At 32.0% G+C, this 810,710-nt stretch overlaps 82 protein-coding genes, 20 long non-coding RNA genes, 1 other non-coding gene and 3 pseudogenes across 146 annotated transcripts; 54 read left to right on the top strand and 52 right to left on the bottom strand.

Annotated features, from left to right (window-relative positions):
- Positions 1-13,453: 13,453 nt before the first annotated feature.
- On the bottom strand, positions 13,454-17,036 carry LOC107366629 (putative transporter slc-17.2). The gene is made up of 5 exons (XM_015934249.3): positions 16,621-17,036; positions 14,736-15,275; positions 14,246-14,525; positions 13,933-14,174; positions 13,454-13,856 (listed from the first exon to the last, which is right to left on the bottom strand). The coding sequence occupies exons 1-5, from the start codon at positions 16,906-16,908 to the stop codon at positions 13,674-13,676; spliced, it is 1,533 nt and encodes a 510-aa protein (XP_015789735.3). The 5' UTR covers positions 16,909-17,036; the 3' UTR covers positions 13,454-13,673.
- Positions 17,037-19,575: 2,539 nt separating this feature from the next.
- On the top strand, positions 19,576-22,426 carry LOC149094061 (uncharacterized). Its single transcript, XR_016198907.1, has 3 exons — positions 19,576-19,807; positions 19,947-21,196; positions 21,894-22,426. It is a non-coding gene; the product is annotated as an uncharacterized LOC149094061 (long non-coding RNA).
- A 24-nt stretch (positions 22,427-22,450) lies between these two features.
- On the top strand, positions 22,451-24,557 carry LOC107366867 (uncharacterized). The gene is made up of 5 exons (XR_016198906.1): positions 22,451-22,592; positions 22,732-23,002; positions 23,081-23,231; positions 23,406-23,640; positions 23,755-24,557. It is a non-coding gene; the product is annotated as an uncharacterized LOC107366867 (long non-coding RNA).
- A 1,851-nt stretch (positions 24,558-26,408) lies between these two features.
- LOC107366863 (acyl-CoA desaturase) lies at positions 26,409-28,186 on the top strand. Its single transcript, XM_015934507.3, has 2 exons — positions 26,409-26,702; positions 27,234-28,186. Exons 1-2 carry the CDS (start codon positions 26,486-26,488, stop codon positions 28,046-28,048), a joined length of 1,032 nt encoding a protein of 343 aa, XP_015789993.2. The 5' UTR covers positions 26,409-26,485; the 3' UTR covers positions 28,049-28,186.
- A 22,621-nt stretch (positions 28,187-50,807) lies between these two features.
- On the top strand, positions 50,808-53,339 carry LOC107366816 (innexin inx2). Its single transcript, XM_015934456.3, has one exon. The coding sequence runs from the start codon at positions 51,718-51,720 to the stop codon at positions 53,149-53,151; it is 1,434 nt and encodes a 477-aa protein (XP_015789942.1). The 5' UTR covers positions 50,808-51,717; the 3' UTR covers positions 53,152-53,339.
- LOC107366817 (uncharacterized) lies at positions 53,326-55,731 on the bottom strand. Its single transcript, XM_015934457.3, has 3 exons — positions 55,336-55,731; positions 54,774-55,221; positions 53,326-53,643 (listed from the first exon to the last, which is right to left on the bottom strand). Exons 1-3 carry the CDS (start codon positions 55,583-55,585, stop codon positions 53,484-53,486), a joined length of 858 nt encoding a protein of 285 aa, XP_015789943.1. The 5' UTR covers positions 55,586-55,731; the 3' UTR covers positions 53,326-53,483.
- A 2,060-nt stretch (positions 55,732-57,791) lies between these two features.
- Positions 57,792-59,921, top strand: LOC107366834 (uncharacterized). Its single transcript, XR_001569763.3, has 3 exons — positions 57,792-58,072; positions 58,137-58,974; positions 59,036-59,921. It is a non-coding gene; the product is annotated as an uncharacterized LOC107366834 (long non-coding RNA).
- On the bottom strand, positions 59,848-62,493 carry LOC107366833 (sialin). Its single transcript, XM_015934476.3, has 5 exons — positions 62,070-62,493; positions 61,014-61,553; positions 60,651-60,930; positions 60,330-60,571; positions 59,848-60,253 (listed from the first exon to the last, which is right to left on the bottom strand). The coding sequence occupies exons 1-5, from the start codon at positions 62,355-62,357 to the stop codon at positions 60,026-60,028; spliced, it is 1,578 nt and encodes a 525-aa protein (XP_015789962.2). The 5' UTR covers positions 62,358-62,493; the 3' UTR covers positions 59,848-60,025.
- A 6,284-nt stretch (positions 62,494-68,777) lies between these two features.
- On the top strand, positions 68,778-69,972 carry LOC107366868 (uncharacterized). Its single transcript, XM_015934512.3, has 2 exons — positions 68,778-68,920; positions 68,984-69,972. The coding sequence occupies exon 2, from the start codon at positions 69,063-69,065 to the stop codon at positions 69,912-69,914; it is 852 nt and encodes a 283-aa protein (XP_015789998.2). The 5' UTR covers positions 68,778-68,920; positions 68,984-69,062; the 3' UTR covers positions 69,915-69,972.
- Positions 69,973-70,694: 722 nt separating this feature from the next.
- Orc3 (origin recognition complex subunit 3) lies at positions 70,695-73,238 on the top strand. Its single transcript, XM_015934458.3, has 2 exons — positions 70,695-71,412; positions 71,494-73,238. The coding sequence occupies exons 1-2, from the start codon at positions 70,911-70,913 to the stop codon at positions 73,077-73,079; spliced, it is 2,088 nt and encodes a 695-aa protein (XP_015789944.1). The 5' UTR covers positions 70,695-70,910; the 3' UTR covers positions 73,080-73,238.
- On the bottom strand, positions 73,216-75,031 carry LOC107366820 (uncharacterized). 2 transcript variants are annotated; one of them, XR_001569754.3, is made up of 4 exons: positions 74,857-75,031; positions 74,275-74,746; positions 73,968-74,212; positions 73,216-73,507 (listed from the first exon to the last, which is right to left on the bottom strand). XR_001569754.3 is itself a non-coding variant. In XM_015934459.2 (4 exons), the coding sequence occupies exons 1-4, from the start codon at positions 74,897-74,899 to the stop codon at positions 73,452-73,454; spliced, it is 717 nt and encodes a 238-aa protein (XP_015789945.1). In that variant the 5' UTR covers positions 74,900-75,031; the 3' UTR covers positions 73,216-73,451. The 2 variants fall into 2 exon arrangements, 1 of the variants encoding a protein (XP_015789945.1); XM_015934459.2 differs by having other exon boundaries at positions 74,067-74,212.
- Positions 75,032-78,817: 3,786 nt separating this feature from the next.
- LOC107366748 (chitinase-3-like protein 1) lies at positions 78,818-82,276 on the top strand. Its single transcript, XM_015934379.3, has 5 exons — positions 78,818-79,251; positions 79,315-79,858; positions 79,922-80,045; positions 80,420-80,605; positions 80,678-82,276. The coding sequence occupies exons 1-5, from the start codon at positions 78,954-78,956 to the stop codon at positions 81,398-81,400; spliced, it is 1,875 nt and encodes a 624-aa protein (XP_015789865.2). The 5' UTR covers positions 78,818-78,953; the 3' UTR covers positions 81,401-82,276.
- A 65-nt stretch (positions 82,277-82,341) lies between these two features.
- On the bottom strand, positions 82,342-85,535 carry LOC107366746 (histone acetyltransferase KAT7). Its single transcript, XM_015934378.3, has 4 exons — positions 84,982-85,535; positions 84,413-84,755; positions 83,162-84,244; positions 82,342-83,084 (listed from the first exon to the last, which is right to left on the bottom strand). The coding sequence occupies exons 1-4, from the start codon at positions 85,396-85,398 to the stop codon at positions 82,720-82,722; spliced, it is 2,208 nt and encodes a 735-aa protein (XP_015789864.2). The 5' UTR covers positions 85,399-85,535; the 3' UTR covers positions 82,342-82,719.
- Positions 85,536-85,842: 307 nt separating this feature from the next.
- On the bottom strand, positions 85,843-87,226 carry ND-ACP (NADH dehydrogenase (ubiquinone) acyl carrier protein). Of its 2 annotated transcripts, none has more exons than XM_015934381.3 (3): positions 86,832-87,226; positions 86,325-86,456; positions 85,843-86,234 (listed from the first exon to the last, which is right to left on the bottom strand). In XM_015934381.3, the coding sequence occupies exons 1-3, from the start codon at positions 87,117-87,119 to the stop codon at positions 86,025-86,027; spliced, it is 630 nt and encodes a 209-aa protein (XP_015789867.1). In that variant the 5' UTR covers positions 87,120-87,226; the 3' UTR covers positions 85,843-86,024. The 2 variants fall into 2 exon arrangements, with proteins under 2 accessions (XP_015789867.1, XP_015789869.1); XM_015934383.3 differs by having other exon boundaries at positions 86,910-87,226.
- Positions 87,227-87,426: 200 nt separating this feature from the next.
- LOC107366749 (uncharacterized) lies at positions 87,427-89,555 on the top strand. The gene is made up of 2 exons (XM_015934380.3): positions 87,427-88,695; positions 89,011-89,555. Exons 1-2 carry the CDS (start codon positions 87,969-87,971, stop codon positions 89,475-89,477), a joined length of 1,194 nt encoding a protein of 397 aa, XP_015789866.1. The 5' UTR covers positions 87,427-87,968; the 3' UTR covers positions 89,478-89,555.
- A 2,588-nt stretch (positions 89,556-92,143) lies between these two features.
- Positions 92,144-94,275, bottom strand: LOC107366751 (uncharacterized). Its single transcript, XM_015934384.3, has 2 exons — positions 93,641-94,275; positions 92,144-92,407 (listed from the first exon to the last, which is right to left on the bottom strand). The coding sequence occupies exons 1-2, from the start codon at positions 93,941-93,943 to the stop codon at positions 92,363-92,365; spliced, it is 348 nt and encodes a 115-aa protein (XP_015789870.1). The 5' UTR covers positions 93,944-94,275; the 3' UTR covers positions 92,144-92,362.
- Positions 94,276-99,823: 5,548 nt separating this feature from the next.
- On the bottom strand, positions 99,824-103,535 carry LOC107366860 (WD repeat, SAM and U-box domain-containing protein 1). Of its 4 annotated transcripts, none has more exons than XM_015934504.3 (7): positions 103,274-103,535; positions 102,822-103,160; positions 102,262-102,622; positions 101,568-101,751; positions 100,967-101,385; positions 100,742-100,897; positions 99,824-100,680 (listed from the first exon to the last, which is right to left on the bottom strand). In XM_015934504.3, exons 2-7 carry the CDS (start codon positions 103,101-103,103, stop codon positions 100,535-100,537), a joined length of 1,548 nt encoding a protein of 515 aa, XP_015789990.2. In that variant the 5' UTR covers positions 103,104-103,160; positions 103,274-103,535; the 3' UTR covers positions 99,824-100,534. The 4 variants fall into 4 exon arrangements, with proteins under 4 accessions (XP_015789990.2, XP_015789991.2, XP_089124036.1 ...); XM_015934505.3 differs by having other exon boundaries at positions 102,277-102,622; positions 103,274-103,534; XM_089267910.1 differs by lacking the exon at positions 103,274-103,535 and having other exon boundaries at positions 102,277-102,622; positions 102,822-103,238.
- Positions 103,536-103,849: 314 nt separating this feature from the next.
- LOC107366809 (DNA-binding protein RFX2) lies at positions 103,850-106,003 on the top strand. The gene is made up of 2 exons (XM_015934449.3): positions 103,850-104,205; positions 104,284-106,003. Exons 1-2 carry the CDS (start codon positions 103,936-103,938, stop codon positions 105,805-105,807), a joined length of 1,794 nt encoding a protein of 597 aa, XP_015789935.2. The 5' UTR covers positions 103,850-103,935; the 3' UTR covers positions 105,808-106,003.
- Positions 106,004-106,118: 115 nt separating this feature from the next.
- Positions 106,119-107,240, bottom strand: LOC107366810 (chromobox protein homolog 1). Its single transcript, XM_015934450.3, has 2 exons — positions 106,718-107,240; positions 106,119-106,392 (listed from the first exon to the last, which is right to left on the bottom strand). The coding sequence occupies exons 1-2, from the start codon at positions 107,098-107,100 to the stop codon at positions 106,251-106,253; spliced, it is 525 nt and encodes a 174-aa protein (XP_015789936.1). The 5' UTR covers positions 107,101-107,240; the 3' UTR covers positions 106,119-106,250.
- Positions 107,241-108,627: 1,387 nt separating this feature from the next.
- On the bottom strand, positions 108,628-117,851 carry hlk (hulk). Its single transcript, XM_015934444.3, has 14 exons — positions 117,067-117,851; positions 116,329-116,378; positions 116,136-116,268; positions 115,884-116,024; positions 115,091-115,273; positions 114,867-115,022; positions 114,406-114,726; positions 110,983-113,418; positions 110,778-110,915; positions 110,128-110,442; positions 109,884-110,066; positions 109,354-109,818; positions 109,090-109,272; positions 108,628-109,008 (listed from the first exon to the last, which is right to left on the bottom strand). Exons 1-14 carry the CDS (start codon positions 117,257-117,259, stop codon positions 108,842-108,844), a joined length of 5,064 nt encoding a protein of 1,687 aa, XP_015789930.2. The 5' UTR covers positions 117,260-117,851; the 3' UTR covers positions 108,628-108,841.
- Positions 117,852-118,888: 1,037 nt separating this feature from the next.
- Positions 118,889-120,787, bottom strand: LOC107366858 (CCR4-NOT transcription complex subunit 2). 2 transcript variants are annotated; one of them, XM_015934502.3, is made up of 4 exons: positions 120,682-120,787; positions 119,899-120,560; positions 119,379-119,826; positions 118,889-119,274 (listed from the first exon to the last, which is right to left on the bottom strand). In XM_015934502.3, the coding sequence occupies exons 2-4, from the start codon at positions 120,521-120,523 to the stop codon at positions 119,013-119,015; spliced, it is 1,335 nt and encodes a 444-aa protein (XP_015789988.1). In that variant the 5' UTR covers positions 120,524-120,560; positions 120,682-120,787; the 3' UTR covers positions 118,889-119,012. The 2 variants fall into 2 exon arrangements, with proteins under 2 accessions (XP_015789988.1, XP_015789986.1); XM_015934500.3 differs by having other exon boundaries at positions 119,379-120,560.
- A 341-nt stretch (positions 120,788-121,128) lies between these two features.
- Positions 121,129-122,740, top strand: Urod (uroporphyrinogen decarboxylase). Its single transcript, XM_015934482.3, has 2 exons — positions 121,129-121,390; positions 121,695-122,740. The coding sequence occupies exons 1-2, from the start codon at positions 121,230-121,232 to the stop codon at positions 122,635-122,637; spliced, it is 1,104 nt and encodes a 367-aa protein (XP_015789968.1). The 5' UTR covers positions 121,129-121,229; the 3' UTR covers positions 122,638-122,740.
- Positions 122,741-122,926: 186 nt separating this feature from the next.
- Positions 122,927-123,949, top strand: Pfdn5 (prefoldin 5). The gene is made up of 3 exons (XM_015934483.2): positions 122,927-123,079; positions 123,207-123,522; positions 123,583-123,949. The coding sequence occupies exons 1-3, from the start codon at positions 122,996-122,998 to the stop codon at positions 123,648-123,650; spliced, it is 468 nt and encodes a 155-aa protein (XP_015789969.1). The 5' UTR covers positions 122,927-122,995; the 3' UTR covers positions 123,651-123,949.
- Positions 123,950-124,579: 630 nt separating this feature from the next.
- LOC107366830 (coiled-coil domain-containing protein 28B) lies at positions 124,580-128,473 on the top strand. Of its 2 annotated transcripts, none has more exons than XM_015934472.3 (6): positions 124,580-124,908; positions 125,277-125,357; positions 127,164-127,257; positions 127,321-127,381; positions 127,469-127,491; positions 128,064-128,473. In XM_015934472.3, the coding sequence occupies exons 1-6, from the start codon at positions 124,833-124,835 to the stop codon at positions 128,113-128,115; spliced, it is 387 nt and encodes a 128-aa protein (XP_015789958.2). In that variant the 5' UTR covers positions 124,580-124,832; the 3' UTR covers positions 128,116-128,473. The 2 variants fall into 2 exon arrangements, with proteins under 2 accessions (XP_015789958.2, XP_015789957.2); XM_015934471.3 differs by having other exon boundaries at positions 125,157-125,357.
- An 872-nt stretch (positions 128,474-129,345) lies between these two features.
- On the bottom strand, positions 129,346-132,169 carry LOC107366829 (cysteine and glycine-rich protein 3). Of its 3 annotated transcripts, XM_089267911.1 has the most exons (6): positions 131,988-132,152; positions 131,395-131,454; positions 130,958-131,081; positions 130,161-130,561; positions 129,973-130,069; positions 129,346-129,901 (listed from the first exon to the last, which is right to left on the bottom strand). In XM_089267911.1, the coding sequence occupies exons 3-6, from the start codon at positions 131,052-131,054 to the stop codon at positions 129,828-129,830; spliced, it is 669 nt and encodes a 222-aa protein (XP_089124037.1). In that variant the 5' UTR covers positions 131,055-131,081; positions 131,395-131,454; positions 131,988-132,152; the 3' UTR covers positions 129,346-129,827. The 3 variants fall into 3 exon arrangements, with proteins under 3 accessions (XP_089124037.1, XP_015789954.1, XP_015789953.1); XM_015934468.3 differs by lacking the exon at positions 131,395-131,454 and having other exon boundaries at positions 131,988-132,169; XM_015934467.3 differs by lacking the exons at positions 131,395-131,454; positions 131,988-132,152 and having other exon boundaries at positions 130,958-131,193.
- Positions 132,170-132,638: 469 nt separating this feature from the next.
- On the top strand, positions 132,639-139,718 carry LOC107366828 (Na(+)/H(+) exchanger protein 7-like). The gene is made up of 12 exons (XM_015934466.3): positions 132,639-132,995; positions 133,545-133,586; positions 133,649-133,723; positions 133,877-133,958; positions 137,092-137,229; positions 137,291-137,366; positions 137,450-137,632; positions 137,695-137,994; positions 138,072-138,280; positions 138,535-138,690; positions 138,750-138,845; positions 138,900-139,718. The coding sequence occupies exons 1-12, from the start codon at positions 132,751-132,753 to the stop codon at positions 139,512-139,514; spliced, it is 2,217 nt and encodes a 738-aa protein (XP_015789952.2). The 5' UTR covers positions 132,639-132,750; the 3' UTR covers positions 139,515-139,718.
- A 584-nt stretch (positions 139,719-140,302) lies between these two features.
- Positions 140,303-142,685, top strand: LOC107366626 (uncharacterized). The gene is made up of 2 exons (XM_025161816.2): positions 140,303-140,452; positions 140,648-142,685. Exons 1-2 carry the CDS (start codon positions 140,432-140,434, stop codon positions 142,079-142,081), a joined length of 1,455 nt encoding a protein of 484 aa, XP_025017584.2. The 5' UTR covers positions 140,303-140,431; the 3' UTR covers positions 142,082-142,685.
- Positions 142,686-143,985: 1,300 nt separating this feature from the next.
- Positions 143,986-146,668, top strand: LOC149094060 (uncharacterized; annotated as a pseudogene).
- On the bottom strand, positions 146,588-147,745 carry LOC107366685 (uncharacterized). The gene is made up of 2 exons (XM_015934312.3): positions 147,583-147,745; positions 146,588-147,459 (listed from the first exon to the last, which is right to left on the bottom strand). The coding sequence occupies exons 1-2, from the start codon at positions 147,655-147,657 to the stop codon at positions 146,740-146,742; spliced, it is 795 nt and encodes a 264-aa protein (XP_015789798.1). The 5' UTR covers positions 147,658-147,745; the 3' UTR covers positions 146,588-146,739.
- A 151-nt stretch (positions 147,746-147,896) lies between these two features.
- LOC107366681 (COPII coat complex component secretory 24CD) lies at positions 147,897-154,324 on the top strand. Its single transcript, XM_015934306.3, has 15 exons — positions 147,897-148,821; positions 148,890-148,973; positions 149,035-149,155; positions 149,219-149,401; positions 149,673-150,088; positions 150,168-150,320; positions 150,392-150,552; positions 150,623-150,761; positions 150,847-150,969; positions 151,094-151,225; positions 151,748-151,803; positions 151,915-152,124; positions 152,243-152,329; positions 153,670-153,752; positions 153,840-154,324. The coding sequence occupies exons 1-15, from the start codon at positions 147,918-147,920 to the stop codon at positions 153,916-153,918; spliced, it is 2,931 nt and encodes a 976-aa protein (XP_015789792.1). The 5' UTR covers positions 147,897-147,917; the 3' UTR covers positions 153,919-154,324.
- Positions 154,325-155,483: 1,159 nt separating this feature from the next.
- Pka-C1 (Protein kinase, cAMP-dependent, catalytic subunit 1) lies at positions 155,484-163,360 on the top strand. 2 transcript variants are annotated; one of them, XM_015934310.3, is made up of 5 exons: positions 155,484-155,583; positions 155,827-155,955; positions 160,830-161,020; positions 161,743-162,435; positions 162,684-163,360. In XM_015934310.3, the coding sequence occupies exons 1-5, from the start codon at positions 155,529-155,531 to the stop codon at positions 162,807-162,809; spliced, it is 1,194 nt and encodes a 397-aa protein (XP_015789796.1). In that variant the 5' UTR covers positions 155,484-155,528; the 3' UTR covers positions 162,810-163,360. The 2 variants fall into 2 exon arrangements, with proteins under 2 accessions (XP_015789796.1, XP_015789797.1); XM_015934311.3 differs by lacking the exons at positions 155,484-155,583; positions 155,827-155,955 and adding an exon at positions 160,547-160,712.
- A 3,212-nt stretch (positions 163,361-166,572) lies between these two features.
- Positions 166,573-194,789, bottom strand: LOC107366687 (uncharacterized). The gene is made up of 4 exons (XM_015934314.3): positions 194,267-194,789; positions 193,342-193,550; positions 179,228-179,363; positions 166,573-167,259 (listed from the first exon to the last, which is right to left on the bottom strand). Exons 1-4 carry the CDS (start codon positions 194,322-194,324, stop codon positions 167,144-167,146), a joined length of 519 nt encoding a protein of 172 aa, XP_015789800.1. The 5' UTR covers positions 194,325-194,789; the 3' UTR covers positions 166,573-167,143.
- Positions 194,790-196,565: 1,776 nt separating this feature from the next.
- Bap55 (Brahma associated protein 55kD) lies at positions 196,566-198,690 on the top strand. The gene is made up of 6 exons (XM_015934309.2): positions 196,566-196,670; positions 196,793-197,038; positions 197,216-197,316; positions 197,406-198,146; positions 198,215-198,301; positions 198,403-198,690. The coding sequence occupies exons 1-6, from the start codon at positions 196,646-196,648 to the stop codon at positions 198,481-198,483; spliced, it is 1,281 nt and encodes a 426-aa protein (XP_015789795.1). The 5' UTR covers positions 196,566-196,645; the 3' UTR covers positions 198,484-198,690.
- Positions 198,691-199,365: 675 nt separating this feature from the next.
- Positions 199,366-201,218, bottom strand: LOC107366688 (uncharacterized). The gene is made up of 3 exons (XM_015934315.3): positions 201,052-201,218; positions 200,392-200,492; positions 199,366-200,302 (listed from the first exon to the last, which is right to left on the bottom strand). The coding sequence occupies exons 1-3, from the start codon at positions 201,105-201,107 to the stop codon at positions 200,013-200,015; spliced, it is 447 nt and encodes a 148-aa protein (XP_015789801.1). The 5' UTR covers positions 201,108-201,218; the 3' UTR covers positions 199,366-200,012.
- A 2,173-nt stretch (positions 201,219-203,391) lies between these two features.
- On the top strand, positions 203,392-218,380 carry Gad1 (glutamate decarboxylase). The gene is made up of 12 exons (XM_015934308.3): positions 203,392-203,683; positions 204,676-204,912; positions 210,743-210,833; positions 210,990-211,096; positions 211,153-211,268; positions 211,877-211,956; positions 212,026-212,197; positions 212,263-212,406; positions 213,916-214,065; positions 214,213-214,262; positions 214,490-214,637; positions 214,866-218,380. The coding sequence occupies exons 1-12, from the start codon at positions 203,608-203,610 to the stop codon at positions 215,037-215,039; spliced, it is 1,545 nt and encodes a 514-aa protein (XP_015789794.1). The 5' UTR covers positions 203,392-203,607; the 3' UTR covers positions 215,040-218,380.
- Positions 218,381-224,628: 6,248 nt separating this feature from the next.
- Positions 224,629-225,204, bottom strand: LOC149094059 (uncharacterized; the record flags this gene model as incomplete). The annotated part of the gene is made up of 2 exons (XM_089267589.1): positions 224,629-224,753; positions 224,865-225,204. Coding segments are annotated over 2 exons (351 nt in total), but the record flags the coding sequence as incomplete, so codon positions are not given.
- On the bottom strand, positions 225,187-228,054 carry LOC149094058 (uncharacterized; annotated as a pseudogene).
- A 5,857-nt stretch (positions 228,055-233,911) lies between these two features.
- On the bottom strand, positions 233,912-234,487 carry LOC149094057 (uncharacterized; the record flags this gene model as incomplete). The annotated part of the gene is made up of 2 exons (XM_089267590.1): positions 233,912-234,036; positions 234,148-234,487. Coding segments are annotated over 2 exons (351 nt in total), but the record flags the coding sequence as incomplete, so codon positions are not given.
- LOC107366686 (uncharacterized) lies at positions 234,470-237,286 on the bottom strand (annotated as a pseudogene). The gene is made up of 3 exons (XR_016198700.1): positions 237,148-237,286; positions 235,251-235,326; positions 234,470-235,053 (listed from the first exon to the last, which is right to left on the bottom strand). The product of XR_016198700.1 is annotated as an uncharacterized LOC107366686 (transcript).
- On the top strand, positions 235,970-236,504 carry LOC112539350 (uncharacterized). The gene is made up of 2 exons (XR_003083160.2): positions 235,970-236,062; positions 236,115-236,504. It is a non-coding gene; the product is annotated as an uncharacterized LOC112539350 (long non-coding RNA).
- A 1,328-nt stretch (positions 237,287-238,614) lies between the features above and the next one.
- LOC149094056 (uncharacterized) lies at positions 238,615-239,231 on the top strand. The gene is made up of 2 exons (XR_016198701.1): positions 238,615-238,767; positions 238,821-239,231. It is a non-coding gene; the product is annotated as an uncharacterized LOC149094056 (long non-coding RNA).
- Positions 239,232-241,322: 2,091 nt separating this feature from the next.
- LOC107366641 (uncharacterized) lies at positions 241,323-241,993 on the bottom strand. The gene is made up of 2 exons (XM_015934262.3): positions 241,780-241,993; positions 241,323-241,726 (listed from the first exon to the last, which is right to left on the bottom strand). The coding sequence occupies exons 1-2, from the start codon at positions 241,799-241,801 to the stop codon at positions 241,437-241,439; spliced, it is 312 nt and encodes a 103-aa protein (XP_015789748.1). The 5' UTR covers positions 241,802-241,993; the 3' UTR covers positions 241,323-241,436.
- A 132-nt stretch (positions 241,994-242,125) lies between these two features.
- tei (irregular chiasm C-roughest protein teiresias) lies at positions 242,126-273,657 on the top strand. Its single transcript, XM_015934497.3, has 6 exons — positions 242,126-242,521; positions 257,358-257,526; positions 257,856-258,191; positions 258,796-259,092; positions 271,446-271,721; positions 272,166-273,657. Exons 1-6 carry the CDS (start codon positions 242,234-242,236, stop codon positions 272,315-272,317), a joined length of 1,518 nt encoding a protein of 505 aa, XP_015789983.2. The 5' UTR covers positions 242,126-242,233; the 3' UTR covers positions 272,318-273,657.
- Positions 273,658-277,016: 3,359 nt separating this feature from the next.
- Positions 277,017-279,412, top strand: LOC107366872 (uncharacterized). The gene is made up of 2 exons (XM_015934516.3): positions 277,017-279,071; positions 279,142-279,412. Exons 1-2 carry the CDS (start codon positions 278,103-278,105, stop codon positions 279,256-279,258), a joined length of 1,086 nt encoding a protein of 361 aa, XP_015790002.1. The 5' UTR covers positions 277,017-278,102; the 3' UTR covers positions 279,259-279,412.
- A 4,614-nt stretch (positions 279,413-284,026) lies between these two features.
- On the bottom strand, positions 284,027-285,245 carry LOC107366871 (uncharacterized). 2 transcript variants are annotated; one of them, XM_089268025.1, is made up of 2 exons: positions 285,076-285,245; positions 284,027-285,002 (listed from the first exon to the last, which is right to left on the bottom strand). In XM_089268025.1, exon 2 carries the CDS (start codon positions 284,915-284,917, stop codon positions 284,375-284,377), a length of 543 nt encoding a protein of 180 aa, XP_089124151.1. In that variant the 5' UTR covers positions 284,918-285,002; positions 285,076-285,245; the 3' UTR covers positions 284,027-284,374. The 2 variants fall into 2 exon arrangements, with proteins under 2 accessions (XP_089124151.1, XP_089124150.1); XM_089268024.1 differs by having other exon boundaries at positions 284,027-284,978.
- Positions 285,246-287,747: 2,502 nt separating this feature from the next.
- LOC107366811 (uncharacterized) lies at positions 287,748-360,414 on the bottom strand. The gene is made up of 10 exons (XM_015934451.3): positions 359,823-360,414; positions 357,086-357,520; positions 345,994-346,129; positions 344,964-345,657; positions 314,752-316,581; positions 307,218-307,435; positions 294,867-295,208; positions 294,515-294,655; positions 289,235-289,347; positions 287,748-288,592 (listed from the first exon to the last, which is right to left on the bottom strand). The coding sequence occupies exons 1-10, from the start codon at positions 359,993-359,995 to the stop codon at positions 288,520-288,522; spliced, it is 4,155 nt and encodes a 1,384-aa protein (XP_015789937.1). The 5' UTR covers positions 359,996-360,414; the 3' UTR covers positions 287,748-288,519.
- Positions 288,771-290,557, top strand: LOC107366812 (uncharacterized). Its single transcript, XR_001569753.3, has 3 exons — positions 288,771-288,892; positions 288,968-289,180; positions 289,261-290,557. It is a non-coding gene; the product is annotated as an uncharacterized LOC107366812 (long non-coding RNA).
- On the bottom strand, positions 299,345-299,463 carry LOC112539359 (5S ribosomal RNA). The gene has a single exon (XR_003083176.1). It is a non-coding gene; the product is annotated as a 5S ribosomal RNA (ribosomal RNA).
- A 375-nt stretch (positions 360,415-360,789) lies between the features above and the next one.
- LOC107366713 (uncharacterized) lies at positions 360,790-392,508 on the bottom strand. Its single transcript, XM_089267412.1, has 8 exons — positions 391,635-392,508; positions 370,945-373,982; positions 366,161-368,935; positions 363,891-366,025; positions 362,764-362,997; positions 362,459-362,683; positions 361,909-362,338; positions 360,790-361,820 (listed from the first exon to the last, which is right to left on the bottom strand). Exons 1-8 carry the CDS (start codon positions 391,682-391,684, stop codon positions 361,780-361,782), a joined length of 8,928 nt encoding a protein of 2,975 aa, XP_089123538.1. The 5' UTR covers positions 391,685-392,508; the 3' UTR covers positions 360,790-361,779.
- Positions 377,405-387,184, bottom strand: LOC107366714 (uncharacterized). Its single transcript, XM_089268068.1, has 2 exons — positions 381,576-387,184; positions 377,405-378,871 (listed from the first exon to the last, which is right to left on the bottom strand). Exon 1 carries the CDS (start codon positions 384,634-384,636, stop codon positions 383,116-383,118), a length of 1,521 nt encoding a protein of 506 aa, XP_089124194.1. The 5' UTR covers positions 384,637-387,184; the 3' UTR covers positions 377,405-378,871; positions 381,576-383,115.
- Positions 392,509-395,039: 2,531 nt separating the features above from the next.
- LOC107366636 (solute carrier family 60 member 2-like) lies at positions 395,040-397,325 on the top strand. The gene is made up of 4 exons (XM_015934255.3): positions 395,040-395,638; positions 395,723-395,881; positions 395,966-396,397; positions 396,776-397,325. Exons 1-4 carry the CDS (start codon positions 395,419-395,421, stop codon positions 397,300-397,302), a joined length of 1,338 nt encoding a protein of 445 aa, XP_015789741.2. The 5' UTR covers positions 395,040-395,418; the 3' UTR covers positions 397,303-397,325.
- A 21,570-nt stretch (positions 397,326-418,895) lies between these two features.
- On the top strand, positions 418,896-420,694 carry LOC112539346 (uncharacterized). Its single transcript, XR_016199157.1, has 4 exons — positions 418,896-419,505; positions 419,579-419,647; positions 419,702-419,791; positions 420,084-420,694. It is a non-coding gene; the product is annotated as an uncharacterized LOC112539346 (long non-coding RNA).
- A 293-nt stretch (positions 420,695-420,987) lies between these two features.
- LOC112539357 (uncharacterized) lies at positions 420,988-423,074 on the top strand. The gene is made up of 4 exons (XM_089268267.1): positions 420,988-422,063; positions 422,181-422,252; positions 422,310-422,399; positions 422,650-423,074. Exons 1-4 carry the CDS (start codon positions 420,999-421,001, stop codon positions 422,710-422,712), a joined length of 1,290 nt encoding a protein of 429 aa, XP_089124393.1. The 5' UTR covers positions 420,988-420,998; the 3' UTR covers positions 422,713-423,074.
- On the bottom strand, positions 423,072-425,241 carry LOC149094055 (uncharacterized). Its single transcript, XM_089268268.1, has 4 exons — positions 424,190-425,241; positions 424,051-424,122; positions 423,886-423,975; positions 423,072-423,627 (listed from the first exon to the last, which is right to left on the bottom strand). The coding sequence occupies exons 1-4, from the start codon at positions 425,231-425,233 to the stop codon at positions 423,568-423,570; spliced, it is 1,266 nt and encodes a 421-aa protein (XP_089124394.1). The 5' UTR covers positions 425,234-425,241; the 3' UTR covers positions 423,072-423,567.
- A 1,349-nt stretch (positions 425,242-426,590) lies between these two features.
- On the top strand, positions 426,591-428,273 carry LOC149094054 (uncharacterized). The gene is made up of 4 exons (XM_089266959.1): positions 426,591-427,739; positions 427,824-427,892; positions 427,950-428,039; positions 428,111-428,273. The coding sequence occupies exons 1-4, from the start codon at positions 426,678-426,680 to the stop codon at positions 428,174-428,176; spliced, it is 1,287 nt and encodes a 428-aa protein (XP_089123085.1). The 5' UTR covers positions 426,591-426,677; the 3' UTR covers positions 428,177-428,273.
- Positions 428,274-439,821: 11,548 nt separating this feature from the next.
- IntS2 (integrator complex subunit 2) lies at positions 439,822-444,041 on the bottom strand. Its single transcript, XM_015934438.3, has 4 exons — positions 443,287-444,041; positions 441,904-443,210; positions 440,495-441,826; positions 439,822-440,420 (listed from the first exon to the last, which is right to left on the bottom strand). The coding sequence occupies exons 1-4, from the start codon at positions 443,609-443,611 to the stop codon at positions 440,013-440,015; spliced, it is 3,372 nt and encodes a 1,123-aa protein (XP_015789924.1). The 5' UTR covers positions 443,612-444,041; the 3' UTR covers positions 439,822-440,012.
- Positions 444,042-444,830: 789 nt separating this feature from the next.
- LOC107366802 (O-acyltransferase like protein-like) lies at positions 444,831-448,065 on the bottom strand. Its single transcript, XM_015934439.3, has 3 exons — positions 447,517-448,065; positions 445,537-446,867; positions 444,831-445,461 (listed from the first exon to the last, which is right to left on the bottom strand). Exons 1-3 carry the CDS (start codon positions 447,791-447,793, stop codon positions 444,898-444,900), a joined length of 2,172 nt encoding a protein of 723 aa, XP_015789925.2. The 5' UTR covers positions 447,794-448,065; the 3' UTR covers positions 444,831-444,897.
- Positions 448,066-448,213: 148 nt separating this feature from the next.
- Positions 448,214-452,268, bottom strand: LOC107366879 (phytanoyl-CoA dioxygenase, peroxisomal-like). The gene is made up of 4 exons (XM_015934523.3): positions 451,748-452,268; positions 450,932-451,186; positions 449,094-449,678; positions 448,214-448,808 (listed from the first exon to the last, which is right to left on the bottom strand). The coding sequence occupies exons 1-4, from the start codon at positions 452,024-452,026 to the stop codon at positions 448,755-448,757; spliced, it is 1,173 nt and encodes a 390-aa protein (XP_015790009.1). The 5' UTR covers positions 452,027-452,268; the 3' UTR covers positions 448,214-448,754.
- Positions 452,269-453,510: 1,242 nt separating this feature from the next.
- On the top strand, positions 453,511-455,069 carry LOC107366774 (N-alpha-acetyltransferase 30). Its single transcript, XM_015934410.3, has 3 exons — positions 453,511-453,770; positions 453,850-454,031; positions 454,106-455,069. The coding sequence occupies exons 1-3, from the start codon at positions 453,611-453,613 to the stop codon at positions 454,421-454,423; spliced, it is 660 nt and encodes a 219-aa protein (XP_015789896.1). The 5' UTR covers positions 453,511-453,610; the 3' UTR covers positions 454,424-455,069.
- LOC107366773 (ribosome biogenesis factor Nop53) lies at positions 455,012-456,530 on the bottom strand. Its single transcript, XM_015934409.3, has 2 exons — positions 456,193-456,530; positions 455,012-456,125 (listed from the first exon to the last, which is right to left on the bottom strand). Exons 1-2 carry the CDS (start codon positions 456,306-456,308, stop codon positions 455,033-455,035), a joined length of 1,209 nt encoding a protein of 402 aa, XP_015789895.1. The 5' UTR covers positions 456,309-456,530; the 3' UTR covers positions 455,012-455,032.
- Positions 456,531-456,600: 70 nt separating this feature from the next.
- Positions 456,601-510,973, top strand: LOC107366771 (Eps15 homology domain containing protein-binding protein 1). Of its 10 annotated transcripts, XR_016199362.1 has the most exons (10): positions 456,601-456,834; positions 457,120-458,058; positions 458,136-458,530; positions 458,605-458,929; positions 458,998-459,123; positions 461,487-461,589; positions 472,786-473,063; positions 474,056-474,129; positions 480,156-480,270; positions 494,893-495,745. XR_016199362.1 is itself a non-coding variant. In XM_089268508.1 (9 exons), exons 2-9 carry the CDS (start codon positions 457,173-457,175, stop codon positions 510,700-510,702), a joined length of 2,139 nt encoding a protein of 712 aa, XP_089124634.1. In that variant the 5' UTR covers positions 456,601-456,834; positions 457,120-457,172; the 3' UTR covers positions 510,703-510,973. The 10 variants fall into 10 exon arrangements, 9 of the variants coding, with proteins under 9 accessions (XP_089124634.1, XP_015789893.2, XP_089124635.1 ...); XM_089268508.1 differs by lacking the exons at positions 472,786-473,063; positions 494,893-495,745 and adding an exon at positions 510,588-510,973; XM_015934407.3 differs by lacking the exons at positions 472,786-473,063; positions 494,893-495,745 and adding an exon at positions 486,558-486,585.
- Positions 501,693-503,291, top strand: LOC112539354 (uncharacterized). The gene is made up of 3 exons (XR_016199363.1): positions 501,693-501,856; positions 502,017-502,251; positions 502,587-503,291. It is a non-coding gene; the product is annotated as an uncharacterized LOC112539354 (long non-coding RNA).
- A 2,164-nt stretch (positions 510,974-513,137) lies between the features above and the next one.
- LOC107366788 (uncharacterized) lies at positions 513,138-514,419 on the top strand. The gene is made up of 2 exons (XM_015934425.3): positions 513,138-513,315; positions 513,637-514,419. Exons 1-2 carry the CDS (start codon positions 513,210-513,212, stop codon positions 514,257-514,259), a joined length of 729 nt encoding a protein of 242 aa, XP_015789911.1. The 5' UTR covers positions 513,138-513,209; the 3' UTR covers positions 514,260-514,419.
- On the bottom strand, positions 514,354-516,256 carry l(2)34Fd (nucleolar protein 10 lethal (2) 34Fd). Its single transcript, XM_015934423.3, has 2 exons — positions 515,504-516,256; positions 514,354-515,214 (listed from the first exon to the last, which is right to left on the bottom strand). The coding sequence occupies exons 1-2, from the start codon at positions 516,180-516,182 to the stop codon at positions 514,406-514,408; spliced, it is 1,488 nt and encodes a 495-aa protein (XP_015789909.1). The 5' UTR covers positions 516,183-516,256; the 3' UTR covers positions 514,354-514,405.
- Positions 516,257-516,436: 180 nt separating this feature from the next.
- snRNP-U1-70K (small ribonucleoprotein particle U1 subunit 70K) lies at positions 516,437-518,557 on the top strand. Its single transcript, XM_015934424.2, has 6 exons — positions 516,437-516,649; positions 516,720-516,965; positions 517,055-517,136; positions 517,879-517,980; positions 518,067-518,151; positions 518,224-518,557. Exons 1-6 carry the CDS (start codon positions 516,506-516,508, stop codon positions 518,525-518,527), a joined length of 963 nt encoding a protein of 320 aa, XP_015789910.2. The 5' UTR covers positions 516,437-516,505; the 3' UTR covers positions 518,528-518,557.
- Positions 518,558-519,241: 684 nt separating this feature from the next.
- On the top strand, positions 519,242-520,645 carry LOC107366876 (microfibrillar-associated protein 1). The gene is made up of 2 exons (XM_015934521.2): positions 519,242-519,482; positions 519,566-520,645. Exons 1-2 carry the CDS (start codon positions 519,317-519,319, stop codon positions 520,510-520,512), a joined length of 1,113 nt encoding a protein of 370 aa, XP_015790007.1. The 5' UTR covers positions 519,242-519,316; the 3' UTR covers positions 520,513-520,645.
- Positions 520,646-521,064: 419 nt separating this feature from the next.
- LOC107366807 (uncharacterized) lies at positions 521,065-529,648 on the top strand. Of its 6 annotated transcripts, none has more exons than XM_015934447.3 (8): positions 521,085-521,679; positions 521,964-522,119; positions 522,259-522,582; positions 523,996-524,031; positions 525,319-525,430; positions 525,573-525,832; positions 525,969-526,094; positions 526,856-529,648. In XM_015934447.3, exons 1-8 carry the CDS (start codon positions 521,664-521,666, stop codon positions 527,647-527,649), a joined length of 1,824 nt encoding a protein of 607 aa, XP_015789933.2. In that variant the 5' UTR covers positions 521,085-521,663; the 3' UTR covers positions 527,650-529,648. The 6 variants fall into 6 exon arrangements, with proteins under 6 accessions (XP_089124641.1, XP_015789933.2, XP_015789931.2 ...); XM_015934445.3 differs by having other exon boundaries at positions 523,996-524,196; XM_015934446.3 differs by having other exon boundaries at positions 521,472-521,679; positions 521,967-522,119; positions 523,996-524,196.
- A 1,147-nt stretch (positions 529,649-530,795) lies between these two features.
- Positions 530,796-535,352, top strand: sano (CABIT domain-containing protein serrano). The gene is made up of 2 exons (XM_015934244.3): positions 530,796-531,239; positions 531,729-535,352. The coding sequence occupies exon 2, from the start codon at positions 531,796-531,798 to the stop codon at positions 534,730-534,732; it is 2,937 nt and encodes a 978-aa protein (XP_015789730.1). The 5' UTR covers positions 530,796-531,239; positions 531,729-531,795; the 3' UTR covers positions 534,733-535,352.
- A 3,000-nt stretch (positions 535,353-538,352) lies between these two features.
- LOC112539347 (uncharacterized) lies at positions 538,353-539,842 on the bottom strand. Its single transcript, XR_003083142.2, has 2 exons — positions 539,644-539,842; positions 538,353-539,554 (listed from the first exon to the last, which is right to left on the bottom strand). It is a non-coding gene; the product is annotated as an uncharacterized LOC112539347 (long non-coding RNA).
- Positions 539,843-539,926: 84 nt separating this feature from the next.
- On the top strand, positions 539,927-546,870 carry LOC107366843 (uncharacterized). Its single transcript, XR_016199314.1, has 10 exons — positions 539,927-540,113; positions 540,190-540,482; positions 540,581-541,279; positions 541,434-541,497; positions 542,366-542,520; positions 542,635-542,848; positions 542,928-543,196; positions 543,268-543,374; positions 544,524-544,682; positions 544,749-546,870. It is a non-coding gene; the product is annotated as an uncharacterized LOC107366843 (long non-coding RNA).
- On the bottom strand, positions 545,134-546,660 carry LOC112538464 (disintegrin and metalloproteinase domain-containing protein 18-like). The gene has a single exon (XM_025161814.2). It carries the CDS (start codon positions 546,658-546,660, stop codon positions 545,134-545,136), a length of 1,527 nt encoding a protein of 508 aa, XP_025017582.2.
- Positions 546,871-546,993: 123 nt separating the features above from the next.
- On the bottom strand, positions 546,994-548,520 carry LOC149094053 (disintegrin and metalloproteinase domain-containing protein 18-like). Its single transcript, XM_089267411.1, has one exon. The coding sequence runs from the start codon at positions 548,518-548,520 to the stop codon at positions 546,994-546,996; it is 1,527 nt and encodes a 508-aa protein (XP_089123537.1).
- On the bottom strand, positions 548,483-550,254 carry LOC149094052 (disintegrin and metalloproteinase domain-containing protein adm-2-like). Its single transcript, XM_089267410.1, has one exon. It carries the CDS (start codon positions 550,252-550,254, stop codon positions 548,842-548,844), a length of 1,413 nt encoding a protein of 470 aa, XP_089123536.1. The 3' UTR covers positions 548,483-548,841.
- A 70-nt stretch (positions 550,255-550,324) lies between these two features.
- On the bottom strand, positions 550,325-551,142 carry LOC107366842 (uncharacterized). The gene is made up of 2 exons (XR_003083143.2): positions 550,869-551,142; positions 550,325-550,821 (listed from the first exon to the last, which is right to left on the bottom strand). It is a non-coding gene; the product is annotated as an uncharacterized LOC107366842 (long non-coding RNA).
- Positions 551,143-555,266: 4,124 nt separating this feature from the next.
- Positions 555,267-559,575, bottom strand: LOC107366839 (uncharacterized). Its single transcript, XM_015934480.3, has 4 exons — positions 558,867-559,575; positions 558,235-558,495; positions 556,041-557,534; positions 555,267-555,909 (listed from the first exon to the last, which is right to left on the bottom strand). Exons 1-4 carry the CDS (start codon positions 559,183-559,185, stop codon positions 555,518-555,520), a joined length of 2,466 nt encoding a protein of 821 aa, XP_015789966.2. The 5' UTR covers positions 559,186-559,575; the 3' UTR covers positions 555,267-555,517.
- Positions 559,576-562,878: 3,303 nt separating this feature from the next.
- On the bottom strand, positions 562,879-584,078 carry LOC107366769 (uncharacterized). Its single transcript, XM_015934403.3, has 11 exons — positions 583,466-584,078; positions 577,321-577,477; positions 576,606-576,798; positions 573,485-573,611; positions 572,575-573,157; positions 571,151-572,061; positions 569,246-571,083; positions 568,878-569,160; positions 568,533-568,811; positions 568,289-568,442; positions 562,879-564,019 (listed from the first exon to the last, which is right to left on the bottom strand). Exons 1-11 carry the CDS (start codon positions 583,510-583,512, stop codon positions 563,888-563,890), a joined length of 4,704 nt encoding a protein of 1,567 aa, XP_015789889.1. The 5' UTR covers positions 583,513-584,078; the 3' UTR covers positions 562,879-563,887.
- On the top strand, positions 578,501-581,741 carry LOC107366770 (uncharacterized). The gene is made up of 2 exons (XR_001569750.3): positions 578,501-578,860; positions 579,673-581,741. It is a non-coding gene; the product is annotated as an uncharacterized LOC107366770 (long non-coding RNA).
- A 393-nt stretch (positions 584,079-584,471) lies between the features above and the next one.
- Positions 584,472-588,089, bottom strand: LOC107366873 (uncharacterized). Its single transcript, XM_015934517.3, has 11 exons — positions 587,692-588,089; positions 587,316-587,603; positions 586,828-586,933; positions 586,493-586,758; positions 586,312-586,402; positions 586,152-586,244; positions 585,916-586,078; positions 585,646-585,851; positions 585,452-585,572; positions 584,931-585,350; positions 584,472-584,865 (listed from the first exon to the last, which is right to left on the bottom strand). The coding sequence occupies exons 1-11, from the start codon at positions 587,936-587,938 to the stop codon at positions 584,746-584,748; spliced, it is 2,121 nt and encodes a 706-aa protein (XP_015790003.1). The 5' UTR covers positions 587,939-588,089; the 3' UTR covers positions 584,472-584,745.
- An 11,662-nt stretch (positions 588,090-599,751) lies between these two features.
- On the bottom strand, positions 599,752-600,656 carry LOC107366628 (uncharacterized). The gene is made up of 2 exons (XM_015934248.2): positions 600,546-600,656; positions 599,752-600,461 (listed from the first exon to the last, which is right to left on the bottom strand). Exons 1-2 carry the CDS (start codon positions 600,604-600,606, stop codon positions 599,878-599,880), a joined length of 645 nt encoding a protein of 214 aa, XP_015789734.1. The 5' UTR covers positions 600,607-600,656; the 3' UTR covers positions 599,752-599,877.
- Positions 600,657-601,860: 1,204 nt separating this feature from the next.
- Positions 601,861-617,919, bottom strand: axo (axotactin). Of its 5 annotated transcripts, none has more exons than XM_025161809.2 (16): positions 617,672-617,919; positions 616,907-617,304; positions 613,240-615,143; positions 613,001-613,170; positions 611,287-611,429; positions 610,940-611,223; positions 609,730-610,126; positions 609,547-609,642; positions 608,269-609,443; positions 604,475-604,572; positions 604,213-604,360; positions 603,935-604,125; positions 603,508-603,757; positions 603,236-603,427; positions 602,853-602,947; positions 601,861-602,779 (listed from the first exon to the last, which is right to left on the bottom strand). In XM_025161809.2, exons 2-16 carry the CDS (start codon positions 617,194-617,196, stop codon positions 602,687-602,689), a joined length of 5,526 nt encoding a protein of 1,841 aa, XP_025017577.1. In that variant the 5' UTR covers positions 617,197-617,304; positions 617,672-617,919; the 3' UTR covers positions 601,861-602,686. The 5 variants fall into 5 exon arrangements, with proteins under 5 accessions (XP_025017577.1, XP_089124631.1, XP_089124630.1 ...); XM_089268505.1 differs by having other exon boundaries at positions 603,245-603,427; XM_089268504.1 differs by lacking the exon at positions 617,672-617,919 and having other exon boundaries at positions 616,907-617,331.
- LOC107366779 (uncharacterized) lies at positions 606,526-606,903 on the top strand. The gene is made up of 2 exons (XR_001569752.3): positions 606,526-606,653; positions 606,762-606,903. It is a non-coding gene; the product is annotated as an uncharacterized LOC107366779 (long non-coding RNA).
- A 5-nt stretch (positions 617,920-617,924) lies between the features above and the next one.
- Positions 617,925-619,126, top strand: LOC112539355 (uncharacterized). The gene is made up of 2 exons (XR_003083175.2): positions 617,925-618,224; positions 618,310-619,126. It is a non-coding gene; the product is annotated as an uncharacterized LOC112539355 (long non-coding RNA).
- A 955-nt stretch (positions 619,127-620,081) lies between these two features.
- On the bottom strand, positions 620,082-620,595 carry LOC149094051 (uncharacterized). The gene is made up of 2 exons (XR_016199359.1): positions 620,390-620,595; positions 620,082-620,304 (listed from the first exon to the last, which is right to left on the bottom strand). It is a non-coding gene; the product is annotated as an uncharacterized LOC149094051 (long non-coding RNA).
- A 1,596-nt stretch (positions 620,596-622,191) lies between these two features.
- Positions 622,192-664,104, bottom strand: LOC107366825 (uncharacterized). Its single transcript, XM_015934465.3, has 9 exons — positions 663,552-664,104; positions 662,810-663,070; positions 646,211-646,508; positions 643,925-644,122; positions 642,296-642,440; positions 641,454-641,726; positions 640,433-641,116; positions 622,594-624,269; positions 622,192-622,363 (listed from the first exon to the last, which is right to left on the bottom strand). Exons 1-8 carry the CDS (start codon positions 663,652-663,654, stop codon positions 623,118-623,120), a joined length of 3,114 nt encoding a protein of 1,037 aa, XP_015789951.1. The 5' UTR covers positions 663,655-664,104; the 3' UTR covers positions 622,192-622,363; positions 622,594-623,117.
- On the top strand, positions 624,265-625,832 carry LOC107366826 (uncharacterized). Its single transcript, XR_001569760.3, has 3 exons — positions 624,265-624,566; positions 624,846-625,596; positions 625,691-625,832. It is a non-coding gene; the product is annotated as an uncharacterized LOC107366826 (long non-coding RNA).
- On the top strand, positions 626,012-626,640 carry LOC149094050 (uncharacterized). 2 transcript variants are annotated; one of them, XR_016199361.1, is made up of 3 exons: positions 626,012-626,140; positions 626,277-626,401; positions 626,504-626,640. It is a non-coding gene; the product is annotated as an uncharacterized LOC149094050 (long non-coding RNA). The 2 variants fall into 2 exon arrangements; XR_016199360.1 differs by lacking the exon at positions 626,504-626,640 and having other exon boundaries at positions 626,277-626,475.
- A 724-nt stretch (positions 664,105-664,828) lies between the features above and the next one.
- On the bottom strand, positions 664,829-665,965 carry LOC107366622 (uncharacterized). The gene has a single exon (XM_015934243.2). The coding sequence runs from the start codon at positions 665,869-665,871 to the stop codon at positions 664,978-664,980; it is 894 nt and encodes a 297-aa protein (XP_015789729.2). The 5' UTR covers positions 665,872-665,965; the 3' UTR covers positions 664,829-664,977.
- A 2,610-nt stretch (positions 665,966-668,575) lies between these two features.
- On the top strand, positions 668,576-669,612 carry LOC107366730 (uncharacterized). Its single transcript, XM_015934358.3, has 3 exons — positions 668,576-668,813; positions 668,894-669,016; positions 669,102-669,612. Exons 1-3 carry the CDS (start codon positions 668,756-668,758, stop codon positions 669,515-669,517), a joined length of 597 nt encoding a protein of 198 aa, XP_015789844.1. The 5' UTR covers positions 668,576-668,755; the 3' UTR covers positions 669,518-669,612.
- Positions 669,613-669,929: 317 nt separating this feature from the next.
- LOC112538483 (uncharacterized) lies at positions 669,930-670,900 on the bottom strand. Its single transcript, XM_025161802.2, has 2 exons — positions 670,405-670,900; positions 669,930-670,262 (listed from the first exon to the last, which is right to left on the bottom strand). Exons 1-2 carry the CDS (start codon positions 670,557-670,559, stop codon positions 670,022-670,024), a joined length of 396 nt encoding a protein of 131 aa, XP_025017570.2. The 5' UTR covers positions 670,560-670,900; the 3' UTR covers positions 669,930-670,021.
- Positions 670,901-673,383: 2,483 nt separating this feature from the next.
- On the bottom strand, positions 673,384-676,886 carry LOC107366726 (tryptase). 2 transcript variants are annotated; one of them, XM_015934350.3, is made up of 4 exons: positions 676,154-676,886; positions 675,596-675,707; positions 674,008-675,185; positions 673,384-673,600 (listed from the first exon to the last, which is right to left on the bottom strand). In XM_015934350.3, exons 1-4 carry the CDS (start codon positions 676,253-676,255, stop codon positions 673,433-673,435), a joined length of 1,560 nt encoding a protein of 519 aa, XP_015789836.2. In that variant the 5' UTR covers positions 676,256-676,886; the 3' UTR covers positions 673,384-673,432. The 2 variants fall into 2 exon arrangements, with proteins under 2 accessions (XP_015789836.2, XP_015789838.2); XM_015934352.3 differs by having other exon boundaries at positions 675,596-675,866; positions 676,154-676,496.
- Positions 675,861-676,362, top strand: LOC149094049 (uncharacterized). Its single transcript, XR_016199358.1, has 2 exons — positions 675,861-676,029; positions 676,109-676,362. It is a non-coding gene; the product is annotated as an uncharacterized LOC149094049 (long non-coding RNA).
- Positions 676,887-679,654: 2,768 nt separating the features above from the next.
- LOC107366728 (uncharacterized) lies at positions 679,655-682,396 on the bottom strand. Of its 8 annotated transcripts, XR_016199356.1 has the most exons (6): positions 682,231-682,396; positions 681,678-682,135; positions 681,520-681,595; positions 681,025-681,438; positions 680,714-680,959; positions 679,655-680,631 (listed from the first exon to the last, which is right to left on the bottom strand). XR_016199356.1 is itself a non-coding variant. In XM_015934355.3 (4 exons), exons 1-4 carry the CDS (start codon positions 682,339-682,341, stop codon positions 681,292-681,294), a joined length of 792 nt encoding a protein of 263 aa, XP_015789841.1. In that variant the 5' UTR covers positions 682,342-682,396; the 3' UTR covers positions 679,655-681,291. The 8 variants fall into 8 exon arrangements, 2 of the variants coding, with proteins under 2 accessions (XP_015789841.1, XP_015789840.1); XR_016199355.1 differs by having other exon boundaries at positions 680,714-681,438; XR_016199354.1 differs by having other exon boundaries at positions 679,655-680,959.
- A 252-nt stretch (positions 682,397-682,648) lies between these two features.
- LOC107366727 (uncharacterized) lies at positions 682,649-712,744 on the bottom strand. Its single transcript, XM_015934353.2, has 7 exons — positions 711,963-712,744; positions 693,824-694,037; positions 687,754-687,848; positions 685,414-685,794; positions 685,009-685,182; positions 684,761-684,901; positions 682,649-684,155 (listed from the first exon to the last, which is right to left on the bottom strand). The coding sequence occupies exons 1-7, from the start codon at positions 712,144-712,146 to the stop codon at positions 683,992-683,994; spliced, it is 1,353 nt and encodes a 450-aa protein (XP_015789839.1). The 5' UTR covers positions 712,147-712,744; the 3' UTR covers positions 682,649-683,991.
- Positions 690,464-691,605, top strand: LOC112539352 (uncharacterized). Its single transcript, XM_025161801.2, has one exon. The coding sequence runs from the start codon at positions 690,559-690,561 to the stop codon at positions 691,456-691,458; it is 900 nt and encodes a 299-aa protein (XP_025017569.1). The 5' UTR covers positions 690,464-690,558; the 3' UTR covers positions 691,459-691,605.
- Positions 701,625-702,559, top strand: LOC107366729 (uncharacterized). The gene is made up of 2 exons (XM_015934357.3): positions 701,625-701,766; positions 701,833-702,559. The coding sequence occupies exons 1-2, from the start codon at positions 701,730-701,732 to the stop codon at positions 702,492-702,494; spliced, it is 699 nt and encodes a 232-aa protein (XP_015789843.1). The 5' UTR covers positions 701,625-701,729; the 3' UTR covers positions 702,495-702,559.
- A 380-nt stretch (positions 712,745-713,124) lies between the features above and the next one.
- Positions 713,125-721,452, bottom strand: Pi4KIIIalpha (phosphatidylinositol 4-kinase III alpha). The gene is made up of 18 exons (XM_015934417.3): positions 720,862-721,452; positions 720,176-720,771; positions 719,129-720,055; positions 718,936-719,036; positions 718,719-718,878; positions 718,592-718,642; positions 717,998-718,525; positions 717,579-717,869; positions 716,924-717,502; positions 716,443-716,858; positions 715,752-716,324; positions 715,551-715,683; positions 715,354-715,479; positions 715,239-715,292; positions 715,031-715,151; positions 714,406-714,947; positions 714,085-714,331; positions 713,125-714,017 (listed from the first exon to the last, which is right to left on the bottom strand). The coding sequence occupies exons 1-18, from the start codon at positions 721,352-721,354 to the stop codon at positions 713,632-713,634; spliced, it is 6,324 nt and encodes a 2,107-aa protein (XP_015789903.1). The 5' UTR covers positions 721,355-721,452; the 3' UTR covers positions 713,125-713,631.
- A 95-nt stretch (positions 721,453-721,547) lies between these two features.
- LOC107366737 (oligosaccharyltransferase complex subunit C) lies at positions 721,548-722,668 on the top strand. Its single transcript, XM_015934365.3, has 3 exons — positions 721,548-722,078; positions 722,164-722,455; positions 722,538-722,668. Exons 1-3 carry the CDS (start codon positions 722,000-722,002, stop codon positions 722,551-722,553), a joined length of 387 nt encoding a protein of 128 aa, XP_015789851.1. The 5' UTR covers positions 721,548-721,999; the 3' UTR covers positions 722,554-722,668.
- A 689-nt stretch (positions 722,669-723,357) lies between these two features.
- Positions 723,358-727,578, top strand: LOC107366734 (uncharacterized). Its single transcript, XM_015934361.3, has 6 exons — positions 723,358-724,620; positions 725,998-726,113; positions 726,191-726,424; positions 726,528-726,674; positions 726,770-726,922; positions 727,022-727,578. The coding sequence occupies exons 1-6, from the start codon at positions 724,128-724,130 to the stop codon at positions 727,241-727,243; spliced, it is 1,365 nt and encodes a 454-aa protein (XP_015789847.1). The 5' UTR covers positions 723,358-724,127; the 3' UTR covers positions 727,244-727,578.
- Positions 727,579-727,822: 244 nt separating this feature from the next.
- LOC107366736 (soma ferritin) lies at positions 727,823-730,037 on the bottom strand. Its single transcript, XM_015934364.3, has 4 exons — positions 729,965-730,037; positions 729,570-729,834; positions 728,841-729,113; positions 727,823-728,141 (listed from the first exon to the last, which is right to left on the bottom strand). Exons 2-4 carry the CDS (start codon positions 729,678-729,680, stop codon positions 727,992-727,994), a joined length of 534 nt encoding a protein of 177 aa, XP_015789850.1. The 5' UTR covers positions 729,681-729,834; positions 729,965-730,037; the 3' UTR covers positions 727,823-727,991.
- A 1,382-nt stretch (positions 730,038-731,419) lies between these two features.
- Positions 731,420-732,121, top strand: LOC149094048 (uncharacterized). Its single transcript, XM_089268502.1, has 2 exons — positions 731,420-731,641; positions 731,826-732,121. Exons 1-2 carry the CDS (start codon positions 731,552-731,554, stop codon positions 731,955-731,957), a joined length of 222 nt encoding a protein of 73 aa, XP_089124628.1. The 5' UTR covers positions 731,420-731,551; the 3' UTR covers positions 731,958-732,121.
- Positions 732,122-732,127: 6 nt separating this feature from the next.
- On the top strand, positions 732,128-734,303 carry LOC107366733 (protein Fe65 homolog). The gene is made up of 2 exons (XM_015934360.3): positions 732,128-732,429; positions 732,513-734,303. Exons 1-2 carry the CDS (start codon positions 732,128-732,130, stop codon positions 733,849-733,851), a joined length of 1,641 nt encoding a protein of 546 aa, XP_015789846.1. The 3' UTR covers positions 733,852-734,303.
- Positions 734,280-735,603, top strand: LOC107366735 (uncharacterized). Its single transcript, XM_015934363.3, has 2 exons — positions 734,280-734,857; positions 734,927-735,603. The coding sequence occupies exons 1-2, from the start codon at positions 734,374-734,376 to the stop codon at positions 735,457-735,459; spliced, it is 1,017 nt and encodes a 338-aa protein (XP_015789849.1). The 5' UTR covers positions 734,280-734,373; the 3' UTR covers positions 735,460-735,603.
- A 1,454-nt stretch (positions 735,604-737,057) lies between these two features.
- LOC107366768 (clarin-2) lies at positions 737,058-747,662 on the top strand. Its single transcript, XM_015934402.3, has 3 exons — positions 737,058-738,079; positions 738,657-738,845; positions 746,680-747,662. Exons 1-3 carry the CDS (start codon positions 737,815-737,817, stop codon positions 746,949-746,951), a joined length of 726 nt encoding a protein of 241 aa, XP_015789888.1. The 5' UTR covers positions 737,058-737,814; the 3' UTR covers positions 746,952-747,662.
- LOC107366767 (uncharacterized) lies at positions 747,612-757,306 on the bottom strand. Its single transcript, XM_015934401.2, has 7 exons — positions 756,779-757,306; positions 754,586-755,965; positions 754,145-754,481; positions 751,508-751,674; positions 749,476-750,870; positions 749,177-749,311; positions 747,612-749,006 (listed from the first exon to the last, which is right to left on the bottom strand). The coding sequence occupies exons 2-7, from the start codon at positions 754,763-754,765 to the stop codon at positions 748,737-748,739; spliced, it is 2,484 nt and encodes an 827-aa protein (XP_015789887.1). The 5' UTR covers positions 754,766-755,965; positions 756,779-757,306; the 3' UTR covers positions 747,612-748,736.
- A 273-nt stretch (positions 757,307-757,579) lies between these two features.
- Positions 757,580-759,247, top strand: LOC149094047 (uncharacterized). Its single transcript, XR_016199357.1, has 2 exons — positions 757,580-757,967; positions 758,122-759,247. It is a non-coding gene; the product is annotated as an uncharacterized LOC149094047 (long non-coding RNA).
- A 1,513-nt stretch (positions 759,248-760,760) lies between these two features.
- Positions 760,761-764,159, bottom strand: LOC107366766 (uncharacterized). Of its 5 annotated transcripts, none has more exons than XR_003083166.2 (5): positions 763,789-764,159; positions 763,420-763,712; positions 762,817-763,136; positions 761,690-762,575; positions 760,761-761,573 (listed from the first exon to the last, which is right to left on the bottom strand). It is a non-coding gene; the product is annotated as an uncharacterized LOC107366766 (long non-coding RNA). The 5 variants fall into 5 exon arrangements; XR_001569747.3 differs by having other exon boundaries at positions 760,761-761,577; positions 762,817-763,124; XR_016199349.1 differs by having other exon boundaries at positions 760,761-761,577; positions 763,793-764,159.
- Positions 764,160-810,710: the final 46,551 nt, after the last annotated feature.

The following is an 810,710-nucleotide window of genomic DNA, read 5'->3' as shown; positions in this document are numbered from 1 at the left end:
AAATATCGAAGTAGTGCTACAATCAAAATTGATGAGTTTGGGGTTTCTTAAAACGCGTTCTGTAGTCATCCAGTACAACAATGGCAATGTGATGGTAGATGATTTATTGAGTTGACTCAAGCAATAATGTTGAGCAATAAAATTTCACTTTAAAGTCCTTCAGTGTTAGTGATCAAAATTAACCAATACTGACATCAAGTGAATCACTAGAAGCAGGTTAAGCAACAAAACTAGTGCCAGCAAGTAGCAACCTTAAGTGACTCTGGGGAAGCTTCAAAGCCCAAGTTACTGTTGCTTATTAAATTGCGGAAAAGGTAAAATCAAAGTGAACCTAACATTTGCGAGATGAAATTTTCTCATCAAATGATGACAATAATTTGTAGGAGGAAATTTTTCATGTCAACCATTATCAAAAAGAATTCAACAGTCAAGACCATTTGAAATGTGATCACCAGGGTTCAGGTTGAACCTGGAAAATGGAAACCCAAAAGGTTCATGTTTTGGTCGAAACAAAAACAAGATGCAATTGAATTAATGATTAAAACGGATTCATTAAGAGAGAAAAGTGTTAGCCAAATGCAATTAGCGAAAATCAGAAGCGAAAAAAATTTAGTCTCTTTTTGTTCCAATTTTCAGGGCGACAGGTTAAATAAAGACTGAGTTGAACATTAAATCTTGAATGAGATGTTTGCTCAGTTCAGCTTAAAGTTCATTAAAAGGTAACAAAATAAATTGATGTAAGAATGAGAAGAAGTTAACAGTTGAACTTAAATTGGATGCATTGAATCACAATGAACTTGAAAACACTTTTCTCTCTCACCTATAATAAAGAAGATATTAATGATGAAGATAATTCCAAATGCTCTGTCTCGGTGAAGATGGAAAAAAGTTGAAGAATAATGATGATAAAAAAAGTTGGCCAACTGTAGCCAGTATACAAGGTAAAAAGGTTGTGAAGAAAAAAAAGATGAAAAATATTTTTCTCTTTGACCAATGAGTTTTTGGTTCATGATGAACAAGACTCATCATGATATTCCCATGATGCTGGATAAAAATGATTTCTTGAGTGGATACTTCATTTATTAGTTGAAACTTCATCCATCATAAGAAAAAACAACAAAAAAGCGAGATAAACTTTTATGACCAAAAGGTGAGCTTCAAGAAAATTTTGGTTAACCGAAAATGATAATTGAAGTTGATGATAATTTTGATGAAACAACACTTTACAACTGTAAATATTTGAATTTTTCATTCAATTTTATTCCATTATTAATTCAATATTGAAAAGTTCTTACCGTTTCTCCTGTTACTCTTGCTAACAACAATTCACATTTCATAATGAAAAAGGCTTCTCTCGCCACTGTTTATTAATTACCTTTTTATTTGATATTCAAGTCCATTTAAATGATTTAATGTTGACATTGAAATTGTTCCACTTTTATTTAATCCACAATTCAAGTGTACTTTTCATGCAAACATTTCATGCTAAACATATCATGTAATGTTGACAAATATAAAACATGGAAAGGTAAACAAATTAATTATTTATTGTTAATTATCATCTTGAAGAAGCGACACAAAAATGTTATCAATCAGTTATTTTTATCATGAAACTTTAGCATTTCAGGTTTAAAGCTTGAATGCTATGTTATGGTAGATTATCAGAAATTGAAATAACTTTAGTTAATTTCAGTAAGCAAATTGGCAATTTTGAAGGGATTAGTAAAGTTTAATAAATTTTGAAATTCGGCTTTTCGATGAAAAAGTTGAAGATTTATATTTCTCGAACTTGGATTTCAGTTTTTAGGGTTTCAGTTCATTGACGATAGCTTCATTGGAATTTTTCTTTGAATATTCAAGATATTTTATGCCGATGTTCACCAAAAAGGAATATTTTTCATTCCTTTTCGCCTTGCATTTCTTCATTTTTCTGGATTTCCATTCTGTATTTCATTCTTGCTCATTTTGTCTTTTATAAATTTAGTGTCTTCTCTTCTGGTTCTTCAAGTTGAGTGATCTCATCCTGAGTTTCTTGTAGATATTTTCAATTGTTTTGCTCGTTCATTTAAATTGTCAATGAAAGAGTTCTTCAAGCTTTCATATTATACCAAACTGAATTATTTACGGCTCTTTTTGCTCTAGAAACTGGTACAGAACCAATTTTGGCTCAATAAAATCAGTTTCATCAAGAAAAAGAAACTAATTTGATGACAATAATTTGCTCAAAAAAGTTAAGTGGAGATTCACATGCAAATACTAAAAATGAAACTTAATCCTAAATATCGTTCTTGTTTCCGAACTACTTTGTAGAAATTTCTGCCATTTTATTTCTTACATAAACCTCAAAATCCAAAGCTTTATGTCTATTCACACACAATTTGTGTCCAATTGTGCAGTAACCAGAAAAATCTGTTTTTCTGCTATTTTATGAACTTCTCGCATAATCTTTATTCAAATGTGTAACTAATCTCCTGAAATCAACTTGTAAAAAAGGACAGTGACAGATTCTGCCTGTTTTTTACCCAGAGATTTTTCAATGCGCTAAAGATATGGGTGATACCTATACATTTAGTTGATCAGGAAAAATTCATTCCATCTTTCCAATGGTATGAGTTACGAACATGTAACCAACACTATCGGGTCAGAAAAATTGCGATTTCATAAAAGGACCTTTCAATGTCAATTAGAGGTCAAATAAAGAATTGACCTTGAATAACCTTGAGCACTCGAATTTATGGTTGTACGCTCTGGAAGCGCATGGTTCAAGTCTGAAGTCATTGACAGGAACGATTGCTGGAATTACCATAATGACGAACATTATGAATCAGTACTTCTAAGCGAAACGGAAACACTTGAAAGCACAGAGCAACTCGCAAGTAGGCACATGGACTAACAATTGAGACGTTAAGTTAAACAATGATTGGCCGGTTTATCTGTAAGAATTTCTGAGCTTCATCAACTTGCATCTGAAAAGCAGAACTGTTGACGAATGTCTGGAAAAGCAAGAATTTCATTGAATCGGCTTTCTTTTGACCAATTAAAACAGATTTTTATCACACTTGGAAAATGGTTGTGAGCAAATTCATTAATTTAATACTCGAAAGATCTGATTTGAAGATTGATACTTATTTTAAACAGCTAATTACTGAAAATGAAGATATCAAGCTAGTCTGATTTAATTTGACATCAATGTTCTACAATTGTCAGATGAATTTCAATGTTAAAATACTGACTATGACTATCAATTTTTCGTTTTCTCGAAGTTTGGTTACAATTTTATCATCTGTTTTCTCAATGAAATCGACTAGCTATCACGTCGATAACTGATGCCAAGATCTTTTCTTTTTCCATTTTTCCTTTATTTGAAATGGCTTGTTTTCAATTTAATATTCAAATCTATTTCAATTTTCAATTACTAAACCAACTATTGTTACCTGTGAAAAAAGTGCTTGTTTCAAAAATGAAATTCTTCATCTTAACATCTGCCTTTTTGCACCTGTATTTGCTGTGACTCTTTTCGGACCATGGACACCGCTCCCTGTTGATGATCCAACTGTTATAAAGTTAGCTGACCAAGCCATTGTTGATATCAACGCACATGACAATAGTTTGTATTACAATAAACTGATCCTGATCAGAGATAAACGTAGAGTTGGCGATAAAATTGAATATGAGCTTAAATTGGTCATACGGCAAACTGATTGTCCCAAGTCTAAACCATACACTGATACTTGTCAAATCAACCAAGATGTAAGTCTTAACACCATTCGAAGCAAATTTAAACACAAAGATCAAACTATTGAGATTTGTTATTCATTCATTTTCTTGTTCACAGACGCTTCCTCAAATATGCACGTACGAATTATTTTCACGTGCTGGTTCCAAAAACAAGATCACTACGTTGCAGTGTGATGAACTTAAATCTGCATGAAAAATTATTTGTCCAATTTTCCTTGGTACATGTGATCGAAGTACATGATCTGGAAAAAGCGAAATTTGCGATTTAAGATTAGCAGATTTCAAAAAAAAATTCGTGAGCGTTTTGCTTGAGTTGATCTGAATAAACCCGTGTTTTGATAGACTTGATTTTATCAATATTGGTTGGTCTTAATTTCAATTTCATCAATTATGTTTGCACTTTCTATAATAACCTATGCAGCGAAATTCTTGGACAGATAAGATCAAGATTTTTTCAGGAACTAAAGGAGATAAACGACTGAAATTTTCAGCAATTATACATCTTATCATGATTAATGTCCAGTAGAAATTTGAAAATTTTGCAAGAAATAGTTAAGTGTTTATTCGGCTGTTTTGAAATTCGCGCGTCTCTGTATTTTTTCGAAAATCCTTAACTCTAAATTAATAGCTTATTTAAATGTCCTCTAATCCGCTTACGATTCCTAAAATCTGGTATATTTAAGCATTTTATATTAATATGAAACCTCAAGTTTATGCTGATGACTTTGCAGCTCGAAATTATAACGCACTAATTAATAGGATCAAAAATAAGACAAAAATTATGCCAAAAAAGTTAGACCCCCCCATATTTTCGAGCTACATGAAAAGTCCTAAATGATCCTGAATTCAATCTTGGATTATAGCTTGATTTATATCATCTTGAAGCTCTGATCTGTAGCTACTCATTGTTACCAAATTTAAGTATGTACCTTTAGCCGTTCGTTAATTAAATGGTCTGGAACGAGTTGTCCAAGAATTTCGCTGCATAGGTTAAGTCAACAAGCCTTTTACAGCTGTCTCTATTAGCGTTTAAACGATCAAAGTTGGTTCCATATTAGTTGCATAACCATACATCTGACTCAATGACGGCGTCTTTAAAAGGAATCCTAATTATCTAAAAAATAGATTTTTGTTTTTCATTTATTAGTTTGACTCGACTAATTCAATTGAAATTGTGATTTGTTTCTCACAATTGTCAACAAAATTGAGTGCCTTTTGTCCATCCTATTTGCCCAATTTTCAACTAAATCCAAGTATTACTGTTAATAAAAGCACAGTCAATTGAATCATCAAGTTTACTTAACCATCAGTGAAACATTTATTGGTGATAACAAGAGAAGGACAAGAAAAAAAAGAGAAAAATGAATGCTCATAATAGCCAGTGAAAATGAATTGAATGGTCAATGGATGATGATGGACATTGAAAGACGGTGATGACATGATAGCCTAAAGGTAAATTGTAGCACAATGATGACACAAGAAGGTGAAGTAAAGAGAAGAAGCAAAACTCAAGCAAAATGGAGAACAAAAAAAGAAACCAAAAAACTCATTGAACAATTTTCTTGATTCAACTTCATTCCCAAGATGTAAGTTTTTGCTATCAAAACTAACAGCAATACAAAGAGCATTATAAAAACTCTGTCAGTTGCTACTTGACTAGCTACAAAACCTGGACTTGATAAGTTCTGATGTGAATATAGAGAAGTAAATAATAAAGAGGAAAAAAGTAAGACATTGATGTGTGCAACTCTATTACACCAAGGAAAGAACTGAAACCAGGGGAAGAAAAGGAAAAAAGATGAAGTCAAGAAGAGCAAAGGAGAAGGAAAAAACCTTTACCAATCGAAGTTGACTGTTTCTTAAAGCGAAGAGGAAGATGAAGAAGATGAGGTTGAATGAGCTTTCTGAATGATACACCTTTACCTTTAGAATGCGTTTCAACTTATTTATTATTCCATTTGGAGGAAGAGAAAAGTTCTTAACCAGTTTCACTTTTTTTTCCTCCTTTTCCTTTCAACATTATTATTCCTTACCAAAGTGACTCTTGTACACATTTAAAGCATCTTTTATTCACATTTGGTAATAATAATATTTACCAGTTTTTATTGATAACATAAAGGGGCCAACAATGCTGACAACAGAACCTGGGAGTTGAAATGTTATACAAGTCATGAAACTGATAATAATACTTACAAATAAAGTGTTGAGTTAACAAGAAAAGCAACAGGAAGAAAAGTTGAATTATATTTTTCTTCTTCTCTTCATTTTCATTTCAATTTTTTCTTCTTTTTTCCCTTCTCTTCGTAATTTAAACATCCAAATGCAGAAGCGTTACCTTTTTCAACTGTAAAATTATCAAACTTACCTTGAATTTGAAGAGAGGGTGAAATTATGAGAGAAGGAAAAAGCGAAATGTTCAATTCCCAGTTATCATTTTCCCTGTAATTGATTCAAGCAAGTTTGTCTTTTCCAAGTAAATTTCAATTCCCTTTTTAATAATCCTCAAGTTAATGCTTTTGAATAACTGAACAAGTTATAATGTTATTCAACAGGTTAGTTCATGTTGAAATATTTACATCAACATTTCTCGTTTCACTTTCATTTCCTGGTCAACTTGATGGAAATGTTTCTCAACCCAAAATCTAATCATCTATTAAAATTGAAATTCAATTATTCACTTTAATGATAACTTATTCAAGAGTCGACTGGACTTATGAGATGGAAAAGATTTTTCCATTTTCTTTCAATGAACTTTTTCCGATGAATAAATTTTTCCATGTAAAAGGCCATCAAAGAGATTTCTCTCGTTCTGTTCTGACATTCCTTCAGGCATTTCCTTTTGACAAGTTCATTGAACAATTTAATGATTGAATCGAAATCAACTTTTACTATTTTCATTATTAATGGACTCAACTTTTCACCTAATTTTAGTCCACAAATTGAATCAATCTTGTCTTATTAAAAATTGAATTGAAATGTTTATCGAGTAAAACTGTTGAAAATTTCATTTCAAATGTTCAATTATTTTGTCATTTCACATTCAGTTTTATGAACAATTTCATTGGGAAAATTGATTCACTTTTATCCTTCAAATCAACTTTAAATTCTGGGCAAATTTTTCAGTAAATTTTACCATTAAAACGATTGAATTAAAGCGAATCGATAAACAGTTTATCTTTCATGAGGAAAAGTGTTTCAATTGAATTAACATATTACTGTGTTCAGTTTAATGTTAATTGATCAAGTTATCATTAAGTTTCATTGATATTCAAGTTTCTTTTACTGTTAGTAAATGTTCATGAAATGAATTTCTTGTTTCTGTTCTCAGTAATTTCACTGAATCGACTGAAATTGATTATGAATAAAAGTGCAACAATTGTTGAAAGCAAACTATTAATGTCTGAAATTTTGGGTTAATCAAGTTGATGTGACTTCTGATAGTCTTTTGTAACAGTTAATTGACCAAATCTTGTTGAGATTTGTTCAACTCAAACTTTAGTCTAATCAAAGTTTCAAAGTCTTAAGGTTTTATCAATAGGCTTATCATGGGAGTTTAACAGTAAAGGATGTCATGATGAACATGATGATGATGTTAAGAAGAGAGAGAGAGAGAAGAAAGAAAGAAAGAATGAAAGATGAGAATGAAATGTTTCTTCAAGGATTAGAGTTGACATAACATAAATAGATTCATTAGCTTGACTAATCTCTGATTATGTTGATCATTATCAGAATATTGAATCAGAAAGATGTTGCTGAAACTTTAATAGTGTCATGATGAGACTTTTCAACATGGTTCAGAGTGCAAAAAATCTTTTCTCAGTTAATCACTTATTTTTTGTCTTCGTTTGTTCAAATTAATAATTCAAATTTGCGCATCAAAAGTCTCAAGAAAGCGAGCTTTTCTTTAATTTGGACATTCATATAATCATAAATACTGAATTAGAGATGGGCGATCCTCGATTAATCAAGTAAGCGATATTTTTAGCGATTAGCGCAAGGTGATCGAATATATCTAAAAATCAATCAGTGTCATCAAAGCTCTCAGATCTCGTCGCAACCTCCGTCGTCTAACCTGAGGGAATCCATTTTAATACAAACAAAAAAGGCTCCTATGAGCTAATGAGTTCTTAAGAAATATTAAAATCTCATGCATAAATTACACACGTTATTTTAGCTATTATTTGAAAAACCAGCACGCGGTATTAGTACCATTTCTTTACCCTAAAATTTACACCTTTTTGTATCTCTATTGTCTGTAGACAATTGTAAGTTTCAATCAATAAAGTTTTTATTTTACAAAATTTTGCCGAATACTTCGACTCACATATCTGAAGTGTTCAATTGCAATTTTTCCTAGCTTTTACCTTTGGCAATGCAAAAACAAATTCACACAAGTAATTAGCAACATATTTAAGAGTACAATGAATTTACAGTATAATCAAGACTATACCTTTAAGCTTCGCATATTAATAATTATCACAAATTATTATCAGATAAAAATTAAGTTGAATAATCTAAATAATTTAAGCAAAGTTTATTCTAGAATCATCAAGTAATTTGAGTCCCTCTCTGTCAAAAAATCGGTGTGGGTAGTAATTGAGCCATTCGATCAAGTTCAAATCTTTCAATCTTGGAAGTGATCAATGTCCTTAAGCTCTCTATCTTGGAAATGTATGTCTATGGATATCTTGGATATCTAAAGGGTGTTGCGTTTAATAAGGTGCAATTATCAGTTAGCCAATGTAGATAAGACGATGGACAAAGGTAAAGATCAAGACATCTTACATTGTTAATCTTTTTATCTTCATTTTGGTAACTGATAATTGCACCTTATTAAACGCAACACCCTTTATGTTGGATGTAATGAACTCACAACTTTTGGTCAGTATGTAGACATTGTTGTCCGAAATAGTTGCTATGAAGTTGTTTTCAAAGTTATTGAAGTAAGACTTGATGTTTTCAGTAGTTGGTCTTGAAAAACAATCAGATATACCATCTTGAATTATTAGAATTACTAAAATTAACTTCTCATTGGCTTCGAGAAGTGAACTTCCGAAAGTATGCTGTGCAAAATAGCCATGAAGTTTCTAGTTGCTCTTAGCGAATTTAAGTACCATAAGTTCGAACTCTCAAGGTCAATCAAGGTCGTATCTTTATTTGAATTCTAAATGACTTTGCAAGGTCATTGATCGAATGAACAACATTTTTCTAACCTGAAGACCTATGTTTCGTGTCAAGGTCATTCTTTGTTAAAGAGATATCAGAAATGAAGAGTTCTGATTTACGACTGTTTGAACAATGCTATGACTGAGATTAATGAATGACTCTGAATGACCTTGAAAATTCGTTTAGAGGTCAAGTAAATGTTTGACCTTGAATGAACTTGAGAGTTCGAACTTATGGTACTTCAATTTGCGGAAGTGCACAATTCGAATCTGGCGATAGGTCTGATCGTGAGGTCTGTAGCTTTGAACGTGCGTGAGTTACGCTGCAAACAGGCGTACAGGATAAAAAACGTTCAGATATGAGGACAATATCTCGTTCGATTCCTTCACGCTGTTGTTTCTCAGTTGGTCCAACTAAAAGAGAGTTGAGAGGTTAGAGGTTTAGAGGTTGGATATCATCCTTTACTTCAATTTTATATTGAGCTTTATAATCATTCAACGAGATTGAGGTACCTTGTTCAAAGCGATAGGTTGACTGGGTTTTTATCAAAAAAAATATCGAAACAATGCCAGCAATCTGGTTAGCCAAGCTTAGTTATCGAGATAAAGCTCAAAAACTCAAAAATTATAAGAATTCTTTAAGACATTATTATGAAATATGCGCATCGATTCAACTAGATATCGCGATAAATGAATAGACTCAATTCATATATCACTAACGCTCCGATTTTGGCGAGCGGTCGTCTGACCTAGTTTAAAAAACTACTCAATAATGCGACTTGCATTAGGACTTGATTCATTGAAATGAACTGAAAATTTAGATATTAATGCACATTCAAACAAATTGAATTGTGTAGGTAAACAGTAAAAACATTTTCCTACTTTTTTCAGGTTTCTCAAGAAATGCACACAAAAAGATAACAAAAACAAAGCCAAAATGAAAAAGGCTTCTTACTTTCTTAACCAAAAACAGAAATGAAAAAAAAACTTTTACCCAGTTTTCCCATTCATTTATAATACATACTATTTTAATTTAATCCAAAGGTTGTGAGTAAAATTTCAAATCTACCGCTATTAATACACAAATATACACACAGATATTCATATACATATTTATATGGATAACATTAAAGTTGAAGGAGCAAACAAGAAACAGAAAAAGTAAAAATGAGAAACAAAGTAAACTCGAAATGCGTTTGCATAAAATTTTAAAAATGCATTTCTCTACCTTCTTTGTATTACTTATTATTTGACACACACACACACACACAGATGAATGAATGAAGAAAAGTAAAATTGAAGAGAGAATCAAGATGAGACTTCCATCTCATCTCGATATAATCATCTTCAACATCCCAAACCATCATACTTGAGCAAACAAGTAATCCATCAACATGATATCATTCATTTCTCTCCCAGCATTATAACAACCTTTTTTGTTCATTCTCCTTGTCTATTTAGTCTAAGTGTTACCATGTTACATGAAATTTTACTGAAAAATACATTTCTTTACTACACTTTTTTCTCCTTCTCTCATAGATCATCATCATCATCAACATCACTTCTCTTCATTGCAACAGTAAAAATAATCATAATTCGCATTTCCCTTATTCGCATCTTTTATCATCATCATCTTTTCTCATCTATTAACCTTACCAAATCTCAACCTTATTTAATTATTTAAACATCCAGTTTAACTGGGAATTTGTTTTTATCATTATCTTTATCAACTAATTTCACCTTCATCTACTTTAATCATTTGTTACACGATGAAAATTAAAGATAAAATAAGCTTCTTCTTCTTGCTATTAACTATTTGAGTAAAAATATAATTTTGATAATGGCAATGAACCTAAAGGATTACCTTGTTTATGTTCACCTTTTTCCTCATCTCTTCCTTTTAATATTCATTTCTACTCATTTTTTGTTTACTTTGTTTTGTTTTCTTGTAAAAATGAATTCAAATTTCATCTGGAATTGTCTAATGAAGTGTTAACTTGAATCTTTACATTTCTCGGCAACAAAAATGAATGTGATTCTCGACAGTCAAAGCTAATTGTTAGGCTTTTTAACTGCTTCAGGCTTCTAAATAAGATTCTTTTCGATGAAGAGGGAAAGGAGATTCTCGTGGAACTGGTAAGTGTAAACATGATGTGAATACTAATATTTGAATGAAAATGTAATATAACATGGAGCTTGATATAACTATTAATGATGATGGATCATTCTTAATGGGATTGGATTGAAGAGCAAAATGATCAAAATTGTGTTCATCCAGATAACTTAAAAAATGGCAAAAATTGGCAAAAGTATCTTCACTATTAAACTTGCTTGTACTCAATGTGATATCAATTATAAGCATCTCGGTGCATTGTATCATTTGGTGAAGATGTTTCAAAAGATTCACTAATTGAAACTATTTTATTCATGTTTTGCCAACATTTCTCTTGGATTCTCTCTTCCTTCTCCATCATGAAAATGATTGAAAATTTAGTTACATTTTTTTGTATTTTCTCACATAACTTTACAGGATCAAATTTCATTTGTTTCATTTCATCTGTATCTGATTTTATGTTCAGGTCAGTCAGCAAACTTTGAGGGTCAACTTTCTAATCTTATTTATCGATTTTTCAAGACTGTTTCAAGATTAAAATGAGAATCAACTTAGATCATGTCATACGTGTATTAATGAGCAATACAGCTAAATATCTATTATTGCGAATCATTGCCGTTATTGAATTATTCCATGATAATTAGAAACTTGTTTAACATTAAATTCCCGTAGAAAGATTTTTTCCAACTTTTTTGCAAGTTTGATGAAAATGCTATTCAAAAATCTCATAGAAAATGTTAAAAAGGAGATTTTCGAACGAATCTTATTTGTGTTTCTTTCAAGTCGATAGCGTACATTGCGATAGATAAGAGCTAAAGAGCTTAAGTATCTTTAATTAAGACTAAAATGGATTTGAAAAGAGTTCATTAGAATCGTTATGCTTGAAAATTAACGAAGCATGACTATATTAATACATCAAATGAAGTTGTGAATGTTGATTAGCGCTAAAACGTGCCAATGGCTTTTTTTATTCTTGCGTCTTGGTCCTTTGAGAAATTCATACAACTTTGTATAACCTTCCTATTGGAGTCAAAGAGAGTAACTTGTTTTGAGATATTTTTTTGTATCTCACCTTGTGATCTTAACAGGAATCATGAATATTATCATGATGATGATAATTTTTGAAACACTAAAGTTGCATGCAGGTTAAACCTTTTGTGTGTTTAACTTACCTTTCAGTTGAATTATGTATACGTAATGAAAGAGATGAAGTAAAAGATGAAAGAAGATGAAATGCAATGAGAATCCTACTGATGAATCCTATTCTTTCATCATCATCATCTCTCTCTCTCTTCACTTGCTTCTTGTATTTGCCTGAACAGATATCTTATTCACAGAATGTGAACCTTTAATTCAATTGCATGTAATCCATTTGGGATTACACTTCATTTTCAATCTAACTTGCTTCATGATTCTCAGCCTGAAGGGATAAATTAGATAAAAGTATATATAACATGAACATATTTGTTTATTCAGTTTCAGATAATGATAGCTCAGTTTTGCTGGCTTCTTCTTTAAATCATTATCTTCATGTTGTAACTTTAATTTACCACTTTAACCATTAAACTTATCACTTTCATTTTATCATTTTGTCTCATCTAAATGCATCTTCAATCCATAATTTGTAAACAAGTTCATTGAATAATTTCATCTTTTTTCTTGTTTCCTCATGTTGATTAGAAAACATGGAAAAATCAAATTATCATTTATTAACTTGCCAAATGAAATGATCAACAATTTTCAGGTTAATTTCCACAAATCACAGTTGAATTGCATAAACATGATCACTCAACACGTTTAAATATTCATCATTTCCCAAAAGAAATTAAAAAAGGACAAAAAATCAATGAACTTATCTAGACTAACAATTGTAAGTTGAAATGTTGAAAAATTAAAATCTCGAGTTTCACCCATTCTTGAACAATTTCAATTCGTTCTCGTTTTCCAGTAAAATTAAGTTGCTATTAAGCTGTGATTCAATATTAGAATGGCAAATAATGAATCCTTTTATATTTAATTTCAACATTTAAGTTACTTTATTTATAGCTTTTAGTTGAAAATAAATTCATTGAGACTATTGAATAAATAATTGAAGGTTTAAAGAGAAGCATTGAAAAGATTTTTCATACAGATGGTTCAATCCATTGGTTCAACTTTTATTTAGAGTGATACAACCATGGAATCAGAAATATTTACTTTCTTTTTTCTTTCGAAATCAGTCATTCATTCTCCAAAAGATTCTTTGAACTCCGATAATATTTTATTTAATCATCACTTATTGATGGTTTGACAATATCAAATAGCTTGGACTATCAAATAAAAATATCATCTCAAAGGCACAATTTAAACTCGTAACAATTATTGCCTTGTCTTTTCTGTGAGTCTGCAACAATTGGAAAGTTAATGATGAATCTCATGCGAAAAGTCGAATGTTGAATTAGTTAGATCGATCCACTTTTGTGTATTTAATAAATGATTTTGTTTTGATTGAATAACAATTTTCCCTTTTTACAAAAAAGAAAGTTTCTTTCTCTGTAAATAGATGGCGCAGATTGCTTCAATTGAACTTTATTTTTTACTTTTTCAAGTTTTCAAGCAATATCGATAAAGATTAATTTATCGAAGGTTGTCGAGGGAAAACAGGATCAACACAAATCTTATATTGCTTCGTCTCTTTCTTCCCGCTCTAGATTGTTATCCGCACTATCAGTTGATCGTGAAGGAGCGACACCCCATGGTACTGGTTCAGCTTTAGCAAATATGATAAAAATTAAACCACCGAAAGTCATGACACCAGCACCAATAAAAAATACATATCTCCAGGCTTCACTGTGGTCTAACTGTAAACAAGAAGCAATTAAATAATGATGAGATGAGTTTCATGAAATGTTAATAATGTACTGCTGATTTACTAACCCCACTATCAAGTAATTCACCAATTATCAGAGGTGATATGAAACCTCCAGCAGCAGCAGTTGTATTAGTAATACCGAAAACACTTCCAGCTAGATCAGGTGCCACTTCAGATACAATTGGCCAGTCGCCTGCTGCTTGAAATCCCATGAAGAATAATGAAATAACTAACAAACACAGAATCAGAGTTGTATTCTCTTTGATGAATGGTATTGTCACGAGAGCAATTGCAGGTAAGAATAAAGCTTGAATAAGAAAGATAAAAGATTTAAAGGTTAGTTTGAGAAATGCAGAACGTAAGAGGGTTAAACAATACTTATGGATTCGGCGAGCTTCCTGCCCACTGTTCGAGAAACATAGCCGTTGTTGATCAAATATTTAAATATAGGTGGAGACGATAAATTTGAGATCGCCATAGCAATGTATAGCAGGGAATTGAAAGAACCATTACTAGTCAGGTCCATGCCAAGTTCAGATTCGAGATAAGCGGGAATTTTGGTGTTGAAAATCATGATACCCATAGATATGCATCCTTTAGCAACAATGATTGACCAAATCGTAAGAGAGCTGAATATAGATAACCAAGGTACTGACATCTTTCGTGTTAAAACAAAAAAGAAACATTATTGATTAAGATTGTTGTAGGCAATATTTTGAATAGCTATACCCAGCAAACCATTTCCCTTCGTTTTAAAAACGATCGTCACAGGCATGATAAGCGTATTATTTACTAAAGTAATGCAAAGTTGATCGATACGTTGAGCGCTTGAACAATATCTGGCTTGCTGAGTAAGATTCAATCTCACCTTTACTTTTCCAACATTTGAATTGGCTTTATTGATGTAATCAATCTCGTATTTAGAAATGAATGGATGATTATTTGGTGTTTCAGTGATCGTTGTAAGCCACAAAAATGGAATGATTAAGTTAATGGCACCCAATGAGTAAAAGACGAGAGGCCATCCTCCCAATAAATCTTGATTGCAAAGCCAAGCAGTGTATGGCATAACAGCAGCAGTGCCTATGTTAGCACCAACATTAAGCAAACTTATTGGAAAGACTACTTCATCAGGTGGAAACCATTTACTTGCCAAAACCAATAACAAAGCAATGGTAGGAGCTTGGCTTGCACCTAAGAGCATTCGGACAATCGATATGCAGGCAACACCGGCATGAGCAGCGATTGGGGTTAAGGCCGATAATATGGCTGAGATAATGTTACAGATGATACACAAATGGACAACATTGAATTTATCTGATATAACTCCAGTGATTATTTGAAATGCAGCATATCCATAGAAATAGGAACCAAGAATGACTCCTTCTTGACTTTCGGTCCAAGCAAACTGGATGATTTGAAACCAAATTAATCATGTTTTCGACTTTTCTAGTTTATTGATTGAATTGAGTAAATTTGACAAAAACAAATATTGTTTTTATAATCTAGCTTACTATTGATGATGGCCTAAAGGAGGATAGCCAAAATGTTGGATTTTCGGCCCATGATTCATATGATTTCGAACCATATATCAATCGAAAGCTTATGACGAGTAGAGTATACTTCCCTAAAAATCAGGTCGAAAATCGAATCCCCTGGGGAGTTATTCATCAACTCCCTTGGGACCCCATGAGGACCATATCAGACCCAATTTTTTAGATAGAACTTTTTATGCTGAACTCAATGATGCTGAGCAGGATGCTCTAAACCTGCGATATTTTGAGAAAACACACTTTGAAACTTTTTTTCTATGGGAAAATACATTCAAAGCCGTGGCGTTTCTTTCTGACCCTCTGAGGATCAAATCAAACCTAGTACATAATGTTCACCACCCTTAGAACTATCAAGAAACCCACAAAAAATATTCCTAAACCTGCGATATCTTATTTGCCATTCACATTTGTATTTTTGTCTATGGGAAAATACATTCAAAGCCATGGCGTTTCTTGATAGTTCTGAGGGTGGTGAACAATATGTACTAGGTTTGATTTGATCCTCAGAGGGTCAGAAAGAAACGCCACGGCTTTGAATGTATTTTCCCATAGAAAAAAAGTTTCAAAGTGTGTTTTCTCAAAATATCGCAGGTTTAGAGCATCCTGCTCAGCATCATTGAGTTCAGCATAAAAAGTTCTATCTAAAAAATTGGGTCTGATATGGTCCTCATGGGGTCCCAAGGGAGTTGATGAATAACTCCCCAGGGGATTCGATTTTCGACCTGATTTTTAGGGAAGTATACTCTACTCGTCATAAGCTTTCGATTGATATATGGTTTAAAAAAATCTGAATTATGGGCCGATTCGGCTATTGTCCTTTGTGAAACTGATAAGATCACTATCACTTAATAATAGTTAGAAAACTTAATTAAATGAATCCCCTTTTGGGGAGAAGGGCAAAGAGGCTACAAGGGGATGTCATTTGCACAGCTGAATTGTTTTAATTGTAAAATTCGTAATTTCCCCTTGTAGTTCACCTTGATGGCAGTGTAGATAGTCAAACACATATTAAGTTTATTTGATAATAAAATAAATATGATTCTTATAATATTTGATTTCTGTTTCAATCATTTGATATTTTTGCATTGAAAAGTTATTATTATATTAATATCACACTTTAAGCAATTGATAAATATTTAGATTCAAAGTGTTTAATATTTATATTTGTCAATAAAATTTACTAATTTTATCATAACTTACCTTTTCATGTATTGGTTTTATTGTAATTGAATTGTTGCTGTCAGCCACTAAATATGAGGTTGATTTGTTTAACTTGGATTCATCTTCAGTCATCGAAACTATCGCAACACTCAAACAATTACGAACCCCATACATAACAATTGCTGTTAAAGCAGTCATAAAGGCAATGTAAAATCTAGTCGGAATGCAAGGTTTCGGGAAATTATCGTTAGCTTTGGATTCCATGATTGTTGGTAATACCGAGTTGGTTTTCATCTCGAGATCGGGTTTACTTGCCATGTTGTTCATCAGTACAGAGTAAAACAAAAAGACAATAATCAACAATTATTCAGGAAAACAGTAAAGAATTTAAATGAAGTAATTTAAATTGTTAGTTAAAGAGTCACAACAGAATCAAGTCAACATTTTGCTACAATTAAAACATATGAGAGCAATGTTGTGTTGATTCGAGCCTTTTATGTTCATCTTTTTTATCAAAGTAACCGTTAGAGAGTTGATTATACTCTGAGGTGGTTAATGTTCGTGTTCAGCGACGTGTCTTTGTTTGAATTGTTTTCAGTTTTGACTCTGATGCAATTTTTATATCTTCAATGAATCTTAATTGTCTTTCAAGATTGCGAGAAGAGTGTCTAACAAATAAAACAAGGAATAATAGAAATAACTTTACAGGCAAGAGTACTGTTAGTACTGATGAACTGTACTGAATGTACTGAATGATAGTTGACATTTGTCAACCAGTTTTATCGATGGCATAATTTTCAAATCGACTTTTACTCGAAATCGAAAAAAATTGTACAGAAAGGTGGATGTCAAATGAATAGGGAAAATGGCCTACTCTGAGAATTTTTCAAATATATTTTTCTGATGTAACTTTGTGTGCTGATTTCAAATATGTAATTAATTTCTTATAGTACGCATAGTTTTTGAGATAAAGGCCAAAATGCTAAAACCCAAATTATTCGTTAAAGCAGACTTTTTTCTAAGCATTTATATTTTGTCATAAACAATCCAATGGCCAATAAAAAAGTTCAAAAAATAACCAAAACTTGATTTTTTCTTGAAAAATTGAATTAATCATTTATATTCCTATTACAATATGCTCAACAAGAATCAGAAAACTTTACATGCAAGAGTACTGTTCGATAACGCGGGAAAAGATCGTTGACATTCGTCAACCCTTTTTATCGATGGAATAAGTTCAAATCGACTTAAAACTTGAAAGAAATCGTACAGAAAATTACCTTTCCAAGTGTAATCTTCTGGTTACCTAAAAATCCGAAAAATCAGTTTGATAGTAAATCCAATTCAACTGTGTGAAAAAGCTATCCAACTTTGAACCTGATTTTATCGAAAACTGTTGAACGAAGAAACTTTTAAGCTACAGAAAAACCATCTGCAAGTAGATATGGAAAATTGCCAGTCGAAGTAAACTTTTTAGATGTAAGTTTTGGTGCAGATGAAGGTTTAAAGAGAAACTTTGAAAAGATTTTTCATACAGATGGTTCAATCCATTGGATCAACTTTTATTTTGAGTGAAACAACCATGGAATCAAAAATATTTACATTCTTTTTCTTTCTAAATCAGTCATTCATTCTCAAAAGATTCTTTCAACTCCGATAATATTTTGTTTGATTACCACTTATTGACAATATGAAATAGCTTGGACTATCAAATAAAAATATCATCTCAAAGGCACAATTTAAACTCGTAACAATTATTGTCTTGTCTTTTCTGTGAGTCTGCAAAAAATTTAATGACGAATCTCATACGAAAGGCCAAAGGTTGAATTAGTTAGATCCATCCACTTCATCTCACTTTAATAAATGATTTTGTTTTGATTGAATAACAATTTTCATTTTTTACAAAAAAGAAAGTTTCTTTCTCTGTAAATAGATGGAGCAGATGGCTTCAATTGAACTTTATTTTTTTGCAAAAATGACCGAATGTCGAATTGATTTTGAATGAAAGTCAGACAATCAAACGGCATTAAATGAAAATTCTGACAGTTCAAAATCGAGGTTATCTAACTCAAGGTTTTATGGCAAAATTTTGAAAGTTTGGTATCTCAGGAATTGTTTGGAATAAGGAACTGTCTTTGAAATTATTATCGTGTTTTGACAGTTAAACCAGAGAGAAATTTGTTGAATTGATTGGGTGATTTCCTGGTAACAATTTACTGTTATTCAAACTTGATTCACTTTGCTTCCATCATGAGTGAAGATCAACTCTGATTAAAATTATCTTGATTCGGTGAATTATTGCTTACAAGGCAAAAAAGGGATAAAAAACTCAAGTTTGGTTATGATGCCAATATAAGCAAATTGGTGTTAACCTAAAACTTGAGACATTTTGATTTTTGCTTTTATGACATTCTTTTCAGTTATTTACAATTAGTTGATCTTAAAGCAACAAACTTGTCAAGACAACTTCCAATCAACCTTTCTCCATCTCTTATCGGGTGTCAGTCTGAGTTACCAATCAACTAAACCTCTTGTGAACATTGACTTTTAATGGCCTTTCTTTGGTATCCAAATATTCAGGACATCTCACCTTCATCATCATCTTTATGTTTCTTCAGCCTACTCTTAAATCCAAGGAATCTTCTTATTCAGCTTTCTTTGCATGTTGATAGAGCCATTGATGCTAAACCAAATAAACAATCTTATCTTTTATTTTTTTTATTATCTTTCTTTTCTCTCTCTCTCTTCTCTCAAAATATTCTCATTTATTAACGATTTTTATTTATTATCATGATAACTATCTTCTATTGTGAGCTTTTCTTTCGCTTTTCAAAATTGTAGTAAAATAAAAATAGATATCAATGATTAATCAACTAGTTTGTCAATCAAAAATGGAAAGAAAACTTATCTTTTTCATAAATCCCGGGTTACTTTTTAATTTTGATTCAAGATTAAAATAAGAAAAGTGAAATATTATTTCTCTCTAGATGGCGCTATTATATCGCATGATGACTTTATTTTTTTGTAAATCTTGAAACAGTGTTAATTCAATTAAATTGGCCAATTAATTATTAATCAGTGTTTTTAAGTGATTTTGTACAGAAATTTCTACTGTTGAGGCGACTATGATGGCTTTAAATTTTTCTTAATAAAAGTCATCAGCCTTTAATTCGTGAACTAAAGTAGCTATGCAAATTGATACGCCGATTTATTTAAATATCAACCAGTAAGTAGCACGATAACGACGATTTTGAATTTCAGAATGAAACAAAGTGTGAACTGGTTAATGCTAGCTTCATGATGAATTTATTTCGGATGTCTCTATTAACATCACGAGTATTAAAAATCTTCATTAATACTTTCAGGTAACTCAAGTTGGACCAAGATGGTAAACCTGATACTCAACAATTCCAGACAATTTGTTTCTTCGTTGAAAAAGTCTATTTCAAAGTAACGTGATTGACGCCATTCAATTTTCGGTTAGGAAAAGTAGGTTGGACCTTACCTGTTGATGTAACCATTTCGCTGAGTACATCGTATATGAACCATGTGAGACGTTTTCTCCTCGTCAAGGTAGAGACGTTGCTGGTGGATGATTTACCGATATTTGCTGTTGACAAACTGACAGTTATCAACTTGACATAAGCAGATTAACAGCTGGAAGATTAACAATTTCAAAGGAATGTTAATATCTAGAGCATTGCCAATGATCACTGTGGGCTTTTCATTGATTTCAGTACGAGTCAGCTTCAGTCTGTCAATTTGTTGGATTGTTCAACCAAAAAATAGTGATAGACCAAATTTAAAAGGCTAACCCAATCCTTTTCGCATATTCATAAACACCTTAACATTCGTTTTGGAAAATGGACCAAAAATCTCAATATACGCTGCCAATGGAAACCGCTCCGATATCTTGCCTTTCAGCCAAGCTATCATCATGTCTATCAATAGGATCATAATTCCAATCATCGTTACTTTAATTATCTTCTTGATGGCCCAACAACAGCGCAACAATAATATTTGGCCATTTGTTTTTAAAATAAATGCAATCAATTTTATTGGAAATATTTTCACTCAGCTTAACAAGTGAGGTTGAGTGGGTGGTCAGCAAGAGAAAAGGGGAAAAATGAATTTTTCTGGAAACTAATGAATCCCAATGAAGATAATGTTGGCTGGTAAAGTAATTTAAATGTCTATCATACAAAGGGGCAAATGATTAAGATGATAATGATGCTGATTTTAAATCAAAGGAGAAAAAAAAGCAAAAAAAGCCAAACCAGAGATGAAAATAATTTTGGTTAACAAGAACGGAAACAAAGAAAGAGAGAGAGAAACATTAATATTTTCATTTCCTCTGCCTTTTTCAACATCCTTCAAGTTATCCTGTTGATGGTAAAATGGCAACTTTCTTAACCTTCAATTGTCGATGAGACAAAAAGAAACTGTTTCCTTTGAAAATCTTGAAACATCAATCACTAGAGTTGGTCACAACTTGATGGCCAGTGTGCCGTTAACTCAACACTGGACACTTGATGATCACCATTTGTTGTTCATCTTTTCAACTTTTTTTCGTTTCCCTTGACCATAAATTTTAGACTGTATTTTGATACGCAAGGTAAAGTTAAAAAAATCGTTCTTCCCATATCAATTATTATCATTATATTTACCTTTAAAGTTGAATACTCCTTCAAGACTCCTTCTGAGACCTTTTTATTATTACATTTTTACATTTAAAATATATGTGTTTACATTGAAACGTGAAGGGAAAGAGGCTATCAAATGTTTCATTTTACCATAAAATTGAGACCTTTTTTTGCGTCTTACACACACAAAAAAAGCTCGCATAGAGGGAAAAAGGAAAGGAAGGTGAAGAGAGATTATGAGAAGGAGGAAGATAAGTATAGCTTTAGTGTAACATAGTGACCTGAAGTTGCGAGTGAAAAGTCAACTTTATGAGCAAAGTGTATATTCAAAAATTTTGGGTTCCTTTCAATGAGCACAGTTTACAGCGTCAATGGTAATTAAAATGTACTTTGGAGAAGGTAAATTAGTGAAACAATCGCGTAACAAGCTTCATTATCATTCATTATTATCATTATCATCTTCATAATCATCATGATAATCACCATTTCCGAGTTAGTAGCGTTTACAAGGAGCCAGGTTAAGAAGTGAAACGCCAAAACTAGATTATCAATCATTCAAAATAGATTGTAAAAACTGATAGTTAACTCTCATTTACTTGTTAACTGATTTGTTTACCAACTTCATTATCATTATTAATTCTCATTCAACTCTTTTTCTTTCTTTTGTAGGAATCAGATTTTTTTTGGTTTCATTCAATTCTCAGATTTGTTTTCATCTGTTATCAACCATTTTCCATCCGCAGACCCTTTGTTTGGACTCAAACCGCAAACTGTAATTGGATATTAAACTCATCTTCACCGATTCGCCACAAAGAGGCTAGCACTGAAACAAAAGGTTGCCATTTGAAGCGCATTTTTCACGCATCGTTTCACGAGTTTAGCTTTTTTTTCAAACTCACAGATTCTGGTTACACTTTTGTTGTTAACTGAAAAGAGGTGAAAATCCAGAAGAAAAAATTTCTCTGTAAAAGCTTTCAATCTTACCATAAAATAATTAGCTTCAGACTCTAGTCAATCATCAGCATTTCAAGTGGCAGAAGCGATGGAATTTTTGAGCTCGAATTTTGAAACCTTTTTCTTAACTACAGTTTCTAATTGTCATTATGTATACATTGGAAATGTCAAATTGCTTTTGAAATTAAAATTTTGCATGATTGATTGATCCAATTTCATGCCATCTTACGTTTGTTAAACTAACTAAAGCTTTATTTTTTTATATATTTTTTTGATGTGATTTTTAGCAGTTTAAGTAAAATCTATCTTTCCCTTTTTATGTTTAAAGATGATTAAGGTTCCCATTTTTTCATGTAATTGACTTTTTTTCCTTCTTCCTTGACAATTTGTTAACTATTTTAGCGTCAATTGAAAGTAAGTTAACAGTATCAGGCAAGAATTATATTTGAAATAACTAATCTATTCTCATTTTTTCCTCACATTTTTTTCGCTTCTCAACATTAACCTTTTTCCCTCTTTTTTTTCGGGTTCCCTTTTCTTTTACTTGAATTAGCTTCAAGTTTTGGACATTTACGGAGCCTGATTGTGATAATAAATTGTATTGTATTATAGATGCTGTTTTAGGATAGACATGGTAGATGAACTCACCTTGGCAATTAGATATGAAGAAAGTGACGTGAAAGTAAAGCTAATCAGCTAACTCAAGTTGGACCAAGATGGTGAAACTGATACTCAACAAATCCAGACTAATTTGTTTCTTCGTGAAAAATGTCTCTTCCAAAGTAGCTAATTGAACAAATCCAATGATCAGTTAAGTAGGAAAAGTAGGTTGGACCTTACCTGTTGATGTAACCATTTCTTGAGTACGTCGCATGTGAACCATGTGCTTCTTTCCTTGTCAGGTTATATCTTTTGAATGGTTTACAGATATTGGCCATTTTTACATTCCTTGGCTCGTTTGGGATGATTTTTAAACAGCCCCAGAAAGTTCAGACTGGTGAGACTCACTCAAATGGAAAAGCTTTGGTTTTTGAAATTGAAAGATCATTCAAGGTAATTCGTCTATTTGACCGTCATTTAACGTGCCAAGGATAAGTTCAAAAGGGAAAATTTTTCAGACAATAATGAATTTGATGGCTTTAAGAATTATTTTTCATAATTTAATCCAATCTTTTTCGTCTTTCTTTCTTTGCTCAATGCTTCATCGTGAATAACTCTCAAATCCAGGATACAAGTTGTTACATGAATCTACTTTGCAAATTTGATTTCTCTAGAACAAACTGTTTTAAAATTTATAACCACAACGTGCGTCAAGGATATAAAAAATGCTTTGTTGACAAACCGATAGTTATCAACCTGACATAAGCAGATTAATACACAGCTGGAAGATTAACAATTTCAAGGAATGTTAGCAACTCTGGTCTTATCAATGATTGACATTACTCCTGAGTTGAAACCTTTGGTAATGTTTCAGTGTTTTATGGCAACTTAATGATCACTGTTGGTTGTTGCATGCGGCAAGGGTTAAACATTGACCAAAAATGCGTTCTAATGGATATTTCTGGTTCTCTTAAAGGCAGCTTCTGATTCACCAGTTTCAGGTGTCTAAAGGCCAACTATCAAAGAGTATTACAATCATAGATTTGACTAGATCCGTATATATATTGGAAATCACACTGGAAATCAAGTTGAAGAGCAGTGCTTTTGAAGAGTCTGGATACGCTCATCTCAAGAAGCCCATTAGATCCGAGCTTTGATCATTGAGAGGTTGATAAGTCATTAATTTTAGCAACTATCAGCTGACTATCAAGACTAAAGTATTTCACCAATTCTCTTCATAATGTTTTGCAATCAACCATTAATTTTGCTTTTCAAACAAGACAATTGAGAATAGAGCCACTTTACACACTCGTCTTCAATCATGGTGTATAAACATTCCAATGATGGTGAATGAAATTTCCAGTAAACAGTTAACCTGGTCCATCAATCACCCGCCAGGTTCATTAGTGAAAGTAATAATTGAAAATTACGAGTGAGTTAATTTGACTCTTGTAACAGTTCAATATTTACTCTACTTTTTGACTATCAAGTATTCCAATTGAATAGAGCTGATACAAACCTGGGAAACATGGAAAATATAAAAAAAAGCAAAACAAAACCTGATGTACTATTAATACAAAGAAATGTAACAAAGTCAACAACAATCATTGACTCAATCCATGTAACAACATAAATAATGATTGCGAGGCCAACAACAACATCAACAAACCTAGGAATCTCAATTGATCGAGAGGAAACAAACCATCTAAAATTAATCTGTTTTCATGATTTACTTCCACATATTATGATGATATTAAATGATACTTGATATTTACTTAATACGTGTGAATATGTACCTTTTGCAGGGTAGACACAGACAGAGAGAGAGGAAAAGCATGAAAAGTTGAAATGATTTTGATCCCGACTAATATTGATTAACTTGCCTTATACAATGATTATACATAAATCATACTAAATCAAGGTAGCGAAATGAAAAGTCACCATCAGACTTAATTTACTTCTTACTTTCAGTTGGTTAACACAAGAAGAAGTAAAAAAATGCTGACTTTAATCTGAAAAAAAGAAAAGTTCAGCCCAGTGAATAAAATTTTCTGGTCAACATTGAAACACTACAAGAAAAAAAAACATGTTGATTGTTAAGTAATTTTCACAATTTTTAATGTTCAACATATGAACGGACCTGTGAACATGATTATATTACCATCATTTAACATTATCTTTATCATTACCATTACTATTATCATTGTTATTGTTGCATTTAATCGCCAAAGAAGGTGTTTTTCAAACTACTTTCCCAGGCTTTTGTAAACAGCTAATAATTCAAATCTCTCAGGGTAAACCTGGAAAATGAAATTGAACAGTGAAAAGCTTCTCTTTCATGATATCATTTCAAATTTACCTTTTCCTAAACATTTACACTAATTACTTTTCCCTTTCACCTTTTCCCATTTAGATCGTAAATTGAAGCAAACATTTAACCAAATTTGGCTTTTTTTCAATCTATTTGATTCCAATGGACGAAAATAAGATTCATTGAAATTTCCAATGTTGCACCGATGTTTCTCTCTTTTCTGCTGATTCTCATGATTCAAGTTACATCAAGCAGGACCAATGATTTAACAGAATTAAATGTTAACCTCAGCATTTTCACTTCTCATCAACCATAATCCATTGCATTCAACACTAACGATTTGCTTGGAAGATAATTTAAACCATTTTTTTTCCTTTGGGTTGAAACTTTGGTTGTTAAATGCAATTTGTTGGTCAGTTGGTAAAAGGCTTTTTACAAGTGCAAAACTTAATTGACATGAAAATAATGTTCAAATTGAAATGCTGTTCTGTGTTTATGCAAATATGAAGGAAAAAGAAGAAGAAGAAAAAGAAAGCTTAATTACGATAAATTTTCAAATGTTAACTTCCGATGTCAATAAATCTAACTGAACTGTTTACAAACACAACATAAAGCGTAATACGTTTTGTCTTGTAACGTTGCCCTAACCATTGATTGTTGAAAGTGAAATCTTCAACTCAGCATGACTTAAGTCTGCATTTCTTTGATTGAAACCAGAACCATTCATTTTCATTCAATTGTTTGTGATTCTACTTCATTTAAACCCAAAAATGTAATCATAATAATAAACTAATAATTGAAATAAACTTCAAAGAAAAAGCTTTAAATGGTAAAATTATAGCGTGTAAATGAACCCAATGAATGCGATCAACAGCGAGAGTTTGAAATAACATTAAAGGTTCGTAAAGAGTTTGAAATTTGCTCGATTAACTGAAAGATGATTGAAGCATTTTGGTTATTGGGACGTAAATGTTGAGGCTGTTTCATTGTCAATTTAAATGGTAATTATGAATGACAATTTAAGCCCACAATCAATGTTGTTTACCAATAATCAAAGTGACACTTTAATAGGAATTAAATCGGCTTATTCAATATTGTTGTTTGCCTCAACATTCAATCCTGATAGACTTTGAAGGAAGAAGAAATGAAGAAACAAAAGGACAAATTAAATTGCGTAGGTTAATTGTGATTGTTACAAATGAAGGAGGAGATGAGGAATCTCTTGATTGTCCAAGTTTATCAATTTGGTCGCCGTCAATAACGTAACCGTAAAGAGACAAAAAGTATTTCTTATTTACAGTATTCTTTCATTTACTAGTAAAGAGTAGTCCAAGTTGATTCGAAAATTTTGTGCCATTTCTTTGCTTGCTTCTCGATTCATTGACAAAGATTCATCATGAGCGAGGAAAGTGAATGTGAAACCCAAGTGGAACCACAATATTTGGAAAAGGCTGTTGATGTAGATTTCAGTCAATCGAAAGACTACAAGATGGAAATCGTCTGGAGAAATGTTATACTCCAAGGTTTACTTCATTCAATTATTTTCTGGCAAATTTACTATCTTTATCGTTATCCAGATGAATGGCCCAACTTTTGGAAGCTACTGAAAGCTGGTGAGTTTATCAGAGAAACATTTGATCGAAGCAAATTTAACCAATTTTTGTTGCAACGAATTTTTGATTTCCATTTTCAATCATTGCGCTATTTTGATCCAGTTAATCCATCATTTTTGTTTATTGTTTCAAAAGTTAAATTCATAGATTTTCTCATTGTGATTTAATGAGAAGGAAAATGATTGACTTACATTTGTTAGTTTATCAGAGTTTATTGATCAATTAATTGGTAGATACTTCGTCTGTAGCTTTTTGATTCTGTGGACTGTGTTTTTGTTGAGATAAATTCAGAATCTATTTCGTTTTCATTTTGTGAAAAATAAATATTCAGTTATTCCAAGTTTAACTCTGTTGAGACAGAATCTTAAAAAATAGAATCTTAGATTTTGCAATTCTTGTTGAAAAGTTTTTTGATTGTTACAAATTTGCCATTGATATTATTCTGGATTGAATCAAATCTCAATTTTCGAGATTGAAAGTATTCAGTGTTGTGTGTTCATTGTTCTAATTGATTGCCTTTAATTGTTACAGGCTCTTTGTACACTATATTATTCAGTTCAATGGGAGTAACTGCTGGTGCTCATCGTCTTTGGTCTCACAAGTCTTATAAGGCCAAAGTACCATTACGTGTGTATCTTGCCTTGGCATTTGCTTCATGTGGACAGGATGACATATTGACCTGGGCCAGAGACCATCGAGTTCACCACAAGTATTCAGAGACGGACGCTGATCCACACAATGCTTCAAGAGGCTTCTTCTTCTCTCACCAAGGCTGGCTTCTGGTCAAGAAACATCCTGCAGTCAAAGAAAAGGGTAAAAATGTTGACCTTTCCGACCTTTACGCTGATCCGGTTGTCATGTGGCAACGAAAGTATTACTTTTGGCTTGCGATGTTGACCATTGTAGTCATTCCAGTAGCATTTCCCTACTATTACTGGAACATACCGTTTTGGCACTGTTTTATGGCTTCAGGAGTTCGCCTTTTACTTGTCCTTCATGGCACATGGTTGGTCAACTCAGCAGCCCACTTATGGGGAACCAAACCTTATGACAACACAATTGGTCCGGTCGAGCAGAACTTTTGGAAGATTTGGGTTTTCACAGGTGAATTTTATCACAACTTTCATCACACTTTCCCTCAAGACTACAAAGCATCGGAATGGGGTTGGATTGGACAGTTAAATTCAGCGGCAATGTTCATCGAACTGATGGCCATGATTGGACAAGCTTACGATTTGAAAACGACACCTCGAAAGATCGTTTTGGCTCGAAAGAGCAGAACCGGCCAATGGTTTTCCGACAAGAAAAATAAAACTTCTCAACAATCAGAAGTTAAAGTTGATTAAAGTTACTCTTCATTTTCACGATTCTTTAGACTTAAAATTTTGATACTTTTCCAATTAACCAAACTTTACATAAAATTAAATGTTAAAGGTTACAAGAATCATGTTAATCTTGTTAATAAATGTCAATTAATTGATCAACTCTCCAGTTTTACCCAAAACTAAGTCATACTTTTAAGTGCAATGTTAAACATCTGGTAATTATTTAAACCATTAAAGTTAAAATTGTTGAATAAATCATTTAAAAATCATTTTGTTAAAATCAATTGAATGGCAAATGTTAATAAAGTTGGTCCATTGAATGGTAGGCAGTTCATTGGCCTAATATTGTTGGGTCATTTGTTGCCATTATTTGATTGCCACAGTAAAGGTAACTTGTTATACATCATCATGCTAATCAGGGTAATAATTTCAGGTTAAAGTCTGAATAGAAGATAAAAGTTGTTTACCAATAAAATCATTTGTAAATGCTCTTTACCTTTAGACTTGGCCCAGTTGACCTCTTCAGGGAATGTAACATTGAAAACCTGTCAAGATTTGTCTCTCAGATTGTGATTACTTTGACCTAACAGACCTGACTTTGCAGTCACTTTACGAGTAACTGTAACAGTATCCAGTGTGTGTGTCGATGCATTCAAAGTGGCCATTTAAAAGGGAAACATTCGCTGGTCTGACCTTTGTTAAATTGTTGCCATTGCAAGAGGCCAAACGGTACAAATTGATTTGGATTGATTGAAGATAATGAACAATTTAAAATCTGAAAATGGATCAACATTCACAGAATTAATTGGCATTTCAATTACCGTTGTCATTATAATTATCATTTTGGGTTGTTGCTGCTGTTCACTTTCTACTGTCGCTACTGTTCATTACTGGACACCTTTCACTATTCATTATAATAATCAATCAACTTTTGTCTGCAAATTTACTGATTATCATCTTGTTTATTTGCTTGTATATTTTTTCAAGTAATTGAGTCCAGTGTTAAGTTAATAAATGTGTTAATAAATGCGTAAACATTTCTTGCAACTTGAATCAAATTTCAAATTGCTTTAACATGCCTTTTCCCTGAGAGTAATTTGACAACTTTCTTGACATTTCTTCTTACCTGATTCAAACTTTCACAAATTACTTGGTTTACAAGAGTATCTTTTCCAATATCAATTAACAATCGTTAACAATTAATCAACTTTCTGTTCAATTGTTTTCCCTGAATCGAGTGGCCTTAATACCAGTCTAGTTACACGGAAACAAGGTGTAACTAACAAGACTTGCAAATCAATATCCAATCAAGAGGATCTTTAAATTTAACATCACGAAATAACATGAAATGGAAAGATATTAAAGCTAATTCTGGAGCTGATTGCTGGTCAGTTTGTTAATGTTGGTGTTACGTTAACAGTTGCAAAGGGCGATAGAAATATTGTTATTAATAAATGAATAAAATTAACAAATGATCTTTTTGTGGTTCGACCAGACTGTCTTGTGACGCTCCTTGTATCTGTATAACTAGACTGTTACCGCTTTGTTTAATCATTTTGTTTAACAGCTAAATGCAAGATGACGATAAAATCAACTTTGATTATAAATTGAATATCGATCTGGCAATTCCTCTGGCAAAATAATCCAATGATGTCGACTAAGTTGCTTTTTCAACCTGTTTAGCTCTTCGCCTCTGTTTTGTTGACAATTGATTGCAACAAAAGTCTCACCTAACCTCTGACCAGATTACTCAGAATGCATATTATCCAGGTAATTTTAAGGAATCGGTTAAGCCTCGAGTCTGACTGCTAGTAAATGCTTATCGTCAGATCAAAAAGATAATTAAGTTTACTAAGTGGATAAGTTACTAACGTTAATACCGTTTCTTTTGAAAACTCAAGTGACAACGGATTTCGTTCTGATCTTGTCTCTTCCCATTACTCAGTATTCAATTTGTCATTTGATAAACAAGTTGAAACAGTAATCAATGGTCAAGGATAAACTTGACTCACCTAATGCGTATTTATTCCGACTTTGATAAGTCCAACTAAAGCTTTTGTCCCAACAATAATGCAAAACAGCCCAATGAATATTAAACCTTAAATCAGTCTCAAGCAAGATAAAGACTTGAAAGGTTTAAATTGTATTTTAGTCATCAAAGGCGTTCACTTTAAAAGTCTGTTAACTTTAAGATAAACGATTCCTGGTTGGAAAAATATTCATCATGAAACCATGTTTTTGCTGAACATCATTATTAGAATGAAATCAATTTCTTTCTCATGTGAATAGAGAAGAGAAAAAATAAACTCACCAAATCAGTGAATCTCTCAAAGTGGGCATAAAATTTTCATTTAACCTAAAATATTTGCACCACAAATGTACGCCTTTAAATGAAAAACAATCTCATTTGACAAGTTTGATCAATTGTATTGATTTAAACAAATCAATCAGACTTTCATCTACAAAAAGCTTTCTTCAAATCCAAAACCTTGAAATATGCAAGAAATGAGCAGAAAAAAAAAACACTTCAACTGAATTTCATGAATTTCCATTCAATATTTCAACCACCTTGACCTGATCCGAATAAATTGTCAGTTAAACTTTGCTCAACTTCTCGTTTCACTGTTTTGCCATTTTCCAACCAATTAATCAAATCATGATCTAACTACTTAACATTTCACCTCGATTCACATAAAAAAGGTAAATCAGTTGAAACAAAAATCAAGATTATTGCACCAAAATTTATGAGAATTAAATGTTTGACAAAAGTGCATAAAAGTTGTCAAAAGTTGTTCCTATTCATAAATCCTTTAACATTCCATTTTATATTCAGGAATAACAAGTTTCCATGAAGCAAATGAATGAAACTTCTAGTTGCAATCAATTGGGATTAACTTTACGAGCAAGAAGAAGAAAACTGAAGAAAAATATTGAAAAGTAAAGAAAGAGTTGAACATGATTTGAATTGGTTAGATTAATTGGTCATTAAACAATTGTAAAGGCAACTGATGTTACAAGAGACTGGCAAGTTTCCGAGTGATCATGAATGCTTACTGAATCCACTGAAAGGAACCATTAAAATAATTACAAAGTGAGACAAAAGTGAGTTGCTTTTTTTGTTGGTGAATCTCGTGAAAAGAAGGAAACAAGTTTATTGGAAGATAATTAGATAGTTATAAAAGCTGATGGGCTAGTAGATCAAGTTTAAGATGATGTTTATCTTGCTCATCTCATCATCTGTAAGATTCAGTTGAAGGTCAGTTGAATCAGTGATTTTTGGCTGTTGTTTGAGGGAACAACAATCGAGAAGAAGAAGAAGAAGAAAAAAGTAAAGTGAAAAAGTTGAATAATTTCACACAACAGTGAATACAAACAGAGAGTTGCCTTTTTTCCAGTAAAATTGTATTATTATTATTTGTTTGGGGGTGACAGACGCAAACCGTGTTGATTGTTGTTGCATTTAAGTAGTTTAAATTAATTGTGATGAAGATGGCTAAGATGTTGATCGCTGTTGAAGAGGAAAACAGGTTGCAAATGTTTCAAGATGAAGATGATGAAAATGCTTACAATCAACTTGTCTTTTCTTCAACATTTTTTTTCTCTTCCATTTCAGTTTTTCTTTCATTTCTACTTGACTGACTTTTCAGATGATGATGATGAGGGCTGACAAAGGTTGAGAGAAAAGGTAAGATGATGATGATGAGAAGGGGAAGAGGAATGCTTCTGGAATATCTGTGAGTCTCTTTATTCAATATGAAATTATCCAAAAGCACGATTCCACCAAAGAAGAAGAAGAAGATGAAAAGAGAGAAAAACTCTGATTTCTTTTTTTTTCGCCTTCCTTTTTTCCCTTTTCCTTCTCATCATCAGTAAACATCTTGGTTTTAAAAATTAAGCTCAAGAAACAACAAATAGGCTCAAATTTCACTAACTATTTTCTCGTTTCTTTCATCTTCTTCTTCATCTTCTTTTGGCCATCTTGAACCGGTCTGGATGATGATCAGGATGGTGATCAGGAGGATGAGAGTGGAAGGCCCAAGAAGATGGTGAAAGTTGCAAAAAAATGATTAAATGAATTTTTTCTTCTTGTTTCGTTTGCTTTTAATGGAAAAAAAAGCTTCAATTGAATGTCAGGTTAACAGTGATATGAGGAAGATAAGAGAGGTTAGGAGACGAGACAGGTTAACAACTATCAGATGAGGTTGATGATGAAGTTAAATTTATGTCCAAAGAAGCCAAATATTTAGACTCGTTTTAAAAGGCCATTTAAAGAGCCTTTCCTTTTAACCGCAAACCTTTTCTTTGGTCTCAATCAATGAACGAAAGCAAATCATTTCCGCTTTACTCATCTTTCTTCATCTCTTTTTTTTTCTCATCATTTTTCGTTCCCTTGTAGTAATGATGACAAACTTTGCCTTTTTTCACAGAAAAAGTTGAACCATTTTTGAGAAATAACGATTTCTCTCGTAATTGTAGTAAATGGTTTTGGATGGGGTTGCCTTGCCATTGTTTATGGTCAACATTTTGAGCCTTTTTTTAACCAATTTTCGTCTACTATTTCCTTTCCCACGAAAAGGGCAAAAGTTGTCAATGAAAGAAGATTACAATTTCATTGATGAAAATTGGCCAACCTGATTCGAGTAAGGTTGCTTTTCATTCATAAAGTTGCTCGATGGGAAAAAAGGTTACACATAAAAAGAAAGTTAAAGTGGATTCGAAGGTTGAAAAGGATCAAAGTGATGACAATGGAAGAAGAAGAAGAATAATATCTCTCAACAATATTTTCTCACTCTACCTGTTCTTATCTCAATTCCCAGGCAGTTCATCATTCATTCACAACTTGCTCAGTTTACGAGTTTAAGTTTCCATTTAATCCAAACACAAAGCAATTGCACTGTTTAATTGCGTCAAAATTGTGAGAGAATCAAAGAAATTTCATTCCAAACCATGAACTTCGATTATGACGATTCAGCTAACTTGGCATTCAAACAGTTAGAACTTTCTATTCAGAGAAAACTCAGAAACAGTATTTCGAGTGAAAAAGAAAAACTTTTCAGATTATTCATGTTGATCAAGTTTACTGTAAGTCTCAATCATAAGCTCAGTCCAGTCAAGAGGCGAGATTCAACTTGAGCTTTGTTGAAACAATACAAAACTCGAAATTTGATTTGATAAACTTTTGTTCATTTAATAACCTGTTGATCTGTAGATTATTTCCGTTTTACCATTTTTTATGGGAAAACACCGATTGAAGAGGAAGCTTTTTTTATATCTTTCATTGACCTGGTAAAGGTGCAGGTAAGGTTTATTGTTAGTCGCATGGATGGTGAGTATAAAGGCATTACAATGGAAATGTTTAATTCAAATGTTTAGTCTCAAGTAGTGTAACATATGAACTCGTAACGGGCAGGTGAAGGTTTGAAAAAAAAGGTAAATGGGATTAACTTGAAAAGAAAAGGTAAAAATATATCAAAATGTAAGGTGAGCTGATGAAAGGAGAAGATCAAGTCCATTTGTCGTTTAAAAGAGGAGAACCAGCATCTTCATGGACTCAATATGTTGATGATAATAATAAGTCCGGAAGAGAAGTGAAACTTTGCTTTTCCTTCTGTCATTCGTTTTCCTTTCTTCTTCAGGTTACTTGGATAACAACGCTTAAGGTCAATAGGACCAACGTTAAGGCTTATTGTATACATCATCATCATCATCATCTTAGACTTTCTTTGCTCTCTTTCTTTTGTCAATGAAAGATGGAGAAGAAGATGAAAGAAGATGAAAGAAGATGAAAGAAGAAGAAGTAAGACGGAAATAACAAATAGTAAGGTGTGTGAGTCAGTTGGAGTATTAGTTGGTTCAATGGTTGTACGTGTTTCTTGTACGTGCAACTTTCTTTGATTGGTTGTTACCAAGGGGCCAGTCCAACTCTCGTCTGTCCATAGTCCAGTTGTTGGGTTCACATAGCCAGAGATGATTAAAGATGTTGCTTCTTCTGCTTCTGCTGTTGTTGCTCTTTGGTTCCATTCAACTGACCTCTTCTCATCTCATCTCAATACATTATAACAAATAATGCTTCTTCTGCTTCTCTCTTCACAACCGATGTTTTTCTGAGATAAAAAAAGGGCAACACTATTGGATGCTGGAATAGCGTCCATCAAGATGATCACCGTCAATAACAAAGGTTAAAGGTTAAACACGATCTTAAACTTGTGTAACCATAAACAGTGTTACACCAACAGATGCTTCACTAGAGCAACTTATCAACACTGAAAAGTATTAACCCAAAGATTGGGTTTAATCAATAATTTCAATTCCATTTCCAATGGCCATTTGGGTTAAATTAACTTGTGGTCGCCATTTGATAACAAATTGGTTAGACTTGTAAACTCTTTTCAATATAAACCGACCATTAAGGTTTTCAATTGAAATGGCCTTTAATCACTTCTAGTATAACCCTTCAACTACCTTTAAAGGCAATCAGAGGTTTGATGGATTTTGGTAAAAAAGATTGAAAATTGAGAAATGAAAATTAATTGAAAAGCAAGACTCAAGTCTGGACTAATCATAAGACCAAAATTTCAATGAACAATCAACAGGGAAAAGCTATTATGAAAGACTTGTGTAATATTTGGTAATAGTTTTCAGACAGTTTTATGTAAAGATTAATCACTAACTTAATGATGATTTTAATCAACTTGAAACATTTTAACATTAGAAAGTTATATTGCATTATCAACTCAATTAGCTTTGAACTAACATTGAAAAACAAAAGTTTGACCGATAAGTGAACGCTTAGTGGCACTGAAAAGTTGGTGAAAAGAAACGTCAAATCATCAGCTCATCTTATGTGATCAAGTTACCATTTAAATTAGTATATTTTAGTTGATTAACTAATCATCAGTACAATATCCCTTGAGCATAATTAATGATTCAGTGACAGTGAAGCTCATCTTGCGCAGTCAAAACTTTTCAAGTGTCATCAAGTTATTTAGCACTCAATGTAAACTTACAAGTATAACTTACAATTGAACAACACTTTGATCTAATAAGTTGCTTTTTAATGAACAAGCTAATCATGCTTATTCATATTTAACTGTGCTTTTAATCATCAAAGCAATCAAATCTTTATGATCTTTCAAGTCTCACCAATTTGTTACAAACTTAAGGTTAAACTTGATTGAAACCTGTTGCTCTAGGAAAGGGGCATTTACATTAAACTATTAATTGGCGATCCATTGTTTTCCAATTTCCATTGAATTGAATAGTCATTTTTTTACATGATCATTCAGATAATATCCTTTCATTAATACTCATTCACTTCCCTTCACCTGATGAGCACAATAAACTCCTCAACCCACCCAATTGAACAGCCTTTATCCGCCTTATTTTCATCTTTCCCTTTCCATCCTCATCATCCTCATCAATGTTATTTACTTGTTTATTAAGCCTCCCATAGGCTTGGTAAGGTAAGTTTTGTTTTGCACAAAAAAAAACAGAAAAGTAAATAAATAATAAAAGTTATCTTATTTACAATGAGAACGATGTTTGCTGTTTGAAGTTTAAATTGTTATCCAATGTTGATGTTTACAGTAAAGAACGATGTTTGACCTTTCCTTGGCCAATCAACATTTGCTATTGATTTTTATCGGTGATTCCAAATGATTAACAATGGAACATTACTTTGAATATTGAATTCATTTAATTGCCTTGGCACCAATCTTAATAATGATAAATCGCTTCTTAATTTAACCATTTTTCAATTGTAAACATTTACCATTCAATTTGGCAATTGTTAAAGACTTTTCAATGGAAAACGCTTTTTTTCAATTGAATTGGTTAATCGGGAACAATCAACTACCGTTGATGAACACATGATCATTTAAATTGTGAATTGTACTTTAACCCTAATTGATAATCAAATTTGGTTAACCACAACAAAATGTAATTACTTTGGTAACATTGATTGACTTCAATTGTTTCACAGATTTGAAACAAGTGTTGATGATATTCAGTTTAGACAAAAGGTTAACAAGACAAGTTAAAGTTAATTTGCAACAATTAAAGACAATTAATGGTACAATCCATTTTGTTGCCTTTGTTAATACAAGTCGTTAATAAAAGCTGTGATGTTCAACAAAAGTAAATGTAAGTTTAAAGTCATAAAAAGGAGAAGAAGCAGAATCAGGGAATTGCAAGGAAAAAAGTTCAATTAATCAAATCAAATTCGAGGTGTGGCCATAGAATGAGATGAAACAAGTTGAAACATGTTGAGGTGACCAAAGAACCGGATAAACCCTCATCATATCAGCATTTCCGGAGACACAAAAAATAGAAACACATTTAGATAAAAATATGTAACGAAGGTAACGAAGCTCAAAAAAAAGACCAAAGGAGGGAAGAGACAAAATGATAGGTTAGGTTATGAAGGAAATGAAAAAATAAGTTTCTTTTCATCTTCTTCTTACCTAAACCTGATCGGGAGTTTGTGTTCACACGCTTTTTGCTGTTGCCATAAATGTTCATGGGCAATGTAATGACCTGAACAAGCCTCAAGCCAGAGTCATGAGTCGTCCATAACCGTTGCCATTGATCCTTCACCTTCAACCCTCAAAGACAATTGAACCTTTCATTAAAAGCTTGCATTCGTTGGTCAATTTGGTTCAATAATTTTCAACATTTCACTTTGAATTTCATTCTTCTTTTCTTTACATTAAACTTTAATTTTCCCATTAAATTTGATTTATTTGCAAATTGAAAACGGAAATTGATTTAAACTTGATTTAAATATCAAACATTATCATTAGATTTTGTTTTTCAGCTTATCATTAACAATGATTAACTCTTGTTAATAATGATTTGTTTATCTCTTTTCTCCTCTTTACATTTCTTCATCTTTCTTTTTCTTCTTCTTCTTTACAAGCAAAAAACATTAAAACTCACCAGGTAAACCAATTGAAAGGTAATGAGCTTATAAGCAAGTTGAAAGGTCGTAACCATAAAAACCAAAAGATTTTACAACCAAAAACCGAGACATTCCTTACCTTCATCATCATCTTACCTTTTCAACTTTCATACCTTAGACTGCTTCTTAAGAGTAGCCATTAAAATTGTCTGAGAAGTTTCTTACTCACCCTAAGGCTGAATCGATCATAATCATCATCATCATCATCCATTTACCTTTCTGTTTTATCTTCACTTTTCTCTCTCTTTTCTTGACCATTTTCATCCTCTCTGATGATCGCCATAGTTTATTGAATTGCTTCACTGCCTACGCTTTATGCCAATGAGGTGATAATTAAGCAGCTTGAGCGTCTTGATCATCATCTTCTTATCTTTCATCTTCTGTCAAACCTTTTTTTTCATCTTCAATCTTCTTTCCTTCCCTGTCATCTTCTTTGTCAATCTTAACCTAATCTTTCATCTTCTTTGTCTCTCAACTGACAGCCAAAGGAAAGATGTTTATTGCATATTATTTTCAACCTTTAACATTGTTACCTTAACAAGTGTCTACAGGGTGTCCAAATGGGCCTAATGAGCATTGAAATCATGATATTATTGGCAAGATAAAATCTCTTTTCATGCAATTCTATAAATGAACAAATCTATTATTAAATTGCAAGTGAGAGTTGAATTGAACCAGAAAATTGGGTTAAAATTTGGTTCCATCAAAGTTACAGTAAACAGTTTTTCATTGTTACTGTTTCATCCGCAAATGATATCAATATTGTGTGAAAAGATGGTCAACTTTGATCAGCTTTATTCTGTAAAAAATTTTTATTCTTTCAGAACTTTCTTCTCTCTCATCCTGGTTGAAAAAAGTGTAACAAATATTCAGACGAAGTGAAACAAAAAGATTTATCAGGTTACACGAATCATTTGAATTGGTTCAGACTAAATATTGAATCAAACAATATGTTATGAATTATTTCATTATTTTCTGGTCAACCTGTTGATATCATGTTACCCTGTGGTGAATCTCAAAAGGTTTCCTCTCTTCTTTTCTTCTTCCCTCATCATTCCGATTGAGGTCATTTCAGCAGGGAGTTTGGATCAAGGATAGGTAATAATACTAATTCAGTTTCCATGAAAATCCTAAAATCCACTTTGACAGTAACAAACAATTGAATACACAATTTAATTTAAAGTGTAAACTTTTGCTCCATTAAACAAAATTCAGTCTTGAGCTTAATTTACCATAATCTTGCAGCAATCATCAGGATGAAGAACAACATTTATCCTTTTATCTTTCAATATGAACACACAACAGAAACAAAGGCCAAATAATCACAAGATAACAATTTCAATTGAGAGATTTATCATGAAACATGGTTTAAACATGTTAATTGATACATTTTACCAAAGGATAAACTCAAATCTAATAATGATAATCCGCTTCCAGCTTAAATCCGTTCACTCCGAATCAGAGTAAACTCTTGAAGAAAAAAATGTTTCAATTTCTTTTGGCCTCAAAACTTTCCAAATCAAAAGATCATTTTACTGACCAAAATCACGCAAATATTGATTCAATTAAATCTTGCTCTTGATTTTAGAAAGTGAAAATATTGAAGAATCAAAAGTGAAATTTTTATCAAAATTAGTTCAAACAGAATCAAGATTAGAATCGAAAGTTTTTAAGGTTTGAGGCTCAACTAACGAAATTGAATGTCGAGTTAAGTTGATCCGATCTGTATGAAGTGTCGATTTTTTCATTAAGAAAATTCTTCGATCGAACTTTTGTTGTTTGCATTTTATCAAGTGTCATGTTACTTGGATGGTTTCCATATCTTGAGTTTACTTTTTTGCTTAGGATTGAAAGTCAACTTTAAAGTTATCGATCATTCTGTATCGATCAAAACATTGTCTATCTTTATCGAATGAATCAAACAATTGAAAAGATTAGGATTCAATAATCTCTCTGAACATTTCCAAGTCAATGATTTTCGTTTAATTCTTTGACTTATTATTTGTTTTAACTGATCTTTTAGCCAAACACGAGTGTTTAACACTAATTTGTTTTGAGTAAACTGAATTAAATGAGTGTCGTTATAGCTGCTGACTTTATGGATTAATGCTTCATTGGGACTTGATAGTGGTTTGTAAGCTTGAGCCTAATCTTATTTTGAAGAATCGCTCTTTTATCGTAAACTTATCGATCAAAATTTAGATAACAACATTAATTCAGGATTAAAATTGTTGCATTTCAATGAAATTAGTGAATCTCTTTACCGTCAAAAAACTGTTTCCTGACTGGTCCTTTCACTGATCATTATAATGAAAGTGAAGTTAGTTTTTTTATATGCGCTATTGACTCAATGATGATAGTTGAGGTAAATATTGTTAGATGAGTAACAAAAATATTGACAAAGTTACACAAAACTTGAAAATCTGGTTCCATTTTGCCTCTTTTCAGTGTAACAAAGTGTTCTTCTGATGGTTTACCAAGCGAATCCATTTGTAAACTTACCTACTAACATTTCCCTTAAAATTAAATTGTTTCGTTGATTGTGGGTTACTATAAGCAGATAAAATTCAACAATAAAAATAAAAGTAACAGAATCAAAGGCTAAAAGTGAATCTTGTGCTTTCACAGGCAACTCAGTTCAAGTTGGAAGAAACAATGAAAAGGAGAAAATGTCGATTCTGGTCAACAGGCGACATTGTCAAAACATGGACATGATTAGGTTGAAGGAATGGAACCAGAAATTTATTGGTTGAGCAGTAAAATGAAGAAAAAAAATTTCTTTTCTTTTCCATTTTACAATTCTAAACAAATTATTAAACTTTTTTTCTTCTTCTTCTTCCAACAATCAGGCCAAACTTCAATCAAATGAGCAAAAAATAAGGTAAAATGTTTTCTCTTCACAGGTAATGTGTACAAGTGTTTAGTAGTAAAGAAATCAAACAAATCGTAATTGACCCAATTTTTTGTTCTTCATTTGTTGAACATTTCAAGAAATGCTGAGGAAAAACGAAGGGAAACAAATTGAATTGAAAAATGTATTCATGCTTTTGCTTCACTTGTTTGGTTAACTGTGAACAATTTTTGTTACTCAACATGATTTAACCGATAACTTGTGTTCATTTTGACAATTGGTTGTTAATGATGGTAATCATCATGTTAACTCATTAAATGGACAATTTGAATAGCCAAAGGAAACTTGACAACAAACGCAATTGACCATCGTAATTGACCTTGATTTTGGGCAAACAAACATGGAACTTTGATTAAAAGTAAAAGTGAAAAGTTGAAGCCAAAAAAATGAAAGCCAATTGAATTACCAAGATAAATGGTATTGTTATTGGGTCACAATTGTTGATGATAACAACAATGATGGAGTAAGATGATGAATCATGAAGAAGAAGAAGAAGAAGAAAAGAGAAGAAAAAATGGTTAATAGAATATGGTTCCTCAAATTGACTTTCAATGTAAGTCAAAAAACCAGTAACTTATCATCATTGCTCTTACAATTTTCATTCCTTCATCATCTTCTTCAAAAGTCAACAATTTTCAACTCTCTGTGTTGAGGCAAGTCGGTGTTCAGGTCTAAGGTCAACCAACAAACTGAACTGGCCTCAACGCTTCTGCCGTGAGAACTCAACTCAACTCTGATTGTCAAATTTATATTAGCTAAATAACAATCTCTATTTTTTATCTTCTTTTTCGTTCTCTTCTCTTCGCCACTCTCCATCCCCTGTGAGGCCAAGGGATGATCAAGATGATGAGGAGAGGGACAGAGAGGTAAAAAAGAGAGTAAAAGCTTTTCTCTTCTTCTCTGGTTGAGAAACAGGAAAATAACAATAAATGAAGAGAACCAGAGTTTCTCTCTCACTCTATGGTTTCTCACTTGCTCTCTTCATCATCATCACCATCTTCTTCATTATCATCATCATCATCTTGACTGGTTTTTTTTAACGCATCTCTGATATACTGCAACCTTTGAACAGGTAAGCAAAAGGCCAAAACATTGTAAACTATTCGCTGTTGATCTCTGCTTATCTTTCAATTTAACAATCTTTACTCAACGTTGATCAAGATTACCAATCTATTAGATATGATGACCCTTAATTAGACCCTCAACCATTCACAAGAAGAAACTTTTTTCTTCTTCCATTAATTTTGTTCATGAAAAAAAAACTTCTCATTAATCCAGTTGAATATTCACACTTATCTGATCACCAAGAATGTGGTTAATCTGCTAATAATATGTACACTTTTTTTTCCTTACCTGTCAACCTCTCATCATGTGTGTCATAAAAAGCACAATGAAACTTATCAATTATAAACTAATAATCATAAGTAATAACTTGCCAGGTAAAAATAACTGAAAAGACGTTTGAAGCCGAACAAGAAAATAAGTTGAAAAAAGAAGAAGAAGAAGAGGAAAATTGCCTAAAGGTAAATTGTTTTCTTTTCTTTGCTGAGACATTTTGTTCAATGGAATGTAAATCAATTGGTGAAATGTTTTACCTTTGTCTCTCTTTTTCCTCTTTTTACCTCCATGACCTTTTACCTTTTACCTATTTGCTTTCTCCAATCGTTAACTTATTACTTTCTTCACCTTCATTAGTTTTTCAACTTAATTTTTCTTTCTTCTTCGCAACCTCTAGGATGGCCTTTAATTAATAGACCGGAAGAGTTGACCTAAAGGTAAAAGGTTGTCAACTTTGAAAAATGAATGTTAATGAAATTTTAAATTCCACTTGAAAGCGTTTTCAAGATCAAAATTGTTCAACAAGCTTTGCCATTGATTTACACCTTCAATTGAAGATTAAAACTGTTCAATTGTGGTTTTTCCTTTTGCTTTTTGTTTCATGATCAATGAATGTTGATGAACAAGAAAAAAGATGTTGCCTTGAGGATGAATACATTTGATTGAAGAAACATTATCTTTGAAATAATTTGTGTTGATAATGAGACTGATCATGATGATGATGAGTTTTCTTTTTTCCTGTGAGTTGTTACCTTTGCTTTAACAAGAAGCCACAAATTGTTACCTGCAAATGTTAACTTAACCTTAAATTATCTGTCAATTAAGTGAAAGCCAGTGTTGACCATTAACTGTTGGCCGTTAGCATCAAACTCACAATGATAAAACAAAAAGACATTCAATTCATTCAAACATTTCCAAGTTGATTTAGATGTAAACCAAAATGGGAAAACTCAACAATTCTTGTTCTTCTCCTGATTCCATGATTTATCCAATATCGACTCTTATGGTTCTTATGATCTTTGTTTACCGATTTCTATCGATACCTTTAATTGGAATCAACATGTCAATCCCACGCTAAATCAATCAGATTATTGTTATTCCTCAACTTGGCGGATTAGAAAATGGAAAATGAAAAATTTCAAGAATATCAATAATTTGTAAGTCAATGAACTTGTTGATTTGATCAACAATTAGCATTTGTCAACTCGTTTAAACAAAAGGTAAATGTTGACAGAGACTGACTCGGAATTGAGTGCTCACAAGATTTACTAGAAGAAAACGAAAAACTGAAAATGAAATCAACTTTAATCACGTTCATGTATTTACAGCGTGATTGACCTTTGCTTTGTTATTGATGAAGATGAGGATCAGGTCTGATGAGGCTGTAAAGTACAGTGTTAGCATTTTATTTGCAAAATAAAAGGTAATTCCTTATAAACAGGTATGCATCATTACCTTTTTGGTTTCCCTTTTTGTTTCTTGTTCATGTTTTCCAAATTAACTGGCAACTGTAAATTTTGCGAATCATTATTTTCCCTCTTCTTCTCGTTTCTCAATCAAAACATTATTAATTCATCTGTTGATCATTATTATGATTATACAATTAACAAAATAAACTGAGCTTAACCTTTGATAATCACTTTACCAGAAGTTTAATTAACCCTTTAACTTGAACAACCACCAAAAGAATGCTTTGTTTCCAACTTTTTTTTGGCGTTTCTTCATTTTCACCAATTATTGTTAAATCACTAATTACAATGGAAAGAATTGGGCAAATAATGATTAAAATTTTTACACTCAATTGGCCAAGAACAGAGTTAAACTAATGAAAGCAAAGGTTAAAAGTTGTCTTGAATGTAAATTGGCAAAATTGATCAACTGATTATTGACAATCAATCTAAGTGAAAGAATCTTGATTAAAAGATGATTCGTGATTAGAGCCATTGGAAGGTTGATTGATGTTGCAAACACAAAAATGAAAATCTCTGTCAGTTTAGTTTTCACGGTCAAGTTTCTACCTTTTAGCTTTTAATTGAACTGAATATCATTGAAATTACTCGTAGCCAATCCTTCACCACAGGTTTCCTCATCATCATCGTATTATTCAACAAGCTTTACCATTCACCTCATCCATCTTCACCTTAAATCTGAAAGTTTCCATTTCTATTCAATATTTATTATCTTTTGCCTTTTACTTTTTTCTTTCTCTGCCTGTAAATATATTTTAATAAATGTAATAATATTAATCTATAAGAAAGGGAAGTAGCAAAAATTGTTTCTTCTTTTCTCAGAACTTCTTTTTTTCAGAAAAGTTCATGTTAATTCTGATTGATAGCGATCACCAGCAATCTCTTATCATTTGAACCAGTTGTTAATTTAATATCTTGAACAACAATTGATTGTTGATTAGTTTCATCAGCACTCAAAATAAAGTGAGAAACAAATGTAATCAATATTGTTCCAATAATTAGATTCAAGGTTAATCCTGATGAAGGGGCCAACGATCCTGGTGAACAAATGAAACAATCATCAGAAGCTAATGATAATTTGCACGATTTTTTCATCAACAGGTAAAGAAGAAGAAGAGGAAAAAAAAGGTTGATTCATTGACCAGTAGCAGTACATTGAATTAACATCAACTGTTTGCTGAGAAAACCTTGGAATCATCAATTCGTGATTAAACAGGCAAACAATTAAATCACTGCAATAATCGTTTTCCATTCTAATTGTTACGAATTGTTTCCAATCGTTTTCCCATGTCATTAGCCATTTTTAAGGAATGTTTGATGATGATGAAAAAAAACACCGAAATAGCATCGGAAACTAATTAACCATTTAACAGGTTAAAAAAATGATTTCCTTCACTTGTTCACTTGTTCAATGTTCATTTGCCGTTCAATTGTCACTGATTAACTCAATTTTACCCTCTTATTGCGTTTATCCATTCATGCCAATTGTTCATTCATCTACCATAATGATTAAGTTAATTTCTGCTTCTCTTTAGGTGTTTACCTTAATGGACAATTAAACAATTTCCTTATTAACAATAAGGAAAGAAAAAGGTTAACAATCATTGATTAATTCATGACAGTTATTAATGTTTGTCAAGTGTCTTTGTAAACATTGCAATATATTTCAATAATTCAATTGTCCATTTGCATTGAAAAAACAGTGTTTAGTCTTGTTTTTCAATGATAATAATGATGATAATGATAATATTTAGATGTGATTACAGCGGTTTTTACCTTTGTCATTCCTCTTTATTGTTACTTTAGAAGTGGTCAAAGGTAATTTTCGTCTTTACTTTCGTCAAAAGGTTCAATTGTTAAAGGCCATTCCAAAGGTCTCTAAGAGGATTGTTAATACTTTATTAAGGGTAAAAATAAACTGTCAAACTTTTTCCTCCTCTGATTGCCTTTTGTTTTCAAACGTTTTTTTTTTACTTCTCGATACTTTTGTTGCCAACAACAGTGAAAAGGTAAAGGCAAAGGTTAGCTTAACGACAATTAGATCAATGAAGAAGTGTCAAGAGTAAGGTTCGATGCAGGTCAAAGGTAAGGAAGAAGAAGAAACGGCAAAAAGACTGATAAGGAGGAGAGAGAGAGAGAAAAGGAAATAATGAAAAGAAGAAGAGAAAAGAAAAGTTTTCTTTTTGTTTTGACCAAAAACTGAAGCAAACATGTTGATAACAAAGGTAAAAACAAGGTGAACCAGAGAAGTAAAGTTCAGGCAAAGGTTGAATCCTAAGGGTGGGTGTGTTGAGGCACATACAAGCCAATTTTCATATTGTTTGAAATGTTTTCTTGGCTACCTTGAAACGCCCGGGGGCAAGTAAAGCCCTTTTAAGCCGGATCAGCTTCACTTTTCCTTGGCCATCTTCATCTTCTTACCTCCATCGAGGTTACCTTTTGTTTTGTTTTCCAGCAAATTGTTGTGAAAATGTGAATCTTTTTTTCGGTAAACCCTTTTCTCTTCTTCCTTTTACTTTATCTCTGAGTAAACAAGAATCCACTTAATTTCATCTTTTTTTTTCTTCTTCTTCTTTTTTCTTCTTGTTGGTCATCTTAAGTCCGTCTCTTTTTGGCCAAAACTCAACATTTTCTTGTTCGCCTGAAAAGAAGCTATCTTAGCGCCCATTTAGCGCCAAATATTTTTTTCGTCTCTTCTTCTTCTTCTTCTTGCCATCTTTCATCTTCATCTTTACCTTGCGGTCTTTCATCCTCATCTTCATACCATCCATAGTTGCCAGATTATTGGTGAATTTAGCCTCGAGTGGAATTAATTTAGTGAATTGCTTAACCAGTTAGCAGTTGAAAGGCTCTTAAAAAATCTTACTTTTATCTTCTTCTTCTTCTTCTTCATCTTCTTCTTACCTGTAAAGGCCATTTATCGGCTTTACTTTACTGTATTCAAACTCAGTTGAAACCACACCTTATTCAAACTCTCCCCCAACTCCCCTTGCCACCGCTAACTCATCTTGGTCACTTGTTAGTCGCTCTCTATCCTCATCATTACTCTCTCAGGAATTTTTCTCTCTTTTCTCTCTCTCTCTTCAGCTTCTCTTCATCGTTCTTTTTTTTGGAAACCTTGCATTCTTGTTACAGAAGCTGTTGTTTGTTGTTGTTGCCCTCACATTTCAATATAATTAATGTTCATCTTTATACACAAAAGAAGGTAAAATATTTCAGTGGAAAAAAAGAGAAACGGCGAACGAAAAAAGAAGAAGAAAAAATGAAAAATTCTTTTTATTACAGGTAGAAGCAAAAATGATGCCATTTTTGTTAATGTTTACTCATGATTGTTGACCATTTAAATGACATTTCAATAGACAACTGCAACTTGTGAGGGACTCAAGATAAATATGCCAATTGACTTGACCATTAAAGAATGATTTTTGTTGAAAATTACCACTGAACTGACCATTGAATTGACCGTTGCAAGGAAGAGCAAAAAGAGCAAAAAAAATTGATAGCAACCTCCCACTCATGGCTTTTAACATTCCAAGAAAATGAATAAACAGAGTTGCATTGTTTCATTGATAATAACATTAATTTCAATAAACTTCCTTTTCTTCATCTTCTTCTCAACAAGAATAGCAAACCTCAAACAAGACTCTTACATCATCATCCCGATGATCATCTTCATCGCTTCTTTGTTACCTTTCATTCAGTTTCCTCCCAACCATTATCAATCCAAACGCCGTATAATTCACCATTGAAATTGCATTTGTTCAATTGAACAACAAGAGTAACAAAAGTCACTCGACAAAACAGTCAACAGTAAATTGGACACAATAACAGACTTAACCGTAAACACATTGTAATCCAATGGATAACAATAAATATGATGATAATGATGATGATGGTTGAGCCCATCCGGATAGAGTTTCAATTTCAATCCTAAAACCGGTGTCGAGTGAAATTGCTTTTTTTAAGTCTTGATAATTGTTCCCATTGACTTGCTCTTGATTGTTGCACCAGTTAGTCAGTAACTATCCTTTCAATTAGTATCCAAGTTCCGGTCCAATTCTGTGTTATTAAACAAATTGAGATGCTTTGGGCGTGATTCAGGATTCATACCTTCAGGGTGAATAAAAGAATGGTTGATATTAAAAGAGAGAAGAGAGAGAGAGATTGAGAAAGAATTGAGAGTGAAATTTAGCTTCTTCCGGCCATCATCATCACACTCATCACCATCATAGTCATCATTAACCAGCCAAAACAAAAAGCCCGTGATTGAAGCAAGGCTACCGATGGACGTGCTAACCAGGATGTGTGCTTGAAACACGGATCCAATTAAGATATCGGTTCAACCTCACGGTCTGAGTAATTTAATTTGACCGTCATAGGAGCGGATCTTATTGACCTTGGGTTGGCCAACATTTAAATCTGAACAGAAAATTCAATTCTCATTTCGCTTTCAATGTTACAATTGTCAAACCAAACTCACAAAACTTGTCTAATCAGGTAAACATTAACAACTGTTAAAACTAATTAGATAAGATAAAGATGAAAGGTGACATGAGATTCCTTTTGGATAACATTTTATCAGTTCTTTATTTACCTTTGGTTTTTACCTGTTGTTCAGAATTGTTTGTCGACAATCTTAATGATTGCTAAATGGGAATTTCCAATGAGAAAAACTAGATTCATTGGTGAGCAAAAGTTATCGCACAATTAACAGGGAATAAGAAACACACAATTTAATTGGACTTAAATGTTAAAACAATTGGCCGATTGAGTAGAGGCTAGGTTATGAGGGAAAGGCCTGAACAAGGCGAGGTTAACTGTTAAGTTTCTCATTTCTTTTAAATTGTTGATGCTTCTGTCAATGGATATTATCAACAATTTAATGGAACAATCAAAAGGAGTTTAATTTTTTCAATCGCAATGATAATCATAAAAAGAAGGTAAAAGAAAACATGAAATGAGGAATGATGAAGGAAAAGGGTTTTAACCAGTAAACACCTACATTTCCGTATCACCTTCGCAATTTAAAGATCACACAGTTAGCTAAGATCAATGGCCGTTCATTGTTCACCATTAATAATCATTAATTTTCTCAATCAAAGTTTTCTGCTCATTTTTTTTTCTTGTTTACCTTGATTTACCTTGAGAGTTTGTTTAACATCCTTGACAATATTTGAATTGATGTGCTGCTGTGAATACAACAACAGTATCATCATCTTAATCATTAGACATTTGAATAACCTTAGATCCGGTTGATTGTTTATTCACTTAACCAACAACAAGTCTAATCATAAATTGAATAACAATCAATGGTTAAAGGTTATTCAGGTGAGACTTTTGGGGATAATTTCAATGTTCACTTGCAAGTTTTGAATGAGGCTCAATTTGCTGCGCATTTGAATAATAATGAATGAAAAAAATAGCCCAATGATTAGGATTAGCCTTTGGGCAGTTTAAAGTGACTCAAAACATTTCAACTCAACTAGTTAACACCATAAAGATCACTTGCTTTGTAAACCAGTTGTTTGATTGGGCGATAATGGAGAAAATAAATCCGAAGGTTTTGCTTGTTTTTATGATTAAATTCAAGTCAATTGAACTTTGAGTCAATACTCTTATCAGGATAAAAACAAGAATCTTTACTGATTCTTGGTGTCAACTAAAGTCAAGTTCATCTTTAGTCATCACTTTTGACCCGTTTAAGTCCACTAATTCATGATAAAGAAATTTAAAGATAAGTCGACATCTTTTCCATGCAAACATTGAAATGTTTATTCTATTGCAAATTCGATGAGAAATCAATTTTCAATCTTTTTTCAGATTAGTTTTCATTCGATAAAAATTTTCCCAATTTCGTGTCCAAAAATGCAAATTTACTTTTAAAAACAATTTCCTGAGAAAATCATTTTCCATGAAAATCAATCAACTCTCAACTCGAAATTTATTCTTAATGTTGACGATTATTTTGAATCAACAAGGAAAAGGCCAAAGAATTGATTCCATTAATGCCTTTGGACATTTCCATGAATTCATATCAATGAGTAAATCTTTTGTCTTTGACTATTTCTTGTCATAAATTTGATTTTGATTTGCAAAAGATTTTGAGGTTTTGACAAACGTCAAATGTTTGTTGAACTTTATTAAAGACAACCGGCAATTAGATGATTAAATGAGGAAATGATTTATTTAAAGAGATGATCATCCAAACAATCAACCTGTTGAGTAGCAAAACTATCAACAAGTTACTCTCACTGTTCCAACCCTTTTCTGTTGTTCCTTGCTTACCTGTTGATCCATCAATAGCTTTTCTTAATGAGTCATTTAGTAGTTTTTACCTTGCATTTCACTTTGAAAGCGCAAAAAAAAGTTACAAACCTTTAACCTTAGTTGATGCAATAATGAAACATTTTTACATGAAACCCAAAAAAAAGTCCAAAACTTTGCGTCTTTTCATTAATTTCAATTGTCTGAATCATTCAAGGTTAAGAAAGTTGAATGATCCTTCAATGTAAATTGTCCTTATTATGTATTCATGTTTAAAAATTGTTAACTTGTTAGATTGCCCATTGAAACAGATTATGATTAATCAACACCCACAACAATAGTGATTACAATTTTATTCACCTTCTAATTGAACTATAATTAAAATGAATGATGATCAAGATTGTCAAGTAAAAGGTTGTCAACAGTTGTAGCGAAGTGAAAAAATGATAACCGGAAGAAAATGTTATAAAATGATGAAAAAAAGAGGGAAAAAAAGAAACAAATAATTTCCAATTTTGTGACAATTAACAATAAACAATTGATTGGCAATTGCGTTAAGAAATGATTAAAGCATTTATTTGCTTTAAAAACGGGAAATCCATTTAAATCCTTGTTATTGAGACATTTAACCCAAAAAAAATGAAATAAAAATTGTTAGCCATTAAACTTGATCAAACCTGATCAATGATAAAATGCAATTCCTGGTTTACCTTTAAAACCATTAAGATTAATGCCATTTAAATGACCTTTGACAAGATACAAAATCAACTACAAAACCCAAATGTAAACCCAAAATTAAAAGCAAATGATTGCCAGTTTGAGACATAAAATAACGCAAAAAAAACAAAAGAGTTTAAAAAGCAATTTTATCCTTGGATTAATCTAGCCTTATTTGACCATGAATTTCAAGCTTAAACCAAAAGATCATCTTGAGCATTTCAAGGCGGTCCAACGTCCCAGGTTCAACTTTTTTGTAAATTTTTTTTCTCTCTTCTATCAAAAACTTCTGAGAAAAAAAAAGATGAAAATGATGAAAATGATGGTGGAGAGATGAGAAGATGAAAAAAAAGGTTGCCAATTGAAAAGTAATTACGATTCGTAAAATAGAAGCTTTTCTCATCTGTATTTGTATATTTTGTATTTGGTTTTTTCAGCCTCTAATAAATTATCTTAAAATGTCTTATTTCTCTTTCTTCTCTCATCGTCATCATTATCTTCATCTTGATCATCATCTTGGCCTTTTCTTTCTCCTCCTTCTTTCTTGGCGTTTTTTTTTGCCTCTCTTCAAGATCAACAAGAAGCAAAATCTTATTCTTACCTGAAAAAGTTGTACAAACTGACAAAGAATCAGTTGCTTTCTCTCTCTCTCTTCATCTGGTTCTCTTTCATAGACTTTCTTTCGCACCTTTCTTACCTTTTCTTTCTTACCTGTTTGAGCAAACCAGTTAAGCAAGTCAACATATTTTATCCTCTTTCTTTTCTCACCACAAACATTTCTCTCTCTCTTTCTCTCTTCTCTTTCTTCTTACCTGGTTGTTAAACCAGTCAAGCAGGTTAAACATATTTTCATCTTCGTCTTCATCTTTTCTGTCCTCATTCTTTTTCTTTCTTTTTTTGCCTTTTTTTTCCTCTGAAACTTTACTTTCTTTGCGCTTCTTCTTCTCATTTCCTTTTATCTTTCAATACCCACTCTTCAAAGTGAAGATGAAACAAGTTACATGGTAAAGTTGAACAAGTTGTAAACGATTGGAACAGAAGAGAGAAAAAAAGAAATCTTTTTTAAGGTCAAACACGGCGTATTGACCAATGAGCACTTTAATATCAGTTGATTGTTGCATTAAAATGGTGAAAAGTGTTTCTCATTTGTTTGTATTGAAAAGACGCACAAGTTGAGCGTTTTTTTGCTCTCTTCGGCTTAGTCATTCGCTATCTTTTTTTCTTGGGCTTTCTTTATCTTCTTTACCTTTCTATTTTTTCTTTCGTCTTTTGGTCTTGTTTCGCATTTCTGTCTCTTTTAACCAACAAAGGTCACTCTCACTCTTGATCGTTGTTGTCCTTTTTTTCCTCTTTCTTCTCTTTCTTTTACCAAATTTCTTTGTTAATCTTTCATCTTTTTTTTTCTTGCTTCTCTTCTTGTTTAGCATTTCTCTTCCCTTCCTTTCTTTTTTCCATCTCCGCCTTCTTTTCCCTTCTCTTCTCTTTCTTTTCTCTGTCTTCTCTGTCTTCCAAAACCGGTTTTCCGTTTCGTTGTTGCTTTAGTACTTTTAATGGTTACTACTTTTACCCCTAGATGGCTCTTTAGTTACATTCCAATAACTTTGAGTGTTAAGATAGTTTGATAGGTTTGCACCAGTCTCTACTTTGGTCTCCGACAGACTTGACGAAACATCATCGTTGTCCTCATTTGTTTTCTAGCTGCCCTGTACACAACCCTAAATCATCAAAATTCATTGATCACAAATAGGTTATACCAATAATCATTGTGAATTGGACCAATCAACAAGACTAAACTAAACATCTAACTTAAACTTATTCCAACTAGATACATATTTATATTTATATATATATATTTTTTGTGTGTGTATACATCTTTTTGATACTACATCTCTATACCTGTTTCTACATCAACTTGTGTTACTTGGGTTTCTTAGTTTGATGTTGATTTTTATGTGTTAATTTCATGTTTTCTAATGTTGTGTAGTTCTACTTCAATCGTGCCCCTTTCCTCCCCAAGATGTGACGTTAAAGGATGAAAGCAAATTATTCAGCATCGGCTTCAAGATCTTCGCTTTCGGCCATGGAATATTTGAAACAAATACGTGCCTTAACTGCCTTCTCATCCTTATTTGATTTCAAATCGGATGCAGTCAAGGTTGACAACATAATTTTCAGACTTCACTCAATGGTGACTGTTTATATACTTATGGTGGGAACCATGTTCGTTACAATGAGACAATATTTTGGTGATCCAATTGAATGTATGGGTGGTAAATCTGACATTACACCAGCTCTATTACAGCATTATTGTTGGCTTGAGTCAACTTTTTCAGTTCTATCACCAACATCATCTACCACAGATCAAGCTTACCCTGGAGTAAAGCCTTTAATCCAAAGCCAAGGAGATAGGAAAAATTACCACAAATACTATCAATGGGTTTATTTTGTGCTAATGTTACAGGCTATAATGTTCTACGTTCCCAAATATTTGTGGAAAGCTAAAGAAGCTAAGCGTCTTCGAGCTCTTATAACTGAACTGCGTATTCGCCATATTAAAGAAATGTCAGAATATGATCGTCTGCGTTTAGCTCAAGATCTAGCTGACACTCTGCTCATTAGTAATGAGTATTTCTACTTTTTCATTTTCTGTGAAGTTATCTATTTTATTCATCTTATTTGCCAAATATGGTTCACCAATCTGTTCCTTGGTGGATACTTCTTTTCATTGGGCATCGAGTGGATGTCCTATTCACATATGGAAGAGGATAATCGTCATGATCCTTTGATCCGAACTTTTCCTCGTTTAACCAAATGCTCATTCCATAAATATGGTTATTCGGGTACAATTGAGGCTCACGATGTTCTCTGTTTTCTTCCTCTAAACATTGTCAACGAAAAGATCTATGTCATCCTTTGGTTCTGGTTTCTTTTCCTTCTCATCGTAACTGGTATCTACTTGGCTTACCGGTTACTTCTAATAGTATGCCCCAGACTTAGGTTATGGCGGCTCCGTGCCATTGCACCATCAACAGATACAAAGTTTCTGGAGAGACTAACAGCCCGATGTGGTAACTGGTTTATCCTAAATTTTGTGGCCAATAACATGAAACCATCTCATTTCCGTGATCTCATTGATGAAGTGATGAAACAACATTTTGACGCCAATGGTAAACCCATTTACATCTCGGCCATTTCTAAAATGTACAATGGAGTCCAAGCAGCTCAAAACGTTGCCCAAGCAAGCCAGCCAGCAGCTTCAAAGCACAGTAAACACAAAAACAGTCACAAAAAAGGAATGGAAGTTGGCTTTGCAAATCCACCTTTACCTGGATTCACAGTTGGTACAACTAGAGATCCACCTTATGGTCAATCTGTCGACTGGCCGTCAGCATATAACAACATAATGAATGCTGGTAATCAAATGAACACCGGAAGCTCCGAGCCACTCCATGAGAACTGGGATTGATCTTAACATCACTTCTTAACGACAACAATCAATTTTGACTGCATGTACTACTGTAATAATTTTTATTTCCTTTCCATTTTGTCTTTTTTTAAACTATCAAATTCATTTTTTTCACCCATCATCTTTTCATGATTGAAACAAACAAAAAGCCCAAAACAAAAATAAAATCAAGGGTAAAATGAAGCAAATTTGTCTTTTATTATTTTTTAGTATAAAATGTTCGTGTTTTCTTTGTGGGTGGGTAAATCGTCGAAAAAAAATATAGCAATAAATATACATAGATTGGTGGTGATTGTGGTTGTTGATTGGCACCTAAATAAATAATTAATCATTTACAGAATCAAATTGGTTACACTTTGAACAAGATCAAGAAAATTGACGATACAATCATCATATTGAACAGCACAATTAGCGTTTTCCGTCCTTCCATATCGAGCAGCCAATTGATATTTAGATATTATCTTGGATGGAGTATCACTTTCAATGTAAGGTCTGAGAGTGGAAAAAGAAGAAAAAGAAGAAAAAAGAAAATCATTTAATTAGATTACATCAAAGTCAATTAGTTGTTGCCTGTTGAACATTCAAGGTAAACCAAGTGTTGTTCACTAATCATCGTCATTTTATTGTTGCCATTTAACTTCCGAGTTGTGTCGTTGTAATGAAAATGAAATGGCAAAACTGAAAATGGTAAAGTCTTGGAAATATTTCATCATTTGATAAATCAGGAAACTGAAAGAAACATTGACCCAAGAAATGGCCCTTTTAAGGTCTTCAAAGCTCAGGTCAACTTTGCGAACCACAATTGAACTCTTGAGGGCAACCTTTTAAAGCTATTCAATATTCAATTATCCTTAAGGCTAATTATTGGCTAAATCTTGGGGCTCAAAACTTTCCTCAAGGAAGTTCAATTCCTTCGGAATCCTAGTCATTACCTGTTTCTCACTCTCCTCATGACCATGATTATTTCTGTGAATCAAGTTTTTTTCCTAAGAAAAGCGCAAAATAATCAGATAACCCGAAGCATTTTTGGGTTTACAAGTGAAACCCAAAAATTGAAATTATTTACTCTTAATTCAGAGCAACGACCTTTGTCAACAAAAAACTTCTGATAATCAGTGATAGTGAGAGCAACTATAAGCTTATTAATCAACAAATGTCTAACAAATAGTTTATAATCGCTTGGAATTAATTTCAAAGATTTTTATCTCATTTCTTTTTTTCTTTCTAATTTCATATTTTCAATTTTCACCATTTGTGATTCACCAAACGGTAAGAAACGTTTGTTTCCATTTTGTTTCTTTTGCTTTCAATTCAATTGTTAAACGGATTGCCTGATTCAATTGAAACTGGTTAACTCTTGGTAAACCAATTATCATGATAAAGAATTGAGCTCAGCGGGATTTTCATTTCTCATGAAATAAAAATGAAAAGAGCTGAAGTAGAAAGCAAAGGAACCTTTTTTTGATAGAAACCTTGTAAACCTGAATTTAACATTGAATTATCATTATAATCAACGGAAATGGTCTTCATAACCTCTTTCAAGAAAAGCTGATTGTTCAAGATTGATAATGTTTGTGTGTGAACAAGAGTCTCAACACTTGAAGAGTTAAAATTATACTTACGGGAAAAATAATTGTAAAACCAGGCCAGTGAGTCCATATTTTTTGGGTTGATTGTGAGCTTCACAAATGCACCTCTTCATACAAGCCTGAGCTTCCAGACGAGGTAAATTGGGCAAATTGTCCAATGTTCGTTCAGCCCAAACCATGACAGACTCTGAGACGGCCATGAACCTTTTAGAGAGGAAATCTTGAAGGTTCAATCGCTCCTCAGTACCGGTAGCAGCTCGCTTGTTGCGCTTGTAAAAATTGTGTCCCTGCTGTTGAATCTCATTTTCAATGTAAGGAATCATATCAGCTGAGAAATCGGATAAACTGTCAAAAAATCGATGTGGATAGACTGGGTGCATTGGAGGCATTGGACCCGCTCTTCGTCTATAGTCAGGCATCAGGGTTGGTGCCACATAGGCAAGGCCACCCAAGACAACGGCTCCAAGTAAGGCCAAGTTGCCTGTTTCAAGAAAAGCAAACCAGGAAAAAACACATTTAAACGTCATCATCAAGTTTAGTCTTTTATTTGGTTATTCAATGATTCATTTTCTGGTTAACCGTTTCTGGTACTTACCGTAACTTAGAAGTGAAACTGATGAGGTTGAAGCTTTAACATCGCGTTGGAAGGGTTTCAATGAGGTTGCTGTTGATGATGAGTTGGTTGATGAACCATCGGAGGTAAACGATTTGTACAGATCAATGATTAAATCTTTCGTTGTGTACGGTTTCAAGGCGCTGGTTGTCCCATTGGATTCGGATTTACCGTAAACGGAGCAAATGGTTACAAATAATAAAATGAAACACCAATTCAGTATAAATTTCATCCTTGAGATTGACACTGAAGTTTGGAGAATAATTTAAACTTGAAATGTTTATCAGTGTGTTGGACTTTTTGTGATGGTAAAAGTTTTTCTTCTCCTTCAACTATTATTTTCGTAATGTTGATTGTTGCAAGGTTAACCAAAGTAAAATATCAAATGAGCAAAGGGCAAATGAACAACAAGTGAGTTTATTTGATGAGAGAGAACGAGAATGAACTAAGCTGACAGGTTACTCAACATAATCATCATCATCTGGAGAAGAAGAAGAAGAAGAAGAAGAAAGGTAAGAAAAAAAAGTAATCGTCAAAATATAAACTTCCTTATTTATATACAGGGTAAATGACCGGTCAACATAATCTATCCTCATCCCCATCTTGATCATCATAATAATCATCTTCTCACCTTGATTCTCCCTCCGTGATCAGCAAGTAAATCGTCCAGTCTGACAAGTCTTTTTCAAGGGAACGCACATTCTTCCTCCATTTCATCATCATTCCCGAGTTTTTTCATCTTCCCCTCTTCACCTGATAATATTTAGTTCCAGCAACTCTTTAACCTCCTCCTCCACTTGCATCTTCACCTTCACCTTCATCGCACTCATAATCATTGCCATAATCACCATCAAAAATCAGTCAATCCTTTCATCGGGTAAAAACTGGTGAACAAGAAACAAAAAAAGGAATTCATTTTTGGTTCCTTTCCATGGTTTAACTAATTCACCGGCATTTGTATAACAAGGAAAACAATTGATTTCATCAAAACAAACCTCTCTGTTTACTCGGATCATTTCATTTAAATCATTACAATTGTTGATCATGCAATCCATATTTTTCATCGTCACTGTAATCATTTGTTTACTATAAGATTACAGCTTTTTTTGCTCATTTTCACCTTTTCCAGTTTCTGGTTGCTGGTTCGTTGAGTTTTCATCCCCATTTTATTACCTGGTTTAGGCCATTGTCATTCCTTATAAATAGGTGTTAAACTGTTCACCAACATGATTAAAGGTTATAATGATAGCCTTTTTTTAAGACAATCATAATGATGATGACCGGAATCAAGACCAGGAAGCTTTATAACAATCTCAATGTCTTGGTTATCATTAGCATTGTACTTATTATCAGAATCGTCTAATTTTTTTCTGCTCGTCTTCATCCTCTTCAAGGGCCAGGGTCAATTTTTTTGCTCTCCATTCAATTATTATTACTTTTTTCTCTCTTTTCATTTAATCAACTAACAATGGACTTGATTGTGGATCAAAGAAGTTATTCATTGAATTGATAAGATATTGTGAGATCTCTTAGTTGGTACCAATAAATGGCTTTTTTGCTGTTACCAGCTCATATTGGCTATTAGTATCATTATTCAGTTCAATCTTTTTTCTTCTTCTCCTTCTTCATGACATGATTCATTGTGAAAACACTTTTTTTCCGATCCATTATTATTACTATTATCATTGAATGTGATTAACATAAGCTGATAAAAATTGAAAAGCTTAAGTTCAACGAGAAAATTAAATGACAATAAGTTTAGCCAAACCATCGGAGCTTGCTTGTCGTTCATCTGGCAACCCGATTGAAAAAGCTCATTGAAATCAACTTAATTGTTAGCTTAAATATCCTTTATTAAAGTCACATTTCAGGCTAATGTTTACAATTACTATTAATTATTAGATTATCGGTTAATAGCTAGTGATCAGTTTCAAAGTGCAAGGCTGCTTTTAAAATCAAAGTCAAAATGAAACTTACGTTCAAAGCAGCTTAATGTTTACCAACAAACCAATTTTATTGGTTCCTTTTTTTTGAAAAACAAGATTTAAACCTGAACCAGTTTGAATGCATAAAGACACATGGAAAACACAGGCCAAAATAAACATCTTGACCGCCATATTGGCCTATTTCTCGCCTCCTTTTTTGCCTTTTTTACATTTCTTAAAGCTTTTTTCCCTTCTCTTTGTCAAACCTTTTCTTATGGCTTGGTAACTCTTGTATTCAATACTTAACTGTTAGTTTTTTGTTGAAAAATTTATAACTATTCAAATAATCAAATGGATTGATTTAAGAATTGAAACTTGTTTGGCTATTAAACAATTAACCTTCTCAGGTCAAACAATCAATAAATATTGGTTTTGTTTAGCACAACAAAAATAAAAAAGTTGAAAACCCAATAAAACTGCCAAACCACAGGTTTTTTTTCTGGTTGCCATAGTTTTTTTGGGTTGAAAGAGGCGCTCATTTTTCATTCAATTTTTTGTTTGTTTCATTGTTTGACACTCTTCATTAACATTAAATCATTCATCTTCATCATTTTAATTAATGACAATTGGTTTATACATTTTTGACTGTTTTAATGTTCATCATGAGACAATTAAATGAGCTATTTAGTATACAAAGGTGAAACCAGTTGGATATAAGTGTCTGATCTGGACGTTGCTTTTGTTTTCATGCTTAAATACGCAGTATGTGTCTCTCATTGTTAAGCTGCGTCTTGGTAAGGATCTTGGTTAATTTTTTTAAATTATTTATCTGTTAATTATAATTAGTGTCTCTTTAAGCTTTTTGGTACAATGTGTGTCCATTGATTGGTCCTGTCCAACTTGACTTAAACCTAAACCAGGCCAGTGTTTCACTTGATATTTTTTGGTGTCATTTGGTGAAGTCAAAGGAAAACAAACAACGCTCTATAATATGGAAATGAAGATGCTGAAAAGATGTCAACTTGACCTTTAAGGTTATATGTATTTCCTGAGAAGACATTCAAATAACAAGATCGTTTCTTTGCTTCCTCAAAATGTGTCGTCAAGAAACAAAAAAAGGAACCCAAGATCTACTCCAAACCAATGGACTTGCAGCAAACTTTAACCTTTAACATTGGTCTCTATTTTTTTGTTTTAGTTTATTACCACAAAATAAGCCTCAGATAAGTGGATAAATAGGCCAGTTAATGATTGTTGGTTTATATTCATTTGGACAGTCACAGTTAGTTTGTACGTAAGGAAATGATTGATTGAAATGTGCCATAAATATTGTACAGAGATATTACATTGATCGTCAATTCACAGAGTTTCAATGTAACTATAAAAAGGTAATGAAAGTGATTGAATGAAAAGTTTCTCACATTAAAACTGTTGTAACTATTAGCTGTTAGTATTAATTGTAAGTGTTTCTGATAACCTTTAATAGTATCTAAATAGTCTGCTATTATTGAGGTAATTGTCTTTAATTAAAAAGATGAGAATGTTAAAGGAAAGATAGCTTTGATAATTGTAAAGCTAACATGATATAATTGAAATGATGGCTCATGATGATATCAAGGTATGAGATTCACTGATTTTTACTTGTTTGGTTAATGTAAAGTTTCAACTTCTGGGAACATCTGATTACAACCATTAGGTAATTAGATAAACAATATAAACCAGATTATATTTTTTAATACTTGAATCTATTCTCACAGTGAAAGAGACGATGAAAAGGATAAGGATAAAGAGGTAATATATTGAATGCAATCAATCATCTTTTATTCATCTGGTGTTGACCATCGAGGACGCACAGGAGTGGACAATGAATAAATTCCCGGAAAAAAAAGAGTTAAATCACAATCAATGTTTCTCATTGTTAACCTCAAAAGGCTTACAATCATTTCTTATCTTCAAGCAAAGGATTTAAGTATTTGATGTAAATCAAGAGTCTGGACAAAACCATTTGAAGGAGATGAAAAAAAAAATTGTCCATCAACACAAACTTGGACACACAATGGACTGCAGTTATTCAAATTTGTATATGTGTGTGTGTTTCAATAATGACAACTATTTAGAGCTCAATGAATCGTGAACATTGTTGGTCAAATAACCAGTCACTTTGTAACCAATTTTTACCTGAAATACCCATTTTCAAAGGTTTTTAGCCAAAGCCAGGACTAAAGGTCTTGAATTACACCAAATTTACTTGAAAACCAGTTTTTAGGCTTTTGTTAGTGAACATTTTTTATAATGAAAACCACATTGGCATCAGAAGTCGGTCACGTTATTCAAACTAGATGGAAACCATTCCAAGAAAACATGTCGGCAATGAAACTGAAAATTGATGATTGGGGAAAAACTGAAAGAATTGAACTTTGCCACAAAGAATGGGCTTATATCGAAACACTATATTGCTATTCCCATTTATATTCCTGATCATCGTAATCGCAACAAGAAAAATGATTAATTATTTTCTCATAATATCAATTGTATATTTCATGGAAAGCTTTCTCAGAATTGTAAAAAATCTCATTTAGAATATTTTATAGTTTATTTTTGAGTTGACTTGAGAAAAATAAATCGCTTATTAATGCAATGAGTTTGCGTAATTACAAGACAAACAACAATTTTATTTTTAAATTTTATTATGAAGAAGCTCAGCTTCATACTGTCATCGACATGTTCAAGTGTGACATCGATAAAGATTAATTTATCGAAGCTTGTCGAGTGAAAACAGGATGAACACGAATCTTATGTGGCCTCGTCCTTCTCTTACCCTCCAGATTGTTATCCAGACTATCAATTGATCGTGAAGGAGCGACACCCCATGGTACTGGTTCAGCTTTAGCAAATATGATAAAAATTAAACCACCGAAAGTCATGACACCAGCACCAATAAAAAATACATATCTCCAGGCTTCACTGTGGTCTAACTGTAAACAAGAAGCAATTAAATAATGATGAGATGAGTTTCATGAAATGTTAATAATGTGCTGTTGATTTACTAACCCCACTATCAAGTAATTCACCAATTATCAGAGGTGATATGAAACCTCCAGCAGCAGCAGTTGTATTAGTAATACCGAAAACACTTCCAGCTAGATCAGGTGCCACTTCAGATACAATTGGCCAGTCGCCTGCTGCTTGAAATCCCATGAAGAATAATGAAATAACTAACAAACACAGAATCAGAGTTGTATTCTCTTTGATGAATGGTATTGTCACGAGAGCAATTGCAGGTAAGAATAAACCTTAATTGGTCAAATAAGAAAAATGAAAGATTTCACGGTTAGTTTGAGGAATGCAAAACGTAAGATGGTTAAACAATACTTATGGATTCGGCGAGTTTCCTGCCCAATGTTCGAGAAACGTAACCTTTGTTGATCAAAAATTTAAACATGGGGGCAGCCGATAAATTTGAGATCGCAATAGCAATGTATAGCAGTGAATTGAAAGAGCCATTACTAGTCAGATCCATGCCAAGTTCAGATTCGAGGTAAGCAGGAATTTTGGTGTTGTAAATCATGACACCCATAGCTAAGCATCCTTTGGCAGTAATAATTGACCAAATTGGAACTGAGCTGAATATAGATAACCAAGGCACTGACATCTTCGAGTTAAAACAAAGGAGAAATGTTAAAGAATGAGAATGTTAAAGGCAATATTTTGAATAACTATTGGATTCAAACTCACCTTGACATTTCCAACATTTGAATTGGCTTTATTGATGTAATCAATCTCGTATTTAGATATGAATGGATGATTATTTGGCGTTACAGTGATCGTTGTAAGCCACAAAAATGGAATGATTAAGTTAATGGCACCCAATGAGTAAAAGACGAGAGGCCATCCTCCCAATAAATCTTGATTGCAAAGCCAAGCAGTGTATGGCATAACAGCAGCAGTGCCTATGTTAGCACCAAAATTGAGCAAACTTATCGGCAAGACTACTTCATCAGGTGGAAACCATTTACTTGCCAAAACCAATAACAAAGAAATGGTAGGAGCTTGGCTTATACCTAAGAGTATTCGGACAATCGATATGCAGGCAACACCGGCATGAGCAGCGATTGGGGTTAAGGCCGATAATATGGCTGAGATAATGTTACAGATGATACACAAATAGACAACATTGAATTTATCTGATATAACTCCAGTGATTATTTGAAATGCAGCATATCCATAGAAATAGGAACCAAGAATAACACCTTCTTGACTTGCGGTCCAAGCAAACTGGATGATTTGAAACCAAATTAATCATGTTTTAACTTGTCTAGTTTATTGATTGAATTGAGTAAAGTTGACAAAAACAGATAATGTTTAATTTAATTTAGTTACTATTGATGATGGCCTAAATTTATGAAACTGATAAGATCACTATCACTTAATAATATGTAAATAACTGTCTCTTCTTAAGGGATCGTATAAATATAAATCAATATGTTTTAATTAATGAACGAGGGAAATGAAAGGCTGCAATAACTCATAAATAAGATAGTAGCAGTTAATTGTGAATTAAGTCGTAAATTAGTTTTGGTATAACGTAGATAGTAAAATAGATGATTTGATAATTAAATAAATATGAGTTTATTTGATTTCTGTTTCAATAATTTGACATTATTTAAAATGAGATCTTCATCATTACATTAATATCACAATAAAGGCTTTAAGCAATTGATAAATATTGAGATTCAAAGTGTTTAATATTGATATTTGTTAATAACATTGACTAATTTTATCATAACTTACCTTTTCATGCACTGGTTTGATTGTAATTGAATTGTTGCTGTCAACCACTAAATATGAAGTTGATTTGTTCAAATTGGATTTATCTTCAGTCATTGAAACTATCGCAACACTCAAACAATTACGAACCGCAAACATAACAAATGCTGTTAATGCAGTCATAAAGGCAATGTAAAACCTAGTCGGAATGCAAGGTTTCGGGAAATTATCGTTAGCTTTGGATTCCATGATTGTTGGCAATACCGAGTTGGTTTTCATCTCGAGATCTGGTTTACTTGCCATGTTGTTCATCAGTACAGAGTAAAACAAAAAGAACCAGTAAAAGGATTAACAATTATTATGGAAAACAGTAACGAATTTAAACAAAGTGATTTAAATTGTTAGTTAAAGAGTCACAACTGAATCAAGTCAACATTTTGGTACAATTAAAACATATGAGAGCAATGTTGTGTTAATTCGAGCTTTTATGTTCATCTTTTTTATTAAAGTCACCTTTAGAGAGTTGATTATGTTCCGAGGTGGTTTATTTCATGATTAGTGACGTGAAAGGCTTTGTTTGCATTGTTTACTGTTTTCACTCTGCATATTACAATTGTTATATCTTGAATAAAATCTTAATTGTCTTTCAAAATTGGAAGAAGAGTGTCTAACAGATAAAACAAGGAATAAGGGAAAAAACTTTACATGCAAGAGGTCTGTTCGATAGCTCGAAAAAATATCGTTCATATTCGTCAGCCATTTTTAATAAGAAATAAGTTTCAAATCGACTTCGACTTGAAAATCGAAAGAAATCGTACATTGCCTTCCAAATGCAATTTTCTGGTTTCTGGTTAGTGAAAAGTAAATCAGAAAAATTAGTTTGATGGCAAATCCAATACAATTGTATAAAATCAAATTGTGAATCAAGTGCCATCCTATCAACTTTTGACGTGAAAACATGAATTTACAGTCAATTATGCAGATAAATAGAACCATTGACATTAACTTGCTACCAGTGTAACTGCACTTGACGCAAAAATTAGGGTTTAACTTGATGCAATTTTAAATGAAACCATCTTTGGTGTTTTATTGTTTTAGAGACGCACTAATGTGTATGTTAGTAATGGTAAACTTTGAAGATAACTCCATAGTCTAATAGAGAGTAACTATGATAAAAATTGACGTATTTGTTGTTTCTTTCATTATGGGCTATGAATATTGGAATATTAAATCAAGATTCTGGCAAAAAGTTATAGCATTGTATTACTTGTGTTGTCAGATTTGCGACTTGATTCATGAAGTTGAATGGTTACTAAACACAAATCTTATGCGCTAGGGGAATCTTCATTATTAAATGAACAAGAAACTGGTGCGATCATGAAATCTTTACAATGACTTTATATAGTGTATAGATTATTCAACCTAATCAGCTGAATCAACTCTTAATGCACTATCAAACGGAATCAGAAAAAGTTGATGTTTATTACAGACTTGAAAAATGCCAATGAATTTACTTGATAAATGTTAAAATTTAAACGCTCTAAACGTTGATTCAAACGCTGGTTAACTCTGAAAACGTATTCAAGGTTGATTATTTGAAAGAAAATCTTTTTTTTTTGTTTCTCTTATTGAAAGTTAAATGGCAATTTCAATTGCAAAAGAAAGCTGAGAAAATTACATTTCAACCAGAAACTCATGTTTTAATGCAAAAAAATGTGTTGCTCTTTTTTTAAACATTTAATATTCATATTATGAATGGATAATTGAAATTTTAGCTAATCAAGTGTTGCCTGGTCAACATTGAAAACCTTTAACTATAACGTGTAATTTGATTGGTGAATTTGTTTAAATTGTTTGATCTTTCAATGCATTTTACCATTTATAAGTAGCGCTTTGAAAAAAGTGAAAATTTTGCTTTTTCTTCATTGATTTCGGGTTCAACCTTGGACATGACTTATTTTGATTCTGACGTTGATTATGATTATTATAAGATAATGATGAGCATGATGATGATAAGTGATGATGTCAGTTTAATTCTTGAAATAATTATTATTATAATAATCAGTAAATGCTGTGTTTTATTCGCATTTTATTTTGCCTCAAGAAATTCAATTGCTACCACTTTACAAGTTTGATTAGTAGCACTTTAAACACAACTAGAGGCTGCGATCATGACTGATAATTTCTGTCCACTGATCAGAATAAATTCAATACACATTTAAAAGATTTACATTCGCAATTAAAAACCATCGTCAATGAGAAAAGCTATAAAATGAAATCTGGTTCAACACAAAAGGCAATCAAAGTTGCAACTTTGAAAGTGATTTCATCAAAAAGCTTCGATCAGAGAAACATTTCACAAATGGATTCAGTTCTTGCCTCGCCATCAGGTCATAAAGTCCATCAGGTCACAACTCTCGTTTTTGTATTTATTAAACATCAAAAAGTAAACCATAACTTCATCAAACTAAACAAAATAATTTTACCCATTCCCAATGTTTCAGAATACGAATCCTTCCCACTGTGATGATTTTCTTAGGAATCTGAGTTCCTAGAAAGCTCAAAGATAAAGCTCATTTGTCGCTGTAGTCAAATCATGCTCATCAAATTTGGTTTTAACACCCTTTCCGTTTATTTACCGTTTTGACACAAAATTTCGTTGCTTCTGCGATCATGATGATCAGTCACTTTGATAAGATTCAATTTGATGTGAAAAAGCCTTTCCTTGAACACTCTTTAAACTTTTTTCGAGTTGATTGTTGATACTTTGATGATTGCTAGGGTATAAAATTGTGTTCAATCAAAATATTTCCCTGATAGAAAATCTTTGCTAAATTGGGTTCTAATTTGAAACTTATCCTTTTGTACAACCAGATTTTTTCACCAAACTCTTGACTCTTTACTCTTAACTCAACTCAGTTTTACATAAACTCCTAATCCAACAAACCATAAACCTGAATAACCAAAATGTTTTTCCCCCAGACTCAACAATTTAAAATACGGATTCTTCATTCCCCACCCTGTTCTAACATGATTTTCTCAGTAACCTGAATTCTGATTAAGCTGTGACTATTTTTCGTGTGGTTCAACCATGGCTTTCAGGCTGTGTAAATTCATTTCTCTGACAATACTTTCAGTTTGGTCACAATTTTTACACAAAAATTTGGTGTTTTGCATTCATAAATTGTATTTAATGATCAACTTTCAGACAAACCTTTTTTTTATTATTGGTTATTAATTTACAATGGGAAGGAAAACATATTAAACAGGAAAAAATTACATTAAACAAGTTGCTAATTAGAGATGGAAATGTCTGATTGACAAGTTGCTTGAATTGGGTTGATTTAGGTTTAGGTGTTTTCAGAATGTAATTGTGAAGCTTTAATTGGCTTGATTAATTAATAAAAGTGTGAATGTTTATGATGGCAACTGTTCAGCTGATTGGGATTTAGTTTCACTGTCAATTTACTTGTTAAACTGGTTTACCATTAACGTTAACATTTACATTGATCTGTCACTGATTTTCATCTCACTTCTCATGGTTTCACTTTTTTATTTCTTTACTATTGCACTTTCACGTTTATACAAATTCACATCAAATTAATGTTTTGATGAAAATTTCAACTTTTTGATTGTAATCATTATTACAATCATTATTATATAACGATACACAACCTTGAAGTATCAACTGAATTGAAGTGACATACAAAAAGAGTCAACATGAAGACATCGTGATTATAAGTGAAGCAATTTATCAATAATAACAATAAGTCAACTCTTCATTTTACATTTCAGTTTTCCTGATTCCAGTTTAAATGTTAAACATTATTACCTCAAGGCTTTCCAATTATTATCATTTCGCGATGGTTAAATAAAATTTTTACCGTTTAATTGAAAAAGTAAATTTCATTTAGATGATCATGTTTTATAAACCAATTTATCCTGAATCTTTTTCTTCTTCCAATTGACATCATTAGACTGGTAAAACACACACATTCAAAGCATATTCATTACAGTATAGACATGAGAGGACAATTTTGGTTACACCAAAAAAGTCAACAAGTAGTATTTATATCATACTGAATCTTGTTAATACTTAATTCGCTTATCAACTTAATTGTACACAATAACGACAAAAATAATTCATTAAGCTTGTCATTAGCTTCAATCAAGCAAGTAACCTTAATTACTACCTTAAAAAGCAATTAGAAAATTTTCGCGTTCACTTAACCATATCAACCATATTAAACATTGTGTTAAAGATGCTTGTTAAAAATCAAACAAATGATTCACAATTAAAGATTAGTTAATAACGTAAACACTCAAGAAGATACACAATGCTTGTAAGTTGATTAGTTAATGAACACAATTGAGTGACGAGATGAAGATACAGTCACCTACCAGATACTGCACCACTCGCGAAATAGCTTATTTACAGAGCGTGGGAAAATTAGTGAAAATAGATATTTTATTTATTCAAAATATTCTTCATAATCAAAAGTAACTTGCTCAATGAGAGCTTGAGAGGAACAACAAATATGCTTTGGTTGAGTTTCAATAGTTAAATTATTTAACAAATGAGATAGATTATTTGTACCATCATCATCATCATAAATTGGTTGACTGTCAACTTTGTAACCAAAGTGGGTCCAACAATTAACAATTGTTTCGCTTGATACACTTTTCCAAGCAGTATCAAGCCAGTTTAAGGCATCAAGTAAATTAAATGCACCGACTATTTCAGTGATATGTTTAGTTGAATTAATTTCAGAAATAATTTTTCTTACAAATAGAGATAGATATTTTGATTTAAATGAGCGGATAATACCGGCATCAAGGGGCTGTGTCAAAGAAGTAGTACCCGAAGGTAAAAATTTAAATGTAATTAGAGGAAAATCACTTTCTACAATTCTATGGCCTCTGAAGTTGTCAAGAATTAGTAAAATCTTTTTTCCTTCGACCGCCAGTGAATTATGAAAAGTAGTTAGCCATTCAACGAAAAGCTCTTTGTTCATCCACGCATTAGTTTGATGAGAAAATTGTATGAACAAATTGTCAAGACAATTTGCATAAAAACACTGTGGCTTTTTGGCTTTGTTGATGACTAGAGGAGGTAATTTATCACCATTGCGATTAACGCAAAATAAAATACTTATTCTTTCATGAAATATTTTGGTTCCGGAATGGTCAAGTTTACTGATAAAATATGTCTTGACAGGAATTTGTCGCCAAAATAATGCCGTCTCATCACAATTATAAATAAATTCTGACTGCCAGTCAATCATGATCCTTGGGATAACATTGGTTTTCCAATATTCAACTATTTTCAAATTCACCGATTTTTTTTCACCATTGGTCCTTCCTAATTTCAAATTAATTCTTTCTTTAAACCTTGAAAACCAAGACCATGAACATTTCAGATCATCTCGATCCATATTTTCTGCCTCTTCTTTGGCATATTCAATAATCAATGTAGCTGACAAAGGTAAACCTTTGTCTTGACATGACAATATCCATTTCTTGACTCTCTCATCATGATCTAAAACTTCCGGTCTTCTTTCAAATCTGGAAAAAAGAGAAGAAAAAAAAATAATTATTCAACTTGTCGCTGGTATTGGAACAAAAAAATTGTCTTACCTCTTTCTCTTTCCTAGTCCATTTTGTACAGCTTCATCAATTTCTTGTGAATTATTTAAACATCTTGACACTGTCCATCTGGACACTTTAAACTTGACTTCAGCATCTTTTGTTTTAAATTTATCAATTTGAACATTATTAATTAACTTATTTCTTTCATTTAATGTAAGATTCCTCAAAGGCATTGTTCATATTACAAGAAAAAATACATATGTAAAATGTAAACAAATGACGTCTAACCTCCTTTGAGGGACCATTGAAAAATTTATGTGCATTATCTGGTAGGTGCAGTATCTGGTAGGTGACTGTAGTTGAATGTAAATTGAAAAACAAATCAAATTGAAAGATCAGACATTTTTTTAACAAGAAATGTTTTTCATTTGAAAAAACAAATGAATGTATAGCCCACAGTAAGGCCATCTAGTATGTTTACAACACACTAACATTATATTAAATCTAATTCAATGTAACAATTTGCTGTCAATTTTTAGTTACGTGTTGTGATATTAATGTTGTAGAGTTAAATGATGAAATTTACGGTTTATGTTTCATCAATGGTTTCATGTAAAGTGCTGAAATCGTCCTGTTAAACAGAACATTCATTTTGAATAAAAAGTTGATGACAAGATGAATACATTAATAATTCATTTTGAATAAACATTTGCCAGTGAGTTGACTTTCTGTTAATAAGGATAAACTAGCAATTGATAATAGGCATAGAAACTGCAAAAATTTGAGTGTGATTATGCTAATGACTAGGATAATTAATTGTTATTTATATTCATCCTACAAAGTTAAATGTATGTATTTTTATGTTGACTCTTTAACCACATTGTTAATCTGCTTATTTATAGAGTTGAGATTATCTTTACTGATTTACTGGTTTAATCAATTATTGGTCAAATAATAATTAGCTGTCACATCCCAGTACAAATATAATTCATATTTTGTTGGCATCTATTTCAATTTGTCATTATTGTAATCCAAATAAACAGAGCAATACATCTTTTCATCACTTCAGCTTTAAAGATATTTCTAGATTTTAGATTAGATTTCACTTTAAACTTGGCGCTTTTCTTTTTAAACCGTTTTTTCCAAAACAGCAAACCAATTTGTAAATAATATCACGCTTTAAACATGACTTTTTTGTAAACATTGTTAAATTAAAATGCGTGTGATATACAAATCGACGTGGAAGGGTTTATGCGAAGAGAAGAAAGATCTGACTACAAAAAAATGTAAGTACCCTTTAAATTATATAGGCGTAGTTAATAGAATACTAATTCTTATTCTTCCTTTAGAGCTACAAAACTTGTATTTTTGTTTTGAAACTTAAGGTTTAATCATTTTTGGACTTGTTATTGAAAATCAACCTGCAAAATGTCTGGTGACAGTATGGAGACAAATGAAGATGATGGCCAGAATAGCGAGCAGATTCCTAAACTACATCTATGTTTCCCGCGTGTGCGACAACCATCTAGAAAGGCTCTTGAAGCGTTTGCCGAGGAATACGATATTGAGATTCTAATGGGAATGTTTACAGAGAAAGAAGACAGAAAGATAAAACGTAACTTTGCCAGATTTTGTGAACAATATGAGCTAACTGACAACCAGATAACTCGCTGTGCATTACTTGGTTTTACTGTTGAAGATGAAGAACATGTTGCGGAATACCGTAAAGCCAAGGAGTACGTCAAGAACTTGGGATTTTATTATTGGCTGGCAAGAGGGTTACCTAATCGTTTAATCTCAGCAGTGTATCATCGTGCTCGGAAACTGCTTCATCCATTCAGAAAACAAAGTGAGCTCACTGAATCGGAAAAAGAGGAAATTATTAACACTGCCAAATCTATGGAAAAATGTAAAAATATGTTTTCAAAGTTAGGATATACTTACGATTGTGCTCCACGTGCTGTACAAAAAATTATCAAAACTCATGTAGATCTCGACAAGGGGATAGAATTCAAAAAAGGCTACTGGCAGCCAAAGGAAACTATGAAGCTAGTTCAAGGTATATTGGAACTTATCGAAATTGACATAGATGAGCTATCTGAGGAACATTTACGGGCAGAGTTGCCATGGGTTGAACTGGCTAAAAAAGTGGAAATGAGATCTGCGGAAAGCTGTCGAGATCATGTTCCAGCCATGGTGGCCAATTTGGACTCTATTAAAAGGGAATATAAATTATTATTTAATTTAAAAAAACAAAAACGAGAAACTACGGTTGAATAAATATTTAATCAATTTATATTTGATACATGTACAAAATTAAAATGTTCTGAATGTTTGATTGAGAATTTTCCATTTCTTTCCTTCTGCACTGTCCTCCGCAATTAATGTAAATGATGATGTAAAGTTGACGACTTTCTTTTCTCCAAAGGTCATTTTACCCATGCAGATGATGAGGATCATTTGTTGTCCATTGAAAAATGGTAAGTCCAGGATAGGTTGACCATCAATGCTGGTAATTGTAGAGCTTGTGGTTGGTAATTTTTTCAAAAAGCTGGCAATTGATTCAGCGCCATTAAAGTTGTTTCCGTCCCAGAGAAGGGTTCCTTGTGAGTGGAACAGTCTGTCTATGGTATGTCTAGATTTGTCAAATTTGTTGAAATATAATTCACAAAACTGTTTCGAGTAATCACAATCAATAACAATACGAGTTTGATTAGGAAACGCCATTTCAAGCACAATTACAAAAAATGTATTTACAACAGATGTATTCGCTTGCAAATGTTTTGTTTTCAGCCTAAACTTAGTCACGTGCTTCTGGCTCAAAAGGCGCCAAAATTAAATGAAAATTTTTAAAAATGTTTTTAAAGTAATAAATATCTTTTATTTACAGATAAATTTATTTGCCAAGGCAAAAATAAAATTAGTCGAAACATTATGAGATAATTTAAAATTAATAAAATGGTCTAATCAATCGTCATAAATTCGTTTAAAGGAAACTATCGATTATTTAGCGCCATTTCAGAGTACTCATACTTGTGGATCTTGATACTTGCTTAACGCAGCTGACATGTGAGAGTCAATTTATTTTTAATTGTTGGTCTTGTTTTTAAAGTCATTTTTTAATTTTTATATGTTTTTTAATATACAATTTTAACCAGCAGTCTTTTATGGGCTTCGCGATTACTTCTGATATCATTCCGTGTTCTAATTTTGCATTTTAAAACCTTTTTTCTTTGTTACTCTTTCCAGACATCCGAGACTTACTACCTCTTCAAGATGAACGATGAAAGTTACACTGCCGCATCATCAGCTCATTCCTACAAAGTGATCAAACCAAATAGAAGAAAATCAAAAACAACCAACAAGATAGACTGTGATTTGAGTTATGACGATTCCTACCATCATTATATATCTAAACTAAATAAAACTTATTCCAACATTGAGAAGGAAGTCTTCGACCAGCTGTTGGGCGAGTTGAAAGAATTTGTGATAAGGCACAAATCAGTCTACGATATTGCTAAGTCCTCTTCATTTCGTTACACACCATGTGCTGTTGTCTCGATGTCTGCAAATATCAATAATCTATCGAGCTTCTCTGATCTTCTAATCGATCAGATTGAAGAGATTACAAGTTTACAATTGGTTGTTACATCTGACGATGTGAGAAGTATCCCTGATTTTGTGAAACTTGTTCAAGATTGCATTCTAGATTATCTTGGAATAGATAGAGTTGAATTTCCTTACAGTTTCTACAGTGTGACTGCCAAATTTTTCAATGGTAATTATTTCAGCCGTTTAAATGATTTTTGAAGTTTTATTCAATTCTCATTCTTGATCCTTTTCTCATACTTTTTTACAGAAAAAATACACCCAAAACTTCCTATGGTTGTGATATTTAAAGATTTCGATTGCATCAGCCAAACTTTGTTAAGTGACCTTTTTATGCTGATGCACGAGAACCTTGAGAAAATGCCCGTTATATTGATTTGCTGTCAATCTTCAGATATCGTTGCACTCAACATGCGCTTACCATCTAAAGCTACTAATAATTTAAAGGTTGAGAATTTCTCCTGTCGACCTACTAAGGACTTCTTTTATCTATTGCTCGATGATATAAGTTTCAGTACTGAGACTTCATTCAAGCTGGGACCAAAAGTTTTAAAGCATCTTATTAACGTTTACAAATTATGGGACACATCACTCAGCGGTGCTTTTCGCCGTGTAAAACTTTGTGTTTTTGAACATTTTTACAACAAAAAATACGCAAAATTATGCTGTGCTCCTGATGAAATTGACTCTACAGTGTCCACCTTGACTGATGACGAGTTGAACTCTATTCGAGATTTAGATTCCATACAAAGACGCAATTTTCCAAAGGAAAGTAAAATAGCTAAATCTCAGCTAAAAAAAGAATTGAGAAATTTTCTGGACCATTTAGAAGATATTTACTCAGAATTAAAGTTTTATCATCTACTCAAAGAGTCGCTGTTTTATTGGAAAAAATTAACATTCATTGAAGATACTTGGATTCCATTTCTCGACTCTGAAAAGCTGTCTGATGGAAATGATTTCCATGCTATATGTGATAGATTCTGTGGACTGGATAGTGAGGCTATAATTTCATTGATGGATAATCTATCGAGACATATAGATAGTGTTGAATCAACTGTATTTGCGAGTCTGAAAAAACATTACAAAGATTTTGAAACCAAAACACAAGATGACCAACAGGATAATCACGAAAATGAGATCAATCCTAACGGTTTTCGTTCTCGCCTAAGATCTCAGAATGGGATTGTTAGCAGTCCTTATGACAAAAAAATTTCGCGCACGCAATTGAGAAGTTATATTGCTTCGCAACAAAAACCAAAAGTTGTTAGAAAATTTCAAAAATGGAAAGACGAATTTCTCGATTTATTGAGAGAAGAAATCGATAAAATATCAAACCCTCTTCATTTGCCATACAATGAAATATTTTTCTTCAATGACATTGGACAATTTGAACAATTAAGCATGCCAACAACAAGACATGATACTCTCTTCGCCTTGGAAAATCCAGAGAAAGTATTTATTTGTAAATGCTGCCAATCTTTAAACCGTTTATCTCCAGATATATCAATTATTTATTCAATTTACTGTGATCTATATCGTGTTGCCAACCTTAAAAAGTGCTATGATACTTTCAAAGAATTTGTTTCTCAACATGAAACGAGAGTTTCACCAAGAAAAAGAGCGAAAAAAGATGCAACCAAATGTGATGAAAAAGGATTACTTGCAAGATTTATCTCGGCGATTGGTGATTTGGAATATCTTGGCCTTATCAGAGCTCATCCAAGAAAAGTAGATCACATTGAACGATTAGTTTGGCCATTAAATGATCATACAAGAAAAGATCACGACTCAGATGAACAAATATCTAAAGTTCTCAAAGATATAAAACTCTGAAATAATCCCCCTTGACTCTGGATAATCTCCATATGTTTTAAATTTTATAACAGTGACGCTTACTGCTTATTTTAAACACTTTAATTTCATGTTAAAAAACGACTCACCTTCCAACTTGGAAATTTTTCAATAAAGATTTCAATTTTAAGGAAAAAAAAATGTTATTAAGCAAAATTTTACATTCATTTCAATCAAATTACATTTACTGAGCCAGTAACACTCAAATGTATTTCAAGTTATTAAATTGTTGTTAGACAAATCATGATCATGAAATTGTAAAAATTTAGATGAAATAAGACTGTGTTGGCAGCTAATGATGGGTCTATTCCGATTGATGGTCATTTCATCAATTATGAAATCAAATGGTTCAATTCATGGGTTAAAACCACTTTGGTAACCAGTTGCATCCATATTGGGATTTTCTTGATCTTAAACAATGAGAAAGGGAAAAATGATACAAATTAGTTTATATTGTAATTTAGAGCTTTCGTAATTTAAACAGATTTAGTTGAATAATAGAAGGTTGAAAATTAATACAAATTAAATATCAATTTACATGTCTCTGCAAAATTGATGAGTCTAAACAAAAGCACAGCTTCTGCCTGAGAAAGTTGCCGGTCAAGTTAACTGTAAGAAAACCTGATTCCAAATGAAAGTTGTTTGATTACCTAAACTAGTTAGCTCAAGGCTGTCTCATTTGAGTTTTAATTTCAAACAAACATAATCATTCCTAATTCTGTAAATTAGCTGGAAATGTATAGCCAATACTCATTTTATTTCAATAGACTATTAAGGCAATTTTCAATGGTTGGGATTAAATTAAAATATCTAATGTTATCAAATATAATAGATACGAATAGAAAGAGTTTCAATTTTCAATTTATTTACCCGATTATTTAAACTAGCATGGTAAACCATTGACAATTGGGCATTGGATTTGATTAATGAATGGTTAAGTTAATTACTGAAATCATAAGAAATCATTACCAACTAATCTTGCTGATTCTCGTCTTGCTCTCCATGTCTTCAATTTGTTTACTCCTTTAACTGATCCAACCACAACGAGTATGATTACAATTAAAGCAACTACAACGCCTCCAACAATTTCCAAGATGAAAACTGTAAGTCCATTTCTGTGGATTAAATAATGAATGGATTAATAAATTGTATAAAGTTAACCTTTGATTGAACTTACGATGATGATCCTTCAGCTTCTAAATCCTTGATTTCTTGGTCATCTTGTCTCAATCTGTCAACAGCCCGACTCATCATGTCACCAATTTTATCAAGATTTCCGAACATTTTGTCAAATGGTCGATATCTGTCTGAACCCTCTGATTTGGATTCAGATGAGTTTTCCTTGCTTTCCTCTGATTTCTCTGAAGATTCTGAGCTTTCAGATTGCTTGTGAGCCTCTGGTTCTGGCAATTTTTCAGGCTCAGAGTGGCTAGGACCATCACGGGGACCATCATGAGGACCCTCAGAATGTTCACTTGAGTGGCTCTCTGAATGACTTTCACTTGAATGATGTTCACTTGGACCAGACTCGTCATGTCTTGGAACCACAATTATGTCATCTCCTCTATGTTTGTCCATTGCGTCCCAAACTTCAGACAAAATTCTAGCTTCTTCTTCTTCACGTCGGCTTTCATGAGGGAAACATGATGCTAATGGAGGATAACAAGCAATTTAGTCCGATGAGTTGATAATTGATGTTAATCACTTTGAATTGTCGATTGTTGAGTATTAATTAAAAAGAAGAAATTGATCAACTTACCTTGTAAAGCAAAGAGACAAACCAAAACAAGTACACAACGCATTGTTAGATGATTTTTTGATTGAAATACGCACTAAAAAGTTTACTGTTAACAACCAAAGGAATTGGAAGCGACAAACTGGGCAATGAAATGTTCCGGTGAAGCCAAAATGAGGATGAAATAAGTCCAATGGACCAAAGAATCTAAAGAAGGTAAAATGAGAAGAAAAGGTGGACCAAAGAAGAAAGTAAACAGGTATATGTTAACAAGACCAGTTTTAGAATCGTAAATCCTTGAGTCTCTCTAAGATGTTCTCTGACTCTTTTCGTCTCTTTCTAGGTTCTCATGTACTTTAGCTTAGGTACAGGCTTGTTCGGTACACTTGCTTATTTCAAGGTCACTCAAACTGTAGACTCATATGAAGCCCTTAAAACCTGACCAATCAACTCACTTTTCAGACTAACCCTAGAAACCAAAGCAGTAAAATGAGTTCAAAAATATGTTTCACAGTTGCCAGTTTAAAAATTGTTAGCAAAAATATGCCAGTTTTTCAGGCACATTGAAGGAAATTTGTCAAAGCTAATTTTCACTCAACAATTGGATTAATTTTCAATATTGTCCATTTCATAAGCAAATCATCAAATCTGGACAAACTCAATGAATAGTGTTGAATAATTGAAATCTTATCATCTGTATCCTTTACACTGAAGCTGAGGTCAAAGCTATTTACACTGAAAGGTCAACTGTGGTATCAAGGCTGGTCAAGACTTTACTACAGTGCTGTAAGCTGCATGCTGTAAATTTAGTTATGGATTATCTTTTGGCCAAGCAAAGATTTCAATGTTCACTTAATCATTGAAAATTCAATACATCTATAGTCAGAGTCGAGTCAACCAAAAAGGGCCAGACTTTCAGTTGATTTTCAAGTGTCGCCATTGTCAGTTTTGTTGATTTAATGTTAGTCTAATAGTTAGCATTTTTAAGACTGCTAATTAGAGATTTCAGAAAAATATCGATCTTTGAGAGCTAAGATCTGAGCTAAAATCGACTATTGCCCATCCGATCTGATTGCGCTTGACCTTTTAAAGGTTCGAGTACTCGCGAAAGATTGACTGGTCTAAAAAATAAAAATAACCAAAAAACTGATAGAAATTTGACAATTTTGGTCTCAACTCAATCATTTGAGTCAACAGATGCAAGAAAATGAAAAAATTCATAGTTCGGTTCGAACCAATCTTGTCATTCCGGTCAACCTTATGCTTCACTTTTAAATCTTTTTTTGATTTGAAGATTGAGCTAGGAAAAGAGCTGCCATCTCTACTGGTAAGGACGATGTCAAAAGTTGCCTAGTTGCCGCTCACTTTCACAATAATTTTTTCTTGTGTATTTTTTATGCTGATTTCAATAATATATTATTAATATTAATAAATCATTTTTTTAGTCAGAGTTAACGTTCAAAAGATATTCACGAAAAAAACAAAGGAATTTGAGGATTGAGGAACGCAGAGATTCATGACTGAGAGTTATAATTTAGTGATCTAGGTTTGTTTTCATGTTTGCTTGATCTCATATTGGTAATAAAAAAACGAGAAAAAATGGTACGAAATACCCAAACCTCATGAAAATTAGGTGGATCGCGTTGCGTCCTTATTTTAACCATGTTCCAGATAGGGACGCACAATGATATTTATATCATAGCCACAATTGACAGCATTGCTGATTCCATATTTAAAATAAAAAAGACAAAAAAATGGTGCAAAATAAATCCTTATTTTCCCTATTCATCTTTACATCCTCCTTTTCATATCTTGTAATCTTTACCGTGGGGTTAGCGCTCGAATCTCGATGTCCCGAAGTTAGGACAACATACAGTAGTGCTTACTCAGGGTAAGCCCTCCTGTACTAATACTACTTACTCCTGTACTAGTATTGTATTTAATAACTGGTGCAATCCCAATCAGGTTCATGTAAACGAGGCAACCTTGAATTGAATGGAGTTAAAATTGATTTTAATGATAAAACCTAGGATACTCTTGAAACTTTATCTGGATTTAGGTAAATTCAATACATTCAGAGATATCGAGTTTATGCTTCCAATTAAAAAGTGATCAATATTTTCTCCTGCTTTCTTCAATCTCAAAATTTGATTTATAAAACTAAATTATTTTTACATTCAATGAAATTGGACAAAATTTTCAAAATTAAAAGGAAGCTTCAGCTATACAAGAATTTAATTTGGTGCTTATTAGCAAAACAATGTTCCCAGCAAGCTGGTAAAGCTCCAGACAATCAGTTTCACAATTACATTGTACATTGTGATTTTACAGAACAATGAAAATTGTTTCTTTTTCATTTAAGTTGGTGTCTGATCTTGAGATTTTATAATCAATCAATGAAGTTTAGCAACTATTTTGATATCAAACATGAATTTTCATTCAATATCAAAGATGAACCAACAAGAGTGTTTTCAAGTTGTTCCTAGTTGCCTTAAATTACCTAAATTTAATTTCAAGCATTAAAAGTAATTTTAAATTGTCTGCAAAACATAAGATGGCGCTTACGATCCGGTGTTTAAAAATTGAATTTTTAAATTGTGAAAACAACTTTACTGACAAAGTGAGTGAAGATGGTTTTGATTGCAATTTATTTAATTGCTTGAAGTGTAGTTTATTTTTCTAAACCATCATGAATACTTTTGCAAAATTCAATGGCACTGTTTGACAACATTCCGATTTGATCAACTTTCTTTACTGTAAATTGATTGAATCCAGCAACTAACAAGATTGTGAGATGTTCATTCAACAAGTCTGTTTATTTTATAATTCATAGTGATTTGAATAAATAACTAAATAAATAAATAATAATAAATGATAATTGATGGCAGTCATCAGTTCAGTTGATGAAATTAAACCACAAAAGACTTTTTGAGAGATTATTTGAAGTGCCATTGAATCAACTGAAAGCAGGAAAGGTTGTTGATAAAGCAGCTTTTTGTGTAATTTATTGACCAAAAATTAGACTCAAAGAAAGCGGTTATTATTTATCTGTCTGGTTTTAAGGTTGAACTTGAAGTCGACAATTATTTGCATAATCAGTAGACAATTAGTGTTATTAAAAGTTCAACGATTGAGTAGATAATTTACTTCTGGATTCTATTCCGGGTAAAAGCACACTTCCTAAAAATTGTTGACAAAATAGATGATTTCAAGATCATGATTGTTTACATGAAAGGAAACCAAATATTCTAATAAATCTTGTAAAACGTTTACACTGATTAAATGAAAGCAATTAACAAATGGATGTTACAATGAATGGGCCAAATAAATCAAATAAAAGCCAAAAACCGGTGACAAGTTGTACACTTGAATGTATTGCTTAGTAGATATCAAATTTAACCGAAATTAGCTAAACAAATGATTCCAATTGGGATGAGGTAAGATTGAAATATTCATTAACTAACATTTCAAGGTAGGAAGATAAAGGGAAGTGAAGTTAACGCCTGAAGCAATTAATGAATAGTAAATGAAAATGATTAGATGATCAGTTATTTTCACCGTTACTTGAAACGTTTAAAGACAAAAATGTATCGCCCAAAGTTGAATAGCCTCATGAAAGTAAAGGTTCAGATACCTGATGAAGATGATGGTAAAGATGAGGATGATCATTCCTAAGCTTTTCTTCCTGTCGCCCTTTAGACAGAGAGGGTTTGTGTTGGAGAGAGGAAGAGAGAGAGGAAGAAAATTTAGATGAAAACGATGAAAGAAGAGGATGATTATGAGACGGAAGAGAAAGTCATCTTGACTTATCCTTCTCTTGAGATGATGAATAAGATTTTTGAGGGAGAAATGAATAGTGAGAGTTTATTGAGCGGTCATCTTCATCTTTTCAATGAAAGAGATGAGGAAAAAAATGAACGATGAAAATGAGTGAGTAAAACGTATTTAAAGGTTGATATCAACATTAGTTAAGGTTAATTTCATTGAAAACATAATCGATGGAAGCAAAAAAACAGCCTTAACATTTGTTTTAGCATAAAGTGTTTACTTAAATTATTTTTTTCATTATTTCAGTCAATAGCTGGTTCAGTTTCAATTGAACAGTTGATTAACACATAAAGATGCAGCTATTCAATTTTCATCAATGTTTATTGTTTGCTTTACCCTTGTTGTTCATTTCAAGTTGTATCGCGTGTAACCACAACAATAACAATACTTCAATCAACAAATCAACTGATAAGCCAAAAGGAACCCATGAAAGGGAAGAAATTCCCGATTCTAAGGTAAATGAAACATCAACTACAACTACAACCACAACTACGACAACCACGACAACGACAACAACACCAAAGCCATCAACAACAGCAAAAACAACGACAACAGAGGCAAATAACTCTGACAATCCACCAAAAGATTCAGGTAATTAATTTTGAGCGCATCTTTTAGGTTACCAAGTCTAATCTGTTTTGTTGTCTGTCACAGATAAAGTGTTGATATGTTATTACGGATCATGGGCTGTCTATCGACCTGGTAATGGTAAATTTGCCGTTGAAAATATTGACCCCTTCTTGTGTACTCATATCATCTATTCATTTGCTGGTTTGGGCAATCAAGCAATTAAACCCTTGGATCCATGGAATGATTTGCCCGATAATTATGGTAAAGGTGCATACATTAGGTTTGTCAATTTGAAAAAAGTGAATCCAAAATTGAAAACATTGATTGCCATTGGAGGTTGGAATGAAGGTTCAGTTAAATATTCAAGTATGGCTGCTGATCCATCTGCGAGGTCGACCTTTGTTCAATCAGTTTTAGCCTTTTTGGAAAAGTACAACTTTGATGGACTCGATGTTGATTGGGAATATCCAGCTTCTCGAGGTGGTAAACCCGAAGACAGGTCAAACTTTGCCCTCTTATTGAAGGATCTTAAAGAAGCTTTCAAACCCAAAGGTTACCTATTGACTGCGGCTGTTTCAGCTGGAAAATGGAACATTGATCCAGCTTATGATGTTCCAAAAGTTTCTGAGTAAGTAGACTTTAACAGAATCGCCATCAATTTTTATTGACCCTTTAACCATCCGATTGACAGATATCTTGATTACATTAATGTAATGTGCTATGATTACCATGGAGGCTGGGAGGATAAAACTGGTCATAATGCACCGTTATTTGCAAGGCCAAGTGAAGTTGCCAATGAAAGGTTGAATAATGTCGTAAGTAATCGTTTATCACAATTGAAGAAATTGGCAACTGGTGAGCTTGTTGAGTTTTGTGTTGGTTAAGGCGAAGTGGAAACGTTATAAATCTAACCGTTGTAAATTGATGGATAGATTATATTTCGTACATCTTTATTGAGCCATTTGATGTTGATATTGACTTGAAATTTGCAAACCCAATTTAATTGCATTTCAAATTGATAATGAAAAAAATGTTTATTCAATATTTTGGTTCTCACCAATTTAATGAACACAATTGATTGAATTTGGTACCGAGTATCAAATACTTGATTCTTTCGCAACAAACGTGAGCCTTGAAATTATTATGGCTTATCCTAACTAATGATTACATTTGTCTTCCTTGTAATCAGAATTTTTCAGTTAATTATTGGCTTTCTCAAGGAGCATCTAAATCAAAACTGGTCATGGGTATGGCAACGTACGGTCGATCATTCACCTTAGCAAAGGAGCAGGATAACGGTTTAGGTGAGCCAGCGCCACAAAAAGGTCAAGCAGGACCTTATACTAGAGAAGCCGGTTCTTTAGGATACAACGAGGTTAGAATTATCATTTGCATTTGTTTTTCACACTTTTAATCTGCTGGTTCTTCATCCTTTACTCTTTATTAGATATGTGAATCACAACAGAAAACATCTTGGACTATTGTTCGTGATCCTCATATAATGGCCCCTTATGCTTACTCTGGTCGACAATGGGTTGGTTATGATGATGTTGAGTCCATCATTTTGAAAACTCGTTTGATCAATCAAATGGGATTGGCTGGAGGAATGGTTTGGTCTCTTGAAACAGATGACTTCCTTGGTACTTGTGGTCAAACTAAATTCCCTTTAATCAAAGCAATAAAAAGTGAACTAGAATCTGGTAACTGTTACATTCCTGATATTAAAGATGAACCCGAGATCACCGAGAAGAAGTCTATAACTCCAAAAGCAACATCAACTGTTTCATGGTCTGTATCAACTGCTTCTCCATCAACAGTCACATCATCACCAAAAACAACAACCACGACGATGAAAACAACAACGAAAACAACCGAACCGGCCAAAAGTAAACCCTCAACATCAAGTCCATCGGACAAGGAAAATGAGACGGGCAACGAGAAAGAAATTATTTGTAAATCATCTGGAATGTTCCGTAATCCTAAGGACTGTGCAAAGTTTTACAGATGTGTTGAAATGGGAACCCGATTTTACAAATACGATTACAATTGTCCATACGAAACTGTTTTTGATCCAGAGACTCAGATTTGTATTTGGCCTGATTCAGTACCAGAATGTCGAAACTATTATTCACAAAATGAGATTGCTGGATCATCTTTAAAGCGAGCTTAAATTCATCAACAATTCACCAATCATCATCACCAAAAAAAGGTTTCATTGTCATTATCACAGTAAATACAATAATTTCGAAGCGTAATGAAATATTTCTCTTTGAACACAGTTAAATCTTATTTAATGCATACAACATCAATTGTTTTCACATTTAATTTTTGGACGACAAAATCGTTTGATTAAGCGCCATCTGTGGTTGTCGAAGCTAAACTTTTGAATATTTTTGCATTGAATAAGATATTCTGTAAATGCCATTATCGGAACGCTTTATTGATTGGTAAACTTCATCTTCAATTCCAAAAGTGCCAAAATCCTATAATCTACTCATGTTTACATGAAAACACACAAACGCCGTCTGAATTCACATGGTGCCAAAGTAAAAGATTAAGCCTTGATAGTTGATTGCTTCACTTGGCAATATATTGACTCATTTGACTAATAAAAATGACAAATTGAGAAAATTTTGTCTAAAGCGAAACAATCAAACCAAAGGTTAATCTTTTTGGGTTTTGTTTTAACACAAAAAAATACAACCAGCTACAAAAATCAAACTGCTATTGGGAACTAATCAATGATTATTGGGTAAATCGAATGGAAATCTTATTTTAATAAGGGTTTACCTCTTGAAATCGACATTATTTTTGGGACTTTCTTCCTTAATGGCTTCATTATAATATTCAATTTATTGTGTTATTAAGTTTATGCAACTTATTCTGATCTCTGTTAAATAATCATCATTAATACACTATTTAATGATCATCAAAAAATGAACTTATCAATGTTGGATTTGCATTTACATTTGTAATTTATATATGCCTTTGATAGTCTAACAGAAAAGCTAAAAGTTAAACTAATAAATGCTTGATCAAAATCAAATTTACAACTGTTAATATATCTAATCGCGATTGTAGCCAATATTAAATGAAAAACTAGTATTACAATTTAAGTTATAAATTAGGATTCGATTTAATGAACCTTGTTGATTAATTATTTTGTAATTGACACGCTTATTAATCACAAATTCACTTTAACATGGAATATGTGAAGTCGTTTAAATAAATTAATCAGGATAAATGTTGTGGGTGATGATGAGTAAAAATTATGACAATTTTGATTTGTTTGAATAACAGTTGGATGAAACTAACATGATGAAGATGCTAGAATAGCCGTAGTTACAGTCATATAAATTGATAGTTTTATTAAAAGGAAATATGATGATGAAAAAAAAGAAACGAAATATGATGAAGTTAGATGACTTAAATAACCAATTGATTTGATGAATCGAGAGTAATTACTCAAATTACTTGAAATTCAAAAAATTATTTAATTGAATTAGAACTGTTTGGTGGTGTCCATTTTAAGCAGCTCGGATCAATTGCTTTAGTATTTTTCCTTTTCTTGTTTTTAGTTTTATAATCATCTAGAATGTCTTTTCGGGTAAGAACGAGATGTTTGCCTTTCCAGTATTTCAGCATTCCGAGAGCTTGTAATGTACTAACGATATCATATGCATTTATAGCTGTTTCGTGACTTAAATCTTTGATTGATATTTCACTTCCTTGATAATTACAAAGATATTCAAGTATTACGTTTTTCCAGTAACTTCGATATGAGATTAAACCAAGATCAGATAACGGTTTTTCCGGTGAGCCGACTTTACCTTCAACTCGAGTTAACAAATAACCTAAACAAAAATTAAGAAAGTTGGTGGTTATTGGTTGAATAGCAAACAAATAAATAAGAAACAAGATGAATACTTACTAAAATCAATAAGCATACGACCAAATCCTTGTTTCTGGTATGGTGGTAGAGTTAATATACAGGAAACATTATAGTTAAGAAAAGAGTTTTTCTCTTTAGAAAAATAGCCAATTATATGAAAACCATCATTATCTGATTCTGTCATGATGTAGAATCTGAATGGCTCTACATCATAGTAAAGAGTTTTATGATCAAGAAATAGTTTTGCCAGCAAACATAAATTTTGGCAATAAAGCTTATTTTTTTCCCCATCAATTTCGAACACGGAGATATTGGCTTTGCGATAAATTTCATTGCCAGGAGGACAATGTAGCGGACATTTTAAAGAGTGTCTTTTCATGGTCAATGATGAATTGAAGTATTTTAGACAAAACTCACAGATGTAGAGTTTAGGTAGACAAGCATAATCTGAAGGATATGGAGATGAATACCAAACATCCATTTCATATTTGCCCATCTCAATAGTTTTGATGCCAGTTTTTTTGGGAGGATTTTCTTTCATTTGTTCTTGCATCAGCTCAGCTGCTCGACTTTGAGCTTCTCTAAACATTTCATAATCAAAAATAGGAGCCAATGATTTCAATTCAGGTTCACGCGATGTTAGCGAATGTGAAGAGTTGTTCTTTTTTATACTAGGTCCATTTGCAATTTGATTGCATTCTTTTTTTCTTTGTTCTATCAGGCAATTAAGTTTTTCATCCTTGTAAGGAGATTTCCGTGTTGATACTTTTTGATTTGATTCACGGGCATCTTTCCGTCTTAGACGGTTTCGGTATCTATCTTCACACTCTTCGTGTGATAAGTTATGAAATACGGGACAGGTCGATGACGTGAAATGAGTTGAATATTTGCCACTCAAATGTCCTTTAGAATCACATCCAGGCACACGACATTGAGCTTCTTCTTCCTCATTACGACTATTTTCATCTTCACTTTTTACTTTCTTTGGTGTTAAAAGATTACTCGGGGTTAACCCATTCTTACGCTTGCGTCCTCTTTTTCCTTTAGGCGGCAATATCTTCGATGCTTTATCACTGCCAGAATCGGCACTATCATCTTCAATATTTGTTTCCTCGTGAAGAGCTGGTAGAGATTAAAATAAAAAATTATCGTTCTGGGTGATTCAATGTTGGATAAGTTTGGATAATATAAAGTAGATCCCATTCAAGATTTTCAAAATCCACTCAATTAGAGGATAGAAATATAGAATAGAAATAAATAAATAGAATAAAATTTTAACATCTTCTATACCTTGAATTTCAGAATTTTTGTCACATTCAGACCGCTCAGCGGCTGCTTTTGAACGAGTAAGACGAGGTTGAGGTCTTTCATCGCTACCTTCGTACTGATCATCTTCGCTCTCATCATCATCGTCTTCTTCGTCCTCATCTTCATCCTCATCTTCTTCGTTGCCATCCTCTTCTTCTTCATCATCTTCTTCTTCGTCTTCTTCATCCTCTTCCTCATCCTCCTTTTCACTATCTATTTCATCTGGCTCGATTTCAGCACTTTCTTCACCACTCTTGTCACTTTCATCAGCTTCGATTTTGTTATCTTCATCTTCATCCGAGCTCTCTGAGATGTTTTCGTCAACCTGTGAATTGAAAATAAAAATTAAATGGAAAAATGATTTCTTTAATAAAAATTTGCTTTCAAATCAGAATAATTCTTTCTCTGTAGCAGTTAAATCTTTGTATTGAGTTGATATAGGAGTTGACAGATTTGACATCATCGCGATTTTCCCATCAAATTTGCGGGAAAATGTTTCATACACATAACATACAGAACAGAGTAGGAAAAGAGCACTCTATTTAAAATACCTCATCAGATGAATCGTTTTCATTTAAAGGTGATAGATCATCTTCGCAATTCAGGCAATGCCAATTTTTCTCATCCTCTATATTAATACCATCCTCGGTTTGGATACAATTCCTATGAAATCCTCGATCACATCCTTTACATAGAAGTAAATTGTTTTCAGCTGCACTCCGTAAGGCTCTTGTCTTACGTCCACAAATTTCACAGGATTTACATTTGGGACAGGACCATTGATTAGATCGAATTCTGCTAACCGTATTGGGTAACATACGAAGACATTTCACAGAATGAAATTGATTGGCACACAATTGACAAGTAATCAAAGATTCATTTGAGTCTTGGCGCAAACAAATGAAACATTGGCCAAGACCAGATGATTCTGAGCTTGTTCGTGATTTCCGCCTCTTTCTCAAAGGCATGATACACAAAGCAAATCTCAGTCCATCAACATGATCGCGTTTTACTTGAAAATTTAATTAAAAAATAAATAGATTAGAATAATCGAAGCAAATAAATCAATAGGTTAAAGACACTTTCCAACATCTCATCTTGTCTTTCAAAGGATAGGATCACGTGATCTTGCTCTATCATGTGATCAGTCAGTCAGCCTTTTATGCATCAGCCAACCCGTTTATTTTAAACACCATTTATACCTTTTTTAATATTGACGATAGCAACAATTAAATGAGTCCTATTTGAACCAACAATTAAAGCTCTTTAGCTATTTTTTGATCAATTTAATCCATAAAATCGCCAATTTTTGCTGATACCGTCTATTAAGGTTGACTTTTTAGGTAATTTGTTAAAAAAGGTTTTTTTAATGGTTCTAAGTTTAGATATAATCTCAAAAAAGATGACAAAAATTAAGTTACGGTTAGATTTATTCATGTTGCATGATCGGACTACATAAACAATATCCAATTAATCTATATTTTTCAGCACTTTTTACAAAGAAAACAGGAGTTACCTCTGTATCTTTGGAAATCCAGTTTACCTCAATCTTTCAACAATTGCAAATTAAGACATTGGTTAAACATTCAAATGCTTATTTAGGATACTCGTTATCTTCACTTAATTCGTAGTATGCTTCATCCTTATCAGTTACATATCGAACAATATCTATGGGTCTGAGTAGCTTTTCGGCATCACGGTCAGGAATTTCGAATTGAAATTCATCTTCCATTGCCATAATAACCTCTACGTGGTCCAATGAGTCCAAACCCAAGTCATTCATAAAATGTGACTCCAGTGTAAGCTAAATTAAAAAAAGGTCAAAAAGTTAGCAAATGGTTTAACAATTGTTGAAGTTCATTTCGCTGATTCAGTGACGATATTCAAAATCTACCTTGTTGGGATCAACTTTGTCATATAATCTGAGTACAAGTAAGACTCTATCACGAACAAAATCATAGGTAAGAGGAGCTTTGTGTCCATAATGTCTAGAAAGTGTGATCAACGATGAATCCACTTTGAGTAACTAAAAAGAGAAGATTTAAAGTCAATTTTATCAGATATCTCTATTGAGAAAATCAATCTCGATATCCATTTTTCTCGGCAGCAAGATCAGAAGTGTTAAGAAAGGAATCATATTGTTTTTAAAACAAACAAATTAAAGAGATAGCTGATAAAATTGCTTTTGAGCAACATGAATATCGAGACTGAACCAGAGAGAGAGCAAAGGAAAATGAAGCATGTTTTGATTGTTCAGTCACAAATATTTGTCTTGTTTGAATGGACTATAGTTTCCAATGGCTTAATTTCTTAATTACTGATCAAAATGGAACTGTAAATTGATCCAGCTGACATAACAAAATTTGAACAATCATGTCTACAATTCGGTCAATAGGATTACCTGGTTAGCATCGATTCGATCGTGGGCTTTGCAAATTTTCAATACTCTCTGCTCAGTGACCTTAGGATCCAACTTTACCCTGTTTCTTTGAGATGTACCACCATGCATCCGATAAGATGTTTTATTTATTGTCTCAACAGTTTTGAAATTATCAATCTTCAACCTCTGGCTTGCTTGGAATATAGAAGTGTTTAGAGGACGTCTCAATGATGGTCGAATAACATCACGACACATTTGACTTACAATCGCTCGAATTTGACAGCTCCGGGAAGAAATAATTGCGGCCATTTTTTAACCAATTACAATTTGTGAACTAGCATAAAAGAAAACCAGAGAATTATTAAAAAAAATTCAACTGTAACAAACAAAAAAATTAAACCCTTGATAAATGTTTTTGCAAAACTAGACCGGTTATCATAACCGAATGATTTTGGGTTACAACGAGATGAAAATTAAAAAAGTAAGTAAATGAAAGAGATAAACGTTTTGAAGTAACCAAAGAAATTAATTTTGGTTACTAAACAGTTACGCTCATGCTGAAGCACGATTGAGCCTCCATCTAGTACAATCTACAGAAAACCTATTATTGATAAGTAAAAACAGTGAGAATAGCAATGAAAAAAGGTTAAAATTTGCAATCCTCTTGTAATGAGTATTAAAAATTAAAATATTTTCTCAGTGCAAACGTAAATAAATAATAAATTATATCTAGCATCAGAAAAATTCAATTCTTGAAGTTTTTACCCAACATGGAAATCTCAGTCTATTACCATGAATAAAAGATGGCGTTATCTTGGTTGACATTTTCAGTAAAAGTTTATAAACAAAAATAGCCACTTGTATGTTTTAGATAAAGCGCGGTTTATCAAATCTTGATTCCACGTGAATTCAGGTAAATTTATTTCTCTGTGATGTTTGAATTATGAAAATTAAGCTTTTCTTGCTATTTTTACTACACCAATCCTAATGTCAAATGTTCTTCTGTGCTCATGGTTGGACACATTACACCTTTCAACATCAGCTGTGGGTAAATAAATTAACGCGTGCTTCTCACTACTGAACATGAAATTATTGGATCTGTTTTTGTTGCCGTTTGTTGATTAAATCTTTGGCCATTTAAGTTAACCTGTTCAAAACATGGATCTTATTGCTACTAAAAGAGTCAAATCTGCAGTATTAAAAAAAGTGGAACTTGTATCGACAAACTCTTCTGTCAGCTGTACAACAAGTCATATATTTACAGAGTTATGTTCATCTCATTATTTAAATGGGTGCAAATTGTTATTGCCGTCCATGACTTGCGACGAAAAAGTGAGCCAGGATCATCTATTAAGAGGAACATTAATCATAATATCATCTATGATACAAGAGGGCTATTCAAATTTGAGTGACTCTACTAAACGATTGATGGATACTTTTTTCGAATCAGTTTGTCTTAAACAAGAAGTTTTGGTTGAATTTCTGACTCTTCTGATGGGGAATAGTCATTTTGAAGAATGCAAAAAAGAATTTGGTGATTCCTGGAATCGACATAGCATTCTATACGTTACAGTCGATGTGATAGAAAAACTCTCGATGGGCTTTACAACGCTTCTTAATTACATAGACTGTATTAAAAAACTGAACCGCGCTGATGAATTATTCACCTCACAAGAAGAGTTGGATATGATTTTGGAACAAACTCGCACCAGTATGTTATCAATCATACAAAAAGAAGCTGGTCCTTTTGATTTTCTCATACCTAGAATTCTTGATATCCTCATTCATAAAGATTTGATCACCGAAGCCATCGATTGTCTCATTTCCTATAAAGATTTAAACGAAGAAAATTTAAATGCTTATATTTATATCTACAAATTCATGAGTAAGTTTATACTCCTAATTGTTTGAACTAATCTAGACTATCGTTAACTGATTTTGAAACGAAAAAAATGGGAAAACTAAATAGATTAGGACTAAATCTTAATTTACCTAAGAAATAGATCACCAGCAATCAATCAAATAATAAGTTTCGAATCCAGTTTTAGCAGTTCTACTTTTTCTTTCAGATGATTTAATTTTAAGGTTTTACGTTAGAGTTTCTTTGGCTTCCCCACTTTTTTTATTTCAGTTTTAAGTTTACATATAACTATACTTTATCGTTTCAAAATTTTAATGTTTTATGTTTTTTACATTCCAGTTCATTATGGTGATACCGAGCCGAATTTCGAGGAAATTATCGATGAATGTTTCGATAAGATAGTTCAACTATCTCCATCTTGTCCATTGATCCTAGAGATGGTTGACTATTGTGAAATTGAACCATTAAAAGCTTGCAAAGCACTGATGGAGTTTGTTGATTACTCTGAAAACAAAGAAAATCCCAAAGCATGGAGAAAATTAAGCGACTTTCTTGAAAAATTGAATATCGTAGAGTCAAACACCATACTTGATCATTATAAATTCATATACAGCAGTTATTGGCAGAATTATCATTGGGATCAACTCGAGAATGAATTTATTAACAGCGAACTGGATATATGGAAACAAAAAGTTCGAGATATTTTGATCCAACAGATAATATCTCAAAAATCAATCATGAAAACGGAAAGCGTATCTTCTACAGAAAAATCAGTGAAAAAATTTAAGATGAGTTTTCAAAGTTGATTTCTCAATAAATTTAAGTTATTTTCTATGTGTTCAAATTTTTTATGTAAATTAAATTTTGACTGTTTCATTGTTTTTCATGGCTTTTGACACTTTATATTGGCTCAACTAAAAAGTTCTTGCGTTTTTGACATTATAAATTCATCTGATTTAAGAGCTATTGATCACTGATATGTAAAAGATCTTCAGTCGATTATCGTCTTAAGCGTCCTCTTCATCGCTTTCTTTTCGTCGCAGGAGGGAAACAATTAAGAAACAATTATTGTTATTCTCACTGTTTTTTATTATCAATAATAAGTTTTCCGTAGATTGTACTAGATGGAGGCTCAATCGTGCTTCAGCGTGAGCGTAACTGTAACTTTAGTAACCAAAATGGCTTTGGTTACTTCAAAGCGTTTATCTCTTTCATTTACTTACTGTTTTAATTTTCATCTCGTTGTAACCCAAAATCATTCGGTTATGATAACCGGTCTAGTTTTACAAAAACAATGTTTTTAAAACAAATATCAAGGGTTTAATTTTTTTGTTTGTTGCAGTTGAATTTTTGTTAATAAATCTCTGGTTTTCTTTTATTCTAGTTCACGAATTATAATTGGTTTAATAATGGCCGCAATAATTTCTTCCCGGAGCTGTCAAATTCGAGTGATTTGTACATCTCAGATGAACAGGGTTAAGTACGTGAATGTGACTAGTAACCGCAGAATTGGTCACGCTTCAACTTCAACCACATCTGCATCGGAGTCTAAATCGAAAGAAGAACCAGTGGAAGGTAAAAGAGTTATATTCAATTCGAGGCTAGCATTATTGCAACCACCTGATAAACCATTTGAAGGCGAATGGCCAAAAAAGCCACCTTACTGGCAAATATACGGTACTTCAGCTGCTAAAGGTTATTGGAAAATATTAGCTGGTCTTGCTGCTTTCTCAGTCTTCACCGGGTCTGTTACTGCTCACTTTCAACCTAAAATCAGCCTAGGAATTTTCGATAGATACTTAATACCTGAAATGTTTTACGACGAAGATGAAAGGAAAGAAAAAGAATTTAGTATGAAAAATGCCGTTTTTGAAAAGGAAATAAAAAGTGCATATTACATTCGGCAATATGATCAAGAAATACCGACTAAAGAATTAAGGAAACGTATAGACTCACTTGAAGTAGCAGTGGAAAAAGAAAAACCATATATTCACTCAAGAAGCTTACCTTTGTCATAATATTATCATAAACTGACCAAACCAACAAGAATAAGTGTTGTTAATTATCAGTCATTAAAAGACTCATTTTGTTGACCACTTCTTTAACCAAATCGATAGCTCATTTTCACCATTAACTGCAACATCACCAGAGCTGCTACAGAACTACCTAAGTGATCCTTAGTCGATTTTAGCCAATTTTTGATCGGAAAAGCCTATTTCTTGTAATGATGCCGAAACTCCAAGTGCGATGCCAAGTGCTCTAGCAGATAATGCTATTGGTAATTTAAATTTTCCCCTTATTGAGAAATGATGGGCTCGATTAATTAAGCCCAGCTAAAAATGGAATAAGTGGCAACCGTGATAATGAATGAAAAGTAACAATGCCGGAACTCCTGATTCTACATTGGAACAGTTACACCAATTAACCTCTAGTCCTGGTATAGGGGCCGAAAAAGATCAAGAGCCTCTAGTCTCGCTGAAAGATTGGCTATTACAACCAGATTATACACTTTAAAATTCCTTAATGCGTGAATTATTAATTCCCAACAACTAACTCAACATATTCGTAGATTATGTTCGTTTTACCAATCAAAGGCTGAATCATAAAAGGAATACGGTGAAGATTGGAACCAAATCATTGGCAGAGAGATATCAGTCTTTCATTTATAACTTTTTTATATTATAAATATTTGAATTATAATTGAAATGAATAGTATAGCATTGACTCGCGATTCAACGCAATAAATCATTGAAAAGTTGACCTTCATAATGTAATTGTTTCTATATTTATATACGAAACTGGTTTGCGATCTAATTGGCTAATCAAAGAGAATCAACTATGTTTGCAATAAATTAAATGAATAATATAATAAATCTCCATCTAAATCAGTTAGCTTTTCATTGAAGCTGGATGATTGAATTGAATTTATTCATTCACTTTTAGTTTATCTAGAAAACCGACCAAAAGCTTGAAATATTTCGACTCGACAAGAAAATTATCAATAGAGACGACTGAAAATTATTAGTTTAAAATATTCAAAAAGTCTGGACAAAACAATTTGACAAGTTGAATAGACTTTTTAACAGGAAAACGAAATACCAGAACAAATCGAAACAAGTTGCTCTTGGAGTTAAGTCATAAAACACGTCCAGCTTGGTAAACATAACAAAGAAGGCTCAAGTTTTCTGACTCCTCGTTTTTAACAAGTGTCAAGTCAATTTGAATTCAGATTATCTTTAGTAAACAATAAACTCAGTCTCCGACACTGGTGCGACAAAAAAGAGCTTATCCTAAGCTACTTTTTACTTGAGCTGAACATTTGTGACTCCAATGTGTATTTTAACAAGTTTTTACAATATTTATAATTGACTTTTCTTTCCCATCGAAGACATCCTGAACTATTTGATAAATTGGGGTAAAAACTGGAAATGGTTAGGATTAGTTTAAACTCGGAAATTAGAGGATTTCAATGTTTTTTGCTAATATACATATTTATTTTTGATAATATTGTTAATGATTGTAAAACTCAATTCATTTAATGTTTAAATGGTGTGGTTCAATACCGAAGAATTAATTTATTGGCCAGCCAATGAAAAGTCCATGCCATCCATAATACTTATTGAATGATTGCTTTGATGAAGATGTAAATAAAAATTAAAAAAATATGCATTGGTAAACAAAATCCATCCTTTTATTTCAGTTTTTCAAATCCACTGAAAAACGCGCTTCCTGCAAACTGTTGAAAGAACCAAAAAAAGGTTGATTAGTTAAATGAAATGGGTAAGAAAAATAAAAATTCATAAATATTATGCGATCTTGAGAAGTGAGATAAAATAAACATCATATGATTGAAATATAATGAAATGATAATGACGGGGAAATCCTGATTTGAATTGATCAATTTGTGCTTTCTCAAGAATGATATTAACAAAATATTAAGATTGATGTATAAAAGATGCAATAGTTCAATACAGATTTGTTCATTGATAACTGAGATGCAGAAGATGTTGCGCTACTCTATTGATTGATTGTTGACAAAACTGTTAAAAATTGTCGTCACTTAAGATTTGATGATAAAAATGTTTATGGTAGACAGAATTAAGGATCAATACTTAAACAGAGAAGCAGAGAAACAGACAGATTCAAGGATTGGAAAGAGAAATTGTTCACAGAAAATATGATAATGTTATAATGTTAGACACACTTTGGTCGATTATACATGTATTTACTCAAGATCTGGAGCATGTTTCCTAAACTTCATCCTCATTTTTTCTTCATCCCTCGTTTTATCATTAAAATCGTTGCGTGGGTTTTTATCCTCATCCTCCTCCTCCTCCACCTCTTCAGCATCCTTTTTATCTTTCTATTTCCTTTTACCCTTTTCACTTCACCCAAAAGTAGACTTTTAGTAAAGGATGAAAAAAAACCTTGACTATCAAATTAAATTGTTTCCAATGTCAATGTTAGACTCAATTCATCTTTCAACATTTAGAAATCATTGAGAGAACGAAATAAACAACCATTCGTAGAGTCCTTCATTAAAGTGAATTAAATGATTCAAATGGTCTGCGGGTTATCCTTGGTTGAACATTGATTGACCGGAAATTTGATACTCATTCTAAGACATAAACTCTTCTTATTCTCATGACAACTATGAACAATTAGCTGTGAAAGAACTATTGAATCTATCGATCCAAGCTGACACAAAACCATCATTGATGACAACTAAATATGAAAGGTTATATCAACACGAAAGAACCAAACAAGGTTAACATTATGATAGGTTCAAACAACCCATTTAAATGATTGATCGTTTACTTATAAAATAAATCCTAAAATTGAAATAAACAGTTTTGTTGAAACTCATATTAATAATTTGGGTTTTTAACCAGAAAATTGAAGGAAGAAAGAAGTGACAATCGATCGCAAACATGATATTTAGGTTGAAAATGATAGTCTTGATACTTACTTTATAAAGAAGAATATGGTCAAAAGAAGCTTGGACATTATTTAAATGTTTTTTCGCTAAACTTTTCAAGTCTCTGAAAACTCGATTGACGGACAATGATGCAGATGAATATTTAGCTCTTTTAGATCTGGACAAATCTTGTTTGTATTCTCGTTTTAATCGAGCAATCCTTTCCTTCTCTTTATCACGATTGTCTTTTTTAACTTTTCTGACAATGTTCAGGTCAATATTTGGTTGATAGGTGTAATACTCTTGATATTGTATCTGTAAATGTTTCTTGTCCTTAGAGTCTAAAGGCAGCATCTTGATCAGTCTATCTCGAATGGTGGGACAGCAACAAAAAAACACCAGAAAAATAAAAATTTGACTCAAATTCTTACCAAAGAAAACCCAATGTTAAACGTTAAAAATGGGTTAATTTTCGCTCCAAAATAGTCAACTTGTAAAATAGCAATGTAACAAATGACTGTTATTCAATCGAAGACACAATAAAAAATTTACTTTTTGATCACAAAAACAGATTTCAAGTTTGAAACGGAATTATCAGTTGAATTGAAAACTAATAAACTCTTACACATTTAAAAAATCAAACATTCAAAATCTTTCACTCTCCTCTCACATTTATTGACCGGCTTGTAACTGCAAGTGTAGAACTGTGAGTGAGTCGTCTCTTCTTTTCTCAGCATCTTTTCTTCTTCTCTCTCTTTTAACTCCCTTTCCCATCATTTTCTCAGGCTTTTTAAATCTATCTTCTCTTTCTTTTCCTCTGTCTCCTCTTTTCTTATTCAACGGATTTTTGACGCTTTTGCTCAAACAAAGTCCGTTGGATTATTGGTCCAATGGCTATACCAACCTTCACCTTTATTAACCGTAAACGTCTGGTTCAATGTATTTACAACCCAAACCTTTTAACTTTTTTAAACTGACAAAACCGAAACTTGATTTCGGCATAAACCAGCTTTTATTGTCAGTTAAACAACTAACAAGTCAAGTCACTTTTGTTCAACTTTAATTATGATTCAAAGCTCATTAAAAATGATATGAATCATATTGCAAAGACTAAAGCATTTAAAGCACAATTTGGTTAATTATTAACATGAGATTAATCACAAAGCCCAAAGAAATGAACAGATGAAATATAAGTTGACATAATATTCCACTTAAATCACTGTTTAAACAAATTTAAATCACAATTACACGGCATATTAAGTGTCAAGAATTATTATTAAATTGATATTATATGAAGTTGAATGTTATTGATGGTGAAAGGTTTGACACTTGAATCTGGTTAACCAGAATGTGAATGTATTTAACCCAAAAAATAGCTCAAAGATTAATGAATTTATGGGACAATCAAATTCGTAAATGTTGATTTAAGTGTTGATTTAAGATCAAAGGAAATAAAATAATTGTTCCCACAAAAATCCGCTATTAATTAATCATTTTTGTGAGCACAATTACCTTAACCCTGTTGGTCTGTAAGTAATCCAGTCGACATTATTCAAAGGATTCACCAAAATGAAATGAAATGAAAGGACAAAATGAAAACTGATCAACTAAATAATCAACAAGAAAAAGCATTGTTAATTAACAGCTATTAAGAGTCTCATTTATTAACCACTTCTCTAACCAAATCGATTGATCATTTTCACCATTATTTTGTCCTTAACTAATCTGTATTAAGGAGTTTACAAAATGATCAACCATTTCACGTAAGACAACCTCATTAACTATTAATTAACAGCTCTTAGACTCCTACAACTTTGTGTATATTAAAACTAAACTCAGTCTTAATTGCTATTCCATATTCACGTCAACAAATAATTTGCAGGTGAAAAAATGGGCTCAATAATGAGGTGAACAATTGAAATCTTAAAGAGTTGATCAAAGACTAATTCAAACCATGGCAAGGGTGAAGCCATTGATAATACTCAATGGATCATTTTATTAGTTCTGAATAATTAATGGATTCAAGGAAAGGCTCTAAATTATCAAGTCATTTCATCTAAAACCAGATGCTTCAGTTTCATCAAGAGTTATTCAACTAGACCAGACGATCGATTAAAAAGTCGAGTTTCATGTAACATCAAAAGGTTCCTTATCCTTCAATATGAAAAGTTAAGAGTTGAACTTAACAAGTAAAATGGTTTTTACTAAAAAGACACAACACAATTGTCACATTCATGCATAAATCGACACAAAAAACGGGTAAAAATTGATTTATGACAAATTCAGACTCTGTTAATTTGTAGAGAAATAAAAACTGAGTCCATTTGTGCGATTTAAGAGTTGCTGTGCTCAATATTTTTAGAAAAACTCGAGCTCAAAGTTGTAACTTCGATCGGCTTTTGCTCATTTATGGAAGCAAACTTTTTCATGAAACTTATTTTTCCTTATTTACATTTCCGCAGACAACCAGAAAATGGACATTATTATATGAAATGGAATTTCGATTTTCTGTAAAACAGATAAATTCGATTTTCGTTTGAACCGACCTATTTCGGTGACCGAAAGAGCTAACAAGCTGAAACTTTGTATTGCCACATAAAAATTATCTGAACACATTACGGAGTAAATAATTTTTTCAATTTATCAACGGTTCTCTCGATTTTGGCCATTAAACTTGAAACTTTGAACCTTAATATTTCGAGAATGACATAACCTAAAATCATCACTCTTTGACCAGACATTAGGTTTTATCATGAGCTATAAGATATTGAAATATTGAATCATTCAAGATCCTACAAAAATAGTCAGAGCATTGTATCATTTTGTTTCCAGATTTTAGAGTTTTTGTTTAAAGTTGAATGTTCACTCAAACACAAACCTTGATTGTTAGAAGAATATTCATTTTTTAATGAACTCTGTCATGTTATATCATAGTCCATAATAAAATCTAATGTTAAATCAAAGAATGATGATTTTAGGTTTTGTCATTCTCGAAATATTGAAGTTCAAAGTTTCAAGTCCAATGGCCAAAATCAAGAGAACCGTTGATGACTCGAAAAAACTATTTACTCCGTAATGTGTTCAGATAATTTTTATGTGGCAATACAAAGTTTCAGCTTGTTAGCTCTTTCGGTCACCGAAATAGGTCGGTTCAAGCGAAAATCGAACTTATCTGTTTTACAGAAGAACGAAGTTTTATTTCATTTAATAAAGTTCATTTTCTGGTTAGCCATTAAAATTTACTTAGAGAAAATGAGTTTCATGAAAAAGTCTTCTTCCATTAATGAACAAAAGCCGATCGAAGTTTCAACTTTGGCCTCGATTTTCCAGAAAACTGTTGATCTGACGAATCATTTAACAGTACCAATGGATTCAGTTTTTATGACCCTACAAAACCCACCAAGTCTCAACTCTCAACTCAAATTTTCGAGCATTTGGTAGCACTCTTTGCATTATGTTTGCAAGTTTAACCAGAAAATTGGTTTATTTAGCAAGAAATGGGTTAAGATGAGTTTGTTTTGTTTAATAAGTTGTTTCTCATCCATTTACAACCCAAATATCATGACCGGAATGCGCTTATGGAAGGCTATTAAGTTGAATTTAGTTATTAACTAGTACAGAATTAGATTGGTGAAATAATGATGATTGTATGTAATGCCATTCTCGAAATATTTAGGTTCAAAGTTACAAGTCCAATGGCCAAAATCAAGTGAACCTTTGATAAATTGAAAAAATGATTCAATCATTGGTGTGTACAGATAATTTTTATGGGCCAATACCAAGTTTTAGCTCTCTAACTCTAACGGTCACAGAAATGAGTCGGTTCAAACGAAAATCGAACTTATCTGTTTTACAGAAGACAGAAAATTTTATTCCTCAAAATAAATGCATTTTCTGGTTGACCATCAAAATTTACCTTACGAAAATGAGTTTCATCAAAACTTCTGCTTCCATAAGGGAACGAAAGGCGATCGAAGTTTCAACTTTGAACCCGATTTTCTCTAAAAGTATCAAACATAGAAACTTATAAATTGCACAAACGGACTCAGTTTTTCCGTCTCTACAACTTGAAAGAGTCTAAATTTTACAGAAATGAAACGCGTTTGTGTCAATTTATGTTTAAATGCGACAATTGTGTTTTCCTTTTTAGCATAAACCAAGTAAAATGTTTTTACAGTATCAATTTAACTTCAGTCAACAAAACTAACGTTGCAAATGGTAACACAAACACAAATCTTTTTAAATTGACCCAATAATGGTCTAAATAAGCCGATAATTTCAATCAATTAGTTAATCAAATGGCCTTTGAATTAATCATAATGTTAACTGTTAGATGTTAGAATGTTAGATTCGGTAGTTTATTTATTCAATACAATTCAATACAATTCTAAACATCTTGATGGTGTTTATTTAAATGGTTATTAAATCTATGAATTATCAATATTAAACCATTTTTTGAGTTAATTTCTCAAGCCATTAATAATATCATCAATTATGTATAATAAACTGTAAATGCTTGATTCATTTATGAAATAATGTCCAATTTTATTATTTCAAAATAAAAGTATAAGCATTTTAATATTATCCAATTACACTTGATCTGGAGATATTTTTGAGCATCTGAGTGCCCAATTGCTTGAAACAAACAGTTCCACTGAAAAGATAATTGTACTAATCAATTGTACAACAGCAATTATGGTTAAAATAAGATGATAATTTCTCCCAACCATTGGATTGAATACAAATTGTGGATAATTTTTTTTCTTCTGGTGACATTTTCGCCTGAAATGTTCAGCTTGGGATGGATGCAGCCTTTTGTAAATTTCAGAGTAAAGATGACTTTCGAGGGCAATGTAAAAGCGACGGCAAATGAACGACTTGACTGGACTATTAGCATTTACCAACATGGCTCCATGGGACTTATCGAAAGATGCTGTATGCTCATAAGCTTCAGGCTCAGTAAACTTTGAACAAGAGCTATCGCTTTCTCTGTATAAGATCAAATCTTTTTTTACAATATCCAGCTCCCAGTTTTGTCCAAGATAAGTAAAATCAGTCAGTTTGTCCAAAATCAGAGGAAAATCAAGAAAATATTTCATCACAATGAACGAAGAAAGAAGCTGATTTTTATTTTCATGGGATGAGTGCTGCAACGACTTATAACAACTTGATGTTTCACTAACAATCCCAGTTAAATTGTAATTTAAAATGTCTTGCAAATCGTGAACAGCATTCTGTTTATCTGTCACAGTTAGATCAGTGTGAAAATTAGCTGAATAGTTTACTCTGAGAGTGAACAAGGAAATCAAAATGAAACCAATTAAAAGCCTTTGACTGGCTCTTGAAGCTTCTGGATGTTGACTGTTGAACATGAAAGTTATTAACCGGTAAAAATTACTAGATAAACTGGTGATAAACCAAAATTTGAATGATGATAGAGAGGAGTGAGATGGTAGTTGGATGAGTCCAGTATTGTTGACCAACCAGACTAAGGTTACGAACAGCATTATCAAAGGAATAAATAGCCATGGATTAATGATTTCAATGTTGGTTAAACAGTCGAGTTGAATTAACTTTAAATTTGATTGATAGTGGGTTAAAAAGATGCAGGAAGCTTCAACAAGTGGAACAGTCAGTGTAATGTTTGGTTGAACCGAATCAAGAAGTTGAAAATCCATTATTGAAAAGTTGATATCGGCCTGGTCAAGTTGTAATAATCGAGGTCCACCGAAACAAGAGTCATTCAAACAATCTGCTCTTGAATCGCAGCTAACCCAAGATATATTTGCACCTTTGAGTATCACATTAGTTCGACTTTTAAAGAGTGGAGCGAATGTTCCAATCAGGGAATTGGACTGTTTATCGAAGGCATAACCAGGTAAACGGGTTGGTATGGAACATCTAATGTCCATTGATGCGATTGCATGTAAGAGATTTCAGTCTTAACGGGTTGATTCTAAGATAGCAAATATCAAATTTTGAACCCGACAAAATGAAGACGTAAATTTTTATATATTGATTTACAATTTATTTATTTTAGAATTGGAAAATTATGCTTTATAAATGGCAATTGGTAATTTGTTAAATTGTTGTAACAACATTGTAAGAATACATTTAATTTATGTAAATTTTCTAACAGTAATTTAATTTAATTTTTAAACGAAACAAAATCTTATAAAATTGCCAGCCTTGTATTATTTTAGTATCGATTTATTTTGTCTCTTTAGATGTCTGGAGTTGAAATTGAATCTTTAATGAAAAATCATGATAACTTGTTTTGGATTTTATACTTTGAAAAAAAAACAATTTGAACATCATTAAATTAAATATTGTATGTGAGCTGATCAATTAAAGTGACTTATGAAAACAATGAATTACAATGAATGTGCAGGATAAATCATCAAATAAACATCAACATTAGATTTGTTTTGATTGAATTAATAATGGAAAAACATGAAATTGTTTTTTTAAATTTTACATTTGAAAATAAGACCAAAATTTATTGAATAAATTATTTCAGATCATTATGAAACACAATTCAAATAATACTTTCGTTACTTTGTTGATGCCTTGATGCGATAATGGTGATGCATTGGTTTTGGTTAGTAAAATAGATAAAATATTGATATATGACAGTAGTAACAGTTGACATAAAAGTATAACAAATAATAATAATAATGAATTGAAACATTTCTTATTTCAACGACAATATTTTTGTGGATTTGAGTTCAGTAATTTATGCTCTTGGATAAATAAAGTTATGATGTCGATGATGTACGAGCATTTGATTTTCAAGGCGAAAGTATACTTTGAGACCACGAAGTTGATCACAGATTTAGCAAATCCAAAGAAAGCTTGAGGTAAAATATCAATCCTAATTAAGACTTCGGATAAGATATGGTGGATTTGACAAAGTTATTTAATGAACTGAGCTTCGGTTATCAGTTAAATCTGATATCGCTTGACAAGGAGCTTTAGAGTCAAATTGGAAACCAATCGATTATCTTCGAATGGCTCATTTGTCATTGGACTAGTGTTGTTTCCATTTTCCATCCATTCGGTGATTGCTTGTCTTTCATAAGTATAACCATCTGAAAAAGATTTTAAAGAAATTAATCGATGCGTCTCAATTTTTTCTGTTGATTTTTTTACCTGAAGCAACAACAGGATCCTTCATGAATTCATGAGTTATTGGGCAGAAAAGCTCATCGGGCATTGAGATATCGTCTTCATTTGCGATATGTTGCCACAATGGATTTCGTAAGGCTTGGACTCCTCGCAGAATTTTGGTTCGATGACCAAGAGTAGCTGTTAGACAAAAACAAAATAAAAGAATTATGAAAAATGAAAAACCAAGCAAAGACAAAAATACTCAACTAATTTTAAGCATAGTCAAGAGCATGTCATGAGATAAATGTAAAAGCTCAGTGCCATCGATTTCGTTTTGAATGAAGATATCCGTATATTGAGGTAATCCCAAAGTTTCCAGCCATTGTGCGACTTGTTCAACCGACCATCGAGAAACTAGGTTAGCATTTGTGCCCAAACTGAAAGAAGCTCTATGAGAGCTTGTTACGGGTGCATTTTCGTCGGCTTCAGAATCATTATTGGGTTCAGGTGAACCAAGATAGGAATGAAGATTCCAAATAATAACAGTTTTATCATTTGAACCAGTTGCTAAAAGACTATTGTCAGCAGAGAATGCACAGCAAGTTACATATCGATTGTGACCTTCTAAACGGCGTATGATTGTTCCTGATTCGATAGACCAGATTATAATTGTCTTGTCACCAGCTCTGGTAAATAAGAGATATAAGAGATATTAGATCAATTCATTAAATTTACATATTACAAAAGCAATCATCAATCATATAAGTTATTGGAAAAAGATAGTAAACATTGACTCAAATCAATGGTGTGAGCAATCAAATGGATAGATAAACGATAATCAATCTGATTTAAATTACGTGAGACTTACGCTGATGCAAGTAATGAGCCATCACTAGAGAAACGACAACAATAAACATTACCACTGTGACCTGAAAGACTGTGGTAGAGAGTTATTGAGCACTTGAGACCACCTTTAACATGCCACAATTTGACTAGATCATCATTACCACAAGAGGCGAGTAAGTAGTAGCTTTGTAATGGACCATTTGTTACTACATAAAAAAATAAAATAAAAATTAATTAGCTTAAAATTTTAATTGTTGACAGAACAAATTAGTTGCTAAGAGATATCGTGATCAAAGCCGTGCAAGTGCTAAGCAAATAATAAAATGTATCTTTTGTGTGTGTAACTTAAAAAGTAGAATTATGAAAATTTGAAACTAAGAATAGGACAATTTTAAAGTGTGTAAAATAACGATCTATTAAATGGACAGGTTAACAATATGAAAGAATTATTGATTTTATACTGCTTCCAACCAATGATTCATTTATTGTATAATGCAATATTTTCCAATATTGATTATTTGCGTATTAACAGCCATTGGATTGTAATTAAAGAAGGTAAAATCGATTGTCTGATGCATTAGGAATAGACTTATTCCAAGGACTTTGGCTGTTATGTGTTAAATTTTCAATAATGATTTATAAAGTACAATTTGACTTTGATGACTTTGTTGGCAAGAATCGAAAATTAGGTAAAAATAAAAAACATAGATCTATACCTTCTACAGACTCACCGTTAACCTCGTATTGAGGATTGAAGTCAGACGAGACGACACCCAAATCATGAGCTTCTGGAATGGTCAACAAACATTTGCCATGACCATGACGTGCGTCCCACATTTTAAGCTCTCCAGAAGTAGCTCCAGATATTAGATAAGCAGAATCCGGAGAGAAGGCACAAGTAGTGACCATTGCTTCATGACCACTCAAAGATCTGACTAACGAACGAGTGCTAATATCCCAAAGACAGATTCTTTCATCATCTCCAGCAGTTACCAAGATGGCCGAAGAGGGTGAAAAACAACAGACTCGAATAGCACAGTTTGTTGGATTAGCAACTCGCACAACTTGATCACCAGTCTAAAAAAGAGACCATATTAAAAAATTAGTCAACTTAGCAATTAATCGGAGCAAATATTGGCAGATTAGCAATAATATTATATTGTCAAACATTTGAGGTTTATGACGGTAACTTTGATTGGAAAGAAATCTGCCAAATTTATTTGATACGTGAGATTATTAAACTGTCACAGCTGATGAGATTTAAGAGTATACATACCTGTGAGTTCCATAGAATTAGATATCCATCAGTTGAAACCGAGGCCAAAATTGTTCCAAACGGTGAAAATCTTACACAGTTTACTCCATAATTGTGTCCAGTTAGAGGCGATTTTAATGGTGGCTCTTTGCTTTCTTCAAACTGTCCATCGTCCTTACGTTTCCAGATTTTTATAGTTTTATCATTAGATGATGAGGCGACAATTTTATTTCCATTGAAATCAACCCAGGTTATATCAGATGTATGGCCTTCCAAGGTTTGAAATCTTTCTGTTGACACCATAGCCAGAGTTGTGTAAAAGTTGATTGATTAGCTTATCCAAAAACAATAAAGTTTACGCTGAAAGAAGAAATTATTAAAGAGAAAAACAAATATTAGGCAAGATAATAAAGTAAACAGCTAATATTATGATCCACTATATTATGATCCATTAATATTATTTCATTCCATACCGTAAACTGATACAAGATAGCTGAACTTGACTTCACTAGCATGAAATTTAAAAAGACACAGAGATGTCATTTGAAACAAGATAAAAGTTGAAGTGCTAAATACTTAAGAAAAGAATCAACTAAATGTACGACGAATCAATCCAGGTTACCAGAGATACTTTGATTCTTAATAATTAATAATAGATAAAACTTGAGTTATCTTATTTTGTTTCATTGTGACCATAAATTCAATATTCTGATTTTGTTTACACTTACAACATCAGTGTGTAATAAGAACATGCGTGTTCGCAAATCAAGAGAATCTCAATTTCAAATTTATTAAGTGCTAATCATACAAAAATTTTATAAGAATATAATAATAAGATTAATAATTTGCATTCTTGTAAGATCTTTAATTTTAAACGGATTCAGATAGCGCGGTCAAAAAGCGAGTTTTAAGCATAAATAATACCTGAAAATAAACTCCAATATTGCGACTTCAAAACCAATTCTTGTGAAAACTCTCACATGATGGCACCACAGTCATAGTGAATCTACTTTACCAACTGAATGCTGCTCAAGGCTCAAGGTTTCTTCAGCAAATCAAACCACACTTTTTTATTGTTGCTATAGAGTGTACTAAGGTTACCGTCACCCTGGAACACCGTCAACAAGACAACAGGATGATCGACCCCCAAGATACATTCAAAAAGAATCCAGAAGAAGAGGATAATAATTTAACTACAATTTACTATACCACTGATCCTTACACCTCGATCACTTGTTTTGAAAATAATTCAACCGTCATCTATTCTCAAGTCACTGGTGCCAATACTGGAGAAACAGAAGGTAATTCTGGTGGTATCGCCGTTGTTGCTTCAGCTCCTATTGGAACAGTTTCTGCTCCATCCAATTTTCAAATTCAAAATGTCCGGGACACGGACATTGTCCATGTAAGTACACTTATTCTGCTTAAAATTCTCAGCCATGACCTGCCCTAACATACCTATTTTCATCTTTTTGTAATTCAGGTTAGATGGCTCATAGAAAATTATGAAACCGCGGAAGGCATTTCTTTGCCTCGATCTACATTATATTCCCACTACCAAACCCATTGTCAACAACAAGGTATTGAACCTGTGAATGCAGCTTCATTTGGTAAACTTATTCGCTCTGTTTTTGTCGGATTACGTACAAGGCGCTTGGGAACTAGAGGAAATTCAAAGTATCACTACTATGGTATTAGAGTGAAACCCGGATCTCCATTGGCGCGCATAACTGACAATACTTCTGTGAGTAGTCCTGAATCTGGTCAGCCATCTGCCAAACGTAGTAAAACGAGCGGTTCTGATGCTGGGGTAGAGTCAATCAAGGATAACAATGTTGTGACAACAAATGACAATCACCAGGCAACCTTAACTGCAACTTCACCAGAGCTGCTACAGAGCTACCTAGGTGATCCTAAGTCAATTTTAGCCAATGTTTGGCCGGAAGAGCCTATTCCTTGTAATGATGCCGAAACACCAAGTGCTCTAGCAACCAGATTTGCTGCTGCTTATAGAAAACATTATGAGCAAGTAATTAATGCTATTGGTAATTTAAATTTTCACCTTATTGAAGGATTATGGAAAGCATTTTGGCAAGCTGAAAGTTCATCTAAAAATGGAATAAGTGGCAACAGTGATAATGAATGTAAAACTAACAATGTTAATAGTAAGGCTGGAACTCCTGGTTTAACATTGGAACAATTACACCAATTAACCTCTAGTCCTGGTATAGAGGCGGAAAATGATCAAGAGCCTCTAGCCTCGCTGAGTGATTGGATATTACAAACAGATTATACACTTTACAATTCCTTAATATCTGCATTATTACTTCCCAACCTTTTGAAACCCATTCCCCAACAATTAACTCAACAGATTCGTAATTTTGCCAAAAACATACACAATTGGATGGGAGCAGCGCTTGTTGGATACGACCAAACATTTGTTGCTTCTAAATTAGCTGCAGTTGGAGCTTTTAGCCATACTTTACGAAGATACACATCTTTAAATCATTTATCATCGGCAGCTCAAGCAGTTCTGCAAAACCAACAACAAATACAACAAATGATAAGCGACTTAAACCGTGTTGATTTTAAAAACGTCCAAGAGCAGGCTTCATGGGTGTGCCAATGTGATGACTCCATTGTCGATCAGATCGAAATAAGTTTCAAATCTCTTCTCCAAGAACAAAATCCATTTGACCGTTGGGGCATGTGGTGTGAACAAGTTTTAGATACATGCCTTCGAGATAACGATGTGCGCTCAGCGACGCAATTCTTTTTTAAATGGGGCTTTTATAGCTCACTTGTGATGAGAGATCTCACTCTTCGTTCTGCCTCTTCTTTTGGTTCATTCCATCTCATTCGATTGCTTTTCGATGAATATATCTTTTACTTGATTGAACATAGAGTTGCTCAAGCTACTGGAAAGACGCCGCTCCAAGTATTAGGAGAAGTTAGAATGACAATGGCCAAATCAAAAGAAACTACGAATCAACACTCGAGTTCATAACTTTTTTTGCAACCTATCAATCAACGTACTTTTTTCCCAAAGAGCACCAAAATTATATATTCAAACTCAGATTTTGATCACACACCTTAGATCGACCTTGCATCATTATCCTTTGATGTAAATTACATCGACCAATCAACTCTACACTGTATACCTTTAACATGTTAACAATAAATTCATATATTCCTTGCCTGAATTAGAGTTGATTTGTAATTCACTTGTAATCTTTTATTCTTACATTTTGAAGAGTATTTAAGGTTATGTAATATAATAAAGTCTTAACAGGTTCTGAAATAAAAAGTGATCAGGAATGATATTTAATAATATTTGTTTAATATTTTGATGAAAGGATGGAAACTGAATGCGATGGGTTAAATGTTTAGAAAAGAAAGGATAAGGTAATATGAAACAATTAAAGAGTAAAGAATGTGAACGCAGTTGATCTAATCTTTGGCCTCAACTTTATCCTCATTATTGGTTGCTGTGTGCCATGTAAGACGCTCTTCATAGAACTTAATAACAATTTGGGGACATTTGTGATTAGCGATAGAAGCAGGGACCAGATCTGCATCCTCAGAGTCCTTCCTGTAAAGACCGGAGGGAAAATTTAGAAAAACCGATTAGAATTTGTGTAAAGTGAGCAACAGACCAACAAGTCTGATGAGCAAAAGGGTGCATAGAAAAGATTATGGATAAGATTCTACAAAGGAAGAATTTCAAGATTACAAAATTCAAGAGAGTTTAAATTATTTGATTGGTTACTTAAAGCTTGAAAAATGAAAAAAAGACCTAAAGAGCTTAAAATTTGACGCCAGCATAGTCTATAGTCGTTTGCTTCAACAGTTGAGCAAGTCACTCATAGGTCAGGACAGCAAGCACATTTTACAAAAACATAACACAATCAGCTTACCATTTAATTAAAAACATGAGTTCTCCTGAGGCATCGGTTGCACCAATAATCTTCTGAGGTTCAAGACCTCTTTCAAAGCCTCTTGGTTCATCATCAGCTTTTTTCTTCTTTTTGTCTCCTTCAACAACAGTAGACTTTCTTTTCTTATCATCACCTTTCTTTTCATTCTTTTTCTTTTTTCTTTCTTCCTCGAATTCGGAGATCAGATCAGGACAATCGAGATTCTCTACTGGTTCCCACGTGTTGTCACCCTCTGAATATCCTTTCCATTTAAGAAAATATTCAACTTTTCCATTCCGCGTTCTTTTGTCCAGAATCTTCTCAACGATGTATTCCTCTTCCTCCTCTTCCTGCTGTTTCTTTGGATCTTCAGAGTCACTCATATTGATAGATTAAATACAAAATTAAAAGTTAACAAACAAGTAGTCCTAAGGAGAAGGAATGTAATTGATTACTAATCACGGCACAAGCAATGAAAATCAAGAAGACAAAAATTAAGATTAATGAATATAATTCAAAAGGAGATTCACATAACTGAATAGATTCCTACTTGGATCAGCTTCCAAATTATTTTAACCGCGAATCCAATCATAGCGCCATCTATAAAATTTCTAAAGAAGATTTTTATAAAGCTTAAAGTAAATAACAATCAAGATTTATCAATTTTATTTGATAATTAACCCTCATAAAAAGATACAATTTTTAAAATAAATAATTACTTAACCAATAGAAGAAGATAAAATTATAAATCGTAAATTAATTAATTGGCGTTTCCGTAATTTCCGTACCGCATTTGGTTGCTGATGTACTATTTCCGGTCTTCCATTTGAAATGGTGAAAGTTACCGGTAAAATCAGTTCCATATTAACCAATAGGAATAGACTTAAAAGGCTCCATTTTTTTTAAAAAGATTGCAAGCTTTTGTTTAGATTTAGCGCTTTTTTGATAAGAAACGCACTTGAAATAATGTTTAGAAACTTGGTTTGTGATTATTTTTGTTATACTGTTTGATTGTTTCAATGTTTTAACAGAGTTTTCCTCTCTTTTCTTTCAAGATATAAACCTTTTAAGTTCAGCTAGGATTTGGCGCGTATCTGTAGACCAATTATCTCAACACAATCGTTGTTAGCGCTGTTGAAGATGACTGGTAAGAGTGCATTGGAAATCATTTTTTATGACCATCATCATTCTGATTGTCAAGATAATGAACTTTACGAAGGCAAATCGACTTGCTGATTGTAATTTTCAATCGCTTCAGACCATAAGTGAAAATTATTTTTCATATCAATTGGGTTTTTGGGTTAATACCAATTGCAATCCTGGTAAGCGTATTGAGCTTTTAATTGGTAGTGAGAAAAATGAAATCTTTTTACATAAATAGCTCATTGTAATCTCTGATGACACTTTGCTCAACTGTAAATCTCATGGGAATCCATAGAGAGTCAAATAATAATGTCAGATATACATTTAAAGACATTTAGATTTAATTTTTGGCCGATGATGGACATGAGAAGCTTATTTCCCACTTGTCCTGGAAAAGCCTAATTGACAAAGCAGTCCAATGATGATAATCCTATGTTAATTATGTTTACTGAATTTTGATTAGGAAGCCCTGTTATTCAATCAAAGATTGAAAAATATTGAAGGTGAGGACTTTCACAGTTGGATTTCCTGACATTCAATTTTAACTTGTACTTTAGATATAAATCAATGTTAAACTCTAACTTCTTCCAGACTTCGGTTTACACTTCGAATGTTAGCCTTATTTTGATGGCCAAAGAAATACATTATATCATTGTTATGGAATTCTCAAATGTAATGGCTAATTACAAAAGATATTCAAGATTAAAGGTTAAATCAACATCAAGTGAGAAAAACTGTAAACATACTAAACAATTAGCCATATGAAATTAAAAACAGCAAGAAAATTTTTTTATTGCATGAAACCAGAAATGAGCTCGACTAGTGACGATTAGATTATGATTGTAAACATTGATGCGTCGTCAAAATTTAGCCATTTTTTATGTTATCATAAAATGATGATTATGGATGAATAATTGATGAAATAATTGAACACATTTTGTCCACTCAAAAAGGAAAATACACTCGAAATTTCAAACTTTTTCAATCTTTCTTTTGTTTGTGTCTGAGGAAAAAGACAAGAAAAATTGTATAAAGAATGAAGGCAACAGTCACAGCAATCAAACAATACATAAATATGTTAATCTCAGGGTGTCGATAACGATTTTTACGAAGCCATTCAAGAACTTCCTCCTCCTTCATTAAATCTCCTGAAAGGTAAAAAAAGATAAATTTTTAGATCAGATTGTTAGCAGATAAATCAAAGTAGAGAAAAGATCAACAATACAAACCTCTGTACATAGAAGGGAATCTTTTTCTGAAGAAAACTAGTGACGGAAGTGTAACAATGCCATACTTTCTGGCATAACGAGTATCACGAATTTTTACGAACATGATATCAAGATCATCAGCTTCATCATCAATTCTTTCCAATTCCTTCAAGACTTCCTCACAGTCATAACAGCCATTTTCATCTGATAAAATAATAAAAAAGAAACATTGAGCACAATTTAAGCATTTCTTTTTTTGATGACGATAGAGATGATAATACTTACAGAAATAGACAGCAACAAAATCATTTTCTGATAATATTTTATCAAGCATTTTTCGATTAACTTCTTCGATCTCATCTTTAAGTTCAAAAACATCTTCACTTGTCAACCAAGCAAGTACTTTATCTTCTTGCATTAAATCACCGTCATAGAAAATGGGAATCTTTTTACGGAAATAAGCTAATGAAGGAACTTGATGAGCTTTATATTTTTGAGCAGCATTTGGATCATTTACTTTGACAAAGTCAATTCCGTAATGATCAAGTTCGTCGTCGATTTGTTCCAATTTATTCAATACATCGGAACATTCGATACAGTCGTCGTCGTAGAAAAACACAGCCAGAAATGGTGATTCATCGACAAGTTTATCCAGCATACGTCCATTAACATCTTCAATTTCATCTTGCAGCTCACGATTATCATCATCAATAAGCCAATCAAGAACTGAATCTTCATTACGAAGATCACCTAAGATTAAACAAATTTAAATTACATTAAATATTGGTCTTTTAAACAATAATATTTGTTCTTACCATCAAAAAGAAGAGGATTTCCATTCCTGAAATACATTAACGCGGGAAAGTTTCTGATTCCATATCTTTTAGCCAAAGGAATGTCTTGAATCTTAACCATATGAATACCATAGATATCACACTCATCATCAATATGTTCTAACTCCTCTAAAACAATATCACAGGCTCGACAGTGAGGCTTGTCTGAAGCAATGAAGAAAAAAAATTATTCACCGAATTCACAATAAATTATGATTATACTTACAGAAAAAAACAACTAAATAGTGAGACGATGAAATGAGCTGTCCAAGTAATTCTCTGTTTACAGATTCAATGGTATCTTCTGATCTTTGTTGAATCAACCACTGAAGAACATCTTCTTCAGCAGAAATATCCCCAGAATAGACTGACGGAGTTCCTTTCTCGAAATATATCAAAGCAGGAAAAGTTTTACATCCATATTCATCAGCAATGTCCATGTCTTTGGTCTTGACAAATGCTATACCATGTTTATCCGTATCAGTATCAATATTTTCCAAGTCATCCAGAACCGCTTGACATTGTTCACAATCATCAGAGTCTAGTGAGTTTAGTTAAGGAGTTAAGGAATAGCAACGCAATTTAAGGAATGGGAACACACAAGATACAAACCAAACCAAAATAAAAAATGAGAATGCATAAAACCTCTATAAAATAAGAGCGCTTTTTGATGAGATATAAATCAATAGATCTTGTATAATAGAGTAAAACCGCGAGTCCAACTTTCTGATCAATTATAGCTCTATTATACATTGTATAATAGAGATAAATATAATTTGTTTACTTGAATCTTAAATCAAGTAATTGAAAAATCTTAGGCCAAGATTTTTCATGGATTAGCTGAAAATTAAACAAACATTAAACATTGATACTTACAAAAATAAACTGCTACATGATCTTGAGTTGCCAACAATTTTCGTAATATTTTCCCATCGATTTCCTCAATCATATCCAAACTTGGATCTTTCATTGAAATTAACCATTCTAATATTTTATCAGGCTTCTTAAGATCACCTAATAGAATTGAATAAAAGTAATTAATAAAACTGTTTAGAATAAAATTTAAATTTCGGTCAATTACCAGGATAAATAATGGGATCGTTTTCATCTCCTTTCTTAAAGAAGAGTAGAGCTGGTAGTGCATAAGCACCGTAGCTTTTAGCCAAGGCATTGTCTTCGATTTTGACAAACTTGATTCCGGCTGCATCAGCTTCATCATCAATCTTTTCCAATTCATCCAAAGCACGGTCACATTGTTTACAATCTTGTCTTGAGTAAAACAGAACTGCTAGATAATTGATTCGTCCTAATAATCGTTCAAACATTCGTCGATTAACACGTTCAATAGCATCTGAAGATTCCATATTTTCAGGTCGAGTTAACCATTCCAAGACTTCTTCCTCATCGAATAAATCACCCTCGTATTTCAATGGTTTACCTCGTCTAAAGAACACTAATCCCGGTGGGTTTCGTATTCCGTATTTCTTAGCAATTAAATTGTCTGATATTTTTATCAGTTCAACCTCATAATCAGAGCAATCATCATCAATATTTTCCAAATGTTCCAATATCTCTTCACTTTCATCGTCATTGTTCTTATAAAAGAGAACAGCTAAATATTCCTTTTCGTTAATTAATCTGAACAATATTTCACGATTTACATTTTCAATTGTGTCTTCATTTTTCTGCTGAATCAACCATTCTAAAACTTCTTCTTCAATCGTTAAATCACCATCATAAATGCTTGGAGATCCATTCTCGAAGTAGACTAAAGTTGGAATTTTGGTGATTCCAATTTCTTTAGCATAATTGATATCATTTGTTTTAACAAAATGAACTCCTATCTTATCAGTATCATCATCAATGTTTTCCAATTCAGTCAATATTTTCTCACATTCAGGGCAGTCACCATCCTCGTAAAAGAATACAACAATGTTAGGAACATCTTCGATCAAAACTTCTAACATTTTCCTGTCAACCTGTTCAATAACATCTTCTTTAGATCCTTTCGAGTCAACCATCCATGCAAGAACAGCATGTTCATCTTTAAGATCACCTTCATAAAACTGAGGGAAACGGTTCTTGAAAAAGATAAGAGCAGGAAAAGCGACAACATTATACTCTTTCGCTAGATCAGTATCCTCTATGCGAACAAAATCAATATCATTTGATTCAGCAATATGATCAACTTTTTCCAATTCATACAAAACCTTTTCACACTCAGAGCAACCTTTGTCTTTGATGAACAAAACAGCAACATAAGGCGATCGGGTCAATAATTTATCCAACATTTTCTTGTTTAGTTCTTCAATAGAATCCCGTGAACTCAATGCCTCTTCTGATGTAACCCATTTCAAAACATCATCTGGTTTTTTCATATCTCCATTGTAAACAGTTGGTTTGCCGTTACGATACAGAACTAAACTTGGAAAAGTGTTGATTCCATTTTTACGAGCTAAATTTTCATCATCTGTGGTAACAAACAAGATTCCGTGTTCATCAGTGTCATCATCAATATGCTCCAAGCCTGCTAAAATCTGGGAACACTCTTTACAATTGTCTGGTGCATAGAAGACTAGAATATAAGGCGATTCTTCAATCAAATCTTCAAGAATCTCCTCTGTTACTTCTTCAATTGTATCTTCTGTCTTCTGTTTAATCAGCCACGCCAAAGCTTCTTCCTCTTTAGTCAAGTCACCTTCATAGACAGTTGGTAATCGATTCTCGAAGTAAACCAAAATTGGTAATTCATCCATAAGTCCGTATTCTTTAGCTAGTTTATCATCATCGATTTTTACCAACGGTATATCGTATTTATCTGCATCATCGTCAATATTTTCTAGCTCTTTGAGTACGATGGCACTTTTGGGTGAGTCTCGATCATAAAATAATACAGCAACTGCATCGGCAGTGGAAATCAAAGTTTCCAAGGTTTTCGAATTGACATCTTCAATTTCAACTGATGCTTGTTGTTCAATCAGCCATTTAAGAACTTCTTCCTCTTTGGTTAAATCACCTTCATAAACCGCTGGAACTTCATTTTCAAAGAAAACAACTGCAGGTAATTTATTCAGATGATATTTTTCAGCAGCTTCAACATCATTGGTTTTCACAAAGACGATATCATTGCGGTCACAATCATCATCAATATGCTCCAATTCCCGAAGAATCTCAGCTGACTTTCGATTCGATGAGTCGTAAAACAAGACTGCTATGTGAGCAGTTCTTTCGATCAAAGCGTAAAGCATTTTATCTGAAACTTCCTCTATTTCATCTGAATTGAGCTGCTTCTGTAACCAAGCTAAGACTTTTTCCTCTTTCTCCAAATCTCCATCATAAAGGTTAGGAATTTGCTTCTCAAAATAAATTAATGCTGGTAACTCATCGTCTATACCATACTCTTTGGCTAGTGCAGCATCGTCTATTTTGATAAATGGTAATCCAAGTTTATCACAATCATCATCAATGTTTTCCAATTCTCTGATGGCGTCAAGAGATTTTTGATCATCCTTATCATCTATTACAAAAATAAAGTCAAATGAATTTCATTTTAGTTAAACAAGAATCTATAATTGAAATGGTTAAAGCTTCAATGCTTTAAATGATGAATGAAACCTGCAAATAAAAAATTTGCATCCTAAGATGTTCTTAATTACAATGTTTTGAATGATTAAGAAAATGCAGGTAAAATCAACTTAAAGTCTCGCCAATGCCACAGAAAGCATTTGCTACAGCTTCAAAGATTTTTTTTTCTGGAATTCAATATCTAAAATTACTTTACAGCTCAAGTTGCAGCAATAAGCTACAGTTAGTATTGAAATGTCAAAGATTGAGACCACTGATGAAAAGATGAATAGCATTGTACTTAGAAGCAATAACATTATCTTGTCGTAAAAGTCGAACTTAATGTCTCAACTACCAACATTTAAGCTGAAAAATCTATCATTTGACCTATTTTTAAGCATACAGTACGTAGTGTATCGTTTGTTGTTTCAAATGGTTAAACAAAATCCATAGTAGTTACATCCATAGTATACAAAATTTACAGTCAAACTTTCTGAAATTTGGGATACGACACCTTATTAGTGACTATAAATAGTTCAATCATTTTCTAACAGACTCAAAAAGCAAGTCAATTCGTATCCAAATTGACTGCAACAAAACCAAAAATTGGCGTGAATATCAACTGAAAAACAAACCTGGATCCTTGAAATGATCATCTGTTAAGTTATCTCATTCCTTAATCTTAGGTTTTAAATCTCGGTGTGAATCATGAAATCGATAAATTTAATAGCACAGAAACAAGTTTTGCCTTGGATCTAAAATTTTTATGAACAGTCTAGCTAAGCTAATTAAAATTTTATATAAGAAACGTTGTCATCAAAATTTCATCAAGAAGTATTAATTAGATGATAAAATTTACGATGTTGAATGACAAGAAAATAATCAATCAATGGCAAACAACAAATCCATTTAAAAAGAGTTCTGTGTTGGTGATACTTACAGAATAAGACAGCAACTTGAGATTTGTTGGAGACAATTTGATGAAGGACGACGTCTGAAACATCTTCAATCTCATCTGAAGCTTGTTGATGAACAAGCCAATCAAGAACTTGGTCCTCTTTAGTTAAATCTCCTGAATAAAAGTTGGGTATCTGAGATTCAAAATAAACTAAACAAGGCATTTCATGATTGTCGATGCCAAATTGCCGAGCAGCTTCTCGGTCATTTGTTTTCACAAACAAGATTCCATGTTGCCTACAATCATCATCAATGGTTTCCATTTCTCGCAAAACTGTCTTGCTTTTTTCCTGAGTGTCATCATCTTAAGAATAAAAATTAGATAAAGAATAGAAATTAAATTAAAAGCTCTAAAAATTATCAAGTCTCAAGTAAAACTCTATGTCAAGCCTTACATGAACTCTGCGTAAATGCAAGGCCTATGTTGAATAGTAAACAACTTACAGAAAAGGACGACAAGGTGTTCAGACTCTTCTATGAGAGACTCAAGTACTTTGGTTGACACTTCTTCAATCAAGGAATCTTTCTCGTTTTCATCATCAGCGGTGTCACGGAAGTCAACTAACCAGTCAAGAACTGCTAACTCGTCTTCCAAGTCACCTGTTGAAGAATTGAATAGCAAAGGGTAAAGCAAAGGGTAAACCTGAAAAGTATAGATAGACACTTACCTTGATAAACAATTGGAATCCTCTTACGATAGTAAACCAAAGCAGGAAGATCTTCAAGTCCATATTCAAAGGCCAAACTTTGATCGGATATTTTGACGAAACTGATTCCTTTACGATCAGCATCATCATCAATCTCTTCTAATTCATGTAATACCTTTTCACACTTTTTACAGTTATTTTTATCTGTTGAAGTGAAGCCAACAAGAAAAGGAAAGTTTAGGACAAAAACAAAAAAAAGAGATGAAATATGTAAGTTAATATAATCAAATTTAAATAAATATCTCCTGTATTAACAAGTAATTAATCAAAGAAAAAATAAAATAATCTTTGCAGGATAATTTATGGTGTTCATTACACAGTTTTGTTGATAATGGGTTGCGGATCAGCTGGGACAAGTTAAGTTTACAATAAGACTCTAAACTAAACTTTCATCTCGAAGATTTTGTCTCTTCAAGATAATTTCACAGTTTTTGAGCTTATTGAACTACTCATCACTACTAAATAATAATAATATGAATAATGATCAGAAAGTTGGGACAAAGTGCATGTTTTGTGTGCTGTAACTCAATTTGAAACCTACAAAAGAAGCGCTCTTATTTTACTAAATCAAACATAATGTTAAGTTGGTGGGTAAAATTGGATTTGCAGTTCAAAGATATGAATGATTCAATGAGAGCAGGAAATGTATTGAAATTGTCTGCTAAGATTGAGCTGGAAAAAAGGGAATAACATTGCAATTAAAAATGGATTGATTATTTTTTCAGATTCAATAGTGAATGTTAATCATACTCACAGAATAAGACAGCTATGTAGTCATGTGTATCAATGTATTTTTGTAGATTTTTGGAATTGACTTCTTCAATTTTCTCTGGTGAATCCAAAGAGTCAATTGAAATTACCCATTCCAGTAATAAGTCCTCTTTGGCTAAATCTCCTGTAAAAATGTCCGAATCCAATTATTAAGAGATGTTAGCAGTAACCACCAAGTCCATTGACTTGACCAACAAAATGAAAGGTTTAAAGATGAAATTAAAAAAAGGTTTACCTTCATAAACTGTAACCTCTCTGTTTTTAATGTAAGCCAAACTGGGAAACTCAGTAATGTCAAATTTTTTAGCTCCAGCTCTTTCTGATGTTTTAACAAAATTGACCTTTAGTTTGTCCACATCATCATAAATCTGTGAATAACCAAAGTAATTAGTTAATCATTTCAGGAAATATCTTTATTAAACTCCAACCTTTTCTAATCCATGAAGCAAGTCCTTACATTCAGTGCATGATCGTGTATCTGAAATTAAAATGAACGACAATCAGATTGGTTCAAAAAAAGTAAGTTAATTGTGAAAAAGATGGAAAAATATCTGAATGAACTGATATTTCAGTGAAGGTCAAGTTTAACAATGAATCAAATTTCCTTTCCTAGATTACATTTGATTGGTATGATTTGGAAAACAGTTTTGTTAAAAATCAACGATATTGATGTGTAAAAATACAAAACATGTTTTATTGCAATCATTTAATCTTATTGTCGCTCGTGGATATTATTTCAATGAGTGCTTAAAAATTTGAACAACCTTGGTTTAAAGCATCATTTGCTCAACTGTTTCATCTCAACCTACTTTTGGTCTAACAACAGTAAATCTGGTTAACCTTAGATTCACATTTGCTAATTGAATTCCATATACAACTCATATTTTTCACAAATACACATCAAGTTAAGGTCACTTAGGTCTTAAAAATGTTCAAAGGAAAAGCAATGAAAAAATTGTTACTCGAAATTGATTGCTCAGTTAAAGTCACATTGTTAAGTTCACACAAACCTAAATGTATCTCTATCAAGAGTAAACATTTTTTAGCATCAACATGTATCAATATATTTTCAACTGATCATCACTTAATTTAGATGTTAATTGCTTGTCTATCTGAACTGGTTAATAATTAGATGGCTTGTGTATGAAGGTGGTTAAAATACTTACAAAAGAAGACAAGAAGAGTAGATCCTTGGTCAACTTGATTCTCAAGCTCTTTGGCAGTTAATTCTTGGATAAACTCAGAGGGAAATGCTGGTTTCCGAGCATAAGATGTATCACAAATTAATAAAAAAAGTGTAATCAATGTTTGTAAAATTTTGTGAGGATATATATTCCTATAGACTCGATGTAACTTCATATCATTGAGAGGTAAACAAGTTGATACATGTACAAAATTAGTTGGTCTTGGTTGTTATAATTGGTATAAACAAAAGATTAATAACAAAATAAATTTATTTATTGTTGATAATTATGTAACAATTTAGATAAATGGTTAACGTTGGGTTAAAATGTGGTTAGAGAAACACTTTAATGAATCAAGTTGGAAGCCAAGGTGAAAAATATGATGTGTTTAAATATGTAATCGCAACGGTTGTACGCGAGGTAAACACAGTTGATCTTGTTGTTAATTTAGCTGAATGAAAGTAAAATTGAGTCAAAAATATTGAGTTAAAAATGTGGAAACAAACGATAAAAGTTGAGAAGATGGCGAAGAAAGCAAAAGAAAGGCGAAAAAAGAAGAAAAGAAACTGAAATAGAAATTGAAGAAATTTTTCCAGCTTTTGGATGATAACAAAGTTATTCCAGATTCAATCCAAATTTAGTTGTAACAACAAAAGCTATATTCATCGCCCATTCTGATTATACGTAACAACTCGCACTCGCTTTTTTTTCATCTTCATTCTCATCTTCATACTCATCATCTCTTTCATATCTTCAGCTTGTTTACAGTGAAAACACTCCCAGTGTCACTTAAACTCTACTTCCGTTCGCTATGTTCATCGTCAAACTTACTCAAGCTCACCATTTATTTTCATCATCTTCATCATCATCATTATTTTCACTTTCATTTTCATTTTAGTCTTTGGGAAATCTTGATGAAAATAGACGCAGGCTTAGCAAGTTGCCAAATGAATTTACCATCAAGATGAGAATAGGATTACCAATTGAATTTTTTTAAACCAATGCTTGTTGATGAACATAAACCTAAACATCTAAACGGCAAATTCATGGATAAATCATTTCAATTTTAGTTTTTTACAGTTTATCAATGAACCATTTTTGCTCATCATTTGATAAACATTTTACACTAGATAAATCTTTGAAATAAGGTTGAATTGAAAGTTGGTTAAGATTTCGCCGCCATCGATTTAATTGCTCTTCAAGATTCCAGAATTATGTCCAGATTGTAAAATTTGAAACCAATTGTTGAGATCACTATTAGCTAAGAAAATTGTCCGATTTCCCAAAATTGATCGATAATCAAATTGCATTTTTTACTCTATTTTGAAAACCGAGTTGTTGATCAAACAAGAATGATTGGAATAATCACATTCTTGGCTGATTTCATTTTTGATTATTTAGCATATTCCTTCCATATTGAATTGTAATCGGCAGAAAACTAAAATGATTGCAAGAACTTTTTGACTGTCGCTATTATTGATAACTTGTTCCAATGACACCGTTCTTCAGTTTGTCGAAAATTTCGATTTCAACTGGGCTAACTCTACTACTGACTTAATTTTTTAGATAAAAATTAATCACGAGCAATTTCGTTTTCATTTCATATAACTCATAATGAATCAATTTCATTACATGAAATGCTGATAAGATAAAATAACACAAGAACGAAGTGAAGAGTGATTGTTTTTACGAAGAATAACAAAATTGTCTCAATTTTTGTTCTTTTTTCTTTTGCATTTATGCTCTAGGTGTTGAAGAGGACGAAAAATGTGATTTAAGTAAATGACCAAAAAGCCACAGTGCATCTTTCATAAAATGCTCATCTATTCCTTGATTTTTACAAATGTGACAATAAAAAAGTAGTGGAGGAAGGTAAGGGAGGGAAAAAGGGAATAAGGAATGGAGGGAAAAGAAAATTAGTTTATGTTTCACAGAGAGACTAAACTACCGGTAGGTGTTGTCTGTTGGCCCACTAAATTAGCCACATGAGAGTAAGGGGAAGCTACAGGTCGATTTTCTAATCTGTCGTAATCAAGATGAAACTCTTTGGCAACTCGTCGCCAACTGCTGGCATCGAAAAAATAATAAGTTCCTCTTTCATAATTTTGACTTTTCTCGATTGGTGGCATCCCAGGGGCTCGAGTGATCCAAACTTTTTCATCTTTGTGATAACGCCAATCTCTAGAGTATCTACAGGGAAGAAATAAAAAAAATTAGGTAGAGGAGGGAAAAAATAGAGTTTTAAAACTCAGCTGGCAAATGTAGTGAAGAACTAATCATCAAAACGAACTTACAATTCACTTGCTGCCGCAATTTGTATAAGATCATTAGGGAACATATAAAATAGAAAGAACAAAGTATCATCACCATAACGACTTAACTTAATAGGCAATAATTTTTCTCTTATTTGACTGTTTATCAAGTATTCATGAGGAACAGGATAGTCCATTTCATGAGGTTTCAGAGGTTGATCAGACCAAGGGCCGCAGAATGTGGAGTAAAGGTTTTCAGCAGAGTTGAGATCCAGTTTAAGGGTACCCAGGTCAATACCGAGTGCGAGTGAGACCAAATTAGGATCAGATTCAGCAGCACGGATAAACGTCAACAAACCAACCATTCCGAACTGATCTGTTACCATCCCTGGGGGTATATTTGTTACTCGACCTTCCTTCGTTGTTTGTATTCCACGTTTTAAGGATTTACTAGATGATATCACTCCACTGTTACCAGTTATAGCACCGCCTGTGGACGAAGTTTCATTTGAAGATGAATTAACATTGGATGGTCCAATTGAAATTGATCCCAATGACTGACCTCCAGACCCAGAGTTCCCGTCTCTTCCTATGCCAGTTCCGATACCAGAACTGACCGAGTTATTTCCTACTACCGAACTAGACGAACTAAGAAGACCACTAAATCCTGAGCTTGAATTTTGGTTAGGGTTGACATTATCATGACCCCCGCTTCCTCCGCTATTCGAATGGACATTTGTCGTGGAACCCGGTAAAGCTGGAAAATCTTCCGAAAGAATAGTAAATTCACCACTCGATGAGCTAGTTGGAACATTATCCTTAACCATACCGACGTAAGGAGGTCTAGAAGAGCCAGGTGCTCCAGAATTAGAGTTAAATAAGGAACCGCTAACACTACCACCACTTAGAGACGGAAATTCACTAAGGTCAAGGGCACTTGGAGGGCCTCGACCTGATTCAGAGACCGTAGGAATACCGAAATTGGAATGAGAAGTATTGGCTGCTCTAAAATTGGCAAGTAGATTGTTATTGTGAACGGTTGCTGCATCAAACAAATCGGACAGGGGACCACTACGATTAGGTAACGGGTAATGTTGTTGTCCACCCATGTTGCGATTTTGTAAGAGTCTCGCACTTAAGCTTGCGAGAAATGAATTTGGTGATTGTTGTTGAGTTGGTGGAGTCATTGACGGCCTTCGTATGAACAATAAAGATTTATAATAACTGAATAGAAAGAAGCAGAAGAGAAAAGTAAGTGAAAGAAAGACAAATAAACAGTTGTGGTGAATGAGCAAAATTACAGGGTTAACGCAAATTAAGAGAAACATGCAATCAATAAACTTACCTATTTTATCAAATGTAATAAACAGATTATCAACAAATCAATTAATCAGACTATTTTCAATTCATATAACTCATATAAATAAATCTCTGCTTGAAAAGCACAGAAAGTATAAAAAAGTGGGTGTAACCAGCTGTAACAGCAAACTCCACCCAAAGGAAGCTCTCATGATAAAAAAGGGTCGGTCTCAATAAAATACTTGAGCGAGGTTTATTCAAATGTTTTAATTATTTTTCGGTATTTCCAACTTTTTGATAAAGAACGATTATGCAACTGATATGATTCCATATTAATCAGAACCATGAAACTTTAATATAATTATTCACTGTTAATTCTTTAAAACTTGGTCATTTATCGGCGTCTCAATGTCTAGATTGAAATTCAAAAATAGACAAAGTTAGTATTACATGGTAACCGAATACTGCGTAACTAGTCTTTCTAAGATTCTGATCCAGATGATAACTTCAATAAACTAGTTTCTTTATTTGGTTTTGGCCAATTTTAGTTAATTTTATCTTTAGTTGTTTAGTTGTTTATTACGTTTGATCAAAATGGGCGAAGAATGGCCACCTCTTAAAAATGATCGTATTCTTAGGATCATTAAAGGCGAAACAACTGATTTTACTCCAGTTTGGGTGATGAGACAAGCTGGACGTTATTTACCTGAGTTCAGAGAAATCCGTAAACATCATGCCTTCTTTGATCTATGCAGGTATTTATCTTTCTTTTTATCAACTAGAATAAATTTGATCTCATTTTCATGCAATATAATTTATTCTTGAGTGGTTAGAAAAAATTGACCAATTTGATTCAAATGGTTGAATATAAGTATTAAGCTAAAAAGTTAATTAGGTTAAGATTGCTATACTCTGTTAAGATTTCCTTTAAATCCAAAACTAACATAGTAATAGATCAATTATAATTAATCCAGAGTAAAGCGATCATTAATTTTCTTTTTAGTCTTAAGCATGATTTCTTGATTTATTTTAATGTTAACTTCACTTCAAATTTGACAGAACACCAGAATTGGCAACTGAAGTTACTCTTATGCCAATTCGTAAGTTTCAACTTGATGCCGCAATCATTTTTTCGGATATCCTGGTGATCCCACAAGCTTTGGGTATGGAGGTGTCAATGGTACCCGATGTTGGTCCAGTATTCTCTGAACCACTTCAAGGTCCTGCTGATTTAAAAAAATTGAATGCAACAGTTGACATAGCTACTGAATTAAAATATGTCCATGATGCTATTCGTCTTACAAGACACAAGCTAGAAGGTAAAGTGCCATTAATTGGTTTTGCTGGAGCTCCATGGACTTTAATGGGGTACATGATTGAAGGAAAAGGGTCTAAAACCTTTTCAAAAGCTAAAAAATGGTTATATCAACATCCTTATGAATCAGTTCAACTACTAGAAATGATTACCGACAAAATTATTGATCATTTATACCTTCAAGCCAAATCAGGAGCTCAATTGTTACAAGTTTTTGAGTCTCACCTCGGCTATTTGAGTCCAAAATTGTTCACTGCCTTTGAGTATCCGTTCCTCAAAAAAATAGCTGAAACTGTCAAAAGTAAACTCAAAGCTGATAATTTGGAACCAGTGCCAATGATCATTTTCGGGTTACATGGACACTTCGCCATTGAAGCCTTAGGAGCAGATCCAAATTTGTACGATGTTGTTGGAATTGATTGGACTATGGATGCGGCTAAAGCCCGTGCAAAGGTTCATAAAGACGTTACTCTAATGGGAAACCTCGATCCTTGTGCCTTATATGGTGAGGTGGATGATATTGATTTGTACGTTTCAGAAATGGTTGAAGCCTTTGGAACTAAACGTTATATTGCCAATTTAGGCCATGGAATTTACCCTGATGTAAATCCACAATGTCTTAATGCATTTGTCAACGCGGTTCATAAGCATTCCGCCATATTCAACAGAAAGCAATCACAAGCTTAATCCAGATTATTGATTAAATTTAACCAACCGCCAACTAATCAGAAATATACTTAAACTTGAACTAATATTATTTCAAATAAAGATTGTTATTATTTGATTTCAATTGCTTTCCTAGTTAAAATTTCTTTTCTTTTAAAATTTAAAATTCAACAATTGAGATGGAAATTTCAATCTGTAAGAAGCTTGTATTTTGAATATACCGCCTGTAGTTTCTTAAAGCCTCTTCTATGTATAGAGGGACAGAGTAAAGTAGAAAACCTGCTTATTTAATTTTGAATTAGATTCGGGTTTAATTGTTTGTATTGTATTTCAATCTGTCAAGACATTCGTTGTAATTACATTAAGTATTTAAATAACAATGGCTACTAGTGGTAAAATTGTTGATTTATCTTCAGAATTATCTATTCCTCAACTCTCTGGTTTAAAACAACAACTTGATCAGGTAAGATAGATGTATGAAATGATGATTATTATTTCTTAGATCTCATGCTGTTTATAAAAGGGTTTCCTACGGAGAAAGGATTATTTACTTAAATTAATTGACCGTTATCCATCTATTGTTTATTTAGGAAGTCGAATTGCTCGCCACATCTATTCAACAGTTACAGAATGCTCGAATCAAGTATCAAGAGTCTGGTGAATGTGTTTCCAGTCAAGCTAAAGTGCCAAAAAATTCGGAGATTTTAGTACCACTAACTGCATCTATGTATGTAAATGGAACCATCGTGGACAATGATAGATTTCTGATAGATATTGGTACAGGTTACTACATTGAAAGGAACAGAGAAGCAACAATCGATTATTTTAAACGCAAAGTTGAATTTTTGAACAAAGAAATTGAAAAATTTGCAAAAATTGCGCAAGAGAAGATTAATATAAGAGAATGTAAGTTTAATCTTACAAAAATTGTGTCCATTTCTAACTTTTATCCATTTTTCATTGTAGCTGTTATCGAGGCTCTGGTTTACAAACAGCAAGCTGCACTACTTGCTAGCAAGGCGCAAGCACAATAACATTTGTTTATGATTAAGAAGTCTTTTTGTCGATTCATGAAATTTAGATAAATTTCGACCACCGACCAAAGTGAAAAGTTTACCGAGAAGGATTGTTTCCAGCTGATCTGATCACTAATCATCTTAACATACTTTTTCAACGCCTTCCGAGCGGCTATTTATTATGTAATTGGATCCTTTTTCTCTGGTTTAAAACTGTAAAGAATCAAATTCTTTATTCTTGTTTTCTTATGAGTTTTCATTCTTTTCTGTTCCAACTCAATCTTTAACTAAAATTAAAACCGACTTTGAAGGCAAAAGTTGACCTAATCACCAGTTTCACCTTGAACTTCACATAAACTCAACTCGGCGTTACAATTAGATTATTAAATTGGTTCATTAAGCACGAATCGTGAAAAATAAGAGGCCAGATAAGACCGGTTGATCAGATAGTGACTAAAAATTAATAAAATCAGAGGCCACCAACAAATAATTAAAAATTAACATTACTTCACTATATTTAATGTTTAAACTTGCAAGATTGCTGTTTAACTTTGGGTTCTCGACTCAGCCCCAAACACTTTTCACCTTTCTTCTCAGCCTCATTTGATCTGACTTAATAAGCTTACAATTTTGGGTTAGTAATTTAAGCTATCATGTTTAACAGATGACAATTTTGATCTTTTTAGCTTTAGAAGCTCTATTATAATAAACATTTTTAAAAGCAGCATTAGTAAACCCTCTCAAGAGGTGAGTCGGGTGTATAAACCGACAGAGGACTCTTATAATAAGCCGTTAGCTTTATACGCTAAGCCTCTTAAGCAACGAGTTTTATCTCTTTCTTTTTCAATTATGAGGGATTTAATATCTGCTACTAACTCCATCTTTTAGTTTTTTTTATACTTAATATACTTTTATACTTTTCATTCACAATATAAACAATTGCAAATCAGTCTTGAATCTGGTTGAGTCAAGCACTTGAGTTGTAAATGTCCTCGCCATCAACAAATAACTGAAATTCTCACCAACAATCTTAGTTTTGTCTACTTGTTCAATGTTGACAATCATTTCATCACCAGATCAAAATTAGGGCTAGACAGGAACAAAAAAAAACACAATCATCAACAATAACAGAATTATTTTTCAACATTGGGTTCCATAATTTTACTGACACATTGGTTTAACTTCTATTCCTTCTTAAACATGGTTGATCAAACAGTCGAAAATAATTCACAGGTGAATTCGACTAAAAACAATCCTGGACGCAAAAGAATCAAAGGTAAGAACTTATTTTATATTTCATCTGTATGTTTACCTATTTTTGCTACAGTATTGTTTTTATATACATTTTGTTATTTTCATATGTATTGTCAAGATTATTTTAATTTTGTTTTTGTTTTGCTTTGTTTTTTTCATTTGCCATCTTGATTTATGCTTTTCATTATCGTGCCTTTATATTATGATTTGCCATCGATTTTCCTCTGCCTGGCTTTTGTTTTATTTTTGATTTGATGATTGTGCCAAAAGGCAATTTAAGTTATCGCCATCTTTACGGTAATCCAAATTTACGATTTATTGGTAAACCCCCTTCTTCATCTCCTGGATTAATTAATGGACATGAGAGTCCAACTCACTCTTTCATCACAGATGTTGCCGATGTCAGACAAATGGAACAAGGGTTATTAAGACTTCTCAGTGATTTTCATTCTGGAAAGCTTCAAGCTTTTGGTAAGTCTTAAAATTTCACTCGTGTTATGCCATCTCGATAATTGTCGTTTACTGATAATGATCAAACACAAGGACAGTAAACAGGATTGGGTTCAATAAATGATATCTAATGATCAATGATCGCGATAATTGAACTAAGTTAAAATTTTTTGTTGTTTTATTCATGGGTTAACTCATTCGATGAGTCAACATTAATTTATATTATCTGTGCAAACATTTGTTCTGATATTTAAATTAATGTAGTCTCAAAATGAACATATCAAAATTAATTTTTACTCTCCCATTTAGGGCAAATTAGCTCTCCATAATCACGAGACTCTGATGAATATACCTCATTCATTTTGTACTTCATTACTTTCCAAATATTGCTATCTGATCTCTAGTCTTACCTTCATATTTTATGCTTTCATCCAACACAACATCAACCCTGTCTATATCCTAAGAGTTTCTCATGATGACAATTATTTCTGTAATTACTTTTTCAATGTCTAGTTTCAAATACATTAATCTTCAAGTTGGAACAAAAAAAAGATTGTGAAAATTCACTTGAATGTTTCCCATGCAATCAATCTAAGTGGCCAAACAACAAGCCAGTTACTAAATTATTGTGTCTGATTTGCTGCAAAATTTTTTCTTGAAAAAAACATTTTCTATGTTCGATTAACAGTAAGACCAGTCAACCCTTACAGGACTTTATCCACCTGCTGATTTTGCAAAATGATTTCTTCGAACCTGTTGTTGATTGAGAGTAATCATACAAATTGATGTTTCTGAAAGGAAGCCATTCTATTGTTCACAGACCAATGAATACTCTGTTTACTTGTGTTCACAAGCATGAGATATGTGAAAAACAGATAATCATTTCATTGAAACTTAATGAGCTACTTTACGGATATACGTTTCAGTTGCCTGAGTTGATGTCAATTGTTAACCTCAACATAAAAGCTTACCAGTTTATTAATTTATTTCAACAATTTCTTTCAGGCTTTTCTTAATTCCAACATTTATAGACATCAAGATTCATCAATAATCTTGAAATCATTGTTAAATAGCATTTAAATACACAAAAGCATGGTAACCTTTTCAAAGAAGCTGTCATTTTGATTGTACAAAATTTCCCTGCCTTTTCAATTTCAATCATGATTAGAATGTAAATTTATTTCTAATTTCCCAATAGATAACAGGTTATGAGAAAAATTCCAATAATGGTACTTTTGATCAAGTCAAGTGTTAAACCATTAACAAATGCAACAATTTACCAGTGCATTCAAGTGCCCGTAAAAATCGACACAATTACCTTAGATTTTATTAACCATTGCCTAATTAATTTAACTCACTAACCCAACTTCTCGATTCATTTTTAAACATTAAGCTAATGTCCAATAACCAATAATCAAATAATAATTTAATGATTTCCTCTTTAAATTAGTCAAGGCTTTAGAGCCAGTAAAAGGTTGACTTTGCATGTTTGCTTCAATAATCAGTCAACTATTGTAAGTCGTAATTATTTCAGTTGCTATTTGTTCATTAATATTTGCATTGCTAACAAATTTTTTGACTTCTAGAAATACAGAATCAACTTTCATGGTATTTCTGCTGTGTATTTCATATCTTGCTATAAATCCATTGTTTGTAAACCGGTTGATTATTAGATATCAATGGTTCATTAACCTGAATCTTATTTTTCTGGTTCATTGAGAATCGTATACAGTTTCCTCTAATTTAGAGGTTCTATCTTTTCCATGATTTTTTCTAATCTAATATTCGTATCATCTAACGTATCTATTTTGTCTATGCTTTTTTCAGGTCAAGATATTACATTTGAAAAGATGGAAAGTGTTCGGGAACAACAGGAAAAACTTGCGAGACTTCATTTTGATTTGAACAACCAACAAGAACTGTAAGTTGAAAGAAAATTGAAAACGATATTTTTCATTAATAAACATTTATTTATTTCTTTTAGACATGATACTGAAGATGGAAGACGCTTAGCAAAGGAAAATATGTCCAAACTAATTGAAAGCGTAAGTGTTTATCATCATTTAAATTAAGACCTCTCTTTAATTGTTCATTTTTCTCTCTCTTTTCCCTCCTTTTATTCAATCTTACAGCTACAACAATTAAGCTTCTCAATGTAAGCATCAATTTGTTTACCATACAATCAAATAACATCTTATCACCTTCAAGTCATTTGTATCAAGTTTGTAGGAAGTTGCTGTTGATGTTTCAAACCCGTTAATTGTTACTTTATTTGGCTCTACTATTAACTCAATACAACTGCAGTCATTATTCTGAAAAATGTCACTTCGTGGGATTGGCCCTTCTACTATTCACGCAGAATTTTTCCGGAAAATAGCTTTTTATGATTTTTTAATCGAAATTTTGTCGTAGTTAATTTATCGTCAAAAGACCTTATTGTCATTGAATCTTAGGTCCAATTTTGTAAAAATCTTGTGCGAAAAACGCTGTTTGTTTAGGAACTGAGACAATGTGACATTTTCAGAATAATGACTATTCTTGTTGACTGTTTTCAGAAAAAGTCAAGTCTTCCTTGTCACTTGTTCATTTGTCAACAATCAAGCATTTTGCCTTTTGTGTCTCTATTTAGTTAGAGCCATTTTTTACCCTTAAGATGTTTAATGACTTGAAATTTTGAATACTTCTGGTTTAATTTGATTCTAATTTTTGTTCTTTTCTCTCTTTCAGTGAACAACTACAATCTCGATCAACTGGAAGGACATCAACTTTCAAAACTTAATTTTACAACTTTAATTGTGATACTCTATTCTATTCAGTCCTATCCAACTGCGACAATCTTTAGTACATTAATTTAATGGACTCTGATCATGTAAAAATATCAGAAAAACTTGTGATTATTCGTCTTAATACTGTGACTATCAATTTTTGGCAAGCTTTTCTGCAACTTTAATTTCTCGTTAATTTCTGTGATTTTTCATTATTCATTTATTTTCTACATTTTTTTTCCTCGACCTTTTTTTTAATTTCAACAATTCCATTATACTATTGCTATCAAAAGATTGAAAGTGTTTTGTGAATGTTCAAAAAACAAAATGCTTGGCATAAAATATAATTAGTAAAATTTAATTTAAGTTAAATTGCATTCTCCCAATCATTTTGTCACTTATCAAATTAGTGTGTTGCCGTTTATAACTGATTTGAATTTTTCACTATAATTTAGGATTAATCAAAGCTTTCGATTATAACAAGTATTATTTTACTCAAAAGCAAGAAAATTTAGATGAAACAAACTTGATTTATCTATCAACTTCTGCTTCTAAATCTATTTTAAACCTTTATTTTGAATGATGTTTTGATTTGAGTTAATTTTGGACAAGTTAAGGAAAAAATAATTTATTTTCTCATCAACAATTTCAATAATTTCATCTTTTTATTTCAAATCCTTTTGGCAGTTCTCAATCAGTTAATTATAGTTTCTTCAATTGATGCTTTGTCAATGAATTTTCAGTTGACCAATCATTTTCAAACTCTTTTTTTGCCCCGGATCATTTGATCAACACTATTCTGAAACAATTTAAAATCTAAATTGCATTACAATGTAAAACTCATTCATTTCCTTCCAAAATATTTCATTGGAAAGTTTAAATGTTCAATCTCAAACCAATCAATTCTTAAATACCATAATTGAGTCCTGTAGATTCAATCTACTAGAAAGTAAATTAAATAGATGATTTAATAAAGTCTCACCGTTTATCAAAATTTCAATATCTCAGACTTTTTTATATTTTGATGGTAAATATCTCAACCACATGATGGAGCCAAATGTTGTATTCATTAATTTGTTAATTAGCTGATTCGAGTTGATTACCTTGTGATTATCAGGAATAAAGCTGTTTATTATTCTTATTATTTCACTTCTGCAAATTTATTAAACGAAATGATTAGATAAAGTGATTGAATGACCTGAAGAGTTATGGAAATAAGTTTAGTCAGAAATAAATCTCGACCATTTTTCGTTCTAGTAATACTGTAATATCTTTATTATTTACTCGTCAAAATAACATTTCATCATAATACTTTTAACCAATTTTGAGGCCATTTTTAGTAGTTTGCGTTTCTTTATCACGTTTAAAGTCTCACTTCCGATACAAATTCAGTATAACTAGAAGTAGTCGAAGCACAAATTGAAAGAGATGCTTAAAGTTTAGTCATCATAATATTAATACTTGATGCTTAGTCATTTACTATACGAAAAGAGTCCTAATTTACGAAGACAAATTTCTTTCAGTCAAATTGGATTAATAAATTAGATTGAATGAAGAAAAGAATGAAGTGTCTAAGTCGAAATATTCAACGTCTAAATATAACACTGGAGAGCTTTGGAAAACGATAAATGGGATCACATTGATTTCTGTCTGGTTGATAATTTGGAATTGTAATTGATGTGCGATTTAAGTAAGCAGCCTTGATAGTGCTTTGTTATCATGATTATTATTCAACTTTTCGGGATCCAGCATCGATTCCATGACCATATCCAGAAGGGCCCCATTTCTTTGCATAACAGGCTGTGAGAAAAATAAAAGGATATTAAATCAGAATGATATTCAAATCTGAAAGATCTTGAGTCACTACATACTTTTACAGTAAATTTCCTCGTCTTTTTCACACAATGTGGTTGATTCAAGCCTTTTATGACATTCAAGACAATTGAAACAAGTCATCTTATGCCAAGCCTGTCGATTAAGGTATATAAATCGGGATTAGAGACAATCAGTATTATCAAGATGAACGTAAAAGAAGCATGTTTCAATAAAAATTACAAACCTTACCACCAGCCATCATTTTTTCAGCAAGGTAGACTTTTTTATTACATCTTGGACAAATATCGATGCGATTACCACGATCGTCAAAAGTCAAGCTATGTCTTTTGGATGTATTTCCACTTATATTTGTATTGTTTACTGATCTGCCATTATTTTCAATTTTGGAATTGACATCTTGCTTGGGCTCGATTTTGCTCTCCAATTTTGGTGATATGACCGTTTGTTTTGATGGCGAACCATTTGTTGAATCATTGCTATTTTTAGCTGTATCCGTTGTCACAAAACCACTCAAATTGTATCCTTTAGGACCAAACAATCGCGCGTAGCAAACTTTACAATACAATTCATTATCGTGTGTAGTCAGATTGCCACTGTCAAGTTTACGATTGCAGCTTTTGTTAGCTGTTGAGCCATAGAAAGATGAAACAAGATTAGGAAAATATTTCCGCACATTAGTTGATTTAAATAACAATTTCAATTAACGGTGAGCATGGAGACTGGATGATTAATTGGTATGGAATCAGTAATTGATTTACAACAAGAAGACGTTTGAATAATCAAATGTTGCATGCTAACTCAAACTAACCAATGACAAGGCTTGTTGCTTAAAGCGGTTTTTACAAGTACAATTTGTTCAACTTTTAACAGAAAATGATTAAAAATGGTAATTTATACAAAAATATGAAGTTTAATAAATCATGCTGTGAAGTTGAAAAATCAAATTTACTGATGAATGATGTTTGGTCTATAAATTAGTCAAAAATGTATAATTGAAACACTCAGATGAAAGGTACTCACCACATGAGAAGCAAGATTTATGGAATGATTTGCCCATAGCAATTTTTTCTTCGTTGAAATAAACCGTTTTTGTACATCTTGGACAAGTTCCGGGCATTATGACAGGTTGACACTTGAATTAAAACTGTGATCAATGGAGTAACAATTAAAATGAAGGTTAAAAGAGGAAAATGAAAACAGCTTTGGTTGATGACTTTAGTAAGACACAAAAGATGACTTTTGTCTTCTGTTGACAAGAGACAGCAATAAATCACAAGTGACCTCTCAGTTAATCAATAGACAGTCAACAGTCAATTTAGATGATAATTGGTTGAAGATTAAAACACATTAATTAAAGGGCCAACAAATGGTTGTTAAATTAGACAATTACAGTAAAGATGGGACTGAGAAACTTCGGGAAAATATTGAATATAACAACTGAAGGAACAAATAATCACCATAGATATTTGAATCAATGTTTGCTCAAAACTGCCAAAGATTTATCCATATCAGTATAACTGGAGAGAGAGAAAGAGAGCTTGGAAATTAATGATAGCTTTTAATCAGATTAATATTCAATATACTAAATATCAATCTACCTTGATTTGTGTGTCGCCAATTACATTAGCTAATGAATAGCTATTGACTTATCACTCGTTGAAAAATAAATTTAAAAAGACTTGATATTTCACTTGACTCATGAAAGAGTTAAAAATAATGTGACAATTTTCAAGACAATGGCAATGATTAACAGATTTTAAGACGCTCCTGTTAATCATTTAAAGTCAATCTAAATCAAAAATTAACCTCAATTGGCTACAATTGACTTGAGCCTAAACAGTCAATAACATCTTCGTTCTCATGTAACCTCTAAACCTTCAAAGATTACGATTAAGGACTAAGATTGAGATTTAAATTGAAATGATTAGGAACAGATTCACATTGAACAATGTTACACTTAAAGACGTCAATATGATGAACTAATAAAGGTAAAAATATATTACAAAAATAAAATGAATTAATAACGGAATGAGAATCACAAGATTCTTACCTTTTTTTTGATTTCCTCCAATAAATCAGCTGATGGTTAAACAATTGATATAACAAGTTGACTAAAAGTGCAACAATTTCATTCTATTTACAGTTTCACACCAAATTGTTGATGTTCAATTATACTCAAGATTCATCATCAAAATTATCTCCAAGAAAAGATGAATCCGATAATAGAATGCTGAGTTTCCATAGAAACAAAAATTAGCACTTATATGTTGACCGGCGCATAAATGGTCCAATAATTTTGACATCAACTAAACGATAGCAAAGTAAAACGAAAGCAAATAAAGATGGACTTTCAATGTATTTTCAATGTTTGTTTCAATAAAATTTTGTTGGTCAATTTTAATTGTTATTTTGAACTTATTTTTGGCAAAGAAAACTTTCAATTGAACCTTGCGTGAAATTGGTTACGTTGATCAGATTGAGATTAACATTAACCAATTTGATTGAAATGATACAATTGAAATGAGGTTAAACAAGGTAGTTAACACTATTTGATTGAATATTGAGCGATCTTGTAATCAATATAATGGCGTGTTCACAAGGAATAACACTGTTCAATGAAACAATGAGTAAACAGGAGAAATGAATTGGGAGTGAAAAGGACAAAATGATAGCCTGATTGGGAGTTAAATAACTAAATAAACCCTTCGATTGTTGAACAGTTTTTTTCATTCTCAACTTGATCTCTGTTATGTTGCAACAATTTAAGCTAATATAAAGTCAAAGAGAAACGTCAGTTCAAAATAAAATATATTATGATAAATTTTGCTTCAACAGTGATTCTGTCCTTTGTCAGTAATTTACCGAGTGTTAACCCAATTCAACAAAGTTTAATCGGCCACAATTCGAGTCGTCGAGGTGTTCATATCACTCTAATCGGTTGGCGATGGGATGTCATTGGACGTTACCTCGTCGTCCTCGTCTTCTTCCTACTCGGGGCTTTTGCCAAAATAGCTTACCATAACACTCAATGGCTACGGAATCAAGTCCCTGAATCATGGTAAGTACACTTTTACCTCTAACCGACCTCAAAAAAGGCTTTAATTCATCACAAGTTATCGATTGATTTGATTCTCTTAAAAATCTGATTTTCTTCTACTTCAGTCAAAGTTGAACTAAATCGAAATGACTGATTGTTTCAATCTAAATTACCTAAAGTAGGCCTAATGATTGCTTCGATGACAAAAGTTGATTTGATCAAAGTTGACAATTAAAGCTAAGTTTTGGTTAGATTTTACTAGAAGGTTATAACAAAGGGTTCAATCAGATCATTAGATTTTCATAATTCTTGCTTTATGATAATTTTGTCCATTTATATTGATTTGGTTATTATAAACATACAATTAAATGTATTCAAGTCAAAGTTTAAATATAAATCAAAGTTGAAGTGAAGTAAATGCTTTGATTTTCATAATTTTCAACCGATATTGATTTAACCTCAAAGCCTTTGAAGAGCTTCAATATCTCACAAAAATGGTAGTTTCATAAAGAACGCTCATTTCAATGGAAACTTGATTAATCGTAATTTGGATTTGATTGTGTCTTTCAGTGTTCTCATACTTCTAGGATCGTTTGTTGGTTTAATCCTTCAGTATGTACATTAACTATCAAAACATTTATCCATATTACAGTTATTATATTATATATCTTAAGTTTAACAGATATTCCTGGAAACACTTATATTCCTCAATTTACACCTGAAAAATTTTTCTACTTTTACCTTCCTCCGTGAGTAAAAATTGATTGACAATCATCAAGGTTAAGAATGATTAACCTATTTGATGATATCGATTATTACATTTCCCATGTATCATTATTTCTGCTCGATTATACCTACAATTACTATTAATCTAATCAACGATTCTCTTACATTTGCACCAGAATCATCTTGGAATCAGCTTTTGAATTGTTTGATAAAACCTTTTTCAAGAATATTGGAACTATCATGTTATTAGCAGTTGTGGTAAGTTAACAGTTAATTGTCATTAAAATTATCAACAATTGTAGATACAGGTTGACATTTACTGTTATTTAATTTGCTATTAATAGCGACTAAAGGATTCAATGAGTTAAACATGAAAATTTTGTTATTGCATGATATCCAATATTTAACAAGCAACTTTTATTACGAATTGAATGTTTATAAGTCAAAGATCATAAAGACCTTTTGAGATTAAATGGCGATTGAAGTTTATTGTTGATTGGCTTTAGGATAAATTAACTTGATTAACTAGTTTTGCTTTTAATTTCACTTTCAATTTAACTTGCAATTTCATTTATGATTTGAAAAAGGTTAATTTGGAAGTCGTTCAGATTTTGTTGGACTGATGATGATTAGTATTGAATCAATTTAAAGTAACATTTATGGTTAATGAAGAAGTTCAACTTTATTGTTAAAACTATTATTAGTTAGCAATAAAAATTGATCTAAAATACAAATCGATTGATTGAAGATGATGTTCAAAATGAACTTCAAGCTACATTCAACTGGGTTGTTGTATTGGTGTTGATTTCAGGTTAGGTTAATTAAGATTAACGATATTATCCCTCTGCTGGGTCATTTTGAAGATGATTCAATGATGATCATCAGCAAAAATGATAATTACGGCTGCTAATCTACTATTGCATCTGAAATCACAGGAAGATGATTACAGGCTTAAGAGACTTGCTTGAATCGTCTTCAGGTCACAAGATTTCAGACTTTGAGAAGTTAAACAAAATTTAATCTTTTTGAATCGAAATCTTGGCAATAAATTGTGAAATTACCTGTCAATTTGAGGTCATAAACAAAATAGAACTGAATTTCACTTGATTATTGATCCTTGATCCGTTGTCTTGTAAGGCTAAAGGGTTCGCATTTGAATTTATAATTGTAATAACAACTTGGTATTTAAAATGTATATTTATTTGATTGTAATCTGTTTTTATGATATAATTTAACGACTTTGGGTTTGGCTGAGTTAGGCCAAGTCAGATTTAATGATAAGCCAAAAGTTTATTCCAACTCAATTACAATGAAATCCCTTCAAAGACCATTACAATCTTTTGCTTACACTTGGTTGTTACTGAAAAGACACACTTAACACATTTGTAACATTTATCCACAAATTGACAAAACACTGAAAGAAAAATGGGCGAAAACGGGAAATAATCAGCTTCTTGCAAATTTAGACACTGTTAGTTTGTAGGGGCATGACAAATGAGTTTATCTGTGCGATTTATAAGTTTCTCTGATCAATAGTTTTCGAGAAAGTCGGGTTCGAAGTTGAAACTTTCAAAGCTTTTTGGACAATTATGGAAGCAGATTTTTTCGTGAAACTCATTTTCCTTATGTAAATTTTAATGGCGAATCAGAAAATGCATGAAATTATATGAAAAAAAGTTTGGTGTTTCTGTAAAACAGATAAGTTCGATTTTCGTTTGAATCGACAGATTTCAATGACAGTAAGAGTTAGCAAGCTGAAACTTGGTATTGATATATAAAACTTGTATGTACACATTATGAGTTGAATGCTTTTTTCAATTTATGAGCGGTTCTCTTGATTTTGACCATGGAACTAAAAACTTTCAACCTCAATATTTCGAGAATGACATAACCTAAAATCACCATTCTTTGATCTAACATTAGATTTTATTATGGCCTATGACATGGGCAAATAGTAAATTATTTGAGATCCTACTTAAAAAGTTATAACATTGTATTAATTATGTTGTCAGATTTGAAACTTGGTTTATAAAGTTAAATGGTTACTCAAACAAAACCTTAATTGTTAGAAGGATATTCATTTTTGAATAAATTCAGTCATATTTTATCATAGCCCATAATAAAACCTAATGATTATTCAGAGAATGAAGATTGTAGTTGACACCATTCTCGAAATATGGAGGTTCAAAGTTGTAGGTCCAATGGCCAAAATCAAGAGAACCGTTGCTAAATTGAAAAAATGATCCAATCCATAATAAGTACAAATAATTTTTATGGACTGGTAAGAAGTTTCAGACTTCTAACTCTTTCGGTCACAGAAAAAGGTCGGTTTAAATGCAAATCGAACTTATATGCTTTACAGGAAATCGAAAATTTTATTTCAAAAAATAATTGCATTTTCTGGTTCAGCATCAAAATTTACATCAGTAAGATAGGTTTTCATGAAAAAATCTGCTCCCATAGCTGTACAAAAGGCGTTCGAAGTTTCAACTTTGACCTCGATTTTCTCAAAAACTGTTCATCGGATGAATTATTTAATAGTACCAAAGGACTCAGTTTTCATGCCGCTACAAACGTACCAAGTTTCAACTCTTTAGTCAAATGTTCGAGCCTTTGACAGCATTCTTTGCATTACATTTGCTGGTTTAACCAGAAAATTGGTTTATTTACCAAGAAATGGGTTAATATGAGTTTGTTTTGTTTAATAAGTTGTTTCTTGCACATTAACAGCCCGATTTTCATAACCTAAAAGCGCTAATTGAAATTTATTAAATTGAATTGGATTATTCATTATGAAAGAGATAAATTGGCGAAAGAATTATGATTGTATGTGATGCCATTCTCGAAATATCGAGCCTAAAAGTTTCAAGTCCAATGGCCAAAATCAAGAGAACTACTTATAAATTCATGAAACTTTTTGATCCATTATGTGAGCCAACAATTTTTATGGACAAATGATAATTTTCACCTCGCTGAATATTATAGTCATAGAAAGCGATCGGTTCAAGCAAAAATCGAACTTATTTGTTTTGCAAAAGACATAAAACTTTATTTCTCAAAATAAGTGCATTTTCTGGTTAGCCATTGATATTTACATAAGGAAAATGAGTTTCATGAAAAAGTTAGCTACCGTAAATGAACAAAAGGCAATCGTAGCTACAACTTTGGACTCGACTTTCTCGAAAACTATTGATCAGAGAAACTTGAAAATCGCCTGAATGAACTTGGTTTTTGTGTCCCTACAAACTATCAGAGTCTAGTTTTGTATGAAATTAATTTTTTCCCGTTTTTGCCCATTTGTTTAAATTCGTGTAGAAACGGAAAAATTGTGTTGATTGTGTCTTTTTACGATTAAGATTATTGTAGTGATAACTTTACATTTTACCTGCAGGGAACAATCATCAATATCATTGGAATCGGGATTAGTATTTATGTTTGCTCCAATTGTGGACTTTATTTACCTTTTAGACTTAGTTTTATTGAATGTTTAACTTTTTCAACATTAATCTCAGCCGTTGATCCGGTTGCGGTAAGTCTATGCTAACAATTGATGAATGAACCCAAGACTGATCAATCTCTCTAATTCACAGGTTATTGCCATTTTTCAAGAAGTCAATGTAGATAAAGCTTTATATTTTCTAGTTTTTGGCGAATCGTTGCTCAACGGTAAGTTCAAAATTCATTGTAACTACAATTTTATTCAACAATAATTGACATTTGAGTTTAATTTCTAACTTTCTCTGATCAAGATGCTGTTGTGGTCACAATGTACAATACAATGACAAATTTTGCCGCTGCAACTGATATCCAAGTTAAACATGTGTTCTTGGCAATTCTCAGTTTCATAACTGTTTCAGGCGGAGGAATTGTTATTGGAGCAATATTTGGTGGTTTCACTTCACTAGTGACCAAATGTACAGGACAGGTTCGAGGTAAATCAAACACCATTTACGGTCAATGTTGTTTCTACAATTTATTTCTTCTTCTGAAATAGTAATTGAACCTTTGGTTGTGATGTTATGCGCTTATCTATCCTATTTTACTGCTGAATTACTCCACTTTTCTGGTATAATTTGTCTGACCTGTTGTGGACTGATTCAAGCTGCCTATGCACGTCATAATATCTCGAGCAAATCAAACATAACAATAAAATATTTTGTCAAAACTTTGAGTAGCATTTCCGAAGTTATCATATTTCTCTTTCTGGGTATGGTTTTAATTCGTGATATTCATACATGGAATTTTTCTTTCGTAATATCAGTGCTTATTTTTTGCATAATTTACCGATTCGCAAGTAAGTTTAGAGACACAATCAATGTCAGGTCCAAGTTATTCATTGACAGTTTTTCATCTCCATACATTAAATATTAGGTATTTATCTGTTGACTTATGTTTGCAACAATTTTTCAAATCGCCTTCGAAGTATAACTCGCCAGGAACAATTTATTATGGCTTATGGTGGACTAAGAGGTGCTATTGCCTTTGCCTTGGCAATAATGTTGGATCCTCGAGATTTGCCTTCAGCTGATCTTTTCGTTACAGCAACCTTGACAGTTATTATATTTACTGTTTTTGTTCAGGTAAACAAATCTCAATGATTAATTGTTATATATCCCGGAAGTGAATTATCCAATTGATCAATATGAGTTGCAGAATGATTTAAATCTTTCAATCTGTTCTTGACTAATTTTGTGCATTTCAACAACAGAGTAACTCTGTGAATTAAACATTATCACAATTGTTGAGAAGCTTTTATGTTAATGTTTTATTAACTTGCTTATTATAGTCAATTTGTGTGAAGTGTTTACTTTTTTGGTGTTTTATTGATTATTAGGGATCAACTACTAAACCGATTGTTCAACTTTTGGGATTGCAAATGTTGACTGATGCTGATCCTAAATTATTCAACGAGTTACACTTGAAAGTGATCGAGACTACAATGAATGGCCTGGATGATATTATCGGACAATCTGGAGCTGGAAATTTCATAGTAATTATCATTTACTCATTTTTGAAAGTCAATCGTTTCATAAACGCTTCTTTCCACAGGCAAAAAGCCTTTACAATGTCAATAAATCAGCCCGAAGGTTTCTCATTAAAGATTATACTAATCGATGGACGACCGTTAGACAAACAGTGGACATGGTTTGTATGAACTTTCTTTGAATTTACTCGTTCTAATATTTATTTATCTTAAAGATTGAATTGAATCAGCTTAAAAGTGTCTTCACAATGGTCAAATCAATTCCGGACAAACATTCGGCTGGTGACTTGATTTCATCGGAAAGATACGTCAATTCTTTGGGAAGGAAAATGCCAAACAAAAAATATCCAAAAGCTCCAAAAGCAATCTCTTTTAATTCAGTTTCTCCCAGGAATCAAAATAGTAATAATTCTAATCATGTTAATTTTTCTAAACTTCATTCCAACCTTAAAGGTGATAGCTCATCAAAACATCACTTTAATGTAAAAGCACTTAGAAATATTGATCCAAGAACAGTCAATAAAACAAATGGAGTCTCTCCATTTGCTGACTATCATGGTAAAATTACTTACGTGAAACCCAAAGAGTTTATATTAGCTAAACAATCAAGAGGACAGCAATTAGAGAGTCAACCAAATGAGGCAGATAAATCATCTGGAGCCTCACTGAAAATTTTAAAAACTCGTTTCAGTTCCGATTCCAATATAAGTTGTTTCCGTGAAACTTTAAATGAAACATTTGGACATAAAGTTTATCCAGAATTGAATACGAGTTCAAAGGAATCAAGTGATACATCGGAGGAAATCACATCGAGCAAGGGATCTAATTGACGAGCGATATTCAATAGTATTAAATGTAATCATTAGACCATTTTATTGTATTATGTCTTGTAATAGATCGTTTTTACTTGATAAAGTAATTTTTTAAAGAATCAAAGTTTATTATAAGATTCATAATGAAAGGGAAAAGTGCAATTCAATGTTTATTTGATTAGCAGAAATTCAAACTACTAATAAAATTAGCTTATCAAATTATTGACAGCTGATCAAATCGATTATAAATTGAGAAAATAGAAACAAATAGAAATGAAATTGTAGTTAAATATTGGTATTTCAATTGAATAGGTGTGAGAGACACTTAAGTTGATTGGAAAGACCGGTTGAGCCTCAAGCATTGAATGTAATCGTATCTGATTTTCAGTATTAAGTGTTCACTCGATTGATTCAATTGTAATTAACAGCTATTTAGTGTGAAATTATTTGAATAATTAAATTTGATTATTTCTAAAAGAAAAGGTGATGAAAATAAATCAATTTAAAATCAATCAATCAGTTGATAATGTGAAAATCAACTTAAAAGATGAAGATTCAGGTTTATTCAGGTTGCTTATTGAAACATGTTGAGGTCGGTATAATGATGATCACCTCAAGGATTTAGAATCAGTTAATCTTCAATTTATCCTGGCTTAATCTTATTTACCACTTTCACTTGATCAACATCTACTTTTTTGATCATCTCCATCAACATTTCACATTAAAACGTCTTCCCACTTTTAAAATGACCAGGTCATCCTAACATCTCATCTTCATAAATTGTGTCAATCTTTCGTTGACTCAAAATTGAGAACAGATATAAATGTTTAAAAAAAATCAAAATCACTTTCACTTTGGTTTTGTTTATTTCCGTGATCATTTAATTTCCAATTGGATCAACAGTAAACAACAAAAAATTGTATTTATTTGTGCCAATGGATCTAACAATGTTTAAGGTAAGTTTGCTTTTTGTTTCAATGTTTACAATTCATTTGTTATTCATTGATTTTGTTGGTTTTGAGCGTTCAATCATCCTTTCGAATTTTATAAATGTCTTAATTTAGTGATTTTAAGGCAATCATATTTGTATCATCTCAAGACTCAGGTTCATCCATCCATTTAATATTCATTTTCCCTTTTCCTTTGTTTAGCTTTTCATAATTTTTGCAAGTTTGGCCCTGGCTACTTGTGAAATTAGTCAACAAAAGATTACTGGAGATGAAAGTGCATCCAGTTCAGATAGCCAATCCACAGAATCTTCATTAAAATCAAGTGAATCTACAACTTCATCACCTTCACCTTATGCATTTTCATATAATACAGCTGATGTTGCTGGTAACCAATTAGCTCGACAAGAGTCTGGTGATAACAAAGGAGCTGTAAGAGGTTCATACAGTTATCGAGATGCTGATGGTTTGTTCCGTACTGTTGAATATATTGCTGATGAAAACGGATTCCGAGCTGCAATAAGATCAAATGAACCTGGACTTGGTGATTCAAATAAAGAACTTCCAGCAAGCATTTATCTTCAAACTGAAGCTACTCCAGCAAGAGTCGCCTCTAAAGTGGCTTCGGCTTCTTCTGCGGCTAAACTACGAGCAGCTCAAAACACTTTCGCTACAGCTGCACCAACTCGACCCACAGTTCCATCAACAACAAGTACAAGTTCAACCACAACACCTCAATCAGTCGTTTTGGCTTCTCTTGCTCCATCAAAAACTCGAGTTTCTCCAATAAAAAATTCTTTGTCTCGGGTTGCTCCTGTTGCTGCTGCCAGAGCTTCAGTTCGACAACAAAGATTGCGTCCTCAAGCTATTTTAAGATTAGTCAGCTCACAAGTTCTTTCATTACCCTCAACAACACCAACCACAACTACGACTACAACTACAACTGAAGCACCAACTACAATTGCTGAGCAAATATTATCAAATCCTGGTCCAGTTCAATCACAAGAGACTCTTACAGGTACTGAAGAGCCAGAACAAGATTCAGAAAGTCCCATTTCGGAGAGTCCAATCGAGGAAAATCAAAATCAAGAAAGTCCAGCCCAAGAACAGCGAAGTCAAGAGAGTCCAGTTCAAGAAAATCCAGCTCAAGAGCAGCGAACTCAAGAAAGTCCAGTGAAAGGAAGTCAAGTGCGTGAAATTCCAGTTCAACAAAATCAAAATCAAGAAAGTCTAGTTCAAGAACATCGAAGTCAAGAGAGTCCAGTTCAAGAAAGTCCAGATCAAGCAAGTCCAGTGCAAGAAATCCCAATTCAAGAAAGCCCGATTCAGGAAAGTCCAGTTTCAGGAAGTCCAATCCAAGAGAGTCCAATTTCAATTCCTGAATCTATTTTCCCACAAACTTCCTATGTTTCAACCGAGCAACCATTGTTGGTCCGTTTTCTTGATGAAGATTTGACTTATGATTCATTAAACTTCCAGCAAGCTCAAGCTCAACCTAGAACAATTGCTATTCGCACCGCTGATAATCCATTGAGTCGATTGTTTCGAATTGTTCCGATTCCACATAACGAAGGATTAAGGCTTCAACAGGCTGGTGCTAACATGGTTTATTTGACCAGTGCTCAATCTTCTTATTGATTTTATCGTTTGCCATATCAGTGATTATTTTGCTTAACCATATTGTATTTATTAAATATTAATATAACTTGGCTTTTGACATTGTCAAACATTGCATTTATAATTAAGTTATTTCTATTAAATTTACAATAGGAATTTGTCAAAAAAGCTTAGAGTAGTTCAATCTCTGGAAGACTTCTTCATAGATTGCCAAAATAATGAATCCGGGTCGAAACGAATATTTTCAATGGAATGAGAGCCTGTGAAACCACTCAAAACATTGAAATAAGCAGGGTAAAAAAATTATTCTCGAACAATAAAATTTTGGTATCTTTGATCTTGAAATTTGGTTCTATAAGCATTGAGCTTGATTCAGGGATAGGCTCTAATAGACCAGGAGCACAGATAACTTTTCGTATCTGCCAGGGTTGCATTAAAGTTGGTCGAATAAACAAGAATCTTTGATATTTTTGTGAATAATATCCTCGTAAAACAACTTTTGAAAATGATCTAATGATTAAAAATGCAAGTCCACAAATCATTAAGCTAATACCAACCAAAATAATACGAAAATAATCTTCATCTTCAACCGGAGCTTTGTGTATTTTTTCTTTCTTGATAAAAACCTTGTGTAAAACCACAATTAGACTAGTTAATAAAGCGAATTGCATATATGCAATAGAGTATAGTAGTTTAGTTGACCAGGATAGAGAATTCAGAGAATTATCAGAAAACCTTTCTTGGTTCTTGTAACCAATCTGCTAAATATAAAACTATGATTGGCTAGATTGCATCATTCGGCTGAATAAATATTGATTACAAGAGATAAATATGTTGGAATATAGCTTTCCGTTTCCTACAGAAAAAATCATTAAAGGTTGAATTCAATTCAATGATTGATAATCATTTGTAAATTCTAATCTTTACCTTTAATCTTAATCATTAACTCGTATAAAACGGTGGTTGACGTTTTCAAAAGGTATTAATAATTCGCAATTCGCTAGTCATTGTTTGTGTCAACTGATACGACCAGACATTTCATCAAACGATGCGATTGGAGCATCGTATTTTAATACTACAAGCCTCTAGTTAACTTCAACTAAGTCCTACCTTACTCTCCGTTCACCTTTGTTTAACCTTGTATCCACCGATCTCACGATCCCATGTAACTCTTTGAGTATAAAAGAAGATGCAAAACTGAATTGAATTTGTAGTTTAAGTTTACCTTTTTTTAATAAACATCAAGTTTAAACCTTTTCAATTGTTTTGCAACACAACTTAACAATAAAATAAACTCCAGGAGCCGAATCATCCATTCGGGTAACACTAAGACAATGATTTTTTTCTGTAGGAAACAGAAAGCTATATCTCAACATATTTATCTCATACAATATTTATTCAACCGAATGGTGTGACATTCGATGTGTCAATGATAGATATTGTGTTTATTCGCTTAAAAGGAAAAAGTCCCCCAAACTACAAAACTTTCCGATCATTCTGTTAATATTCAATATTTACGCTGCAATCTTATACCGAAAATATATTTCTGCTATTCTCATTCATTGGTTATTGGGGAATTCATGTTTTCCCAACGCTATGTATGCTTTTTTCACATTCCTGAAATCAAATCAAATTACGATACAGAAAATAATCGTCAAAATAAGAGTTTAAACAATTAGATAATTAATCAGTTAAATTTATTGGGTCCAAATGTCAAAATCACATAGGTTCTGTTCAATGAAACTAAAAGCAATTTCATCTAACAGAACAAGGATCATCAAACATATGTGCTTTAGAGAATATTCATGAACCCAGTAGTCCCGATAGTAGTCCCACCAGTAGTAGAAGTCCCATCATAATTAGGAGTTGTAGGAGATCCAGTATACAGCACATCTGAAGGTAATGTAAACGCTGGACGATTAGGCATGTTCAATCTTCTCATGCGCCAAGCTGAACTATGTCCAAAGATAGCTACGAAGACCATGCAAAATATAATGGATGTAACTGGAGTAAATTTCATTTTCACTAGGTTTTGTTGTTTTACTTTTTTCAAAGTATCGGAGTAAAATGTAGACACTTAACCAACTTTTATTTTCAAATGATACATTTAAGTTGTAGACGAGCACTATTTATACTCATCTTTATAGCATGGTTTATTGTTTCATTGCATTGTTTTGCATCTCCTTGAACTATCGTCAGCTCTCAAAACACGGTAAATGTCAAATCGTGTTAGCAATATGTTAATTTTATTTAATTAGTTAAATTAACTATTAGCATATGTGAATTGTACTAATCATTAAGCTATCACCTCAACAATTGTTCAGAGGTGATGATTGGATATTTTTCAAGCCTTCATCTTATTATCATTATACTAGGTGTCAAAGTCAATAGTGGAACTATTGAGAGGTTCATTATTTCACGATGGGAACAGATATTTGAAATACTTTTTCAGCGATTCTATCGAGAAAATGTGACAGTTTTGTTTGTCGCTACTTTCATTTACCTGCATATCACGGCGATTTAATGATAGCCGCTCAAAGTAAAAAAAGTGACACTTTTCAATGCATGAAATTTTTGTCAACTTTTCATGACCATCTTAAAGTCAAAATAATACTCTATCGGTTGATATGGCTCTTTGACAATGTATTTAATGTGCCATTGGTGTTGTTTATTCTTTGAACTATCGACAGCTCTTACAAAACTGCAAATGTCGAATTGGTCTGATTAGCATATGTAAATTTTATTATTGAGCTTTTACCTCAACAATTTGGGGCTGGGGATGTGAGGCTAAAATTAAAGTTGACTTGCTAAGATCTGATTAAACATTTTATCCTTTTCTTTGGTATACACAAAAAAACAGTAGATTGAATTTTCGTTCATGCTACCATATGGGACTATCATCTTTCCTCGAATTAATTATTAATCATTTAACATGGAACCGAGAAGTGATGATGTGCTTTTACTAAATAGCCATTCATTTCTGTTTCTTTTGTTATTTTGCATCTAAAAATTTTTTGAAGGCAATTTGTCAATTCTCACAACAACTCATCATGTTAGTACTCATCCTTTTCACAGACTTATGAAATCCTTCTCTGTATTCAGCCATGTGTTTATGTAATTTGCATGAGAACGTCATTGAATATAAAGTGGAAGAATTATCAGGAAACATTTCTTGGTTCTCGTAACCAATCTGCTGAATATAAAACTATGATTGGCTAGATTTCATCATTTGGCTGAATAAATATTGATTACAAGAGATAAATATGTTGAAATATAGCTTTCCGTTTCCTACAGAAAAAATCATTAAAGGTTGAATTCAATTCAATGATTGATAATCGTTTGTAAATTCTAATCTTTACCTTTAATCCTAATCATTAACTCGTATAAAACGGTGGTTGACGTTTTCGAAAGGTATTAATAATTCGCAATTCGCGAGTCTTCAATCTGATCGACTTTTCTTAAAATATTCGCTGATGTCATTCAAATCTCAAACCTAAATTTACAATTTTAATAAAATTGTCAAGTTATGTTCTAAATGGGCAAAGTTGTCTTATTAGTTCATTTTCCCTTTTCTTTTGCTTAGCTTTTAATAATTTTTGCGAGCTTGGCCCTGGCTTCTTGTGAAATTAGTCAACAAAAGATTACTGGAGATGAAAGTGCATCCAGTTCAGATAGCCAATCCACCGAGTCTTCATTAAAATCAAGTGAATCTACAACTTCATCACCTTCACCTTATGCATTTTCATATAATACAGCTGATGCTGCTGGTAACCAATTAGCTCGACAAGAGTCTGGTGATAACAAAGGAGCTGTTAGAGGTTCATACAGTTATCGAGATGCTGATGGATTGTTCCGTACTGTTGAATATATTGCTGATGAAAATGGATTCCGAGCTGCTATAAGATCAAATGAACCTGGACTTGGTGATTCAAATAAAGAATTTCCAGCAGGCATTTATCTGCAAACTGAAGCTACTCCAGCAAGAGGTGCTTTTAAAGGCGAACGGCAGTTCCATCAAAAACCAGTACAAGTGCAACACCATCACCTTAATCAATCGTTTTAATTTCTCTTGCTCCATCAAAAGTTCGAGTTTCTCCAGTAAAAAATTCTTTGTCTCGGGTTGCTCCTGTTGCTGCTGCCAGAGCTTCAGTTCGACAGCAAAGATTGCGTTCTCAAGCTATTTTAAGATTAGTCAGTTCACAAGTTCTTTCATTACCCTCAACAACACCAACCACAACTACGACTACAACTAAGACTGAAGCACCAACTACAATTGCTGAGCAAATATTATCAAGTCCTGGTCCAGTTCAACAACAAGAGACTCTAACAGGTACTGAAGAGCCAGAACAAGATTCAGAGAGTCCGATTGGGTAAAATCAAAATCAAGAGCAATTGCAACCGCTGACAATCCATTGAGTCGATTGTTCCGAATTGTTCCGATTCCACATAACGAAGGATTAAGGCTTCAACAGGCTGGTGCTAACATGGTTTATTTGACAAGTGCTCAATCTTCTTATTGATTTCATCTTTGCCATATTAATGGTTATTTTGCTTAACCATATTGTATTTATTAAATATCAATATAACTTGGCTTTTGACATTGTAAAACATTGCATTTATAATTAAGTTATTTCTATTAAATTTACAATATGAAATTTTCCAAAAAAGCTTAAAGTAGTTCAATCTCTGGAAGACTTCTTCATAGATTGCCAAAATAATGAATCCGGGTCGAAACGAATATTTTCAATGGAATGAGAGCCTGTGAAACCACTCAAAACATTGAAATAAGTAGGATAAAAAAAATTATTCTCGAACAATAAAATTTTGGTATCTTTGATCTTGAAATTTGGTTCAATAAGCATTGAGCTTGATTCAGGGATAGGCTCTAATAGACCAGGAGCACAGATAACTTTTCGTATCTGCCAGGGTTGCATTAAAGTTGGTCGAATAAACAAGAATCTTTGATATTTTTGTGAATAATATCCTCGTAAAACAACTTTTGAAAATGATCTAATGATTAAAAATGCAAGTCCACAAATCATTAAGCTAATACCAACCAAAATAATACGAAAATAATCTTCATCTTCAACCGGAGCTTTGTGTATTTTTTCTTTCTTGATAAAAACCTTGTGTAAAACCACAATTAGACTAGTTAATAAAGCGAATTGCATATATACAATAGAGTATAGTAGTTTAGTTGACCATTTGAGACGATAAACTAAGGTCCATTCATCAGGCTTTATGTTGTCAAATTTGTATAACTTTGCTGTTGAAGGGTACCAAAAGCCTTTCCACTGAGATGAATATGTTTGATTCTCGGGTCTTGTCCTTTCTATAGAACGATCATTATCTAGAGGAGATTTCTGATGAAGATACCTTTGACCAGTGTAAATAAATTTCTGCAACAAAAAAGAAATATATTTCATCAAAATTTACTGTAAATTCAAAGTAAATAGCAAAATGAATAGCAAAAGCGCGATGTAAAAGAAAGTAAAATAATGTTTGCAATAATGTAGTCTTACCTTAATATCTGTACGATAAGATTTATGAATACAAGACTCAATGCAGAGTTGAGATCGAATAATTGAAATTAACATGATTGGAGAGCAATAAAATCAAATTGAAGGCTGAAAATGAAACAGAATTTTGATGTTCATTGTAATAAACCATTCAGGTTGATGTTGAATTTAAACACATGTTGTTATTGTAGCAGATAAAAACATAGACGGCGCTTTTTATTATTACAATCGTCATTAATAGATGGCATTACATAATCACCGGAAGGAAACGAATTGGCTGATGTTTTGACAATTTGTCATTTTAGGTCACATCATCTACAACAGCAAAAACAACAACAATGTATCCACCGCAGCCACCGCAACATTATCACCAGCAGCAGCCACCACAACAAAAGTATCAACAACATATTCAACAATCACAGCCTTCTGGTCAATTTCAGCCACCACCTCAACATTATCAACCCCCACCACAACCACAACCACAACAATATCAACAGAATGTCCAACAATCACAAGCTTCTGGTCAATTCCAGCCGGTACCATATCGAATACCAGCTCCACCGCAACAACAATACCAACAGAATGTCCAACAATCACAGCCTTCTGGTCAATTTCAGCAACCACCGCAGCATTATCAGCCACCACCACCACCACCGCCACAACAACAACAACAACAACAACAACAGCAACAATATCAACAGCATATCCAACAAACACAATCTTCTGGTCAATTCCAGCCGCCATCGATGCACCATCAACACTTGCCACCTCCACAACAATCCCGTGAGCTGGATCCAAATCTTATGCCAAGTGTAACTGATGTCATTCAAGAAGATATTGCTAAATTATCGGAAGAAAATATTATTTCTACAAGGCCTTTATCAGTCCCTCCGCTTGTAACTACACTGAAAGATCCCGAGACCAAAGTTTCCATGCAAGATGGAGGCTGTGCCCGTCCAAATCACATACGATCAACATTTTATTCAATTCCAAATTCTGAAGATTTACTCAAAACAACTGGTCTACCATTTGGCATTGTTGTAACACCATTTGCGGAGGAGGAACTTGATGAAACAATAAATGTTCCCGTTTCAGAATCGGAAATAATCCGATGTAACAGATGCAAGGCATATATGAGTCCATTTATGCGATTCATTGATGGTGGTCGACGTTTCCAATGTGCACTTTGTCGTCATATTAGTGAAGTTCCAAACACATACTTTGCACACCTTGATCATAATGGTTTGTTTACGTGTAAATTATTAAGTTATTTGAGTTGGCTAATCAGTTATTTTATAATTTTGTTTTAGGTCGTAGGTTAGATGAAATTGAAAGGCCAGAATTAAATCTTGGAAGTTATGAATTCAGAGGAACAGCTGAATATTGTCGGAATGGTATGTGCATTGAAACACATTTTTCGATAAAATATTAATGTTTAATTATTTTCACACTCAGGTATTTTGAACTGTAGACGTCCACATATTATATTTGCCTTCGAGATGACTGTCAACTCAAAATTATTAGTCCACCAATTATCGAAGCATTTACCTGATGTCATCAAAAACCATTTACCCACGTAAGCTTAAGCCTATGCGCCTCCAGTGTTTCATCATCTCATTTAATTATTTCATCTCTTCAGTGACATTCAAAATCCAGGATCACGTCCTCCTTTGGTCGGATTTTTAACATATAATTCTAAGATTCAAGTTTACGATATAATTAATAATAATCAAGTTCGAATAGTTAGTGACGTTGCAGAAACCTTCTCACCCTCAACTACTTTCTTAGTAGATCCTGTTACGCATGCAGACCAAATTGAAAGGTATTTATGCAGCTTTGAAAATTAAGTCCTGGTACGTTTTTTCTTCATCATGCTTAAAGAAACAGTTTTATCAAAAATTATACTCAAATGATTAATTATGAAAGGCGTTAAAAAGCAATCGGTTATAAAAAGTAAAGTTATAGTAATCATAATCAACTGTTTCTCTATGTCAACGATAATGGAAAAAGTATCAGAACTTAATTTTGTTTGCAGCCATAGATTTATGTTTTCCCATATGTTTTTAAACTAATTTTTGCTTTTTTGTTGACAGATTTCTTCAGTCTCTACCTGCTTTATACAACGATAATGAGCTTGAAACTGAAACGATATTAGGTCCTGTCATTGAGGCTGCTCTTCAATCTTGTCAGGTCGATAAAAATAATTGGTTCGTTGATCCAGAAACAGGGAGTAATGCAACCCCTGATCCTAGTAAAGTAGTCCCAGCGGGAAAAGTATACCTTTTCCATTGTACACTTCCAACTTATGGTAGAGACAATGAAACTCCCGGCAGACTAAAAATACGCTGGAATCCATCAAATCAAGATGATGCTCGTCGTTTACTTGGAACTGACAAAGAGAAAAATATATTGACACCTGAACCTAGCAAACATTATACCAATTTTGCTTCGAGATGTGTGACTCAATATGGAAGTGGAGTCGAACTTTTCCTTTTCCCTCCAGTAAACGGTATGATTCATAATCAAACTTCTATCTGAATCTGTTTTTTTTACCGAAATTCAATGTATTTTCACAATTTTCTTTTCAGGTCCTTATCTTGATCTAGCAACTATTAGTGAATTAGTTCGTCTCACTGGAAGTGGAGGAATTTATAAATATTATAATGACTTTTCCGATAGATTTGTTACGGATTTAAAATATTCATTGAAATCTAGTTTCGCTTTTGATACTGTTATGAAAGGTTTGTATCAAATTTTTTTTCTTCATATGTAGCTATGATTTTAATGTGTCTTGTTTATTTCGTTATTCCAGTCAGAACCTCAACTGGTGTCCGACCTTTTGAATATTTTGGCAATTTTTACTCTAGAAGCACTTCGGACATCGAATCAGCTGTTGTTAATGCCGAAGCTAGTATTGTTGTTGAATTTCGTTATGATGATAAATTACCTGAAGACGAATATGTCGTTATTCAAGTAAGTAACACTATTTTATTAATAATTTCGATTGAAAAACTCTAATAATCTTTCAATTATTTTATTATAGACTGCCACACTATACACTTCTATTAGCGGTGAAAGACGTATACGTGTTCATAATGCGGCTTTTGGTGTATGTGATGAAGCTGCTGTTGTATACAAAAGTTGCTGTTGTGACACAATAATGAATTTATTTTTACGATCTGGTAGGTATCTAATTACCTTTTTTCATTGATAAAATTATTTAAAAGTGTCATCATCATTCACTTCTATTTTTTTTACTTTCTCTAGGTGTGTCTCAGTTGAAAAATGGAACAAAAACTCCACAACAGATCAAAGAACATTTAATTTCTCGATGTGTTGCTATCCTAAGCTCTTATCGAAAACATTGTGCTTCTCCTGGATCACCTTTAGGTGCGTCTAAATTAAAAGGACATTAATAACTTTTATTCATTGTCCTTGGTGAATGCTCTCACCTGTTTAATTTGTTTCCATATTTTCTCTCGTACTAACTCTTTTTATCTTTATTCATTTCTAGGTCAACTCATTTTACCTGAAGCTTTGAAATTACTTCCAATTTATACGATTGGCGCCTTTAAATGTGATGCAATTAATGGTGGAGCTGAGCTCTCTCCTGATGAAAAAGCTTATGCTCAAATTGTTACTCTGGGTACTTTTATATTAATCTATTTCATATTTAAAAATTGCATCTCCATCATTTAGTTAGCTCATTATTAAGGTCTACATTCTGAGCGAGTATTTCACTTACATAGTCATGCCATCACTTTTTGAGTAATTTTCCCTTTTGCTGGTGATTAATGTTATAACGATGATTACCAGCCTTGAATTGAGCTTTTTTATTCGCATTTAAACACCGAAGAGTTAACAACTCAATCAAATCAAGTTTGACAGCATTGATTTGGAGAATAATCAGCATTCAATTAACGATTATTGCTGAAAATCACCTGACCTTGAACGGATATTAGCACAAGATTTGACTACAATATGCTGAGAGGAAAACAATCTTCTGATTGTTTTGTTCTTTTCATGTTTATATCAACTCACTCATCATATAACCTGTCGATTTTGCTTGAATTTTTCCCTTTAAGTTCAACTTTTTAGTGAAATTTCTTTTGCATTTATCCGAATCATTTCTTATTTATTCTAATATGTTTTCTGTTTCTCTTTTCAGGTGCCTCTATCGATTTAACTCAAGTCATTTTGTACCCGAAACTTTTGTGCATAGAGGTAATTTCACTTTGATGCTAATTTAACTCAGCAAACATAAATCTTATGACAAAGCACAATTAAACTGAAATTTCGTTTTTCTTTTATTTATTTCCACTCTGAAATTTCCAGTACGATCCAAATTATGAAGGTAACCTTCGTGCTGTTCATATACGTTGTTCGTCCAATCGATTGGATAACAACTCGGCAATGGCGTATCTTTTAGAAACCGGATTCCATTATTTCCTTTACCTTCCAACTTCTTTGCCAAACACTAAGAACCAACAATTTTTGTGGAACGTCTTCGGTGTTGATTCCTTACAAAAAATTCCAGTTGAAACGGTTAGTTTAACTTTCAACACAATTAATCTTGTGTGTTAATGCCATTTTTGCCCTTAATTGTAACTTATTTTAATTGTTTATTATCTCTCCTCTTTCTTCTGGACTATCTTTTTACCAGGAATTACCGAATTTAATGACAATGGAGTCTCAATTTATCAAAACATTAATTGAGAAGATGAGTAAAAGACGGCGAAGAGCAATCAAGGTAATATATTATCTTATCTTTATGGTGATAGAACAAATTGATCATAATTATTGTTGATATAAGATATCATAATTTACTTGGTAAAAGAAGAAGAAGAAGAATAAGAAAATCTAAGAAATCTGTAAATTACAGGCATGAGGAAGGAAAAAGTTGATTTGTGGCAAAATTTCATTGTTGTAGTTACGAGTTTATTATAAATGCAATTTTTTACACAATTATGTAGTTACTCTCCACTCACTGATTTAAGACATGAGTTATTATCAATATGTTACGATGATTTGACAAAAAAAGCAGCTTCATCCCTGTTGAAAACAAAAGCTTCACTTGCATATCTATTCAATTGCGCTACTAACCTTTTAACTGCTATCTTCGTCGCTCTCTCTCTCTCTTTTTCTCTCTCATTTCCTTGTTGTTAAATTCAGATTGTCATTGCCTGACGTCAATTGAATTAGGTTTCTGAAAAAGAGCGTTATTCCACTTACCGGCCTTTCCGTAATCTTTTTTTTTATGTTTTTCATTTTCTGTATAACTTTTTGTTTATTTGAACTTGATCACGTTAAGACATCATGAATGATTTGCTAGAACTCTCGCTAACACTTAAACCTTATAAATTTATACATTTCTTTCATTTTTCCACGATTTTCCTTCCAAAAAAGAAGCAACAACCCCTGAAATGATGATGTTAGAATATCGACAGGCTTTGAACAGAAATGGTTGCTAAACACTCTCAAACACAATGAGAATCGTTTGTCTTGTCAACTTGTTTATCAATCAATCAAGCAAAGGGAGTCCTTTTGTTTTATAATTTTACCTTTTTTTACAAGGATTCACTCATTTTCTTGAGTTACTGTTTTATTCTTCATTTCAAATTATCTCTATTCAATCAATATTCACTATTGAATATTGAATATCAATATGCATATGCAAACCTCACTGCCTCCAATCAAACTACTCATGTTTGCTACTGCGATTGTCCTACATTTTGTAGTTTTTGTAATTTTTCAACCAAATCAACAAGTTCCAACAATTTGCATGAATGATTGAAAATTGGCGTCAAATTTTGAATGTCGGCCTGTAAAAAGTTGATAAGAATATGAATGAGATCGAAAAATATTCCATGTTAATTTATATTTTTATCAAGTAAATTATGATCAATTATTTGGAAAAAACTTCGTGTCATACCTTTTGAAAAGTTTACTATCAAGGTGACTTTTAACTATCAAGGAAATTTTGTTCACTTATAAATATCGATTTATGTTTATTAACCTCATCTGCATTAATTTTATTTGAAAAAAAATTTACCTTACAAAATAATCATTTTATAATCCTATTTTTGACAGCTTCACATCATTCGCCAAGGTTTGGATAAGACAGAAATTGTCTTCAAGAGTTTCCTCTACGAGGACAAAAAGGGCCATGACAGGTAAGAATTGAATGTTCAAAGTGAACCAAATGTAGACTAAAAATATCACTAATGTTTTTATCTGTATCTTTCCCAAACCTGATCTAGCGTGGGTCATGACGCCCTCAGTTATGTAGATTTCCTATGCCATTTGCACAAAGAAATAAGAGCCCAATTGAACAACTAAACTGGATAAAGAGGAGGAAGTATTTTGATCATCATCAACACCATCATAATAATGATAATGATAATTAATAATAAATATACTGAAATAATAATTAAAATATTACTAGTAATAACAAAATATATATATTTATATAATAATAAATGTTATTAAAGAGGCTGAATGTGGTGATGACTGAGATGATGTTAAGGAAGAGAGCAAAGATGATACTATCAATGCGATCTATCAACGGATAAAGTAAAGATTGAATTGAATTGAATTTGAAAGGAAATGGCGAGATGATCTTCGAGGTTATATCAATCATCTTTGCTTTAACACTTGTCATGCCTCTTATCCGATTATCATCACCTTCTCTTCTCTTCCCTTCTTCATCATCTTCTCTGTCTTCACAAAATTCTTTTTGGCACAATTTCTAAGTGTTTCAATTAATATTTGTAACCATAAAATGAGGTAAAGAAGGAAAAGAACAGCAAGAAAAAAAAAGAAAACAAAATGATAATAAATAATCAAAAAAAAAATAAACGATTGAATGAAATTGAAGATGAATAAAAAACGCAAAAAGACTGATGAACTGATGCAATTTTATCGGAACAAAAAACTCATTTCAATTTGATGGATGATTCACCAAATAGCAGAAACAATGAAACGTTATTCATATTTTGTACAAATTTTCATGTTAAAAGTGAAAGTACAAGTTGCCAATAATGATACATTGAAGAGACTGGATGAAAAGAGCAAGCCAAACATGAAAATTATGATCAAGATAATGATAAAGATGATGGTGATGGTGAAAATAGACAGAAGTGATTGGTTAAAAAGAAAAAGAAGATGAAACTTCATCCATGATAAACAAAAAGCCAAAGACATGGAACTAAGAATCTGAATAAAAGAGCAACTCTTTTTTTTCTGGTTAATCAAAGTTTAAACCAATGATGAACACCTTGATGGCAGCAGCACAAAAAAAACCTCAAGGTGTAAACATTATTATTAATATGCTTTACTTTTTAACCTTCACTTCTTCCTCCCTTTATCGTTTCTAATCATTATCATCATTATCATCATTATTATCATGATTAACAACAACAAATAAGCAAAAAATAACAACAAACATCAGCATCTCATTGTAATAAACACGCCTTTTGTGTACCAATCACTTTAAACAAAATGTAAGTCCCAAAAAAAAGCACACACACACACTGACAACAATGATGGTAAAAAAAGCAGAAACACAGAAAGAGGAAAAAAATGATTTCTCTCTTTCCTACCTTTCTACCTCTTCATCATCATCAGATGATGATCCTTCAGCTCACTCCTCCTCCCACCATCTCACTCTCACTCCGACAGTATTTGTGCTACAAGAATAATCAATTGTTTACCTGCTTACCTGGTGGCTTTATGTACATTTTTCATGCCCTTTTATTTTGAATGAGAAGAAGAAGGAGAAAAGGAAGGAGAGAGAATACGATAAGAAGAGAACTGAGAGAGATAGACAGAGAGTGGAAGAGAGAGAGAGAGAGAGTAATGAGTGTTATCTGTGTCTGTGTTAAATGAGTGACTCGCACTCACATTGCGAGAGCCTCACTCTCACATAGTGTTAATATACAATCGACAAGATGCCGTTTAAAGGTTTATTCCGACTGAGTAAAAAGAAAGACAAGAACAGTGATGGTAGGTTTAATGCTTTTTCTTAATCATTTCTTAATAGTAGTTATTTAATTTTGTCATTTCTTTCAATTATTTTTGGATATTACTTACGACTGTTAACCCTCTCCGTAAACATGGTTAAACAACTTGATTACCAACATCAACATTACCAATTACAACAACAACTGCAACTTCAATCACATCGATACTCATATCTACCCCATTGTTTGGATTATTTATGTTGTTTTTGTGATTCTAAATGAAAAGTCGTCCTTTCTGGTCCAGTCCGTAATTTACCTGAACAACCTTCAATGGATAATAATTTTGAGGATTCAACCAATTCACAGGCAACTGACCTAGTACCTTTACATGGAGCTACCGGGACAACGCAATATGGTAAGTCACAGTACAACACACTCACACATCAACAACTAGTCAAGTTGCACTCACTTTTACCATCCATTTCAATCAACATTATCTTTGCCACACAACAATCAGACAATTAGTTTTGTCATTTTATACACACTTAAGGCAACCCAACAGTAATTAATGATGTAAGCTCTATTATTGCCACAGGTTAAAGGTGTTTATGAAAGAGACGAGTGATTAATTCATTCTCGATTAATTTCTCTCATTAATCGATATATTCCATCATTTTATGATCAATTTTTTTCCACTGGTTTTGTCTCTTTTCCTTGAGATAAATGTTTAAAGTTTAATTTACAATGAAATACGCATGGATTTGATAGTTAATCAAATGAAAATTCAAATAAATCCAGACAATTGAACGTTAAAAAAGCCCTTACAGATAGCGTTTCAAGTGATACTTTTTGTCAACATCAGACTCACATGTAAATTTAGACGTTGAAACAATCATTGACGGTGTTATTGCTTTCAGATGATTATCAATTTATATCCGGTTTCCTTTCATAAATATTGGATCAATAACAAATTATGTCGACTCAACATTTCCAGATTATCTAATCAATTTTATCAATTGTGTGTTAATTGTTGATTCTAGATAAACTTTAAGATCTGTCAATATATAGAAACTGAAAAAGCAGTGAAAATTATTTTCATTATTCCCATCAAATAAACATTACCAAACATTACCAATCGTTACTTTGAAAATAATCAATTTTATCGTATCAAATGAATTGCATTTTTCATGAATTATTGAATTTTCAATGAAAAGTAAAACAATTTAACTGAATAACTGTTTAATTCATAGCTATTAATAATAAAAACCTGTTTTAATTTTACCCTTTTAAACACCCAAAGCAAGATTACTTCAGTTTACAGTTTTATCAGATTGATTAGTCTTTTCAAAATTCATTACCTTGCTACTTGGTTACAATTAATCATAAACCATCAACGGTCTGATTAGTTAGCAATTTAAATGAGTTATTCCATTGTTTTAATAGACTGTCAACTCAATTGAACTTCAGTGTTGATCTTCAATCTTTTCAACTGCTCTTGTCCATTTTTTCACTTTCATAACAATGAAGGAACCAATTTGTTTATCAATTTCATGGGTTCTAATTAAGGCTCATTTAAATACAGCTAATGTTGAGATTTATTCATCTGACTTTTAATGTAAAATCGATCCTAATTTCACTTCGAATCTTGATTATCATCGGCTTTATTAGCTAATAAATTTGATCGAAATGTGTCATTAAATTTCTTTATCTTTATTGGTAAAATTACATGACTTTTGAAGGTTCTATTGTACCTGAATACTGAATTAATCATGGTTAGCACTCGAATCTCCAATGAAAATGTAATAACTATTTAGATATTTTAATAATCAATTTTTCTTTTTCTTTATTCTAGTAATTTATTTGCTTACATTGTCATTGTGTTTCTTGTCATTTCACACTTATTATTCAGCGCTTTTTTCATGATAATTATTGATAATAGTTATTATGTTTTGTGAATATATTTCAGAATAAATGAGTTTTTTCACTTTTTTGGTTTGTTTGAATAGATTTTGAATTTGGCTCTCTATTTGTTATGAACGCCATCTATTGAACTTGCAGTGGTTTTCATTAAACCGCTTGTTTTCATTGAACATGAGTTTGGTAAATGCTTTTTTTAGTAATTTAGCCTTAAAACTTTTAGTTTAATTATGTAATTAAATGAGAAACTGATTAGTATTCTTCAGGGTAATAAAGATTCAGAGAAAAGTGGAATAGTTATTTTACCGATTTCTCGTCAACGTGTAACCTTGCCATTCACCGGTTTCAATATTTTCCTCTAATTTAATGTGATTTCATTTTATTGTGCGGTGGTAACTTTATCTCTTTGGTGGTTAATTAACATTTTGGAAATAAACGCGGCTTAAAACTGGTTTATCGTTTATCATATTGGGTGCAAAACAGATTAACTAATTGTAACTGTGCCATTTTAACTGGCTTATTCAGTTACCCTAAGTTTCTATTTGCTAACCTATCAACATTACCACTTGCATTAAATCCAGCTAAACTTGAAAACCTTTGAAATTGTATCCAGTGTTAACAGTTAATCTTATTAACTAAAGCTTTATTATTATATTGCAGTTTGTAACATATCGACTTGTCAAAAGTACAAAATACAATCTTCATTGAAATTGCTACTCATATCTGACACTGACCTTTGTTAACTTACCTGGATAAAATTGTATCTCTTAAGCTCCAAGTTCATCTCTAATCTTAATTGATAGGTGGACAATCAGCAATTTGATTTGTCTCTTTTATGATTTCAAGTTATCACCATTTTTTCAATGCTGAATCGTTTCCAACCAATGTCAATGATTAAGATTCCAAGCCAAGGAGAAACACACACTTTCTGCTTAATCATCAATTATTATATTTTATTGAAAAAACACAATTTTCCAGTCAGGTAGTGTTTAATGATTAGCTGGTTAATTGATAGATTTGATTTGCTTCATCATTTACCTGATTGGTAACCATTAACAATACAAAAGTCCGTTCATGGTTACGTTTACATGGAAAGCAAACTTGAAATGTTTTCCCGATTAATTCAATTTTCAAGATGTTTCAAGTCACAATTACTGTGAACCCACTTGAACCAGTGATCATCTTGAAACAATTACAATCCTTTTTGTTGAATACAATGTAAACTCATCAATTACCAACATTAACAGCAATCAAAATCACAATTTATTGCAAGTAAATAAACCAACAAAAAGATATCAAACAATAGATTTGCTGCTTCTAAAAATGGAAAACCCAATTTAATTTTAAAACAAATCCAATAATTGCTGATTCCAAATGTAATTTTAATGTTTCATTTGACATAAAAGCGACAATTAAAACGTTCAATCGGAGCAATTAAAGCAAATCAAAATAATGAAGCAAATAATTGAAATGAAAAAAACTTTCCTCTTTAATCCTTTACAAGGTAAATTGAGTAGCTTCAAAGGTTTAATTAAAAATAACGATAAATCATGGCTTTATTAATGATTTTATCCTTAATTTAATTTTCCCATGTAAATAGCAATTTCTCAAACTGATAACCTGAAATTGATTAATTAGCTTCACTAAACATTAATCTGTTTGTTATTTATATTTTCAATGCAATTACCTTTTTGATTGGTTTTTCATTTCAATTTTCAGTACAACTCAACTTAATATCCATTTGCACTTGATTTCAAGTAAATAGAAATGGCAAGAGAATTAAATATCATTAGAATAAAATAATTGAGAATAAAATGAATAATTTCTCATTGAATCGAGTAACACATGAAAACATATTTCAATAGTTGAAACCTTTTCTTCTCACTCTTTTCTGTCTCTTTGGTGTTACTAAAATTAGAATCAAGAATCAAGTTTCATTTTACCCTGAAAAAAAGAACACAAAAATCTATATTTACTCACAATGTCAGTTTCATCATGAATCTCTTTCTTTTCACCTTTACATCATCATGTTTGATGAAGACGATGAAGAAAAGATAATTACTATTGATGCTTCAATCTAATTCCCTTGCTCAGGTTAATCCATTTTTGATTCCCTCACCGAACACAGATTAATGTCAATTAATGTAATTACAGAGAAGCTAACTTTTCCCATTCCTTAATCAGGTTAGATTACTTTGTAAGATCACATTTAAAACAATGTTAATTTAAATAACCAATTGTTGATTCAGCAAATCATATTTCGGTGTATTTTGAAAGCAAAACAATTGCCATTTACAAGTTGAATCAAGAAATGAAAGCATTCATTAAATTTCTCATTTGATTCGCTGATTTTGACATTGAAATAACCTTAAAATTGGATCAAAAATTGAGATTTTATCAGAAAAAATGAATTTCTAGACTTTATTTTCAACGAAAAACTGAAATGCAATTGGAAATGAAGCAAAAATTGTTTTCCAATTCTTGATTGTCTTTGTTTACCATTGATGGTTCATTGGTTAGATAACTTTATTAGTTCAATCATCAGATTGTTTGGTTAATTAATTGTTCAGTGTTTCTTTTTTTATTTGGGTTAACATCATTAGACTTTCATTTTATCTTGATTATAAGTGGCACCATCTTTTGAAAATAATTGCTCCATCTGATGAGAATGTTGAGATTCTGTAGAGATTCTGTATCAATGATTACAATTTAAATATTCTGATAATCAATGTTTTCCTTCCTCTTACATTGTATTATCATTTATTTGCTTTCATAATATTGTTGATTCAGTAAACTTAAACATCTTCAACTTATCCTTATCAATTATCATTTCCGATTGCCATTAGTTTCCTATTTTGAATGGAAAAATTTTGGTACAATTTTAGATTGTCTTTCATTTTTCGTCTTTTTTTTAATTGTTATGCTTTTTTGCCATGTTTCTCTGTTGATTTAAACAGTTTTTTGGCTTGTTGAATAGTAATTTAAATTTGGCTCTTCTTTTATTACATTTAAAGAGTATGTGTGTTGAACGCCATCTATTAGATGTTATTATCTTTGGAAAGGGGATCTTTTGAGATTTTATTGTACTGAGTCTGAGCTAAATGTATCTCCAAGTCTGAAAACCAAAACAGAAGAAGACGAAGAGTAAATCTGACAAACAGTTAACCTTTAAATTTTGTTTTTTATTTTAATTGAGTAATTTAAATCGAAGGATGGGCAATACTCCTAAGGGTAAAAGTGATCCTGCAGAGGAAGGTAAACAAGCTACTATGAGAACTAGTCATCATTGATGGTGATGCTGCTTTTCTTGACAACAAACAACATCCATCGTAACCTTGTCTTTTTTTTCCTCTCTCTTCTTCCTCTTAACAGTCCGGTTATACCTGGAACAAGCAAGAGCGGACTTCGACCGTAAATGGAATAACCCTTCAAGAAACACTGCCTCCTTAGACGACTATGATAGAATTAAGACTTTAGGGACTGGCTCCTTTGGACGTGTGATGCTTGTCCAGCAGAAGCAAAACAAAGAATACTATGCCATGAAAATATTAGACAAGCAAAAAGTGTGTATTCATTACTTCGCTTAATCAAAATCCTATTTTTTTTATATTTTGCTTTCTTCTCTCTTTCTTACTCTTTCTCTTGTCATCTTTTTCTCCTTTTAATCCATTCTTTCTCTTTTTTTCATTCATCTTTCTTTCATGTGTTCTCCCTCTCTCTGTTTCTTTCTCCCTTCTGCTCCGCGGCACCGCCTCATTGGATCTGTGAATCATCTGGAATCTATCTTCAATGAACAAACAAAACACCATAAAAAACATCTCAACAACACTCTCATCACCATCAATATCATCACTATCATCTTCTTTATCAACATCTTCTATGAAACCACAACATCAACTGTTTCAAATGATTGCCTGTTTTCACTTTATTCACTTTCACTTGACACATTCAATGCAACATCATCATCACCTTCCTATAAAATAACGAATCAAATTTGTGGAAAACATTTGTTCATGCATTCGTTTGAAAATCTTTCTCAAATCACATTCACGCTCATTATCTTAATCGTTATTGCTGCAATCTCTATTCTTGGATTCCTTTTCTTGGGCCTTTCTATTTATACAACTTTCATATTTACTACTGTCATGTAAACTTTTATACATTCATACATTTTATGTATGGATTCACCTCTTATGTTCGTTCCTGTTTTAATGCATTCGACGACTTTCTTTTCACTCTTTTAATGGATTTATTTACCTCGGCTTTTTTGTGGTTCCAATAACAGGTAGTCAAATTGAAGCAAGTCGAACACACCCTCAATGAAAAAAGAATTTTACAAGCAGTTGATTTCCCGTTTTTGGTGAAATTAGAAGCACATTTTAAAGATAATTCGTATTTATATATGGTCCTGGAATATGTTCCTGGTGGTGAGATGTTCTCCCATCTTCGTAAAAGTGGGAGATTTAGTGAACAAGCGGCTCGTTTTTATGCGGCCCAAATTGTTTTAGCTTTTGAATATTTGCATTCATTAGACCTGATTTACAGAGATTTGAAGCCAGAAAATTTACTTATCGACCAAATGGGCTATATAAAAGTTACTGATTTTGGTTTTGCAAAAAAAGTCAAGGGCCGTACATGGACCCTTTGTGGAACCCCTGAATACCTTGCACCCGAAATAATTTTGAGCAAGGGTTACAATAAAGCAGTCGATTGGTGGGCCCTTGGTGTTCTTATATACGAAATGGCTGCCGGTTACCCACCATTTTTTGCCGACCAACCTATTCAAATTTATGAGAAAATAGTCTCTGGGAAAGTACGCTTTCCATCACACTTCAGTTCCGAATTGAAAGAACTGCTTCGTAATTTACTTCAGGTAGACTTAACCAAAAGATATGGTAACTTGAAGAACGGTGTTAACGACATTAAGAATCACCGATGGTTTGCATCAACAGATTGGATTGCTGTTTATCAGAAAAAGGTATGTTGATGAAACATATTTCATTTTACAATCCTTCACACATTTTTATTAGCATATCTAGTCATGAAATATTGACTTATTTAGCAATCTCTGTTTTTATAGACGCACATCGTTAGCAAAACTTTTTCTCTTATTTGCTTTTGATCAAATTCATCTATTATGCCGTTATCGTGATTACTTTTTTTCACTTTCATTGATTAATTTTATTTCTCTATTCCTTTCTATGTTTCAAACTATTCAATCTAAAGGTTGAAGCACCCTTTTTGCCAAAATGCAAAGGAGCTGGAGATACAAGTAATTTTGATGATTATGAAGAGGAAACCCTTCGCATATCCAGTACAGAAAAATGTGCAAAAGAATTTGCGGACTTTTGAAAAGACCAAAATCATCAAACAAAATCACTCCATCTACACCATTGAACCAAACGAATCATCAATATTGATTGTAAAAAGCAAACCAAATCAGAACTCCAACTGACAAGCATTCACATTCATGGATGATGAATATAAGTTATTACGTGATTAGATACGCAAAACTAATTGGACAAAAAATTGTTGTAATGTTTTAAATTAACGGTGACAAGGAATTGTGCATTAAAAGTGTAGAGTGTCAAAGAAATAAAAAGGATAAGGAAAAGGTTCATTTGGTACATGGAAAACAGAATTAAGAGGATGTTACGATGATTTATGTTATTGTACGTTATTAGTTCAAAATGTACTTTGGTAGACCTGTGAAAATTGTTGGATAACGTTCTGTCTGGATGAGAAATTGAAAAAAAGAAGAAAAAGAGAGCATTATTGTGACCCTGTAAGCCTCTTGAAATGGTTTATCAAGAGAGATTATACAGCATCCTAAGATGTCTTGTGGATTATTATGGATAAAATTTTAAAAAGAAAAATCAAATAAATGTAAATTATATGGATCACAGACCATTTAACAAGTTACGCGTTCAGTTTTTTGATCATCATAAAACAAAAAAAAATCATAATCGTCATCATCATCATCTTCACCACAATCATCAACCTCATCGTCATCAAAAAACCTTCACCTACAAGCCCTTTCTCTTTACCTGGGTAAATCAATTTAAAGGGGAAACACAGAAACCTCAAATTGCTGGCTATTTCCTAGATTAACCTAGTTAATTATCGTTGTCAACAAACCTTTATCGGTTTCTTTCTCCTACGATGTACTCATAGAAGATAAACACGAACATTGACACACACATAACACACACACAACACACACACATGAAACACAGACTACATTGTTTGATTTGTAAAGTGGTTAACTACCAAATGATTTGTTTTAGCGGTAACCCTGATTCGTGACTACAAACAATCAAATTTAAGGGAGCCAAAGATTTGTTTTATCAACTAAAATATTCAAGTTGATTTCTTGCAGCTATTGATAAACAATCACTTTATTGATTGAACACTAAGTTGATTGTATTAGGAAAACCCAACTAGTTTTGATGATAGTCAAATCATTACAACTGTGTGTGTGTGTGTTCATGTTTGTCTTGCGTTTTTGTGTTGATCTATTTTGGACATCAGTTTGGTCGATCATTATCATTGGTTAACCATAATCAAATAATTTAATTTGATCAATTAATTGTTAGACAAAACTGTCCATGTAAATTATATTTAATCAACAATATAAATTAACCCCCTAATATAAAAAAGCCAAGGATTTTGATAGACCTGTTTAATTGCAATCAAACAACAACCAAAAAAACCTTAAACGTTATAAAAAGAAACAAAAATGTTGTTTATTCACATTAAATCAAACCAATCTTTAGTTACCGTTTTTAAACTAATCATTTATTCAGTTTCCAATAACTAATTACAATTAATCTTACAGAAAAAAAGTGTCTTTCTCTTACTCCTGGATAGTGATTATAATGATGATGATGATAAAATGATTATTCAATCGTCTCTGAGATCAAATGTAATCCATTGTAATAAGTTGCGATTAACTGATTACTTGAGCAACTGTAAATTACATTTCAAATTAACCGGTAAATCAAGTCAATATGAAGAGATGCAAATGAGTGGAAGAAAAAATGAAAATAGCAAAAATCTCATCAAGACTTGGTAACAAGTTGATTAACCTTATGTAGACTTAATTTTTTGCATTCAACTTCAATGGGAAAGTTGCCAGCAAAAATTAGGATCCATTTCAAATTGAAATAATCTGCTTTTAAAATCAAGTTGAATGTGAATCAAAATTTGGCTAATCAACATTAACAATCATGAAGCAAAAAACTGGTTAAATTGGCAAACAAGACAAATTAAATTTCCGGTAAATCCAATGTAACCTTGTTTTATATTTGTTTTACATTCTCATCAAAAGGTGTATTTACATACGAAAATATATATAAATATATAACCGATAACAATTTATCTTTACATGTTTATTTATGCCTTACTGATTATTACAATGGATATAATAATGATAATATTATAATGATAATGTAATGATGATAATGTAATGGTAATACATTGGATAAGTTTCTGTTATCATCAGTAAAAGATCCTTGGAATCCATTTTAATGTCAACTTTACAATCAATTGTTAAGAAAATGGTTCTTCTCTCTTTTTTTTATTCCAACATCAATTAATTGTCTTGTTAACACAATAACACAGTAATTTGTCACCTCGTTAAAAGCGACTCATTTTGAAACAATAAGATGATTGTAATCAAGGCAAAGAGCTATTTTATCATGATTACCCTAAGGAGTTGCTGGTGTAAGTAAATGATTAGACGCACATTTTATAGTCATTTTTTATCAACTTTCACCCAATCACCTTATTTTCCCTGTTAATTGTCCCCTTAATTTCCTTGAAATCTTTCATTTCACCCATCTTATACCATTATGAGTTTCACCCTCAGCTTAACCATTTATCTTCATCATTGATGTTCATTTTTCAAATCTCAACCTTTTACTCAAATTCAATCTGTTTTTCACTTCAAATTTCCCTTCCACTCATTTTTAGCACCAAAAAGATTCCTTCTTCGAATCCATTGCAGTTTTTCATTTTTCTTGCTTTCAAATTACTGTTTTTATTCGGTATTGGTACTTAAATGTCAAAGTAGATTGAAATGTACCAAAAATTTGATGAAACAGCTTAATCGACCTCTTTCCAGACTTTGACACTGTAGCAATCAAAAGCTCTTAAATCACAAAAGTGTCTTGAAAGTGGCATGTGCAAGATATTGTCTCTATTGGTACTGTCGAATGATCACGAGAAATAAACCAAGATCGAATGCAGCTTTTGAATAACCGGGTTAAAGAGTATAATTCACAGGATTGGATTGGAGTCATACTTTTGTCTTCTTTTTAAATTGCTGAGCTAATCTAAAAATAAGTTTATTAATAGATCGTGAGTTTATAGAACTGGCTTAAGTTTACAATTGGATGAATAATTCGAGAAACGACAGGTTTATGCCATAAACGACCAATGCCTTTTAATACTTATATTCAGTTGTTATTGAAAAATCAGGTTTCATATGATCCTTCGAGCGCACCAAAGAGATATCAATAAAAGCTTGCAAATGTAGCTGACTTTCAAGGAGACATAATTTTCGGGTAACAAGTAAAAAGATTGAACCAACTCGGTGAAATCTCTCGATTGGTGTTATAATATCATGTTGGTTGCTAATCTCCCTTTAAGTACGGAGCTTCCATTCGAAAGATAACTCATTAAAAATATTTACATTTTAAAGTTACTTTTGGACTTGTCTTACAAATTATTTCAACAAGCTATTGTAAAACATTTCAGACGGAGCTTCAAATAGTCTTTGAATATCTTTTCCCGTTAACTTTTGAAATGTTGATCCAAAGAAAGTGATCTTGGTTAAAAGATGAATGACATTTTAAGTCGTAATTGAAAGATTTAAATGACAATTTGATTGCAAACGAGTTCGGGAACAAATCAAGACTTGCGGACAAAATCATTCTTCAGAGTTTATCTGGTCCATCGACGATTTGAGAAATCTGAAGCCGAAAACATTCAAAATGAATATTTTCGCACTTTTATCATGTTGAAGCTCAATTCCATTATTGACAATCCATTTTTAGTCTTCCAGTAAATGGATTGAAATATTATAAAAATTTGAAAAAAAGAGAAAAGTTGATTGAAGTAGAAATGATTTTTTAATTCCTTAAATAAGGTTAACTGGGAATGAGATAACATGATTAACAGGAATTACGATGCGGTAAGTGTGAAGAAGAGGGAAAAATAAGGAAAGGTAACTCATAATGTCCATAATAATTAACTAAATTGTTCATTAATTTATTCTTTACAAATGTGTTAAAATCAATTTTATAAATTATCGCAAGGTTGTGATTGATTCCACCATTTGGAGTGACTTTCCATCTGTTAATCATTTCAAATGGAAATGAAAAAAACAAATTGAGAATCCATTTTCCATTCAACTTTGTCGATTTCGAGTTGTCAGTTTCAACTGAATATCAACCATTAAATAATGACATCAGTGAAGAAACAATCAATAGCCTAGCGAATCTAGAAAAAGCCTTTAATCTTTCAACCAATTTCAGCACCTAACAATCAAGATTAAATGTCAATTGTGTCTTGAAAAACACACATTTTTACTTTCACATTTTCCATTCGTAATTTTCATCAGTTTTTTGTCTTTTCACCTCCAAGGATAGTGATACATAGAAAAGGGTTTATCGTTTGTCTCTTCACAGCGAACTCAATCCATTAGATGGTTTCCAAGTTGTAAAAGTGATGATAATGATGATGAGCAGACCATTCCAGAGAGTTGAAGATGGCTTAATCATATGAGATGATCCATTCGCTAAGAGAAGGAAGAGAAAAATGAAATTATCATCGACATCATTATGAACCAGTGAATGTAAATGGGTTAAAAAGGCGGACAAATGTTGACAACATGAAAACTAGAAAACTTTTTCTCTCTCTCTCTCCAACATTATCAGATTCTGTAACGATAAACTCCCAATTGAGGGAATAAATTTTCTTTTCTCTTTACTTAATTCAGCTTTTCTTTTCTCATTTGTGATTACCAGAATTTGAGAAATATGAAGGAAACATTCAAGTGTTCATTTGGTAAACCCAATCGAGATGAGATCAAAATTGATGTGTAAAAATGAATAAAAAGTGATAATGATATTGAAGGATAAACAGGGAATGGAATTGCTATTTTCAGTCTGTTTGGTGAAAAGTTATTCAAATAAATTAACCAACATTTTGTCAAACGATTCTCTTTCATGTGAAGTATTTTCTCTCCGTTTTACAGATCATTTCAAATGTTTCACCAATTTCAGAAGCAAAACATTTTCTCTCCTTTTTAACATTCTTATATCGTTTATTGTAAAGTTCAAATCAATTGTTTTCATCGAAAAGTTATCGACGATAAATTGGTGATAAGCTTGGCTGGTAATGATCAAAGAATGGGTGTTAACAGGTTAATCTGAAATGTTCACTGAAACGTGAAAACATGAAAATCATATCTTATCTAATGTTAACCATAAACTCGAATCTGTAAATCTTTTGATTCATATCAAGCCATTGGATTCATTAATATTTTCACCTTTTAATAAAGCGCTCTTTGGAAGAGCTCAAAATTTTCACAGATTTTTATTTCGATCCATCAAATAATCAACTCGATGCTTCAGCGTTTTTCATGAATTGATCAGTTTACTGAGTTAACTTTGATTCTTCATCTTAAAGAAAGAATCCAATAATTGCAGTTCAAATCATTAACCAAATTAAAGCTTCGATCTTTCAGCTTACCCAAACATCATAAAGCTTTTCAGAAAATACAGAAAAGACGAAAAATTTCTTTGATTCACAAATTCTTACAAGAATTTAATTTTTAATGGAAATATATTAAAATAATAAAACGATTCCAGTTAAATCCTTGAAAATCATGAAATATCCGAATACACATTTGTATTTTTAATGTAACATGAATGGAATTTTCGAAAAAAAATATTTTATTCAATGAGAATTTTTAAAAATCTTGTAAAATAAAAATATTTCGGTTCGATCTAATAATCAGAGCCATTTGAAAAGTTTCGAATCGATTTACTCTTTTGGATTTTTCAGAAAAAATATTCAGCAAAAAGTTATGCTTTTCCGAATGATGATTTTCCGAAAGAACCTGTTAAACTTGAAAATAAAAACTGAAAGCATTGAGGCTCGGCCATTAAGGCCGAAAGATAAACCGTGTTTGAACCATGTCTTGTCATCAATCACAGATGAAACTTAAGGGGATTCGTGCTCTTTACAAATGTGTAAAAAGGTTCGATGCTCTCACACTTTTCGTTTAGTCGAGTTTAAATTTTAGGTTAACTTTAGCTATCAAGGTATTTGACTTGAAATGATGAGCATATCCAAATTGGGTTCAAGAGGTAACTCTAGGTTTTTCAATGGATTGGGTTAAAAGGTTGGTTAATTTATTTCAAGTAAATTAACCTTTTCATGGTCATCTGTTAGTCAATAGACTCTTTAACAACCTGTTATTAAGAAACGGATAACAAATTGTTAGGTTAAAGTAAAAAATTTGACCAATCAATCAAATAAATAGGATATTATTGAGGTGAAAATGTTGCCTTTTATTTGAAAAGTCTAGTTTCATCTAATTGTTATCAATGTTGTTGCACTTGTTTCGTCAATCATTTTCAACTTATTTGGTAAACTATCTTGTACCTTTGAAAATGTCACAAAAGAGTCTATCTTCACCCTCAGGCAGACCCTGAAGTTACCTCATAATCTTGGTAACATTTTCTGAAAAACAGTCCATTGGACTTGCTTTTTTCTGTCTCTTCCTTTTCCTTCAGCTTTTCACTCCCTGCAAGTATTCATGTTTCCTGTAACCTGCTTACAGCAATCTCTTTAACTTTGTTTTCTCGTAAAAAGGACACATTTTATTAAATAGCTGGTAACCATCATGAAAAGCCAGAAAAAGATAATCTGTGAACAAGCCATTAGTGCAACTGTATCTTTTTTTATTCATTTGCCTCTTTTTACATCATCTTATTCAAACATTTCACTGCTTTCTCAATCTTAATGATATTCATTTTCTTAGAATCGCAATGTCTAGTAATTTTCTTACCAACAGCATACTAAAGTCAAGTTTTTTATTCCTTCACCACTTTTCATTGCAAAATGAAGCAACGAGAAAAAATGGCAATTACGATAGCCAAAAGAATCATCTGTAACTCAATATATTATTTAGCGATAAACTTCCAACATTTTTATTACTGAATCCATCATGATCAATTTAGCATGTCAGTAACATCAAAGTTAACTGGTCATATGAGCAATCAGTTTACTTATTTTAAACACTGAAATAAGTCAGTAGGTAAACTTGGTCCGATTATCAAGATCAGATGATTAAAGATTTAGAAAACCAGAATTGAGAGTTTCCAGGCCAAATGTGAAGATGGAAGTAAAATTATTGAAAATACGACCAGCTATTAATGATTTTGGCAGTCTGCACATTTGAAAATACGAAAATAAAGAGAAAATTGTTTCTTTATCAACTGAATCAATCTGATTGTTCGATTCAATTATAACTTAAACGTCATAAAATATGAAATTTGTTATGACTTCTGGTTCAAAAGACATTTGAATATCTTGACGACAACAGAGGTCCAAAGGCAATCTCTTAACTCAAGTTGAGTAAAGAGTTGAGGCATAAACCCTTGATGGAATATTCTCAGGCCTGGAATAATCACAGTTGATTAATCTCTCATAAAGCAATTAACAGTAGATCAGATTTGAAAATCCAAAGGTCAAATAAACCGAGCCTACTAACAATGTAAGACATTGAAGTATCACCAGACACCAAAGGAATAAATCGATTCCGATAAAAGCCAAAAGTAAGACACTAACATCTGAATCACAGGGATCTTTGCTGAAATTAAGTCCAACTAGTTAATACAGAATTAAGAACCATTAACAAAAAAACAAAAGAAATGTGAATTAACAAAATTACACAAATAACAAATAAGGGCCGATCCGATGAACTAAAATGTTTGTCAAAATGTTTGTTTATTGGCAATGTTTGTTAAAATTAATCAATTTTGATTAATGTCATTTTAAATCTTAATTAGAAAGCGCCATCTTTTGTTTTTTAATGATTTTAAAAGATAACTAAAAATAATTTATAATCAAAAAGATAAGAAATGCAATCTGAAAAAATGTAAAGGCGCATGAATAAAATGATTGTTAATTTTTTGATCGGACAGTGTTAATGTTGATGACGTAACAAAATCAAACAAACATTGCCTACTAACAAAGATTTAAACAACATTTTAAACATTTTTTGGTTCATCGGATCGGCCCTAAAAAGAGGAAGAAAAATGAACCTAACGGTTTAGCAATCTGGTTGCTAAGTGTATACTTTTAGCGGTTGTTTTAAAATCTCAAAATAAATTAATTAAATCTTTATCTAATGACTGAATCTATTGCTTTTTTCATGAATTTCTCATAGATTTAAATTCTGAGTCGATGTTTCTTATTTCTCATTGTTGTAGTTGAGTTAGGCTTTCATTTGGTTCGACTCTTTTTCTTAGAAACCGCTCAGTCTGGCCACAATTTGACCCAAAAATTTGATACAATTGGCTTTGTACAAGGCATAAGGCTTTGTATTATTGTATAGATTACATTTTACAGCTTCTTGACCTGCAATTTGGATAATAATGACTCTAATTTAGGGAAACATTTAAACCTGGCAATTATCATGAGTATTGTTAAGATTTATTGATGGTTAAGAGGAAAATATTACAATTTAAAATGAAGTCTAGAATAAGATTTGAAATGTATTTTCAAGTTTATGTTGAACCTTTTCGCATTTTTTATCCTTAAATGAATGAATATTTTAATGTTAAATGAAAAGATTTGTGGATAACATTTTTCATGGGAAAACATTAATAGTAATTTGCATTGATGAGCATTCATGATTTTGGCACCATTTTCAATAAACATTTGAAACTTTCAATTTTCACAAATTTCAACATTTCCTTTATTTATTCTGGTTACATTTGAATCAATTTTCAAGGGAATTTGAAACGTGAATAAAATTTTGCTCAATCAGGGTGAAGATGGAAAACGATGAGAAAGTAAAGTAAAATGATTGACTTTATATTGATGAATGTCAAGTTTACTTGAAGTCAACAATGAAATTGATACACCAATTGTTATTAAGGAAACAACAAATTCTGTTGATTCCTTATTCAAGATTATCATTTGACTTTCAATTTACAGTAGCAACAGTTGATATCACTTTGAATTGATCACAAAAGCAGTTTTAATATTTAATAATCACTGATTTTGGATTCACTGAAGTCTCTCAATTTCTAGCTTTCTTTATCCATTGAAACCAAGTTATTCAATTTTAAACAACAAGCGATTCTAAAGGTTTAGTGACTATTGATTTAATGATGATTATCACAGATTATTATCATTGCGAAGCTGTTTAAACATGTTTCCTCTGGAGTCTAATAGTAAAAATGAAATAAATTAATGCCTTTTTCAGGATAGTTTACAGGTAACAATCTCAAGAGGTCAATTGGCTATCAATGTCTTCAGGTGAAAGAGCAAAATGTTTATCATTTGAATCATTTTGAGTCGTTCACATTAAAAGTGAGTTTCACTTGTGTTTCAATGGCCTTTTAACTCGAGTTTACTAATGTACTACAATCTCTATCTTACCCTGCTTCCCATGAGGACGATAAAGAAATCAGACATTTAAGTTTGTATTCATGTGATTTTATCAAGTGAAAAGGTCAAAATATGAAGAGTCGAAAAAACAAGTCTAGTCTATGAAGGTTTTCCTGAAATTGTTAATCATATAAAACATTCAGTTTGTATTCCTTGTTTTTTGATAATCAACATTGACAGACATTTTGGATATTTATAATGAGAAATTCAATCAACGAAAAATTTGAAATAGAAATGACGAATAGCACAGCGAAGGAGATTTTTCGAAAATTTAGAAATCTTTTTTCGCTCTTTTTAAACTTAATAAATATACTGGACATTTTTTATCCTTGACAGTCGTTTGTGCTAAAGGGTGTCTATCCAGAAACGGCAAAAAGCTAAATACTGAATGAGAGTTATTGGTCAGTGATAAGAAGGAAAAAGATAACAAAAACTCAGCAAGAAACACACAAACCGTTTCTGGATAGACACCCTTTAATAACTCAAGAACCATATGTCAGATATTAATGTTAGTCGGTCAGTGAAATTCCCCAAATTGAAGAAACATAAATTCAGAGTTTCAAGGTCATTTAAGGTCATAAATTGATATGCATACAGGGAATTTAATGAATAATTATACTTTACATTCATATCTTTTTATCACCATATTTTGTCATTAATATTTAATAAACGCCTACCAATTGAAAAAAGTTGGACAACTCAGAAAGTGACCTTCAATTTCATTTGAATGTCGAATAATAAGTGACCTTGAATGAACTAAAACTCTAGATTTATGTTTCTTTCATTTGGGGAATTTCACTGGCCGACTAACATTACAGTATTTTTCGTTTGGAAAAGTCTACTTTTTCACATGAAAAAGTCATAATCTTCGCACAGATTTAAGCTTCAAATTCAAGCTTTTTAATTCCTTCGTTTTCAAAACAAAAAGTCCTTTTTGCGATTGAAAAAGTCGGTTTCTTAAATTGGACGAAACTTAAACTGTTTTACACGAGACACAGTTTAAGTTCACAAACTGCCCATCGGGTAACTTAAGGAATTGAAGCTAAAAGGACTTTTCCAAACGAAAAATACTGTAAGATCGTGGTTGTGGCTTAGCCTGGTCTTTGCGAGTTATCGAAAACAGGTTTTTTTCTGATCCTAACAGGTAACAATGGATTTCGTATTGTCGCATTTTGCATAAGCTGGATTTTTACATCTTACAGACGCTCATTTGGTTCTGATCTTTTGATTGTATGTGACACTGAAATGACAACTGATCAGCATATGAACAATCCAATGTGACTCTGATAGAGTATCGACAATTGTTCGTATTCTCAGTCTCTTGAATTTTAAGTTTGAAAGAGATCATTACATTTTTCTTGTGTCTTGTTAAAAGTTAAGTGCATTTAAAGAAGAACCATTTTTCTTGAGCGAAACATTTTTTGCTTGTTAAATAAAAAGCATTAATAAAGTAAAGATTTTTCTTTCTTCTTCTTCTTCTCTTACATTTCTTCCTTTTCTCAATATTAAAACTCTCGAGATTCTGATTCATGGAAAGGGACTCTATCGATAATGTTTCTCAAGAGATTAGTCTAACCATTACCTGTCATGATGACAATTATGGATAAGAGTAAAGCCAAATCAGATGAAAGGTAAACGTATAAACGATGTTGACCAAAGCAAATGGTTTAAATTAAGATTTATGAACAATTTTGTTTTCTTTTTCATTCTTCTTCTCGTCCAGTTCTGCCGATCTCTGAAGAGACAAAAAGAAGACACTTTTCCTTCAATTGATGGTGTAAAATGGCAAGATAAAGTTGAGAGTTGAAAAGAGGAAAAAAGTTCTGATATTCTGAATAGAAAGTGTTTTTTGCAAACAAATACTTAGGTTAATTTGATAAGTCTGACTAATCTGATTACTCGCAATGGATTAAATGAATGAATATTTGTGAGCAAAATTTGAAATGAAAATTGAACTTCGGAAGCGGAAATTAGATTGAAAAAGAAACTCAGTTGACCTGATGAACGTTTTTCCCTCTTCTTCATCTTCTCCATCTTACATGGTCAAACTGTGGTCAACTGTGAAACAAGATTGTGGTGAAATACCTTTTCGTTGGAATCAGATTAAACCCGGAAAGGAAGATAAGATGATATGAGAAAAGAAAAGAAGGTTCAATTGATGGAAGAATGAAAAAGATGAATTCCATGGAGAACAAGCAAGCTCTACTTTCATGACGATGATGAGCAAGAAGAAGATGAAAAAGCAAGAGAAGAAAAAAAATGAGCTTTAAATGGTTTTTGCTTTTTAAATGGATTCGTTTTGATCAAAAACCTTTGTTGTGTTGCTATCAACATTCACATTAATCTCTTAATCTCATTTTTTCCCTGTTAACCCTGCAACGGTGAAGCACAAGAAGATGCAAAAAGCAGAAAAGCTAAAATTGAACAAACAAAAAGTTAATCCAAGATTAACCCTGAAAACTTGCAACTGTAGATGCCAAATGGGCCAAATTGAGGGCAAAAACCATCGACCAAAAGAACGAATCGAAATGACGAAAAAAAACGAACCAACGAAAAATGTTGTTAACTTTAAAATGATTGCCAGCAAAAATGGAAATAATGTTAATTACATTATGTTGACCAATCTTCTCATTTCCCAACTGACCATTACTTTGATTGCTGCCAGTAAATTGCCGTTAAAACCTCAATTTATTGATGAGAACAATTATCTTTATAGCTTGTTCCAATACTTTAACCACTTACAAAGAGAAGAGGAGTTTACTTGAAAATTTGCTCATCTTTTTTCATCTCTTCCATCATTTTCATCCTCATCTTCACCATTTCATTTCAACCTTTTTTTCCCATTTTATATTTAATTAACCATCAATCACAGAATGAACCAGAAAAAGCAGGCAACAAATCTCACAATTCATATCTGCATTCAACTATTCAACTCGATTAGCTCATTGTTTATTAACTTCAGTTTTATTCAATTAAAGTTTATTCAAAGACTTGCTCGTGCAATGGTTAATGATTAACCTAATCAACACACAAATTGAAAGTTAATTGTACAGACTTTTCTCAATTTTGAAATCATTTAAACTGTAATTACACTTTCATCATTTCCTCATCATATCGATTGAGAGCCAAAAGATGTTCATTGGATATTGGATGTTCATACAAGATTAACTATGGATTTTCATTGCTTCTTCATAGATTATCATGGATTGTTTCAGGTCAATGGCTATTGTTCAAATGTTTCAATTGGACAACAATTGAAACAGCAATTCCAATTGCTATGAGTTCAGACGAAAAACTTTTCATGTTATTTTGGAAAAGAGTAAAAGTTGAAAATTCAATTTCAACCTTCAACAGGGATTGATGGAGTAGCTAATTGAATTTTAATCTGTCATCAACATTAATGATAATCTTATTTTGATATTAGTCTTGTTTGTGAAAAATGTTTTCCAATGGATTTAAATGATCGAAAGGAATGAAAATAATTTCAACCTTTTTCTTCCCTCTTCATAATTGTTCATTATTATCAGTTGAAATTGAATGAAATGTTCATCAGAATGTAATGGAAAAAAAGTTCTCATCTAATTACAAAAATATAATAATCGAAATTGCAAGTCAAGCAGTTTAATTAACAGATGATGAGATATAAAAATGATGTGATATCAAAATTATCATTAATTGAATTTGACTTTAAATTGGAGTTGACATAAAATTGAACAAAAGGAATCAATAGATTGCTCCAATGTTAAACAGTTTCAAGATTAACCCAAAGTATCATTTAGTGACTCTTAATTTGATTAACGCTTGTCTGTCCATTCACTCAATTAATTAACTATTTAGTGAAGGCAAACAATGAAAATGTCAATAAGAGTCTCGAAGCCTAAAGCCAATGAACATAATCATCTTTGCCTAAAGTCAATGTTTCTGGTTAAAATTGGAAAGTTGGTTAAACCTGTGAAACCCAAAAAATACACAATTAGATTGATAATGATATTTGGATGGAAATTGGGAAAATCATTAATCATTCAATAAGTAATCTGGTGAGACTTGGAACGATGAAACAGGTAAATACAGATCAATGATTTTGTCCCCTTCAGTTGAGGTAAAGGAACAAATTGATTCAACAAATTAATCATTTAATGAAATAAACTGATGCGATTTGGTAAAAATGGTTGATCCATAACTCAAAGTAAATCTGATCCTCTTTTAATCCATTTACAATTATTGACAACAATTGTTAATCGCAAGCTTTGAGAGTTCATTGCTCAGAATGGCTCTGATTAATAATCAATTTATTCATAATCAACTTTCATTCATTATTTTTACCAATTAAAGTTTCATTTTACTGGCAACTAATCAAACAGCTTTTGTCTTTCCTTTGTTTCTTCTTCTTCTCATTCATTATCTTCTTCATCTTCTTCATCCTCTTGATCCTCTTTCTCCTTTCTCCTGAGGCTTTCAGATTCACTGTCGATTCACCAAAATTTTTAATCATCAAACCATCCATCTTAGAATCCCATGTGATTCTGTATTTCTATTTTTTCCTATTAACTTTCTTTTCTTTTCCCTTCTTTTCTTCGCCCAAACTTTTCTCTTCAAAATTTCATCTTTTTCCTGGTTCCATGCTCTTCAAGGGCAGAAACCCAAAAGTTTCACGATTCTCTGATTCACCAGAAACACCTTTTACAACCATTTGTCGTTAACAAAAAGCAAAAGAAAGTGAACAATTTTCAACTTTTCATTGCCAAAATGAATCTCTTTTTGAAACATTGACGACAAGTTTAACCTTTAAAGGTAAAATAAATCATCTTGAAATATGATTTGAAACTGAAAAGTTAAACTTATCTACACTTGAAACATCAACAACAATTAATCACATTCAATTTTGATTCCAATAAAAATAGAAACGAAATCTTTTCCTCGTAAAATGGCCTTTGATTTCATAAAACAATTTTCGCCCATTTTTCGATTCTCAACATTTTCCATCAAAGTTTTCCAAAACCATTCCAAAATCAACTGACAGAAAATTCAAAGTCTTTTTTAATAGAAATGAATTTTTCGATTTTACTTAATTTCGTTAAAAAATCAATAAAAGTCTCAATCGAATATTTACATTGGAATCAGCTTTCCTTTGGATTGCTTTTTGATATTAATTTTACATTAACTGATGTTTTCTTGGTTTTACCAGATTCAACAATTTTGTTGGTTAATAATTACAATCAATGATACAATTCACGTTCCAACGGGATTGTTCAATCAGTTAATTCAATTTATATCTTGAACCATTTGATTGGTAATGACAATGGACAATATGGAAGTCGAAACAAAACTCTGATTAACTTTTCATCTTCATCTTTAATTTTGTAAAAGAAAAGACAACTTTTGTGTTCCATCCTCACTGGAGATTCATTTTAAGGTAAACCCCATTTCATCTACAGTTATTCAAGGTAAATGGAAAAGTGATATTACATTTTACGAAAAGAGAAAAAAGAAGAAGAGAAAAAAACATTTTCTTCTTTCGTCTTTGCTCCATCAATTACATTCTTTGCTTAACTCCAGGCTTTACCTGAACATCCCTGTAACCTTCATATTACATGACATGAATTTGTACTTGGATACAAAACTCATTTCTGATTTCAGCTTATTAGAGTCAACCTTTGCCTAACAAATGAATCAACAAGATGTTCAAATATCACACTAAAACAACAAGGTTCAAGGGTTGAACAAAAGGTAAACTCAAAAGATTGAGATCGAAAAGTTTCTCCAGAAAATTGATCAACATTTTTAATCCATTTCATTGCGCTACCAAAAAAGTAAGGAAAAAGTTGCCTTTCAAAAGATTGTCTAATCGATCATTGAAAGTATAAACAGACTACTGAGACAGGAAACCAATGATCATGAAAGAGGATCATGAATTCCCTGTTAATCCTTGCGAGTTTGAGAACTCATAAGAGTAAAAAAAGAAGAATCTTGGTGAGAAGGAAAAAAATTAAGATTAAGAGAAGCATAAGTTGAGTGTGAAAATTCATGTAACTGTAAACAGAATGGGATTGAAGATTAGCATTAAGATGAACAGAGATGATTCCAGTTTCTTACCAAGTTGATTGCTTCTCTTCATCTTCCCCATAATCATTATCCTTGAAAGCTAAATTAGCTGAAAGTTTCTTCTTCTTCTCACCGAGAGATAATCAAAAAGCCAGAAAGAGTTGAAGAAAAAAAGTTCATCACTTGAATATTATTGTTAACAAGTTTGGCTGTGGGTTAACCATTGATGGCTGGAATAGTGAATAAACCTCAAAAAAGCGGTTAAAGTGGTAAAAGAATAATTTAATTTCTGAATTAAATTCGTTGAAGCAAATCAAGAAAAGAGGAAAGAACAGTTGATAGTTTAAAAGCCAATGATGACGAGAAGCAAATAAAGAGCAAGAAAAAAAGAGCCAAAGTTATCGTGAAAAAGATGACAATTTTCATCATTATCTTCATCTCTAAGTTTCTTTTCATCGCCTTTTCTCTGTTTTTCAGTTTCTTTTTTCTCGAGTTTTCCTTTTCATTTCTTTATCCATTATTAAATGATTTTCATTATGAAGACAATTTTGTTCATTTTTTCATGAAACTAAACTGGAAACTTGATGTTAAGCAAGAAAAATATCAACATTGAAAAGACCCTTTTGGTGGACCTCAATATATATTGAATAGCCAATAACTTTGGGTAAACATTTGAACACTTGACTGTTTGTAAAATGAAAAATTGACAAATCTATTTTGCCTTCTTTTGCTCGCCAATTGTCCAACAAGAATGCGGCCAATGGCTCTCTGATGGTCATGATGAACTGAGGGAAAGTGGAAATATATTTACTGTAAAAGTGATCAGTTTTGGCTGGTTAACACACACACAGTAATGTAAGAAAGTTAATAATGCATAAAATGATTTTGACCAGTTAAAAGGTTCTGATAAGTTGTCATTTAGCTGTTGAAAGGTTGAAGGGTTTGCGTTGCAGTTGTCAGTTAATGTTGTCATGTTAAATGGTTATAATGATAGGAGTGAGGTGAAAAAGGGTCCAAAACGAGGTTCTACTTACAGTAAACTCGAAGAGGTTTAATTTTACGAACAGTTTTAAATGAAGGTTCTTCAGCGGAAACTTCACATTTATAGTCGCCTTGGCTGTTTAAATCAGTTGTATTCAAAAAAACGTTTCCAAGCGTTGACTTAGATAGCTAAGGTGAAAAAGGTAAACATTGGTCACTTCGCAAAAGTAAATATGTTGTCTCATGTTGTTGTTTACAAGGTCATAAATGGTCAAATTTGTTTGTTTTTTTCTTCTCTCTTTTCTGTGTTAACAAACATTTTTATTGAGTTATGTTTTTACAAGAAACAAGGTTTAACTGGTTAAGACTGTTGGGAGTTTTAACTCCCTGCATTAGAGTAAAATGCTGTGACTGGCTAAAACCAATTTTTTCATGTTCTATTTTTGTTGCATTTCTTTTAGCATTATTATTTTTACGATAAAATATGTTTGACAGAAAATTTTATTCCTTTTTTGCAGAATAATAAGATTGGAATTTTGGTGAAAGTAAAGTTTTTTATATTCATCTGTGAAAAGTTGGATTCTCAGGTATTGAGTATTTAGAGAGCTTGAAAGTCAAAATGGTTGTTCAATTTGAATATTATTTGACATAATTTGTGTGGGAAAAGTTTTCTTGTACTTTGTTGATTGATTAAATTCATTGACTAGACATGATCAAGAGGATTGATATTAAGGTTGCAGCATTTGCAAGCGAATTGGATTTTTTGATTGAGAAAAGAATTAATCTTTAAAGAAATGTTTGGTACAGAATTTCGTTGCTTCGAAAAACTTTCAGAGTTTGATTTCAAAATTGATTCATTGGATTCTTTGTCGATTGATTGTTGATCGAAAGGCATAAAAAAGGAACTATTTGATAACTCAATATCTTTAAAATTTTCGGTTTTTTTGTTTTCTCTTTTCCTTAACTACAAATCAATGACCTGATGTTCAGGATGAAGATTATCGCAGTTGACAAGAATGAACGAAAATTAAAAACGGTTCAGCCTAAACATTTTAACCTTGCACTGTTTTCTTAATGTTTATCAATTTTCTCAAATGATTTTAAAATGAAGATTCTGGTGACTTTTATACAAACTCATCATCAAAAATCTTTGATAAACAGCTCAATAAAATCTCATGATTTATCAAAGAGTGATGATTCTATAAGTGATAAGTGATACCATTCTCGAAATATTGAGACTCAAAATTTTCAGGCAATGACCAAGATCAAGAGAACTGTCGATAAATTGAAAAAATCTGTCAGCCGCTGATGTGTACCAACAACAAGTTTTAGCTCTCTAACTCTTACGGACACATAATGCGGAAGGTTCAATTGAAAATCGAACTGATCTGTTGTGCAGAAACAGAAACCTGTATTCCCCAAAATAAGGTGAATTTTCTGGTTGATTACCAAAAGTTAATTCATTAAAATGAGTTTTACGAAAAAACCCGCTTCCATAATCGAACAAAAGACGCTCGAAGTTTCAACTTTGGACCCTCAAAAACTGTCGACCGTAGAAATTTCTAACAGCATAAATGGGCTCAGTTTTTGCGCCTCTTAACAAATAATATTTTTTGTCTTCACTCCTTTAACAGAATAATCTGAAAATTATTGATTTCTATTTCAAATGTATGCTTGTGAGTTCGTTGATAAGCACAATAAAATAATTGAAAAATCTCTCAACTTCGCCTTGTTTTCTCAATATTTTACTCAAAATTACTGCAATTAATGAATAAATTTCTGACAATAAATGCTTCGTTTTCACTGATAGATTGACTTGGAAATTAGTAAAATTTGAAAATGATGAATTGAAACGGTTGAGACAAACAATTAAGACAATGATTCAAGTATGAATCCTATCAATAAAGTTGCAGAAAATATCTGCTAACGTTGCCGATTCATTGTTGACTGAACTAGCAAATGAACAGACAATTGGAATGATGAACGAAGGAGAGAAGCAAAAAAGTATCTGAAAAGGAAACGGAAGTATTAATGACATGATAGGAATGAATATGAAAAGGTTTTTCTGCTGATCTCTTCTTCTCTGACCATTTTGTCTGAAAATGAATCAGCATCATTACCATGATTACCATTATAATCATTATTAATACCAGTTTTAGCATTAAAAACGATTAATGTTATTATCAAGATAAAAGGCAATTGAAACTCACGAATGGATCATGAAAGCGTAACTCAAAACTCCTTCCCAAGTCAATAAAATGAACTTATTTTTTAATATCACTTGGACTTATCAGTTAATTATGACAATTAAACTGTCTACTCACTTTAACCAAATCATTTGCAATCTCATTTCATTTGCAGGTTAACACCCTCAACAGTTTAACCTTAATTTTGCATTCAAACCTGAATAGTTTCAAAGTCAATTATGTCAGAGTTGATCATTCCATGTTCATCAATATTTGCCTATTGATTGATCATTATTAATTTAATGTTAAATCAAGTTTAATATTTGTTTCCATCAATGTTTACTATTATTTTCACATTAGAATAAAACATTTGCTAGTAATATTGATTAAATATAAATAGTAACCATGGTTTAGATGAAAATGGAAACATTATTTTTCTTCATTTTTATACTTTTCTTTTTTCATCAAGAATATCAATTTTGAAGGTGAAACATTATTACAAGTCACGTGAAAAGAGGCGCAATAAAAAAATAAAAGTTGAATGCTAATTGCAGTTGAAATTGTTTCACTTTTAGATTCATTAATAAGTCAACAGAGAGCATAATTAGTGTTATTAGCAGTGTTGGAGTTTAAATTTATGGAAATGCTGGGATTGAGTTGCAAGTATTTCTGTCTAACAAGAATGCAAGTTTATACAAGTTGTTAATCAAGTCGATCAAGATTAAACATTGGTAAAGTAAAGTTAATTTACTTTAATTTTCCTGGTTTTTATGATATTATTCAGTAAAATAGAATGTAAAAGACTCAGAGAATCGTTTTTAATGTAAACCTATCTTAGACTTTCTTGGATCTTGATAATAGCAGATGCAGAACAAAAAATTCAAGTTCTTGAGCACAAAAGGATTGCAAATCGACTGAGAAGCTAACCGTTCTATCCAAGAAGCCAATCTATCCGCTCACTATGAAATATCGATGACTAAACTGACTTATTAATCTATTTAAAATGGGGCCAGTTTAGTCCACCAATTTGAAGATTTAGGTGAAAATTTAGGGGGAAAACCAGGTTAGATCAAATAAAATTAGATCCTAGGACGATTCCTAAATCCTAAAGACCATAAAGCAGTGTTGTACAGTTTATCGTGAACTAAATTTTGTACCTAAAATAAAGTGTAGACTAATGATACTTTAGCATTAACTCTTAAAGCTCGTATGACATCGTAACATTGATATTAATAGCAGTGTTTATAATGGTAAACCGACCTTATGTTAATAAAATCTTTATGCTTCTACAGTTGAGTTATTGATATTATTAAAGCAAATCTCTGCTTATTTCGTCTTTTCCTCATCACTGCATTTAAGCATTTCAATTCTTTGAAAATATGTTTGATTCTATTGGCGAGAAAAGACCAGAGATTCGCTATTTAACTCTCAGCTTTTAACTTATGCAGCAATTGACCAGAGATTAATTTCTAGGAACTAATTTCTAGACACACAAGTCCAATATATAAATTATCTTGATCGATTTGTCCAAGAGTTTTGCTGCATAAGTTAATATTCACATTGAAAGGTCTAGTTCATTTTGCAACAAACTTGTGAAACTCACGATAACTTCGTTAACTTTGTTTCGTATATGCTTTAACAAAACCATATAGTCATCAAATTAATAAGATTTAGTCTCTTAGAAGCATATCGAAAGCGTTAAGAAACTTTTTAACCTAACTTTCAAACCTTTTCAACTCTTTGAACCCAAGCAGAAGTCGATTTAAACCGTCTTTCAAAACGCAACTATTAAAAGGCTCGAATCGAGCCCTGCCCGACTCTTAACATTGCAAAGTTAAAGATTTCGTTTGCAAAAAAGAACCGAATTTGCATTGACTTATACAATTGCAAAGTTGGTCATTATTAATGGATGAGTTTCAATAAAAGTCGGAATCTTTTCAAATTTCAATTAATCACAATTAGCCTTTCGCAACTGAAACCTGATAAAGCACTTAATGGTGTCAACATGAAGAGTACAAAAGTCAAGTTCATTTGTTATTCACAATCAATGTTAATAAGAGGGTTGAAAGAATTGAAAAGAACCACGAAAAAGAAGGCAATTCAATGTGCAAGATAATAATGATGATCTGACCAATTTACCTTCCATTATATTTTTAATGTTATCTTTCAATCAAACTGCTTTACCATGTTATTGTATCTGCAAATTATGAATCATGAATCTTGAAATGGAAATCATGTTAATGGTAAGAAACTAAAAATGTATCATTTAGTTATTTTGGTTGAGAAGCGAAAAAAAATAATAAAATAAACTGATATAATTGATCTGAAACAATTTGCAGGAAAGTCCATTAATCCTGTAACCTTTTGTTAACATCGATAGGAACGGAAACACCCTTTGGACAAGCTCTTCAATTAACCAGTCGAACATTATATTCCTATTATTATTGTTATTAATTTTAGACTGGATATTGCACAGTCTCTTCAACCTGTCATTTACCATCCCAGGTAAATATCGATGTAAAAAAAGAATGAAAGAGAAAATAAAATAATTTTCTTTTCTTTCCTCACCATGAATCTCTCACTGATTTTCATTCAACTATTTTCCCTGCCATGGAAACAGTTGATTCTCTGGTTCCGGTTGAAATTGCTCCAATGCGTGACTTTGATCAGAACTTTCATGTTCATAAATAATCGGATTGCCCTTTTCATTCCAATCATCATAATCATCTTTTCAGAGAAACTCTTCTTTTCCATTTAATCATCAATGCAAACCCAAATGTAACCCAAAAAAGGATCAACAAACGATCAACTCGATTCTTAAAAATCAAACTCTTTAACCTCAAAACTCTTAATTAACTCGAAAATAAACATTAAACATTTTCATTCGAATTCGAAAAAATCAATTTCGCTTTTATAAATTGCTCATGAAACTCCATTAATCATTTACCTGTTGTTTATTAATTCTTGATTTTCTTTCCCTTTTCCATTTATTGTTGTAATTAATTGCCTTTTGATTCAATTAATTAATCATTGGCAAAATTTGAAAGTTAAACTCGACATTTGAAAGTTTATTAATTACAACTTGATGCACATTTGGCTTAATTATTGATGGGTTCCCTTTCATAAGCTAATTGATTGCTCTTTAATTATGATTAAATTGACGAGAAAAAACAATGACTTTTAATATTTGCATTTATTCAGTTTGGGTAACACTGACAATAACAGTGTTTCACTGAATACGTTACTTGAATTAATGTAAAGCATAATCATGTTTATCAATGAATGTTGCGTTGGAGTGTTTAATTGAAAAGCTTAAATTGTAATTGCTTTAAACAAAAGCAAAACAACTTTAAAATGGTTAATTCAAGTCGAGTTCTAACAATTAACTGATTCAACCCATAATCTTATTCATTAGCAAATGATCAATAATTTGAAAATAATTTTCTCTCAACATTAAACTTGAAGTTTTCATTAAACAAGTTTCCACTTGAAATGTTCAACTTTTTGCTTCAACAATTTATCAATTGAAACTTCACTTCGAATCTGTCAAAAGGAATAATCGGAAAAATCTTAATCAAACTAATTAAGTGTTGAATTAACGAAATGTACAATTAAAGGTTTCCCTGTCATCATGAAACAATTTTATTGAATATGGAATATTCAGAAATTGGGAAAAATTTTCGAAAATATTTTCTTCGATCATTTTTCGAAAAAGCAATTCGCCTTTTCATGATGAATTATGCATATAATGGTTTATCATTTGTTCAGGCAATATCAGGGTGATTCTGTTCGCTAATGGTCAAATTAAATGTTCAATTGAATTCTCGGAATGAATCGCAATAATGGATTTGAAAAGTTCTGTTTTTTTCTTCATTTTTCGATTTTTTCTCAAATTTCAATTTCTGTGGTAAACAAGATGGAAATTCAATGTTTAAAGGTAAAAGTGAAATGAGCAGTTCTTGTTATTTACATTAAATGATAATAATGTTCAACTTTTGGAATGAACTAAATGAAATATAATATCATTGGAAAATGGAGAGAAGAGAAAAATGTGAAATTCTGGAAAAAAAGAATCAGTTGTTCGTAATTTTGTTTGCACATTTCGTGTTCACATTTGATGAAAAGTTGAGAAAGAAAACTCGATAAGTTGATTCATGATTCAAATGTTGATTCAACTTTGCTCAACAAGTTTATTCTTGAGTTTAATTTTCTCTTCCTTTCGCTCTTCTCATTACAATTGCTACTCTTATTCAGTTGTAATTGAATGAGCTTCATGAACAACTCAACAGGAAGTAGGAGTACATCTGATGTATATTGAACCCAAGGAAATGAAGTTCTGTGTGTTTTCAGTTGAGACTTATTTGTTTCTTTGGTTGCCGTTGTTGTTTCAAGATCAGCTCGTTACTTCCAACTGATTGATAATTCCTTCAACATTGTTCTTGGTTCATTTCATTCGAAACTCGATGCTATTAGATAAAAGTAAATGAGGAGAAGAAGATGAAAGTCAAAGGAGAAGAGAAGAAAATTCAACTTTTCACTTTTTTTCATTCCTTCCGATTCCATTCCTCAGAGAGTTTCCCTGATTTACATTGAAACAACTTGTTTTCTCGGTTTACATCAGAAGAAGAAAACTCTAAAACTGAAATTGATGGAAACATGAACATTATTAAAGCCAAATTGACTTCTCTAATTGAATGTAGATGAAGATAAATCTGATCTGTGATTAAAATGATTCACTGCAACAATTCATTTAACCTTTAATTGAAAGACTTTTCCCGAAACTTATTCAGCAAAAAAAGGTAAAACACTGAATGGAAAAGTAGAGAATTATCAAGTCAAATTTGGGTTCCAATTGAATTTGAAAGTAATTTAATTGTGAAAAACGAACAAAATTTGTTTGCCAAAAAATGGAAAATATTGAAATATTTGAACAAAAAGAAAAAGCTGGACTCGAATTGAATTCAAAGGGAAAGCTTATAAATGAATAAGAATGTTTGTGAAGCAAAAAATGTAATAATATGCAACAATATACATGGTAAAGGGTATCCAATTGAATGGATAGAATTGATGAGATAGAATGAATGCAATCAGAATTTATAAAATTGTTGAAACTCTGAGAATCAGATTGGAAGATGGAAAGAGAAAATTTCATCAAAAAAATGGAATCCAATTTGAGATTCGGAAAATGTTCCAACGGTGAACAACAAAAGACTATCTGGTTCCGGTAATCTTTTTCCTTTCTCATCCCTCAACTTTTCCATCTTCATTTAAATCATTCATATTCATTTGAATATTTTCCCATGATCACCTTTGGTAAGTTGATGGTAAAAATTGTCAAACTTTACTGTTTCTTTTTTACCTTTAGTATCATTTTGTTTCCCTGCTTGTTGACATGGGAATGAAACGTTTGCTCAATTGACTATTAATAAATGATAAACTTCAAGTTCAACTCATTTATTAAACATTTTTTTTCGTCTTCTCGTCTTGCTCCTTGACAAAGTTGAACATTTCAACTTGAATATTGAATTTAAAGACAAAAGAAGCAAACCAATCATCTTCATGGTAATGATGCCTTTAAATTGATCTCAGTGTTTTATTGCAAAAGATTATCTCTTTTCATATCATTAATATTATTGTTATTATCAAGAGAAACCTGGGAATGAAGTTGAAACAGGGAAACACACCTTTTATAATTTAATTGCGATTATGATTATTGCCAGCTTTTATTGCTAACTTTTGTTATTAACTTAATGCTCTAATTGATGACAATTGATATTCAAGTATATTAAGAAATTGCGATTAAACTTGAGCATTTTACTTCCTCATTATTAATCGATAGAACAGATAATTATGTTTAACCTTTCATGCACAGTCAATGAATCAGAGAAAATCAAGAAAATCGCTTTTGATCAAGTAAAAAGATTTGGATCAAAAAGTGATTAAAGTCGAGAGCGAAGTTGACAAAAGTTGAAAAAAGTGTTGACCTCTAATCGTCTTTATGAGTCGAGAGCATCTTAAGTTCATCTTTTGATTTGCATTTGATTTTGTGCTCAGCTATTGAATTGAGTTTTGTTTTGTTTCAAATTGATCTGTGAATGTGATTAAATCAGGTTAGGAAATTATCATGTTAATAGTGAATCAAGTAAAGTATTCATTTTCGTTATTTGTCTTTGCCTTCATAAACATATTACCAACAAGATAATACAAATATTAAGATAAAATAATGTCATGATGATGATGTTTATTTTTGCTATAAAAAAATGAAATGCTTTATTTACTTTGGACTGTTCATTATTGTTGGATAAAAAGACAGAGAGAAATGATTTTAGAAGCGCAAAGACATGATAAAAGATGTAAAGTTGAACTGAAAATGGTATCAAATAGACTGCAATATCTTACATTATCATGTCTATTAGTGGGTCATTTGTTGGTTAACAATAATATTAAGTAGACAATGAGTAAATGTTTGAAGTGAAAAATGGTTTTATCATTAAAAACGAAGAAGATCGTTTGGTTTAAAAAAAAAGAAGACTAAAGTTGCGTGACTTATCATGAGTCTCATTCACTCAATAAATCCTCTTTTACCAACATAATCATTATTATCATGGAAATAATCATGAAATTCATCAGTATCATTTGTTCAATGTTTTTTCACAGAACACACAACATTTGCTCTCTTCTTTTTCTTGCAATTGTACTTTTAATGAAATTCAATTGAAATTTACAATCAATCGCCAATCAATTGATTTACTGTAAAAAAATGACGAGATCATGATGATAGGAAGATGATGAGAAAGAAGATGAATTAGAAAGAGAATTGCTTTTTAACACTGATCAATAAGAAAATAAGATTAATAATAATTGCAGGGACTTTTGAGGCTGAACTGGGAGGGTAAAAAGGGTGAGACCAAATGGTTTCAAGTTGTTATTCATTTAGATTCTCTCCTTTTCCCTAATTCATTGGATAGCCTTTCCTGGTCCAGTCTAAATGTATTATCACAACTTGAGGATTACAATGAAAATCAAGTTTAAACACTGAAAGAGTCATGGTTATTTGATTATAGCCTTAAAAAGCAAAGGAACGCATTTAATCACGAAAAGTGTTTTACTGATGGATATCATTCCAATAATTGAAGGATTCCTGTTCCTTTTATTATTGTTTTTATTATTATTATTAGGTTGTGTTGTTGAGTGAGAACTCCCAGTTACATAATATTGCCTTTTATTGATTTCCTAGTTCAATAGTTAATATCAAATAAGAATATGATAATAACTTTTTTTTCCGCATTTTTTCTTCGTTCTTCTTCCAAAACTATTAATGCATAATTTGCTTGTGCAATTATATAATTATAAGATTATTAGATGAGTTACCAAAGGGAAATCAAGTTTAAGAATGTTAACCATTTTCGGTTCACTTTCGTGGTTTACCTTGATTTACATGTTGATTGCTTTTACTTTTTACCTTTTATTATTGTTCGATTGGTTCATTTTTTGTTCATCATTCTTGATATAATTGTGCTTTTAAATGGATTTAGTTCTTGGTTCGATATTGATTTCACTTTTTACTTCATTTGGTCAAAATAAATCAACTTGAGCTTGTGCGACTAATCATTTAAACCCAGTTTGGTGACAATTGGTTCAGATTATTGATTGAAACTTTCAACTCGTTTTGACGATAATTTATCAAGTTGCTTTTTCGTAATTTCAACTTTATAAGTTTAGTGTTTTGATAAATCTTTTATTTTATATCGAAATTCGTCAACATTTAATAGTGAAACTTGTATAAACAATCAACTTATGATGGAGTGAGGCAGAATTTTATTTTCGATTTGATGAAATTCTTGTTAGCATTTTGTATCTTTTTGATTCTAATTAGGTTGAGGAAAATGCAAATAAAGTTTCTTTTAAACACGACATTCTATTAGTAACAATATTGCTATTGATTTCTTGTAGTTCAATAGTTCAGTTCAAAGTGTCAAATCAATTGATTATACATTGTATTTTGTTTTAGATTAACTTCTACGTGAAAATAATTATAAAAATTGTGTCAATTAATATTTCTGAATTGAATATATTGCATAAGATTAATAAATTGATTGAAATAATTAACAGGCTGAAGTATTGAGGACAAAACAGATTGATCAAAACTGTGATATTTCTCATAACAAAATAGACATTCTGTCAAAATCCATGCTCTTGCTGATCTGGTTTGTTGCAATTCAATGTTAATACCTTTTCAGAACACAAAGCTTTGGAAAGAATTAAACAATCATTCTCGTTTAATAGAGCTAACTTCCATATTAACGAAGCCAGCATTCAAAAGAGTAAAAACGGCTGATTGTAAAGACACTGACTTCTCATAACAGCTATACCGTGTTCAAATGACCAAAACTTACTTTCATAACGCAAAAACTCTCGAGTTAAAGAAGTTTCTTTATTCAGTCCATGTATTCTGCTATCGATTTGGAGTATTTGCGTTTCGAATTCGCTAATTGGTGAATTTGCAAAATAAGTACAATTTGAAATTGTAGATCAAAAGATCTCAATAATAAGCAATAAAACATTCATAATACTTCTTTCTGTTAAATTGATCTCTTCATAACTGAAGTAAAAGCCATGCTAAGATCAGTGAGGGTTAAGCTCTTACATTGAAAGTGAAAGAAACAGAAAGTCACTAATATGCAAAGCAAGTTTTAACAGTCTAAAGAAATATCTATTAAACTAATTCGTAATCAACTCTAATCAAGTTGAAGTTCAAAAAAGACTCTAAAGTTAAGGTCACAAAACAGTTGATTTAACATTGATATATCCATAAAACATGCATTAGGGAAGAGTCCGAAGACTTCTGTCATTACTTCAGCTGTAACATTAATGCCTTTACTTGTAAGCTCGACTTAAATCAATCAATTTAATTTGCACAAATTACATCGAAATAATTATGAATAAATCTCTAAGTCACTTTGCAACGAGTTTTGCAGGTAAAGATCAAGTATTCAGGATCTTTTGCAGCTTTAATCACTGCGTTTCACATTCTAATGATCTTTGAACCTTTCTTAGGCGAATCTTTCCATTTCTCCGTTGAAGTGGGTACTTCACACATACGATCAGAAGCTATCGAGGTTTTCTTTGCTGCAATTGCTTCGATCGATGAAAGTTGAACTTTAATGCTACTAGACATTATATTTAGCAAACAAGTTCAAACTTTACATTGAATAGACTCGTTTTGACATTGCTTTTGCAAAGTAAATCGCAAATTCGATGCAATCAATCAGTCGTAGCTGTTGGGTTGCAATGTCCCCAGAATGGCTAAATATCATCAATAGAATGATTAAATTTGATTTTCATTGATCAGATCTGAATAAAGGTTTTTGTTAATTTTCGTTGTTCCATCATAATAAAGCCATTGAATTTGGATAAAACAGTCAAACAATAAAAGAAGTTCAATCTTTTCCTAAATAATAATATGCTTTTTGTTGTTAACAATGACCTTTACAATTCGAGTTTTCATTTTTCAAAATATGATTTTCTGATAAAAGAGGAAAGAAAGGAAAAGCCATATTCCAACTCTGATTGAGTCCAGTTGGATGATGAACATGATGATGAAGAGAAGGGAAGGGAAAAAGAAGAAAACGAAAACTTTTTGAAATTTTGTGATTCCCTGAAAAATGAAATTAAACTGTGAAGACAAAAAGGAAGATTGTTTTTCCTCTTTGAAGATAATTTTCTCTTCATTTTCCTTCATAATCCATGATGTTATTGATGGAGAAACAGTTTTTCCTGATGAATTTATGGTCAAATGATAAAGTGTGAAGAGGCCACTTGAGCTGACAGACACAATTTTGAGGAAAGAGAAAATTATTTTTCACATTTCACTTTACACAATCAAGAGTTGGATAACATTTGAGGTTGACTGAGCAAGAAGTTTGTTCACGATGGAAATGAATGTTGATAATTTTTAGGGTTAACAATGAAATCGAATGGAATATTATGCTTTACAGTTTACTGGGAGTGAAATTTGTATTCAACTTGTTCAATCTCAAATTCCCTGTCAAAGTAATACAAAGTTTGAATAACAATCAAATTGTTGCATAAAAATTTGCTCAAAATTGATTGAAAGAAGAATTGATTAAACTGATTGAAACGAAATTTGTTATTGTCAAGAAAACTTTGGTGGAAAAAAGAATTTCTCTCAAATTTTCCAATTCGCTTTACCTCAAGATAATCCTCATGACTTGGATAATTGTAGTTATCCTTTTAATGATTGAATATGAAAGGAAAGGTTAAGTGATTCCATAATGTTGAATGGTGAAACATTGATAAAGTTCAATGAATTTCAAGTGTTAAATTCCCTTTAGATTTGAATTTCTTTTTGCCTCAATAATTTATTCTTCTCTGGATTCGATTTATCTCTTTTCCTCTTTTTCTTGGTGGCAACTGTCATGAGGCTTGTGAATAGAGTTGATTGACGATTTACCAATAACTGATGACAACAAATCAAAATCAACCTGAAAATGTGTTTCACTTTTTGTTTTGAAAGCACAACATTTACTTCCAACAAGTAATGAACACAAATGAAAGGGCAAAAGGCGAGAGTTTTTTTTGTATATATTGGAGGGAAGATGATTGATCATCATGCGTTGCAATATAATTTGTTTCCTGTTTCAATGTTCTTCAAAGTTCCAAGTTGAAACATTTTCAGATTGAAGAAGAGAAAAATGGAAATGGCGAAAAAGTCAAAAGTTCTGAAAGTCTTTCATCTTTTGCTTTTCTTTAATTATCTCCAAAAAGATGAACTTGTTTAGTCTTCCAACAGGTAAACAATCGTCAACATTTTAGACAAGCGGTGAAATTACTTTGTCCACCTGGTTAAAGGAAAAGTTTCATGGGAACTTCAAGATTCAGATTGTTGAAAGAGTCATAAATCAAATAAGTTGTTAACAGCCGAGCAAAACTATGATTAACTTTGATACTAATTGTTTGTCTCTCGAGGTTTTCCCTTGGATTAGGTTAGCTCAAGTCAAAACATCAACTGTTTAGGTTAAACTGAATCAACTTGATTGGTCAGCACTCTTGGCCAGGCTCATTAATCTAGTTGGGCAAATTTGCAAAGTTTCTTCTGAAAGATTCCCTGTGATTTTGGAAGAGAAAAATTCCTTTGGAAATGATTAAATTTTCAGACTTAATTGTTCTCATCAAACACTTGTTACCTTAATCACGCAGTTAGAGTCTTGTTAACTCTCATTGTACTTTGATAGTTGGTTCAATTTTTGCTACAAAACTATTATTTACTCAAAAACATTGCAAAGTTTGCATGTGATCAAGAGTTCTCTTCCAACTCACGATAATTCATGAAATAACGATCAATTTCGAGTAAAGAGCAAATGAAAATTTTACAGATTATCGAGGCTAAAATGACTGTCAAGCTAGTCGATCAGATTGATGGTGTTTTCATCGCAATCAGTGGTGAACAAATCAACAAAACTCATTTACTTTCCTCTTTTATAAAAGAAATGGCGTTTTCGATCAACTTTTTCTCATAAACTCAAGGTACGTCATCGCATTCAATCGCATTATTACAATCTCTTTATTCATTTGGAGTGTTTTCAGTGACTGAGAAAATCGTTCGTTTTATCCTTTTGCTTTTAAAAGATGATTTAATAACAATTTGTTTGAAAGATGATAACTTATTAATAATATTTTAGTTTTTAGTTTGATTAATAATTGATTGCAGATTTGTTTCAACACAAAATCAAAATTTTCTCAAAACTCGATGATTTTACTTGAAAACACTTTCACCTTCATTTATTGTGCATTATTCAACTTTACCAAACACAAACTTGCAGTAAAAAGCTTTCAAAAGATGTTAATAAACTTGTAATAAACTTATTGAGCTTAAAATTTAATTGCAATTAAAAGCTGGAAGTGACCATTTTCCCATTATGACCATTGGAAACAAAACATGTGAACGAAGGGAAACTTACATCTAAATATATTCCATCACAAATAAAACCTTGTGGTTTGGGCGGATCCGATTTCGGTAAATAACGATAAAACTCGACACTATTTTTGTACCATTTAATGGAATACAATTCATCACCTTGAAGATCATAAGTGCAGTTAAGCCAAACAGAGTCGCCAACCATAACATGAGAAGGCACATGAATATGTTCCAATGTTATAGCATTAATACCTGATGAGAAAAAGAACGAATTTTGATTAGAAAATCGAAACAAACAAAAAAAAACTTTTTCTAAATCTTCTTTTCTCAGTCTGGAAACAGAAAGCCATTTCAAGGTAAAAACTCAAACGGAAATGTCTAGAAAGCACTCTTCTTAAAGCACCTTAAACCCATTCAATTTATTACCTTTCATGTCATTTGGAAACTCGTTTTGAATAGCGAATAAAGTTTCAAGTTTCAATTGTTATTTACATGCAAAATAACAACAAACTATTCAAACTCGTTTCCCTCATTTTCCTTTCTCATGTTCAATTATCTTCATAACCATGAGAGAATCATGAAGATGTTTGGTGATGATAATCATTATTGTGATGAGAAGGTAACATTTAGATTCAGTTTTATTGATGATTTATTGCTTTTCCAAACGAAATGGAAACATTTAATTAGCCTTTTGATATTGAAGTGAAAAACGCAAACAATTAATCAAATCAATTGGTAAATTAATTTCCTTCTCAACCATTTATCGACTCAACAATTTGACTAATAATCAAACCAAAATTGATTTTACAATCAACTTCGATTTTCGCAGATGAAACAAAAAATACTTTTCCATGAAATCCAAGTAAACATTGAACATTTCCTTTAATTATTTTCATTAAAAGTTGAATTTTCAAGATGGATTCAACTTGTCAAGTTTAATTAATGATTAATGAAATGTTTTTACTTACATAATTGAAAAATAGACATGAAAAGTGAAGCTATTATATTAACTATAGTGAAATCCATTGTTTCAGAGTAATCGCGACTTCTTTGCAACTTTAAACCCAAAGAGTTAATCAATGATTTGGATTAACTTTAATTAAAAATGCAAACCATAAGCACACACAAACACACTTAGTTACTGTAAATGCACGATTAAAGTTGACAATATTCACTTTAATTGTAAACTGATTTCCATTTTTTTGTGTTGTCGCCGTTACTCAATTGATTAACATGGTTAAAGATGGTGAACGTTTATTTATTAACAAAGGTAAAAGTTTCTTGTTTGCTTTGGTCTCTTAACAATCAATTTGGCTAAGGTTGAGGTTTAATGTAATGTGATGAGGAAAACAATAAAAATTGATCGCTTTTTTGTCTGTTCACTTGATCACCCTGATCAACCTGATCACTTGTTAAACAATAACACTTTACCGTAAACTTTTACAGATGAAAACTTCAACTCACCTATTCTAATCGCTTCATTTGCTCTCACCAAATTTTGTAAAACTCACGCAGATAACTTTCCAGACTTCAGAGGGTTCAGTTCAGTTTAACAGGCAATTCTGGATAAAAACTGCTGCCACCTTTGGTTCAACAATACAGTATTGCTATGGTTTACTTGTGTGAAACAGGAATCCATTTCAGGGAGCATTGGAGTTTAATTTGAAATAATTGCCAATCGATTGGAAAGTTAGTTAATAATCATTTTATGAAAGTTGATTCTTTAGTTAAGTATCGTCTTTAAACTCAATTGTCTTTGTAGTCAGTAATAAATATGACCAATTTCAATGTCTAATGTTGATCGATTTCTTGATCTTTTCTTTTGTATTTGCTTTGATTCTTCAACTTTGCTGATTTTTTATATTTAATTTTCCTGCTATAATGTCCAACCTTTACCAAATATTCAAGTTTACTGGGTTATATGATCTTCTCAATGTTAGTAATAGTGCTTATTGGACCAATTATGACTATAAGTTAAAGATTAAATGAGTGATGAGAAAAAGCTTCGAAATCATTTCGCATTGGAGCAATTTTCGGAATCAATTTTTGCCGATTGAATACAATTGTTGATAGTTTTCTGTGCATTCGCATTTTAGTTGTTTAGAATTGAAAATTATTCTGATTGTTATAACTTGATCTTGAAAAATTCAAGATTATCTACTTTGAAAGAAAACAATTTGCTTTCAATAAAAATGTTGTTCGAGAAGCATTGAGAGTTAATCTGTTTCCGAATGAATCCAACATCGTGAACGAACTACAGCTTTAGCTTCATTTTTGAACATTTTAACGGTTGATAAATAAAAACAGGTTTGTCGATTTAAGTTGATTTACTTAAATTTGTTATTAGGTTGTCCGGGCCAAAGTGGCGGAAGTTTGATCAAAAATATTTTTGAATAGGAATTTCGTAGCTAACTCAAATTTCGGAATTTTATTAACAGATACCACAAAATTAATTATGCAAAATTTCAGGCTGAAATTAACAATAATTAAAAAGTTATTAGAAAATTTATTAAAAAAATCAAAAATCGAAAATTTCCCCTCTTTTATCGAGTCTGTAGACTAAACCTCAACTGATAGATGCACGAAATTAACACAAATTATTCGTCTTGCCTTCTTTCATCGAATGGTAATTTAATTTACTCAACAAAATTAAACGCTTTTATTTGATTATCAAAAAACATCCAAAAATTGAAAAAAGTTAGCGAGCAAATCAAAGGGGGGACCCTTTGATTTTTTGAAATTTTCGACAAAATAAAAAAACGAATTTTTGATTTAAATTGTTCTAATTAATTAACCAAACCATATAATTCTATTCTTTTAATTTCAAAAAAATTCTTAGCTATTCAGGTATCATTAACCGAAAATTCATAAAAAAAAGTCCAAGTAATTCGAAGTTAACAACAATCAAATGTCCGCCATTTTGGCCCGGACAACCTAATAATTTATTTTACGTTTTCTTTATGTTTTTAGTTTAACTTACAGTTGCTAGATGGCGCTGGCTCCATTTTGATCCGAATTTAGATTTTATTTAGATCTTTATTGATTAATTAATCTCTTTGCAATCTAAATAAAAATTTAATTAGAAAATCATGAATTTCAGAATTCTATCGTTTGGAGCTGAATGAATAGGCTTTGATTGGTGCTAAGGCATTGATGTTTAAAATTGTCTCATCTCTTAGTGTATCGAGTATTTTCGGATACTTCTTGGATCAGATAGTGCCGTATGTGTGCTTGTGATAAGACCCGGTTTTTTGGATAAAAATTCATTGTCCTCATTTACAAGTGCTACTCTTTTTTTTGTAATTGTTTATTTGTGATTTTTATATTTAATTATCTGAGACGGTAAAATGAGTGGCGGGGTTTACGGTGGAGGTATGTTTACTTTTGACAATATTTGTATGGCATCTTTTGGACCATGTTCTTAACCGTCTTTTCTTTCTTGTTATGTTTCTCTTTGTATGTTTCTTGTGAACTCGAATAATCATTCATTTAAGATGAGGTTGGAGCCCTCGTATTTGATATTGGACATTATTCTGTCCGTGCTGGATTTGCTGGAGAGGATTCTCTTAAAGCTGAGATACCTAGTATGGTTGGTTATCTCGATGAAGTTCCTGATAACTCAATGGAAGTTGATTCTCAACCGGCTCCTACTGCACAAAGAAAACATTTCATCGATACAACATCTATTCATGTTCCTAGGAAAGGTGTTGAAATGACAACGTTTCTCAAAGACGGCATGAGTAAGTCATCTTGTAACATTTCATCATTTGTTTATTCTAAAATTATTCTATTAATCTAACCATGTGAGGTTTCACTTCATATGTTTCCTAATCGAATCATACAAACATTTCTACTTCAATAATATTGCCTTTTCATTTGAAATAATACTAATCTAATTACTTTACTTTTACTTTTAGTTGAGGATTGGGATCTATTCGAAAAAATGCTCGACCATGTTTATGCGAAACACGTAAAATCCGATCCAAAATTACATCCCGTATTAATGTCAGAAGCAGCGGTACGATAATACGATTTCCTCTTAAAATTATTATCTCTCCTTTAGTATCAATTATTTCTTTAACTTTCTTTCTTTTCTATTATTTACAGTGGAATGTAAGAAGTAAAAGAGAAAGATTGACCGAAATTATGTTCGAAAAGTACAATATACCGGCTTTTTTCTTAGTTAAAAATGCTGTCCTGTCTGCTTTTGCCAATGGAAGATCAACAGGTATCGTTGTTGATTCTGGAGCTTCTCAAACCTCTGCTGTTCCAATCCATGATGGTTTTGTGCTGCAACAAATGATTGTTAAATCTCCTCTTGCTGGTGATTTTATCACTATGCAATGTCGCCAATATTTTGAAGAACATAACATTGAAATTGTTCCACCTTATCAGATTGCATCTAAAGAAGCTGTCAATGAAGGAGCGGTACCTAAATGGACTAAGAAAACTAATATTCCTGAAGTGAGTAAATCATGGCACAATTACATGGTCAAAGAAGTTATTCAAGATTTTCAAGCCTGTGTTCTACAAGTCCATGATGCACCTTACGACAAGGAAACCATCGAAAACATGCCAACAGTGCATTACGAATTTCCTAATGGTTTTAATCAAGATTTTGGATGTGAAAGATTTTCAATCCCCGAAGCTTTATTTGATCCATCTAATATTAAAGGAGTTCCTGGATCTGTGATGGGAATAGCTCAGATAGTTACCACAAGTGTAGGAATGTGCGATGTTGATATAAAGCCAGCTTTATACGGATCTGTTATAGTGACAGGTGGAAATACTCTTATTCAAGGATTCACAGATAGACTTAATCGAGATTTATCGACCAAAACTCCACCGGTATATTATTATTTTCCTTTAGTTATTTGGGGTTGGATTCTTTATCTGATTTTACTTTTATTTTTCAGAGTATGAGATTGAAACTCCTCAGTCCTGTTGGAACAGCTGAACGAAGATATGCTGCCTGGATTGGTGGATCCATTCTTGCTTCTCTGGTTAGTTTACCTCAAGAGCTTTCTCAATTTATTTCTTTGAACTTATTAAACTTTATTATTATTTTTGAGTGAATTAAAATTAATCTAAATATTTTTTATAGGGAACATTCCAACAAATGTGGATCTCAAAACAGGAGTATGATGAAGGAGGAAAATCTCAAGTTGAGCGTAAATGTCCTTAAGTATTCTCTTCGCATTTTACTTCAACACCTCTCATTTGATTAAGTGATGTGGTTTCATTCTGTCTATCTTTATCATCATTCAACCATTGGAGCCATCTTCAGTGCATCTTTCACCCCCATTTTGAATTTTTGTAAGCACTCAAAGCCAAATAAATCATTTGATGTAAAATTTGACCTTTAATCACATCTCATGAACGATCAACTGTATTTCATCTCTTCTGTTTATTTCGATATTTACATGTAAAAATTGTGCTACTGTTGAAATCTCCAATTGAATGAATGATTAATTCAGTTGATCAAGCTAGAATGATCAATTCTAAGTTATAGCTTGATTATTAAACATCTTTTGTACACAAGATTGTACACGTCGTTTAAATTCATCCAGAACTAAATCAATTCACCAATAACTTTAATATCTGATCAATTAATTTCAGAATGTATATTGTATCATAAGTAAACCTAAATTGGTTTGGCTTGGAAGCAAGAAATGAATGCAGATACAAAAAATCTCAGTCAATTGTATTATTAATATGTCAATTTTACTTGATTTTAACCATTCTAATAAATGCTTGAAAAATCTCAAGTTCAGTCATTACTTCGAGCAGTGCAGAACGTGCAAAGCATGCTCTATTGAATTAAAGAACTAGTCAGGACTTTTCGATTTTAGTTTGGTGTGATTTTAATCGATTGAACTAATTATTGGGAGCTGTATAAAGCTGTTAATTGAAACTTGACTTACATTATATCTTTGAATATTCCAGTAACAATCAAGTCTTCGACTATTAATGGGATTTTATTATTTCAGTTAACAAGATTAACAAAATGTTTGATAGAGTAATTTATCAATTGCTTTGTTAACAAATGAGAATGTTTTTATAATAATTTTATCATTTTATGCTTGTTTATTATTTATTAACTTTAATTTCAAAAGTCTTTGAACACAAATCGGATTGAGCTTAGAGGTTTGTTTTGCCCAAAATTTGAACTATTCAAGCAAGCCTTGAATCTGATTAAATCAAAGGACTGTACTTATGAGATTCTTTATAACAGCATGGCTATTAATTACTCAATTAATGCATATTAAGACAAGTTTTTGACTTGAATGATGAGGATTTAAGTTTAAAATTTTGAACTTATTTATCGGAGTCTTCTTGTACTAAAATACTATCTTCTATTAACTTGTTATTTTTTCGTAGTCAAATAAATCCAACGAAGGAAGACAAAATGAATGGGGAATGACCATGAGAGAAATATTTTATCAATCGATTTCAAGATTAACATTAGGTCAGGCTGAACATTAAGCTTTTGTTGATTCCTGGGTGAGCTTGATTGTTGGTCGAGATTTATCCAAGTGATTCCTTCAATAAATTAACAGCTCCAAAACAATTCTAAACTTCAATTGTGCAGGCCTCCGAAAATGGGGAGACAAAGAGAAATGGTAGAGCCGATGGAACAGGAAATCACAATTGGTTGAATGTTGATTACTAAACCAAATGGAGTATAATTTAGTTATTTATGTTGATTCGCTGTTACGTTTCCAATTGATTAGCGAAAAATGGCGCAATATAACAATTTCGAGTTGACCACAAAACCTGGGCAACTTTTTGCTTAAACTTGTGACTTAGTTTGTGGAGGTTCCCTCGTTTACGGCCACATTTCTTGGAACTCATTTCATTAAGGCAATTGAGGAAAGCTTTTTTCATGGAACATTTAGCGTAAAGACTTTCTTTGCCAATTAAGTAATCCAGGAACTTTGAAGCCTTCAAAAGGGCATTACCACAACTCCATAGAGCAGTTTTACGACAATCATTAATCTTACCTGCCAATTGAAAATAAATTGAAATTAGTAACAAATATAAGAATTATTAAACAGTTTTCCCAATCAACTAACAGGATCAATAAACTTACTATTAACATTCTCGATCCTGGAATCATCTATTTCATTGTCCGATATTTGACTGTTGATTTCGTAGTGATCTTCCAATCTCATTTGATATCCAGATGTAAAGCTGGAAAAAAGTGGAAAAATTAAAGATTAATAATATGCCGATACAATGAAACTAGTGACAATTTACTAATTGGAAGTATGAAATGTGAATAAATAAGGTTATCACATATTCAGGGATTTATTGATCGAGCCGGGAATTAATCAATTCCATAAATCTTTACGCGTGAGAGAAAAATGAATAACTTTAAATCAACTCAACATGGCTTGAAAACTTCATTGCGATCTTTCTAGTCAACCCTTGGAAAACAAGATTAATTACATACATTTTACATAATCAATAAATCATTCAAATCTTAACTTATTGATCAGGTTGGAATATGTCCAGACATTTCAAACATTGAACATTGAATGAGCAACCAAGTTCACCAAAACATGTAAACAAATAACATGTGGATAATGAAACAAGACTAACCGATCGATCTTTGGCAAAATTTAATAAATTGTCAAAAGCCATAAAACTCAATTTGAAATCTCAACGTTAGAAAGGGGACAGAAGTGAAGAATGGACTTTGCAAACTCAATAAATGGGTAACTAATCGGTTAAAAATTATGTCACTTACCTTATTAAATAGATGATGACCAAAAAGAGATGAACTGACGGGAAATAAGCCCACATTACGGGGCAATCGTTGAAAATAAAACCAATTAATTGACCTAAAACAGGTTCTTCGTGAATCAAAGTTTAACAAATGAAAAGTTATCCACCGAAAAGCAAATCAATTGTGTTCAAGTTGAACATTTTAACTAACAGAGGCGGCTCAACCGTTTCTGGGAAAATCTTCACGTGACTAACAGTAGCCATAGTTACAGCCAAACAGTCACCTCCACTCTCCTTTGCTACCATTGTAATTTATTCAATCATTTTAAATACTTTTTGATTATCATTAAACAAATTGACTGCGATTCCCTTTCATCTTTTCGTCTGTTTTAACCACAATTGGGAGTTCTTCTTGTTTAAATCATGATTGTGATTTCGAAACTAAAAGATTACCTTTGTATTGTTTTATGCTTGTTTTACCCATCTCTTAATGTATTGAGTTATTGATCAGTTTTACATTTCTTCTTTTCTCTCCATTTCTCTCTCTTTCTCTCTCATTTCCAGGAATTTTACTTCATAGGTCAAAGGTAAATCAGGATTTTACGCAACGACAAAGCCATTCTATTATGAAGACAGGATCGAAATTTAATGTGCTATTATACCGTGAAGAGTTTTATGATAATGGCCATTCTATTAATTTGCTAGTTTACCCGTGAGATCGTTATAAATCTCAATGAATGGATTCTAAAATGGCCTGTAAAAGGATAGAAGCTATTGTATTTGAACATTTCGCTTTATAAGAGCATTGAATGATAGCTCGGAAAAAGTCAAGATCGAAAAAAATCAGCAATTTAGTTTGAAAATTCGTGTGCTTTTAGTCGATTCGTTGAATTGTGGATTTTTGGCTGACAAGTTATTCAAGTTACTGATTTGCTCTCCATTTGTTTTTGTTTCGTTCCATGCGAAGTTTTCCATGTTCAATTTTCGACTTGAATTTCAGATCTTTGGTCAATAGATGAAGTTAATTTTAATTTAGAAATTGTTAGCCGATAATTGAAAAGTTTCGCATGATGTGATAAGTATCTATCATTAGGTCGATATATCATTGTGAGATGATCTCTAAATAAAGATCACGAGTTATTAGTAATTTTATTGTTAATTATCCAGTTTAGATTGTTTTTTGTCTTTAAAGGATTTTGATTATCAGATTTTAGAATAGAACGTTTCAAATTTACTCAAACAATACTTGACATTTAGAGAGTCAGACTCAGCTTCATTATTTCTAAAACTGAATTGATAAAAATTGGTTTTAATTGCATTGAATAATTGAATTTCAATCAAAAAAACTTATCACCATCTTAAGCAGTTATGCCATCTATTGAGTGCAACAAAAAGAGAACACCTAACGGTTCAAACAAAAGGCTCCATCTACTGTTCATTAAAGTGAATGGCGATTCTGAAAAATCTAATTTCGATGAAACAATTCCAATGAAATTTTCTGAAAAATCCTATAAATGAAAGCAAAAATAATCAAAATTTCGATTGAAAACAACTAACAATAAACATTAAAACGAGTCACAGCTAAAAGCTGTACTAAACTGTTCTCATTAACTGATCACCTAAATATGAATAAAAAATCGCTAAATGACAAAGAAAACTGATGAAAGAAAATCAGAAATTCTGATTGCATGGAAAAAGAAATGAAAGTTGGAAAGCTGAGATTGAAAAAAGTAAAAGGTAAAAGGTCATGAAAATGATGCGTAAAAATATGAAAAGACTAATAATAGAAGCAATAACATTAAATGGTTCAACATGAAACCGTAGTTTGAACATTAATAAAGCTGCAAGCAAAAAGCGAAAATATCAAGATAATAATAATAATGATAACATGATGGAAATGCTGATATAAAGCAAGTGAAAATATATGACAAAAAAATGTTCATCATGAAGAATGGTGAAAAAAAGAAAATTCTGATTGGATGGAAGCAAAGTTTTACGTCACAATAAATGTAACCAATCAAAGGAGATTCAGTGAGCATGAAACTCCACCCTGAAATGGAATAGAAAAGCGAATCAAGAGAAAAAAAGATTAGTGAAAATGAACACCGGAAGTTTGAATAACTCAACATTTTGAATAAATTGAATCAAAGTTGACCTTAAAGAGACAATTAACTGAACAATTATTCAAATGTAAAGCAAAAGCAATTGTTCATTTGCTTCGATTCATGTTTTGAGGTAAATTGAACTGAATTTTCACCAACAAAATGGGAGGTTCTACCAATGGAAGGAGGAGGTTTCATAGGGAAAGAGAGAGAAAATATAATTGATTAGAATTTGAGAAAATATTCTTTATTCAATTTCACAGATTCTCTTCATTCCCTGTTCAACTGTTAACCATGAAAGTTTAACTCTAAAGACTATTGTTACTGTTAATGTTTGTGTAAAGTCTAGATATTTAACTGTTACTTGTTTTAAAAATTTATTGTTAACTCTTTACCTGCCAATAATCACATTTCCTTGTTAATCATTAAATGTTAATTTGCTGTTAAGTGAATCTTGTGCTTAAGTTGACGTAAAAATGACGAATGAAACAACCGAGAATCAAATCAATCAACAGATGAATGATACAAACATTGATAACCTTTTATTTTCAGGTAAGTTGACTTTAAACAAAAGGTTAATGTGATTACAATTGTTAATCCGATTTACATTTTTGATACTGGTTTGCAATTTAAAGATGCAAAATGAAAGATTGTAATGAAAGATTGTAAAGAAATGGTGAAAAAAGTGATTCTCTTTTTTTTGTCGACTCTTGATTCTCTTGATAATACTTAATCATGTTGATTCTGTTGGGAATTGATTTTTATCTGCTTTTCTTGCTGTTGATGAGATGATAAATCAATTGAATGAGTCAAATGATAGTTGACAATAAAATGTCACCACAATCAATGAGAAGAAGATGAAAAAAAGTGAAAAGATAAAGTGAAGAGCAAATAAGCATCTAATTAGAGGTTAGGCTTTGCTTTCCCTTCCTTTGATGATCATTTGATGGGGAAAAAGATGGATGATGAAAGTGAGCTCAAATGACGATGAAAATGCTGCAAAATGATCCATTCTTTTCCCATCTCATTACCTTTCTTCCCTCGATTCATGATTAACATTCAGGCGAGAAAAAAAGAGATTTCATTTTCTTTCATTTTCTTATCAAACATTTTAAAACAATTTCCATATCAACATTACCAAATGATGTTACAATGGAATTGAAATTTCTGTTGAATTGATAAGAAAAGTTGTCAAAAAAGTTGATTTTTTCGATTCACTTTTTTCTCTCTTCTCTCAAGATGGAAAGGTTAAGTTTAAAAGTAATAATTTCAACCTGTTTCAAGCTCATGTTCAGATGAAGAGAAAATTTTGATGTTCTTTTCCTTTTCTTCTGCTTGCATTATTAGTGGCAACAGCTTTTGATATTAATTTGTTTGAAACACATTTTCCTTGTCAAATGTTTTCTTCGTTTGTTTTGATAATTGAACGGCGAAATGTTAACACTGAACAAATGCGATAAACATTTCGTTCTAGAAGATTAACCAAGCATTAATATTGTCTTTTGATGATAATTTTGTAAAAAATCACTTTTCTTTCTTCACAGATTTACTCCCAGCCAATGAGACTGGTTATGAAGCAACGAGAAGCTTTTTGTTGAAAATTGTGGACATTTTACTCGATTTCATCAAAGAATCTTCGGATCGATCAACAAAAATTGTCGACTTTCACCAACCAAATCAACTGAAGCAACTGTTTGACTTTACAATTCCAGAGAATCCAAAGAATATTCAACAAATTTTAAACGATTGTAAGCAATGTTTAAAATATCAAGTAAAAACAGGTAATTATCATTTGACTTTTTCTTGCTTTTCTATTTAACTTCTTTTTTTGTGCTATTTGTTTCAATTGACAATTGAACCATGAAAATGCAAACTTTTATCTGTTAAATATGTTTGAACTGGGAGTTGAAACCGGGCGAGTGAAGAGTAAATAGCAATTTGAAGTCAACAAGGAAGAAGTGAAAGATGAGTTTCAATAATAATGATAATAATAAGGAAGAAGAAATGATGTGAAGAATGTGGATGACAGGAGAAGCAAAAGTAGGAGGAAAAGGAGGAGAAAGTTTTGAGTCTCTCATAAGGATCATGTTGATCAGTCTACCATGGATGATCCTACAAGATTGATGGTAAACCTTGTAGTTAATGTCATACCAAAATTGCAAGGAAAAACCTTAAGAAGATGTTTTTTTCTCTTCTTCTCCTGCTCTTTTTGCTTTTCCCTTTTTCACCGAAAAAAAGGTAATTTCGAAAAGATTGAGCTTAACAATTATCCGTTCACTTTAACCATTTGATCAGAATTGATTCAAATTGATGAGAATACATTAGAATGAGGAAAGGCGGAGAAGTTGAATTAACCAGTGTTTCAATGAATCGTCTTTTCTTTCACTTTACTCTGAAAATTAAAGACTTGTAGTGCTTTGATCTTTTGCTGAGAAAGGTTGACTTCTGACCTTTTCAAGGTGCAACTTTTGAAATTTTACTTTTACTCAAGTTTGATCAATGTTTAAAATCGATGTTTATTGCTTCTCAACCTGAGTTATCCTTAAAGGCTAACTGGTTAAATTTACAATTCTAGCTAAATCAATGGCCTTTCAGTTATTGAAATTTAACTTTGAATTGTTGGAATTGGAATTTGTATCCAGAATAATTAGTGATACGCAAATATTTCCTGTCTGCATAGTTTCTCCAATTTAATATAAAGTCATGAGAATTGATGAAACAGTTGAAAACGTTTAAAATTGGATTGCCTGAAAAACCAAATTTCAATGAACAACTGAAATGAAATAATTGTTGTAGTCTGTTGAAAGTAAAGTTTTGGGCCTAAACTTTTTTGGCTTTCATTATCATTTTCAGGTCCACTCTTTTCAATTTATTTTCCAGCTTAATGTTTATCAAGACAATTATATGCAGCAATCAATTAAATTTGTCAATTCCTTGTCACAAACATGTCTTGATGATAATGTCGATAATAACGATGAAATCTTAATAAGAAAATTTTTATTGTTCAGAAACTTAACATTTTTACCACAATCCGCTTCAACTATCATTATAAATAATTCCAATTTCAATTGTTTTAGACAGGATTATGTTAAATAACAAAACATTGCAAAAACTGAAGACACTCGCAAGAAAGTTTTACGTATGCTTCTAATGCAGGTAAAAAAGATCAAACTGAACCAAAATAGTTCCTTCGAATTCGATTCTTCATTTTCCTCTGCTTATATTTTCCTGTATTTCTCAGTAACCTGAATTCTGAGAAATCTCAACCTGGAGTCGAATCATGCCTTCATTTGGTACTAAAGTTTCAGAATACTTTCCGTTTAGCCAAAATTTTAGCTCAAAAATTGGTTGTATTCGCCTTATATACTGTATTGTATAGATTAATTAATCTGATGAATCGCTGCAAAACTCTGAATTTCCGAAAGCATTGATTAATCAGTCGATGAAAGTCGATTTTTGTCAAAGTGTAAAGTTGATTTGAAAAGGGCATCACAATGAATCTTGTTGGAATCATTGATGGAAATTTGTATCATGTAATCATTTTTGGAAGTAAAGTTGCTTTCACTTTGCCTTCTTCAATTGATTTTCAATCAAAACACCTTTTCTCTGTTATTATAACAAATAATGTTGATATTATTATTACATTTATCAATAGGAAAAAAGATGATGCTTGAACAGAAATATGATGAGGAAGAAAAAGTTATAAGAAGAAAATCATTGAATCGCATACAAAATAATCCGCTTACATTTATTTATCGTTGACAGAATATATATTTATATAAAAAAAGGGAAAAGCAGAAGAAAAAAAAACAAGCATTTCTAAACAAGAATCTCAAGTGTAACTAGACTTTTGTGATACTTTTGCCTTCCATTGACAACAATCAGATGAAAATTGAAATGACAATCAAAGAAAATATTGAATTTTCAATCAAAAATCGCAAGCATTGATTGGTTCAACAAATTTCATCTCAACATTGATATTAATACTTTAATTGTTACCATTTTCAACTCCATTTGCTGGTTAATCTCATAGTTAAGCTCATCATTTTCCTCTCATAACATCATTACTTTTTTATCTTTTAACAGCAAATTATTACTTAACGGAAATTCAGTTTTTCTTTGTAAAAATTCATTTTCTTTTTTCTCTTCTTTCTCCTGAAATTAAAAAGTATCAAAAATAGCGTTTGAATCTTTCAACATTTATCAAACCTTATGGCTTCCTTCAAGCTTCCCTGTCACTTGAATCTCTCACCATTTCAACGCAATCTTCAATCAGATAAGTGACAGTGAAAATGTTATTCACTTAATGGTTTCACATCAACTTTCCTCTTCACTCTTTAATCATTAAATATAATTTATTTTCTCAACTCAATGGTTAAGAAAATTGTTCAAATATCAGCCAAAAAAATTAGGTCAATATGTGAGTCTGTCAAGGTTCAGCCTATTAATAGAAACGAAAACTTGAACTGTTAACATTTCAGATTCAAAGTAATTAAGAGCATAGAAAAGATGTTTTATCATTTTTCTTGAACAATTTTCGTTTCAAATGTATTTATCATTGTTCAGAAACTAAACTTGAAATCGATTTCGCTGCTATTCTCTCATGATATCAAATTTTAAGCAAAAATTCCATGGATGCTATTCCATTTTTTTAAGATGGAATAGCAACTTTGGGTGACTTTTGCGATTCGCAAAAAGTTTACTGGAAGATTGAAGATTAGTTGAATCAGTTGAAACGAATCTTTCAGATTTGTCAATATCTTCAGAAAAATTGTCTGGTTTTAAGGTCAGCTAAGGACGAAGTTATTCGAGCATAATGGGAACTAGTCTAAAGTCAAGTTGCTGATAATGTCCATTGATTTGAAGCAGAAGTTGCAATGAACAGGAAAATGAAAAGAGTTTCGTTTTTGAATGAAAACATTTAATTAGTTATTAGTTGGACAATTGCTTAAGCTGAAGATGTTAGTTTTGCGACTTCATCAGACTTTATTCTTGACAAGGAAATCACAAGTATTGCAATAATGAAAGTTATGAAGGAAAATATTAATAACTAGGAAAAGTATCACCTCAAGTCCAGTTTATGAAAACATTTTCAACCTGTCCATCATCAATTTTCAATTGGATATCAACATTGACACAGTTTATACTTGCCATTATTAAGTTAATCTGCACAAATCAAATACTGGATTAACTCTAAGAATCTATTTCAAGATGAGAAAATCTTGCATTTACATGGTTATCCAATTACAGTTGACTTGTTATTTAGCTTCAACAGATCCACTCACTTACAAGTTGATGGCTTTTCACAAGCAAACAATACTAAACCATACAAAGGACAAAACTTTCACTTTTCCTTCTTCTTTTTTATATTAATACTTTTACATTTTCCGATAACTCAGTTTCAACATTTTTCCCATTTGTTCAGAGCCAACATAAGGTAAACTCTCAACATGTTCCCATCTCACCATCAACTTAAATCATCACATCAGATTTAAAGGTATACAGACAAAAATAGACCTCAAAATGGTCCAACAAGATTGGTTGACATTTCCATTGAAAATCAATTTTCAAAACGAAATAAAAAAAAGTCTAAAAAATGTAAAACTCATTCGGCAAACAACTTAAGCAAATGTGACAAAGGAATGAATCAAATGCATTGTTACAAACCTCTTTCAACCTTTTCGTTTAATCCTCAACATTATCCATTGAACATTAAACTGCATTGATTAACTATTTCAAGACACATTAAGGTCAACTGATTGACTTCAATAATAGTTACAAGTGATTACTCGATTCTCAGTGAATGATAAAAGTGAAAGAAAATAATTAATCACAATTGATCTCATCAATCTTTTCCTTCATCTTCTTTACCCATTGTTGGATGCAATTTGCTTACCCAATCAAAGTTGAAGTCATCATGGCTTCAAAAGATATTTACTCGGAGTTTTTACTCCCAGTAAAGTGAAACTCATATTAGAGGGAAGATGAAACTAAAGAAATGTATTTTGAGGTTAAAAAATGGAATAAAATTTTGACGGAAATGTTGAATCCTTTCTTTTTTCGATTCTTTTTCCTCATCATTTTGCCATCATTTTGCCTTCATCATCTTCTTGCCTTACATTTGACCTTAACAAAATACTTACAAATCTTTCGACCATGAAATTTATTCTCTTTCTCTTTGCTCTTTCTTTCAACAATCGATTATCGATTTACTCTTGTTTTTCCCCCTTTTGACCTATAAAGAAGTGGTTCCTTCATTTTTTTCTGCCTCAGAATCATGTTTACTTCCGTTAACTGAGCAACACCTTGCAATGGATTCACATCTATAATGGTTGAATTGATTCTCTTTCGTGTTTCCATCAACAGTGAATAATGAAATTGAGTTTGCGTCTTTCAATATTTTACCATTTTTTGTTTAATTAACTAATCATCAAGATCATTTAGTGCCATGTTTTTCATGCAAATTCAATTAAAATTATCATGTTTATCAAAGTGTGCCCAAGATCAAACATTGTATCAGGAAAGATTACTGCAAAAGTCTACCAATTATTTACTTATTAGATAAATTAATTGACTGTTAATTAACTTAACAATTTCATCAATTTCTTTCAATCAAGACTCTAAATTGTTTAATCATTTCAAATCATCTTTTTCTCGTTTAGTCGTTAAACACAAAACTTTTCATTTGAACATTTCAATCGATTTTATTGAAATTTTAAATGAGCCAAACATTCAAATGCTGCTTCGTCCTTTCAGCTCATCAAGGAGTTTTCATAGTCTTAAATTAACTTTAATTAAAAACACTATTCGCTCAAAGCTTAGAATAATCCAATTAGAAAAAGTTCAGTCTCGAACCCTTCACTGAAAATCTTGCGAAGACTTACTCGTGATTTTTAGCTCTTTCGCACTTCTAAGAAATCTACTTTTCGCTCTCGATCTTAATTTTAATATTCTCAAAAGGCTTAAATCGAATCGAACTTGATGTTTAAATTTTCTCTGTATTTAATTAGAACTGGAACTTGTCGAAAATATTACAAGTCGAATGTTTTGATTAATATTGAAGTTAAGTCTTATAAATGTTAATGATAAGAAGAACAAGTTTATTAATTAATCTTTACAAGTTTGTCATTAAACTGTTTGATATCACTTTTGTTAGCTTTAACATAATAAAATGTAATCCCAACTAAGAACTAATAATCCTTAATCGCTGAAAGCAAAGTAAACAGATATGATGATGACACGTTTTTTTATCGCCAAACTTTTCCATTGATGTTGCCTTTGCGTTGCCTGCGGCAAGTGATTATTAACTTGATTTTGCTGGATCAATGTTAAACCAATGTTTATTAAATTGTGTATTCCTTTACCTTCTTATTACCATTACCAGCTTTTGTGTCAAAACTCATCTTTTGTCACATTAAAGGTCTGAAGTAACGAGATAACAGAATGACCAACATTATCAACTGCAACTCCCAGTCAAGCGTTCAAACACTTTAACTGTTAATCCAAAGTAACAGATAATGAAAATGTTATATTTTAATAAAAGAAGATAAATAATGGCAAAAAAATCAATTTGACTTTAAAATGAAGTAAAACATTTGCATTGAATTTCAGGGCATCCACATTATTTCAATCAACTTTCATGCGGTTTGGATATTGTTTCAATGGCTGGTGAATGGTTAACAGCAACAGCCAACACCAATATGTAAGTTTAAACAAATTGACTGTTTTCAAGGCTGATTACCTTAGTTAAATTGAATCACGATTCCTTTCATTTCCATCCTCATTATCATGTTGTCAAACCTAATCCTACAAAATGCTTTCAACTTTTAATAACTGGAGCTCAACATTTCTAATCCAGGTTTACCTATGAAATTGCACCAATATTCATTTTAATGGAACACTTTGTTCTGGAAAAAATGCGAAACATCATTGGCTTTCCAAATGGTGATTCAATCCTTGCTCCAGGTAAGATGATTTCAAAAGTAAATTCGATTAATAACTCTTTTCGCTTCTCCATTCAGGTGGTGCTATTTCGAATCTTTATGCCATTATTGTTGCTCGACATCAAATGTTTCCCGAGTACAAGACCAAAGGCCTTAAAGCTTTACCTCAGCTGGTTCTGTTTACTTCTGAACATGTAAGTTACTGTCACCTGAACCAAACAAGGCAAAACATTGAAATGATTAGCTGTAATTTGATCTGAAAACAGAAATAATCTTTCGACTGATTTACGGTTATTTGAGTAAAAAGATGATTCTCAGATTTCATTGGCCTCATTGAGTTGAAATGAAGTGAAGACAATAATTGTGAAGATAAATCCGTCTTCTTCTTCAACATAAATGAGTATCATTAGGAGTCGAAATAATAATGTTGAACGATGGATGAAACATTCTGATTGAAATTGTCTTGGATAGTAAATGAACAATTCTGTAATTAGATGTAAATAGTTATAATTTGATAAAAGGAAGAAAAGGAAAACATTGTTTTTTTTCTTTTGGTGAAAATGTTAACCAATTGATGAAATGAAACAAGAGGCAACAATGGATGAACAAAAAAATGTATTGATATTTTGCTTGTTAGTTTCAAGACAAAATGGTTCCAAGTTGTTCTCATTGTTATCCTTGTTCACTGTTTTTGTTGATGGACAGTTCGTGCCTAATTGACATCGTTATCATCATTGGGAGTGCAAATGCTGTGTGTTCAACTCAACAATTGATTGATCCATTTTCATCTTGTTATTCACAGAGTCATTATTCAACTAAAGGAGCAGGCGCTACTTGTGGCTTTGGCACTGATAATGTCATTGAAGTTCCTGTTGATGCAAAGTTGGTTTTTTGTTGTTTTTTAGTAAAAAATGTTTTCCATCTTTACAATAATTTTTGTCTTCTTTAAAGTGGACGAATGATTCCAGAGGAATTGGAAAGGCTTGTTAAAGAGTCTATCGAAAAGGGTCACCGACCGTTCTTCGTCAACTGTACTTGTGGCACTACTGTTCTTGGAGCGTTTGATCCCATTAATCCGTTAGCAGATATTTGTGCCAAGTATAACATGTGGTTACACATTGATGTAAGTCGATTAACCATTTGATTTGTATTTTCATCTTTTAACCGTTATTCTTGTTTCGGGTTCAGGCTGCTTGGGGTGGAGGATGTTTGTTATCACGGAAACATCGACATCGTTTGGCTGGTATTGAGCGAGCTCAGTCAGTCACATGGAATCCACACAAGCTCATGGGAACTCTACTTCAGTGTTCAACGGTTCATTTTAAGCGAGATGTAAGTGTAGATCAAAAAATTAATCAATTTCAACTGATATCAGAGGCAGAAATTTGACTATTCAATATTGGCTCATAAAGGCATCAATATTGATTGACTGAAGCAAAATGCTATTTTGATCAAAGGCTAACTAGTCTGGCTTATGAGTAAAGACGCATCTCATTTCTTGTTTTGGTCAATCTTTCGATTTATAAGAAAACATTTCTCTTCTCATGGAGACAACTTATATCTTTAAGAAACAATTGAATAAATCAATAGCTAATTATTCAAATTTTCATCTCAGTTTTGGCCTCAACTTTGACTATTGGTTTCAGCTACTTCAAAGAAATTTCATGAGTTAATTTCTTGTTTCATTCAGAATATCAGAAAAGATGAAAACACGAATAGCAGACGTTTCATGCCCAATATAAATATTGGAATTTTTCTTCAAAATCACATTTCCTAATGAATCCGAGTTTTGCTCATCATTTTATTCATTACAAAGTTCATGAATTGAGAATCATAAATTTTTCCAAATTTTTGGAATTTTTTGGAAATTTTTGGATAAAAATACGATCATTTAACTCGAAGCAAATAATTGATAAAATTTCAAGACTCGATCTTAGGTATGATTTACATTTTATTGACCATAAAAGATATGAAATATTAATAATAAGTAGCGATATTAAAGAATAATTTCTCTTGACAATTTGCCAATTTCGATAAACTTAAATTCCAGTTGACCGACTTTTACTTGCCTTGATCGGTTAATTGTGACTTTACTTGACTGTATAATAGCATTGACTTAGTAGCTATTAAAATGTAGCAAATAATTTGTGGATACAAAACGAGGAGAAACTGTTTATAATGTTTACTCTAAATTGAACAAATTGAATGTTGCGTTGTTTCCCTCTCATTCACTTTTGCTTCCTTCAACTGGATATCAATTGCCTTTTAAACCTTACAGCTTCACCAATGAACAAAAGATTCACCATTTACAAAGTGAAATCTCACATAAGCTGCAAGATTTATAGGAAGCACAGAGAGAGACAGAGAGAGAAGCAAGAATAAAAAAAAGTAAGCAAAAGCAGCTGACGCTTTACCATAAGTCAAGTGGAAATATAAAAAGGCAAAGGAAAAATCCCTTTCATTCTCTTCTCTCATCCTCATCATAACCATCATCATTATCATCATCTTCTCATTCCCTTCGCCCAACTTTGATTCCCTTTTCTCTCTCTCTTCAACTGCTAAGGAATTTGCCTCTTTTCTCGACCAAATATCTTTCAATGTTGTACAATGTGTTGCAATTGGTGAACATCATCAAAATGCCGTTCCCTTGGTTTCTCTCCTTTCCCTTCATCATTATCATCATCATGATCGGTAGGCAACAGAAGTTGCAACTTTCATCATTTTTCTTCTCTTTTTTGTTGTTCTCTGATAAAAATGATATTCTCCTCTCAATATTGATATTCCTTCCATCCCATTTAATCCACTAATTTCCTGCAAATTTGTTCTTCTTTGTGATGACAGGGTTTGTTAATTGAATGCAATCAAATGTGTGCCGATTACCTGTTCCAACAAGACAAACATTACGACGTTTCATACGATACTGGAGACAAAGTTATTCAATGTGGACGTCACAATGACATCTTCAAGTTGTGGTTAATGTGGCGATCCAAAGTAAGTTTTGATAAAAAGATAGAAAAGTTTATTAGTTCAAAACATGGACCATTTCCGAGTTTTTTTTCAAATGAACCAAACTCAAAGTGAAAGTGAATTTCCTGTTGCACCTTTTGATTAACACTTGATTCAATTGTGCCTTTGCAGGGTGACACTGGCTATGAGAAGCACATTGACCATCTCTTTGATATGACACAGTAAGTATTTATTTACCAAATAATAATGATGATAATAAGATGAGAAAGAAGTCGATTCTCGATAAAGTTCAAGTCTACTCGAGTAATTTGATCCAATTTATGTTTACTTTGTGCACAAGTTTCCCATTATTATCATCATTTTGCATCATTCATCAATTGACAATGTTTATCCAAACGCTGCTTTTCATTGAACAGAACAAAAAATGAAACTTTCTCTTCCTTTTCAGTTATCTAGTGAAAAGATTGAAAGAAGAAAAGGATAAATTCCATCTTATCTGGCCGGAACCGGAATGTGTAAACGTATGCTTCTGGTATATTCCAACACGATTACGGAATAATGAAAAGAACCGTGAATGGGAACAAGAACTGGGAAGGGTGAGTTTCATGAGAAGTAATCATTTTCCAAAGACGAGATCAAGTTTCAAAAGCAAAAAGTGTTATAAAAGTGTCAAAATTGAAAATGGATTAAACAGTTTCAAGTTACACTTTCATATATAAAAAGCTAACATCTTTTCAAATTCATTTTTCATTTCTCTCAACAAAAATGATTTCTTAGAACTTTTAAATTTCCAATTTCTCAACTCGAAACAAATTCTCTTTCAGATAACTCCACTCTTAAAGGCTCGAATGATGAATGAAGGAACCTTGATGGTCGGCTATCAACCTTTAGGTGATAAACCCAACTTTTTCCGAAACATAATCTCCAGTTCTGGAGTAAAGCCAAAAGACGTCGACTTTCTCATTAGCGAAATGGATCGACTGGGCCATGATCTTTAAAAGTTTTGAGCTCAACTGATTATCGAAAATGGATAAAGAACAAATGGCGAAAAAAAAATTTCCTTCATCTTCTACTTATTATAGACATAATTGTGATTGGTTAACTTGTTTCATTTGTTGTCATTTTTGATGCTTTATTGTGAATGTTGAACAAATCTTTAACCATTAACCTGAATCCTTATTACCTTGGTCACCTTCAACCTCAAAAGTATCTCTTAACGAGTTTAATAATGAGAATGAATGTTTTGTCGTTTTCCCAACTTTCCTCTATCCTGACTCCCTATAATTCCCTGAATAATCGTAAAACTAATCATGATAAAATAACCTTTTTTTCTTCTCTTTTGGCCTTTTCTATGTGAATGTGAAAAGGGTGTAAATCACTGCCCCTTGAGTCTTTCAATTAAGAATCCAGTTGATTAATAGTAATGGTCAGTCTTTTGAAGATCAATTGACAATCGACTTTCCAATTGCTGAAACAATGCATTCTTATGTTACATATCATTTGCATGGATCAAGAGTGAATATCAAATTATATTTCAATGTTGACTTTCAACTTCGGTTGAGAAGAAAAATGTTAAACAGTTGATTTATCCAATCATTAAAATTGGAGCTACATTTGAAAGCCTTAAACAAAAAAACAGAACATATTCAGAATCGAAAAAATATCAATTCGAGTTCCATTCTATTTTATGGAAAATTCAAACTCGAACTAAGTGTATTTTAAGCAATATTAACAATCATTAACCCTTATTAGCTGTAAAAATGATCATTTCAAACCCTTTTGTGTGACGACAAAAATCACTCAAAGTCTTCCAATCGAAGAGGAAAAAACACTCTTTTTCTTGAAAAATTGTGACTTTCCTTGGCGATTTTCTTGAAATGTTGAATGAAAATTATTTTTTGCTGGTTTTGCTCAAATGTGATAATAATCTGAACTTTCAATTTCAATTGACTGAGAAGAAAAGATATCAATTTGAAATTGAGAAAAGACAAAAAAAAATGTTCGCTTTCAAACTTTAACTTAATTGTAATTTTAAAGTGTTTTAAAGCAGACAAAAGTCAAATTTTGTTTGCTTATAAAATAATCTCGAAACTCAACTGTCGACTATAGTGGAAATGCTTACAGATAGAAGTGAATCAATTCCGTCGCTATCAACTTTAGAAGCTTGATATTTTTCTCAGGTGTAACTAGATGTCAATTATTTTATTAATGTTTACCAAAAGGAACAAATAATCTGCCAACAATTAGGAATTAGAACATGAACTGAACTCTTTCTCAAGAAACTCTTGGTTCTTGAAAAGTGTTTGGTTGTTGCAGTTGTACAATCTCAATGTGTAACATTTGCTTAGCTTGTAATGTTACCTCAGGAAAGTTGAAAAAAACGAGAAAAGTTGAAGAGCGAAAATAAAAGCATTCTCAGAATTCTCAAGATATTATCAGTGAATATACATAGATTAGCAATGAATACTGCATACTATAAATTCCCTTGTAAATACAATAGAAATTAATTGTCTTCTTTGCCCTGAAAATATCTTCACTTTGGGCCAAGACGGTCTTGTAAAGAGAAGAGCGAAAACATTGGAAATCCTTTTCTTTTCGCAAAAGGCAAAGAAAAATATTTAGCAAATGATATTCACCAATATTCAGACAATATCAGTTTGAAAAAGATTGAAAAAAAAGTTGAACATTGTTTTGCTTGGTTAAACATTCCCTTGCAATAGCATAAAATATCCTCTTATCTGTAAAAAAACGATTCTTTATCACAATAACTTTGCTTTAATATTTAACCTTCCCTTGCCTTTCACTCCCAGTCAACCATAAAACTATGGGAAATACAGTTGATAGAAAAGAAGCTGCAAAATGTAATAATAATAATAATAATAATGATATAAATTGTAGAGCATCGAAAAGTATTGAATGTTTCTTTTGATGGATCGACATGAGATGCTATTGAAAGGACACACTTGCACTTTGAAGACAATTTGCATTCTAAGCCACAATTTAGCTTTTTAATTAAACGCTTTGGCTTATTATTATTGTTGCACTTGAAGCTTACAATGAATTAATCAGGTCAGGATAAAGTGTAATAACATCTTTGCTGTTGCCATTTGTGAACAACTGGAGTCACAAGTGTTGAAGCAATTCAAGCAAATGGACAGTTTCATGTGAAATCATCTTTCACTTTGTAATAATAATAATCCTAGAAATGATAGAGATTTTGTCTTCTAATCTGGTCTTTGATTAAAGCAGGTTAAAGTTGACGAGGCTCATTGAGATGATCCTTTAACTACCAAATTCAAAGTGAAAACTCAACTTCTATCAACGATAATCAATATATCATCATCACTGTTATCAGAATAACCTGTAATAACATGATAAATGTGGATAAAATATATAACTTTTAATCTATTTTCACTTCTAGACCAAAATATTCATTAAATGTAAAGAAGAAGAAAATGAGAAAATGTTGAATCTTGCAGAATTTCATTTTCCATGACATTTCAGGGAAGCAAATTTTGCATGAAAATTGCAACTTTACTTTTAACCAACGAAGTTTACTTTCTTCGCAAACTTGCGCACTTGTCGAGTTTCCATGCCAAGAATTTCTGATTTCTTCATTTTCTCATTTTTTTCTTCTCTTGTGCTAACCTTTCCTTGTAAACCTAAAAACCAAGATTAAACCTCAATACATATCAACAAATTATCAACATTCACAATGAAGCTTAACGAGCACAATCAAGCAACAAATTGTTTCCTCTTTCCCCTGAATAAAATGGTATCAATCATGATGAGAGAGAAATAGATTTGACAGCGACCGTAAAAAAGTTAGAACAAATTGAAATGCAAATAAAATCATTTCATGATTATCATTATCGAATGCTGATTGAATGGTGAATATTATTCATGTTTGAAATGTTTCAGAATTTGTAGGCGTTCTTTTAAAAGAACCTAAAATGGCTGACTATCTCCACCCACTGAAAATTAGAATTGAATCTCCGCCTATATCATGTAAGGTTAACTTGCGATATGATATAAAAGAGTGAATATGATTGCCATCATTTCCAGTGTTTAATGAGACACAATATTGTAGACTTGGATGTTGCTGTTCATTTGTTGGTGGATCCATCTTTAAATGAAAATTAAATTTCAGATTGGAATCATTGATTGAGGTCGATTCGCAAACAATTGGACAAGCGCATTTCTCCGAATCATAAACACACTTTGTATCACTTTTCAAATTAATTTGCTTTTCTCGATTGTTTTATTTTTGAAAATTATTTGTTTGATCATTTGATTTTGAGTGTCTGAATGGAGCAATAAAATGCAAACGAATCTTGTATTTCACTTGTCAAAATTTATTTCATTGCCAATCAACATCGAAAGATGCCAAGAATAATATCAAGGTGTAGATGCTTCACAAGCGGCATGAAAGCAGATAATTGAACAATTTAAAGTTTCAAGTAAGTACGAAATTCGGGATGGAAGCATATATCATTTTAATCGAAATTGCAGTTCATTGCACCGATACAGGGAGATGTTGACTCAGTTTTTGTGGTCTTATCCAAATAGGTTTTATCGTCGATGATTTCATCGTGTACCCAGTGTTAACCATGAGCTAGCAAGAAAACTGGTCAATTTGATTAAAGGCCAATATTTGATGAAAACCCGATGAGGTTGAAGACTCAGATAATTATTCGGCCGCGAATTGCAAATACAGAGATACAGAACTTTTGAAACACATGCAAAACAAGACAAGAAAATAATCACAGCTAATTTAGAAACAATTACAGGCTATCAAAAGTTTGTTATAGCATTGGAATAGCTTTCAAACTTGTCAATGATTTTGCATCAATACTTTATGATAAGCATAGTTTATGTACCATCAAACATAATCTGATGGTCTCTGTTCGTACTCAGCCGTATTTATACCCAGACCAATCGGTATATTTGGCAGCATTGAACAGATTATTGATTTATTGATTGATTATTTGATTTCTGATTACATTTTCTAACTTATACAACTCTCATAGTTCCAATAACAGAATCGGCGCGCATTATGTCACGGTGCTAACAAATGCGATCGCTGAATGTAAGTACTTTTACTGCCCTTAGTGTCTCATGTTATATTATAAATGCTCAATGCTAGATTTTAATCTGAATCATGAAAAAATCATATTAGATATATTATATAATGCATTCTCTAATTGGGATCGGTAGTCGAAAACAATTAACATTCAGTTGATTATTGAGTCGGCAATATGAACTTTGAGGCCACATTAGTATTAATCCAACACAAGATAAAATAAATATCATCTTTATCCTTGTCTCATGACTTGAATACTTTCAGCCAACACTGACAGTAAAAACAAACTCAACTTTCATTTCATCTTTACTCACTCAGCTTTGTTTTCAACTCAATCATTGAACCCATTTTCATAAGAGATGCTGCCCTCTAGTGTTAACCAATATCGATTGCAAAAGGGATAGCGTTAACATTTGCTTTTGCTTTGAAATGGATGGCAGCAGAAACAAAATTATTGATCTTTCCCAAAAATAAACACTAGAAGGCAGTTGCAAGGGTCTGTTCTTATTAGAGTTTGTCAAATTAAAGCTTGTACTCGGATTCACATTCTTTGTATTTAAATCTAAAGTTATTTTTACATGGTAAGGTTGAACATTCATCTGTATTGTCTATTTGCCATTTCATCTGGTTCTAGTGGCAGCTTCGGCAAACTCACGAACAAATTTACTCAACTAAAAATTAACTTAATTTACATCTGGATTACTTAAATAAACACAAGATATTTAACCGCACATAAAAGTAATCATATAATCATCTCTCTTCAATGACTTTTGAATATAATCCTTAAGTGACCTCCATATCCTCTTTTTAGTTTGCGTATGCAGTCTGATTAGCTGGGTTAAGAAAATTTTTCGAATGATTGACTGTTGATTGATCATGCGAATGCAAATTATATTGGTCCAAATTATTATAAATTTTCCAAAAATCTGAGTAGCAATTTACGTCCCGTGCAAAATATTTTTAATCACACCGAGGGGAGTCTTATTACCTCTATACTCGACGATTTCTGCAAATTTGGCTTTTGATTCACAGTCTAAACCACCGAATATCCAAACTTGTCTTTTTTGATTTGACAAGAAAACTAGTCAAAATACAATGAATGAAGTTATTTAATGATTGCAAGAATTATGAAAATTCTGAGAATAAGCTTTTATTGTAAGATTGGCCCAATTTTATCATATTTATTGTTGCTGAATTTACTAACTTTGATGTTTTACTTTTGTTTAATCGTTAATGATTCATTAGATTTATGTATAACATTAATATTATTGAATCTTATTTGCTTTATACGATTTACTTTGATTTTAAGATTTCAGTAATTTTTATGACTATAAACCGTGTAATATACAGTCATAAAAGACAAAGAAAGTTGAATTGAAATGAATTCGGCAAAGAGTATGAATGAATTGAGTATTAGCAAGAATAGCAAGAATGAATTACTATGAATTTCGAGAAACTGGACGGAGATTATTTGCAGCAGAATCTGTGTAGTGGAGTGTAGAGGACGTAGGAAGGTTAACAACAAAGGGGTACAATAAAGGGTTCGCAATTAAAGATACACTTGGTGTTGAAAATTAACAAGCAAGGTTTACAATCAAAGGTACAACGGTACGGTTTACAATAGAGTTACAATAGAGTTACAATAGAGTTACAATAGAGTTACAATAGAGTTACAATAGTGTTACAATAGTTTTAGGTGGTTTTACAACTAAAGATTTATAAGGAAGGTAACGGTAAAGGGAAGGCAAAGGGAGCCAACGAATGCTTCCTAAAATTGACCGGTGGCTGGAGAACTAGTTGAGAGGAACTGAGAAGTTAATATGAGATAAACAATGGAATTCTAACCCTTTTATACTAAATTCTTTCAGCTCTCTTTATCAATTCTTTTATAATTAATTACCAGTGAACGTCATTTTGTTAATTAACTTCAATTATAAATTTAAGTTAATGTAGAGTTGACCACAATTAGCTAATTAATTATAATCTACTCGATAATATGCAAAATCGACCAAGTGCAACTAAATATTCAAAATAAAATATTCAAACTTGCGCATAATGGAATAATCAATAAAGTGATTAATTTATTTGTTACAATAGGTGTTACTATCAAATTGACCACGAATATAGGTAATCTGAGATTTTTTATTCTGTAACACTCATGATTTTGTGATAACTTGCATAATATTCAGTTGACAACTGTATTTTTGAATTAAAGTTGCGCGTAAATTCAATGCGCAAATATACCAAAAACAAGGATACGATTATTTTTTTCTGCATATCGATGTAACATAAATTAAAATGCACACTGATGATCAAGAATCCTTCAATTTCAACAAATTTCAACAACATAAAGCTTTAATGGTTGAATACAAAGATATATTGAAAAAGATTACAATTATGCAAGCATTAGATGAAAGATAGCATAATATTGAAATAGTGTTGCGAATGACTCTTTTTCGTTTATTTGATTTGTTAGTATTCCAAAGTCGTGAAATTCCCATCACAATTTTTTTGTAAATTTACAAAGAAATTCAGTTTCATTGATTTGCATTTAATCTTAATTCTTGCTGACATAATCTTGCAAATGTAGGATAAATTAATATAATTATAAAAATTTCTAGTTAGAACGATCTATCAAAAGATAGTAAAATAGCTTCCAAATCACTTAAGACTCTCTATTATTTTGGTTTGTGATTTAACCTTGGCAATATCAATGAAATTTCCATCTGTTGAAATGAGAGATGCATCGCCACCAAACATTTATCCTTGCCAGGAAACGCAATTGCAGTTAACCATTCCCAGTATCTGATTAGCATTCCAATAGTTACCTTGCCTTCCGTTCCAGCCTGCCATTCCAGTGACGATAAGAGATATTGATGAATCTGTAATTATAAGAAAACTTAATTAAGAAAAAACTTATTGAGAATTATGATAAATATGGCAACTTACCAAAGGCAGAAGACATTTGTAAAATGGAGTGTTTTTGGTAAAATTGAAAATGAAAGATGAAACAAACTAGGAAAGAACTAGAACTGATATAGAATATGTCGCAACGAATAACTGCAAAATAAATGATTGGTTCCCTGAAATACAAAACGCGTATTAGTGGATTCATGATCGTGATGTTGAATGCAATAAATTACAAATAACTTTCCATTCGCAATCAAAACAAAATAATGATATTTTACTCTTATATAATAATTCAATAAAAAGTTAGCAATTAACTTTACTTCGCGTATCACGGCAATTGAAAGATTGAAAAGCAAAATTACACTTTTATTGAATTTCACAATAAGGTTATAACTGTGATTCTAGCTATTATAACTATCCAATTTTAAATGACTTTTAAATTGGGCAAAATATAACATTAACCATCAATAGAAGAGTTTTATGTGTTATCGAATTAAGCAGTTGAAATAAAATTAAAGTTTTCTGTGCGTAAATAGTAATAGTGATAGTGTAAATTACTCTAATGATTTTATACTCATCTTCAGGTTGAATTCATCATCAAATAACTTAAATACAATGGTAGTTTCGAAAGCAACAGTTGTCTGAAGTACTTCATCAGGTAATCTGTCACTGTAAATAATAGTTATTGGTTAACCACAAAATTTATATCAAGAAATAAAAAATTTACCATACTTCAATTGACAATTAAGACGATTCCCGCCCAATGAACATTTGTGGGTCACATTCAACTCTCAAAATAATCACGTCAGGACAATTGACTGACTTGTGAGTACAAATTTGATCACAATGGAATCTCAAAATGTTGAATCGAATTGCTCCAATGCATATGAATCAAAAATTCTAAATCACCGTTCATGCAGATGAGATTCACGATCTCGAGAATCTTTATCTTCATCTTCTTATTATTATATCCTATCCATCTATTTATTCGACACCACTGGGTTTCGATCTCAGGACCCGCATCTATTTATAATAACGGCACGGACATTAAACCACTCGGCTACGAAGAGGTTATTAATTAAAAAGTGTCAAAAATAAACTGTATTCTGTTTTAAGATTATAATTAATTTTTGGAATTGCAAACTATTGAATCTCTTCGTATTTGATTCATGGAAATATTTTGTCTTGTGATTCTTGCATATTGTTAAAATCTAAAGATAATGTTTTCGATCCAGGAACTTAATTTATAAAAAAATTTTCAAGAATTGAATGCTGAGACTATTATAAGGAACTTATCTGATTCTATGAAGAGTCGTGTGAAAGTTTTGAATCTTTGACATTTTTGTTACTTCGATGAATTTTTTGTAATCGAGCACAAGATATGCTAGCTTGAACCTCAGAATGTAAAGATTCATCAGAATCAATTCGATTCATAAGATTCTATTGTTAAAATTCATTTAAATTGAGATTCAACAATTTTGTGAGTCAAAATTTCATCCATTTTTACTCACAAAAAAATTTATGTTCATTGGGCGTATTGTTGTGTTCGGTAACAGTTTTATGTAATAGCAATTATAGTAATAATAATATGTAATTGAAATAACTTAATTATAAAGCAATGTCTGACAATATCAAAAGCCAAGTTAATATAATAATATTTAATAAATACAATATGGTTATACAAAATAAATACTAATATGGCAAAGGATGAAATAATACGAAATTGAACACTTGTCAAATAAACCATGTTAGCACCAACCTGTTGAAGCATTAATCCTATGTGGAATCGCAACGATTCGAAATAATCAACTCAATGGATTGTCAGCGGTTCGAATTGTAATTGTACATGGTTGAGCTTGAGCTTTCTGGAAATTTAATGAATCATAAGTCGAATCTTTCATCAAGAAAACGAACTAACAATGGTTGCTCGGTCGATACATAGGAAGTTTGTGAGAAAATAGATTCAGGAATTAAAATTTGATTATCTTGGATTGGATTTTCTGTAACTTGTTCTGGCTCTTTAGTACGTGTAAAAGTCTCTTGTGATTGAACTGGACAGTCGTTCGATATCTACTCAGCAATTTTTGATTGAGGTGTTGTTGTTGAACCTGTCTAGCTGTTGATGGAACTGTGGGTCAATTTGCGGCAGCTGTAGCGAAAGTGTTTTGAGCTGCTCGTGGTTTAACCAAAGAAGAAGCTGAACCCCTTTAGAGGCGACCCTTGCTGAAGTAGCTCCAGTTTGGAGATAAATACTTGCTGGAAGCTCTTTTTTGAATCACCAAGTCCAGGTTCATTTGATCTTATTGCAGCTCGGAATCCGTTTTCATCAGCAATATATTCAACAGTACGGAACAAACCATCAGCATCTCGATAACTGTATGAACCCCTAACAGCTCCTTTGTTATCACCAGACTCTTGTCGAGCTAATTGGTTATCAGCAACATCAGCTGTATTATATAAAAATGCATAAAGCTCATGGTGATCATTAATAATAGCTCATGAGTGTCTAAATGGGCAGCAAAAGTGCTGTTATTTGAGCGAGCCCATTTTGAATCACCGTGAAATTATGTGCGCCGATACGGTACTCGAATGGTTATATTCATCTTCAGGTTCAATTCATCATCAAATAAATAAACACAGTGGTAGTTTCGAAAGCAACAGTTGTTTCGTTTTAGTGCGTCAGTCAGAATCAGTAGAATTTTGTCCAGCTAATCTGTCACTGTAAATAATAGTTTGTAGTTAACCACAAGATTTTTGATGAGAGTCTAGTTATACGGACACATATAATAAACAGTGCTATAGGTTCAAATAAATAATCGCGCTCTAGTACCTGTAAAAGTATCTTGTGTTTGAACTGGACAATCGTTCGATATCTGCTCAGCAATTTTTCTTGGTGCCTCAGCTGAAGTTGTAGTTGTAGTCGTAGTTGTGGTTGGTGTTGTTGAAGGTAATGAAAGAACTTGTGAACTGACTAATCTTGAAATAGCTTGAGGACGCAATCTTTGTTGTCGAACTGAAGCTCTGGCAGCAGCAACAGGAGCAAGCCTGTACAAAGAATTTTTTATTGGAGAAACTCGAACTTTTGATGGACCAAGAGAAGCCAAAACGACTGATTGAGGTGCTGTTGTTGGACTTGTATTGGTTGTTGATGTAATTGCTCCAAATGTGAATTTAGTCGTTTATGAAAGAACTTGTGAGCTGACTAATTTCAGAATAGCTTGAGAACGCAATCCTTGTACTGGTTGTTGATGGAACTTTGGGTCGAGTTGGAGCAGTTGTAATGAAAGTTTTTTGAACTGCTCGCTAGAAGAGGTTGAGCCGCTTTAGAGGCGACCATTGCTGGAGTAGCTTCAGTTAAGTGATAAATGCTTGCTAGAAGCTCTTTATTTGAATCACCAAGTCCAGGTTCATTCGCTCTGATTGCAGCTCGGAATCCATTTTCATCAGCAATATATTCAACAGAACGGAACAATCCATCTTCATCTCGATAACTGTATGAACCTCTAACAGCTCCTTTGTTATCACCAGACTCTTGTCGAGCTAATTGGTTACCAGCAACATCAGCTGTATTATATGAAAATGCATAAGGTGAAGGCGATGAAGTTGTAGATTCACTTGATTTTAATGAAGATTCTGTGGATTGGCTATCTGAACTGGATGCACTCTCATCTCCAGTAATCTTTTGTTGACTAATTTCACAAGTAGCCAGAGCCAAACTCGCAAAAATTATGAAAAGCTAAGCAAAGGAGAAGGGAAAATGAATTTAAATGAATTGATAAACCTGAGTCTTGAGATAATACAAATATGATTGCCTTAAAATCACTAAAATAAGACATTTTTAAAATCCGAAAGGATGATTGAAGGCTCTTAACCAACAAAATCAATGAATAACAAATGAATTGTAAACATTGGCACAAATAAATACAATTTTTTGTTGTTTACTGTTGATCCAATTGGAAATTAAATGATCACGGAAATAAACAAAACCAAAGTGAAAGTGATTTTGATTTTTTTTAAACATTTATATCTGTTCTCAATTTTGAGTCAACGAAAGATTGACACAATTTATGAAGATGAGATGTTAGGATGACCTGGTCATTTTGAAAGTGGGAAGACGTTTTGATGGAGATGATCAAAAAAGTAGATGTTGATCAAGTGAAAGTGGTAAATAAGATTAAGCCAGGATAAATTGAAACAGATAGAAAACAAAATCTTGTTCAATTACTAGAGCATTGGTTGGAAGAGCTTTCAACCTTCTCAATGATTTTCTGATTTCTTGATGATCAGCATAGTCTAAAACATTCAAATATAATCTATCAAAATTATTGATTATTTTAGTTAGTACTCAGATTTTGTGTGCATACCAAAAAACAAATAGCAGGATCGGTATATTATGCATTGTACTATTGGACATATTATTTGAGGTGTGCATTTCTAATGTTATTGTTATTAATACATTTTATACGAATGCAACTCTCATGGTTTTTAGATTGAGAAAGTTAAAAAGAATAAAAACAAAATCGATTTGAAAAAGTGCATTAAGATTTTGATTGAGCAGGATAATTATTTTCGTCATATTTAATTTGCATTCACTTATTGCAGTCGGTGGTCGAAAACCATAAGCATAGTTGGACACTTAGTTGATTATTGAGTCGGCAATATGAACTTTGAGGCCACATTAGTATTAATCCAACACAAGATAAAATAAATATCATCTTTATCCTTGTCTCATGACTTGAATACTTTCAGCCAACACTGACGGCTGAGGTTCCGAAAACGGCCCCTTCGATATACATGCTGTAGACTCGTCATCATATCAATTCGAAGAAGGACATTACGAAAATCAAAGTGATTTTTTGCGCATGCGCGTAGTTTTCAATTTTTATGATGTTGAAATTCGAGCTGTTTTACACTATTTTAAGCTATTTTACATTTTTAAAGAATTTTTTCACTACTCCTAGAATTTTACCATTACTTTCTAACCTTTTACATCAGAATCAGTTCTTTCTGATACATCGAATCGCAACTTTTCTCTATATTATCCCCTAAAACATATATTATTAAAATTCAATACAATATAGTTTTTCAGATGTATTAAACGACCTTCTACCCTTCCGGTTTATGTATGAAAATTCCCAGGTCACTAGTTATCATTGAGCATTATACAAGATATAACTTGGTGTAGTGTGATAGATGGTCTAGTCCCAACCATTGTTTCGGTTGAACCATCTTAAACAAAGTAGATTTAATCAAGAGTCAGCTTCTGCTCTTACTTATAAAAGCAATCAAATTTTAAATTACAACAGATTATCAATGTGGTATGATTATTAGATTTTAAATGTGGTACATTTATTTATTTTACAAGCCGTAATGCGCATGGTCTGGTTTTTTGGATAATCTGTTGTAATTTAAAATTTGATAGCTTTTATAAGTAAGAGCAGAAGCTGACTCTTGATTAAATCTACTTTGTTTAAGATGGTTCAACCGAAACAATGGTTGTGACTTTAGAAATAATTCCGAATATGTGATTAACTCTATACATACTAACCAAATGTCATTCTTTGCGACACTTCAAATAGCGTCCAATTACACTTAAGAAAAGAGACGAAGATTATATGGACGTAATATCATTATAGTATTTGACTCGATAAATATCATAAATGAAATACGACCTATATATAACATCACTTCTATACTTATACTTATACTTATTATACTGCACTGCTATAATTATGAATGAGTTTATTTCCGAATGTGTCAATATATACTGGGCATTTATATTATGACAGTCGTTTGCGCTCAGCACTTTTGATCATGAAGGCCGATCTAGATAATATTCAGTCAATATGATTCCTGAAATTGACGAACCTCCCATACATTCGCAGCTTCTCCATAATCGGTTGAAGCATTATAACTACTGTATCAACACGGTCTAAAGGCAGAAGCAGCGCTTGGGAAGCCCCACCCCCACCCCCTCTGCTTAGGTTACATCGGCGCTCCGCGCCGATGTAACCTCGCATTGCCCCCTCCTTCTGCTCGTACCGATTCAAAGACACAATAGAACTAGGCCACTTAATCTTTATTGGTCCATATAGCTACTATAATTTCTAATGAATAAAAAGTATAAATATATTAAACTTATATAATCAAGTATTAAGAAGTGAGTTTACAAATTACAATCATAAAGATTTACATATAAAGGCAAAAGTAGTGCAATGCATATGATAATAATGATACATGTGTTAGAAAGAGTGAAGGTTCATTACAATACTAAAAGAATTTAATGGTTCAATTTTTTGCATATAGATGTAACTAATTCGCGGGAGGTATAACTTGCTCTCTCACATCACCTATAAAAAAACTGAGCGCGTTTAATTTTACATCATTTTCATTCTGCCATTGTCACTGCTCACATCATTTCTATCATTCACTTTATTGACTTTGCAATCTGTTTAACTTCGCATATATTTTGTACTTTGTTTATTTCTGTTTCTTATTGCTCACCATATTCAAAAAATGAGTACAAATTACAGTTTATTTCGTTTGGCAATGGAAATTCCCACAGAAGAGAGAGCCCGAGAATGGTGCTTTGAGAAAGGCTTAGTGCCTAGACAAGCTTGGTGTCCTGACCACGAAAAAGACATGCGCCTAAATTCGGGTCCTTTATTTGGAGTTTTTCGCTGTAAGGGCAAAGAAAGAGGACGAATTTACGACCATAAATTGTCGGTTGCGAAAAATACGTGGTTCGAAAACCTCCATTGTGATATAAGACAACGTCTTATAATAACTTACTGCTTTTCTGCTGGCTTCTCCTTCCAACAAACTATTAATGAAACAAGTATTTTGAATAGTACTGTTTCACGTGAAACAGTTGCTGATGTTTTCTCGTATGCGAGAGAAGTTTGTATGGCAGCGTTGGATGCCTTATATGCGGATCAAGGGCCAATTGGAGGACCAGGCATCATCGTTGAAATCGATGAATGTAAAATCGGCAAACGTAAATTTAACGTAGGCAGGATGGTGGAAGGCCATTGGATCTTAGGGATGATCGAGCGAAATGGCAATAAGAGTATCGCCTCGAAATCTGCCCAAACAATTGCCGTAGCGAAGAGGCACTTCTCCCGCTGATACAAAAGCACGTGGCTCAGGGTACTGAGATTCACACTGACCTTTGGAGAGGTTATTACAATCTTTCGAGTTACGGCTACACTCACCTAACCGTCAACCATAGTGAGAATTTTGTTGATCCAACCTCCGGAGCCTACACTCAAAATATCGAGTCAAGTTGGAGGTCACTAAGGAAGCGGTTAGGTCGTGGAGGAGTGAGGAGAGAAGACTTTGATTTGCATATGTGCGAATTCCTATGGCGCCGACAAACAAAAATAGTGGGATCAGATCCCTTCAAGACATTAGTGTCTCATATTAAGACCGTTTATAACGGCTTACCACAAAGGCCAGCCGATGGTAATTGATTAAAAAATTTAAAATTAAAATACTAAAGAGTTGTGAATTGAAAAATAAAAATATTCAGAAAATTTTGTTAACATTGGAAATCAAATTTGATTAAAACCATCTTCATAAAACTAAAATTTGATTGCAATTTCTTTTTTATACTCATGCAAAATGAAAGTCCAGCTTTTTCAGCAAAATGTTTCAGAACCTCAACTTTGTTTCGTTTACGGCTGTTTCTACAGTTCTCGTCAGACCGGGTAGAATGATAAGCATTAAAATCTCCTAGTTAAATGGTAAGCGCGTCAGGAGGAACTTGTAAACACATCGTATTAAGTTCCTTCACAAGTAATACATATTGATCGTTACTTAAAACACTCGCTGTGGTGATAAATAAGCGAATGTTTATCAAATCAGATCAGAAATTTGATACATGTTACAGGGATTATCATGTTGAACGCCAATACTTTGCAACCAGACATGATATTGACCTAGAAATCGAGAGTTGTGTAATTTTATTGTTTTCACGTATCTATACAACGTGATTTTGTACCAATCAACAAGTTGTGTTCGATAAGGTTAGCTTCTCTGAATCCTGAGCTTGAAAACTGTTCAAGAAATTCACAAACATCAAAAAACAAAAATTGAAATTTTTTGCGCATGCGCAAAAAAATCGATGATTTTCGAAAAGTTCAGGTCAAATAACATATTACTATCGAGTTTCAACAAGTTTGAAGATGGGACCGTTTTCGGAACCTTATCCCCCATTTTCATAAGAGATGCTGTCCTCTAGTGATACTTATCAAGACAAATTTTATCGATTGAACATGAATTGCAAAAGGGTAGCGATAAACGCTCCTTCTTAGCAATAGATGGCAAAAGGTTTAGAATGATTTGTTTTTTGATTGATCACTAGATGGAAGTTTTTATTAATGTTGGAAGAAAAAATCTTTTACTCGGATTCGACTTAATATTCAAATCCAAAGTAGTAGCTTTACTTGTATTCAGATTTTTTTTAAGTGGAAAATTTGCTATCACAAATACAATTGAAACAACTTAATAATAAATGCAATGTTTTACAATGTCAAGGCATAGTACTTCCAATATTCAAAAATATGGTTATGCAAAATAACCATTAACAGGGCAAACGATAGTAATATAGAAACATACGCCTCTGTGCCACAGAACGGAAACGGAATAGGGGAAAAACTCGCGCGACCCCCTCAGTCACTGACCCACCGTCTTTCAACGGCTATTTTATACCCTGAGGCACTTCCGATCGAACACCATCTTTATCGAATTTTTGAAGGTCATTTATGTTTACAATTCACACCATCTTTCAACGACATTTTTTATCCTGAGGACAAATACGATTAACACTGTCTTTCAACGACGAATTGTTAATAACACCATCTTTCAATGTCTATTTTTCGACATGATTTTTGCCTGAAAGAAGGGAAACGAATGTTGACCTTCTTTCAGGCAACAATATATCATCTTTCATGATGTCTATGAAGCGTTATCATAAATACCTCAGGCAGTTATTAAGAATTCGTTACATGTTATGGTAATTCTTTATTCACGAGCTGGATTTTTGTCCTTTTCTAGCTTAATGTTCCAAATAAAGTATTTGATTGATTGCATTTTGTTCAAAGAGATGCTTATTGTTAATCATTATGCATGAACTAGGTTTTTCCCTTTTAAATTATCACGGTTTAGGTTAAGATTCAAAGTAAGCGTATGATTGGATACTTTTTGTTCAAAAAATACTTGCTGATAATTCTTTATTTACGAGCTGGGTTTGTTCAATGATGTAGACCAAGCTTGCAAATAAGGCGTTTGATTACATGATGTTCAAACAGGTTAGAGAGTTTGAGAGTATTTAAACTGAAACTTCATCATAACAAGTGATTCATCATAAAAAAGTATCATCCAAACAACTATAACTACTTTTTTCACCATGTCTCTGTCTGAAAACGGTTAGTAAGAATAATCATTGTTTTTTAATTATTATGAATGTTTCATTTTTATCTCTTCTTTATTATCTAAAAAAATTTCTGATTCTGAGCAGGAAAATGTTCAAACTGAAGACGACCAACCATCTGGCGCTCAAACAGTCCGAGTTGCTGATTACTGCAGCGAATGGCGCTGCTCGACAGAAAGTTGGGCCTATGATCCAGATGATCAACGACACTTTGTGGTTCGATTTGTTAAGGATCGCGTCCGTGGCTGTGATCTCGACACACCTGAGGATGTGACTGAGGAAACCAACTTCCATGGGCGCTTGTCAGTAAAGGCACTCCACTTTCTAAGCTCGAGAAGGAAGCTCAAGAAGTTCAAACATTCTATCCGCTACAAATGTGCAAATTGTGAAGCAACATTTAAACAAGCGGTACATTGCAAAAACCCAAGCATATAAGCATATATTTTGCAGTTACTAGCAGTTCCTAGTTCTGACATACTCTTCGCACATACTTATTTAACTTTCTGGTGCGAACTGTTTCTGTTCTATGCTTTTTGAGTCATATCAAAAATTACCTCCATATTTCAAATGTCTTATTTTTTGGTAATTTGTTGTCTTTCCCTTCTTAGTAAGTTATATCTGTGATAGAGTTCTATTATTTTACATTCTAATTAGACAGATTCATCTATACGACTTCTTCTATCGTCATAAGAATGGCCAGTTGGAGTGGAAGGCATTGGAATGCTGATCCGCAATTGGGAATGGCTGAGTGCTGCAACTTTCTCCGATAAGAATCAAGGCTTGACAGCAATGCATTCTAAGTTATTTGATGTTGCTGTAGTCACGATCTATGACCATGATCTAAAACTACAACACTTATTGCTAGTGAGTGGAAATTCATCGATATTTGAAAGCTAAAAAGTCAAATCAATAAAATAGATTATTGCTGTTGATTTTTAACATAAATTATTTATAACGTGATTTCAATATAGTGTAATCTGTAATATGCATTATGCATTGTTAGTCTTTTCAATATATCTATGTATGCATTTCTAAATGCTCTATGTATCCATATGTTGGTTTAATTCAAGGAATCTTTTTTATCTTACAACAATATACAGCTATATATAATGTATGTATAATAAAAAGTTTGTAGACGGCTAGCGGGATTAAGACTTGTACTATTCTTCAGCTAATTCCGTTGGTAATCTACCAGTCCGTTTATAATGAGCTTCAATTTGTCTGTCAACATGTAGATATTTGCAACCTATTCGCATTCCATTGAAATTTCCATCGATAGCAATATGGCTCTGTAATTTTGCAAAGAAATTATCATATATAACAACTCCATCGACACTTGATAACTTAAGGTGCATCGCCATCAAGCCTTCGTCCTTGCCGGGAAACGCGATTGCAGTTAACCACTCCCAGTATCTGATTAACATTCCAATAGTTAACTTGCCTTCCATTCCAGCCTACCATTCCAGTGACGATAAGAGAAACCGTATTGATGACTCTGTAATTATAGGAAAAACTTAATTAAGAATAAAACTTACTGAGAATTATTTTTAATATAGCAACTTACCAAAGGTAGAAGCCATTTGTAAAATGGAGTGTTTTTACTAAAACTGAAATGAAAGATGAAACTAACTATGAAAGAACCGAACTGATGTAGAATATGTCGAAACAAAGACTAACTGCGAAATGAATGATTCACTTAAATACAAAACTCGTATCATTAGTGAAATAATTATCGTAATGTTGAATGCAATAAATCGCAAAAAATTTTCCATTCTCAATCAAAACGCAATAACGATATTTTACTATTATATAATAGTAATCATTGAATAAAAAAGTTCAATTAAAGTTAACAAGTAACTTTGCTTCGCTAATCACGGTAAAAAAAGATTGACAAGGAAAATTACACTTGCATTAAAATTCACAATAAAGCTATAAATGTTTTCTAATTTGCTATAACTTGCCAATTTTAAATGGGGTTAAGTTGGGCAAAATATAAAATGAACTATCAATAGAAGAGTTTTATGTGGCATCTAATTAATTGGTTAAAATAAAATTAAAGTTTTCTGTGTAAAAATAGTAATAGTTATAGTGTAAATTACCGTATCGGCGCACATAATGTCACGGTGCCTCAGATCGAACTCGCTCGTAATAAGTGAGAATTTTAGTTACTGAGCATACGTTAACTTAGAAAAAGAAAAATTTGTAGAATCGAAATTGTCGGTGAATAGAGAAATTTTGATTATTATTTTGAATTTTTCAATTCACTAATAGAAATGCATTCACAAGATCAAATTTTTTCTCTGTTAATCGGTCGAGAAAAAGCTCATGGTGATCATTAATAATAGCTCATGAGTGTCTAAATGGGCAGCAAAAGTGCTGTTATTTGAGCGAGCCCATTTTGAATCACCGTGAAATTATGTGCGCCGATACGGTACTCGAATGGTTATATTCATCTTCAGGTTCAATTCATCATCAAATAAATAAACACAGTGGTAGTTTCGAAAGCAACAGTTGTTTCGTTTTAGTGCGTCAGTCAGAATCAGTAGAATTTTGTCCAGCTAATCTGTCACTGTAAATAATAGTTTGTAGTTAACCACAAGATTTTTGATGAGAGTCTAGTTATACGGACACATATAATAAACAGTGCTATAGGTTCAAATAAATAATCGCGCTCTAGTACCTGTAAAAGTATCTTGTGTTTGAACTGGACAATCGTTCGATATCTGCTCAGCAATTTTTCTTGGTGCCTCAGCTGAAGTTGTAGTTGTAGTCGTAGTTGTGGTTGGTGTTGTTGAAGGTAATGAAAGAACTTGTGAACTGACTAATCTTGAAATAGCTTGAGGACGCAATCTTTGTTGTCGAACTGAAGCTCTGGCAGCAGCAACAGGAGCAAGCCTGTACAAAGAATTTTTTATTGGAGAAACTCGAACTTTTGATGGACCAAGAGAAGCCAAAACGACTGATTGAGGTGCTGTTGTTGGACTTGTATTGGTTGTTGATGTAATTGCTCCAAATGTGAATTTAGTCGTTTATGAAAGAACTTGTGAGCTGACTAATTTCAGAATAGCTTGAGAACGCAATCCTTGTACTGGTTGTTGATGGAACTTTGGGTCGAGTTGGAGCAGTTGTAATGAAAGTTTTTTGAACTGCTCGCTAGAAGAGGTTGAGCCGCTTTAGAGGCGACCATTGCTGGAGTAGCTTCAGTTAAGTGATAAATGCTTGCTAGAAGCTCTTTATTTGAATCACCAAGTCCAGGTTCATTCGCTCTGATTGCAGCTCGGAATCCATTTTCATCAGCAATATATTCAACAGAACGGAACAATCCATCTTCATCTCGATAACTGTATGAACCTCTAACAGCTCCTTTGTTATCACCAGACTCTTGTCGAGCTAATTGGTTACCAGCAACATCAGCTGTATTATATGAAAATGCATAAGGTGAAGGCGATGAAGTTGTAGATTCACTTGATTTTAATGAAGATTCTGTGGATTGGCTATCTGAACTGGATGCACTCTCATCTCCAGTAATCTTTTGTTGACTAATTTCACAAGTAGCCAGAGCCAAACTCGCAAAAATTATGAAAAGCTAAGCAAAGGAGAAGGGAAAATGAATTTAAATGAATTGATAAACCTGAGTCTTAGGCTGATATTAATAAATATGATTGCCTTAAAATCACTAAATTAAGACATTTTTAAAATTTTAATGAATGATTGAACGCTCAAAATCGAAAAATCAATGAATAACAAATAAATTGTAAACATTGAAACAAAAAGCAAACTTACCTTAAACATTGTTAGATCCATTGGCACAAATAAATATAATTTTTTGTTGTTTACTGTTGATCCAATTGGAAATTAAATGATCACGGAAATAAACAAAACCAAAGTGAAAGTGATTGCAATTTTTTTAAACATTTATATCTGTTCTCAATTTTGAGTTTTGAGACTTCAACTTTGAGGCCACATTAGTATTAATCCAACACAAGATAAAATAAATATCATCTTTATCCTTGTCTCATGACTTGAATACTTTCAGCCAACACTGACAGTAAAAACAAACTCTACTTTCATCTTTGCTTGGTTTTTGACTTAATCATTACACGCTATTCAATTGGAATTGGATGAACTATAAACCAAAAACATTAGTTTTACCAATGGGTCTAACAATTACAACCATTGTTGACCGTTGCAAACTCATTGAAACCGTTTTAGATAGCTAATTTAAGGTCTGCATTCTGAGCTTGACTTTCGGTTACTTTGCGGATCTCTTGGAGTACTTTCGCTTGAGATTGATTATATAAAGAAGCTTTGCCGCCTTGAATTGAGTTTTTTAATTAATAATTATCAATACCGTAGATAAACAAGACATTATTGTGCTTTTAACTCAAGATGGAAAATTTCCTTAATTGATTAGATGAATTTATATTTCATCATTAATTCGTAATGATGTGAGTTTTGTATTTAAGTGAATCGGACATATACTTTTGAAGTTACTTTTTCTTCAGTCATTAACATTGTCTTCTTATTATATTGACAGTTTTGTTACCTGTGCAAAAGGTGATACCGTTTTGTAATGTCTAATTTTCCCAATTTCCGTAAGTTTCACCTTTTTTATATTCTTATCTAAATTTATTTTGGAATTCGTAGAAGCGTCTGTGCGATTTCTTTTATCGTCATTGGAAGAGCAGTTAGAAAAGGTGCCTGTTGGAGTTTTAATTCGACATTGGGAATGGTTGACTGGGGTCGAGTTCCCTTTTAAGGATGAAGGAAGACAGTACCTGGCAGTATCGCTTATCCCCGGAGTAAAGAGATACGATTATTTCTTTGTAACTTTAAAAGAACGAAGGGAAGCTGATTCCATTGATTTGAAGCAACTAAGAAAACAAATCAATGAACTAGAGAGTTTAGGAAAAAATTGATAGCCACATCTTTAATTACGGTGAGCCAGACCAACTTATTTTCAACATTTCATTGTAAGTCATAGAACTTTATGTATACATGATTGATGCATTAAAGCAAATTAATTTTGAGTGATAATATTCCGTTTATTTCCTTTTTGCCATTGAAAGTTATTTTGAATTTATATATGCATTACTCGATACTCAATAAACCATTTCAATCTTTCAATCTTTGTCTTTCAAAAAAAGATTACATGATTACATTGTATGATGATTTGATCGAGTTAATGATTAGTTTTAAAATGGTAGGCCAAAAAGTGTATCAGTCGTTTTGAGTAAATCTTTAAATCTGAAATTATATGAAGTAAATTTTGATTGTAAATTAAATCTTTTGAAGGTGTTGTTGAAGGAAATGAAAGAACGTGTGAACTGGCTAAACACGAAATAGCTTGTCGAACTGAGTTAATTGGAGCAATTCGAGACAAAGAATTTTTATTGGCTAAACTCGAACTTTTGATGGAGTCAAAGAAGCTAAAACGACTGATTGAGGTGTTGATGTTGCACTTGTACTGGTTTTTGATGGAACTGACGTTCGACTTTAAAAGCGACCCTTGCTGGAGTAGCTTCAGTTTGGAGATAAATGCTTGCTGAAAGCTCTTTATTTGAATCACCAAGTCCAGGTTCATTTGATCTTATTGCAACTCGGAATCCGTTTTCATCAGCAATATATTCAACAGAACGGAAAAATCCGTCAGCATCTCGATAACTGTATGAACCTCTAACAGCTCCTTTGTTATCACCAGACTCTTGTCGAGCTAATTGGTTACCAGCAACATCAGCTGTATTATATGAAAATGCATAAGGTGAAGGCGATGAAGTTGTAGATTCATTTGATCTTAATGACGATTCCGTGGATTGGCTATCTGAACTCGATGTACTCTCATCTCCAGTAATCTTTTGTTGACTAATTTCAAAAGTAGCCAGAGCCAAACTCGCAAAAATTATGAAAAGCTAATCAAAGGAAGTACAAGTATCGAACGATATAATCGATATTTTACTTAAAAATATCTTTCCTTTCGACCCATGCCAGAAAAAAATATCAAGAAACACTATTGAGTACTTTCAGCCAAACTGACAGTAAAAACAAACTCTCATTTCATTTCATCTTTACTCACAAGGGAACCTTGCGAACTGTTAATCGCCGAATTGAATGAAACCTATCTCATCGTGTAGAGCATCATTGATAATGAAAAAGTGAAACGTGATTTTTCTGCCTAAAGCTTATTTCCGGTACAGTGAGCGATCAAATTTCGAGAAATGTGCCAATATCAATGCAAGTGTGATTTCTGAATCTCTTTTGAATTTCACCAAACATATTGCATCTTGTAGAGCACCTTCGATTATGAAAAAAAGAAGCACAGTTTTTCTATATAAATCTTATTTCCGGGGCCAAATCATCATCTTCACTACCATTACTACGATTGTGACTCCATCGAACTTTGATCGCTGATTGCATTAAAAACAAGCTTGAGGCAGAGAAATTGAACTTCACTTTTTCGTGATCGAAGGTGCTCTACACGATGAAACATATTTTATGCAATTTGAAAGAAATTCAAAAATCCCTTGCATCAATACAAACGCAATACAAACGCATATTTCGAGCTTTGATCGCTCATTGTACCGGCAATAGGGTTTAGGCAGAAAAATCACGTTTCACTTTTTCATTATCAATGATGCTCTACACGATGAGATAGGTTTCATTCAATTCGGCGATTAACAGTTCGCAAGGTTCCCTTGTCAGTCAGCTTTGTTTTCAACTCAATCATTGAACCCATTTTCAAAAGAGATGCTGCCCTCTAATGGTAACCATTCAAACAAGTCTATTATTCAATATTTTATTCTTGTTGCCATCTATCCAAGTGAAAGTGAACCATTCGAAATTATTTAATTTACGATCAAAACTTACTCTTTCTTTACTTGATGTAATTTAAGATTTTGTAGATTTACTCAAACAATTTTGATAACTGCATGTAATATTAAATACAATCAATTACAAAAATTTCCTATTGCCAATAAAAGCCAATAATGGTTTGTTTATCTGCGTTAACACTAATTGATGACTAAAAAAGTTTAAAAGTTTAATTCAAAACTAGTAATCATCTTCATTTCCCCAAAAACTTTCTCTTTCTTTACTGAGGTGTGGCCATGTAGGGAAAATAAAAACGTCTTGTATTTTATCATTAAGTTTATAATGCTGTAAGCTCTGTATTTAAGTGAATTGTCAATATACTTTTGCAGTTACTTGCTCCTCCGACTTTTGTTTCTCATCATATTTTTTTGCAATCTGTTCAAAAGATACACTCCATAGTTCATAGTTTAAATGGCTCATTATCCCGATTTCGGTATGTTTTTTTCTACTTTATATTCTTATCTAATCTTTATTTAAAATTTTCAGATTCGGCTTTGCGACTTCTTTTAAATTCTTTGGTAAGACAGACGCGAAAAGTGACTATTGGAGCTTTAATTCGATCTTGGGAATGGATGACTGAGACCAAGTTTCCCTCTAAAGACCTAGGATTGGATGAGGTGCATAAGGTTTTAAATCGTGTCGATGGAATAAGGATATACGATCATTTCTTTGTAACTTTACGACAACAAAATGCTGTTGCGGATCACATTGAATTAAAGATGCTAAAATCTGAATATCAATCACCTGGAATATAATGGTAGCATAAATAATGTTAAGTAAAAAATTCAAGTACATCTTTCTTTATTCTGTGACGAATCAACTGATTTTCAATACTTGATTGTACTTCATGCATAAAATTTTATGTGCCCATGATGAATTAAATCGTATTAATTTTTAGTAATAGCAGTCAATTTATTTTTCATAGCTTTAAATGTTCAGTTGACAGTTCTTGAAAATCCCATCAATCTTTCAATCTTTGCTCAACCAATGCTCTAGTAATTCAACAAGATTTTGTTTTCTATCTGTTTCACTTTAGCCTGGCTTGATCTTATTTACTACTTTCACTTGATCAACATCTACTTTTTTGATCATCTCCATCAACATTTCACATTAAAACGTCTTCCCACTTTCAAAATGACCAGGTCATCCTAACATCTCATCTTCATAAATTGTGTCAATCTTTCGTTGACTCAAAATTGAGAACAGAACATTGTTTAAAAAAAATCAAAATCATTTCCACTTTGGTTTTGTTTATTTCCGTGATCATTTAATTTCCACGGTAACCAATTACAAGAACCAATTTGTAGCTTGACAAGAGTCTAGTGATGCCAAATGAGCTGTTAGAGGTTCATACAGTTATCGAGATGCTGGATTGTTCCGTTCTGTTGAATATATTGCTGATGAAAATGGATTCCGAGCTGCAATCAGAGCGAATGAACCTGGACTTGGTGACTCAAATAAAGAGCTTCTAGCAAGCATTTATCACTTAACTGAAGCTACTCCAGCAATGGTCGCCTCTAAAGTGGTTCAACCTCTTCTAGCGAGCAGTTCAAAAAACTTTCACTACAACTGCTCCAACTCGACCCAAAGTTCCATCAACAACCAGTACAAGGATTGCGTTCTCAAGCTATTCTGAAATTACTCACAAGTTCTTTCATTACTTTGTACAACTACGACTAAATTCACATTTGGAGCAGTTCCATCAACAACCAGTACAAGTGCAACACCAACACCTCAATCAATCGTTTTAGCTTCTCTGGCTCCATCAAAATTTCGAGTTTCTTCAATAAAAGTTCGTCGTCTCGGGTTGCTCCTGTTGCTGCTGCTAGAGCTTCAGTTCGACAACAAAGATTGCGTCCTCAAGCTATCTGTAAATTAGTCAGTTCATAAGCTGTTTCATTAAATTCACAAATTCAAGCACAACTACATCTACAGCTGAAGCACCAACAACAATTGCTGAGCAAATATTATCAAATCCTGGGTCCAGTTCAACCACAAGATACTCTTACAGGCACTAAAGAGCCAGAACAAGTTTCAGAAAATCCGAATTCAGAGAATCAAACCGAGGAAAATCAAAGTCAAGAAAATCCAATCCAAGAGAGTCCAATTTCAATTCCTGAATCTATTATTTGCCCACAATCTTCTTATGTTTCAACCAAGCAACCATTGTTAGTCCGTTTTTTGATGAAGATTTGACTTATGATTCATTAAATTTTCAGCAAGCTCAAGCTCAACCTAGCAAAATTGCAATTCGAACCGCTGACAATCCATTGAGTCGATTATTGTTCAATCGTTTATAGCGAGGGATTGCGGCAACAACAGGTTGCTGCTAACATGGTTTATTTGACAAGTGCTCAATCTTCTTATTGATTTTATCGTTGCCATATTAATGGTTATTTTGTATAACCATATTGTATCTATTAAATATTAATATAACTTGACTTCCGCAATAGCAAACATTGCATTTATTAAGTTATCAATATTTCAATTAAACTTGCAATAGGGAACTTTCCATAAAAATACTCGAACAGCTTAACCGTTTGAAAATTTTTATTGGCTGCCAAAATAATGGATCATGGTAATTTTATTATATCCTTTAAACTCACTATCACATTGAAAACTTCTATTGATGGTTGGTTTTGGTTTTGATCAATTAAGAATTAATTTTTAGCTTACAATTTATCAAGGTTCAAAAAGTATGATTGAATCACAGTTATGTCAATCCTTTCACGCACCTAATTGGGGGAATGAAGTTGATTACTAGTTTTGGATTGAATTTTTTTAGTCATCAATTAGTGTTAACGCAGATAATTGGCTTTTATTGGCAATAGGAACTTTTTTGTAATTGATTGTATTTAATATTACATGTAATCTAGAAGGTTGTCTGAGTAAATCTACAAAATCTTAAATTGAAGTGGTTTAAGTATTGTCTGGATAGTAAAATTCAAAATAACATTTAGCGGTATAAAAAAAATTGAATGCTATTACTCAAAATGAATTCGATTTAATTCATCATGGCCACATAAACTTCATTTGTGAAATACAATTTGCAAATCCGTTGATTTGTCACACAAAAAAAGCAAATGTACTTGAATTTTTTATTTAACGATATTTACCAAAATATTCCATTTGATTGATACTCAGTCTTAGCATTCTTATATCAATGTCATCCGTAGAAGTACCATCATTTTCACTTCGTGTAGTTACAAAGAAATGATCGTATATCGTTATCCCGTCGACACCTTTCAAAACATTGTACACTTCACCCAATCCTCCCTCTTTACCGGGAAACTTGGTCTCAGTCATCCATTCCCAATATCGAATTAAAAGTCCGATAGGCACCTTGGATGTCTGTCTTTCCAATGACGATAAAAGAAATCGTAAAGCCGAAGCTGAAAATTTTAAATAAAGGTTAGATAAGAATAGGAAGAGAAAAAGAACATACCGAAATCAGAAGCCTGAGACATTTAAAAGATGATGTGCAGCTTTTGAACAGATTGCAAAAATATAAAATGTTGAATGAACAACTACAAAAGTATATTCGCAATTCACTTGAATACAGATCTACATCATTATAAAATTAATGATAAAATACTGGGCGTTTTTAATTTCTCTACCTGGTTACATCTCACATTGTCAGTAAAGATAGATTAAGTTTTGATTGTAAATTAAATAATTTTGAATGGTTCCCTTTCACTTGGATAGATGGCAACAAGAAATATATATTGAATGATAGACTTGTTTAAATGGATATCATTAGAGGGCAGCATCTCTTATGAAAATGGGTTCAATGATTGAGTTGAAAACAAAGCTGAGTGAGTAAAGATGAAATGAAAGTAGAGTTTGTTTTTACTGTCAGTGTTGGCTGAAAGTATTCAAGTCATGAGACAAGGATAAAGATGATATTTATTTTATCTTGTGTTGGATTAATACTAATGTGGCCTCAAAGTTCATATTGCCGACTCAATAATCAACTAAGTGTCCAACAATGTTTATTAATTGTTATCCAACATCTAACTCTACTTTTATTAATTCAAAGTCCACATCTTTTGGGATCTTCAGTTGATAGTGATTTATCAAATATATTTAGGTTGATTAATCCAGGCGAAAGACTTCATATACCATGTACAGTGATGACTCCAGGAGGATCAGTTCAGTGGATTAAAAATGGGAAAACCATTGTTCTGGTAAGCTGTCAACTTCTTTGTCCCCTAAACCCAAAGTTATTCATTTTTTGGGTTAAACAGTAAAAACTTGTAGTCACTTTGGAGAGACACTTTTTGTACTTAAACTGTCATCCTTCCACTTGACCATTCCCATTAAAACAAAATTAATGTCATTTTTAAACCTTAGCTTCTTTAATTAATGTAATTACCCAGAATGTAAACTTAAAGTGTCTTTGCTGTTGTAAACTTTTTAAGCTTACAAATTTTTCCAACAACTTAAACTGTGGCCATTTCAATGAAACTGTTGCTTTCACACTTGCAGTGATGACCAATTGATTGTTGACTCAACCTTCAAGTGTTTCAAAATGTGAATCTTTGGAAACATTTTCTCTACATTTTTCTCACCAATTGTTCTTGACTTTTTTTGTCACCAAAATTGATGTGAAAACCAATGTAGTAATCATCTGATCACCCGAAGGTGGCAACTGAAATAAGTGTAAAGTAAACCGGAAAAAGAGGAGCAAACTGTTCCATTGGTTAACCTTACCTTTTCAACTTTTCATCTTTCCGTTTATTTGCTTTGAAATGTGTTTTTTGTGATTTCCAGATAAACTTATCTTTGATTTGATGTTTCACAGACAACTTTATATCATGATTACCTTTCTGATTATCCATTGTCAACTTTGACTCTTTTTCAACCTTATTTACATTTGAATGATGTAAAAAAAGGTCGATATGATTACGAGATGATGATATGATGTGTCAAGATGAAAGGGCAAGAGAAAGAGAGAAAAGTAAAGAAAGCGAAAAACAAAAGGCAAAAAATATTGCAACTCAAAGTTGAGGGAAAAGTGATGAAGATGAAAAGGAAAGATGATCTTTTGTGTAAAGAGAAAAGCAGAGAAACTGAAATCAACTGATGAGGATGGATAATTGAAGTCTAGAGATTTTTATGTTAAATGGAAAGCAGTAAAAAAGTTTGATTTGAATTAACCTTGATCTTGAATTTGATTGAAATGAACAATGACTTTCAATGATTTATCGATGAGCAAAATACTCAGTTGAGACTCTTTTATCCAATTGCCTTCATCTTTTTTTTAGTTTTACAATGATGAGGATATTGAGGTAATAATAAGGGATTGATGGGCCAAGTAAAGTACAATGAAAGAATCAAATGACTCACTCGAACCTTTTTTATGTAAAAAAACAAATCTAATGCATTCAAGTTGAAACCTGATTATAATATGATTGAGTTTTGAGCGTAAATTCATTTGCCTTGAATTACATTTTTATGTTGATTTTATTGGCAATGTAACACAATTGGACAAGAAAAATTGGTCAAACGGAAAAAAAGTTGCTTCTCAATGAATATGGAATGCCCAAGGCGTACTTATATTGCAACCAATTTTCCACTCTTCATCATCAGAATCATCACCATCATTATCATCTTGTGCAACTTATTACTTGTATCACTCCCTGAAGCACTCCATAACGAATTATATGATAATATCGAAAAATGTTTTTTCTCTTCTCCTTATGATAATACAAAGAGGAAAGACTCTTGAGGGAATAATCTGAATCTTATAATTGTCTGGGTTTGGTTCCTTTGCTCATTGTGATTTGTTATTAACCGATTCAATAGGTTGATTAACGTTTAACTTTTCCTTTCCTTATCACTTTTACCATCATTATCATCATCTTTCAGCCATCATTTGTCCATTGAGATCAATCACTAGAATCTCTTCATCATTACTTTTTGGTTATCAGCGAGTCCGAGTCTCCGAGTGACATTGGGACAAAAGGACGTGACCCAAATATCAACATAAAAGTGATAAAGAGTAAAAGTTTTTCTCAAACTCTTTTCTCTCTTCATCACTTTTCATCCATGATTAGACAAGATAATGAAAGGATTGTAAAGTAATGATTGAACTTTGGCGAAAGTCCATATTTGATCCAAAACTGGGCAATCAATTTGATCAACTTGAATGAGCTTCAGTTGAAAGTTGTGAGTTAAACAGAAAAATTATTCATTTCTGGGTTGAAATGTTTCGATATTATGATAACGAGGAAAAGTTGGAAATTTTCAAATTGTTTCCATTTATTAACATTGGACACTCAATCTGAATAATTAAACAATATGGAATCACAAATTGTCAATGACTGAGGTAAAATTTATTCAACATTTTGATTTCATTTTTCATTTGATTATGACAAAAAAAAAGTGTTGAAAAGAAGGGAAAAAATTCATTTTTACCAATCTCTAGCAACTAAACTGCATTAAAAATGAAAATTTTATGCTAAATTGTAAAATTTAAATTGCAAAATTTAATCAATTTTCACTTTTACATTCAAATCTTTTCTCATCAACCAATAATAATTTGCAATATAAAGTTTGAATGCAACAAACAAGCAATAATAACATTGCCAGTAAACCCACTCAACTTTAACGGTTAATTTCAACAATTGAAGTTATCCTTTATTCAAATTTACTGATGAAATAAACTGAACAAAGGCTTTAATAACAACCCAAGTTTACCTTAACATTTGACCCGAAAGCAAAAGTTTTGACAATTTAATTCATAATTATTATTGGAACCTTTGGCTTTTCAAACAACAAGAGAAGAAAAACATTTTTTTCCCATTCTTCACTTAAGCCCATTCGATTGACCCATTTAAGGTCATAACTTTGATCCAAACAGCTTGATTGTTAACAAAGGACTAACCATTAATATAATCAAACTATCATAACAAAAGCACAGCAAAGAAGGGCCAACATTGAGATTGAACATTTTTCACGCTTCAAATTCAAGAGAGATTTATCTTTATCATCAAACATTACGATTAACTTACCTTTGCTAAATTATTGTTCAATTTATTTTTCATCGTTTGATTCATTGCAAAGTTTATCCAATTATTTTCCCATTTAATCATTTTAAAGTTAAGCAAAGAACCTTGATCATGAGTTGAAAAGGTAAACTTGAAATCAATTTCACCCAACATGGTAAAAAAGAAGGAATAATAAAAAGTGAAACATGAGGGAAGGATGAGGGAAGAAAGGTGTCACTTGAAGAAGAAAAAAAAGTTAAGAAAACATTTCGAGTGAAAATCTTGGATTTATAGTCTCTTGAGTAAAATTATGTTGCAAACATTTTGGTAATAAAAAAAGGTAAAGGTAAGAAAAAAAAGTAAGATTAGTTGAGGTAGTTTTGATAATCTTTTCGCTTCGGGTAACTTTGACTTTACCTACTCATCATCATCATCTTTTCTCCTCTTTTTTGGGATTCCTTCATCTTTGACTTTACCAATGATAATCTCTTTAATATCACTTTGGTTCCTTTTGCCATTCCTTTTACGGTTTATCTGGTTCACTCAAGAGCCTCTTATGAAACTGAACCTTGTCCTTTAATCCTTCATCCTTTAAATGATAAAGCTCATCACATTGGTCAATGATTATTTGATGAGAAGCTTTAAAGATAATTTCAAATGATAAATCAACATCGACTCAATGAATAAGTTAAGATTAAAATGTAATCATCTCATTGAACCATCTTAATGACTAGTCTCTTCAATTTAGATGTTTAAACGCTCTTTGTTACCTTTTTATAGCGAAAGAAAAAAGTTTACCAAAAACATTAACAAATTATGAAATTATTCATTGAAATGGATGATTTAACTTCGCAAATGTAAGCTGCAAAAGCTTCTCAATTGCTTTCGTTTGCAATTGTTTTTACCTTGCAATTTTTCCGAGACATTCAAGTTTCAACTAATTCCTTTTGCTATTATTTTCATAGTTTGTCAGCATCATTTTGTGCCTTCATCTTTGGACTTCTCTTGAGCAGAAAATAATAAACAAGGAAAAACTGTTAACCCAGTAAAGAGTTTCTTTTGTGCTGTTTAAGGGTTCCTTTAATCCCTTTATATTAAATTTTGAGTCTCAAAAAAAACGTTAAGCAGCTTTCATCTTCATCTTGTTCAACAATTTGATTGTCACTCTAAGTTATGAGCGAAACTTGAGAAAGCAATAATTTGCTGTTCGCTTTTATTGAATGTGCAGTGTCAACGCTTCCCAACTCGAGGACAACAACATTGATACAAATGATAACAGTTAATGAAATTAACAATTGTTGTTGGTCAAAAGTAAACAAATGGATAAACTGTAAATGATATAAACAAAGAGAGTGAAAAAAAACTTGTAATCTGTCAATGGTTACAATCATTTGTATCTGTTGACTAGAGACTAAAGTTATTGCTTTGCCTCTAGGATATTGAAAGGTAGAGAGCGATTGAAATGTTTTTCATGAAAATTGCGTTTACTTTGCAAGTTTCGTGTTCACCGAACTTTACTTCTCATCTTTCATCTTAACAGCCTTCTGCCTTGTGGTCAATCGCCCCTCTTGATAATCATCATTTCTGTTCACTTTTTCCCTTCTTTGCTCTTCTCTTCGCCAATTCTCATTGGGAATATCCATTTTCAGAATAGTCCAGAGATGAAAAGAGATTATCAGAGAAAATGAATAAATGGTTAAAGAATGAGATAAGAATCAATATAAATATTTTCGTGTCTCTTTCTTTTCATTCGACTCATTTCTAATAATGCTTTTCTATTCTTGAATTACCACTGAATTACCTGAGGCTTTCTATGAATATCATATGTTATATACACTTTGCCTGTGTGATCTGAATTTGAAATTGAAGCCACTTAACGAGCTTACTTCAACAATGAAAATGGATAAAACCAGAACCTATCAACACTCATACTTTTTTGGCTCAACCATCATTTTATCAAATCATTATTACTTTATCATCATTACCATTGAATCCATTTACTAGTCTGATAACAGCTTAAATAGTTGAATGATAATTGAGTAAAATATTTAATATCTTCAATCTGATAAAATGAAAAACATGTAAACCAATATCGGCGAAAAAGGAAAAACAATTACGAGTTCGAATTTTGTTTCCTAAGTGAAAAAATGAATTTTTGTAAACTTTAAATTATCATTTGACTTTTCATGATTGATTTTCACTTGGACAGATTAACTCTAAATATTAAGTTTTATAAATTGATCAAAAGCCTAAACTGTCATTTTAATGTGCTAATGAAAAATTGCTTCATATTGTAAGCCTTATTAAGTGTAATCAATTTTCATGTTCAACCTTTCTTTTCCAATTTCATGATATTTTCTCGTAAATCTTAATCTTCATTTCAATTTCGGGAAAAATCAGTAAATTATCAAATCTTACAGATAATTAGATAAAATCATTTGAATGTTGATTGAGCTAAAGATGTCCTTTATAGAGTTCAATACTCGATGAAAGACAAATTGATTGTTTTTCGAAACTCGATTCATCTTGAGTTGGACTCGAAGAAGCAATGAAGTTTTTGACCAAACTGGACTATAAACTGTCCTTCAACTCATTTCAAGGTTTTCCTTATTCCAATTATTTCGTCTCTTGTGTAACCTCTTGAAATATTCAAAGTAAAAAGTTGATGAAAGGCAACATTTTGTTCGTAAAAAGTACTCGACTTCAACTCGAACACTTGACAGTCTAAACATTAACATTTTTAGACCAACTTTTACCTTCTTCAGCAAACACTGAACTAGTAAATGAACATTTTGATATTCCTTTCCATTTACAAATGCATTATTCCAATTGTTATTGGCCCAGTCAATGTTACTTTATATCAACTTGCAATTGATATTCAATGAATTCATTCAATTGAGAAATGAAATGTTTATTCAAGTTAAACTTTTCACTGTTACATTGGTACATTATGAAAAGGTAAAAAGCCGATGATTAAAGCCATTGATATGGGCAACCAGTTTGCCCATTAAAAGAAATGCTCAGTTGAGAATTAATTAAACATTGATTTTGCCTGATATTTCATCAGATTACACTTTTTAGCTCATTGAATCTCACTTCACCTCAACATTCCACCGTGACTTTGAATTAATCTTGACCTGAACCCAAAATTTATTCCTTTATCATTCTTCAAGTTTGCAAATTTATTCTGCTTAGTCAACCTTCGATGTATCCATAACGACAAAATGATATTACATTTTCATTTCAATTTTGTCATCAACTTCATTGTTTCTTAAGATTTCCTTCATTTCCATTGCGAGATGCTCTTCACCAGTTTTCATTACCTTTTCAGAGTAACTTCAATTTCTCCTTCAAAAAGCTCATTTCAAATGAACACTGTTAATGGTTTCACATTATTTATAGAGGCTCTTTAATTACATTTCAACGCTTCAAGTCTTCACAATAATTCACTCCTCCAAAGATATTTCATCTTCTTCATCATCATCCTTCTAATAGCATCAATGAATTTTACTTAAGTAAACTTGTAACTAACCAAATGGCCGTTAATCTTGATCTTTAAATGAATAGCGATAATGAACAGAAAAAAATAAAGTTGAAGCCTTGGGCCAAACCATTGATCGCGATTGTTAAACTGATGTTATGAAGATCAGGTTACAATTTTTTTATCAAACTTGATCTTAATTGATTTTATATAAACTGCATTTATCTACATCGCCTTGTGTTGTTGATTTTTCCTCTTATTTTGTTTTCATTATAATGTAGTTATTGCTTTATGCAAACATGATTCACATTGAGACATGTTGAACATAAATGGAGAGCAAAGGTCCGATGGTGTAATAAGGATGAAAAGGCAATATATTGAATAACATTCATCTATTTATCCATCCAATGTGTGATCCAAGCGTGTGCATCTCAAAAAGCTTTTCATGCCAAGCGAAGAGCTGATGATAACATTGAGATTCAAGAGAAAAGACTGTTTACTCTGACTTTTCTTCATCAACAGATATTGGCCTGTAAATTGGCTTTTCTTTAAATGAAATTCTTTCCATGAATGGCCAGTTTTTTTATGGTGAAGAAAAGCTCAGGTTAAAGAAGAAGAAGAAATGTTTATATCTCTGTTTTACCTGAGTTATGTTAATGGTAAAAGCAAATTGATGAGCTGCAAGTTTATTTGAGGTTTACTTATCCAATGTTTCTTTACTCTTCTCTATTGGACTCGCTTGATTTATTAGTAAATTGAATACCTTTGAATGATGATCATAGATTTGTCAACTTACCTGGATAACCATGTAAAGAAGAGAGAAAAGAGGGAAGAATGAAAAGGTTAGCTTTTGGTTCCTCATCTTTACAAAGTTTCTCTTTTCTCCTCACCTTAGCTGTTAAGCAACTGCTCATCAAACTGAAAGGCAACTCTACTCGGTTGGTGGGTAAAGCTGAAAGTGTCATGATGAAAGTGATTTGCTTTGGGCTCCAACAGAGACGTTTACAGTGCTTTTTTTGTACAAAAGCTTTACTCGTAAATGGAGTGAGGTTCACAAGATAATGCAAATTTATGTACGCAATGGAAGTGGAAAGAAAAGCCAGAAAAAAAGGAAAAGACGAAAGGAAATTGAATAGGCAATCAAGTTGAGCAGAATCTTGTTTTTCTTCTAATCTCAATTCCCATTTACTCATGAATCACCTAAACCTTTATTCAACAAACTATAAACTTTCAAACAACTTGATCAAAACTAATTATTGACTTGAAAGTGAGTAAATTAAATTAGTAAAGTAAAATTAGATAAAAGTTATTTTAATGTTGAGATAATCTCAAATCAAAAGGTACAAAAAGTAAAAATGGAGAAAATATTGAGAATAAAATATTCATATTTACATTGAAATTTGCATCATTCATCTCTTGAACTGTTTCTGCTTATTCAGTTGTTTTTGATGTCTTTCAATGTTTCCAGATTCTTGTTACCCTGAAAATTGCATGGAAACAAAGACATTGTTGAGTTCAACTATTTTTTCATCTCTTTACCAACTCTTTGAAAATGTCAAATGAAATGAAAAGTTTTCTCATTTTCGGGTAAAAGTATAATTGCATGAAATTTGATAACTTGTGAATCAATGTTTAGTTGGAAAACAATTAATTGAATGATTGCAATTATAAAATGAAACTGATATAAATGCAACAAATTAGATTTTCTTTATTCCTTCTACACAATGAACATCTAAAGGGAATAAAACATTTTGTTCATCAGAACCTTTTCTCGGTATTCATTCAATTCATTATCTCATTCCTTTCTTTCAACTTCTTTTCTTCGCATTTCATTGTCACTGATTAATGATGATTTATCAATTGAACTTTGATTCCATTTCATTGGTTACTTCATCATTTTTCCATCAACCATCAACTTTACCATTTTATTGAAACATTAACTTCGAAAGAAAATAGAAGATTGAAAAAAGCGAATTTCATTGCAAATTCATTTACCCTTTACTTTCCATGAATTTAAAGACAAAACTAAAGAAATGCATTTCCGGCGGAAAAATTGAAGCCACCATGAAAAGAGAAGAGAAAAAAAGATTGGAATAAATTTTCTTAACCATTACCTAACATTATCCATATCCTTACCGGTTGAAATGTGCTAAGAATCAATGTTTCCGGTTGAATCCCATGTATATAAATTCCTTGAATATTCCATGAGTTTCCTGTGGCAAGAAAGAGAAAACAAGAAAATTGAAAAAGAGTTAAGAAAATAAAATTAAAGGTAAATTGATGTTGGCATTTTGCTTCTCTCCATGCTACTGAAAATTCAATCTACGCCTTTAGTTATTTGAACAAGAAAAGTTTACCTTCATGATAATTTAATAAAATCTAATATCCTTTAAAGATTAGATTGAACTAACCAGGGTTTGGATGAGAAGAAGAAGAAAAACGTTAAAAGAATGAAGTTTTTATCAAAAGTGAACAAAAGTAGCAAAATATTTTGCAAGTTTCAAGTTGATTGAAACAAGAAACTCCTTGAAATCATTGATCCAACCTTGTTTACTCAATTTATAATAATAATGTCAAAATGATACTTGAAGATTAACAAGTTCAAGTTTTGATCAATTTTGATTGTTCAACTTTAACCATTAATAAACTTTTGACGCAAAAAAGTAGTTTAATAGTGAAAGTGAAAGTCTTGGTAAATGGTAAACATTTATTGTTGTTGTTCCGTTTTCACTTCATTTCGATGAATGCCAATTTAAATATTGTTATTTGATTAACCAACATTAATGAAAGAGTGTTTCCATTGATGATCACTGTCCCATGAATGGGATCATCATTCCTCTTTCATCAACAATCGCATATGCACAAGGCTTAAGTGTGCGGTCGACCGTTTATTGTTTGGTTACAATGAGTGAGGGAACAAGAGTGAAAGTAAAAGTGTGCAAAAAAGTTTATTCCGTTATTTTCACCATTCGCATTTGGCCCTTTAGCTCGTCTATCGTCCAATTTTCGATGCACTTTTCTCTCTCTCTTCTCTTTCATCATTTTAATAATCTTTTTAATCATCATTCCAATCAACTTTTATCTCTTCCCTCCCAGTTCAACTCTCCTAGGAGACTCTTTTTTTATTTCATTTTATTGAACCATTTTCAGTTGCTTTTCACTGAGCAACATTGAGCTTGGATAAATTGAATGAATCGACAAAAGAAAAATGTTATTCAATGAATATTAAATTGAATCAACAATTAATTGAAGAATGGCAATGTTGATCAAATTATTTGCCATTCTGACCTTTTGAATGGTCTTTTGCCTTCGATACATTTTTCTCTCTGTCAATGTTCAATGTTAATTCAATTTAGCCTCAAGATTAACGTTAAAAAGTGCGAACTTATCAGCGATGAAGAATGATGAAGAAGAGGAAAGAGCAAAAAACAAGTTGAAATGTTTCTTCTTTTCAGGATAAATCAAGCATCAGAATAACATAATTTATCTTGCTCTTTATTCAACTGAATCAACATGCATGAGTTTGATTAAATTTCCGTTGCAGCTACAAATACATTTCATTCCGATGATGGTAATAAGAGGAAAAGGGAGAAAAACGAAGAAATAAGTTTATCTTATTTGGAAATGTAATTCTGTTTTCTATTGCCTTTGAATACATTTTTGTTTTCTGTTTTTTCACTTCTGTCACTTTCAATTGCTTTTCATTGTACATCGCAAGGTGACTCAATGGGTTACTTTGAAAAAAGCAAATGAACCGGAAAACGTTGAAACAAACTCGAGGTTGACAGAAATGATGAACAGAAGAAAACTTTTCAAATAATCATTTCAAACCAAATCGGAAACTCTTCAACTTTGAGATGAAGAACATGGTTGACAAAAAAAAGAAAATGAATTCAACTTTGGAATAGCCTGAAGGGGTCATCATTAGTGGCTTATTTCTTCATTTCTCTTCGATTCTCTTTCGACTCCCTTTCATCAAATGGTTACCATAAAGTTTCTCAATTTGGATTCATTGAATCATTTGTTTCAAAGTTTCATTTTGTTTCTTATTTCACTTCAAATTCAGTCAATTCCAAGCAACAATTTGCTACAAAAATCACGATAGCCTTTACAGAATTGAAAACAATTCCCAGAGGCATTTCTCCATCTAAATGGTTCTCTCAGCATTTGAGTTTCTTTTTGATTTTTAATAATATCGACTGAATTGAATAAAGAAAAATTATTCACTCAATTTTTTGCTTCAAATGTTTAAACTCATTTCTCTCAAAGTAATGCGAAACAAAAGGTGAAAAGTTGTGAAAGATTGGAGTGAAGAAAAAAACTGCAAAATGCTGCAAGAATTTTAAAATATTTTCATTCAATTTAATTCCCAGTTAGAATCGAATCTTGTTACCATTTTTTGTTCTCTTTTATTCTTTTTACAACTCACTCAGTTCATCTTTTCCTTTCACCATTTGCCGATCATTTTCCTCTTCAATCTTTTCTTAATTCTCACCTTTCTCCATTTCCATTCTCAGTATCTATTTTCAACCTTTTCTGGTGACATTTTGTGGCTTTGAATGGAAAAGTAAATGACGAAAAAAAGGGAAGAAGAAAAAAATTCTGGTGACTTCTGTTGAATACCTGATTTTGCTTTTCCAAAAATTGCTCAGATTCTTGTCTTGCCTTTTTTTATCACCTTCATTTCACTCCTTTTTTCCCTTTTCTTTCTTCTTCTCTTTTCTTTCCATTTTCACTATCACCATTACATGTTGTCATTAATTTCAACTAACCAATAAAACTCTTGAGCATTGTTATATTGCCATTCACTCACCATGTTTCCAACTCATAATATCGATTTACATTTTGTCCTTATCTTTACACCTAACCCATGTCATGAGGCTCAACATTTGCTCATCGTCATGTTTTTTGTCTGAAAAAAACTGGTAAATTGGTAAATGATTGTTGATGCAATTCATTATCAGCAATCAGCATCAACAAAATGAGCCGTAAGTGGCTAAAAAAGGAACCAGCAGAACTATCTTATCTGTTTATTATCAGTTGCGATTCTTGAAGCTTCAAAACCATTTCCTTTGGAAACTTGTCTTCTTTGCCTTTCAGTAATCAATCATTTATTTTGACTTGTTTATAAAGTTCATTCATTTGAAAGATGAAGAATCACTCATTTTTCCTTTTTTCTCTCATTTCTTTAATTTACTCTTGACCATGGTTGATGAAAGGTAAGGTGCAAGTGGAAATTACAATGAGTAAGAATGATGAGGAAAATGAATTTTGTGCGGTAAAATTTGCTTGTTTCAAGTTTACCTGAATGTCATGAGAATGTATCCTCAAGCAGAAATCATCTTGAATGATCAATCAAAACACTGAATAGTTGAATCACAAACTTGCTCTTATTGCGTGTCAGTTTTGAATTTAAAGTTGATGCGCTTTCAATTGTTGCGTGGTTGCCATGAGTTTTCAAGAATCAACTTGGACAAGATGAGATAATTTGAAAATCGGAAAGAGAAATGATGAGAATGTTGATTGAATTTCATGAGAAGTAGACAGAGACAGAAAGATTTACATGTTATCATGCATTGTAGATTGAATTGTGAATGTTACAAGGTAAAAATCAATAGTTAATGTTTACTTTCACTTCGGAAATAATGCTTTTGACTTTTATTTCAATTTTGTTTCTTTTTCCTTCTAATATTATTTCTCAGTTTCTATTTCAGTTTCAATTCATTTCAGGACAAATGACTTTTCATTTCACATGAAAAATTATTTTAATTAACCTTTAATAATAGAACAATATTGATCTGCAAACAATTAAAAGAAATTAAACTTTTTCTTCAAATCGTAATGAAAAATTTCAGACTTTTATCATTCAACTATAAAAGTCATACAAACTTCACGAAACCGAATCAATCCTGATAACTGGAAATCGATTGAGATTCAGTAATTCTTTCCAACTTCTGATTTCTGTCTAGACTTGAATTAGAAAACTTTTGTTCAAGATTTTCACCTGAAATTTTCTGGTTTCCATTTCTTGTTAATGATGTGAGGATAATCTAAATTAGCTTCAAGACTTTTTAGGAGATGAATATCAATTTACTAACCAAATGTTTATTGACTTATCAACTTCCATTTGGAGACAAAATCCATTTCAATCTAAAAGCAAAATAGATTCTTCCTTAAACTCATAACTTGATCATGAAAAGTTGTGCAATGATTGATTGATACTTCAAATGATTTCAGTCAGTTATAATCATGATTTTATTCCAAATTTTCATCACAAAACTTTGAAAATTTCAATTACAGTTTCTCACTTTGCATTTATGCTTTTTCATCATTGATGCTTTTTCTGAGGAAACACGTCTTTATCATTGTCAGTAAAATTTGCCAGTGAAAAGCAATTTACCAAACTGCTGCCTAATGAACATGAAAGTACTTGAGAGTCTCTTCAATTTTGGTTTCTTGCTGGTTAATTTTGAAAGCTGCAACTGCTTACCCTAGTTTTGAACAGTTTCAATGAATCTACAAGAAAATTGTTTTTTTTAAAACTTGTGCACTTTCTAATTATAATGACAACAATAGTGGCTTGTTGATTATGGCAACATTTACCAGCCCATATTAAAGAGTCTCTCAAACAATGATATAATCAACAGTAACCTGAGGGTAGACTCACATTGACAGCCTCTTCGAGTTTGTTTTTCTTGCTTCCTTCCAACCTCAACCTTACCCTTAACAAGTTACCTTTATGCATAAAATTGGTTAGATAAACTTACTTACGGCCTGTATAATCTGTCCATCTAATTTTCCTTCTCAGTAGCATATAAATCTGTTGCACCAAGAAAAAGAGGAAAAAAAATCTCACCAATTTTAAGGAAAAGAAAAGATTTCAACTTTTCCATTTGTTGTGGCAAAGCACATCAGTACCTATTACCTAGTGCCTTTCACAGCTTGCATTCCCTCACTTCACGCTGGGTCAGACTCAAGAAAGACTGTCAAACATCTAACAAGATAAACAGGGAAAAGTTATTAACCATCAATGTTGATACTTTGTTTGTATTTACTGATAATCATCATTGTTAGTGATTTACAATTCACATCATTTGTCCATCTTGTTTACCTTCATTAATCAACCTCTTTTGACCAACTAATTTCATGGTAAACTCACCAATTGTTTCTTTCCAAATGGTAAAAACTATAAACATGTTTCTGTCCATCAATATCATTATCCAATTGGCAAGATTCGCCTAATGGATGAACCTCTTTTTTTTCATTCAACTTAATGGCATTCAATCAATTAATCGATGCTTTCAATATTCCAATATTACTTCCGTATTAGATATTCATGAAGTGACAAATTATGGGCAACACAGCAGGTAAAAAAAAGATCAACACATTGACTTGGCAACTCTTTTCAATCCAACATTTAATCAATGAACTTTTCTCTTTTTTCCATTTCTCACATTTACCCTGAAAAATTTGCGTTTCATTAATGTAACGTTAATTAGAGAAAAAAGAAATTTCTTTCTTCATTGATTGCTTTCATGTAAATGCTGTTCCATTTGGGATTGAAAAGTTCATTTTTATGGTAATATCAATGGTAAAGTAAACAGTTATTAGCAAAGTCAGAAAAGCTTACAATAAAGTTAGACAGGAAATATACATAATATATTTTGATTATGATTTCTGTTGGTTAATTGTTCAACATAATAATGATATTATTCGAGTTTCATGATAACCTTTTCAGGCTTAAATGATTCCAACTCATAATGCCAACATTTAGTATCTTTTTTCACTCTTTGTACTTGATGTGTCTTAATGTAAAGAGGAAGCTGATGATGATATAAAAGTATTTCTTGTTCATCTTGCTTCTAATGATAATCATCATGTAAGCCTTACCATTACATTAATGTTTACTGAACTTGCCTTGGCCAAAGGTAATCAACATTTAATATGAAAAAACAAACTCAATGTTTCGAGTTGATGAAAAACAATTTTCTGATTGTTGATTAACTCAACTTTTTGTTAACTGTTTATTGATTGTAAATTACCAATAATAATGTTTACGATTAAATGAACAGATGAAGGAAACCCAAAAGAAAAGGAAGAAGAAAGTTGAGGAGGAAAATGATTAGGAGACTCAAGATATTTCAAGAGCCATTGACAATTGAATGTTTCAAGAAAATGCAATTAATCTGAACAAAAAAACACACAACTTTCCATATAAAGTACACTTTGTAATCGTACTCGTCAGCTTTATCTTCTTTGCTCTTCTTCCTTCAATAGTCCAAGTTTTATCTTCTCTTGCACTGTCCAATTTCATTGCATTCAATTATTGTTAAAGAGTTCTCTTGAGTCTTTCATCTCTTTGCCCAGACTAACCCGCTTTTCATTCCCTTTTCATCCCTTTTCTCCTCTTCATTGACCATTGAGAATTACTGTCTTGTCCAAAGTTATTTGTTTCCCTTCATTTGGTCATTTACATTTAACCTGCTAACCTTATCATTGTTTCTTCCTCTTCTTCTTCTCATGGTGTTGATGTAACCTTCAACCAAACAGGATTTCAGTTCATCCCAACGGAGACATTGGAATATAACTAAAGATGGTCAAGCTTTTTTGACAATCAACCGAGTTACCAAGGCTGATGAAGGAATCTGGGAATGCTGGGAATTAGACAACAATGGCAATGTTAAACGTAAATCTAATGTTATGAAAATTACAGTCGCAAGTAAGTTGAAATTTTTGGGTGAAAACTTTTACTTAATTTGACATTTGCAATGTTAATGAGAAGAAAATTTTTGCTTCATTTGAATATTTTTTTGCTGTGAAAAGCGGCGTCAATTATCGCAATTTAAAAGCACTTAGACTTTGGTTCGAGTGCAGAGGCCAATTAAATGTTGGTCATGTGATGAATGGATTCACTTTAAAAGTCGTAAAAGTATTCATGGTTTAAGCTTGCAATTGAGATCATTTTTGTTGAGCAAATAAGTCAATCTTAAGTTATCCAATATCTTGTCTAATTGCCATTTAACTTGAATTATTTGTTGCTATTATTAGATGTGCCTGAAGGTCCATTTTTAACAGTTGATGGACAACGTCTTGAGGAGACTGGACGAGTCTCTGTTCGCGATAAAAGACAAATGACGATAACTTGTATTGTTAAAGGAGCGTCACCGGCAGCTCGTTCAATCAATTGGTTCATCAATGGAGTCAATGTTACAGATTTCAGTCAACTGTTGATGGAGTATTCAGCTGATGATGATAATTATGAATCTCAAAGTGTATTGACAATGAATGTGACCAAAGAAGATCACAGGAAAATACTAGTCTGTCAAGCTGAACATGCAGCCTGGACCAAGCCAATGTCAGTTCGAACCTCGCTTAATATTCAATGTAAGTGAACAATTGAAGAAGGAAGTGAAGAGCGAAAAAGAAAAGAATAAAGAAAATGATTGAAGAGCTTTTGACTGATATGGACATTAAAGAAAACTGGACAACAAGGCGAAGTGAATTTCACTTTGATGGGAATAAATAGATAAATAGAAAGAGACAAATGTTTACGACAGATAATTAGACTGGCAAAAGAAGAAGAGAAAGAAGAAGATGAATAAATTGTAAACACAAGAGAAAAAGGAAGAAAAGAAAAGAAAGAAATTCTGAAAAAAAGAAGCGACAAAATTTATGAGTAACAAGTATTTTGCGATGTTTTTGGTATTTTTTCTTGTTCTCTGGTCTAACTGTTACTGATTCACAGTTGGTTTAACCTGATTGTTTATAAGTAACATGATTTGGGAGGTGATCGACTGACTTTGTTGATGATTATAATCACTTAAGTGGTAAAGCTTTATGGCAATCTATTATTATCCTCAATTCCTAATGTGATGATAGTGACACTTTGCCAGACACTCGGTGTTATCCAACTGAAAACCCGCCTTGTAAAATGGTTTGTTATTTCGTCTTTCATCTTGCTTCTTTTCCTTTGCGTTTCCATCTTTAGATGAACCTGCCTTTTCCCTGATTCGTGATCCAGTTTTTGGTTATCCAGTCATTGAAGGAATGTCTATCTCTTTACGTTGTCTTATCGATGCCAATCCACCCAGTCAACCTCAATGGATTCGTGATCATTCACTGACTCCTGGCTCTTCCAGACTAGCCAAGGAAACGCTGTTTACTTCACCTGATGGAGCACTCAATATAGCATCAGTTTCCTTCTCAGACACTGGCTGGTATCGATGCACCACCAACCATACATTTGGAAGTTTTTCTTCCTATTCGTACCTTCTCAATGTTAAAAGTAAGCCACACTCAATTTAATGACATTTACTGTAACATCATTAACTTCCATGGTTACTCGCCAGTTTCCATGATAATCATGATGAGAAAGGTGAAACTGACAATTGCACACGAGAAAAGCCAATTAACCAAATCGACGATTAAAGGTAAACGAAATGAACAGAGAAAATGATCAAATTGAATAAACAAAAAGGTTAAAGAAACATCTGTTTTTTCAGTGGAAAAGTGTTTTTCCATGAAAAGGACGAAAAAATTGAATTTGTTTTTTTTCGAAAATTGCATTTGATTGTTGATTGAAGAAATTTGTTGTAAATTGTTTTACAAATTATCAGTTTCAACAGTTGATCAACTATTCGTTTTCATGTAAACAGTTTACATTTCAAGTTTTACTTTTCAACATTGGAACATTGAGAATGCCAATAACCATAAATAATCATTTTCAACGATTATCTTCATGATAAGAAAGAAGAGTGGAAGAGTGAAAATATGTTGTTTACCTAAATTCATGAAAATCTCCTTTTTTTCAGTTGAAACTTTTATATTGACTTTTCCGTGAAAATGTAAAATTATTTAACTTTCTTTGAAAATGAACAAATGCTCTGTTTATCTGATTTAAATTATTCATGAAAGTTTCTTATCAACCAAATTCATCTCTAATTCACAATGATATACTTAAGATGAATTCATTTCACGAAACATTCACGAATAATTCAAGAGATTTTACGGTTTATCACATGATTCATTGTATGGTTTCCAATCAAATATATTATCATTATTGCTATTTATTCATTTATATTTTTCTCTTTATTTGTTCTCTTCATGGAAATCATGGAGAAAATATTGAAATCTTTTTCTTTCATCTTTACATAAAAAAGTAACACAGCAAATAGTTGACATTTCAATCGACAATAAATGGAAGAAAAAACTGAATATCAAAAAAATTCTTTTCTTTCTTCTTTTATCATGAAAGTTATTAAGTTATTAAGTTTTACTCATTTGAAAATAACTTCAATGAAGATCTTAAAACTCATTGATATTGATCTTTGGAATGAAATGTTTTTCCATCGAAATCGGTGCAACTCAATTTCTCATGTTGTATCAACATGATGGTTTACTCTGTTTTATGGTCAAGTATTCATCAGTCTAAAAATTCATTTATCAATGTTGACATATTTATTTATAGCCATTAATCTGTTGTACTTTTTTATCTGATGCAAAAGCTTCATTGATTTTCCTTCCTGATCTTAGCTTCATGTTTGCCATGAAAAAACATATTGTATTCAATGGCAGAAAATTTTGCTATATTTGTTATTGAGTTTTATCATGATGATGGTTCCATGAGAAAATAAACAGAAAAATGATTCTAGTTGAGCTAGACATTTCCTCGAATCTCGAATCAAGATAGCAAAATGTTTCCCTTATCTATTGACATAATAAACGTCAAGAACTTCCAGTTCTGAAACAAAATGTATTTGCAATTCAAATCGTGATTCGTCCAGAGTTTTCACGGAAACTCATTCAATTTTTTCCAAACATATTCAAACTCTATTCTTGCATTAAATGAAGCAAAACTGTTAACTAGTTGAAACATTTGGAAAATCGATAAATGGAAAAAATTAGTGAAATTGAATTGACTGAGCAAATTGACATTATCAACTGAAAACATTTGACTAATCAATTGTTTCCAATGAAACTTCTTTTATCCTAAACATCTTCAAACATGAACTTCAACATGATGTTCAATTACTAGTCTCAAGACAATCTTGATTCTCAATTTTTTCCACTTCGACCCAATTCCAACTTTATCATGTTATAGAAAAATATATTTCAATTTAATTTCTTTTCCATTCGTAATTAAATGAATAGTTTCTCAGAAGTTTTCTTGCTTCTGCTTGGAAACTAAGCATTTTCAAAGCATTTAAAAGTCTAATCTGCTTAGGAACCATTCAGACAATTAAAATATTTCAATTGAAAACTGCAAGAATGACAATAGTTTTGCAAAGCAAATGGAGTTTAATCAGACAATCATGCAAAATGATTGAGAAACTTCGTTAAACTTAAAATATGAAAATTGAAAGTCATAAGCATCTTTAAATTGACAGTCCATTTGAATTTCAAGTTGAAACTCGATTCTTTTTCTCACATTTTTTCTGCTGAAATTTTCTTGACATTAACCAAACTTTTATCATTTCATATTCCATCTTTTTTCGGTCATCATTTTCCATCAAAATGTAGTTGACCATTACCACATTCCTCCATCTGAAACATGAGAAGAAATGAAAGGCTAGTGAAATGGATATATTTTTATTGCCATGTAATTGATGAAAATTGACTTGAGTAGCGAAGAGAGAACAGTTTCTCAAGTTGAGAAAAAGACAAGAAAAATATTCCTTCAAATGATGATCATGTTAATGTTGAGCCCAAATAATAGGTTTGCTCGTCAATTCTTCAGTTGAACATGAAAAACAATTTTTATCCCTTGACATTGTCCATTTACTTCTATCCTGATCATCCCTTTCTGGATCGTTGATGTAACTAATAAAAAAGATGAACTTGCGTGCATCTAAGCCTGTAAGGCCACCAACAATGTAAACCATTTTCCTCTTGAACTTGATGTTTCTATTGAATTTTCATTTCCCTGCTTCTCAACCCGAGAAGAACAATAATTTGAGAAATGAAAAAAGCGCAATTTCTTTCAAATCAAAACATTATAATTAACCTCGCAATTGCAATGTTGAGCATTTTTTTTTTGTTTTTTTGGGTAAAAATTCTTATTCCTTCATGAAAGCAAAAAAAAAGAAGAAAAACTGGAAAAATTTGAATTGAAATGAACGATAATGAGGGTTGAGAAATGAGTTGAAAGAAGCAATGATATGGTGATGAGGATGTGTTTTCATCTTGAGATTAAAAAAAAGGTGAAACTAAAGACAAATAGAGTTGGGGTTAAATTTAATGAAAGGATAGTCAAAGGTAAAATGATTTTCTTGTTCGTTTCATTCAGTCTCAATGTTATGTTGATTTGGTGGTGAAAACATGTTATTCCTATTCATTAGAATTGTTATCTCAAATTGTTGAATAAAAATGAACCTTTTTCTTTGTCTTTACTTTTCTCTTTGCTTTTCACATTTTTCTTTTTCTCTTTACTATGCAAAACCATTTCTTTCCTGCAAAACACACTTTGTATTCAATTCTAGAAGTAAACTTAATTCTCAATGAATTGGGTTACATGGTAATTTAAATTTTGTCTCATTTTGCTATGGTTGATGACTTGAAATTAATAAAAAGAGCTTTACTTTTTATCAGAGAACTCATCAAATCTCGTTATCGTCTTTCATCATCTTTTTACCTCAAGCATGAAGATGCAACAGAAGGAAAAATGACTCTAACTCTTGTAAGTTGAAAATTGCTTTTCTAGAAACTAGAAGAGCAAATTTATTTACAAGTGCAAGCCAAAATTATTAACCGGACTCAGCTAGAAATTATTCATAACGTGAAATCCAAGATGATGACAGATTGGTCATGGACATGATTGAGATTAACCGAAACAAAAGAGTTTAATTGTTTAATTGAAACAAGATTCAGGGACTCGCACTGAATTTAGATTGGCCAAAACAAAACTTGAAGAATAATCAGTTCCTTCATAATTTCAAGTTATGATTAGATGATTGGACTTGCGAGCGTTTATTTCAAATTTTTAAGTAAACTTTCAGACTGTCACAAGTTGAAGAAAATCTTTTTCTAACCTAGATAACAGCATTAAAATCTTGGTTCTTTTACTTGCTGTTCATGATCACCAATATTTAATTTTGTAAAAGTCAATTTTACGACTGTTTACTTTAGTGTCCAAATGAGTCTTTTCCAAGCGAAGAGGCCTAACCTAACCTAATCTAACCTTTGCTGGGTACATTTGCAAGTCAACTAAACAGCCTAGTATTATAACCGCTTGATACCAATTGCTTGGATCAATTTGCTTTGAGCAAGCAAGGTGATAACGCTTTGAAATTTGTTGTAATAATGAAATGAAATTGAGTCATCAAAGTCATCCTGATATGGCTTTTGCACAATAAATGAGCAAAATATCTTGATGCTTATTAAACTTCATGTCAGTCAAATTAGTTCAACTCTGATTTTTATCTATGAAACTGCAAAGCTCAAAATTTATGAAATGCTTTTTATTCGCCAAGCCAATAACCTCTATGAGCCATAAAAGGGCTGTGACTTGAAGATTAAAGTTGTCACACTAATAATGCAAAATAACCCGATGAGTTTGGTTAGACTTGTTAGTTGAATTATTTTAGTTTCAACTTGAAGCAAATTGTTAACTGCACTCATCTATTTAAACATGAACACCGTAAATTATCATTATCATTTTCTTTATGAAATTTGATTCAAGATTGTTGCTTCTAAAAAAAGATTGCGAGTTATCTTGTTACCAATCAAAATGCATTTTAATTAACATGATGAGAAACTAATTGCCAGGGTTGGACAAGGTTATTATCATCAATGGAGGCTAATAATTATCATCTTTTCCTTTACCACCATAATAATGATTCAATCGTAAAGACATTTACCTTTCGTTTAATTGGACTCAATATTTAACAGTCAAATTAAATCATTAATATTAAACCATTTGGAATGATAACAAATCAAAGTTTGTAAATTGAGTTAACATTGACAAAGACAAATAACTTTAAAAATCAAACATGAAATGTAACTTATCCAGAAAGTAAACTTTTTTTTTAGTCTTTGCCTTTTCCCTTCAATATTTATCATCATAACTTACAAAATTGTGTCAAAATGTCAACAGAATAGACTGAAGCAAAGAAAAGCAAAAAGTCGATTATTAATGATTCACTGATTGTTGATCATTATTAGATTTACATTGTCGACACTCGAACATTTTTCCATGAAAACATGAATGACTCGAGGCTCTTGTTTTGACACATGAATTGTTGTTGCATTAATGATATTCTCGGTCCGGCAACCTGCACTGGTCCACCTTATTGGTTACCTCCCAATAGATGAGCGTTTAATTGATTGAAATATGTGCAAATAGCTTTAGGCGCGATCATCTTTTGCCATCTAATAACCCAAAATGTTGATAAACGACTCGATTCAACGTTTTTTATTAACATTCAACATTCAATAAATTTTATCACAAAATGCAAACTCTGTGTCACAAGAGACTGTAAAAAGCATCTTCATCTTGATTTACATTATTCATCATGTTTCCCATTACATCCATCATCAATTGAAACAAGTCAAATGTGTCTCATTAATGAGTCTCTTTAATTGATATTGAAAGTTGAACATATATCTTCTCATCATCTTGCAATCAATCCTTCAAAATCTCTTTGTTTTTACATCCATCACTCCTTCCTCATCTTCTCTCATCATGTTTCATCTTCTCTCATATTCTTTGGACCTTTTCTCTTCGTTTCTCCGATAGCATCTTCTCTCGCCATTTCCCTCACTTCCCTCAGTTCCCTCTTCATCTTCATCTTTACTAAAATTATCAAACATTAGTTGAATGTAATTATAACTAAAAACAAGTTATCCTTGGGCCTTTTACGGGTCATCTTATGTTGGAAGCTTTCGCTTCATTTAATGTAAATTATCAAGTAGCCTCATAAAAACCAATGATTATAAGCAATTTACTTGCTTCTGATCAATCAGACAGAGTATCAACAGCAACAAACAAACAACGTTTATTAGGCAAAACCTTTTTGTGTGGTTTCATCCGTTAATTGGATAGTTTTTTCCTCTTTTTGTTCTTTTCTCCATCCTCATCTTTTCCTCTTTTTTTGCAAACTGTTTTTCTTCTTTTCTCTTTTTCTCCTTCCATCCTTCATCCATCTGATTCACTTTATTTTTGAACACTACAACCATTTGAACTTGTTATCCATTGACAAGCTAATAATTTACTTTGATCATTTCAGAATGACTTTGATCTCTACTGATCAACTAACTTACAACTGAAAATTATCAACATTGTTAGGATCACAATTTAATCTGTTAAGATGATGCCAAGGCAAACATGAAACAAAAACAAGAGCAACAACAACAAAAAACTTGTTTACTGTAACTTTGTCGATATTTTCCGTTCACTGTTTATCTTCATGTTTTTACCATTCTTTGTGTTTCCATCATGTTTTTTTTCTTCATCCTCTGCATCTTTCACTTTTGTGTCACTGAAATGAAACAGAGAAACAAGTGTAAATACTAAAATGCTAACAATTGGTTCAACAGATTTCATTGTCATTGAAATAGCAATTGTCACTCGAAAGAGGAACAAAAAAAAATAATTCTTAGTCCATGATAAAGATGACAACTTTTTTTGCATCCCTTTACTTGTGAACCTTTCTCAGGATTGGGTTGATCGAGCAACAAATCATGTTCCTTTTCATGTTCAATAAAGATATTGAACGTCTTTAAGGTAAATCCATAGATGATTGGAAGACGGTAAAAGATGAAAATGATGAGAGAAACTTGTGAATTAGATCGACTTTATTGATGATTCATCTCATCTTAATGGTTTATTTGGATCATTCCAATATATCCTTTCCTCATCTCAATCTTCATCTTTCCTTATTACCTTTGATTATCAGTATCGTGTTCATCATCATCATCATTTTATTTTGTTTTCCTCTTTATTCTTCTTCTATCCAAAAAGAATGGCGAAAATGATTAAGACAATCAACAATCATGGTAATAGGAATTTTCTGTTAACATTTCATTTCTTTCCATCAAACCCATTATATTGATAATAATTTTTGATAAGTTGCATCAATCAGATTACCATGGAAATGAAATACTTTTCACATGAACTATTCTTTAACCAATTTCCAGTTTCTCTAGTTATGGTGGTCTGACTCTTGATGAGTTCATGTCTTATTGATACAAAAGTCATTAATATGTTTGTCTTTAAAATCATCAGATTAACATGTTGATTGAAAGTTGAAAATAACCACAAAAAGTTTCGTTTTCCTCGTCAGTCTTTACTCGTGACTTTCCTCTTCAACATAACTGCTCTTTAGCTGTCATCAGCATCATCTTTCATCCTCATCATCATCACCTTCAGTCTTCTCAAGAAGTCTGACAAAAATTTGCAAGTAAAGAGAAGAGAAAAGTTTCATCCTCATCTGATCGTGATTAATTGAGTATTCATAAATCAAGAGGTTCGAGTGAATGAAATACATTGATATAAACAGATGATTCTCTTTTCACCATTTCTTTGTCATTTTTTAACATCAAGTCCAGAGGTAGAAGAAGAAGAAGAGAAGAAAATCGAATCAAGAGAAATGCTCTTTTCAACTCACCACAGTTATCATTATTATCCTTTCCACTCATGAGAATTTATATCAACATCAAATGTTCATTATTGTAATAACCAATTTAGGAGAAGAAGAAGAAGAGAAAAAAACTGTTCCTTCGCCATCATCAAAATCATCATCAGTCTCTATTTATTAGTTTCCAACATCAATGCTAATCTAAATGATAAAAGAATACAACATTTCCATCTTTTATCATTGGATTACCTTATATATTTAAATCAGGAGCTTCCTTTTGCTCAACATTTTTCCTTTTAAATATTCTTTTTTCATGTTTCCATTATAACTTTCCTCAATCATTCCAATAACAGGGAACATCATTGTAATCAGGAATAATGATGATGAGATAATTGAATAGCAAGTTTCCATGTCGACTCTTATTGATGGCCTTTTCATCCAAATTGCTTTACTTTGAATTTCCTCATTCAATTCAAACTCTTTATTAGATGAGTGTAAATATGAAAATGTTGAAACTTTTGTTTCTATTTTTCATTTTAATCAACATTTCATGTTAACATTGCTTTGCACCATTAGTCGAATGTTGAATTTTGGACAAAATTTTCTCATAAATTTTGTTTCTTTTCAATGAATCTTTTTGTTTGATTGTTTACTTCTTTATCTGATTCTTTCTTTTTCTTTTCTCTTTTCAAATGAATTCCCTAATTGGAGTTCATTTGTCAATGAAGCTGATTCAAGTTAATTAGAGGTTCACCAAATGATTGAGCTCATCTTTACATGACTCAAACAACATTCAAGATAATCATCATTTTCAACCTTTTCACTCTTCCATAATGCAACGACCAGAAGAAGAAAAAAAACAAACTTGGAAAAAATATATTTTTAGCAATTTCGCACAAATCACTTTAATCTTGAGCTAACATTATATTTCTATTTTCATCTCTCAACTTTAATCGCTATCCTCATCTTTTCCTTGTTAACTTACTTAATCCACTTTAAATCTCTTTCTGGCTCACTTTAAGTTCCAAATCTTTTAAAATTATATTCTACTTTACTAATAACTATTGGATTGAAAAATTCATCTCTGCCTGAAATCGACCTCTTCAACCATTTTCTCCCTGCAAACGTTCAAATCAAATTGCGATTTCACCTCAAACAAAATACGAAATAAAAATTTCAGATTCTAAGCCACTGAATCAAGCTAATTCAGCACAAAATCAAACATTCGAGTGATCTTCAATATTCCTCAACAACTGCGACTATCCAAAAAGTTTATAAAAATGTTTTCAATGTTTTTAAGAACAAAAATTGCAGATTTTCATGGAACTGAATTGGCCGTTATTCCAGACTTGTTGATAGCAAAATCTCAGCTCAACTGGTTTCTTTGCTAATCTTGAATTATTTGAAAAGAAAACTTTCTCTACTTTAAACCTTTAAATGGTCACTTTGAAAGTGTGAATATTAATAAACTTTAATGATGATGATTTGATGTTAATTAACATGAAAAACATTATTGATTATAATAAATGAGTTGCTTAACAGTGACCATTATCATTAATCAAAATGCAAGTGAAAATGAAAGATGAAAAGAAAAGGCAAGACTGTAAATTATACTAAACCCATTGATCGTTAACAGAAGTCACGTTAGCGCACCTACAGTGTTGACCAACTCTAATGATGAATCCTTTACATTTACCTTTATCCTGATCATTATCACTGTTATAACCATTGTTACTGTAGATATGAATATTGCGTTAAGTGGTTTCCCTGTTCATTAACATTCAACATTTGGCAACAAGATTAACATTGACTGATTAAGGGAAAGGTTAATATCGAGTACAAATAAACAAAAATCAATGTGAATCCATTTTGAGAAGCATTTCACCCTTGGTGGTTACCCTGCTTCTCAGTTACTCACAACCTTTTATTTCAAAACGATCAATAGATGAAAGATGAACAAAAAACACAGAAAAAACAGTTTCTAATCTTGTTCAAATAAAAATCTTGTTCATCAATTACAAATGAAAATGGACAGATAAATAGGTAAAGCTGTATAGAGTTTCCTCAGCCTTAGCAAGTTAATTATCCAGGTTGATAACCTTAATCCATGTAAGGAACTTTGGGTGGAGATTGGATGTTTGATGAACAACAAAAAGTGACAAAATAACATTTAAAAGTTGAGATTAGGTGAGCCTCAAAAATGAGTTTCCAAACAAAAAGAGCAACTTCTCTGATTGCTAATGACAATTAAAAAGACTTTTAATTAATGATTAAAGTTACAGTTAACCTCATAAATACATGCTCCAGTTAATTTGATGGAAACAAGCATGTTACTTGGTAACCACAAATGAGCAACTTTGATATTAAAATGAACAGATGAACATTTATCCTCATCACAGAAACTTTTTTTCTCTCCACTTTTTTATTCCATTTTTTGCTCTCAAATTTTCACTCACATTAACCAGTGAAAACCCCGCCTCAGTCATTTTTGTGAATAAATCGCAATCTTTTTTTCCTTCTTTTCTTGCAAGATTCATATTATTTTGCCATTTTTCTTGAAGAGAAACTTGATTCCAAAATAATGCTGATAACTATGAACATTTTCATTCCAACATCTCATCAATTTTGAAAAATTTGATTCACACCCAATAGTGAAAAGCTTTTACAGCCTCACTCTCATCCTTTATCATCCTCTTGCCTCTTCAAGTTGCTGACTTCATTTTCAAACCTTCAAACATTATTACATCAACATTGAGTGGAAAACCTTTTAGTTTACTATTTGTTGATAGTTATTTATCAAATATATGTTACCATTTTGTTCAATTTATATATTGCCAAATGAACGGCAAATCTTAAACTAACCTCTTCACAGGTCTTGATATGATCAAACCTTCAAGGCAAATTGAGAAGTTCATTTTGGCTCCTTTTTTCCATTCCTTTTAAACTTCCTTTTTTAAACGAAAAAACCTTTGTACAGATGAAAAGAAAAGGCAAAAGTTTGGAAAATGTTAGAAAAAAGTGTTGCAAATAAATGGGTTAACAGAATAGGAATCATTTCTCAATGAACATCATGAAAGCAACACTTTGTAATCAAAGCAAAGTATCAATAATCTTCAATTGACTCCAAGTATCATTTTACTCTTGAAAATGATAATCTCTTTACCTTTCAAGTTATGAATGGAAAAATGAAAAGTCCGAAAAGGTCATCTTTCATCTTAATGAGAAAACATTTTCTTTCCCTTTCTCATCATCCATCTTCAGTCTATCATCACTTTACAACTCAATTTCCCTTTCAACCTTCAATAAAACTCGAAGAAAAAAGATTCTCATTAAAAGGTAAATTCGGTTATCAAGAGAAAGGCTAAACTTTTCAATATCAAGTCATTTGAAACTCGAAACAATTGATCTTGCAATTGATTTACCCTGAAAGGCAAGAGCCAACACTAATGATAAACACACAGAAGCCAACATAACTCAGCTAATATTTGCCAAGATTTTATCTCTTCTTCTTCTTCTCATGGCTTCTATCATTCCTCCCGTTATCATCTCATCTCATCTTATTGAACATTTACTTTTTTTTATATTATTTGCCTTCTCATCTGAATCCATCTTCAAATGGTTACATCCTCTTTGACATAAACAAAAGCCTTAATAACAATATCTTGTTTCCTATTAAACCATCTTGAGGTCTCAATCATCCTTTTCATGATAACCAGAAAAGCCTTTTTTTCACTTTAATTAGCATCACTTTCACCTTCTCATCCTCATCCCAACACCTCATATTGTGCTGTCATTTTCAACTAACCTTGAAATTGAGGCAACAAAAGAAAGAAACCAGAAAAGATGTTCAACAAAACATGATGAACATGGTTCAAGTGGCTTCCCTTTACTGTTTCTTATTGAAGCGACTTGAGTCGACATTTAATTGCAACTAATCCTGATTACTGTTATAACATTCTGCTTCCCTCATTACCAACTAATTAGTAAATTAACATGTTTGCGCTTTTCTACTCAGAACTAAAATCTCCTCTTGAGTTTCAATTTTGAATTCCTTCTTCAGTCCTCATTTCACATCATCATTATCATCATTAATCTTGTTTATCCATTTAAAAGTTTAAACAATTGAAATTGGAAACATTTGATGAATCTCATTAGAATTGAAGGAAAAACTCATTTTCACAGTTTTCCAAGTTTACGGAATCGTCATTAGAATTTGAAAAAAAGAAAAAAACTTTTCTTCTTCCATCAAATTGAAACAAAACTCATCTAAATCATGACTTTTCTCTCTCATTATTCCCATCAATTTGCATAACTATAAGTGTTGACACAAGTAACAAGCAATCAAACTTTTTATCACGATTTATGCATCAACAAACCTCCATGCAAAAGCAACATCAAAACTGATCATCTTCAACCCTCATGATTCAGATATTCATTGAAATAAATGTCATGCATTTCTTTTGTTTCTATTTTGCAATTTCTAACAATTCTGTTAGCAAAATTGTAAGAAATAAAAGGTTGAAATAACAGCCAAAAATGAATTCATGATTTGGTAGAAAAACTGAAAACTGAAAAAGCAGATGATGTTGATTATCCGCCTCCTCGTCGGTCCATCTCAATAGCTTCAAAGGTAAACCTAGTAACTCAAATTAACCCAAAATTACCGGTTAATATGAGTCTATTAATTTAAGGGCAAACAATTAATTTGAAGAGCAACAACAATGTTTAACTTTATGTTTAATGAACAATAAGCAACACCTAAGGGTGCAGGTAAAACCAAATTCAATGTTGGGAACCAGTTTTGTTGCAAGAAGATCCCACAACATCCTTTGTATCTTCAGCATCATGAACCATTTGCAGACCGCCCAACATCACTTTATCCCTACGGACATTCACCTAATCCTTATCATTATCTGTTCGCTTCAGTTTTACCTTTAATCTTGTAACACCTTCAATTGTGCTTTTGCGCCACTTATCTTTTAAAGTCAATTTTGTTTTCTTCTATTAATTAATTGATTTGATTAAAGTTAATTAATCTTGTTGTTTCATTTTCTTCCTTCGTCAGGTCGTTCTTTTCTCAAAGAATGGACTGCAATCATGTGTTCATCCAAAGGAAGCCTTCCAGATGATCGCAATTCCGATGACAAGTTGACTCCGAGTTTGGATGGAGACGAGTCCCGAGGATCAACCAGCAATACAAGACGACCTTATCCATCACCTCGTTGGTCGCCCCGTTACCCTCAGCGACCTTTACCAACTCCAGATTGGAGAAAGCCAAGTACATTCGATAATGATCTGAGTTTAATGTCGACCGTTTCTCAAAGTACTCAACATGGTCCAGGTTTGTCAATATAGACATTGATTTAAAACTCTTTTCCCATTTTATCTTCAATCAGTTCAATCTTTTTCCCAACCCTTAACTTGCTTCATTTGTCAATCAATTTTGAAAAGTAATTTTTCTCAATTCATTTGGCAAAAGCATGGCTTTCATTAACTGTTCAATTGATGACAATTTCCGAATCAGATAATTTAAAGTTAAACTTGATTATGATTAAATAAATAGTCAACAAGTTTGACAAATCAGAGCAAAAGTCATTTACCATTGAGATGAAACAATGTGATAACAATGAGATCAATAGAAATCCATTTTCATGCTTTTTCTGTCTACAAAATTATCATCAATGAAATAATCAGGAAACAGGAAATGTCGCTAAAATGTCAACCTTTAACCCTTGATTAAACTCTTTTAAACCATTTATATTAATCATTTATCCTTTTATTGCAGCATTTGGATCGAAAGAAGGTCAAGATGGACGGAGAAGCTTCAAATCGGTGAAACCATTCAATGCAGGAATGCAACTCTTTCCAAGTCACATTTTATCCTTCATTTTAAGCTTGAACCTCATCCTATTGGTACAAGGACAAGGAATTGTGTGAACATGGCAAATCATGTGAATGGTGAAAGAAAATGAAACTTGCAAAAGCGCAAGAAGGAAAAGGAACGCAAAAATCAGTCAACACTGAAAACCCACACACGATTCAAAGTGGGCTGTGAACTTGTTTTCAGTCCTGTCAACAAGACTATTCAACTTGATTGTCTGATGATGAGGACGATCATGAAGCCAGACTAAACTGAAAACTGAAAGACTTGCAAGGTTGAAATTAGCGTCCAAACAATGGCCACAATCAAAGTCCCGATAAACAAAAGACTTGTCCGGGATTCGCCCAATGCCAGACAGTCTTAATTGAATCAATTGCCATCAATTACAATAATCAATATTGATCAACTTTTTACTCAATTATCTTCAATTTGAATGGATGGAAAGATTGCCTTAAAATTTGGCTGCTTAATCAACTTTGTCTCTCAATCAATCAATTACTTGGTGAAAAACCTCTTTAATTGTGACTGTGATAATGATTTGAGTCTTCAAATGGCAGGTTAACTCAACAAAGAAGATAACTTTTACTTCTTCCTTCATCTTCTTTCTTTTGTTAGAGAAGATTATTTCTTCTATTGTTAACTTTATCATGATGATAATGATACCAATAACAATATCATGTTAATATCAGAACTTTACTGTTCTGTTTACTATTTTTGCAGATGAAAAAAAGAATTATGTTTTCTCTCTCTCTCTTCATTTACTTTCTTTTCATGATAATGATACAATCTCTCATTGATAATACAAATGATCGTCTTTTCAATATTGCAATCAATTCCAACTTCTCAGAACTTTTTGTATACAAAAGCAGTTAAGGAAACATGATGAAACATGCAAAAGTGCAAATTATTTCATTTCATATTCATAACTGTTTCAGGTTCAGTTGATGGAATAAAAGATTGGACGGGAAATGTTGATTATCAATTGTCACCTATCGATTGACTAAACAAATTGTTCAATTGAATCAATGCTTTTTGTCAGTTCATTTGAATAGCAACATTGGTTTGGGAAAATTTGCTGCTCAATGGAATCAATTGCATGCAATTTGAGCTTGCATTTAATCTAAAGTTGATTAAACTCGCTGACTGTCTTATGATTTTTAACCATTGCTGTTGCGATCATCAAATGATTAACAGCCAAATGAACAATTTAATTGCCATTTCTTGAAATTCATTTCTCCTTTTCTACTTTCTAATCATGTTTCTTAATCGAGATTCTTGATAAAACTACATTTAATGATCAATCCAATTCTATGTAAAGAAACTTTGTAAATATCAACAACTAATGTGTACATTATTTATTGTAATATAAGTAAAATTAAATATGATAAAATTTAAATTGTTTCATTTCTCACTAAATAAGTAAACAGATAAGTTGATTAGCGAAGAATCAGATTCATCGAAATGGGTTTCCTGTACATTAACCTTTCAGAATTGCTGTTGTAATAAGTTATTACTAATAACTTTACAAAATGATCATTTAGCTTTCACAAATAACTATTAACATTGCTTTTTAATAAAATCATTGAAACTTATTGAGTTGAAAAAGTTATCGCACACATTGGGTTAACGCCATCTTGTGTCTCTTTTTACAGCTAAAAATTAAGATGTTGAATACGTACCGAAAGATGGCGATAGCAAACGTCCAATTGAATAATTGAATTTAAATTTTTGGTAACATGATTTCAACTCAATGAGTTGAAATTTAGAAATTTGGAAATTCGAGAAATCCTTTTCACTCAAGTCTTGTATGGCAACTAGAGGAACCGTTAAGCCGGTGCTTAAAATTAACTCGCAACTAAATTGGCTCTTTGCGTTTAACGGTACAGTTTTAATTGTAATATGTCTGTTTCAACAATAGTCTTGAGTGATACCGAGATATTTTAAGTTTAATTGTTAGCTCATAATTAGTGTTCAGTGCAAAGGTTTACTAAAAAGGAAATTTCTTGAATTATTGATTCTATTATAAATTAAGTAAAAATGGCGAAAATAACATTTATAGCAGCAACCTTTCGAGTATTCAAGTTTGGAGCGTCGACAAAATACCTTCAGCCGATTGCTTTTCAGTGACTGCATCTAATAAATGCTCTTGTTGTGTCCTAAAAAGTAGATATTTTTTATTTCAAAATTTTACAAAACAAAAAATGAACTTACAAAACCGACTGACTGTAAAGACACAGAGCTGAAAAAAGGGCGATGGGATGCTGAGGTGGCAGCTAGTTGCGTTATATTGATCTTCAGGAAGGCCCATTGAAATTGGACATGGATTCATCGATTGGGGAGATGAATTGAGTGATATTATTGTTGGGATTATTTTTGTTGTTTTTCATTCAAACCTTCTTGGATTCTAAATGATTTAAAGCAGTTTATTGAAACTACAAATAAACTAGTCTATCATGAAATGTCTCAATTACCATCAAGCTCGAATTTTGTGTCTTTTTATTCTCCATTCACCAGTCGCCATTACCATGTCTAAACCCTATCGTTCTGCAGCCAATACCTACAAGTATCAAGTGTTTCCAGTGGAAGGGATGGACAATTTTTACACGATTTACGTTGCAGGAGAAGTGGTAACAGTTGAAATTGATCCAGAAGCCGAGTCGGATCCGAAAAAGATCCTAGAATGGAGAGTGGTGAATACAAATAAAAGTAGACTCATGTTCATCACAACTAACGGCTTTGGATATGTATTGTACAATAAAACTTATGTGAAACCATTGAAAAGGCCGAGTGGATATCTGTTGAGTGGAAATTTCATAATGCTGGGAGACAACAAAGTTATTCACGCACAACTTGTCCTCGAATATTCAACTGATCCATTTACTTATTTAGATTTGTTGTATTTCAATGAATCTTCTCAAGAACCTCAGGTGGAAATAGTTGACCAAATAAAATGGTTTACCTCGGAAGATGGTAAACACCTTTCACATTGGAATATACTTACTCACATCTTTATCGGTGACAAGTTGTACATTGCAATAGGCCGTGATTTGGTTGCACAAGGTCAGATTTCAATCATGAGATTATGTCTCAACCAAGGAGATGCAATCCTTTCAAGTGCAGTTGAAGTTTATTTTGAGGCTGAATTTGCTGCTAAAGCATATTTCGTCTATAAATTGGGTAAACTGGACGATGAATCGAAAAGGTTTTCCCTTTTAGTTGAGCGCAATTACGCTGGACAGCAGCTGGTTGGATCCTATGAACGTTATTTCATTGACAATTATTCAACCATTTTCGATGAAGTCGCTGAAAACTGTGCCAAAGGCGTTGACGGCTACATTACAATGCACGATGTCATTACATTTAATAATAAAGGCTGTCAGCCTAGAATTGTGACAACTTGTTCTTTCCCCAAATTTTACATTCCATCGTACAAGTTGAACTTGGAGAAACACCTGGAACCCAAAACAATGTTGCGTCTTTTTGTTATCCACGACGGTTATCCTTTCGAGGAGACTCGATTTATTTTTCTCGAAGGAATATCCTTCTATGATTGTCCATTAAGCTCGATTAACGCTGCCCTTTCACCTGAATGTACGCCAAAATATCCTTACGATATTAATCGATTCTTTTTTTATTTCAATTTCATTACTTCCACTCTGTTTTGGCTCGATCAAGAGGCTAAGACTTTTGGTCACACAAATTTCAACTGTGAAAGGTTCAAAGATTGCTTCAGTTGTATCATGTTTGGCTATAATTCCAAGTGTACCTGGGATAACGTCTATTGTAAATCAAATTCATCCTTTGTTGATGCGACTTCTGCATCAGTCAACTTTTGTTTCAAAATCACCAATTTTAAGCCCAGATCATTGGCCGAGGGATCAAAGTCGAAACGAATTTTCATTAATTTCATTGGAGTTCCTGATTGGAGGGCAGATCTTGATTTTAAAATTTACGTGAAAATTGGTTCTGATTCATGTGACAAACTCACTTTTGTTTATGAACCCGAAGCAGGCTACAAAGTAATTTGTCAAATGGATATTCGAAGAGTAGGAAAATTTAAAATCAATGTGACTTTTGCTTACGAACATTATGGCAATTTGATTCCAATTGTTGCCATTTCAAACAATTTCATTACTTTTAGGTCAGCCGGGCAGACAGATGGAACAATTTTATTTGCTCAAATTTTTGCTCTATTCCTTGTTTTCATGGTTTTCTTCATAGCTGTGTTATTCATTTTCTGTCCTTGTGATGGTAAAGGGCGGAAAAGAGCACGCAAGCGTTTAAGTTCAGAAATTTCACTTAGGATGCGAAGCATAAGTCGTACAATTTCGGGAATAAACCACAAATCAATGAACCCAAAATTGAAATGGAAACTGATGACAAGGTTGAAAGGGAAATCTTCAAGTGAATCGTCAAGATCAGGTTCAAGGTATTAGGAATTGTCCGCTTTATATCTGAGTTCGATGGTCCAATGAAGCACAACATTCAACCAATATGAATCAATTCTTGTATTAAAAAGAGGTTTCTCCAGAATCTAAAACAAAGAGTGCTTTCGGTCTTCTCGTTTAATGGTACTTGTAGCAACTGCTGATCCCAACCAATCTCAAACGCCAAACGCAAAAAGACACAATCGTATTAAATCGTAATGTGACTTGAGAGGCAGAGCATGTTGACGCCAGGAAACAAGATGTCCAAACTTGGCTCGAGAAAATGTTTCTTCCATAAATTGAAATCTTCAAGCGATCCAATTTAGTGGCTGTTTATTCACATTTAATGCAATAGTTGAAATTAATTGATTTGAGCTAAAAAAATTTAAATTTAAAATAATTTGCAACAAACAGTTTCAATTGTTGAGTTATGAGGATAAGCTGAAAGTTGACTAAAAATTACAGTTTAAAGGAAAATCACATTTTCAATGTTTACCTGCACTTTGATCAGTGAAAAGTCTCGGCCATTGGATAAAATGGTCATTGAACTGACTCTCGAGTAGAAAATGAAAATTACAGTTTGTTTATGTAAATTAAAGATAACTTCCAACTGTAACTTGCGGTTCTAAGAAACTTTGTCTCGACCTTTCAATTCTCGACGCATTTTCTAGCAAGTTTATTGATTGAGTTGGCTTTTGTAATGAATCAAATTTGCATAAACAGAGTGATTGGAATGACCTCTTGAATCTTTGAACTTTAACTTGCTATTTGTACAGTCTTGCAGTCTTTACATTAATGTTGACTGATCAAGAACAATAGAGGCACCAAGGCCACAATTCACCAAGGTTTGATTACAAAGCTGTATTTATCTTCCTTCTTCTATTTGTTTTTATATTCTTTAGATATACAAGGTAATTTCCGGACTCTGAGCATAGAATGATTTGCAATAATTCAGTAATCATCAGTCAACTTTTCTTGCTTATTGCAGTTGCTAGTCAAGTTAAGCTTCAACTTTTCATTCAAAGTTTTGTTTAACCATTATTATTGTTTCTAATCACCTAATACTTAATGTTCAGCCTTTCAGTTTACTCAATAATCAAGGCAAAGTGGGAAATGGTGTGAGCCTCAATGGAAAAGTGAAATTATGAAAAAATGCCATTTATGGTTACATGTAGATTCCTTGATTTATGGCATGAAAACATGTCCAACTTGTAATGTTGAGTGTTGAAGATGATTTATTAACAACAATTGTTTTACCAAACTTATTGTCTTCAGTGACCATTGGATAAGTGCCAAGATAATAAACTGTGTGATGAGTCGATAGACTGTGCCTTAAGTGAATGTGTGAAAATTCACAGTTAATCAACTAAGTGAATGTTGAAGTGAAAATCAAAGTTGCTGGAAACTAAACAAAATGAATGTTCCCAGGGATGAGGTGAGGTACCGTCGTGGGACGGCTGTTGGTCCCTTCATTCCAAGTCACAATCTGTTGAAGATACCAACCAATATGCAGCGAAAGTCTAGTTTACCGATAATTGCGCCACTTCGATCTGACAGTTTGTCAACATCAACATCATTGAGCACAAAATCATCGCCTTTACTGGATCTGCCAATCCACTTCTCATCTGGTAAATCATCCTCTTTATCACCAGCATCATCATCATCTTCATTCTTATCAACAAATTATAACACAAGTGTCAATAGTGTTAACGTTTCTTCTAAAAATTATTATTCTTCCTATTATGATCGAACATTTGGTGCCAACTGTTCAAGTGCTGATGACGATGAATTTGAAGACGAAGACTCGTCACCCGATACTATTTTGATTGAAAGCGGTAAAAGGTTGAGTGCTGTTGGCCTTGCTTTCGGTCAACATCTCCAGACGATGGCTCTCAAGTTTTCAACCAACCACAAGGATATAATTGATAAAACACGGATTCTCTGTGCTCGCCATGTTCGCACCAAATTATCTAAAAGTGGTTTAATCGATAAACGTTCATCTTTAACTAAACTTCGATCAATGAGCAACATTGACTTTGATCCACTGCTGGTTGACCTGATGGACTCGATAAGTGATTTAATAACTGAAATGGACAGACGATCTCCAGGTTTGTTTGACTCGGCAATCAAAAGATCGGGCGCAAATGTGAGCATTTTATCGTCACCCGAGAAAGCCTCGTTTGCTTTGACAGTAATTTTGGATGAAATTTTCATCGACTCAATAAGTTGGCCAAAGATAGCAGCCATGTTTGGTGTTACCGGTGCTCTGGCCGTCGATTGTGCCACCAAAGGAAAGCAAGAATACATAACCAGTTTGGTGGATACGGTTGGCAATTACACCGAGAATAATCTAGCTCGATGGATTCACAATCAAGGTGGTTGGGTGAGTTAATCCCTGAAGCTGCATCATTCAACTTTTCCTGATAATTCTTGTTATTCCTTTTATCTTCTAGTCTAGCTTGATTTACTGTTACAATAAAGAATCTTCATGGTCTCGTCCTGTTCAATATTTGGCTTTAATTACATTCTTTTTTATTCTCATTTTAAGCATAATCTGGTTCAAATTTTAACCAGTTTATGCTTAAAATGGAGTAAATACAAACGTCTTTTGCTTTTATCTTTCCATTAACTATAAGTCGGAAAACCTTGATCTGAATGTAATTAGTATCGATTATATCTGTTGTAAAAATTATAATTTAATAAATGATGTCGCTTGTTGCGGAACTTTGCCTCTAGATTACATTTCAAGTCATGGTAATAGGTGATAATTGTAGAGCTAATTACGGGAAAAATCAAAGGATTGATTCTCCATTATGATAATCGTCTCTCGTCTCGTTAACATTCAATTACCTGCATCAAGAGTAAATATAAAGCTTATATCAAGATCAATATTATTTACTTAACATGTGTTTCTAAGAAGCATATTAGATGGAAATGTCAACTCATGAAGTTAGACACAAATTTATCTGTAAACTAAGGAATGACTGATGAATCAAATGTTGAAATTGAAGGGTTAATCAAATCTAAAGCATTGACGGATTTGTATACAAATGGATATTTTTGCTATTGATATTTTGCTTTCTTTGACAAATCACCAATATTGGAATATAAATTTTCTGCTATCAAATACACAATCAATTAATTTTCAGTTGATATTGAAATATTCAGAAATAGAATAAGTTTTCAACACAAAACGGGATAAAATTTTGAAGCTTTTGTAGTCATTTGAAAATCGATAGACATTTATCCAACAGCAACAATTGAGTTTTGCTATTGATTTGTCATTTTTGTACAGTAAATTAACTCTTATATTTTACACTTTATCATTCATTTATATTTTGAGTTCAATACAATTGTTATTGACTTCATTTCATTTGAACATTTGGTCAAGAATGATGTAGAAATGTTTCAAGAGGTAGTTCGGACAACAATTGCTATAACCCATTTTACACAAGAAAACTATTTATGGTGTTTGATGAAAACAATACATTCGTTCGGCCGGCGATCTACATTTTCGTGTTGTTAGTTTAATCGTCTCATTGATAGACTTCAAATTAATATGGTGGATCCAAATGAGCAGAGCAACCCATTTCGAATTTTGATCAATCCAAAGAATATTCTTCTGCTCATCTTTACAATATCAACTTTCATAGATGTGGTTGTGTTGGCTGTTGAAATCAATGATTCAAACAACTCTTTATTTTACTCCAGTTACTTCCATATTCGCATATTTCCATATTTTTACTATTCATTGCTTCTGAATGGAATCGTTATAGCTGCGATCATCAAACGTTGGTCAGGAATATTAAACCTTTATCGTATACTTTGCATCGTTTCACTCGTATTTGTTATCCTAATAAGTGTTCCTCTAATTGGGTCCTTTAAATATGATGGTGTCGATGGAAAAGTTCCTGGAGAAACGAGCTATCATTTGATGTTTTGTGTCTATTTGCTCGCAACACTTTCGCTCACAATTCATTATGTGGCCAAATATATCAAACAAATTTCTAGCCAATAGAAGCTTGAAAAGGAAAAGTTTGTTTCATTCTTTAAATTAGATTCTGGTTTTAAATCGTTTCACGGTAATACTGATTTTTACAGATTGCTACTTTCTTAGTCTTCAATACAACAAACTCTGGATTTTGTGAACAGCTACTTGTGATTTGGTTATGTTGAAAGAATCACCAAGTATTCAACTCTTTGCCATGAAACTGAACATAAACTACTGAATTTCTTCGTGTTTTCTGTCAGTAGATGGCTCTTCTCCTGCAAAAATAACCGATAGTTCACTGTAGTTACGACAGTTCAGTAACTATGAATCAAGACGAAAGACTTCAAGAGATGATTTCTAGTGTCACCATCTGTTGTTGCAGTTTCATATTGAATCAAACGAAAAACAGAGACCAGATTCAATTTTCTCGCTAATAGCTTATTCACTAAAACAGTTTCCTCTTCAACTTGCTATGGACATGGTCCTCGGTATCTTGAGCAGGAATGGACGTATTGACAGTGAACTTCAACCAATTAAAATCAGTTTTTAACTGCTTATGGTGGATAAATTACGAAGGGTTATCAATTTTAAAGATGTAGCTTTGAGATGACCAGAGAGGAACAAATGAAAAGGGCTAGAAGGTGAAGAATGCTTTTTCTTCCTCGTTGATGCTGGAATAAATAGAAATGAATTGAAATATAAGTAACTGAAATTACGAATTGTTATTACTCTTGAACAAGAACTAACAACATAAGCGATTGGACAATATAAGAAACATGAAATATCTATTTAAACATTTTGTTTCTCTTTTTACTTGTTACTTTCAATGAATTTATTGTTGTCTGCTTAATCTTGAATGAATAAAACCATTGTGAGCGCTATAGTATGTAATCATCGGCAATTCTTTGCGTTTTGTGACAATCAATTGCCTCCATAGAAAACAATGTTAAAATAAAAACTTGAATAACTTGAGTTGTGATTAATGTTTTTCAATTTTTACCAGACACTTTATTATCAAATCACCATTGCAAATTGAAAATTTCATGATCATATTCAAAAAAATTGCCTTTAAAAATAAGTTACTTAATAGTAAACATAATAAACATAACCAGCTTCAGTGTAAGTCTAGTGTTTTACGATCGTAACAATTTTGATCGATCGAAATAAATCGTCCAACAATTTTCCTTAATCGATCGATTTTGCGATAAAAAATTTTCAATTTTACTGCATTTTCCGGTGAGAGTCTAGTTATACGGACACATATAATAAACAGTGCTATAGATTCAAATAAATAATCGATTATTATCGCGCTCTAGGTCGGACTAGGTTAGGTTAGGTTAGATTAGGTTAGGTTAGGTTAGGTTTGGTTAGGTTCGGTTGGGCTTGGACGGCCTGGGGCCTCAATTAACGGCTTTGTTATTGTTTTGTGTCCGTATAACTAGACTGTTACCCATTTTCCTAATTAAGAGCTCCGCTTAAAACATGCTTTTGATACAGATTTTCTGAACCTTTGATCATTTAAAATTTTGATCGATCATGATCGAGAGCTTTTGATCGATTTTGATCTAGTAATCGATCATGATCAACACTAGGTAAGTCTCAATAAAATAACAGAGTTCAATAGACTGTTCAAAGACAAGATGAAGGTTTGAAGCAAATCGTGAAGCAAGTTAATTCTGGTTTGGCAAAGATACGATGATCGAAAGCCATTTAAAAATATCACATTTCTTTCAATGTACAAGTCAATTGAAGCTGAACAATTTGTGTTTATATTATTAATCGATTCCTTGTTCTCTTGATGCAACTTGAATTATCAGTTGTTTGTAACCAATGAATCTTGATTATCATATTCTCATGTAAACTTGAAACCCTTTTGCTAACCAGTCAAGAGAGTGTCCTTGAATATGTACAATCAACTATAATTTAAGAAACATCATCATTAATATTAAACATAAACGAAAATCATGTTTTGATTTAAAGCCTTTCCTCATTCACTCAGCTTCAATGTTGTACTTTTTAAAGAAAGCAAAACTAAACAATAAATTAACTTGAATAGCTGAATTGAAATGATAAAAGTTGATTCAACCCTACAAAGCTCAGAAGAGAGATGGAAACAAGGCACTTTAAACCAGCAAACTTGAACGCAACCTTGGTCGTTGTCTTGGCCAAGGCAACCAGCCATTTAACCAAAAGACGTTATGTTAACCAGATTGACAAAGTAATATGAGTTGCTTTAAAAAAAGATCAACAATAGAGATAAGAAATAGAGAGAAAGGGATTTTAAATGAAAATGCTGGTAAGAGTTGAAGGTAAACTGACCTGGATAGTCATCAGAAAGCTACACCAATGGAAGCTTATTTTAGCTTATCAGCTTGTTGATGTTTTTACTTTCATTGGGTAATCTATTCTAATGCCATAAAAATTAACATCTAAAGTACAGATCTATGTTATTTCACCTGATCAACTCATGGTGATATGAATCTGGATGCGACTCAAAACAAAAGTTGAGTAAAGAGCGCAGGATAATGTTGGTTGGAGTCTCATTGAGAATGATCTGATGAAAGGAAAAGATGAAATGTAAAAGTGAGAGTTAAAATGGGCCATCTAAATATCTAATATTATCAACAGTTTTACCTTGAACTTGAAAATGTATATCATGTTGTATGGCATTGAACAAAGGTAAGAATGGCGAATCCAATATTCAGTCTGTTGCTATAATTCAAGGTTAAGTAGTTTTGATAATTTACCTCTTTTATTGATTGTTTGGGAAAATAATGTATCCATCAAAAGTGGCTTGGTGAAGATGTCTGTAAAAGATGAAAATAAAACAAGAATTAGTTTGATCAATATGCAAATGGTGGGTTTATTTTGAGGTTCATGAAGGGATCGATGAATAACTCATGGGGGAAATTCGGGTTCGATTGTTTAATCAATACTCTTCAGATTATACAAAGATTTTCTTGTTCGAAAATGCATTGAGGAAGATTGAAGACACGTGCTGATGTAATTTAATCCAGATCTTGAGAAAGCTTTATCTTAATATCAGGATTTAAAACATTGAATGTGACGCATTTTTTCACTATTGAGCCTGGTAACCTTTTCCTAGGTTTTTAAAGTGAGAGTTAAGATTGGCAATTTTCAAACCGTATTTTGAAAAACCATGATCTCAAATGTTTATATTTAAATGTTTTGAGTTGCAACGCAATTCTGAAGGTAATCTGAACTTCTAGCTGCAAGGAATTACGAGAAAACAACAAACAATTAAACCAATTAGATCCATACTTTTTCCTCATAGGTTAGTCTGTGTGTGGGTTGTGGCGATGAATAACAAAGTGATCAAGTGAATCTTGAGTTAAATTCAACATTTTTTATTCAATTATGTGTTAGTTAAGGTAATTTGTACGTTTCTTTTGAACCAGAAAAAAACATCAAAAAACATACATTTATAATGTAATAACTTTTAAGGGCTTAATACGATGTAATTAGATGAGGAAAGATAGAATTATGGGAAACGTTTGATTGATTAGATCCATAATGAAAAATAAGATAAGAGGAAAAGAGAAAGAGATAGAAGTAAAGAGTTGATGGTGAGAATGAAAGAATAGAAAGTTTAGCTTTTTTGGCTTTTCCGGGTGAATGAATCGTCCTTTTGATTTAACTGTCCAAAAATCATGCATTGATACTTATGAGATCCATTATACCAATTCTTTAAGTTGAATTTTGCTGGTTCCATCCAGAGTTAATGCTGCTGGTGCTGGTGAACCATTATCGGTGAAGGAGTTTGCATTATTTACACTGTGGTGATGATGATGATTGAATTGGGGTTGAATTTTAGAGACCCCATAAAGATGAGAATTAAATTGGAGATGATTGAGAGGTTTGTTGTTGTTACTGTTATAGTTTACAGTATTATCGTTGATGTCATTATCAACATTTACATTTGATTTGTTGTTTGACCCAATGGTTGCATCAATTTCGGGTGATGTTGTAAATTTTGAAAAAGCCAACAAGGTTTCCGGAAAATTAGGTGGTGTTGCTGGAGTATTGGCTGGTGTTGTAAGTGGATTATATCTTCCACTTGGATTAAGCCCGACAACGGGTGACTCTTGAAAAAAGATACTCAAAGCTCGTTGAAATTGCCAATTATTGTTTTTAAGCATTTTCTTTGCCTGATCATGATTACACCCAGCAACCGAGACAAACTGATTAATCATAACTTGTTCCCGTAGCGTGTCCATCGCATCAATCTTGTAAATTTCCTGGATCGTTTGGATAACAATTATTGGACCACCTAATCAACTGTAAAACATCCAAAAAAACAGACTGGTAATGTTAACAAACAATGTAAGCAAAATGTAAACAAAACAAGTGGATAAGAAAAAGTAAAGATACGCACAGTTTATCCTCTGTATTAATAAATCGTCACAATTTGTAAAGTTGATGATGGTCACAAATCATTTAAAATAAACTGTAACAGGAAAATTAAATGAAACAAAATTAGCAAACACACAAAAATAAAATAAAATGCGCGTTCAAAAAAAATATCACACAAACATTGCCAACACAAATGTTTAATGAAAACAAGTCAACTTTTGTAACTTAACATAATAATGGGAAAATACAATTTTTCCCTCTCAGAAGAAGACGACTACTAACAGTTATCATAGATGGAAGCACATTTTGCAATAACAAAAATTCTTGTTAAATTAACTCGATTTGTTTAATGTTTTCATTTGATTTGACATTTTAAATAAAAATGGTTCCAAATCAAAATGATTTATATCTAATCAGTGTCTCTAATTTATTGTACCTTAATCATCAAACTCTGATTTGCAACACTTGTGATTAACCTGTGATTAAACCCAAGATTGAACCAATGTTATTTCAAAGGTAACCTAAAAAAAGCTTCATCTGGCTTTGGTTTTGATTATACTTTAAAGATGGAGTTACCTTTCTTGTTAAACATGGTGATTAACTGATTATTTGGAACGGAAATTGCGTCACAAGATATTCTCATTGTTTTTATGATTATATTCAAGGTTTGAACTCATGTGAGCTGAGTAACTCAACATACTGTCCATGATGGCGCATTAAAAGAGGAAACCGTTTGTCATCCAGATGTCAACCCATTAACCCGACTTTTTAATTTACTCGTTTTGTTAACCATTTTTTATGATGACCATTAATTTACTCTGATTATACATTTATTGTTCAACCAGTTTCCTGACTTACAACTAATCAATTTAATCAGCATCAATCTAGCAGAAAGAAAAGGACAATTCCAAGAGTAAAGCTTGACTCCACTGGAAACCCAAATCATGCGATTTTTTCTTATGATGTTCAATTTGTTGAATTCAATCAAAATTGATCTCAATCAGTTCAAGAATGAAATTTAAATGATTCCAATTCATAATTTCCATTCATTCTTGACTTTGGAAAGTCAACTCATCTGAAAATATCATTTCTTGAACAAATGCACAACTCCAATTGTATGTTATTACAAGCAATAAAATGCAAACAAACATAAAATTTTCAACTTGAATTGAAATTGAATGAAAATTTAAAATAAAAATGAAGAGAAAAGGAAAAGATAAAATAACAAAACATTGAAAGGTCAAGAATGGACAATTTGAATGAACAGTAAAGAGTAGAAGGGAAAAAATATCATTCAAATTTAAATTATTCAATCAAATGGTAATGTTGTACATAATAAAACCATAATGGATGTCAAGCCAAAAGGACCAGCAAAAAAATGAAGAAAAGGCAAAGAATCAAAATATTAAATAAAAACCGGAATGATGTTTGAATGGAATGAAAGAATTAAATGAAATGAATAGCAAAATATTGCTAAATGAACCAGTCAACAATTGAACAAATTGTAAAGGTAAATGTCTTGATAAAGAAGGCAAAAAATTGGAACCAAAATTATCATAATAATGCGAAAAAAACAAACCTTTTATCAACTTGAATTTCACCCTTTTTCTGGTTTCCTAAAAAAATGGTTTCAAATGGTCAGAGAGTTGAAAAAAGCTGAATAAGTTGAAAATTTTGAAGAAGAAGAAAAAATGATTGCCGAAGAGAGAAAAAGTAAAACCATTTTCACCCAGCAAAGTCAGGATAATGTTCATGATGATGATCATGAAAATGGTCATTTTTATCATTACATTTGCACACTTGAACCATCATCAAATTTGGTCACTCAACAACCAGAGTATATCTTACATGTAAACTTGTGAAGAGAAAAAAAAGTAAAGTCATTACTGGTCCATGGCTCAACCCTAAATATAAATAACCAACAAGGTCCATCATGAAAGGGGAATGGATATTGGCCTTGTTATGAATGTTGAAGATGAAGATGCAGAAAGGGTGAGTATGGTGATGATGAGAATGGCGGTGAAAGGGAAGAAAAGGTTTCTTGGATAAAGAAGGAGGACAGAATGGATAATGGATGTAAAGGGAAACTGTCTTCGTATTTTCATGCTATTAGTGGACCAATGAGCCGATCAACAATGACAACCTAACCTCATCACATGCAACATCCAAAAGTAAACCATAAACGCCTTTCCTTTTCCAATTCCTTCGCTTCTTTTCATTAATTCAACATTTATTTTCACATCTTTTCCCATCTTTACCATGTTCATCATCCTGACACAAGTCAATCTTGTTTTCCTTCCTTAACCTTTCATCTTAACCATAACTTTAGCCTCACAATTTTGAGCTGCTTTTATTTTCAACATAAACTTATGCAAAAAACTGATCCAAAATAAAGATTGAAAACAGTGAAGAAGAGTCGACTGTTGGACGACTCGTAGTCAGTCAAAGAGCAACTTGACTCGGTCAAGTTACAGTCAGTCAATGAATGTAACGACTGACTTCGATGTCTAAGGCTTAGACTCTAGAGATGAAAAAAAGGCGATGGAAAGCTGAACAAAATAAAGTTCGATCTTATTAAACTTTCATTTATTGTTTAAAAATTTCCGCTTAACTTGACCCTACAACAGTATTTTTATTACAATTTTTTCGCGTTTATTCCAACTTTGACTTTCGCTATTTACAATTTGTCATTGATTACAAGTTGAACATCAAAAAATGATGCTTTAATATGTCTAATAACAAGATATTTACACAAAATTTACTCAATTGTACAGAGTTTTTCTTGATTACTTTTCATTTTGTTTATTGACAAAATGAATGATTGACGTGCAATTTGATAAGTCTTTTTGGTAATATTAATCTATCTTTAAGGTTAGTTTTTAATTTTGTTGCTGTTGGTGTTGTTTCATTTTTACAGGTAAATTGTAACAATCTGGAAAGTTTAGTTTAACATTTTTGAGTTAATTTGGTCCAAAGGTTTGCTCCTTTCAAAATTTTTTCGTGTCAACCTAATTTTTTAGCTTCACATGATTGATGGCAATGTAATTGGCAACTTTAATTGTTGTCATCATCAGGATACAAAAAGAAAAGGTATCAAGTTAAACATATAAATTATCATCTGATCAAAATCATCATTAACAACAAATGTAATTAAAACAAGGTTCTTCTCCTCAATGGTTAATGATGTGGTTTTTGCCATCAACATAACGACATTTTCCTTTGGTTCAATCAGGCCACAACAAACATGATTAAAGATGGTAATACAAGGAAAGGTTCATTTCTTGTACATTTTATCCAGTTTCACGATCTCTTCATCAGATGTTATCCAACCATTGTTATCATCAGCTTTAACAATTGATATTTTTCTTGCTTCTTGTTTCACCATTTATTTATTGTTACCTTCATCCACATCATATTTCACCCTTTAAAGGCTCTTAATTGTTCCCAATGTCAGGCTTGTTTTACATTAAATATTTGAGCACAGAAAATAGGTTGTCATGGTTTGACATATTTCAGCAAATGTTGGACGATCTTCAGGTCTATTAAATAAAAAAAGGTAAAATTAGTAACATTGGAAAATATCGTTTCCTCAGAGATTCATTTTTGTCAAAATTTTGATTTATTTAAACTAATTTATTGCTATATTAGCTTATTATTTAACGGTTAATCAATTCAACAATTTGTGTAAAATGAGCTTTCAAAATGGGCGCCTCTTAGTTAGCCGTTATTTTAACTCTTTATACGTAATCACATGTTTCCCTCTCATTTTGAATTGACTTGTTTCTTTATAATGGTTTTTGTTTTTAATTTTGTTTGTGGTTGATTTTGATTTTAATTGGGTAAGTATTTCAATTTAACATTCAAATTTATGTTTGCTAATGATATTAACTAATTTGTTTTAATTGTGTTTCAAGATTGGTAAAAGAAGGTGTATTGCTTTATGGATTACTCAATGGACTAACCAATTGGCTTGTTAATGGACTAATTTGCTGGACTATAAGTACATCAATGTTTGGTTGGCGAGATTTCAATGGTGAACATGAGTTTAGCAGGAGATAAGTCTAATTATGTACTTATGTTATAAATTGTAACAAATGAAAGACGAAGACCGATGAAGGTACAATCTGGTTAGTTACGTATCTTTTGTGTAACTACAGAAAAGCTAATCTGTTTTTTCTTACCTAAATTGCCAACATTTCCACATAAGCTGGTATATTTCTTGGGGACAATTATCAGGCTTTGGAAGACGTCGATTCTCTCGGAATAATCTTAATATATCTTGGCCATCCATTCCCTAATACAAAAGGAAACAAGATGGAAAGAAAGAGTGATAAGTCATAATAAGTTTACCATTGGAAAAAAAGAGGGAAAATTGAATCAATAGCAATATTATTATTACCAGGCGCAAAGGAAGGATCAAAAGTGAAAAGTGAAAGAGAAATGGATGAGCAAAGGAGGAGAAAAACATTCAACGGATATTGGAATCATTTTTCAAGATGAAAAGAAAGATTGGAAAGATGATGATCAAAGGGAAAGGCCAATATTGATAGGGATGGAGAATAATAATCATGTAAAGAGATGATGATGAAAATATTAAGTACAAACGGTTGACCCAAAGATTGAATAATGAAAAATGAAAAGAGAAGGAGAAAAAAAAGGAATGAATAAGCAAGATAAATACTAGAAGATGAAGACAAGAAGGAAAAACAGTGAACATGATGGTACAACAGAGAGCAGAAAGTAGAGTAAAAAGAGTAAGTGATGATAATGATGATGATTATGTTGTTGTTGATGTTGATGATGATCTAGTATAAGATGAAGTAAATCAAATTGGGCGTTGATGAAAGATTCAAGTTAACATTACGGTTAACTTAAAGCAAAGTACGAAGCAAGAAGTTATTAATATATCTAGAATCAAGAAAAAAAGCCAAAGACTCTGTTGGATACTTGCAGTTGGAAACTAATTTCATTTCTGATTTTTCTAATCAACAAACATATGACAAGGATTGATTACAAATAATAGTAAACACTAAATGATATAACTGATGGTGCAACGATATTGAATAACTTTTAATATACCAACATTTCCCTCAATCTGGTAATTCATTCAATCAACTTCATTCTCTTCACCTGGAATTGCTACAGTTATACACACACACACACAAAAGAAGGAAGCTAATTGTTTCAAACCTAATATGGATCCAACCTAATGTGATTATCGAGGAAAAATGATGAATACAAAAAGTGAAACTAAAAGTGAATCTGGTTAATTTGTTTCAAGATTGTCATTTAATACTGACATGCAACTCTTGAAACAAAAAAGCTTTCTTGCATGAACAAACTTGTGAATCGTTTTAATATCATCGTGTGTTTGAAATGAAAAAAAACAAGTTACACAATTTTAATTTGTATTAATAGAAGACGAGAAAATTATTATCATTGAAGTTGTCAACTGTCAAAACTAAAAGATAATTAAATCTGTTGTAATTTCATTTCTGTCATCATCATCAGGAGAGTAACTATTTTGCAGCATTTCAACATTTGTGAATAAAAATCGTTTTCACAACAGATTTATATTGTATTAATAATAATAGCAATTATCATCACTCTCATCATTACTACTACTACAAGGCTGTATTTGAAAGCAAACTTTGATGAAACTTTTGTTAATTGTTAATGAAATGGTTAAAGATTGATTGTTGAAAGTAAAACCAGCAAAGAAGAAGAAGAGAAGAAAATATCGCTCAAATGAAAAGCAAAATGCAATAAGAAAAAAGAGAATGAGAAGAAGAAAAAAAAATGTAATAACAACAGTAATAATAATAATAATAATATTAATAATAGCAATAATGATGATGATTGCTAAACAATAAAAATGTCTTGATCAATTTTAGCTTCAATCTTAATGTTTCTTTGCTCCGTTCCGTTGCTCAAACAGAAACAATTAATGTTTCATCTTTTTCTTTGATCGCCTTTCCATTTTCACTCCCAGTTCACTCATTGACAGCCACCAATCAAGTGCAAAAACTTTTGCTGCTCCATCAATTCACATGCCTTGCACAGTTCAATAGCTTTGAGTCGCAAAAAAAAGTTCACCAAGCTTTATCCAGGCAAACAAAAGCTGACACATAAACAACTATAGTTTTACAAAAGGGAGGCAAAAAATGCACCAACAGCAATATTATTATCACAATCTCTTGCTTATTTGATAAGTTTCCTAGTCAATTGGATAAGAAGCTGAAAATTGAAAAGATGAACTTCAACTGTACAATCGATGATAACAGTTGCTGCCACTATCAATTCACCAGTTCCCCAAGCATAAGCAACAAATTCATCGCAAAAATTGTCTCCAGCTAGATTCCAATTGAACTGAGTTCGTTGTTGAAGTCTCCGAAGTTTGAATGCTTTTTGCCAACATTAACGAAATCTGAATTGGGACAGTAACTGCGAAACTGTGTTCCCTCTAAAATGAACCCGAAATCAATTTCAACCTTTTCTTGTCTCAATATTAAATTACGCTTGAATCTTTGTTATAACAATAATTATGACAGGGAATCACTGGGAATGATTATGATGGATCAGGTAAGAATAGAGGATTTGAGAGGAAAAAACATGTTCTCCAAGTTTATCATATTATTCTGGCCAGTCTCTTGTGGCATATTTTCACCATCTTTATACATTCTTGAACATCTTATTGTACTAATATAAACAACAACAATGGATGATAAAACATTTATCATAACAGAAAATACAATAACCTGGAAAGGGAAAAAAAGATGGACAAAACTGACCAAACAAAATGAAATGAACAAATGAAGGTAAAGTAGAGAAAGAAAAAGGTAACATTAAATTGGATTGAAAGGTTTTACCATTTATTTTTCAACTTCAATCCAATTCCTATTGGAATAGATTTTTATATTGATTATCTTTCAACAAAGAATTATGATCATTTCAACAATTTTTCATTCCCTGTAGAATCTCAAGAAGAGAGCAAGAAAAAAAAAGGTAAAGAAAAATACCAATCTGAGAATTTGATATTTTGTTCTATTCTCTTTTTTTCTCTCCTCATTTTGTTCGACCTTTTTACTCATATAAGGTCAAGTATGTATACTTGACATGATTGTCCTCACCTTAACAGGTATATAACAATAAATAACTTTTATACCTTTTGCGGTTCACCAAAAGTGTGACCAAAAGAGTGAAAAAAAGGACAACAAAAAGTTTTGATTTGTCTTTTCTTTTCCCTTTCCACTCACCAATAATTGTTCAATAATACAATATAAATCTTGAACTGATTGTTGAACTGATTGTGATTGATGTAACAATCAACTTGGAGTGTGAACAAAGTAGGAAAAAACTGAATTTCCAACAATTAGATTAGAATTGAAGATTATTCAACTTTTCAAGAAAATCATTTGAACTCAATTTCGAAGGGAAAAGTGCTCATTTTTGGGAAAAATGTATTTATTCAATCAGTTTAATCTTGAATTTCATGATAATCTCGTTTTGCTTTTTGCCTTTTCATTTTGTAACAATAAATAATAAAGAAATAAATTGTCACCATTTAAAAGCATTTCAACCCAAATTTGGATCCTTTTATGTTCCATTTAAACGTTTTCTCTCATTTCATTCAACGTAACTTTATTGCATGATGATTATCACCATTATTTATCGGCACATTTTTTGCTTACGCTCAGTATAACAAATCATTTTGAATGGAAAAGTAAAAGTAAACTTGGAATGGCGAAGGAAACTGGGAAAAGTTGAGGCTAAATTGAAAGTGAAACTCCAATTAAATGTGAATTGACATGTTATTCAATGCTTTTTTACACGAAAATTTCATTAAACAAACACACTTGCACCAGATTAATGATTGAAAAAAGCAATTCTCATCATTTTCCTTACATCATGTTTCATCTACAGCCAATATTTTCACTTTACTTCTCATAATTTTAGTTAATGTTTACACTTGTAAATGCATTGCATCTGGTTGGTTGACTATTCATCCCTCCATGTCAATCGAACCATATAAAAGTTAAATTGATCAAAAATCCAAAGTATTACCTCGACATTATAACATTATGTTACTGAAGCCTCGATATTTGTGAAACAGAGAAGATTCAGATTTGGTTATCGGTTCTAGCAATACTTTTCATCGGGAACTAAGAAGCATCAACCTGCGTCAAGAAGTTTCAAAGATCTTGTTTTGCCTAAAGAGATAAGAAATCATGTCACTCTTTCATCATGGGAAAGTCAATCATGACTTGAAGAAACGAAAAATATTGATCGAAAAAAATTTTCAAACTAAAGATCTCATTTGCAAATGATAATCTCTTTTACTCGAACAAAAAAAACCTCTTCATCTGTGCTGTACTTTCGATCCATTTTTTGTAAATTTAGTTGAATGTTGGAATGATTTTAAACTGATGAACAAGAAAAGCTATGAAATTGTTGAAATGTCGACTTTGATCAAAAGATTCTTATGTGATAATTATGAGTACGAAAATCTGTGCGTTTTGTTAAACTGTATCATTAGTTAATTAATTTAACAAGTCATTACTTGTAAAGTTGAAAACAAAAAGAGATGAAAAACAAATGTTTTATCAATTTACTATCCTGAGGTCATTTATCCAACAATAATGTTAATGATGTTAATGTTGATGATAGTGATGATTAAAATATCTTTATGTGAATAAAGAGTAAACAATAATGGAAAGGTTTAGTCGATGATAACAGCCAATGAAGACTAGAATCATAAATCACAAGCAGAATAGCCTGAAGACTCATTTCACCAGTAATAACATTAAATACGAAATCAATATCAACAGAGAAATTGTGAAATTAAATAATGAATAATTAGAAAAGTGAAATGAAAAAAACTGTGTTGATATGAAAATGAAATATTGAACCTCTTTAACCACTTATCACTTTCAAGTTGTTTATTTATTGTTTTTTGGTAAATAAATAGCTGTTCAAGTTGAACAATATTTTATGGAAATGAAAGTTGAGATGAAAAGACAAACAAAAATGAGAAGCAAAATGAAAGCAAATAAAGGCAACTTTTGAAAAGGGAGTTTTAACTCCCAGTAAAAGTGAAAAAACAAAACAAGATAACATTACATTGATTTATGCTCGTTCAAGTTATAAATATGGTTTATGATAGGGAAAATGATAAGATAATTTGATAACGTTACTTTGATAAACTTATTTGAGATGAGATGAAATAGTGAAACTAATGATGAAAGGAAAAGATGAAGAGAGAGAGAGAAGAGTAAAGAAACAATAATAGTTATGATGATGGGTTGTTATCATGGTTGTGCGTGTGAATGTGGTTCAATGCTGGGAATGTTCATTTCTCTCTGTTTCTCTTATTGCTAAACATTTCTATTAATGTTGGTATAAAGTTATAATTTATAAGGTATTATGATAATGCCTGACGTTTAGTGAAAACAGTTTCTTACCTCATATGGTTTCTGTCCATAAGATAAAGATTCCCACATGGTTACACCATAAGACCAGACATCAGATTTGGTGCTGAATTTGAAATAATAAATACACTCAGGAGCATACCATTTTAATGGCCATTTGGATGCACTTTTAGCCTAAACAATGAACAGTTAAATGACAATGTATTAACAATTCAGAATCTTTTTTTACTCTTTTTTAAACTTTTTCCAACAATAAATTTCAACCAAGGATAATGGGTCAAATGTATCATCTCAATTACTGGAATGAAAAGCTCAGCAGACTTGGTGAGAGAAGATAATTTGTTGGATAAAGTTGAAGTGATTTTCAGGTTTAACATGAACTAACCTTGTAATACTCTTTGCCGATGCCGAGGGCTCTTGACATGCCAAAGTCACTTACTTTGGCAAACTTTTCATTGACCAAAAGCACATTACGAGCTGCCAAGTCACGATGGATAAACTGTTTACTCTCAAGGTATTGCATTGCCATGGCCACTTGGAGCAACAAGGCAATGATGTCTTTAATGGTCACTCCAAATCCATGGTCAATCAGGTATTGATTTAATGGTCCCAATGGTGCCAGTTCCATGACTATCATGATTGGATCGGCTTCACAGACGCCTATCAAGCGAACAATGTGCTTGTGATCCAAGGCTGACATGGTTTGAGCTTCACGTAAAATTTCACTCTAATGAAAAGAGAGGAAAGACATTGAGTTGTCATGTTTTTCAATGGAAATTGTTGCATTTATTTTGATCATTAACTTGAATTATTGGGTTAAAGTGAATTGGTGTTGAAAAAAAGGTTCAATCTCTACTTAATGATCAAGACAACTTTTTTGTTTCTGTTCAATGGATTGTATTGAAATAACGAGTAATAATTATAATGAAAGATGATGATCCATCAAGTTGGTGTAATTTTATTCATTACTTTGTTTTCACATTGAATAAGGTGCATCAAGAGTAACAATCCAAAAGAAGAAAAACATTTTCATTTTCTCACTTCTTTGTTTTTCTGCCTTTTCTGTTCATGAAATAAATCCAAATTAATGAATAGTCATTATGTGTGTGTTCAACTTGTGCTTGTTGCGTGTGTGTTAAACATTGTATTTTACTGTTGATGTACAAGTATTACAAAGTTACTAAATCATCTTTAATGTTTACCTTCAAATATGTTATGAAGGGAAACTCAATAAAAAAATAAATAATCAGTGATAATAAATATTGGCTAATTCAAGTCAACCCAGGATAATGCAAGAATCATTAGCCAAGAAAATTTATAACAACCTTCCAATAAACAGGTAAACAATAAATGTTCAAAGAAGCAAATTACTTTGATTAACTCAGTTCGAATAAAGTTCCAACAGAAAACTTTTCGTTCCTAAATTATTATCGATTGCAGTTGTTCGCAATCGTTTCAATTTCGTTTATTGATTTGAATCATTCCCATCGTCAGAATGTTTCCCATTTCGGTTTTATTTGAGTTCACTTGTCTATCAATTGGCATTTGACGTACAGTAAAGAACGATCTATCGATTGAAATGGTGAGCTCGCTGTTAGTTCTGATTCTTTTTTTTCGAAACTTGTTCCATCTGAAATTTTCACAGCTTTTCACTTTTCTTGTTGACATGATTTAATGATTTTCAAAAGAAAAAGTTTCAACATTTAATGGATATTCAGGAAGAAAACAATTGAAAGTACGAAACTTTTGCTTATGGATATTGATCTGAACAAGAAGAAAATTATCGATATTTTAATGGAACTTTTCATTTCTTTTTCTTTCCAACTCTAGAATGGATTTTCTGTTGATAAGAATCTCCAAGTTACTCGTTATTTTTAATTCCCTGATTCTGTGATTTTCATCGTCAACATTTCCCTTTATCATTTCATTTTGCTTCTGGTTTTGAAGGAACAATTTTCGCTGTGAAAACGATTTAACCAAAGAAGAAGCAAAAAAAAGGAAAATCTAAAGAACAATCATATTTTACTTGACCATCATAATGACCATTAAAGTTATGATGAAGCTCTTGGTGACCAGACATTATCATTACCATTATCATAATAATCATCACTTTATAAAAGTTGAGAGAAGATCATTTTTTTAAATATCATTCTCATTTCAACCATTTTACGAACAAGCAAAACAAAACAAAAGCGATTCCAATTTTTCCATTTTCACAAAATCGACAAAAATCGAGTTCTAAATCCAAGAAATTCAACTTCGAAATCAACTTTAGAAGCGAAAAAAAGTTGAACTTGCAATTTGACGAAAAATAATTCCAATAACAATGATTATTAATGGAAAAATAATAATACAAATTATGTTTAATGATGGCAAATGGATGATGTTGGATGGGAACAAAAGTGTATTATACTAAACATGGGTGAGGCGGAATATAAAATGGACCAAATTTTCTTGTTAAACATGAATATCTATTTATTTACAGAATTTCTTGGTGGAAAAGTTTATCATGACAATCAAAGTGACAGCTTAATTTAACGTTTTAATCAAAACCATGGCTTTGAATCTTTACTTCATCATCTTTTTTTTCCCTGTCGTTAAAGCCATCATCTTTATAATCCAAAGTTTATATTATAAGATGAAGCTTCTTTTACCATGAAGATAATAATAATAATTTTTTCTTTTCTTTCCTGGAACAATCAAATTGAATATCATTTTGTCAAAGTAAAAAAAAAGTTTTTCTCTTCGCCTCCTTAAATTAATCATCTTCTTCATTCTCTTACCTTTTCTTTCATCCAAATAAGATGATAATAATAATCATCATAAGAATAATAATCTTGGCATTATCATGAGAACAATGAAATCAACTAAGCAAAACTTTGCAAATAGCAATACTGTTTTGGGATAAAAAAACGAAAAAATGTAATAAGAAAACCTTTTCTTTTACCTTTTCCTTTCACCTATTATCAACCTTTCTACAGGGTTGACAATTTATTCTGGAGAGACTTTGAAAGCGTTTAAATTTTAAACTACTTATTCGAATTAGAAGATTCAAAAGGCATCTTGTAGACAAAATAAAGGAGATTAAGATGAGATGAAATTCGGCGTTAAATTTTGTTAGGAAAAGGTCATTTTTGCTATTTTACGAAAAAGTGTCATTTCAATATGGTTTTAGATTTTGAAACAAGAAGAAAAATTATTTCAACTTATTATTTATGTGGTCAAAATGAGTATCAAACTCACAAGAAATTATTGCTTGAATTGAAAAAAAATTGTCCATCTAAATCATCAATTCATCGTGTTGTGCGAACCTGGGAAAATTCAAATGGTGAAAAGGTCAAAATTAAACGATCTCGACATGTTTTGACTCCAGAAAAACTCAATGAAATTTCAGCATCTGTTACTGATAAACCTGAACTTTCTGATGTTCGTCGTGCTAATGAACTGAAAATTTCTAAATCATCTCTTCGAAACGGTAGGAAAATTTTATCAATTAAAGCTTATAAACTCAGAACGGTTCATGAATTGAAACCCGAAGATAATGAAAAACGAATGCGATTTTGCTCCTGGTTAGTTGATTTTTTCAAATGTGAACAGAATAGGTCAATGATAATCTTTTCAGATGAAGCATATATTGAGCTTAATCCACCTAGAAATTCTCAAAACAATCGATATTATTCAACAGTGAAACCAAAAATTTTTCAGGCTAAAAAACATTTCCCTAAAAAGTTAGGAATTTGGGCAGGATTATCTGGTAAAAAACTTTTTGGACCAATATTTTTTGAAAATGTCAGGATTAATTCTGAATATTACATATCTTTGATTAAAGAATTCATTAACATGATACCGAGAAATCAGAAAAATAAGGTTTACTTTCAACAAGATGGAGCTCGAGCTCACACAAGTAGAGCATCAATTGAGTTTTTGAAAAAACATTTTGGAAAAAGATTAATTTCTCAGAATTCTGAGTTATCATGGCCATCTAGATCATGCGATCTGAATCCATTAGATTTTTACCTTTGGGGTCATCTAAAATCTCATCTTTCATATCAAAAATTTTCCACTATTGATGAATTGAAAGCAATAATTTTGAACTTTTTTTCCTCCATTAACGCTCAAGATTTGTCAAAGGTTATCGATAATCTGAACAAAAGAGCTGAAATTTGCATTACACAAGAAGGTGGCCACATTGAAAATGTAATGAATTAAATTCTCTAAATCTGATGATCAATTTGAGCCCTCATACAAGTAATAAAGTTTAATATTTCAAAAAATATATCAATTCAAAGTCTCTCCAGAATAAATTGTCAACCCTGTATAATCGATATTGAAATGTTCAGTCAATTCAGTCATTTAGAAGTTATTCATTTCCTTCTTCAATCATGACAGCTTCGATTCGACAAGAGACTGGTCGAATTCATCTCTATAAAGGCAATGGAAATTGTACAATCATTCTATTTCAATACAGAGTAGAACCAACTTTCATTTGAACAAAACCAGCATTCAAAAGAGTAAAATAAACTGACTAAAGACTCAGAGTTTCATAGCAACAAAATTAGCGTTTAAATGACCAAAATTCACTTTCATAAGTTAAAAACTCTCGAGTTAAAGAGTATCTTTATTCAGTGCGTGGATTATTTCGATAATTGTTAATTACTTCTTTTCTGATGCATCGCAAATGAAAGGTTTGGTCTGAATGTAACCCCAAAAATATACGAATTTTTAGAACCTGTTATTCTATACACTGTAGTTGGCATTAAAATGAAAAAAGATGCGCATTAATTTGCGAGCCTAAATGTTTTTGAACGTCTTTCCATATCCATTCATTTTGATTAATCTCAATATTTGATGCTAAAATGCAAAAGTCTACAACACCGGGGGTTCCCAAGTGGTCTCCCTCCCAAGTACTAACCCGGCCCGAAACTGCTTAACTTCGGAGATCGGACGGGATCCGGTGTTTTCAGTCTGGTGTGGTCGTAGACACAAGAAAGGTTCAATACTGCTATATAAACATGGAAACTTATTTCAATAGCCAATATCAATATTTTTTTTCTTCATTTTATTTTCTTTCTTTCTTTTTCTTTTTCAAATTCTAAATTCTAGCGAGAAAAATATACATAGAAAACTTTTCAATCAAATGCCTCGAATGAACGAATTTCTAGGTTGACTTTGTAGGTTTGTAGGGGTATAAAAACTGAGTCTATTAAAAAGCGTTATTCTAGTTTTATGTGATTAACAGTCTTCGGTGGAAAATTAAAATCGAATTCATTGAAAAATTAATGATAATCCTCTTTACATACTCTAAATAGTAACTCTTAACTCGAGAGTTATTGTCTTATGAAAGTTAATTTTAGTCATTTGAACGAACGATAGTTTTGTTGTTATGAAAGTTGGTTCTATTGAAACGAGAATCATTGAAAGACTTGTTTAAATTTTACAATTCTAGACGAAAAGTCTTGTGCTTATCAAAGTAAGCCAGCGCATACTATTGCTAATAAATGTGTAGATTTGAGTCGACTGAATGTTTGACAGGCTACAAAATGTCATCATTAAATGTTTGATTGAAATGAGCAACTGAAACAATTTTGATCGAGTCTCTAACTATTTGATTTATAACCATCGGGATTGCAATTTGGTTTTCAATTTCCTTTAATTAATATACAATAAATGATAAACCACTTCCTTCCTCAACAATTGTAACTCTTGATTTACTCAATTAATGACGTTTTATGGATTGTTTGTTTTTTCTGGTTCTTACTTTTGGGTGCAAAACAATTAGTTAATGAAAAAGGTCATTTGTTGATGCAAGTTGACAGTCTATTAAAAACATTTTCGTTGAGTTAAGCTGAAGATTGAAAAAGATTTTTGGCCTTCTTTTTGATCCAATATTATCTGTTATTGATGTGCTGCTTGTGATATAATGGTATCAAAAGGATTCTATTGGATAAAGGTGAAGGGAGGTAAAAAAAATAAGGTTGAATAGAGCTTTGTATTATTTTTTTCCTCTTCTTTTTCTTCTCTTGTAACAGTAAATGTTTAAATAGTTGACATTAATGATGAAAGTTTGTTAAGGTTGCAAGGTGATTGTTGAAGGGATGAAAAAGAGGAGGCAAAAGAAGATGAAAGAGAATCAACAAGAAGAGAAGAAAAGAGAATGGAAAAGTTATCAATTTGAGTTTTTGGTTAGAAGGATGATAATTGAAGGGAGAAAAAATTGATGTCAACTTTTCTCTTCCCTTTTCTGACGAGCAAAGATTATGATGTCTGATACAATGGAAGGTTGAATGAAAATTTCATGGAAAATGATGAAAATTATGATTGGAGGGTGAAAATGAAAAGCTAAAATGAAATGAAAATGATGATGATCATGACAGAATCAGAAGGTTCCATTTGCTTTGCAACCACAGGGAGGCTCAGGGAATTCAATGGAAAATATTGTAGGACAGTTTACCTCGAAAATGGGAAAAAAGATTGAAATCTAATCTAAAGTTGATTACATTGCCATTTGTCAAACATTAGTGAATAAAGATTATCCAAATTGGCGCATAAACTTCAATATTGAAATTCAAATGCCTTTGCCAAGACGGCCATTGTCGAGTTGAAACTAAATGTAAAGTCTTGCTTCGAATCGAAAAGTTCATTTTTAAAATTATTCAAAGTTGCAAATTTTTCATTCCATCAGCAAGTTTACAATCAAAGACAATGACAACATTAGCATTTTAAAGTTGACTGAAGGTGAAAAGGTTGCAAGTTGAACAAGGAAAGCTTGCAAGCTTTGTCTACGGTAAAAATATCAAAATTTGTTTTCTTTTTCTGCTTCACTTTTATTCAATTTCCCCATGAATGGAATGATGAAAAGTCCATGGCTGATTACTCTTTATATTTTCATTCCATTTTCATGCCACTTTCATCAACTTTATCATCTCTCTGTCACTAAACCTTTAACCTCTTGGACAATAATTTTCTGATACAATTTACTCAACTACAAAAGGCTTGATGTGTGTTCAAAGGTTCAACTCGATATTAAATTTAATTTTCTCCTCTTTGCTTTATTCAATTTTCATCAAAATTTTGAATCGTAAACAGTTTCAAATATGAAATGATCAGTTGAACAAATTGTGCCTTTTAGCCATTGACTTGTTATAATTTCATTTCAACTTAACCAAGTAAGAACAAGGAAAAACATTGTAATACTTAATATTAACAATGATAACATGTTCATTATCATGACAATAAAAGGTTCAAATATTACATGGAATACATTTTGATTCCGTTGAGAGAGTTCCAAGTTGACGGGTCAAATGATCAACAGTGAAGAGATGAACTTTTTGTTGGAAAATTCATTGTTTCTCATTACGATTCACTTGAACAATGTTACCTCAAGGCTATCCATGGTTTATTAGATTTCACCAGCCAGTTCAATTTCACCAGATTACATATTGAAATTCCGAGCATTCTTTTTATGGTTCATTCTGTTGTTCACTTTTCACGTCACTTTTGCTCAATGAATAGTGTTCTTGCCATTGAAATATTTTCCTCATCATATAATGTAAATATTCACAGGATCCACATTAGTCGAGATTGTTCAACCTTTTGCATCAACAATTTATCTCTTTACTCATGAAAAAGAGCTCAATTGTCAACATTTCAATCATTATATGGAAATGAATTCAATCAAATTAAGGTTAAAATGAAAATTGAAACTCAAATTGATGAGCTTCATTTTGTGTGAAAAAGGCTTGAATTGCTTTTTGAATTTCACTTTGAAATTGAAACTCTTTTTTTCTTTACTTTGTTTCCTTGACTTTAAATGAACAAATGATTTGGTTTGATTTGGAAAATTGCAATTGATTTGGAAAAAAATCTTTTCTCAATTAGTTTGGTGTTTGGTGCTAAAAGGACAACAAGTTGAATAACAAGTGATCTTGTTTAATGATTATCATCTCCTGAAAATACATTGTTGATAGAAAACCTACAGCTACCTAAGATTAACCTTCATCTGCTTCAATTATTGTTCAACGTTTTCAGTTGTCTTTTGTATTCTCATGCTTTTACTTTACTCTTCCCTGTTTTTGCTTCACTTGAATCACTGATCAACTCTCAAGTGACCATTATCTGTGCTTAAATCAATTTCCTTTTCCTCTTGATCATTTATACCGATCAAAGTGTATCAATGTTGATGGTCAGTAGGTAAGGAAGAAAAGAAAAAGAAAGCTCAAGAATCAATAGAAAAAAAAGTGCAAGAACTTGAACTATTTTTTTTCTCTGTTTCTCTTTCCTTCTCTTTCTGATTGGTAATGGGTACGAGGAAAACAATGAGTACAAATTAGGTTAGAAAAGGAAAGAGACAAGGAAAATGCAATCAAGAATAAGATGAGGACGAAAATGATGATAATTTGTTCAAGTTGAAAGATATTGTCAGATTGCATGATTTGCTCTTACCAGATAAAAACTAGAAACGTGAATAGACTTGAAAGTATAATTGTCAATAAGTTAATACATTTTTGTGGGTCAAAGAGGATAAACCCAAAATTCATCCAAAGTAGATTTACAATTATTAATACAAAAACCTCAGAATCAGAAGTTTCACATCATTATCAAGCGCAACAATCAAACTCAAATTAAACCTTCAAATTCATTATCAGTTTCTAATCAAATTTTTGAAGCTCGATACATTGAACTGATTGCTAGAGTCATCTATGAATCTCTATTTTATGTCATTTGAATACATTTCATCATGAATCTGATTTTTCTTGTGTTGGATGTTCCATCTTGCAACTCAAGTTGGTACAATGAATAGGCTTCTCTGCAACTGTTCAACCAGCTATTAATAAAAGTGTGAAAAAATGATTTTCAGCCATAATTGACACTTGTTTTTTGTTCTCATCCAATTAATACTAAATTATGATTGTAGCATCAATTAGCAGGTGAATGGTGTAAAAAATTGTACCACATAATTTAATTGAAATTTTATATTCTTTCACCTTCTTTTTACATACAAAACACATGTGAATGGTTGTCGACTGTTGTCATACTCTGGTTGAATTAGAATTAATATTCAAGTGTTAAATTGCATTATATATATATTATGTCAAATTATATCAGTCTCACGTTACTCATTATAACTGCTTCTGATAATATCATTATTATTAATAATATTGTCATGGGAAGGAAAAAAGACTCTTCTCAATGGGTCTTTTCATACTGACTAAGAAGTGAAGAAACTCTTGCTCTTCAACTCTTCTAATTATGATAGTGAACCATGTTGTTGAATTTTACATGAGCATGAAACTGAATAATGAAGAACAAAATTTCAAACAATTTAACAATTAGAACAAATGAAATGTCAACATTTACCAAGTTCCTCAGGTAAAGCAAAAAAGTTCACCAGAGTAAATGAGAAACATGTAATGTTTAAGGAATGATGAAAAGGCAAGAAAATGAGTCGTTAGTGAAGAGCAAGGATTAGCATCTTCAACATCAATCAATTGGTCTTTTGCCTGATTAACCCATTAAATGAATCAAGTTGGTAAACTTGATCAGAAGAAGAAAGAATAACAAGAAGAAAAAAAACTGAGATTGGCAATGAGTGAAAGAATTTCCATTCGAGCTTTGAAACTTTTTTCCCTGATCAAAAGTCAAAAGTTGATGAAAGGCTAAAAATGAAGCTTAAACTAGACCTTGAAGGTTGCCTCAGTCAGGTTGACCGAGTCAAGCTCAAAGTTGCCTCATCAATCGTCACTCCCAGCCTTGCCTTACTCAACCTGACCTGATCATTAAACTGGCTTGGCTTGCAATCATTACAATCATGGATACCACAACATGACTACTCTATCATTATCACAGGCTTTACTCTTTAACTTTGTCAATCTACTTGTGAGTGTGACTCGTTCATCTGCTGGGAGTGAGCAATCCATTAGTAGCTTGGGAAGGAAATCAAAAGAATGGAGATTCTTTTTTGCAGGTAATCTAATAAAACGATTGACTATCCAATGATTGACTGGACCTTAATGGTTTGAGCCTTGCTTTTTCCAGCTCTTCACACACTTATCATATTAGCCAGTCTTTTTTTCTGCTCACATTGACAGGCAAGTTGAACTTGAATTGGGTTTACTAGTAATAAGAGACTAACATCGTTACCAAGTTTCCAACAAGAATCTTTATTTTTACCGTTTTTCCTTCTTCTTTTTCTAGGTTTTCTCTTTCAAAGTTGAGACAAAATGTGACCAAAAAATGGAGCAACTTTCCACTGATAATGATGATAATGATGAGAAATTGTTAAATGGAATTTTGAAACTTTCTCATTTATTATCCATTGCTGTTGCTGTCTCTTGCTGATGTTACTTTTGTGATGCCAGTCAGTGTTGCCATTTGATTTAATAGTTGCAAGTTGAGAGGATGAAAATGATTAAGAGATAGTTCAAGTAAGATGGAACAAAGTTAATGGAATTGATGTGAACTTGATGAATCCATCAAGACCATTAAACAAATTGTAACCTTGTTTTCAAATCAACTTTTCTCAATTCTTTTCAACTCAATTTTCACTCAACAAGCCTAACTCATATCACATTAAATATAACCAACAATGTGAGAAATGAAGAGAAGGCCAGAGTGTAGGAAGTAAAATAATCATTATTTTTTCATTATTTTGATATTCACTTGAAGTAGTCGAAAAGTAACTTTCATTAGTTAATGCAGTAAAGTTACACTTTTCATTAGACTTTCAAGTTTCCCAATTGCATAGTATTAAGTAAATGTTTCCAAGTGTCTTCAGTTAGCAAGTCCAAACATAAGCTAAAACTGAAAATGAACAAAAAAAATAAGTTTCACTGATTATTCGAAAAGTGAAACTTTCATGACTCAAGTTGCGGTAAACATGAAGATAATGATGTAAAGATTAAATCATTGAGATGGTGATTTGTTGAAGAGAGTTTCAAGTTCCATCATCGATAAATTGACAAAGGTATTCAACCATTTTCCTTTCAATTGCTTCCTAATGTTGTTATATGAAACTGATGGACTGTAAGTCGAAAAATGAGATTGAGTAAAAGATGAAAAGAATTGCGAGAAAAAAAGATTTGACCAAAAATGTAAATAACATTGACTTGGAACAAGATAAACGTTGAACAAAACTTTCATGATTTGCATTTTGAAACGACTCATCATGAAATAATTAGACAATTTTCTCGACTTGGGTTCGATCAAGATTTGGAAACAATTTTAATGTCATTAGATGGGCAACAATTTTCTTCTAGTTTCTAGATTCTAATCAATAAACATGATTTTCGGGACTTTTTTTTTCTTCTTCGTGTCTCATCAGTAATCAGGAGAAAGTTTTACTTGAAATTACAATTGATTGATGATAATGATAATAATTCAAAAGGAAAAGAGGAAAAGGAAGAAAAATTGGAAACAATGTTAAGGGATAACAAAATTTTCTTACATATAATTGGGTGTTACCTGATGAATTAAGAATAAGATTCAGTGCAAGTTAACGATAAACGTATCGATCAATCATGTTGAGAATCATGTTCATCAGTAATTCTGGTTAATCTATTATACATATTCAGATTGAGAAGGGAAGAGAAGAGAACGAAGAAGAAGAAGGAGAAAAAACTGGAAAAAGAAATAATCGTTTACCTGATTCTCAACATTGACTTTTCTCTTTCTTTTCCTCTCTTCTCCACATTTCATCAATCATTATATCTTTTTCACTTTTCATGTTACATTCTAATATTTTATTGCCATTCATACCATCATTCAACCTTCTTGCACTAATTTCACTTGAATCACATTCATTAATAAAAATGATAAATCTTGAGCTTTTTACCATTCTTTCATAATCGCATTCTTTATTACTTGAAACAATTATGTTAATTGATTGATCTTTCATGAACATTCATCATGTGAGGCGAAAACTAAATCAGGTGGAGTTTGGTCAAACAACAAACAATTTCATTCCCATCACTTTCCACCGAAAATCCAAATCAATTCGAAAATTGAACAAAATTCCAAGAATCGAATTTTCCTCGCTATCAAAATCGTAACGAAAAAATCAAAATTAGAAATCAAAATTTTTTCCATTTTCCATCAGATTAACGATGAAGAAACTCAATCTTGTGAAAATGAATGAAAAGTTACTTTTACAAATAAAGAACGAACTTCTTTTTCTGAAAATCTTGAAACTGATTTAAATTGGAGTTTTAACTCCCAGCTTGGAGTGAAGAATATCTCAATCGATAAAGGGTTGATTGAATATTAGTATCTCTTTTAGGGTCAATATGGTCAAGTGTAAAATGGAAATTACTTTGAATAACTTGATGCACCTTACGAAGTAAAAAATTGCAATAATATTACTTATTGTGTCTCTTCATGTTTACACACAAACAAACACAAAGTAAATAAAATTTTCTTTTGTAATCTTATCTTTTCTCAACTCAACATCTTTTGCCTTCCTCAAACCTTTCAACAGATGAACCTGAAAGAAAAGGTAAAAGCTGGACATTTCTTTACGCCTTACCAAGCACAATATTAAATTTCATTGTCTTTGATATGCTCAAGATGTTTCTCTGAAGAGATAAACTTTTCTCTTCCATTTCACCGAAAATTTAAGATTTTCTTTTCAAATCAATTTCATTTCAATTTCAATAAACACCAATAAATGTTTGAAATTAAATTGCAAATGTCAAATTTTCTGATCAGTTTGATGAACGAAAAGAAGCTAAAGGATTCTTACCTTGTGATTCGGAATCGCCTTCAGTTTGAGTACTTTAACAGCAACCTGGATCGAGGCACATCCACTGGAAGATGGAATGGTTCCTAGAAAGACTTCACCGAAATAACCATTTCCTAAAGGTTTCTGAAGTGTTATAAACTTTGGATCAAGTGATATCGGTCCTTGTCTATAACGGGTTAAACTTTTATTCACTTCTTCCGGATCTTCCTCAAGGCAAACTGTGAAAACGAGAAAGAGATAAATTCAATGAGAAGTTGAACAAGGCGAAAAAAATGAAATAAATTGATGAGATAAGATGTGATTAGTACTACTAGTTGTTGTGGTAAAGGTAATAAGTCAAATGTGCAATCATGAAATGTATTTATTTTGGTAAATGTCTTGAGAAAGTAAACGAAATTCACTTCTCTTTTGAGTAGAAAGGTAAACTTGATTAGCTGATGAAAAGTGAATTGTAAGCTTTTGTATGCATTTCTGCTGAATCAGTGTGAAATTGAAGCCAAATTGAGATAAGAGTCAAGTGAATGTTAAAGGCAAAAGTAAAAGTTGATCGAGATCATCATTTTCTTCATGATAATGACAATGGTATAACAAGTCAGCCAATTACATCCAACACTTTACACGCCTCAAGCAATCATTGTTTTCCTCGCCATTTCCCAAAATACAAGTAGAAACCTTTTAATCCAAAACTGATGACTTTTCATCGAACATTTCATCACAAAAAATTATTACTTTTTGTTTGCTCACAAAAGAAACAAAAAAAGTTGAAAACATTGAAAAAAATGAATTTCATCTTTTAAATGTTACAATATTCAACTAATCTGAAACATAAACTTGTCAAAAGTGGAATCAAAGAAAGCAAAAGGCAAAAAAAGCTTGAAACGAGTTAATGTTAGAATAAGTCTTTTATCATTTTTTTAACGATTTTGTTCGTTTCATGAACAGATCAAAATTGAACAAAATTAATTACATGTTGAGAGATGAACAAGAAAAAATCTCAATGTTTGATTGAAATGTTACAAGATGAACAGAAAACACGGAAATCCAAGTTGATGTAACTTTGCTCAGTTGAAGTTTAATTTAGAGTTTACAGAGTTTCGATCGAGATGACCTTATGACGATCATAAAGTATTGTAAAGAGCATTAGAACTTGAAGAATAAATCATTTCAATTCGATGCCATTTTTCATTCATTTTATTGACCAAAGTGACACTTGAATATTCTTTTAATGGCATTTTGTTGATCAAACGAAAAGATAAAACAAACTTTACAACAAAACTCGAAAAACGACATTTTTTTGTAACATCTTTATTCGCTCGAGTCCAAAATTTTCTGGCTTCCCTTTTGACTCTTTTCACACTCAAGTAAATTCATTTATTTAGCCAAATCTAATTATTTATCTTTCATCTAAAGCTTCACCAAGTTGAATTGATTATTATAAATTAGCGAAAAATGGAAACTTTGAAAATGATTAAACAAAAGAAATGGAGACAAAAAAAGTAAAACTCATTTTTAAACATTATCATGAAGCTGAGTCTTTTGTTGAAATTATACTGTTAAATAGTATCATTATCATGTTTGGTAAAAGTTTGCTAATAGAAAGTGAAAACTTTTTAAACTCATCAAGTCATGAAAAATGGACCAAAAAAGAAGCAAAAATTAGTTAACAGTTCGTTTATTTTAATATATGTCAACTTGAATATTAACTCATCTCATTTCAAGTGAACAGTTATTATCATGCGATTCATCATTTGGGAAAATAAAGACAATTGTAACTCTCATTATACATTGTAAAAGCTTTTGAAAAAAGAGTCAGAACTGAAGCAAAAAATGTTGCCTCAACATGGAGAGTCGATTTTAGATTAACTGTAAAATATGAAAGAAAATGTTGATTTGCGATTTGAAGGTTAGAAAATTTCATGAAATTATTATTTATAAATTCTGTGGTCAATGTGAGGCGATAAAGTTTATCCGAAATGTTGCTCATGAGAAATGATTGGAAAGAATCGGAAAGTTGAATGAAAAGGTAAAAGCGTTTAAGAAAACAAAAATTCATCGATTCAAGTTATCATTTCCAATTGGCTTTAGCTAAGTTTCTCATAAGTTACACAATTGGAATAACAAATCAATGCATTTGACTGAAAAATTTTCCTTCCTTTTTCTCTGAAAATGTTTTTCCATATAAAATTTTCATCTTTTTTTCTGGTTCACATTTTGATCAATTTATATTTGAAATATTTTCCATGAAAAGCGAATGTTTTCTCCAGCTCTTTTCCAACCTGTTATCCATTATTCCAGACAAGAGATTGTTCTCAATGGACATTTGGGTGTAAATAAAGTTGAATTAGACCATTGAGATGAAACGAATCATACATCAAACTTATTCCCTAATCAATTGTTTCAATTAGGAAATGTATACATTCGAGTAAAGTCTATTATCTTTTCTCCTTGTTTCCATCTGATATCGAATTTTATTATCATTAGTTTTATACAAAATGCAGTCAATATTAAGAATAGAAAAAAGTAACTTTTCAAGTTCGTTCAACCTGGGAGTGATTCAGGAATGAAATCTGTTTCAATTTTTGGTCAAACCAGTCGAAGTTGGTTTGCAACACTTGATGTTATCAGAAATCAGACGAAAAGCTTTCATTCGGTTCATTTAATTTGACTATTTGTTAATTTTGGTGAATTTAAAGTTCATCTGTGAATAGATTTTGTTGAATGAAAAGAATCTGGAAAAACGATTGTGGCTTGTTTTTAGCTCTTATTTAATTGCTCAGATTATTTGTAATTAAAATGAATTTGTCTTGAAAGAGTCGCTGCATTAGGTAAAGCTGATGTAATGGGAAAAGTTGAGAACAAATTACATGGCAATGAATTAGTTTATTGTTAACAAATTAGAATTACTTTTCTTTTTGTTATCCTTTTTTTACACTTTCCTTGCCTTTTCCTCATCATCATTATCAAGCAAAGCATAAGCCATTTAAAAGAGAGAGAGAGAGATGAAGCAAACTCCAATTGTTACAGAACCAGATTCTGGTTTCATGGTAAATCTTATTGATGCAACTAAATGTTTAGAGATAATCTTTTTTGTTTTCATTATTGTTGCCATTGGAATGCTTATATTCATTGGAATGTGATTACATTTCAAATTGTCTCAAATTGTACAACTTTGGAATGTTCAAAGGTAAAAAGACGAAAAAGAAGAAGAAAAAGAAATAAAATAAAGGCTGAATAACTTGCAAGAATGTTGATACAGATTGGAAAAGGTAAGCAAGTGTAATGATTATGCTAATGAACGACAAGAGTTTCTTCAACAAAAAAACTGGCGACACTGAAAAGAAACAAAATGAAGATGCAAAGATTGATTGAGATGAAATAATGAAATCCAGTGAAACAGTTTATTATGACATGTAAGCTAATTAGAAGCCCTTTCACTTGTTGCCTGGAAATTGTTTGCCCTTTCGATCAGAACTCGAATTTACTTTTTTCTCGAAAAAGTTGAATTGCAATCATTTTCCAATTGTTTCCAATTCAATTATCCAATGAAACTTGTCAAGAAAAGAGTGTAAAGTTGAAACAAAAAGCTCAAACAGATTGATTGTTAAAGTTTAATTGAACAATTTTCTCTTTTATTTTCAACTTTTCACAGTAAAGTTCATTGAATAATTGATTTGGTGAAAAGATTTTTCACTTTTCTCTTTTATTTATTCATAACGGTAAATAGAAGAGGAAAATCATGGTTCAATGATTAACTATATTAAACATTCAATGTTTCCTTTATGAGAATGATGATTCATGAGTAGAAGAACCATTGAAATTCAAGTTTTAAAAATGAACAACAAAAGCGGCCAAAAGATAGAAAAGGGAAAATTTCAAGACTGAGCGTTCCATTAGCGTTTTCATTAGCAAACATCGTTTTGATAAGTTGAACAATTTTGCAACAATTGAAAAGCTAAAAGAGAGAAAAAAGGAAAATTTTGAAACTTCTTGCAATATCAATCAACTTTTCACTTGCAGTAGCATTTCCATGCTGGGAGTGAATTGAGTTGATGGAAGCTGAAAATATTGTCAAAATGAGAAGAAAAACTTCGATGGAAAGAATAAGAAAATTACTTGAAACTGCTGATTAGAGGCTGAGTTGATGCATTATCATGATCATCTTCCAAGATGGATAAAAGAGAAAAGAGGAAAAAAAGTGTTTCTTTTCAAGTCAACTTTTTCTTTCGTTCTGGGAGTGAAAAAGAAATATCAAATGATGTTGACTCGAAATAAGAAAATGTCTAAATCAGGCAAAATTTTCAGTTAAAGAAATGATTTTTTTCTTCTTTTCTAAATCATCTTCTGTCACATTTTTCTCCACAATTTTACCGATATTTATCTTCATCATTATCATCACCATTATTCTCATCATTATCATTATTATAGATGAAATAATGAAATACTTTTTTCTTTTTTTTTCTTCGTTTTTTCTATTCTTTTTCTTCATTTTCACAGCATTTCAAGTGTGCTTGTTATAAACGATAAATGTCGAACTCTTTGTTCATTCTCTTAATAATCAGTTCAATTCATTTTTCTTTTCGATACTCTTCATGATACATCTTTTTATTCCATTTTTTTTGCTCAACATTCACTGATAACCTTAAAAATGTTCACCACAAAAGAAGAATGAAAATGAAGGAGAAAAGAGAAGCAAATAAATCAATTGTATCCTTTACCTTTTAGCAAAGTTTACCTTTGAGAATGTGGAATAAGAAAATATCAGATAACTTGACAAAAATGTATTCATCATTCCATAAGAAAGATAACTTGTGTTCAATTGGAATTTTTCATCATCTCAAATAGTGTTCCATCTTTTCAGATAATCTTTCAGTCGAGTAAAATTTCATTCCGAGAGAGTGAAATTCATTTTCCCAAATAATTTCCAACCAAGAATAAAAAGGCTTTTCTGATTTATTGCCATGAAAATGGAAAGAAGCAAAGAAAACGAGAAAACTTAAACTATCAGCTTTCATTGGGAAATGCCAATTTCGCCAAATTATTTTCATTCTCATGGTTATTGAAAGGTTTGATGAAAGCATCACTTCGAAGGAACAAAAAAACTTGAATCCATTTTACTTGCAACAATATGCCTACCTTGAGCCATTGTTGCCATTAAGGTTGAACTTGAATAAGTGAATATCATGAACAGACTGATGACAACATTAATGGATCCCAATAAATTATTATTAACATTTGATTAAAGGAAGGTAAAGGAAAGGCGAAAATAAATGCATGAATAATTATCTATTTCATTTTCATGTAACATTCTGACAACATGTTATTCTCATTATGTTGTACAATCAATCCTGTATATCAATGTAGCATTTGTTTCACAAGAAATGTTTCACTTTTTGTTCTCATTCGTTTATTAATGACATTTGATTGGATAAAAGTTGACATTTTGTTGCATTTCTTACCTGAAGACTATTTTGAAAGGCGAAAATATTTTTTCCAAAAAATCGATTCTCTTTTTTTTCGATTAATAGTTTGTTCTCACCTGGTTCATTAGACTTTTAAGACTCGCTTCTTTTCGACAAAGTTTCGAGTTTCATCTCAAGTAGAGATTCTTGCAATATTCTGATAAGCTCAGTGTAATGCCATTTCCATTGTTTTCATGAGTGACATTAAGTGCCTTTCACTTTTGCTTCATCATTTTCATCTTTTCGTTTCTTTTTTTCCATTCGATTCACTTTCTCTCTTCGTTTGACACTATTTAGCTCATCTTGAGTGGGCAAAAAGATTGAGCTTCACTTGAGTTTCTTTTTGTTTCAAAAGAAGAATGCTTTTCCTCTATTCATCATGAAACATGGCATTATCATTTTTTTCTCTGATTTCTTTTCTCAACTTGAACTGTTTCAAAGTTTTTTTCTTATTCTTCTGTAAAATGCAATATTTATATGAATACTATTTATAATAACGTCAACATTATTTTAACCTTTCAACTGACAGTCTTGTCAATGAAATACAACAATGAGTTTTACAGTTGAAAGAGAAATATTAACTTTGATTGAAAAGTAAAATGGAAAAAAATAGTTAATATTCTGATAAATATATAAACGTAGTTCTTTGTCTGACAGAGAATTTCTATTGCTTTTGAAAAGCTTCAATAAGCTTATGTAATACACAAACATTTTGAAGCGAAAATACCTTTGCTCTGATTATGATTGAAATGTAACCAAAGTGAAATCTGGAAGTTCAGGGGAAAATGTTCACAGGTTTAAAATAGAAAGTAAAACTAAATTATTTTCCAACATTAAATTCCAATAGCTAATAAAAACGAAAACAGAACTTAATCGAAAGATTTCCGTTAATGGCGAAATTCGCTTCGTTCACATTTTCTTAATCAAATGAAACAAATTGAGTCGAGAATCGTTAGTTAACTGGTAATTTTTCGAGTGCAAATGAATACTGAACAGGCTCGAGTTGGAACTTGATTAGTCCAGGTTTTCGTTTTTTTCTGAAAGATTTCATTTTCGATTTGCTTTGAGTCGAGAGAATGGAAATTAGAGATTTCTGCATGATTTTTCTGATTTCTTACGAATTGTGACAAATTCTCGAAGAGAAAGAAAGTTTGGAATATTTTGGAATTTTATTCATTCTTTTGTTCTGAGTTGTGCGCAAATTAAAGTGAAAGATAAACGCAAATTGGCACCAAAAGAATTGAAAGTGAATAAAGTGATATGAAAATGGAGCAACAAATAAGTGAAAAAGCATAATTTTCTTCTTTGCTTTTCTCTCTTTTGGATCATTTGCAATTCCGATAGATTTTTACTATCAAAGGTAAACACTTTCACTTTAAGCAAAATCTCACCTGTGAAATGATAAGCAGAACAGAATGCAAGACAAAAAGTGTTTTTTCTCCTACTTTTTATTCCATATACTTTATAAAGTAACAAGTCTTTTTATCATATTATTTTCTTTACTTTTTTTCAAAAAAACGAATCAATTCTTTTCCCTTTTCTTTCCAACTCTCATGTAAGCTTGCTTAAGACGATTCTCTCTTCAGGTATTTCCCAACCATATATTCTGCATTATTATCAATTCTGTATTGTACACAACTTTTCCTTTCTATTTCCCTCTTTCACCGTCTCACTCCAAGTTACCTGGGAATGCAACTACAAAAAATGAGAAGTTCAATTGTTACCAGTTATTCTGGTTGAACCAGATTTTCTATTTCAATTCAATTCATTTTCATTCCTTTTCTTGCCTCTTTTCCTTTCCACTTTACCAAATGTTTATGATAATAACATTCAATTAACATTTGGCAGAGGAAAATTTCAAAGGCAAAAGGAAAGAGGATAAAAAATCTATAAATTCTGGTTCAAAATGAGCATTTTGTTCAAGTAAACATTCCATAATTCATTAGCGAAACTCTAGATTCAAAACTCTTCCCAATTGGCAAAAGGCAAAGAGATAAGAGAAGCAAAAATTTCTAATCAAATGTTGAACCTCAATCCTGTCTTTATTCAAGGTATTGACTGTAATGTAAACTTACTTAGATCAAGCTTGTTGAGCTTAACTTGTGAGCCTGATTGGCTTGGATCAAGACTTGACAAACCAAGCGATGCTTCCTTTACGATGAAATCTCGATCAAACTTTAATGCATCATAATCGTACATCGGTATCATACCAGAAGCGTCAACTGATGTCCAATGCGTCGCAGTAGTCTGTGACCTTTCCAAAGTTGCACGTTTGTTGGCCTTTTTAACAAGCTCCGGTCTATTGTAGAGACCCTCATCAGGTGGAACGGTTGATGTTGAAGAGAGTGATGTTGCTGCACAAATTGCAGGTTCACTTGCCCGTCTCTTGTCAGCCTCACTTGAATGGAAACACGAATCAAATTCACGTAAAACTTCAATCGAAGGTCGAGTTGCTTCAATTTCCTTCATCAGTTCTTCATTAATTTCCTCATAATTGGGATTATCACTGTTTTCCCTGTCACCAGACAACCCAACCAGACGGCCTGAATCAATTGAATTTTCAACCTTTTCCACTTCTTTTGATTCCATTGAAACGGGTTTACTTGACAAAAGTGTTGAATTTTCACTTTGCTCTGAATTATTTACAGGTTCATTTGGTGCCTCACTCGAAACGGGTGCACTGAATGATTCAGTTGGACGGCAAACGGAATTACTATTTTCTACAGTTTTACAGGCATACAAAGTGTTAAGGCATTTTTTATCACAAGATGAAGATGATACGGTCGATGAAAAGGGTGCAGATGAAGTTGTACTACTAATCACAGTAGAGTCAACCGATTGATTTCCAGTTGAACTCGAATTGATCACATTTGAAACTTTGATATCATTAGGTGTGGTCGGCCAATGGGAACCCTTGAAAGTTTGATTAAAATAACCATCGGTAATCAATTCGATTAAAGTTTTAATCTGTTGATTACAAGAGCGCTGTAAATTATCTTCTTTATCATTGTTTCCATTGTTTACCAAAATCTCATCAAACAACAACAAATCACTTGGATTCTCATTAACTTTACATTCATTATCATTGAGTGAAGTTAATGGCGCCTCATTACACTTTGAATCATCATTTGATTTATCTTTATCATTCTCATCATTCTCATCTTTTCTCCTTGATTCAGCTTTACTTGCCTTGCTTGGTTCACGGTACAGTTTAATTATCTCATGATTAGCATATTGAACCATTGGATGAACCAAGCCAAGTAAAGGTTTACTCTTTCTAGGCACTGGAATTGGTGGCATTAAAATGGATGAAGAAAAAGACGAGCAAGACGAAGATAAATGATTATCATTAATATTATTATCTTTATCTTTATTTTTATCATCATTATCATCATCACCATTATTAACTTGATCAGCATCATTTTCCTCTTTCTCCAGATAAACATTATTCTTTGCCTGTTCATCTTCATGAAAGGGTGAGATTAAAAGAGTTGAAGTTGAATAAACATCTTCCAAACTGGATGATTTGATTAAACCATTTACAAGGTAAGGTCCTGAAGTACCATTATTGGAACCACTTTTGGCAATTTTACCCTCAACTGAAGGTATAAAGGTTGTCAAATTGTTTACCAAACTTTTTGAATTGTCAATCAATTGGTTAGAAAAGGTTAAATTAAAACAATTGTCACCATTATCGCCGTTTTTACTCTCATTTAGAGAAGTGAAATTTTTTGGAAACAAATCAGTTTCATGATAATGATTTGATTCTGTAACAATCTCATTGTGCCCATTGGGATTAGCTCCATTTGAATGAACTCGGTTCAACAGAAAATTGTGATTTCGATTAATCCAGGGTGAGTTTATTTCCACATTGAGTGAGCGAAAGTTTAATGAATTTTGATGACCTAAGATAAAATGAGAAAGAAAAGTGAGAAAAAATTAATTTCCATTTTCAAACAATTGTTCAATTCACATTTGCAATTTACATTTTAAAGCGTTTCATTTTCTGTGCCTTTGCAAACCAACCTTCGCCAAACCTCAGAATAATTCAATTATTGGAAATGACTGCAATTCAATTAACCATTCATTTAATTAATTCATATTCCATTTCATATCATGATATTGTTTGATCAAACTTTTTCTTCACTTTTTCTGTGTAAATATTTGCAATTTTTTGCCTTCTTTTCACTACATTTTTGCACAACTTTTTTCCCATAAAAAAACTAGTCTAAATAATGTATAAATATGTTTTACTTTTGCTTTTCATTTTTTCGTTCAGTTCATTGATAAATCTGTAAATAAACTGAACCGAGTTTGGGTGAAAGAATATTTTGTTTTCAAAAGTTTCTCTAATTACATTAGAGTTGAACCTTGGATTAGAGGAAAAAATTTTATCGAGATTCAATGAAAAGTTGAAGATTCTTGAGATTTTTGTCAAGTTTTGATGTTAACTGAGTCTTTTGGCTTTTTGCTCTTTTTTGACTGAATCACTTTTAGATTAACATTCCGTGAATCTGAGATTTTGGATGAATAATGAGAACGATAAAGATTATCGTCATCATTAATATCAAATTGATTAGCTTTGATAGAGTCTAAAGATTAGTGGAAAATGTGGACGATTTGAGCAACGAATTAATGTACCGGGCGTTTTTTTTTCATTTTACGCCTTCATGCAGGCATAACTCACGAACTGTTAGTGCTACAGACTTCAGACTTGAACCATAAGCTTATCTAGATTGCACAACGATAAGATCAAGTGCTCAAGGTTATTCAAGGTCAATTCTTTATTTGACCTCTAATTGACATTGAAAGATCATTTTCTGAAATCGCAAAATTTTTCGGACCCGATAGTGTTAGTTCCATATCCATAACTCATACCATTGGAAAGATGGAATGAATTTTTCCTGAGCAACTGAATGTTAAGGAATCACCCATATCCTTTAGTCAGTATGAGTTATGAACATGTAACTAACACTATCGGAGAAGAAAAATTTTGCGATTTCAGAAAATGACCTTTCAATGTCAATTAGAGGTCAAATAAAGAATTGACCTTGAATAACCTTGAGCACTTGAACTTATCGTTGTGCAATCTAGATAAGCTTATGTTTTAAATCTGAAGTCTGTAGAACTAACTGTTCGTGAGTTATGCTTGCATGAAGGCGTAAAATGAGAAAAAAACGCCCGGTATTTACAAGTTTCATTTATTATGAATGTAAATAAACAAGTAGAAGGCAAACAAAATGGAAAGTCAAGTTTTGTTAAATATATTTGGTGTAAGTACTTCTGTTATAAGCTCAAGATGATGATCAAGATGAAGATGACGATTGAAGAAACTTCAGTGAACCAATTCAATTGGTGAAAGTTAATTTGTTATCGAACAGTAATACGATCTATTGTTGGATTGCCTTTTGTTTTTGGGTTATTTTCGTTTCTTCCCTTTACTTTTTCCTTCACTTTCTCTCTTTTTTTTGCTGCTTGTTATTTCCCTTCATTTTGGGCACAACAAATTAGATTTATTTATGCTGTTAATGGTAAATATAAGCCAGTAAATAAGATGAAAGATGATGAGAGTGGGTGAGTGAGTAGAACTGGGTAAAAGAGGGAAAAGTTAATGAGAAGAAGAAGAGAATAGAGTGAACATGAAAGGGCGAAAGGTGCAAGATGATGAAGATAATATTGATGAGGGAAAAGATGAAGAGAAAAGTTGAGGGAAAACCTTTTTAGTCCACTTTTTTAGCTTTTCCTTTCTTACGAGTTTTACTTGCTCTTGTTTATCTGTCTATTGATCTTTCATCTTTAACTATTTAGTTGAATGATTGGCTGGACAATTGGTCAGTTGGCTTTGTTTCTGATTCCCTTTTCTGGCTCACTTTAGTCTCACTTGAGTTTCTCATACATAACAAATGATTAGTTGAAATGGTTTTGTCAAACTCACCATCAACAAATTGCCTTGATTTTCCTTTTCTTTTCTTTTCTCTTCTCTCTCTTTTTCTTCCCCTTTTTTCATTTAAACGCAAATAACAATGATAATTGTAATGATAATTTGATTCTGTCAGGCTTTTGTTTCCCTTTCATTCTGTGCGATACCTTTTTCTGTCCAATTATAGCAAATCTTATCAAATTGACCACAAAATTGGCAACTATTTAATCATTCATCAGATAATCAAGTTTTTTTTGCTCAACAGTTCAATTCTGACAAGAAAAAAAGTTAATGTTAAGTATTTATTTCTACTTAAACTGGGAGTGTTAAGCTGGGAGTTTGGAGTGTTGGCAATCTTTACGTATATTTTGTTCGATGCAAAGTATCTTTGAAGCCTTTCGATGAATAATGCCACTTCTTTTAGCTGATTTCGCATCTCGTTTCTCGAATGATACTAATGATCACGACAGTTAATAAAGTGCTAAATTCGTGAAACTTGATTGACAACCAAATTCATTCCAAAAGAAGTTACAGAGAAATTTTATTCTTTCCATCTTAGCGTGAATCTTATCTGAATCAATCGAAACTGCAAAAGAAAATTAATCCAAAGTTGACATTAAAAAGTTTGGAAGTCATGAAATTCTGTCATGAATTCCTCTGTAATTGATGTTAGCAAGACTCGCAAAAGGAACCAAATTATCAAATCTATCAACTTTAAGAGCAATTTGCTTAAGACCAAAAAGTCAGAATTCAAAAATAAGGGAAAAACAAAAGTATTGTAACTTGAATAAAGTTTATTACAGAAAAGAGTAAATCTCAAGATTGGCCAATTTCTAGTGATTTATGCTTGAACTAAGTTGATACATTTTGTCTTTGCTCAAGTTAATCAATGACCAACCCAACTGACCATAATTAATAGCCTACTCCAAGCATGACAAAGGCTCATTTCATCACCCTTTTCACCAGTTTCTAGTTTTCATGAGCGATTGCAAGTTTAAAAACAAGTTAACAATGAATCTTTAGTTTCATTCCAAGTGTTTACACTGTTGGCATGTTAATATTTTTGTTTCAAATTCAAGTTTCTCAAAAAACCATCAAAACCATTTCACCAAGAATTTCACTCTTCATCTTGTTTCCCTGCCAAATAGCCATTCGTCATAATCTTGATTACATTTCAATTTCATCACGTATCTTGATACCTTTTCAGTGACTAGTTTCACGTTTTTTTCTCGTATTTTCATCTTTTCTCCCTTAAACCAAACTCTGTTGATGAAGGGAAGAAGAAGAAAAAAGTTTACTTTGTTTACACTTTTCCTTTTATTACTTTTCATTGATCAGAATTTCATCATATTTCGAGTTCTTTTTTCAGCCAACATTTTGTTCATTTCAAAGTTACATCTTGAGCAAATTATTATTACAAATGATCATCATCACTATAAAAGGATTTATCATTATTATAAGTAAAACTTTTTCCGTTTTCCTCACAACTGTCCATTACAACTGTCCAACTTGTCTCATACAAAAAACGGAAGTTTTCAATATCAAATGTTTGTGTTGAAAGAGCAACACAGAGAAGAGAGAGAAAAGAGTTTCTTTTTTTGATTACATTGACTTTTTCCCCTGTGAAAGAACCGGATGTTGATTCTTGTGAGGAAAAGGGTAAACAAAAGTTTCATCGTCAAATGGATAATCTTGGCGGAATTGAAATTCCGAGGTTCCAAAGACCAACTAATGACTTCCTTGTGAAATGGGACAAAGTGATTTACGATTAAATCATCTCGAGTTTTGGAGTACAAACTTGATCATTGGATGAGAAACTGAAAAATGAACTTTTATCAATTCACAAATGAATGGACTGTTGCCACTTGAAGATAATGAAAAATTTTGATATTCATCAAGAGATTGTCCAAAAGTCAATTTCGACTGTTGGTCCATTTAAATGATGAAGTTGAACAAGTTATTGAAATGAATTTTTGCCAAATTTTCAGTTGATATTAATCATGATTAGAAGAGAAAACTTTTCCCTTGTTTTTCGTCTCTTAACAAGTTTATCTTTGTTTCTCATTTCAAGTGAAAAGCATGGAAATACATTAACCATGGCAAAGACAAAGTTCAAATTGATTTATCAAATGGAAAGAAAATGTTTGCCAAAATGATGTCAAAAGAATAGATTTTTTTCTTCTCTTTCGAACAGCTTCTTTTTTAAAGTAAAATTTCGAGTTCATCTTCAAATGGAATTGAAACTGCGTTTGTTCAATTTCATTTGAAACGAAAGAGAACAAAAAAGAGAAACTTTTTTATCGCTCTAAAAGCTGATTCATTGGAATCGCTCTTTTCCTTTCACCTTTTTTTTCTCAATCTTAATTTGGAACTTTTTTCTCTTCTCCAGAAAAAAGCATATTTCATCACAAGTTGAAAATGAAATTGATAAAGATGAAAGTTACTTTATATGGAATGAATTAGTTGGAGAAAGGTAAGGGATGATATCATGACAAATGAATTCCATCATGAACTTTGATCGAAAACTTTCATCTTCTTTATACACTTTTCTCTTCTCTTTTCCCAACTGATTCAAATCAATCGAACCAATCATTGATGAAAATAGATACATTAATGAGCAAAAGAAATTAAAGTTTGCAAAATTCCAAGTAAACACTTCGATCGTTAGAAGTCGAATTTCGACAAAACTCGACAAAGTACAGAGAAATTCTCCGCAGCAAAAAAGATCATAAATTATGAACAAACAAGTTTTCCTTTTCTCTCGACACTAAAGATGAGTTATTCAGAGCAATTGTACTTCTTCATGAATTTCTCAAAGTTATGAGCCTCAGTAAAATTTCCGTTTTCCTTTACTTTAAAAGCCAACAAAAAGAATATTCAAAGCAACGAAATTGAACTTTTAGATGTCAACAGCAACGAATAATCGAACAGTAATTTCGGCAAACTTTTCTTCAACAATTCCAATGAAATGAGAAAAAAAAGTTATAAAAATAAATTCAAATACAATGAAGGCAAAAAATATTTCGAACAAAAAGAAAGTTCGAAATCGTATTTGAATATCTTTTGGACTCGCCAAGTGGCGAAAATTCGATGGGACGCTTGCCTAAAGTTAGTTTTTTATTTCGCAAAATGTTGTTCCTTTGCTCCTGCAAATTCTTCAGCTAAAAGTAGCTTCGATATTACTAATGATGTCGATGTATTTGTTTATTGCAATAAGTAGACACACCATAATGATATAATAAAGTGGTGCAAAGTAATGTTCATGTTAAGGAATCAAATGAAGCTTGACAATTGAAGTCAATTACAATAATGTATTATTGCTGACGTTAACCATTTTTTTTAATAACATTGAGAAAAGAACAAATTGTCAATTTGAAATTTTCTTTTCTTTCATTTTTCTTTCCCTTCCTCAACTCATACTTTCATGATTAGAATGGTTCCAACTATTTTGATAATGCTGTTTGTCTCTGTGTACAATCTATGAGTGTATAACAATGAATTGAATATATTTTTTGCTATTTTTTCTTCTTTTTGCTCAATTCTTATTTTTTCCTTGCTTCTTCTTCTTGTTTCGCTTTCATTCCAATGGTAAAGCAAATTGCCTGTAAGGCTCACTGAATCTTCCCCATGAATTCAGGAAAGGAAATGATTGAAAAAAGAAAGAAAAGTCGAGGAAACAAGCAAGACTGAATGGATGGATTGCTCAAGTAAATGATTGTTAAAAGGCAGAAACGAAAGAAAATCTGAATAAAATGAATTTGAGTCAAGAATGAAAATTTGCCTCAAATGTCAGTTTTCCTCGAGAAAATATTTCTCCTGACCTTTCAAAGTATTTCCAAAAGCAAAAGAAAATGAAAATAACTTGGATTTTTACTCTTATAATTGTTCTAAATTGTTCAATTAACAGAGTTTTCCAACAATCGAAAAGTACAGTTCAACTGAAAAGCATGAAATATTCATCTTGAGAAGCATTAAGAATGTTTTCTTTTCTCTTCGCTCCAATGAACAACTCAATCGTGCATCGTTTTACATTCCATTATCAACTGAATCATTTGAAATCATTTCAATTGTTTTCACATTCAAATGTCTTTCAAGATTCAAGTGTAAAGAAGAAAGTTTTCCCTCGAATTTATAATCATGATTCTATTGAGGAAATTCATATGTTTTCAGTAAACATTTTATTGCATTATTTTTGAATTTATTCAAGTTATCAAAATGTTAATATGTTCATCGATTGTTTCCAAGTGCTTTAAATTAACGGCAATCAAATTGTCTGCTCATTGCATGGAAAGAAGAAGAAGAAGAAAGGTAAAAAAAACCTTTTTCATTTCAATTATCGCATTATTACATTATTAGCCTATTTAGACATTTATGCCTAAAGCTATTGAATAACTTTCTGTTTCTACTTCAATATCATCAATAATATTGTTACCTTTTTTTGTCTCATTTTTTATACGCAACTGAACGCTTTGAACCTTTGATTGGTAATTTTTGTGCTCAAATTATTTTTTTTTACTTTTGCCTGGAAAGGCTAAACTTGGAGGTAAGGTGGTTGATTGATGTTGATAATACAATGCATTTGACATTTTTTCATGTTCATATACTTTGTCTTTCAATTGGTACCATTGTTGTTGTTTTTATTGAGAACTTTTTTTTCATATTATTTCTTTTTCATCACAATAAAGTGACATTTTTGCTTGATTAATCATTTGATTGGAAAAAAAAGTTTGCCTTCTGCTAATTCATCAAAAACCAAGATTGACCAGTTTTCAATCATTTCACGGCAATTTGAGATGAAAAAGATTCTAGGCTCAAGTCACTGGACATCGAAAGAGCAAAGAGTCGATTCTTGCAGAGCAAAAGGTTTAATAAGATTTTGGTTTTCATTTTTGGCTTTTTCATCGAAATAAGCTTTTCGAGCATTTTTGCTTCAACTGGCCAAACTACCTTTTTGAACAGTTTGAATTGCCTCAGATAGTCAGGTGCAAGAAACTGATCATTTCATGAAGCAATTAATGTCTTTCACATTCTTATTGACTTCTGCATTCTGTTGAAGTCGTTTATTTGGCACACTTTAAAAATTGGCAAAATTCCATAAACAAAGTTCTACTTGAAGACCATCATGAATACCAATATGTTTGGAATTTTAAACAACCTTTAAAGATTCTCATCAAGCTTGTCTTTTGCTTGGAAAATTGAATTTCTGTAAAGACAATTTTGATGAATTTTGGTGTGAAAATTTCATGAAATTTTATCCAATATTTACCGTTTTGTCATTGGAACAGATTTTGTTTTATTTGAGCTGAAAAGAATTTCGATTTTTTTGAAAATTCCATTCAGTAATGAGGTATTTTTAGCTACAAAATTAATCTTGAAAAGGGTCTTTACATGAATACTTGCATCTAAATGTGCATTCAACTTGGAAAGGAAAATAAGTTGTATTTTGAAAGTTGCGCTTATTCATCATAAGGTGATTGTAATTGATTAAACATACAGATGGAGCGAGTTTGAAGTTCAAGGGCAAGGAAACAAAAAACTCACTCTTGCACATTTAACCCAACAAAACCACTTTACACTGTGAGTCAACCTTTACTTATACATTTCCTTTCACCTTGTTCAAGTCCTTCAACTTTAATCTTAATCTTGTGTTACCAGTTTTTTACTTGTGTGGATCCAAGCAAAATGTTGAACGCCGATCATCTCAACAAGGACCATCGAGTATGGATCGTCATTACCTACTACAAGAGCTCAAGTCCAGAAGAAGTGGCCGTTCAGTTTGCCCAAGAGTTTCCCGGTATTGAGGCTCCAACCATCGACACAATCCAAGCCATTTTCAACAAGTTTGAAAAGACTGGAAACATTCATGGTGATGTTGCACCTTTCCTCTGAGATGATCATTCCCATTCACTTGTAACTCGTGAATGTAACTTGAATTTTCAATATTAATAAATGACTTGAGTTGTAAGCTAAAAATTAATCTCTTTTCCCTCATTTACCGTGAAACAAAATAATTTTGATTCTTTTCCTTCTTTTCTCCTCATTCTCTACCAACTAATAACGCCAAGATTAAGTTTAATTAAGGTGAATAAGATAATAATGATGAGGCTTCTTAAAGAGCCTTGTTAATTGGACTGTTAATCAAAGTTAACAGTTAATTAGATGGGTAAACGTAAAGACAAGGAAATTTCATTCAATCAGTTGTTAATCTTGTCTCAATTTTTTGCTTCTCATTTGCCTTTTGCCAACATTTTCACCATCAACATTTTTCATTGTAATTCAAGTTAACTGCTCAATAATTTGCAACAATTGCAGGCAAAAAAAGAAAAGAAGAAAAAAAAACATTTTCCTTTCACACTTTTTTCTCTCTGATAATAATTCCAACTAAGCTACAGATTAGCTCAATTAAATGTTAATAGCGAGTAATGAAAGCGACCAAATCACAAGCATCAAAGTAACCAGAAAAAAGCTCAACACTCATGCTTATCGAATTTTTTTCATAGAAAAATTCATTTCTTCTCTCTTCATAAACACTCTTCTGTTGAATATTCATGTAAATTGAATGCTATTGACACTTACCTTTTCTCATTAACAGCTGAAGCTCTTCTCGAGACTTTCAATTTTCTCAACAAAATCTCTTTTCTCAAGTTAATTAAGATTAACAATGTTAATATTCAAATTTAGCTGTTGAGCTAATTGTTGATTAAAGATGAGAAAAGGGTTTTCAGTCAATGATTCAATGTATCCTTTTAAATATGCAAATATTGAATGAAGAGAAGTTCAGAGAAGGAAAATGTTGTTTCACTCAATTTGGCATAATTGATGGAATCAAAGTGATAAACTGAGGAACCAAATGAAACAGATAAATGTGTAATGATGTACAAATTGAGGGTTTGCATCAAGTTGCGCACATTAATTACAATATCCTGTTTCCGGTAAACAGAATAATGTTGAAGGATGAAAAGAAGCAAAAAATGATTTCAACAAAGTACTTGGCAGTTGCCTGTAAATGTGTATATAAGTAAGTACGAGTCGACTAAAAATGATAATATTGGTTAACTGCTCAAAGCACTTTTGGTTAATTATTTTTCACCATTTCAACCCTTTTTTGTTTCCTCTTTCCTTCTCACTTTACTTTTGGCTGTTCCATTTGCAATGAGCAAATCTTTGTTCAACTTGTATCATTATATTAGTAGTTGTGCAAGTGAAATGAAAATGACAAAAATAGTCAAGACTGGGAGTGAGGAAAAGGAAACAATCAATAACATGTCTTTACCATTTATTAAGCCAAGAATAAGAAGGCAAAAATATTTAGATAGTTTTGTTTGTTATTTCAAATGTGAAATGAGATAACTTTTCATCATTACTTGGAATATCATTTTTTGTCGTTTTTTTATCGATTTTCTTTTCGCCAGTTTAATGTTGACATTTTCCTGAGCAAGAGTTTTGTTCATTTTTTGACAGCAAATTTTCACATTGACTCATTAAACATCTCATTTGTATCAAATCAACGGCCGAATATCGCAAAATTTGTTTTCTTTCAGTGAAAGTCATTTCGGTTTTGCAAGAAAGTCATGATTTTGCTAGCGAACACTGAAATTTTTGCCATTTTGAGAGAAAAAAGTTTCGCAAATACTTGAGCTGAAAATCGTGACTTGGCGTGTTTGTTGGAACATGAAAATTTCTTTGATCGATGGTATCGAAATCGAACTCCGGTTTTATGGGTAGTTATGGAACCAGATTTTCTTAAGAATTCATTTTTCTCATGTTGCTTTAGATGAAAAACCAGAAACTCAATTTTTTGTTTCTGCAAAAAGGTCACTTTCGATTTTCGATTGAAAATGCCAATTCGAGCGAGTTGAGACCTGAATCTTATTGCCCCAAAGAAATGATTGAATTTTCCAGTAAAAACCATCATTTCGGCTTCGCAAGGAAATCATAGTTTTGCTAACGGCCTTCAAAATAGATTTGTTATCGCAGGCGAAATTCCGAGAATTCGGATCTTTTTACTTTTCCAGGACTTGAATAACCTTGGAAGGTTTCGCTTTCGATAATTTTTTTGAAAGATTCACAAAATGGAAAAGTTAATTCTGGAAGATTCTGGAAGTCTCTGATTGTAAAAGAACAATTTTTTAGATCAAAATTTTCCCCTTGATAATCTAACTAATGAATAGTGACCATTGAAATTGCAACCATCATTAATTTGGAAATGTAAAAATAACAATAAAAGAAAAACATTTTCATTGTCCATTTTGAAGATTGTTTCGGTGGATTCTCAAGAGACTGGCAACTCTATTATATTACAATAATATTGAGATAATGTAATGATTCAGAGAATATTGCAAGTTGATAGAAAATAATAATTGTTATTAAAGGATAGAAGAAGCGAAGAAGAACTGAAAAAAAGAGTTATCCTTACTCATCAAGTGTATCATGCTCAATCAGAATAATTCATTGGTATAATATAATTTTACTGTTTACCCTTGGATCTATTTTTACAAGTAAATATTATCATGTATTTATATAATATTATACATAAATATATTGATAGCTATAATAATGGGCAGCAAGAGAGACATACAAGTAAAAAGGCAGAAAAGAGCGCAGTTTTGCAACATTATTTCATGTCGATTGAGAAGTAATCGAAAGTAGGGAAAAGGAGCGAGAAGAACAAACAAAACTCATTTCTTGATTAGTCCATTGATTGACCTTAAAGGGCAGAGAGAAAAGTGAATGTTGGTTTGAATGTGAATACCAAAAATTGACTTACAATTGGATGCCCAAGAGAGGAACACAGTCAACAGCTTTATCATTCCCAATATACCATTGTTATCTCTACTATTATTATGATAACAACTATTATTAGTTTTGCTTTTTCACCATTATTATTATTCTAATGATATTGTCTTCACATGTTATTCACAGTTGAAACTCGGGACAATTTATGAAAGTAAATAATATTCATATGTGCCAATCCATTACTTGGAGATTTCACTCTCTATAGATATTGTTCACTGGGAATGGATAACCTTTTCATTTTTCAATCAACAGTTTTGCCGATAATATTTCAAAATGCTGTTCAATTCAAGTCAGATTGGTTTTGCTTGTTCTTGGAGATAATTTATGGAAATGAACTGAATGATCATTTATCAAGTTTGCTATGTTTTGATAAATTTTGTTGGTTCTGATGAATGTGTTCAGATTTTATCTGAAATTGTTTCCATTTCGTTCTCGAATTATTAAGCCAAATCACTTTTCACTCCGATTCGCTTTTTCATCGATAACTCGATCACACTCTAGAATCTTGATAATTTCGCAATTTTGTTTTCGGCTTTGGTCATTTTTCGACTTTCGATAGATGAATTTGGAAGATTTTTCCAGTTGATCTTTTGGTTCAACTTTTTTTCATCTAAAAGCGAATTGAATTTCAAAGATTGTCACTGATAACTTGATATGTATACTTTTGATGACTTTTGCAAATAAAAGTTGAATGTTTTCAAAGTTCAATATTGAATGTAAAATATGATTGAATTATATTCATTGATGTAACAATCCCAAAATGTAGTAAACTTGGTTTTCATGGGAAACCCAAAGAGTTGCACATTGAATGCACTTTAAGTGACAAATTGATAAAAGCAAATAGAGTTTCAATAACATTGAAATCATTGATGGTGATGATGATCATCATTATCATGATAATGTTTTTCACCTTCCTTTTACTTATTTTTCTTCCTTCACGAGAGAACAAACTTTCTCAACATTGAATCAACACTTTTGATGTATTCAAAACCGATAAATCAAATTAACTCAACATGACAATTTGATAGCGAAAATGTTTACGATTTTTTTTCTCTCGACTTTTTCACATTCCCATTTAGTCTACCAACATTACAAATGTTTGATTTCCCAAAAGAGTTTGTTATCTTTTGTTTTACAAAAAAAGAGACTTTTTGTGTCAGAATTTGTTTATTGTTCATGTTTCTTTGACTCACAATTCATTGTTAATAATGGGAGAAGAACAAGAAGAAAAGAAAAAGTTAATTTATAAAAATATCAAACATCGAAATTTTCCTTGACTGTTTATCACCAAAAAGACTACAGATAATCAGGGAAACAGGGAAAAACATTTGCCAAGTTGAACCTAAAGAGATTTGTAGTCAAACTTCAAGATCAATTGGAGTTTGTGATGAAAAAAGATTCATGATTGATTTACACTTTTCCGAGTCTTTCATTTGTCGAACCATCAGCTTCAAAATTGCAACAAATGAATGCTTTTCATTTCGATTTCAATTTTCAGAGCAAATGTGGTAAAGATTGAAATTCTGATTTTCTTGTCTTTTCTTCTACAAACTGAATGCTGGACAGTTCAATATTTTTTTCGTTCAACTTGAAATCTCCTGAAGAACCCAAGAGACTTTTTTAAACAGATTTTCTAAGACTTCAGATTAATCATTTTTTCGAGTTTTCCTTTGCAAAATTAATTGAACGAAGCGGCAATCGAACGTAAATTGAACACAAATAAGCTTTCTTTTCTTTCAACCTGAAAGCTTCCAAGTTTAACCAATTGTTACCAACATCTAAATTGATCATTAATATTACGATTGGTTTAATTGAGCGAAGCAAAATTAAAAGCCAGAAAGCATAATTCCGAGCCGGAAATGTGTGCATATTCATCAAAATGATAACATCAGAGAAACTCGAGTTTCTGAAAAATGATTGAAAGATTGAATCGATAGTTGAGAGACATTTCAACTCGAAACTTGAGATTACTCAGTTTCTCATCAATCATTGTGACTTTTATTGGCAAAAGTTGAGCTGATTATCAAACTTGAAACAATCTCAATTTTTGTTGCTCGACAATCAAGTTTACTTACGACATAAATTTCGTTGAATTTACAAATTGATTTATCATTATTTTAGACTTTGCTGTTTACCCTTTTGTTGTTCATGTATATTGAACGATTTCTCGTTAGTTCGTGTTGACATTTATCTTGAACGAAAAGATAATTGTAAAATAAATATGACAAGTAAAGACATGTTTAGAGATGCTTGGAGAAACAAAATTATTAATAACGATCGATTATTGGATGGGAAAAGTTCAATTTTTTATGCCACCTTCTTGCTTACCGAGATATTTTATAACTCGAAAAAGATCATAAAAACAGTGAATTTAAAAGTAAAGATTAAACTAGTTCAATTAATGATTTCATTTGAGTTTCACATTTGGTTCAATTGACTTTTCACACCAGTTTTTTCCTTCCTTTTTTCAACATCTTAATTGATAATCAATTTTATATTTCGATCAAGCTAATCAACCCTGACTTTTTCTGCACATTCACAGTTAACAGTTTTATCAACTCGGTATTAACCATGATTGCAGAGTTTGCCGTATTGTTGACTGGTTAAATGAAAATCAATGAAACAGCAAAAAACTTGAAAAGTGTAATTAACAAACAAAACTCTTATTTTTTATCCCATTAGGTTTGCTGTAAGGTTAAGTCGGAAAAATCTAAATTAACTATGGGTAGAGAGTAGAGTATTCAATTTGTTTTGTACTCTGTAATATTTTTCGTGAGTTTTAAGCAAAACAAATGCATCGGTTGCTGCATTGATATTTGACTAAAAGTGAGAGGCCTCATCTCTCAATTAATGTATTGGTCATTGATGAGATCTTCTCATAACACAGCATAAGCTACAGCTGTAGCTTGAATGAGGCTGATGAAACAGGACAATCAGGTAATGGTGTCTTGAAAGGTTATGCGGCAAGATTGGTAAAATCAGCACAGTAAATGAAACTTCCTGGTTCATGTTCGATATTCATCCGCGACAGCAGCTCAAAAATAGCTCATACATTATGCATTGTAAACCCAATTTTAAAGACCTTAAGATTTTAAAAGGATTATTGATGATTAAACCAAAGCTAGACCATTCACTATTAAAGTGTAGCCCAAGTGCCCCAAGCACATGAGTTATATGAAATTATATAAAAATAATTAAATAAAGAAGCTTTCCGAAATAGCTTCTCGAAGCACATTGTCTGGAAGCAAAAGTTAAAAAAGCTGAGTTCCAGACCCGACAATACCCATGAGGGGACTTTTGACTACTGCTTGTTAGTTGAAGTACTTTACTTAAATTGGAGTGATTTCATGAAAAGATTAAAAGGTTGAGGCGGCTAGACAAGAGGCATTGGCTTAGGCAGACAGAATTTGAAAGCCTACAGTACGACATGTCTTTGTTTGTTTGACTTTTGAATGACCTTTCAGGGTCTTTTTTTTTAGATTAAAAATTTGTTGATTTTCATCAAACACGATTTTATATGGAATCATGAATTAATGAAATGCTTTGCTTCTTTATATTAACTCACAAATTACTGATGCTCATAGATTGTTATTAAATGTTGGAGTGCTGATTTTCACTTCATTATTTTCATCATTCATCTCATCTCTATAATTGCAACCTTTCAGTTTCAATGAAAGGATTTAGCGAAGAAAACAAAATATTGGAGTAAAAAAAAGAATTGAATTATTGACGAAATAATTGAATCAAAATGGTAGATGAGATTGGATTATCAGATGAATTGTTTCCAATGATCATGATTTGAAGTAAAAAAAGGTTTTATTTCCAATTGTATAACAATGATTATTTCTGACAAGAGTTCAATTGAAAATAATCTAACAATATTGACCGGAAATTTCATGTTTCTATACTTGTTGCCTTCACATATTAGTTGACTATAAAGCAACTTCATTATCACATTATATCATCAGCTTTACTTATCTGTCAACAATTTAGCGCAATTCTTTGGTCCATTTTCATTCTTTCAATTTTATTTTTTGGTGACAGTGTATTAACAAGATAAAGAAAGGCTACAGAAAAAAATCATAAAAGTTTCCATTCATTTTTAGTCAAAGATTAACTCACAATAAATCCTGACTTTTGCTAAGCATTCAAACTCTCATGAGATGGACATGAGAAGATATGAAACACTTTACATGTAAATGGATGTGAAAGATGAATCCATCAATAGTTGATACTCGAGTAAATGTTCATTTATAAATGTTTAGCTAAATATCAAAACTATACAATGTTTCACTCAGTGATCTGTTTGATGTAGAAGTCTTGACTTGGAATTTTGGAGTTTCCCAATGCTGATCATTTCAGAAATGAAAAGAAATCTGAAAAGCAAAGAATCGAGAAAATCTTAAATTGACTCGAATTGCAATGACTCTAAAAGCGAAACATTAGACTTTAGGTGAAACTATCGAAGTTTGGTGAGTTGTTAAAGTTGAATCTTTGCTGCAGTGTTGCGAGTTTACAATTAGTTTGGATTGGGTTTGACGGATTTATTGTTACTGAGTTTGTGTGATTTTGTTGTGCTCATTCAACCCATTCCAAGTAGATTTAACCAACTTACAAATCTATTTTAAAGCTTTGAAAATGTTAGCGAATAATTGAAAAAAATATTGTTTCGAGATTTGTACTTGTAATCTATTCTGATGCAGGTCAGAGATTTTTGTTGCAGGTTGAATCGATTCAAGATTTACAAGATTTTTTGTTCACTTGTAATCTAATCCAGACTCTTTAAAGATTAACCTTTTTTGTGAGATTGACTGCAGGAAGCAAAAGAATGAAAAGTTTAAAGAAATGAGTTTTTTTGTTTTTACTCTTGTTTCGCTTAGACTTTTATCGGTGAAATTGAAGGGCAAAAATAAAAGGTTAACAGGGAGTTAAAGATGATGAAATTTTGCACATCTGAGGGAAGATAATGATGATGATTATGTTGAGAAGGAATCTTTAAAAGCATGAGAAGAGGAAAAGGAACAGAACGAAAATGTTGGAAAAGCATTGCACTTTACTTGAGAAAATCGGCAAAAAAAAGATTTGTGAATCTTGTTCATCTTCATCATCATCCTTTTCCTTTTGGTCAATTTAACAAGAACCGTTAATGTACAATTTAAAATGTTACTTAAGCAATAAGGAAAAGTGAAAGTAAACTGTAAACACTGAGCAATGTACAAAGTGAAAAATGTATTGATTTACTCGACACATTGTTGGCTAAAAGTGTTGAAAGTTTGGAGCTTTTGGTCGAATTTGTTGTTATTTTATTTTCGAACTAATAAGTCAAATATTATGAAATTCAAAATGTAAAATTATCGTTGCAATCATTGTGATAATGTTTGAATGATTACTCTTTTAATGATTTTTCTGTTGTATTCAGCATTTCTTTTCTCACCATCCATTTTCTTATCGATTGTTTCTAATCCGATTGAAAGATCATCATCTTCTTCGTCTTTTCATGAACATCTTAAGGCCATTTATTCATTATCCACAACAATCTGTCTTAATGCACTTTCAACTTATTTTTTGTAAAAACCTTATTTTCTTGTCTTTTTTTGCACTCTTTCAGCCTGTTTCAGCTTCATTCAATCTTTATTTTCCGATAAAAATCTTCAATTATTTTCAAATTTTCTTTTCTTCTTTAAAGGGGAAAGAAGAGCTTGAACTTACATGAAAAACATGGTGAAACAAAGTTAAACACTGAAAAAACTCAAATAATTATATTTAAAGGTTTACATTACTAGACTAGAAATGAGTCTTTATCGATTCTGTGTTAGTCTTTTCCATTTTTAAATTTGTTTATCTTAAATTCATTTTCAGGGAAAAGTATCATTCAAATGGGAAAACAGTAAAAGTGAATAATGGGAATTTTATGATCAATCAGATTCACCAGAAAAAAATGTTTATCTCCAATTCCTTTCGATTTTCTTATTATGCGCTTTGCTCTCCATATTTTCACATCGAACGTACAGATTAAAGTATAAAAAATCAAGATTTTTAGCAAATAATAGTATTAATTAATTAGAAACACACGCTTCTTGCTCACAACACGGAAACAGAAACATGGAAAAATGTGTTTATGCCAATTGTCGAGACAATTGGCATAAAAACACTGTGGCTTCTTGGCTTTGTTGATTACTAGAGGAGGTAATTTATCACCATTGCGATTAACGCAAAATAAAATACTTATTCTTTCATGAAATATTTTGGTTCCTGAATGGTCAAGTTTGCTGATAAAATATGTCTTGACAGGAATTTGCCGCCAAAATAATGCTGTTTCATCACAATTATAAATAAATTCCGACTGCCAGTCAATCATTATCCTTGGGATAACATTTGTTTTCCAATAGTCAACTATTTTCAAATTTACCGATTTTTTTCACCATTTGTCCTTCCTAATTTCAGATTAACTCTTCTTTTAAACTTTGAAAACCAAGACCATGAACATTTCAGATCATCACGATCCATATTTTCTGCCTCCTCTTTGGCATATTCAATAATCAATGTAGCTGATAGAGGTAAACCTTTTTCTTGACATGACAATATCCATTTCTTGACCCGCTCGTCATGATCTAAAACTTTCGGCCTTCTTTCAAATCTGAAAAAAGAAGAAAAAAAATAATTATTCAACTTGTCGCTGGTATTGGAACAAAAAATTGGCTTACCTCTTTCTCTTTCCTAATCCATTTTGTACAGCTTCATCAATTTCCTGTGAATTATTTAAACATCTCGATACTGTCCATCTAGACACTTTAAACTTCACCACAGCATCTTTAGTTTTAAATTTATCAATTTAAACATTATTAATTAACTTATTTCTTTCATTTAATGTTAGATTTCTCAAAGGCATTGTTCATATTATAAGAAAATACATATGTAAAATGTAAACAAATGACGTCTAACCTCCATTGAGGGACCATTGAAAAATTTATGTGCATTATTGGGTAGGTGCAGTATTGGATAGGTGACTGTACTTTTTCATCTACGTAGAGATATCGCTACTTACCACCTACGTATATTGTCACCATGTCTCAGATTAAGACTGATCTCTTCATCTGCAGTTTTCCTTTTTCTTTATCAGCGGCAGATGAAACAGATAGGGTCATTTGACCGTAAGACAAGTAAGTAAGTGACGTAGCGTAAGTGAGCGAGGGTCGATTGAAGCATAGCAGTCTTAAAAGGTCACAGATCAGCGAAATGCAACTTGAAAATTTGCACCTATTTGTTCAAATAAACTGATCATATGGCTAAATAAATCAATTTTATCAGTTGAATTCCTTTCAAACGTACTAAATCAATCGTGGTGCAGATCTTAATAACTTAATTCTCAATAAATACGTTCATCGAAATAGAAAAGTTCGTGATTTTACTGAATATTGGAACTGTGTGTATAAATTAAAGTGATCAAACGTAAATTCAACACAAATTTAAAAAAATCAACTACAAAGAATTTTATTTTAAGAATTTTATTACTGAAGAGTGGTCTGTTCAAGAGTTGCAAGTCTAACGATCGTTGACTGAAAATTTGCTGCGGTTGAGATTTCGTGCTGGGTTTTTATGTTTTATGGGAGATTTCATCGTGGCCTTTGATTTCCTGGTGACCAAATGTTAGAGAAAAACAAGAAGATTAAGAGTACATGCGCCCAGAAGGGTTTAGAAAGATAGTTGAAAAAGGATTATTTCGTCAGCTCGACTTAGAAGCTCAATCTGAGAGCTCATTTGGAGCACTCATTCGGAGCGCTTCCCTGAGAGCTCTTTACGAGAGCTCCAGATTAGCGCTTATTCTATTTATTATCTGGAAAAAAATATAGCTAGTGCACCAAAGTAATTATGAAAAATTGAAGCTAATCAATGGTACTGTTTCTAACTATTCAAATCATAACCATGAGCCATTGATCGAGAATGGGAATTGATTATTCAATGTGAGCAAAGAATTGAAAATGCACCAATCGCAAGAGATACATCAGATACAAGTGTTGAAGCATGTTATCAAAAGAATTTTTGCTCTTCTATTTCCCTCAAAAGAAGCCAGATGACATACGTTGGATTAATCCGTTAGTGCTTCTCAATCAGTGATAACTTGGATGAATTCTTTGTTTATTTTAAAATACTTTTCGATAAAATGAGGCCCTCTCCCTGCTAAAACTTGGAATCATTTCAGTGACAAGGATCCAAAATCTAATAACAATGTCGAAGGGTGGCATTCCAACTTGAAAAAGTCTGATAGACGTGTTCATGTAAACTTATGGATGTTCTTGGAGAGATTCGTTCATCATCAAAACACATTCAAGGTAAATTTAGCAATGCAGCAATATGGTGTAGAAACTGTGGCTAGAAATTGAAAAGCGATCGTATTGAATGCTGGGATAGCTAATTTGACTGAAAATACATTGCAAAACAATTATTTCTCGAAAAGATGAAATATTACACAAAATTGTCGCTTACCAGTCGATTTTCACTATTTCCATAGATAAAATAAAGTTCTGTATCATGACTTATCTATGTTACTCCAATTCTTGTCAAGTTTGTCAATACAGGTGCATTGACGACCTTTACCGTGAATATTTCTAGCTAAAATTTAAGACAATTTCAACTTGATTTGATTGGTTAGTAAAATTTTAATTTCAGCAACAAGCTGAGTCAAGGCTGATATTAAACTCATGATCTTTAATTGGACTGTCAAAGTTGAATCGACAGCTGATATTCTTTAATATTTTGACAAGGAATTAATGATTTATAGCATTGATGGAACCAGCTAATGGTTAAATGAACCAAGTTTGTTACTTCAAGTACACTAGCAAAGTCTATCGATTACTTTAGATATTGAAGTAAGCTGTTAACAAAAAATGATTAAATTGTTCTTCATTTTCTCGGTGATTTAAATGAATGTGACAAGTGTCAATAACATCGCTATCAGGCTCACAAAATTTGTTACAAAAGCCAATGAGACATTATTCATTAAATCGATTAAAATGTTTGACGCTTTTCCGACTCGATTACAGCTCTTGCTAGTTTCAAGTTTAAAGCTTCATTTAATGGCAATATCTTGATTAACATCATCAACTTGGTTAAACTTGAGAGTATACTTTGGAAAGAAAAAGGTTGAAACAAAAAGGCAAATTAAATGAAATTTATTTTGATGCAGCATTTTTTACTTTCTCAACATTCCAGTTTACAAGTTTTGCTGCTCAAAATGAATGAATCTGAGAGAATCGCGAATGGAAGGAAAAACGAGGAAAATAAATGCTGGGCAATTATCATCATTGTTATCACTGGAAGCATTAGAAACACAAGAATTTCCTTTGTCTTGCCTCATTTATCATAGTCTTTATTCGAGTTACTTTCTCTTTCTCTTCTCTTTTTCATTCTTTTGTTTGTACCATTATCTTCCTTAAGGCTATTTATCTTTATCCATGAGTGAATATCGTTGTATATAAAATATATTTGATAATAAGTAATAGTTATAATAGGAATGGAGGCGAACAAGAAGAAACCAAAAACACGAAAATGTTCATTGAGAATCTATTGAGAATGAGATTGTTTTTTATTAATCTTGATTAAGTTTACATGATAATCACCTTTTGTTTACCTCTGATTAATGTATTCCCTGTTATACTGTAATTCAAACCTCTTGTCAAACGGAAAGACTCGAGTTCAAAACGTACTTTTCCTTCAACTTTACTCTTGGAATGATATCGAGTTTTTTTCCTGATTTTTGTGTCTTGATCTACAACAAATTGAATCAACTAATAATTTTGTCTAAACTCGATTCTTGCAATTATAATTGGAAGCGTTAAACATTTTCTTTACTTGATTTTTCTCAGTCGTATTGCGTGTAAGAATAAGAAAAACAAGATTAATCTCAGAAAAATAAGTTGTAAGAGTAAACTGTTGGTAAAAAGTGAAATGTTGAAGCAGAAAAAATCAAATTAAAGTGTGAAGGCAAAATTTTGGTTCAAGTCAAAGTTGAACTTTTACTTTTACTTGGATTAAAACAGTTCAACATTCAATTCCGTTGTGAACTGTAAGGAAATTAACAAGAATAAAGTTTGATCATCCAATATAAATGTTGTTTTTCCAACGTCATGATTCGCCTGAATAAAAGATTTACAATCAACAGAATAGCAAACTTTCAAATTCAAATGCAAGTTTCCAAAAGCAATTCAATTTTGATACTTTCCTTCAACTACAACTTTACCTCAAAACCTCAACAATCTTTACACCGAAAAAATTAACCAATCTCCAAATATTGTCAAACCCAAAATCGATAATAAAATCAAAAATTACTTTTCTTCCCTTAACAATAAAAACATTTCAATAAAAAAAACTCTTTTTAATGACTCTTGAAACATAATTTTCTCGCGATTCACTTGATCAGTCTGTAAAACTCATGAAATTATAATCCTCTTTGTCTTTGAGATTACAGGGAAAATTTAAAAGAATCAGATTCACGGTTCGAAATGATGAAAAGTGTTTACCTAAGCATTAAAAGTGTTAACAATAACACATTTTACATTACCACTAATTACAGTCACATTGAGCTTCAACTCCCTGAGGAAACTGAAAGTGATAACAAATGCAGAATTATCAGTTTTTTGGTCAAAAAAGCGAGTAAATGATTGAACCGAGTTGAAATGCCTTCAAGGTTTGAAAGCCCCAAAAAAGTGGCACAAAATTTTCCAAGTTTATCATTAAAATATTGCCCCAAAATATTGAGAGTAAAGAGGAAGATGGAAGCAACAATATCATTATAAATGAATTTGCAAAGCAATTCAATAATGAACTCGAGAAGGCAAACAAAAGGCGATTTATTTGATCAATATCGTGTTCATTAGAGGCAACAAAATTAAAGTTAATTGAAATGTTGAACAGCAAAAAAAAATTGCAACATTTTTCCAACAGCAAAAACTCGATGAATATTAAACGATAATTGTTGAGTTTAATTTTCACCAAAATTAAAGTTGCATGAAATCCTTTTTGCTTCTTCTTCTTTTCATAATCAACCTGAAAATTTGTTGATAGAGCTTGCAGTTTCAGGCTAATAATATGTTCTGGCAATTTTTTCATCAAACTGTATATCAAAACTTGAAGATAATACAATCTGAAAAATGTAATTATAATAATACCTTTGATTTTACTGTTTCACTTGAAATTAAAGGATCTGCATATTTATTATTAGATTAGGCTCTAATGTAATTTGGTTTTTACAAAATTTTCCTTTTCTCTCTTTTCCTTTTCATTGATCATCTTTTTTCTTCTTGCTCAACCTTCATCTTCCCTTTGCTTTTTTCAATTCAATTCAATTTGCTCGGCTATTATTATCCGAAAAGGAATGCAACTCGAATTGGATTATTTTATTGAAACGTAATGAGATAAACAAATTGATTTTGGTTTGCAAATTGTATTCAACTATTAGACAAGTGTAACTATGCAAAACTTTGAAATGATATGATATTAATAAACAGTGTAATGATGCAAAGAGAAAGTTTTGTTTTTCACTTTTTTTTCTTCTTTTCTCCATTTTCTGTTTTTCATGTTTTCTTTTCCTTTCGTTACATTTTCTGCCTGCACTTGAAATTATTAATATTCATTACTTGGATATTATTATTGAAACAATTTTCATCTATTGATAGTCTTTTGATATTTTCAGTCTGAATGTTTTGAGAAGAAAAAAGGTTTTTTCTTTGCTCTTCTATTTTTTACTCTTTTCATTATTCAAGGGAAGGAGAAAAATTGTTCAACTGTTCAATGAAAATGTACAACAATGATGGTTGTTATTTATTATAATGATAATTACAATATGATTGGAGTAAAGAAAATATCAATTTATATTTAAAAGGAAATGTATTCTTTTTTTGTGTTCCTTCAAAAGTCTCGTCAACTATGTTTTGTGAAATCAAATTTACATGATTTATCCAAGTATTGCATGGATTAGTTCAATTTTGTCTATCATTCCATTATTTTATATTAAAATAAATATTCAAGCAGTTTTCACTCCCAGTAATAATGCCTATCGAAATTGAAATAAAATGTAAATATGTTAATAATTGTGAATAACATTGCATTGCTTTTAAAAAAAGGAAAAAGCAAATGAAATTTATTCTTGTTTCAACAGAAAATTTCATTCCCAATGATTATTCAACATTTCATTCCATTGCTAAACTGCTAACGTGGCACATTAAATATTAAAGTGCACAAAATTTTCTCAGAGAAAAATTCTAAAAATTTTATTCATTTGTCTCAATCGCTCTGGTAGGAATGAAGAATCTATTCCAAAATGCAAAAAATAAAAGAAAAAGTTGAATGCATTCGAAATTTTACTCAGAGCGTTCAGAACTTATACTCATTTGCTTTTGTAAATAAAGTCAAACGAAATCTGATTGAGTTATCTTTTAAATCGATTTCAAAGTATTCACTCTTTCTCTGTCAACTAACTTCGTATTAATATGTTTTAGCTTTTCTTGCCGTTTTGAGCTCGTGAGATCTGACTGGAAAGTGGAGAAATGAATCGCATTCAAAGGTTTTATCGTGAAACTTCGTTCTATTAAACTCTTTTCTTCTTGTGAAGATATCAGGATATCTTCATGCTATCGATTCACACGATATTCGTTCTTTTCTTTCAGCTTAATGATTTTCTTTTCTTCAGGGAGTTTTCGCTATTTTCATGCCTTTTGAAGTGCGTGATATTTCAATTTATTGTATTCTGTCTTGTCGACTTTTGTCGTATTTAAAGAGAAGCGTTTCTCTTAACCTGAAAAAATGCTGGTTGAAATTTCGAGAGTTTTCGTGATTAAACAAATGTTTCATTATGAATGGTCGAGTTGTGTACATTGCGACTGATCCATTTGGACTGTTGGCTTTTGTTGAGCCAATTTGTTGTTATTTCAAATGAGTTTAACATGCTTCTGGTAAACTTTGTTAATGATTATTGTTTTGACATGTTACAGTGTAACTGATGCTTTATGGACAAATTGTGTTTACAAACCAAAAAACTTAGCATCAGCAAAAGAAGATGCCAAACAGGGAAGAAAGGAAGAAAATAAAGACACACAAAAATCTGGTTCAGTTACCTTTTTATTATCATTTTGATAAACTAAATTGTACTTGTTTTGCTTCTTTCATTTTCAACCAGAACTTTTTTTCAACTCCTTGTTTGTCGTCCTTCCCATTCCTTGGAGAGTCATTCATTCATTCATTTTTCTCTTCTCCTGTTTCCCTCTCTTTCCACTTTCCAATTTCATTTTTATACCAGTAAATGTACACCACTTTGTACAACAGTCAACATGGAAACAACAAGTGTTGATTAAATTTTCTCATGCAACACACTTTTGATTGGACAATCAGACTGAATATCATAAAATTTTATTGAATGTCACTCCAAGTCTTTAATTCGTTAAAAACTCAAATCTTGAATAATGTCCAATGAAAGCAATTTGTTCAATTGTAATTAATTAATTAAATTGTTGGTTAACTCGATTTGTTTAATCAAATTAGCTGATTCTGAGAGTAATGTTGAGAAATCAAATTAACGCAATTAATTAGACTTAATTTTCTTAAAATTCTGTAAATCTGATAAAGATTATTGTTTGCTCCAACAGCTATCAAGGGTTTCATCAAGCTAAATGATAAAATCATTAATTAAACGCGATCCAAATTAAAATTGATTCATCAAACTTTGTTTCACTTTGAATTGCGTGATGAAATTAGGAAGACGAAATTGTTCATTACACTCGATTTCAGCTTTAAGCCTCATTATGTCATCACCCAGTGACAACATGTGATAACATTTTTTTCCTCTGCATAGTTGATAGTCAAACAATGAAGCTCATTGTAGGTTAGACTTTTGTTTGTCAACAAATCCCTTTCGTTCATCTCACAAAATCTTCAAGGCGTATCGTCTGACTATTCAATTTTTACCCTCGAAAAAGGGTAACAGGGAGGGAAAAAGAGAAAAGAGAGAGAACTTTTCATGAGACCTTTTTTTCGTCTCCATTCTTTTCAACTTTGCATTTCACCGAGAGTTTGATGTTGCTGGATAAAGACGGTGAGCTTGCAATAACTTTCCTTCCCTGTTTACTAGAGCATAACTATCTTCATCTCTTTTTTGTTGCTCTTTTCATGTACACTTTTCAATCATTCCCTGTGATAGTTTGAAACTATTTTTGCACATTTTGTCTTCCAATGTGATGAATTGAAAGATAAAAGATGAAAAATTTCGATAACTCAACTAGCTCTTTACTTTCATCTCAATTTTGAAGCGCACAAAATCCATTAGTAGCTATTGGCAAAAGGCAAAGTCAAACATTCCACCAGTTTTACATTTTCCTTTCAGACAAATTCACCAGATTAACATGGAAAGCATTCTAATGAAGACAATTTGAATCGGAAGTCGAGAGAAATGATTGAACCAAAAATGTAACTTTTAGTTATACTGTTGGGAGAGCATTAGGTAAACAGGGAATGAAAACTCCAGAAAGACTCATGCAAAGTTTTGCTTAAAACTGTGACAATAAAGTTTTCCATTGATGAAATTTGATTCGAAACTCGACTCAGAATTCCTTTGATTTCAAAATCTTGGTTTTGTAACAAAATAACGAATGAAAATCAACTTTTAATTTCTAAATGATCTTTGTGAGTTTCACCTGAATTTGCGCTTTCATTAGAAGAGTTTCTTCCTTGGAAATAACAATAAGATGAAACATTTTCTATGGATTTTACAAAATCTCATTTATTTTGATCCAATATTGAATTTGGTGAACAAAGATTGTTAATTTACTCGCCTTTATGATCAGTGAACCTAAATTGGAAACCTTTTGGCTTTTACTTTCTACTTTTTCTCCTTTTTTCATCACTTTTTTGTTCACCTTTTTCATCCAATATTGATAATTCATTTCATTTCGTGACTCTTTAATAAGATGTCTTAAGACAACTTAACTTAATGGAAAAAGATGATCGAATGCGAACACACATGAAAAAAATGAGTGAAAAGATCATCTTGGAATGAAGAAGAAAACTAAAAAATCTTTCCTTTCAACTTTTCTCACGATTATGATGAAACTGATTATAAAGATGATACAAGAAAAAAAGATGAAGTAAAGAAAATGAAACGAAAATTCAGATGAAAAATGAACCTTTCATATCAGGAAACCAGGTAAAACTTTCTTCCCTTTTCTTCCTTTTCTTCTTCTTTGCACGAAACCGAAAACAAGAAGATGAATGAGAAGAAAATTTTCTCTCAAACAGACAGTTTCGTTTCTAATCTTTTCCGTCATCATTGAAACTCTGTTCATTCCATCGAGCAGATTCTCAAAGATTCAAGTCAATTCGATAACAGAATAAGGTTAACAACATAAAAGAGCAACTTCTTTGTGAACAATGTTGACACAAACGAAACAATTGTTCGAGTAAAAAAAGCATTTTTCAATCTCAACAGATCGATGCAAGCATTCAACTTTGATAATTAAATATTGTCTAATAACACGAACAAACTAAATGCTTCAATAAAATACAAGATTGTTTAATAAAGAAATTTTGAAAACTTTATTCTTCTCATTAAAAGATTGCTTCGGAAATTGAATTGCTTTCAGTTTGATTAAATTCAAAATTGTTTTCAAAGCGAGTATCGATTCTGATTGTTAGATTTGAAGCAATCGCTGCTGTAATTGCTCTAATTTGCATTTCACACTTTGGAGAAACGAATTTTGTTCAATTCGGTTTCATCATGTTGATGCATTTTCAAATCTTACATGATGATTGGAAGATGGTTGGAGTTTTCAGAGAGTCGTGATGATAATGAAGAGAGCCTGAAACGTGAAAGTGTTTACAAGCAATTTGAGTGAAAAAAGTCAACTGCTCAAGACTGGAGGGAGTGCAAAGGGAAAATGATGAGTTTTGTTCGAGTTTTTTTGCTTCTTCTTCGTCGAGTTGGAACAAGTTGTTTGAGAAAAGGTTGGAATGTTTGAAGACTTGAAGGAAACGAGGAGAGAGAGAGAGAAAAAAAAACCGAAATGAAATGAAAAGTTTTTTCTTCTTTTTCCATCTTCTTTTGGAAGATGAAATGGAAATAATGAGTGAAATGTACATTAATTCAATTAAGATTATCCCTTTACACTTGTTAGGTTAAGTTGTCCTCACTGTGACTAACATCAATCAAGAGTTATTCCCTTGATTGTTACCGCATTCACCATTAAACCAAAGGTAATATTAACAGAATAATAATGTACTCGGAAACACTGCTTTGCTCTACTCGCGAACAACAATTAATAAAATGTTGATTCCCACTCTCAATCATTCCAAGTCGACTCAATTAAGATGCAACTTTAATTTCAATCGAAAAGTGTGTTTAAAACAATCAAAAGTTAAACAGGCAATGAGTATGCATAGCTAGTAATATGGAAACTTTAATTTAAATGAACAACAAATTGAACGTCGAATCAGGAAGCAATTTAAGACTAAAAATAAGACAAATTACTCCTAATGTTAGTGTCAAAATAGATGAAGAATAGCACAGAGGTTAAGGCCAAGTAAACTCACTAATCAATCGCAATTGCCTCTAAATAAGCAGAATCCTAGTCGCGAAAATTTGATGCTTGTAATGCAAGATCTAAAGTGTTAAAGTCCAACTCATGAACCAGCCAATTTCAATAAGTTATGCCAATAAGAAATGCTTTAATAGTTTGGGTTAAGCTATTCATAAACTGGTTCAATCGATGTATTGCTCCAAGCAAAATGTACAAAGATGTCGTTATGCATTGTTCAAGACTAACATTGAAGTCAACAATGCAAGTTTAACATCGAAACCATTTGAAGCATTTAATGGGCAAAAGAGAGTCCAAGTCAGACTGAGACTTGTAAAGCGATCGACACTTTGCATTGTTTTTCATTTCAAACTAAACTCTTCTGTTACCATTATTGCTCCAAAGCTTATTTTGCATTAGAATAACACTTTTTGTTGCAGAATGTTTCAGTTTTCTTTTGTTTTCCATTATTTTCCAATCTAGATTGTTCATTTACTATTCATGATTTTGATTCTTGCCTTTCTCTTTTCATTGCATGATGATTTTATACAACAGGTTGTCGATGCAATGTTTTAAATGATTAAAAAATGTGAATCAAATTGCCTTTTGAAAATTAATGAAATTTGAATAAATTAATTTAACATAATGTTGAATGATGAATTATGGGAAAATGAAATTCAAAACCAATTGTTATTAGATATTTGCGTAATTGATAATTCAGATAATTGCCAAAGGAATTGTTAATTAACATTGCTTCAGGATAAAACATTCATTTATACAAGAGCAAATTGTCAGTGCAAATGGAAGGGTAAAGAAAAGGCAGAAAATTTATTCTACTCAAGTTCATTAATCATTGAATTGAATTTCAAATTGTTTAGGTAAGCAAAGGTTCAATTGAATAGTTTGAACGTTAGTTAGACGGTTTCATGTGACGCAAATTAAAATGAATTGTTCAAAGTGAATTGGAATGAAATTTTACGAAAAAAATGTCAATTACAGAAGGAACAAAGCTTACCGTTAATTGCATAATCATAGATTGATTGTTGATTAATTAGATGGTGGTTGGAATGAGGTTGTGTTGAATGAAGTACTTGGTGAACATTGAAATGCTGAGGGTTGAGGTTGAATCGGTTTGACTGGGAATTGGAATGGTTGACGGAATGATTATGATGCTGATGGTGATGATGGTTAAGATGGTTACGAGGCAAGGTTGAGAAATGATGAGCTCGACGGTTGGTCTCATTTGGTTCATTTTTGGGTGTTACTGCTGATATCAGTTGGCTCCATTTGTGGTTGATGTTGGATAACCAGTCTTTCAATTTAATGCTTGAAGTCGGTTGTCGCATCCGTGATTGAGTGTTGAGAAGGTTGCGATTTCGTTCGGTTGACATGGAACGGTAAAAGTTTGCACTTTGATGTTGATGGGCTTGAGGTTGCACCAAACAGCCTTGTTGTTGAACGTGATGTTGGTGCAGTTGATATTGTTGTTGCTGTTGGGGACAATTGTGTCTACATGTTAGTCCGCTTACACCAATCATTTGATTATTGGCAACATTATTGGCACTAATGACAACATTGTGTCTCAAGGTGTTTTGCAAAATAAGATCACCATTAGTTGAATATGCTTGATTGGGGTTAATCAAGTGAGGACAAGGTTCACCTAATGAGGTCCATAAACCATCAGTGAAAACAGTATAATGGCTAACAAGCTAGAAGTTGATCGTAACAAAGAGCCACATTTAAGAGTTGGTGAAACAAAAGTTTGAGAAAAAAGATCAATCATTAGAGCACAAATTGCAGAAATAGTTTTAATAAGAAACTTGATATTGTTTTCATCGTTCTTAGATATTGAGAGCTCAAAACAAGGAGCAATTGCAAACTTCATGAAAGGAATGAAAACATTGATTTAACAACTTGCTTTGCAGTACTAAACTCAACAATAACATCAAGCTAAGTTGAAAACTAACTTTATTGAAGTTTTCGTAAAGCTTTTGCAGTTCTAATGAATTTAAACAGCTTTTGTCTGTTCCTTTCGAGCCACTTACCGACATTATTGAAGGAAACTTGTGTCCGTCTTGGATCGCCAGCTCTCCAGAAGAAAGTATATCAATTCGATAGTGTTTAGCGGTTCCTTCGTGGCTAACGCATAATGCATAACTTGATTCATCTCTTTCACGGACTCTGTTGATTGCAAAGAAATGGGAACTTTAAATGAGTCTACTTGAGATAATTAATGATTTAATAAGGTTAGGAATGGATATTTAAACCAATATCGATTGGAATAACTTCAAACTCAAACTCAGAATGATATTTGATGTCAAATGATGCAAAATTGTCATTATTTGAAAGTGAATCTCGAGTGAAAAATGAACGTAATTGATCATTTATTACAACTCAACTTAATGATTATTCAATTTATTCATCTTTTCTGCCTTCATCAACATTTACTGATTTACATATTTCCTGTAAACTTTACAGAAAAACAAATTGAATCGCAAAACACTTTGGAATGTAAATAAAAACTTTCAAGTCAATGCAAAACCATTCATCATTAAACCATCGCTAATGATTTATATCAAGTTATCAACTAAAGACAATTTATTACAATGCTCAACATTTCCTAGCATTCAATTTCAATAACAATTCAAGTACTTTAAATGCTTTTATTGTTAAACTCTGTTCATCTATCAATTATCGAGACTGACGATTGCTCACAAAGCAAAACATTGAACACTGAATAAAGTGCTTGAATGAAATGGAGAAAAGATAAGAATTCAATTTAATGAAAAGTCGATTTGCAAGTAAGAGCTGAATAAAAATGTATTTACATTTTGTGCTTTTTGCGATTATGTTCATTTATTGATGAATAAATAATATTGGAAATGATAGAAATGAAGAAAAATATCAATTTATTTTGGTACAACAAAAATTACCCAAAAAATGCATTTCCATTTCAAGATTTCATTCTTGTCATTCAATCGATACTTTTGACAAAACAAAAATGATAATAAAACTCTTTGATCAGGGAATGAATACATTTATTAGGAAATGTTGAAGTCTTTATATTCACAAGTTGATTGACATTGCAAAGTCGAGCTCAAAACGAGACTTTTTTCCAATTTAGAATAGAAAAGGTAAATGATTTTAATAACATTCAAATTGAATCAGATTCATGTTTCAATCAAATGATTGAATCATTTTCTATCTTATTATTCCAATGTGCAGTTCAGGTTTTACTTTTAAATGTTTATAATGATATTAAGATTTTGCTTGTTGAGAGTAAAAGAAAAGTTTGAATCAAAATTAACTGCATTTTGATTTATTTCAATTCAATTGTAATATTTGAATATTTGCTTGCATTACATGTTAACATGAAAATAAAAACAAAACAAAACAAGGAAACAAGGAGAAAAATGTAATCAAATGAGAGTGAAATTGGTAAAAGTAAAGGAAAAATGATTCAAAAAGTAATGTAAACGAAGGTAAAAGTTTGAAATGTAAGAAAATGTTATTTTTAAAATTCGAATCTGTAAGTTATAGTTGCTCATTTCCTTCATGTTCATGTTTAGTGTTCAATCTGGCTTCAATAATCGGATTGGAAAAAGAGTTTCAAAGGGAAAAACAATGCTCTAGCAAAGTGTTTCATTTGTGCTCTCGTCGACGAAACAACAGCGAAATGCTTTGGAATTGGTGGCAAAAAGAGATTATTTTTCTTTCAAATATTGAAGGGATTATTCATTACAGTTGAATAAATGCTGAGAAGATTTAAGTTTTTCTTCAAATAAGTCAATATTAATATGAAATGAGCTTCAAGGCATTTGATCATCTTTCAAGAAACATTTAGTTTCACCTTTAGCATCGACATCAATATTGTTTAATATTGGTAATAATTCAAGTTTGATTGCATCTGGACATTAGCCTGGAATCACTGTTTGCTCATGAAATTGTTTTGAGCAAGTTTGCTTTAAAACCTTGTTTCGTCATTTGACCTCTCAACTAGTCAATGTTTTGAAAAATGTTTCACATTTTATTGCATGCAATATCAATGGATGTCAATTTTTTAATCTTTTTTGCTTGTACAATTCAATTCTTTTTACTCTTGACATGACTCTGAATAGATTTGAGTATGTTTTTGAGATCATTTTTCTGTTCACTTTTTTTAATAATTCAATTGGCTTAAAACTGTTGTAAGGTTGAACGAAGAAATGTAAAGTCATTTATCAAGTTCATGTATTAAGGTGAAAACGGGAGTAAAGAGAAAGAGGTTCAATGTCATGTTAATAAGGGATGATAAGAGTTTTGCAAATATTATTAATAACAGGGAAAAGAAGAAAAAGTGTTCACTTTTTTCTCTTCCTTCAGCTGAACATGAGTTTAAAAGTTATCATGTTTGCATTGAGATGAATTGCTCAGGGACAAGTACAAATTTATCACTTTTTACTTTGCTTTTCATTGCGTTTTATTATAAGTCTTGCATTGAGAATGAAGTTTAATATGAAAAGAAAACATTTTAATGTTAATGTTTAAACGGTAACCACTTTTTACTGTTGATAAAGTGATAAAGCAAAGAGCATGGAATATGAAATTTGAAGGAAAAATTTTAGCCAAAAATTGGGTGAAAAAAGGTTGAAGAGAGAAAAGGTTTATTCCAAAGAATCAGGTAAACAGTGATGTGAATGGAGTTTGAATAAAAGTTCAAGATGAGGAATGATGAGAGATGGAGAGATGAAAGCCTTGGAGCAAATGAAAGTACAAGAATGAAGAATTGAATATTATTGTGTGAAAAAAAGAAAGGTTAAACAAGAAATTCTCACTGGGAGTGAAATGGAAAGATGTTTAAAAGAAAAACTTTTTGTTTTCAGTTTCTTCTCTTTTTTGTGTCTCGAATGATGCTGATGATGATTAGGATGATTAGAAGGATGAGAGGTTGTGTGGAAAGTACAAGACTCGATTCTACTTGTTTTTCTCGTTCTTTTATCCTTTCTTAGTTCTTTCACTTCTTACTTTTTGCTTGTTGGCAAAGTTAAATATTTACACTCTATCATGAGTCTAAACATGTTGGTTGGCCTTAAATGTTCTGGGAGTGATTCTGATTTCAACTACTGCTAATTTCAATTCACTATTTATCCAGTTGCATCTGACTATTTTTGGAATTCTTTCACTTCTCTCTCTCTCTTTACCAACACTAATGCATCTGTCCTTGTGGCTGATTTTATGGTTATTTTTGGGTTAATCTTGTCATCAATTACATTTATCGTAATACAAAGTTTTTTTTCTCAATTCACTTATTAATTCATTGAAGCTTTTCGTTCAATTTCAATATTTACACTGATTTCCAAGCAGTTTCATTCATCAGATCAGAATGCATTACCTTCATATTAACGTCAAAAGATTAAAAGTAAAAAGATAGAAATTAGAAAAATGTGAAAATTCTCTGATCGAATTTCTAGATTTCATGATTTTTATTAATACTCAAGTAAGACACAGAACTTTGATTTCGTGAATTTCAAGAACTTTTAAAATTGAAATTCAAATTTTACAAAATTTTCGATCGCTTGAAGCTTTGACAAAGTTTGTTTTGGAATATGGTTTTTGTCTGAAGAATGAAATAGTGAATTCGATTTTGGGTTGAAACTGTTTTTTTTGTGTTCATTTTGGTTCTTTTGTTGTTCCATTGAACCATTCTCATGATTCCTATTGAAGGTTATCCAAAGTTGAAACATTTCCAATGATATCATCTCTTGCCTTTCCTGTTATCAAATCTTTCCTTTAGTCCAGAAGGGTCAGAAAATGCAACTCGGAAATGAACTCGTGAAATTTTTACCAATTCAATGCACTTTTGTCATTCATTTTTATAACTTGGATTGATAATGATAAACTTTAAACCCTCTTGGAGTGAATAAAATAATACTTGAGGAACAGGGAAGCAAAAAATAAAGAAACAGTTTACACTTATAAGCATAACTGCTCAATCATTTTGAATCTTTTCCATCTTCATCTTTATCATCATCAACATCATCTTTTCCTTCTTCTTCTTGTTCATCATCTCACAACAGGATTACCTGAAAGTGATACTCTTTCAAGATGAAGATAATGATAATATATCCTGCTGTTTTGAGATTGCGTTTCAAGTGTTTATCATTTTATTCGCAAAGAGTTTCTTAATATTGTTTTTGTTTTCTTTTTCCATTTTTTTGACTCTCTTCAAGTGAAATTCCTAGCATGAAACTGAGACAGAAAAAAGACTTTTTCATGTTCTTCATGGCAAAGACTAATGTCTTTATTATATTGCGACCTGTAAATATCAAGGTAAAGCAAACGAAATCAGCTTCGATCGTAAATGTTAAATATTAATAATCGCAAGTTTCAGGATAAATGTTTGTCAACATGGAATCAGTCAAAATTGAAATCATAACTTGGATCGGAAGTTAAAGAATTTTCATTTTTCTCGAAAAGAGAAACATTTATTCTAAATTCTTATCAGATTTATCGGATTCGATGAATCAAATTGATTGAAATTTCGACTGATTCAATATTCATCGATTAAAGCAACAATTCTTCAGAAGTTGAATCAGTTAACAGCCTTTACTGGCAAGTCAAGATTAATTACATGAAATCCGTACTCAATTCGTTGACTTTTGCATGGATTGAATAAAACGAATGATTCTTGAGAACAAGATGTTTAAAAGGCTTAAAATTCTAGCAAAAAATCAAGAGAACCAGTCGAATATTTTCGAAGGCAAATTCGGATAAATTCAAAAAAAGAAAGATGAAAATTGTCCAACAAAAGAGGAAAAACCTTTTCTTTTTCTCTTCCATTTCTTGACAGAAAATCGATTCTTGATTCAGGTCAACCTTGAAAAGCAAAAGATGACACTGCAAATGTTATGTGCAAGTATCATTATCTTCATCATCATTACTAGAGATTCTTGGAGTTTTTTGTCTTCCTCTTTATCTTCCCAGTTAACTTTGATTCCAGAAAAAAAATGTCAGAAAGTCAAGAGTGACATTGAATTGGTAAAACGAAAAGTCGTGAAAATTTGAAACAAAACTGATAAATTCAATAAAAGCGAATAAGATTATCATTTGAAATGCACAAAGTGATTAACACGGTTGAAGTCGAAACATCCAAACAAACCTTTGCCATCTGATTAAACTGTTGATCAGCATTGAACAATTTATCATGAATAGAGTCATGTCAAATGATTATCTCACAATACCCTGATATTGTCATTCAATTGGAATAATTGATTCTAAAAAAGATGATGAGACAAAAAATGAGCATTCATCAACATTTATCAAAGTAATGACACCAAGAATTTGCAATATCAAGTTTCCATTTCTAATAGTGATTGGTAAGTTTGATTTATTTACAAGGTAAAACACCTTAAAGGTAATCAATCTTGTTTTCTTTACCATGAAAAACTGAAGAAAGGTAAGCAAAAGAAAACGAGAAAAGCAATTTTATCTTGATGATATTTTTATTTTAATAAATTGTCGTTTCGCATTTTGACCAATTCGCAATGTAATCCATCAAAAAAAGTGTTTCATTATTGTGCGCTTACATCTAATAAAAACTCGTGATTATCGTTCAATTTCATTTACCTTTTTCTTCTCCGACTTTTCTCTCTGTTTTGCGCTTCGTTTCTTCTTCCATTAAAGTTGTAGTAAAAGCGTTGTAAAGGCTGATGAATACTTGGCTGAGGTTCCAAACGTTTTACATTTTACGTGTTAAAATGTTTTTTTTCAAACCTTTTTTTGTCTTTCTTGTTTGCATTATCTTCCTCACCTTTTTATCCAAAATGAGTAAAAAACTGTTGGCAACTTTATTCACATCAATATTTCATGGTTCCATGATTAACTGATGAAAATGCTTGAACCGTATTTTCCTTTACTTTGCATTATTCAATAAACATGAACACCAGATTTGGAAAAGTTGAACTTTTTTATCTCAACATTTCACCTCGTCTTCCAATGGCAACAGTTTTTCTGCAACTTCATGTTCTCTTTTGAAAAACAAGTTCTAATTGAGTGGATTTTGCTGTAGTTTTTGCAAAAAATTTCATCATTTTTTCATCGAATTAAGGCAGATTCGAAGTTTCTTCAACTGAAAGTTATAAGGTGCTAAAGTGTTGAAGCACCGAACCGTCGAAGTGCCAAGTTTTGCTGAACCTTTTCGATGTTGAGTCAAAAATCGAGAAAATGCGATGTTAAGCAAAGTTGATTTTCATTCTGACTTCAATCTTTTTTTTGTATTCGATTGAAGCAATGAAACTAAATTATTATTTTTAAATATTAGATTGGAATGGATGAATGCAGATTCAGCTGAAAATGTTATTGAAATTGTATAAAAAGTATGAACTTGTATTAAAGTCATCATTTTTCGCATAGTTTCACCTTTTTTGCTTAGATAACCTTGGCTATTAGTTACTCTGGAAAGATGTTCATCAAAATTTTTGATTAAACGTGAAATTTCATTATTCCTTGTCATTGTATTCAATTTTTGTCTCTGCTTTTTATCTTTTTGTTTCATTTTTCTTCTCTTCTGGTTAAAATGGAAACTTTTCATTTTCAGTTTTTCATTTCATTCAATTTTATCAGATTGTATTATTTTACCAAAATAAATTCATTAAATTAATTCCAATTTAGTAATCTCTTGCTTATTGGAGTAAAACAATTGTTGACATGAATGTTACTGACTAGTTATTTTCATTTCCATCAAAAAGATGTCGCTTCGTTTTGGGAATGAAAATGAAAGCTGACTGGGAGTGAGTAAGGCATAAATATGATGAGTAAAAGAGAGAGAGAGAAAGATAAGAATAGAGTTAAAGTGATGATGATGATGAGGAATGAAAAAGGAGATAAGGAAAAGAAAGGATCGTTTGAAAAGGAACAAAAGGTTTTTCATGGAGATGTTTGCTTCTCAAGATAGTGACAGAAAACTGAGAATGAGGTAGACACAAAAGATAGAGGAAAAATGAAGAAGAAGAAGAAGAAGATGAAGAATGAGAATGATGAGAATGCGAAAGAATGGAAAGTGATCGAGATATCTGTCTGTAAATGAGTAAATGTGGACAGAAATAAAAAGCAGAATTGAAGATGGCAACATTATAAAAGATATCCTTTTGCAAGAATATTATGTTGAAGATGATGAGAGAAGAAGGCAAGAAAAGAGAGAAGGAGAAAAGCCGGTTTTCTCTTACATGGACCACTCTAGAGTGGGATTGTGATTCTGAAAGATGAAGATGCTCAGAAAAGTTGGAGAATCTTGGAAAGAGAGAGAGAAAAAAAGTTGGCAAAATATAAAAATATGTGTCTATCGAGCAAAACTCATCTCTTTTTTATCTCTTTCTCGCCTTTCTTTTGTTTCCCTTGACTCTTCTCCTTTTGCCTTTCTTACTCTATTTATCCATCTTCAATTTTCATTGCCTTGACTCATTTTATCACATTTGTGAGAATGACTTGAAATGGAAAGAAAAAGATGATTGAAAACATTGTTAAATCCTTATGGTTCAGTCAATCTGAAAGTTTTTCTTTTCGACATTTCTTCCTTTTCTCTTCTCTTACTTTTTCACCATTCATGTTTGGAAATGAAAATGATGAACCAAAAATGGCAATCAACTTGAATGAAATAATGTGAAAACATGAAGCAAAAGGCATCATGAGCTTCAACTGAATATTGAACATGTTTAGAGTTTAAAAACATTTCTGGACTCATTCATTAACCATTGAAAACCAACATGAACCTTTTCTTTCTGGGTAAAAGTGTTCAAGACAAACTGAGTCCAATTGCCTGTGAAGAATGAATATTTATTTCATTTGATTATAAAAATGGTAAAATTGCAACTTTTTTCTTCTTCAACATTTTTCTTGAAAGAAGAGAAAGAGAAGAGAAAAATTTTGAAAAAATGTTCAACTTCTGCCTGGTTTATTGTCATTAATGAACTTGAGAAGAATCAATTGAAAATGTATTCAATGGTAAAGCCTTTTTTATACTCGATTCTTACGTTTATTATTAAAGGCAAGGAAACAATAAATTGCTCTTGTCAACTTAATGGACTGTTATATCTTTGATTTGCCTTCATCTTTGGAATTGCAAATTGACTTTAAACTTGGATTGAACGTTTAAAATTAGAACAAAAATTTTGGCAATTTTGTTGAAAGTTGATTGAAAAATTTGCTCAAGAAAAGCTTGTATTTTCAGTTGGATGAAAAAAATCAAACAATGAATCGAAAAATGTTGACTTATCAATTGGAAAAGGAAACAATCAATTTCATGGTGATTCTGTAAATATTATTGGACAAAATGAAATGAGGAAGGAGCCAGTTAACGTTAAAAAAGAAATGATTTAGTGATTATCAGAGAAATGTGAAGATGATCAGATGAAAGTGTTGAAGAATGGAAGCAATGAAAAGGTTGAAATTTTGTGTGAATATGGTTTGGTCCAGTTGAGATGAAAGGATTGAACCAGAAATGTTGATGCAGTTAACGAGGTTCCATTTTGCTTTGGATTCAAGATGCTTTTCCATTCTCTCAAGCATCATGTAAGGGATAAGAGAATAAAGAAAAACAAGAAGAAAGGAGAAGAAGAAGAAAAAAAGGAAAAGATGATGCTGCTGCTGATGGTGATGACGATGATGTGCATGATGGTGAAAGAATATGTTGCCAGAGAAGAAGAAATTGGTGGATTGAAAAATGAATTGTGATGGATAGAAAGAAGTGGAGAGCGAAAAGAAAGGGAAAATTGATACACTATTGATAGATTGCAATATTATTTCCGTTGGATACAATTCATCTGAAATGGATCTGTGATCAACCATGATTCTTGGATTCTCCTTTTATTAACCATTTCATCGCAATACTCAACTCTTTCCATTCCATTTTGCTCACTCTTTACACTTCTTTTTTTACTTATTGCCACGTCATAAGAAGTGTTGAAAAAAGATACTTTCAACTCCCAGTTTTCACTCCCAACCTTTTGAGAATTAATATCTTTGTCTTTGCCTTCTTTTATCTCGACTCACTGTAACTTATGTATTTTCACCTCAACTTGATAAAACTTTATGTCAATATATTTAAGCGTTTTTGAGCAGTGAAAATGTTTACCAGTTTTGCAGATAAAAAATATATAAACAGGGAGGGAAAATTTTGTGTGAATATGCAGAAAGAATGAAGAATGCATGATCAAGTTTCATGTTCATTTTGACACTCAAATGAAATATGATGCAAGGTAAATTGTTTTTTATCCTTCCTTGATATAACTTGAAAATATCTGATAATTTTCAATTTACTGGGAATGTTTCCTCTTGGAAGGAAATCATTTCTTATATCTTTGTAAAAGAGTTTCTCATTTTAAGTGAAATAATTGCTAATGAGAATTAACATCAGTCGGTGCAATTCCTCAAGAACTTTATCCTGAAAATAATGTTAACTTTATAAAAATAGTAAACATTACAGCTCATAACTTTTATCCATTTGCATTCAATACTCATGATTATCGAATCATCAAAAGATGCAAGATCATATTAACTGAAGTGATTTATAACATGGGAATGACCACGAATTTAGGAACAAAACTGAATTCGAAAATTTTTTTATTCGTTTTGCAATATTTTCCATGCTGGGAGTTTTCCCTCCCAGGCCATCCCAGCTGATGACTAAATATTGTCATAATCAATTGTGGCAATGACCGTTTGGTTAAGTAAACGATATTTTCAAGGATATAGAAGAAATTGAATAGAAAAAAAGCAAGTTGAAACTCGTGAATGAAAATTGCAATTTCACTTTCTTCTCATTTCATTTTTCTTTCCATTCAATTCAGTTCAACTGTTCAATAGCCAATAAGCTTATTGAATGTTTTCAAGCGTGTAACAACTTTATTCAATAAACTTTACTCCCAAGTTTTTGTATATATATTCTTGGTTAAAGAGTGAAAAAAGGAGGAAAGAAGAAGGCAAAGGAGAGAGAGAGCGAGTAAAGAAAGTGAAAGAAAACTTTCATTTAATTCCCTCTTCTCTCGATATTGATATTTATATTTCTTAATGCGCCTTTATGATAATAATAATAGCAATAATAATAAAAAAAATTTTCTCCTTTTCCTTCAAAATCAATATTTGATCATTTCCATGATATTTAGTCGAGTTTTGCAACTTTACTTACTCTCGATTCATTTCCTTCATCCCTTTATCCACATCATCAGAGTCATCCTTTTCAATCTATAACTTGAATTGTCCATTCAATGGTCAATTCAAAGTGAAGACGAAACACATTCAAAACACACAATCAGTTGTTATCAGGTTAAAATTATTACTCATCAGTGTCATCTGAATATTGGCAAGAATTTCGAGAATCACTTGTCACCCTTTTCTTCAATCATTTTCAGAATGGAAAAAAAGGAATATTTGATGAGAAGAAGAAGAAAAAAGGAAAATTTCAATTTACTTAATTGCAATTGATAAAGTTGAACAGCTTTCGATGCAAAGCAAAATATGACAAAACTATTTTCTCAATAATCGGTAAACTCATTTTACAAACTCTTAACTTTCAAGAAATGTGGAAAAAGCATTTCATGATGAACTGAAAATATTTGAGTTATTTTTATTACCTTTTGTTGCTTCCAACTCAAAGTGCTTAACCAAATTGAATTAGTCAAACTTGGAAGTAAAAATGGTTCAAATAAATTCATTGATAATGTTGATGGTAATTATTGGTAGAAGGAAAATATCACCAGAGTAAAAAAAAGAGTTATAACAATGTCAACTAATAGTAGTTGAAATATGAAGTGATAAAAAAAAGTTCAGTTGATGAATATTTTTCATTGCAACTCTTTTTTGTTATTTGCTTCATTTCATCGGTTCACTGTTTAATATTATAATGCAATAATATTTACTCCATACTTTGAATATTTGAGTCTAAATTTCACGTTAATTGGATTTTCGCTTCTTCTCGTTTCAAGTGATGAAAGTGAAAGATACAAATGAGCTGATTCCAATTGAAGATAGATTAATGTGAGTAAAGAGGAAATGGAGTGAAATTGATGAAGGTAATCAAAATAATCAACTTGTGTGAGTTTGGTTTATCGAGTAAATATGGGATGATTAGAGGTTGCAGGAAAGAGGAAAAAGAGTCAAACTTACAGAAATTTTCCCTCCTTGTGTCCACTTTCATCGAGACTTTTTTCAGCCTCAAGTCGGGTTAACCTTCCATGGAACCAGGGTTGAATTTCGTGTAGAGTTTTGTTAATTAATGATTTAGTTACTTCGGTCAAGATGCAGCGATTATAGTCATCGTTGCCCAGTGAAAGGTATTCAATGGGAAAAGTGACCAGTGCTTCGGTAAAGCCCCATTCATGGGATTTTTTTATTATCGATGAACGTATTTCACTAACTGTTAATCCCCAATAGGTGGGTGGCAATTGCCAGCCTGATGAACGTTCACAGGGTAAACCGGGTTTAATGGCAAGTCCTTCAACACCTTCTAAAAGGTGTTCAATGGAGGAAAACTTTTGAGCCTCTAAACCGTGTAACATAACCTCACCATTTCCAAGGTAAGATATACGATAGTGAAGGATGCTGCAACGAAACAAAAAAATGGTTACAAACATTTGCAAATTTAACGAGAAAAAAATATTCCACACTTTTTTCTTTCGATCGAATGAATAAATTTTAAACTTCTTCTAATCTCAATATTCAAATATTTCGCTTAAAAAGTCATTTTTTCCTTCAAACTAAGCACATTACAAAGAGCGAGTTTATACCCAAAATGTCTCGATCAAAAGTAAATATCAATGTGTTGCATTTTTGAAGCCATTTCATCGTAAATTATTTATTCTAATTTAGATGGGAAATTGATTTCAATTTTACCGAGAAATGACAAGTTCCATATCGATGAAAAACATTTGAATAAGTTTGTTTAGCGTTGATTGTTGGAGTTTCAAGGATAATTTTAAGTTGAGTCGCTTTCGTTTTGGATTAGTTCTGATGGTTTCTTCAACAAATTTTTTGTTTAGTGAAAAGTTACAAATTGTTAAACTTAGATTACTGGTGATTTAAAAGAGCTTGTGAAAGGTTCAATTTCCGATGAACATGTCTGCATAAAGTTCATTTTTAATCAAATTTATCGACGAAGTTTGTAGCCTTTGAGTGATTGAGAGATTATATGATCTTCTTTATGTTAGAAATGGTTATTTGAACCAACAAAAGTTGGAAACCTTTACGGCCAGTTTACATGGAAAAGGCTGCATAATAATTGCTTGCTATTTTTCATAGTAAATTTACTGTTTGTTATAAAAGTTAACCTCGATAGGAATCATGGGAAACAATGTTTCATTTTGAGTTACAGATTAATTTATTCAAGAATTGGCCATTTCTTTCAATTTATTTTTCAAATATTGGCCCATCATGACTTATATATTGAACTACAGACTTGAGGGTCAAAATGTTATCTTTATTTCACTATTGATGGACATTTACTTGAATAGCTTGTCAACGATTTCATCTGAGAGTGGAAATTGAAAATTAATCCTTTACCTGGTTATGGAAATGTAGATATTTTCATTTCCATGAATTTATCATTGATGTCATTACCTTATTGTCATCTGTTTTTGTTTACAATGTTAATTTACATAGAGACATTTATCAATTCAAATGAATGTTTGCTTCTCCCTGTTAACCCTATTCAACCTTATCTGATGTTGCCATAGTTAACAATATCATTGACAATGTATTGTAATATACAATGAAAAAAAAATGCGAAAGGGAAGAGTTAAGATAAACAATGGATTCAATCTATTGACATCATTTAGAGAGATGATGATATAAAAAAAGAGTTAACACAATTTTCAGAATTGAATGCATGATGGTAATGATACACAAATGTGTAATTATTGAACACAAAAGGTTGATGGTTAAAAGAGTACAAAGAGTTACCAAAGGTTAAGTTGGGTTTAAATAATTTAAGTCAAATTAAAATTATTGTTGGAAGATACATGAAGGTAAAACAGGTGAAAAAACTGGTTAAAAATATCATGCTCAATCGATGGCTGGTTTGATGGGTTAAATTGAAATTGAAAAGCAGTCAAGTTATTCATTGTTTACTTATACCAACAGTTTAACCAGATTATGTTTGGACCCAAAATATCAAAGAGAGAGAGAGAGGATGAAAAATGAAACTTGACCTTCAATACATGGATTTGTATTGATTATATAACATGTACTGAGTGAGGGTTGAAACGGTATTACAGATGAAAGATTGCCCATACGCTTCAAAATATCAAGTTGATTAATGTTGAAATGTTTTTCCAAGTAAAATGGAAATGTTTATTAGCATCAAATCAACTTGATTCATAATAAATGTGACCTTATTAATCAATACAGTTGGCTTGGACTCGTGCAATTTGTTGTCACAATAATAAGGCAAAAATAAACTGATGATGCTTAAGTAGCTAGTCAGGCTTGTTAGCCAATGCAAGACAGTCAACCGTTTGGGTTGACTGTTAGTCAAGCGATAAGGGTTTTACAGTAAACTCTTGATAATCTAATGGTTAAACCCAATTTAAGTTTAATGTTTATCCAAAACCAACTTTGAGTTAACTTGTTATGGCCTTTAGAGTTTTTCAGGTTCAATCCTTTTCTTGTCACATAATTATGATTTGATGTACTTGATTCTGGTTGGTTTTACTGATTTATGTAAACATTTAATGTTTTACCTTTCGAGTTTTAATGTTAAGCTTTTGCATAACGTGTATTTTGTTGGAAAAAATGACTTTTCTTTCAGAGTTTAGGTTGTAAAGAGTGTAGGAATTTTGTATCACATGGAAGGCTGAAGGTTGAAAATTGATTTGATTAAGATGGATGAAGCTTTAATTGACTTTACCTTTTCTGGTAGCACAATGAAAGAACGTAATCAGAATTTGATTTACGAATGAGAAACATTGAATCAAGGCATCCTTTATCCCATAAAATGTATTCCGCTGTTTCACGGGAAATGCTGCCATAATAAAAATCACATGTTTCCTCGTCTAAAATATCAATGGACGTTGATGTCATGTTGCTTTGTCAATGGTTAAATGGCTTTTTGGTAATCAATGAACACACACATATAATAACGACTGTAGAGAGATGGTTAAAGCAATGCAAAAGGCAAGTCACAAGTCAACAATTGAATTTAAGGGAAACAAGGGAATGTTTAATTAGTAAAATGTAATCCAGACTATTGAATAGAGACAATAATGTTGATAGTGATGATGATGATAATGATGGCTATAGCGATGACAATTTACTCTCTGTTTGATTGGTTAACGATAAAACATCAACAATAAAACGGTAATAAGAAGAAGAGGCAAAAAATAGGAAAAAAAGTAACCTAAAAAGATTAGAGTCTAAGAAAAGAGTAAATATTAAGGTTGAAATTCAAGTTGAATTAATGTTATTGAGTAGTTGTTGTGAGTCCATGAACACAACTAATGCAACTGAATTGAATAGGCATGATAAGTTAGGGGGGACAAATGAAAGGAAAGGCAAAAGATTCAACTCAGAATCACTTTCAGAATTTATCCTCAGAATTTACTCCCTGTTTTCGTTCATCCCATGTTTTTGCGCATTTCGTGTAAAATTGAATAAACAGCAAAAAAACAGGCGAAACCAATTTGCGCATTTAAACACTTGATGGTTAACCAAATGAGACGATCAATGTGATTAATAAGGCAATAAAGCCAAAGGCCAACATTGATTTAAAGTTAGGTTGATTGTTTCAAGTTAAACAAATAATTCAACTTTGAAATTTAAATGGAAAAGACAATTAAGTTGAGACAATTGTTGAGCAAACAAGGAAAACAATGAAATCAATGTTTCTGTTTTATTTTATCAATTAAATTTGTTTTTCAATTTTTGTTACAAAAAAAGATGTTTAAATAGGAATTGAAAATGGGACCGAGAAGGGACAAAAGAGATTTAAATTGTGGTATTTTGTTATTCACAGAGGTTTTCTTTATATAATTGTAATGAGCAATTAACAATTCAAAGTTATAAATTATAATTTAGAAATAATTTTTCTTCAGAAAAACAACATTTGATTGAGATAATCACTGGGATAAAATGTTGATGTGTGTATTAACAGGGTTCAATTTCAATTGTTACCAGCATAGTTTTGCGTCGTAAAAGAGTTGACAAAATAGGATCGTTGATAAATTGATTAGCAGCCAACTGATTCAATTTTTTTGCATTTTTATCCTCTTTTGGCGTCGTTAATTGTCTCATCTTTAAAGCAAATCTTTTTAAATTGCTCGTTGACTTTCAATATTTTACATTTATTCTTGTTAAAAAAATCTGCTTTCGATTTTCTGGGCCAATGGTGATTCTTAATAACTTATTTATTTTGAATACAACCCTCACTGTTGTCGTTTTATAAACTTTTTACATCTCGTTATAGCTGAACAATTTAGCTTGCTTTTGTAAATAAATCAGGAAAGTTGAATGAGATTGAATTTCAAATGAATTAAACAAGCAATCGAGAGATTCAATTGCTGTGCTATAAAAGCTTGGAAGAGAGGAACATGAGTAGGACTTCGTGATGCTGCAAGTATTGGAATCTATTGTGATCTGGTTGCCATCCATTCAATTCACTTGCAATTGAAAATACAAATTCAGATCATTCCTCTTCATCAATGGAATCCAATTCTCGTTTGGATAAATCTCGTTGTGCGCTAGTTTGGTTAATGGTCAAAATTGAAAAACTATCGAGTGACCATGAATAGTTTTCTATTCAAACTGAACTCAAAAATATGATTTAAATGTAAAAATGATGCATAATGAAACATTGATCATTCTGTGATTCAGATGAATGATGATGGCGAGTGAGTGCCATGAATTACATCTGCAAAGATTTAAAAATGAATTAGAAAAAGAAACGAAATTGGTGAGAAATGAAAAATTTAATTGCTGATGTTGAGATGATAACTCACTTGCAACTTTGCGACTTTTTTCAGTCGCTTCTTTGGCTATTTCAGAGCTCAAAGCCAAGAGTTGAGCTCGCCTTTTCTTCTCTTGGTCGAATATGTTTTTTACATCTTTGGTGACAACCTGTTTAGAAGAGTCCAGGTTTTCAATGTCTCCAAAAGAGTAAATTTTGCGAAGAGGCTGTAAACCATTTGGGTCGCCAGTGGTAAGACTTGGGACAGCTGAGGATGAAGGAAGTCCTCCGGTTGAGCAAAAGGATGAGTTTGATTGATTACGACGATGAATTGGTGTATAAGAGCTGTAAGCGGCATCTGAAAGCATTTTACGAAAAGACTCGGCTTTCATAGATCTTTTGGTAAGCTCTTCCATAGTCAACTCATTTTCCGAATCAGGAGTATAACGATGAGGTATTTCAATCTTTTTGGGAAGACTTGTCTGAAAAAAGATAAGATGAAAAATTAAAATGTTTTTCAAATTTAAATTATTAAGATGAATAGAAAATCAAAATTGATCTTTTCAGAAACTCCTGCTTGAAAGCAACTCTTTGATTCTTACTTCTCGAGCAATTCCTTCATCATCCATGGATTCTTGGCTTTTATCATCAGTAGTTTTGACAGTATCTAGAGCAACATTTGCAACATTCTTGGTGGTTGATGGTTTTATAAAATTTTGGCGAGAGTCACATGATTGAGGTGAGGTAATTATCGAATCGCTGTTTGTCTTTATATTTGAAGGTTTTTCCATATCACTGTCATCAGTTGATCTCCACGTTGATAGGGCCTATGAATGAAATTAAGAAAAGTTTGAGCAAAATGGTGCACTAATCAATTGAAATTCAAAACTAATAGCAAATACAATACCGATGGTGAGCATGTTGGAGATGAATTTTGAGATGGATGATGTTGACTGACATTGGAAAGATATCCAGATGTTGAAGTAGCTGGTCGCAAATCGGTGTTGTTAACCTTTTCCATGTCTTGACCATCAATTTCAGGATATTTAGATAAAGAGCCTTCCATGGTCAAGATGGGCAATTCATTTGTAGAATTGGATAAAGATGACTGCAATGATGCTGGACTTGAATTTTGATCAGCCTGTAAATGGAACGAAAAAATGAAAAGAAAGATGAAAAGTTAGTGAATTAAATACAAGATTTATTAATCAAAAAACAATCAAGACTCACAAGGAGATTGGGATAAGACTTTTCTCGATCACTATATCAACATGGTTTAGGATTTAATCTATTTTATCCTAAACAGTTAATACAATTTACAGCAGCAAATTGTCACTGTGTTTACAGGTTCAAAACCTTTGCCTCGAAGGTGTTTGATTTCAGGGTACAACTATGAAAAGAGTGTTTCTTTTGTAGTTTTTCTCTTTCTTTCCTTTTCTCCTGTAATTAGGTGGATCAATCATTGATGAACAAAATCAAGCAATTTTCGAGTTTTACTTTTTATATCAATGCAATTCAGTAAATTGTAAAACAAATAGTGAGTGGAATGGTTCATAACAGATCAAACGGGATCACAAAATAAAGCGTACAAATAAAATCAAAATGGAGCATTGATTGGGATTGATCGATGGCGGAAACAGGACGCGCTCTGGATATTGATGATTGATTTGACTCAACACATAGAAGGATATTGACAGGCCAGATTAACAGTTGAAATAAATTGATATACATAAAATAAAAGGGTAATCGTTTGTACATTAATTTAAACAAAAGATAAAATTAAAATTAAAACAAAATAATGATGATTGAGGTATATTGTGTTCTCTCTGAATTTATCTTGATGCAAAGATAAATTTACTTCAGGTTCTCAACATTGATTTACTTGATTTTTGGAGCAAATAGTTGATTGTTCAGTGGTTCAATCATTGATTTTAACATTGACACTGAACTAGTGAAAGAACATGAAGAGGAACAGATTGATATAAAAGATATAACATGGACACAAGCAAGGACATTTTTTGCTCATTATGATCATCTACCCTCTTTCCTTTCATCAGACTTGATTGTTGGTTCAATTAGATTTAAAGATGACGGCCTTTTACTGGTTACCATGTCATAATCAACTTCTGAAAAATGTTCATCATTATCACCAGAATCAATTATTGTTGTTGACCCATCTGAATGATTTACAGTGTAAACAGGAAAATCGGACAAATCATTTTCTTGTTGAAAATGTTGATAAAATTGAGTATTATTGTTGTTACTATTGTTGTAATTAATAACTGATGTTGAATATGTTGATAATTTGTTAGTTACTCGACGTCTTTCCGATTCCCTTTTAACCAATCTAACAGTTTTATTTGAAGCTAATAAAGGCTGTTGAAAAGTGTATTGTTGTCCATCACTTGATTCACCATAATCATAATTATCATTATAGACCATTTGATCTGATTTAATTTTTTCACTTCGCGTAGTTGAAGATTCATTAGTGGAATCATCCGATTGACATTGCCTGCCAGGATCATCATCAATAAACTCTTCGGATCTACCATTGATCTTGTTGGATGAGCCATGAGAATAACCATAATTGACTAAATTGGAATCTAAATTTTCATAAAGATGATTGGATCCAGAAGTAGAAGCAATCTCATTTTCTGGCGTTAATTGTTGATAACCTTTTAAATAATTAAAGGGAGTCATGTCACGAGATTCCATACTGTCTAAATCAGTTTCACCATAACCAGAGCTAGTTGAGGTATTTGTCTTTACACTCGATACTGCAGTCTGATTCATGGTAACGGTAGTTGATTGAGGCTTTTGGGCAGTTGATAGAGTCGAGGTCGATGTCGTTGTTGTTGTAGAATCGGAATTTTTTTGCTTCTTGAAGTTTTCTAAAATTTCTTTGCGCTTAGCATTTAAATTATCAATGGCTTGATCAATATTGGCTAGTTCAGCTTCCAAACTTACTGGATCAGGATTAGATGATGCTGAACTATTGGTGGTTGTCATTGTTGTCGATGTTGATGCAGAAGATAAAATTTGATCGAGTTGTGATCTTGCCATTAAAACATCTTGTTCAATCCAAGCATTTTCAACAGCCCTTTGCTCTAATCGTTTTGCAGATTGTACTATTAAACCTCGAACTCGTCCCAACTCTCCTTCAAGTATCTGCTGTTGCTGTTTCATTTTATCAATATTAGATGATGTTGATGGAGATTCTTCGCCATCACTTGTACCATTTAAGCTTAAATTTGTTAACGATGAACGAACACCTTCTAAGGTTTTTTCTAAAATATCTTTGTCTTGTTTCAAATATTGAATTAGTTTTTCTTGTTCAGCAGATTCTACCAACTCTTCATCTTCCTTTTTCTTGGGAGGAGATAAGTAGTTAGTAAACTTTAATTGTTCACCACGTTGAGGAACTATTGGAAGACCTGAATGAGCGACTGCTGAAGTGGACGAAGATGAAACACCTTGTGATTCGGGAAATCGATCAAGGAAGGATGTTGAAGCAGCCTTTGATCTTTTAAAATCAAAATCATTATCTTGATCAGTTGGAGATAAGTCACGATGGTCTCGATTGTGTTGCTGTTGTTGACGGTTTGATGTTACTCCTGGACCAGAATGATTAAGTTTAACCATGTTATCAACCATGTCAATGACTGGAAATTGATTCTCATATTGCCTTTCTACTTCCAAAAGACTTTCACGCAACTCTTTGTAGCGACTCTTGTGTTCCTCTCGTCTTTGAGGTTCAATTTCCATCATTTTTTCCTCCGATTCCATTTGTAGCCTCAAAGATTCACAAGTAGATGCTAGATGAGATTGATTCCTTCGCAATTGAATCAAAAGTAAAACCAATTCTTCATGAGTTTTGCCCAGCAGTTCTCCCGCAGAAGAAAATATTTTGGAATTGTAAATGTCTTGCTCATTTTGTAAGCCAGTTCCTACTGAGCGAGACAATTTTCGTTGTAATTTATTAAGATTATCATTGACACAATAATATGGATATCCGTGTTGATTGTAACCCAATGGAAGAGGTGGAGGTGGAGGAGGTTTAGACGTTGTTTCTGAATCTGAAACATTTTTCAAATCATCTTGAGATCGCCTATTTCTGGGTGAACGTCGTTTTCTCAATTTCTTATCCAAATAAGATCCAGATTGTGAGCCTAGATTGAAAAATACAAAAATTTTAAAGGAACAAAATAAATAAAATTTTCATTGACAACAAATGAAAAAATGAGTTAAAATTATCAATCTGGAAAGCTGAAACAATCAACTCTGGCTTCATTTCCTGAAAATACCTTCTCCTTCCAACAGCGATCTATCTGACTCTGACTCGGTTTCATTTGTAGACTCTTTTCGCTTATCCATTGGTTCATCAAATTTAACCTTACGATTTGACGAATATGTCACCGTCTTTTTTTCAGTCGCTAAAATATTTTTCTGCTTAATTGGAAGCTCTGGAAGTTTATCATCGTTTTCTTTAACCTCAGAATTGCTTTTAAGAAACTCCAAATTTTCATATAAATGATCATCATCCAAATTTTCAAGAGATCTTGATCGACGTTTTTCAGATTTGGAGCAATTTAACCGAAGGCTTGATCTTATTCCATTTTGATCACGATTAACCGACTTGTCATCAGTTTCTGTAACAATTTCTGGAGTGATGCACCGTTTTTTACCAGATGGTCCGATACTTGGCTGATTAAAAGAGTAGGCGCTTTCGTCTCTAACTGATCTATCACCATAAAGAGTGGACCTTTGATTTCTTGCTAATTTTTCTCGTTGGCGATAATTAATGGGAAGCTCTAGGTCATCGTTTACATTGGGTAATAAATCTGAATAATAATAGGGTGCAGATTTTGTTGCTTCTATGGTATCTCCAGTATCTACATTTGATTCAATTTGCACATCTTCATCAGTTCTTGACTCATGTTTTTGCTGATCACATGATGAAACTTTTTCCGATTGCTTTTCATCATCTTTCAAAGCATATTCAAGGTAAGAGGAACTAACATATGCAGGGTTATCCATTGAAGTAGAGTAAGATGAACTAGAATCCACAACTAATTCTGGCACAGGTTGACAGGGAACCTTGGGGTCACATGAGTTCTGACAAGATGAGACTGGCAAGTCTGATGAACCTTGTGAGGTTGACTTAGTCATAGGATCATCGAGACCTAATGTTGTCACTGAAGAAGAAAATGCAATCCTTTTGTCTCTCGTTGAGACTTTCTGTTTGGCACTCAAAGGAACTGAACAGTTTCTTGCCGAATCACTTGAATATTGATTAGAATCAAATTCCCGGCTCATTTCATCATCGGCGTCTTCTCCTTTATCTTCATATGCAGAAAAAGATGCAGAGGCGGGTTCAACTGAAGAGGGTCCTCTTGAAACATTGGGATTATTGGAAAGGTTTGCTAATTTAGAAGATATTGGTTGATTAGAACCTGAACTTCCATCAGCATCGCCCCGATCGCCTTCTTTACTTGAATTGTTAGACTCAAGTGAATTTAAATGCTTGTCTCCCATTGACTCAGCAGTTTTCCTAAGGTCAGCAAGGACTGATGAAAGGGGTGAATAATTATTAGAAACTGCTGAGTTACGCAAATTTGTTTCATTCAATTGCATATTTGGCTTTTCTAAACTGCTATAAGGTCGACTTGTAAGCTCTGAATCGTCATATAACTCAGATGATTTGTTTTTATTACAGGTTAACTGTTTCACATCCTTCACAGAAGTTGAAGTTTGTTGAGATATTGAAGCATCACTTTCTTTACAAGCTTTAGATTCCAATAATTTAATGCGTTCCTTTACAAAATTAGGCGGTGGAGCAACAGCCTCTTCAGGCTTAACAGGTTCAACACAAGCCTTATTGTTGCTTGATGAGTTAACAACATTGTTATCATCATTGCCTTGTTTGTTTAGATCAAGTGTTTTGCCTTCAGATAGTCTCGTATCTCTAGGCTCATTACCATCACTGGTAAAAGGAGTGGCACTATTTTGAGGCTTCGTTGATGCTAATAAAGTTGAAGGTGGCATGGCTTGATCAAACGTTGCTGAAGAGCTCATTACATTTTTGGGCTGTGGCTTTGGAGGAGGAGGAGGAGGCATTTTAGAAGAGCTACTAACAGCGTTATTAGTTAAAGAGTTAATTGAGTCAGGAACATTGGAAATAGGTCCACAACTTGCTGGCCTGTAAAAAAGCTGAGCATTTGTTGGTGCAACTGTAGTCGCTCCTCGGGAAACACATCGCACCATTGGTTGATTTTCAGATTGAGTTGCTCCATAAGCGTTCCATTGGTCAGGGTAAGCGTACTGAGTTGCTGTTATGACATCAGCTTGATTTACAATTCCTCTGTGTTTGGCAACAGCCGAGTAAGAAGTTGCTGTTGTTGTTAAAGGTGCTTGTGGGTTTACAAGAGGTAAACCTGTATGTATATCATATTGGTTGAATTGTTGTTGATGAATTGTTGGTGGCATTTGTTGATGACCTGATACTATTATTGGTACAGCTGAGTTAAGGGTAACATCATTGTATCTCAATACATTTGTTGCACTTGGTGTTGATGGCAAGATTGTATCGGTTGTCATCATGTTCATCACCATGGATGACTGTGGATGAGTAGACATGGTGAGATCAGGTTGTCGTAAAGTTGAAGGTGCCTTGTAATAATCTTCACGCTTGATAAAGTTGTCTCTACTTTCTTCAGCTTCTTGACCGTCGCCTCCACTGCGAGGTAAGGTCAACATGGAGGGTAACTCCGATGAGGTTGAATTTTCCATAACATCGGTTGGAACAATGTTGACATTCCTTGGTCCCACATAAGTTGGATTGGAAGCAACCATTTTGACAGACATTGAATACAATTGATTGATATTCATGTAATCTGGAGAAGTACAGATTCGATCATCTCTTGCTTCGATTGGTTGCGTAGCAATAAAATTACTATTGCAAACATCTTTACTATTGGAAGTGGATGCAAGAGGATTACCACAACTCTCATGGCGACGTCGAACTCGATTAGTTTTAGATTGAGGTTCCAGAACTCCTTCAGTTGATCCTGATTTAATTCCTTTATTTTTAGCAATTTGATGAAAGGTAGAATCAAAGAATGTCATTTTATTAAATATAAGTCAAATATAATTCTCGTTTTTTGTTACGAAGGTTAATTTTGTTTTTTTTTTGCTTTCCTCATTTGTCTCGCTAGTCATTCATGGTTAATGTTAATAGTGTCTGAGTCATTAGTTAACTCGAAACGTTGGTTAGAAAAGACAAACAGTTAGTCCAAGAGTTTGATTTAATATAAGTTTACATCATTTAAGATTAAATTGTGTTAGCAGAATAAAATTAATCAATTGATGGAAATGGTAGAAGTAATTGGTGTTGTTAATTTTGTTATGTTGTGTTATGTTTGAAACATGTATTGAGTCAGATAGATATATGTTGGTAAGAGTTGGTTCAGTCTTGTTTGTGTTATTGTATTAAATAAAATAAGTCCAGAGTTAATTGTGATTAGCTTCATTTTTTTCTGTTCTTCTCGGTGTAAGAAGAGGGGAAAAAGAGTTAACAATATTAATGAAAAAACTCCTTTGCCATATAAATTGAAAGTATCGTAAATGAATCAAATTTAGTTTCATTAAACTGTTCAAGAGTCAATAATGTTGATTATTTAAAAGATGAGCAATGAAAATGCAATTTGGAAGAAAAAAAGATTTCATCAAATTTGAGTTTCAAATGCGAAGAGAAAAGTTTAATCAAAATACACTTCAATGTACCATTAGAAGTGCTCATAATTTGATGAACTTTGTTTTGAAAGATGAAGATACAAGAAAAGGTTATAAAGCAAGAAAATCGATTGAGGTCAATTGGGTTGAATTGAAACTTAATTTCATCAATGTTGCAAAGAAAATCCTGTTTTCAGATCTTTTTTACTTCAAATCATCAATCTCATTAGAAAGAAGCAAAGAAAGGTTTAAAAGAGTAAAAAATCTTTCATTTCATTTTGATAAGTTCATAGTAACTTGAGAGTTAACTTAGCACGCATCAGAAGCAAAGGCTGCTCAACATGATGTTTCATGGGAAGACTCAGATTAGGAAAAATGTAAGATTAAAAATATGATGATCCACTTGAGCTTGCAAATAATAAGAAAAGTTGAAAAAAAGATTTTCATTTTAAATTTTCTGACCATAATTCTCAGAACCTTGTTCAATAGTAATCTTGATTATTCTTAACTATCAGGGGATAAGATGGGTCTTTAATCAACGTGGGTATATTTGATAAGCAATTGGAAACAAAAATAAGAAGGAAAATGAACAAAGAAACATTTTCTTTCCTTGGCCGATTTTATTCAAATATTCTCAAGATGATCTCTCATTTTGTCATTATATTCACTTTAAGCCTTATTATAGCATTTAAAGATCATGGTATTTACCTTTCAAAAAATCATTACAACTTGAGTTTCAGGTTGGACCAGAATGTCCTTTCTTCCTGTTAAATCTTCATTTCTTCACATAATCATTCCTTATATATACATGCTCATTCTCATCATCATGATCATCATCTTCTTTTCCATCAACAGACAAATTATTTTATATAATCAATGTGAGATCCTTTTAGGCAAAAAACCTTTTAGTATCCTGAGGGTTGCCGATCAACTCTAATCAATCTGATTCACCATTTAATTTTTGAAAAAAAATAAAACAACAACTTTTAAAATCTTTCATGACCTTTCTCATTAAATACCTACAGTTTAACCATCATTAATAATCATCATGTTCATCTTTTCAGCAACAAATTAAAAGCGAAATATAGCGTAACATTTCACAGAAGATGACAACTGAAGAGCAAATTGACTCTTAATCAGTGTGAAACTTTAAGATCATTATTTTCACAGTTCAATCAATGGCAAAAGATACGGAGAAAGATAAAGGTGCGTATGAGTAAGCGAGAGATAAAAGTAGAAATGGAAAGGAAAAGGTAAGGTGGAAGAGGGCTAAGGTTCATGATGAGAAAGTGCAGACACAATAGAAAAGCAGAGAATGTGCAAAAAGAGAGAAAATGTTTTTTTTTTCAAGACTAACCTTCATCATCTGATGAATAAGTATCATTGACAGGGAATGATGATCCAATACTTTTGGATCTTGCTCTACTAAAAATGGGCTCTTCATGAGATCGAATGTCTCCCATTAATCCTTGGACACCTTCGGCTTGACTTCGTGAATCTGGTAATCCAATTTTGGTTCGATACTCTTTTGGTAAAGGAGGTCGCATAGGTACATCAGTGAAAGCCATGTCAGAGCCAAATGAATTGTTAAGATGGTGACTATGATGAAGATGATGGTGAGAAGGTGATTTGACAGCTCCAGAAATACCTTTGATGCTAGAGCTAGGAGTCATACTGTTGATATTTGATGTGGTGGATGAGTTTCGCTTATTTAAAGGACCAGAAAGCATCTTTTGTTTCCACTCAAGTAATCTAAGTAAACTAACATCACGATCTTGTTGTCCTCTAGGTGAAGTATCAAAATTAGATGGAGGAAAGGTAATTCCTTTGGGTCGAATATTTGATGATGATTGCGTCAAATTATTCGACGTGGTTGGTAGCTGTTGTTGTTGTTGTTGTTGGATTGTGTTTGGACGTGCGGCTTGTTGCTGTAAGTAATCAGACCAAGGTCGTGGAGGAGGTGAAGTTAATTGTTGAGTTTGTTGATTAATGGAACCATTACTTGTTCCATATTCAACATGATTTGTATAATAGTAAGGATCATATCTTTCTAAGCTTGATTTCGGACGAATTGGCAGAATTTTCGGCGGTTGAATAGGTTGATTAGAATTTTTACCATTACTATTTGATTGATCAACATCTGATGAGTTAAGATGCACAGATGATGTCTGTTGCTGGTAATATTGATGATTACCATTAGGATTAGGTATTGAAGATGTACCATTACTATTAGCATTGTCATTTACATTGTTAGCATGTTGATAGCAATTCTCAATTTCAGCTATCTCATCTTCATCTTGAGCTTCTCTATCGAGAAAATCGGCTGAATGTGGACGAGGAGGCAATCTTGCTCTCGTGTATTGACCTGTTGATGCTTGTGGTTGTGACTGTTGTTGTTGTTGCTGCTGCTGCTGCTGTTGCTGTGGTTGCTGTTGATGGTGATGTTGCTGCTGTTGTGACTGAATTTGTTGTTGAATGTGATGATGATGATGAGGATGATAACCAGTCATCTGATTGCTTGAAACAGTAAATTGTGATGGCGGTGGAATAGAATAGTGTTGATTTGCATTTGCGTTCGGTGACATAGGAGACGATAAAGTAAATTGCATATTAATTCCATCCGGTTGAGGATATTCAGCGTTGTATGGAGGAGCTTGATGATAGTTGTTGCTATTAACGGCAGTGTTGGTGCTATTTTGCTTATTAGTACAATCAGCGACAGTATTACTACCGACACTATTGTTTTGGTCAATATTTGTTGAAGAATTACAAACAGATGAATTGTTAACAGCATTGCTACTTGAACTATTATTATGAGCAATCAAATCAGGAGCAGGTCCATTGCCTGGACCAAAGTACTGATTGTTATAGTGAGATCCCGGTGGAATGGCTCCAAATTCATTAGAAACTGGGTATAAATCACTACAGTTTAGAACACCCGATTCATCTAATTGTTGACGTCTTGGTTTTGGAGGTGCATTAGCGTAGTGTGACCTTTTTTGATGAGTCGGTGGATAAACTAACATTTGTCCACCTGAATGTCCAGCTAAATACGAGGAACTATGATAAGAAATTGGTGAAAGGCCTGTACAATTGAAAGAACCTGGGTATTTAGCTCCAGCTGGAAGGTATCCTGATGATTCAGTTGATGAGTTGTTGATAGAATTAGGCATTGGTGGACGACGAGGGACATAAGAGTTGAATCCAGAATCTTCTTCTTCATCACCACCACCTGAAGTTTTACCAGTAAGACACCGAGTAGGATACCCTTTACCATTATTGATTGATGATCCTGTCATCATCATTAATCTTGAATCGGTAACATCATGACCTTCAGATTGATTATGTCCGTCTGGCCCATATCCTAAGCTACCTGTCATTGAAGGTTGACCAGAAGATAAATCTCTTCGATTAATACTATTCATGTTGGCGTTATTTGATCCATAGTTGAGTTGCATAATAGAAGCCAAGTTTAATGCTGTCATCCATTGTTCCATTGACTCTTTAGAATCGGCAGCCAAAAAATACGTTTTCATATTTTGATGCTCCAATTTAAAGCTAAATTTACGTGTTATACCATCTTCATTGGGTTTACATATAGATACATGGTAACTGGGTAATAAAACTGATCCATGACACTTCTCCTCATGGGAATCCTTGTAATAAAATAGACAATAATCACCCAAAACAAACCATCGACGTTTCCATTGTTTAATGGCACCACCTTCCAATCTGTATAGCCATCCTCTAAGAGTCACCTGAAGTTGATCACAACGTTCAACTGTCGGTGGACGAATAGAATTGTTAGTTGATCCAGTGCCAGATTTACGTCGAACCAATTGATTCCTTAAACCATCCATGGTGATTAAATGAGGATAATATTGATGATTGGTTATGTCTAGTAATTTGTTGGAGGTTCTCAAATTTGAATCGTTATTCCGACTATTATTATTTTTACAATTATTATCGAAATTGTTGTTGCTTAAATGACTACGTCCAGATGGATTACCTGAACAGTCAACTTCAGAGTTACGACCATTAATCTTTAACCTTTCATAATCATTGTGTGGATTAAGACCAAGTAAAGTTGAGCTATGTCGATAGGTATCTTCATAAAGATTTTTAGAATTATTAGAAATATTATAACCAATCACAGATCTCCTCTGAGCGTCATGTAAACACGAATCATTACCAGCATCTGTTTCTCCTTCATCATTTATTCCAGTGTCATCCTCTGATCGACGGTGAGATGATTGTTGTTGCTGCAATTGTTGTTGAACAAGATGATGGAGCCTTTGATGTTGTTCATGGATCTCTTGAGCAGTATATCCAATATCACTATCATAAAATGAGCGTTGTTTTAAACTATTAACATCACTGGGTATTTCCAAGGGCCTGAATTAATTCCAAAAATTGTGAACAGAATGACAAATGGAACCAGAAAGAAAAAAAAATAAACAAAACAAAAGATGATATTAGTAAAGATGAGGTTAAAAAAGACCAGAAAGTCACAAGGCACAACAAAATGACAACAATGGGAAAAGTTATATCCGTCAAAGTGGTAAACAACTCAATATAAGAAACAATGAATGTAGATCATTACCAAAGTCACTGGTGATATAATTAATTGATCCAGAATTAAGATGGTCAAAATAATGAAACAAAGTGATCTGAAATGACGTTTATAAGATAGAAAAAAAAGCAAATAGTTTTTTTTGAAAACTTTTTGCGCTCAACTGTAGCTAGAGCAGTATAGATGGTTAGCAAAAAAATGTTTTGTCAGCTACACATTGAAAGAGAAGTAAAGGAAGATGAAAAAGAAAGGAAAGAAAGAGAAGATAGAGATTTGGATAGAGAATAGAGAAAAAACTTGTTTGAAGGATCCAGAGGAGTGGAAGGGGAGTGAAGGAAAGAGAGAAGAGAAAGAGATGAAGTTGAAAAATAGAGAAGAGAAAGATAAGTTTAAGGAACTTTGAAATGAATTAGGATATAAATTGAAACCTCATGTTATGATAATCAGAAGAAGAAAGTTGTTTTGTTGTGCAGTTAAAATCTCAACTAAAAAACACAACGCTCACATTCACGTAAAAGATAATCCTTATGATGGTAAACGGTAAGAAGACGGATGATAATTACAACAAAAGAGTAAGCACAGAGAAGATATTCCTTTCTTTTTTCTCTTTCTTTACTTTTCTTTCGCTATTGAGCTTTAACATTGATCAAAAGAGTGCTTTTTAAAGGAATCTCCAAGTCTATGGACAGTAAGATGAAAAAAAGAAGGCCAAGTAAGGTGAAGAAGAAGAAGAAGATGGAGAAAACTTGTTTCTCTTATTTTTCTCACTCTTCTCCGTTGCGCTTCATTTTTTTCTGGAAACTTGTAAGATGATGGAGATGAAGAAGAACCAAAGATAACTTCTCGCCTTAGGCTTTATTCCTTGATTTTTCTTCTCTTTCTCTTAACCTTTCTAGCTTTCTTTAGATGCCTTTCATCAATAGTCGGGTAAAAAATTATTGAAGATTCAGTGTATGGAGAAGATTGTTCAACAAAATGGTGTAATAGAAACTAAAGACATGAAGTTGATGCGTAGAATTGTCTGTAGATTTATCCTTTTTCTCATAAATACTTTCAATAGTTGATTGTTGATTATGAACAATAAACTTGTAAGCGATATCAGACGATTAACACCAACTTTGTTCACTGCTTTTTTTGCTGTTGTTAAAGGTGTTTACTGATGACAAGGTGTATATACTGATATATATATAGTAAAAATGGGAGTGATCATGATGATTATCAACTTGTTTTTTTTGTGGGTCCAGGGTCACATTTTTAACATTATACTTTTTTTTACCACCACTTTTACGCTTTCATCTTCAATTTTCTCTTCCTTTTTTATCATTGTTAACCTTCTTAATACATTTTAATTAATTGTAAAGGTTATCCTGGAAACATGTTTACATGATATCGGTGAGATGAGAAGAGAGAAAGATACAAAATAAAACAACATTGAACCTTTCAAGGGCACATTGTTAATTACCTAGATCAGTATTACCTTTTACTGGAATAATTATTACTTACTTATTGTTTTTTGATACCAAATCAGCAAGGATAATCAAATCAAATGGAATACACTTTTACCTCTAATCACAATAATCAGTTTTCACTATCAGTCACATTCACAAGAATGGGTGAGAAAGAACAACAAGATAAACAAGAGAAAATGTTCGGTAATGAGAACCTTTGGGATGTTGTATCTTTCGTAAACAGTAATAACAGTCATGATAATATTGTTAAGGTTGTTGTTATTGTTGCCATTGATGATGATAATGAAATTAACTAATGACGATAATAAACTGTAGGCATAAACAGTACTGCTTTATGTTTGACTCTAAGAAAACAATGAAATGTACACCCAAAATGGGTTAATTTGAGGCCAGACGATTAAGCACAAAATATAAATACAAGTTGTAATACAAAATGGACATTCAACTATTTACTTACAGCTAAATATCCATCATTACAATCCATTACAAGTTGATTTTGTCAAATTATCATATGGTTGAGGTTTGGTTTAGAGGTGAGAAATTATGAAATGATGATTCAAATTGTCAAGCAACACAAGTAACAAAAGCACAAAAACATGAGCTACAAAAAGGCAAACAAAAACATAAATATCGTCTGATTATGATTTTTACTATGAATAATGGTTCAAATTACCTTTGAGACTAGAGAAACGGTTTAATGGTTAGAGCATAAAAGTTTGAATCATTTGCAATCTTGATTGTCTTTTCAATCCATTTGGGAAACAAAGGAAAATAACCGTTGCAAGGAGAAAAAAAATTATCTCAAATTTTCAACAAATCCTGGGCAAGTAAACTGTTGCTATGTTACCATTTGTCCACAATCGAAACTTAACCAGAAATCAAAATCTGTATTCAATTCTGGTTCCTTTTTTTCAACTCAATCTTGGGCCTAATAAGAGTTAAACAATAAAAAATGTAAACAATTTGTAATTTTAGCTAAATTTAACATCAACATGAACTTTTTTGATTGATTGTTTGGCTTGAAGCCATTTTGTACATTAAATATGAAGTATGAGTATCGGTGAAAGGTTTTTTGTTTCAAACATTAAACTCAACCCAGTAAATCCCATTGAAGCAGAGATACAGAATTAAATGCTAATTGTGGTTCAACGGTTCACAATCTAATTGATCCATCTCTAATTAAACCTTCTTTGCTAAACTGGTTGTGAAAACGGGTAATTTGGGTGAATATAGAGAGTGAAATATACCTTTAGTTGAACGTTTTCACCTTTAGTATTTTCTGGTATTGGAAGCACACAAGAAGCTTTGTCTTTATGGATTGTCATTTATGCTTGAGGCAATCAACTGTATTGTAATCAGTCAATTGTAAGACTTGAATGAATGACAAATGAAATGATTCAAAAGTAACCGGAAACTCAATCGGTTGATTAACAGTTGATAACATGATTAATGCAGAGTTGAGTCTGGAAAATACTTGTTACAATGAACGGGTAAACATGGAAAGTCTGAATTATCATTTAGTAGTGTTCTGTTTAGTCTTCAACTGATAGCCAGGAATTAAGGGTGAGCCTTGTAATTCACCTTTTGAATTGTTAATTGCAGTCTCTTTTATAATTGTAATCAACTGACCATTGGTTAAGGTAACAAATGGTGGAACAGTTAATTGCTCAAATATCCTTTTCTTATTTCTTTACTTCGTTAACCTTTTTCTTCTTGATTACAATCAACTCACCCAAGTGACATAATTATGAATATAAGAAACCAACAACACCCAGTAACCAACCAATAAACACAATTTAGTTTATTGTATTCTCGGTTAATCAATGAAGTAGATTTAATTGCACTTTTTCTCGATCAATTCATCACTTATGAATATTTTAACAGGTAAAGTTCAATCAAGTTTCTGATTAGTTACATTTATACTCAACACATTCAGTTGATGTTTAAAGGTAAGGTTGATTCACATTTGAAATGAAATTGCATATCACTGGTTCAGACTTTGGTTGTTTTTGTGTAGATTGGTAAATGTGTAATCATGTTAATGGATTAGATGAGATTAACTTGAATTTAAATCCTTTTGTTTTCCCTTTTTTCCTTCTCTTCTTTAAAGATTGCGATCATTTTGATGGTAATGTTGTCAGTTGAGAATCAATTTAACGGTTGAAAAGATGATATAACCAAATCAATATTTAAACATAATCCATGGATGCATAATTTTATCTCAATTAGGTTGACAATGTTGAAATAAAAACTGGAGCTGCATGATAGTCAAAAGACCAGGAGCCATTGAATAGGATGATAAAGTGAAAAATGTCATCTGTTAAAGATTTTATAATCATATTGAGAAAAAAAATGATAAGATAAACAGGAGAATGCTGATGATAAGGAGAAATGATAGGATGATGATGATAGCCATTATTTTCATCATTATCATTTTGTTTAAGAAAGCCTTTTAATCATTAAATTGAATGACAAAAGAAAGCATTTTCAAGAGAATGATCATTCAGTAATCAGCTTCCTGAATTCATTTCTCTATCTTCAATTTGGTTTTCCACTTTTAAAGATCATCATCATCCTAGTTTCTCAAATCAACATTACTTTTCTTTCTTTGACCCAGGCATCATTATTGCATTTATCATTATCATTTTATCCATCATGATCATTGACTCTGATCCACTCCCAAGGAGAAAACGATGAAATGAAAAATCAATTATCTGGTTAAACTTGTCCAAATTGAGTGAGTCTTTATTTGGTCCAGCGAACCAATAATGCCTTTCAATATCGTTTCATCTTTAACTTTTTTTCATCTCGTTTCTTCTGTTCTTCTTCTTCTTTCTTCATCTTCTTGACCAAAATCTGGAATCGTCTTATATTGGGAATAAGGTCAAATCAGTTGAGTAAAGTTTGTTGGTTAAACTTGAAAAATCCGAACCAAGATAAAAAAATGCATCAAAAGGTTCAAGTTGATGTAAAATCAACTGAAGATGATCGTATCCATTTCATTAAGAGATTTTTCAATATCACGAATTTAACTGGCTACTGGTCAAACAAGTGAAACTTTTGTTGCTTTCTTGGCATAACCTGGTAACTTCATGATAACAATTTAACAGGTAAACAGCTTTTATGGTGGTTAAAGTAGAGGTTTCATGATGGTTGTGTTGTGGTTCTTGTTGCCTGTTGTTTTTGGTCAAAACAGTTTATCCCTTTTTTTCATGGTAGTCCGTGCATCACCCATCGGTCAACTTTAATAAGAGGAAAGAAGAAAATGAAATAGATAAAATAAATAAAGCAACAATCAATCTCTCAAATTTAAATCAGTGTCCACCTCAACAATTACAGGCACAAAAATAAATACAATCAAACCCATTTAGCTCTTGAATTCCAGATCAATACAATCAGAGCTGTAACAACACACGAAACAAGCAGAGTGAATGATGAAGAGGATGAGGATGATAGAGAGTTACGTTTTTTACTCATCTTGATCTACAATTTGAGTTTAATTTTTTTTCTCTCTTCTCCTTTTCCCTTTGTTCACCTTTCATTTGGATCCAATCCCCTCGAGGAAGATGAAATAAACATCTTATCAGTTTGGACAATTGCTAGTCTCACATGAAGATACAACAATCAAGTGTACAATTAACTGGGCTGACCAACATAACCAAGGTTATTTTGCAGTCAATTAAATGATGGCCACAATTTATGTTGATATATTTTCCAAAATAAATAACCTTGTTTGATCGAATTTCCAATAAAAATTGAGAACGTTATTTTTAATTCCATTATTGATTAATCTTCTGACAATCCAGTTTCCAAAATTTGAGACACCAATCCTTTATTCCACTTCATTTGTCAAACGAAATTTTGTCCAAGATATTTGAAGAGTTAATGGATGGGAACATTTAGTGGCATATTGAGATATCAAAGCTCCAAATCAGCTGGCTTCAACTTGACTCAATTAGGGATCCAAGGAGGAAAGGATAGTCCATGTATTTGTGTCACAAGAAAGGTCAATTTGGATCGCAATGAGTTCATTATAAATTGAAATTAGATCATCGAATTGTTGAAATGTATTCAGAGTAATTTGCCATTTGGATTGGAAAACATTTGATGGAAAGTGAAAACATGCGTCATCCACTTCAATTAATGAGTAACCAATGAAAAATCCAAATTTAAAGTTCAAGATAACCATTAATCGTTGTTGTTGAATTATGTTGATTCATCTGCAACATCCAACAGAAAGGCTGCATTACTTGAGCTTCATCGGCGATAACAATTGAAAACAGCTCATTAGATGAAAGTGATGAAAGTTAATGATCACATGATTAAATTTTAAAACAACCTTTTACATAAATCAATCATTATCTCTAATGAATTCAGAGCTCTCATGAACCTTAACATGAAGCTTTGTTAAAAGTTGATGGTTTCAAGAGAAAGAAAATCGATATTTTCATAGTTGATTCAACAATTAACATACCAACATATTTGTAAATAGCAATTGGCGCTAATTAAAAGATAGCATAGAGTTTGGTAATAATGATGGATATGAGGATAAAAATAATTGCAAAAGGAAATATCTTTGATGTTAATGATAATGATTATGTTGATATAAAAGTGTAAGCGTAAAATAAGAACATTATCAAGAAATATTCAGATTTTATGGAGACAACATGACAATGTAACTGTGATTGCTCAAGGCAAAGTAAACATGGATCATTGATTTGAGCCTGAATTGACTCAGAAATAATGGCAGTGATAAAAGAAAATAATTCACTCATGAAATCACCAATGACTGATTTAATGAAGATAAAGACGTTGATGTTATGCACAAGCTTATTTAAAATTCTGTCAACAAAGATCACCTTAAGAAGCAAAATTTTTGTTTCTTAATCAAAAAATCACTTGGTTAGAGATGGAATTAGATGAAGGTTAAGAAGATGAAGACAAGACAATTGAAGACGGTATTTCAATTTCAAGAGTTGAGCCGGTTTTATCTCTAAATTGGGTCTCTTTGATTCACTTTGGGTTAACAACAGTAAGAATTGTATTCAGATAAATACTCAGATGATCACATTGAGCATGGATTTAACCAAACTCAATTAGTTAATAAGATTAAAACAATAAACCCAAAACAGCTAAATAAAGACACAAAAAATGGATAGAACCGTTGAGATTAAGTAACGACAAATTCAAAGTCTTTTGCCATTTAACCAGAAAAAGAAAACCAGAAAAGAATAAACTATGAAAAACCAAAGATTGATCTTGATAAGGATTAGAGAGTTGAAAAAATGAGTCAAAGAAGCCTTTTTTATTCCAATCTTCTTTGTCTTTTTTTTTCCTCATTCAACCTTTACCGTCATCATGATCATTTATTTTTCAAATGGGCAAAATGAAGCTTTGAATAAACACAAAATGTTGTGCATAAGATTAAGTAATAATGGAAAACGGATTATCTTACAAACCAGAATAAAATTCATTTTGAAAAAGTGAACCAGAAAGTGAAAGGAAAAATGTGATGGAAATGGACGCACGCAATAGACAATGATAAAGACGTTTTGGTTGAGAAAAGACTTGGAATGACAGTTTGAAGCTGTATTAAAGTTTAACAGTTAATCTGTTTTGTTGACGGCATTCATGCAAACATGATGAGAAGCAAGACGTGATTTCAATTTTACCATGAACTGCTGATTAGAGACAAAGAATTACCATTATTTAAGAGACAAAATTAACTAAGGATTTTTAGGTTACTTCAATTGGCTGTTATGAACAATAAAATGTATAATTTCCAAGTCTAACATCATTATCATTCGAAGAAGCTTTTATTTCAATGTTTTTTCCCTGATTTTCCAGCTATAATTTGTATACAAATGAAAGGTGTTGTTATTCAAATTGTATTATCGATTATTATTGTTATGGAATTTTGTTTCAAAGAATGGAAAAAATATTTACCTTTATTGATACTGACAATGTTTGGATTTAATTCAACCAGAAAATTCATTCCTTTTCTCAGCAAAATCTTTGTTTTGCAACCTTCATTATTATCTTTCCATTTTTATTTTGAATTTCATTTCAGTTCGAAAAGAAAGAATTCCAAGTTGAGACTTAATCATTCATTTAGACATTTCTGTTTTGCCTCTGATTTTCTTCTCTCTCCTTTCCTGGTTGTCATTAAATGTTTTCACAAATCTTCAAGACAAGATGATGATGGTAAGAATGTGACTGAATAAATGGTTGAATAAAAAATATAAATCAACTGCGATTTGGGAAGACGAAATTATCGTAGCCATTTATTCAATTGTGAGGGCAAATGAAAAACGATCTGCACATGAAATTTGAATAATAAGATGTGCAAAGAAAACCATTTTCAACTTGGAATCATGTCAAATACGTCTTGTACAGTTTTTACGTAACCATTCAGGATTAAAATGAAAAGTCAAGAACCATAGTGAAAGCCAACAACACTTAATCCAATAGAAGCTTTAAATTACAGAAACACAGAGGTATAGAAGCACGTTTTTTATAAAAATGTCATTCATTACAACACAGAGATTTAAATTTCACTACAGATACAATTAAGATTTATATTACATGGAGCTTTGAGAGTACAGTGAATCGTCAATGAAAGGTCGACTAGTTCAGCATAAATCTAGTTAAACTAGGTTATAAATTAAATTAATAAGACTCAATTAGAGTATATTGCAAATAAAAAAGTCTTTATGATCTGTCACAGGCATAGGAATACGATATTCCAACGAAAAATACTCACAAATAAGAAGAGCCAATCTAAATTGGCTTAAAAGCACTAATTGGATGAAATTTATGGAAATAATTGTTAACACATTTTTTTGAGAAACAAATACAGAAAATAATAAATAAATTTATATGAATGGCCATATGTAACTTAAATCGCAAATCATAAAATTGGTTTACAGTCACCTACCCGATACTGCACCACTCGCGAAATAGCTTATTTACACTATTCGTCGGGCAGCGTAATTAATAATTTTCAATCTTCCTTAATAGATCAATTTCAAGCAAAAATGTTTTTTTAAACTGATTTTCAGAGTTTTTAGATTAAAATTTCACGAAAGAAAATTGAATTAAGCCAATTGATAATTAAAAAAATCGAATCGAAATTCGACTGGATTCAAAAGTTAATATAGCTCCCCCATAATAGGGACCATTGAAAAATTTATGTGCAGTATTGGGTAGGTGCAGTATCAGGTAGGTGACTGTAGGTGATTCCAATTTAATTAACCTGGAAATGAAAAACCGTTAAAAGATAAAAATCAATAAATTTTTCTTGCTCATTCAACGCTGCCATCTAACGGGTCGATCAAATGAAAGCATTTATAAACGAAGAAAACTATCCTCAATTTAACCGGGAAACGAAAAGCAGTTTTTTTATTCAACCTTTTATTTACATTTGTTTTCATTAATTTTATTTAGGATTTATAGTTTTTATGATTTATTGTGATTTTGTTTTTATTTATTCACCTGGCTGCTGAGCCCAAGGAGTCATTTGAAATAAAACCAGACTGTAAGTCAAGACAACACCGAGAACTGTTAAAACAAAGCCACGATCAATGATGAATAAATTCCAGCCAGTTAATTGTGAAGGTTGACCAGATAATTTGATTAAAATGCCAAGTATTTGGTGTGATTGATCAATCTTGGAGAAAGTAAAATGAGAATAAGAGGATATATCATGGAAATCAGAAGCAGAAGCCAGTGATTCTTCTGACATCAAAGCTGCCGAGAAAGAGATGTTGAAAAATAGCCACAACATGTGAGAAACACGAAAACCGACAAACATTACCTCGAACAAGTCTTCCCATTTTTTGGTTAACCTTTCAATCAAATAGTAAACGTATTTGGACAAATCAGACATTATGATTATATAGACAAGAAGTGTTAATAATGATAAATGATAATCCATCCGATAAACCATTTTAGTCAATCGATTGTGGATCAAGCGAAATTGACGAACTTGACTTGACGATCTTCCATGATGGCCAGCAACTCCGCTTCCTAGCATAGTAACCTCCTGTTCAGTTTCAACAATTTTTGCAGCATGAAGATGAGCCCATTCGTTAAACATGTGAAACAATATCCTCATAAAGTGACAAAGTAAAATGTAATAGATGGCAAAAAATTGCATTGGAGCAACCGTGGCAAGAAAATATACCGTCGTTTCAACCAGAGTAATCAGTAGAGCACAAGTTGTCCCAATAGTCTCTACATGCAAACCAAACCAAAAATCATGGAGATACTTTCTCATATCTTCTTCACTCACATTAGAAGCGAAGTTGGTGTAGATAAATAATATCATCAGACACCAGCCAAGGGTTACATCAATCAACACCTTGCGTCGGAGTTGGCTACAAAAATGGGGTCTTGACGAGGTTGAATGAGGTACAATTTGGAAATATTCATCAATATCAATTAAGAGTTGGCTGATTGGTTTTTTGCGTGCATAAAATAGGATCAAAACCAGAAGAGAGCAGAACAATTTGGTACAAGAGAAAAAGCTATACAATGCATCATTGGGAGCTCCATGAAATAAAAGGAAAGTTTGACAGCCAACATTGTGTCCAAAGGATAATACCACCAAAGTTAGAATGAAATAATTCCAATAAAGCTGGGTTCGACGAGAGAAAAATATCACTGAGCGTTGGCTTGAGTGATTTGGTATGAAATCAAGACCAACCAGAGACATGGAAATCAGTATTGGACGAAGAGATTGCAGTGTTGATACAGATGATGAGTTGGATGGTGAAGGGAAAGGCTTACAGTTTGGCGATACTTTTTTTACTCCTTTGGATAGTGATGGCTGTGATGACTGTAAAGATGACTTTTCCAGATAGTATTCAATCCACGAACGAAGAGAACGATTTATCAATGATAATTTTGTTAATTTACACGAATACCTAACTTTAGCTGAATATGGATGAGGTTCAATGTAGGGTTGAAACAAGTTAAGCTGATTGTTAACCGAGGAACGACTCATTTCCAACTGATATCAGACAACTTGCCAGAAGAAATTAAATTTGAAAATGTTGATTACAAACATTACCAGAATTGACGTCTTACTGTCCATACTGCGTCAAATTTATATCTTCAATCCTAAGCTTCTTTTCAAGAAAACTGGGTTAACTGGGTTAAGGCCTTGCATCCACCAACAACATCGATAAACCATAATGATAAATGAACATCTTGACTTGATAACATGACAATGTAATAATTAAGTCGACAAAGCATCATTCAAAAATGGAGTTACAATGAAACCTGCAAATTAACAAGCCAACAAATCACATTGCATAACAAAAGCTTGTTGAAAGATCAAGGCTGGTTAAAGATGCTGCTGTTCATGTCATTGATCAACGCCTTTTCCCTCTAATTACTTCAAACAGTCCAAGTACAATAGATGAATTTATAATTGCCCATTTAATCATGAAAAATTTGATTATTCCAAAATTGTTGCAATAGGCAGGCAACAGAAAATGAAAAATGTCAAAGCAAAAGTTGAACTCAAAAGCCTTCCTTTTCACCCAAACCCAATTTATCAAGCAAACAGAAAGAAACTGGAAAATATTAAATATTTCGTAAAATTATCATCAAATACAACAATGGAAAAACTCTTAGAAATGAAACTTTAAATATTTGAAATGACAAAATATCGAAACGTTTCAAGTTTAAAGCAAATATTGACTCAACTTTGGCGTCTTTATTCCCGTTCAACTTTATTTACTATTTCAAGATAACTTTTCACATTATCTTTCTTCTCACCTTTATCGACTTTTTTTTCCTTCCCTTCAATATTTCATTCTCTTTTTTTTCTTTCTCTCTCTCTCTTCCATTCAGTTTCATCTTTACATTCCCAACATCATCTTGCCTTCATCCAGGAAGCAGAATCTTTTCAGGGAAAAGTTTTCCTTCCTTGTGAACATTCCAAGCTCACCAGAGGAATCCAGCCAAAAAAACAGATCAATAGTTTTAATGTGCTTTTGCGTTGTATCAATCTTTCAATTCGCGAATCTTATTCATGCTCTCATCATCATAATGAAATCAACCATGGAATTCTCATGAACTTTTGTTTCAACAAATTTTCTTGCTCGAGCATTCGTAAGATGGCAAAGAATCCAAATGTGTGACAAAACTCAATATTGAAGGAAAAAAAGGAATGAAAAGAAAATTGTGAATCAACCCAAGAATCTGGTTATTTGCAGAAATCAACTGATTGTTCCATTCTTCCTAATCTTTAATTTATTAGTTCACTGATCATCTTCATGATAATCATCGACAAATCTTCAACTAATCAAATTTAGTTAAATAACCGTGAAAATTATTTTGATCTGTTCACATTTTGCTGCATAAAAATATCAAATTCTGGTTTCCAGCAAAACAACAAAAGAAACGAAAAACTCATTGGAGCAAAAAGTCTGAAAAAATTGCAATTCCATTTACATGGTCAAGAATGGAAGTTGATTCAACTAAAATAATGGAGTTTCTTTTTTTTCTGTTGACTCTTTTTGTTATCATTTTTTCGTTTCCTTTTGCAAAATATTTTGCAAATTGAAGCAAATGCAAAATTTTCATTTGAAAAATGCAAAAATTTGAATAAATATAAAAGCGAAATATAATGCGATAATATCAAATAACAAATGGAATGGAATGCAGGAAAAGAGTTTTTCCAATGAGTTTTTCTTCAATTGTTTCCACTTTTATCTCTGACCTTTCAATTCGAAAGATTATCGAATTACTTGATAACAATTGAACATTCTGTCTATAATTCTGTCCATTGGAATTGATTCTTAATGATGTTTCTCATGTCATCCTTTGTAATGTATTTTATTGGAAAGCAAAGGAATGATGATAAATCGATTGTGTTGACGAAAATTAATGTTCATGTTGCACTGAATCGGGATAACATTTTGAAAGAAAAGAGAAAAGCATGAAAAATCTAAAAGTTGTAACAAAATTTTAATGATTAATTGAAATTTACTTTTCATGAGAAAAAAAACTGATGGAAATCGAGTTTGAAAGAAATGACAGAAGTTGAAAAGTAGAACAATTTTTATAACAAAATTATCAGAGAATGAAAAATGGCTCAAGAATTTCACTTTAAATGAGGAAAAATTTCAGTCAAGTTGTCCATTAAAGTCATCAATATGAAGAAACACGAATTTGATGGCGAGAAAAAGATTGCATGGAAATCTGGGATCAATGATATTCACATTTGAATCATTTGTCAAAATTTGATTATGAATATTACCAATTGATACAAAGTAATCATGAATTTCATGTGTTATCACAATCATGTCACGAGGAAACATAATTCAATCAGATGCATTCCAAGAAGCCTGAAATTGACTGTTCATTATTTACATTGTTTCTGTTATCAAACACTTGACTGGGATTTTTCACTCCCAACATCGACTTATCAAGTTAACTAATAAATGAACGAAAATGTTTTCACAAATGTTTCACCTTTGAATTTCGGGTGATTCAACAATTGACTTTACTCTTGGTTTGACTTTTGCCTTTTATTCATCTTGACATTGCACCAAAATTTGTATCAATAAGTTTTGTATCAAGGGAGTTGAATAATCACTAATATTATTATATCTTTTTTTTTATTGTGAGAAGTGAATGAAAGAGAAGCAAAAGTTGATTGGTGATTTGAAGGATAAATCGTTGAACCAAAAGTCATTTATATTGTTTCAAGCACAGAATTGGATTCAACTATTTTTACTTCTTTACTCCCCTCAACCTGATTATCATTGTTTCATCATTCTTCTTATTCCTTTCGATTCTTTCATTAGTTGAATCCATTTAACTTGATCATTGAGTAAACCTTTTTTTTCCCTCTCAACCCATTCTGGTTCAGACTTGAATGAGCTTCGGTCAAAATGTGAACCAATTTTGACCCAATTTTCCTCAACCAAAGGCAACAAAAGCAGCTTCAATAAAAAGGTTAAAGAAATGAAAAGGTTAAGATGAATGTTAAACTCAACTAGAGATTTAATCTGTTTACATGAATACCTGGATATTGGGAAATGAAAAGGTTGGATGAATTTTAATTGGAAAATTATCAAGAGAAAAAATTAAATTCTTTCTTTCTTCAGACTCGAAAATGTCTAACCTTTCAATCAATGATAATATTTATAAAAGGTTGAATAATTTGATTCTCCACAATTGAATGAGTAAAAGATGGAATTTGAAAAAACATGGAAAAATTGGAGAATTTTCTTTTTCTTCATTCCAACTGATTTTCACAAAAGTTGAACCAAACTGAATAATTGGAACGCATTAGACTAGAGTAAGCTGAATGTTGACAATATAAGATGGTATTCAATACTCATTGTAAGCATTTAACTCTGTTATCTTGAACCTCATTCCCTGTGATAGTTGATATGATATATTACCATTTATAATGATATTATACTTTTTTTCCTATGAAAAGGCAAAACTTTTTTTTCTCTCTCTCTCGTTACATTTGACTCGGTTTTGTTGCCCTGATTATATCTAATGTTATCATTAACATTATTATTAAAAGTATCATTAGACTGATGCAAAGGGAGTGAAAAGGCAAAAGGCTAGCGATAATGTGCTTATATCCAAACCTTTGCTAACATTATGTAATCTTGTGTTCAATATTTTTTTAGGTGAACAAAAAAGGTTGAATAATATTATTGTTCAAGATTATCATGATAACTGAATTGTAATATGGAACAAAAATGAGCTCAACGAATCAGCATACAATGAAAACAGACGAAAGTAATGCTGAATCGTTGCCTTTCTCTGCAATCATAAAGAGAACAGAAAATTTGATCAGATTAAATATCATCTGGTTTACTCAATTGATTGAACAGAGACAATATAGTTCTGGAAATTCCCAAGTTCCAAATTCAATTCATTTCTTTAAAATCCAAATGCAAAAGCAACTCAAGTCATTTCAACAAAACATTTCTCATTTCCAGGCTTTCAATCTTATCGATGAAACCAGAAAAACCTTTTCAAATTTTTCAATCTTTTCAATCTTGTTGATTGAATCGTTGCAAAACATTTGATGAGTTTAATTAAAAGCAACTGAACATTTGAAAGTTTGTTTCATTTGCAGGAAAAGGAAAATTTGAAAAGAAAAAATTGAAATGAAAAAATTAATTAAGTTGGCTTTCACAACTCGAGTTTGATGAACACTCGATTCAGGTCTAAAGGTGCATAATTTGATTCCATTGACATTTCGTTAATCTCTGGCTTCCCTTTCAACCCAAAATGTTGGCCATTTCAAACATCTAAACATTATTGCATTAGACTAATAAATTGAGTTTGTTGGATTGAAAGATGAAGCTTGAAGCAAATTTTGAAACAAATGAAAGCTGGAAACTAGTTTAATTGAATACTTTTTGCCCTCTACGAATTTGCCTTAAATTTACTTTAAATTGCCTGTTGTTAGTTAATAACTAATATAATTGACATTCAACAATCAAATAAATTGCTTTCCATTTGTTTCAAGTTAATTTCATTTGTTCATCTATTTATTTTTAAGCCATTACTTTCGCATTTTACTTTGAACCTTTTTTTGCCAAAGTAACTGGCAACGAACAAAAAAAGGCACAAAACACTAACACGACTAAACTGAAAGCTTAATGTTATTGATTCACTTTACTGTAGCCATTAAAACGTTATCAATTGTTATTATTATTCCATGGCTATTATTTTTCCACCCAAAATTCTGAGCCATTCAATCCCATTATTATTAATAACATTACTTTTTTACTTCTTACTCTTAATTGTCATTTTACCGAAGCAATGCTCTGCAAGAAATTAAAGTAAAATGGAAAGTGAAAACATGTAAACTAATTTACTTTGCTTTACTCAATTTCAGTGATTAACATGCAAATGGATTGATTATTTTACCATGAATGGTTCAATTGACGAATCGAGGTTACAAAGAATTTGTTTTCCTTCCAATTTCAAGATTGTCATTTTCTATTAGCTTGCATCAAACTAATGGATTCAAAGGGTGAAATGAGGTTGAAATGATCAGTCGAGTTGAACATTAAGAAATGTAATTTTTCCTTCTTATCCTTTCACTCTTTTTCCCTTCATAATCATTACCTTTTATTCATGAGTTTTTGTATTGAAAGCAAAATATGTAAAAAGCTAAAGGAAAAGCAATGAAAAGTAAAGCTTTTCTGAAACATTTGAAAGATCTGTGAGATCCATTGGAACTGAATGGACTGAGAAATGGTGAAGATTGTGATGAACAAGAACAAGAAAAATGATGGAAAATGTGTGAATATTTTTCTCTCCATTTTTTTCATTTCTTTATTGTTTTTGTCAAAAGTTGAATTTCATTTCTTGTCTTTTTTTCAAGATGCATTTGCAACTTGAAAGGGAATAAAAACTTTTTGCAAAAAGTAACTTTTCTCTTGTTTGCTGCCTTTTCCCTGTAAATTTAACCAACATTTTCTGTCCTTTTCATTTTATTCTTCTGAAACATTACATTCTATTTTGAACAGTTCTTAATCTTTTACCTTTACTTTTTTTCTCACCAACTTTCCTGGTTCATTTCAATTGTTCATGAAGAGAACGAAGAAAAAAAAAATCATTCTCTTTTTACCCTGAAAATTTCCAGAGAGCAACAAAAAAGCGAATCAGCAAAGTATCTAAATGAGAAAATTTCATGAAAAACATTTTTCTCTCAACTCTTTACATGATTCTCATTTTCTCATCAACATTGTTTCACTCAATTTTTCTTTTCATGTTAACAAAATTATCAACATGATGCCATTACTTTGCAAGAGAAGAAATGAAAATTTTCTCATTTCTATTCCATAAATAACAACAATAATGGAAAGGGAATGTTTTTTTCCTGTTTTGTTCATTTTTTGGTTCCAAATTTCATCGAAAAGAGCAAACTTGAACTTTCCCATTTTGCTCATTTTTCACCGAAATTTTTGTTCTTTTTGCAGAAAAAAATGTGATTTTTGCAATAACGATTGATAATGAAAGAAAGAAAATCTTCTCTTGAAATTATTCCGTTTCATCATTAGTTTCAATTCATCTCTACTCTTTTCAATAACTTCAAGTTGAAGCAACAAAAAAATCAATCTTTTTACTTTTACATTTTTTTCGTCGACTTTTTGTAGTTCATTTCAATGCAACTTTTCATTGCTTTGTAAAGTTGTTCAACTTTTTTCCTCATTTTTCAACTCTTCAACATTCTCGTTTAATCAATCCAATTCAATTACATATTCAGATTTTTTTGTCTCCTTTTTGCATCACTAGACTATTGGACAAGCTTGAGTTGCTCTTTTTTTTGTCTACAAATGCTCTTCGTTTTCATCAACACAAATCAGCTCTTTCATCCTGCCTCAGTATTGATCGTGCTTCAACTTTTGTTGTTGCTTCTCTTCACTTCTCTTTTTTTTGGTGTTTGCATTCTGAAGGCAAAAATATTATCAACATTCTTACAGCCAATTTTGGCTTACAGTTTCATATTACAGGGAGAAAAAAATTGAGTAGAAGGTAAAAGTTGTCAGAACAAGTTTTGTCGACATTTTTGTTGCTTCTTTTCTCGATGAACTTGACTAAATTTGAAGTAATCATTTTGGCCAAAGTAAAACTCAGTAAAGGTTAAAGTGTAACACAATATAATGATAATCAATTTTATGAAAGAAGAATCATGAATAAATTAATTATTCTGAAAAGAGTGAAGAATAAATTTACAAAATCAATTATCGAGATTTGGATGAAAAGCAATTCAAATTGAATGCACAATTTGGTGGCATCAATTTTTCATCATGTAAAAGCCTCGTTAAAAGTAAAGTTGAAATTAAATGTTGCTAATTGTAACCTTTTCTGGTTGTCTTTTGGGTTTACTTTTAAAATTGACATACAAAGTGAATGTTTGCAGTTGAAACAAAATTGTCAGTTTGTTGCTTCGTTGTGACGTTATCGAGGTGATAAAATACAAGTTGGTGCATTAATAATGCTTACCGATTACAGCAAATGAACTTGGTCCAATCCCAGATTCCCCAGTGATCCATAGTTTTAACCTTTAATGGTGAATACTCTTCCAAATTGGTGAAATCCAGACTTGATTGTAATCTACTTCTTGGACAACGAAATTGCTTTTAAACTGTTTTGATGATAAACTTGTTAATTGGTTCAACTTTTGCAAAGAAATGGTTTGCCTTTTGTTGTTGTCTGTTGGGTCAACCAGGGTAAAGATGAAACAAAAGTTGCAATTTAAATCATGACAATGGTGCTGTTCAACTGATGCACTTCACGTCATGATGAATCCCTTGAAATTGACTGTCCAATCGCAAGTCAACATTTGATTAGCATAACGCTGTGAATCAATTGAAAGGTTGCAAACTCTTCATTTACTTGACAGTAAAAAAAGATTCACTTTTTTGTTCACAAAGTTTACCAACACCGTATCATTATTAATTGATGATTTTTAATGATGTTAATCTTGATGAGCTATTGTAGCTTGTAAGTGTTGATTAGATTGATGGTTAAATTGAACAAAATCAATAAAGGGTTGAAGAAGAGAAAAATTGGAGCAAAAAAGTGATGTTATGATGGACGTTAATTGAAAGTGACACTTTTGACTTGCAGCCAAATTAAAAGGATAAAGTTGAGCAATTAAAGTGGACACGATGATTAATAACGACAATTGTCAATATCAAAGGTAAAGGGATAAAAGTGTGTGTCTGCTCATTTTGTGTAACCTTTTCCCCAGTTTAACCCTGTAATATTGTTTGTCAGACTTTCCTTTGAACCTTTTTAAAATGACATGGTAACGGTAACAACAACAATAAACATTGAATAATCTGATTTAGCTTTAGCTTGACTCTAGCAATTGCAAGCAAACTAACCTACAGACTCCAACTAAAGCGAAGTAAAAATTCATTGAGCCTGTCCTCTTCAGCATCATCCTCATCATCCTCATCATCAACTACATCAGTAAACTCAATCCATCGATCCGTTTCCTCATCACTTTCAATCATCTCTGTCTCTCTCTCCCAGAACTTCTCATTCTCTTCTTATTATTACATCATTTTCTTTTGCTGTCTGTACTCTTCTCTTTCTCTCTTGTCTGTCTCTGCTTTTCTTTCCTCCTCACCTTGTTTCTATTTAAGAATCTCTATTTAAAGCATGTTCAAGTATCCCATGAAATACCTATTCTCATCTCTTTTACTTTCTTTTCTATCATCCAACAATAGATTGTCTTTCATACATTTGACCTCAACTTGCATCATCTCAATTCATTTTTTTCATTCTCTGAACATCTAGACATGAAAAAATTTGCATTAATAATTGTTTATTTTTTTGTATCAAATTGAAGTAAAGTATTGAGTTGATTCCCAATCCTTAATTTCAAGATTCAAACTCAAAAACATTGGATTCATGCCATTCATCCATCATGAATCAAACTTCAAAGACGGATTGCCATCTGACGTTTAAGAAATAAACTAATTACAATGTTCAGGCTTCAACTATAACCGGTCACAACTCAAACCCTTTTTCATGCTAATCTTAGCTCATACCAGTACCCAATGAACACTTGTGACTCACATGTGAGTCTCGAAACGCTCACAATAGGACAAATGACTCACAGGTGAGTCACAATGTTCTGTGAGTCACAATTTTGTCACATTTGATTCACAAAATTACGAATCATATTGAATCCTTAGCATGAGAATCAGAAAATCTGATTCAAAATTCATTTATCAAGAATCTTTAACTCAAAAATCTTAATTTACCTTTAACTTACATTTTAATTACCCTTTCACCTGGTACTATCGGGTTTTGAACCCAGGACATTAACTTAGATTCAATTTAATGTGCCTCAAACCACTCGGCTACAATTATTTTATTAAAATTAAAATACTAAAAGTGAAGTTTATTGTTAGCAATGCTTGATATTAATGCTTAAATAAATAGAAAATTATTGAATCTTCTCATAGTTGATTCATGAAGTTTTCTTGTGATTCTAAAGTAATACATTAGATACGATTCCTTATATTAAAGCTCAAATTATCTGCCAATTTAAATATGATTCCTTACTTGAATCTGTGTTGTGAAGAATCAATTTAAATTGATGATATTTTCTCTTTTAGATTTGCCTATTAATAGAAACTTTAACCCCTTTGAGAACAATAAGAATCTACACCGAGAATCAATTCTGTGAAAATCTCGAAACAAACATGCGAAATAAATTCAAATCGAGTTGATTCCAACTCCTATTTAAGAATCATCTTGATTTACCTTATGATTCATGGACAAAATCGGAAATTAGTGCGAGAAATTAGCAAATAAATTTTGTGAGTCAAAAAGCCGTCACATTGCGACTCACAAAAAATTCACAAAAATTTCGTGAGTCACATGTGACTCTTTTTTGACTCACAAAAAAAATTATGTTCATTGGGTATTCATATCGTTTTGTATTGAATCATCGATTGGTACAAATTTCTGTTAGCCTTGCTTTACTGCTCTATTAATGTTCAATATTGACACTTCAGTACATGTTAAAGTTGATAAAAAAGGGAAAAGTCAAGTTAATTTTCAGGTATTGCCATCTCGATAATATTCTCGAAAAAAATCTCCACTTTTGTTCACTTGTTCGAATCTTGCCCAAGTCCTGGTAAGGTGACCTACAGTAGTGCTTACTCATGACTAAACCTCTTGGACTATCCCAACCTCATTTCCTGATGGATTTCCATCTTTCTGTTTCATTTTTACTATCTTATTCAAGGTTTTAAGTTTAATAAGAATAGTTTACACGCGTTAATCTGGATTGAAATTTCTCAGCCAAGATTTCATAATAAAATTTTCTTGCTCAACCAACAATCGATTGATACAAAGTTGGTAAAATCAAACATTAAATGATGACTTGTGAATAAAAGAACCGTTTTTAGCATGAAGAGACTAACAGAATCGTTTGAGAGGTAAACCAACGATGTCATTTTCCTTGACTAGTCAATAGTAACTGTTTCATTACGTACTTATAAAGTAATCAACAGTTTCATACAGGAACATTTAATTAATGTAAACACTTATTTCGTCTGGATATAGTCTGGATAAATATGTTTCAAAATGAATTCAGATTTTATTATATAAAATACATTGCTACAAATGATGAGTGATCTTCAGGGTCACCATGTTACTCAACCATGATGAAATTTTTAATCCCTTTTCCATTAAAAAGTTCATCATTGCAATATCGTTCTTAGGCTTTCCTTTATACTGTAAATATCAAAACTAGTTTATTGTCTTTAAATGTTGAAAACCTAATCAAACAGAGTTATAAAGTAGATCAATATTACGAGTAAATAATGGAACAGATGATTAACTCATTAAACGTGTTGAAAGGTTGACAAAAAGAGATCGATCTTTGAGAGCTGAGCTCAATCCTTGATCAAATGCTCGATAAGAGATCGACTAATGTTAATTTAGCTAAATCACCCGTCAATTCTTGATTCATTTAGTCAATCACTTTTCCGATACAAAAAGTAATGAGCAAATGTTTCTTAATGAACTCTAAAGATAAATAATTTCCAACTAATCCATAGTAACGAGAAATTCATTGAAAAGTCTGTGGCTTCAATTATTGAAATTTCATAAGCTAAGTCAACAATCGATCTTTAAATCGATTTTCAAATTTCAAGATTCTCAAATTGAGATTAAATTCACCAAGCTGAGAATGAACAAAGTTGTCTTTAAATTGAAGTTTACTAGTGCCAAGTGAAACGGCTTGTAAAACAAAACTCAAATGGATTCCAAAGTAAATATAATTGATTATATAAAAGTGAATAAGTTTAAATTGTGTCAAAGTTTACTTTGCTTTGCCAGTTATGCTGGATTGGGTGCTGTAATTACCCTACTTGGCACTTCACTACTTGATTATCAAATTTTGACAAGCTCAAGTTTCCATACAATTGTTTACCTTGTCCAGATAAGATCAGTGGGTTATATTTTAGGATCAATTTCAGGTAACTTTTCATGGAAACATTTATTCGCATGTTGACCTTTGGTAAATTTGAATGTCACAAGAAAAATTGTCTTTTAACTTACAGCTCATTTCCTTGAAAAAGTTTTTCATCAAACCTTGATTCTTACATTTTCCAATCTTGTACTTGGATGTACTCTCATTGCTACTCCGTACTTTGAAAATGTCATCTTGCTGTTCATCGCTACACTTTTCATCGGAATCACATTTGGTATTCTTGAAATTTGTATGTAATATCACTTGAGGTCTTGTTTTATGTCATTTAAACTTCATTTTTATGCTTCGTTTTTTTTCATGCTTGTCTCACCAGACGTTCATGTTTACATTGGCTTCTTATGGAAAGCTGAAAGTACAAATTATCTTCAAGCACTTCACATGTTTTTCGACGTTGGAGCTCTTGTTTCTCCGGTCATTACTCGGCCCTTTTTATTGCCAATCGATCCTGATGAGTATAATGCTCAATCGAATCAAACTTTAACTAACCTTTCATCGACCACAGAAGTTAAAATTTTCACCAAAAATGATCTTCTCATTCAATATCCACATGCAATCATGGGCTTGTTTCTTTTTCTAGTCGGCATTGCATTTACGATAACCTCATTCAAAGATCATTCGGAACAAGATTCAATTGAACAAGAAACTGATCAATCTTCTGATCAAAGTCTCAACTGGAAACAACGAGTTGCCATCATAGTAACAGCTTTAATTGTAAACTTTGAGTTTGGAGCTAACAATTTAGTCAGTAAGTCAAGTTTATCTGTAATTATACCCTTTTTATTGAGATAATCTTCACCATTTGATTTCGATGAAAAATTCTGATTTTAAAATATCATTGAGTTAATCTGACATTCTAGTTATTTTCAAGAGAATTTTTTATTACATCAGTTGATGTTTTTTGAAATTGAATACTTGAATTATCTATTAGCTAAAGACTTGAGATAACATTTGCTAGCTAAATAAATATTGAATCGTTCAAATTTAAAAATCAGCTTACAAACTTCGTGTAGAATTGTTGAAAAAATGAAACCGGAACTGAAATTTTTGAATCTTTTTACATCTCGAAAGTGCAAGCCATAAATTGAACAATGATACAATACTAAAATCTTGAATTTTCATTAAGGTGCTCTTGGACCAGCTTTTGCAGTTAAATCTAACCTTAAAATGACGAAGCAAGAAGCCGCTCTTCTGGTCACAGCTTATTGGTCTTCATGCTGCATTTATCGATTAATCATGATTCCAGCGGCGATTTACTTTAAGGAAAGTAGCCTGATTATAGCCAATTCAGTTATCATGATTTGTGGTGCAGCAGTAATGGGTTACACAGGAGATTCAAATCAAACACTTATCTGGATCTCCTTGATTCTCTTGAGTTTAGGATTTTCACCTTGTTTCGCCTTTGCTTTTGGTTTCATTCAAAAACATTTCACTGTTCAGAGTAGCATGGCATCTGCAATGTTCCTATGTGGAACTTTGGGTGAATCAATTCATCCTTGGATAGTGTCTTTTTACATGGAATCTTGGTCAGCCTTTTACAGCTTTTATTTTGCTTTTATTGCGATACTCAATGCGTTATTGTGTATCTTTTTAGTCTATTTTGTTACTAAATTTATTTCTCATACAAGAGATGAATATTTAGAAGTGAAGTAAAAGATCTGTTTATTTCTGAAAAATCCTTCAACTTTGATATTAACTTAATACAAGTGTTAGGATTGTTCAGATGCAAGTTAAGCAAACTTGAAATTACTGTAGACGTTTAAGCCTAAGTGTTGAGAGTTTTGTCCAAAATACACCATTCCATCTGCTCAGTGGTTTAATCAATGATACTGGGTAGCACACTTTAGTCAGTTGATCGGAAAATTTCAAAGTTAATAAAATTTTTAATCAAAAATCAATCATTTCAATCATTCGTTTTCCCTTCGTTGAAACGAATTGTTTGTGTTAAACCAAATGGAGATATTTAATTATAGTCTTAAATTATACTTAGAAAATTAAAGATACAAAGGTTTTACAACGTATTAAGAGTTACAAATTTTAAGTACAAAAGAGTGAAGTCACTACTTTCATCACATGGTCGTCATTGCTGAGTTCACAGTCAACATTTCACAAAGGTGTTTCTCCTGATGTCTAGTCACTACATAAAATCCTTTACCTAGTCACTTTTCCAATCTAGTCACTTTGTTCCTCTAGTCAATTAATAATTGTTCACAATTTGATGTACTTATTACATGGAGGTTTATAAAGTTGAGGTCCGAGTCCAATCTAGTCACTTTGTTCATCTAGTCACTTTTAGTTAATTCACAAATAGATTTACTTATTATATGGAGGGTTATAAGGTTGAGGTCCGAGTCCAATCTAGTCACTTTTAGTTGTTCACAAAATATATTCACTTATAAAGCTGAGATTCTTAACGTTGAGATTCAGGTTCATTTCATTCGGATTTAAGTTTACTGGAAGAAAACCAATTTAAAACCGCACAGGGCTTCCGCAGGGTCCGATAACGGCAGCTAAACAAAGGATTTGTCGGCCATTTTATGCGGAGTGAGGGAGAAAATCTTCTCCCTCACAAATGGCCGACCCAGAAAAAAACAACCAATTGTGGCCTTTCCCTACCTACTGGAGGTAGGGAAAGGTAGTGTTTACCAAAAACTGGTTAAAACCAGCTTTGCCTTTCAGTTGACCGGGGCACCAAAAGAACGTCCTCGTTCTGTAAATATAAACTGAGATATGGATTAGTAATAATATGAAAATAATGTAGTGGATAATGTGAATTCGGTAAAGTTTCACCAATCATTTATAGATAAATTGGCGTTGACCATTTTTCTTATGGTCTCTGAAGTTGGAACGTAGTTTATGTAGTCTGCTAATTTCAAATATTCCATATATCCTCTTAAAGTCACTCTGGCATCTCTTTCTGGTGAATGTCCAGCGATTGTGTTTGTTGGATCGTCACGTTTCAGTTTTGGGTTTTCAGGAAAAAAGAATTTATCAACATAAGTTAACCCTAACGGTTGTTGACCAGGCCATAACGATTGCAAATCAATCCAGGTAATGTCGTTATCCATCAAGTGACCTGGAGTAAATTTTAATAACCTTAAATCACCGTCTCCTTGGGTGATTACTCTTTTTCCTCTTAAAATTTCTAACACCGTTTTACGTACTATGTGAAAAGGTACACCCGTAGCTAAATCGCTGGGTTGTAATCCCGTAATCTTGGTATTTGCGTAGAATGAGTTTTCTGATTTAACCTCAACGTAGTATATTGTTTGAATACGTATTATGTTTCCAAACCATCCAGATATATGGATATTACCGACACCTCCACTTCCATTTCCTTCCATGTCCAATGACAATGTAGGTAGAGATGGGGAACCAATTGGTTCTAATTTTTCTAAAATTTTTGGATCATATTTTCCGGGTATCTTGTACCAAATGTTACCTGTAAACTCTCTTCTTAATTTTCGTCGAAGTTGTCTTCTTTCTTCTCTTCTTGCGTTAACGGGTTTGCTAACAGGCTGGATTTGTAACATAACTTGTCCTACTCGTTTAATCAAATCAGGGCAATTTTTCCTAAAATGGGTGTTACTTGAGCAAAATGAACAGTTTTTACATTCAATTTTTGGATGGTCAGGGGCAAAGCATAAACTGCAGTGGAATAATGGTATCGGAGTGAGTTCAATCCATCTCGATCTGCCAGTCTTCCTTTTAATTCTACCTGCAATTTCTTTAATCTCTTTGATAAGAAAATTATGGGCATGGTTTATCGCTCTTTGAGTGTGTGCTGTTATCGTTAGTTTTGTGAATTTATGCATTTTTGGTGGAGTTCCTGACATTTTACACCCTGGGATTGTTTTCTTACAAACTCCATAACTATTGACGAAATTCCAAGCGTAGCAGGACAGGAGTAAATAATGTTGATAAAGTAAAATAGGTTTTGTTTCTCTCTCTCCATCTGTGTACTTAGGATTTCTCCATCTTGGCTGATTTCTCTCCATCCTGTTAGATAAAAGAGAAGAAAAGAAAATGATTAATCAGTCCCAATCACCGGGACTTTTATTTATGACCAATCTCTGGTCATTTTAGACTTAACCCAATCACCGGGCGCTTAAATCTATTATTATTTTTTTTTTTAACCCAATCACCGGGTGTTTGTGTTATCATTTTTTTTCAGCCCACTCACCGGGCTTTCACTTTTATCTTTTAGCTTTGTCATTAATAGAATTTAGTTAGTGTTTTTTTTTTGTAGCCCAATCACCGGGCGTTTTCTTTCTTTTTCTTATTAGTTTTTTGTTTTGTTTTTTGTATTTGTGATTTTTTTTTTTTGTTTTTGTTCAATTTTATCATTTCCCATCACCATGATTATTTCCCAAAATTTATTTTAATAACATTTATGTAAAGGTATTACTTCTGGTTGTCTTTTATCTCTTATTTTATCTACTCTGTTCGTTCTGTTATCCCTCTCATCGTAGACTATTGAGTATACTGTTCTCTTTGGGGTGAACATAAAACGTACGCTAAGAGAACATAACAAGAAGCAAATGGTTACTAATAGTGAAATTGAAATCCATTTAACATAATCAAATTTCCAAGTCAGAGTGATTTTCTCGAAACTAGAAAGTACTTTCTCATGAGCTGCATCTAGGAGTTCAAATTCTAATGTTGGTATATTGATTTCTTGATAAGTTGGTTGAAATAGTTTTAAATTTATTGCTTGAGTATGTTCAGTTACTCTGGGACCTCTAACGTAAAGGAAAAAATTAGTGGAAGTGTACTTCATGTCATCAATACTGAAATTGGTATATTTTGATAGTTTGATAACTTGGTTTGGACATGAATAAGTACCTGAGTATATTTCAATTTTATGTCCTGCACAATGAATCAAATAATGATCACCCATATTTTTAACTTGAATTTTTTCCGCCACAATTGTTTCATTTACGTTTCTAGAGACACAATGCTCATCTCTCCAGAGCTGTGTTTTATTGAACTTATTTGGGCAAGTTGAAACTTTGGTGAAAATAGGGTTTGGTGACTTCAACTCACTTTCCTCAATTTCACAGAACTGGTATGTGGTGGTATTTACTAATAGGTATTCTGGTCCTTAATTTTACATGTATGTGTCGCATTGGTTTTATATAACAAAAATGGGTCCGCTTGAAATATTTTTGTAACCTGGTCTTGCCTAAAGGTTGTGAAGTTCAAACTTAATATTGGATATTTATTTTCATTGTGAACTTTTACTGAGATTTTTTCAATTACTGATAAGTCACAATCGTCACACTGCAAATTTATTTTTAGAGACTTGAAGAAATTACGATCTATTGTTGGCCTTGATTGTTTTATACTGTCATTGAATTTTTGCATTGTCATTAACTGAGTATTTGAACCAGTTATGACATCAGCTGCTTGAAAGGAAACAACTGGTATCAATTTTTTAATCATATCAATTTGTTGTTGTTGTTCATGCAGGAGTTTCGTAACGTTGACTAAATGGTCAAACTGTGTTTTCATCGCTTTCTTGTACTCTTCATCTTGTTTTGTAATGGCTTCCAACACGGGTTTAAAATCGATGTCAGGTGTCATGACACTTTTATACATGTATGCTACTCCTGTAAGTACCACACCGCCCACCACAATAGCTGTTGACCCAACAGCTATCGCAGTAAGAAGTTCTCTTTTTATTAACTGTGGAGATCTATCTTCCTTAGCTGTAATTTGTGGGATGAATCTAATCGGTTGAATATATTTCGTGTCAATGAATTCGGAGCAATACCCTTCTAGAGCATGTAAAGAAGTTCTCACGTATGGACATACGCGGTTATTTAAAGGACATCCGTATTTGGGGTTTGATTTATTTGTTATTTTGCCCCATTCGTCGCTGTCATAAGTTAGCATTTCTTTGCAAGGATTTGAGAAAGCTAAAATTATTCTTATTTCTTGTGTTGCTTTTCTAGGTTTGTGTTCTGTTTCCTTCCATAAAATTGTATCTCCAGTTATGAATGGGTTATTTTGTCCAGCTACTAAGCAAATTAGTCCCATTAAAAGTATTAACGATGTTGATAAGGAAGAGCGGTAAGGTTTTATTTTTTTTACTCTATTAATACTAGTTTCCTTTTGTGAATTTTGTATTGGTCTATGGAAAGGTTTAAGTTGGCTTCCATGAGCCCTTTTTATTTTTCCTTTTTGACCTAACGGTAGAACTCTGTAGGTTGTTTTTCCTAACTTTTCTATTATTTTGTATGGACCTGAGAATTTTGGAGTTAACTTCTTTGATCCCTGATAAATCCTATACATTACTTCTTCTCCAACATTGAAGTCTCTGAGTTTTTTCATATCGTGTTGAATCTTCTGGTTTTCTTTTGATTCTATTGAGTAAAGTCTGGCTTGATCTCGTAATTGAGGCCATTGTGAAATGGATTCTCTAACTGTTTTCGGTAAACTTTTGAATGTCTTTGTATTTAAAATAATATCTATTGGTAGTACAGGTTGTCTTCCATACAACAAGTAGAAAGGGGAACTTTTAGTAGATTTATTCACGCTGGTGTTGTAAGCAAATCCCATCACCGGGATTAATCTTGCCCACTTTTTACGGTTTTCATTCTGACAATAGTGTGTTAACATTGTACAAACGGTTTGATTAGCCTTCTCAGTCAAACCATTTGTTGCTGGATGATAAGATGTTGAGAAGGACCATTTACTTCCCATAAAATTTTTAACTTCTCCAACAATTGAAGAGATGAAGTTTCTACCCTGATCACTCAGGATTGTCTTTGGACAACCATGACGAAGGAAGATTTTATTAACTAAAAATTCCGCAATTGTTTCAGCCTTCAAATCACCGATAGCGTCTACTTCAATCCATCTAGTAAAGTAGTCTGTACAGACAACAATGTATTGTTGGCCATAAGACTTTGGTAATGGACCAACTAAGTCAATGCCAATTTTTTCAAATGCATTATTAACAACGATAGATTGTAAAGGAGCTTCTAAAGTTCCACTCCCTCGTTTGTCTAATTGACAAGTAAAGCAATTTTTAACATGGTTTGTAATGTCTTTAGTCATCTGTGGCCACCAATAAAATTGTTTAATTTTATTGTAAGTTGAAAACAACCCAGGATGACCAGAAATCATTGCATCGTGGTATTCTTCTAGAACTTTTGGAATTAGTTCTCTAGGGAGAACGACGTTCCAAGTTTCTCCATAATGATTTGTTGTTAGTCTATATAAGGTTCCATTTTCTATTTTAAAACGATTCATTCTTTTTCTTTCTTTAGGGGCTAAATTAGCTAAATTTTCCATTTGATTTAGTATTTTACTACATCTAGGGTCTTGTCGTTGTTTTGTAAGCAAGTCAAAATTTTCTGCAGTAGTTTCCTCAACTAACATAGTAAATAGTTCCTCGCATTCATCCTTAAGATTGTCTACGGGAATGTCTGCAATAGGGTAACGTGACAGGCAGTCTACATCTGCGTGTTTCTTTCCTGATTTATAAGTGACAGTAAAGTCAAATGACTGTAAAGCCATCGCATAACGTTGTAATCTTGCGGGTAAATTCTTTTTTGAGTGTATGTGACAAAGTGCACAGTGGTCCGTTACTACCTCGAATTTAATTCCTTCTAAATAGACTCTAAATTTTTGAACTGCCCATACAATAGCTAAACATTCTTTATCCGAGATCGGATAATTGAGTTCAGCTCCTCTAAGGATTCTGCTCGCAAAAGCGATTGGATGCCAACCATTATCACTTTTCTGTAAAAGAATCGCTCCTAATCCATAACCTGAAGCATCAACTCTCAGTTGAGTTTGTTTATTAGGGTCATAATGAGCAAGAACAGGAGGTGTTGTTAGTTTCGTTTTCAACTCATTGAAAGCGTTTTCCTGTGCAGGACCCCACTCAAAAGGTAAATCCTTTCGAGTTAAATTGGTAAGTGGTCTAGCAATCAAAGCGAAGTCTTTTATTAATCTTCGATAATAAGAACATAAAGCTACAAAAGAGTTAATGTCCCTAACAGTTCGTGGAGTTGGAAATTGTTGGACCTTCTGGATTTTCTCGGGGTCTACTTCTTGTCCCTGTTCACTAACAATATGGCCTAAGTAAAGTATCTTTTGTTTAAAGAAGGAGCATTTATTTGGTTTCAGAGTTAATCCTGCCCTTATTAGTCGCCTAAAAATAGTTTCAAGTCGTTCTAAATGTTCTTCTTCATTTTTCGAAAAAATGAGAAGGTCGTCTATGAAAATCAAACAGGTGTTATAAATTAATCCTCCCAAGACAATACTCATCATTCTCATGAATGACGAGGGTCCATTTGCTAGACCAAAGGGAAGTCTAGTATATTCGTAAAGACCACTGGGTGTAACAAAAGCTGTTTTAGGTTGATCTGCTGGATCTAAGGCCATTTGATGGTAACCTGATCTTAAATCTAGCAGAGTAAAATATTTCATTCCCTGAAGACTGTCTAAGTAATCTTGAATATTTGGCAAAGGGAATTTATCTTTAACTGTAATTTCATTTAATTTGCGGTAATCTACACAAAGTCGAACTTCTTCGGTCCCCTTCTTAGCAACCAAAACAATTGGTGAAGCCCATGGGGAACAAGAAGGAACAACGATGCCTTCATCGATTAATTCGTTTATTGAATTTTCTGCTATTTTCCGTTTTTCTTCTGACATTCTGTAAGGCTTTTGTGAAATCGGAGGATGCGAACCTGTGTTGATTTGATGAACGAAAACATTAGAAAACCCTAATTCTCTTGCAGTGGCTGCGAAAGCAGGTCTGTACTTTTGAATCAGCTCTTCTAGTTTCCTTCTAGTTTCTCTTTTTATTTCATTATTAACCTCGAGCTTCAATTCTTTTATCATACTACTAACTACTAGCTCTTTTACTGATGGTTTTGATTCACTAATGAGTGAAAAATTGTCCCCAAAATCACCGGGGTACGTGATGCTTGATCTCTCACTCATTCTAGTTGAAACTGTAGACTCATCTCTTTCAGCTAATAATTTTGCTAAAGCCTTTTCTAGTAATTTGATTTTTCTTGCTGGAGCTTGATTAATTATTAACTTAGCGTTTTCACAATCAATCCAGAATTTACCTGTTTGTAAAACATCAAATCCAATTATTCCTTTGATGTTGCAAGGAAGTTGATTTAAAATGATTATTGGAGTTTTTATCTCCACTTCATTCAATGCATCATAAATAATAATGTTCTGGTAAGTTTCACCTAGAACATTCAAAGGAGCATTTCCTGCTGTTAAGTTTGTTGGACCTTTATATTTTGAGTAGTCTAGTTCTAACTTATTAATTATTTCCTTAGTGAGGATTGTGATTTGTGATCCTGTGTCAACGAGGCACTCAACAGTTTTACCTTTTATTTTCATATTTGCAAAAGTTAGATCTCTCTTGCGTTTATGGATTTTACTAATGATGGACAAAACTTGTCTTCTGACATCACCGTCATCATCATCTTCTTCATCTGAATATTCTCTGTAAACTGCTTTTACTACCTTTGTTTTCCTTTCATTGGTAGGAGATTTAGATCTTGATTTAGATCTACGTCTAGCTCTAGGGCTAGGCGATCGATATCGTCTACGTACTGTAGAAGTCGAAGGCGATTCTTCTCTTGGAGGTCGCATCGATCTTGGAGGAGATTTACTCAAATTTTTATCAGGGGTGTAACCCCTTCTTCGATAGCTAGAAGAAGTCTGAGGTTGTTCTTCATAAGCTTGTCTTCGGGAATAATGTGGAGAACGCCAAGATTCTCCAACATTGGTTTCCCTTGAGCAACCAGCACTTCTAGGTACTACTGGTCTACTTGGACAATCAGTTTTTTTATGGCCTACACCATTACACTGATAACAGTGTAAGCTTTGATTGAGGTTCATTGAGTTTTCGTCTGAAGTAAAATTTACTCTTTTGGGTTCAGTTTGTGTGTATGTAGGTTGGTATCGAGGTTGATACCTGTTCTGATAAGGTTGGTTTGGATACGATTGGTTTGGATAACGTGGTTGATAGGTTGGTCGAGGCTGAGGGGCCTGATATTGGTAGGTTGTTTGTCGATATCGATTATCGTTTCGACTGTAATCTCTTTCTCTTCTTCGAGAATCTAAATTCATTTGAATACATTCAAATTGTTCAGTTAGATTTGTTAATTGTTCAGTTAATGAACTAATTTGTTTATGTAGAGGGTGATCTTCACCACTATCCTCTAAAAATTTTATTTCTCCCACTGATCTCTCGGCATGGGACAATCTAGTGTCAAAATCTAAATCATTATTTGTTGATAATAAATCCATTCGAGTCTTGACTGCTGGGTTCAATCCTCGATGGATGAAACTATGAACTAAATTTTCATCCATTTTTGGATTTATTTTTCGACATAAGTCTCTAATATCGTAAGCATAAGCAAAAGCTGACTGACCAGGCTGTTGCCTTTTCTCGTTTAATTCTCTCATTAAACTATTTCTGTAGTTTGAAGGGGCTAATCCTTTTACCATTTTTGTTTGCAATTCAGCGAACGTCTTAGGTTTATCTTTTTCTTCGAGTGTTTTAATACAGCATCTGTACCATTTTGCAGCAGTTCCTGTTAAATAAGCTGGAAGAGCTTTTAATTTTGTTTCATCATCCCATTCTAAAGCAGCAGCAGATGCTTCGAATGACTCTAGCCATTCGAGTAGATCTTCTCCTTCATTATCACCAGAAAAGTTGCTTATATGTATAAATTGATTTACAGGTTGACGTTCTTTTGACTTTTTAGTCATACTGCTTACTTGCGTTTCCTTGTTCTGAGACATTTTAATTTAATGAATACTTAAGCTGGCTGATGATAAACTGTGTACATGTAGTAAATGTCAGCAAATATTTTGTAAATAAGTACCAAGATTGGTAAGCTTAAAATAATTAAAACTATTACGTTAATACTTGATTCATTTATAATAAAAGTTAAATGATTTTCTTCAGTTTCTGAATCTTCTAATGAGCTGTATGAATTCAGTTGAATTTCATATATTTTGTCCTCCATACCAAAATTCCTACTAAAATCCACAAGACTAAAATGATAAAACAACAAAAGGTTTTACACATTTTACCTTCCACTCATCACCGAGTGATAAACCAAACACCCAATCACCGGGTTTAATTTGATCCTAATGCAATTAAGTTCATTAAGTAGTACAAAACTATAAATAATATACTTAAAGGTATAAATACTTGAATAACTATTTCGTTGTCTATAAAAATTATTATTGTGGTTGGACTTATCATCAGCTTAACCAGTTAATTCGATTCGGTTTAATCAATTAATTCAATTCAGTTTAATCAGTTAATTCAGTTTACTTAATCCGTTAATTGGATTCAGTTTAATCAATCAATTCAATTCAATTTAATCGGTTAATTCAGTTTACTTTAATCTCTTAATTAATCCAGTTAATCCAATTTAATCAGTTGATTAGCTTCAGTTAATTTAATTAATCTCTTAATTCAATTCAGTCAATTTAGTTAATCTGTTGATTTAATTCAGTAATTAATTCAGTTCACTCATCAATTGATTCAATTAGTTCTATCAGTTTATTCAATTCAAGAATTAATAATTCAGTTTAATCATCAGTTGATTCAGTTCTATCATCGGTTAATTCAATTTCATTTAATCAGTTCATTATTAATTCAATTCAGTTATAATCAGTTTAATTAGATGAGTTAATCAACTTGATTCAGTTTAATCAAGCTTCAATCCGGATTAGTTTATCATTGATTCTATTATAATTATTCAATCGAGTCATTCAATTCAGTTTAGAGCAATTAGTAAACTCAATACGATATTAATAATCTTGTCTTATTCCTGTTTAGTTAATCTCAATTCAATTCAGTTATTGATTGTCCTGTTAATCATATTAATTCAGATAAATACAATCAGTTTGATGTAGTCTATCAGTATTAATTTACTTTAGTTAATCTATTCAATTTGTTTCCGTTCAGTTTAATTTAGGCCAGTGCATTAACGCTTGTTGGTGTTTTTGATTCAATTGACCTATTTAACTCAGTTGAATTCAGCACAGTATTCTTATCCTGTTAATTTCAGGTCAAATAATACTTGAGTTGTTTATGTTATTTGTCAATTGTATTCATTAATTTGATACAATATGATCAGTTCATTCAAGTTATTTGAGTTCAGTTAATAAGGTCAATTATTCTTCTTTTATCTTCAATGAATAAATTGAGTTCATGTGCTATTTTCGTTTATAAGTTTAAATGAAACGAGGTTATGAATTTAGTTTATGTATAAACTTAAATAGTTGGTTCAGCAGTTGAAGTCATAATTTTAGGTCGTATCATTGTTTAATATTTAGGTCATGAGTTTAATTCATAAGTATACTTCTATTTACCCTATTAGTTCCTGTTTTTATAACTATCAGTTACTTAGATGTGGTGAATTGACTTTGAGCTGAATACCCAATCACCGGGCCTTTAAATTGATTCACTCATAACTTTCTTAATTTTTTTTATCTAATTACTAGCTCAATCCAGGAAGACTGTTGCTACTTTATTCCTAACTAATTACTGCACCCTTATAATTGAAATATATCTACATTTGTCAATCTAATACTACGTCAGTGTAACCATTAAGTTTACTTATTCGTTCATCTGAACATTAAGTAATAAAAGACAATTTGATAAATCAAATATACTGTTGATTAATTCCAGAGAAAAGTGAAATAACAATGGAAAAGGATAACTTAACTTTAGTCTTTACTGTCCAACAGTCCGTTTATGAGTTACCTTTCACCATTTACCAGAGCTCCACTTTCGATATCCCCGCGCGGGTGCCAAAATGTTAAACCAAATGGAGATATTTAATTATAGTCTTAAATTATACTTAGAAAATTAAAGATACAAAGGTTTTACAACGTATTAAGAGTTACAAATTTTAAGTACAAAAGAGTGAAGTCACTACTTTCATCACATGGTCGTCATTGCTGAGTTCACAGTCAACATTTCACAAAGGTGTTTCTCCTGATGTCTAGTCACTACATAAAATCCTTTACCTAGTCACTTTTCCAATCTAGTCACTTTGTTCCTCTAGTCAATTAATAATTGTTCACAATTTGATGTACTTATTACATGGAGGTTTATAAAGTTGAGGTCCGAGTCCAATCTAGTCACTTTGTTCATCTAGTCACTTTTAGTTAATTCACAAATAGATTTACTTATTATATGGAGGGTTATAAGGTTGAGGTCCGAGTCCAATCTAGTCACTTTTAGTTGTTCACAAAATATATTCACTTATAAAGCTGAGATTCTTAACGTTGAGATTCAGGTTCATTTCATTCGGATTTAAGTTTACTGGAAGAAAACCAATTTAAAACCGCACAGGGCTTCCGCAGGGTCCGATAACGGCAGCTAAACAAAGGATTTGTCGGCCATTTTATGCGGAGTGAGGGAGAAAATCTTCTCCCTCACAAATGGCCGACCCAGAAAAAAACAACCAATTGTGGCCTTTCCCTACCTACTGGAGGTAGGGAAAGGTAGTGTTTACCAAAAACTGGTTGAAACCAGCTTTGCCTTTCATTTGTAAAACTTTTATTGAAATAAAGCAATTATGAATAGACCAATCTTAATTTTGAAGGCTTCTGTTTTATTTCCTGCACTGAAATTCAAAAATTCATTCATTCACGATATTCATCACAAGACGTAAGTTTTCAAAATCAGGTTCTCACTCATTGTCTTGAAGGTTTATTGGATTGGTTATATGATAATGATCCAATATGAGGCAGAATCCTTTTACCTAAAAGCATTAAACATTTAAATGATAATCGTTGATGAGACATTTCTTTATTTACATTGAATTGCAATATATTGCGTGAATAGTAAAAGTTTAATGAGAATAAAATAATAAACAGTTTCCATGATTGATCAATTTTAACTTCACAATCATCAATTATTAGATTGGTTACGAGCTGAGCAAAGAGAATCAATAATAAAATATCAAGAAAATTATCAACTCTTGATCATGAATCGATGAAATTATCTAAAAATCTTCTGATCAGTGTTGACTTTCAAATCGCAAGGTTTGTATACCCGGAGCAACAGCAAAATGCAAAGCCAAATATCATGTCAGCGATTACAAAATGGGAAAAAATGTTCAAAATCTGATGTTGAAATCTGTGCTAGCTGTAGAAATGTGATGGAAAACAAAGCTATCGAACATGTCGAGACTTTGGAATATTTTTTGAATCATCTTTTCATCGTTCGATCAAGCTACAAGCAAAGTCAACATGAACGGTCAACTTTAATGAACTATTTTGAATTGAATCATCGATTGATACAACTTTCTGTTAGCCTTAACTTGGTTCGATTTGCTGCTCTACTAATGTTCAATATTGACACTATTTCAATATTATTAGGTGATCCATTTTTCAAGTTTCCAGGTCGCAAAGTGGTCTACATTTTAGTGATAATTTTAGCTCTAACAATGGGACTTTTTCGTGAATATGTATTGCACCTTGAAAGTAAAGGATGTCTCCAGTTTTTATCGACCTTTGCCTTGATCAAAAAAATTGGCTTCGATAAAAGATCACTCAAAATGACGGATATTCAGTTGCAAAAGTTTCGTCACGTATTTTACACGGTTGGTCGCTATTTTAGCATAAGCATGAAAATGTGTCTTCCTTTGATTGTTGCATTAATGATTGGACTGCGATTGAATAATGAAATTTACTCGACTAATCTATCAATTTGGTTGACCAGCATTTTTTGGATTCTAACTGAAGTTCATGCTCTTTATTTTGCTATATGTGGAGTCGTTGTTATTGCCTGTCACATCATCATGGTATTTCCAATCTACTATTATCAAATGATGTCTTTGGTGGAACTTTTAGAACAATTTTCGCTCAAAGAAGATTTGGTTACCGCCGAAGTTGTTCGAGGTTTAAGTGCAAATACAATTCGATTCATGAATGAATTTGATCAGCTCAATGATCAATTGAAACACTTGATTTCTTATGTATTTGTCGTCTTCTCATTCACGGCTGATTACTTTATATTTTCTGCGACTATCATGCAACGAAATTCTGCTTTATTGTCAACAGTTTTTTTTGCTTTTGGCGCTGGTGTTCTGAGCATCATCGGATTTGAAACATTCATTCTTGGTGGATTCATTACAAAGGTATTAATAGTATTCAGAAAAGGTTTAAGCGTCCAATTCTTCAATTCTTCATTCAGTTTATATTTAGGATTTTAATCGTGAATTCGATTAAATATTAAACTCAGAAACTATCAGAACTTTCTTGGATCTACGCTTCTATGATTGAATAATGTTAGAGTTTTTATAATTTATAAGAGTTGAAAAGAGTTGGTGAAAAACGAAAAGTAAAAAATGAATATCTTTCCATTTACTCAAGTTTGCATTTTCTCTGGTTGTGAAGTTATCCTCGATTAACATCTCAATAACTGAATAATCTTGTACTCACAAGTGCCAACAATTGCCTTTAAAAGGAAAGCAAATGGTTCGTCATTTTAATGCCTCGTTTTTTTGCTTTTCTGTTGATAAATAGCTCAATGTTATTCACGCACTTTTTCTGCGATTAATGAGAAAATCAAAAATAATGTTTACTAAAAAATCAAAGGTAAGATTCGATTTGCAAGAATGGATAATGAAATAAAAATGGTTTTTCTTTAAGCCTTTCGAAGTTTTATCTCGCATCACTGGACCTTATAATGGTTTTAAAATTGGTGACATGATAACAGTCAACAAAACTATTTTTGTTTATGTAAGTATCGCAGATCGAAACTTGCATTTTCCACATTAAATAAATTATGTACATGTGTATGTAATGCATACTTTTACTCAACAACCAATATTCCACTCTTCTTTTTGCTTACTTTGCTTTTGCTCTTGAAAGCAGTACAAAGCGTCAAAATATTTTCATAAAACAGGATTATCCGACTAATATTTAATATGATGAGCTTAAGTTTGAATTGGTGATGAAAAAATTGCACAAAATCGTAGCAAATCGTAGGAATGATATTCGAAACTGTCCTCTATTTTTTAATTCTACACTTGATAATTTGATGAAATTGATTTATTTTTATATGCAATATTTGTCTCATTGATGAAAATACGATTTGCTGGATAATTTGTGTTGTTTCCATAATTTATCAATCCAACTTGAGCCTAGGGACTCGAACAATTAGTATCTGTTTTGATGCAAACTGAACTGATCCGACTGCAAGAGTTCAGAAATTTTGACCCTCAAACGTACAAATAACAAGAATTAGTTTTGCAAGGAGATTTATTCAATATAGAAATACAGAAACTTCGAGATGAATTGAATTTACAAAATTTTCGTACAAAGCCGAAGCAAATGCAAAACTGGTCTAAGATGTATTGCGGACTGCAAAACATTTTTCATAATTTCATTTATTCTATTCTTTTCACTAATATTGCCATGCAATTTTTCTTCTTTCCTCAGTATCTGGTGGAGAACGCATCCATAATAATGTTACTGTCGGTGAATATTCGACCTTTCTTAGAATGACTTTTCTGTAATTTTTATATTAAACATTTTCGTTCATTTGAGAGCATTATTAATATTTTTTGCTGGGAAGTGGGTATTAGTACTACATGTATGTAGAATTTGCAAATTATAAATAGCCTGAGATTATTAGATTCTTAAGTAGCGGAAAATATACACCATCGATTCGACATTATCAATCAATAAATTAGAATTGACTCGCCCAACTGGCAAGTTGAGTAAAATCATTTTTACTTTTTAGCATTTTTACTTACATTAGTAGTCTGGATCTAATTGAAAAGTACAGTTTTACTGTGTTACTCATCGCATGCTACACTGAAGGATCGTTCCTTACAAAAGTACAAAAATATTTTAATGAAAAATCTGTAATATAAGAAAAAAATTTTGGCCATATTAGTAGTAATAAAGATACAAGATACTCCACTTTTACTAACCTTCAATCGATTTGTCATACATTAATCAATAGATTAAAAGCGTGATCGAGGATGAGTTAAGAACATGTCCCAAGGTATCTACATGATTTGATTGATGATGCATTTGCTTTATACGGAAGAAGTTTTGATTGCATTTTACATCATTTACTTGCAATACATTTATGTATTAAAACAAAATAACTAAAGGGGGCACGGCGTCAATCAATCATTATAACCCTTTCAACTCAACCAATTATTCTAACCCTTCTTTTTCTTTCTAAATCTTCTATTTTAATCACATTAAACTCAATATTATCTATGAATGTATTGAATGTAATTAATCATGAATCTATTCTAATTTAAAACTTAATTTGAAACATGACCTAAATTTCGTGTATCTAAATAAAGCGGATTATGGAAATTTTTCTTGTGAATAAAGTATAAAAGAAAAAGAAGAAAACCTGGATCTATCCCTTGCTCATAACGGTTTTCCCTTCATCATTTTGTTCATTTTGCTTTTTTGCCAGCAACAGACAACATCGATTTTTTCTTTTCACAAGTGTGCATCTTTAACTTACAACTTTACAATCATCGTCACCAGCAGTAAAAATTAAAGTGAGTCGTCAAAATCAATTGCATCTAGCTTTGATGATATAAAATTATCAGTCAAGTTTATGTTAAAAATTATCTCCTAAATCTTTTTGTGTATCTTTCCCCAGTTGATCAAGTGCCACCTTAAATATTGGTTCTGAGAATCGAATTCTATCATTCGTAATCCATTTTACTTCCAAATTATCGTTTTTCTTTCAATCATCTTCACCACTTGCATCAATTAAAGTAATCGCTTCTTGATTGAACTATGGATTGACTGCGCGATTAACTGTGGGAGCAAAATTGGGTTTAAGCTCCAGACTAGCTGTAAAATGAACTTTAAGATTGTGATTTACCTTTTGATTAACCTTATAAGTGAGTTTTGTTTACACATTGACTGTTGACATGTGATTGGGTTTAGCTTTGATTCATCATTGAGGATACCTTTAGTTAACTTTAGGATTAAACATAATATACCATTTGATTTTCTTAAGGATTGACTTCGTAATTGACTGTGGAGGTAAAATTTGGTATACAATTGAGATTAGTCATAAGCTTGGCTACAAGATTGTACATTTTAGATTAATCTTAAGATTGAGATTTGTTCTAGATTAACTTCAGGCATAAGACTAAGTTCACCAATGATTTGTCATTTAGATTAACTTTAGTCTAAAGTTTGACTTTAGTATTGTGTGAAAAATCATAAAAAATCAATGGTCACTGATGAATGACTTCTGAGAAAAGCATTTCTGTCAATTTTAGGCCATTTATTGGTTAACCAACTTTCTCAGACCTCCGGTCTGAAGAAGTTGGCCATTCAAGAAATTCGAAAAAATCACTCCTTCTATGGGAAAATCGAGTTTTAACCCTGCATTTTTTCAATTGCTCATAACTCGCTTTTTATTACGCGCTTGATCTTGTCGCAGTAAAGTGCGTTGGATTTGTCTGATTAAAACACACAACTTCTATTTTCATTAATTTTACCTAGCCTACTATTGAAAAGTTATTCTTTTGCGACAAATTCGACTATGCTAAACTTGATTTATAACTTGAAAACAGTAATAGATAAAGGTATACTTCTACGATAATAAATTATCACCTCAAAATTATCTTTCCATTTCGCAAGGTCACAAAGGTCTTTTTCAAGGTCAATTTTTTTCCAGCTATACATAGCTTTTGTTGGACTAATATTATGAAAGTGTCTAAAGTCTGTATCTAGTGTCTTAAAGTGACTGTCAGATTATTATTGAGTTCCACCTTGAGTTTGACTTAAAGTTTGATTTTGACTTTAGGATTAAAATTGAGTTTTAACTTAACTTGGCAAAAATACATTTCTTACTGATTTTGTTCATTCTGTTTTTTGTTTATATTAAGAAATATATCGAGTCACTGCTGGTTCGTCTCCTATTAGTTTGAAATTCATCCGGTTATCTGATGTCGAGGTTCAGGCTGATGAAACACAGCAAATAACAAATGAATGTGCTATTGAATATGAGGAAGCAATCAACTTTGCTGACATCAAAATTTCAATATTTGACTTTTTTCTATTTTATCTCTTATTTTATCAAAATTAAGTAGAATTGATTAGTCACAGAAGAAGAAAAACAAAAGTTAGCTAAAATTATTAGATCAGTGGAAGATGATAACCACAGTGAAAAGCACAAACAAGTGAATGATAACCTTATCAATTTTCATCAGTTTCATGAAACAATTTTCAACTGGAACAATTTTATGGATCATGATGCGACTTAAACTTTCAGGACCTTCGCTTCCACACTTGCGACAGCAGTTTTTTCCAAATCCACAGAATTCAGGTTGATAAACTTCTTTCTCTGTGAGGAAAGGACCAAGACAGCATCCTTTGTTACTTGTTGGATTGTCTGGTCGGAATTTCTTACAGAATCCCTTGTAATCAGACTTGTGGATTGGTATACAGTCTTATTTAGTGTACCACTTTTCGCAACACCATCAACTGTATTTTTGACACCCAAGTCACTAGCATAGTGTATTATATGCTGCCAGAATACCACGTTTTGTCTATTTCGGCTGCAGAATGGGATGAAGACATTGCAAGGTTTGTCATTCATTTTCGCGGCCCTTTATAGTAATATAAGTAGATTATTGAAAAGATTATGTAGTGGATTAAAGTAGAATTACAATTATTATTATTTCATAAGAGTTACAATTCTTAGGAATAAAACTATGTTTTAAGGAGTCGGATACAATATACCGGCCGCCATTCTGAACAACCAATGTCCAGTTACAATATTATTCCGATGGTTGAATAACTAGAATGTTCACCTTAATCTTTGACTTTTGGTTTACAGGAATGTCTATAGGTAATACAGTAATTACGGTCGGTTTAAAACAATATTGGTGTTGTCTGAGAAATTTGGTATTATCTAAAAAGTATGATCGCACCAACTTTACAACCAATTTTTTCTTCGATCTTTTGTCTCAAAACTGCACCGGACTCAAGTAGGAATATGTTATTAATTTGGAATGTTTTATCTAAATATCTAATTGTAAATTTAGTATATTTTCCCAATGCGGGTTATTAACACTATTAATTTTTGTTTCCGCACCTTCTATCATTTGTTTTCTAAGGGTAATTTCTAGAGTCAATTGCTCAATTTTCTCATCTTTGGATCTAAGCTCTGCTTGGTTAGAAATAAGTTCGTCAATGCAAAAGCTTGTATGGATTTCTTGATTCCAATTTTTCGCGGTACATCTAGTGCAATTTTTAACAATATGGGAGCAATCATTGAATTTTTTGTTTTCTATAATAGTCCTATATGTAGGGAACCCACAATATACTTTTAATTTATTCCAGACTTCTATTGATCTAGTACCTAACTTTTTGTGTGCATTCTAACGGTTCCCTACTATAAGGACATGGTAGAGGTTTTGTGGGGGTTAGCTTATAAGCCTTTGCGCAGGTATTCAAACACATGCAAGCTCTAAAATGCTATGCAGGTATGTTCCTGAAATTAATTCCAAGCACACGATGCAAGTGGAGTCCTTGTATGCTTCCGAATCTACGGAATCTCTCATAACTTGAGACTCAGGAGCTTGTTTCATGATGGATAATATTTCGGGATTTTCCGGAGCTGGTCTATCGTCTACAGCGTCATCGTCAGCGTCGTAAGTTGGGGGAATCCAGTTACGCCAATTTAGTTCACGATGAAATCTTCTTCGCATGTTCGATGCATTGGAGCGAGATGTGGTTGAAGATGGAACAGAATTGCGATTGGAAGAAGTATTTCTAACATTAACACGTCTACCTCTACTAGTATGAACGGCTAATCTATTGGATAAAATACTTATTTGTCAGCCACATCGGAATCCCCGTCTCTTCCTCTGCATTAACTTACCTTTTGGTTTATTCCAGCTCAAATAGCAGGCATAGAGTAATTAAAACTTAATTGCTAGGAAATTCACTTGCCAGTAATAGAAACTAATGTTGATTAAAGTAGTTAATATCACAAAAACTATATCCATAGGAAACTGGTTTTTAAGACTTGATCAAGTTCCTCAACAATGTTCAAAGTAGTTAAAAGGTATAAGTAGGAGTGAGTGAGTCTTATATCTGTTTTGCTAGAGAATAGCGAATGTCGTAATTCAACTCATAGAAACATAGTTGGTACTAACCACTGCCTATGCGAAAAACTTATTGAGCAATTATGTAACATTGAATAAATCTTAAATACTTTTTGCTTTTTAACTATCACATTCACAGACGAATCATTACCATCTGATTCAGAAGGCTGATCATTAGAGAACGAAGAAATGGCTTGAGGATCGATCTTCGGAACTTTTTACGGTATGGATTGCTGCTTCATGTTGCTTATTTCGAAACGTCTTTGTATGTTGTCAGCCATCACTGGTATTTTCCGAATATTTTTTGTTACTTCAACCCCAGATGAGGAACCTTGTGAAGATATAAGAAAATGTAAAGATAATTTCTAAAAATTATGATAAGAGGAAAAAAGGTTATATAGTTTTAACTAATTTTTATGGCATGAAAATTGAAATAAGAAAATAGAAGAGTAAATTAATTGTTTTCTGTTGAATAATAATGTAAAGGGTGTTAAGGTTTATTTCTACGAAAATAGGGGGAACAGTTATCAGCATTTTCATCTTAATCTTAAGGTAATTTCATATCTCTTTCACCCTACTCTACTCCTATATGACGTTATGCAAATCAGTGTGTTTAGTATTGTTGCAGAATCAATTTTCAATCAATTTTGAGGTCTCAATATAAATCAAGTTAAGAGACAATTTTTAACAAAATCTTTTCATTTACTTCACGCCTCTCCAACGGAATCGTGTTTTTTGTTGGAAAAATAACCAATTAAAGAAGAAACAATTCAAGTCAGGGTTGACCAGATTGGGCTTTCATTTCTAAGCTTTGGGTTCTGCTCGAAAAACCAATTTCTAACGGCTGTATCTAGCTATTTCAAGGGTTGATATTAATATCTGTGAATCAATAAAAAATTATTAATATCAATGTCGAGTTTTGGATATATGCAATCTTGAATCAAATTAAATCTTTGAACAGTAAAAACAATTACAATCATTCATCAAGAACAGAGAACCTTTTCGGATAAATCAATAGACTTCTAGATGATCGATAGATTCGACTTTTGTTGCATGTCGAATTGCGTATCTGATGCGGGTTTAAATTTAATAAGCCTTTATTTGCACAAATTTTAGCCATTAAACTAAACAATTATGTATTTTTGTCAATTGACTTTTGATCGAATACCTCTTTTCCGAGCTTTGTCCATTTTATTATTGATTCTATTAAATTTGTTTTCATTCAGATTTGATTTGATTTACTTCAATTCAATTTTAGATCACAACGAATTGCACATTCTCTGCGTTTTAAAGTACATTATACTGAAATCCAAATCATGACGAATATATATTTCCTTTTTTTTGCTCAAGCTTCGATTTCTTAATATTCCACTATAATTGTAATCATTTAATGTGAGCAAATTAAACCTAGATACAATGATATCACGAACCTTGTAATTTCTTGGTTTAATGCAAAGTTTCTTTATCATTGTTGAAACAATGAGTCTGAACAATAAGTATTCTCAATGCAAAACAATACATTTAATGAGATGAAAAGTCAAACATGATGGATTTATAGATTAATAGCAGTGGGACGTTTTTTCTTGTGGAATCAATTGGTTTAAGTTTAAATTTTGTTATTTCTATTGTTTAAACAATGGTTGGTTGGCAGAAGACAATCATGATGAGCCTGGCTTTTGTTAAAAATATTTTCATCAAAACTGTCCTCTTCATCGTTGGTTTACCTAATGGAGATGAACACGAAGAGGTAACTATTGCTGCATTTAATCAATGGTGTCGACTTTCAAGATTGTTTGGGTCAACAATGAATGGCTATAAATGTTATTCTTCGGCAACTCCAAATACAATCTCTTCTTTTAACCGAAAAAATTTTCTGATTCGTTTTTGTAACATTATAAGCATAATTCGACTGGTAATCTTGCTTCTCTATGAAAACGAAACTGTCTCGATTTTCGGTGGAGACCCTGTATTCCGTTCTAAAAAACGAATCCTTGAAATTTTCATTATATTCATTGGGTTGGTCATCGGATTCCTTGCTCGAGAAATTTTTCTCTCACTCGAAGCAAAGTTAAGTGAAAAAATGTTTTTTTGTTTCCAATGTTTCCTCCAAAGTAATGGTTTCAATCATTTAAATCTACAGATGAACCCGTCTAGGGCTATTGCTTTTCGATATTTAGTTCACTTTTTTTCCTTCTTTTGGACGCGTTTCATGTGTTTATGTATTCCTTTCTTGCCAATCTTATTGAACACAACAATTATTATAAATCCATACTTTTACCAGATTCCATGTTATACCATTTCCAGCATATTATGGTCCATTCCATTAACACTTGCTTTTGTTTTTAATGTTGTGGGTTTCGCCAGTATAAGCGGTTACTGTATAATATCTGGACTCTTCTACCTGAACAGACTAGAGTCTATTTGTTCCATTGCTGTAGATGCAACTGCTAAGGACAACGAAATTGAAGAACAGTTTGTTATCTCTTTAATTTTGAAGTTCATTAGCCACTCAAACAACGTTGAACGCTTTCTCAATGTTTTAGCATTTCTTATTTTGTATTATATTCTGGCAGTCTCTTTCATCGCTAATTTGCTTATTTTCGCTGGTTGCATTGCGAGACTTTATTCAGATGTTATTGCCGACATGTGCAGTTTTCTTGGTGGTACGATCATGGCTGTGTTAATCATCGCATGCTACACTGAAGGATCATTTATTACAAAAGTACGAAAAAATCTGTAATTTCGGATTAATATTTTTGAACATAACTATTGCTAATACTTTTGATGCTTTACAGCTTGATTCATTTTATAGAAAGCTTCATTTAATTAGCGAATCTGGATTGGAAATGACAACAAAGATGAAGGTGAATTGAAGCATTTAAGGGAACAAAAACTATTTCAATTTCATTTCATTTAAGATCCTGGAAGTTATGGACAGGATAATTGGACCATACAATGGAGTAAAAGCAGGAGATTTGGCGACCATTTCTAAACATTTTTTTATTATTGTGAGTATTCAAATGATACCGTATTGGCGCGAATAGTGGCACAGTGTTTCTCTCTTTCTCTTTCTCTCTTGAAATTATTGTAAATCGAGTATAAAAACTTGACAAGATGAATATCATAAATGATTCACATCCTTAATTCACGACTATGCTGATACCAGCACCCAATTTGATCAATAAAATGCGCACATGATGGCTTACTTTTTTTATAACCACGGTGCCACTATGTACGTCAATAAGGTAAGTCACCCTAGATGAACAGACCTTAATGTTAGAGTCTTATTTTACCTACAAGTTTCTATTGGAAAATGCATCATTTTTAATGCTGATAACAGTCAACACAAGATCGATGTTGGAGTCCACAAAGTAATTTGAAGAATGGCTGCCAGTAACTTATTATCCCAGTCAATTTCTTAGATATCTACAATTTTGCAATGGTTTTAAAGCAAAAATGAAGTAAGTCTGTGTTGAAGCAAGTCGGGATATTTGAATCTGGCCCAATTTGATGAGCAAATTGATAATGTCTTCTTTCAAAGCACATTCGCGCAACGCAGGAGCCACCAGAATAGAAAATGTTGTCTTTTGCCATTTTCGGGGATTAATAATATTGAAACAGTAATATTTACAGTAACATTGAAACAAAGTTTAGCTATATACATTGATTTTATAATCGGATATTGTTCAACCAAATAAGAACAAATTCGAATCACGAAAATCTATTGGAAAAGATCTATGCCATTCTTTTCATGTAAATTTAGTGCCTAATAAAAGAAGTAACAAATGCTTAGTTCTGAATGCAAAATAAATCTTTAGTCATAGGCAAACGTAATGGCACACATTGTCTCACTCGCACTTTAAAGACCATTAGATTAGAGAAGTACTGATTGTATACAAGCTCTGCCTTAACCTAACCTTAAATCAAAAAATAAAATATTGAATTATGAAATTTGCGGAAATTGCGTGAATAATAATTGAGTAAATGAAAATTTAATGACAGTTGAATAATTTTAACCTTTTTCTTAAATCATCTATCTCATGCTCAAATGATGTGTGAATAAACTTAATCAAAAATGAAATCATAATAAAACTATTAAATTTTGATCTGAAATCGATAAAACTACGTAAAACTTACCTGAATAGACTGACTTTCCATAACTGAAAACTTTAAGATGAACAGAAATGTAAAATGTTTAGTTGGAGTGACATCAAAATGCATAAACAAATATTTGGTTTCCAATCACTAAATGCCAGTAGAAGCTCGGCATTTAACGATGGTGTGAATGATGGAAATGTGCTTGGAAGCAAAGCCATCGAACATGTAAATACTCTAGAATATTTTTTAAATCATCTTTATGTCATTCGATCAGGTTACAAGCAAAGTAAAGATGAACGATCAACTTTCATGAGCCAATTTGAATTACATCATCGATTGGTACAGCTTTCTGAAAGTCTCAGCTTAGTTCGCTCTATTGCTCTTTTCATATTCAACGATGACACGATATCAATTTTACTCGGTGATCCACTGTTCAAGTTTCCAGGCCGTAAAGTGTGCTATATTTTAGTGATCATTCTCTCTCTGGCAATGGGACTTTTTCGTGAATATGCATTGCATCTTGAAAGCAGAGGAAATCTTACGTTTCTATCGAAGTTTGAACAAATGAAAAAGCCTAACTTCGATAAGCGATCCCTGAAAATGACGCGTATCCAGTTTAACAAATTTCGTCTAGTTTTTCTCATGATTGGTTCATTTTTCAGCTTATTCATGAAAATAAGTCTTCCATTTATAATTGCATTCTCAGTTGGAGTTCGCTTAAATAACGAATCCTACTGGAGTACTCCATCAATCATCTTGACCAGTATGTTTTGGATTGGATTTGAAGTTCATGCGTTTTATTTTGCGGCTTGTGGAGTCATTGTTGTTGCCGTTCATATCATTATGGTATTTCCAATTTATTACTACCAAATGCTGTCACTAGTTGAGCTATTGCAAAAGTTTACGGTAAAAGAAGAATCGGTTACTCATGAAGTTTTGCGTGGTCTGAGTTTGAACACGATTCGATTCATGAATGAATTTGATCACCTAAATAACCAATTGAAACATTTGACTGCTTATGTTTTCGTCATTTTCTCATTCATGGGTGACTACATCATCTTTTCGGCTACTGTTTTGAGTGAAAGTTCAACCATTTTGTCAACGCTTATGTTGTTCTTTGGTTTCAGTGATTTGATGGTTATTGGACTGACAACATTTGTTCTTGGTGGTTTCATTACAAAGGTAAAAATGGTGTGATAATTATTCTACTTTCAAGCATTGGCAATGCCTCTGGACAAAATAAAGATTAACTTATTAATATGAGAAATTTCACTATTTCGTATTTCGTATTATGATTAGCTCGAAGTTGTTTACACTCTTTACCTGCGATTAATGATAAAATCGAAAACTAAACTGACTCAGCGTTTCAAGGTAAGTTGAAGAAGGTTATCAAGAATCAAGATTGAAATGGAATAACTTTTCTTTAAGCCTTTCGAAATTTTATCTCGCATCAAAGGACCTTATAATGGTTTTCAAATTGGTGACTTATTAACAGCCGATAAAGCCATTTTTGTATATGTAAGTACTTCAAGCATTTATTCATTTATTGAAAAACAGTGAATCACTGGCATGTTGAAAAATCAAATACTTTATACTCATGCAAATTTCAATGTGTAAATGCAGGGTAAATGAGCTTATTGCATTTGATTTATTTCGATGTGTCAATTTTTGAGCTGCGTTTCAGTGAAAAAACTTTCAATATCAATCGTGAATAGACCATGTTCAAGCTTCGGGTTGAATATCATTTTAATTTCTTTTCTTTCTACAGTATTTGCTCGAGAATATGTCTATTGTTATGCTATTATTGGTGAATATTGGACCCTTGGAATAGTATCTCTCTAAATGAATCAAACTTGGATAATGTTTCTCCGTTTCTCATGCAAAGCATCAAGCAATAAATTGCACCAAGTGAAAGTGCTTGGAAATTTTATTATTAGGGGTATCAAAAAGTTCTGCCGTTTTTTACCAGTAAATTTTACTTCGATTTTGAATAAGTTCGACTTATAAAGACTCAATAATTTCAGAAATACAAGAAAAAACGACGGAACTTTTTGATACCCCTAATATATATAAACGTGAAGATATCGCTTTTCAGCTTCACATGTGAGATAAATATATCATAATTTATTAATCATAATATCAATAATTTACAAGAAACTGTTTTTATAATTCGGGAATAATAAATCAATTTGATAAACATCAATTTTGAAAGTTTTATTCGAGTTGAAGTTGGTATTTTAGTATGTTTTGGTCTAAAATTTGTGTAAAAAAGTTCAGAGACTAGTTGATCACGTAATAGTAGACTTACATGGAATAAATTTCAATTCAATCAGTCAATATAAAGCAATGTTTGAGATGATCTATCATTACATCTGAAAATCTATTGCACTTTAATAACAATATTGTGTTGACGTTGTCCAAAATATGATGAGCAAATTAATAGCTTCTTTGTTTTGAAGTGGAAATGGTTTGTTCATTCGTCCCAATTCAGGAGTCACCGAAATGAAAGATTAATGCACTTTCGAGGATTGATAGCAATGTCGCAGTACCAAAGTTTAGAATTGTTTGGACAGTAACAACAATTTGAAACTAAGTTTAGCTAAACCCATTGATTGGCTTCCATAGAATCCATTTTCATTCAATATAAACTAATATTTTGGATCAGCTATCATTAGAACTGAAAAAACTATTGAGTTCTAACATTACACTTTAATAACATTATTGTGCTGGCATTTTCTAAAATATACTGCAAATGAAAATTAAAAATTGGTTAGAGTATGAAAAAAGAAATGAGAATAATTGCTAAAATTTTCGCATAAATCAATAGTATTGATAGATATTAATTATTGCATAGAATTAAGAGCAGCGCAAATGAAGTTTGCATCTAACTGAATAAAGTTAATGATCGATCGTGATCTTCATGTTGAAAGGGGTTATTAATCAGTCTAGTTGCTCATATTGATATCAATTCAGCAATTCGAGTTTCTTTTTCTTCAATACTTACATAAACGAACAGTTCCCGAACAACAATGCAAAAGTCTCCAATTTTCGGTGCTGTATCGGGCCATTGCAATCGACAAATAATCTCGTCGACCTTTTAAAGAGTTAAAATAATTTTATGAAAAGTGCAACATTGGTTTGCAATGTTCATCTCCACAAGTCAACTTACTTTGAGTTTACTCTCCAATCTTGAGTTACTTCTTGGCATTATTTGTATGAGAAGACCGTGAATTTGGTTGAACTAAATTTATACGGAAAGAAGTGTTACTCTTAAGAGACTCTTTTCATGAAAGTTCAAAGATATTTACCATGTCGACAATCCCTCCAGCTGAATAAGAAACAATACCAATGATGGTCAATCCTATTAGTCCAATAGACATTAATAAATATTTCATTTCATCAGGTAATGGTGCTGCTATAGCCAAGAAGATAATTGAGTCTGCACAAAATGATATGATGACGAAAAGATAGAAGAAAATAAGTTTCAAAGAAGTAACGTTTGTGGTGAAATCATTGAGGAAATGGATTGCCATTCTATTAAATTCAATCAATTCTTTGGTTCTGATTCTTGGTGACTGCAGTAAGTCTTTGCACATTCCAATCAGCGTACTTATTCTGCCAACGTACCATGGAAATAGAATGATCAAATGACCTCCTGTGTTTAACAGGCCAGTCACTACAAAACGAGCAACTATTATTTCACTAACTGTCCAAAGTATAGTCATTTGAGCAAACAATTTGTCTTGAAAAACTTTAGGATGTTGCATTTTTAAAGTAATCAAAACTATTGGAGCAATAAGTTTTGAAAGTCTAATAAAGTTAGTCCAGTTTGTTGCAATAAAAATAAAAATCCGCTGAAATTTGAGATTCTCGGTTGGTGAAAGGTACAAAAGGTTTGGATTGAAGCCATTTCGTTGGATTGTTTTCAAGATCTGCAACTGCATAATGGCTCCTGATTCTTCCAAGTACAATGCGTATTCTCGGAGTAACGATAAAGTACACAAAATCAACTCTGCAAAAGCAATAAGAATAAAGCCAACTGATTTTTCTCCAATAGGATCGGCAAGAACTAAACTGACCAATTCATTGTCATAATAAACCAAAAGAACTGCTAGTCGAATGATGGTTACTACAATCACACATCGAACAAGGTTATTTTTCCAAGCATAACCTTCGTAACAAAAGTCTCGCATGTATTGTTCATAGCCTCGTTTGGTGACCAGCAAACCACGAGCAGTTGTTTCCATTGTATCGATCAATTGGTTGACATGTTGAGCAGCATCTGCATCATCAGGTAGACCCACAACACTCTTCAATCGCTTAATGGTCAACTTGGAACTCAAACGATGCATTGCTAAAAAACTTTGAAACTTGTAACGAACTGCAATAAACGAAAAATTAATAAAATTTCATTCTCCTTTTGCTGAGTGAAGTTATTCAACAAAGGCGAAGCTCAATCGTTCCACAGAATAATTTTACTGTTTGATTTATGATACCAACGTGATTTACATTAGCGTGTTCAGTGTTGATTTAAAATCAATTCTTAATCAACGTTGTGATTTCAATCAATCAAGTTAAGAGCTGATTTTCAACACGATCCTGTATTATAATAAAACAATGTATAATGTTTTCAATAACTTTACGCGTTTTCTCCACTTTTGTGTTTCACTTTCTTGGAAACAGGTTAAATCAAATGAGTTTTAATCAAATTGGGTTTTAATTTCGAAGCTTCTAGTTCTGTTTAACCGAAAATCAATTTGTAAAGACTGCAGATAACTGTTTCAAGTGCAGAGATCTACAAATCAATAAAAAAATTACTAGATCAATGTGATTAAGTTCTGGATTTATTCAATTTTGAATCAAATTAAATGATTGAAAAAGTCAAAAACAATCAGAATCATTCATTAAGAACAGTGAATTTTTTTCGACAGATCGATATATTTCTAGAAACATATTAGAAAATAGAAACAATAGAAACGACTTTTGTTGAATGCTATTATAAAATGAATTTGTAATATCAAATAATGTAATGAAAAAAGTAAATATTGACCCGTAATTTTTGCATCTAATGCAGATTTAAACTTACGAAGACCTCTCTTTATCAAATTTTAACCAATGAACTAAGCAATTTAGTATTGCAATCGACTTTTGATCGAATGCCACTTTTCCAAAATTTATTCCAAAAATTTGATGCATGCTATTCTACCGGATTAAATTTTTCGATCTATTCAGGATTGCTTTTATCTATTGCGATTCGATTTTGTGCACAATGGATTGCTAACTTTCTGCATTTTAAAGTTAATGCTGGAAATTAAACCCAATTACTATTAATATTTAACTTCCTATTTGCTGCAGGTTCGATTTCCTAATATGCAGTTATAATTGCTATTATTTTAATACAAGAAAATTAAACTTACACACAAAGATATCACGAACCTTTAACGAATTATTGTTTTGATGCAAAATTTTCATTGTTATTGAGAAAATAATGAAACTGAATGAGTTTGAATAATGAGTCTGAAAAAGTATTGTCAATGTAGACATTTAATGAAATGGAAAATCAAAAATTGATGAACTTATAGATTAATTGCAGTGAAATGATTGTTTTTGTATGAAAACAATCGAGCTTAAGTTTCAAATTTTGTTGAAATTTTGATATTTTACTTCGCATATTGTTTGTATGTTTGTTTGCAATATTGTCAAGTAAATAAAAGGCATTCTTTCATTCAATATAAATTCAAAGTTTAATTTTTCCTTATTCATATTTGAATTAGTGTTTAGAGACATAGTGCAATCATGATCAACCAGGCTTTTGTTAAAAATGTTTGCATCAAAACTGCCCTCTTCATCGTTGGTTTACCTAATGAAGATGATCACGAAGAGGAAACTATTGCTGCATTTTATCAATGGTGTCAACTTTCCATATTCTTTGGGTCAACAATGAACGGCTATAAACGTTATTCTTCTGCAACTACAAATGCAATCGCATCCTTTCATCGAAAAAATTTTTTGATTCGTTTTTGTAACATCATAAGCATCATTCGCCTGTTTATTTTGCTTCTCTATGATAACGAAGTCGTCTCGATTTTTGGCGGAGATCCTTTATTTCACTCTAAACAACGCGTCCTTACGATTTCCATAATATTCATTGGGTTGCTCACTGGATTCTTTGCTCGTGAAATTTTCATGTCACTCGAGGCAAAATCAAATACAGAAATATATTTTTGTTTCGAATGTTTTCTTCAAAGCAATGGTTTCAATCATTTAAATCTACAAATGATTTCGTCTAGAGCTATTATTTATCGATATATTGTGCACTTTTTTTCCATATTCTGGATGCGCTTCATGTGTTTATGTATTCCTTTCTTGACAATCTTATTGAACACAACAATTATTGTAAATCCATACTTTTACCAGATTCCAAGTTATACCATTTTCAGCATATTTTGGTCCATTCCATTAACACTTGCTGCTATTTTTAATATTGTGGGTTTTGCCAGTATAAGTGGCTACGTTATAATGTCTGGACTCTACTACTTGAATCGACTTGAGTCTATCTGTTCCACTGCTGTTCATATAACTGAAAAAGACAGAGAAATCGAAGACAAGTTTGTAATCTCTTTAATTTTGAGGTTCATTGGCCATTCAAACGACGTTGATCACTTTCTCAATGTTTTAGCATTTCTTATTTTGTATTATATTCTGGCAGTTTCTTTCATCGGTAATTTGCTCATTTTTGCTGGTTTCATCGCGAGACTCCATTCAGATATCATTGCCAACATGTGCAGTTTCCTTGGTGTCTTCATCATGGGTCTTTTAGCCATGGCATGCTACACTGAAGGATCATTCCTTACAAAAGTAAAGAAATTATTTAATCGTTAATATATGATATTTTTAACATAACTATTGATAATATTATAATACTTGTATTTTACTTTTCAGCTTCATTTATTGTATGAAAAGCTTCATTTAATTAGCGAGTCGAGATTGAAAATGAAAACAAAGATGAAGGTAAATAATTTGAACATTTAACGGAACAGAACTTATTTCAATTTCATTTTATTCAAGATACTGGAAGTTATGGACAGGATAATTGGACCATACAATGGAGTGAAAGCAGGAGATTTGGCGACCATCTCTAAACATTTTTTTGTCATTGTGAGTATTCAAATGATCAAGGGTCACTTTATGAAAGAACCTTAATATTAAAGTATTATTTTACTCATTAGTTTCTATTGGAAAACGCATCAACTTTAATGCTTATAACAGTCAACACAAGATCGCTCTTGGAGTGAAATATTGGTAATCTCCTAGTACGAGAAATCAATAATTTGCAATAAGAATCAATAATGGACGCTGATTGAATTAATTTTGATTTTAGGCAATGGAAAGTGATAGAAATCCATAGAAATTGGAACAATGCCTTTCATTAACTTCTATTCATTAGTCATTAAATGATGTTCTTTTAAATAAAAATTTGAAATCAAGGTGATTAATACATAAACTTATTTTTATTGTTCTTTGTTAATATTTTCAATACAAATTCAAAATTCGTAAATGGTCATCTACGATGAAATGGTCTAACGATACAAAGTTTTAAGTGAAATATGCAAACTTTTGATTGTTGTGTTTTTGAATAAAATTTATGATAATTTGCTCTTTCCGATGAAAGATAGAGAGTTTCAACGGATGGTCGATTGTGTGACAGAGAAGATCAATGCTTGGCAAAGAAGACAGAAATGATTTAGCTTCATCCTAATTTATTTCCTCGAGATCTTGTAGATCGTCGGTCCATTTTCTTCTGACAATTTTGAATGTAAGAAGTCCTTTGAGTTTAATCTCTAACCTAAAATAACTTTCGGATTAGCGTATTGGTCCTGCCGATATACCAGGGAAATAAAATGATCAAGTACAATGCGTATTCTCGACGTAACGATAAAGTACACAAAATCAACTCTGCAAAAGCAATAAGAATAAAGCCAACTGATTTTTCTCCAATAGGATCGGCAAGAACTAAACTGACCAATTCATTGTCATAATAAACCGAAAGAAAGGCTAGTCGAATGATGGTTATTACAATCACACATCGAACAAGGTTATTTTTCCAAGTATAACCTTCGTAACAAAAGTCTCGCATTACTTGTTCATAGCCTCGTTTGGTGACCAGCAAACCACGAGCAGTTGTTTCCATTGTACCGATCAATTGGTTGACATGTCGAGCAACATCTTCATCGTCAGGTAGACCCACAGCACTCTTCAATCGCTTAATGGTCAATTTGGAATTCAAACGATGCATTTTTAAAAAACTTTGAAACTTTTAACGAACTGCAATAAACGAAAAATTAATAGAATTTCATTCTCCTTTTGCTGAGTGAAAGTATTCAACAAAGGCGAAGCTCAATCGTTCCAAAGAAGAATTTTACTGTTTGATTTATAATACTAACTTCATTCACATTAGCGTGTCAAGTATTGATTGGAAATCAATTTTCAATCAATTTTGTGATTTCAATATAAATCAAGAGACGATTTTCAACACCTGTATTATTTATAAATATTGTAGTATTATTATATAATGTTTCAATTACTTTACGCGTTTCCATCTCCTGTGTTTTACTTTCTTGGGAACAGGTTAGTGCAAATGAGTCTTCATCAAATCGGGCTTTAATTTAGAAGTTTGGAGTTCTGTTTCAAGTTTAACTGAAAATCAATTTGTAAAGATTGTATGTAAATGCTTCAAGTAAAGAGATCTACGAATCAATGAAAAACTATTGTGATCAATGTGATTAAATTTGGATTTATTCAATCTTGAAGAAAATTAATGATTGAAAAAGTCGAAACAATCAGGATCATACATTAAAACAGAGAATGATTTTCAGCAGGTCGATAGATTCTAGAAACATATTAGAAAATATAAATAATAGAAACGAATTTTGTTGAATGCTACCAAAAAATGAGTTTGTATTATCAAATCATGAAATGAGAAGAGTAAATATTGATCTGCAATTTTTGCAGCTTTAAACTTACAAATTTCAACGAATTAACTGAACAATTTAACAATTTTCGCAATCGACTTTTGATCAAATACCACTTTTCCGAACTTTCTTCAAGCAAATTGAGGAAATAATGAAATTGAATAAGTTTGAATAATGAGTCTGAAAAAGTATTGTCAATGTAGACATTTAATGAAATGAAAAATCAAAAATTGATGAACTTATAGATTAATTGCAGTGAAATGATTGTTTTTGTATGAAAACAATCGAGCTTAAGTTTTAAATGTTAAAATTTTTGATGTTTTGCTTCGCATATTGTTTGTTTGCAATATTGTCAAGTGGATAAAAGGCATTTTTTTATTCAATTCAAATTCACAGTTTTATTTTTCCTTATTCATATTTTAATTAGTGGTTACAGAGCAATCATGGTCAACTTGGCTTTCATTACACATGTTTTCATTAAAACTGTCCTCTTCATCGTTGGTCTATCTAATGAAGAGTAAACTATTGCTTCATTTAATCAATGGTGTCGGCTTTCCTTATTCTTTGGGTCAACAATGAATGTCAAAAAACGTTATTCTTCTGCAAATGCAATCACTTCTTTTCACCAAAAAAATGTTTTGATTCGTTTTTGCCACATCATAAGCATAATTTGCATGTTTATTTTGCTTCTCTATGAAAACGAAGCCGTCTCGATTTTTGGCGGAGATCTTTTATTTCGCTCTGAACAGCGTTTTCTCACGATTTCTTATTCTCAATTTTTACATTTATTGAATATTTATTTAAATTTAACCAGATTGTCTTGCTTGGTTACTGATTTAAAAGTCTTGCTAGTTACGACTTGTGTCCGTGTAACTAGACTGTTACCGCCAAGTCTAAGGGTTTCAGTGTTCATCAATCAACTTAAGCTTCAGCAAAACTGTTCTTTACAATATTTAACTTATCATTTGCTGCAGGTTCGATCTCTCAATATTTAGCTACAACTGCTATTATTTCATTGCAAGAAAATTGCACCTTAACGAACCTTGAAATTGTTTTGATTCAAAAGTTCTTTGTTATGGAAATAATAATGGAACTGTTTGGTTAATATGATGAGTCTGAATAAGCATTCGCAATGTGCATCTAGACATTTAATGAAATCAGAAATCAGATATTGATCTTGTAGATTACTGGCAGTGGAATAATTGTTTTTCAATGAAATCAATTGAGCTTGAGTTTTAAATTTTGTTAAAAATTTTTGTTACTAGACTTATATTGTTTGTCTAAACATTGTCAAGTATTGACGGGAATAAATGCATATAGATTTACATTTCATTCAATTTAAAGCAGGATTGTTTTTCCTGATTCATATTTTAATATATGGTTGGTTGGCATAAGGCAATCATGATCAAACTGGCTTTTGTTAAAAATGTTTTCATCAAAACTGTTCTCTTCATCGTTGGTTTACCTAATGAAGATGATCATGGAGAGGAAACTATTGCCGCATTCAATCAATGGTGTCGACTTTCAAGATTGTTTGGGTCAACAATGAATGGCTATAAACGTTATTCTTCAGCTACTCCAAATACAATTTCTTCTTTTAACCGAAAAAATTTTGTGGTTCGTTTTTGTAACATCATAAGCATGATTCGCCTGCTTGTTTTGCTTCTCTATGAAAACGAAACTGTCTCGACTTTCGCCGGAGATCCTGTATTCCGTTCTAAACAGCGCGTCCTTGCAATTTCCATAATGTTCATTGGATTGGTCACTGGCTTTTTTTCTCGAGAAATTTTCTTGTCACTTGAAGCAAAATCCAGTGATGAAATTTATTTTTGTTTCGAATGCTTTCTCCAAAGCAATGGTTTCAATCATTTAAATCTACAGATGACTTCTTCTCGAGCTATTACTCATCGATACATAGTTCACTTTTTTTCAATATTCTGGACGCGTTTCATGTGCTTTGTTATTCCTTTCTTGACAATCTTATTGAATACATCAATTCTTGTAAACCCATTCTTTTATCAGATTCCAATTTATACTATTTTCAGTATCTTTTGGACCATTCCATTTACATTCGCTTTTGTTTATAACATCGTTGGCTTCGCCAGTATAAGTGGTTTCTGTATAATGTCCGGACTCTACTACTTGAATAGACTTGAGTCTATTTGTTCCATTGCTGTTCATACAACTAATAAGAGCAGAGAAATTGAAGATGAGTTTGTTACATCTTTGATTTTGCGGTTCATTAGCCATTCAAATGACGTTGATCACTTTCTCAATGTTTTAGCATTTCTTATTTTGTATTATATTCTGGCTATTTCTTTTCTCGCTGATTTGCTCATCTTTGCTGGTTTCATAGCGAGACTCCATTCAGATATCATTGCCAACATGTGCAGTTTCCTTGGTGTCTTTATCATGGGTCTTTTAGCCATGGCATGCTACACTGAAGGATCATTCCTTACAAAAGTAAAGAAAATAGTTAAATAATCAGCAATCTGTAATATAAGATGAGAATTAATATCACATATTTTGTTCTTTTCAGCTCTATTTATTGTATAGAAAACTTCATTTAATTAGCGAATCAAGATTAAAAATGAAAACAAAGATGAAGGTAAATAATGCAAAGCATTCAAAGACACAATAACTATTATATTTCAATTTCATTTTATTTAAGATACTGGAAGTTATGGACAGAATAATTGGACCATACAATGGAGTAAAAGCAGGAGATTTGGCGACCATTTCTAAATATTTTTTCGTTATCGTGAGTATTAGAATAATCAAGTGACTCTCAATGAAAAGACCTTGATATTAAAGTATTATTTTACTCATTAGTTTATATTGGAAAATGCATCAACTTTAATGCTTATAACAGTCAACACAAGATCACTGTTGGAGTGAAATATTGGTAATCTCATATTACGAAAAATCAATAATTTTCAATAAGAATCAATAATGGACGCTGATTGAATTAATTTTGTGAGGCTTGATTTTAGGCAATGGAAAGTGATAAAAGTCCATAGAAGTTGAATCAATGCCTTTTATTGACTTCGATTCATTAGTCATTAAATGATGTTCTTGTAAATAAAAATTTGAAATCAAGTTTATTGATACATAAAAGGTTCTTTGTTAATATTTTCATGTTTGATACAAATGCAAGATTCATGGTCATCCATGATGTGTCTAGTGATGCAGTTTCCAAATGTTTCAAGTGCAAACTTTTAATTATGTTTTTGAATGTATTCTATGGTGATTTGCTCTTTCTGATCAAACGAATGAATGTGCTCAATAAAGAGTTTCAACTAATTGCTTGATTGTATGACATAGAATTTGACATTTAATTGGGTTAGACTAGTTGTAGAACATCGGTCCATTTTCTTCTTGTAATTTTGAATATAAGAAGTCCTTTGAGTTTACTCTCTAACTTAAAATAATTTTCTGAGTATTTTTTGTATGAAAAGACCGCGAATTTGGTTGAACTATTAATAAATACACATAACAAGATGAATGTTACCCTTAAGACTCTTTTGGCGAAAAGGTAAACATATTGACCATGTCGACAATCCCTCCAGCTGAATAATAAACATTACCAATGATGGTCAATCCTATTAGTCCAATGGAAATTAATAAATATTTCATTTTATCAGGCAATGGTGCTGCTATAGCCAAGAATGGAGGAAATGGATTGTCATTCTATTCAATTCAATCAATTGTTCGGTTCTGATTCTCGGTAATTGCAGTAAGTCTTTGCACATTTCAATGAGCGTATTGATTCTGCCGATGTACCATGGAAATAAAATGTTCAAATGACCTCCTGTGTTTAAAAAGCCAGTCACTACGAAACGAGCAACTACTATTTCACTAACTGTCCAAAGTATAGTCATTTGAGCAAACAATTTGTCCTCAAAAACTCTTCCATTTCGCATTTTTAAAGTAATCAAAACTATTAAACTATTTCGGAGTAACGATAAAGTACACAAAATGGATTCTGCAAAAGCAATAAGAATAAAACCAACTGATTTGTCTCCAATAGGATCGGCAAGAACTAAACTGACCAATTCATTGTCATAATAAACCAAAAGAACTGCTAGTCGAATGATGGTTACTACAATCACACATCGAACAAGGTTATTTTTCCAAGCATAACCTTCGTAACAAAAGTCTCGCATGTATTGTTCATAGCCTCGTTTGGTGACCAGCAAACCACGAGCAGTTGTTTCCATCGTATCGATCAATTGGTTGGCATGTCGAGCAGCATCTTCATCATCAGGTAGACCCACAAGACTCTTTAATTGGTTGATGTGGGTTAATTTGGAGTAAAATTGATGCATTGCTAAAGAACTTTAAAACTTAGAATGTATGACGGACTGTAATAAACGTATAATTATAAAATTACATTATTCGATTGCTGACAAGTGCGCTAAAGTATTCAACAGTTTCCAATACTGTATGCTTTATTATAATTATGTTATTCATATTAGTGTTGATGCAAAATCAATTTCCAATCAATGTTGTGATCTCAATATAAATCAAGTTAAGAGACAATTTTCAACAAAAATTTCGAAAACAATCACAAGGATTCATTAAGAAGGGGAATGTTTTCCGATAAATCGATAGGTAGTCGTCAGAAACGACGTTTGTTGAGTGTTTATGTTGAAACTCAATTTCTATTATGAAATAATGATATGAAAAAGATAACATTCGCCTGTAATTTTTGCCTCTGATTTAAACTTATGAAAGTTTCTTTTGAACAAATTTTAAACAATAAACCATATTTAATGTTCTCTTTTGCTTCAGCTTCTATCTCTTAATATTTAGCTGTAATTGTTATTATTATTTTATAATGCAAAACATTAAACCTACAAACAAAGATATCACGAACCTTGGAGTTGTTGTTTAGATGCAAAAGTTTCTTTGTCGGTGCAAAAATAATGCATTCTCAATGTGAAACCAGACATTTAATGAAATGAAAAAGGTTCGTTGGCAGAAGGCAATCATGGTCAACCTGAATTTTGCTAAAAATGTTTTCATCAAAACTGTTCTCTTCATCGTTGGTTTACCTAATGAAGATGATCATGGAGAGGAAACTATTGCCGCATTCAATCAATGGTGTCGACTTTCAAGATTGTTTGGGTCAACAATAAATGGCTATAAACGTTATTCTTCAGCTACTCCAAATAGAATTTCTTCTTTTAACCGAAAAAATTTTTTGATTCGTTTTTGTAACATCATAAGCATGATTCGCCTGCTTGTTTTGCTTCTCTATGAAAACGAAACTGTCTCGATTTTCGCCGGAGATCCTTTATTTCGTTCTAAACATCGAGTCCTTGCAATGTCCATAGTATTTATTGCATTGGTCATTGGCTTTTTTTCTCGAGAAATTTTCTTGTCACTCGAGGCAAAATCAAATACAGAAATATATTTTTGTTTCGAATGCTTTCTTCAAAGCAATGATTTTAATCATTTAAATCTACAGATGACTCCGTCTCGAGCTATTACTCATCGATACATAGTTCACTTTTTTTCCATTTTCTGGACGCGTTTCATGTGCTTTGTTATTCCTTTCTTGACTATCTTATTGAACACAACAATTATTGTAAATCCATTCTTCTACCAGATTCCGAGTTATGCTATTTTCAGTATCTTTTGGACCATTCCATTTACATTTGCTTTTGTTTATAATATTGTTGGTTTCGCCAGTATAAGTGGTTACGTTATAATGTCCGGACTCTACTACTTGAATCGTTTAAAGTCTATTTGTTCCATTGCTGTTCATACAACTAATAAGAGCAGAGAAATCGAAGATGAGTTTGTTACATCTTTGATTTTGAGGTTTATTGGCCATTCAAATGACGTTGAGCATTTTCTCAATGTTTTATCATTTCTTATTTTGTATTATATTCTGGCTATTTCTTTTCTCGCTGATTTACTCATCTTTGCTGGTTTCGCGAGGGTTCATTCAGATATTATTGCCAACATGTGCAGTTTCCTTGGTGTCTTCATCATGGGTCTGTTAGCCATGGCATGCTACACTGAAGGATCATTCCTTACAAAAGTACTAAAATAGTTTAATAATCAACAATCTTTAATATAAGATTGATATTTGAACATAACTATCGCTAATATTATTTTACTTTTCAGCTTCATTTATTGTATGAAAAACTTCATTTAATTAGCGAGTCGAGATTGAAAATGAAAACAAAGATGAAGGTAAATAATGCAAAGCATTTAAGGGAACAAAACTTACCACAATTTCATTTCAACTGTTATTTAAGATACTTGAAGTTATGGACAGGATAATTGGACCATACAATGGAGTGAAAGCAGGAGATCTGGCGACCATTTCTAAATATTTTTTCGTCATTGTGAGTATTGGGATTAAGTGATTCCTGATGAAAAGATCTTAATTTTAAAGTATTATTTTACCTATCAGTTTCTATTGGAAAATGCATCAACTTTAATGCTTATAACAGTCAACACAAGATCGTTCTTGGAGTGAAATATTGGATAATTTCATAGTACGAAAAATCAATAATTTTCAAAAGGAATCAATAACGAAAACTGATTGGATTAATTTTTTGAGCGTTGATTTTAGGCAATGGAAAGTGATAAAAGTCCATAGAAATTGAATCAATGCTTTTCATTAACTTCAATTCATTATTCATTAAATGATGTTCATGTAAATAAAAATTTGAAATCAAAGTTATTAATACATAAACTTATTTTTATTGTTCTTTGTTAATATTTTCATATTTAATACAAATGTAAGATTCATAGTCATCTATGATGAAATGGTCTAATGATGCAGTTTCCAAATGTATCAAGTGTAATACACAAACTTTTGATTATGTTTTGAATGTATTCTATGATAATTTGCTCTTTTCGATTTAATGAATGATTGTAATAAATAAAGAGTTTCAACGAATTGCTTGATTGTATGACAGAGAAGATCAATGGTCGGCCAGTAAGACAGAAACGATTTAGCTGCATCACAATTTCCTCGAGATTTTTGCAATGGTTTTAAATTGCCTCCTTCTTCTTCATTCTTTTGCAGCACAAACTTCAAACAACCAAGCAATCGTCATTTAATTGCGTTAGACTAGTTGTAGATCCTTGGTCCATTTTCTTCTGCCAATCTGATTAACAGCTTTTACCAAACAGAAAAATGAAATTTCATAGGAAAAAAGCCGTAATTCAAATGAAAATATTCACTTAACTATTGGAGCAAAAAGTTTTTAAAGTCTAACAAAATTAGTCCAGTTTGTTGTAATGAAAATAAAAATTGAACTGAAATTTGAGCTTCTCTGTTGGTGTTGACATATCTAGCAGCATTTGCATCGTCGGGTAGACCCGCAAGACTCTTTAATTGATTGATGTGGGTTAAATCGGAATTCAATTGTTACATTGCTAAAGAACTTTAAAACTTACAATGTATTACGAACTGCAATGAACGAAAAATTACATTCTTCGATTGCAGGTGAGTAAAAGTATGCAGTTTCCAGTTGTTTCAAACACCAATACTGTATAATTTATTATAGTTATGCTACTCATATTAGTGTTTATGCAAAATCCAATCAATCAATTTCCAATCAATGTTGTGATCTCAATATAAATCAAGTTGAGAGACAATTATCAACAGCAATTTCAAAAAGAAATCACAAGAATCCATTAAGAAGGGGAATGTTTTCCGATAAATCGATGGGTAGTCGCTAGAAACGACTTTTGTTGAATGTTATGAAGAAATTCAATTTCTATTATGAAATAATGATATGAAAAAGGTAAACATTGCCCTGTAATTTTTGCCTCTGATTTAAACTTATGAAGCCTTCTTTTGAACAAATTTTAAACAATAAACCATATTTAATGTCCTCTTTTGCTTCAGCTTCTATCTCTTCTAATATTTAGCTGTAATTGTTATTATACTTTTATAATGCAAAACATTAAAGCCACAGACAAAGATATCACAAACCTTGGAGTTGTTGTTTAGATGCAAAAGTTTCTTTGTTGTTGCAAAAATAATGCATTCTCAATGTGAAACCAGACATTTAATGAAATGAAAATCAAAATTTGATGATCTTATAGATTAATAGCAGTGAACTGATTGTTTTTGAGTGAAATCAATTGAACTTAAGTTGCAAATTTTGTTGAAATTTTATACATTTCTTTTCTCTTTTCCTATTGTTTGTCTAAATATTGTCAAGTATCGATCATGAACCAACAAGAGCTGAATGAATGTATTAAGATTAACATTTCATTCAATTTAGATTAAAAGTTTTATTTCTCCTTATTAATATTTTAATAGATGGTTAGAGACATAGAGCAATCATGATCAACCTGGATTTTGTTAAAAATGAATTCACCAAAACTGTCCTCTTTATCGTTGGTTTACCTAATGAAGATGATCCTGGAGAGGAAACTATTCTCGCATTCAATCAATGGTGTAAACTTTCAAAACTGTTTGGGTCAACAATGAATGGCTATAAACGTTATTCTTCAGCTACTCCAAATACAATCTCTTCTTTTAAACGAAAAAATTTTTTGGTTCGTTTTTGTAACATTATAAGCATGATTCGCCTGCTTGTTTTGCTTCTCTACGAAAACGAAGCCGTCTCGATATTCGCCGGAGATCCTGCATTCCGTGTCAAACAACGAGTCCTTGGACTATCCATAGTATTCATTGGATTGGTCACTGGCTTTTTTTCTCGAGAAATTTTCTTGTCACTTGAATCAAAATCTAGTGACGAAATATATTTTTGTTTCGAATGTTTTCTTCAAAGCAAAGGTTTCAATCATTTAAATCTACTAATGACTCCGTCTCGAGCTACTACTCATCGATACATAGTTCACTTTTTTTCAATATTCTGGACGCGTTTCATGTGCTTTGTTATTCCTTTCTTGACAATCTTATTGAACACATCAATTCTTGTGAATCCATTCTTTTATCAGAGTCCAAGTTATGCTATTTTCAGTATCTTTTGGACCATTCCATTTACATTTGCTTTTGTTTATAATATTGTTGGTTTCGCCAGTATAAGTGGTTACGTTATAATGTCCGGACTCTACTACTTGAATCGTTTAAAGTCTATTTGTTCCATTGCTGTTCATACAACTAATAAGAGCAGAGAAATCGAAGATGAATTTGTTATTTCTTTGATTTTGCGGTTTATTGGCCATTCAAATGACGTTGAACATTTTCTCAACGTTTTAGCATTTCTTATTTTGTATTATATTCTGGCCATTTCTTTTCTCGCTGATTTGCTCATCTTCGCTGGTTTCATAGCGAGACTCCATTCAGATATTATTGCCAACATGTGCAGTTTCCTTGGTGTCTTTATCATGGGTCTTTTAGCCATGGCTTGCTACACTGAAGGATCATTCCTTACAAAAGTAATGAAAATATTTAATCAACAATCGTTAATATAAGATTGATTCTTTAATATAACTATTGCTAATATTACTTATATTTTACTTTTCAGCTCCATTTAGTGTATGAAAAGCTCCATTTAATTAGCGAGTCGAGGTTTAAAATGAAAACAAAGATGAAGGTAAATCATGCAAAGCATTGAAGGGAACAAAAACTATTTCAATTTCATTTTATTTAAGATACTGGAAGTTATGGACAGAATAATTGGACCATACAATGGAGTAAAAGCAGGAGATTTGGCGACCATTTCTAAACATTTTTTCGTTATCGTGAGTATACAAACGATCAAATGACTCTTAATGTTAAGACCTCAATATCAAAGTCTTATTTTATTCATTAGTTTATATTGGAAAATGCATCAACTTTAATGCTTATAACAGTCAACACAAGATCACTCTTGGAGTGAAATATTGGTAATGGCATAGTACATTAATAATACGAAAAATAATGGAAAGTGATAAAGTGAATAGAGAAATTTGATGAATGTCTTTCATTAACTTTAATTTATCAGTCATTGAATAATCATCTTGTAAATAAAAATATGAAATTAAGGTTAGATAAACTTCTTTTTATTGTTCTTTGTTAATATTTTCAATACAAATTCAAATTCGAAAATGGTCATCTATGATGAAATGGTCTAATGATACAAAGTTTCAAATGAAATATGCAAACTTTTGATTGTGTTTTTGAATAAAATTTATGATAATTTGCTCTTGCCGATCAAACGAATGATTGTACTCAATAAAGAGTTTTAACGGATTGCTTGATTGTATGACAGAGAAGATCAATGCTCGGCAAAGAAGACAGAAATGATTTAGCTTCATCCCAATTAATTTCCTCGAGATCTACAGATTTTTGCAATGGTTTTAAAGTACAAATGAAGTCAGGTTGTGTTGAAGCAAGTCGAGATATTTGAATTTGGCCCAATTTGATGAGCAAATTGATAGCGTCTTCTTTCAAAGGTGGAAATGGTTTGCACATCCGTACCAACGCAGGAGCCACCGGAATGAAAAATTGTTGCCGTTTTCCACTTTCAAGGATTGATAGTAATGTCGCAGTAACATTGAAACAAAGTTTAGCTATACACATTGATTTTACAATTGGGTATTGTTCAACCAAATAAGAACAAAGTTGAATCGCGAAAATCTAGTGGAAAAATAAAATGAAAATCAACATAGCATTAGATAAAGATTCAAAAAAATCTCAATAAATATACTAACCTGTTTATCTAAATCTGGTTGACTCAATAGTTCAGGGATAAATTCAAGACAGATATGCATCGATGGAATGGAGGACACAGTGAAAGGTAAGAGTTCACTTGGATAACCTTGGAAATGTACAAGTTTCACAAGATTTGGATCGGCAATGAAAACTTGATGTAAATGAACTCCAATCAATTTTTTTACTTCATCCAGTTTACTTTGATCACCATTTTTCTCTTCGTCATTCATGGGTAAACAACATTCTAATAATAACTGAATAGCAGTGCTTTCCTGTGCAGTAATAAGAGCAATACGCAGTTCTTCTCGGTCTTTTTCTTCCTCAGTGGTTTTGCTTGGCTTTTCTAATAAACGACGTGCGAAATGAGGTCGAGAAGCAATAAGGAAACACTGAAGGATATGTAGAGTTATTTCCATCAACACGGGACATCTAAACACTTTTACGTTGCACCTTAAAACATGCAAAGGGTCGAGAACTATATCATCCCATGTCAGTTTCTTTTCATGTCGTTGATTAGACAGAGCATTGACTGTCATAACACACAAATAGTCAGGAAATATACAATTGAGTTGCCACCAAACTTTTTTTGCCTTTTCAAGAGTTTCACTTGTCACTGATTCATTCAAAAGTAAAGGTAAACTATCGACAAATGTTGATGATAAAGGCCATAAATAATTGTTGGGTAGACTCAACATCCGATCAAGCGTTCTGGACAATGTTTCATTAGATTGTCCAATTGATTCGAAGGCTTTTTTTAAACGAGATTTCAGTTCACTGATGGATACATTCGTTTTGATCTGAATTTTACTTGTTGCATCTCGTTCTTCAGCAGCAAACCAATCTTGAACCAAACATAAATGTGGATAATGGGTTGAAATTAAGCGAAGAAGACGTGGAAATAAAACACCATAATTTTGTGGTTCATTCTTCGCTTTCTGCATTAGATGAAAAATGGGCAACTGAGAAAACAATTGAGGAGAATAAATTTTTACACTGCGGTTGAAAAATGTTAGATCTTTCATCATACTCAGACGAGTATCTTCATAGAGAAGCACGTAATAAAGTAGTATTAATTGAGTTGTCAATAAGCAAGTCGGTTGAATTTCTTCGACTACTTCCATCCGATTTTCAACGTTATCCTCAATAGAATATATCTTATGCTTAAAGATTGACAAAATTTCTTCCTCACTAATTGGTTCATTGGTTGCACTGGAAGTTTTAGTTGGTATTAGGACTGATTTAACATAAGCTTCAATGAGAGGTGGGATAACAGGATTAAGAGGAACAGTACAATTACAGGTTTGACGATAAAGCCAATCTTTGATGGGCACCTTTCAAGAAAAAAAGCAGAATTAAGACAATTAATTAATAATCAAGAAATTGATATGCAAAAGATCTAATTTTTTACCTCATATTTAGTGAAAGCACGAGTTTTCAAAAGTTGGAAAATACAATGAACAGGCAAAAATCCAGGTAAACACGAATTCAAGTTAGTGGTAACTGGAACTTTCACTGCATGAGCAGTGATCATTTGATTAGTGAAAACTTCATGAGTAAACATTGTTTTCAAACGACTGAGAGTTGTATTCCTCAGAGTCAATTTGATATCTAAAGTTGAACTGACTAATTCAGAAATAGCGGTTATCTGATTACCATGAAAATGAATGGCGATAAGAAGTAACATTTCTCCAAAAGATGATCTTACACCAGATACTTGGCCAAAAAGACTTTCTTCTTTGACTAGCCAATTTAGCCATTCAAGAGTTCTCTTTTCAGCCTCTGTGTTTGTCATGACTGAGGGACAAGCTAATAGAAGACACAAAGCTGTTGATGCAAATCTTATTCCGGAAGGATTCGCGGCTGGATGTTGAGTTATCACATTTAACAATATAGCAGATTCTTCATCAGTAAATTTCATTCCAGCTATTCCACGCAGTGCACAGTAAAGTCTGAGTATTGCTGAAGCTTCAACTAGATATAAAGATAGATTGCCTCCTTCTTCTTCATTCTTTTGGAGCACAAACTTCAAACAACCAAGCAATTCGGCTCTTAATTGCGTTAGACTAGTTGTAGATCCTTGGTCCATTTTCTTCTGGCAATTTCGAATGTAAGAAACAAACCAAGTTCGAATTTTTTCATCATTTCTGAAGAATAAACCACTCAAAAAAGAAATCAAATCATTGATTTGAACAAGTCGCACTTTGTTTGAAATGTTTTGGGAACAACCAATACTATCCAATGTTAAAAAGATGCACAAAGCTGGCATTCGCAAAGACTCAAGTGCTTCAGTGCGAATCAGAAGAGCGTGAGATGGATTAATTTTACATAGAATACGGAGAACATCAATTCTACGTTCCCCGATAAGATTTTCTTCCTCTTGCTTATCTCCATTCATAAGTAAAGCGGAACATATTTCCGAAAACATTCCAGGAAAATTTACTACAAGCCTCCAGATGATATGATGGCCTCTTTTGAAATATAATAATGTTTCAATAACATCCATTAAACAAATTGAGTTGTGTAGCTCTGCAATAGCTATGACCAAGGCATCAGTTATTTCATCGATGTATATTTCATTATCAAATAGCTCTGAATATTTGTGATTTGAAGATGGATATTTTGCTTGAGCTAGATAACATTTGATGCTCATCTGCGATGCCAATAGTTCGTTCAGAACTAATTTTAATCTTTTCAGTCCTCCGCTTTTTTCAAAATCTACATTTGGTGAAAAGAAGAAAAATTTAGTAAAGACGAGAAGAATGATAAAATTCATTGATATAAGAAAACTCACCTAACACTATGTTTCCAGTTGTACTCTGGGATTCCTCACTTGAAATAAGGTTGGCCCTCAGCTGTTGCTCCTTTTTCACATAAACTTCGAGTGAATGGAAATCCACTGAAAGTAAAGAGACAATCATATTTGCAGCTTCGTGGTTGTACAGAATCTCCATTATTCTCTTTCTCTGATAACTCCAAAATTGCGATTCATCAAGCGACCGGCAAAGAGCTATCCTCAGAAGGCTTGGCAGCAATGGGCGAATCTCATGTTCACTTAACGAGCTGATCAGATCAATGTTCATAGAACTGATTGCTTCAAATACTGTAGGAGAAGTCATTGTTGACCAATTTTAATTAGAGATGCGTTGGTTATTCACAAGTGATGAAAGCTAAATGGCCAGCAATAGGATCGGATCCTAGACCTGATACTTATAATCAACAGACATATTGTTTACAAAAATTTGTTGTATTAATAAGATCTATCTGGATACAGTTGAGTCAATGGATTTAATGGGCCAAAGTTTCTTAAAAATGGAAAATTTGTCACTTGTAAAATCAAACTTTGATAGAACAGAGTCAATCTTTTAAAAGTCACAATGTACCAAAATTATTGAGCCAAGACGTTGATGGTGCTAACAAAATAACTAGTTTAATTTGTATAAGACTTAGCAGTCAAATACTATTGACAAATTGTCTTAAAAGACTAAAAACAATCAAGTAAATAGCCAGAAATTTATGGTCATTTACTATATAACATGTACTCTTTTCGGTAAGCCCTATTCGTACAAAAAAATATCTGATAAGATTCTGATCTTTGGATATGGAGTAGACTTTTATTTGCCTTAAAAGTACGGCGCGTTTGTTTAAACTCTATGGAATAGTGTCAAAAACTTGATTATTTAGGTTAAGATATGAGAAATTGTTGATTAGTAGGGACATAATTATCACATTTATGCACAAAAATTACAAAAATGGGCAATAACGGGTAAAAATTAGTTTCTTTCAAATTTAGACTCTATTGGGTTGTAGAGACATAAAAAATGACCTATCAAGCTTTGAACTATCTAACCTGGCCGAATTTAAGATTAATTAAACCTACTCTTTAACCACTGGACTGACAGTGGTACAAAAAAAAAGAATTAAACAATTAAATAATATCAGTTGCTATTTTCAATATGAAAAGAAATATGAGAATGAATGAGCGTCAAATACCAGTAAGAAAATGTCATAGATTGTGGAAGGTTAAACTGCAAATCGAACTGATCTAATGTCCAAAAACAGAAAATTTAGCCTTTTTAATTAACCTAAATGGTTTGAATTTCACAAGAGATGGCGTTGAAATTCGCATTTGTACGAATAGTCCCAACGCCTATTCGTACAAGTTTTTTGTACGAATAGGCTTTTCCACTCTTTTCCATTGAAAACAATTCCTCTCGCTACTGGATATGTGTGATTATATCGATACTCATCGATAATTCGAGCGATTAATCGGAACCAAAAAAATTTTTTAAATGGATTGAAAAGATTGTCAATAAAGTTTTGATTCTCCACATAAAATTGATTAAGTAAAATAATTTTTATTATATTAATTATACGTTTCAGTGTTTTATTAGTACAAAATATTTTAAACTTCTGATCTTTGTGTTGAGTTTTCTGCTTGTTGAACATCGTATGTTGGTATTCTTGACTCCACGACTTCAATTGTTTGTTCATTGTTTTTATTTTCAATTTTGGGTTTTACTCCACCGGCAAACAGTTTGGTTACTAAATTGGAAAAAGGACTTTCTACTAATATCCTCGACACAAATGAAAACAAATAAATAAGGAAAAAGTATGGAAATTGATCGAGATACATAAATTTGAATACAGATGTTTCCATTGGAACTGTGGCAATTGCGTTTCTAAGTCTGACGAAAATTAAATTCAAACAAAGAATTGACAAACTTATTCGTGAAGCGATCAAGAGGATTCTAGCACACAATATTTGATCTATTATCTTATAAGCGTGTCCCTCTTTAATTGTATAAATTAACCAAGCAATCATTGAACTCCATAAGCTTTTAGAAATGCTTCCATAAACAAAAGAGGCCCACCAAAATATTTGAGATTCGTAATTGGTATAGTTGAAGAAGAAAAGATGGACAGCCCAACCGCCAAACCATAAACACCAACCACAGTTCACTTTAAACTGAAAGGTAAGAGAATTATTTTGAAAAAAATTAGTGATGTTTCATTTTCTTTTAACCAATTTGATTTGACTTACTCGTGTCATTTTCTTTCCTTGTCCATTCAAACAGAAACCAAGAAGAACACCAATAAAGTACGGAGCCAAATGAGCAACTGGTTTTAAATGGAATCGGAAATTGTACAGAACAGTATCTTCATTGATGAAATCGCTTATCCTCCAGAAGTGCCTTAAATCAAAAATATAAAGGCTAATTCCTGAGAAAAATATCCCGAAAACAATTAGAAGCCAAGTGCAGAATAAAGCCTGGCATTTACGACCACGCGAAATCGGAATCCAAACAATTGTTAAAAATATGGTGCAAATTAAATCTACCGAGAGATACCAATCAGTTACTAAACACCCATGTGATCCAGAAAGATCTGGTTTCCAATCAAACCAAATTTGAATCAAGAGTAGATTTGGAAGCCAATTGTTGACACATTTATCCATATTGGATGATTTTGGATGATACCAATTAGGTCCACCAAGCTCATTTTTTATCCAATCATTCAGCAATAAATAAGCCCAGGATAAAGCCCAGATAAGTGAAGGAAGAAATCTGAGATAACGTCCAAGAAGAACCATAAGCATGGTTACTTTTTTGCGTTTCTGTATGAAAAGAGACATGCTTAGCCCAGTTACCATAAAAAAGGTATCAACTGCCAGAGGGAAAAAATATGCGGGAATGAATCCAAGACTAGGTAAAATTGTTATTGACTGATAAAAGCGAGCTGTATTTTCATCGATCGTTCCCAAAAGTGCATGTGAAACAACTATCATTAACATTGAAATAGCTTTGATACCATGAAGACAAGTTAAAGACGAAGATGATTCACTTTCACTGGGTTTGGAGACAAGTTTAGCATAATTGGTTGCCATATTAAAATCTTGTAAAGATGGCATATTGGTTAAAGTGCCCAAAAGATTGAGAACGATTACCGTTATAACAATGAAGCCTCCAACGTAAACGTGAATTGGTAAATCAAGCGGCACCTTTTTGGCATCGCAGTGTTGAACTTTTACTTGCAATCCAGTTTTGTATTGTTTCGAGAGTTGCGATACAATAGACTCTATTTCAATGGATGAACATCCTCGAGGTAAACACACTCCATAAGTGTAATTTACTAAGTGATGGAAGTGTAAATAATCGGCAACATGGAATTTGAAAGGTTCTGTAGAGAAATTAAATCTTTCGCTGTCTAATTTTCTGGTGAAACCTTCATATTTTCGTCGCTTTGGTAAGCCAAGGCTCATTGAAAGAAGACAATATTGACTTGTAACCATTTGATAACATTGCTCATATGAACCATAAGAGAAGAATGTTCCACTCATTAAAGCAACAGGTCGAGTTCCAGTTGAATCCAATCCTTGAAAATAAATAAGCGTCAAAAGCATGAAAATCAAATAAGCAACCAATGTGCTCAATTATTTATGGGAAAACTGCTAATACATACTGTAAGCTGGACATTAATCTCAGCAAACTAAAAAGAGCCGACTGATCTTTAAAATGGTTAACATGATTAACATCAATGATTTGACTTTAAAATGATTATTTTATGACTATAAATTGAAGGGCCTCAAACTAGTCAATTGTTTGTAATCAATCCATAATGCATCAAAACTTCAATCAGATTAACACCAAGAAAGATTAATCTAAACCATATTGATAAGATCGATTTTTGAAACAAATGCTAATCGTTAAACTTTAGTTGAAACTTGTATATTGATAATAATTATAATTATCCTGCTTCGTTTTTCCATTCAAAAATTGAAAATAAAATCAGGTTAAAATGACCTTTATTACGTTTGTTATTCGTTTCGTTATATTTATCTGATGGTTTTGAAATTATTATGTTGATGAATTATTATGAATTATTAATATAACCAGATCAAAGTAAGAGGCGAACAAATCAGATTGATTTAGTTAAATGTTCATCTGAAACTAATAAACATTGTTTCATTTTCACACTACCACTTGGAGGTTGATCACAAAAATGGATTATAATGATTACTTACGCTGCAAAGCTTCAGTTTTAAATTGTTTTAAATCCTCAACATAATTGGTCAATGAAGATGAACATTTGACGGACACATTAGTAGACATTAAAACATGTTGGAATGGCTTTTCAAACTCATTGGCTAAATTGGTAACCCAGTTGTGAGAAAAAGATTCAAACATTGACCAAGATTGAAGATATTGTTCATTATTTGACTCCAACAATTTATTTCCATCTTCACCATTGACTGAAAGTATATTAACAATCAATGAACAAACTAATACAATTGAAAACATGGTTGAACAATGAAAAAATAAGCCAGTTATTATTGAAGCACAAAATTCACATATGATTTAAATAACCACAAATCATAACGAAAGATTGAAATATCTGTTTACGTGATTAAGCTGGGGTTTTTGACTGAATATGATTATATTGTCCGTAACTGACACATTAACGTTAAATTGTTGTTGATAAAATATTGATTGAAACAAAATTGTAATTCGATGGCGAAGGGAAAGATGATTGAAAAAAAGAGAGTCAAGAGAGAGTTATAAGTTACTTGACAAGGATTTTTGGTTAAAATTGAATTTCATTCTTGGATCCTTCGAAAATTAATCTTAATTTCCCTTGATGATTTACCTTCATCGTGTTATGAAACAAGAAAAAAAAGTAAATATCTTATTTAATTGGAATGATAACGTTCAGCAAAAAGGTAAATTAACTTATCGTAATTTTATTGTTCAAGGTTTTTATTAGCATAAAATATTAAAGTACATAACTCTTATATAACTTGATATAAAATTTTCATTTTAACCCCAAATTATAGTCAATCAATCAACCATTAGATTCATATTGAGTATTGCAAGATTGAGATGAAATTGAGTTTATTGTCTCTTGTCATCCTGATACACCAATAATAGGACATTTTATGTTAACTGATGGTTGAACCTCTTGATGAAGTAGCATGTTTCACTGATTAATTTACAATAATTTGAAACCGTCGAGTTATTGAGCTGCAACCACTGAGGCTAGTGTTGATGGATGCTGACCAGGAAAGAGTTCAGCCAAATGTTGGGTTTAAACATTGACTTGGAAATGAAAATTGTAATTTACTGGTTATTCCGTATTTAGTTAACCACGATTAGATGATAAATTCATTGTTAGACCAATCTTGTCAACAAGCTTGTTGCTCAGTAAAGTTGATTGATCAAATATTAAAACGGTTTGCTTCAGGCAATTACTGTGAACGTCAAATTAAAGATTGCTTCGTTTTCCTTTAATTAGTAATCCTTGATTTCTCCAGAAATCCTGTAATTGAAGAAGTAAAAAATTAAGCAAAATACAGTAATATGTTGAGATGCAGATTAAAGAGGCAAAGGTCATTGGACAGGCAACAGAAAGATCAGTTTATGGATGAGATTAGAGTTTAGGAAATCAAGATGATCCATCATCACTTTGAGTAATTTTTTTGACAATTAATGATGTTCATTGAAATGTAAATGAAAAGTAAATGATATTATGATATTAGACAAAATTAAAAAAAAGATATTTCTGTTGTCTCTTGATGATGCCTTTCAACTTTACTTGTTTTACCTTGTTAAGGTTATAGTCAAAAACTGTGTTGACCAGGTGAGGTGGTACCTCATCTTGATAGGTTGACCCTGAAGTTATTTCAATATAATCACAGTCTGAAGATGCATATCTGCATGAAATAGCAATCAATTGTCCATCAGAGTGTTTCTCTTGGTTATTCAGTTTAACCGTATAAGCCAACAAAGGATGGTAAAATAAAGCATCGCCAGGTTTTAAGGTAATCTTTCGTATCTCTTTACTGCTTGCTTCATCTTTAATCCGTTGTACTTCAGGTATTCTTTCATAAAACATTCGCACCTTGTTACCTTCATCATCCGAATAAATAGTTTCAAGATAGCCTGTTCGATGACTTCCGGGTATGACCATGTATTGAACAGAGTTGCTTTGAGAAGCGTCCATTTCAATACCACAAGATTCAAGGGCTATCCATACACTAACAATACGATCAGCAGGACGAAAAGGTAAGCAATGAAGATCTCGCTGGAAACAATTTGATTGTAAATCCGAATAAATATAATCGTAAATGGGTGAACAAGTCATAGCCATTAAATTGTTGCCACAAAATGCTGATGCATAACGGGAAATCTGAAAGTAATCAAAGAAACCAGATTAGTATTTGATTTTCATAATAAGGGTAAAAATGATTTTACACATTTTGTAGTCTTGCTATCTACCAAGCTTGGTTGAAACGGATTAACATTGAAAACAGTTGCTTGATTTACTTTTCATTTGTTCAGACTTTTACAACCAAAATCCAACCTAATTATTGACAATTGAGGATGAATATTTAAAATTGTAAATGAAGATAAATAATTGTTGCAAATTTATCCTACAATTATTAAACAGCTATCTTTGACTAGTCATTTACAAATGACAAAATTAACTCAAGTTGATCTTGAACTGTTTGCCGTTTAATCCGTTCCAGTCCAAATGCAATGATCCTCTAAGACTTGTATAAGTGAATCTGAGGGAAGAGGGAAAAGGTAATGAGAAAGGTTGATCAGGCAATAAAAAACTTTGTCCCTCCAAATGAAAAGGGCTTGAATAATTAAATGGATTGACTGGAAAATATTGAAAACAAAATAAGATGATGACAATAACAATGCAGAGTGGTTAACGTAAAGGCAAAGTGGTATAAGAGCAACTCAAAGACTGTTTGCCTGCTGAAAGTGACAATCGATTGGATGCTCGATCGAGCGATAACCTTTTATGAATGTTTCGTTTGCCCTGATTATCATTCAATCTCACCCTTTTTCGCCTAAATTGCTTCTCTACTTTTCCTGATTACCAGCTTTGAGACGACAAGTTAAACCATTGAACCAGAAAACAACAACACGAAATTAATTTAAACTGAACATCTAGAGGAAAAATGATCTGATTCAACCTGTTGAAAAACTGAATGGAAAATTACTCGGACAGTGGGATAATATACATTTTAAAATACAGTTTCATGTAATTCATGATGTCAATTAAAACTAGAAATATTCCACAAGGTTAGCTTGATTCAACTTGATATTTGCAAGACTCGCTATAAACTGATCCAGACTGACACTGTAAATGAAGGTAAATGGCTTTAAAGCAACCTTGCATTGATTTTAAACTAGAATCAAGTAATCACATTAAATGGCTAATTCTGTACTCCAATCTGATAAAGAGTTTTGATTGAAACTTTCATTTCCCAAATTGACATTGCATTTGGACCAAGCTTCATATGGACTTGTTCAACACGTTTAAAATGTAACCAGTTCCAGGAGAAGGTTGCTAATTTATTGATTGCTGGCAGAAGACTAAATATTGTAGAGTAATTGTAAATGTTCATAATCGGGTCCACAACTTACTCGAGGTGAGCTAATTAATGCTTTTAGGGTTTCATTTGTTAAAGCCGAGTTTATTGATGGCTCCGATGACCTGGCTTTACTTTCCAGGTTGCTCACAATCTTGCCTATCATATTGGCGGGGATTAAATTTTTTACAATCAGGAATCCATTGTCTTCATAAAAATCTCTTTCCCGCACATTCAACATGTAATAGCTTCCTGGCCTTGGTTCAGCTGTGTAACGATACTTTTTTGGCCAATAAACCTTTGGGTCAATCTATCAATAAAGAGAAGGAAAAAAATATGAATAATTAAAAAAACTGGTATCAAGTTGTTAAATTCAATTGTTGTGAAAGGTCAAATTTCAGGATGATTAGTTAATTTCAAATGTTCCGTAAAGTAAAAATGATAAATAATCATAATAATGGTGAAAAAATTTAACTCAGACAAGCTAATAACAGTTGACCTTTATGGTTCCATCCAGACAAAACAAAAAGTCAGACCAGTTTGAGAAAAAGGAAAGTTTTGGTCAAAAAAAGGTCTCAAATAAGGAACAATAGATTGATTATTAAGAAATAGAAAAATGGGAAACTTGAATATGGACATAGAATCAGAATACGGGGAATTCTGAGTCTACCATGTCTTGTGCCTTGAAGATGTTTAAGGCAAAAGGAATCAAAAGAAAAAACAAATTAGCGGAAACCCTGAAATATCGCGTAAACGGAATACGAATTACCTTTAAGCTGAGCTTGACTACAGTGTAAATTTATCACTACATGTTGATTTATTTGGACATTTAGACCCAGTAAAAGCAAATAATAATTAATAATCGACTAACCTGAAGCACGTCCAACCAATTTGCTGGTTTTTTCTTGCTCTTTGTTTGCTCTTGATCATCTGTTGCTGAGCCTGTGTCATGTTTTGATTGGGTTAGTGTTGTTGCTGTTGTGGTTAATGATGATTGGGGCGATTTAAAAGATCCATCAAATCCAATTCTTGTTTCATCATTGCCATTGTTGTAGATAAGTCGAGCTCTTTCAATAGAAGAAACAGATTTCGTCGAGTCAAAACTATTGTTTCCTCGGTCAAACTGATTTGCAGCAATATCAGAAGACATTTTCAATTTTAAAAAATGATTCTGGATTCACAATAAAACAAAAATAACTGTTACAACAGTCGATGAAAAAGTACACAAAATAAAAGGAAAGTTTAAAGTGTAAGTAGCTTGAACTACACTTGAAAAGAGTGGCTCATTTGTTGATTGAAACACCGTTGTCTATACCATCAACAAGTTGTTGATCATGTTTCTTTTGCTTTTCACTCCTACTTTATATCATTAAAAGTGTTACCCAAACTGCTACCGTTAAGTGATCAAAACTCAACTTAATCACATTGAATCCTTTTTTAAATCCAGTCCAATAAGGCGATTCATACTAGGTGTTCAAACGGGTAGGTCAAAAAGTAAACGGTTATATCTTTAGAACGGATTTGTTTATTGATCTGAAAATTTGTATTTAAATAGATTTTCATCAGGAATTAACGATATGTATGCTCGAAATACCTTCACCTTTTTACAATTAACGCTATCAGACGATTTTCAAAAATACAGCTGTAAATTTTTGACAAGTTTCCATTGAAATGTTATAATCCCATTATAAACTGCTTTTTCGAGTCGGGTGAGCGCTTTTGAGTCGCTTCTAAATACTCTGTCTTTTAGACATTCTCAAATTCCTTGTGAAGCTTATTAATATAAAATTAAAATGACCGCGATCGTGTACCTATTTCTCGAGATATAAAGCCCTAAAGTTTAACCTACCCGTTTGAACATCTCGTATGTGCATAATAAAGAAATGCATGATATTTTTGTGTGAAAATTGCGACTAGAACATAAAGATGAATGTCAAGATTGAACTACACTCACGAAGGATAGTAAGAATTGGCTAAATATTAACTTACTTTTAATTCCAATCCATGTCTGAATTGTTGCCCTTCGCCATATTGATAAAAATTATTGGAAATCGGATTACGGTGACATTATTAACCTTCTAATGACTATTATAAAGTCGTTTTTTGATTCTGTCATGTTATTTCAATGTAAGAAATACGAAGGCTTTTTTGTCTTTCATGTTATGTTGTGTTTTGATTTTTAGCTCTTTACAGTAGCATGAATGATCTCCGAATCCGCCATTACCATTTTATGGCTAAATGTAAAATTGTCGATTAGATTCTGTTGAAATTTCACCTTTTTGCTCATCTTTCAAGATGTTTTGATTTCATTTTGGTATGATTATTCAATGTACTCGAAGGATAATATTTTAAAGTTATCCTCTTTATGAATTTTGCTTTTTTATAAATAGACTGTAAATGTTGAGAAGATATCAATACACTATTATCAATTTGATGGGAGATTTTCAATAATTAATGTTAAAGTAATTAATGTTGAGGAAAAGTTGCTCTGTTTTGTATTACATTTTGTAATATTAACAGTAAATGTTGAAAAAATGATCGTTTGTTTTTACACAATTTATATTAAGCGCTTTGTATTTGACATACAATTTTGGTCGAACAGCGTCATCTTTAGGTATTTTTTTCAGATAAATATTTTGTTTGATTAGGCAATGTTTTGGTTTAAATAGCTTAAATGTTTAACAGTTAATTATTTTTGAATATAATTTGTCTTCTATGATTGAATTGATTAATCATGTCAACTAATGAACAGACTGTAAGAAGTTATGGCGATGCTGGGAGTACTTTTAATGATGATGAAAAGGTTGAACAATTTACTACAAAAGATATCGATATTGACAGAAAACTTACATTGGAAGAAGATCCTGTAAATAAAATTGAGGTACAGGTTAGAGGTAAGTGACAATTCGAATTTAATCGACTTAAGATTTGCTATTTGCTCTTTTCAATTTGTTCATTTTATTCTTTTGTTAGGTCCTGATGAAAATGTTGATGGCACCCAACAGCAGGAACGAAACAACATTCAGTACCTAAATTATCAATCCGAGTTACAGATGCCGCATATAATGCAGTTGATTCAAAAAGATTTGTCTGAACCTTATTCAATCTACACATACCGTTACTTTATTCACAATTGGCCGCAATTATGTTTTCTGGTAAGTGATTTGAATCATTAATTAAGATAGTTAAACCAAGATAAATCAAACAGTTTATCCTTTTAATTTTTCAGGCTGTTCTTAAAGATAAAGTTGTTGGTGCAATTGTTTGCAAACTGGATCTTCATAAAAAATCAGTTCGACGTGGTTATATTGCTATGTTAGCAGTAGACGAAAATTATAGAAACAGAAGAATCGGATCTGGATTGGTTTCATTGGCTATTGAAGCAATGTCGTTAGATGAAGCAGATGAAGTAGTTCTGGAAACAGAAATAACTAACAAGCCGGCTCTTAATCTTTATGAAAATTTAGGATTTGTACGTGATAAGAGGCTATTCAGATATTATTTGAATGGAGTTGATGCCCTTAGATTAAAACTATGGTTGAAATAGATCAAATAAACAGTGATGATTCTCTACTATTAAGAAACTATTTTCACAAGTTGAATTATTTTTACGCATTCGTTGCCGAGAGAAATCACTGGAATGATATTTTATGATGGAGGACCTACTGTTAAATGTGATAACACAACCAACTGTTAATTCGTCAGTGAATAAGATTTACATCAACAGCTTTACTAGCACCAATCTTCTATTAGCTTGTCCCTCAGTGATGATGAACACAAAGGCTGAAAAGAGAACTGTTTGCTGGTTAAATTGGCTAGTCAAAGAAGGAAGTCTTTTTGGGCAATTATCTGGTTATAGATCATCTTTTGGATAAGTGTTACTTCTCATCACTATTCATTTTCATGGCACTCAGATAATAGCTTTTTCCGAATCAGTCAACATCAGATAATATCCTTCCAAATAAAATCGTCCAAAGAATAATTTTAAACAATCATAATCCTAAATGGTGATAAATTTTGTTGAAAATATTCTTATAAAAAGTCACATTGTAATTATGAAAAGATTTTAATTTGTCAATGTCGATTTGATGTTTTGTAGACCAAACTGAAACTTAACATGCATTTACACACAAGATTTAGAATACTAAAAATTATTTTATTTATTTAACAAATCATTTTCATAATCCCGACAATCTCTTTTTTCAGTATATTTAACATTTTTCTTTTGAGTTTTCAAAATCAACTTTCTAGGTTCGATAATATTACGTTTTTGTAAACTTTTCAATCTATCTTCAAACAAATCACCTTCAGTTTTTACCAATCTTAGTCGATCCGCAAGTTCTCCAGGTAGGCTCACAGGTATATCTGGATCTTCGTATTTATGTGGACCTAAACGAGCTGGTTTACAAAGTTTCTCTTCAAATTTTTTCTGATGAATTTCCATGTTTTTCTTATGCTTTTCTTCACCAGCAGCAATTTCTTTCTTGATTCTCTTTAGTTGATAGATTTTATTTTCTTTCTTCTTTTTCTCTTTCTCTTCCCTAATTGCCTTTTCTCGCATTTTAGCAAGCATTTCTCTTCGTCTTTTAGATTTTGATTTACGGTCTTCGGCTCTAATTACTTTTTTGGGATTGGCAAGATCAGGATCTTCAGCAACAATTTCATCGTCATCTTTTTCTTGATCATCCTCATTTGCGACTGGCAGTCCTGCAGACATCTCTTCAAGCCATTCTTTTTGCATTTGAGACTGAGTTTTTTTGGTAACACCACCATGGAGTAATCTTTGAATCTTTTCGTCCTTCTTCAACTTTTTCAATTCAACTTCAGCAGCTTTTTTGATAAGATCTTGATGATCTTCAATAGCTGGATTTATCGAAGTTCCTGGGTGAGGTAACTCCAAAGCTGGTAAAACTGATTTAAGTTTAAGTCTTGTCTTTCTTTCCGCTTTTGTCGGTGTTCCAGACCAAATATCTCCAACTTTCAAATCAGTCCATTTTTCCTTCTTTTTCTTTATTGATTTGCCGTATGTCTTGGGTTTTACTTTTTTTTCCGGCTGAGCAGGGTTTTTGAATACAACCACAGGAGGAACTCTAGATGATGGAACTAATGATTTATATGCTTTGATATTCTTCGCTAAATCCTTGGTTTGCTTAAGCTTTTTAAGAACTTTTCCTTTTTTCACTCCATTTAAAACAGGTTCGATTTCTGCTTCTTTATCAATTTTAAAAGCAGGTTCATCTAGAGGTTGCCTGTTGAGAAAAATAAAATAAATTAGAAAATGAAAAGACAAAAACAATCTAATAAGTCAAAACTTACCCAACTCTTTCTTTCAGACGAACATCTTCATAAAATGTATCAATTTCATCTATATTAACTTTTTTCCAGCCTTTTCGTCGGCTTTTGGCAAATTTTGGTTTTTTGGAAGCAACCATGTTGAAAACACGTGGAATGGGGTAGGCCTCAGAAACAACTTGAAACAAGTAGAGTAGATATTGAAGGGTAAACGTTATTTTACCCTCTTTTTAGATGTTGGATGGATCCACAGTTAACGAGGAACAATCTGGGATAGAATAATAGATAGACAATAGATAATTAATCATTCAATTAATTAAAATTCTGACGATAATTATCACAGATTGAACTTCACAGCGTAAACCAAACATATGATAGTTTTGAACTGCCATCTATTAGAGTTTTGCTGGACTGCAACGTAAACACAGAAACAGTGATGAAAGCAAGCATTACTTATCAAATTTTGTTAACATTGTTAAGCGTGAAGTGCAATTTGTTGATTATCGCTTCCACCTGTGATTTAAAACTAGTTGATTTAAGATGTTTGATTGTTTTTTATTCAATTCTGTATTAATGTAACAATTAAGTTGCAATTCGCATAACTCAAATACCTACAAATTGGAGTGATGGCTAATTGAAGAAAACGCCATTATTACAGTAATTAAGGTATGGTTATATAATTTTATTTCAATTACAGGTATCACCCATTTTAAGAAAAATTGTAGATGTTCAATATTTTGTATATAAAACTGAAACTAACATTTCAATCAATCACGCATTTAAAAGTACTGCTAGTTACTTTTAATAGTGTAAAATATCTGACATTTTATACCTACCGTTCGCTTGACCTTAATATGGGTTAACCAGTTGTTTCTATTGTTTCTCAAATTGATGTCTAATCAATGTATACAGATTATAAATTGTTCTAATCCATTCTTTTTCTTTTCACAGCATTTTTTACTTATCTTTTAAATTCCTGATCTCACCTGATTCATCGTAACGACATGAGGGAATCAAAGGTAGCCTCTGAAATTCATAAAGAGACTCCGGCTTCTGAAGATTTATTATCTTGGTGTATCAACATAACCAATGAAATTTATGGGTTGAATGTTGCTGACTTGACAACATCATGGAAAAATGGAATGGCTTTTTGTGCATTGATCCACAATTTCCGCCCTGATTTGATTGATTACTATAAACTCAACCCAGAGGATAGTAAAACTAATTTAAAAACAGCTTTCGACGCTATTAGAAGACTTGGTATTCCAAATATAATGAACTCAGAAGATTTAATGATTCTCGACATTCCAGACAAGCTATCCGTTATGACAATCTTACATCAAATTCGAGCTTATTTTATGCGCAAAGAAAGAAAAGGTAGAGGTCTCATGTGGGACTGTGACGACATGTTCGATGATTTTGACAGTGATGGTGAAAGTAGCTCGCTATTTGCATCTATCGATCAGCAACTAATGGACTGGCCTAGTAAAAAAGTCAACAACCTCGCTCCTTTAGTTCCTCTTACAAGCCAATTCTTGCTGGATGGAGATAACAGGGTAAAAACAAACGAACATCTAAAACTTTTAGAAAAAATTAATCAGCCGCCAAATCAGTCTTCACGACTATCCATTGACAGCTCAAAATCAGGCGAACAGTTGAATGGACTCAGTCCAGCCATTAAACCTGGTTCTGATAAGAAGCAAAATACGTTTTCCCAGTCGTCACGGTCTATAAATTTAAAATCGGAATCATTTGAATCATCTAAATTAAATACTCAATCATCAAATGATACTCCTCAAAAAGGGAAGAAACAATTGATGACTCGTAAACAGTTGATGAATCCATTCGATTCTGATAGTGATGAGGAAAAAAAGCCCAAAGGAAAATTATGTAAGTTTAACAGGTTCGATCTTTTCTTGCTATTTCATGATAAAACTAATCTCTTTCATCTGCCTTTTTGCTTATAGCTCATAGACGAGAGTCGAATTTATCCGAATTTTTAAACGGTTCTCCTAATGATATTTTGGATCTCGCAACTAATCTTAATGAAACCACAGATTCTCTGACTGGTGTTACACTATCGTCCCCAACCTCCGATCCGTCCTCAGCAACTTCGTCTTCAACGACACCATCAACATCAACCACACCTTCCATGTCAACTTCATCATCATCATATTCAAATAATTTAAGCGACACATCATCAAAGGCTTGCCATTCAATCAATCCAGAACCAATTCGTAGACCTGAAATTGTCGAATTAGCTCCTGGACTGTTAGATGTTTCGCCGAAAAAAATTTCTCCGTTCCAACGAGCTCGAGCAATGCCAGCATACCGTTCTTTGCGACTTGACAGCAAAAGACAAGTAAATCTCACTATCAAATGATAGTTTTTAAACATGAAAAACTTACTTTCTACTTTTTTCCATCTCTTATTTAGACCAATCCTGATCGCCGAGAACAATTACATGAAAGAGCAAGACAATTGATTGAGGAAACAAGGCAGAAAAAACTAGCAAATAAAGAAGCTCAGGACGCAGCTACAGACGAAGAACGTAGACGCCAGTTGAGAGAAAAGGCTAAAAAATTGTTGTCCGATCAAATCAGTAAAATGATTAAAGAGAAAAGTCCAATTGAACCTCGAAACATGGAAGAAGCTATTCGTGATCTTACCTTGAGTGAATCTAAAAAAACTTCAAATCAACCCTCTACATTCCGGCAAAATAAAAAGATGCCTTCCAAATTTCAATCCAATAATGAATCAAGTAAGAGCAGCTAAACCAACAATTGCCCCTTTCCATTTTAAACAATTGACCTTTTTCGTTTTTTTCAGATAATCCTAAAAGTCCAAACAAATCTTATGTCGATATGGAACTAATGATATTAGAAAAGGAACAGTCAAAAATTAATAAAGAGGCAGCAATTATCGAAGAAAAACTGAGGCTAATAATGAAAAATGGTAAGTTATCGTTAAATCAATTCCATAAGTGTTGAGCGCAATCAAATGCAATTAGGTGAAAGCAAAACAAGATTAAAAACAGTTTTATCATATTATCGGCACATTGGTGGACATTAATTAGGAGGCTGTTTTGAGGAGGAAAATTAATATTATTATTTATCATCATCAATGACTTCTTCTAACCATCAATATTAATAAGTAACCTAACCTTTTATGGTTCTTCATTTGTATTGTCTCTTTGAAGCCCTTCACTGAAGACATTGAAGAGTCACAAGAAAATCAACAAAATTCACTTCTTTTACCTTTTCCTCGTTCTCATCCTCATTGAAACCATTTAGATAGGTAAATAATACATTCACAGTTGACTATTATTATCCAACAGGGTTGGGTTTTTTTTGGTTTGTTACAAGACAAAACTTGGACCTAACTTTAAAGTCAATTTCAATTGTAGTTGAGTTTCCGCAAAGTGAAGCAAAATGAAAGCTTACCTATGGATTCATTCAGAGACAGATCATTTGTTGGGCTTCAAAAGCACTGTATCATATTCAGAGTCCCAACTAATTACCTAACATACATTTTTTTCCTTCAAATTTATCCTTTTCCAACCTTCAACCATCAATATTCAATTTAAAGTCAATACAACATCTAAACGTAACAATTTATCTTTTCACTTTCAATCAACTTGCCAAAACAATCTCAACCTTTTATCCATACCAATAGATGGAACCTTTGTCTTGGTAAATCTTTTTCCCATTGAAAGTTGATTGTAAATTTGCTATTAAACCAGAACGAGTTTCAAAGTAAATCAAATGATTTTCACTGACCAATAGACTTTTTAACAACACCAGAACCCAAAAATTTAACCTTATGCTCAAACAAATTACCAATTGTTTGGTTAATGATTAGCCATTAAATGATTGAAACAATTACATTTGATTATTGGGAATTTGCATTTGAGTTAATAATTGATGAAAAGTCGTCGACTCAGACTTTGGGTAGACATGATTTGTATCATTTAGTGCATTAACATTGATGCGATTTAATTTAATCTCAAGATTAAACCTAAAAAGGAGAAAGATAAACACGAGGAGAAAAAGAAAGGAAAAACTAAGAGAAGATGAAAAGATGAGAAGCAACATTGATGAGAATGAATCAGATAAAGAAACTTGTTGTTCACCCTTGGGTGTAAATCTCATGTATATATTTTTACCTAATATCAATAACAATGATAATAATGATAATGATGATACTCATTGATACCAAATAGCGCAAAATGTTTCAAACTGTTCCTACTGTTCAACATTATCATGACAACAGTTGCAACAACAAAACTGTATTACAAGAGAGTTTATCATTTTTGTACATTCCAACATGATCAATATCAATGTTACATTGTGAAGATGATGAAGACAAGAATGAACAACCAAAAAAAAAGTAAAGATTAAAAGGTCAGATAGAGTCTGACAAGAGATGGATCCTGACGATGATGAGCATGAAAATGTACAAGTAACACTATATCTGACCATTTTATAAAGCGTAATGTTAACTACTATGTGTATGTTTGATGGTTTTAAGGCTCATAAAAATTAAGACTTAAATTGGTCTCATTTATCTATTGATGTTGACTTCACTCTTACCTTTTTTTTCATGATTCTTAATACCAATGACATCCAATAATTGAAGTCATAAAAAGCATCATCTCATCATTATTATCATGTAAAGGGAATGGAGAGATGAAAATGGTTGAAGCAAAAAAGTTGATATAAAACAACAAGAAAAGTCAAACACTTTTCCAACTAATGGATCTGGTAAAAATGCAAATAACACCAATAATAATGATGTTAATAATGATAATAATAACAAGACTGATGAATAATAATGAAAATAATAATTATTGTTGTAGAGCTAACAATACAAGCAAAAGGTAAAAAAAAGGTAAACCATGTATTTAATGTAAAAGCATACCAACTAATCATCATTATACAATGAGCTAAAATAACTATAATAAAGTAATAACACCTTAAAATTGATTACTTTTTGCTCGCTCTTCATCTACCTTTACATCTTGAATAATATTATCTGGTCAATGAAGGTAATTTGTACAATTTAACTGCCCTTTCATTACACACTTTGAGTTTGTCCTGAAAGTGCTGGATAGAGAAACACAATAATAACACCAAAAAATCACCGCAACTAACATCTAAGAATACAATCAATTTTTCTTCTCCTTAACTTGTTTGCTTTCACCAATTTAGCTCAACAAATTGTGTATTCATTTAACTATCATTTACTAATCTATCAAACTAATTCAATTTTACAATTTACGCTCTTCTTTCATCTTTTTTTTTATTTTCGTCCATTAGGAGGTAACAGTGCACTGGAAGAGGAACGATGCATTCGTAAATGGTTTATCCTGGTTAATAAAAAGAATGAAATTCTTCGTCGTCAGATGAAACTCAATATTCTGTAAGTTACATTATTGCAATTTGTTTTTGTGATGCAATGTTCAAATCTATTTACAACTTGAAACTTGATTGAACACCTGAAACAATTGATTTTCAGGCTTGAAATTGATTTTATTATTTAACTGTTCAAGGGTTCACTTGATGAACATTATCGGGTTATTTTGCATTTTTATAGAATCGATGGAAACTCTTTGATCAATGATGAATGTTCAATTCTGAAGATTTTTTTCTTTAATTTTTTTTCGATTTTTTGTTCTTTTTTGAAGAATAAGAATTGGAATTCTTGACGATTGTTTGATACTTGGATTGTTCATTGAAACTTATACTGACATCATTCTAATTGAGTTAATTTGAAACTAATCTATTGATTAGATTCAAGTGTAATTTGATTTTTTGCCTCATTTTTATTATAAAAGTGGATTCTTTTTTTGTTTATAATCTAATCATGTTATCAAATAATTTACAGTTGATTGAAATCTCATCTTATCTGTAAATGCTCTAAACTTGTGTTACCTTTACATTTGCTTGTTATCATGGTAAATGCTGCAAGAAGAAAAAGTAAAAATAAAAGCGATCATGTCAAATGATGTGATTGTTATTAAAGAGGGAAAAAAGATGAAGAGAAAGATGATGGTTGAAAGATTTTGTTTGTGAGTTATAATTGATCGGTTTGTGATGATGATAATGATTCCTGATGAGTTTATCCGTCCAACAGAATCAAATGAAAGTTGAATGGGCTGATGAGGTGAAGTCGAAGGACGCGAGACCAAAAAAAATTCAACATTATCCTAATATTTTTCAGATCTCACGCAGAGTTTCAGATGAAAATTACTGATAATCACAGTAAAAAAGAAGAAGAAGAAGAAAGAAGAAGAAAAAGTGGATGATGAGTCCAACAATTTGAAAGAAGTAAAATATTCCTCTTCAACTGATAACCATCGTCAATATTAGTTTCAACCTCATGATTAACTAATTTTCATTTGAAATCAAGAGCCAAATGTAAACTCATTTTTTTCATTGCAATTTCACTCAACACTATCTTCAAGTCCAACAAAAACTAGTGTTCACTTAATCTGACCACACTTATGGACACTATCAGATTATATGCACCATCAAGTCAACAAATTGGCCCGACTTTGCACTCAATAAATAGTCAAGATTCATAAATTCAGAGAATCCGCTAATCCACCAAAATTGGTCAACTTTAAGTTCACAAATTTAAAGCCGAGACTAAAAGCAATTGTTAAGATCAGTGACAAGTTGAATCGATTGCATCGTTAGATAGCATCTCTTAATCAATGGCAATTAACAGCAATTTAATAAAATCTTTTGTGAAATCTTTTTCGTTTGAAAAGCGAATCGTTAAGAACTGAAAATTGCATTTTTACCTGTTAGACTTGCATATTGAAACTATATTTTTTGGTCTCTTTTTCAAAATCGATTAAAGATTGACAGAAATTGCATATTTTTGTGAGATTTGAGTTCATCTGACCAAGCAATTTGAACTCGAATGCAAACCTTAAAGATTCAACGATTTTTTTTCGCAATTTTTCCAATTTTTCGGTTTTATCTTTTGATGCTATTTTGGGTTTGATTTAAGTATTGGATCGAAGTGAAAAGATTGAAATGAGCATTTATCATACTTGTAATGATGCTATAGAATTGCATTGAAATGCATATTTTTGTCCAATTGTTTTTGATTATTCAATGTGGACTCGAGTTTCATTGTTGATTATGAATGTATGAAGAATATAAAAAAACTCAATATTCACCATTATTCCAGTTGTGTATTATGATCCATTGAGGGTCATGATCCTTTACCTTATAGCTTTTCATGCAGACATTCATATTATATTTATGAAAAGACTTTAATATCAACTTGAAATTTAAATGTATAACAATGGAAATGAAAGAGATAGACTTATAATACATAATAGGTTAACAAGAGGCGTGAGGTAAGACATAAATTGGAATTGACAAGAAAAATGAAGAAGAAGAAGAAAAGAGAAGAAAAGAGGAAAAAAAAAGTTAAAAAGAAAGTGAATAGACCATTTTGATGATCACAATCATCATCCATCGTCACCATCATCATACATTACACCGTCGTTGTTGGTCGCTGTCATGAGCAACATTTGCAAGAAGAAGGCAAAAAAACTTGAATCTAAAAGTCGAAAGGAAGGCAAAAAAAAAATGTGAACAAATGACAAGAATAGAAATATTGGCTTAAATGTTTACATTGCAGGTTAGAAAAGGCTTCTTTCAATAATTCATTGTATACTTTTGTCTTGGTCAGTCTCAAGGTGGACATTCCTGGTGAACATTGACACTGATATTAGGGTCAAACCAAAATAAACATTTCGCACCTCATTCCTTCACCTTGACCCCACTCTCTCTATCCATATTGATGACCATAAAAATTGATTTTGATATTCATTCCAACATTAGTCTTGTCCAATAATTACAATAATAATACGAGAATAATGTTAATCACTGGTTATCATTGAGAGGCCAAATGTATATCAAAAGAAGTAAATTTAAAACATTTTACTCTTTTCATTTTTTTGCTCAACTTTTATTTCGGTGAAAATGAAAACGTAGCCCGGGCTATGTAAACATTTGAACCAAATAAAAATGGCTTAAGAGAGTTGTATATTGATATTTATATTGTAAGAAGTATTTACATGATGTAAGCTTAAGGTTGAACCTAAAAAAAGAGGAACCATCAAAAATAATAATCGGCCTTAGATTCGCTCATTAAATTTACAATGGACTTTCTCTCTTGGTCGTCTCTTGCTTTCTTGGTCAATGTTTACTTTCTCGCTTTCTCAATGGTCTTCTCTATTTAAATTTTGGGTCATCGTCTTATTTCGTGTTATATTGACTGGACAACATTTTTCTTCATCCCTTTACACAATAGGTAAATGAGCAAAAAGAAAAGAAAGTTGAACAAAAATTGAAATTCATCAACTTCTCTCATCATTATACCTTTGTTGTTATGCAGTTATGTTCAACTATTCAAAATGCATATTGACTCGACTCTATTTTTTGTGTCCTCATGTTTGCTTGAAATTTTTCACGTTTACTTCAATTCGTTGCATCGAGCAATCAAAACCATTTAGCCACCATTAACCATGATTCAGTTAGCATCTTGTTTCTTTCAAACTCCCTACTGCTTTTGTTTTCATCCTCGCTCTTCTCATCTTTAGAAAGATACAATTTCCAATTGGAATGTTGAAGTTGCTCTTTTTTTTCATTTATCTTCTTCTTCAGTTTCTTTTGCTTCTGACTTTTTGTGGGAATTGAAGAGGGTGACTTATAGAGTATTTGTGTGAAATAAATACGTTTTTTCAGTCATCATTATTTATCATGAATGTCGCTGAAATATTGTCCTGCTATTAACGAACAATCATCAATTACATTCTCACCGGTGGATGAGAAAGAGAGTGATGAGTGAAGAAAAGGTCACCCACCGGTTAGCCTATCTTGATCATCTTTCTTTCATCTTGTGGTTCAACAATTAATTTTTTTCCTTCTCCAGTATCAATTTACTTTGCAATATTTTCAATATGACAATTCATTTTATCTCTTTCATCAAAATGTAAAAAAGCAACAAACATTTACATCCAGATGCCGTTATTGGCATTTGATTGACTGTCATTTTGGTTTACAAATTTTGATTGTTTTCAATGCGTTATTTTGCTCAATCATTTTAACATTGAAATTGATGAGTTTAAAGTGAGACAAGATTCACAATGATTATGTGATTTAATGACTAAAATTGATTTGATCCTAATAAACATTTCATTTATTTTACCAACATTAACTCGTAAGTCAACACAAACTCAAAGGTTAAAACTCACTGATTTGCTTGACTCAAGGCACAATCCGATTAATATTATAACAAAGAAACTTTTTAAATCCTAAAACAGCTGTACTTCTAACAAGGCCATTTACTAGATTAACTAGAATCAATCCAACGAAGCGCATAACGTCTGGATAAAGGCTCATTAGCACCTTTTCAATTTTCAGCACAAAAACTCAACTCAAATATTTACAGTTACTCAAAACATCCAAACCAACTCAAACTTTTTCATCATAACAAGTTTCCCTTTACGAGTTTACCCAAACCAAAATTACTAAAAATCAAGATCACCATGAAACTGGAACTAAACCTAAGTACAGTGTTAATGATGGAATTGAACAAATATCATGAAAAAAAGTCCCATAAAATAAAGCTAAGCATTTTCAATGCATTTCCTATGGAAACCTGATTTCTCAATTTTTGGACAGTTTTCTAATTATTTTGACTTCGATTGTTTGAATCAAATAATTTTACAGAAAAGCGAAATTTTGTAAATAAAAATCGTGAAATGGTCTTAGTAGTTGTAAAGCAATTAGCAAATGTGCAATTCAATGTTCTTCCCCGATAAAGTTTACAAAAGTTTTGGTGATTCCAAAGCGACAATGAATTTCTCTTGAATGTCAAAACTATCAAAGACTTGTCTTTACCTGACCAACTTGATCGAATCTTGACTTTGATATGAAACTCAACGTCAACGATTAACTTACAAATGATTGAAAACAGTGTTTCCATTTATTAATTTACCTTGAGTTTGATATTTTAAGCTGAAACATTCCTGCAAGCCTTCAATTGTTCACAATTTGCAGTTTCACAGTTAACCAAATCTCGTGATTTAAACATCATGATTTACCTTTGAGCACATTTGATACGTTTATATATTGAAATAATAGGCTGATCCAACTTGCTGTTGGTGGCCGAGTAAAAAAGTGTAATATTAAATTACATTGTTATCAAATTAAGTGAATGTATATTGTTATTGAAGTGGAATGGTGATAATGATAATAATTTATATGTCATACACAAGCTGCATGGTGGCCAATGATGATAATAATTAAGTTGATTCTTGAAGGGAAAAAGACTTCTAATGTTGTCTCCCGTTGAGCATTTCAATGGATGTAAAATGAAGTGAAAAAAGATGACAGAAGCAACCTTACAATTGGATATACCTTTACATAACCTAAACAGTTACAAGTTGAGTTTATAAAAAAAAGAGGTTTACTTGTTAAATTAACTACACATTATTGTAAATTGTGTTAAAGTTAATAAAATGATAATAAAATGAAATGATAAGTGAATTATCCATAGACGGTCGGGGTTCTAATGTAATGAGTCTCTAATAGTTTTTGATTCGCAAATTTGCTCCAACAAAAAGGTAAAAGTTGAATAATAAGGTGAGCCAATAGTACATGAAGACAAGATGAAGGATGCCGAGCAAAAAGTGATCTCTTTATCTTGTCTTTTATTCTTCATCTTTTTCTTCTTACTTCTCTTCATTGATAAGATAACATTTACAAACGTTTTTTTACTTGTCTTTTCATTTTGTTGCTTGTCAACTTGATGATGATGATGATCATCCCTTCCTTCAACCTTTATCTTTCCACTGAATCATGATTATCCCGTGGAATCTGGTAAAGTGAATGAGAATAGCTCTGCATGATGCTATCAAGAATCGTGAAATTAGGATGTGAAAGCCGAGTTTTGTTTAATCCTACTTGTAAGTCTCATTCATTTCTCTCTCTTCATCTTTTTCTCATCCCTTCAGTCTCATTGATGAGAGTCAATGATATTATTGTATCTGTATTTGTATCAAAATACCATTTTGTTGTTTACATCAAGATATGGATTGATCAAGAATGAAAAATCTTTTGCCTCTTCTTCTGGTTGCTTTACCATGATTCATAATCATTTTAATCTTCATTTTGTCCTTTCACCTTTACTTGCACACCTTTTGACATTTGATGATCCATCAGGCAATATCATCATGACTCTAATTTTTTATTGCTTCCCATTTGAAACACACATTTTGCTTCCAAATCAATATCAAGTTTGCAAAAAAAAAGATGAAGATGAAGATTAACTGATATTGGCGCAGTAACAGGCAAATAACAAACTTGACTGATTGTTTTTCAATAACAATATCAAGCCAATAAGCAAAGTGAATGAGGCCATTTAATTTGTTAACAAATCAAATAGTTTAATTTATTTTCATCAACCTTTCTTTTCGTTGATTGCTTTTGATGCCTTTTTACACTCTTTTCAAATGATAACCTCTAATAGTCATTATCATCAATTCATCAACAATTCATCATCGATTCATCAATACAACTTATCACCTTACAAAATTGATTGTTTTACTTTCAAAAAGATACAAAACACTTTAATCACTTTTAACGATAATAAGCACAAAAATATTAAAATAAAATTCGACTGAATCTCTAGATAATTAATCATAATTTCAATCAACATCTTTATCCATTTTGCATCCCACCTCCACTTTATAAGAAAATGCAAGTTGAGAAGAAATGAAAGAAAACTAAATCTCTCCGATTCTCATGGGATATTTAATTTCAGGGCTCATGGAGTCCTATTGGAATGATTAGTAAATCTTGAAATTTAAAGTCTTCCACAAAATGTAACATTAGGTGGACACCCTGTTGAAGGAACATCCGCATTTCCATATTGATTCAGCCAACATTGACTGCTGCCTGCATCTTGCCCTTTACTATTCATTAACATCACCTCAGCATGTTCACCATGTAATTGATGATTCCCAGGTAGAGTCATTTAATGATGCTCATGACTTCTTGTTCTCAACCTCTACTCACTCTCACTTGCTTACTTTATCTTCTGTCTTCTTCTGTCTTCTTCTTTTTTCGTTTTCATGTTGTCACATTAATGATAAATGTTTTGACTTTAATTTCAATTCTTTAAATTCCAGTTTCTTTCTTCAATCTTCAGTTCTTCTTATTTTATCAGATTCAAGAAACTTTCAGATAGATTAGAAATAGATTAGATAAAAATCTAGAATAATCAACAAATTGTCACTTTATTTACTTCTCGTCATCATTATCATCCTCCTCATCTCATCTTTCTCTTCATTTGATTTTTCACTTTTTGTTACATTCATCAATCATCATGATTCCTCCACAATTACTCATTCAATTTCCATCTTTCTCCCAAACTCGATTAGTTAAACTTTTCTCATTAAACGTTGAAACTATTTCAAGAATCATTTCAAGTCCATTTTGTCGTCAGCTTTAAACCTTCAAACGTTAGTGATTGTCAAATTTCGTCTTGATATTTCATTAGATGGAATTAGATAAACTTGACTAATTTTGTTTCATCATTCAATTCAGACTCATGGAACATCATCCTTTTAATCAAGTAAATTACTCAACCTTTTCAATTTATCAATCAATTAGAACACGAAAACGAAACTCAAGCAAATACTCAAAGAAATGATTCAACAAATTAAAAATCGTAAGAATATCATTGTCATGATAAGAAGCAGAAACTAAATTAATTTTGAAATCGCGCAAATCGCAATGTGATTCATTAACCAAACTTGCATATGAAAAACTTGATCAACTTTGAAAGTTTGACAATCTAAATTTTCATTTGACAGCAACTAGACACTTGAAAAGTCTTGACTTAGTTTTTCCTATTTTCCCATTTACCTTGAATTAATCGAAACTATTGATGGAACTAAAAAAGCAGTCAATTGAACAAAATGATTGTCAACTGAAACCTCAACTGTTATTGTGACAAAAATGTAGGTTAACCAAGACAAGACAAGATGAACTCGTGCAGAGCGGTTCAAGTAAACCGAAAAGGATGACAAATGCAATTGAATCTCAAGTGATGCATTTGTTGATATTGCTTTTGCTAGTTTGTTTCACATTTTGTCATTTTGTCTGCAACATCATCATCAATATCGCCATCAATCAGCAAATTTTGCCAAACAAAAAAGCGCTGAAAACAACAACAAAAAAAAGTTAAACCAAAAAACCCATTCAACTTGAAACAACTCATTATCATTATCTGACTGATCAATTTACAAGTTACCAATTATTTTGATTATTTCTGGTTGAAGAGTGAAAAGGTGAAAGTAAGATGCAGCAAAAGAGTAAAGAGGAGAAGAAAAAAAAACTGTCTGTCTGTGTTGATAACAAAAGAGTAAACGTTGATAGTTACAGGTAAATTGTTGAAAAGGGTTATAAAAGGTAAAAGGGTTTACTTGCAAGTAAAAACCTGAAAAGGAGTGATAAGATTGGAAAGAAGAAGTTGTCATTTAAAACAAGTTTCCTATTGTGATCCATTGTAATCTATCCTATCGGTGTTGCCAACCATTTAATTGGCCTTTCATTCATCACTTTTGTCCATCTTTTTTGATTGACCATCATCATCCCTTTTTTGGTTGCCCTTCACTTTTGACCAATTGATATTTAATTTTTGACAAAAAGTCCTCTTCATTGTTACCTGAAGTAATTGAAAAAAAAAAGTGTCTCCCAACCTTTCCATTTACACAAACTGTATCTGGTTCACCTCCTTCTCCTCCTCCTCCTCCCTCTAACCTCCTTTTTAAAGGTGAAATTGAAAAAAATTTAGTTTAGTCTAAAAACTGACAGATGAGCTAGTTTGTGGCTTGTTGCCGACACAACAATAAAAACTTTGAATCTCACTTACATTACCTTGATAACAAGCACAGTTGACCAGTGAGAAAAGGGTAAAGGTTAAAGGGGCCAAAAGTACTGGTTAAAGAGGAAGCTACATGATGATCATTATCAACCTCATCACCACCAGTAGCGAGAAAATTATTTTTTTGTTGTTGTTGATTTGTGTCTTTCTTATGCTTCTGCCTTTACCATTCATCGAAAGGTTAACTTAAAGGTCTTGTCACCACGGCTGTAGTTTTACGGGTTTGGTTGATCCCTTCGTGCTTCAGGCAGAGTTGCTTTTGTGTAAGAGATGAAAAGAGACGACTTTAAAGGTTAGCAAGGAAGAGATGAAGAGAGGGAGATGAGTGGACTCGAGTTGGTTAACTAGGCAAAGAAGGTTGACAATTTAGTCTCCAACCTGGCAAGTCTCATTTTCATCATTATTTACATTTCCATTTGTCATTTACATTACCGTTTTGGTTAACCATTTAACCAATTATTATTCCATTAGATTGTAATTTACTTAATGATTACAAGTTTTGTTTACCTTGTTCAATGATCAACCCTTTCAGGCATCAATTAGCATATCATTTGTGATTAGCAATTGCTCATTTATCCTTCAATTGTTAAAAAGCTTTTTTTTTGGACAAAAGTTTTTTTCTTCTTCTTTAGGCAAACAAAAAGCGCCGAAATGCGACATTAAATATCGTTACTTTCCGTTAATTGAAAATGTCTTTTCGTTTATATTCAATTGTCAATGCAAAATGTAAATGCTTTTGTTGATTCACTTTTTGGTAACTTTTCAAAATGTAAATCAAATGGCCAGAGATGCGAAAGGAAGAATGAAAATGATGAAAACTGTTTTGTCTGATGAACCGTTGAAATGGTTTGATTGGATGATTTGAAATTGATTTTCCTATTTGATTATAAAGAGGCAAAAAGAGGAAGAAAAGTGAAACTTGTAAATATCAATATAATGGGCTTCGGATGTTGAATTAACTTGTTATATTGTTGAGGCTTGTAATTGAGGTTGAAAAGTTGACCAAAGAAGGGAAAAGGATGAAAAATGTATTTATTTATATTTATTAATAAGATGCAAGTTGATTGAGTGAAAACGATGTGAATAGAAAGTCGAGAGTGAACATTTTGGACCACACCGAGCCTTTCACACCGATCTCTTTATGAACCGATGAAACGTGAAAATCGACCTCCCTCTGGGCTCTAGACAAACTCCCTGTTCATCAGCAACCGATGATAATATCAACAGGCAAATGCTTGGCCAACATTATTTTCAATAGACTTTTTCACATCAAATATTGTTATCATTTTCATTATTGATGTTGGAATAAATTTTTGCTCTCTTCTCTCTTCAGATAGTTAACCTTTCTTACCTTTTACTGGGTGGTCCTTTCTTCTTGTTTGCACCTTTTTTCACAATTTACTGTAAAAGAGTGAAGAAGAGAGAAAAAAAGTGTTTCAAAGAAAAGTTATTGATACATAAACATATTTAAATCGATATGATCTTACCCTTGATATTTATATTGTTAACCTATTATAATGCATTTTAACCTTTTATTTACCTTGCATCGTTAATGGGCCAATTTTGGCCTCTAATTTTTGTCCCATTTTTGCATCACTTGAAAATGTTGCCAAAGGAAAGGTTCAAAGTGAACTAGACTTCGAGATTTTTCAGGTTATTGTTGAACTTTGAAAACTGAATAATAATCACTTTGGGTAAAGTTGAATTTATTCAATTTTCATTTTGCCTTTAAAATGGGTTCGATTTCAATTTGCAAAAATATAAGTTTCAAACTCAATGCATCAGCTTATAAAGTATTTCATTAAAAGAGCAATAACTCGATACTTTTAATTGAGTTATTCGATTGAATCGAAACAAAAAAATTGTTCGTTTTTTGGTGCATTTCGATTTCTAAATTACCAGTTTCAATGAACCATGAGCTCATTTTGCAGCATTTCCTCAGCCCTTGCGAACTCGATAATCTGTAAATGATTTCATCCGAAAATGATGTTTTTGGAAAATACCAATTTCCAAGTTAACAATACTATTTGAACATTTGCTGGAAATTTTATCGAAAAAATTGTTATCAAAATTTATTCTTTTCATTATTTGAAATTTTCGTCGAATTGTTGAATTGAATTTCCCGATTCATTTTGATTTGATTCTTGATAAAATGAAAAGTATAATATTTATTGTACATTTGAAGCCAAATTTCAACAGTTTTGCCTCATTAACTCAGTTGATTAGATCATTTAGAGGTGTAAAAATGTTTCGTGTTCGGGTCCTTTTTTTTGATATTTTTTTTATCAAAACACGATAAATTGTCAAATTTATCATGTTAATCATGTTTATTAGCCTTGTATCCTAACAAGAAATATAATGATTTAAGTGGTTATTCATTTCTGGTTGAAAAAAGATTCATTTGTCAATTTTCATACTTTTACCATTCTTGCATTTCACCATTTTCCTGACCATTTTAAACACTTTTCATCTTCATCTTCCTCTTTACCTTCTCTCTTTCACTTGATCGTCATCTCTATTTCGTTTTTAAACGAATTTTAATTGTGAAAAGCCTCTCAAGCCATTTATACCCTTCTTAAAGTAGAAACCTTTTGACAGAAAACCAAATAACTAACCTTCATTTACCTTTTTTTTCAGGTTAAGCCAGAAATTTTTCGGCTTCTCTCCCTCTCTTTCTTCTTCTCTCTTCTTTTCTTGCCTTTTTAGCCTATCTTCATCTTAATATCTTCTTCTTCTTCTGCCATTCTTTTTCTTCTTTTTTTCAACTTTTTCATTGGTTTTCGATGTCCGATAATAATGTGAATACAAGGAGAAACTGAGAAAGGGAGAAATTGATAGAGAAGAGTTGAAGTGTCAATCTTGTCTGAATCCTCTTAGAAACTGGTCGAAGAAGCAAAAGAAAGAAAAGAAATAAAGTAAAATAATTTAACCTTTTTCTTTGACAAAAATTTTTGACATTTTCACTCATAAACACAGGGCAAGTTGAACAAGAGCCACTCAACTATCCACCAACATCTATTGTTAAACTTCTCATAATTTCCTTATTCTTCTGTTTCTCACTGTTTCCTATCTCCCAAGAGAGACCTACTCATAGAAGGAGTTAATCTTCTCCATCCCATAGCAATTTACCTGTAACTTTACCTTTTTCTTTCCTTGGGACAAACTATCATTGCCCCTCATCATCATCATAACCAACGTCAAGAATAACCAGAAGCAGAGCAAAAAAACTAACACAAAACACTCAGAGTTATTTTCATTTTTCCTTCTCTCCCAACTAATCCACTGTATTCACAATATTGTCATCTCTTCCTCTTCTTCCCATCTTCCAACATCTCTCACTCTCTCCTAGTAGTAACAACAAACAAGCAACAACAAAACCTCATAACCATCGATGGTTAATCTAATTAGTTCCACTTAAGAACCTATTTTCAGTCAAATTAGAGCAACTTCTATATGGGGTCATCTTGACCATTTTAACCCATAGACAAGTTCATCTAGTCCATTTATCTCTTCATCTTCCTCCTATCATGACAACATCATCATCAACAAGTACAAACATGAGTGATAACTCATTTCCAATCCATCAAATTGTCTCAATTATTTCCCTTTTCACAATTGCACCAATTAACACTTTAAATTGATCATTCATCATTGAATCAATATTGGATCAAACCAAATCAAAAAAAAAGTGAAAAAAAACTTTCAATGAAATTGAAAATTGATAAATTATTAGCATTTGAAATCATTTTAAAATGGCAAATCTGTTTGCTTACACTTGATCCTCTTTACCTTTTGCAAAACAAAACACACACAAAAACAAATGCAATAATCAAGTTAATCATGTTAATAAGTTTATCATCATCTTATAACTTTGTTTTGTTTCATCTTTAACTTTAACTACTTACAGAGAGCAAGAAAAGGATTTGGAAAGATGTTACAAGATTCTTATAAAAAAGCTTCAACCTTTAAACTCACTGCAAGGTTTGTATCTCTTTACTTTCATCTCTTTTTTTTCTCATCTTGATCGTTTCCCATCAACATCCTTAAAACATCATCATCAGATTACCTTGGTAACAAGTGCCCTACTTTACGGTGTCAATGGCTTGAGCTTAGTCTATCTCTTTATCAGCCTCAACTAATACCTACGAGATCCGCTTAATATTATTTGGGATTCGCGTAATAATATTTTTCAAGGTCACAACTCACTGAATTGGGCTGTTACATCTTCTCACTTCCTTCTCCTCATCATCATCATCTCTCATTCACCTACAAATTTCAAATCTCTTTCTCTCTGTTTACTCGGAAATTGTGGTATAAGAGGCGTGGTAAGACAAGCTTAGCCTTCGTAAGACGCTTGTGATCCTATTGTAAGATCAGTCAAATATCTAATACTCTTTCTCTCTCTCTCTTCATCTTCATCTTCATCTTTCTCACTCTCAACGTCTTGTAACAATTTTAAGATGAGGATAAGTGTTCCAAAGACCCTGATTATTCTCGCATATCTCTCGTATTATTATGTTTCTCCCTCTCTATGTGTTTAAAGGCATTCACTCTTTCGTTGGAATTATCAAACGTTTTAAAAGTTACTTGTTACTTTGCAATCAACAATTACTAATCTAGTGTATTAAAGGATAATCTTGCAAAAGTTGATTCTAATCCTGCGTTTATTTAGTTTATTATTATATATCCAACAAACACAGACGCACACTTAATAGTCTAAATGATTATAATATTAACTGTATATAAATATGTTTATATCCACTTTCATTGTCAGTTGACAGTTGTAACGCTTTCATTCAACTCTTTAATATTTTTAAGGTTTTTTCCATGAAATTTTGTTCATTTTTTCTTGTTTTTGCCATTTTAGTTTTTCCATGCATTTTAGGTGCAAAAAATTGTTCAATTCAATTGGTTGACTGCAATACCAATAGTAAACTTGATTTTATGCTAACATTTCAATTTACCTGGCTAATGGTTTGTGAACAAGTTTTACCAGATTTAGAGGGTTGACTCAATGTGAACCGGTTAACTTGAATCTCAATATTCATCAGGTTATTTTGCATTATTTTTGTAGCAACAAATTGATAACATTTGCAAGTTTATTGTTCAAAGGATCATTGGTTTGAATTGTGATTTGTGTTTATTCCGATTCAATGGTCAGAGTTGAACATTCAACTTGAATGATTGAAAGTTTAGCAACTTATCATGCAACTCTACTGAATTCAATAATTAGTCGTTGATTTAGCTGAATGTTAACAGTTAGTGTTATCTATTTTTTCACCTGTAAATCCAATTGAATGATTGAAAAAGATGGCAACGGATGTTAATAGCTGATTTAACGCAGCTATTATTGTATATAATATCATTTTTAGGTGAATCATTGAGTGTTTATACTTTGTTGTTACAATTATTTGTGTGTGTGACTGTGACCATTTGCCGTTGATATAATAGTGAATGATGAGGGGAAAAGGAAATGATTGGAGTTAAAGTTACATGGTATAAAAAAAGACACTTGACAATGGAGATTGAAAACTTGTATTCATTGAGCATCATCATCATCATCATCACATAAATGTCAATAGATGTTTGTGTATTTATGAAGGCGAAAGAGGGAGACGAAGGAGTATAAAAAGAAAGGAAAATTGGTTACTTCATGCTTCCTGGCTTTCAGAAGATAAGAAGATTATATTGGAAGAAAATTTGGTGCGAGAAGAAAAAAGAAGAAGAAGAAGAAGGAAAATAAAAGATGAGAAGGAAGAAGAAGATTTTTCTTGTTTCTTCTCATTGTACATTATTCTTACCTGATATAACTATTTCATTGGAAAAGCCTGGTTACAATTGAAATGGTGAAGAAAAGCGAAGGGAAGAAACAAAAAAAAAGAAACAAAAAAAGGAACAGAAAATGATGAAGAAGATGAGGATGAAGATGAAGATGAAATAAAGTGAAGCATCAAGTAATCAAATGCATTTAAAGGAAGAACTGGAAAAGGACGAAAAAAGATGAAACATTGAAGGCAAATAATGAGATGAACAAGAAATGAGAAAGATTATTGTCTTTTCTTGTTCCTCCCAATCATCATCATGATAATCACCATTGACATGATGACACTGAAAGAAGAAGACGTTTGATTGTGAAGAAGAAAAAAATTGAATGTTAACCCAAAATTGACTAATTGCAAGTTTTGCCCAAATGTTGATGAGCAAACAAAATGTCTGTTTGTCAAAAGACGTTCAATGTTGATTTTTTTACGTTTTTCTCGTTCTTGGTCAATGCATTAAACGGCACAAAAGCAACAAAGCAAACTGGCAAAGTTAATGTGACATTGCATTAAGGTTTTGCAATAAAAGCTTACCTTTTCCTTGCTTCTGCTGCTGTTGCACTTTTTGCCTTTTTGCATGTTTCACTGCCTTAGGCAATGATACCACCTGAAACTTTGCTGCTTCTGCTTCTTGCCATTGCTACCATCTCACCCTGACTAAGTAAACAAAATATCAGTGTCACTCACTCTTCTCACTCCCTTTTACCTCCTCCATTTAACATGATATGGTATACAGAGAGAGAGAGAAAGAGAAAGACACAAAAACCTTTTCATGTATTTTATTATTTTCATCATTTGTTATTTGATTGCATTTGCTCAACATTTTCACTGGCAAATGTAAACAAAATGTCAACGGTTGACTCTGAGTAAACCTTGTTATCAAAGTTACAGCACAAGGAAAAAGGCTTTGCCATTGTTTCCTTATCACCAGCCAACCATCAAAATGGTTTCCCTGAAAAGTGCATCACTTGAATATTATCTCAATTGAACAGTCAATTTCCATGTAAAACTTGCAAAACTAGAGCCGAAAAAAAGTTGAATGAAAAATTGAAAAATGTTTCTCATTACAGTTTCAATTTTTCATTTCAATTTTTGGTGAAACAAGAAAAAAAAAGTTTTTCATCTTTTCCAACCTTTCCAATTTGCAATCTTTTACTTTTGATAATTGCATGTTTGCATAAGTTGGCATAACTTGACTATTGATTTGTGAAGGAGGAAGACAGCTCATTAGGTGGGCATGAAAGGCAACAGTGAGAGTGATGAGTGAGAAACTTTATAGAGAGAGAGAAGAGGAAAGGAGGGAAAAGAGGGTGGAAAGTAATACAGCCTATCAGGATGGAGCAAGTATACGCCTAATGGAGCCTATATATCACCTAGAACTGATCCTATATAAAGTGATGCGAAAAGATGAAGATGCAGTTTTCCCTTGAGGAATGGAGAGAAACAGAGTAACTGGAAGAGAGAGAGAGAAGATGGTCATAATTGCTGCTTTTTGGCTTTTTTTTCTTCTCTAGTTATTTTGTTGCTCCACTCCATGAACGATGATGATAATGATGATGAGAAACTCCTATAGAAGTGAATCAACTACAAGAATCAATGATACCTGAAGGATGCAGTCAAGAATTGAAGATAAATGAGAAAAAAAGGAGAAAAAAATGATGATAAATACAATTATCTATACAATCTTTTTCTGTGTTGTTTCTTCTTCTTTTTTCTGCTCTCTTTTTGCTTTCTTTCCGATTCCTTTTTTTTCACCCAAAAAGTGCATCAACAGAATCAAAATAGACAGGGAGTGAAAAAATGATGATCAACATTGAATGTTTTTTTTCGCTTTTTTCTCCTTTTTCGTTTTCTCTTGTAAAAACCAAATCTTCTTTGCTTTTCAACTTGACTGAGTTACATTTTATAAGGTTTACTTGCATCTTCTTCTTGCATCTTTTTCTCATCATCTCTTCTTCCTGCTCATCTTTGTCATCTTTTTTTTGTCATCTTCTTTCTTCTTCTTCTCTTGCAAAATGATGTTATTCTTAGTTAAATAAATATCCTGAAGCAGAGTTGAAACAAATCTAAAAAAAGGCCAATGTTGTTATTGTTTGATAATGTTGATTGTTGTTGTTATTGTATCAGTTGAAGTTATTCATTTGATTTTGTTTTGCTCGCTTTTTTGCTTTTATATCTCACTCTTATGCCATGAAAATAACGGAAAATGTGAAAAAAGTTTTACCTCAAAAATGACTCCAGGCTTGAATTGGTTCAATTGAAAGGCAAACAAGAAACAAATATTTTCACTTTTACTGTCAACATGATTATGCTTCACTTTTGGGTGACTTTTTGTTTCATTGTTGTACTCATTGTGTTCTCACCTCTTAATACAAAGTTAAGTCTAATCCTGGATCTGAGCAATAACAAAAGCAAACTTGAGTCAACTAAAATTCCCATCAGTTTATTCATTGATACCAAACAGTTAACCAGAAAAAAGAAGAAAATCTCCATTCATTTCACACTTAGAATGAATTTTGACAAAAAAATGTTCAAAACATGAACAAAAACTCATTTAAATGCATCTTTTCAATTAGACAAAAAAAAATCAAACGAAAATTCAATATCAATCGGTCAGCTCACCATTAAAGTAGATGAGATTAAAGTGTTAATTTTTCATTCTAACCATTCTTCAGCATCACATGAAAATTCAATAGAAGGTTCAACTTTTTCAAACGAACCAAGTTTTACAAAATCATGAAGCTTCTGAAATTATCCAATTCATTTAATTAATTGAAAAAAACATCATTCGACTTTTTCGTCTCAATCAAAATTAGATGTTTCTAGCTGAACATTATTAATCAAGTTTCACGAGCTAATCAAGTTTCAAGTTCTAAATTCGTCATTTTGAGATTGAGATTTGTAGTCGCAATTGATTCTTAATGAATGTTCATTTTCAGAAATCTATGTTTTTGATCCCAACTATGAAAATCCTTATAAAGCGTGAATCGTTGAAACTCACAAAAAGTTATATTTGTGAACAAACTATTGAAATGTTTTGTAAAATCAAGTTTTTGTATAAAACGATTTTTGCCTCAAATTAACCAAAAAATACCAGAAATTGAAAAGTCGCAAGAAAATGAAACCTTTTGCATTCAGCTTAAATTTTGAGAAATCGTTGGTTTCTCTATTAAACTGTTCATTTTTTTTGTATCTGCATCAAAGCGGACCACTTTGACCTGGACAAGCTAATAAATTTGCCTCTCAATGAAACATAAATTATCTTGTTGTTCACTCGATTATTGTTTAAAATGATTGTTATCATGTTACCTGAACGATAAAGAGGGTAAACTTGAATGTTACCTTGAACGCGCACTAAAAATAATATTAATCAAAAATGAAATGGCATTTAACTTTTGTTACTTACAATTTGCTTTTCCGATTATCATGTTTACAATATTGCAGCAACATTTCAATTGACCAACTGAACGTGCTTTTCTACACTCTGAAACTCTATTTACACGAGCAAATGTAAAACATTATTCAAAACAGTTTGCGATTCAAATGTTACCTAAACAAGGTTTGGTAAACAGTTTCACCTTGCCTGGTGAAGAGAGAAGTAGAAATAAAAAGAAGAAGAAGGAAAAACAAAGTTAATTGTTTACCTTTTCAATTTCATTTTCACTTACCTTTATTTGATTTTTCGGTCAATATCATTTCATATTCAATCACATCTTGAAACTTTGCCAACTTTATTTCACCTCATTTCACACTTTTCCAACCTTCTGATTGAGATGTTTATTTCAATCTTTTCTTGTTCTTCTTCTTTTTCTCTTCATCTTCCAATAAAGTGTTTTTTTATCCTCATAAAATTTCATTTTGTTATAATTCATATACAAGAAGAAGAAGAAAAGAAAAACTTTGAACGAACAAGAAAAAAAAGTAAAAATTGTTTGAAAGCAAATATAATAATGATAATAAAAAGCATCTTTTTTTATTTATCTTTGTATGGTGAAGGTCACTCTGAATCTTTTGTGATTCCTTAATTTCACTCTGCCTTCCTTACCTTATCATCTCATCTTGATCATCATCTTTTTTTTATATTATAGGCTTAATCTTGATTCACTACTTTTTATGACATTTACAATTTTTTACAATCAACTTAACCTTTTCTTGCTTCTTTTTTTTGGCTGTTCCATGTTTATACAGATTGGGAAAAGACGGATGCTCAAAGGGAAACGGAGAAATTGTTGCTCGAAAAGTTGCTTCGAATTGTTGAGAAACGAAATGAACTGGTTCATCATTTGGACACTGAAGAGCAAGCGTAAGTAGATCAACTTTTTTGACCATTTTGGCGTAATCACGAGTGGACAAATGGTCGGATTAAACTTGAAAATCTTGCAAAACTGGGAAAAGTGCGAGTAAAAGGAAAATTGAAAAAATATTTCGAAACTCGACTTTTCTAATTTCATTTTCATGTAAATTTGAAAAAATTCCTGAATCTTTAGCGTTTCTTTTGCGTATAATAATTGATGCGATTTTTGTCTTTGACTGATCAAGTTTATAGTTTGAATAGCTTGAAGTGTTTCAATCGAAGACGAATTTTTTTTAAATTTTGTGGAAAAGTTGAGATTTTTCTTGCAATTGATCAAGATCGGGTTCTATTGGGTTTTGAACGATTTTTAAGGTTTAATGCACCCGTTTGTCCACTCGTCATTAGCCCATGTTAATTACGGACATTACACAGTATCGGATTGGTAAGGAGAAGCAAAAAAGTATCGCCTGAAAAGGTTTTATTTGAACAACGTGTAAATATTTAACATTTAATCTCTCTTAAACCGATGATAACTGGATTAAAGTGTTGAGTGTGTTTGTATGTGTATCTTTGGTACCATTGAATGGATACCAGCAAACTGTTACAAGTATTGATGAATGTCAGTATCATGTTTGGCCAGGTCAGTTGCATTTTGACACTTTTTTTGGCTGGTTAAACCAATTGATTTCTATGAGCGTGTATACATTGCTTTTGCACAATTAAATGGTTAGTTTAGTCTGACAAGACCATATCTAATAAACAAACTTTCAACTTATCGCTACATAATCATTGAAGATCACCATTAATGATAACTTGAACCAAGGCAACAAGCTTAACCTAACCTAATACTACTAACCCAACTTACAGTAAACCCTATTTAAACCAAGTTTAAACAAAATCGACAATTTACAATGAAATGCAAACTAATACTTTTATTTACTTAAAACAAAAATCAGGTTCAAACAATCAATAATCACTAATCATTAACCATTGCAATTCGGGTCCGTTAAGCACCAAGAAATGCCAAAAAAATCAAAATAAGAAATGTTCAGATGAAACAAGTAATCAGATTGAAATGGCAAGACTTATAGCAGCATTTGGATCGATGAATGTTTTTGTCACCAATAATGCAAAATAGTAAAGAAGCTCGAAGAGATTCAATTTAGTCTCAAAACTCGAAAAAAAATTGCATCAATCTTTAGGTAAAAATGTCAATTCAATAGAATTTTTTTGCAAAATTCGACTTTGAGTTGAGTGAAAATGTCAATGTTTTACTGTTGACTTGCATTTTCAGGAATCGAAAGCAAAGCAACATTTAAAGCACAAGTAAAGATATCAAAGTTTGACTCTTGCTTTTCATTCAATTTGATGGGTTTAACATTTTGCGCTTTTGATGACCGCTTCGGGAGTCCCCCTGTTAATGTTCAACTTGCATGTTCAGTAAATGCATTATCCAATATATTACATGTAAACTTGATTGAGGTTCTTTCTCATGAGTCTACTTCTTACTTTGCTTTTATTTTTGCTGCTTACTTGTGAGTCTCTTGTTTTGCTTGTTCCCTTGTCTACCAAGCTTGTCTCTCAACATGAATGAAGACATGTAAAATAAGGATTACTCGTGACATACCTTGTCAAATCTTCCATCATATTTATCTCTACCTTGATAAAAGGTAAAAAATGAAGTAAAATGAAGACAGTCAAGATATTTGTATTTTACAGCTTGTTGACCGTGATGTGGTTACCCTTGTTCGTATTGATGTTTCATGATGTTGCCTTGTTCCAAGTCATCTTGTCTCTTGAAGTTGCTTTAAATGTCATTGCTCGTCAATCGTCTTCAACAACATCCCGTTGATATACATACTTTCCTCTCTCGCCATCTTTCCTTTTCTTTTCCTCCTCACATTTCCTTATCCAGCATCCTGTGAAATCCTACACCCACTTCATGTTTCAGCTTATAAAAAATATTCAATATGAAAAAATACTTTTTTTTCATAACTCATCTTTTCTCTCTCTCTCTTCTCGTCATCTTCATGCTTTTTTCATCATTTTACTCCTACTTTTTTGGCTTTTCTTGCCAGTTTGCCCTTCATCAAATGAAACTCATGTTCTAGCATGTTCTAGTTGTAACTGAAACGTGAACATGAACAATTATCGAGAAAATAGTTGAAGCAATTTTCACTTGCCAATCGTTTACAGTTACAAGATTTGAAGGATGAAAATAAAGTGTGACAACAATAAATTTAGATCAAGATGATGATGACATGAACAATGCTGTCAACTTGCGTATTTACCCTTAGAATCACATTTCAATTCAATCATACGCTTCATTTCCTGCAACAATTTGACTGTGACAATTCAACTAAACATTGGTTCAACCAATTTGTCCATGTTAATGATTAAGTGAAATCAACTCTTCTCATCAAGTAACAAACAAGGCAAAACATTTCAATCAATACAAAATAAACTGATGCATTTTACATGTTTACTTAAGGCATTTCAAGGTAAATTAAATGTCCATCAGAATCAAATTAGTCTAACACTTTCCCAACAACAAAATAGCAATAATTTCAACTTCGAATTCAGGCTTCGATTGAAAATGAATTGACGCGATAACTCGAGTTATCAGCATCAAATCAGTTTCAAAACTTTTACATTTTTACAAATTTCTGTTGCAATAATAATACAATTGATTTCAATCTTTGCTCTTTTACAAAAGTAATCAATGTCTCGTTGCGATTTCTGGTCAACCAAAGACTAGAATTTTTTCGATGTCGGTTGCATTGAAGTCAAATGTTACCAGAAATGTTACCAGGTAAAAGATTGTCATTCATGATTACCATTGAACTGCTTATTGCCACTTTTGCACCGAGAAAAAAAACGAATAAAAAAGCTACTCGAAAGTAAAAAGTTGCCTTGTTTATGGGATGATGATGATATTGGATGATGAGGATGATGGTGAAGGAAATAGAAGATTAATATAAAGAAAAATAAGGTATTCATGTTGAATAGAGTCAATTGTGGAAGAGAAAAGAGAATGAAAAGAAATGTGAAAAAGGAGAAAAAAAGGGATGGAGAAGATGATGATGATGAAGAAAAGGAGAAAGCGTATATCAGGATTAAAGGGCAGGAAATGAATTGATTGTTGCTTCTCTTTTTCACTGGATATGCAGACTTGTCTTCATCTTTTCCCCCTTCATCATCTTTTTTACATCATTCAGCTCTAATCATCATCATCATCATCAACGGAGAGATATTTTTATCTCAACCTTTCCAGGCGAATGCAAGTATATTGTCTCTTCCCTAAATTAAGGAATCTTCCCTTTCCAGTTTCACTCACTTGCTCTTATAGATTTATCTAAATTTACTTGTATCGTTATTAGAACCATTAACCAGGGTAAAATTCATTTCATGTATTATACTTATTCATTTGAAATGATTGAATCTTGTTCCATTTTTTTTCTCTCTCCTTTATTATCGAACCAAACTTTTGCCAAAATGATTCCCAAAATATTGACTATTGATGTTGTTTATCAACATTGAGTCAACTTTTGATGATCAACTTTGTATTGATTTTTTTCTTCTTTTTTCATAGAAACATTCAACTTCTGAATTTGGAGAAAAATGAAGTTACTTTTTATCTGTTTCGAATGAAAATTACAAAAAGTTTTCTTTTGTTTTCATTTTCTTCTCAAATCCCATTTCAAAATTATATCAAATGAAAAAGGTAAAGGATGATGAAGATGATGAACAGAAAAGGTTGAAATGCCAATTAAAGTGTTGACGATATCAATGGTTTTGTAGAAGCTTAGCTTAAATTGAAACTTTTTCAAACTGTATCTTTAACCCCTTCAATATTTTATCAGAACAACTCTTTCTTTTACTCAACACTTATCAGGAAAAAGAGGGAAAATAAGCGGATTTTGACCTTGATCATTTTCACTCGTCTTTACTTAAGCACATAACTTGCAAGCCTGAAAATGAAATTAATTTCAAACAGAATGAATCAGCTTGCAAAACTGAGCCTCATGGAGTTTCCATTTTTCATCGTTCTGTTATCCTTCAAATATTTTCATCTCATGTTGAAAACAAAACCAAGAACGATGTTTTAGGTTGAGTAGAAATTCAATTCCGAGAATTCGCTTTCCTAGAACGCTAAAGCTTCAAAACTCTTCTTAAGCTAAAGACAAATTGATGTGTGTTTTCAACACGTTTTATGATGCAAGGTTAAACGTCGAGAAAGTCGAGAAAATTTGCGACTTTTGATGAAATTTCCAATTTGTTTACATTTACAGTTTATACAATTGAGTTGGATAATCTTAAGATTCTTAGAGCTTAAACTCTGAACTTTTCACAATAATAATGCAAAATAACTCGACGACTTTTCAAAATTATCCTTTTATCCAATCAACCTGAACCTTTTGTCTTAAACTGATCAATTTTGTCACCTTTTTCATCTAACCGTTTAAGCTTTGATAAACTTTTTGTCACAACAATAATGCAAAATAATCGGATGATGCTTAAGTCGGCTAATGTTTAAAATACATAAACGGGATAAAAAGGCAACTCTAACCATAGAGAAAAAATAATCGGCCAATGTTCGTTCACTTCTTGTTTTGCCTTTTTCGTTACTTGTTACTATCTTGTTCATCTTGATGTTTCTCATTTTATCACTGATGAGTAAGATGACACCTCAAGTGTGTCACTAAAGTCATTCAAGTCTCCTGGCAAATCAACGTGATTACTGTTAAGTGGTGAAAGTACAACTTGACCGGAAACCCTGATCAACTGTTTAAGTGCAAACCAGTCAAGGGCATCACAATCAACATTATTTTTGTTTTTTTGCTGCTTCCAAATGAAACATTTTACTTTTGACTTTATTTTGCTACTAAAGATGATGCTGATGAATCGTGAAAGTTGAACCTTAACAGTAAAAACAAACAGAAACTTTTTTTCCTCTGTTTGCAAAGTTTGCTCATTTGTTGTTTTTATTTGCTGTTGACTTTTTTGCCAATGAATGCATGAATGTCATGAAAATGGATGAAACAAAATGTAGCATTATTGAAACTTGCCTTGCATTTGACAGTTTTACATGAATAAAAATCTCTATCACTGTTAATCTTTGAATTATTTTTTTGTCACTTTTGCCTTCTCTTGATCATCTTGCTAACCTAGATACTCAACTCGCCAACTTCAACTTTTCACGTGCTTTTCCTGCCGATCACTTTGGCAGTCTTGTTGATCTGAAACTGATTCAATTGACAAAAATTGACAATTGACTCTCATTTTGATTAACCTTCAACCAAAAGTCAACACAAACCTTGAAACAATTTGACAGTAAATACAGAAAATGAAAATCTCACAAAAAAATGATTTACGTAAAAAAGTGCGAAAAACTTGTTCAATTTTTGCCTTTTCAATCAATCATTTACAATTGAAATCCTTTTGTTTCCAATGTAACCATTTTTACCATCAATTAATCATTTACAATTGTAAATGATCTGTAAAAGTTTTAACATTCAATTGAAAGAATCTGGAAATGAAACTTGAAATTCAATTGAAACTTGAAATTTCATATTAAGCTATAATCTTCAGGTCAGTTGTAAAGTTCAAGTTTGCCTATTGAAATGAGATGAAATTAGAAGTAAAAAAAGATTGAAAAGCCTGAACAATATAATCATAGGAATAAACTTGTAAATTAAAATAACCGTGAAACTGAGTTTCATTAAATTGAGTTAAACTGGTAAAAATGAAATGAAGATTCTTTACTCATCTTTACTCATCTTTACTCATCTTTACTCATCTTCATCATCATCATCATCATTTTGATGATCTAAAAATGAATTGTAAGATTATTATTGCATTGTTACCAATGAAAGATGAAAAAGACACTAAAGTTGAATACTTGAGTCTAAACACGAGTTTGTTTAAATGTAGGTTAGCTGAATGATAAAAAATGATGACAATGATGAGAACGCAAAAGTTGAAGAAGCCTCTTGAGCTTTTTGCCTTTTTATGAAGAGATGAAGAGGAAGACAAATTAGGTAATATGAAGCAAAACCATTGCATTTTGCAGCTCTTCTTGCTTTTACTTTTGTGTTGTTCACAAGAGTCTTTCAACTCCTTTCTATAAGTTGTAAGATGATAAAAATTAGTCAACATTTTTTGCTCTTTCGCTTCATCTTCCTATTTTCCTCATCCTTGCTTCATCTTTTTCTCCTGTATTTTCATGGTTCCTCTGCTGCCTTGCTGTTCGCTATTCTCACCTTGAAACTCACTCTGAAAATGGTCACCTAAAGGCATCCATTCTGAGCCCAGTAAAGCGTATCTAACGCGTGAAGGAAACGCGTCAAATGCACGTGCCTTTAACACCTTTTTTATTTACACTTTACTTGTATTTCATTAAAGCTTAAACTGTCAATCTCATATTACGTTGTATTTCAATGACTTAACAATTTATTTAATTTACTTTTCTTTCCACTTTTGTTGTTGTTCAACTGGTTAACAATCATACATTAATGATCAATAATATTATGAGAAAAAGTTTACAGATTAAAAACTCGACATTGTTTATCAACTCAATGATTAAAGTCAATTGAATATGAAAGTTAATGAAAAAATTAATAATAATTCATTCCCATGTTCAACTGAATAGTTGAAAATAAAGGCGCAAGTTTACACTCGAGTTGAGCTTCAGTTTGTTTAACCTTGATTAAAGTTTCATTTGCCACTTTCTCAACGATATTCACAACTTTATCATACGCAGATGAAACACTCAAACTGCAATTTCATTTCAAATGAAAGAGAGAAAAATATTGATTCAGCAAAAGTTTTCACTAAAATTCATGAATATCTCACTTTTGGATTGCGCCTCAATATTTGGACAAAATGAAGAGAACTGCCGATAAATTGAAAAAAGTGTTGGTGTTCAACAAGCATTTATATCGATGAAACTTTTAGCTCTTTACTGCTTCATTCAAAGTCCGAGGTTAACCTAAAATCGAAGTGATCTTCTGTATAGAAGTAGAGAATTTTAATTTCCCGAAATAAGCGCCTTTGTGGTTGTCCATTCAAAGTTACATCAGAAAAATGAGTTTTATGAAAAAATCTGGTTCTTCAACTGCACAAAAAGCAATCAAAGTTTCAATTTGAACTCGATTTTCTCGAAAACTGTCGATGAGACAAATTTTTTTATAGCCTAAATGAACTCTTTTATGGCTATACTAACCCATAAAGTCTCAACTCTCAATTCAAAAAAGTTTTTGTGTTAACTCTTTTTTTTTGTTGAATTTTGGCATGAGCTATCGACTCAGATTGAAAAACAAATTGATTCTTTCATCGAGTTTTCATTTTTTGGAAAATTGCAAAAATTTGTTCTATTGCATTCTGTGGTTTCGATGAAGAAGATGTTTTCAGCGTAAAAAAGATTTCAATTTTTCTCTGAAAATTGAATGAAAAAATTGTTGAAATGCGATTATTTTTATGGCCAAAATGAAAGTTAGAGATTATTTGAAAAGAGCAAAAAAAAGTGCGAATAAAATGTGATTCAATGTTAATAGCGTAATTATTTGCCGATTTAAAGTTAATGCAAATGTATCAATATCATGATTTGTAAAGAATAAAAGTGAGGATAAAAAAGTGTTACCTGGATCTTAATTAAGATTAAGATTAGATTAAATAAGGATTAACTTTTTACATTTGGATAAGTCGATTATTTGCTTTTTTCATTCTAATGTAACCCAAGAGAGAGAGAGAAGCAAATATTGCATCCTGATCCACCCTCTCATCATCCTAATAATGTGGTGAACCCAGAGGAACCTCTTGACTTTCATGTTTCTGTCCTTTGAAAAGGAAAGAGTGGAAACTGAAGATGAAACTGAAGATGAAGATGAGCAAAAGGAGAAAAATGTAAACTTTAAAAAGATGTAAAGATGTATGGAGCCAAAGAAAGCTGGCCATCACTTGAAGAGAGGCAAAGATATGAAAAAAATGTTTGATAACAAAGACTTTTGAAGTATGCAATACCAAAAAAGCATCAATAATTTTCCGCATCAATTCATTGCACATTCAATTTTTCCTCCCTGTGATTAGGTTGATGTGTAGAGGGTGAAAAAATTGATGTTTACTAATGTTGGTTTGCAAAGTCAAAATAATGTTGATCGATAAAAACGCGGGAAACTCTCTTATTGATCCAGATTATCATTATTATTAAGCACACAAAAAATACTCCTAAATCATTGAGTATTACTTGATTATATTATTGTGGCCAATCATTTTCACCCATTGTTATCATTGCCATCATCTTCATCATTTATCAATCCATTGTTATACAAATTACAAACTCATTACATTCTCATTACAATAATGAATATTGAATGCAACTTTTGATTACATTTTTCGTCGAAACTGCAATCATGACAGTTTAGTATAAGAGTGACTATATTGAACCAATGCATCTTTGACCTTTTCATTGTTTTTCGAAGAAATTGCGTTTTCTCAAAATCTTTTATCAACTTTTCAATAGACTCATCAAAACTTGTAGAAATGTGAGTTTCGAGTTTCTGCGCAAATTGATGAAAACGACTCCATATGAAAGTTTGCGTTTCTTTTCAAGTCTATCTGATTGAATTAGAACTAAAGAAAATCAGAAATTCTGGTTTTTATTGGAATTTTGGAGATTTTCTTCATTAAACTTTTGGGTTTCATTTAATTTCAATTTGCAAAATTCGCTATTTCAAAATGCACGCGAATTCAAAATTTGCTATTTTCATGTTGATTTGTTGATTTCGGATTTAACTTTTGCAAATTAACTTTCTTTTGAAACTTAAAATTCGATGAAATAGAAATTATCAAAATTCCGTTGCAAATTCCGATGCAGTTTGGTCGAGAAAAGTTGTTGAATAAAAAGTTTAAATTCATTCGATTTACTCAATTTTTTGGTTATAATTGCAACTCGATTTTAAGTCGTCATGAATTTGAATTGCACCATTTTTGATGCAACAAATGCAAATGAAAAGAATTTAATAAATCATTGAAACTTTGACGCAAATCGTTTTTTATACAACCTTTGATAAAGATGTAGTTGGAGAAGTGACTTTTCATTGATTCTTGAAATGAATGGTGAAAAAGAGACGATAAAGAATGATGATGAACAAGAAAAGTAACCAATCCTGAAAATGTTATTTTGTACACGAAAAGCGTTATTAGCCACATCCTTACCTGTCAGCCGATACAAATTAATTTACTCTGCGCTCTTTAAGCGGTACAACCCTTCAAGATGAAGCCTTTTCCCATTACCATTTGGCACTGACCAGGGAACCCTTTTGCCTCATACTTTACAGTCTTGTCAGTGTTTTTGCCAATCAAATGGTGTTCACCTTTAATCCTCTGAAAGTTGAGTATATATACAATATATATATTTATGTATATATATAGATATGTAAGTAAAATAATTAGCCATACCTGTCAGTTTAAATTTTGTTTTTTTCTTCTTCTTCTTCCTCTTCTTCCTTCCTTCATCATTATCATCATTTTGCCTCTCTTTCCAGTTCACATTTTTCCATTGGACTGCGCATTTCAGGTGAACCATAAAATTCCTGGAACCTGAGCTTAATGTGCACTCCTTTACCCACCTCTTTGCCACCTTCATCATCATCCTCTCTTTGGTCATCCTAATGATGTAATTTGTATGACCATAGAAGAGCACACAAAAAGAGCAGAAAAACAATGGAAAAGTGCAAGAAGAGAAAAAAAGAAAAGAATTTTTCATTTCTTTTCCAACCTTGATCAACTAATGATTTATCCTCAGTTGAATTCACCTTGAAACTTACCTAACCTTTAACCTTCACTGAACAATTTATTTCAATATTTGAATGACAAAAGTAACATCTAAAGCAATACTCAATTGATAACCTTTTAAGACGCAAAAAGAGAAATGAAACATTCTTGAAAATGTTTCATCTCCATCATCTCTCTTGATCGTCATCTTCATCTTCTTAATCGATTATGAAACAGTAAGCCAATCCTCTGTTGGATACACACGTTCATAAGGTGAATCCTTGCTGAGCATTGAAGAGTCAGGGAAAGAAGGAGAAGAAGCAAAGGCAGGTAAAAAAAGGAAAGGTGAAGCTGAAAGAAATTCTTGAAAGATAAAAATGAGTAAAGATAAGTTGAAGAAAGAAAGAAGAAGAAGAAGAAAAAAAGGTAAAAAAATTTACCTGCAGGGCCAACTTACTTTACATATACACCATCAGCATCACCTTTATCATCATCATCATCATTATCATCATCAACTTTTCTTATTTTCTTATATTTATTAGCTTCTTTTCAATATAAACTGTAATCGCTATTTAAGTTGATATTTTATTTTTATTCACTGGAAAAATGTTTCGCTTGCACAAAAATTTCATTTCAAACATTTTCTCATCTTCTTTCCATTCTAAATCAGTCTTAGAAGACTGATCATCTTGACATTGAATATTAATTGTTTTCACCTTTTTTTCCTCTTCTTCTGCTTCTGATCCATTTAACTGAACCAACTCAAGTCTCAAGTTCAATGCGAAAAGGGTTTACCAGGTTGTTTATGATTCTCACCTTTTTCCATGTTTACCTTTTTTAAATTGTTCATTTTCTACATTCTGTAAAATTCTCACCTTTTTTCTTGTTCAATCCTTTTCCACCATTTTACCATGTTAATCACGAGTACTTTATCATTATTATCATCTTTATCATAATCATCAGCTGTAGACAGATTTTTGTTACCACTGAAGAGGCGAAAAAACGAAAGAAGAAAAAAAACACTAAATATATTAACTTCTGGATAATCATGATAATCTTCTTTGTAATCATTCTGTTGAGCCTTTCTGAGCATCAACAATATCAACTTATATCAGTAAAGCGTCAACAGTCAAAGTGACATCAAAGAAATGTAAAAAGCAAATGAACAGCAAAAATGTGTTTCAATTTGCAACTTATTATCCAATTGCAAGCGAGATTAACTTGAATTATTAGCATTGTAACCCTTTTCCAGTTGATTGTTTTCTCAATGAGAAAAAAGGCAAAATTTGAAAATTTTCATGTAAATCGAAAACTTGCAATGAATCTTGAGAAATGCAAATTGAAATGGAACCACAAAGGTTGATGAAAACCATGGTTATTGCCATAGTTACAGTTTTGTACTTGATATGAATAACAATATCTATTGATGAATGAGTTTAGCGATTTTTCTTGTTCTTCTTTTACTTTTTTTTCCATGATAAAAATAATAGAAATGAATTTACTTTTACTTCTTTTTTTGCTGCTCTTCTCTCATCATTTACTCGCTCATCTTGTTTTACCATCTTTTGCATCCTCGTCTCATAGGGAAATTAATTAGTCCAAAATGGCAACTAATCTTCTTATAGTAAGCCATTGGTTCTATTCAATAAAATGTACGCAAAGTGAGAGATGATTATGATGATGATGATGCTGTATGCATGAACCCATGGATGATGACGGACTACTGAATAGATGAACAAATGATGTTGGTTGTTGCTTCCAATCAACTGGATCAATGTGTGTAAACCTGTATAATAGGGAAGATACGGACAGAACACACTCTTCAGATTATCATTTTTTCATCTTCTTTTTCTTCTTCTTTTCCAATTTGCTCACTCATTAATAGGGAAGAAATGATGAAAATCATTTATCTACATCTCAATCCATTTCATTTGCCATTCACCTTTAGCTTTCCCTTTCCATTTACTCCTTTCACCTAATCTTTTGTCATCTCCATCATTATCATATTTATTATTCATTACATTTTTCAAATGAATTTAATCATTTTGATACTTTTCCATAAACCACAAAAATGTCATCTAATTAGCATTCATTGAGACATTTTTATGTTTTCATTAATTTTTCATTAACTTTACTTTTATGTCTCTTTTTTTGTCATCAATTTTGCTCTTTTAGTTTTCCTCATTTTCACCCAAAATTGCTTTGCTTTTGTTTTTTTCTTTCGATGTTTCTTTTTTTCCATTATTTTTAATGATCCAAACTGAATGATTATCATGATGGACTTATAGGTTTATTTGCTTCCATTGATTGTCCCTTTTCCTAGTCGACTATTTACTTTGATATAATGATGATGAGAGGATGAAAAGTGTTGTCTGTCTTGATTGTTACACAATTAGATGGATGATGATGATGAAAAGTGAATGAATAAGGGAACGAGCAAAGAGTAACCTGAAGTGATGAAGATAAACAAGTAAATGTAATATGAGAAAAGATCGGAAGTAATTTTTCAATATCAAACAAGAAAGTAAAGTGATGATGATGAACAGATGAGAAAAAAAGGAGCAAAAGGAAGAGATGCTTTCTATAATCATTTTATGAGTGAAGATGAAAAGAGGAAGATGAAGGGAAAAAAAGATGAACCAAAAATATGATGAAAAGTTACTTTTTGCTTCAATATTATATAAAAAAGTGAAAATAAATTGAATGAGAAGAGCAAAAATTGTAACGAGTAACAAGCTCAATGATAGTTAATGTGTTTCAATATTGATGCCATTATTCATCTTCATCATCTTCATCATTTTTATTATTAATATTAATGTAATCATTATGCTCATTACATGTTTAATTTTGTTGAGTTTTGCCAAAAAATCTTTTTCCAAAGTAAATTGTTTCTTTGCAAATCAAACAATCAATGTTTTTACCAAATAATCGGTAGCATTTTTCAAAACTCAATCTTTACAGTTCAAGTTTTATGAAGTATTTTGTTTTGTTTTTCAGTAACAGTTGAATCGATTCTCAAAGATTACAAATGTTTGAAGCCAAATATTGAATGAACTCAAATACAAATGTTGAGTCAATCAATACTTTCTAGTTGACTTTTATTCAACTCTAAGTGATTAGTTTTAGAGGCAAATCAAACAGTTAGTTGAAGCTCATTATTGCAACCATCAAGAAATTGAAGGTAAATTGAAAAAAGCAAATTGTCTTTTCAGTAAATCACAATCAATTATTCTTACATTGTCTGTCATTTGCAAAGTAAACTTGAAAGGTTTCTCAACTTTTCTACTACTTTTCATGACAATTTCTCAGCAGCTTGAATACTTATTTTGAACTTTTGAATCTCACATTTGCATTTAACATGAAAAAATTTTCTCAACTTTTTTTACTCTTCCATAGTTTTGATGCAAAAATTTGATTCAGTAAATTGTTTCATTTACTTTTGTTTCTCTATTCATATGCAAAATAGTTTGAAACTTTGAGTTATCGATTAACTAGTGATTTATCATCTTCATCAATCAGATTTTTTTGTTGCATTTTCTTGTTTAAATGCAAAAGCAAAGTCAAACTTTGTGCAGTTTTTTTGAGGCTTGAACAAAGTTTTTCATTTAACATTTTACTTTTTGATGAAATCAATTAGTCACTAAAGCAACCAAATTAACGTCTAATCAAATTATTTGGTTCAATCAGCTTTGTCTTCTTGTAACCAAAATAACTTGATGAAACTATCTTTCACTTGGAATCAGATTTGAGTCGAATCTTTGAACCTGTAAAGTTGTAACGTTCAACTGCGCAACTTTACAATGAACCGGAAAAAGGTCGTCAACAATGAGAAGCAAATTTCATCCTCAAATCACTTTCACACAAATCATTGCAGGTAAATTTAGTCTGACACAAGTCTTGATGTATCAACCTGATATTGATTAAAAATCATTTTCAGACTAATCGTTTCTCGGTATTAAACTGTTTCATTTTTTGCTTCCATCTTAATCCGTTTCCATTTCAAGTGAGATGAAAAAATCCCTGTAAGTTGTTAAAGAAAACATGACAAATGCAATGTACAATGAAACAGCAATGAAAAGAAGAAGAAGAAGAAATGATGATAACGATGATGATGATAAAGAAGGAAAGATTGAGTAACAAACAAGCAAGAAAAACCTTGAAGTTAAGGTTGTTTGAAAATGACTTGAAATGCTTATTCCAAGGCTGAGTTTGCATCTTCGCCTGAAAGTTCAACCAGCAAAAAACAAGCATTTCAATTGAAATTGCAGTAAAGAAGAAAAAAGAAAATTTATTTGAGTAAAAGTGTGAAAAATGCTGTTGAATATATTGCAACAAGGAGGAGAATAAGATGAACATTGATTATCATTGGACAAAATTTTACCTTTTTTCATGTACTTTTTTTTCTTACCTTGCAATGGCACAAAGCACAGATAAAAAAAAACAAGGTTGGCTAAAGATGTTAAATGCATTTGGTAAAAGAAAAGAAGAAGAAGAAAAAAAATGAAGGAAAAAACGAAATAAACATTTTTATTTGCTCCTTTTACTTCATCATGCTTGTTCAGTCTGCAAGATGATGATGTTGAATATAGACCTTTGCAGAGATGCGCTTTCCTAGCGCTTCTTGTTGACCCAACAAAGATGATCAAAGTGTGGTTCATAGTGAATTGATTTATGATGTTCATCTTCTTCTTTACCTTTTTCACCTTCGTCTTCTTGTTCCATGGCTCTTTTTTTTGGCTGCTCCACTAATCCTCTTGGTAATTTTTTGCTTCTCTCTGTATACTGTGTTTTGCCCAATTTGATTTGGTTAAATGGTCAAATTAAATTAATTGTCATTAAATTTGATTACCTTCACAGGGAAGCTGAGGATCAAATGGTAATGAAGGAAACCCAAGGGCCTCTTAACTTCACCGCATCTGAAAAAAACTGCATCATTTCTTGAAGATGGAAGAGAGAGAAAGAGAGAAAAGGTAAAAATGTTATGAAGATGATTAAAGATGAAGATGAAGAAGAAGAAAAAGAAGAAAAAGAAACAAAGAGAGAGAGAGAAGCTGAAACAAGGCACACCCAATCAATAACAAGTCGTCATGAAAGGAATCATAATTAGGCTCAATAAAGTTCACCATTAATACACATTAGTTAATGGAGGGTCATCATCATCATAATCAACATCATCAACATCATCAACTTGGTCAAAGTCATCAACAAGCTGAGCAGGTAAAGATCAATTGGAAAAAAAGGAAAGAAAAGAAAAGAAGATTTTCATGGAATTTGGAATTTCTTTTTTCCTTCAACTTGGAATGCAACAACACCTGAACATGTTTTAACCCATTTTGGTTGAGCATTTTATTCATTACATAAAGATGCCAATGAAGATGGGAAAAGATGCAAATTTTTGTAAACATTGGGTGAAGTTTAACTTGTTTGCTTTAGTGAAATTGAGTGAAACTGATAAAAGGCCTTCAAGCTGAAAACGATTGTCACCTTATTATAAGTGAATGGCTTTCAGACTCATATCATCATCATTATTATTATTGGACTACCGTGAAAATTGTTAAAGTAAACAGAGTTTTTCGATTCTCTTTTTTTCTTTTCTCTTGTTCTTGCTCCTGTTAACTGTATTCAGTGTATAATATACAACAATCACTGAACAATCAGTGAACACAAGCAAAGTATTAGTTAAAAAAAGCATTACTTTCAATTCCCACGAGATGCTATTTTCCTTCTTCTTCTTCTTCTTCTTTTTTGGCCTTTCGCCTTCGCCTTTGCCTTTTCGAACTCGTTAAAATGTAATTTCATAATTGAATATGTGGTCCTGCTTTTTGTGTCTCTTTTGCTGTACATTTGCTCTTTCTGTCTGTCTTTCTTTTCTCTTCCATGTATGCATGTGTATTTTTTGTTTCTTGCTCCTCTTGTTGTCGTTGTGTTTCCAATGTCAAACCAAAAATATCTCACATGTCAGCTTAGTGGAACTGCACAGATAAACAAACAAAAATAAATATATTTGTTTGTCAATGATAAAAATGTTCATGTTACAGGTTCAAAGTAAACGTCTCTATTGTTACCTTTACTCTATCCAGGTTTTAGACCAATTATTTGAAGACGACACACACATTGGATAATCAACTTTGTGCCTTTGTCCTTGTTAATCAAATACAATGCCGATGAATCGTAATTTATGTCACTCTGCATTTCGAATAGCATTTAACATTTTTCCAAAGTCTAACACATTTATTCCCAACTGTTTTCATTCCAACCACACGTTATTTGAAGCATAAAATAAACGTTAAAACAACAGTATTAACCAATGATTAAAATATACCAAGAAAAACGTGAATTGAACTTATTTACAATAGCGATTATGGAAACTTTGGTTCTAACCATATTTTCACTTCGAGATTATTCATAGAGAAAAAATGATTCAATGAAATTTCTTCTGAATCACGAGTAAAAATAAAGATAAAATTCAGTTGAAACAATTTTTGTTTATCAATTTTATTTGGTCCTAATAGATCGTTCCGATTCTACGAAAAGTTTCATTTACAAAATGTTTTACAAAATGTTTTGTTTCTATCATTTTGCTACAAGTTGAACTTGAAGCAATTAGTCACAATGGTATCTGATGACTAGACTTGATTGATCTAGAAAGATTGACTCGATCGAGTCACTTAACATGACAATTAGTTGAAACATTTTGCAAGTGATAAGATAATTGTTGCTCTTGGCTCAAAGTAAACTCGTGAAAATTGTGACTAAAGTTTCAGCCGATCCATTAGTGATCAACAGTTTGAACGATTAAATCATTAAAATAAACTTAATCAATATTTTTGATCTGAAATCAGGTGAGGCTATCCGAGACTCTCAATGAGTCGTATTTGCTCATCAATTGTCCATTTGTTTTTATTTTCATCACATTGTGATCTTTCCCTTTTCTCAGTCAATACATTTCAATTGAAATTTAATCCAAACCGGTGACCTAAGTTTGAAGTTGTTCCTTCCGTTTTGATCACATGTACAAGAGGAACCAGACTTTTGTTTTGCGTCAGTTTTTGTTGTTACTTTCAAAGTTTACATTCACAGTGTAACTCATGTTTCAATGAGTTTCTCTCATCTTCTTATTGAGCTTCTTACAATTCTCTCACCATGAAGATAATTGATTTTTACAATTTTTTCATTCTCATCGTTTACTAAGGAAGCGAAATATGATAACTTTTCCAGTTTGACAAATTCATTTTTAGATGTTCATCATTGAATGAATGTAAAAGGTTGAAAAATGGACCAAAAAAACAATCTATTAATCAGAATGAGGTTGATAGCCTGATGAGGTGAAAAGGTAATTTGAATTAAAAGTTGAATAATGAAATGGAAAACATTGACTTCTCTGTTTTAAAGGTGTAAACTGGCAGAATTGGTTTGAAAAGAAATTGAAGGAAAAGAAAAACATTTGAAAAGGTATTACATGATGCTAAATGAAAATCCGTTTTCATTGTTACATCAATTGAATAAGGTAAAAACAATAGATTTGTGTGGATGTATGTTGACTGATTGAGATTACGAGAACTTAATTAACGGATTTAATTGCTTCTCTAATTTATTTTCATCGTCATTCTTCATCACCATCAACCTTATCCAGCCTCTTACCGCATTCACATTCAGTATTTATATCAACACAGCATGAGGTCTAAATAGCAGTTGAAATGATCAACAAGGTAACACAAGAAGAAGAAGAAGAAGAAATTATCAAAAGAAGAAGAAAAAGAAATGAAAATCTATAAGAAAATGGTGTGTTCGATTGAAGAAAGGTTCGTGTAAATGATAATATTGATGATGATGGAGTTCATGATGAAGTCCATGATGAAGTCCATCAAATAAAAAAGAACAGCAAGATTGTTGTAAATGTTGATTCTTCATTTGTTCATCCATCAACAAACAACTAGTTTACTGTCAATCTTAACTAACGTTACTTAACATGGATTTTTGCAACTGAATATCTTTTCATCCTCATCATCTTTATCATCATCTTTCTCTCTCAATCTCTCTCTCTCTCTCTGTAAATCACTTTTGTTATTTTTTCAGGTTTCATTGAGTTTCAAGTTAAGGTTTTAAGTTTCAAAACAAGTTAACACTGAAACGTTAGTTAACTTAATTGCTAAAGGTGAATAAAATAAATGATGATGGAAACGAGCTAATCATTCATTTTGTTGTTGATATTTTTCTTGACCATCTCTTCATCATTACATTTTATCATCAATTGCTCTTCATCTTCTTTCTTCCTACCTTTTCTTTCCCTTACTTCAACATTTACCTTTTTCATTGTTTTTATTTCTCATCATTTGTAATAACAATTAAACAATTCAATTTACAGATTAATTGCACTGTTAAATTGTCCTTTTCGCGTTGAAACCGTTTCTTTTGTACTTTACCCAAAATCTTGACCTTTGTTAAATAGTTTAATTAAATGTTTTACAACTGACATCAAATGGCTCAAAATGATTAATCAAATGTTGACTGTGATATCCAGAAGCACGCAAACCTTTTTTTGAAAAAAAGGCATAAATCAACTGTTTAAAACAATCAATACTCAGGTTGAAATAATTATTGAATGAAAACAAAAGACAGATTGCGTGATTAGATGAAAATAAATAAGAAAAAGTAATCAAGTTAAAGACTGAAAAAAAAGTTGAAAAGGTTTCGGGTGTTCATGGGAAAATGGACATTGGTTCTTGACCATAAATTCAAGGATTGAAGCAAGTGTTTTGATAAGGGGCAATGTGTATTTAAAATGGATAAAATTGATGAGAATCAGCAAGATGCTGAATGTGTTGATAAGTGAGTGTGAATAATGAGTTTCATATTTATTATGATATTATCACTTGATACATGTTGAAAGTAGCGAAATGAAAAATGATGAAAAGGAAGAAGAAGATGAAGCAAAAAAATGATGAAGATAATGATGATACTGATGGAGGTAAAATGATATGGAAATACTCACAATGTTTTAAAGTGTCCAAGTTGACAGGAACAATGTTGACAAGAAGAAGAAAAGTGGAAAAATAGAGTTTGTTCTGATGCCTTAAGGGTAAGGTTCATCTTTCACCTACACATTGTTACATCCACGCTTCTAGTTTAATCAAGTTTTTGGCTACCTTTATCATCATGAGCAGCTTCATCAAGTTGCGTCTGTTCATGAAGGTGGAGTTAATGCATGATGAAAGAGAGTCGCACGCGCCTTCATCAATAGTCAAAGGAATCACACACTTAACCCTGAACAAGTAGTTAAATTTGATGCGCAAAGGCATCACCTTTCAGCATCAACTTGTACCATTGAACCAGCCTCAATAACAATGAAGGTTGAACAAGCAAAAAACATTTTTTACATTTTCATTATTTATTTTGTTCACTTTGCTTTCCATCAAAAATTGTTTTCAAATGAAAATACAAGAAAAAAGGGAAAAAATAAAAGCAAATAAGTTCAGAGTAAAGCTCAAATTACATTCATTTTTGGTGCTACGCAAACGCTCATTTCTTCCTCTTCTTTGTTTCATCTTTTCTCATCTTCTCTCATCTTTACATCATCTCTATAAATCCTATTTTAAGGGTCACCATTAATAGAGTTTATGTTTCTATTTTTTCTCCTTCTTCTTCTTCACCATTCTTTACCATCCTCATCAATGGATAGCATGTAAACATTTATCATCTTTTTTCCAACTTACCTTTTCTCAATCAAATAATAACTTGTAATCAAGAAACATTGTCTGAAAAAAAGACTTTCTATTCTCATTCAATTGTTTATCACATTGTTTCAGATTATTGAACAATAATCATATTTACTCCTTGATATTGTTTACCTTTTCATTCAATTTATCCTTTTGACCATTTTAATTTTTCTTTCATTCCTAAATCATTGTTCAAGTGAATATTGAATCAGTTGAAATGTTCATTTTTACAGGAAAAAATAAATTTCCTTTTCACTATTAGAGACAATTTATTAATATCATTAGTTGGCAATGGTTGAAATGAATAAACTAATAGAGTTAAATGAGTGAAAAGTGTCATTTGATTTGATGTTGAAAGGTAAATATTGTTTCACAAAAGGACATTCATGATGATAATGATGATGAAAATGATACTGATGTGGATGGGAAGATGAGGATGGGTAGAACAAGGAAAGTACAGTGAATGTCAATTTGGGTTTGGATTGATTTCGATTGAGCTTAGGCCAATATTTACTCCAATTACGAAGTCCTTTTATAAGGCGCTATCAATGGTAAACCGTATCATGTATTTATTAGATTATTCAAGTTGAAAAGTTGTGTCAACAAAAAAAGACAGAGAGAGAAGAGGAAGAAAAGATGAGGATAAATTTCATCTCGGTGAGTGTAAATTTGTGATTGTGTAAAAAAGGCAATCATGATTCAAGAGAATGGCCATTTTTTCAAATGTTTACCCAACATCACTTTGATTAGTTAACATCATCTAATGAAATTATCCATGAATCAATCTTCACTGACTTCAAACCAAAATCACAATCCATTAAATCAGAATCAAAATTGGGGTTCGATCAAAAAAATTGAAAATTTTGCTTTTCGTTTGAAAATTCAATTTCACTCAACATTCCGCTCGACAAAAGCAAGAATCGAATGTCAATTTCAAAGGTTATTTTGATCGTTGGAGCTCGGAATTTTCAGCAACCTTGGAAATTTTGAATTGAATTTTTTCCTCTTCTAAATTCATCTGAAATGTCATGTAATTTTCATAAACATCATTTTCATGATTCTTTTTTTTCTCTCTAAATTTGCATTCTCTTCTTGCTTCCAACTGTTATTATTCTCACTCCTTTTCTCTTCACCTTTACTGGATGATGATGATGAATGAGAAGAATGATGTTGATGATGACAAATGGTAAGCTTTAGATGTGTATGTTAATAATGATAAATATCAGTGACAATTTGAATAACAATGTATCCCTTCAAATATCAAACCTTATCATTAGGTTCATCAAGGAAATAACAATAAGCAAGAGAATCAGAACAATCAAGTAACAATCTTGTTTACTTGTTAACATTTATCGTTAAATGTGTATTTATATTGTTCGGGGTAAAATGAGAAGAGTTTGTTCGTCGTCGGGCTTTTTCTTCTTCCTTCGCCTTGTTGGCCCTTGTTTCGCCTTTGCCTGATAAATCATGTTAACAGTTGAGGATGAAGAGGAGGAGAAGGATGATTATGATGATGGAAATAAGATGAGGAGGAGTGAAAAAAGGGATGAAAATTGAAAAGGTAAATGATATAGTGAAATGTTGAATGGAAAGGGAAATGGAGAAGAGAATGGAAAGCGAAAAATATGATAAAGAAAACATTGATTTTACTTGTTATCCCGATATTGACAATTGACTCAAATAATGGACACTTTTATTTTCACATTTAATCATATTTTATTCGTAATCATGTTCATCAACTATTGACCCTGGGTCAGAATTGGTTTTTATTTAATTTTTAGATTATTTTCTTTTTCCTTTTTTTGAAACATTTGTAATTGTAACAATAAATTGATTAAAAATTTAATTTCACTTTCATTTTTGGTCATTTCTTTGAAAATGGCGCTTCTTGCCCTATCAACTTTCATAGGAACCTTTTCCCTCCATTATATCATCTGATTATCGTCTGCTGTTGACTGTTTATTTATGGTTTTGTTTCAATTTATTAATTTCGTGTTAATTATAATTTTAATTAATTCACCTTCAAGTCTATATTTAGTTGAGACTTTCTCGATGTCTATTTGATAATTGGTCTTGTTAACTTTAATTCAAATGTTGTGTTTACGGTATGTATAAGCTTTATGTTTTCGGTTTGTTTAATTGATTCTATTCTTATGTTATACTAATCAGTTGTTTCGTTTATTTTATGTTTTTTTTGTCTCTCTCTCTCTCTTTTGCTCCTACCCTCAATTGAATTGTTATAACATTTGCCAATCAAAATGGAAGTATCAAGTTCCGAGTAAAAGTTTAATCTCCTCATCATGGGAATAAAGGGAAGAATTGGAACATTTTTAAGAGTAAATGAAGATGAACCAGGAAAGCAAAAGGTTCTTCTTCTTTTTTCTGGTTGAAAAGGAATCATTTTTCTCATCAGAAAAGTGGAAGAAAAGCAACAGGATAGAGGATGATAAAGAGGAGGAGGAGGAGGAGAAGGAGGATAAAGATTGAATCAAGAAAATGGGTGAGTATGAGTGTGTTTTTTTTGAGGTATAGGATCAATGACAGGAAAAAAGAAAAGGATACAGATGAAGAGAAAGGAGAGACTCTAAGATGGAGATAATATTATACAAGAAAAGATGGAGGAGACACGTAAAGAGATGAAAACCACATTGAAGATGATGACAGTTAAATCGGTTTAAGAAAAATATTTATCTCTTAATTCTCAGCGTTACTTAAGGACACAACCATAATCACAATTAACATTATATTGTCTTTTAAATGGTCAACTAGCATATTCCTTTTGGTTGCTGTTCATGATTTTCATTTCATCTTTAATTTCTCATTCTCATCTTAAAGTGATTCCAATTCATTCCAAATTTTCAGTCCATTAGCCAGTTTCGTGGTGGATCAATTTTTCAAGATTAGCTTTCCCTCAGGCTGATGGTTAATTCAATTCCTGGGATAAACAAAAAGTTTAAGAGTCGATTTTCTTTGAGAAAAGAGTTAATTATTGTTTCTCCCTTTCACAACAATTTGTTGGCTTTTTTACGTTTTTGTCTTCTCAACCTTTAAGCCAGATTAAGATAATCCAGTCTTTGGAATGGAAAATTTTTTTGAATCCATCAACGATAGTGAATTCACATGCTAACCATCCATTCAAATATATTGAAAGGTTCTTGGAAAAACTCCTGACAGTCACAAGAATTTACTCTCACCGAAAACGAATCCTGGTTCCTTCCGTTGAGCTTGATTTTCAAAAATTGGTTTCCCTGACAGTTAGTTTGAATTTAAAATTCAACTGTGTATCGTTATTTGTTTTCACTTTTCAGGATCATTGTTAAATCGAAGTTTATTTTAGATTAGACAATTAAGTAGCTGTTAATCAGTGGTTTTCAATGTTACTTTAAACCTGCTTATGATTGTGTTAATATGTATTTAATCACTTTAATATTACATTGTGGGTTTTAACTTCTTTTAAGCTAAGTCTTTGGCTTTTCTTCGCTTCTTATATCCTTATTATTATTTTTATTATTATTATATTAAATCACATTGATATTATTACGCCAGATGAATATCAGAAGCTGCAAAGAGATCCAAAGAAAGAGCTTAACAATATTAACCTGTGAAATCCTCTCTAATACTTTATCAACTTGACTTCAATTATTATCGCCATTATCAAATGAGAACTGATTATCACAAACATATATACATAATACAGTGAAACAGTTAACAGATAGAAACAATTCAAACTTGCAAATGAAACTAAAATCAGAATCAAACATCAAAGAGAAGGTAAAAGCGAGAGGGAAAAAAATGTCATACCGAAGGTAAAAAAACTCAATTAACCTTTGAAATTGACCATAATATGAGTTAACAATGAACTATAAAATATTATCAATTGATTGTCTAACAACCCATGACTAAATATATTCATGATTATGCATATAATAGGTTATATTTAAGCAAAAGATGAAAAAAGAAGAAGAGGAGAAAAAAGTAAAATCAATTCCAACATCATTCATAAATGTATATCAATATTCAAGGAATGAGTTGATCTCATTTCACGGCCAATGGTTAATAAAACGCGAATCAGTCCCAAATAATGAACTAAAAAAAAGAGAATCAAAAATAGCGAAGAGAATAACTTATCTTGTCTTCTGCATCTTCATCTTCATCCATCTCATGTTCACTGTGTTTTACCTCAACTATTTTTGCTTGCAATTTTTAGGTTTAACAAGATTCCTACAAGAGTAAATATCATTTCCTAAAAGGTAAAAGAAAATGTTCTCTTCTTTACTCTTCTTTACCTGATTGATTGTCCTGATGTTTGCCAGGTAAGAAGCATGGCAAGCAAGTAAAAATGTTTTTCAATACCAACACTAATAATAAATGGTAATAATAATAATAAATAAATATATAAATAAAAGTCTGTCAATCACGGGCAAGGTCAAAATGCTGGTTTGCCTGCAAATTTTGAATCTTACCTGATCCATATTTGAATGCAATTGTCCCTTGAAATTGCACAATTGGGAGGGTGAAAAGATATTAAAGCCAATTATTGAATGAAACAGCAAAGGAGAACAATGAGTTTCTCAATTCTGAATGATTTGATTTTAAATCCCCTTCAAATACCCAGGATATGATGTGTGTGTGTGTGCCAATGTTGTTGGTAAATGATATGCAAAGTAAGATGAAAATGGCGAATGAAGATGAAGATGAAAAGATAAGAAGAGATCACCAGAAATGGCAAGAGAAGGTAAAAAAACTGTTGCTGAGTTTAAGTCAAAGGTAAATCTCAATATTAAAGTGAAGGTGATCACAACTAGGAATATGAATAAACCTTTGTCCGTATTGTGTGCCTGGCGCAATGCGAATACATATTGTCCTTTAAATATACTCATGAGTACGAATTGTGACAAAAATATTAATCTGAACACATTTATTATTAGATAGATTACCAATCCCTTAACATCATTTATTTTGATATTTACTTTTGCCTTTTTTTAGCACTGTATCGACCAAGTTTATATTGCTTTGCCTTTTCCTCTCAAAACTATTATGTAAACCGGAAAGTTTTAAGCTTCTCCTTGTTGAACCTTCAATAATCGTAGTAACAATTAACTGAATGAACCTAAAATCTGTTCAGTGTAACTAACAGGTAACTCGACAATTAAGATTGATCGACTCTAAATGAAGCTCATTTCAAATTTTGAGAGAAGAATCGAAATGGAAAGAATCATTTTCTGGTTCAATCTTCAAAAATTAATTCACGCTCAGCTTTTCAAGGTTCGGTGATATTAAGAAAAAAAGAGTAATTTTAGTTTTAACAAGTATTACATTTAAACAAGTTAAATGATCAAACAAAATTCTAATCAAGTGGCAATTTATGATCTGTATTGTATTAGTAGGACTAAAACTGATAAACAAATTAACCTGACTGAACTTTCAATAAAAAATTGAACTTCACTTTGTTTAATGAAAGACAATTAAAATATAAGCAAATTTAAAATGAAATATTCAAGTCCAAACGATATATGGCAATCAAATACAATTAACTAATCTGTTTAACGAGTAAAAATAGCGAGTAAGTGAAAGCGTTAATCAACCATTTAAGCTGGATAATTTAGTTCATTGAAAACAATTGATATCAAAGATCATATGAGGTTAGGTTAACTGATTCAAGCAATAACAAGCTTATGATTTGAAAAATATCAACAGAAAGCAAAAAATCATCTTGAAATGTTGGATAAATAATTTTGTAATAGAATCGATTATTAAGTCATTTACCTCCAGGTCCTGGTGTTGGAATGAAACCAGATAAAAGATCCAATGGACTGGTTAACTGTATTCTAGAAAAGTTCACATTATGGTAAAATTAGGTTCCTTTGCAACAATTTTACATAACATTCCAATTTAATATTTGAACACACTATTGAATGTCATTGATTGATTGAAAATCATAAAAGATGAGCCATTTTGAGTAAAATTGACCAGCACATGAATAAGAAACAAAAGGGTTAAGTTATCACTTTCACTTGTAAAGAAGCGTTTTATTAACAATTTTGAGTCATTTATCTGTCTCAGCAAAACTTCTTATTCAAACTGATTTTATTCATTTTATTGACAAAATATATCAACAATCAACTAGTCTAATCATCAAATGTTATATTAATAATTAGGTAAACTGTAGCCATTACATTGGATAAAAGAGAGATAGAGAGAGAGAGAGAAATAGTTTGAGAGAGATAGTGAAAGTGGGAGTGAAAGGTGAAAAAAACTCGAAGCGAAGGCTAACTTAGGTAAATTATTTTGTTGAGCTCGATGAATGAATTGCTCAAGCAAATCGTTACAATTGAAAGTGATAAAGAAACAGTCAATAGTAAAGAAAATGATTAACGAGAAAACAATGAGAGAAAATTTGAGACAAAAATGTGAAGACGAAGCTTAAGGAAGTCAATTCAATGAATTTACCCTTTTATTATTACCATCTTTTTAATAGCTTGATTAAAGGTTGATCAAGTTTCAAGTGCGAGTGTAAAAAGTGTGAAAATTGTTTACCAAAGAAAAAATTTGACGGAAAAGTTTGAAAAAGTCTTAAATTGAAATATTTTGAAACTGAATTGAAAGTCAATTTCAGATCATTGGGTGTTAGAGATAAGCTTTTTGGTTACTCAGAATGATGACTGTGACCACCTTTTTATCTCAGTTTAAAGTCATTGTTTGATTTTACATTTGGTACACTTTCTATTTGGTTAATCTGGTTACTCATGAAACTTAATTAGTTGAAATGAAGTTTGCTTAAGGACTTTTACTTTCCTCGCTTTCCTAAGCTTCCCTTTTTGGAACCTTTTGGTCAACGCGAAGAGAAACTTCCATTGCTGAAAACAAAAAAAGCTGACCTTACCAGACCACTTAAACCTCTTATTTTTGCACTAAAACTGCCAAAATCACCCGACTTAGTGAAAGGTTTAAAAGCACGCACCTGAGTTAGTCAATTTCGAACTATTTAATTATCTCAAATTTATCGCACTCACCCAATGACAGTCCATCGACTGGACAATAAACAAAGCAACACTTTCTCCAAACCCAGACTAATTGCAAATGAAAATTTTCAATTTTCACCAAGATTCATAATCTTCAGCCAATTATTGAAGAATCTAGAAAAGTTGTAAATGCAAATTTCCCTTCAATTTTCAAAATTGCTTTTCTTCACGAAAATTCATGAAACCAATTCTCGCTCTATACACATTTCCCTGTTCACTGATTCAGACTTGAAGTCCAAAAGAAATGCCAAAACTTATTTTGCTTTCATTTTCAATTCAGAATTCAAAATTATCAGAAAGATAGGTTTGAAGCAATTCATTGAGAAGTGATGAAAAGTGGACTTTTAACTCCTGATTCTGAAACTGTAATTTATGCTGTCAATATTGCTTGTTTAAATGTTAAATTGTGTTATGAATCTGAACACTTGAGATGAATGATTGAAGTTAAAGGTCTTTTTTTTAAAGCTGATCAGTGTTGGTTAACTCTGAAGGTAAACATAGGTTAATAAGCAAATTAACTGTACTTATGATTATGATTATTTCTGATGATTATTGTGTTCATTGTAAGGTAGATAATCTTTATATCTTATAAACAGCCTTTTATGCGATTAGTAAGTCAAAAGCCACAAACTCTGTATATCAAAAATCTGGATTAACTCTTCTTTTCTGGTTCCTAAATCCAGTTTAAGGCCAACAAACAAAAAGCCAGTTTTCCTTTTTTTTAACCCAACACGACTTAAAAAGCCAGAAAAGAGTATAAAAGGTAAATTGTGATTACAATTTAATTCCAGGATAATTTACACCAAACAAGTGATTAACGTTTAAATGGTAAACAAATTATTCTTGACATTATATCATAATTATTGTGGATCAATGATGAATGTAAATTAATCAATGGTAAACCCATAAACCCGATTTATCAACAGCTAAGAGAAAGGGTTTTGTTAAATATTTAATAACTGTTGAGTTTTCGGATTGATTTTGATATTAAATTATAAATTTACAAATCTAGTAATGATTGAGGTAATGATGATGGTTATGATGATCATTATTACGATGATTATTATGATATTGTAAGATTAGTGACTATATCTGTTGTTAATATGTTTAATCTCTTTTCTTTATTCCTATTTGTAATGTGGTTATAACCCGATTTAACGGAAGATTAGGCCAAATCAAAGTCCATCTAAATCTCATTAAAGCATCATTGGAACACAGTTTACCTCAAGTTAATCATTTCATTGTTACAATTGTTGCTATTAAAAGGTTAGGATAACAAATTAAATTTATTTTCATTTCCCAAAAAAGCAAAAACAAAAACAATCAACTGAATGGCAACAAGGTTTCAATGTTGACCAGAAAACCCATTTTTTGAGTCTTTCAATTTCAACTTGCACTTAAACCAATTCTTGACTCATTTCCATATTTCATGAGAAATTCATTTAAAAACTCAATCATAATGTCAATGCTTTTAAGGGCAACTCTTCCTAATCAGGATAAATGCGATGAGTAAATAAGTTAATTGTTGTTCCTTAAAAAGGTTCAACGTTTACAGAAGTGATAATTTCTTCTCCTTTCGACATTTCTTTTCCTCTGTCTTCAGGATCGACAAGATTATCTTTTGGTTCCTTTTTTGACATTTGTCATTGTTAAGTGGTCACTCTTTACCGTCCAACTCAGATTAACTGAACAATCATCTGAGTAAACTAATGAATGAATTCAATTAGAGTTGTTTCAGGCGCTTCCAATCACGTAAACAAAAATAAAATTTTTCATCAACTCTGCCTTTGGTGCAAACCCGAAATTGAGTTAAGCTCTTAAGTGAAACCTCGCTTTGAACTTTCAATTTTCACTTGAAATTCCATTGGAATTTCCATATTTTCAAAGTTTCAGTTGAAACAATTGTCAAGGTTTTCCGTTGAAAACGAATCGATAATTCCTTTATCTATCAAAATTAATCCCTTTTTCCCTTTCTTTTTGGTCCTCTTTGGTCTCATGGTCAAGGCTAAAAGTAGAGTCAAAGTTGACCATTGAGATTGTCTTTTGTTCAATTTTGCCTTTCAATTGTTCTTAAATTTGGAATGGAAAAAATCACTGAAATGAAACAATTTACCTTTAATTTAAAACCTTTTCCATTTCCATTATTATTTTATATATATTAATGAATATATTGAATAGTTGATTAGTTTAATGTAAGCATTTGTCCATCTCCTTTTATCTCAACTGATGGACAGTAAAAGGAAGGGAGAGAAACAAAAAATGTGAAAAAATACGAGAAAAAAAGGTTTCAATATAAGGCTGCTTGGACAAAAATATGGTCAAAGAGGAATGAGAATATCAATTTGATCCGTTTTATTGTTACGGACAATATTAACTGAACATATTAACTAATTCCTTTGCTGTTTGTTTATTGATATGATAACAAGATACAACAATAATGGACAGAATGTCATCCTTTTATCACTTTTGCATCACTTTCCTATCATTTGTTGCTCTAACCATCTGCCCATCATTGGATTGAAAAAGCCTAAAATCAATTTCCCAGTAAACCATAATTATCAGAATCAATGATAAAAAACATGAGCCTTCAACATAAACTAAACTTGCACTGAAATTGGCTCAATTTTGTCCGAATACCTTGCAATGAATATTCACCAAAATAGAATCCAATAGAAACCCTGAAATCCATTTCAAATGTTTGAAATTTGAAATCAACTGAAATTCAGATGAACTCTTGAAATGTTTTTTTCCAAGGTTTCCCCAATTACTGAGAGTACATTTTGAGGCCTGGAGTCGGTTTGCAAATCCTTGCTAATTAAAGCAAATAAAAGGTCACTAATCCCTCAGTCGAAGATTGAGAGATGGTCAAAATTTAAACTCAAAAGGGCGACAATTGAAAATCAGTTGAGAAGAGCTGAAAACAATTGATATGAAATGAGAAATATATTGAATCAAATGGAAATATTCTGACCATTCTTAATCTTTAGCCGGTGGATTAACAGCCTTTTGTTTGCTTAAAATAAGAAGGATTTACACAGTGACTCTTCACCAACTTTAAAAGGTTTAAGTTTACTTATCAGGTTAAATTTTGGAGAACCTTTCCTTGACCAACCTTTTCACCTGAAAATTTTCTCCTTTGCTAATTACTTGTATTGCTAATTAGTCAATATTGACCACTCTAAATAGACCTTTTCTGGCCCTTTTAAACGGCAATTATTAAGTGACAACTTTTGCTCGATTTTTGGTTGAACCTCCTTTTTGGTTGGAATCAAATTTTTGTGTTGAACCACAAAATTGAGCTTCTCTCCATTTACGACATTCAAACAATGTTTCTATATATTTATATACATATAAACATTTAATGTAATGTAATATAATAATAATAATGTTAATAAAGGAAAAAATTTGAATGAACAAACAAATTGTCACCTCAACCGTGATGATAACTTTGATTGTTGTTATTCATTTACTTGGCAAATGGTGTTGATGTTGATGTTGTTGTTACTTTGCTTGGCGTTGTTTGGCTACTGTTGAATTATAACTAGATACAGTAACCCTCTTCCCATCCAATGGTTTAAATGCGTTTTTCAACAAAATGGTTGCTGGTTTCACTGTTGATCAAATGTCCCTCTCTCTTTACAGCATTTGTCTATTGTGTCACTTAACTTGTAACAATCAACTTTGAACGCAAAAGAAGCAAAGAAGCAAAAATTGAACGAATCCAAGTCCCAATTTCCGTTTATTTTTACTCCAAGTCATCTTCGTCTAAGTGTTTGTATATAAATAAAATTGCGGTTTTTTTCTGCTCTTACAGAGCCAGGGTTGAAATGTTACCATTGAAATGGCAAAATATCATCATCTCTCGAAAGCAAAGGAAAGGAGAGCCAAAACGATGGACCAGTCAATCAATTGAGAAAAGGCGAAATTGAAAGTGAAATTGAAACAGTTTTTTTTTACTTCAATTGTATTTATATGTGTGTTAAGATGAGAGGAGTGAGTGGTGAGGAGAGAGGACAAAATGGTTGGAGAAGGAGGACGATGAAAGACGATGAAAGACGAAAGCCACTAAAAGAGACTGGAAAAACTCTCGAACCTTGACAGACCGCTTTTATCGGGCCAAAGTTGAAGATCGCTTTTTTTGATGTATCATTGTATATATACATTTATCAAAAGGTTTTTACCTGCAAAACTTACATTTAACAATGTTTGTCTCTTTATTGTTTTCCTCTTGTTACCTTTTCTTCCCTCTAACCTGGCTAAAGTAGCAGCACATCCAGCACAGGTAACCTGAGATATAAAGTACACATACAATAATGGAGGCAAGATAAAGATAGTTACAAATTGAGATGGTAAAAAGGAGCAAACATTATTATTATTATCATCATCATTATTATTATGATAATAATGTTGAATGATAGTCTCTTGCTCTCATGTTTTCTTAAGAAAGGTTAAAGGACATTTTTAACTAACAATCAGACCTCAAATAAGGTTGAACAAGAAATGAAAACAGTTTCCGATTCATTTGTAAGATTCAATTGTCAAATGTAACCAAAGACGCTTGGAGACACACTCAAAGCACCGTTCAACGCACACACATTAAACAACATTATTGGTAACAATTTAGGTCAATTTGGTAAGTGAAAAGAAGAAGCTTTTTAAACCATTTTTATTATATTTCTTTAACATTTTTACTTTTCTCTTTTCAGTTTTTACCTTCAATTGATGTTTCCAATTGGCTTGTCTCACTTATCATCGAGCAACATCACAGCCTTCAATATCATCATCAACTGACCATTGCATTAAAAAAGAAGATGAAAAATGGACCTTTCAAGGAATCACAATTTTCTCATTTTCTTTCCCAAGAAAAGTCACAAAAAAATTCTGGTTCATGATGAGTCAATCTTGTCAATATTTGAAAGATTATCTGAAAGGAAAAGCAAACAAAGTGAAAATTGGTAAAAAAGTGCAACGAATGCAAAATTGAACTGATTAGCAGCTCATTTAAGCGCGACTTTCCCGGTTTGGACCAATATGGCAAATCTTAAAGTTAACATGTTTTATCAAAATATCTGTTGCTACAATGACAAAGGATGTTGAGATAAAGGAACTGAAAAAAGTTGAAATGGCTCTGAAAAAAAGGGAAAAAAGTGAATCCCAAAAATGGATCTGAAAATATTATTCACCATTTAATGTTATTAATTCCCATAATTCCCTTGATAATGTTCATAAATAATACAAGATAGTAATGGGAATGATATAATAAAATTTACGTTGATTTAATTGTAAAGGTAAAGAGGAAAGAAGAGGATGAAAATGTTGGTAAAAAAAAGAGTTGGTAACAATGGAGGAACCAGAAAAAAATGGATGATATAAAAAAAAGTTGGATAAATAAATTATCTAAACATAATGAAATGTTATCATCCATTATCACCATTATAAACGTGAAAATGTTGAACCATTTAGCCAGTTCTTGATATTATTATTGTATTTATTATGATATTAATGGATATAAATAGATATGGACAGATCAGGCAAATTGAATTGTTCAATAATAATGATTGAAGTTAATTTGAGTGATACAAATGAATAAGTCAAGTGTAACTAAACAGTCAACATATTATCATTCAATTACATTTTTGCTGACAGCAATTTTCAACTTTAACCCAACATTAGGCTTTTCCTAAGCGCAATGTTGATGTTGAAATGGACAGGAAAAAAAGCTAAATATTGAAATCAAATTGTCTTTTGATAAAATGTGATAACCTTTGATAGGGAATTCAAGTTGCACGGATTGAAAAAACATGAAACAATTGGATTAACCAAAATTCATGTTAATGTATGTCTATCAAGTTGATAGTGTTTATAATTTTCATTTTGGGTAATGTTAATGTTTCCCATTTTGCTGAGAGACTCTCAATGGAATTGACTGGTAACCTTGATTTGAGGAGAAACTTGATAGTAATATTCAGTTTTAACTTTGATAACTTTACATGAATATCTATAATATTGAGCTGAGTTTTTTTGGGAAATCGAAGGACAACAATTTTCCTCTGCGCATCGTAAAGATGAGTTTTTTAGAGTCACTTTTGTATTGAAAATACATTGGAGTTAGGTTTTGTTAGCTGTTGTGAGGATTGTTTTCATTATTTGACTCGGTTTTGGTTGTTGTTTGTTTTAATTTTTTCATGTCCAGTGTATTGTTGATTGAGAAAAATTAAGGTCCATCAGTTAATTTTCATTGATTCAATGTGATTGTTGATGAAATTTAACTATGATTGGCTTGGTTCCTTTTGGCTCCACCTTCAACTTTGCTTCTCCTCCTCTTTAAAAAGCAGCTCACTTACCTTGGTTCAACTCAAACATCTTCAGTCACTCAAAGTAACATTTTCAGTTGAAGCTAACACATCAAATCATCATTTCACTAAACAGAGTATCAATGGACCATTCGTTTTTTTCAACATCAGGCTACCATCATCGTGGTCCCATCTATCCATACGGATTGCCTTCTACCACTGTAGATCTCATTCACACACCATATCCAGGTAAAAAAAAGATTGTCAACCTTTCCGACCTTTTGTTCAAATTCATCTTTTTATTTCACAAGTTTAATCCTTTTTAAGCTTTAATCCGTAAGCTTGTGAAATATCGTCGGATTAAACTTGGGAAATGAAAAGATGAATTTTAACAAAAGGCAATCTCATATTCCTGTCGCTCTCCTAGATATATATTTTTCCCTCTCTCCTCTCTTTCCTATTCTCCCTCTCTTTTGATTCATCTACACATTTTCAACTCACATCTGATGTTTTATTAACATAAATTAATCACATATTTCCTTTGCTTTTCTTTCAATTGTGACCCAATAGGAACTATGTCTCCAAATGGGCAGGCACCAACACCTAGGAAACAACGCCGGGAACGTACAACATTTACGAGAGCCCAACTTGATGAACTTGAGGATTTATTTAAGAAAACACGTTATCCAGACATTTTTATGCGGGAAGAAGTGGCAGCTAAGATAGGTTTACCTGAATCTAGGGTACAAGTTTGGTTTAAAAATCGTCGTGCAAAGTGCCGGCAACAGCAACAACAAAATCAGCAGAACGGACGTGTAAAACCTAAAAAGGAACCCAAAGTTGAAGTGCCACCAACCACCACCACATCATCCACATCTTCATCAACATCAACAACCACCACAACCATTAGCAACTCAAATTATTCTCCTAAACAAGTGAAGGAAGAATTCCAGGATGTCAATAGGTTACAACAGCAACAAGTTATTCAACATCAGCAACTACATCAACATCCAAATGGACCCTTACAAGGTCATTATGCGCAACCACAACATTTTTCACCGTCATCAGGTTTATATCAAAATCAAATGGAAGGATATCATCACATGGATCAAATGTCAATTCAACAGTCGATGCAGAATCATCCACCGCCAACATATTATCCACATCATCACTACCCTTTTCATCAGTTTTAATTTAATTTAACTATTGCTTGTATGACGATGTTTAACTTCACTTTCATCATCAACATTTCCGTCATTCAGATATACCTCTTTAATCGTGAAAAGATAATCGGTTAAATTCTTTAATGAGGTTATTTGTACATTTGAGAAAATAAAAATTATTCATCTTCAATTTGAAAATCTTCATTTTCGAAAAGAGCCTTGAAACGTTCATCTTTTAACAGAGCAAGACTCGATTTAGCCTTCTTAGTTCCTTCGCCGCTCAATTCCAACTCGTACAATTTCTTGGCTAATTCGGCATTCACTTTAGGTAATTTAGTTTCCAGTTTGACTCTATCGCCAGTTTGAGCATCGAGCGCTTCTTTAATCTTCTTTTTCTTGTAAAGTTCATAAGCAAACGGATTAGAAGCTGCTTTTGCTTTGTTATACAATCGGTGATCAACGAAAAATCCATGCATATATGCTCTCAACAAATTTGTTCCAATTAAATGATTTAGACCAAGTTCTTCAAGATCTTTGGTTGTAACAAACTTGTAATCATCATAAATCGAATCGTCTTGATCTTCTTCGAGTTCTTCTACTATAGAATCTAAGAAAGAACACCATCGCGGGGCAGAACCCATACTTGGAATGAAATAACTTTGAATTTTTGTGTTCTCACAGGCTAAGAAAAACATTCCTGAATTCGGTATCAAACATAAATCATTCAACTCATATTGACTCTGAATAGACGTGAAAGGTTTTCCTGTTTCTCGGTCCCATATCTTAACTACTTTACTATCCATTGATAAAACTAAATCATTTTCTGGACTAAAGACAACGTTCTTGATCGGCAATCCATACATGTGGTCTTTTGTATAATAAGGCTTATTAGATCGAATATCATACAAAAGTACAATGCCCGTTTCAGTTCCAACAGCTAAATTGACACCATCCTTGAATGCCATTGATCTAACTCCCGGAAGACCTTGATACGAAAATAATAATGAACAAGAATTAGTGACAATCAATAATTAGAAATATGATGCCAGGTTAAAAGATAGAACATCAGCAATAAAGTTTTACGGCATGAAAAGAGTAAACAAAACTAAACTACCAATTTTTAAATTGAAATGCGAATCAGTATTGATACAAATTGTTATTTATGCCATACTTAGATTTGAAAATTAAATTGCAAATTTTACAGCTGATTTCTACTTCATTGAAAATTATTTTAAATTGATTAAAAAACTTTCTTTCGTATGTATTTTAATTACCTTGAGGGTCGACTGTTAAAGAAGATAGTGCACAATCGAGTATACCGACTCTTTCACGAACTCGAGGATCCCAAGCCTCAACTTGGCCATCTACCGAGCCACAAACAAATAACTGATGAGATGGATTGATCTTGCAACAATTGTATGAAGTTGAACTCCCCTGATAAGGATTCAAGAATTGTCCTCTCTCCAGATTTAATCTAATTATATCACTAGTATCACCAACGAAGAATAGTTCACAATTAGATTTGTGATAATCAAGATCTCTACCGAATTTGGGGATTCTTAAACGATAGTAGCGTCCACCTTGTGCATGAAATTCAACATAACGATCACAGAACATGAAAACTAGTTTGGTATAATCTTCAGACAGAGTTTTGCATTTAACCACTTCTGAATCGAAGCATCTTTCAAATTTCATAGATAAGTTGTTAACATCATAACACTTCATTCGAGGCTTGTAAACACCGCATGCAATGATATATTGTCCATCTGGAGTCAAAGTTATAGTATCACAAACTTGTGGCATCTCAAAATCTTGAATCAATTCAATACGTCTTTTTAAAGCTGGCTCTTTTTTCAGCAATTGTCGTTTCTTTCGATCAGGTAACCAATCAGGAAACGTTTTACCACAACTGAGGTTGTAGATTTTAACATTATTTACATCAGTAACTTCCATGGTTCAAAATAAATAAAAAAAACAGAATAATAATAAATTAATTTTTCAATAAACGTTCTTCACTGAAAAAGTCACATGTGTTTTTAAATACAAAAGCGTTACTAAAGCAACTAAACATCAAAACAGATCTTTAAGTCCACTTCAGTATCAGATATTTGCTTAGTTCAAGACTCGTTAGATGGCAGTATAAGCCGGTACCATAGGTGCGATGTTTCCATGGATTTAAGAGCCTACTTTTTTCACCATTTGTTAATTTTTGAAGTCCTTTTTACCATTAATAAATTTAAATTTTCCTTAATTTAAATTGTACATTGTCAATAAGTATGACTCAGTATTTACCACCAAATCTTTTGGCGTTATTCGCTCCGCGTGATCCCATTCCTTATCTCCCTCCAGTTGATAAATTACCCTTTCAAAAGAAGACAACGGGCTACATCGGTGTTTCCAAATATCTCTCCTATTTTGAAGTAAGTACTAAAATTAACTTTCAATTTTTATTCATCTAAACGTCTTTTTATCATTATTTTCATTTTTCAGGATCCCAAAGATACTCCACCACCAAAAAGAATAGAAAGCAGAGAGGAACATCTTGAGAGAAAGAGACGAGAAAAAGCAGAACAAGTAGTGTATAGACTAGAACAGAGAATAGCATTATGGGACCCACAAAATAATGCAACGGCCACTACTGATCCTTATAAAACTCTTTTTGTTGCTAGAATTAATTATGATACGTCTGAAAGTAAATTGCGGCGTGAATTCGAAGCGTACGGAACCATTAAAAAGGTAAATTTTGTTATTGTTTTTGTCTCACATGTTTTGATGATTTTATCAATTAATACTCTTATCTTTCTTATCTCTTTTGACCTTTCTAGGTAGTAATAGTACATGACAAAATAAGTGGTAAACATCGAGGCTATGCTTTCATTGAATACGAACATGAACGAGATATGCATGGTATGTTAACCTTTCTTTTTATACTCAAGCAAAGATGGCTGCTAGAAGTGCTCAGCATCTATGCGAAAATGCTCTGTTTTTATTGTAAAAGGATTTGAGGTTTGTTTGAAAAATGCTACCAAATTGAAAAATTTATTTATGTCAATTTGAGTCCGAGACTTAAAAAAGAGCATATTTAATCTAATCTTGGACGATTTGGTAAGTGTGTAGATGAGGTTTGTCATTGTTTTTGCGGTAAGGTATTTTAGACTTTTCTTCATTCTTTAACTTTCCTTTTGAACTACTTGTATCACGGATATCTGTGTGTCAATGAGAAGAAAATCGGTGTAAGGGTAAGATTCCGGTAAGATTTACAATTATAATTTTAGACTATTATCCTTTTTGAACTTGATCTTTTCGTGTGGAAAGTATAACAGGGCGATGATGTATATGGAGAAATGTGTTCTCTATCATCAAACTACTTTGGATAAATCATCTTAAATCAATATTTAAATGGATGGATACATCTGTTAAGTATTTTATTTATATTCATTAAGTTAATTTAATTGTAGGTCGAAGAATCATTTATTTTTTATATTAACTATAAAAAATGATATTTTGTTTTCTGTTAGTAAGTAATGTGGGTATTTCTGTTGAACAAACAATTGCTATCATAGTACTTGTCTTATTTGAACTTGAACAAACTGAGAAATCAAAGAGTTTTTTCGGCCTCCTCATTTTTTTTACAATTGATTTTATACAGCGGCTTACAAATATGCTGACGGTAAGAAAATTGATGGTAGACGGGTTCTTGTCGACGTGGAACGAGGTAGGACTGTTAAAGGATGGCTACCAAGAAAATTAGGTAAGTCTTCGGCTATTTGACATTATTTTAAGTTTTATTCTCATTTGAAAATTTCAATTTCTAACTTATTCTCTTTTTCTTTCAAGGCGGCGGACTTGGAGGTACAAGAAGGGGTGGGCCAGAACAGAATGCTAAACATTCTGGACGAGAAGACAATAGATATGATGATGCGTAAGTTTATTCGTTAACAATACTAAATTTGTATGACAACTAATTCTCATTCATTTATTCTTTCATTCACAGGGAACGTGAAAGGTTTGAACGCTTGAACATGTCTAGAGATCGCGATCGAGACCGCGATCGTGAACGAGATCGAGAAAGAGGGGATAGAGGAGATCGAGCTGATCGAGGGGATCGGGCTGATCGGGGTGATCGGGGTGATCGAGAGCGTAGGAAACGCCGTAGTAGAAGTAGAGATAGAGATCGTGATCGAGAGCGAAGAAAGCGTAGCAGAAGTCCTAGAGAGAAAGAACGAGATCGCACGGAAAAGGTGGACCGTCGCAGAGTGGACGGATCCCGAAGTCCGGCTAAGATCAATGCTTTCTAGTTTCTAAATAAATATTCAAATTATTTTTCATTCTGAAATTTTTCATTCCAAGCATGTAATCTACTACGAGATGATGTTCTTTGCTTAGTTTCTATTGTGGAAAAGCTGAAGATGGCCAAGACGAATCGATTTACGATTATCATATAGATCTATAACCACTGAGGAACTTGAAAGAGGAAATTTGCAGATATTGACGATTGGTAGTTTGTAATGGAAATGAGTTCAAGTAGCTTAATCAAGTCACGCTATTTTGAACGAAAGCTTCTAGGTTCTATAAGTATATGAAAATTTTCAGACTGAATGCATAAATTTTATGCGAAAAATAAACCAATCTAATTAAAGTATTTATTGCTCATTACTCATAATTGTCGCAAAAATAACTTCGTTGATATTGCCTGCTAAATTTTTGCTATTTTCATTTTTAAGTTTTACTTTCTAATTACTACCTAATTTTTCCAGCTGACTATATTAAAGTTTATAAAACAAAAGATTGAACAATTTATCGATTCTATCTGAACAACCAAGTTCTCAGTAGATCGTTATGCATCAAGAATACAAACATGTATTGAAACAGATAGAAAAATTTAAAGAGCAATTCTTCTTATCAAGTCACTTTGATTTACTTCACACAATTTGTAATGAGCGCTACAAAGCGCTAGCTTTTATTGGATAGGCAGAGGCGTCTGTAGTCTGTTTTTATTACTATTGGTTTGTTTTCATTTGGCAAAGGAGCATTTTATTTTGTGATTTTACTTTAAATTACATTTTTTCTCTGTTAATTGGTTGACTATGTCTTCTAATAAACAAACAATAAGAAGATATGTTGCTGGTAGAGTTCCTCATTATGCCGGGAATGCTAGTAGTGATGAAGAAGAGGTGGAACAATTTACCACAAAAGATATCGATATTGACAGAAAACTTACATTGGAAAAAGCTCCTGTGAATAAAGTTAGAGGTAAGTAAACAAACATTCATTTGAATTTTAATTTACTAGTTACTTATTTTAATGGAATCTGTCTTATTATTTCCGATTTTTAGGACCAAATAGAACTGTAGAATCTGAGGAAGATGAAGAAGATGAGGTTGAGCATCGTCATGCAGCAATACTTCAAAGAAGAAGAGCTCAAGAGGAAACTGAACTTTTGGCTAATGAAGATTCAGATGATGAGATGAAGGATGATGACGACGAAGATGACAGTGAAGATGAAGATGATAGCGATGAAGAGGATGATGACGAGTACACTGATGATGAAGATGATACTGGTCCTCAACTAAAGCCTGTTTTCGTGCCAAAGAAACACAGAGAGCAGAAGATTGAAGTTAATATTGAAAGTACAAAAGAAATTGAAAAAAAGAGTCGAGATGAAAGACGCAAGGAGGCTTTAAGGATCATTGAAGAAGAAACCAAGAGAGAATTATTAGATTCTGAGAAAAAGGAAGAGGAGCAATTAAATGAAGACATGTTAGCATGTAATGATGAGGACGACGATGAAGAACTTGAATATGAATCATGGAAAGTACGTGAATTAAAGCGTATCAAGCGTACTAAAGAAGAAAGTGAAGCTGAAATGAAAGAAAAGGCCGAAATTGAAAGATTAAGAAGTCTGACCGAAGAAGAAAGACTAGAAGAATTGAAGAAGAGACCAAAGATAATAACAAATAAAGCCGCGAAAGGTAAATATAAATATCTTCAAAAGTATTATCACCGTGGTGCTTTCTACATGGATCAAGAAGAAACCATCCTGAAGAGGAATTATGCTGAACCTACATTAGAAGATCAATTTGACAAAACTATCCTTCCAAAAATCATGCAAGTCAAAAACTTTGGTCGATCTGGTCGAACCAAATACACACATTTGGTTGATCAAGATACAACCGCATTTGATTCGCCATGGGCTACAGAAAATGCTCAAACCTCAAAGTTCCACAATACAGCCGGAGGAATGAAACAGTGTTTTGATAGACCAACCAAAAAAAGAAAATGAGTTTAAGCAAAATTTCCTGTAAATAATACCAAATCCATTTACTCATCTAACATGTATGATATTTCTGCCAGTCACGGTATCTTTTACAATGTTTAATATTAAAAACAGATTGTTCTCATTTCAAAATAGTAAATATTTTTCAGATAAATTTTTAAATCACTAAACTTGAACAAATTTTCAAATCCTTGAATTACGGAATTTATCAGGGTTTCCATTTTCTTGCAAGTCACAGATATCAACTAGATTATCATCCAACACGCAATATTTCTCCTAATAGATATGATTACTACCTCCATTTATGATGCAACTCAGTCAAACGGTAAATTGCATTTATCAATAGATGTCAATAAGAGATGTAAACAATTGAAATAGATGATTTATGAGGATTGAATTTTCCAGAGATCATTTTCAGTGTCAAAGTAAACATTTGTCTGTGTATTTACTACATTGTTATATAATTTGACAGACGTTCAGAATCGAACAACTCTGAGCATCGTCCTTGACCTATTTAACAGCAAAAGATTCAAAGAAAGGTCAATCTGAGTCGAGGATGAATAGATGAGGATGAAGTGAGAGATGTTTCGGATATCAAACGATTAACATCAAAAGTAATGCCACTGTTTTACAATTAGTTCACATTGAGACAAAAAATCAACCATTTGTTAAAACATGTCCTGTCTTTGTATAAGTTAATGTTTTTTTTACCAAAAGGTGACTCGCACAGTAAAGTAAACAGAAAATAAAATTCTTCAAACATCATCAGATGAGACATGAAAAAATATAATCTAAATAAATGAAAAACAACAGAAAAATATCAACAATATAAACATCATTCAACAGCTTTCTGGCAACTCTGTCTTCCAAGACTTCTCCTTATTTTAGGTATCAAACCAGATTGGAGAGATAGAGAGAGTGAGAGAAAGAGAAAGAGAAGGAGGGAGAAAAGGGGAGAAAAGACCAGTTGGTTACTAATCTTTCTACAGTTAACAACGCTAAGCAGTCATCATCATCATCATCAACAACAACAATAACAGTAACAGTAACAACAGCAACACATTTTGCTCCTCTCTCGATCTTTATAACATCTTCTCGATCAAATCAGTAAACCTATTCTCATCTTGCATCTATTGTTACAATTTACTTAATTCAAAATGGATTCGGAAGAAGGTGAGTCATCCTAGTCATCCCGGTCAATCTAAATATTAAAAGTTATCTTATTCTTATGTGAACACATTTTATATATTTTCCATGTTATAATCTTCTAGTTCGAATGTGCCTTTGATTAATATTTAACGGTTTTTTTCTCCATATCTTTTGTATTTTTTTGTGTCGACCTTTCTTTTATCAACATCGTGTGATGCATTACAAATTCAATATCCATCATCGTGTGTGCCTTGGTAACTAATTTTCAATGCTCTCAATATCATCATGCTTGATTTTAAAATGATGAGAAGAAAAAATTCTGATGACCACAACTCGTCCTGCTGCTGGACATACAATATTGAAAATTGAAAGATTGACTGCTGCTCAATTGGATGAGAATGGAGCCATGCATGTTGGTGGTGGTGACAATAAAGGTATCATTATTAATCGCCCGGGAGTTACCGGTAAGTAATCTAGTTTTTAGTCAATTCTTGGATTACCATGTGGATCAAAGAACCTCTTTCTCATGCTTTCTCTCTAACATTTACCATTTTCCCTCTATTTTGGCTCCCATTTATCATTGATTTTTCTTTCTTTTTCCAGTCAAAAGTGATCTTGATGGTAAAGTAGCTCACCTTAGCTTGTCATTTAAAGTATTTCTTGTTAACTCATCAACTACAAATGTCCATGTTGAGGAGCACCGAAGTCTTAAATTTTGGTTCAAAGAAGGAATAACTGAAAACGATCAACTAATGACTGCCCAAGAATTTTTTCGTGATCTAGTCAATCCAAGTGATTTTCCGCGTGATTATGTTGGTTTCATTATGAAGGTTATCAAGCTATTACAGCGTAAATATTTAACCATTAGACAAGTACAACTGGATATGAAACAATCTGAAGAGAAAAGTGAATTACCAAGTCGCCCGGGTAAGATGAAAGCACCAAAACGAAGAAGGTTGATGATAATACCGAGAAGACTTTTTCAAACCAACGATCCATGTTATCAACAAAATACAAATTTAAACACTCTACCAGTCACATAAACATATTTTTCCCAATTGACTTCAATGTCAATTACTCTCTCTTTCTCCGTTTTCTTACAATACAATCCATGCTGTTACTTTCTAGAGCTATTAGTCTCTCATGTTAGTTATCTTCAGGTGAAAAAAATAAGTTTCATCATTCTATCAACTCAGCCTCTCTGAAGATTTACTTTTGATCAATCTTTACCAGTTTTTCATTTACCTTTCCGTTTATTGTCAACTTGTAAGATTCATCTTCCATTACGTAAGCCTTTCCATCTCCATGGTTGACGTTGTCTTATTTATGAGTATCTCATAATATGCTTACAATTACTGCCTGCAATGTATTGTAAAAAAATATTAGTTTCCATGTATCTAATTGAAATTTATAGTTAATGTGATGTGGTTACCTTTACCTTTTAAACTGCAATTACTAAGTAATTCAATATTTCGACTCAAATTTCGAGGCAACTCTTGACTTTGAGTTTAACATTTTTACCCGTTTTTTTAATGCTGTTACAGATTTCAAGTATAAATTTCCGATTGATCTTTTAACCATTTTCATCTTAAATTTCTAACATGCTTCATCAACCTGATCACAATCTACCGTTACTGATAGTCTTTCAATTTAGTTGCCGATATTGTTATTCAATCATTATGGCCAATTGTGAAAAAGAGATGAAACCTTGCAACTTGAAACATCACTCAGATTAGTCTGATTTTTATGAGCAGTTTAAGGATAATCTTGCACTTTATTGATCATCTGTATTCACCTTCTCTCTTCATCATCCTTCTTCCCCTCATTCATTATTCAGCTATCTTGTTATGGTTAACCCTGCAACTCTTAAACTGTTAAACTGTTTCATCAACAATGTTTTTGTTTACTGTTTAAGGTTTCTTCTTCTTCTTCTTTTTTTTCATTTTTCGACATAAATCTCCGGAAGAACCATTATTACCCTGTAATCGATACTTCATTTTGAGCATAGTAATGATCTTTTACATTTTGCCTTTTTCCTTTCATGCTTCTTGAAAAGCTGAACAAAAAAAAGTATTTTTAGTTTTTCCTTTTTCTGCCAAACTCATCCTCTGTCTTTCTGTCATCATTACATTACGTTTTTCACTGATTTGCAAGTTAATTTCATTCTTCATCTCAATTGTTGAGTTTATCAACTAAAACGAAAATGGCCTTCCATCGAAGCGTTCCGAGAAAACATTTCCCTCCGTCCTTGTCACTTTATTTTGTATTATCATTTTATAAGTTTTTGAGTTTTTTTTATTTTTTTTATTTTTCATTTTTCCCTTATCAATCCCAATTCAGACTCGATGGCAACCGTTATTAACCTGGATAGTTTTGGTAATGATTGTGATAAATCTCCACTTGATTTACCGATTCCTCAGATTCAATCATCAGCTCAATCACATTTCACCAATGGTGATTTAAATGATTGTCTCATTGGCAATCATAACTCATTTGTACCACAATCCAATGGTTCTGACTCTTCAGTTGAACACGACAAAGGTTTTCATTGAATATCAATTTCTGAATATTAATCTAACACAAACTCTTGCTCTAACATTTTTCATTGCCTTTATCTAATCTCATCTAACATTTCATCTTAACACCTTAGAACTATAATCAACATGATTGAAAGAAGGAGGATGAAAAGCGATGATAAAAATTGTTGATGATGATGAATCATTGATTTTAATGACACCTACTAACTTAACGATGATCCTTCAATCTAATTTTAGGTTTACTCCAATCATGTTAACTAAATATACTTCTTTTGTAGACTAATAGCTTCTGCTTTTGTTGATTACAATTTTCAATCAGTATTCTGATGTCCATTACTGAATTCATGTTTCACGATAGATTTCAATTGCCTTTTTGTACCCTATTTGGTGATCTAATTTACTCTATTAATTTAATTTACCTTCAACATTAGTATTCTTTAGCCAACTCTTTTCATTGAAAACGTTTTCTCTTCACCTAATCTTCAATTTTTTTAAAAACCTTAATCACAATCACAGTTGAAGTATTACAGTTAATGCTATGCTCATCATCAGTTACCTTTCTTGTATTACCTTTTGTTTAGAGGTTAATCATATGCAAATATGATTAGTTTAACTCAATTTGTTATTCTTCTGTTGTTTTATTAACAAAAAAGGGAAAGGATTGAAAAGTTATTAATATTGTTAAATGTTTAAACTAAATTTATCAATCCAATTATGCTGTTGTAACGGTAGATTTTTAAGATTATCAGACTTTCTCTTTTCTATCGCATAAGTTAATTACTCAATTAACAATCAACAAGATAAGCCTACTAAAGTTTGTTTAAATAAGTCTAAACATCTAAGCTCCAAGATGCTATCTTATTGCATTTATAATGTAAAATTTTCATCCAATTTTACTAACATTGCACCCACTAAATTAACTTTTAATTGATTGCTTGCTTATTAATGTTGAGATAAATGTTTACAATTTATGGAAAGCAGAAAAACTTCATTTATTGTTAACCATCTTTTTTCCTCCTTGTACACCATCAATGCTGCCATATTAACCAAGTCATTAATCTATCTGTAAATTCAATGATTATCTTTCAATTTACTAATTTTGTCTTTTTCTTCATTTGCTATTTAGTTTCCGTGGATGAAGCAGCCTTGGGATCGCTCGTTGAGTTAACTCAAGCTCGAGTCTTGGAGATTATTGAATCATCTTATCCAAATGTAGTTACCTTGGAAGACATTGTCAAGTAGGTTCATCAGCAAAGCCTAAAATGCTAGGAAATACAAAGAAATACTTGAAAACTGTCAATCTCATTGATTCTGAGCTAATTATCACAATTTACTGTATTTTTTCCTTGTTTATTTTCTCACCTTTTCCCTGTCTATTAGGACTACTAATTCAACAGAGGAGGAGGTTAACTTCCACATCACTGATCTTATCTCCAAAAATATCATTGAACCAATGGATAACCTTGGTTTTATCCGGGTCAACCGGAATGATACCCAAGTTAAAATGGTTAAGCAAATGCCCAAAGTACAAAAATCACAGCAACCAACAATTGCCATAATAACAGCTCAATATTGTGAAAAGCTGGCAGTTGATGCCATGATTGAAGATAAAGACACTTATGTTAAATATAAGACGGAAGGTAACATTATTAGAATCAACTTTAACAATGGAAAAAAAGATATCTCCTCTTAAATCATATCTTTTGTCCTACATTTCTTGACTTATTTTTTTTAATTTTTATTTCTTTTTTTGTTTGTTTCTTTTTGCTTTCTCAGGTGAATCGAATGTTTACACTTTAGGTACAATTGGAAAACATCGAGTTGTCTCTACGAAACTTCCAACCATCGGAACAACTCGAGGAGCAATGATTGCTGCTGGTAACACAACAACAAGACTTTTAGGTGATAAAACATTTTTCCTGTCAACAATGATGTTTATCAAGTTTTCAGTTAATTTTTCTTTTGGCTTTTATCCTTTTGGTGATGAGAGACAAGTTAAAACATTCATCATGATCAAAAGATTTCCGTTGACTCTTTCAAGGATTCAGATTGAAACTACAACTTCACTGTTTGCAAATCAAGTTGCTAGCGCGAAAAATTGGATATAAATTAATATTCAAAAAAGTTGCCGGTTAGTTAGGTTGTACATCGTAGTGTATCGGATTGTTTATTTTGCATCTGGCATCTTTTCAGTCTAATGAGCTCCATTATGATCGAGAAAATTTGCAAATTACTTGAATGATAGCCATTTCAGTGGAGTCTGTAAATTTTAAGCATAATCTCATTAGAATTTCATTCTGATACAAATCAAAGTTGATCTTGATCTGCCCTTCTTAATCTTTATCATCAGCTAAAAAATTTGAAACACCTCTAAAGATGAAAGCTAAAGATAAATAAAAATAAATCAGACTGATTTTGATTTGAGTTGACTTCTGAAAAGAAGTAAAAAATTGAACAATAACCAAATCAAACAGTTGATTGACCTTTATTCTTCTTTTGGTATTTTAATTTTTTTTGTAGGTGTTTTATGTATTCTCACACTTTATTTGACGTTGATTCGACTTTTTGACTTGATCACCCAAAAGAATCACAATTTATGCTTTATTTTTATCTATTGTTATTTTTAATTCTAACCTTTCTTTGTTAAATTTCATCTTTTTTAGGCACTTTTCAACATGTTGAACATGTTTTCCTTGTTGGTCTTGGTGGCGGTGTTGCCCATTATACAGATTTTAGTAAACACGTTCGTTTAGGGGATGTTGTGGTTTCAATTCCTCCACCTACTACAAGTAATTCACCTACACACAAACCATACATTTATATACATTGTGAAAAGATTACCAGCTTGGCAGCTGAGGAAAAAGTTAATGGAATGAACGGTGATGATTCTGCTGATGGTTTCACCTTTCGAACTTGGGGTCCAGCAAATTTGGAGCTTCAAGAATTGAGTCAAAAATTGTTGAAAGAGGGAACATCAGATGAAAGTAAAAGAACTTGGGAAACTAATTTAATCACTGGACTTGAGACATTAAAATGTCATGAAACGGATTTCACTCGACCCGCACCAGAAACGGATAAACTATTTATGGCATTAGGAGCAAAAGATGTTTTAGAAGTGATTCATCCTGAGGTTCCTGAAGGTGTTCATGATCCACGAACAAAAGGAATGCCAATGATTCACTTTGGTGCCATTGCATCGGGTCGATCAGCTGTACGCGATGATCAGGTGCGAGCTGAGATTGCAACTAAATTTGGTGTTTATGCTTTTGATTCTGAATTTGACACAGTCGTTGAATCAATCCACGGAAATCGAAAAGAGAAATATATTTTCATTAGAGGAATTTGTGATTACAAAGACGGGACTCGTAAAAAAGAGTGGCAACCTTTCTCTGCCCTAGCAGCTGCATCATTCATGAAATCGATGATTATGACTTTACCTTTAACAGTTGATGAATAATTTGATGGACAAACTCAACCTTTAAGTCAGGAAAATAATCAAACGAAGAGAGTCAAGCTAACCAATCCACTAAGAAATAATCAAAATGAGTTTCAGGTTATATGGAACCTGAGTCAAGGAAAACCCTCAATATTTCCTTTTGCATTTTCTTCTCTTTCAAGTCACCATCTCAAGCCATCATCAAATAACCATGTAAAGCTACTCTATTTAAACTGTGAATCATCAAATTTTTCTAATTTATTATTTGTTATGTTTGTTTTTTTGTGCTTTCCTCGTCATCATTTTCAAGTTATCATCATTCATTTATTTCTTCACTACAGACGCAAATAATACCAGATCTCTACATAACATAACATACATACACAATTTTAAACAAATTAATAATATATACATATATATGTATCAATTTATATAGAAACATATTATCTGGATTCTCCATTCTGGACTCTTGGCTCATGCCAAATGTTTAACAACTGAAGCTACGGAAACCAACCAAAGACAAAAAATTGAGGCAATTGGACAACCTGAATTTAGTTGATTAATCACCAAACAAGTCATTTTATGGGGCAAAATTCAATATTAATTATGTTAAAGGTTTCAAAGAATCTTTTTCATCATTAAACTGGTCAAATCTATTCAACTCAGACATGCAAAATCAACTTTTGGTTTGTGAACGCTGATGGAGTTGATGAACGCTGAATCCAGATGGCGCCCCTGTTATTAGCATTTTTGTTTATTTTGAGTTCGTTTTAAATCAAAACCTGATGTGATCATTTACAATGATTGACAATTAACCAATCTTCATGATCTTTCAACTAAAGCTCAGTTCAACTAAGAGATTAATACTTGGAAAGAGAAGCAAAATGTTGCAATTGTTTAAACCATGTTGATTGTGCCAAATCATCTATTTTGTTTTTCTTGTTAATACACATAGTATTTCCTATTCAGCAACACACGATTCACCTGCATCATTTTCCCTCCACACTAGAATAGCTTTGGTGACATAAGCTTTCAATAATTGCTTCAACCGCATTCACAAGTGCATAAGCTCAAAAATTGTAATAATTAAGACGATATTTGTTTAACGACAGCAAAAAACAACGACACTAACCTCCAATTAAAAGCTAAATTTTACCAGGCAAACATACCAGCCCTTAATATCCAAGCAACTTAACTAATAATTTCCGACAAAACTGATTTGCTCATCATTTTTTCCCCATTTCAATTGTAATATTTTCATATGGTTTACAGATTGGTGCTATTGAGCCTAAAAGTTGAACACATTTTCACCCAAATCATCAACTTAAATCTGTAATTGTTAATATTCATTCGTCTTCTACTCAACACTTATCACTATTTGGTTGCTCATCTCAATACAACTGAATACTTCTTAAAGCCAATGATTACTCAAAAACATTTTGGACTGATTCATGATAACCCAACATAACCTTTCCTAAACCAAAGCTTACCAGAGATATCGGACTGAAAACGGAAATTGGACTTTAAAATAAAATCAGTATCGCATTCAATTACTGATGACAATTTAACTAAAAAATATGCATTAAAAAGGATCCATTTCAGCCCAACAACTCGGATCAAAATGGATGAATAACAATCTAATCCATAATTTTTCTGGACTTCATCTACCATGTTGGATCAGAATATTTCATTTATATAAAGACTATCAGGATTATCGAAGGAGATATTACTTAACTGGAGAAACTTCATGAAAGAAAATTATCTAATATAATTACTTAATTAACTAGTTCTGGCTGATTTTTATTTTGTATTCTGTGAATCTGAATTTTATCAATTTTTCCTTGTCTCCTAAATACCTCGTAATAATCCTAAATATAATATTGATTAACCTTGATAGAGACAGAAATTAATCTAATCTGTATTTATATTTTCATATTATTTATGTTATTATAATCATTTAGTTTATCATAATTTGATTGAATACAATTCAATTTGCAAATAAAGCAACTCAGTCAAGTGATTTAACTCTTTTCTTTCATTTGAAACTAACTCAAAATGTAGAGTAGCTTCATTGAGATGAAAATAATTTATTAATTGTAATATTAAACATAACCTAGTTGGTTGATTAATTTAAATTATAACCAATATTTAGAGCATTTCAAAGTGCCATTTAATAAAAAGTGAAGAGTTAATTATAAGCCAATCAAAGACAATAATTAACAAGTTTATGAAGTGAATGCTTTTGATTTGATTGTTTTCAAATGTGTAATGGTTAAAATGATCAACTCAACAATCATCAGCAATCAAGCTTATCCAAGAAAAAATATAAAAACATTAATTAATCATCTATTTTCAGTTTTTTAGACTCAAATAAAACAGTAAATCATCAAGATAATCAAGTTAATTCATTACCTGTTAACCGAATTGCCGGACTTTTCCTCAAACTTTAATTAACAAATCATTTAAAGTCAATCACTTGTTAGCTTCACTAAAAATAGATCTCAAAATAATCATAATTAATATCAATCGGTTCAAAATAATTGATAGTAAAATGATGAAAATGTTAAACACAGATTTTCAGTGAAAAATAATTTGAAAGCAGCAACCCAAACATTAGGTTTATTATCAAGTCTTAAGTATTGATATTTAATAAAGCGATTGAGAATCGTTTAATCGGTTAAATTGTTGAGATAATGCTTTACATGATTAAGAATCCGGAATACGATTCCAATTTTCATCTGATGAAAAATAAGCTTGGAAATGAATATTTGATCAAACTGGTAAAAGTAACAATCTCGGTTATTTTCTGGTTCACTTTCCTTTTTTTATTTTATTTTCTGGTCTATCTTCTGGTCTTTCCAATCTTCACTGGTTGATTAAACCGACAATAAAAATGGGTTGCCATTAGTGAATATGAATTGATAATTTTATAATTTTGGGTGAGTGATTATCTGGTAATGGTCATAACTGCACGAGAAAAGACAGTTGATCAATTTTGAGTAAAAGTGTATTCATTTCAAATCTTCGAATGCATTTTATTGAAGATTGATGAGAAGAAAAGAAAGAAAAGAAAGAGAAATGTTGGAGAGAACAAGAGAGAAAGGTAAAGTTGTTCTCTTATCTCCCGGAGGGAAGTTTACAGGGTGGATCCTTCAAGAAACGATTGAGTGTTTAGTTGAAAGTCAAAACTGGTTTCAGTGTTGAACTGATCACCATTAGGTTAACATCAACTATTGGTTCACCTTTTTTTTATATCATAATGTGTTTAAAACTCTGATACATTTGTATTGAGAATCAGTTTGAAAAAGAAATCCTTTTTGTTGCCAATTGCCTAACATTGGATTGGTTATTGAACATCTCATGACTGTCATCGTCTGACCAAACGGCTGACTATTTACAATATCTTTGTCTATGTTTCATGTTGTTTTGAGCCATTTTTAACCTTTTTCAACGGATTATTTTTGTTTATGTTTTGCTTCTTCTCTTTACCATCACCAAATTTAATGAAACATCGTCATCTTTCGATATCATCATCAGTACCATTCAGCGTTTTTTTATCATTGTTTACTTATTTCAATGAGTTAACCTTGCCTAAAGTGTTACAATAAAGGGTAAGATCATCATGTTCGTCATTCTTTTAATATCTTCAATTTACATTTATTGTTAATTTGGTTGATATTTACTTTGATAACGTTTTTTCTTTAATGAATCTGCTTCATTTGGATATAAAACCATCAAAATCATCAAGTGTCTTTAAGATCATCATTACCATTCTAATCAACATTTTCAAATAATAACCATCAACTTGAGAAAAAACGAAAGTATTAGATGCAGCAATATCTTTTATTCAGGTGTTGACATCAAACCATTCACCAATTTACTTGAATTTAGGTAAACAATATACTAATCAATAGAATCTAACTCTAGTTTGAACAACTAGCTGGTGATCAAGTAAAATTATAAACAGAACTGAAGTTTAATATCAACATGGATAACAATAATGGAAATTGTTGCGTTTGAAATATAATACTTTACATTGAAATCATCTTGACTTGGATTAGAATCACTAACAATCTTCTATCTTTTTAATCTGCTTTCAGTTGGAAAACAAAACTAGATCTAAAGATTAAATTGTTAACTGTTGAAGCCGTCTAAAAGCAATTAAATATGGTTACAAATACAGAAGCCAATTCATATGTATCGTCGGTTGAATGGGCAGAAGAAGGCGTTCAACTGAAAGATTTTGCTCGTAAATACAAATTACCCAGTGTTGGTCGAGTGATTAAAGGTCACTACGAGGGGATAGGTGTTCCTAGTTTGTCTTGTCCATCTTCTCGTCAAACAGCTTTTTGGCTAAATGGTGGCCAAGTAATTAAAGTTGCTGCCCAATGTGTAAAATTTAAAGAGTCTCGTGGTTATCATGGATCAATAGCATCTAGACCAGTCCCATTTGGTCCTAGATTGGCAATTCCTGACAATTATGATGGTTTCTTTGAGATTTTATCTGAAGAAGGTCGATCTGTTCGATGTATTGAGAGTGTCAATGAATTGGTTAAGCGATCACCTTCATCAGTTTTAATCCGAGAATCAATTAAAGTGTATCTACCTAAAGGTGATAATGAAAATGTTGTTAGTGATAAAAGTCGCTCACTAGCCATCGGTGAAGTGTTAACGCTAGTTAATAGTGAATCAGATAACATCAACAACAACCATATAAAAACTAACAATAACATTAATAGTAACAAGTCATTCTCATCGTCACCAATCGACCCTTTATCAACAGCACCCACCACATCCTCACCTTGTGATAACCAAGTCAACACCAATTCTGATTCTTCAGTGTCAACATCAGAATCAACTTCTTCCTCGGAATCTTCATCTTCCTCGCCATCACCAATTTCATCAACTTGTTCCTCAACAACCGAATCATCATCTTTTGGAGTGAAATTATCATCGCCAGCATCTCCAACCCATTGTCAACCCGGGACGATAATAACAACCACATCTTCCTCATCCCAAACAAAGTACATTAAAGGTTATACTGGTAAAGGAGATATTGTTTACCTTCCCATTGAAGGTAAAGGGCGTTTCAGTCCCATAGCCAAAGAAGATTCAATATCCGGTGTCCATAGGATATCTTCTCTGTTGACCAAAAGGTTACCCTTAATGGTACGTCTGGTTTTTGGACGTCCTCCAGCAGGCTTTAAATCATTCACACCCGAAATGAGACTTTTTTCAATCTTTTCGGAAGATTATCTTATGGCACTGCCAGTAACAAAGGAATCAGCCCCTGTAGTAACTGTTCCAGTATCAGCTTCATTAAAGATTGTGGTCCCTAAAAATGGTAGTTCACTGTCAAACCATAGATACCATGATATTCTGATTTCTCGTTTCAACGAGAAAACATCAGGTTCACCCAATTCCTTGTTACCCAATCGTATACAAGTTTGTGAAGGTTCATCTCTTGGTAAAAGGTTAAAAAGCAATTGGAAAGAAAGTAACATTCCATTGTCCGGTGAATTAAACAGTGATGCTGCAGTAACTAGTGAATCCGTGAATTACAGTCACAAGAAGAGATTATTCCAATCAGATTCATTGGATTTTGTAAACAACAACATCAACAACACATCATCAAATGAAAGCGATAATGTAAAAAATGTAGACTCTGATTTGACTGAAATAAATGGTGGCCTGATGGGCATTGATGATGAACCCAATAATACTTCAAATGGTAAAACAAATGAAAGTGATGATTTAAATGTCGAGGAAGAAGACGCGGAAGATAATGATGGCTCTTGTTATGATGAAATTGACCAGATTTATGATTATGTTCGAGGTTTTGCTCCACTTCCAGAGAAACTTCGACCATCTCGTACCAGCAATTCAGATTCACCTCCTGAACCGCCACCAATAGAAACAATACCAAGCCTAGTTACCCATCAACATCATCATGGCAATCCTCATCATCCATCCTATCCATCTCATCATCATTCAAGTTATCGACGCTTATCTTATCCAACTGTTTTCCATGAAATTTTACCCAAAATGGGATTATATGAGAAAAAAGTTTCCCCCTCTGAGCATATTTATGAGAAAGTTCCTCTTTCATCTGGACATCATCGGCCTGAGAAGAGATATCACTCTGGAAATATCCGATCAAGAGAAAACTCTTATCATCACCAGCAATCTTCTTCATCTCACAATCACCATGGACCAAGAATACCAATGAGATCTAATAGTACAGGGAAAATGTATCTACCCTTGAATGGATTACCTGTTCATCCTCACCCAGGCCATTTATCCTCATCTAATCATCATTCTTCCACTCAACTTCACCAACTTCATCCATTGCACCAGCAACACAACAATCTTCATCATGCCCCTCTAGCTAAACCAAAACTATTTATTAAATCAAATCATCAGCCATCAGCTGGTCCATTCACTAATGGATCAAATGGCAACTCTAATAATAACCGAAAGACTAACAAATTAATGAGAAATGCCAGAGGATTATCACTTACCAATGAAAACTCTGCTCCTTATTACAACAACAACAATGAGAATGATAAAGATTTAATCTTTAACAACAATAACATCAACAATAACTATCATGGAATCAAAGTCAATACTAACGATATTAACAAGTGGACTTGTCGATCAAGCCGATCATTAACGACATCACCTTTATTCAATATACGATACAAATCATTGACCAATCTTCACTTCATCAATCCACTAGCCAATTCATCATCTTCCAAGGGATGTTATGATCACCATTCAAACAATACTCTTGCCTCATCCAATTCATCGGGTTGTAAAATTTCAAGTGGATCTGGACGTTCAGTAGAGTCACCAAGTGATACCAAGGCCAAAAAAACTCGCAAATTATCCCGTCCACTATCCTTTAGTAACCTATTCTGGGATCTTAAAAATGATTTAATATCATCATCTGCCCATCATAACAATAACAACACAATTGAATCCATTTATCCTGATCCAAGGATATCATCAAGTCCAAATGGAGGTGAACCGAGTGCCATGGTATTAACACAATTAGTTAATAATGTGGCCTCCAATAGACGAGTGGGAACACTTTATTTGTAAATTGAATAAATTATTTTACCATTAATACTTGTATCATCTTGAGTAAAAAAAAGCATTGAACAATCGTTTCTCTCAACCTGATCATCGAGACATTTTCTGGAGGAGATAAATTCATCGTTTTTTTTCACTCTTGCTCATTCAAATTACTAAAGGACTGAACCAGGGAAAAAGATTGTAAAGATTTAAACCAAATCAACTCAATTGGTTATTCATGAGATTTGTCATTCCAAGTGATATTCAAAATTGATCAAAGCCCAATGGATTCAGGAGCAGCAAAATATTACATTCAATTTCTATGCAGCAATAGAAATGATTGAACCAGTGTTGAATCAAATTGTCTCGTTTCCTAATTATCAACCATTTCTGTTGGTCCATTTAATCATTGAATTTCTTACCATGTAATAATATTGTGCCAACGTTTTCACCTTCTTAATTTCACTTGAAATCTTTTGTCTCGTTTTTTTGTAGTCTTAAAGAAACGGCAAAAAATGATTCCAATTTACCTTGACTCCTACTCATGTTCAACTTATTAATAACAATTTACCAAGTCAATTTAATTATCTTCATCTTCTTTCACTGCAATTAATTAAATGCCATCATCAACTCTACCTTTTTTTTAATTGTCAGAGTTTTTTTCTTTCTTTCAATTCCAACACAATGAAACTTTTAGCTCAACAGCAGCAAGAAAATCATCAAGTGAAACATTCATCAATAGTCTTGTTTTGTAATGAATTTAATATCATTTGAAGCAATTAAACGGTCTCAAATTGCCTTTAAACAATTAACAACACTAAACACAAATGAATTTCAACAAGATTTAAACATTTTCAAATAAAGGCCAAAAAAATTGACTTCAATTGCAAACCACAAATCACAGAAAATGGCTTTTCTTCTCGTTTCTCATTTTACCAGATTAAACAATTGTTAAATTGTATTAAAGGTGATGATTGTGATTAAAAAAAACGGTAAAAATGACCTTAAATGTTGAGCATGAAGCAAAAATTAATAAACAATCAAGAGTTAAAATAAGGTGCAGAATTGATTGAAAACAATCCTTCAGAGTTAACATAATGTTTCAAGTTTTCACTTAAATTTTCTGGTTCTTGATTCATTGATAAAACCAGAAAAAATAGCTTTTGATGGATAAGAATGATGATGATGATGATGATGATGATGATGATGGAAAGTAAGAAGATAAGAATACTTATCCTTGGTCCTTTAAAAGTCCGTTTAAACATTTTTTGGTAACTTTTTTTTCTCTTGATCTTGAAACTTCCTTTCTTCTTCTTCTTCTTCTTCTTTTTTTTCATCCAACTCAGTTTTTTTCATGATTCTCTTCACCCCTGTGAAGGTAAGGTAAGAGGAGGAGAAAGAGGGAGTTTAAGATGATGATGATGAAGAAGATAATAAGCCTACCCAGTGAGCCGGTTATCTGAACCATAATTTGGCTTGACTTGGCAACATTTGCTGTCCCTTAAAATATGATCAATAGGTTGACTATTTGGTGTTGATCAATGGAAAAGGTTTCCAGTTGGTTGAACAATATCAATTAATTTTCTGGGTTCATCTCAATGTTTCATTGAAATTAAATGTTGAGATACATTTTTGGATTCCTTTCCACTTTTACCAATTTTTTTATCACTTCTGTCTTCATCATCAATGGAAAGATTAAAAGTGTTTCTCTCAAAGATACCTCACATGTGGTTCAATTGAAAGTTATCTGTTGAATACAGAAACAACAAAAAGCAGGAGTTCTTTACCTGGTTAGATAACCTTTACATGTTTAGGTAGTTTAAAGGTTACTTGACAAGGTAATCTGAGAAAGATGATGAGAAACAAATGATGAGAATGATGAAGAGAGTGAGAGAAGTGAAGGTAAAGATGACGAGATATGCTTAAATAATACTTAATCAGAAAAATAGGGAAGAAGATGATTAAAAAAGATATATCATGATGAAACTGGTTTGTTGAGTTTAAAATTTGGTTACTTCTGCCTTCTCTTTTCTCCATTCCAATTCTCTGTTCCAATGATATCAATATTTTAGTCAATATTTCAAGTTGATTCAGTAGTGGCATGAAAATGAAAACAAGAGAACAAGCAAAAACAAAAAGAAAAGCAAAACTGGTTAACATTCACAGTTTTACCAGAAAATAAACAGTTCACACACAGTTTATTAAGATTACTAATTTACCAATCAATTTAAAGAATTGCCTTTTTCAGGAAATTCAATTCCTTAAGGCCAGCAATCAGTTTAAATTATCCTTAAATTACTGCAAATGATGCATTTTCAATTTATCCCTTCAATCTTAAATACAAATCTTGGACTTTGTTTTATATTTTCTGGTTAGCCTTTTTCTGGTTACATTTCAATTTTGGGTTTTACTGCAAGCAAGTCAAATATTCAAACCATAAATGATGACAATTTTGTGGAGAGAAGGGAAAAAACAATGAAATGAATTACATGATCAACTGAGAATTTTGAAATGTAATATTTTCTTCCTGTTTGTAAAAATCTGGTTTCATTTAAAAAGCAACTTTTTTGGCCAAATTTTTCATTTTATTGTTGTTCAAACCTTAAATATTAACTGTGAATTTGTTTCCACGCTCATTCTCATCTTTCTTCATCATCTTCATTGGATTATTTGCTTTTTCATCTAATTCTGTCTTTCATTTTTTCTCCTTCCTCATTTTGCACCATTGAGCTATTACAATTTTTACGCTCTTCTTGTTCCACTTTTCGCGATTGAAACTGAAGCTTGACATTTTTTTCCTACAACCACTTTATTCATTAGCGACATTAATTGTCATATTGAGCCTTTTTACTGCATCTTGATGGTCAAAGATGGACTTAACCAGGCGCTGGTTGAGGATGATTTTTGAAGATCAGTAGGAAACATCATGAAGAAGACACTCAAGGTTGATGTGTGAGTGTTTGACTGAATTTTTGTGTGTGTTTTTTTCTTGCGTTAACACTTCTTGTAGTTAATCTGCAAGGTCAGTTCAAAGTAATATTAATATGATTACTGTGGTCGTTTATTAAATTGTAAGTGTATGTGTGTGTGGGATTATTCAGACTAAATTAGGAGTTGTGTTATTGTCTGTTATTGTGTATTATTGTAATGATGACATTGAATTGGAAAGAAGAAGATGAAGAAAAGGTAAAAATGAATCAAATAATGTAATACTAATCACATTGTTGGAGAAAAAATAACTCAACTGTGATTATAATTGTGAGTGTTTACTTTCCCTTCAAAATTATGAAATGAAACATAATGTAATACTGTGAAGGTCCCTAACATTGAATGATTGTGCAGTTTCGCAGTTTCTTAGGTGGTTACAAGTGTTGATTGTTTTCATTGATTCCTGTGTGGGAGATTTTATAAGGTGATAATCAAGTTAATTTTGCTATTTGTAACAATTAATACATCAATTTCAAGACGGGAAGAAGGTCTTAAGGTGACGTTGAGCGATTGGAAAGCAAAAGATGGACAGAAGATGACGATTGGGAAATATATTATCTATTGGTTCCAATGATTTTCTGGATGACAATTAGTCTTTATTTTTACCAATCAGGATATGGACACAATTGCGAAGAGGATTTTGAAAGAATCAACAATTATTTGATTGTACTGGAAAAATATGTTTAACAATGAAATTTTACATGAGGAAGTTTCAAGTTTACAGTTACGTTATCGACTGTTGTAAAGTCATTGAAAAGCAAATTGTAAAGGTTATAATCACAATGAACCAGGAACATTATTATAATTGTTAATGTACAGTGATTAATAGCAGTGAAATTTATCTTAAGTGATTAACATTGAATTTGGAGAGAGAGAGAGAAGCTTTCATTTTCATAATTCAATTGAGTTGATGGCTTGTTGAGTATAAGCAATATGATGAAAGCACGATCAACAACAATCAGAAGCTGATATGGATGCCAATCAATAAACGTCAAAAGGAGTAATGAAAGAGTTGATCTCACCCATTAACTGATGTTTCTCATTGAGAGCCGATGAACGTAAAGTAAAAGTATAAGGCGAACAATAATTTTGAAATGTTTTTTGTTCTACCTGTTTAATGGAACAGTAAAGCAACTTAATGGAAGACAAAATGGTTATGATCTTGAAAGGATTACCTTCAATCTGTATTCATCGTTCAGACTGTATATGTGTTTATCGTTTCTCCTTACATGATGAACATTTCAGGAAGAAGAAGAAGGATAAATGAATAATGAAATAATAATAATAATATAATAATAATAATGATAATTTCAATAATGATTAGCTGGAATAATTTAAGAGAGAGAGAAAAAAATTGAACGGAAAAAAGAGAGGTTAAGAGAGTAAATCAAAGGGAATTAAAATGATAACCTTGATTATTGGTTAAACCTTCATTATTCATGGTAATTTGATTAGTGGCGTGAATTTCATTTTCATCAATATTATTATTTGGCTATCAGATTAACAAATTGTGTTGTTGCCCAAATTGTTAATTTTTACTGGTGCTTCTGCTGGTTACCAGATAAACCATTATCACTTTGAGGTTGTTGATGCATACAAAAAGGCCAAATTTTCCTTTTCAAATTCACCCTTTTCTTCAGGTAACCATTATTGATATTGATTTAAGCTTCTCATTGATTCATTTCTCGGTTCAGATTAATCATAATTAAGCTTGACTTTCCAACATTAATTGGATTATTGAGGAGAGAAACAAACTGGCTCCGATTGAAGCAAACCTTGATCGCTTGGACGATGTACAATGATCATTGATACAACTTGCACATTACTTAAACACATTAAAATTACATAACATTAATAATACCTATAATTATCAAATTGTACAAAAACCTTATTAATTAGGTGTTCATTGATAGTTTGGAGTTTTTTTACGACAAAAAGGTTTAAGCTTACCTTGTCTCACTTGGCTTAGTTAACCACTCGATTTAGATTTACTCAATTAGCTTCACTTTAACGGCTACAATTAACACTCTTGAACGGCAAGAGTTACATTTTGGACTAATTTTAGTCCAATTTAATTGATTCAATTCAATTTACGCAATTTATTTAATTCGGATCAAGGCTGATAATCAATCAACAAGTGACTATTGATCGAGACTTAACCTATTGTCACTAAATTATGTCAAAATAGCAGAAAGGGCTAATCTCACGAAATAACAATTTAAGAGGGAAAATTGTGGTTTGGCTTTACAATTTTTTTTCCTCTTTCATTTCTTTCTTTCTTTTACTGTTAATTATATGATTGTGATAATGTTATTGTTAATATTGATGATAATCGGGCCGGAAGTATTGGTCAAGTTCAATCAAATGATAGTCTAAGGTGTTTCATTATTCAGCTCAAGTGAACAATAAGTATACAATAAGTGAGTATATCAGATGAATCATTGAATTGAAAAGACAACTCTTTTTTTACCTCCTTTTTTTCTGTGTTATTATCAGAGAAATAATCAACAATGATAATGATCAAGTAGGATACCAAGGAAGTGATGAAGAGGAGAGGATACCTTTTAATTATGAAATAAGACATGATGATCATGGCCATCAATGTATGATGAGAGTCTTAAAATCTAATGATGCAAAAATGAAGCCAACAAAGGAGTATGAAAAGAGGATTATTGTCATTTTGGATATAAAGTTATGGTGATGTCTCTCTTTCTTTTTGTCTTTCCCTTCCATTCTTCTTCTTCTTCTCATCATCATGGTCTCATCTTTCTTACCTACTATCAGTTTGTGTAATAACAGTTATTTGACTTCAAATATGCTTTTTTCATTACCTGAAGCTCATTGCGATATCTTTCACTAAAAGATTTTTTTCTTTCTTTTAATTTAGATATTACATCTTTAACTGTTGATACGTTTGGATATTTTGATCAAGGCTTTTCATTTATTATGTAGTCGTATTTTTCATGGCAAGCTCAGATTTTATATCAATGCATTTTTACAAGTTCATCATTCTGAAGAGCTGATAAAGGCTTGCAAATGTATTTTTTCAATGCAAATCAATGGACTTGCCTTAGGTTTATCTTTCTGCATGAAACCACATGTAAAAAGAATGCAAACTGCATAGGAAATGAAGAGCCTTGATTCTGATTACCGAATATCGTTATTATCACTCGGGTTGTTACTTTGGTTACCTTTTTACAAAGCCAATGCCCAGGTAGTTGAACTTTTTCCACACATTTAGTATCAACTTCGTCACCAGCTGATGGGACCACCACCTAATATGAGGTCAAATGATTGATAAACCTTTTCTTTGGCAAAATCAAGAATAAACAGGAAACCAATGAGCTTTTATCTAACTGTTGGTGCGATTATGATTGCATCAAAAAAGCAAACGATCAACAAGGAGTAGTCAACAATTAGCTTATCAACTTTAATAGCTCAACTTTTTGAAAAGATTACCTGACATTCCAGGAAGTTGATTGTCACCAATATCACCATTGTCAACATAACACCGTATTCATTATCAAACATTGTCTTCCCAGTTGAAAGAAGCAAATAAAATAATAATTAGACAACAAACCAAAAGGTAAGGTTGTATACCAATGATGTGACCAAACCCAAATTGAATCATGTGTCTACAGTGACGGGCTTGGTTATAGTCAACATCATCATCATCACCATCAAAATTTTTGATATCTCAAAGGCCTTTTCCCTTTGTTGCTTATAATTTTGATGTTAAGACGATGACAACTTTTACTTAAACAAAAACATGATCCTAATTAGCTGTCAATGATCTTTAACAAGGTAACTCCATAATAATTACATTGATTAAAATCAGTATTATCTTGTTTCTTTTCCCACTCTTGAATCTTTACAGGAAAAGTAACATGAGTTCAGTTTAAATATTTGTAGCTTAATCTACTCCCGATTAACTAACCGTTTAACATTTAAATATTCAAATGACTGTCAACCATCTAATATCATCACCATTATCATCATTGAAACAAAAACCTGTTGAAACATACATCAACAGATTGTAATATATTTTTTTTGATCGCCCTTGAGCTGACATTTTATCACCATTAGGTCAAGTTTATTGATAAAACAAAATGATAAACAAAAAGAGTGATTATCACCATTTGTATCATTGATTTGTTCATTTGCTTTGCATATCATTATTATTTAATAACTTCAACCCAAGCAGAAATAATATTGTCCTTCATTTTCAATGACCATGAAATTGTTCACAAAAAAATTATCACTTGGAAGAAACAAGCCGAAAGAAAGCAAAAATAATTGTATTTCCAGCAAACAAACAAACATCATCATTTAAAATTATCTCAAGATAATGGTGATGATATTGGCGGACAATAAGAAGCGTAAGAAAAGTTGATTTCAATTGAGTTAATCTAATTGCTATCAGAAAAAAAATTGAAGGTAACACTTTGATTGAGAAAAGTAAAAGCTTCACCTTTGTTCCACTGTGATCAACATCATGTTGACCAAAAACTGTATTAGGTGTTCATTTCATGGCTCCTTCGTGATGATTTATTCATCATATCATCTTCACTATAATTAATTGTTATTAATAACACGCCTGCACGGAGATACACACAAATATAACGTTTAAACAAACTGTTAACAACATTTTTCACCTTCAATTGATTTACAGGGAAAGAATGGTTACGATGAATATTTTGCTGATTTTTTTTTCAATTTTCTTGATGAAGGACAACCAACAGATGATCATGATGGTGATGATAAGATGACATTGATTTACATCGATTATTCTGAGGTGAAGATGAAACATCAACTGCCAATGACAGTGTAAGGTTTATACGGAGGTTGTAATGCTCAAGATTGGTTAACCTTCAACAACCTTTTGATATTTTGCAAATTAAATCACTGAATCCTAATTCTGATCTTTTCTCTATCTTACAGTTTTGGTGTTTGATTGTTGAAATCATTTCAATGCTATATTGTTATTCACCTTTATTGTCCAACACTAACAAGACTAAAATGAATGGCTATTCAAGAAAATGATTTACAACTCATGATGCTGCTCGGATGATTGTTGATGGTTACTCGATAATTGATGAATGATTTATCTTTTTCAACCTTTTCCTAACTGGACAATTATTGTGATGATTAATAGGTTTGTTGATTGTTTCTGGTCTTGATTAAGATTGTTTTTAATGCTTTTCCCTGAATTACTCTTGTTCTTGTTTTTATAGTTTTGGTCAAATTTTTGCGCATTTAATTGGACTTTCCTTTCAACTTGATTTGATTGACTGATTAACTTTAGACCCACCTTGTTAACAGTACGTTAATGTATGCAAAGTGGATTAGATTTAAAAATGATTTGTACCTCGTTGCTGTTGAAGGTGGTTTTAAGTCCTTTACCTGATCCATAATAAAAACGATATTCGTAAATGACCTAAAAATGGTCACAGTGGACACTTCCGGGCTTATCCTTACAGATCAACGAAACCATTAAAAAAAGGTAATTTCATTTCGTTTTTCAACCAATTTTTACAATCGATTACTAATCATTTTTTATCCTTTTTTAATCAGTGATCAAGTGAGGAAAGTGAAAGAAGAGGCAAAAAAGGGAAACGCAGAGGAAGAGATGAAGACGATGGAGATCATGATGATGGACAAGAGCATGAACATGATTTAAGGTGAGTTGGATTCATTAAAGAAGACAACTTGAAAAGGAGGAAAAAAGAAAGGAAGAACAAGTTGAAAGATGAGAAATGAAAAGTGAACTGAAGACGTCCACAGATTTGAATAAGCTTGTTTCTCTATTTTTTTTGTAAATCAACTTTCAGATTCTTGAAAAGGTTGAAATTTAAAATGAAAATTGCTAATCCAAACTAGCTGATAAATTTGTTAAACTGGAATGAAACCTTTTCAGATTATCACGGCTCTTTATCCTCATCATATTGCTTTCCCTCTCTTTATCTTCTTCCCAATGAGCATAACAACAATCATAATATAACAATTGTAGTAGCAACAATAAAAGAAAAGTAACCAAAAAAGCATAACACCATTAAAAAAGCATTGGGATTCTTCATCATATCAACTGGTTATCCTGTGTGTGTGTGTGTGTGTTAAGTTCATTGCAGGTCATTTCTGGTTTTGTTGTTCATCTTTGTTGTACTCTTGATACCTGCTACTATAAGGTGTGTTCAGTGTTACTAATGAAACAAAAGTCACTCTCTGTTCATTTCATGGAGAGTTTCTCATTTTCCTGGTTAAACTAGATGTAAAAGAAAAGAGCTGTAAAGAAGCTCAGAAATACTGTAACGTTGGGTTAACAGGTAAACAACAAAATGTCAGTGATGTTTTCATTGGCATTAGCGTTTTGTAAATAAGACAATCAGGAAAAGGATGATAAAAGGTGCCATTTTGATTGAAATAGCAATGGTGATAGGGAGGATAAAGGTAAAGATGAAAGAGGTAAAATAACCATGAAAATTGATGCTCCTGTTGAGGAAAGTAGATACAGATTTTTTTTTCTTATATTTTGGATACGGAAGATAAATTTGATTTCATCTTGTTCATCAAGTCAATCCATCATTTCATTTTTACAATCGTCTTGTTGAACGTTTCAGATTTGGATGAACTGTGTGTGTGTGCTTTTCTTGTTCATTTACCAACTCAATTTGGTTAATGCTAATGTAAAACAATTACTGTGATTATTATGATTGAAATGGGTAAAGAAGATAATAATGGTGATAGACGATGATGATCAACATGATTTTCATTTTGATGATGAACAGCCAAATTTGAAACTAATATTTCTTTTTATCTCTCTTCTTTTGCAGTTGATTGAGAAATAATAAAGTGTAATGATAATGGATCCATTAGTAGGGATGAGAAAGATTTGGCCAAAAAAAGAAGAGGCAACAGAAACAAAATGATCCTAGGTCAACGTATTGTTGATACTATGATAATAACATGTTGATGAAGAGTAAAAAAACAAGGTAAGAATATATTGTTGACCTTTTCATCTTTCTCATCTTGTTACTCCATTAAATTTTATTAACTAGCCCGTATATTTACCTGGTTACATGAAATGAACGAGAGGAAAAAAAGTACAAATCAAAGATTAAGCATGCATGTTATGCCATTACAGACACACTGACAACAAGACCAGTAGACCAAAAGGGGAGGAAAGTTGCGACTCAAGGATCAATCGAAAGATAATGGACCTCGAATTATTGGCAAATTTGACATTTTTTCACTTGAACCAATCGACATATCGGCCTTATCTAATCACAACCAGTAAAGTATCCAATTAACCAGAGAAGGCTGTAATTGAAAGATAAATTGGCAAAAGAACACAAAAGCAGTCAATAATTGAGAAAATTAACATTTTATGGAAATTTGACTATTGACTTTATGCACGAAAAAAAGGTTAATTTAATTTAACTTTTAGGAACAATCAGTTGTATTAATGCCTGGGTCACAGTGGCATTGTCCAAAATTATCACAAATACCATAACCATTACAGTTTCCTGGACAAGCATTTTCATTGATGATTTGATTGACGGGAATACATTTCGTATCGATACAAATACCCAAATAGTCAAAGCCACAAACAGCACCATTAGGTGCATACCCAGCATTTTTCGGTATCAGATCAACGAAATCAAAGGTTACACATCCAATAGGTTCTCTTGTAGTATAGTAAAAAATTTGCCATTTTGATGTATGATAAAAAGCTGCAACATAAGTGACCTCATGTGTCATGTTTGGATCACAAGCAAGTCGACCGCACTCGATATCTGCATAATCACAAAGTACCCCAGAATTGGTTCCATTTACAACACAAGGACGTAACCATTTCTGGTTTAAATTAGCATTAAAACACAACAAGCTTCCTCGTTTAGCAGATCCCTGATTAAAATATGCACAATGAGCATCAGGAGATCCACATTTACCTTTGAAACAAAACCCATCAAGTGCACAACGAACTCCATCATGAACAGTCTTATCCTCAGGACAGAATTGACTTTGTCCATCACAATATTCAACAAAATCACAACTAAAATCAGCCGATTGTCTGCAAATAGTTTCAGATGATGCTTCAGTGTAATGACAAGTTGTTAGATTACAACAAGGACCCGAACCACAGACAGCATTTGAAGTCAAAGTACAAGTTTGTGCATTACAACATGGTCCACAACCTGTACTGCTTGGTCCACAGTCGCACTCTTCATTAGAATGAACAATACCATCTCCACAATAGGAAGGTGCAGCTTCACTTGGTGGAATGGTGAGACACTGTGAAAGTGCTATTTTTTTGAAATAGTTAAAATAAGCAAATGAACAGTTCGTCCAACCCATTACATGTGCAGGGTTATTTGCACCATATGGATTCATTATGCACCAATTATATGGACACGGACAGTAACCTTTATCATCATGTTCCATAGAAAGCTGATGCCCAATCTCATGAGCCAAGTGTGGACCCATTAGCACAATCGATGCTGACAGTTTAAGTATAATAGCTGAATAAAAACGTGCACAGGTTCCACTTAAAGCAGCGCCACCGCCAATTGTAGTATTGTTTGGAGAGTTACTGAGAAAAACCAATGTATAGTTCGAATAGATACTAGTAAAGGGCTCATTACTAATTTTATACACTCTTATATTATTCAGCTCGATACCAGGATGAGTATTTGAGATGCTTCCATGTTCCGTAGTCCACACAATTGTTTCCACCAATGAAATAAAAACATTGTGCATTTTCATGTAATAAGCTGCACCGTTAACTATTTCTCGAGCTATTTGCTTACATGTTGTAATATTTTGTGAATAATGAAGATAAGTGTGATAATCAACAAGCATCACAATTTTAAGGTAATAACGTTCATCTTGACTTGATATTTTTTGAAAAAATATGAAAACTAAAATAACATGAAACACCACTTGTTTTAATGAAACTTCAATATACATTTTAAGCTTTCTTTTACAAAAGGATCCAGTGCGAAACCATCTAACTGAAACAAAACAATTATCGCATTTGCTGATCAAGATTATATAATTTGTCTTTTAGTATTGAAAAGATGATTTTAATTGTTGAAGGAAACATTAATTTAATTTTTCCATTGATACCTCTCGAAATGAATTAGTATTAAAATAAAATGTTGCATATTCCTTTGCTGACTTGTTTATGTACCTTAACATTGTCACCAGTTGTTGATCTTTACTTGTAAAAAATGTCAATTGTGATTAAAAGCAGCATGTAAAAGAAACAATATTCATGTTAATGATGATTAACTTTTACTTTTAGGAACAATCAGTTGTATTAACGCCTGGATCACAATGACACTGTCCAAGATTATCACAACGACCATGACCATTACAGTTTCCTGGGCAAGCATTTTCATTGATGATTTGATTGACGGGAATACATTTTGTATCGATACAAATACCCAAATAGTCAAAGCCACAAACAGCACCATTAGGGGCATACCCAGCATCTTTCGGTATCAGATCATCGAATTCAAAGGTTACACATTGTATAGGTTGTCTTGAAGTATCGTAAAAAATTTTCAATTTTGATGTATGATAAAAAGAAACATAAGTGACCTCAACATTCGTCACGTTTGGATCACAAGCAAGTCGACCGCACTCGATATCTGCATAATCACAAAGTATCCCAGAATTGGTTCTATTTACACCACAAGGATGTAGGCCTTTAACCATGAAATTGGTATGAAAACACAACAAGCTTCCTCGTTTAGCAGATCCCTGATTAAGATATGAACAATGAGCATCAGGAGATCCACATTTTCCTTTAAAACAAAACCCATCAAGTGCACAACGAACTCCATCATGAACAGTTTTATCTTCAGGACAGAATTGACTTTGTCCATCACAATATTCAACAAAATCACAATTAGAATCAGTCGATTGTCTACAAATAGTTTCATATGATGCTTCAATGTAATTACAAGTTGTAAGATTACAACAAGGACCCGAACCACAGACAGCATTTGAAGTCAAAGTACAAGTTTGTGGATTACAACATGGTCCACAACCTGTACTGCTTGGTCCACAATCGCACCCTTCATTAGACTGGACAATACCATCGCCACAATAGGAAGGTTCAGCTTCACTTGGTGGAATGGTGAGACACTGTGAAAGTGCTATTTTTTTGAAATAGTTAAAATAAGCAAATGAACAGTTCGTCCAACCCATTACATGTGCAGGGTTATTTGTAGCAGTTGGATTCATTATGCACCAATTATATGGACACGGACAAGAACCTGTATCATCATGCTTCATAGATAGCAAATGCCCAATCTCATGAGCCAAGATTGAACCCATTATCGCAATCGATGAATCCAGTTTAAGTATAATAGCTGAACTATCACGTGCACAGGCTGCACTTACAGACGCGACACCACCAATTGTACTATTGTTTGGGGAGTTACTGAGAAAAACCAATGTATAGTTCGAATAGATACTAGTAAAGGGCTCATTTTGATTTTTATACTTCATTATATTCTTCAGCTCGATACGAGGATTAACATTTGGGATGCTTCCATGTTCCGTAGTCCACACAATTGTTTCCACCAATGAAAGAAAAACATTGTGCATTTTCATGTAATAAGCTGCACCGTTAACTATTTCTCGAGCTATTTGCTTACATGTTGTAATATTTTGTGAATAATGAAGATAAGTATAATCGTCAACAAGCATCACAATTTTAACGTAATAACGTTCCTCTTGACTTGATATTTTTTGAAAAAATATGAGAACTAAAATAATATGAAACACCAATTGTTTTAATGAAACTTCAATATACATTTTAAGCTTTCTTTTACAAAAGGATCCAGTGCGAAACCATCTAACTGAAACAAAACAATTGTCGCATTTGCTGATCAAGATTATATAATTTGTCTTTTAGTATTGAAAAGATGATTTCAATTGTTGCAGGAAACATTAATTTAATTCTTCCATTGATGACTCTTGAAATGAATTTGTATTAAAATGTTGCCTGTTCCTTCGCTGGCTTTTTAATAGACCTTAACATTGTCACCAGTTGTTGACCTTTACTTGTAATTAAAAGCAGCATGTAAAAGAAACAATATTCATGTTAATGATGTTAATTATGATTAACTTTTACTTTTAGGAACAATCAGTTGTATTAAAGCCTGGATCACAATGACATTGTCCAAAATTATCACAACGACCATGACCATTACAGTTTCCTAAACAAGCATTTTCATTGATGATTTCATTGACGGGAATACATTTTGTATCGATACAAATGCCCAAATAGTCAAAGCCACAAACAGCACCATTAGGTGCATACCCAGCATCTTTCGGTATCAGATTCGCGATTTGAAAGGTTACACATCCAATAGGTAGTCTTGAAGTATTTAACGAATGTTGCGTTCTTTTTGTATACTTCAAAGCTGCATCATTTGTCACGTTTGAAGCACAAGCAAGTCGACCGCATTCAATATCGGCATGATCACAAAGTATCCCAGATTTGGTTACATCTCTACCACAAGGATCCATGTCTTTAAAATTAGAGTTGCCATCAAAACACAACAAGCTTCCTCGTTTAGCAGATCCCTGATTAAGATATGAACAATAAGCATCAGGAGATCCACATTTCCCTTTATAACAAAACCCATCAAGTGAACAACGAACTCCATCATGAACAGTCTTATCCACAGGACAGAATTGACTTTGTCCATTACAATATTCAGCAAAATCACAATTAGAATCAGCCGATTGTCTGCAAATAGTTTCAGATGATGCTTCAGTGTAATGACAAGTTGTTAGATTACAACAAGGACCCGAACCACAGACAGCATTTGAAGTCAAAGTACAAGTTTGTGGATTACAACACGATCCACAGCCTGTACTGCTTGGTCCACAATCGCACCCTTCATTAGACTGGACAATACCATCGCCACAATATGAAGGTGTAGCTTCACTTGGTGGAATGGTGAGACACTGTGAAAGTGCTGTTTTTTTAAAATTGTTAAAATAAGCAAATGAACAGTTCGTCCAACCTTTTACAAGTGTAGAGTTATATTTAGAAGATGGAAACATTATGCACGCATAATTTGGACACGGACAATAACCTTTATCATCATGTTCCATAGAAAGCAAATGCCCGATTTCATGAGTCAATGTTGAACCCATTCTCGCAATCGGTGATGTCAGTCTAAGTAGAATAAGTGAACGAGTTCGTATACAGGCTGCACCTATATAAGCGCGACCGAGAATTGTACTATTTAATTGGTAGTTAGTGAGAAAAACCAATGTATAGTTTCCATAGTAAAGACTACTAGAAAATAATGCATTGTTAGTTTTATAATTTCTCAAATTGGGAAAAAGGATATCAGGATTAGGATTTAAAAAGTATCCATAATCCTCTGTCCACACAATTGTATGCACCAATGAAATAAAAACATTGTGCGTTTTCATGTAATAAGCTGCAGTGTTAACTATTTCTCGAGCTATTTGCTTACATGTTGTAGTATTTTGTGAATAATGAAGATAAGTATGATAATCAACAAGCATCACAATTTTAACGTAATAACGTTCATCTTGACTTGATATTTTATGAAAAAATATGAAAACAAAAATAATATGAAACACCAATTTTTTTAATGAAACTTCAATATACATTTTAAGCTTCTTTTTTGACAAAAGATCCAGTGCGAAACAATCTAACTGAAACAAAACAATTATCGCATTTACTGATCAAGATTATATAATTTGTCTTTTAGTATTGAAAAGATGATTTCAATTGTTGAAGGAAACATTAATTCAACTCTTCCATTGATGACTCTTGAAATAAAATTTGTAATAAAATGTTGCATGTTCCTTCGCTGGCTTTTTTATATAAGCCTCAACATTGTCACCAGTTGTTGACCTTTACTTGTAAAAAATGTAAATTGTGATTAAAAGCAGCATGTAAAGAAATAATATTCATGTTAATGATGTTGATGATGATTAACATTATGGTGAAGAGGAACAAACGAGTATATTAGTTACACAGTAACCTTATCATGAAACTGAGGCCAACAAATTGGAATACATAATCAACTCTGTAAACCTGGTTCAACCATTTTCCCATTGTTGAACCTAAAAAAAGAGGCTTGAAACAAAGCAATAAATAAAAGTTTACTTACCTGGTGAATTCAAATAAAATTGCATTTCTTAATAAACCATTTCTTCCTTGAACTTGTTTAACCAATTTGATTATATATTTAAGTAAAAAAAACGCAATTACAATTACAGGCAAACAAAGCGATTCACCCGATCAATCACTTTCTTGTCCAATCCTTTTCATCTTGTACTACCAAATAAAAAGAGCGCGCCACATATGAATAGTAAAAGTATTAAACCCAAATTAATAGACATAATTGCTATCATCATAGCAATTTGATGAATAAATTGTCTGTAACTAATTGTGCAAATAAAGTACACAATGGTCCAAGAGCAAAGGGTATAATCAAAAATCAATGATGTCATAAAATGAAAACAAGAAATGAATCAATAGACGAGAAAGATAATGTTTTATGAAAAATTGATTATTGACTTTATACAAATTGATCACTAATTATATAGAGAAGTTAAATTATACTATCAGAGCAATCAGGTAAATTATAGCCTAGTGGACAATGACACTGTCCAAGATTATCACCAAGACCATAACCATAACAGTTTCCTGGACAAGCATTCATTGATGATTTGGTGAACAGAAATACATTTTGTATCGATACAAATACCCAAATAGTCAAAGCCATTAGGTGTTAAACCTATTTGCTTCACAGTTTTTGGGTTAAAATTTTCTGGTTGAAAATTTACCAGAATTTTTTGTCCAATTTTTTGGTTTAAATTTTTCTGCTTCTCTGAGAAGTTTTTTTTCTCAGGTAATTTCCCTGGTTTCGCCTTTGATGGATAACCAACTTTTGGTCATTCGTTTAACAAAGCAATTTACGATTCAATTTGGTTTAATTAACCAACATTCATTACTAGATTAACTTGAACAATTGTTGACAATTTATCAAGGTTAAATGATCTATGGTTTTAGGGTGACTTTAATTGACTTGAAAACCATTTAAACTGGCAATTACGGTTGAACCTTGATAATCAAGGTGAATAACATAATCAACTTACAATTGCCTTTCAATTCATTTTCACCTTTCCTTCCCTTTATTACTCAATTAATAACATAGATTTAACATTGTTAACATTTACATTATTATTAAGGTAAGTTTAATTTGATAACTAAATTGTCTTTGTACATTTACCAAGGCTAACTACAATCTGAATACATTAATAAACTCAATAATCATCTTAAACACTTTTACAATTTACTTCATTTGGCGTTTTGTTTAAAGAAACAAAGGGAATCATTGGATTCGCAATTAACAGTTTAATCAGCTAATTCATAAACTACTTTTTACTTTTGACCTAAAAATTGTTTAATCAATCATTGATTAATCCTTCAATTAGTTGGTAATTTGATTAACATTGCTAGCCATAACCAAAAGAGTAATCATTTTCGGGATTTGTTTTACTTTGACTTACTCATTGAGAAGTTGAAGGTTAAATCATTGTTTAATCATAATTGGAAAACTCTTTTAGGTTCAATTATAATTAAATGGTCATTTGATGTTCATTGATTGTTAAACAATCAAATTGTATCATTCAAGTAAATTGCTGATCAAACTGTTGCTCTAATGTTAAATAAACTGACAATGACCAGGAATAAATTATTGGATAGATTAGTGTAATCTGGATTTCAAGCAATTCAATGAGAAATTGATGAAAAATGAAATATCTCAGGTAACATGTTATATGAATGCTAAACGATTTAAACAGGTTATTCAGTTTCAAGTCATTATATCTAAACTAATTTTATAGAAACACAAATAAGTGTCTGAAGTCGAAAGGAAAGAAAATTTCGTGAATTTCGCCTGAACAAGATTCAGTTCTTCACTGGACTTTTCTGGTTATCTTATGGAAATTCTGATCTGAAATCGCTTCCATTCATTATTAAAATTGGAAGTTTATATTACACTTCAAGATCTGATTGATCTTTCGGATCAAAAGCTTCTGGTCTAACTAGATGTCATGAGCTATGATTGAACCTTAAGCCATCTAATAGTTAAAGTTGATATTGCTAACTGTTAGGTCTTGTCTTTGAGCTTCCAACAACTGAGCAGTGAAATGAGATTCACTTAAATATCTGAGAAATCTTGATAAAAATGAAAAATTGAGATTCAAGGTGGACGCAGCTTCTGGGAAAGGATTAAATTATGTCAAAGAAAGTTTTAATTTTGCACTTTACAGTCGTTAAAAGATCAGTTATCCTGATACCATGAAAAACAAGAAACTTTGTTGAAACCTTTTGTTTAATGTTTCCATTCAAAGGTTATTTACTTTATTTCCTACTGAAATTTGTCTCATTTTTGGAGGTAAATTTAAACCGGACTTTAGACTAATCAATTTAGATTGAATTTAAATTGAATTTTTTTGCGGTGATTTGTTTAATTACGTTAATAATATGATAATAGAAAGGAAAAAGTAAGATTGGTTTTAAAATTGAGAGGCCACAAAGGCCGAAAGCTAATCAATTGTTGAATGGAATTAAAAAATAATGAGAATTATGAAGTTGATGGAAACAGAGGCTCGGAAATTGGCGATACAAATGATGAGAAAAGCTTGAAAGATCAAGATTTTAATCAGAGAATGTCAAGAAATGAAAACAAGAAGAGAAAAGTTAAATAGAAATGAGAAGTTAAATGAAAGTCTGGTTAGAAGATGAAGAGATGAAGAAGAAGGCAAAATATGAAATGGATGTTGATGATGATGATGACCGGTGTAACAAGATTTACTAAGTGTCAAGGTAAGATGATGTAAAGACTGAAAACAGGAAGAAACCTGCAATTGAAAGAAACATAAAAATGCTTTTGTTTGAAGGTAAAGGGGCGAAAAATGCGCATTTCATGTTCATCATGATTCTCAGGGAAAAGGGCAAGTGAACCGAAGAAGATGGCTAACAGAAAGAAGAAGGCGAAGAATGGCGAAAATCGTAAGAATGGAATGATGAAGATGAGGAGGAAGCAAATGCTGTTGAGGTTAAGGGTTAAGTCAACTCATGTTTTCATCTTTTTTATGTTTTTTACTTTTCCTTTTCTCTCTCTCCATCCAAAGATGCAAACATTTCCTCATTTGTTTATTGTTTACAATTTGATTCACAATTTAGCCATTTAATCAATTAATTAATGATTGAATATTTTATTCCGTGTAAACATTAAACAGTAAATCAAGTTGATTTATGGGAAACATTCAAAGTGAATATTAACTAGCCAATCGAGTTGATTTATTAGGAAAGAAGCAAAATGTTTCCATTTTTAAAGCTGTTCAAATTGTTATTCATTATCATGATATTCATCATCATTATCAACTTTCTTCTTCCTCTTCACCCACCATAACCAGTTTTATTTTATAGTGAAAAGTCAATGAGTCAATGACACATTAGATAAACAAGTTATCAATATTCATCTCAGAATCAATCTGTCAATATATTTCAATCCAAGTCTCAGTGATTTCAGTAGGAAACTATTAAAACTGTTTATTACCATTTGATTGCCGTTGAAACATTAAAGCTTGATCCTTTCAAAGTGAATCAACTCTGGATATTTACATTGGAATTAAAATATTGCAATAATTGTTGGTTACAATCAACTTCCTTCTGACACAATGGTTTTACATTGTTTGAGGTAAAGTTGTTGAACTTGACCATTGAAAGATTCATTGTCAAGAGCACAACAATCAAAAGATTATCATTGAAAATCAAGACTAAATTTGATGCTTTTCATTTGCATTTGAAAAGTTGATCAATTTCAACCCTTAATATGATCACATTTGATAACACCTTTAATAATATTCAATGTAACCATTGTTTGACAGTCAATTTTGATTCCGTTTTGGTTACACTTTTTTTCCTTCCAACCATTTTTTACCATCAATAAACCGTCTTTTATTAACATTGAAGTATCACAATTGACAATTTTGATCGCACTTTCAGCAAGGTTACAATTTATAAATCATATAACTGATCATCTTATATTGTTGAAAAAAAACAGGAAAACACTTAAGTCTACTTCCTTGTTTTTATCATGTTTCATCAGGAAGATGCTGAAAGGAGACTTCTCATGATAATTTTAAGTATCAATGAATCTTTCATGATCATTATTATTGTTATTATTGGATTTACCGTGTAACAAATGTATTGATATTGTTTCATTTGCCTTTTGCATTTTCCTTTCCAATCATATATCAACATCTTTCAAGCCACATTCAACTCATTTGATTGTTCATCTGTTAATATCATTGAATAATGATGATAATAGTAGACTTTATTTTGCCAGTTATTTGGTTAAACCATTTGAATCTCACGTTATAAATGGCCAACAGTTATAACTGTAATTTTAGTTTCAACTGCCGACATCGTTAATCATTATCTGTTAACAATGTTTTTGCCTTCAATTTAAATAATTGTAACGCTTAGTGGGTAATAGGTACAGTTGATTAAATAGTTATTATTTTAAATGTTTACATAATTGACCTGATAAAGGATGAAATGAAATAAAAAACCCAAAAAGTGATGGCAAACAGGGGATGATCAATTTGATGCAATTAAGTTAATATGGTTACAGTTGACTTTGATTGTTTACTGTTGTTGGTTTACAATAATTTATCATAATGGCAAAATATAGAGATGAAGAGTTGTTATTAAATACAAAAGGCATCAACTAATTGTAATTTATCCTCTCAAAAATGGATCAATTGTTTTTATTTGGCTATTGGCTAATCTTTTGTCTTCTTTCTTCTCGGATGCATTGAATCGAGGAGTTTGTCGATAGTTGGTTAATTGGCCTGAATTGTTATCATCTTTCAATTGATCGACATCATTTGTGTAGTCAGCTTTCGATGAACCATAATTCAAGGGTTTCTTGGGAAGATTGGTGTAGCCAATGCCATTGGTGTTGTTTTCACCTTCATCGTAATCAACTGAACTTGTATCATATACAGATGATCGAGGACTCCATTTGTGATTAGCAATGAAGGGATTATGATTTGATGGTATTAGAGGCTTTTGTATTGATGATTCAACTGATGTTGGTGCATTTACTTTGAATGGTTTCCTTGTTGATCCTAGTTGAGGGTTGAGGGTAAATGGTTGGGTCAGAGGTATGATTTAAAGGTTTAATGACAATTAGAAAATTAATGGATGGTTAATGGGAATAATTTTCAGCTATTGATTGTGATTGGAGGTTACAAGTTACCTGGATAATTACGAGTCTCTCCGTCATAATCAACAGAAGGTTTTATTCCTGAGAAACGATTAATGTTTCGTCCATTATTTATCGGCCTATTATTTGGTACAGATAATCGACGAGGTTTATCTTGCTTTCGCAATCGTTTGGAATCATAAACGGGATCAGGAGAATAATCAACTCCAGGTTCAACATCGTTTTGTTGATAAGAATCTGCTGAATGCCCTCCAAAATCTCTCAAATTTTCACCTCGATAACCAGATTGGCCGAATGTACCAGGCCTGTATCGACCAGAATCTTGATTGAACCTATTGAAATTGGATCCACGTGGGTAAGATTGGGTTCGACCATTACCATACTGATCATTGTTGCCATTGTTATTGTCATAATCATTAGTTTCACCAGATGAATAAGCACCATTTTTATAGTTATTGTAACGATTATTATCTCCTTTAGAGCGAACCGGACCTTGATTAATACCACTTTCACCTGATCCATTATAGTCATAATCTTGATTTCCAGCAACAGGTCTTATATTATTAGGGTTATTATAACCAACATTGTCATCAAATTGATTTTGTTGATAATTTCGGATATTCTGAGGGTTAGATTTTCGCTGATTAGAAACCAAACCAGGGTTCAATCTATTATTATATTGATTATTGATTTGATGATTCAGTTGGTTGTTATTTGCATAGGCACCATGATTATTATTCAATCCTTGATGGTGAGAAAGTCGATTCTGATGATTTGGTACAACTGGTTGATTGATTGGCTGATTATAATTTGGGTTTAAATTAGCGGGAGTTTCGGTTGATGTTTCTTCTCCATTATTTTTACCAGTACCATCATCATAGTCATAATCGGGTTGAGCTGATGCACCTTCTTCTTCTTGTCTCTTTTTTTCAGCCTCTTTCTTTTGTTGTTCATCCATGGATTTTTGAATATCCTTCAAGTCTTGCTGACTCAAAATACCGGGTGGAAATAAATCACCGGGGAAATTACCTCCTTGGAAATTTTGAAACTGAGCCAAGTCAGGGTCATTAGATGGATCACCTCCTTCGCCACCTTCACCACCTTGACCGCCTCCAGCACCAGTTTCCCCTTCACCTCCTTCACCTCCTTGATCATCTTGAGCGCCTGTTTCTTCGGTATCATTTGCTCCAGTATTATCTGGTTGACCAGATTCATTTTCAGCTCCATTTTCTTCTTGCCCTTCGTCTTCATTCGATGAATTACCATCTACTCCTCCTTGGTCAACACCATCTTCACCTTCTTGTCCATCAGCGTTATCACCCTGAGCACCTAATCCTGTTTCCGGTGCATCAGGCCTACCTAATTGGTTATAAATATTAGGGGTTCCTCTTGCCGCTCCAAATCCATTATTATTTAATCCAGGAGCATTTACCGGTCCATAATTTGGGTTAAGACCAGGATAATTTGGATAGCCAGGATAACCGGTAACTGGTTGACCGAATGGTGTTGGTGTTCCTGTGTATGGCCCTGAAATGAAATGAAATGCAATTTTGTGTAATTAACATCAACAAACATGACTAACAATTAATTGTGGTGATTAGAAGATTAAATGACGTAAAATTGTTGTAACTTCCGTTTGGAATGGGAAACCAAATTACAATTCTCAGTTGAACTTGGTGAAAAAAAAAGATTTTTTTTCATAAACTATTTCACGCTCAGCTTTTCAAGGTTCGGTGATATTAAGAAAAAAAAGAGTAATTTTAGTTTTAAGAAGTATTACATTTAAACAAGTTAAATGATCAAACAACATTCTAATCAAGTGGCAATTTATGATCTGTATTGTATTAGGACTAAAACTGATAAACAAATTAACCTGACTGAACTTTCAATAAAAAATTGAACTTCACTTTGTTTAATGAAAGACAATTAAAATATAAGCAAATTTAAAATGAAATATTCAAGTCCAAACGGCATATGGCAATCATATACAATTAACTAATCTGTTTAGCGAGTAAAAATAGCGAGTAAGTGAAAGCGTTAATCAACCATTTAAGCTGGATAATTTAGTTCATTGAAAACAATTGATATCAAAGATCATATGAGGTTATGTTAACTGATTCAAGCAATAACAACCTTATGATTTGAAAAATATCAACAGAAAGCAAAAAATCATCTTGAAATGTTGGATAAATAATTTTGTAATAGAATCGATTATTAAGTCATTTACCTCCAGGTCCTGGTGTTGGAATGAAACCAGATAAAAGATCCAATGGACTGGTTAACTGTCCTTGTCGGTTATGATTATTAATATTGTTATTGTTGTTTAGTTGATCACGAGCGTTGAATAAACCAGGCCTGTTTAACCCATTATTTGCTGATCCTTGAGACCCAGAAAAGGGTAACCCTTGCGGTATAAAGGCATTGAACGGTAAACCATAGTTTGGATTATAATTTGGTCCTAAAGTAGGCTGAAATCCATTTTGACGACCTAAGATAAGATTATAAAACAATAATAAACATACAAAAATTGAATGAATAATCAATCACCAAAGACAATGAAATTATAAAACGAGTAACGATGCCATCTAATGTCACAATGACAAACCTAATCTTCTGACCAATCACTAATCAAATCCTTTTGAAATTGTTTACATTTTAAAATAACCGTTAATTTGTAAGACTATCAAATTCGTTATTTTTTCTCATTCAATATGATTTTATGGCTCTTATTTATCCAATTTATCAGGTTAATGGGCGCAATAAACAACCAGGGACTCAAATCAAACAAATTGCTAGCTCAATGACTAAAACCAATTGATTTGCGGTAAGTTGACAATAAGATTTTCTAGCAAATTTTACCTCTTCCTCTGATGTACGGACTCTGAGCCTGCTCTTGACCATTAAGAATCTCCCCAGTTTCGTCCGATTTTGTTGATCTATTAACTTTAGTTTCGTTGGTTGATTTAGATGAATTTATTGGTTTTGGCAATGGTGTTGTCGTCGATATGGTATCCAGTAAAATTGAAGATCCGGTTTCTGTTGATGGTTTGGTCGTTGTCAATGTTTTTAAAATAGTTGGTGTAGTTAATGGCTTTTTTGTTGATTTATTTGCAACCACTGAGTTTGGAAATGATGATAAAGAAGTTAAACTAAGAATTAAAAGCAATATTAAATCCATCTTGGTGTCAGACAGATGTGATAATCCTATGGAGATGAAGGTATTCAAGAAAAGTTCACTTTACGGTAAAATTAGGCTCCTTTGCAACAATTTTACATAACATTCCAATTTAATATTTAAACACACTATTGAATGTCATTTATCGATTGAAAATCATAAGAGATGAGCCATTTTGAGTAAAATTGACCAGCACATGAATAAGAAACAAAAGGGTTAAGTTATCACTTTCACTTGTAAAGAAGCGTTTTATTGACAATTTTGAGTCATTTATCTGTCTCAGCAAAACTTCTTATTCAAACTGATTTTATTCATTTTATTGACAAAATATATCAACAATCAACTAGTCTAATCATCAAATGTTATATTAATAATTAGGTAAAGTGTAGCCATTGCATTGGAGAGAGATAGAGAGAGAGAAATAGTTTGAGAGAGAGATTGAATGATAGTGAAAGTGGGAGTGAAAGGTGAAAAAAACTCGAAGTGAAGGCTAACTTAGGTAAATTATTTTGTTGAGCTCGATGAATGAATTGCTCAAGCAAATCGTTACAATTGAAAGTGATAAAGAAACAGTCAATAGTAAAGAAAATGATTAACGAGAAAACAATGAGAGAAAATTTGAGACAAAAAATGTGAAGACGAAGCTTAAGGAAGTTAATTCAATGTGTTTACCCTTTTATTATTACCATCTTTTTAATAGCTTGATTAAAGGTTGATCAAGTTTCAAGTGCGAATGTAAAAAGTGTAAAATTGTTGACCAAAGAAAAAAATTGACGCAAAAAGCTTGAAAAAGTCTTAAATTGAAATATTTTGAAATCATAATAATAGCCCAATATTAATAATTATTTAAAAATCATTGAATTTACCCAATTGACCATTAATTTTATCTCTAATTTTTCAAAGGTTCATTGATTTCAACGGCAACAACGGATCACCTTTATCTTAATTTGATTAACTGAACAACAAAAGGATATTGATGGTCGTTTTTGTTTCTCATTGCTCGATAACAGTCAGCTCAACATTTGGATAAAGATGATTATCATTGCAACGATCACTATCATTATCCGTTTCATGGTGGGAAAAATATTGTGTCCGGATTATTGTAATTTGCTTGTCAATATAATTATCGAGTTGGACAAAATTATGGATTTGTCGGAGAAAATGTTTGTTCAAAAGCCATTCGTAATCAATTGGTTCAAGCCATTTTTTCATTAACTGCTGTTGTTTCTGCTTAATTGTGATTACATCATTGGCTGTATTAAATATCGACTATTGCAGTTGGCAGAAATCAAAATGTGATTGCGATCAACCAGGCACAATGGAACCAGGAGAGACAAATAGTGCAATCCAAACATTAACCATTGAACATTAGCAAACGGATTTGCTATCAACTTCTTGTTAATTGTGGCAACATTTGAGACAATAAAAGGATTGTCATTGAATTAACCGAGATGATGACGTTAGCTGACTGATTCAAAATGTTACCAAAAATGAGTGAAAAAGGCTACATAAAACCCAAAAAGGTTCACCTGCCGATAGGCGACAGATAGAGAGTGAAATATTTATTTTTTTTGGTATCTGTTATTGTTTTATTTATTTGTCTGAAGTTCTCGTGGTTAACAGGATATCCGCTCTTAATCAAGCAATTAGCTTGCTTGATTGATCGAGCGAGATAATTTAAACTGTGTGGTTTTTAATAACAATATTAATAATAATATTTGCATCGAGGGACAAACGCATTATCAAAATTCCCCGAGATGATTGACAAAACAAAATATGAACTCCTTTTTGGGAAAGTTAATAATAATGATATAAGATAGTTATTATAGCTCTAAATCAAGGTTAATTTGTAAACAAATACAATAAGATTTGGTTTTCACACAATTGCTGTCCCTTAAAAGTGTTTTGTTGCTATTTTAATTGCTGCATTGCATTTATGAAATGGTTTACCTGTAAACACGCCAATCTTTACTTCATCTACTGATTTACATAATAGAGACAAGATTAATTGACTACAAGACGATGACTTGAACACAATAGCAAGATTGGGTTCTTTAACCAGATTTTGGCTGATCAACCGATCATTTCGTGGCTAAAGAGTAAAGTTACCAACCAAATCCACTGATTTTCATTGAAATACAACCTTAGAAGGCATTTACTTTGAGAACAGATATAAGTTTAACATTCCTATTCTGTTGGTATTCCCAATTTAAAGCAACAATCAGAAGCAATAAGACACAATTGGGTTAGTAATTTGAAAACGTTCAACAATAAAGATGAATATATTGAACGAGCTTGTAATAATGGATGAAATAAAATTGGTATGATCGATCAAATGGACAATCAGTTTATTACTGGATGCTATTTGCTGTATCAATCGGGTCTGAGAAAACACAATGATATTGATATTATTTATATCGGCCTTTGTGCATTTATAATACATTGGTTGGACAGGTTGAAGTACGCATTAAACCTTGCATTGTAATGAATTTATATTTAACCATATTATATTGAAATATAATTCACTATTAGGAGCGTAATTATTGAGATTCACTTTCATCACTTGTTCAAATTATTTAATGATGATTAAGGTTTACGATTAGAGATTACTTTTAAGAGGGTTGACTGTAAATGTATATAAATGATTGGAACCAGTTTTTCACTTTGCTGTTCACTCAATGAGGCCCTTGTAATTACCACTACTGCAAGGTTAACAATTTGTTGATGTTAATAACAATATTATTTATCATAATTGATACAAAATTTGCTTGCTAATAATATTAATTTTGTTGATTAAATCCACTTTTCAAAATAATTAAAGCAAAAGTAGTAAAAATTATCCAACAAAAGTGAACAACTATTCAAATTGAATTTGATATGTTAAGCCAAATGAAAGCAAAGTCAGCTGAGTTAACTTTTAATACTGAATATATTACCAACTTAATGGGGTAATAAGCAAACCATCAATTACTATTTAATGAAAAATTAACAAATTTTAATTAATAAACTGTTAAATAATTAGTTTGGAGGCAAAAATGATAAAGTAAATACAAATTGAAAATCGCGGCGAAAGAAACGTTTATGACATTGGAGGGAATATCAGCTGATTTTGATGTTTTATGGTAACCCGTTTAATGCAAGGAATAAGTTTTTTCTCAACAAAGTGTGTTTTTATTATTTATTTAACAATGTTAATTTTACATCAACTAGTATCAACTTATTAATTATTTAGTAATCATTATTAAGTCAAGTGAATGTGAATTTTAAGTGATAATTGCAGCGAAGGGAAACATCAGGATTGTTAGCGTTCAAAGACCTTTGCTGTAATCTTTACCCAGTGTATTTCAATTGACCCTTTATACATTAATATACATCTTTTTTTCAGTTACTCACGCATTTGACAAAATTTTTCAGAGAAAGTAAAAAGAGTAAAAAGATGATGATAATGATGGTGATGATGATGATGAAAAAAAACTGGGCAGTGTAAGGAGAAAGGTTGGGAAAAATGGTTTGTAAGTCTGAATGCCATTTTAATGGTTTCTAATTTGATAACAGCAATCTTGCTCTGCTAACCATGAATCTTTTTTTTCTTCATTTCAAGAAATTAATTTACTTATTTTGCATGACAAAATCAAATGATGATGGTGATGAGGATGATAATGACTGTTATTGAGTCTGATTTGAAAGATTGATGAGTTTAAGGTGAAATGGGAAACCAGGTTTTAGACATTTATTTCAATAGTTATTGATTTGTTTGTTTTAAAATACATTTGACTTGGTAGTTATTTTCAAGTGTTTGCAACTACTTGTGATCAATAAACACTGTAGTTTGATGAAAAATTATTTCAATTTAACAGTTGCGCTTGGTTTCCCTGAATATCTGTAAAAACAAAACCAAAAATTGAGAAGTTACAGTTTTGTTCTCATGCTATTCATGTTTTTTATTTGTCGTTTCTGTGCCTCAACTTTTCATTGAGTTTGCATGTTGAACCAGCAGAGATGTAAAGATATGTGAAGACCATGAAATACTGGAAACAATGCAACAATCCTAATCAAGTTATGATAATGATATCAAATATAATTGAGACATTCCTTGGCATTTTTGGCAGTAAATTGATGACAATAATGTAAAGTTGATTTTTAGATGCAATTTTGAGTGATTGGTCGAGGAAGAATAATAATAAGAAGATGGTGATGATGTGGATGGTAATGTTGATGATTATGAAGAGAATGAACAGTTTCAATTCTATTTCTTATTACTTTGTATTTTTTTTGAGAAAAGTGTAATTTATCAAGAGGGAAAACAGGTAAAATAGATTTACCAAGAGACATGTAGACACATTAGATGATGGGTAGAGGTGAGAAGGTGATGATGGCAATGATACTACACATAACGGTGGTGATTGTGATGAAGATGATGATAATTATAATGATAGTGTTGCATAAAGATGGTGCAAGATACTGTCAAAATAAGACAGATGAAATGATAAGGCCAAGCCAAGATGGAGCAAATTGTAAGTCCAAGTTTCAGGTTTGAATAACAGTTACCTCCATCTAAAGGTATATTTAATACTTTTCTTTCATTACATCTGGTTGATGCAGCTGACATTGATAATGATATTGGCGATGATGTTAGTCCTGATAATGATCCTGAGGATGATCCTGGACGATGATGATGATGAAGTTTTAGATGTTAGATTTAAATTTAGGGAAGTTTAGCAACTTTCATGGCAAATGAACATTGAACTGCACAGACGTTGTCCTCCAAGATTTGATTGTGTTCATAAGACGCCAGCAAATTGAAACAATTTTTCACCTTCATTGAATGACATATTGGCTGGAAGAAAAATATACAAAAAAGACAAAGAAAACGATTAGTTAAATGATGGATTAATATCAGGTTTTAATGAATAGTTGAATACTAATGGAAATAAGTTGATTAAAAATTGTACTTTCAGGTCAATTAGGGTGATCATAGAGGCGAAACAAAATTAAATGGTGAAGAAGCTAAAAGGTTATTTATTTAGGATCACAATGAAAGTCAAGCATGTTTCTTGGTTCGGTAAAGTGAATCAAGATGATAATAATAAGTGTGTTAGTATATTATTAATCAAGAGATATTATTATTTCACCTTGCGATTTAAGTATGGTTAACAGGGAATGCTTGGCCTCTCTTGCTGCAAAATATACCTTAACTATTTAAGGTACCTTAAAAGACTTCTCAAGACATTGCAATCACTTTTTTTTGGGTACATTTTTTGTCTTTTTGAGAGACACTTTTTCTTGATAATAAAAGCAACCTTTTTCCCTTCTTCCAGAGCTTTCTTCCCTTTGATCATCTCATCTTTTCACATTATTTCAAGTCCTACATTTTGATAATTTCAGAGATTTTTTTCAGTTCAGCATCAATTGTTGCCATTGTTTGTGAGATTCATTTGGCCTCAATTTTGTCTCATCACTTTCCCATCTCAGGGAATTTTTCAATTTCTTTCATCAGTAATATCAACTGTCTATGAAATTGAGGCAAAATGGGCAACTAAAGACATAAAATGACCAAAAAAACTATTGATCAATCTGTATTATTATTTGACAATCAAGGTCTTTCCAGAGACTCACCAAGATAGAGTCAAAATTGGTGAATCTAAAGAAATCTAAAGTTTAGGTCAATATATTTGCATACTAATGAAGAAACCAGAATAAACATTATTTTGCTCTAGTTAACAATGAGTGATAAATATGTAACACTCAAGTGAATCTTCGCAAGCAAAGGATTGATTCATCAAACCTGACGACAATATGAGATGAAATTTTACCCTAAAAAAGGTAATGTTCAACTGATTAAAAGTCCACTAAGCATGGTTACTTTTTAAGGTCATCTTGTGATGAGACGCAAAATATTACTAATTTTAACTGTAATGTAACAACTATTATTATCATGGTGTTTAACCCAATAGTCGGTAAGTTATACCTTTGGCTTGAGAGGTTTACATTTTTATAATCTTGCATTCAACTTGATCCATACACATCTTATTGTGTCAGCTTCATCATCTGGTAATCATGATTATAAATTTTCACTCTCAATTGAAATAGAAAAAAGAAACCTGAAAATAACTCAATAACAGTATCACTCACAGTAGGGAAACAGATTGAGTACAAAAATCTTGCCTTGCCTTACTTTTTTGGTGCTAAAAAGACGTTTATTAATTGATTTACCTTGGACAGAGTTGAAAGTCAATTGCGATATTACAAATTTAAAATTTGCCAACAATAATTTTGGCCTCAGTTTACAATCAATTTACAGGTCAATCAATCTCAGCCTTGACATGATGCAAAATGGATTCATTTTTGTCAATAATCAGTTAATTGTGACAAGCAATACTCGTTGAATGGTTTAAATATAAATTGTTAATTTATGAGGCAGCTTTTAATGCTTATAGTTTTTGGCTGTTTCATTACGCAAATTGCGTAGGAAATGGGTTTAACTTGGTCAAAGATGACCATTGATATGAGACTCGCCAAAACAAGATGAAAATTAATGGCTCCATGATAGACAAAAAGCATTAATAAAAGCAAATTAAGTTGGTAAGCTAACAAAATAAGGATTAAACTATTGTATTGGTAATCAGTAAATTAACCTTAAATGTTGCATTTAAAGTTTACGAGCTAATATTTTGGACAATAATTGTGGTCAAAAAAGACTCAATGTAACACCTACAACAGTACATTCAACTTTGAGATAATTTACTCAACTACAGAACTTTAAATTTGTATGTTTTTTTATTATGTTTGTGTTTAGAAGGTAAAATGATGGTAAAAATACTAATTTAAGGTACATTTTTACCCACTCTTATCATGAATTTTAATACAAGATAAACTGAATTTGACTCAACTGAGCCACTGACAATTGATCTGTAAAACTCAACAAATCAGGTTGATAATGAAAGTAGTCAGGAGTGTAACCAGCAGTAAACTATTGACTTTTAGTTGTTACCCGAATCATTGTGAATACAATCAACTCATTTGATTGACAATTTAAGGTAAATATATAAATATATGGAATCAAGATGAACTGTTGTTAAATAATGAGAATGAAAAAAAAGGTTGAAAATCAAAGTAAAATGAAAATCTATTAATAAAACAAGGTGAACATTTTGATAACGTCTTTTACCATCTTTACTCATTTCTGAAACTAACCAAGATTGGTACAATTTTTATCATTTATTATAATAATCATAATCTGTTATATGGTCATTATTGTGATTGTTACAGTACAGTTGTTGCTACCTTTATTTGTTGTCATGATTGACATGTTGTCAGAGATGAACATTCAATGATCAATACGTTTGAAGGGTTGATAATAATTGAAAGTGGTAAAGTTAATCAAAGATCAATCTAATGTTACATCTTTTACACGATCACCATTATTGAACATCTATTATATGAAGAAGAAGAAACATTTTTTTCAGCTTCTTTCAACCTTTCACTTTGAATTTCTTTTGATAATCATGTTACTTGGTAAATTGAATTAGATTCAATTTTTAATTTCTCTTCTCTTTCAAGAATTAAGCTCACATTGAATAGTTTAAGTTTCAACTCTGAGGCTTTAACAGGTAAAATGGTTAGAGTTTGAAAAGCATGAAATTTTAACAATTAACTTTTTTATAAATCACAAGCATCAATGTTGTTGTAAAATGTAGAGATGATTGCTAAAGATAATCACAATAGTAATCCACATTTTTAATCTCAATCGTAACCTGAATATTGATCTGAATTGTAATCTCAACATCCTAATATGGCGGATAAAGCAATAACAATGTAATTAGCAATTAGCTTGCAATCACTAATTTTGGTGGAGTAAACATTCAATGATTATACTTTGAAAAAGATCAAATTGTTAACAAAAAGTGAAATAGTGACGCACTTTGTTGACCTATTTGGTGAAATTTCAAGTTTCCTATGAAAGATTAACAGTAAATTAACATATATCGACTTTGTTGACCTGTTTTCTGGCCCTTTTTCCTCTTCTCCTTGACTTTCATTACAACGGCAATTTTGTTTACCTCAGGCTAGAGCTATTTAAGGTCATCACAATGTTTCATCTATTTCAACTCATAGGTACTTTGACCCAAATTTAAGTAAAAGTTGCTTCTAGTTTAAATAAATGTTAACAAATTAAATAAAACTTTCATCTTCAGGTTAGTCTTATGATTTGATAATAACGTTATTGGTTCCGTGTTACTATTAATAGCATTGGTTTAACATTGGTTTAAATGAGAAGAGGATTATATAATAATAACATAGGAATCAAGGGAAGAGCCATTGGCAAGGAAAGTCACGTTAAAGGCAAATGACCTGGCAACCTTGGGTCATTGAATGCCTTGTTCATCTGGGTAAACATATCCATTGACCTAACCTCTTGACCTTCTCTATTTTCCTTACTATCATTGTTATTACAAGGCTGAACAAAATAAAAGGTAAACTTTAAATGGTCTAAACCTTTATTTTGCTCTTGTTTCTCTCATTTTCATGTTTTTTTCAAATAACAAACAGATTAAAACGTAATTATTGTTATTCGGTAGCAATATAATGTTTATTAACAACAATAAACTAAAAAAGTCATTCTCAGTGGAAATGGCCCAAAATTTGTGTCAGTTAAATTTTGAAATAAACGATTTCCATTGAGATAAATTTGTTGGTAATAAAAGCTGAGTTATTTTGAAAGGCTAAGAAGTTACCTGATAACTCTTTATATTGTAATACAATTGAACTCATATTTTAAACAAAATTATAAAAAGTAAGTATGGAAAAGGTAAACTCAAATTAATGGCCCGAGCCAAATCTACTAGCTTAAACGAACAGTCAATGAAACAGTTTATCTTTTGGTTTTCAATCCTTGTAATAAAATATTACCAAATCAGTTTACATTCAACAACTTTTACGCTGGAATCACTCTGAACAATATTAATTTTTACATTGAGTTAAGCATTCTTTACTCTTATGATTGATTCGTTTGCATTTTTGTTTCGTTCGCCTTAATGGGTAGATTTTGAATAACTAGAAGTTTAATTTCGATTGGTATTCACAAAACTATTCGATTGATACTTACACCCTCATTGGTACAAATACACATTGTACAAGGTGATGGCCTCATGGATCGGCCTGTTTTAACCAATTTACCAGCCATTAAACATGAATCTCCTGTATCACGCCATTTAGATGCATCAATAGATGGTAAAGATGAACATGAAACTCTCGGATTCCTGGATAGAAATGAAGAGAAAAATAATTATTTATAACATTTATGATTCGATTAACCAAGTTTAGTCTTTGTTATTTGGAACAGTATTTACAAAAACGAATCTGGAAGATCCATGACGTGACGTTGGATAACATCGATTGAATCTGAATTATCACAGATTACTTTGGCTAAGCTTATTTTACGGATTTCAGTGAGTTGAGCTTCAGTAAAACGTATAAAAGGATTACTGGTTTCATGCCAGAATCGATCACATTGTTTCAGTCTTCTGAATTGAATACCCAAAATACAGCCGAAGGTTGGTCCAACAGATCCACCATGTAATGGAGATTCCGAGATTCCACCAGTAAATAAGTCAATATCATCGACATGCCTGAGGAATAAAAGAAAGAAGTTGTCATTAATCGATTAAATTTAAATTGAGGTTGTATCAACTAACTCATAAATTTTCTTCAGTCTAGCAATCAAGTTGGGCGATATTTCACCAGACAAATCTTCAAATGTCTTTGCTCGAGTCAGGTTACACTTTACTCTGTATTCGTTATACGGTTGAAGACCATGATCACGGGCTCTTTGAATATTCAAGGAAATGAGATCCATTCCTGAAAAGGGAACTTTTTTATTTTCGAACAAATGATTCGTGACTTCTTCTGTAATTGAATTGTCAAGAGTTTCAACACTATTTGTTATGATTCCTCGAAGAATGGCATCAATAGCTCCAGCTGAAATTACGAGATAAATAAAAAAGATTTAGAAATGGATCAAAATTTAGTAAAAATAAAATATTCATTGATTAAGAATGAATACCTGAATAAAGCATATCTGAATTGAAGAAAGAAGATCGAAGTTTGATAGGTCCATCCACAGCTCTGAAAGTTTGACCCAATCGTGCAAAAGAAGGACGTAAAAGAGAATGACCGAAACGGAAAACTGCAGCAGCAAATTCATTGAAAACCACTGGGCGACAATCTTCATCATAATCCTCGTAATAACCTGAAGTTGCTAGAGTGAGTCCGTATCTGTTCATGTAATCAATACCCAAAACACGAGGAAGGAATTCATTGTAAGTTACTCTTTGAAGTAAAGCTCCGACAATTTTACGTCCAGTTTGATAAAGTCGTTCATCATCCCAATGAGGATTGATTTCAGCCAATTCTCCGACAATTTTGTTGTGTTGACGCAGCCAAATGGTGTGCATACAAGCAAGACTTGGTTGTTCTGATGATCGAATGTCTCCAGCTTCGAAACAAAGGCCTGATGGGGCCACACATTCGGGATGGGTTGCGGTTTGTGGAAGAAGATCCTTAAAGCCAGGAATAGGATGACGAGTTACATTCATCCGACCTCCAGTAAAACTTCTTAACATGCGAGCCTCGCAAGGATCTGATCCATAAACATTCGATCCATCGATTAATGGAGTAATTTGATTTATCTGTTCTCTAGCACCAAGACGAGTTTGACCATTAATTGAACGAACAAAATGTAAACATTGTCGTTTGCCAGTAGTTGAGTTTGTAGATGGGAAATAGGGATCATTTTTCGGAATTACAATTGGCCAACATTGAGGATGAACTGTTTTCCGAGAATCACAAGATTTACAGTTTAATATTGTATTACCTGGTCCCATGTACATTGGAGTAAAGGTTAAATCATGATCGAGGAATTGACCAAATTGCATTGTTACTAGTGCATAGCGAGCATGAGGTGAACTGATATCATAGTGCATTGAAGTAGACACTAAACGACCAGAGGGAAGCGTTTTACCAGTAACACTTTTTTTACGTGGCAAAGAAATACCATCTTCATAGCGAGGTGGAAGGAAGCGATCAAATGCTTTCAATGAATTACCCGCAGTTGGGTTTTTCAGATTATTACACCAGCCTGTATAAGTTCGGAAAGCGCTGGTATGATCACAAGGCATTGGTTCTTCAAAACAATCATCAGATCTGAGAGCAGCAATTTGAGCATAAGTTTCTCCAAGTTCACCGAGATCAATTTCAGGCAACATTGTCATGATATTTTCCAAAGCTAATTTTATAGATCGACCAGTTTCTCGATCTTTGTTTCTCTCAAGAAGTGATCTTACTAGATTGTTGGATATTATTTCTAAAACAAGTGATGAATTTCCCATTTCGAGAGCTTGTCTTTTAGGGCGATTGAAACCTAAATGTTCAGCTTGAGGACTACCACGGGATGCTGCTTTGGAAATTGATGATCGTTCTAGTTCTCGTATTGTAGTAATTTGTTTTGCTGCTTTATCAAGAGTATCTTTCATTAAAGATCGAGGAATACGGTCGGGCATGGATTCAGTTTTCCAAGGTTCAAGAGACATTGTAGGGATATTTGAACAATATTGGAATGCATTGAGATAAGCATCCGACAGAACCATAGTGGAAGGTTGCACAAAAGCCATATTATCACCGTTTGCACAGATTAATCTTGCCAAACTGGCCTTTCGGATTTCCTTCAGTTGAGCTTTAGTAAATCCTGAAGGTGGCAAATCATTTTCATACCAGTATCGATCACCTCGTCGAAGAGCATTGAACTGTCTAGCAAGTAAACAAGTAAAAGTTGGTCCAACAACTGCTCCAGGAAGAGGAGACTCGGCTAATCCTCCGGTGAAGAGATCAATATCATTAACATGTCTGTGAACAAAAAGAAGTTAAATTAATGAATAAATCAGTTCATAAAAGTTGCTCCATTTTTACTTACTTATAAACGGTTGATAACTTCTGAACCACTGAAACATTCAAGAAGGTTGTCAAATCATCCCAACTACGTACTTCTGGCTCGATTGCACATTGTCGACGGACTTCGGTGTAACTAGGAATACCATGGTCACGTCCTTGTTGGATAATGATCGCAACTAAATCTAGACCTTCTTTTGGATCTTGACCGATGTTATTAGTTAATTCACGAGACACAAATACATCAGGTTGGTATGCATTTTGAGAAATCAGTCCCATCAAGTATTCGTCAAATTTAGCTACATCATAAAGATCTGATGGATTGAAGTATGTATCTGACATTTTACGAGTTCCAAGCATTGTTAATTTGGAAGAGTATCGTTCCATACGCGATGGTAACATTGAAAAAAGGAAAGGTAAAACTGCAGTAGCTACAGCATTATCCATGCCAGGATTCAAGTCCATATTATAACCAGAATAGAAGCCATCAATTAATGGAGCTAAATCATATTGAGTAACAGCCTCTGATCCAAGAAGAGCAGGGATAAGTTCAGAATAAACTATGTGTTGAAGTTGAGCACTAACAATTGATCTGGTTTCCTGGAATAATTTTTCATCGCTAAAATGAGGATTAAGCAATGCCAATTGACGAGCAATTCTATTGTGTTCTCGTAACCACAAAGTGTGCATTAAAGTTAATCCGACATTTTCATTAACTCGAATATCTCCAGCATAGAAGCATCCTTTACCAGCAACATGGTTCATTGTTCCACGACAATCTTGAACACCATCCATAGCTGGTAAAAGTTCACGTTTAACACCTCCTTTACCTTCAATGAATTGAGATTTAAGTAAGCCATTTTTAAAACTTCGAATGAGACGAGATTCTTCTTCCGAAGAACCATAAATAGCAGAGCCGTCCAAAAAAGATGTGACCTGAAACAATAATTCATTGGAAAAATTATTTGTAAGCAGAAAGTCAAGAATACATATTAAATATTTCAGAGTTGAAGTATAAATTGTCGAAGTTTTCACAGGGCAAAACAAAAGAAGAATAAATTAGAAGCAATAGTTGAAAATAAATTAACAAATAGTTTGAACAATATTATTCCGACTATTAATTATTAATTACAATAAGAGATAAACGTTAATTGCTGTAACTATTCTAACAATTCTAATTGTAATTGTCTGATTTGTTTAAAGCTACCAATATCTACCAAAAGGTGGCACCACAAATCACACTCGGCGCAGAAATTTGATTTAACTATTAATGACTGATTTTGTCAACTTAAATTGAGAATTGATTTGATTCCAGAAACGACTAGAGGCGTGAAATGGATTGAAAACATTTAAAATCAGACTAATATCTACTTAAGGGTTAGAATTTTTTTGCTCCATAAATCATGATTACAGACAGCTATGAAAAGTTGTAAGAGATAAAATTTTTACCTGGTTAACTTGTTCTCTGGGTCCAAGTGAGCAACCAAGACGAATACCAGGACAAGATCGGACGTAATCAATACAAGTTTGTTTCATTTCAATGAAGAGTGGATCATTTTTTTGCACTTTTATCGGTAAACATTCTGGATGGATAAGATCATTTGATTTTAAACCACAACATTTAATACGATGACCACGGTAACCAACCATTTGAGCTGTATGATGTAAATCATGGAAAACAAATTCACTGAAAAAGACCAGAAGAGTTGTTATGTGAGGATGTTCAACTTCTGATCCTTGGTGTACTCTAAGTGAAACATCTCGAGCTGATGGAAGTGCATCTCCGGTGATGGACGCTCTCGGTAATGATATAGAATCAGCATATTGAGCAGGAACATAACGAACATATGTTGTCACTGAGTTTCCCCAATATGGATGTTTAACATTATTACAGTGTCCTGAGAACGATCGATATTTACCAGGATGACATGGTAAAAGAACAGCTTTTCGTGGACATTCAGCATCAAGACGAGTCCCTCTTAAATCAGTTGAAGCTAAACTGGTACTTAAATCACTTCCCGATAGTTTAAGGCTGCATAAAATAAAAACAAGAATAAAAATTGAGAATTAAAAATTGAAAAAATGATATTGATGCATCAAAAACTAATCAACATAATGTAATTATTGTAAATATATGTAATAACAAAAGTAACGTGTAAATTTATATTTAACTGTGATTAAGTACTGTAATTAAATGCATGTTAACGGCACTCAATCACGATTAAAGCTCTATCAATTTACAAGATCAAAAAGACAAAGAGTTGAGTTGAAAAGCAATCCATTTCTTGATGGTAAAGTGTTTCTAGTCCAGAAACAATTTAAAAATGGCTGATGATTACAATGGACAAAGCTAAATTACCTATTAGCAATTATCTTTGAGGTTTCTTCAGCAATTAACGCTGGACGAGAAAAATTTTTGGCAACAATTTTGGTTCGTGAAGCTGCAGCAAGGAACCAACCTTGAGATCCTGGAACTTGAATCGCTCCTAAATGAAAGAAATTAAATGAAATAATTAGAAGGGCAAACCATACAAAACTGAATCACAGATCAACCAGTTTTACTTTACATTGACATCTTTTGGTTCAATATTACTTTTACTTTGATCAATGACCAGTAAAGTAAATTGTTAATTATTTTTGACGAAAGTTAACCCATTAAATCAATCGGATACTTAATGTTATGCAATTCACATGAAATGTCGGAAAACTGAATAATCTTTTCCCATTTTTCAAAGCTTGTCAGTACTCTTACAACTGCTTCATTCATCTTCAAATGTGAATGGTTTCAACTTATCAATGTTCATCTTTGATTGTTCACAAATTACTGGTTAACAAACAATGAGAATCGGAAAGTTATAACCAATTGTTTAGGTAAATTAATGAATGTAATAAGTAAAATATAAACCTACTAAACACAATACAATTGATTATCGATTGAATACTTAAAAGGTTGATATAATAACCAAATGAATAATTCTCACAGCAATCAAAAGATTTAAATGCTAATCCAATCTAATTGAAGTCAACTACTGCTTTTGCTTCAAAATTATTTGTGTGAAAAAAGGTAAAATGGTTAACATGTAATTAACAAATGTACATTGAGATTAATTAGGAAAAGGATAAGCAAAAGGTTTTAATACTTGTAACAATGAAGTAATCAAATTTGATTGCGATTAACAAGTAAGACTAACATACATATAAATTGTACGATCGTTGAATATGATTAGTTGAAAATGAGAATTACAATTCACATGATAAAGATAATAAGAAGGAAAATTTAGACCCAAAATTTGAATCGTGATTAAGATGAGTTAATATGATATGTTGGTGATTATTATGATGATCATCAAGAGGAAGATTCAAGTCTGAATAAGATGTAAAATATTGTTCACAGTGCGGTTGATAATGACTTGATTGGAATCACAAATCAACTAATAATGGTTATAATCATAAAACTCATAACTATAGTTATTGATGATCATCTGGAAAGGTTAAACCAAATCAAATTGCGATCAGATAAATGGTCAAACGAGTTGACAAAATGAGTTAGTGTTGGGAGAAATGTTGGCAACAATTTACTAAACACAAGAAATGTTTACTCTTCGATATCAAATCAACACTTAATTGACCAACTCTTTTCGACGATTTTCCCTCTGACAATATAAGTCAACATTTTATAATCATCTCAACCTCAACCTTATTTGATCTAATCAATGTTGACAATTTGTTTATTGTTGACAATAATAAACAAACACATTTCAATTGAACCATTGATTATACAAGTTTTATCAGTAAATCAAATGTATTCAATGTAACCCTGGAAGTTGACCTACAGAAAATTTTGGAGGTATTTGATAAGACCCACACTGAGTGGTTTACCAGTTGAAATACATTGAAGCTTAATCATAATCGGCAAGGTTAACAACTTGATTTACTGTGAAACTTGGGAGTTGTGATGATTAAAATATATCAACATTGACGCAAAATCGTCTTCAAGGTAGTCAAGTCTATCAATGTTAAAACGATATCATGAAAGGCTCTAATAGCTTTTAAAGTTGCGATTGAGACAATAAGTGATGATCATCAAGAATAATCAGCCAATTTGAAATTTGAGATTCACTTTGGTGTCCATTTCCAGATTGAAAAGCTATTTACTTCAACCTGTTTCCAAAGAGAAATTAATTTATTAATCAATTGCTAATACACAAACGTTTAGAATATTATTGAAATTAGAAAATAAATAAAAGCTTAATTGGTAGATTTGCATTTTAAACCAACAGTAATAGTCAATAATTACCGGTTTAATAAACCAGAATTGCACTTAGATTGATGGTGTAAATGCAAGAAGGAAATTAGTATTATCGGTAAATAATGAACTAACAAGTTGTTTCACAAAGCTAATGGGTAATCATAATATTTGAGACAATCAACGGTTCAAGAATGAATTCATGATGGAACTGGTCAATAAAGATTTAGTGATTTACTGTAAACAAAGGAGAGAATTAAGATGTAGAATGGCTGATTAATCATTTCAACAATTCAATACAACCTGGACGATGAACTAAAAGATTAACTGTTTTGATGAGTTTTTCAGAAAAATTTTCAACTCAAATGACAATCAAGGTAACGTTTAACTGACAATTGTTAGCGTTTGTTTAAAACTATAAAACAAAAAATATGGGCAACAATTTAAATCCAACTACTTTCCTTTCATCGTCTTTTTAGATCATTTAACTGGCTATTTTTAATTGCTTTTAATCATAATTTTACTTGAAAATTGAAACTTAAATTTAACCTTCTTTTAACAATATAATTTTGTCTAATTAATTTACAGTATCAAACAAAAAACAAGTAAAGTCGCTTATTCACAATTTGAATTGCGTCTTTCCTTGTTTATTGTTAATTATAATGTAATTCATCGCATTATTATTAGTGTGTAATGTTAAAATCTTTTCCTGCCATTTTTACCTTTTCTCTGCTTGTATTCGTGATCAATGAGCTGATTAACAATAAGAGAAAACAAATTTCATTAATTTTTCACGAATCCAAATTAAAAGTCGGGATTGATGAGATCAAGCCGCACTTGTCTATTAATAAAATGTTGGTTTATCAATTTAAATCAGCTTTTGTTCAATTCCGTTGATTATTTGCTTTTTTAGTGTTTACTAATTTATACAATCCATCTTGAAACGCCATTTCATAATAGCTAACGAATTATCCACTCGTTTTGTTTACTCAACTTAACTCTACTCGATCCTTTCTGTATACACATGTACTGATCTAAATCGGTTGCGATTTGAAAATCTCGACATCATGCAAACATTGAGTTACCAAGCTTTGAAATAATGTTGGTACTGCCTGTGGTAATGATGATGGATTGATTGTGGCGTTAACTTCCGAATGTAATGTCAATCTGGTTGAATCTGAGTGGACAGAAATTAATTCCCTTTGGATGTTATTTCAGCCATTTGGACACTCACCACTTGAAAGAATACTTGGTTCAAGCTCTTCAATCCGTCTTCTTACAGTATTTTCAGCTTGATTTATAATATCATTTAATCCTAATGCTGGCGAGGGAATTTCCTTTAGCACTGTGTTACGTCTTAAATCACCGCCAATAATTGAGGCTGACAATGATGTACCATCCAGAGGTGGTGAGGAAGCAGAGTAACCCTTAAAAAGCAAATAATAACCATAGTTAATTCATGATTGACTGATGAATAGTTGAAATGAAAACAAAAAGCCAAACCCAGCAACGATAAAAATATACAGTAGTAATGTTGTCATTGAAGCGTCATGATCATGGTTAATTTTTTAATCCACTTCATCAATTTAAGTCAATATGCAAGTAAATTGGCATGTACAAAGTGATGATTGATTAACCATGATAAACCAAGAAACGATTAAATATGGTGTTTTATGAAAAATTTTCATGGGAAATGTTGAATTTCGTACTCTGCTGCAACTCTGTAATAAACCAAAGACTAAGCACCATCATTAAATCATTAATTTATCACGATATAAAATAAAAGCTCAACCCTTGATTTAATAAGACTTGGGTGCATTTTAAATCCACAGGAATGAGCAATGATGATGTAAGCATCGGTTTGGCTTTTTGTTTTGCTAAGGATTAAAGACGACGTAATGCTAAAAGGATAACAAAATAACCAGAATCAAAATAAAACGTGTTCTTACCTTTGAAATGTCAATTAAAGCTGATAAAGCTGCTCCATTAAAATTCCGCCCTTTATGCCTTTGACTTTGAACGGGTAAATTATTAATTAATAGCAATAAAATTAAAAAGATACATGATGATGATTTAACCGCTAGATTGGCAATCTGGTGTAATTTGCTGTGAAAATAGATGATAAAATGGAGGGAAAATAAAGGTGTGAAAAATTAGTTAAAATAGTCTCATGAATTTGCTAAAATCACAGTTTTATTTTTGTTATATTTTGGTTAATTAATATTGTGTTTCTTCAAATGAATCTTTAATTAATTCAACTTTGATATAATTCTAATTAATATTTTCTTTGGTGATTTGATTATAAAGTGTCAGTTTTAGTTGAAATGGACACCGGAATAAGTGTATCAACCAGACTAAAGGAAAAATTGAGAGAACTCTCAAGGTCAACCTCAGGTCAGTAAAGGTTCTTCATATTAGAGGTTTTTGTTAAACTGGAACTAAGTAAAAGGGTCTTCTCTCTTTTGGTATATTGTTTAACTCTTCAAAAAAATTTTATTAATAAAAGATAATCTCACTTAAGAAGAAAATTCTGAAAAGAATCATTCAATAAAAGCATAAAGCTTCATATGACTAAAAAAACTGGACAACACCCGTAAGAAAATAGAAATTAATCTAAGAAATTAAGAAGAAAGAAATTATCTACTGAGAAAAGATGACAACAGAGTTTATAAATTTATCTGTGGATGGAATGAAACATGTAATAACTGAATGTGAGTTGGTGAGTGAGATGAGAAAAGATTATCTTTCAGAGGATGGTATACTTCAGGTGTCAAAGGAAGAAAAAGACTGGAATATTGCACAATGGATGGAAAACCATGGAAAATATTCATGGAATGGATGAAACTGGTATCTGGAAGAATTGAACAAGAGGACAAAACTCAAGGAATCAAACCAATCTGGATGAATAAAGCAATCAAAATTCTGGAATCAATTGTAAACCTTAGAGATAATATTATGAGATATCATATGTAACTGAATAATCTTTTGAAACCATAACACAAAATTAATACTGTAAAAAATTAATCCCAAAAAGCTAAATGTGACTAAACCAGGGGGCAGTACAGATTATCAATCTGTAAAACTGTTCAGTCAATCTATGGCTTGCTTGTATTTACTTTATACATTCAAATAAATAATAATTAACCAACAAGGATAAATTAACTAACAGTCTGGTTATTGTGATTCTCACATTTAATTGTTAATCTCTCATCATGTATTTACAAATCTTTCATCAAGCTCATTATACATCAGCTGATTATCTAATGCTCATCATATTTGTGTTTTCACTCTTTTTTTTGTTCGGTTCCTTCCTCATCTAACTCATCATCTATCACCAGCTTTTCCTTATAATTTTTGACCTCAATATAACCTGACATGACTTTGGTACCTATCATAACAATAAAAAGGTTGATGAATGTTGAGTTAACAATTATCCTCTGATTGTTTTGGTCAAACAAGCTACAAAAGCTCAAAAAATGGATAAAAAAGGTTTGTAATTTTCCTTTTTTTTCAACCTCAACTCTAATTATTATTAATATTTTGTGCAAAGTTGAATTGAATTTGGTAAACGGTAAGATCATTTTGCGGGTCTATTTTGTATCCAAAATAAACAATTCATGTTTGATTTTTTTTTATTTTTGATCAAAATTGTGTTTGCAATATTTTGAAACATTTTATCAATAACTATTGTCAATGATGAAAGGAAAAATGATATAAAAATAATCACCAAAAATGTGTTTATATTTAGAGATAAATGTTGAAAATGAATATCAAAATGAAAAAAAAGTAGCAACAACTTAATACTATTGAAAGGTTACAAAAGCAATTGCAACAGTGGCATCATTGGCATTCATTTTTCACCATTTAATACCGAACTTCTGTTTGAACTGTTGCCGATGCGATCAATTGATCAAATCAAATTGATTCAATTGTGTGTATTGATGAGTTTGTTTGGCTGGTAAAACTGTTGAAAACAGTGTTAATGATGGTAGACTGGTGATGATGATGAGATTGATAAAAATACATTGAAAAGAACCCAAAAACCAGAAAAATTTTAATCGTTCCAAGAGTTTCATTGATTAAGTTAGGTTAATGGTTGCTATTAAAACTCCGTTTATAACCAATTTCAACACACGATTGCAACAAATTTCATTGATTTCTCATGTTATACCAATGTCTATTGAATACAAGCTTTCCAGTTCAATTCAGGCAAAGTCTATCAAGTACAAGCGCGTTGCTTGATTCAATTGTTTTATCAAATGTAAAGTTCAATTTAATTTTCACTTTTTCATCTTTTTCAGGTCAGCATCAATTTACCTGTGTTATACTTTTCAAGTGAAGACGATTGTAACAATATTGATGGTGATGTTGCTCAATTACTGATATTGGATGTTACCGGAGTCAGCAAACTTATCTAACAATCTGGAGACATTGATTGAGTTCAACAAATGAGCAAATCTATTAGAGGAAGATGAAGAGACTTGGCCTGACCTCGTTCAACATACGAAATTGATATTAACTTGGAATCAAATTTAATCATTTAATCACACAAAACATCATTTCACAATGAAACATTACAATCTGCCGCTAATAATTCACCTCTTCGGAACAAAGTTAAACAACAGCTTATAATGTATAATGAGATGGAACCAGCGAGTGTTTTGATAGACACTTTCAATTTCAATCGTTTACATTAAATCATAAAATTGTAATCATCCTAATCAAATTATCAAACATAAAAAATCAAACAAAACATCATAATTGATTCAACTGACAATCTGATTAGAATGAATAAATAATTGTTAAATAATTGGTAAATAGCAATGTAAAAGTAGCAAGTTTACTGTTTAACTTGTTGCTTCCAGAAATGAACAGTTTATTGTAAGTGTTTACTCACACAAGGTTGACAATAATTTACCAATTATTAGTGATTAATTGTCTTGTTATATAATTATTTAGAGTTGTTGATATGTCGCTTAACTGCAATATAACATTCATCTTCCTGTCGGAAGGTAATCTCGAGAATCCTCAAGATATTTGGTCAGTTTTACAACTCTAAATGATTACAATATAACAATATAACATTCCCGATGACCATTTGTTTTATATCTTCAACCAGTAACACCAGTTGAACAAAAAAGTGCAAAAAGATTGCCCATTTAGATTTAATTTAACCATCTACAATTAACTATTCAGCTCCATTACAAGCGTTGTTTTGTGTGTATTAAACACGCTCTGTACGTGTAGTTAATATTAATCTAATATCATTTCATTTACATCAACAATTTTAATCAGCCTTCTTTTTGTTCAACTGGTAAAGTCAATTTCAATTACAACAACATCATCAACAGTAACAATTAAGGCCTAACTCACGATTAGGCTTTTACAATGTTCACAATTAATTGACCTGGTTTCCTTTGTCAACCTTTACCAGTTGACCATTTGTCTTTTCACTTTCCATTATATCCATGATACCATTCAACCATCCAAGCCCTAATTTTTCAATTTTAATACATATTTTGTCTATTCAATGATTGACCATTTCCGAGTCAATTGTCATCAAGCGTGAAAATATTCAGCAAATTAAGTTAAATAATCAACTAACAATTGATAATTGTAAGCTCTTCATTAGATTGTGAAAAAAGGTGAAACAAAATTTCGGGTGTAACCAGAAACTTGATTATTGTAAAAATTTGAACTCATCTGAAAGTCTCGAAACCAAATCATTGATTAGCTTAAATTTTTCAACTGACATATCAAACTACTTCTTTAACCTGTTAATCTCCTGTTAAATAGTCTGATATTTGTCTGAGATTAATGGAAACCTGATTACATGATGAGTTCAATTTATCCCAAAGTAAATTCATAATCAAACTGGTCAACCTTGAAAGTGAATCAATGTTACTTTAGATTGACCAGAAATTAAGATTAAACATTGAGCCTCATAGAAGGTAAATTTAGCTAATGAAAAGGTTCTAATCAAACATTTGTATCATTTTCAGACCAGCTTGGGAATCAATTATTGTTGAACAATTGAACAAATCACTCAAAATGATCAACTTTTAAGCTTTATCATTCACCAAGTTATCATCTCTATTTTCATCGCCCTGGTTTCCCATATACCATTGAGCTGTACATTGATAAATTGGTAAACAATTAATTTTGATCATTTCTCAATCTTTGACAGTTGAAATTTTCTCACTGTAAACATATTGTCATGATTTGCACCATAATTGTGATCAAAATGATCTGATTTTAGACTTGATATTTGAAGTAAACCCAAAAGATGATGAACCATCAATTTTCATTGTTGACCAAAGAAACGCTTTTCATTATTATTATTAAAAAAAAGGTGAACAGCTATTATTACAGTTTCTTTGCCTTCTTTAACAATCTTATTCTAATAATGGGAAAGTTAATTGTGGTCAAACACAATCACCGATTCACCTTAATTGTACGCTTTTCCATCACCAATCTATCAACACAATTACAACAAAATAGCAAGCCCCGAAAAAAAGGTGAAAAGTTAATATCTTAATCTGAACCTTTCTTTTTAACACATCAATCTCATTCTGGTTAAAACATGATTTGAAAGCTTAATCCAAGTCTTAATTAAACTCTCATTAGTTACAGATTAGCTTTTTGTTGGATTATTGAAAGAGTAACAAAATATTGAAAGTCTTGAAAAGATTGAATCCCAATCCGTTTCACAGTCAACTGAATATCATTTGTTGGTAAACAAGGTTTCATTATTAATTAACTGTAAACGATTCTTTGTCAATAATAAACAAGGACAATAGAGTTTACAAAATGATGACAATTAAAGATGTAAAAGGCTGTAATAAAAATCAATGTCAACAATTGTTTACAATTAAATACAATTTTCACGTTGAAAAAGCAACTTTTATTTTCTTGTCATCCAAAAATCAATGTTAACAGGCAACACATCATCATAACAACAACATTAAAACACACACAAAATCAACAATCTTTTCCAACTAATCAACTCTTCTTCAACAATTGTTTATTCTTACCTAAATGGTTGGTGATTTTGTTGATAAAATATCATTGTTATTAGTAATGATCAACAATCAGTTCAACATTAAAATGCTTTATAACCATGAAAGTATAAACCTTAAACTGTAAAACAGCGTTAAGATGAAAATTTTGTTTCACTAAAAAACATGTAAACTCATCTCACAATTAGCTAACCAAAGCGAGATCATCTAATAGTGATAATTAGGAGAATCGGGAAAAACTCAATTAACACTGAATTAACATTGACAAAGGCAACATTGGATCAACATTGGAAACACTAAACGTTCATTTGCGTAATTATTCCCATTCCTTAAGTGAATTATCATAATAATTTTCATGGCAACACTCACGCAGCAATCTGATTTGGGAAATTGTTGTTCATTAAAAAATCTTATATTTTTGTTTTAAGGTCACAACCAAATTTAGTTAAACACTCATTTGACAATAGCAATTAACCGGCTTTTAATTACAAGCTCAAGAGATCAATTGGATTGTTGATTAAATTGATTGTAAAATTGATTATTAAAGAAGAGAGAAAACAAAATTAATGAAATTATTTCAATTTGTTGAGAGTGACAATTTCAAGAATAGGTTGAACCAGATTCAGGTTAAGACATTGAATGATTTGGGTTTGTTTGAGGAAATACAAATCTGAATAAGTAAAGCTGTCCAAACTGAGCAATTTATTCATGATTGATTCAAATTAATGGTAAATTAGTAAGCATCTCTTGACCACAATTAGCGGAAGATAATTGTTGAAAGGTCAAACCATTCATTACCCAAACAGTTAACTGTCAACCCTTAATTCAATGTCAATGGTTTTCCAATGCACAGCTTGTCTATCCAAATATCAATTGTAAATAAACTTGTAAACAATCACAACAGTTTCTGTTAATTACTTGAAGCTCTTATTTACTCACTTTAAGGTTAATCAAACAATATTGTTAACAATTGGCTGATTAAATCGAGAATCGTAAAAAAAGATTTGCTTTCGATAAAAAAAAGACGAACTTGAAACCAGAACCAGAAATGGTTAAAAGGTGAAATTAAACTTACCCTTGAAAACATTGATTGCGAGATGATGATTTAAAAATGTAATCCATATTTGTTGATTAATGACTTGAAAAGGATGAAATGAAAGTTGAATTAAGCGGAAAAAACGAGATAAAATTCAGTAAAATTCAGTGAAAAATCGCATTGGAACAATTTTCGAAAGTTGAATTTTCCATTTTCACTTTGATTAAAACGTTGACCAAAAGTTGATTAAACTTAACAATAAAGATGAAACATTATGTTGAAAAATTTAAACATGAAAAGTGGAAACGAAAAGCCGATAAACAGACGAATAACGTTCAGGTAAAGAATGAAGTGTTTGGAAGAAGAAAAATTTCGACTCTCATTTTTCTCTCTCTCTTATCATCATTATCTTCTCTTTCTCTTCTCTCATCTTCGTTATTGCACTTCGAGCGAAATCACTTTTTCTTTCTAGGGTCGGAATGATGATCATGATGAAGATGATAAGAGATTAAAGGTTGGCTTGTGGGAGGGCTTTCGATGGGAAGATCAGGATATTCCTGTTTTCAGTTCATATCTACCTTCACAATTCATGGACATGAAAATCATCTTCATTCATTGACTCACCTTGCTTCTTTAGGTTAGTAAGGCCAAAATGATGTTTATCGTTTTGTTTAAACCAAAAAGACAACAACATTTCACTTTCTTCTTCTTCTTCTTCTTCTGAGCTTCTTCCTTTTCTTGCGCTTCTTCTTCTTATCCTCATTGTCCTTTCTTTTCGTACTTTCTTCTCTTTCTACAGTCACCCTAATCATCTTCATCATCATCCTCATCATGTTAATCATTTTCTCAATCTTCACCTTATTCTTCCTCTTGTTTCTCTTCTTCGTCTCGAATAACAACTTTCCTTTCTGTCCTTGACGGACTTTTGCTGTAGCTTTCATTTTCATTTCAACTGTTACCTTAGGCAAAGTTACAGCTTTAGTACGTTAACCATATTTCAATGTGCGTTTCATGCAACCATTTCAATTAAATCATCGACATTCAGTTATTACACATGTTTGTTTCCATGAGATTCTTTATTTCTCATAACTTCTAATTTTTACATCACATGGATAATTTGGGTATTTCAATGTTAACTGTACAAGTTTCCCAATCGTGATCTTTCTTGTTTCTTTATCAAATAAATAAAGTCTACTTTTTGCCACAACATCCTTTAGATTTTTTTATTATCAATTTATCGCATTGCGACAGTGGTATTAACAGTTTGTCACTCTTATTAGTATTGTGGATTGATTAGACATTAAAATTTCTTGTAACATTCAATGAGATTTGGATTTTTTCAATGAAATAAAAATACTGGTTAACGGTCCAATGAAAAATAAATGGAATAAAAATCCACCGATTAAACAGCAAACAATTTGCATGGTTACATGGTAAATCTGTTGAAAAGGAAAAGAGAATGAAATTAACTATTTAAATTACTCAAATGCAAAGTCATAATTACAAGTTCACTTTGTGTCAAAATTGGATTCTTTAAAGAGCTTGTGAACATGATCAATATTGGCAGGTGAATGCAGTAACTGGAACGCAAAATGGCAGAGACAATGTGATAAAATTTCACTCTTCCAGGGCTGATTGAGGTATCTTCAATATTCCCCTTGTTATTGCTGTTATCATTATTGTTACTCTCCTCTATTCCAACCTTTCCGACTTTATTTGAACAGTATCTTTTTGTTTCCTCGCCATGGAGAAACATAACGAAGGAATAAAATATGATAATCAAAATGCGATGTAACACGCTATAAATGGCATCATTTAATCGAGTGTTGTTAAAGTTGGTCACAAGCATGTAGAGCAGACGATTGATTGTCAGGAAAATGCCAAAAATAGTAAGATTTCGAGAAATGATTCCTAGACGATGAACCTTCAAAGGAAAGATATCGATTCAAAACAGAGAAAAAATTACACTTGTTCGTATTAATAGAAAAATTTTTCATGATATTACCATCTTTAAATATAACTTACTTTGTTTATTATATAATGATGAGAATTCATTATCAGATAGATGCACAAGGTTGTCAACAGGTAAATCCAAAGATGCCTTGAAGCTGTCATGTTGACGTTGACAACATATCTTAGTGTTTCACTAATAAATAGATGAAATAACAGTTAGAGGATCAATATGAACAGTTCAATATCAATCTATGGTTTCATCTTACTCAAAATTATCGGCACCTCGACTACCAATTTGAAATGGATATTGGTTGTGGTAAGTATGCACAGCGACTAAAAGTAAGGCAGCAACCAATGAAATGATGTTCAGGGATAAAGCAGCTTTTGGATGGCGTTTATAAAGGTAGATGAGCGTTACAACTAGGATTAAGTAGTGACATTCAACGCAGACTGACCAATAATGTATAACACACTGGAAAATAAAATATAATGAAATGAAAATTTACAATTATTCATAAGCTGCTTCATCGCCTTACCGCATCATATGGGTCGTCAATCCAATGTGCCTGTGCAAAGATGACTTTGAAGAAAGACTTTTCGCAGGCATTTGCTGAGCTTTTAATTATACCAGAGGGTCCAGAAGTGAACAACGGCAACACTATCTGAACAAACATTGTACTTGTCATCAAAATTGATAATCTGGTAGTTTTAAAAATTATATTTCATTATTTAGCCAATGAATGATTAAACGACTGTTAAAAGTAAAACATACGCAATGAATTTGAACAAAATATTGACGAGTAACCGAATGAATGATGTTTCTGGTCCAACATTTTTCCATAGATCCGCAGAACGAGCGAATCCTCTATTAGATGATGTTTCAAGATGTATTAGAACTGTGTTTGTTTCAATGTAAAATGGTGAAAATTTACCCATAAACAAATAATCCTTCATTGATCCATTCACCGTTTACGTATATTGGTATTTTAGTGTCTTTATAATGTGTAACTCCGCTAGAAACGGCTGCCGTTCCCGATGGTGTCGATGGTAAGAAAAGTTAGAGTAAGTGTTTGCATAAGTAACATCAATGTTTAAATTAAATTAAAGTATTACCTATGAAAGGGAAAGCTTTGATGAAACTTGGCCATATTAATGTATGTAATATCAAAACTATTGAGTGCAATAAAATAGCAAATTTAATGAGAGACAACATGCGATCCGAAGACATGTTTGGCTGGACAATTTGACGATAACTTGAGTAGATTGAGAAGTGTTTATACCAGGCTAATTTTCTTGGCGATTCGGATTCATTTCGTTTCAATTTTCTATCCAAATATGTTGAGTATAACACAGTGAAAATAAGAAAAGCCAAGATTGATCTGAAAGATGAAAATGAAAGGTAAATTGATCATAATCATGGAATAAATGTTCATTGGATAACAACTTACAGACAAATCTTTTGAAGTGTTGAGGCTTGGACCAACCTCTCGATGAAATGTGTTTTAACTTCACAATTTCTGATAGCAACTAGATCCCATGAATATGCTTTCAAAGCTAGTTTTAACGAAAATTTGGTATAAAATGATGTAAATAAATGGTTAACACAATCATTCTCGTTTGAATCGAACTTTCGTATTAACAAAACGAAACCACGAAACCATTCGAAAGAGTAAAACCAGTTTTCATAACCGCGTTAAAAAACTGAGTTCAAATGACCAAAACTCACTTTTAAAACAGAAACTCTCGAGTTTAAAATTTATTTATTCAGAGAGTTTTGGTCATTTGAACGCTGGTTGTTGTTATGAAAACTCTGTGTCTTCAGGAAAGTCGATTTTACTCTTCTAAATGCTGGTTTTGGTCAAACGAGAATGATTGTGTAGAGATTCAGACTTTTTGTACGTCTTTATTGCATCCTTAATATTTTATGTAATTTTACCTTCTGTTAGTACGATAGTTAGATCATCATTTGAACAAGTTGATGGAATACAAAAACCAATTTGAATATCCAAAGCATGTCTCTCGTCAATCAACTTATCTTGAGTGTAAATTTTTGTATGTGCGGATTGTTCATTATTTGGTAATAAAGAGGTTAAACAATATTTGGACGCTTCTTTCAGTCCACTCGGTCCAATCCAATCAAGGTTTAAACATTGCTCATAATTACCAGGATCAATGTAACCCAATCCTGTGAAATCAGCTGGGACACGTCCTGAAGCTTCAAATACTGACATTCAAATATTAAAATTTGTCAGGTTACTTTATTTGTAAAAGCTGATTAATTCGCTGAATGTCCAAACATTTACATTACTTACATTTAAATGGCCAATCATTTCCTTGTTCACTCGATTCAACAGCATGATATAAACTAGATTTGCATGGAGAAGAAACATTTTGATGTTTAAAATCACTGGATTCAATGTAAGTCCACACAATGTTTGAAAATCCAGTTTGTATGAGAAAAGATTGTTTAGCGAAAAAATCAGATGGTGACACATGTGAATAAACTATGTTACTGTTGATCAATAATAAAATTATATTAAGATATTTTATGAATAACATTCTGAACTTATGTAGATCATCAAAATACAAGTTATATAATGTAAATTGACTCGTCTATCAACAACACAATTAAGTAACTAATGCGAAATTTATTGATAGAGAAGTTTAACTTCAGAGAAAGTAGTAATTAGAAAGCAGCATTTTCAAGGTAATCAGCCATTTCAATTCATTGCATCAAAATACTTTTCAACTAGCTAGATATTAATAGTTGCGCTAAAGGCGATCTTGATTTCTCAAGAAATTACAAAAAAAACAAGAAATCAGTCGAATCAGACTGAGAAATGTCATGCTAACATTGATTTGTTTATACAATTGCGTATTTTTAAAGGGTGTTCAATATTATTAATTTCAAACTGGCCTATCCAGCAGTATTAATTTGATCAGACTCTTTGTGTTCGATAAACGTGTTCGGTATTTGTCTTCACAATGTTACGTCTTAAATCACCGCCAATAATTGAGGCTGACAATGATGTACCATCCAAAGGTGGTGAGGAAGCAGAGTAACCCTTAAAAAGCAAATAATAGCCATAGTTAATTCATGATTGACTGATGAATGGTTGAAATGAAAACAAAAAGCCAAACCCAGCAACGATAAAAATATTGTCAGACCCTGGATTTTGATTACTAAATTTATTATCAGACTAAAGAATTAGAAATAAAATGAATGTCAGACCCTGGATTTTGATTACTAAATTTATTATCAGACTAAAGAATTAGAAATAAAATGTGCGTCAGACCCGGGATTTCTTGGAATAAATAAAATAAAGAAATAAACTATGATGAATTTTATATAAAGTTAAGGTCCTGAGAAACTAATTTTCGAAGAATAGAGATTTGCATGAGAATAAATAAGACTTATTTTATGATTTAAGATTTACCAGAGAACCTTAAATGTTTCGAAGAAATGCTACCCTAACTCGTAAATTATTGAGAATTAACTAATAAATAAGACATTTGCATACTGACTAAAGCCTAAAACTAGGTTTAAGGGTCCGTCAGACCCTACTTTCCCAGATAATAAATTGCTAAAGCATAACTATTAAGCAGAGAAAAAGGTCAAACGACCATCTGGTGATTTAAGGTCACGAACTCTGCTCTCCCAAACGGGACTATATAAAGAATAGGTAAAATTTGATCATTTATCCTTAAGTTCAGTTTTGGATCCAGAAGTCAAGTTTTTGATCTTCAAGTTTAAGTACTTTGATTTGTGGTAAATTCATCTTGAAGTATTTGTTTTGCTTGGTGTTCAGTAAAAGATTTTGATACCTTTATTTTGTATACTTCACAGTATTTTTATATAACTATGAAAGTAAATAAAGCATGTCAACTAAGTTTTGTTCTTGAAAATTTCTACCTTTACTTATTCATCATATTAAACGGTCGTCAGACCCATCACTCTCATCCTCATTGTCATACTACACATGGAACCCGGCTCGGTGACAAAATGGAGGTTCCACCGAGAGTTTTGTGAAAGTGCTCACCAATTAACAATAACTTTATCATCTCTTGTGATTAAATTGAACAATTATTAACTATAATCAACATAAACTTTCATCCAACCTTTGTGTTTAAATCATCACTCAACAATAACAATTTGTGTATTTTAACTTTGAATCATCAGTGGCTTTATCCTTGGTCTGACGTGACATTTCTACTCAATTCCAATTGATCAACTTATTTTATTAACAAAAATTGTTCCATATTCCCGATATTTGTCAATCATCTTTGGTCTGACGGGACTTCCAATCCATCTTCATCCACTTTATCAACCTAATTATTCATTTATTTGGAATTATCTTCGGTCTGACGGGACTTTCCATCAACCTTCCTTCACTTCTTACCCATTTTATTTACTCATCTTCGACAAACTAAAGGTCTGACGTATCCTAAACTTATTTTCTACTTTCTTTTCTCCTCAATTCTTGATGCCATTATCCCTTATACTTTATTCTTTCTTTGTGTTAAGGTGTTTAATACAAGTTACTGGTATCCCAACTGCTGTTTGGACTAATTTATTAGTGGTCGCTGACGATTTTACTTATCCCTTACTGCTGGGAAATAACTTTAATAAAGCTGCTGGTGTTGTATTGGATTTACGTACTATGAAGGTACAGGCTCAGACCGGACCAACGGAACAATTGGCTAAGTCTAACCATTTTGATTTTACTATTAACTCTGATTGTGCTAGGTATTCCTTAAATTTAGGATACCAATTTGAAACAAATGATGGTCTTATACCATTAGATTTAAACATTGTCGAAACACCAAGCAACCTTAGATGTTTAGGTCTGACAGTTGTAAACGAGGTTGATATTCCCTCGCCTAATGATCAAATTTTATCTTTTCAAATATCCATTGATGTACTTTCTACTCAAAATAATAACAATTCCCTTTCCCAATGCGAAGCAGACAATAGGTCTGACGAGTTAAAAAGTGAAAATTCAGACTTGAGAGAAATGGCTAAGCAAGAAAATTTAGATACTCTAAAGTTAGACCATCTTGACCCTTCTCAACAAAAACAAGTCAAACAACTTTTGAATGAGTTTCTGCCAGCTCTAGCTTTTGGGAAAGAGAACCTGGGTCAATGCACTTTGTTTCCTCATATTATTGACACGGGTGATCATCCACCAATAAAAAGTAATCCTTATCCAAGGTCAGAGGCTGAAAGGAAAGAAATCAATAGACAGATTGGGGAAATGATTGAGCAAGGAGTCGTCAGACCCTCTTTTTCGCCTTGGGCTAGTCCCATTGTATTAGTTTCCAAACCTGATGGTAGTAAACGTATGTGTGTAGACCTCCGGAAGGTCAATGCTATTACTAAAAAGGATGTCTATCCCTTACCAAATATTGATATCATTTTGTCATCGCTAAGAGGAAGTTCTTATTTTACTGCTCTTGATTTAAATTCAGGATATTGGCAATTAATGGTACATCCAGATGATTGTCAAAAGACTGCTTTTATAACTCAGGATGGTTTATATGAATTCATTCGTATGCCATTCGGTCTGACGGGCGCTCCTTCAACTTTTCAGCGCACTATGGATGTAGTTCTAGCTGGTTTAAAGTATAATCAATGTTTAGTTTATTTAGATGATGTAGTTATTTTCGCTCCTTCCTTTGAGGAATTATTAAAAAGAAGCAGAAATGTATTGAATGCATTGAAAGAAGCCGGTCTGACGATAAAAGTTACTAAATGTAAATGGGCAGTAAGGGAAATGCTATTCCTCGGACACATAATAAATGAATCAGGAATAAAAACTGACCCAGAAAAGATCAGGGATGTTAAAAATTTCGAAGCTCCTCGCGATGTTACTGGTATTAGAAGTTTTATTGGTATGGCTGGCTATTATCGAAAATTTATCCCAAAATTTTCTGAGATTGCTGCACCACTGACTAAATTAACTAGAAAAGATGTCCCTTTTATTTGGAGTGAAGAACAAGAGAAAGCTTTTCATGAGATCAAAGCTAAATTGCTGTCAGACCCAGTCTTAGTACATTTTGATCCAAAAATACCAATTGAGGTGCATTGTGATGCTTCTGGGATTGGTGTTGGAGGTGTTTTAGTTCACAAAACAGATAAAGAAGAAAGACCAGTCTGGTATATTAGTAGATTATTAAAGGATGCAGAATTAAGATACTCTACAACTGAAAAAGAATGTTTAGCCATTGTCTTTACATTAGCTAAATTACATCACTTTATATCAGGCTTACATTTCACTATTTATACGGACCATCGCGCCCTCTGTTGGTTAAAAACTAAAAAGAAATTACCTGACCGCTTACTTCGATGGGCTATTCAGTTAGAACAATACTCTTTTGATATTAAATATCGAACAGGAAAATCGAACCTTGTTGCCGATTATCTCTCTAGATATCCAACTCGATCAATAGGAGATTTTACTGAGCCCTTAGATGCTTACCAAATCAATGTTCTCACACCGTCAGACCATGTTATTAAAATGAAACAACGAAAAGATCCAATGTTGAATAAGACTATTAGAGTTTTAAATAATCCCGAAGAATTTCCTGAAGTTTCTTGTTCTGGTTTTGTTTTGGTTGATGACTTATTATATAAATTAGTCGAGAAAGAATCCGGACCTGGATTAGTTATTTGTATTCCCACCAATATGGTTGAAGAAATTATCTCTTCTTGTCATGATGATCCAATTTCAGGTCATTTAGGTTTTGATAAAACATATAATAAAATTAAAACTAGATATTTCTGGACTACTATTCGGTCTGACACTAAAAGATACATTGAAACTTGTCGAACTTGTCAAGGAAAAAAAGCTGAAAATAAAATGGCAGCTGGTTTATTATGTCCTATTAAAACCGGAGGACCGTTTGAAATGGTCGGTATGGATTTACTAGGACCTTTTCCCTCGTCAGACCGAGGAAATCGTAACATTATTGTAGCTACTGACTATTTAACAAGGTGGGCAGAATGTCGAGCCTTACCAAATGGTTCTTCTCAAGAAGTAGCTAGCTTCTTTGCTGAATCAATTGTGTGTCGATACGGAGCTCCAAAAACAATTCTTACTGATAGGGGAAAATGTTTTGAAAGTAGATTTATCGAAATGATCTATGAGATTTTTGCCTCCAAACATACACGAACAACTGCCTATCATCCTGCTACCAACGGTCTGACGGAGCGTTTTAATAAGACTCTAGCCACTATGCTTTCAATGTTTGTTAATAATAAACATTCAGACTGGGACCTTTATATCCCTTTTGTTTGTTTTGCTTATAATACATCTATTCAAGCTTCAACCAAGTTTTCCCCTTTCTTTTTACTACACGGTTATGAAGCGAGATTACCTGCAGAGGTAACCAATATCTCAATGGGTTGTGATGATGCTGAAGATTATGCACAGATGTTGGAAAGTATGTTATTAGAAAAACGTAAATTAGCTGCTCAGAACATTGAACAAAGTCAGACCGCAGATAAAATACGGTATGATGCTAAACATCGACCCACTGTTTATCAACCTGGAGATAAGGTTATGGTTTATACTCCAAGAAGAAAAGCAGGAAGATCAGAGAAATTATTACATTTCTTTTATGGTCCTTATGTTGTAATAGAGCGCTGTGGATTAAATGTTTATCGAGTGAAAGAAGACAATCAATCCGGCAAATCAGACTTAGTCCACATAAGTCGTATGAAGCCATACAAAGAGCGACATCTCGAATTGATGACTAAATTAGATGAAGAGTCTGACCATCTACCTGCGTCTATTTCTGAACCTGAACTTGAATGGGATGAGCTTCCTAGCCAACCAAGTCCCATGTCTGACATTATTCAGCATCGGTCTGACGGATCAGACCGGCTGTCTGCGCATGTTAACCGTAGGTCTGACACTTATACTTCAAATGAAAAACGTAATATGTCACAAATCAATACTAATCATAGTGAAAGTGAGTTGTCAGACTCAGAAGGAGCTACCCTTTACCGTTTTCCCTCCCCTCGAATTATTCCACCTAATTCACCCGAACCAGAATTATCAATTAGAAGGAGCCAGAGAGAACGACGAGCCCCGAATAGGTTAAGCTATTTGCTCACTCATAGCCTCTTTTTACTTTTACTTTGTCAAATTTCAATTGTTCAGACCGCTTTCATAAAAGCAAATCCGGTTATTTGGAGACCAGCCACTACTCCAATAATAAATGGAGACATTGAGGTTGATATTGGGACTAAATACTATGAACCATGTGCAGGATTGTCTGAAGCCTTAATAGAGCATAATATGCAACCCGATTTTCTACACAATTGGTGTAAAAGTGCATTTGAAGTTTCTTTCCTGAAACAGATTTCTCAAATGTGTAAAGATGTTACAACGGAAGCTGAAAGTAAAATGCAAGTCAGGGATAAAAGGTTCCTTGTAATAGAAGCTACCATGATAATAATTGGTGTAGTGAGTGTCCTTTCATTAGGAATTGGCGCTGTGAGTCTCGCAGTCAGCTCAAAAACACGGTCTGAGGTGAACTCTTTAAGATCAGACCTCGAGAAACAGGTGTCGATCATTCAAAACTTGACTACAAATCAAAAACTTTTTGAGAAAATGTTAGATACCATCGATCAACAAGTTCGTGTTTTACAAGTTGAGGTTGCCAAACAAAATAAAATTTTGGCTCGCATGAGAAATACTATTCCAGCCACATCCTTCACAATTGCCAGTATGGTTTCTAACTTACAAACTACTCTAACCCAATTGCGAGCTATAAATCGGGCCTGGGTTAAGAATAAATTAGACCCAGCCATTTTCGACCTTTTGAATTTAACTTTACCCTGTGGAGAACAATGTCCGGTAGAATCAGTTTACTCAATGAATTGCTATCATAATCCAATGGCTCAAAAATTGAGATTCGTCTTAAAATTTAGAAAAATAGATCCCGAGTCTAAATTAATGGTAGCTGACCCTTTTACGCTTTTGGACTACAATGAAACTACAGGGGAATTGTGTAAATTACATTACACTGGACCGAAATACGTCATTTACCGAAAGGGAATCAGATGTACTATCCCTGTCAATAGTTACAATTCTGTTGAGACTGATACTCTCGTAGTCGTCCCTGACACTTCGAGTTGCAAGTTAATCGAGAATAATAATACTCTGTTAAATGTGAAATACGACACTCTATTCAGGAAAATGAACTTCTACAGATAAAGCCCATAAATGACGTGAACATCATTTATTGTCCCGGTCTGACCATGAAAGCTTATGACCGTGAGGTTAAATGTCCTGAATATCCTTTTCAACTTAATGCACAAGAGAAGTTTACAATCGGTAAATTTCATTATGAAACAGATAAATCTGCAATTAAGACAAATTTACGCTTCATACCTGAAGCCTCAGAGAAGATAAACTTACAATTAATGCCAGACTTACATACTTTTGATGCTGATGAATTACTAGATTCATTAAAAGAAAAATATAACAGTTTGAAAAGTCAATTAAGACCCATCGAATTAAATGATTGGTCACCTAGATCATTCGGTCTGACACTCAATTTACTCTCTATATTACTTTTATTTACAGTAACTATCCTCTGTGTTTATACCATACGATTTCGAAGGCGTATATTAATTTCACCCAATGAACAATCTCGTCCTGAAGAGGTACCTCTAGAATCAACATCAGGCTGGAATAAGCGTGCTGCGAATACTACAACTAATGAGAGACCAACGAAAGGGAGTTTGAATAAATTTGTTACCTTATCCATCTTGTTCATGTTCCCAGTACCAGGTTTACTCTTCCCATTAAATGAATCTAACATTGAAATCATTCAAATTTCATATGGAAATCCTTGTCAGAAATTTCAATTGCTCGAAATGCAGAACAGTTGCCATAAATTATTAAACGAAACCTTCGTCAGACCTCTGAGTTCGGTCTGCTCTTTGAAACCCGAACTCCAAGTAATGAACCATGAAACTTTTCCGTCTATTAATAATAGAAGAAGAAGATCCACAGCAGATGAAATTAAATTAGTTGCAGTACAAACTAAATTGATTATCATCAAAGAAAAAGTAACTCGATTCCTATCTGCTTGGAACTCCGGTGAAATTTCAATCAATATGTTGAATGAGATCGGAGTAGAAAATATAACTCGAAATGAAATTGGTTCATCTAGGTTAACACTAAAACCTTTATTTTGTGACATTGATACTCGGTGTCAACAATTAACGATTGGTTTCATGAGAATTGAAGATTCTTTTGTTTATTACACCTGGTTAACCTCATTATCTATCTTAATAATCATGTGTCTAATTATTTTGATCAAATGTATGTGGACTGACCGAAAGTCTGACCATGTAAAGTTGCGAAAAATTACTGACAGACGAGAACGAATCCCTTCCTTTCCTCCTCCACCACGACTGTGGTTTGCTTAATCAAATCAGACCCTAATTAATACCTCTTATTTATCATCAATTACACACTAAAATTTAAAAGCTAAAAAAAAAAAATGACAAAAAAGAAACAAAAACTCAATTAAAAATAAGAATTAATACTATTGTAGACAGAGAGACTAAATTAGTACATTAAATAAGTATTATATTATTTGATGTACATCTACAATGAATTTATAAATTAAATTAAAGCAAATAACATTGATAATTAACGTTTAAATTAAGAAATAAAGAAATTCAACTTGTTCGATAATCGGTTACATGTAAAAATCGAACATCGGACTTGTATCCGGATAAATATCGAGATCAGGATCAAACTGGTACTTTTTAACAAAACTCGGTCTGACCATGATTTAAATTGGATAAACGCCCAATTGTATATCAATTTAAGCCTAAACAGTTAATTTAAATCATAAACATTGCAATTGTAACTATCTAATGACAATTTACAATTCCAAACTGCCGTAAGACACGGTCTGACACTGATTAATTGTCAGAAATTCATACTAAATCAGTACTTTTTGATGTTAGACAATGACTATGTTGTAGAGCATCATTTAAATGATTTATTTAAATAAAAATAATCAAGAAATAACCATTGATTAATTTAAAACAGTGAAAAAATGAAATCTTGTCGTTCGCTTATCGAATGCATGTAAACATCGAACATCGGATCCGAATCCGGACTCATATCGGTAGACTGGATCCGTCAGACCAAAATTCTAATTAAGTTAATTTAGGGAATTTCCGGAATGAAATTATGTTTAAAAATCGTTTTAAATTATCCTCTTTCCCAATTTATCCTTTAAAATCTTAAAACATGACTAGAAACCAATTTAGTATTTAATTCTATATTTTGAAACCCTAAAATAAGTTAATTTTGAAGAATGTATGCCGTCAGACCTTCTTTTTACACATTGCCAGGCTTGAAATTAATTTAGTAAATAAAAATAATAATGATAATATTGTTTATTTGGTGAAAATCAAGAAAAAATTGAATTAAATTCATTCGATTATCGGACAACAAAAACTATCGATCATCGGATCCAAACTTGGATCCAATCCGGGATCAAGATTGGGATCAACAACTAAAATCGTCAGACCGCATTAAAAGAAATAAAGAAAGAATAGAAACGCTGAATTCAAAAGTAAAAGCATTTATTGAACTTAAAGAAATCATTGGGCTTTTTGCCATTTATCAAAATCTTCTCCTTGTAATCCATTGCCATTTGGCAAATTTTCTGGGTGATTTAGTACCAAATGTTGCTTTAGATTTTGCCAACGCTTGGCCTCAGCGAAATTCACTTTTTTTGCCACAAAAGGCACATTTCAACTTAGGTGGATCAAAACTGAAACCAATCCAAAATCCATATTCGGGATGCAACTCCATGTTTCTCGCAATTGTGTTGAAATTCCCTCCGATTTCCTTAGCCTGTCGAATAAGGTCTGACAATGGAGAAGTTCTCTTTCCTTTTGAATCAGACTTCGTTGTTAACACTTCTTTCTGAGTTTTTGGATGGACCATCCGTCCGATTGTACCAACTAACTCGCTTTCACCAGTTTCAGGGTCCACTTGAAAGATTCTCCGTTCCTCAACTATATTCGGGTGGCAAAACGGCATACAAGAATAATTATGATCTCCATTATTTTCTATGGCAAACATTTTAAATTAAAGAAGATATGACGTTAAGAGAAACAATAATAAGTATTACAGATAATAACATAGATGCGAATACTGAATAAAAAGTGCGGGAATAAATGTAACAAATATGGTGAATAAGGAAAAAGGAAACTGATACAGTGGCGCCATCTGTTGACTAGTGAATTAACATAGAATTTGGGCTCAAAAGCGCCAATTTTGAATTAAGATTTAATTATTTTTGGTCTGAAATGCTCCTAATTGCTTTTAAATTGATTAAATAATCATTTAAAGTAAATGATTGTGAAGAAAACATATTTGGACACGTCCAAAAGGGACTTTGGACTTTTCGTAGAGGGGATGAATGTCGGACCCTGGATTTTGATTACTAAATTTATTATCAGACTAAAGAATTAGAAATAAAATGAATGTCAGATCCTGGATTTTGATTACTAAATTTATTATCAGACTAAAGAATTAGAAATAAAATGTGCGTCAGACCCGGGATTTCTTGGAATAAATAAAATAAAGAAATAAACTATGATGAATTTTATATAAAGTTAAGGTCCTGAGAAACTAATTTTCGAAGAATAGAGATTTGCATGAGAATAAATAAGACTTATTTTATGATTTAAGATTTACCAGAGAACCTTAAATGTTTCGAAGAAATGCTACCCTAACTCGTAAATTATTGAGAATTAACTAATAAATAAGACATTTGCATACTGACTAAAGCCTAAAACTAGGTTTAAGGGTCCGTCAGACCCTACTTTCCCAGATAATAAATTGCTAAAGCATAACTATTAAGCAGAGAAAAAGGTCAAACGACCATCTGGTGATTTAAGGTCACGAACTCTGCTCTCCCAAACGGGACTATATAAAGAATAGGTAAAATTTGATCATTTATCCTTAAGTTCAGTTTTGGATCCAGAAGTTAAGTTTTTGATCTTCAAGTTTAAGTACTTTGATTTGTGGTAAATTCATCTTGAAGTATTTGTTTTGCTTGGTGTTCAGTAAAAGATTTTGATACCTTTATTTTGTATACTTCACAGTATTTTTATATAACTATGAAAGTAAATAAAGCATGTCAACTAAGTTTTGTTCTTGAAAATTTCTACCTTTACTTATTCATCATATTAAACGGTCGTCAGACCCATCACTCTCATCCTCATTGTCATACTACACATGGAACCCGGCTCGGTGACAATATACAGTAGTAATGTTGTCATTGAAGCGTCATGATCATGGTTAATTTTTTAATCCACTTCATCAATTTAAGTCAATATGAAAGTAAATTGGCATGTACAAAGTGATGATTGATTAACCATGATAAACCAAGAAACGATTAAATATGGTGTTTTATGTAAAATTTTCAACTGTGTTATTGCACGAGTGAGAATTATCGCAAACAAGATCAGAAGATTGATATTTATTAGATCTGATTGATTAGATGAAATCTGATTTTCGGATGATATGCTTGAATCTCATATGCAATGGAATAAAAGATGAAAATGACAAAGTTTGCGAGTTTATTCATATTATTTATTCTTTATTCATTTCGGAATAGATGACATAGCTTAATTATAATAGCTTGATCCCCTTAACATAGACAAAAAATGAAAACGACTATACTCGTTGACTTAATTTCATGTATAGGATACTGAAAGCATTTAATCGTCTTCAGTGAAGCCGTGAGTGACAAAAACCACGAAAACATAACTCACCAAAACCGCATTTTTTTTGAGGTGAACAAGTCTGGGACAAAGATGGACAAATCTACAAAAAAACGGAAAATTTATTGTATTGGACAGGTTTTGTTCAAAACTAAATACTGAGTAATATTTGTTCACTTTTAATTAAATTATGAACTTGAAATGAAAATGATACTTACTAGAATGCCCAAGAAGAACAAAATAAAATACAAAGAAATGAATTTCATGTTTTCAGAGTGTGTAAAAGAAAATTTATTGAATTGAAGTAACAATTATAAGAACTGATAACCAATTCATTCAAACCAGGCTTTATATACCTTAAATTTGTTTATTCAATGAATAATGTTGATCATCAAGCTGGCAAAATTTTCGCATCAATTCTATCTACTGTGTAGTATTAGTAACTTATTTGTATTAGTAATTTAAACCCATTAATTATACAGTAAATAGTTCAACAGCTTTGCCATGACATAAAAAAGCAAACTTCCCTGTGACTCAAAACCTAGTATCGTTATGTCAGCTGTTATTGCACGAATGAGAATTATCGCAAATAAGATCAGAGAATTGATATTTATTGAATCATTGACTTTTATTATTTAACATTGACTGACAGTCTTGTAAACCTTGAAGAGTGTTGAATATAAAATATTTAAGTCGATAAAAAAAGAAATGGCCGAAGATATTATAATGCTTTGGTTCTGTCACACAATTGAAGACCAAGGAATCCACAGGCGTATTTGAAAAGTTGACGATTGTCTTTAAGGTCAGTTACAATGGATTTCCAGTCAAGTTTCTTGGTTCCAGACTCTGATTTGGTTCCATCAAAATAAGCAACTAGACCATCAACATCACCTGCAGTTAAAAGCTTTAAAATACCAGTTTTATGGTAAAAAATGAATTCAACCAAAGTCTTTCTATCAATGGATGGATTACTGGTTCCTGGTCCAGTATTTCTCATGGCCCAGGCAACTAGGGAAGGAAGACCGTGTTCTTTTTCTTCAGTAATACCGGTTGCTTTCTTGAAGGCAATTTTGGCCAAAACAGCGGGCCAGAGAGTTCCTTCAGTACCAGATTCTTGACCATGAGTTGATAGGAAAAGGCCTAAGCCAATAATATCGCCTGATTTGTTTGCAAATTGCTCTCGATTGTCTTCAAGAAAGTTGAAAAATTTGACTGGATTTATTTTACTGACTTCTTTGTCTTCAGCTGGATCAGAGGAAGCCCAAAGTAACAGAGGAATTGGCTCGGTAACGGGTTCATCAGCAGCTAAATGGTTAGCAAAACAAGGTTAATACGGATTTTAACTAACAAGACACCTTGAAATAGGAATCAATTGAGCTAAGATCTTACCTAAGACAATAACAGCCGGAATCACCAACAGGCAAGTGAGAGTTAAAAGAGATCGGACCATTTTATTTTAATAACAATTTTGACTATTTCAGGTTTTAGATTGGATTTGAAGAAAGTAATTAAAATGTTTATTGACGTGTAATAGCTTTTTATAAGTCAAACTGCCTCAATATTTGATAAACAACCCATTGTTTATGAGATTTTGACAGATATTTTCTTCACTTGTTTGGCAAATTTACCTGGAAATATTACCTAATCGCACCATATCTTCGAACTATATTATAATTCCAAAGGTTTCAGTTTCACAATCAACCAAACAATACATGAAGTGATTTTTACACAAAGATTATGTTTTGTTGAACGTTAAAAACGTTCATTTGAGCCAACAAATTACAATATCATTTGAAATGGATAATTGATAAAATATAAATCCTTATCCTCAAGATAATCAATCAATTTACAATTAAATTGTTTATTTACATATTAAATATGGCAAGCCTGGAAGCTTATCATTCACAGTCTACAGATCATTCAAGATCGGTGTTCATTCCGGTCTTCTGTGAATTATTTTCTTGCAATCGCACTTTTGTGATATCTCGCGATCTAATATGCTGAAATTGTGTCCATTAGATCTTTTTACCCATTTTTGGCAAAAATTTTTATATTAAGCCAAAGCTCAAGGTCAGCTTTTTTAACCTTTGACTTACATTTGGAGACCACCTGAATTGATATGGGCATTAGGCTAGTTGAATTTGATTACAAGATACACGATTACAGTCTATGTACCTGGTACATCTACTAAGGGATAAACATTCATATCTTTTGAACATTTGATTTTTTGATTTTTGCTGCTATTATATTTGTAGAATGAAATATTTTATCAATTAAATAAAACAAAACAAAAACAATAACGAAAGTAATACATTGATTTATGACCTTAATTTGGATCGATCTCCATTGTGTTTGAACTTAATTTGTATACTTTCGGTTTACTTTACCCATAATTTATCTGTCAACTTTGCTATTTTTAATTGTAATTCACTTCAGTATATGAAATGTATTGATGTATCTCGATTTGTCAAATATTTAATTTAGGCTAAAATTTGATGCTTCATCTGATCTAAAAGTATCAACTTGAAACAATTAAACTGTCAATTGTCTTGCATCTAAAATAAAACTTGATTGTGTTCACTATTTGATAGCTTTTGCAGTCTATTGAGTGGACAATTTATCTTTTACCTTGTCTGAATAATATAAATCTTGTACTTGTACTTTTTATCGATTAAATTATCGTAATAATAGGACTTGTCCATTTAAATTGTTTGAACCCTTATTTTTAGATTGTTGATGAACGCTCAAAGGCATAATTTATTTTACATTCAGTGTCTCGTCTTTTGTTTAGTTTTTAAATTACTACAGTATTAAATGTTTTTGGCAAAACGTCATCTAATTGATCCATTTATATTAGTTAACTAGAGATTAAAAGATGATGACTCGATTGCATGTTAATCTGCTCAATAGGGGTTAAAGGTGGGAGGTTGAGGTTTTTATATCAATCAGCTAAATTAATAGAAGATCAAATAAATTGGATTCTCCAGTTTTTTCGACATCATTCCAAGTGTAATTTAATCTTGTAAAGATGATTGATGCCAGTAATCTTTGATTAACCATCATAAGCTGTAATTAGGAGAATCTGTTGATGAATGAGAACAATAAGAATTATTATTTTTTCACCAAAACAGGCTGTTGCAGTGAATCTTGTCTGGCATGAGCACGATGAGTTAATTGCTGATATAACCATCCAAGTTACCAAGAAATTTACACAAGATATCATGATGATTACATTACTTCCTCTCGACGAAACTTGTCATTGATGAACCATCGATTCTCAAGAATACATCCAAAAGACCATCAATGAACAATTGCTTAACAGGACACTTGACAATCAATGAGCTTAAACACTCAATGTAACATGAAGTTGCTTGAAGAATAGATTGATTTATAAGTATGATTGACTTTGAAATTTTTTGGTGATTTGATGAGAAATCAAAGATAATTGTTGATAAATAAGAAATGCATTCTTTTAAAATCGTTAAATAACAAATTGACTGGTATAATTTGGGCCTTGTAATAAAGCATGACTAGTTGATGATGTTTGGAATGGCAAGTTCACTTAAGGTGGCCAAAGGCACGAGAGATCCACGACGAAGATCAATGTCAGAGGCGTTAATTTCCTGATGAAGGAGAAAATAGATAATAATGTTAATGATCAATTTAAAGAAATTATTGGATATTTTTGAAACTAACAGAAAGAATCATTGTATTATCTACATCAGGCTCCCAATTGAGCTCTTGAGAAGTCGTGACAAGGTGATGATGATGATGATGATTGAAGCACCAATCTGTACAATTATTTACGAGTTTCAATGGATTTCCAGATAAATCAATAACATTTATGAATGTTATTAAGTTTACCAGATGGGTTAGGATTTAAAAAGGACGGTGATTTTCAACGTCATCAATATTTGTGTGATTGTTGTTTTTGTTATTGTTAAAGGCAATATGTTTTGGGCAGTTTGTTCAGTTTGTTTGCAGTTGATGGTACCGAGAAAGAGAGACATCAGCATTATTGAGACAATAACGGAACATTGAATTGAGCCAAAAAAGATTAAATCATCATTCAAGTTTACCATAAGTACCATTAGTTGCTGAACTCAATCGTCTAATAGTAACAGCGTCGTCAGTTTCTTTATCATATTCCTCAGATGTTTCATGTAAAGGTTGCAGTTCAGTCATTTTCGATCTTCCTTCAGTTGATTTAAACGAAATTAATCGTGCTTCTGGAGTTCTTTTTTCATAATTTTGATAGACTCGGGTATAAGCTAAACAAAAAAGAGAGAAAGATATTTAAAAATTGGGAAAATTTCATCTTGATTAGAGTAAAAATTATCGGTAGACATACGTATTTTTGGAGATCCTTTTCGTTGAGCATTGAAAAATGGTGTTTCTCCTCTGAATTTATTCATTTTATATGATCTTTGGATTTTGCACATGTAAATGGTTATTCCAGTTAATACAATAATCAAGATACTGAGGCATCCAAAAAATACATAAAATTCAGTTGTGTACAGATCAACTGGACTTTTACGGCTTTTGGTTTTTAGTATGTGATGTTTAACAGGCTCTTCTGTAGACCATTTAGTATCAGGAAGCTGAAAATAAGAGAAAAGCCAGAAAATTAATGTGATTGTCAGCGTTAATTAGTCAGTAGTTGGTATTGAAAAATATATAAGCTGTAAATCATGAAGATAATTAATATAAAATTTGAGACTGTGGCTCAAGACATTGAGAATTATCTTATTGAATGAAATGTAATAATGAATATTCACCTCGTACGGAAGGTTAACACCATATGAAACAGATTTAGAGATACTTTTGAAGCGTGAACACCTTTGTTGTTTTATTCCTTGCCAAATGTGACTCCCGTTTTGCATGACATCAGCCTTGTCATCACCTTCGAAAGCTGATTCAATCGGATTGATCAGCTGTTGATGCTTTGGTCCAACCTTGATTCTCAAATCTACAGTAAAAAAAGAGAGAAAATGAAATGAAATAAATCATCTTCACGAGTTGAAATGCTGATTCAACTTATTGAAAAATAACTCACTTGATATACATCCGATGTATGTACTATATTCATCCAGATAATTGTCAGAATCTAGATTACCACCGACTTTAATCATCTGTTTGGGTCCTAATGAACCAATTTTTGGTATGTTTTGTTTGAGAGCCACTTCATGAACAGCACCATCAATCTGAAAACAAAACAAACATAAATTCTGGTTAACTTGTGAATTTAACTATTTTAACGTATCAAGAATCTAGAGCGGATTTAGATCAACCTCGAGTAAAAGAAGAATCGTACTTACTTCAAGCTTGACATTATCATTTGTTCGATTGTAAACAACCCAATGTCTGAATCCATCAGCATAATGATGTTGTTGCCTTGAAATTGTTTTACGCCAAGCTAGTGATGGTTTTATGTCAAAAATTAATAAAAATAGATAAAATTTGTAGTCAAATTGCGGAAACAAAATTTTATGACTGCTCTGTTTGAATTGATATCTCTTCAAAGCTAGAGGTTTCATAATATTCACTTGATTCGAGATGATTTAGAATCATTCGTTTGAAGTAAAATCGTCTCACATTTTTTCACTTTTTTATCCTTTCGAGTTAAGCTATCAACTTTATTTTGAGAATCGATTCAATAATGAGGATCACAAAATCTTTAGGCTGTCTTCTGGTTTTTTTTGCACCAAATTTTTTCCACGTTATTTTTAGGCAGAGGGATTACGTTTTACGTAATAAAAAACTTTTGACCTCAAGATGAACTTACACCCTTGAAATCGTGCTTCCCAGGGCCAGAATTTCGGTAATTTTGTGAAAATTTTTTTATTTTTAAAATGTAATCCTCCAGAAAATTATGCATTTAGCTGAATGAAAATTATTTTCCTATCTAAATCTGTTAAAAAGTTAGAGCGATTTAATTACTAGCGTCAATTTTGACTCACCTAGTACATGCATTTATAAAATTGGCGGTTAGCAAAGGAATAAAGAATGAAAATGACAAAGTTTGCGAGTTTATTTATATTCTTTATTCATGATCTATTTCGGAATAGATGACATAACTTAATTAGCTTGATCCCCCCTTAACATGGACAAAAAATGAAAACGACTACTTTCGAAGACACAATTCCATGTGAGGATAATTGAAGCATTGAATCATTCTCGATCAGTATGCTCTACATTCACCCTTAATGCAAAAAATGGATAGGCCGCAATCTGAGCTTGTTTTACAAGTTTTTCGTCTTGCGAAAGATGGGCAGATCTACAAGAAAGCAGAAAATTTATTGTATTTGAGTTTTGTTAAAAATTAAATACCGAGTAATATTTGTTCACTCTTAATTAAATTATGAACTTGAAAGGAAAATTATACTTACTAGAATGCCCATGAAGAACAGAATAAAATACAAAGAAACGAATTTCATGTTATCGGACTGTGTAAAAGAAAATGTATTGGATTGAAGTAGAATTTTTAAGAACTGATAACCAATTCCTTCAAACCAGGCTTTATATACCGAAAATTTGTTCATTCAATGAATAATGTTGATCATCTAGCTGGCAAAAATTTTCGCATTAATGCTATCTACTGTGTAGTGTGTAAACATTATTTATACACGTATTAGTAATTTAAAACCATTCATCTTACAGCAAATAGTTCAACAGTTTTTCGTAGACAGAAAACAAAGCAAACTTCCGTTTAACTCAACACCTAGTATCGTTCTGTCAGCTGTTCTTTCAGACAAAAAATCATCAATGTGAAGTATAAAAACAGCTAAACTGATAACAGGAGGAAAATGAAATTTCCGTTTCCTTTAAGTACTCGAGACTTTAAGCCTGCTGTTTCACAAACTTATGACCCCTTTTATGTTAATCGTTTTGCTTGATTATTTACAAATTTAAATTTAATTCGTTTCGTTAGAACATACATTTTTCGTATCAATTTTATTCTACAATTGATTTTAATGATTCTAACAGATCGGGAAACCGGTCGTACTAAACTAATGCACAGAGCATTTCAGGCACGCTCTCATTTATATAAAAAACATTTTGCATAAGAAAACTGCAAAACATTAAATCATAGGTAATCAGGTACTTAAATGAAACGCAAATTTAATTTGCCTCATGTTATCAGTTTAGCTGTTTTGATGATTAATTAATGATTGTTTGTATTGAAGAACAGCTATCATAAGGTTAATAGGTTTCGAGTCAAACAAAGTTTGCTTTCTTTTCTGACATTTGAAATCTGTTGAACTATTTCCTGTATGATGACTGGGTTTAAATTACTATTAATGCGAAAATTTTGCCAGCTAGATGATCAACATTATTCATTGAATAAACAAATTTTCGGTATATAAAGCCTGGTTTGAAGGAATTGGTTATCAGTTCTTAAAAATTCTACTTCAATCCAATACATTTTCTTTTACACAGTCCGATAACATGAAATTCGTTTCTTTGTATTTTATTCTGTTCTTCCTGGGCATTCTAGTAAGTATTATTTACCTTTCAAGTTCATAATTAAAATTGAACGAATACTACTCAGTATTCAGCTTTGAACAAAACTGTCCGTTACAATAAATTTCTGTTTTCTTGTAGATTTGTCCATCTTTGTCAAAAACTTGTACAAGTAATCAAGAATGCCTACCTGAAACAGCCACTTGCATTGGTGGTAGGTGTATCAAATTCAGCTAATTAAGCTATGTCATCTAAATGAATAAAGAATAAATAACTCGCAAAATTTGTCATTTTCATCTTTTATTACTTTGCATATTCAAGATTTCAACAGATGATCCGATTTATCTTGGTAAAAAATTTTATGGCTACTCTGTTTTATTCTTTATGATTGTTTGAATTGATATCAACAAATTCAGAGGTTTCATAATATTAACTTGTTTCGAGATGGATTAAAATCATTTCTCGTGTCGTTTGCAGTAAGTCTCTCTTTTTACACTTTTTATCCTTTCGAGTTAAGGTGTCAACTTTTTTGAGAATAGATTCGCTTATGAGAATAACAAAAATCTCTTTTATTTTTCTTACAAGGGAAGTGCCTTTGCTGGTACGATCATTTTCAAATCTCATAATGAAAATTGTAAATCATTTTTCAGTAACTCCAATAGATTACAATGCAATATCCTCGCTTAAAAGTGCTTAAATATCAATAACCGCGCACTAGCGAAACAAAAGCAAAAATACGTGTCTAATTATTTTTTGCCCTCTACAATATAAGCCCGAAAAAAATTGAAAATGATCGTACCAGCAAAGGCACTTTCCTTGTTAGATCAGTTTCTGAGATTTTTAAGGTCAAAGTGGGCAACTTGCGGGTCTACTGCAGGACATACTATAGCATATTACATTGTCTTATTAAGATTTATGTAGAATACATTTGCGGCAATCGATCGATGCTATCAAAAGTCTTCTACTTGCTACAAATGCTGAGATTTTCAAGCTCGAAAAAGATCAGACAAAAACGTCGCTTGCGGACCCAGCTCCGAATATTGTTTTGTCGCTTTGTTGCAGTGATGTACTCATGCTTCTCGACAATAATGATCAGAAACATTTTGATAAGCTATTAAGATAGGAAGAAAAACTGATTGAATTAGACGCTAAAGTCAATATAAAACCCATAGAAGAAAATTAAAGTCCTCACAATCAAATGATTTTTAGTATAATACATTTTTGAATGCTCAATACAAATCTATTTCTAATCATTATTAGTAGGTATTCTAACAATCTTATTCAACGTCTCGAACAATATCAATTGGTTTTTAGAAAAATTCAATTTCCTCTCAATGGTGCGAATTATGAACACTTAACTAACATTAACAGATCTGAAACAATTTCACTTTCAGAAAGTGAGCTCCAAATGACATTTAGAGGTCAAACAACGAAGTGATCTTCAATGAACTTGAAAGCCGGATTTCAATGTTTCAATGATTTAGTCTTTAGAAGCTCAGGGTTGAAGTCTGAGGTCTGTACCATCAACCGTTCGAGAGTTATACCTTCAAACCGACGTAAAAGTTAGCTGGATAGCTCGATATTCTCAGACTATTGAATGGAAAGCTATTCTCAGACAGGTACAACTGGGAATCTTGACTGTACATACCTTTGTTGACTCCATCAAACTCTTGAAGATAAATTCCACCGGATGACAGCAAACTCACAAGCAGCGACCAATCATCTTTTTGAAACAATAATAAGAGTCGACGAATTTGACTGAAGAATGGATAAGCTTCAGGCTCGGCTGAAAAGGCAAACTCTAAGCAAATTCCGTTTTTAGGTTCAACATCGATTGTGGTAATGTTGTATGTTAGAACAGATGATCCATCAAATCGCACACCAATATCTTGTTCGCAGAAATGACCTTGATAAGAAGTTTGCTCACATTGACATTTCACACCTTCAATAGAACCAATTCTCATATTTTCACGACATTTGCCTCCATTTTCACAGGGTTTTTTATCACAGACACGTTGACATCCTCCAGTAACATTACCATTAATAGAAACGTGCTTTTCCTCTCTTTTCTCTGAACTTTCCTCAATCGCTTGTTCTAAATCAAAAAGAGTGTGATTGATTAACAAGCCAGAGATGCAACCAATAAAAGTAGGCAGTGAATGGTCAACAATTGGATCAACTCCACCAATAAAAAATTGTGTATGCGGAGGCAAGGCAATAAAAGAGCGAATCGGTCTAACAAGTTCCATTGATCCTCCATACTGCCAAGGCTTTTGATAATATTCTTGTAACAGGCCGAGAGAACTGTTGATGGTAGCTGAAATTGGTAATGAACAATTACGTTCACAGCCAGTGTATACAGACAAAACGGTTGAATTACGACGTCTTTCAATTGATACTTGAATTAGATTCCCAGAGATAAGTTCAGGCCCAACTCGAACTCGCCCAGAGACTATAGTGCGGTAGTTGTTTGTGGTAAAAATCACACTCAAATTGAATAAATGAATTTGAATGAAGTTGTTGAGGTGGTCATTTGCGTAGAAAACCAATCCGGAATCCTCATAAGTTCGGAAGCTTAAGGAAATGCGTTTGTTAAGAACCGGGTGAGTTTCATTTCCATGGACCATCATGTGAACAAAAGCATTATCTGAGCTAATTGTTAATCCATTTAGGTTGGCATCATCTTGGCAGTTACGTCCAGAATGAGCAAATGGGTTAGCACATATACATTCATAATTTCCCCACATTTCAATACAATGTCCATTATTTTGGCATGGATTGGGTTGGCATGACTCTTGACATCGGGATTCAATATCAGTAGCCCTGGAAAGCAAATGGAAAGAAAAATATTGCAAATAAAAAAGTGAATTTATTTAAAAATCTAAGCTTCCGATTTCAAATCATCTGTTTTGGCAATTATGCTCACCTTTCAGGAATAGACAAAGGTATAATTCGCTCAGCAATCAACAGGCCGCGGAAACATCCAATAAAGCCTAAAGATGATTTGTCTTTAAGCTTTGACCTATGAATTGATATAAGGTAGAAAAATATATTACTACAGGTTAAATATTATTTTCCAATCATTGATATGTATTGATAAATTACTAACTCAGGTGCTCCGCCAATATAAAGAGGTCCTTCAAAAAGATCAAACATTTCATTACGATCTAAATCGATCATCAGTGAATCCAAATTAACAGTAAATCTCATGTGCCTCGTTTCATAATCAACCCAAACTTGTTGCCATTGACCATTGTTTAGTTTACTTCTTGATATAAGCTTCGATTGTCTAGGAACACCATTAACAGAGTATTCAAATAAAATTTCAAAAGGACTAATTAAAGTGACTAAAAAGCGGCCATGGTGTGGAAACAGAGGGGCTTGATAAAGAATCACTCCATAAGAAACGGTTGTTCGAAAACTGAATGCCAAATCTCCAGAAACCCAACCATCAAGTTCAAGATACGATTGACGGGTTTTAAACGTTACAATGTGCTCTTGGGTACCTGAAACACACACAAGAAAATAAATCAATTATCGAGAGTAAACAACTTGAACAATTTGTAAAAAAAGTTCAAAACTTCTGTAGCGTTTGGAAAACTTCCCTTGTTATGCATTTTTGAATGACATCCTTCACTCATTAAATCTTTGTTCATGAGTCTAGTTATAAACACTTTTTTGTATCAATAACATATTTATCAGCTTAATCGGAATTTATTTAATCATCGACTTTAAATGCTTGAAATGAAGCGACTCTCAAGAACCTAAGATTATTCAATCAAACTCAATAAACACTCATTATTGTGTTAAGCTTTTAGCCAATTAACACTTATTCTAATGATTGATCAATTGAATCACTTTTCTCAGTCTGATTGCATCCTATTTCAATTAGTTATGGAATAATCAGTGTAAACTATATTTTTTATTCATTGAGACTTTTCGATACAAGAATGATAAAGCTAAATTTGAGACAAAAATCCTAAATCAAGCAACAAAAAGCTCAGATTTCTTTGTCTACAGATAAAAATGAATATTCAAAATATTAGTTACACAATAGCTGAATATGATTATCTAACTTGAATTGTTGGACGGATAAAAATAAATCTGTTTTTCTTGATTGTCTCAAAAACAAAACTAAGCGTATTCAATTTCATTTCATGTCATTAGAATGCGCAAATTTTGCTTAAAGATCCCATAAATAATATAATAGTTTTTAGATATTTCCATACAATTAACTAAAACCAGTTGTAAACAAACAAAATCATTCTCAGTAGATTTACAATACAATACGATTGTTTCGCTACCATTTGTGTACTTACTTAAATCAATGCACTTCAATGGTGATAGAGTGAACCGCCCCTCAGAGGCTTCAGTTAAATTGGGCGAAGCGAGGAAAAACGCTCGAGTTATCGCCAATTTAGCTGGTTCAACAATAACACCAGAATCTTCATTCTCTCGTTCATCTAAAAAGTCGCAATTGCAATAACGCTGGGGATCCTGACAGTTCATAGCGGTTGAACATGGACATCGACCACTAATGTTACTTCCCACTGAATCAAGTCGCCAATCGCTGGCTGAAATCATCCAAGCTTCCTTCGCCAAACTGTTGACATTAAAATTGATAAAAATATATAAATGTGTCAATAATCTAGGAAAATCAACTTACTTTAAAGGAGCCTTTCTACATCCGTATTTTATTTCTTGAGTACATCCTTTAGTGTGGCCAATCAAAGCTTTCAACATTTCTTTATTGAACTCTCGATATTCAATATCGATATAATAACTGGGGAAATCTTTTTTACGAACGATCTGAAAGATAACAAATTTCATTAATGAGAATCGTGAAATATTTAAGTGCATAAAGTAGGATGTAAATGAAGGGTGTTTTAAGCAAAAACATTTAAAAATAACAGTTAAATGTTGCATATTTTCATATGAGAAGCTTATTTATAAAATTATTAGCAATTTTATATTCAGCTTTGGTCTTAAACCTTTCAAACTGGTTCAAAGTAAAAAAAACCAACAGACATGGCAACTTCAATTCGAGACCATCGAAATATCAAATCATCGATCAATTTCTTACGACAAACAAACATTTAGTCAGGCTAACCTTTCTTGACCAACTGCAGTGTTTAAAAGATGATAACTTATATCTAGCAATTGCTTTAACAGTTAAAAACCACAAAAACAACACTCTATGTATCGAAAGCAACACTGACTTCATCAACGGTCATAAAATATTCCCTTCCCAATATCCTAATTGTAAAATACAATGCAGTGCTAAACTACATTTAAAAAGTTGATTAGTTGAATCAATTCTGTTGAATCTACCAAACAACTGATTACTTCACAATTAAGATTGATGCCGCATTATTAGAGTCAAAACAAATATTAAGGATGGATAATTGACTAAGGCCTCCGGAGTTGTTTGATTTAGCTTTTCATTTTACTGTTGTTTTCATTGAAAATTGGTACATTGTAGGTTTATCCAACGTTAATAATATCTGTTGAGGCTTCTGAAGCATTATTATAAGCTGTTAGATTACTTTTAAGCTGAGATTGACTTTGAATTTGCTAATTAACATTACAACTTGATTTATGAAATGAAAGGTAAACCAAAACAATTATGTTCAAAAAAGCGCAGGTTTACCTATTTGACTAATGTTATGGGATAAAAAACGGCAACACCAATGAAATGATCATCAATGATCGTCTTTTTTACCTTAAACTTTCTCACTCTTGTCCGACTAATCTCACTCAATCATCTTTAAAATTTTGTACCTTTTCATTTTTTAAGGAGCGTTGGACGAACCTGTATCTCACCTTTAAAAGTTACAAGGAGTGGTTCATATGGTTTTTTTACAACAAAACAGATTCCTAATTTCCAGGCCTACGCATTGTCTATCCTCTTTCATTCAATAATCTGATGGAATGATAACATAAAGAAAATAGAAATACCAAAACACAAGAGAAAAGCTGATATTGAAAAATCTAAAAGGTTAATTATGAAAGGTTAACCAAGTTTTGGTTCATTTATTGTGCTAAATTTGGTAAAAGCTGTACTACCATTGAGAGGTGAAATCATACAATTTTTTGATGTAATGATTTTTTGATGGACCCGAGAATAATCGCCCTTAGATAGCTATCATCATCACCATCAACACTAGCTAATATAAGCTACATGTTTAATCAGATGAAGGTTCATTTTAAATTCACCATGTTACCAATACCTTGGTTTACTAATCAAGCTCTCAATCTTGAATTGCAAATGAGGTAACCTAACCGAAGACAGTTTAATTATTAGGTAAAGCTTATAAGGTTTGCTTGGTTAAAACTAGTAAGATGAGATGATTAAGCGTTGCTTTTTTCATTAAACTTACATATTCAACAGGCAAATTGTGATTAACGGTGGTTTCGGTTCGCTTAAATGACATTGTACATTCAACTCTAGCAGGTGGTAAAGGTCCGTTTCGATCAATATCTATCATGTAAGTTCCATTTTTACGATGTCCAAGCAAATAATACTCTTCACAGGTTCTTTTGTACAAAGCTGGTCAAAAGAATGAAATAAATTGAAAAGGTTATTGTAAATGACCTGAAAAATTCTGGAAATACTTACCAAAGTGACAAGTTTTCCCTGCATAACCTGTATCGGTACAATCACAATCTGCATCCCCCTCTTTATTGACTGTACACTTGCCACCATGTTCACAGGCACCCGGATAATCACATGGATTTATGTAGGAACATTGATCTAAAGCAACACGACCTGAATGAAGAGCTCGATTGTTCAACAATATCCGAGAATCAACAGTTTCATGGTCAACACCAAGGTTGCGAATACATCCCATGATACCGTAACCGTAAGCATTTGAGTTGTTGAAAGTAGCATTAAGAGCACCAACAATAATGTAACTATTGAATGACATTTCCCCTTCGAATTGGTATTTGACGGTATATTCATTGTTGATTTCAATGGTTAAATTTGAACTTTGACCATACAAACCAATCATTTGCCACTGACCAGCCAAGAATCTAACTGGTTTACCCGAGGACCAGGTTTTTGAGATTGGCTGAATCTCTGAATTATCATTATCATAATCGATGATTGAAAAATGGGGAATCGAATTTTTTAAATGTAAAATCCATAGTAAATGACTTGTTGGTTCTTCTACAAAACGGAATCGACCTGATGAAAGGATGACATCTCGCTGGGGAGTTTTAAATTCCATGAAAAGATCAAGTACGTTAGAGAACGTTTTGGTTACATTCAAGTAAGATCGAGAAGTTTGAAAGGTAATAGGTAAACTGGGCACCGGAGAACAGCCAAATTCTGGACCAAAAAGGCCAGTAAAACGTATATTTGGCTGATTCTTTCTGAGACCCAAGAAAATGTCTTCTCGATTAAAGTAAACTGACTTCAGGCAACCGACGAATTTTGATCTCACCAAGCTTTTTGGGTAAAGTGAACGAACCTCGACTGATTTAGGTAAGCCAGCTACATAAATGTATGGTTCAAGGTGAAGGTAGAATCGTTGCCCATTAACATGAAGTCGATGCGTGATACCGTCAACTATTATGTGAACATCTCTCTTAGCGTGGATAACAGTCACGTTATGCCAGGCTCCATCTGACAATTTACTTCCTGTGGTGGTCACTCTTAATGGGCCTTCACCGAAGTCAATCTCAAATCGTAGCTTACCCTCAATTAGATCCAAGAAAACATGATTAAAATCAGGATAAAGACCATAAGCATAGAGAAGCATTGAATCATCAAAGCGAGTACGAAAATGAAGACTGATTCGATTCATTAGAGTTTCTGTTCGCTCAGTCCAATTAAAGGCGGTGTAAGTGATGAAAGAGGTGCCACGGAGAGTTAATGCTGTTACTGGAGACACTGAACACCAGGTATCCTCAAATTCAGTACCAAAACAGTCACATGTTGAATGAGTGTAATGATTGACACATGAAGATCCTAAGGAACATTGAATACTTGATCGACACAGATTGATACAACCCGTTTTCAGGCCAACAGAAGTTATTAATGGCACATCAACAAAAAGAATCGAGCTATGAGTGAACTGAATGTTGCCCAAACAACCAATGAATCGAGGCGAATGGTGGTGTTTATGAACATAACGAAGGTTTGGATCAAGTCCACCAAAGTAAAGGCTTGATGGTATATTTCCGTAGATACTTGGTTGTTTCGGATTATACTGGCCATAAGGTTGATAACCATTTGGATGGAGGGACAAAAAAGATCGAAGTACAAATATAGATCCAATTTGACCATCAATAATGATCTTTAATTTAGCCTCTGAGGCAATAATTGTCAGGTTTACTTGATGCCAACGATCATCATTAAACCCCTTGCCAATAGTAAACTTATCTAAAGCCAAGCCAAATTCGTGAACAATCTCAACAGCTCCGCGATTCAAGATCATATGAAACTCATACAGGGGATAGCCAGGTGGGGCAGAATTAACTGAGTGAAACAATAACAAACTATTGGACCGATGAGTCCTGCAAAAGAAGAAAAGACAACTTTTAATATCCTTCAAGCCAAAAAGTAACTCTAATCTTTCAACTCTTTGCTTAATCGATGACAACAGAGGTTAAAATGACTGTTTCTGGTTATCTCTGGTTTATTTTAACGGATCAAAGTCTAGACATTAAGGCTACATGAGATATCTTTAGACAGCTTAAGACAATCTTTTGCAAAAACCAGTTAAAATTAATTTGTGATTAACGGGTTCAACACTTTTAGCCAACATTTTGATAAATCTAACCCAATGCATCTTTATTCACCTTTACATGAAATGTTTGAAAATCTCATTGTAAATGATGGATTGACTTGATGATAACCTTAATTACGTGATAATAATGGATGAAATAATTTGCCTAATTGGTTTCTTTCAGTGTTAACTATTTTCTTGATTGATTGTGATGCTTACAGAAATCATTTCATTAGTCAACATTGAGTATTACGTTTTAATTAGAAAGTAACTTCATTAATTAATAGCAGGGAGACTATTAATACTTTTCTGATGCACTTTTAACCATTAAAACATCAACAACAGGAAACATTATTGACATAACCCTGAGTTTTTTAAGGCGTTTTGTAATAAAACTAAACTGCAATCTTAATTGTTGATATCACCAACACACAAATGGTGAAGCAAAAAGGTATATATTTACAATAGAAAGGTAAATAGGAGAATTGGTAAATTTTTTAGTGAAGCTCAGAGAAATGCTGTTGAAGGAAATGAACAACTGGAACTGAATTGTCATTTAAATTCATCAACACGATTTATGCAATTTGTATTTGATTGTAATTATTTGTCTTCTCGTGATGAAAACTCTTATGAGCTTATTATTTATGGTCTACTTTGGGTGATGATATTGATAATCAGGTAAAGACTGATACACTTGAAGCTAATTGATTAGAGACACTTGACAGTTTAACACAACTTACAATCGGAAACAACAATAATAACTAGTTGGCTCAATTTGTTTCAAAATAAGTCATCAACCGAAACATTTGATAATCATATTTATTGAAAACAATTTTATCCTCAATGGGAACTCTCGATAGACATTAAAATGAAACTTGATTGAATTAAAATACATATAAGAAATTAATCAACAAGCAAAATTAAGAGCTAGAGAGTTCAACCTGAGATCTGTGATTTTTTCCGTAAAAGTCATGTTAGTTTATGGTTGTTAGTATTGGTTTTCAGGTTTAATTTAACCATAGTAACATGATAATCAACAATTTATAATACTTTGTCTGGTTTATGCAGTTCTCGGTTGATTTTGTTCATTGATAACAATTACCTTTCCTGGTTTCACCTTTTATTAGTTTACACAAATGGATACATTTACTGGATGACAATAAATGTTATTGGTAAAAAAATAGAGCCATTTTTATCTAACTAAATGATCGTTAAGGTAAATTAACTTAGCAACAATTGCGACCTGTGTGAATTGAAAAACTGAGTAGTTGTATCGATCTTTTGGGTTGGGTTTACAAATTGTTACAGTTTTTGCCTCACACTAAACACTTGTTGAGAGTCAAGTATCAATAATTGGACTAAAGCTAATTGTTAATGCAATGTAAATCTTATTGAATAATCTGAGACTTATTTTTGAAAAATCTGGTTAAGGTTGATTCTGATTTAAAGAAGGTTCAAAAGCAAGATTGTCAAACACTTGACATGACTTGGTTAGTTAAAGAGGAAAGCTTGATTGTTTGATTTGTCAGAAGTTACTGGTTAATTACTTACCTAAATTTAAAATTAAGAGATCTTGTAATGTGGGGAGGCCAACAATCAGTTGAGTTGATTAGAAGAAATGAATTGTTTTGTGTGAAAGTAAAAACCTTTGGATCCAAATGATCTGGTATTGAAGGTGGAGATGTTGGTGAAGTGAATGCTGGTCTAGGTGGTAAAGTTGATGATGAGATTAACTCTTTAGTGTGATGACTGTGACCATGATGACCGTGATGACCATGGGTATGAACCAATAAAATTAAATTAAACAAAATGGAAGCACAAAAAAATGTAAAGTCTCCCATGTTAACACAGTTTTACAAACGAAGCTAGTAAATAAAATCACATATGGAAGAAGCTGTTAACAGTTGTTGATATCAAGACCCATTAATTTGTAATCCATCGTTAAGAAGCTAAATAATAAACAATTTGATTAGTCTATTATGATCAATCAATCATTAAATGAAGAGATAAATAGCTAATAATTAGCCTTATTCCTCAAATAAATCTGTAAACAAGTCTGTAGAGTTGCCGTTAACAGTCAACCAATTTTATCAAAAGTAAAAAACAATTACATTTTCAGTGTTTCACTCTTCAAATTGTGTCAAACTAAAGTTTATTATCAACCTCATTACTGTTATTAATTACAATCAACATGATTACAGGTATAAAATGGTAATAATATTTGTAATAATAACATCTTTGAAAGCGCTGAAAGTTGCAACAAGCAAAGTAACAACATTGGACTAGTTTACCTGCAAGCAAATAATAAACACTTACTTTTGAACGGAGATGAAGATGAGAGTGGGCGACGAAGAGAAACTAAGAAAGATGGAAAGCTGGATGATGATGAGAGGGGAAAAGATGAGAAGAGGGAAAACTAAATTATTTGGGAATCTTAACTTCGGATGACAATAGAGGCAACATTTAACCAATATGAAGGCGAAGCTCAAAATATGTAAGCTTCACTGAAATCCTTCAATCGGTTTGGTATAAAAACTGGTTGTTGATTTGAATTTCGTACAATTAGTTGAATCATTTTTGCCTCTCAATAACTCAACACTAACTCAATCAGATTAAAACAATCAACTCAAGTCAAGCAACTGGCGCCATCATGTAGGCGTATTGTTATTTAATTGGAAAAATAACTGTTGGTTTATCACTTTACTTCAAGAGTCGCGTTATTTTGATTTACTTGGTCTTCATTTCACTCTTCACTTTAGTCTATTTCATTATGTTTAATTTATCATCTCAAAGTTTCTTTGCTATTAACAATCTTTTCAAGGTTCACCATCATTACTCAGAAGGAAACACATCTCCACCCTGAAACATGGTGAGTTAAAGATCATCTTTGCTTTCCTATCAACCTGTTAAACCTGGAAATTATTTTCTGCTTTTTTTGTTTCTTCTCTTTGCAGGATTGAAGTTAAAATACAACTATCATTTCAGTGTACAATGATTAATCTGCTGGTTATTTTCATATTTCTGCTGCATCTAGCTGGCTGTTGCTCTGTCAAATTGATGAATTAGAAAGATGCTAAATTTTTTATTAACTGTTGGTGTTTTAGTCTCTTGGATGTAAACCCATTGGGATAAATGGTGCCTTTTGCCCTTTAACCTGGCTTTCATTGGAGTAAATGGATGATATCTAAGCTGAAAAAAATGAATTTTCATGTTCCAATTGAAACATCAATCACAAAAATTGAGCTTGAAAGTAAATAGTTTCCCTGTCCCGATGATTTTACTAGGAAAGTACCTAACTCAGTGGAAGTCTCAATCAAGTTATCTAGTTTTTTTTCCTTTAACTACAAAGGCAACCAAAAAATGGAGCCAAATTAATGAGTTAATAGTCACTAAATACAGGCTTTTCAGAAACAAATCTGGATCTCAAAACTCTATTGGAAAAGGCAATTAGAAACAATTGACCAGAACTTCAATTGAACTTCAAACAGCATCAATAACTTTCCGTTACAAATGAACTTGTCGATTATAAAATTCACAGGAAATTTTTGACCAAAATAAGCATTATGTTACTCTTGTCTTTGAAGTTGAAAATCAGCTTTCAAATTTAAAAGGTAAATTAATGAAAATTGAAGATTCATTAGTTTGAAAATAACAGATCAACAGTTACATCTTTAATAAATGAAAACATTCATCAGAGAAATAGGTTTATATTAGGGTGTTCGATAATGTGTTGACCTCAGTATGAAAAATAAATTATTTTTTCGAACTAAAGAGTTTAATCACTTCCTTGGGTAGTATATAGAGACTATCTAAAAGGATTTTCAAAAATTTCGTCGGCATGCCTATTTTTTAGATTGACTCTGAAAAGTACCTAAATTTCAGCCTTTTTCTCTTTTATTGATGAAAAAACGCGCCATTCGCGTAGTTTATGAAGTTTAAGCGTGTTAAATTAATCAGCAGGGTTACATTCATTGAATTTGAAAGTGACATTGCAGAATCGTAAATTCTTCGCAAAAATTTTCTATTCAACATCTTTACCTTCATCAAACTCCTTTGCTTGCTAAACACAAATCTTGATGGATAAATCTTATTAGCAGATTTCACAGGCTAGAATCGCTGATTAAAGGCTAAAATATTTTATGATTTCAAAGGTCAGATCATGAGGAATGTTTAGCATTAGAAATTTTGAAAGCCAGCATTGTCATTTGATTTTTACGGCCACTCAAATAGAAATTATCGATTTTAAGTAACGCATTCGCAAAATGACCACAAACAACTGACCTTCAGATACAATCGGACTTTTTACACCTCATTACATAGCTGATTGCTTGGAGATTTCATATTTTTGCACAATAAGCCGATTCTCAATACAGGCAGGTCATATTTGACCTTTGAGTTACTAGTATTCAGCCGTAAATCGAATTCAAAACGCAATTTGACCTTATAACTCGACTAAATGTTGATCGATGCTGACCAAACTCAGTAGATATTTGTTATTAAGTACGATGAATCATGCCAAAATGTTAATTTTTATCAGAATTCAGAGAAACTACCTTAGGTCAAAGCATTATCGAACACCCTAATATTTTGATTTTATTAATTGTAATTATAAGATCAAGCAATGGATCAACTATCAATTGATAAGTTGCCGCGCCATCAAAACGTAAACTTGAACTTTTGTATCAAGAAAACGAGCGAAGTTAAATGAACACACAAAAGGCTGAAGTGAATTTCAAATGTAATATTTATTCAATTATAATCTGTGATCATCGCTTTTGGTGTAAGAATTAACTGGAGAAACAAACAAACATTTAATACATTTATAAGGTTTATCTTGACAGGTTTTGGAGCAACATTAAATTGATTCACCATGAAACATATTCATTTTCAGTGAGCTTACGTCGATCATCATCAACATTACCTAAGCCACTTTTCAAACGATCAGCGTCCTTAAAGGAGACAAAAAAGGCCAATAAAAAACAAAGAACCATTTTAATTTCAAGTAATCAGAGAAAGATTGAAATTGTAACTTACCTTTGAAAGTGAAGCTGCAACTGGAACCAATCGACACTGAACATTACTCCGTTTACCACCGGGTTTCCAGTCTTTGGTGAATGTTACCTGAGAGTAAACCAGGTTAACCAGTAAACACACGAAAATTAAAACACCGGTTAACTTCATAGTTGACAAAATGTTGGACTAGATGAGAAATAAACTATCAGTTAACTTGAACAGAATCAACCAAACAACTGAAGAAATTTGAAGAAGCAAATTAGCTTTTATATACTTAACCAAATTACAGAATCCAATTTTCAATATTTACCTCATGAGATTTAAAATTCCTTATTACCATTGACCATGTTAACATTCAATTCTGGTTCAACATTTTTTTTCATTTCCATTTCACAGCACAATTAACAAGTAAATTACAAAAGTACAAAAATATGATTATAACAACCAATTATTAATGTTCGTCAACATGACTATCAACTGGAAAAGGTCCAAATATCCTGATATATTAATTTACCTTTGAACCCTCGAGACTTAATTTAAAATTTGTAGCTAATACATTTAGGAAATCAAGATATTTTCATGATAAAAGTCAACCTTTACCGATGAACATATTTGCTCATTATCCAAAATAATTAATCGGTGAATCTTTCATTACAGATGGACATTCATTGAGGCCTGAAATAATTTCCATGTTTACGGATCAAGTAACTGATGAATTTCTGTGATTAAGATTATCCTTTAGGCTGTGAGATTCATAATGAATGATGGACTTTTTATTCATATTTACAGATTTGATTAAAATATTGATTAATGTTACATTCAGTATTTACATTTGCTATTTTCATTAAATTGATTAATTCAGACTTCAGTTTTTCAACACTAATGTACGTTATAAAAGTGTTAATAAAAACAAAAAAAAGGTTAAACTGTTTTTTTTTGCTCGAGTTTCCATTCATTTTGTTGATTCTCATTTTCAAGAGTTGTTTTTTCCACCATGTTATATCTCGAGTTCACCGAGTTGTTTTCATTAAAATTACTTTGCAATTTATGGTTGATTAAATTTTCTCATTAAACCAATGAAAATTAATCCATCATCCAGTCTTTTCGTTCTCCTTTTTTACGTTGAGTTGAACCATTTCAGTTGTTAATTGTATTACTCTGTTTCCTTTTTTTACCTTTTTTATGCAATTGTATTCACAATAAATGTGAATTGCTTGTGTCAGCATCATGGTACAATCAATTTGAGAATAAAGGGTGTCTGTATTAAAGTGTCTTGAGCACCAAAACTTGAATGAGCCTTATTGGGTCCAGATAAAAAACCCAACAACAAATAGAAACCATTTTAGATAAAAAATAGCCTCAACACCATCTTTAGAAATTAAAATCAATTAAACATTTAAAAATTCAAATATCAAATTTTTAATTTCTTACAAAATCTTTTCATTTTTCAAATGTTTAATTGATTTTAATTTCTAAAGATGGTGTTGAGGCTATTTTTTATCTAAAATGGTTTCTATTTGTTGTTGGGTTTTTTATCTGGACCCAATAAGGCCCATTCAAGTTTTGGTGCTCAAGACACTTTAATACAGACACCCTTTAGTAATTTACTTTGATTATTTCTTGCTTCCTTATAACATGCTTGTGGTGATGATTGAAACACAGAGAGGTTTACTTTGTCTAAGCAATCAACAAACACCGATTCATCGATAAGCTGGATATTTTTAGTGACTTTAATCTCACTAGACTTTAACTTGATCCTCAATCAACATTATCCTGGTAATTTAGGTGCGACTCGGCGGTTGGAAATAAATTGAAAAATAGACTTTGATTTTGATACAATTGTTTTTATTGATTCACTTGAAAACAATGTTAACAGTTGTTGAGACCCATAATTTCTGGTGGTGGCCATCTTGATATGCTTCCGAGGTAAGACCAGAATTGGCTTAGTATTTTACTTTAGGTTTCCTTAGAAGGGGCAAACTGAATAATGAGATCCTAACCCAATGACAGGGATAATAACATGGAATAAAAAGAAAAAGAAAAATTAACATCATAAATAAGAGTAAAAGATTTGTATTGAAACAGTCACAGACTGGAAATTGTATTGAAATGGCTTTTTTTGAAAAACCAAAAAACTATAATCGATTGTATGTCTTACAACTCAATATTGTTTTAGACAATTTCCAGTCTGAATAGAAATTCAATTTGAATCGAGAAATATTTACCTTTAAATTTTGGTTTGACTTTGTTCATGGAAAATTGGATTGGCCGTATGAGTTGGTTTGGTTTTGGCGGTAAAATTAGTGTCGTTTAGAGGTGAAACTGTTTTGTTTTACAACAATTAATAAGCATCATTTTTTGAATAAATATGTATGTACAATTAATTATATCCATAGAAAATATTTACACAGTTTAGTATAAAAAAAGACATTTATAATTTGTACAAATTGGTCAGATTAATGATTATACGAAGGCAAATCAAGGTTGAAGGCAGTTGAGACAGTTTTCAATCAAATTTGGGTTGATTGAAAATGTAAGAGACCAGTATTTAGTTGTAAACATCATCATTGTTGGTAGTGTCCATGTGAGAAAGTGTTGATTGACCCGTTGAACCATCAATTGAATAATAAAGTTGTTGAGTTTGTGATTGATTTTGTTGTCGATTTACGTCATATTGCCCATGGTAACCATAGTATCCATGGCGATTATCATAATCACATGGTAATGGCAACGGTCGGTTAGGTAATTGTCAGAAGGAATCATTTTTGCGACGATATTTAACCATGATTCGGCGAGTAATTGTAATGGTAAGAAGGAGAAGGACAATTAGAATTAGCAAGGATAGACCAATTAAAACAAATCGATTTGATACCAGTGAGTAAAGAAGAGATGGTTTGGAACAAAGATCCTCCGATTCATCTTCTGCCGGAACAGGTGAACCATCTGGAGTTGTTGTGAGCGGACAATTTGGGAATCCATTGCAAACCAGGCTTGACCGAAGACAGGAGCGTGATGATTTACAAAAGAAATCACAGTCTGATGAAACTGAAACCAAAAGTTCAGTTGAGTCAACTGTTTCAGGTAATAATTTCAATTGAGTCCAGTAGAGTTGGAAGGACGTTGCTTCAGGATCATTGGAGCTCAAGTAAATGTCCACAATTTTGGTGACCGTTTTATCTGTAAAAAGTGAGTAACCCGATATTGGATAGCCATTTATGTAACTTGGTATTTCTTCTCGTCTCATTATTATGTTAGCCTGTTGTGGACCATGTTTTGGATTTGTTGTAGCTGTCATTGAGTGACTTGGTAAATTGGCATTTGGACCATAATTTAATGAATAATGTTGCGGTTGATGATGATGATTCGATGCGGAATCAGATGCTGAGGCTGATGAGCTTGATGACTGGTGGTGACCATGGCTATGATGATGATGTGAGTGATGTGAATGGTGGTGATGGTTGAAAATTTTTGAGGCAGTGTATTCAGAATGAATTGGCTGATTGTAACCACACAAAGGAATGTCTTTAATCAAAAGAAAGTTATTTGAGCAATCGGAAGGCAAGTCAAGATTCTTCACATTGAAAGTCAAGTCCATGTCTGGTACAACATGGACTCTCCATTTGCAAAACAAAGGCCATTCCGATGAAACCCAGAAATGGTTATCGTTTGTGAAGGACGACGAAGATAATCCATTCTGACCAAATGTAAATGGTTGTGATATGGCTGGCAATCTCGTTTGATTATTTGATCTTTTACTTGTGGACATTTTTCGAGCCATTGTGACGGGCTGACTCAATCTTGCCTTTTGGAAAGGAAATATTATACTGCCTTGCAATTGAGATGCTTGTGTTATAACTTCTTCAGGACCGCACCTCTGTTCACGAACAAATCGGAAATTGATCTGAATATTCAAGGAATACAAGAAAAGTAAATTAATTTTAATGTTTCCATTGGTGAATGGATTGTGCAAAAAGCAAGAGTTACTCAAAGATCTTGGTTATATTAAGAAAAGACATTCGTTTTACTCAAAGGATCTTGTTTCTCCACGCAATTAATCTATCGATTTCGTGTCATGACTTGAAACTGGTGAATTTAATTATCTTATAAACTCTTAAAGTTTTTTATATTGATTATCAACTGAAAATCAATATCAATCTCCTGGTACAATTAAAAAATGCAATGAATCTACTCTATTGAGGTAAGTTGATAAATAATGATGAGTCTATTATTTAGATGTTAATAAGGTTGTATGTAAGGATATGATACAAAAATGAGACTTGAAAATTTAATATTGAAACTGTTGAAGAAAACAAAATTAATAGCAATATTGTGAGAAAAAAAGTCGTTAACAATATTAAATAATAACTTTTATGCTAGACAAAGTTAATCAATTTTAATCTATGTTGACAGTAAAGCGCAAAGTAATTCACTATTGATTTGTCTTATTTTCCCTCTTTTTTTTTGTTATACATTCTAGTGATCGCTTTGGTTTGCGTGATTCTTTGCCAAAACAAAAACTAGTTACGTGGAACCAAAATTTCGGCTCAATTTGATGGTGAAATTGAAAAAAGAAAGCCAGTTCTAGAAGAAACCTGCTTCCATTGTTGATGATGATTGTCTTGGTGTCGTGAGAGATTTGAATCGATGTTTAAGACGATTGAAATGTGAGATGGTAAAAGCAACGAAAAAAGCTGATCTATTTTCATTTGAACCATTTCCAGCCAACAATTGTCTTTAAAACTAATTGAAATTCTGCAAATGTCTCCCAGTTGTTTTCATCTCTGTTGTTTTGAACAACAAAAAAAGTTAACCAGAATAAAGGATCAAGCCTTTTCAACTGTTGATGATAATGACGTTGATGACAAAAAAGTGAAAGTTATCAAATGTAACTTTTACTTTTCATCATAAAGTCACAGATGATTCTGCATTACAGATGGAATTTGCAGTTTTCGTATTTCTCTTGAAAAACCATTCCCAGAAAGAATTACTTTGCAAAAGAAACTTGGACAAGTTATCATTATTCTGTACAATGAATCACCGACTCTCTGGATAGTAGGAAAGCAAACAAGATTGCTCAACATCAAGTTATCACAATTACAGTTGAAACTGGAATCTACTGAGAAGAGAAAAGTAGTTCAAAGCTGAAACTGAAATGAAAACAAAATACAATTGTTGAATTATGAAAAACTGGCATTAATTAACTAATTGGCTAGATGATGCACTAAATGGTAAATCCACATTTTTTAGATTGCCCATAAATTTTCAACATTACATATACTAATGACTTTATTGTTTTTTTTGCTTTAATTTATTATTACACAGACATCAAATTGGACAGCAATTGGATTACAATATTACTGAAAGGTAATCTAAAAGGCCTAAAAGGAGGAGGGATGCAAGTGAAATTGAAATTATTGTTTCTTTCAAATGAAAATCAATTATTTTGACAATTGTTTTGACAGGTCATTTATTTCCTCTGGTAAGTCATTTTACCTTGAATTATTTATCAATTTAGAGACAACCAATTTATTCTATTGACATCATTATCATCATTATTCTTTCTATTACCATATCTGATATCTCTTTATCTTTAATCTATTTTTTCTCTCTCTTCATTGTTGTGGTCATTATCATTAAGGTTTACCATGTTTGCCATCGTGATTGCGTGATTTCAAAGTGATAACTGAACACAGTCGAAATGGAAATAAAGTGATGAAACAAATAATGGCAACCTCAGAATGAAGCTCTTCAGGAAACGTCAGGAATCAAAAGGTAGACAGAGATGGAAAGCAAAGCAATTGTAAAAAAATGGTGAAAATAATGGACGATATTTTTTCTCTATCCTTGCTTCATGCTTCGGTGTCAAATGAAATCCATGGTCATAATTTTGTTCTGATTTCACCATAAGCCATTTTCAATGGATATGATGTACAAAAGACAAGAGTGAAAACAGATGATGAAAAACGCAAGGAAAAAAAGGGAAACAGTTTCGAAGGAAAAAGGGAGAATAAGAGAAAAAGGAAGAAAATGAAAGTAAAAAAGCCGTAAATCAAAGTTATCATCTGTATTATTTACTGAGGAAAAACAAAACTCTGTATATTCTGTTACCTATCTCTCTCTCTCTTTTTATCCCAGTTTTTTCCGAAAGATTAAACACACAAAAGGAAGTGTTCATGTGCTCTTCAACACACAAGGGACTTTCTCTCTCTGTATCATGATCATCTAAAGGTAGGGTCAAAAATGGACCCTTGAATGAAATTGTGAGTAAAAATATGAAAGGCTGATGGTTTTCAAGCCTTCAGAGGGTTGCAATGTCAAGATATGAAGAGGCAAGTTGGCAAGAGGCAAAGTCAGAGCAATAAAGTGCAAGAAGTCAGGAAAGAAGGAGAAGAAACATGGCAGAAGATGAAGAAGCAAACAGGAGATAGTGATGAAGATGGAGCTGACAAAATGGTGTTTGAAAATGAAACAAGTCAACAAAGCTTAAAGAAGGAAGGAGAAGGAAGAAAAGTTTCACTTTTATTCATCATGATGTGATGAAGATGAGTTTTGACAGAAAAATAATTTTGATAAAAAGTCAAGTTTACCACACGAGTGAGCATTTGGTGTGGCACCCGACTCAAGCCCTGGCAAGGAACAACAACAAAAAAAGAGAAACTCTGCACACTGTTTGTACATTTAGATAATGATGAAAGTTCAAGAGGATGTAAAGCGTCAATAATATCGAGCACAATGTGAACTGCAAGGGAAAGACAAGCCAATATTGATGTATTAAAAATAAATAATAAATCGAGGAAAAAGAAACAAGCAATGGAAAAAGATGGCAAGCAAATCCCAAAATAAGGAAGCAAAGAAATATGATAAGCAAATGAAAATAATAGTTTCTGGAGTAGAAGCAAAAAACAAATCAAATCAATTTGATTGTTTCATATTAGCTGATGCATTTTTTTGCTCCCCATCAAAATTACCTTCTTTAATCTTACCTTTTCAAATGCAATCATCATCATCATCATCATTTCATGTCTTCTTTTTGTTCTCCTTAAACATTCTACAGTCTTTTTTTTCTCTTGCTTCTACTTTCTTGTAATTTATTTATTTCCACCAATAATGGCAAATCATACGATTTACAATTTATTAGATTGAAGCAAATTGTTACAAATATTGGCCAAAGAGAAACAAAAGCGAAAGCAGTTCAACTTTAGATAAGTTGAACTTTAATTTGATCATTTATTTCAAACTTTCATATCCATTCATTTTATCCTTTCACGTTCATGTTAAGTGAAAACAATAACAAGGAGAAACATTATTCATGAAATATTAACGCAAAGAAACGGTAAAGGAAATACAAAAATATGAATTATTAGAGGTATATATTTGATAGTCTTTTGTCCATTTACAGGTTTGCCTTCAACATTGTCTTACCCAAAACAAAACACAAGCTTGTTGTTTGTTACAACAAAAAACGCACCTTCAATAAACAATGCATGAAACAGGGAAACATTGAAATGAAATGGAAAGAAAAATCATAAATGTGTCAAAAAAATGGTTCCTCTGTAATTTACGGTTACTTTTCCTTTGCCATGCTTATGCTTTCCTTACACTGATAATCATTATCTCATAAATCATGTAACATGCACATTGATTCATCCCTTATTAGACTGTACATAAAGTAGCCTGTAAGAGTTGATTGATTACACACAACTAAACTGTCAATCAGCCTTCAATCTGAAAGGCTAATATTATTCTCATTTGATTCTCAAATGAATTGAGAAAAAATTTGTTTGCCTAACAACAAATAAAGCCTTAATTGTAATGATTGGTATGAAAAAAAAACAGTGAATAACCATTGAACGCAACCAAACAATCCCAATGAGCACTTAAGATAGTCTCCATAGATACAGTAAAAAAATAAGGAAAAGGAAAGAAAAGATAAATTCTCATTTATTTTCGCCAAATAATCAGCAATATCGAAGCAATTCTTGTTCATTATTCCAGTTATTATTCATCCTCAGGCAAACCTAATGAGTTTCACTGTTTACTGAGAGACAAGTGCTCGGATAAGGTCAAAGGATAGTCAACATCTTAACCCAAAATCTTGATCACAATTGATGTTACCAGGAAAATTATGGTTTGATTTCAACTTTTAAATCTTTACACTTATTAAGATCAATTATAAATGATGTTTGCTTCCTCTCTTTAACCTTACAGGTAAAATAACTCATGATAAGGTTGCCATTTACTATGTGCAAACACATTATCAATATTAACTTCAATTATAAGTGAACCTTTTCAACTCTTTATTTCCTCCAATGCTAAAGGCTAAGAAATGAGATGAAAAAAAAGGTTCAACAATAACAATCATTTGAATGATATTTCTTTTGAAAATTTATGAACAAAACTAACGACAATAATAATAATAAAAATGGGTTGACAGGGAAAGTAATGAAAAAGTCTGAGAACAGATGACAAAACAAATGGAAAATTATACTTTTACCTTTTACTGAATATACTTTGATCATAAATTGTTAACAATTGTGAGGACAAAATTGCTAAGATTATCAAGATTAAATGAATAATGTTCAACATTAAGTATTCATCTTTATTTATTAGCAAAAACTCTGAGGATGAAAATGGTTGACTTTGAATGAAAACGAATGCAATGAAACAAAATTTATTTCAATATTAAGATTTGTTCAACAGATTTTGTTCTTGAATATTGCAAAGCAGATTCATGGATAAATGTGTATTATACAAAGAAATTCAGTGGAAAATAACAGTAAAAGAAACATGTACAACAGATGAATTTCATTCGCAATGCTACAGGGAATTTTGTAAATAACTTCAAGTTTTTTTTCTGTGTTTCTTTTTTTCAGGAAACTTGTTTTACCTTTACAGTTAACCAACAATGTTGATGAAAAAAAGGATCATTTTCAATTCATTTTGATCCAATCATCACACTATTCTGGTTCACTTGCACAGCAAAAACATTCATCTGGCTAAAGCCTCAGGCTAACCCAACGTAACCTAGCGTAACCTAATCTCGACTTTTCAAACTCAATCTAACTTAATCTGACCCATTATGTTGAAAAATTTGTCAAATTTGCGTTGCTCTTCACATTGACTCGGCATAAAGGACAATTGAAAGAAAATTTGTTTTCAATCGAAAAATCATTCTCAATGAGCAAAGCTTTTTACATGGAAAAGAAGTCGATTATTGATTTCATAAATATTCGGAATCAAATTCAGTTCGTTCTTTGATACTCTCAAACATCAGCCTTGAAAATATTTTTACAAGCTTTCAATCTCAAAAAAATTTTGCATCGAAAAGTAAAAAAGAGGAAAATGTGAATTTTTCAATGTAGAACTCAAACATGGAAAAGAGGAACAAGTTGAAATTCGTTGATATTTATATTTTCCTAGGAAGTAAACTAGTTCTTGCAACTGATCAAAACCAGGGAAAAGTCAATATCTCATGATTTCCTAGCAAGTCTTCAATCTAAAGTCAACTCAAACAGCGATAACACGATGAGTTTAACCTCTGGTTAACTTGAGGCCGACTTACTGTTAAGCTCAACCTAACCTAACCTAACCTCTTAGGTTGATGGTTGTGAGTCTGGTTGCCTAAGATCGTAACTTTATCAGGTCAAGTAATGGAAGTTAGAAGTAGATTTTTTAAGTCATTTGCTTCAATGAAATGTAAACAATTTGAAAGTGTTATTTATCATGTTTATCGTGTTCCCTTGCTGAGAGATTCATGTAGATGAGCTTAGGTGTTCTTAGTGATAATGGTGTTAAGGTGTGAAAAAGAGTTGAAAAGTTTGACTCAAATGTTCAACATGAGAATGTAAATGTGAAATGATATTAACAAGAAGCAGAAGGAAAAAAGAAGCAAAAGGTAGGAGAAAAAGAAAAATTCTGTAACATGAGAATGAAGCAGATTTATCTGGTATCCTCATGAATCATGCAGATATATTGTATAATATATATAAAAATTCTGAAAACAGATTTTTTTCCTTTTTTCTGTATCTGAGTAACTGAATAAAAAATAGAAAAAAGGCAAATAAAAAAAGAAGAAAAAATCAGGTTGACTAGCTTTACCTTGTTTCAGGAATGATAAAGAATCGAGTGAATAAAAAAGTACATGATTCCATGAAAAAGTGAGCTTGAAACATTGAAAAAAGTTTTGAAACTTGTTCCACAGCCATGTTCATCTTCATGCTCCTAATCATCATTCCTGTTCATCTCTTGCAAAAGTCTAACAGAAAAAAAATTCACATTCAATCAGAAATAAAAAAAGTTCAATTTAAATCATGTAAACCTTCAGCTTCCATCTTTGATCATCTTTTTCATCTTCATCAACATTTCATCATGATAATCAACATCAAACCTTTTCCTTTTCCACCAAACATATTAAATTATTTTCATCATTTCTTCTTGTCTTGAATATTAAAATTTCACAATTTTGACCGAAACAAGAAAAATGATAAAAGTTCCAACTGAGAAAAGTTGAATAAAAGGCAACAAAAGGTGAAATCTCAAAGTAATAACAGAATGAAATGAAGCTTATCTGAACTTTTTTATTATCATATGCATGAGATAATCTCAACCATTTCTGAAGTAAAAAGAATTTTTCTCTTCAAAAAAGACATTATCTACACCTTTAAAGCATAACGAACCAAAGTGACCATAAAATATTACAGAATTGTAGAACAATAATGGCAAGTATATCAAGAGAAACTTTTTTTTTACTTTTTTTTCGAAGTAACCTTTAAGGAAAATAATGGTTGCCATAATAGAAGGCAAAAAGTATATAATAGTCATGATAATGAGAATATTATAAGTAACTCCCAAGAACTTGAGTTATCATTATAATCATAGTTGAGTTACTGACAGGGAGTGACTTTTTTCTTTAGCTTCTCTGTTCACTCCATGCTGCATGATGAACAGGGTGAACAGAAAAGGTGAATTGAGATATGGTAAATTTATGGGCTCAATTTAGTGATGATAATCAGAGTGGAGGAAAGGATGAAATGAACAGCTAAAAAATGTGTATTTGATGAAAGCATGAAATGGTTGAAAAGTGATTCAGTTGATGAAACTTTCAATATTGATGGAAATGAAGTTATCAAGAAATGATGGAAAATTGTTTCTTTCTTTTTCTTTGCTTTCTCTTTCTGTTTGCTTACGATTGTTTGATTTTCCCTCATTTTTTTCTGCATCCTTTTGCTTTACTTGTTCAATGAGATGCGATTAAATTGAGATGCAGGTTTAATAATAATAACAGTAATGATGATGGTGATGAAAGCATGCAAAGTTGCATGAACAAGTTGAAAAATTTTATTGAGGCAATGAAATAAAAACAGATTGAAATGTGAAACTATGAAAATTGAGAAACGACAAAAACATTTTAGACTCGATTCAAGTTTAATGTCTTTTGCCATTCAATTTGTCGCCTCAACAAATGAACATTTAGCTATTTCCAATTTTGACGGCTTCATGAAAATACACCTTCAGACTCAAGGTCACTTCAGAAATCGCTCCTGATGGTATTAGAGGTCAACCTATTCTGAATGTTCACTCTTCAATCTTGATCACGAACCAGCAACTCTTCCGAGAAACTTGACTCGGATAATGTCGAGTGAAAATTTAATTTAATGATTAATGATTCCGAACTTCGTGAAAACTGTCCATAAATTTAGCTTCCAACACTTGACTTTTTAAGGTTATCGCAATGAGCATAATTAGATGTTAACTAGATGATCAGTATCTTGACTGACAACAATTTAATAACTTGAAATCAATCACATTGAAGAGGGTTGAGATACTTAGCAATTGATAAAACACAAAATTGACTTTTCGTCTCATTTCACTTTTTTGTCTAAAGTTCGTGAAATGACTTGCAAATGACTTTTCACTCGTTTCATGAAACACATTTGTCTCAACTTTACGCAACAATAATTTTGATGAAACGAGAAAAAACATGAAAATTCATTGAAATGCGATGGATAATTATTTTGAAAAAATACTTTCATTCTTTCCTCATTTGTTAACCAAATAATTAATCAGTCAAGTTGAATAACAATTAACTTTACAAAGGACAAAAAATTTAGGTAATGATGAGCACAAAAAAAGAGTAACAATAAACCAACAAAGGTCCATCAATTTGAAAAGGCAACCAATTTATTAACAGATTAAATGATAGACAATCTAATTAACAAGTTGAAAATTTTTTAACCCAAAAATTCAAGCAATATTGGGTTAAGCTTTTTTCTTGAGGTTATCTGACTTTTTTGTTAATGAAAACGAAAGTTGAACTTTGATAAGTCAATGAATACAAGTAAATATTCAGAGCATCATATTAATCAGATAAATTGAATCTTGCTGTGAATATTTTTTTCTTTACTTCCCAGTTGACTATCTTTTACACATTATCATCTTATAATCTTGTGAATCTGCCAAGAGCAGAATTATCAGAGTATTTTTTTCTTCTCTCCAGTCAGAGTAATTCATTTAATGAGACGATGAAAAAAAGTCAACAAGAAGAAAAAAAACACGGTTGAACCTGAATATATCTACAGGGAGTTTATCATGGTGTATAATGATAATGTTTGATAATGAGATATTGATATAAATAAGATGGGTGAAAGGTGAATGAGCTCTATTGTTGATGGCAATTTAATCATGAAAATGATGGTTTGCTCAATAAACTTCGTTCCTTTACAATTGAATATTGAAACTCAGATAATGTCGTTTATGATTTACATTTCGTTTCATTTTACCTTTTACTTTTGCTTCATTTTCAATGATAAATTTTTCTCTCTCATCATTAGCTGATTGTCTGTGTGTTCAGTGTCTAATGAGATGAATTGAATTATTGGAAAGAAGGAAAATATAATAATGTTAATGATGGTAATAATGGTGATTGTTCAATGTATTGACCGAATGCCATGGAAAAGGTCAAGATTGAGTGTAAGGTTCACTTTGTTGCTTTTGTTTTCAAGGCAACTACACAACTTGTTTTTTTCTTGTGTTCTTGTTTCATCCATCGCTAATAGACATGATAATGTGATGTAACAAGAAGAAGCTGGTTTGAAGAAGATCAGGTTGAAGCATTAAGGTTGTACATGATAACATTTGTTGGGTCAACAGGGAAAGTTTCAATGAACCAATTGGATAGTGAAAATGTAAAGAAAAGTAAAACATTTAATTCACTTGTTTTCCCAAATAACTCTCTTGGTAATTGATAATATTTTTGTTACCTACTCAACTTGGTAAGATAATGGTTAATAAATGTGAGGCAATATTTTTGATTTATATAACTCGTTAACTGAACAAATCATTTTACAATAAAGAATAAGTTCAAAAGATTGATTTTTCGAATCGCAAAATATGTGACACAAGAGAAAAAAATTCAAATGGATTTATCTGTAAAGTAAAGAGTGTTGATAATTTTGATATTTTCAGTTTTACGACTTTCAAAAGAGTCTTTATATCGCTCGTTTGTGCTAATAACTCCAGAAGTCAGATCTTGATGATATTCGGTCAGTAAAATTCATCAGTTGCCAGACTAAAACAATAGACAAGAAGACACAGAGCCTGACATTTGAAAACAAAAAAAGCATTGAAAGATTGTATTTGCATTCACTGAAGCTAAAGCAGCAAATATCAATTTGATGAATCATTACAGTCTTTGGTCATAGCTTTGAGTCCTGTGACAACCCTTTTCATCTTAACTCGTTTATAATTGATTCTTGCATAAAATTATTTAGATTTTTCTGAGCAGGCAATTGTGCAATGGATATCAAAAGTTGCATGTACTGTGTACTGATCTGAATTGAATGATACAAAAAAAACAAAATGATGAAAAGTTAGGAACGCGTGTTAAATCCTCATTTTGCATTCCAAATGAACCAATTTCATCTTCTCTGCTCATTAGTCAAACACAAGTAATGATGATGATCATTACCATCAGTTGTTTCTTCATCTTGTTTCTTTTTCACCTTCTAATCATCTTGATTCATCCTCCTTCCTTGATCATCAACAGTAATCTTGAACCTTGATTATCACATCAAACTTTATTTCCCATTTTAGATTAATGACATTCTTTCCATTATAATTTTTGCTCCTTTTTTTCACGGTAAAGGTTAAATATTTTCATTTTCAGTCTTCATGTGAGTTTCCATTTGTACAACAAAACCAAATGTAAACCTTCAAACCTCCATCATCATCATCATCATTAACATTAACATTGAATAAGATTAAACTTAGCATTTCAATGTTTCTCCATTTGCTTTTGCTCTCACCATTATCATTGCCTGCCTTTGTTGTGTTGCTTGAAAAGGACAAAAATAATGTTGAATACTTGTTGTGAATTTAAACTCACAGTCAATGACAGATAATCATTATGATGAAGGAGTGAAGATGACGATCAACATTGTATTCAACCAGAAAAAAAAGGAAAAACAATCATCAACTTCGAAGCATTTTTTATCTCCAAACTCAGAAAAGCAATAAATTTAAAAAAGAACCAAATTGTTACAGAAAATCAAAAATCTTCCCAATTCCACTCCCAGTCTAAGCAATAAAATGTATGCAAATATCAAAGCGAACTAAAGCTTTCCAAAAAAAATGATAACAAAAAATGGCTTCTAAGTGGTTCTAAGAGTTTCAATTGGACAACTCAGTGTTACTTAAGTTTCACTTGAAATGATATTTTAATTGTTTTCTCATTGAAATTGTCACGTCACAAGAGCTTGATTAAACAGTTCAGCTTGTTGATCACGTAATGAAATAAAGTGTTAAAGAAAATTTTCTCAGAAAAAAGTTATTTTTTGTAACAATTTTCAAAGGCAATTGGGAATTGAACTCGAAATGTACAATTTGATTTGCATTTTAAACTTGAAATTTTGCCAAAATTAATTTGCTATGAATTTGTATTTCATTTTACAGTTGTCATCATTGAAATGGACTTAATTGTGTTAATGGTTTTAACCAAATTAATTGTCTTTAATTATGCAAATCCATTGCGATGAATAAATACATTTAAAGGTGTGTTCATATCATTATCATGGAAGGTGAGAGTAAAAATTGGGAGTGAAGCTGGGAGTGATAATAAAAGGTTATAATTGCAATGAACCAGTGTTATAATGAAAAGGTTATATGGAGCATGTTATTAAAATTTGGTTAAATCAACGAATTTGATTGTCAAGTTGAAAGAAGCAAAAAATTTACTCAACATCAATTAGTTGAACTTTTCTTGGTTTAATGGTTAGAGTAGAAAGAGAGAAAAGAAAAAATGTTTCATGAAACTTTTTTTTCCTTTCATTCTTGTACCACAATTGAATGGATATCAATGTTGGCCAATGATGGTGATAATGATGATAATAATATGGTTCAACTGAGAAATATAATTATCCATCAATCGATTTGCAAACTTTTTTCGGGTGAAAAGGAAGAGAGAACTTTTTTCTCATGGTTACCCATTGAACAAAAAAAAGGTTAACCTTTTTTTTGAACACTTTATGCTTTTACTTGGAAAAGGTAAACTTAGCAAGCAATTTCACTATTGATTGAGTCGTTACAACAAATGGTTAACCTAAAGGTTGAGAAACTGGTTCCTCTTGATTGCATATTAACAATCATCTTAACACTTGTAAAACACATGATAAAACTTGAACTTTGTCTTTCGATTTAATCGATAATTTTTTGATTATCTTTTCGTCAATAATTTCATTCTTTATTAGTATTTTGATTCAATTGAAGGGACCATTTGCAATGATTTGTCAGTCGAATAATTTTTCTCTTCTTTTCCTTTCCTATCGAGTAAACTTTATTATCGCCATTTTCATCGTTTTTATCATCTTTATCATTATTTTATGATGACAATGAATATTGTATATTATTTGCAGTTAGACAATGGAGAGGAAAAAGAGAAATGAGAATCAAATGAATGGTTACAATCAAGATGAATAGTTGAACAATTTGGATGTGAAACATAATTTAATCATACAGACGAGAGCAACATTCAAGTGCATCCCAGTCCATGTATCTTAATTATATTGCAACATGTTCAATCTACTTAATCTTGCGAATTTCAGACCAACCTTAATTACCTTTGATTCTTGTTACTGCAAATTACCTCAATAAATAACAATTAATAAAGTTTCTTTCCTTCAACTAACCTAATGTTTGATTAAAAATCACTTTATTCAATCGAAGATGAAAAACTCCAAAAAATTAAACTCTTTGAAATTGAATCTTGAATAAATGAACTTTCACTCAATCTTTTTGACCAACAATTGAAATATTGAATTTGCAAAAAAATGAATTTCAATTTTTTGCTTTTAAAAGCAAAGAAATACTTAAATATTGAGTTTGGAAAATGAATGATAAATGAAGTGAAATTGCAAGTTTAAGTGTTGAACAGGATTGACTAATATGACTGGGAGTTTGGGATGGAGTTTGATGATGAAAGATTATATTGATTTGAGGAAAGGAAAAAGTTTTCAAATGCATAAATTGATCATGATTGTTAAGATATTGAGATTGGAAAAGTATTCATATCAAGTTAGATAGCAACATTTTCCTTAGCTTTTTGTTTATACCGCTGGGAGTGAAGGGTAAGGGAAGGAAATGATAGCAAGAGTTTCAATAAGCGCAATGATGAAGAGTATCAAATTGTATGGGTGACTTGGTTTCATTATATATTTATGTTGATAAAAGTTGATGTTATATTAGTTTCAATAATGATGATGAATGAGAGAGGTTCACCTTTGGGAGGTTGAATAGGTAAAGTAAAACTCCCTGGCGATGCTCTATTCATTGGTTGGTTATCGCACAAGCCTTTTTTTAAAAAAGCCTTTCTTCTGATAAGAGTCATCAGCATACAAGGTCATCAGGTTCACAGGGAAGACTGTTTTGTCTGTGTATCTTGATGATTATTATAATGATAATGTTCAGTGTTTATCAGAGAGAAAAGGAACATTCTGCTTTTTTCGAAACTTGTTTTTCTAATAATTTATTTTTTCTTTCCTCCAAACTGAATAACATTATCATTTTTCTTTGTTCCTCTTTGTCAGAACTTTTCTTTTCGATTCTTTTCTTATCTTCAACTTCCGTTCAAACTTTTACTTCAGATTAATTCTCGACTTTCTCATTTTCCTTTCCATTTGCTTCATTCTTTTCATTCACAAATGAACTTTTAAACTCGATACAATCCATAAACTTCATAACTTGAAGCAAATTCAGAAATGAAATGAAGTACAGAATTTAGAGAAAAATGAATTTCGAATTGATAAGAGTTTTGAAACTTTTCCGAAGAGGTGAAACATGGCCAGCATGGAAATAGATTCAATTTGAAAAATTTACTCTTCAAGTGTTCTTTTCATTTTCTTTTCACGATTACTTGCTTCAATGATTATCAATGAACAGATAAAAGATGAAGATAGTTCATTAAGATTGAAGATGAAATTGGAGTTATTTTTTTCGAAAAAAAGAAACTTCGAAAAACAATATTATGATTACAAGTACATTATTAGTTTCATGATAATAGATTAGCTGAAAATAGTTATCATTGAATGAACACATTGATTCTCCTTCATCTGTGTTCAATTTCATTATCGATAAATTTTTCAGCCAAAAATCAATTGCTACTTAAAGTTGATTGAAAGAGCAAGGAAAATGAGCGAACAAGCAAAATGAGCAAAAAATAATGGCAAATGTTCAACTCGAATCTTAAGCTTAAACTCAATTTAGCCGGCCAATCGGATCAACGTTAATCCTTAACACCTTTCAATTCTGTTCAATCATTTCAAAATTATTGAAGCTAATTACAATTCTTCCGGAAACAATGGGAAAACACCAAAGCGAAAAAGCTATTGCTTTACATCTATTATCATTACAAGCAATTCTGCTAAACGTATATTAAAAGCATTTGTTATCACACTTTTACTCCCAGATTATCCTTGGAGTTACTCATTGCCAATGATAACAATTGTAATGTTAATCCAAGGGAACCTTTTTTTTATCCGGTTTAAGGTCATTTTTCATTGGGAATAAAATCAAATGAGGTTTAGTGAGACAATTTTACTCCAAAATCTTGGCATCATTAGAAGAGTAAAGTGAATCCAAGAAGATGATAATGATGATGAGAAACAGAATGGGCTTTACACAAGATAACAGAGGAAAAGCTTGAACTCTCGATGAAACAAAGTTTCAACTTTTTTCTTCTTCTTCTTCCTTCGCCTTTCCATTAAAATTTTCATTCAAAGGTTATCTTATTTACTCTCTGACTGGGAGTGAAAGTTATCATTATGCTAAATCACGCATCCAAAAGAGCCACATAATGACTGGCGATTTGCATTTTACAAGAGTGCCAAAGTGTATGCAAAAGAGAAAGTGATTTTTTCGAGAAAATAATTTTGTCCACATTTTCCTAGTTTCCAGTTGATTGATTTCAAACAAACAAGTTCAATTTATGATTTCAAATGATTCCATGAATGGGAAAAGTAGAAACTTTCATTTTCTTTATCAATTTTTCGCTTCTCTGACCATCGTGATTAATGATCAATATTGACTGAAAAGTCGGGAATTGATGATTAAGTTGATAAATTGTTTTCCATTGCGAGTGTTAAGACTCGAGAATAACGAGAAAACATGAAAATTGAATTTACAGTCGCAATTAGTTTATCAATAATCAACACTCTTGTAATTACAGTAATCATGATTAAAGATTTTTCCACTTCTCAAGTTTAATTAAATGATCATTAATTGTTAATATAACTTGTAATTGGAGCAAATTGTTTGCCGCAAGAATCTTTGTCTTTAGTCGATTCATAATAATTAAGTTGAGTTTGAAAGCATTTTCGGGTGAAATAAGAATTAAATAAATGATTTAAGAAAAAAAACCTAAAGTCGAACATTAATATTCAAAGTTTTTACCTTTTTAAATGGATTCATGCTTTTCATGGCTCAGGATAATGAAAATGAATTCCAACCTTTTCTATCATTGCTTGGTACCGCTGTGAGATGGAAATGATGAAAAGATGGAAAACCATGGAAACTTGAACTGAACTTCTTCCTCCTTTCACCAATCAAATTTACTTAACCATTATTTCTGGTTATTATATTGAACCTTTTTTCATGGTAATGTTTATTGAATAAGGAAAGAAATATTTTTACTTGAAAAGATGAAAAGCGCAATATAAATAATTATTAAACCCATTTATGGAAAATAAAAATTTCAATATTTCCAAACAATCACTTAATTGTTCGAGCTTATTCAACATTTTCTTTATCTGATTAGTTCAATTATTCAATGCTCTTTGGAATATAAATTGAAAGGAAAAGGTTAAATTTAATGGAAAAGGATGAAGATTAAATGATAACATCTTTTCAGCTTAATATTTGGATATTTTCATTATTAACTTTACTATCAATTTACTTGAAAATTTCAGTTTTCATCAATTTCGAAATTCGATTTGGTAAAGAGTTAAGAATTTTTCAGTTTTCTTTTTTTCGAAGGAAAAATTCATGGAAATGCGTTTGAAAAGCCAACTGCAAACATTGAATTAAACATGTAATTCAATATTACTCTTTGGTTTGCATTTAAATGTTAAAAGGCAAACTGATTGACAAGTTGATATTTTTATTAACATTTTATTCTTGTTATTATATTCTGATAACATGATTTAAACTTTTCAATTTGAAATTGATATCAACTTTTATCTTGCCTGGAAAATGTTCTGTTTAACAAATAAATGAAAAAAAAGGAGCGGAAATGAAACTCATCTGAGTTGCTCATTTGGCTAGTCAGGAATTGAATGTTAACCAGAAAAGATTGACATTTTAATAATAATGAGAATGGAATCGTGCAACTTCTCATTCCCTTTTATCAACTGTTATATTGAATAAATTATTTAAATTAAATTGACTGCAAACGGAAGGATAAACAGGAGAGACACGATAAAAAATGATTAAATTAAACTTTTCCAAATGTCTTTTCTTGAACATTATTCATGTCATAACCAAGTTTTGGTTGCGAAACAAAATGATGAAGTTTCTTACCTTTATTGGTTTCGATTCTGGTCTTCGTCCCCAATCTGAAGGTAAGTTGATGTTGATTCGAAGTATCGAACTGTTTGATATAAAGTTAATGACATCATTTCCAATGGCACTTCCAGCCACCTTTGATCCTTGTTTGTACAAAAATTCAGTTTGAAAGTTGAAGGGAAACTCACGAGAGGTTGGCTCACAATAGCAAAGAGGTGATAGGAAGTGAGTCGAGTCTACTGCACGGTGAACAAGCAGCTTGGCCTGGTTGGCTCCGAGTATCCCAATGTCACAGTATTTACCACAAGTCAGTGCTGAGTTGAAGGCAGATACTATGGACAGGTTGACGCGTCCATGGGCCAGTACTGAGGCATCAAAAGTTAGGTTGCAATGGATTTTACCATTGATTGGGAATGCAAAGTCGGACGGGTTAATGGTGAAGCTTCCTGCATTGAGTTGTTCACTTGTTGAGGTTGAACTTGATGGATTGGGAAAAGGTTTGACTGACCAGTCAGAGGCAGTAAATAGACGTGAACAATTGGAGGAAACTAGTTCAGAGGAAACTTTAACTTCGGGAACTATTCGTTTCACTTGGAATCGATAGTTGATTGATGAACCATCCAGTGAACCAGTTGAACTATGAAATTGGACTAAAAGGGAAGGTCCAGTTGTAGTGTACAATGGTTCCGATGCACCACCCTTTTAATCATGAAGAAAACATTGTAATAGAAAAGAAGAGGAAAAAAAGAGAAAAGTCAATTAATTACAATTGATTTAATTAAAGGTGAACTTTTGTTTTCCATTTGTTGTTTCCAGAGTCAATGTTGGAATGGAAAACAATGGAAAAGAAGAAAAAAGAGCTTTCATGAGATTTTGTAAGCTTGAAAAGTTTGCCTCAATTGAATTGTTGCTTTTCATGTGAAATGAAACAATGAATGCTAACAGGGAACAAATAATCTGAATATGAATAATGATTGAAAGGATTTAAAAGCTTTCAAGGAAAAACTGAATAGAAAACTGATGAAACTTTAATTACCATTGGCTTATTTGTATCACACAGAATGTTCATTAATCTGAATGGATCAGGTTCCAGACCGTCAAAGATGCGAATATTTTCCTCGCACAAAGTTATCCTTTCAATGGTAAAGGACAAAAATTCAATGGAAATGTGATCCTGTGGGTTGGGAACCGTGAAAATGTATGAGCAAGTAGTGTTGGCAGGAAACCAGGAGCGAGGATTGTTGAATACATTTGTATCAACAGAATCGGTAATTGTTTCCTGGAGAACACATGAACCATCAGGAGAAACCTGGAAAATGAAAAAGAAACTTTTCAATCACAAAATTCCGCAACTTTTCATTCTCCATAAAAAATAAACTTTATTTCATTCCAACAAGTTTATTGCACTGGCTGATGAAAAAATAATCACTTTTTAGACACTTTTAGCTGTAAAAGTTTTCCGTTTTGACCAGTAATGACAATAAAGATTTAATTTAATTTCATTTATTACATTTTTGCTCATTTTATTGAAGTGTTAAGTGAAGTTTGGTTGAGACGAGGAGAACTTTTTTTTGTCCATTTCTCTAAATGATTATAATGATAGTTGCAAGACCTTAGCATTCACCTGGGAGTAAAGGTTATTTGCAATATTGAGGGTCTATTAGGGTCATAACATGTTTTGATGTTGATGCAGCTTTTGACAGTTTATTGAATAAGAATGATAATCTTTGTCTTGTCACTGTCTTTGTACTGATTGATTTGAAGTGTAAACGACGAACTGAGTTGAACCCATTTACCGTTTAAAAAGCTTCTAACTTTTGCCTTTGATTGTCATCAATTGTTATCAACAAATCGCTTGGGATAAAGTTTTTAATTTACCTCGATTGATCGTCCTTGATCGGTTATTATGTCAGTTTCAACTTTAATCTGGAATCCAGTGTCAACCAAACGTCCAGCAGGTGAACTTTCAAATTCAATTAACATCCATGGTTGAGAGGCAATTATGTTTGATGATAAACGACCTCTGATGATGATAATAAATGGACAGAAAAAGGGAAGAAAGAAGGAAAAACGATTAATCAATAGATGCGCCGTTATTCAAGAAATCAATTGAAATGGTAATTATCATCTTTATTGACATGTATCGTCAGCAATTTAACCGCTTCATTGGAATAAAAATATAATCAAAAAGTAAATCAATGTCAATAATGAATAAAGAATACATTTATGACATTTTGCTCTTTCATTGCATTCAATATAATCTGTAAATAAACTTGGTTCCAATGACAAACAGACTAAAATAGATCTAAATTTATTAACGCGATGATTACTTGAGATGAACTATGTTAACTAATGTTTTCAACAGTTCGATCCAAAGTGTATTTGATCAACTAATCGGCATTATTTCAAAATTAAGCTGATCGTGGCTAGCAACTGCTTTCAGTCTTTAAGGTTGGTTTATGCAAAACGAAACAGAATATTAAAGTCCAATGTACCATAAACATGGCTACAAACCTTAAAAACTAGAAGCGATTGCGATCAGCTATCAAGCTTTAATTTTGAAGTAATAATGATTAGTTGACCAAATACAAGTGCTTTCTATCCAACAATTGTTGGAGTAAAACATAATTGCGTTGAATATTAACTGGTAACATTGCGATTCTTTTGGTTTTCTTGTTTACTAATCTGTTTTTGCAATGAATATCGACTTGCTTTTCATTATTAATGGGTAAGTGAACCAGACTTGCAAGATACTTCTTGTTGCTTCGATGGGTTTGTCAACCTTTATGTGTAACACAACCTAAAGCATTTTAATCTTAGCAAACAAATCTAGACAAGAAATGGTCTCTCAATTTGGACAATAATCCAATTGCTTTTTGAAAATCTTTCAATTTATTCTCACAAATTCAATCGAAATTCAATACAAACTGGAAACAAATTATCATTCATAATCAAACACTAGATCAACCAGAAACTCTTCAATATTTATCCTTAAGACTAAAGCAAAATTGACCCTAATCGACATTTCAAGCACTTTCAATGTGGAGAGCAGCTTTACTAAACCTTTTTCATATATTAATATCAAAGTGTTTTAAACCACAAAAATTGATTTTTGCTTAAAGCAAAGTTCGAGTTTTAAGCATAATGCAAGATTGAATGCAAACTTAATCTCTTGCATCTCTCCAAGATTTGATCTGTAAACTTTTATTGAATAAATTTAGTTTAATATCTGCACTTGATCGTGGAAATTGCACATTTTTCAATTTAAATTATTGCCTTTTGCTGCTGATTAATAATAATGAGGAAAGAGAATCGCTTTTTTTCGGGAAAACATCAAACCTCGTCTCTAGACAGTTGAAGTAACTCTCGAAGCAACCGAGTACATCTGGGATCGATTGATAACTTTATTAGATTGGCTAATTTTATTAGCATGTTGCCCATTAAGAGATGACTATAAATAAGATTGTTATTGCCTGTTATACAAATGATTATTATTTTGTTTATTACCTTCCACAAAGTGTTGTTATAAGTGGATCCTTTGATGTTGAACCATCATAAATTTTAATTGAATCGTATAAACATTGATTGTAATTACGTGTAACTGGCCTTGGGAAGCAAATTAGCATTCCTTCACACTGTTCCCCATCAACATCCATATCGACAATTTCCAGTTTAATCAAGCCTCCTGGAGACTTAACCAAGTATCTGAGGGCGAAAGAGAAACAGAAAAGTTTATTGAAAATTGAATGTTTAAGTTGAAGTTCATTTTTAGTCTTTTCTTGATTAAGTTGCAGTTCAGTTGATTGTTTCAAATGATGACTGATTCGCTGTGAATAAGATGGATTAAAGGTTGATTGAGAAGTCTCGGTGGATTAACTTTTAAAAGCTTTTCTTGAAACTTGAAAGTTCTTGATCATTGATAACATTTAGACTTGGTTTCTGGTCAAATAGGAATTTAAAATTTGAAAGAAAATTGGATAAAAAGTTAAGAATTTGAAATGCACTGATGATGAGAATTCGAGATTGAAGAAGATTCAGATGAATTTGGATTTCTGGTTTAAGTGAGTTCACCAAATGTTGAAATAAAGATAATCTGAGGAAAGGAAAGGAGAAAATAAATGTTTTTTATTCTCTTGAAAGTTTGTATTGAGAGAAAAGAAGGAAAAAGATTTCAAGTTACAAGGTTCGTTCTAATAAAGATTGATGAGTTTGGCCTGAAGTTCAAGATAACAGAAAGAAAATGAAAAATCGTAAATCGGTTCAACAGAATGATGGATGAAAATTTAAGAAACATTTGAAGTGAAAATCGTTAACAAAATAAACTTTGCCTGTTTTATTTCAACTTTTTTTCATTCGCTTCTTCTCTTGTTCAGCTTCTTTTCCTCAATATTATCATCTTGATGAAATGAAAAACTCAATCCTTTCTCCTGATAATAAACTATTTCGTTAGTTTTATCCTTTCAAGATGAACTTATTGGTTTCCTTAATGGTGTAAGTAATGTCAATGATGAACAAAGAACAGGATAAATAAAAAGAAACAAAAAGACAATAAAAAAGTAAAATTCAATTTTTGTGTTTCTCTTCGGTCAAACCAGAACATTTGCAGAATCAGGACTCAATATTGCAAAGAGATTCATGATCAATGAGCCTCGCAAAAACATTGATGACCCAAAATCCATTAACATGATAAAAGGTAACAGAACAGAAAGAAATTGAAAAAGCGAAAGAAAGCAGAAACGTTCGCCTTCAATATCGACGAATCCAACTCTTTGACTAAGCACGTCTAGTTGGTTGCAATCCTTGCATTTAATATGCTTTTAATGTTGAGAGAGTTAATGAGTTAACGAATAAGCTCGACCTTATTTTTGGAAGCCTCAACCGAAGATTAATCACCAAATGATTTTGAATAACTTAATGAAACACATTTTCACTGATATTCTTTGCATTCAAAGTTTGCTCAGAAGATTAATAAGAACAGAACATAAATATTCAGCAACGAAAATTAGTTTTTTATGATTGCTTTGCAGCTTGTTTAGCATTACCTTGATGCAAATGGGAAAATTGATAAAAGTATTGAGCATAAAGAATATGTTAGACTACATGAATATCAAAATTACTGTTACACCTTTTCGTCCTTCTATTGAAATGGTGTTCGCAGACATAAAGTACAGTAATGTGTTCAATGTGTTAACAAGTCAATTAAATAATGTTTTACTGAGAAGAAAACAATAAAATATTCTGCATCTCATCAACAGCTAATATTGTTTAATAAGAATTCTGATCATCTTTATTCTCCATCTTCACACCATTACTCTTATCATGGTTAATATCACCTTCTTTTTGGTGGCAACTTTTGTTTTCCTCATCTTTTCTGCTTCTCCTTTGTTCATTCATTTTCCCATATGAATCCAAAGTTAACTGAGCATGAAACATTGAGCGCTAAACATACTAACTAAAGTACTTTCATCATTCCTTGTATCATTGATATTATAATCATAACAAGTGGCAATGTAATAATAATATAATGATAAGTGAAGAGGAAATAAAAAAGTTGAATAGTTTATAAATGAGGAGAAGAAAAGGAAACAAGAAATGAAATAATAAACTGAATAGGAAAATTGATGCCAACGATAATGATGATGATTATGATCATGATGAGTTTGAAACAGGTTACAACAAAAGTTATCATAAATTTGTTAACACATGTGGGAGTTGAAATTGAATTGAACAATGGAGGGTTCATGTTTAGTCATCAAGTTTAATCATTTGTATAATTTGAATGTTCAACTTTACCTGCACTTCAAGTTTCGTGGATAAATTTCAGGATAACCAGGCGAATGGATGTAACAGTGGCCAGGTGAACAGTCTTGGATTATCTTGTCACAGTAAGTGTTGGGAATCAACTGGCCTCGCCGGTTTCGTGTCTTGTGAAATTGACCCAGTTTGGTCCAGTGTTCCTCTTGCTTTTGAACTTCCGTGCTAAACTGAAAGTGAGTGTCTTCCGAGTAGGAATCAGAGTGGAATATTATTCGAACATACGGTGTTTCAGATATAATATTCTTAGGCATGTCAATTTCACCACAAAAGTAACCTAAAGTGAAAAAACAAAGTTTATTAACTTGCATTCATTCAAACTTCAGACAAATCAACTTGCAGCACAAAATAATGAATCCAAAACCCAAAACCCAAAAAGTAACATCGATTGAAAGGTTTGTCGCTCGAAGTGGGCAAACATAATTAGCTATTTAATCAATCGCGAGCGTTGGTAAACTTTATGATTTGAGTTAATTTGATGAATAAGAATATTGCTCGAAAAGAAATCAATTTTTTCTTGGTTATCCGAATTAGAGTTGAGCTTTCGACTTTCGACTCGACATCTGAAAGTTGCATTGACTGAGAAATCGATTGATTAACAGTATCAATGCAATTGAACGAATTAATGACTCGACTTGGATTGACTCACTTTACTTCATTTTATTTACTAATAACAGATGAACATTACAATATTTTTACATGGCTACACAGCTTAACATTCAAGTTTATCGAGTAAAATTGATTGAAAATGTTGAACAAGGGAACAATTTTCAAATGAAAGAAAGTTTCGATTAAACTTTTTCTCCATGTAAAGTCATTAAACAGATTAAGTTGAGCTTGTAAAAGTGATTTAATAAAATGGAATCGCAAGGAGAAAAGAGAAAAGTTGAAGTTGAAATTATTAGTATTATTAACTCAAGTATAAATGTTGTGTCAAAGTAAATGTTATGAGGGAATGGAATCAATTTTTCAACTACATTTCTCATTCCCTTCACTGGAAACCAAATAGAGTGAAAATAATTTCATTGCAAATTATTGCAATAATAATGAAAAGTAAAAAATTTAGCCTAAGGAAGTAAATAATTTCACCATTTTTACCTTTTTATTAATACAATTTGACTTTTTCCCATTGACAACCATTTGAAACAAAATATTGAAAAGAAACTAAAAACTGGTAAAAAAAATGTTCAACTCCAAGTGAAAGGCAAGGAATGAAAAGGCAAGAGCTTGAGCAAAGTGTAATGAGCACTTATTGAACTTTTGCATTTTGATTGGCTTTCTGTTCAACAATGTATTGTATTACATGAAATTGTAAATGAAATCTCATCAAAAGCCTTTGCCAATCTGGAAAAGAGTTTCAAGTTGAATTAAAAATGAATGCAACCGCTCCAAGCTAAATATTATTGTCAACTAATAACGATAATAATCTAGAGTTGAGTAAACTGAGTGCTTTAAATTGCATTTCATTGCGAGCCAATAAACCCTCAACAATTAGCATAAATTGAAATATTTTTTTCTTCTCTTCTCTCTCTTCTTTCGCCTTTTTGCACCTTTTTTTCACTCCAATAATGTTGTTATTGAATAAAAAAATTGTCTTCAAATGTAAGGCAAATTTTTATGCAAATAAAAAAATATTAACATTGCTCAAGGCTTGTTATTCAAGTTTGTTTTTTACAGCAAAAGTTTCATTTCAAAAGTGTTTTCTGTTCAAAATGAAGGGCAATCTACTTGATTCATCAAAAGATATGGAAATTGAAAATTTACTTGAGAATCAAATTTAATCAGCTCCAATTATTGAATATTGTTCTTGTGAAGAATTTTTTTCTGGAAAATTTTCAGCTCAACAAGCTTTGTCTTTGCAATCAAATGTTTTCTTGTGATTTTTCACTCCTAGTTTGGAGTCCATTTTCTGGATTCCTTCTCATTTTGTATTTGCTTTGTTTGTTTGAAATGCAATATCAAATCATCGGATGAACAGTTGATGAATAACATTGAAGGTTTGCGGTTTGATTGGAAATGAGATAAACACTGAGAGTTGAAAAGTGTTCATCAGTGAATGTTGAGGTCAGCAATTGCCTAAAGGTTTAATATACTTTTCAATGTTTGGCTGAAATGGTTCTTGTTTGATCAATTGACGATAAAAGATCAATTTAAGTGACACTGAAAATCAAATTTAACCCTAACTCATCATCAATCATTCAATTGAATGAATTTTTCTGTTCTTCATTTTCCAACATTTCACATTCAATTACGATTGGAAATTACCTTGAACAAAGCTGAGATTTATCATTTTTTCCCTGCCATTCCATCATTCCGAAAAGATTATTCAAGCTCAAAAGCAATGAATTCATTTCAATTGTTAAACATTGAAGTGAACAAAATGTTTAAATAAATTTTTTGGTTAAGAAACAAAAATTGGTCAAAAGCAAGAAAATGAAAGTCACTGGTTTAGAGGCTGAACAAGACTCGCTTTTCAATGCTAACCATCGACTCTCTTGGGTTGACTTGAGTAAGCCTTTAGACTCATAGTCATGGTTCAGTTTATGAATTGTTTCACACTCTGATCATGATAAAGAGAAAAGAAAATTCAATCAAAATTTGACTTTGCCTGGTCAATTTCAATCTCGCCATTGTCTGTCACTCATGTACTTGTTACTCTTGGACAATTTTAGTTTCGTTATTTTCTTTCTTTTCATCCATTTTACCTTTAACTTTCATGTCACTTGCAGTTAACTCTGAATATTACTAAACGTTGAATGGAGAAAGAATCAGGGAGAGAAGCAAAAAAATGGTTCATCCTTGCAAAAGGAATTCAATCAACTGAGAAAACAATTTCTTTTTTTTCTCACTCTTTTTGTTCTCGATTCAACTTGGATTGAAATTTTGTTGCGCTCAGTTGCATTTGCTTGGTATAAGAATAATATTAACAAGAATAGAAATATAAAAGAGGTAAAAATGGTGTAAAAATGGGAATGAAAGAGAAAAAGCAAATTACTCTGAAGAATGAATGAAAAAAAAAATTCAACAGAAATCTCATTCAATTGAGATCTTTTCTTCCGTCTGAATTAGAGAATCAATTTGTAGCAAATAAAGTTTCATTCAAGTGGAATCACGTTTTTCATTTTCAATACAATTCTGTACATTGGGTCATCGTGTGGGTCAACAGTTTAACCAAGTAAAATCAAGTTTAACATTTCAACAGATAATCGTAACCTCAAGTCAACATAAAGATTTGGTTTTGAAGAAAAAAAAATGTTAACCTTTCTATTCATTGATCATCAAGTTGTTGCCATGAAAAATGCATCTTTACAGGTGAACCTTTCTTACCTTGGAAAACGTTCAAAGAGCAGAGAAGAAAAAGAACGAGAAAAATAATCTTTACATGAGAGTTATCTGAATCAATCAAGGTTCATTAGAGTTTGATTGAGATTAAATACTCAATACAGTAAATAGGAAAAAGATGAGGCAAGAAGAAGGAAGAAAGATGTTGAATCTTGTGGATGAGGTGAAAGTGAAAAAGAAGAGGATAAACATGAAAAGAAAACAATTTCTCATCTCTTTATTTTCTCTCTTTTCTCTTCATTCCCAGCATTATTTACCCTTGATTAGAGTTGTTGATATTATTTAAAGACTTTCTTCTCATCCAATTAGCTATTATTACATTTTCAATGTTAACCTTATTCCGGTTTCACGAGACTTTCAATCAACCAAAAGGAACCAAAAGCAGGCAAAAAACACACAAAACATGAAAAGAGACAAACTGAATGCTCTATTGTCCAGTTGCTTCAATCGATATCATTGTTTTTATCACTTTTTTCTTTCCATTTCCAGTCAACATTGACAAACCCAAATCACATCCAAGATGCAAAACTCTCAAACTTGACCTGCAACAATCAAAGGTTATTCAAGATTGGGTCAAGATTGGGTCAAAACTGGTCAAACTCTAGTTTCATGGTAAATTGGAGTGCAAATGAATTTGGAGAAAGACTTTTCTTGCCAAAACTACTTTTCACTCCCAGATAAACCATTTAACACTTGGATAATATTATCTTTGATAGTTGATATGCAATTATCTTCAACTTTCAAGTTCATTTTCAGTCGTTTCTCCTTAGATTATTGTTTAACCATTCCGATGCTTAACCTGTACTTAGACACTTGGCATCTTACAAGGCATCAGAACAATCAATCAAACCCATTATCTTTTCATGCCATTCAATCATCAAACTTTAACCTTTCCACTCGCCATCGATAAACTATTCATTAGCCGATTGAAAATGATGCCAGAACCATTTGACTGTTTTAAGGTTATGATTAAAGCAAATATCAAGACAGTTGAGGCACAATTCAATTATAATGAATGTTTTCTGCTTTACTGGCAATCTTTTGATTAAATTTTTTCCTTTTTTTCAAAACATTCAATTTATTGTTGAAATAAACACGGAAAGAATCGTTTTGTTGACAAAAGTTCAATTAATTAAATTGATGTAATCTCATTAAAAATCATCAATATCAATCCATTGTTAAAGAAGACAATTAGTTTAATCAATTTTACTGTATCGATCAACTAATGGAGAAAAGGCCAAAAATGTTTGAAGAAAAAAAAAGTCGACACAAAAAATAAACAAATTTCAATATTCTGTGAAAAGGTTGCAATTAATAATTCAAGGGGTTCAGATGAATAATGAATATTCCAATCAATTTTAAAAGGTGAAAGAAAAATATTCAAAAACTTGATAATCTCCTCACGTTTGAAATTAATTGCATCAAAAAGTTAATAATTAGTCATGTAAAATGGTTTCCATGATAAGCGATGATATTTCAAAGTTCAATTTAGAAATGAGCATTTGCATGATAAAATGGAATCAATAATTCAAGTTTAATGTAAAGATATTAATTTCAGTTTATTTAAACAATCAAATATTGAAAAATACAGAAGCAAAAACTGTGACTTTGGGTAAGCAAATCCAGTCAAGTCCATCCAACAACCAGAAGATTAAAGTCAAAATTCACTTCGACTTCAAGTCACTTCAATTTCGAGGTTTCTCAAGTCCAATCTCAAGACGCACAAAAATGTGAAGACTTGAGCTTTTGAAAATAATGCGAAGATGAATTAATCGTAAATTTCGTGTTTACAGAATTCGCTTTTGTAAGGCTTGCAATAATGAATGTTTACTTTGGCTTGGAAATGAGTTCATTCAAGTGACTGAATCGACAATGAATTTCAATTGCAAATCATGTCGATGGTTTCGACTTTTGATGTTCGTCTTGAGATATGAGAATAAGTCCGACAGCTCATTAACTTTAGTCAACTTGCCGAGTGAATTTAACCGATAAAGAGTAAATAGAAGATGGTTTATATTCATTTCGATTCAATCAAGTCTGGTAACCTCAAAGCAACGGAAACTTTATGGGAAAAAAAGAGAAAAAGAAACGTTCAAAAACGAAGTAAAAAGAGTAATTGATTTTTTTTTCTCTTTGCTTTAACCTCTTTCATTTTAACCATCTTTAAGATTCATTCATTCATACATTTCACCATTGGAATTGAATGAATTGAAAGCAGGAAGAGTCTAAAAAAAGTCTTAAAAAATGCAACTTTTCTCAAGTCGCTCTTTTCATCTTTCAACTTCTAACTATTCAAGCTCATTATGAAAACACGATCGGGTTATTTTGAATGGAATGATGAGAGAGAAAAATCTTTGCCTTCTCATCTTATTCAACTTTAAACATCTTCAAATTCAATGGTTTTTGTTCATCAAAAGAACCAACGAAAATGTTGGCAAAAAAAAGATAAACTTCAAACATGATTTTAAATTGAGAGGAAAAAGAAGAGGAAACATTTTCTTCTTCCATCAACTTGTTCAACTTGAAAAGAGTTTCAAAAGTCCAGAGTTTCATCTTTTTTTTCTGTTAGTTTTTCTTCTCATTCTGACAATAAAAGTTTCAATGAAACTCAAAATTCGAGTTTCATTAAAAAGATGAACATCGAAAGGTGCAAATAACGAACAGAACTTGAAAATTTGTCACATTTCTTGTTCTAATATCAATCTTCATCAAAATGCGAAATATCAATGAACCTCAACAGCATTCAAATGAGCGAAAAGATGAAAACTGGAAAATTCAGCTTTCCATTGAATTTGCAAACAAAAGTTTCCATTGATTAGTGAATTAATTGTTGGAACAACATTTCATAAGAAATCCTTTCAACATGAAGAGTTGACTGTAAAATTAAACGTCAACAATTGAGATTGAAATCAGAGGAAATATTCAACATTGGAATGAATGGAATGTTAATCTTTCGATTACATTCATTTCCATGATTATTATTATAACAGTTTAATGAACACTGAGCAAAGCAAACAAAGAGCAAATGGGAAAGAAAAGCAAAAAACTTTGAGATAATTTTATTTGCATATTTACACCTTTTATTCATTAACATTGGCTATAATTTTATTCAATTCTTATTCATCTCTTGCAGTTGAACTTTTATTGGAAGCAATTAAGTGACGGAGAAAATGTTGAACAATTAAATTTGTTTCATTTGAAATGTTTCACGATTAGTCGAGTGTGAACAAAAAAGATGAAACTGATTGCAAGAAATGCTCAAGAAAAGTTAAACTTGAATTAAAAGGTAAAACAAAGAGAAGCAAATTGAATCAAATTTCATGGTTAGTTAAAGTTTCAAGTTTAATCAATTTAACCATTTAGTCAATTATTCTTTAATTTAATTTCTCCAATTCTATTGGAACCTCAATCTCAATTAGATGAGTGAATTACATTTTGTGGTTTAATGATTGTTGACACAGAAAATGAATTTTGAATATGAAAGGTTGGAAAGGAAGAGAAATTTTCTTTTGAGAACATTTTTTTTCTCTTTTTGTTGTCGAATTTTTTTTTCGCCATTTCAAGGATTTCCAGGATTTCCAGTGTTTACATTCTGGTTTTGCATTGTTCATGTTGACATTGCAAGTGTCATTTGGATAAAGCATTAGCATACCTTAACTGTTGTTCAGATAAACAACTAGATCCATTGAAGCAACTCGTTTGGTTGTACCAATCTGTTAATACCAAATGCAAGCTGAGAAAATTTTCTTGTTTTTCTTTTGTCTTTGAGTAAAACTTACATGGAAAGGAACGAAAAGATAAAAAAGGATTTTCTATCAACATATTTTTTCTCCTCACTCCCTGTTAGATGAAATATGAGCATTTATGGTTATCAATCTGGGAATTATTATCACCAAACATTCAGATGTGTGTGTGTGTTGAGGAAAGAAAAGGTTTAACAAATGGTTTACATTGAACAGTTTCAACTGTGAAAACCATTCATCTACTTCAAAATCATTTCCATCATTAGTATTATCATGCAATTTTCTGAGATTTGGACACTTTTTCAAACGAGCAATATTGAGATGGAAAAATGGATTCATTAATTTTCATTCTGTCTCTGCTGAACTTTTTTTCGCTCACTTTTTATTCACTTTTTCAGTTGCATTTAATCATGATCAATGGAAACGCTTGGTTTCGCAAGAAATTTTGGTTAAACTTTTCTTCCCTTTTTAGGTGAAATTTTGTTTGGTTAAATGGGCAACTTAATTGTTTCGTTTTGAGATAAATTAATGTCTTAACTGAACTCAATTTAACTATTGAAATGAATGTTGATTTTAAAATGCCAACTACAAGATTAACAGCTTTTTGCTTATTATTTTTCGAGGTTACAAAGTTATTTACTCATTTATCATGATTATTTGATTACATCAAATTGACTTTTCATTTCCATTAATCAAACAGTCTTTCCAAGTTAAACGTTTAACTATGAAAAAGCCATTATTATCAAGTTTTAACTTTAATTGCAAATTCAAACAAGAATCCCTTTTGTGGTCAATAATCAAGAAAAGGAAACAGAAAGAACTGCAACTGAAACAGAATTTGGACTTTTCATCGAACTGAATCTTCTCAGGTTAAGTTGGTTCAGATTAGACATGAATGTGAGCAAGATTAGGTTAAGTTTACTTTCTTGGAACACATTGATAGGAACAAGTTCTAGTTCTACTGGCATTTCAGTTATTTTTACCGATGTTAAACGCCTATTACTCGCCCTGTAAGTGACCTAGAGACTAGAAAATTTTTAGTCGACAGAAACTCTAAGACAGAGTTTGAAGCTCGATTTTTATCGAACTAAGAAATTTGGATTCGTAGATTTGTCCGTCATAATAGAAGATTGAAAATCAGTTGAGTCAGATTCCCCCAACAATCGAATGGAAACTTTCGATTTTCGAAGAAATGAATCTTTCCAATGTCACTTGATTTACATTGATCGAACTGTAATCTTTTTGAATGTCCATCAACTGATCAACAAAAGATGTTTATTCATTGTTCATTTTGTCCTGTTCGACCAACACTGTTATTGCAAGGTAAAATTACCTCAGGTAAAATGAGTAACAATAAGCATGGACAGAAATGGGGAAAACATGGTAAAAGCAAATATCAAGTTGATGGAAAAGAGAAGAAGCAAGAAAAATATTAAATGATAAAAGTATCCATAAGAAGGGAAGGAGAAAGGATAAGAAGATTGGAAGAAGAAGAGGAAAAGTGAAATGTGATTTTCACTTTTAGTTTTCAGATTCTTCATGTATTTAGTTTCCTAAGTTCTGACAATGAATGCCAGCAACAAAAGAGAGAGAGAAAAAGGTAGAAAGGAAGAAAAGGAAGGAAGAGAAAAAAAGAAATATCTTTTTGAAATAATCTGGTTTAACACAGAAAAAAAAGGTTTACTTTTACCTTATTTTTTACCATTACTTTCATCATTATTATTATTTTTATCAAGTTATTATCAAAGGCTAAAGAAGGGACGGAATCAAGTTATAACTGGCTGGGAGTGAAAAGTGGGAAAAGGTTGCTTTTCTTGGTGAACAAGATGAAGATGAAAGCATTTCAACTAATCATTCTTTTCATCAAAATGATATATGAGAAAGTTGAGATTATCATCCTGTTAATCTTGATGATAATCACAATGTTCATCTTCAATTACTTGTTTCCACTCAAGATAATCTCATGGGAATTTCATAAAAATGTCAACTTGAAAAGTGGACAAAAGGATAAAATGTTGCAAATGTCGATAAATAAAAAAAATGCTTCATTTCGATTCTCAATTTTGATCCAAAATGATGACAATTGCCGATAATAATGCTAATAACATTTACAGGGAGTGAATAAAAGACTTTTATCTCATTCCCTGAGCCATTATCTTATTGGTAAAAATATACTTTGAAATAGCCAAATCTATCTGTTTATCTTATCAGCATTTTCATTTGACTGGAGAAGACAAAACTGAACCATTTTCATCACCATTTTTACTTCGTTTTCACCCAACTTTAACCAGTTATTTTCCAACTTGAATCACAAATTTAGATTTAATGGCCTCAATCAGGTAAAGTAGAGGTACTTGAGTAAATAGTGGTTAGGAATAATGTTTAAAGAAGGAAAAGTAAAATAAAAAAAGTTGCTTCTTAAACAGAAAAAATAAAAGGAAGAAAAAAAATGCGTTTTTCTGCATCAAAATATCGCTTGTAACTGTTATCATAAAAAACTCCCAGTAAAGATATTTATTCACATTTCTTTCGACCCATCAATGAAACTATTTATTGATGTCGATAACCGAGAAAGGGCTGCATTAATGCAAGCAAGTACTAAATACGGGCTGTTCCATAATAGTCATAACTCACGAGCGAAAGATTCTTTATTTGAACTGTAAATTTTTCACTGACAAAGGTTACCTTGTGCGATATACTTTGCGAACAGAAGCAACAGATACAATGCTATTGAGCTACTAAATGAGATGTTAAACCCTACCTTCTCTGTCAGCAGACACGCCATTGACCTGGGAATCGAATAGAGTGAGTTTAAAACATTTGTTTTTAATATTTCAAAAACAAGGTCATTCAAGGTCATTTCTCGGAAGCCGTCCCGGTTTACGTAAGAGGTCAATCTGAGATCATAATATAATTCGCAGCTTCGCAAAAAAAGAGACAATTTATGTTGTACTAGAAAATATTAAACCTTCGCTTTGATCTTTATGATATTCAGCAGAATTCCCGAAATTGAAGAGCTATAAATTTAGAGACATTCAAGTCACTCAGTTATTTGACCTGTAAATGACTTTTGAAGGCCATTTTTTGAGAATTCAGAGGTTATAGGTCAAATAACTGAGTAACTTTGATTGAAATTATATTTCTTCAGTTTGCTAAAGCTCATGGCTCAAATCTAGAATCTGTAGCAGCAACCGTTCGTGAGTTATGACTGTAAATAGGCTTTATGGATAAATGTATGATTAATGTTGAGTCAAGCAATTGTTATTTCAATTCAACTTGGTCTTCGCTCCAAGATTCACTCGAAATTCAATGAAGAAACATTTGATCGATAAAAGATGAATAAATCACTGAAAGTTGAATATTGACCGGAAATGTTTATTTATTGGAAGATATTGAAATGAAATTATCTGAATAAGAATGGAAAAGAATGGAAATTGAAACATTTTCTTTGGACGATGCTGAGAATTGAATGAAAATTGAATAACACTGGGAAGGAAAAAGAAATAATGAAAAGATGAGAAAAGTTTATTCCGTTGACGCGTTTAAATATTATGTTAATCTGTGTATCAATCAATTGAACAACTTTTCATCAACTTGAATATTCAGTTTCATCTGTTCAACAAAAGGATAACTGTTCATTTTTGTGTTGCAAATTTCAATATAAATTAGTTTGGTTGACACTTTTTTTGCACCATTTTACTTGTTCCACTTCTTGGTGAATAACCTTTAATATCTTTTCAATATATTCTCATCATGAATTTTCTTTTTTTTCACACTTTTCGTTTCCATATTCATCTTGAACATTCGCTGTTCAGTCTTTTCTCTTTTTATTTATTCAAAGATTCAATTGAATTGTAAAGATAAGACAACCAAATAACAAGTACATTGACAGTGCGGTGGAATGGTGAAGGTAACGATGAGAGAATGGGGAAAATGTATGCTAATCCAGCGAGAAATAAGCTCTCACTCAGAGTAAATCCTCTGTTTAATCCTATCAGATTGCTTTTACCATCAAGTATATAAAAAAATGTAATCACCGAACGAAAAAGTACAGGGCTATTCAGCTACTTAGTAAGATGTTGAACGCCAATAACTTTGCAACCAGACATACCTTTGACCTGGGAATCGAATATAGTGAGTTTGGGGGACATTCATTTTTTATATTTCAAGGACAAGGTTATTCAAGGTCATTTTTCGGAAATCGCTGCTGCTCATGTTAGAGGTCATTCTGAGGGGTAGACATTATTTTCAAAGACAAAAGATCTTCCTGATCAAGTTACGAAACTCTGTGATGAACGCTGTTTGAGTTATTGACATTTAAGTTTCAAAACTCGCTTAATTTAAATATTTCATTTTTAGGAAAATTCGCAATTTTGATGCTTATTGGGGCGCAATCGAAAGCCAAATTCATTTTCCACTACTTTCTCAAGATCCAGGTGACTGCTCACAGGTTTAGCAGCACTTTAACCGAATGCTGTTAAGCAAGTTTATTTAACAAGGTTTAATTCAATTTTTACAGTATAAGATGCATTCTTTTTGCTTATTAGTTCCAATTTAGTCCCAATAAGCATCAAAATTGCGAATTTTCCTAAAAATGAAAAATTTAAATTAAGCGAGTTTTGAAACTTAAATGTCAATAACTCAAACAGCGTTCATCACAGAGTTTCGCAACTTGATCAGGAAGATCTTTTGTCTTTGAAAATAATGTCTACCCCTCAGAATGACCTCTAACATAAGCAGCAGCGATTTCCGAAAAATGACCTTGAATGACCTTGTCCTTGAAACATAAAAAATGAATGTCCCCCAAACTCACTATATTCGATTCCCAGGTCAAAGGTATGTCTGGTTGCAAAGTTATTGGCGTTCAACATCTTACTAAGTAGCTGAATAGCCCTGTATATAAATATGTAGATTAATGAACATGAGAAAATTGGAGTTTCGATAAAAACTGAAATGGAAATGTTGAACGAGTTGAACCCTTTTGACAATTTAATCTGAATAATGTGGGATAGTGACAAATGAATAAACAATTTAATTGACATTCGGCAATTCAAATTTTCATATTTCTTTCTGACCAAACACGACATGAAGTGTTACCTTTATCGAGTTTTTCTTGTTGAAAGAATCGAGATTGTATCACTTGTTTTCTCAATCTTTTGACTGTAGCAAGACGGTTGGACTGGGAGTTTTGACTTGTTTCTGCAAATCACTTGTTAAGATATTCATATATCTTGAAATCTTAATTTTTTGCATTTATGCGTTGGAAAATTTATCATATTCGACGTAAAATGTCGGATCTTTTCTAAAAATTTCGCCATCATTCATTTATGAACCAAGCGTAAAAATTCAGTCCAGAAATTATGTCTAAATCATGAAAATAAATCTGTGCTGTTATCCCTATTCTTTTGGTCTTACAAAGCTAATGTCTATCTTTAATCTCTGAACACAGTTGTTATAAAAATCTTGTTGCTAAATAACCCCAACTAGCGTACCAACGATTACGTCTCATCGAAGGCTTTAATCAACATTTTGCAAAAATTTTTATCAACCCTCGATTTTATTGGATTTTACGCGATTTTACCAGAATCATCTTCCATTTTTCTCCATAGATGTGCTGAAACTGTGCCCTTCTTTCCATCAGCAGACAAAAAAAACTAGGCTTTACTTGATGCAAATAATTTATTCTTGACAGAGGTCGTTAGTCTTCTGAGAAAGCTCTCAAGTTCGGCCAAAAACGCAATTGGATTGGACCTTATCCTTAGTGCAGTGGTTTGGTTCGTATGGACCTAAATCAAACATCAATGGTCAGAAAACCATTGATATGTGTCTACATTTGAGCTTTCTTCATCATCTTTTTCCATCATCACCTCTGATGACACGGCAATTGATTGCTCCCCTGGCAGTTCTGGTTTGGACACAACTCCAGATCCAATAGTCGCTATTGCATCTATTACTTACTTGGTGTCTTAATTTTTATGCTTTTGCTGCCGATCCTAACCACATCCATTCACCATACCCTTTCACAAAGACTTTCAAAAGAGTCAATGACTCATTAAAGCATTAAATATAAAAGATTCAAGTCACTGTAGATTTTGTAATAATAAAAAATTTTGAGCTGAGTTTCACCCCTTAACCTTATCTTCCAAAATCGGTTGTTCTTTGCACTTTTTCTCCTAGTCCTCCCACCCAAAATAGTCTTCACTTTTAGGGCCAATAGATACTCCTTGTCGAGCTTTGTGACCTCAGTACTTAAACAATTGTAACTATAACTTATCAGAATCGAAATCCAATCTTTCAGAATAGCTTTGATTAGTTCATCTAATTGCACTAATTTGCGTTTCATTAAGCATTGATTATTAAGATAACTTTTTCGGTATGAACTTCCTAACCTACTATTATATTCTTTTTACATAGATCAAGCTTATAAAAACACGAAACTCAAGCTTAAAATTTTGCAGTATTGTAAATAAGATTTGTCGATCATTCTCTAAACATTTTATACTCTAAAATATTTTGGAAATTAACATGTAAATGATTATTTTATACTCATCCTTTGAATATTGTAAGGAATTTCTAGAGACAATAAACAAATAATTTTCACAATCTATTTCATTTTCCCTTTTTATGTAACATTTATCTCTTATTTACCTGTAAACCTTTTTTTGCGTCATTTTTTATCATTATTTTCATTCCCAGCAATCAGAAATAGCAGCAAGAAAAACTGAAAATAATTGCTTTCGAGAGTCAAAATATATATAAAAGTATGAAAAAAAAGTTTTCACTCATAATTATAGTTTCCATGCTTGACTCAACTCATAAGTTTAGACTGCTTCATCAACTTGCCTTTTCTCAAACTCTTTTTTTCTCATCACAGTTTTTTGCACATTACAAGCTCACTGAACTCAGTAAATTAAAGATTGGGAGTGAAAATGATATAAAATGCCGTCCTTGTAAAATGGGTCAATCAAGTTAATAGAGAATGAAAATGGAATTCAAAGCAACCTTTTCTGGCTTTTTTTTTCTTTTCATGGTTAAATGAGCTTTCAAATAATATAATTATAATACAAAGAAATGGCTATTACAGTTGTTTTATTGAGTCAGTAGTTTTATTCAACAAAATAAATCGACTCAACTATCTATCAAAAAACAGTAAAAATAATTACAATATTGACTGGAACCTTAATTTTAAATAAAAATCGTTTTAACTTCATGATTAACATGCAAAGACAAAACAAATTATTCGACAGATTATCTAACTGGTTCATAGCACCAAGCGTCAAGAGCAAATCTCTGGTCCAAAAACAGGCAGAATCTTTGATTGTCCTTTATTCCAATTCTGATGTGTGATCGAATCGTGAAGTTTGATCAACCTTTTGCTGCTATGATATGCATAATGACTGATTGATTCATAGTGAACTTTGGGTCAAGCTCCTGGGAAAGTTGGCATTAAACCTTGACTCAGTATGAGCAAAATGAAATGTTTATTAGGATCAAATCAACTCGAGTCATGAAAGCAGAGCAACAAATACGCTTGTTTAAGATGATTAAGATCTAATCAATCTTTTTCTTCGTCAAAAGCCTAATGACTATTGAACTTTGATTGAGTCAACCTGTCAGACTCGAATCTCCAACTCTATCGAAATAAATATTCATTTCAATTGATCCTCATGAAACAGAAGCATTTTCACTTCACCAAACTATGCAGACATTGAATATTCTCGTACAAATGTAGCTTGCAAACATTAAAGTTCAGTTATCGATTAATCAATTCTTTCATTTATTCCAATGCATCTGTTGATGAAAACTCAACTGGTTGCTCAGATTGGACAAGAAAATGTTTCTCAACGAATAAAATATTGAGAAAAACATTTCATTATTGAAAATGTAATTCAATAATCAATTGAGTTTACACTAGAAATTGAATTGAAATTGCAAATTTCATTTGTTTAATTAGAAAATTTGCCTTTCAAATACTTTATTACTTTCATGATTGCTATTCGTTGCTCACAAACAATTAGATTTGATCAATATCACTGCAAAAGCCTTCCATTAAGTGAATGAAACAATCAAGTTAATGAAAAAAAAGAGGATTAACTGAAAGAGGTTCAACACTTAAATTATTGTCAACGATTGTCTTCAATTGCAAGTAATTTGATGAGCAAACATTTAACGTGAAACTATCTAATTTAATCACTTATTTTTCACTGTAAATACAAATTACTTTTGATTGTGCCCAAAGTAGGAATTAAATTATCTATTAAATGATCAAGAAAATGGTTCAATTGTGAATTGAGTGAAAAAAGGAAAACGCTGCAAAAATGGAAAAATTTACTTCGAAAGTCAAAGAGAAAAAAAGGAAAAAAAATTGATGATTTAATCGATAATTTTTCAGGTAACAATTTGATGATTTAAGAAGTAAAAAATTAACCATTAAAAATCAATCTCAAGCTATGAAAGGCATCAATCAAATGAATGAAATGAACATTTGAAAAGTTGTTCTCTACCATCGACCATTGATTAGATCAAGCCATTGAAACATTTCATTGAATGGCAGAAAAGCCTGAAGCAACAATCAGCAAACTGGAAACTCAAAGTTGAACCAAATGGAGTCGAAAGGGTAACAAGAAAAAATTAGACGTTTGGATAAACAAAAGTACGAGTTTTGTTCAATTTAAATGGTAAAAGCTGAATAAACTCTTCAACATTTGCTTGTATCAATGATTTGAAGCAAAAAAAAGGTTAATAGAGTTTCATTTAGTTTATAATCATTTTAGGGATAACTTTTCACTCCCTGATGTTGATCATCTCTTGACTGTTGATGAACAAAAAGGTATCTAATGCAAAATAGTGGAGGCATGCTGCATGAGGCTGACAAAATGCTCCAGGGAAACATTTTTTTCTTCCTCTTCTTTGTGTTTGTCTCTGGTCTTTGCTTCATGTTAAATCACTTTTTGATGGATCAACATTTTCTTGTCCTTTCAACTTATTTTTTTCGTGTTTTTTTCTGTTTTTGATTCAATTTTCATTTCCATTGATGATTCAAGCCTTCAAGAGGCTAAACTCTCGGCGATATTTAAGCTTAATTATGGTAATGATTTTGCTTGAAACATGTTTTTATGTTACCTTTGATTGATTACTTGCTATTGACAACCTTTCAATTTGTCCTCTTTTCACAGGTTCAATCTTGACATTCGTTTTTTCTCATGCAAATTTCGATTAACTCTCTGCTTGAGGTTTTCATGTTCAAAACTGCCAATTTACAGTCAATGCCATCAATGATTCAAAGCTTATTCAATCTTAATCTTAGTGATTTTTTCGTTTCAAAATTGTTCTTTTTCTTTGAGCATTCAGGTTTGGACTCTTGATGTAGTTAATTAATCATTTTCTTGTTCAATGTTGAGTTGATCAAAAAAGTTGTAGTTTAATGAAATGTTACTTTTTGGGTTCTTTTTAGTTTGTACGGAATTTACATGAAACTTTAATGACTTCTTACCTGGATTGGTATGCTGTAAGCTGCTTGTATTTTTGTATCCATCAATGATCTGAAAGTAACCTCCAATGCAGTGGGTTCGATGCTGGTTCACTTCACCAACCTTGAATTTGGTGAATCGAATGAAAACTAGCCAATCTTTTCGTTCTGGTTTGATTCGTATTGTGTAGATGCAAGTTATTGGCTGACCTCGATTCAAGTCATTCAGTTTGGGCTCTGATATTGTCTCATAGATATCAACAGTCCGATTACATTTAGATGAGCCTAACAATCATGAAAAAAGTAAACAAATTTTGAATAATTTCCAGCACAACCATATTAACAATTATAATTATAATTCATTCCTCAATGAGATTAAGTTTGTCATTTCATTCCATTTCAATAGACTAAACTCGACTCCTGACTTCGATTTTGCCTGACTCTGTCCACAAAAGTCTTTTTATGTTACACTCTAGTTGGTTATCAAATGAATTTAAATTATTATAAAACATCTGAAGTCAACTGATTGTCTAACTCGATTCAACCCAAAGGTTGTCTGGCAACAGTATGTGATTCAACCTCAACTAATGTCATTACCTTAACCTGAATATTTGATTGATAGTCTATCATGAGTGAACAATGTGACGAAAGTTTCATTCAAATTAAGGTTCTGTTGAAACATTTTCCATTAAACATGCAATTAGAGGAATCTTGTGTTGAACAATTGTAGATGAAGTATTGAGCAAATTGGGTTAAATAGACTTACTTTGTAAACAAGTTACCATTTGCATTTTAAAAATGATCAACATAAATGTTGCCAGATTGTAACATGTTGCTGTTGCTGATGAAGATGATAACATTGGAAACATTGTTGTATTGTTGTCACAATGAGATGTTAATTAATCCATGAAAATAACAAACAAGTGTAATAACAATGAATTTTGACAAGTGAAACACACAAAACACACAAGATTATTATTGACACAAAATTGACATTTCAAGCAAAAAAGATACTAAAGTTGACCCGAAATTCAATAAATGTCGCCACATTAAATATGAATCAACTTGATAAACATCGAGAACATTGAATTTCCAAATCAAAAGATGAAAGTCAACATTTGCAGGAAAAGAGAAAATCCAAATTCTTTGGAAAAGAAAGCTTGAAATATTGATTTCAGTTGGTAAAGATGGTCAACTCTTTAGATTACAATAATGATATAAAAATGATTGTTAATCCAGTGTTAATCAGCAAAAAGGTAAAAAGGTTTGATATGTGAAACCATCGAGAACAGGAATCAGGTTAACACAGTGAAATAACCTTCGAGAAAGGAAAAAAAGCAAAATTGTTCGAATGAAGAAAAGAAGAAAAAAGAAGCTCCCTTTTGTTCCCTCATCTTCATCATCCATTATCATCCTGTCTCCCTTGTTCTCCTCTTTTCTCTCCATTCTCTATCAAATCTTTAAATTCCATGCGTTCAATGGATTACAAGTTATTTTCACTTATCACACTAGTCGACTGGGAGTGATGCTGGTTACTATGGAGATGAAAATGGATGAGACAAGCAAGGAAAGAAAGGAAAGACTGGAAACGATAAATGATAAACATTAAATAATATCTCAAGAAACATGTTTTTATTATCATCTTTATCATCTTTCCTTTTTTTCTTCCTTCATAAGTTTCATTATTATGTTCATCATCAAACTCTTTCACTTCAACTTTTGATTACAATTCATCAGAATAATCAGAGAATTGAATGTTGATTCACTTTTCTGATCAATCAACATTCAATTATCATTTCACTTTGAATCAATCAAAATCATTGCTATTAATTTTCACAACCACTTTTTCCTCTCAAATCATTTCTTCATCTTTGCTAAACTTTTGTTGACAATTAATCTATACATTGAATGAAGTTAACGCATGAATTTTTCGTGCGAAAATTGTGTCTGAATTGAAAAAGTTCAGAGGACAATTTTACCAGACCTGAAAGTCATAATTGGACTAATTGTTAACTGAATGAGAAACTGAATGATCTTTGCAAGTGCAATATTATAAATTTTTATTTTTATTTTAGTGGCAGTACAAGTTAACCGAAAATTTTTGCAATAAAATTTAAATTTCATCCTCTGTAACTAATCAATAAGACTGGACTTAATCATTCATTAAGACCTTTAAAATGATGCATATTTAATCAAACTTGGGATTTAGTGTGAGCATCAGGATCGATACCGAATATCATGGTACTTTTGTATGAGGATGAATCGACAGCTTCAAGTTGAATAGTAGTCTCATTACCATGACCATAAACGTAGGTACCATCATCTTCATTTAGAGTGATACGATTTGAATTCTCTGAATATGGTTCTACTAGTTTGAGTAATTCTGGTAGATCTTCTCGGAAGAAGATTTGGCCAACATATGAGATGGCACTGCGTTCAGTTGTGTTTCGGGGATAAACTTCAATGTGAATATGAGTAGCTCGACCGGCATACCAACCTGGAAGAATAGTGTTGAAGTTTACCAATCCATTTTGGTCAGTTACTTGATAACCTCGAAGGAACCGTTCATCACTGACTGGTGTAGGTCGTGGCTTATTGTAATCTCTACCTTCCTGTGGGGGCCTTAGTCCACGGCCTTCACTGCCTTTTCCAGTTTGCTTCGGTTCATCAGGCCCTCCAAAATCGTGTTCCGTCGAATTTCCAGGACCTTGTGGCCTAGGACCAGGACCAGGACCAATGCTTCGAACACCGGAATACTTACCAATAGCGCTAGCGTGCCAAATATGAACGAACATGTTCTCTAAAGGAGAGCAGTCATTTGAATTGACTAAAACGATGGTTAGATTATATGCAACACCATTTTGACCATCAGTGATGTCAGATCGTTGAAGATCATCGGGTAGGAAATAAGGGCCTTCGTCATTGAACGGTGAGAGTACACATTGATGTTGATTGGCTTCTCTCTTGTATCGAGCACAGTTGATTACTGTTCGATCATGTTTCAAATATTTACCTGGTCTGTCAGGATCGGCTGTAACAATAACGAGGTAGACACAAAAAGCAAAAATACAAGTAATTCTTGACATGATGGTTCAATCTATTATTAATAAGTGAATAAGAAAAACTTTTCAGAAACAATTGAATAAAAGTTATAGATTGGTAAACTGTTGCTTGATAGATAGTTTATATACTCTTTTAGTAAAGAAGCTCGATAGTAGAGCATTTGAGATAACGAGAAGCAAGATAAAATTCTTTTAATTTTCTATGATTAGGAACAATGAAGTTCTATTGTTTTACGATTTTCGCAGCAATAAACTGATAGTGAAATCGTAACAGATCTAGCTGATTCTATTGTTTCTTTTTCTTGAACCGGATCTATTTTATCGTTAATATCGGCATATTTTAGATACTATTCTTAAAGGATGTTTCTCTAAATCAATCATTAATTATTATCTTGGAGCCGTTTGAGTTTTTCCAAAATTCCAATAGAACACTAGGAAAAAGGAGGAGAAAATAAAGAAAAAATTGATAAAAATTGCCTAAATGAGTCCAGTTCTTATGCTCCTAAAAGTCTAACAGGCTGCAACTCTTAACTCTAAAGTCCATGTTTTCGCATACATAAGTCATTCAACCCAAACTTCATGAAACGAAACCAAAATAATTTGTTTCCCTTTGATTGTTTCACCAATTCGCTATCAGAACATGATTTTATACTGAATTTGAATTTTAAACTAATGTTAATTTAAAAATTAAACCTTTTTTAGTTGGATATTTTGAAATTAGTTCAACCTTATTTAGACTAATCTAAATCGGATATTTGTGGACACAATCATTTTTCACTTGAGATACATTTTTCATAGTGAAATGATTGGTTGCACTTCAACGAAAACACCACAGGCAAAGGGTCAAAATGACCGATCAAGTCCCAGACTATTTACTTATGCTTAGGTTTGAATCATGGACTATGTGAGTTAATAATTTTGTAAGCTTCATTTTCTTAATCTGAATCTTTATCAAAATAAATCGAAATAAGTCGAAAAAAGGAAAAAATATTCTGATACTTTTGGTTTGACTGCTTTGAGTGGTGCCCAAATGATTACAGTTAATCAATACATTTGTTTCAGGTTGGAAGCAATTTCTTGTTCACAATAATAATGGAGGAAAAATAATTAAGCTGGAAAACCCAAAAGTAGATTTGGTTAATCCTTGTGATTACTTTGAGTACAATAATGTAAAAAGTAGAGGTTGCTGTTGCTCATTGAGAATCCATTTCTTGGTTCATCTTCAAATGGATATTAACTGTTGTTGTCCTTTTCATCCTTTCCTTTGCTTTCCTTTTGCTTTCCCATTATTGTTATTACTGGAAAATGGTGATTCTCATGATTGTTTCCATTATTTTAACCATCTGAGATGAGTAACAAACGGAACTCTTAGAAACCTAAACCAACAATCGTTGCTTATTGTTCCATTTGATTTCCTGAAATGAAAATTGTCTTTCCTTTAATGTAACCCAATATCCTTTCTCAATGAATTTATGGACCCATTTTCTTTCAAAAACTTTCATCACAACCATATTCAACTCTTTCATCTCTCTATTATCATTATCAACCTCATCATGTATTGTGTCTCATGTAAGCATATAAATCTGAGTTCATATGCTGATATCAACCATAACTATTCCTCAACAATTATGTTTTACTCTCGACTTGCAACCAAGTCCCAATGTTTCTTTAGCTCTTTTCAAGCTAAGCTCTTACGAGTTTATCCTTGCGACTTTAGCTCTTTAAATTTTGTTAAATTTAGTTTTCAATAGATGGCAATCTAACAACAATACAAAAGTATCGATCACAAGACTATCGAGGACTCTACTGTATGACCTTTAATTTACAGTTTCATTAATTATTATATTTTTAAATATTTTTTTGTTTGTAATTTTAATATGAAATAATTTAGTTTAATTTTCTTACTTTACAAGTGTCAGTTCCACCTTCTTCGTATCCAGCACACATTAAGGAATCTGGAGTCTCATTTTGCAACCATTCAGAACATATTGCATTGGATATCAAAGGAATAATTCCTTCTTTAAGAACATATGGATTTCCAGTTGATTGTTTGATTCAGTACGACGGTTTCTCAAAGATCCAAGGCCATGAATTGGGTATCGCAGCGTCTCCAGCAGCAATAGCTATCAAAAAAGGATATGGAAAAACTTCTGACTGTTGAGTTATCAAATTTGGTCTGATGCCACATGAAGTAGTACTATTGTAATGTCCATCGCTACAATTTTCCTCGTCAGTTCCATCTCGACATTCATCTATTCCATTGCATATATTTTCTTTTGGTATACACTCTTCTTCATTGGCACACCTTAGTTGATCTTCTTTACACTTGACTGGAGCTCGATTATGTTCAAAATACAATTTGAAACCTTTATATTGAGGAATCACTCCACTGGGCCTTTTGCCACTGATGAATTTAATGTGCAATTGATTACTCTGAGTCCTAAACTTTCTCCATTTGGTTCCAGTAAAAGTATCAATCAAGTCATCCTCAACCGATTGTCCATCATAAAAGGAAATTCGAGTTTCATCACTCCAATTGTCCAGATCTTGTCTTAGCATTTTCATGTTAATTACATAATTTTTTGGAGCCATCAAAGTCCAAGAGCAATCGGCTCCTTCAGTGTATGGATAAAGTCCATTGTCACTATATTGTGTTTATCGTTTACGAGTTTATCCTTGCGACTTTAGCTCTTTAAATCCAAGTCTTTAACCAGAACTATTGGTCGGCTCGATTAGGTTAAGCTGGTTAAAAGTTAACCAGATTATGGGTAAACTCTTGTAGATATTTGTCTTCACCTTTTAGTTGTCATTTGCCCACTGAAGTGACTATTCATCATTTTTGAATCTAGTCTTGAGTGTTAATTTAGTTGACAAAATTGATTAATTGCCGACATTTGCTACCATCAAAATGACTTCAATTAATTTGATTCTGACCATTTCCTTGATATGCAACTTTATACTTCCAGGTAAGATGATTTATCTCTTTTTTCATTTCAAAGTTAATCGATCATTCAAATCACACTTTCTCTTCTCTTTTTTATTCTAGTTTTGACAATTCAATCAGCCAACAGACAGGGTAATAAACGTTTGGGATCAGATAAAAGAAGGCCTGAACAACTCAGGATAAGTACAAGTTTTGACTTGACAATGGCAAAAGCCTCCCTGAAGGGTAAGTAAATTTACCTTCATTAAAGTTAACTATTGTTTTGTATTGAGCAAGTCTTTAATTTTTACTCTTTTCTTGACTTTTCCAGATTTATCTGATTTTCTTGGTGATATTGCAAGAGGTGTTCTTGAACCTGATACCGCAAACATCAAGGGTAAAGCATATGGACTTAGATGGACTTCAAGTCGTGCTGATCAAACAATTATTTTAAACATTACAATACTCGATAAATTTGCTAGTTTGATTCGCTCAGTTACTGGTCCTAGGCATAGGCTTCCATTAAATTCACAAGTTCTTAAAGATTCAAAGCACACTCAACGTCCAGTTCTTCAGACAATAATTGACTTCATTGAGGAGCAAATCAATCAACATTATTCTCGTAAAATTGGCCAATTTATGGTTAAACAAACTGCCAACTTTGCAAATCTTTACTTTTCATCTGCTGCTCAAGTAATTTCAACTGGACTCTTGACTCTTTCATCTTTGCTTGATGGTAAAGAATAGACAATCAACAACAATAATAGAAACAACAAGTACCAGAATACGTGTATTGTATATATGATAAATTGTAATTAATAAATAAAATTCTGTTGATGAACAACTCTTGAGTAATACCGAGTCAAATTACAAGTAATTACATTTAACAAACCAGCCTGGAATGAGTGGAAACACAGCAAAAGCAAATGGTAAGGTTTTACTTTTACGGAGAAAGGCGTTACAAAATGAACATATGAGAAGAGTCGCTCTAAAACAGATTCTTTGAAAGATTTATATTCAGAGTCAAATGAATATTCCTGTAGCAGTAAAGTAAGAAAATCACAATTTGTCCCCGATCAATTCAAAAAATCATTGATTTGAAGGTTCTCTTTGATGCTTGGTTTTTTCTGGATAAAAAAGTTTATGAGTCGAGGTAAAATAAATAAAAATAATTGATGTTAATATTTATCCAGGATAAAAAGCTCCTTGGAAGTCAAATTTTTGATAACGAGCCAATTTGCTTTCTCATTTCTAACTGAAGCTGAAGTCTTGTTCAAAGGATGAATCCATTGTCTTATCCGGACTTGGTTGTCGTCGTTTTTTCAAAATTTTAGACAATTCTTCTTCAATTGCGGTTGGAATCCGGTTGGTCACTCTTGACTGTTGAAAATCTTTGGTTGTACCTTGAAGACGTTGACTTAGAGGGGTTCCCCCAGGACTCCTGGCTGTTTTCAGTTGTTTCCTCTTGCTCAGTAATTCGCCACGAGAAGGCCTAGTTTACGTATCATGGTGCATAAAATAAAATAATAGAATCAAATACATTATATTAGCATCAGATTTAATTCAACGATACCTCAGGGTTAAATAGTATATTTTCCATGAAACCAGTTTGGTACTTGGTAAAGTAAACTCACTTTTGATTAGGTGGTATTAAACTTTTCTGTAAATGCAACGTGTTGAGGGACTCGGAGGATAGCGTTCTGGGTGTCTGAAAAGGAGTCGAGTCTGGTGTCACTTTTGGAGTCCATAGAGGCGTTCTCATATTAATCATGGAAGACATATTAAACATCGGTGGTGGTGGAGGCGGAGGCGGCGGTGGAGGTGGTACTTTTATATCTTTGATAGATGGTCTGGGTTTAGGAATAGGAACAATTATATCCGATGACTGCCTACGATGTAACTGGAAGCTGAATGGAACTGGATGTTGCGACGGATCATGTTCGCTTTCAGAAGTTGATCCATCAACCTCACATGTTGAATATTTAAGCTTGGCAATCTCTTTCTCCTGAGCTTCACATTTTGCCTCTAATTTTTCAAGTCGCTCTAAAACAGATTCTTTGAAATATTTATATTCAGAGTCAAATGAATATTCCTGTAGCAGTAAAGTAAGAAAATCACAATTTGTCCCCGATCAATTCAAAAAATCAAAACATGAGAAGAAACACAAACAATGGAAATAAAGATCACCTTGTAATAAATAGATTTGACCAGAGGAAATTAATTAATAATAATAGATAAATTAAATCAAAATAAAGTTCATTACTTAAATTTGATTAATACCGACTTAATTCGGCTTTTTTTGATTGGCCATAAAGTGTGTGATATAAAAAATCGGTAAGGTCCTAGTTATGGGGACACTGGCGAGGCTTCAATAGGCATTTAAATTTTCCTCCAATCTGGTTGAATCTTGGTTTCCTGATGAGTTGATGATGTTTTTAATTTAATAATTATGATGTTAATTTCAAACACTCGAGAGGATTGATTAAATTAATTCTATGATTAACACTGCTGTGAAAATAGCCAATTTTTTCAAGATTATTATAACCTCTCCACTGGTCATAATTATTAAATTAAAAACATCACCAACTTACCAGGAAACCAAGATTCAACCAGATTGGAGGAAAATTTAAATGCCTATTGAAGCCACGCCAGTGTCCCCATAACTAGGACCTTACCAAAAAATCTTCTCATATGTTCATTTTGTAACGCCTTTCTTCGTAAAAGTAAAACCTTACCCATTATTTTATGCCTTTCATTAAATGTTGACTGTATCCTGGCTAGTTTTTTGTGCTTTAATATGATACTTGAGACTATCTAATGAATAGGATTTAGTATTTTGAATAATATCTGTCTTAATTTTGACAATTTACCGAGTTGACACTATTAATCATTTAAGACAATCTTTATGATGTTGTCTGCTTATTCAAAGTGTCATATTAATCAATAGCTAATAGATGGCAATAGTGAAACAAAATGTTTCTTTAATTTACCTCGTTTTTGTCTTGGTCATATGAAGGTGGAAATCTCTGGTGGTCAATTAATCTGACCTGTTGATCGATCTGGTCAAACCATCATGATTCGCTCATGTTTTCAGTTTTTAGTTTTCATATTAAGTGCCATCATAGCAAAACTGATACAATTTGTGTTTACAAAATTTCCTCTGGTCAAATCTATTTATTACAAGGTGATCTTTATTTCCATTGTTTGTGTTTCTTCTCATGTTTTGATTTTTTTGAATTGATTGGGGACAAATTGTGATTTTCTTACTTTACTGCTACAGGAATATTCATTTGACTCTGAATATAAATCTTTCAAAGAATCTGTTTTAGAGCGACTCTTCTCATATGTTCATTTTGTAATGCCTTTCTCCGTAAAAGTAAAAGGACCGGAGTAAAAGGCGAATATCCGGCAAATAGGCAAATACTCGGGCAAATAGGCGAATACCGGTAAAAAGGCGAATAATCAGGCAAATAGACGAATAAAATTCAAAAATAAATGATAAAATAAAATAAGGTTTGTTAGAAATGATTTGGGACTTTGTGGGTTTATAGAGACATAAAAACTGAGTCCATTCGTGAAATTAAAATTTCTTTCAGATCAACAGTTTTCGGGGAAATCGAGGTCTAAGTTGAAACTTCGATCGCCTTTTTTTCAATTATGGGTCAAAATTTTTTCATTAAACTTATTTCACTGATGTAACTTTTGATGGCCAATCATAAAATGATCTTATTTGAGAAATAAAACTATCTGTTTCTGTACAGCAGATCACTTCGATTTTCAGTCAAACCTTCTACTTTCTGTGACCGTAAGAGTTAGAGAGCTAAAACTTATTATTAATTGATAAAAATTGTTGCTGAAAATGATGAGTTGAACACTTTTTTCAATTTATCGACAGTTCTCTTGATTTTGGCCATTGGCCTTAAAGTAGAAGGTTTGACTGAAAATCGAAGTGACCTTTTTTGTGCGGCAATAATTATGAGTCTCATTGGGGATAAAAATTTGAAACTAATGTATTTTAATTCATGATTTCGTGCTTTAGCTTTACCGAAATTTGTTTACCACTATTAAAACGATTATTTTTGACTGGATTTTGGATTCGACTGCTATCAAAGTTCAGGGCTTAGCTAATGCATAAAAAGCTCCATCTATTGTGAACGGAATAAAATAAAATTAATGTAAAACAGCGCCATCTTGTTGTTCCTTTTGTAAAAGCTTAACCCACAATTTTTATGCATTAACCCAAAACTTACTTTATTATCATGATTGGAATACCATTAAAGGGCAAAAATCAGAATCTAATATAACATAAGATCGAAGTTAAGCAAAAAAATTCTGTGTTCATCTGCGTTATTGGTTGAAAATAAGTTTTAGCTTTTTGATTGATTGTAATCAATTTGATTTTCTCGGTATTTTTGGCATTCTAATATTTCGTAGTTTTGTCTTATTTATTATATTTTGGCTGTCTTCAAACCAAACCATAATTTCATTCGTTATTAAAACATTTCTGACTAACTAAAGCTTTAACTGGTTTAGTCAAATTAGGGTAAATTACCATCTTCGGTCTCTAGAATCTAAACAGTCGCAATCAACGGAAAAAAGATTGCCGGATGGTCTTTTGGTTAAATATGTAGAAACTTTAATTTATGAGAAAGAAAGAAAAGTTCATTTGTTCTTTTCAATAGTTTCTTTGATCCAATCTAAATGAGGCTCAACTCGAGTGTAAACACCAGGCTGTCTCACACATCCACAGCAGGGTAACCCATAAGATGCAACACCAACGGCAATCCAACTGTCATTTAACTTCATCATGATTGGTCCACCACTGTCGCCCTGTAAAGCGGAAATAAACTTAATTTTAATACCATAATATTTAAATATTTATGAATAGTACTCGGTACTTTTGTATTTCGAGCTTTATCTATCAGATCGGCAAAGAAACGTCAATGATTTCAATCTTCTGACAATCAATGTGAGCTAAATTTGTCCATCCCCTCTAATTGACTTTTCCCCTCAACTTTACAATCTGAAAGCCATTCTGATTGGCCAAAGAATTTAAATTTTGTTAAATTTAGTTTTCAATAGATGGCAATCTAACAACAATACAAAAGTACCAAGCACAAGACTATCGATTACTCAAGTGTATGACCTTTAATTTACAGTTTCATTAATTGTCATATTTTTTAGTATTTCTGTTTGTTTTAATTGTATTATAACATGAAATAATTTAGTTTTCTTACTTTACAAGTGTCAGTTCCACCTTCTTCGTATCCAGCACACATCAAGGAATCTGGAGTCTCATTTTGCAACCATTCAGAACATATTGCATTGGATATCAAAGGAATAACTCCTTCTTTAAGAACATACGGATTTCCAGTTGATTGAACGTCACCCCAACCAATGATGGTCAACATTGTTCCAGGCTCAACCTTAAGCATTTTGTTTGGTAAACAGATAGGTGATATCCATGATTCAACTGGTGAAATGGGTGCATTGAGTTTGACCAAAGCTAGGTCTCCTGTTTTTGTGGCTCTATCAAACTTTGGATGAGAAATGATTTTGATGAGATACCGAGTTATTTCCTTTTCATCATGAATTAAACTTCGATGTTTACCAAGCGCGATTGTATAAGCTTTAGGATCTGGGTCTGATAAGAAACAATGAGCTGCTGTTAAAACCCATTGATTGGTAATCAAAGATCCACCACAATAGTGTCCCGATGGTTCAGTTCGACGGTTTCTCAAAGATACCATCCAAGGCCATGAATTGGGTATCGCAGCGTCTCCAGCAGCAATAGCTATCAAAAAAGGATATGGAAAAGCTTCTGACTGTTGAGTTATCAAATTTGGTCTGATGCCACATGAAGTAGTACTATTGTAATGTCCATCGCTACAATTTTCCTCGTCAGTTCCATCTCGACATTCATCTATTCCATTGCATATATTTTCTTTCGGTATACACTCTTCTTCATTGGCACACCTTAGTTGATCTTCTTTACACTTGACTGGAGCTCGATTATGTTCAAAATACAATTTGAAACCTTTATATTGAGGAATCACTCCACTGGGCCTTTTGCCACTGATGAATTTAATGTGCAATTGATTACTCTGAGTCCTAAACTTTCTCCATTTGGTTCCAGTGAAAGTATCAATCAAGTCATCCTCAACCGATTGTCCATCATAAAAGGAAATTCGAGTTTCATCACTCCAATTGTCCAGATCTTGTGTTAGCATTTTCATGTTAATTACATAATTTTTTGGAGCCACCAAAGTCCAAGAGCAATCGGATCCTTCAGGATATGGATAAAGTCCATTGTCACTATATTGTGGTGAAACAATGTAACCATAAGGCTTGGTGATGATAAGTGGCCTTTGAAATGGTTTACACGCGGAAAGGTCATCTATTGTCGGAATGGCACCTAAATCAGAGAAAAGGGAAATTGATAATTATTGTGCTCATTTTACATCCGCGGTACTCAAACATTTTCATCATACTTGAATGGTATATCACAATAGCTTACTTATTAGGTAACTAATGAGTGAATCAAAGGGTAAATCACAGAATTTACGGAAGTGATAATTAGAAATGGCTGTAATGATTATGATCAAATGTTACATTTGAGTCAAACTATCCTCAAATGAACTTCACTCTTTGATGCTGATTCCTGTATTGCTCAACTTATTGCTTCAAATAGTTAAAATCATTGGTTATAATCATTGGGTAACATTCAATCGATGAAAATATTTTTCCCACCAATTCAAGAGTAGAAAAAATTTGAGCACATGGACAGACCACATGAAACTCTTGATATGTAATTTGTTGGATTACCTTCTGGTTCCGTTGAAATGGACTTGAATATTGATAGGACTAGCAACCAAATCAAATTGGACCATTGAGACATGATCGAGATAGTAAAAGTGGACTCGAAGAACCAATCCAACTGGCAATGTCAAGTAAAAAATCGTAGAAAAGTGTAAACTAATTGATCCAATGAATGAGATCAGAGAAACAGTTTCTAACAAAAGTATCTACATAAGATGAAATATACGTATTATGACGATGAATGGCAAATTTTCACCAATGGATACACGAGTTTAAACTATCACAATAGCCAATAAATTATCAAGTCACAACCATTTGTTCAATATATGCAAGCAATCGGAAGAAACGTAAATGAATGAACAAAAAAAAGGAGAGAGAAAAAAAAGAAAGCAAGATCAATGATTAAAGGATTGAGAGACACGCACAATTAATTGACAAAGGTAAGTTCCATTGTAATGAACTTGAAATAATAATGACACAAATGAATGAACATTAATCAATTTGTTTACTGTATTTTAGGAGACACATTTTTTTTTGGTTAACAGGTTTCTGTTATAAACTCACACTGGAACAATGTTTGGTGGTTTCGTTGAATTGATTATATTGATGATTGAAATCATTTGATTCACATTGGCAATGAAGATAATCAACATGAGATCTGAACATTTACACACTCAATTTAGGCATATAAGCTGACTGGATCAATGAGAGAAAACAAAAGATGACGAAAATGAAAAGTGAGCATCGCAAAGTGAATCAAACGAGGGAGTAAATGAATGAATGGAGGACAATTGATTTATCAGTTATTCTTACTGATTTGCTTTCTCTATCAATACAACAATATCATTTAAATCACACCTTAATACTGGTTAATAAGTTTTGCCTTCTGAATCTCATCCAGATTGCCATCTAACTACATTAGTAATACATTATCTAATAGCTATTTATTTGATGAGGTTAAGATTTTCGCTGATTCACTCTGACAATTTATTCTAATACAATTTATTCCATTTCTTTTGATAACAATATTTCAATATTCAATTGATGATATTTTCTCGAAATTATGATCCTGTAACCTTTGTAAAATGTTGACTACAATCAAAATGGCTCTTAGCAACAGATAAGATTATTATTTACCCTTAAAACAGTGTTTTTTTTATTTCACCAGATAATTTGGTGATTCTCGTCAGTTTGATCATTGATCATTAATCGATACAAAACAAAAAATGTAACTTTACATTACAAGTTTGTTAAAACAATTGATTTTCATGACAATTGACATAAAGTTGATTGAACTTACCTTTCATTTAAGTGTCATATTAATTCACTTTCACAGACTTTCATTGTCTGGATATTTCAATTAGCATTTGCACCCATTGTATTATAAATAACTTCAATTCATTGAATCACTTTCCTAATAAATAATTTAACGCTTAAATGATAACAATAATCAAGGACTAGGTCATTGTATTCCATATATGTACAGTCGATCATAATTTGTTTCATTTTTCATGACTTAACTTTTCCAACATTTCATCATTTAACCATTAAGCAATTATAAAAAGTGATATTTCTCTACAAAACGGAAATCTTTGACACAAAAAGTTCAACTCAGGTTCAAGCTGAACTCAAACTTGCCATCATTGTCCAAATTTAGATGAGAATCTCTGATTCTTCATCGATTTTTCCAACTTTGTCTCCATTGAGAAAAGGCTTTTTCATAAATTTATGAAATAAAAGAAATATCAAATGTTTTCTCAGATATTATTCTCAGACTTGGTTTCAATTTACCTAAATTTGTTGTTTTTATAAATTTTTAATGACGGATTTAAATATTCTTCCGACTTGATGAGTTGATGTGCCAAAATTGAAGCTCAAAACAATAGCTAGACTTGCACTATTTGTGTTTGTCAACAGTTTATGTGAAGCTGAAAAAAAAGATGAAATCTGTTTAACTTATTCGGATCTTTTCCTATTCTTGAAATTTAACCATTTTCAAAGGTTGAAAGCTTCTTTTCTGTTTACAAAAATGTTCAACACTGGGCTTAGTAAATCATTTACCATGAAAATAGAATATTTAGAACAAGAAGAAAATTGTTGACCATGACCTTGTCATCTATGTTTCTGTCCAAGAGTAACTTCTTCATTCAGAAGAGTTTCCAACAGAATCACTGTTAATCAAAGTGATGGCAAAAAAGATGCCAATAAAGTGAACATTGAAATCTCCATCTAATATAATAATCAAATGTTTAACTTAAAGAGACAATTTGTATTCTAAAAAACTCATTTTTTTCCAATAAAATGATCTTTCCATTTGTGATTGGGTTATTAGTGTTTTTGCCCAATTTCAATAGTGTCCGTTGGGGTCCTGCAAGTAACGAGACTCTTTTCCAGTCCATCCAAAGTCCGGTAAATCTGAGTAAGACAACCTTTACTCCAGCCAGACAGATTGTCAATGTCAATTTGGATAGCTTTTTAGACGGTAAAGTGCAACCTGTGCGAGCCAAAAATCAAACCTTTCAATCAATTCGTGATATAATCAATCTTGACCAAGAATATCCTGAAGACAAATATGATTACAATGATAAACCAATAACTGGAATAGACAGTGATGGCAATTTGAGTGTCAACTTCAACAAATTGTTAAACAACAGTAAACTCAATGAAATGAACGAGATTAATGGATTGATTGCAAGTTCATCAACACCTTCACCCTCAACAACCCAACAACCAAGTCAATCCCCTTTGGCTTTACCCCAAGTATCAGAGTATGGACATTATCCAAACAAGCCTTCCTTACAAGACTGTCCACGCATTCCAAGTCCTACCTTGACCCCATCTCTACCCGGTAGACCCAGATATGTGAAGATTGAATGGCGAAAAATGATTCTACCGCCAACCGCAACAAACCCAACTATAACCCAATCATCATCATCGTCACCCTCAACAACCTCCATGAGTTCAACGACAAACCCAAGTTCACATAAATTGCAACTTGTTATACCCAATGACTTTACTCCCTTTTATTATCGTAAACTGGTCGACTATGGACCTTCAACTCAACCCCATCCACCTCTAATGCCTGTCAACCATCTTCACCATTCACCATTGGCTCCACCGGTGGTAAAGAGAAACAAGAAACCGAATCAAATGAAAATCCCAAAAGTGTTTGCCAGTTTGATGAGAAGTAAAAAGAAACGTGCCAAAACGAAAAGACCCGGTTACATTTATATACCCAATACTTTACCTACGGCCGCTTATCCACCGCCTTATTATTATGGTCCCGTGGCTTTACCTGAAAGGGAACCTTGGCCTGTTGAATCGATAGTCAAGTATGCTCGAACCATCAACAACTCTAGCGATTCAACGAGGAAAACTATCAACTGAGTTTCCAATTTTGCTTTTGTCAAAACACTTTCAACTTAAGTTGCAATCAATTTCTTGTTATTAATCTTGTTAATAATCTGTTAATCAATTGGTTCAACTGAAATTGTGTTTTTTAGTTTAATTTTGTTTCTACTGCTTCATTTCAAAGCTTGCTTTTTTAAATTGACTCGATTTTTCTTACAATTAAAATAATTTCCAATGTTTGGATTACCAGTTTAATTATAACCAATTTGAATCATTTTTACATTAGAATTGATTAGGCCTTGTATTTTTAAAATTGAAAATCTTTTTCTTGTCATTAGATCTGCTTTTTACTTGGAAATCCATCAATAATTTGAACAATCAGCAATTAAGTAGCAACCTATTTTTGATTTGCTTAAGTCAAGAGTTGTATTTAAATTTGCATTATGAAAAAGGAAGACGATTCAACTTGATTTTGTTGACAGCAAAATTTGAAGGACAAAACTATTCGACTTTTTGGAAAGGAGTCAGAATGTTGAACTAACATTATTATCACCGTCAACAAACAAACAGCTTGAAATGATTAAGGGAACAGCAATCAATACATCACTAAACTAGACTAAAAGACCAATTTTTACTGGCAAAACGAAATAATAACCAGAAAACGCGAAACATTATAAAAATGGCAAAAATTCAAAGTGATGAGACAATTTGGAGTAAATGGTGAATTGCAAGAAATTTATGATTTCTAAAATCTATTCTTACAATGGCAATCAATGAAAAACATTATGCATTTGTGAAAACAATTTACAAAGTATAGTTACAGATTGTTGCTCTTTACATAATATTGAATAAAAAAATTGAGATCAACAGATTGATTACAATATTATTGGGTTAGTTGTATTAAAATAGACATAAACATAACATAAAATAAAGGCACATTATTGAGTTGATAAATTGGTTTGTACAAACTCATCTAATTTAAGTTCACATTGAAAGGTTCCATTAATTAGAGTTGCAGTGATAGTTGAGATGAAAGAATCAACAGAATGAGAAATGAGCAAGATTTACAAGATTCATTTGAATCGAGATGCTGGTGAAGATGAAAAGGATCATGTTAAATGTTAACTAGATTGGTTCGATTCTAAATTTGGTTCAAGGAAAATTTTGGAAACTCTTTTTCTCTTCTTTCTACCATCTTCCCTGCTCCTGCCATTTTCCTTCGTCTTCTCCTTCGTTTGCCTTCTTACTTTGTACTCTTTTTTTGCACCAGCAAAATGTTTCACAGTATTCGATGATTTTACTTGTTCCTCGTCAAATCATCTTGATGCAAATATCCAATTGAACGTGGATTGTCCTAATTCAAATTGATTGTGCATCTATTGATCAATATCACCCGAGTGGTTGGATAGTTTCTTGTGTAGCTTTTTTTATACTCCATTGTCCAATAATTGTGTCCATCTTGACAGTTACAATGGGATCAACATCAGTAACGTTAACGCAACCACCAACATCTACTTCCAAAATTATTGACACCAAAGAGGAGGCTTTGGCCAAGATAACAACATTTCTCAAAATTTTTTCCTTTTACAAGTTAGTTATGTTAACTCTTGTCGCCGTTTACTGTTTAATTGATGATCAGAAAATCATTGCAACTTTAGCCATTGTTTCCCTTTTCTGCCACATTCTTTATGCTAAAGGGTTACAAGAAAGATGGATTATCATTCTAAGGTTGTATCAGGTTTTTTATCTTATATTTGCCACTTTGATGACCACCTTAGTAATTATTGATACGCTTAAATTGATCCGTGGTGTTCCTGTCCGTTATATACGTTTCTTTTTCTGGGTATGCTTGGTTTTGCCAACATTGCCATCAATTTACATCATAAACCAAATGATTAATCTTCTCTATGCCATTGCTGCATCCACCAAGAATGTAATTTCAGTAGTTTCACCAAGTTGAACGTTACCATCATCATTATATTTACCATCTTAAACTTGTTGATCTATTTAATTATTATCCTTTTGTTTTAAAAGTAACAATATTAAAAAAAACTGTTCACTGTTATTGGCAACTGTGTCTTAACCTTTTTCCCTCATTTTGATTTGAAGGTTCTCTTTGATGCTTGGTTTTTTCTGGATAAAAAAGTTTATGAGTCGAGGTAAAATAAATAAAAATAATTGATGTTAATATTTATCCAGGATAAAAAGCTCCTTGGAAGTCAAATTTTTGATAACGAGCCAATTTGCTTTCTCATTTCTAACTGAAGCTGAAGTCTTGTTCAAAGGATGAATCCATTGTCTTATCCGGACTTGGTTGTCGTCGTTTTTTTAAAATTTTAGACAATTCTTCTTCAATTGCGGTTGGAATCCGGTTGGTCACTCTTGACTGTTGAAAATCTTTGGTTGTACCTTGAAGACGTTGACTTAGAGGGGTTCCCCCAGGACTCCTGGCTGTTTTCAGTTGTTTCCTCTTGCTCAGTAATTCGCCACGAGAAGGCCTAGTTTACGTATCATGGTGCATAAAATAAAATAATAGAATCAAATACATTATATTAGCATCAGATTTAATTCAACGATACCTCAGGGTTAAATAGTATATTTTCCATGAAACCAGTTTTTTCCATTTCTCGCAGGATGGTTCCGGTCAGATTTAGGCTAGTGTAACATTTAAATTCACACATACATACATAGTTGTAATTAAACTAAATAACCGAGGTACTTGGTAAAGTAAACTCACTTTTGATTAGGTGGTATTAAACTTTTCTGTAAATGCAACGTGTTGAGGGATTCGGTGGATAGCGTTCTGGGTGTCTGAAAAGGAGTCGAGTCTGGTGTCACTTTTGGAGTCCATAGAGGCGTTCTCATATTAATCATGGAAGACATATTAAACATCGGTGGTGGTGGAGGCGGAGGCGGCGGTGGAGGTGGTACTTTTATATCTTTGATAGATGGTCTGGGTTTAGGAATAGGAACAATTATATCCGATGACTGCCTTCGATGTAACTGGAAGCTGTATGGAGCTGGATTTTGAAACGGATCATGCTCGCTTTCAGAAGTTGATCCATCAACCTCACATGTTGAACATTTAAGCTTGGCAATCTCTTTCTCCTGAGCTTCACATTTTGCCTCTAATTTTTCAAGTCGCTCTAAAACAGATTCTTTGAAATATTTATATTCAGAGTCAAATGAATATTCCTGTAGCAGTAAAGTAAGAAAATCACAATTTGTCCCCGATCAATTCAAAAAATCAAAACATGAGAAGAAACACAAACAATGGAAATAAAGATCACCTTGTAATAAATAGATTTGACCAGAGGAAATTTTGTAAACACAAATTGTATCAGTTTTGCTATGATGGCACTTAATATGAAAACTAAAAACTGAAAACATGAGCGAATCATGATGGTTTGACCAGATCGATCAACAGGTCAGATTAATTGACAACCAGAGATTTCCACCTTCATATGACCAAGACAAAAACGAGGTAAATTAAAGAAACATTTTGTTTCACTATTGCCATCTATTAGTGTCAAATAGCTATTGATTTATATGACACTTTGAATAAGCAGACAACATCATAAAGATTGTCTTAAATGATTAATAGTGTCAACGCGGTAAACTGTCAAAATTAAGACAGATATTGTTCAAAATACTAAATCCTATTCATTAGATAGTCTCAAGTATCTTATTAAAGCACAAAAAACTAACCAGGATACAGTCAACATTTAATGAAAGGCATAAAATAATGTACAATGTATTGTAAAAGTTCAATTTTTCTGTCTTTTACGTTTTTTCTTTCTTTTACTGTCTATTTTATACTCTTTTTTATCAGCATTTCCCGAGTTTCAGGGTTGGTTTTAAAAATTTGTATATTTTGAGGCGACATTCAGGCCAGGACCTTTTGTTTGCGATTAACAGAAAATTGGAAGACCGGTTGAGCGCGGAGAAATTTTTGACAAAAAATTACCAAAATGGTAATGATATTATTGGATGGATATTATGGATTACCATTAGACAAATGTATTTTTTAAGGTAAATTAATTGATCAAAATTAAATGCTATTCTTTACATAAGTTGTTGGTTTTCACTTAAAGTGGTAAAATAGTTGGACATGGACTAGAAATTGGTAGGCATCTTTGTTCGGGTTAATCACTCAACTAAGTCAAAGTTATTCCATTCTGATTTACGTTGAAAATTTTGCGCTTTTCATCTGTGAGTTATCGTTTCAGGGAATGATGATTGCATTCAATTTTCGGACTTTGCATTGAAAGGTTAAAGATGTGAATGCAAGAAAGAAAGTAAGGATTGAAGGGAAGGATTGGAGGATACAAAAAGATTGGTACAATTTTACAATGAAAATGGATTAATAGGGATAATCTGTTGAATCTAACAGATAAATTTCTGCTCTTGGTTTTTCTGGTACATTCATGGTAAACCAGATTATCAGGTTAACCTTTTCTTTCCGTCAGCCTTTAAATTGCTCTCAATCCTTTCTTTGTTTGGACATTTACTCTTTTGTTTTGGCAGTCAATAAGTAGTTATCTGATGGTGACCTTTTGGAAGAACTTTATTCATTTTTGTTCATTTTGTGGTGGCCAATGAATGGGATGAAATGAGGAAGATAATTCAGTCAATTTAAGGAAAAGGAAAACAGGAGAAAGGTGAGAATGTTTCATGTCCAAATCACAACCATGACATCTGACATCTGACATTGGCATTGGTAATGAAGATGATGATTGAATCCGATTCCAATTTATAATTAACTAAATAATTTAAACAGCCGAGTATTGGAGGTCGAATGAAGAGAAAAATTCCAGGAAAAGTTACCAAATAAGAATTGTCAGGTTAATCAGATTTTCTTTTTTCAATTATTTTCGTTAAGTATTTTAACGTTTTCGGTGGTTGGATATGAAAAGTGTCTTCTCTCCAAATGATAAATGAAGCCTCATTTTTAGGAAAGTTGAATGATTGGGGAATCTTTCAAATCCAGGATATATTAATGATGATGTGATGATAATGATAATCTTAATGCCTTCAATTACATAATCAATTTAAACATTTACAGGCGATGTGTTGGTTAATGGGACATTTGCTTCGTGTGTGTAAGTCAAAAGGGTTGCTTTCGATCTTCGAGAACGGCATTTCACAATGATAACAACAAACAATACCAAAACAACAACTGCAAGAACCAACAAACTTATTGGAACAACGACATCTGAAAGAAAATAAAGCAAGAAATGAACAATTAATAATCGGATTTACGTGTAAATCAATTAAAGATAAAAATAGTTAATTGATCGGTGAAATGAAGTAAATGGCAGCTCTTTAATGTCAAGGCAAATTTCAGATAAATCATTTTATCCCGAACCTTGTCTTCGGAATGTAAAGGTAATTTTCCCCTCTCATGTGATACACTCTAAGAGGATATTTTGATTCGTTTGATATTATGATAGAAATAATCTTTTCCTAGAAATTGCACTTCGATTTGCAAGTTTTACTAAACTTGAAATTCTAATTTTCTGAATAATCCTGGACTCAACAACATTGAGGGAAAAATTTAAATCTAACAGAATCAATAACATAACTTAATCGGAAATCGAGTGATGATTGGTTTAATTAGGTTAACGGCAAACTCAACTGACAAGGTTGAATGTGATTTTCAAGTACAAAATCAATAGGAAACTTTTATTGGGTACATTGATAAAAAAATGTTTTCCAGATAATTTGTTTGTAATAGTTGAACCGATGCATCGAGATATAACTTGGAAATGTGATTTAACTATTGATTGATGTTAAATTTGGGGTGAAACTTTTACTCACTAGAAAACAAAGCTTTTGGAGTTTCACCAATTGGCTTGGAAAGTTGTTCCATTGGTGGATTTGTCCGACTGTCAAATTCCTTGTCAATCGAAGGTACAGATGAATCTGGTAATGTTTCAGGGGCGTCAATATCAGCTACTTCTGCAAGAAAATATTGAAATGATTGAGATTCGAATATTTACATTTTAAGCAACTTTGACTTGGTTAGTTGATGTTGACGATAATTAACTAATTGTTGGTCTACTTACTGACACATGAGCTGACAATTCCGTCCCAATTATTTCTAAGGCAAGTTAAAAACTTTTTCGGTTCTCTGGTATCTTTGAAGATGTAACCCTCACAACAGGTCATCGATGCTGAGGTTTCATTTTGCTCAACAATGTGACCCTTGAAAGGATCTTTTAGCTTCGGGCATCCATTAACTGAATGATATTAAAAGGATTAAAAAAGTACAATTTAATATTAATAATGAAACCAAAAGACGATTCTGATAGTTCAATTTCTCTGGTTAAAGAAAAATACTGAAAATTGAGTTTCACAAATATCAAGTTAGCCATAACAATGTCAACAAGTTTTTCATTGTTAGTCTCCTATTGCATTGAATGGACAAACTTGATTTTGGTAAAACGGTGTTTCCAGCTCTATTGATGTACCTTGATATCTGACAAGCCAACCTCTTCTTGCTCTGAACTCATTCTGTTTATAAGATAATTTAACTTCAGGTCCTTTCGATTTAATGGTTTGTAAATTATTAATGCTATCACCACATAAAGTGATCAACTTTTGATCAGCACTAATTGTCAATGAATCTGTACATTCAACAACAGCCTCTGCAAGGAAATCTTTGGGTTTAACGATTCTAGGATCGGTCAATTCAGTGTCCAAAATTTGTAGCTCAATTTTTTGACCCTCCAAGGCTGTTATGGTCCAACTGCAATCCATAATGGACGATGAATAGTCGGGATAAGTGGGCGAAGAAATGTAACCATAAGTGCGATCCAGAACGCTATTACAATAATGAGCCAAAAGATAAGCTAAAAGAAGAACGAAAAAACGAAATTAAATTTCATTCACAAATAAAAGCAATAAAAGAGCAGAAAATTCGAAATTGATTTCTGATTTAAAATGGTAAAAATGGAAAGCAATATTCATTGAATCAACCAAAGAAAAATAAATTATATAACAAATGGTTCAATTCACAATTCAAACAATTACAGAATCTAGGAAAATGGTTAAAAATGAAATTTAATTATTGTAATACAATCAATCTTTAGATTTACAATGGAAACGCTCATCGTTTTGTATGAAAAGTGAAATCATAATTTTTGTCCAACTTCAACAGATGCTGCAAATGAAATACAAAATAATAACCTGATCATTATTGCGTCTCTATTGAACTTAATAAAAGGTCAATTTGTGCGGCAGCTTTTATGCTCACACAAATTGTTGATCAATTGACTATCAACTTATTTGCAATCTTTATTCAATTTTCATATTTCGATGTAACTCAAAGTCAATGGTATTATTTGGTTGTTGATCATATGTTTAAATTGAAAAATATTGATCCTTAAACAGTATTTTAAACTGTTGATATAACTAGCTGCATATGCATAAATCAACTCCGATTATTGTCGTTTCTATTCATAGTCTATATTTGTATTGATATAAATTTCAAGTGTTACCCTCTTTAAGCTCTCCTGTGGTGTTACACCCCAAATTATGATTTGAGTGGGGTCCATTGTTGTAACCGATTGTCTGGTAACAATTGAGGCCACTTTTCGCATAACAAAGATTACTAAGTCTATGCATTTATATCGAATATTTATTGGTTATTCAATACTCTCTTCGATGAGTTAATAGGTTTTCAATGGTAAACCAATAAATAACCATAAACAAATTGTACTCCGCATTTTTTGTCCTCTCCTTTTGTCTCATTTTACTTAACAATTGAACCACTTTGGGCAACTTTTTTACCTCAAAGTGTCAACAAAGAAACACCAAAGAATAACATTTGCGTTTACAGCCCGTTTTTGAAGGACACATTTCCTCAATCGAAACAGTAACAGTTGTTGGAGTGATTAAAGTACAAGTATTATATATTAACTCTCTGGGCTTAACATTATAAAAAGGATGAAAAAATATGTTCAAGTTATTGTCAAGTTTTCAAAATAACTCATCAGAACTGTTAATTAATAGCTGACCAAATTGAAAGAGAAAGTCATTAAAGAGAAACTATTTTTAAAGACTTTAATTTCGATAGTCAATTGACGTTTTTGCCATTAAAAGACTGTTAATGAAATTGATGAAATGTTTGATGAAAAACTAAAAATACTGAAAAGAAATTTAATTAAAAGTATTCTGTAATTAACTTCTTATGTTGTTGAAAACAAATTAATCTGAACTTTAATTGCTTCGATTTCAGTGCAAAATTGTACATTAAAATTAGCAAAAAACTATGATCAAATTAAAAACTGTTGGTCAAAAACTAATAAAACTACTCTTTTATGCTGGTTAAGTAGGCAAATTTCATTGATGTTAACATCTGAGAAAGCTAGATGGTGCCATAAGCACCACCAACTGAGCTTGATAAACAAGCGCTCAATACAAATCATCTAATGTAAACTGCATTCAAAGCTTGCTATTATTTTATTTTCACCATTAATAAAATTAGCCAAACAAACTGAACTCATCATGAAATTCAATTAGCAGTGCATCGATAAAAATAAACTGGAATGGAAAATAAGAGAAACAAATGCATAAATTGACAATGAATACTAACCCAAACTAAATAAAATTGTGATTAACCCTAAATACAATTAGACTTCAGACAATCCAAGTGATTGGATATACTGCTGATATACAATAACATAGAGCTCGAAAGCGAAATCGTTAAATTGTGCAAATCTTTCCAGAATTAAACTGAATCCCCCAGATTTCTCAATTTCTGCTCTTCTCAATTAACCTTTAACTAAAATTAATCAGATAATACTTACGTGCGATACAAGAGTACTTATAAAATATGTGACCAGGTTCTGAGCATTGGCTTAAAACTTCTGAAGTAAAGTTGCATTTTCTGGTTGTTGTGCAGCTGAAAGAAAAAAGAATTGAATTTTGTGATTAAATTGGTTTATCTGAAGGTGATGAAAATGAGAGGTTTTAATGGTGATTAAGGGTTAAGGATCATGCTTTTGTAGACGGGTTCGATAATGATTGGTAATGAAAATTGAAAGCAAACTGATGATTTAAGTTCAATTGAGAGGGTGAAAATTGGGATGAACAAAGATTATAAAGATGCTACAGGAATCCATTTTTATACAGGTTGAAGGTGAGTACAAAAGACATTAAATATTTAAGATGAATGTTGAAGTTTCTCGAGTTATTGGAAAATATTTGCTCAACTCAACTTTTCTCATGATTTAAAAATGGTATAAAAAACTGGGCTTCAATTGAATTGAGTTAATAATGAAAAAAAACTGTGAGAATATTAATGTTTACAAAGTCATGTTAACCTAATTTTAAAATTCAATTTTAAGCTTTTCAATTGAAATTTATTTATTCATGTGTTCAATAAATGAACGCTTGGAAAAGATCAAACAAAATATCTGAATTTATCTGATCAATTGAAAATATGAATTTCAATTGTTAGTAAAATGAAGGTCAATTTTGATGGTAAATTAAAAGAAGATTCAACGACAATAAGAAGTTGAAAATCAATTGATTTGATTGATGTCAAACTGAAGACGAAAGCTTAATATTGAACAAACTGTACAATTGTTTAAATTTGGTCAATGAATATTCACCAATCAAAGGATTTTGGCTGCAATTCAAAAATTTGAATGACAATTGAGACGCGAAATGACAAAAGAAAACAAATGTTCAGTTAGCTGAAGCATAGATAAACATGAAACGATGAAATAATCAATGATTGAGTTAAATAAATAACTCGATTGCAATCAAAAGCCTTTCAACATTGACAAGTGTTAATCACTTAAAGTGATGGAAACAATCAAGCGTTTAAATGCAAAGGAACCCAAATTTACAAAAAAACAGGTTAACAGCCTTGATGTTGAATGTTCAACACACATGATTGGCGCAACTTGAATATTAAATTTGAAGGCAATTCTGGAAACAATTAGTGGTTATTTAACATTAACATGCAACAATTAAGAAGATTTAACTGCACAAGTTGTCCGGAAGTTAATTACATTGGCTAATTATTATAACAATCATTATGATGTTATCCTACAATAAATATGGATTTAATGGTTTCAACGTTTCTTTTCTTTCAAGTCATGATAAACATTTACTCATGTGAATCAAAGCAAATTAAAGGTAAACAATTAAGTTAAACCTTTGACCATAAATAGAAGTGCAACTTTTTAACTCATTGTTCAGTGATTATTTTAAAAAGGATGAACAATCAACAAAGTTGACTAAACAATGAGAAAGCCAATTAACAATCAACAAGAGTCTATTGATGAGTTGATTTACCAATGATGAGTTAAACAACAGTTTAAAACAAAAAGCCAGAAAAACTTTGTTCTCACAATTTCCGGATTAAAGAGTCTATTTAAAGGCACATTCAGGTTTGGGTGAAAAGATAATCGCAATTGTTGATTTAGCTAATTCATTGACACTGTTAGGTGGATTATAATATTAGCCAGTCAATCAATTTTCAAAAAACTCATCAAGCTGAGAAAGTTCATTAGGATAATGTTAACTTAACAGGCTAAAGTTATCAATGGGACAAATAAAGTTATCTTTAGTTGTTTGGTTTTTTACAGTTACACTTGTTGACGATTTTTATGATTTACGCTGGAAATTTTGAAGCTCATTTTGGGATTTAATTTTGGTTTAAAATTGAAATTTTTAATTTCCTGATATTCATCTTGAAATGGATAAATTTTCATTTTTATTTCATATTTGGTTTGAAGTGTCGATTCAATCGACTTCCTGAAGGTTTCAAAAATAGGTTGAGCTTATGAGGAATTCAGGAAAACTATAATATAATAGAAAAACTAGGAATTTAGGTTCCTAAAAAGATCATGTTCTGTGTGTAATAGTGGGAATACAAGGCATTGGAAAAGAAGGAAAAGTAATTTTGTTTAGTTTGATGTCGTTATGGTTTATTGTTGGATGATTTATAAATGCAAAAACTTGGACTTTCGAGTTGAGAGTTACAGTCTGATAGACTTTTACGAACATAAGAACTGGACTTATTTAGGCAATTTTTATTTTTAATATTGTTTTTTTATTCATAACTCGAGCCTTTAAATGAGGATTGAGTCTATTGTACTCGGTAAACAATAATTTCTGATCAGTCATGATCGGAGGTCCACTTGTTTCTTGATCTTAATTTGAAATATCAATTTCTTTATCATAATGCCATATTGGAATATTGGAAGCAGAAAAACTCAAATGACTCTAAGATAATAATTAATAGTTGATGTAGAGATGCATTCATCAAAAATAGTATCTAAAATATGCCGATATTAACGATAAAATAGATCCGGTTCAAGAAAAAGAAACAATTGAATCTGTTCGATCTTTTACGATTTCACAATCAGTTTATTGCTTAGAAAATCGTGAAACAATAGAACTTCATTGTTCATAATCATAGAAAATTTAAAGAATTTTATCTCCTATCCCGTACTTCAAATGCTCTACTATCGAGCTCCCTTACTAGAAAAGTATATAAACTATCAATCAAGCAACAGTTTACCAATCAATAACTTTTATTCAACTGTTTCTATTAAAAAAAGTGTTATTTATTCACTCAAATAATAGATTGAACCATCATGTCAAGAATTACTTGTATTTTTGCTTTTTGTGTCTACCTCGTTATTGTTACAGCCGATCCTGACAGACCAGGTAAATATTTGAAGCATGATCGAACAGTAATCAACTGTGCTCGATACAAGAGAGAAGCCAATCAACATCAATGTGTACTCTCACCGTTCAACACCGAAGGCCCTTATTTCCTACCCGATGATCTTCAACGATCTGACATCACTGATGGTCAAACTGGTATTAAGTATAGTCTAACGATCGCTTTAGTCAATTCAAATGACTGCTCTCCTTTAGAGAACATGTTCGTTCATATTTGGCATGCTAGTGCTATTGGTGAATATTCAGGTGTTGGAAAAATGGGTCCTCCTCCTGGTCCAAATGGTCCAGGAGAGGAACACGATTTCCATGGACATGAAGGTTTTGGAGGGCCTGGTGGACCGAAGCAAACTGGAAAAGGAAGAGGTGGCCGTGGACCAAAGCCCCCACAAGAAGGTAGAGAAGGCAATATGCCACGACCTACACCAGTCAGTGATGAACGTTTCCTTCGAGGTTATCAAGTAACTGACCAAAATGGATTTGTAAACTTCAACACTATTCTTCCAGGTTGGTATGCCGGTCGAGCTACTCACATTCACATTGAAGTTTATCCACGAAACACAACTGAACAAAGTGCCATCTCTTATGTTGGCCAAATCTTCTTCCGAGAAGATCTACCAGAATCACTCAAGCTATTAGAACCTTATTCAAAGAACCCAAATCGTATCACTTTGAATGAAGATGATGGTATCTACACTAATGGTCATGGTAATGAAACTACTGCTAAACTTGAAGCTGTCGACTCATTATCATACAAAAGTACCATGATATTCGGTATCGATCCTGATGCTCACACTAAATCCCAAGTTTGATCAAATATGAAACGTTTAAAAGGTAATGATGAATGATTAGGTCCAGGCTAATTGATACTAAATCTAATTCCAATATAACAATTTTCGACTAACTTGTATTTGCGCAACAAAGATAAAAATAAAATTAAATTGCACTTAAGAAAAGCACTTCTTTTGCATGAAAAGTTTTTTTAATCTACACTTTTTATAATAATAAACGAAATGTGCTCGATGGCTTGATTATTTATGTAATCAATTTATGAAAATAAGTCCAATGAATCGACTATGAATTAATTTCGCTGTTGATGTGCTATCAATCCTTTGAACTCATTAGATTAACTGTTCTTATAAGCCTTTCTAACTAAAGGCATGATTTTCATCAACAAAAATTGAATCCTTCATAAGCTTTGAAGACAACTCGTTCTTTATAAAAGTTACGTGGAAACACTCATTATTAATCAAATGTTGCCAATTAAAAACATTAAATCGTCTAGATTTCAATTCAAGGTAAATGCAATAAAAAGCATAATAGAAATGATTTATTGCCAATAAATCAAGAGAATAATCATAACATGAAAATATTTGTACAACATTTACTCTAGTCGCTGTTAAACGAATAAAAATTGTAATTTGAAAAATACCTTCAAGACATTATAATTTGAATAGTAAAATTTGGGTTTGGTTAAATCTGATATACTTTTAATGATTGACAATAAATGATCAAATCTTTTTGTTTCAAACATTCATCCATTACAAGCTAAAAGCATTTGTTTCACTGCAACAATGCTTTGGTCAATTATGATATCATTAAATTATGAAAAATGAAGATAAACTCAGGTAAGGTATAACAATAGCATCAATTAATAGCATCTAATAATGAGATTAGTTGGTTTTTTATTGAAAACCGTTTCATTTCATATTGTTTACTAGGTTGGGCTCAGTAAATATTTTGCATAGGCTTGGCTATTAAAACTAATTAATTAACTTTAACCAAGCCTGTTCAATAATTTAATACAATTGTCATCGCGATTACAACAAGCACTGAAACAGTGAACACACGCCTTGTAAAACGGTAACTGACAAGTCATTCAACTTTTCAAGTAAACCTTTACCTTAATCCTTGACTGGTTCAACAAGTAGCAGGTAACAATTACATTATCAACATTAAATGATCAAAATGAAAATCATTGTGTTAATATTTTTGTTCACTGAATAGCAAACACTGTTTAATAGAAACACCAAAATGGTTAACAAGACGAAACCCTTGAGCAAATTCAATTTCAACATTAACAGAAAAGTTAACTTTTTCCCGGTAAAAATAAACACCAATTTATGTAGAATTCTTGTTTTCTCAGTTGAATAAATAGTTGTGATGGAAGACGAATTTAATGTAAAAAATTATAATTGATATTTTGCTCAAGAAAAATCATTATTCATAATATGGCTTCAAGTATTGGTTTAAGATGAAGGCACTAAAGGTTAAGCTTGTTGATTCCAGAGGGTAAAAGCCATTGGGCAGTTAATGGTAACTATTAGCTAATGACATTTACACGTAGGTTTACATTATCAATGATAAATTGTCTATTTAATCGGAAAAATGTAAATTGTATTAATTTTCATGGAATTTAACAGAAAAAATTGCAAATTAACATCAAGTTTCTTGATAATTATCAAACATTCGATTGATAAATGACATGAAATCAAGAAACTGAATCTATTTGAATCGCTGTTCATGATGTCAACATTAACGAGCTATTACAACGTATTAACTCATAACAGTTCAGTGAGTTTAACGATTCCTCAAGAAGCAATGAAACAAACGTTTCCACAAAAATAAAAGTTCAAGTTCAACCTTTTTCAAAGTTTATCTTGAAGCATCTAAAGTTATCAAATTGATAATATTTATCGCTGTTTGCGGTCAATTTACACAAAAAGTCTATCAATGGCAAAACTGTATGAGGTCAATAAATTTTACTACAGATTCAGAATCAACTCTTCGAATGATCTTAAACTTGAAATTCATTCAGTATAATAAATCGATCAAAATGTCGAATCTGCAAAATAACTTTACTCGATTCACTCAACTTTACCATCAGAATATCGGGATTATTTGGATTTCCAATAGACTTTTGAAAACTAAAAAAACTTCTTGAAGTTTAAAATAAAATGAAACTGTAAAAATGCGTAAAAAGATATTCTTGAGTAGACATGGGATAATCGAAAAGCTCAATCTAAATTCAATGTAATTGGTTATGGTTAGTATATTTTGCGTTCTGATGAAATAATTGACTGTCAAACTGTTGATAATTACGTGACAGGTTGTTTAAACAAGGTAAAAAGATATCAAGGTGAATAGGAGTTGAGAGGGAATAATAATGATAATTACTTGGCATTAAATTGAAGCCTTAGATCTTCGTAACAAGTTTCCGTTTGTCCTGTTCGATGAAGATAATTACTTTGAGCACAATGATGATTATGGTCCAATGATGTTGAAAAATATGCTTCTCTGATAACCATTTTCATATCCTCGGGACATTCAAGGGTAAACTTTTTTTCCTCTGGAATTGGTATGCATTTGGTTTGGGTTAATTCATCTTTATCTGTGAATAAAGGAAAACAAAGAGTTGGTGAGTAAAGTAAAGCAAAGCAAAAACACAATTAATTGTGATTTATTGATGAAAAATGGCATTTCAGATGATGACAGGGAACATGGGAAAAGGTTGAAAATAATTATAGATAATTATTGATAATTGGATCACTAAAATGCTTCTAGAGTTTCAAGTTATAAAGCAACACTAAACTTGTCAAAATGTACGCATAACTTGCAGATTAACTGCGATTTTATTCAAAGTTGAGTATTAATTTGACAACTGAACAGGTAATTGATGAATGTTGTAGTTTGCATGAAATTAAAACTGACAACTTTATTTTTACCTTTTACCTTCTGTTGAAGGGTGAAGATTGCAATTGACAAAATTCATCAAGTATAACTTAATTGGACAATGAAAGATTACTAATGAATAATCACATTCATCATGGGTTACTTTTCATGATAACTATCATGTTGATGGTTGAATGACGTGATTTTTCATTCAACCTGACCATGTCAAGTAATACTTTGGTTGACACCAGAAAATCTCGAAATGGTTAAAGAAACTCAAGTCAATGTTGATGAACAATTGTTGTCATCAAATGTCAACTTGTTGAATGACTTACATCGTCATTAGATCGTCATTTAAATTGTGACTCTAATCATCATCTAGTTTTGGTCATCAAAAGAGATTTATTATTAAGCATAAACTAGATAATAGTTTATTATTGTCCAATGAATGGTGATGATGGAAAGGGAAAGATCAGGATTAAAGTTAATTGAAGGTTCTAGCTGAAGTTGGATGAAAAGTTGGCTTTTTTCAAGTTCATGTAATGAACAGTTTTTCTTCATCAGATTATGTTGGGCGAGAAAAAAATATCACAATATAATGATAACTAGATTCACCAATGAATAATGAATAACATGAAAATGCTTAAGATAATGTTTGTTTCAAATTTATTGCTTTAATCGATTGTTCAATGTCCAATGTAATTATCATTATTACATTGCTTCGGGCATTAATTATCAACCTTTTAATTTGGTAAGTGATAAAAGTACAATCAAAGGAGAGCATTGGACACATTAATCAGTTTAATAAAACATTGTTAATTAATAGACTATCAAGTATCGGTTTAATTGAATTTTGCAAAGAGTTTGAAGTTGTTTGTAAAAGTTTATCAAAAGCTAAACTGACACGATAATTGGAGCTGTTATTTGCTCTCAAATCCAATTAACATTGATCATCTTGATTAACTTTTTTCAATTAATAGCCAATCAAATAGAAAGGTTAAACAAGTTGCAATCAAAAACACTAATCATCAGTAATTGTAACTTTTAAATGATCAATTTGATGAAACTATAATCAACCCTTTAACTGGGAATAATTTTTCATACTTTGATTGTTATTATTTGATCATCAATTTACTCAATGCATCTGTTTTTGGTGCAATTAATTTACTGTCATTTGTCCAGATGAAGTTGACTTCAGTCAAACTCAGACTCTGAATACTTGAGCTTTTGATGGTCAAAGGTTTCAAGTAGTTTAAAGTGGTTACCATTATTAGTGAATGTCAAAATTGATCATCTAATTGAGTTAACAAATTAATGATGATTCTATCATATTTTTGCTCAATTATGTTACTGGGATCATTTATGTGGCTTGCCAATTGCTACTACAGAAAGTAAATGAAACCGGTAACATTGAATTTAATTGGGAAAACAATCAGCAAACTTTTACTGCGTAGGAAGTAGATGAACATGAATTCAAGTTCAACTATCCCAACAAGTTAATCTTGATTGTTAACATTTACATGAACAGTGAATCATCTTTCAAGTTTATTTTTTCATTCAATTCCTTCTGTATCATGATAAATTCGTTGAGTTTTCTTTCCTTATCATCTTTAAATTTCTCATGAAAATGCAAAAATGTTTCTTTCAAAATGAAATTCTCAAAATGTAAATGGATATTTTGGATGAAAAATAGATGATTCGTTTTCAAATCTTTCAGATTTTCATCCTTTCTTTCCATCAGACTTTTTCATTTTCTCAATCTTTTCCTTTATTCTTTCATTGATTGGATAACTTTATCAGGTCGCAAAGTATTACAAATTTAAATTGTTCAACACTGAACAATTGAAGACAACCTGATAATGATGGAAATATAAATGCACATATTTTTGCTCATTAATTCATGAATAACAAGCATTTGGTGAAATCGAAAAGAAATAAGAATCTAAGAGATCATTATCAAGTCATTGTAAGTGATTTTCATTTTAAATCAACATTGAAATGAAAAAATGATTCAAATGAGCTGAAATCAATTGATGAATAAGCTGCTGGTAACAATGATCAAATCAGAATACAAATTATAAGGTTGAAAATGTTTTCACAAACGGTTAGTTTTGTTGCGTGAAATTTTCAATGAATTTGTCTTGAATTATTACTTTTGAGCAAAAATTTTTCTTGATCAAGTATAAGTAAAGGAACCATAAATTGGATAATATCAGCTTTACCTGAACAAGAAAACAAAACAAAACCGATTGAAGAAAAATAAAGAAGCCAATGATTAAAGGTTTATTTGACCAGCATTTATGTTCAAATGTAAATTCAGAAAATAGATAAACAAATGGATAATAATTGCTGTTGAAAGATGAACATAAACTAATGAAAAGTATCAGTCGATAGTGAGTTGATTGTAAATTGATTGCTTCCTGGAATTGGTGAAAGTAAAGGTAATAGAGGAGAAAATTGTTCATTTTATGTTGATCAAAATGATAATATTGTTGGTTTCTTTTTGTGTCCTAAAGGGTTAGGTTGGGCAATTGATTAGAAAAGTTTATGATTAAGTGAAGAGGAAGGCAGAAAATGTTGATGATGGCGATGATAGGGATGATGGAAATGAAATCTCTCTCCATTACCATCACAAACATAGTAAACAGTCTTTACAATTGGTTGAAAATGGCTTAAAAAAAGGTAAACCTAGTTGGAAGATGGGGTGAGATGATGATAGAGGAGAGTGGAGATGAGGATGCTCAGGGTGTGGTAAATGTATGAGGTTGGGATAGAGGCACAAAGTTCTGAAGGGAAAATGTAATAAGAGAAGGAAAAGATGATGAGGTTTGTGGAGGATAAGTTAGTCAATAAAGAAGAGGAATCTTGGGTTAAGATGAGAGTTTACGGTGTGATGTCTCATACATTAAATTAACTGCTCATTGAAAATTAAAGATAAGATGGGAAGAGAGGGAGAGAGAGATGAAAAGGATGGGAACTGTTGGATGATAATGATAGGGATCACTGGAATGGTCAGTAATCAATGGTTAAGTGGACGTTGGTTTACTTTTTTTTACTGTTCAATGTGACAAAAGCACAAAATTTACCTCAAATTGTTCATTGAAAGGTCGATTGAAACGCCGAGTCAAATCATTCAACATTAACCATTACGCTTCACTTGGGAAATTTTTCATTTTTTTTTGTTTTCTTCTCCATTCTCGCCATTTTGCGGATAATTTACACTGATGACCGGAAACAGGAAATATTTTTCATCATTAACAGATTAAACAGATAACATTTACATGCATATTCATAATGTTTAATATAAACATCTCTGTGAATTGAATAACTAAAATGTAATAGATGAGTGGTTATAACAAATTGTGATTCACTCAAGGTAATTACACAGGTAGAAGGAAACAGGATTATGTGAGAATCAAAATATTCAATTGTTTCAACGTTTTACTCTTTCTGTAAATGACGTTAATAAATCAAAAATTTGTACTTTTCCAGGTTGGAAGAGTGTAAACCATTGGGAGTGAAGAAGCGCAAACACTTTTCTTGGTAGCAATTAAGCACCTTAAGCTATTATTAAATCAACTTTTAGTTGTAATATCAAGAGAAGAAGATTTTTTGGGTTAACTCAAGTTGTTCCAGATTATTTCATCAAATAATCAACTTAATCAAGGCATAAACATTATTAAACTTGTTTGAGCATCTGAATGCAACAAGACTTTTTTGTACAAAAAAAGGTCAAAATGAACAAAGCAAGATGTTAATGATAATGATGAGAGAAGAAACACATTTCAAGCGTTATTTCCTGTCTATGGACTTTTTAAATGTACCCATGTGTGAGATACAATTAACATTGGTGTAAAAGTATTTTTCAGGTAAACTTGAAAGTGTAAAAGAAACATTTGAATGACTTTTGGTAAACATCATTTTAACCAAATAAAGGTTATATCATGGTTGCTATTAATGGGTTTGAAGTAAAAATTTCAATTGTTGGGTGATGTTAAATCTTACCTGAATTTATTGCATGAGAAGGTGAAAACTTTTACTTTGATATTTGTTTTCAGATTGACGAGCAAACAGAAACAATTTGTTGTCATTTTTAACCATTGTAAGCAAAAATTGTATTAAATTTAGCATCACTTTTCATCCTTCTTTTGTTTTCATCCTCTCTTCCTGACTCATTCACCTCATCCTTGTTTTGACTCTTTCACTCAAATATAAAACTTTCAACTATTTCAATCAATCTTATTGCAGATATGCTTCGGTAAACCTTCTTCCTCTTTCACTTTCATGATTATCATCCGAGAAAAGCTTCCATAGTTTCAATTGTCTTCCATCATCTTCTCAGTCATCCTCAACTTACTCTTTCAAATGAAAACATTTTGTTACCATTTTCCTTCAGAGGAATATTGTTTTCTTTTCTTCTTTTTCGCCGTCCATTACTTTTGATAGATTTGCTGTTATGCCTTGACTCTGAACCTTCACTTGACTCATGTTGAGCTTCCTTTAGATATCTCTGAATCACTATCATAATTGGTAAAAATGTATTGCTCTCAACCTTCATTTCAATGATTTTCCTTCTTCTCCATGTTTACGCTTATTCTACTTTCTTGTCACCTTAATATTTTCTCTTCACCTCCCATCATCATCTTTGGTTGAACACAAATAAAGATAAAATATTGGCCTGGAAAATGATGTTACATGGTTGCTCCATTGCTTTTCCTTTGCCTAGATTAGCATTATCTTTGTTATCGTTTTCAACTTTGGCACCAGACAATGTTGATAATGGCTTTTTCAACATCAACTTCATGATAGATGTCAATGACAACTTCAGCCAACTCAACCGTTTAAACACTTAAACATCAACACAGGCAAAAGTATATAAAAGCTGAATTTTCAACATTTCAGCTCCAATTGAAAAAAATTTATCCAAAGTAAATATGAGTGACACTTTCCTAGCTTCAACGGTGCAATAAGTTTCACATGAAAAAATGAAAGCCATTACCATTAAAATAATGATCACAAAAATGAGATTGGAATTCAAATTAAATTTGGTTAATTAAACATCATCATTGAGATGCTTATCGATTGAACCATTTAAACCTTAAAACAATAAACATTGAGTTATAACGGTTGACAAATGTAAACAAATCACAGTAAAAGTAGGTTACACATTGACTCAAATATAGCAACAATTGGTTAAACAAGTTGCCAACAACTTTTGAAATGATCAGAATCAATAAAGTCTAAAATCTAAACAAATTGACACTTGATTATCAACATCATTGAGCCAACAAGTAACGCTCAGAACCAATGGAAATTTTCGACACAAAAATGTCAATAAATCGTTTCCGTTTACCATGAAAAATGCAATTTAACCTTGTTAAAAGTTTACTTCAATTAAATAATAATTAAATTAAGTTTAATCATTTTCCTTGTTATAAAACTGTAAACAACAATTTCCCTCTCAATTTGAATAATATTTTCAAGTTTCAGTCTTGAGTCTTAAACAATTGACAGGGAAATTCAGAACCAATGATTCAACCAATCAAATGGTAAATTAATAAATTATAATTTTTCATTGGAAACGCAAACTTGAAGTTACTCTTGCTAATTATACGGTGAATTTTGAATTTGCATAGTTTCCCTGTTTCATGGGAGGTTCATCTCTCATTTGAATCCCATCATAACTGTCAAATTAAGGCTAATCCATCATAAATTGTTTTTTAAAAGTACACATTTTTTGGTAGGAAAAGTTGACTAGAAATGAAAAAGGTTTAACTCTCATCATTTACAATTTTGGAGGTTAGTTAGCATTATAGCCTCAAAGTTGAATAATCAAGTTAATGCCTTTGACGGGGCAACCCATGAAGATAACAGTCAATATACAGTTTTAATAATATTTGATTGGAGGTTGGATTCAGAGCTCATTTAAATTTAATTATTGATAGTTTCATGTCAATCAAGTTGACAGTTGCTTTTGACTAAACATTGAAACTTTTGAAACTTCAAACTTGTGTTTCATTAAGAGAAATATGAATCAACATGAAAAATTGACTAATTACTTAGGATTTATTGTTGGTTAATTGTAAATAACATTTTGCCAATCAACAAGATATAATGGCTTTTGAAAAGTTATTGTTCTATTTGTTTCACCTGATGATCATTTGAAAGGATAAACGGTTGAACTAAATGATGAACTTTAACTGACCAGAAGTACTGCAATCTGATTATTATCATTCATCATTTGTCAATGATGAATCGTTTTCATGATATCGGGTTACAACGAGAGAAAGGTTGGAAAAGAATGAAAAAAATGAAATGTTTTATTGATTGCAATATCAGTAGACCTACCGAGTTGCTTGATATTGTTATCAAATGGTTAGGGAAAAAAAGATGATCTGAATTAATAGAAAGGTAAAATTCGTAGATAACTGAATGGGTTAATGATATACTTCAAAGTCCATCAAAAGAAACAATCATTACCAAATAATAATCAAATTCAATTATTATTATCATTACTATTATTGGAGGAAACTTTTGACGCTCCTGGTTATATGTTAAGTATCATTACATGATTGGATTATCGTTTGGCCTAAAATTATTACACTTAAAAGACAATCATTGGTATTAACTGGAAACTTTTCAAAAGCTATGAGAACAAGTTTTTTATATCAGATTGATTGGAATTTCATGGAATCATCAAAAGCAATCCATACAATATATCAAGTCAAAACATCAAAATTTAGCGCTCAAATTGTGGCCAAACTTAGCTGTTAAGAAATTTTGACGTAGCATGAAAGCCATGATCAAACACGAAAAATAGTCAGAACTTCAGGCTTCTGAGAAATTCGTGTAAATAGAGACAAGAGAAAACATACAAAACCATATTTAACTATTGAGTTCTGAAGAAAAAATTTTTAGCATTCAGGTTGATGGTTCATTTCTGAATTAGAAGTACAATAAAACCAAATGTTGTGAGCCAAGCGATATTGAGCTCATACTCCAATTCATATTTAAGTTCAATGTGATGAAAATTCTGGCATTTGATAAAAAAGGAGTAATCTTGTGACCAAGTGGTAATCAAAATTCCAAGTGAATTATCACTAGCATTTTCATTTTTGCTTTGAAAAAGGCGATAATAAAGACAGAACAATGAGAATAAATTAGATAAGTTTGGTGAACAATTACTGAACAGATTGGTTTCAGTGATTTCAATTTTTCCGATAAAAGATTTTTTAAAATAACAATGAAGCAGGACATATAGCAATGCTATGATTGAACTAACGATTTAAAATCTATTCAATTTAGTGTTGTTGATCAAGTTGCGACTAGTTAAGTGAAACAATAACAGCAATATATTAATAATTACTGAATAAATTGATTGTTATTTGAGTATTAATCAACTGTTTTTACAATGAAGTACTCGACTGGACTCATCTTTATGGTTACATGTGAGTTGCATATTTTTCTGGCAGTTCACGAATTTTAATATCTTTTTCAATTTTACTTTGTTACAGTGATCAATGTGTCAATATGCTCATCAATGCGAGAATTGGACTTTATGAAAAGTTTATATCCTTATACCGGTATACCAAAGCCGATATTCATTACCCTTGTAAACAGACGAATTTACCAATTGAATTCTGAGTGCAAAAATGAAACACTCTCAGATGCAACCAAAGCCTTTTGTGAATCTACGGATAAATCATTATCGCTACTCGTCAATTGGGCCACTTCAAAGGGTACAAAAGGCAATAATCAAACGGTTGTTAGTTTGCGTGATGAAGAAAGCCTTGATCTGTTTGAATTTTACGAACAAACTGTGGAGATCTTGAATAAGGTTTATCCACATTTAAACATTGCTAGTGTTGATGATTACAGCACAAACTCATTGGCTTCAATCGATATTTATCACTTCCCGAAAAATAAATTTCAAGCTTTGATTGATGCTTATATTGGTGACATTATCTTGGTTTGTGATTACGAAGAATCGAATGGAAATTCCAAACGAATTAATATGGAGATTTTCGACAGTCTAACCTCGTTATCCAAAGAAGTACAAAACCTCAGTGGTAATTATTGGATTGATCAACATATTGCACTTCGAGCATTGGATCAATGTTTGAAGCGATTCGCTATCTTGATAAAGCTTTTCAGACGAGATTTCCTTAAAAATTGAAGACAATTTTGAAGCTTGTCTCTAAAGTAAATACATTAATGAATTAAATGCAAAACTAACTTTAATGTGAAAATCTATTCATTTTTAAATCACTTTAACTCTACCTTTTGATTCAAATAACATCTGTCGATATGTTCATTTATTCAGCAGTCACTTGTTTGGACGATTTCTGTCGATGCTTTGTTGGTTTGAATTTTAATATTTAATCTAAAGATTCTAATCAAAGGTTGAGTTATAGTTGTTTTAATACATTCAACTTGGGGCCGATCCGATGAACCAAAAAATGTTAAAAATGTTGGTTAAATCTTTGTTAGTTGGCAATGTTTGTTTGATTTTATTACGTCATCAACATTAACACTGTCCGATCAAAAAATTAACAATCATTTCATTCATGCGCTTTTACATTTTTTAGATTAAATTTCTTATCTTTTTGATTATAAAAGATTTTTAGTTATCTTTTAAAATCATTAAAAAACAAAAGATGGCGCTTTCTAATTAAGATTTAAAATGACATTAATCAAAATTGATTAATTTTAACAAACATTGCCAATTAACAAACATTTTGACAAACATTTTAGTTCATCGGATCGGCCCTTGATAATTCAAAAAAGCAAAAAACAATCAAAATGAATTATTGATATTAATAAGAACTGATAACTGTATCAATTTATCATTTTTCACAGTCGATGAACTTTTTTCATTTAAAAAACTGTGATTATCCTTAATGATAGGAATAATTACAATTTCTGATTTTCTCAAGTTGCCAGATTCTGTGGAATTATTGAATTGATATCATTTTTTGGGTCATAACCTGATTTTATTCAACTTTATATTGATGATGTTAAGTCTTAAAGGGTGTTGCGGATAAAAAGGAGAATTTATCTTTCCTAAAATTTTGATAAAGATGACGATTTATTGATAAATTGATTTGTCTACGTTTGTTTCTTCTGCAATTTTGTTATCTTCATTGTTATCATGGTCAATGTCATCTTTATCAAAATTTTAGGTAAGATAAATTCTCCTTTTTATCCGCAACACCCTTTACCAAAATTTCAAAATCAAATTGTTACAGCTTCTTAACCTTTCAAATATTGGATTAAATTTAAGATGTTGTTACAGATTCAGAAATTATTGATTTAAATTGTTCATCAATGGTTCACTACTTGAGCTATTATATTGAGACAACAGTTAACGTCTTTTTTTATTGTTTTACCAGATTATGAGTAATGTAAGTTTTAATGAAATTCAAGGGAAAAAGTTTCATGTGAAGCTGTGCGAAATGAATTGATCTTGTTTTCATTCATAAAGTTAATCGGATTATTTTTCACATTACATCAACGGAGCAAATGTAAACCTCCCAGGATAAAAGCCTAATCATCATGAAAGTTGAGCCAAAAATAAATGTGAAGTTTGGATGGAAAACATAAGAAAACAAGAAAACAGAAAAAGCTGAAAGTTTCAAATTGTCATGATGACCAAGCTCATTGATATATTTAATTAGCCGAGAATACGAAGACAGATTGAATGGCGAAACATAATCAATGGACATTAAATCATGTTATAAAGAGCATTAAAATGAATGGGAAGTCAGGGTTTTCAACAAAAGGGGTTAAATTGAGTTGTGAGGGACAATTTCAACTGTAACTAGACATTTATTTATGATCATTTCATTCATGAGAGTTGCTCTTTTCATGGAGAGTCTTTTTATTCATGAGAGGAGGAGAAATGTTGTGACTCATTCAACACAAGGTTCAAATAATCAGCATAATAAGCAATAACAGTAAAGAGATGGTAATAAGATGAAAGGAAACGGAAGAAAAGTGTTTCAACCATTTCAGCACTTATCTCACTCTTCGTGATGGTCAAGTGTCATTTAACTGGACAAGAATAATGAACTAGGAGAAAAAATGTTTCATAAGTAAATAAGGTTATCAATTGAATACAGATTTAGCAGAGTTACAAGGTTAATGATGATAATATTTCCGATATTTTTGTGCAACATTTTGCTCATTTTGTTCAAGATTAGTTTTACCTTTTTACCACCTTTAGATGGTGCGTGATATGAAATAATTTGACCATTCAAGCAAATTGCTTTCAACATCTTCTCACAGGTTCCTCTGTTAATCTATTTTTTGTACTCATCATTTGAGGATAAAATATTAAAGTTAACCGGCATCTTATTAACTTGATTAATTCATGGAGAAAAAGAATGTAAATCAAAAGATAATTAAAGTTAAATATCAAGTAATTAGAGTCATTTTGTGTGAACATTGCATTAATTAACAATCAACAAGTTTACAATTATTCTCAACTCAGATTCTCATGTTATTTTGATTCTATTTTAGATGCAATTGTTAATTGTCAAACATCTTTTTTTTTGCGTTTCCGAACAATCAAGGTTTTCAAAATGTTTACATGATTTTATTGTCATAAGTTATTACTAAATGGCTACAATGTTTATTGTTAATAAGGTTATGATTAGGGTAAGCAATCAAGGTTAATCTGAAGTAAAAGGTAAACAATGGAAACCTTGGTGAAAGATAACAAAACAATCACTGAATAATGATACTAATGTAACGATTCAATGATATGAAATATGAAATGTAATTACATGTTTAAACCCTGTTAAATGGTCAAATTAAATTAATTGTAATAACTGTAAAGTTGAATGTTTTTTATTTGCCAAAACAATTGTTAATTGGTTCGTGAAACAGATTAGAGGGTTTAATTGTGAAAGACACGTTTTATCAATTGTAACGGTAGTTTACAATTGAATTATCATTTGAAGTTTTTTTAAAGTTGTGTGATAAACAATTATAGAATGACCAAATCAAATTAAACATTATTAGTATCAAATTGTCAATTATTAATGGTTAAAATGACCAATGAACTTGATTTGGTTGTTAAAGTTTCAATTTTCATTAGTTTTAAAAGATTAAACATTTTGCAGGCAAGTTAATGATTAATTAAGCTTTTGTAGAGATTTAAGTCAAATGATTAAATTGTAATTCAACGTTTTACTGATTTTTATGAAACAATAAATCTAGATAATGTTGAAATGAAGTGATTAAAGATGTCTTAAGCTGGATTAAAAATGGATTCAAGTTTGTTATTGATCAATTTTAGTTTATTTAACAAACTGATTATGTTAGGAATTGAATCAAATTGTGTTTATTTTTGTTGGTTGGTGCAAAAAAGATGAAGTGAGATACAAGACTAATCCAAATAATTTGTTTGCAGGGTAAAAAAGTTCTGATTAAGAGATTTGCTGATTTGAGAAAACGATGAATCAAGATAACTGTTAACAAGAATCAAGTTCACATTAGACTATTGATTAACATTGCGATAAAATCAATCAAAAACTAGCACTAAGTTCCGATAATTCTTGACCGAATCTTGAAGTTCAAGAGAAGATAAGACTTGAAACAACTGAAGTTCACGGTAATGTCATAGGTTTTATCAGGTATCATTGATTTGGTCAATGATCATTATTTTGGTTCAATTTAGATTCAGTAAAATTGAAGATTTTCATTGTTCATGTTCATTAGTGTGTAAAAATAAATTTTTATCAAGTATTCTTGTCAGGAATTGTGGTGATCTATCATCTCAACAAGATTTGATTTTGACTTTATGATAACAAGTGCGAAGGATAAACTGAGTTTCATGAGATTATGAAAGATATAAAAGTATTTCATTTCCATGATACCGAGGTGAACACTTTTAAGCAAAAAATGAACAAATTTTCTCCTCATTTTACTCTTCAAATCCAGCTAATTGCAAGCGGATTAAATTTGGTGAAAAATCTTGCTAAACTTTACTTGCTTCAACTTATTGGCTCACCAAAGCTGACAGATTTAATTCAGATTAAAACGAGATCAGTCTGAGTTTTATTTCACTTTAACAAGAATGTGTTTGATACCTCGCTTAACTCAATCTTATGTGATGAAGGATAGATTGATCATGATTATCATGAAAATTGAAGGATAAATTAGAATTCAAGTTTTATCATTTGTTTTTTGTGTTTACATGAAACATTGCAAGTGATTTAAAAAAGATGAAAATCGATCAGCAATAAACTAACAATTGCAAGTTCAATCAACTAGGCAATTGGAATTAAATTGAAGCAAAAATAACGTGAAAAAAGTGATAAACATAAAAACTGGGCCTGAGATGAATACAGATAAATTACAATTGAGTAAATTATAAACAACAATTTGTTGAAAGATTGAGTGCCAAGCTTTACAAAGTCATTTGTCTTCTCAATTACAAAAGCAACAGTTTTAATAGCAATATCTTTTTTCATCTTTTCAGTAACTTTTTGCTTCTATTTTTTGGTACTCATCAATTTTCAATACAAAACCATGTCCAGTCAAGGATAAAGATAACTTAATTTACCATTAAATTAACTTGACCAGGCACAATCGTCATTCAATTTCATGAAAAGGGCAAAATTGTTAACAAAAAAGGTAAAAAGTATTACAATTGAACTACAATTCATTTTAATGAAAATTGTAATTAAAATTTGTAAATGAAACCTCTTTTAAACTAATTTTATGGTCAAACTGAAAGAGAGAAATGAATTAACTTTTGTGTTCAATGATGATTGTAATGATGTTGATGATTACCAAAGGTGATCTGAGAAAAGCTTTTATTATGGATTGCACGAAATTTCGAGGTAAAGATGAAAAGGTAAGAAATGCTGAGAATCACAATTATCATTAGTGTCACGGGAAATTGTGATTAGTTTTAATATTGAGAGGAGAAACGACAAGATTAATCGTAAACAGAATTAGTCTTTAAAATTCATTTTTTTCATTTTTACACTTTTGATGAAAAAAATGAAAATTTTAAAATGACGATGCGAACATGAAGATGGAAAGATGAGATGATGCGGGTGAGATGAAAGGATGGAAAGAGTAAGATGAAGAGCATCATTATCATGAAGATCATCTTGAGTTTTTAGAGAAACCTTTGAATGGTAAAAAAAGCAGTAGGACAAAACACTCTGGTTAACAAGAACCGGTTACTTTAGGGTATTCAACCTTTCTTCCGGATCATCGATGCAACAACCAAATTCTTGGTCAGGTAATACTTACCTATTACCTTTTTTTATCCAACAATTTAATACACATTGTTGTCAAAGTTAATCATCAGTTAACTAGAAGTTAATTTACAAAATAGCAATCAACGATTCCATTTAGTCAACCACCCATCAAAGGTATTGTTATTGTTCACTGGACAAGAGACAAAAGTTGAACATTCCTATTGTAACCTCACCTTGGTAAAAAAATTGTTGTCAATAAGTTGTGAGGTCAACTTTTATAAGCATTTAGAGTTAATTTAAAATATTGTCTTTCAATATTCAACTCTGACAATTGGCTGAAATATTTCCTGTTAGGAAATCAAGAGCTGGTTGTGGGTAAAAGATGTAAAGGTAAAGGTAATTTTTCAGGTAAAGATGCACAAAAGACATCAACTTCAAATTGAACAAAGGAAAGAGGAAAAAGAAGTAAATCAAAGATGATGAATGCTTTTTACACGTTTTCAAAATGTCAATCGCTCTTGTAAACATTATGCTTTTCCTATCAAATAAACTCAACATTGACCATCAGCTAAAGATGAAACATTTTTGTCTTCGGATGAATGCTTCTTGCAGCATCTTCAGGTCAACAATATTCAATAACATTTGCATTCAATATCGTTTCCCATTCACTTCTCGTAAATAACTTAAAATATTTAGTGAGAGTGAGCAACAGCTTTTATTGGATGCATCAATGGATCAACGAGTGAGATATGAAAGTGAGAGAGAAGCGATTATTTACAAACCGGTAAAGCTTGACAGCAGCATTGATGCAATGCAAACACCGTGACTATGTTACTAACAATGAATCGTGAATCCCATCATCATGTGTGTTGTTTTATTTTTTCATCAACTTTTCATTTCTTACCTAACCAACATTTTTACTGTCTTTTACCTTCTTTTCATCTTTTTTTCCTCCTCTTCTCTGTCTATTAGTTTTTTTGCAGTTTCTTCTTTTGCTTTCCTAAGTTTCCCGCCTCAACTGCTTTTACAATAAATGCTAACTTGAACATCAAACAATTGAAGTTCATCAATTATGTTGTTATTTACAGATACGGTTAAAATGTTTTTACTTGCATTGAACAAAACTACTGTTTCTGGTAAAGGTTGGAATGTGAATGAAGATATCATTAGAGCATTATTTGGGTTCTTGTACATTAGTTAACATTTGCTGTTCGACCAAACTTGATATCAATCATCGATAATTACTTGAATTTTTGTCTCATGTTGATTTCATTGAAAAAAAGCTCAAGATGAAGACAAAAGTAGTCTTGCAGTTGTTGGCAACAATTTTCTCGGTCTATTAGCAAACAAAGTTGTCTTGGCAAAGAGGGAGGAGAAGGAGGAGATTCAGGGGAAAATAAAGTGAAACAAGGTTCATGAGAAGGATTGAAAGATGAAGAGAAAATTCAACCTTTTCCTTTGCTTCGGTTTATACTTCAAAGATGAAGATGAAATAAGACAAAATACAAAATAGCAAAGGCAAAAAAACAGAATAAAAGTGGTTATTATGTGTTTTTTTTCCTAACAGCAAGCATGAAGAAAATGAAAGATAACATTGTCTGAGTGGAAACCTGAAATAAGAATGGAATCGGTATTTTGATGTTGAATAATAGCCTCAAGTGATGATATTTAACAGAACTGAAAAATATATTAAGCAGCTTGTTATTTTCTTGTCACCAAAGTTGATTTAACTTGCAATTATTTAATACTTTGGATATCATTTTGCTACCAAGAGTAGGAATTTTGTTTCAACGCAAAAAAATTGCCCTGAATTTGATTGCGTCTCTAAATGATGACATGATTATATGGGTCAAGATGTGGAGATAAATAATCATATGAATTGGATTAAGTTGTATTTGATAGTAAAAGGAAAACAATAGTTGAAATACAATAAATGGTGTCAACAATTAATGTTCAATTGATTGGATTGGTGAGAGAATCTCATAGACAAAATAATTAACAGAAAATTTAATCAATAGATTGTTTGCAAAAGTGTGGGAATATTGAAAGCAAATGCAAGGTAAAAATGGCTTCACTCAAAGTTTCGGTTAAGTCAAAAATGAAAGTGAAATTGATGAAGATGCGGATGATAAAGAAGAAAAATCATTGAAGCAAAAAGGATAAACCAGAGATGAGGAGAGACACGAATTTTTTCCCAAAGATTGATTGTTGCATCAAAAGGTAGAGAGGTCAAAGTCTGTGAAGTGTTTGGTATGAAAGGTATTGATTGACGAACAATCAAAAGGTAATTTAGCACTTTAACAATATAATGTTGATATTCAAGTTTAAAGGTGAAATTTCAAATATTTTTGAATATTCTTTTCACCTTTAACTTTCATGCTTTTACACATTTACATTTAATGTATTATTAGCTCAATGAATCTCTAAATTGATTTGATAACATTTTAGGAGTTTAATTGATTTATGATATGAAACGTTCAAATTGGTTTATTGATGTTTGATTTGCAATTTAATTGAAAATCAAATTGAACCGCAATTTTGGATAACCTTTTCATTGACAATCATCACTTGAGATTGAAAAACAGTGAAGAGGAAATAATTGTGATTTTCAAGAATCGCATTTCAAACCATCTAATGGGAATTGATTGAAGTCAATTTAATCACATTGAGTAAATTAGATGACAAAAATTGACATTGAAGGAAACATGACACACAATCGGTCCAGAGAAGGAGATGTTGATTAAACAGGGAAGAGTTTTCTGAATGTTAAGGTTGAAGTAAAATGATGAAAACAGAGGAAGAAACAAAATTTTTTGCTCCATCAAATTGCTGTCTTGGTGAATAAGTGTATTAATATTAACACTGAACCATCTTTGGATGATTATAATGAAAGTGCAACCATTATTTGTCACATCATGTAATCACATGATTATTTGGTTTCTGGTTGGGGAGAAAAGCTACAATTTTTGGTTCTTTTTTTTCTTTGAATCAAACATTTTCCCACCTTTATTCTTACACCATGACAATGATAATTTCATCATTGATAATTATCCTTGCTATTGAGCTGTTAATGTCGAGAAACATTATCATCCAGACAAAAATGAAAGGAAATCTGTTGGAAGCCTATCAATTCAATCCTTTCAATTCTCATCAATTCAACTGACATGCTCATTCTATTCATGACCTTGACCTTTATATATTCAGTATCCTGATTGGAATGAATTTTTTCACTCTTGTCTGGGTCACAGAGACTGTCGATGTCGAGTATTTTGTTGTATCATCTGTGTAATTAAAACAAACAATTTATCCCGTTATCTTATCAATGCTACACACTTGATTCAGGTTTGATTATTGCTAAGTTTATTGGGAGCAACATTGAAGTGATATCGGAAAATAGATAAATTATTCAAAAGGTAAAAATTATTAAATTGTGTAGGAAGTAATGACATTGAAACATTAGCTTCCATTATTATTGCCAGTTTACATTTGAAATCACCCAAAGTAATTCATCAAACTGGCGGAGAAATGAGTTTATGGTGATACATTGGTTGAATAAGTTAACAGAGGTTGAATTGTATTCAAATTGAAGCACAGGTAACACCTTTGAATCCTACGCTAAATTTACTATTGCCTTTGTTCATCTTAATCATCCAATTAAATTGTCATTTACTGAGCTCATCATCTACCAATTATCATTTATTAACATCATAATTCGCCCATAGATACTTAGGAATAGAGGATAATTTGCTTTTACTGTGAATATATTGTGAAGTTTTGACCATTAGTTTGCTACTACAATCATCATATTATATGGTACAATTTACGTTAATTTCATTTTTATTGTAACCCTGCCTCTTGACTATTGAGCTTTATTTGTTTGTTAAAAGAGATGTCAACCTTTAAATTTAATTTGAAAGGTTAATCTTGAATAAAATATGACTATTTCATGAGCTTGAGCTGAGTTGGTTCACTATTTTTGAAGATTCAGTCAGATGTTAAATATTTAAAAATTGAACAAGCTCAATCAAAGGATGATCAATCAATTGCTGTCCAATATTGATCTATTCAACATGATGAGTAATTTACTCTGGTAAATGAGTTAATACATGAATTAAGAAAACACAATTAACCAGCAAATAAACAGTTTGATTCTTGATAGTCTAAGTTTATCCTTGATTTTGACAGCCAAGGATTTCAATAGGTTAATCAAAGAAAGCGTAGGATGGGAAGAAATGAAACACAATAGGAGATATTTTTATGATTGAAGATGCTGCTATTTAGATGTTTACTGTTAATTTTGTTGATGATTACAAAGGAAAGAAGGATGATGAAGACGATAAAATGGAATCTAAAAGGAGACAGAAGACAGGAGGACAGAGAAACAAGAGAAAGGAATGAAATGTAAACAAGAATGGTAAACTTACCTCTATGAGTGGCTGATGAAATTGTCAGTGATAAAGATGAGAGGAAAAAAATGACTAATAAAGTCCAATGGTAACAGTTTTGTCGGTGGGAATGTGAACGGTAATTAAAATGGCTGCAACTTGGGTCATCCATTGACTTAAGTTGAGGCTTAATTTTGAGAGATTTACTTGCAAATTGAACCATGATTAACTAATAAAGCTGGGAACACAAATTATGGTTGATGATAGAATAATTTGGTCGATGAAAAAGCGCAAAGAAACAAAACAAAATAGACGAAACGTTGATAAAGATGAAACTTGAATGGCAAAGAGAATATAAATAAGAATAAAAAAAAGAAAAACGAAAAAGCTTATTAACAGTTGGTATTCTTTTCTTGTCTATTTTTAATCATTTATCCTGTTGTTGATTTGCTTTTGATAAAGTAAATGTGTTAACACACGAATCACCAAGATACACATAAAATGGAAAGATATTTGTCACTTGTTTTATGATGAAACGGTTAGATGAAAAACAATGGCTTATCAAGAGAGAAATGAGAAGAAAGTGTAATTTTGAACGATTAAATCATCACAGTTTAAATTGAAATGGTAACAAAATGGTCAATTGTGGTCCTTTGATTACAAGATTCCAGTTGATTATAACAATATCCATAGAAGCAGAGAGGGACACAGTTTTAACAGCCAATTGTGGTTAAACAATCCGATAATTAAAGTTGATTACAAAGTGTTAAGTTAACATACATTGAAAGAGATGTTGATAAGTGCGCGCTCAAAACTGAAGTAACCAAGTAAGACCTTGGCTTTACTCGGTCTCACACTCAAAGAAGACAGTAAACCGAGAAAGACTAAGCTCCTCCTAAATAGGAGGTTGAATATGACTCATTCGGAAGATCAACATTTTTAGGTTTCATTTGGTTAAAGAAATGTTCAATTTCAGGTAAATTGGACATTCCAAAGTATCAAAATTGAATCAAATCAAAAGTGAGTTTCAATTTACGGTTAAACTATTTTATTCTGGATTATCTATTTACTGTAAATGTGATTGAAGTGTAATTTGCTTATCAGTTCATTATTCAATCGGTTATCTAATTGTGTTACAATTTTTACGATTTACAGTTTATTTCATTTGTTTGATATAAATCAAGAGGAAATTATTTTACAATTTTTGTTATAAATTATTTTGAATTTGTTTTGCTTATGCTTTAATAACGTCACACAGTTTTATTGAAATTACAGCATTCATTAGTTAACAGTTATTGGCATTAAAGGAATGATAACAATTCATATTATTTGTTTTTATATTAATTCACTGCACAGCGTAAGTGTAAACATTTGTCTCTCGTAAATAATGTAGGTTACTCATTGATTTGTTGATTAAAAGACAAAAATATAACAATTTCAATTTTAAACAAATAAGATGCATTATTAGTGAGTGATCAATCTATCAGATGTCAAGTGAGACTAGGATTAACAATTAAACTAACACTTTCCTATTTAGGGATAAGTAAGTTGATTAAATTAGCGAACAAGGAATGATTTCAATGAGTGAAGGCGCGAAGAAAGAGAGAGAGAGAGAGAGGAAAAAAGTCAACATCAGTATTGAACGTTTCGTTTTTGGGGGATAACAATTAAGGCGTTTGCAAAGCCATTTCCATTGAATCAGTCGAAATTAATATGGGATTTGGTTCTGATAGTATTGAATCATATCGTATGTCTTGGTACGGAAATTTAGGAAAGAGTCTCGAATGATTTTCAACATGTAAGCGGCAGCTTCTTTTTCACTAGAGTTGGGCGAGAAACGAGCTCGTAATTGTTTTATTGTTTGACCACGGAAACAGGGTAAACCAGTGTCCAACATTAGGGAAACAAGGGAAATAATTGCCTCGTTATATGGACGGATTGCCAAATAAGCTTGAACACACAGTTCCATGAACCAGCGAAATGTTGGTGTTTCCATTTTACCACCCATTACCATGACCATTTCATCTGTTAATTTAATATCAGGTTCAAAGCCTAAATTACCACCGGGTGAGCTTTCAAACATGAAACCAAAATCTAAAGATTGAAAGAGGTGAAAATTGATTTAGAAACAATTTCAAGTTTGATTTATAGTTCATCTTACCTATGTGAATAATATGACCATCTTTATCAATCATAATATTTCCATTGTGTCTGTCTTTAATTTGTAAAAGAAAGCCGATAACACTGTAAGCAGCCATACTTTTGACGAAATTACGTCTAGCCTCCTGAAACTGTTTAGTTCCTTCGTCTCCATAAGTCTTGAGGAAATAATCATATAAAGATATGTCCGTTTCACGACCAAGTTGATCTCGAGATTTTGCATCTGGAACGCACTCAATTACTCCACACTAAAAATACAAAGATCAAGTTAAAGAATGGAAATAATTTGGATAAGGAAAAATTCAATTTACTGTCTACTTACTCCAGGAGAGGTTGCAACAACTTGATAGCGAAACATAAATAAATCTAAGCCACATTTCAGGAATATATTCTTAAAGATTCCAATTATTTGTAAGGCTAACATGTCTTGGCGCACATCATCACCGACTTTGAAAATTGCAGCTTGCCATGTTTCATATCCAACATGAATTTGATTTGTCTGTTCAGTTTTCATTAAACCAAGCTTCTCTACTTCACTAATACCACATCGAGCGACTCTAAATCGAGCTAAAAATGGTGCTTTAGCTGCACTTTGCAAGGGCACACCTGAGTCAGAGTCTATATCAAGAACAACAGATTCAAAATTGGACGGAAGGTAACAACCAGGTTGAACTTCAATTCGTTTGAGAGCCTTGAGAAGAGCATTTTTACGTTCCTTTCCTTTTGGATATTGACGAATGTCTCCCGAAATAGCAGTGATTTTTCCGAAAAAGTCAAATTCTCTTTCGTAGAATGCTTTAGCAGGACCAGAAAGAGAATTAATGATGCAAGTGATAATGTGATCCAAGGAGTCATGCAAATCAGCTATAAGTTGGAATAATTGAGAGGAAAAAAATAGTTAATTCAAGGTTTCATTAAAAAATAATTGAGAAATGAAAATAACTCACGATCAGGAATTTGTGAGTCTTCATCTCGATACATATTAGTTTTCATATTCCAAATCAACTGATGAGCTAATAATTGTGAACGTGAAGCTGCGTTTTTAATAAACTCGGAAACATAGCCCATCTGAAATTGAAACGACAATAAATTATTATTATTATGAAAATTTATACAAAATAAATCGTCTATTCATAGATGTTACAATTTACTTACAGAATCATATCTGATCGCTTGAACTAACTGTGGAATGTAGAACAAAATTACTTCCTAAAATAAAATTAAGACAATTAGTAACAAATAAAGGTTATGCGATGAGTTAATTAATTACCGGCGCATATGATGAGAGCATTCGAACAGCATATTGAGCTGTGATTGGATGAGGAGGATATTGACGTGAGAAAAATGACAACGCTTGGATTGGTGAAATACGAGCCCATGTAAGCATATGAGTAATCTGTAATGAAGAGGATAAACAGAATTATTAATTATCCTTTAATATAACCATGAAAAATAAAAGTAACTCACCTCAGGTGATTCGGCAAGAATTGAATCAGAGTTAATCAAGTATTGGAGTGCATCAGGAATGTGACAAACAGAGAGAGGATACATTCGAACCAATCTAGAAACTTCATTTTTGAGTGCTTCAGAGCTTTTGAATCTGTCAAATAAGATTAATAAAATAATCAATAAAGCAAGTTACGTTACACATTAGAGCAAATGTTTTACCTGCAGGGTAAGAAAACTGCTAAAGCTGGAGATATTTCCCAAGCTAATCTAGCAGTTTCCTTCCATTGTCGCTCATTAAATTGTTGTTCCCTCCAAGTGGCAATATTTTCTTGACCACAAATATTGGCCTCTGCTAGGGACATTGGATTATGCCAAGTCAACAGGAATTCAATTTCAACAGCTAACAATCCTAAAATGAGATTTCTTTTACGAACATAATCTCTAACGAAAAAGTCAGCTGGAAGTGTGTTTAGCTTTTTGTTTGATTGTGAACCACGAATACCAGACGATCGTTTTGATATAGTGGACATATTGCTACTCAAGGGAACTGTGTTTATCCATCCGGTTGGTGTAACCCGTGCCGGGTTAAATTCAGCACTTCCAGTAAGAGATGGCTGGTTATATGAAGGTAATAAAGCAGCTGATTGACTAACGGTATCACTGAAATTGTCATTAATATATGCAGTCTTTAAATATTTTTTCTCGGAAAGAAGAGTTTGCCAAAATTTAATCAGTGAAACGATATCTTCACGAAGTTCAAAACCTTTTTGAGTTGGACACATTTGAGCCGAGCTATGAAACAAAAAGTAAACATTTAGAAGCTATGAAACTTGTAACAGAAAAGTGTCGATAGACAATATTCATTGTAAAGGGTGAAAAAGAGTTGAATGAAGAGAAATTGTTGACTCACCAGAAATAGTCAATAGATGCTGAATAAATTCTTTCTCGTAAAACACTCTTACTAATTGATCTAGGAAGAGCTTCGCCTTGTACCAGTGAAAGACCTGAAGTTAATAATCGAAATCTTGTTCCAATAGTTGCAATATGGCGAGAATTTCCTTCTGCTTTACCAACCATAATAGACAAGGATCGGTGTAACATGTTAGCAAATAGTTCAACCTGGTCAAGACTAGAATATTTAACAATCTCAATTCTTTCAATGAGAAATTTGACCCATTGACTATGAGCTCCAAGGTAAGGTGGACAGGGTTGAAAAGAAGTGTTTTCTTCTGGTGCCAAAGGATCAAATTGAACTGGATCAGGTGAAAATAATCCCATTTTACGATCTACTGTAGCATTCCAAGCAGCAACAATATCTTGCATGAACTGTGAAATGAAGAGAAAAAATTATTAAATTGTTGTTCCATTAAGATAAATGACAAATAATATACCTGAAGTTCAAGATCTGGTCGGGCAGAAAGACCCCATTTCCAACATGAAATTATACAATCAATAGTTTCATGTGAAAAGAGGTAAACTGGAGACCATGCTAAAGCATGGATTAAACGCCGATCAGAGTCTCTAGTTGTAATTAATAAAGCTGTAATTTTATAAGCACAATCACGATGACCATAAACATCTTTCTCTTGACATGTAAGTTTGAATTTAGCTAAGAGATTATTCGTGATTTCTTCAGGATCTTGACGAATGGTAATCATACCATCAATTTCACCAATATAATGACTTCGAAGTGACATTGTAGCAACAAATTCTGAGCATATATTTTTAACGCAATTCGGCCAACGATCTAGAGTTGTAGATGATATTGGAGACGATAATGAATTCAATCCAGAATAACGAATGATACTTTCAGCAGCTAAGGAGAGTCCACTATGTTGAGTTAATCCAGAGATACAATGTTGATGGTTTGATAAGTAATCTTCTAAGTGAGATCTTGTAGTGTTAGGAGCCCATTTCATGGCTTCTTGAATAATTTCAGCCGATCTTGCAGCAAAATCACGCACAATACTCTGTAAATAGAAGGGAGATTTTTATGGTTTATAAATATAGCAAATGTATCGGTTAATTTCAACAATTTTCACTAACCTCTTTTGATTCCATGCTATCAGTACATTGTATCTTAAAATGGCTATTAGGTATTTCTAGTTCAGGATTTTCTTCATTCGAATCAAGTGTTAAAGATTTACCAAGTACATTAAGAATGTCTAGCATGGTGGTTAGAACTTTACTACTCCATAGTAAGTGTGGAAATTTATCAACCAAACCAGAGAGATATTTATCAGCAACTCTACGAATTTGCTTTTGCCGATGGTTAAATTTGACTAGAAATATAATTGCATATTCTTCAAGTTCAGCATCTCTCTCTTTATTGCGGGGCTAAAAGTGAAAATTAATAAAAAAGTTAGTTGGATCAGATAATTCAATCAATCTATCGAAAAATGGGCTGTTCGATCAATTATGTTTAAAGGAAAATAAAAAAGATTTAGTTAGAAATTTTGGCTCACCTTATTGGATACAATATCAAGAAAAACACGAAAAACTTTATCTGAAACACTTAAGATACATTTCCACATATCATCTTTGTCTTTTTGAATGGTAACATCTTCCAAGTATGAGAAAATGTGCATAAACTGAGATCTTCCGTTAATTTGACTTTGGACACGGAAGGTTTCTAATCGACAGACAGATAAAAGGAATGTACATTGAGCAAAGCTCAATTTATTAATGATGGGAGCGATTTCAGCAGGATTATTGAGATCATTGAGAATTTGATTTCTAATTTCTTGCAGTTCGCCACCAGAAACGGCCTCATTTCGAATAGCTGAATTGTACTGCAATTCAGATCGAAGATGCTCTCTTGATTTGAGTAAAGGTGATTTAGATGCAATTTCCTTAACTCCATCATACCATTCACGGGGCCATAAACTAGTTCCTGAAGTGAAACCCATAACAACACAATAAAGCCAAAAATCTCGAAAAAGTTTATGAAGCCTGGGCTTTGGATCGGTAATTGGAGGGAGTTTTCGTAAAAGCTAAAGTATAAAGAAAAATAGAGTTTAATGATTGCCCTTCTTAATTCAATAGATTAAAAATATTACCGTAGCAATAACTGGAATCAAAACTCCAAGGTTTCCTGCACTACTTGAGGCCTAAATAAGTAAAAAGTTACATTTGAAATGAGTGTTCAATCAATTAATTAGTATAAAATGTAATGAGAAATTTTACTTTAACTGCAGCAGGAGCTTTTTCGCTGGCTCTTTTCCCTTCCAATCCTAATTGTACAAACAGTTCCAGTAATCTAACCAGTAATTCTAGTTGCTCAGTTTCCCCTTGCAAATTTTCCGCAACTCGAGTTAATGCGTTGATAACCGGCAAGGATACATGCCTATAGATTGAAATGAAATGTTAAAAAAATATCAAATTAATTAAATTAATAACATACCGATAGGCATGTTTCCAATCATCAGGTGAGCCAACATTGTAGGCGGCGCTTGATTGCTTCGTGATCATGGTGAACATTTTCATTACTTCCTCGTAAATATGCTAAATATAAGTATTAAGATAATAAAGTGAGACAAAATTGTGTAAAAACGGCCATAATGATAAGTAATGATAAACATAATGATAAATATTACCTCACTGCTTCTGACTAACACCATATTTCCTAATTGCTCGACGATCAGTGCATCAATAGATGATGGTGGTTCACAAAATCTTTGATGTAAAAAGGTTAATATTGATTCCATGGTACGAGGTGCATCAGCTAAGTTGACTGCTAAACGCCCTAAAGTGATTATCGTATTTGTTGAGATCAGTTGTGATTCAATGTCACTTTTTTCTACGTGATAGGGATGATTAGAGACGGATGCAATGAATGCTTGGATACAATGTTGATCCACTTTGAGTCCAGATCTTAGAGCAATACACAAGTTATGGATAGCTCGGTCTCTTAGATGCTCGAAAATTACATTAGATGAATTGTTAGGGTTAATTGTTTGGTTTGTATCTTCATACGAGATAGTTATGTTCAATGTTCCTTTTCGAGTTTGAATCTCATTATTTTGCTTGTAAAGTCGCAATAGGATGGGTGACGGATTGGTTAAAAAATCACGCAAAGAAGCAATGACATCTTCTGATATATGAGGAAATTTATGAGACAGATCACCAAGTCCATCAAGGCAAGCAATCAACAGAGGATATTGTGAGCTAGCTAATCTCGATCCATGGGATGAGTTAATTTTCTCGGTCAATCCATTGCATAAACTAACCGCAGCATTTTCATCTGAAGACCAAACTAAAAGATCGATACATGCAGCAATAGTAAGAACAATTAATTTACAAGTATTAACAGGATTGTTTTGGTCCTCAGAATGATCTGCTAGTTTATTGGTGAGATCAGTTTGTCCAGAAACGTAAAGTAATTTGACAAATTCATGAATATCTCTACTGAAAGGTACAGGCGAATCTAATTCGTTTTGCAATAGCTCTCTGAGAAGTCCCACAGTTACAAGATTCAATAATTCACTTAGTGATTTGTATGGGTAAGATGAAATGGGAAGCGTCTAAATAGAAAAGAAAAAAAAATAAAAAGAGTTTGTCTCAGTTTGTTGAGAATACGAAAACGATTTCAAACAACGCTTTCATCGAAAGTTAAATGTTTGAAAAACGATAACAATACGTACTGCAGCAAAATCGAGAACTTGCTCGTCCAAGAAGAGAAGTAATTCTTTAGAAAGAAGTCGTTTAGTAATTGATAGAACCGATTGGATATGGCTAAGTGAAAAACTATATAATTTAAACGGTTTCCGAAACGATTTTTCGTTATGTTGCATGCGACCAAGTTGATTAAAACATGATCCAAATTTATAAAACAAAATTTGACTCTCTCGGTATCCACACGGAGACGAATTATTAGCTTGAGGGGAGTAGTAAGATCCTCGAACATTTGAACTAACACTGTTTAACGATAATAGATCGGCTCCTGAGTCTCGAGTAGGAAATTGTGAGTTAGCCCAAGTGGCACTGTTTGATAGAGATGAAAATGATCGAGGGCATTTTTGAAGATCGGCAGTGTTTCTTTTATTGAGAGTTCCAGTTCTAGATATTGAGTTACTAGAGCTGATCTCAGCTACACTATGGTAAAGGTCTTCCACAGGAAGATCCGATGGTTCAGGAAATAAACGGAGGAACAATGGTGTATCATTTACATCAGCCTGTGTTCGACATATAGAACGACAAGCTCCAATATAAATAGGAATAATATTTTTAAATAAATTATCTAGAAAAGGAGAAAAGAGAAGGAAAATAGGACAAATGAAGAAAAATTGATTATTACAAATCTATAGTAAACAAAGATACCAATACATACTTCTAAAATTGTTATTAACTTTACAATCAGCAAGGCCTGAGCTTGAGATTATATTTACTAGCACTGAGAGTAAGTTGACCTGTTCTGTAAGAATCTCATCTCGACAATCAGCATTGAAGCAAGAAATATCCGACAATAATGTATTCAAACAAAAGCTGAATCGCTCAGATGCCGGTATTCGGTCCGTTGAATGTAGTTTAATGTTATCCTTAATCCAAATTACCTTAAACAAACCACGAAGAAGCTTTAAAAGGTATGGAACAATCAACTCTTTTTGCTTGAATCCAGATTCGATGAAGTAAATCCCAATGGCAATAACAGTGTCCTGAGCTTGTTGATCCAAAACAAAGAGGGAATCTTCAGTTTCCAAAGGCCTGAGATCCCACAATTTCTGAAAACTGGACCCATCATCATCTTGGCATCGAGCAATGAACCGCCCGAGCCGTTGAATTGTTGGAAAATAAAAGTCTCTATCATGTGGGGGCAATCCCATGATGATTAATGAAAACACTTATTATAAATATTCACATGAATATAAATTGGTTCAAAAGCTTGACATTTGTTATTTTCCCTTTTTCTCACTCAACTTTCCCTTTCTTCTTTTTTTTCTTCCCATAGATGGCACTATGGAATAAAAACATGCAATTGAAAAACTGTAATGAAAATCTATGTAACATATGTAGCTCTTAAGATTTTGATTGTTTACTTTAGTTAATTAACAATTTATAATTTAAATTTGTTTAGGTCGTCAGTTTTAAGAGTCGATCAAGCTTAGTTCACCATAATCAATCCTTTCCGAATTGATTTTCAGTGAATTTGTTAGCTGTTACTCATTGATATCTTGGTGGACTTGACATCTATCAGCTATATTAACACATCATCTTAGCAAATCTCGTAATCAACCTACTGTTATTCCAAGTTTTCGGATAATCAATAATTTTTCACCCTTTTTCGAATGCTATAATTTATTTTGTTTTGGTGTAGCTGACCAATTTGATCTTCTGCGTGCTACTCCAACCCTTGATTGTCCTAAGATCTAACAGTTTATCTTACCGATAGTCATCTCGTTATTATCTAACTTTACATTCTAATCAATTAGTTTTTTGGAATTATTACTCAATACTGTTAATAATTCATCATGTCATTTCTGACTCAACGTCCCTCGCCAATGTTCATCTTCTCATTGGTCTTGGTATCTTATTTTCTTGTTTGTGCCGGTAAGTTTATCAATGACTCTTGTCATTTCTTTTTCATTGGTGTTTGATATTAATTTGCAATTTTCTATCTTTTATCCTATTTCAGGTATTATATATGATGTTATCGTTGAACCTCCATCAATTGGATCAACTGTCGATGAATATGGACACAGTCGTCCAGTAGCTTTCATGCCTTACAGAGTCAATGCACAGTATATTATTGAAGGTTTAGCAGCAAGCTTCTTCTTTACCGTTGGTGGACTTGGTTTCATTATTCTTGACCAAACACATAATCCAACAACACCTAAATTTAGTAGGATTTTCTTAATTTCAATTGGTTTTCTCTGTGTCACTATATCATTCATTGTTACTTATATTTTCATGAAAATGAAACTTCCGTAAGTTTCCTATTTTTTAATTTAATTGCTAAGTAACCATTTTTACAAGTAATAATTCTGTTCTTTTATTTATTCTTTACAGGGGATATCTACAGTAAAAATACAAAGGAAACATGAAAGCCGCCTTCTACTTTAAATATTTTTCTTAATTATTGGTTGTAATATTTATTGGGCATAACTTTTTGATGTTATTAAATCCAATATGAGTTTTGATACACTGGGATTCGACCAAAAGTTACTATTTTTCACCGCAATTTGAGATATTAATGTTTAAAGAAACCAACTCAAGCTAGGTACGGAATTTACAAAATTGGTTTTTAACTCTTATTCGTGAATCAGTACATGAATAAACTCAGACTTCCTATCCTTGAATAAAACCATTGATTTATGGTTACGGAATCTTCAAAGCAATCTAGAAAAATTGGAGTTTTTTCTAGCATTTTGGTGTAATTTTTTCGTAAAATTTTCATTCAATTTTTAGCTAATGGTTAGATTTGTAATTATACAGTTTCAAGCTACTTGTATTGTCTTGACTTCAATAGATTGAGTCATACAATTTTATAAGTAGGTGCATTTAATTTATTAGCTTTTGTGTCAATGTTTATGCGTTCATCATAAAAAAACCAAAATGAACATTTTGCTGATAATAGTTGGAATGGTGATTATAAATGAAACAATAAACTGAATATGATTTGTTACCAACATTAGTACTAAATGGAAACCAAAGAGTCTTTGCTTGGTATTTGGCAAAGAAAAAAGGTGGAAACATTTTCCCTGTTATTTCCCCTATAACTCTCATACTCTCATCGCTTTGCTTCTTTGGCTTTTCCTTTCATCTTTTACTTTTCTCTCCTTTTTTTTCTACATCATCTTTCTCTTCATCCTACAAATCAATCCCTCAGCTGTGAGTTTAAGAGAAAACTTGAACTGGCTGCTCAAATAATTATCTTTGGCTTCTAGATGATCATATACTGAAGACCTGTTTGACTTCTCATTACCATCAGTTTCACCTTCATCATCGCCATTATCATCATCATCTTCATCAACCTCATCAATATCGCCATCACCAGAAACACTATCAACGTTAACACTACAATATTTGATGTCAATTGTTCTCATCAAGACTGTCTTGCCCTGTGATTTTTTCCCTTGATTTTCCATCAACTTGTTCAATCTTCACTCATACTTCTTCGTCATTTCAAGTCTTGTCATCATTCTATTGTTTGCATGGACAATGTGGCAATAACCAATATCTTCCCTCTCTCTCTCTCTTTGGTCCAATGGATACTGTTTGGTTTTTGGATTAACCTTTAATCTTTGGTGCCACGGATAAACAAAACAATCCGAATACTGTCTTCGTGGTCTGATCCCCTATCAGTTTAAGCAAACACTTGACAAAATATTCAAATTTGTCAAAATAACTTAAACTAAACCTTCCAACATCAGTTAAATTTCACTTTGTTTTTGTGTTTAACCTTTACTGTTTTTATTTTTCTTGTTATTTTTGCTTCTTTCACCTTTAATTTATTGCTGTTTTATTTGTTTTAACAATCTCAAAAATTATTTTCCAACTAAATGTTATCTTTTCCAAGTATAATAAGCTAACTCTCCGTGTTCTCGACTTGTCTCGACAATTCATCTTGATCTTTGATAGCTTCCAGCTTATATTCATATGACCATGGTAATCAATGGTGAGGCCGAGAGTGTTGGTCCTTCTTTAATGCCTCAACCAAGAAAAAACTGGACCTCATTTGATAAAGATGAAGGAATCAATCAAAGCTCCGTTGAAACTGATTCAAGTGATCAAACAGTTGCTACTCTTGAGCCATCGCAAACCTTACAGATTAACCGGGAAAAAGATTCACCGAGTCGCATCATTGGAGAGAAAGGATCATTCAGTGAATCTAAGTTATCTCTATCCCCATCATCCTCATCAATAACAACGACATCCAATCGAGTCAACAATAACCTTAAACAAATAGCTTTGAATATTGAAGATTTACCAAGCAATAAGTATTCAAACTCCTCATCAATACCTGATCTGCCTTCAACATCTTCCCCATCAGCTGACAACGTAAATAGCAATACAAATGAGAGCCAATTGTCCTCTGAAATGCAGACGATCCCGTTAAAACAAATGAGCCGATCTCCATCTAAGTCTTTCAGTAAGAACCATACCGATCTTTACGAAAATGGAACAATAACAAAATGAAAATCTTTAACCTACATGAATCGATTATAATATTAGACAGATGAAGTCAGCAAATCAGCGAAAGCATAAAACTCCACAATCATCGCCATCATCAGCATTAGTAACATCAAGAAAAGTATTTCTCATGATGATTATCACAATCCTCATGAAGCCAATCGACAATTTTCCATGCTCTACCCTGATGAAATTATTAGATTGTTTACCTGTGCCAATCCCAACTCCATTGAAGGAAATTTATTTAACCCTACGTTGACAGGATAGCTTGAAGCCAATTTAATGTTCTAGGTCATATGTGGGTGAAATGGCGAGCTGTTTTTTTGGTGAATCAAGTTGTACCACTAATGAAATGTTTCCATGCTTGTTTAGTCATTCCTTTTTCTCCATTTTTTTCGTCAACCGATTAGAGTCAGTGATAGAGAACCTTAGGAGTGAAAATGATCAAGACAACGCTGAACTGGTTTGACAACATTTTATCCAATCATTTGACATGATTTTCAGCATGACGATTGAACAAGATATATAAGAAGACAAAAATTAAACAGTCAAACAAATTATCTGCAATCACCTTCAGTAATGATTAGCTTTTTACAGTTGGAACCAGCAAAAAATAGGGAAAACGAGTGAGACTCGAAAACATCTAATCCTGTAACCTTAACTTATGAATTATTTTGAGCATCAAGAATTGAGTGAAATAATTTCAAGGTTATTCGATCCTGATTTCATCAGAAACTGTTAATACTTTGTTCTTACCTTTGCCAAAAGGTTGTTAATCTAGTCTTGTTACAAATCAGTTGATCACTTTTAATCAACCTCTTTTTGGCTTGAATTGCTTTCTTTCTCATTTTCCAGTCTCTTATCATTTCAACAAATCAATTGTTACTCAGATTTCTCCATGTTATCATTTAGAGATCTCTTTGTTTGCTCTGTATAACCGGAAAAGCTTCATTTCTGTGAATCATGGAACATTTATTGAAATTTATTGCGTTTTGAGGGACAATTTAGAGTTTTATTTTACCACAAACATCCTTTCAAAATTGCATCTTACTTTCATTAAGAGCAACCATTGAAAATTATGTTAACTTGCTCATTCGATATTGAAGCGAAATTTGAAGCTCATTGTACAATCTGATTTTACATTAATAGCTTTAACCAGATTTGTAATTACTTGAATATGGTTAAGTAATTCATCTGACAATTACTTTTGCTGATGGTAGCTTTGATGTTATTGTCTGATATGTTATTTTACCAGCAATGATGTTGCTGCCAACATGTCTCATGTTTTCATAACAACAATTTAATATTGTTTTTACCCTTTTCTCCTTGCAATCAGATAATGGTGATGTAATTGTAAGTTTGATGCCATTGAATAATCACTGTGCATGGTTGACTCCGGCCACATTTAAACCTGAATTGGTTCCTGAGGAATTAATGGAAAGCTCATTACAGGTAAATAAACTGCCCTTTCAAAATCCATTTCAATTTATCAAGATTCCTTTTTTAACATTCTCGTTTGTTCTTTACAGCTAACCGTTGAAGATTATGTCGGAGCAATGCAGACTTTGGTCAATGATTATCGTTTCAATCTTTACATTATTTTTTACAAGCGAGTTATGGTTGTCTGGGTTGTCCTAGGATTCATCATTTTACTGTCGCTCCTTTTTTCCGGTGCAAGAGGCTTACCTTTATTTGCAGGAGGAATCGTTTGGCTCATTGTTAATGCTTTTGGCGTCTTCTTTTCCATGTGGATAAAATGCAAGGTAAATTCAGTTGATCTTTGCTTAGCTGTGTCAACTTGGTTTGATCCTTGATTACTAATATTTCCTCATTTTATCTAATTCTATCTCTTTATTTTTATTACAGTTGATGCGTATGCTGGAACGATGTATTGCTCGAGTTAATGAAATTTTTTACAAAAATAATATTTTATTGGGTGTCGATGATAAAGGCAAAATTTCCTGTCATAAGATTAACCTTGTTTTTGTCTTTTTTGATAGTACCTATTGTATTGTAAGTTGATTTATAAATATGTTTCTCACTGGTTACCCAAAGTTTAACCTAAATTTCATCTTATCTGTTTACTTTCCTGTTTAATTTTCTTACAGAAATATCTTAACGATTTGATTGCAAATGAAGAAAGATCTCGGGAAACATCTAATCAAATTACAATGCCAAATCTCAATCATTTGAGAAGTGATATTGATGCCACTGATATTATTGTTACTGGCAGTACACCAACAAAATATTCACAACGAGAGGTAAATAATGGATACTTTCATGGGTCATTTTATACAGTGAATGCTTGAAAGTTGAAACTCAAACTAATTGTTTCTCTTCTCTCTTTATTTACTTTGCAGAAATTTGGTGAAAAATTACTTTTAAGATACAGTCAAAGATGGATTCGTGATCATAATCGGTCAAGAGCAACATTAACCGTCCCCTTGTATCCTGATGGGACTGATTTTACACCAATAAGCCCAAGACATTGTGCTACTTCAAGGTGTCCATGTCAATATATTGAGGAACATTTGAAATTCAAACCTTTAACAAAGTGCAGTTTGAAAGAGCTTTTTTGTTAAAACATAAGCTTTTTTCTACAATAATATACATTAGTTTATTATTCATTTTCGTCTCACATTGATAGCAATAAGTATCGTTTTAATGTTTAAAATTAATATTAACATTTTTCCAAATAGTCAATTTATATACAATCACTCATCATCAGGCCAACAAGATTAACGTTTAATTGCTCAAAAGTTGCGCACCAAAGAGGAATATGGCTTATTTAATTATACAAAGCAACATTGACGAAACCTCTAAGATGTAATAATAAAACCTAAATTTGAGGATGAGTGTTAACTCATGTGTTAATAAAACTGTCTATTATTAATAGATCAATCATTTAGATTATTAACTTGATTTTTCTTTCTTCAAATTTCATGGTTTAAAGGCGCTAAAAATTGATGCAATTTAATAGTAAATAATAAAGTGAAGATGAATCTAAACTCCAATCTCATCTGATATTAAACTTTGATATCGGTTGTTTTTCAAAAGACAGCAGTCATGATACCAACATTCATCATTTCAATCACCTTTCAAATACTTGAAGGTATCACGAGTTCAAGTTTGCTTATAAAAGTGAACATTAAGAGCAAATGTTTAAGATTGCTTTTTAATTTATTTTTTTATTTTGTTTCAAACTGCAGCATATTTAAAGCAGACTTTTTGAGTTGAGGGTACTGCTTGGTATTCTTTAAATTTTTCTTGATTATCTGTTTGGTGTCCTTAACCTAATTATAATGGCACCGAAGGGGATAAGCATGAGCCTTATGATTTGCTACCACCGAGGGTTTCCTTGTCGAACATGTATTCACCAAGACCAGCTCCAACACGTCGTAAGTTGGTGATATAATCACTGATTTCCTTGATGGATTCAACTTGTTCAGTAAGGAAGTGGTTTTCCAAGAAATCGCAAAACTAAAATGATTCAGAGATGATACAGATAGAGAAAGAAAATAATTAGTAAAGGTGAACAAAGAATTTTAAACAATAACAAAATCAGTTAATAGTTTTGGAAGTTTGTTTATCCAGCAAACAATAAAGACTTGATAGTCTTGATAGAGTGTTCAAAAGGGTATATTGTTCTCATGTATAAGGAAAATAAAAAATGGTCAAAAGGAAAACTTTAATAATGAACAATTGATCAAGATCTCAATCACTAATATTTTCATTTTACATTAACCATTACCGTAGTTGAGGATGGAATTACGAAAGTTTCAATAATAGTGATTGAGATCATCATGATAACTGGAGACTATTGTTTGAACTAGTATGGTTGCTGAAAGCTATATTATAAAGTTTCGATAACTCGATTGTCGAGAATAAGAGGTTAAATAGTGGTGCACAAATGGTTAATGGCGATTGAAAGATGCGATATTAAACTATTTCAGCCCATGGCAAGCTCACGACTAAACCACTTCCTAACAATCGTTTTGTTTGCAAAATGGTCAGCTATAACATTCGGGTCACATTAATGATTGTGAAAGTTTCATTGTAAGCACTGATGTAATCAAAATGCTCAAATCAAACATTTCGTATCATAAAGTGAAAGATATATCTCTATATCATGCAGCTGGTTTAAACTATCCAATAAGGTTGCAATAATTCATTAATTACCTGGGCATCTCCGTGTTGACCAGCCAATGAGTGCAAATTGAGGAGGGATTGATTAACAGTTTTCTCCAGCTCCAAAGCAGCTTCCATGGCGTGAAGTCCAGAGTCCCATGAGTCTCGGGCAGGTTTCTTAACATCTTGTAAGACAATTCGTCCTCCTCTCTGGTTTTGCAATTTCATTAAAATTTGTGCGTGTTCTCGCTCCTCATCGGAAGCTTTCTTAAAGAACTTAGCAAATCCTGGAAGTGCAACATCATCTCGGTCAAAATGGTAGGACTGAAAAAAATAGCAAAGAAAATTTTAATTCACTGAAGGTTATATAAAAGGAATCTAGAAAAACAGGTATAAAAACAATAACAATCACTTGATAACACATTGAGGCTCTAATTGGAAAGCATAAATTTTCTGCCCGATCATGAGATCATCAAATTTCGAACTAAATAGTGAAGACATCTGGTAAATTAGTGACAGAGATTCAGAAAATGAGAATTCTGTAATTTACCAAAAGCTAGAAAAAATTACGCATTAGGTTTTGTTACCAGAGCTGACTAACTCAGGGAAAAATGCTGCAAACAAAGACAGGTGATGAAACTGAGGAGCAGAATTGAGTCAACCCTAAACCAGCCGATATACAATATGAAATCAAAGCAATTATATTTTCAAATAACTGTTATTGTAATTTTTAAGGTCAATCCAATGGTAAAAAGGGAAGCAAATGAAATAGAAACATACCATTGACAGATAAGCATAAGAAGCATAAAGTTCCAAGTTGATTTGCTTGTTGACACCAGCCTCAGTATCGAGGTGGTAATTTTGTCGGCATTGGCTTACAGGTCCAGACATCTTGGTGATTGGTAAGTTGTATTAAATTGTAATAACGAAGAAATACAAATTAAAGTATCAAGAATAGCAGCAGAAATTAACAATGGCGTTGTTAAAAGGAGAGAGTAAGAGCAGCTTTATAAGCAGAGTTTGAAAGATGAGAAAGGTTATGAGCCTGTATTGGATAAAAGAAACAAAAGAAACAAGGTTTAGTCAACAAATTGAATCAATACTTACATTAGTGAAATCAACAACGGGTAATCGTAAGGTGATTAAATTAAGGTAACATTAGCAAAATAACTCACCTGTGGTTGTACGATGGGCACTCGCTGGTGTCGCTGGGTCGTCCAATCCACTTGAGAGGTTGTTTGAGAGTAAAGTAACGAATGAAAACAGTTGTTCCTGATGTTCCTTATAAAGGCGCACAATACAACATTGAGACTCCCTAACTTTCTCCCTTTTTTTAACTCTCTCGATCTCTTTCACTTCAACCATGATAATAATCATCATCATTATTAATAACAGTGCCATCTTGTTAATCAATAAAATCATCAATAATTACCAACATCACTTGTTCATTGGATAGTAATCACACAAATCATCTCGTGATCCCTTGTCCATAGCACTTGTATATCTTTTACCAACTTATCTAATAACAACTGCATCCACTTTCATGATCTTTTAGCCTTTTAATTATGCTCAAGCAGATTGAATATCAACTCGAGTGCTGATATATTTCTTCTTATCCTTTCTAATAATAAAATCTTCATGGACATTGTTCAAAAATTTAAAGATTGTCCAGTTTTGATCATAAATGGCCAGGAGTCACTTGGAGTCGTTTCCTGGGTTTCTCATTAAATTTTGCCATTCAGTTTTCAGTTGATAAATATTCAAATCTATTTTAAGTCAAAATTTCTCCAAATATGGTTCAACTCTTTGAAAAACACCCATTTTAATGTTGCAACTGAGATTCTATCTTTTCTTCAGTCCATATTTTTCAGTCAAGTCCATAGGTTAACCATTCTTTGACAAGTATAATTTATCTCTTTATCTCTGGATTTATCATGAAATTATAAATGAGGAATTAGAGTGAATTAGTTTTGAAAACATTGAAAGATAAGTGTATTGAAAAATAGTTGACTTTTGTTAAGTAACATTAACTGATCGGTTAATTTCCTATTGGTATTGAGTGCAAAACACTTTCATACTATTTACAGTTTCTCTATTTACAGTTAATCAAGTTCATACAAACCTCATGATGTATTAGATAATTATTGATCTTAAAAATTTTAAGACTAATGATTCTTGCAGATTGTTATTAACTAATTCACTGAGGAGTGTTGTTCACTTGATACATATCATAATGATCTAGACAATTATAATACTTGTATCAAAGTTGATTGAAAATAACTAACAATTATGTACTTGATGTATTTCATAGGATTAATTGTGGATTGGTTTTCCTAATCTAAAAATACTGTGAGATCCAAGAAAGATAAGTGAATCTTTAATATTTGATATGCACTAGAAATACACTAAATATAGTTGAAAGATTAACTTTGATTATCGAGATAACTGAACAATCAATCAGGTCAAATATCGAAATAATAAAAATCGAGAAAAGGTTCAATAAAATAACATTTTCTTGGCTAAAACAGCGAAATTATGAAGAGACAATTGAAAGCATTTTCTGGTAAAGAAATGATTTTTATATTTAGGTAAAACATGTGATTAGTTTAAGGCACACAAACTAAACAAGCTAACAGCTTATGTGTTTAACCAGGTGTTTGTCGTTGTAAATTCATTCTCCGAATTTAACCTGAAACTATAATTAATCACTTATTTAGTTACCTTTTTATTTTTGAATTTTGTGCATATTTAACCTTTTACAAATGGAGAGTAAAGCTCAAGCTTCCGTTCACCAGGCTAGGAGACTGTTGAGGCAAGGTTATCCCACGAGCTTCTTTAAATGTCTACCTCAAGTAAGTTACCTTTTTATTTATTCATTTTTTTCATTGATTTGACCTTTTTTAATGTGCATTTACTGTCTAATTATAACTCCAATCGTTAGTGACACTTCCATTCATCCATTGGAACATGTTTGAACTCTATAGTTGAAGTAATTTTGATTCTGATTTTTCTTCTCTCCTATTTTCAATGTCTTAGGTTACCGCCTATGGTCAATGCATATCATCCAAGGAACTGACGGATATTAAACAAAATGACTGTGTTCAACAATTTAATCAACTGAAAAAGTGTTTCTCTCAACAATTGCATCAATTCAAAGCTGTTAAATAATTAATATGTCTATTAGTGATTAAGAAAAAAGATAGAATAAGAGCCACTCTAAATTTTCTAGTATCTCAACATATGATTGCTTTGTATTCACATTTCACCCATTCTCAGAAATAACCTTTCACCACCAATCTGTTTTGGAAATTAAACGAATTTTCACTCTCTAATTAATCATGATGGACTCATCTTCTGATGATGATGTGAATAATCTTTCTCATGATGACTCTGAAGAAGAGGAAACTAGTGCACCCTTTACTGACTACGAAAATCCAAATTATCGTAAATTGTATGCCACTCTTTCGGTTACTACCATGATGGGATCTAAAGTTGAATCGAATGCAGATAATGATACAGATGATGATGAAGAAGTCGAAGCTGATGAAACTACAAGGCTTACCAATGATGGTGAAAGTTTACCTGAAGGATGGGAAAAACATGAAGATGACAATGGTCCTTACTATTGGCATATACCTAGGTTTGTAATCCTTGCTAAATAACAGCTGTACAAAAGAGAGTTGTTTGCTAATTTTTAATCTCAATATTTATTTATTTTTGCAGTGGAACAATTCAAAGGCAAGTGCCTACTAAAACCCTTTCTAAACGAGATTCTATATTTTACTTTGATGATGATGGTTTGGACAAATTAAGGGAACAAGTTTGTAAAGAACATACTTTGGATGAAAATTTTCCTGGAGGTGATGATGTTTTCACTGTCCATTCTTTGGGTTGGATGGAATTTGATGAATCTTCTCTGACTCCAGAGCTTAGTTCTAAAGCTATCAAGCGATGTATTCTTGAACTTACAACCCAAACAGAAAATGCCGTTAGATGTTGGGGTAAAGAAGAGACCGCAAAGCTGACTTTAAAGATAGAAAATGGTTGTCTTAAATTACTTGATCCAATCAGTAGTAAAGTTCTGACTATACAACGGATTTCCAATATTAGAGTTTGGGGTGTTAATGATGTTGATGATTTTGCCTATGTTGCCCGAGATCCTGATAGTGAAAATAGTTTGGGTAAACCTTCAACTCCAACTAATCCTCATGACTCTCCAGTGGTACAGATTCTCAAATGTCATGTATTCCATTGTGAAAGCTTGGGAGAATCTGAAAGTTCAGCCCAAAAAATAGCTAATTTACTAAAAGAGGAAATGATACGAATCAAATCTCAACAAAATCTACCCAAAGATAATGATAAAGGTGAAGTAGGAGAAGAATGCCGAGACTTAGCCATTAGACCAAACCAATTATCAATTGAGGAATACACTGGTTCACCTATGGAATCACCTTATCTAGAATTTCCAACTCCAATTGAGGAACCAAGAAAAACTATTGTAGCTCGTTATTTAGGAAAAACACCGGTTCCAAAGCCTACAGGAGTTGATATTCTCAATGAAGCTATTGATAGAATTGTTTTTGATCTCGATAAAGCTTATCCAGATAGAAAGTCGGCAGCTTTTGGCGAAGAAAAAGAAGGCCGTGGAATAATTTCTCTGGTTCATATCTCACCATCAACTATTACCGTTGAATCAACTGTTGATGGTAAAATATTAGTTGAATGCCGTGTCCGTTATCTTTCATTCCTTGGTATAAGTAAAAATAATGTTGAAAATTGTGGTTTTATCCTGCAAGTTGACGATAATCTTTATGAAGTTCACTGTTTTGAGTGCGAACCCAGTTCTGGTGCATTGTGTAAAACCATTGAAGCTGCTTGTAAATTGAGATTTCAAAAATGCTTAGATGCCCATAAACAAAGATGCAGTCAAGCTATTTTCAGTGGAAATCAACCCAAAACAACTTCTCCAGTATCTTCATTCCGAATGAAACCTTCACAATCGATGGGTGCCATCAAAAACTCTTTAATAAATGCCTTTTCCAAACTGTTAACCAAAGGATAAAACCTAATCATCACAGCACATATTAGAAGCTGGATACCATTTTAAGGACTAGAACAAGATTGTCAAATATAGCCAAATAATCCATCGTTGTATCATCACCTATTCAGCTTGAAAAAATTATCATCCCAAGAACAACTTTCATGATTGACTATTAATTTTTACACTTACAATTTTAAAGTTGATTTCATTTTCTTAATTTAACCTAATTTGCCAAATCACTTTGTCTAACATGTATTTTCATTTATAATTAACTGTGTACTCTTTTTTAAGGCAACTTCAAAGTAACTGCTAAATCATCAACAATAACAGCAAGTCTATTGTTCCAATCATTGTTGTGTTTTCTAAGCTTAACAATATAAACGCTTATCTGTTAAAATTTAATTTATCCTACATGGATCAGTTATTAAAGATACAAAGACCCTTAATCATTGAAAATGACTTGAGTTTTCAAAGGATTACGACCAATTGGCAGTTGATTTCTTGTGATTACCAATTCGTGTCAATTCCGTTTTTTGTCGTATAATGTCTGAAGATCAACGAAGACGTCGACATAAAGATGATGATGAGACTCGCGAAAAGCTGAGAAGGAAATTATCTTTAAACAACAAATCAACTGATAACCAATGCACAATTTGTCTCAACAATATTCGTGATTTATCTTTTGCTGATTGCTGTCTTCATCCATTTTGCCGTTTCTGTATTATTGAATGGTCTAAGCGATCAAATCATTGTCCAGTTTGCCGAACAGTATTTGACAATATATTGACCAATGTTAAATCAGACTCTGAGTATGAAGCCATTCCAATTGAACCGCCACCATTGCCATTGAATACAATTCCATTGATCAATATTGTACGAGATATAATAGTTTCCCAGGATGGTCGAAGTACGCTTATAAGAACAAGAATCAGCAACGATGAAGGAGTCACTGAAATAACCGAAACCAGAGCTGCAAATGAAACAACACCAACATCAACTAATAATGAAGGGACAAGAGTTGAGCGCGGTAAGTCATGAATTGCTGTCTTTTTAGGTTCACGGTTATTTAACATTTACATTTATTACCTTATTACAGATCCTAACCAGCCGGTCACTAACCCAGCGATTCCTAATAACCAGTCAACTACCGAAATTGAAGAGATTGGCCGATTTATGGATGTACTTTTTCACACTTTATTGGCCCCAGAACCATATTCTGCCATTGCTTTAATTGAAGAACCTTCACAGCCACTTGCCCGGCCTAGAGCACAAGGGCCACGTCCATTTTTCCCTCCACCTATGATGATACCACTACCACGTCTTGGACCAAGGCCTTACTTTCCCCATGCCAAACGTGTACCAGGAGAGTTTAATTATCCGAAATTTGAGTGGCCAAAGTCAACAATTGATAACCGAAGAGGTAGAAGTGGAATTTACAGGTTTCCAACTCGAAGCAATCGTGGGTCAACCAATTCATCTACAGCACCAACCAGACCATCATCTCATATTGACTCTACTCCAAGTTCAGAGGACAACCAACAAAATAGTCAAAATCAAGAATCAAATAGCAAAGAGAGATCTCGAAGACGCCGGAAAAAACCTAATAAAGAGGAACCACCTAAAGATTAATCAATAGATCATCCATTTTAAAATTTTCATTTTCCCCCAATTTCTCAAAAATCATCTCTAATTAATTATTTATCCATTTTCAATATTTTTGTGGTTATATTTGAAAGATCAATGATAATCTTAATAATAATTCAGTGACTGGCATTTATTTATATCAAATACTCGGCAACTAAGTATTGTAATAGAGGGCAAAGAGGGCCAATCCTTGTTAAGGATTATATCAAGGGTTAATCATTGTAAATTATCGGGTTTATGTCTTAATTTTGATGACCAGCAAAGTGGTTTACTGTAATCAGTCATGATTTGTCAAGGTAACATAATTTTGACAATGTGAGGTGCATTATTATACTGAATGGGCGAATCTGGATCATGTCTTAGATTTCAACTTTAATGGCTACATTTAACAAGGTTGAAGAGAAATTTTTTGTCAAAATGAGTGTAAATTGTTGTTTTCACGGACTAATGGTTCCTATGTTAGAGTGACTATTGTCGCCCTTAGACACCCATTTTTTTTGTTTCTTAAACTGAAATGTAACTTGAAGAGAAACTCTTAAATTGTTCATTTTTTGATTGTCTTTCTTTTGACAGTCTCACAATTAATCTGGTTGTTTATCTGTATTCATGGAGATGTCAACAAGAAAATCTTAATCCTACAAGAAAAACTGTCAAACAACAATCACAACAGTAAACAAGACAACTTTCAGTGTTGTGATCTGATTTTTCAATTTTCATTTCACATCAACACCTAATTCTGTTTACCCGATTCTGCCAATTCTTAACAACTTTCAATGTTCCCAACTATTAAATACAGATCAAATGGTTAGTTGATTGTTACAAATGATAATCGATTGATGAAAGATTGGGAATGGAGAAGAACATTTTCTCACAATTATAGATGACTGATCTCTTGTTTATGGCAACTTGGATAGCAATTTGATTATTAATATAAATAAATGAATATAACAAGATTACAAGGTGAGAGCCAAAAAAACGAGGAAAAATAATTGAAACAGAAATTGAACAGTTAATGAATGAAACCAGATTAAGGGCAAAAAAGCATCAAAAAAGTGCAACAGAAATGATGAGAATGAGTAAGGTAGTGTTGATGATCGGTAGAGATGGTGAGCATCGGTAAGTTTCAATTGAAAAATTGAAGGTAACCTTGATTAACTGGAAGTGTAAAGAGTGAAGATGAATTCCGAAAAAAAACAGAGTTGAAAGAACAGGAAAACATGTTGTTCATGGTAAGGGTCAGATGAGATTCAAGTACAATCGGAACATGAAACTCATGGATAGAGATGATAAAGAGCTGGATAGAGAAGAGAGAGAAAAAAGGTTTCCTCTTCTTCTTCTCTGTCTTATAAGTCGAGGTCCACTGAGAATGGCCGTTCACTAACTTGACCTGGCTTAGGACCAGATATTACAAAACAAAACCAGTAACATTTTATTCTGGTTCAAGTAAGAGAAGCTTTTTTCTCTTTCTTTTTCATTCCCCTTTCTTCATTTCCCTATCTTTCTCTTTCTCTCTCATCCAATGAGTGACTAGCCATAAGATTGGCCCTGGCAAGGTAAAACCGTCTGCTTTTGCTGTTACCCATTGCTTGCTAATTGTTCAACTTTACCTTTTTTTGTGTCTTGCATTTTTTTCAGTTGACTTTATTGATTTCGTTTGTTTTTTTCCTGATGGTTCTTCATCATGACAATTTATAACTTCTAACAATCGACTGTGTTGATTGTGATTTGTATTAGTTGTGTGACAACAGTTGAAGGTACAAGAAAAGAGAGGAGATAAAAAGAGAAAAGAAAACAACTTTATTTTCTTTTTATTTAGCTTCTCACCAACATTCACCAACAACAAAACCTTCACCATCATTTTTACCTTCTCTACTTTTTTGTTTGTTTCTTACCTTTTATTGAATACTCAAATCATCATGGTTATTACAGATTCTCTCGTAATCTTATCTACATTCTGGTATTATTCAACTCATTACATTAATGTTATCAACTAGTGGACCCTTGATTAATCTTTATACAAGCTTGTAACAAACATATCTGGTTCCATCAACTATTCAAGTAATAAGCCGGTATCGTTTTGGTAACTCATTTCAACTTGTCCTGTTATTGGATCCTCATTTCAAGATTATAAATATTTTTCAACTTTTTTGGTGATTTAGTTTTCCTATTCTATCTCGGTGTCTACTATATCGTCTACTATGATTTTGAACAGATTATCTTCACCGGTGTCAACTTACCTTTTTTTGTTTGACTAATCTATTAGTGTTGTCTCAACTCATAACCCGGTTTTACCTTCTACTCGTCTTTTCTTAAGTTGGAAAAAATCACCATAAGTTATCAATGGAAAGAACTAAAAGAATTGCTGCTTTCATCACATTTTTCATTTGTATTATTGCCCTTGCTCTGTTGACTGGTTCCTTGGCTACCAATAAATGGATTACATCGAAGCCCGAAAGGATCAAGTTAAATAATGTACCAGATCATATTCGTAATCAAAGTGTACAAAATGATGAGAGAAAATTTAGAGGTGAAATCCATTTTGGATTGTTCCATGGAACTAAAATACTCAACTATGGTTTTGGAGACCGAACCAATACTATTTGGAGTGAGTTAATTTTAAACAATTTTACTTGTTAACATGTTTACCCCTAACTTGGTTACGTTCACTCATCGGTTAGATTGTCTATTTAATTGTGATTGATCGCAATTATTTCAATGTTTCCCCTATTCGTCAAAAACAAACCCAACTTGTGGCTATGCACGGGTAAACATTGATAGTTGAAAATAATTTTTATTGAAACTCATTCCATTAATTTCAAAATTATAATTATCTTCACCCAGTGACGGGCGTTATCCATTATAAGTAATGGCAGTGTCATAACGACTGCAAACAGATTAGTTCACAATCTGCAATTTTAAGGTCTTCCATTATTGTCCTGAAAATTTACAAAACCAACTTCCAGCAGCAGCAGGTAACAATCAACATTAAAAAATAATTAGACCAAAAGGAACAAAGAGAAAACTATTTCCATGACTTGAATTGTTTTTCATTTAGAACCCTCATTGAATAAAGAAAAGAACGTCCAGGTTAAACAATCTTAATAAGCTTCTTATTAATTAACTAATCTTTGTTTTATTTCCTCTCTTTACATGCAATGTTCACCATATTTACCTGGTCACAGTTAAAGAAGAGTTGATGAAAAATCCAAGTTTAATGCCTTTCGGATTGTGGTTATTTACAATTCTGTCCGTCGCTATCGCCATTTTATTTGGTATTGTGAGCTTAATATTTTCAATAATCAATACCGTTATAACGCCAATCGAAGTGATCACCGGACTTCGTGGCCTATTCCTTTGGAATGGTTTCGGCGGTAAGTTTAATAAGTTGCCTTCTCTTCCTCTCTTTAATATCAACATCAACTTTTCATCCTCCCTCCTTTATTTCTACCTTTATTGTCTTCCCACTTTACCAACTGAAAAATTCATCCCTTCATTCAGCTTCAAGTGACCTTAGCTAATGATTTCTCTCTTCATTTAACTTCATCCATTTTAATGATGATGTTTAACCAAATGAGTGACTGAATAATGTAAATGCATACCATACCATGTAGGATGTTATATCATTCCGGTTATCATTCCTATTCAAATCTGGTTGTTCACCAAAAGTAGCATCCATAAATCTCTTTCAATGAACTTTTTTTTATACAAATCAAATAATGAAACAATTTTTCCGCTCAGATAAAGCATTGAACTGAAGACAAAAAAAGAGTAAAATGTTTCAATACTTACAACTCATCACTTTATATTTAAAATTTTTAGTAAATTTTCCATTAATTGTTAACCAAGATGATAGGTTATTTAATATTCAACATTTTCATTTGAAAAGATCATGTCAATTCGATAACATTTCATGTTCAATTTCAGGCTCATCAAATATCTATCAATATTCAACATTTTAACACTATTGTTGAAGAATCATTAAATGTTGATAAATTTAGCAATTATCAACTGTTTGAAATGGATATGCAAAAACATTTCATTATCAAGATTACCATGAAATTGATGGAAATTAGAGAAAATGTTAAAGAAAAGCTAAGAGTCTAAATGATTCATCAATGCTTATAATCTATTCAGGTTTACATGATAAACTGAAATAATTTTTCTACTCAATTAGCATTGCATAAGCCAACAGATTTTCCATGTAAATTCATTCTCAATTCATTTGAATATCAAGGTTTGTTAAATTGATTCTTTAGATAACTGTTGATGGGTTGATGCATCCATTGAAATGAAAAAAAAGGAGTGATGAATGGCCATTTAACCGCATCAATTTTCCTTCTGTTGATATGAAAATATCATTTTTGAGATTCTTTTTTCATTGCAAAAGGTTGACTGCTACCTTTTTTGATAATAATAAAGGTTTTAGCAAAATTGTTGGCAAAAAAGCCTTGCAATAAAAAGGCATTTATATTTAGATTACAATGTTCAAAGGAGATGGATTTTGGTGTTCATCATGCAAGGCAAAACAAGTTTTCTATCTATTATGCTCATCTATCCATTTTTGCCCATTTGACAGGGTCAGTTTTGGTTTCATTTATGGTCTACTTGGTCCTACTCTAGACCAGAGACAAATTTTCTGTTCTCACCAAACTTGTACAAATCTGGTTACAATGGTTACCTAACTACTGACAACCTTGTTTATACCTTTTATCTCCTTACCTTGTTGGCTTATTTGTCGTGAGAATCGTTCATCTCTTTTAGCCTCACAGAGAAAGTATTTCATACATTTTTCAAGTTTAACAACAAAAAAGGTCTAAACCTTTCAGACTTATTTGGTAACCTTTCCAATCAATTATTATCAGCACGATATCTCTTTTCAAATATATTACATTCATCCATCATTTTGATTTTTTGTTGCTAAACTGTTGCTTTTTACCTTTGACCAGTTTCCCTGAAGCACCATTATTGACCTTTAAATATTTTCTCATCCCTTTGACCTTATTATGATTCCTATTTTTATCCAATATCCATTTCATTTGCGTTTCTTTTCCTCAAAAACATTGCTCTTCTCAAAGTAAACTCTCATTTTTTGCTATTAGGTTTAATTTAAATTGCAATTTCCTTTAAACAAAAATATGAAAAATCCATAAACTCAGCTGAATAAATAGAAAATTTTCTATTAGTTTCTGTGTAAATTATTGATGAGGAAGTCTGAATAATTTCATTCCGATCTTCCGGTTGTTGATTATAAAAAACAGCTTCTAACAAACTTCCTTTCTATTTTAATGAACCGCTGAAGAAATATTCAATTTTTTTTGCCTCTATTGGATATTATGTTTTAATATTGATTTTCAAGTTAATTTAAGAAACAATTTATCCAACTATTGATTCCACCATTTATTGTTTAGTGATTTTCGGACAGAAACATTGTGTCTTCATAATTGCGATCTTACAGTTGAAGTTGATTTGATCCTCAAATATTTTTCCCATTTGCGTGAATGAAAACAGACATCTGTTTTGACATAACAACTGACGCTGCCACGATTAGAGTCAATTAAGAATAAATTATTTGCTTGAAATTTGATTGTTCACTGTCAAATTGCCCTTAATCAGCTCAATTTCATTTACTGTGACCACCAGAAAAACCGCAACATTGAAAAAGGTCAAGCAATTTGATTACTTTTGATGCTTCTCATTTTCACTTGAATCCTGTGTGTTTTGACCTTATTCAAACTACCTTTAAAGTGTATTATTGTCCAATTATTTTGATAGAAGCTGTTGTTAATCAAGAAGGTCAATCAGTAAATGAGCGATGAGTATCAACTCAAATCAACACAATTACAAATGATCCTTTTTTTGTATTTCATTTCAATTTCATTTACTCAAACCTTTTGCTTACCTTTTTTTGCAGCAATCTGCATCAATAGAGATTTGGTTTTCTGTCATTTCTATTGAAATCGATTGTTGAATTTTTTCACCATTCATTTGAAAACTAGTTGATTATCAGTCAAACAAAATAAACGACGATATAAATCACGGTTGCGTGAATTGAACAAGTAATGCAACAAAAAAAACTGAGCAACACCAATGTCAATCGTTATTTTCAAATGCAGGTTATCAGTGTCTACATTGACACTCAACTAGTCTACTTTAATTGTTAACCATTAACTTGAGTGAAAAGATGAACGAAATAAAACAATAAATCAGCAGATTGAATTGAATTTCTTGGTAAAACCGATTCAAGTTTACCACTAAATCAACCTTCATCCAGAGTAGCAAAAAAAAGGTTAATTAACTGATTCTTTGAACACCATTCGTACCTTTTTTGATTGCTTTTGATCGCATTTCTTGCCAACCCAAAGTCACGCTTTTGTTAACAACTGAAAAAACATAAAATTTGTCACTTTCAATTTTCCAATATTTCATTCATCAACTGATTGTTGGAAAAGCCATTTGAATTTAAATCATTTCAAACCATTGAAAATTGATTATCAAATGAACTAACAAATTTCTCGCCTCTTTACCGATCTACAGATTTGACAATCAAAGTATTTAATTTTGTTTCAATTGATTGCTTCTCCATTCCTTAATTAAATTTTGCTCCTCAATGCAATTCTTAACAAGAAACTGATTTATTTCACCAGCCTTTCTAATTTGATTGCTGAACCTTTTTAGTTAATTGTTTCCTCAACCACATTGACAACACTTTGAAAACTCTTCTTTAGTAACCTTTGATTTTAACTTTGAAACTATGAATGGATTCTGTTGAGGCTATTTATACCAATTGTTGAATTGGCGTTGAAAAGGTTGTATTATGTTGGAATTTGAAAGTTTTAGTTAGTAATTGAAAATTCTGGTTAGTTTCTGGTGTTTATCAGATTGAACACAATCATGTATTCATGTTAAAAAGACGGTAAAAGATTATTTGATGAACACCTTTCACAAGTGAAAACAGTTTACTCAGTAATCACATTTTGATCATCATTAAAAGATCTCAAGATTTGAAACTCTTGATAAATTAACAGTAATACTTGTGATGCGTATTTTTATCTTGAAACTGTCTTGAATCTTGAGCCTTAATACTGAAAGTAAGTTCATTAACTTGATAACTTTACGATTAAATGTTAAACAACTTGACCAACTTTTGCATTAAAAGCCAGAAAATTGAAAACTTTTCTTAGAATGACATCAATCAATGGAAGCGCCAACTTGAGGCAATTTCATGATTTATTGATTGCATTACAATTATTGAGGTGTTGATGTTGATCAACCACCAATTTGTCCAACAATGTTTCAATAAGGTTTTGTAATTTAATAATTTTCACAGTTCGCTGTGGTTTTCAACATTTTAATTGTTACTTCTCTCACAATATTCAATAATCTTTACCCTGTAATTAGATTTTCAAGTGTTTCCTCAATCATTGAAACAACTGACATAAATTTAACTCCTTTTTGTAGCTTTTAAAGTGATTTGCCAAAAACTTTTGTAATAATTATCATAATTATCAGTTTTTACTCTGTTGATTCCAATTGTAAAAAAATTCCTGTTGAAAGGGTTTGTTAATCAGCAAGCTTGACAGCTGTTCATCTCAACTTGCTTTTCATCATTGAGTATTTAACTTGTTAAAGTTGGTTATAAACATGAGCATCAAACCAGCATTTTCAAGTAGATACTGAAATTAAAATTTAAATTGCATTAGCTGCTCTTCAATTCAATTAGCAATACAATCAAATAAACAGTTTAACAGTTGAAATTGTTCTTACCAGAAGAAAACTTTCGGAATCTAATTTATAAATTCCGCCTGTACTGAACCCGATTCTAGTCAAATTGAGTCGTTCACAAGTCATCAATAGCTGTAATTATAAGAAAGTAAAGTTATAAGTTCAATGGATGCTGATGATATCGACCATTACCTTGAGTTTGTATTTAAATTGACATCGAATTCGCCTTGCAATTCGATAGTTGAGTGCTCTACATGATAAGATCTTCGTGGAAAGAAAATAAATTAATGTAGATCATTTGCAATTTACGATGCAATTACAATTAGTAATCTTTTGATGGCAATTTTTAACTTACCATGTTAGCAGAAAGAGCTCCTACTGTATTGAGTGTAACAATGGAGGTCATATTCATGCATCCAACTGCTAGAATCACATAATCAGTAAGGTTACTTCCAGTTCCTATGAAAATGCTGACAAACAGGGCAAAGTTGCCTGTACAAGAGACGACAAATATTCCATATCCAGTAACCATTCCCATTTCAACTACGTGTTGATGGACCAAATTGTAGATGCGATTTTGTTGAGTCAAATATTTACTTATTTGCGCTTCTGAACAGCCCTGATCAAGTATTGATTCACCATAGGAATAAAGCGATTTCAGTGAGTGAATGACAAAAACAACGATCAGTGTGTTATGAATAAATGACCAGACTGTTGCATATGCACCATAAATAAAAACGATTGCTGTAATTAACGTCCACAAACCAGTAATAATTGCATTAAATAAACTTTCTTGGTTAACTGGATTGGTCAAGTAGATCAATAATAACCAAACTGGAATGGCAATGCTAACTGCGGGTGAATCAATTTTGTAGAATTGACCAAATAAATAGATGAATTTTCGTATCTGAGTACAATCATGTTGACTCAACATGAGCTCGTCATATTCAAATTGCGTTTCTCGTAGCTTGTGGTAAACCCTCAATATTTTGTATCTATTTAACCTTTCCTTTTCAAAGCCAACGTGCTTTACACCAGATGAAAGCAAAAATATCATGGTTAAAAGCATGTTTTGAATATCATGACCAGGCAAACCAAAAAATATGTCACCCAATAGTATTCCAATGAACTTGTTGGAAATGAAAGTAGTGAGAAATGTCTTCAAAGTGATTACCAATCCAACCAAAGCTAATATCCAATTGACAAATATTTTCCTTCTAGTTACTGAACTTTTCTGTTGATAACCACGAAGTGTACATAACCAACGATTACCCGAGTCCTCCAACTCGTCGAGTAGTTCAACCGCTAGTTTTACTTTTGATTTACGCGTTAACCACAATTCAATTGACTTGAAACCAAATGACTTACAAAGGCTATTTGAATCCCTGTCTAGATTGTCTGACTCCATATCCAAATAGGACATCAAAAACAAACGCATTGAACAACAATTGCATGAAAATTTAAATAACATTTCCCTGAAATTCATCATTTATTGGCAAATGTCTAAAAAATATAAAGATATCGAATAGATCTCGAGATAAACTTGAATGATTGATTAACTCGGAAGAGCAATAAATTGATTTATTTTGCTAAACATTGAAATATTGAAAACATAAATCTTGCCTTATGATGTAAATACTAGCACAATGTAGCTGCTTCTTTACAAAAATCAATTGACATAATTTTAAAATCGATGTCTTATTACAATGTTGAACAAATAATCCTTGATCAAGTCTGGCTGATAAAGTTTACTGAACACATTCGTCGATTTAATATCCAATGTAATTGTACTTGTAATTGTTCATTTTAAATCAATATGAATGTAATTTGTAATCGTAAAAGCTTTGCTGCAATTTAACAGAAACTTGAAGACAATTAAAGTCTTACAATGAAACTGTTTTTCTACCATTATTAATAATTCATAATTCAATTTAGCCTTTAAATTTGCCAAATTGATCTGATAATTTGTTGAAAAAAAAGTACAAAAATATTACCAATTCTGATTATTTTCACATTTTCTCATTACTCTTCAATCATTGTTGAATTTATTAAGGATTGTCTTGATTATCATGATTAACACTATTATCGTTATTATTGTACTTTTATAAATACACTAATAATAAATCCTAACCAAACCTATCGTTGAATCTATCACAACCTTACCTTATTTTGTTGATTGTTTGCCAAACCTTCCCTTTATCCATCCATCTCTATGTTATTTAATTGTCCAATCAATCTGAATGAACCATATCAATTATACTCAACAATCTTGGAGAGGTTCAATTGTTGATTAAGCTTGTACAAATTTTCAGTTCTAATGTAATCCAATTCAGCAATTTTCCCGAATCAACCGTTATTTCAGTTTAAACATTTTCTCAATCTTTTTTTCCTAAATTTCTGTTTTAATTGTTGTCAAGTTATCAACCTTATGAATATGGACTTGTAAATTTGAATATTTTTATGTTGGTTCATAAGTCAACTTGTGTTGGAAGGTTGTTAACCTGAAATGTTATTTACTTGTAACTTAATTAATCAAGAGTCCCTTTTTTTCAGGATAACCCATTAATTATTTATACAATAGCACTAGATTAACAAGTTAACTTCTCATTAATCACCTATTAACGTATCTTAATTTAATCATTTATTCTGAAAATTTTGTCCGCTCTTTCCATTGTTTCAAATCGTTATTTTTGACTCTTCGTTAACAATGAATCTAATTAAAAGCAAATATGCATATTCTCATAGATGATTCCATTAATTATGCAAATAATTCTCATATTGAATTGTTGATTTTCACCTTATTAATAGTTGATTGTTTTGTGCTCAAGTTGTCAATTTAATCAGATCAAGTAATGTTCAAGTCAACTGGTTTTCATTGATTTTACATTTACAAATGTAAATGTCCTTTGCTGTCAGTCTTTTGAAGTTTGATTGTTTCATCTTTAAGTTGTCGTCTTTAATATTTGATGAGCTTGTGCTAATGCTGATATGAATTAGTAATTTGTCAATTGAGTTGAAAGCTCCAGAAAATGGTTAATTAACAGTGAATACTGATAAGGTTTGGATAATCAAATTGAGTTAAAATGGTTTAAAAAAAAGATGATCAAAACTTGACGCTGATTGAGAAGCAATCGCGCTTGAAGTGTTTGATACCTCTGCATAGTTGATTTATTATGATCACCATTCAATTTTATCAATCAAGCAAGGCTCAGTTAATCGTTGAATAGATGAAAAGTGCAAAAGACTAAGAGTTTAATATAATCAGTTAGATTGATTGGTCAAGTGGTCATCGCCTGATTGTTTTGACTGAATCAAAAATCTCATTTGATGAGATGCCAGGGATTAGGAAACGGGAAACAATTGCTTTAATCTTATTCTGATTATGGTTAAGTGACAATAGTTGATGTTGATCTGATGCTAAATCTATTGGAAATTTTGTATTTGATATCAAAAATCTAATCTTATTCTCTTTTTTCCCTTTAGTTCTTTTTTCCGGTTCTGCATGTTTAAGCTGGTTCCTTCAATTCAAAAACAAATTGAGTCGAAATGTTCTTACCCAGGAAGAGATAAACGATGGTTGGAGCTCTGAGAATCGATCAAAATTGGGTTACAGTTATTATCTGGTTCTCTGTGCCATGGGATTATTTTTCCTCAACAAGTTTATCGTTTTTATCGCAGTAAAAAGGCCGCTTTTCCGTGGTAAAACCAGACTATCGAATGACAAGAACCCTGAAGGAGTCATTATGCTTTATTGAAATTACCCGTCAAAATGAATATTTGGATGGAAACAGAATCTGAATGGAGCAAAATACAAAATTAAATAACCACTAAATCCAAATGGACTGATTCCAATGGATTAACGTGTTAATAAGATTACTTTAATACATTTATTCAAGCTTTAAATACCAATTGAATTGGTACCAATAGTTGAAGGAAATGAATCTCATTTGAATAATTGATTGAAATTAATCGTTATTCTCTTAATTCTACAATTTTTGGACAATTCCATTTACCCTAAAGATTGGACCATTTTTTACTCAAGAAGGATCATCATTTATCATTTCATCGATTAATTGTTATTTCCAAATTGATATTTCAATCAATAGGGAAATGCAAGAATCTCATCAGTCTCTTTCATACACAATTGACTTCATTTTCATCGTTTCGCACCAATTTAGTTGCCAAATTTTTTCGTAAATCATGTTGTTTATCATGACTTTTCAGCTGTAATCAAAATGTAATTAATTTTTCTTTACGATCATGAAAATAAAAAGGCTTAAACTCACTGCTAAGCCATAATTATCTTCAAGAAAATCAATTTAGTCAATTACAATGTTTACCTGATCAATAATTAACTTTATGATTCTGTATTGAATGAATCAAATCTATAAAAATGAGTAAATTTTACAAAGTTATTCTCGATTCATTTTGATACTTTATTTAAATAAAGACGAATTAAACTTGAATCTCTTTGAAATTTGTAAACCATTTTTGTTTCAATTTGAAATGAAAACAAAAAATTGAACTAAAGAGACAATTAAGCAAATCAATTTGCCAATCAACTACAGTTTCTTTTGTTGAATAAATATAATTATAATAATAATAGTAAAAAGATTGAGGTTTTGTTTGGAAAAAAAATTGCAAAGGTTTTGTAAATAATCAGAATTGTAGGTTGACTACAAAATTTTCAAAAAGGGATTTTGTTTGGATATTAATTTTTGATTTTCTGGAAAACATCATCGATTGGAAGCTTTTTTCATCTCATTGAAGTTAAGAAAATTATGGTTTCTCTGGTTTCTCTCATTGTTTGCATAAATGCTACTTTATCATGATCACATTGCACTGAAATTCCAATGAAAAATGAATCCAATCGTTAACATGGAAGATGGCTTTTGGCTTTTAGTCCTTGTCCACTTTAATTCCTGTTCATTTGATTCGTTGCAACAGCCAACAAGTAAATAAGTTAAAGAAAGATTCCTTTCTGTGCGTAAATCCTTTCTCGAGAATATCTTTCAATGGTAATTAATAATATAATTAATGGTAATGAATAAGTATCAATGGAAAGTGTATTTTTAAAGGTTGATAGGAAAGTTTTGGTTTGGCTCTGTAAAAGTTCATTTTTGATATGAAAAAGGAAATCTATTTCATCTAAGATTAGGAAGAAACTGAGCTGGAAGATGAAAGGAATCGGAAATTTTCTTCTTTGTTCCAACGAGTAAAAAGAAATTAAGATTTTGTAATTAGTGAGCAACAATGATGATGAAGTTGATGGAATGAGGAAAAAACAATCGAATAGATGGTTACAATTGATGTATTTTTGATTTTGTGTATTGAGATGGAATTTCGTTGAGTTTTTTTAATGAACATTGAATTTTGATCTTCATCCTTTACATAGTCCAAATGAATCCGAAAGGCTTAAATGACGGCCATTTCAAAAGGTGATAGTAAATGTAATAAATAGTTGCTATTAAACCAGATCACCAGAAGTAAATGCACGTAGAGATCATAATGAAACATCTGCTTAATTTTAATGATTACTCTTAGGCTTTACCAATCTTGTGCTGATTAACACTGAGTGCACTTATTGCAGTGGTTAATGATCGAAGATGGCGTTTATTGATTATCCCACAATTTATAAGATCATCTTCTCTCAATGACATCATATCCCAGAGACTTTTGAAACCATTATCTAAAAGTTTAGTCTCATACATTGGTAACCCTAAAGATAAAAGCCAATTATGTATATTCTCATAATTTGCCAAATCAGTTCCAGGTACGTTACATGAATCTGCTAAAAAATCATTAGGAATCTGTAAGAAAGGGCAAAAAAGAAGAGATTAGTTTCAAATTATTGAATAAAATGATTGACGCCGTTGTAATTGATTATGAATAGGCATCAATTTTAAAAGAAAAAATTAGAAAAAATATTTTCTTTTTCTATTGATGGATAATAATAAAATTAATAGACAAAAGTACGTACTCCTTGTCTTCCTGCTTTGTTTAAAAGTGAACATAGTCTAATGTAATCCAATGTTTCCGCAATATCATAAATATCCGTTTCAAGTTCTTCCGCATAGCGTTGAACCAGAGCAGGGGGTATACCGCAGAAACCAGACTAAATAAAGATAAAAAAGAAGGTTATTAGATTAGTTATAGTCAATCAAAATTATTAATGTAATTGATTGAAAATTGATCAACAGAAAAATGACGAAGAGCGTGAAAATGGTTTAAAAATGGTTTACACTTTTCTGTAGCCATCAATAGCAATCGTAAACTTACAGCATCTGAATAGGGTTCAGTGGTTAGATCAATAGTTTCTTCAGTCAACATGTTTGATAGAGTATCTAAAAGAGCTGTCGATAAAGGTCTAGAGGTAACACCTAAACGACGATCTTCAAATGATATAGTTGAAATGGCTTTACGATCAGATGGGTTGAGCAATTTTTTTAATCTTTTCTTGGTAAAATGTCCACCATGGACATTTGTTTCTTCCAGATTGGCATTCTCATTGTACTTGAGGTCAAAAACGCTTTTTGAACTTGATAACATTTTGTTTGATGAAATATCACCATAATGAGAGGTTCGAGTTTCATAGCCATGTTCAAGTTTTTTAACCAAAGCATTTGTATCCAGCGATTTACGATGGTCAAATGAACTAAATCTACATTTTGAATAAAGATCATCGTCCAAAATATCATTACCCGATGCAGCTCGTTTAATATTATCACTCGTCTCGGAGGAACGACGATCTCTCTTCTTACGTAGTCGTAAGGCACTACTAGGGTTACCATCATTAGAAGGGACTGCAATGGTTGTAGCATAATTTTTAACCTCTTTTAATGGTCCTGATGAAGTGTTACATTTAACGCTTTCATCAAAATTATTTGGCTCTTGACTAGATGAGGATTGCTTTTCTTTTCCATTGGAAGATGTATTTAAAACAAAGGACAACGTTTTCTGGAAACTCTCAAAGGCTGGAGTTGTTGGTGCTGATTGTGCCATGGGTCGATCAGCATCTACCGACATGGAAGCCAAATTGGTTTCCAATCTGTTGATTTCAATTGCTTTAGATTGTGTCTGGTTATCGGGTATAGAGTGAGCAAGTTTACGAACAATTGATGCAATGGAAAGGATTGTTTGCTGATGATCAGGACAAGTAATTCCAACTATTTCAAGTATAGATGGATCTGTTATGTTCATCAGTGAACCAAGCGAAGAGAATCCTTTTTCTCGCAATTTAGTCAGATAATCATATCCATCCAAACCAATCAGTTTAAATAATCCTTTTAAGCTATTATCAAGATAAATGTTAACAGATGAAAGTAAATTGCGAATAATGTCTTCATAATGATTGGATAAAAATGCAGATGATGAGCTAAAATTGTTGATTGTGGTCGTTGAAGATGCAGATGATCCAGTGGTGAGGGAAACACCTTCAGAGACGTCAAGAGTATTATTAACATTTGAACCTTTATCTCCTTCAATAGCACCGTTTGAAGAGGTTAACGTCGTGGAAGAGGCCGAACAGAATGAAGAATATGTGGGTCGCATTCCATTGCTCAAACTTGAGATTTCCTCGACATTGATGAACTTAAAATGTCCAATCTTTCCATTGGCCATTCCAATCCAGGTTCCACTGTCATTTTTGGCAATGATATTAACCAAATCACCTTTCTAAGGGTAAGAAGAATGGGGAAAAATATAAATTATTATGTTTAGTTAATCTCAGATGACTCAGAATGGTTAAAGGATAAAAAGAGAAAGAAAAGATGAGATTGAAAAGATTAGAATCGTAAGCTAAATCTGGATTAAAGATGAGTTTATTGGGAATTTAATTACTAATGGAACAACTTTTTCCCTTTCAAAACTCAACTCTCCTAATTTATGCAATTCAAACCTGCAGGGTAATCAATTTATAGCAAAAATTAGGCTATCGATTGAATAAATTAAACAATTTTCAATGAATGAAAAAGATTAATTGTTGTTAAACTATGTTTCTATTGGGAAAAGAAGATGGATAAAGAAGAGAGTGAAATAGAATCTCTTTCAGGTCATATTTATCTACTCAGAGGAGAAGGTAGGAAAATGAACTTTTACTTTTTTGTCCGCTCAACGTTGAATGTTGTTATTGTGATAGAAATGAAATCTTGAATGCCGCTAAATTAAGCCTCAACTATACCTAAATAGCTACACAAGTAAAAAGTAAACAAACTGGAAAACATGTTTTTCTTTAAAAATGAAAATAAAAACAGGAAAAGCAAGAAGAGTGAGATTCGGAGAAAAGGAAACCATGATAATAATAGCAACTTACCTTGAAAACAAGAGCATCCTTATCATAAGGACAGGGAGTACAATCAGCGAGAGCAATACCTTGTCCGATGAATGGTCCTTTGAAAACGGAATATTCATTGGAGAAATCGTTTACGGTGCAAATTGAGCTTCGATTGCTATCAGTTGAAAAGGAACTTGTTTTGACACCTGAAAAGGTAAAGATGAAGCAAAAATGAAAAAGCAAAAGGTATTAGAATAAACGGGAAAAGATTAAAGATTCATCAAAAGTTGATTGTTGTAGTTGAATCTAAAATTGGTGTAAACTGATTAGATTCAATGATAATAATAATAGTAAATATAATAAGCAAAAGAAAAGGCATTTCAAAATGATGAGAATAGGCAAGAAAAAGGTGAGATTATAGCTGAATTGATGGATGATTCAGATAAAGATTTTGATGATGGGTGAAAAGGTAAAAGTGAAAAAATGATTACTGATTGTCTATTCCTAGTAAATGTTACAATAAGTGTTTCAACAAATGAAATTGAAATCTTATTCTGGAAAGATTATAATTTAGAGTTGATAGTTATTTTAAAATGAAAAAGGATTCACAATTAGATTTATAATTAGCAAGAAAATATGAGCTTCGTTAATGATGAAAGTTAACCAATGATTAAATAACAAGGGATAATTGTGATTCTTGTTTTGATTGGAAATGAATGTTGTTGATTGAAATGGAAAACAATTTAAACGTTTGAGGTTGTTTACCTTTCCTTTAGAAATCAATTTTATCAATCAAAATATGATGCTTAATGAGCGCTTATTACAGGTTAACTGGGCTTTGCAAATTTTTTGAGGAACCAAATGCACTTTAAACAGTGAGGTTTTGTTTACCTTTTTTTGCTCAATTTTATCTCATTTGCTGATCATCTTCTTATCTTCTTGAAACCGTAGAGGGAGAAGCGTTGGCGGCAGAAGCTTCAATCAATCTTGCAAGAAAATCTGACCTGAGTTTTCAACGCAAATCAAACTTGATTACCAATTATAAAAGGCAAGTTTTGGTAAAGATAAAAATGAATATCTGAGTTGTCATATAAGAAGGGAAAAAAGATGAGATGAGAAGCTAATGTAAAGTATTGAGAAGAGAAAAGGACAGGAAATGGTCAACATTTCCGCATCAAAATTGAATACATTCATCGTGGGTTTCATTGAAAGGGTTGGGTCATGGAAATTGGTAAAATAATTTGAAATCTTTTCTCTCGAAATTAGCTATTCTTGAAACAAGAGCAAGGTTAGAGGTTAATGGAGCTAAATGTAAATTTACAATCGAGTAGAGTTGAAATTTCATGCAATCAAGACGGAAGATGAATGAATTTGATGAAAATACAAGTCACTTTTTTGCGTGTCTTCAACGTTTACTTTTACTCATAATTTCATCTCAATCATCTACTCATTTAGAGATGGAAAAAAAGAGATGAAATTAAAATTCATTTATCACATGAATATTTAAGTTTAGTGCAAAAAAAAGTGAAACACTTTTCATCAATGAGATGCTTTGATTTGACAAATTCATAAATTTGGAGGAGGAGGAGGGAAATGAGATGAAACATTTTGAATCATTAGTAAAATGAGAGCAAAGGATTATCAATCAAGACGTTGTGCCTTTAAGAAATGTAACAAAAAATTGAGCATTCTGGGTTGATATTTTTCTTCTTTATATATTCATCTAATAATATTTAAGACGTTAATATTATTTAGAAAAATGAGAGAAAAAAATAAATTTTGTTTCACTAATGACAATCTTTTAACAGCTATTCATCCAATCCGTCAATCTTGTTTTTCAACTTGATTTGTATTAGCTTCTTGGATACTATTTCAGTAATCATCTCAGCTTTTAAATTTGTAATATTTAGGTCCGCCAAGATTGGGTTTACATTAAGTTACAACAAATTTAACAACATAAACAAAGCTTATAACAATCAACTTTAAAACCGAATCAACAACAAAAACAAAAAATTCAACAGCAATCAGACAACTTGCTGGCCGTTTGATCCCATTGATGGACCCAGTTCATCTTTCGTTTGAAACAGTAACACTAATAATCATGACAAGTGTATGATATTAATGAAAACAAATCATAATAATGATTATAATAAATAATAGTAATCATAATTAATTACTAATGAAAGGGAAAAAAGAACAAGAAAGGAACGATAATTTGTACCTGAATCACCCAGACGCCCATCATTATCATTTAAAGTATCAATTACTCGATGGAAGATGATTTACAAGAAATATTTAAAACATCTTTACTTCATTATTCCCTTAACCTTAAAGTTTAAATCTGACCAAAAGGGATATCAGGGAAAAAAAAGAAACTGATAACCCAATTCATGTTCAAGGTTTCTCTGTCTGAGCTTTGAAATGCCTCTTTTTTGGTGAAATTTCATCAAATTTTAAATTTTTCATCATCTATTTTTTATACCAATTCATCAACTGTCACCTTCGATTTGTGATTTTTTTGCTTCAAATTTCTAACATTAGCTATAAAATATTCATGATCATTTCCACGATAAACATTTTATAGCTAAACTATTCATTTTACTCGATTCAGAGGCTGGATTTTGTTTAGAAAAGGCAACAATCTTTAAAAATATTGTTGGTCTATTGTGAACTTACTGGAACCACAGCCTGATTCACTGGTTGGAAGACTTTCGTCGGAAGCATAACGCCTCAGTCTTGAAACTGTTGTTGACTGTAATGTTTCACAAGTTAAAGTTGATCTAGAATCAGATTCACAATTGGCTTTTAAATTGCTTGATGTTCGGGCTGAAGGAAGAACGGATTTACATGTGGTGGATGATGAACGTTTATCACTTGATTCCAAAGAGTTTGTATTGAATGATGAAAACCGCCTTTTTACATCTCTGTAAAGATCTTTGGTCTTTGAAACTAAATTTTCGGAATTGATGTAGTCATGTCCTCTAGAACCATGGCGAATTTGACTTTGAGATCTCTGATGTTGGAATTGGAAAATTTTTGCACAAGAAAAAAGAGAGTACAATGAGATTAGGGTTGATATGAAATGGAGAAAAATAAGAGAATCGAATTGGTACTTACGGCAAACCGACGTATTTTGTTTATTACTGTATTTGACTTGGCACGTTTCTCAGTATGCCTTTCATTGGCACCATTGGGTGAGGATGCAGTGGAAGATGATGAGGAACAATTGTTTAACAAAGATTCATAGTCATTTGAACAACCTGAGAAATGGTAGTCAGATATGGCTGCTGAACTCATGTTTAAAGGGTAAACAATATGCGAAGCAAAGATTATTGGTAAATGAAGCCTGCGGGGATAATTTTTCCGTTTTTAAACAGCTTAAGGAAGACGTTCGATTGATAAGCAGATACCAGACAGGATCAGATGGTTGACAAATGGAGAATATGGCAAAAATATTGGTTTAAAATCAGATATGGAATCCAAAGTCGCAATATCTCGGATACTTGATGGTTGACCTGTGTTGACAAAATAGTCAACACAATATAACGTTAACCATGTCAGTATTGATTTTGGTCACTTTAGTCAATTCCCCAGGTAATAGTTTGATTTGATAGAAGGTTGAAGCTAAAGCTGAAATTAACAATCGATTCCTGGAGCTTCACAGTGATAAACATTTACACATAACCAAAGGAATAATTAGTATTACATATTGTAAAAAGCTATCCATCAATGGAAACAAAATTTGTATAAATCTTTAGTCCAATTAATCCATCATAAACCAGGTTTGGAACGGTTGACAATAAGTGAAATTGCTTCAAGTAGATGATTTGTTTCAAATAAATTTTTGGGTATTCTTGAAAACAGAACACATTTCAGAAGAGACAAATGGTTTCAACTCATGTAAATAAATCCAATGGATGACAATTTTACAGAAACAAAAGAAATTCGTTAAACCATTAACATGACGACTATGGAGAAAAGGAGAAAATTTATCTTCGATGGAGAACAGGAAAACTGGTTCAATAGTTGAAAACAGAGAAAATTTGATAAGTAAACAAGTGCTGTTGTTGTTGTTGTTAAAGTTGGACAGATGAGTGGAAGAATTGGTTAAATGAAGATATGGATCGGTCAATGATGTAAAATAAGATGATGTTAATGATGATTGTAAGAATTAACACTCCAACAAGAATAAAAAAAATGTAATGAAGAAGGATAAAAAGTAAAAACAAGTCAACTCGATTTTGATTGCCAGTTCTATTGAACCATTATACAAGCCCGATGTGTCTTCATAAGCCGAGCAGGAGCAGGAGCAAACCAGAAGAAGAGGAAGCTGATCAGGCTGAAGATGAGGATGATGGTGATGGTGAAGATGACGATGATCAGGATGATGATAATGGAAAGAGGAATGATTTTTACGATGAAGATGAAGTAGGAGGAGGAGGAGGAGGTGGGAAAAATGCTAAAGAGAGTGGTTCAAGTGAATGGTAACAGTCAACACTAAAGATAGAAAGAGAAATGAGAAAGAAATGAGTAAACAGAGCAACTGAGCAGGTTTACCCAAAAAGAGAGGGAAATTTGATTTTCTTAAACAGTCAATGATACAGATTATGATTATTCATTGATTTAATGGATTAGGCTTTGCACACCTTCATTAATTCAACCTGCGTCAGCATCATTTTTCAAAATCCAGTCTAAACTATTGAAAATTTGAGCTTAAATTTGACTTCAGGCAGATATTACAAATAATACATGAATCAATTAATTATTTTGTTTTTTTCCTTTTCTCCTAAATTTCAATCAATGATATTTATACTCTTATTTATTTTCCAATTTCACCATTAATTGTAAATTTAGTAGGTTAATAATCATCATTCCCAATGATTAGAAATGCTTCAGTCAAATTACTCTAAATCTCTAAATTCATTTCAAATCCATTTTACATTCACTTTACATTCAAGGTAAGCCAAATTTTCGTCTTTTATGTATTCTGTCGATCAGTTTTTTTCTGGTCACTTTTTTAATTATCATTAATATGTACAATTTGAATCGTAATCAGACAACATTAAACTGTAATTGATAGCCTTGATACCAGAAATTAGTGATTATCAAAAAGGTCAAATCATCATTGAGATCATAAGCATCATTTTAGGATCTTTTCAATTGACCTTTTCGGTGTTATTTTGACTCGACTTTTCATGTAACTTTCACTCGGCTTTAATCCATGAATCCTGAGACTGTTTGATGACAACAATTCAATTCTTACTCTCATCCGAATTGGAATACAGATAATATTCATTGAAATTTACTTACCTCAATAATAAACTGATAATGTTTCCACTTCACCTCGACTTTTCAAGTGATTCAGTTAAAGGTGTACAACACTAATTACTATTATCGGTCGACAAGTTTTCTGTTGAATAATTGAAAGGCTGAAATAATACAACAGCTAATGAGTTGATTCTTAATAACAGGGAAAAATGGAAAGATCAAGTTGATTAACAAATAGTGAACAATTAAATTGCTTTTTTTGACAAAATAACATTCAATATGTGATTATTGTACAGTTGAATAGGAAGGTGAGAGTTTTATGAAACATTTACTTTCTCTGTTTCCAATTGGTTTTTAAAAGGTTTGTTGGTAATAAACTTGTCCAAATTGGGACAATTATAAGTACACCGGATTTGCACAATTAAAGTTGATTGTTTGGTTAACTTTACAGATTAGTATTTAACTGATCCGTTGAAATGTTGATGGGAAACCAACAAAAAAAAGGTGAAATTTTAACAAACACTTATTAATATTAATATTTGTAAATACATAAAGTCTGGCTAAAGTTTAATGTGAAAGTGAAATATTCATTGTTTATTGTGACTTGTGCTTGTTATAATTGAGTGTCAATTGGGTTGATAATGATGATCAGTTGATGTTTAATATCAGATCAAATCATTGTCAACTCTATTGGTCTCAAGCTTTTTACAAGCAACCCTTGATTGACTTGAAAACACAATGTTTAAGTGAACAATCAAGTGGTTCTATTTACTCAGGCAAATAGGAAGAAGATATGAGAAAATCTGTCTATTTGGTTAATTGTTGAAATTTAATTAACCAGATTTTATGGCAACAGACTTTCCTTAATGTAAATTGAATTTGGCTCTCTGGGAAAATGGCGCTTAAACGGTGTGACTCAACCCATTGTTTACCAGATTTTGTCTTACCATTTTGTAATTTGTTGAGATCCAATTCTGCTTTACTTTTTAGTGTCTAATTAGTTGAGTTTTTTTTGTATTTTACTTGCTTTATCAAGTCCTAAATCAACACTTGTGTGAAACAGCTGATTATTAGGTGATCATAGGATCACAAATCAAGTTAAGACAATCTCAAGGGTGCCTTTTTTTCACCAATTAACAAAATCATTGAACAGAAAAATGATGCAGCCTAATCGAGCAACGTTGAGTTTCCTACTTGGAAGAGGCCAACAACAGCAAAGAAGGAAGGAAAGGTAAGATTTTTTAATTGTAAACTGTTAACTAAATTAACTTGACTCACTGTATTAGATTGTCTTCTTTTGTCTCTCAATCTTTTTCCCTTCTCACCTCTTCCAATCAGTCCGCTTGATTAACTAAACTCTGGGTGTCTTTTTGTTTTTTTTTCAGGCCCAATCTAACTCACTGAATACCTGGCTGCCGAGATTTTATCCAAAGTCAATATACTTCAATTGAGGGAAGCTGGTTTAATCAGTTTAATTTGATTTATCTCACCTTCCATGAATGGAAAGGAATCGTCTGCTTCCAAGGAAAAATATAAAACATTTACAGGAGTTGAAATTGGCTAATGATTAAGATGTTAAGTCTATCATTAATGTTGATACAGCGATTGATTTATTACTAATGATGGACATAAACGTGATTTTAATTGTTCGCTCCACTCTACCTTGATTATCGAATGAACTGTAATGCAACTTGACAGGAACATCATTATCATCGCCATGCTCATCAATAGTTTAACAAGATGATACATTAAAAGTCAACCTAAAGATCGGAAGTGATGGTGACGATAGTTAAGCCTTCATGCCAAATCGAGTGATGTTCATCGTTAATATTGATAACTTAATATTTTCAATAAGCGTGCATTTGGTTGGGATAATTTTGCCCCTAGGGTAGCGATTATAACAAAGAAATGATGATTGGTTAAAAATATTTCAGCTTGCCTGTTAATCGAAAGAGTTAAATCAAAAATCAGCAACCACACCTTGTTATACTTTCCAATTGTGACCAGATAATGGAAAAGTGTATGATAGAGATTCAAAAAAACGAATCAAACCAAATGGTTAGACTGAATTGGTTTGCAGACGAACGGTAATCAAGCTGATTATATTTCGATGAAAACAGATAATTTCTTGGATAATGTTTAAATTGGCGCTTGAAGGGGGCGAAATAATATTTAATGATTCCTCCATGATTAGTGTAATTTTTGAAAAAAAAGTTAACCAATTTTCAAAAAGCCTCACTACTTAATTTTTCTTTCTTTCATTTCAATTTTCTGGGTTAGAGAATCCAAAATCAGCCCGATTCTTGCCCTAGAATGCCAATTAAATATCTTTTCTCTTTCTTTTCCATCCATTTAATGATAGTTTATGTCAAACTAATGTTACTCTTCATCATCAACATCATCATGAAATACATTTAAACATCATTTCAATCATGTTTCAATGAAAAAAGGGCAAAATTAATCATTCACATAACCATACAATTTTTGTTAAATAAAAAAGTAAATGTTTTATTGATCAATTTCTTTACTCTTTCCTCACCTTAAAATAACTCAAATAATCATGATATCACAACAAACATGAGCAACAACAAAGCAATCAAGGGAAAATCAATGGAGCGCAAACAATCAAGAAAATCTATCACCAATGGATGAAATGAAATCACCAAAAAAACTGATGAAATAATGCAAGCTGTTAAAAAGCAAAATAAAGTCAATTGGTTATAAAGTAATTGTTAATACATTTGGCCATCTTGTAATTATCCAGTCAATTCTTTGCCGACATTGCTGGTCAATAAATTAACAACGAAGTATAAAACAAAGGTTTGACCAGTAAATTGAGTTGTAAACAATAAATTAAATGATTGGACAGGTAATGAGGTAAATTTTGCCGGCAATGAAAATGGTGAAAGTAAATTGTTTAACACAATTTGGAGTAGCAGTTTGTCCATAGTAATAGTTGATTGAAAAAAACAAGGAGAAAGGCGTAAGTTATCAGGTTAATCAATGATAATCATATTGAACTTTATGATTGGGTTTACTTGAAAGTTGCATTTTAATGACATTTAATTAGTGAAAACAAAAGCAACAAATAATCAGTAAACATCATTAATGGTAATATCAATTAATATTGGTAAACAGTTTACCATTTGTTTCCAATATTTTGCTCATATTGGGTTAAACTTTCACTTGTACCTTTTGGCTATTAATTTACAGTACAATTGATTGTTAAAAGGTAGGTTTTAATCATCCATCCTGTAACCATGCTTTATGCATGTTTATCATTAATGATAGCATCAACAATAAGCAACAATTAAGACAAAACAAGCCCACAATTGAAAATTAATTTTTCCACTGATGTTTAGCTCAACATTGAGTACGGAAATTATCACTCAAATTGACCAACATTTACCAAGATTAATTTCCCGATTATGATATTGTTTACCAGGTTGTTGTTGATGTTGTTGATGTTGATGATGGTCATGATGATGTAAGGTAAGAACATGATTGTTGCCATTATTAGTTCTATTGGGAGAAACCCATTCATTAATCAACTTGTTTCTTCATTTTCTGAATTTTCTTCCTTCCTTTTTTTTTACTCTTCCTTTGCCTTATCCAACAATACATTTCAATTTAAATTATCTGAATTATTTTGGAAACTCAATGTTTACCTGATTACACTTTACTAAACACTTTGACTGTATTTTTGCGTTTCTTTTTGTTTTCTTTTGTTGAGTGTTTCATCAAGCAAAATGCTCATAAAAACAAACGTAAAACACAAAATTGATGGATAATGATAGTAATAATACAATTGTTTTTTACACTAATCACCTTAACATTTAATTGATGAGAAACCTTCAATTCTTTATAATTGACAGCAAGAATAAATGGTAGAATCACATTTTCATAATTAATATACATCAACACTGTTATTACCCATCAAAAGACAACAATTCAACGTTTTTCTTTCATTCCAATCACTCAAGTATCTCTTTCAATTGATTAAAATAATACACAACACATCTTATAATATTTACAATAATCATTATCATCTTCATGTAATGATAATACATTTATTATTACAAGTTATTATAAAAAGATTGAAATGATAGATTCAACTGACCCATATCAATGACCTCCTCTCACTTAACCAACTCAAGGCCACTTTTTTCATTCAATATTTTGGTGTCATTGAAAGTTGTCGACGGGCTTTAGATCATCATTGGCCTGAAATCTGGTCAAAGGGAGAGATGATCCAGTTAAAAGGGAGAAAGCAATATTCGGCTATTTATCTTGCCCTTTGCTGAGCTTCATCTTTATCTAAATCTGTTTCTGTTTTCTTCTTGTTTCAGTTTCAATCTTTTTTTTGCCTCCTTTTTTTGAACGAGTTAAAGATGTTAATGAAGATGACAAGGGGAATCCATGATATAAAAATGGCAAATCACAAGTAAAATCTTTCTTTACATGTTCCAACGCACCATCATCAGCACAGCAAATGATAATCGCCTCCTGAAGAGTTTTCAAGATGATAAATTTTGTCTCGAAAGAAGAGAGAAAAAAAAGTGTGCCCAAAAATATCGATTAAAGTTGTTTCTGTCCTTTTTTTGGCCAACATTGAGTTCATTTTTTAATCTTTTTCAGGTTCGTTTAAAGGTCCAGTAACATAAAACTCTTTCACTTAGTCAACATTATCTTTCAGTATTATCTTCACATCTCATTAAACTGTATCCATTGAAACGCCATGTGACACCATCAAATGAATAAAAAAGAGTATCATATTTATACTTTTCCGTTCTTTAGTCCCATTCATGTTGAGATACAAATCGCATTTAACCTTGGTCTGCCTTTGCAAAGGTCATCATTTCATCATGCAAAAAAGAGATAAAAAACAAATTAAATTATTATAATTATTTCAATCTAATTGTGATTATCATCTTCATCTAAAATTGTACTCACTTGTACCGATACCTTGTCTTTCATTTTTATTGTCACACAAGTGGGTTTATTTCATCTGGTAAAGCAATTGTCAATTTATTCCTTGATTAATATTTCTTGTTAGTTTTATCAATGTCAATGGGATCTGCAATAAATTAAGTTAAAAGCAGTCCATTTTGCTGAGGATATCGGTTCTGACTCTAGTTTCATTTTTCAGGTTGGTGAAAAGCAATTGCTCTTGTTTCGATGAAAACCAAAATAAATGCAATCAATCTCAGGCTAGACAAAAATCCAGATCCAACGGTAACAACAACAATTTTACCAACATGGGTCAGTTTGTTGGTAGAAAATGAGGTTGATCTAAGGCCATACATTTAGGTCATCAATCTACATTAGTTATTGGACTTCTTTTCTCACATTGTTAAATTATTTCTTGACCATGGTTATATTCATCTTTGCCCCCTAAAATGTTTACAATGATCAAGATCAATCTTGTTTACTTGTTAGGCCACTGGTAATTGCAAATGGGTTGTTCATTGAGTCTTTGCTTTCTTTGCTGACATAGATTCCATCAATTATTATTAACACCAATTACTTTGCCTATTTTCTTGTTTAAATCTGCTATCTGCAAACACCAAATAAATATCCAAGAAATGTAACGATAAACTGGTTCTCTCTCGCTTAATATTATTGAATTATTTACACTTGGTATTTGACGTGATTGTGGTAGTTTGTTTAACCTAGAAAGCCGTAGATCAGGAAATTGCCATTCATTTTAGAGGTCAGTGGGATTTGTTTTGACATAGGCCAATAGGATATAACCCAATTTGATGTAATGATAACATTGAGAACAAGAATGATACCAGGTCAGACAAAATCGATTTAAGCCATAGAATATTGGGTGTAACTGAAGGAAAGTGTAAAAATTGAGAAAAAAATTGCAATCATTAATTATGCATGAACAAAAACAGAAGAAATGTTAGAGATTGTGTTAAAGTAATGAATTGCGAGTTAAAATTTAACTTGGAATGAATTTTGAACTATTAGTTAGAGCAAATAGGTGTTGATGTTGCTGGTTGATTCTTAGAAAGGCCAAATTTTATGACAACCAAAATCCAACAATTTCAAATCCTTGATTTAGCAATTACATTTATGTTGTTGTTGGTCTCAATGGCATTGGTGTTGATCATGTTTATCCTCTTCTCAATTTCATGTTACTTGATATATTTTAGCAGGCAATAGTAAACAGAAGAGTTGATGTTGTTCATCAAAATATTTTATCTTGCATGATTAACTATGCACAGGCTTCACTTTTTTTTGCATCATGTTCATCATCACCAATTGAAACTGAACCCTTGAAATGAAATGGACAGGTTTGATCAGGCTTTTGACCTGGAATCGATTTTTCATCTTGTTTTACGCTTATTGAATTAGCATCTTCTCACAACTTGGTTTGCTATAAATTTAACTTATATATATATTTATATTAAAATGGTAGGAATAAAAAAAACAGAATGAATTAATAGTATCCAGCAAAGAGTGAGAGGGATAAACAGTTGACCTCGAAATTGGATAAGCTTAAAAGAATAGGCTGATTGTTGGTTGATTGGCAAGAAATGAAAACTTGTAAAACTACACTATCAGCACCACAATAATCGACATGAATAACAGCACCAGTCAACATGGTTTTAAGAAAATCATTGATTCTCTACATTATAGCATCAATGATGATCAATTGTACTAAACACTACCTTTATTCGGCCATTGTTTAGCTTTCCTTCTCTCTTTACGTTGCTATTGCACACCAATTGTTAGTTTAAATGATCATCCTAACTGAATCTGTCAAAATCAATTTCACTCTTTTCTGGTTGCCATTCTTTACTTTAACTTCCCATTAAGACCAATCCGTTTACTTTTAAACCGTTGTACCTTTTGTAGCCATTCAATTATATCTTGGCTTGATAACATGAAATACTGATCCGTAACTTCAACTATAGATAACAGGATTGCCTCTTGATTACATCTAATAGTGGAAACAATCAAGCTAGAAATGAAGATGAAAAAAATACGGATTATTATAGAGAAAGCGAAAGTCTTAAAGCTTCTTAGCATATACTTACTCACATTATCAGATGTTCCGCTATTTTTTCTCACACAATCAATCCTTCATTAACATGAGTGAAATGGTGACATAGCTTTTGAGTAAATAATTAGTAGAATTAACGAATTTAAATTTAAATTTTTCCAAAGAAAGAAAACAAAATTCCTGGTTGCACTTGCTGTTGTCCGGGAAATATTGGATGAAGCAAACACTAATAATCAAATTAAAAGAAATAATTCAATTAACCTAATGTAATCTGGTAAAGAGTGAGGATTAAAAAGATAAACACAATTAAACAATTTGAAAAATTCAATAGAAAAACAATTAAACAAAAATCAATACTAATTAACAAGACAAGCCAACAGAAACAGAAAGCTAACGGATCCTAATTGATTAATGGCGGGCAACAAGAAAGAGCGGGTAAAATGAAAAGACAATTTTCTCAAAAAAATCAATTAATCAATTATAAAAACCAACTCTTTCCATCTTGATTTAATCATGGTTGGAAAGAAAAATCAGTCTAATTAGAGTGCAATTGTAGTGAATCCAACAGAAAAAATTATGACTGTATGTACTTAAACAACTTGAACTCGTCAATACCAAATTCAAATCAGATTTTGACTTTCTTTACTCTTTTCCGCTTCTTTTTTCCTTTACATTAAATCTTCATCATCCACATCTTCATCCTCTCTAATGAAAAGTCTTTTTTTTCACTCTTTTATCTCGAAAAAAATGATCAACTCACAATAGAATGGTTAGTTCACTGAACTTTACCACATAAAAATCCAATCGATTTGTTTTTTCTTTCTTTCTCATTCCAACAACAACTCAGAATGAGTTTCAACATTCTCGTCAGATTCATCTTTTCACCAAGGAAAACAAATGTTCACTTTGAACAGCTTGAAATGATCATCACAACTTGAAACACCCAAAGTACATCAACAGAAACAAAATCAGAAGCTTTAATTCAAAAGTTTGTTTACCCTCCACCAAAGAGTAACTTTACAATATACACTGCCATCTATAATCGACAAATCAAATCCATCCTTTATTTTCGCACCAAAAGATGACGCTAGGCTATCAGCGTTAACCCAAACCCAAATGAAAATGAAACTAAATTATTTGATTGCTAAATTGGTGTTTTAATTTACAACTAATATGAAAGCAAATCATATTGACAATGAACGTCTTTTGAGTTGGAAATTCAAGAACCAATGATTTAATGGTCAAGAAAATTAAAAGTTGAAGCAAAACTCGGTCATAAATTGAAGTAAATTGTAAGTCAAAGCCTCGATCTGATCAAGATCACAGTCTTTAGAAATACATTTTTGTTTAATGTAATGAAAAGATCTTAAATTGTTGCCATTTCATTAAGTCAACTGATCTATGGCAAAATATATTTCCAGTTTCAGTCTTTAATTAATGATGTTGAGTGAAGCTCGTATTGATTATCTTCCAACAAGATCAACGCTGATATCAAAAGTAATTAAAGTAGAGCCGTACAAAATAATCTTAGCGACGAACCTGAAACCATTTTCTTGAAGATTAGAAGGAAAAAAATTCTGAATTTCCATCTCATGCAATCTTAATTCAGTTGATCGAGTTTGCAAGAAAATATATTTCTTTAAGAAGATCGATTCTTATGATTTTTTTTATGTGAGAAACATTGAAACCATGATGCATCAGATGAGATTTGGATGAACAATCCTGCCTAATCTCTGTGCTTGTCAACGTAATTCACTTTTGAATTATTTCTTGAATTTTGCTGTCTATTGATTTCTCGTTTGCTTTGGATCAATTTTTGTACATTATAAACAGTTTTCAATGATATATTATTAATAGTGATTTATATTACCCGGAGATGTCTGTCACATTTTCCAGAATCTATCGAGCTTCAGTTTGTTTTATATCTCTGGAAATCCGAAATCATTTCAAAGCACTAAAAAGCAAATCATAACCAAAAAAATACCTAAAAGCTTAGGAAACACTCATCCAATTTTAAACTCTGGTAATGGAAAACATAATCAAGTAAAGTTAACCCAAAAAATCGTAAATCTAATTGTTCTATACTCTGGTCAATATATTCCAAATTGTTCAACTTGCCTTTCAATGCACCAAGAAATGTTTCTTTTCCATGTTCATTTCAGTTTTTTTTTCGCTGGTCAATAAATTCTGACTGATTTTCCAGCTTTTCTGATAAATAGATTGATCACTTCATAAGATTGATTAGATATTTTGTTGATGTTTCAACTTCTGCTTTAACCATTTTCTCGATTCTCAGCACTATGCAAGTTAACTCAAACTTCAATTACGATAGAAAAAAATCTTCCGCCAAATCCCAATGAATTTTGCAAAATAGTTTTAAGAGTCAGTAAAAGATCACGATGCTAATGTGGCCATTCTAGGCACCACCTCCAGAAAGACTTAAGTGTTGATGGCAAAAAGCACATGATATTCCAATAAAAGATGATTATTACACAAACTTAAATGGGCAAAACTGGGTAAAAATTGAGTTGTTGGAAATTTAAACTCTGTTAGTTTGTAGGGAATTAAAAACTGAATCCATTTGTGTGATTAAACAGTTTCTATAATCAATAGTTTTCGAGGAATTTGAGTTCGAAGTTGAAACTTCAATCGCCTTTTATACAGTTTTGGGAGCAGATTTTCTCATGAAACTTCATTATGCAGATGTAATTTTTGATGGGAATTCAGAAAATGCAACTATTGTGAGCAATAAAATTCTCTGTTTTCTGTAAAACAGATAAGTTCGATTTTAATTTAAACTGATCTCTTTTTGTGACCGTAAGATTAAGAGTCCTGAAACTTATTATTCATACATTAAAATTATTTGCACACATCATGGACTCAATAATTTTTTGAATTTCCTAATAGATCGCTTGATTTTGACCATTGGACTTGCAACGTTTGAGCCTAAATATTTCGAGAATGAGAGCACCTACAATCATCATTCTTTGACCGAACATTAGATTTTATTATGGTCTATGATATAATGAAATACTAAATTATTCGCAATCCTACAAAAAAAGCCATTGCAGAGTAATCTTTATGTTACCAGATTTTAGACTTTGTTTATAAAGTTGAATGGTTGTGCAAACAAAAATCTTATGTGTTCAAATATTATTCAGTATTAAATTAATCAGCTCAGATTTTATTCAATATTGAGTCATATTATATCATAGCTCATAAGCAAATCTAATAGTTGGCCAAAGAATGGTGTTTGTAGGTGCTTTCATTTTCGAAATATTGAGACCAAAAAGTTTCCCGTCCAATGGTCAAAATCAGGAGATCTATTGATGAATTCAAAAAAGTATACAATCCATGACTTGTACAAATTATTTTTATGGACTGATACTAAGTTTCAGATTTCTAAATTTTAAGGACACAGAAAAAGGCCGATTTAAATCAAAATCGAAGAATCGAAGTTATACGGAAACAGAAAATTTAATTCCTCAAAAAAAGTTCATTTTCTGGTTGATAATTTGAAACATCATCTTCAAGATAAGTTATATGAAAAAATCTGCCTCCGTTTTTGATCAATAAGCGATCGAAGTTTCAAATTTGACCTCAATTTTCTACGAAACTATTGATCAGAGAAATTTTCGACTATCACTACTGGATTCATTTTTTGATTTTCTACAAACTAACAGAAAGTAAATTTGCAAAAAGTTAATTATTAGACGTTTAAGTCCATTTTTATTTCAACACTTTGTCAATTTGTGGCAATTTGTGCACAAATGCAACAATTGTGTTATTTGTGTCTTTTTAGTAACAACCAAAGTAATATCTCTATTCATAAACGCCTTATAGCCTAACTTAAATGCCAGAAAGAAATGATACTTTGCAATAGAAGTTCGTTCAGGTATTGCCATTGATCACAGAGTAATTTGAAAGCTATTTTCAATGCAGATCATGTCTAGCATTATGCCAATTACGAACTAAATAGTAAGTTACCACAAATAGCTGAATTGATCAAAATCCATGTTAAAACTGGACTCTTTGAGAAGAAGCTATTGACATTATCGACTGTTTTGTCATTACAGAGTCAATCAAAAGTGTTTGCATCTTAATTGGCCCAGCATTTTTGCATAAATTGAAAGATTACCCAAAAAACCAGAAAATTTACCTTCACTTATTGACTCTACTTTCATTGAAAAGCATAATGGGAACTTTTAATGACCAAAAACATATTGTTATGAGTTTCGAAGGCAAGATTTAGACTGAAAATGGATCGTTCTCATTTTTGTAGTTTCTGGTATTCCGTAAAATTTTACAATTTAAGTTTAATTTGATTATTTTGCTTATTTCGTCCACAATATTTTGTAAAGTTGTGCATAAATGTGAAAATTGTGTTGAATGTGGCTTTTAAATATTGTTTGAATTATTACAGCCTGAACTCTCGCAAATTTATGAAAAGGACCTTTCGAAAATCACGGAAAATCGCAAGTTTGAATGTAAAGAAGCACAGATACGCACGAAGGTTCTGACTGTTTAATTGAACAAGTAGACTGGTTGAAACGAAAAGACTGTAAGTAAGAAAGTAAAACAATGAAAAACCCAAAGGAACTAATAATGTTGATGGCAGTCTAGTTCGACAAACCAATCTGAATGGATTTTCATGGTAAAGACGAAATGAGCTTATTGTAAGGTTGATGTGGTGAAATGATCACTACTGGAATATTCACCTTTTAATGATCAAGAATTTTACTGCGAAATCTCATAGCAAATTGAGCTTAACAAAGCTGAATCAATTTGTTAACATTCAACAGTTTGGTTGATTGAATCACTAAGCCAATATGCCAAGTCTCATCTAAAGCATTGATGCAATTGCAATCGAAACAAAATTTCATCAAAACTAATCAACTTTACTCGAAAACTCGCATTACAATCCTTTTCATTGTGATGCACAGATCTCAGTCAATGCACTTTCGAGTCGATTTCGTCTTTCATTCAGTTTCTTTCGTTCTTTAATTTAGCGACATTTGAAATGATTTTCTTCTTTACCATCACCATTACGTTCAATTGAATCTTGGATGCTACAAATCAAGGTTGAACGTTACAAGTTACTTTTAATCAACAACCTTCATCTAATATATCTAAGCGTCTTATTACAGTGAAAGGAACCATTCATTTCACTTTTTTCCCTATTTTCACCATTTTCCTCTTTTCTCATCTTTCTTTTTTATTAACCTTCATCTTAAGCTCTATAATCTTCATCATCTTAAATCTTTTTCTCAACATCATCATCTTATTGCAGTCATCATTCAGTTACATGTGCTTCAATTGAACGTTTCAAGTTACATCTGGCAAGAAAAAGGTAAAATAAATCAAACTAGAAAAAAAGGAAAATCAGATTGAATCAACAAGTTTATCGTCACTTTATTTTCAATTGTTAACAGAAAGAAAAGTTTTCATTCTTTTTTTCCCGTCTTTTCCAATGAATATCAATTTACTAATTTTCCAGTTTCATGTCTTGTATTGAGGTGCGAAAAATGGATTTTATTGATTACCTGCTAATGGTTACCTTTTGTCAGGTAGCAAACAATTGATATTAACAAGAATAACAATCATGACAAAAGGACAAAGAAAAGTAGAATTACAAAGTTTGATCAATTTCTTGTCTTCTTGCAAGTAAAAGGCAAGTTAACCCGTTAAAGGTTGCTCGAAATGTAAGATGACAAGAGTATCGATCAACAGAATAACCAGGGAAAAGAAGAAGAATCAAGGCTTGAAAGGTTGAGTGTTTACTTCAACAGTTATTCGGTGAGTTTGAATCGATAAATGAAGTTTATCAAAGGACAGAGGAAAGACGATCAAGAAAAGGAAAAAAGTAAAAAGTTGTAAAGTTGATTGAAAGGTTTGATCAAAATTGTTCAATGATATTGATGGCAAAATAATGTTCAACACTGAAAGAGATCATTGAATATTATATTCAACTAATAAGGTGACAAACTATAAGGTGAGGTTCAAATTGATAATGCTTATAATGAAAGGCAAAGTGTGTTTTAATAATGGTAAAACTCTGGGAGTGAAAAAAAAATTTGCAGTGAGATTGATATCAAAGATATTAAAGATGTCACGTTTCATGATGAACATGATAAAGAGTGGGAAAGACTGAGCAAGCAAAGAGAGTAAAAAAGTTCATATATGAATATTAAATAGAACTGCCTGGGAGTGAGAATAATGATGGAATCATTTGATTTCAAGAATTAATCGAAAATTTTGTCAAACTTTATTTCTCTCAATTTTATGCAAAATACAATTTCAGCTTAAACATTGAACATTAAACAAGTGTCAAGCAGATGACCATTTAATAGGTAACTCTTGGAGTTTATTTTAACTCAAGACAATCCTTTGCTCTAAAGGTTGAGATTCAATTTGTTTCTGAAATTGTTCCAACTGACATGGAGATTGAATATTTTGCAAAATTTTCTGAATAATTGATGATGGAATGAAATTTATTGTTCAAAATAACAATACAGAGTTAATAATTTTTGGATTGGGTTGAAGCTTTTTGTTTAATGTTTACAATAAATACATATGTATTTACTGTATGAATATAATGGTAACACATAAATATACAAAATACTTTTGGATATTGATTGGCTTAATGGATCAACTTTTTTCTTTCTCCCAACTCAGCTTTAACCTATTATTACTGATGCAGTACATGGGTCTGATTGAGTTGTATATTTATGCTGAGTAAATAAGTCAGCAGTTGGGTCGATATAAAGAAGAAACCACCAACGAGAGAAGGAGAAAAAAAATTGCTGATCAACTCATATTGGAATTATATGTATATGAATAAATGAATTATTATGTATCCTTGTTAGAGTATTGTTTTCATGTGAGAATAAAATTCTGAAGAAAATTCTGTGCCTCTTTTTGCCTCTTTATGCAAGCCAATATTTCTCACTGAATCATGGGTATCATGATTGTTGTTGTTTTTTGTTTTGAGGTTTTTGTTTTTGTTTTTTTCTTCTTCTTCTTCTTCGTCTTTTTTGCTTCGACTTACACTTCGCTGTACAGATGCTAATCACAAGTGAAAATAAATGGTTACTCATGATTATCATTATGATGATTATCATTATGTTGATGGTTATATGGTGATGAAAATGATGGTTTGCCAGAATAAAGAGGAAAGGATAAAAATTGAATAATAATGATAATGGTAAATGTGATGGATAAAGTTTCACGGTATAAAGATGTTCCACTGTAATTGCGTGCAACATGTTACACTTGTGAGATGAAGAGAGTTGCCCTGAATTGAGTCTATTCCTGAGAGTCTAATGTTAATATTGCATATAAAAACATCATCATCATCATTACCATTAACAGAATCATCAGCAACAAAAATTGTTATTTTTGTGTGAACCAACAAACTAATACAAGCTAGACGCCTTGACTTTTCCGTTTTTCAAATTGAATTGATAATTTTTGCATCAACAATATCATTGGTCACTTCCTTTTCATCATAATCATTTTCATCAGTTACATTGTCAATGTAATCATCCATTATTAATAAGCAAATTTGCTTTGGTCATTGATCAAAAATCTTTCAACCTAAACAAGTCACCCGCGTCACCAGTCAAACTCAATACGAAATTGAGGCATCTTGCTTTGACAAAAAATTCATTATCACATTTTTGCTTGAATCTTTTTACCATGAAAAAATGTCAGTCATTAAACTACACTGGTGGTTATGTTTCTTAAAATCTAAGCAGATCACTCTTTAAGCGCCAAGTTCAGAGCATAGTTAAGTTCTTGACTTCGAAAAAGCTTGCTTTTTGTGGTTCGTTTCTAAACTAGTGAGCCATGAGCCGACATATTCTAAACATACGTTTAAAATCCGAGTATTGTTACACTAGTTAACTAGCTTACACATGTAACACAAGCACAATTTTCATAAGGTGATGATGTTGATGGTAGGGGAGATGGAGATCGTTAAATGGTTAGTGATGAGGGTAAGGAGAAAAGACAATTATATTTCTGAAAGTGGAACTCGGAGATGAGGGGAAGATAAGAAGATGAAAAAAGTAACTTGGAACGTGCTGGGTTGATAATTTTGAAAAAAGTTGGTAGCAAAGTAAATTGAAGCGAATGGAACTCTAAGATGTCAGTAAAGATGGTAAGAGCGAACGAAGTTAACTGCTTACTGAAGCGAAAATAGCTGGGAAACGGAGTGAACTAAACGATAATATCGAATCAAGCTAAAGTAAAGGATATGGAAGATAGAAAAGGATAAGATGTGGGGTGAAAGTAAACGTGATAAATTGATAATTATGAAAACAAGGTGAATAGCAAAGTAAATTGTAGTGGATAGAATAAAAAATGTCAGTAAATATTATAACATGTTAATATAACAAGAGAGAACGATTTCAACTTATAGCATTATTTATGAATATTTTGCTGTTTTGAACTGAGTTAAGTAGGTAACGGGGATGGAAAAGAAAGACATGCAACAAACTGTTCAATTCTAAATCATAACAATTGAATCAGTTCAATTAGTAAAATATACTTCCGTTTTTTGTTGAATATTCTGTCTCCTGGCTTGAAGTGAATTGAAAATTCAATTTATTTTTATTTTGCTATACTATCATAATCTTTATTCTTAATCTACATTTTTTTAATGTCTTCTCAGGGTTCTTCATCTGAAGTAAAGACTAAAAATGTCAAAGAAAGATTCTTGAAATGGCTGGTGTTGCAACTCGCAAAGATGTTGCCATAGACATGAGCAACGTCAAGAAGTAATCAGCTTCATAAAACTCCGAAAACAACTCTCAAATCATTGCGTCCATCACTGATGATGAACCTTCCGAATCTTATAGAAATGATTCCGATGTGGCCATGGTTGTGAAAAAGCAAAAAGTTGGGTAGATTTAACAAGTTGTCAAACCCAGCAACATCAAGACAGTTGAAGTTGACTTCTCCGCGATTCCAGGAGGCGTGAACAAAGATGAGGAGCCGAATTTCGACAGTCGAGATGCATTCATGATCTCTTCCAATTTGATCTTCTTCATCATTCACCATTAGAATGTACTATGGCATGATGGCATACCTCAAATCTCTGATTATGGAGGGAATATTAGTATAAATCAAGTCCCTAGATTGATTGACTGGTTAAAGCGGACTTACAAAAATTGGGATTGATTCAAAAGACTATGATTTACATATTTCGTTTTCTAACGATATAACGGTCCACTTTTGGTTTCAATTTTTGAACAGATTGATCTTTATCGTGAACACTTCACTAGCTGATAATATGTAGCATTATACAAGCTTTTATAGAAGATTTATTGTACAGACATCCTACAATAGCAGAGAGTTAAAAATTTAAGAAAAAGGGTGCTGGAGCCAGCCATTTCATACTTTTATACTTGAGAAGAATAAAGCTGATTTAATAAAACTAGTTTATGGAATTTATGATGATGGTGAGCTGAACCCTGAACGAAATCAATATGATATACGATCGGTTTCGATAACGTTGTTTTTAATTATTTGGGCGAGGCTGAGGGGCCTGATATTGATAGGTGGTTTGTCTAAACCGATTTGTATTTCGACTGTTATCTCTTTCTCTTCTTCTAGACTCGTAATTCATTTGAATACATTCAAATTGCTTAGTGAGATTAGAAAGTTGTTCTATTAGTCAGCAAATTTTCTTGTGTAGAGAGATCTTTTTCACTGTTCTCTAAGAATTTAATTTCTCCAACCGATCTTTCGGCGTGAGATAATCTAGTGTCGAAGTCTAAACTATCATTAGTTGAGTATAAATCTATTAAAGTCTTGACAACTCTATTGACAAGCCTATTCAACTCTTCATCCCTTTAAAATTGACAATATGACCTACGAGGTCAACTATCTCATTGTCAACATTAAAAACAAAATCAACTCAAGTTGGACCAATAAAATTAACCTTATGTTGTTATCTGAGGAAACAGATAAACTAACACTCCAAGACATCTACTTCGATGCCATTAACATATCGTTAAACGAGCCGATATATTTCATGTCTTACATGAAAACCAAGACTATATTATGATTGCGATGCTGTTTAGCATTGCTATATTTACCCTTAATTACGCTTTCAGAATCCTTTGGTATTCCGTTCCAAATCGACTAACCCTTGCAGCCGCTATTACTAACACACCAAATAATATCCCACTCCATCATTTATATTAATTGCTTTATGTTATCATTCCCTTTCAGTATATTAGATTTCAAATCTTGGTAGAAGATACGGCAATGGAAATGTCTGAAGAAGAATTGCTGTTTGCGGCAACGAATCGCGAGAGAAGGAGATATCAAAGAGAACTTGAACTTCGCTGGGCTCTAATTCGATTATACATAGCCCGAAAGTCTTCATTTCGAACTTATCGGCATGGTGATGAGGATGAAGCGGTTTTTGATACAATTACTCCGGACATCGATACGATAAATTTCTTGAGTCCTTGAAAAGCAACCAACGGTGGAAGTATTTCCGTCTAACATCAGAACTCACCCTGTTGAATGAGTTCCTCCTCCACGAAGGCATTGAAAACCTTAGTCCAAATACTAATATCATCCATTCCTTTTTCGAGGGTTAAGCCCGGAGTCCGTTCTTCCTTACCAAGGGGACATGTTATAGACAACTCTTTTCCGCTCCACCTATTTTCTCTTTCACCGATCTCACGTTCTCTTCCTCACCCGTTACCCTTCCGTTACCCTTCACTTAACCTCACTCTCACCGATCTCACGTATGCTTTATCCTTCTCCTTAATTTTTCGAACTCAGTGTCATCCATGTCATCACAAAGGTTGAGTTTAGGGTTTCACTCATAATTCGCCTAGATTTGATAAACTATTTTAATTAAATTATCTCAATTTGACTTCGAGTTAGAGCAGTGATCGCTCTATAGAAAATCGATAAAATTCTCGGTGTCCATGTTTTTCCAAAGACCGGTGCTACTATATATGGATTTAGATATAAAGATAGTTATGGCCCTCCTTCAATTTTGCAAAATGTGAGGCAGAAGATTATACCACCAATGACATTGGATGAGGTGAAGTTAATTATGTAAAGGAAGAGGGACGAGCTATTTAACGTGTTAAAGAGAATCCAGTTGTTTTCGAGTGCGCTCATTGCAAAACCTCTTTCAAGAAACTCAAAACTCTTAAAGATCATATGGGGTAAAGTGTCTAAAACTGGTGGTAGAAATTGTAAACGGATAGTGAGATGTCCAAGTCGTTTTATAATAGATGGTATTAAAAATAATGATAGGCTAAATTGTCCTGTTAATTTAAATGATAAAACCCCCCGGAAACATGGCCTTGGGCTTATCGATCATTTATAATCACTATAACTATTCTTATTTGTACTTCATGATAAGACTTATGTTAACCAAATTTTATAACTATAATCTGCCTTTCATTCTTCTGCTTCTCTTTAAATCCCTCAAATGTATGCTTAATTTGATTTTTGTCTTTAACATTAAATGTCATTGAAAACTCAATTCTTGTTTAACGGTTGTTTTTTCAAAAAGGCGGCTCCATTATAAATTCAATTTACATTTATCTGCATTTAGTATCATTTGAAAGAACAATGTTGATTCTATGACAAACTTGCACTTCAACATCTTTGCTCAAGTTACATGGCGCAATCAGAATAAAGTTCTGAAAATGGTTTTTCCTGAATTCTGAGACTATCTGAGGAGTTAGACAGATGCTGCAAACAAAAAATTGATTCATTTACAATATGCAATCATAATCATTCGAAGAAAATGATATAAATCAAGAATTTAATCAAATCTGAATCCGGAATTGAATTTATGATGGCTTAAAACATGATATTACCTCGGCTCCCTATGTGCCTCACATCACATAAGAATTAAAATCATATCATTCGATAGAGCTTCAAATAAATATTTAATTCGTGCCCTTGAATTACTTTGCTTTCATATTTCATGTTATTTCTATGAAAATCCTGATGAAAGTGATTTGTTTAGGTTATGTAATCTGATAAAAAGATAATTCGAACATCAAATTGATTCATTTACTAAACACAATTCTAATCATTCAAAACAAAATGAATCATCTCCAGTTGTTACTATTGTTACAATCTACATGAGTGGGTATATAAAGGCTGCTAGTTACCAAAAAATTCTCATGCACTACTCTACAGCCATGGAAAGCGTTTGTGGCTTACTCTGTGTGTGACCTGAGAGAAAATATGATATTAAATATAATATATATTTAAGTTAAAAAGAAAATATAAGTTATCTTCAAAAAAACAGCAACTGCTCTGAAAAAGATGTTCCTGTTGCATTCTACACCGCTGAAGCTGGTAATTCATTGAAGGAGATGGATATGAAATCTTTTGACCTGAAAGATTTTGGATTTGAGTTCAAACTTGATATGGGTGTAGAGATAAATTAGATGCTAAAATTCGTTAAAGATCATCTACCAAGGACGTGCGATTCTGGACTACTTACTTGGCCTCCTAAAAGATCGACAAAACTTTAAGATTTTCATTCTATCTAATTTAATTATAATCAGATTAAATAAAATAAACATATTGAAAAAATAAACTTATTAAGTTTTGTATTCGTTAATCTCGCAGATTGCATGACTTCATTTATCTAGCGTTTTCAATGATATTCTTGATTTGACGAGTTCCCTAAGTTAAAAGTAATGATTGGTTTCGCGAGATCTGGCCGCATAGGATTGATTAATTGTTGCTATTAGTAGCAGTATCAGGTAGAAAGCTTTACTTTCTAAAGCTTAATGTTAGCAATTTTTTCTGGGTGATAGTAGTGCTGCATTCAAATTGATATTCGTACTACAGTCGTTATTCTCAAAATGTCACGTCGTGGGATCAGCTTTTTTTGCTATTTACCCTAAATTTTACTTGGAAATAGCTTTTTTTACATCTTTTCAATTCAAACAGTGATATGGATTGGCTAAGTCAGTGATTTAATCGTAATTTCTTACGTTAATGTTTAACTTAATTGGATAAATACATTTTTACAGTCCTCTTGAAGTGGTAACACCAGGTATGTTTCGGTTTCAAATAAGCTTAAATTTTTCATATACTGAACTAATGTGAGTTTTTCTTTTGAATTGATAGGCAAATTATCATAAATTTTTTCAACATCTTCATCATCATCATTATTATCAACAACAACATTTTCAACTTCACCATTACCATCAATCATCATAGTTTCAACCTCAAAATATTCATCATCAACATATCCTGATTTCTTTCAACAAGTAACAATTGTTTCATTTGTTATTTCACCCCAAGATTCAAATAGCCATTCAACTGCATCATATAATGTAATACTTTTTGTCATTTGATTTAAATTTAAATTTTGCTCGAAGCAATCCATTATTTTTTCTAATATTCTTTTGACAAATTTAGATTTGAAAGATCTGATGATTCCACTATCAAGAGGCTGAAGAAAACATGTTGTGTTCGGAGGTAACCAGAAAAATTCAATAAATAGAAATGACTCTTTATCAATTTTGTGTCCACAAAAGTTGTCCAAAATTAAAGCCACTCTTTGACCTTCATTTTTCAATTTTGCATGCCACTCATTGATATAATTAAGGAAAATTGACTTGACTATCCAAGCTGATTTATTGGATTCAAAAATTATTCCTTTCTCCTTTAACTGGTTTGTCTTTCCTCTGAATGATCTTGGATTTTTTGATTTACTGATGACCAATGGTGGCAATTTTTCCCCTGTTTGACTACAGCCAAACAAAACAGTCATCCTCTCCTTATTCACTTTATTACCATAATGAGGTCCTTTTTTATGGAAAATGTTTTGCTTGGCAATTGACGGTAAAAACTACTTGTTTCGTCAACATTGTAACGTCTATTTGGTGGATACTTCTTAATCAATGGAATGACATTTAGTTTAAAGTTATCCACTACTTCAACATAAACTCCTGCTGATTCACCTAACAATTTAGCAAACTTCCCATTACATCTCTTTTTGAATCTTTGAAACCAACCAATTGTCCCTTTGCAATTTGTATCATTTACCAGTTTGATAGCTTTTTGACATATCATTGATATAGTGATTGAATAACCAACAGTGTTCATCTTTGTGATATAATTTAATAATTTTTCATCAAGTTCATCAGTAGTGTTGACGATTCTGAAGGTAAGCAAATTATTTGTATTAGAATCTTGTTCTTTGTATTTTCACCTCATAATTACCTTTTCATCTTGCCTTTTACTTCTTCAACTCGTTCTTCAATCCTTTTCTTGTTCTGGATCGTTCTAAGAGCAGTTCTTCGACTCACATGAAATTTGTTCATTGCTGTATCTAATCCATATTGATTAACACATTTAATTAACTTTGATTTTCATTATAATTTAAGTTACACCGAGGCATATTGTAAAACAAAGACATGAATGAACAAAGGTGTTTACTTGGCAACCATGACAACGGACATTTTGAGATAGTGACATTTTGAGAATAACAACTGTACACTCAAAATGATATTTGTGATGACTTGGATATGGGAAATGGTCAAGACAGCTACTTCTGGTTGATAGCAATACTGACTTAATGCCCGAAACTGACCACTGTTTCCGTTTCCTGATATCAGAGACGTATGGTTCCCTATTACTTACTCTCGTTTTATGATGTTGAAGGTTCAGGTGAAGATGAAACCAAAGGTACTGGTTCAAAGACATGTTGTAGATCTAGGGGAGGAAGATGCCGAATGGTTCGAACCTATTCTGGGAATGATTGTCTGATTTACATGATGATTCGATGAAAAAGGATAAAAAATTGTTTTAATTTCAGTGAGCATAAAGTCAATTAAAAGACTTCTAATGATCTTCTAATAACAGTAGTCATATAATGTCCTCTTCGAGGATGGTTTGGTTTTTCCAGGACAGTCCGCTTCTGGGACAAACGAACTGTCCGCTTCTAGGCCAAGATTAATACCGTAAGACAGTGTTAGTTTTTTACAATGTTACAGTGTCTCAATAACATAACATACAGTGTGCCTAACCTAAGTTAATATTTCCTCCCCCCAATCAACAACAAACAACCAATCTCCCCTTCATGTTCAACTCCGAAGAGTTTTGGCTCATCTCGAGTCAGTCCTGATCGCCGTCCCCTCCTTCATCACCCGAACCATCAAGCTTGCGATAGAAAGGGTCAGGGCATATGAGGACCAGGAGGTACGAATCGAGCGCCTGTTGGCGCAAAACCAACACCTTCACGCCAGGAACCAGGAGCTGAGAGCTGAGGTCGAGGAGGTAAAAAATGAATTGGCCGAAAAGGACCAATTCATTACTTATATTGATCTGCGGTGTGAAGCCGCCTTTGGTTTTCCTCCTGAAATATTTCAGGGGCAATATGCTCGGTGGGTCGAGTCTCGAGTTCAAGAACTCGAGCTCAGAGACTCAAGCCGAGGCCTCTAATTTTGTATAAATTTCATTTTCATTTTTCTTTTAATTTCATTAAAAAAGTTTTCATTTTTCATTAAAAAAAAGTTTTCATTTTTTTCCCGGTAAAAAACTAACACCGTCTTACGGTATTAATCTTGGCCTAGAAGCGGACTGTCCTGGAAAAACCAAGTCGTCCTCGAAGAGGACATTATATGATTACTAATAACTTTCAAATTTTTACCTCAGGAACAACATACTGTATTAATCTGTAATCTCCTCTATCTGAGCTTCTTCAAGCCTTCTTATAAGGGAAAAAATAGTGGAAGATATTTCTCTTTCTCTTCTGTTGAGCTCTCTGGAAGATGACGGAAGCTCTATTGACTGCAAAAAAGTCATCATGTTTGACGACCTTATTCGCTCCATTATTTTGAACAGAAAACTCAAATATGAACTTATATTTTAACAAAGAATTTAAAAAATCGTTTTATTAGTATTATTAATAGATCTTTTACAGGCGCTTTAGGCGGAAGATTAAGCTAAAAGTCACTTTCGCTCCTTTTTACTACAGCAGCGGTCTCTTAATGAAGAGAATAGTATTAGCAGCGCGTTTTGTTAAAAAATATCAGAGATAACTTGTTTAATAGTGATAATTAGCTATTTCAGCAGTGCTGCATTTTCTGGATGATCAATCCATTCAATCTTAGATAGCAACAAAATTCTACAAGAGAGATTCTTGAAGAAACATTTAAGGGATTAACCAAAAAGCAATCACCATTGATGATGTTTTAAATGGTATAAGAATTCTGTCATGTCCTCCCCAATCCCCTACTGAATCTTGCATGCCATTGATCAAAATTTCGAATTGATGCTTGCAATAATCGACGGGAACGAAAACACAAAATACTACCTTAAAAAGGCTGCAATAGAAAAATTGCCCGGCTCAAGGTTCTAGCGAGAAGATCAAAATTAAAGCAAAACCGAAAGATAATCTATTAGTAGGATATGTCGTATCACTAAAATGCGCTCACCTCAGCTAGCTATGTAAGAATGTCAAGTTTAATCAAAGACTCGGATGGCAATAAAAAATTATTATACCCTTACTACTATTCTTATCATGAATAACTATTCAGATTTCCTTGCTCTTTTACTATTCTGTCTGTTGAGTGCCTGCGAGAACCTTTTTTGTACTGCTTAGTCATACTATAGTATATTGAATATGGTATGTCGAATCGTTTACGAAATTTGATCCGGATCGGTTGGATGATTTGACCGCTAATACGAAAAGAAAATTTTTACATCAGAGATTTGTAATTCTCCGCTTTTTGCAGCCTTTAGATTCAGATTCTTTAATTATTCGATCACTATTTTATTTGCATAAAATTCATCACCCTTCTCATCAATGTAAAGTTGCCTGATGGTCATTTTTCGTTGAACCTAAGCAAGTCACTCTTGTCCGATCGCATTCAGTAAACAGTAAGAATCTCTATGCTTACATAAATCCATTCCTTTGTTCGCTCAATCATAATTTGATCATAATTTTCGCCAAGACTATAATAATCTTCATCTCTGTCATTTTATCCTCATTTTCATCGTTATTTTGTCTTTTTTCAAGATCCTTATCACGAGTAATATTGGATTTGTCCAACGTAAGTGTCCTATGCAGTCAGTAAATGTGGCTGCTGGTCATATTCTGCTAAACCTAAGTAAGCAACTCTTGCCCTATCAAATTCAATACTCAATTGGGTTACTTTACACTGAAAAAATTGCCTCTCTTCTTTGCTTCTATCATAATTTAATCATCATTTTTTATCACCATAATTTCCATCATCTTCATCTTCATCATTCTATCATCATAATCTCCACTTTTTTCATCATCTTGATACTCTTTTTGTATCAAACCATATCAGTCTTGATTCTTATTGATATACATCATCTTATTCATTCCCAGTCTCAACTCCCAGTTATGAGCTGATATTATGATAAACTCATTTTTCTGTTTCCTTTTCTCTCTCTATCTCTTCTCTGTCCTATCTCTCTTTTTACCTAACATTTTCTTTTATAATATTAAATAAATAACATCTCAACATTAAATATATTAATATCTTTTTTTCCCTTTCACGCTTTACCATGTTACATACACATATATTTATGATAAATAACATTATTTGTGAAATGTTATTTATTATAAAACATAAAAAGAGATAAAAAATCTTTACTTTCAAATCATCTTTCATGTTTAAAGATTTATTATTAATTTTAGTTTACTCTTTTCTTCCTATTATAGACTCAATTCAATGAGAAAATTTTTTTTGTCGGAAAGGTCAACCAGTTCAAGGGTTATCACTGATATCAAATGTTGTTATTGGTCGTTTATTGCCATGTAAATGGTTTGTAATCTAATTGCTTTCCAAGCATTTCATGTTGTTGTTTATGTGTGTATTAATGTTGGTTATTAAGTATTATGTTTATTATCCAAAGGCTAATATTTACTTGTCCCTTTAATTTGTTGACCTTTCCATATTTTCGGGTTACACGTTCAACCCATTAAACACTTTTCCCATCATTTTTACACCAAACAATTTAATGGGCAACAGATTGACCTTTATTAACTTTACCAGCGATCTTATTTGCTTAACCTTATTTTGTTCTGTTCAATTTCACCTTCTCTTGTTTACCTTCCCTAGATAATTAATGTTCATTGTTTGCTCAAGATTTAACCTTCAATCGTATGTTTGGATCAGAAAAGACGATTCAGCGCGATGAAAAGTTCACAAGTTCATGATTGTTGGTTATTAGTGTTCAACAATGGAATAGTGAAAAAAGAACATTAAAATTGAAAAAAATTTTCATTGACTCAATATTTCGTTATAATTGTCATCACGCTCACTTCCTTGTAGTCAAGTCTTCCCTCAAGGATTATCTAGATTCGAGTAGAGGTTTAAAATGCAAGATTAACATGAGGATTACAGGGTTAAATCGAAATGCATCTGCAAAAGATTCACATTTTTCCGAATCGGAATCAATCAGAATCTGAAAGTTTTTGCAGTTAACCTGAGACTAATCATTAAATAACTGATTTCGCTGATGAACATTCGCTGATTTCAAGGTTTAATAATTGATGAAAAACATTATGAACTTTTCCTGTAAAGTATTTTTTGGAAAACAATTTTTCCAACTGTGCAAATTGAACATCATTCATAAACCATTTGCCAACTCAAATGCTCATTCAAGTTGAATGGATTGATAAATCCTTTTGTGAATCTAAACAATTTTCAATGTGAATTTAAATCACAGCGTAAAAAAATAATGACTCAAGATGTGAGCAACAGTAATCAAAATGAAGAAAGTCTGTAAACATGGTTACGAGTTGAAAACTGAAAACGTGAGTTTCATACAAAAGGAGATCACAAAATCGATAAAAATTCATTTACAGAAACAAACAAACATTTTTTTCTTCTTCATAACCAACAAAAGATACTCAAGATATCATCATTATACAATACAGAAGGTAAAAACATTGATAAAAAAGAAACCATTTTCACTGTAAACCACAAAGAGGAGTAGAGAGCAAGAAATTGATAAAACTCACAGATGATTATGATGCTTGATCATAATAAGAGCAACTGATAACTTTCAAGTATTATTACATAGCCATACATAAATAATACACACACTTATTTATCTTGAGCTCAAATACACTTGGGAATGTTTGGAATCTTTTGAACAACAACAATTTTTTTTCACTTTTAACATTTCATATTTTTACAGGCAACTTTGCGAAGCCAAAAATTACTCTCTGCTATTAGACCAAAGTACGAGCAATAAATGTTATAAGACAAGAGTACAGTCGAGTCCCTCTTTTTACCCTAAACAATTGATTCACCTCGATTTACCAACTGGGAGTTATTCTTATCATCATCATCATTCCCATTATTATGATAAGCTTTTTTGGTTTGCTTCTTTTTTAGCTTTACTTTACAATAAATAATACAAAGAATATATATCAATATCATGAAAAAAAATATTTATTCTTCTTCCTTCTGTGCAATTATTTCCTCCTGAAAAGACATTAAATCCCTTCTGGGAGTGAAGAGACACTTGACTATCCCATAGGAATTCAATCTCCAGGGAAGCCAATAATAATTAATAAAATGCTTTCTAAAGTATAATGGAAATTGTAATCATAATAAATGTTAACCTCGAGTTCAACATATTAAGGAGATAAGGAACAGGGTTCAAGATTAAAATGTTATATCTTTGTCTCGATAATATTTCATCAGATATTTTTGTACCTTAAACATCTTTTTATCAAGAAACTAATTCATTTCATTTTGTATCGTATCATCATGATTAAATTTTGGTTGCGCACTCAAAGAAATAAGGTTACAGTAATAGGTTATAATGATATCAAATAGACAATTTAAAAAGATTTCATTTTCGTTACGATTCAAATATTTAAGAAGAAACTGTCAAAATCGAAGATCATTATTACGCATCGGTTGACAAGCCCACTTCCATTATCTTAACCAAATGTATTCATGAGCACCGAAATAACTAACATCAAAAAGAGTAATAACCAGTCTCATGCTATGACCAATCAGGGTTTAATTCTGTATCAATCCAGTATAAGCCACTTTTGACTTATCATATTCAGTGTACATTCTCCACTTTAATACCCATTTTAATTGCATTTGTAACTGGACAACGTTTTTGTTTCATTCTGCATCCAACTTTTATATACACTGTAATCTTTATATACTGTGCTTTTTTTTATCCTTGATGGTCGTTTGTATTCATAACTTTTGAACCAGAGGTACGATCTTTATGATATTTAGTCAGTATAATTCCCGAAATTGAAAATAATAAAGTCAAAGTCTCCAGAACATTCAAGCTCATTAAGTTCTGCAGGTTAATTATTTGCTTTGAGCATTGATTATGTATATTTGCTTTAAAAAAATTTTGATTCCGCATTGAGTGTAGATAAGTTTGACCTGCGATTCCGAAATGTATGTAGTCATTCTGTGCTAATTGTTGCCACAGATAATGCAAATAATTAGCGTGCAAAAACTTTAATTGATGATAGTAGTTACTCACAATGTTTCTTGCATGTTGATTATTGGTCTCAACTGTGGTACTACTTAGCAGCAAATGATTACATACATTTCGAAGTCTTACGAACAAATTTATTTTCCATCTACTCTCAACGCGTCATAAAAATTCGTCCCAAGACATAGACTCATTATAAATACTCAAAACAACTCTGCATGCTTAATGATCATCGATTCATCACTTGTAGTTTCAGCGTATTAATTATTGTTATTAGCTGTGGCATTAATTAGCACATAGCGATTATATACAACAAGAAGTCAACTTTATACAAAGTGACTAACTAGAAAAGTGACTAACTCCATTTCATTGAAGCTTTATAAAGATCAAGACGAGACTACACAAGTAAGTAGTTTGAAATTGCTGGTCTCCAACACACTTTCACCGAAGGTGAGTTTTACTCGTTCTCTCTCCTAAATGAACTCAATTCAACTCGCATTCAAATTTCACATTCAAATTCAAACTGTGTATTTTACTTTGCTGCAATTTCAGTTTGACAACGTTCAGTGATAGATGAGGATAGTACATTGGTGAAATATAGAGTCGGAGATGTAGAAGATAATAAAGTAAGTTCAGTAAGTAAGTGTTCAAAGTAAGTTGTAAATGATGAACTTGAGCGAATGAATATGAGATCGGAGTTTTATCTCTCATAGAACGCGGAAAGGCTCGTTATGCAGCAATAATATGTAACATATTTATTATTAACTAGAAACTATAAAAAGAATACAAAGTTTTACCAACTAATTGATTTGAATAGTTTAAATTGGAGAAAAATAGAATTACGCAAATCAAAACAGGGATTTTCATCCAAATTGGAGGATTCGATTGTCGAGAATGTAGCGTTATTGCCATGCCACAATATTGACAATAACTATCGAAAACATTTTCCCCACCTGTACATTCATCGATTGCTTCTTGCAGCCAACAATCTTCTGCACCAATTTCCGGCAGGTATTCCAGAGGAAAATCAGGGTTTGTCGAAATTTCCTCAACCAATTGCAATGTTTCCTCTATTCCTGCTGGAATAATAACTTTGTTTTTGCATTCAAATTCACCGGTGATCTAATTGTTTTGAGTGAGAACGGAGAGGAAGATGGAGGCATTGAGGCTGAAGCTGAAGGTGTAAAAGAAGAAGCTGAAGGTGGAGTATTAGAAACGGAAGGTGAAGAAGTAGAAACTGGTCGCTGTAGAGATGAATAAATTTTTCAGACTCTTTTTTGGAGGGAAGAACAACTTGAAGGGGCTTATACTTGAACTTTTTGTAAAACATTTTCTCGATTTTTTTTCTTCTTTCAATTTACGGTTATAAGCCCGAATTTTACCCAACTTTTTAGGCATTTTACTAACTTTTTAATTATTTTTTAGAATGTGATTTAATAAAGACGTAGATACAACTGTATCTAAATCAATAGCTGACACTCGATTTCTTAAATACAATGGATTATCGATTCGGGCCTTCTCTTTTTAATCCTTTGACAAATATAGACTTATCAATAGAGTTTCAATTGCCATAGATTGAATAGCTCAATACCTGCATAAATATAACTATAAAGATTGAGACAATAATTTTACATAAACTTAATAGAATTGAAAAATCTTTTCATTATGTAACAGAGTCAATTACATCACTGATTTCAACAAAATCTCAATTAATCTCACTGAAGGAGTTTTTTCAAATTTTCTTTTCCTCTATTTTTTCATTCTTTTTTCTCTTTCTTTTAAAAAGGAGAATGTGACCTTCATTCGAAAAATGATGTGATTTTTGAGGCATTGTAGAACAACATCATGCCTAGCCTCAACTTCCTGAAATTAATTCGGACGAGTTGTGGAAAGAATTTGAAAGTATTCCAGTAGACTATAATCTACCTACTGAGTTGAAGCTGCATGTTGAAAATTTAATGAATTGAACCTTTGATAATAACCAAATGACTTCAGATCAGTCACTACATGAAATTGGTAAGCCTTTACAGGCAAATTTAGAGCCACTGTTGGGAAACTTACAACATGCAACTTATAATTTACAACCGACCACTCAACATGAAGCATATGTTCAAGCTTTCTACGGAAACTCTGTCTTCTACAATGTTTGATGTGCCCTGTAATACTTGTGGTCAAAAAAGTGTGATAAAATTAGGATTTGAGAGAGTTTAGTGATATTTCTTATACAAAAATATTGTTAGGTAATTGTTGAGAGTTGTTTATTAATAGATTTAATGGTTCACTAACCACTAATACTTTTGTTTGCATTATCATTATATGTTATTGATAATGTCAAGTAATAAATATTTTTTTTAATTTACGCAATTTACTTCGGCGTTTATATCTCACTCAAAGTGTGCAATGATCTTTATGAAAAACAATGATAAAAAGTGACCAAGAAAATATGTTTATAAAAAACGCGGGAAAGCATTGGTGGAATGTTGATGTCCTTCGTTCACTCTTTCAATTGTCGCTGTCTTTCTTGGTCGCAATTCACGAGTTGAAGGATTGTCAGATTTTTTACGTTTATTTGTAGATGTTTGCTGCACCAATTCCAAAGCTTGTTCTGATGAAAGAGAAACTATCGTTGGGAATTCCTATGATCGAACATATTATCAAATATAACAAATATAACCATCAATAACTAGCACCCGTTCTTCATTGCTCATGCTTGATTCTGGAATAGATTTGTTGCATTGAAAGATACTGGTCAGATATAACTAATGAAATAAAACTAACTTTCGTTGATCCATAGCTTATTTTCGATGTTGTGAAACAATAATTATATAATCATTGATTAAGTAGAAGTAATAGATAGATGTATTGTTTATGACTAGAAGATTCTAGAAAACTGATCAATAACCCTTTCCAAAGATGCTTGTTAAAGATATTAGATTTATTTGTTGATAGTATATGATAATTAAGATGCAATTTCATATATAAATGAAGCTCGCAATTTTAACCAAACAGTCATAATTTCCTTGATTCAGCGAAGACTCGGAAGCGTTAAATAAAGTCCTTTTTATATTAAATCTTCGGTTTACTTTTAATTCCACTTCATCTGCAAGTAAAATTCCAATTCTTAACACAAATATCCAATTGAAAACTAATCCAATTGTGTAAACAAATTTGATTATCAAATACACGAACAATTTAATCACTTTAGGAAACAAAAATTGGGTGAAATAAAACTTTGGGAAATTAATACATATTTTAAAATGTTGAAAACATATAATTAATAATAAAGATCAATTTATTGTAATTACTGAAACAAATTTCAAAGACTTGACTTAGTAATGATTAGACAAATTTTGAACAAGTTTTACAACTTTTAAACACGTGGTGCACATCATATAATATTCATAGGCGTTTCATTTGATGAGTTGAAAATGTGCAAAACTATTTATTCGCTTCTTGTAGTCCATCTTGACTCTATTTAATGAGCAGTATCACTTACAACGCGCTTAAATTCAAATAGCTGCAATGCGATTTATTAAAATACACCTAAAAATGCTGTTTGAATACTGATTTTTATAAATGTGCATCAAGGTCTGAAACCAGATTTATGGTTGATGGTTGATTTATGGATAAAGGTGGAAATGGTTGGAATGGTACTGATACCATCCTTCAAGGATTTCAACTCGTATTAGTTAACCATATTGGCATGAATTAAATATAAAAAGAAATAAGCAATCATGTTATGATATCATGAAAGTCAGTTTACTGTTTATTAAGTTAAAGTTTTCATTAAATGATTAAATTAAATTGAATTATATTGAAACGTTGAATTTCAAGGAAATTCATTGAAGGAAAATGCTTTTAAAGTCACTCATTCTCATTTTGACCATTTTTCTATAAATTTTATTAGTTTGTAACATCTGCAGAGAATCATCTCAAGGTCAAACAAGGTCATTTTTCTAGAATTCTTTGTTAGTATCATGTCTCAAAACTTATTCAAAGACGAGCCATTCTGGTGATTATAATTCTAGTGATTAAATATAATTATATTGTAAGCAAAGACTGGATCAAAACCTGTTTCTACTTGTTCAATGACTCTTTTTTCTGATCTTAATCATGAAGATTCATGAGAAAGGTGAGTCCTCGTTGTGTCTTACAGGATTTAAGATTAACTGTGAGATAAACACTATGATAACACGAACAAAGTCTAGATAAATTCCGGCATTGCTTTGAATTGATAATGAGCCTTTGATTCAAGATGCTTCAACAGTAAAGCCTAAACCTTCAAATATCAAACGTAAATCAAATGTGACAAATGTACATCAACCTTTTCAACACAACAAAGATTAGCATCGCACCGAAAATTACACCTTTATTCAAATCAGATTCTAATTTTATCCAATTCAGCTTTCCAAAAGTGTTTTCTGGTTTATTCTCTTGCCCTCAATGACATGATTGCTATTGACATAGTGAAACGTTATCACATAGCAAGAATACAAAAACCTATTGGAAGGGAATTCAAAAAAATAGGACCCTTAAAATTTAAAATTTTATTGAAAGTTTACTTTCAAAAAATCACAATGGTTGAACTGATTACAGCTGAGATACATTCATCAATGAAACCTCCATAAAAGGAAATACGTGCTGTAAAAAAGCACCTGTGCTAGCTCACTATGATCACACCCTGGAAACCCAATTAAGAACTGATGCCTCTGATGTGCGTTTAGTTGCTATATTATTACAAAAACACGATGGTAAATGGAAACCAGTCGCCTTCGCAAGTAGACAAATTCGTGGAGCCGAAATCAAATACCCAATATCCGACAAAGAATGCCTTGCAATTATCTACGCGTTTGAAGAATTCAGGCACAATCTGGAGGGGCAGTTTGAAATTGTAACAGACCATTGTGCTCTCTAGTTTATGAGATCGAAAACTAAATTACCGCCTAGGCTCATGCGCTATTCCATGACCCTCCATCTTTCGAATTCACCATAACTTATAAATTAGGGAAAATTCATAAGGACGCAGACTGTTTAAGTCACTATCCAACTAACGATCCTGAATTCAACAGCGTCGGAGAGGATGACAAAGAGCAAAGAGATGACATCTTTGCACTTTCAATAAGTGAACAAAAAGATGAATCCAACAATCTAATGAATCAGCAACGAGATGATCCATCAATTCAAGCTCAAATACAACAATTAAATGACATCGAAAAACTAGAACCAAGAATCCGAAATAAAATCATATGAAACCATAAATTAGAGGACGGTATCCTACAAAGAAAAGTTGTGACTGAAACAGGCACTAACTGGGTTCCAGTGGTCTCAGCTTCACTTGTGAAAACAATTTTGCAATCTTACCATAATGATGTCGTTTCAGGCCACTGTGGTCTTACCAGACATATGCGAAACTAAAACCGTAATATTATTGGACGAAAATGTCCAAGGACATTGCTAATTACATCAAGACTTGTGAAGAATGTCAACCAAATAAAAAAGGTACTGGAAATGCAGTTCCACCTTTAAAGCCAATCTACGTGTCTGCTCCTTATGAAAAAATCGGGATCGATATATTAGGTCCTTTACCACCATCTGCTGGGAAAGAATACATCATCGTGGCGACTGATTACTTTACGCGGTGGGTGGAAATGAAAGCAATTGCTAAAAAGGACACGATTAACATGGCGAAATTTTTAATCGAAAATATCCTTTGTCGATATGGCTGTCCGAAGACAATCGTGAGTGATCAGGCCAGAAATTTTAGCAAATATATATTAACGTAGAATAGTTGGCAGTTACTGCTCAAAGTAAATTAAATTGTAATCATAATCAATTAATTTCAAAATTTAGGTCCATACCAAGATGCCTTACCACCTAAGGCCTAGAGAGCAGATCCCAATGCTTGTCGACCTTGAATCCGAGAGTACGGACGAAGATGACTTGCCAGATTTCTCAGAGCAACCCGTCATTTGCAACACTATGATGGAGTAATTGGTTGGGCTGGATTCAATCAACCTAGTACATCCAGTTATAATAACGTACAACAACAAGAAGAAACACAATCGGAAGCTGAAGAAGATGAAGACCCTATGCGATTGACCGACAAGCAGGTGTTAGACCAAGAAACCATAAAAGACTTTACCTGTACCATATGTTTGGAAAAAGTCTTAGAAAATTCCCGCTTACAAACATGTAGTAATTGCCTGTCTTACCTTTGCCCTCACAAATGCCTGATTAAACATAAAGAAACGGAACAAATTAGAATAGCAACACTTGCATATAGCAATCCCAATGAACCCATTAGGTGTCCCACGTGTCGAGAGCCCTTGATAAATAGGAATAAACCTGATGAAGGACCAAAATCTATTCAAATTTTAGAGAACTTGCTTTGTAAATGTTATACGATCCTCATTGTAGTGATATTTTGAAAGTTACAGACTATGCTAATCACGTTTCTACATGCAGATATGATATGATAAAAATAACTGTTCAAACTGTATCACCAAGAACAGGAGTCAACAATTTCATCTCGACATTTTTATGGATGAGGTATTGAAAATTAGACTAGAGTTAGAAGAGTTACGATCAATCTTTAATAGAAGTATCATTACACTTGCGGGTCAAAATAAATGCCTTGAACAAAAAGAATCAACAATCAAACAATTACAGGAAAAGATTGTTACATTAGAAGATAAGATAGCTCAATGCAACATATCCAAAACGCAACCGATTATCAATGAAAATCATCTCCCTCTACTAGTACAAATAGAATTTTTACCATCTCAAATCCCATACGTAGTGTAAAAAATCACGGGACACCACACAAAAAATTTACAATTAATTACTTAGATAGAACTTTCCTCTTAGAAGGTATTCCCTTAATGGCCCCAGGTTGAGTCTTAAGAGCAGAAATCGAAAAGGAGTTAGGCCATGAAATAGTTTCAATATTGAGACTGGATTACACCCCAATAGAAGAAAATAAGCAAATCAAGCGCCACCAATTCTGCTACAAACCTGTTGTGATTACGGTGATACCGGTAGATGTTCAAGTTAAACAAGGACAACAACTCTTGGTGGAAATTAAGGACACCTGCGAGATTGTTTGATTGCAATGTAACTGAGCAGCTTTATCGTTTGTTAAAATGGAGCTCACATCTTACTCTAACAATGGAAATTGGAAATTAGTTTCTACTATCATCACTGCTTTTGGGCAATGAGCTTATATATGGTCTAATATCTTCATTCAATTAGAATTATTCAAACAAATCATGAACCCAAAACCATTTATTTTCATCATTCAAGTATTGAAACGAAAGATAAAATTTATTTGGTTAAACCTTCAACATATTCTTTTCTCTTATCATCTGGACAATTGAAATTTATACGACCATTCTTGCCATTAATCCATAGACTCTTATCTATAGCTTCAATGTAAGCCCAAATTCTTTTTTTCAGATCAGGCACTGTTGTCAAGGGACATTTCTTGCGATCGAATTTTCCTTCTAATTCTTCCGCGCATCGAACATTGCAGTCCATCCGGAGATATTGCTGTGAGCCAACTAATGGTCCTTTAAAACCAAAAAGATGTTTTTTACATCCACGCATTGATTTTAATGACCTTCCACAATATGCACAAGTGAAACCAATAGGATATTTTTTGTTCTTTTGAGCGCATCATTTTGTGCCTTGTCGTAATCAACAACATCAAGTTCTGCGAGCTTTTCTTCAGTCAATACTTTAGCATCATCTAACTCCGTAGAATTACCATAAAGATGTTTGGCTCCACCAATGAAATTGTCAAAAGTCCATACATATTTATCCTCTTTCGGAGTTTTCCCAGTCCCTTTCCCAAGTTTACTTTTAGAAGCATTCTAGAACGGGAATGTAGTCATTCCCCTTCTGTCATTCAAGAATTGGTCAAGATTTCTAGATTAAAATAGACATAATGCGAAAACGGAAGTTCAGCTCGGGCCCCTGCGTTGATTCAATGTTAAGTCGTTAAAAACTAAGTCAGCCGTTGTTCAGCCGTTGAAAGATGATGTTTTCAAATTCAAAGTCAAATATAGCCGTTAAAAGATGTTGTTCAGAGGGGTTAATGAAACAGAATTCAAGGTAAAATTAAGTCGTTGAAAGATGGTGTTCAGGGGGTTTAATGAACTAGAATTCAAGGTCAAATTAAGACGTTGAAAGATGGTGTTGAGGGGGGTTAATGAACCGGAATTAGTTTATATTTCCGGTCTGTGCCACAGAAGCGTATGTTTCTATACTACTCTTATTTGAGCTTTCACTTTTTTCATTTTTGAGGAATGGAATAACAATTGTTTGATGGAGTACAGAAGGTGATGCAGAGCTTTATGAGCCTAATTCAGCAATTTATTGTAAAGTTACTGAAGGAGCTGAGTTGTAATGTATCAGTAAAATAATTGATGTTGTACTTGGAAAAACTCCTAAAGATAATAAATTTGTATGGGCTTCTGATAATTTCATTGGTGGAGCGAAGCGAGATGAACCGAAAATGAACTTTAATGAACTGCAAGTAGTTTCCATTTCCGGTCTGTGCCACAGAAGCGTATGTTTCTATACTACTAACGAATAGAAATGATACAAATCGCATAAAAACTCTTAGCAAAAAACGATTCTAATCGTCGAATCGCAGCAGTACTGACAGATTGATTGTTAGTTTCCGACAAGATTAAACTACTTGAGTCTGACATGGTAACTAATGGCTAATTTTCTGATAAATTCTTCGGAGTCAAAAAAGAAAATTCTCACTGGCAAACATTTTACCTTTGAATCTTTTCTGTTTGTAACATTATCTTGACTAATCTTCTAGTTCACCTTGAGCAACATGATAGTTATTACAATTAAACCTGTCTGATTGGATGCTAAAGTTTCTTTTCTAATTAAAACCCAATTGTAACATCTGATTAAGCTAATGAGAACGAAAATATAACGAAGAATATAAAAAAACTTTTCACTTCAAATGTTGAGTTTATTTTCAAAATTTTAGATTTAATTAGTTTTCCCAAGTTTAACAGTTGCAGTTTTGATGCAAGTTTGTCATTTGTAATTAATTTTTGTTCATAATTGTTGAAATGAGAGTGAAAAAATAAAACGAACAAAGCAACGAAAAAAACTGTAAAAATGAAGAAAATATCATTTCCAAACAATAATTAATATAATTGGTTGTTTCTGAGCAAAAAAGAACCTCATGATAATCGCAAAGTTATTCATGAAATATTGAACATCTTGAGAAATACGAAGCAATTATTTTACAGAAAAGAAGGGAAAAATCTTGAAATGAAAAAAGGGTTTAATTATTGCAATTGAAAGTACTAACAGAAATGCTATCAATTTCAACATTTCAATCTAAATGATGAACAATAAAAATTGTTGCTGACAAATTATTAATACAAATAAGCGAAACTTAATGAAAAGCTTTTGATGAAGCAAATGGCAAAAAGTTCCGAGTAATATCATGAACAATTTAATGATTAAGATGAGAATAGAAAGCAAAATCACATTTTCTTTTCCTTTTTCTTTTTCCTTTTATATCAATCAAGTTATTCTGAAAGATTGTTGATTCTCAAGTGATTCAAGTTTATCGCAGATGAAGAAGAAAACTATTAACATTATTATTATTCTGATTATTATTATCAGTAAAATGCTGAAGTGAACAGATTATCATGCTGAGTGAAGAATTGAAACATTTTTGTTCATTAATATTAACAAGTTGATCAATATTGTATTGAAGGAGAATCGAGAGAAAAAATGAATTAATTGAATTTAAAGCGATGAAAATTGGCCTCTTCATTGATTCAATTAGCGCACTATTTAACCCTTTGAAGGAAGCAATTGCAAGGAAATTAGTAAAAGAAAATTAAACTTTTTTCTTTGTTTATCCATTCACAAGGTATAATGAAGATAATTGGTAAAAGTTAATGGCTAATAATTTCGTTTCATTAGCGTATTAAAGATTAAATTATCCAACCCTTTTCGAGGCTCGCAATCAACTTGATTGTTACAAATGTGTTGGAATAATGAAGATGAATGATGAGAAAAGTTTGCAAAAGTTAATTGCTCTTTGGATAATCATTTTGATCCATTCGGTTCAATTGTTGACCATTTTGTAGTAAAGATATGAGTGTTCATTAAATATTCAGATTAAGAGATTCAAGTTTGAGATTAGAGTTTGTTGTTTGAAAGATGCTAATGGTGAGGGTAAAGATGGAAATGATGAGATTAGAAGAAAATGATAAATCAAATGTTTATCGAGGATGAGGCCTGAGTCCACTTTAATTCTCAACAGGGAGTTGATTTAGATGAATAAATGTTGCACATTTTTCGTCTTGCAAATCTTGATCAGCTCACTGTAATCATCTGCATCTTTGCTGATCATTTTCAACATTTTTCCTTGTTTCCACAAGCTTGCTCCTAATGTTGTACTAGAAAAAGGTTAAGTAAGAGTAAAAAGTATCAAGCTGTTTAATAAGCAATGGACTAGCTAATAGCAAGTGCATTGATAATGTTGTAGTGAAAAAAAAGTAAAGGCAAGTTGAGAAGTGTATAAGTTTGTTGTGTGAAATAACCTATCATTGAGATTGAAAGTGGTAAAAGAGTAAAGTTGAGTAAAGCAAATTATTCAATTCTATGAGTCTCTCAGCGATATTATTATACATAACAAACAGTTTACATTTACACACACACAGATGAAACTCACACTGGGAGTGATTTTGGTGTTCTGTGAGTAAGCCAACAAGATGAATTGATAGCTTGCTTGAAGGCGCAAGTAAAAGCATCAAAAAATAATATCATCAAGGCTGGCAACAAGATGAAATCCATTCAGTTTCACTGTTAACTTATAACCTGGAACTTGTTGTTCCCTGTTTCAGACTTCATTCTTATTCCTTTTCCTTTCTTCCTCCTTCTTAAATATACCTTTAATACCCTTTGAATTCATCTATAATTTAAGAATAACGAGAAAAGAAAAGAAGAAGAAGAGAAGATGAAAAGCTAATATGTTACCAAAGGTATACAACAAGAGGCAATCTAATATGTATACATTTATGTATTAAAAGTACAAAACTAAATCCGATAATGTTGTTATAGCTTTACCTTATTATGAACCAGAAAATGTTACCTTCTTCAGCTGCCATTATTGCTATCCTCAAGACTCGTATTACACCAAATATTAATAATGATGATAATTATTGTTTCCATTCAATTTTCAGTTCAACATTTTGCTTCTCCAAATTATACACAAGGAAACTCTGTTTTAACCCATTTTTTCTCATTCATTTTTCCTCTTTTGTTTACATTTTATTGTTCATTTTGTCTGTAAATTGCACGATGTTTAACTTTTCAGGTTTTTTTATTGTCAAACATTTTCTTGCCAATGTTATTTCAACTTCAAACAAAACTTTCAATTTGCTTCAACTGAATGACAAAATTTTACCATGCAAAGGTAACTGTCTATTAACACTTGCAAATGTTGGTTTAACTTTTTCGTTTCCTGCTTTTTTCCACGTTTTTTTAATGTTAATACATTGATACTTTTAATGATAGACTGGGACTGTTTATTAATCGATTACTTTGCTAGTCCAAAGTGGTCGGTTAACACTTGCTTGATTAACCATGAAGAACCATTGAAGACAGTTTGATTCACTGCCTGGAAACAGGTCGAGTTGAGATGTAAAACAAATGAAAGTGAAAAGACTTTTAAAATGAGCAAACAACCAGTTTTCAGGACCAAAAACCAAAGACTAATTTCAAAGTGAACTGACCATTTACTGATCACATTTTGGGTCAGTTAAACAGAAACCAATTTGAAAATGATTTAGAAAAAAGAAATGAGAAAATTGTCCAAATTATCAAAACTCGATTCTCCTTTCACATTCAATCTCAGAGCAACAATGTTTAACTTTGATGGATTTAAAAATCACTTTCGATTCTCTAGTAAATCAATCTCTTGAAATGGATGAAAACCATGATAACTTGCATGGGATTAACCTTGCTTATTTCTCTCTGTTTCGATCATTTGTCTTGCTCATAATAATCGTAAATCGTTTTCTCGTTCAATCTCGAAACTTGCAATGAAAATAAAGTTGTCACAATAAAATGTTTTCTTGTGATGGATTGGACAACAATCATCTTTACCTGCCTTTCATCATTCCCATCTTTATCTTCAAATTGTCTAGTTGCCTCTTCTTTCCCGTTTCATCTTGACTGATTTTTGAAACTTCAAAACCCAACCTAATCATGATCAAACTCAGCAACAAAAAAGAGACTGAAAACTCACAAGAAAGTGTACAATGAGGAAAATAAATAAAAGGAAGGAAAGTGAAGAAGACCAAAAAACAAGGATGATTATGTTTCTCTTGTTGAATCTTTTCATCTGTTTCTCATGTTGATCATCTTGAAATCCTAGTGAGCCATGAAGATGAGCTTTAATACTGTTAATAATAAAAGTTGCAATAAGAATTGCAGTAAAACTTTCAAATTTGTATTTACTTTTCTTCCTTCTTAGGAAGAGGAGGAAAAAACTTCAAGACAATTTCATCTTCTCAACAAATTTTGTCACGTTCATCTGTAGTTTAAACATTTTCATCTTTTATCATCTTTATCTTCATCTTGTTGCTTCAACATTGAAAAGTAAAGGAAGACTCGAAATCTTAAGGTCAATCAGTTTTCATATTTACTTCATCAATTAGAGTTGATGGAATCAGGACAATTCCAAATGGATTCAGCAACAATTGTCTTTTCATCCTGAACGAGACAAAAATATTTCTAATCTTGTCATGTAAAAATTTCAATCGAATCATGTTTAGCAATAAAATTTCAAAACATTGAATCACAAAACTGAACAAGAGTAACTCAACATTCAACTAATCAGTTGCAATGAAAAAACTCAAAGAGAAATGAAGAAAAAATGAATCGAAAAAAGTCAATTTTCTCATTCTTTACTCAGTTTCATTGAGATTGATACATTAAATCTTTAATAGACGAAGAGATTGATATAAATGAACATGAACTAATTGTTTGATTAATGCAACATGATCAGGCAAGTTGAATAAGCTGATGATGAAAAATTCGTAAAAAAACACTTTTCTTTGGAAAACATTTTCCCAATTGTAAACTCATTGACATGATAAAAGAAGAAGAAGAAAAACTTTTTTCTCTCGTTGATCATGATAAATCATTATTCCTTTTCATCATTGTCGTCCTCAGTTTACCTGACTTTTGCCTTGAGCCTATTCTCGTGATGCAAAATAATTAATTATGGTTTCAAACATTCAAGTCAAAAGCATATTCAATGACTCTTGACTTTCCTCTTTACTCAGTTTCACGTTTTACCTCATCATGTTTACCCTTTTTGTTTTGCATCCTTTACTCATCCTTTACTCATCCCTACTCATCCTTATTCATCTTCATTTCTTGATACCTTTACTGTGCCTGACTCGGATTCCCAAGTTGAATCTTTCATTTCCAGTTAAATGTATTGAGCCATGCAAAAAGTGCTGAGAGTGAGCCAACCATATGTATACATTACATGTACATCAACTGGAAACAAGATTGTTAGCCTTTTTTCACATCATCAAAATTAAAGCTTACGTCTTTTAATTAATTAATTGGACTGATTGATTAACAATTAACTTTCATCACGAATGCTCATTCAGTTTGAGATGAAAAGAGAGGAACATATCATCTGTAAAGTAGCATCATTGCTCTTCATCTAATCACCATTCACTCGAAACACTGAATAATATTTCACTGGCAGTAGCAGTTCAAATAGCGTGAACAAAAACAGATTCAATATTTGCCATTTCAATGGAAATAATGTAACAAGAACAAGTTTATGTTTCATTGAAAAGAAATTATTTTATGTAAAGAAAAAAAAGTTTCAACCTTTTCAACTCAATTTAGCAATAAAAATTAATTTTTTTCCGTTGAGCTAAAATCTCAAAAGGTTCAAAGGTTTTATTCAGTTTTTTCATCAAAAGATTATTTTGCATTATTCTTAAAATTTATTTGTACCCTGAGTAAGTTTTTAAGATGTGGGCATAAATATCAAATGATCATAGCACAGTGTATGCATTGAAATGAATTTTATCCCAATTTTATTTCTCATTTAAGTTTGCTCATCGGTTAGGCTTTTCATTCACATCTAAATTTAGTTTAATCTGAGGGTTTGCAATTGAAATCGAAATCCAGATGAAATCAATGAAATAATCGCTATTCGCTTCAGCCATTTACAAAAGGTTCAGGCAGCCCAAAAATTACCTTTCCATAGAGACTTTGTAAGTAAAACAAAAACAGCTAGTGTTTAGGCTCCTGTAAGAACTCAATTATTAACTGAATGTTCAATATGCGTTGTGCGTTGAAGTGCTTAATGTATTAATGCTATAATTATTAGGCTTACTTCACGAGCTTTTAAAGCTCATTTTTTGCGTAAAAGCCAGTGAAAGTATCGATATAAACCTCAGAGTACTCAGAATACTAAAGAGTAAAATCCTTTTCCACTTTTAGAGACTAAAAAACTTTCACACTGCTTGCTTTGCTTATTTCTTGCATTTTGTTCTGTTGTGACTTTGAGGCCAAATTTGTTTTTCCGATTTAGCTATGGCCCTCGCTTATGGCCTTAACCATAATCAGATGTTCTTTTGATCTGAACAAACGATAGTCAGATGAAACTAGATAAGTGGAGTAACGTGAGCTAATTTTTCAGCCGTACCTCAAGGATTCAGTCCATTCTGAAGCTCATACAAATTACGGAATTGGACTTTTTATAAACTTTATAACAAGCATTAACTAAAATTTGCACCTTTATCTTTTACAATTTAGTACATGAGCTCTTCTAATCGAAACAAGTCAGGATTTATTAAGCATTAATCCATAGAGAACTCTTGCTTGTTGAACTTTCAGCCTACAATATTGAATGATTTGGTTTATAAAACAAATGTTGTACAGGCAGTCACTTTGATCCCAGTTAATCTTGACTAAAAGGCGTTTCAATTCAATATTAGTCAAGGAAAGGTTATACCAAAAGCATTGCTACTTAACCTGGGGTCAAGTTGAAAAACTTTGTCAGGTTATTTTGCATTATTATTGTGATAAGTTTTCAACTCAATGATTTTACTGAAAACGATTTCGGTCACTTTCAATAGATAAGGTCCCTTATAACTCATCGACAATATGCAGCTGCGAATCTTCATCATCTTTGATACTTTCAAAGATCAATACATCAAGCCAAGATTGGAATGATTGCTTCACTTATTAATTCAACCGCTTTGTTGCAATCACGCAGACTTGTTGGTTTGCCAAGAAAAACATTTTTCCAATAGTTTTCCTTCGAATCATCAGAACATCTTTTCAATCTTTTTGCTCGATTTAGATTCATTCGAGTATCCAGTCAGTTAATTATGTTCAACAAATGAACAACTCAGATGGCATAACTCACCAATATTATCCATTAATCTTGCATGAAAATCAAGGATAAGCGAAAAATGAATTTCCAAGAAGATTTCATGTCAACAGTTCTGAACTACTGCACTGATGAAACAAAATCGCAATTATAAAAGCAAAATTTTGTCTCAAAATTGAATACTTCGATACTTTATATCGTACAAAATTAACAAAAATCTAACAAGCATTTTTATTTTGGAAAAACAGCCAACAGAAATGAAAAAAGTTCATTCATGGTAAAGTCGAGATTAGTGTAAATCTTTTTTATTTCTGTACAATTTTTCATTTACTTTTTCTCATATTACCTTGAATCGATAACGGTAAAATAATATTTGAATTGAATGGAAAGAGATTGAACCAATTTGACAAAAGGTTGACATTGAACAGAATTTAGTTTCAAATGAAAAACTTTATTATCATTTTTATTATCACCATCAGCATACAACTTTCAGGTTCAATAATTTTGGACAACAAATAGTAAACTTTATCACAAAGTTTGTTATTATACCAAATTTTACTATTCAATTTGCTTCTTCTTCTTCTTTCTCGCTGGATTTACAAAGTTTTGATAGTAACTCACCACAATCCTATTCAACTATTGGTCGATAATATCTCTCCTGCTGTCGATGTTGATTTGGGTATAGTTTGATATTTTCAGTAAATTTCAAACAAAATTAATTGAAAAAATTCGACAGAAACTGAAGAACGAATGCAAGTGACTTCGTAAAAATCTTGAATAAAACTCTTCATATTCCTTTTATTTTGGTTTATGTAGCTGATACGCGCAGTGAACGGGACTATTTTTGCCTCAAATTACTGTTAAGTTATCATAATTGGCTGGTCTTTGATTAAATGGCGATATAAATAATTGCTCACATAGAGAAACTATGGTAAGACTATTTCATATAACTGTAATTAGTTGAATTATTCAAATTGAATTATTTTGTTAAGAAATGTCATCAACTATTAGTTATTTAAAATCTATCATCGAAACAATCCGAAAACCAACAACTTCATCATCAAAATTTTATTAGTTACTTGAAATTCGTCATTAGACCAATCCAAAAAACAACAACTTCAACACAAAAGTTTAATTAGTTATTTAAAATCTATCATAAAACCAATCCAAAAAACCAACAAGTTCATCACCAAAGTTGTATTATTTAATTGAAATCTGTCAATGAACCAATCCAAAAAACCAACAACAAGTCCATTATCAAATTTTTAACAGCCAATTAAAATCTGTCATAGAACCAATCCAAAAAACCAACAACTTCAACACAAAATTCGATTAGTTATTTAAAATCTGCCATCGAACCAATCCAATAAACGGACAAAAACTTCATCGCCAATGTTCATTTAGTTATGTGAAATCTGTCAATGAACCAATCCAATAAACCAACAACTTGAGTACCCATGTTTTTTTGATTATTTAAAATCTGCCATTGAACCAATCCAATAAACCAACGATTTAATTGTAACTCAAACCTTTAACGAAAATTTGATTGAAATTATTAAGACTGCGGGATAGGTGTCAAGTAATTTAGCTACAATTCACCTTTGCACCAAGTGCGTAAAGCTGTATCGGAGATTTATTGATGCACCTTACTTATTCAAATATTAATCATTTTTTTAGTTGATATTTTACAGAACGATAAGTTTCTTTTGGTGCCCTGGTCAAATGTGGTTTTCTTGTTGCTACCTGGCACAGGTGTAGGCGGCTATTTCGAGAGGTAAAAGATTTTCATACACACTCATCATAAAGAGGCCGACAAATCCTTCGAATGGCTGTGATATAGCTAACCTTTAATTCACAATAAAAAATTTGTATGAAGAGCTAGTGAGACCTCAATATTGAGATTCTCCATTACTGTAGATATTTAAAATCTGTCATAGAACCAATCCAACAAAGCAAACATCAATTTTAAATTAAATTAGATAAAATTAACTTTACTAATAATTGATAAGATAATCAACCAAATCGATCTATTATCAATAAATTGCCTTGTTCTGTATATTTTCTATCATGTGTGTTTCTACTACTAATAATATCGCTTCAACCTTGACTATGTCAATGAGCGCACGGGCGAATTTTCAGCAGGAAAATTTATCAAACAAATTTTTTACAAGCTGGAGAAAAAACCATCTGTAAAAATCAATAAATTTGTTTTCTTTCGGTTTCATTAATTAAAAAATTTGTTTCATTATCAAATTAAATAACAGTTGAAATATTGGTTCGAACATAGTATGCGGGAATACACTTAGGCCACGTGAATACGTGAATACGGCATCAAAACAGTTGTATTAATGCGAATGTGTAGGTGATTTAATGCAAGTTAAATAGGGCTGATACCATGTTTTTGAACATTCCTCAAGATTCATCGTTCGAGTGCAGCTGAAAAGAAACAGCGTTGAAAGGATGCTCATCAACTCATCATGATTCTGTAGACAAATAGCCTGAGCAACAATAATAATAGTTTCAATGTAAATTCAATTAAACTAACCAAGCCAATTATCAATTGATCCAAGCTTTCATGATGTAACCATATTTCAACTTACAATCAAAATATCAAACAATCACGTTTTATCGAGCAACAAAAATTTGTCTCAAATCAATAAACTGTTTCCAACCATCAATAATAGTTACAATGAATCGTACAATCAAAAACAGTTACAACGAAAAGGTTTAAAAATGTTGAACCTAATTTTTGCTTTCATTCAATTCCATATCATTGATACTTTAAAATTAATTAAAGCAAACTCATCACGAATCATTAAAAATTTTCCTGCAAACACTGAATAGTAATTTGATTCCTTTCACCATGAACAACGATTGAATAACGAAGAAGGCAAAAAACAGAAAATTGAGCAAATTATTTTCCCATTAATACTTATTCAATAATCACATTATAATAAAAACTCTTTTTTTATTGTTCCCTTTCACTCCCAGTCAACCTTTTATTGGATTATCTTATTGTCTTTTCACTCTCTTTTTACTGCCTTATTTATTGTTGGCCAATATTTTTATGAACTCTATTATATTTAATAATATTATCATTGATTATATTTCCATTTAATAAATAAGATATAAAAGTCAATGGGAATAACTATTTTTATATTATATTATACTTCTTTTCTTCCTCTCTTTAGCCGTTCTCCAGATTCAACCAAGAATCAGGGTTAACTTGATCCTACAATTTTTCAAGCTTATAAGATATTTTGTGCTTCAAAGGCAAACTCAACACACAATAAAATCCAATGAACCTCTCAAGTCATTATGCTTTTGGCATGGTCAATGTAATTTATTTAGTTTTTGTCTTCAACTTTTTCTTCAGACAACTTCGCATTCAAGATCAGTTTAAGCGCAAGTTTAAAAGTAAAGGCAAAGAAACTCAGTTGAAACTGAAAAGCAGAAGTAGATATTAACTTGAAATGTTGAGCTTTTTTCCACTTCATCTTTTGATAAATCACCTCAAGCTGGTATTACAGTCAAATAATGGGAAAAATATCTGAAAGTTTCTCATTTCTTTCAACTTTTTCCTTCTAAATTGTTGTGCCAAGCAAACCAACAAATCATATTCAATGTTGTGGTTTGATCGAAATTCATTTTAATGTTCAACTTTCATTGTTACATTTCAAGTTGAATTTCGCATTCAAGAATTAAAAGTTTTCTGTAAAAAATTGCAAATTACAAATCAACTTTTGCTTCGAAATGTAAATTAAGAAAATAAAATTTCCATTTTTCAAAGTTTCTATCAAATCTTTCAACTCGAAAAGAGTTACAATTTCATTCCAATGAACATTAACGATTGTTTGGAGGTTAGTAACTGATTTAGGTGGAAATTTGTTGAAGAAATTGAATTGATTTCTTCTTTAATTTAGTTCGACAAGAAAATTGATGTTTCAACTCGAGTCATTTTTTCTTATGCAAAGTGCAGGGTTTTAGACCAAAGATTGAAAGATTATGGAAAACAATTTTTCCTTGTTAGGAAATGGTTCAAAGTTTCCTCATGAAAGATTTGGAATTGAAATTTTCTGGGTGAAAATGATGTTGACTTGGCAAGTTTAAATATTGGACAAAGTAAATCATTAAACATGAAACAGAGTTTGGTTAAGAGACAAATGGAATCAATGTCAACAAGTTTTGTTTCTTTTATCATGAAATTGAAATTTCAATGTGAAAGATTAGGTGAAAGGAAACATTGAAATGTGAAAATTATCTTGAAATGGATAAAAAGTTTACAATTTTTTCTCATTTTGTTTCCTTTCTATTTTCCATTGAATCGTTATTTTCTTGCAACCCTGATTCATGATGATCATGGAGAGTAGAGAGAAAAGGTAAAAATGAACATTTCACTATTACCCTGGAAGAATGTGAAGTGTTATCAAAGAAATTTTCATCTTATCAGGTAAAGGTAAAGATCATTAAAATGTTAATCATGGAAATGGTTTCATCAATAATGTTCAGATTAAAGGGTAAATCTTTCAATCTTTCATTTTCATTTTACATTTTAAACATTAAATGAGAAAATTTGAGGAAAAATGTTGAGATTAAATGGATTTTGGTAAAGAATTGCTTGTTTGATTTTTCTTTTTCTTGCTTTTTACCATGAAAATGATGAATAACCAGAAGAGAAGAGAGAAAAAATGAAATAAAGAAAATATCATGGAATTGATAATATTGAAAAAGGAAGTTTCAATGAGCTTGAAAAGGAAAAGGAAATGAAAAAATATTGAACTGGCAAGTCTTTCAAGTGTTATTATGGATGTTTCAATGTTTTTGTTGACGTTAACAAATCATTGTCAACCTTTATCAGTCTCAGGGAATCAAACAATGTTTCATTGCAGATTCGATAACAAAACTGTTAAATATAAATCACTTCATTCCGGATAAATGATAACATCACAAACTGAATCAAGAGTAAAATTGCAGACAGTTTTGTTTCTTGGTTAACAAGAAATGCCAAAGTAATCGTAAATTCAAAAGATTAAATCTTAACACTTCTGGATTAGTTGATTGTTGATGGACTTTGAGTAGTAAACAAATGAATCGAACAACTTTGTCCATTTCTGATGTTATTGATAGCATAAAGTTGACTCGATTTTCAGACCTTAGATTATGCACTGCTTCAAGGAACGGGATTTGCATTTCCAAGTGTTGATTTTTCATGTTATGTTACGATCAGTTGCAACAAGAATATGAATTGCATTTCAGTTTTTAGGTAAAGGTTGGATTGATACATCAGCTTGAAAGATACTGCGGCATCATCTTAAAGCACTTTAATGCACTTACAACTTGCAGTCAACATTGGATGAATTAGCTGATTTGGGAAATGATTAGCAACATCTGAATACAGTTTTGCAAATGACAACTTGACTTGCAGCTTCCATTTTGTGCAAGTAATCGATCTGAATAGAAACAGCAATGAAAGCTAACAAATTGATCGAAACTGAATAGCATAAAATAAGAATGAATTTTCCTTTAGCAAGCTTTGCTTTCGACCATTGCACAGCATTCAAGAAACGTTACTTTGCAAACTTTAAGACTGCATACTAACATTGGAATAATTTGCAGCTTCAATTTTATCCACTTTCACAAGTTCATCCGAATTATAATCATTAATATCAATGTAAATTTCATTGCTGTACACTTGCATTATAATACAAAATGAAATGTTCAAAAGCATTCTTACGATTTAAATAGCTTTTCAATTTTTAAAGAAGCAAAAGGTTTTGAAACTGTTTGAGGAAAATAGTGTTTTAACTCGAGACAAAGGTGAAAACATAAAAATTAAGTTGAAAAAGTTTGCAAATTAAAGCAAAATGAAATTCAATTTAAGCGGCGAATAAAGTTGAACATGAAAATGATTCAGTTACACATCAAATTTAATGTTGAATATCATTTTACTAAGTATAACATAACCTTAAACCTGATGAGGTTATACACTTTACGATAATATCGTTATTAAAAGTGATACAAGATGATCTATGCTGAAATTTGGTTATTAGCAAATTGTCTTTGGATGACACGCCCGGAGAATACAATTTAGTCGCAATTTATCGAGACAATTAGCCTGAGTTTGTCTGCACCTTGTCTTCATGTTTCCTCTCTTGTTCATCATCTTGTTGATATTCTTGCTGTTCAACATTGTATTCACCTTTTCCGTAATGGAAGCAGAAAATTGCAATTTTCACTTCATCTAATTTGCTTTTGTAAACCATTTTCGTAACCAACAGACGCAAGAGAAGAAGAAAGAAACTTTTCGCCATCAAAATAACTCACCTTTTCTTCCTCAATCTCATCATCCATCTCATCTTGATTCTCATTATTTGGAGCAATCTTTTGATTCAACTTTTCCATTCATTCATTGAACAAGTTAGAAGAGAAAATTTCTTTTCCTTTTGTTGAGAAGCAAATTTAATTCTCAAATTAAATAGATTTACTTGCAAATTTAGCCTCAACATTAGTAAATTAACATTTTTACATCTCTCTTTAATGCAAGCAATTCAATGAATCATTAACCACAAATTATCATCATTTGAATAAAAGAAAAATTTACTTCTCATTTCAGCATTCAATGTAACCAAATTGATTAGAATCATTGGAAAGATCATTTGCAAAATACTCGTTGAAATCAACACTAAAACGCATCAAATGAATTATCATTTCGATCATCATGTTGATCATCTTTCTGAATCATTGTCTCAACTCTCATTTTTCATCATCTAAATGTAAATCATAATTTGTCAGAATCACTTTTTGTCTTTTCTTACTTTCAAAGCTAATCTTGACATTAAAGTTAGACGATAAATCATTTACTTGAATAACAATGTACAAATGATGGGAAAATCAATATCATGATAATGGTGACAAAAGAGGAGGAAAACTCAACATGAGATTCCTTTATGATTCCATTAAAATGATTAACATGAAAATGAAGGGCAATGATGAAAATTGATTGTTAACTTTACTCTTGTAATACTTTACACTTGTTGCCATTGAAATGGTAAGAGAGGAAAAAAAAGTTAATTAAAAAAACGAGTTAAATGTTTTCCACAAGTTTGTATGCTGTTGATTCCAAAATGTTCATTAATTGTTCAACAATTGTAGGTGGCATTTGAACAGATAACATGAGGAAACAAGAAAAGCCTTCAACACTGACTAAAGTGATGATTAATGCAATTAGGGAACGATCAAGATGGAAACTCGTGTCACTTTGATGGTGATAATGACTGAGATAATTTATTGTAATAACTCAAATTAATGATTATGAAAAAGGTCGAGTTTCGAGCAAAAAATTGAAAGAAAAGTTCTGAAGAAACTCTTCTCATTAGGCAAAAATCGAAGTTGCTTTTTTGTCATTTCACTCTCTTCGGTCTCGACCGGTCAATCAACTAACCAGAAAACCTTTTCTGGTTTCAAAGTTGATCAATTTTTACTTTAATATTCGCTATTTGTTTGCTTTTCATTTACTTCGAATGTTTTTTTTCTCGTTTTTCTCGTCAACTTTGGTCACATTTTTTTGCTGTCCATGTGACTATAATGTAGTCGAGTCAATTTGTAAATTGTTGATTAACTTTGGTGCAGGAAAGGTTAGAGATTGGAAAAGTTGATTAAATGCTATTTTGTGCAGAACTTTGTTCAACCTAAAAACCCAATTTTCTGTCTCATTTATAATGATCCCAATCAGCTAAATATATCTTGTCGTTCATCGCATTTGGTTATTATCTTTGAGACTTTCCAGAAACCCACAAATTAGTAAACAGATTATGAGCAAAAAATCAGTAAACTTTCAATTTTATTCACTTTTCAGTTTCTCTTCAAACTTTTTTTTTCTCATTCTTCTTGGTTTCAAGCTAAAGACTTGCAATTTTTCAATTTTTTTGACCTTTTCTTTTCCATCTTTTTTCACCAATTTCTTGAACATGTTCTAGAGCATTAAACAGTTTTCTAGTAAATCTTGAACTTTTTTTCTTCGATACTTTTCTCTCATCTTATTCTGGTTCGATATTTTTCATCGAGTTTTTTTTCTCTTCTTTTTTTACGTCTTTAGATTTTCGTTTTTAAGCGCATTTCGAAGCAACTATCTGTTACTTTTTTATCTCATTACATGATGAAAAGTCAACAGACAAGTTTATTTACTTTGATTGATTCAATTTTTTGTTGTTTCCTTTCTCATCAACTGATGATTCTGGTCTGAAATATTTCATTGTTAAACTGACTTTGAGCACCAATGGTAAACATTGAAGAGCTAAAAAAGTACAGAGTTTGCATAAGAATGACTTTGGTGTTTACATGAGCTGAGTAGTGAAGGAAACGAAAAAAAGTTTGTCGAAAGAAAAAAAACAAAAAAAAGAAGCGAAAGATAATTTTGTTCATTGTAACTTGAAGGTTGATGATGAAGATACTGAAAGAAGGAGGATGAATGGGATGATGAAAAGAAGGTTATCCACTTGAGATTCTCTGTGAATAAAGTTTTTTTTCCTTCTTCTTCCATTGCTTCTCTTCCAAAAGAAGTACAGAAGTTTCATGCAACCAAAATGATTACAAGTGATATTGAGACATAAAACATACACAGGAAAAGTAATACAAACAGAAGGAAAATGAAAATCAAAACTGAACTCTTCTCACAAACTGGAAACTTTGAAAGTGTCAAAAGTAAATAGCAATGAAAAGTTGAACATTGTGATGATTATGGCGAGGCAAAGAAAAGGTTCAAGATTATTTTAAGGCCAATTTAATGAAATTGAATTGGCTCCAAGAAACAGCGAACATTGATTTTTATCGAATTGGTGTTTTTGGTAAACATTGAATGCTTTTCAACTGCAATTTTCAAACACGCAAAAGTTTAGTCAATTTTGTTCATTTTTTCTTCTTCTCTTTTTTCCTTTTCATGTTCAACTTTATTTTCACCGTTCATTTGTTAACTCTTTTCCATGTTGTTGTTAATATTATTAAGGTTGATTGAATCTTGTTTAAGATGATTTGATAGTCCTTTTTGCTTCCCATTGTTGATATAAATTTACTTTAGCGTGGTTCATTGCCATTAGGTTATAACAAGAAAAAAAAGAGTTTGGAGAAACAAAAGAAAATGTAATTTCATTATTAACATTAAGACGAGGTAAACATTGACTTTCAATTGATATCATGTGTGTTCAGGAGATGATTAGAGGCAAAAATGAACAAATAATTATCTAATGATCGCAATGTTTCAAGGGTTTGTCCATCGTCTTTCTGTGGCAAACTTTTTTGCTCGTCAATTTTCATTAAACATCAATTAATCAACTGGTGAAAATGTAAATAACGGGAAAACAATTGTTGGGTGAAAATGTAATTTGATTGAAGCTTCAACATTTCAACTTGTGTTGGTCTTTTGGTACAACAGTGATTCTTAATCCATCTGATCAGATTAGGATAAGAACTTTTCGTTTTTTTTCGTCTTCTTCTTTTCCTGGCTTTTTGCTTCTGTTTTTTGATTCTTCTTTCCTTCACTTGCAATTCTTTTCAGATTATTTCTTGATTAAAGGATAATGTTGTGAGAGTGATTGAAGTAGGCAAGGAATGGAGGAAAGTAAATGATGAATTAACTGAAAACTGGAGGCAATGGTTATCCAACCACTTTTATTGGACTGGGAAGGCATTAAATGGACTGATTTGGGAAAAGCAGAAACACTCGAGACTTATTTACCATCAACCTGACCTGGGAGTTGAATTTGAGAGGATTTGTCACAAGCAAGATTCACCAGATTAAAAATCACTGAGTCAAAGTACTTGCAGTTAATTGCAAATCTACTTTAACCTCTTCTTTAGCCTCTTTTATCCCACTTTCATCATCATCACTATTTGACTTTCATTTTGATTGAAATGACAACGAGTAATTAAAGCGATGAAAGCGAATGACATTTTTCAAATCATTTTGTTCGAACTGAATTAAACACCATTTTTGGATATAAATACTTAAACTACTACTACAGTCATGTAGTCATTGCTATCGAGTTATCTGATCCTTCAATGCTTTGGTCAAAAATTTTCCAAGTACCGTTTGGTAAATAAGAATCTACAACTTTGCATAAATTGCAATGATCTGCAATTTTCAAACTTATCAATGAGAGTTACTTTTGTTGAAGTGTCGTTAACTCGTTTGTCAATCGTTATTTCTTTCCATTAGATTTCTCGATTTTAATTCATCTCATTAGTGACTTTCATAGTGTGCGAGTTTTTGATTTGAAAAAAAGGTGAAAAGATTGGAGTTCATTGCTAACTCCAAGTAAGCAAGCTAAGGACAGGGTTGAGACTTTAAAGGAGTTAAACCGTATAAAAGTAAATCTTCACTCTTAGCTTTGTTCTAAGTAATTCGAAACTTATCATCCTACACTACAATCGACTGTAATCCACTACTGTAATCTGCTGTTGCAATCGACAAACTAATACGATTCAACAACAAAATCTCCGTAGTTTCAGCCATTAAGAGGGCTCAGCTCATGATTTTTCATCATCAGCAATTCACTGCATTAAATTTGAATAGTGATAACTCCTAGACCAAGTGTGAACATCATTAAAAAGAACTTTGCTGGAAATCGAATTGAAAGAAACCAGTTGCATGGAAATGTAACTAAATTTCGCATTTTGAAGATTCACTGAAAGCAAACTGTTCAATACAATGTTACTCGCAAGTTGTCAGTAAATTAAAAGTTAAATCCTTTTCAATCAACAAATTCAGAAGTGACATTACATTTATACATTTACATTCCAAGTAAAAGTAACTTAATTATCATTTTCGTCAATTGGTTCGATTACAAAAATGATCTTCCAATGTGAAAGCAAATGAATATGAGTTTGAATGCAAAGAAATTGTATTAAATTGTAATAAAATTTGACATTTTACAGACAATCCAAAGTAAAAAGCTTCTCATCGCCATTATTGCAGTTTATTTGAACAAAAATAGTCTATAAACTTGCCTTTTGTTCATTTCAATTTATTATCATTATGCTTCATTAATCGAAACTTTACTCTCCTTATTTGA

This window comes from Tetranychus urticae, chromosome 2, assembly GCF_039701765.1.
Source record: "Tetranychus urticae isolate SD_2017Ah chromosome 2, NJAU_TeUrti_SD_1.0, whole genome shotgun sequence".
NCBI lineage: Eukaryota > Metazoa > Arthropoda > Arachnida > Trombidiformes > Tetranychidae > Tetranychus > Tetranychus urticae.
The sequence above is the reverse complement of the archived record's forward strand: the minus strand, read 5'-3'. Positions and strand labels throughout refer to the sequence as shown.

Excerpts from the sequence above, each read along its gene's own strand:
- LOC107366681 (XM_015934306.3), top strand. The coding sequence starts at position 147,918 with ATGTATCCACCGCAGCCACCGCAACATTATCACCAGCAGCAGCCACCA. Across the intron at positions 148,974-149,034 it reads AGCTGAATATTGTCGGAATG|GTATTTTGAACTGTAGACGT; the intron begins GTATGTGCATTG and ends TTTCACACTCAG. Across the intron at positions 150,762-150,846 it reads GAATTTATTTTTACGATCTG|GTGTGTCTCAGTTGAAAAAT; the intron begins GTAGGTATCTAA and ends TACTTTCTCTAG.
- LOC107366872 (XM_015934516.3), top strand. The coding sequence starts at position 278,103 with ATGAATGTTCCCAGGGATGAGGTGAGGTACCGTCGTGGGACGGCTGTT. Across the intron at positions 279,072-279,141 it reads TTCACAATCAAGGTGGTTGG|TCTAGCTTGATTTACTGTTA; the intron begins GTGAGTTAATCC and ends TTTATCTTCTAG.
- LOC107366833 (XM_015934476.3), bottom strand. The coding sequence starts at position 62,357 with ATGAACAACATGGCAAGTAAACCAGATCTCGAGATGAAAACCAACTCG. Across the intron at positions 60,931-61,013 it reads CAAATGTTGGAAATGTCAAG|ATGTCAGTGCCTTGGTTATC; the intron begins GTGAGTTTGAAT and ends TTTAACTCGAAG. Across the intron at positions 60,254-60,329 it reads GTGAATTACTTGATAGTGGG|TTAGACCACAGTGAAGCCTG; the intron begins GTTAGTAAATCA and ends TCTTGTTTACAG.
- LOC107366839 (XM_015934480.3), bottom strand. The coding sequence starts at position 559,185 with ATGGATTTAATATTGCTTTTAATTCTTAGTTTAACTTCTTTATCATCA. Across the intron at positions 558,496-558,866 it reads TCCGTACATCAGAGGAAGAG|GTCGTCAAAATGGATTTCAG; the intron begins GTAAAATTTGCT and ends ATCTTATCTTAG. Across the intron at positions 557,535-558,234 it reads TCCAACACCAGGACCTGGAG|GGCCATACACAGGAACACCA; the intron begins GTAAATGACTTA and ends ATTTCATTTCAG.
- LOC107366727 (XM_015934353.2), bottom strand. The coding sequence starts at position 712,146 with ATGGTTCAATTTGCAAGTAAATCTCTCAAAATTAAGCCTCAACTTAAG. Across the intron at positions 687,849-693,823 it reads AGGCTTCAATTTAATGCCAA|CTGCACAACAACCAGAAAAT; the intron begins GTAATTATCATT and ends TTTTTCTTTCAG. Across the intron at positions 685,183-685,413 it reads TTGGCTTGTCAGATATCAAG|TTAATGGATGCCCGAAGCTA; the intron begins GTACATCAATAG and ends AATATCATTCAG.
- LOC107366802 (XM_015934439.3), bottom strand. The coding sequence starts at position 447,793 with ATGTTTTCAATTGTATTAGTTTGTTCATTGATTGTTAATATACTTTCA. Across the intron at positions 446,868-447,516 it reads TAAAACTGAAGCTTTGCAGC|GATTGGATTCAACTGGAACT; the intron begins GTAAGTAATCAT and ends TTTATTTTCAAG. Across the intron at positions 445,462-445,536 it reads AAGGAAAGAAAATGACACGA|TTTAAAGTGAACTGTGGTTG; the intron begins GTAAGTCAAATC and ends CTTACCTTTCAG.
- LOC107366774 (XM_015934410.3), top strand. The coding sequence starts at position 453,611 with ATGTCAACTAATGAACAGACTGTAAGAAGTTATGGCGATGCTGGGAGT. Across the intron at positions 453,771-453,849 it reads AATTGAGGTACAGGTTAGAG|GTCCTGATGAAAATGTTGAT; the intron begins GTAAGTGACAAT and ends TTCTTTTGTTAG. Across the intron at positions 454,032-454,105 it reads GGCCGCAATTATGTTTTCTG|GCTGTTCTTAAAGATAAAGT; the intron begins GTAAGTGATTTG and ends TTAATTTTTCAG.
- LOC107366626 (XM_025161816.2), top strand. The coding sequence starts at position 140,432 with ATGGATCTAACAATGTTTAAG. Across the intron at positions 140,453-140,647 it reads TGGATCTAACAATGTTTAAG|CTTTTCATAATTTTTGCAAG; the intron begins GTAAGTTTGCTT and ends TCCTTTGTTTAG.
- Bap55 (XM_015934309.2), top strand. The coding sequence starts at position 196,646 with ATGAGTGGCGGGGTTTACGGTGGAG. Across the intron at positions 196,671-196,792 it reads TGGCGGGGTTTACGGTGGAG|ATGAGGTTGGAGCCCTCGTA; the intron begins GTATGTTTACTT and ends CATTCATTTAAG. Across the intron at positions 197,317-197,405 it reads TATTAATGTCAGAAGCAGCG|TGGAATGTAAGAAGTAAAAG; the intron begins GTACGATAATAC and ends TATTATTTACAG.
- LOC107366863 (XM_015934507.3), top strand. The coding sequence starts at position 26,486 with ATGAGCGAGGAAAGTGAATGTGAAACCCAAGTGGAACCACAATATTTG. Across the intron at positions 26,703-27,233 it reads TTGGAAGCTACTGAAAGCTG|GCTCTTTGTACACTATATTA; the intron begins GTGAGTTTATCA and ends TAATTGTTACAG.
- LOC107366767 (XM_015934401.2), bottom strand. The coding sequence starts at position 754,765 with ATGAGTTCAGCAGCCATATCTGACTACCATTTCTCAGGTTGTTCAAAT. Across the intron at positions 754,482-754,585 it reads ACAAAATACGTCGGTTTGCC|AGATCTCAAAGTCAAATTCG; the intron begins GTAAGTACCAAT and ends TTCCAACATCAG. Across the intron at positions 751,675-754,144 it reads TGAATCAGGCTGTGGTTCCA|GTGTCAAAACAAGTTCCTTT; the intron begins GTAAGTTCACAA and ends TTACCTTTTCAG.
- LOC107366746 (XM_015934378.3), bottom strand. The coding sequence starts at position 85,398 with ATGCCTTTGAGAAAGAGGCGGAAATCACGAACAAGCTCAGAATCATCT. Across the intron at positions 84,756-84,981 it reads AAAACGATTCATCTGATGAG|GTTGACGAAAACATCTCAGA; the intron begins GTATTTTAAATA and ends TTCAATTCACAG. Across the intron at positions 84,245-84,412 it reads CAAAAATTCTGAAATTCAAG|CTCTTCACGAGGAAACAAAT; the intron begins GTATAGAAGATG and ends AATCTCTACCAG.
- LOC149094052 (XM_089267410.1), bottom strand. The coding sequence starts at position 550,254 with ATGCTTGTTGATTATCATACTTATCTTCATTATTCACAAAATACTACA.
- LOC112539352 (XM_025161801.2), top strand. The coding sequence starts at position 690,559 with ATGTCAAGAATTACTTGTATTTTTGCTTTTTGTGTCTACCTCGTTATT.
- LOC107366810 (XM_015934450.3), bottom strand. The coding sequence starts at position 107,100 with ATGAGTGACTCTGAAGATCCAAAGAAACAGCAGGAAGAGGAGGAAGAG. Across the intron at positions 106,393-106,717 it reads CTCATGTTTTTAATTAAATG|GAAGGACTCTGAGGATGCAG; the intron begins GTAAGCTGATTG and ends CGGTCTTTACAG.
- LOC107366809 (XM_015934449.3), top strand. The coding sequence starts at position 103,936 with ATGATCGACCCCCAAGATACATTCAAAAAGAATCCAGAAGAAGAGGAT. Across the intron at positions 104,206-104,283 it reads GGGACACGGACATTGTCCAT|GTTAGATGGCTCATAGAAAA; the intron begins GTAAGTACACTT and ends TTTGTAATTCAG.
- LOC107366748 (XM_015934379.3), top strand. The coding sequence starts at position 78,954 with ATGCAGCTATTCAATTTTCATCAATGTTTATTGTTTGCTTTACCCTTG. Across the intron at positions 79,859-79,921 it reads GATGTTCCAAAAGTTTCTGA|ATATCTTGATTACATTAATG; the intron begins GTAAGTAGACTT and ends TCCGATTGACAG. Across the intron at positions 80,046-80,419 it reads ATGAAAGGTTGAATAATGTC|AATTTTTCAGTTAATTATTG; the intron begins GTAAGTAATCGT and ends CCTTGTAATCAG.
- ND-ACP (XM_015934381.3), bottom strand. The coding sequence starts at position 87,119 with ATGGCCGCAATTATTTCTTCCCGGAGCTGTCAAATTCGAGCGATTGTA. Across the intron at positions 86,457-86,831 it reads ATCGAATCGATGCTAACCAG|TTACTCAAAGTGGATTCATC; the intron begins GTAATCCTATTG and ends TTCTCTTTTTAG. Across the intron at positions 86,235-86,324 it reads ACAAAGTTGATCCCAACAAG|CTTACACTGGAGTCACATTT; the intron begins GTAGATTTTGAA and ends TTTTTAATTTAG.
- LOC107366820 (XM_015934459.2), bottom strand. The coding sequence starts at position 74,899 with ATGCGTTGTGTACTTGTTTTGGTTTGTCTCTTTGCTTTACAAG. Across the intron at positions 74,747-74,856 it reads TTGTCTCTTTGCTTTACAAG|CATCATGTTTCCCTCATGAA; the intron begins GTAAGTTGATCA and ends ATCCTCCATTAG. Across the intron at positions 74,213-74,274 it reads GAAGCTGAAGGATCATCATC|AAATGGACTTACAGTTTTCA; the intron begins GTAAGTTCAATC and ends TTTAATCCACAG.
- LOC107366726 (XM_015934350.3), bottom strand. The coding sequence starts at position 676,255 with ATGTTCAGATCTCATGTTGATTATCTTCATTGCCAATGTGAATCAAAT. Across the intron at positions 675,186-675,595 it reads CATTTCAACGGAACCAGAAG|GTGCCATTCCGACAATAGAT; the intron begins GTAATCCAACAA and ends TCTCTGATTTAG. Across the intron at positions 673,601-674,007 it reads GTGGAACTGACACTTGTAAA|GGCGACAGTGGTGGACCAAT; the intron begins GTAAGAAAACTA and ends TCCGCTTTACAG.
- LOC107366641 (XM_015934262.3), bottom strand. The coding sequence starts at position 241,801 with ATGTCTCAGGCTTCTGATTTCG. Across the intron at positions 241,727-241,779 it reads GTCTCAGGCTTCTGATTTCG|CTTCGGCTTTACGATTTCTT; the intron begins GTATGTTCTTTT and ends TAAAATTTTCAG.
- LOC107366807 (XM_015934445.3), top strand. Across the intron at positions 522,120-522,258 it reads TAATCGCCCGGGAGTTACCG|TCAAAAGTGATCTTGATGGT; the intron begins GTAAGTAATCTA and ends TTCTTTTTCCAG. Across the intron at positions 525,431-525,572 it reads ACCTTGGAAGACATTGTCAA|GACTACTAATTCAACAGAGG; the intron begins GTAGGTTCATCA and ends CCTGTCTATTAG.
- LOC107366871 (XM_089268025.1), bottom strand. The coding sequence starts at position 284,917 with ATGGACACGCTACGGGAACAAGTTATGATTAATCAGTTTGTCTCGGTT.
- LOC149094048 (XM_089268502.1), top strand. The coding sequence starts at position 731,552 with ATGGAGAGTAAAGCTCAAGCTTCCGTTCACCAGGCTAGGAGACTGTTG. Across the intron at positions 731,642-731,825 it reads TCTTTAAATGTCTACCTCAA|GTTACCGCCTATGGTCAATG; the intron begins GTAAGTTACCTT and ends TCAATGTCTTAG.
- LOC107366688 (XM_015934315.3), bottom strand. The coding sequence starts at position 201,107 with ATGTGGGCTTATTTCCCGTCAGTTCATCTCTTTTTGGTCATCATCTAT. Across the intron at positions 200,493-201,051 it reads GTCATCATCTATTTAATAAG|CTTTACATCTGGATATCAAA; the intron begins GTAAGTGACATA and ends ACTTTTTTCCAG. Across the intron at positions 200,303-200,391 it reads CAGGATCGAGAATGTTAATA|GTAAGATTAATGATTGTCGT; the intron begins GTAAGTTTATTG and ends TTCAATTGGCAG.
- LOC107366629 (XM_015934249.3), bottom strand. The coding sequence starts at position 16,908 with ATGAACAACATGGCAAGTAAACCCGATCTCGAGATGAAAACCAACTCG. Across the intron at positions 14,526-14,735 it reads CAAATGTTGGAAAAGTAAAG|ATGTCAGTACCTTGGTTATC; the intron begins GTGAGATTGAAT and ends TTAACACGAAAG. Across the intron at positions 13,857-13,932 it reads GTGAATTACTTGATAGTGGG|TTAGACCACAGTGAAGCCTG; the intron begins GTTAGTAAATCA and ends TCTTGTTTACAG.
- LOC107366879 (XM_015934523.3), bottom strand. The coding sequence starts at position 452,026 with ATGTCTTCTGATATTGCTGCAAATCAGTTTGACCGAGGAAACAATAGT. Across the intron at positions 451,187-451,747 it reads ATTGGTTGGACGTGCTTCAG|ATTGACCCAAAGGTTTATTG; the intron begins GTTAGTCGATTA and ends CTTTATTGATAG. Across the intron at positions 448,809-449,093 it reads TTGACTATAACCTTAACAAG|GATTTCTGGAGAAATCAAGG; the intron begins GTAAAACAAGTA and ends CTTCAATTACAG.
- LOC107366828 (XM_015934466.3), top strand. The coding sequence starts at position 132,751 with ATGATAAATTTTGCTTCAACAGTGATTCTGTCCTTTGTCAGTAATTTA. Across the intron at positions 133,724-133,876 it reads TTCTACTTTTACCTTCCTCC|AATCATCTTGGAATCAGCTT; the intron begins GTGAGTAAAAAT and ends CATTTGCACCAG. Across the intron at positions 137,367-137,449 it reads TGGCGAATCGTTGCTCAACG|ATGCTGTTGTGGTCACAATG; the intron begins GTAAGTTCAAAA and ends TCTCTGATCAAG.
- LOC112538464 (XM_025161814.2), bottom strand. The coding sequence starts at position 546,660 with ATGTATATTGAAGTTTCATTAAAACAAGTGGTGTTTCATGTTATTTTA.
- snRNP-U1-70K (XM_015934424.2), top strand. The coding sequence starts at position 516,506 with ATGACTCAGTATTTACCACCAAATCTTTTGGCGTTATTCGCTCCGCGT. Across the intron at positions 516,966-517,054 it reads CGTACGGAACCATTAAAAAG|GTAGTAATAGTACATGACAA; the intron begins GTAAATTTTGTT and ends TGACCTTTCTAG. Across the intron at positions 517,981-518,066 it reads ATGGCTACCAAGAAAATTAG|GCGGCGGACTTGGAGGTACA; the intron begins GTAAGTCTTCGG and ends TTTTCTTTCAAG.
- LOC107366771 (XM_089268508.1), top strand. The coding sequence starts at position 457,173 with ATGAGGGAATCAAAGGTAGCCTCTGAAATTCATAAAGAGACTCCGGCT. Across the intron at positions 458,930-458,997 it reads TCAATCCAATAATGAATCAA|ATAATCCTAAAAGTCCAAAC; the intron begins GTAAGAGCAGCT and ends CGTTTTTTTCAG. Across the intron at positions 474,130-480,155 it reads ACCTTTAAACTCACTGCAAG|ATTGGGAAAAGACGGATGCT; the intron begins GTTTGTATCTCT and ends ATGTTTATACAG.
- LOC107366768 (XM_015934402.3), top strand. The coding sequence starts at position 737,815 with ATGGAAAGAACTAAAAGAATTGCTGCTTTCATCACATTTTTCATTTGT. Across the intron at positions 738,080-738,656 it reads CCGAACCAATACTATTTGGA|TTAAAGAAGAGTTGATGAAA; the intron begins GTGAGTTAATTT and ends ACCTGGTCACAG. Across the intron at positions 738,846-746,679 it reads CCTTTGGAATGGTTTCGGCG|TTCTTTTTTCCGGTTCTGCA; the intron begins GTAAGTTTAATA and ends TTTTCCCTTTAG.
- LOC107366876 (XM_015934521.2), top strand. The coding sequence starts at position 519,317 with ATGTCTTCTAATAAACAAACAATAAGAAGATATGTTGCTGGTAGAGTT. Across the intron at positions 519,483-519,565 it reads TCCTGTGAATAAAGTTAGAG|GACCAAATAGAACTGTAGAA; the intron begins GTAAGTAAACAA and ends TCCGATTTTTAG.
- LOC107366736 (XM_015934364.3), bottom strand. The coding sequence starts at position 729,680 with ATGTCTGGACCTGTAAGCCAATGCCGACAAAATTACCACCTCGATACT. Across the intron at positions 729,114-729,569 it reads CTTATGCTTATCTGTCAATG|TCCTACCATTTTGACCGAGA; the intron begins GTATGTTTCTAT and ends TATTTTTTTCAG. Across the intron at positions 728,142-728,840 it reads GTCAACACGGAGATGCCCAG|TTTTGCGATTTCTTGGAAAA; the intron begins GTAATTAATGAA and ends GAATCATTTTAG.
- LOC107366860 (XM_015934504.3), bottom strand. The coding sequence starts at position 103,103 with ATGGTGTCAACAGAAAGATTTCAAACCTTGGAAGGCCATACATCTGAT. Across the intron at positions 101,386-101,567 it reads GGCTCATTACTTGCATCAGC|AGCTGGTGACAAGACAATTA; the intron begins GTAAGTCTCACG and ends CTTATTTACCAG. Across the intron at positions 100,681-100,741 it reads GGATCCTGTTGTTGCTTCAG|ATGGTTATACTTATGAAAGA; the intron begins GTAAAAAAATCA and ends AATCTTTTTCAG.
- LOC107366628 (XM_015934248.2), bottom strand. The coding sequence starts at position 600,606 with ATGGTCCGATCTCTTTTAACTCTCACTTGCCTGTTGGTGATTCCGGCT. Across the intron at positions 600,462-600,545 it reads TCCGGCTGTTATTGTCTTAG|CTGCTGATGAACCCGTTACC; the intron begins GTAAGATCTTAG and ends CTAACCATTTAG.
- Pfdn5 (XM_015934483.2), top strand. The coding sequence starts at position 122,996 with ATGGCTACTAGTGGTAAAATTGTTGATTTATCTTCAGAATTATCTATT. Across the intron at positions 123,080-123,206 it reads TAAAACAACAACTTGATCAG|GAAGTCGAATTGCTCGCCAC; the intron begins GTAAGATAGATG and ends TTGTTTATTTAG. Across the intron at positions 123,523-123,582 it reads GAAGATTAATATAAGAGAAT|CTGTTATCGAGGCTCTGGTT; the intron begins GTAAGTTTAATC and ends TTTTCATTGTAG.
- LOC107366825 (XM_015934465.3), bottom strand. The coding sequence starts at position 663,654 with ATGTTTCCAATGTTATCATCTTCATCAGCAACAGCAACATGTTACAAT. Across the intron at positions 646,509-662,809 it reads CTTACAGCATACCAATCCAG|GTTACTTTTGTGGTGAAATT; the intron begins GTAAGAAGTCAT and ends TTTTCACTTTAG. Across the intron at positions 641,117-641,453 it reads GTGATACAAATAAGCCAATG|GGTGGTGCATCGGAACCATT; the intron begins GTAATTAAAGTT and ends CATGATTAAAAG.
- Urod (XM_015934482.3), top strand. The coding sequence starts at position 121,230 with ATGGGCGAAGAATGGCCACCTCTTAAAAATGATCGTATTCTTAGGATC. Across the intron at positions 121,391-121,694 it reads GCCTTCTTTGATCTATGCAG|AACACCAGAATTGGCAACTG; the intron begins GTATTTATCTTT and ends CAAATTTGACAG.
- LOC107366773 (XM_015934409.3), bottom strand. The coding sequence starts at position 456,308 with ATGGTTGCTTCCAAAAAACCAAAATTTGCCAAAAGCCGACGAAAAGGC. Across the intron at positions 456,126-456,192 it reads CGTCTGAAAGAAAGAGTTGG|GCAACCTCTAGATGAACCTG; the intron begins GTAAGTTTTGAC and ends TTTTCTCAACAG.
- LOC112538483 (XM_025161802.2), bottom strand. The coding sequence starts at position 670,559 with ATGTTTAATATGTCTTCCATGATTAATATGAGAACGCCTCTATGGACT. Across the intron at positions 670,263-670,404 it reads TTAATACCACCTAATCAAAA|GCCTTCTCGTGGCGAATTAC; the intron begins GTGAGTTTACTT and ends TACGTAAACTAG.
- LOC107366687 (XM_015934314.3), bottom strand. The coding sequence starts at position 194,324 with ATGGATTTCACTATAGTTAATATAATAGCTTCACTTTTCATGTCTATT. Across the intron at positions 179,364-193,341 it reads GTGATGGAATATATTTAGAT|CTATCTAAGTCAACGCTTGG; the intron begins GTAAGTTTCCCT and ends TTTTCACCTTAG. Across the intron at positions 167,260-179,227 it reads TAAACCTCTTCGAGTTTACT|CGAATGGATCATCTCATATG; the intron begins GTAAGTAGAACC and ends TCCTTCTCTTAG.
- LOC107366769 (XM_015934403.3), bottom strand. The coding sequence starts at position 583,512 with ATGGATTACATTTTTAAATCATCATCTCGCAATCAATGTTTTCAAGG. Across the intron at positions 572,062-572,574 it reads CCAGAGAACAAGTTAACCAG|GTCACATCTTTTTTGGACGG; the intron begins GTAAAAATTTTA and ends TTATTGTTTCAG. Across the intron at positions 569,161-569,245 it reads TTCAGATATGCTTTATTCAG|CTGGAGCTATTGATGCCATT; the intron begins GTATTCATTCTT and ends TCGTAATTTCAG.
- LOC107366829 (XM_015934468.3), bottom strand. The coding sequence starts at position 131,054 with ATGCCCGGAACTTGTCCAAGATGTACAAAAACGGTTTATTTCAACGAA. Across the intron at positions 130,562-130,957 it reads TAAATCTTGCTTCTCATGTG|CTAACAAAAGCTGCAATCGT; the intron begins GTGAGTACCTTT and ends ATGGCTCAACAG. Across the intron at positions 130,070-130,160 it reads AAATGATGGCTGGTGGTAAG|GCTTGGCATAAGATGACTTG; the intron begins GTTTGTAATTTT and ends CTTAATCGACAG.
- LOC107366811 (XM_015934451.3), bottom strand. The coding sequence starts at position 359,995 with ATGACATCAACGTCCATTGATATTTTAGACGAGGAAACATGTGATTTT. Across the intron at positions 345,658-345,993 it reads AGTTTCCTTCAATAATGTCG|CTTGTTAGCCATTATACTGT; the intron begins GTAAGTGGCTCG and ends ATCAACTTCTAG. Across the intron at positions 288,593-289,234 it reads TGGAAATGTTGGCAATTTAG|ACCTGAAGATCGTCCAACAT; the intron begins GTAAGAAAAAAC and ends TTTATTTAATAG.
- LOC107366858 (XM_015934500.3), bottom strand. The coding sequence starts at position 120,523 with ATGACTCCACCAACTCAACAACAATCACCAAATTCATTTCTCGCAAGC. Across the intron at positions 119,275-119,378 it reads ATTGCGGCAGCAAGTGAATT|ATACTCTAGAGATTGGCGTT; the intron begins GTAAGTTCGTTT and ends TCTTCCCTGTAG.
- sano (XM_015934244.3), top strand. The coding sequence starts at position 531,796 with ATGGTTACAAATACAGAAGCCAATTCATATGTATCGTCGGTTGAATGG.
- LOC107366816 (XM_015934456.3), top strand. The coding sequence starts at position 51,718 with ATGAAAGCAAATTATTCAGCATCGGCTTCAAGATCTTCGCTTTCGGCC.
- LOC107366830 (XM_015934471.3), top strand. The coding sequence starts at position 124,833 with ATGGTTGATCAAACAGTCGAAAATAATTCACAGGTGAATTCGACTAAA. Across the intron at positions 125,358-127,163 it reads TGGAAAGCTTCAAGCTTTTG|GTCAAGATATTACATTTGAA; the intron begins GTAAGTCTTAAA and ends TGCTTTTTTCAG. Across the intron at positions 127,492-128,063 it reads CAACAATTAAGCTTCTCAAT|TGAACAACTACAATCTCGAT; the intron begins GTAAGCATCAAT and ends TCTCTCTTTCAG.
- LOC107366734 (XM_015934361.3), top strand. The coding sequence starts at position 724,128 with ATGACCATGGTAATCAATGGTGAGGCCGAGAGTGTTGGTCCTTCTTTA. Across the intron at positions 724,621-725,997 it reads ATCTCCATCTAAGTCTTTCA|ATAATGGTGATGTAATTGTA; the intron begins GTAAGAACCATA and ends CCTTGCAATCAG. Across the intron at positions 726,923-727,021 it reads CAAAATATTCACAACGAGAG|AAATTTGGTGAAAAATTACT; the intron begins GTAAATAATGGA and ends TTTACTTTGCAG.
- LOC107366817 (XM_015934457.3), bottom strand. The coding sequence starts at position 55,585 with ATGAAATTTATACTGAATTGGTGTTTCATTTTATTATTTGTAACCATT. Across the intron at positions 55,222-55,335 it reads AGTTTCACTTCTAAGTTACG|GCAACTTGGCCTTACTTGGA; the intron begins GTAAGTACCAGA and ends TTCTTGAAACAG. Across the intron at positions 53,644-54,773 it reads GTTTTACAATTATTTTTCCC|ACCTTACATTGAAAGTGATA; the intron begins GTAAGTATAATT and ends TTCCACTCTCAG.
- Gad1 (XM_015934308.3), top strand. The coding sequence starts at position 203,608 with ATGACGAATGAAACAACCGAGAATCAAATCAATCAACAGATGAATGAT. Across the intron at positions 203,684-204,675 it reads TGATAACCTTTTATTTTCAG|ATTTACTCCCAGCCAATGAG; the intron begins GTAAGTTGACTT and ends CTTTCTTCACAG. Across the intron at positions 214,066-214,212 it reads GGTTAATGTGGCGATCCAAA|GGTGACACTGGCTATGAGAA; the intron begins GTAAGTTTTGAT and ends GTGCCTTTGCAG.
- LOC107366749 (XM_015934380.3), top strand. The coding sequence starts at position 87,969 with ATGGATCTTATTGCTACTAAAAGAGTCAAATCTGCAGTATTAAAAAAA. Across the intron at positions 88,696-89,010 it reads TTATATCTACAAATTCATGA|TTCATTATGGTGATACCGAG; the intron begins GTAAGTTTATAC and ends TTTACATTCCAG.
- LOC112539357 (XM_089268267.1), top strand. The coding sequence starts at position 420,999 with ATGCATAAACAAATATTTGGTTTCCAATCACTAAATGCCAGTAGAAGC. Across the intron at positions 422,253-422,309 it reads AACTGACTCAGCGTTTCAAG|CCTTTCGAAATTTTATCTCG; the intron begins GTAAGTTGAAGA and ends CTTTTCTTTAAG. Across the intron at positions 422,400-422,649 it reads ATAAAGCCATTTTTGTATAT|TATTTGCTCGAGAATATGTC; the intron begins GTAAGTACTTCA and ends TTCTTTCTACAG.
- Pi4KIIIalpha (XM_015934417.3), bottom strand. The coding sequence starts at position 721,354 with ATGGGATTGCCCCCACATGATAGAGACTTTTATTTTCCAACAATTCAA. Across the intron at positions 717,870-717,997 it reads TTGATATTGTATCCAATAAG|CCCCGCAATAAAGAGAGAGA; the intron begins GTGAGCCAAAAT and ends TTTCACTTTTAG. Across the intron at positions 717,503-717,578 it reads ATAGCATGGAATCAAAAGAG|AGTATTGTGCGTGATTTTGC; the intron begins GTTAGTGAAAAT and ends TTCTATTTACAG.
- LOC107366622 (XM_015934243.2), bottom strand. The coding sequence starts at position 665,871 with ATGTCAAGAATTACTTGTATTTTTGCTTTTTGTGTCTACCTCGTTATT.
- LOC107366737 (XM_015934365.3), top strand. The coding sequence starts at position 722,000 with ATGTCATTTCTGACTCAACGTCCCTCGCCAATGTTCATCTTCTCATTG. Across the intron at positions 722,079-722,163 it reads TTATTTTCTTGTTTGTGCCG|GTATTATATATGATGTTATC; the intron begins GTAAGTTTATCA and ends ATCCTATTTCAG.
- LOC149094054 (XM_089266959.1), top strand. The coding sequence starts at position 426,678 with ATGATCAACCAGGCTTTTGTTAAAAATGTTTGCATCAAAACTGCCCTC. Across the intron at positions 427,893-427,949 it reads AAATGAAAACAAAGATGAAG|ATACTGGAAGTTATGGACAG; the intron begins GTAAATAATTTG and ends ATTTTATTCAAG. Across the intron at positions 428,040-428,110 it reads CTAAACATTTTTTTGTCATT|TTTCTATTGGAAAACGCATC; the intron begins GTGAGTATTCAA and ends TTTACTCATTAG.
- hlk (XM_015934444.3), bottom strand. The coding sequence starts at position 117,259 with ATGAAGTTACATCGAGTCTATAGGAATATATATCCTCACAAAATTTTA. Across the intron at positions 116,379-117,066 it reads TACTCTTCTTGTCTTCTTTT|ATACACGATCATGCACTGAA; the intron begins GTAAGTATTTTA and ends TTTTAATTTCAG. Across the intron at positions 109,273-109,353 it reads TTTTGTTGCTGTCTATTTCT|ATGAAAATGGCTGTTATGAC; the intron begins GTAAGTATTATC and ends TTATTTTATCAG.
- IntS2 (XM_015934438.3), bottom strand. The coding sequence starts at position 443,611 with ATGACTTCTCCTACAGTATTTGAAGCAATCAGTTCTATGAACATTGAT. Across the intron at positions 441,827-441,903 it reads GTGCTTTCACTAAATATGAG|GTGCCCATCAAAGATTGGCT; the intron begins GTAAAAAATTAG and ends TTTTCTTGAAAG. Across the intron at positions 440,421-440,494 it reads AACCAGATTTAGATAAACAG|ATTTTCGCGATTCAACTTTG; the intron begins GTTAGTATATTT and ends TTTTTCCACTAG.
- LOC149094055 (XM_089268268.1), bottom strand. The coding sequence starts at position 425,233 with ATGCATCGTTTGAGTTCCAAGTTGACCATTAAGCGATTGAAGAGTGTT. Across the intron at positions 424,123-424,189 it reads CTGGAGGGATTGTCGACATG|TTCAACCAAATTCACGGTCT; the intron begins GTAAATATCTTT and ends GTATAAATTTAG. Across the intron at positions 423,628-423,885 it reads TTCGGGAACTGTTCGTTTAT|TATATTTTAGAAAATGCCAG; the intron begins GTAAGTATTGAA and ends TTTCATTTGCAG.
- LOC107366868 (XM_015934512.3), top strand. The coding sequence starts at position 69,063 with ATGTCTGGTGACAGTATGGAGACAAATGAAGATGATGGCCAGAATAGC.
- LOC107366685 (XM_015934312.3), bottom strand. The coding sequence starts at position 147,657 with ATGTTAATTTCAATTATTCGATCTCAACTCTGCATTGAGTCTTGTATT. Across the intron at positions 147,460-147,582 it reads CTTATCGTACAGATATTAAG|AAATTTATTTACACTGGTCA; the intron begins GTAAGACTACAT and ends TTTTTGTTGCAG.
- LOC149094053 (XM_089267411.1), bottom strand. The coding sequence starts at position 548,520 with ATGTATATTGAAGTTTCATTAAAACAATTGGTGTTTCATATTATTTTA.
- Pka-C1 (XM_015934310.3), top strand. The coding sequence starts at position 155,529 with ATGCCGTTTAAAGGTTTATTCCGACTGAGTAAAAAGAAAGACAAGAAC. Across the intron at positions 161,021-161,742 it reads AAATATTAGACAAGCAAAAA|GTAGTCAAATTGAAGCAAGT; the intron begins GTGTGTATTCAT and ends TTCCAATAACAG. Across the intron at positions 162,436-162,683 it reads TTGCTGTTTATCAGAAAAAG|GTTGAAGCACCCTTTTTGCC; the intron begins GTATGTTGATGA and ends TTCAATCTAAAG.
- LOC107366730 (XM_015934358.3), top strand. The coding sequence starts at position 668,756 with ATGACTTCAATTAATTTGATTCTGACCATTTCCTTGATATGCAACTTT. Across the intron at positions 668,814-668,893 it reads ATGCAACTTTATACTTCCAG|TTTTGACAATTCAATCAGCC; the intron begins GTAAGATGATTT and ends TTTTTATTCTAG. Across the intron at positions 669,017-669,101 it reads GGCAAAAGCCTCCCTGAAGG|ATTTATCTGATTTTCTTGGT; the intron begins GTAAGTAAATTT and ends TGACTTTTCCAG.
- LOC107366751 (XM_015934384.3), bottom strand. The coding sequence starts at position 93,943 with ATGCTGCCTTTAGACTCTAAGGACAAGAAACATTTACAGATACAATAT. Across the intron at positions 92,408-93,640 it reads ACCATATTCTTCTTTATAAA|TTTGCAGGAAGCGCGTTTTT; the intron begins GTAAGTATCAAG and ends TTCTTTCAACAG.
- LOC107366733 (XM_015934360.3), top strand. The coding sequence starts at position 732,128 with ATGATGGACTCATCTTCTGATGATGATGTGAATAATCTTTCTCATGAT. Across the intron at positions 732,430-732,512 it reads TACTATTGGCATATACCTAG|TGGAACAATTCAAAGGCAAG; the intron begins GTTTGTAATCCT and ends TTATTTTTGCAG.
- LOC107366636 (XM_015934255.3), top strand. The coding sequence starts at position 395,419 with ATGGATTCCAAAGTAAATATAATTGATTATATAAAAGTGAATAAGTTT. Across the intron at positions 395,639-395,722 it reads TATTTTAGGATCAATTTCAG|CTCATTTCCTTGAAAAAGTT; the intron begins GTAACTTTTCAT and ends TTTAACTTACAG. Across the intron at positions 395,882-395,965 it reads ATTTGGTATTCTTGAAATTT|ACGTTCATGTTTACATTGGC; the intron begins GTATGTAATATC and ends TTGTCTCACCAG.
- LOC107366713 (XM_089267412.1), bottom strand. The coding sequence starts at position 391,684 with ATGGATCACTGGGGAATCTGGGATTGGACCAAGTTCATTTGCTGTAAT. Across the intron at positions 368,936-370,944 it reads TTATTCATCAGATGATGAAG|GAATTAAATCAGGATCAACT; the intron begins GTTAGTCTTGAA and ends CTAAAAATAAAG. Across the intron at positions 362,998-363,890 it reads ATGAAAGGAAAGAGGGTAGA|GCTGATCAAAATTCAAGTCC; the intron begins TGATCATAATGA and ends TTCCATTTACAG.
- LOC107366728 (XM_015934354.3), bottom strand. The coding sequence starts at position 682,341 with ATGATTCGCTCATGTTTTCAGTTTTTAGTTTTCATATTAAGTGCCATC. Across the intron at positions 682,136-682,230 it reads TCAAATCTATTTATTACAAG|GAATATTCATTTGACTCTGA; the intron begins GTGATCTTTATT and ends TTACTGCTACAG. Across the intron at positions 681,439-681,677 it reads TTAATACCACCTAATCAAAA|GCCTTCTCGTGGCGAATTAC; the intron begins GTGAGTTTACTT and ends TACGTAAACTAG.
- LOC107366873 (XM_015934517.3), bottom strand. The coding sequence starts at position 587,938 with ATGTTATTCATAAAATATCTTAATATAATTTTATTATTGATCAACAGT. Across the intron at positions 586,759-586,827 it reads ACACTTCAAAAGATTTGTCT|ATCAATCTTGGCTTTTCTTA; the intron begins GTAAGTTGTTAT and ends TTCATCTTTCAG. Across the intron at positions 585,351-585,451 it reads ATCATTATATAATAAACAAA|GTTCATCGTCTAGGAATCAT; the intron begins GTAAGTTATATT and ends TTTCCTTTGAAG.
- Orc3 (XM_015934458.3), top strand. The coding sequence starts at position 70,911 with ATGAACGATGAAAGTTACACTGCCGCATCATCAGCTCATTCCTACAAA. Across the intron at positions 71,413-71,493 it reads GACTGCCAAATTTTTCAATG|AAAAAATACACCCAAAACTT; the intron begins GTAATTATTTCA and ends ACTTTTTTACAG.
- LOC107366735 (XM_015934363.3), top strand. The coding sequence starts at position 734,374 with ATGTCTGAAGATCAACGAAGACGTCGACATAAAGATGATGATGAGACT. Across the intron at positions 734,858-734,926 it reads AGGGACAAGAGTTGAGCGCG|ATCCTAACCAGCCGGTCACT; the intron begins GTAAGTCATGAA and ends ACCTTATTACAG.
- LOC107366788 (XM_015934425.3), top strand. The coding sequence starts at position 513,210 with ATGGACCATTCGTTTTTTTCAACATCAGGCTACCATCATCGTGGTCCC. Across the intron at positions 513,316-513,636 it reads CATTCACACACCATATCCAG|GAACTATGTCTCCAAATGGG; the intron begins GTAAAAAAAAGA and ends GTGACCCAATAG.
- LOC107366729 (XM_015934357.3), top strand. The coding sequence starts at position 701,730 with ATGAAGTACTCGACTGGACTCATCTTTATGGTTACAT. Across the intron at positions 701,767-701,832 it reads ACTCATCTTTATGGTTACAT|TGATCAATGTGTCAATATGC; the intron begins GTGAGTTGCATA and ends ACTTTGTTACAG.
- axo (XM_025161809.2), bottom strand. The coding sequence starts at position 617,196 with ATGGGAGACTTTACATTTTTTTGTGCTTCCATTTTGTTTAATTTAATT. Across the intron at positions 611,224-611,286 it reads TGTAGAAAGGCTCCTTTAAA|TTTGGCGAAGGAAGCTTGGA; the intron begins GTAAGTTGATTT and ends TAATGTCAACAG. Across the intron at positions 603,758-603,934 it reads GTGTTAACCTTCCGTACGAG|CTTCCTGATACTAAATGGTC; the intron begins GTGAATATTCAT and ends TCTTATTTTCAG.
- tei (XM_015934497.3), top strand. The coding sequence starts at position 242,234 with ATGATATTTATTTTATCTTGTGTTGGATTAATACTAATGTGGCCTCAA. Across the intron at positions 259,093-271,445 it reads GTACCTTCTCAATGTTAAAA|GTCGTTCTTTTCTCAAAGAA; the intron begins GTAAGCCACACT and ends TTCCTTCGTCAG. Across the intron at positions 271,722-272,165 it reads AAGTACTCAACATGGTCCAG|CATTTGGATCGAAAGAAGGT; the intron begins GTTTGTCAATAT and ends CTTTTATTGCAG.
- LOC107366714 (XM_089268068.1), bottom strand. The coding sequence starts at position 384,636 with ATGAGTCGTTCCTCGGTTAACAATCAGCTTAACTTGTTTCAACCCTAC.